The following is a 961,720-nucleotide window of genomic DNA, read 5'->3' as shown; positions in this document are numbered from 1 at the left end:
AGCCAAAGCAAAGGAATCTTGTTCTTGTGAGACAGCTTTTGGACAGCAGTGCTCAGAGAGCCGTGTTGTAATGCAGAGGCCCACAGCAAGCACACACACACGTTAAACCCCAACAAATCTGTGACAAGTCAATCCTACAGGCCCACATTTACCACGAGTACTCTCCTCAGGCTCTGACTGACATCAGAGAGGGAATGAGAACAACTGTGTGATTAGAAGGATCGGCCTTGTGGCAGAGAGTGAGGAGAGGAAAAAGGCCATTAGTGCTCCTTTTACCTCGAAGGAAAAGCAATATTGTGATATTAGCAAGAGAAAATGTCAAATATAGAAAGTGCCAAATCAGACTTTTAAATTAGAGATTTAAAGATGTCTTCATCTATAAAACTTTAAAACACAAAATCCACGTAGAAAGACATTTACATGTGTCAATTATTATTGCCGTTCACATTTTTATATATTTTTATGCATCTATTTCCATATTTATTTGTATTATACTCAAAGCTCAGTTCTGCATGTAAACCTTGTTTTAATCCACCCACTTTGATTAATAGAGCACTACTGCACAGGAAAGGCCTGATCATACTGCAAATGTAAGCACAGGTTTTCCATATCAGTTTGTTTGCCAAATTAATGCATAGTTATATAGAATCAAGTTAATGTGAAATTAGCTTTCTGTAGAATAGCAGGTACATCTGTAAGACCTTTTGCCTGTGTAGAAATAGTGTTTACAGTGATTGTATTATTATTATTACAGTCCCCTAATCTTTATCTTTAACAACCCTGTTATATATGAGCTTTAAAAATCTTAATCTTTCACTGATGTCAGAAATCTAGCTTCTAAGCAATGAAATTATATAAAAAAAAATATTACACATTACAAATGATGCTGTATACATATAATAAAATGTTATTGTATTCTAATGTTACTGTCTGGGTGAATACCTGCACACCTATACAGCCCAAAAGGACAAAACAAAGACCTGTGTGACTAAAGGTGCAGGGGTAAAGTATGCGAAAAGTTTAGTAATAAAGTAATTGGAAAAATACGGGTGGTGTTAATTATTACAGAATTATATATTTTGGGAGGAGGTGCTTTGGGCATGTTCCTCCATCATAAAATCTTTTTTATAACACCACCTGTAATCTCCCATCCTATAAATACCATCTCTACTTTGTTCACATGTCCATGAAGTCTTCGCAACCCTCCACCATCCTCCCTTTTACCTTTGTCATCCATCATTCCTGCCTCCACTTATCAGAGAAGGGGGACTGGCTTCCTACCACAAGCAAGAAGCAAGAAGTTTTGCAGTATCCTCCCAAATCATCATATGCTGATGGAATGGTCTGAACTAGCAAAGTAAAATAAGAAATGCAACAGATATGGGCTAACCCGTGCCTGGCGTGGTGCCAGTAGGTTCATGTTTATCTGCTCCAGAGTTTCCAATTCTATTGGCAATACTTCTCTACTGGGACTAGATAAACTGTTGGTGTGTGCATTTGCACATCTGCACCATCAGACTCCTGCAACTTATCCAGAATGCAGCGGCACGGGTCGTCTTCAATGTTCCTAAATTCAGCCATGTCTCTCCACTGCTGTGTTCTCGTCACTGGCTTCCTGTAGCTGCTGCCCGCATCAGATTCAAAACACTGAGGCTGGCCTACAAAGCCAAGAACGGACCAGCCAGCCGCTCCGTACTTGATGGCAATGGTCAAAAGCCGATCTGCACCAAGAGTCCTTCGAGCTTCAAGTACGGCTCGGCTCATTGACTTGTGTTTAGTAGTGTCTAAACTTAAAGGTATCTTTGAATTTTAGCCTACTCAAACTAGCTGAGGTTTTTCTTATGTAAATAGCAAAGCACTTTTGTAAGTCGCTTTGGATACTGTAAATGTAAATGTATTAGCAATAGTTAAATGCATTTATTAGAAGATGTCCACAAATATTTGGACACATTGTGTAGTTTCATATACTGGAGAAAGGATGGAAGTTTAAGGGAATCATTGATCTTGGTGTCTCCATGTTGTCAAGACCACACAGAGGCTGTTTAGGCCTTGATAGCCGATTTCTCAGAAAAGTCAGGTTTCCAACATGTTTGACTTTGATAAATTCTTCTTAAAATCTATTCGGCTGAAGCTGAAAGCAGCCCAACATATGTTAGACAGTCTTTCTATAAATCATGTAGCTATTTAGATCCATTTTAAGACCATTTAAGATCAATTTTAGAATGACCTTATTTTAGGACACGGCCTTAGGCTAGCTGTCAACACCATGTCTTCAAACCTGGCTATTTACCCCTTTATGTCACTGTATCCTCTGTCATTACGTTGCCAGCTATTCATCACCAGCATCAATATAGACTCATAAGATGCTGTCTGCAGTCAAACCCATTTGAAACCACACCAGTTTGGCAGAAAAAATAAATGTGCAAATCTGGCAACCCTGCAGGAAAAAAAGAAGCAGCGAATGAAATGTGCGTATGATTAAAACAGTGCACTGTTTCTGGTTGCCATAGCAACCCTACAGCTTTAAACTGTTTAATGCAGTTTTATTATCACCGCTGGCCATGTCTTTTCTCGAGCTTGATGATAAGGCTACAAGGGCACTGCCCCACCTTCTTTGGTGTTGGGGGTGAACAACCCAGTGGTTGGAATCTATGGCCCTTCGTATATATCCTTAACATACTTGGAAGATGACACAAGTGTATTTCGCCCCCACAAACAGTGAGTCATATTCTGGGTCACAAATATCTCCATGCCAACAAAAATGATATTGGGATGAAAGGCTTGTTAGAAGAAAGTCTCTGCCATTGGAGAACCACAAACGCAAGCGCTTTAGATCGCTAGACCTTTGATTAGAACTTTGAACGTAGTACTGTGGCCAGACAAGACAAAAGTTTTTGCTTTTACCACCAAACATCAGAGATTTTGGCATAACGTGAGTCAAACTCATGCAGAAAAGATCCTAATCCACACTGTGAAGTGCGGTGGTAGTTGTTGGCCTCCACCAAGACCCCAAGACTGGAAAACCATCAAATCTGACTTATCTTGCAAGACATACCTGATAGCTGCACTATGCCACCACACCCTACCAGATTTAATGAGACCTGTAATTGCCCATTACTCTACTCTACACAGTGTGTTTACTTTTGTCTGACATTCATGTCTTGTATGAATGTCATGTGAAATGTTATACTGCGTACACACATGCAAAATTGCTTCTGCTTTAGGTACATACAGTATCTTCACACAGAAAGTGGTCTGAAGTTTTCTGGAAAGTCAGCCATAACACCACTAGCCAGTGAATTGAAAAACTTCTGATGTGTTAAAAGCAGGGACATTTTGCAATACGACTGGGACAGAACATCTCCAAAACACCAGGCAGGTTTTGTGGGGATTTTCTGGTATGTAGTAAATAGTACCTACCCAAAGTAATTCAAGTAAGGAACCACCTGTGTACTGGCGACAGGGCCATGGTCACCTAAGTCTCATTATTGCGATACATGGAGGCCCCACCTTACAACGTACAGGACTTGGATTTGCTGCTGCTGCTTAGGTCTTAGGCCAGATACCACAGGACACTTTTAAAGGTCTTAGTATAGTGAATACAAGCACTATAATAATAATAATAATGATAAAAATAATACACATTACTTTACATTAGGCAGATGCTGTTAATGTTATGGCTATAGTATTGTAGAAGTAATTGATCTATATGGTTTTCTACATGATTTCATTTTTGCATTTTTTTTTTTTTAGCAATTCATTATGGACTAATGAGCTGTGGACCTTCGCTGCCAACCACAGGCATGCTGTGCATCTTGGAAGAGATACTTCGGACCATTGCATGGTGAGTGAGACTAATGTGTGTTCTAAACCAGGGGTGTCAAATTTAAGGCCTGCATCGTACCAGCAAATACATTTTAAAATCCAAATTTTTCATACATTTTAATTTTACTGTATAGAAATAGCACTTTTTTTTATAAAGAACTCATCATAAATCAATTTTAGATTTTAGGATTAATAATGTGGGGGACACAGAGGTTTACAGCTGTGTGGGACAAGTTTGGTGTCTTTTAATTGCTTTATTAGTGTAGGTATTAAAGAGGTATAAGTGTCTAGTCTTGACTATAGACTTTTAGTCACCCTCTGAGTCTGCTTCTACTGTTGCTCTCTATGGGAGCAGAATTGAGCAAATGAACGTCAAAAGGAATTTATGAGTTTGAGTATCACAAATCTCACAGACTGTGCTTACCAAAGACAACTGTTGAGCTTAGGAGCCATAAAGGAATTGATGGGGACTGATAGTCATCGATCTATCTTAAAAGATGGCACTGGTTACACCATCTTCACTGATGAAATAACTGCTGATGGCAGTAGTCGAATGAATTCTGAAGTGTCAGCTCAAGTTCAACAAACAAAGCTTTAAAAGAAGGATTGGAAAGCGCTTCATTCACACATGTACATTTACGGTACATTTACATTTATCCAGAGCGACTTACAAGGTTACTTGTATTTCAGATGTGGGCCAATGTAGTGTTAGTAGTCTTGCCCAAGGACTCTTATTGGTGTAGCGCAGCATAGTCCCAGACTGGGAATCGAACCCCAGTCTCCCACGTGGTGTGGTAGCTCACTTGCAGGTAGTGGTGTTATCTGTTGCACCACACCAACCACGGACACACAAGACATTGATGACAAATACAGCATTCAAGTTTTTAAAATATACATTATTGGCCAAGATTCTCTATTAATCATAACTTATGTGAATTAATATTGCAAATTAAGTTAAAATTTTAATTCATATAATGGCTGTGCACCTGCTGCCCAAGGAGCCTGATTCACTGACCTCTTATAATCCACAACTATATGGACAGCTAAAGATAAATATAGCAGTGCACCTTCAGCTAACCACATTTTTACAGGCAATTATAGCCCTACTCAAGACAGCCACCTATGATGCACTGGTAAAATCTTTAATAACTACACAGTAGAAATCACTATGACACAAAACACCACACATCACCCTGTAGATACTGTAACCGTACGCAATAATGGCCAAATGCCATTCCTATTGGAACAGTAGTCATTTAAGCAGCATTTGATACTGAAACACTTGCCATCTGTTCCCTAATGTTGACATCTTGATCCAAAATTGAAGTCAATTTGGCTTGCCACTTTTTTCACAAATGCGACAGAGCATAGTATGATGTTAACTGATTGATTACACCCTAAACTACACCTGTCTGAGGACATTACATGTGCAAAAGTCTGGACTTACGTATCTGCCACAGCAGTATCTACTTATCCCACCCTGGCAGATTTGAGTTATTTTACATTCTTTAGTGTCTTGACCTAAAACAGTTCAAATGAGTCCTGAATAACCAGTCCTAAGGCCTGCCAATTAATTACGTTATGAGACTACACAACTGGGCCAAACCCTTCAAACACATGCTACAATATATTTATATAAGTAATTCAGTTTATTATTTGACTTCTTTTCATTTTAAATTCACTACTTTAAAATGTATCATTTGGCCAGGGTATCCAAACTTTTGCATGCAACTGTGCATATGTATATATCCAAATCCTTATTGTCGGATACTGGCAGAATACTGATAAAAATTGGGCTTATCCCCGGAGGGCCCTGGAAGCTGTTGATATCAAATTTCTCCAGTGCCCCGAGCACCAGCGGCTCAGCGGATGAGTTATCTTCAAATAAAAAAAATATAAAACTTGAGTTTCAATTAATCCATCAAAGATTCTATCTAATCCAAATAGTTTGGAGAAAGAAATGGCATTGGCTTTGGAAAACACTAGATAGAACAGCTGGCAAGCAAGACTTTGGCTTTCTGAAATACTTTAAACTCTAAAAGAACAGGAACTAATTATTGATTGGCTTACAAGTCATACGTGGTTCACAGGTTCTGAAAACTGTATTTATAGTTTTGAACAACTGATAATACTCCCAGTAAATCACAGAAACCACAGTAAATGATAAAAGTTTGTGTTGAGATTTAGATTTCAGGTTTAGTTGCTCTTTGACTTTGTTGAACTGAAACGTAAAGGGCTATAAAAAAAATCTTGAAAGGTTATTTATAAAAACTCTTTCTACAGTAACAATATTAATAACAACGAAATTAACACCACCAACAATAATAATAAAATTAAATATAAAATCAAATAAAATGTGTTTTCGGCCTATGTAAACTGCATGGACTGGATTTGATCACTTTTTCAGTTTTCTTTACCATCCATTTCTTATTTTCCACATGGAAACCTGTTGTATGTTAATATACTGTCTTGTGAAGGTATGTGTATGTGAAATTCTTGGAAGCATTGTAAATATTTCATATTGTTTTTAAACACAAAACATAATTTCCATATCTATTATATTTAAATCTGCCGCATATCAGTAGTAGGTGCATATGTCCCCAAGTGGCCTGTACACATATGATGGTATCAGAAAACAATGGAATAACACACAGACATCTCTCTGTTTACTCCTGATGCAGATAAGACTGTTGGCATGCTTACTGTGGGAATTCTTTCCCACCAAAAAAAATGTACGAACAATTTTACATACAACTAACTTCATATCAGTTATATTATTCATATTGCAGGTATTAGGCACAAAAAGGCAAATAATCATGAATCATGAATTAATCCCCAGTTTCTTTATAAATATGAAATTTAAAAATCTAAATGCTGCGGTTTTAAGTCAGTCTGACTCAGCAGAATGGAAGTTTTCATATAGACAATATTAAGAATTTAGCATGTTGTTGTTGTTACTCTTATTATTATTATTATTATTATTATTATAACAACAGGGGCTGGCATAATCATAGTCCTGAAAGTAAGGGTCAAATCCACACATTCATAAAGAAAAGACACAAAAGGTCAATACTGGGAAGGTAGAGAATATATGTGTGTGTATATATATATATATATATATATATATATATATATATATATATATATATATATATATATATATATATATGAACGCTCGCTCAGACTGAACAACAAATAAAGGTGGTAAGAGAGTGGTAAGAGTATTTCCAGGTGAGAGACAGGACAGTTAGATGTGACACTTAAGCTGTTCATGTAAATCGTTTAAGCATTACAGATATTCTAGTAAGGACATGAAACTATACAACATTGAATTTGTATTGTTTTATTATTTGCTTGTTTTCTTTTTTATTAACATATTATTGCTCAGGGGATTTTACAAAGCAGGAGTTTTAGTTTAACCAGATAAGGTAAGCCCGTAGTAAGTAGTAAGTAAAGCCTGTCCAACAGGAAAATAGCTAAAGGTAATTTAGCATTCCTTTTGGAATGGGCTTAGGTTGTCTAGCTAAGGGAGAACTCCTGGAGGGTATTTCACAAAGCAGAATTTCTCATTTAGCCTCATATCTAGTGGAAATAAGTGGGACACCACTTTAAGGACACCGGTGACACACGGCGCATGTGGCAGGGCATCCAGGAAATCACAAACTACAGGACAATGCCACCGTCCTGTGACAGTGATGCCTTCCTCCCAGATGCCCTGAACGACTTTTATGCACGGTTTGAGGCACAGAACAACACGTTGGTGAGAAAGACCACACCCAAGCCGGACGAGCAGGTGTTGTGCCTGACTGCAGTGGACGTGAGGAAAACTCTGCGCAGAGTCAACCCACGAAAAGCTGCAGGACCAGACAACATCCCCGGCAGAGTGCTCAGAGAGTGTGCAGACCAGCTGACAGATGTTCTCACGGACATCTTCAACGTCTCCCTGCGCAGCTCCACTGTCCCAACGTGCCTCAAGACCACCACCATCGTCCCCGTGCCGAAGAAGTCCACGGTGTCCTGCCTCAATGACTACCGTCCCGTAGCTCTCACGCCCATCATCATGAAGTGCTTCGAGAGGTTAGTCATGAGGAACATCAAGAACCAACTGCCCTCTTCATTGGACCCCCTGCAATTTGCATATCGTCCCAACCGCTCCACGGACGATGCCATCACCACCACCCTTCATCTCTCCCTTACCCACCTGGAGAAGAAGGACACCTACGTCAGAATGCTGTTCATAGACTTCAGTTCAGCATTCAACACCATCATCCCACAGAACCTCACGAGGAAGTTAAGCCTGCTGGGCCTCAACACCCCCCTCTGCAACTGGATCCTGGACTTCCTGACCGGAAGGCCCCAGTTAGTCCGGCTCGGGGACAGCAGCTCCAGCACCATCACCATGAACACTGGGGCACCTCAGGGCAGTGTACTGAGTCCTCTGCTGTTCACCCTGCTGACTCATGACTGTGTTGCGAAACACAGTTCTAACAGCATCATAAAGTTCGCCGATGATACAACTGTGCTGGGTCTCATCAGCAAAGGCGACGAGTCAGCATACAGAGAGGAGGTGCAGCAGCTGACAGACTGGTGTACAGTCAACAACCTTCACTGGAATGTAGAGAAGACCAAGGAAATGGTTGTTGACTTCAGGAAATCAAGACCGGACCACTCTCCGCTTAACATCAACGGCTCCTCTGTGGAGATCGTTAAGAGCACCAAGTTCCTTGGTGTCCACCTAGCGGAGAACCTCACCTGGTCCCTGAACACCAGCTCTACAGCCAAGAAAGCCCAACAGCGTCTCTACTTCCTCCGGAAGCTGAGAAAGGCCCGTCTCCCTCCACCCATCCTCACCCTCTTCTATAGGGGAACCATAGAGAGTATCCTAAGCAGCTGCATCACTGCCTGGTTTGGGACCTGCACAGCCTCTGACCGCAAGTCCCTCCAACGCATTGTGAGGACAGCTGAGAAGATCATCGGAGTCTCTCTCCCCTCCGTCATGGACATTTACACCACCCGCTGCATCCGCAAAGCAACCAGCATTGTGGATGACTCCACCCACCCTTCACACAGTCTGTTCTCCCTCCTGCCATCAGGAAGAAGGTACCGCAGCATCCGGTCCAACACGACCAGACTCTGCAACAGCTTCTTCCCCCAAGCCATCAGACTCCTCAACACAACTCAACTCCTGAACTGATATCTTACACTCTCCCTCTCTCTCTCTCTCTCTCTCTCTCTCTCTCTCTCTCCCTCTCTCTCTCTTTCCAACCATTTATCCCAGATAACATGGGAAGCATTTTTTGCACAAGCATTTGCACTGATAACTTTACTACCTCACTGGACTCTATTTATCGCACATTGCACAACTTGCACACTACAGTCATTATTTATTATCCTCTGTCTGTACTGTGTTGTCTGTCCGCACTTGTTTGTTTGTGTTGCACTTGTGTCTTGTATGCACTGTCTATGTTGCACCATGGTCCGGGAGGAACGTTGTTTCGTTTCACTGTGTACTCTGTATGTAGTTGAAATGACAATAAACCCACTTCACTTGACTTGACTTGACTTGACTTGAAATCCTTCTTTGTGAAATATATCCCTTAGCGTTTTTTTTTTCCAATTGGACAGTATATTTTATTTTATCTTATTTGTATGTTTTTACATATATTTGTATATTATATAGCGTGTTAGTATAGCATGCATGGCTTACCAACATCATTCATGGAAACTGGAGTTGCAAAATCTCCCATACACCTTATGGAACAACCCCTTTCTTCTCCAGAATAATATATTTATGTATCATTTGTAACAATACCCTTTGGTACTGTAAGAGTTGCATTGTGTGTCCAGTTAATTATGCCCTTTAGATTATTTTTTTTTCTCTAATCTGGTTTGCCTGTTTCCTATTGTTCTTGGTCTCTCTGCAATTGTATGTTTTTCTTTATTTACAATTTTTTCTTTCATCCACAAGCGTCTGGTTCATTCTATACCTAGTCAGTATGTGATGGTGCTTTTCTTTAATCATAAACAACAAATATTGTATATAGAATATAGAAAATAATGTAATAAATATGTTAGCCTTGGAAGTTGCTTGTATAATGAAGTTCCTTCACTAATAGCCTTCAAATAAAGATAAAACAAAGAAGCAAAGATAAATATTTTAGCTGAAATACAAACTCTGAAGAATCACACAATGCAAGGAATACAAAGCAAAAGGCAACGTCTGCAGGTGTTTCGCTAGTTGTGCTAAATGAGCACAGAAGGTTAATGGTCCGGGACATTGCAGAGGGACCAAATGATGCCGATTAAGATATCCAGTGATCTCATTAGACAGGAGTGTACAATTAAAGCTTGCTTATAACTGGGCACAGCTGGCAAATGAATCAGTTGAATAATTATTTAATAACTGTGTCACTTAGTTTGTGATTCAATCACAGAGGAGGAAGATAAATGGTTAAAATGGGCTATACATTAGCGCTTAATATGCCACGGTCAATGTAATATGGATCAGTGATATGTCGTATGTGTTAATTTACACTCCACAGAAGCACAAAGACGAGCCAGAAATTTATACTACGGAGTTGTAGAGGGAAATGTAGAATTAAAATGAAAATGAATTGAAAGATTGGAATATTGGGAGGCAAACTCCTGGTTTACTCAATAGTAGTTGCTTTAAATAGAGCAGGACCAGAATGTCAGTCTGTGGAATGACATTTTCCTTTTCCTGCACATCAAACAACAGATCATTGTAGGTAATCCCAATGCAAATACAAACAAGCAAACAGATCAGTGTGCATTATCTTTTGAAGAACAGCAAATGCTTACATGATCAAGCATGAAGCCAATATTTCACGTTTTGTTCATTTCCCAGATATCATGCCCATGTGGGACCTGTATGGTTAGCCTAACTGGGAACCAGACATTATTGTCTATGGGTTCCATGTTTACATTTACATTTACATTTACGGCATTTAGCAGACACTCTTATCCAGAGTGACTTAAAGTGCTTTGCTATTTAACCAAGAAAAACCTTAGTTAGTTAGAATAGACTAATAATTCAAAGGATACCCCTAAACTTAGACATTGCTAAACACAATACAATAAGGTGACCATAGTACTCTAATCGTCCAAGTACTCTCGGAAGAGGTGGGTCTTCTGCGTTTGAAGACAGCGAGCGACTCAGCCATCGGACACCCAGAGGAAGCTCGTTTCACCACTTCGGTGCCAGGACAGAAAAAAGCCTGGACGCTTGTCTTCTGCGGATTTTGAGGGATGGCGGGTCAAGCCGAGCCGTACTTGAAGCTCGAAGGGCTCTTGGTGCGGATCGGCTTTTGACCAATGCCATCAAGTATGGAGGGGCTGGTCCGTTCTTGGCTTTGTAGGCCAGCGTCAGGGTTTTGAATCTGATGCGGGCAGCTACAGGAAGCCAGTGAAGAGAACGCAGCAGCGGAGAGACATGGCTGAATTTAGGGACATTGAAGACGACCCGTGCCGCTGCATTCTGGATGAGTTGCAGGGGCCTGATGGTGCGCAGAGGGAGACCAGTCAGAAGAGAGTTGCAGTAGTCAAGTAGTACTGGGTTGTATCCTGAACCATGCGTGATGTTCCAATGATTTTGTCGAAACACATGAAAGGAGCTTTGACAGAAGTGCATTGTATTGAGAAAGACCACCTCTGCTTGGAGAGCAACGTGGCACTAACTCAAATCAATCATGTTTAACCACTAGTATCAATCTCCTGTACTGCTGCCTGACAATCATACACTGTGTAGGTGATACATTTCAAACTAACCAGATCTATCAGTCTTGGGTGCCATTGTTCCACACTGCACAGAGCTAGGCTCATGGCAGGTGAGTAGATAACTATGAGGAAAAGTTATTACTCTCACTTCTAATTTCTCACAGAACCACAGAGAACACTGAAGTACTGATAACACTTTATTTAAACACCCAAAGAAAGATGTTTTGTAGATGATCACATTACCTGCACTAAATCCACTTTAAATTCTAAATATAAATTTAATTTAAGTTAAGTTTCTGTAACAATAACCCTGACTCTAAACCTAAACCTTGGTGCTAAACCAGTCCTACTCCAGACCAGGAGGTCCCAAAGTCAGTCCTGGGAATGTGCAGGGGAAATGTACATGTGTGGGGTTCTTAAGACAGGGATTGGGAAACCATGCTGTACTTCTAAATACTGTGTTTTAAACCTATGGGTCTACAGATTTAAACATTATTGCATCTAGGGGCAGTGGTGGGTCAGCGGTTAGAGCACTGAGGGTTGTGGGTTCGATTCCTGGGCTCGGCAAGCTGCCACTGTTGGGCAAGGCCCTTTACCCTCTCTGCTCCCCGGGCGCTGGATTGGCTGCCCACCGCTCTGGGTGTGTGTACTCACTGCCCCTAGTTCACTTGTGTGTGTGTGTGTGTGTGTGTGTGTGTGTGTGTGTGTGTGTGTGTGTGTGTGTGTGTGTTCACTACCACAGATGGGTTAAATGCACGTGCACATGCACCTTTACCTGCCAAAGTTAATATGTGTGCATCCACTTCAATCAGTTTGAGCTCTGCTTTAAATAACCTATGTTGGGCTGGTGGCCCAAAAGTGTTATTACAAACATCTCTTTCCAAAGAATAGCCCCACCAGTTTGTACAGAAGTCCCTGTAGTTACTGAACTTACAGAAACGTAAGGTGTAATAAGCCTTGCTGCATTAAGGGGCTTAAAAAAACAATGGAAACAAAATCAACACACAATTATTTTGCAATTGTGTGCTTAAATCAACTTTGTTGTATAATTTTTTTCTGTAAGTGCATCTGAAGACTTGTGACTGGACAGTTAACACCTTAGATCTTCCCATTTTAAGAGTTGCTTGACAATATTAAACCCATTGGCTGTTGGTAAACCAATCATTTTACATTCTTATCCAGTGTAAAACCTACAGGTGAAACTTATGAATTCATGTTGTTATTTTCTTGTCAGCGCTGTGGTGTTATGCCCTGTATTTGGGCCCACTCTGGGTCAAAGCTGGATTTACAATGGATGTTTTTTTTGTTTGTTTTTTTTTAAATCACTATAGCTACATGCAAACTTTGTAAGCTACACTGACGTAAGGCAGGCTGTAGCGGTCGTATTACTTTGTGGTTTACTATTGTTCTTAAAGAATGACCATAGAAGTATTAAAACCGGTGAGAAACCCCTTCCAATCTGGTCAATGTGAGCAGTGTAGCCTGAGTGCAGGTCACCTTGTAGGACTCGTCAAAGAAAGCTGAGACTGGAAAGCTCCGTGTTTCAGTGTATTAGAGTATTAGATGACAGACAGATAACTGAATCGTAACCTACATTACTTTCCTGCTGAAAATCCAGCTTAACACCAGCTTCTGCTGGAGCTGGTCTCAGATTATGTAGACTGGTGCTTGAAGGTCAAGGTGGTTGAGAAAACACACCCTATGCTGGTAAACAAGCGGGTTGACCGCTCAGGTCTTTAGCAGCAAAGCATATGACTTGGTTGACCAGTTTGGTTAAGCTGGTCATACTGATGGACCAGCAACTGCTTCTCTAATTGAATTTGCTAATACCACTCAGCTACACTGGCAAAGCATGATGTTTTGTGCAGTTACTGCAGTCTAATGACATCAGTTAACTGAGCAGTAGCATTAGCTTGTATGTAGCAATATTAGTGTTGCGAATCATACTGCGAATCATACCTCAGAATTTAGAGGATCCAGTGATGTACAGGAGATAATTGCACACAGAACAAGGCGTATAGGGTTCTGAACATAATGACAGAACATGATAGAGGTGATTGTTTTAAAACCCCATTCATATCAAGGACTACAGAATAACAGCGGTCTATAGAGAGGGTGGGGGTGTTACCCACTACACTATGCCAACAAGCAGCTTGTAGATAAGTTATCTGGTTACTGATTACTGTACAGTTACTGTATTTGCTTGTACTCATTTGATCTGATGTGTGCAGTAAATGGTGAAGCAATAATATTATTAGAACAATAAGAATACATTAAGTTTTTTTTAAGCTTTAAGCATTTTTCATATCTGTCAACAGTTAGCTTGATAAAGTAGTCAGATTAAATATTTAATAATTTAAAAAGTTTGATAGATGAGTCTTCTTCAGCATATAAAATGACATCAAATAGACAAATATATTCATGTGTCCTCAGTTATCAGTATAGAAACATTTGTTACATTTCTGAGTTTTAATAGTTTTTATTATTAAGTTTTAATCTATCAAATAATCGAAAACTGATATGGATGCTAACAAATGTGGGATTTTGTCCTTCTCTTAAAAATAAAGGTGCTACAAAGAAATCTTTGGACGATGGCATAGAATGACAGTGGTAAAGAACTTTTACATCAAGTGATGGTTCTTTAAACCTCTACAATATTCTCCACACCTACTCAACTCAACTTGCATTTTTCTTTATTGAATTAAAAGTGAGTACTTATATAACACTGAGTACTTATATTGAAACACAGGCAGTGCTATCAATTACACCACTTGTATTCACACCTCTATCAAAGTGTTTCTCATAGCCTTTAAATATAATTATGTATGTGAGAGGAAGATGTGCCTAATTGTGATGAATGAGTTATCGTGCAAAGGCAATTAGATTTGTTAGCTAAGGTGCTGTCACTAAAGGGAGATACCTGGGAAGGCAGAGGGAGATGGTGTAAGTCACTTGTTTGTGTCACATGTACAGTAGCTCTGCAGTGCACCTGTGCTGTGACACTGCTGGATAACAGTGTGAGTAGGGCTTCCCTCATTAAGCACTTAACACCTTCACCATTCACCCAGGGTCACCCATTGGCTGTCGCCATCTTCATCTGCTAGCATTCCTTTTCCTGCTAGCTTTCCATTCTATCACATTGAGGCTGAATGAGACAATGACTATGAGGTTAATGTGCATCATGTCCGGCTTAATTTGAGGGTATTTACTTCAACACTGAGGAGTCTGCAGGGAGGTTTAAGCCATCTGAGAAAATGATAGAGCTAACATTTAGGTGCAGATACTATTATTGGCGAATTTGGGACAAACATTTTAGGTTTAATGTCAAACCTATCTGCTCATTATTAGTATAGCTGTCAAATGAATATTGCAGCTCACTCAGCAATCATGCAGCTTGGGAAACCAAGCAGTCTGGGCAATTTTTGCAGATACTTATCATTAGAATCTGAATGCAAATGAGATTTAGGTGTCAAAATAACTTGCACTGCTGTTAATAAGGAATGAAGTATGGGAAAGTAAGTAGGGTAAGTGATTTTACATCATTCATTTTATGTGTGTTCTTCATTAACCATTTTTAAGTATTTACAGTTATAGTTACCATGCAGGACCTACTTTATCTAATCAGCCTTTCCCACAGTAAATCAGGTGAGCTGCTGGTAGAACTGCTTACATCCTGGGGTTAGAGATGACACCAGAATGCACTTTGGGCAGTGTGATGTTCTCAGGTCCTGGCAATAATGTGGACGCTACTTTGTCATGTACTTCCCACTCTGTAAAATTGTATTTATTTACCTATAAGTGTGAAATATTACCAGTGGCCACCTTTTCCATAAGCCTAAATCTGCGCTAGTCATAAGTCTATAGCACTCAGCCAACATAAAGCCACACCCCGCAGTCCATGCCTCAACAAGTCGGACTGTTGAGCTGTCAGAGCTGCTTGGTGACACCAGGGGAACCTACACAATGTTAGGCTTTACTGTTATGTCAGATATCTTTTTCTAAGGTTTCTCATTATGCAATTGATGTAAACATATACATTGTATTACAATTATTTCAGAATATGTTTTACTTGTTATACTATTGTATCTTGTAATAATATTTACATGCAAGACAATGGCTTGTTTCAAGCATTGGAGAAATTATGCTCACAATCTTATTTGGAGAAATAATCTCAGAATTCAAAATGTTAGATATATTGTCTATTGACTAGATTGGAATTGGGTTTATAGCAGTGAGTGCATAGTCAGTGGAGTTTACTTTGGCTGTACTTTGGCTGTTTTTGGGTCATTGTCCTATTGCAAGGTGAAACACCATGCATTAAGGTTTGATGTGTTTGGGCTGTTAAAATGCTTCAGAATTCATCCTGCTTCAGCTGTCAGCAGTAACATCAATACAGTAAGGCCATTTATACTCAGGCCTTCATTTGTCACAGGTGAGGTGACAGCTTTAGATCATAAACAGTTCCTTTTTCGAACCACTTTCCTCGTTTCATCATTCTGGCACAGGTCAGTCTTCATCCTGTCTGTCCAGAACTTTACTTTCTTGCAAACCTTGTTCGGCTAAGTCTCCAGTGCAGAATTGGTAGGACATGATCCAATAGTGCAAGACAATTGTACTGTTGCCAATAGTGCAAGACAAGGCATGAGATAGGTGTATAGACAATAAGTATGAAGACAACAAATACAGTAAATACAAATATGTGCATGTGCAAATGTGTGCATGAGGCTGGGTGATACTATACTAACAGTAAAATGGAATAAAAACATAGAGCAGTGATGTGCTGTGGGTATAAATAAAGGGTAAAATGGGGGGTTTAGGAGTGTGTTCTGAGGTAGACCAGTCTGGTGTTGTAAACAGCATCATACACAAACAAGTGTACAGTACAGTAATGAGTATAGCAGCTGGTGTTCAGGTGGAGAGACCAGTACACAGCTAATCTCCAGAGAGGAGTTCAGTTAAAGTGCAAAGTGCATACAGTCCCTGAGCTAGTGGAGCTCAGTGTGGTGAGTGAACCACAGACCACATGAAGGATCAGAGTAATCGGTGTGTGTGTTTGTGTGTGTGTATATTTAGGTTGAGGTTGGTGTTGCTGGTGAGACCAGTTTAACAGCACGGTGGAAGAAATTGGTCTTGGATCTGGTGGTTCTAGCTTTGATGTTCCTGTACCTCTTTCCAGATAGTAGGGGCTGAAACAGAAAGTGGCTGGGGTGAGTGGGGCTGATGGCTTTCCTCCGACATCTCTTATTGTAGAGGTCCTGTATTTGGGGGTGGGGCAGCTGCAGTGATGTACTGGGAATCACTGTAGATTATTTAGTCTTCTCCTACTGTGGTATTCGGTGTTCCTTAACTTGTGAGACGACCACAGTCTTGAGCTTGAGCTAAGGATGCAGTGAAACACCTAAACAGTCAAAGCTACAGTTATTAAAGCTCATTCAAATGGGGCAACACTTCCTAAAAACTGTTATTCCAGTATAATTTACCCAAAAAAAGAACCAAACCAAAAAAGAGCTCATTCCTGCAGAAATCCCGCTGTTCATTCATTTAATTTGGAATGCATATATATACAGTACATAATATACACATTACATACGTTATCACAAAACTTTGCATTCAGCTTACTCATTAACTTCCTTCTAAAATGTATGAAGACATTTCTTGTGACATTTATCTGTTTCTTGGTCATGCTAAGGTAAAGACCAGCTGGTATTAGGTATTTAAACTGGATCGTTATGATTTTAGCATTTCTAACTAAACTAGCTAAGTAAGACCTATAGGCTGCATAATATGACAATATATATTTTTTAACAATAACTAAATAACTAGTTACAATATTGGAAGGCATTGCCTTGTGTCAATGTGTCGTTCTCTCATTGCAGGACTGAAAAATGAGTGAAAAGTGAAAAATGCATTATCTATTGGCGTTGCAAGCAGCAAAACATACAGTATGCATGTGTAAAGCAATCACTGTAAAATCAGAGCTAAGAGTCACATGGCCATGGTGCTTCTTAAGCGTAGGCCATGATATTAGCACCTGAATATTCTTAAAAATCCTGAATTTAATATGAGTACTGTGACATTCTCAACTTTATGTAACTTTACTGCCTTTTACTGCAAGAGGTTGTCAGTTGTGTCTTTTCAAGTAGTCCTTGGTGGATTTTGAGGTATGTTTTGTGGTTGGTGTGGCCCAACAGATAACACCACTACCTGCCACTGAGCTACCACACCATGTGGGAGACTGGGGTTCGATTCCTGGTCTGGGTGACTATGCTGCGCTACACCAATAAAAGTCCTTGGGCAAGACTCCTAACACTACACTGACCCACCTCTGTAATACGAGTAACCTTGTAAGTCGCTCTGGATAAGAGCGTCTGCTAAAATGCCATAAATGTAAATGTAAATGTTTTGCATTATCCTGTTTTAGAAGCTTTCCTTTTTTCAATTTCAGCCTTTTCACAGATGGTTTGACATTTGCTTCGAGGATTTGCTGTCATTTTCTAAAAGCCATATGCACTATATGTTCCCTTAAAATGAATGCATTCAGCTACTTTAAGTTGCACCCGTTTCTGACACAGATTTGCAAGTGCACACACCCAGCTTGTCTAGTTCCCGTAGAAACATATTGTCAATAGGATTAGACTCTCTGAAGCAGATAAACATGAACCTATTGGCACCATGCCTAATGTCAGGCATGGACTAGAGAGGTAAAAAGCCCCCCGGCATTGAGCGGTGCAGCAGTAGAATGATGGTTGGTGCTCCGTCCAATACTTTTTGGATGAGTTGGGGAGTTGAGGATGAGATGGGGTGGTGATCATCCAACATCCTGACCTCACTAACGCTCTTGTTGCTGAGTGCTATAAAATCCTCACAGCAGTGCTTCCAACATTTTGTAGAAAGCCCTCCTTCCTGGACAGTAAAGACTAGTTACACCAACAAAAGCAGAATACATTTTCTTTTAACACCATTGATTTTGGAAGAAACAATGAATACGCAAGTGTCCCAGTCATTTTGTCTATATATGGTATACTGCAAAATTGCCAATGCTGGTAATAAGAGTACCAGTGGGGTTTTAATTATTTTTGACTCAATCAGTCTACATCACTTGTTTCCAAAACTCATCTGGCTTGTCTAGGTAATCTTTAGCATGCTTTGGACACTGACTAAGGCAAGTCTCGACCCTGAGCGCACCATTTGCATTTGCGCTCCAGTTGCCTTTGGTTTATATATTTTAAACATGCACACTAGGCCTTAATAAGCATTTCATTCTTCTATGCATGACTTTCATGACCGCTAGGGAGAGGGGTTTATCTTAGTTTTCTATGACATGGTGAGAATTCTTGAGAACTTGGCAACCTCTTTATCATGAATACACACAAAAAGCTGTCATGCATGCTACTGGCGTTGAGTGCTATTTTGCAGCCTAATTGTTGCGGTGATTGATGGGTGTTTCGCTTAGTGAGGATAGGTTCCTATATAGAAAGGAAACGGCCTGCATGACCTTTTCATGAGACCAAAATGCCATCTTTAGCATGTTTTACAGTGGCTTGATTCCTCCAGGATCTCAACTGTCCTTTGATGGTTGGAGGCTTGTCTGGGGCTGCAGAGGAAATCAGCATGAGTGAACGACTTGGAGATAGCTCCTATACAGAAACCAAGGGCAAATGGCGCTCCTATATGCACTAGCTAATTGAATACCATGACCATGACTGGGTACACATACATATACATGAAGAGATTTCAGACAGACTTCCACTCAAAGACTCACTGAGGACAGGTATTTTTACCTCTGGTCTTGAGAAGCTTATGTACCCATTAAACCAGGTAATTCACAGATGAGTTGAATCAGGTGTTTGCGTAGGGAAATCATTAACCTTTACAGGAAAATGTCCATCCAGCATAAGATATGAAGAGTCCCACACTCTTGGAACTCAAGTGGCTCAGCAGTCTAATGCATTGCCAAGGGTTGCAAGTTCAAATCCTGAGCCATGCTGCTTTGCCATCAGTGGCTGGAGTCCAAGAGAGCACAATCGGCTGTGCTCTCTCCCAAAGCTTACCACTAAGCATTTCAGCTGCCCAGCGAAGCCACGTCAGCAGCAGATTGAAAAGAGGAAGTGACTGGCTTTGCATGTTTTGGAGGAGACGTGTCTAATTTGAAAAGACAAAACCTACAATAGCCTGGTTTCACATCATAAATGTGCACACCCCCACAACCAGTACTTTGTTGAATAACCTTTCGAGTCTTTGAAAACAAGACATTATCATTATCAGTCATTATCATACCTGCACTTTGTAATTTTATCTCACTCTTTGTTGTGAAAAAGTTCAAGGTGCTTAAAATTGCCAGGTAATCTCCTGTGTAAGGCTCTCCTTAGGTCAATCTGCAGGTTTTCTATTAGATCAAGGTCCAAACTCTGACTGGGTCATTCTTTAACATTTGATCTTCCTATTTAAAGTCATTCTTTGTTTTTGTTTGAGGCTTGGTTAAGGGATTAGTGTCATTTTGAAAAAGTGACCGGGTTTGTACCAAAATTATCTCAATATTTAGAGCTAGTTATTGTCCTTGACTAGACTATCTACATTGACTAGCGTCCTTGTCTCAGTTGAATCACCTCAAAGCTTTTGATGCTGCCGCCTCTGTGCTTTGCAGCAGGTATTATTTAGTTGAAGAGCTGTGTTGTTATTGCCTAAAAAGTAATATAATTTATAATTTAGACCACACATCCAACCTTTGTCTTAAAACATGGCTGTTTAGTGATTTAATGGAAATTTGTATAATATTGATATATATGGAGGATCTTTCCTTGAGAAATACTTTCATTTTTCCATTGTATCACATAACCCAGATGTATGCAAAATAAGGACTTGTCTAGAAATTCCACATCATTTAATGTCGCTATAGGCCTCTTGGTAGCCTCCCTGATAAACTCTCATCTTGTCCTGTATTCAGTTTAGGAGGGTTCTGACCTCTACAACCTTCATGTCAAGACATATTTTCCCTTCACCTATTGATGGGTTTTTGCAATGCTCCAAGATTTTTTTGCAGACCCCTCTTCTTTTGAAGGGTATCTTTTAATAATAAGTTCAATAATATGTTTTGTCATCTTCTTACAGGCCACGGCTATCTGAGAAGGATCAATGAAAACTATAAAAGAAAACAGCCACACAAACAGCTTCATTTTTTTTTTGTGGAATAGCTTCTTGTTAATGGCAGGTGTAAACTACTTATCTATGGACATAATTAATGAATGTGATTTGTTAAGTGAATGCTACTGTATGTTCACTACAGCTCAGATGGGTTTTTATTTAGGTATTAAATTTTTAAACCTGATCAAAGTATTGAAATGTGTTAAGTGGAGGCTGAATAACCCAAAAAAAAACGAAGGGAAGAAGGTTTCAAACAAAAGAAAAATCTTTCAAGTTTCAAAGAAAAAAAACTCCAGTGAAGATGCCTCATACACTTCTGTGTTTTATTTCATGTGAGAGGTACTGGAATTAGTTCATTAATCATGTAGGCTGTCTAGCTAGCACCATAAAGTGGAATATTCAGCCTCGTATTAAGAGGAAAAACACACATTTGGGACTAAAATACCATTTTAATTTGTGTACAGTTTTTACACCGCTGCACAAATGCACAAACTATTGAGGCAACCAAGACACACAGAAATAAACTATTTGAATAGAATGTCATAAAGCAACCAGCGAAATTGCATTACCTACAACTCAACCTTAACTTAACCTAACCTAAACTTAACCTGCTACAAGCTAAGCCAAGTTCGAATCTCAACATAGGCTAAACTTAACCTAACCCTTACCCTAACCATAAACCTTCTCCTTGTCAGCGTTTCTGCAGGAGTTTCATTTTTTAGAAGCTCCATGATGGAGGAAAGCAGAATGCTGTGGTGCCGCTGTTTTCAACTATTCTTCGAGTACATGGCAGGCTAGGTTTGTGTGTATTTGGCAAAACAGCGCCACCTGCAGACAGGAGGTTCTTGTGAATCTTAAAATATATCTGACATTTCAGATGGGAGCCTTTCTTGGGGGGCATATGTGATATCTGGTTTAGCTAGTTTGCTCCTTTTTGTCAGAATTGTTTGCAGGATTATCATATGTCTAAACCATCAAAACCGTAGCAGCTGTCAGTATTTAATAGGCAAGCTCAGCTTAGCACAGAAAGCACTGACATGCTCAGCAAAAAATCCTGTGGAACTCTGTCTACTCCCCCACCCCCCCGAACTACGCAATATTCCCCATATAAAATCAGGCATCTGTGTATTGTTGTGGTGTAAATTGAGCCTTTGACAGTAAGTATTTTTCAGAGATCTAAATAAATACACCTCTGTTCATCCACTCATGGTGTAACCTTGTACAGTTAGAGAGGGAGTGTTTTTCTGCTGACTCCCAGCTCAGCTATGAATCTCATTTATTTTTATCCTTGAGATTGTTTCGGAATTAACGTTTACTGTGGGAATAATGCTTTAAAGTTTCACAAACACCACATATTCCACATCTCTACGAAAACAAAACCTAAGCATTTCCTTCATGTGCTTCACCTCAGCACACACTTGCCTTGGCAGGTGTACGAACAATGAAGGTTGGCGTGTTTTTGATTTGCACCCAGAGCTCCAAACATCAAGAAGAGCCCTGCATTGTTCTGTAAGAAGCCTTGCGGTTTGCTTTCCTCAGCGAGCGCTAGTGGCGCTTCCGCAGCCCAGTCATTTCTCCTGCCACAAGCTGTGTTGCCATGGCGTCTAAAGTGTGTCACCCAGGCGATTCATTACAAGCGCATCAAAGCAAAGCTGTGAGTCAGTGTCTGTCGGGGTAAATGAGAAGCCAGCTTCACACCTGGGTGTCTCTATCATTTCAAATGGACAGAGATGACAAGGAAGACAGGCAACTAGCCGGGCCTTCTCACAGTTGAAACTGTCATAGACGTGAAGAATAATATTAATACATTAATACTATTAATATAAATGCTTCATTTGTTTACAATGTCAAAGGTTTTCTCTGTTAAGGAATGCTGCCCATACAGACATCTGATATATGGCAATATATAGAGTTTAAATATGACATCTGTCAGAATATATGGAATTGCCTTATGTTCAACATATATTTGCCACATATTGAAATATATGTGGCACATCATCTTATTTGAAATAGGCTGTTTTTAAATATGGTACATACAGTATATTTCAGCCATATGTGCAAACATATGCACTGTATGAACTACAAGTATTGGGATGCCTGTTCGTTCACTGTTTCTTTTGAAATCAAGGATATAAAAAAAAAGTTCATCCTACTTTTGTTTGAGTAACTGTCTCTACTGTCCAGGAAAGGCTTTCTACTAGATTCTGATGCATTGCTGTGAGGATTCGATTGCATTTAATGACATGAGTCTTAGTGAGGTCAGGATGTTGGATGATCACTATCCAACTTTATCCACAGTTGCCCAACTCATTGGATGGAGCACCACCATCATTCCAAAGAAAACATTTCCACTGCTCCACAGTATGTTCCATATATTATACATACGTGTCCATATATTTAATATACAATCCTTACATACATCTATGTACATATATTTTAAGATATATGCCCCAGTCGTGTATTATATGTGAGCATACATCGCCATTAATCAAGCTTGGGCTTAAACTAATGGTGTAAAGCTCTTGCTCCCATTTTCTGAAATACATTTCTTGTCCTAGAGTCTGCGTTATATATGCTTTAAGCAAAATGTAGGCCTGCATAGACTCTGCATTCATTAGTGCATTCACATTGTTGCAGCCACCATGCAGTGCAAGGGTAAAGGAAGTTGGTATCGCTTCCTTTTGTTTGTTTATGATTTTCCTCGAGTGTGAAACCCCCAGTGAGCAAGCCAGAGGCAGTAGTCACAGAGATACAGAAATCAAGGTAGCAGCAAGCCTATGAAAATAGATTTAAAAAAAAAAAGAAACGGGCAGTCATCCTCCCCCATTTCTGTGACCGTTGTTAACTCTGACTTGCCACATATTTAAAATATTCAGTAATTTTTTTTAAATTGATGTCTGTGGTTAGTTAGTTGTTAGATAGTTGTGCTACAGTAGCAAATTAACTGTTTAGCTTGTTGTTGTAAATAGTAGTATTTGCATCATAGTGTCTCTAACCTTGCGCTCATGCAAAAAACTGTGTATCTCCATTTTTGCCAAATCTCCAATTTTTACTTTTTGACTTAATTTCAAACTAGCAATTGTTCTTTGCATTGAGTCAAAGGTTCATGATGAATGAGCCAATAGAAGTGCTCCAACATTACTTTTTTCCTTCTCCTGTAAAGTTGCCATGTTGGAGATGCAAGGTTTTTGCATGACCGTGATAATAAGCAACATGACAAGATTTTTTTTTTTTCGTCCTGGCATCGAAGTGGTGGAACGAACTTCCCCTGGGTGTCCGAACAGCAGAGTCGCCCTTTGTACGTTGCTGTCTGAAGACCCTCCTCTTCAAAGTGTGCTTGGGTGAAGTGTCTGTAGAGTATTGTGGTCTCCATACTGACTTTTGTATGTAGTGGTATCTACGCTTAGAAGTATCTTTTGGATCCTAGCTGATATAAACTAGCTAAGGGTATTTTTTGAGTAAACAGTAAAGCACTATTGTAATTGTAAGTCAATGGATAAGAGCATCTGTTTAAAGCCTTGGATGAAAATGTAACTTCTTGCATATTCACACCATTGTTCTTGAGCTCTTCCAGGAAGAGCCTTTTTTTATTTTGTCATACAGCTTGTTTTGCTTTTATGGAAAAGAGAGATGCTATAATGGAGTGTTTATGTTGTAATGGCTGTGAGTAATTATTAAAATAAGTGTTATAAGTTAAGGGATCACCATTCTTGTTACAGTTGTGTATGTACTTTATTCCCATGCTGATGCACTTTGCACTAAAATAATTGCACCGTGATGGAGTTGAAGAAATGTTAACATGGTGTAATAGCTCCGAAGCCCTCTCTCCTCCTGCATGGGTTACTCTCTAATCTCATTTTACAATCCATTTGTCATGTTGGTGTTTGTAATACATCACTTGAGGTATCCTGAAGCTTTGAGATGGTGATTTATTCACTCAGACTTCTAATTTTGTGAATGTTTATCCTGTAGGCTGTCAAGCATTCGTTACACTGGAATTTTGAAGGGCAAGGGCCAGCTCTTGATTTTACTTTCAAATTAATATAATGGTCAGACTTCTCAGCATTCTTGACCTTGGGTAGAGGAGTTGAGCTCCTGCTGATACCCCTGACAGAGTCTTGAAACTAGCACGGTGGGAATCAGCAGGAGCTACCAGGATAGAAGCAGTTGAGTGTAAACTTTTAAGACATCTAAATAATGACCAACCCAGTGCAGTGTATTTTTCATAAGGAGGGTGAATTGATGATTGATTGATTGTATGTCTTAATTATTTAGAGGTAGTTTGATTTCTCTAAATAAGCGAACCCCTTTAAAGATCTTTTAAAAAGTGTGTTTCCTGAAGAAACACAATGGTTGCACAGCTAACGTGGTTCCCAATTCCAGGCAGTTGCTAGGCTGCCGCTTCATGGTCACTAGTGTTTAGTATTCTAAATGGGTGTTTGGTTGCTAAGCAGTTGCTATGGTATTTCAGGAGGCTGCTAAGGTATTGCTTGGAGGTGGATATAATGTTGCTATAGTATTTCAAGTTGCTGCTGTCCTGTTGCTCGGTGGTCATTTTAGAAATGCTTAGTGATTGCTATGCTATTCCAGGTGGTTGCTAAGGTGTTGCTTAGTGGTGGCTATGGTGTTGCTATAGTATTTCAGGTTGCTGCTGTCCTGTTGCTCGGTGGTCATTTTAGAAATGCTTAGTGATTACTGTGCTATTCCAGGTGGTTGCTACGGTATCCCTGGTAGCTTTCCAAAGTGTTCCCAGTGGTTACCATGGCTGCTGTTACTGTATAGTATTTCAAGTTGCTGCAGAGTTGCTTGGTGGTTTCTATGGTATCCAAGGTCTATGTGAGTGATTCAATAATCATATTTCTTTCTAAATATACAAAGTACAGCCACCACAGCAGTGCAGCGGGTGACTACATTTGTAGTGTTGAAACAAGTGATTTAATATTTACTTATCTTGGGCAACTCTTTTCTATCTGGTGCCATTTCTAGACAGGCAGTGAAATATCTGATTAATATCTGTCCCATTATTGGATTTCTGAGATTCAATAACAGCTTAAAGGATTCTCAGATATTGGAGTTTGTTGTTTATATTGAATATTAACTGCTCATTTATAATGACCTGTAGATGGCAAGATTGCACAACTGTACTGTTAATTCTAATGTTAGCAAGTAAGTAGTTTCAGCCTCAGACATTACACCCAAGCGGAGTGTGAATACACACCTTTAGGTGGTGTTTTGTATCATTTCAATGAGAAACAGTTTGAGTGTTGCTTTAGTGGACCACTACCTGTATTTCAGATTGCTCTGAAAGGCTAACCTTGCACCCCCTACACACACACACACACACACACACACACACTGCATAAAAGTAGTGGGTTATCACTAATCATGTTAGTCAAACCGCTTCTTCCTGTCTCAGTACACTGCTTACATAAATTTATAAACAATAGAAATTGTTCCTAATGTCCAAATACTTTTTCAGTTTTCAGCTGTTTTTATTTTCCATATATAGGGATAAGCATGAACATGAAATGCAGTATCATGGGCTAATATTTATATATGCTTAAGTAAGACCAGACACGTTTTCTGCACTGCAGAGGAAAGGCCAACGTTATCTCAGTGTCTGTCCTTGACACCATGATTGAGAAAACAGGGTTTTAATCAACTCAGAGAGATTGCAAACCAAACCTTAGAACGACGATGTACATAAGAGGGGCTGTGCGGCTGGAAGTGTGCTGTGGGTCCACAGAGCGGTCTGATGGAGATTAATGCTGGATCAGTCAGAGTTCGCAGTCAGAAAGTCAACTCAGAAGTTGATGATCAGGGAGTATCACTCTGAGGGTGTGAGGAACTGACTCTTCACAAAACAACTCTCTGCTGAACTGTGTTCTGCAGACAGATCAGAGCGCCTCAGATTTACACAGTTCAACCAAGGGCAATTGTCAGTTTTCCCAGCAACTCAGAGGCTGCTAATTGGTCAATTGTCCAAAGGCATGTCCTGGGGCTGTGTTCCGAGCTCCAAAGAGCACTACTGAGAGAGAACCTAAGCAGTGCCCATGAAATGATCACACATATCACACAGTATGGATAAATGGTTGACAAAATAGAGATTACACATCAACTCAGATTTTGAGTAACTCAACTTAAATTAAAATTAAACTCATTCTATTCCCATTCATTAGTAAATGAGCTGCAGCTGAAAATATTGTGTAAGATTTAGTCAGCCCCCCTAATAGTTCATTTACACTTACCTGCCCCAGACTAGTTGCCCACCCTCCTTTGCCTACAACTTTGAAGTATACATTAACTTCATTAATTATTATAGAAGGATTCATTATTAATCCATCAGTCCAGAGAACACAATTCCACTGCTCCACAGCTCAGTGCTAGGGGGGCTTTATACCCCTCTAGCCCACGTCTGGCATTAGGCATGGTGCTCCATCTGTTCATCTTCATCTGCTCCAGAAAGTCTCGTTCTATTGGCAATATTTGTCTACAGGCAAGCTGCAGCTTCTCTAAAGAAGCTGAATGCATTTATTATAAGAGGTGTCCAAAAACATTTGAACATTGAGTGTATGTTAAGAGAAAAGGTTCAATATGACTGTTTCCTGTTTCCAAATGATTGTCTAAAGCTACTTCTTACTTTATCACTTAGTTCGTGCTAAGGCTGCTATGGCAGAAATGTCATAGCCATGCTTTGATGCACTGTATGTAGCTACTGTAGAAGCTCATACTCACCAAGAGTTCACAGTCAATTCCTAAAAGACCAGGATGAGCTCAGTTTAATTAGGGATTTACAGTATCACACACTATCCAAGTGCACTCAGCATGAACCTCACGTTCAGTTTGCTTCACCAGCCAAAAATAAAAACGTGCTTCAAAAGACAAAATAGACGTTAAATAATGTCTTATTTTCTCAAAAGAATGAGCTATGTTGAAAAAAGTCACAGACTTTCTCAAAGAGTAACGAGTCTCTAAGTCAAAATCCTTTTTTTTGTTACTATTTGAACCTGAAACAGAAGAGGACTGAAAATGTTTCTCATATCTGGTGGAAATAAGGAAAATGAGCTTCTACACAAAAAGTGTGTGAGCCAAAGAGTGGTTTATTTTGCCATGCTCGTGTGTTAATATGTTCATTTGCATGAAAGATCTTAAATGTGTTTAATTGTCCACCTATATCAGTGCAGAATGTCAGTACATATGAAAATATTAAGTATGTCCCTGAGTGTCTTATTATTTACTATTTTGGCTTGTCATTATTTATTTGTTAGTATTTACCAGAATATTAGAGCTCTACCCAATCCCACATGTGTGAGGCAGAGATGGGCATTATAATTGAATACATTAACAGTTACATGTACATTACCTGATGTCCCCAGACTGAGAAGCTTTTAAGAATGTGAGCGCTGAGCTTTTGCTGCGATTTGAACTTCATGATCTATATATATATATATATAGTAGTCATGATGTGATTGGTGTAGCGCAACAGATAACACCACTACCTGACACTGAGCTACCACACGTAGTGGGAGACTGGGGTTCGATTCCCGGTATGGGTGGCTACGCTGCGCTACACCAATAAGAGTCCTTGGGCAAGACTCCAAACACCACATTGGCCCACCTCTGTAATGCGAGTAACCTTATAAGTCGCTCTGGATAAGAGCGTCAGCTAAATGCTGTAAATGTAAATGTCATGATTTTGTCTGTTTCACGGTATATCAGTGTTTAAATTTATTCCAATTATTTCTTTTTGCCAGTAAAACCGACTTTGAAAAATAGATTGATTTGCCTTATTTTAAAAATAGAATCCTATTAGAAACAGTAGACCTGTCTTTGTAGGTTTACAGTGGCTTTACTACTAAGACACATACTTAGCAACAAAAGTGTATAACAAATAATGTTTTTAGTCTGCAAAACAGAGCTAAATAATTAAGAGATAGATAAACCATTAGATAGATAAGTCATTACTGCATTCTTTAAAGCCTTTAGTTTCTTAACATTATAGTGTGGCATCTGTAGAAAGTGCTTGGCACCTTAAAAAATTAAAACATGTGTGTGTAGAGAAAGAGAGAGTGAGAGAGGTTAAGACAGACAGGGAGTTAAAGCTCAGTTTTTGTAATTTACTGTTTGATTGTAGCTGCTGGTTGACGGCCTCTCCCAAATATCTTATTGGACATAACGCTTGCTTGCAAAAGTGAGTGCTTTTTCTTTAAATCAGGTGGACGTTAAAACGGCACAGGGTCCTTCTGAAGCATCTGTGTGCTAGCCCACTGTCACTAGCAACACAGTGCTAAGCATTTGAGCTGTTTGTGAGGCATCTAAATTAGTGCACTTTTGTTGTTGCATATCGGTATTACGGGATCTAAGAAATGGGGACGGTAGGACGACATAATATCTTATGAAATAACATTTAAATATTAAATATTAACATTTCTATTATTAAAAAGTATATGTTTAATATGGTTTCAGCTACTCTGTGAACCTCTGTGTCTATGTGCAATGTGATCACTTCAAATGATCAGAAAATTCCTCCCCTTTTCCCAATTGCTAAAGTGCCTGCTGGCTCTTGCAGGGAATGGTCACATCATAACATGTAGATAACCTATGTGAATAAATCGAGTACCATCAGCCAACAGTAGTGCCTTGCACTGAGCTCTTCCACTCAGAGGCAAGTCACATCCACGCCCTCAGGTACAACAGATCATAACTGCTTTAGAAAGTGTTTGAAAGCTAATTAAGCTGTTAACCAACTCATTCCTAATTCTCTGTAGCTGATTAAAAGCTATTTGTTTGTGTTTCCTCATTAATTAGCTCCCATAAGTTGATAAATGAACCTTAAACTCTTGTGTGAGCGCTTGTAAGGGGGCTCATTTGTGTGCGGAATATTCAGAGGGAGACGAAAGAAGTCAGCGCAGGAGCCGAGGCAGAATTACTCACGAGCCAAGAGTAAAACAGCAATCAAAAAAACCATTGTAAAACCACCCTCGCCACAATTAAACCATTACCTAGAACCTTCACAGGCAAAGATCAAGAGGTGGCAAAATGCATTTCCCTATCAGCCAATTAGCCAAATGGCAGTGTTTTCCACATTTGTTTAATGAGTCAGACACTGTACATTGGTGGACTGCTGAGCTGAGAGGACAGGGGGGTGGAGTGACAGACTATTCCCCTTGGAGCAAGTGTGTGTGCTGGTGTTGTGCGATGATGACATTGTTATAAGGTGGCAGCATGTGTTGAAAACACCAAACTCCTGCTGAGCCAACACGGCGTACTCCTCGCTATCTTCAGCAGCGTTAGGCCTAAATACCTAGTACTATGTCATATACCAAAACTCCCACTGCACTGTTTGATACACAGGCAGGAGCCTATTTCTGTTTTATTTTTACCACCACAGCTCAGCAGTTTTTACAATCAGTCATGTATGTGAGCTGTAAAAGTGGGTGAACGGGGTGTATGGATAATGACTGGCCATGACTTAGGCTGACTAACTGGCACCTGCCATAAGAGACAAATGGTCAAGCCTAAAGGGTCCAAATTCCTGGGCTGTTTTTCTCTGCATGTTTGTATATGCAGCAAAATCATATTAGTAACAGTTTTGACAAAGCAAATGAATTAATTATCCATTCAAAACATTCTCCAGGGGACTCTATGTAACAGGTTTTGCTTTTGGGGTGGAACATCTTACTGTGGATGACCACCATCCTCCCTTAAAGGAGCTTTTGTTGATTTCCTCTCACTTTTATTATTAATTTAAAACTGTGAAATATGTAAAAAAAAAATAATCATTATCTTTGCAAAGACATCAGCACATGTGTATGAAGTGACTGAGAAAACACCAGTAGACTGTCTATGATTTCACTGACCTCCTGTCAGTTTGTATGAGACACTCTTTATTGCCCCTTTCCACCACCCCCATGTCAATCTGTTCAGGTAAAATAACATGGCTGAAGCCAGCAAGTACACTGCATGACAGTAGGCAAAAGAAGAAGAACAACAAAAAAAACATACACTGTAATGCCAAAAAAGGTCACGACAAGATATAGGCTAAAGGAGTTAACATTGGAAGTGCTTTTCCAAAATGGAGAGAATTATTACATGTGAAGCAGATGAAGTTGGACTCAGAATTCGCGATGTTTCTCCTGGACAGGTGTGTCAATGCTGAACTGTCTGAGTGACACTCTTTACATAACAAGTAGATAAAGTAGATACATGTTTATCACTTAGCGAGCTGAGTAAAGTAACATTTTAGGTGACCCTCCTTCAGAGAAATATATGTAAACACAGTTCTACTCCTTGCTAACACAGGTAGTGACTGATAAACTCATGGAAGCTTATTACGAAGTAATATCGGAAAGCAAATCTCAACTCAACTATTCACAGAAGCTAATTGTCACGAGCCAAATTCACTAAGTGTTTATAATTTCACTTTCAGCAAACTGACTGCCGTAGTGGGCAACACTACATATCAGGGTAAAATGCTAACACCATTATGCTCCTCCGATACGGGTGTTTCATGACAGCTCTGGCAATTAGATTTTTTTTGTCTTTGCTTTTTTTGTTGCTTTAAACTGTAAAAATTCCTATCCATCTCTACTCTGAGATACTTTGTGAATAGGCAATCAGCTCCGGCGCAGGAGGCGAACACCTGCCTTTGATGGATCAATAAGAGTGGACAGTATAGATTTTTCTCAAGTGCACACGCAGTGCTGTTAACAACAAGTGATGCAGCAGTAATAGTGCCATGACCTAATGTGAAACCTGAAACCACACTGAACAGCCCAGTCACCACACATCAGAATGAAAGGTACCAATGACCTTAATATTCTAGAAAGAGAAAAACACTGACATAGGTGTATAATTATTCTGATCACTAGACACATCTTTGTAAAGAGAAGCATCGGCTGCTTTCAAAGGCTTAATAATAATTCCTCAGTCAATCGTTAGACTGAACACATTCTGCAGCTTAATGCAGTAAAAGCAGAAGTGACAATGTCAGCAGCTAACCTGCACAATTAATGAGGATTTTTATATATTGATTTACACCAGTCAAGGTATTAAATACATCTAAGCTGTCACATCTTTTTCCTACTAGCAGAAAACATCCAAAAGCCCAGTGATCATCAGAAGCTGCTCTTCATGAAAATTTTAGAGGTACAGACCAGCAAGTTCATCAAGTACAGACCAGAGACGGAGGGGCAGGTGGGCAGTATTTCTGAGGACTGGAATCAGGCTACATTATGAAAGTCTCAGCAGACGTTTGCTTCAAAGTAAGAAGATAAGGGAACTGTTGATTATTTTGACTGGCACATCTTAGCAAGGGGGTCACTCTGCTGCGTAAAAACCCTGAGCATTACTTAAAACGTCATATATTTAACATATGCTGAGGGATTTTGTGCTAGTGGGGTGCTGATTTCAGACAGGGTACACTGAAAAGTTGGATAGAATTAAACAGTAGTGCTGGAGTCCCCTCTACACTCTCTGTGGGGTTCCTTTAAAAAATAATACTTTTTTTACTGTTGTAATTGTCATATGTTTTTCATATTCTTAAAAGTAGCTCGTTTTTGCTTGATGCGGCTTTGCTCTCTCTTGGCATTCTCTCAAGCATTTGTTTGAAGAGCTACCTGAAGACGTTCACATGCTGAGATGCTGTTGGCTGCTAAAAACTACTTTGTGGGAGAATTTTTAAAAGAGAATGATAATTTAAAGTTTTTGTTTTGGAAATAAAGTGGGACCTTCAACTCAAAGTGACAGACTGGTGTAGGTTATGGAAAATAGTTTGCCAACACCAGAAGTGTTTCAAACCTTTTAAGGAAAATGGTAAATGTGCAAACAAATTCTCATATGACAACAAAGACAAAGGCTGTGTCCCAAACCTCACAAAAGTACACAAATATTGCAGAAAATGTGCTTCATATTGTACTGCAGATGTTTATTTGTAACAATTTTATACTTGTATCTTTTGTGCAAATACAGTGTTTATAAACTCAAAGTATCATTTTGTGTAAATTGGATTGAATTTACAGTAAAACATAGCATTTATAGAATTACAGTATGTTTCACAAACAGTGCTGACTTTGCCTCTGTTTTTGGGTCTTATAGACAGATTGTGATGAAAAATAAAACAGTAAAAAGGCTTGCAAATGGAAATTAAGTTTTTATAATCACCTATTTTTCTGAGATGCCCTAACTGCTTAAATAATGCAAAGACAATATTAAAGTAATTATCATGCAAAAAAATTATTATTCAAATTTAAACAACACAGTACTAATATTTGAACTTTAAGAGCATTTAAAAATCACTATGGTGAAATAACCTTGACTGCCAATCACAGCTTTAATGTCTTGGCAGGCTCTCCACTAGTCTTTTACATTGCTGTTGGGTAACTTTATGCCATTTATAGTCTGCAGGTAACTCTGCTTTTTTGATAAAATGAGTGCAATATTGCCACTGTATGCTTCAGATCCACAATGCCAACCTGAAATCTTTGATGAATGCACAAACAAGGGAGTAGAGGCTGGACAAACTGTATCACTGAGTGTTGTCTGGACAAACTCGCATTATTTTTACCATCTTGAACATTATATTGTTGCTTTGCAGTGGAGCATTGGATTGCTGAAACGGTAAAAAAGTTAAAAAAAAAAAAACTGTGAATGCTGTTGGGCATCACTGTTGTGCTGTTTTTATTCTTTTCTTTTCAGTGTACCGGCAACACAGCCACTGAAGAGTAAGGTTCAGAAGTGTGTCTTCAAACAACCAAGTCAAACATCCGGCTCTCTGAACACAGATGCTGAGAGCCGTATGCCTGCAGAATGTGTTACATGCCTCAATGAAGGAACAGAAGCTGAGATAATTGTACCAAAATGATACACATGCTTTCTCCAAAATGCAGAGTATTTTAGCCATCTGTTGTGTTTGCAAACTCTTCACTGGGAGTTCCTTAGCTAGCAGATTCTAACCAGAAGAGCCTCTGGGTCAATAGCCAGCCCATGGTTCAGAGCTGGACACATGTATGTTCAAATACCACATAATGAATGTGTTCTGTATTGTATGTGTCATGCCTTCAATCATGTTTTGTGCTTAGGGCAAAAGAATGTTTTTTTTTTCTTGACTTGCATTGCATTAAACATGTGTGTGTGTGTGTGCTTTTTTTAGGGTGTTCGAGCAGGAATCAAATAATTGCATCAGGCACGGCAGGATTGCAGCAACAGTGAATTCTTAGCAGCATCAACTCCCCCTTTACAGCAAAATGTGCTGTTCCTATGTTTAGTCTGTGTTAATAAAAAGCCATTTGTCTGTGGGGTGCTGGTAGCAGTCTTTCTGCAGTTCTTAACTAGGACATCTATAATTCGACAGTATCTGTTTAAAATTACAGGAGCCATATTCTTTACTTTTATACATTATGCATTTTGCATGAACTGGTCATAATCAATTTTTGCATGACCATTTTCAATTATCTCTTTAAATTAAACAGCCTGTACCTTCTTACAACCCATGATAGTAAAGCCCCTTTATGCCTGCTGCTGCTGGCATGTGTGTTCGTCTTGTCGTGGAAGTGTGCAGTCCTGTTATTGAACACCAGGCATCACAGTCAACTATTAAGGCGCCTGAGGAAACGTAAAAAGACGCTGCAGGCTCCTCGTCCCCTTTGACAACCTGGAAGAATGTCCGGTTCAGACCAACCCGGCACTCTACACTTCAGCTCTGTTAGTTTGTTAGCTTTTAGCATGAGTTGTTTTCAGGAATGTGTACCCTTTGTGAAGATGGAAAAGTGACAATCGATCTACTCTGTAACAACCGTTCAACCCCATCACATGAGTTTCTCCAACTCCTCTGAACCCCCCCCCCCCCCCCCCCCAACTGTTATAACAACTCAGTTTGCATTGCTTTGCATTTAGGTACCAATTACTAATAATCTCAAAAAAAAAAAAAATGTGAGGGCATTGAAGGTCTGAAATGGCTTTCTATGCTAGCAAACACTATTGTACAAAATTGATTTCACATCAAAATGTATAGATTTGTCAGCGTATGAGTGAAAATGTCTTAACTAAAACGTTAAGTGAGAACAGGATTGACAAACTTGATCTGAACAACTTTTTCCTGACATCACTATCAAAATGATGTGAGAAGAGTTAAACCATTGTTTTACATGGGGCAAAACAGTGTTAGAGAGTTAAATGATGGAGCAACAACAGAGAATTCTGCAGTATTTAGAAATAATATATAATTTTAGAAGGAAACTGCATATTTTGTGAAAAGATCAAACCATTTTAGGGGGGGAAATGAGTTGTGTTAAAATGATAGAACAAGTGAAAAAAAAAAAAAAAAAAAATTATCAAATGTATTGAAATTTATTTTTTCAAAAAAGTTATAAAGATATAAAGTTAATAAACTATTTTTTGTAATTTTATTGCTCTACTCAAATGTGCTCAAGTTATTAAAATTAAGTCAATGTAAGTCAGTTACAAATCAGTTAATGTAACCTAATTGATAATATAAATCATATACTTGCACGTTATCAAACTAATAAATCTTTGGGGAATAGTAGTGGGTAAGTGTCTTTTTGTTTGTTTCTTTTATTTCAGCTTTAGATAATTGTGTTTTTAGTAGCTGTTGTGTTTATTTTGTCATATTCTTACTCCTGTATTTATATATTCCTTCACTGATTAACCATAAACTCATACTGATTCATACAATTATATATACAATCTGTTGTTTGCTCTGGTATAGGGTTTGGGCAGAGAGCCCACTCTTACGTTCTGTTACAGCCTTTAGGACTGATAAGTAAATTGCCTCTGTTCTGACTGGCTACCCTGCACTGTGTTTTATTCAAACAGCAGTCTTGACTGAGAAACTCTTTATAATGAAGACAACTCCTCATAATGGGAAAAAAAAAGAAGACATTTTACAGTTTTGTTTCCATATGTAGGCCGTAAACTGGAGATTACATTGTGATTTTGCAAATAGTGAAGTAATTTTATGTGATGGAGTTTAAATAAAAATAGCTCCTAAAAACAAATGTACATGAGAACACTTCTCATCCTGTTTCTGGTGTTTCTGTGCCATTAACCCCTTACCACACCGGTAATGAAAAAAATTAGGTGAAATCATCATAAATCCTGACAACTTGAGCTGCCATGTTCTTCCATTCACAATGGCAAGGATTAGGAAATGTGGTAACCAGGGAAATGAGATTGCTTCTGCCGCCACTGGCCCAAGACCAGGAGATACACAAAAAATAATCCCGATGTGTGTCATCACTTTGTTGCCCCAATGTGGCATCATCACTTCCCTGCTGGCATTCTTTCTGAAGCAGGCTCACTTAAAATCCAACTGCAAACTTCTCAGTTCAGCAGGAATACATTCTAAGTAACCTAAAACAGTGGTGTTCTGCAAGATCTTTGGCAGGGTATTCAATGGTAAAGCTGAAAAAATTATTTATGCACAAAACATAATTTCCTAAGTGAATAAGCCATGTCTACTTCTGCCAGCAATGAACAGTATCATAAAAAACTCAAGTAGAGGTTTTACTCATTCCGCAACAAAGACCTAGAGAGCCTCTATGCATCTTTTTGGTTATAATTTATATGCTAAAATGATATATCCACTATAGGTCCAAATGTTTGGACCATTCCATGGAGAAGTGTTTCTCAAACCTGGCCCTAAAGGCACCCTACCCTGCACATTTTAGTGGACTCCCTGCAGCTCTAGAAAAGCTTCTTAATGAGCAGATTAGTTGAATCAGGTGTTTTGGGAGCAGGGAAATGTGCAGGGCAGGGTGCCTCCAGGCCCAGGGTTGAGAAATACTGGCACAAAGAACCAAATGTGAGTTTGAGACACTTTAATAACTTTTAAATGGTTAAAGAACACTGTAACCTGAATAATGACTGAATGTGGTGACATACAATTAAGCTGCATTTATTAAACTCAAATAAATTATTTGAATGAACCATTATTTCATGCAAAGTATTGGACTCAGTTGAATTAATCCAATTCCACTTAACATAAAGTAGTTATAATGACCTTTCTGAGGTTTTTCACACTCAAACTCTCAAGTTCTCATTGGCTGGCAGTATTTTCCTTCATTTAAAAAGTAGCGTACAAAAGCATTCAACAGATACCACAGAGAGTAAATTTGGACAGAAAAGACAAATGGTACATGTTTATTTCATAGAAGTGATGAAAATTCAGTTTTTTTGTGATATAGGCCACCCAGTCTTGGTTAACCCCTTAACACTCCAAGGCTTATTACACACTTGGGGGTATTATTGAGTAACTACAGGGACTTCTGTACAAACTGGTGGGGCTATTCTTTGGTGATAGGCCGTTGGTGGTCCATAGGCTTTTTAAGGTGTTAAGCTGTACCATTAACTAATATATGAGGCACCAAAGCACACAATGAATAGACACAAATGACTGAATACAAAGACAAATATACTTCAACTTAGGTCTGAAAATCATACTGAATGATGTACACTGCTGAATGATAGATCCAATAATTTGAAGAGTGATCTTTTGTTAAGCTGGAGAGGTCAGGCTAATTACAGGTACATTGTGCATGCTGAAGTAAAGGATCTGAGGAGGAAATTCAGGTAAAGAATTGAAATGAACGGTCCTAATGAGGTTTTAAGAGATGTATTTAAGAGAGGTTTGTTTGAACAGTTCAAAGGAAATGGACTGAAATTTCAGTCTACAATTAGGCCGCCAAATTAATTTGGGATGATTGGACTAACTAGAAAATCTTGCTGAGCTGATGGACTCTCAAAGCCTGGCTCTGCTACCCCCCAGGAGACTAACCGCAGTGATTGACCACCCTTGTAGTGTTGGCCTTCGATTGCCGCCACTGTTTTGGTCAATCCGTCATCCTCTGGCAATCAGTCACCTGTGGAGCTGCGTGTATGAGCATTGGCCACCTCCAGTCTATCAGCTTCTCTGGTGCGTCCCAGAGCGCGGCGGCAAAATCAATCAACTGATTCAGTCCTGTCAGGGGAAATCTGATTCCATCTGATCAATACGCCACTCTTAGAGATGCTCTGCTGGAAAAAGGAGAGCTATGTCTTGCGATGTGATTCCCTCACCCATATCTTTACAAGGACCAGAAGCGTGCTCGGTGTTCACAACACTATGCTGGGATTAACACCGCCTTTGTAAGAAAGGCAGCGGTTTCACAGAATTGGTTTTACCATGAAAGGTGGAAGCTCTCTCAAAGCAGCTAGTCATTATCTGTCACTCACTCTGCCCTGGCCGGCTATAGGACACCTGCCTCCACGATCCATATGTGACCTTCTTAAACTATGGCCTTAAAGTCTGTTTTTACCCGCAGATGGCAATTCTCAAGATAGGTATCTCAAAGCAGGTCAGAGAGACTTAAGCTCTTAAAGGTTGCACGTTGCCGCTTCTCCTGGATCTGCAGCACTTTTCCCAGACTACATCAGGCATTATCAGGTATGTGATGCATTCAATTTAGCCAATAACCTTATGTGATTCAGCCGACACCTAACATCTTCCTTCTGTCTCCCTTGCTTTTGAAGCTACCTTTAGTCTTACATTTTTTACATTCAGCTCAATACAGCACTTCTCGAGAGTATGCATTATTGACTGTGTTATCAAACACATGGCACATAGATCTTCCACCTTCACTCCTCAAAAATTTTATCAGAATTCCTCTGCTATAGACATCTACAAGTTAATAATTAGATCACAACTGTTCAATAATGTAAAACTTTCTTTGTTAATGCATCACATTATAAATCTGTAAGGCTTTGCTGGAGAATTGTCTTTTCTTTGTCTAAAAATCATCCAGTTCATCGACAGTTTTATTAAAAAGCAATAACAAGAATATGTTTATGGTTCATTTTTGCATATAAAAGCCCCTTCATATTTTACAACTAAACAACAACTCCGTATGATAAGACTTGTTCTGGTATGAAGTGATGATATTTTGGTAACTACCCTATGAATACCATAATTATTCCACTATTGATGCTCTACACATGACCACATTATCTTTAACTACCTTTTGAACTAATTGTTTGTTATCTATCTATCTATCTATCTAATATATATATATATATATATATATATATATATATATATATATATATATATATATATAACAACAATTAGTTCAAAAGGTAGTTAAAGATAATATAATAAAACCCTCATACTATGCAAATGTTCTGCCTAACCTTACCCTTAACCTTAACTTTTACCCAAAATCTAAACTGGTAAACCATGGTAAACCGTGACAGGTAATGCTAGGCTTTCAAAAACAAAATGCTAATTAGGATCATTTCTACTGTGACCCTAGTTGTATCTTATTGCCAAGTTGGCTGCAATGTACCTTCTAGATTAATCACAGACATTTGAAACTTGTCAAACACATTGAGGTTCTGTATATAAAGGTTATAACAGACATTAATGCATCTACTGTCTCATGTATTTCAGTTTGACAGTGACTCACACAGTTAAGTGTCCTTACACATGGTTCTTAATGCTGTTATCCATTTCTAACGACTGACTGAATCCTGGTTAGGCTGCTTCCTGTATTAGCAGTCAGTGCCTGACTAGAACTTCCAGAAGACCCAGAAGGTGGCTAAATCAAAACATATTTGATTGATTCCACTGTAACCTTCTAATTATGTTTGTAGTTAATCTGAAGTGCACTGGGCCTTCAGTTCTGCTCATAAAGTCCTAAGCCCAAAAGGACTGTGGTACATATCTACCTAGATACCGCTGGTGAAAAAAATCTGTTTAATCAATTTCTGTTTCAGTTTAAGAACTGAACTAAATGTTGATTGAAAACAAAAGAGTATTGCAGTCAGAGTATTGCTGCAGTTCTCATAGGGTTACAGAAATTTACAGAGTGAATTGTCTTGGGTTACTTGTGAATCAACCCAGACACCCTACTCTCCTTCTAACAACACAACTCACCCCCCCACCCCACCCCTCTGAAGGCACTTAGTGACACTAAAGAGCAGAGCTCCCATGCTCTGAAATACAATAAGCATGATTACTGTATTAAAGACCTAGAAGGTAATGAGCATTCATTCTGGTTTCACTAGATAGTGTCTAAATAATTTCCAAATTGTTTTCAAATAATGTGTGGCCAACATTGTCCTTTGACACCTTGGGTGTAGGTCTAATTTGGATTTTCGAATGAGTATTCCCTTATGATTAAAATTCTGATGAAATTATGTGATAGAATTTAATTTGAACCATTTCTTTACAGTTGTGCTCAGAAAATCCCAGAGAATTCACTTAAAAAAAAGGTATTTCATAGAGTTCTTTGAGCAATGAATAACCCCTTTTGGGTCCGTAAAGAATCTTGTTTGTAAAAAGAGATATGTGAAGAACCTTTTAAATGGTTAAAAAAAAGATTTGATGATTATTTACACTCACCCATTACAAGGTTATTTATGAAGCCAAACCGGTGCTATTCGACTGCATCCTTCTAAAAAAAGCTTCTTTTTAAGAGTGTGTTTGGAGCAAAGGGAATTTTACGTACTGACACTAATGGCTAGCACAGATATTAAGTATGAGTCACTAATCAATGCTTATTATCAGTTTATGAATAAGCAATAATGACCAAGCCAGTTCAAACATACAAAAATGTTGCTTGTACTCTGAACAAAAAAAGAATCTGCAAAATCTTAATGTCAGAATATATCCCATTATTCAAGCTTCCCATTGAATTTTTTCCCCATCCAAGCTGCCTGAAGTGCTGGATTAAGGGGTCTCACTAATGAAATTTTGTTCACTGAGTGCTATGTATCGCTGTCTGCATCCTGCATCTCTTCTAAACCCTGTTTATCCACCTGGGCTCTGCTCCTGAGGCAGGCAGATATGAGGGATTAGAGAATTTGATGAAACATACTTGCTAACCTTGCATAGGGAGGTGGAGCTGGTGGTGAATGGATAGACTGTATCTTTTGCATTCAGTAAATACATAAATGCTAGCATTGTGATTTATGCTAAGCCATGGTGGGATTGTTTAGTTTTATTTCTTCTCTTTGTCTTCTTGGTTGCTCATTCACTCACACCGTACATCTCGATTTCATCTACCGCCTAAGCTTCATACTTGCTATAATTTACCCTACTATCTGGATGCTGTACTGCAAGGGGGGAAAAACAAAACTCCACACACCTTCTTGACACTAAACATGAATTCACACTGATATGGTCTGTAAACGCAACCTGGAACAGATCCTTTCTTTCTTTTTTATCTCAGTGCAGTGTGTATTCAATAACATCCCAAACCGAACCTATAAAAAGCTATTCCTAAAAAACTTTTACGTCAGATTGATAGATAACTGTTGGATAAGTAGACAGGGTTGCTGGGATTGTTGGCTCAGTAGACAGGTATGCTGTTTTGGACAATTTTACATTGCTAAGATCAATGACTGGAAAAAGCATGGACTGTGGGCACACATGTCTAAAGGGTTTACACCAGCATTAGCTGGCTGGCTAACAACTAATTAGATCTATTGGCAATTAAACACCAATATCTGATTTACTTGAAAAACTGAAAATACCTGCTAGAGTGTCTGTTGATGCGACCAACAGCACATGTAGTAAGGTTAACTAGTTAGTTGCCTGACAGCTTGACTACAACCCAGCTACTCTTTGTAATGAACTGATAGGCCCTGCAGACTGTCTGTTCCAGCCAAGGCTGTATATCATTTAAGACATTTAGCAGAACAATATTTAGATAAATCAGTTCTAGCTACAAATCAACAGAAAAGACAACTCATTCATTGTTTTGTTTTTTTCATTGATTCAGTGTGTTTTTGCCATTCACACGGTCACATGTGATAAAAGATCGGATTTGAGCAACTTTTACTTGCTGTGCAATTTTACTTATTTGCTCTAGATGAGTTTCGGGAATTTAACTTAGACAGTGCTTCCCTGTAACCATTTTGGCAGCTGCCTTTCTTAACCGAGGTTTCCCCAATCACATGGTTTGTGGCAACACCACCGTTAATTTATGCCTGATTTTAAGAATCTGTCTGTCAATAAACAACTGATATTTAATTATCTCCCATTATAATGTCTCCTCCATTTGTAGGGCAAGCATCCTTTATTTTTCTTCCAGACATTTATAAGTCCAGACATTAACCCTATTAAAAATATGTGAACTAAAAAACAGGTCTATGTCAAGAAGCTTTCAAATATGTTAGGTATTAGTTATGCTTCCTGAATATTTCTGACCATGTATGTATCTGATTGAGTAAATCACATGCACTTCTCCCTGGATATTTAATGGCTAAGCGGGAAAGGGTTAAGGCTGAATGCAAGCTAAAGTGAAAAGCCTGGTAAAGCTGGCACAGTAAATTACCTGCATGAGACTCAGTCCAGTACAATACCCCATTAGGTAATGGTAGGACTGGAAGCCCATATATTACAGTGTCATCTAAATTACAGCTGGCAATGTGCAATGTTTCTTAACAAATTTAGTTTAGTTTTGCAAGCAAAAACACAATGGTAGTGTATTTCAAACAAGGTTCTAGAGAGAAGCAGCAAAATTTATCCTGTCATTTCTGCATAAAACTCTGCAGATCAGCTGCAAAACAGTTTTTTTTCACAACAGTTGATTTGTAAATAAAAAAAGTGCAGAGTTTATTTTAAATGTGAATCATTCATAATAAGTATGTCGTATCCTGTTTTTCACAGAAGTCATAGCACATATGAACATTACATGAAGTGAACCCTTTTAAATTACCTGGATTTCTGCATTTATAATTATTAAAATGTAATCTGATTATCTGAGATAAACACAATCTAACTAATCGAATAGCATAGAAACAGCTGTACTGTGCTTGTCCTTCATTAAGCATATTGATTAAACATCCACAGTGCAGGCTAGAAAAAGTAAGCAAATTGGAAATCTCCAAGAACTTATTGGCAAAAGGTGTTTCAATTAAGGGGACACACACAACCTGGCCATTGACGGAACTGTTCTTCTCAAGAAAGACTGGCTTGTATGGACCATGCCTCAATGCAAACAACTGTTAAAGAGAGTCTACAAAAAACTTTGCTAAAGAAAACTGTTAACAAATGCAAAAAGAATCTGGACTATTGCAACATTCCCTAGAAGTAGGCATCCTGTTAAGATCACGCTGAGGGCAAAAATAACCCAAAGGTAACAGCAAAAGACCTACAGAAGACTCTACAAATTGCTGTGGCATGACCTGAAGATGCACTCCAGAAATATTGATAAACTGAAACATATGCAGGGAGGAATGGTTTAAAATTCCTCCTCAATGTTGTGAAATCATATTTGCAGCTATGAAACATGGTTTGTGGAGGTGGAAAATTTCTTAAAAAGATAGTAAGTTAAAAGGTTCAGTTACTTTTTCTAACCTGCACTATGGGTGTTTACTCAAAGTTAATGAACTATTTGTGTGTTTTTAGCTTAGTTAGATTGTGTTTGTCTATAATTGTGACAAAGATAATGATCAGACCACATTGTTACATTTTCAAAATGTAATTTTACTCCCCAGTACACAAGGTTGTTTTGAATGGACTGTTTTGATGTCACCCCATTAAAACCTTTGTCTTTTTGTCATATTTAAATATTTGGAAATTTGATCTTCATTTGAACAATTTTGAAAGACAGAGATAATATAACCAAACACATAAAACTAAAGAAATGTCTTTTATATTTATAAAATATATTTAATACAAATACTTTTACTACAAGGAAAACGTTAGGACACCCCCACATATTACTACTTAAACTGCCCAAAATTAGAAAATGGTGCAGCACATCCGCTGCAGATGATCAGAATGTAGTCAGAGAGGATTCTGGAGGAGCCTGTCTTATTTAAACCTCAGATATTTAGTCTGCTTTGCCATTGATTGTTAAAGTGAATGGCGAAAAGCTCTTTGAGGCCTTCAGAATGTTTAATTACAATTAAAAATCAGCCGTTCCACTGTCTGCTAAATCATTTACAAGCACAACAGCTGCCAACATGGCCAGATCAGGCTGTCCTAGCAAGTTCAGTCAAACAGCAGACCATCAAACGCTTAAAGAAGTCTCTAACAATCTTGAAATGTGATCATGGGACTGATGGGTAGCTCTTGCCACAGCTGAAGTCAAAGTACAGCATCTACCATCAGAAATAGCACACATGTTTTATTTTCATATGAGGTGTGCAATGAGGGAAGCATTGCTGTCAAAAACAAACAAACAAAAAAAACATCAGAGCAAGACTGACGTTTTCTAGAGAACACCTAGACCAAGATCAGGACATTTGGAACAATGTATTTTGAAAATTAATCCAAAGTTGAATTATTTTAACACAGTAACAGAAGACATGTTTGGCATAAACTGCTTTTCTGCAGTAGGGCCTGGAGAGCTCTCCAACATAGAATCCACTAGGAATTCTTGAGGAAAACATTAGACCATTTGTCTAAAAACCTAAACTGAAAAGTCACACAGCTGAAAAAATTCTGCATGAAGGAGTGGGAAAACCTTCTTCCAGTTGATGTCAGAGACTTGTAGGTCATTATAGGAAATGTCTAACTGAAGTAATGTCAGCCAATGTAAGGAATTCCAGCTGTTTGGGCATAGGGTCATTTGGGCAAAACTGCATTTCTAATAATTACATTTTATATATGAAAATACAAAAAACAAAGGATTTAATGAGGTGTCCTAACTTTTTCACATGACTGTATATACTGTACCTATTGAACCTACAGTCCTTTAACACCACCCATTTGGAATTAGAGTGGTTTAGCTTTTTGAATGAGGCACAATACAAGGTAGCTGAGTAATATACAGAGGTAATATACATTATATTATGGAGTTTATAGAGATTATAGATGTATTATTCATTATAGTAGTTTAACGGTGGTTTAACTGGTTTAATGGTTGTTTATCATGACGATTCTTCTGGCATGAATACATGGAGGAGCCAATTTCAACTTGCACAGGCACACCATCTCGGCTCCTTTTCTGTGCAAGGTTTGTTTGATTGCATGGAAGTCCCCATGGATCGCCATAGATAGAAGTCATACATAAGACATGACTGTGCTGTGCAAAACACTTGGCGACCCTCAAGGCCCTTACAAACCCAGCAAATCAGCATCAACACCACACAGTGTTTCTGAAGTCACCACATAGTCTTTCTGAACAACGCAAAGCCATGGCCTGTAGCTCTGACTGTGTGCTGTGTTGATATATTTGTCAAGTGTTCACAATGAACTTGCCATATCTGATGAGCCTCAAAGAATCGCACAGGGAGAAGACATTTCGCAGAACACACCCTTGGCGTCGCCCAGCTTCTGAGAATCCATAACACCTGCTCACATTTGGACCAGTCAAGTAAAATCATATCATCAGCAAGACTATGCTCGGCTCCTTTTCTCCATTCTTAAAGAGGTGAAACTACGATACAAACACCCTTTGTGCATGTGCGCGCACACACACACACACACACACACACACATACAAATATATAGACATATGCATTGGAAGTTACTTCTTGCTAGAATGTTTCTTTTGACCTTGGTAGTCATGTCGCATTAGCTGGATTGAGCATTGGTGTAAGTGATGCGATATGCAGGAAAGCATGCGATGGGCATGTTGAGGGATTGTAGTCACTATGTGAAATAGATAGGGACCACTCAGGAGTGTGAACACTGATTCACCAGATGTGTTAAATGTTCTTCTGACCTTCTTCTGAGAGAGAGAGAGAGAGAGAGAGAGAGAGAGAGAGAGAGAGACTGACTCAGCAAAAACATAGAATCAATGAATGAGTTGTTTGAGTGCTGGAGTCTTCCTCCGGTGTGCTCTTCTTAACATCATCCCTCCTTCAAACATCATATTTTACCAGTGTTGCGTCACCGGTCCAGCTTGCTTTGGATCTTTGTTTGCAGAAGTGGAAAATGCTAGAAATAGCAGTGAAAAAAAGAATGACAAGGCAGAAAGATCTGACATTAACAATGCTTTTCACCTCACAAAACATGTGAACATTTTTACAATGCTTTCACTCAGAACAAGGAAAGAAATTGGATTAATGAGACATTAGTATAACTCAAAATAAGTAACTCAATTCACCATCAAGATACTTTAAGTAAGCCTCAAGTTTTGCCATTCAGGATTAACAGGTTATTGTGCAACAAGATCTCATTAAATGTGTACATATACGTCAAAAAGATTACCCTGAGAAATTCTTAACATTCCCGTCCACTGCTGGTGCTGTTCTGACCTGTTGATGATGTACTGAAAGAAGAACTGAGAAAACAGCAGAAATGGACGGAAACCCCTGTAAAAATGATAAGAATATGGTTAGTTTTAAGGTTAGAATTAGGTTTGTATGTAGTAGTTTAACCACTTATATTGCCTATATGTTATTACAAACTTCTATCACCAGACAATAGCCCCACCAGTTTGGACAGAAGTCCCTGTAGTTACTGAATAATACACCTTTGTGTGTAATAAGCCTTGGAGTGTTTAAGGATTAAGTTTAGGTTAGGGTAAGGGTTAGGTTACGTTTAGATTTATACTGAGGTGTAAGTTTTGGTAATTAGAAAAAGTATGTGGGTTAGGGTAGGGGTTATGCTAGGTTTATGTTAGGTTAAGGTTTATTAGTAGAATTAGTACCTTACATTTTACTGGTTGCTTTGTAGAATTCTCTGTTTAAATCGTTTGATTTGATTTGTGTTTGTAATTTCAAAGGTTCAAACTATATTTAGTACACATTTTACAAATCCTGTAGTGGTTTTCAAACCCGGCTGTATTGTGATAGCAATCGGGTACTAATAGTATACCGGACAATTTGATATGCAGGATTTGTTAGTTATTGAGGAAATGTAAAGGTAGAGGTCGAGTCAGAAAAGCTTCCTGCTCAGATTTAGAAAATCTAGGATGTATTGATTACAGTGGAAATTGCATGCAGTTGTTTTTCAGTTTCTACAGTGTGGAGATGAACTGATGTGCAGTTAAATGCCCCTGAGCATTGCAGGCTGCAGGCTCTGTCCACTCAGTCTACATGGTAAACCTACTGTTTAGTAATCTATCAGGGTGTGTGCATTTCTGTGTAAACTGCAACAAATGCAGTCATTCATGTTGTGATTCCAGTTTTCATTGGTTAAAATCAGTTGAATATATAATGTGATCAGAAAAATGAATATTGATGATTTATGGGTTTATTTTTGAAAATTTCAGTCAGCTAATATGACCTGAACAGAAGATAATTTAAACCAACCTAGCTAGCTAGCTTATCAAAGACTATTCATCACAAGCTGTCTTTCTGTCTGATGATGAAACTTTAAAACAAATCAAATATTTTAAAACTTTTAGAACCATCCGTCCTCAGCATCTAGCAGGAAAGCTGAGCCTGCAGGGCCGGAACACCTCCCTTCCTGGACCTCAGTCAGTCAGGATCAGGAGCTGCATTTCCAGCACCACTACACTGAGCACTGGTACTCCCTTGGGCTGTGTACTCAGTTCACCGCTGTTCACTCTGCTGACTCACAACCGACTGTGCTGCAAAGTACAGTTCGAATTACATCATCAGGTTTACTGATGACACAACCATGTTGGGTCTTATCCTTAGAGTCAGTATACAAAGAGGAGGTGTAGTGACTAATGAACTGGTGTTGAACCTGTCTCTTAATGTGGACAAACTTAAAGAGATGCTTTTGGACTCCAGGAGAGCATGATGTGATTGCCGACTTACCAAATTACCAAGAAAGGAATGTCTTTACTTCATGCGGAGATTTCATAAAGCTCCTCTCCCTCCTCCTATCCTCGCAGTGTTCTACAGAGGGCCTGTAGAGAGCGTCCTGAGCAGATTTAGAAATTGCCACGTCTCTGACTGCAAGCAGATAGTGAGGACAGCTGATATCTCTCTGTCCCCTTTATCATGAGCATTTACACTGTACGCTGCATCTGCAAAGCCACCACCATTGTGGAGAACCCCACACATCCCTCCCACACACACTCTGGTCCCAGCTGCCATCTGGCAGAAGGAACCAGAGCATCTGTGCCTTCATTGCCAGATACTGCAACAGCTTCTTCCCCTAGGCCATTAGACTCCTCTACACTGAAAGATTAAACTGCCCCCCCCCCCCCCCCACACACACACTCACACATACCTTAGTTGACACAACCTTACTTTATCTACACTACCGGTCAAAAGTTTTAGATGTTTTTTTAGCAATCCACTGGCAGTTCTGCATGGCTTAGGCAATCCTGATATGTTTGATTTGCAATGACGTTCTTCCTTCACTCCACCTGTAGATCCAGGTCTTCTCTTCACAGTTGAAACTGAGACTTGGTCCAGTGTGAAGCTGAAAAAAAAGGTCTTGCCAGGTGACATAAGCTGTTCACTCTCAGAAACTTCTGATGCGAAACTGTTGTGGATTTGAGTCTGTCAGACATCTTCCTGTACCTCTTCAGTTTTCTCTGGGAAACTGTACAACACATTTATTGTAATTTATCTAAAGGAAGGAGCTCAGTTTTTGGTAAACGTACCTCAAAAGTTTTGTCAGAGTAATGCTTACATTTGTATCATATAGGCTATCTGGACTTTGTGCCATTTCAGGTTATTTTCTGAATCTGATCTGCTTAAATATATATATTTAGAACACCCCCAATGTTTTCATACTGTTTCATACTGTTTTCTGAATTCATACTGCTTTCTCCAACCTCAGTAAATGATGCTTTGTATATGCTAAAAACTTTGGATTTTATTCCATCCATATTATGCTACATGCAGCATCTCCGCACCATTATTTTTACCACACATATTCAGTATTCAATACTGAGTGCTGTTCCGGCAGTGCACTGTCCTGTCTGTGTATTGTGCCTAATGTCCTTCTTATTTATGGTATCTGTGTAATGTATTTTTTTTGCTCTGTTTTTGAACATTTGTGCTTTATGTAGTCTTGTGTAGTGTTCTGCTGTTTTTTGTGTTCCACCATGGTCCTGGAGGAATGCTAGTTTGTTTCACTGTGTGTGGTTGAAAGGTCTCTTGAACTTAAACATAGACTGGAATAAACTTTGTCCGATTAGATCAACCGGAGTAGACTGCAACATTGATATTGACCATATATATATATATATATATATATATATGCTATTGACAACAGTATTGGGATGCCTTCGTTCTTTCTTCTAAAATTAAGTGAATTATAAAAACTCCTGCTTTTGTTGGAGCTGTAACTGTCTTAACTGTCCAGAGAAGACTTTGAACTAGATTTTGGAGCATTGCAGTGAGAATTTGGTTGCATTCAGTGGCAAGAATATTTTGTGGTCATTATGTTGAATAATCACCTCCCCACCCCAGTATGGCATGGAGCACCTTCATTCCAGGGATCATAGTTCCACTGCTGCATAACTCAGTGCCAGGGGTCTTTATACTCCTCTAGCTTAGCCCTGGCATAGGCATGGTGCCAATAAGTTTGCTCCAGAGAATCCTGTTCTATTGACAATACTTCTCTACAGGGACTAGACAAGCTATGTGTATGTGTGTGAGCATTTGCACATCTGTGTCAGCAATGGGTGCAACCTAAAGTAGCTAAATGCATTTGGGTGTATAGTGTGTGTGTGTGTGTGTATAAACTGTGTACATATTTCATGTCATATGTCTAAAAGTGGAAAACAACAAAAATGGAGATGCCAATTTTTTGTACAGCTGCATGATGCTTAATGTTTACACATTTTCCACTATGATTTACAATTAACAATTATGTATATTTGCATCTCACAGAATAAATGACATCCATTGGTAATTTACTGGTTATAAAAGTGTAGAATGTTTATAAAAAGGGAAAAAGGGAAAGTTTGAGGTCATTCATGAGCTTAACTGAATAATATCCAGCTATTTTATTTACTCTTAAATCGTCCTGTCTTTCCTCCTCATTGCTCTCACACTACTTCAGTAATCGCTTCAGTTCAAAATCTCCTCCTGCACAGCGGGGGTCCGTCTTAATGATTGAAGCGTTGCTCATCAAATTCATTAGCTCTGATTGGTTTGTTGGGGGCCCAGCCAGTGCTCTAATGGCCAGTTTAATGAATATTCAAACTCCCCTTCTTGCCGCCGAGCACATCTTTTGGCTGTGACTCCCCTTCACCACTGAGAGACACGACAAAGCCAAGTTGTTTAACAGATTGTGAGGCTTGGCTACAATACCTAATGTCACAAGGAGAAGTCCACACAAGCAGTAGCTGCTCACATTCACAAGTCAAGTCAAGTCAAGTCAAGTAGGTTTATTGTCATTTCAACTACATACAGAGTACACAGTGAAACGAAACAACGTTCCTCCAGGACCATGGTGCAACATAGACAGTGCATACAAAACACAAGTGCAACACAAACAAACAATGTCACCTCCTAGAAAACACCTCACCTCTCCTTTGACTGAAATGACCCTATCCATTTTAACCAGCAGTGTGGACGTTTGACTAGCAGAGCTGGCTGAAATGAGGACAAGAAACTTTCAGGGGCAACAGAGAAGAATCATTCTGAATAAATGTTCAAGAGTCAAGGAGCAGAGCTTTTTAGTTGATTTGTTGGAATGAATGAATGCGGGTAAATGTGCGGGTAAAAATTATGGGCAGGGTCTCTAAGGAACTGCCTGAAGAGAGTTGATTGACAGCACATATGCCATAACATATGCCATATGAGAGAATTTTTTTTTTCTAATAAATTCACATAAAGAAAAGTTCACTTTTGACCATGTTGGTAAGTCAATTGCATCTTCTTTCAGGAGATCTAATTGCTTCCTGAATGTATCCTTCTCCTTCAGAAAGATTCTTCCTCTTATCTTCCTTGTGTTTTTGTGCTCTAAAGGGCTGCATGCTCTGAAGAACAAGGTCATGTTTCTTTCTTTTATTACTTGCCACACACTTCAGAGAACTGGAGTAGGTTCGACCTGCACAATACATGACAGATAAGAATCAGAGTGTAAAGTTTGTCCTCTTTCAAGGATTAAGGTAAGTTCCTTTTCTTTCATAGGTTTCAGTGTTTCAGTTACAGTGGGTCAGATGCAGTAGACATGAAATTAGTGCAGTGGTTGGAGTACTAGTTCGTTCCTTATAGGCTTGTGGGTTTGATACCTGGGTTCGCTAAGCTGCCACTGTTGGACCCTTGAGCAGAGCCCTAAACCATCTCTGCTCCAGGGGCACTGTAGCATGGCTGACCTGCAATCTGACCCCGACTTTTTATGCTGAGATTTGCAAAGAGAAGTAGAGTTGCAATTTACTGCATAGCATATAAGTATAATGACAATAAAGGGACTTTATTGTATCTCCAAAATGCTGACTTTACGGCAGATAGCAAGAATGTGTTTACCTTTAAATGGAAGTCGATGTAAAATAAGGGTTCATTCAAAGCAGTTTGAGGGCATTTCTATTGGTCTATTCATCCAGAATTGTTTACACAGTGTACAGAGCAGCTACAGGGTTCAAACCGAGGAGAAAACTAAAAATGGAGTTACATGTTTTTCTATTGCACATCAGCGATATTTACTTCCAGTTTACTTAAGCTGCTGCTATTTCACACAAACTTTAAGTTTACTAACTGTGTAGGATTTAAGAGGTGCAATAAAATAAATGCAATGAAGCCATAGACCAGCTTGAGCCTTAACAACACAATTTGCAGTTTTCCACATACATTGCCCATGAAGTTTCATGTTGAGGCTTGTGCACAAGTGTTTTATATAAAATACATTTGAAAGGCTCTATGAAGTTGGCCCCAGTGTGCTGGGAGCACATATGAGTGTGGCAGGGTTACCCTTCTTCTTCTGAAGAGGACTGATGTGGTGGGACGTTTTATTCATCTATTGGTGCCTGTGCTGTACCTGAGCTTGTAAGATGAGCTTCCACTATGTGATCGAAGTCTCATCTCCTTGACCAATCCGTTAAGCATCACAGCGCTTACGATCAAACCCTATTGCTCCAGAAAAAAATTTTACCCACAGCAGCAGAGCAGCCCCCCCCCCCAAAAAAGAGAAATTGTCACTTCCAATCATACATCCACTCCACTTGATTCAGTATCTGCTGAGGTTTCACGTTCACCGTCCCAGCAGACATTTGAAGTCCATTTCGAAATGTGAACCATGTCAAAAGTTTTCCACCCTAAAACAACAGACGACACCATTAGTCAAACCCGTTATTGTACAGTCTTAATGTAGCTATATATATATATATATATATATATATATATATATATATATATATATATATGTAAAAGCAATTACTCACAATTTGTGACACACCATACCCACAAATTCTTTTATTGTAGGCTTCTATTGACCTGGATTGCCTCCTTATCTTATGCACTCAGTGCAGTATTATATTCACCCTGGAGGCCATACTTTGCACCTCATTAAAGCAATGTTACCTGTGGTTGTATGCATTGAAATGCAACTTGTTGACTAGGATATATTTGTTTAATATCTTCTCCCATGGAATCAAAGCATAAAGAAGTGAATGGATGTGTAGTAAAAGTCAGACTGTAATAACTGGCTTATGCAGTTTGTCATTTGCATTATTCGGGGCAAACGTGAGTTCAGTCCCATCAATCAGTCAGTGGCAAAGTGATAAAGAAAGCCAGTTGCCCAACTATCAAGCTTCTTGGAGACCAAAACATCCCTAAACTGCTGTGCTAAGCTCCTCTAATTCCTTGCTGTGCTTTGAGACAGTGGCTGTGGCTAATATAGCCGCACTAAGTCTTGGAGCTTTCACGAAATGGCTCTGTCATCAGCACAAGGAATCCTGGTCATTTGTCAAAAGTTTGCTTTCTTGCAAACTCTAAGGGCTGGCGAATAAAGAAGAATAGGCTGCTCAAGGTTCACTATAGAAGGGAAGGTACATTTCCTTGAGAAGTAATCCATTTTATTCTTTACTGTTATTTTGTTGCTTTCATTTATTTGTCATTTGTTAGGAACTAGTAGAACGTGCTAGATTGTGACAGCACCTGGGCATTTGTTTGCAGTATCAAGTACAGTATTTGTAGCCTCCCATGCCCCTACTGTCTGAAATATACCCAAGTGTACCCAAGGGCGTCATTAGGCCAGGTTTAGGAAGGCTTTAGCCAGCACTAAATGTTTTTCAGCTGCCTTTAATAAATGTTAATCATTATTATTTCAATTTTCTCATTATTATTCAAAGCATATGGAGATAGCAGGTTGCTAGAAACTCTAGGAGGCACTGTTATGTCTGATCTGCTCTACACTATATGGGCAAAAGTATTGGTACACCTACTCATTCATTGTTTCTTCTAAAATTAAGAGTTTTAAAAAAGTGTTGTCCTGCTTTTGTTGGAGGAACTGTCCAGAAAAGGCTTTTAATTACATTTTTGAGCATTACTGTGCATATCTGTTTGCATTTAGTGACGAGAGCGTTACTGAGGTCAGGATGTGCGATGATCACCAGCCCACCTCCCCATCTCATCCCAAAAGTATTAGATGGAGCACCATCATTCTAGAGAACATGGTAATGCTTGGTGGCTTAAAAAAAACCCTCTGCCCACATCTGGAATTAGGCATGGGATCAACAGGTTTATGTTTACCTGCTTCTGAGCATCATGTTTTATTGGCAATGCTATTCTACTAGACAAGCAGTGTATGTGTGCATGTGTACATCCGCGTCAGCAATGGGTGCAACTTAAACTAGCATAATGCATTCATTAGAAAATGATGTCCACAAACAAGACAAGACAACCATATTCACCATTGTGTCCATGCAGTGAACACACACTCAGCAGCTTGCAGAGCCTGGGTATCAAACCCATAACCCTGACATCAATAGCCCGGTGCTCTAACCCTTGAGCCACCATAGTTGCCTTAGCCCGTGTGGTCGTAGTATTCTGTATACTGTATACTCTTGCCCTAAGGGTTACAAATAACCCCCAAAACAAGCTATGTACCCTGGTGGTGTACAGCTGTCATGGAAGTACAAACAAAGGTGATGTCACCTTCTCTAATCACTGTGTAGTGTTAAATTTCATCATGAAAAAGATGATTTAGAGGTTTTCTCTGCTGTTAAACATAGTAGCGGGTCATTTTTGACAAGACAAGGGTTAACTATCACGCAGGAGCGGCGTGTAATTGCTGCACCATTTAAGTGGAAAAGAAAATTTGAATAAGAAGCTGGTGAGTAAGATCCTTTCACAATTCCTGTGAAATATGGTTGTTTGTTTTTGTTCCTTGGGCTCCATTCACCAACTGTTCTTAAGAAGAAACATCATATTTTAACCCACTTACACAGTTTTCACAAAGATTCTGACATTCACCAATGTTTTCTTATTTGAGATTTAGTCAATTCAGGAGGACAGTGGGATCCAACATTAAAAGAACATCGCTTACTTAACTGTTAATTGCAGCCTTAATACATAGTGTGATGTAGAGACAGAAAATGTAGTTATCAAAGTTTGTGTTTACAGCAGTTGTGAGACACTATGACAGTCCAAATATGTGTGGGCACCCCTTCTAATGCATTGCTGACACTGCTGTGTAAACGCACATGTCTAGTACCTGTAGAGAAGTATTTCTAATAGAATAGGACAATAGAAGCAGATAAACATTAGCCTATTGACACCATGCCTAATGTCAGGTGTGGACTAGAGGGGTATGAAGCCCCCCAGTACTGAGCTGTGCAGCAGTGGAATTGTGTCCTCTAGAATGATGGTTGGTGCTCCATCCAAAACATTTAGAATGAGGTGGGGAGTTGGGGATGAGGTGGGGTGGTGATCATCCAACATCCTGTCCTCACTAACGCCCTTGTCACTGAATACAGTCAAATCCTCACAGCAGTGCTTCTCCAAAACCTAGTAGAAAGCTTTCCTGAATAGTAGAGACAGTTACTCCAAGAAAAGCAGGATAAAATCTTTTTAATACCTTTGATTTTGGAAGAAACAATGAAAGGGCCGGCGTCCCAATACTTTGTCAATTTAGTGTATCTGTACAGTATTTCAAAAACAACCTGTTATTCAGTAAGTCAATGGCACTTGGTCACATTGTTGATCATGGTACAAGTTTACATCTCTCAGTTCCTAAACCTGTAGATTGATATATGAAATTTCTTAGAGAGAACTGATTCCGGCTTCTTGTAAATCTGGATTTGAGACAGATTAAGAAAGAAGCCGAGGAGGAGACTAGGAAACTAGTGGGGCCAAAGGCCAGGTCAGATCAGGTATCTGTCTAGAGTCTGTGTATTTAAATAACTTCGAGAGAGCACTGGTTGACATCAGCACCTTTGGTTGATCTGTGTCTTTTGGAAGTTGGAGCAGTTAAATTGTATCTGATCTTACAGATCAGACTTCTGTATGCCAGCTTCACCAAATAACCATGTTTTTGATCAACTGGACGTCTGTTGTAACTCTAAACAATCATGATGAACAGACATTTTAGTTTTTTGTTTTTTTTCTTGATGAAAGCCTGCCCCGGACCCCCCAGCAAAAGCTTAGCCCGTCTATTCGTAAATCTCTAGTGACGCCCCTGAATATGCCTTAAAAGAACAATTCTTCTCTTCATGCAGGGTCAACCAAGGTCGTGGAAGCAGTGGGTTGCGATGTGTCAGCCAGACTTCATAAATAAAAAAAGAAAGAAAGCAGACCAAAGATAAAACAGATTCTCTGAAGAAAAACTATTTCCCTTCTGCAGACTCGAATGTGAAATCTCAAACACTCCATTTGTTTTATTTAAAATCAGCTTAAGATGCAAAAGACCCTATTTCGAGACGCACCTCTCAATCTTAGAACAATAAGTATAAATAGCACCTCAATTTTGAGGTTTCATTATAGCCAGCAATTTCTGGTGAAATACCGCAGGCTGGCAGCTTCCCCCACTCTTGCCATCTTATGCTGATTCCATGCAGTAGCTCTTTCTGACTGTTCTGACTGAGTGTACACGTGGTCTATGGTATCGACAGTTGATGAACACGTGCATTTACTCTAATGGCTAATGCATTTACTTATAACCATGAAACATCTGCTGAATTTGACGCCACCAAAACAGCCATTGATAGAGCACTTTGAAGAGCATTGCTTGATTGAGTGTCCAGTGTGTCCTTTATTGTTGTTTTTAAAAAAAAAAAAAAAAAAAATTCAGTCACAAAGAAGTTCAACTTTTCACGCCTACTGGCCCTACATGTGTGTTCAGAGTTAATGCTGGCTCTGTAGGCGATATTCCCTCCTCCCTCTGTAGATAATTATTCCATCAATCTTGCAATCCCAAAGGTCCAGAGATATATTTAGACTCTAGAAAGAAGTTTCCTTTTCCCTAACTGAGGTGCTGGTTTCCTCACCATCACATGGATAATTACCGACCAATTTGCCATAATTGACATATTCAAATTAATTATGGGTTGGAAACATTTAATAAATTCTGGCTTCCCTTGCGATGTGAACTGTACCAGCCCACCAGAGGTTCATAGCTGATTTTTTAGTATCTAGCTAAACTCTGTTAAAAAAAAAGAGCTTCACCAGCGACGTCCACAGTATAACGCAGAAGATTACAGGATGTGACCTAGCGATCATTCCTTCAGTCAATAAAATTCATACCGTTCACTGCCATAATAAAATCTAATCTATTATTCACGATTCCAGCCACCCTGGCCACAAACTGTTCTCCTCTCTGTGCTCTGGAAAATGATGACATTAAAGCACAGACTACCAGCTTCTGTTTCGCTGCATTATGCATCTCAAACACCCTACTGTAATGACTCTTCTTGTCTCTTTTTGTATTTGCCTGATGCATTTTACTACTCCATCTTTTCAGTTCTTTGTTGTCTTAAAGCTTTCATCAGAGTGCTCAGTGCATGTAGTTTGGACTGTTGTGTTGTGATGTGTTGTATTGTACTCTGAGGTGTTCTCTGTGTAGATGTCAGTGTTATCAGTGCTCATCATTTCCACATAAATTACATATTTTGCATCAATTCAAATTGTAAAATTTTACAAATAAAATCTGTTGATCCAACTTCAGGCCAGTTCTCAAGCTGGTCCTCTGGGAACCCAGACGGTTTAAACTGTTGCTCAAGCCCAATTGCAACACATACAGATAGCGGAAATGTCTGACTGTCTGGGGAACCACTGTTTTGGGGAGTCAAAAGCAGGTATTCTATGGCTTACCAACTATGGCAGCTTTGTTTTTGAAGGACCTGCATCTTGAAAAATGCTGGAAAATGTGGAAATAGTAAGTAGTGTCCACACAGGCCATATATTTTTTCACCAAACTGAAAAATAGCCCATTTTTGTTTTTGTGATGTCATGTAAACCAGCACATTTATGTACATTCAGCTACTTAGCATACAACACTTTAATCACACCTTTTCGCAAATGCTTTTTGAGGCACAAAATAGATTGATCAATCAGATGAGAGCTTAATTACATTTTGTCAGCCATAAAGGGGTAGCAGTATCAAAACTAGCTTGGGCTTTTATGATATGTAAAAGTGGACAAGCAAATATAAAGGGTAATGTAGAATATTGCCATGTCAAAACAGCAGTATGCAAAAATTTGGTATTTCTTACTCTTGGGCTCACCCTACAGTCAGAAAGAGTATTTCATCCTTGAAAGAGTCTCCACTTAAGAACATGCTACACATTTCTGGACAAGCTGAGAGATACAGAATTATTAGTAAAAGTGTGACTATTTGTAAGAAGTATGTGGACAGAGGTGGTAGAGAAAGCAGTTTTAAGATAAAACTACAATACAATGTTGCTTTAAATCACTATCAAAAACAATTTCTTTAAATATATATGTATTTATATTTTTAGCACATTTTGTGCCACAATATTTCTGCTTAACTTTAACAAGTTAACTAAGTGTGCTGTCTTTGAGCAGATTCATGTAGATGTAGGGCGCAATAGCTGTGTTTACATGCACCCTGATAATCCATACATAATCCGACTAAGAGCTCAGTCAGAACAGAATATGTCCATGTATACACCTCAATCAGAATAGACTAGTCAGATCGAAGCCATTACAAATACAATTTCTATCCGATTGAATGAGGTGGGTAATCATTCAAATAATCTGTGAAATAGAAGCACAACAGCCATGTAAACATCTGTACCCGTTTACATTCCCAATCAATAGTTTAGGCACCTGCTACATGCTTTATTATCAGAATAGGGGCGTGTTCGGTCTTATGGTGTGTTCGGCAGGACTGGAGCACTGGGCAGCCATTGCTGCAGAGCCTGGGGAGCAGAGAAGGTTAACAGTGGCAGCTTGCCAGGTTCTGGGTATTGAACCCACAACCCTGTCATCAATAGTCTGGTTCTGTAACCACTTGGCCACCACTGTCCATCAATCTTGCAATCAAAGTCGCATAATCATAAATGACTGAAATTTAGAAGTTTTACTGCACACTTTCATTCAGAGGTTTTGAGTGGACTGGACTCATGTGATGCTTGTTGTCATGGTAACATGTGAATTAAATAGTACATGAACATCATTTGGGGTCGGATTACTTGTAGCGAGCATGTAAGCGGAGATTTTCATCAAGTTGTTGAGTTTTGTTTACATATAAACACCTTAATATAAACGTCTTAGTCTACAATGGGAATGAATTCAATCGGATTGTACGCAATGTACGCAAAATTTAATGCAATACTCTTTCTGTGTATCTTTATCTGTCAACAGATTCTGTTACTCTGCTGTAAAATTAACAGTATTGTATGAACAGTATTACTGTCTTTCTCTTGATCCTATCGTTGTGACCATCATGATCACCATATGGAGACACCAGTTTGCATTTCTCTCCAGTTCTACCAGAAGACACTGGGGACATGAGGGCAGTAAATCGTAAATGTAATCAAATATTGAGATAAGAACAATGTTAGCAAGTTAAACTGGTAATTGTCTTCGCCGTAGGTCTCGTCGTCAGGCCAGGTCTTGCAACATTAGGACTCTCGCAGATCCGGCCGAACTTTCACCAGAGCTTTCATTTTCATTTTCACATCTTGACATTTCCTATTTTTAATACCATGTTATTACAATATCTTCCTTAGTTAAACTCCATGTCATTCATATTAATTGCCATCCTGTTTGTGGGCAACTTTATTGACTAACTGGAATCCTCCTACATGGATTCCCTGTTGAAGACACCCCACGTATTCTCCTCTGCAACTTTAACCTTCCATCAGGTCACCTGCAGTCATCCTGCCTTTTTCACTTGTTACCATCTTTTAATCTGACCTTCAGCTATTCTCCTCCAACGCACAGAGCAGGCAATATACTGGACTTGGTCTTCAGCAGTCTTGTCCCAGAACTGGATCTGACACTAACTTCTCTTGACCTCTCTATTCATGACTTTGTCTCCTTCAAACTCTGCCTCCCTGCTCCTCCTGCACACACCACCTCCATGTGTTCTTCCTGCGCTCTTCATCTTCATCTCTTGCTTCGCCTATCATAACCATTCTTTCACACCTTTATTCTTTATCTTCTCTCCACCTGGAAACTGCTACAAACACTTGTCTTTCATCAATTATTGTCTTCAATTAGCTTTCTTTGTACTCTTTCTTTGTGACTAGCAAGATCCTCCCCATCTGCCCCCTGGTTGACAGGTGTTCTGTTCAACAAACACAGGGACCTAACAGTGGCTGAGCGAAGGTGGTGGAAATTGCAGTGAGACTCAGAGAGAATCTTTGCTCACACAAATCTCTCCTTTCTAGGTTCTCAATGGAAGCATCTGCTGTACCTTTCTACTGAGAGGAACATTGTGGGAGCACCAGCAAGCTCTTCATCATTTTGTCTTCTTTCGTAAACCCTTTCGCTCCCCTGCCACCTAATTCCCTTCCATATTTTTCCCATTAGACACATCCTCCTTGCTTTTCTTCCCTTTCACAGATTATTTCCTACAGCCTCTCACATCAAATGTCCCCTAGACTCTATCCTACCCACTACTGTCCCACTATTCTTATTGTAGTCACTAGAAAAAATCCCCATGCAGCAACATCCCCATCAGCCAAACTGAGTCCTGATTCTTCTTGACCTCTCTGCAGCTTCTGATAAAGTCGACCACAAGTTCCTCCCGGCCTCCTACACTAACCTTGGAATCAGTGGTTCTCCATGGCAGTGGTATGCTTATGACCTGGAAGGGAGCTTGTACCAGGTAACATGAAGTGGGTCTGCTCCATGTAGTCCCACAAGGCTCAATGTTGGGCTCCTCTGTTTTTACTCCACCTTCACTCTCATGGTGGGTTTTTATAGCACTGCTTTACTGATGGCACGTATCCTTTCTTTCCCACCTTATGACACCCCAGGTGGTGGAAGTATGTGAGCGTAAAATGGCTGCACCTTGGTCTTGTCTTCTTTTTTTAGTGCTTTTTCTGCATGGTTCTAAAATGTCATGCCGGAATGTTTCTGACCTGCAGCCTAAGGCTTCCTGGACTAGCCCCCTGAGTGAGTGGGATTCAACTTGGATGTTTCCACAGACTGATGCTGTAGTGACTCTACATCACCAGAGAAACTCCACATTGCAGTTCAGCTTGCCACCGGTGTGACTCTGCATTGTGGAATTAATGTTTCCTAGACTTGCCCGACTGAGTTACATTGTGACTGAGGGGGGGTCCTGGGCTGGCAATATGTCTACATTGCGGCTTGATGTCCTCCCATTCTGGCCACCATGGTGACTGTACTAGAGTAACTGTGCTGTACTGCTCATAAAGACTCTATCTGAGCCAGCTAAGTGACTTTATGCATAAATATTTGTGTGTGTATGTTGAGGCTGTTTTGTTTTTGTTGTTTTTTTGTGTTATTATTAATAATGTAAAGTGTCCTTGAGTTTGGGAAAGGCGCAATATAAATTAAACTTATTATATTTATTATTTTGTCATTAATGGTCTTTAATGCTAACTGGAGCAGATCCATGGCCTCCCTCTGAGGGAGGCAGAGGCTGTGCACTAATCTAAGCCCAGCCATTTCTAGCTTACTCATATTTGTCATTCATACTGCAGGAGAATAGATATGAATGATAAGCATAATTATACATATTCCCTGCACTTCTGCACTCCTAGCAGCAATGTGACATGTTGCCACTTTCTGTGTCTGTATCTGTTTAGTGCTCAAAACCGCTGTTGGATACCTTCCTTTGAGATTCTGCTCCATGTTGATATGATTGCATCATGCTATTCCTGCTGATTTTTCAGGAGCACTGTCAGGCTGTAAGTCATCCATCCTACCACATCCCAAAGGTGTTCTATTGGATTTAGATCCAAAAACATTCACCACATCATGATATCACCTCCACCTGCCTGGACTGTTAACACAAGATAGGTTGGATAATGGATTCATACTGTTGGCAGAAAGTTCTGACCCTACCATCTGTGTGCCTCAGTGGAAATGGAGATTCATTAGACAAGGCAGGATATTCCTCCTATATTCCAGACATCCAGTTTTGGTGAGCCTGTGCCCACTGCAGCCTCAGTTTTCTGTTCTTGGCAGACTGATTTGGAACCTGATATGGTCTTCTGCTGTTCCACATGTTGTGCATTCAGTGTTGCTTTTTTTCTCATTACAATTGTACAGACTGGCTAACCGTAGTCTTTCTGTCAGGCTTCATCATCCAATCTGGCCATTCTTCATTGACCTCCCTCATCAACAAGATGTTCCATCCAGAGAACTTCCGCTTACTGGATGTATTTTCCTTATTGCACCATTCTGAGCAAACTCGAGAGATTGGTGTGTTCTAGAAGTACTCAAACCTGCCTGTTTGGCACCAGCAATCATGCCACACTCAAAATCACTGTAATCACATTTCCTCCCCATTGTGATAGTCAATGTGAACACAGCCTCAAGCTGCCGACCCCTGTCTGCATGATTTATGCATTGCACTGCTGCCTTGTGATTGGCTGATTGGATTGCATGAATAAGCAGGTGTACAGGTGTTCCTAAGGAAGGGCTCGTGTTTGTTTTCTAGTGTGCTTACATTATGTGTAAAACAGATCGTTGGCTTATAATAGACATTTCAGAGAGGTCAGATAATACAATAGGACAGGTTATATCCCTAAATCAGAGAAATTATTTTATATTCTGATCATTTTACACCATTTTATGCATTGTCATTTTCATGTTTTTGAAGGTTCCTAAGGATGACGTAACAAACATGAACAAGGGTACTTTTAGATTCAGTAAGTTCTGCTGTACTCAAAGTTTGACTAGCAGGTTACAGAGATGCCAGCTACATGTCCTGTCCTGTCCTGGCTGTGATAGATGGGATATTGTGCTCTGTTCTGCATTTTGACTCTGAAACACAGATCTGTTTCTGAAGGAACACACTAATTTTTCTAACCATGCTGTAAAGCCATGTGGATGGCTTGGGGGAGGGACATTGTTAATGACAACACTCAATAAATAAGAACCCTCAGGTCCAGTGGCTCCTTGAAGGCAGGCAGTGTTGGTGGGTTAATGAAGTGTGCAAATGAGGTCATGTTTCCAGTCAAAAGCAAAAACTATCCAGAGCCTCTGGGTAAGATTGATGCATTGGGTCTCTTCAAATGACTATGATCCATTTCTAAAAGATGTGCTTCTGAATCTCATTGTAAAACGCCCCTGGTGTTTTTTTACAGTCTCCGGCAGCTATCGTGTAGCATTGTTAGGCACTCAGAGTTCACAGAAAGTGTAAAGGGACTCTAGCATCTAGCCCAACCTTGACCTAGTTGTTATCTCTGTTCTCTTGGTTACTTTCTCTATGTGTCATCGCCTTTGCCCTGCCTGGTCTTTAGTGTTCCCACCTGTTTCTTCTTTGTAGCCCTGCCCCCTTTTCAGTCATCCCAGGTGTTTCTAGTCTAGTTCTGTCTATAAGTAGTCCCTGTGTTTTGAATGGTACCTTATCTGGTCTAATAGCTTGCAAGACTGGGACTATGTGGTTTCTGTTCATTAAAGGAGTCTGTTGAACACAAATGATGGACCCAGTGCAGAGATAAACCCTACCAGTCATGTGCATACTGTAGGTTTTAATCAAAAATCCAACTCGGGAGGGAAAGATGGTGGCGACACTCTGTCCACTATCAGCAATGCCAGTCAGACATGACTGTGTGGCATGGTTGTTCTATCTTTCAATCCAAAAACCATTTAGGAAACTTGATTCCCCCCTTTTAATATGGAATTGTACATTATATGGCAGATCTTTAAAACGTTTTTTTTTTTTTTTTTTTTTTTTTTTTTTATACAAAGGTTCTTCCCTCTTGCTGGTAATTTAAAAAATTTGCATCTTTATAGAACCACCCACTGGAAGAAAACCATTGCCATTTCTTTGAAAGAACCTTTATATTAGGAGTGTATGGAGGACATATGAAATTATAAGAAATAAAATACAAAAAATGAAAAAAAAAAAGACTATTAAGATGATATAGGTCACTGAATATAAGTACTGAGGCATTGATTATAACACTGTAATGCTGGCTCCATTACACAGAATCACACATAAATGCCATGGTGCTGAAGTAATATTACTAAGGGTAATAATCTGCTCCAAAATTTTAAAGTTACCAATGACTGGCAAATTATGCATATCTCATTCAGTTGAATGTCTATAAAAGACAGACCCACATAAGCTCTCTCATAATCTATTGCATTACCTTCAACTGATGTTCAGGAGACTCTGCATTTAAAGTGGTTCTGCTAGAATGAAAAGGAAGAGGGGAACTGGTGCTCTCTCTCTCTCTCTCTCTCTCTCTCTCTCTCTCTCTCGCTCTCTCAGAGAGTCAAACATGCAAAGGTTACATATTGATTTGATTTACTGCCCTTTGCTTTCACATGCGTATGAAACTGGACAGCACATATACAGATGGTATTGATTTGTTTGCAGACCTTTATAAATAAAGGCACAATGCAAATATGTCTTTTAGAAATGAGACTAGAAGAACATTTGTGCTTGTGCCACAAATATGACATATGACCAAGCAAATAACTGGCTTCAACGTTTCTGTGGAGAAACTCCACAGTGGAACTCATAATGACCTCAGTATATTTGAGCGCAGAGTTTGTTAGTGTCATGCTGTGGTCCTACCTCTAAATAAGCATGCTAAATGATTGCCTGTAGGGCTAACTGTGTGGCGTCCACTCTAATGCAACAGCATGCCACAGCTAGCAGAAAAAGAGCAACAGATAGCCTACTGAACAAAGAAAGGTGAAAAGAAACTTGAAAGCAAAAAAGAATGAAAGAAAAAGAAAGAAACATAAAGAAAGAAGACAGAAATCTATTTTCTGACCAATAACTCAATCAATCAGCTCTTTGAAAGCTTGGTGCACAGACTTAGGGTTTCAATGAAGCAATGTTGCACACATGGTTCCAGTAAAAGCATTTAACTGGTCCAGGATCTGAACACTATGCAGAGCTTCTTTTAATTTTTAAGATGATTCTTTACACTCACATAAATTAATTACACAATAATAAAGGTTCCTCAGGGAACCAAAAGTCTGTATTCTGTGGCATGACTTCAAAAAACCTATTTTGGTTCAATTGGGTACTTTATTTTTTGTGTGCTTGCTGTGGCTGAGAGCTACCTGTAATAGGAGCAGTCTGGTGGTATCTGTGGAGGAACTCTAGAAAAACCCACTGTGGCTGAGAGCTAACTTTAATGAAAGCAGTGTAGTGTTAACAGTACAAGAACTCTAGAAGAATACACTGTGGGCGAGAGCTACCTACAACAGAAGCAGTATTGCGGTAACTGTAGAAGAACTCTAGAAGAACCCTAGAAGAACCCACTGTGACTGAGAGCTACCCACAATAGAAGCAGTATTGCAGTAACTGTAGAAGAACTCTAGAAGAACCCACTGTGACTGCGAGCTACCTACAATAGAAGCAGTATTGCGGTAACTGTAGAAGAACGCTAGAATAACCTTAGAAGAACCCACTGTGACTGAGAGCTACCTACAATAGAAGCAGTATTGTGGTAGCTGTAGAAGAACTCTAGAAGAACCCTAGAAGAACCCACTGTGACTGAGAGCTACCTACAATAGAAGCAGTATTGCGGTAACTGTAGAAGAACTCTAGATAAACCCTAGAAGAACCCACTGTGACTGAGAGCTACCTACAATAGAAGAAGTATTACGGTAACTGTAGAAGAACTCTAGAAGAACTCTAGAAGAACCCACTGTGACTGAGAGCTACCTACTATAGAAGCAGTATTGCGGTAACTGTAGAAGAACTCTAGAAGAACCCTAGAAGAACCCACTGTGACTGAGACCTACCTACAATAGAAGCAGTATTGCGGTAACTGTAGAAGAACTCTAGAAGAACCCTAGAGGAACCCGCTGTGACTGCGAGCTACCTACAATAAAAGCAGTATTGCGGTAACTGTAGAAGAACTCTAGAAGAACCCTAGAGGAACCCGCTGTGACTGAGACCTACCTACAATAGAAGCAGTACTGCGGTAACTGTAGAAGAACGCTAGAATAACCTTAGAAGAACCCACTGTGACTGAGAGCTACCTACAATAGAAGCAGTATTGCGGTAACTGTAGAAGAACTCTAGAAGAACCCTAGAAGAACCCACTGTGACTGAGACCTACCTACAATAGAAGCAGTATTGCGGTAACTGTAGAAGAACTCTAGAAGAACCCTAGAAGAACCCACTGTGACTGAGACCTACCTACAATAGAAGCAATATTGTGGTAACTGTACAGAAATTCAAGAAGGACTTAATAATTAAAGCAACTCTAGAAGAACCCACTGTGGCTGAGGGCAACCTACAATGAGAGCAGTGCAGTGGGAACGGTACAAGACCCCTAGAGGAACCCATTGTGGCTGAGAGCTTCCTGCCAGGGGAGCAGTGTGGTTGTAACTGTAAAAGAAACTACTGTGGATGAGAGCTAGTAGCATCGAGAGCAGTGTGGTGGTAACTGTCAAAGAAACCTCACATGCAGTGAGAGGAGGGTGCTGGTAACTGTAGAAGGTCGAAGACTTCAGAACCTTGGAGAGCTCCTGCTTTTAGACACTGTAATCCAGCAGCGTTCACAGGGGTCTGCATCCGTTAGTAAATATGAATGGGGGAAATATTGCCAATAAGAAATCTGGCAGGAAAAAATAAAAAAGAAGTGCCTGGGGGACACTTATATGGAGATGCTTTGGGGAATAGCCTCGGTGTGCAGTATAATTGTGAATTTTAGATGAGTCTCGTTGGATTGCGTTGCTGCAGGTGGTTCGTTTGTAGCTCCTGTTCAATCTGCATGCCAAACGTGTGCGCAGTGTCTACGTATGACGGTGTGCGAGAGACACAGGCTTACATACGAGAGAGAGAGAGAGAGAGAGAGAGAGATAGAGAGGAAGAAAGAGAGAGAGAGAGAGATTCTGTACTTTGACGGGTATTTAGCCTGTAGATGGCAGGAGCGTCCTGCAGTGCAGCCCTCAGTCTCCGGAAGGAAAAAACCCACAGGATTCGCTTCAAAAGTTCCCTAAGACTCTTAACATTTTACTGCATCTAATTCTACATGAGGAGGAATAAGCCCGAGCAAAATGAAGAAAGTTGGAGATTAACATGTTCAGATTCTCCCAACCAGAACGACACCGCGAGAAACATCGCCAGAGCCTGTCGGAGAGCCCTACAGCCTCAGCAGGAGCTGAACGCACCATTTCACTCCCTTCGGGTCAGTTCGCAGAGATGGTCTGGCTCTCCTAATAAAGCAAAGTCCACCTTAAAGCTCATCCTGACTGCATGACCCTACTGTTTTTGTTTGGTTTTTTTTATGATTTTTTTTTTTTGTCGTGTTGAGTAAGCAATTAATAATCCTGAGGCTCATCCAGTGAACCCAGAGGCCTTTTTTTCATTAATGTATTTATTTGTTGATTTATTTATGTAAATTATATTTTAATTTATTATTTTTTTTATAGGGAACTGCTGGAGAAGGAGCTACCCCATTTATTTGTTTGTTTATTTGCAATATATAATAAAAAAGTCCATTTTAAATTATTAATCAATTACATTTCTATCAATTTATAAATAATAATCATAAAAACGCCAGAAAAAGCCGAATGGTCGCGTGAGTGTGTGTGAGTGTGTGTGAGTGTCTCGCCCCCCACCACCCACCCCTCCCCGCACCCTCACCACCACCCCTTTTACCTCCTCCTCCTCCTCATCCTCTTCCTCCTGCCCCTCGTCTGCGCCTCAGATGGTTGAGTCCTCGCTGAGGTTGCCGCGCCTCCCGAGCGCCCGCGCTTCACTCGGAGCCGTGAGCGCGCGCCGAGCACAACCGCTGCACGAGAGCATGAGAGCGCACGCCGTCGCCGCCGCCGCCGCGGGACGCCGCGCCACAGCGACGGACGGCCCGAGCCTTTCCGCGAGGGGATGGATTAAATGCGCCCGAGTGGACGTCCGCCGAGCCGAGAGCATGAGGATTAAAAACGGAGTTACGCTCGGGAGTCTCGTGTTTTTCATGCTGGTCACGTGCGCGCGCGGTGAGTAAAAAGAGCCACAAGAAAATAAACGAGGGTTTAGATGTGTTTGGCACCTTCGTTTAGCTGTTTAGAGAGCGCGAGCGAGGGATGATGGTGCTTTAGCGTGTGTGTGTTAATGCGTGTGTGTGTGTGTGTGGGGCTGGAGGAGGAGGAGGAGAGCGAGAGGCTCCGGAGGCTCGATGCGGGCACCGTGAGATGCAGGATGCTCTGGCTGAAAAGCTGAGCTGTGAGGAGGAGGAGGAGGAGGAGGAGGAGGAGGTGGGGGGGCAGTGTGTACAGTCCAGTCTAACGCAGAGGGTCGTTCTCTTATTCACGCGCTTCTCTTTACACCTTTCCGAGGACCCTGTCGAGCGTTTTGGCAACGCACACCGCTCACCATCACCAACTGCTCCGAGTGAGAGAGAGGGGGAGAGAGAGAGAGAGGGGGAGAGAGAGGGGGAGAGAGGGGGGGAGCCGGGGCAGATCTCACACCGCAATGAAACAGATTCCCTTAAATGCTCTCATTCCCTCTTCTCAGTGTAGGCAGATGAGCCGCAAGGTGAAGGTGGGGGGGGGGGCTGAGGGGAAAGAAGAGGGGGGGGGGGCGCCAGCCAGGCTAAAACCAGCTCTTATTTACAGCTCAAACCACCAGAACTCACGCGCCTTCTCCAAAATAAGCACGTCTAATCTGGGGACGCGCGTCTCCGCGCGCTGGTGCGCCTCTGAACTGTTGCGCGCCTTCAAAAACGCGCATATGTGAAAAGCCGAGCCGCACGCGGACACCTGTCCACACGCGATCCAACTGAATCAGCCTGGCCGTGTGTTTAATACAGGCCCGGCAGCAGAGACGCTCAGAAGTGTGTGAGTGAGTGAGTGAGGAGTGTGTGTGTGAGAGTGTGTGTGAGAGTGTGAGTGTGTGTGTGTGAGAGTGTGTGTGAGAGTGTGAGTGTGTGAGTGAGTGGGAGCTCCGCTAGAACAGGGGATTAAGGCTGCTTTAGAAGTTGGCCGTGCCGTTCAGCTACAAAGCCGGTGTGTGTCAGAGCTGGAAGCTGGTCAGGTGTGTGAGGGGATGGAGGTGTGGGGTGGAGGCGACGATGTTCAGGGCAGCAGCAGTGGCAGATCCTCATCATCCTCCTCCTCCTCCTCCTCCTCATCACCATCACCACCATCATTTGAATCATCACTGACTATTTAAAGTGTAGCATCCGAGTCGAGCTTGATAGTTCAAAGCCAAAAAAGGAGCTGGTGGGTAAGAATAGTCCACAACGACTGCGTCATCAAAAACGCACATAGGCGTACCAGATGACTGAAGTGTGTGTGTGTGTGTGTGTACCAGTCTATATGTCTATAGTACGGTAGTATATTTTATATTTACGCACCATATATATATATATATATTAATATGTTGATATGGATGAATGTAGCGGAATAAAACCTACTGGAGGATGAAGCTGCTGTCTGGCTTCCTGATAACGCGTCGCGTGGTGGCGGTGTGAAGATCCCAATGATGAAGGCTAGAATACCATCTAGCCTTAACGTGTGTATGTCGGAGAGAGAGAGAGAGAGAGAGAGAGAGAGAGAGAGAGAGAAGACCGTGCGCTTTAATGGAATCTCCGTACCTCCGTCCCCGCGTATACTGCTGATTATGGAGAGCAGCGTGATGCTAATGAAATGATCCAATTTCGCTTCAGTCCATTCTGCCGAGGCTTGGCTGGAGAATGAGCCTGGACGCGTAAAAGCGCTTCACCGCGGCTGTGTTCTGCGTGGATATCCCTGGAAACCCAATCGCACAGATTTAGCTATGAGGGCGTGTGGGGCGTACAGATGCAGCTGCTTCGTACATCACGCCTAAAAAAAAAACAGCTGGAGCGTGCAGCTCTGATTGAGCGCAATGGGCCGTAATGATCAGAACCGAGTTCTGTCTCTGTTCAGCACTGTTACCATTTCATCAGATTTCCGCGTTTCTGAAAGCCAAAGGCTAAGTTAGCCCAACACTCTCAACACAGGTGGTTCTCCTCCTCCTCCTCCTCCTCCTCTCTCTCTCTCTCGCTCTGCTCCTAATACAGTATAGCTACTGGGTGTGATGAAGGAGGAGGACTACTGAGTTTTCTGAGCCACTTAGTAGTGTCATGGTAGTGTCCAGCTTTGGGTCACAACAGCATCCAGTCTCAGTATCTTCCTCTGGTCCAATCATTGCAGCAGTTGAATATTTCTGGAGGAACATTCCACATTCCGTGTGGTCGACCCCTTGCAGTATCATAAACAGCGAGAGCCTGCATGCTCTGTAATGCAGGGCTGTTCCTACTCTTCTACACATATTTTCGAAGTCCTCCTAATCTCCTCCATTACGCTCCAAATGCTGAGGCTGACCCCAGATCAGTAGCTGGAGGCGGAATGTGTCTACATCATGTTGAGCATATGGGCCCACTGAGAAAGAGCCCCACGGGGACAGATTAATAGCAGGGAAGAGGGATCGTGTTTGGGATCAGTGCTTTGTCCTATGGCTGTATGATCCAGCACATTGGGGTGTGTGTGTGTGTGTGTGTGTGTGTAAGTATGTGTGTGCTACTTTTTCTCCTTGCCTGAAAGAAGGCTTTCAATCTCCATGAACCGATCTAACTGTTGGAGCCAGGTGCAGAGAAGGGCTATTAGAGTCCCCAGATGTCTCCAGTCAAATAGATTTCAGGGACTGCTGCTACGGGGAGAACTGTACACTGGTGTGTGCATCAGCACTGTGTGTGGATATGAGGGCACAAGCGAGGCACTCGGGAGCTCTTGCGTGAATTTCCAGTGGCTGCGTGTAGGCATGAGGGTTGTTATAAGTGCCTGTGTGAGTGTGTGTGTGTGTATGTGTGTAGACTCCTTTCAGTGCACAAGTATTTAGCATTTTCTATCGATTGACAAATGGCAAGCTTCACTGGTGGGAAATTGAACACCCCCGACAAAATGAATCTAATTACCCCGCACTTTCCTTTTCTGTTTCCCCCTGCAAGTATGACATAAGCCTTAAAAATATTGCTTGTGAAGAGAATATGCAAAGGAGGACACTGGCCGACCTTTCTGTCCCACAGAACCAGCCTTCTTGAGTTCCCACGGCTGCAGCCACATAAACATGCATCACCTCTTCACCCTTTGAGAACAGAATCGATCCACGTACGAACGATACTCTCCAGATAGCAGGGCCTTGCATGAATGCTCAGTGCTCTGTGGCTTGCTAGCTATACATCACTAACAGTTTTGGCTGGTTGTGAGGTCGGAATTATTAAAGCTTTCCTGGAACGCAGCCACTGTTACAGCATTTGCTCAAGACCATGGAATTATATATAGATCAAAATGAAGTTACTGGTGTGGGTAAGAGAGGACAGCTGCTCTCAATGTGTCAGATCTTCTAAGTGGATTTCTAAGACCTGCGACGTGTCCATGGATTAATGCAAGGCTGGTAAATGCTAGGGTTGCAACAAGCGACTATTGTGATAGTCGAATAATGTGATGGTTAACAAAGCATATAATAAAGTGAATAATTGGTTATTTGGATTACGAATCACCAAATAACTCTTATGTAGCAATTGGCTTTTTAATGTATGTTGAGACAATAAAGATAAATAACTTATTCAGACATTCACTGTTTTAATGAACTTTTTTTTTCTAATATAAAATATAATAAAACTCATTAAAACTCAATAGATATCATTTTCCAATCAGAATTTAAAACCAAATTTGGCAAATGTGTAAAGTAACAGCAATAAACTATTACAAAACTACATTTTTAACCAAACAGTTTTGCCATAACTTTTCGGAACACTGGAAGTATTTTGTGTTCTTGCTTCGTTTGTATTAGTGACTTTTATTTTGACATGGCAAAACCCTTGAGCCACCTCTGCTCATAACCAGAAACCTGATTGGCTCTTTTTGTTGAAAGGCAGGACTTTATCCATAACCAGTAAGCCCATTGACTCTTTTAGTCGAAGGTCAGGACTTCGTAACCAGTTGCCATGTTAAGCATTACGAGATCTTCCGTACATATTTTAACCAGTGTTCTGTCTCCTCTTGATTGACTTACTTAAAGATTACTCCTTTTTTACACTCAGCTCATGTCCATATGAGACTCCCACGCCTCACAGATACAACTGTACTCTCCACTTACACACCAGAGTGATGCTCCTGCTGATGTGTGGCTGGGTTGCCCTATGGCTCTATGAAGGTTTTATCCGCACAGTCCGTTCACAACAGCTGCTCAGTCGGTGTTTTTTCACTGCAGTTGGGGGTCGTGACTGAGGGGGTGACTGTTGTAGAACTAACCGTGGCACTAAAACACTGGTATTTCACACTGTTATGGTCAAACTTTGGCTTGTAATCTGCAGTCCACCAATGTTGCTAGTTAGCTTGAGAAACCAACACCAACTGATCGACCATTTCAACTGAGTTAGTCTACAGACAACTAATTTGATTGCCGATTTTCATAGACTTCTTTAATACAAAGAGGTCCCAAAAGTCTTTAAAGAAATCAGCTAAAATGGAGACATCTGAGACATCATGACCACTGAATTAAATAAGGTGACCCTTTTGAGCATCGGAAGATGTGTTGGATGTTTTAGCTGACTGATTTGTAGACTTTTTATACCTCTATGTATGTACTCTCATTCTAAGTTTAGTCTTTGAATGAGTTTTGGAAAATGCTTTATATTAAATGTCAGGCTGCCTGTATTGCAAGCAAGGCATTCAAAAAAGCCTTTCAGAAATGAATTATTTATGACTGGACAAGAATGGAGCAGATTGTAATGGGCTTAACAGCTAACCATGATGAGGACGCTACAAGACGCACTGCTTTCTGGCTATGCGGCTATTTTAAGAAAAAACGCTCACAGCATCTTCACAAAAGCATTATATCCCTGTCCTCCCTGTCATATCTGCCATCTACACGTTTTTAATCATTCTGTCTTCAGGGACATCACCTGCTTCCCCTAAATACAGCTTCTCCATCGCAGTGATGGAGAAGGCCATGAAGTATGTCTTCAGGACTGACACATTCATATTCAGTATTGTGATTAAAGAGGGGCAGTCACTCATAGGCTGTTCCCGTGGGTTTCATTAGGTTGCTGTGTAACAGTTGTCAACAAGAATTCGTGTTGTTAACTGCGCAAAGCTGATCTAGCAGGCAACCACTGAAGAACTACATCTTAATTATGCTAAACCAGAGGTTTGGATACAGAATTCCATGCAGATATTTAAATGTACATGCAAATGTAAAGCTACAGATGTTGGAGTATAGGTTGTGAACATACCCCAAGCAGCCATAACATTAAACCCACCTGCCTAATATTGCATAGGTTCCACTTGATTCACCAGAACAGCTCTGACACGTCAAGACTTGGACTCCACAACACCTCTGAAGCTGCCCTGTGGTATCTGGTTTTGAAGATGCTCTTGCCATCACAGTTTGACCCTTGTCAGAGTGGCTCAGATACGTACTCTTGACCATTTTTACTGCTTCTAGCACCTCAACTTTTGAGACCAAGCTGTTTACTTGATGCCTGATAAATCCCACCCCTTTGATAGGTGCCATTGTAACCAGATCATCAATGTTATTCACTTCATCTGTCAGTGATTTGAGTTATGGGTGTGAGATGATCAGCACTGAGGGGAATACTTTCAATAACCTTTGAGTAAATATTGACAGTGACAGTTGACCGACTGACCGAAAGCTCCCAAACCTTGAGAGGAACTAAGACTCAAAACACTGTTTGACACCGGATAATGGAATTAAGATGTAAAAGAGGTTCAGCATGAAACATCTAGATCAATCAGGAGATACGTTAATGACTGATCATGGTTAATATATACCAAATATGTTAGATACAAGAACATGATAGGCAAAGGGTTCGATATGAGTGTAGGGTAGTGTAGGATTACAGCTACCATAAGCAGGTTATGAGTTCATGCAGGGATCGACAGCCATGAAACTAATTACAAATCATGACAGGAGTTCTAGAGAGAGGGATGTGATGATAGACTATTCATTAAAATCTCTAGGGCATCCAGATGAGTTTTTTTTCTCACATCAGGAAGCTGAAGCAGCTCTAAAAGCACATGGAAGCAGCTCTAAAGTGATCAAGCAGGTTCGCAGGGAATGGTAGGGAAGGATATTCACTGTAGTTAGGGTGTCGTGGCTGAAGGTTATCAGTAGGCCTAAGTTGTGGGTTGAACTGAAAGGTGATGATTTGGTTATCACCTTTTAGGCTGTTAAGGCTATTTATTGGTCTATTATTAAATAGGTAAATGTGTATGAAATAATGTACATTAACATACTGTAGCTGTATAGTTTAGAGAGGTATTTCCACCCTCACACAGTGCCATTGTCCTACACTTAAGGCCTACAAACCTCTGTGTTGTCTTTTTCTTCATGGTGGTTTGATGTCATACAGGGCTAGCATGCTCATGTAAGCGCTTTCATCTCTGTGTGGATGAAAATATTCGAAAAACAGAATGAGGGACACGTTTTTAAAAATATCCAGATATGATTGGACAAATCAAAAAATATTCTTACTTTTAACACTTTTTTTTTGTCAAAAAAAATTGTATTATGCCAGATATACAAGATGCTTGATGTTAAGAAAGCTGCAGTGGTGCCATCCATGTTGTTATGGCATGGCCAATTTCATAGTAGAGGTTTCTCACCCCTCTCTTTAACCCATCATTCTTCTTTAGCAGCTCAACACTCTGTGTTTCATACAATTAGAGCCAACAGTGTAAAAGTCCATATGAAAACAAAGTTACTGGGGGAAAAAAATATTTGATCTGATTATTATAATCATTCTAAATATTCTAGATGATTTCCATTACTTTGGCAGAATGGCCACTAGGGGGCTGGAAGACAAAGGCTACAGTACATCTAACAATTACATTTAAGGCAGTTAGCAGACACTCTTCTCCAGAGCAACTTACAACAATGCTTTGCTATTTACCCAAGAAGAACCTCAGCTAGTTTGAATGGCAAAAAAATCAAAGATATCTCTAAGTTTAGACTCTACTAAACACAAGTCAATAGGGTGGCCACTCTGCTATTTGCCCAAGTACTCTCGGAAGAGGAGTGTCTTTAGTCTGCGTTTGAAGAGAGCGAGCGACTCTGCTGCTCGAACATCCAGGAGAAATTCGTTCCATCACTTTGGTGCAGGACAGAAAAAAGCCTGGACGCTTGTCTTCTGTGGACTTTGAGGGATGGCGGGTCAAGCCGAGTCGTACTTGAAGCTCGAAGGGCTCTTGGTGCGGATCGGCTTTTGACCATTGCCATCAAGTATGGAGCGGATAGTCCAGTCTTGGCTTTGTAGGTCAAGAATACTGTTGATGTTGATGTATATCAGCTACATTAACTGATATATAGTAAATACTGTAAATCAGTTAATGTTGCATCATTTTCTGCTTTAGGAAGATGAAATGACAGCAGGTATATGGATGGTCCAATTAGGCCCCTTTTCTTGTGTGTGAGCTTTAGGGTCATGCTCATGCTTCTGCCAATCTGGCAGGGGCGTATTAAGACAGCTGTGTCAGAAATGTCATCTGATTGGGAACCTGTGTGTGTTGGAGAGGCTCAGGTGCAAAATCACACAGCTGTCTCTTCATACAGTTCATTCACAGCCTTAGCTGTCATGAGCAAGTATCCCACTCCTCAATCCTATTCTGAGGTTCTGTGACCTCTCATTTCTCCAGAGCTACAAACTAAGGAAACCATGTTTCTTTAACTAGGTTCTGGGTTCTGTACCACCACAATAATCAGTGCAATGTAGGTGGTTACCACAGGATTGATACAGAAAAAGGTTGTAAAAGCATTGTCTTGTCTCTTTTGCAGAACGGTACCGCAAAGCTGTCTTCTGTGAAGGCTTGCATGAACATCTTTAGACGTGCATGCGGCTATGTTTTAGGCTAGGCTAATTATTCTGCTCACCATGCACGTCTTTTATCATGTAAGAACTGTCTTTGTGTCAGAATTACGTACAAGTGCATTTAGGCCATACGAGTCTGTACATCAGTGGACCATGCTATTTTTAGTAGATTCTTGGCAGACGTCCTAGACTAGCTCGACCTAGACCTTTGTCCTCTCCAGAATGCCCATGACCATTATTACTTTGGGCCAGCACTGGCTAATGAGTGCCAGCCTTTTCTGGGTCACCAACTTTGGGTGGAGACTTGACACAAGGCCCCTTCTGAAGAGCAGCAACCCGAGACGGAGAAGACGTAATCTCTCACAAGCTGTCAGTGAAGCAGCATGGCATAGATTCACAGGGGAAGGGTCCAGGAGGCATTCATTGGCCTTTCACCTTGAAGACAACACTGGAAAGTATCTTGACTGGTGGCTCTCTTTTCCTGTCTGCTCCGTTGTTGCAGCCTGAAGAGTGTTTAATACAGTCAGTGATATATCTTCGCCCTCATTGTTTCACAAGGGAGCCTTGTTTGCCATCTCCGTTCATGCTGGGCCGCTTGGTGAAGGGGGAAAGCGGTTGTCAGAGCAATCTGGAATGTCTTAAATCGGCTCTGTCTCATGCCACGTGTATTTGCCAATTTTTACAAAGCTCATTTACTCTCTTCCCCCAACAGCTCCTCCCATCAAGCCTTGTTTTCCTTTCATTGATGACAGAAATAAATGATATCTCTTTGGGACATGTTTCCAGACATAGCTGGAGCTTAGTTATGGACTAAATTTCTAATTTGCTAATGCGGATTTTCCATCCAATACCTTTTTTTTCAGTCCAAGAGCAAGTCTCAATGGGTGTCTGGAAAACCTGGAAATTTGAGTGTGGCTCTAAAAATGAAAACGGAGCAGTCTAGTGATGTCTCCGTATAGCCTACAGGGAGCAGAAAATGGAAAAACAAAAACTGACTGAGGTACCTGTTGTCGGCCAGCGGCCACAGCTGGACGGAGCTTTGGACAAGACCGGCCCCTAACCTTCTGTTCCTGGGTTTCTTGTTGCAACAGTGACCACAGCTGCTTACCCTATGGTCATATTGAATCATGCCATAAATTAATCAGGCCAGGTTTTCAGTGTAAAGAGATGAGCTAGCCTATGTTTTCTCACTTTTATGGCACATTAATGAATGGCAGAACCAATATTAGGCTCAGTTTCCCAAATTCTGCTCTTCAAATATCTTTACCTGTTCTGCTGTTCTCCTGTCGACTCTAGCTTGGGAACTGTGTGTGGCTGGTTGCTGCAGTGGGTTTATTATATACTTTAATAGCATTTGCAAGTTACATCATGATGTTCTTAACATGCTTTCTTTGATACATATGTAAAAGTGATCATTATTGTGATTGAGGTTCGATGCATAGTGTCTCAGAAGATGTTTTGAGGAGGGGTCAGGAGTGTTCTAAATGTCAGGTTTTACGTTATGGGCATGCAAGGTCTAAATGCTGCACACACCGCATAGCTTTTAAAAGGCTGGGAAGCAAAACATGAAAAGTATTGGTTCATATTATTTGCACTTGCATTTACCCACTATGAAACAAAAAATATGTATGTAAACTGTATGCAACTGTATCAGCCATGACATTAATACCATCTCCTTGTTTCTACACTCATTGTTCATTATAACATCTCCACTTACCATATAAGAGAACGTTGTAGTTCCATAATTACAGACTGTAGTCCATCATCTGTTTCTCTGCCTACCTTGTTATCCTCCTTGGTGTTCTTCAATGCCCAGGACCCCACAGAGCAGTTATTAATTGTGTGGTGGGTCAATCTCAGCACTGTAGTGACACAGACATTGTGTTCCTCTGGTATGAGTGGATCAGACACAGCAGTGCTTCTGGAGTTTTTAAACACTTACTGTCCACTCTAGCAGACACCCTTATCTAGCTGGTTCTCCTAGTAGATGTAAAGATGTAAAGAGAGAAGCTCTGTATCTTTTGCTGCACAGTTTGTGTTGGCGATCCTCTAGTCCTCCATCAGTGCTCACAGGACGCTGCACACATGACGCTGTTGGCTGGAGCAGTGACGCTGAGCTCCTGCAGCAACACACACTAACACACTAACACCATGTCATTATCACTGCAGTGCTGAGAATGAGCCCCCACCCAAATAATACCTGCTCTGTGACGGCAGTCTGCAGTGATGTATGTGTGTATATATATATATATATATATATATATATATATATATATATATAGATTAGTCATTGCAGGTATGTTGTTTAATGAACAAATCCAGAGAACTTGCAGATTTTCTGCATGGTCTGTTCAGCACCTCCTAGTGCTGATATGTTCCACTTCACAGAATATGACTATTATAGGGTAATAAATAAATAGGTCCGAACACTCAAGCAAGGAATGAGGAGTGCTTGATCAGTTGAAGCAGTCTCCTTGCTGTCTCCCTAAATTTACTTTATCTCATAAATAAATATTCCATAAAATATTTAACCTTCCACAGGAATTCAAAAAGCCACGTCTTTTGCCACATGAGCTGGCTTTGGTTTATGGGGCTGTGCCGAAGGCAGAAGGGTAATGTGATCCTGTGTGGCCTTTTAAAATATTACATTGGAAGAACGGTGGCATTTTATGGTCTGTATGGTTGTGAGAGACTTGGCTGCATGCCCCTGTAAAATATGAACAACTTGAGGCAATGATAACTTTGCCTGCATATTGTATTACCAAGAGAGCTACAAATCTGATTAGATTCATTTTAATGGCAAGGTTTTGGAACCACTAGAGTCCCTTTCCATTGGCCCTCCAGCGTTTAGGCTGCCAGCTTAAAAGGCTTTATGTGGCATCCTGCACGTTGATGTATTGCACGACTGCTGAACTAATATCCTCAGCACAGTTGTGACATTAGTACAAGCTGAAAAACATTAGCTGTTGATGGATGCTCTGAGTAGACACGTTTTTAGACTGCATTTCTGCAAGTCAAATTCTTAAATTGGCATTTTCTAATCGAAATTTTATTGTGTGCTTCGTAGTTGCTCCATTTGCCTCATGCATTCCTGTGTTTTGTGATAAATGCAGCTGAAATCTGTTTGACCCGTGTGCCTAGAGGCACAGCAATCCAATGGCTTGCAAATGGGAGAGAACAGGTTGGGTTGTGATTGCAAGCAAAACAGCGGGGGCCTAGAATTTTAAACTCGCTCTGCTTCTGCAGCTACCAGGATCCCTCCACCCAGAACTCATTTGACTCCAAAGAATGTATTTTGCTCCAAAACCGTCAATAGCCGTCAGAGCAGCGGGAAAGGCTGAGCTACTGCTGTGTTAGATAATGTGATAAACCCCAGTGGGTGGGTGGATTGAGGAGGGGTGCGACAGAGAAAGTAAACAAGGAAAACTCTGGTCCCCTGCCATGTGTCACAGTTACAGTAGTGAAAAAGTGTAGAGAGTAACAGAGTCAGACACTTCTGTATATATGTATATATATATACGTGTATATATATATATATATATATATATATATATATATATATATATATATATATGTATATACAGTTTATAGTTTACATTGTTGGTTTTTCATGTGTGGGAAGCTGCAAATCTCTCTAATTACTGAGAGAACAGCTGACATTTTTCGAAACTCCAAAGGGTTTACTTGCTGTAATTGCCTGGTGTGGTTGCATCGTGATATGGGGATCTATTGATATTAGTTTTCATGAAAATAGACGAACTTTGTCTTTAAGTGAGAAGCCCAGAGGCCACATCGTTGATGTTTTTTATTTTTTACCAAGTTGACCTTCCCGGACATTTGACATTTCGCTAAATTGCTCTGTTGATAATTCTATTAATTAGGAATCAAAACCGCAATTATTCCAGTTTCTCAATGGTGCCTGGGCTAATCAGCTTTTTAATAGTAATGCAGTTTAGAGAGAGAGAGGCAGAGGCGCAGGCTCTTAAAGCCCTGTGCGAGAGCTGCGATCATGTACCACAGAGGCCACAGTCACGACCATGCATAGAGATCTGCAATAATTTGATTTGTCAAAGAGAGGGAGTGGATGGCATCTGTGACTTCATTAAGACTGGCTACTAAATGTCTTTCTCAGAGTGACAGGCTGTGGTCATGAGCATGTTCCTGCTTCTAACTGAACTTTTTGAGATGGTCATAATGCCTGTATAACTCCATATATTTGCCTGCTGCTGGAAATTTAGCAGTTGATGTTAGCTGTTCACCCTTCCAATGTCTCTATCACCACACACTATTTGCTGTTCTGGTCTTTTTGTTGTTGTTGTTGTTGTTGTGGGTTACTTCATAGTACATAGTAGGATGTCTGTAGAAAATTGAAGATGTTTTCTGTGGCTTCACACAATGTAATTGTGTTACAACGTTATGTAATTACTTCTTGCATGGTTAGAGCCAATTTTGAACTGATATAGTATGTAATGCATCCTCACACAACGACTACCCCCATATCGTTATCAACTGCAAATATCCCTCCATTAGAACACCATTAGTTCCTTCCTGAACCAAAACTCAATCATACCAACTCATCCAACACCCTCTATGCCCCAGCAAACCTTGCCTTAAGACCAGTTTCCACTACTGAACTTGGATGTTATGCATTTTAATGATGTTATAGAGCTCAGAAATGGAATGCAAAACATATCCACCCACTCAGAGCAGAATCAATATTTACATCCTTGAGATCCAAACCTAACATAATGTTATTAAACCGATTAAAACAAAATGTGAATGCTGGTTAATCCCAATCTTTTAAGTAGAGTGTACATAGAAGGAATACTATAACATAGTTAAGAACATAAGGCATAAGGTTCACACAGATAAGCCCTAAATGTCTGTCTCATGTTCCTGCTTCTAACTGGCCTCTTTGGGATGGCACAGCAAAAATCATGTATAGCTGTAAAGGTTTACCTGTTGGTGGAATTTAACAACTGCAGTTACAGTTTACAATATTCCTGTTTCTATATAACCTCACATCACCGCTTTACTCATTTACGGCATTTAGCTGACGCTCTTATCCAGAGCAACTTACAAGGTGACTCGTATTACACAGGTGGGCCAATGTAGTGTTAGGAGTCTTGCCCAGGGACTCTCCTTGGTATAGTGCAGCATAGTCACCCAGCCTGGGAATCGAACCCCAGCCTCCCACATGGTGTAATAGCTTACTGGCAGCTAGTGGGTTTATCTGTTGCGCCACACCAACCACACACTCTTTTTCTAATTGTCTGTTGCTTCATTGTACATAACAGCATGCTCACAGAAAGTTGGAGTTGTTTTCTGTAGCTAAACACTAGGTAATTAGATCTAATTGCTTCTTGCACAATTAGAGCCAATTTGGAACTGATATAATATGTAATGCATACTTACAGATCGACTACCCCCATATTTTTCAGTTGATATCATTATCAACTGGAAATCCCCCTCCATTAGAACACCATTAGGCCCCTCCCTGGAGCAAAATTCAATCATACCAACTCATCCAGAGCATATTGCTGCCCTGACACCCTCTTGCCCCCCAAACCATGCCTTCAGACCAATCTTTGTTTCTGGACTAATGTTTTATTCATTGCTAATAAGGTTATAGAGCTCAGAACTGGAATGCAAAACATATCCACCCACTCATAGCAGAATCAATATTCACATTCTTGAGATCCAAACCCAACATAATGTTCCTAAACTGATTAAAGCAAACTGTAAAAACAGTTAATCCCACTTTTTTAACCCCTTAATGCAGAAAGGCTTATTATTAGCACACTAAGGCGTATTACTACAGGGACTTCTGCAGAAACTGGTGGGGCTTTGGTAATAGAAGCTTGTAATAACCCTTTCTGCATATTTAAGGAGTTAGGTAGTATACCCAGTGTACATATACCAAATAAAAAAAATAGTAGGAAAAGTTATAAAGCCTATTAATAAGGACATGTTCACACAAATATCAGGCTGTGGTCATGATCATGTTCCTGCTTCTAAATGACCTCTTTGAAATAGCTTAAATATATGTATAGTTGTCTGAAAACAACAGATTTGGAAAGCTATTGATAAGGACATGGCCATCCAGATAGGCCGTGACATTGGACTTTAATCACTTGCATTGTCCTGAATTACACCTAGTTGCTAAAAATAGAGCAAATATAGCAGATAGCCCAACATTATGCATCTGATTAGAGGTTGTTATGATCACACAGGCAGCCTGAGGCCTAGTTAATTGTCTAGGCCTATGTTAGCGTTAATGAGGTTTATGGAGAGAAAATGAATACAATAAGCTTAGTTTATGGTCCATGAGAGGATATAATGTAGCTTTAGCTACCCCCCTCATTTACTGACAGTCAGCTGAACATTGAATGTATGCAGGCGAGAGATGCTATTGATCCAAAGATATTTGTAAGTTCAAACATCAATAAGCATAAATAATATGCTTGTTTAAATTCTATAGTTCCTGGCTTTCCCCCCCTCTGTTATAATTCAGGCACAGCCAGTTTGCATGGCTTTGCATGTAGTTACTGATTCGTATGAGGGGTTAACCTGTGGGCTACATGGGACAAAATAATACATGTTATAAACTAGTAAGAGAGGATAAGTTAGGGAGCCCTGCTGAAGAGACAAAAAACAGTCCCAGCCCAACAAAAATAGACGAAATCTGAAAGACCTGTCACATTCTCCTAAATCTCTGCATGCTGTGGCTTGGGATAAAGTCTGGGTGAGTATCAGGAATTACTCCAGCATTTAAGCCCAAATGTCAGTCCTGCAGCGCCAGGACACTTAAAGTTGAATCATGCTGCTGTCTTCATTGAGCCCCCTTAACACAGATGTAATGTTGCATTCAGCGTTTCTGTGGGGATTTTCAAACCCCTGTTTAAATGTCAAGTGCTCCAGCTGGAGACGCATTGCTGTACCCTCGGAGCTGTTGCCCTCTGCTCTCGCTGTCTCTCTCTCTTTCTCTTGCTTTCTAGTGTCTCTCTTCCCTCCTTCAGATTTCCCTGCACTCTTAACGTGTCTGCTCTCTTTTGGCACACTCCAAAGCAGATGCAGTTACAGTTAGCACTCTAGCTCGCGCACACGGGCCTGTGGAGTTTTAGACTGCTCCAGTATTGATCTGTGTTCTGCCTGTAAGGACTGCCATGCTGCATTGCCTTCATGTCAGAGTCTGCATGCCTTTTTGAACCTCCTTACCTTTAATTCAGCCCTCTAAATCAAACCCTCGTCGTGTTGGAGAGTGCATTAATTAAAAGAACCCGCTGCAAGACAGGCAGAATGAAACCCACTGCAACCGCATAGACTTTATCCTCCTGTTTTCCAGAGCCCTTTCTCTAATGTGGTTGTCTGGGCAATGTTATGGATTCTCTGTGCAATGGTTCACAGGCCGAAAGGCTCTTTTTTGTTCCGTTTGATTCGGAGCATCATGTTTATTTCATGAGCCGCTATGAATCCGCAGTAGTCTGGGTCAATGACTGGCGACAAGTGATTTTGCTTTTATGATGGCGCCAAATTTTCAGCTGACCCCTTGGAGATACTGAGTGTGTGTCTTAAGAGGCTTGGTGAGAAGTGATTCACATAGCGATTATCATGTTGGGCAGGCATTCAGTCAGGCAGACATGCAGTTTTTGGATCTGAACATGAAGGCGTGAGGAAGAGACTGAGCTGGATCTACTTCTCAATGTGTGCTCCTGTGCTCCAGTGCAGTTCAATGAAACAAGGACGTGCAACACGGAGGGGCAGTGAGTGCAATGTGTTAATTAGCTTGGCTAACACATTTTGGATTTTGATTGACTGCAATACGGCCGCTGCTGTGGCGCGAGGCCAGGCTGATACACAGTTCAAAATGGACTGAAAGTGTCAGACAAAAACACTTATCTCCATTTATATATTTTTGTAGTTTTACATGAATTAAGAACTGATTTGAAAATGCCAGATGTCCCGTATTGTGTCGGAATTTCATGAAATGGGTCATTGCCAGTTTTGAGATGGTATTGGCAATGGTTTGGATAATGCACAAGCAAATCCATTATTTTCCAGATCTTTTATACACACACCAACCGGATGTTTGCAAATACAGATGTAAAGAGTATATCCACCCTCAGTATCAGTGGGTCTGCTGGGGTCTCTCAACACACTTAAAAAATGCATGTTAGGAGGCAGCCAACAAGCTGGTGGCATTTCAGGCGTGCTGGTCCTGGTATCGAGCAAGGGACCTTCTGGTCCCAAGCCTATCACCTTTAGGACACAGCTGCCCCAAAACAACACACAAAGTGCTTCTATATTGTGGGTGAAGCTGATAGTATAATGTATTTTGCATTTTTATACATAAAGACAATAATAAAAAAGCATGCAGGGCCACACTTAACCATTTACCACACCAATCTGCAATCAGATCTTTGCAGAGGGCCAGTGCTGCATCCAAACAAAGTGGAGCTGTGTGCGTGAAATCTATGGAGTTGGTCTTATCTGGAGTTCATTGGCACAGATGACCTTGCCTTTCAGACAGGGATGCGGCTAATTACACAGGCGTGCTCTGATGTCGGACACTGGCGTCTGGGCAGATAAGAGTCGTGTCTCCTCAAAGCTCGCCGATTAGGACCTTCAGCTGCCATCGGCGCTAAGATTAGGATGTGCTCTCTTAAAGTCAACTTCCTGAGGAGCACAGTCTAGAGCCCCCTAATGTATATGGAGGTGCAGTTAATCCTTTTATCAGTATTCAATTAGCAGCCTGTCAATGAAGCCATGGATATAGTGGTCTTGGTTGGATAAGGCGTTTAATAAAGGATGTGAACATGCTATGCTAAATGACACTTTTGGAAAGGACTTGGGCAAGAAAATTGCATCACTAATGGACCCTATCTCACATTGGCTTGATAAAATAATGCATTGGGATTGTTCCTTTATTTTGTGCCAATGAGTCAAGCTTTGCAAATCAGAAAAAATTGTGTGCAGATGAATTTGTGTTAATGCGCTCAGGAAAATAAATGGAACGAAAAACACTTCCACCTCTAGAGAGTGTTTGAACCTCCCTTAGCTTTTTCTTTCATTTAATAAAGCCATAAAAGGCTTATCCACACTGTTCCCAGAGGGGTGGGACGTCGTATGGTCCTACTGCATGCTGACTAGCAGATTGTTCTGATGCTTTTCGCTGCAGTTGTTAAACTCATTTGCAAGCTGGAGATGGACATGTTATTTAAAAGTTTGTTGATTTAATATCAATAGTAATCTCAATGGAGGAGACATGAGAAACTAAAACTCGGTTTATTATTTAGTAGCTGTTTCCTTTATTGTTTTTTTTTTTTTTTTTTGTCTTTACTGAAAGAGAAGGATATTGTGGAATACTGGTAACCCCACCCCAACCCCAACACGTTCTTCTGTGCCCATTAAGAGGCTGGTCACAGTCCTTCTGGGCTTCGTCATTTTGACATGTTTGGAGAGTTCTCTGGTTGAGAGTGAAACTGTGTTTACTAACTGTTTGACATGCTGCAGCATGTGTTCATTGTGACAGCGCTTGTTACGAACTTTGCTGTCCCATCTTCCCTCAAGTATTCTGCACAATTTATGACAGCAATTTGAAGACATGGATCCCGGGCAGGCGTCGACAGCTACAAATTTAAGACTTGCCTGTTGGACATTATGACTTTTTTTCACTCTCCTCTCTGCGATGGACAGAATGTCCCTATAGGAAAAAGTGGGTCAGCATGAAAGCTTGGTTAGACACAATACCGGCCCTTTGGAGTCAGCTCTAGCACAGATTTGCTCTGACAGCGCTACTGTGAGTTTGTATACCAGCCAAATTAAAAATTGATTATGGGCATATTAATCTTGCATAATTACTGTTGGGTTGTGTGTGTGTGTGTGTTGGGGGGGGGTATGCAAATCAGGCAAATTATTTAAGTGGTACGTTGACATTTATTCACTTATAGATCTTTATTCCTATTTGTTAGATGAGGACATGATTATAATATACACCAATAACAGCCATAACATTGAAACCACCTGCTAAAAATGACCTGGGTGCTCTTTGTGCCATCAAATCAGCTTTGACCCATTGAGGCGTGGACTCCACGTGACCAATGAAGGTGTCCTGTGGTATTTGCAATTAAGATGGTAGCAGCAGTCTGTCCTGTGCAGATTGGCTATCCTTCACACGACAGTGAGCCTGGGGCGTCCATGACCCTGTTGCCATTTTTTTACCTTCTTTGGATCACTTTTGGTAGGTACTGACCATTGCTTTTTCAGGGAGCACAAGACCGGCCTGATATTTTAGAGATGTTCTGACGCAGTCGTCTAGCCTCATAGTTCGGCCCTCGTTAAAGTGGGTCAGATGCTTATGCTTCCTGCTTCCAACATTAACTTCAACTGTCTGTTCACTTGCTACCTATTATGGAAATCCAACTGGTCTCCTAACAGGTGCCATTGTAACCAGATAACCAGCTGATAAGGTATATCTATGCTGACACACCAAAACACTGTATCTCCAAAAAGGTTCATTTTAATATACATTAACAATATTTTATTTCAGTCCATGTTTGACTGTTTCTTTTTTCATGAGATGTTCACACAGTCTAAAGGGTCTCTGGTGATAAAGCAAGATAATGCAAACAGTTTTGATATGACAATGTATAAAAAATGCCAGTTCTTCACCAGTTTCCCACCAGTTCTTCACTTATTCCAAAGTCACTTCACACCTACTGCCTCTGCATTGTCCCCTGCTTCCTTCAGAGTGCTCCTGCAGCGTTGTGATAAGCATTTCACTTGCTTTCCCTTCACACTGAAACCATTCTTCTCACATTTCTCCTTAAGGCTGTACCACACCCAAGTCCTGTCAATACCTGCAGCCAGTATATGTGTACTGTATGTGTGTGTGTGTGTGTGTGTGTGTATACGCAATCATGTGTGCATTAATATAGACTCACATCGACATAACCTATACAGGGTTTTATATACTCTCTTAAAGAGTTTATCATTGGTTCTTTAGGAAAAACAATGGTTTGCCTACGTTCCTAAAAATGTTTTTTTAAGGGTTCTTTAGGAAAGGCAATGGTCAATATATGCTCCTAAAATGGTTCTTCAAGGGTTTTTTAACCAAGCAGTAGTTTATAAATTATCTTTAAAGGCTTTGTTAAGGGTTCTTTAGGAAAAGCAGTGTTTTATGTACATTCTTAAAACAGGTTTTTTATCTGTTCTTTAGGAAAAGCAATGCTTTATATACTCTTTATAAAAGCAATGGTTTGTAAATGATCTTAAATGAGGTCTTTAAGGGTTCTTTAGTAAAAGCGATGGTTTAAATGTGCTCCTAAAAGGTTCTTCAAGGGTTTTTTTAGGAACAACAATGGTTAATATACACTCCTAAAATGGTTCTTCAAGGGTTCTTTAGGACCAGCAATTGTGTATATTTACTGTTATAAAAATAGTTGCTAATGTTTTTTTTTTTTTTAAGCAATGGTTTATCTGTACTATCTATTATAGTTGTTACACTAATGTTATAAGTGAAAACCCCTTTAGGTGTTATATATAAATATATGTACTCAGGGTGTAGGACCACAACAATGCAAAATACTGCTTTGGTGGTTCTTCCTTTTCTTTTTAGTTATTATTTGGTGGCATCTGTTGTATATGTTTTCTTAAAGAACTTGACACCAAAAAAGTGCATTGTTCTCGAATTCATAGAACCTTATCTCTTTGTAAAACCCTGTTTACTCAGATGAGATTAATCTATTTTACCTGTGCTGACCTACAGTATCTGTATTAGGCACTAGGCACTTGAACTCAATGAGTGCACTTTTATATTCATGCCGGTTTTAAGTCTGGTGTCTGTGTTTATTAGACACTGCTGGTAGAAGGATTTGCCAGCATGCTAGAATCTTCTGCATGAATAATGCAAGTGACACTGACACAAAACGGCTGGACGTGCAAGTCCTTATTATATAACCCCATTGTTACTGTGTTCTGTATAAAACACAAGGATTTAAGAATAAATTATATACACTTCAGTGCCAGAGCTGGTCTTTGATATTTTTGGACAAATTTGGTTGTAAAGTAAAGCGCTGTCCTAAAGACTTTTCATCTCGAAATAATTGCTTGTTGTTTATTTAGAGTTCTCTCTCTCTATTAAGGCCATGTTTTCTCCAATCTCTGACCTGCACTTGCTTCTTCTTCCTGACTCTGTTTGGGGTTGTGATTTAGAAAAACATCTAGAAACTAAACATGAACAGTCTGGAGCTGTGGGAGAGCATTAAAACGTTTGTTTAACGCAAACATGGAAAAGTCATTTATATGTCATGTCTCGTGTACATCTGATGCTCAGTTGGAGCAGGAGAGGGGGTTGATTTAAGGGTACAGGGTCATTGTGTTTGAGTGCATGATGTTTTTTTTTTGTGGAGGAGAACTCTTATGCATGCAAGTGAGTGAGCATTAATGCTTCTCCAGTGATGCATGTGCAGCAGTAGAAAATCATTCAGCATACGAACAATGAAGTTAGCTTAAGCCTCGTGCTTTTTTGGCAATGCATTAGAGCTTTTGCAGCCACACAAGCATGCAGGAGCCCATCATCACTGGCTCGCCTTCAAAGTGAGCACAGGAATAGTGCCAGCCGGCTGGGAAACGGCACATCAGCACAAATGCATACAATCAGCATTAGCCCAGGCTAATGATGAGGACAATGGTGAGCGGGGCTGGGAGGTGTTTACCAGGCCAGTGCTTGGCTCCACAGGATGTATGATACCCACTTACTCTCCGACAGGCCTTTTACATCAAAACGCTGCAGACTCTGCTAAAAACGTTGTCTCACTCAGCTTGCCATCATCAGACCTTTTACTGAAGCACTCGTGGTGGGTTGAGCACCTGTTTGAAGTTGTTACTGTTATGTATTAGCAATAATTACATGATTGGTACATCAGACTGCTAAATTGTTTTGGCTCCTTGAATATGAGGCAGGGGGAGACAGTAAGGTAAGAAAAAAGTAATATACAATAATGCAGAAAGAAAAAGAGAGAAAATATGTCATTTATAATCTATTTTTTTCAATAATAAAGAGAGAGGCAGTGGAAAGGTGAGAGAAGGAGAATGATAAATAGATAGAATGAGACAGATTGGGAGAGAGAGAGAGAAAGAGAGAGACTGGTGGAAATAGAGAGAAGGAATAAGGGGAGGTGGGAGAGATACACTATATGTTCAAATGTTTGTGGACACTCCTTTTAAATGAAGGCATTCAGCTACTTTAAGTTGCACCCATTGCTGACACCGGTGTGCACATGCACACAGAGCTTGTGGAGTCCTTATAGAGAAGTACTGCCAATAGAACAGGACTCTCTACAGAAGATAAACCTGACCATGTCTAATGCCAGGCATGGGCTAGCAGGGTGTAAAGCCCCCCTCAGCATTGAGCTGTGGAGCAGTGGAACTGTGTCATCTGGAATGGTGGTGCTCCATCAAATACTGGATGAGTTGGGGATGAGGTGGGGTTGTGAACATCCAACATCCTGACCTCCCATCGTTCTTGTCACTGACCCTTACAGCAATGCTTCAGAATTGAATAGAAAGCCTAATTTCCTTTGATTTTGGAAGAAACAGTGAATGAACAGGTGTCTCAATACTTTTGTCCATATAGTGTATAAAGACAGCGGAAAAGAAAGAGAGAGAATAAGACAGGTTGAGAGAGAATCAGAGGGAGAGAAAGTGAGTGAGAGAGAGACTGGAAAAAGAGAGATGGGGTGTGGTTCGCTCTCCATGGTGCTGAACAGCACTTACGAAGCAGCGTGAGTTGCTTTGCTTAGGCTAGGTCTATTTATGGAGAAGGGGACAGACCTTCCCTGCCTTGTGAGTGTGTGTGTGTGTATGTGTGTGCCTTGCACGTGCATTTGCGTGTCTGTGAACACAAAAGCATTATCTAATGCAGAATTAAATGAGCGACAAGATTGAGTGTTTGTAGAGTCCAAGCCGCATTTTGCTCAGTCAGCAAGCAGGGCAAGGCTAAACTTAAAGACAAAAGCCTATAAAGCGTCTGCGGCACTGCCTCACCAAACTACGAATTCATTCTGCTCACCCCTTATTTATCAGTATGGACGGATAGTGACCCAGCAGCTTTATGAAGATGTATGTTCTTCTCCCGCTCCATTATTTACACGCACAAGGACAGAACTCTGGGAATTTGCTTACTGTGCACAAATTCAGCCACAGAGAATCTGTTCGAATTGTGCAGTTTGCTTCTGAAAGTCCAGAAGATAGTTAATGCTGTCATTTTGCTCTGTTAGTAACATAATAATAATACAGCTGCCACAAAAAAACGTCAAATCATCAAATGTTTAAATCTGCACATTTTTGTCCATGTTATCATTTTTGAGTGAATGTCTTGTTTTGATGAGCAAGAAATGCAGAAATACAGCAGTCAGTCATAACATTAGTACCACCGATGCAGTGAAAAGCATTGATTATCTTAATATACAGTGGTAAACATCTGTCAAGGGGTGAATTTATTAGACAGCAAGTGATGGTCATGTGGGGTGTTCCAGGTATGCAGTATGGTCAGTACCTACCAAAAGTGGTCCAAAAAAGGACAGCCGATGAACCAGCGACAGGGACATGACCACCAAGGTTTATTGTAATCATAATACTTAAGAATTTTCTACAAATACAACATGACAATGTTTTTGTGACATGTAAAATGTGAGATGTGTCAATGATGTGGTTTTGTGGTATACTCATAAAAACATTTTGTTAATCACAATAACAAAATTGATCAGAATTGCAGTAAAATTTTATTATATTGCTAGTCACCATGATATGATATGATATGATATGATATGATATGATATGATATGATATGATACGATATGATAAGTTAAAATTACAGTTCCCTCAAAAATAACAAAAAAAAACAGATTAGGGAGACACAGACCAAGCCATTATGATCATCGCCATCATAAAGAAATAGAGCAGTCCTCACAGTCTATAGTCACATGTATCCGAGGGCTCTTGACATGCCAGTTCATCCAGACAACATGTCTTCAGTGCTGTGTTCTGCCCCACTTTCAGCTTAAATTACAGTAATCAGAGCTATGTTACAACACCACAACAGCAGTTTTTCAGGGTTCGAGTGCCACTTGCTCCTGAATCCATGAGTCCATTGTGCATGCTCTTCATTAGTTTATTCTTTCATGCCATCTCTTTCCCCTGACTAAACTGTTGTGGTAGAAGTAAAAAGAGCTCTATTCATACACAGCACACTTAATACCCTTGATTTTGGACAAAACAGTGGAAAAGCATATTTGGACATATAGTGTCCTTCTCATTTCTGATTCTTTCATGTTCACCAGAGAGTACTTCACTAAAAATGCCCTTTAAGGTGCCATGTTGTACTTGTATTGATTGTCACACCGAGGAGGCTTGGAGGATGAATAAAGGCAGACGTTTAATTTACATTTAATTCAAAGTAAACAAAACACTAAAATAATGAAATAAACACAAAGAGACTTTCATAGAAACTGATGCAAGACCAGACAAAGGAACACTGCAGTATAAGGGCAACTTATCCACATAAACTGGAAACAAGATGCAACTGTGAAACAATCATAAGGAGAGGGGGAATGACAAGGCGGTGGAGAGAGGAGGGGGGGGGGCAGGAAAATATACATGGCTAGAGCCTAAATCTAGAAACAAGCATTGGGAGTGCACCCCAGTGTTAGGTCTGAGAAACAGTTAGTGGTCTGCTTGTTTTCACCCAGTTTCATTACATTAAAACCGTGACATTTTAGAACCCTTGTAGCACAAACCAGTATCTCCCAAAAAAAGCTCCCAAAAAGTGTGCTGAAATGTTTTTTTTTTTTTTTTTTTTTTCTCCGAAACATTAAATTCATGCAACAGAGATACTGTGCTTTCCCTATGACCAGAGTATTTTACAGACAGGTGAGTATTCACACTTTTAGCTGGAGTAAGAATAGTGTGCGCTTCTGTTGGGTTTGCAGTGCTGCTGCTCTCGTTCTCTCATTGCTGCTTCTGCTGAAACCGTGAACATTCTGAATAAAACAGAACACGTCTCCCGTGCAGCCGTCACTCTCCAGTGTAATCAGATTTGTCAGTGGACCTGGTGAATAAATCCTTGTTTGTGTTAAGAGCACTTCGTTCTAGCAGGCTCTCATTAGGCTGGAGATTTTGTAGGGGGAAAATGAATGAATGGGTTGGCAGCTATTTAAAGGTGTTGGAGGTGCTCCCTGATTGTGCTAGATCATTTAAGCTCATATTGTGATGCCTCAGCAAGGTTCAGCAAGGTAGTGGACACACACACACACACACACACAGACACACACACACACACTCTTCCCTGAACCAGAAGGGCTCCACTGAACCATATTGTGGGGCCACCTTGTCTAAAATCCCCACTGGCATCACACAACATTCACAAGTTCACAGTCGCGGTCTCTCTCGCCCTTACGTTTCTGTTTTTCTCTCTTTCCCTCCCTCTCTCTCTTGTTTTGTCTTCTCTCTTTCCCTCTCTCTCTCTCTTGTTTTGTTTTCTCTCTTTCCCTCTCTCTCTTTTCCTTTTATTTTCTCTGTTTCTTACTTTGTACCTCCTTGGCTTTTCCCTCTCTTTCTTTCTTTCTGTGTTTCTTTCTCTTTCCCTCGCTCTCTCCTCTCTTTCTTACTTTCCTTCATTCTTTCTTTCTTTCTCTTACCCTCTCTCTCTCTCTCTCTCTCTCTCTCTCTCTCTCTCTCTCTCTCTCCATCACTCTCTCTCTCTGTTGCTTATTCATCTCTCTTTCTTTCTGTGTTTCTTTCTCTCTCTCTCTCTCTCTCTCTCTCTCTCTCCCTCCCTCACTCTCTCTCTGTTGCTTATTCCTCTCTCTCTTTCTTTCTGTTTCTTTATCTCTCGCTCTCTCTTCTCTTTCTTACTTTCCTCCACTCTTTCTTTTTTTCTCTTACCCCCCCCTCTCTCTCTCTGTTGCTTATTCCTCTCTCCCTTTCTCTCTCGCTCCCTTCCTCCCCGTCTCTCTCTATATGTCACTCTCTATCTCTCTTGCTTTCCACCCTTTCTCTCTCTCTCACCCCCACAAACATTCTCTGTCTCTCACTCTTTCTCCTCTCTCTCTTTTTTCATCTATTACCATTTTCTTTTCTTTGCCATTTACTGTCTGCCTCTCACTTTCTCCATGTCGCTCTCTCACATTCACTGTCTCTCTCTCTTTCTCTCTCCCTCTCATTTTTCTCTTACTTCTTTCTTTCTCTCTCTACTGTCCTCTGTTTCAAATGATTATTTTTTTTCCCACACCCACTTAACTCTCTCTCTCTTACTCTGTGGGGTAATAGAAAGTTTAAGCTCTATGATTTGCCATACACTTCAAATGCTAGATGCTAAGAGCTTAAGCAGCTGTGTTTACAATTATCCTCCATGTTCACTGCCCCCTTCGCCCCTCTCTTGTCCAGGCCCTCCTCCTGCACTGCATTTGTTGAACAGGAAATGATTAGAATAATTACACTACTTTCATACCAGCACCACTAAAAGTACACATACTTTATCCCATGCAGTTTGTCATTGAAGTGGCCGCGTGCGTCACAGTTGCATTGTGTGTTGAGGTAGGGGTCAGCGGCCTTTCAGGAGGTGCTACTGATGTGTTTTAATACACTGTGCAGCTGAGCCCCGGAAATAAGGCCTGAACAAAGAGACAAATGAGCAGTACTTCACTTGCACTTGGTTGGTTTTCATTTTGTCGTTCACCTGTCTGAGTAGTCGCATGGCTGCATGACTTTGACCTAGCTGGGCATCTTAGTGAGCTTTTCTGCTCCTCAGTCGAGGCCCCTGTTGAGTTATCTCTGTCTCTGATCACATTTTTTTGTTCCTCTTGGCTCAAAGACAAAATACCTCTCACCTGTCTGCCTCGTGACTGCTGATGCTCTTCTTTTTTTCTTCTGTAAAGGCAAACAGCACATCCGTGGTGTCAAACCATCTGCTCCCAAGAGGGCCCCTTTCTATGTGTGCAACTGGCAATGTCGGTATTTTAGTGTTCAGTCTCTGTGGTGCCTTTAAATATAGTTCAGTGTTTGATATTTATAGTGTTTTTATATTTATTTGATATTTATAGCATCTGGATTATTGTAGCTGTGGCATCACCAAGTCAATCGTATGGGATTGTATGTGTGCTGGTCAAAGGAGAAAACATTTTTCTACCTTCATATTAAAGCTCAGCTTAGGATGATTTGGAAGAAGATTGTTAGAGAGGGGAAAGAAATCAAAGGACAAAGGACTGGAGTTTAGGTGGCTTCTGTTTGTGGTAGAAAGCCAGTCCCCCCTCTGATAAGTGGAACTAGGAATGACAGATCACAGAGTTAAAAGGGACGTGACAGGGTGGCGGAGGGTTGAGAGGACTTATCATAAACACGTGAACAAGGTAGAAATGGAATTTGTTGGATGTTAGATTTGGGAGGAGGGGCTTCAGGCATGTTCCTCCTTATTAATTTTAGTTATTTTATAACACCATTTTTAAGCAGTGTTGCACATCTGTGGCATTTTCATAATCAAAACCACACCCCATATAATAGCAGCTTAGCAGTATAATGGGCTGCAACTATGGCCTGGGGGTCACAAGATAAAATAACGAGCCATGTCGCTTTGCCATCAGCGGCCAGAGCCAGAGAAAGCACAGTTGGCTGTGCTCTCTCCGGGTGGGTAGATGGCACTCTCTCCCTCTTCTCTCTTAAGTGATGTTGACCGACACAGGCGTTTGTTAGCTGGTGTGGTGGAGCTGGGAACCCGACACTTTCCTCCTAGCGTGTTGACTGCCCGGAAATGCTGTATCAATGACAGTTTGAAAAGAGACAGTGGCTGGCTTCGCATGTATGAGGGAAGAGAAGTCCTTACCCTCCTAGTGTCGGGAGCATTGCTAGTGCTAGGAGGACTTATAAACATATGAGTTAATTGGCAGTAATTGAGAGCAAAAAGGGGAAAATGCCAAAAAATACTTATTATATATAACATAAGCCCATTAAAAATGTAAATTACCCAAAGCATAAAGTGTATAAATGCCAACAGATGCATTAATTTATGTGATATACCTTATTATTTAAATATCCTCAGTGTGGTCACCTGCAACCTGGACTCTTAGGGTTAACATGACAATCCTGGTGCATTCTGCTGCACTCTAAAGCTAAAATGTAAGAGTATTGTGGCAATTATTTGATTATGTTATACTAATGATACTAATGATCACCACTTGCAGTGTTATTTGATGCTCAGCTTTTATAGTCATTATGACATGTAGAAATCAGTGTGTTCTGTATCCATTTCCAGTGGAAGCTAAACATTAGCTGGTTGTTCTGGTTGCTAACAATGATAATTTACACTAATTAACACATTAAAAGTGGTTCATTAAAATTAAATACTAATCGGTGGGTGGTGCGAATAATGATGTGAGCTGCTGTAAATCCTTCCTCAAAATTCTCCACCCCGCCCTCTTCCTAAATGAAAGTCTCATCAAATCTGCATGATTCAGGTAGATAGGCGTATTCATCATTCAGAACACCAAACTGCACGAGAAGGTGATGGGGTTGTATACATGAAAGAACCTTTTTTTAAGCTTAAAGAACTTCCACATAATGTAAATATTTTATATCAGATACAATCTTTTACTAAAACCAGATATGCAAGCATTTAGAAACCATTCAGAAACCTGTTTAAGAGCATATTAAAGAAGGGAAGTATGAGGTTGTGCGACTGTGGATTACAGAGGTTTACTGTGAAAGAACCACATTGAAAAATACAACATTCAGCTTAGTTAAATATTTTAGCAGTGTACATTTCTACAAAACAAATGTATATAGGCCACATTTATGTTCCAGGGTTTTCCGAACTTCATTTCACAAGACAGACCCCCCACTGTACAGCCCAAGAACCAAGCAGAGTTGGATTATATTTTGAGGCAGTGTTCGAAGATGTTCTATATGCTTCCAGTGGGGCCAGGCTTGGAGATTATGCTGGGAAAGTCCTTGGATATATTTCGCCCCAGATATGGAGTTGTGTAACCAGAAATTGCTATTGTATCGTAGTTAAACGACTTGAATAAGCTCAGTGTATTTTTGGATGAGACTTGGTGCTACAAATGTAGCTCTTCCTCAGGCAGGGCAGGTTACATGACTTCCGGACTGCATCATCTGATCCCGATCCTTGCTCGGTACTGATTGCAGTGATACCTTTGAGGAGAACATAGAAATGAATGACTGTTAAGAGAACAAAATGGATCTTGTTGGAGGGTTATTTGTGTTATTCATGCTGATGTTAAGCAGGAATCAGAAGCCCACTACATTTTGGGTGTTTCAGCGTCTAAAGTGGCCCACTGAGTCACACAAACTCGGATCCCTCTAAACAGCCTCACAACGAACCAAACTGAGACCCCCTCCTGAGAAATTCTCAGTCCGGTTCGTTTGTGGTTCATTTTGTAATCTGCTTATGTTTTGTTTCATGCTTAGAACTTTAAGCCTGGCCGTAACCAGCTACAATGAATTATGAATTTTGCCATCAGTGGCTGGAGTCAGAGAGAGCACAATCGGCTGTTCTCTTTCCTGGTAGGTAGATGGCTCTCTCATGCACAGGCATCTGAGGAGCTAGGGACCCGGTATGTCAGCTGCCCAGCGATGCTGCATTGGTGGCAGTTCGAAAAGAGTCGGTGGCTGGCTTCACATGTATCTGAGGAAACATGTGTGAAGCACTTACCCTGCCAGTGTTGGGAGCATTGTTAGTGCTAGGGGGAGTTAATTGGCAGAACCAAGTTACCAAATTAAAATGTAAAAAATAAAGAAACACTTGACAAAAATTTCAGAACGTGGAATTTTGTGGTCTTAACAATTGGGAAGTGAACAAACTCACAAATATCACAAATGGCATATTCATCATTCAAAACACAAAAAAATCTTTCTTTAAGCTTAAAGAACCTCTACATAATGTACATATTTTATATCAGTTACAATCTTTTACTAAAACCAGATGATTAAAACAAAAATTTAAAAATGTGGAATTTTGTGGTCTTAACATTTAGGAAGTGAACAAACTCACAAATGTCCTGGTATTAAATAGCTGTAAGCTACGTTCTAAATGAATTGTGGTGTGAACAGAAAGTTGTCTGAGATCTTATCAGCGCTAAAGAGGACCAGACAAGACCTCTGTCGCTTTTTAAAGTCCACTTACTCAAACACACAAAGCACTGAGGTCAGTTCATTTTTAAAGAACTATGTGTGAAAACACCATTAGTCACCTTTAAGAAGATCGAACATTGTCTGAAGTCAACCTCTGAGCATCTCTTAAACTAGTTTTGTGCCGCCCATGGTTTAGTCTGTAACTAACCCTGCGCGATACATGACAGGGTTGTCCTGTTCTTCTGAATGACAGACAGCGGGATCCGGCCCTTCCCATTGATCTCCATTTGGAAGAAGACATGTGGGCGGTAGTCCGTCTAGTCAACTCTGACCCTTCAGTCTGGCCCATCTGAGAGACGGGTGCTGGTTCACATAGAACAGAACGCAGAGTTGGAAATCTCTTTGAACACCAGGGATATTTGCACATGCATCTCCAGATGATTAACAAGTGACATTTTAGTTGAGCGGCATTCGTCTGTGTTTAAACTGGATGCTGACAGGCCATGTGAGGGATTGAAGATGACGGCAAAGCCATGTTTAGTTCATTTTGCAGCAAATCCAAAAAACAAGCCAGCAAACAGAACAACATGAACTCGTGATTATTAATGGAAAGGGTAGGTTCTTGGTTCATCTCATGGTTGTTGCTGATTGGTTACAGTGTGTGTCAGTCTGGGAGATGATGGAGAGTAAATGGAGAACTTCTAATGAAGCTTTAAGTGGAAATCTACTTAAGGTTTAATGTATCTAGTAGACTCTTATGATTATTGCCTACCTACATGGAATTATATGAAACTTACTTACCAACCTTTTACAATATTAGCCTGAATAACAGTGGTTGGTGCAGCGTAGTTTGTGACAACACTGCCTTTACTAAGGGAGACTAGGGTTCAATTCTTTAGACAGACAAGCACACATGCTATACCAATCCTTGGGACTCCTTTTAACTCTACCTGTAACATGATTCAAATATAAGTCGCTCTGGATTTGCCGTAGCAGTACAGTGTTTCTCTCAGAGGGTTTGCAGCAAAACAAACCTTCAAACAAACCCAGTCAGCACATACACCAATCAGCCATAACATTAGTACCAGGTTAAGTAAAAAACATATAATGATAATCTTCGTCTATAGTGGCACCTGTCACAGGCGCAACAGATAACATCACTACCTGCCAGTGAGCTACCACACCATGTGGGAGACTGGGGTTCGATTCCCGGTCTGGGTGACTATGCTGTGCTACACCAATAAAAGTCCTTGGGCAAGACTCCTAACACTACACTGGCCCGCCTCTGTAATATGAGTAACCTTGTAAGTCACTCTGGATAAGCGCGTCAGCTAAATGCCGTAAATATAAATTTTCTTGAAGGTGATGCCTTTTAATACGGGAAAAATGGTAAAAAGGGTAAGAATGAGCCACTCTGAAAAGCCTCAAATTCTGATGGCTAGACGACTGGCTCAGAACATCTCCAAAACACCAGGCAGGTCTTGTTATTGATGTGATCCTTTAGGGTCTCAGAACTTACAGGACTTAAAGGATCTGCCGCTAATGTCTTGGTCCCAGATGATCAGATCTGTTGTGGCAGGACAAGGGTGACCTACTCAATACTATGCAGGTGGTACTAATGTTATGGCTGATTGTTGTGCACTACATGTCGAAATGTTTGTGGACACCCCTTCTGATGAATGCATTCAGCTACATTGCATTCAGTATTGACAGATGGACACAGATGCCTCTGAAATGATGGTTGGTGCTTTTGGGATGAGTTGGCGAGTTGGAGATGAAGTAGGGTGGCGATGATTCAACATCCTGACCTTAACTATGCTCTTGTTGCTGAATGCAGTCAAACAATTCAACAGTTTTTTTTTTTATTCACTTGATTTTTGAAAGAAACAATGAGTAAGCTTGTGTCCCAATACTGAATAGAACTGAATTGAGTAGAATTACTTTATTGATCCAACAGATAGTTGAAAGAAGGACGAAGACTGAGGAGAGAATTTTTCTTGAACTGTTCATTTTCTATCTGGCTCAGAGCTCACACGGTGGGCTGTGCTGATGGAGACTGCAGTCTGATCTAGTGTATATTTGCCCGTAATGATAATGTCTGCGGGGGCTCCATCATTCATTAATAAAACGCTTTCAGCACACACCCCTCACCGTGGGCAGGAATGTTGTGTAAGTCATTGTGATTCCTGGCTCATTCTGTCACTCTTTCCATCTTGGTCTCTTTTATCTCTCTCTCTTCCTCTCTCAATCTTTCTACGTCCATCACTTCTCTGCCTCCCTCTCTCTCTCTAGCTCTCTCTCCCCGTCTCTCTCTCTCTCCTCCTCTCACTCAGCTTATTTCATTATTTTCTGCCCCCTCATTTGCGTGGCTGATAGCATGTCTGGCATTTTTGTGCTGCTAAAATTCATTTTTTTTCCTTTTGTTTTGGGCAAGGTTGAGCACGTAGCGCAGTGGCAAAGAATGAGTGAGCGAGAGAGTAAGAGAGAGAGCGAGACCGAGAGGTGGAGGTGGGGGCGTGCGGGGGCTCATGGGCTGTCTGTGTGAAGGCAGTGGCCTTAGGGCAGGCAACACGATGCAGAGCAAACACGCTTAACAACTGAAGGAGCAGCTGGGGCCCGCCACACTCTCTCTCTTTCTCTCTCCCTCCTGCCTAACTCTCGCTCTCTCTCTCAGACGGAGATTTATGTGCTGTGACACCACTTCATATTACTGACCTGGATTTGCTGCTCTCCAAAAGCCAGCGCACGTGCCCTCAACTGCACCGCCGCGTTTATCCCGTACCTGCGTAGCTTCACCTCTCCGGTTGGTGCTCTGCAGTTGAGCTCTCTTGTTTATTGATGGCCTCACCAGGTTGCTGAGCAGAGCTGAGCTGAAGTGATGGAAAGAAGTGGGCAGAAGAAAAATGCCCTCCGCAATAACCATCAAGGCAGCAATGAGGTGATCATATGCATACAATGTTAAAGTGATGGAGGAGCAGCCAGGAAAAAAAAAGAAAGTTTTGCCACCTCCGGGGAAGCAGAGGGAAAGAGAGTGGGAGTCTGCATGTGTTTTTATTAGTCGATATGAGATATTGCTGTGTGCTTGCATGAATGTCTTTACTTGTGTGTGTGCATAGGTGTTATTCTGTGCCCTATAAAAAACCCCAGTAATGATTTGTTTTGACTGCCGGTGAGGACAGTTGCAGAGCCATGCGAGCCGGTGTGAATGCGAGGCAATAATTGTGCCGGACAAGTGAGAGATTCCTGATGGATGGGGAATATTACAGGAAATGTAATGTCCTATTTAACTGACACACCAAGTATTCATCCACCGGCACATCCAGTCAGAGGTAGCTCTCTCCAGCACCTCTGGGCTGTCTCACAAAGCTCACAAAGTTCTGTTTCTGACATGAGGTTGGAGGTCCTGTTGCAGGAGGCACAGGGGCAGATCCACTAATGATCTTGCAGCATTGCAAATCCGATTTTTTGGAGCTAAAAAGTGACTGTCCTGATCTACTTTGTAGGCGCAGCGAGCTCGAAGCTCCCACAGTAAGATCAAAGAGCCGTTTGCTGCTATTCTGCACTTTTGACTCACTGCATTTGCATGTATTGGAGTTTCCCTCTCAAAGTACTGGGAGTAAAATACTGGGAGGAGACTATTATAATGAAACACCTGCCTGATTTACTAAGGCTGATAGTAAATGCTGGCTGCACGCTGTTGTCGTTTAGATGTAGAGCATTTGGCTGACGCTCTTACTCAAAGCGACACATGTTACACAGGTTGGTGAATTCAGTGTTACATTGGCCTATATGGCGGCCTTGTTGTCCACTACACTACTCCACTAACCTGTTTTTAAGTCCTGTAAGTCCTGTAAGTTGCTACTCCAACCTGTTTAATGTCTGGGATACCCATAACTAAAGGTATAGGTAAACTTCTGTTTTCAATTAGCCATAACATTAAAACCATGTCCCTAATATTGTGTAGGTTCCCTTGTGTAGGCTACCAAAACAGCTCTGACTAATCAGGGCTGAAGGTGTCCAATGGCATCTGGCACCAAGACGTTAGTAGCTCCAGAATTTACAAGTCATGTAAGGTGCAATGTGGGGCCTCCGCGGATCACATCAATGAGCCATGGGCGCCCATGGGTGCCGTTTCACCGGTTGTACTGAGTACTTTTGGTAGGTACTGACCACTGTATATCAGGAACACCCCATAAGATCTGCCTGATGATCTGGAGGTACTCTGCACCCAGTCGTCCGCTTCTAAGATATCAACTTCACAAACTGACAAAGACTGTTCACTTGTTGCCTAACATGTGTCATATCACCCTTGACATGTGGCATTGCAATGCAATAATCAATGTTATTCACTTTACCTGTGGTTTTAATGTTATGGCTAATGTTATGTAAGTGGCCTGATATAATGATTTGCCAGTGAAATTAAACTTAGTTTCCAAATGTACAAGTCACGATACTCATCTTCAGTTTATTTTATCGGCCGTTTTTTTAAATAAAAAGTCAAAAATAATAACTTATTTGCACAAAGAAAAGAGTCATTATTATTTCAGCTTTAGATGTACAATTGGTCAAAATAACAGGAAAATTACTATTATTATTATTTCGGGACAGAGGAACAGAGACAAAATACTTTTTTTTTTACCTTTAATGAAAAACATGACATGACAGGACATGAGCTGCACAGAGGGACTGTGTTGTGCTGGTCATATGTTAATTAGGAAGTGTTCATTTGCATGAAAGTTCTTAGCAGACAACACACTAAATTGCACCCCTCCACACACACACACACCCACACACCCACACACACCCCCACCAGCACAAATCGTCGTTAGACTGTCAGTAATTAGTGTCTCTTTTAGTACATCTGCCCCATTGAGTGTGTTTACATGCACACTGATAATATCGTCATTATCTGATTTTCAGGAGTTACTCATTGATTCAAGTAGTCATTCAGGAAGCTAACTACAATATCTGCAGTTATCAGATGATGATGGGCAGCTTTAACTCTACTCACTGCAGAGCTTAAGCTGTAATGAAGCTGTTTAAAGATCACAGGTCTTTTCAATCACGAGTAAAATCGAGTAAATGTCCTCAGAGTTTCATAATGGCCTTCATCAAGGGTTCTGTAGCATTGGTAATAGTCATGTGACAACTTGATTCATTCCAATCATTAAGTTGTTATTTTCAGCACTATTAACAGCATTACAAAATCATGCTCTGAACTCATTCATATTCGAGTATTAAAGGTAGCTAATCGATTAAATATAAATAACGTTAGTATGTTGAGAAAAAGGACAACGGAACAAATGTAAAGTAATGAACCTTAAACATAACTACAAATGGTTCTTTAAAGCAGCGATTCTCAATCCTGGTCCTGAAGTGGAGGCATACTGCCCTGTACATTGTAGTGCTTTCTTTGTTCCCAACTCACCTGATTCAACTAATCAGCTCATTTTAGAGTTGCAGGGGGTGTGTTAAAGTGGGGAGTCCACTAAAACAAACAGGGCAGGATGCCTCCAGGGTTGGGAAACAATGCTTTAAAGGAGCAATATGTGAGAATTGGCATTTTTTGCTTTCCCAGGATTTTACACAAGTAGGACTCTCAGCGTTATGGAGTTCATTGGAACATTATCCTGCCCACTTCCCCAAAGTTCCATAGTGCAATTTGTAGCATGTTGAGCCCAGAATAGCAACGATAGTAGCGCTAGCGCTACTAAAAAGGTAAGGGTGCACGTATTTGTCACTGTACAGTGCACCAACTCCAGTGCCCGGGGAGCAGAGAGGGTAAAGGGCCTTGCTCAAGGGCCCAACAGTGGCAGATTGCAGAGCCCGCGAATTGAACCCACAACCTTGTTATCGATAGCCCGGCGCTCTAACCGCTGAGCCACCACTGCCCCCTATCTATCATTAGCAACTATCGTTGCTACTCTGGGCTCAACGCGTTAGAACTTTAGTTCTGCAGAGCGTGTAGCTATGTAGGGCTATGTAGTCCTTTGTGCCTGAAAGACAGAATTTAAAATGATAAAGTAAATGATCAAATAAGTTGCTGATTTAGTCCTTAAAGGGTTAAAACATTTATACATTGCAAAATCCCCAGTATTGAATTAACACATATGGTGATCATTTCAGTTCATCTTGTCGTAAATGAATTCAGTTTAATTAATGGTGTTAATTTAGTGGTGGGGATTTAGCTGAGTAATGTTACAGTGATTAATCACTGCAGTAGTGCAGGAGGAAAAAATAAGAGGTGGTTGATTTAAGTAAATGTATATTGGGCAAATCATTTCACCGGTAAATGGTTCATTTTTTGACTTGTATACTATTTACCGTGTGTGCTGGAGCGTGTGTCTCAGTAAACCACTTATAAATAGCATCACCCCCTAAACCCATTCCATGTGCCTGTTTGGTCAAAGCTACTAATTTAGCTGCTCCTTATTCTGTCAGCTCACCATCTGGAAGTCAGGTTCATTTTATCTCTCTAATGATGTTCATCTCCTGTAAATTGCCATGAACTTTGAACATCAAATAACCAAGCTGTGAATGCTGTGTCTCGCACTCTGAAGCCTCTCTGCTTGATGTGCGAGCCACTCTATCTCACCCTGTGCCACGGCAGCCATGTGAGGAGCACTCTCTTAACCAGCCAGATCAGCTCAGTCGGCAGGGGTCCGTCAATCAGAGAAACAAAGCATAGGTTTTAGCGTGAGGCTTGTAGGGTGCGCACATGTAAAGAAAGAGGTTCCTTTTTTGCTAATCTAATACTGATGTGCCTGTGATATGACAGCGGAAGCGCTTAGGCTGCATAGCAGGGTCTGTGTTGGAGCTTTGCATCGGCAGGAGTATATATTTCCACCAGTTTCATCATGCTTCCCTCTGCCTGTGGATCTCTCCATGGTCCAGTAAATCTCCCTCCCTTTTATGGGTAAACATGGCGCGGCTGACTGTTGACTGCTTCTGCCGTCATTATAATTCAGACCAAACTTCCCCCTTGCCATTAATCCTGATGGTTAATTAATAGGATAACAGATTGGCCAAAAAAAAAGTGTGTGAGAGAGACTCTTCCCAAGAGCTGCTAGATAACTGACATTTAAAATGTCAGCTCAAGTGGCATGCTAAATGTGGTCAAACTTACTTTTCAATTAATGAAGGAAGGTAATGTTCCTCGTCATTTTCCAGTTATTGTGTTGTTTTAACTTATTACAGCCGGAGAAGTGTCACGTTAAACTATTACACTAGATGTCATGGCCAGAGTTAACAGTATAAATGATTATGTGATTGAGTTTGGAAGCAGACTAGGTCGCTTCGGCGCGTTCCAGCCGTTGTCTTATTTTATGAAATAATGGCTTTTCATTTTAGTTGTGACAGCCCGCATTGGCGCAAATTACTTTGGGGAGCCTCGCATGAGCCTTGATTGGACAGGCATGTTGAAGCGCCAATCGATACATCTTGAAAGAGTTCGGCCTGCCCTTTTTAAGGCTTATCGACGGGGATCTGCCTGGCTGTTGTATCACTTTTTGAAATGTAAGCTCTTAAGACCCGGCTAAGGCTACAGGATGGAGCATAATTATTCATGAAGGGCCTAATGCAGCCAGTCAGAGCCGGCGTCCCAAAACAGCCAGGCCAATTTCCACTCCAGCGGGCTAGCAAGAGACGCTCTGGAGCCAGGGCCGATCTGCGCTTGTGCTTGTGCTTTAGCGGAGCCAGCGGCGGAGACTGGATGCGTCTAGCCTTTGGCAGGGCACCCTTAGCGCTGTCAGACATGACAGCCATGACACCACTGGAGACTAGCATGAGGGGGGCGGGGGTTGTTAAATCAAATAAAGCACTTCTATCCTCCATCCTCTGGTGAGTCAAAGAGATATTACATGTCCCGATGAAGCTTCCAGTGGAGCGTTTCACTATTCGCTATTTAAAGGTGTGCGCCAGAGAAGGAAAGAGAGAGCCTTTGATGCGTCTCAGGTCGGCACTGTGACTTCAAGTGCAATGCTAAACTGCCATGAACAAAAAGGAATCAGTTTGACTAACTTCCAAAACACCTTGACTCTTTGATCAGCGGGTCCCGCATGCGAGGGAGAGAGAGCTAGTGCTGCACCCATTTTTAGTCGGCTCTGCCTCATGGGAGACGCGAGCCCGCTCGGCTCCTGAGCACATCAAAAGGATGGAGCTTAAACTCGAAGGCGGCGCTCGTGTTGGCATGTTTGTGGGACTGTGTGGGCTTATAAAGGTTGGTCCTTGACCCACTTTCACCTACTGTTGTGGGGAGTGGTGTTTTTTGAGGCTTTGTCTGGAAGGGAAATGGGAGAAAATAAAAATGAAGCGAGTGAAGTGAGTAATTCTGAAATGAAGTGAGTAATTCTGGAGGGATCAGGGTGAAAGTAGCCACTTGGGCCCGATGTGGAAACATAGCAATTTCTGCCATTATATCTACAGTTTTCCTTTAGCTTTCTAACCTCTCAGAAATGCTGTTATAATTTTATTGATTTATACGTATTTGAATTTTTAGTTAAATAATTTTTTCCCCAATTATGTCCCCAATTATAGATTTTTTTAGCCAGTAACTAAAAACGTAAAACTACGAATGACACATACATCCTCTGAAACATGTGCAACCAGCCACGGACACTTTTCTAACTGCTGCCAATGCAACGTAACCAGGCAAACAACATGCTCTGAGAAAGCTAGCTGATACATGTGCTTTGGCGAGAGAGAAAGCCATCTACCCACCCGGAGAGAGCAAGGCTAATTGTGCTCTCTCTGGCTCTGGCTGCTGATGACCAGCTGATTTGAAACAGCAATCCATAGTGGCACTTTAGTCCATTGTTCAAGCATCAGTCAAGCTATATCATTACTCTGATTAAAAAAAGAACAATGCTCCACTGCTCCACAACCCAGTGCTGCAGTTATAGCCCTCTATCTGCTGGACGACATTGGGTATGGTGACTTTAGACTCGTGTGGCTGCTCCAGAGCATCCTGTTATGTTAGCAATGCTTGTCAGTGGCAATTAAACAAGCTGTGCATGTACAGCTAACCTCATGTGTCAGTAATGGGTGCACTGGAACGTAGCTGAACTCACTCATTAAAAGGAGAGTCTGGATACTATTGTAATGTTTAGTTCATGTGTGTATAATGTCCATTTAATCAGGAATAAAGCCATGTATGTATTTAGATGGTTCTTTGAGAGGTCATGGTTCTATACAGAATGACTGCCTTTACTAAAGAACCCTTTAGGAACCACCCTATTTAAAGAGCAGCCAAAAATCTGTATGTACATTTACAACAGATATATATATATATATATATATTTTTTTTTTTATTTTTTTTTTATAGAAGTATAACTGCAGTTCAATGCCACCCACCCCCTTCCACTGCAGTTATTTGAAACCCCTTGATTTTTTCGCTTTGTTTTTTAACATTTAACCACTGTTTATAGCCCAGTGCAGACCCTTTTAAGCAAAAGCAGAAGCCTCTTGACAATGAGCATTATGGATAAGGCACGATGGATTTGGCTTTTTGTTTTATGTCAGGAAAAAAAGGAAGATACAGAAAAGCTTTGGAGCAAAACAGAAAAGGCATAAGCACTATCTTAGCTTCACCTCCCACTGATGACATACATAACGAACGCTTCTGGCAAAACTGGAGCTAAGTTCCCTGTACACTCTGAACTGGTGCTGGGGAGAGCACTGTGGAGAACAGAAGAGACTTCTTCAATCTCCATGCTTATCAACTTATCCAAAGAGAATAAAAGCATTATCAAAGAGAGAATCTCTGCAAGATGAAAGCGGGTAAGCTAAGTGCATAACATACTACAGTCTGTTCTCTGGTATGATCTCCTGATATCCATGGAACTGTTGTACGACTGAATTATAATGTGGCCACTAGAGACCCAGTGGCTGAATAATTGCACTCAATAGCCAGAGTTAGTAAAGCTTGGATCTGAGATGAAAACATCCTTCAGAGGTTTATGCTGGACAAAGGAGATGAAGTAAAGGAGGCTGGCATGAAAAAATATATGGTAATATGATATTTGATCTGCTGCAGATGTCCAATTGTGGCAGAATTTTAGGTGAATTAGAAATAAGTTCATTCTCACTAGTTAAAATTCTATTCATGTTTTTTTTGCCCTTTGCAGACCATCACACAACAAGGATGATTGACTTGATAACTGACTCTGATAGGTGTAAAGAACTGATACTATTGAATTGAATAACAAGGTCATCCCTAATTTCATGTGTGACTTATTTCTTGTCAGCGTGTAGACTGGCAATTAGGATACTCCCAAAGCGGGGTTTATGAGGCTGAATTGCCACTTCGTGTTAGAATTTAACTTTTCTGAAACCATATTAACCCCTTAAAACATCTATGGGCAGAAAGAGTTATTACAAACTTCCATTACCAAAGACGTTTTTACAGTCCCTGTTGTTACTGAATACGCCTTAGTGTGTAATATAATGTAAACATTATTTAATACTATATTCAATTCTTTTCACAAAAAGACGAAAAGTATGTTTCCATTTTAATTGGAAACTACTTGTGTACTTCCTATTCCAGGATATATACCTCCTATTTGGGGATACGGGAAATGGGGGTGCAGCCTCCCCATATTCCAGGATTGTTTAACTGTAACTGCAAGAAATAATAACAATAACAATGATAGTAATGGTAATAATAATAATAATAATAATAATAATAATAATAATAATAATCTATAAATAACAGTATTAAATACATACTGCATGTGTGTTTAATTTAGATTGGGGTTTGTATTCATATCATATTTTTGTCAATTTTTGTCAATAAGTCAATTCATATAATATTATCTGAATCTTCAGGATGAAGGGTGGAACTTGACTGTGGGCAAGTGTGGGTGCAGCCTCTCCATATTTCAGGATTGTTTAACTGCAACTGCAAGAAATAATAATAAAAACAACAACAGCAATAATAATAATAATAATGATGATCCATAAATAACAGCAGTAAAGACATACTGTAAGTGTGCTTAATTTAGATTGGGGTTTGTATTTGTTTTATATATATACAACTTCTCACTTCTCTCACCAGCTGCTAGCTGTTTTTCAAAACATAAACAAACAAAAGCAAAAGCGGCATAATATTTTATTTTAGACTTAAAATGTAAAAAGTCACTTCATGTAATAATATCTGAATCGTCAGGATGAAAGGTGGAGCTTGACTGTGGGCAAGAGGCATTTCGATGCCACATGTCAAAAATCTGATTTGCATAAAGCTAGAACACAAGAAGGTATGCATCTACAGGTTAATGTGTCAGTTAGATGTGTGTGTATGTTGTCATCTCTTGTATTATGACACATTACAACATCATAAAATGGGGATATTGCTTTGCTTGATGTGTTCACTGTGTATGTCACATGAATAAATGCTGCTTAGAATTCAAAGCATAATAATAGCATAATAATAATCATAAGAGGTGAACTGGGTAACTAAACTGCTTTTAGGTGTGAGAGTCTGAGTGAATGCTTGTGTGTGGTACAGTGTAACGGACTGGTGACCTGTCCAGGGGGTATTGCAGCCTTGCCTGTCTTCCTGTCTGCCTCCTGCCCTCCAGACCCACCGCAACCCTGAACAGAAAGATGCAGAAGCCAGGCCAGGTCAGAACTGTGAGGAGCAAAACCAGATACATGGACAAAAGAAGGCAGTTGAAGAGCAAGCAGTGGTAAAACCCGAAGTAGCAATCGAACCAGGCAACCACGTAGTGGTGACTCAGGAACTCAGAACTCGGTAGTGTAGTCGAAGAGACTCAGTGAGATTATAATACTCAGTGAGTGTTGAATACGGGAGTCACGGGCCAGTGTTAGATCTTTGGAAGTTAAGTAGTGTCCACCTGGCTTTATTAACCTCCATCCATCAGCAGTGGCAACTCCAGGTGCTCTGTTGTAGCTTCATGCCAGTTCTTTCTCCTTTTATCTTTTTCCTTTTTCCAGTTTTGTGTTTGCCGGTTCTCAGAATTAGTAGAATATCCACTCTACATTTCCCTCGGGGGTCTCGCCAGCACTCAAACTCAGCTCTCTCTGCCATATCGTTTTAGGATATTGACTCTTAGATAAGCGCATGCAAATTATAGAGTTTTTTCCATTCCAAAAATTCCGCTGGACCGTCCGTGCCAGCTCTCAGTGGACATTCCTGGGCTGAATATACACTCAGTGTGGACACCGGGGGAGTATTTGTGGAACAAATGAGAGATTTTTTTGCTTACAGCACTCGTGGGTGGAGGCCTGTAAGAATATCTAGGAGGATGGAGGTGTATGGTCAATGAATCAATACATGCCACAATGCACAGAGAGCGGGCACATGGATTAGTATCGATCTGTTGCAGTACTTTCATGTGCAATAGGTGGCATTCCTTCAAGCAAACTGATTTTTTATGGGGATTTTCTAATGTTTGGCTGCAAATTGCCCAGGTGTAATTACAACACAGGCATGCTTCTTGATTTTTGGATTTAAGTCCTCATTACTATTTTGTTTAGTGCTAGTGCTTCCCACATTACCTTCTTCTTTGTGGCCTTTTGAAGATTGCTGCAACAAACATGTGCTCAGCACACCACAGACATCCGTAAGACATGAAACACAATGTCACGCTTGGGAGGTATCTGGTCACGCTGATTTCACTGGCCTTATGTTGCTGTTTTTTTAATCTAGCTTGCCAGGAGATCATTCTGAATTCTGCACCACTGCACAAGCATGACTGCGCCGTGACTAGTTTTGTGCATGCATGGGTATGTGTGTGTGTGTGATTAGCATCATGCAGATGTTTCAATGTACACAGACAAGCGGGTCAAGGCTTCCATACTGAAGTGACAGATTGTACAGAAGTTACCTATTTTTGCTGTCATGCAAAAACCTTGCTATTTGGTTTACTTTTTGAAGTAATTCAAATCATTGCATTGTGTCAATATTTCACGAACGGACCAAAATAATTGGCAGTAACTAACATATTGCACGTGTAACTGTATATTACAGACACATTATGGATCATATATAGAACTATAAAACTAGATTCTATTTTTGTATATTCAAATGTAGCGGGTCTATTTTTTCCTATAGCTTTTTTTTCAGAGCAAAGATTGGCCATTCCTACCCAACCATTACATTCAGCATGCATTCAGAGCCCCAACATACAGAGTTAATAAGCACATACTGAATGGAGCTGAACAAAGATTAGGTCCCCTAGTTCTTCTGATTGCTCCATAAAACACCAACCCACCGAATATGTAGTGTTTTCTCCCCCATCTGTGGTGGTAATCTTTGTCCACTCTTTTCATGAGGCCTCTTTTCTCAGGTTTTTGGTCTTCCATGCTTCTTGTTTTGGGGTTGGCATAGAGTTCCAGGGGCAATCTCCTCGCTCGGCTTTGAACCGCGTTTGTCAGCATTCAACAATTAAGCAATCTCCCAACCCACCCTTGAGGAAAAAAGGGGGATAGAGAGAAACGCAGCTTTTGTGGAGTATCCATGAAGGGAAGGTTGAAACCGATATGTCCTATTGGGCTAATTGCAGATCTAATTAGTTTACCACACAGTGGGATCTCTGCCCAGAGCTCAAAATAAAATAAAAGCCTTCTTTGTGCCAGTGCACTAAATGACATCACTGATAGCTATAATAACTGCACTCAAAATGAATTCATTATTTATATCTACCTGATGTAATCCCCTGGTGACAGTAAAAATGTAAAAAAAAGAAAGAATAAAAATACATGGACTAAATTGAAAGGCTGTGCTTTTTCAGAAGACGGTATGCCTTCACTACTGCAGTAGAGGTCCCTGCTGGTGTTAATGTATGCATGGAATTAGCTGGCAAAGGTTGGACTCCCAAACAAAGAGGCCCACATACGAGCGTGGAACTTAGTAAGGGCTGCTCGCTAGGGTGTGAGAGCAAGTGCAGCTAAGGAATCATTGAGTTTGACATGAACTCATCCACCCACCGACTGACTGCTGGATTGTTGGCAGCACTAAACAACCGCATATTGTTTAAATGGGCATTTAAGTAGGTGTTTGGTTCATTAATCATAATGAGTGGGACGTGGTGAGGACTTTTGCAGCCCTCTGAGGCACTTTCTTTTGATTTTCCCATAGTCAAGGTGGTACCGCTCCTTCTGCCTTTATTTCAGGTTTGTGAGTTTGTGATTTGGGTAATATAATATTGGGTATATATAACATAAATACTGTGAATGAGCAAGTAACTTAGTTACATAAGGCACAAAAGGCACATAGTGTACCCATGTCTTAATGGTTTTTAAAAGTGTACTTCAAGACTATGAAAATTAATAGCTAAAATATAGCATTTTACATATTTCCGGTTAGTTTGAGTCCCTCACGAGAACATCATGGTGTCAGATGGACATGAGCAGTTCACACAGAAGGAAAACAGGAAGGAGAAACACTGTTGTGCAACTTGGGCACTCGTTATATAAGTCAGTGGGTGCCGCTACTTTGCTTAGCATGTCTGCAAATGGCTGCTAATTGGGCTTGCTTCTAGTGTGTGACTGTGTGACTGTGTGCGTGTGTGTGTGTGTGTGTGTGTGTGTGTGTGAGGGAGGGAGGGGGGGGGCAGTGCCACGGCCCTGATTTTTCCGTCTCTCTCCTTTTTTTATCTTCTCCACTTCAATGCCCTTTACACACTCCAATAGTGTTTATATCATTCCAGTGCTTTTGGATCTTTCTTTCACTTTTTTTCTCCTCCAAAGAACCAGGCAGACTGGCAGATAGAGAAAACCCAGCCCTCGGTTACCGTGGTAACCAGAAGGGTGTGTGTGTGTGTGTGTGTGTGTGTGTGTGTGTGTATGTGTGTGTGGTTTTCTGCAACATGAATTCTCCCTTTCGCATACACACACGCACACACTCGAAAAGAGTTGATTTAGAGCCTGGCCCGAGTTAAATGAACACAGATGGGGTGCTTTGACACATATACTGTATGCATGTCCACCTGATCTTATCGCAGGCCTTTAATCCATGTGCTCGCACCGCATGCAGAATGAATGACAAGAGCTCGGAGATCAGCTGAGAAAAATCCTCTCATTACATGACTAGTGGAAATGGAGCTGTAAAGACTTAAAGCTGGACAATAATGAGGATTACTGTTAATGAATGTGCTTATGGAAGAGTAATTTGATTCAGTGGGCTCACATTAGTGTGAGGGGCTTTTTCAATATACGGCAATAAGTCAGGCCAGGGATAAAGAAAGTGGTGGAATAGATTGAATCTATTTTTCAACCTCGTTCCCAGGCAGATGGAAAACGGGCTGAGTGGTTGTATGCAGATTGGCTAAAACTTCACTTTCGGGCCGAATGTCAGATTCCCACATGCCCATTTACATTTACCTTTTTTTTGGCACTAAATTGCAGCTGCTTTTCTACATTTTGCATTTGCAGTGGAGCGCTGTCATCTCTCTGCACCCCCCCCCCCCCTTCCCCCCAGGTGTATTGCAGACACAGTGTGAAATACGGATCACGTCAAATTCCCAGAAGTGTGGCCACACTGGTTTGTAACATGTGGCATGGATACATGCGTGTGACGTGCCATGCTTTCGGGTTGAGGCTTAGCTGTGGCATCAGTGTGTCGAGGCTGGCTACTCTGAGATGCTGCACAGATGGAGAAGGCCCTCTGGAGGTGGACAGCCCTAGAAAACACAAACACACACACACACACACACACACACACAAATATGCATACATGTTCATGTACACGCACACATACTCATACTGTAAATTCATAAAGCCAAACTTGCCCAAAACATTTACATAAACACACTGGGAAACACCCACATACACACATACATGCACACACACACACACACGGCAGTCAGTTCAGAGACCTGTCTGTGCACACACCTGCTCAACTGCTGAGGTTCAGAGGATGTCAGTCCAAGTGTGCTGAGATAAGTAGCAGAAAGACAAGCAGGTCGATAGAATGTGTGTAAGTACTGCTTCCTGCCATCAGCAGCCGGAGCCCGAGAGAGCACAATTGGCCTTGCTCTCTCTGAGTGGGTAGATGGCTCTCTCTCTCCCCACATCAAGTCAAGTCAAGTGGGTTTTATTGTCATTTCAACTACATACAGAGTACACAGTGAAACGAAACAACGTTCCTCCAGGACCATGGTGCAACATAGACAGTGCATACAAGACACAAGTGCAACACAAACAAACAAGTGCGGACAGACAACACAACACATCACTTCAGTGTGAAGCTGGGTACCTGACGCTTTCCTCCGAGTGTGTTGGTTGCCTGGTGACGTCGCATTGGTTGCAGTTCGAAAAGAGGCGGTGGCTGGTTAAGGTTTTTAAGGTTTATTTTTTTATTTTTTAAGGTTGTGTGTGTGTGTGTGGCTGGTTGAGGAGGCATGTGTCAGTCCTCACTTTCCCAGTGTCGGGAACATTGCATTTAATAGGGGGAGAGATGCTAACAAGTGGGTTTGGCAATTGGCAATCTAAAATTAGGAAGGAAAATTGGGTAACAATAAAAAAAACAAAGAAACAAACAAAAAGGTGGACAAGACAGGTGGACAGTAGGAGATCAGGAGATCTGGATATCTGGATGAGCTGGAATTTGATTCAAAACAAGGAAACTCTTGCTGTTACAATAGACTCATCTATTACACATAGCATGCTATGCTACAATGGCTTAGCCTCCAAAGCTCTATTTGTTGTAACTCCACTGTGAGTTTTCAAAACAGCAGGATAAATGACCAGGGTCGAGGATCTTGCCCCCTCTGCAAATGCATGAACTGTTAGTCAATAATGTACGGCCACATACTCTCCCTGGTTGAAGGCAGACGAGGGGAACTTCAGACCTACAGGGCCGAATTCCTGCCCAAGCACACCTGATGCAACTGACCTGTTAATTGCCACATGCACTTGGTGGATTGGAGCAGGAAAATAAGCAAACTGTGCGGGACTCTGCCCTTGTTTTCCCACCCTTGGTTTAAATTGTCGTAATTTGTGACATTTTAAATTGTATGTGACTTTGCTCAGATGTAGTTTTCCAACCCCATGATTTGATCCCATTTAAAAAGTCCAATAACAAACAACATTTAAGTTAACTCTACAGGTCATAATGTCTCCTCGATTCACCCCAAGTGACTGTGTGGACGACTTTGGAGGTCTGTGGAGTCCTTGTATGCCAATGCTTACTAGCTTTTGGAGCAGCTGTATTAGTTTTGCTCCTGCTGTGCCAGGACCATGCTTAAAATCTCTAAGCAGAGCCTTTATTACAGGCTTATACTCCCTCACTATACAATTACCTTCACAGAGCATTCGAAAGTAGCACAGCAGTGATAACACATCAGGTGAGGCTACCCGAAAAAAAACACATAAACAATAACTACAACCGTGAGTGGTGAAAAAGCTAGTAATAGTTATTGATTGACCTTGAAGGAAAATGAAAGTGCATTCTTTCAAATTGTACTCTTAGTTGGTAGAACAACACTAATGACGTCAATCAAGAAATCGTGTTGCTGGGGAAAAGGTTGATAATTACTGCACCTGCGAGTGCAATTTCATGCTCCCAGGAAAATATGGTACTTCTGAAATTGTGTTCAAAAGCCAAGCTGTAGGAAGGTACCTGGTAGCAAATGGCTCCCAAGCACAAAAGCACAAATGCATGGCCTGTCTACATGTGGCTATCCCTTAAAAGCCACAGTTAGCACTGGCATTAATGGAAGTTTGTCATTTGATGCTGAAAGTCCATGCTGTATTTTGTCACTATATCTCCAAAATTGTATTATTATTTGAATTTCGCAATTTTGCAATAATTCAAATTGCAATTGTAGGTCATTATGAAACTGTGTAATAAACTATGTAACATGATTTAAAGAGCTTAGCAGTAAATGAGAGTAAGGCTTCTAATAGCTAATTACAAAGGCATAAGCATATCGTTGCTGTTAGCAAAAACCTTAAAATCAATTGAAAATATTTTTTTTATATTAATGTAAAGACCAACTGCCAGGTTCACTTATGTCAAAAAGTGAAAAACGGCGATACAAGGTTTTTGCATGACAGCAATGACATGCATGGTTTACACCAATCAGCCATTACATTAGTATCACTTACATTTGTATCATCTTCATCTACGGTGGCATCTGTGAAGGGGTGGATATATTAGACAGCAAGTGAACAGCCAGTTCTTGAAGGTGATGATGGTGTTAAAAGCAGGACAAATGGGTGAGCATAGGAATCACAACCATTTGACAAGAACCAAACTATGATGGCTAGATGACCCGGTCAGAGCATCTCCAAAACATCAGGCAGGTCTTGTGGGGTTTTTTCTGGTATACAGTGGTCAGTACCTACCTTAAAGTGGCCTTAAGAAAGAACAAATGCCGACAGGGTCATGGGCACATAAGGCTCATTGATGCGATCCATGAAGGTCCCACCTCACAATTTACAGAACTTGATGGATCTCATGCTACAGTCTTGGTGCCAGATACCACAGGACGCCTTCAAATCTGTTGTGGTGGCATGTGGTGGTGTTATTAAAGTAATTGCTGATTAATACAGCACAACAGATATGCTTGTGGTATATCATCCACTGTTGCGTTGTTGAAGCTTTACCATGATCATATTTGTAAACAGCTTCTGGTCTACAATACCTGCGAGTAAAGCTGTGTGTAAATATTGAGCATGTGTGTTGGAAGGGTCAGGAGAACTCTGATGTGATGACATGGGTTTACATCAGCCTACCCCCTCTCCAGCATAGCCTCTGAGATCCAAGAGCTGCTATAGCCTTGAGATCATCTGGGATGATTTCCTCAGCCTGTATCTCTCTGGGATACTACCTGCCTATTCCCTTGCTCTGCTCGTAATTGAGGAAGATCAAAAGAGCAACCGCAGCATCTTTCACATAAATGATGGCAAAAAAGATGCATTAGCCAAAGATACCTTGATTCACCACAGTGTTTATCTGGCTACTTTCCTTTTTTTATCCATCATATCCAGTACAGGAATACTGCCCGGATCTTTTAGAAGGAGAAAATAACTGACATGTGAAGATGATAATGTGATAGAATCACACTTTTTGCTTTAGACTGACCTCTTATATCAGTGGAAGAGTCGTAAGGATACTAAAATACACAGTTCCAGCCTCCAGTGCACTGGGCCATGATCCAATACTCTGAAAAAGCTGGTCTGAAAACACATTGCATGGGAGGTTTCAAGAAAAATGTTAATGCACAATTAACCTAACTTAAGCTTTAACCTAAGAAAATGGACGATTTTTACAGTATATTAATTTTCCTGTTGACTCTTCTTTGGGAGGATTACTAAGAGATGTATGGATAAGGGGTTATGCCTTTCCTATGGGCACACTGGGGGCATGCTCCCACAGAATAAATAAAAAGGACCACGCAATACGTGTGAAATTATGTAAAACGTCTGTTTGGCGACGTTGGCACCCAGCAGAGCTGTCTCTTCATAATTAGCATTAGACACACATCTAATATGACTTAAATGCTCTCCATCAACTTCCAAAAGACATAAATTAACCATTAGGCACTGAAGTCAGTCGAACACAGTGCACTGTTTTCTGTTTTTCATGTTAGAGCAGAACCTCAGCTGCTTCAAGCGTGCGAACAGCTATTCACTATGCAAAAATCCCTGCAGCTTGACTACTGTTGCCAGGTTTATTAACATTTTGAGACACTAAAACAGCACTAAAACACTTAGCAAATAGCATTTCGCAGCACAATAGCACAAGTCAGATGACATGGAAAGAACTGCAGCTAAGAGAAATTTATGATTCCATGCATTTTAAGGATAGCATTTGTGTGTGTGAGCCACAGTGGGTTTTGTTAAATGCTTCCAGTCTTTGCTAAGTGAACTAGCAAACAGTGATTAGCCTGTGCCCCATCTTCCATTTTGCTCTCTTCAGGGTTCTGTGCTCACATCATAATTTAATCTATTTCCACAATCCAACAAAACCCAGTGATTGCAACAAAATATTTTGCCCTAGCCGTTTGCCTAGTTAACTAATTTGGCCCTAGATTGTGGATGGGTTTAATAGGTGATGTAGTTTGGCAGTTTTAGGGGATGGTGTTTAAGGTATGATTGGAAAGCCAGTGAATCAGTTTCCTATAGCAACACCCTGTAGCAGAGCAGTGCAGCGAATTGTGTTACACTAAAGACATTCATGCACAATTTAGAGAGTAAAGCAGCCTAAATGAAGCACACAGCAGTATTCAACAGTAGCAACAGTATTTTCCTGAATTCCCAAATTTAATTTGTGAATAAGTAGATCAATGTAATATCATAATATGATAGTTATCTTTTAGGTTCTTTTCTGGGACCCCCCCAGAATTTAGATGTTGAGGATGTTGGGGGATTCTAGAGCTTAATTATAAAATCCTGGACCTCCCAGGACTCTCCATGGCCGCTCCCAGCAGTCATCATAAATAAAAGGAATCTAATCCTGTATCAGCACTCCATGGACCTCCATGAATAACAGGCCCTGCCAGTCTAGTTATTCGCTTCTTATTCAGCCTCTCCTTGTCTGTCTTTACTAACATGTTTTCTTTTAATAACTCAAATTTACAAAAGCTTGAAGTCTAGCTTAGATCAGTCTGGGTTTTTTTTTAATGGACAGAATCTATTGACCGGACTGTCCTTCTGCAGAACTACCCCTCTTAAAGACATATCCTATATTCATTTACATCCTAAGGAAATTAAGAGCAACACTATGACCAACACTACATGACCTATATGCTATATGATTGTACTGACATAACATGATTAGTACTAAACACACAATATGTGGCTGCTACTGATGAGACGGGAAAGAGATGGGAAATACGAGGGAAATACGGACCTGTCCACCACGTTAACTGGACATCATTTGTGACACATTTGTAGAGAGCCGTGTCTTCACTCTGTAATTACTCTGTAATTTCACACTGTATTTTGTAAAGAAGGCTTATGTTTATCTGAATAAGCTTTTAGTCAACAACCTGTCACATGTCTCTAGTCTCTATTCTCAAAGCAGCCAAGGCAGCATCAGAACATCCCCCAGTTCAGGTATTAGTGCCCTGCTGTTTCTGAAGATTTTGAATTTGGAGACATGATGGTGAAAAACACGCCCCTGACCCAAAAAAAAAAAAAAAAAAAAAAAAAATTGTGAATTTGTGGATCTCAAATGTTTTTATATCAGTCTTCTTAGTAGCACGTCTTTATCAGATATCTCTGGTAGTTTGGGATCAAATGAAGAAAAGACTCAGGATAAGGTATCTTAGTAGCTCTCCTTTATTGGATATCTCTGCTAATATGGGGTCAACCAAAGAAAATGACTCAGGCTGGATTTAAACATCTTTGTATCAGTCATCTTAAGCCCTTTTCAGACGGAATTAGTTTTACATGGGGAGGTGGAGGAAGGTGATTCCACTACCGGATGTCTGTAAAATTTGTGACCAATTTGCATGGGGTAAGAAATCTCGGCTTAAATGACCGTGATGGGAGTGGCTACTCGACTTACACACTTACACAAACATTTTCTGATAACCAGTCTTATAACCCACTTAACATGTATGTAGCTATAAGCTACACTACACAATGAGTTGCCTGAACTTGCCAGCAGTGCAGTGCCTCTGGGGAGTCTTCTGGCACGATGAAACTACATGCCTATAACGGAATATTTAGTCATATGTCAAATCACTCAGGATTAATCCTGAGGTTATTTTTATAGCTTGTTTTACAAATGGTAAAAGGCACCGGATTTTTTTACTGACGTAGGAGTGAGCAAAATTGTGTGTAAAAATGACTCTGGTAAAAAAATGACATTACCCCACCTCCCTGTGTAAAACTAATCCCATCCAAATAGGGCTTTAGCAGCTTTTCATTATTGGATATCTCTGGTAGTTTGGGATCAACCAATGAAAAAAAATCTTCTTTATTTGGGTACTTTAGAATCATCTACTGCACATTGATGCTACAGTCCTCACAATCTGAAATGTAAATGCAACACAAAGACGAGAAAACAAATGACTCCTTCAGGGACACAGAGCCAAATCACTTGCATTTGTTTGCCTCTTTTCTTCGTTTCCTTCCTTCTTCCCTTCACTCATGTTATTTATTTATCTCTCCTCTCGAGCACAGAGAAAGAGACGATGGGTATTTAGAGATGGGTGGTTGAGTCACACCAGCTGCTCTGAACTGCAGTCAAGACTCTGAAGACACCTTGGGTGTTCGTGGCTGTGCCAACTCTCATCACCACTGTGCAATTACAAGTTCACAGTGGGGGAAAAAGCGCATGCCTTGACCTCTATGGTACAAGTTACACCCTAGACGACCTTTGCCTCTCATTCATAGATAAGGCAAATAATGTTGATCATCCCATAACAACAACACAAGTCAAGGTCTTGTGGTGTATGTTAGACAGTAACTGGACAGCTGGGTTACATGGTTGACGGTTTGGATTCAGTAGAAATGGTCAGACCTGGGGGACCCTAAATAGAGCTAAATTGTTATGGCCACACGACTGGGCTGGAGCATTTCCAAAATGGCAAGGCTTGTGGGGTGCTCCTGGTCAGCTGTAGTGAGCAACTACTGACAGTGGTGATGACAGGGTGTTGGGTGCCCAAGGCTCATTGATGTCTGCGAGCAACGAAGGCTGTCCTATCTGGGTGGAACTGACAGAAGGGCTACAGAACTGAGCATTGGAGCAATAAAAGAAGGTTGTCTGGTCTTTTATATCACTTTGATAGTCGGTATGCTCGTACCCATTTACCTGTAGGATGCTGTGGATCTATGTTAGCTCCACGATGGGTCCATCTCGCAACTGACAGGAGTCTACGAGTACACAGGGCACCTTCGGAGTAGAGTGAGCTGTCTTGGTGGTATGCAGATGACCATCAGCGTAATAGGCAAGTGCTACTAACATCAGCTCATCAGTGGATGTAGTGATGGTCAGTGATGTGAACTACATTAAAACCACTATATATAAACCTTACAAAGGTTCTTTACACTTGCACGTCTCATTTACCAAATAGGTTCTTTCAAGAATCATCCATTGAAGGGATATTTAGGGAAATGAAAGAGGTTCTTCTATGGTGTCGCTCCAAAGAATCCTTATGTTTAACAGTGTAGGTGGTGTTTCTCCACCAAAATATAAATGATTTATATATTCAACACAAATTACCATAATTAAACTTTGGAGACCTTTGTAGTGACCTCAAAAAAAGGCAGAGCAGGAAAGTGAGGCAAAAAACAAATTCATTAGAAGGAGCACTGAATAAGGACACAAAGACATGGGAGGACACAAAATCGCCCCCATAGGAGCATGGCCCATAGTATCCAGAGGCACATAATGATGAAAACACGTCCTTAGCTCACGCTGTAGTTGATGTGCAGTGCGCTCTGGAGAGAGAGCACATATTAGAGAAAGAGAGATGGAAAGAGAAAGAGAGTGAGTGAGTGAGTGAGTGAGTGAGTGAGATGGTAAATGAACTAATATTGTGGTTGTATTCAGAAGCTGCTGTAAAGAGGAGTGGGGGTGGGCTTTTTCAGAGCTGCCTCATTGCACCATTAGAGCAGCTTTGTTGTTGAAACACAGGGATACAGAAGACATTGCATGGACATGGAGATGGGCTAAATAGTCCAGAATTCCAGCTGCAGATTTTTTAGGCTAACTTTTATCAAAGCAATAAAATATTTATTATCCACATACCACATCTGGTACCTATTATGTACTATGTATCCCTTTATACACAGCCTATTATGCATCTTTATACACAGGTACCTATTATGTACTATGTATCCCTTTATACACATAGAATATCACTCAGCCCATTGTATCAGCTCTACTCACCACATAGGAGCACCCTGTAAATGTATAATTCCAGACTGTAGTCCATCTGTTTCTCTGCATACTTTGTTAATCTCCTTTCCAACTGTTCTTCAGTGGTTAGGACCCCACAGGACTGACCACCATGGCAGCATGTGTTATTTAGGTGGTGGGTCGTTCTCAGTCCTGCAGTGTTAGTGTGTGTTGCACTGGTACTGGGATGTTTTACACACTGCAGCATCACTGCTGGGCTGAGAATAGCCCACCAACCAGAAATATCCAAAAAGTCCTGTGAGGGTGTCTAATAGAGTGGACAGTGAGTGGACACTGTGTTTAAAAACTCCAGCAGCACTGCTGTGTCTGATCCACTCCTACAAGCGCAACACACACTACAAGCACACCACCACCATGTCAGTAGTGGTTCTGTGGGGTCCTGGCCATTGAAGGACAGGGTGAAAGGAGGCTAACAAAGTATGCAGAGAAACAGATGGACACAGCCTGTAATTATAGAACAGTGCTCCTATATGCTGAGTGGAGCTGATAAAATGGGTAGTGTTCATCCCAAACCAGGGGTGCTCATAATGTCCTGTTAATGCTGTGTATATTTTCTATGTATTTATAGAAAATCAAAAGTAATGAAATCACAGGAAGCTATCATTCAGATTTACTCTCTCTCTTCCACCTTTTTTCTTCTCCCGTCTGCGTGGGGTCCAGTCAGTGCTTCTGATGTGGCAACATGGGAGATTACCGCAAGCCAGGAAAGTAAGAAAGAACAAAACCATCAAGAGGGTGGAAGGATCCTTCCCTAAAGAGGATAAGCTGTCAGAGTGTGTGTGTGTGTGTGTGTGTGTGCCATATGAGAGAGAAAGAAAGAGGTGCTGTTTGGCAGGATGATTGGGAAGTAACCAAAGAGACAAGCTAGAAGAGGCTTAAAGAAATGGAGGTCAGAGGTCACCTTGGTTGGTGGAGAAAAACGATAGATATTTTGTACAGAGTAATAATAGATGTAATGATGGTTGACAATGTAATATTAGTTTCATTGGCAGTTGTTCTTTACACAGTGTCAAAATTTCATGATTCATAATTCTGCTTTAAACGACACAACAAAGGACACAACAATGGCAGCTTAGTAGATCCAGGGAATTGAAACAACAACCTTGTGATCAGTAATCCAGTGCTTGAGCCATCACTGCCCTGTTTAAGACTTAGGGCCCTATCTTACACCCTGCGCAAGGCACGCCGCGATGCTCATTGCTATCTTAAACCCCGCTAAAAGTCTATCTTCACGCCTTCCGCCTGTGTAAATATATCTACGCTGATGGGCGTGGTGGAAAACACAGGTGCACCACTAAATGAAAACAACCTAGGCAGAAGTCAACAGTCAGACATTCATTGCTTTCTTATCTGCAGTGAATTGTCAACACAGGCGTGTGCCCAACTCGCGTACACCCCTGCTTGTTATGTTTGTTTCTTTTACAATTCTTTATTAATAATTCAGATTGACTCATTTCTGATTACTATAATTGAATTCAATTAAACACTTTAAAAACAACAACAACAAAAAATACGGGAACAGCAGGATTAAAATTGGTGGTTTTCTCCCTCCCTGGGTTCGCAGGTACTTGGCACCATGCAGCTGCGCCATTAAAATAGCAATCCACCAAAGTCAGACTGCACCTGGCTCTTAAAAGGAATAGCAACTGACGCGCTGATTGGTTTATTGCACGTTACGCCCAAAACACACCCATGATTAATTAAGAGACTTAGTACAAGCCTTTTGCACGTTTCAAGCTGTGCAAGGCCCGTCGTTGCGATAGCAAAGACAATTTGACACACTCTTAATGTGACCGGTTGGCAGCTTGCCTAATAATCACTAAAATAGGGCCCTTAATTGCAAAAGAATATGGACTATATAAGAACATAACTAAGAAGAGGAAAGGAGGGAGAGAGAGAAAGAGACTGCATCTCTGCTCATATTTTGGAAGGTAATCAAAGAGACAAGCTAGAAAAGGCTTTGTGAAGTGAAGGTGAAGGAGGTCACAAGGGTATGTGGCTTTGTGTGAAAAACAGCATCCTGGTTGCTGGAGAAGAGGCTGCAGCAAACGGTCAAAAAAAAAAAAAACAACATGAAAAGACAGCTTCTGGTCAACACCTGACCACATTCAAGCCTGCACTTGAATGTGCACTACTCCTGCACCGGAAAATCCCCAGTGTTGAATAAACACCTACGGTGATCATTTAAGTCCAGCTGGATACAAATGAACATCATAAGTGTTAATCCAGCACTGGGGATTTCACTGTGTGGGCATTAGCTCTGTATGTACTATATGTGAAAACACACACATTTGGTTCTTATCCAATAGGCTTTCCACATCCGGGAAGCTTTCTTACTCCAGACAAAGCCCAGAAATGGCATTGTGTAGCAGCGTGTTTGTAATCATTATAAAACCTGAGGAGCATCACCACTGAAGACCTGCTGCTAATAAGCTGCTGTCAAGCACGGTCACGCTGCCAGCCTGACTGAGCTTACTGCAGTGTGTATGAGGAACGAAGGTGACCAGGGTGTGGATATAAAAGACCTGATTAAGGCAGGGTGTTTGCAGATACTTTGCTGTGCGCATGTGCATCTGTGTATCAGCCAGCCAGAGGGGCTCTTTCCTGGGTTATTAGGCGGCTGAGTAGGCCTGAGGATCGATCCGCCACCAAGAGGACACGACATGTAACCGATGCCAGTTTAATTAATCCGCATCTCTAAGCCTGACAGAAACACACACATGCACATGCACACACTGAGTCACAACGGCAAGAAGTTGTGGGATTCCAGTGCTGACTCATTGACATCTATCTTCTCCCTGATTATCGGATGGGAGAATTAGCTGGATGTGACGAGCTGCACGCAGTATTTAAATCCTGACATTAGCTGCTCTAATTAACTCCTGCTTTAGCTAGCTAGAAGGCCTGATACCTGATACATCCCCGGGTCCTGCACTTAAACATAGGAATTAAGCTTCCATGATGAGAGTTTACGGATTACATAGTTGCTCTGGCCTAGTTGTTCAGTGGTAGCCTCAGCACCATTCTGACGAGTACAGTTTGCTCTGGCTTTATGTTGTTTGCACTGGAAATATTAACATTACTACACTGTATGTCCACATGTTTGTGGACACCCCTTCTAATGAATGCATTCAGCACTCATTGCTGATGGTCAAAAGTACACACACAGCTTATCTTGTCCCTGCAGTTATTGCCAATAGAATAGGACTCTGTGGAACAGATAAACATGATCCCATTGACACCACACCAAATGCCAGGCATGGGCTACAGTGGTATAAAGCCCCTTAGCATTAAGCTGTAGAGCAGTGGAACTGCTCCTTCCAATATTTGATGAGCTGGGGAATTGGGGATGAGGTGGGGTGGTGTTTATCCAAGATTCTGACCTCATCAATGTTCCCATCACTGAATGCAATCAAATTCTTAATGCAAGTATTCCAAAATCTAGTAGGGGTCTTTCCTGGACAATAGAGACAGTTATTCCAACAGAAGCAGGATAATAAATTAATATAAATAATTAATAATAATATACATTTTAATTATACTTGATAAAAAAAAAACATTATGTACGCGTCCTAATACTTTTGTCCATCAAAATAAGATGCATAATTACAACAGTAATATTTTCTGTATTTAAAATTGGTAAATGTCTGTTTATTATCAGAACGTTTATGTTATGAATGAAGGAATAAATAATTAATTAAATAAATAAATGGCTTTAAATGTGCCCACTATCAGCAGAAACTAGCCAAAAACACAAAATACAATACTAGCAGTGCTGCTAGTTAACTAAGAATGTACATCAGACTGCTCGATTATGAGCAACACATAGTTGGTATATACAGCATATTGGTCTTTTATCTCGTCAAACAGTTATAAACATTTAGAAATATTTAATGTTGCGATGCAATTCTTGGCTTCCTCTGTGCAATACAAGATAATGCCTATGGATAATGTCCAGCGCAGTCTTGAAAAAACCTAGGTGATTGCAATGCCGTCCCATGCGTAGTGTGATCATGCATGCTGTGTATGTTACCAAGCTCCGCAGGCTTAAAGCAGTCTGATGTAATACTGGGAGCTGCGGCTTGCCAAAAGGATTTTCAGTTTTAAGCCTTAGTATGAGTATATAACTGAAGCATAAGCCTAAGGTTCGAGATCAAACCATGAAGCATACTGCGTACATAATTTAACCACTGACTGTGTTTTTCAGTACAGGATCAAAATGTGGCAAATTTGCTCATTTCATGTTTTCTGCATTGTTATTAACTCCAGAACTGTGGTTTACATGATGTTCACATGTGGTTTAATTCAAACTTCAAGCTTCGAAAAATGTGATTGCCATACGCACAACAAACAGGCAGTTACACTGTCCAATGAAATTCTTACTTTGCTTATCCCCCACTCACACACAACTGTTAAGACCTATAAAATTAATGGCATACTCTTAAAACTAGACATACACTACGTGGACAGAAGTATTGGGACACTGACTCATTCATTTTTTTCTGAAATCAAAACTCATCTCAATAGTAAAGGAAAGAGCACCAACCATCATTCCAGAGAACACAGTTCCACTGCTCCACAGCTCAATGCTGAGAGACTTCATAACCCTCTAGCCAGTAGGTTCATGTTAATGGAAAGAAGTAAAGAGGACATTAATATGTAGCTTAGCATTTGGTAACATTCCTGTGTGTGGTATTGTGCGGGAAAAAAATGGCAGTAAAGTTAATTATCAACAACTGTATACGTTTCAGTGTTCTGTGGAGATGTGACACGTCTCGCTGTTGCTTCTCTAATTCCTTGTGCTGCCTTGTCTCCGTGCTCCAATAGAGAACTGGCACTTTGATCGACAGATTGATCGGCGTCTCTGCTGTCTCTTACCTCGGTTTCCCTTCAAGCTAACAATATGCTCTCAGAGGGAGTTTCATTCTTTCCGTTTCCACCTTATTTCTCTTTCCTTGTAAAAATGACCTTGCATTTCCTTGCTCTATGACAACAGGAAGTGAATACATGCTACACATTACAGAGTGACCTTAGGCTTTCGCACAGTGACATGTTAGCATTGACTGTATACCAGAGTTAAAAAACGTTGGACATGGACATGTTTATCTGGAAAAATATCAAGAAGACGTCAAACGAGCTTGTGTTTCTAAGTAGTAGGTTATTATGTCTTACATTTAATAGAGTCAAGACTACGAAGGCTGAGAAAGCCCAACACACTGAAAATTAAAAACAAGCTGCAAAGTCACAAAACATCCATCAAAATCTAAACACATGCTACATTTTTCAAACACACTGCAAAAAACTCTCATCACAATGCTGGCACATGCGCTCCACTTTAGCAATGCAGATTCCGAAAATTAATGCAACCACAAATCCACTTACAACATGTGAGTGTTGTTTCCGGAGGACACTTGAAAGGGACTGAAACCCTGAGGCTACTTCCCACTACACATACACTAAATAGTGTGTGAATGAACAAGACATCTGAATGGCCAGCGGCCTAAATGGTGCTTAGTGCAGTGCATTGCATTATTTAGGTCCCTGCAAGTAAAATTAAATGATCCAGTTGTGCTCCTAGAGCTGCACTACACATCTACTGTTTAATGCATGTGCATTCAAAAGTAATCCCACTTTCTCATGCAATACAACTATTTAAGATTAAAGAAGCATTATGTGAGAATTGGTATGTTTTGCTCCTGGACTCCCCCTTCAGGTGGGTAGTATCATTTACTTTTTTACACCACTCATGTAAATCATCTGTGATCACACTGTCCGATGAAAAACATGGTGACTTTACAGGAGAAGGCAAAAATGTGATTAACTGTGAAAGCAAATCACTGTAAAAAAAAAAAAAAAAAAAGGTAAAAAAAGGTACTCCAAGTAATTTAGAGCATTTCTATTGGTCTATTATCCAGATTTTTACACAGTGTAGAGAGCAGCTACAGGGTTCAAACCATGCAGAAAGCTAAAAACAGATGGAAATGAAGATTCATGGTTTTAATTAGACAACAGTGAAATACAAAGCATGTTTTGAGCTCCCTTTTATGGACAGCTGTACACATGCATTTGATGACAAGCTGAGAGATACAGAAGCGCCACCTGAAGTGAGAGAAGCATGTGGACTGAGGCGATATAGAGAAACATTACAGGATTTCACACAAATTTAACTTGGGTTATGCAGCATTTCCCAATTCTGGTCTAGAGCAGCTCCACTAATTTTCCATAGTAAAGCAGCAGCATTCCAGCCTGGGTTGGCAATGACAGAGACTTCATTCTCCCTGTTACAGTCAATGGAGCATCAACATGATTTGAAAGCTATTATTTTAAAGTAAAATTACTACATAACGCTGCTTTAAATGCTCAGAGTCTTATGTAAACTGTCCTATAAATATTGCAGCTTGAAAATTAAACCTTGCACACATACTGCTCTGACAACAGGCTTCTATTTTTCCTACGCAAGGCCTCTGCCCTCAAAGTGTTCCTTCCACAGACATAACCATCCTCAAAGACCGCCAGCGTCGCTCCTCGCCGCTTCGTCTTTTCTTCGAGAATGTCTCGATTAGACACACAGCATCTGAAGTCTTGCTGCGGCATATTCAGAATCTTCAGCAGTGCAGAGACAATGAGAGGTGACAGTGTTCCTGCTGGCTGCCTGCTTGCGTAGTGTCAGAAGTGGGGAGGAAACATGTAAAGGTACAGTTCACAAGAAATTCTGCTTGTCGTGTGCTTCCTGGGACCTTAAGCCTAGCTGTTTGTAATGACTGCTGACAGGTGCAGGATCATTAGAAAATAAGTGAGAGGAGGCTCAGCCGCAGCAGGGGATGAAGGTTACAAGTCCGAGCTTAACACATTTATGTTAGCTGCCAGACCTACGTGTCATCTGCAATTCAGTGTTGAGCTGATTTGCATTTTTACGGTAGCCTAATTACATATCTTTCCATATGCTAATGACAAAGGTGCTAGCCTAATACAACTGAATGTGTCGAACTATAACGCTGACCATCTATTTGCTGAGTCTGTGAAGGGGTATTCATTCATCCAGGGCACGGAAATGGCCTACTGAGAAAAAGTGGAGAAAAAGCAATATTCTTTTTATCCTTCTTCGCTTCACATAAGGCAACCCCAGTCTTCAGGGAGGAGAGTAATTCAAGAGTTCATTAAAGGGGAAGCTTCACTCCTTTCAGAAATCACATTTATCTGGATGTCCTATAGGCTGTGAGTGTCATCCTAGGTGGTGTCAGGGGGGAGGTAAATCTATGGTCTCTATTTTCAGAAGTACAGCTTTCGTCAGCTCATGACTCATGCTGGAGGGTGAAATAGGTCATAATAGGGCTCTTCCTTTGCTTATGGCTGGTTGTACATGGTGAAACGTATACATAGGTTGTTGCAGATTGCTAGTTTTGCATATAAGCTAGCTGCCTGGCCAATGAAGTACCAGCAAATTCACAGCAATGTTCCAAGAAACGGCCTTGTGTTTTCTTTTCTTATCCATGTTGTGTTGATTTACATCAGATGAGTGCAAGCATATACCCCTGCTGCAATAAGCACCCTAGCCAGCCAGCTCAAGGTTTAGCTGGTCTATCAGCATGACCATCCCGAGGTAGCTATTTAGCTAAAATAACCAAGCTTACTGAACAGCTTAGCTCTCAAGCTAGTCAACTAGTATGACCAAGCATATTTACCTTTCAAGCATGTTGGTTGACTAGCATTGCCAAGGTAGTTGACCAGGCTGGTTGACCAGCATGACCACACTTTTCCAACTGCATGACCTGCATGATGACTAGCTTGGTTAGGTTGGTCATGATGATGACCAACTAGTTCATTAAACTCAAATGCAAAAGATATGCTATGCTGGTTTAGAGCTAAACTGGTTAACACAAGATATGTTTACACCTGGATGATCAGCGATTTAACCAGCTTAACAAAGACCAGCTCAAACCATCTGAAATAGTTACCAGCTAAAGCTTCAGTTTCAATTTTGGTGACATCATGGTGGTTTTCCTATGACAAGCGCATAAAAGCTAAATATTGAGCTGAAAGTTTTACGTTTTATAAATCCATTCTCACTTATCCCATTTTCATTTCCAGAGTGACTGTAGATATTACCTGAACTCGAGTCAATGTTTCTGAGAGGGTATGCTTATTTAAAATGATCCTTCTTTAGGGAGAAAGTCTTGCCAGTTTCCTTGGCTGCACTGTCAGCAGTAAATAAGAAAGTTGCAGCGTGGAAGCGGTAAGGCAGGATGGTGGCAGGCTTTGTTGTAAATACCGGGTGGCAGACGGTAGTGCTCATGGAAGACGGAGAGAGATGGGAGGAGGGCGGCCACGTGCCAAAGTGAAAACGAGACGGACGTCTGTGCCAACTGAACCTGGCGTAGGGGCCAGGAAGAACGAGCAAGGAGTGCCACCTCAGCTCACACCTCCAGTAGTTGCACACACGTCTGCAGAGTGTCAGCATCCACACACAGCATGAGGGAGGCAGGTGCTATCAGCAATGCTACAATTGCTCAGCTTCGGTGACAGGAAGCCCTAAAACAGAATTCTAGAAACCGTGCAATAAAAACAGCGATCTTTCCAGGTCAGGTATTATAAAAGTGAGTTGGTCTAGAAAAGAAAGAAAACATGACTCTGTGTTTCAGCATCAAGCAAGTTCTAACTCAAGCAAGGTCCTTCAGTTCAAATCAGAGTAAATGCCTGCATTGTACATTGCATAATTCATTTTTACTGGAATCATTTTCAACATAATTTCATCAATAAAATGAAGCACACCACATATCATTGATTATTGTGCAAGCTTTGGTCCTATCTTCAGGGCATTGCAAGTTCAATACACAGTAATGCCACAGCTATCTGTGGCCAGGAGTCCAAAAGCATGTAATTAGCCTCCCTTTCTGTGGGTGTTTATTATAGCCTTACCTCTCCCAGCTAAACTGACAAAGCTTGTTGACCAGCAGTAGCTCAGCTTAGCTTAGCTCTTTACCAGCATGGTAAGGGTTTAGCTGGTCTACTAGCATGAGAATACTACCAACCTGAGAAAGCTAGTCAACTAGTATGACCAAGCTTATTCAGCATGACAATGTTGGTTAACTAGCATTGGCAAGGTAGTTGACCAGCATGACCATTATGGCCATGCTTGTTGATTTTAGCATTGGTTCTATCTTTAACAGATTTCAGGGTAAATCCACGGTGATGCCACAGCTCTGTGGCCAGGAGTCCAAAAGGGTGTCCAAAGGCCTTGCTTTCTGTAAATGTTTAGGATAGCCATCCCTTCTCCCCTTATCACTCAGAAATGTGCGAGCCAGCATTGGTGTATGTTAGTTGGCAGTTAGTATTCTCCTCCAAGGGTGTTGAGCCATCCAAAGAGATGCAATGACTGGAGGCATGTGATTCCTTCTAGTCATCCTTCTAGTGCTGGAAGCATCATGTAATGAGCAGTCTTAGCTAGTGTGTGTAAATTGATATTGACGAAATTTGGAATACTGATTGATATATGTGACTAGCTACCATCCCAAGGTAGCTAGTCAGCTAAAATGACCAAGCCTGTTGACCAGCATAGGGTATTTTATCATTTGTGTTAGATGGTTTAACTGGTCTACCAGCATGACCAACCTGAGCAAGCTAGTCAACTAGTATGACCAACCATATTTACCTTTCAAGCATGTTGGTTGACTAGCATTGCCAAGGTAATTGACCAGGCTGGTTGACCAGCATGACCACACTTTCCCAACTGCATGACCTGCAACTAGTATTATTATTACTAAATTTTGGAAGACATTTATATATGTGAATGACCTTTGTTCTGATTGGCTGCCCTACTTTGAGCCCTATTCAAAAAGACGATTGGTGGAGTGGAGTGAATAGGCTGATTTATGAAAATGTGTTTTCGTGACATCATAAAATCTGTGCTGTTTTAGCAACTATGAGGAAAACATGGTTTGCTATGATACAGTATGATATACTTTCTTACAGTACACCAAAAATAAAAATCCATGTTTTTCCTGACTTAGCTTATTGCCAAATATTCAGGTACAATACTTGTTACTGTTCAGTTACTTTTACAATCACCATGAACGCAGTTGTTATCACTGCCTTTTGTAGAAGGTAGGCAAGGTGGAAATTAGTCTGAAGGTTTTCAGAACAGAATCTGGAGGTTGTATCTTTGAATAGAAGCTTGATTACAGCGGCATTAAGTGGAAAAATGTCTGTTGCTAAGGAGCAGTTGACAATGTTGATCAAATTGATACAACTTCTAGGGAAAATATGACAGAGGTAGAAGACTTTATGTGTGAGATGATTTACAGAGCACCAGTTTATCAGTTCAACAAAATAATTCACATAACTTCATGGAGGAATAATCATATGAATTGATATCCCATAAAGGTTCCATACAAGACCAAAGGCCAGTAAGGCATGTATTTACTTATGCCTTACTTGATTCCAACATCAATGGTGTTTTACAATAAAAGGTGCTTCTTGGTGTCCACTGCTTTGCTGTAGATGTCTTGGCATCTTCTAATGATTTTTTTCCCCATGAGATTTGCTGCTTAAGACAAGGCTAAAACACAGTTCTGCAAAGTGTGTGTAGGTGTTCATGTGCGTGAGCAGAAGGTTGAGATGGTAATAGTGGAAGATTAGGATGGAATGAAAGGCAGACATGCATGTAGGTGTAGGAAAAAGTGTGATGTGGAGTTTTGCGACCCATTCAAAGTAATTATTTAATTGTTCCTCACTGTATTTGCAACTGCAGAAGCACAAAGGCAGATGGAGAAAGGAAGGGAAGAAGAAAGCACTCAGGCGGCACTGAAGCATGGCTCTTGGCCTTGAGAGAGAATGAACTTGCTGTTTTTCTGTGGTGGGTGTTGGAGCTCAAATAATGCATACAGCCTTGCTCTAATTGCTGGCATTAAGGATTTGGCCTGTCTGGCTAATTAACAAGACGAAGATTGTTGACAAACAGTGGGGTCCCAGATTTCTCTGACTGCAGTTAATGGGCATTCCAATGATTAAATTAGACTAGCAGCAAAAAATAATACCAGAACGTCATGAAATAATATAATTTGGAAGAAATAGGACACAGTAGTTTTAGGCGTTTTTGGTATTGATAGATAGATAGATAGATAGATAGATAACTTTATTTATCCCATGGGGAAAGTCAGTTTTTACAGCAGCAAAATCAAACAAGAGAGCAGCATAATAAAGGCACTTAAACAATTGCGACAATTGCACAAATTTCTTTTCTCTGAGTGTCCACCAAGATCATCCTTTTGATTTGCTTGCTTTGGTGTTGTTGGTCAAAGCACTTTTTACCAGTTTATGGTACAGGTCACAGTGTTGTAGGCCAGGGTGCTAGGACGATGTAAGCAGACATTATCAACGATCAACGATTTATAAGTAGCCAATGGTTCAATTATGATATGCTCTTAGATAGAGTAAATATACAAACGTGTCAGCTGGGCAGTGTGACAAACTGTCTGAGGCTGGTTTCCCACTGGCATTTATAGCTCCATAGTGGCTCTGATATGACGACAGAAAACACTGGCTATTTTTAAACAATATGATGCTACTTAAGAAAGTGGAAAAGCTCTTGCTGTTATACTAACCGCTTTTGTGTAAAGGTTGTGTAATAGCAAGAGCTCACAAATGCCACTAAATCAAAACCCTTTTGTCTGAAACGTCACTGCTGTGTCCATAATTGGCATTTGCTCTTTTAATTTTCCATCATTCTCCCCCTGAGACGCAGCAGATTGGGCAGTAGCCTGTTTAAGTTAAACGTCACGTGATTGGAACAAGCCAAAGGCTTGTTTTTAATGCGTTATAATGCTTTAAACAGTGAAGAAATATTTTACCTTTTTATATAATAATATTTCATATTTTATAATTTTTATATAATAATATTTAATATTTTTAGTAATAGTTCTGTAGATGATCATCATTTAGCTTCATTTATGTTACCGCCCAAGTCTACAGTGTTGGCCCACTATACTTTTTGTGCGTCAGTAAACAGTGGTCTTCCATGACCACCAAGAGCTACCATGGACTACCAAGACAAACACGTCCTTGCTATAAATTCACTATCGCTTAACCTTTCAAATTAAGGACTGGACCAAAGAGGTGAACACAGGGCTGTTTGGTGTTACAGATCTGCTTGAATTTGTAATTAAGACAAATATTAATAATGCATTTGCACATGAACCATCCATAGCTATTACTGGAGTAATCTCCTCCATCAAAACGACTCAGTAATTGCTAGATACTTTCCTCTGTCTATTTAGGGTGAAATGTGATGTGGTGTCAAACTTCTCACCCATAATGCTGTGCTTTGCTCCTTCGCTGCTTTGCCAAAGAAGTCACAGATTGCTTACAGTTCAAATACAGATTTTTTTTGCAGAAAACACTCTGCTGTGTGAAATAACTCTTTATTACTTCACTCCATATAAGGATATTTGACATAATTTAAATCCTTCATTACAATTAATAAGTTATTTTAATGAACATGAGCAGTTTTCTCTGGTACAACTCTGCTCAAGTTCCTCAGTAGGCTTGGTGTTTGAGTCCTTATAGGCAAGTCTGTTCTCTCATCTTCAAAATGCTGCCGGGTAGTTATATCCAGTCACACAAGACCAGGCTCCCATCTCTATAAATAAGGAGAGACCAAAATACTGGAAACTGAAGGTCAGATTACCATGTTATAATCAGATTTTAAATCACTAACACAATCTGACAAAACTCGTTTATGATTTGAATCGCCATGACCCAACCTATACATATTCTTACCCCAATACACACACACCTCTTTATCCACTTTATCCATAAACAGAGAATTCATATATGTTAACCGCATTGCTCATTTATATAGTTTCTGATTCTCCTCCATGTTGCTTCCATGTTGCAGACTGGACAGGTCAGAGTCCCCCTGCACTGAAACACAGAGCAGTAAATTTCACTATTATGTTTTGAAGGAGACAGTACATGAACACAAACAGTGGGGTAAGAATGTTAACAGAATTAAAGTGATAATAACCGACACAGGCAAGATTACATCAGCTAATTTTCGATTAATTGCCCAGCCCTACTTCATATACCTACATAATTCTTCTTCTTTTTATTATTATTTTAATTGTTTGTGTATTTAAATTGTTTTGCATCATATAAATCCTTTAAGAAGCCTGTTTTCTCCCCAGCGCCTACAAAAATTGTATTTTAACTGGCTCCTGCTGAGTCATTTCCCTGTATTATATTAAACTTCCCAGAAAGAAACCTATAACTACAATAATAGTGGGGGCGAGATGTTCCCTACTAAGCTGATGATCGCCTTCTCTTCAGCAAAAAATCATTAAAATCCTAATAGATATCCAAGAGTTACTTCTCTGTTGGGCTGAGCTGATGTAGGTACCTTAAGTCTACAGATCTAATACTGTAACATCACGCCTCTCCCCCTCAGTTAATTACCTCCTTAAGGGGTTTGTGGGAGATAAATAGTAAATCTTAATTAGGCTGATTGTTCATTACGGCTGTGTGTGTTTTATCTGTGGATTCTAGGCACACTAGCTATACCAGTTTAGCTAGGCTAGAAGGCAGAGGATGCTAAATCTCTGCATTAATCTCCTTGCTGAGGTTAGGGTGAGAACAAGTTGGTCATTTATCTCAGTGTTCTCTTTCTGGTGCCCCAATGCAATCATTTGCAATGGCCATGCTTTATTTCCTCACCACTACAATACTTACCCTCTGAGGTTGCCTTTTGCTTACATTGTTAACCTGTGTTGCTCTTATTTTTGGCATGAATCAGTACTTGCCATTATGATTCTTTGAACACCAAGAATGGTATTACTCTTCACAAATAATAGCTACCTTCAGGTCAGGTCTTAAAGTAACCTAAAACAATAGTATATAGCACATAGAAGAAGATGCTACATGTAACCATTGGATTTTATTTATGTATTACCTTGTAGGACAACATAAATAATATAAGGAAAGAAACACTGTATTGAATAAAAAGCATGTTCACCAGTAAGCTAGGGTCTCTTTTAAAAGTAAAGGAAAGTACTTTGAGGGCAAATTACATGCAACGGTCAACAAAGCCGGACTCTTGAGCATTTGTTCAGTTCAGACTTGATGGAGAAAGTAGTTGCCTTGGGAGGAGGTAGTGGCTAGAACTCCCTTTCAGCATCTCTGTTGCTCGAGAGGTATACCAGAGGAAGCAGCATTAGCTGTTGGCAAGCCTTGGTGGCGTGGAGCCTATTGCTGATGACATCCTAGAGGTTGGGTGTTGTGATTCAGTACTGGAGGCGAGCCATGACCATGACGCCATGCTGCTAACCCTCAGGAACCTTATGAGCCGCTCCAGTTTCAGAACCGCTTAAAGTTTAGCAGTACATTTCACGATTATATCTTGTCGGTTGATGGCTTAAAGGTAGACTCGGAGATCGCCTGGATTTTCTGAGCTGTTTGAGCCTTTGAGGAGATTGACAGACAAAGACACTAGCCTGGCACTAGCTCCCCAACCATGAATACAGCCATACAAGAAATACAATGCCTTGTTACATCAGCCCTAGTCCGGCAATGCTATGATGTGTCCAAACCTGTCAAAAAAAAAACAAAAACAAAAAAAACTGAGCATTGCTAGCCAACAAGGCTTTGGTTGCTGCGTTATGCAGGATGGTCATCCTGTTGCGTATACAACAGGAGACCTCTCTACATCGGAGCAGAACTATGAGCGAATCGAAAAGGAGGGTCTTAAGTATTGTGCTCGTATGCCAGCGCTTTACTGACCACAAACCACCCATACTTCACCCGTACTTCAGCAGGCCTCTCGTACGTGCACCAAAACGCCTCCAGAACATGCTTCTAGCACTACAGAATGACATCCTTGATGCAGTGTTGAAGCCTGGTGCAAAAAAGTGACTCCAACAGGGACACAACACCTCTTCGTACACCTCCTCATCTCTTTGTGACTGACCAGCACCAGCTTAGCATTGAAGCCTTGCTGAAAGTCACACAGCTACAGCAACTTGATACAAGTGTGGACAGAAGAAAGATCTGGCCTTTCAAAGAGGAGGTCAGTGTCCAAAATGTTCAATTATGCAGAAGTCTCTCCATCCAGAGATTTTTAAGTGAATCCATTCCACACATACTGGGCCTGATGCATGCAATAGACAAGCATGAGAGACACCGGGCATGTAAAGTGCACCCCAGACACCCTGTGTCGAACTCTTGTTCCTGAGTCCTTCTTCTTAACAATGGCCCTTTTTGATGGACACACCATCACCAGTTGGGGTTTGTCACTCCTCAGACCACTGTCAGTAGGTACTCACTACTGCTGACCAGGAGCACCCCACAAATCTTACTGTTTCAGAGGTGCTCCTATCCTCCTATGTCCCACTTAGATCTTCAGCACCCTTCCCATTCCTGTCTGCATATGTCCATGGCTCGAGATAACTGACCTCTGATAATGCTCCCACCAACCACCTTAAATGGGACATGATCGCTCCGTTCATCTCCACCATGAAATTAAACTAGATCTAGATGTTAAGGCTGTGCATATCATATCAGAGAAAATGAGGGACTTACCCTGCGTTCCTCTCTACTTCCAGATTTCCGGCCTCATCAATGCGCATTGGTGTGTACGACTGTGTATTTGAGACGCGGTGTTCTCGTTTCACACCACATAGGCGCTAATCTGCCATGGCAGCTTGCAGTGCAATTAGGGCCTGGAGTGCCGTCAGCCTTCAGAGCGAATCACGTTCGAGCATCTGAGCGATAAGGAGTGGCAGGCAGCAGATCGTACACATGCCCAAAGTGTACGCCACTCGCTACACGAATCTGTTAAACAGCACGAAAACCACGCTCACATACCTAATGCAAATTAGGGCCTGTGCACAAAACACCAAAATGAGCTCTGATGGTTTAAGTCTTCCTGATGACATCAATCAACTTGAAAAAGTAAATATTAGAGCTTTTTACAACAAGGAATATGCAAAGAGCACAGAAAGCTAGACATATCTCATTTGGGTGTAAACAGCATGCTATGTGAGGAGTATGTTCAGAGGCATTTTAAGAACTTTTATTACTACTAAACCCTGAGTATCAGCCGATACGATCCGATCTTTGATTTTGTATTAATAATACAGTCACACAGTTTAGATCAGATGACCTGTTGATTAATACATTCTGTAAATTCCTTTTATTTTTTGTATTAGTTTCTATAATCAGACATTCTGGGCTGATTTATTTAGTTCAGTAAAGACTTTTCTTAAAATGACTGTTATAGTGTGTTTAATATCTTATAATCTAGTCTGAATCTCCTCTCTGACCAATCAGCTCCCAGCTCCTTTAAAACACTGCAGGCAGGTCACTTCCTGTGTGTGAGTGTGTAGTGGTACACACTCTGGACTGATATCTGTTGTGGTTGGTCTACTGGTGTATAATAATGGTGTATAATGGGATAATGTGCTGTAATTTGGGGTTCTATGGTGTGTGTGTGCGTGTGTGTATTAGCATTAGCGCTAGCCTCCACTCGGCTCTGAAAGTGCTCTTTAGTGCTGGTTTAAAAATAAAGACCTGAACCTGCAGTTCTCCCGCTGGTAAAACAGAGCGTTTCAGTGGGTCAGATGATATGGTCTGTTTTCATGTTCCACTGTAAAATAGCTTCACATTGCAGACTCTCAACTCTTTATTTACCTTCTAAGAAAGTCCACCCTGCTGCTGGCTGGGCAGTAATGTCCGTAATGGTGCCTTAAGGGAAACCAGATGTCGCTCAAGAACACTATGGGTAAGGCAAAGACTGAGAACTGGAAGAAAAATACAATTACATATAGTTCTTGTCCAATGAAAACATGTATCGCCAAAATGGTGAATTTACAGTAGAAGGAAAAGATGCTCTTAGGTTAGAATGGAAGTCAATAAGAGTTTATTCCAAGTAATTTAGGGCATTTCTAATGGTCCATTCATCCAGAATCATTTACACAGTGTACAGAAGCAGATCCAGAGTTTAAACCATGGAAAAAATTAAAAATAGATAAAAACAGAGATGCAAGGTTTTCATTGGACAGCAGCAATATCCACTTCCAAAACTAAAATGAAAATGAAAAATGCTGTGTTACAGATATGTTTTCGCAAAGCAGCATTTTTGATAGTGTGAAGGCAATCAGGAAGAAATAATGAGAGAGACTGGTTCAGAGTTCTGGGACAAGACTAAATTGAGGTGAAAAAATAGTGTAGGTTCTTCAGATACCAGGGAAAACATGTATAGTTGCTTTCTTTTTTAGGACATTTAAAATCAAATGCTCCGTATAGCTTTAAAAAGGGCTCCACAATTCTTACTAGTCAAATAGCCCTTTTTCAGGGAGTTCAGGAAGCAAAAAACAATATATTCAGGCTGAACCAAATTACCTGGATGGTAAAAGGCCTGAAAATACAAAGAACGAGTGTTCCTACTTTACAGGGTATTGAATCTAAACTGACTTTCAGACCTGTTTGGCACAAATTCACTTGTAATTCACCTTGATGAAGCTTGCTAAATTGATTTATTAGTCAGTGAAAACATTTTGCTGAATCTTGACTCTGCACCTGGGTTACTGGGAAAGAGAATGGAGCAGCCTGTGAAATGGAGTCTCACTCGAGATGGCACCAGATCTATTCCTCTCCCAACACAGTAATAAATTACCACTTGAGTGCGTTACTTACTAACAGCCAGAAAATACTAATACATTGCCAGGGTGCTGCAGCGTTCAACCTCAGGTCTACAGCTGTTTTCATTCCAACAAAGAACTATGCCAAGCGTTTTCCTCCTGAATATAAGGCCTACAGTATACGGCACCACTGACAGTTTATATAATCATGAAATTGACTTGGAGTCTGTTCAAATTGATTCTGCCCTGACTGTCTTAAGAAAAGCATAATTTTCAATAAGGATTTTTAAGTATTCAATAACATATGCCGTCGTTACCACAGATCAGAATAGCCAAGTGTGTAATGAGGAATTTCCATTTCCACAGTAGCTTCTAATTGAAGATGGCTTTAATTATACAACTGCGCTTTCTTTCATTCAATATCTCATTGAATTCCATTGAAAGCGAGAAAGCCCCTTTAGAAATGAGTCACTGTTTCCTATTGGCTTCGAGAACAGCCAGGGATGTCCAAATTATGTAAGACTGAACTGACCATCTGGCCACTCATCAGTGGTGTTATTGGTGGGACACTTCATGAGAACTGTATGTGTCTAGAAACCACACTTTAATACAACTCTAGGACATTATAACTACAGTATTTATTTTACATTACATGTACATTAAAGGCATTTAGTAGACCTTATCCAGAGAAACCTGCAAAAGTGTTTTGCTGTTTACTCAGAAAAAGACCCTTAACTAGTTTATATAGACTAGGATGCAAAATATACCCCTAAAGCTTAGATGCTACTAAATACAAAAGTCAGTATGGAGACCACAATATTTGCCACTACACTTCGCCCAAGTACTTTTGGAAGTGGTGGGTCTTCAGTCTGCATTTGAAGACAACAGGTGACTCTGCCCTTCGGACACCCAGGGGAAATTCGTTTCACCACTTCGGTGCCAAGACAGAAAAGAAGCCTTTCTAGCTACAGTTTATATCACTATTCAAGCATGGATTTGTGACTCCAAATTTCATATCACATAACACACTATTTCACAGAGCACTACACATTTTTTCAGTAAAACTGTGGAATCTAGCTGATGATTCACAAAGAGCCTACATCTTAGTGCCTCATGCATCCCACAGTAGATTAAGTAGACCTATAGAACGTTAGTCTTTGTTTTATTCTTTAAAGCACTGCATACAGAGGAACACTCTGGGCTTTGCCAGTCTTCAATAAAGCAATATACACAATGTACTGAGAGGTATGTTGACTGTGAGTCACTAGTTAAAGACCAGACATAATGATTTATTATAAACCTTTCATTTTAAGGGTTGATTTTGTGAGCCAAAGGTTTCAGTTTGGAGGAGTTGCGTCTATCTGTGTATTTAATTAGTGACTGTCGTGACTCATTTATATATATCTATACAGTGAGTCCAAGAAGTATTTGATCCCTTGCTGATTTTCTTCGTTGGCCCACTAATAAAGACATGATCATTCTATACTTTTAATGGTAGATGTATTCTTACATGGAGAGACAGAATATTAAAAAGAAAATCCAGAAAATAAATCTAAGGAATATATATTAATTGATTTGTATTTCATGGAGTGAAATAAGTATTTGATCCCTTAGTATTCATTAGCAGTTCTGGCTTTTACAGACCAGTTAGACACTCCCAATCAACTTGTTACCTGACCTGAAGCCACCTGTTCTCACTAATCACTTGTGTGAAAAACACCTGTCCACAGAATCAGACAGATCACACAGATTTCAAGTCTCCAACATGGGTAAAACCAAAGAGCTGTCACAGGACCTCAGAGTCAGAATTGTTGACCTTCACAAAGCTGGAATGGGCTACAAAAAGATTAGTAAGGTGTTGGATGTGAAAGTAACAACTATTGGTGCAATTATCAGAAAGTTTAAAGAGTATAACATGACAATCAACAGACCTCGGCCCGGTGCTCCAAAGAAGATTTCGCCTCGTGGGGTGGCAATGATGCTGAGAACAGTCAGAAATCGTCCTGCAACCACTCGGCAGGAGTTAGCAAATGACCTGAAGGCAGCTGGGACCACAGTTTGCAAGGAAACAATTGGCAACACTTTGCGCAACAATGGATTCACATCCTGCAGTGCCCGAAAGGTACCCCTGCTGAAGAGAGCACATGTGGAGGCGCGCCTCAAGTATGCCAATGATCATTTGAAAGATGAACCAAGTTATTGGGAGAAGGTTTTGTGGTCAGACGAGACCAAAATTGAACTTTTTGGCCTCAACTCCACCCGCCATGTGTGGAGGAAGAAAAATGCTGCCTATGACCCCAAGAACACTGTGCCCACCGTCAAGCATGGAGGTGGAAGCATAATGTTTTGGGGGTGTTTCTCTGCCAAGGGTACAGGGCTACTTCACCGCATCACTGGGAAGATGGATGGAGCCATGTACCGCACAATCCTGAGGGACAACCTCCTCCCCTCTGCCAGGGATCTGAAAATGGGCCGTGGTTGGGTCTTCCAACATGATAACGACCCTAAACATACAGCAAAGGCAACAAAGGATTGGCTCAAGAAAAATCACATTAAGGTCATGGAGTGGCCCAGCCAGTCGCCAGACCTCAATCCGATCGAAAATCTATGGAGGGAGCTGAAGGTCAGAGTTGCCAAGCGACAGCCCACCAACCTTCATGATTTAGAGAGGATCTGCAAAGAAGAGTGGGCCAAAATTCCCCCTGGTGTGTGTGCTAAACTTGTGGTTAACTACAACAAACGTCTCACCGCTGTGCTTGCAAACAAAGGCTTTGCCACTAAGTATTGAGTGTGTTTGGCAAGAGGGATCAAATACTTATTTTCCTCATTGAAATACAAATTAATTAAAATATATTCTTTAAAATTATATTCTGGATTTTTGTCTTGATATTCTGTCTCTCCATGTTAGAATATATCTACCATTAAAAGTGCAGAAGGATAGTGTCTTTATTAGTGGGCAAACAAAGAAAATCAGCAAGGGATCAAATACTTCTTGGACTCACTGTATATGTTCTTTTCATATGTATTGCACATTTTGCAATTTTGCATTTACACAATCACACAATCATGCACTAGTAGTAACTGCATTTTGCTGCCTTGTTCTTGTACTGAGCAATGACAGTAAATCCATCCATCTTTCCATCTCATATTAAGCTATTGACATTGATTGAATTTCTTATCAGATTATTATAGAAATCCTGTACGAATTCCTGTAGTCTTTCTATCGTTTTTTTTTTCATGAGCAGAATCACATTTCATAAGTTATGGATGGAATCTGGGAGCTGGCAGATCCAGATTCGGCTCATTCCAGCACAAATAATCCCCTGCCAACAGGACTGGAAGAATCAACATGGTGTCATAGGATGCTAGTTGTCACAGCTTTTCCCCACCAAAATAGCTGGCCTGTACCAGCACAGCAATTTACTGTATATAGGATACTTGTCTCTGGTAGAGCTCACTTGCTGCATGGTTGAATTCATTATGATATGCCCAAAAGTTTAACAAGAAACACCAGAGATCAAATGTATTACATCGACCTGACTTTATTTGAGCTAACATGCCTGTAGTTTTGTGTGTTTGGAATGTGCAGTTGTTATTAAAATGGTTTTGCCAGTTATTGTAATGCATTGTGTTTGACATAAAACTCATAACTTGTAATAATAAGTACATTTTAATGTATATAGAATGTCTTCTTATTAAAACTTGTCAGTCACAGCAAAAAGGTCAACTGTAGCAATAACAGGAGGCTAGACCTTGATTGACTAATCAATACCCTGTCTCCTCAGCATTCTTTTTAATTGAGTTGTTGGTCTTAAAGCCTTATGAATGGACATGGCTATGCTAATCAACATTTTGGAGAAAGAGGGGTTATGTTCGGTCAATAGGCTTGCAAAGTAGTCAAAAATTCTCATATTCTGCTGTCCACTTATAATGCGCTGGTATATTTCCTTCTGGATACAGCTTCAGCCAGATCTGAGCAGTAAATACTGTAGTGTGTCAACAAGACATGCTTAACCTCTCTTGGGCTAGTCATGTTGTATAAAGGGTAAAATGTGATGTTTTTATTTTTTCAGAACCGCTGAGATTAAATGCCCTTGTATAAATGATGCTGACCCAGGTCTAGCATGCAAGATGGTTGTGGCATGTAGATGGAGTACCTAAAAAAGTACAGTTGTAGGTTTAACAGCTACACTGGTTGACTGTTTTACAGAGGTGAAAACTGTACACAATTTCCAGCCATTTTTCAGCTTCTATCGCAGGACTGTCAACTTTGTTACGACGTACTGGGAGTAAGATTACAGGTCCAGCCCTGAATGGGTGTTGCTAGTTGTAATGTCTCTCTATTATACAGTTGGCAGACATCCCTCGCCCGCATATTGATAGCAGCTTCCCGATGCCCTCAAATTCCACTACAATATCCCCAAAATTGAATTCTGGTATTTGGGAGTGAGTGAGTGAGACAGAGCGAGTGAGGGCGCAAGAGTAGCAAGAGATAATGAACCGGAGAGCATCTTGAGCGGTCTCTCTTTTTGCACAGTAGACATATCAGTGTTCTCTGTGGGCGGGGATTACAGTTGACCGCTCTCATTCATTGTGCAGCAGTTTAGATTAGTGTTTGGAACAGGAAATAAGTACCCCTGTCTGTAGGGTCAATATACTGGCGGTGTTGACCCTCTTTTATATGCATATGTGTGTGTGTGTGTGTGTGTTTTAATTGAAGAGGGAGGGGGGTGTTGCTTGGTGCTACCTCTCTGAAATGAGTTTGTGCAGGGTGGAATGTCCAAGTTTACACTTACTTTATATTTACAGCATTTGGCCGACAGCCATCTTCAGAGTGACTTAGATTTGGATCATGTTACACAAGTAAGAGAATGTAATGGAGTCTTGCCCAGGGACTCGGGCAGTATTATCGGTGTAGTATGGTGCGCTTGCCAAGTCAGTGAAGCTAACTTTAGTCTGCCACAAGGAAGGCAACATTGTTTCCCACAGGTTGTTTTGGACCAGAACAAGGGGCCGTTAAAAATGCTTGAGTAGAGGCAAATATGAGTCTCAAAGCAAATGTTAGACATTTGGCAACCGTGTCTATAGTTAGCTACGGCCTTCTGCTGGCTAGCTAGCTGTGTGGTTAGATAGTGAGTCTACAGAGCCTCTGCAAACTTGGCCTTGAAAATGGCCTTGTTTAAACTTCAGAGATTGTTGAGTTGGGTAACCATTCAAACTAGTTTGAAAACAGCCAACATTTTAGCAGCTACAGTCCCCTGTACTGGTAATACAGAGTGCCAGGTGTTATTTTTTTTAGCTAACCAAATACCATGATTGTTTCTTTTTTTTACATTATATGTCCTTCATGTTGGCTATAAAATTTTTCAAGAATGTTGGAAAAAGAACTAAATGTTTTACTAAATACTTTTTAAAACATGCCATTAACTGAAAAAGACAGTTTGCTTAATTTTAATGGATAAAGAGGTTGGAAAATAGTCATATAAATGAATTATGTCTGTGGTTGTGCATAAACCCACACAGAGTATATGGCGACATCAGAGTAAAATATACAGTATATATTTATAGAAAAAGAAACATTTTATTATAAAGTCCATCTGACCATCTACAGTTATGCAAGCTAAGTTGGTAAAGTGACTCTCTTTGCTTACTCAGTCTGCTAGAATTTACTTACCCAGTGTCTTTTGGCTATTAACTGTGTCTGTATGTGTGAGACAGGGAGGGGGAGACCTAGGGAGAGTGAAAGAGAGAGAGTCTATGTTGTTGAGTTTTTTCTGTATTATGTAAACTAGTTGAAATAATTTGGTGTCTCATATTTCTCTCCTTTTTTTCTTGCTTTTCTCTCTGCTGCAGGTTTCATATACACATGTGGAGGGACGTTAAAAGGGAGAAATGGGACCATTGAAAGCCCTGGTTTTCCATATGGATATCCCAACGGGGCAAACTGTACATGGGTTATTGTAGTGGAGGAGGGCAACCGCATTCAAATAGTGTTTCAGTCATTTGCAGTGGAGGAGGAATATGATTTTTTATCGCTCTATGATGGACATCCTCATCCAGCTAACTTCAGGACAAGGTAATGTCAGCAGATTGTTCTTTATTTTTTTCCCTTTATAATAACTATGCTGTTGGTCATTAGACCTGCATTGAAGCATTGTGATTAGCCATTTAGTCTGACATTGAGAACAACCTTGATTCATTTAGGCTGGTAGAAATAAAACAGAGATTTATGTGCAGAATGTGCAGATGAATTGTCTGTATGATGAGTTTGGTGTAAACTGGGCTATAGTCTCAAAGGATATGAAAAGGAGTTTCCAGCCTGAGTCCTTTCAAGGAAGTTTAGAAGGGGAGTTTATAAGATAAAGTACAGGACTGTCATTCTCTGCCACACTCATTTTTTAGATCATTAATGAATTGGGAATGAGATCAGGGTAATTTACAGTGTGTCTGAAAACAAGATGTGCTGTTGTCTAACCACTAAAGCACTGCCAACAATCCTCCTAACGTAATTAAACACTAACAAAATAAGCAGAGGTGTGTCAAATATTAATTAAGTTAGACAGGACTAATTGGGGAAAAGAAGTGTACCTCAAGGAAATGTAAGAGCAGCCCTCATCGATTATACTGTGCTTCAAAAATGATTAAAAGTTTGACTTCTTATGAAATTCCCAGCTTTAAAACTACCATACATTTTTCTTGCATTATTTTCAAGTAAAAAACTGATGTTGAAATGCTACAGAACTTTAGATCTAGTGTGGTCAAAACTCTTTACTATAGTAATTTTATTGGACATACAATAAATGCATATTTGCTGATATTAATACAAATGTATCCATTGAATATTTATTATCCATTTAGCTGTAGCAAACTATTTGTCTGATACTATGTAAAAACACTACTAGGTATGACTGAAACTGTGGTTCTATGAGTTCCAGTTAACTGCCAGAGGCAGTATGAGGTGTGGTGAGTACTTGTGAATGAAGCCAATACTGATTCATGTACCGAGGTAAGGAAACCCTCTCGAGAGAAATGGTAGATTATGTCCAAACATAGCACCAGAGGCATCCAGAGTCCACCACAAGCACGGAGGACTCACAAACAGTGCGTCAGAATATGAGCAATATACCACCGATTGGACCCCCTAGCCATTGTCAGTTGGAAGCAACATGGCAATGAGTCTGTCTGAGCATGTGTTCGGTGTACATAAGAGAAAAGTGTCTGCTAAAGAATAGGGACTAACAGGCAGTTCCTAATGCTAAACTTTTCTGCACAGCAGCCGTTTGGTAATGTCAGTTTTACCGCATGTATTATTTTTCTTAGATACATCCGATCATCCAAGACATGTTTGAGATCTCACCTGGACTTTTTTAGTGTAAAACGGTAGATGCTAGGGTAATGCTGCTGACAAGCTAACTGAGACTGTTATCTCTTTAAAAAAAAAAAAGGAAATGACTTGCTTAAAAAAAAAGATTTTAGTAAAAGTAAGTATTTAGTAAAACGCTATGGATAGACCTCATTAAAAAACGTACTACATAACATCTCATTTTGTAGCACTGTTCTTCTTCTAAAAATGTAATGAAATCATGTTATATAGGTAAAGGTATTTGTAGTTACTCAATAGCTTCCCTCAGCTCATTCTTGGGCATGTATTTAAGTATATAAGCGTGGTGACTGCCTACATACAGTCTTAGCAACCTGAGCCTAGTACCCCCCCCCCCTTTCTAAACTAATAAAACTAACTTTAGATATCAAACATATCTTGGGTAATCAGGTGTATCTAGAAAAAGGGACAAATCATGACAAATCATTTAATTTGCTGTTTTTAACATGCTTGTTTTGTGCAGTCTGACTGACAGTCTGGTTTAATAAACTGCACTTTTACAGCTTGTAAATTGTGGCTGGCAAAATAATGACACTTCATAGGCTACTTTTAGGATAGCCTATTATTGCTATTTGAGTGGGCTATTTTTTGCTGTAACCAAAATGTCAAAATCATTTAAATCCACTTTCTAGTGGGCATAGGGAATCCAGCATAATCTGCCCTTGTACCTAAGGTTGGTTCTGCAAGCCTTGGAGGTTAAGGTCATGCAGATAAGTCAAGTGCTTGGCTGTAGTCTCAGGCAAGGAGGAGCTTTAGAGGTTGTCAGGTAGTTCCTATGTACACCACCTGTGCTTGCTTTGCATTTTTTTTTGTATCAGAACAAAGAACGTAGCTTAGCGTAAATGTCTCAGCCTAGAATTGCAAACCTGGCGAAAACAAAACACTAGAAAATAGAGGCATTCAAACGTACACCACCCATGGCCATCCTAACAGTGCTCAGTTAGGACAAAAAAAAAAAATTATGCCTGCAGAGAGTAAAGAGATATTGTAGGTTTGGTGGCTGAAAGTCAAGCTTAGGAAAGCATCCAAAAAGTACTGCAACCATAGAAAGGACCTCAAGAATGTTAAAAAGTTCATGTTTTCATCAGATGTCTTGTCTATAGGAGGATTTGAAGTAGCTCGCAATACTAACAGCTCAGTAACTGCCCTCTTTGTGTCTACAGAGGTTCCTTGGTTATTTTAGCCGACCTCTGTGCAGCATTCAGCACTGAGCATTTTGCAGCTTGTCCGAGAGAGCAGTGTCTGTTCAAGCCCATGAGGTGCTTCTGCCTTTGGGACACAAAGCTATTGCAATCCAAGCACGGCTCTCTAAAGGACTGTCTCAGGAGATCTATAACGATGCATGAGGGACAAAGCTTTGGGACATCATCAGGCTCTAACTGCAGCATGCGCAATTAGCAATGAATAAAAAAGGATAAACAAAGTGTAAGGTGGGGAACTGACAGTAGACCTAGCAGTGGCTAGTTAGCTGCAGCTGAGGCACCCAATGACTGAAGGTCGCTCCAGAGAGTGTGGATATACTTCAATTCTCATCTCACACCAATAGGCAACTTAGAGTTGCCTTGTTAGATAAGCTGACTTTTAGGCGACCTCGTGGGTAAGCTGCTGCAAGGGCTGCTTGGGCAACCATGAATCCACCAAACTGTTAGATCCTAAGCAGTTCTAACAGTCCAATCTGCATTCCTGATTTCCTCAGTCACTGTGAGAAACATGCATGAAGATGTCACCAACCAACTGACTTTTTAATTAGTTGCCATCGGTGGTCATTGATTATAGTTAACTAAGTTGATTAGTCAGTGCACCCCCATATATAGTGGATTTAGAAAATATCCAGATCCCTTGTTGCTCAATTTATCGTGTTGTGGATTTGAATTTAACCCACCAGAGTTAGTGCAGCTCATCCCATTCTTCATGGTAGATTCTCCCAAACTCCATGGGATTGGATGATGAGCGTCTGTGAGCTACCATCTTCGCATCTCTCCACTTTGGTTATTTCAAGGATATTCAGAGACTGGTCTATATCCACTCTTCTAGATTTCTGAAGTAAATGCTCCTGTATTTGACTGCATTCGTCATCATCATCCTCAATTGTTACCAGTCTCTCGGTCCTTGCTGCTGAGAAGCACCTCATAACATGATGCTGATAGCAGATGTTTCCCTGTAGGTGGTATTGGCAAGTTGCTTTGGAGTGCCTGTTTATCTTCGACCCCAATAGTTCAATGCAGAGAGTTGTGCATCCCAAAGCTTCTCCTGTTTCTGCACAGGACATTTAGAGCTGTTTAAGAGTAACCATTGAGTTCTTTCTTACCTCCCTAATCAAAACCCTTCTTGTCTGTAGGCCCAATTTGGCCAAACATCCAACTCTAGAAAAGTATATGGTTGTGCCAAGCTTCTTAATTATTGATGCCACTGTGGTCCTGTATGATCTTGCCCTGGTCTTGCCACAATCTGATAGTGGAGATGATATCCATTACCGCACTAAGGAAATTTGGACTTAAAGCAGCATTATGTGAGAATGGGGAAATTTGCTGCTAGTCTCCCCCTACAGTCAGAAAGTGGAACTCTTGCTATAAGCCATCGTTAAGGAAATATTTCACATGCATTTTACAAGCTGAGCAATACAAGCTACATTCCAAAGCCTAGGCTACAGGTGAGGTAGGCTGCATTTCCTGGCCACTGCTTCACAGAAGGCTGTTCCAAAGTGAAAGACCCATTCTATACAGCCTATTTTCAGAGCCATTCAAGGACGCAACTAATGTATCCTTCCCAGCCCTCAGTTACCCACAGTTTTCTGCACACATACAACGCAAGGAAAAAAAAAAATATATATATATATATAGAATTTATTTCTGTGAGGAAAACAGTGTTTTGCTGAAGTTGCAAGAGCTGGATTCTTTCTGACCACACTGCCTCGTGTGACCAATATGCTACTAAACAGCAGTGTTTATAGGACAGTCCTACCGGGGACCCGCTCTACCTCGACTGCAGGCTAGGCTTTGGAACGCAGCTACAGAACCGTCACTGAAAGTGAAAAAGCATGTGGACTGACGCAGTAGAGTAAAATCACAGGATTCTACCAGATATGACTCTCAGTTATGCAGTGTTACGCCGTTCTTGGAAGCATTATTCTGCCCATTTCTCCAAAGTTACATAGTGCAGTTTCTGGTGTGCTAAGGCCAGAGTAGCTATGGTAGCAGTGCTAATCTTACTAAAACAGGTCAGTTGAGCATCACAATTTTTTAGGTATGCAGCAAATTGTTTTGTTTTAAATTTTTACGCGAAACAAGCCGTGCTGGTTAAAAAACTTATATTTTGGCGTATTTTTGTATTTGTCGCTGAGAAACACAGAGTTTGAGCTCCCTCCAAAGATTTTCTATAGGGTTTAGGTCTGGAGACTGGATAGGCCACTCCAGAACCTTGATATGCTTCTTACGGAGCCACTCCATGGTTATCCTGGCTATGTGCTTTGGGTCATCGTCATGTTGACAGACCCAGCTACGACCCATCTTCAGTGCTCTGAGGGAAGGAGATTGTTCCCCAAAATCTCGCAATACATGGCCCCGGTCATCCTCTCCTTAATACAGTACAGTTGTCCTGTCCCATGTGCAGAAAAACACCCCCAAAGCATGATGCTTCCACCCCCATGCTTCACAGTAGGGATGGTGTTTTTGGGATGGTTCTCATCATTTTTCGTCCTCCAAACACGGCGAGTGGAATTAAGACCAAAAACTTCTATTTTGGTCTCATCTGACCACAGAACTTTCTCCCATGACTCCTCTGGATCATTCAAATGGTCATGGGCAAACTTAAGACGGGTCTGCATGTGTGCTGATTTAAGCAGGGCATGCATGACTTTAAAATGGTGTGGTGCCAGTGGTGCCAGCTCTCTTCAGGTCATTGACCAGCTCTTTCCGTGTAGTTCTGGGTTGATTCCTCACCTTTCTTAGGTTTATTGAAATGCCACGAGGTAAGATCTTGCATGGAGCCCCAGTCCAAGGGAGATTGACAGTCATGTTTAGCTTCTTCCATTTTCTAATAATTGCTCCAACAGTTGATCTTTTTTCACCAAACTGCTTGGCAATTGCCCCGTAGCCCTTTCCAGCCTTGTGGAGGTCTACAATTTTGTCTCTGGTGTCTTTGGACAGCTCTTTGGTCTTAGCCATGTTAGTAGTTGGAGTCTTATTGATTGTGTGGGGTGGACAGGTGTCTGTATGCAGCTAACGACCTCAAACAGGTGCTTCTAATTTAGAATAATAAGTGGAGGTGGACTTTTTAGAAGCGGACTAACAGGTCTTTGAGGGCCAGAATTTTTGCTGATTGACAGGTGTTCAAATACTTATTTGCAGCAGTAACACACAAATAAATTATTAAAAAATCATACATTATGATTTCCGGATTTTTTTTTAGATCATGTCTCTCACAGTGGACATGCACCTAAGATGAAAATTTTAGACCCCTCCATGATTTCTAGGTGGGAGAACTTGCAAAGTCGCAGGGTGTTCAAATACTTATTTTCCTCACTGTATATATATACAGTCATGCCCGAAAGTATTCATACCCCTGGCAAAGTTTGACTTAAATTTACTTTTATTTTACCAGAAGTTATATTTTTGCCTTGAAACGACACAGGCATCTCCTAGGAGATAACACGATGATGTACAAGAGGCATCATTGTGGGAAAAAGTATTTCTCAGCTTTTATACACATTTGAACAAAAAGTGGCATGTCCAAAATTATTCATACCCTTTGAAAACTGTCACAGTATATGGGAAAATCCAAAGTTCTATACCATTCCAAATAGTCCAAGCTGTTTTAAAGCATCCTAATTACCCTGATTCATTGGGAACAGCTTTTTTAATCAACTCAACAGGAGAAAACCAGCAGCTCTCTGCAGTTGGTTTGTGGACAGTCATGGCTAAGACAAAGGAGCTCATTTAGGACCTGCGGCTGTGCATTGTGGCCGCTCACAAGTCAGGAAAGGGCTATAAAGCCATATCAAAATGTTTTCAAGTTCCAGTGGCTACAGTGCAAAGTATTATTAAAAAATACAAGAAGTTCCGCACTGTGGAAAATCTCAGAAGATGTGGTCGGAAGCCAAAAGTGACACCTGTGCTGGCCAGGAGAATAGTGAGAGAGGTGAAGAAAAATCCAAGGATCACCACCAAGGCCATCCTGGTGAATCTGGTCTCTGCTGGTGGCGACATCTCAAGGCAGACAGTTCAACGGACACTGCACACTGCTGGGTTCCACGGACGCAGGCCAAGGAGGACACCACTTCTCCTGAAAAGGCACACAAAAGCCCGCTTGACCTTTGCAAATGCTCATCTGGACAAAGAAGAAGACTTCTGGTGTTCTGTTTTATGGTCAGATGAAACAAAAATTGAATTGTTTGGCCACAATGATGTGTGCACCATTTGGCATAAAAAAGGAGAAGCCTTCAACCCTAAGAACACCATCCCCACTGTCAAACATGGTGGTGGGAACCTAATGTTTTGGGGGTGTTTTTCAGCCAATGGACCAGGGAACTTGATCGCAGTAAATGGCACCATGAAAAAAGAGCAATACATCAAGATTCTCAACAACAACATCAGGCAGTCTGCAGAGAAACTTGGCCTTGGGAACCGGTGGACATTTCAGCACGACAACGACCCAAAACACACAGCCAAAGTGGTGAAGAAATGGTTAGCAGACAAAAACATTAATGTTTTGCAGTGGCCCAGCCAGAGTCCTGACTTGAATCCAATTGAGAATCTGTGAAGGGAGCTAAAGATCAGGGTGATGGCAAGGAGACCCTCGAACCTCAAAGAGTTGGAGCTCATCACTAAAGATGAATGGGCAAAAATACCAGTGGAGACATGCAAAAAGCTGGTCAGCAATTACAGGAAGCGTTTGATTGCTGTAATAGCCAATAAAGGCTTTTCTATTAATTATTGAGAAGGGTATGAATAATTTTGGACATGCCACTTTTTGTTCAAATGTGTATAAAAGCTGAGAAATACTTTTTCCCACAATGATGCCTCTTGTACATCATCGTGTTATCTCCTGGGAGATGCCTGTGTCATTTCCAGGCAAAAATATAATTTCTGGTTAAATAAAAGTAAATTTAAGTCAAACTTTGACAGGGGTAAGAATACTTTCGGGCATAACTGTATATATATATATGTGTGTGTTTTGTTTTTTTTAAAGATCATGTTAAATATTTACTGCGGTTGTATAAAACCTGTGCGATTTTTTTCTTAATGTTTTAAATTGAACACTTGTGTCACTGGCATCTCTGGCCATGCAGGCTGTAAGTATAAAGAAACTGCATGTTTGGCTAAATAGTATTTACAGTCTACAGGTCCCAGGCAGGTGTTCCTTCTTGAGCTTGGGTTGTGAAGCAGAAAAAAAAAGCAAATGCCAAGCCAAAACAAAGCCTGCTCTATTCCCAGACTCATCCATTACCTGTGCTGGAGGCTTCAGGGATACAGTTTCACAGAAAGGGGTGAGCATTGGAGGGAGGCTAACTGCATTTGTTGGAAATTAAGTCTCACCTGTGTTTGTATTTGTGTACCTGTCAGCATGTTTTTTCATGCATGCCCTGGAGAGGGAGGCGGGGCTGGGGTCAGGGTCGCCTCTTGGGGGCCCTCTTGGGATTTTTCAGCCAGCTTGTACAGTGGTTACATGCTTGTCATCTTCCAGCTGTTAGCCAGCCTGCAGTGGACTAGTGGCGGAGTCTCCAGAATCCCAGCTATTTCTTATTCGTTCCTTGCTTCTTTCTTTAGTATTATTATTGTTATTGTTATTATTATTATTATTATTATTATTATTATTATGTTGTTATTGTTTGGTAATGTTTTTTTTTTGTTTTATTGTCATATTTGTGTGTTTATCTGTGAAAGTTTAGAACATTTACATAGTTAATATACCAGTTCCTTTAAAATTCATATGTGATATGTGTGTGTATAGTGGTACACACTCGTATTATATAATATCTGTTGGTTATTTTATATGTGAAATAACTATTTTATGCATTAGCCTACACCTCTTTGTTTGGAACAGTGTTGCGATCTTCAGGATCCTCTTCCAGGAAGACTCTCCAGTGTTAATACAAGAAAAAGAAAGGTGTTACAAAGGCTTCTTTGAGAGATGCCACAGAAAAGCCTCTTTTGGTTCGATAAAGAAGCATTTTGTGAGTGTGATGTGAGTTGTGAGTGTGAAGAACCTTTGTGTAGGGTTAACTTACATATACAAATTAATTTTTTATCACTAAATAGTTACAATATAAAATAATTTTCTAAAAAGCATCTGTTGTTCGTTATTATTATATATGTTTTTTGCAGTGTACATGCATGTCATTACCTGAATATCACACTGTCCTGTAAAAATGAAATATTTGCTATTGGGACAATAGTAAACTCGAACTGTTTAGTTCATGAGAAGGGTGGCAGGCCAGATGGGGGGATTGTAAAAGCTGCTGGGGACTGAAGCAGCAAAAACAACAACAAAAAACTTTATTCAAATGATAAGCAATTAAAAAACATATAAACAGAAGAATTCCATGAAGAATTCTGGCAACTAACGGCGAAGAAAATCATAAATGCAGCAAAAATTACAACAACAGAAAATCCCATGTGCCTCATTGAGACAGTGTATTCATTATTCAGCCATCACTAGTATTTCAACTCTGCACAGAACTCATAACTGTATTAATACACACTTAGATAATAGATCCCGTAATACCTTGATGCCTTGATACCTTGATATCATCATCCAGTATCTATTGATATATACTGGATATATTTTCCGGTACTAGGTAGAACTTATATGTAGAACTGTTATGCTTGTCTTCTTCCTTTCAGTAACCTCGCAACTCTTTCTGTGAGGGTGACGGGGAAGAAGGAGGAGGAGTAACGCTAGAGCTTAATTAAACAGTTCAAGGAGTAAATAATGCAAAGTTCTGCAGGCAATACGTTTGTGCTTCGCTTCGCCATGTTCCCTGGCACTGCAGACAAATTGCATGTTGCTATTCTACCTCACTAAATTATGCACCACAATTAGAGATTGCTCCCTCTCTCTCTCTATCTCTCTCTCTCTCTCTCTCTGTGTTGAGAGTGCTGAGATTGGCCTGTTTGGAAGGAGAAATATATTGGGGTTTTATGGCCACCCTGATCCTCCTTAGAGGTCTGACACAAATAAACTGCTGTGAATAACAGTTCATAACGATTTGCTCGTATCCCCTGACCAACAGGCGGTTCATATTTTATGATGTAGATTAATCCGTGAATTTATTTAGATGTGTTATTAATTAATTTAACGGCCGCACAGTCATCCTATGTTGGAGAACACTGGGGACGTATTGACTCACTAAGAGGGTGTACTGCACGTGGAAGTAGCGCTGGAGCTGGATGTTCTTTGCCCGGTCTGTATGTATGAGTGTACACATTTGTGTGTGTGTGTGTGTGTGTGTATGTATGTGTGTCCCAGCTCCACATCCCAGTGCTGATGCTTGATTGATGCTCTCTGACCTGGTTTTATATTATGATTATTAATGCGACCTAGCTAAGATTCTGCGATGAGCGAAGCGTTAATAATGCTACATAACAAAGCGAGGAGCTAAAGGCCACATTACTACCACACACATCTAATATATTTACATACACATGTAGTCATTTAGCACGCACGCTTATCCAGAGCGACTTACCAAATGTGCAAACAGCAGGAGCCAAACTGAGCAGGAGCCTAGAGACTCTGCAAAGATTCATGACCTAAAAGTCTCTCTATAAATGTTTATAGTAGATTGTGAAGCATTGCTGTGAGGATTTGATGGCATTCAGCATCAAGAGTGTTAGTTAGGTCAGGATGTTGGATGATCACCACCCCACCTCATTCCAAGTTCCCCAGTTCACAGTATTGGATGGGTCACCCTCATTCCAGAGAACACAGTTCCACTGCTTCACAGCTGCCTTAGGCATGGTGCCTGTTTACCTGCTCTGGAGAGTCCTGTATTTCTCTATAGGAACAAGACAAGATATGTGTGTGTGTGTGTGTGCATTTGCACATGTGTTTCAGCAATGCGTGCAGCTTTAAGCAGCTGAATGTGTTCATTAGAAGTTTTTTTTTTTACACGTTTCTTTGTTGATCCTTTCCATTAGGAAATCCAGGTCAAAGCCGATTGTCTATGGTTTGGCCTTTTTTCTTAATTAAATGATTACTCAATTTAGCAACATTGCCTATAGATTACTGTATTATAATCCATAGCGACAGTCCTGTTTGCATTACGAGAATGCTTTGACCTCAGAAATGGACATGGTAAATGCCTGGAAGTTGACTTAAGTTGGGTGTATAGTTCTGTATTAAGGCAGAGAGATAACAAGGAGATGCGCCCTTTAAAGCCTGAAAGGCTAATTCCCTTTCAAATGAATACAGAAACACACACACACACACACACACGCTTACTCTTACAGAGCACCTACCGCTGTCACATTGAAGTTCTGTTAAAATATTCACAAATCTGCATGAATTATTTAGAAATGCTCTGAATCATTAAAATATTTTTGAATGAATTCCAGATTTGTCTAAGTGATCATATTTTGGTTGAAACAAGAGAAGATGAGGCTCATTCTTCTTCGTTCTCTCTGTTACATCGGCCTAGGTTCTCCATATTAACACCAACATTATTTGCACAGTAACGGTTTACCTGTGATGCTCCAGACGGTGTACATATAAATTAGTATGCAGACTGCGATTAGAAGCATTCTTCTCTGAGGCTGGTAGTCTCTCTTATTGTGGTGGGTGACAGTGTGTGTGTGTATGTTTGTCAGCATGTGAAAGAGACCCTGTGAGCAAAACTGGTGCATAAGCGTAGACTTTTAGCCCTGTGGCGTTTGCAGCATAATTAGCCTTCAGACTGTGTGTGTGTGTTTGTGTGTGTACGGAGGTAGCTTGAGGAAGCATGAGCAGCCACCAGCAATTATTCATTGGCACTGTGTCACTCAAGGCTGCCCGTCTCCATAAATCATTTTTCAGTTTTGTGGTGTCTGATGGTGCCTGTGGAGGATAGTTTGGTGACAGGATCTCTCGGCTACTTGGAGTGACGTAACGACAGAATGTGAAATTCATGAATTGCTTTACTGCAGAGAGTGAGAGATAGATGCTCAGAGAAAGGGAGAGAGAGAGAGAGAGAGAGAGAGAGAGAGAGAGAGAGAGAGAATGAAAGAGCAAGAGAGATGCTGAGCTTTAACCTAAATCCCTTCGCATGTCCCTATTTCCATCTCATACATATGCATAGCCTATTCCCAATCATTGTGTGGGTACAGCAGATGTATATGTATATTTGTTTGTCCTGTATTTGCATTGGCGCGGGCAGCTGTCATCGCTACTCCGTAGGTTGAGGTAAATGATCTCAGGGACTGAGAAAGGTAATGACAAGACTTACTTTTATATGAAGGAAACAGATGGTAGTTTTAAGGCAGTGCGGCGATAACTCTTCCCAAACTTCAACGGCCGTTCAGCCCTTAATCACCGTACAGCTTGTAAACTTCCACCCTCAACCTTTAGCACTTGCTGAATCACACGCTTCTCATCACTCAATGCAGTGTGAACTCACTGAGTCATTGATTACATGGATTGAAAAACTGGATTCTGAACTGAACTGAACCAGTGGTGAAACTCAATGTTTAATTGCTATAGGAGGAATCACTGATCCGTCTGTCCAAAGCACATTGTTCCAGAAGTCCTGGTCTTCATCTAGAAGTTCTCTGCCATCCTCCTACAAAAATCAAACATATGCAATCTGATTCTGATGGTAGATGCTGTATTCTGATGTCAACTGTGGCAAAAGCTACCTGTAGGTCCCATGATGACATTTTAGGATTGTTGGAAACATCTTGTGGTCTGCTCTTGAGCTGAACTTGCTAGGATGGCCTGACAGTTGTTTCACTTTTTTCTGAAGGTCTTAGAAAGCTCTTTGGATTTCACCATGGTGATCCCACTCACTTCAACAATCCTGAGCAAATCAAACTAAATTTCTAAAGTTTAAATAAGACCCAACATCCTCCATCATCCTCTCTATAACCATGTTCTAATCATCATCATCTGATTTTCCACACCTGATTCTAATTGTAGACATTTTAAGCAGTAATAAATGTGGGGTTTTCTAACTTTTTCCTCTAAACTGCATTTCTGTTAATTACATTTTACAAAGGTATTTTACAGGTATTTCGTGAAGCCCCTTTTTAGTGCTATGTAGAACCTTTATGTAAAGGTCTCTGTAAAGAACCATCTGCCAGAGGTTTTCCTCCAATATGAAGAACCTTTTAACCAGGCATAAACCATTTAAGCATTCAAAGCGATCTTTGAGTTTGATTGTGATGATTTTGGAGCATTTATGTAAGGATTTGATTGCATTCAGCGACAACAGCTCCAACTCCACAACTTATCCTTATAAAAGTATTGGATGGAGCACCAACCAGCATTCTAGAGAACACCGTTCCACTGCTCCACAGCTCAATACTGGGGTTTGTGTCCACAAATATTTGGATATAAAAAGTAGAATCAGTGGGCCTTATTTAATAACCATTCTTTTCTTTAACAAATTTCATCTTAAAACCCATTTATGCCGATTCTGACATTTATTCTGAATGTTTTCTTATTTTGGATTTGCCAAAACCACATCATGAATCTGACATAGACTTTTTGATAGGGCTTCTCTCAAGATTAAATTTAAGTAAATTCTTAGGAAGATCTTAATGAATGAGGCCAATGTCTTTGCTGAACAACCCTTGAAGAACCATTAAACTATTCCACTATATAAAAAGACTTATATAAGTTGAAGTATTAACTTAAGCTTTTTACTCCAGTAAAAGTGTAGAAGTACTGGTTTCAAAACTACTTTAAGTAGAAAAGTAAAAGTAATGGAAGGAAAACAAAAGCCAGAAGCTTAGGCCGTGCCACAGGAGCATATAGGGCACTACCCCACCTCCCCCAAAAAAACATTTTTCTAAAAAACCATAATGAGGATAATGTTCTATTAAAATATTGATGCTGAAAAATGTTGGGCTGCACTAGGCTACCTGTTTCAGCTACATATCTGCCCATTGAAAATGAATGCATTTTAGCATCTCTGTGCACTGCTGAGCATTAACATGTGTTTCATGGAGGGAAAATATGAGGAGTCGTTGCCTATAAGTATTGTAATGGAGCAAAAGGTCAAACTACAAAGGCATGTTATTAATAACCTTTATATTTCTATATTTATTCTCATTTCACAATCAAACCACAATCAAATTCACACTTTCTGGATGGTGCGATTTATCTGGATATTTTATGTTTGTTTGTTTATTTTTTTAATGATGACAAGCTGGAGTGAAAACAAAGCGAAATGAAATAGGGGTAACGAAGCTAATTTTAAAATGTAGGTACTAGAAAGTACTGATAATTGCGTGAAGGAGTAGAAGTAAAAAGTCATCTGAAAAATAATTATTCCAGTAAAGTATAGATAACCAAAACTTCTCCTTAAGTGTGAGTGTAATGGTTCTATACCCATGTTGTATGAAACCAAGAGACCAAGCTATCCTGGGATACAATAAGGAGATATCAAGATTTGTCCTGAAACAGTATGCCTGTCAGTAACTGTTTAGGAACCTTTATTTGTAGGGTGTATAGGGTAGAGTGCAGGGTGTGATTTCCACTTAGGAGGTGTCACACATACCAAGGAGCTGGACTGACAGCGAGAGAGAATCGCAGGTACTGTGAGTGCTCATCTAATGAAAATAAGCAAGAGGCAGTGTGGGTTGTTGCTGTGCAGAGCTGTCTGCCAAGAGAAAAGCCACAGCACAAGAGGAGGAGGAGGAGGAGAAGGAGGAGGAGACGAGCTCTTTTGCTCTCTCCGGCTTGAGCTACTGACATCCTGTGGTGAATGTGTGAAGTGCTGCACAGTCATCGTTTACACCCAGCAGCATACAGTGCAGGAGCTTCTTTCCGCACAGTGAAGGTTGCGTATTGTGTTCTGTAGTGTGGTATTTAATGCTCTTTTAAAATTTAATATATTTTTGTACATTTTTGTTTGGTTTCTGAGCATCATCAGGCTTCATTATGCTCTTTATATTCAGTGTTGTACTGTTCTGTCTTGGTTTTCAGACTCAGTCCGGTTACGTTTTCTAAACTAATAGCCATAATAGCCTGACACAGCTGAATAGTGTCATGCCTTGTTGACCACGATGAAGTTCACTGCATGAACATCTGTTAAATACGGTTGCTGAACATTCTGCAATCCACACCTGCTTAAATTTACATCCATAGCACATGGCTATGTATCTAGACATCTAGACATTAAGCTTCATCTTACGACTCGTAAGAGAATGGCAAAATGTTGCCTGTCAAAATGACTAAATGGTTAGCATGGTGTTGTTGGGCAGTGTTTTCTGTACCAGTGTACAAGTACTGGCATCACGCAGCAATATTGATTTTAGGTCAGATTAACATTTGTGGCTCAGAACCAGGATAACCTGGGATTTAGCCTTGCTTTCATGTCAGCATACGCTTCTGTAGTCACCACATTAGGTTTACAGCTTAAACACGTCTCTTTAAGCCCTGCCTCCTTGTCGACACACCTGAGCTGTGTCCGAAACTGTGCCCTATTTACTATACAGTGCACTGTTTTGGGGCCCTGCCATTTTGTAGTGGTGCTGAATTTTCAGTGACATGGGAACCAGAAAGTTCTGTCCATGGGTTCCATGTTAAACCCACATATGGATGCATACTAGGGTCCCACCAGGGTCAGTCAGAAGGGGTTAAACATAGGCCATCTGAGTTATACATTGTGCATGGGGCCTAAATGGCCACATGTGAGATTAGGGTGGGCTGTAACAATGGGGCCTATTTGGGAAGCCAAACTGAGTCCCAGTAAGGACACACGGACACAAACCCACTCAGAGCCCATACCTATCTGGAACCCACCTAGAACCCTGTTTTACCCATGTAGGTCCCAAATGAGCATGTTGGCTGGGATTTAGTATGTATAGAGCTGGGCATTATGACAATATTTAATTGTATCCAGATAAATTGTGTTATTGTGATATACAACATGCTTTTCTAAACATATTGAGGATAACATGATCAACACTGATCAACTGCATGTTTCATTACAAACAGTGTAATTAGTCTGGTTTAATTAGATGATTTAATTAGCTGTGTATTGTGTAATTGGTATTGTGATGAATATTGCGTAATGTGAAAATGTCTTTAAGCCCTAAGTGTATATATATATATATATATATATATATATATATATATATATATATATATACACACACACACACACACACACACTGCCACGGTTCTACAACTTGGGCTTACTCTAAACCAAGATATGGTCATCCTGCACAAAACAAGCTATGTGATATTCTGTATAAGCAATACTCAGGAAGTATAAACATTTTACTGTATCAGTGCAACCTTAAATAGTATCTAATACATTGATACCTTAATAAATTTCAAAATGGAATGATAATGTAATTTATCAAAATGTCTCAATACTGTGAATTGTTAGTATAGCATGAAGAGGAGGCCTGATTGAGTCTAGTTTGAGTGATCTTGTTAGATTTCCAGATGAAGTCAGTATACTGCCAAAGAAATCTACGCAAACCCTGCACTATCAGGAGCGAGACTTCAGAGCATACTTATGAAGCTGATAAAGAACACATTATCCTGCAGTCTCAACGCAGCGTCACTTTTATTTCCAGATTGTGACATTTGATGACTTTGCCTCCTGCGTTTGTTTGCTCTTCGTTTGCGGTATTCTCCTGTAACATTAGCACACGCCAGTAGCATTTCATTTGTCACAGGAAACGTTGAGGTAAGGAGCCATTAAAGGAAAGATTTTAGTGCTTTCCTAGCTGTCTTGGATATTAAGGCTTTTTGTGCAGGATGTATTTGAGTCTAGCAGTGAGGCTAGCTCATGAACACCTAGCTCTTAGCTGACATGCAGCAAAGCAAATGTAAATCAAGACGGAGCAGCTTGGCACTGAGTCAAAGCTGCTGAACTGGAGCCACTGGGCTATTGTGATCATTCACTGTTCCACTTGTCCCTATGCCCTTCCCCTGACTGCAGCCCTTTTACTGTATTCATCTCTGGTGTGTTGCTCTTGCCTTTATCAAACAAAAACAAACATATAAACAAAGAAACCAGCCTTTCTGTTTTGTTCTAGCAACAAGCTGCTTGCTGAGGAACCATGATTTGGTGCAAGGAAATGCTAACATTAAAGCATATAATTAAATGGTTTAAATGGTTCATTCATGGGTCAATTTATTTATTTTTGTTGTATTAAAGACGACACAATAGAGATTGTAATATACGGTTCATCATAGCCATTCTGTTCATTTCACAATAACACACTCCCTTTCATGTTCTATTGCTTTATTAACTTACACTTAGCAACACTTGAGTATTACTCTGGTTCTAGTCTTAGCCCTGGTCCTAATCCTAACCCTTAATCGAACACTATTCAGAATAAACTATTGAGTGTCACTAGATTCTTCACAATTTAAACGTGTATAGAAATGTAATAATCCAAAAAGCTAAAGCTGAGGCCAAATACACTAGGCCCCAGGTCTGTGGGCCTAGCAAATGTAGCTATTTTAAGCAACATCTGAGGTAGAGATAATTGCAAAGCAAAGGCTAGGCATAAAAAAGTAATTGCATAGCATCAACATTCTCTGAACAGCTTTTCAAATCCTTTCACTGACTAGTCGTTAAGGATAGAGTAGATTTGAGCTACACATGTGTATGTTGTGTGTTTGGCTGTTGTGTGTTTGGTGTGTTTGTGTGTTCGAATGGTTAAGCCACCTGGACAGAGAGCACATTTCCACTCTGCTTGTGATCCATCCAATCTATGCTGATACCCCTTGGGAATGAAGCCTAGGCCTACATTACTTTACTTAACTGAACCCACAGATCACCAAATGGTAGACAGGAGCAGAATAATGCAGGCATAACAACTAATGAGGACTTCACCAAGGTGTACTTCCACTATATTAGTGAGTATGTAAATAACATTTTAGGATTAGAGGGTCAAGCACATGTAAAGCGGTTGTGTTTAGCAGCTATCGTTCTTTACCAGAATGGAGAAAAGCACAAATACATATGATAAGAGCTAAACACACATGTTCAAAAAGATAAAGCTCAGAACTAAAGAGCAAGTTGACTAGTTCACACATGCAGGAAGACAGTGGGACTGTGTGTGTGTGTGTGTTTTTTTTAACCAATAGGTAAATCCCAGGTATAATACATGGATTTGCATAAGTAATGCTTTGTAACTGTGTGAGGTATAAAAGGTTTTAAAGACAGCTACTCTGGATTTTATGTCAATTGTATGTTTTAATACTTGGTTTAGGTTTTCTATTATTAAATGATTCATATTATTAGGAGACCAAAGCAACGTATTTTATTAAGTGTTAAAACGAATGCTGAAGACTGATTGAGACAAAAATCCCTGTAAGCTCAAGGAATAAGACAAATGACCAGTGTCAAGACTCGTGAATACGGCAGGTCTAAGAACATGGGGAAGTAGCAGTTGATGTGTGAACAGAGAGATGAAGAACAGTTATTCTAGCAATGGCTTGTGTTGTTAAAATAATATGCTTATATTTATATTGTAAAGAAAAGTTACCTAAAATTAGTTACTGCCAGTCACTGAACAGAATTGTGTAGTCTGCAGATTTGTCAGCATGAAAAATTAAATATTGTCGTCAGATTTTCGTGAGATCGAGAGAGTTCTTTAGCACCCGCTGGTGGACAATTATTTTCAAGTTCTGTAATGTAAGACTTAACAGTGATTTGACTCCAATAATATCCAGTAGTAAGGGGGAAATAATAAAATATATACCCTCATCCAACACTGAATTTTTTCTTGATGTAGGTAAGACATTGAAAATTAATTTGCATATAAATAAATTTGGCAATAAAATTAAAATTAAAAATGCATTGTGTAAATTGTGTATTAAGATTAGGAACTTATGATGAGGATTCATGTCTATTTGAAATGTACCTTAAAACTGCTTCCTTATCTTATGGTGTTTTATTGCATATAAGCCAGTGTGTAATAATTCCTCTTTCTCTAAATCATGTAAATCATCAGTGTGACAACAGTCAAAGACATTACATTTTTAATAATAATTTTAGTAAATAATAGTTGTGAAAACGCCAGTATTCACTCAAGTGAACAAAGAAAGAGGAGAGTCAAACACGCAAGAGAAATGTCTGAACCATTGGAGACTCCACTGGCAGCAAACCCTCAGTCCAGTCTCATGTAGACCTCTGAAAATAAACGTAGACCTCTGAGGTTTCGTGACTGTATGCATGAAATAACTGAGAAAAGCAGTGTGTAATGCACTAGGCCCTGTTCAACTTCTTGGAAAATCAAATTATCATTATCCTCAAGCTTAAGACAAAGAAAAAAAATCTAAAGTAAAAAAATAAATGTTTTTTAGAAAGTACATCAACGAGACTGCATGCCTTTAATATGACTTAACATCCCTGTTGGGCTCTTAGATTAATTTCAACTGAATTCTCCTTTAGGGACTATGCTTTCTACAGTCACTGTCCTTTGCGTCACCCTTTGTGTCTATCCTTCTAGCTATCTATACATTTGTTTGTTTGTGCTATCTAGAGGCTTTTCACGAATGACTAAATAAATGTTTCTGCATTAGCTGCGTATCTTGCTTTCAGCAACTGGTCTACTGTAGGTTTAGTGCTTTGCTAGCCTGTTATTGTAAGCCTTGTGGTGAAATGTTGCAAGACCCTTGCTTATCTTGCGCATTAGGACAACGAAAGGCATTATTTAGACAGCTACTAATCAGGATTTGAGGGTTATCGGGTTGTGTTGACGATATAATGTTTCAAATCACATACATGCAGTTGTCAGATCTTAAGATATACTATACTACGTTAGGTGGTTTTGATTGTAATTCAAGTACAACCATCCAAATGTATAAGACATAACCCATAACTATAAAAATACATCTTCTGAGGACTTCTGCGGTAGAGATGAATATGTTCATTTCCTCAGATCTTGATAGACCCCACAGGCTTTTACAGCACATTATTAATCAGAGCCTCACCGAAATCAAAAGTGCTTTCAAGCTACATGTGCTGTAAATCAGGGGACACGCTGCCGCAGAATGCAGACTGCCGACTCAGCAACGTTAGCTAAGTTGCCCGAGGTTCTTTCAAGCGGCATCAGTCAACAAGCCTGACTGCCTGTTAATGTCTTTTGCTGTCAGAGCACTAATGAACAAGTTAAAGAACATCAACGTTACATTCAGAGCGTCCGAGAACAAACCGGCTCATTACGGTTTCATAATGTGGGCGGGGCTTTGGAGGCAATCCTTTCCCAGCTGGAGAGAACGAGAGCACAAGGGTGTCCCTGTTCTTCTCTTTTTTCGACCCTCTAAATAAATCTCAGCTTGAAGCCTTTCTGGATGACCTCCTGACTGTGTTCGTGGATGCACTGAAGCCTTTTTTTCCCAGACTACTAAGTATTGTCTCATCCTTCATCAAGTTCACTCATTGTGCTCTGATTTTCATTTGTGACTCGGAAGCGATCATGTCTTGTGTGAAATTGTCATTCCTTCCAAGACAAGTCGGTGTATTCCTTCTCTTTTCTTTCTGAGCACACCACAGCACTCTCCCATGACATCCTTTATTCAAAAGCGTGTCATCTCCCCTTGAAGCGCAGCCTCTGATGGGGTCTCTGCATTATTAAAAGCACAGCGATTTAAATATTTTGCCTTGAATCACATTAATGCTAAAGGAAAGGCTCCCTGTGCACAAAGGCCTAAACCCTTCACCACAAATTCATGGACGCTATCGTGCTGCACAGAACAGGACATGGCCCAGGCTTTTTATAATGCATGCTGGAGGGCACTAAAGCTACTGTACATGTTTGATTAACTTTTTAAAATTGGCGTCATGGGACATCCATTTCACTCCCAACGCAGTGCCCATGAGAGCAGCGTAGTAATTAGAATTTTATGCAGTAACATATGCAAATCATCTCCCATTCTCGCTGTGATTTTCTTTGAGGGGGTGGCCTGTGTGTGTGTTTGTTTTGCCTGTCCAAATCTTTGTTATATGTCACACAGGAAGAGCACACGCAAGCATTGAGACATGCTAGATTGCTCTTCAAGGATTGTCACTTCAATTAGTAGAGGTTTAGCGTTGCGCTGCACTGTCCTCTGATGCTGTTGCAGCTTTTATGTTAACTTTGTCCTTCTCTGAGAAGGCAAATACAACTGCCTTTTCAATTATAGAGCACTCTTTCTTAACATAGTCCTGAGGGTCCACCAGATGGTCCACATTTTTGTTTTAACCTGGCTCTAAAAACGCCTTGGTCTCATGCTCATGCTCAGTCTGCCTGCAGCTAACAGCATCTTAGCAGTTACAGTCTGTACTTTTGCACATTATTTTTTAAATCAATGTAGTTACAATTAATAGGGCATCCCATGAAAACCTATTTTTTTACATACTTAAATATGTGGACATTTGATATTCATTTAAACAACATTGAGAGGTGGAGGTAATATGACTAAACACATAAAACTGAAGAAATGTATTTAAAAAAAAAAATAATAATAGAAATGCAGAGAAAGTTTGGCTGGGATAGGTCACCCTAGCAAGTTCAGCCCAAGAGAAGACATTACAGAATGTCATTATAGGACCTGCAAGTCTTGTAGGGTACACTTACCACTGTTGATGTCACAGTATATCATCCATCAGAAAGAGACTGCACAAGTTTTTAAAAACCCTTGCTGTCAATAAATAAATAAATAAATAAATAAAAAAGATTTAGAGTATGGTTTACCAGAAACACCTAGACAAAGAATCTGCTTTGGACTAATGAATCTTGAGTTTTTTTGTTGTAGCACCATTTTGCCCCTATTTGTCACAAATAAACAACAGTCTGTGCTTGGTCATTTTCTTGTCAGTAAAATGGCCCCTTCCCATCAAAGGTGTTGGTTCATGGGCACGTTGTGCAGTGAGACCAGATTAAACGAGACAAGATGTTCAGCATGAGACGAGGTTCAGGTGTGTTGGGGGCTGAGACACAGTGAAAATGTGAACCATCTGGTGGAATGCAAGGACTGGGTTGTGAAACACATTTACATAAGTTGTATAATGAGTTGTCCCGTTTACATACACGCCTCCAGAGTCTGACTTGACTACCATATGAAATATTCTCTTTGCCATACCTACCTATTATTAAATAATGTCATTTTTGCTCTCCAACTTTTTTTTTAAAATGTTTACCATAAAGAATGTGCTTTCTTGGCCTTTGTTACTGATTATTATGTTTATTTAGCTTGTTTTGGTGTCATAAAACATGTTTGGACACAACAGTGTGATAAAAGGTTTGGAGCTCTGCAGTTATCAGCGCTCAGCCCTGACCCCGCTCTGTAACTTTACGTGGTCTGGCGTTTTGTGACTGAGTTGATGTGGTTCCTAAATGCTTCCTCTTTATAATAATACCACTCATAGCTGATGGTGGAATATCCAGAAGAGAAGAAATTTCACCAGCTGACTTGTTAATGCAGCGGTGGCTCCTATTACAGAACCACACTAGAGTTCAGGGAGCTTTTTAGAACCACCCATTCTTTCACTAATGTGTGTAAAGGCAGACTGCATGGCTAGGTGCTTGATTTTATACACCTGTGATTATGAGACTGAATGAATGAGACCTGAATTCAATGATTAAGAGGTGTGTCCCAATACTTTTGTCCATATGTGTGTGTGTATATATATATATATATATAGAGAGAGAGAGAGAGAGAGAGAGAAAGAGAGAGAGAGAGAGAGAGAGAGAGAAAGAGAGATAGATAGATAGATAGATAGATAGATAGATAGATTTTTTTCATATGTAAATAATTTTGTGTAGTGAAAAAAAAAATGGGCAGACGGCCTTCATGTTAAGCTTATTCTCATGAACTGGAAATCAAAAAATACCATTAGCTTCATTCACTGGAAAAATCTATTAATGGATTATGTGTTATTGGAAAATCCATCAAATTTGGATTCCAATCCATCAAACATGAAAATACCAAATCAGAGCATAATTAATTATATTCTACACTAATTGTTTTGTTAGATTTCCTCCTGTGCCCCATTCCCCCGGTGCCCTTTCATCCCATTTCCCCCTTCAACTATAACTGGATGTATTTCTACCTGTTACTTTCTTTGTGGTCGGACACAAGCTCACATATTTTGGAACTAGAGAAATAAAAAAATAGTCCTATTAGTTCTCTGATGAAACAAAGAAGGTCTGTATGTAACAAAGGTATCCTCTGCTCCTTATAAAACAGGCAAGTGATGAAATCGAGCTACTTTGCATTTCAGAAGAGTGAAAAAAATGAAAAGCTACTGCTACCGTGTTTGAGTTCATGCTTGAGTTCACATCTGAATAAATCGTGCTTGATTTGTAATGGCCTTCAGTGAGGCAATATAAGTGCTTACATGTTCAGATTCATCTTGAATAGTTTGACCAATAACAGCCTGACCTGCATATTTTAATCATGCTAGGTTTAGTGAGACCTTAACAGTTATATACAGGGTTGATGGCAGGTTTGTGGGTTTAATTTCCAGGCTCGGCAAGCTGCCACTGTAAGGCCCTTGAGCAAGGCCCTTCACCCTTCCTGATCCCCGGGTGCTGCAGCAATGGCTGCTCACTGCTCCGGGCATGTGTGCTTACTGTATGTGTGCGGAGGCCAAATCCATCTGTGTCCAACACGAATGGTGACTACGGTTGTCTGGTCTTGTCTTGTCTTCTTGTCTTGTACTGTGCTGCTTGTATGATCACAGTGATGCTGAACCACTAGTGTGAATTTAACAGCAGTAACAGTTGCCATGCAAACCATCAAAGAATGCAGTACAGAGTTACTGAACTACCTTTATTATTTTCCCATACATAAACGTCACTTGTCCTTCCAATTCTGAATGGTTATTTGATGGATGGAAATGAGGACAGTAGGATTTGAATGTCTGAGTTTCCATGTAATAAGATTTAGCAGCTTTGATTGTCTGTGCACGAGCAAGTTACTGTCACTGTGGAGCTTTTGTAAGATGTCACATTTGAAAGGTCACAGCATTTTTCATATTCAGCTTCCATTCAGTGTTGTAATAAAGTAAGTCCAAATTTAGATGTCAGTAGTGCTCAGCATGCCTTGCAGGATTCACCTAACGGCACACACTTAATGAGAAGTGCAGAGCTCTGGTGAGGAGTTCTGGGTTCTGCCCATGTGCACAAAGGTCCCTCAGGAAGGCCTGAGAAAGTTGTGTGTGTTTGTCTGTATTAGAGAAAGGAAGTGAACATGAACGTGAGAGGGTGCAGGAGTGGGAGAGTATGCAGATGGCACTCTTGCTCAGCTCAGAGAGCTTTCTTGAAAGCCCCAGAATTAATTAGAGTCTTGCGCGAGCTTCCTGACAGCTACCCCGATGCCTCTACGCTGACGCCTCACATTTATTTATTTATTCACATTTTTTAATATTGCCCTAAACATCCTAGGGCACATTCCTCCCTGCTTCATAATGCTCTCATCTCCTTTCCGTAAGTAATTTAGAAGTGGCAGTTGGAAAAAAAGAATCGAGAGATGCCAAACGTTGCTCATATCCATACAGCACAAATCAAATCAGCTGCTTAAGTTTCCGCAGCTTAGATTGCCTTTTTTCCAAGGACTTTTATCCATGGATTTTCAATAAAGTAATAACATTGCTTTGCAATTTTCCTTTTGCTTTGATCTTTGTCCAGCATCCCCTGGTTAGCATCACATAAACATGCTTTTTGTTCCCATTGTAAATGTGAATTTCCCCACTGCGGGACTAATAAAGGACTATCTTATCTTATCTAATGATTTCCCAAACAAGAAAACAGGCCATAATGAGAAAATGGCAAGTATTTTGCATCACACAGCAGGTGGGATATCCATGTTGAGGGGTATGGCATGGGCCTGGTTAATGTATAGAACAGCTTTGTGGGTATAAGCCCTGTGCTCTCAAAACATTTGGAAAGCTTTAAAGAATGCCATACACTCTTGTGTGAGTATAAATAACCTTTTTTGAAGACTTGCTGTGAAGATTTTTGCCAGTATAAAGGGTCTTCACTTACACGTTCAGAAATTGTTCTTTTGGGGTATTGCTCAAAGAACCCCTTGTGGCACCTTTATTTTATAGAATGTAGAAGAACCACTTTTTGGTCCATAAACCATTCCACTTTTTATTTAAGTGGCTTCAGTTGAGTACTTGGAAAAGAAGGTTTCGGCAACTCAAGTTGGTTATTATTATTATTTTTCATTGTTTTATTGGTTCAACTTGTGGCCAGTGTCCTCAAGAACATAGTTTGGAAGGAATGACCGCTGGATTTTAGTGAACAGGGCTTTTAGACAGTTTTCTGCTGTTTGGCAATAAATATTTATGCACTCTTTCTGAAAAGGCTTGAAACTGTAATTTTTCACAGGAGGAATTGTGATTTAGACTAAACAGGTTTGCAATAACTGAAGTGCAGTGCAGGAGATGGGAGTAGACAATCTTTTATTTGTTATATTTATGCTCTTTTTTCTTGTTTTCTTTATTAATAATTTTATTGTCAAGAACATTTTAACTAAAATATAGTAAAAGTTAACATTCACCAAATGATGATGAAGATTATTTTATAATAATAATACTAATATTAACACTACTACTATTACTACTACTACTGGTGATTATCATTATTATTATTATTATTATTATTATTATTATTTATTATTATTTTTTAATCATTTTTGTTTATTGAACCCCACTGTATTGTGCACAAGGTAGTGGAGTTATCTACTGTGCTATATGGCCACTAAACCTGTTTCATTATTGATTAAGGTTTATATTCTGCTAATGAAACTACACACTCAAACTAAGGTGGGGTCATGTGACTGCCACAGTCACTATACACATGACATGTAAATGATAAGGCATGTGAAGATGACATTACTATTTGCAGTGTTGCTAAATTCCGTTGCATACACCGAAAAGAACACACAAAGTATTCACACACACGATCAACACTAGGTCAGGTTATATCAGGCAGTTCTGAGACATGTGGAGTGATCATTTGGCTGGGCCAAAAGGTCTTGCCCTTCATCTTTACAGTTTGGGGCCTCTGTTGAGCACTGGGAAATGAAACATTTACTAAATCTAAGCTTGATGAAATGATGTGGTCTATAAGATAGGATTCCAGTCATTTGACACAATGAGCTATCTGAAGCCTTTATTGTGTGGGCACACACAAGACAGACTGATTGTTCTTTGTGACAACAGCTTGTTACATTGCTCCCAGTCTCAGTGACAGAGCCCCCGTTCTGATGCCTCCATTTACAGAGTAACCAAACAAATAAAGGCGTTGGGGTTGAATCGGCTCGTGGCTCAAATGAAAGGTGAATGCACCAGGAATGTGCTGGATTTTATTTCTGTTAGTCTAATCCAGTTGTATCACTGATTCATCTGACCAGGTTTGGGCAAGAATAGAACTGTAGGGCCTGCGGGATCCATCACTAATGTGCATGCATTCTTAATATTCAGATAATCCAGTATAATATTACTGAAATTTCCTCCCAAAATGACACAGAATGATGCGAGCAACAAAGCTGTTGTTTTTTGTGCGTATTTAATGCAATCTTCAAGCGCTTGACTAAGTTGGCTACATGCCATGACCCTGCAAAAGCGCTTGGCACAAATGAGTTATGAATCACATGGCAGTTTTATGTGCCTAGAGAGTATTGCCTGATCAGGCGTTAAGCTAAGCTCAGTTCTGGGTTACGCTATACGGACAAAAGAATTGGGACACGTACACATTACACCTACAAGAGGTTTTATGGCATCCCATTTTAAATCCATGTACATTAATGTGAAGTCAACCCCCCTTTGATGCTATAACAGCTTTCACTCTTCTGTGTAGGCTTTCAACAAGGTTTTGGAGTGTGTCTGGGGGAAGTTTTGCTTATTCATCCAGAAGAGCATTTGTGAGGTTAGACTGATGTTGGACAAAAGGGCCTGGCTCACATTCCCTGTTCTAGTTCCTTCCAAAATTGTTCAGTGGGGTTGAGATCAGAAAAGATGCCTTTCCCAAACTGCATTGTCCAAAATATCTTGGTGTGCTAAAGCATGAAGATTTCTGTTTACTGGAACTAGGAGGCCTAGGCCAAGCCCTGAAAAGCAACCCCAAAGCATTATCCCTCCTCTGCCAAACTGTACAGTTTGCACAATGCAGTCAGGCTGATAACATTCCCCAAACCCAAACTCAAGCTCCTCCTTTAGACTGCCAGATAGAGAAGTGTGATTCTCCACAGAACATGATTCTTCTGCTACAGAGACCAGTGGCAGTGTGCTTTACACCACTTCATCTGACACTTGGAATTGTGCTTGGTGATGTACGATGTAAGGCATTGTGGCTGAGTGGCTGTGGTTCCTTAACGCTTCCACTTTTTAAGAATACCACTCATTGTTGGAAGGAAGAAATTTCACCAACTGACTTGTTATTGCAATGGTGGCATCCTATTACAGAACCATGCTGGAATTCAGTGAGCTCTTTTGAACCACCGATCCTTTTACTAATGCGTGTGATGGCGGACTGCATGGCTAAGTGCTTAATTTTATAACCTGTGGCAATGGGACTGAATTACACACCAAAATTCAATTATTAAGAGGTGTGTCCCAATACCTTTGTCCTGTTGTAACTTTAATAGTAGCTAAATGGTCGTATTTATGATGCTTATGCTTATGATGCCACATCTATGCATATTGAATCACACTATTCACAAATTTGTATTGAATTTTAACTGGACTTCTGAACATTTTTCTGGGGTTCAGGACTGGTTAGGGTACTGCAAAGTTCTGTCTGCGCCACTTTAATAGAAACCTTTCCTTTGTGCAATAGCAAATGTATTTGAATGAGCTGGATTAGCACGTTCAGCTGTCTGTATGCAAACATTTCAGGAGACTGAAGATGGACTACAACTGGAAATCTCTTTCTGCAACACTCTTTTTCTCTCTCTTTCTATACTAACTCAGTTTAGTCTCTCTCTTTCTCTCTCTCTCTCTCTCTCTCTCTCTCTCTCTCTCACACACACACAGACACACACTTTTAATAGATGAATGGAGTGAAATGCTGCATCAAGCAGCTGTCATGAAACTTTGCCTCCTTTTTTTCACCAAAGGGAACAAGGGTTTTGCCATGGTCTGCTAGTCAGTTCATTACGTATGGGACAGAAATACAAGGATTCAATTAAAGTTGGCTGTCATTTGACCTGTAGTAGCTCTGTAAGGAGTAAAGGGAAGACTGAGGAAACAGTGTGACAATGTAGAAGTAGTACACATTTTACCCATGAACGACGTTGTTTGCCCACCACAGCCCTTATAAACAAACAGATAACATATACAGTCACGTCAGAATATGAGGACATCCCAATGAGAACCTTCGTCTTTTTTAACATTTAAATATATGAAAAAAGTCTCCAACAATCCTAAAATGTCATCACGGACCTACAGGAAGCTCTTGCCACCGTGGATTCTCTTTGTTCTTCTCTTTGGATCTCGGCAAGGAACTGATGTGCTGCACCCACCTCTAATTGGCAGTCATTTTAAGTATTAATACACATTGGGGCGTTCCAACTGTTACATCTAAAGAAAATTTCATTGCAAGAGCATTAGTGAGGTCAGGATGTTGGATGGTCACCACCCAACCTCTTCCCCAACTGACCCTAAAAGTATTGGATGCCGCACCATCATTTCAGAGAACACAGTTGTGCTGCCCAACAGTTCAATACTGGGGGGCTTTTAATACCCCACAAGTCCACACCTGGCATTAAGCATGATGCCAATGGGGTCTACTCCATAATCTACTCTAGAGAGTCCTGTTCTACTAGCAGTGCTTCTGTACAGAGACCAGCAGCAAGCTATGTCTGTTTGCATTTGCACATCTATGTCAGACATAGGTGCCATAAGAGTATAGTAGCTGAATGCATTCATTAGAAGGGGTGTCCATTAACATTTGGACATATAGTGTATATTCACCTATTAAGTCTGCTGCAGTTTAGCCCACTCTTGTTCACCAAATCCTATAATTGTCTAATTCAAAGAAAGGGTCTGAATTATGAATGTTATCAGTGCCTGAAAAACCCTCTCTTTTTATTGGCATTCAGTTAAATCTCTGTATGCTGACTGACTGTATTGACAGCTTCACCACTGCTCATCTTTTTAAAGCTTGGTACTGTGTCCACTGGGAATACTGTACTCAGAATAGTAGTTCAAATGCCATACATTTTTTGGAGTTAATCTATCAAACAAAATATGATAAGTATATGTATAAATTATTGCTTATGGATCTGCTTTATGATGGGGTGATCTGCCCAGTGTGTTGCAGATGTGCGTATTGTTTTCCATTATCTGTTTCAACAGTGTGCATAGCTGAGTGGGTGTTATTTAGCTCAAGCTCAAGGCTCGTATTGCAACCTGAAGATTTTTGATACCATCAAGCACTTTGCATGGCATCTATAAAAAAATACCTGTTTTGCACTCCAGGACTGAGTTATCTTCTAGATTTAGGAACAAGAAAGTAAAGATTGACTACTAAACCTTCCTTTCTTGGAGATATAAGCTATAGTACTCTGTATATACACTGATGATACTGCTCACATATGGCTAATGCTGTCTGATCAAATCCTTGTATCTGGCACACTGTGAAGTCAAGTGATGTCAAAAAGTGAAAGTACCATTTTATTTACATTTACATTTATGGCATTTAGCAGACGCTCTTATCCAGACCTCTAAGCTTAGACACTACTAAACACAACTCAGTAAGGAGACCATAGTACTCTACTCTTCACCCAAGTATTCTCGGAAGAGGTGGGTCTTCAGTGTGGGTTTGAAGACAGCGAGCGACTCTGCTGTTCGGACAACCAGGGGAAGTTTGTTCCACCACTTTGGAGCCAGGACAGAAAAAAGCCTGGACGCTTGTCTTCCGTGGATTTTAAGGGATGGCAGGTCGAGCCGAGCCGTACTTGAAACTCGAAGGGCTCTTGGTGCAGATTGGATTTTAACCATTGCCATCAAGTGCGGAGGGGCTGGGCCAGTCTTGGCTTTGAAGGCCAGTGTCAGGGAGAGCAGCCAGAAGAGAGTTGCAGTAGTCAAGTCTGGAGGTGACGAGAGACTGAACGAGCACCTGGGTGGCCTCTCTAGAGAGGAAGGGCTGAATTCTCCAGATGTTGTACAGGAGAAATCTGCAGGACCGAGTTACATTTGCAACATGGCTTGAGAACGATAATTGATCATCTATGACTACACTAAGGCTTCGAGCTTCTGTGGATGGAGTGACCAGTGAGTTCTCAAAGGAGATGGCAAGATCATTTTGAAGTCCAGCAGTCACCGGGATGTACAGCAGCTCCATCTCCGTGTTCATACTGGGTCATGCTGCTTGCCATCAGCAATCAGAGGCAAAGAAAGCACAATTGGCCTTTTGCTCTCTCAAGGGTGAGTTGCTGGCGCTTCTTCCCCACATCAGTCGCACTGGCTGCACAACAATGCTGCATCAGCGGCAATTGGAAAAGAAGCAGTGGCTGGCTTCGCATGTGTTGGGAGAGGCATGTTCTAGCTCACCCTCCCCTACTTTATAGTAAGAGGTTTACATGAGCAGGCAATGGGTCATTGGCCTTCGAAACTGGGCAGAAAATGTGGTAAAAAGTGACTCTCAATAACTCAATAACTATTTAAAATTGCTTTGTTTGAGCAGGTTACAGGTGGCATGTTTTAATTGTATCTCTCTTGCATTTGTACTTCACAACCAAGCTAAGCACCATTTGCACTAAAAACTTGTTAGAAATGGACAGTCATAGCCAGATGAACCAGTTACAAAATGTACCTTTACTCAAAATAAGTAGGCCTTTTGCTTTTTATCGCCTCAACTCCTCATCTGTGTATCCAGGCTAGAACTGATAAAGTTTTATCTGAAAAAAAGTGCAAGTGCTTTTCATATTGGTTTCTAAATAAGTTCTACTGTACTGTGGATATATTTGACTTTCTATATGTCTATGCAGTCTATATATTCAAAAACAATAGGAGAGGAGGAGGCACAGGTTTTATAAGCACATTTAGGGACCCCAAAAAGACCCAGCTTTTTGCTGACAGTATTATCAGAAAGCAGTCCCAGTTTCCATTGCTATGATTTGAGTTTTTGAGTTTATCACATTAAACGTATATGAGAAAAGGATGTGGAGGATTGCTTACATCAGATAAAGAAACACTTCAAAGGTGTCAGACAGATCAGTGGTAAGCCTGCCAGAGCCACAGATCAGTTAACAATAAGAAGTGACTTAAGTCTGATTATTGGTCGTTCATGACCAAAATTAACAAATTCAAAATATCATATCATTTTTGGTTTAAATTTAGCCTCTATTTATAGTAGCGTAATAGTGTCAGATCTTTCCACCTCGGAATAACTGAATAATTTTATGCTCTGTAAATTGCGTGTTTAAGGCTGGAGGCATATGTCCACTGAAAATGCCTAAAGCTTTTCTTGCAAGCATATGCAAGATATCATGTGCATGACCAAGTTAGGTTTGCACCATGACTTGAGAACAATAACTGATCATCCATGACTACACCAAGGCTTCGAGATTCTGTAGATGGAGTGACCAGTGAGTTCTCAAAGGAGAAGTGACTGATTGTTGGTCGTTCATGGCTATGTTTTCATATCATTTTTGGTTTAAATGTAGCCTCTATTTACAGTAGCCTAATTTAAAGACACAGTTGTCCAGGTTCCCTTTTTAAACACTGTAATGTGGATTTATTCTATATGGGCCACTTTTCAGATATACAGATTTACTCTGTATATCCAAATGTTTGTAGACGTCCCTTCTAATGAATGCATACTACTTTGCACCCATTGCTGACACAGTTGTGCAGGTGCAAACACACAGCTTATCTAGTCCATGATAGGAAGTATGTCCAAGAGGATTAGACACTGGAGCAGAGAAACATGTACCTATTGGCACCATGCCTAATGCCAGATGTAGGCTACAGGGGTATAAAGCCCCCCAGCATTGAGCTTTGGACTAGTGGAACTCTGTTCTCTGGAATGATGGTTGGTGCTCCATCCAGTACTTTTGGGATGACGTGGGAAGTTGGGAATGAGATGGAGTAGTGATTATCCAACATCCTGACCTCACTAACACTCTTGTCGCTGATTGCAATCAAATCCTTACAGCGATGCTCAAAAATCGAATAGAAAGGAGAGGAGAGACAGTTCCTCCAACTAAGCACCGTCTTTTTTCTGTCTTTCAGTGTAAAATGTGTTGAATCATGTTGATTGTTTTCAGTCTTGGTCACTTGAGAGCTGCTTTATCCTCTGTGTGTGTGTGTAGCAGATGAGAAGGGAAAGAAAAAGGAAGACTCGAGGGAACAACCCAAGAGGGATGGGGGTAAACTGTCTGACCGTTGTTATATTTATTTCCTCAAAAGTTAGTTCAGCCAAAAACTGTGCTGTACTGCAGTTCTCTGTGTATGGCCACAGTAAGCACAAGAACTCCTAGCTACTTCAGTATTATTGTACAGGTGTCTAATTATCAAGGACAATCACACAGTGAAGAAAAAGGAAATGTAAAATAATTAGCTGTGTTCTGCGTGTTCTGAGTCGTTGTAAATGGCTGTTTGCTTTGGTTGCTGAGTTCTCAGTGCCATCAATTTGGTTTGAACCTTGGAACTGAGCTGGCTGCGAATCAGTGCGAATGTAAGCCCTGCCAAAGCATTAGATCTTTCCACCTCGGAATAACTGAATAATTGTATGCTCTGTAAATTGCGTGTTCAAGGCTGGAGGCATATGTCCACAGGAAATGCCTAAAGCTTTTCTTGCAAGCATATGCAAGATATCATGTAATATATCATGTTCAAGGACAGTTAAACATATGATATCACAGCTTCCACCTGTGATATCCTGATCCTTTTCAAGTTTCTGCATACATCCCTCACCACAAGCTACATACACATTAAAACAGCGTTTCAGGCTTATTGTGAATGCTATTGTGAGAGTTTTGATGTCACATCTGTGAAAAAACGAAGTGAATTCGTTCCTTAGGGCTAGAACTAGCCAAATTGCTACATCTTCAGAAATGAATGGCTTAATATAGGCAGCTTTTCTGAGGGTTGGCAAACTGCCTTACAGGCCAGCAAAAATGGATAGCTGTCCAAATCCACCATGTCAGTCATTTTTTGCAATCTGCACGCTCTCACATTAGTAAAGATTCCACCATCTTTTACCTTCTATAAATTGAGGAGTAAAAATAACCCCAGGGTTTTAGTAATTCTGTGCGGATTGTCATGTTGGTAAATATTCTGTCACTCCCTGTGGTGAAGGGGATTTTTGTGGGCTTTCTCAAGTATTGAGGTGCTTAAGTGGGCATTTATTTGTGTCATGCATGTGTGGCAAAGCAAAGGTCGGTAAAACCTGCAACATTCAGCACAAATCAAGCAGAAACAAGCTACTAAACTACATTGATTGTTTTGATGTGGTGGTGATGCAAAAAAATGAGAAACCACTCCCATGTCTGCCAATTATACTGAGATTTGTTATCCTGAGCATATCAGTCATTAACCTCACATACGTCCTGTGGTAAAATTACCTCCCATCCCAGTAGGGCTCTAACTCTGCCCAGTTAACTGTGCAATAAAGCACAAGAAGGTGATAAATATTTACTGTATTAAATACAAGTAGCCCGTGTTGTAGTATGCATATTTGTATTATATTATGTTTATTTGAATAAGGTGGAAATACCTCCAGTATTGCAGCTACAGTTTGTTAATGTACATTAATACATTAATACATACACATTTACTCATTTAGCAACAGATCAGTAAACAGCCTTATTAGCCTAAATGACCAAATCATCTCCTTTCAGTTCAACATACAATTTAGGCCAACTTAAACAACCCCCCTCCCCCTCCCCGACCTATCTACAGTGAATACCCTTTTGTCCCCAGTGTCTTCTTTTTTGAATAACAAAATTTTGGTCATCCTAGCATTTGGGCCAGGTGTATCTGAAGTTTTGACTGGTACTGTATTTCCAAGTATCATCAAAGTTGAAAATTATAGTAATGTGACAACATATGTTGTCTATTATGTAACAGCGGGTGGCAACCTTCCGAATGTTGATGCCCCTATTGGGGGCCGCAATGATGTACGAGGCAGAAGAGCCTCTGATTGGTTCCGTTCTCTCCTTCCTAATTAGTGCATTCATCACAAACTGTTCATTCACTGTAATGGACAGCTGTCATTTTCGTACAGTATAAAACGGAGCAGACTGATATGACAGCGGTGATATATACGAGTGGCACATTAATTTATTGTCGAAGTAATTATATACTGCTGGAGGGAGATTAATGAGGGACGAAACAGAGAGATAGGAGGAAGGAAAGTTTGTGTGTGTGTGTGTGTGTGTGTGTGTGTGTGTGTTTTTTTAAAGTAGAATGTACTGTCCTCTTCCACAACCAAAGCCACCTTACGGCTGGCTCTATCTTTGCTACTGGGAGAGAGGGCTTTTCCTTCTGATGCCCTTGTGATTCTCTTCTGTTATCTCTCTACCCAGGCGAGCTTGTGCCAAGTCTTTTTTTCCCCTCACTATTTCTCGCTTTATTTATTCAGTGGGTGAATGGTTTGTCCTCTGATGTGGTGGCTGCATGCACAAGGGTGGGAGAGGCCACCGGGAGAAGGAAGAAAGCACTCTTTGTAAGCAGAGATCTGAGCTCCAAGCAGTAAGCCAAAGGTCCCCAACTCAAAAAGGCTATCTTGGTCTTAAGCCTGCCATTGCTGTTAGGGAAGAGCACTAGCTTGTTTCTAAATCTGTGATTTAGTGTTATTGCCTCGCTTCTTAGGAGTTGATTAGGTGATAAGAAACTGAAGTTAGCCAGGGTTCTGCAGACTGAGCGGATGTGGAGATCACCTGAGTAAATATACTCATTGTATATTGATCTTTAGGAGTTTTAAAAAGACAGAAGAAAACAGAATGATGGACTCAGATTATGAGTTGAGTGGGCGCTGGTTGGTTTTTAGCCAGGTTTTATACCAGTTTCTCTGTAAGAAACCAATATTCAGTTCCACACTCTTGTTTCTGAACATTATAGTAATATAGTAAGTAGTCATGTAATCACTGAACAAAGAGCTTTAGCATTTTGGACATAAGAAAAGAGTCTCATTATAGCAAATGCATTGTATAACCTGATATTAATTATTCAAAGTTCATTATAAGTTCTGTCAGAAATAGTAATTTCAACTGATACCACATTTGAGTTCACAGGTAGATATTTTATTATGATTGGAGTGTAATAAAAATACATTGTTATGTGTACAGAAAAAAACCCATCCAGAATCAATACAGAATGGAAATCAAATATAATAAATATACAAATATGTAAAGACATTTTAATAGTAATCAAGGTTTACCCTTTTTTTTCTTTCTTCCAGTCATTTCAGTCGACACTCATTATGTAATGACTAGCTCCTGGACCTATAAACAACACTGGGTAGACAGTGAAACATCTGCAAAACAGAACGTCTCTTCCACAATCCCATCGTGTGGGTTGCAAATTAACACAACTTGCACTAAAGCATCAGAGGTTCAGAGGGAATTCGTGACTGAGAAAGTCTCCCACTGTCTTGTGTTTGAACACAGAGCTCTCTTCTCTCTCTCCGTCGGCTCCGGCACAGCAGAAAGTGATACCCTTGATCAGTTTCAGCAGAGCTATTCAGCTGGCCTTGTGAAACCCCCTCTGTGCCATAGTGATAGTTCTCCTCCAAGCGCCATCCTCCAGGACCCACAATTGGCCAAATCCCAAGGCTCAGTAAATAATTTGATGGGAGTACCATGAGGTAAACAGCTGATAGAGATTGTGCAGATTGAGTAGCGTAGCTTATTGTCTGGACTAATTTGATTTTATGCATTAAGCTTGACCTTTAAGCTTGCAAATGTAAAATTGCGGGCACATATTGAATGCAAACGGGGGATAATTACAGTATTTACTACTGTCCTGTAACACTGGTTAAAAAATTCCATGTAAATCTTTTTACATTAACTGACACTGAAGGTTAGGAAGTTCCCTTGTGAAAGTACCATTTTCATGTGGACATGTTCCAACAGAGACTATACATTCAATACATTTAATTTAGGGATGTAACCCAAAATAACAAGTCTAAAGTTACCCTAGCAATACTTCTAAATCCACAACAATTCCCACAATACCATGTAAGTCCAAGCCTAATATTTCTGTGGGGCAGGTGCGCTTATAAAATTACCATATTTTCCCTAATAGCTTGTACACTGTATTCCCATGTGACTGTATGCACTGAACTGTGACCCCCATACCATGATGGTTTATACAAATACATGTATCATTATACTCCTACTACATATATTTGATTATACATATTTATTAACCTGAAACTAATCAATTTTTCTTTTTTGAACTGTGAATGCTGCAGGAATAAGACAAACATACCTAAAACAGACCAATCAATATTATCTACACAGTCAGCTTCTACAAGACCTTTACATTGCTTTCAAAATAATCCTAAAATAAAACAAGGATAAATTGAACAGCTTCCAAAATGACTGACCCTCACTGAAACAGCCTGGTCATTAACCATGTAAAGCAGAATGTGTGGTAACGTGAAAGAGCATGAAACTGGTATGGGATGTCATTGTTTTCAAAAAAAGAAAAAAAAGAGCTGGTCATTGAGCATAAGCAGCAACCAGATACCTCAATAATGGATAATTTAGTTAGTCTGAAAGCAGACAACGACTTGCTGTTTTTAACATTTGGCTACAGTTCTAGCTCTGTTTTAGTGTCTGAGTCTCTCAACATGCTACACTACTGAGATTCTGCTGTGGATAGAGTGTGTGTTCTGTTTGTGTCTTTCACTCTTGTATAACACGTTTTGACTTTTTGGGTGATGCACCACATTCTACTGCAGTCTCTGGTGTCTGTTTTTATATACACCAGTGACCCAGTTATACTGGCAGCCATACAGCCATACCCATCACAGTGCCTCCATCATGTTTGACAGATGAGGAATGTAATGTCACCTGTTTGTACAGAGAATGTACCAGGTTGATTCCATGAACAGCTATCAAATGCAAATATAACACCTAAAATGCACCCCAGACCTTTTTATGTCCATAATTTGACATCAAATAATGGTCATTAAGCCACTAGTGAAAAAGGAGGGATTATTTAAAGTGGTTGTAATTCCTAAAAAAATTCAATACTTCTGCTTAAGCTCTGGAATGCCCTGGTTACTTCATTTCAAACCCATTGCTGTGGTGGACAAAGACAAAATAACAAGAAAAAAAATGTGTCACTGTCCAAATACTTATGAACCTGACTATGTATGTTTAGATTGCAAGCAAATATGCTCTGTTAACCACAGACCAGTACATTTTAGCTTCTTGCCCCTACTCCTACAGTCTCAGGCAGAGAGACAGTTAAGAATGTTACATGTATGTGTTGAAAACAAATACACACCATGCTTATTGTTGCCATACCCTGCATTAGTAATTTCAAGGGTCATTCAGTTCTCTGAGTTATTCCTGTTCGGACTGCAGGGAAACAAATGATGGTGTGGGAATGACCGGAGAGCTTTGATGAATGTCCCACATTTCGGTTAAATGACTGTAGTCAGGCACACATTAGCGCATAATGGCAGTGGCATTAAATATTCAGCAGCTTTCTGATTAATGCTCTTCCCCTCATCAAAATACCAATCCACAGTGCCAGAGTGATGGAAAAATGATTTCCGTTTTCCCCCTCCATTGTTCCTGTTTGTTATGAAAGAAAGACTGTGAGGGTGGATGTTTAGGTTTAGCTCTGTGTCCAGTGTTTCCTGTTACAAGTACTGTGTATCCTCACTTTGGTACTTGACTGAATTCATGTGTATATTTTCTCCCCATCCTATAAATCATAATTAGTGTAGCACACAGTGTAACACCACTAGGCGGGTGAGGTAAAGGCTGAGGTGCTCATTACAAAAAAAGTTGTGTTGGATGAAATTACTCAAAGGAGTTTTTCCTAAATTTAAATCCATTGCGGCACAGGCCTGGTTTCTTTCTGCATTACTTGAGTTACAACCACACATTTAATCTTGAGCCTGATTCCCAGGACTGCTTTTTCAAGGCTTACAGGAATGGAAATAATCCTCCCTTTTTTTTTTTTAGTTTTTTAGTGGAGTGATTTAGTCACAGTTGTGCCATCAGTGCTCCCCTTAGGCCTCATCTCACTGCATTCAGTCACATAGAAATTACAGCTTAGTTACAGCTCAGTTACAGCCCGGAACCGTTCTAGGTCTTTTTTTAATGTTACAAACTGTGAACTCAGTGTTATTTATAAAGGGTCTTCACATTCGGCTGTTGATACAATTCAATGACATGATATTTTCTATATTTATCGCTGAAATGAACACATTTTTCTTCTGTACCCTGAATAGTAAATCACGCTATCAGGCCTTTGAGGTAGCTGAGTGTTTTCACTCAGAGGGGGAGGTGAAACATGATGTTTTTGGTTTATATTATTTGTTTTCTGCCCACTGGTGCATGATGATACAATCAAAATCAGAAGATGGAGATAAGTAAAAGTTATTATATTTAGGTAGATGATTATGGAAAAACACGAATCAGTGTTTCTTTAATTAACCCGTGCTGGCTCTGCTACTGCTACATAATTCTGTATAGATTCTGGTTGTTTTCTCAGTCACAGTTCAAGACAAACACAATCTAACTACACTAATTACAAACAACCGTCGTCCTGTTCATGTCTTCTATTGAGTATATTAAGTAAGCATCCAGTGCAGGCTAGAAAAAGTAAGCAAACTTTTAAATTTAATAAGCCGTAGATCCCTCTTTCAGCAGGAATCACCTCCACTAAAGGTTTCCTGATGCAGCAAAAAAATAAATAAAAAAAAGCACAACTGGACCATTCCTCCCTGCTGATAGGTTAAGGTCAAGACTATAGCTCTGTGTGAAACTGTGTCCTAATTCCTGTATAGAGCACTAATATAGGGAAAATAATTGGCACTGTGTTTTAGGAAACCACCACAAAATGGCTGAACCCCAAAGTGGTGCACTGTATAGTGAACAGTTTCAGACAATGACTTTGCCGTTATCTTGGGTCATTGTCTTGTTGCATGATCCAACTTGCAAGCATGTCTTCAGCTTGAGGTCATGGACTGCTGTATCTAATACACCTTTGAATTAATTATTCAGACATATAAGCATAGAAGCAATTTAGAACATACAGGTGATCTGAACTGAGAATGGGCAAGGTTTTTTTTTTCTTTGTGGCTTTCTTCGTAGTGTCCTTTTATTTACACCATTGTTTTTCTGAAAGTTGGCCCATGACTGTTTGTCAAGCATTAACCAGAAATACATCAGATTTAAAATGAAGCGTCCTATATATTTCATTTTTGTTTATTTTGAACTTCAGCACTCTCCAAATCACCTACGTATACTGTGGTTTACTAAGGTCTGTTTTATATCAGTACTAAAACTACTAAAATCTATCACTATTTCACAGATTGCTTTCGGGATTCTGCTAAACAGTGGGAATGAGTCATATTTGCGTCAAGCTCTGGTACCAAAATGTCACCCCTTAGTCTTGGTTTAAGTACTGTGAGGCAGCAGCAGTAGAAATGAAAAGGTAGGCAGGCATATTTTAATCTTGATGGCCAGAGTCCGTGTCCGTGTTAAGATCCTTCTCGTTTTAGAAGAGATGATTGCCTCAATGAAAGATAAATCTGCTGCCATATGAAGTATTGGGGCTGGTGCTTGGGATAGTGAGACTAATTGGTTCTGAAGAAAAATCAGATAATTTTAATTTCCATAGTCAATGTTTGACCAAGGCCTTTGAAGTGGTATTGCTTCAAGGTCTTTAAGTCATCGGTGTAGATTTGGTCAGACAGAGGAGGAGAGGGATTATTAAGTGGGGCTGGAGAAGCATCATTGTACAGGTTTATTAGTTAATTCCTGTTATTTGCCCCAGAAATCATAGAAATCATTTCACACTCTTTGTCCATGACTTTCAGCAGACCATTTCCCTTTCCAGCAAAAGAAATGGCAATGAAAGTTTTCAGAGTGAATTACATTTTTTATCACCTGGCTAAAATCCACACATCTCTTGCAGCCTTGTGGTTTTTGTATGGCTCTGGAAAGGTCACTTTTCATGCTTCTCGTCAGAATGGGTGCTGAACAGATCACCCAGCAGTGCTTGTTAGAAGACCATTGCCGAACTGAAGGAAAGCCTTTTTTGCACAATTGCAAATGTGGCTTAATTTACCCGCTTTGTGCTTTCAATCTTTATTTTCTTTATTATGATTATGATTATCATTACTTCTCATCATTATCATCATTGTCTGTTTTACCCACAGCCAGATTCTCTGTGCATGCAAGCCAGTTATGTCTGCCTAAACGTGTCACACACTGTCACAATACTTTGGTTTAGGCTTCTTCCATCAAAGCAATATTTCTTGTACTGGCTGATTTATTTATCTTTTGCTCTGGGTTGAATATTTGTGTCCCTTTTGTTCTTTTGTAAGAAAAAAGACCAAAAACACTGTAGTTCAGAATCACATATACTGATCTTGCCAATGCGGTATTTGGCACCAAGACATTAGCAGCAGATCCTTTAAGTCCTGTTTGTTGTGAATTGGGACCTCCATTGAGTCTTAAGTGCCAATGACAATGTTGTCCTTTCTTGAACCACTTTAAATAGGTACTGACCACTGCATACCGGAAACACTCCTCAAGACCTGCCTGATGTTTTGGAGAGGTTCCAGTCATCTAGCCATCACAATTTGGCACAATTTGTGAAAGTGCCTCTAAATTGTATGCTTGCCCATTTTTCCTGCAATTAACACATCACCTTCAAGTACTGACTGCTGCCTAATATATCCAACGCCTGACATAAGCCACTGTATGTGTCAATCAGTCATGTTAAGGCTTATCAGTGTATAGTTAAATACAAGAGATGGGACTTTCTTGGGCTCAATAAATGTCAGCCTAAACTCTGAAAGAACAGGTAGGCATGATCATCTCTATTTGAACAGTATAATGGAAGTCTCTGGTGTAAAGTCTATATTAAAGACCATGGAAGCTAGAAATTCAGTAGTAGGCATTTAATTATTTTCATGAATAAATAGTGCCAGAAAATCTAGAGTTAAGATTTGTTCTGTTGGTATTGGAATTAGTATAGACAAGTCTGGAGTTAACTTCAGACTTCAGACAGTCCATAATAACCCATAATAAGTCAAAAGAAAAGTTTGAAGTTTGAGGCAAGACAATAAGGTCAAAACAGGGGTACATTAGAAACACTAACAAACTAGAGATGTAATACATTGTTCAGAATGAACAGAAACAAATGAAGACTATTTTTGATTGACCTAAGCAACTTCAAACATGTTTTACAAATTAACTTCACAGCAGAAATGACCATGTTATTCACCATAAACTCTGGTCAATTGTGTGTGTGTGTGTGTGTGTGTGTGTGTGTGTGTGTGTGTATGTGTGCCTGTGGCTGCAAGTGAATAAATTACTAAAACATTCTTTTTCAATGGCCTTCTATGTATATATATCTATAACTTGTTTGGTCTCTGTAGTCTGATAGTCTGATAGTAGATTCTGTTCTTTAACATCAACTGTGGCAAGATCTACCTGTAGATCCCATGATGACGTTTTAGGATTGTTGGAGCTTCTTTACGCATCTTATGGTCTGCTTTTGGGCTGCACTTGTAAGGACAACCTGACCTGATATCTGATTGTTCTAAGATCTTCCTAGACTTATCTGCATCTACAACCTTTTTTTCTGCTGATGTTCTGCAGAGCTGATGTTCTGCACCTAATTTCAATTTGAGGCATTTTATATAAGATGAGCTGATATGAGCTGATATATGCAAACACAGTGAAGTGATGCAGTATGTGCAAATGTTTCAATAGTGCACATTGAAGGAACCAAAGGTATACAATTAGGGGTGTAAAAAAAAATATTTGAAAGCTGTTCTGGAAAACAGATACACAAAACCAAGTGAGCAGCATTATAATGAAATGTATTGTGGCATTTTGCATTAATAATTAATGTAGTATGTAGTTTAATAATTAATGTAGTACAGAGAGAATTAATGAAGGAAAAATAAAGCCAGTGAAGAAATGGGTTCCTTAAAGAGTGAAGAACCCATCAATGCCTGTTGGATTAATAAAATAATATGGTTCATATATATATATATATATAGAATATGATTGAGTTGACTTGTGGTGTTGTGTTGAAAACAGACCGACCGTCTACTCAAGCTAACTGCCTTCTGTCCTCCAAGGCATTTAGACCATTACAACAAATATCAGCCCATGGTATTCGCCACTAAGCTAATAGCTATGTTTTAGCTGGCTAAGGCCGTCTTTTACCTAAAGAGGTCATCTTGACATGCCTTGGTCCATTAAACATCCGTTAAAATGCACCTATGTCAGGTATTATAACACTACAAATCATATACTAATCATGTACTAGCATAGAGGTTTGGCTAAAGATTAGTTTACTCCAAATCACACTGCGTACTCTCTGTGGCCTGCAGCCCACAGCGTGTCAGCCCTCGCTCAGCAGTAGGTTATCTTTGTTTTCCTTTAGCAGTCTGGCTGTCAGGGAAGAAGATCAACAGAGAGCACACACTATCTCATACCTTTTGAGGCTTACTGATCACACACTTTATGTTAAAATGTCACACCAAAAGATTAATTACTAATTAATAACAGAATTAATCATACTGATTGATATAAGGAAGGTCAATACTTATTACTTATTATACTAATTTTTGTGCTAAATTGTAATCTATGTATGAATATGCATATCATGATTTCTGATAGACAAAGATTTACCATGCTATATGCAGTAGAGAGTAAAGTATATTTAATAATTTAATTATATGGTGGCTTAGGGGAAGAAAACACCAAAAATACATTAATATCAATGCAAGTTACCTTTTTTCCGTTCTGTATCAGAAAAGTGTTGTAATTTGTCAGTTCACCGGTCACATGCTTGGTGGAAAGGGATCGATTTCAAATTACGACCACAATCACAACAATGATGCGAGGTCAATGCAATCAAACACTGAATGGCAAGCTCTCCTGTGGCAATTAATCATAATAGTTACGTTTTATTGGCACCTGTCACTCAAAGAGCAAAACAGCGTGATCTTTATTCATCCAGCTTTACCTGACGTCACTTTCGCTGTACTCACCCTAGAAGGGATTTGTGGGGAATCTATACTGGTGTACTTTCAACTGTCTAATTCCTGATATGACTCAAATGTGAGCATTGTTTAAAGTATTTTGGAGAATTTTTGAATTTCAACTTTTTTGAAATGTTTTTTAATGTAGGCCTGACTTACCTCCTTTTCTGCCATATCTACAGCTTATCCAGATATGATTGATTTACCAGTACGATTTGTCCATAGCTGTCAGATAATATTAAGCTGGTCTACACAGAGGAATGGCAGTGCCTGTCGAAGGCCCACAGGTCACAGTGAGAAGCAGAGTAGGCCTGCCAGTGAATGCAGTGGGCAGCTCGACTTGCAATAATGAATGACATGTCACCAGGGCTCAACAGGGCTTTAAGGGCCCTTGGTCTGCCCCAGTCCTGCCCTGGCCCATAGCATTCACACCCCCCTTTCGCACTTCTACTTCTAAAGCCTATTCATCACTCAAAAGCTGGAGCTTGGTGATTTGGGCCTTTTAAGTGACATAAATGCTCCATTTTACACAGTTATCATGGACACCACTGAAGCTTTTTCAACAGTTGGAGCTGCGAGTGATTATACTGATTATATAAGTTTAAGCTTTGAGCCATTGTGCTGTTATCTAAGGAACATCTAGGAGATAAGGACATACACCTACAGTTAGAAGAAGAGGAGTATTCAGTACCATTTAAACATCGCCCCTGGAATAAAGCTGATGTAAATATCCCATATGGCAGGGATCCTCAGTTCTAGTCCTGGAGGTCCAGCACAGTTTGGAGATTTTCCTCGATGAAAGCTGGCAATTAACAAATGAGCTGAATCAGGTGGTTTTGTAGCAGAGAACTCACCAAACTGTTTGGGACACTGGCCCTCCAGGACTGGGTTTGAAGAACCCTGCCATATGGAAACCAAATGACATTGCCTTTTGGAAATGAACTATTTAATTGTTATTATGTAGCCTAAACATTGTGAGGGTTTCACTCCCCCATCCATATGGTCCACTGAAGAAATCTGTGATCAGTGATCTAGAGGGGTATAAAGCCCCCTAGAATTGAGCTGTGGAGCTGTAGAACTGTGTTCTCTGAAATGATGGTTAGTGCTCTATCCAATACTTGGGATGTGATGAGCCAGGGAGTTGGGTATTGGGGTGGGGTGATGATCATTTAACATGCTGACATAACTAGTGCTTGTGTTGCTGAATGCAATCCAGTCCTCACAGCAATGCTACAATATGTAGTAGAAAGCTTTCCCTGAGCTGTAGAGACAGTTTCTCCAACAGTTGATTTCGGAAGAAACAATAAATGAACAGATGTCCCAATACTTTTGTCCATACAGTGTATATCAGCCTTAACAGTCATGCAAAAATGAATCATGCCCTGTTTTGGTACATAGACTTAGACAAACCATTAATAGGCTTCAGGAAAACAGTAAAGTGCACTATGAATGTAGGATAGTTTTATGGCTAATTGGCGTTACTTAAACTCTCACCCTAGAAACTGCCAACCAAAGCTAGTTGTTTGACATCCGGGTGTGGCAATCCCTGTGCCATCCTTTGGGCAAACACTCTGTCTGCTCCTTGCTGATCCACTGTGAAGATTAGCTGCCTAGAACTGAAATGTGTGTGAGTGTGTGTGAGTGTGTGTGTGTGTGTGTGTGTGTGTGTGTGTGTGTGTGTGTGTGTGTATGTGAAGATGACAGAGCCATTTTTCAGTCTTAGTGTCTTCTTTTGAGGTCACATCATGGTATGTAGGGCCTGATCTCCCCTCACAGCCTGCATGCACTCGCCACACCACCTGCTGGCTTTTCTATCAAAGCTTTGCTGCTTGATTGCCTCCGATTTTAGATTGCATCAGTCAAAGAGCGGGGTGAGTGGATAAGTCCGGCCACATCCTATATATATGTGCCAGGATAAGGTTGGATTCTGTCAGTGGTCTTTGTAACTGTCTGTTTTTACCTCTGCTGGAAAATATGGTGTTAGTTCTATAGGACATGGTTCTTACCTGTTTGATGGACAGATAGAACATGTATTAATCCCAAAGGAAATTGCTAGGGGTGTAGCAACAACGATTCGTATGTGCTTAAAAAAATCACTTTTTAGCTGTTCTGTATACAGTAACAGCAGTCAGAAGTGATACCTTTAGATGAAGTAAACCATACAAATACACTGTACCTGCTTATTTAATTTTTTTGTCAAATGGTCACTTATAAATATAATTATTTTGTTTTAACTTCATACAGTCATTTTAGAATGACTATTCAGGGTCCAAATATTTCAGTCATGGGCTTGGATAGCTCAGTTGGTAGAGCTATATGCTTTTAACACCAGAATGCTGGTTTTACTGAGTTATTGATCACTGGGTTGTGAGATTAATACCCAGGTTCACTAAGCTGCCACTATTAGGCCCTTGATCAGGACACTAAACCCTCTAGGTTTTATAGCAAGTCTGTCCCTGGCTTTTAAATCTGTGACACATGAAAGTAGTGGCTCAGTAGTTAGAGCACTTGTGGTAGTGACCACATGGTTATGGGTTCAATACCCAAGTTCATTAAGCTACCTGTGTTGGGCCCTTGATCAAGGCACCAAAGCTTTTCTGTTCCATAGCATGGCCTCATAGAATGGATATGGTGGTAGGTGGTAGCATAGTGGTTAGACCACTGGGTTATTAATCACAAGGTTATAGGTTTAATACCCAGGTCCACTGGTGGGACCTTGCACAAGGTTGAGCAAGGCCCTTCACCATCTCTGCTCCCCGGACGCTGGAGTTGGCTGCCCACCGCTCTGGGTGTGTGTGTGCTCACTGCCCCTAGTTCACTAGTGTGTGTGTTCACTACCACAGATGGGTAAAATGCAGAGGACACATTTCGCTGTACATAGTACCTTTTATAAAGGCCTCCACAGGGCCACTTCCAGTTCCAGACTCACAATTCTCACTCCAGTGCTTTAAGAATAGCTCTGCCAGTTTGCATTGATAAATATGTAATTACTGAATAATAATCCTTGGAATCTGATTAGACTTTTTATTGTAGGATGATTTTTTAAGAACAATGACTTTGTTGGTTGGCAATGACCATGAATGTTCACACATGACATGTATGGACACAAAAAATAAAATACAAAAAATACAAGTACAAAAAATATGCAAACTGCATTACTCCAACATATTTGGTTACCTTTAGACACTGTTACCCACACAGTGGGGTATCATGCTGGCTGCGACAAAGCTGGCAGAATTAGCCTATGTAAGCAAGAAGCTATTAACTTCATTTTATCAGCTTGCAGTCTGTTGCCTCTATGCCTGACTAGTAAAATCCCAAGCTCATTAGCCAGAGGAGTGTAACCATGTCTCTCTTAGTGAACAGACGGTCCCTTATAAATAGCAGGGTCTGTTTGAGTGCGAGAGTGGAACTGTCCTCGGCAGCAGATTGTAAACGTGGGGAAAATGCAAGCAGTTTGGTCCTGCTGGGAGAGGGTATGGCGCTGATAGAATGTGGGTTTTTGATAAGGAAGTGTTCTCATGCGAGTGGTGCGTCTGGCTGGGTAGATATGGAGGGAACAGAAGGCCTTTACTCTGGGTTATTGAGCTGCACTATTAGCAGCTGGGCTGTGCTACAGCCAGCTGAAGTTTGCCACACACATTCGCAAGAGAGGCCGAAGATGCAGTATGTGATTGGCTGAATAGATTTGGAAGCCTTCCTCTCAGACTTTATCCTTACACTCAGTCTGTTCTTTTTTCAGTTATTGCATCTAAAATGGCACGATGAGTGCAGGATCGTTCATTACTAACATTTCAGTTTATTGGCATTCGGTTGTCCGCCATGTTCCAATATCTATCATTAAAAAGAAGAAAGACATAAGGAGAGAGATTGTAACAGATGGTAGAAATCAAAATACTTGTAATATAATTTAAACATGCAGTTGAACTCCAAAATTTCCTACTTTTGTTTTGAAAGATGTAAAGTTTAACTTGTACTCTCAACATAAAGGTTTCTAAATATGCCTTAATGAGGAATTTAGTGTTCTAGGAAACTTACATTTGAATCATGTGACACAGGTAGTCAGAGAATTGATTCCTTGTCTGCCATGAACAGAGCAGGTATCCACTACACCAACCGTGATGGGATCTTTGGTAATCCCATAATTGGCAATAGGGCCTTTACAACATGTAGAATGTTTTTTTAAGCTTTAAACTATTTCTAGGGCTGCATGATATTGAAAAATAATTGCATTTAATTTTTTCTGTGATATATTTTGCAATATTAAAAAATACGGGGATCTTACATGTCATGATATTAATAATGCACACTGTGTATCCAATACTCGAGTAAAATAAACAATACTGGAAACATAACTAAAGTTCATTATGGAACCAAAGCTGGGTATTCTGTGCTATCATTCTCTAATCATCACTTTTGGCTTTTAGATATTTAGTGTTTAGGACTCATCTCTGCACTGCTAAGATAAGCTTCACCCCATCCAAAGAACTGACTACCCGACATTCATATCCAATATCCACATGTATGAAATATCAACAGGATCATTCCTTACTTTCTTGCATTTGTATTCCATTGGCTGTGTTATATACTAAATATCTTATATTTCTGAATGTATTATTTAATCTCTTATAATACCCTAAACTGGGTGAGTTGTTCCTAACTTATAATGACTGGTGTTTCCGAGGAGATTATGAGGTTAAGGCAGTGTATATATGCTTTGTTGTTTGGAATATTCCAGGAGAAAATGTTATGGAGCATTGCACAGATGAGTCACACAAACAATATTTATCTGATTTAAACATCTGATCTCTGTAATTTTAGATGGCTGGTTATCTGGAAGAAAATGTGAGAAAATGGTGAGGTAATTGCTGTGCTGCTCTGAAGATTTGTCAGGTGCACTTCCGAAAACCTGGATTCATTTTGATAAATCCTTTGAGAGAGAGAAGTGATTCAGTAAAATCTGATGGATGTGCACAGTAAGTGAATTTCCCAAGTGCACAGGGAAGTGAACAAGCAAGCACAAACAACTGGCATCTGTTTACTACAGCTGTTTTAATTTTTCCGAATCAAACATGGGAAGGATTGGGTTTCTGGCATCATACAAAACGGATGATGTTACCAGGTGACAGCCCAGCTCTACAAAGGGCGTGCCTGATGATGACACTAAATTGGACTTTGAGCATTTGACCCTATCATTCCTAACAACTTGTCTGTGGTACTGCCCCTAAAAACTTATTTATTAACCCAAATAAAACCACACCACCATGTTTAATAGCAGAAACAAAAACCTACAGGATCTTTTTTCAGCTAGAAATGTAATGCCTTTTCCTACAGTGACCCCTACAGTGCCCCCCCTTTTCCCCACAGTGACCTCTCTAGTGTTCTTTGTACATGCTTCCATGAAAGCTGTACACCACCAGTCACCACCATGGACACAACTATTGGGACTTCTGATCATTCGTTGATCATTCTACTGTCCTGGGAAGGCTTTATCCTAGATTTTAGAACATTGCTGTGAGGATTTGATTGAATTAAATGACAAACACGTTAGTGAGGCCAGGATGGCAGATGATCACAACCCCCACCTTATCCTTCAACCCCCAATTAATTCCAAAAGTATTGAATATGGCCAGAGAACATGGTTCCATTCCTTCACAGCACAATGCTGTGTATATAACCCCTCTTGGCCACACCTGGCATTAGGCATGGTGCCAGTAGGTTCATGTTAATCTGCTCCAGAGAGTCCAATTCTATTAGCAATACTTCTCCACAAGACCTAGACAAGCTGTGTGTGCATTTGCACATCTGTGTCATCATTGGGTGCAACTTAGCTTAAAGTAGTTGAACAATGCATTTATTAGCAGGAGTGTCTGCATTGTATCTGAATTGATGATGCATTTCCGAATTGGGCAAAGTAGATTGGATCAGTAAGTGGAATTGGAGGCACTTTGTGCTACTGTGTTAATCACAAGCTAAAAATCATCCAATGCTTTGATTTATGAATTTAGAATAACACTAATTTTCCACTTAAATTCTGAGTTTTGTTAGTTCATGTTCTTTACATATCAAAGCAACACATCAGCAGCATTTAGAAAAGAAGGTAGAAAATGACAACTGAATATCACCTAATGTGACACTGATCTTTTGTCCTCCTTGAATATGAACTCAATGTTTCGAAAGACAGCATCTTCATCTATGGATGAAGATTTATGGACTGTTATGCCCCTGAGAGAGATCTTTGGGGATGTCCATGATATCATGTGTTTCAATTTGGTGGATGCTGAGCAAGATGGATGAGTTTGCAGTAATCATATTTAAACACACTGTCTCACATGACAGTGTGTAAAGTGACACTAAAGTGGAGGTAGATGTATGGCCAGAGTCAAGGGCATCCTGCAAGCCACAGAGTGAGCTGGACCTTATCGACTGCGGCCTGTCTGTCCTCCTTGACCGGCTGGCAGATTACACCCATCTACTGCCGGCAGAGATGAAGAAGGGGAGATGAATGGGGGTTTTATTGAGTGCTCACTGTGTCTATTTTGGTTTTTGTCCCTTGCTTGGATTCTCTCACACAATCATTGTTATTTGCTCATTTTGTATGAAAAGGGTGGTTCTGGTCGTAGTGGGAATTTGATAAGTAATATGTTTAATTGAAAAACATAAAATTTAGTAGGTTTTGGAATGTGTTATGGTGCATTTAAGCCAAAAGAATAAATTGTCCCCCCATCACTAACAATGCCCCCAATACTAGTAGAAGGAAAACTAGCATGTGTCCTAGACCAGCCACCGCCTTTTTTCCCAGTGTTGCTGATGCAGCATCGTTAGGCAGCCAGAGCGCTCGGCTCCCCAGCTCCAATACATCAACCAACAGATGCCTGTGCTGACCAACATCACTCTAGGAGTGATGTGGGGAGGGAGTGTCATTAACCCACCCCTCGCTGGTGGCAAGCAACATGACCTTGGATTCGAACCAATGATCCTTGGGTCATAGTGGCAGAGCCCTAGTCCGTTTACCAGTTGATGATTTTCTGCTTTTTTTTGTGGCAGTGCAGAGAACCGAAAGTATTACTACTGTACTACACTCTGAATTGTTTCGCCATGATGCACACTTGTCTAAATTAGTACATTTCTCTTTGCTTACTGCAGCACCGGCATGTTAAACACTAACAAACACTATATAATGAGTGTACCGTCACCACCATCAAAAAGACAAAGGATTGTGTCTTATCGTTGTGATCAGTATGCAGGTTGTCTCCAATAATAGCACGTTGCCAGAGGAAACTAGTTACACATCATCAAAGAGAAGAGCGTGAGAGGAAAGAGACAAAAGGACAGGCAAACAAAGTTTTCGGAATATAAATGCGGCAGAATGCCAGGGGGTTATTTACCCTATTTTCTATTTGAGTTAAATGATGTGTTAGATTCCAAGCATGAGTGATTCTCTATGTGTTTATGTGGTTTTTATAGAGATCACATATCTGGGGACATATTTCAGCGATCACTTTTTGGAGTTTCACCTGTTCACCAGAGAACACCTAAGGTGATATAGATAGAGGTTCTATAAGGTTAGATCATACATTAACAATAGCTGTGCTGATTGTAGAGGGCTAGACTGATGGATGAATGGATCTGTGGTTACAGAGTTGTAAATCGCCAAGTATTCCTTATGTAATCACACATGTATTTAATGTGGTAGGCCACACTTACACAGTGTTAAATAGGCCTTACTTCTCTTCACCTCTCTGACCATAAAACCAGCTTGTTAGTATGAATGCAACTCCTCTTTAAGACCTGCTTCTAGGCCTCATTCACGGCCTTGGCATTTCTGCAGTTTTACCTACTGCACACACATTCTCTTACCAGTTAAAGAGAGGCCAGCTAACCTCATTTGTCAATGCTCCCCTTTGAGACCCATTCATAGACCTCATTCAAGGCTTTGGCATCTTTGTAGCTGTACCTAGTGCACACGCACATTCTCTTACCACGTAAAGAGAGGCCAACTGGACCTTGTTTATAGATGTAACTCCTCTTTGAGACCCGTTTGTAGGCCTCACCCATGGCCTTGGCATTTCTGTAGTTGTACCTAGCACACACATATTCTCTAAGTGGGTGAAGTGAGGTCAACTAACCTTATTTGTAGATACAGCTTCACCCTTGTAGTAGGTATATGTTTTCGCTGTCGGACGGAAACCTTGTATCTCCAAAACAGAGCAATGTACAATGTAGAGAACAACTGCCAGATTCAAATTATGTCAAAAACAGCAAAAAAGGACATACAGCACTTTTGTCCGACAGCGACGATATGCAAATACCTTTTGTTTATCCATATCGCAACTAGTTCCAACCCATGAATGGGAGACAACCCCCCCTGTGGTCACTACTTAACCTTCTGTCACTTCTTTTCTCAGCAGAGATCTTTGGCATTCACCAGAGTTTCTCCCTGACAGTGATTACTTTTAATGAACATAATACTTTGGAGATTTAATTTGTGCCTCTTGTTGTAATTGATCTTTGTGCTCATTAGAAATTACAACAGACAGATAGACAGATAGACAGACAGACAGACAGACAGACACATGCATGTGGCTCAGTACAAATATGGCTCACCTACATGCACAAATCTAAGCCATCAAGGCTGAAACTCATGACAGGTTCCATCTGTGATGTATAGCAATCATTTTTATATACGGTATATTATTAGTTTAGTGTAAACAGTGTACATATAGTGTTCTCTGGTTGCTTGGCCTGCATTGGATAGATGGCAACTTTTTTAGACATCTCACTCGTTGTCCATTTGATCAGGTCCACTTACCGTTTAGATAGACCTTTCAGTTTGGCTCTGCATAATTTGTTAGCCTTCCTTTACCTTGTTCATTATCATGTGGATCACACACACAACAATCCGTTGTGACTCTTGGGCTGAGAATAGTCTGCCAAACCCAACATATCCAGCCAACTGAGGAGAGATATGTGGCCAGAAACTGACCACTGATTAAGTACAAAAGTAGAACTAACACAAACAGTCCAGCAGCAAATGAGCTATCATTTCTAACGTTACATTTGTAAGATAGACTAGCAAAGTACAGTCAGTGTGTCCTTCAGAGTGGACAGGATGTGCAGATGGTGTTTTTCTGTATCTGATAGACTTGTACAACACCACACCCACCCACCCACTGACATGTCATTACCATGTTGGTGTCACTGCAGTACTAAGAAAGATTCATCACCCACATTAGTGCTCTGTGGTAGTCCTGTGGGTGTCTGAACATTGATGAGTGGAGTAATTTGTGCTTGTAGAACTACAAAATCCATGTATATGATAAGCGATAAAGTGGACAAGTGGTGCAGATAAAATATAGGTGTAAGGTCACCATTGAGTTGTCATGGTCTGGCGTTGCGAGAATCTTGTATGGTGCCCAGACATCCTATACACACCCAGAATTCCTTTCTTCTTATGAGTTAATATACTGCTCACATGAGAAGATCATAAGTCATAACATCACACAGCATTATGTCCTCTTTTAAAAGCGTGGAATGTGTGAGAACCAATTCTGTGTTATTGAGAATTCAGGCCTGCTTGCAAATAATAGACAGTCATATGAACCTCATTGTAGTATATTGCCAGAGCAGATGAGAAGCTCTTAAATCCATTATGTGTGGCCCACTTATTCTAGTGACAGCCAAGGTCCTGTGAGTTCCCAGCTTAAATTGGGGTAACACTCTGGGGTTTCATAAAATCAATGACTGTCCTTTTCTTCTGATTGATGACCAAGTCTCTATTGAAGTGTGGGAATGCTTCTGGTATTTTTTCGTCTTAAACAAATCTATTTGCCCCCTTGGAGAGGTCCCTAAACAACTAAATGAGCTTTTAAATATCTTTATTAAAGCCATCTGTCATAGACCTCTTTAGCAATTAAATAAGCTGAAGAATTACTTTCTATTTGTGATATTTCCACCATATTTCGCAACAGGCTGATGCAGAAATGCGGGCTGTCCTTTGTTTTCCCAGTTTTTTTCAGAATGTGGTTGCATTTTTTGCTAGACACAGTCACATGACATTTTTAAATGTTCTAAAATAATTAAACTGCATTTAGAGTTCGGTACATGAACCTGAAACTACCATCAACCTCAACCACAAACAAGTCCAAAACCCCAGCACTGTTTCCTGACAGCTTTGGCTCATTAATATTTATTAATAGTCTTTAAGCTCAAACGTGCATGTGACAAGCTGTATTTAGGGAAGAAAATGGGAATCTGTGATATAAACAAACTGGACTACCTTAACTGACAAGTAAACTGGAGCTTTTTTTTACCAATAAGACTAAGGCAAAACCAGAGAAGTGAGAACTAGGCGTTAAAAACTGTGCTGTGCTGTGTGGCTCCTGTAAGCAGCTGCAGTGCCATAACCAGCCAATAAAAGCAGAGTTTGTTTTTTTCATTCTTTAGTATTTCATTCTGAGGCAAAAAAGGATGGGTGTCCAAACGGCAGAGTCGCTCACTGTCTTCAAACGCAGACTGAAGTTCCACATCTTCCAAAAGTACTTGAGTATTGTGGTCTCTGTACTGACTTTTGTCTTTTGTATATTAGTCTATATAAACTAGCTATGGGTATTTTCTGAGTAAATAGCCAAGCACTTTTGTAAGTTACTCGGGATAAGAGCATCTGCTAAATGCATTTTATGCAAATGTAAATGTAACTTACAATACCAACCTTAAATACTCAGTAAATTCATTATTTGGAGGAGGAGCTCTGACAGCAGTTAGGGACTCGTATTCAATGGCTATAACAGTGTCAAGAGGTTTTTTATTTTTACAATATCTGAAAAATCTGGAATGGGACATCTTGTTGGTTGGTGAGGAATCATACACTGATTACACATTACATGCACATGATGCAAGTAAAAATCTACGCTATGCCTCACTATAAAAGTGTACATATGTGCTATTGTGCAGAGATTATTATATAGCTGTAGGCTTTTGAATTGAATTCACTTTTATTTGTTGGTAGATTTGTAGAAGGTGATCATTTCTGTTTAGTTTTTATGTGTTTTAGTTTGTGTGCTTTTAGTTTTAGGGCCCGTTTGTCAGTGCACTATTATTGTTGTAATCTATCTTGCTGTTATCTGCACACTTCGGTGTTGCGCCATAAAGTGCTAGGAGGTTTGCCCTTGATCGCTCAGCTATTGAGGTACAGTTTCTACCAGCATTTGTTGTTACAGGGCACAACACCAGCTCACTGCACTAATGAGCAATTTGCAAAATCTGTAGGGACATCCCGATTCAACCCAAAGGATTGGGATTGGGGCTGATCCTGCCTTATTTGAATGTGTCAGGTATCTTGTTCTGATCCTTTGTTTTTTACCGTTGCAGCAGAGCGCCCTCTGGAGTCCTCTGGGCACCTTTAACGGGCATGTTTTACAGCCTGCAGCAGTGAGAAACATTCTCAAGGGTAAAATAACCGTTGGAAATTGAAAGCGCTCTAGAGCTTTGGTTGAATTTAAGCTACTTATCTTCTAGACGTTTTTGTATTTTCTGACATATTTGCCCATGCAACCTAAACCTAATTGGGGAATACACAGATGATGCAAAGCTTTTTTCTAACCATCAGCAGCCATGGACTCCTCTAAGCAGATGCCTAGCACTTTGAAAATTTGAATAATTGATGCCCAAAAATCAGGAGAAGGATATTGGAAGATAATTATTATTCATTTTTTTTCTGGTGGCAGTTTCCTCAGTTCGTAATGTAATTAGAAAATGGCAATTCTAAAAAATGCTGGAGGAACTTTGAGATACTTGAAAACCGTCAGAGAGAACTTGGAGGCTACTTGCTTGTAGGATTTCTAGACAGGCAAAACTTGTTGGACTGCAAAAGACCTTTAGGCAGACTCTAGAGTTGGGGTGCACTGTTCTACTGTGCAGCGACACCTGCACAGTAAAAAGTAATTAAAAAAGCTTTCCTGCACCCCCACAACATTATTCAGCATATTTTAAAGGAACATGTAGAAAGGGATAATGCACTTTTTGTAAGGAATAATGGAGTTTTGGCCTATTCACAAGCTATGATATTGGGTGTTATTAAGTACTGACAGTGCAGGGTGCCTAAACTTTTGCTTTGGGCACTTTTTGTTTTTGCTGTTTTCAAACTGTTAAAGATGAACAGAAAATCGTGCTTAAAATATCACAGAACTGTTTGCCTTTTAGAAATCAGGTCATCTTGTACTCACTTAGCTATTCGCCGTAACAGTATTTTTTAATGGGGGTGCCCAAACTTTTGCATGTCATGATATATTTAAACACCTTGGCTTAAACTCCTGTCCAGCGTCCTCAAATCAGTTCTCCTTTTAAATATCTTATTAGCATGTAAACCTCCAAAATATTATACTTTCTTGTTTAACGGAGCTTTGAAAGCTGTAATCCTGTAATTGGTATCCTGTGTCCCCAGAGACAGGAGTGCTTAAAATAATAATGCAAAACAAAGTCGCTTTTTTCTGTAAGAGCTCCCCTTCGTGAAATTTCTCTCCCATTCAGTGCTGAAATGGCTCTGTTTTAAATCTCTTTTAAAGACATGCCTGATAAGCGCTGTATAAATAAACTTTTATTATTATACACTGTACCACTTGAATTGCATTATCTTGGAGGGCTAGGAGACTTTTATTGGGGGAAAAAAAATCAAGTGGTATGACTGAATGTTGCAATCTGTACTGCCAGTAAAGGGGAAAGTACTTTTAAAAGATGAGTTTCCACTTATTCAGTGCGCAAAGCAATTTCGCCCACTCCAGCGCCAGCTTAGACTCTGTCTCCTGCAATCAGTCTGAAACAGATGCCACCAGAGAAGCGCTCTGAACGGGCCCCTCTCCGCATCTCTCTCGCTCCAATCAAACCTTAAATGGTTGAGGCAGCCATATAGCTTCCCACCACCCCTACCCTTTATGTCTGCTACTGAATAGGCGCCTATTGCAGTCAGCCCATTTAGCGTTCACAACCGAGTGTTTTTTTTGTTTTTTTTTTTGATGTTTTTTTTTCTTGAAAGAAAAAGAGAGAGAGAGGGCGAGAGAGACTGAGGGAGACTGGGAGAGGAAATCTCATCAGGGAAATAAACGGGTACATTTGGTGAAATGTAATTACCAGATTAAAAGGAGGAGTATGCAAACTGTGAGTACAGTGGCAGGAGAAGCAGGGGTGTAGTGGCTCCTTTGTGCTGGTGTTTCTTGTGTTCTCCAAGCCGAGGATCAAAGTGTTTCCCTCCTCTTAAAAAGGGGATCTTGGTAATTTTATTTCAAGCAGGGAGCATTTCATTTCTGACAGCAGACATAAAAATGACACATTGGAGGCTTCCCGTATTACTGATCCTAATTGATCGAGCCATTAAATCCACAAATCACGGTGGGTACTGTGGCTATGGCTCTGTAAGACCCGTCTGAGCTCCAAAAGCGGCCAGTTGGAAACTCTGTTCTCTACTGGCCCTGATAGTAAAGTTGTCCTTAACAGTGTGTTTGCCGCAATTGCCACAACTTATTTCTGCTCATATTGGTATGTTCATTTATCAGAGTTTCATAGATTCCACATCAGATAAGGGCTTAACTAATTGTGACCACATTTAAGCCAAAAGACATTTAGGAGGTCTCTAATTTTTAAGAGCGGAGACATATTGTGAAGTACAGTATAATACAGAAACACTCAACCATTGCTCCCACTGGGATCTTCTATTTTCTCCCTTGTTTCTTTTCAAACCAACCCCTTTTTTCAAATCTCTCTGACAGCCCAGACTTCGACCCAGTCAGTGTGACTTTTAAAGCCTGGAGTTTGAGCTGATTGAGGACTGGAGGTTTGCAGAAGAGCGAGGAGTCAGCTGAATGCTTTCAGGCCAAACCTGTACAGTGTCCAAGTGATTTAGGATCTGCTGTCTGCTCCTCTAACAAGAGCGAGAAAGCAGGAGACAGAGGCTGACTGAGAGAGACTCAGAGAGGAGACGGATTGATTGCCTCTCTTTAATGTTTATTCTCATTTCTTTTATCCCAATTTTCTGTTTGTTGTAAGTTTGCTATCTAATCAGAGGAGACTTGCTTCTTCTCCTTCTTGATGCTGTTGGAGAGTTTTTCCTGCCACTGCCTCCCTAGGCTTGCTCATTAGCTGCTTTGTGACAATGTCCATTATAAAAGATGCTAAACAAGTAAATGGGAATTTAATTGAAATTTTACTGGCTCATCATTTGCACTTTTATAAATAAAGGTGCCAAGAAGGGTTTTCTTGAGCTTTGCCAAAGGAACCACTTTATCTTTTAAAGAATGGATGGCTCTTATTTGTTAATGAGGTATATATTATGAGAGTGAGTTTGAAGAGCCTCCAGGTAGTGTCGAGGTTCTGCACCAATTACTGGTCTGTACCATTTTTCATAGAAACAAATATTAATATTATAATTAATATCAATATTATATAACAAACCACAGAAGAACCTTTATTAGTAAGAGTTGCTACAGTGCACTTCTCATACACATCCAGTTTTTTCAGTATGTAAACCAGGTTACACTTTTGGGTAGTCAACTGTAGATCCTTATCCTTGTTATGCAGTTTTTGCTCCTGGGCACCCCCTACAGTTGAGGAGTGTTATTCAGGGTGGCAGTACAGTACAATGACTGAGTCGCCATTCTTCCTATGACAATGTACCTATAAAATGATTTCAAGCTGATAATTTAAGGTATATTTGCTACATAATGTTGCTATAAAATTAATCTATAATCACCTAATTTCTGTTTTCTATATTCGTGTATATTTGGTGTACATATACTATATGTTGTTGTTATTCATATATCTGTATACTGTATAAAGCAAACTATGCTTTATTTTATTTTACATTATTTATTTATTTATTTTGCTTTTTATTATTATATTTTACACATTCTATTCTTTATTTAACCTTATTTTTTCATGTGAACACAATTATCAAAGCATTTCCCATGTAGTTGTACCATGCATGACTTTGTGTGTGACAAATACACTTTGATTTGATCATTACCTTAAAATTTCCCTAATTGTAAACGTTTACTTTAGCTCTAATCGGTAAGCTCAGCTTAAACAAATTTCAAACCTTTCTAATCCTAACCCTAACTCTGTAATTCTTGAGAATTAGCATTGGGTGCTTTTCCCAGGTAGTTTAATTAAGACTCTCTGAAAAAAGCAAACCTAGAAACATTATCTAAATCAACCCAACCTAAATGAACTCAGTTTGTTATAGGCATGATCATGTGACATTGTAAGACACAATGCAATGCATTTTAAGCAGGCTAAGAATCACTACTGGTAGTCTTAATAAGCTGAAGAGAAATATGTGTTGTAGGATGTGTATTATACCTATAACCCATTTTCCAAGTTCCTTCAGTTGACATTGTATCCTTCAGTTGACGTGTATCTGCATCAGCACAGTGCTTTAAATCATGCCCACCTTTGCCTCATAGTGCATCTTATGTGTAACATCCTAAAATAGAGATGGTGGTGTGGGCAGAAATGGAGGGCGGCTGTTAGTGAAGGGAAGAAAAGGCAAAGCAGGAAGTCGGGAGCAGTGAGCGACGCCGGAGGTGCTGGTGGAGGATGTTAAGAAAAGAGGGCAAGTTGGCCAAAGGGAGCAACGTATTTTTAATTGGCGGAGTCGGTGTGTAAGATGCCGCGGAAGGAAACTCCTTGAGGATGAGCCGCTATTCTGTGACACACACACACACACACATGCAGACACTGTAGTCTGCAAGATGTTCAAAGTGTGAAGACAGCTGCTGAACAGTGCGAGTCAACACACAGTATGTGAACTGTCAGATGAAACATATTAAAACAAACAGAAAAAACATCAGTTAAATGGAATCGACTGGCATCTGGGCTTTTAGTTAATTAAAGGTGCCAAAAAATACATTTTCAGGATATTATGTATGAGACTTTGGTTTGGTAGAAAAAAAAGCTCAGATATGGTTTTGCAATCCTATTTTTTTACCACCCTATAATTTTACCTTGGAATGAAGTGGAAAAAATGAGCCTAGCTGAGTGTTACAAGAGAGTGTTGCTGTCTTCACAGTGTGCAGTTGGCAAAATCTAGTAGAAAGTCTTCTGCCCTGGACAGTAGAGACAGTTAAAGACTCCAACAAAAGCAGGATCAACTATTTTTAATAGTCTTGATGTTGGAAGAAACAATGACTGAGCAGATGTCCTAGATGTCTAGAAAAGGGTCATGCTAAACTGTACCTGAAGCTTAAAGGACTATTGGTTTGGATCAGGTTTTGACCATTACCAAAGGGAAGGAGGGGCTGGTCCATTTTTGTCTTTGTAGGCCAGTGTACCACCATTGCCGCCAGATGATCCAGAATTTTGGCCATGACTTCTGTGATGTTAGCTTCCAGTTTTGCCAGTTGGCCTAGGCACAGAGCTGGCCCACATTGCATAGTGGAGCCTAGCTGTTAACATTGTAACATTGTAACTTTCTGTTACCAGATAGTGTTGCTCTCTTCATAGTGTACAGTTGGCACATTGAGCAGGTAGCTAGCTAAAGTTGCAGTACCAGGGTCAAATATGGTTATCTTTACCCTAGCATCTTGCTAACACTTGGCATGCTCTCCCTTGCCAGCCCTTGTGCATGGCGGAGGATTGCTCTCCCTGGCAGGCTGTAGCACCTAGCTAGTTTCGTAGATTTAACTGTGAAAAGGTTTCACTAGTGGACTGGATGTATGCAGATGTTTTGGGCATCGAGACGGTTATGTAACCGTATTGTTTGAATTTTGGAATTTGTCTGTATTACTGCTCTGTTTTACATGGGTTTTTCTTTTGAAAGAGGAACAAAGGTGTTTGAGGTTCACAGTGTGTCCCTTCCATGTACCAAACACTTATTATTCAACTATGCCAAGGAAAATGCTGTTTTCCATTCTAGGGCCCTATTAACAGTTTTTATGTGCATTACATTTGCTGTTGGAGGCTTTTTACGTGCCATTTTGCTTAGGTAAATGTTTAAAGAATGGGAATTTATTTATACTAAAATAACATTCAGGTCAAATTAGGGTTCAAATGAAATTCGGCAAGGTACTTATTTTAAGCCATTTTTTTCAAAGTTCTTTGAAACTTGTGACAAGTCTAAAGGTTAATAATATTAAAGGCAAATCTGGGAAATATCCTGGGGATATTATGCATAGGCTTTTATAAATATTTCAGCTTCTGTGTGAGTGTATTATCATAACCAAAGGCGCTCATGTCCACTCGGTCCCATCGCAGCCAGCGCACACTTCTTGAGCTATGAATCTCTCTGTGTCTTACAAGCCACTGATCGAATTTTCCACTGAGATTTAAGCAGCAGTCCTGCCACTCTACTGTGCCCTTGCAGACCTCTTGACGGTTCTCATTCAGCTGCAGAAGTGGAGATTTTGACTCCAGATCTGAATACACATGCTGAGGCATGATGGTATAATATAATGCTACTTTGCAAAGCTAATTACGTCTGGGCCGTCTCAAGGCCGCAAGGAGCTGTGTGTCACATCATGGCTTCTTGTGCTGTGTGTATGCACATCAACATCTGGGGTTATTCCGGTCTAGTCCTGACTTTTTCCTTTAGGGGTGTGCTGTGATTGCACCACTCAATAGGAAAATCAATGTTTTTTTTGGCTGATAGTGAAACATTATTTAAGAATAAACACATTTTATTTACATTTACGGCATTTAGCAGACTCAGAGTGACTCACAGACACTTTCTAAATATCCCTAGATACTTTGAATAAGCTAGAATCCAGGCTATTGATACGGATCAGGTTTTGACCGTTACTATCAGGCATGGACAGGCTGGTTTGTTTTTTGTTGGCCAGTGTTGGCAAGGGTTTTGAACCTGAGCTACAGAAAGCCACCAGATGATCTCATTACCACCAGTTGACCCAGCCATCTTTGGCCATGACATCTGTAAAGTTAGCTACCAGTTTTGCCAGTAGGCCTGTCTTTCCATCTCAGGGATAAACTCAAATAGGCTATAAATCCCACTATTAAGCTTCTGCCTTCGCAGTGGTCTGCGTAAGTGCCTGTTGCCTTTGATTCTGTGGCAGTTCAAAGGAAGATTTAGCGTCCACCTGAGTCTTCAGTAAATCCAATAATTATGATTTGGTGTGGTCGGTTACTATCAGACCTCATATTCAATCAGTTTTATGACCAGGTTCATAATTTTGTTATGGGGCCACAAACACAGTGTAGAACTAATAATCTTTGTCAAATTTTCATTGTGCTGTGTTATGGAGCCTGCTTCGGTTGCAGATGTTGCCAGTCATATCTTTGGCCTGTTTCACCAGACATCTTTTTTTTTTTTTGGCTGTAAGAGGCTCATCCTCAAGAGATCAGCAGGCCTGCACAATCTTTGAGCAGATCATGCTGTTTGAAAGAGTCTCAATGGGAGAGATTCCAGACAGTACACTTGATCTGGAAGACAGAAATCTCTTGGCCCGGTCTCAGGCATGTACTCGAGTGTTATCCTATTCTAGCTACAGTACATGTCTAGCTGTGGCTGGCGATTGTAACTGGATTCTAGTTTCACTTGTTTTGGTCTTCAGAGGCTGGAAAGGTAGAGAAGGTACTTTTATATCTTTATATTCTTTTATATAAAAGAATCTCACATCTCTGGAATGAAAGCTCCAGATGAAAAGGTAGAAAAGATTCTTAAGGTGCATTTTGTGTTATTAGCTTTCATTCCTAATAATTCTGGGCTGTTTCTGCTAAATGTATCTCCAATATGGCAACTCTACACAAGAAGGACAAACCTTTATAATTTTCAGTAGAAGTCTATAGTAAAAGACCTAATTCCACACCATTTTGGAGCGTTTGTATTGGTTCATTGGTCATGAAATTGTGACACAATGTAAAGAACAATTGCTAGATTCAATTGTGTCAAAAAACAGAAAAAAACAGAGATGGATTTTCCTGGAGTAAAACACCAACATACATTTTAGTGTTGTGAACCATAACATGAACTGAGCTTATACTGGATTGTCTTGTGTTCGTCCCTACAGGTTAACAGGTTTCCAAATCCCACCTCCAGTCACGAGCACAGGGTCAGTGTTCTCCCTGCGGCTCACCAGTGACTTCGCCGTGAGTGCCCACGGCTTCAAAATCTATTACGAAGGTAAGGAACCTCTGTGCAATGTTCTTGGTCCACTGCTTTGCATTTTATTGACATCACCTAATAAAACCCACAACATGCACATAAATTGGAAGCCAGGGCTACTTGGCGAGTCAAACGAAGCTCTACAAATTGTGCAGATCATAATCATCATTATTGCAGCTTGATGAAGAGCTGCTCTCTCACAAAAGACCTCATCAGCTCCCATCACAACTGATCAAATTACAGGCCTAGCCTGAAGCTAGAATATTCCTGTCATCAAACAGATCCATCCTCAGCCTGGAAAACAACTTCAGACACAAGTTTCATCTCATTATGCATATGCACTCTATGTGTGTCTCAAATAATGGATAGTGGTTGCAGTAAACGTTTAATGCTGTAACTGTATGTTAAGCTTTTGAGCTCTACCATCTACAAAGATGGGGGTTTGGGTGTTTCTGAACATTTGTTTCTGGTTTTGAGTTGCTTACTTATTTTAGAAATTCTCTTTCTTGTCATTCTGTGGGGCGGAGGGGACAAATCCCTGTCCAACTCTAGACTAGGGGACAGTGGTGGCTCAGCGCTTAGAGCTCTGGGCTATTGATAACAGGGTTATGGGTTCGATACCCAGGCTCGTCAAGCTGCCACTGTTAGACCCTTAAGCAAGGCCCTTCACCCTCTCTGCTCCCCGGTGCCGCAGCTCCCGGCATGTGTGCCCACTGTCCACTGTGTGTGTTTCACTTGTGTGTGTGTGTATGTGTATGTTCACTGTACAGATGGGTTAAAGGTAGAAGCCAAATTCCATCTATGTCACAAAAATGTCACAAATGGTGTATATGGTTGTCATGTCTTGACTAACTAAGTTTTGACATTTCTTATATGATAAGACAGTCAGAAGTGTCTTTACCCCTTCTTTGTTTACTGTCATCAGCCTGAACCAAGACCAGTTATCTTCAGTAGTTGATGTTGTGCATCTGAATACCCCCTTAGCCTCGCTACATTCACACTAGTCATTCAGCCCAGCAGCAGTGATCCCTGCCTGCCCTGATTGTTAGTCTTCTTAGCAGAGCTGCTGTCTTCTCCAGCCACAGCAGGCCTGACCCTGTACTACCTCCCTGCTTGAGGAGAGGAGCACTAGAGAACATTACAGAATACATTGCTTGAGCGTCTGCTAGTGTCAAGGTTGCAGATTTTTGAACAATAAATAAAGTGCTCAAATCCACTATGTTATCAACATGACCTCCATCCTCCCTGTTTGGAAGATGTCAGATGACCCATCATTTATTTTGTTTTACTAGTTCTACTAATTACAGGAGAAAATTAGATAGGAAAAGTTCATCTACGAAGCCATAGCACTCTGAATGCATCTCCTCATTCTTTTTCGAAAAGGCTTGTTACCTGTGACCCATGGCTCATTGTTCTTGTCTAGTACAATAACCTACCAAATATTTGGCAGTACCAATACCAGTGAAATTCTCAATACCAGTTTCAATACCTCAGCAAAAAATAACCCAAATAAATAAATGTATTTCAACATGAACCCTTATGAAATAATTCTACAGATTTATTTTTCAGCAATAAGAATAGGATGGAGTCTTTAGTTAAGTAAGTGTTATCTTCTCTCCAAGTAATAACAAAAGACAATATTGTCAATAGAATCCAAAACAAATAATCTGTATGGTAGCATAGCATTTAAATTACAGTACCCAGCTGCTTAAAATATAAAATATATATGAGTGTAATAAATAAAAAGATAAAATATTACAAACATTACATGTTAATAGTACAAAAAATAGTACAAAGGTCATGTAGCCTTCAAGTGTTTAAAACAAATAACACTGTGTTATGAAACTCACTTAACCTATTATGGAACAGCATAGTACAGTAATACCTAGCCCGGACAAAGAGGTAAACTTGCCGTTTAGAACAAGAAGAACACTGACCTGGTTCCTGGTATTAAGTCCAGCACTGGCATATAACCATGAAGAACCAGATGCGAACTAGCGATCATTACATGTCAGTGACAGCTTCCTAATATAAAGACTCAGTGGTGTTTTGAACGCGCTATAAGTGGGTGAAAACCAACAATGACTCTTATGGTCAGAGCGGGTCAGATGACCAAAGCTCTGCGCTCCTAGGTATAAGTAAGTCAGACTGCTTCCAAACTGATCTCTGATCATCCCACTCAACACCCAATAGCATTCTATGTGTTGTTGTTACGTTGTCTTTCTTCTTCTCCTGGTGTTATTTACTGGTGTTATTCACTTTGCTACACCAGTCACTTTTCATTGCTTGGATGCATAAAGATACCTTACATCACTTATGCTCCTTGGATATGGCGGTTTGTAAACCTTTGTAAAAAATGTGAAGGTGCATTTACACCTCATAACTATTTTTTGGACCAGGAGTGGAAAACACAGTGAGGTACTTAAAAATGCTAATTACAAATGCCTCCAGGTAGTTCTTTTTTATTTAGGTATTCAGGCTAGTGGCAGTGGGGTGATCTTGGGCCAGTGGAAATATTTGAAATATTGATTTTCAAGAGAGTTCTTCATCTTCAAGGAAAATTGTCTCTCGATCTAGAGTCAGCATTTCTTTTCAACCCCCTGCTGCTGTAAAAACATGCTACCTGCTGTCAAGCCATTGTTCTCATGGGGGCCAGCACAGGTGAAATATTGTGTAAAGAATGCACATGCTCAACAGGAAGGGCTCCAGAAAAATCTGCATGCTCGGCATGTGTGATTAGTTACAGTGCTGGAGAAAGGCTGGCGCTCTCTTCGAGGGCCCTCTTAGGTGCCTGTGCAACCAGGTAGAAGTGTTTATATGAAACGTTAAATCTGCCCTGAACTTTTATTAAAGATGTATACTGGCCTCATTCAAAATAGATACGCAACTGAAACTGAGAAAGAACAATTGCTTTTCCGCTCGACTGCTTGCTATAAATAGGAGCTGAAATCACAAGCTATGTCACAACACCCGACTCATGTAACAGACTGAAAAAATCTCCTCAGTGCTGGAACCGTATCATTAATAAAGCAGGTGAGTTGGGAGAAAAGAAGGCCTGAAGGGACTGTGGAGCCACAGGGGTGAGGGAGTCCAGCTGTGAGCAATAAGATTACATTCAACCCCATAAGTCAGTGTGAGTGCTCGTAAAGACACAGCTGCTTGGCTTCCCTCACCTGCTCCTATGAAGAATCTGGGATGTCTGATAAGAACAAGAACTCTGTGCTCAAACAACTGGATTGCACAGCTGAGGTGGTTTAGTTGAGTATATTTACTTGTCATCATTTACATTTATTCGTTTAACAGATGCTTTATTAATCAGTGTCTTACCAAACTGACATATCCATGGTTTTGTAGCTACTGTTGTGAATTGAGGAGAATATTGACAGGATTGCACTCAACCTAATGCACTTAGGCTGAGTTTTAGATATAAAAAAATAAAAGAAACTAGGCAGAAAGGAAACTATATAGTTTTGCTATCACTCAAAAGTCTCATATCTTATATAGGAAAAAAAAACTAACACAGTATACTGCAGTTTTTGAAAATGCTGATGATTTAAACAAATAGGATTATGAATTTCTGTTCTATGTCTCTCTAGTATGACAAAATAAGTTCATCCCCCCCATTTGCACTTAAGAGCTGTGAGTTTAGCGAAGTGCTAAGTTCGCTTAAAAGGCAAAGAGCAAGCAAACCTGGATGAATCAGTCTACGCAATGGGCCTAAATACAGATAGAATCACTCCTAAGACCAATCATTCAACTTGTGCCCTCAGATATGAGGTTTTATTCTCTAAACATGTGTGATTTGAGCCTCAGAATGATAATCCCATTTCAGACTTCAGGTCCTCGACTTTGCTCGCTAACACTTGTGTCGGTAGCTTTGCATTTAGTCACTAGCAGCTGCTCTGGGCTGTCAGATATTCGGAGTATCTGTAGCCAAACTAGCAAAACTGCACTTTACAAGTGAGCTACAGGTCCAAAAAAATTTATATAAATGAATAAATAAAACAATATATATATTATTATTCAGTCGCTTGAGTCATTCTTGTCTAAGCATTTATAAGAGGGCTTTCAGTCAGCCAGACCGGACCTTGTTCTGTGGTGAGCAGATATCCTGTTGACTATTAAACTCTACTATTTTAAGTCTTGCCCAGGGACTCTTATATGTCTAGAATGGTGTTTTTGTCCAGCCAGGGAATCAAACTTCAGTCTGCCACTGGGCAGGCAGTGTTGATTCCCACTACGGTGCACCAACTGTTATAGTACAGTTACAGTAATTGTGTTTGCGTGCACACTAATGGTGCTGTCTGACTATATCTGCTATGATCATTTAAACAGCTCAGTTCGATTCTAAGGTCTTAGTCAAACCAAACGTAGCCCTACTAAAATATGTGATCCGGGCCTAGTAAAGTCTATAGCTTATTTAAAATAGATTTGAACTTGCAAACGGTTAGGTCGCTTCACTGGCCTGCACAGAAAATTGTTTATTTTAGTGGAGACACAGTTGACACATTTAAAAGGTAGCATATTCATAAAATGGATAAACTTAGGTGGCATTCGAATGCTGTCTTTTCAAACTCTCTCAAGCTTTCATTGTTCTCTTTAAAGCTTCTCTTTGACACTATTGAAAACGCTCCTTGAAACTGCTCAAAGCCATCAAATTTCCTGCTGAGTCATCCACACCTGACCAGTCAATATTAAGCCTTCTCTCTAGTCTCTCATCTTGCTTGGTGGAAAAGCTAGTTTTGGCTGTTTTTTTTCAACACGCAGAGCCACAAAAGACTAACACGGTCTGAGAATCTGAGCAGGAAAGAGTTTTCTGCATATTATACTGCATATGTCTGTTCATATGCTTTATTTACTCAGTATTTCATCTTCTTATAAACTGCTGTCTCGTGTTTACCTACTCAATCAAAGGTGAACCTGACCTCTAAGAAGTGTGTTCAGCTTGTTTTTAGCATGAGGTGCTTTAAAAAGACCCCAACTTCAGGTAATAAAATCAGACCGAGCTGCCGTGCATGTAAAACCTGACTGTAGGGAGGATAGTCATTTATATAGCTCTTGTGAACATCTTGGTTGGATCGGTTCCTTAGATGGACTGCTACTCTGCTCTTGCTCTGGCTATTGTGTGAATGTAAACGTAGTTAGGTATTGACTCGCTGTTTGAAAGCCATGCTGTCAGAGGGCTCCACCACTGCCACATGCACCAGCAAAGCACATCACCAACGCTCAAATATGCTCCAATAAAAGGGGGCTTTGTCTCCTTTGCTCATGGCATTTAATTAACTCGCTGCCGCTTCCAAGCACGTTTGACTTAATCAGGAACATTCGCACTATTGCCAAAGCTTCCAGGAAGCCATCATCATGTGCCTCCAGACTGCATTTCCTCTTCATTTTGGTGGGGTCCTGTTTGCCTGAAATCCTTAATATCCTCACTGAAGTCTGTTAATATTATTATGCAGACGTTTTTCCAAACACATGAAATAAATTTATATCCAGTTGTTTCTCATTTTAAACTTAGCTGGGAAGATTATTATTTACTTTTTTACTCTGAATGGTTCGAGCAAGCATTTTCATTTGGACTAGGTCTGCGCTGTGAGTCCATTCTGAGTGACAGCTCACTGTCTTTCTTACTTTGCAGTGATTAACTCTGGACTAATGGGAAGATGTTTAATAGCTCAAAGTGTAACTCACCATCTGCAGCCGTTGCTATTTCAGGAATTGGTTATTTGATATGAAGGCTATGTCTAACTGCTCTGATGAAGACTGGCAGATGAGGGGTGCTGGATGTTTTTAATAGTGATGTAAGTGATGTCAGACTTAGGTAGAGAGTCATGAATGTGAATTGTTGATGATAGCTCGCTTGGTTAAATGCTGCTGTGTGTGTTCCGTTTAAATTTGACCCCCTAGCACCACCCAGATATTAGGTGTAGAGCTTGAGTTACGGCCTGTAATGCCATAAAAGTTCTTAATACACTAAAGCCCTCTCTAATGAATGCAGTTTACACAAAGCCATACTTTATGTGCAGTACACTCTGTGCTGGCTTTAATGAGTGATGATAGCAAGAAGGAGGCAGATAAATAATCACTATAGGATTTTGCATACAGCTTTCCACACACTCCCACGTGAATAAGAAGTAAGGTTAGACTGCTGTATTTGCACATGCTGTAAGTGGAAGATGAGGTTTTGCACTGCGGTTAAGCACTGGCCTACGTCTCAGCACACTAAAATTGCCCAGATACTGCAGACAACTGTTTGATTCATCTGTTTGATTTTTACATGTGTTCTCAATATGTTTTTATGAAATAGTAGAAGCATCAATCTCTGTCTCTCTCAGACAAGACTATACACATCTGGATGCATAGTTTATGACTGGATACAAAAAAGATTCAAAGAACTTTGAGTCACTACTGATCTGATATGATTCAATGATGAAAATTTATATGGAATTCAGTTTAGTTCAATTAAACATGCATCCTTATATTCTTATAACCATTTATCCTTCACTGTATCACATTAATTCTTAAATAATTTCACACTGACCTCCATTCAAAGTTAAGAATATATGTAATAATTTCTTTTATGTAATATAATGGGGTAATATAATAATATAATAATAACAGTTGTCACTCCAAAACTTTGTATTTCCCCTTTTCTTTTCATTTGTTGCTTTTTTGGTTATCTGGCAGTTATTGTGGTAAATTGTGTAAAAATTTGATGATGAATGAATCAATAGAAATGCTCTAAAATGTCCTAAAACCTTTTTACATTGACTTACATTGACATTGGAAGTTAAGATGCTTTTTCCTTCTGTAAAGTCACCGGTTTGCAGATACAAGGTCTTTGCATGATGGCGACTGTAAGACTGTTAAAGTAGGCTAATATTAAGGATGGTCACAGCATCCACCTGGCCATTGTTAAAGCTACTTATACAGTGCATTAAAGGAGGATTTATCTGGAGCTGGAAAATGTTCCTTTCTTGTTTGCTTTTCTTGAATTTGCCTGATCTGTACCTGATGACCCAACACTGCCGATGGGTTTATGTATTTAAATTCTAGTGTAGGTATCACACTTTAGTTACTACCTTCAACGGGCAAGAAAATACAGATAATGCTGGTCTTACCTGTGGCATTTTTGCTAATTTCTCTCTCTCTCTTTCTCTTTTCTCTCTCTCTCTCTCTCTCTCTCTCTCTCTCTCTCTCTCTCTCTCTCTCTCTCTCTCTCTTTCTCTTTCTCTCTTACACACACACACTCCCTGTCTCTCTATCATTTGTTTCTCTTTATTTCTGTGTTTTTTGTTCTCACATATTCTTTCTTTATCTTATCTCTTTGTCTCTGTTATTGTCTTTGTCCTTATTTCTCTCTTGTTCTTCTTTATCTCACTTTCACTTTCCCATTCTGTTTGGGCTTGTAAATGGATGAAGTCATGTTGTAGACTGTTGAACTGATTTTCCCCCTATTAAATATGCATTTTTTTTTTTCATTTTGAGGAGAAAATGCATATTAGTTTTTTAGTTCTCGCCCCCTCAAAAAACAAACACATCAGATGTTAAAATTAATTCTTCAACATACTTTGGGATGAAAGTCTATTTAACCTAGATTTAATCTTAATAATCCATCATTCGGTTTCAAAGCTGTGAAAGTTTGTTCATCCTTTGGAGTTGGTTTGTATTTTACCATCCACACCGCTGTCATTTCCAAACTCTGGAACTGTATGTTGATTACAGAAAGCATACTTTGGAACCTCAGTGATAGGGACATACCCTTTTTCTCTTATAATGAGAGCCAACTGTTGATAGGACTGGGCAATATATTCATATCTATAAATACCATTATTATATTTTAAACTTATTATACAAGATATAAAAAAATACAATATTATTATTATCACACCTATCACAAAATGGACACAGTTCAATATTTAATATTTAAATACACAGTGCTGCTTAACCCCTTAACACTCCAAGGCTTGTTACACACTAAGGTGTAATACTTAGTAACTAAGTAAAGGGACTTCTATACAAACTGGTGGGGCTATTCTCTGGCAGTAGATGTTTGTAATAGAAGTAATAGAAGGTAATAGAAGTCATTTCTCTTAAGCATGTGGAGGTATTAGTTTTTAATCACGTTGGCCAGCCCCAACTGTAGTGTAAGCTGAGTTTTTATTCTTCAGCTTGAACCATATGGCCATATAGAGGACACTACGATCAGAGAGCCTGTTTTTACTGAAATGCGTCATTTGGTGCCATGTTAATTGACCTACAACTGGTGGAATCAGAGTCTTTCTATATTTATAATACTAAAATGTATTTATGCGTCTCTGTTTGTTTCTTTTTTCAGTTGTGCTTAACATATATTATCATTTTCATATAGAGACTGTTCTTGATTTACGCTAAATGCGCCCTAACATCACCGCAGCAAGGGGTGGGAGTAATGCTATGGGGAAATCTTCACAGCATCCTTATATTCAAGCTGTCTCTGCTTTGTTGTGTGTAGTTATCAAAATGTCATTGGTAGGGGGTCAGAATATGCTCAGCAACTGTGAAATTGTGACAAGAGCCTGGTAAACAACAGCTATAATAACATCTGCAAAGGATATTAGCATGCTAGTTAGCTATACGAAAACTGCTTTTGTACTTTAGCAGTTTAAATAATCTGCCAAAATAAGTACAGGCCTACTGTACGTAATGTGTATAACCTCCATCAGCAATGACAGAGATAACTGCCATTAAGTGTTGTTTTAGATGAAATTGGCCTGTCGTTCTCCATGCCCTCTTGGTTAGTGCTTTCTCTGCTGTGTAGCCACTTCTGAAGGCAATTTACATGAACACTAAGCAGATGAATATTGTGTAATAACAGAATTAAAAATGTAATAGTGGATTTAGGTACAAGAGTTTAATATTCCAGCACAGTTCTCATAGATCAGCCTCCTCAGCCGTTTAGATCCAAGGTGTAGAGCTGACACGAATGTGTCTTACGGAATTAATTAAATATGCACATGCTAATTGCTGCCGCTGAATGAAGATCGTTTGCCCTGAAGGGGCAAAATTAGATGCACAGTTCAATTGAAAATCTTTACTTGTCTGACTTTGCCAATTTAAAAAGCTGCACATCACTGATTACTTGGCTGTTAGAAGAAGCATTTGACCTCTGGCCGGAGGACGAGGGGAAAAAATGACATGTTGAGTGGGTGAGATATTTAATCGATCCTTTCAAAGGTCACATGACAGGTGTGATGGCATGACATAAATGTGTGGCAGAAACCCTTCACATGAAATGTGGTGCATGTTACTTTTTGAGCTTTAAGAAATTTGATGTATTTAGGTTATTGGTTATTTAGGTTGTTATTAGGTTATTTGATGTATAAATAGTATGTGATTTTAATTGAGGTGACAAATACTTAGATGTCGTTTAACAACCCTGTTGTTATGCCTCAGAATGGAACTGCTGCTTTACCTTTTTATGGAAGATGGTTTGCATTACCGCCGTTGGCTCACAAACGGTCCACATATTTTTTATGCCCAGCATAGTTTTAACTATTTTTTTAAACTGTAGTTATTCCTAAATCTTACTGGATAGTGTTTCTGTGCTCTTGTTATGTCCTCGCAGAGTGATGTGCTGTTAGCAAGCTGGAGAGATTGTAGCCAGTTAGCCTTGACCCCACTCGCTTCTCCAGGTTTAGCTTTCTTGAGTCTTGCAGGTGAAAAATGAAAGGAATCCATCTTTTAGTCAAGTTTCTGATGTGTGTCTATCTCTAGTTTAGTACTCAGCTGAGGTAGTCCAGTTTGTTTTCGAGGGACTGGACAGTGGAGAGAAGACACTGGCACTGGAAAAGTTGTGGTTACAACACCTGGCTTATAAAACCCTTTTTCCCAAAACTTTGGAAACTGGGAGTCTGGAGGTGATGTGCTCTCAAGGTTGCTGTTGTGTTTTAGCATTTCACCAGCTTTGACTAGGGCCTGTACTGTGTTTATGTAAAGTTTGAGGGTATATGAGTCGGGAATGTTATGAAACCCTTTTGGAATTGGTTCATTTTCCAGCTCTGTTACGGTTGTGAATTTTTTGAAGGACTGTTTTTGGTTACATTCAACTACGCAAGTGGACATCAGAAAAAAAAGGGGAATACAGGCGCTTTAAAGGTCAGCAAAAACAGATGCATTACGTCGATTATGCTCATAGAGGTCCTTAACCTCCTGCCCACTCGATGTACTGTAATAATGCGATGCAGCTAACCACTGCACCATATAACAGCAGTGCTAAACTTCACAGTCCGTGGTCTAGCAACTTCGTGCTGCATATTCTGTGCTGCTATATGGAAACTACCTGGCTCTTTTCCAGGCCATTAATCTAGCCTTCCTCATTAACACATATTATACTTGTTGACCAGTTTTCTTTCAGGCTTCTCCTACACCTTCGACCCCAGAGTGTATGGACCTCTTCTCTAGAGCTAATATGTACAGTAGAACGTGACTCCACTCATCAGACGCTGTGTCCACCATCCTCCATCTGTTAGAGAGAGCCATGCCAACACCTGAGAGCACACCTGCAGATAAAAGCGGCAGGGCCCATTCAGGATTAGAGCCAGTCCTCCAGGGCAGCGATTCCCCACAGTGCTCACATCCAGCACACTCAGCTCCCTTCTGCTGCGCTCTGCTCTTATCACTGCACCTGGTGGTAATCGCTTGGGTCATCACATTATCAATGAACTAACTTTGATGAACACTAAAAGCAAAGTTTGGTAAATGCTGCCATGTCCTTAAAGGGGGGTGGGGGTGGGGGGTTAATGTTAAATAAATTTTGTGCTACGTTTTCTTCTCATATTAACTATAATCTATAATCAACTTGTAATTAGCGATTATCAGTATTTTTAAATTGTGCGCAATAAGCATTTTGACAAAAACCTTCCAGATCACTTTTATTAACTTAATAATAATTATTTTGGTTAAATAATGATCCCAAACACCAAGGTTAAAACGAAGACTCGAGACTGGACTGGAATTAAAATAGCCAAAAAATAATAAAGTAGCCATTAAAATATGTCTAGATTGGCCCTGATTCCAGGTCAGTGGATCAGATTGGGTCATCCCTAGTAATACAAAGTGATGAATCTTTTAAATGGGTTTCCATCAGCCCCACACCTGATTTCATTCAATGAAGCATTGGCTTTAGGAAGGTATTGGATGGTAACTGTTAATATTTAGATTCATAGTGAAGACCTGTGGTCAAACCCATCTATTCAGATTGAAGTTAAGAAGAGAGTAAGGAGGTGTAACACAGGGCATCTGATAAGTACACAAGTCATTTACACACATTAGTCTTGAAGGCACAGTCTGTTCAAGTTTCTATGAAAACTGTGTACTGTACATCAAGAAGAGCTGTCCTTCTGTGTAGCTTCCCTCTTCAGACTAAACTCTGGATTACGGGTTGAGTTTCTCAAACTGTAATACTCCCACCCACCATTCCATCACGCTCCCCCACAGCCAATCGAAACTTTGGAAAAAAATGAACATCTTGTGCGCTGTAGATTAGTTCAGTGTAGCTGAGCCTCTTTATATCAAAGTCCTCACTGTGGTGTGGACCCAGCACGTACAGAGTGCCATTCATCTTAAGTCTTAAAAAAACAGATAGTACTTTTAATACTTTTGCAGCGGTATGGCTTTAGACTGACATCTTAATCGCAAGGAGGGGAACAGCAATTGAAGCAGTGTGTATGTGGAGTGTGTGTGTGTGCATGTGTGCTTTTACACTGGGTTTTACTCTATTGTCTGTGCAGGGATTGTGGTGTAAGAGGTAAATGAAGTCTCAAGTGGCTTATTGCTGTAAAAAGTATACAATTTTCAATAAATTATTAATGTTGTTAATTATAGCAATCCCCCCAAAATGTGCATAGAAATATATTAAATATAAAAATATTGTTCATGTAGATCATGCTACTGTTGCCAAGCAACTGATGACAGTTCTGTAGTATTTTGCAGACAGTTCATGATGTTTTTAAGGTTGAACTGTTAGTCCTTTAATAATGAACATTGCAGTATTTCATTGAGAAACCTTAACAGTGTTTTTTGCTTAACAAATACGCATTGCATCAATAATGCTAATGTCCATTAGCTTCTTTGTTTCAAGCGTGTTGCTAGCACCAAGCTAACAGTGTTTCTGAAACTGAGGCAGAATCTCTAATGGCTTTCTACTGCTGGCATGGTGCACAACATACTGTAGGCCTTAAAATAATTTATGTCATAAATTAATACATAAAATAATAAATAAATATCAAGGCAAGACTTGCTCTGTCCAAAGTATGTTTTTCCAGAAGTCCTGGTCTTTGTCCAGTTGTCCAGTAGACTTGCCCTGTTTTTTGGTTCTGTTTAGTTTTCAAGGGTTTGCTTCTTGCACACCTCCCATGAAAACCAAACTTTTGCAGTCTCTTTCTGAAGGCAAATGTTATATTTTGGAGGGGGTGGGTTGGCAAGATGGTTACATACATCACACACAGTAATCAAAACACAGATAACTGAAATAAAACAAGCAAGCAAACAATAAGCATTATAACATTCAACCAAAAACAAAATGTAGTGGAGAGATTTATATGAATTCAAATGTAGGGGTTCAATCAAAAGATGGAAAACAAATTTCTTGTATGTAAAACCTGCCATTAACATCCTATATTTAATCAATGAAAGCTGAAAAGTTGAGTTATCATTTAGAACATCGATGTGGCATGATTTTGTCATTGTTCTGAGAATTTTTTCCTCATCTGCATCTACAGCCTTCTTTCTGAAGGTCTCAGAGAGCTCTTTGGATCTGGCCATGGTGATCTTCACCACTCACTTCTTCAACAATCAAGAGCAAACCAGACTAAATGTCTGAGGTTTAAATGTGACAGACTCCTCCAGAATCCTCTCTAACCATGTTCTGATCATCTGCAGCTAATGTCCTGCACCTGTTTCTAATTTTAGACATTTTAAGTAGTAACAAATGTGTGAATTTTATTATTAATTATATCAATATATCAACTATTTCACATGACTATATGGTGCACTATTTGGGTGCAGATCTGTTCCAATAACAGTGAAGAAAATTAGCTTTTTAACAGGTTAAAGAAAACCCCAGTTTCTTATGTCATATGTCAGTATTCGGGCTGCATAACAGTCCATTAACAGCACTGTGGTTTTTAGTGATTAATACACAATGCAGTTGCTGTCAGACAGTCATAGACATGCATATAACAAGTGTTTTGCAGCAGCTTCGAGCATTGCTGCTCGCCCAACAAATTTTAGAGGCATTACTGTCTGTTTTATAAAAGAGTAAAACTCAGAGAGTTCTAATTCGGTATTCCAATCCATTTCACTGCGGCCAGCGTGGACATGCACATGGACGTGCCAACTGCTCTGGTGGAAGACTTTAATGAGTTAGGCTGCAAAGCCAGAGCCTCTAAATGTGTTGCATTTGATAGAGCCAAATAGATGTATTTCTCATTCTGGTTGGCACCCGCTGTTAATGCAGTGGATTTGAGGATGATGACCTTGTGAGAGAACTCACCTGAGTGAGCTTTTTTTTTTTTTTTTTAATTCACAGAAACTTTGGGGAAAATGAGGTGGTATTGCTTTCCCATCAATAACAGTCGTGAAAAATCTCAGTTTATGGAATTAAGGCCTGCCAGCTTTCACAGCAGACTGTTTATTAACTCAATAGGCTGTATGACTTTGAGCAGCAGTGTTGAGTTTAGCGGCCTGTTTTTTTTTTTTTCCCCAGCACCACATGGTGAGGCTGGTAGGAAGTCGCAGTAGGGAATTGCAGTCATGTCCTTAAGTTATTTGAGCATATCTCTTGCTATGAATGTGTTTGATCCCTGGGAACTCAGCAGGCCCCCTCAAACAGCCAAATCGTCTCTGTTCCAGTGACTCAGCCTTATGGTCTTTGCTCTCTTGCTGGTATTTTATGACCTTAGTGGAACCGAACTTAATATTCATTGACTCTTGTGGTGCTTCCCTGGCAAACAGACCTTACCGCTTTGTGAGGGGGTCAAGGAGAGTACTTTTTGATCTCCAGCGTAACCCTGAGGAAAAGGTAGGCTATAGCTCAGTTGACCTGCCATACTTAACATGTCAATGACGTGGACTGAAATGAACCCTCTATGCCTGGTTATTTACATGCCACTAGGTCTAATTCATAAATTTGACACGCCTCAGTAGCTTTATTATGAAAGCTATTTACCATAATGGCCTTATTGCCCAATCAAAATGGCAATGTTAATGGTACTTTGCCAGTTTGCCACACATTATTACTTTAAGGCATTAGTTAAAGTATGATGGCAGTGATTTGCTGTTAATAATTGAAGAATGTCTGCCTCTCTTTAGCTTTGATTGTCTGGGTGGCAGGGTTTAGTGAGATGATTCTTTTTTTCAGATCAGCCTGTGAAATAGCTGCTCTCGTAGGCCTCACACAGATGTGCTTCACAGGGTTGTGTGTGATGTCTCTTGTTACTGTTTTGTGGAGACTTTCAGTGCTCCTAGACATTGTTTCTGGATACAGTTGTTAAACTCAGACATTCATATCAAAGTAATGCTCACAATACGTAGGTGTACATACACACAGATTGTTCAGTATTAGTCTAAGCCTGCACAGTCATGGTCCAGCTAAGATTTTACTAAGCTTACCAAGATTTACTAAGATTAAGGAGCCCATATCCTGCATTTTGTCTTGCATTGGGCTCCAGTCATGCTTGTTTGTGTTTATATACAAAACACATAAACACACAGTCAGAATTCACTCGTTCCTTTTCTATGACTGCTTTTTTGTTCCAATACCTATAACACTGATGTATGTAAAGGCATCTGTTTTCTGATTGGTTGCTCTGGATTCAGGTGCTGCTGATCCTGCTGAAACAGGATATGTGTAAATGTGTTGGTTCAAAATGTGCACTTTTTGCAGTTAGGTTTCCATACATGGGTCGTGTGGACTGAGGAGGATGATATGCTTAGAAACTTTAACAGTTTTACCCACTGCATCGCACTTCTTCACTAAATCGTTTTCCATGATATGGGCATGTTGAAACATATGGTCCAGGCTGATATTAATCGCCCTATTTGAGGCAGATCTGGACATTTAAGCGCTTTGATCGCTCCACTGTCACATGCAGTTTTTGTAACATTTTGTGGCACTTTTTTCACAGTACCACATGTGTGATGACAGCTTCATGACACCAAAGAAAACATGAGTGACAAAAGGCGAAAGGGTTTGCTCCTCTGTGAAGAACAAGGAACGTGTCTCATGCTAAACATTTTGTCAAAAATAGACATCATGAGGATTTTTTTTATGTAAGACAGGAAAGACGCACTGATACTTAACAGGAAAGGCACACTGATAACAGCGGGAAATTCGAGTCAGTGCTGCAGTGTAGTTTCTATAGTGGGCATGTTAATACTTCTACATTCCTAGAGTGGTCAGCTGTCAATTGTGCCAACAAGAGTAGTAGAGTAGTTAACATCTAGCTAACATCAGCAGGTGTAGTTAACATCAGCTAAAGTAGTTCAAATCTCACATCAGCTAGAGTAGCTAACATCTGTCTCACATCAGCTAGAGAAGATACATCTAGCCAACATCAGCTAGAGTAGCTAACATCTGGTTAACATCAGCTAGAGTAGATACATCTGGCCAACATCAGCTAGAGTAGCTAACATCTGGTTAACATCAGCTAGAGTACATACATCTAGCCAACATCAGCTAGAGTAGCTAACATCTGCCTCACATCATCTAGAGTAGATACATCTAGCCAACATCAGCTAGAGTAGCTAACATCTGTCTCACATCATCTAGAGTAGGTACGTCTAGCCAACATCAACTAGAGTAGCTAACATCTGTCTCACATCATCTAGAGTAGATACATCTAGCCAACATCAGCTAGAGTAGATACATCTAGCCAACATCAGCTAGAGTAGCTAACATCTGTCTCACATCATCTAGAGTAGGTACGTCTAGCCAACATCAGCTAGAGTAGCTAACATCTGGTTAACATCAGCTAGAGTACATACATCTAGCTAACATCAGCTAGAGTAGCTAACATCTGTCTCACATCATCTAGAGTAGATACATCTAGCCAACATCAGCTAGAGTAGCTAACATCTGTCTCACATCATCTAGAGTAGGTACGTCTAGCCAACATCAGCTAGAGTAGCTAACATCTGGTTAACATCAGCTAGAGTACATACATCTAGCTAACATCAGCTAGAGTAGCTAACATCTGTCTCACATCATCTAGAGTAGGTACGTCTAGCAAACATCAGCTAGAGTAGCTAACATCTGGTTAACATCAGCTAGAGTACATACATCTAGCTAACATCAGCTAGAGTAGCAAACATCTGTCTCACATCAGCTAAAGTAGTTAACATCTAGCAAACATCAGCTAAAGTAGTCAACATCTACCTCACGTCCAGTGTAGTAGTGGACATCTAACAAACATTGGCTAGAGTAGTTAACATCTAGCTAACATCAGCTAAAAACAAGACACACATATTCACCATTTGTGTTGGTCATAGATGCAATTCCTGCAATTGAACCCTAGTGAGCAAACACATACAGTGAGCCCACATGCCCAGAGTGTTGAGCAGCCATCACTGCGGTGCCTGGGAAGCAGTTAGGTTACGGGCCTTATTTAAGGGCCCAAACAGGGGCAACATGCCAAACCTGAGTATTGAACTTTATAGCCCTGTGTTCAATAGCATTATGCTCTAACCGCTGAGACACCACTGCCCTAGTTTAGTTTACACCAAAATAGCATCAGCTAGAGTAGTTCATTTCTAGCTAACATTAGCAACATCAGTTAGAGCAAGGTGATCTTTGCCTTATCTCCCACATCCTTAACAGGAGCTTGCTTACATTAAAGTATTTGTTTTGTAGTAGAAGTCTGACTTAGTAAATAGTACATTAGTAATAATAGTAATATTAGTAATAATAGTAAATTAGTGCCTCTAACGGTTATCCAAGTACTGGAGAACCTGTGCACACCCCTAGCCAGAAATTAGACTGAAAATTGTATTTCTCTCTTATACAGAGTCTTTAACCAAGAAAGGTGCATTTCTGCTAACAGCACGTCTATGTTTAGAAGTGTTTCTTGGCCTGTCTGTGTGTGTCTGTGTGTGTGGCTATTTCTGTCTCTCTGTAGCTGTTTGTGTAGAGCACGTTTTCAGCAGGACTCCGTGTGCTGCAGTTCAGGATGTTACTGTATCTGCTCATGCTCATGCTGTGGCCTGTCTTTACTATGCTGCTGGGTCCTGGCTGCTATTTCTGTGCAATTGACTTCAGCAGGGCTGTTTTCTATGCAGCATGCTAAAGCAGTTTAGCAGACTCTGCCAAGCTACTGATGCATGCAGATGCGGGTCAGACAGGAATAATTAAACTAGAGTGACTGCCACGCAGGAAGCTTCTAGCCTAGCCTAGGTTAGCTTCAGCAAGGTGAGCCTGCAGACCGTCCTCGCTCTCACTATGACTCTTACAGCCAATAAATCTGCAGCATTGCCAAAAGCCTGAAGGTTTCTGTTGAAATTCCTGTCCCCAGTCGCTGTGCTCCAGCTGGGAATGATCTCCCCTGTTCCAGTGCTTTTCTTCTGGAACTCCACCTCCTCCTCAGCAGGCGAGGAGTGTGTTGACTTCAGCACTGGCCATCTCCTACAATACGATTGCAAAGGACCAGGGATGAAGCGCTGCTTTGATTGATGGCAATGCTGTGGTAGTGACCTTGCGGGTGGTTGCATTCATAGCCTGGGTAATGAAGAGCCCAGCCACTCTCTCTGCATGTGTGTGTGTATGGGAGGCCCATCCGTCAACCCCTTACACACTGAGACCAAGGGCTTGATTTCCCCTGATAGCATCGCGTTCTCTCTCTCTTTCTCTTTCTCTCTCGCTCTCTCTCTCACTCTCTCTCTCTTTTCTCTTTTTACTTTCTTTCCTCTCTATCTGTCTCTCACTCTTCATTTCTTTATTTCTCTCTTCTTGCTTTTTGTTTTCTCACTCAGTCAGATTTTTTAATATATTATTTTAAAATCTTTCTTTCTTTCTTTCATCTCTGTGTCTTATGTCCTGTCTTTAACTGTCTTTCATTTTCTTATTCACTTTCGTCTTGTTTTTTTTTTGTATAATTGTACTTGGATGGTCCAAGTAAATATGGTCTATTATATATTATTATGTCCATTAAATGCCTTGTAGATGCTCACCTGACATTCAACTGAATATCTATTAGATGTGACTGAACTCTAAGTTGAATGTACATGACTGTCTGGTAAATGGAACCCTAACCTTACCCTTGAATCAACCCTAAATCCTACCGTAACCCTAACCCTATCCTTATCCCAACCCTTACCTTTATCAACCCTAAATCCTAACCCTAACCTTACCATTACCCTTGAGTCAACCCTAAATCATAACTCCAGTCCTAACCTTATCCCTAACCTTGAAGCAACCCTAACCCTAACCTTACCCATAAATCAACCCTAAATCATAACCCCAACACAAACCTCAATCTCACCCTAACCCTAACCTTAACCTTAACCCTAACCTTAACCCTAACCTTAACCCTAACCCTAACCCTAACCTTACCCATAAATTAACCCTAAATCATAACCCCAACACAAACCTCAATCTCACCCTAACCCTAACCTTAACTTTAACCCTAACCTTAACCTTAACCTTAACCATAACCTTACACTTACCCTAACCTTACCATTAACCGTACCCTTAACCTTACCCTTACTGGGTTTATTCTCAATCAGTAGAGAAAATGTAACCTCAGAGGGGAACATACACCAAAATAACAACTAAAACAACTACAGCAAACACTGAAACAGAACAAATACACAACACTACCCTAACTCTCTGCTAACATAACAGAAGAAATGGTAGCTAGAACAAAAAAACACTCACCCCCTACATTACCCAATATAATGGGTTTGGAAAATACAACAAAGCTAGTAAACTAAGATGAGTACTCAGTAGAAGTCCTGGGTCAGTCTGAGAAGGATGTTCTTCCAGGTCGTTGAAGGGGAGGAGCCCTAAATGCCTCTCCCTTTGTCATAGAGAACTCCTCTGGTGGCCAATCACAGGACTGCACACTGTAATAGACACAAACACACACAAGCCAGCAGCAGCAGCCGCCACAAAAATTACAACAGAGGGCTGTGACATAATCTCTTATCTCCCCTTCTCTACTGTTTTTACCCCCCCCCCTCTCATTCTCTATCTAATGATCTCTCTTGTTCTCCGCCACATCACTCTTCATCTCTTTATTTCTCTTCCTTCTTTTTCTCTCTCTGTTCTTTCTTTTTGTTCTCTGAACTGTTCACTGTTCTCTCGTTCTCTCTGTTTCTTTTTTCTCTCTTTCTTCTCTTTCTCTCTCATTCTCATTTTTTCTCTCGTATCTTTTGAGTTCTCTTTTTCACTCTTTCTCTTTCTCCCAATCTCTCTCTCTCTCTCTCTCTCTCTCTCTCTCTCTCTCTCTCTCTCTCTCTCTCCCACTTCCCACTCCACCCTTCCCTTCTTACCTGTTTCTAAAAGATACCACAGGCTACCTCTTAAAGACTTCAGAGAGTTCAGAGCTGCTCCCATAAAAATCTATTTAATTGCCTCACACTCCTCAAGATACACATGCAAATACACACCCCTCCGTATCTTCAGATTTAAAGATATAGAAAATGGAGCGTGCACACACACAACCCCCCCCACACACACACACACATGCACACATTCCTGCCTCTGCAGGGTTATCAAAGCCTGGGTGCACTATCTCATGGGACAGCTGATGCCCGTCTTCTGCAGTTCCGGATGACTGGCTGCCGACTGACGCTGCTTGCTCCCCCATCGCATTTAATATGCAGCTCCACCAATTCTTGGAGAGGCAGAGGAACTGGATCAAAGAAAGGCAGAACCGCAAATATTCATCTGTTCCTTCATATGTCCTCTGGCATGAAGCTTCCTCTATGCCTCGCTGCCTGATAACAGGGAAGATGACGGACACGGTGATGATTATCATTCACACCATCAGCTGACATACATACATATATGAATACATAGAGCATTGTAATTCCTCAGGAATCCCGTTTCATTTCTGGGGCGCCTAGAGGACTAATATTTATGTCATTTTATACTTAATTATTGTCCATTACAGTTATAATTAACTGGCTAAAACATCTGTGACTGATGTTATTCTGCTTGGGCTGACCTAACGTGTTCTGGGTTGGCCTGTCACGGTAACGTATTTTTTGGACGATATATTGTCTCAGAAATAATTGCCGTATAAATAATAATAATTGCCGTATAAATTCAGATCATTCATTAATTATTCATGTCCACACTGATCTGCATTTTTTTATATTTTCTTTTCTTTATTTATTTAGCACTTTATTTTAATGATAACTTTTAGATTATTTTGATAATTCATTTTTAATCCATTATTTCTAAAGGCAGTTCTGAATGGGGGGGTATGGCAGGAGTGATAATAATATAAAGAGTGAGTGGCTGGGCTTTTCCTTTCTCATAGGACTGTATAGTTCCTGTTAATTTAAATAAAAACATGAACAAAAACAACGTTCGTTCTTGTAGAAAAATCATATCAGTGCCTATAATAGCTCTGTTGTTATGCTAAGCGTTACTGATTTCACTCTAGTCAGCAGAACATACTGTACCTGCTCTGGAAATAACCCAGTGCTTCACATGGCATATTCCTGTAACCCTCTTAAAGTGAGCAGTGAGTGTGTACTCATATTCATGGCCATGCGGTAAATTTAAAAGCCGAAGTTATGATTCATTGTCTTCAAGTTACACCTCCAGCCTGGAACGCTCTGACACCGCCCCACACTTCATAAACCTTTTTTTATGACTGCGCTGCCCTACCTCTGCTCCGTCATTCATCTGCTTGCTTTATTGCATGAAAACTGCATTATGCATGCAACACAAAGAGGGGACCAGCTGTAGCTGTAGCTGTGGTTCACATTGTCTCTAACAGGGATTTGGGCATCTCGGGGTCTGACACTATGTGTACACACTTAAAAATAAGGCTCTTAAAAAATGTTTGCCCTATGAAGGCCCTATTTAAAACGCAGACGGAAGACCCACCTCTTCCGAGAGTACTTGGGCAAATAGCAGAGTGGTCACCTTACTGACTTGTGTTTAGTAGAGTCTAAACTTAGAGATATCTTTGAATTATTAGTCTATTCAAATTAGCTTAGGTTTTTCTTTGGTAAATAGCAAAGCACTTTTGTAAGTCGCTCTGGATAAGAGCGTCTGCTAAATGCCTTAAATGTAAATAACAGGGTTGTGGGTTCGATTCCCGGGCTTGGCAAGCTGCCACTGATGGGCCCTTGAGCAAGGCCCTTTACCCTCTCTGCTCCCCGGGCGCTGGAGTTGGCTGCCCACCGCTCTGGGTGTGTGTGTGTACTCACTGCCCCTAACACATGTGTGTGTGTAAATGTGTGTTCACTACCAGATGGTTTAAATGCAGAGGACACATTTCGCTGTACAGTGTACACTGTACAGTGACAAATAAGTGCACCTTTACCTTTACCTTAAAAGAACTTTTTGATGAACCCATTTATGGTTAGCGTTCTTTCACAGATACTGTTGGACAAGGTTTTCACAATGTTACCAATAATCTGATTCAGTGACCAGCAGGTAATGTGTGTTCCAAGCCTGGGATTTTGGGTTCAGTCCTTGCTCTGGTTCATGTGTGCTCCCCCCATTTAGATTGGTGTAGCATAGTGGGTCACAGCATGGTATTACCCATGACAGACTAGGGTTTGATTTTCTGGCCAGGTAAGCCCACCATGCTATACCAATAGGAATCCTTAGACAATATTCTAATTATTGTGGGGTCTTTTTGGCATGATTCAAAATGCTATACCATGCTATACCAATAGGAATCCTTAGACAATATTCTAATTATTGTGGGGTCTTTTTGGCATGATTCAATTGTAAGCTTGATAAGAGAATTAGCTAAATGCTACAAATGTAAATGTGAATGTCTGTCTGGGTTTCTTTCGTCCCCAAAACAACATGTGTATGGGTGTGATAGGTACCCTGTACCCTACTTTACTGGGGGTATGGAACCACTGCGGCTCTGATTAGGAAAAAGATGAATGAATGAATGTGTGTGGAAAGTTGTACTGGTAGGACAGATTGGGTGCAGACAGATTAAGCAGACATTTCACTGGCTACTCTAGCACAGCTGAAGTTACTCTTAGAGATTTACTATCAGTTTTGTCAATAAACAGGACAGTGCACTGTAGAAACCAGAAGACAATGTGTGCATAATTGCCTCAAGCTGTTTTAATAAAGTCAAGCTATTTGGTCAGAACAGTGAAAAGAGGCAAACAGAGGCCAGACCCTTTTGAAAAATGTGAAAGTGAATAAGCCACACAAAGTCTGTGGATGATTCAGTTATGGCAAATTGTGGTAGCTGTAAGTCAGGACACCATTACAGGATAAAAAATACACTTAACAGTCTTAACAGGTCTTAACATTGACCTTTAACACACATACAAAACAAATATAATTTAAAATAACAGTGTATTTGCAGCATATTTGCTCTGTATGTGTGTGAAAGGTCACTGTTGGGACCATGTATTCTTTCATTTACTGAAGCTTGTGATAGCTGTAACAGTGACCTTTCACATATATACAGAACAAACATCATTTTAATCAATGAATCAATGAATAAAATCCAAATGCTGGTAGTTTGACAAACTGTCAGTGTCCTGCAGTTTCTCATATGTTCAAACCTAGAAATAACTTGAGGCATAGATACATCAATGTTAATGTTCTTTAGCAGCGACGCCAGTGTGACTGGGCCAGTCCAGGCTCACCCATTTCTGTTGTTGGCCCATTCAAAATCATTGCTCAGATTTTCACTTTAAAATTCTCATTTATTAATAAACCAAAGCACACATAAATTTGCACTTGCTAAACATTGATTAGTCACAATTCCGACTTATCCAATAACCCTAAGTAAGAAGTTTACTTATGCCAGGTTCACACTACACCATTTTAGCCCTGATTTTCAAGTCGGCAATACTTGCAGACAAAAGCCTCAGGCAAATCGGCGTTTGCTCCACACTGGCTCGGTTGCTATGTGTGAAATGCTGAAAGACACAATCTGAGAGCTTGCTGAGTGATCACCAATGCCTCGCAAGCCCCCAACTAATTCCTAGCAGGTTTAATATCTGCTCCTGTAGGTGACTCTAAATCCAGTAGTGTGAAAAGTGACTGGAAGCAATGGTTGGCTACAGTCAATAGGGGCGGAAAATACACGGTGTGCGAAAACCAAGGGTTTCTCATCCATATAGTTTTCATTCTTTTTGGTGGGTTTTGGCTGCAAATCAGCACACAAAAAATGTGTGTCACTCGTTTCTAACAAACAATCATTTCAGAAGAAAATAAAATAAAATTGCCATGGCATCAAATCAGTTCTCGAAATTTGTTTCCAAAACAAAACTTCTGGTGAAAGATCTTGTAATCCGAGACCCTGTGTCACTGATCGGTTGTGTAGTGTGCAAACCACTACCACTAAAAGATTCCCGGTTACTAGGCAAGACATTTTGTAGAGCGGAGCTTTCAATGAAATGACGACTCTAAAAGTTGCATAGTGTGTACATTACATTAGGTACCTTTGCTTGTTTTCTCCCTGTTGTGAGCTCAGAGTTCTGTGTGTATGGGTTTCTACCCATTCTAAGGACAATGCTCAGAGAATGTCTTGTATTTACAAATTGGTTTACTGTAACCATAAGAGTGAAATTCAAGGTTCGGCCCACCGAAGGATTTGTCATACCCACCCAAATGACAGTCCTGTGCCAGTGCCACTCTTTAGGGAAGCAGAAGTGTTGTTTCTATGGCATCACTCCAGAGAACTCTTTTTGGCATCTTCATTTTTAAGAGGTTATGGAGGCTGATAGGCCTCAGAGCTATGTGAGGCCTGCAGTGTGACATTTCCACCCACTTTGCCCACCCTGCCTACTTTATTGGCTGTCCCTTTTTTTAGAAACCTCCTGATCATCATGCTTATGCACTTCCCTGTCCTTAGTGCTGTGATCACCAGCTTGAGTGCCACTTCAAGACATAAAAGAGGATCCTGGGATGGCAGGTACAAATGACATTGATGGGCTCACCAGGATGCTGATTCTGATTAAAGCAAATGGAGTTTGCCAAGGGCTATAAAGGGGAGATCTACTGCCAATAAAGGAAAAAGTGAAAGATTTTTACAGCGCTGTCCAGCTGGCAATAAATAGCCATTTGAGCCTCCTTGTGGGGTCTCCATGGTTAAATTGTTTGGTTGCAGTCTTTAAGACTTCACTGGGGGCCCTCTGTAAAAGCACTCACACCCACTAAGTGAAGATAAAGTGCCATTTCTTGCCTTCCCTTTGCTTTTGCTTTTTAAACATATATATTTTTGGCCGAATCTCATTTTATCCCCTTGAAGACACTGCCATTAATCTTTGGCGCTTGCTGCCTGTAACCTCTGTGGGGAATAGGAATCAGTTTTTATGCCCTACTCAAAAGCAGGAGGTCCTGGTGCTGAGCTGCGACATCAGTGCTGGCCTCCTTTGTGAAGGACCCGGGCGCTGTCCGTGGTCCTGATTGCATTTCTACTTTTCAAGAGGTCTCCTGGTTGCAGACAACAAACCAGTCTCAGTAATTTTCTACTTGATGACACAGTAGGATCCATTACTTAGACTGATTTGGTCATGTGAACTAACTGAAGCTGCTGATGTTCTGTTGTTTGTGACCAAAGAGTGTAATTTATCAATGCCTTGTATGGGGATCCGATAACCAAGTGCTGCCATGTTACATGGATGTTCTGTTTATATCATCAGTATGTTTATAATAGTTTATAATACATTCATGTGGACAGGCGATTCTTTTTCTTTTGCTCGTCTTTGCAAAGTTATTATTTAGTTATTATTTTTAAAGGCAGGTTGATGAGAGGTTCGTGACATTATTTGTTGCTTGTAGTGTAATAGTCATACCTAAAACACCAGAAAACACAACTAAAACGCACAGTGTGTTCAAAATTTAATAGCCAAACCGAATAAAAAAAGGGTCATCTCTAAAGACGCCTTTAAGAAGTGTCTGTTGGATTTAAGAGTCAGCCGTTTCCTTCATGATCAATCAAGTACTTCTATTCAATTCTATTCCAGTGTAGACTGTTTAGTGGCATGAGTAGAAAATTCATAGCCTTATAAACCTAATATAGCCTGAAATAGCTTGTTTTAATGAGATTTTTGGTTCTGTCTTCATTTTCTTTAAGAGCTCTAATCAAGAAAAAATGAACTTAGCCTCACTGCTTTGAAATAAAGGAGTTTTATGTACGGAGGATTTCAGTGTGTACTGTTTCTAGTCCATACACTTTCTAAATGGAAGCTGAGCTACTAACATAACCTATTTTCTGTTTGTGGTTTCTGTGAGATCACAAAAACAACGTATTTATACATACCCACACATTTAACTTACAGCTGTTTAGTTTTTCAGTCCAGACAGCTTTTTAAATTAGGCCAAAATAGGACAGTCAATGAAAACACTTAAGAACTCTTAACGATGAAGTAACAAAAAAATAACCTGTTTTTTTTGTGTAAAACGTAGAAATTGAATGTAATTCATTACATAAATTCTAAACATCCTGTTATCATGTAAAAGTAACTAGCTAACTAACTAACTAACTAACTAAATCCCTGATAATGCTCTAAAGACAACTGTACAGAATGTAACCTTAGTATTTGTACAGTTTTTTATGTCAAATCAATGGAATACAATAAAATTCAGTATCATTGTGTGACACTAATACCAATATAATGGGCTAGATAAATCACCCAGCACTAGACTCTGTTTTACATAACATATGCACTGAAATTCCATTTGCCGAAAAGGGACTGACAAGCACAAACAGAAGAAGGCAGGCAGTTGGAAAGAGCGATTGGACAGTATAAAGCACGGAGGCTGCGCTCCACCACTGTTGTTTCTGACAGCCTTCCATCTCCTCTCAAAAGCAGAGGACTCATTAAAAATGACATACAGAATAAACAGCTTGCACCACTACCACTGGCTCCCCACTGCCTACCATAGTCCTCGCCTGTGGAGACGCCGTCACCACAAATGCAAAATCCCCTTCACACTTCATTCTGCACCTCTGATGTGCCTTAATCCATACCATGCCCTTCTTTTGCTGTGAAAAATGTAATTCATGTCATCTTGTCTAAATCAGTTATTTTTAATTCTCACTGTGTAGCATGACGAGGTTCACTCGAGGCTGAGTCTAGGTTTGGGAAGCATATTTTTTTTTGGAGGTTTTGTTTTTACCATGGGTGTCTGCAGCCCCTGAGAGCTAAATCGGAGCTGAACTTAACAAGCTCAGCAGTGGCTGACAGTAGCAGACAGGGTCACTGGATCTCAAGTGTGGGGACAGGGCTTGTCTGTCATTACCCTGATAATTGCTTAGCAAAGAGAGACACATTTCAGACCCTCTAAAACCTCACCTCCAGGGCTGTGTAACTTTTACCCAGATGCTTTTAGCCAACTAGCTCAATACTGAGCCAATTACCTTTGCAGGCATTTGCTTTTCTGTCACTAACATTCAGATTTAAACAGCTACACAACTGAAATATCTACAGAGTGACTGAACCAAGAATGTGTTGACATGAAGGGATGTGACTTGCCGGACAACAGAAATAGGTAAATTCTGGTAAAGTCTGTGGAAAAGTGTCTCTCTCTCTTCTGATCTGTTTATTACGTAAGATGCTTATAGTTTAAACTGAACGAACATTGAACTGAACGTTGCATCAGGAAAGTTGCTAGAATGATCAGGGCTGGGTTTCACATAAGCTTCTTAGCACAGTCATGAAACCTAAATGGTAGAGCGAGCACCACACTAAACACTACCAATTAAAATGAATAATGCTTTTGGGGTATTGGCAGCTTTTCTGCAGCAGTTATTGAGATCATGTATAGAATCAGGTAATTTCTGTAATTTTTATTTATTTATTTATTTTTAATAAATATTACCCAACCCTCTTGTAAGAAAGAGGTACCCAAGCTCTCATGCATCAGCTTTCAGACCCCAATGCCGGCATCACACTGAAGTAATGTGGGGATAAATCAAGCCATCTACCCACTCGGAGAGAGCATGGCCAATTGTGCTCTCTCTGGCTCCAGCTGCTGATGGCGAAGCAGCATGATTCAAACCATGCAATCCTCCGGTCGTAGTGGCAGTGCCTTAGTCTGCTGGAATACTCGGGGGCCAAAAAGGAAAAAAAAAAACTAAACAAACAAAAAACCCACTTGTAATGTGCATGGCGTATCAAATGAGCGTGTGGTGTGTTTGTTAAATTAGATGTAGGTCCAAACCCCTAACACCAGCCTAGAATACATTTTTAAAACCTCACCTTTGGATGGCTTTTCAGCGTGGCTAAGTGACATGACTAAGTAATAAACAGAATCTGTCGTAGCTGTTGGCAAGGGTTGCATACTGTCATTAAAGCCCCAGTCATTAATTTCTAAACAGTGCCACACCCATGCTGCTGGAGCATTCTGGAAATGTGCTTTATAGATATACCGTACATTTGTTTTGCTGCAGCTCTGAAAACCATCAAATTATGAATCAGCAAATTATAATTAGGGCTAAATTAGCTTAAATAATACATGTAAAGCTACACCAGTGGGCAAACAAAGCCCTGGTGTGAAGGTCTTGATTGTTTTTGAAAGGTCTAACATGGTCTAAATACACATTCAAATGTCTTTCTAAACCCAGCACAGGAATCTAATGCATATGTATACAGGATAATTTTATTTTGTCCAAGCGATTTTCCATCCTTTTAATCAGGAAACATTTTGCTGTTTGGGGCTCTCGATAATTAATTGCTGGAGTTGATTAATTATACCTACACAGAGCACAAAAATCCTCCAACAATTAGAGGAACGAGCTGAGGCATCCTCACAAGGGCTTGATCAAAAAGGCAGGCCAGGTTCCCTTTTGATGAGAATCAAAGGAAGTGGCGCTGCAGTGGAGGTGGGCAGCCGATGGTGGGGCCCATTAGTGTGCAGTCTGTCGCTTTTAGACCGGACCCGCCAGCACAGCCCATCCATACCAGATTAGGCCCGCGATCAATACACAATTGAGCTGCAGGCTGATCTTTAGGTTCCGCTGATGACATTAAAGCGGCGGGGTCAGAATTTCATCAAAGTTTATGAAAGCAGTTGCCGAGCCCTATTGCTGCTGCTAGGGGGATGGGCGGTGAGGGGGGAGAACATAATCATATTCTTTCTTCCCCCCTTTCTTTCATCTTTTGTTCGGGTTAATTTACAAAAGCAATCTTACCTTTGGTCCCTGTGATCTCACAAGGCGGATGATCAAAGTGTGTAAAGCTTTGGTTTTAGCCGTGATGGAGAAGAATAGACGAAGGCAGTGTGAGAGACTGATTTTGCGCTCAATAATCCACCATAGCTGTGCGTCTGTCCGTGTAAGACAGTCGCCCAGAACTCTGTGAGGCTGTCATTTCTGTTTTTATGCCTCCTTGAAGATGACCTTTGACATCTGCCAGTGTCCCTTGTGTTTGCTATCAGTGAAACATTGATGTGAAGCAACAAAGTGCAGCAGAGGGACATTTGCTCTAAATTAGGTCATTTCAAGAGCCATTACAAACCAACCAAAGGTTGGCAGAGGATGATCAATTGTCAACCAGAGCACAGGAGTGTGGAGTGTGTGGATTGGCCTCTTTTTTTCCAGGGCATTAGCTGTAGGTAGTAATATGAATCATCTTTTGGTTCTCATCTCCAAAATACCAATTTCACTACACAGGCTGGTGTTGTTGTGTTTTTTCCTCAGTCCAAGTGCCTCCTTCATTTTTTTTTCCTTTTCCAATCTCCCCGTTTGCAGTGTCATCTGTCTCAACAATAGAGTGTGACTGAAAGTGTGCCTGGAAAGCCTCTTTTTCCCCCACATTCCTGCTACTTACTTTCCATTTCTTCCTCTGCCCATACCTGCCTGGCAAGGAGCTGTACTTGTAATTGCTTATCCAGGGACAAATATGAGGGACGAAAAGTGCTACAAATCACCACAAGACATGATCCAAATTTCACATCAAGCTTTGTGAAGAGAGGAGAATCCGTGGCCAAGGGCACATAAAGAAATCCCCCCTCACTGGCAGTGGAGCCATAATTGCGCTAATGAAAGGAGAATGGAAACGCATCCAGAACTGAACGGCTAGGCCGAGGCAGAGGCTAGCTCTGCTGCGTGCCTCCTAATGGAAATAGCTATGCGGATCTCATTATTCTCGGGCAATTGTGCTACCGTTTCCTTCTCTCTACCCCAACAGGAGCGTATCTTGTGCGCTGGAGAAGAAGCCGCACGTTGCAATAACGACTCCTAGTTTTATTAAAACCGAATTTGGATGCTAATGTCTTGCGCAACAACAGGTTCTGGTATAATCATGAGGCCCAGCAAACCTGCCGGTCCCTCTTTGCTGTTCGCTGACCGCTCCTTTGCGTCTATCTCCTGAGGGACTAGCTGTTTGTTTTTCTCTCGCAGTGCTTGGGCTGGAGTTGAGTCCTCTTGGACAGTGTGGCAGAAAGAGCCAGGGGCACAGCGCTAAGCTCTCTACTGAACTTCCATGCGCTGCCATGATGGGAAGAGACAGCTGTTCAAGAAAATGCCGCCGCTGCCTTAGAATGTGTGGGCGATTGCTTGAGAGGGCACTTGAGTAATTATTTAAAGAATGAATGTTGGGCTTTTTTGTGCCAATTTAATGCTGTTTTCTTGCGCTTATACAATATTAAAGGCGACTGCTTCTTTTTTCCCACGAACAATTATGCAAGTTTTTTTGCAGGGGTTTTGTTTACTCATACAGTAGGGTTGCTGTGGAGTAAACAGATGAAGACAGCTGAAAAATAACCATAGTGGCGCACAGAATTAATTCTTCATCACTTCATTATGAGGAAAACAGGACTCTTAAAATTCAGTCCAGCAGCGTCTTTTAGTCGATAGTTCCTTAAAAAACCATTCTTGTAAATGAAATGTGTGAAATATGTAAAGAACCTTTTTGAGGGTTTAAAGGCTCTATAGGAACCTTATTTTTCTGTATTTTGTAATCATTGGTCTAACCTATTGCATTGATCCACTGTTTCCACTCTGGCTCTTATATGTAGTGTGCAGGCTTCCCTGATGTCAAGGAATGTTATACCACAGACAGATCTCTACTGCCCTGGTCTGTTGGGACCAGATTCCAACTTAACAGACCAGCTCAGGGTACATGGAGGTTCACGAATGCAATCGATGGACTCCATATTAGCCTACATAGGGAATGGAACATTGCAGGGAAAATGCCCTGTCACCAAAGAAGAGTCCAGGAAAGGTCCACCGTATCGCAGCACACGTCACAGACAGACTGAGATGGATGGCTAGCCCAAATGGGGGCCAGGCCGATAATATAGAGAGTGGAGGAAAGTAAGAGAGAGTGTGTGAGTGAGGGTAATTTTACTGCTACCAGCCCATTTCACATTCCAACCTCAATCCAACTAAATGCATTGGATTTTTTTTTCATGTTAAAAAAATCTAAAAGCTAAATTTTCTATTTTCTCTCCAAACAGTGCCTTCTTAATGTGTCGTGCACTGAAATGATTTGTAGACTTTACACAGGTATGAGAATGTAGAGTTAGCAGTCTTGCCAAAGTACTCTTATTGGTGTGGTGTGCTTGGCTTGACCAGCCAGGGAATTGAACCCAGCCTGTCACAGAGAGGGCAATGTTGTTAAATAGCATTTCTAATTAAACACACACACACACATACTTCGGCTTGTTGTTCCTCTGAAATTCTACAGTCATTATCAGCATTATCAGTGATATATAGATATATACATGGCAGCAGGTAAAGGTAGTATAGAATAGGGGCATACATTTCATTACACATTTTGTCAATCAAAACAAAAGCTGGGAGGTAGGGGTACATGCTTCTGTCATAGACATCTGACTCCTGCAGAAGTCAAAGTCAACTTTATTGTCATGCCTTCTCACCAGTTAAGGGACGTAATGTAGTTCCTCCAGAGTGTGGTGCTTCATTTAACATGAACTGCAGCAGGCTATCAGATATTAAATACAATAAATACTGGTGCTAAATTCTGCAAATAAACCAAAAAACAAACAAACCACTAAACAATAAACCTTACAAAACACTGTACAGTAGAGTGTAGAGAGAGAACAGTGGATTAGGGGTGGAATAGGGGTACTACTTGTACATGGGATGGAAGAACACTGGACCAGAACAAGGTTGTTCTCCCCAGTGAAATCTGTTTTTTTTTTAAATAACCCCAGATTAATGTCTAGCAGTGATTTACACTGTATGTTTGTGAAGATGTTCCCTCGAGGCCCTGTACTGTTCACAAACTCAAATCATCCAGTCAAGCAGATACATAAGTGGTTTCTGTTTGCTCTGAAAGACCACCTGTTAAGACCTGCAAAGGTATTCCTTGTTCAGAATGTGTGTGTGAGCTTCTTAAAGCTATGCAGCTTTTGTTGTCTACATGAGTATTAATGGAAGAATAAAAAGTAACCCACAGCTAGTTATTCACATAAAAACAATAATTTAGTCTTAATATTGTTTCTGTCTTTGATGAATAGATATTTGCATCAATTCGAAAAGATATCTGTCCCAAATAATTAAGGTGAAAATTACTTAAAATTAGAAAATTGGAGGTGTAAATGTAGTAAACTGGAAAAAGACAGTAATTTAGTTATAGCATAAAAAGACAGCAATATACTCTAAATAAATAAATAAATAAATAAATAGAACAAAGTAGATGAGTGAGTTTCACAAGCCTGTTTACAACCTTGTTATTTTGCCTCAGAATGAAACACGCTCATTTACCTTTTATGGAGGACTCGAGGGTAAAAAAAAAGAAAATACAAATACTATATTGGCTAATTTACAGCTCTGTGATGCTGTACAGTAGCTTCATATTGTACCATAAACAATCCTGGCAATAGCTTAGCTTAATTATTTTTTAATAATAGTCCCTGAGTCTTACCAGATAGTGTTGCCGACCTCTCTGTGTCCTGTCAGCATGAAAATGTGTGGTTAGCTAGCTGAAGACATAGTAGCAGTCGACTGGGTTAGCTTTTAACTTAACACCCGTTCAGCTTATCAGCATCCCATCACACGTTGTCCTCCCCCAGCTTCCTGTGTGGATACCCAAATAAACCACATAGACCTAATAATACTATATTATAAACCAGTCTTTACTGATATAAGCAGTGAAACACATTTACCTCCAGCATTTTACCATCGATTCACTACATTTCATCACAAACTCTTCAGCTGCAGTATCCTGTCACTCTTTTTTAGGTGTGTTGCACGTGAGGGATTGTGCGAGAATTAAGGTCTCAAAGAATACAGTAGCCGCCCACGTCCTTTGATTTATCCAAAATGAAGGCTAGGCTTTGAGGCATGGCTGTAGAATTACAGAATGATTACAGAATAGTGGAACTAAGATTTACCAAGAAGACAAAGACTCTGCATATTATACTAATGACCGTACACTAAATAATGATAGTACACACTATTTGGTATCAATAGGATGTGATTTTGAGCAGCCTATGGTAAGGACAGAAAGGGAAAGGACCTGGGTGGCATAACAGGCAATGCACACAATTTTTCAAGTGTTGACAAACAGCTGTCCTCCCATCAATATTTCAGTCCACTCCAGCTGCCGTGGACACACTTCTTACGGACGACAATTGTGAGCCTTTCTGACCTGTATGATTTTCATATGCATCAGGTCTTCTTTTCATTAGTAAGGCATAAACTCTATTGAGATCCAGTCAAGTCATAAACTCCGGCTCTCAGAAGCACTGTAAACTATATTAAAATATATTATTTACTAAATTATGCTACTAGTCTAGTAGTCAGGAGCAGCTGCTGTGCTATACACAAGATATGTGGGGGGTATTGTTGTTATGGGAGTTTATCTGAAATGAACAGCGGTGAAAACCTGCATGTGGTTTCATCATAAGGAACAGCTGCTGTTTTGCAGTCAAATTTCAAATTAATATAAAACTCTTTAATTAGAAGAGAAAAAAACTTAAACCTGAAGCCATGGTTGCTTGTGCTTGTTTTGGAAGACCTTGCAGTGTAAAATGTGCTTTGAGTGGTGCCATAGAGAAACCATTTTTGGTTCCATAAAGAACCATATTTGTAAAATAGATGTGTGAGTGTGTAGAACCTTGGTAAATTTATAAGGAGCCTTTACATCAAGACAAGGGTCCTTAAGACTTCTATAAGGTTCTTCACTCTCATACATATCTGTCACAAATCTAAAATCAGTACCATAGAAGAACCACTTTTGGGTCCATAAGGAACCATGATTGCATTACACATCTATAGTCATCTATATTACAAATTATTATGCATTATTATGGAAATATTATGGAAACTAAAGTGTCTCTTCTGTGTCATCGCTCAGAGAACCTTTTGTAGGACTTTTATTTTAAAAAGTGTAGATGTGGATGTTTTGCAGCAGAATTGTGAAGGTGTCTGAGAGTAAGGTACAGTAAGTATGCTGCTGGAGGACTTCTCCGCATGCATAGCACTGCCACAGATGACAAATCGCACCTTCCCCCACTGTCTGCCTTGGGCTAGGCTCCCTGAATTGATGTGTTCTGTTTAATTTTACATTTTCCAGAATGGACACGATGAGAGAGTCTAAAAAAATGTTTCTGTCGATTTTCTGATGTCTGTGTCTTGGTCATTAGTCCAGGGATTTCTCACAGTATGAAAGGAAGTAAATAGCCATTTTTTTCAGCACCTACCACCCAACTGTCAGGTTCAACTGGGATTTTTCTTTATAATCATTCATGGCGTATCGTGTGGTCTGTGGGTGGTTTATGCATGCTCATATTTCGCATTCTTCATGATGATAGAACTACAGCCTATATTATATTTGGTCCATATTTAACCATTCACAAAACATTAGCATAGCTTAAATGTAGTCTACGCACAGCTCCGTCTTTATATTTTACCATTTAAAACCTCTAAAATGCTTGGTACTGTTGATATTTGTATAATAATAATAAAATATAATTGTATAATTGTGTACAATATTGTACATTTGTGTACATTATTGTAAAATGTTGTACCGTGCACTAAAAGTCATCCTGTCACATATCCTAGATTGGAAACCTGGTTCAGCCATGCTATGTTGCCCCTGGAGCAAAGAGGCAAAGCTTTGCTCACGGGCCCAACAGTGGCAGCTTAGTGGACCTGGGTATTGAACCCACAACCCTGTGATCAATAACCCATTATGTCCACCCTCAATATCTGCTGGTCTCCTGCCCTCTTAGCACATTTAAAGAAGGCAGGGCTTACTAAGAAGCAGGCGGTATAGAAAGGTGCCAGGTAGAGAATTTTCTGCTTTGTAAGTCACCACTGGGAGCTTCAACATTTGGAAGGTCATCACCCACCGCTAAGTGATAGAGGGGACAGTCCTAACTATTTCATCATCAATTGAGGCAGCATTACAGACACTGTACAACTAAGCTTTCTACCACTTGGGGGCACTCTAGCCAGCACAAGGTTAAATTATTGTCCTGACATGGCTTTCGTTGAACTACTCTTGTTTAAGTAAGTATGTTTGTGAAAATGTTCATTTTTTTAAGACGATTTAAGACTATGTTAAACTCAGATCTAGGTATTTTGAGCCTTGATGCAGAATCGTTCATGAAAGAATTGCAGTGCCTGTATCAATTTCTCTACTAGAAACTAGACTGGTTTCTAAAGCATGATTTTCACACTTTGTCCACTGGTGGCTGGTTTCTGTAGGGCTACAGTGATCCTTCATGGAGACTCTCTTTAGTGGTATTGAGGGGGATTGTGATGGGCTAGTGAAGGGCATTAGCAAGCTTAGATGTTATCCCCTGTCTTTCTACACCTCGCATTGTTGCTGTGTGAAGATTTAAGGCCTTAGAAGAAGGCCAAACTGTCCCTGGAGCTTGGCTCAGTATCACCACTGCTTATTAGGGAAGATCACTAAACAGATTTGCGACAATCGTAGGTAGAATCAGTAGGGAAGCTTATGCAAATGCAAAACAATTTCACTGCTGACTTCACACAGGTGAACCATCTTCATAAATACATACAAAATGAACATGTTACTCTATCATGTCTCATCAATGCCTGGCACACTGTGAAAAAGGAGACATAGTTAACTCCATATAGTCTGTGCATATAATGTCTAACCCTATAAATGTTTCTTGGTTAGTTTGCTGTGTGAAGAACATGATCTAATACTATAGCATTAAACTATCACAGTACATCTAACAATAAAGGTAGCATGGTGCTTCATTTATATACTGCTGTATTTTCACATGCTGTTATTTCACTGTTGTTAAAGTGAGCATGCAAGAGTACTCCTTGCTAGGTTCGATAGCTGCCACTGTTGGGCCCTTGAGCAAGGCCCTTTACACTCTCTGCTCCCCGGGCGCTGGAGTTGGCTGCCCACAGCTCTGGGTGTGTGTGTACTCACTGCCCCTAGTTCACTAGTGTGTGTGTGTGTTCACTACCACAGATGGGTTAAATGCGGAGGACACATTTCGCTGTACAGTGTACACTGTACAGTGACAAATACGTGCACCTTTACCTTTAATTATACTTCCACACTGTTGTTTTCATTGTCATTTGATCTGTCATCAATTGACGATTGAGATATTCTTATAGAGCTGACATATGTATATATATATATATATATATATATATATATATATATATATATATACCGGATTTATTTGGCCTTTACATTTCATTGGCATTCCCACCAGCCTCAATTAAAAATGTGAGCTATTCCTCACCGCTCTAAATGGCAAAATTGACAGCCCTCAAGGGCTTCAAATGTGTGTTCTGCTGACACAGAATTGTCACATTTATCCATTTTATTCAATCATTTTCATGTCCACTTCCGTCCTGAAAATTGTAATATGTGTTTCGAAGAGCTTTTATCTGTGACTTTTATGTCCAGCGTTCAGTGTGCTATTTTTGATCAGAACAGTCATGTTAGATATGGTTTGTCTTAAACCAGAACATTTAGATTATAGGCAGAATTTACCATCATCAGTATTTATCCACAACTCTGTAGGACACCAACCTCAACAAGAGCTGAGAATGGTTTGTGTTGATTCATGTATGTATATGTGTAATTTAAATACATATATACATACAGTTCCACTGTAAAAAATAAAAGATCTGTTTCTTTCTTAGTAGTATAAAGAATCATTTTTGCTTGCTGTGTTTGTGCAGAAACGCATGCATGCATTGTAGCTCCTCTGGCAGCAGATTTAAATGAGTTAAAAGACCCATCATCAGATTCTGGGAATGGATCACCAGCAAGGTAGTTCAATAGGGTTAATGAACCCTTTTCAGTGCACAAGATAATCAGGAGCATTCAATGAAGAGACTGGACAGGCTGATTTCGGCAGAAGTGGCAGTGGTTTAAAAGCTGGTAGTGTTTAGACAGAACATGGCAGAGGTGTAGAGAGAACTATACTGTAGGAATGTTTGATGGATGTTAATCAGATGGCTTTTAAGCTTAAGATGTTAAGGCATCTGTGCGTATGCTTGTGTGATCATGTAAAAGTAGCAAGGGAATGTGAGTTTTATTCACTAGGAATTTACTCGGAATGTTAATGAGGTTGGCCATGGCTGTAGTTCCTACAAGTTGGCAAATGACATTGAGTCGGGTTCCAACAAGTTGTAGAATGTGTTTGCTGTGATTCATACTGAGGACTAACAATAAATCTATTTTGTGTTTATGTTGCTTCTATAAATGTAAATTAAGGATGAAATGATATGGATGAGATACTAAGACTAGAGCTTGCATGCATGGATGAAAGAGATCTTTCTGGCCAGTAGCCAAGGTTCATCAAGAGCTTAAATCTCCAGGAGAACTAGATAGAAAAGTTCTGTTTAGAGAATTTGTTGAACTTTGAAGAAAGAAACATCTTACGAAATAACAAGAACATGGGAGGAATCTCATATTTCTAAAAATACCACCTCTACCTTCTTCATGTGTCTATGATAACTCTTTGTAACCCTCCACCCCCCATCACATCCCTTTAACTCTATCAAGTCTTGTTATTGCCTCCACGTATCAGAACTGGCTTCCTACCCCAAGCAGAAACCACCTGAACTCCAGCCCAAAGTTCTCAGAGTTCTTTCCCCACTCTTCAGTGTTATCCCAAAGCATCATATACTGATGGCATATGGTTCAAACTAGCAAAGATGAATTTGGATGTTTTAGATGGAACCCAGAAAACAAAATCGCCTCGTTGCTCATTGCTCACATGGTAAAACAGAGGCAGGCCAAACAGTTTAAAAAGATGAACATTGTGAGCATTTCCCATTGTGAACAGGTGTGGGTATCTACAACAGCAACAGAGAAGATAGTTTCATGACATAGTGAAGCAGTGTTTAACTTTAATCATTTTGCAAAAGAAATACAAAGAAATAATTAAAAGTGAGGTGAAATTTCATCTACAGTTTTCATGGATGAATGACTGTTCATAAAATAAACCCAGAATCTCTTCAAGCCGCTTTGCCAATAGTCATGAATCCTGTTATTTATCACAATACACTTCACAATTGAAATGCATACTGTGTGTGGACTAGACCTCACAGTCTTTTCCCTCAATACTAGCAAATTACACATGGTTTTCCAATATCATGTATTTAGCTTTTAGCATTTTCCTTCAGGCATTTTGAGCTGTAAGGGTGCCATAAGAGTGCCGGGTTTGGCAAGATGTGGTGACTCATCTCACATGCCTTAAAAAAAAAAACATATCTTATAGATGGTGGTGCATCACACAGTGAAGAAAGGGACATGTTGACTCTATATGGATTAATCAGGAGTTTGGTTGTGGGTTCAATCCTTGCTCTGATCTGTCTACAAAGAGTGTGTAGAGTGTGTAGACCCCTGCAATGAATGACATGCTTTCCAGGGGATATTCCTGCAGTCTTGCTCCCAGCGCTTCTGGGCAGGATTTGGCCTAAATGTGGCAAATGTTGCTAATTAATAAAATACACTATATGTCCAAATGTTTGTGGACATCTGTTCTATAGAATGCCCTTAATTGCATTCATTAGAAGGGATGTCCACAAATATTTTGACATATAGGGGCAGATCTGGGGCAGATAAATGTGGAATTATTGGCACCATGCCTTAATCCCAAAGAAAATTGGGGATGAGGTGGGGAGATGATCAAGCTCTTGTCGCTGAATGCAATCAAATGTCCTCACAGCAATACTCCAGAATTTTGTAGAAAGCCTTCTCTGGCCAGTGGAGACTGTAACTCCAACAAAAACAGGATAAACTCATTTTTTAAATAGCTTTTGGTTTCGGAAGAAACAGTAAAGGAGCAGGTGTCCCAATACTTTTGTCCAATATTTTACATCAACATAGTTCTTGCCACACGAGAAATCAACTTTGTTGATGTAGCACACTTTTGCAACCACTTGACATGTTTACTGTACATCATGTAAAAGTGGCATTTTTCCAAGGCATGACTGATGAATAACCTTTAGTTGAAATGTGCTCAAGTACAGCCTGCCTTCTTTGGTTGACAGTCACTGGAGTGTTTTAAAGAACCCCCCACTGGTTCTTCTGTGACACTCCACATAACCTTTGGGTCCATTAGATGTGCAAGATGTTTTGATGAATGGACCTGATGTTGACTTTTGAGCAATGTCAGCAATGCACTCATTCTGTACTTGTAAATATGCTCTAAGTCTGTTATCTGTCCTGATCTCTCTACTTCTACTGAAGCTCTGGCTAGATCAGCTGGGGCAGTGGCAGTCCCTTATTTACTTTCTGTTACTGTTGCTTGTTGGCTCTCTAGACATAAAGCCTTAATAAGCAGTGTAGTTTATGGCCCGTAAACACCTACATAAAAGCTCAAATTGGCGCTTTTGTTAACAGGGTCTACCCAAAATGCTGGAGTTAGATAGGACAAGGTGTTGTGCGCAGAATCCATCGCTGTATTGATGCTACACTGAAGGCCAGATAGCTGCTATTCAGTGCTTTGTTAAAGCACAATTGCTGAGAAAGGGCATTACCTGAATAGCTCTCCTACTTTCGTCCGCAGTTACACACCTATAGCTGTAGTGTATGTCTTAATCCATTCCTGGGTGAACAGAATCTGATCTGATTTCAGCAGTTTGAAATGAGCTTTTAGCAAATGTTAATGGAAAGTGTTTATTCACATTTGTTGTGGGTTTGGAGAAATGAACTGGATGGTTGGACATCATTTTGTGGTAGTTAAATTTTTTTAGAAATGCAAGCTGAATATCATGGTTGAATTACAGTTATTTTAGTCTACCAACTAATGTGAGTAAATAACTTTAGGTTAGGTAAAGTATAATATAAACAACACACAACAGCATTTGCACAGGTTGATAACTTTAAAGTGTCAGAAATATTTAGTACACACAACGACTGTATGTGAAAGATCTGCATATGGATAGTTGACAAATGTTTGGTAAAAAAAAAAATCAACCAATGTAAAATCAGCATATGGTGTCACACTGTGGGACATGGATTTCATTGACATAATGTGGGAAGTTTCAATGCTTTTAGAAATATATGGATGAAAAAAAATAAGATTTACCATTGCCATTTACTACAATAGAAATATTGTCACATTATAGACACATTTGCATCAAATTATGCAAATATTTTTTAATAAATTTTGTAATTTATTGAACCATGCTTGACGCAGTCACACTATTGGACTATTTGGCAAAGATGTGTTCAATAATTTGCTGCATTTTGAATGATGGCAATAGTAATTATATTCAGTTTTATCTTGTGTGACAGTAACATACCACATATGCTCTGCATTTTGTATACCTTTTACTGTAATGTATCAGACACCCGCTATTCTAGGGCCTCTGAAAATTCTATTAATTAATATTCCGAATATTAGTCAGTGTCAGTTTCCAGTTGGTCACTGACCTGTTCTCTTTAAGTTCATTGTAAGACTCAAGATCAAAGTTCACAATTCAAGACCCATTTCTTAATTCCAATCCCGTACGTAGATCTTTTTGGCTTGATGGTTCACATTCATTTGAATAAGTGATCCATATCTCTATGTGAACATATGTGTGCATATCTATAACAATCCACCTCCTCACATCCAAATCAATGGTGTCATGTAAAAGAACTCCTTATGCTTCTCATATTTACCTCATGAACTTCAAAATAATGTTAAATCTAAAATGGCTTTCTTATGTGCAGAGTCATAGAACATAGAACAGTCTTCTGCACCTAAATAGTGCATTGAATGCTCAGTAGAGATCTGTCAGCATGGACTGAATCCCAAATGACTCTCTGTTAGACATGTAAGGCAATGCTTTGGTATAGAGGCCACTATTTCCATGACCTATGTAGTGCATTACTTAAGGAGCAGGAAGCTATTCGAGATTTGAGTAGCAGAAAAAGCTGAATATACATAAACACACTAATTAAAACCGTCTTTACTGTAGAAACTCCAGATTTTGAACAGATACAGGTAAACAGAAATACAGTAAAAAGGAACCCTTTTAAGAAAATAGTTGAGATTATGTGAGCTAGTCTGAAGAACAGAGCTTGGTTCCAGGTTTCCTGGACACCCCGCAGTCCAGCAAGCCCAGCGTGGATGTGTTCAATTCCAGCAGCAGCAGCTCACCTGATTTACCATCATTAAGCCCTGGTGTTGGATGATAACTCTAAATAATACTAGACCACTAATATTTAAGCCATTACATTAAAACATGAAGTAAATAACACTGGTAACCTGGTTACAGTGGCACCTGCCAAGAGTTAGGATCTATATATTGTGAACAGTCAGTTCTTGAGGTTAATGTGTTGTTGGAAGCAGGAAAAAATGACAAACATAACACATAACATAAATTTCCCAAACCAGGTGTTGGATGAGAATTATAAATAATAGGAGGCTCCCATGTGGGGAGCTTTGGAGATGGTTTAATGAACACAGTGATGGAAAACCAACATTTTATTTAAATGTAATTAATATTTATTCTAATTGTGTGTTACTAAATAAATAAACACTTACTGTCCAGATAAGAAGCTTTTTACATTTTAATGCCAGGTATCTAAACCTTTTGCACAATATTGAATATAGATCAAATGGACAATAGTCTATAGAAAAATGATACGATAAGAAAAGGGTCTTTTTGTTTTGTCATTAGAGGTACATACATGCATTCATATAATCCTTATCACTTTTGCGTTCACTCCTGATTTATTACATACAAAGAATGGCTGCCTCCTGGGACTCGTGATGGCATTTTAAACCAATCTGTTCATAAAAAGCATGCCTATAGAAAGGGCAGGCACACTGTAAGAATCCCTCATGCTGGGCATGTTTTAAGTGTATGTAAATTTGTGGTAGTGTTTGTTGTGGCAGTTTTTAATACACAGAGTATGTATATTCCACGCAACCGCTGTGGAATATGAAACGTGCATGCAGAAGTGTATTTTTGAATTTCATGGTCTGTGGCAGGGTGTGTACTTTTACTGACTCCAGGCACCGAAGACAGAAGAAAGAAGCAACATGGATCATGTTATATGAAAATATGCATTAGGTTTTACTTCATGAATAATAACCCAGGATCTGCCTGGAGTCTGAAAAGGTTATTGAATATTATAACACTAAACACAACCTGCAGCAAAGCTTCCATTCTGACTTCTAGGATTGCATGCATTCGGATTCTGCTTAAGACTCCTTGAGTACTACGTCTTCGTTCTTGTGTGCGCATATTTTGTAATTAGAATTTTATCAAATCTAATAAATTACATTAAACCACTTCAAACTATACCCAAACTTATTTGGACTGCCATGACATACACACTCACCTGTGTGTTATGTTATGTGCAGCATCCAGTTGTTTGCCAAGTTTGCCTAGTTAGTTATCATAGCCTTAACTGAGAATTGATAAGGATAAAGGATAAAGGTGCACGTATTCGTCACTGTACAGTGTGGACTGTACAGCGAAATGTGTCCTCCGCATTTAACCCATCTGGTAGTGAACACACACTCACACACACACACGTGTTAGGGGCAGTGAGTACACACACACACCCAGAGCGGTGGGCAGCCAACTCCAGCGCCCGGGGAGCAGAGAGGGTAAAGGGCCTTGCTCAAGGGCCCAACAGTGGCAGCTTGCCGAGCCCGGGAATCGAACCCACAACCCTGTTATCGATATCCCGGCGCTCTAACCGCTGAGCCACCACTGCCCCAGTAAAAGCAGCATACCATTAGTAACAATGGAGTTTCAGACATCATTTATGATGGTGGCTTATAAATATTAGCAGTGTAGGCTAGGTGTATTGAGCATTTAGGCACATTACTCTGAAGTACATTCTTTTAACATATTCTGCACAATTCCATATGTTTCAAATAATGTTGTATATAAATTAAATATTTAAAATACATTTTAGTTTTTTTGTTTGATTCCAATGTGATCCAATTTGGCAAATGTTTCTCATAGACTACTACAAACATAAAACATCTGAAATGACATAATACAGATTAGAAAGGTGTAAAAATGAAATGCCTGACTGAAACAGTGTTGTTAATGATATGACACAAATAGTTTAATTTCCTTTCTCCTTTCTTCTCTAGAATTGCAGAGCAGTTCCTGTGGGAACCCAGGTGTCCCACCCAAGGGCATCCTGTATGGGACACGCTTCAACGTAGGGGACAAGATCCGCTACAGCTGTGTTACAGGCTACGTGTTGGACGGCCATCCCCAGCTGACCTGTGTGACCAATGCAGGCAATGCAGCAGTGTGGGACTTTCCTGTCCCCATCTGCAGAGGTAAGCACCAATACATTTAGATCTTTATGTGACTGATGCATGATGGGATGTAAACACTGCATTTGTGTGTGTGTGTGTGTGTGTGTGTGTGTGTGTGTGTGTGTGTGTGTTTGTGTGAGTGTGTGTGTAGAGGGGCGGAGGAGTTGGTGTGGGTTGTGTGTAGTGTAGTACGCTTTAAGTGACCAGTGGCATACACTGCCCTGTGGCTCCAGGCCTCAGTGATGTTACTTGGCATCATTAAAGATAGAGTTTTTTTATGTTAGATTCAACTTGTTTTCCAATCTGATTTGTGACCTTCAGGTCAATATTTAAGCCATAACATTCAAGCCATGGAGAGGTGAAGTGAATAACTTTGGTTATCTGGTTACAGTTGTACCTGGCAAGAGGTAGGATCTACATATTAGTAAACAGCATGTGAACAGTCAGTTCTTGAAGTTGGAAGCAAGAAAAATGGACAAACCTAAGAATCTGAGCCACTCTGACGAGCCAAATTGTGATGAGTCAGAACATCTCCGAAATATCACACTGATATTGTGGTGTGCGGTGATCAGTACTTACCAAAATGCTCTAAGAAAAGAGAAGCAGAGAACCAACAGCAGGATCATGGACCCCCAAATGTCATTGATGCAATCCATGGAGGCCCCACCTTACAACTTGCTGCTGGTTATGTTTTGGTGCCAGATACCACAGGATAGCTGAGAATCTGTGCAAACAAACTGCTAAAATATCTATTATTATCTATGATTTTTAATGAAATGGAGAAAAAGAGAGCTGACCATTGGTTGGAAGATGCATAAAAATAACCTAATCACCATATGCCAGAGGAAGTGACACTTGCAGAAGTGATTATATTGATCAAACTTTACTGCACTGTGATGTGAGATGCATGCAAATGGTTATATATTTTTAACATTGGCAGATGCTGAACCTGTTCCACCACAGTTAGAAACTGCAGTTTGTAGAAGGATGTAGAATGTACTTGACATCTCGAAGAGCTCTGTAAATAGACAGCACTTACTGAAAAGCCTTTTTATATCTGATGCTTGAGATCAGAAAATGCAAACCTGGCCAGGAAAATTGATATTTAATAAGCTGATTTGAATTTCAGGGGTCAGGTTAAATGTGCTTGTGAATGAGGAATCAGTTATTAACGCATACTTCAGGGCTCTTTCTTTAGTCGACTTCACTTCTAGCACTATTATCAAGTCATATGTCTGTTTCCTTTCTCTGGATAACGTTAGGGTGCGTCTCAGACGACACCTGGCGATTGGAAATACTGCTGAAATGCCTCTTATTGATGAAACAGGCTATTGATATAAGCAGTGTTTAACCATTTGGACTTGATTGAGCTTGTAAATCTTAGTTATTTGCATTGCTTTTGACCGTTGAAGTGTCAGTCATATTATTGACCATAACATAGTGTCGTTCTCCCTTATGCTGCAAAAAGAGCTCTGACCTGTATTTATGTAGGTATTCCATTGACTCCACAAGAGATTAACCTCCTGGGACCCAGATTTGCTTAATATTTTGCATTTTTAATTTCTTCTATTTGGTATTAGTATGAGGGATAAGTATAAACAACTAAACTTAGTCTTTGTACAGGAAGTCGTTTTTGCAAAAAAAAAGGGTCACAGTTACACCATAAGTATGATGGTGTAGAGAAGCAGAAATGTAATGTCCCAAAATGTCCCAATGTCCCCTATGTTAGCTCTTCTGTGGGATCGGCCCAGATGGGCTAGCTGTCGCTCCCCATGTTCATTGAATGAGGCTTGGGCGCTCATGACCTTGTGACCAGTTAACTGGTTGTCCTTTCTTTGTACACTTTTGGTAGATTCTGACCACCGCATACCAGGAACACCCTACAAGACCTCCCTGGAGATTTTGGAGATGCTCCGACCCAGATCACAGTTGTCTAGCTCAGTCTCTCAGATCCTAACGCTTGCCCAGTTTTCTGCTTCCAACACATCACCTTCAATAACTGACTGTTCACTTTCTGCCTAATATGTAGATCCCACCCCTTGACAGGTGCCATTGTAACCAGATAATCAGTGTTTTTCACTTCACCTGTTTTAATGTTCTGGCTGATCAGTGTGAGACTTTAATTTACAGTTTGTTAACCATAATCAAAATACTGGCCTCTAGAACATTGATATTACAGTCTGCTGTCTGGTGCAGATGAGTGCTCTATCATGTGCAGTTTCTGGGAATCTTCCTACATTTAAAGCTGCAGTCTGAGAGGAATTATGTATGCACAATTAAGCCTCATGAATTGATACACAAAGAATACTATCATTAAAACCGAGCTCTTATTCATACTGTCGGTCTAAGTCACTGATGCACACGCCTTCTTCCCAAAGTCTGCAGTCAAGTCAAATGAAGGGGAACTCTGTCAGATTGTAAGAATAATGTGATTTTTTTTTTCTTCCACTTAAATTATTCAAAGGCCTCGAGAACCATGGCAGTACGCCTCCGGTTTCGTATGATATTTGTGTGATGTCATGTATGATGTGTTTGCTTCCCTGCATGGGTTCTTTGATATCCGTGCCCAAATGTGTTAGATGCCTGTGTTTAATCTCTTGGGTGTTTGCCTTTGTAGGTTGTGTTGTACGTGTGTGGTTTGCGTGTGTGTGTATGTGTGTATGTGTGTGCGTGCACCTGCATGACAACATAAATCCAGGTGGGCTGAGTGGAATCATGAAGAAATATGCTTTTTAAGTTTGTAACTAAATTGATTCGCATTTATAGCATTTATAGCATTTTTAGCATTTTTAATCAATGACGGTTTGTAGGTTGTAGCTTTCAATTTTTAAGCACTGAAACCAAGCCATAGTGTAAGTCTGGACATTTCTCAGGCATTGAAACAGCACTTCCACATAATTTCTGTGCCAACACGCCCCAAACTCTCAGGCCTCTGCTGGAAAATACACTAAATAGATGGAAATTAGTCCGGGAGTATTCATGCCCTGATTCCCTGCAGCACAACAGGCTTAAGATTCTGTACATGTCCTTGCTGTAAACATATCAAGATTTATTGTCCCATGTTCAGACCAATTATAATGTGCATTAGCCATGACCATACTGAAATAAGCATTCTGCCAGGCTTTTTTTTGTCTTAGCACTGTGTTTAATAGGGAGGCAGAAATGACAGCACCTGCATCATGTTCGTTTTGGTTGGACGCAAATTGCCAAACCCACTGAGGTGGAATGGCAAATAGCCTAAAGTGCTTAAATGTGGAGCATATCCCTAGCTCAGAGTGTAGTCTGAATTAGAAGCACTTTCATGGGCTAGTTTGTAGTCTTGGACTGGAACTTGCCTTGGCACATACAGGTATTGGCCTCCATCACCAAAATCCCCAGTTACAGAAAGCTTTGTACAACACTGATGTAGCCAAGAGAGTGTTTCTGTTATTTTAGGAGGTATCTGGGCATGCATTCGAGGCGGACAATATGACGATGTCTTATTATGCATAGTAAAGCATTCTACAAACTCTTGGGGATTCCTGACCATTTCATCACTTTATCATAAAAAGGGAGAAAACGGCAAGTTCAAAGAGAATTAATGTATTTGAGACAGAAGACATGAAATAAGTGGAATAAAAAAGACTAATAGGGTGTTGTAGAGCTTTTTTACGGACCCAGGTTCGCTTGCTCTGCAGGTTCGATACGTTTGATGAAGTGTGAAAGCTGGTTTTAAGCCCAGGAGAGGTCCAGAGCACCGATCTCTGGTCCTCTCGAAATTGGTGGTCTGGGGGTCAGTTCAAGCAGGCTCTGGAGAGCCTCTGAGCCCCTCCCCCAAATGAGCCCTGGATCGATGCTATGTGCATACTTATGTATTTGGGACAATTGTGAAAATGCCCATAGCCTAGTACTCCTCCATTTGTTTGGCTCTAGTTTTTACTGATAAACAAAGTTCAGGTAAAGAGACAGAGTGCGTCCTCAGACACTCTTACACCAAATTTTGTGTGTGTGTATTATTCTTTTCCACTGTTAAATTCAGAAAATGTGATGAAATTGTGGAGTGTTCATATAATATAAATATAAATATAAATATAAATATAAATATTATTTTTGTATAGTTCAGTGAACAAAGCTTAAAATGATCTTAAATTAAGTAAGTATTTGGGGGGGGGGGGGGCATAAGACTGTATGTAAAGTGTTACTGGTTTCAGGTTTTAGGGTAATAAAAATATCTCTGAATTGATGATAGTGGTGGTTAATTGTTGCCGAATGTTGGATCGATGGAAGCAGAAACTGAATTACTCACTAAAGCAGTAACAACAAAATGTCTGGTTCATGTGCTTTTGGTGGTCTGAAAGTGTCTTCAGCAGGGATGGTTTGGATGCTTTACCAGGTAGACAGAGAGTAGTTGGTGTGGATCTTGTTAGTAGATCATTTACAAGCATTATGGATATATAACATGTATAATGTAGCTGTAAAACACAACATATGGCATGGTTACATTACATAGCTACATATGGACAAAAGTATTTAGACACATCTCTCAATGATTGAATTCAGGTGTTTCATTCAGTCCCATTGCCACAGGTGTATAACAAAATCAATACAGTCTGCTTTTACACACATTAGTGAAAGAATGGCTGGTTCTAAAGAGCTCACTGAATTTCAGCGTGGTTCTGTAATAGGAGCCACCGCTGCAACAACAGGTCAGTTGTTGAAATTTCTTCCCTTCTAGATATCCCAGACCTGCCTTTAGAGCTGCAAAGGAGGGACCAACTGCATATTAATGCCTATGGATTTATGGATGGGCTGTGATTAAAGCTCCTGTATGTGAAATGTGTATGTGGCCCAATACTTTTGTACATATAGTGTGTATACCATGTAGATTTCTGATGTACAAAAGTATTGGGCCACATACACATTACACATACAGGAGCTTTTATCACAGCCCATTCTAAATCCATAGGTAGCATATATTGTAGCACTTATAGCATATTGTAGCATTTATTATAATAGAAGCAGATAGCATGGCCAATAAGTGGCCAATCAGATGTTTTTTTTTTTTTTTTTTCGTGGTTCTAAGTTTTATTGTAGCACACTGATGTTTTCTCCTTGCCTGTTGATCGACTTTTCTTAGGAGTTTGTCTTAGTAATTTTATTCCATCCTGTTTAAACTGGTGTTTCATGTTATGTAATTTTTTTTTTTTTTTATTGTGTCATTACAGATGAAATCCTGTAGGCTTTCAGTGGTATAAATCACCTATTCCCCTTCCTACCAAGCTGATTTCCTTTAAGAAGCCATTAAAAATGGAGAAAGAAATAAAGTTATCATTCATTAGGAACAAAAAATCCCATTTAAAGCTTAAATCAAGGGACCTTTAAAAACACAGCTTCCGCAAATGTCAATGCTACAGTCCCACTCAGTAATGTATGCACCTCTGGACTCGTGCTTGGTGATGTAAAAAGCACTCAGGAATTATTTGTTGTTCCCTGCTCCTTTTTTATTTCCTCCACTAATTGTGTGACAGATGCTTTCACTTTCTTGCCTGTTAATCTGGATTTGTCTGCACTGCACTACAGCCTCAGACATGAACATTAGTTAGCTGAACAGCATTGTAAATCCTTTCCCGCAGCTTTGTTGTTTAAATCAGAAATTGGTGCTCCATCATTTGGAATTTAGGCCATACTGTATAGACATTGCAGAGCAGTACATTAAAAATCAACCTCTGTATTTAACCCATCATGGCCATGAACATACACACTCACACTAGTAAGTAAGGACAGTGAGCATGCACACCTAGAGCAGTGGGCGGCCACCTCCGTGCCCAGGGAGCAGATAGGTGCCTTGTTCAAGGGCTATAACTTTTTAAACTTGTACAGTACAGTGAAACTATTCCCTCACTTTTTCCATGGGTCAGCCATGGATTACATCTTTTTAGCAGCTGAAATCAGTGTAACAAAATTAGGGATGTCCCGATTCAGGGTTTTTACCCCCAATCCGATCCGACTGTCTTAATGCTGACTATTGTCCAAAACCGATTCGATCCAGTCTTTGTTGTTTCTGTAAATAAGAATACAGTCCCACAGCTTAGGTAAGATGTGCTAATACACCATTGTAAACAGCAGCAAAATCACCAACTTCCATCAACTTTTGAAATGACTGTTTTAAACTCTATAGTGTTTAATATCGTACAGTCCAGTCTGACCGAGCTACCTGATCATTCAGCTCCCAGTTCCTTTACAACTATCCATTCAGAGCTCGTTTAGAACCACAAAAGAAGTGTGGTTCTCTCGCTGGTAGAACAGAGCATTTCCATGATAGTTTGGTTTCTAACCAGGCGTAATTCAATTCAGTTAAGATGGGATGGGAGTAATGCTATAGCTTTCCAAATAGAGATAATGGAATAAAATATCTTTGGAGTTGCAAAACATCAACCAAACTGGGTGGTTTTGACAATGTAGACAAAAACAGCAGAAAATAGACAGACGTGGTATAAAAAATATACCCTAGACCATTACATCACTTCCATCAGCATGGGCTGTTGACACAAGGCATGTTGCGTCCGTGAAATCAAGCTGTAGGCACCCGATTCAACAGAAATCGAGCTTTATCAGACAAGGCTATGTTTCTCCAGTCTTCAGCTGTCCTGTTTGGTGAGCCCATGCCCACTGCAGCCTCATCTTTCTGGTCTTGTCTGAAGAAGTGGTCTGAGATGCTTTTTAGCTCACCACAATTGTACAGACTGGTAATCTGAATTACTAAAGCCCTCTGTCAGCTTGAACTAGTCTGGCCATTCTCTGTTGACCACTCTCTGTTGATCACATCTGCGTGATTGTATGCATTGCACTGCTGCCACATGATTGGCTGGTTAGATAATTGTGCAACATTGTTTTAGAAAATGCATGTTTATCATTTTATTATCATACATGTCATTATCATCATACATCATAATCATAGCATCCATTTTTTAAAGCATTGTGCAACACGACCCGAGAAAGGAATGTATATTATTAGGATTCCCAACTCCCAAAAAGTGTCCAAATATTTTACAAGTTTTCAAAAATGCTCAATTGTGTATGCTCACTGCACTTTTGCCTGAGGCAGAGTTGGTCAGTCTATAGCGTCCAAGTATGAAATCGGCATGACAACACTGCTGCACAGGTAGCTCGGTCAAGGCATCACATTCTGAAATGCCTGTTCGATCTGGTTGACAACTCGTAGCCTCTGTATTATGAGGCATTACCATCAATACATGTCACAGACCCCAAGGTGCTCTCCACAGCAGCATTTTGTGCCTTTTTTATTGGGAAAGCAATCTCATGCCTAAGTCTCGGGTGGTGTTTCAGAGTCCAACTCGTTTTGTATTTTTGTTTATTTCCATGTGAAAAGCAAAGAAAGCTTAGCTGTTCAATACTGACACAAAAAAGACAATCACTGTTGCCTTTTATGGCCTCAAATATAGATATTTAGTCTCTGGATCTTTTCCAGGCAAGCTTTCAGAATGTTTTATTAACATATTGAGCGTGCTACTCTAGTCCAATAAATTGTGGCTGCTAATAAATAAGGGGATGTGTTTGTGGATGTAGCCTGCGGTAGAGGTCAATGGTAACAGGCCAGTAAACTCAGGGAAGTAAACTGTCATAGCAGGAGGTTGCTGTGCTGTTAATCAGAAAACTGTAAAATGGCCCAGTCTAGCTCTTTGGCTAAGACCTGGTGTTTGATATTCTGGTTTCAGACATATCTCTCTCTCAAATGACCATTACATGGTTGAGTGGATATTTGTCATTGACTGCCCTCCTTGCTTTGCTGCAATCATACTTTTAGTAAATGGATGCTCTTTAAAACAGTAAATATACTGTAAGTGATGCACATACTGAATCAAACCAGCAGTGATACTAACAGTGCAACTATGTGCAACACAAGACTTCATCCACTTATTGAGCTGGTGCACAAGCTCAGTCAGCGTGCACTTCAGATTGGTAAGTGCTTATTATTGATTAGTTTAATTAGGCTAATAAATAGTGATATTGTAATATAAATGTGGCTGTGATTTCTGTTCTTATTAGAGCATTTTTCTGGATCAATAAATCAACAGATCTTCAGCTTTGTTAGAGCACATATCCTTAAAAAAATATGACAACAGCACTGAGAAAGATTGATTAAAATGCTGATTAAGCTGCAGAGGTAGACACTTCATTTGTGTTGCCCTGTAATACCACATTTTCCACTCTAATGATGGAAAACACTGTTGTTGTTTTTCTAATATGTAACACATGTGAAGGTCGCTTTGGAAGTCACTGCTTACGTGTAGCAGTCTGAAGTTTCCTCAGCAGGGGGTGATATTACTTTGCAAGTTGCAACCCACACCAGTAGAAGCTCACAGATGCACGTGTTTGCCGTCACAACGTGCAAAAGAACAGTATCAAATCATTTATTACTAAAGATTGATGAGTTATTCAACATAATATTTCTTAATATCAGATTTTCAACAAAGATTTTCACTAAATCAATTAAAAAAGCTGAAGCAGTTAAAGCTCTTGGGCTCCCCCTGCAGTTGGGGAGTGTAAGTAACTTTTACACAACTACTATAAAGACAAATCACCCTATGAGTTCCCTCTCATGGACAGCTATAAAGGTTAATTTGTTGACAAGCTAAAAGATACAGCCCCTCCATCTCCATCAAAGTTACACAGTGCAGTAGCTATTTTGTGGCCAGGAGTGGGAATGGGAGATGTCATTCTGTCAATCAAAATGAGTTTAAAGCTGTTATTCTGAGGTACAATTGCTTTTATTCTAAAACAAAGTACACCATGTGGACCACCTGCATAATCCTATCAACCATACACCACTCTAAGCAGCTCTGTAGTAAGCTGTATGTTCATGTTTATGTACTTTGGTACAGCAAAAAGCACTGGTATCAGATCAGTACTCGGCTAATATCTTGATTTCAGATATCACAATTCCAGAGAAAAGGCTGGAATGGCGCATCCCTAATCAATTCTTTAGGCTGGTGAAAATCTATCTCATTCAGTTAAATGCAAATTAACAAGTGAATTGCTGGATTGAATTTACATATGATCTAAATTGATGAAGTGTGCAGTCTAAGGTACAGTAATTCCATTTCCTCATATGCAGATGTAATAGAAGACACTAGTGCTGAGGTATGCAGTTCAGCCGTGGCCAATCTGAATCTAAATATCCTGACAAAGGTAACCAGACTCTGCATAATGCTGAGAGATGCAGAAAAAATGTTGGTGCAAAGAAAAAAACACCTCTAGGTGTAACACATTAATATAGGTCAGTTAAGCACCTATAATGGCGAAATCAGTGGGAATAATGCAAACCTGGACCCCCTGTGATGGCCACCTGTGTCCCTACCCAGCCTCTATCCACACTGTTGCATTTTGTGCTCAGGAATAAACCCAGCTCGGTGCCAGCGTGCTCAGAATGCCTAAAATTATCCCCTTTTGTCAGATGGAATTCCTCAAGGCGTATTATGACACTGATAATTTGACACCAGAGCTTTGAGCCTTAATGACAGGCTTTTGATGTGCTAGACTTTAATTTTGACAGGCTCTTAATATTAAAGAGGTTAGAAGGCTCACTGCAGAAATCATGTCTCTCCTTGCCGCTCCCTGTCTAGCTTTTAACAACCATGGGGACCACCTGCTTAAAGATGTAAATCCCCAACCAATCCCACACCACTCTGAACAGTGCTGTAGTAATGGGATATGACATTCTCACCCTTCATACATGCAATCCTCCAGCCAACGGCTGCATATTTGGTGCACATATTGTTTGATTGAAACGTCCTCTCTCTGCACAACTTACAGCCATGAGTACCTTCTTATGTCATATGACTTGAATAATTGATTATTGACATGGTAACTACATGTCCTATAATGACATGTCCTATAATGACCCAGCATCAATGATTAAACGTCACTCTCATGTGAGGGTGTAATGGTGTTCCTCTGCAAAGGCACGTCAAACATGAATGTACGCACCAGTGGGAAGTCTCTGTAGGTAGAATGAACTAAAAGGGGTCAATGGAGAAAATGCCATTTTGCTCTTTGATTGAAATCCTTGTCCTCAGTATCAGCATTCATTAACCCCATTTTCTTTTTCCAATACTGTCTAAATTAAACCTATTTGTCTAGTATTGTCTTAGGGGTACCGTAACCATAAGACCTAACAAATTGCTGGGATGGGGGAAAGAAACAGCCCAAAAATGACTTTGGCTGAAATGAACTTGGGACTGTAGTCTCACTTTTAGGTGATTAGCTAGTATTGTTAAAAGTTAAGAGACAAAACCATAGCAGGACAATTTAGCAGCACAGAAAGAAAAATAATGTGTTTTATTATTCCAAACATAACAGAAAACCAGTAGATTTTCATTTTTTAAATGATCGACTGGTTAAGGAGCTAATGCTACTAACCAGTCCAGTATTGGATGCTACCATAGCACCATCATTCCTGTTTATCTGCTCCAGAGAGTCTTATTCTTTTGGCAGTAAAAATCTATAGGGATTACATCTGTGTCACCAAAAACACTGGCTAGAGTAGTTAACATCTAGCTAACATCGGAGTACCTAATATCATCAATAACATCACCAATAACATCAGCTAGAGTAATTAACATCCAGAAAACATTAACTAGAGTAGTTAACATCTAACTTACATAAGCCAGAATGGTTAACATCTAGATAACATCAGCTAAAGTAGTTAACATCTAGATAACATCAGCTAAAGTAGTTAATATCTAGATAACATCAGATAGAGTAGCTAACATCTAGCTAACATTAGCTAGAGTAGTTACGCATGTACTCTAGTAGTTGTTTATAACCCAATTAATAGATTAATTAATGTTCCAGCTCATAAACTCTGTATACTTAGATTATTCAACTAGTTGCTTATTTAAAAGGCAGCAAGGATTTATTTATTTATTTATTTATTTATTTATGCTTTAATCTTGCTATATTAATGTCTAGTACTGTATAAATAAACCTTTAAACCTATAAATATATCTAAAGTATGGTTGAATGGCTGCTTTATTATGCACATTATATTTGTTCATGATCTACTGCTTTGTCAGTGTCAGCACTGCAGAGAATGTCAGCTATGGAGTTCAAAGGGAGCAAAACTGAGTTATGTATTTAAGTATGGCAGTGTTTTTAATTTCATCATAGCCAGAGTTAGACAAGTTTGGCTTCAGAAAGTGAATGTCCTGCCAGATTGTCAGTGCACCTCTTTACATAACACTGTGATTAACTACTGTGCTTTAGATTTAGAGATTTATTTATAGGTATCACTGTATATTAATATTTTAATATTTGAAACATTGTCTTAATTGCTATTCTGGTGGACTGTATAACACTGTCTCACAAAATCATGAAGTTCTCACCTTAAAGAAATTGCGTCTGTTCTCTGAAGTGTTCTATTATACTACACTGTGTCCGTGTCCTGCAGCCCTAGTTAAATGCTGAACTCGTGGTTTGCTTTGGGAGTGTAGTTGACGGTCCTTTGTGGTAGATTCCATTTATAGGCTTAACAAAATTCCAGCTGCAATCACAGTGAGTGTCTTCATGATGACATCTTCAGAGTTGTAGCAAAGAAAACAGGAATGCAACCACGGAATAATTGAATTGGCATGTCTCAGCACTTTCTGAGTTTCCAGGCACAGGCTCCAGGGCCAGAGGGGAATACGCTCTTACAATATTCACAAACCAAGTGTCAGTCTTTTATAGATGTAGTTTGCTTACAAGAGATTTCGCTCTCGTTTTATCCTTGCTTCAAACCCTTCTTTAGGAAAGGGGTTCTTTTTTTTGTTAGTCCCAAGTGTAAGTGCTAACAACCCGGAAAATAGCAGCTCCAAAAAACTTTACAATTTTGTTAAAGAGAGTGATATAGGTGCCATAATTCTCTGCACTTTAGGTGCACACATATTTTAGCAAAGTAAATAAGCCACATATATTTCTATGTGAAAAAAATACATAAATAATAAGCCCCCCAGACACTCCCCCTAGTCACTTTGCAAGGTGGTAGTAAGTTAAGGCTCCTGCAGATGGCGTTGCATAAGGAGTTGGGCTATAAATACCTGTGGGGTGTGCAACGGGATTCATAGATTTAGAAGAGGTGGTACAGTGCACGTTGGATGTGTTGTCAATGAGTCACAAAGCAGATGTTAATGATTGGCAAAAAGAAGTGATTGCATTTGGGTGTGCCAAAGGCCATAGTGTGAAGGAACATTCAGGAGCATTCACACTTCTGGACTGGCCTGCAAGATCCCCAGATTTCAATCCTCTTAAAAATCTGTGGGACTACCTGGAACAATAAATAAAATAAACGCAGGGAAGACATCCACAAAAATTTTGGCCAACCCGATTTGTGTTTGTGGAGGTATTACGCACTATTTATGTCCAGTTAGCTTATATTAACTCTATTTCTATGTGATGAAGATCCACTGAGAAGATCAAAACATATAGAAATGGCCAGTGGGTTCACGCTTGGACAAGTCTATGTGGAACAAATTCTTGGGAATTTGGGAAGATCCTGTTACAAAATTTACAAAAAATTGACAAAAACGGTGTTATGCAGTTCTTGTGAGAGGCCTTGTGCAGCTCCAGTCCAGCTGTCTCCCTCTTTCCCAAAATGAAACTGCTAATATGTATATGATTATTGGGAGTGGCATATTTACCTGTTATTGTAATGTATCTGATACCTGCATCTGTTCCTGGGATCAGAGAGGGTCAAGGGCCCAACTGTAGCAGCTTAAGCTGTAAAACTGCACAATTTCTACCCCAATATTAGCCCTGATCGTCAGTCTGGCTGAGTATGTGCTGGTTGGCTTTAGTCTACAGATTTTCTGACAGATCAGCAGTATATCAAATTTAATTTGTTTGGTTTTTGTTTTTCGTCCCGACCCTGAGCGTAATCAGAAGTGTATACTGGTCAGCGACTCAATCTGAACAGGTTCCATTAATAGCCAATGAAAACTGGGCATGGAAAGTGCGACGTTCAGGAAGATTTCAGACAGTTTTTTAATTGTACATTCCACCTTAAATGATGGCATGCATGTTGTGGGGCATGTGTGGTTCGGAGCAGCAGCAGGTTGCAGTTGTGTAGTGGATGATCCTTAGTCATTCAGTGTGCTGTGGACATTTTTTCATTCGCCATAAAAATCATCAAATCTCAGTCAGGAAGTGTGAGACGCCCTGACTTTGTGTCCAAAGCTTTAGCAGACCCAGGAATTGAACCCACATCCATGCGATAAAAAACAATGCTCTAACCACTGAGCCACCACTGCCTACAGCCTTATTATGTAACTTTGTAAGTTGTATTACCATCCATTACCATCCTGTTTTATGATTACTCTTATAGTTCGCTGGTCCTGTTGGAGTGTATCTTTCTGTGCTTGTATTTTGCAGCTGTTGTGTAACAGTGCAACGGCAAGGTTTTTACAGCTTCAGTCCTGAAGAGCCAAAGCAGTGGCCCACTAAGTGTTTTCTATGCTCTGACACACCTGATTTAACACCAGCTAATGATCAAGTCCTTCATTAGCTCAGTTAGGCTTTTTTTTAAACACCTGAAAACTGTAAAGTTCTGTGGCGCTCTATCTCCACATGCCTGGAGCTGGGCACCCTGAACCAGGCTATCATTTTAAAGAGCATTTGGCCCAGAGAATTAAAGACAATTTTGCAGACTTGGTGTTGTTTGTGTGCTGCACGCAGCTGGAGGCTGTGTTGCCAGTTATGTGCCACAAGCATGTAGGTAACAACTGAAAGCAGAGCAGAATATTTAAAGGACCCCCAAACTGTGTTCTGTTCAACCTCCATGTACGTCTTCATGTTGAAATGATTGCATCTGCTGCATTTACATAACGTGACATTTGTTTTTTATGAGAGTTTTTGCTAGCTGCAACTTACCAAATGTCACAGTAATGCTTAATTCTTTTTTCCACTCACAAAACATAGAGCAACATGAGAGGGTGAGCAGTGTTGACAGACTATAGCCTCCATATATCACACACATATTTAGTATTCTACGTTCATGTCAACCAAATAAAAATGTTGTGCTTTCCTGTTACAGCAGCTTCTATTTTGAAAACCCTTTTAGCATTGTAAGCATCACATACACACTATATGGACAAACGTATTGGGACACCTACACATTACACCTACAGGAGCTTTTCTGGCATCCCATTCAAAATCCATTGGCATTAATATGGAGCTGGTCCCACTTTGCAGCTCTAACAGCAGGTCTGGAGCTCTGCAGTTATTGAGTCGGCAAAGCGTTGGAGACTTTGAGAGCTCAGCACTCGGTGATCCCACTCTGTAACTTTACGTGGTCTGACACTTTGTGGCTGAGTGGCTGTGGATCCTAAATACTTCCACTTTTCAATAATACAACTCAGAGATGATGGTGGAATATCTCGAAGGGAAGAAATTTCACCAGCTGACTTCTTGTTGCAGCGGTGGCTCCTATTACAGAACCACGCAGGAGTTCAGGGAGATCTTTAGAACCACAGATTATTTCACTAATGTGTGGAAAGGCAGACTGCATGGCTGCGTGCTTGTGGCAATGGGACTAAATGGAACACCGGAATTTAATGATTAAGAGCTTTGTCCAAGTATTTTTGTCCATATGGGTGTACATACTGCTAAGGTTTTTTAACAGTAGGCTACGGTAATTACATACAGTATGCACTCACCATCATTCCAAATGAGAAAGAAAAACATCCCCCTACTTTAACTTCTTTTCTGAACACTCTGAACTGTGGTGTAAGAATAGTGTTTTCATCAGATCAGACGATGTTTGTCAGAAGTGTTGAGGGAGCACAGGCATTGCTTGAGAATATGAGAATATTACTATGAGTTAAGTGCCTTGCTCAAGAGGGAGGAAAAAGCACTCTTCCGTCACTCCCCCCACACTCCACCCTTACTTCCTTCAGGGAATTGAACCAGCAACCTTCTTGTTCCAAACTTGCTTCTCTAAACTTTAGGCCATGGCTGCCTGAAATTCTCAGTGTTGTCAAACTCATAAATACAGAATCTGAAAGAGGTTGTGAAAATGGCTTACAAAAAAGTGCTGTAACAAGGCAGGAACTAGTATTTGCTTTAAATGGGCAATTCTTGCCCTCATTGAGACTCAGAGCCATTTACACACAAATGGGGGAACATTGAGTTCAGAATAACATTTTAACAAAATCTGAATATTGTTATAGAAAACAGTTTCATCACAAATAGTGATTAAGCAATCTCTGATGTTCAGATGTTATTTCTGGTTTCTCAATAAAAAGAAAATCGGAGAAAATTCTAAATTAATAGAGGTATAAACATTAATCATCTAAGTGCCCTCTGAAATGATGTTCAAATCCTGCGCAAATTAATAAAGGCTTAAAAATGAATAAAATAGATAAATAAATAAATAAATAACCATGCTGCTGAATGCCGCTGGCTCTTTAACGCTGTTTCAGATTGCTGTAGTTCCAATTTCAACATTTTATAATTTTATAAAAAAAAAATTCTTTTATTTATTTATTTTGGAACAAAAATGCTTACTGTCCAGATAAACAGCTTTACATATCATTTCCCCAGACTATTGCAGACAGTTTTGGCTCCTGTACTTTTTCTTTGCATTTTAAGGGACAAAAATGTTAAACATGGGGGCGGTTTTACCCTTTTGCTCCTGGTTATTTATAACACTGCGCTGTAGTCTGTATCTGGATATTGCTGGTACACACTCCTAAAAATACTTCAAGTAAAATTCAGATGTCTCCCCCAGCACAGTGTGTTCCTGTACCCCTGTCATCACTGGCTCCTTCAGTAACTGTTGCATGTTATGACAATCACAAGTGATATTTTTGTAATGCGTCTGAAACTAGCTGCACCTTGAACCTCTTTTTTCAAACTTACAGATATGTTGGGGGAGTGAAAAAAAGGAAAAAGGACAGGATGTTTGTCAGGCCTTTAATGTTAGTGTTGGCATGCCGTCTCTGCTGTGTTTGGATTGAGCTCAAGTCAACCATGAATAATTCACTATCTACGTGAACCTGATTTCCTGGAAAAAAAGGAAAGAAAAAGCCCCGGAAGCTTCCGTATTTGTCTACTTCTAAAACAAGGCCTTGATGACAGCCAGACATTATATTTAGGTGCGCTAATATTAGAAAGACTGACTGACCTCACCGTCCTTTGATCACTCTGAAACAAGTCCCTGCACTGTCTCTCCCAGTACTTCTCTCAAACACTCCTGCTGTGTTCCTCCCTCCTGGCTCCTCACTCGGGTGCTCTTAAATGACATCCTGTACACTTTTAGTTACACAAGTTTCATCATCATCTACTCCAGCCCCTTAGACAGGCCTTCTGTCTGTCCTGCACATTTATACAGTGCAGTTCTAGTGGTAAGCTCTAGTGGTGTCTGTCTCCATACTGATATGACAGCTGTCTTATGGTTGGTTAATGATGATGGATGGTTATGTAGCTAAAACAGTTCAGAAATGGCTAAGATTCCTTCTGTTTCTGAGATTTTAGCAGTAGTGTCATCTCCTGCGATAGACTATAAATTAAAGCGGCAAGAGGCCAGGTGTTTTTGTGTTTTTTCCACGGTCAGAGGCTGTTGGGTATGATGGAAAACTTTAGCAAAGCGTCAACAGCAGTTCTTCCCGGTAAAATAGTTACCAGTGGGTAATGGTTGCTAAATGATGCATACTTATGTTTTTAATGTGTGACTTTGTGTGTTAATATAGTATTTTAATATAGTGTGAATATCTGATATTTTCCAGTGGCTCAGCTTTTTTGCTGAAAAATATAATTCAAATGAGTTATGACATAGGACATAGTCAGGGTGTGGCCGGCACTAACAGACTAATTTACATCTATAATAAAAAGTTCATATAACTACATATGTATATATAACTATATTACTATATAACTTTTAATTGAATTTGGGATGCAATTACTTTAAACTATGTATTTCCTCTAAAAGGCCCTGGTCAGTCTCTCTTCAGAGTAGTCATAAGTGGAAAAATGTGGGTGGATGTTAATGACAGTGTTCAGAAATAGCGCTAGCTCAGTCCAAAACACAGCACATTTGTAGTTCAGTGCTTATGAAACGGTCAAAAGCACGAAAAAATATTATTTTTTTCATCATAGATAATGGAGTGAATTATATAGTTTATTCATTATTTATTTATTTCATTATTTTTGGTCCTGACTGCACTTCAGCATAATAACAATATACGTCAGGTCACAGTCCTCAAAATTGATTTGTCAGATTTAGTAAAGAGTATGAGCACTGTATTATTGTCACAAATCATTTTAAACTCCAGGCCTCTTAGTGCGACTATGTAAAATTCAATGGCTGTCCCATCCTTTCAGTCTGGCTTCTTTCTGGGATCCTCCGCACTCTCCTTCACTGAATAATAATTGGGGACAACAGTATTCTGACATTTCAATGCCCAACTTGCCTCAGCTCACTGCAGCAAGAAATACTCACCTGTCAGAGTTTCACCTGCTGATGTTTCTCTGTGAGCAAAGCTGGATATTAAGCTCTCAAAAGGTCATTCATAAGTTTTATTGATGAATTTCCTCCTACATACTCGTAGGATGTTAAGAAAACGTGACAGAAAAAAAGAAAGTTTTGAAGGTCAGGCACTGTCGGCATACTGTTGAGGAATGTCCCTGTAAATATTCATTGCGTGAGGGAGGGGATCAATAAGCCTCTAAGGACGTTTTGGCCCTTAATTCTGACCAGCATGCTATTTTAGCCAGTTTAGCGAAAACTTTTTTGAAACTAGAGTTTAAATGCAGGCTTTCACACAAAACGCAACAGACCTGAACAGATTCCTTGTGAATGTAGCATCAAATATTAATATGATATTAAAGCCAGCATATACTGTAGTATTAAAAATTAAGGCCTCATAACTACTTTTGAAGGTGCTGCAGGGTACGGTTATTGCACAGCATATACATTTTTTTTATTTGCATTACAAGTGAATTCTTAAATAAAATATGTCTTATAAACAAAATGTTGGAGTGATTAGCTTGGCGCAGTGTGTCTCTATTATTAATGATAATGTGGCGGCATCAGGCTAATGCGTTATGATATGAACCCAAACCGTAAAAGCTTTGTATAATTAATGAACTTCATTCTCGCTTGAGCTTATGAAGGATAAATAAATACAGATAACATTATTCATTCTGGGCAACAGAACTGCGAGAGTTGACAACGGCTTACCGCAGTGGGTATACCTAAAGGCGAATCCAGAAGCTACTCATTTAGGCTGTTTCATGACTTAATAAATTTGGCTTGCCACTGTAGTCACACCTGATCAAGAGAAGAAAACTGTTCCATCAACTGGCGAGGAAACTCCTCCTCAATGCTTGTATGAGGTTCAAAGCATTAAGCAGAATTGCAGGCAACAAGTCGCATGGCATCAACAGCTCTCCACCCTGAGGGGCAGTTAATATGCCTTGGCTAATCCTATCTGCTGAAAGGAAGAGCATAGCTATGAATATTTAATTGATTGGTAGGGTAAGAACCTACTTCCCTACTTGCTGTTTAACATGGACGTGACACGACTGTACATGTACATGAGTATGGAAGCGTATTTGTTGACAAACATATTATGATGTAGGCCTATCAGAGGCACAGCTGATCTGTGTGGATGCATATCAGACATGGAGAATGAGGGAAAATCACAATCTTGGCCAGTCCCCTTGCCTTAATGCTCGTTTTTTTTTATAGATATCCATTCTTATATCAGATGATTTGGGGTTATAGTGGATGTTAACAGAATATTAATATATTATAAATCTCAGCTGATCCTTGAGAGATTGCGATAATCCCCTGCTGGAGGTAGAAAGCCTTTTTTTCTTCCTCCTAAAGCCAGACTGATATGAGAAGAAAAATGTAATATCATTGACAGAGCTGTGGAGACAGCAAGACAGCACAATTTCAGCAAAGCGCAAAGCCCATTCTTCATGCACATGTTGTCATTTCCCTTTTGCTCCATTCTTTTGTTCCTTCCCCTTTTTTGAAACCCTGCTGTAAGCTGCCCTGAATGTGTGTGTGTGGGGGAACAATTATTTGAGATCTCTTCCATTGACTTTCTGTATAATTTGTCTCAAGTCATCACAACCATAAAGACCTTGTCTATGCAGTGCTGGAAAAGGATGATCTTCCATCCTTATCTGTTCATCTCAGGCTCTGGATATTCACCTCTCATACCTGATGAACACTCTCAAAGACTTTACTGAGACAAAAGACATCAAAGGCTCATTCAATGTTCTCCGTTATTCACTGCTGGAGAAGAACTCTGACTTGCCTCCCTTTGTTGGAGGACTCGACATGCCAGCCATCTCTAAACGCCCATATTCAATATTCATTTGACTCATCGCTCTTAATTGTCATTTGTCATTCACTGAAAGCGCGTGTCCAGGAATCTAATGCATCAACCGTGCCAATTTAGAGGGCCATTTGTCTCTTTTATCCGTACCCCATTTATAGTGTGGAAATCAAGCCCTGCTCATGGCCCTATCAGTCCATTGTTCGGATGGCGGAGAAGCCGTATCTCTCTCTGCCATGAACTGATGATATTATATTCTCAGCATGCCGGCTATGCATAAGCAAAAAGGTTTAATAAACCCTTTGGCATTGGGCATGTTGAGTGCATCAGGTCAAGGAGAATCCAGTCTGAATCATATTAATGATCTGCACAGTGGATAATAATCTTTATGTTGGGCAATAAATCTGACGTCCGAGCCGCAGACGAGGAGCTATGACGAAATTTCAATGCGGTGTGATTAGAACCACAGCTGAAAAGATTTTGAGATGAAATTTCCAGGATTTCTGTTGTTCACTCCAATACGTTTGATTAAGACCTGGGCCTGTGACTGAACGTAAGAAGTAAGCTGCTCTGTGCATGTCTATGTTCAGTTCTGTGGGGGCAACACAGGACACAGTTATGGCAGGAAAATTGCCCGTAACATCTTAAGCAAACTAGACACTGCTGAGACATAACATCCAAATGATGATGGACTGACCTTTTTGGTTTTTCCATTTGTCATTTCTGCTGCAGAATGTGCAAATTCAGAGGGATGAGCAGCACGTCACTTCGTCATTGTTCATTTGTGCCCTCTCCTGCAAAAATGAAAAATTTTAAACATAGCCAAAAAGGTCAGCGATTCATGATTTATGCTTCATCTTTAGCACATAGGATGATTCTCTAACAGTTACACTTGTGCTGTACAAATAACACTACAAATGCTACAAAGGGTTCTTTGAGTGACGCCATTTGATGAACCAGTTTTGCTTCCATAAAGAATATTTTTTATAAAAGAGATGTGTGTGAAGAACCTTTTAAAGGCTTTAAGCAGTCAATGTAAAAAAGGTAAAGGTGCATGTATTTGTCATTGTAGTATGTACAGTGAAATGTGTCCTCTGCATTTAACCCCTCTGTGGTAGTGAACACACACACATGAACTAGGAGGAGTGAGTACACACAAACCCAGAGCGGTGGGCAGCCAACTCCAGCACCAGGGGAGCAGAGAGGGTAAAGGGCCTTGCTCAAGGGCCCAATAGTAGCAGCTTGCTGAGCCCGGGAATCGAACCCACAACCCTGTTATCAATAGCCCAGCACGCTAACCGCTGAGCCACAGGTTCTTGACTCCAAAATATGTCTATTACAATCATGAGTCGGTATGAAACCAAGGCAATGTCGCTTTTTTTAGTGTATCAAAATGGCATGTGGTCGACGTGAAAAAATAACAAAATAAAAATACATTAAACCTACCTCTGCCATGTCCTGATATAAAGAAGCACTTACTGTGAGAAATAATGGCTCTTTCACATCTGATGAAGTCCACAAATTAGAGAACGGTCCGACAAACAGCCCAAAGCGTGCATCATCTGTAGTGGTTCATGATACACCACTTAGACTTAATCTAACTCCTGCATTAAGCCTAATGTTGATCAGGGAATGGTTATGTAGGTCACAAGTTATCCCCTGCGTCTGCTGTCTTAAGCGCAGTGCTGTCTCACTCATGAGTGCAATAAAAACCCAGCAAAAAATGGAACTCACTGTTACCAAGTTAATAAAGTATGATGAACATATTCTCCAGAGCGGAGTAAATGCACTTCAGCTTGCAGTGTACAGCTCATTGTTCATCAAAGAATACAAAATGTTTAATTTTTGAGGTGTCAGGATAGGCAGGGATGAATAATTGCACGCCCCTGCAGATCAAACGCAGCGCCGGCATAATAACAACATATGCGTGGTGTCCTGGTGAAAGCAAAGTCCCTAATGAGCGCCTAATGGAAGTGAGATCTTTGCGAAATGATCGACCTGAAAGCTAGCGAGCACAATAGTTGATGTCTGGGTAGATGCCAGAGGCCTCCACAGAATTTCTTCTAATCCTGTTGCTCTTCACATATAGTTGGAGATGTTCGATCTTGCCTTTGATGATGGGCAGGGTTTCCCCACGCTGCTCTCGTATGGAACGTTCACTGTAGTCACTTCAAGCCCATCAAGCACTTATCCTCTCCAGATATCGACACTCTAATGTGGGAACCGTCTCCAGCGCTTAGGCCTCATCAGCAAATGAATAGATTTCAGTTTTCAAGAGGGGCTCAATCCGAGGTGAAACAAACGAACGAACGAATGAAAGTTCTGTGGATCATAGCCTACTTTTTCCTTCCTTTTTTTCTCTTAGGGTTTCCACTCCTGTGCTTTGACACTAATTGCAATATGGCCCATCAAAAGTTTTCAGTCTGTTTGAGCACCTATCACACAGCGGCCAAGTCAGCTGCAGCAGGTATATGTTTGACAGAGCAGAGAGGTATGAATATGAAAAAGAAGGAAAGCAGAGAGAGGAAATGTAATGAAAGTGAGTGTTGGGAAGGCAAATTCTCAGCAACCGAAACAGTGATGGGTCTGACGGCTGACGGAGGGAGGGGAAAAAAAAGAAAAGAACGCTGGTGCACAAGCTGGGGCCTTGTGGTGTGAGGCACAAGTGGAATGGTATGAAGAAGCAGAAAAACAAGCACAAAAACAGCATGAGGTTTTTCGAGCCACATTGAAATTTAGGAGCACTCCCCTGCAGAGATTCTTAGAAGCACAGCCCACGCACTACAGCACTTTCCTTAAATGCATGGCATGTAGATGCTGGAATCTGCCAATCCTATAAAACCTGCATCAAATCCTATTTTACAAAAGGGACATGTTTGTCTTGTGTGATTAGTGGTATTTGTTGATGTGCCTGTACGAGCAAAAGAAACAGCAAATTGCGGAATTGTACATGGGGATATAGTAACGCTGGTGGGGGGATTACGGTATTGTGGGCTTGGCTCGGCGCTGAGGGTTGAATCGGTGCCACCTATTCCTCCCTCCTTTAAAACGATTCGCCCGTCTTCAGCACACAACATGTGTCTCGGTGGTTTCCCGGGCGACAGAGGGGTCACATGCGTCTCGCCAGCCTGTCAGCTGATAAGAGACAATGGGAGCCGGCCCGAAGGTGACAGGAGGCAGCAGCAGCTTGCCAGCGGAACCTGTGGTGAAAGAACAGTTCTGCACGCTTGAGCTTCTTCTGCGGTTGGAGAAGGGAACGCTACAGAATGCAGGTTTCAGACAACTGGAGAGGATATCTTTGAGAACCACATTGCGAGAAGAAGACAAAAGGGTCTCGTCTGGATAGGAAGAGTGTGCAGCGTGACGTTGGTGTGGCGAGGGTGATGTGGAAAGCCAGGGACTGGCCGGGAAAGGACGTAATGATTGTTATGTTCAACTGCATTTGAATAACACTTGCTTACATTTAAGTTTGGCTTGGCTTTGAGGCTGTCTGTGTCTGAGAGCGATAATGCTCTACCGTTTAAAACCATTAATGTTTTTAATGTAAAAAAACATTAACACAAAAGAGCTAATGAGCTCTTATATAACTATATACGAGTAAATAGTGCTAATTAGGGTATAAATAGAAGCAATGTAAAGAGGTTTTTGGATTTTGTTGACCTAATCCGAGCCAACTTGATGTTAGGCTGAATGCCCAGAGCGGTGATAAAAGCCGTCCTCTCCTAAAAAGCCTTTGATGGGAAAGGCATTTATTACTGTAATGTGTGAAGGTGTTATTTGCAGATGGAACAGTGCATACGACAAAGAGAGAAAAGGACAAGAATTTAGTACATTGGGAGTGTATTTGTACTGCATATGGCTGTGCGTCACAGGCATTAGGGTCATAAGAGCTACTGTCGCCTGCCGAGCAGAAAGAATGGAAACATTTTAGAAGCTTTTGCTGAGTTTCCCAGGAAGCAAAAGAGCAAAATCACAGGCCTTCACCAGTTTATGAAACCTACCAAATAGAAGCACTGAAAGACCAAAATGATTGGCTCGAGTGAGACGTCTATAATTTCAACAGTCCTGCATGAAGTAGCTGTTTTTATACTTACCTAAGAAAGATACAGCGAGCAGATGTTACTTACAATGGCATGTTGTAGTAAAGGGTACTATGCAAGGTTTCTTCTCTTCCAGAATCCTGCCTGTGAAGGCTATTGCATTCATTTACAATTAGAAATCATTGTTTGAGCAGTTGGCAGTGTTTGACCTAAATGAACCATAGTCCCTGACTTAGGAAAGGGGAAACTAATTGGATGGGTACTTTGCATGGCCTAGTCACACATTACTGGACTCACATAAGAGTTATTCTCTGTTATACTTTATACTGCAAACTCCATACATATGATATAGTATAATGTAAGGACCATGTGCTGACATATGTTAACATAGTCATACAAAGTACAAGAAAAAAAAAACAACATTTTGACCAACAGAAGAAATGCTGCAGACCATCGCTGAACATTTAGGCTGCTGTTTCACAGCTGTGATCATGGAATAGTACTGCAGTACACACCAAATTTAACTAATCAGCTAATTATCATGACCCTCCAGACTTAAGATGGATGTCTTATAGCAAGACCCTTAAAATACTATATACTGGAGGGTATAGGGGTACTCCACACTGTAAAAAATGAATAAAATCAAATAAAAACATAAATAAGTGACTGATTACAGAGAATTTTAGTTAACTCAAGTTCGTTTAGCCAAATGTTCTCCCAGCTCACATACTTTACATCTGAATCTCAGCTTAGTCAACAATACATACTGCTGCTGTAGCTGAATTATTTAGTAAGATGTTTCGTCTCTGTTCCTCCCCCTAAATTTGTTGGTTTATTCCCATCTGTAGGTTAGAACTCCCCTATCAAAAGAAGAGGAGGTCATCCTATGGAGGGCTGACCATGGAGGGCTGTAGTGTTGTTGGAATTTGAGCTTATGATCTCCTGTCTAACAGGCAGTTAGATAGTCACTTCACTCTAGAGCAGTAAAACCATGTACATTTCTGTGTCTAGGAAATTTACTCTGTGAACTGCTCTATTGTTGAAAGCCTCCTAATCGGCGAAGATCATGTGATGAGGGATTCAACAAACTGAACAAATACTAAACATCGGAATTTCAGCTGCAGGCCATTTACCAATGTTTCCTAGGCTCAACTCAAAATGCATTATTGACCAAACTGAGATGCAGTTAAAAAAGGGATTTAGGTGACTAAACTATGTTGAACTGAGCTGGAACAGCTGAGCTGATCATTATTGGTTTTAGTAGCAGTAGCAGTGTTAGTGTGGTATATGAAGTTTATTCATCTGTAATACTGTGCACCAGTCTTAGGCTTCTGAAATGAAATGACTGTTTACTTGTGAAATAAGCATTACAATACATACAAATCAACCAATCAACCCATACACAATACAGTGTGTATAAGTATGTGTTAGCTTAACCATTTCCAAATCTCTGCTTGAGGAAGGCTAGTATTCCTAGTTCCAGTTCTCATCCTGTAGTTTATCTAATCAGCCCTTCGTTCAAGTGAATCAGGTGAGCTTCTGGTGAAACTGAACAAATCTATACACTGTCTGTTCACAGAGTTCTCAGGAAGTCAGCAACCAAACCTGTGTTCTTCTATACCCTTAAAAATAAAGATGCTACAAAGGGTTGTTTAAGCAATGCCTTAGAAGAATCCTATTTGATTCTATGGAGAAGCATGATTTTAAGATGTGTGAGGGTGAAGAACCTTTCAAGGGTCACAACCTTCACTTGATGTAAACGTTCTTTGCCAGTTTGAAGGTTCTTCTTATTATCTCTAATAAAAATATGATTATTTATTAAACCAAAAGTGGTTCTTCTATGGCATTGCTCAAGAACCCTTTAAAGAACCTTCATTTTTAGAAGTTTAAGCAACAGATCAGTAACTTTACAGACAAAACCCATATCCGGTCTACTGCTTTTGTGTTGTATTTATTCTGAAGTTATATAGATATGTACAGGTAACACACACTTGCTGCTGATAAACAGTTTTAAATGGTGCACAGTGTAGTTTGTATACTCAGACAATAACATTACAGACTGTTATTCTCATTATTAGTTGTTGTTGAATAAAATCGTTCTATCATTTTCTGTCATCGTCTGGCGAGCACAATTTAAAAGGTACCCTTTGCACTAGGCTACATGTGCAGTGTATCCCCTCACACATTTGGCTTCTTGTGGTGCTATTATGCTAATACTGCCATTACTTCCAATCCTGCCTTTCGCGTTCCTCTTTCTTTGGTCTTTGATGAAATGAAAGTTATGAGGAAAAAAATGGTGGGACTCACAATTATAGCTCCCGATTCCCTCAGGAGTGAAACAGCTCTGCGCAGTGTGTTGAGAATGGTTGATTACACCTCTGAAAGCACTAATTACCTAAGTGTCTGTCTCCGTTAGTGTGTGTGGGGGTATGTTCACTGGTAAACGTGGGGCTTGGAGGACTTTGCTCTAATATATATATATATATATATATATATATATATATATATATATATATATATATATGGCTGTAAAATGTCAAATCGGATATGGGGAAGGAGAGCATTCATACAGGAGACACTGCTACAAATACTGTGATTTGAACCACTGCTCATAGGCATGAGCAGCATACATTGCAAATTATAGTCCTGCAATCAAGATCTGTAGACTTTGGAACACACACCTTCTGCCATTTGTTGATGTGAAGTCACGAGCACACACGCACACACACATATGCACACACACAAAGCCTTCCTCTGTAAGAAAACACAATACCCTCATCAGCAGCCTCTCTCCTTTACATATCAATATCATCAATCTAATGCATATTTAGTTGAATACATATGACGACCTGATAAATCTAAAGTCTACATTTATTTTCTAGAGTTGCACTGCACCAAGAAAACATTTCCCAGTGCAAACAAAAGAATAGAGGTAGGGTGGGGTTAGAGATGGAGGGTGATTCTGAAAATCCAGTAACAAGCTTTACACTTTGTCAATACTTTCTCATCAAGGGCATTGAAATAATGGGATTAGTGGGCAGCAATAAAATATCAACAGCATGCATGCATAATTAGGGCTGATTCTCTCTTGCTCGAGTGGAGCAGGAGGCTGAAGGTGACTTTCTGGAGTGGCTGCGAGTTAGATTGGCATGCTATCCCATAATTGTGGCTCTGTTTTTAGCCATGTGGTTCTCTTTTAAAAAACCCTCTATCTGTTGCTTGTCATTAGCAGTGAAGCCTCCAATTCTAACAATTAGCTTACTAAACTGATGCTGGGATTGTGCCTGAATTCTACACTTTTAGAGATACAGCAGTGTTTGCTGTTATGAATTTACAAGGGGAATCTGAAAATAAGGTTTATTTGGGTACTATTTTACCTTACACTGCCCTGTATGTTTTCTAAAAGTAGTTTTTTTCAATGCAAATAGCTTATAGCAACACTATTGTAAAGCAGGCATTAAAGCTACATAATAGGGAGAATGGCATCTCTGTCACTGCTCTGTAAAATCCTGTAATTTCACTGTACCACCTCAGTCCACATGCTTCTTTCACTTCAGATGCTGGTTCTGTATCTCTTAGCTTGTCCAGAATTGCATGTGTACAGCTCTCAATGAAAGGAAGCTCAAAGCGTGATTTGTATTTACAACAGTGGTGCAACTATAGGGTAGCACGAGAGCTTAGGTGAAACTCAAAACTATGAGACTAAAGACTGTATTTTCTGTATTTGTCTTGCCATAGTTGAGAATGAGAGTTTGGTAGATGGAACTGACATAACATTGTTGTCTCCTCCTTCAAATGCAAATGCCAAATAGACAAAAAAGTTGGCAAAATGAGCCAAAGTTTCATAAAAGCCTTTACTCTTTAATATTTACATACCCAAAGTTTACATACACCGCTCACGATCCAGTATGTCTACCAAAACACAACCTCTGCGTGTTTGTGTGTGTCTGTGCATGACAGTTTGTACACTGTGATTTACTGGGCTCAATAAGGGCTTGTGTCGAACACACAGTGCCATGCATGCAGTCATCCATCACATGCCACACTGAGGAAGAAAACTCATGTCTGACCTCATTTCTGTATTCCTTATTAGCCTGTGGGTCAGTGAAATGACCTTTGGGCCTGTCCACCCATGACCACTGAGCTTCATCTGTCCACTCTGCTGACAGCAGAATGGATTCCCACCTAGGACATAGCATTATTAGGTCATTACTCACTTTACTACTGACTTCCACAACATTATATTATCCTTAACTCTGGATTGATGGATTCGTTGATTTGATTGATTGATTCGGTCATGTAATTGTGGTTTGTCTGATACATATATGTCACTTAGAGTATTTCCACATGCCATTTAGTGTTTATTTATGGCCCAGTGGCGTGTATTGAAAGGCAACAGGGGGATAGTTTCAGGTTACAACAAAAATGTCAATATGGAAAATGTAATTTCACTTAGTACACAAAATCCCCCTCATCTAAAGCCTTAAGCTCTGACACTATTAGACAGTAGCTATACATTCATGCTAACAAGAGCGGAAAAAACACCTGAAATACACCAATCAGCCATAACATTAAAATCACTGACAGGTGAAGTGAAAAACATTGGTTTTCTTAATACAGTGGAACATATCAAGGGGATATACACATTTAACAGCAGTGTGTGCAGTGTAGTATGCTGTAAATGTCATGACCAGTGGCATAGCATGTTCTCTGGTTCCGGGCCTCAGTGATGTTACATGGCATCATTCAAGATATAGTTTTTCTTAGAGCTCAGACCAATTAGCAGAGTTCATTTTAGAGCTTTCCCTGAACAGTGAGTCCCTGAAGGTGATGTACTGGAAGCAGGAATATGGGCAAGCGTAAGAATCTGAGCCACTTTGGCAAGCGGGGAAATTCACAGTGATGGATGGATGACTGGGTCAGAGCATCCCCAAAACACCAGGCAGGTCTTGGCATGGAATACAATGGTCAGTACCTACCAAAAGTGGTCCAAGGATGGACAACCAATGAACCAGACACATCCATGGAGGTTCAACCTCTCAACTTACAGGATCTGCTGCTAACGTCTTGGTTCCAGAAGCAAAGGTGTGGTTGTGGACCTGAGCTGTTTTGCTAGCAAGAAAGTGACCTACACAGTGTTAGGCAGGTGCTTTTCATTCTAAGGATCAGTGTACATTGTGTGCAGCACTATCATGCTCCTGGACTGTGAGTTGCGGACTGTGATAGGTAAGTGTGTAGTTAAACAGGCCAACATTCAATTTAACTCCTACCTCCAGACTGCTAATGCTACATGTCCCTTTTATGTCTGGTTCTGAATTGTCTCACAGTGCAGCCCACAGTGCACAGTGATAATACAATAGAGCTCTCATGTAGCTGTGTATATAGATGTACATCACATAATAAAGCCCTAATCTGATGCCAAAATGCCATATCATTTTATTGTCTGACCCTAGCAGCTCTACATCTTTTTAATGACCAGTCATTTGGATGTACTTCATTGTCAGACAAAGGCACTGAGCATTAGATAGGCTTTTGATGATGATGGAGCTTAATGTGTTTAGAGTGAGTTCTTTGAAGTCTGCAGTTCCTTCATTGTCATACAAATGAAAAAGAATAACAGCACCTCCTCCTCTGAAGTATATGCTTTAAAAAAAACCCAGCAGACCTTCAGATGGGCGCTTTTTAGCAAAGATTAAATATCCTCATTTTTAATGTTGTCTCCTCTCCACGGTCCAGGAGACGCCTGTGAATTACGTTAATTACGTTAGTGTAGGATGGATCATGCTCCTGTCGGTCAGGGCTAAGCTCGTAATTAAGTGTGCTAATTAACAGCTGTTGTGGCGGGATCAGGATTTCCAGTGTTTTGGAGATTGATGAGGGGTTACAGCTTTGACGGACTTTTCTCCTCCGTCCGTTCATTCTAGGCGGTTTAGGAGAGCTGCGAGGGGTCTTGTTAAGTCCTTCTTAACCTGCTTTACCTCATCAAATAGCTGGCTCTATTGATGGAGCTCAGGCCAAAACAAACCCCTGTTCCATGCCTCGCACTCGGAGCAAGCAGGCTGCGGCGATTAAGGCATATTAAGGGACGGATAACAGCGAGATGGCGAGGATGAGTAAGGACAGTCAGATGCAGAAGCGACACCCCTTAGGCTGGGGAGCTGTGCTTTAACAGCTCCCGTCCCGCAGAGGAGTACGAGCAAAAGTGCTCCCTGCAGTGGCTGCTTAACTCAGTTGCAGATCAAGTGCAGGGAGAAGATGGAAGTGAATTAGTAAGTGCCTGGAGAAAAGGAGACCCCTGCGGAGCTGCTTGATGTCTCCAGAGGAATGTGGGGAGCATAAAAACGAGTCCACATCCCCAAACCACCACACCCCCCTCCAGCTTTTAAGGCAACCTGCCCAAGGTGCCAGAGGATTTGCTTCTAATTGATTTGCGTGATTACTCTTACATATGTGCTGCGCTGTTGATCAGCTGCAGGCACTTTCAGCACCTCCCTCCGAACGCTTCACCCAAATTGAAGCCCCAGTGATGCTTTTGTGAAGCCCATTGATGCCTGCAGCCTTAAGCCGACAGCAGCTCTGCTGAGCCAACTCATTTCTCCATTTAGGAATTATTCTGCAATGATGACTCAGCGATTTCACCTACCTCTGCTCAGCTAAAGCAGCTCTGCTGGAATGAGGCGTGCCGCGAGAATTTGGTTTTATCCTAATATATCCAAGGCGGAGCTTCACGTTTTGATCCCCAGTAGCTTATTTTCATACTACATGTGCCTCTAAACACAGCGTAAAGAATAAATAACTCTCAGTTTGTAGCCTCATAGACTGCAGACCATGTTTTTTAAAAGCCAGTGCCTACACATACATGCACACTGCTCCACAAAATTAAATCTGTCATCATTTTAAGAGACCAATCAGAGACAATAAGGTGGAAAAAGTTCTGTTGAGACTTAGAAGATGATGATGATCTTAAACCCTGTTATTTATGTTAAAGCCTCCAGGAACCTGGAGAAAACACTAGGTTTTCTTTCTTATTAGATTAATGATGATCTTGTTGGCACACAACCATATTTGACTCCCCTTTCAGTGTAAACTTGGCGGTCTTAAACTTGAATATCGCTTGTGTTAGCAGTACTATTCACAAGGCCTATGTGGTTTGCTCCACCCACATGACTTTAACCTGACTATGGCTATGACTGAAATAGATCCATACTCCCTCACCAGTTTTGCGGTACATAGGGAGGAACTATATAATGAACTCAGTAGCTTTAGAAACACTGTTAGTAAAAGCGTTGTGCTGTTCATGGAATAACTTTGGCCGTTATGTTGTTTAGCAACCTAAGCCTACTGTTAACAAACTATATTGAAAAACACCTGACATTCCCAGCATCCAGTGATTTACACTGCTTATTAGAAAATACTGGTGTAGTTTGGGAGGCTGTAGTGCCTTCACAATCGCACCAATCACCCAAAAAAGGGTATGTAGGCTTTGTGCTCCCTGCTGCTGAGACAAAGAAACCTAGGTACCAAGCTAAAGCTATTCCAGTCAAGTCAAAACCCAGCAGGCACGCTACTCTATACTTTATATGTCTGCCTGTTCTTTCATTCATCTGTACATCCCTCCATTTGTTTGAACTATCCTTCGTTTGTCTGCCAATCCAGCTGACCGTGTATGTATTCCCTGGATGCAAAAAAAAGTGGCTAAAAGCCTTACCTTCTTTAGGTGGTTGCCAAACAAAAGCTCTTTAATGTTTATGGTGAGAGAGTACAGTGTATAGCATGTAGATCTGCTTTACGAATTTCTCCTTCTTCTGCTGCTTCCTATTTCTGCTGCATAGCAGGCTGGAACCTATGTCTTATTTTCAGACAACAGGATGACTAAGATTCTCTGAAAAAAATCAAACCAAGACTATTCATGGGACAAACCCGGCCTTTTAGAACAATAGACTAGTAAAGGTCCTTTAGGCCACATAAAAAAAGAAAAGAGAAGAAAAATGTCTTGACCACCACCAACACTGTCAAAGCCCCACTGTCCACACCCTCTGCAATCCCCAGTCCATGTGCTGCTTATTTTCTGCTCTGTATTTTTTCACTACAGTTTCCAGCATTTGAAACTGCACAAAAGACCAAACAGAGCAAACAGTCCAGTGTGGGCCAGGAGGTCAGTGCTGAAGTTGTCTGTTTGTGTGCCTGTGGGTCCTGTTAATACGACTTCTTCCAGACTTTGTTTTGACATGGACCATTGCTGGCAGATCCCCCAAGCAGACCAGTGATGAATTGAACAGCTAGGGAGCAGATGATTTGGCCTAGACTCTCAGGCCCTGTTATATCACTGTGCTTGCTCCCTTTGCTGCAGTGATTGTGATGAGAAGGGACATACAGCAGCATACGAGTGAACTCTGTATATGGCCTGTATGTCTTTACCCAGTGTGTTAAAAGGTTTGTCTATAACCTTTTTTTAAATAGTGACAACTTCACCTTCACAGCCCACTATGCACACAGCTATTTATTTATGATTTCATCATCACAGTGATTTTCCACTCCAAGCTACAAAGGTAAACACGCTGGAAAGAGATCTGAAAAGTTGCAATGGGTTTATACCCATGGGGGGCTCCAAAGCATGAAAATGTGTTTGTATGCGCACATTTGTCGAGCTTGTCAGAGCTGACATTTCAGAAAGCTCCTCGGAGGGAGTGTGGAGCTGCGGCACTCTCTTTTTCGGCGGACGCTGAAGCGCTCCCCTGAGCACCCACCTGAGACCAGGCCGCACGCTAGCCCTCATCTCATTTCCCATCTCAAGGTCCACGCTATCTCTGAGCACGCTGACTTTCTTTAGGTGTCACTAGCACAGAATTTACAGATTCAGCGTTTTTATTTGTTTTATCCTCCGGGGAGCATGGCCGCCAAAACGTCCACATTTCTGAAATAAAAAGGCGAGCCCAGTAGGAGCTTCTAGAGCACAATCTTAAAAAGAAAGGTGCTTTAAATGGTTCTTTGAGCGATGCAGTGCTGACAAATCAGTATTACAGTTAATTAAACCTTTTACCTTGATAACGGTTGATGAACAATTATTTTCATGATCGACAGACGCAGCAAATTTCAATACAAGCTGCTTGAGTTGCTCAGTGGGCTCAGTGTTTGAGTCCTCCTCCTTGCTGCTTCCATGTCCCAGATTGGATGGAGTAGAGTCACACCAGTCCAATGTGATAGTCTGCATTTAAGAAGACATGAACTCACACAGTGAGGAAACTGTCTTGGCAGTTGTTGGAATACATTCAGATTCAGGCCTAGACAAACGTTTGAACCCTGCAAGATCGGTGCAAAAAAAAAAAAAAAAAAAAAAAAAATGGTGGATTTACAATAAGCTGTTTTATCACCTTTAAATTTGTGGAATGTAACTTCAGGCCAAATCTAGCACTTGTTGTCTGGAGGCTTTTGAATTTCAACAGTTCTTAATTCATCAATTAATCATATAATTGCACTTTATTTAAAATTTTTTTGAATGTATATATTTTTAATTCAACTTGACTTTACACTTTTTGTTGATTCGAATTAACATTTGCAAAATGTAAGTAAGACATGTCTGATTATTTTATCCCTTCTACCTTGACCTATTGTTTTCATTTAATTTGTTCTTCATGTGTATAATCAGCTGCGTAAAGCAAATCAATCAAATATATTGATTTAACCAAAACAAATTCATCAAACATGACATCAGGTTCGCCTATGCATGTATGACCACACACCTTTGCTCTGTGAATAAATGTCAAATGACAAAAGTGTGAAATGTGGCCTTGATAATGTTACACACTTGCCAACAGCGTTCATTTTACCTGCTAAGGTCATTTGCGTGAGGCGCTTCAGGCAGAGCTTGCTGTGCTTTTCGGCTACGGTGATTTTCATTCCTTACAAATCGCAGGGCTTGATGGGGATATGCTAATGTGATCTACATCGCAAGCACTTTGATTTCCCACATAGACATGTTTTTAAAAAAGTATAAAAAAACACATTTCTGCAGTATGCTAAATCATGCCCCAAAGAACTTCTGTTTAGTGATTAACAGAAAAGGTGGAATTTAATTTAGAAGTTTATTTAACTACTGTGTAAACCGACCTGAAAAAGTAAGAAAAAGAGAAATAAAAAGGGCTCAGAATATGTTATTTAGTATGTCATTAAAAAAAAAAAAAAAACCTGTAAACTCCAGACACTGTACACTTTTAAAGATGCTTCCCATGGGTCTTTGGCATAGGCATAGGTGCCATAGAAGATCCAGTTTTAATTCCATAGTGAACCTGTTTGTAATAGAGCTGGAAAAAATTAAGTCAGTATGTTAAGAAAAGGTTAAGACCTTTGGAAGGTTCTTTACACTCATACATTTCCAATTAAAACATGGTTCTTCTGTGTCATCATCAAGGTGCTGGATGAGAACTGTACTGGCCTTTCTCGAGCAAACACTCACAAACACACACACACACACACACACACACACACACACACACACACACACACACACACACACAAAATCACATTGTATACTTAATTTCTTTACTTGTATATATTCTAATAATAGTTAACAAACACTTTATGCATTTTTGTATCATACAGTATCATACAGTATTGTATGATAGCTTGTGAAGTGCAGGAAGACTTTGCTGTAATGAGGACAAAAACAAAAAAGAAATAAAACAATCAAATAATAGACTTTTTACAGCAATAAGAAGGTGATTTGTCTCTTGAGGGATTAAGTGGGAGAAAAGTGCACACCGCTGTCTCCTATCTGACTGTTTTCTGTTGTCTCCCAGTTTGTCTCTGATTAGGACTAATTTATAGCCTCAGCCGCTTCAATAACTCTTCATTGGGCCGAATGCAAACAATTTTGTGGTGAGGGCAGCATCTGTTCCAGTTTATTGGAATGGCAGCTGGAGAAATCAGTTGTACAATTAATGTCAGTACTGTTAACACCATGGCCATGCAAGGCCAAGTTTCCAGGACCTTTTGCTAGCAATTCCAGTGACACTAGCAAAGTCATATGTTAAAATGAATGAAAGTAAATAAATAAATAAAACAAGACTGTACTATTTCTATTAAGTGTATGGGTCAGTTAGAGATACACTAATGACACATTATTGAGAGTACTTTGCTTTACAAAAAAAAAAATCATAAATCATGTGGGATTAAAATTTATGCCGGACAGTATTTTATGCAGCATGCAAAATTATGCACCAAAAAGTGCTGTTTAACGGACGCAGTGATTAACCTCTTTAACTCCAAGAAACCGTGGGTGGTTCCACACTTCCATTTCTCATTCTTAACTGAACTGAATTGTTTTGCATTGTTTTCCATATAGTTACTGAATAAGACCTCTCAGGATTTCTGTATAACAGAGCTGTATTGTATTATGAGGTTAATAGAAGGTTTTACTCACTTGCAGGTTGTTTTTACAGTTCATGTGTAATACAAACACCTTTCCTCGAGTGAAAACTCATATATATGTAAGTCCTATTTAAAGTTACACAATGGTTTGGGCAACCATGGAAAAAATACTTAATAACATATTGAGAAGTAGCAAACCCAGCATCTCTAGCTAATCCAACATAAAATGCTATATCCCTTATAAACAGTCTTACATATAAATAAATAAATAATCTGGTCTCTAGAAGCGAGATATCCTCAGAGTTCTTGCTGCACAGCTTTTTAAAAGTCTGTTCAACAATCTTCTATGACATTTAAGTCAGGGGACTGTGAGGGTCATTCCACAATCTCCAGGTTGTCTCAACAGAAAGTTCATGGTAGTTCTGAGGTATATTTTGGATCATTATCCTATTGTAGAAGCCCTACTTTTCAGCTTCAGCTTCTTAATAGATGGATAGACATTTGCATCCAAATTTGCTGGTGGAATCTGTACACCCCGTCACTTGTGCAATATTGACAACCCACTGGCAGCTCTTGACCCCAAAACTCATCTGGCTTCTCTGGACGTTCTTTAGCATACTTTAACCGCTTTTTTTGTGACAAGGTCCCAGTTAAGATTTTCCTGTTATGACACTTATGAGGATTATGTTTGTGCAAGCAGTGCTGCACATTAAAATGGTGCACAATCCCCGTGACTTAGCTAAAGTATCATGCATGCACTTGGCAGCCATATAGGAGTTTTGATTTGCCTGTCTTACCAGCATACGAGCAGTTCTCTCCAAAAGTTTTCTTTGTCTTCCAGATCTTATCTTGACAACCACAGCTCTCCTGAACTGTTTCTTAATAACTGTCTACACTGTAGAAACTGTCATTCTTATAGCCTTCTGTTACCTTTTAATTGATTACGTTCATCTTCAGATCTTTAAATGAGAGCATCCCATGTTGGATTGGTGTTAAAGTATGAAGAGTCAGAAAAGCTTAGAAGCTTAAAGCTTAGAAATTTTAATAACTGACAGTTAATGTCCAGTTACATTATAATGAATAGTATCATTAAGCACATTTTTAAACTGTTAGATTATCAACATTAATTCCTGTAACATTAATCCATGTGATGGCACCTTTTCTTTCTAGTGGGACCAACGATTCGGTCAGTTATGAGTAGTCAGATAATGTAGTGGATAACCTGCTAGTTATCCATATGTCTAGCAAGAATCAGAAAGATTTCTGTAACATACCAATAATACATGTTGCAATATTTCATATCATAAAAATTACTTTAGATGATGAATTATTCTCATGTAGTGCATTGTCTGACTTGTTCAGTGGACTGAACTAGATAGCAAAGCTTTTAAATCCTTCAGAACAACTGAACTTCAAAACCAGATAATGTGCTCCAGCCTGTTGGCCAAACATATTGATCCCCTAATAGTTGTTTTTGAAAAGAGTCCTTGTCTCCCAGAGGACATTTCTAAACCCGATGATCCAGAGTACTGCATATAACAAGTCTTTCACAGACAGTAATATACAAGCTCTGACTTAAACCATTGAGCATTGTTTTTTTGCATATATATGTTTTCTATGGAGTGAAGTTTGATGCACCTTTCCCCAAATTCCCTGTGGAAGATAAAAGAAACTGCCTCAAAATGTGTCTTACCTCGGGTGTGATAATAGATACATCAACATGCAGTGGCATATATTGTGCTTATACGACCCGACTCAGTGCCAGCATCATGCACTTTCATGTCCAAATAGAAAACATACATTCACACAGTATCTGCACCTGCCCGTGCATACACATGTGTGCATGTAGCAGCACCGCATCCCCCAGTAAGACCCTGTCCTTGCAATTGTTGAGCTCTTCAGTGAATAAAATAGAGCAAAAGCACAAGAGCTGCTCAGCACAGCTCAATCACCATATCCCACCCTCTTGGCTGTCACATCACACAGATTATACGGCATCTCCATCAGGCTTAGATTCCACCTCCACTGGCTGACAGCAAGATGCCCCCTGAGTACACAATATGTGGATAGACGTGCCACCCACCGCATGAAGGGAAAATTGGAAAAAAATAACTGCTGTCGGAGAGAATTGTCACTGAGATGAAAATAGTAAAATTATGTACAGAGCATGTGCACGAGCTCCTTTATCAAGGGTGTCACTACTTAGGAGCTGTTCTGTTCGAACATTGCCTCCAAAATGGAGTTTTTAACCCTTCAGAGTCCGGGTGTAAATATATTTTTAGCCTGCTCCATTTTCGTTGGTTTAGTGTGAAGCTGTGTTAAAAATTAAAAACAACAACAGATGTGGCTGTGTGAATTACAGTGACTTTCTGTTCAATTCAGATCATTATAGAACATCTGCCCAAACACTAATGTGATACAGTTTGAAAATATATATATAATTTTTTACAAAGGACTGTAATTTATGTAATGTAGAGTGGCCTGCGTTATTACATTGGCACTATTGTCAGAAGATCACACCTGTGGTGCTGTAGGGATGCTATAGCCTGCAACGGTCAGGAATGTTCTCACTTTTACTGGGTGGGTGAGTTGGTGGATTGGCCCTCTCTCTCTTCCTCCTATTAGCACTATGTTATTGTGGTAGTCAGCTAGTTCAGTGGCCTCCAACCCTGATCCTGGAGAACACCATGCTCTGCATATTTAAGTGTGTACAACAAACCTGATCCAGCTAATCAGCTAATTAAAAAGCCCTACTTACGTTGGTAGCCAGTAGCAATCTGTGCTGCCCACAGACGATAGCAAAACGATAAAGGGCTAACGTTTGAATGTGACAGTCCTATCCTGTTAGGCAGGAGGGTGGTTCAGCTAATCAGCTAAGTCAGAAGCTCTAATTGAGTTAAAGGTAGTGTGCTAGAACAGGAAAACACTGAAATGTGCAGGGCAGGAGGTTCTCCAGGACCAGAGTTGGGAATCACTGTGTTAGCTGACATAATAGAGTTAACAGTTAGTGTTCTTCCCCGTGTTGATCTAACATTGTGTAAGCTGCACTTTGCAATAATGGCCACAAGTGTTTCAGAAAGGAGGGGAGAAGCTTGTGCTAGCCTTCAGCTTCTGCAGTTACTACAGATAGGAGACACGACTTTAGTTACTGCAGCGTCTTTCTGAAGCTTAAAAAAAGGTGTTGTGTTAGGACATATTGTATTCTATACCTCTCTGCTTCTGAGCAGTTGTGTCATCTCTAATGGTCCACTTCAGCCGCCTGTGTCCGCTGCCTAGCCGGGCCACGGTTGAGCCGGTGGACAGGTAGAGTAGCAGGCCCCTGGGCCACTTCAGCTTATCCTAAAGAGTATCATCAGTGCCATTGCATCCGTGAGTGACAGGTGTGTGACAGGCCCCCTCTCCCCAGCTTCTGCCTGAAGCGGCTCAATCAGGCCTACATCTCAAACCAGCTCACCATGTCAGAGAATAGATTCTCATGTCGATCTAAAGAGCTGGCTATTGTACAAGAGTAGTAGCATGTTTTTAGAATTGTACTTAGATTTTTAATTTCTTAGTATGAAGACCATAAAAAACTATATCTCAGAAAAATTACTGTCAGCAAGACAACCCCACCCTGAACACTTTCAATACTATGAAGTAGGTCTACTTGAACCATGCAGTTTCATGCACTCTTGTCCATCTTCTGTTGTTTCATTGAAAGTACTAGGAACTGTCAATGCATTTTTAGACGCAAGGCGTCTAGCTTGTTACTTGAGTTTAGCGTACCGAATATTCTTCACAATAAAAAAATATTAAGCACCTTTAGTTTGTGCCATTGAAAGGGAGGAAACTGGCAGCCTTGGCAGGTTGATCAATTACGACAATTCACAGACAGGTATTTTTTGGAGTTGGAGATTAAATATTTACTGAAGGATTCATTGTAAAATTGCAACATAAAAAGTAAAAAGTATGTTACCTGAATGTTCATTACAAGCTTCAAATGTTTCGGTGTGCCATACATGATATTAAACATATTATAGGAAACGTCCAATCCAAATTTTACAGAAAGAGGAAAATACATCATTCAATGGAAGTCATTTTGGAGCATTTCTATTGGTCCATTAATCTAAAATTGTGTAAAGAACAGCTGCCAGATTCACATTATATAAAAAAGTGAAAAACATCAAAACTGGAGACTTTTATTTATTTATTTATTTATTATTATTATTTATTTTTAGGACAGTGACAATATGCAGTTAGTTTGTTGCTAAAATAACTGTTTTTTTCCATGTCTGCATTTACACTGCTATACAACATATGCTGCTATACACTATATTACTAGCCTGTATAGTGAAATGACAGACATGAATAAGTTAATGAAATGACTGGGATACCCCATTTTTAGTTTAATGTTTCTACAACTATGTACTGAGTGTTGAATTCTGCTGCCTCTGCAATACAGCAGCAAGTCTGTACAGAAAATATAGGGCAATGTAATTCAATAGTTAAGCTAAAATCTAACCGCAGGCTAAACATACTGAATAATGAAACAGTGATGCTTTATGTACAACATGACCTTGTTAATGCAAATATGAATTGAGGGATGTCTTCTTTTCAGAGTCTGTACAAATGTAAAAGTGACATTGCTGTGGTGGTTCCTGAGGGTTTCTGTGTGTATCTACAATTTCTACATTCAATGAAAGTCAAAAATGGAGAGTATGAAAGTGTATTAGTGCAACCTTTTAAAAACACAGCACACCCTATTGAATGCTGCTTGTTTGCTAACTATTTGGCTACAGCTACTTAGATACATTGTTTAAGATTATTGTGAGGATTAAAACATGTCTGTTGCAAGTCGTAACTATTCAGCATTGCTTTTCTCACATTTGAGTGACTGGCTATGTTCCATTCTCCTGAACAGTGCTTGATTTTAACACCAGAGATCTAAATCAGTACCATCCCATTTCCAAAACACAATACAGCAAATGTGCTTCTTATAATAACACTTGTGGCTCTCATAATAACACCCAAACTTTTCCAACGTGTGGGCGTTGTGAACACAGTGGCAGCAGGAATTGGCTGTTCATTATACCCAGGAAAGGAGCAGACACGTAGACTGGAGCTACAGATTTGACCTCAGATTTGCCGTTCTTTAACTGAAGATAAGGTGCCTTTAACAGCGTGATCTGTGCGATTTGAGGTTATACTGGCTGTGTGCTGCTGCGCTACTGAAGAATGAAGGAATTGTGCCTTTTATTCCATTTGAGCTTTTTTGTGCTATTATTCCTTTAAATGGAATGTGTAGCTGCCTGCTTTCAGGTGCTCTGCTCTTTGCTTGGGCCCGGTGGCAAAGGATGCATGGAAATGCAGAATTGATTTACAAATGACTGACACAAATGTTTCCCAAAGGGAATCTATCATAGCGACACAGTCAGTGGCTCCACACCTTCAATACTAATGTCAAGGCTGAGCTACCTTACAATCTGCAGAAATCATTTTCAGGCATTATGCTATTCATTACTAAAGAGCAGTGGCAGAGAGGCTTTTCAAGTAATTTGCAAGGATTTGCATGTGTTCAGTATCAAAACCTTTTGGCCATAATTTTTTTTTAATGTAAACCTACAGGGTTGTTCTGTGGATATCATTCAACACTTCAGAGGTCTTCACATATTTACATTTTGCATTAAAAGACATTTAAGGCTAAAACCTTGGATTTCCCAGTTGGGATGAGTGAGAAATTATCATTAAAATCCAAAAAGGCAAAATAGTACATTTTGGTGCTTTGTAATGGTTTACATTCTTATATTTAATTGTCATACTATGAAGACTAATAATATACAGTGAAACTGTATATATATATATATATATACACAAAAAAAACTGTGATACACATCTTTGGTCACACCGCCCAGTCCAGCCCTACTGCCGTTTCTCAAAATGCCATACCTACTTTACAGATATTGTTTATGCTGATACCTCTGTTATTTTTCTCTATATCATTCTCTAATAACAAGCTCTCTCTCTCTCCCTCTCTGTTTCTCTGTGACTCTCCCTCGTATTGTCCTTTTCCCCACTCACCATGGCACATGAAGGTGATATCACACAAATAAAGAGGTTCTCCAGCCTAAAACTGAGCATCCAGCATGTTATTTGTCATGTTATGTAGTATTCAGTAGTTCAGCAGAGGCAGGAGAATTCATCAGTTCAGAAGAATTCAAGATTTGATATTGTCTTTATTCATCAGTGTTCTCTCACTAGAATGCATTATGCAAATACATCATGCAAACATCTGGAATCCCTGCAGTTCTCAATCAGTCCGAACTGCTAAGCCAATCTAATCTATAGCCTAATGCAATGGTCTTTACACCTTCCCTGGAGAGCTACAGTCCTGCAGGTTTCAACTCCAACCAAAATCTAACACACCTACTTGATCCAATCAAGGACTTCTGAAGACAGTAATTAGTTGGAATCCGGTGGGGTGGATTAGGGTTGGATTCAGAAGTCTGTGGGAAGGAGCAGGGTTGGAGATCACTGTCCCAATATAATAAATACCACTAAGCTTAGTCGTTTTAGTTTTCTTAACACCTTCAAAGCTTGCCATCAGAATAGTCCTTAAACTAGAAAGACTAGACGATACAGTGGTACCACTGAAGGATGTGAGTGTCCCTTTAAGTACAGTTTTTATGAACTTCTACATTTATGAGTATTTTTCAAATAATAATACATTTATTTCTACTGAATATATGTGTAGATAATTGACTTGTGTTTTATTTAATTATTTAGTCATTAATTCCCTGTTTCTGGTGCATTTGGGGCAGTGGTGGCTCAGGGGTTAGAGCACCAGGCTATTGATGACAGGGTTCAATACCCAGGCTCGGCAAGCTGACACTGTTGGGCTCCCCGGGTGCCGCAGCAATGGCTGCCCACCTCTCCGGGCATGTGCGCTCACTGTCATTGTGCGTGTTTGATCACCAGTGTGTACGTGTGTGTGTTCACTGCATGGATGGGTTAAAGGTGGAGGCCAAATTCCATCTGTGTCCAAAACTACTGATGAATATGGTTGTTTTGTCTCATTGAAATGAGCTGTTAGTGACAGCAGCAGCACCGCTTTGGGGCTGATCACACCCTCGCACTTCCAGACCTAGAATGCATCAAAAAGAGAAGAATAGTCAAGACTAGTCCTCAGTGAATAGCAGTTCAGCTCAGATGCTGAATGTGCTGATATGCTCTTGTGCAGTTCTTTACCTTAGACCACTGTGTATGAAATATCCAAAAGTAGTTCCAGTACTTTCAGTTCAGTGTGGGCTTGGGCTACTCTTCTCGTTCTGTGTGCAGTGTTTCAGAGCTATTTATTGGTTAAGGTGCACTGTGTGTCCAAATGTATGTGGACACCCCTTCAAATACATGTGTTTAGCTGCTTTAGGTTGCACCCATTGCTGGCACAGATTTGCAAATGCACAAACACACACACATAGCTTGTCTAGCCCCTTTAGAAACGTACGGCCAATAGAATAGGACTTTCTGGAACAAATAAACATGAACATATTGGCACCAGCCATGGGATGGAGCGGTATAAAGCCCCCCAGCATTGAGCTGTGGAGCAGTGGAACTGTGTTCTCTGGAATGATGGAAGCTCTTTTTTCTGAATGCAATCAAATCCTCAGATCCTCACAGCAATGTTTCAAAATCTAGTAGAAAGCCTTCTTCCCTGGACAGTAGAGATAATTACTCCAACAAAAGCAGGAAAGACTCTTTTTAATACCCTTGATTTTAAAAGAAACAATGAATGAGCAGGTGTCCCAATACTTTTGTCCATATGTAGGTGTAGTTAAGGAAGCAGCACTGACCTTTTTGACTCTGTGCGTCTTTACGGGACTATTTCCCTTGTGTCCACGCAAGTGCATGTGCGTTTCTGTGAGAATGCCTGTGTCTGCATGGTAACCAGTCTGCTCACCGAGTGTGTGTACCTTTTCTGTGTGTACCACATTGACACGGCTCTTTGCCTCAAACTTGTCAGTGTGTCTCTCTTTTAAACGTCTCCATGTTTCTCTCTCTGTTGCCCGGAACTGAGCACTTGATAGTATGTATGATCCCACGTAAAAGTGATTCTCCTAAGCAGAGCATCACTTTCTACACACATGTATATATGTATGCACTGTATGTACATACGCGTGGCCTCGCGCCGCACCAATATGTACATATAGCTGGATGCTCGTTTTGTATAAATTATATGTATATAATTTATCATGTTTGCACAGACTAGTCCATGTGTCTTTATCTGTACATAACTCTAATGTATCCCAATTTCTTTCCCAAAAAAACGAGGAAATTCAATAAAATAAATTTCAATCTGGTTACATTCTAGTTGAATTGGAAAACGTTGAGCAGAATAGACAAGAGCAGAGCTCTGAGTCTGTTGGGAAATGCAGCTGGGACCTTGCAGAATTCACAAGAACCCTTGTATTGATTCAGCCCATTTAGAAAAATAAAAAAATGAGAAGACTGAGGCCTAACCTGTGAAGCTCTAGAAAAAGCCATTGGATCACTAAAAGGTAGAGGATAGCTTCAGTCAAAATGTACCCATGTAGCTTTAAGGTGAGCTACGTTTGACAGCAGTAGATGCTGGAATAATAAACACAGCAGTATTTCAACTTAAAGTATTCCTACTAGACACAATAGCTAATAACAGGCTCTAAGCTTATATCTGGGCTGACAAATGACTTGAAATCAATTCTGATTGGCCAATTAGGTTTAATTGCAGTATTTACATTACTCAAATCTGGCATACATATAAAGTGGCCTCGACCTGATCCAGTCTCAAAGGTTCAGCTGTCATTTTCTGCTGTATACTTTGTGTAGTCACCGAAGGCCGATTCCTAACAGAAGTCTTTTCGTGTTTGGTTGACAGCTGAGGACACATGTGGTGATACTCTGAGGGGTTCAAGTGGCATCATTTCGAGTCCCAATTTCCCGAGTGAATATTACAATAGTGCGGACTGTACGTGGACCATACTTGCTGATCCCGGAGACACCATCTCCATCATTTTTACAGACTTCCAGACGGAGGAAAAATACGACTACTTGGAAGTGGAGGGGTCTGAGCCGCCGACAATATGGTGAGTCACAGCGACCGTCCACTTTCTATGTGTGTGTGTGTGTGTGTGGATGTATGTGTATGTAGGCATAGTCATGCTTTCCCATGCTCACATGTGGTGGTGGTGGTGGTGGTGGTGGTGATGTGTTGTTCAGCAGGCTTGGTGTTTAATGTGATGCACAGTGCAGTTCTTCAGTTCTTGGTTAGAAGATAAACAATTGAAAATAATAGGCTGCACTTTGTTGTTTAAGGCGGAGCTACAGCGGAAAGCAGCTGTTCAGTCTGCAACAAGGGGTTATTCAAAGTGCAGAGCCTTAATGTGTTTTCAGGAGTGGAAAGATGTCTGTTTGTAAGTGTATGTGTGTGTGTGTGTTTGTTCCCCTCTCTGTATTCTTGATGTTGCTTCCATGTGTGATGTTTTGAGCTGTGGATAATGGATGTAATCATTAGCTGGATTGGAAGCCCCTAATATTTTCTAATGTCCTCATCATAACAGTATTTTATCTTTGCCGCCTATCGATTGTGCTCAGATTAGTCTATTGATTCACCGCTCCGTTCGTGTCCACCGATTTGCCCGTGACGATAGGTAAAGGGTGGATAATTACTGCATTAAGAAAGAGCTGAGACGTCTCGCTCTGTGTTTCATTCGCATTCCTTTTTTTTCCTTTCCCATGTTTTGCTTGTGCACACAAAATCAAGGTCCTACAAAGGGTTCTTTGAGCAATGCCATAGAGGAACCACTGTTGGTTTCATAAAGAACCGTGTGCCTCATTTACAAAATGGGCAAAGTTAGAATGACAAATACCTTAATCATTGAACCATTGCCATAGGTGCATAAAATCAAGCACCTAGCCATGCTAGGTGGTTCTAAGGAGCTTTGGCGTGGGTTGAATTCCAGCATGGTTCTATAATAGGACAACAAGGCAGTTGGCGAAATTCCGTCCCTCCTAGATATGTTCCTCCACCGTCAGCTGTGAGTGGTATTATTGAAAAGTGGAAGGATTTATGATCCCCAGCAACTCAACTCACGATGTGGCAGACCATGTAAAGTTACAGAGTGGGGTCGCCACGTGCTGAGCTCAGCGCTTAGTGCATAGAAGTCTCCAACGCTCTGCTGACTCAATAACTGCAGAGCTCCAAACTCCATATTAATGCATATGGATTTAGAATGGGAGGTCATAAAAGCTCCTGTAGATGTAATGTGTAGGTGTCCCAATAGTTTTGTCTATTTGGTGTATCTTCCTAAGACCTTTTTCTTGAGAAAGGTTCTAAGAAAGAATCCTATGTCGGATTCATGATACATTTTAAAACCGCAGAATTGTTCACATCTATGCTCTTATAATAATGTATTTCATTGGCCCACCGTAAATTGAACAACCCCCCCCCACCCCCACCCCATTGGTGCATTCAAGAATCTTTTTTATTTTTAGAGGCATTCTTTCAGATGCCTTTAAAATGTTCTTTCAGATGTTCTTTAAAATGTTCTTCAAACCATTAAAATGTTCTGTTATGTTCTTTAAGGAACCAAAAATGCTTATTGTATGGTATCACTCAGAAATCCATTTAAAGCCTTTTTATTCATTTTAAGAAAATAGAATTCAAAATCCAGAGCGTGGCCGTGCCACATACATGCTGAAGAGCTGGCGGTTGACTAAGTACCTGTCCTGTCCTGCATGGAGATTGGTTGTGTCCTGTATGGGTATAGACGGAACCCTCTGCCACATTTTAATGACATTTCATTTGGAAACTGGGGTTCTCAGATCAATGAACATTAACAGTGCTGTGCATGAACCACATTACAGCTCCAAATGGATATGCAGCTGCGCAAGAGCTTCCCCCTGCATGCAAAATCCAGTTAAAAAACCAAGTTAAGAGCTGAAAATATTTACTTGGTTGAAGAATGACCTCCGCTGAAGTAAGCATTCAGGTCTCAGGTTTGCACCAGCGCTGTGTTCACACATTGTTTACACTGATTCATTCAAGATAATCTCCTACCAGAAAGCAATGGGATGTCAAAGAGGATTTTTTAAATCGTCAGTGAGCTGATTTGAATATGCATGAGATGCAAATACGCAGCCAGTCCCTCTCCTTTACTGATTGCTGCATAAACAAAGAACAGCGGACATCTGAGGCCGTTGCTACACGGCACACGAAAGGCGTTGAGTTCCGCCACCACAGTGTTTGTGTTGCTCATCCATCCGAGACTAGATCCACAGATGAACCTGCCTGACATCACTTAATCATCTGTATCATTAGTTTTGTCTTGTATTAATCTCTTCTGTGTGTAATTAATTTGTACTGTAAAACTGGGCCTGCCTTACATTTCTGGGGACAGTAATGTGACTAAAGCAAGCTGTCTGCTCATTATACAGCATGTACTACCCATTGCTTGGTGTGGCTACAGGGCTTAACGTGTTTGTGCTATACACATTCTATGGGATCTTTAGTTAGGTCATTTTCTAGAGTGTTCAGCAACATCCCTGTCTCTCTCTTTCTTTGTATACCTCTTTTTCTTCTTCTGTATACACACTCACCAATCACTTTATTACGAACACCTGTACACCTACTCATTCATGCAGTGATCTAATCAACCAATCATGTGACAGCAGTGCAGTGCATAAAAAATAAATTATAAAATAAAAACATACAGGTACAGGCCAGCAGCTTCAGGTAATGTTCACATCAACCATCATAATGGGGAAAAATGTGATGGTGGTGATTTTGAGCTGGATAGACTATTTTTTTTGAGCACAGCAGCCTCTAGAGTTACTCAGACTGGTGCAATAAAAAAACATCCAGTGAGCAGCAGGTCTGTGGATGGAAACGGTTTGTTGATATGTCGATAAACAGCCAGACTTGTTTGAGTCTACAGTACCTCAGTTAGCCACTCTAAGTACAAAAAGAGTCATTTCTAATAGAACAAATGGCTCTTTGACTCGTAACAATAGTGGAACCACTGGTTTTCCCCAAATCCAAAGAGCCCTTTAACCAGGCATGAAACCATTTAAACATGTAGACATCTAATGGTTTTATTTAGCACCACTGCCTTTATTGAGGAACCCTTGAAGAACCTCTTTTTAAGAGTGAAACCTATAGTATATTACTTGGACCTTGGTATATTACTACACTCAATGCAAAAAGGGTTCTATCTTGTAGAGAAAAATAGTTCTTTAACATAACAAAATTGGAACCCTTTGTAGTGCTATATAGAACCAACAACAATTGTTTTTTTCACCAATAGAGACGAGACCATTTAAATGCCATTTAAATGTTTAAACATCCAATGGATCTATATAGCACCATTGCCTTTAATGAATAATTGGTAAAGAACCCATTTTAAAGTGTGAAGCCCAAGAATATTGGTATCTTACTACACAAGGCTTATTTGGTCCATGGATTCATGCTTATTTGGTCCATGGATTCACTAGCTGAGGTTATTATTGAGTAAATAGCAAAGCACGTTTGTAATTTGCTCTGGATAACAGCATGCTAAATGCCTTAAATGTAAATGTGGTGTAAATCTCTTAGAGTAAATTGGGTCTTTGGCTAAAAATAGTGGAACCCTTTTTAGTGCTATATAGAACCAGAACCTTTTAACCAGGTGAGGAGCCATTTAAATGTTTAAACATCCAATGGATCTATATAGCACCATTGCCTTTACTAAAGGACCTTTAAAGAGTGTAAAACAGCCTCTCACAATGCATGTTAAACCTTCAGACCAATGAGCTACAATAACAGAAGACCATGTCCACTTCTGTCAGCCAAGAACAGAAAGCTGAGGCTACAGTGGGCTTAAGCTCACCAAAACTGGACAGTTGAAGACTGAAGAAACACATCCTGGCTGATGAGTCTGAAGGTAGGGTCAGAATTGGGCACCAGCAGCATGAATCCATGGACCAAATAAGCCTTGTCTCATCAGTCCAGGCTAGTGGAGGTGGTGTAGTGGTGGTGGGAATGTTTTCTGGGCACACTTTGGGGCACACATTAATACAGGTCAATTATTACTTAAATGCCACAGCCTGTTTGAGAAATGTGGCTGACCATGTGCATCCCTTCATGGCCACAGTTTACCCATCTTCTAATGGATGCTTCCAGTCTGATGAGTCACCTGTTTTGAGAGCAAAGGGAAGCCCTCTCTCGCTGCCTCTCTCTCTCTCTCTCTCTCTCTCTCTCTCTCTCTCTCTCTCTCTCTCTCTTTCTGGACCTCTGCCATTACTAAGTGAATGAACCCAATTAGATTATCCAAGGTAGCAGACACAGGGGGAAGTTTTTGAAAAAACATCGGCAGATATTCGAGTGCTCTTCTTCAGAGCACAGTGGAGCAGTTTGAAAGGGAAGGGTCTATTTTTCTTTGTGGCAGTCTTAGTGCATTTTGATTGGTTGGGTTATTTACTGGAGTGGTTTTGTGCTTCAGGTATATTCCTTAGTCTTTCCTCCGAACCGGAATTCTATCTCATTAGTGCCTCTGTATGTGCGTGGGATGCCCCGCGAGCACCCCTCTGCTTTGTAGAGGAGCGGGAGCACTCTGAGCTTACAGCAGCCTCAGAACCTGATTACAGGTGTGCTGGAAATGTGAAATAGTCCAAATTTTGCTTTAGCTGTCTCTCTGGGTCTTATTTTGCATCTGTTTGCATCATGTCATCAGTGGGAAGAAAAACAAGAAAAGTAATCACTAGGATGACAAGAAAATGATAGTGCCAGTAGCTCTCCATAGAGATAATGTAGTGCACTACTGCTGTTCCAGCCGAAAGATCCCCTGTGCTTGAATTTCATACTTTATAGTTTGAGTGTTTCAATATCTGTTCACCTCTCTGTATTTTGAAACGAACAAAAAATCAAAATAGCTTGGCTAGGTCACCCCAAGTTCTTACTTTTAATGCTAAATTATGCAGGTACTTATTATCTAATTTTGCGCTTCTAATAGATGCTAATTGTGTGTTAATGCAGTTGTAAATAAGGCATGATTAGCATGGCCTGATGTAATTGATATTTTAACGCATGCAGCAGACTCATGCCCTTTTCTGCAGGCATTTTCTAGGCAGTAGGACTCGAAGGTGAAGTAGGTGTAGACCATTTTTTACAACAGCAAGTCTGGCTATGAAGCACCAGAATTATCAATAGCATTGCATTCATGCAGTATATTGACCAACGATGGCATATCAACGTCAATGGCTATGGTTAACGGGCTGGCATCAGCAGATAATGCTGAATTGGAAATTACCCTAACCCTGTAACAAATTTAGCCAGGCATAACTTTGGCATATTTTGCAGTACATGGTAATCCGCCCTCCTGTAGAGAGAAAATGGATGAACCTGTCAGTAAAAAGGGGTAAATGACACACATGATCTTAAACAAACGGAAATTTACTGCTCAGTGTTGCAATGTTAGGTTTCTCCAGCAGAAGACGCAATCAGCACACTAGCGGCTTTTGTTTGCGTCATTTAAGTGATAGCTGTGAATCAGCAAACGCACATACATAAATAAACTAGTGAAGATTTGAGAGAAGAGAGAAAATTAGATGAGCTTAATTAGAAGGACGGCACCAGCACACTACAAACACAGAGAAGAGACAGTACGTGAGTGTAGATATGGGGGGTAATGTAATACACTCCACAAATATAATTTATTAGACAGGGTGCCTTGTTTGAAAGAGCACTATATGATAATAAATCTTCTAGTTTTACAGAGTAATGGTGTTCTTTCTTGATTTCCACATTATTTTGGTAAAGACAAATTTACATGCCTACAGCAAAACCCCAAAAACCAAATTCTGCCACTGTTGCTGTGTGATTTGATAATATTAATATCATCAGGTATTGGTATTGTTATCTTATGCATTGCTATCTTATGCAAATGATTAATATGAATGGTAAATATGTAAATATAACCACCATTTTCAGCAGGCATAACTTCATCATGTTTAAAAATAAATAAATAAATAAACAAACAAACATACCCCCCCCCCCAACCAATTTTGTGATGTCACAAAGAACTTTGATGGTACAAGGAGTGTTTCAGCCTGATCAGCTTTTTTTAAATGAGAGGTCTAGTACAGGCCAGCCAATCAGAACAGAGGTAAGAAAAACAGTCTCAATTTTAAAGGAAAAAGAAAGATAAAAAGACATTTAAGTAGAAATGAATGATGTTTTTGGTGTGTAAGACAAAATGCAGGATAATGGCTCTTTATTACCAACTGTGATAAAAACAAGCCTAACACTGGGTAGTGCTGCCATTCAGCCGCCTTTTCTGAACCTTAGCTGCTCTAGAATAAACTTGAAAGAAGCTCAGAACAGATTTACACTCTGTCTCACTCATCACCCTGTGTGTGGCACTGGGATCAGCGATGCTAAGCTACTGCTGATGCCTCTAAGTGTGATGCCAGCCTCTTGTCCAGATCTGTCACCCAGCTCCTGAGAGGTTCCACGCTGCTAGCGAACAGCGAGCTGCACAGCAGCAAGCGTAGTATGAGCGGCTCCCAATCCATCAGCCTGTCCGGCCTGTCAGAGCTTCAGAGAGGCCTCAGATCTGCCTCAGGTTCACCGCAGCCCTACTGCTGCGTGAAGGGAAATGTGATGCGCTTGTCGCAGCTGCTGTGAGAGTGGCCTCGACTGATGCTTCCTCAGTGTGTAACGCCTCAGCAGATCGCCATGCATAAACACACATCCGTTCTGTATCATTTCCCTGAAGTTTTATCAGCTACGCTAGCCAAAGCACACTGTCGAAACCAATGTGTCTCAGTCATTTGTTGAACAACAACCTGTTTTTTTGGGGGGTTTTTTTGGTTTTGCAAAAATCCAAAAAGGATTTGTCATTTCTGATCTGGTCTCATATGCCATATCAGAACTGTTACAGCAGGATTCCCTGTTTTTGTTTTGTTTTTTTCCAAAATGTTCATACGTAATAGAATCGTTCGATGCAGACCTCCCATCTCTCTTTGCAGACATAGTGAGAGTGTGACAAAGTGAGCATCCTGGTTGGTCTCTCTTTGTGCCTAGTAGACCAGACCAGCATTTATTATTATTATTATTATTATTAATACTGGACAAAAGACAAGATGTACAAGAATGACATGGATATCACCTACCTACCCACCAGCAGTTGGTATTTCAATACAAAGTTTACAAAGAAACATCACCTCTCTCTTTCATCAGGTCATCAGGTCTTGAGTGGCAGCCATTGTTGATTTTTCTTCCCTAATGGAAAAGTCAGCCCCATATCCCCACACCCCCTATCCTGAGACAGCTAATGCAAGCAGTGGTCAGTATATACATAACTGACACTTCCAAAATGAGCTGAGGTGTAAATGACAAGGTAAAGTATATCATATACACTCTGAATTACTAAGTATAAAACCAACAAGTATTAAATATAATTATTAATATATAAAACCAGTATGTTTTATTCGTTTTATACTCTCCACAGTTGTCTTTCAAAGAACTATTATAAATATTGTGTGAAATAGACAGTAAAAGAACCCACCTACTTTCCTATGAAACTGCCAAACAAACTTTAACAAATCTTGACTCACTTTATTTACTCTCTAAAATTGATATACATCCAGCTCACTAGTGAAAGCCTTTTGAGGCTCCATGCATTGGCTACTTTGAGAGAATATGGAAGCAAGGCTAAAAAGGGGGAAAGCTATTGCTAAACAGATTAGAAACGAGAGAAGGGCTGACCGCCGCTGGTGTTCACGTGATAAAACTGAGGGACTGTGTATATAGCTCGTGCAGGGAAACCTAGGCTAAAAGCTAACCCAGAAATCTCTTCAGCTAGCTGACCACACACTATGCTGAGAGGACACAGGGAGGACAGCATTTTTTCTGATTCATGTTATAGTGTAAAACTAGGCCTCTATGCCATCTTGGTGGCATAAACAAGCCAAATAAATTTTCATGTTTCATTCTAAGGGCAAAATAACAGGGTTGTAAGGAAGCTTGTAATACTGCCGTTGAGCATTTTTTGTCCCAGCCAAAGTCACACAATTACCATTTATGCACCAAGAAACAACTTATATATAAGTTGTAAAAATAAATTCACTTTATGGCACCTTTAAGATCTGCTGCAATAAACATCCCAACTTTCACAACAAGTTTCCTGTCGGGCTGATCAAACCCACTGCACAGATGTGTGCTCACGTGAACAGAGCTCCTCAGAATCCAACTGACGATATCCTGTCCATACATTGTGGCCAGCTTAGCTTGCTCTTTATATCAGACATCAGATACCCTGTGAATACGTGGGTGGAGTGTCTGAGACTGAAACTAGGCTCAGCAGGCTAGTGTGTATCATCCAGACAATGACAGGAGACTCCAAAAACTCCTCATTATCTTCTCTCACTGCTCTTACTGAGCATGATGTTCTTAGATCACTGCTCCCCTTCATCACTCACAGGAAATAGCTGTGTTGGCCATTATGAGAGGGGTCAAGGCAAGCTGACCTAATCATATATGACTAAAACTGCTTGTTAGTTTGAGCAGTGTCATGGATGTCCCAGACTGAACTTTGCTGACTCTGCCACTGTCCTTGCTAATTTGCAAGTTTTTCCACATTGGAGGTCCAATGTTCATTTTTGGGTTTTAGGAGTGCCCTCAACAAACATTTTTATAAGATTTCTCTACTTGTTCTACTCGAACAGCAATGTTCCAAAACCTAGTGTAAGGCCTTTGCAGAAGATCCTTTTGGACATATATCTGTCTTAAAGGGACAGGAACAGAAATAGCCCATCTTGAAATCACTGTTTCTCTGATGCCATGAGACCCAACTCATTTGCATACAGTATTTCTGCCTATTCAACTATCTGCTGTTTAGCCCCGCCCACTCACAGGACAGGCACAATAACAGAAATTGGCTGTTTTATTTTAAAGAGATACACAACCTCTGGAAAAAGGTCGCGTAAATGATATTTGACTTTATAAAAATGTTATAAATGAACTTCAGAAAATGAAAGACAAGAAACACAGAGCAGGAAAGGCAAGGAGCAAGGAACAGGATATGGGCCCTTTAAAAATGTTCCCGTAACTAAATATCCAAGCCAAGGTCCATTTAAGAACCTTTAATTTTACGAGAGTATAAATATATTAGTTAAATGCACTTTTTTAAAAAGCTCTCCAGTAATCGGCCAATTTAAACTACTTGGTTGCAATTATGATATGAATATTTTATTAGTCATTTTAAAATCTTAAGCTCAAATAGGATTTATGAGCAATAAAGAATGAACTCGAATAGTTACTCTTACAGGGGTCATTAGACAGAGACTGCTTTAAAAGGTACTCCTACTAAATACCGTCACAGCTATAGAGGTTAGCTCCTTCATCATTCATCAGGAAGAGGGAAAAGTTGGAGAAGTTTTCAGGGGGAAACTAATTTCAGCATACACACTTCTTTTTTTTAGCTGTTTGGACCTCACTGCTAGCAGAAGATCCCTCCTGACCGTCATGCTGTGATGGAAGTCAGAGGGGAGCATAATTAAGCGTGGCCTTTAAATCCCTTGAACATGTGAGGAAGGCTGGCATCTATCACAGAAAAGCTCTCTCACCCTCAGCCCTCACTGACTGCTACTGGTCCAGAGTTGGGACTTGAAAGGCGGTCTTTAATTGTGAACCTTTATTTATCTTTCAACCAGTGTTTGTGTCACCCATGCTGGTAGCGCAGGAGTTGTCCAGCAGGAAGTCAAAAATCCTTTTTCACTACATAGAAACAAATACGCCCCTCAGTCTCGCATTACAGGCCCCCCCATTAACCATTAGAAGTCTTATGACAGTCATCTTGGGCAGCCAACTCCAGCGCCTGGGGAGCAGATAGGGTAAAGGGCCTTGCTCAAGGGCCCAACAGTAGCAGCTTGCCGAGCCCGGGAATCGAACCCACAACCTTGTTATCAATAGCCTGGCGCTCTAACCGCTGAGCCACCACTGCCCCACAAGCCAACACACTAACAACCAACTGGGATATCATAGCAATAGCCCAGCAACCACCTTGCAAAACCTTAGGAATCACTATGCAACACTATAGCAACCATCTGAAATATATAGTAACCATCTAGCAACACTATCACAACATCTTAGCAACACCATAGCAACCCACTAGCAACACCTAGTGAACACAACACTAGCAATTGCCCAACTATTCTGTGTTTTCTGATAAATAATATATTTCTCCAGATAATTTTAGAGCATTTCTATTGGTCTGTTCATTCAGAATTATTTACACAGTGTACAGAAGCAGCTACAAAGTTTACACCATGGAGAAAACTAAAAATTGACAAAATGATATTTACTAATGTTTACATATATAATACATCACTACAGGAGGTGATAACTGCACCTAAGAGCCAACACATAATAAATAATTTAAACATGTTAAGAACTGTTATCTGGGTCCTTGAGATCCAGGCTCTCTAACATTTTAGACTTCTTGCCCACGCAGAGAAATATTCATTAACAGAGGTTTCTAATAAAACCCACAGCAATTGAAAACCGTCGTCTTAAGCCTCAAAGCAGCTCAGCAAACTGCCTTTTCCTGGCTCAAAAACCATGGTTCATCACCAAGCATGGCGACCCTCAGCTCACTGCTGGAAATGAAATGTTGATTTAAGGTACCGGGGTAATTTACAGTACAGTTTCCTCTAGGAGATCCTCATAAATGTGCATGATAGGAAATTGGCTCAGGATGGTCCTTGTTTAATCCTCTTATTAGACTGATATAAAGATGATAATTAGCATTTGAATCCATCATAAATATCCCATAAAAGAACCAATGGCTAGCTACGTAATTTGTGATTTTGGGTATTTCCTCTGCAGAGGCTTAAACAACAAAAGTGTGAAATAAATTGAACATCTACTTAGAGTAATGTTATGCATTCCACGTTCCAATCAATTTTGCTGGCACACTCCTCGACGTGCACTTCTGGGAAATCTACTGCAAAAGGATGGAAGCAGCATCCCGAGCAGGAAGTGCCTCCGCTGTGACCTTGGGCTGTATGGATCTGAGAGTTACTCACACACAAACACAAACACACAAACACACACATATACACATAAACATTTGACATACACACCTAAAGCCACTCTTAGTACAGTGACCACTCTTCTGACTGTGTAAAATATATATTGCTGCTGTCCAATAAAAAACCTGTATCTCCATGTATGTCCTAATTTATTTTTTCTTCGTGGTGAACACTGGGTAAATAGGTCTGGATGAATGGAGCAATAGAAATGCTCTAAATGACTTGGAATACATTGACTTCCATTCAAAGTTAAGTACATTTTTGCCTTTTCCTGTAAAGTCACCATTTTGAAGATGCATGCGACAATATGCAAACTGACTAATATTGCTGGTGTCAGTAATGGAGAAACCTCGTACCTCCTCTTTTGTGTTTTGCACTTGCATAAGATTTCAACATAGTGATGTTTGAATATTGTTTTGGGATGTGAACTCTAAACTACGCTGGGCTTGTTTTTTCCCCACCTGTTTTCAGAGCGTGACATCACCAATCAGTAAGCTCCCACAGCACCCCCACCCTGTGGCTCTCTTAACTGCACATGGGGTAATGCGCTCATTTGTCCACAGTCCAGAAAGACACAGGACATAAATTTAACACATAAGACATGCTGTAATTTTTAAATACCATCAACGTTTCTACATACCATCTTTGTGGCCTTTGTGACCATCTCTGTGGCCTTTGTGGCTCCAAATCCTCTTTCACAACCACAGTCGGTACACACACACACACACACACACACACTCATAGTCCAATGTGCACGCCTTTCGGGGGGAATAGAAAAAAAACCTTGAGGTTAAAATCCATTACAGTTTGTCCTCGCCTAAAGTGCTTTTGGTGTGCAGGATAGCGCAAAGTCCTCAAAGTTGTGACATTCCGTCGGCCAGGATGACCAGTGCAGGGGCATTTATCTGCAGCTGTGCAGCCATCAGGCAGCTCCGAAGGCTGCCTGCCTAAAGTGGAGGTGGCAGGCGACCAGGGGCTGTCAGCATTGCCAGGAGGGAGATAAGGAGCCTGGGGATGGCAAGGGCTGGCAGGAGCCGCAGTCTTCTAAAGCGCCGCTGTCCTTCAGGACAGGGCCCATGAAGGGATTCATGCCAAGCCTCTCTCACCCCCGGTTGCTGCAGTCAGGTGGGATCCTGCTAATTCCGCACGAGATCCCACCCATTCTGTACTACAGCACCCCCCTGAGAGGCTTTGCCGCTTGGCCTGTTTGTAGGTGTTATCTCCTTTTTTAACAAACCCAGGGACAATAAGCTGAAAGCCTTGTACTGAACGAAGGCTTTTGGTGTTATTTCTATATCTCCTGCTCCTCCTGGTGGTTTATGGGATTTTCAGGAGAGCAAACTAGCTTCATGTTTATGTGTAGGTGAGGTTTGTGTGTGGGTAAATGAAACCGGTATGGGAATGTTTCAGATCATAATACTGCTGATTGGTTGCTTTCTGCTCTAACCTACTGGCGTTGTGAAGCTGCAAGATACTTATTTTAAAAAATATATTATCATACAAAAACCTAATATTTCCAAAACAGCAACTTACAGGAGAAAGACATAAAACCCTCTTAACTTTTAATGGAAGTCAATGTACAAAGATTGTAATTCCAAGTCATTTTGGAACATTTCTATTGGTCCATCATTCTCTTGATTCATCATGAAATGTTGAGGCAATATAAAGAACAAAGGCCAGATTTACATTATGTGAATAACGGAGATACAATGTTTTTACCCAATAGTGAAGATATATACATTAATATATATATATATATATATATATATATATATATATATATATATATGGAGCTGTTAGCTGAAGCTGTCTATATAGCATTGCATACTATGTGTACCTCCTAAGGCGGGAGTGTGAAATCTTATCTGTAAAGGCCAGGTGTGGTGTGGCTGTATGTTTTCGTTCTAAACAACCAGCAACACACCTGATTCCACATGTATAATCAGGTTGTCTTCAAACAACTCACATGTGCTTCTGCATGCCTGGAATGAAAACCTGCAGCTGCACATGCGGCCTTTGCGGCTCAGATTGGACACCCCTGTCCTAAAGGCTGTGTGCATTCCGTGCCTCATTGCAGAATTGGTATTGGTATCAGTGATACTACCCATATCAAGTCAAGTAAAGAGGTTTTTATTGTCAATCCATCTGAGTAGAAGGACACAGTGGAGGAAATTCCGTTCCTTCAGGACTATGGAGCAACAAAGAAAACAAACAATACAATAAAAATATGATAAATACAAAATACAGGACAGTGCAGGACAGTGGTGTTACCCACTATTTTATCCTACACAGGCCTGGTGAATCTTGTAATACACATCTTAATACAAATGATATGAATATAGTTGAAGGCCCTGTATCCCACATTCTTCTTATGAGGTTTACTAATAACATTTGTATGGTTTTATGTTCTAAGAGCAGTCATTTATACATGGTAATTTTCTAACCACTCTTTATCCCACAAGCAGTTTACACCTGCTACTCCTTAGAAACAGATATAAGTTAAATGAACTTTTATTGTGCCCCATTTAAAAAGCACTGAGAGCTGAAATACCCATGTGAATTGCAATATTAATAGGCAGAGCTAAACTGCTCCAGGCTGAATATAAGAAGATATGTAAATTTGCTGTTTTTCATGTTCAGACATCATACTGTGTCAACATTTCAAGATGAATAGACCAACACAAATAATCCAAAATGCATTAAGTCTTTTTACATTGACTTCCATTGAAAAGCTGCTATTTTGGAAATACCAGGGTTTTCCATGACAGCAATGACTTGTGCACTAATGCACACACACACAGCTTGTCTAGTCCCTGTAGAGGATTGTAGCTATTAGAATAGGACTCTCTAGAGCAGATAAACTTGAGCTTATTGGCATCATGCTTAATACCAGGCGTGGGCTAAAGGGGCATAAAGTCCCCCAGCATTGAGCTGTGGAGCAGTGGAGCTGTGTTCTCTGGAATGATGGTGCTCTGTCTTACTTTTGGGATAAGTTGGGGTCCAGCCTACATCCTGACCTTACTCCAACGCAGAATACACTATGTTTTAATACCCTTGATTTCAGAAGAAATTAGCAGACGTCCCGGTACTTTTGTCCACATAGTGTAGAATGTCTGTACTGGGGACAATACATTTTGAAACTTGAACACTGTTTACATATCGGTACATATCAGGCACCTTTACTATAAAAATGTGTGGAAAATTAAGCTCCCCTTCCATTAAAGGGGCCCTGAGGACAAGTAATGACTCAATACAGTGCGATTCACTGCTGATCCAGTGAGATTCAGTTCCTCTATTGCATCTTTAGGTAGGTATATAAATGATACAGCACAAATGCATACATTATTTATATTCCTACAACACATCCCAAAATCTGCAGACCTTAGAAGCTTCTTTCCTCAGTTTTAGTTGATAAAGTTTGTGTTCTTTGCCTTTGCAGGACAGCATGGCATATGCCTGCTTAGCAATAGAAGGCCTAAAAGGAATTCCTTAGGGTGGCCATTCTTATACACCCAAACCTGTGATCTGCAATGTGTGCTTCTTGTGCCAAGTTGGAAAAATATCACAAAGCTCTGTTGGCTTGCAGAGGCGTATTGTTGTTGCTTTTAAGTGTTGAAACAGCTTTAGCCACATTAATTACACACATTACTATTCACTTTCATGGAGCCTTTTTTATCCTTGTCGCAGATGTGGGACTAGCCAGATTTATCCATGTTATCTTCACAAATTAGTTGTGGTAAATATTCATAGACAGGAGCACAAGGTCACAATGTGGACAGCTGAAGTACTGTTGTTAGACCAAACCAAAACAATATGTTGAAGTCATGCAAAGTTTAGTCAGCAGTACCCCCTGCTGTACCCCCCCCCCCCCCCCGACTTTAACAATAAAGGCCATTAAAAAAATCCTTCAAGTGAAACACTTTTGGTTCCATAAAGAACAATGAGCCTCATTCATCAATTGTTCTTAAGAAATAATCTATTCTTAAAATCCGCTTACGCATTCTCCACAAAGATTCTGACTTTCACCATTTTTTCCTATTTGGGATTTGTTCAGTTTTATAAATCTCACGTAGACTGTGTTTGGACCATTCTCAAGAGCATTTTTTATTTTTACTAATTTGTTCGTCTAATTATTCCCTTTTTTCTCTGAATTTGGTATTGCCAGTTGATCTTTACCATTAGCAATGCTTAATGGACTTAACATGTCTCCTCTGATACAAGCAAAGCCAACGACCGCCTCTTTTTTAAACTGCCGTCGATGCAGGTGACACTCTGAGGGAAGTGTTGGGTCCCCAGCTCCACCGCACCAGCTACCAGACACCTGTGCCAGCCAACGTCACTTAAGAATGATAAGGGGAGAGAGCATAGCCAATTGTGCTCTATCAGATTCCGTGGCATGGCTTGGCATTTGAACTCGCCACCCCTGCCCTGGTGGTAGTGCATTAGACCGCTGAGCTGAATGTATTTAAGAAATTTCTTGGGATGATGATGCTAAATGAGGCTCCTACGAAATAGGATTTTGGTAAAGAACCTTCCTAATCAATTGAAGGTTCTTTAAACTGTAAAGAATCATCTGTTTTATAAACATGGTTCCAAAAGTGGTTCTTCTCTTGCATCCAGCCCTCCAGTTTACCATAAATTGCTATTACTGTTTAAAAAACTCTTAATGACCTTTAATGACCTTATACCCCCCCCCCCCCCAAAAAAAAAAGTATAAACTAAAGCATAGCTAGCTTAGCAACCCTACCAGCTCTTCAAGATGTTGCTGTTTCCACTTTGAACTGGTATCCTCATACTCGGTTACAGCCATTGCAGCACACTTAATTATTTAAAAATGCCTATTCTTATTATACAAATAAATAACCAAATGAGTCAGCTAATAAACATCGTGATCCCTGCTGCTAAATTTGAATCCCCAGTTGTGCCACACTGTGAATCATCTGCACATGGAGCTCTCCAAGAAGACGAGGAACGAGAAATGTTTTTGTTTCCAGTGCAGGGCAGCTGTTCAATCTGGCATTTGCTTGGCCATATCATGCAGTGGAATTCTGAGCAATAAACAGCAAGTGATTACAAACAGAGACCCTAAATAGAATCTCCTTAAGCGGGGGCACCCTGCCTTGCTCCGGTAGGGATCTGGAAGATCTGCCGTGTAGATTTAGTCTAAACCCTAATCTAACACAACTGTTCCAGCTAATACCTTCAACTAAACTTTCGGGGCAAACGTATTTGATTGGATCTCAAACAGAACCCTGCGGTGTGCAGCTCTCCGGGAGCAAGGTTAGGCGGTTCTTCACACATTCATTTTCTGTGATAGAACTTAATCTCCCAGAGGCGTTCCTCATTTTCATGAGCGAATGATACAGAATTTCCGCTGATTTAAGTCAAAGTGAGGTGTGATAGTTCCGTCTGTCTGGGAGAGCCAAACTAGCCTACTACAAGCACCTTGTTTTCCTGTGTGTGTGTGTGTGTGTGTGCTGCAGAGCCACAAGCAAATACCTCAGCTGAAAGTCTAATATCAGTGCATTGGCTCCTCTCTCTGATTACTTCTGTGCCCACCAGCGTCAGAGCGTGCCACCCAGCTGCTGAGCTGAGGCATGAATTTCATTTGAAGCCCTGTTAGTGCCAAAATGACCACCAGGCACAACGGAAAGTCACTGAGCTCAGGCCCTCAAGTGCCGGAGCAGGCAACAGATTCTGGGCCATAACCGAGAGGTTGATTGGCTAAATATTGGCTGGATATTAATTTTCCCTTTTGATTATCACAAAAAAATTAAAAATAAGAGTATTACCACAGTAAATGAAGAGTATTCTATTAAATGAAATGAGCTAAAAATGAATATATGAGAAATGAAAATATTGAGATATGTCTGTGTATTCGTGTCTGTGAGTGTGGGAGTGGGTGTGAGCATATCCTCCTGTGTGTTTGAGTGTTAGTATCATGCATTCGGTCATGCCTTTGTAAGCTGGCAGTGCACAGGGTGATGGACAGCAGGTCTGGGACAGTAGAGAGTGAGATGCAGATGAGACACAGTTTGCCTGCAGTGTAATAGCTCTTGTTCTGACAGGTTTCATCTTGGCTGGGTTTTGTATGCCTGTAATAATGCCCAGTGTTTGGGTAACACCGGGCACAGTTTCTGTTCATATGCTGATCTCCGTGGGAATGCTAAATGGAAATCTAATGGCACGTTCCTTTCCCCACAGCCTCCTGGAAACCCATTCAGTTTCATTAGAGAGAAGCTGTTTTCCCTTCATTCCTTTCACTTCATAATGTTTTGCTGTGCTGACACATTTATGACTAGTGTAATGTGTGCAGTGGTAACAAGACAGAACAGTGCGTTGCTTTCAAGTTCGAAGCGATTCCTTTGATGATCCACAAAAACATCTGCTAAATGCTTTGTTGTCCTAATTTTTGTTGATTACGGTACATTTGCGTAACATCACTAGAATTGCTATTTGCTTTTATTTTATTCAAACTAATTAGCATATTGAGTAACACCTATTATACATTTATTTATGCTTCAGTTGTCCATATGTGGTATAGAAGCTGTTTCTCTGGCATAAAGTATGATTACATCAGAATACAGTGCAGGGCTTTCTAAATAAGTATATTTGAATAAGGAAGCATCTCTTTAGCCTCATGAAATTAAGTTAAAGTGCCCTTGAGTGGAACACTGTATATTTCCTACCATAGTTGAATAATGACAGTTCAGTACTAACCGTTACTCTAAAACATTGTTGCCTCTTTACTGAACAGAAAATTCAAATGTTATGTAATAAATGTATTCTAATAATATTCTATTAATACTTCTGTACAAACAGGTGGGTCGCCTGTACATACGGGTGCTATACTTTAATAATAAAAGTTTGCAGTAACACTTTTGGCCAACTGGCGGCAATAAAATGGCAGTTTGTGCTACTACTCTGTGACGTGAACTCTAACACTAATAATGATAATAAAATAATAATAATAATAATCATAATAATAATATAGTAATTGAACAATACCTTATTTATTTATTGTCCGTTTACTTTGTTTTACTGTGAGCACCTATGCTGTTTCTACTGTTTTTGTGATATTGTATAATGTAGCCTAGAAGCACTGCCAGGTCACAGATTTGGTCAGATTAAAATTTTACTAGTCAACTAGCCAGTAACACAAATCCTTGGTTATGTTATTAACTATACATATCCCTATTTAAAGTCCTAGAAATCTTAAAAGTAGCAAAAAAAAAAAAAAAACTCTACAAATGAAGATGCCCCAGTACTTCATCACCTAAGCCTACACACTGAAACCCAGAACACAGAAAAACAGGATGAACAGAACTTCTTTTGTCTTGTTTTTTACGCATTGTCATCTTTGGGACAAATGCCATTCTCAGTAATCAGTGGCAGACAGCCAGGAGAAGCGTCTGCGCTGTTAGACCGCAGGATGAGTGCAATGTTACAAATGAGCCAGCAGTGCCATCAGAGCCGGGTCTCTTAAATCTGCAGCGCATCGAGGCGAGGTGAACAACAAAGGGAAAGCAGCTCCTGCTTATTTGCTGTACAAAAGGCCTCTCTCGGAATTAAGATATGTTTGGCAGCGCTCTATGGCTATCGATTGCTGAGGAAGGTTGTTGTCTCCTCGATCTCAATGTGAAACAGTGATTCAGAAAGCCGACAATGAGGGACGGGGGCTCTCAATCACACGCCTGCTGTCGCCGCCGAATGATCATTCACACAGCTCCACCTGGGGCCCTGCCATGAGCTAGGCATGCTTTAAACTAGAGCGATGATCCACTACATGCTCAAACCTCAGATCAGCAGAGTTATCTGCTCTTTGTCTGTGTTTACGTTGCAGAGGCTGAAGTGGTAAAAATCTGATCAGACTCGTGACACCCAAGGATCGACCTTGAGGCTGAAGAAACTGACTGAGGCTTTGTGGAGGCCCTAAACTCTTTAAGTTGTTTTAATAAAAAAAAGGAAATAAAATGTGCAGATTTTTGTATCAATACAAGGTCCATGTCTCTTCTTTGAGCAGCTGTCAGAGATAAAAACAACCCAGATTCCGTCTAATCTCTTGTTCTGGACTTGCTAGCTAATTTACATTTACAAAAAAGAGCTTCTTTAAAGCAGTATTATGCAAAACCTGACATTTCTTGCTCCTGGACGCCCCCTACAGTCAGGAAGTGGAGTTTGCATTTTGAGTCACCCTTAAAAAAAAAGCTTTTCACGTGCATTTTACAAGCTGAGTGTTGCTGAATCGTCACTGGAAGTGAAAGAAACGTGTAAACTAAGGTGGTTGAGTAATATTACATGATTTTACCCAAATATCACAAATATGGTTCCGCAGGGTTACACTGTGTACACACGTGTTATCCTGCCCACCTCGCCCCAAGTTTCTAGTTTCATACTCTTGCAGTTTCGGGTGTGCTGAGCCCGGAGTGGCAACAATAGCTGCATTACTCTCCCTATTACAGGTCAGTGAAGCATTGAATTTGAAGCTGATATTTTAAGGTAAAAGTGCTGCATACTGTTGCTTTAAAGGATTTCTCTAAAGCCTTAAAGAAGACCCTGATGAAGGAGCTAAACAGAAGCCCCTGAAAAAGAAGCATTTCTCTGCATTTATTGAAACGTGCCAGCTAGGTATGTAGTGTCTGTGAAGCCTCTCGTCAGATGAATTACTGTCGGATGGAATCGGCAAGTCTAGAATGAACAGAAATATCTGATCTTTACTAATCAGATTTGACCCATTTTCATATGTGCACCAAGATTGAATACATTTCCAATTCCTGGCCATGTGAATATAATGTGAACAGTCAGGCTGTCGGCTCAGTTGCAAATATTAAAAATATCTGAGTGATCCTAAAGATATGTGACTTGAGGATCATAAAGAGCAAAATCAGATCCTAAGCAATAATTCAAATGGAATTAAATGCTGAAAAAAAAACTGGACTGTGTGGGCATTCCACATCAGCACAGTGACTGGCAGTGGTGTAGCATAAGCAGCATAAGCCTATTCAGACATGATTACATTTACATGAGGTCCTGGGGTACTTTCCTCCTTCACAGGTGCTCCTCTGTGATTTTATATCCATCCGGTTCGGCCAGGTCTGTGCTTTACTCCCTCGTCCTCTGAGAAAATTTCAGCCCGAATGACCTGCTGTTTTCGCTGAACTCAGTGGTGCTCTGATCTTTTTAGTCCTGTCTGGATTCACATCTCTGTTGTTTTCCAGGCAGATTCCTCCTTGTTTTGGAGGTAAAAGGTTTAGGCCATATTTAGGCTACTCGCTGTATTCCGTCTCAGAGGGCCCATCTTCTGGATTGTAAGGCTGAATGCAATGCGAATGCAATCATGTGACAATGTGCAGGCACTAGAAACTCACTCGTCCTGTGGTCATTTTATTGCCACGATAGTACATTCAGTTGTGTCCAAGCGATCGAAGAGACACTGGCTCTTATCTCAGTTCAAGTTGAAGCAAAGTTGCAGCCATAATTCAATTTTCCTTTTTAGTTCGTTTTAGTTCTTCGATTTGGAAAGTTTTCTTTGCGGAAAGTGTTTTATATGTACCGGGGGGCACAGCAGTGGCCAAAAGCATCTGCCTGGAAATACACAAAGTTATGTATCTGGACGAGACTGAAATGATCAGACCACTGCTGAGTTCAGTGAAAAGCAGGGGGTAGTTTTCTCAGAGAACAAGAGAGAAAAAACAGACATGGTCAGTCTGGACAGAAATAAAGTCACAGAGGAGCCCCTGTGAAAGACAGAACTTCCTCAGGATCCTATGCTAATTGTATCCCATACAAATGGTACTTGTTTTTTACTTTCATTGAATCTATGATATCGTTTTATGGAAGTAAGGTCTTTGGAGGTACGGCCTGGAAGCAACTTCAGAAAAATGGGGTGAAAAACTTTAGTGAGTAACACCACTAGGACTTCAGCCAGTTGTCCAGTCAGCATTAGCCTTTGCTAAACTATTCAATTACAGGCCTACTCAACCTACTAGGCTAGCCAACAAATGAAGTTTTAAAGGACTTAGTTTCACAATCTGCTGAGACATGCAGCGATCATTGACAGAGAAGAAGGGAAGAGAGATAGCAAGAAAGAGAGAGAGAGAAAACTGCCTTTTGTTACAGTGAATTTACCACAGTTAAAAGGCTTGTTAGCTAGCTTGCTCAGTGGTTGTTGGATCAAGCACACCTACCGAGGCATTGCTTTTGTGGAGGAGCAGGACTGTGACAAGAGAAGAGCCTGCTTTCATTCTGATTGGTTCAAAGAAGACCTTCATGTCAGTGTCTTCCAGTTTATACTTGCCCAACTCAAACACAGTAGAAGAACCATACAAGAGCAAAAAGTTCTCAGTCACAATGGCCAAAAGTGTTCAAGAAGAACCCTATAGCCTGAAGCATGAACTGATTAACCAGACAGACAGGCTGCTCACTGAACATGAGCTCCACTGACGCCATCATCAAGTCATTCCGAAATCATGTGTATACAGATTCCCCTTACCTCAGATATACATATATATACTTATATGTCCAAATGTTTGTGAAGACCCCTGCTAATGAATTCATTCAGCTACTTGCTGGCACAGATGTGCAAATGTGCACACACACAGTTTGTCTAGTCCCTGTAGAGAAGAATTGCTAATTGTATAGGACTCTCTGGGACAGATAAACATGAACCTATTGGCACTATGTCTAATGCCTGGTGTGGGCTAGAGGGGTACAAACCCTCCTAGCATTGAGCTGTGGAGCAGTGGAACTGTGTTCTCTGGTGCTCCATCCAGTACTTTTGGGATGACTTGGGGAGTTTTGGATGAGGTGGGGTGGTGATCATCCAACATCCTGACCTCACTAATGCTTTTGACACTAAATGCCATTGAATCCTCACATCAATGCTACAAAATCTAGCAGAAATCTTTCTCTGGACAGTCAAGACAGTTACTCCAACCCGTGATTTAGGAAGAAACAATGTAAGAGCAAATGTCCCAATACTTTTTTTATAGTGCAGTTCATCAGGCAAGATTTGCTTCTTTAAGAATAGTAATTAGACTTTGAGTGACCTTGACTTGTTGACTTTTAGCTACAATTGCCTCATAAATCCATTGTGAAGCTACAGAAGCAAACTGTGGACCCCAAACATGCCACGGCCGATGCTATGTTTTTATTTTGAGGGTAAAATGGTGTAAATTGTGTTTTTCTTTAATCCATGTCTTTATCCTCCACTTGGGAATGCCTTGCAATTGAACCAAGAGATTTAAACCATTCTTTTAAATGTCAACAGCAAAAAAACAGTATCCCGACAACACAACTTCTTTTTGTGTGTGATCTCACATGAAGAGGAGAGCTTAGAGTAGAAATAGAGTGCACATCTATGTACCTGCGATCCTCCAGAACCTCCTGAGTGATAGGTCTGAATACTGTGATCAACAGAGTGTTGAAAATTGATCTGTTCCTACAAGTTCTTGTAAACCTGTTTACAATCCCCTCTGCTCAGCGCTTAGCCTTTACACAGGAGCCTGTACAACAGCAACAACAACCGTTCGGCCCAGAGAATGGGAAAGTCCAAGTGATTAAACTTGTATGTGCTGTGACGGCGACAGGCCTTTTCAGATTCTGGACAGGCTCATGGTTGATGGGAAAAAGAGGGGGGTGGGGGGCGAGTAGTGGGTAACCATGCCGAACAAGGCTGCTGTGAAACTAGCCAGCGCTGTAGAGGAGGAACTCAGTGCCAGACACAGACATGCCAACTGCATGACTTCTCCACATGCTTAACACTGTAGTTGGGTGTCTGTGAAAACTTGTGTGTGATTTTACTGGCTTTTAAAATGAAAGGAAATGCTGAGTGTGGGTTTACACAAAAACACTTTATTGGTGATTCAGTTTGTATTAGACTGAAAGAAGAGCTGTGGTTTATATGAATCATCTGTTTCTGACAGAACCTCAGCATGTTGTCAGACAACTGCTTTGGGTTTCTATGATTCCAGTGATGTTCTACATCAGAATTTTCATTCTGTATATATTTATGTTTATGCAGAAAATACCGCTAAGTCATCTTCCTCACTAGATATGTCCTTGGGACACCTGCTCATTCATTGTTTCTTCCCAAATGAAGGCTATTAAAAACAGTGTATTCTGTTGATACTGTTCTTGGAAGGCTTTCTATTACATTTTGGACAATTGCTGTGAGGATTTTGATTGCATTCAGAGACTAGAGTGTTAGTGAGGTCAGGATGTTGGATGTTCATCACTCCACCTCATCCTTAACTCCCCAACCCATCCAATAATGTACTGGATGGAGCACCAATCACCATTTCAGAGAAAACTGCTCCACAGTTCAATGCTGGGGGGGCTTAATACCCCTATAACCCATAGCTGACATTAGTCAGCATGGTGCCAAGAGGTTTCTGGTTATCTGCTCCAGAGAGTCCTATTCTATTGGCAGTACTTCTGTACAGGCACTAGATGAGCTATGTGTGTGTGTGTGTGTTTGCACATCTGTGCCTGAAATAGGTTAACATTAAGGTAGCTAAACACATTCATTATAAGAGGTGTCCACAAACAATTGAATATGTTGTTAAAATAAGTTGAGAGAAGTGCTAAGCAATGCTATGTTTTTGGGTTTGGCTTTTCTGTCTGGTGTGTGTGGTGTAGGATGAGCCATATGCCCCTGAAAGCAAGCTTCTAATTTGAGAGATTCCTAAGCTGAAGTAAAGAAAATAATAACGGGTTGGCAGAACATTTGGACGCTGCAGAACTGTTAATTCCACAAACGCAATAAAAAAAAGAACTTTGGATATTAAGTTTTCATGTTCCACCATAAAAGTTCCAGAGGTCTCAACTGCTTTGTTAACCTTTGGAAACGTGCCCCACTGCTGCAGGTTGTGCATAATGTTCATTTATGGTGCCTTAAGGACACAGGAGCCAAGGGACGTTGGATGTAAAAGCAGTATTATTGATGAGGTTACAGTCCAGAGCCAAGAAGACTGAAAAAGGTGACGTTAATGAGCAAAAAACAGCAGGAAGAAGAACGACAAGCAGGGTCAGGGTGCAGAAAAACAATCCACAAATCTGGAAAAAGAACTGAACTGGTGGAAACCCACCCAGAATTACAATTTGATTAAAAAAAAAAAGCCACAAAATTGACAATACATAGAAACGACTGAAAAATAAACAAAACCAGTGTGTGTAGGTGTGTAGACATGGGGCTGGTGATCAGTAGGCCATGATCCCTACTTTTAGGCTTTGTAGTTGTACATTACTGGAGAAGGCCATTCACCAAATACTGGGTTCTAATGTAGCCCATTCAAAATAATGCTAATCAACCACAAAATGACAAAAACACTTTAGTTAATGTTACTGAGGTGGGGGAGGAAAGTAGCAAAAAGTCAGAGGACTAGAATCTTTTAAATTTGTATTAATTAATTAATTCATTCATTCATTCATTCATTAAGTTAGTTAGTTTGCTTGTTTATTTATGTATTATATCCTAGAATTTTTTGCTTTGCTTTGTGTGGGTGTATGTACAGTATGTGTAGCTCAATGACACAGTAAGGACAGTACACAGCTCATTAGCTCATTGTGTTCATTCATTTGAGTGTGACACATGCTGTGCGGAGATGCGTGGAATGTGGTAAATTGCGGCACAGAATGAATGTGCAGTACGTATGCCAGGTAATTATATTTTCTTTTGTGTGTGTGTGTGTGTGTGTGTGTGTGTATGTGTGTGTGTGTGTGTGTGTGTGTGTGTGTATTACAGTACAATCTTAAAGTTGATTCTCAAACTTTTTTCTACATCTTAAACTCATCAGCATCTAACTAATAAAACAACGACCCCTCAGAGAGCCTGTGTTAGAGGTTTTACAGTTATTAGGGATATTATTAGGTGTGTGTTTTTTTTAAATAGCACTAATAATGAGCACTGTTCTTCCACAAAGCAAAGGTTTTTATTAACGCTAGATGGTAGTTGCCAAGCAACATAGCAATCAAAGAGTATTTCTAGGACAGTTCAAAAAATGAGTTTTAAGGTGGATAGCGCTAATAGCATTGTTATTAGAAAAATAGAAAGATTGCAGTTATTTTGTAAATTTGAGTACATTTAGCATTGTAGTCCAATTTACCATTTACCAGTAATTTACCATTTACTCCCAGTGTTCTGTGTTCTCGGCTGGCATACATGTAAGTACTCTTTAGATGGGGTATAGCTATTCTCCTGTTTCATTCATATTTGCCTATAAAATAAGCTGCTTAACTGCTAATGGAAATTTGTGTCCTTGGGAATTACCACTAACCTTCTGATTTGGTCTATAACTTAATATAGGTGCTATTTATTTTTTATGATACAGTGCCCTAATATAGAGATTAAGGTCTGTGTGTCTATTGAGTATATTAAGTGAAGCAACTTTAAAAATGATTGATCCCCTCAGATTGTAATACTATAAAATGTAAAAGTATTATTATTATTATTATTATTATTTTACTGAAAAAGCATCATATTCACATGTAGCATTAGCTACTCTGTGAAAAACTTCTCTTCCATTGCTTGTCAGCCTTCTAATGCAACTTCCCTGTCCCTTGTTAGTCTAGAGTCAAGCTCATGAGGAAATCTGTCACATTTAGTGGAGGAGTTTCATCTGATTAGCTATTCCCAACCCATACATGAGACCCATCTGGAGATTAGTTTGATGTAAGTCTCCCTCTCTGTAAATTAGTTTGAGTTCCAGTCATTTTTTCACAGAACAGAAAGACTGAAACTCTATGTTCCTACGCATTATGCAGTGGTTAAATACGATAACAAGCTTTTATGCATGTGTGTAGAGCATGGTGGTGATGGAAATGTACCCCTCCTACACTGATTACAGAGATGTAGCTCTCAGGGGGGACTTTAGCAGCTCTCAACAGTCTAAATCTCACCAATCACACTTTCCTTTATACAAAACTGCACTGCTGAGCATGTTGTCCATCGGCTGGGCAGTGCTGTAGTGGCCTGTTTATTTTTCACAGGGCTATAATAGTTCTGTCTTGCTACATAGCCTCAAAGTCCCACTGGTTGGGTACCCTTTGGGAAATATGAGGGGGCTCAGCTCAGCTCAGAGAGAGAAAGATCTGTGTAATCCATTGCATAATGTAACTCTGAGGGGGATTAGCACTCTCATATAATACAAACGAATCGTGCTCGCGCTTAAGGCTGCACTTATTACCATGTAGCCCTGGTCACAGGGCGATGCCTTGCTTTATGGATGGTCAGTAGATAGATGTACTGTGTGAGACTGGTGCGCTATGTCTGATTAATTAATTCCTTTATTGGCATACATCACAGGAGTTTAGGGATAGGTCTCCACTTAGGACCCATATCCCACATGTATTTTTTTACCTTCTGAATCGATTCCGAATCTGAATTGATTACTGATAAAATTTGTTCACAATTATAGACAAAAACAATCTGACTAAACCGATAACACACAGTCATATTTTTCTTATGACATCCACGGTGCAGGCTAGAAAAAGTAAGTGAACCTCTGCTGCAAGTTTTGAGAAGAGCTAACTAGCATGAGGTGTTTCATTTAGGGAGATAAGATTGAAAGTGTGGATTTTAAATAAATGTAGATTGTGTTTGTCTAAAACTGTGACTTAACATTTTCAGTTTATTGATAATCAATTCAGGTACTTCCAAACGTTATGTGTTTATGTGCCAAAAAAGTGATCATTCATCATTTTCCAACATAATAAATTAAACTAATAATTGTGTGAATGTGCCTTTATAACCAAAAGTAGTTATTTCAAAGAACCATTTGTAACACCTTTATTTTTAAGAGTGTTATAGAAATATGAAATATGTAAATGCTTATACCATTGCTTTTGTGAGATCACAAAAAAATATATATTCAGGTCATATTTGCAGCTTAGTTTCTGTTTATGGTCTGTAAGGACTGGGAAACTGAATGGTACATATTTAATTTAGAAAATGATTTACATACTACATCAAACCCTTACTTCAGTAGGTCTATAGTTATATTGGCCCTTTAACATTCACTACACACCAGCATTTCGTTCCACAGTGGCTGCTAGCATGTAGAAACTCATTTCAATAAAACCTGACTTTACTACGAGCTGTAGCAGTGGTGAATTTCATCTGCTCGTGTGGGTTTTCTCAAATGGAATCCCTCAACCTTATTAAGAGCAGGTAGATTCAGGTAGCTGAACTTGATGAACAAAAGAGTGCTGTGTGAGTCTGAAGGCCCACTAAATCAGGACATATAACAGGGCAGCATGTGACACGAACTGGACTGACATTTGCAGAAGTCCATCGCTCACTGTAAATACATGCTTTATTGAAATGGCTTCTGCGGGTGTTGGGCACAAACCTGCAGGTGAAATATGTGTCTGGGTAAAAGCATTGCGTAGTCATTAGCTGGTGCATGGGTCCATTTATTCTGCTGCATGCTACGCTGCCGTCCTGCCCATGACCCCCCCATTCCCCTTCAGCCCTTCTGATCCTCAAAATGGAGGTTCTGGGGCCGGGCCAAGCCCAGCGCTTCTGTACAAATGATCTGGCCAGCAGGCTCAATGTCTCATCCTGCTGCTGCATTTGACTCATAGAAGCTTTCCGGGCCTCAACCAAGTGAACTGCAGAGAAAGGTGAAAACTGGAGACTACTGCTAGTATGAGCTGGATCTTTAATAGCATGGCGGGAGTCTTTATATGTAATGTTATTCAGCACCAGACAGATTATGTTATCAGAAAGCTTATTATTATCACTAATAATCAGTTCAGTCCAATAAGGCCGCTAATTGTGGCTTATACTGCACAGGGTAGAGAAATTATATGCTGGCATGGAGTCAGAATCTTCTTTATTCACCAAATCAAGGGTATTATTAATTTAATAATATTAATCATACCCTCTAGTAACAGTCTCTACACTAGATTATGGAAATTTGAAGTGAGGATTTGATTGCATTCAGCCAAAAGAGTATTAATGAGGTCAGGTATTGATTTTTGGATGGTTAGTTCTAGATCACAAATCCCACTCCAGCTAATTGCAAATGTACTGGCAGCTCCACAGACCAAAGACTTTATAGCCCCCTACCTGACCTGCAAAAGATGGCCATGTAGAGTGTGTGTTTGTGTGTGTGTGTGTGTGTGTGTGTGTGTCTACACTGATCAGACATAACATTAAAATCACCTGATATGTGTAATAATATTAGTAGGCCCCCTTTGTGATGCTAAATTGGCTTTAACCTTTTAGGGCATGGAGTCCACAATACCTCTGAAGGCATCCTGTGAGATCTGTCACCAAGACTTTAGCAGCAGAACTGCATCAGTGAGCCTTAGGCACCCATGACCTTTTGGCCTGTTGAATGGTTGTCTTTCTGTGGAACACTTTTGGAAGGTACTAACCACTGCATAACAGGAATCCCAAAAGACCTGCCATTTTCTGATGTTCTGACCCATCACAATTTGGTCTCAGAATCTTTCGCTTGGCCATTTTCCTGCTTCCAGCACTTTAACTTCAAGAGCTGGCTGTTCACTAGCTGCCTAATATATGCCTGTATATCCAACCCTTTGACAAGTGCCACTGTAAGCGGATAATCAATGCTATTTGCTTCACCTATTTGCTTCACTGGTTTTAATGTTATGGCCATTTAATATGCAATAGTGGAGGAAATCATCTCGTATACATTGGGGTCTACACCTGTACACCTCTTTCTGCTCATCTTTCCTTCCTTTTCGTTGTTCTCTCTGTCCAACATGACCTGGCACAACAACAACAAAAAAAACGCACTCCTCTGTGTTTGCGTCCCCCCGTCGTGCTTAGCTGGATGAAATATGGCTCCCAGAATGCAGCAGGGTGTAGAGGCCTTGACTCTATGGGGCAGAGAGCGAGGAGCGAAGATGGAAGGAGGGAGGGGAAGACGGGGAGGACGGGTGGAGGAGGGCTGCTCCGCCACAGAAGGAGTGCCCGTGGAGAACACTGATTACTTACTTTCAAAACATCAGTTTGATGGAGAGACGCGCGTGCCTTCCCCAGCGGCCCCCCATCCGTCTGGGCCGCAGCCGCCTGTGATTGATGAGGCGACCGCTGGTGAGAGAGAGCGCCATACTGCAGGGCCTGCCTGCCTCTCTCACTCTCTCCCTCTTTCTCAGCATCTCACTCGCCCCCCCCCCCCCCCCCCCCCCCCTCCTTCCCTGAGCTCTCAGGTATACAGGGGTTGATGAAGTTTCTGCCTGAGCGTCTGTATTTGTGAGTGTGTGTGTGTGTGTGTGTGCTCCTTGTACATACAATCTTAAGTGTGTATGCGCATCTTCACCTAAATGCCTTTGCATGCGAGCTCCACCACCTGTCTTAATTATAGGCCTGGCAATTAAGACAGATTCTCTGATTAAGAAACAAGGTAACGGCTGTCATTCGCTAATAATGAATCTCTCCTTATTTCACACTGAGCCACTGAAAGGTATTGATCCAGGGATGTGACTCGCATGGCAAAAGCTTAAAAGCTCACTAAAGTCCATTAGAGCCACTGACGTCAGCCTTTTAGATTTCTCGCTCACTCAGGAGTCTCTCTTTCTTCTCCTTATTTGAAGTTCTTTCAGATGGGTTGGCGTGTTGTGAAAGCACTACAATGTGAAAGTACAGGTTGCTCATTGGCTAATTGCATTTGCTCAGGATAAATAAGTTGCTGTCCTTCAGTTAGTTTAGTACGATTAACACACCCTTTCTGGCAAAGGCTAGTAATGAAAAGTGTTGTTAGCATGCTAACAACATGCTAGCAGAGTATAGAACAATATTGAGTTGGCCTTCTTGTGTTGTTACTAACTGCTAGCTACTAGAAAGCTAACACACACACACACACACACACACACACACACACACACATATATATATATATATATATATATATATATATATATATATATATATATATATATATATATTCAAATGTATTTATCAAATATAGTTTTTGCAGTGTGTGAAAATGGCCAGAAATGTATCTGTATCTGTAGGTTTCCAAAGCCCTGTGTTCCAAAGTTGAGCCTAAGATTCCCAAGGTCCTATTCTCAAGGTCATATGTTCCCAGGACCATATATTCCCCCAGCTCTACATACTATGATACACCATACATCAATATGAAACATCAAGGAATTCTGTGGGTTCCCAAGCTCATAGTTAGGAAGGTCATGACTTACCAAATGTCATACATGTAACAAAGAGCAGACAGTTTTCCAACCTTGGCTAAGCTAACCTCAGTGACCCAATTAGCTAAGTCAGTAAACGTATATGTAATGCAAACCATACAAGTCAGAGCACAGCATACATAAACCATTGATTTGCTTCATGTTTGCAAACAGATCCAGGGTGCACGTCCCTTCTTTTTTACTGTTACTGGCTGTGTAGCCCTTAACTTGCTGCCTAGCATGTTAAAGGAGGATTGTATGGACCAGTTGGAACCTAGCAAATCAAATTCCATAGTTTTATACTAGAATGAATCATCAGGCCCTGGGAACATGGACAGTGTAGTGTAGCAGGTGACAACACTGCCCATTATGTAGCCAAATGGCATAAATGTAAATATAAATATTTACAGTGTGTTCTGTCTCCTACATTTATGTGATGACTCACAGTTTGGATCGCATCATGGTTTTTGAGTCATGGATAGGGTCATTTTTTTGTATTAGCGAAAAAAAGGGGGACAAAATTGCGGCAGAAGAAGTAATTAGCCAGTATTTAGTTTTCAGTTTAAAAATGTTTTGTGTCATAACTTTGTTAGTATTAGTGACTTTTATTTTGACAGTCTGTTTGCTTGTATTGCTGACTTATTTTGACATGGTCTGTGTCATTAATTTTTATTTTGACATGAGTCTGCTTGTATAACTGACTTTTATTTTGACAGTCTGTTTGATAGTGACTTATTATTATTATTATTATTATTATTATTATTATTATTATTTTGACAAGTCTGTTTGTTTGTACTTGAGACCTTTATTCTGACACTTAATGGTTGTTTGTTGACTTATTTTGACTACCTGCCTGTTTGTTCATTTGTGTTAGTGACTTTTAATTTGACATGCCATCTTTTTTTTCTGTTCCACATTAAAAGTTAATAGTGGAGTCCATTATTCTGAAGTTGACTCCTATTTGATCTCCTATTTCCACGCAGCCCATGTTTATATGAGACTCCCACACCTCACACTAATACACCTCTGCTCTCCACTCACACACGAGTGTATCACTGCAGAGGTGTGGCCGTGCTCGATTCGTTGCCTTCTGGCTCAGTGTTTACTGGTTTTAGTCACATGCTCCCGTTCAGGTGACAGACAGCTGTTCAAGTTGTATGTTTTCACTGCAGCTCTGCGACCAGATTGAGGAGATCACTGCAAAAAGTTCACATGTATCCCAAACCGTGTGAGGCGATCCGTACGGATTATCCATAATCCATCACATCGGTAATGTGGACTTGATCATTTCCCCCTTCAGTAGATCATCTACCAACCCTTAATTCCAAGCTAATGCAGTAATGAAGTGGCTCTTAATATGCTGATGTGGATTCTCCCAAGAGGTAGGAAGAACAAGTCAACCAGTGCATGTTAAAAATAGCAGGCTGAGGCGCAGGCTAGTGGCTTGTTTTGAGGTAGCCACATCTGCATGTCTTTGGATAGTGTCCTTGAGATATCAGCGCCAGCCCTGCAGGTGCTTCTCTGAGACTTGATGTGTAGCTTTATTCATAAAGGGAGAACTTCAGTCTCTTCTTTCTCTTTGTTTCCCTGAAGCAGAGAGTTACGTCAAATATTAGGGCTATACAGATCATGGCTGACTTCATTGAAGACAAAGTGGTGACACTGCTGTTGTACAGCTCCTCGCTGTCTGTTCATTTTTAACTCTCGCTGTCACTATCAATTCACTGGCAGTTATCTCAGAGACCTTGAAGGCCTTTCACAATGCCAGAAGACAGGAAAATCATTGTAAATGCCACAGTGAATGCAGCCTCTCCCTGGCCCTGCCTTCCCTCGCCGTTTGTCTCTATCTAACCCCTCACAGCTTTTCCTTATCGTTCCTTTTCCTTACTAATTCTCTATCTCGCTCTTTTCCATCTCTCCTTATTATCCTCTCACGTTCACCTGTTCCCTAGCATAGCCATCTTTCTTTCTTTCTTTCTCTCTCTGTGTCCTACCCAAGCCTCTCTTTCTCTCTTCATGTCCCCTTCTACATTCCCTCTCCTCCTTGTCGCTCTTTATTCTATACAAGTTTGCGTCATTTACATCTCAGCAAATGGCAGTGCGCTCTCGCAGAAAGGCCATGCCGGCGGGTGGGGTGGGGGTGTGTAATCAGTTTCCTCCTCTCCCTGTCTCCCGGGACGCTGCAGACTCTGCCCGACACCTTGCAATCAGCTCACTGCTGACTGGATCCTGATCAAATACAGTTAAAGCAGGAGGCAAGGGCTTTTATCTCACCTATTACAGCATCCAGGAACTGCCTGAGGGACAGTGGTCATCACGCTGAGATAAGAGACAGAGCATCGCTTCGGTCTCGGATCATCATTACAGTGATAGGCGTGTGTGCATGCCCTGTGCTTTAGGTGGACAGCAGTGTCTGAGTCAGAGGCTATAGGAGGCTGGTTTTAGTGGTTCTTGATTGTGTCTTACCAATAGAATAATGGTCCGTAATGAGCCTCTGCAAGCTATGCTCACCCCTGAACCCCTTTGCTGCATTGCAGATACGTTTATGCTTACGTTTATGTCATGATACACGTTCCAGAGCACATTATGAGTATTTCTAAAACCCTGTCTGTCCATCTGCATGATTCTAACTATACAGTTAAAAGGATTACTGTATTTCAAGTTTACTGGACATAAGCTGCATCACCTGGGGGGTATATAACATGTAGTTTTAATGCCTTTAAGACCTGTGCTTGATCTGCACATATTCAGTTTATCAGTATATAACTTATATATAAGAACTGCTCAGATGCATGTCAAACTGATGAGGCAGCTGTAGCTGTTCTGGTGGAATGCTGCTAAGTGACCCTTTAATTATTGAATTTATATATATATATATATATATATATATATATATATATATATATATATATATATATATACCCTATCCATGTACGTATTACACTGAAGCAAGTAGACATGCTTTGAATGTGCTTGATTTACTCGTTAAGTTGCGAGACAAAGTAATTGAACCCTATGCAGTGACCTGGCTCTGTGTATTAATTACTACTAGAATAAGGTCTGATAATTGTCTAGGCCACATTTACAGCTCATGTGTTTTATTGAGCACATTGAGAAAACAGCCATGACTTCTCCAAGAGCTAATTGGCAAAAGGTGTTTAAATTAAGAAGGTGGAATTGGAAGTGTGAGTTTCACAGTTTCTTTGCCCATTAAATGAAAACACACAACATCTGATTACTGGCGTATCTGTTCTCCTCAAGAACAATTGATTAGTGTGAAGCAAGCCTTTGTTCATGTGTTCACTGTTATAAAAACAATGATATATATATATATATATATATATATATTTGCCCAAGTCCACCTGGATGTCCCACAATGCTTCTGGGAAAAGCACCACTATGTTTGGATGAGGGGGAACACTGCACAGAAACACCAAAACCTCATCCCTCATACCATCCCAAGGCATGGTAGAGGGTGCTTTGTGGTTTATAGGGGAATGTATGGGAAGCAGTCCATTGCCCCAGGCTGAAGAGATGTGATGCAGCAAGTCACTGACCCGAAGCACACAAATAAATCCACTAAAGAATAGTTGAACAGAAGAAGATTTGTTTTGGAATGGCAAAGTCAGAGTCCTGACCCTTCTCCTTAAATCTATAGAGATGCTGTGGTATGACCTGAGGAGGACCATGCACGCCAGAAATCCTAAAAAATATTAAATAACACGTTTGTTGGGAGGAATGGTCCAAAACTACTCCTCAACATTTTGCAAATCTTTATGCAGCTACTGGAAATATTTGGTGGAGCTGATAAGCTCCTAAGATCTGATAAGTTATTAAATTCAAGGGTTCACTTTCTTTTTCTAGCCTGCACTGTGGATGTTTACTCAGTGTGCTTAATAAAAAGAAGAAGTTAATTTTGTCTGTAATTGTGACTTGATTACAATCAGACCACATTTTGCTGCTTATCAAGGTAAAAGTCCAGGTAATAAATATCAACCAAGCAAAGTCACGTAATCACTTTTTCTATAATAGTTTCATTAGTTCATAATAGGATTGTTTTGTATAAAAAATATTTGGTTAATTATCACTTGCTTCTTCCTTCTTACTCTTACAGTGAAAATATACTACTGCAGACAAATATAAACCCACACACACAACTTACCAGCTTTCACTCTGGAGTGAGCTGGGATACTTTTTGCCACTTGTTTTGAATGATTTAGGAGAAGAACAGGGTGGGAATATGCTGGAGCTGGAGATTCACAAACACTCTGCCAACCAGCTCATGTGGAATTATGCTCCAGCAGAATACCCCCTCGTTTCATTAAAATGCACATTAAAGATGGGGAAACACACACTATCTGAATAAGCACTCTAGTAGTGTACAAGCTATCACATCTATACCAGCTGAGCTTGGACTCATTTGCACTATAAGGACAGACATGACCTCAGACAGACTTTCGCAAAGATGCCCACATGCCAACAAGGCATGTTGAATCACAAAGTGTGAAGCATGCCATGTTTTCTACTGTAGTTCCTGTGCCATGTAGCATGTCATGGTCTTGCAGGGTTATGCAAATTTGATATTATAAGTGCATGTTTCAGTAGCTCTAGCCGCAGCAGCAGCAGCAACATTTAGATGAGATTGCAGCAGTTATGTTAAGTCTTGAGCCACTATCATGGTTTGCCCTCCAAACTCACTAAACTGCTTGCTTTAACTGCTTATCGTGTGTTAAATGCTAAAATGTGTGTAAAATGTGTATGAATAAGGGCATGTTACATGCTACACACATACACTACAGATTTTATCTGCTATAGTGATGCCATTTGGCCTGAGTGAGCTTCAAACTCCAGTGTCTGAGAGGTGTGATGATACAGTGATGCAGGGCACTGACTGGCTTTCTCCATGTGTGTTTAGCCAAACAGACAGAGACAGAGGGGCTAATGGGGAGAAATAGGGTGCTAAAGAATGTCTCATACAGACCTACAGGTGTTCAAACACAACCAAGGAGTCGGTCTGGTAGGTTTTCTTTGGTTCCTAACACATGCTAATGGCATTGTTAAAACAATTATTATATATTCATATTCCACATATTTTATAGTTTTATATTAGTAAAAAAGGAGAGAAAATTCTAAGAAATCGGTACAAAATAAAGGAAACATTTTGCACATCACTGTGTAAGAAATAGTCAGGGAAAATAAAATGTCTGCAAAAAGTCTTTTTAATAAAAGTCAGGTCAATTAAAATTGAAGCCTAAATTCATTTTATTTATTTAATTTTTCAGTGTATTTTCTGAAGTATTTGTTGGCCACAAATACCTAGAGTTGTACAGCATGGTGTTTCTCATGGGGATTTGATATAAGCTGCTGTGTGCATATGAATTTACATGATTATTATCCAACTAGACCAAAGAGCACCAAATGTAGGTATATGGCTTTGTTCAGATTAACTGAGCTGTGAAGGTACTGGTGTTCTCAAAACGGTCAACAGCACTGTGTTTTCTGTGCATTTGGTGACCACTGTGCGTGATAACCGTGCCAGTTTACTGACTAGCAGTGAGCTGTTTGAGTCCCTGTTTTCCGGCAACATCGAGAAGCTCTTAAGTGATGTTGAAAGCAGTGATGTTGTGGCCAAAACAGTCAGAGTTCCCTGTTTTAGGGAACTGTAACTTGTAGACCATTGGTGGTCATGGGCTGGGTCCTTGAGGGACAGATTTTGTGCTTGTACTGCTCAGGCACTCCTGATTCATTGAACCTGTTAATTGCAATATTTAGTAGCTCTGTTAGAGAAGGGAAATCAGCATACTGTGCTGGACTCCAGGCCCCCGTTGCCCACCCCTGTATTAGATGAAAACAGGTCATCAATAGTCAGACTGACCATAAAACCATGACCCTGTAACAACCCTAATCATGACTATCAGAGCCGTAATTGTTTGTTTTCACTATGTTTAATGTTCTATAAAGTACATTTGGCTGTCTAGAACAGGGGTGAGAAATTTAGTGTCTAGTTAGTGTCCACTCAATCTGTATATCCTCCCACTGCTCTTGCTGGTCTGAAACAGCTGCTCGTTCCAACCAGCACTGAAGGTGCAGAAATGCCCTGCTTCCCTGTTGAAGTTTTAACAGCCTAGTCTGGCTGTTCTCCTGCTTCCGGTGTCTCCACAGGATGGTCACAAGCCATAAAAAAGAGAAGCAAATCACGAATTTGACTGGACTTCTCGCCCCTGCTGTTCCCACACTGCCGTCACTCGTTCTAGCAGTTGTGTGTGTGGCTACCGCTGGTGTGATAACAGTAATGATATGGCGGGGCTCCAGCCTGCGAAGGCCATTAAAGAATGATTCATGTGGCCATGTCCTTTTAATGACATCTCCCGTCAGACATCAATAAAGGCGGATGGTTGGAGTGGGGGGCTGGGGGGTGGAGCAAGAGCGAGGGAGTAGAGAGAAGAGCGGGAGAGGGAGCAATGTGACCTGTGTCCTCCGTCACAGCTTCCCAACAAATCTCCTGCAAAAGTGTCACGTAGTAGTGATGTGCAGGGTCATATTTTTTATGATCCTCCAATCTCAAATTGACAGCCTTCGCCGTCAGCAATAACACCAGACAGGGCAGCATTTCCACAAATGAAAACAGCATTTTGGGCTAGTAGTAGACTTGTGACAGTGACTTAGCGGGGTGGAGCTTTGAGAGTTGGACAATAAGACCTTTGAGGACGTATCGTTATTTTGTTGTTTGCTGTTGGCATCCAGATGAACCATCCAGATGAATCGCAGTTTCCCATGGATTTACTCTGGTCTGCCTTATATTTTCAACAGTGTCATCACAGAAACAGCAGAAGTCCTCAAGTCTGCAGGTTACACTATATGTCCAAATGTCTGAACACTCCTTCTAATGAATGCCTTCAACTACTTTAAGTCGCACCTGTTGCTGACACAGATGTGCAATGTGCACTGCCAAATAAATTGGACTCTCTGGAGCAGAACATGAACCTGTTGGTACCATGCCTAATGCCAGACATGGCAGTAGTGGAACTGTGTTTCTCTGGAATGATGGTTGGTTCTTCATCCAGTACTTTTGGGATGAGTTGGGGAGTTTGGGATGAGGTGAGGTGGTGATCATCCAACACTCTGACCTCACTAACCCTCTTGTTGCTGAATGCAATCAGATTCTCACAGCAGTGTTCCAAAATCAAGTGGAAAGCCTTCCCTGGACAGTTGACACTCTTTTGCATAGTGCAATTCCCATAATAAAGGGTCCTGCAATCATCTAGCTCTTCTGTAAAGACAATGACTCTACATAACTCAGCTCAACAAGCTTAAATGGTCCTGTAAGAACCTTAAACCAGCTGGTTTGGCAGGTGTAGACTACAGTCTGAGTAGCTGCTCATGTCGTAATGTAGTGGTGTTGAAGTAGTGTGTAGTTATAACAGTAGCCTTAACGTTTCTGCATTAGCCTGCCTGTAGAATGCGTCAGTATTCATCGTTACCTGATGGCTTTGTAATTCAGAGAATTCCATCACATTCAGGTACTGTAAATATCAGCACAGGATTAAAGGCATTTGCTTTGGGCTATTTTTATTTACTACAGGTTGTGATAGTGGCAAGGCCTAATATATCGCTAACCACAACATGATACACACAGCCTTAGACGTGTAAAGCTTTAGCGTGCCCTTTTCAGCACTGGGGAATGAGCCACTGTAAGTGGTTTCAAAGCTCTATAGCATTAACGCCGGTTTTCGCTGATGGGTTACGTGCTGTAACAAGCTTAAAGATTTCTCCCCTTTGTTTCCTGCAGGTTATCTGGAATGAACGTACCATCTCCTATTGTCAGCAACAAGAACTGGCTGAGGCTACACTTTGTAACTGACAGCAACCATCGATACAGGGGCTTTAGCGCCCATTACCAAGGTAAGCTGCCATTTTAATCACTTCACATATCCCCATATGGGGCTTCTAATAAACAAGACCCTTGAAACAATCCAATCAGATCACTGTAGCTAGATCTTTAGTGTTGCAGGGACATCAGTCCAAGCAGTCCACTCTTCCATTACACACAATCTGTATTCCGCAGGTGTTTTCTTAATGTCTGTGTTGGTCGATACTGTACTGCTTTATTCTATTGTCATTTGTCTGTTTTTATTTTGACCAGTTAAGTCAACTGAGTCATTAAATGTTGTTTCTTTTCCGTCAAATGTCTACCCAAAGCCGTAAGAGACAGATATTTCTATGTTTTGCCACTTTCCGTTTCGTTACCAAGCTTCATTCTGCTAACTGGAAGTGAATCAGGCAGAGAAGTTTTGTTTATTTATTTATTTATTTTTCTTTCCTTTTTTATTTTCGCTGCAAATGCTTGCATGGATTTGTCCCCCCACCCCCACCAGACTAACACATTCAACCGCAGATCTCTTTACTCCTCTTTGGAAATAGCTGTCTCTTCTTACTTCTCCGTTCGTCCAAAAGCTGCTCTACATGTCCTTCTTGAGTTGTAACAGGTCATCCAACACCATAATCTTCTCATGTGCCTGGCTGTGTGTTGTTTTTGTGACCAATGTCTGACACACATTTACCATAAACCCAGTTCAAGCTTCTGCACATTGACCGACTTGTTCGTTTTGACCGGCTGTGTTTTTGGGTGGAATATGAAAGTGTTTGCCGACCCTTACATACTGAAATCTGCTCAACATTGAGTGTTTAACAGAATATGAGCCTAGTAGATATACAGCTGACTCTGGAGTCGGTGATGGGGAGGGGCTTCTGTCATATAATGAATTGTAAGCTACTGTAGAGCAACCTCTTTTGCTTAGGAACCTTAACACAACGTAAAGCTTCTACACCATGTAATATAAATTGAGTATAAATTGGGTTTAAAATAATATATATATATATATATATATATATATATATATATATATATATATATATATATATATATATAAGTAAATTATCATCAAGTTTTTTCCTTAATGTATTTGTTTGTTTTCCCTTTTTCTCTCAATTTGGTATTGCCAATTAACCCACCCGTTCGTAACCCCTTAGCCCTAGCGATGCCTCCGGCACTAGGAGGGTATGGACAAACACATGTCTCCTCCAGTACGTGCAAAGCCAGCCACTGTCTTTTTTTCTAACTGCAGCTGTGCCATTGCCGGGCTCAGAGAAATGCACTAGGCCCTAGATTCACCGCAGCAGCTAACAGACACCAGCGAACATCACTTATAAGTGGTGAGGGGGGAGAGTGCCTACCCACCTGGAGAGAGTACAGCCAACTATGCTCTTCTACACTGATCGCACTGGCCAGTGATCGCAAAGTGGCATAGGATTTTTTTTAAGCAGCTGTTGATAGTGGTAGCAGTCTGAATGAAGAAAGTGGCACTGTTACTTACATTTTACCACAAGTGTCCGTTGTTAGCTAAAATAAATCATAAAAACCCATATAAGGCAATGAACTTTCTCTATTAACATTCCTGTTGTATTAATCTAAATCAAGTAGATTTGAAGAGTCATACAAAAAATTACCCACACAGAAGCAGATTATTTAGCAGCTATTTTTCTTTTTGCATACCTGAATGCTGTTATACACTTAGAGATGCAGTAAATACTCCAAAAACAAACAGAGACAATGACCAAACATATGCTCAGTCATTCATTCGATGAAGCCAGTCATTTGTGTACCCTACAAATTGGCTCCAGAGAGAAACGGCTTTATCTTCTGGTCCAAGTTCTTAGTAATGAACAGGAGCGGTGTGTTTTCTGACTGTGAAATAGCAGGTTCACACCACCTGGGGAGTGACAAGCGGTGGCGTTTAAAAAGTAGCAGCTGCACAGTGCCTCAGGACACCAACCCAGCGAAATCCAATTTAGCCTACTGATATGTCTGAAAGAGATGCCATCGAAAAAGAAGCATGTTCCATTTCGAATGGCGCCACTCTTATTGACATTAACCAGCTGTTGCTCCCCATTCAGAATGCCCATAGAAGGAAGCACTCGTCTTCGGAAAATAAAGCCGTTATTGGCAAGGCTGTCTGGCCTCTGCTTTCCACAGACAGACGCACTCCACACCGTCCACCCAGATAAGAGAGGAGTTGCCTGATTTCAACTTAATCAAAGTTTGACTGCACCTTTGAGCCCGGACATGTGAGCGCCACAAGGACAGTTGGGTCTTGCCTGCTAGTGACTGAATAGGAGCACAGCTACAATGCCTTAATGTGATCATGGGGTTTGGGATGTGATTAGACAGGCAGACTTCAACATTGTGAGAATAAACATTCCCTACTGTCAAAATGATAAGATCCATGAGAAACTTTTGGAGGTTCTTCAATTTGAAACTAGAGGAACCTCTTAAGGTACTTTAAGGACCATTCAAGAAAAGCTTTTTTAGAATAAAAAGGTTCCTTAAAGGTTCCTCAAAGCAACTTAAGAGGTTCTCCACAGTTTCAAACTGAAGAACCTCCAAAGATTTCTCAATGATATAATAATTTTAACAGTGTACGGTGCTTCAGCAAAGCTCTAGTTGTAGCTATAGACTGTATATAAGAGTGAACTGGACGACAGCAGTTAAAAAGTGAAGCCAAAACGTCTCATATGCCCTCTGGTGCCTGGAACTGTAACCCCACCCAATCCTAGTAAACAGAGCCGAAACTGAAAAGTATACATTTATCAATTCTGCACGCTCCCCTTAGGATAATATAGATATAATATAGATATTTTGTTTTCACAGTTGATATGTTTTATAGAAGTTATTTGGTGATATTTAAAGGAGTGTGGCAATGAGGTAAATACCAGCTGTGAGCAAGCTGATACTAACCGTCTGATATCATGAACATGCAGGTATTTCAATACAATAAATAGTCTAGTCATGTACTTACAAACCTAGCGAGCAGTTGATTGAGTCATCATTGTGTGGTAATCACGTTTTCTCATTTCTGATGGAAGTCAAGTTCAATTACTGTTCACGCTCCCAGTGTAGAGACAGGTGGAGGCTAGCCACTAAGAAGCAGGGGCCTATATTTCTTATTGTCGCTTCTCGTCGTTACTGTGTCTCTACATGCTCTGGCTCCAATCTGTCTCGACTACACAAGCACAAACAAGAATCCAGCTTCCGTTTAGGCCAATATTGGCTTCACGATGTCGCAATGGAGGTGAACGGAGACTTACTGTCCACTCTTATATACAGTCTAGGATTGTAACTTTTGTAACCAAAACTCCATGTTCAGTCGGTCTGTAAAGAGCTGAATCATCAGACCTAGTTCCAGAACTTTGTAAGACTTGATGTATCCATGCTCCGTCTACTAATGCATTCAGTGAAAGTGCAATATAAGAAACTATTAAACTATAGTAGTCAATTAATTAGTGTAACGCTTTAAACTGGAAATTTAGCTTTAAATAAAATAAAGATCTCTGCAATGTCTCATTAGCTTGAAAGGATTTTTCAGATGTTCTGTAAAAGAAGTCTACCTTTGCATCTGTTCCCTCTTAAAAATGAAGGTCCTACAAATGGCTCTTTAAGCTGTCCCATAGAAGAAGTACTTAAGGTTTCATAATGAACCAGGTGTGTAGTATGTAGGTGTGTTACGGGTCTAAACAGTCTTTACATCCAGTAAAAAGAAAGGTTTAAAGTGTAAAGGTTTTTTATGCTCATCCAAACAATTTTTATGTAAGTGGCTTATAATGCATCGCTCCGTTGTTCTCAAGGGTGCAGATTCAAAAGAATTTGTGGATTTGTGGACAATTTGTGGGTAGAGCATGCATGGGTATGCTAATGGCAAGGTAAAACACTGTTCTCTGAGGTTTCTAATATTGAATGGCATAGCGAGCATTCTACACCATTCCTCCCACCCTTCATAGCAGGTCAGTTAGAAATAGAACCTCATCTTTTTAGAAACAGAAGGATTTTGCCACAGTTTTCTGTTCCCTGGAGTGCCTGCCATGGCTAATAAAGTCTGTCTTTGATGGTCACTCCTGCCACCAACTCATTAGACTTGCGGGAGAATGTAGAGGCATGTTCGTTCAGGATTCGCCATTGGCCTGAGGGAATAATTAATTTGGCTGGACTCCACTATGTCTCTGTCAGACATGATTCCACAAGCATTTGCTTAAACTATAATGCCATTAGTGCTAATGCGTGTGCTGCTGCAACTCGGACACACAATTTATTACCCAACTTGCGGAGTCTGTGCTGCACTAGTTAGACAGACTGAAACTTCTGAGTGTCAGGTATTTGTGAGCGTATGCTGAAATGGGTTTGAGCTGTGTGCCGTTTTTCAGATTGGGGTAATGGTTGTGTAAACAAAATCAGCACGGAGACCCAACTTGCTGACTTTGTTCCCCAGAGGAGAACGACGTGCACCCAGACTGTGCGCAAATAAAAAAAGCACACCACAGTACGATCAGTCATGCTGAGATCGTGAACTTTATTACGCTTGTTTTTCCGAAGACATTTCTCAACGTAGATCTGGCTGCTTTTAGGAATCATGTCACAGAAGCTCTTCCGAGTTGATTTGTTACATTATGCATTACAGGCTTATAGAAAAGAGGCAGGATTTCATAATAAGACAAACAGTGTATTTTGTTCACACTCTTGCTAAGTCAACATGTTCCAGCAGGTCAAAGTCAGCATTGTAAAAGTTTATTTTATATTATATTATTATATTATATATATTATATTCTTCTTTTTTATTATTATTATTATTATTAGTAGTAGTAGTAGTAGTAGTAGTAGTAGTATCACTTCATGAATACTCTCCTAACAGTGCTAAGGACCAGTAATGTGAGATCAAGCTGTTGAAAATTAAATATAGATAGATAAATAGACAGACAGACTGACTGATAGACTGATAGACACATAGACAGGCAGGCAGGCAGGAAGGCAGGCAGGCAGGCAGACTGACAGACTGACAAACAGACAGACAGACAGACAGACAGACAGACAGACGGACAGACGAATGGACAGATAGATAGATGGACAGACAGACAGACAGACAGACAGACAGACAGACAGACAGACAGATAGATAGATAGATAGATAGATAGATAGATAGATAGACAGACCAACAGATAGACAGACCAACAGATAGACAGACAGACAGACACAGAGTTCTTATAAAAGTGCTAAGAAAAAGAATGTACCCCTTGGATGTTTCCCCTTTAATTGATTTTATAAATGGATTCATGGTCAATATATTTTGTTTTTGTTGACAATGAATTTACAAAAAATACATTTTAATGTAAAAACAGATGCCTACAAATGAATGCCAATTAGATAAAAATACAGTAAATAAAAAATGTCCTTTGGAGATCAGTTAAATTCATCATTATAAAATGGAAGGAATATGGCTCATTTGAGACCATCCTCACAAACCGAGTAACCGTGCAAGAAGCAAACTAGTATTGGAGGCCACCAATTTATAGCCATTAATTGACATTGACATTGAAGAACTGTTTTATTATATTTTCATGTACATTCTTGTAAAAAAAAGGGGGGGGTTATATTGAAGATGATGATGATTTCATTTATAAATAATACAGTCTAATGTACAGAACAAATAAACATGGCCTATTCAGTGTACAGTACCCTTTTAAAGGTGTGTGTATATTTGTATGCACCGCTTATGCACCATTGATCTTGCATATAGTCTATTTGTAGATTATAGACCATGTTGAGATAAATCCTACAATGATCAGTTGCAGACAATGTGTTGAAGATTAATGTGAAGAACGTTTAAAAGGCAGAAACATTTAGAAACTTTCAATGGCCAAATGAATGAGCTTTGACAGTCCTTTAATATTAGAAACAGACAGACAGACAGACAGACAGACAGATAGACAGATAGATAGATAGATAGATAGATAGATAGATAGATAGATAGATATACAGACTTCTTATAAAAGTGCTAAGAAAAAGTATGCACCCCTTGGATTTTTTCCCTTTAATTGATTTTATAAATGGATTCATGGTCAATATAATTCGTTTTTGTTGACAATGAATTTTAATGTGAATACATTTTAATGTAAAAACAGATGCATTGTGAGTAGCAAGGTAGTCTATACTGTTCCCTTTAATAGCTGTCACAGTACTGAAGCTACATTTGTCCATGCTGTACTACAGGTAATATTGCTGAGCTAGTGTGAGAATTTTTTATAGCTTCTGCTACAGACCTTGATTCATTTTCATTGGGAATGTTGAGTAAACCATAAAAAAGAACAGATTCAACTTTACACCAAGACTCAAAAGCATCTCAGTGTTTAAAAAAAGCTTACTAGCAACATCTAATGATGATGGGTAAATATAGTGAGCTTATCATGCGAGACATTTCTATTTACCCGTATTTAAAATGCAGTCTGCAGTTCTTATGTTTAAATAAGAACCCGAGTTTATTATTAATTGCCATTTGCATTGATTAATAATTGGACACATAATAAGCAGATACTATTTGCATATGGTGATTTACTTTAGGGCTAATTCATTAAGCTTGTAAGGTTCCCTACCACACAGTTGCCATCCAGTATTAAACCAGTTGGCTGGATATGCCGCTTATCTTTTATCTTGAATTCCAGCCTTGCATGCATTAAAATGACAGAGCAATTAATCACTGAGAAATGGCCTTTTAAATAATAAGAATAATGAGATTGCACGCAAATAACATACTTGTTCATCAGCTGCACAGATTTAGAAACATACTTTTTAACCTTGATTGCCACCGCACTCTTCTTTCACACTTGGACAATGTGAAGAAATGGCTGAAGAAGCAGGGATTTTTAAAATGCTAATTCTGAATATGAACAAGGGCAGCTTTCTTCAGTGCGGGGTCAGATAGACCACCCACTTACCACTGTTTTCATTCCCATGGCAACTGCAGTCAGTATTAGACGCCCCCTCGCACAGTAAACAGTTCATATAAGGAAACACTGTTCACTCATCATCTCTAATTCAGAACTTCAGTAAATCTTCATCTCTTCCAGTATAGCACATAAACACCCCCTGGGGTGAGATGGATCTGCATCCTCAATATTTTTCAATGTTGCCATTAGTTCCAGACTCCCACAGATAGCTTGAACTTATGAGATTTATCCAAGTGTTCATTCTGAACTGACTTTACAGAACGGAAAGCTTTTCCTTGATGTAATGTTCAACTGTAGCCTGGGAGCAGTAACATTCCCAGGGATTTATTGATCTTTCCCTATCTTTTTGACCAATCAATGAAATCAACAATTTTTTTTGTTTTTTGTTTTTTTTTTTGGCCAAGGCAGGAAACCCTGTTAGTTCTTCATGTACTTAGTCATAATCAACAAAATACCCCCCAAAATACCCCTCAAGCCTTCTTGTAGCTTCTACAACAGTAGCATCAGCAGATTACGAATAGAACAGGATCAGACTTAATGTTCCCACTATCCAATTCATTAAAATATTTCTGGATTGGATTGGATTTTTTTTTACCAGACTGGATCAGTTAATCCTTATTAATTTAACATTCAGCTAAATTCAGGGTGCAAATCCTGTGTATTTCTCAGTAGGGGCAAATTTCATGGCCTATCATGATCATCCAGTGTAGTGGTTCATCTAGAGGTTAAGGGCTACAGCACTGGCATGTACTGATATCCTCACATTCCTGACTTAATGAAAGTGAGTGAAGGTTAAGTAAGTCTGCTGAAATATGATCGCATCACGATTTCCTTCTTATAGCCCATAGGCCAGCACACTCACACTTGCCTGTGAACCAGAGAGTAATATGACACGCGACACAGAGGACAATTACTGTAATTTATCATTGGCAAAATGGACATGGGGCAGGATGCTGGGTAATGGGGGCATAAGAAGACAATGCAAGAACCCCTTCAAGATCACACTGAGGTGACTTGTGAATGTATAAAAGTACAACATGTTGACAGAATAAATGGATTGAAGAGAGGTTGACAGCGAAATGTATGAAATCTGTTTAAATAATATTCCAGACGTTCAGTAAACGATTGGTGCAGATGATGCATGGAAATTATACTGAACATAGATGGAAAATAACAGTCTTACATTTCAGTAATCACATTTAATTATTTTTAGTAACATTAACATTAATATAAAGTAACATTAATATACCAAAAATAAACAGCATTAACAGAACAGTTGAATAGAGTGTCACTTTTATTTTTTACCTAAATACTTCAGTTAAAATAACATAACCAAAAATCTGGTATATCAGATCAAAAACTACTTAAAGACTGAATAACTTAAAGACCTGTAGCAGAACATCTTTGTGCATCTGGCATCTATCAGAATAGTATCTGTTTAAAAGTTGGATGCACTTTCTGTGTGAAATGTAAGGCTAAACTTTAAAATATGGAAACCCATTATTACTAACATCAGTTTTCTATTCATCTGAATATGTATGTATTCATGTACAGAATGTCAATGTGTCAATGTGTGTTAACGGCAAAAAATAGAACAAAAAATTATCTAAAAGTCTTTATTTTTGTCCATTGTAGTGGACATAAGTACACTGTAGTGGACATAAGTCCACTGTTTGAATCCTACCGGGCTATGAAGGGGGGAAGTACAGTACTGGGCTTTTCAGTGAGGTATTAAATGTGGGAGTGTGGCCAACAGAGCACAGGGACTTTTTCTTCATAGTCATCATAGCTTTCGTATTTTATGACAGCATCAGTTAATCAGCAGTGTTTTTGCAGATGTTATGTTCTTGTTGCTAATAATCAAAATTGTTCTTCAATATGAAATTCTTAACTTCAATGTCGTAATATTTCAGAAATGTACAGTAATCTCAACCTTTTCAAACCACAGCTTTTATTCAATATCCTCTGTAGTGGACAACAGGACTCCCATTCCATTTTTGTCAAATTTCCATACTTTAGAAAGCAGAGGGCTGAGTGAGGCAGATGGAATTTTACTCAGTAGTAGTTATCAGCCTACTAGGAGTCTGAGCTGAATCTTCTTGTCTTCTGGTCCCTCCAAATGACCAGGAATTTGAAAAAAAAAATAGAGCACACAAATCAGCGGGAGATGCCCATCACTGGAGGAAGCATTTTAGTGTTCAGATTTGTTTCCTTTATTTTTCTGTTCATAAAATGTAAAGACATTTTAACAAAAATCCACACTGAAATGAACACATCATTACATAACCCGGCCTTCTGAGACCAAGCAAGGCCTGATTTACACTGTCCATTACTGACCGTATCTACTACAGATCAATAATGTGCACATCATGCATCATTAGCTTAAAAGTCTTAATTAATAACAAGCTTGGATGCCAGAAATGTGTAATTAATTTAATAGCAATGTTTGGACTTCAAAAACGTGGCATAAACAAGTTCAGCTCAGTTCGATTCAAGCCTCATGTTTCTGTGCACTGCTAATTTACATTTGCATGACAGGCCCAAATTAGAGAACTGAACAAATCCAAATTTAGCAAAGCTGCCCAAGAGACTTATTGGATTATTGGAGCACTTGACAAATTAAAGAATGGTACTGTCATTATTAACCTAATAGGGGGTAAGTAATGGGAGGGGGGTGTTCATGTGTTCATGTGGCAGAAAGCCTTAGTTCTGAGCAAAACCGCTACAGTGTAGTGTGCTAAGCTGACAACTTTTAACAGGTTCACAACACATCACAAGCCAGTGTTATACTGCAGTTAAACCATGTTGCCCTTATAGGCCTAAATGTCTTAATAGGGACTTAATTAAGCCATATCGTTTTAAATGGATTGCCCTAGGTGTGTAATCATCACATTAAAATTGGCTTTAAATGGACTCATTGACATAATGTTTTGCTTAGCCCAAATCATTTGGTTTCTCATTTGGTTTTATTTATTTCTGAAGATGGGGCTGACCCAGAGGGTGTCAAACTGAACTTCTTGTAATGAAGTCAGGTTTAGCTATTAGGGTTCCTGCATTTAATCAAACAAACAAAGGAAATGCAGAAAATGACACATTTTAAGGAAATCTAATTTTCTGACATTCTCACAAAGCGTACCGTCTGCCTGATTTTTTGCGAATGGGCCGCATTGTAGGACTGCCGTTTGCCAAGCTGTAGTGCAGTAGGTCCAAAATTGAAGTGAACTATAACAGTAATCCCACCTTAAGCAGCCGATTTCAATTTCAATTAATTTCCCCCACTTCTGAATTTAGTTGATTAAACAAGTTATGGTGACACTTATAGTGGCTCTACTCATCTCAGGCTGGCCGGTACTGACTTGCACAATAACACCCCTCATTTATTTCTTATATGGCTTTGTTTCAGGACTGGCAAAAACATACTCAATCCGATACTCCATATCCTTTCATAGTGAAACCATTGAACTTGTCCACTCTATGTAGTATCTCGTCCCAGTCACACAGAAATAAATCAATAACCCTCTATCTCCATTTTTCACTTTTGGCATAATTTGAGTCTGACGGTTAATGATAAAATTATAACGAATGGACCGATAGAAATGCTTTATAGAAATAAAATGTCTTTACATTTTCACATTCTTTCTTCTGCAGAAGTAAGTTTCCGTTTTGAAGATACAAAGTTTTGTGTGGCAGCGACGATATATTAATTTATGATATTTCTTGTGAAAGCTTTTGAAGTAGCAAATGTTAAATATGTGTGTGTGTATATATATATATATATATATATATATATAGAGAGAGAGAGAGAGAGAGAGAGAGAGGGAAAGAGAGAATATATCTTTATGTAAGGGTGGGCAAACATCCTGTTTCATTCATATCCATCCCCATTCTGCCAAAAACAAACACAGAAAAACAGATGATGGAGTGTAGACCATGAAAAAGTATAGAAACTAATGTGCTTCCATATGTTGACTGTGAATTTGTACCCTTGTGTGCCTCTATGGTGCTCTCTCTCTCCTCTCTCTATCCCTCCTCTCTCTCTCTCTCGCTCTCTCTCTCTTTCTCTCTCAAAAGAAAGACACCACTGAATGCTCACACAAGGATGGAAATCCTTCACTCTTCCCTATTGTCCTATGCAGCCCTTCAGTTTAAGGGACCCACATTGAAGCTCCTTAAAACATAATAAAACACAGTCCGAAATGCTAGTTCATGACTATATGAATATGAATAACACACTTCAATGGCTAATTGATACATAAATCATTTTGTATGCTTTTGTTTTTTTCTTTTTTTTCCATCACTGCTGACTGTATTCTTTGAGATGATGTAAATGCTAGGGTCACACATGCTGCACAGCTTAAGTGTATGTTGTTAAAGGCTATAGGCTTGAATGTTTGTCCCTTTAACTTGAGCGATTTCCAAATTCCACACACTGTCACTTCACCCTGACTGCCATTGAGGTTGGGTGTCAGTTGCAGATCAGTCTACATGCTCTCATTATTGTGCTTATGTTTTAACTGTTCGATAAAAGCACATCGTTTCCAAAGGGGGAAAGTGGCATTGACACAGAGAAAGCATTTTCTCCAAATGTGAATGTTTTCAGATGTTCTGAGTTTTATTATTATTATTATTATTATTATTATTATTATTATGCCTGTCATTCCCAACAGGACTTCTGTCTGACCTCTGAGATGATGGGTTTATCCATTGGCTTTAGAAGGCCTTGCAATATGTATACATATGTGCATGCGTATGTGTGTGTGTGTGTGTGTGTGTGTGTGTGTGTGTGTGTGTGTGTGTGTGTGTGTGACAATCGGCCATTTTTATCAGTAGAACAACTTTGACAGATGACTCAAGGCCCTAAATACCCTTTAGAGACCTTAGGCAATGTCTGATCCATATCAGATGATGTGGGCATACAATTTGAAACTCCCCATCAATTTCAAGGTTGACAAATGAACAGAAGTCCTGTCCTGCTGCTTCTTTATTAATCTTCTTCTCCCCCCCAACCCCCCCACCCCTTTCATTTTAGCCTGCTCTTTTCTCTGCACTTGCTTCAATTTCTGTTTGCAGAGCACACTGGGAATATTTACTGCTGCTATGATTTTTTGATTTTCTTTTTTTTGTTCTTGGTTTTCCTTCTTATTGATGCTCATAAGCTTGACGACAGTTTCTTTTCTTAATTCTGATCAATTTAGTTGTGATCTGTTTCACCTAATTTCATGTTTCCTTTCTTTTCTTTTCTTTTCTTTTTTCCCCTTTAACTAGTGAAAAGGTCCGTAGATTTTAAATCTAGAGGAGTAAAATTATTTCCTGGCAAAGACAACAGCAACAAGTTTTCTATCTGTGAGTCTACCCTTTGTTACTCTTTTATGGTAAATCTGTGGTATGCTTTTCTTTCTCTCGTTTTTCTTTCCTATTTTCTTTCCTTTTCATTTCCGTGTTGTGTTGGTGGTGTGGTTCATGTTTTCAGTTCTGATCATTTCGTCATTGCTTTGTTTGGGCATCGTAACTTGCTGATGTTGCTTGCATGACCAGTCTCCCTTGCCATTTCCAAACCAGCAGCCTGTGTCGACGTTCGTAGTAGAACAGAGAAAAAGTTAATGCTGTTCTTTCAGCAGGTCATTTAAGCTGCACCATTTCGAATGCTAGTAAGGCCTCTAAACACGTATAGCACTGGCAGAGAATTACTAAGGGTGTGCTGATGTCAATACAGTGTCAAAAATCAGCATCTTCTGAGCATCTCTCATTCAAGGCCTTTCATGGAAATCATTGCCAGTAATTATAACTAGACAGCTGTGTATGTCCATGCGTGTTTTTTATTGTTTGTAGCTTAGTTACACTGTTAAAGCCAGATATGAAGTACAGCAAACCTGAAAATGTCTCATAACCATATAGTTTGATTCGTTGTTTTCTCTGTTATGCGAATTCAGTGCTTAGCTAGATGAAAAAGTAGATTTCAAGGGGAAACCAGCACCAACTTTTCTTTCAGTTTTCAGTAATATTTCCGTAAATATGTAGAGGTAGAATAGCCCACTAGATCTGTTGTAAAGTGCCTTAGCTAATAAGATTGGAATGGTTTAAGTCATGTAGTATTTCACTAAGTATGAGCTCCTAAATTCTCCACAAACATTAAAAAAGGTGCTACAAAGTACTCTTTGAGTGATTCGATAGAAGAACCACTTTTGGTCCCATATAGAGTCATTTTTGTAAAGGGGCTGTGCATGTGAAGAACATTTAAATTGGCAAAGAACCTTAATCTTGACTTCTTTAAACCTCGTCACATTTTCACTACATGGTGAACAAACTTATTTGGACACCTGCTCATTCCTTGTTTCTTCTGAAATCAAAAGGTCCTGCTTATCTACTGTCCATTGCTGTGAGGATTTGCTTGCATTCAGTGACAAGCAGTCAGGCATTAATGAGGTTATAATGTTGGATGATCACCATCCCACCTCATCCCCAACTCCACAACTCATCCCAAAAGTATTGGATGGGGCATCAACCATCACTCCAAAGAACACAGTTCCACTGCTCCACTGCTCAATGCTGGGGGGCTTAGTACCAATCTAGCCCACACCTGGCTTAAGGCATGCTGCCAATAGCTTCATATTTATCTGCTGCAGAGAGTCCTTGTATTTATCTACTGGGACTAGACAGGATGTGTGTGTGCAACTTAAAGCAGCCAAATTCATTTATTAGAAGAGATGTCCACAAACATTTGGACATATGGCGTATATCTCTTCCCAAAAAAGGTTCCTCTATGGCATCACCCAAAGAACCCTTTGTAGCACATTGATTTTAAGAGTGAATTATACAATGAAAAACCTTCCATCCTTGATCTTTTCATTTTCTACTGAAATCATTCATTCTGTGCATGGCATGGCCAATATTCAGCACCTACAGGGTCTGAGGAAGTTGTTAGACTTTTAATAGCAGTAGGTGAACCGTTCCTGGAACGTGGTGGATATAGTTCTCTATTAGAATGACCTCACGGTGAACCCTCTGCTTTAGCTCTGCTACAAGCAAGTCAAGTGGAGACAAGGACAATCTGACAGAAGAGCTAGCATCATATCCTCCTCTATTGTTTCCATAATGAATGAATATCAATGATGCATTTGCACTCGCGGAAGCACTTATGTTATTTTATTGTATGGCTGATGCTTCACTGCACTCCAAATCCACTGACTTTAATGAAACACCAAACCATGCGAGAGCCTCAAAGGCACACCGTCTTTAGTCATGGATAAAAAGATGCTTTATTGTGCTTGGTTAGTGTAATATCCTGCAAGTGGCAAAAGTTAAGAGGGAACTTTTTTTTTTATTTTTTATTTTTTTACTGGCCAGTGATCCAGCTGGGGCTTTTTATGGCCCCGAATGCAGTTAGGCGTTGCTGTGCTGAATCTTCACTGGCATTCGAGACAGCTAACGCACTTACCTTCATGAAATTTCAGAGGATTTTATTAGTATCAGATTTCCTGTTTCTTTTTATAGTTTGGGAGGAGAAACGCCATTGTTTAATAAATATTTGACCTGCTAACTGTTATTATCATGCATAATCATTGATCCTGTATAAATACATTATGGCTATTTAAAAATGCTTTATATCCACAGTTTCGTAGCCGTCACTGAACAAGGGAAGACTGTGTGTGATTTGTCGTCTGCTGTGCTTGTTTACTGTAAATGTTCTGTGTTACCTGTGACAGCAGTGTTTTATATCCACCCTTAAAATCCACCTCAGCTCTCATGGATAATCGAATCAGTTCATTTCTAGTTTAACTTCAAGTTTATTTATATAGCACTTTTAACAGCGGATGTTGTTGTGAAGCAGCTTTACAGAGACCCCCGTCTGAGCCCCAGGTGAGCAAGCCAGTTGCGACAGTGGCAATGAGAAACTTCCTTAAAATGAGAGGGAGAAACCTTGAGAGGATCCAAGACGCAAAAGAGAAACCTATTCGCCTCTGGCCAACAGCAGCCAGCAAAACAAATAAATGCAAAGACATGAAAACATGAAATGATGAATACTTTGATTAAAAATAAACAAAGCCTGCTCAGATGTAACCAATGAAAACCAGAGATTAATGTTAAAAGTCTTATGTTAATTAGAATATGTAAATAATTCAGTATGACTAGTTGTACATTGGGATGGTTTTAGTAAGAGTCTATGGAGGGATCAATCTCATCAGTAAGTTGAGTGGAGCCCACTGGTGGGGTTCTCTGACTCAGCCAGAGGCTGAATAGCACATGCAGGCAGCTCCATTGTGGTGGAGTCAGTCTGAAGGGCAGACAGCAGCAGGGACACCCAGTCAATGTTGATCTTACACCAGCATCAAACCAGACAGGAGGGCAGTTCAGCTTGTCAAAAAGAAAAACACAGTTAGATTGTGATTGAGGTGACTGGTCTAAATTTGTGGGGTATAAAAGAGTCTAGACACAGTGCAGACAGTGACTCAGACAGGCCTCAATATAGTAGCTTAGCTGAAGAGGTAGAGCCAGGCGGTAGCACAGACATGAGCATTTCCTGAAATGAATTACCTAAAGCTTGACTAAACAAGTGCATAGATTTAAGGTTAGATATAAAGATCTGAGTCCTGAAAAATGACTGGAAGACTGTTCTAAAGGTGGGGACTCTGTATGGGGACTCTGTATGAAAGCTTTTCCCCGTTCATAATTGTGGGCACTATAAAGAGACCAGCAGCTTGGCACCTTGGGTGCAGGTTTTCAAATAAAGGGTTTTAAACAATTCGCTTAGTTGCCTAAGACTTTTGCACACTACTGTGCATATTCAGCAACCAAAAAGCCTCAGGAGGCAGAGAAAACACTATCCCAAAGCCTGTTTCTTCCAGCTCTATTTAGTTTAGAAAATTCTGCCTTCCGAGTGACAGTTATGCATATTGTGATTGCTCCAGCTATAGTGCACTGTGTGTTGGCTTCATAAATGGCATGTGCCAGTAATTGCCCTCAGTGTCAATGTATTCAGCAGAATGTAGCATACTTTTGTACTGCAGGTGTAGAACAGAGAACCACAGACACACTATGCTAGTATTGTTAGGACTGTATGGCAGAATATCTTTGACCCCTTACAAATTGAGCATGGTTTGAGCAGGTATTTGCACAGTCCACTCTGTCCACTCTAGGGATGGATGCATGCAACCATGTGTTTGTATCTATGTTTGTTTGCTTGCTTGCTTGAGCACTGTTTGTTTGTATGGATTTCCGACTGCCCCATGTTTGCGTAGCTTTGTGCATGATGGGATGCTGAGTTGGCCAGGATATGAGAGAGAGAGCATGGTGCACTAATGGAGAATGGGGCATAACGCTCTACAGAAGTATTACTTCCTTGTGATGTACAGTTCATGATTCTTCAACACGTATTAGCAGACACATATTAGTGTGTCAGTTTCCTCAAAGTAACTTGTGTGATATGTGTCCTTATGTCAATGTGATATGCAGCTAACTCTCTGGTAGCCACTGTTCTATTGTAATCAGTGAGAATTATGAATGCTATAAACACAGTGGTGGGCATTTGAACGGTTTTACTGTTGTTCAGATGTGCAGATGTTGAAATAGGTCATGGGTTAAGTGAACTGCTTCATTGTGGCTGAATGAAAGAGAGAAAGAGCCTGGCTGCTATTAGCATATTACACTGAAAGAAATATGTTTTAATGTGTGTGTATGTGTTTTATAAAAATGTCCTGAACAAACACGTCTTACTTACAATGTCAGGGCCAACACAATGGTTCTGACTTTGTAATGTGATTTTTACCTGTTTTACTGACAATATGTCTTTATTTTCCCCACATTTATTACTACTGAAAATGCCTAAAATTAGAACCAGGTGCGGAACATCAGCTGCAGATGATTACAACATGGGTAGAGAGGATTCTGGAGGAGCCTGTCTTACTTTAACCTCAGACATTTAGCTTGGTTTGCTCTTGATTGTTGACGTGAGTGGTGTCACCAAGGTAAAACCCAAAGAGCTCGCTGAGAAGGAAAAGGGATTTAGATAGATCTTAGAAATAGAATTAGAAATCCACTGTTCCAATGTGGATAACCTTCCAAACAACAGTCACACTATCCTAGCAAGTTCAGCACAAGAACAGACCCCAAGATACATAAAGTCTTTAACAGTCCTAAAATGTTGTCACGGGACATACAGGTAGCTCTTGTTATAGTTAATGTCAATGTCCAGCATGTACCATCAGAATGAAAGCAAGCTACACAAGTTTGATTTTCTTGGGAGGTGTGCGAGGAGGAGACCCTTGCTGCCAAACTAGCAACCCAAAAAAAAAAAAAAAAAACTAAAGACAACCAAACCAATCAGGTTAAAAACTAGGAAAACTAGGAAAAACTAAACTACTTCTGGAATAAGAGGTTTTATACAGTTGAATCTAAAGTTGAATTGTTTGGGCACAGTAACAGAATGGACATGGACCACATACCAACTGTGAAGCATGGAAATTGAGTGGTTATGCTTTGCTGCTGCAGGGACTGGCACACACTCCATCACTGAAACCACTTTATAGTCTTTATTGTATCAGATGGGTTGCTTCAGGAAAATGTGAGACCATCTGCCCAAAAACTGAAGCTGAAGGTGGACCATGCAACATGACAATGACCTAAAACATTTCAGCAAATCCACCCCACAAAGGAATGGCTGAGATATGTGGAGTACATATGTAGATATTATGTAGAGTTGAAAGCCCAGATATTAATCCTATTGTTAATCTGTGGAGTGATTTAAAACACTGTGTGCAGCTAAAATAATTCTGCATGGAGGAACAGGAAAAAAAAAAACTCTTTTCCTGATATGTTCATTAAGCTACTAAACAATAATTATACCTAAACATTAGTGTTTGCACTTTCAACATGAAATTTGACCAGTGATGTCCAAACTTCCAGAAAAATGTGTACATGCAGAAGACATATTTGAATTATTACACTACATTTTGTTCTTACTTGGTTACTCATTATCTTGGCATTTAATAAGAAATGTCTGTGTGGCCGTGTGTTTGTGTGTGATTTGAGAATTGGAGATTTTTCTACACCAAGGGAAATTCAGCTGATGTCTGTTTATTTATTTTTTATACTATATTTACCATATGCAAGTGTGTGTCAGAGTGTGCGAGTGCTTGCACTGGCTGTGAGGCACTAGCAGACAGACTGCAGTGACTAGCTGTTTGCAGGGCTCTGAAATCCCCTCGGGTTTCATACTCCGCTGGCCTTGGCTGTGTGGAAATATAAGGCGACTTTTTTAAAGCATAATAGGTCTGCAGGAGAAGAGGAAAAGCTAATGAAGTGTACCAAAACGACCCAAACATTCACACAAAGACATCTAGCCATTCTCAGCCTGATGGATAGTGGAAAGCAGAACACGATGCTTCAACTCAGAGCTATTATGAGCCAAAAGTGAGATAAACACCAAAAACCAGACTTCTGTACACATGAAGAAAAGGAAATGAAGAATGTGAATGTGTGAATGAAGTGTGTGTTTTTGAGCTTAAGTCCAAAGAGCCTTTCAGAGGTGATCGGATTTAGCCTGGAGATAATAGTTATGTTTTCTTCCCTACAGTAAAGTCTGTTCCTGTCTGTCTAACCAATTGAGAGATTACTTGCCCCCTGAATCACAACCATTTTCAGTTTAACATTTTTATTCTGCGGTAAGAAGTGAAACTGCAGTCTTGACTGCAGCACTGTGTTTAAGAAGATAAGAAGGAAGCATCACGAGTGGAATGAACTGAGAAGAGTCAACAGCCAAAAAAAAAAAAAAAAAGCAAAAACAAGACTCCAGAAAATTCTCATGAGATATACAGTATGCTGTTCATCTCTTTAAACCTCCTTTACCTGGCACTTCTTTAGCTTCCATATGGCATAGTCCCGCACTGCTGCCGGCTTGAGGGCATTACTGAATCTAAAAAAAAAAAACTTCACTGAAGGGGGATACATAAAAATATTCTGCTCTAATTCCAGTACTTTTATTTATAAAAGAAGTAGACACCCACTGATTGGATTTCTGGCCATATTTTTGGCATGAACAGCTGATAAGCCTGGCGTTAATGTGGCGTGGGACATGAAGTAAAATCACTTACTGCTGCTCCATCTTGGGCCTTGGGACATTTTTCTTCCAGAAGCTTAATTCATGATTATACATAGGCCCTAAATGGTGCCAAAGGGGACTTCACTGGCTTAAATGGAATACTGCAGCGGCTAGAGACTAATCCAATCGCAGTAGTTTTCAGTTGAATTTTGGTGCTGTGCGTCAATGCAATGGGCATTTCCCTCACTTTGGAAAACAATGTCTGGCTTGATGAAACTGTTGCACATTTAAGTAAATTCAATGTTATTTAATAATTAAAGCAGCATTATGCATGATCCTGGGCTCCCTCTATGGTGGGGAAGACACTTTACACATGCATTTCTGAACAAGCTGAGAGTTACAGAACTGTCTCTGAAAATGAAAGAAGCATGTATACTGAGGCGGTAGAGTAACATTACAGGATTTTACATGAATATGACTCAGGTTACACAGCGTTATATAGTTCTTAAGAGTGTTGTCCTGCCTGCTTCACCTGAGGTACATAGATGACTTGGGTAGCGAGTTACACTGCCTTGGGTAGCAATGACACAGACCCTGTTCTCCCTATTACAGGTCTGTAGAGCATCACAGTGTTTCTGAAGCTGCTATTTTGGGATAAAATGCTATATATTGTTGCTTCAAGAGGCCTGTATATTATTTTACTTGCATTTTATTGGTTTTCCTGGGGTTTGTTTCTGATATTTATGTTTATGTTTCAGAAGCATCTGTACTTCATTTATTTATGATTTACAACCTCCTTTCATTCCCTAGAATGAAGCAAAATGTTACATAAATGTGAGGGAAAATGCTGTTTTCCATGCTATGGGCCCTATCTCTCTTTCTCTCTCTCTCTCTCTCTCTCTCTCTCTCTCTCTCTCTCTCTCTCTCTCTCTCTCTTTCTTTCTTGTCTCAAAGTTAAGCAGTAACATCTGAAGAAAATTGGAAGAAAATTAATGAAGTGTCTGGTTATGCAGGAATTATGTTGTATAGCTAAGATGGACAGGAGTGTGAGTGTGCTTAATTTAATCTAAAAGGTAATAATATGAACATTTACACTTACCAAGCAATTTATTAGGAAGACCTATGCACTTACTCATTCATGCAATTATCTAATCAGCCAATCATGTGACAGCAGTCTAATATAGAACATCCTGCAAATACGGCCCAGCAGCTTCAGGTAATGTCTACATCAACAATCAGAATTGAAAGAAAATCTCACTGATTTTTTTACACTGGTTGGCAGGCTGGTTTGAGTGATCTTTTGGGCTTTTAGCACAGCAGTCTCTAGAGTTTACGGTGCAATAGGAAAAATAGTAATAATAAAAACATCCGCAGGCTGAAAGAAAGGCTATGGTAACTCAGATAACCACTCTGTACAATTGTGAAGCAGAAAAACATAACATCTCAGAATGCATAACATGTCCAACCTTGGGGCAGAAGGGCTACAGCAGCAGAAGATCATGTTCTGTTCCATTTCTGTCAGCCAAAGACAGAAAGCTGAGGCTGCAGTGAACACAGGCTAACCAGTACTGGCCACTTGAAGACTGGAGAAATGAAGGATTGAAGGATCAGAATTTGGTGCCAACAGCTTGTGTCCATGGACCCAACCTGCCTTGTAGCAACGGTTCAGGCGGGTGGAGGTGGTGTAATGGTGTGAGGAATGTTTTCTTGCCACACGTTGGGTCTGTTAATACCAATCAATCATCGCATGGATGTCACAGCCTATTTAAGGATTGTTGCTGACCCTGTGCATCCCTTCACGGCCTCAATATACCCATCGTCTAACAGATACTTCCAGACTGATGCTGCACCTTGTTTCATGATCATGAGAATAAGTTCAATGTTCCTCAGTGGTCTTTACAGTCACTGAATCTGAATCCAACTCCTTTGGAACGTGACAGAACAGGACATTCATAGCAACAAAAAAAAGTGATCCTGAAAAAGCTGCAGGAACTGTGCAGTCATTTCAACCTGGGCCAGAATCTCAAAGGAATGTTTCCAGCATCTTGTGGAATCCAGGATGTTGGATGATCACCACCCCACCTCATTCCCAACTCACAAACTCATGGTAATGATGACATGGATGGAGATCCATCATTACAGGGAACACAGCTCAATGCTGGGGGGCTTTATACCCCTCTAGCCCATGCCTGGCATTAAGCAGCATGTTGCCAATAGGTTCATGTTCATCTGCTCCAGAGAGTCCTATTCTATTGACAATATATGTCTATAGGGACAACGAACAAGCTGTGTGTGTGCATTTGCACATCTTTATCAGCAATGGATACAACTAGACTCACTAGACTTTAAATGAATCATACTTTATTACACATCGGTGGCCAATTGTTACTCATGTTGAGTTGCGTGTTACTAATACTTTAGGCATTTATATACTATTTTTATATTATATTATATTATAATATATATATATATGTTTATATATTATTTTATTATAGACATGTATGTATTATAACAGCATGCACATACAGTAGCAAACCCCTTTTTGCCTGTTTTAAGCTTCTAGAGGTGCATATAGAGATTATTGTAATTAAAATTTTACTAACTGATGAAAGTGAAAGTTTCACAAAAGATGTTTCTTGTGACTTTCCTACTTACAGAACACATTTCAAAGAAACAGTGTTTTGTGGGTAGTGTTCTAGCACAAATGGTGTAAACTGGTCTGACATCCAATTTCCCAGTAAGCCCTTTAGGCTACAGAATATCTGAACTAAAAATAGGGTGCATAATTTCTGAGACTGCAGATGCAATGAATCAGATTTAATGGTGTTACTCTTGGAGTTCCACTTTTGCATGAACTTCACCAGGGTATTTATCATGCGTGAACAAGCTTTGTTAAAAAACAAACAGCTTGAGTGAGTAGTGACCAAGTGCAAAGAAACAAGTACAAAAAACATCTGAGAATTGACAAATACCATTTTGGATGTAAGCGAATGCCCACTGTGACCACTGAGTTAAAAAAAAACAATAAAAAACAATTTACTTCATATTGGCTGCTGAGATTTGAAATCGAGTTATCTGTACATTCAGAGGTCCCATGTGTGTACTGAAGGCATGAGAGCAGCAAGGAGAAGACCAGTGTACATTATGACTTTTGAATACAATGCTGATACTGTAATGTGTCTGTCGATATAGTGGAATCCCTTTATTATTTTTCTTATTTTTTTGAAAGAGCTCAAAACCAGAACAAGCTTTTTAATAAGTCTAGTTCTGTGATTTTCATGTAGATGTTCAGGTAAAAGTGTGTGGACTACACAGCTCCAGTGGCCTGGGGTTGTGGCTTCAATCCTCACTCCTGTCACTGTCTGTGGAGAGTTCTCCCATGACCTTTGGGTGCTCCAGTTTCCTCCCACCACCTTAAAACACTGGTAGGGGAACTGGGTATGCTAAATCAGTGTGGGAGTGAATAGGTATGTATGGTACTTGTGCTCTGTCTTGAGGATTATCCTGCCTTGTGCCCAATGATTCCAGTTAGTCTCTGGACCAATTGCAACCCTGACCAGGAAGAGGCAGATAAAAAGATGGATGGATGGACTGATGCTCAAGTAGAACTTTGGACAGATTGACATCAGATTTACATCTGTAGTTGATGGCCCACTAAACTAAATTTTTCATTAAAACACAAGTTTTTTAGAGAATTAAATGCTACTAGAATTAACCACAATTTCCCCCCAAGGAGGCTTCCAAAGAACAAAGCCTGAAGTATTATAAATACTACAGTGCTACAGCTTCTTCTCAGAACCATTCCCAAGTAACATCTCATCCTGTACAGCGTAAAGGGAGTTTTTTACTGACATCACAGGCTCCTCTGTGGAAGGAAGTACAAAAGTAGCCAGTCAGCAGTGTCTGAAGCAGCTGTGGGATGGGCCTGAGGAAACCAACACTCTAAAGATACTGGAAGCTGGAAGTCGAATTTACACTTAACAGACAAACCTAATGCTTACAGCATGGCTGACTGAACACCAAAAGTTTGGCAGCCATGGCCACGATCCAAAAAGTGGGTTTAAAACTGGAAGGTCACCGGTTTGATCCCCTGGACTGGTAGGATGTGGAGGTGAGAGGAGTGAAGGAACAGAGCTTTCTCCTCCTTCGTACAATGACGAAGGTATGCTTGCCTTTCCTTTTGCATATGAGTGCAGAGTGAAATATGCCTTAATGTGGCCACAATAAACGCTCGCAATGCATCAAAATTAACCATTTCAAGTACTAAGACTGTAGTTAATCATGCAAACCGTGCAGAGGACCGCCTACGGACTGCCTGCGCTGTTGAGATGCAGCATTTAAAAGGTGCTTCACTGTCTTCACTGATCTGGAGATCTCCAGTGGGGTTATTCTGTCGGTAAATATTCTTTCAGCATGTGATCAAGGCCTGTTCTACCCACAGTGTCTTTGCCTAAAGGAAGTCTTACAGTTAACATGCTTGAAACAATGGTGCCTCCACAACAATACAAAAAACGCTGTTTCCAGTTGCTTAAACGTAAGTCATTCAACAATTTGTAATCAGGCGCACATCCTGTATCTTTTCCCTTTTTATGCACAATTTCTTATCATGTTTAAAAACCCTAAACCCTCTAATTAGGGAAGGAGAGAAGGATCTAGCCATAACCTCTGTGTTCAGGCTTGTGTACAAATTTCATACGTAATGCATGGGCGGAGTGCATCTGACTTGCATCGGAAACTGATACCAAAGGCTTAGTACATCAGTCTCTCATATTGTTTAATAAGACAGTCAGTCATGTAATGATAAGAACATGACTGTGATTACTGTTTGCAGTTATGCTAATGAAACCATATTTATTTCAGAGGCATTGTGACCCATTTCAGTTTGCCCATTCATCATAAAATGCTTATACAATTTATAATTGATAAAGCAGGTCTGGAACTGATGTCATTCTTTATGACCTAAAGCAATGCTATGGATCAGTTTTACCTAAAAAAAATAACAGCTTCAGAATCATGTTGATGCTCCACTGACTGTAATAGGCAGAATGACATCTCTATCATTGCCTCTCTGGGCAATGATAGAGATGTCATTCTCCCTAATTTGGTGGAGTTGCACAAAGCCTTTCACAAGAACTGTGTAACTCAGCCTAACTTGAGTCATATCTTGTACAGTCCTGTAATTTTACTCTAGCGCCTCAGTCCACATGCTTCTTCACTCCAGATTCTGGTTCTGTATCTCTCAGATTGTCCTCAAATGCATGTGTACAGCTGTCCATAAGTGGGAGCTCAAAATGTGATTTGTATTTACAACTTAGGTGTGAAAATGGATTACACTCCCCAAAGGTAGGGGGAGCTAAGGAGCAAAAAATGCCAATTTCCATATAATGCTGCTTTAATGAAGGTGTGATGTTAGTTTTATTACACAACTAACATTTTATCCATTCATTTCATATCAGTATATTTTATTTTGTTAGACCTCACTATGTTTAGCACCTATCAGGCTTACCAACATTGGAAGGGAAAGTATCTATTCCTAGGCTAGATCTTTCTCCATGTTTTCACTTGTAAACAGAGTGCATGTTAAATTAAACACTGAATAGAACGTTGACTTATCTACATGAATGCTAAGAACACTGATTGTGGCTCATTAGGTGAGTAAAAACCAATAAAAACCTCAATTCTGTTGTAATACCATTATAAGCAGCCCTTTCAATTGAAATAATGGCAGTCAGACTTCATGTTAATCTCTTGAAATCACAGACTACTAGACATTGCTAGACATCTTAAATTTAAGGTAGGATTTCACTTCACTGGTCAGTACATCAGAATAGAAACCACTTGAAGATCATGATCACACTGTATAAATAAAATATACTGTAGTTCGACCCTGTAACAGGACAGTGACTTGCTGTTTGGCTTTTCCTCAAGAACTTTGTATTAAAGAACATTAGATTCGTAAGGAGACAGTGACTGTGAGGTGAAAGTGCAGATCGTCAGCTTTAATTCAAGGGTATTTACATGTATATTAAAGTTATTTATGGACTGTGCTGTATGTGCTGTATCATTGCATGCTTCATTAGATAGGTGATGGAAGTGCTGAGGCTGGCTGGGCTGTGCTATGATTATTTTTGGAGTGTGTATGTGTGTGCGTGTGTGTGTGTGTGTGTGGGGAAGTTCAGCCTGCTCAGAAGCAGAGTAAGCAAATCCTTTCAGCTGTCATCTGTACTTTGATGCACACCTTCAGAAAGGTGGCATGACATATTTTTGTGGGCTTCATGAGGTGAAGTGCAAGTGGCACCAATCAGCTCATCTTTCCTCATTCATTACACTTTATTCGAGCTCTGGTGTAGAATTTCAAATGTGAAGCAGTGGTTCTGTCTGCTAGCATAAACACTGATGTTCTTAGCCGGTGATTCATGGGCTTGTTTATCCTCTCTCTCACCCACTGCCCAGCAGGAACACTGATTCAGTTATGAGCACTTTGTGTCAGCTACGGGACATTTCCTCAACACTAGAAAGGAACATAAACGTCATTTTTGTGTGTTGGTATCAGCCACTGGGGGCCAGTTTAGCAGCGTTAATAAAAGCTGGCATATACACTTCTGCTGCTTAGCTCTTTATGCAGGCCTGTCTGTGAGCTTGAGATACACTATGTGTCCAAAATGCTTTTATATGCTGTGGACACCCCACCCCTTCTAATGCACGCATTGTGCTCCTTTAAGTTGCAACCATTGCTGATGCAGATGTGCAAATGCACACACACATTTGTTTGCTTGTACTACCAATAGAAGACGACTCTCTGGAACAGATAGACATGAACCTAACAGTTTTGGAACATATCAAACATACTTATTTATAACTGATTGTGGGATGAATTAACATGTATGAGTGGGCTGAGAAGCGCCATGTGTAATATCTACAGTGAATTTGATTGGCTAAGACATTTCCAGGGCCAAACAGGCACTGTAATAGCTAGAAAAGTTAAACCAGTTAAAATAAACACGCTCAAGTTTATCAGTTATTGGTCCAGGTCTGCAGAGAACAGCGTCTGGGTCCGGACCTGGACTGCAGACCGCCTATTAGTGACCTCTGTACTAAATCTTTTCAAGCTGATTTAATGAGATTGTCTAGTTCTTGAGCTTGTTACAGTGTATTTAGGCCAAACTTACACAGTGTGTATGCCAGGCACAAAATGTGTTTTCTGTTCTGAGAAAGTGTGTGTGGGTTTCTTGCTACTAATCCCCAGTAAACTAATCAAAGTGTATAACCACTTGGTTTGCTGTGCAAAGTGCAGAAATGCACCGTTATCACCCGGTCAGCCCACATATGCTAAAAAACAGTAATCTTGCATCTTCAAGTAAAAGCGCCTATTTTAAGCCCTTCAGCACTCCTACGCTAGGAGTGGAATTATTGAATGCTCCTACATATTCTTGCAAAGATCCACGCATAGCTCTATATAAACTATATCTGCAGTGGTCCAAGGACATGTGCGGTTCTCTTCCTATATCGTGAAATTAGATAGATGGACGGATGCCAGTAACCACTGAACACATTCAATAGAGAACGATGGGCTTTTGTATGCAGTTTGCTTTTCACCTAGTTTAGTGATCTCCAGCCCCCAGTCCTATTAAATCCCTCCCCATACTTCACAAGCATTTTCAGCAATCTGGCAGGCAGGGGCTACACATGCTTTCTCCAGGGCATGCAGGGTCTGCTGCTACTTCTACCAACTTCACAGTGCAACAAGGAATGCAGCCAGAGCCCCTGGACTTCTGACTGCGGACAGTAAATGGTGCAGCTAAGTTTTTAAGTTTTAATTTTTAAGTTTTAAGTTTTTAATTTTGCTTGTTAGCCCAAGATTTTACCAGAGCGCCACTGGAGAGCCTAATCTTTTCCTGCTGCCTCTGTTTTTATTGTTTACACCTCTCGCTTCCAAATTAGTTTGCTGTTGACTTTTGATGCTACTGGCTGTAGTCATTCAGATATTTTATTCACTAGGGGGAAATGCTTAATTTTCAGAAGAAGACAACTGATGCTAATCACAGGTATTCCTGGATATTTGTCATTCCAACAGCATGCAAGTCAAAAGGCCATGAACAAATATATATATATATATATATATATATATATATATATATATATATATATATATATATATATATACATCTGTTGTAGTTTGCTACAGTGGCATATGCATCCAGATCCTGCAACAGATTGTGGATTGGAGAGGGAAGAGAGGTCAATGTTCGAGAGGAGTAGAAGTCACTTCATAGTCGTGGATAGTTTCTGTATCATAACTCCAGAGAAACTAGGCTTGAAATTAATTTCCGACTGAGTAACCTGAAGACTATTCACCATATTCTTTAAAAAGGCAAGAATGTGCAATAGATGGCACTGTAACCCATCAGACTGAGAACACCTTAGCTGTCAGGAATCCCCAGACAGGCCCTGTGGCATTGACTTTTCCTGAGAATGCTAACTGGCTGAAGAGGCTTTTGAGGTGTTGTTGTTGCAGGCAACAGTGTAGGAACCTAGTCGTTCTGCAAAATAGGCCACCCTAACCCAGGCAGACCAATTATATGATATTGGGACTTAAACCACAGTATAACGCCACTGCTGTATATTGTGATGTTTTTGAAAACCTGGCTTGATGACTGCTTTACTAATTTCCAGGTAAACAGAAATTCCTGTTAAGAAAATTGTACAAACACAATCATGGTAATTACAAACTTTTCCATGGACCTCAGGTACCTTACATTAAAATGTTGATATTTTAAGTAAACAGAGGAGGTAACTATTATGCCTAAGAAGCCCTCTTGCTTTTGCATGATTGTTTGCCATTTCCAGATTGCACAGCTTGCCAACAGAAATGAAGTACCACCACTACCACCATGGAATGGACCCAAATATAGCCCTTAGGTGCTGAAATGGCTTCAAGAGTTTTTTGACAGACTGGATTAAATGTGTTCAGAAAAGCTTCCAGAGAAGCTGTGGAGAATGTTGAGGACTACTTTTCATTCATGATTGCTTCCACCAGCAACTATGGTCGAACAGTTCATTTGCAAGAATTGAGGCTCGTAATATTGAGGCAACAGGAAAGTTATACAAGTGACAACCAGATATCATTCCTGTCCATGGATGATTTAAGGACGACTCTCCAGAGATTCAGAGCTCACCAGGCAGGACCTAATGGGATCCACCAGTTGGCCCTGCAGACATCTTCAGCATGGCTCTGTCTCAATCTGTCTACCATCTCGCCAACCACCATAATACTGATGTCCAAAAAATGACTGTCCACCTCCCCAGATTACTCACTTCCTCTGTTACACGTCACAATTTAGTTATGGCTTAAATCAAGTCCACACAAGCCATGACATTGACTCATTTCAGTTCACAAATTGCTTGAAAACATCTACAGAAAAAAACATAGCAAACTCTTCAGCTAGTTTTGACCGGCCACCTACATGGAGATGAGGACCTCCCCATTATTTTACATGATGACAGAGCACACTGCTCAAAGGTTCTGAAAAAAAGTGTTCTTTGACTGCTATGTAGAACCATATTTACCTTTCTACCAAGGCAAAGAACCATTTCAGCATCCAAAGGGTTCTAGAAGTTCTGTTGAAGACCACTTTCTTTGCACTTGAGGAATTTGATGAAATGACACAGAATCAGGATAGCTGAATCTTCAAAGTTATGACCTGGAACTTAAGAAGTTCACCCAGTCCACCTTCACTGACACTACTGCCCATATACTGCCCTCTTACTTCTTTTCTGGGCTTAGATCATACAGTAAAATACTTGCATCAACATTAACATGTGCAGTGCTGCTATTCACTGTGGGCTGTGGTACCTGGCTACTTGGCACACAAACTAAGATCTTGGCCCACCTTACACCACCTGCTCCACAAGCACTACTTCCCTAGTAATAACAGTGCAGAAGTTCATCCACTTCTCAGTTAGATGCAGACAGCTTGTCCTTACAGCTTTGCAGAGCCAATGTGAAAAGCATCCTCCCAAGCAGCATCATGGTGTAGTTTGGCAGCTGCTCCAAATCAGGCCATAAAGGCTTTCAGTGGGTTCTGAAATCTGTCAGAATGATTGAGTGTCACTCCCAGAAACACTGAAAAAGGATGGCGAGAAGCATGATCTGAGACCCCACATACCCAAGCTGAGACCACTTTAGACTACTACCATCAGTAGTAATGCCAGCTGCCTAGTGGACAGTTTCTACCCCCAAGCCAACAATTCTCTCAAAATCTATTCCTTTAGAACTATTAATTAACTACCTCATTCCCTATGCTTTAAAGATGTTTTGAACTGTCTTCATTTATTTAGCGTGGAATCAATAGCCTATTTAAACAGTCTGTTGTCTGTCGCACTTTAATCTTTAATGTTTGTTTTCACTGTTTAATGGTTAATGGCTCAGTATTAGCTCGTGTATTTACACTGTTTAATGTCTGTCTCAGAATTAGGCTCAGTCTTGCATGTCTACAGCTTGTTGGCCATGCCTGTTAGAGTTTATTATTATCCATGTCTCACTTAACAACACTGGGAACTTACTCTCACTGAGCAATTTATTAGGAATGCTATGCTAATACTGGAAAGAGCCTCTTTTTGCTCTTGAAACAGCCTTAATTATTCTTGCCATGGATTCCACAAGATGTTAGAGACCCTAACATCCTTCCATGTATACATTATTGCATTCCGCAATTCCGCAATTCCACCTACCATACCTACCACATACCTACCACATCTGAAAGTTTCGTGGTTGGTGTGGCGCAACAGATAACACCACCACCTACCATTGCGTTACAACAACACCATGTGGGAGACCAGGGTTCGATTCCCGGTCTGGGTGACTATGCTGCGCTACACCAATAAGAGTACTGTATGTACTGTATGAATACTCTGTAATACGAGTAACCTTGTAAGTCGCTCTGGATAAGAGCGTCTGCTAAATGCCATAAATGTAAATGTAAATGTGTTGAATTGAATTCAGATGTGGTGACTGGGAAGGCCACAAAACTCATTGTCAAGTACATGACCAGTTAGAGGCCACTTTTGCTTTATGACATGGTGCTTTGTGACTATTAGAAGATGGGTCATTTGTGTCCATACATGCTTAGACTGTCTGTGGCATTCAGGTGATAATTGATTGGTGTTAACAGGTCCGAAGTGTGCCAAGAAAACATTTCCCACACCATTAGACCACCATCTGAATGAGAATGTGTGTTTATTAAAGTGCTCAGTTAGTGTATTTCATCTGTGCTGTATATATTTACACAATAGATATGGCAATAAACTGGACTATGACTGTATAAACCTCTGTAGTTGCTAAAGCTGTATTTTCAGGCCTTTGTCCTGCTTCAAGGTGAAACACTGTCCACTGTGTTCTGAGGCTTTTGGTTGGATCTGAGCCCATTACAGAATTAATCTACACACTCCATTTATCTTGTCCCTCTTGTGAGTGAGACAGTTCCACTGTTAGCACTGTTAGCTGTTTTGTGTGTTATAGATACAATGATAGCTTTGGAGCATGGTTAATCCTAGTCTGGTCTGTCCATTATTGTAAGTAACAATAAATCATTGGTAAATCCCTTTTATCGCTACAGTCCAAAATAGAGGTCATGATCTGAACAGTTGTCAACAGTCTGCTCAGTGCAGTCATTCTGTGGCACTGCGGCCTTCTGTGGTCTGCCAGGTTGCTAGCATTTGCTGTGCCCATCAGTTTTGCTTATTAACAGTATACCAGACAATTGATTTCGACACACCTACTGTTTTGGCCATGTGTCTAATTTGTGATTGATTTGTGAGGCTTACAGTGGCCTCTTGCATTTTGTCATCAGCTCTTATGTTGAGTGGCAACAGCAGCAGAATAATGCAGAGCATCACATATTCAGTCGAGGCCTTATGTTAGCTTTCCTGGACAGTGATGTTGCAGTGACGAACACCTGACCAAGAAACAGCAGAGTGACAGTTAGTCCAGTCACATTAGGTTGCCTAAAATTAAAGGCACCCTCATATGGTGAGTGGAGCTGATATAATAGGCACCCGAGTTCATACCAAGCTGGTCATAATATTCTGATATGACTGTGTATGTTAATGTTATTTATTATACGTGAATCATCGTGAAAGTTCTCCGAAATGTCTTGAGTAGGTCCAAGAGAGAGAGAGAGAAAGAGAGAGAGACAGAGAGAGACCATGTGAGAGAGTGAGAGAGAGAGGGAGTGAGTTTGTCCAGTCAGGGATGTCCAATGGCCAGGGGCAGCCTTAGTGTGTGTACATATGTGTGTGTGTGTGTGTGTTTAAGTGCTAATGGGCTGCATTTGGAGTAGGGTTCACTCAGTAAGAAAATAAGAAGTGGCACACCCCTCTCGGATTCAGATGGAAAGTGATCAAACTGAATCATCCTCATTCTGTCTGCATGGCTCGCACCTACCACGCTTTTAACTCCCTCTTTTTTCCTCATCCCTTCTTTTCTTGGCTTAGATCACACAGTAATGTGCCGAGCGACGCTCCACTTTTTTTTCAGCTTAGTCAGGCTAGCTGTCTAATTTAACGCCAAGGCCAAGGCCAAAAAAACTTTTTGCCCATTTCATACAGTACGTATCAGAACAAGCTTAGGGGACTTTTTGGTGGTGGTGCGTTTGACTGAGCATATAGACATGTTCAAAAAATTTGGGCACCCAATTAAAATCTTGGTCTTTTTTAATTGAAACATATTGTCAGTGTCACACAAAAAACTTGTATCTCCAAAAAGACAAACACCTTCTTAACTTTAAATGGAAGTCAGTGTAAAAATATTGTATTACATGTCATTTCTAATGGACCATCCATCATGACATTTTGACATAATGTACAAAACAGCAGCAAGATTTACACTATGTTTAAAAAGTGAAAAACACCAAAAATGGAGATCAGGTTTTTGTCTATCAGCTATAGGATGGACATCTAATGTTCACCTAGATGTCCATCTAAATATTGTAAGATAATAAACTAAAGCATGTTGTTCCAGAAGTCCTAGTCTTTGTCCAGTTGTTGTCCAGTTGTGGTGAACTGTCCTCCTCTTACTCCTTGCATGCCTTCCATAAAACTCAAACCTGTGTGGTCTCTTTCTGATTTTAGATGCTGTACTTTGACATGAACTGTTGAAAGAGCTACCTTTAGATTCTCCTTCCTGTGGTCTGCTAATGGGCTTTCTAGGACGGCCTGATCTGGCCATGTTGGCAGTTGGGCAGTGGAACGGCTGATTTCTAATTGTTCCGAGATCTTTTTAAAGCTCCTTCCAGACTCATCTGCATCTCCAACCTTCTTTCTGAAGGCCTCAGAGATCTATTTGGATCTGGCCATGGTGATCTTCACCACTCACTTCTCCAACAATCAAGAGCAAACCAGACTAATTATCTGAGGTTTAAATGAGACAGATTCCTCCAGAATCTGCAGAAATAGTTAGAAATGTAGGGTGTTCTAACTTCTAACTCACTGTGACTGTAACTCCATTTTACAGATGATTTCTTCAGTTGTATAGGTTTAGTTATTTTACCTCCATCTCTTAATATTGTTCAAATGTAGACCAAATGTCCAGGTGTTCAAATATGTTGAAAACGGCTTTGAAAAGGTTTTCATGGGGTGTCCTGATTGTTTTCCCCGTGATTGTATGTGCTAGACGCTGATGTCAGGGACAGCCATTGTAAACGGGGCACAGGTGCCGTGTCGTGTCTGATTCGCCTTTCTAAGGCGAGGCCTCGAACTCTTTAGCAACTAATTACATTTCTATCAGCAGACATCAGCATGGAATGAAGCCAAAAACAGCCTACATTCTGTGTGCCTATGCATGTGTGTGTGTGCATAGGTGTGGGTGTATGTATGTGTGTGTGCAGTCCTGCTCTTCTCAGTGCAATTTAGCATTTAGCATTGTTCACTGCTTTACCCAGTGTCTGCTCATCAGAAAGGTTGGTGGCATGAAGCCAGTCAGAGTGTGTGTGTGTGTGTGTGTTTGTGTGTGTATGCTGTGTGTGTGTGTTTGTGTATCTAATGCTGTGCTTTGTTCTGACTTTGCAGTGAATGAGGGCGGAATTAAACAGGCCTCTAACTCCTGCCCGGACCCTGGGGAGCCGGAAAACGGCAAGCGCATCGGCAACGACTTTAGGTAATCACCTATGGGTACCGTGTGTCCCTCCACTAGCCCCTGAGGAGCCCTGGGCACTGGCCAACCTTCACTGAGTCTGATCTAGTGACCGCTGCACTCGATCCACCACACACACATGCACACACAGCCCATGGTGAGCAGTGGACAGGCAAATGGCAGAGGGGGTTGCCACCAAGACAAAGTCATTGACCACACAATTGCAGGATGGATATTAAATGTCACGTGCTTCCTTTGACATCAGTTGCTCAAGTTCAGCTTTTCTGTGCAGCACAGCTTTTCCATTGAGCTGTTCATGCTCCGCCCACAGGAGCATCATTCATAGGTGAGGCAAGGTTTGCAAAACAATGGCAAGTTGAGTGGTTCTTTGTAGATGATTAACTCTCGACATCAGTGTTATATCACGGATGCATGCCAGTAGATATGTTACAACAGGTATATATAATAGACAGTATAGAAGAAACACAGTATGGCGAAAAGTATTGGGGCATGTGCTTATTCATGTTTCTTCTGAAATCCTGCATTTTTGGAGTAACTGTTTCTACTGTCAAGGGAAGGCTAGATACTACTAGAAGCATTGCTGTGAGGATTTGATTGCATTCAGCAACAAAAGCATTAGTGAGATCAGGATGTTAGATAATCACCACCCCACATCACCCCCCAAATACCCAACTCATCCCAAAGGTATTGGTTGGAGCACCAACACCAACATCCCATAAACACATGGCCACTACTCCACAGCTCAGTGGAGTGAGGCTTGGTACCCCTTTAGCCCACACCTGGCATTAGGTATGGTGCCAACAGGTTCATGTTTATCTGCTCCAGAGAGTCCTATTGTATTGATAGTACTTCTCTACAGCCACAAATCAAGCTGTGTGTGTGCATTTGTACAGTTACTGTAACCTATTTCTAACCCTAACACTGGTCAGAATCACAAGTCTCATCAGATAGTTTGTTAACAATTTGACCAAATATAGATAATCTGCTTAAACAAATATTGAATATATAAAAGCACATTTTAAAGTATTGACAAGATATGCTGGTGTGTTATAGCTGTTACCAACTCAATAGCATCTCAGGTTAACGTCCACAGATATGAACTTGGACACTCAAATTTAAAGTGAAAAATGCCGGAATCTGAGAGATTATCAGCAAACTAAGTTAAACCAGAGTTTGATGATGATCTGCTTTTTTTATTTGATCATTTGGTATTGATTAACTGCAACAACGCCACCCAGCTCAGTAGTTAAACTGAATGCTCCACATTACACAGGAAACCAGAACTCAGAACTCCAACCCTTAACTCATTAGATTGGATGGCACTTTGTTATAAAAGAAAGCACTTGTGGGAACAGTACAGCTAGTTGCTAAAGCACTCTGTGGCCTACTTGGCTCAGCTAAGTTGGTGGGAAGTGTTTTCTTTTTTAAACATTGTTCAGCTCTCAAAGCATTTTCATGTTGTCTGAAGAAACATTGTTAAAGACTCTGAATTCATGAGGTGAGAAAACTTAAACCCAGAGCAGTGTTGTTTTCTTTTCATTGGAAGCTGTGTTTCAAACCTTTTCAGAAGACAGCTGCAGGCTAAAGCGTCAACATGCTCTCTTACCATAATTTAATGAAAGGCATGACAGAAAGTGCCACCAATTTGATAATGCTGCGTCTCCAAGGACGAGTCCAGGCCCGCAGCTCTTTATTTGTCTCAGCGGCGGTTTGCTCAGCTGAGCGCTTCAGTTTGTTTACCCAGTTTCAGCCTACCGTCCTCCTCTACTCCGTCATGTCAAGCTTGCATGAAGTGCTGAGCGTTGAAGGGCACTGCCCGAACAGGGAGAAGCTGAAACTTTTGAGCTGCATTATGGATGCCGTGCCTCCAGACTGACACCTGTCATTAATATTGGTGGCACCTGATTACCTCAGCGCCCTGCGTCCAGCACCGCCGCCGAATATAAATCACCCATTCCTCCGCCTCCTTCCGCTTAGAGCGCTCATCCCAATGTCATGCTAATAATGCCGCGACAGGGAGGCTGACAACCTGCGTATGGAACTCTGCGCTGCAGCCAATTAAGCCCAGCTAATTCCAACTGTGACACTGATGTAATCGGTGTGAAGTATTTGTGTAAAGCCGCCACAGAATGGCAGACAGACAACCGGAGACACAGAGAGAGAGAGAAAAGAGAGAGAGAAAGAGCTCTAGAAGCATTAATGCAAGGAAATGTGCCAGTTTTCACAATATCTCTCAGCAGCTTGACTGAGCCTACCTGCAGTTGTTTTATTTACCGTTACTAGAAGAAGCCCGCTGAATACACAAGTTGCTGTAATCCTTGCATAACAGCTTGGCTTTGGAACAGTTCCACAGGCTGCACAAAAAGAACCTTTCAGGGATAAAAAGCATTTTCCATTTAAATGGTTGTAAACCTCATTTAAATGTACTTTTTTGTAACGTGTGTATTCTGCAAACTTTTTAAACAAGACTTTAAAAATACATGAAATTTCTTTCAGTCCCACTCTCTAATAACCATGTAGCTACACGTTGACAATCCATTCAATAAAAGTGTAACTACCAGTGATCTCGTCACTGTTACATGTGGATAACATGAACACAGCTTATGTAATTACACACATGGATCAACACACATGTACTTACACAAGTGTTTCCCAACAACATATTCATGCTTATAAGTAGTTACACCTTAACAATCCATGCAGTAACAGTGTAAGTACAGGCGGTGTATTCATTTGTATGAGGTTGTACATTAGGAATTTATGCAATAACAATGTAATTACTTCAGTTTTGGAAACATGCTGTTACAAAAGTGTATTTTAGTAGCTGTAACAGGAAAAAAGAGTTCATATAAACACAATTACCATCATGTTATTACACATTTATAATCACCTATGAGAGAATATGCTGTTCCCGCTGCTGAGAGACGCCTGTGTAATCAAACCAACAGCATGAAAGATCAAAACTAAAGCTGATACAGGTGTGTTCACTCGAGCTTTACTATTGTAATGCATTTGTAACAGCGATTACATCACCAGTGGTTACATCTTTGTTATTGTTATTGTTGTTAACGAGTAATTGCATATATATATATATATATATATATATACATATTATATACATATTATATACATTATATTATATACAATTACATATACATATATATATATATTTATATCAGTTGTTGACATTAGTTAAGAAGAATATGAGTTCACTGATCATGAGGCTAACAGTACAGTTCTCATGATGGATGCAGAGCACATGCCTTTCAATTCAATAGCATGTCGCCTCCTTTCACTGGCTTCTACAGGGAAAATTCAGAACACAGTTAAGTGGATGAAATGCCCAAAGTACACTTTTTCAAACAAAATCTAATTTACTGTACTTTAATTTTTATTCCCGTCGAAGAGACACAAGTTTGCCAAGTGTTTTTGTTGAGTGCTGTCAAATCATGAAGAGTGCTTGTAGTGGAGGAGCATCCGCAGAGTGGTGCTGGCAAACGGACGCAGGAAGCTGTGTTTATATTTCTTGGTATACTTTTCTTGTCTAGACTTTTATTAGAGTAATCTTTGATGGTTTGTGTTTATGTATGTCTGTTTACGTGCATATTATTGAATTTATTATTGAATGTGTTTGGATTTGTATGTGTGTGTGTGTGTGTGTGTGTGTGTGTGTGTGTGTGTGTGCATGCGCATTTGTGCTGCATTTGTGTTTTCTCTCCAGCATTGGTGCCACAGCCCAGTTTACCTGTGATGAAGACCATGTGCTCCAGGGCTCTAAAAGCATCACGTGTCAGAGAGTGGCTGAGGTGTTTGCTGCCTGGAGTGACCACAGGCCTGTGTGCAGAGGTGAGTGTCTCAGTTGTCTGCTGGCAGATCCAGCACCAACCTCCCAGCTACCAGTTACCTACTACCTCCTGTGGCCAGTAAATTGATGCCTTCATTTTTGATTGGCTCATTTATTTCAAGCTGATAAACACTGTACGTGTGCAGGCCACTTTTCACTTGGCATGGACAGTCCTGCCTGTCCAGTCCATAATTACCCACTCATGTGGAGGTACTTTTAGTACTTGATTAATTGTGGAATGCTGTTTTTAGACATTTTATAGTGTCTCAAACTCTGATGTGATAGTTCATGGCCCTTGTCCATCTAATATCTGTAGTAGCTATTCTTTAGCTGCATTTACATCACTCTTGTCACTCAGGGATCGTTAATTTCGTTATTAGTGTATAATAGCTCCACACTGGCTTTTGACCAGTGGCTGGTTTAACCATGTTTTAATAAAAAGCAACTAAGCTGCTTTGTTGTATTACTGAGTGAATGGTTTTAGAAAATCACAGGACCTGCAATGTCCACAGTGCAACAACAGCCTCTTTATTTGCTACCTAAAGTGACTAGCACATCTATACATGTGCCTGTGAGTTTTATGTGTAATATTAATTGTACAAATAGTGGAAAAACATAAATAAAAAAGTTCAATATGAAGCTGAATTCTGTCCCACAACAATACTAAAGCAATATGTCAAGTATCAGACACACATTCATTCATTACCATTTCATGTAATAACTTTTTGTGAGCCAATGTTAAGTGGCATTTGAATGTTTCGGATGCCTGGTTCCCATCAGCATCACTGTGAACAATTCTGACCTGGTACGTTTTTCTAAAATGATGCATGTCATAAAATTGTGAAAAAAAAGACTGATCTACCACATACAGCACATGTAGCTGTTGAGCTATTTTCATTGTCCACTGTAAAATGAAACTGCAGACCTTTCAACCGCCTGGAAACTGCTGAAAATGTGCCCCACTGCTGCAGGTTGTGGATAATGTCAGTTTAGGTCACCTCTGTGACAGTCCTGAAAAAGCACAATGGACTAAAATAGCTTTAATGAAGGATCAGGCAAATTTGGGAAGGCTTAATATAGGCTTAATGTGCTCCTTTAAAATAAGCCTTGATTGGCTCTGATTCTGATCTTTCAGATCGTACCAGGACATGCTTAATTATAAAGTTGCACAGGGTCTGTCAACCCAGATTGTGGACAGCAGATGATTGCCACTACACGCTGCCCTTTTTTCTGCTAGAACAAGAGAGCTGATTTAGATGCTTTGTTGGAGTTTGGAGCCTCTCTCTTCATTTGAGGGCAGTAATGATTTTGTGTTGTTTTTCCCTGGCTATAGCAAGTGGTACTGGTCAAGAGCAGCTTTTAGGGCATCCCTTTTCAATCTAGGCCACCCATATAGTTTGGCTGCTGGGAAATATTGCTCTCTCTTCTAAGCTCTGCTCTTGAATCTTGTTATGTATTGCTTAGAGGTGTGTGTGTGTGTGCATGTGTGTAAATGGGGGCAGAAAAGGGCTCATAAGGACTAACTGAAAGCATGTTATTTTATGAAAATGAAAGCTTTGAATTGAAAATGGCAAGAGACAGCTACTGCACGTAGCTTTGTTTTTCATAGTCTGAACTTTACAGCTTTTGTCATTTTTGTGATTGAATCGGGTTGTCCGTTTCCAATTACTATGCACCTCACTTCTGTGAAAACTATGGGGGCAGTGTTAGCCTCTGTGATCAGATCCAAATGTTCAAGTGGGACCTCGTGGCACCCAGTTTGTCAGAAAATGTTCTTCACAGAAGTCAATTCCAAATGTCAAGCTCAATTTGTACCAAAGACATTTAGTTCAGGTAGCAAGGGTCTAAAGATTTTTTGTCATGTACTTTCAAGCTTGACAGTTTCACTTGGTATTTTTGTTTTAATTTGTTTGATAATGTCACTGATACCATGACCAAGTGTCAGAATGAGCTTATATAAGCTTGAGGTACTGGACGTACTGAGAAAAATACAAAATTTGCAGGACTGGGCATGGCTTGGCAGAGTACGGAGGGCATAAGGGTGACTTGGAATGGATAAAATGACTAACCAAAACCTCACAAAGTGGTATATACCAGTCCTCATTCTTTTGTTTTGCATATTAAAATGTATATTTACATTTACATTTAAGGCATTTAGCAGACGCTCTTATCCAGAGCGACTTACAAAAGTGCTTGACTGTTTACTCAGAAAATATGCTTAGCTAGTTTGTATCGGCTTGGATCCAAAAGATACCTCTAAGCTTAGACGCTATTAAATACAAAAGTCAGTTTAAAGACCACAATACTCAACATGCACTACTCTCTGCCTCCAAGTAGTTGTGTAACAGATCTGACCATTCGAGACATGGACTCCACAAGACCTCTGAAGGCATCCTTCTGAAGGTATCTGACACCAAGATGGTAGCATCAGATCCTTTAAGTCCTGTAAGTTGTGAGGTGGGGCCTCCGTGGATTGCATCAATAAACCTTAGGTGCCCATGACCCTGCCTCAGTTATCTGACAGTTCCTTTCTTCAACCACATTTGATAGGTACTATCTACTGCTTACAAGAAAACCCCCACAACACCTGCCTAATGCCTTGAAGATCATTATGCTTACCCATATTACCTTATTTTAACACATCACCGTCCAGAACTTGACAGAACGCCACAGTAGATGAAGATGTTTTTGATTAGTGATGCTGATGTTATGACTGATTGGTGTACATCAAAGAACAACAGAACACCTTTAATGAATCTTGATAGTCTCGGAAAGTCAGTGGCAACCCCATGGTAATGGTAGTGTATGGCAGGTCTTTTGAGCAGTACTTAGAAATGTATTGAGCGTCATTAAAACACAAAGCTCAGTTAAATACGTACAAAGGATACCTAAACAGTTTCCTAAATGCTGGGAAAATAATTCACTTAAATACTGGCTTGCTTTGATGTACAGGAGCTCCTTTCTGCACTGAAAGGCAGCCATAATTGTCAAGAATTCAATTAGAGCTTCATCAAAATACAAGGTTTTTTCATTTTTTTTTATCAAATTGATTGCAGGATGCATTAGTGTAAGTCCTGTGGGACAGTTGGTTTCCTAATGCTGAAAATGTTTTTCACTTTTTTTTACCAGATCAGTTCATTATTCATTATTGTCAATAGAATTAGACAGCCTTCTAAATGCTGAGAATACATTTTCCTTAAACGCTGACTTGCCTCAGTGCACAGTGGGGCCTCTCTGTATTGAAAGTGTATGACAGTCATTTTGAGCAGTTTATCCTGGATTTATTTAATGCCTCAACCAAACCCAAGGCTCTGTCAACACTCAAGGCTTTAGCTTTTAGCAAAACAATTTATCGTGCATCACTGCAACCCTCTTTCACTTGTACAGTAGCATCTCTCTATATGACACTCCTCCGGTGCTGCTCTGTAAACACCACCATGTGCCTGCCACCTGGCTGCTCTGCTGAGAAGTGCAGTGATCATTAGACGAATTAGACTGCAAATGTGCTGGCACCCTCTTTGCACTTTGTAGCACGGCGCAGCGCTGTGGCTACTGACCTGCACTGTGGTCGTGTTAATGAACATGCATCCTCTCTAGCTCCTCCTGTAGCTCTGTTCCTCGTAGAAATATCCACACTGACACTTCCCATTAAGGATCATACCTTGCTTAACGCACCATTATAAATATGGATCAATCATTGGAACAGGGGTAAATAGTGAGCTTTAATTGATGTTGTGTCAACAGAAAGAACATTAATTACTCCGAAGAGTTTGTTGCACTTGTCTCTCGCGACAAGTGCATCCATCAGCAGGGCAGGGTTACTTTTTTCCTTGTGTGAAGAAGCATGGTTGCTACGGCAACCATGTAAAAAATCTTGAGCTGAGGTGTGTTTACCATCAGTGACATCATCGATGCTCCAACCTAAGCAACAGTGGTCTTAAAGTGACAGTGTGTGGTGGATGCCGCACCGTTAGGGGCAGACTAACACACATTGCACTGTTGGCGTATTTCAGGCAGACACTTTAATTATGTGTAATTAGAGCTTGAAATGAAGTAGAGCAACACGGACGACTTCCAGGCATAATTATTGTCTTTGAGGAGCATGCTGGGAAATCATGAAGCTGTTTTTTTTTCCCTTGTTCTTTTTTTGCCTCTTTCCATCCTCATTAGTAAAGTGTGCACTTGCGACTGTGTTAGACATTACAAAATGTGACCAAAGACACTACATTGTATTTCTGGCAGTGTTCAGTCTTAGATTTTTAGTGAGGTTCCTACCCAGCAAATATTTGGTCATTGAATCAATGATAAAAAGATCATAAGCTTAAATATCATCAGCTTAAACCCAAAAACTGCCTTAACCCAATAGAGGAAGGCTTATTACACACTGAGGTGCACTGTTAAGTAACTACAGGGACTTCAGGCACAGGTACAGTAACTACAGGTACAATCTTGTAGGGCTAGTCTTTGGTAATATAAGTTTATAATAACAATTTCAGACCACTGGATACAGATGACTTCTTAACACGAGTTTTGTTAAGAAGTAATTGTCTCGATATTACTTTTCAAGTCAAGACATCTCACTATTATTTCCTTGATGAAATGTTGAATATGAATTTCAAACAAAAGCAAAAGTCATATAGTCAACCCCAGCAGTATAGAACATGATAACTTGCTCTTCCACACTGAGGCCAGGCAGGCAAACTTTATGTAAAATTTAATGGGATACCAAAGAGAATGTAGCCCTGGGGTAAAGATGACACACTGGTGGTGAGTGAGGGGGCAAAAACACGCCCAGTATACAAATAGATGGTGCCTGGAGTCTTTTTTGCACACGTTGCATTGCACACTTCCCATTTGCCAATGGAAACCAACTGACTGTAAGCTGAGCTGATTCAACTCAAATATGTGGAAAATGATCACAAATATTTACCTAACTCAGAATAGTTGAGGAATATGTGGAACATATCCAGTTTTACATTTGGCTCTTTCCAAATTTCCACTTCATTAAACTAACTTAAAAACCTGAGATGAAAGGCTGGCCACTCATAAACTCTAGTCATAACGTATTGCTCAAATATGTTTTACAGTGTATGTTGACTTTAACAGTGATTCAGCGGCTGGTTCTCACTGGGTGGTCCCGTCTGTGTCCTGTGCTGGTTAGATGTCTGCCTTTGCTGTGGAGGAGCTTTCTTGACTTCTTTTCACGTTTAATCTTAACAAGACGTGGGGAGAAAATAAATGCTGTAAATCCTACCAATCCAATCCGATCCAATCCGAAGTGTACAGTGCAGTGCATCCTGCCTTAAAGTGATTTGATACACTTCACAAACATGTCTATGAAGGAAATCATGGTTTGTCAAGTTCACTTAACATTTTTACCAAGCATTGTATAGAAGCATAGAATCTGGTATATAAAGGGGTTTAGCATGCCTGTTTGTCAGAGCTAGAGACATCCATTGAAAATTGTGATTGAGTCCACCAACAGATTTACCCACATATCTTAGTTTCATAAAATAAATCAGAAGAGAAATAAAAGAGTGGTAAAATCAGGGTCAATGCATTTTCTGCAAATGGAATTAGATAAAGCTAGTAATGTAACTTCACTGGTTTAAAAACAACCCACTTTGGATCATTTCCTTTACCCAGCATTGGGTCATTATACAACCGATTAGCCATAACGTTAGCACAACCTGCCTAATATTAAGTCCCCTTTGCGCCACCACAACAGATCTGACCATTTGAGACAAGACCTCAAAAGATGTCCTATGGTATCTGGCACCTAGACGTTAGAAGGCAGATGCAGCAGACCCTTTCTGTAAATTGTAAAGTGTGGCCTCTTCATGGGTGCCCATGACCCTGTTGCTGTTTCAGCAGTTATCCTCTCCTGGACCACTTATGGTAAACGCTGACCACTGCATACCAGAAAAAGACCTGTTCAAGTGCAAGAACTGACTGCTCACTTGCTGCCTAATATATCTCACCCCTTGAAAGGAGGCACTATAGATGAAGAGAATCAATGGTTTCCTTTCGTCTACATTGGTGACTGTAGAGAGAACTGTCCAACAGCGAGAACAGCGAGCCATTTCAGGTTACCTGAGCTGCACTGTGAGAGTGTTTTTGGGATGAATTTAATTGGTGCAAAGGGTTTAGATGGGTCTCAGACTGAACTTCATTAGCACTGGACCTTTTTACAAGTCTTTCATCTAATTCAGAGTTAGCTGGAAAGTTCTGGTTCTAGCTTCTTCTTGTAGTTAAGTGGCTGCAGAAGACTAGCAACCCTTGAAGTCCTTGTGTCCACAAATGACTTCTTCAGCTTTGCATCTAAGGCATTTAGACACGTCAGGCAACACAATGCCATATGGCCACATGGAGGAAATAAAGACAAACTAAGGCAGATGGTGCAAGCATGCCAACTATTTTCTGGACTTTCTTCAACGCAGAGTCCTGACAAATATGTTTGTTTTCGCTCTGTGTCTTTGAGGTATGACTGATGTATAGGGTGCGAGTTTGTCGCACAAGTTGTGTTCATGCATATGGTGAGGTCTGCTGGAAGCAGCAGAGATGCTGGTTGAACGCTTTTCTCTCTTGGCATGGCGATGGAAGTGAGTAACATGACCAGCAACAGAGAGAAAACAAACCGACACACAAGCGCACTCGTGTTTTTACTGGGCCCAGCTGGTCCAATTTCCTGGCCAATGAGAAAAGTGTTATATGTGGGAGGGAAGGCTTGCTCAGAAAGGATAAAAGGGAAGATGGTAGCGAAGCCTCAGTTGCAAGCCATTTGAAGACAGTTTGGGTGCTAATGAATAAAGTTTTCACAGTGATATCACTCACATACGGCAAGATTCTGGTGCATGAAGCAATAATTCATTAGAATAGTGTTTGTTCTGAGCGTTGTTTGAAAGCGTCTGCGCATCTGCAAGCAGTGTACAAGTGCAGTGCATCCACAGATTGCTTTAAAATATTCCGGTGGTGCTGTATGTGTGGGTTTTTGTGTGGGAGTGCGCTTGCATATGCGGATGCAGTTCTGACTGATGTTAGCCTCGTGACACTAAGGCCAGGGCAAGGCCAGGGAAAAGGGGTGAATCACTTTGGTCCTGGGTTTAATGCTGTCATTGATCATTCTGGGTGGCAATTGTTTTTTTTTCCATTTTTTTTTTTCGGGCTACTTGCTCCTCTGCTTTCTCAACACTCCTAATCTTTATGCTGTCTGCTGACTTGGCTCATTTTCCCCACAGAGGTCAGCTTCAATGTCAGGAAGCATAAAATAGTGAATATAGAGGGGGAAAAAAAACAATACATGAAGCAGGACGTTTTATCAAGCTGGATGGGCAATTATCTTGATGCCCAGAAGTAAATGCTTATCTGCTGGCCGGCATTCTGCTTGGAAAGTCCAGCAATAATTCTTGATTAAAAGGGACGATAGTGCAACAGCCTGATCCAAAAGTTCGGGCTAATGTGATTTGAAACAACGGGCGGAGAGCGGCCGAAAGAACAGGTCAGAAAAAGCAAATAACGAGAAGAGGACCCGGGGGCCGTCCGTATCCCTTTTAAAGATTTTTTCGCCTCCAACATTATCATATTCTCAATCTCAGCACCAGTCAGTGCCTATCGCCCTGTTCTTGCTGAGGCGAGGCTCTTGTTTCATGAAGGTGGGATAGGAAGTGACAGGACATTGTTGTGCGAGTAATCAATTGTTTGCTCACTCTCCTGTCCCTTAATTTTAGAGATAATTTCTCTCTGGCTGCTTAGCTATGGGCGAGATGTGCCCAGCCAAGGCCATTCATTTAGCAGGCCGTAATTGAGCTGTCAGGGACGGCGCAAGCATGCGCAGATATACTGTATGTCACAGAGAATACAGAAGCAGCCTGCTGGAGTGCTTCCATGAACTCCTAAATCGCCAGCTCATCCATAAGTTCTTGATGCTGCTTTAACGTGATGGAAACACTAAAGCAGGCTGAGAGATGGCGACAGGGAGAACAAGGGGACAGCGCTTTTGAAGTGTTTATGGACCCTTCTTGTGTCCACTTCTGCAGAGTTTCAGTCATTGTCACCTTAACTCAAGAGATTAGAATGGAATGGAAAACCAGAGGTAACAATCTTTAGGGATTCTGGCACGCATCCTGGAGACCGTACAAAAATTGAAAACAACAGAGCGTCAAGTTCTCTGTTTTTGCCATAGGCTTGCGTGCCATTGTGTGCAGGATCAAGACATAAGCGTCAGCTATTCCGTAAGGCAGGCCTTTATCTGCCTGATCAGTTTTTTGGCACGCCCTGTGGGCTGTCAGGAACAGCTGCCCTCTCCACTGGCAGTCCTTGTGCTCCTTGAACACGGCCACCCGCTGCGCCGGCTAATGCAAAGGAACATCCCATTCTCTCGGTACCACTGCATACGCCAAAGCCTGGCCAGTCTTGCAGTGTGTGGGCGAGTAGTGCGTATCAACATAGGTCCAGGCCCCCTGCCGCTGTCTCTTGTCATACGCACACACTGGAAGTTTCCGGCACTTTGTCTCAGCGGTCCCATGACCTTTAGCTACGCACTAAATCACTGCCTTCATGTCACCCGCATGTCTGTTTGTTCCCGCGGCTACAGGCTGCACAAACTAATTAAGAAGATGCCACTTGAAATCATGCAGAAAATTGCCCAGATCTATATTTTCAGGATGGCCCAAGGGTATTCCGACTTAATCACAAATTTCTATTCAACCATTTATAGGGACTTTTCTCCACATTTTTTTTTCTTTGTATCTTGGAAAGCTATTGTGCACCCATTGTCATCCTGAAACGACGTGTCGGGTGTACTCCGATAATTAGTTTCACTCCACCAGACAGATAAGTATTAATAATAACGTGGTTAGTTTGATATTTTGGTATTCTGTAGCCTAGACGCCACAGTGTGGAACAATGAGAGATACAGACACTTAAAGAGGACACTCTCCGCGTGCACTCCAGGTGTCCATCCACTTACTTCTCCTCTTGTGGATTTCTTAGACAGGGTGCTTGATTCTGAGAACCCATTGGCTCACAATAAGCGTCAGCTCAAATGGGAGACTATGAAAGGGCTTGTCAGAGGATATGGTATCCTGATGCCTTGACAGGCGAATGACTTTCACAGCAGAAAGATCGCTTTTGGCTCTGAAGGGGCCCTCTGGTCCCTCCTGTACTTGCCTGAGATAATGAGTTATTTATTTTCAAAAGCAATCAAGATGTCAGGAGCCGATAGCGAAACCTGCTGCCATCGGAGATAATGCCTCCATGTCTTTCATCAAATCCCTGTCACTTTGGCATCGGCAATGATAAATGTGCCAAAAATACAAAGGGCCGGATTTGGGGATGCAAAAACCCTATTCCTTCAGAGCGTGCTAATTTTAAGTTATCACTGTCACTGGCTGTGGAAGAAAGGGACCGGAGCGTGTCTATTTAACAAATTATAACTGGCATTTCTCTATTAAGATGACAAATCGTGCCCAAGTGTATTTGGCTAAGCCCCGCTCTGAATTAACTCGTTCAGCTGCCATGGAGCTAGTCGTCTGAATATTTGATTGGATAGCTAATCGTTGACAAATGAAGGCAGTCATGGCCGACTGGTTAAGATTCATATGGTTATATTCTGGTATTTACTGTGCAAATTGTGCCAAACTTTTAAAGCTGTTAAACATATAGCTGTATCAATAGCCAAATAGTAATAGCCAAAACCCTTTTAGGGACATTTGACCACATTTGTTGCCAATTAACTGTGACTTCTGATTTGACATCTTTCAGCTCCCAGTTGCTAATCCTTTTAACTTCTCATTTTCTCTTTCTCCTGTCTTATTTCTTAACAGTGAAAACCTGCGGCTCAAACCTGCAAGGTCCATCAGGAACATTCACGTCTCCGAATTTTCCCATTCAGTATGAGAGCAACTCCCAATGTGTGTGGATCATTACAGCCAGCAACCCAAACAAGGTAAACAGTCCAAACCCATGAATTTATGCATGAGTGCAGCCAGAGACATACTCCATCAGAGCAACATGAAATACTTTGAAATATAATATGTTCTGCTACCTTTGGAAAGATGTGTGGTTTGCCATCGTCTGCAAGATAACACAGCAGGCTGCATTAATGCCTTTCTTCTGTAAAATATGTGCACTTTTTATTGGATGTATTGTTTATGCAGTTTGGACGAGCACTCACATGGTGTGTTAATGTGCAGTTAGGGCTGATTCTATAAATCTGGGCTCAACGCTCTTCGTTTAAGGACGTTGATCAATTTTAAGGGCTTCTGCAATTCATGGAGCTTGTTGACTACCTTGACGCTTTAACTACTGTGATTTTTATGTTCTTTATAGTCTGATTTCTTTTTTTATCTGACACACTTTATCATCTTTCTATTGCATATTTAAATAAACGAGTCGTGAATATTTACAGTCACCTACAGGCTGAAGAATATTTTAATTCTTTCGCAAGTTCTGGCTGTCTGTGACTGTCTGCAGTAAGTTCTTTAGGCATGAGCAGTGGGGAATTTGAACGTTACTCAGCAAGTCATCTGTAGAACGATGCAGGGAATCAACAACCAAAAACTGTGCAGAGGAGACCAGATCATGGATCCTGTGCTTTAATTTATTGTTATAGCAGTGAACACACACTAGTGATCAAGCACACACAGTGACAGCAAGCAAGCATGTGCCCAGAGAAATGGGAGTAAAGGGCCTTGCTCAAGGGCCCAACAGTGACAGCTTGCCAAACATTGAACCTACAACCCTGTCATCAAGCGCCCAGTGCTCTAACTGCTGAGCCAGCACTGCCCCTAAAGGTGTCTGTTTTGGCAGCGGTGGGATTCAAACCCACAACCTTGTAATCAATAGCCTGGTGATCCAGCGCCTTAGACCATTCGGCCACGCTGCCTCATGCTCACTGGATCTAATTGGTATAAACATTTCAAATTATCATTATGAAGATGTGGCAGATTGCCCAACATTTAAGGTGGAATGGAAAACTCCAGTCAGAAGCTAGAGAATAGCTCTAGTCTCGGGAAGGCAGTCGTGTTTGTTTACAGTGTCAGAAATGCTCTGTTGAGGTTATTTGACTGGGTGGTTAAATTATCAGAGGAAATGCAAACATTTTCTGTGCTTTTTTAGCAAATAACGAGGGAAACACATTGCTTGATTAAATTTTGAGCACAACGTTTAAATAAGTATGAGTGGCAAATGTACGTTGATTGACTGATTAACTGGTGCAGTGTTTTGGCAGTGTTGTTGAGACACGCTGTGTGCTGGAGTAAGCTGGTTAGATCTAGAACTAGTGGAACTAAAGCTGACTGATGTGTCACATTCATGAATGCTGAATGATCCAATTCCGCCAGTGGGACCATGCCAACTAGGGGCCAGCGACAACAATTTGCAGCGGTGGGATCATACTTGCTAAACTCGGTTAACTGACATCCACAGTTTTCTGGTTATGAAAATAATTTAGATCCCTGGATTTCTAATTGGAAAGCTGTGGTCAGAGCACAGGGTCAGCCATGCTGGAGTGAAGAGGTTCATGGGCAACAGCAAGCTCAAAGGCCCAACTGTGCCAGCTTAGTGGACATGGATATGGAACTGACAACCCTGTGAGCAATACCCAAGCACTCTTACCACCGAGCCATCGTTAACCCTGCACCCCTGCAATGGAGAGCATGATATTAGCAAGGAGAGTAAACATAAGCTAGCCCCCCTGCTGTGATGCTGTGTGTTCTTTTCAGTGCAACATCAGACGTCTGTTTACCGTTCAACAGTTTCAGCTGATCCTGAATAACAGATCTCAATGGGCATAAAATCATGCTGATAGGATTTCATGGCTTATGAAAATGTCTCTTTGAATACAGATTGCACTACGCTGTATGGGCAATGTCTGAAACAGGAAGCTTTGACAAGTAACCATAACCCAGACAGACAGACGGGCAGACAGGGAGCTATTGCAACCCAATGTCATTATATCCAATATCCATAATAGCATTCTATGGTAACCAGACATCCTTGTTAAACTTACAAAATATGCTAAAACAAGCTGTACTGGGTTATTTACCTCACACCGAGGGCTGACTATTTGTACGCAGGCTAATGTCAGTTAATTTGCAAAGTTCCCTCTAACTTTTTGTTCACTTCTTTAGAAATGATGTTAATAAGCATTAATTTTGAAAATTGAGCTGGACAACCAAACTAGTTCATTAAAACTACTGTATGGTTGCATGTGGATGCCATTTCCTCCCGAATTAATCAGCTCACACCACTTTGAAAGGTCAGGGACTCAGACAATTTATGCAGTAATATTCATATTAACCAATAGACAGAGAACAGACCTAAAAGCACAGTTAATGATGGCTAATAAAGGACTTTGTGCACACTCGCTGATTATGTGCATGAAATATTCTGGATCTGTGTGTACAATTGTTCTTTTCCTTCTAAAACACACTGATGGACCAATTTATATATATTTTCATCCCACGTGGGTTTTGTAGTTGCATATACTGTATTTACTGTATGTATATCTTATTATCCATATTCATATTCATCTCTTTTGTTCACGTACCTAAACCAGGCCAGTATTTAGCCTTTGAACCCCGGTACTGCTACCCCAATAGGTTGTAATATGCAAATGAGCTACTGACAGATCAGTTATTGTGTTTCGTGAACATCTTCAGCAATCTCAGACCGTCCAGATGTTTCTGTCAGTGTTTGGGAAGCATCAAGGCATCATCCAACAGATGTAACAAAAGCTTTGCCCAATTTAATGCAGGCTAATCTAGAATGTACCCATTCGTTTAAAGGGTGCATATACTGTATGAGCAAAAGTATTGGGACACCAGTTTCTTCCAAAATCAAGAGTATTAAACTGAGTTTATCCTACTTTTGTTGGAATAACTGTCTCTACTGTCCAAGGTAGAAGGCTTTCTACTAGATTTTGAAGCATTGCTGTGAGGATTGGATTGCATTCAGTGTCGAGAGCGTTAGTGAGGCCGGGATGTTGGATGATCACAACTCCCCACTGCTCCACAGCTCAGTGCGGGGGGCTTTATTTATATTTAGCCAGTTATTTATCAGTTTAGCCTGGTCTATTCACATTGAAGTTTTAAAGAATACTTCAGCCTTGACTGCTTTTTGAATGAGGCACAATACAAGCAGCCACTTCTATGTCCAATCATCATCCAATCATTTACTTCTATGTAAATGGGAAAGACACAGTGGCAATACAGCTTGATTAATTCTAAAGGATATAAATATGAAATATCATCATATGAAGATGTAGGATATGTCCCCTTTAAGGCACAGTCCAATGGAAGCGTGAAATAGTGTAATTTCAGTGTGATATTTTGTCCATACTGTGCAGCCCTAGCCATTAGTATTCCAGCTGTAGCTCTCACACCTCCTGCTCCAGGGTCAGCAGTGCTGGTGTTGCTGGAGCAGAGCGAGTGTGTGTGAGCATCAGCTCCCCCTGACTGCCTCGCTACTCCTGGCCTTCTGTTTGATGGCTCTCTGCCTCCTCCCCTGTCCGTTTCCACCTTTCTATATGGCCTTGCGACCCCTCCTCTCCCCATTTCCCCTTCCTCTTCCCCAATCCCTCTCAACTCCTTACACTTTTATGAGGGGCTGTGTTATAGGCTTTGTTAGTTACTCTGTGTGTGTGTGTGTGTGTGTGTGTGTGTGTGTGTAGGTCTTATTCTGTGCCATTGTGACTTTTATAGTTGCACTTGAATTTAATTTTTCACGTTTGACTGTGTACTTGCGCCAAGCCCGAGGAGGAGTAGTGAAGTGAGGTGTGTATGTGTGAGGTAATATATCACATGTATACACACGTGTGTGAGGAGTATCAGTGTCCTCTCCTAAACCTTGAATGTGACAAGGCACACAGAGTGAGCGAGAGAGTTGCTCCATGTGCAGGACGGAGTGCGGTGGCATTCAGCGGGGGCTCATATTGATGAACAGGCAGCAGAGTGGCTCAGGACATGTGGATTGATGTCCCCCCAGCCCACATTCGTAATAAGAGCTGCGAAAGCACCGCAGCCGTCTCTGTCTTCCCGGCGCCGTGCCCCGTAATTGATTCGAGTTGATTTGAGTCGCTAACATTGCAATTCATCTCCAAATAACTGACCTCCCATGTACAACAAACAAGATCCCCCAGCAAATCCACTCCGGTCAGCCTCAAAGCCAAGGCCTTCGAGTTTGACTCTCTGAGACACAGAGATGCTTGAGTGATACTTCCATGCAATAAATCTACGAGAACAAACCATTTCACCTGCTTAGTAAGTGGCTTCCATTGACCTTCTCCGCACCTGTCTGCACCAAAGTCCATAAAGAAGTTTTATATCCAGTTGCGTGAGGCGCCTTCTGGAGGCCAAGTTACGCTGAGGCAGACGGCACGCTGCCACATATATGATAACGCCTGGTTAAGTTCCTTGCAGCCCCTACTCCTGTCCATTCACCCTTCCATTTCACAAACTCCAGCCAGGGCCAAAATCATTGCTCCAAGGTTGGAATTGGCAGCAGCTTCTTCATGGCGGAAACCAGCTAGATGTTCACAAACCCATTATGAAATTAAGAAGGTCCATAAAGAAGTTTTATAACCAATTGTGGTAGGCACCTTCTGGAGGCCGAGTTACATCAAGTCAGACGACATGCTGCCACATCTTAAAACGTCCAGTTAGATTACAGAAAACTCCACCCTTCACCCTTTCCTAAATTCCAGCCAGGGCCAGAATCATCGGTCCAAAGTTGGAATTGGCAGTTGCTTCTTCACAGTGCAAACCAGCTAGATGTTCAGGAGCCTGTTATGCAATTGTCTGCATTAAAATTCCATAAGGAAATTTTATACCCATAGATCCAGAGTTAGACACATTCTCACTTAAGCACATGTTCTGTGTGGTTAAGACAAGGGTTGGTGCTTGTGTAGGGTGTGCAGGAGGCTCAACAAGACACAAAAAGTATGCTGGAGAAATAGCGGCCTTTTGTTTACAGCACATGATGGAAAACAAAGATGGAAAATTAGGCTACCGACTCATCCGTAATAGTGTCATCAACACAGCCTCTGTGAATTCTCTGGACAAAAACCTGCTCTACTCACTTGGATATTACCCAAACTTTGTACTAAGGGGCAGGCAGGATGTGGAAGTCTGGGTAATGCACGGTACAATTGATCCAGACATTTGCTTTCACACAAACTGCTCCTCTGGATAATTTCTGGAAAGAAATCTGGGTTACTATGCCTGTCTGATAGGGGCTAAACGTCAGACAGTACCTTATTAAATTTCTCACATATTCTGCTTCTGCCCATTCAGGGCCAGAATCAATGCTCCATGGTTGGAACTGGCAGTCGCTTCTTCACAACATGAAGCAGCACAAATGTTCAGAAGCCTGTTATGAAATTGCTTTATTTTCAGTTACTGGAGGTGACTTCAGGAGGCCTAGCTTCACAGAGGAGATATGCTTCCACATATCTGAAAGTGTCTGGGTAGATTCCTCACACTCCCAACACTTAAAAATAAAGGTGCTACAAATGGTTCTTTGAACGATGCCATAGAAGAACCACTTTTGGTTCCATAAAGAATCATATTTGTCATAGAGACATGTGAGTGTGAAGAACTTTAAAAGACTCTTGACGTAAAGGTTCTCTATCGATTTAAAGGTCACATCTCAAAATTACAAAATTGATTCTTTATGAAACTCCTAGTGGTTCTTCTATGGCATATCTCAAAGAACCTTTTGTAGCACATTTATTTTTTAGAGCATACTTCTGCCTACTCACCCTTCTACTTTGCAAACTCCAGCCAGGGGTGGAATCGTCACTCTGAGGGTGAAACTGGCGGTCGCTTCTTCACAACACAAATCAGTTAAATGTTCAGAATCCTGTTATGAAATTTTCTGCATGAAAAATCCCTAAAGAAATATTATTTTCAGTTGCGGGAGGTGTCTTTTGGAGGGCGTGCTACACTAAGTCAGACGACACTCTGCCACTTTTTTTAAAAAACGCCCGGTAGATTCCTCACACCCCCTACTTCTGCCTGTTCACCCGTCTACTTTCCAAACTCCAGCCAGGGCCGGAATCATTGCTCCAAGGTTGGAACTGGCAGTTGCTTCTTCGTGACGCAAAGAAGCTAAATGTTCAGAACCCCGTTATGAAATTGTCTAGACACTTTGGCATCGTGTGATGGATGGAAGGTAGCATGAAAGCCTTGTGGGCCAAAGAGATGTTCTCCACCTCCTCCCACAGCCCACCTCCCCACTCAGTACTTTGAAAGATCTGGGACTGTGCCAGCTCAAGTAGAGAAACTTGTTTTTGTGTTCCTGCAGCCTTGTCTTTGGCACATTGTTTTCAATAAATCAGAGTGTTTGTAGGCGCCTCCCCTGAGAAGGTGACATTTTTGTTATAAAAAATGCCTAAAACACTGAGACAGCCGGTACACCTGGCATTTGTCTGAGGGGCTGGTGATACTGCTGGTGTGAACTTTGTAAACGGTGATTTTAAAAGAAATAGCAGCTTAATTAGTGGGATGTTGTGAATTCTGTTTTAGGGAAGCTGTTGGATCAGCAGGGCTATAATCACACATGCTAAATGATCAATATAACCGTACAGTGTGGTCCACCCTCAGCATCAAATATCAAATATGAGTCATATTGTGTTTGAATCCAAATTGCATGAATTACAGCATGTTCGTTCAGGGCATGATGCCTGCTGTAGTAATCATTGGCACCTCTCTCCATACAGAAGCGATTGCCATTTGCGATAGTGTAGCTTTTGTGGATTGAATATGTGATTTTGTTGATACTAACATTACTCAATTACGGAAAAGGGCCGTCACTGCGGCACGAGTATGATCTCTGACGGAAAAGGAGCACTTAAGGAGACCCGAAAGTGATTGCATTAAAATGAAGCCTCTACAATGTTGCCAGATGTCTCTGCCCTCCTTCAAGTGAGGGATGGCTAATGGCTGCTTACAGCAGAGAACATTATTGCTTCATTTATTTTTGGCAGACACAATTTTAGTGCACCAATTTATTTATATTGCGCTCCCTGCTTTAACCTTGGTGAGAGAGAACTGGAGAGTGTCAGGGCTTAATTCAATTTGAAGACATTAGTACTTACCTTTTCTGCAGCCCTGACAGGAACTGAAGGGTCAGGGGTTCAGACTGAAAGGGCACTGATGTGTGAGGGTGATTCTTCAGTGCAAACCAGGTATCGGAGCAGTGCGCATGGTCAGACGCTTTACAGAGTATACCGCACCACGGGTGGGGTCATTGCTAATCCTCTAAATTATTGGAACCCTTAACAGCGTCATAAGCTCAGTGGCGATATATAGTCTAATTAGGCTTAGGGTATAAACTTAAAAGTGCAGCAGAGTGCCATCATAGAGAAACAGAAACACAGATGCTGAAGATTGGCTCCAGGCATGCATTTCAATGCAGCGCAGCTCGTTGGGGAACACACTCACGTACAGGGCTTGACTCTGAGTCCTTTTGCTCCTGTTACTGAAACATCTCACCAACAACACACTAGCACTTTTAACAACATTGCCATCAGCGACCAGCACAGTTTTGTAGCTTATCACCCTGTTGAGGTCAGACAAACCTTCTTGACCCCTCACTCCTTCTTCTTAGCCTACAGCCCACAGGAAGAATGTATCTGGACTGTAGTTATTCTACAATACTGGGCATTAAGAAGGGAAAGGCCATAGAAGACAAGACAACCATTAACCCATCCGTGCAGTGAACACACACACACACACCCACCCACCCTAAGCAAATGCACATAGTGACAGTGGTGGGCTGCCTTCGCTGTGGCACTCAGGAAGCAGAGATTGTTAAGGGCCTTGCTCAAGGACCCAATAATGGCAGGTTGCCAAGCCTGGGTTTCAAACCCACAACCCTGTCATCAACACAAACCCACAACCACGTTTTCTAACGACTGAGCCACTACTGCCCCAGACAGACGGGCAGATCTGTCCATCATCAAAATGTAGTTTTCTGCTAGAACATGATCTTGCTTGACACATAGAGAACACTGAACTTCAAATGAAGATAATTAGCCTTTTTTGTAATTGGCTTTTTTTACTTTTTACTTATGTTGTTTGGGATCTAGTATTCTGCAGTGGATGCAGCTCGTATTTTGCTGAGCTGTCTGGGATGCTTACATTAATCAAGCTGTAAACAACACAGAAACATGGTCCTCACTGAACCAAAATCAAACTCCTCCTCAAAGTCATGTTTTCGGTCACCTGGCCTTTTAGGGAGAGATGATTACTCTGGTTTTAAAAAACTAATGCTCTTTAAGTTATTTTTCAGTTGTTGTTTTTTTTTATTAACAGAACTATAAAGACAGTTGTAACAACGAGAGTCATCGTGGACATTGATATCATCTTTAATAATTTATTGGAACTGTTCTTTTTCTGGCACAGAATGAATTACAACATACATCTTTAAAAGAAACAAGAATTTGTTTCTCAAGTTTTATGTGGGGGAAGGGTCTGAAATCAACATAGGGTCAATATTATACATACATAGAAGCCTCTGCTCCAAAATCAACACCTTCAGGCTTGACTTAAGTTTGCAGCTGACCACACAGACAAAGAAAAGGCCTACTGGAGGATAGTTTTATGGTCAGATTAGACAAAGATGTTTGGAGGAATAAAGTTGAGGCATTCCCCAAAAACAATATACCATCTGTTAAGTGTGATGGTGGTAGCATCATGCTCATAGGGCTGTTTTGCTGCCAGTCAAACTGGTACACTTCACAGAGTGGATGGAATAATAAAGGAGAACTACCTCAGATCCTCAAACCATTAGTAGAAACCCGAACACATCTCTTCACACACTGATAGCAACACCGCAGAAGAAATGCTAGCACAGGCTTCCAGTATCTGTAGTTTCAGGTGCTGCACATCTCGTATCTTCACAGCATAGACAATTGCCTTCAGATAGTGGGGCCATTCTTCATCAATGGAAACCTCAAGGCCATTGGATATTTGAAATTGCTACATGATGATGTGTTTCCCTCTTTATGCACTGAAGCTGGTACGGTCCCTGAGTTTTTCCAGCAAGATGGTGCACCACCACATTATGGGTGTCAGGTCCGAGCATTCCTAGATGAACAGTTTCCTGGAAAGTGGATTGGTCGTCGTGGGCCAGTTGAATAGCCCCCAAGGTCTTCTGATCTGACCCCCTTAGACTTTTATCTTTGGGGTCATCTGAAGGCAGTTGTCTATGCTGTGAAGATTCAAGATGTGCAGCACCTGAAACTACAGATACTGGAAGCCTGTGCTAGCATTTCTTCTGCAGTGTTGCTTTCAGTGTGTGAAGAGTGGGAGAAGAGGGTTGCATTGACAATCCAACACAATGGGCAGCACTTTGAACACATTTTATAAGTGGTCAGAAACTTGTAAATAACTCATGAAAGAATAGTTAAGAAAGTTACCAAGCACACCATTGTTTTTCTTGTGAAATTTTCAACAAGTTTGATGTGTCACATGACCCTCTTCCCATTGAAAAAACTAAAGTTGGATCCAAAATGGCCTACTTTAAAATGGCCTCCATGGTCACCACCCATCTTAAAAAGTCCCCCCCCCCCTCCCATATACTAATGTGCCACAAACAGGAAGTTAATATCACCAACCACTCCCATTTTATTTAGGTGTATCCATATAAATGGCCCACCCTATATATATATATATATATATATATATATATATATATATATATATATATATATATATATATGGTTTAATTCCCCTTTTTGCCATTTCCAATATTGTCTAGTTATCCTACAGCAGTTTAGTCTGGCACAGGGAAGTCCTAAAGGAAAATGTTTGACAATGGACAATCAACAGTTAATGCACAACACAATGTGCTACACATCAGTGAATAAAAAATCTGTTAAAAGAAAAATGATATGATTGACGTTCTCTGCAGGACCCTTTCCTAGATGGTCAGTGTTCTATTTTATTTCTTTTTTGAGTGCAAATCAGATCTAAATATCTCCTTACGGAGGTCTGATTTGACTACTGTACGGTGATGAATTACAATAGGTTTATCCAAGACCTCACTTACACCCCAAAACTAATCTCTCTGAAAAGCTAGGAGTGGACATTTACAAAGCACACAGGGATTTTTGTCTGAGTGGTGTCAAGTCTAACTTTTTTAACACGATACGACTTGCCACTTCCTGTGGGATATCCCACTTTCCGGGAGGCATAGACCTGTTCCAGGTTTTATCACATTTACTGATTCAGAGGGTCAGTGTAAGAGTAGTATTTATGGACTGCTGGCTTGTGTTGCTCCTATGCTGACAGTGATAGAGTCTTAGGCATAGGGTCAAGCTGCCTGTATTGGCTTGTATTCGTCAGGAGTTTGTAGTTACATCTACAGATGGAAAGGTCATTCTTCATATAAGTCAGTTTGCCTTGCAGCAGTTAAGCGATTAAGGTGCTGAGTTGCCCCATACATTCTGTGTGTTACTTGGCTCAAAGGAGTCAAAGGACTGTTATAGGAAATGAAGGTCCATGTTTACAAGTTCACAGTGGTATTTAACATAAGCAAAGAGCAGGTGTTTACAAGTTTTCATTATCACCTGTATTCATTCAGGCAGGTCATTTTGTAACTTTACTATATTAGACAGCTTTATTAAATGTGTTAAATAAGTGTCAAATAATGACAAGTTGGCAACTTATATATATACTGTGTATATAGTGTATAAGACGTCTTGGTGAGGTGAGGTGTCTGGGTGGTGGAGACACCTCCAAGATCTAAGTAGAATGAATAGGGATGAGGATGCTGCTCTATTCCTGCTTGATAAGTTGGTTAAATTCTTTTTTTTGTTTGTTTGTTTCTGAAATAGGTCAGTATCATTTTGTCCGGTTTGTGAATGTCTGGGATTGCAGCAGCAATTGTCTGTTAACACTAACCATGCAAAAGCTAATTACTTGCCATGACCTTGCTTTCTCTAACATTATTTTGTGGGATTTGCTAAGGGTTTAATGGCCACAAAGAAGGTGGGTTTGAGTAGATTCATGCATAATTTGAAATGCGATGCTAGGTACCATTAGCTAAGTAGCAGGCTTGCTAATGACACTGCAGCGATGTTGCAAATGCTGTGGTAGTGCTACAAGGCCAGCATGTGGTATATGAACGCTGCCGTAAGCATTGTTGTGGCATGCAAGCATGGTGTCAATACCTTGGTAATGTGAATTTATGAATTTAAGGGCTGCTGCAAGCTTCTGTTGGGTCATTTGTCATGAAATTTCAAAAACTTTCAAAAACACCTGGCAGATTAAAATCATGTACAGAACTAAAAACTATTTCTACATGTTACTGGTAGGACGCTCTCAGCAAGTAGCAAAAATTGTCTCTAAGTGGCCTTTTACACAAGCACAGGCTTCAAGCATGAAGATGTCCCTGAGCATGCCTGGGTAAAATGCCACATTGCTAAAACAAGCGCTTTGGAAGCAGCAGAGGTGCACACACTGGGACTCAGCAGTAGGTCACGACCCACCGTTTTAAAATCTCTGTTCTAGAAAAAAAACCAATACCTTTACTTTAAAAACAACACAGCCCTGTCACTTTAATATAGGTAAGTGTATTTATGTTAATTCTGTGGTGCAATGGATAGCGCATTGGACTTCTGGATGAGTAGTTGGATCAATTCAAAGGTTGTGGGTTCAAGACCCACCAGAGTCAAAAGTGCTTTCTCATACTGAAAACTCTGTCTTCTAAAGTTTAATACGTGGTTGGTGTGGTGCAACAGATAATATCACTACCTGCCAGTGAGCTACCACACCACATAGAATACTGGGGTTCAATTCCTGGTCTGGGTGACTATGCTGCACTACACCAATACTCCTTGGGAAAGATTCCTAACACTACATTGGCCCACCTCTGTAATACAAGTTACCTTGTAAATTGCTCTGGATAAGAGCGTCAGCTAAATGCTGTGTAAATGTAAATGTTGATCTTCTCGTGCTCATACGGTGTACTACTGAAATAGCGATTAGCTAACAACAAAAAAGTAAAGAGAATTTTGGTTAATTCCCAGTACTCTCAAGTACATTTTTATATTTTTATATAATATTGTTACACAGAAAGTTTTTACATTTATTTTTGCTTCAATGGAAGTCAATGTAAAAAGATTATATTTTAAGTCATTTTGGTTATTTTATATTGGTCCATTCATGATGATATTCAGATGACAGATCTGATTTGTTTTATCTATTTTGCTTGTACACATGCACTTAATGCTGGTTGTGACTGAGGTAATGTATGTAGAGGTATTCATGATATATATGAATGTAAACCGCCAAGAGAGCCAATTCGAATCTGAGCTAAAAAAAAAATAGAATTGCTTTATGAGGCCTGTAATGTGAATGTACAGAACAACTGCCATTATGTAGTATTTACATTAAGTGAAAAAAGAAATTTAACAAAAATACAAGTATGGTTGCATGACGGTTACAATATTGATAATTGAATGGTCTTCATTGCTGGTTCTGGTGGACTCACAGTTTGATGTTTTCCCTCTTCAAACATACTGACTAATACATACCTGCAAATTAATTGATGGTTAACCCCAACTCTTGTCTGAGAAATCACAGGATCCTGGAAATCCCGGATACAGAATCCTGCAGTAATCCATTGGCACAAGTGTTGCATATCTTATTAATACAAATGGAGAAAGTAAAGATTGAGTAACTCACTATGCAATTCAGTATGAACTACATGATTATATTTGAAAAGTATAGCAAAAGAAAGTCATTCTTTGTGACTTCTAAGAGCTCAGTTGGCTTCAATTTACATTCGGGTTATATAAGTTACTGTAAATACATCTTCTGAGTAGGCTGAGAGTTTTCCCTGAAGGCAGCAGATCTCAGCTCAAAAAAGCACATACTGAGTCATAGTTTTCAGTATGCAGAAAATATAGTACTCTGTGAGAAAATAAACAAAGCCCTGTAGTTCATTTCATCTAAACACATCCTCGCCTCATCCTGCAAGCTAGCCAAAAGACCTAGAGCACATGTTCTTCAAGGTGACCATCCATTAGCCTGCTCCTGGTCTTCTTCTTCTTCCTGCCAAGAAGGAAGAGAAATAGGGTAATGTCTGGACTAATTACCAGACGCTCCTTTTGATTGTGGGCTTTTGGGTTTGTAAGGGGTTTAGCCCACAACGTGACCACAGGTTTATCTCATAGGAAATGCAATGCTGTCCCCTCATTGGTCTTCCTCATTGGAGACAGATGCTTAGACAGGACATTAACCCCAAAGGAGCAGCTAAGGTCAGCTGTCTCTGTGCTCCTTTAATGTGACCATTTAATGAAAGTAGATGCCCCTCCCCCTTTTTAATAGGTGTTATCCTAAAGAAGGATATGGATATCATCTCTGAAATTGCACAGGAGACCATGGAAAAGGAGGTCTTTCATGAAAAAGGGCTTAGAAATGTGCTGTTGACCTTGGACTACTAACCAGTGGAAAGTGTTGAGCATGAGACGCGCCTGGTTGTGATAGCTGGATTAAGGTAGCTAGCAGAAGTAGATCTAGCTCTGACTCTAGTTGAACGCATTGAATGGATGTGTGTACTCTGTAAGGCTGCCTTCTGCTTGCTTTTGATTAAAGCTATAAGCCATGAGAGGCCATGTGTTATTGTGGTAAAGTCAACAACATAAATTGAGATCAAATAAATAAATATTTCTTCATAATAAAGTTAATTAAGTTAGTAATGGCAGGAATTGCAATAAATAATCTGGCCAAGTTATGTAAATAGGTCATTTACAGTAAGTTTTATTTATTTTTTTTTTTCATCTATGCAATTTCAAGTGTTTGTTTTCCTAAATCTCAAGAATCTCAAGCCACTGTGAGATGACTATGAATACGGAAGCCTATTAGTTAGCAATCTTATAGCCAAACCAACCTACATTATTGTAAATGATTACTAGATGAGTAGAAAATATCTTATGATTTCCTTGCTTTTTTATTATTATGTATTTATTATCAATTTTCTCCACAATTTGGATCGCCAATTACCCAACCCATACATATCCTCTCCCAATCACATGCAAGCTCCAGACACTGTAAGGGTAAAGACTGACACATGCTTCCTTCAACATGTGTGCTGCCTCTTTTTCTAAACTGCACGGCGCTTGAAGAAAAGCATTGTGTACCCAGTTCTGATGCATCACGACAGCAAACTAGAACTGCAATGGAGTGATGTGGGGAAAGAGTGCCACCTACCCACCCTGGAGCTAACAGCATGACCAGGATTTGGACCAGCGATCCTCTGGTCATGGCTTATATAACAGCACTGCCCACTTCATTCCCAAGAACACCCCAAAAACACTATGGAGTTAGGTATAGTTAGGTAAATGTGCTTGTGATTAATATAATGGGATCTTTCTACAGCCCATGTTATGGGACGAGTACAAGGCTTTTCCTGGCGTGGGAGCAAAATGTCCTCAAAAATGACTGACACGGTGGATTTAGGTGGGACCCCAATGACTGAAAAACACTGATTATAGCTATAATACCCAGTGTCTCTATGTGATCTGGTCTGAATAGTGATTTCAACAGTAAAACCACCACCTAGCCTATTTTCACCAGTGAATGAGTGCAATGGATATTTGCTCAATGCCATTTCCTCAGTAGACCTCGATTGGTTTGATCAGATAGCCTCCCAGAGACGTACTCAGTTGACTGTAAAATTATTATCGACAGCCTGGTTCTGGTGTGCATTTGTATGCATGGGTTGTGCTGAATGCTGTGGATCTGCATTTAATACAGTAAGCTTTTTCGAACAGCGGTTTAGCGCCATGTTTGATGTTACGCATAATTGTAAACCTTGAACCTCTGCCACAGTTCCTTTTAAACATATTATTTAGTCTCTGCAAACATATGGACTGCTCATTGTCTCCTGCTGTGTCATATAATTGACAGTTGAAACCGTGCTCACAGTGGGGGGGGGGGGGGGGGGTGACGGGGGGGGTGTCAGATGAATTCATAGCATCTTACAAGACCGCCTTAATGACTTCCTGGAGGGATGGAACAAAAGAAGTCCCAAACTTCTGCTTTGAAATGAAAACAGTAAATTGAATATGGAGTTATACAGTGTTTACATCCCCCTGGTGCAGCAGTTTAAAATCATGTAAATATTTCTGTCGTCCCTTCTATCAAAGACATCTTTAATGCTTTAAACTCCATGCTCCTAAATATGGAATAACAAGGGTGAATACAGAGTCGTCTGTGTTTGATGTGAGTCACTTTGATTCAGTTTACTTCTATCCAGCGTTTGTTTAGCCGAGCTGATAAGTGGCTTGTGCTGCAAACCGTAGCTTTATAGGGAATGAGCACGGTGACCGTCCGCTTCCGAGCACTGACTTTTTTTCTCATCAGTGTCAGTGGCGTTTGACGCGGCCGTGAGTTGACAGGCTGCTGTGAGCAATAGCTGTGGAGCTGGAGGGAGGATGTGATAGTGTTAAGGCTGCTCTGCGGGTGGACAGCTGTTAAGCCAGCCTCATCTCACTAATGCAGAGTGTGTGGCACACAAAGCAAGTGCATCGTGGCGGAGCGCTGATTGTCAGTGTGTATTGTTAAGGTCCATGGCGAAAAGCCCTGTAGCATAACAGAACCTTCTATCTTCAAATGGTTGCTTTGATGCAGAAGGGAACAAATGGAAAATGCTCTTTACTTGACTGTAGATTAATGTAGCATGAGTTTATTCCAGGACATTTGAGTCCATTCCTACAGAGACTTCATAATACGTGCATAAGCACTAGGTTGAAGCCGTACACAAAAGTCCTGGTTCGGTTCGAATTGGGAATAATGTGAAAGAGCAACAAAAAAACAAAAACAACTGCTTTATAATAATTGTTTAATAAAAATTTTGAACATATAAGTTATAGGTTGTTTACCTAGTGTCACCTAAGTAGTTGCTACAGCATGCCGTGTGTAAATGTTAGCATGTTTCAAGTGTTTCCACATGAAACACACTGTCCTCGTCCAATTCAACATGATTTATTTTAGCTTAAATAAGACAGAAAGGGGCCAGGATGTGGCTGAAATGCTTGTTTATGTTTTTATTATTTACATTCCTTGGTGTAGTTGAATAGTGGGAGTTTGGTACATGGAACCGACATCGCATAAGCATCAAACACTGTCCCCTCTTTTAAATAAAAATCCGGCATAACCAAAACAGCTGTAAAACGGACCAGTTCCAAAACCCCAAAACTGTCTTGACTCTTTATATTTACACCCCTTAAATGTGCATACACCCAGTCCACTAGCGAAAGCTGTAGTCAAAGCTGATGAAGCACTAAAATGTGGTACGTTTGATAGTACATGGTGTTGTTGATACTGGAGAGCAGCACATCACCTCCATGGGAAAACAAGCTTGCCAGGAGCCAGGTTATGGGAACTAGGCCTTGTGACCACAGCTGTTTCTGTGCCAGTGTTCGCAGAAGAGAAGCTTCTAATCAGTAGCAAAGAATCGAAAGCCGGGGGGAGCAAACAAGAATACACACTAGGCTAAAAGCTAATGCTAACTGAGGTACCATCTATTCTCTCCAACATATATATATATATATATATATATATGTCCGCATTTTCCACCTATCGGTAGCTGCAGATTGAGACGATTCTTCAGGAGCATTCCAGCTCTGAGCTTGAGTTTGATTGTACATTCCTGTAGATGAGTGTGCAGCAGGTGGAGCAGTGAGCTGAGGGTGATCACAGATCCCATTTCTGTGAGCTTAATCTAGAGGAAATGAAAATATGGATAGCCCTAGGGGACCCAGAAACCCTGCTTATATGTTTTACCATTGAGAAGGCACTTGATCACACCCCCTTTCATGTGTGTGTACGTGTGTGCGCAAGGGGCTGTTGAGCTCCACCTTAGATCTTCTCATAAGAAGTGCGTGACTCATGGCTGTGGGCTCTCTATTGTTCCTTTCAGCATAGCTGCTTGGGTGTCTGCTCCATGTTTGATTTTGCTGGAAATAACAGCACAGGTTAAATTATTATTCAGAGGTGCCGTGCCACCTGTCCCTTCTGTGACAAGTGCATGTGGGCCCATTGGGTTTTTATGACCGTGTGCTTTATTGCCCGTGTGTGTACTGTGTGAGGGCTTCTTACTAGTGAATAGACTTGAAGCTCAATTTTTGGACACATCAGTTGATTCTATGCTGCGTTTATAACACTAAGGCCCGTCTAAATGGCCACCCCATGCCGTCTCGCTCTGTCTGTCTGACTCAACCTCATTCTCCACACATGGAGATTTTTCATAGGCCTGGCTACTTTATTGTGAAGTCATAATTCTGCTCGGTTGGTCCATTGCTTTGCCATTCAATACTGTGCTCCACTGGCTTAATTACTGTCCACCACACACATTATTCGGCCCCCAGAGCTAATCCTCATGACAGGAACAGGAAAGCGTCTGCATGGTGTACTTCGCTGGATATTCCAGTCCTTGCAGTGTGAGGCTATGGTGATAATAGCTGTCCATGTTAGCTGATCAGAGATCATTTTGTGCTTTCATTTGACAGATATAGGAAAAACAGCACTAACAGTACAGGCCTTAAATTGTCAACAATGCAGATTGACTTGAGCCTCAAAAATATCAGTAAATGAGCTGCAGCTGAAATTGCTCAAGTATTATGTAAGATGTTTAGTCCGTGGCTTCTCCCCCTCAATGTGTTTACTGTTTATTTCCATCTGCAGGTTATTACTCCCCAGTCACCTGTATTCCCCAGGTTGGGACACTTTTGACAGTAGAGCTCTGAGGCCTTGCTGGAATTTGAACTTGTGATCTCCTCACACTTGATAAGCTGCACCTAGAAAGTTGTTCTGCTCTTGAGCTTAGACATGATTCTTATACATACGTCTGTACATGGCTTCACATCTCTAGAGTGAGAACTACCTGCTTATCACGTGACTGGAGATCATAAGTTCGAATCCCATCAACACCACTGTCCTCCATGGTCAGGAGTCTAAGAATATGAAGGCCTCCTTCCAACTGATAGGGGGACTTCTAACCTGGAATGTTTTTGAGTCCAGTGCAGGTGTCTGTTACACAACATAACAGAAGTAACAGTTGGCCACTCCTTATTAAAAAGGGGAGTCATAACTAGTAGGATGGAATTGGACATGATAAAATTGGACAATGGGTCAACATAAAACAAGTTCAAACCTGTCAATATTTTAGTTTTCCACATGTTTCTCACCTCTTAAGCCCCATTTGTGTAACTCTTTTTTCAGTCTTTATTGTATTTACATAACTAGTTATTAATGCATTTATTGAAACCTCATTCTTTAAAGAGTATAACTAGCTGGACTGCAGATATGTTGTCCTTTGTTTCTTACCATATGGTTGAGTTCCCCATCAGAGACAAGTAGAGAGGGAAGTGGAGGATGCTGGCAGTGTCCTGCGGGGCAGGGGAGGAGATACCTAGGAAAATGTCCTCACACAGCCTCTAACTACAGAGTGAACTTTTCACTTTGGAATGTGCTGAAGAGCCTGACAGGTGCAGCCCAGATTACTGTACAGTCTCTCCACTGATGACTTTATAGACATAATGAGTTGGAGAATGGAAAGTACAAACGTTTCACTGTACTCTCAGGAGAGCGTTGTGTTAAAATCAGTGTGTCTTTAATAAATGTAGGCAATTATAATAAATATTAGCTTACTGAACTGTTAACAGGGTCATGCCAAAAATGAATTCAGACTCTGACTATATGGACTTATCAGGAGCTTAACAGTTCTAGTGTAAGCAGTAGATGAACTGATCTGTGAACGTGATCTGAAATCAGTCATAATAGTTACAGTATGTGATATTTTAATGGCCGGTACCTACCTTAACTAGACAACCAGCTGGATGGGACTGTACAGTAGATCTCAATGCCACTTTAATTTACTCACATGGCTGAAATCTATCCTTTGTACATTTTGCTGGTCACAAAAAGAAGTAAAGGCCCGGCTCCCATTTCTTCCAGACCCAGCATGTCAATGACTTGGACCAACTGTGGTCTTACTGTCTGACCTGAATTCAGGAATAATGGGTCTTCTATTAAGCTGTTAGCTGCAGCTTTTCTTGACTCTATTTTCACTATTTTTTCATGTAGATTTCATATTTTAAATGTGCAAATACCTTAAACTCTTGACCTGACCTGAGCATTATGCCTTATTTGTGTTCACAGGTGATTCAGATTAACTTTGAGGAGTTTGACCTGGAGCTGGGCTATGACACACTTACTATTGGAGATGGTGGAGAAGTGGGTGACCCCCGAACAATCCTGCAAGTGTAAGTGCCTCAGTCCTGCCATTTGTCAGGAAGCCTGCATTATGTAGTGCATTATAAGCTCTAGTGTTTATGATCTTCTTGTATGATTTATGATGTCCTTTTGTCCACTGCTTAGTTTGAACCAGGCAGAGATTTTTTTTTCAGAAGGATGCTCCCTTACTAAGTTAAGCATTGCTAAAACAAAATATCACAGTTACATAAGGCTCTGTGGTTCCCTTGACAACTAAGCTATTTAGAATGGAAAGTATTTAAAATGCATTCTGTTTTAATCAGATACTATGTGCAGAGTCTATGTGGTCTATATTAATTATGACAAGTGAATGTGATACTCATCTTATTGCTTCATATGTTTATACAGTACTAGATCTGACTCATATGCCTCTGTCCACTCAGCCTGACGGGCAGCTTTGTTCCTGACCTCATCGTCAGCATGACCCATCAGATGTGGCTCCATCTCCAGTCTGATGAAAGTGTGGGCTCCATAGGTTTCAAGATTAACTACAAAGGTAAAGGAGATGTGTGAAATTATGCTTCTATATTAGTCTCTCACAACCTATACTTCTGAGTGAAGCCACTCAATGTAGCTAATTATACTTTGCATCAATGATGAGAACCAGTTCAGAGGAACTGTGGAGGTAAAGATGAGTAAAACTCGGAGAAAACCATACAAGCAGGTGGTACTGCCAAAAGTTTTGGAGAGGATGTGCACTGTTCCACTGTGCAGCATTGCCTGTCAAAACATGAACTCCATGGGAGAGTCATAAGAAGAAAATCTTAACTGTGACCTTGTCCCAAACTCTACATTTGAAGGTGTTCTACTGAAAATCTAAAGAATTTGTTGCTGTGGACTAGTCCAATGCTCCACAAAAGGTACATTTGGGCAAAAAAAAGGAACTGCATTCTATGAAAAGAACACCTTACCAACTGTGAAGCATGGGAGTGCTTTGGGGTTGTGTTGCTGCCAGTGCCATTTGCAGTATTGCACGGTGGAGGAAACAATGCATTCCCATGCACAAAATACCAGCAATTCAAATGTCAAACCATCTGTTAAAGGGGTTAAAAGGCTGAAGCTAAAAAGAGGATGGCTTCTGCAACAAGATAATGATCCAAAATACACCTAAAACCACCATGGACTACCCAACAAGACAGAAATGAAAGCTTTTGGAATTCCAGAAAGTCCCCTGACCTAAATAGCCTCGAAAATGATTTGTGGAATCATTGTGAGTAGGCCTTAAACAAGCTGTGCAGCAAGACGACTCAAAAATATCTCCGAACTAGAGGCCTTCTGGAGGGAGGATTTAGATGAGTTTCTTTTACATGTAATTTAACAAGACAATTTTTTTTAGCATTTCTAGGCACAACATGTGTTCCTTGTATGCATCATGTGCAGTTAGTGGCTTTTCAGACCGAACAAGCTCAACTGAAGCACTGTCTGAGTTGCTGTGATGTTTATTTTAGATCTGGAGTGTTTTAACTGAACATTTAAAGAACACAGCCTGGGAAGGAGGAACAACTTTTTACCCTTAGCTTTAAAGTGAAAGTGCTGTGAGTTCAGACAACAACTTCACACGCGCAATAGCAAACAAGCAGGAAGAAATTCTTAGCAAGCAGAGACCTTGAGAGAGAGAGAGAGAGAGAAAGAGAAGGAGAGAGCGAGAGAGGGGAAGAAATGAGAAAGTGTTGTTCAAACAATCAGCTTGACGCGCCAACCAGATCCAATCAAACAGCCCTGTAAAGAGAGTGATTTGTTCGTCACACTTCTTCTGACTGCAGAAGTGAAAGGGGACACATATTTCTGCATCCGCCCACAGGTGAGCTCAAACACAATGGCAAAGGTCATTCATCTATATATACGCAGCACATGCTGTATGTTCACACAACAGCTTATAACAGATATTCAGCATGGAGAATAAAGCAAAGCCAAGCAGTTCACATTTCGTACTGTCGGTCTGGGTCAAAGCAGTGGCTGCAGGAAGCCGGCTTTCATTCATTGAACATGTGCTGCATACACTCCATGGAAGCAGGAGAGTCCCTACAAAACCCATATCTTTGATTATCTCTCCTGCCTCAAGGTTTAGTAATAAATTAACGTCAGTGTGATGAACAGCGTGCCATTCGGGGTAATGAGAGTAAAGGGAGGGAGGAGGGGGAGAGAGAGATGGAGAGAAAGAGAGATAGAGAGAGCCAGGAGAAACAGCATTGAATGCAAACTCAGAAAAGGACAATAAAGCAACAGATTGCTGGATGAAATTCCCCCTATGCAGATATCGTTTTATTAGTTTTGTTTGTTAGAAACATGCTGGCAGGGCACAAATATTGCTTTCAGTAGTGCTCACTGATATATACCAAAAATCGAAAAGAAAAAAATATCTGTATTTTATGTATAATACTTTATACATTTATATGTATTTTACACATTATACTTTATAAGTCCTTCTTTGATCTTGATGATGACCTCACACCTCTAAGATTTCCATAAAATTATCTAAATGAACTGCATCCCACACATTCTTCACTGCTGTCCACAGACAAGACATCCAGTGATTGGATTCTCCACATATTTCCCAACACAGTCCCACTATTTAACTAGAGCCCTCAAAAATTTCCAAGAACTTGGAAACTCAAAGATAAGCTAATGGCAGATCCTCCCAAACCCCATTCCCTTGTAACGCTTAAGGGACGAACCGGATGCTGGGTAATGTTAAACAAGGACTTTGTTATAATAGCAAAAGGGGAAAAAATATTTTTTTATCCAAAAGAGTTGGGATACAAGCTAGGTCAGTTAAACACCACAGAGAGTAGCAACCAGCGATGAAGACGATGAGTGTGGAAACAGTTTCTAGTTAAATAAGGGCATGTAAGATTTGATGAGAAATTGAGTCCTATGGGTTGGCAGTGGTGTGGGGGAAACGAGGAGTGTGACACCCCTCACCAAAACCAAAGCAGCATTAATTAACGATTTAGAAGACTTTGTAACAGTGTAGTACAAGTATTTGCATTTGAGGCAGGTAATGAACCATGTCTATACACACTATATATGACTTTCAATTTAGTGACACACCCTGAAACTGGTTCCACTGAACCCAACACACCACCATAGTTACGACAACAGAAACATGTGAAATGCATCATAAACAAACACATTCAGTTGAAGATAACAGCTGATTAATAGTTGCCCCAGTAAAGTAAAGACATGTGTAAGGATGTTGGGATGCAACCACAGTAATGTTAAATTTTGTAGCTTTAACATAAACAAAATAGCATGTTTACCATATCACAATAATGGTTTAACACTGATCTTAAGACGATATGATTTAATAAGCCATGTTTAAGAATTTAGCTTTTTTCCCTCCAATAGTTATTATATGGATCATGCAGGACTCACAGACACACCCACCTTGCGCAGAACCTCTACTTGCAGCCTTCTGTTATATGTGCACCATACGTCACATTTTTCCTCTTTTGCTTCGGTTGAAAATATATCAGTATGAACGCAAAGCAAACCAGGACTAATTTGTAGCAATGTATCATTTTCTTGCTCAGTTCGGACCATAGGAACCAAATTACAAGTTTAAAGACACCCTAAGTATGCTAGAAAACACTAACATATTTACACTGATTTGATTGATTTAAGTCAAGTTTAACCTGAATTCAATTACATTTAAGGCATTTAGCGGACGCTCTTATCCAGAGCAACTTACACAAGTGCTTTGCTATTTACCCAAGAATAACCTCAGCTAGTTTGAATAGGCTAAAAATTCCAAGATACCTCCAAGTTTAGACACTACTAAACACAAGTCAATAAGGTGACCACTTATTAAGTATTCTCAGAAGAGGAGGGTCTTCAGTCTGCGTTTGAAGACAATGGACGACTCTGCTGTTCAGACACCCAGGAGAAGTTTGATACACCACTTTGGTGCAGGACAAAAAAAAGCCTGGATGCTTGCCTTCCGTGGGTTTTGAGGGATGGCGGGTCGAGCCGAGGCCGTATTAGAAGTTCGAAGGGCTCTTGGTGCAGATCGGCTTTTGACCATTGCCATCAAGTACAGAGGGACTGGTCCAGTCTTAGCTTTGTAGACCAGCGTTAAGGTTATGAATCTTGCAGTAGCAACAGGAAGCCAGTGAAGAGAACGCAGCAGTGGAGTGACATGGCTGAATTTATTCAGTGTGTGGTTTACAGAAGTCAAAATAAGATGTTAAGTTCAGAAGGCAAGAACAAAAATCTTAAGAAAACAAAAGAACATTATTTTTATTAGAAACTAGATTTAATCAACTGTATTCTGAAGGATTTTGCACAAGTCAAGTCAAATATATTATATTGGGGTTTTTTTACAACCTAATGTCACAAGACAGCTTTAAAATGAAATGAAAAAGAAATGAAATGGATAAATCATGTAAACCCAAGTGAGCAAACCTTGGGAGGAACTCACAAGGGGTTTTGGGGCCATCATCCTCTGATCAACAGCACTTATAAATGACTTATAATAGGTTTGAGGTCACCTTAACGCCACACAAGTCCGTTGTTATGCCTGGGTGTACTGATGTAATCATTGATATGCTCAGCGGTGGTAAGAGTTAAGAGGTAATAAGTAATGCCGAATCAGTCCCATCATATATCCAAGTGTTGGTACATCAGGATGACACAGAGGTGTAGTTTCAAGGTGTGGAGTGTAGCAGATGTCAGGAATGGAGGGTAGGCAACAGATCTGAGGCAGAAAGCATCTGGGCCGTTCTTGCTTCTGCTTCGGGGCCAAACTGGTGGCCAGTTGTTAACTTGGAAAAGAGTAAGGAGATGGAAATAGTTCTGTTTGGATTTATGGAGCTTTATTATTAGTCTAACTAAACAGAGAAAGCCAGAAGCTAAAACTTTATTGAATACTCTACACACATTGCACTTTTGCCCCCAACCCCCCAACAAAACATTTCTGCACCAGGCTGCAGGAATCATGTCTTTCATCCCGCTAGATGTTTGTTGTTTAAGCTGAGAAGAAAATGCCATTAGATACTGCAGTCACACAAGAGTTATTGGTTATTATAAAGTTTTTTGGTTGTTTTTTAACACTGTTACATTGATCTCTAGAGCGTCTTGCTTGTCTTTCAGTTAAAAAGTGGAGGGAAGACTAAACTTCATGTTTCTCGGAATAGATATGGGAGTTACCTTTGTGACTGCTGAGAAGATCAAGCCAAATAGGTTCTTATTAGCCATTGCTCACACAAACAGTAATTCTCCAGTGACTCACAAGCTTAACAAACCTAGAACACGGTTTAAAATGTGTTCAGTATTACACTTGCTCAAATACATACACAGAGGGCCACATGTAGTACCATTTTTAGATGCATACGGGCCGCATTCTGTCTGAGCGTTGTGTACAAAACTGCTGTACAAGTCTAAATGCACAATTTATGCGACTTTATGTACATGGAAAGAAGCAAAATGCATTGCTCTTGCTCATGCAAATGTATCTGAGAGAAGCTTGCGTGAAACAGGGGAAGCAAATTCTAGTGAATTATTAATGTTTGGGCAGCTACCAGCAGCCAGTTGTATGGGGACTTTTCTCCACCTTCTAAAATCTGACATAAATTAGTGCTATTGTCCCAAAGGCAGGTTGCTGGGAGACTTCCTGTAACAATGGCAGGAGCCATAGCGGACTGTGCAACCAAATGTGCAGAAACAAATAACTTTTTTCTCGTTTGTCCGGAGTCTGTAGACCGCATAGCACAATTGGTGCGCAGTCCTGGGTGCAGTTTATGTAATTGGAAACATGTTAGGAAAAGTTCATTTCAGACCCTTTGAGGTTGAGCATGGCAATAACTCTCACATTCATGCAGAACTGTTAGACTGTTTCAGGCAGCTGGGGAAAAAATAGAAAGAAAAAGCTTTTGGGCAGTAAGTGTTTATTTCATCAGTAAAATACTAATACTGGTAAATCAGATGAGCTGTTCATGGTATTAATCACATCCATGCTGTGCTGGCTAATGGGAACGTCCACGAGAAATCTGGAGCCAAGATTTGTTCTCCAAACTAGCTCACAAGATCTCACTCACTTTCTTTAAAATAAGAAGTTACTGCAATTGAGTTTTCATGCATCTGTTTGAATGTGGTGTAGAGTTTCTACAGTAAAAACTCTCTTATTGCTGAGAGTAATGATTTTACATCATGCACTGAGGTGCCTAAAACTTCTGCACAGTACTGTATATCTGACCCAGGGTGTTTCATGTAAGCTCAAATGTTATAATAAAGTTTTTTATTCTTCCCAAAAGCAGCAGCCCACCCTACTGTTCTAGAACTGACAATTATGAGCTGTTCCATTTGAATATCATACTTTCTTTGTTCCTGCAAAACTTAATTTGTCAGTCGGAAAATTGGGCAAAACAAGGAATTAAGGCACAGTCCTTGGTCTGTATGCAGACACATGACATTTATTTTATTGTCCAAAGCACAAAGTGGGCATTTTTATCACCTCTGTTTGTTATGGGAATCTATATTATGGACAAGAATCAGTCAGATGGAGTAAAGTTATAGAAGTATCCTATTTGTCTAACCAATCCATTATCTGTCAAGTACTAAACGTTTCCACTATAGTGCAGATTTCACATTAGATAGCATACAGACATGTGATTCTTAGAGATCATGTTTTGTATAATTACTGGCCAGAGCAGAACACAGTGAGCTGTGAATTGGGTTGTGTGTACAGTCATCTTCACCACAGAACTACCTTAAGGTGCACAGCAACCGAGACAATGGTGAATGCCTGTACTGTGCACTTTAGTGGGCATGTTAATGGTATTGCCTGGTAAAAATTACGAAATTGGAGAAATCTGCAAAACTTACTCTAAAAGCAAAGTCTGCTGCGCAATACATGTCACACAGAGCTATAGCTGTTCTCTAAGAAATTGCTTGTAGTTTTGATTAGTTCATGCATAGTTCTGTAGTGCACAGCATTATATAGTTCTTGCTCTGAAATACAGTATTTCCGTATGCTCTAAATACACTATTTAGCTGATGCTCTTATCCAGCGACTTATAAAGTTACCCCTGCCAATGTAGTGTTAGAAGTCTGGTCCAAGGACTCTTAACGGGGTTGAACCCCAGTTGGTGTCGACCCCAGACTCCCACATGATGTGTTGGCTCGCTGTAAGGTGGTCTTATCCATTGCACCACACCAACCACAGAAAATGTCATACTTGAAAACATTTGCACAAGCTGAACTAGATGTGTAACAGTACACAAAAGACACAGTTGCGTTCATACCATGGTTTGAACATCAGGGCTCGGTATGAATCCCAAGACCTTCCTGAGTTTCTTTTCATTAATAATAAACAGACAGTGTGCAAGTTACAATTTGTTCCACCTAGTGTGTGTAGTCCCCTCTGAGGTAGTTGTACAGTCTGTAGTGTGTTAGGCAGTAAAATGTAAATTTTAGCATGTCCAGTGTGTTTCCAGACACATACAATTGCATACAATTGCCCAACATCTCCAACACACCAGGAAAAGGATGGAAAAGGTAAGAATGTTATGAGGTGTGAGGTGAAATATGATCATTATTTCCAGTCGTTTCACTGCAAACAGAAAACAGAGTGATAAAGAGCTTAAGGTTTCTTGGGGATTTCTCACTTGTGAAATTTGGCTATGTTCATTAATCCCCATCCACCGCATCCAACCACTTACCCGGCTACGTACCATGTATTCTCTGTACGATTGTGCACCAAACCATGCACCAAATACACATACCGTTACACCTTAGCAAAAGAATTAAACAGAAGACTAAAAAAGTATAAAATAGAAAGGTTTCTGAATTGAATCTGAATTTGCATCGTTTAGTGATACCTGCAGTTGTGGTACTCACAATACCATCATATACTCAGAAAAACATATTATTATAGAATCTATCCTGATACAGTAATATAGTAATCAGATTGCCTACCTCTATTCAAAAACACCCCTTAAAAAAGACCTGCCACAAGTTAAACACATTCAATTTTAACCCCAGCCAGCAGTTGAAGGGGTAAACTATATTTAGAAATGTCACTTTTTCTTTTTTTAAAAAAAGAAAACACAGTAGGACTTCAGTTGGACGAATAAAAGACCTTATTTTCTCTGCTAATCCATTTGAAATGCAGACCCCAAGTTATTCAGCTGTAGGTATTATTTGATTATGGCAATTATATGCCAGCGCTGTCAGCTTTTCTTTAGGTCGGATTTTGCTTTGGTTGTTAATACTGGTTGCCCATAGTTACCTCTATATTTTGCATACATCAATAGCTTTAGCCATTTCTGCGCAACTAGTGCAATTTACTTACTGTTTAGTGCATGGTCTTTGACCTTGCTTGAAATCAAAGACACATTGATTTTATTATACATTATTTGCTTTTCACAATACCATGAATATGCTTTTACATTTGACAGCAAATTGTGCTGATCTCCTGTAGTGTACTGTATTAGCATTATTTATTGTTGCAGGTAAAATATGGTGCAGGTCTCCTTGGTCTTATTTTAATGTGTAGTCCATAACACAACTTCACAGTCCTTGAGTCCTTGCAAGCAGTAGGCTATTATAGACGTCTTTTTCAGGCGGTAGGTTTCTCAGACCACTTAGAATGGTGTTTAAAGAGATACACTACTTTAATATTCTTCTCTTCATGCCTAACCCTGTGATTATTCCATACAGCAAAAGCATTTGCATAAACTCTGAGCAAGTATAAAAAGCTCATTTAGGATGGAGCTGTTGGAATAATGAAGGCTTGGTGCCCGGTGTGTCTGCTCGTGTGTATTTCACTCCGATGACTTCGCCTTTGAACGGCTCCTTGCTTTTCCCAGCTCTGCAGTGCAGATCAAACTGGAGTAACTTTCAGAAATGCTGAATGGTTGGGCCTGAAACGCAGACGATAATTGAGTTTGGGATAACGAGGCCTTCCAAGAGACGCATGAAGACACAATTATTGAAGTGGGCCATTGTCCATGAGACCAGCCGAAGAGTTAGATGAATCACCTGTCTATATTTTAAAGGGTGGTTTGAAATTAAAGCGTGTTTACTGACTTTTATATGAAGGGTGATTTAATGAGCCCAGCTATAGCTTGGTTACAATTTACGGATGGTGTTGCACGGTAATATGTGCAAAAAAAAAGGAAGTAAAAATAAACAGTATAGGTCCAACAGTGTGGCCTTTGCAGGCTATGCACTTTATGTTTTTGCACTTTGTGCACAACTGTATAGAAGCAGTTGACCTGCTAGCACTGCTGCTTCTGTTAAGGCTAGTAAGGTCCTGAGGCACACAAGCACAGAATGCCCATCATGTTGAGCGGGTCATGGATTCCCAGCAGACACGCTGACCTTTCAGTTAAGCATAGCGTCGTCCGAGATTATTCAGATGCTGTGGATTTCTGCAGGCAATTTGTTCTCCATTTTCCCCACTGTTGTAAAGCACAAAGCAGTAAATATGGCCTAACCTTCCCCAGCCTTCCCTCCAGATTGAACCAGAGAGCAGGGCATTGTGGCACTCATAAAGAGTGTGTCATGCAGGAAATTAATGCCATACATCAAGCACTGGCCACAGACTTCCATTACACCTAAGAACCCCCCCACCCCACCCCAACCCTCAATGAGCGCCAACATTAATTTGGCCTTAAATATAATTTACTGGAGTTATTCTTTCCCCCTCCACCCCTCGTTTCATATGAGGATACATACAAGGAGCGCAATGGGGTTCACTGTTCATCTCGGAGCGGCTGTGCAAGGTGTCCAGTAAGATGTATTGCCCTCTCCACTAGCCCGCTGCTCCATGTAGGGCTCCATGTTGGGTGCTATCAAGGTGGGGTGAGTCAGGGTCAGGCTCGTGCCGGAGGAGTGTGATATGTGTCTTGCCTGGTTGGCTTCTCATTGTGCTGGGACCGTACTGTGCTGGGCTCTGCCGCACGCCTTCTGGAATCAGCCTTATCTAACTAGTGCAGCAACTACACTTTTGGCCTTCTTCACAGGCAGCTGTAGAGAGAGAACAGAGTTTTAGATATCGGTTGAGTTAACCCCTTAAACTCTTAGTGTATGGTTTAGTTATTGATCTTAAGATGGGCTGTAGGAAAGTGAAAAATCTCTGTAACCATGAAAGAATCACACGCAGCAGCAACAAAAATGCTTGGTAAATAATTCAATTAAAATAGTTTATAATAATGGTAGTAAACATATTTACCATTAAGCAATGTAGTGTAATGGTAAGCTATGTTACCATTTCGCAAGAACTGTCCCACGGATGCTCAGCTTTAAATGTGATGCAGCAATCAGCCTTAATTTAATTGGTTCATCAAATCTATCCACTGATTAGTCCTCCCACAACATACAGTGCATCTCTAAAATACAGCTGAATTTTCCATTCCACCTTAAATTGTGCAGAAATGACAGTGTCACAGAACTGCAGCTAAAATAACTCACACTGGTCAGCCAGCCACTGTCTCTTTGCAAGCTGCCAATGCAGCATCACTAGGCAGTCAACACGCTCTGATACATCAGCCAACAGTCACCTATGCCCTCCAACATTGCAATGTGAGTGATGAGGGGAGAGATTGCCATCTACCCACCCAGAGAGAGCATGGTCAATTGTGCTCTCTCAGACTTCAGCTGCTGATGGCGAAGCAGCATGACCCAGGATCCTCTGGCCATATGGTCAGCGTCTTAGTCTGCTGAGCAACTCAGAGCCTCAGCACAATGGTTTTTAATAACTTGAAGTGTTTATTCAGGTGATATGTGTGATCATGTGTTGTATATTGAAAATGTATATGCTTCAAATGTGACTCTAGTTATCCAATTTTACTCCTGGAACTATCCTTTTTATAATCGTGAGGGTTGAAGCCACATTCAGCAGACTTTCTAATGGAGTGGAATTGTAATGGAAATTGACATTGAGCCAGCATGGTTCATTGTCCCAATATGATTTTTTTGGTAATTACTATGAATATGTAAGGTAGGTATGTAGTTATTGTGAAATGGAAGTAGAGGTCCATAGAGTTCGGGGGGTTGAAATCCACCTAGGCATTAACTGCCCTTCATACCATGAATTATACAGTGGCAATATATGTTGTCATTAATGTGCATTGATTTGTATATGGGTAGCATTCCTGTCGAATCAGTGTGCTTCAGTGGATGCTTTACTCATTCTCCATAGAAATCGACAAGGAGAGCTGTGGGGACCCAGGCACGCCTCTCTATGGCATGAGGGAAGGAGACGGCTTCTCTAATGGAGACGTACTGCGCTTTGAGTGCCAGTTCGGCTTTGAGTTGATTGGAGAGAAGACTATATCCTGCCAGAACAACAACCAGTGGTCTGCTAATGTCCCAATCTGCATCTGTGAGTAAATGCTGTAGATAATAACCTGAGATATATTACCCTATTAGAATAAAAGTGTGGTCTTCGGTAAAGCTACCATTGTACTAGAACACCATACATTACGTTAGTGCATTGATGGTTGTTCAGGGGCTTGTTTCTGTAGAGTAAACCATTCTTTTCTCTGTGTAATGGGGAACCCTACACAAGAGATATAGGCTCTCTTTTTTCATTCCAAACGGAATACAGAGCTGATAGGCTTATCTATCACATGCCAAAATGTACACTCATAATGTCTGTATGTAGATACTTTTCTTGAAATGTGTATTGCTGAAAAATGCAGAGCCAAAATTTCTCCCATGTCTAATTGGAGTAGTGAGCAGATTAGGCCTATTTATAGCCTGTAGACCAATCCACAACATATGCAGCATTAATATTTCAGCTAGAGTGCAGTTTGTGAGCTTCTGTGTGTTCCTTTAAAGTAATGATTTTGGTATTTGTTAGTAAATATTAATTTCTTTATTAATTTCTTTATATAAAATTATTCCTAATAACTTTATTTTGATGATTGGATTTATGTTGATAAAACTACAGGGCCTTAGTGGCCATGGTACACACACATACAAAATACAATTAAACAGTTATCCTAATACTCTCCCATACTTTCTACTCTGATTTCTTTTCATAATTTGCTGTATTCGCTGACTAATTACCCAATTTGTAATAAAATATGCAGTGTGTTACTTTGTAAAATCCTGCTCTTCCAACGTTTCTTCTGAAATCGACTGTATTAAACAGACGCTTACCCTGTTGGCTTTAGTAACCGTCTGTACTCTTCTGGGAAGCCTTTGCACTAGATGTTATGATAGGATCTGATTGCATTCACCCACAAGAGCATTAGTGAGGTCATGTACCGATGTTGTATGATTAGTTCTGGATCACAAACACCACTCCAGCTCATCCCAGAGGAATTGGACTGAGCCCCTTCACTCCAGAGAATGTAGTTTCACTGCCCCACAGTTTAATGCCGTGAGGCTTTATGCCCCACTAGCAGGCACATGGAATTGAGCATAGTGACCTTAGGCTAATGTGCAGCTGCTCCAGAGTGACCCATTCTATCGGCCATGCTTTTCTTTTTAAATTATACGAGCTGTATTTGTAACTAAAGAGCTGTGTTTTAGCAATGCATGCTTCTTAAAATAGCTGACTTCACCTCTATGAATTCATTTAAAGAGTTAGTTAGTAAAGCATATGGTGAGGATATTGTACTTCTTGTGTAGAATTTGACATTTTGTAGTTTGATTGTTTTCTCCTGTTCTTTCAGTTCCTTGTCTGTCGAACTTCACCGCTCCTATGGGCACAGTCCTCTCTCCGGACTACCCAGAAGGATATGGGAACAACCTGAACTGTGTGTGGCTGATTCTGTCAGAGCCTGGCAGCCGCATCCACTTGGCCTTCAACGACTTTGACTTGGAGGCTCCCTATGACATCCTGACAGTGAAGGACGGGGAGCTGCTGGACTCTGCCGTGCTAGGTCGCTTCACTGGAACGGAAGTGCCATCTCACCTCACCAGCAACAGCAACATCCTCCGTCTGGAGTTCCAGGCTGACCACTCCATGTCTGGCCGAGGCTTCAACATTACCTACAGCAGTGCGTAACCATTTAAAGGCCTTCCAGACTTGTGCATAGGTTTGGAATGTCCATTCTAGGTCCACGTGGTATTTGTATTACTTTTATACAGTAGTTGCGTACAAGGTTCTAACAAAGGTAGATAGTCAAAAGTCTAAAGTTCTAACTCACATGTTTTAGTTCTTTCCCATCTGCAGATTAGGACTCCCCTATCACATTGGGAAGACCTTTCTGTTCTAGAACTGTGAAGGGTTTTACATATCTGTGTCCAAGTAAGAACATAAAGGTATATTTGCTCAGATCTGTGTTATTTCACAGCTGTAGAGTGGCCCTACAGTCTAACTGCATTTCATACAATAGTGAAGTTCTAATTTATCAACCAAACATTTTACAAAATACATTATAGGGACAAAAGTATTGGGACACATTTTAATTCATTGTTTATCCTGCATTTGATGAATTATCTATCTCTGTTTTCCAGGGAAGACTTTTTGCTAGAATTCGAATCACTGCTGTGAGGATTTGATTTGATTTAGGGACAACAGCATTAGTGAGATCAGGCTGTTGTATTATCACCACCTCACCTTATCCCTAACCAATGGAGCACCAATCATCATTCCAGAGAACACAATTCCACTGCTCCGCAGCTTAATGCTGAGGGCTTTATATTCCTCTAGCCCATGCCTGGCATTAGGCATGGTTACAATAAGTTCATGTTTATCTGCTCCAGAGTGTCCTAATTTGTTGTCAGTACTTATCTTGAGCTGCAGTTCATTAAGTGATGTTTCTGAGGCTCAACTTAATATGTATTGTTGACAGAACTGAGATGCAGAACTAAAGATATGTTCAGAGAACTTTTGACTAAACCAAGTTAAGTTAACTTACTGTAATCAGTTACTTTATCATTTCAGGTGTATGAGAACAATCTGATGTCCCTTATCATTCTCCCAGTCACGGAACAGGTGTCCTAAAACATTTATTAATGCAGTAGAAGTATTCTGGTATTTTATTTGCAGAATATATACAGAGTCTACACATGGTGATGCCTACTATTGAAAGTGAATCTCAAGCCTTATGGAACAAGGATACTCTTCTGTCAAATCTAGCCATTCTAGAGGACATCACCTCATCTCACATCCATTTGTATAGAAAGCAAATGTTGCCCTCCTCCCCCTTCCTTTGGTCTTGGCTCCACGCATGCATGAATTTAATCTACACAGTGACTCCTTAATGCTCTTTCTTAAAGGGGACGTGAAATGTCACGGCGATCCATCAAAGCCTCCAAGAGAACAAGGCTGTTCTTTTTTTCCCCCTTTTTTGCACCGAGCATATTAGGCTCCTCTCATTAGGAAGGACTGTAAGATCTGGCCTCTTCAGTGGACTGACACGTTGCTCCATGTTGTCTGTGGAGCTGTCAGGAATGTGATGGAGCACTGTTAAATCTGGATTCGTTTTGACAAACGTTGTGTCCTTCTTGCAGGCCTTTCCTGTCACAAGACATCCATCAGGCAGTCAGACAGGCTGTTTGAGTTCTCTGAGGGCAGCAGCCTTCCAAGCCATCTGCCTCAGGGTCCATCGTATGCTCCATAAAGTTCTGTAAAAAAAAAGTGAACACACAGCTAGGAGGTCAATAGCTCTAAGTAGATTAATAAACAGCACCCTTAGTGGGAAAGTGTCTGGACTGTTGGAGGGTACCGGAGGCTTGTTTTTGGTACTTTGTGTTGCAGTAGCAGCTGGCGAGAGCCATTTTTCATCTCTTTAACCTCCTCATTTCCAACTAGCTCCATTTGCAGAAGAACATTATGCTGTGCATTTGATTGTCGGTAAAAGGTGCTTTAGTGACAAGAGCCTTTAAGAAGTGAGAACATTTGCCAGGATGGGTAAATTGTAGGTTTGCTTGTGGTTTGGGCTGAACATCTACTGCACAGGATAGGAATAATACTGCATAATGTAAGACCCACACTCAAACACACAATGGTGGCATTTTGTTGAGCACTTTGCTGAAGCAGAATGTTATAATTATGTAGTTTAGTACTATAACCTTGACTTTGGAAGGCATTTTATTGTTCAAAGCCAGTTATTTGAGCAACACTGCCATTCTTATAGCTTGGACAGACCCTTTTTCTGACTTGCAAATCCATCTTTTTCTTGTATGAAAATTGCCTTGGGATCTTATTCTCCCTTGCTATTTCTTTTTCTTTCCCTCCAAACAGCATTTGGTCATAACGAGTGCCCAGATCCTGGGATTCCTCTTAACGCCCGCCGATTTGGTGACAACTTCCAGCTGGGCAGCTCTATCTCGGTCATCTGCGAGGATGGCTTCATCAAGACCCAGGGTGCAGAGACTGTCACCTGTGAGCTAGACAATGGCAAGGTGATGTGGAGCGGCCCCATCCCAAAGTGTGAAGGTAATTACCCTGGCTGCGGCTCGGAGAGGCATGCAATTGGGAGGACAATTACTACCGTATCACTTATAGCGCACCTATGCAGAAGATTTGAGCATGTGTCAGCCTGTGGGTGAGAGGTCGATAGTAATGTAGCCTACAGACCAAAGTCTAGTAGACTACCTATCTCCAGACGGTAAATGTCCTCTCAGTCTCTGGTTCTGTGCTCAGTGTGGGCTTGATTATGTTCCAACACCTCTCGCATGGTCAGGAGAGCAGAGAATGACAGCCTAAAGGGGCTCACATCTGCTCCTCGACACTGACTGAGAGACACTTATTTCATTGTAAAGGTGAAAATTGCTACAATAGCGTTTCAGCACCACCATTGCATTGTTTGATCTGTATTTATAGACAGTATGGCCACTGATCATACTCCCAGGTCTTTCTCAGGACTGCTGGGATAGAGAAAAGAGTGCAATAACGGTCACTTAGGGAACAAATGATAGCATAACATGACCACAATGACCTTATATCCCCTGTAATAAACATGTTTATGGTAATGAACCCTTATTTAACAGAGACATAGTCATTCAGGTTGTGTCGAGGAAAGCTGATCAACAGTAATTTATGATAAGTGTGGACAATATGTTCTTCCTCATTGACCCCGCATGTAATTTATGATAATAGACCCCAATTTAAGAAAAACATATTATACCATTGGGTTATGTAGAGGAAATCTGATTACCAGTAGTTAATATATACAGACAATAAGTTTCTCCCATGGACCTCATATGCCCCCTATAATTAATCTGTTTATGATAAAATACCACTCTAAGTTCTGTAGAGCAGATTCAATCAAAAATGATTACTTTGCCTTGTGAATAATTTCATGAAGATTTAACCATTGCTCAGAAAATTGAGTAGTGTCTTCTGAATCTCTTTCCACAGCTCCTTGTGGTGGTCACTTCTCAGCTCCGAGTGGAATCATCCTGTCCCCTGGTTGGCCAGGATACTACAAAGACTCTCTCAGCTGTGAATGGGTCATAGAAGCAGAACCAGGACGTTCCATCAAGATCAGCTTTGAGAAGTATGCATTTTCTTTCGCCATCAGAAAGCTTCTGATAACCTGCTATATGTGAAAGTTTTTTTTTTATTATATCCACACTGATCACATTGCTGGCAGAACTTTCAGCCTTAATGGGTCAAAGACAGGCCTGCATTATTTTAACCAAATATATTTAGCTTAATTGAATGCTTTGGATGACTTGCTTCATCCAAACACCCTCAGAAACTCATCTGGGACACGTGAGAACAGGTCATGATTAAACACTAAAACAATAAACATAGGGATTTATTTGAAGGCTTAAAAAACAATATGGTGACAACAATTAGCAAACCATACGTTGAGCAGCCCTTGATTTGTATCATGTGATTGTGTCGCCCAGGTTTCAGACAGAGCTGAACTGTGATTTCCTGGAGATCCACGATGGGCCCAACCTCCTGTCTCCGCTGATCGGCTCATTTAACGGCACGCAAGTGCCTCAGTTCCTGTTCAGCAGCAGCAATCACCTCTACATGCTCTTCACCACCGACAACAGTCGCTCCAACAGCGGCTTCAAGATCCTCTATGAGAGTAAGAGTGTCACTTTGTCGTAGTCTTGAAATGCAAATGTTCACCGGAAGGAACCCTCTTTGATCTCCTGTTTTGATGAGATTGCTCATGTTTTTAGAGTGAATTAGTGGAGGTGAATGAAGAACATTGCACAGCATGACACGTCAACATTCTTGGCTTCAGTCTGTTCTTGGTTTGTCCAGAGGTTCTTCAGCTTGTCCCTTTTGGGTGTTGGGTTGCAGTCCTTTGTGCAGCTCTCCTTGGCATGAAAATGTTCTCTAAATCCTAATCCAAGTGTGGAAATGTATGTCAAATCACGAAAGCAGATTAGTTCTATATTTGAGAGTGCAGTGGAAGGGCACAAATCACCCTGCAGGGCTTTGAACCTCTGAGGCAAACATGTGGTTATCGATGTGACTCAGTTTACTGCACCAAGGCAAAACCATGCCACAGATTGTAGGATGTTACCTTTATTTTTTCTTGTTTGTATTTCTATATTAACAGAGAATTCCAGTTTAAAGTGTTGTATGTTTTAATGCTATACTTAAAAAAAATTAGCTTAGCTTATCTTTTACTTTGTTTCTGCATATATGAATATTACAATAATTTGTCCAATGAAATTAATAAAAATGCAGAAAGGCACCCCTACATTTATTACTGCTTAAAATGTCTAAAATTAGAATCAGGAGCAGCACATCAGCTGCAGATGATCATAACATGGTTAGAGAGGAGTTTGGAGGAGCCTGTCCTATTTAGACATTTAGTTTGATGAGTATGATTACTATCCCCCCAAGTATCAGAAAGTGAACCTCCATTAAAATATTAAAACAAGGAGTATATCAATGTGTAATTTCATGTTTCAGCCAAAGACATCCATGCACTGAACGGTATGCTGTTTGGCACCATGCAGTCTGGCTACTGACAGTTCTATGAATATTATATCAAGAAAGGCCTGCATGCATGCACTGAGTCTGGGTGAGAGGGTGCTGAGGTTGCTAAAGTAAACCTAAACATTTCTTCAGACCTGCGGACAAGAACAAGAGGCATTGTTGCTGGTTGAAATTTGTAAGAGCATTTTATTAGGACCTAAACCCCCCTTCATGAATTACTTCATGAATAATGGAACTAATCATATATACTTCCCTATTTATAGGCGTGACGGTGGATGCTTACTCCTGCCTGGATCCTGGGATCCCCGTCAACGGGCTCCGCTATGGCCAGGACTTCTCCATCGGCTCCACTGTTTCTTTTGGCTGTGACTCTGGTTATCGACTCAGTCATGAGGAGCCCCTGGTCTGCGAGAAGAATCACTGGTGGAGCCACCCTCTGCCCACATGCGATGGTAGGCACCCATTAGGACAGGAGCCAGCCTCTAGACCTCTTAATGATTTGATTACATTTAGGTTCTCTAGGAAACTGTTGAGTGCATCATGAAATCTCATATTTCACCATCATCCATTCAGTGCTTTCTGATATCATTCAGAATTCTGTTGTAAAGCCACCACACTTGTGCACGAAGGAGCTTTTATTTAAAAAATGTATATGATTATTTATTTATTTGTTTATTTATGTGTGCAGACTATACAACTATTTTGACTTTTTGGGGAATTTTGTTGATTTATCCATTAAAATTTTATTCATTTTAATAATATATAATCAATACAGTAGCCACTAGATACATGCTTTACAATGCACTAATGCATTTATACACCTCCAACCTCAGTCATTAACTTGATACTGTAGAAAGTACAATGTGTGTAAAGCACAAAGCTACTGATTTTAAGTCTTAAAGTCTTAAAGGTGCATCTCCTATATTTAACTGTCTTTCCATACATCCTTTCCTTATATATTAGATCCTCCCTCAGAGGATATGAGAAAGAGATGCAAGAATAAGTTGTGAGGACAGAGAAACTGACCCAAATGTGTTTACCAGATGATGTGTACACTGATCAGCCATAACATTAGCACCACTGACAGGTGAAGTGAAGAACATTGATTATATTCATCTACAGTGGTATCTGTCAAAGGATGGGATATACTAGGCAGCAAGTGAACAGTCAGGTCTTGAAGGTGATATTGGTGTTAAAAACAGGACAAATAGGCAAGCAAAAGGATATGAGACACATTGACAAGAACCAAATTTTGATGGCTTGAGAACTGGATCAGAACATCTCCAAAACATCAGTGGTCAGTACCTTCCTAAAGTGGTTCAAGAGTTGACAGTTGATGAACTGGAGACAGTGTCATGGACACTTAAGGCTCATTGGTGTGATCTCGCAACTTACGGGACTTAAAGGATCTGCTGCTGATGACACCGCAGGACGCCTTCAGAGGTCTTGTGGAGCCCATGCCTCGAATGCTCAGATCTGTTGTGGCAAGCCGAGGGGGACCTACTCAGTATTAGGCAGTGCTATGGCTGATTGGTGTATCTCATGTTACCAATTGACTTTTCAATCCAGTTTACTTAATTAAAATTCACACATAATAAATCAGTTTAAGTAACTTTCATCAACCTTTCACAGCAACCTCCCATTAACTGTAATCACCCAATAAAACACATGCTGGACCTACATTACATGCTACAGTGAAATGTTTTCTGTGTAGCCTCTAGAAGCCTCCTCCATTCATTCCTCTAAGCACAAAAAGTGATATGACTTTGAAGATGGTGGATTTCAGTCTATTTCTGGGTCATTAGCTGAACATAGGACACATCAATTTAAGATTTGAGACCCAGTCTTAAAAAAAGAAGGTGCTACAAAGGGATCTTTGAGTGATGCTATAGAAGAATGACATTTAGGTCCCTAAAGAATCATGTTTGAAAAAGAGAATTCTTTCTGAGAACCTTTACATTATCATTAAACATTACGAATTAAGGTGCGGCAAATTGTTGAGTGATACCATAGAAGAAGCACTTTTGGTTCCATAAAGATCTGTTTGTACTACAGATATGTGAATTGGAAGAACTCTTAAATTGATAAAAAAAAAAAACGATAAATAAAGCAAAGAACTTTTTGACGTTTAAAAGGTTCCTCACACATCTCTATAACAAATACGCTTCTTCATTAAACCAATGAAGAATCATGTCCCATTCTCAACAGTGGTTCTTCTATGGAATCACGAAGAAAACCCTTTTGACGCCTTAATTTTTAAGAGTATATGACAAAAAGAAGGCATTTCATATATCTGATCAATTGGGGTGAGGTCAGTGGCAGAGCAATTCTGGGAAAGGAGGTTGGCTGCAGGAAGGCTGCAGCGGCCTTGCACACATATTGACACCGCTGGTAAATTGTGGCCTGATGAAATAGGTTACTCATGTCCAAGCTTCTTAGGTCGCCTGTCTTTTTCCTTTCTGATTACGTTGACACGTTCCCTTTTCTGAGAAGACGAAGCTAAGACAATGGGAGGCCATTAGGCCGTCACTGAGGACGATTCTGAAAGGCTATTTACCTTGATGGCTGCTGCAGCTGATAGGAGCTGATCTGCTCGCCAGATTAGTCATTCATGAGCATTCTTTACCGGCACGTCCTTTAGAGAAACTCTCTCTGAGAATCAGTATGGGCCACCAATACTCCAGAAAAGCTTGTAGCTGTCAGTATAACCTGGCTAGTTGACAGGTTTTTTAAAAAATATTGTAATTATTAATTTGTGATTTGAAATTGTGCTTACAGATTTACATAAATGTTAATCATTTGTTTCTGACACATCGAATTTCCTCATCATTGATGAAAGGAACAAGCAAAACACAGTAAAGTTTGTATACAGATATTAGGACATACAAAAGGAAGCACTGTTAAAAATAAATACATATCTCAATGGTGCTCTAGTATATTAAACTATATTGATCTTGGCATCTTAGCTGAATAATAAGAGTAAGAGTTCATTACATGGTAGTGTTCTACTGTGAACTTCAAGCACTGCTGTTTTCTCCTTTAAAAGTAAATCCAGTATAACTTGAAAAAGAGTAAAAACTAGATAATATTAAACCCCCAAAACTGTGATGTAACAGTTTTGACTAATGTTATAAATGCCCACAAGATTTGGCATAAACCTAGTCTACTTATAAAAGCTTAAAAACGTTGTGTTATGAGCAGGTTTTTCAGATGCATTTTTGGGGCATGTTTTTAAGGAGGTGAGATTGGTGACAGTCTCAGTGCAGTGTTTGTTAGCAATGTTAGCTTAGCATCTCTGAAGACAGCAACTGAAGATGTCAAACATGCCTTGGCTCACCCACTGGGGTCATGCTAATTTGATATTTTAGGTATTCCCTTAAGTATTGTTCATTTTAAAATAGTTAATTTCATTAATTTATTAAATATGTAATTTAATAACTTAAATAATAACTTTATAATATTCATTTATCATTTGTATTTAATGTTAACAAAATGTTGAGAAGGTGCAGTCATACTGTCATTTTCTGTTGAAGGATATCTTGTCCTTTTCCTTTCCACAGCAAAAGACCAACAGCAGCAAGGATGTCCTCCTTTGTCTGTTCTGCTCCTTCTCTGTAAACACACCAACTATTCAAAATAGTTCGAGCTGCTCAATTTTGTGTGCACAACGAAAGGTCGCACAAGGTTTTACTGTGAAATTGTCTCTCCTACTTATATGATAACTCCACTATAAAAGATTATGGAATCCTTCAAAATATTTGTACCTTTTCGACAGAGCTGTATGTGATGGAAAAGAAATATGTGTCATTTTTGTGTTCATCATGACTGATTAAACAAACACAGCTATGACCTTGAGTGCTGAGGAATCATGTAAAACAGTGTTTAAAGTAAAATGGTTAAAAAAATGGAAAGGTAGAAGTTGAGGACACAAGTAATGCAGAATGCATCTAATGAAATGCTGTGAAAGTTCTGTTGAAGGACAGATGTAAGAGGTGAGATGAGGAGAACAAAGGAAAGAAAGAGACTAGACTGAAAGAAAAAGGCCTAGTGCTCAAAGTCTTGCTCAGATTTCCCTTCGTAAAACTCTGTGCTTACAGCGAGACTTGTGTAATTAATTATTGATGCGCTGATGTACTGTCTAGGGCAGATGAGTAGAAGTGTTTAGGAGGTGCTTCAGTCTCTCCAGTGGAGTTAAGAGAGCTACGATGTAACAAAGTCTTTGCGAACTCAATTCATCATTTAGTTTCCTTGCATGTAATTCCATTATCCAAAGAGGATCATTTGCAAGACATGTCCATTAGTCCTTAAGTGTTCATCTGTAATACACATTGTTGTGCAGCATAGTGTTCATGAGAACTAGTGATGATATGTGATACTCTGTCTGGTCTGACCTGCAGCTCTATGTGGCGGTGATGTGCGAGGGCCTGGGGGCACTATTCTGTCTCCAGGTTACCCTGAAGTTTACCCCAGCTCCCTCAATTGCACCTGGACTGTGGAGGTCAGCCATGGCAAAGGTAAGACCACATACATGTCCATCTTCCACATGACTTTTGACTAGGGTGATCAATGGTTCCGGCGGGGATTTTTGAATTGCAAAAAATATCTGGGATTTCGTGTTGATTTCACATCAGCATTTGCTTCTACAGTCGCCTCACATTCTGTAAAACTGAGCTAGAGCTATAAACACACCTCTTGAAGACCCGCCTTCTGACCGACCACCATATGCACCTGCATCTACATGCAATCACTGGTCAAACTGCTTCATAGAGAGGGAGCAGCCTAAAAAATGCCTTAACACAAATGCAAATGAACACAAATCAGTTCTTTTGTGTAGTATTTATGTGAGCTCCCCAGACAATAGTCACTGTGTGTTTAAGGTGGTAGTGAAAATTGTGGCGCTGCACAAGGATGATCATTAAATTTAAATCTGACCATGCCAAAGGCAATGGTGTGAAGGAAGCAGCTGAATTTGAAGGTGTATGGAAGCACACGGTCATACGGGTCTACCAGCAGTGGCAAAAATCCCAGTCTACAGTAGAGGTGGTAAAAGTACAACTTTTGCTTGTGTATTTATTTTACTTTATTTTACACATGGGTTAAAATGAAATGAGTCAGTGACAGGCTTAAAGAACATTTAACTGATGCAGAAGTACCTTAGCAATTTAAAGATTCTTTACACAGATCTCTATGACCTGCACGGTTCTTTATGAAACCAGAAGTGGTCCTTCTGTGATATTGCTTAAAGAACCATTGGTGGCGTATTGGATATAGTGCATTGGACTGTAGGTCTGAGTTAAGGACAGAAATGTGTAAAAACTTTTTGCTACACAAACTGTCCTTCTTTTACCTCTAGGTGATTGCAAGCTTGTTTGGAAAAAAACAAACAAAAAAACATCACCCAGAAGAGTGCAGACGTAAAGCTTGTCCTTCAGAACCTTCACTTCCTGCTAAAGGAGGAATGTCTCCATTTCTTTAACTCCATTATCTTCTGTTTCCCATAAACACACATCACTGCGAGCACTTCTGACTGCAGAGTGAACTTAAAATCCAGTCATTTGCATAGTGCTAAACCTTTTCACTATTACATTAATCCCTACAATCACAGAGCTGCTAATGCACCCATGGCCCTCCTACAAATGCAGTGTGGGAGGAAAAAAAATCTTGTAAGGCCCTTATAATACCTTTGCCATCCCAGATTACCTTAAATGTATTGCAAAGAATGTTTGCCCTCCGGGTAGCCTAGATTAACTTATTGGAAAAGGAGCGTAAACATTCTGTTTTGATTAATCTAATGGTGGGCACTAGTACGTGGGTGAACTGGCAAATAAATGGAATACGAGCTCCTGGAGTCTATCAAGTAGTCCTGCTAAAGACTTCCTGAGGATAAAGTGCAGTGAATGCAGATTTAGGCTCTGGTCTATGCCCCGCTGTATGAAATATCATTGCAGACGCTTTGAGTTCAGAATAATGAAAGTTTCTCTGAATTTTAATTTCCCAAGGCTGATAAAGCATTCAATACGGGAGATCATTATGTTTCGTAGAAGAATCGTGCAGAATTGAAATGCTCCTCCATGTCTCACGCTGTTATCAAAAAAAAAAAAAAGGATCGTAGGAAATCCTTGGGTCTTTTTGTAAAGGCCTCACCCTGCAACATGAATTTATTCCTAACCCTTAACTGCAAGATTGGCAGAAATGTTACAGACTGTATGCAATAACTCCTTTTATCAAATTTAAGTTAATACAGCATTTTTTAGTTTTTAGTAAAGGGTTTCTATAATGTGGACGTTCTACATTCTGGACTGATTTATTTAGTGGTGGCTATTAAAATAACCATTTTTAGTGCATTCAGTATTTTCAGTATTCAGTCTGACTGACCTGTGTGTGCATTCAGCTCCCAGTTTCTTTAAAACACTGATTGTTCGATAACTGCAGAAAATCTGATGTTATCAGAAATCTGATCAACGCATTTACATGCACTTAATCAGATAATGGGAAAACTCTGGGTTTACATGAGTCTGACAGTAATCAGATTTCAATTTTTTTGCATCCTGGCAATAACCTCACAGACAAATGTGGTGTAAACCTCAAATGTCCTGCTGTGGCTTTTTGTAAACATGGACCCACTTTACCAGCTAATATGGATTTTCATTTTTGTTTTTTTTTTTGTTTCTAATGGTATTAGTCTAGTACTAATGTTTTTTTTTGTTGTTGTTGTTGTTGTTTCAAAGCCACCCTTCTTACAGATTTCTTTATACTACTGCAAAGACGTAGCCAATCATTTATTTTTGAATGAGTGTCTGTCTTATCCGGTTATGTTTGTATGTTTGTAACATATGCTGAGAAATCCAATTACAAAGCCACGCTTCAGCTCTCTATATCAGATTTCTTAGTTGGTAGTTCTAGGCCTTAATCCTATCTATGCTGTTGGTATGCTGTTTTCATGACCACTTGAATAATACAGAAATCTAATTATGAGCAGATTTGTAAATGCATGTAAACACATTCACATTTCTTTTTGTCGACTTCTGATGTGTAATGCCAGTTTTATAGTGTGGTGAATTTGGTTTTCTTGTCCTGCATTAGTCTTCTCTTCTCTATTTTGAATGCACTTCAGTGCTGATTTAAAGCCAAAGAAAAGCATACAGTACACCCGCTGGTAAAACAGTGTTCCTGTGACAGTCGTAGTTTTAATTTTGCTGTAATTCAAAAGTAAAGATGTGATGGAAGGTTATTTCCCCACATGGATATAATAGAATATCTTTATCATTGCACAAGTACAATGAAACCGGGTTGGTTTTGGCGGTATGGGCAAATATGCCAAAAAACAAAGAAGACAAATAGTCTGCCAAAGTATTAAAATCACACATACTGAAGTTTTCATGTTCCACTGTAAAATAGTTTCACACTGCAGACTCTAAACTATTCTGTGAACAATGTCTAGAGGACACCAAAAAGCACTCTGCTAGAACTCAGTGGTAAAAACAAAGGATCGGAAATGGATCAGGCTTAAAATAGCTGATGCACAATCCAGTGAAATATGCCTGTATATGGCCTGATCCCCATCCACTGAATTGAATCAAACCAATTCCAGCATACTTTTGTTATCGCTAATGATAATTGGTAACCCTTCCTATATAACCCATTCTGTTGAGTGGTTTGAAACATCTGTCTTGTCTGTCTATCTTTGCTGAAATTACTAATACTATTAGTTAGTTATTGTGCCTAATGAGTTGACTTTGCCCAACAGGAGTTCAGTTCACTTTTAACACCTTCCACCTGGAGGATCACCATGACTACCTGCTCATCACAGAGAATGGTAGCTTCGTCCAGCCTCTCGCCCGCCTCACGGGTGCTGAACTTCCCTCACCCATCAACGCCGGCCTCTATGGCAACTTCAAGGCCCAGCTGCGCTTCATCTCTGATTTCTCCATCTCTTACGAAGGCTTTAACATCACATTCTCAGGTCAGTCCCTGAGCATAGATGTCCTCTGGACAGTGTGAATGTGGCTGGGTTGACTATTTAGCAGTTTTTACACAACATCGCTCTGTCCTTGCGGACTTGTAAAAACTTTATGATGTTATTATTGGTTTGTTACTCTTAATATGCCCTAAGGCACAGGTCGCTTCACTGGGGTTTATCCTTCTAATTAATGAAGTGATCCTTCCATTAGCAGTCAAAGGTCATTTTTAAAAGTTTAACAGCAGAGCGATGTGAGGTAGTAGGGCATATTCAAGGTGGCCTGCAAGTCCGCTGTGTTTATTCATGAATGGCAGTTTATGCATGTGTACTTTTAACTGTTTTGCAGGTCAGGAGAATCATGTCATTGTGTTGACATTTGGCTGAAAACATCTAGAGTGTTAAAATGCATAAAACCTGTTATACAAATGTGTTGTTCAGAATACAACCTGGAACCATGTGAAGACCCTGGAGTGCCGCGCTATGGACGCCGTAATGGCTACAGTTTCGACATTGGGGATACGCTTACATTCTCTTGCAACATGGGGTACCGTTTGGAGGGGGCACCGGAGATCATTTGCCTGGGAGGGGGCCGGCGCATGTGGAGCGCACCTCTGCCAAGGTGTGTGGGTACGTTGTCAGCTGCTTTCATTCATTTCAACTTTTTCTCTTCTCAATAGTTCCTATTTACTGCTCTGCTGTACTCCACATGGACAAACCATGTACACCACCTTTCCAGCTCAGTGGTATATCTGCGTTCAGTACCTACAGTCAAACGACTTTATCAGTGACATGAGTGATGTAAGCCCGCTATTGGCAAACATTATTGCATTTATTTTGTTGCTGCTTAGCTAATAAAACACTAATGACTAAATCAATGATGGGCATTTGGACCATGTCAGCTATTTGAATATCTAAATTCTTCACATATTCCAAGGAGAAACTATGGGTACATCCCAATTGTGTAGTGCACACAATTACAATAAGTGTTATATATTAATATGCTATGTACTAATCTTAATAGTGTGGGCTTGGCAGGTTAGTACACAAAATATTAACATACCACAGATGTTCACACTGAATTGTGGGACAATAGAAACCAAAAGTTGACTACTCAATGTACATACTACATACTACATACTCAAAAATTGGGATGCATCCTGTTTTATTTTTTATTGTCATTCATGCAAAGCAGCTTCTTCCTGGCATGAATGTGAGGAGGCTGGATGTAAATGTGAAAAAATGTATTGAAACAAAACAGAAAACCACAAAAGCAGACAGACACAAAAAAAAGCGAAATTAAACCAAAATCGTAGATATGCAGAAACATAAACATAAGAACTGACAAACATACAGGAATATATGTGCTGAACGAAACAATGAACCCCTGACAAAGGTAACAATAGGAGCAGGAGTACAAACAATGAACAGCTGGAGACACTAATGTAGGATGAGGACGGAGATGTGCAACACGTGGACAAGACAGTACAAGGTTGACATAAACAAAGATGAAAATAGAAGGCAGGGCAAACAGGATGGCCGTGTTGGGTTAATTATGTCACTTCCATAGATCCCATGTTGCTTTTTATGGTTAATCTCTGTATTACAATCTGTAGCAACAGAAAATACATCTTGGAATTTACAGATTTCAGTTTAATTCTCAGATTCTTACGCTTGCCCATTTTCCTGCTTTTAACACACCGCCTTAAGGAACTGACCACTGCCAAATACAGTATATCCACTCTTTGACAGATAACACTTCAGATGAAGATGATCAATGTTTTTTACTTTACCTGTCAGTGGTGCTAATGTTATGGCATTTTGGTGTATTTGTATTCATATTCATTGTGTTTATTTTAATATTAGGGGTTATCTGTACATTTAAACACCTAATGCCCAGATAAACAACAGTCATGTTTGTAATAGAGATGTGTAAGTGTGAAGAACCTTTCAAAGATAAATTTTAATGTAAATTTCTCTTTATGACACCAAAAGGAACCAAAAATGGTTCTTCTAGGCACTGCTCAAAGAACCCTTTGTAGCACCCTTTATTTTTAAGAGAGTATGTTTCAGTAGTATGAGTCTGAGAGCTGATATGATATGATAGTGTGAGAGAAAGGCTTTATGGCATATTTACAATATTACAGATTCATGTTAGTCATGTAAATGTGTAGAGCAGGCAGTTGTAGGACTAATTTTAAACACATGGCGGTTTGCCACAGTTACTGAAGCAGGTAGGAGTTCTCTGGTTTCTCATGGTCATGTTGTGCAAGGTTTATTGAGGATCTCCATTGGCCCCATGGCAATGTGTGGGTTAATCCAATCTGACTGTGGCTGCCTCCCTGCTGGCGTGCAGAGAGGTTGGTTACAGGAGGAAGACGGAATCCTATTACTGGAGGACGGTTGAGTCCTGCTGTCTCCCTGGATGCACTTGGCATGGGCATATGAAGGTGTTATGTTTTCCTATAGACCATATTGCAGCGCCATGGCTATAATCTAGCCTTCAGGCTAATACCGATATCTTTATGGTCACCTTTAAGTTTTGCACTTACTTGACACCTGCTGAGGACTAATGCAATGATTTCCTACTGGCAGTGTCCAGATGCAGTGTTTCAGTGTGGCCCGCAAGCCAGCATCAAGTGAAGGAGAGTGCAATTATGAAGCATCCATCAAATACAGACAGCATCGCCCGAAACTGCATCTCCTGGAACTTATCCATGCATACCTGGAGACAGTGGCATAAACAAAGTGGCAATTACAATAATGGAGAACTTTCCCAGGTTTCATAGCATGCTAGGTGTGTTTTATTCATAGGAAGTACACTCACCAGTCATTTTTCACATTAATTGAAAAAAAATATGTACATTCATCATCACTGTTATTATTCTTGCTGCTGGTTGTTTTTTTTCTCCAGAAAGTCTGTTTTGTCCTTCTGTTTTCAAGTATCTTTGCCCTTGCACTTTCACCTAGCACTGCAGCATCACAAGACCTGCGGTCACACAAGAGTTTTAGGAGCAAAAGGGAGTTGGCTTATGTGGGTGTTTTTTTGTTGTTGTTTATTTATTTATGATAAAATTGTAAGATGCATCCAGGGCAGTAGTAGATTACATAGTATAGACATACATTGAAAGTACTGGGCAAGGGAAATCATCTTAAAGGGGGCATATAAGGTCTCTTGCACATATATTTAGGTGTCTGGAGGGCCTACCAGCCCACAAACTGTGAAATATGACAACCCAGTCAGTTTGTGGGCTGCCTAGGAGGAAAGCAGAGCGTTCAACACCCTGTTTAGATTTGGCCCTACTTTCAATGTCATAAGCTATCTATCTCATTATGACATCAGAAGTGAACTCAAGGTGAAGTAAGCATTAAATAGCTAGCACAAACAGGAACAGATGAGATTAAACTTGGAAGTAAAGTCTAAGAATTCATGTAGCTGTGGAGAGGACTAATTAAAAGGGTGGTGATGGGGTGAGCAGTGGCTCATTATTGGCAATAGGCTGTTTAGACAGGGTGAGAATGGGTGCTGTGATGCTCAGTTTCTGCAGAACTTTGTTCAAAGCATGAGACCCTAGGGGACATAACATGTCACCTTTAAATCTAATCAATTTTTCAATTATTTCTCATAATGAGATTGTTGAATGACTATTATAAGATTATTGGGTCAGTTTCAATGCACTGTAATTTTGAATTAATTTATCTCATACGACTGAGTTGATATACTAAAACTATGATACAGTTTTTAGAGCAATGCAAGTAGACAATGAATACAGTACAGTCAGCCATGCAACTACACAACAAAGGAAATACAAACCAACAACAGAACAAATAAACCATAAATACAGAATATAACCTGAAAAATGACCAATGAGTACACGACAATAGAGACTAAATAAACAGTGGACAACAGAGTGTGTGTATGACTCATGTCCAAGTCTGCAGTTAGCACTGACTATTTGTATTTGTATATTACCATCATCACGCACTGGCAGTAACAAAACTAGTGTGTACGGCATGATATAAATTAAACTATAATGTAGTGTCTCCCATGTAAAATTAAGGTGCAGCATACAGAGTCATGAGATTTACTATTTATGTATTTATTCATTTATTTAAATCGTTGTCATGCAGAAATCTGGTCTCTCCAAAATGACAACCTTACAGAAAAAGAACTTTCAGTGTAAAAAGATTTAAAGGAATTTTGGAGCATTTCTATTGGTCTATAAAAATTCTGACACATAAATGTAAAGGTGTATTTACTCTGTACACAGCCATTTCCAGCTCCTTCCACAGATATTCAATTGGATTCAGGTCTGGGCTCTGGCTGTGCCACTCAAGGGCAGTGTGATCAAGGACCCAGACTCCTTTGTGAAGCCACCCTGGTTCTCTTGGCTGTGTGCTTCAGGCCGTTGTCAGGTCCATATCACTCTGGAGCATGCCACTGCCATGCATCGCTGTAGGGATTGCATTATCCAGGTGATAAGCGATACCTGGTTTCCACCAAACCATGCTTGGTCCTCAGGTCAAAAAGATCAATTTTGGCTTCATCTGACCAGAGAATCTTGTTTCTCATGGTTTGAGAGTCCTCTAGCTTCCTTTTGGAAAACTCCAAGCGGACTGTCTTGTGCCTTTTACTAAGGAGTGGCTGTCTGGCTTTTGTGATCTGGTGAAAGGTTCTCTTATCTCCACAAAGATACGCTGGAGCTCTGTCTGAGTGACCTTTGGGTTCCCTGATCGCTCAGAGTCTAGGAAGATTCTTGGTGGTTCCAAACATCTTCCATTTTCGAATGACGGTGGCCACTGTGCTCTTTGGGCACATCTGGGTATCACATCAAAGGGTATTTTACCTTTAGATTTTTTATAAATTAGCACAAACATGCTTTCGCTTTGTCATTGTGAGCTGTTTTGCAAAGAACTTCATTTATTGTAGAATAAGTCGCCACAAAAAATGTGGAGAAGGTAAAAGGGGTGTGCAGACTTGCTGACTTGACCGTCTGTATATATGCATCCATCTGATGATAAACAATATTATAGTTACGACATTTACAGTGACATCACTTGCAAGAAAGACGTCATATTCTACAGTGTATGAAGCAGATTAGACTCCACAGTTTCCACTTGAGAATACCAACAAAGGGAGTCTTGAGTTGGAGAGTGTATAAATCACAGTGACATGACAGTAACAGAGGCCTCAACTTTCCCTCCTATTGATCACTATCAATCGATTTCCACATTCCAAGCGAAACAAAGTAAATGTTGTGCACCTCCTCCCCACCTCCACAGCACCACCTTTTTCTTTTTAAAATGAGGACAAATAGACTCTGTAGCAAAGACAGGAGGCCAGGAGTAAGAGCAAGCGAATACATACAAGATACAAACACAACCCTCGACTCTTAAACAACTTCTAGCCTCACAAAGTAAGTCGTAACAGATTCAGTGTTCAATGTTATTGCATGGCCAAATGCACTGTACGTTTAGCTGTAAGACTTTGAAAAATTGTCCAGGATAAGTGTTTAAAAAAAATAATCATACCGATTGGCTTTAGGGGAAATGCATCCGGAGCTGATGGTGAATCCTGGAGAAAGAGCCAATACGTTTCCTCCTTGCTAACTTTAATCTATTCCTCAAGATTAATCTCTGAGACAGTAAAGTGTGTTGCAGCTCCAAATCTATCTCTTATAGGGTCATTAATCAAAAACAGGCGGCGTTTATGAGGACAGCCAAGCCCATTCAGTGGGCTGCAGTAAGAGCTACATTACTGACGGCATTCAGTGCTTTACACCTTTTAAGGGACAATCTGAAGTGGTTCTGTTACACTTACTGATTACAAGTCTTGAAACAAATGAATTTGGTTGTTTTGTGTTTTTCTTTTTCATTTTTCAAGTCTCCAGTGATCATCAGCTGCACCTTTCCATTATCATGTGATAGAGCCACATCAGAGCTGAATACAACGTCAATCAATACTGTGTATTGGCAGGCATGAATTTTAAAAACTAATTGAAAAAGCACTTTGTTAGAAGCTTCTAGATAGATGGTTTGTTTACTACAGCAGCATGGATTAGATTAAGGGGACAATTTTACAGTGGCCACTGTGCTGTAAGTAATGACATCGTGTTTAGCAGGTCCTCATCTAAGTGTGTGTTTTTGTATAGCATGATGTATCACCATGCTCATCTGATGGCGCCCCAGGCAGAAGTCAGTGGAATAGAGCTGGGGCCAGCAAAACCATTACCGTGCACACTGTTCAGTCAAAGTCACAATGCAGACAATGTAGAATTAAGGTTGTTCATGGTCATAGGTGCAAAATCTCATGCTGTGTTTTGGGGGGAAGCTTACGGGCACCAGAAACAGAACAGAAACAATGGACATGGATTCTGAGTTTTTTCATGATTTTTTTTATTTATTTAATTCCTCATACTAGTCAGAAAGAATGTTCTTAATGGAAAAAAATACAAAAATAAATACATAGCTTATTAAATTTAGCACAACTATTTTATGCAGTGCAGCTTTAAACACAAATGATTTTCCATAAAAGGCTGATTTTGGTGGATTTGATGTCTCTATTGTCCAGGGAAGGCTTTCTACTAGATTTTGACAGTGACAAGAGCATTAGTGAGATCAGGATATTGGATGATCACAACCCCACCTCATCCCACCTCATCCCCAACTCTTCAACTCATCCCAAAAGTATTGGATGGAGCACCAACCATCATTCCAGAGAACACAGTTCCACTGCTCCACCGCTCCATGCTGGCAGGCTTCATACCCCTCTAGCCCACGCCTGGCATTAGGCATGATGCCAATGAGTTCATCTGCTCCAGAGAGTCCTGTTCTATTGGCAATATTTCTCTACAGGGACTAGACAAGCTGTGTGTGTGCATTTGCACATCAGTGTCAGCAATGGGTTCAACTTGAGGTAGATGAATGGATTCATTACAAGGGGTCTCCACAAACATTTGGACATATAGTCTATGTAGCAGGTCTCAGCCTGTATTTTCATGGAACTTGGCTGGAGCTTGCTTAGGAATAATTTACCATGGTCCTTCCTTTTTAAAATAATGTGAAATATGTCAAATTGCTGCAGTGCTAGATTTTACACATTCATCAGGTTTAAAGACACAACCTGATAAATAGTGCTCAGAGAGTATTTGTAACACAGCCTGCAATGTTCTGTACTATGTGATGACTATGCCATGTGATTCTGGAATAGTGTGATCAATTATTAACGTGAGACCATCAGTTTGCACTGCATAACATAGTCAAAAGGCTTAATTGCTGATGTAAAACATTGAAGAATATTGCTGACTCTATTTCAAGCTTGCAAAAGTTTTTTCATTGTCCCATTTTTCACCATCAGTCATACAATCATATTCACTACACTAAAAAAGATCATTAGCATAGATATTAAATCTGTATTTGGAGGCCAGTATGGACTGCAGGTTATAGGATTCAGGACATTTTTTGTGCATTTTTAAAGACTAGTAGTGTGTTACTGCCGCACATTCCTACAGCAGTGATTTAGTGGATGAATATGATTAACTGTGCAACTGAAAGTAAGTTTTCTTACACCTCATAACTTTGTTGTTGTTTTTTACTTTTTATATATGCACTGTACATTGTAATGTAGCTTTGTATATGACGTATAGGCTTATGCTACAAATGTAGTTAGTGAAATCTGAACATATAACTTCGACAGAAGATGAAAGGCAATGTTAAACAAGCAGAAAAAACAGAGGAATGGAATATCAGTGGACTATTAGTGATTGGTCAATGGATCAATGGATTATCAGTAATTTGTAAGTCTTAAACAGTATAATAACAAAGTTTTAAGTGGTTTCGAGTGCAAAACAGTAGACAAAACTTCCAAAAGCAAAGAAAAAGCAGAAGTTAAGCTTTCTCCTGCTTGGACAGAATGTAAATGATGAGGTGACTAGGCTGCTGATGGTAAGACAGCTGTAAAATGTTGACAAATTGCTGTTCAGCGAAAGCACTTTAAAAGAGGAAAAATCACCTTGATTCTACTTAGAGCAGATGTAACAGCATGGTTGGGCTTTCCATACCTGACGTCCTTCTAATTTGTCCAATGCTTTACTGACACACCGAACACAAACACTGCTCTAAATATTACATTAGCTAAGTGTATTCACGAAGCTCACCTTCAGACCAAACAACAGAAGTTTTGTCTTCAGTTTAATACTTATTTCTCATTCTACACAGATGTGTTAGTGGAAAATATGCGACATTAATCCATAAACAGTAGTTAAACAGGATAATTGTGGCTGCAGTGGGGCATCCAGCTAAACTGCACACGATGACTCACACAATAAACCTCCTTCCACTGGCTGTTTGAGATTTCAGACGCTTTCTTTATTACTGTTATTATTATTATCGGTGGGCGGGAGTGTGTGGGTCTGTATAAAGGAAATAATAATGAACATAAAGCTACAATGATAAATTGTACAATTGCTTACAGTTCCAACAGAGTCAAATGAGAAGTGTAAAGGAAATACTGTAGTAATGACAAAATAATGCACTTTCTGCAGTCTCAGGGAATTCTACAGGCTGTAATCAATGTAGCCTACTTATAGAAACACAACCCTCAACAATAACAAACAGTACTGCAGAATCAGTGGGCTTGAATGTCCACTGAATGGATGAATGGATGGTGAAACCTGAATGAATGGTGGTGCAATAGAGGAGAACAGTCTAAATAATAAAGTGTAATAAAACATATTTGAAAAGTGTAATTGAATAAATTAAGGAATATAATATATTATATATTCGCCAGTTACAAAACAATTAAATCAACTTCTTTTGTGTGGTAAAATCAGAATTATTCAGTAAAGCACCATGAGAACAAACTGAAACCTTTGTAACTTCCATAGTACAATTAATAACCTGTCTAACCTGAGGTTTCCTTTCATTGCATTTGATCAGTGAGCTGTGCAAGTTAGTTTAATCCATGTAGTGCCAAATAGCGCCCTACTGAGGTAGCTAATACAGCCTGTACTGTGTAAATTAAGTAGTACAGCATAAGTGTTAGCATGTTTACACACACACAAACCCAAAAAACGTCCAGTCCACCATTATTTCATAAGTTGAAATAAGATTTTAAAATCAGAATTTTGATAAAATACTTGTTTATTGTTTGTTCAAATCCAGAGGTGAGAACACTGCGGGATAAAGAAAGAAAAGTGAAAAACAGCATCAGAGTCTCTCTCACTACACGTGACAGTGAGATAGAGAAAGCCGAAAGAAAAAAAGAGGAAGGGGTGGTGGGGGGGGGGGGAGGGGGTTGGGTGGGCAACAAGACTACAGTTACTTTAGCATTTCTTCTAAAGTTCTAAACCACTTCAGGTCACGTCACTTCAGTAAATCCAACAGATTACAGTTTAGGATTCCCAGGTGGCAAGCATGCTTGTGAAATTACCACATTAACCCAAATGCTACAGAATATTTGACTGTGCACACAGACCTGTGACCCTCTGTGTTGTAGCAGTTTGGTGCAAATACATGTATCGCTGCACGCTTACTATGTACAACTTTGCTTTTTCTTTAAAGTTGTTTGTTGTCATTGGTTATACCAAAATATACTGTAAAGCTAATATTTTCTCCTTTGTAGCTCCTTAAAATGTGATGTTCTACTGGCAGTACAGATACTAAACAGATTTGATTGGAAAAGGAGATGTTTTTTTATGATTTGAATTTCATGAATGTATCATTGCTGTGCCTGCAGTTTTGTTTTGTGAAAAAATGCAACATTTGCATTTCTCCATTTCTGGACAGAAAAAATGGAAGCAGGTCAATATGAAGTGTAAAACAAATGTAAATGCATTTTCTTACATAACTCGCTATATAGCTGAATATGTAATTACATGATTATGTTTTAATAATGTTGCAGGATGAAAATGAATTAATAGCTTGAATAACTTCAAAATGAGTCAGTGTGCTTACTAAAATACACGAAAAAATTTACAACTGTAGGTAATTAGTTTAGTCCGATTTTGTTTGTCTACAGTTATGATTTAGACAGCTATCAGACCAGATCCAGGTTTTTCCAAAGGCTTCACATCACTTTTTGCCACTGTACCGATGCAATCAGTTGTACTGTGTTGATGCTTTTGAGAGGAGTCCTTACCTTTCCCGCTCCTGAGGCCTTGTATTGTCAGCCACTTGATACTGTTGGAGATCTTCTCTCTTTATCTTCTACTCACTTAGCTATTCACAGTAGCATAAATAACACTATCATTGAGTCGTTAAAGGAAAAACCTGGATGAAAGAAGCCTAAGCTGACCCTAAATGGTTGGAGAACCATCCATTGAAGAGCGGTTCTTCTGTGGTTTTGCCCAAAAGAACCTCTTGTGGCATCTTTATTTTTTAAGATTTGAGAATTTAACTGCCTCTAGAGCTCACCCTGTCAGATTCCACAGCCTACAGAGAGCAATGCACAGATGCCCTGCTGCTTTCTTTCATGTAATACCCCTCCTCGCTTCGTACTCCAGCAAGATAAGCCAGGCGCTGGTCTAATCAGTGTAATTGGGTTACACTGCAGTTAGGATGAACTTTGGTCCTATCACGCTTATAGAACATGTCAATATTGCTGCCTTTAATATTCCATCAGCTGACAGCAGGTTTTTTGGAGCGATGGCTTTAGCGTGGTATCAGACTCCCCAGAGGAGTTAGAGTGGCAGAGGCCTGATTCATGCTGGCATTAAGCAGTTTGCTTTTAATTTCAGGGTAAAGGGATGGCAAAAGGATTTCCATTGATTAACATCGGGCAAAAATGTCTGCACTAGCTTAATCCTGCTTTAATGCTCAATGAAGATCAACACGACAGGCTAGAGAGGGGAATCAAACAGTCACGGATGACAAGGAGGTGAGGGTTCAGCAAAGCTGTCAAATCAGGGCCGCCATACATGTGGCTCTCATATAACCGGAGTAGGTCCTAGTAGGTCCGAGTAGATGGAGAGAGAGGGGTAACATGGCTTGTTAGAGCAGGTGTAAAGGTACAGTGCATGAACAGGCGAAGAAAAGGTCTCTCACAATGGGGAACAGGGCTGAGCGTCTTCGTCAAGGCAGCCTATCCTACATCATGCTGTGATCACTTACCAGCTTATCCAGGACATGTACAAATCTCAGGTCAGAGCTACGCATTGCAGCTATTAACAGATTAAAGTCTAGAAATTTAGTTATTATTATTCGCAGTTCATTCAGTTTACTTTTTGGAGTTATTGGGGCTATTCTTGGCTGGTAACAGTAATACAGCACACCACAGCATTCAAAAATGTTGCCGGTATCGCAAAATTAGAATGTGTCAAATCTCTGTTCTGTGTCTATCTTGTTCAGGGTTTAAAAAGCAGGATGGGGGCTTTGGGGAGCTCACTGATTGTTGATGTCATGCTCTGAAAACAGGTGGGGAAAAAACCTCAAGCCCAGTGTGGCAAATTTCGAGACACTAAGTTCAACTGAAAGACAGACCAAGGAATCCTGGATGAACCAGTCAAGTAAATGTGTCTGAAAACAGTCAATAACTCTTAAGACCACTCCTGAGTTGTGGTGCTTTCAGATATGAGGCTTTATCTTCTAAACAGGTGTGACTTGAGCCTCGATTAGCTGGAACACAGTCTGTGCTGTGGTGTTTAGCCTGCTAACTTATCTAAGCCTGGATATACCAGACTGCATGTCTCATTTCTCCTTTCTGTTACTCCCAACACCAACATGCTCCACTTTGCTGTCTCAGGCACTCAAGAGTTTTTAGAGTTAACACTTGTGTCAGTGGCTCAGCAGCAAGTCAACAGCAGCTGCACTGAGCTGGTTGATACCCAGTAAAGCTGTAGCTGGTCTAGGTAAGCACAGGCTAGCATAGCGAGTGGGTTACAGATCCAAAACCATGAGGAAAAAAAACCTGTCCTTTCAACAGCAGTCGCTCAATCATTAGTCACCAGTGGCTCGAGATGTTGTTGTCTAAACGTTTATAAGTGGGCTATCTGTCAGCCAGGCTTGAATTTGATGGCCCTTGTATAGTGATACGTATCGTACTGCCAGGTTCTTGCCGATATCCAGCCGTACTATACAATGGTTTTCAAAAGAATGCACATACTAAAGTCAACTTGACTGGTTTTACTGTAGTCTGACGCTTCACCTCTGTTATGTAGCTTTATTATATATAAAAATACAGATATCAGATTGGATAAGTATTGGGCTATATACAGTATACACTTTAGTTTTAACTCAGGTAAACACACAAGTGTGTCTCAGTTGTTGCAAATATATTTGTGTGAACATTTAAATTTGTTTATTTATATGTAAACACAAGTTCGAAACTGCATGAAATAACTGAAATCCTCAAATGCAAATGATACTAAAATATCTCCACTTGTAGTGACATGAGTTCAAAAATTATTTCGAGAAAATGTGAGAAAATCTTTGAGTGTACATTCTTTATGCCTTTCATCCACCTGCTGCTGTCTGTTTTTATTATAGGTCTCTCGCCCAGAGAGAAGATCTCTAAGACTTCTAACATTAAAAGACTAATATTATTTTTAATTTTTGAACATTGATAGAAAGACTGATAGAAAGATATGTAGTTGTGGGTGTGTGTGGGGGTGTGTGTGTGTATGTAGTTTTGGTAGGCAAGTATGTGTGATTGGTCACTGTGTGTATACGAGTGTGTGTGTGTGATTACTGGGTCCCTCTTTGCACCTGCTCCCCAACACATGGACGCACGTAATCACTCACACACACGCAAACACACAAACACATCTTTTTCCGTGGTGCTGTGAGAACAGGCGTGATGTGTTTGGAATTTAAATCATGCTGAAGAATTCAGCCAGCCTGATTATCTGTCTGGGTAATTTTAGCTTTTGACCCAAAAGAACTGCACTGCAGATTCATCAGATTTCGTTCTCCTTCAGTTTGGTTTCTGGTGGATCAGAAGGTCATATTCCATCATAAAGCAATTTCTTCTACGCTTCGCCTGTGTTACTGTTGCATTCCAAATTGATTTGTTTTCCCCCCCAAACACTCCGTTTTAAATGGGCTTGTTTCACATGTTTACAAGAGCCCTAGTAAATTCAGAATTCTCTTGATGAAACGGCCGGTCACAGAGAGCCTTTCCATCCTATTTTAGCTTTGGCTTCAGGCATTACGCTAGTTTAGTGAAGAGCAGTCCTGGCACAAAGGCTATTCTAACAAAAAGAAAGGAAATGTGGCTTCAGTAATCTTTATTTATCTACAGTCCAGCTGTAATATCCTGGTCCTCCCTGACAGTATGTGCTTGCCTGGGGGCTACAGTAAAATACCTTACTTGTCAGACATGCTATGTACTACTAGTACTACTTCTTTGACCTCTTTTACAACTGATGTGTCCAGAACTGTGAGGAGTGGCTTAAACATATGCTACAATACGGTATTGTTTATTAAAACTAAGTAATTAAAGTAGCAGATCAAAAATAAAAAAGAAGTACTAATTCACTTTTAATCGAATATGAAAGAGGTGTGAATAACAGCAAAGCAAGAGCAGTCCAGAAGCTGAACCAGTACAACACAATGCAATTAAACCCAATAGAGTGACTAACTGAACTAACTGAGAGTTACTACCCTGCTGAAATTCCAACTCAGGACCAGTTTTTGCTGGTAGCTGGTTTTAGATGGTCTAAGATAATCCTTGATGGTCAAGGTCGTTAAAAATCTGGTCATGCATTTGAAAACATACCCTATGCTGGTAAGCCATCTGGTTAAACTGGTTGAACAGTATAACGTATGTTTTTATTTAAGTTTGATGGACTAGCTGGTCTATCAGCATGACCAACCTTGCCCACCTGGTTGTCAAGCTGGTCATCCCAATTTATTAGTTTGCTCATACTGGTCATGTGGGTCAACCAGTTTGATCATGTTGGTCATACTGGTTTGCGACCTTGGTTATGCTGGTCAACCAGCATGGTCATGGTGGTCATGCTGGTTGGCCACCTTGGTCATGATGTTGAACCATCATGGTGATGATGGTTTTGCTGGTCGACCACTTTGAGTATGCTGGTTCACCACCTTGGTCATGGTGTTCAGACTGGTGTATAAGCTTGCTCATAGTGGTTGACTAGCTTGGTGGACCATCAAACTCCTTTGAAATAATACCTTCTACTGGTCAGTGGTGACTTATTTGAGTGGCGGTGGCTCAACAGTTAGAGCACCGGGCTTTTGATGACCTGTGAGCCTGTGGGTTCAATATCCGGGCTCTGCAAGGCCCTTAACCCTTCCTACTCCCTGTGAACCTGCCCATGGTTCTGTTATTTCAGGTAGTGTAGAGTTAAACCTCATAAACTACAAAGTCACAAAGACTCTAATAAACAATTAAAGATTAATGCAGTTTTCCATAATTCACCATGGCATGACATTGTTGTAAGAACCGAGATCCTCTTTTATCAGCATTAGTGACAACCCCATCCATCTCCACTTATGAGGAAGGCTCCAAAGTAAGCTAGGTAGAGTGCCTTGGTGTTTACCTTGACTCGGGGTTGGCCACCGAAGCAATGGTGGGAGAAATATTTAGAAAAATTAAATTAGCGTCCTGTATCTTTCATGATAGTGACATGATGATGAATGGAGTAGTGTGCCTACAGTATGTAGTGCAAAGGATACAGGAACATCTTTGCTGCTCTGGTAATACAGAGGCAGCTTGTTCATATGTGAAATGCGTGGCACTGTGCAGCAGACAACTTCAGTGTGCAAAGTACGAAACTGCTGAATGAATTCTGTATGTGATTGTGGTTGCTTTCAGGATTTGAACTTTTCTTAGAATACATAGAATACTAACTCTTCGCAGTACCAATGGGAACATCAGACTTAAAGCTGGCAGTTCGGGATGTATATAAGAATTTCCAGACTAAGGCCGTGTCTGTCAGTTCATTAACCCTCTTTGATTGCATTTTTTAAAAGGCCTGCGAAGCCATTTGTTTTATTCAAGCCGTAACACAGTGACACACAGTGAAACAGTAGCAATGACAGACTGCAGATTACAGCACTGCCTTCGGGGCCTGGAAAATGGAAAATCGAGAAATAACCATATTTAATATTGTTAACATCATGTTTCATTTTTTCCTCACAGTCGATTCTAGTTTAGTTTGTATACACATTCATCCATGGAGTCCATAAAAAAAGAAAAGCCACCCTTAGAGCAATGCTACAGTTCACTGCAGCCTCCAGACAGACTAGACACATCCGCCAGAACCAGACACTGCGATACAGACAGACAATGAGCGTTCACCTATAGCGCTGTCTGATAACAGCAGATGTTTGTTTCCGGCGCTGCTTCCAAAAAAACTGTGCCAATTGAGTAGCATGCTGAGGCATTGACGAGGAGACAGGGAAAATCGCTTCAGTCAGCACATGGGACGCGCTCTTTGTGCCCAACAAATGACGTTCTAGAGCAAAGAAAAGTAAAGCTGTTTGTCCTTGACTGGACCAGTTCTTATCAGATCGGCCTTTCATGCCACCAAGTGACTGGATTAATGAAATCTGTTCTCCACATAAAAAGAGCAGCTCACTCTACAGAGCACAGAGGAAAGGTTTCTAATGTCTTAGAACTTGGATTGATTAATAACCCTCCATAAAATTATAGCCCGCTTATGGTATCATAAAACCTTTACCTAGGACCTGTAGCTGTTCGTTTTCTGTAGCTTTTTAATATTTAATCCTATTTTTATATCAGCAGTAACCAGATATGCAAATCACCCTGCATTGAATTAAATACGGACTAATTATGTATTGAATGTTGGGTCGTGCATTGTAAGGAAAGCACAATAATGCAAAATGTCATTGCATGCTTTGATGAATACAAGGCATCCAAACCCAAAGCGGTTCAATAGTTCACGACGGGGCCCTTGCCAGGTCGTTTATTCCTAAACATTAGGCTGCAAACATGGCAGACACCAGAGATTAAAGCCCATAATGACGGCGCCTTGGAGACTCATGGCAAAGGCAGGCCTCATCTCTCTCTCTTTTCTCTGGCTGAGGCAGGCTTTCTCTCGCCCGGTCTTTTCTGCCATGCTTGACGGATTCCTCTAATGGCTGAGAGGTTTGTGCAGGTATCACAGTCTCTCCAGCTCCCACCAGCTCACTGCTGGGCCACTCAGCCCTCCCCAGCTACACGCCCACTGCTCACTCACTCATATCCAGCCTTCTTAAACACACTCTGCAGCCACACTCATGCTCACTGTTACGGTGGCGAATGTAATGGCCCTCTTAACACTGTCTTACCTAACTTATCGTCTACAGTACGTTCAGAGAACGTCCTCTTCAACTCATTTAAATTTGCCCCCTTGAGTAGTGTAAACACATGCATGCCCACACTTCATGGATGCTTATACATAGAACTTGGTTCTGAATAGGACCAAACTAGGTTCCAGTATTGTCTGTAAAGGCAGAGAAGCAATTTTAGTAGTCTTAATCCCTATTCAGATTAGATTAGTTTTACATTGGGAAGGTAGAGTAATGAAATTTTACCGGAGGATGTATGTAAAATGTATAACCGTTTCGCATGTGATTTGAAATCTCGGCATAAATGACTGATTAGTCATAAATCAAGTGGCTACTCGATTTATGCTCTGCCATTTGGGGGTGTTCGGGATTTGACTGAGAATTGCCACGGAGCGCCTCCATACTTGAGAAAAGCAGCAAAATACTCTTTTTGCACAGGATATGGCGGAATATTTACACACATGTAGATTCACATTGGATTAATATTACTAGGTTATTTTTATGGCTTATTTTACAGAAGGCAAAAGATACCGTAATCTTTGAAACAGGAGCGTGTAGTCTGTAAAAATGACTGACATGATGCATTAGGACGCGACTAAAAACACTTGAATTACATTACTTCCCCATTAACAGGGCTTTAAGACTAGGCCGAACTAGAACAGCTGTATATGTGATGACATGGCTGGTTGTGCTGTGGCTGATGTTTACCATGGTCTGGATTTCTCCACTGCAGTTGATGTCAAAACATAATTGTCATTGTCCCTGCCTATGGTCAGTTTAACATGATTATGAATGGCTAATGCTGTTTGAAAACCTAGAAACCAGCTAGCAGACACGGTTCCAGAGCAGCTGCCTCCAAATAAAACCTTTGTAAATAAATAATGTAAAGCTAACAGAGAAGTCTTTTCTGTTTGGGTGATTTTGAGGTTCCTCCTCTCAGCATGGAGATCTTTATCCATTAGGTCCATATTAGCATGATTAGATGCTTCCACAGATTGCTTGTGGAGTTTGAGGCGCTACCCGCTATTCTGCTCATGTTCACAATCAAAGTTGCACAGTCAGCAGCCGTAGTCAGCGCACACACAGCTGAATAATCTACAATGTAATACGTACAGTATAGAGTTCTCACACTTTTTAAAAACTCAGTCTGTTTAAAATGTTAGGTACATTAGGTAAATATGGACCACTGATGGGAGCGAAAGCTCTTCTCTAGTGAAGTGAAGCTTTTAGCTTTAATCACTCAACTGAGCTGCTAACAGTGTCCGGACTCTTACCTTTGTCTTTCGTGTTGCGTGTTGGTGTAGTCAGGGTGCTCTGTAAGCTAGAACATTCAGACAGATTTTGAAAAACAGACCAGATGTACAGAGTGATGAGCGCAATGATGTTGAGACATGCCTCATATCATGTATCTTGCGGCTTATCTAAAAGTTTAGATTGGCTCAGGAAAAAATTTGCGGACGCAATTGGCCACCTACCCACCCATGCTCAAACGACTGGGCTTTGTGCCTGCTTGTTTGCTTCTAATTTAATGCATTAATATTCTACTTTGAGGAGTCTGAGGGCCCTCTCCAAGCACAGGGTTGAGTTTGAGCTGCTTGTCAGATTGGATGTGAAAAGTCGAAGACTGGAGACCACCAGGGGGTCCCACTCTGGAACAGAAGGAGGGGCAGGCTGAGATTATTTCCGACATGGCGTGCAGGGGGAGCAGCCGAAAACCAAAGTGCTTGACTCAACTCTATTCCGTTCCAGCCCACTCCCCTGCCTATTTGTCAAATACCCTAGCACTTTCAAACCCCCCTACCCCCCAAAACGAGCTGGGAGGCAAACACACACTGCACTCTGCAGAGCTTTCTCTTGTATCTCTTCTTCTACGCTTTATCTTGGGGGATAGTCTGAGTTATTCAAATTGCATTCAGCAGGCTGGTCGGAGCACCAAGTCCACAGGGTCGCGCGCAATACTCTAAACAAGAGCTCCTTTTCTCCGCTGCCAAAATGGAAGTGAGCGGAAGGGCAGAGAGAGAGAGCGGGAGAGAGAGAGTGGAGCTCAGTTCAAATTCATATCATGTCTTAGGCCGGCTCTGGGAGGGGAGCGTGTATAGGTAATTTACTAAATGGAGGCAGTAACAGCAGTGATTTATTCAAAATATGACACTGGTAATATCGTCATAACATGGCACAGTGTAGAGGGAAACGGCGCAGGGGCATTAAATAAATCAGCCTGGCTGTGTTGCTTTATGTGCCTCCCCACTCCCCTGCCACGATGCATGATGGGTATTAATACATCTGTTTTTACTGTCTGTTGTTCCATTAACTCTACCTTTGACTGTAATTGTTCACTGTCAGCCCCGCATCCCGCTGGATGATGCGGAATTTCGAATCTGAGTGCCGGCACTTTGCTCAGCCCGACGGCGCTTTTCAGATTCACCATCGCTGCACATTTTGCCTTGTCGACATCAATCTGCCTGAAAATGACAGACTCGCATAACAAGCTTTTTGCTATCGCCAAATGTCCATGTGGTGTACTTAGGAGCTTGCCCGTAGCGCTATAGGATGAAATGTGACGTATATAATGGTAGTCTAATAGAATATCTTGATATAATGATGGTAGCTGGCATTTCGATTACTGCGATACTGCACCCCCCCACCAATGTTCTCCATGTTTTTATTCCTCCTCTCTAGCTGAATGCGGCTCATCTGTCATCAACAATGAGGGGATACTGTTGTCACCAAATTATCCCATGAACTACGACAACAACCACGAGTGCATCTACAGCATCCAGGTGCAGGCTGGGAAAGGAATCAACATATCTGCTCGAACCTTCCATCTGGCCCAAGGGGATATCTTGAAGGTAATTTCATTTTCTCTGCACAGTTCTTGGCCAGGAAAAGCATTTATATGAGGATTCTCTACAGTCATAGCATTAGCATACGTAATGTGTCTGTGTTTGTGTTTGCGTTCCCTGAAATTTGCTTTACATTTTTATTGTCTGCTCCTCTGAAATTGGCATTGGATGGCTGAAACAACCTCGAGAGACACTTACATTTTAATCGCCTCTCATTGTATATCAGCGCGGCAGCAGAGATGGTCAAAATGAATTCCTCAGAATAAACCTGTTTGTTGTTGAATAGCGGGGCTTATGTAGCATGATCAAAGAAACCTACTCATGTTTTTTTTCTGAAATTTGCTGCAGCTCACTAGAATAAACCTATTCTTCGACTTAATGCTGATTATCTCTGTCCACCAAAGCATCCCATCATGTTTCCAGAGGAGCAAGCCTATTTAGACCAGGTTCCATTCCTTTTTCAGCTTGTCTGTGCTCTCCTGTTGTTGTCTTACTTGGCTTTGTCTATGCAGTTATTTTTGTGCTCCATTGTGCCTCACAGATCTACGATGGGAAAGACAACACTGCCCACGTGCTGGGAGCCTTCACAGGTTCAGCCATGCTGGGCCTGACCCTCATCAGTACTTCCAACCATCTGTGGTTGGAGTTCTTCTCTGATGCTGAAGCTACGGGGGAGGGCTTCAAGCTGGTGTACTCTAGTAAGCCCTTTACCTGCTATTGCCTCATACAACACCTTGTCCAAATTTATTTAGCTCAAGCCTCCAGTAGTGTTGTTGAAAATACAGATACATCAATGCGTATGGATTCTGAACATTTCAAGCCATATCAATACTATTTAAACTTTCAGCTGCAAACTTTTTATTGCACCAATAAACCATCAAACCATTTGAATAGCTCAACACACTTATTATAACAAGCACTATAAAAAATGCCACTTTGAATAACTACTGCAGTTTCAGGATTCTTCAGCGCCTTCACAACGAGCTTCCTTAGTACTTAGAGCACTCTTCTGCTGTTGTGACATTCTGCAAAATGTGACACCAGCTTCTGGCAGAGTTCTTCAGGAATCTTAGCCCATTCCTCATGGGCAATGGCCTCCAGTTCAGTAATATTATTGGGTCTGTGTGCTGCAACCGCCTTCTTGAAATTTCACCAAATATTTTCTATGGGGTTCAAGTCAGTCAACTCGACAATGCAGATGGCATGAGGTTTTCTCCTAGGATTTCCTGATACTTGATTGAATCCATCTTGCCCTCCACACACTGCAGGGTTCCAGTACCAGCTGAAGCAAATCAGCCCCAGAGCATCACTGAGCCACCACCAAGTTTTACTGTAGGCAGGGTGTTCTTTTCAGAGTATTCCCCCTCTAGACATCTCTGGGGCTTTTCAGAGAAGAGAAGAATTTTTTATACTGTGCAATTGGAGCAGATATGCCTTTTCAGTCCTCAGACATGTCTTTTAATCTCTCAAACCTTCACATTTTGTACTAGGAGTGTATTGATGTGCAATGTGATTCAGTAGACTGGATTTACAATTGAAACATTTTCACAATACTTGAGGAAAAGTATCTGTGCAGTTGTTGTGTAATCTGCTATTTAGATTAGAGCTGGGAGATGAGAGTACAAAAAAAGGGTGTTAAAAATACAAGCTCCTTGAAGAGCTGAGAACCTTTAATTAACTTTTTTCTTTGGAAAAACATTTTCTTGAAGTTCTTAAGAGGTTCCTTCACAGTATGAAATTGAAGAAGTTCCAAGATTTCCTCAAGGCATATGACAGGAACATGCTGGAGCAGGGTGGTGATTGGTACAGGTTGTTTTTAAGGCTCAGTGTTTAAACCATTTCAATTTCAATTCAGTTGTAATAAATAAAATGTCCATCCTCTACAATGCATTTACATTGTTAGTAATCTAAAGTGGGAATTTCAATGTGCTGTATCCTGTCAGTGGGTTGAATGCATGTTCACATCAGGCGGCAGGGTGGCGGAGAGCTGGGTTGGAGAAGGGCATTTCAAAACATGGCAATGAGACACAAAGAAAATAGAAAGGAAGGAAAAAACAAATGGGTTAGGAAGATTGTGACAAATATTGGTGAGTTAACACAGTGGGAGAGCCTGGACCAGAGGGTAGTCAGGCAGCAGCACCCAACTACAGATGGGGCCATAGAAGAGAGACATAGGACATGGGAGAGAGAGCATAAAGTAGAAAAGAAAGAGTTAGTACAATTATTCTGGTGTAGGGCCTGTAAGGGAAGTAGTTTAATAGGTTGCTTGTGCTCCCCTTACTCTGCACTTCCTAAACAGGAGTGAGCTGATCCTAGATCAAGATGTTTTTTCTTAAAAGCCTGAAAAATATGGGTCAGTGTCAGCTGAGCATATATTTGTTTGACAACTGTGTACCTAAGATAACTGTGGTGGTAAAACTGGGTGAGTTTATTCAAAATGTCAGAACGAAGTCCATTCCCTGGAGTCGTTTGAGTTGCCTTAATTAATTTACTGGTGTATCTTGAATGAATGCCAACACACACACAAACAGATTATGTGAGGCACACAGATTTCACAGAGAAGAATATCTTAAATATGACTCTGTATAGCGGAATCAGGGGGAAACGGGGCAGTAATTTTAATAGGAACGACCCTGGCATTTTCAATAACATTTGACCCTGCTTTTTTCATGAATAGCATGCAATCCACACAAAGCTCCATGCAGGAAAGTTACAGAAAGCAAGAGGGCACTTGAAACACATGAAGCTTTAGCCAGCTCAGAGGGATTACGAATGAGTGGACTGGGAGAACAGGCTGCTCTCTTCACTGACCTTGCCTTCGTCCGCACAAAGGCAGTTGAGCAAGCATCCGGTCCACGTTTGGCTGGGTTTAATACTATTGTGTCCACCGCGTGGGATTCGGCAGGGTTTTAGTTCCAGTGGGGGAGAAGGCATTAACCTGCTGGTGAGCTATCTCATTTAAAATCGACTAAATCCCTGTCTGTCTGCGATTCCATTCCACCTGCAGGATTAGCCATTTGAGTGCATAATAAAGGTCAGAGAAAGCTGCGAGAAGGTGAGGCCACCACCGCTCACCCAGAAGCTGTAATTTAGCCACCAAATGAGGACAAGGGGCTGAATGAAAATGGATTAAAATGGCTTCTTTTATGTAGTCGAGTCTTTTGTGCCACCAGAGAAAGTGCCATGAGACAATGACCTGTAATCAACTCGTAATCAAGGCTAGGTGGCAGAAAGCAGTGGTTTAGGCTGCTTTGAGAGGCAGAGGCTGTCATGGCTGGCCATACTCCACATGCAGTGTAATAGCTATGGACTGGTGGTGCTGCTGGCTTTAAGGGGTCCATTCCTATGTGCAGTCAGTTAAGTGATACCTGTCCAGGTCATTGTTACATAATGCTTATGTGTCACAAGGTGAGTCTTTATTTTCCAAAAGAAACCTGGGAAAGATGAGCAAATAAGAATCATTAGCGAGGAGTGATTGTTGGGTTTTTCGAAAGTAAAGCAAAGCCGATTGTGCTTTGGCTGATTTTCCTGCCATTTGCACTGTGGTGCCACAATGAGAGTACCAACAAGAGTAATGATTATTGAAGTTAATAGCAAGTGTTGCACAGCAAGTGGGCCTGCGCCATTCTGGATGCAGTTCCATTAACCGAGCACTTAATCTTAATTGTTCTGCCTGCTTAGCAAGGGATCGTCCCTGCCTGCACTACACAGTGAGAACCTAGCGCAAATTCTCACCCATAATGATCGCCCTAATGACTTGAGTTCAGCTCTGACGTCATACGACATGCTGACAAGTTTTATTGGTCATGATAATAAATGGCCCAAAGGCCGAGTGTAATAGTTCTGAACAGTGGTCTGGACAGGTCACCCATTAGTCTAATTGATCTCACCCAAATATATAAATTGTATATTCTACTGCAATGTTTAAAGCAAGTTTCCTTAATTTTGAGCAGACTAAACTGCGACAAACTTAAAGGCAGGCTCACTTTAACTAGTAACGTCATGTTTTTTTTTTTTTTTGAATTAACTCAATTTTGGTTGGTCAAAAGATCTTAATTTGATCAACAATACTTATTGAGTCAAGCCTCAAAAACATTAGCAAATGAGCTGCAGCTCTAATTGTTTAAATATTGTGTAAGATATTTAGTCAGTGTTCCTCCTCATTAATGTTGCTAAGAATTCCCCTTATCATTTGAGGTCTCCTGACTGTGAAATTACCCTACATAAAACATAAGTTTTAAGTAAATTTATGTCTGCTCTTTCTTGGACATGGTTTCACAGAGTGTTGTATCATAAATGTAATTTTCTCTCAATGCCACAGCTTTTCTTAGTCAGATGTTTAAAAATAGCAAAGCCTGTCTGATGTGATAAGATGAGGTGTAACCTGCAAATGTAAATAAACATTAAATAAATGGAGGAGGAAGGACACTGTCTAAAATCATGCAAATAATACTCAGGAATGTAATCTTTTGACCTCCACCTTTAGGCTTTATAAACCAATAGTAGTGTTGGTAGTGTTCATTTTCTTGCAAAATGTGAGGCAATGGATTTCCCAACTCTTTTTGATTGAACTCAGCATTTATAGCTCAGATCAGTGGTTCTTCAAGGGGACCCTGAGGACAAGTTTGAGAACTGCTAATTTGTAGTGTAGTTTTGATCCAGAAATGATGTTTATGCCATTTATTAGCGTGAAGACAGAATACACACTCCCAGAGGTCTGTGATAGTGAGCTGTATGTTTTATCAGAGTTTAACTTCATTACTGTCTCTTCAGGTTTTGAGCTCTCTCACTGTGAGGATCCTGGCGTGCCCCAGTTTGGCTTCAAGGTGAATGACCAGGGCCACTTCTCTGGCAGCACCATCACCTACAAGTGCAACCCCGGATACACACTGCACGGCAGCAGTGTGCTCAAATGTATGACTGGAGAGAGGCGTGCTTGGGACAACCCTCTGCCATCCTGCATAGGTAAGCGGCAGCATCCTGGCCTTGCAGATGGTGTTTGGGTGTTTTCTTGAAGAGTTCTGTAAGCAAAAATAATCCTTACATATCTAATCAAAATGCTAAGAAAGAGCCATGAGGACAGCAGCACATTGGTTTGCACTCAGTTGAGCCTGGTTTAACTAATTGGTTTAAGCATGGTGTTAAAATAACAGAAATGATGAGGAGTAATTAATTATTTATTTGAATACAACCTCAGGTTTTATCACAGTTGTTTTAATTACATTACTTTATAATTGTATCTAGTAACACTTAAGAAAGTGTGAAATGCATGTAAGGAGGTCGATAACAAGCTTGTGAAGGCGAGGCTTTGCAGGAAGGAGAGATGGAAGTCAGTCTGAGGCTTTCCTGTTTTGTATGTCAACGCACCAACCAACAGGAGCGCCAACTTCTAGAAAGTCATCACCCACCTCTACGCAATAGTGGGAAAATAGAGTTACAACTTATGAGTTACAAATGCAGTAGAACTGAATTTTAAACTGTTAGGGGGCGCACTAGCTGGGTTTGGAACAGCAGAGGTGTTATCAATGGGCATAAAATAGTGATTGTTGGACAAATTGCTTAACAAAATGTAACAAACAAATGTTAGCATTAGCATTACTGAACTGTACTTATCACTGCTGTGAATTTCTCTCACCCAGCTTTTATAGTAATCTAGGTATCATCCAGTACAGCAGCAAATTACAACCTTATGAGAAGGTAAACACCTTGACCCCAAACATATCAAACAATTAGCAATGACTTTGCTTAACAGTCTCAGCACATGTGCACTGTCTACTGCTCTAACACTTATACTCAATATCAGGCCTCAGACAGGCCATTGCCCTACTTTCATGAAGCCAGGGCCACTTTCAGTCCCACCTATTCATTGCAATTAGCGCCGCTGCAGCATTAGCCCAGCAACAACCTGCAGCACTACTCACCCCCTTTGCTATTTTACAGAAGAAGCACCACACTGCAGCTCGAACAACCTCTAATCCAAATAGTTTAATTCCATATCATGTCCTCTTCATAGAACTTTATTTTAAAGTTGCAGGGCTTTGCATTTCTTAGGTGAATATAAATGGCCAGTGTTAGTGGAATTAGCAATCATCGTCCCATCTCGGCATCAGGGTTCAATGCGGTGCTCCGTGTTGAACATTTCAAATTGTTAAGCGATCTCTGAATGCAGCGGTGGGGCTGAAATGGGGCCCCAAGTGAGCTGCAGAGGCGATTCCTTGCTGCACCCGGCACACAGGGGTTGAGAAAGGGCCGTGTGCAGCTATTACTTCCTTCATTTTCCTGATTGATGGTAATTAGGAGGAATTGGCCTCGGAAGAGTCAGATATTGGTATGCCCACTGACCCACGATCAGATTTGCTCTGTGTTAGATTTGGTTTTAATGAGGAACGATTAGCCGCAAAGCTCTCGTCCGAATCCCTTCCCTAGGCCATTTGGTAGCTGTAACCTGTGACAGTGCACAGACTCTTCTGTCTGGCCCACAAGACAGTGCTCTTGTTAAAATAGGACAGAAGCAGGGTCATGTTTGTTCCTACTCATGTTAATGAAGTACAGTATTTCTGCCTTCAGATGGAGAGTGCACTAGACCAACGCTGAAGTCTTCAGACTAAAATTGTGAGATAGACTTATTGAGCAGCATTAAAAATAGATGCTTAATAATGTGGGGGGCTACTTTATTTCCTTAGACTTCGGGAAAATGCGGGTCATTTGGTGTGACCTTTTGTGATCTTTTTTTATTGCAGATAAAATATTTAATCATTTTTTTCCATCTATATCCACTGTGAGACCTTTTTTTCTAAGAAGGAAAATGAAAGGGGAGAAAATGCACACTAGGACATTTCTCAAATGGCGTGAAGTGGGTTAAGGAGCTAGATCACACTAGATCATGGTCACACATCAGTCGGCATCTCCGCCCTTACACGGCTCATCCTGTCATGGCGTGATAATTAAGTTGGGAAAACACAGAATTGTCGGCGCCTCAAACTGAAATCTCCATCAGCTCTCCAGCCCATTGCCGGGATTTTCAACGCCTCTGAGTGGCCAATCAGGGGTGATTGAGTGCTCGTGAACGTTCGCTGACGTGTGATTGAGCAGCTGCCGTGATGAGCGATGAGCACGACCGCGTGTTGGTTTAGAGGGAGGCTGCTAGAGCCCGGGTGTCTAAAAAGCCACTCTAATGTTCAGATTAATCAAGTCGCGATCTGAACCCCGTTATTCAGGCTTCATTGAACTGTGCGTCCATTGTTTGTCATGTAGATGGCTTATGCAAATGAGGCTTATTGAAAGAAAATGCTGATGTGGACTCCATTAACAAGCAACGCCCACCTACTGAAAACCGTGCACTAAGGGAGAGAGAGGGGAAGAGAAAACAAGGGATTCGGGAGGAGGAATTAAAAATGGTACGGAAGAAAGAAGCTACGGTTAAAGATCCTTCTTAAACTCAGGCATTAACCCTGTTGTTTCATATTAACCCTTTAAAATGCAGGGTTATGTTTCAGGTATTAAGCTTTGAAGTTAATGGTCTTACACTATTATTTAAATATTAATACTTATAATTCAGACAAATCAGGCATTGCATTAAGCAGAATTTTTATTAGTCTCTCAAAAAAAACTCAGAATACCTCTTTTATTACTACTATGAATTATTCTGTAAATTCTATGAAACTATTATTTAACTAATGAGAGTAATGGAGTGAAGAGTGGGAACACTACACTGAGAATCAGGCTTTAAAGCAGAGGTGCTCAATCCTGCTTCTGGAGGTCTGTCAGCCTGGAAAGTTCTGCTCCAGCACACCTAGCTCTAATATTTAGATGCTTCAGAAGGCCTTCATTACCTGGATCAGGTGTGTTAGATAATGGCTGGTGCTGAACTCTGCATTGTGGTAGATCACCAGGACCAGCTCTGGGCACCCCTTGGGCCTGTTTACACATGGCATTGCCATGCGTTTTGTGTCTGGATAGTATCTGGATCTACTGTGACCGGATTCTGTTTACACTCGTCATTATAATGCGCCCCCAGTGTGACCAGATGAGATTGGATTTTACTCTCCTGTGTAAAAATCACACAAACACGTACATCATTTCCATTTCTTCTCCTGTAAACAACGATTCCTCATCAAACGGGTTCGCTCCAGGTGACTGTGAACATTTTACCACAGTACGCCTTCAGATGTCTTGTGGATTTCATACCTCAACAGGCTGCAAGAGGGGACCTACATAATTTTAGGCAGGTGGCATTAATGTTGTGGCTGATCAGTGTGTACTGCTTAATAAAACACAGCAGTCTTTGGCCTCTTTTCCACTGCAGGGCTGAATTGTTACTAAGGCCGTTAGATTGGAAAGTACATTCAAATAGTAGAGTAAAAGGATGCTGTTGATAATACCTCTCAAATTACAGTATGTCAGCTTAACAATAATGGCAGGGTAAGGAAAGCTGTAGTGGCCCCTCTGGATTCTATCAGGAGGCTTAATGATGGGCCTGTGGCTTGTTTGTGTGCTGATGGATGCAGAAAAAAACGTATGACCATGGTACGAGCTAACCAGTGGCATGTTAAGGAAGAGAGACAGAGATACAGAGCGAGACAGAGAGAGAGGAAGAGAGAGAGAGAGCGGGTGTGCATTTCTGGTGCTGACTGAAGTCTTCACACGCTCTCACGGGGCCGTATTGATTAAGGCGGATGATTCACGCTGCCTTGAATTCTGCTGCTCCAATTGTGTTATTTGTTTTCCAGCCGCCCCTAATTATTTCAGAGGAGTTGAGCACAGCTTCGGGAGGCGTGATGTGTTTGCGTGAATGTGAGACTGGGAGAAAAAAAAACATCACAGATGTTTGATCTCTTATCTTCTAACTGTCTTTTATTTCCCTTCTGCTTTCTTCTTCTGAATCCCCCTCTGCTTCGTCCTTCTTCATCTTCTGCCTGTCTCTGTCCTTTCTCTTTATCCAGCTGAATGTGGGGGGCGCTTTAAAGGGGAATCGTCTGGGCGGATTTTGTCCCCCGGCTACCCATTCCCCTATGACAACAACCTGCGCTGCACCTGGGTCATCGAGGTGGACTCTGGCAACATCGTCAGGTGCTGATCAGCATTCCTTCACGCATGTAGAGACCATGCTCCACCACTCCACACCTTCTAAATCAATACTCCGCCAACCCCAGCAGACTCCAAACCATATACATGGCCACGGCCTCAGACCAGAGCTCTTTAACTATTGATACGCCACTTACAGGCCAAAGACGAGCGTCAATATCTCATCTGTATGGGGACAGTGAGGCCTCAGGAGAGTTCATTTTGACCTCACAAATCTCTCTGTTTTCCACTTGTGATGCCTGACCGGCCCAAGCCATTATGAGGCCTAAAATGCCGCTCACAGATCCAATCGTTACAGCTGCACCAAGCCAAAAGCGCCACAACCTTGAAAGCGAGATAATTTATCCTTCTGCGAACTCTCACGGCAGCAAAAGCCTGTCTGAAATCAGATATTCATTCATTACTTTTTCATCTGCCCACTGATGTCTCATTCAGGCCATTTTGTGAAATTATTATGAAGAGCTGCAGCTCAGGCAGCCGATGCAATAGTATCACGCAATTATTGCACCCCAGGGCTCAATGTTGGCGATAACGTAAAATGAAGGTACTTCTGTCTGTTGTGTCTCGGCAGCGGGTAGAATTCTGATCTTTTTGTGCTCATTGAAGTCCAGGACTCCTTTTTTTTTTACTACATCAAAAGTTGTATGACTTAGAAACCTACAATAAGACAAGGCAGAAAATCATTTTGTGCTGTGTGGTATCTTAGTGTTCTTTTAAATTGGAACTGCATTGGAATTGCACATTGCACACCAGCTGCTCACCTCAAATTTCTATTGTATATATATATATATATATATATTGTCTATTGTATATTATTTCTAGCCCTATATATTTACATGACCATGCCTAATGCCAGATTATGAGCTATAGGGTATAAATCCCCCCCAGCATTGAGCATTGGAGAAGTGGCACGGTGTTCTCTGGAATGATGGTATGTTGGTGCTCCATTAAATACTTTTGGGATGAGTTGGGGATGAGGTGTGGTGGAGATCATCCATCATCCGGACCTTGCTAACATTCTTGTCGCTCACAGCAATGCTCCAAATGTAGTAGAGGGCAGTAGAGACAGTTACTTTCAAACTAAAGGAGGATAACCTCATTTTTTAATGCTTATAATGTCTTGAAAAAGGAACAAATGACCAGGTGTCCCAAACCCTTTGGCCATATATATCTTTTTAGCTTGTTGTTACATGTGACTGGACAGCCCCTAAAGAATTTCACTGCTTTTTGTAACTGTAGCACTAGGATTTGAATGACAAAACTCTACACTGAAAAAGGCACATTATATTTACAGGATTTAAAAGTGGTTGCAAATGAACAAAATGTGTGTTACATTACCTCAGTTCTTGCCTAAACTAGTTACCTAAAAAAAGGCAAATGTGTTACATACATTTAATTTATACACACTATTTATTTTAGTTTGTGTTGTTGTCAGTTTTTATCCAGGTATAAACCAGATCACTTTATCTGCATCTGAAATGAAATACGTCATATCTGCATAGTATGCCAAGAAGATTAGATTAGAAGATCAATCTGTCAGAAACCATTCATCAAAGAGTAGGTTAAGAGTAACTGCATACCATCCGGTGGGAAGTCTCAGAGCACTGGACACTGTTCAGACCCATAAAATGTTGTGGAGAAGATTTGGTTCAACAAAGGTGTCTGAAAAGCTTACCACTTAGTTTACTGCAGTAATTAAGCCAGAGAAAGGTAGGCACTATTAATAAATGTTTGTAGTGCTCTTGTCTTACCACCGTACTTTCCAACAGTTTGCAGTTTCTGGCCTTCGATACGGAAGCGTCCCACGACATCCTGAAAGTATGGGACGGCCCTCCCGAGAACGAGATGTCTCTGAGGGAAGTGAGTGGCTCTCTGCTGCCAGAGGGCATCCACAGCACCCTCAACCTGGTGACCATCCAGTTTGAGACTGACTTCTACATCAGCAAGTCTGGCTTTGCCATCGAGTTCTCCAGTGAGTCCTATCACTTTAACAGCTCCCAGGTCTCACTTTTGACTGACAGGTTTAATAACAGCAGCCTTGGTTAGTGATTAATTCCTCTGTAGTAATGTATCATTAGCAGGCTTCATCCTCTTAAACTGACAGGCGTGATCCGAGTGTTTCTTTGTCCTAATTGACAGTTTTGGTTCTTGTGGTGTCTGCGGCCTCGTTTTGACTGACGGCTCATATTGCCCAATCTAAGCAGGGTGAACTGACTCTTGTTAATTGGCTTTGTTTGTGATTGGCAGGCTCGGTGGCCACCGCCTGCAGAGATCCAGGAGTGCCCATGAATGGCAGTCGTAATGGAGATGGAAGAGAGCCTGGCGACACTGTGACTTTTCAGTGTGACCCAGGATATGAGCTCCAGGGTGAAATGAAGATTACCTGTATTCAGGTGGAAAACCGCTACTACTGGCAGCCCAGCCCACCTGTCTGCATAGGTGAGTGTTTATTACACATAGTTGAAATAGCTCTTGGTTTTAAAAATACAGATCTATGAAACACTTTTATTTGGTGTCAAACTATTACACTTCTTTCTATCAAATTCAACTGTTTAAAAAAATCGATTTTACAAATGATTCATATCAATCAATTTTATTAAACCTTTACTTTCACTTGGAAATACACTGAATATATTTTTAATGTAGCCAAGCATTAACAATAAGCAGGGATTGGAAGAAAAATGCATGAATAACAAAAATTAATTATATGGTAAACTTAGTAAACTTAAAAGACAATCAACAGATGTAAATGAACCAATTAAAATACATTAAGTCAAAGCACACAAGATAATGGAATATTGAGAGAGTATGAAATAAACAAATCAAGATTTAATTAGTAAAAGAAACAATAAAATAAATAAAGAACATCAGAAAAATATGTTTTTGGGATGCCTGTTTGCCTTACAACACCCTGCATACCTCTCCATCCTAATTATATAGAAAACAAGATGATGAAGACCAAAACCAAAAAACATGTGAAATAATGTCTCAGGCAAGAGGCAGCATATTCATAATCATTTCAGGTAATAACTTACTGAGAAATAGTTTTCATTTGTATTAAACACTACAGACACCTGGTTGCTATCACCACCATTGTAAATAATTCTGACTTTTTTTTCTTACAACAGAGAATTTCACATCACACCACTCTGAATTACTTTGTTTACATATAATTGCTGTCACACAAAAAAACTGTCCAAAATACCCAAAATTCAACTTTACCTTGTTATCTTTTAATGAAAGTCAAGATAAAAAGGTTTTATTCTAATTTTGAAGTATTTCTATTGGCCCAGTCATCATGGAATTCTGACACAATGTAAAGAACTGAAGATTTATTGAAAAAAAAAAAAAAAAAAAATTAGAAGCACATGTATTGCATGACAGTGACGATATTTAGCATTTAATTCTGCAGACATTTAGGAAAACATGTAGAATTCCCTTTAACAAGGCCTTTCTGGGTTGAAGTGGATGAGTTGCAGCAGGAAAGCTGGTGCATGGTAGGGATACTCCAGGATCAGGGTTGGGACTTGTGAGTGCATGATTTCAATGTATAGCTTTTTTTTTTTTTTACATTAGGCCTTTTCAGGGAGGAACATACCTACGTAACTCCCGGCTTTTAATGGTTCTTCGAGCTTAGAATGCTTAGTCATACCCAGCGTTACTTAGCATGACTTTGAATACGTTCAGCTTGAAAAATTACATTTAGTTTCAAGTGTCTTCTCTGCATGGGTATCCTCCAGTCTGGTAATTTGCATTTTTGTCAAAAGATTCTCAAGTTGTAAAAGCCAAGCAGCACTTGAGGCGAAGAGTCATTCAGGCAACCGTCATCATCCTGACGACGCGAAAGTGCGCTAAAATTAATGAATATCAAATTACGAGATTTGGATTGCCTTCCTATTTTCAAAGATACTTCAGTAGCAAGCAGAAAAATGTAGAGGAGACACGTTTTGCTACTTCCTTTCATGTGCTTGCAGCTAATTATCCTCTCTCTATATATCACTCTCCGACTCCCCCACCACCACCACCACCACCTCCCCATTTCTCTCTCTCTCTTTCCCTCTCTTGCACTCTCGCAGTAGTTTTCAGTAGGGCTGTGAGAGCTGTACAGGTTCGCTATTGCAGGAGAGGTTGGGTTCCACTGCTTTGCTTGCTTCCACTCCACCTCTCCTGTGCTGAGGTCCTGGGGTATGCAGCTGGTCCGGCTGTGTGTTTTAATGAGGGAGACCCTCCGTGTTACAGTTACATATGCCCATATGTTCCTGATACGAATCCTCTGTGTTTTCTCAGCTCCGTGTGGTGGGAATCTGACTGGCTCCTCTGGCTTCATCCTCTCGCCCAACTACCCTCACCCGTACCCTCATAGCAAGGACTGTGATTGGCTCATATCTGTCAACTCTGACTACGTCCTTTCACTGGCGTTTATTGGGTAAATATTCAGTCTGTTATTAGTAACATTTAGGTGCCAAAAATGCATTTATTGAATATTCTAAGTTGCTGTTTGATATAAATAGTGAGCATGTGACTCATGAGATGCATGTGATGGGGCGCTCAGACAAGCTCAGATGTTGTTTAATAAGCTTTTTACAACCCTGTTATTTTTACTTCAACACACTGATTTTCCTTTTATGGGGGGATTGTGGAAAAGAAGCAACACTCTCTGCTCTGATTGTTATATTATTATATTGAGTTTTAACTCTGTAACAAAACCACAGTCATTATTCCTACGTCTTACCAGATAGTGCCGCTGTCCTCTTGTTATGTCCTCTTAGCGTAATGCCAACTGAAGAGCCAACTGAAGAGATTCTAACTGGTTAGCTTTTAGCCTTTCCCCCTCTCACTTCCCCAGGTTTCATTCTGTCAAGCTTTACTGCTAAAAATATAAGCCAGTGCTTTCCCTTCTGATGTGAGTTTAGTTTTCATTCCAGGTCATCTAAAGTAATCTAGTTTGTTTTCGAGGGAGCAGACAATAGAGAAAGAGATGGTAAAAGCCACTCAGCTGGTGTTAGCATTTAGCCCAGCATTGAGCTCCCCTTTCTGAGGACACTGGCACAGGAAAAGCTGCAGTCACGAGGCCTGGTTCACAGAGCAACCTGTTTTTTCATAACTAGCAAGAGTCTGTAGATGATGTGCTGCTCTTCAGTTTTAACAACACTGTATTTCTCTGTCAGCCTCGCGTTTACCACATTGTCCGTTCTGACTAGGACTTTTTGTAGTAGGCTGGAATGTAAATACAATGATTGAAGTTTGGGGTTTTGTAATAGTCCCATTTTCCAGCCTTGTTTTGGTTATGCTGGATTTCCTTTTTAAAGAAGGACACAACAGTGGTTGAGGTTCATGGTCTGTCAGTTCCATTTACCAAACTCTCATTTTTCCACTATGCCAAGGTAAATACAATTTGGCATTGTGGGGCACATTAAATGCACATTTTTGTAACAAGGTTTTAAGATTTAAGTAATTTTGGATCATTTGTAGTGAGTCGTTCATGAATTGCTCAGTTGTGCAAAAACCTAATAGACCTGGCTTGTGACTCACTAACTCACATACTCACGCACTGACTCACTCACACATGTTGGGAATGCTGTTAATATCCACATTGCTTTTGTTTCTGCTTTTCAATAACACTGTATGTGTATATATATATTAGAATTGACTATTGACATATTGTAACTGTTACAGTTTAGTGAGTACTGGCATCAATATGCCAAGTGTATGGCATTCTAATCTAAAGGACAAATCAACTTTAGTGTTCTTGCATATGCATAATTGGTTCAAACTGAGGCACCATGACTGAAAAAGCTTTTGATAAGAACTCCGCTTTGATTTGACATTTAAAAATGTCATTTACCTTGTCGCAAACATAAGCCGTCCCATTCAACAAGAGTTCATTTGGTAATTTTGTTGATAAAATGACAGAATGATGGGTTTGATATGAGGCAACCATTCCCTTTTCCCATCGGCCATAGATGTGTAGAGTAATTATGTAACAGTGCAGGCTATCACTGTCTGAATTAAAATGCATTTCATGTCCGAGGCAGATAATGAGCCCAGCTGGAACTCTTTGCTCATTTTGCCGGTAATGAACTTTTTTTTTTTCCGCTCCCTCCCTCAGCTTCACTTTAAGTTGTAGCTTAGTGTCACAGCGTTGAGTGATGTGGCTAATTATTAAAAGAAGAAGAGTTGATATATGTGCTTCGCAGTCAAATAGTAATGCTAATTGTGTCCATTTGTCATGTAACCTCTGCATAGTGAGGCCTGCAGCATTACAGGGGCTCTCTTTCTTGGCAGGGTTGATGTAAGGTTAAGATGGAGCCCTGTCGGACCCTGGGATGTGTGACAGATGCGCTAACCTCCTCTATGTTAATGCGAATAGCACAGCTAGTTCTTTTAAGAACTTCCCCAGCCTGCATCAAAGAGAGTCAGGACTGCTGAGCTTGATAGTGTAGAAGACCTTTACATCTAGACACCTTTCTCTATCTGTTTTTTTTTTCTCTCTCTGCCTCCACCTGTGGCGTTCAGATTAGTTTCAGTTTAACACTGTAACCGAAAATGTCTTTTCAGGTAGTCTTGCTGTCCTCTCATTGTGTCCTTTCAGCATGAGATTAGCAAACTGAAGAGTTTGTAGCTGGTTCAATTTTAGCACTCTCCCAAACTTACTTCCCTGGGCTTGGCCTTCTCAAATTTTATTGGTAAAAACATAAGCTGATGCTTTGCCTTCTTATGAGTGTTTAGCCACCATGTGGAGCAGTACCAAATTCCTTAAGTCTTTTTTCTCAGCAGCCATCTTTTCAACATTGCCGGGCAATTATATTTAGTCACACAATACCAGGCTCTGATCTCTATGATTGGGGAGAGAACAAAATACTTAGAACTGAAGGTCAAAAACGCTGGCAAGGTCAAAAAATAGCATTTGGCAAAAAAATACACAATTACTTGCAGCATAATTCATCAGCAAGCTGACTGTCTTTTTGTTGAATTGTGAGACGCCATGTTGAGCTTTACCAGAACTCATATTTCAACCAGTGGCCGGTCTCCTCATTTATAAGTGAACTATTCTTTTTCCTTGACTATCACCTTTAATTTGAATTAAGACTAGTTAATAATGAGAGTCATAAGCCAGCCACAAGTCAGATGATATATTCCACTACTGCTCAGTAGGTAGCATCATTGCCCAGGTTTGGCATTAAATGTGAGCTAGCCTTGTTCATTTTTCAAATTTTCTCTCCTCTGGGAGTAAAAAAAATCCTGTTGGAGTTCAGCCAGTGAGGCAGCGTTTCAAACAGGTTCCTAATGAATGGCTCTCAATCAGTTCCGTCTCAGGCACTTTCATTACACAGTTCATTACTGACATCATTCTGCTTAAAAAAAGGGGAAAAACGGCCACGATACAAAATGTGTCTCTGATGAAGACAATACTAAAGTGAACAATACTAAATAAAAATGACCCCAGCCTTTATAACACTGCGCTGCTATCTCCCTGCCGTCCCTGTTTAGCAATAGCTAGCACATTGTCAGTGCTAGCTCCCGATCCAATTACCACAAAGCTAATTGTTTGCTGATTGACAGCTCCAAAGGCTAGACGGTGTTGGGGAAAAAAGGAAAAACTTTGAACACATCTGGTTATCAAAAATTAATTACATTTTTAATGTAGTGTAAAGAATTTTGCCCAAATTCCCATGTTTGGATTTCTATTATCTCCCAGTGAGCCCTGAGCAATAGACTCTAAGGCAGTGGAGTGTGTCGAGCGCACTTAGCATTCTCTCGCAGGCATAATGGGGAGAAAAGGAAAGCAAATCTGATGCAGTCACAATCCATCTCATGCAAATGACTCGGCTGATGGGGGAGACCTAACCGTCACACCTTATTGAAGATGAAAAGGTGCGAATGTTTATCTCTGTCTCGGAGACCCAAGAGCATGGCAAAGCTTTAGATAGTGCCTATTGTGATTGAGAGTTTTTTCCTCCCCCCCCCCCCCCCCTTTCCTTACCTCAGTGATGTGTGAGGATGCATGGCTTACCACTCCCTCTTGAGTACTTATAGATTCTGGGTAGGCAGCTCATACCCACAGAGGAGGCTAATGTCCCTACAGCGTATCTAGAAAGGGGACGAATCTTCTGAAGTAGCTCTGCAGAACTGCTGTGACCACCAAAGTTAGCCCATGTATGTCCCGTGAAATAGCAAAAGAAAAATCAATACGCTTCTCTCGGATGACTTACAGATGTCTGTGCTTTTCCTGAGCAGCCTGTCTCTCTACACCCTGTACACCTGTTCTAAAAGGGCGTCTCAGGTCTCATGCTGTTTTTATGGGCTAGGGCACCTCATGCCATCCTTTGATCGCATCGAGTGGATATTGGAGGCTGCTCTTTGATCTTCTCTCATCTCATCTTTTCACCTCTCTCCAGTTTCAGCATCGAGCCCAACTACGACTTTCTGTACATCTACGACGGGCCGGACAGCAACAGCCCTCTGATCGGCAGCTTCCAGGACAGCAAACTTCCCGAGCGGATCGAGAGCAGCTCCAACACCATGCACCTGGCCTTCCGCAGCGACGGCTCTGTCAGCTACACCGGCTTTCACCTGGAGTACAAAGGTATGCCAGTGAAAGGTGGCTGACATGTACTCATACGAATGACAGTTCCTTCATGAAGATGAAAGGCTCTCATTAGTCACATTATGGACAGAGCTGGATATACAGTGAGGCTAGATGTTTCATCATGTCTGTTTCTATAGTAAGTGAATGTAGTGCTGGATTTAAAGGCTTTTTTAACCTAACATCTGTATTATGTGATCTGTTTACCACAGGCAGTCACTTTCTCATAGCTAGAAAAGACTAGAGGGCTATATAGGAGGCCACCATTGACCAAAGTCATCTGGTTTTCTGTATTTTTTTATTAAAGGGCACATATCCTACATTTTCCTTTTATTACATTTTTAATGATATGTGTTTTTACATTAACATTTTTCAACTTTACCAAGCTGACTTAAATGGCTTTAAAAAGGCTGTTTCTGTTACTGTACCCCTAAACAGTCATTATAGGCAAGTCAGTTCACTCAGTGGTCTTTGCAAAGCTCTGGGCAGTTATTTCCAGTAATACGAGACCGGGTTTCTATCTAATAATGTCACACACACATTAATAGATAGACCTTTGTTCTGATTGGCTGTCTTGTATTGTGTCTCATTCAAAAGCAGACCAGACCAAAGCAGTTTTTCTTCAGTGTGAGAAGACGGGGCTGAACTACTGAAAGATTAAAGATTCATAAGTTTTAATGTCATATGCAAAGTAAACTTTGACCAGTAAACAGTGAAATTCTTACGTTCCCAGTCCTCTAACTAACACACAGGCTATTAAGAAAAACAAAAACTGTACAACATGGGTTGAAGACTATACATTATTCAATAAACTGGAGACGTAATTAAATTAAAGACTAAAAACATGAATAAGTGCAGATATGTGAATTTGTTTTGTGACTAAAAATGAGTTAATTGAAAACATGCAACAACATCAGACACTTTTATTTTATTTTAATTATTTTATTTTATTTTTAGTTTAATAATCATTTATTTATATAAAATAATAATTTATTAAAGATCAGGAATGGTCAGAATTGTTGGAGATTGTCCACATCTGAGCCTGTGGAGGGAAAATATGAAGAAATGCTTGTGTTAAAAATTAATAAGACCTATTGGTAGCCCTCAGCTGGGTCTATTGTTATGTACTTTGAGTTTTAAACTTGTCACTTTCTCCTGTTTTCTTTTTCATGCAGCCAAACTGAGGGAGTCGTGCTTTGACCCAGGCAATGTAATGAATGGCACACGGCTCGGCAGTGACTATAAGCTGGGCTCCACTGTGACATTCTATTGTGAAGCGGGCTACGTGCTTCAGGGCTACTCCACCCTTACCTGCATCATGGGGGATGATGGACGGCCTGGCTGGAACAGGGTCCTGCCCAGCTGTCAAGGTACATGAACGTAAAGGGAATGGTGTGTGCAGGCTGAAAAGAATGCTCTGTTCATTATAATATACTGTCAGACAAAAACCTTCAAATCAAATAGCCACTTTACAAGAGAGGGGAAAACCCTCTTAACTGCCAATGAAAGTCAGTGTAAAAAGATTTAATCTCAAGTCCTTATTGAGCATTTTTATATGATCCATTGATCATGAAAGTTTGACCTAATGTAAAAAAGAACTTTCAATGATGTCAAAAAGTAAAAAAGGGCCATAATTAAGATACAAGATTTTAGTTTGACAATGAATATTATTGTTATTAATGTGGACATTTCCTGGATTCTATGCAAGCTTTTTTTTAGCAAATTGCATTCTCCAGTGTATAATAATGTAATTATGATAAAATCAACTTACCTAACGACCGATCATGTTTTGTTATATTGAACATGTGATGGCCTTTGTTTCCTGTGTGGTTCTGAGTGTGTTTTTTTTTTTTCTTGTGGTCAGCACCCTGCGGTAGCCGCTCCACCGGGTCAGAGGGAACTGTTCTGTCCCCAAACTTCCCTAGGAACTACACTTCAGGCCACAGCTGTGTGTACTCCATCTCTGTGCCGCGGGAATTTGGTAAGAGATTGGCTCTTTTGTTTAAAATGAAAGCGACGTTTTTCTGATCGTAAAAATGAAGCTCTGTTCTCGAGTGCATGGATTTTTAAAGACAGTTTGATATGGAGAGATCAAGTCGTCATTGAAAATGCAGCATTGTCTTGTCAGTCTCATGTTTGCCGTTGCTTGAGCAGTCAGAGTAAGTGCACCTCCGCAGCCTGTTTCATTCAACCATACAAAATCCTCTCTGTTCCAAGTAACCAGGGTAGAAATTCCTGCGTGGATTACACACCCTCCTTTTCTGCATTCATTTGGGCTCATGGATTTACCGTTTCGAAGAAAGGAGGGTGCTCAGCGGTAACTTAGCAACTAGCTGCCAATTTTCTGTCTTACACTTGAAAAGTTGAAAAGCATGCTGGGTGCATGCTGGAGCTGAAGGCTTCTCTACTGTATCAATATTTAATGGCTGAGAGCATAAACTGTGCTCAACATTCCAGTGACATTCCCTCTGGCCTACTAAAACTTTTACCCATCGGCATGCACGCTAGATTACAGCACTTCATAATTACTCTAGAAAATAATGGCAGCAGTGACACATCAGTGACCTGTGCTCAAAAACACTTTGAGACCCATCCTTTTTGCCTCATCTGACTGCTCTGTTTAGAGTGCCACTCTGGTTTTCTTAAGGTAAGTGATGCTATTTGTGGAAGGAGATACGTGAAGAATTTGGTTCTGTCCTGATTTTTGTTTCTCTTTAACACCATCATTAGTGGTTTTCATATTTTTAAAACCAAATGTGAGCACAACCCACTTTTGCTGTGTGCCACGAGACCCCCAACTACATGAAACATGTCAAAAATAATCCTTTTTGCCTTCAGTGATTGGTTGCTTCCCAGAAACGTACCATTAAAGTAAATGCTGACAGTAATGGTGCTTGATTACAGAGCAGATGACTGACTCAAGCTCAGTTTTTCAACAGTTTCATAGCATTAGGATCATCTTAAAGAGGAGAGAGTGTTTCATTTTACTCATTATTTCAAAATAATCTTACCTCTCATCACTTCTACGTTACTCTGTAAAACCATGCAAAACTCCTGGACATCTGGAATGTAAACGAAAAAAAAACAGTTCTTTATTTAGACAAAAATAGCCATAAAGGGTAAACATGATTGTCTTTGATGAGGATGATGATAATAATGATGATGATTAAGTCTCTATGGGGGACTCTGAGTGATCCAGCAGACTAAGGCAATCCCACCATGAACCAAGGCTTGAATATCGAATGCTGCTTGTTCGAGAAAGCACAATTGGCCTTGTCTCTCAGGGGTGGGTTGGTGGCCTCTGAGAGCTTTTGCTGCCTAGCGATGCTGCATCAGTTGCCGTTCAAGAAAAGGTGGAGGCTGACTTCACATGGGTGGAAGGAGACATGTGCTAGTCCTCACCCTCCTAGTGTTGGGTAATTGGCCTTCCAAATTGGGTAGAAAACAGCCAGTATGATGAACTAGCCAATAGCTTCAGTGCCGAAACAGCCAAACCTCCAGGAAGTGTCTAATTTCTTTGTGCTTTTTTGATTCAATGGGTGAAACCGTGTTAGTGTGGGTTTTGTAGAGGATTAAACCCAGATCAGATTCAGTGTTTGTTTCTATAGAAGTGGTCCTAAAACAATGCTGAGGAAGTCCTAAATCCCCGCTACACAAGCCAAAGGCAACACTGGCAAAGAAACAACTGGCTGAGGAAGAGGCCTTGAGATAAGCCATGACTCTACATTGTATTTCATGTTCTACTGACCCAGTATATTTAGTCTCTGTTCCTTGAAGCCAGTCCAAGTATTTCCAAACTGTCTATCAGTGTAGGATCACAGCAGCTGTAAAGAGTTTAGTGCTCGTCTTGTGTCGGTAACGGATAGATAGAAGTTGGACTGAGGGATTACTCCAAATATCTCTTCCCTGCGACCCACAACTGTCACTCAGCCAAGTATACAGTACTGTATGCCTAAGCTTCAACACATCCTGCTAAAATGGAGCAGCTTTGTCCTCCAAAGCTCACACAAAGGCTGCCACTGTTCTTGGAAGGTTCTTACTCCTAGGGAATCTCAAGGAGCCGAAGTTAAAGAACTACCCTCAATGTCACTATCTGTTTTCATAAGCTGTTATGGGTATTCCAGATCCTCCTCTCAGGCATCGTTTACCACTGTGTGGGCCGCATGTGATGACTCCCTGTGGGGCCCTTTCTGGCCATTGGCCTATTCACAGACTAATGCAGTGGGATGGAGGACTCTAAACAAGACTGATGTCATTTGAAATGAAGATGTGATGAGAGCAAAGTGAAGGTGAAATGCTGATGGCTTTGTGAACGAAGAGTGTGAAGAGTAAAAAATGTGCAGTCGCTGCCCGGGGTGTCCACTAGCCTTCTGAAGAGCAAACTTTACTCAAATGCTGGTTATGTGAGAGATAATAAGTATGAGGGTGTGTCTAATTAACTGTACACTCTTTAAAATAAAGTCACACTCACACCTCACACTTAATTCAACCAAAAGTGTTTTTTCTATGGGCCTTGTTGGTAATAGAGATGTGTGAGTGTGAAGAACATTTTAAGGGCTTAAAGAACCTTCTCTTGAGTTGTAAAGGTTCTTTATGAATTTAAAGGTTCTTCACACTCACACATCTCTGTTATAAGCATAGTTTATCCATGGATCTTGGTTGTAATTGAGGTGTGTAAAGGTGATAACCCTTTTAAAGGCTTAAAGAGCCTTATTTGACAAGGTTCTTCACCAGTTAAAGGTTATCCACGCACACATCTCTGTTACAGTCATGGTTCTTTATGAAAACAAAACTGGTTCTTTTGTGGACAGTGTTTAGAATTGAGATGTATAAAAATGAAGAACCTTAATTTGCTTAAATAACTTTATTTAGCAAGGTTCTTCACTAAATTAAAGGTTCTCCATCCACACATCTCTGTTACAGTCATGGTTCTTGGCATGAAAACAAAAGTTGTTCTGCTGTAAACAATGTTTGTTATAGAGATGTGTGAGTTTAGAGATTGTTTTAAAGGCTTAAAGAACCTTCCATTGTGTTTACATTCACACATCTCTATTACAGACATGGTTCTTCATCGAACCAAACGTGGTTCTTCTGTGGCATTCCTCAAAGAACATCTTGTAACATCTTCACTTACATTTATTTAAAGAGTGTGTATTTAAATCAATGTCTGTTTACTCTGTTAAATATATAATGTTACCATTGTCATATCAACAATTTCTATAATATTTATTGACTGTCCTGTAATGTTACCATATCAGAGATATGAGGTTTTGTTATGACAGCAAAACCATTATTCCAGCATATCACCTAAATTTGTTGTCACACATACTTAAATCCAACAAGCACTGTGTTATGATAATATCAGGGATGTAACCATGATGAATTGCTCTTTCAACAGCAATTCTCCCTCAGAACTCATTTGATATGTAGACGTATTCCATATGTTGCTTAGCCTGAACTGTAAAACTGGCCATATGTGTATTGCAGTGGAAATTTCTTTTGACATGCCCATTGAGAAATCATAGCCCTAGGTTGTATCTATTACATACATGGAGGCAGCATTTTCGTTTTTGAGGGAGTCAGCACCCAAAGGCACTGGTGTGCATCAGGGTATTGTTTTGTAATACACTTGCTCCAAGGATTTTCTGATAGCTGTCAGGTTTAATGAGCTAGGATGACATTCTGGGTCTCGCTTTTAGTCTAACTGAGGTATCTAGACCATGGCAAAGCTTGTTTTTTCCCCATGGGAGCACCAACAACATATCTGAATGAAAGATCAATAGGGACCGAAATAGAGTGAGGGAACGCAGAGACTGTATGTGTTCTGGTTTTAAGTTGGAGCCTTGGTGGGGAATCCACAGACATATCTAAGAGACATGGTTCAGTAATTTCATTGGCTTTGCAGCTCAGGTAAATCGCAGATATGAGCATAAAGGCCTGTCTTGTGTTATACTGCATCTGCTATTAGCAGTACTTGATCTAAGAGCAGAAGAACGTCAGTTCCGATATACTTACCATTTAAAAAAATATGTCATATATAATGTTCTCCTTACATTACCAGATATTGCTGTGACTGTAATTGGTTGTTTTAGTGGCCTTTTAACCCCTGCTTGTTTTATTCAATACAAATGTATTTGTTATGTCTGTGAAAGAGAGACAGACAATGAGAGCTCTACAGTAGAGAAGGCTACAGTAGAAAGAGCTAGCTAGGCAGATATAGGTGCCTCTCTCACTAAACCTCTGCATAGTGGACTCCTGCTGGGGGGAGCTGTGTATTATCATGCACCTGAAATACTGTCAAACATCTAGGGCGAGCAAGGGAGCGATTAAGGGCTTAATGTGTCTTCTAGAACAAAGCCCGGCCTGAGCGTGTATAACTGTGCAGAGATGAAAACCTTAGCCGTGTGTCAGAACGGCTTTAGGTTGTCAGACATAAAGACCAGCACTGAAGCGCATCATCTTATCCAAACTATTTGAGTTTAGGACCTGCACTGAAAATAGCTTTCTCTTATTCGGTGTGTGTGTGCGGGTGGTCAGCACAGCACATGGGTGGCTCCTGAAATACTGATGAGTTGAGGCACAAACTGGGCCAGGTATTAGAAATGTAATCCTGTCTATTATCTTAGTGCTTTGATAATTGTTATTTGGAAGCAATGCAGTAGATCATACCATTAAAAATAAAAATCACCAGGATTTGATCTGATAATTGTGGTACATTTATAAAAAATGGTGCTCTACTGTTCACACCAGAGATGTAGGTGAGCTTTATTGATTATGAAGGAATCATGTTTTTTTACTGCTCACATCACTTTAGGACGAAGGGCCCTATTTTAGTGATCTTTAGGCGAGCCGTCAATCACTCACTGCACAGCTTGATTTAGGGCGCGTCGGTGTGTCTTTACTATCAAATAGATGGGAAAAGTGTGCCCGGCGCAGCTCGAAAAGTGCAAAAAGGATGTACTAAGTCTCTTCATTAATGATGGGTGTGTTTTGGGCGTAACATGCAATAAACCAATCAGCATGTCACTTGCCATTCCCTTTAAGAGCCAGGTGCGGTATGAGTTTGGCATATTGTAATTTCAATGGCACATCGTCTTCGGTCTGGAATTTGCGCCTCGTCTCTAGAAAATTTTTTTGTTTGTTTTCTATTTATTGTTGATGTTAAAGTTCGCATAGCTGGCAACTCCCATGTGCTATGGGTTTGTGCACTGCTGCGTTTTCATGTGTGTGTAACAACCAGTGGTGTATGTGCGTTGGGCATTTGCCTGTTGACAGTTCACTGCCAAGATAGCAATGAATGTCTGACTGCTGGCGTCTGCCTAGGTTGTTTTCAGTCAGTGGTGCACCTGTGTTTTCTATTGCCAAGATAGCAGTATGCCAGAGATTGACCTGAACACACCTTATTTAGAGACCACCGTATTTGAACGACACAGGCGGAAGGCGTGAAGATAGACTGTTGGCAGGGTTTAGGATAGCAATGAGCATCGCGGCACGCCTTTCGCAGGGTGTAAGATAGGGCACATAGTGTTATTTAGTATAGCTCCTTTTACCAGTAACAAGACAACAAAATCAGAACTCTCCTATTAAAATCAATGGATCTTTTGACAACAACTGCGAGTGGCACAGCGCTGTTTTTGGTGGAGGCTCTGTTTATTTCTGAAGGGTTGCATTAGTTTGCACAGCTACTCCACCTCAAAATGTCTTACTTATTATTAAGACAGTCTACTTTTATCAATACATAGTTAAACTAAAAGAAATGGATACGAAAAAATTAATGTATGAGGTGCGGAAAAGACAGAATTGAACTGATTAATTGAAATGAGTTTGAAAATATTGGCTATTACTGCTATTTTAATCTACTGATATTGCTTTCAGAACATCTAATGTGTAGCTAGAACATCTGAATCATAAATAAAAGAAAAACACTACACACCAGCATACTTCCAGTTTTCCCATTTCTGTGCTACAGATTGGGTTTATTATGCTTCGCAGAGTGCAGATAAACTTTCTTGTTTCTTAGTTTTTGGGTTATCATTGTCTCAAATGAAGACATATCAGTAATTGATTTAAAGTGGTACACGCGAGGTCGCGAGATATTGCCACTGCCTTGCTGCAGTCGTAGATTAGCACACCAATTTTAATCATGACTGTATTATAGTTTAATTATAATTATAAACCAAAACTTAAACCTAAATCATCTCATTCAGATTGATGTATCATGATCATCAGGGTGTTTTTTATTTATTTATTTATTTATTTTTTAACCCCAGTAGAAAGCACACATTCCAAGTCATTATGCCTTGGGGGCACAGTATTGATCCAAAGTTTGTACTTGAGTTGGTAACAATCCATCCTGGAGATGCTGTGAAAGAAGTCCGTAATAATTTGAAGATCTTTTTTTTTTAAACAAGCACAGTAGTCTTGTCAGAGTGGTGGGAGTTCCCCGAACCAAATAAACACCACTCACCAGCAATCACACACACTCCTGTGGCCTCTGAGCAACTCTGTGAAACCAGATGTCTTCGCACATCTACAAATCATGGCTCTCACCACTGCAGGCATACACCCGCTACCCCCGAAACACGCTCACACATACACGGCAAGCTCCCCCCCATGCCACTCACAGTTTCATCAGCAGTGCACAGCGTTACAGCTCAGCCGTTAAAAATGCAGCGTTCCACAGCCTTTTTTATGTTTCATTATTCTGTCAGAAAGAATGATAGCAGCAATATTTCAGACAATGACAGGTTTGGTCTGAGAGATGCATTATTCAGTACAGAGCGACCCCCCCCCCCCCCCCCCGCCCCCCCCGCCAGCCCCATCATTCCATCTTCCTCCCTCTACCTCTCTGGTCCCAGAGAGTCGACATGAACTCCATCCTTAGTCATGGCCGGTGGGGGAGCAGGTGTAATGATCTCTCGTTGTTGAATATTGTAAGCTAGCATCAGCGACGTTCACTTGCTAAATTACAGTTACATCAGCTACTGGGTTTTTTTCAGCCGGCTTGCTGCAGGCCTTACACATGCACTCGATGGGGCTTTAATTGTTGTTCGGAGGATTGTGCTGAGCGCTGCCTTCACAGCTTAAACAGTAAACAGTAGTTTAGTAGCCAAACAGCTTTACGTGTTTCACCAGGTGAAACTAATGTGATGGCTTAAGGGCCTTTGTATGTTAGTTTGGCTTCACTGTGTTAATGAATGTGTTAACTTGTCTAGCTGTCCTTTAGGCCAAGTGGATTGCTTCATCAGGCACGAGCCTCTATTGTTCTTGAATGTACACTGACGAGTATATATTTAAGAGTATATTCTCCTTTTGCTCTCAAAATAGCCTCAGTTCTTCATGGCATGGATTCCATATGATGTTGGAAATGTCCTTTAGAGAGTCTTGAAGATTTTCCACATCCAATAGGTGGAACATAGAACATAGCCCACACCACTCCACCACCTCCAGCAGTCTGGACTGTTAAGACAAGGCAAGTTGGATTCATGGATTCAAGCTGTTGGTGACAAATTCTGCCCCTATCATCTGTGTACCTCTGCAGAAATCTACATTCATCAAACGTCAGCTGTCCCGCTTTGGTGAGCCTATGGACCCCAGCATGGAATCCCCAGGAGTAGAACTCAGCATGGTTATTTCCTGTTGAGTGGCTTTTCTGCTCTCCACAATTATACAGAGTGGTTATCTTGGTTAATGTAGCTTTTCTGTCAGCTCAAACCAGTCTGGCCTTTCTCTGTTTATTCCTCTCAGGAGATCAGATCTAAACTTTCAGAATCAGAGATCACATTTTATGTTCAGTCTGATAGTTGTTGTGAATATTACCTGAAGCTGCAGGCCTCAGGGTTTCATGCATTGTACTTCTGCCACATCATTGGCTTATTAGATAATTGCATGAGTGAGTAGGTCCACAAGTCTCCCTAATAAATTGCTCAGTGAGTGTATATGCTTTCCTCTGTGCATAAGCATTCTGTCACATCTCAAACAAGCTTTGTTAATGGATGCTTTTCATTACTGACAGCCTGACATTTTCCAGCCAGGTACTCATTAGTCCACCCCACCCCTTAAATTTGATTTAGTAGTGATTAATACACTGTGTGAGGTTTTTACACCATCTATTGCTCGGTGTCTAGAAGAAGAAAGAACTGTGTTTTCAGTGAACTCTCCTTGTTGGAGTCAGTCAGTACAAATATGATGAAACACGCCAAAAAAAAACCTTTTCCTTTATACATTAGCTTGAAGCTTCCACACCCCTGCAAGCCTCCTGCAACTTCAGCCGTTCTGGTACCCTCCACAATCCTATTAATGTTTCTGGGGTATTTTTAGCTCACTTTATCACTCCCTCATGATAGAAGTTTGGTGTCAATCATGAACTTGAGTAGACTTTAAGCAGACTGAGAGCGAAGATCCATCCCACGCATTCGTATTTCAAATATAAGCAGAAAGTGCCGGCTGTTGGAAAAAGAGAAAGGAATAGCCTCTGCACTGCCATGTTTTTATCTGCTCTGTGCCAGTATAGACTCCACAGTAGGCCTTTCTTTTTCCATTCTTTGGCATTGACCAAGATTCAGAGACGCAATCATCGTAGTCCTAGGATGCTTCAGTTCGCCCTAGTTGTGCTTTCCATTCTACTTCTTGGATAGACTTCATATAGACTATTGTCCTTGAGGATATGAATCAGCATTGGTTAGACATGGAGCTAATGATTCAGCAGTGAAGAATTCCTAATGAGCTGGATTCACTTTGACTGCTTTGCTTTGCACGAGTGAGGGAATATAAGGAGGAAACTGAGCTGGTGCTGTTTTCTTGAAGTAGTGAATATATGCAGCGGCTTTGAGCAGAACATGAATACAAAGCAGCTGCTGTGTATGTAGTACTGTATACACAATGTCAGCTTTAATTTAAAGTTGTATTGGATGAGCCATCTCACCATTTCTGGCCCCCAAGTAATTGGACAAATGAATCTAATCTTAAATAAAATGCAATCACTTGCAATCAGTGATTGCTTGGGGCCTGCAGCATCTCCAGGCCCTGAGTTTTTGCCATGGTGATGCTCTACCATGATACAATACCATGTATTGCAGCCATTTTCAGTTCCTGCTTGTTCAGTTTCTGAGGAGTTTTCCTTTCCCTTTAATCTTGTCTTCTGTAAGTTGCATATGCATGTTTAGTAAATTGTGATCCAGGATTCAGCTAATTTACTTGGCTAGTCAAAGTCTTTCCACATTTTGACTCAGAAAAACTCTTTAGTGGCTTTAATAAAAATTTCAGGTCATTGGAAATTCAAATCCCCCATCCAGTTTAGAAGAATGTGGTTGAATGTCAGCAGTAGGATGAGTTCTGAAGTGAACAGAACAGAAACATCATAACTGCTTATATCTACAGCCATGTCATCATTAAAGACAAGTCAGCCATGTATACTCACATAACATGATCATTTATTTTATCATAACCACAATATCCATAATCTCCATAGGAATATGTCACATACTTAATAAAGACTTTTGACAGTCATTAAATACGTTTCCATCCAAAGCATTTTTTTACCCCAAACCTTTGAACCTTTCAGAAAGTTTACAATTACACCACTGACGCTCTTATCCAGAGCAATTTCCTTTTAAATCATGTCACACGTGTAGGTCAATGTAAGGTTAAGATTCTTTTCCTCTTACTGATGTAGTGTGGTGTGCTTGTCTGGCCAAGGAATCGAACTCTAGCCTGCCATGGGGAAGACAGTGCTGTTATTCACTGTGATACAACAAGCTCTATTTACAACAACCTCACTTAATTTGTTAGTTTGGACCATGCCCTCAGCATATGGTGATTTTGAAGGAGAGAGGGGAGGAAACTTTTGCTTGTGCAGGTCCCCTCTTTCTGATAAGCAATGAGAGAAGACCAGAGTTTAAAGGAAGGAGACAGGGAGGTGGAGGGCTGCGAAGACTTTGTCGTAGGCACATGAACAAAGTATAGATGGTATTTATTGGATGTTAGCTTGGCAAGAGGGGCTTCAGGCATGTTCCTCCTCCCAAAATTTCATAACATCACCATTTTAAAAAAGCCAAAAGTTAGTGGATAAACTGCTTGTCGAAACTAGAAATGCTAAAGCTTTTTTTCACATATACATTAATTTAGCACCATGTGACATCATTTTTTATGAGTTCCCTTAGGTGCATCTTATAGCAAACACAAAGGCTGCATCCAAAATTGCTCACAAGCACCACAAAGAGTGCACAAAAAAGGGCACAAACTTTCTAAGTGCAGCACAGTGAAGAGGGGGAGCTGGACCAGTTTAAGTTGTTTTAAAAGGATGCAGCTAATTGTCAGCTCTTACTGAAGAACTGCAGCTGCTTTAAATGGAAGATTCTAAAGCAACTCAGCGAGAGACAGAATCTCTTAAACTTCCTCGGGTCAAGAGGAAGAAACCTTGAGAGGAACCAAGACTTAGAAGGGGAATCATTTTCTGGTTGACACCGGTTAATAATAAAAATAAAAACAACAATAAAATAAAAATGATAAATGTGGCATCAAGCCACACACACACATACATATATACATACAGTGGATATAAAAAGTCTACACACCCCTCTTCAAATGCCAGGTTTTTGTGATGTAAAAACATGACAACAAGACAAATAATTTCACAACTTTTTTCACCTTTAATGTGACCTATAACCTGTACAATGCAATTGAAAAACAAACAGAAACCTTTCAGGGAGGTGAAGTAAAAATAAACAACTGAGATAATGTGGTTGCATAAGTGTGCACACCCTTTTATAACTGGGGATGTGGCTGTGTTCAGATTTAACCAACTACATTTAAATGTTACACATTTACAATTACATTTTATGTTCAATTGGAGTCAGCACACACCTGTCACCAATTAAAGTGCCTCTGATCAACCCCAAATAAAGTTCAGCTGTTCTAGTACACTTGTCCTGATATTTTTGTAGCCACATCTTCCAGCACAAGCCACGGTCCGCAAAGAGTTGCCAGCGCATCAGAGGGGTCCCATTATTCAAAGATATCAGTCAGGTGAAGGCTACAAAAGAATTTCCAAGTCATTAAATACACCATGGAACCCAGTGAAGACTGTCATTATCAAGTGGATAAAACATGGCACAACAGTGACATTACCAAGAACAGGACGTCCGTCCAAATTTGATGATAAGACAAGAAGAAAACTGGTCAGGGAGGCTGCCAAGAGGCCAATAGCAACACTGAAGGAGCTGCAAGAATTTCTGGCAAGTACTGGCTGTGCAGTACATGTGACAACAATCTCCCGTCTTCTTTATATGTCTGGGCTATGGGGTAGAGTGGCAAGATGGAAGCCTTATCTTTCAAAGAAAAACATCCAGGCCTGGCTTAATTTTGCACAAAGACATCTGAAATCTTCCAAACGCATATGGGAAAATGTGTTATAGTCGGATGAAACCAAGGTGAACTTTTTGGACATAATTCCAAAAGGTATATTTGGCACAAAAACAACACTGCTCATCACCAAAAGAACACCATTAGCATGGTGGTGGCAGCATCATTCTTTGGGGCTGTTTTTCTTCAGCTGGAACTGGGGCCTTAGTCGGGGTGGACAGAATTATGAACAGTTCCAAATACCAGTCGGTGTTGGCACAAAACCTCCGGCCTTCTGTTAGAAAGCTGAAGATGAAGAGTAACTTCATCTTTCAGCACGACAATGACCCAAAGCACACATCTAAATCAACAAAAGAATGGCTTCACCGGAATAAGATTAAGGCTTTGGAATAGCCAGAGTCAGACCTGAATCCCATTGAACATCTGTGGGGTGATCTGAAGAGGGCTGTGCACAGGAGATGCCCTCGCAAAAAAAAAAAAGTTGTGAAACTATTTGTCTTGCTGTCTTGCTTTTACATCACAAAAACCTGGCATTTGAACAGGGGTGTGTAGACTTTTTATATCCACTGTATGTGTGTGTATATATGTGTACAGTATTTCAGTGCAGTGTACAGTAGTGCTTTCTTTATGGCTCACCAAACACAAGTGTAAATACCCTTGAATTAATGTTGACATTAACTTCATAAAGCTGCACTTTAATCTCATTGATTTATCTCAAGTCCAGTTGCTGGAGCACAGAGCCAAAGCTTCAACAAATTGTATGAATGTCAAATTACATACAGACTGCATTGTACACCGAAGGGCAATGAAAAAACTTTCCCTTATTCCTACACACCAATCAAGCAGCAAGTGCTGTGTAATGGAAGTCAATCTAATTTCATTACTTTGCCATTTGGCAAGTGCAGTGGCTTATTTTTATCAACAGCACAGAGGAGGTTACACCTGGAATGGCTGAACTGGATGGAATCAATGTTATAACACTTATCATGCGCAGACAACACACACTTGCTCATTATAGGCAAAAAATCAGGTTCTTGTTATTGTGAGATCTGGGTAAGCCCACAGACTCTAACACAGATGTTCTTCTTACTCAACATGTTTCTTTCAGATACACGGTTCACGTTGTGCGACAGTAATTAGCAAATGAGAGGCATCCACTGTGTCAGAGATTTAGCAGATTTAGCAGGTTAAGTGCTGAGGGAAGCCCGTGTCCAGTGACATTCAGACACAGTTCTGCAAGATAACACGCATCCAGACACGGTAAATAAACATGAATCTAATTGCTCGTGCATAATGATGAGGTCTGTCATAATTGCTGGAGTGCTTACACCTCAAATTTAACGTTCCCAGTAACTGCTGTCATGTTTTGCAACAGAATTGTCATCACTGAGAACTGCGTTCATGAGTGTGTACAACAGACATCCAGCCCTTCTAAAATTAATTCCAGGGATGTAACACCACCATCACATCCTCCATAATGACCCAGACCTCCTTAACCTCCTTTAAAAAGGTAAAAGGTAAAGGTGCAAGTAATTGTAACTGTACTATGTGCAGCAAAATGTGTCCTCTGAATTTGATCCATCTGTGGTAGTGAACACATACACACACCCAGAGCAGTGGGCAGCCAACTCCAGCATCCGGGGAGCAGAGAAATGAAGGGCCTTGCTCAAGGAGCCAACAGTGGCAGCTTGCCGAGCCCGGGTATCGAACCCACAACCCTGTCATCGATAGCCCAGATAGCCACCACTGCCCCTAAAAGATTATGAAGTAGAAACAAATAGTCTTTTTTTAACAAAATTAAGCAGGATGGCATGCTGGCACTGCAGGTAGTGCATGTGTTGCACAGCTCCATGGGGCTGGTGTGAGTTCAGTCCCCTTGTCTGGTCCCCTGGTCTAGTCCTTGTTTGTGTGATGTTCTCTCCATGTTTGCAGAGGTGGTCCGGTTTCCTCCCACCTCCCAAAAATACACAGACAGTAGGTGAATTGGCTATGCTGTGTGTGAGTAAGTGTATGCGGCCCCCTTTGATGTACTGGAGCCCTGTCTAGGCCGTATTCCTGCTTCCTGGAAGAAGTGGGTTAGAAGATGGATAGATGAGCCACTTTAAGCAAGACTACAGAGAGTTTCACCTCAACATGTCTTTTACAGTCATTTTACCACCGTGGGCAATACAATCGGCTCTGTTGTTACACTGTTGTAGCAACACTGTCCTTAATTTTGACCCATGTTAGGCAGGGATCACTTTAGTGTAGTCTGGAGTGAAGTGAGTTTTATCATTTCTGTTTTTGGAACACTTCCATGGGCCAATCAGGATGCTTATTTTGTCACTCTCTTGCTACGTCTGTCACTTGCTTTCTTGCTACGTCTGTACTCTGGCTTATAAGAAAACAGAGATGTTATATTTCATTTGTTGCCATTAGGGAACCGCTACAAATTTGTGGGAGACTTACAGGATGGGGTGGGTTGATGGCACTCCTAGTGTGATGTTGATCAGCATAGGCATCTGTCAGCTGTTGCGTTGGAGCTGGGGAGCCGCACTTCGGCTGCATCAACGGCTGTATCAGCGGCAGTTTAAAAGAGGCAGTGGCGACATGTGCAAGTCTGCACCCTTCTGGTGTTGGGGACATGGCTAGTGATAGGGGGAGTTCACATGCACAGGGATTGGGTAATTGGCCTTCTGAATTCGGCAGAAAATAGGATACAATTAGAAAAGAAATATAAGTAGATAACTAAAACAGTGTATTGTAAGAAAGATGCGTTAAATAGAACATTGAACATGTCTGTCTAGTAAAAAGTCAAAAGCTGATGTAACAAAAGAACAATATAAAAAGGACAGCCATGAAACAGTTCACTTAAGGAAAATGCTTGTAGCTGTTCTTTAAAACTAACAATGGTAGGTGTGTCGTGAATATTAATGAAAGAGTTCCAAGTCTTTGGTGCAGAAGCCTTCTTTACCTGTCTTCCTCTATATTCTAACAATGGACTCCAGACAGACCTTCCCTTAAAGAGTTCAAAATCAGGCTGTGAATCTGCAGTGAATTTCTAACTACAGTTCTTTTACTCCCTCTCCCACCGTGCCTCCTCACCCTCTTCATACCTGTTCTTTATGACATGTAGACCCCTCTGGCCCCACTGTGTTCTTCACTGTGTAGGAGCACATCTACTGTATTTGGTATGAGAAATGCTCTCCTCACCAATACATTTGGGAAATCACATCAGTCAGTCAACCGTACAGACAAGCCATTGTGGTCTTCCTGAATACATGGTGTACAACACAGTAGCTCAGCAGTGGGACTGCATGTTTACATGAGAAAAACTAGATATACCTTAGATGTTTTAGAGCTATTAATTATTCAAAACCAGAAGGCAATGACCTGTTGTCTATTTGCAACATCAGATGGAGCAGTGTACATAGAAACAGAGAAGATATTCTCAAAAGTCTTCAAATCAATTAATCAATCAAGCAGTCAATTATTGAGATCATTAAAAATTTTCCAAAACATACCAGCCATATTAAAAGCTACCTGACCCTCGCACCATCAAAACAGCTCTCACCCATCAAGGCCATCAGACCTCTGAAGGCGTCCTGTGGAATTTGGCACCAAGGCAAGCAGCAGAAGTCCTGCAATTTGTTAGGTGGGGCCTGGGGGCACCTTTGAGCTGTTTTTTTCACTAGAGTTGTTGATGAGGTGGGGTGGTGATCATCCAACATCCTGACCTCACTAACACTCTTGTCGCTGAATGCAATCAAATTCTCACAGCAATGCTCCAAAAACTAGTAGAAAGCCTTATTCCCTGAACAGTAGAGGCAGTTACTCCAACAACAGCATAAGAATAAACCTTTTTAAAGCTCTTGATTTTAGAAGAAACAGTACATGATCATGTACCCCAATTCTTTTGTCTATATAGTTGGTGTAACAGACATAACATTTAGGTAGGTTTTTCCTTCTGTTATGAACACTGTTGTGGAAATATATGATACATATTCCTGTATGACTTTAAACAAATGTGCATATTATGTCGTCGTACATGTTCTGCATTTCCACATATGCTGGTGCATATGCTCACACACCCACAGTTGTTATAAGCCAGTTGAATGGCCGAGAGGTGGCTGAGCCTCAAACAGAGCACACTAGACCTCTGTCCCTCTGGGACTGGCTATTGAAGTCCAGGCAGCCTTCCAGACCAGCTTCCAAGTTGAGAGAGAGAGAGAGAAAGAGAGGTTAACAAAGGCTCAGGGGAAAGACCCCAGCCACCTGGCCTGGAGTAAGGAGGGAGGCCCTGAGGGTATGAGCTCAACTCACTCTACAGCCAGTGGTGAGAAGGGTCATGCCAAAAGAACAAGCTTTGCCTTTGCATGGGGGGAGGGGGGGGGGTGAGAGAGGCAGGCAGGCAGGCGTGAGAGGTGCAAGAACAAAAATGTGAATCACAATCATGAAATCATTGGCAGCTTATAGAGATGATATGTGCCTGAACTTCCCCTGAGAAACATGTGTATGTTTGGGCATGTGCTGTCAGTCCAACTGGTCAGTCCTGAGCAATTAAAGCCAGTAACAGTGTGATCCAGCCATTAATCTCCTTGGAAACAGCACAGCCTTTGCAAATGGCCTCCGTTTAAGCACAGTATCAGCAGAACCATCTTTTTTTTTTTTCCTTTTTACATTTTACTATAACCACTATATGAAATTACAAACCCATTTAACACTTGTGGAAATTGCATGTTATCATTCATTTGTACAATGTCAGTATGTTACAGTTCACTGCTTCCATTTACAAAATGAAATGGCAGTTAAAAATCTGCTCATTTCTACAGTCCATTGTTGCGTGCTGGAATATATAGAAATGTGCTTAAGAAAGTATTATAACAGTAATAGCAGTTATTGAATGTGTCAGGTCAGAAGTAAAAGCTTATGAGCCTGTAAAGTGCAGCAGAACGAGCAAGGCTGAGACAAAGATAAAAACTGCGTAAAACGCAATATACGTTTTGGCTGTTTCATTTATTTGGAAGGTAACCTGTTCCAGTCCCCAGGCATTGCCTTATTGAGACTGGGTTCTGTTAGCCAATATAAACTTCTGAATTTTCTGCCAACTAATCCTCAAACTGCTTTATTTGGATTTTGCGCTAGTTCTGGCTCGAGTTGAGTGTTGTTCAGGTCTCGTCTCACTCCCAGCACTACCGGACCAGTGCCAGTCCATGTTTGCTTTACTCACAGCTCTGTGGATTCTCCTGAGGAATCACTGAAATATGCACAGTGTGGCCTCAGTGAGCCTCAGTGAGCTATTTCTGCATTTTGATGCAGACAGGTTTACATGCACTCTCACAGAAGTACAAATCACCTTCAAGGGAAGTAAATACAGATACAGTTAGAATCATAATGAAGGTATCTGTGTGTCCACATCCATAACATACAAATTAAACAGCCCTAAAATATACCAGTTTTTAATTTAGCGTGACTGAATTTCTGCTGGTCCGTTCACCATGAAATTCTGGTACAATAGAATGATTTAAAACAGGCCAGTCAGATTTATTCAAAGAATTTAAAGAATTTCTCACATATCACTTAAGAAAACTGTTACAAATGATTAACTGGTTCATTAAAGAAATGAAAAATTAATTAATTTAAAATTTAAGAATTAAATTTAATTAAATTAAATCAAAGCTAAGAATAAGATAGTGTTTGACTTTGTACACTAAATTTGACAGACTTAAATTCCCCAAAATAACAGACCAAAAAAGTTCAAACTGCATGACAGTGATTATGTGCAAAGCCTAAGTCTTCAAATCTGGACCTTGAATCCAGTTTCCAGTCTTGGATTTTGCTCTCGCTGGAAGTTAAGGGAACAGCTAATAAAACTGGCTACTTTTAATGTGTCCCAATTCAGGGGCTGCATCCTTTAGAGGCTGTATTTTAAAGGCTGATTGCATCACAGTAGCTTAACTAGGCTGTCCCATTTCGAAGGCTCTTTATTAAGATCTTGGTTTCGTTTTGTGACGCAATGGTAAGGGAACAGCAGTGCTGAGACGCAAACAGGAAATCCGCCCTAGAGTAGTCTCATTTCGGTTCAGCCTATGCAGTCTATGCAGCCTTTGAAGGCTTTGGGTAGACACACCTATAGTGTTACACCTACAAGGGATTTCAAAGTTCAGCACTGGATTCAAATTCAAACTAAATGGGGTGATTTAGTAATCTACATCAACAGACTTTTGTTGTCTTCTAGGCAGAAAGTCACAAGAGCAATTCCTCCATGTTTAATGCATTATGAGAGAGTTACAGCCTCACTCTACAGCAGCACTGTACTACTCCTGTTACAAAATAAGACCACTCACTTTGCTTTCTTCATGTCAAGCCTGATGCTTTTTAAGGCCAGACAGGTCAAGTGACAAGTGCATGGTTGTGGACTGATGCAGAACAGCTGATACACACATCTCCAGGCAAGAGGTAAGCAAATAAGGGACCTGTCTGCCTCCCGCCTGCGCCTCGTCCCGGACCTGACGGAGTCACTTATCAGAGCAGAATCTAATGACTTGCCAAACAGGACAGGTTATATCTGTGACCTTGGCACTCTTCAGCAAGCTGTGCTCAGAGCTCTGGACTTGAGTTCCTTCAAACCCTAGATCAGCCAGCCTGTAATTTACCTTCAACACCAAGCAGCGCAGAACACAGGAGCAAGAGCCATGATAATGAACTCTGTCTTGCACATCTTTCAGAGCCCTTGGATATTAGTCTGACTCTTTTTCCTTGGCTTTTATAAACACCCCAGTCAGTTGGTGACATCTCTAGCCTGGAGTCTGCTGCTAGGTTATTAAATATTGCATCACATTAAGCCAGTCGTTTATATGACTGCAATATGCTGCATATTCTGTCTTTCTGGGAGTAGGCAAAAGTCATATAGTCTGAAAAAGGTAAAGAGAAGAAATTAGTTCTCTTTGGGTTTATAGAGTACAGAGAATGTGAGCATTATCAAAGTGAGGCGACTGACTCTGGCAGATCTGACTAGAATAGCCTTAGTAAATAGAGATTAGCCAGAAGGTAACACAGACTCAGGAGAACCCTGAAACACTGGCATCCATCCACTCTGCAATTCAGTATGTCCATGAGCCCCTGGATTTATCTAAAGAGCAACATTAATTACCAGCTAAACTAAACAAGTATGTCTTCAGCCTGGACTTGAAGATCGAGACTGTGTCTTAGTCCCAAATATTATCTGGATCTGGTTATCTGGTAAATGTACTTTTGGATCCCCTAACTTAAACATCAAAGAAACTTTGCGAATAAAGCTGTGCATGCAAGACGACCCAAAAATATTCAGAACTAGAGGCATTCTGCTAAGAGAATAGATGGAAAATACTTTTTGATTACATTTTATTTGTATAGTTGAAATTGAAAGAGGTTTATAGAGACTTTTTTGGAAATATTGCACTTATTATCTTTGAGCAAATATGAAACATTCAGGTATGGTCTTATTTACATTACATTTACGGCATTTAGCAGATGCTCTTATCCAGAGCGACTTACAAAAGTGCTTCACTAGCCAGTGAAGAGAGAACACAGCAGTGGAGAGACATGGCTGAATTTAGAAACGCTGAAGACGACCCGTGCCGCTGCATTCTGGAAAAGTTGCAGGGGCCTGATGGTGCGCAAAGGGAGAACAGCCAGAAAAGAGTTGCAGTAGTCAAGTCTTAAAATGACAAGAGACTAAACGAGCACCTGAGTGGCCTCTCTAGAGAGGAAGGGTCAGAAGGTAACACAGACTCAGGAAAGCCCTGAAACAATGGCATCCGTCCACTTCACCGTCTACAAATCTGAGTGATTGTGTGTCTTATGGTTTTTTTAAGTAGTGTTCACTTCATCCTTATACTTAAGTTTATGTGAATTTAGCTGAGCTGACTTTTGGGTTGTGTTGGGTCATTCCTCAAGTATCAGTGTATCCTCAAACATCAAGAATCAATTATTTACAACTATACAACTATTTTATTGTACTGGGGTATAAATCTTAAGCAGGTTCAAGGTTAGGATTATGATTATCTTCTAGGTTAAAGGTTAGGTTGTAGGTAAGGTAAATATTTAGGGTTTAGGGTAAGAGAAATATCATAGTTGTAATGTTAGTAGATATGAATCTGAATGTGGTAAAATGAGAGGTTAAGCCTCTGCAATCAAGCTACACTCCTTAATGAAGGCTCCATGGCATGAGTTCCATTATGTTGAGGCTATTTAGACTTTTCTATAATTTATACACTTATTCCTGCAAAAGACATTTAGAAACATAGATTAGCTCTTTAACATGGCTCTATGGCATCACTCCCAAATTTGGGCATATTAGTTTATGTGCTTTACTTCAACTGTAAGAGGATAATAGTGGGAGTGATATCCCAGCGTCCCCTGCAGAATGTGCCAGCAGCTCCTGTTATGATGTCACCCCTCTCCCCCCTCGGCGAGTTACTTATTCATCTGACTGAATCAGTGTAGAGCCGAGGAAAGGTGTGCACCTGTTTTTTTCCCCCATTCCTTCCTTTATCTTCCTTTTTGCTCTGCTGCTTTTAAACAGCAGGATGAAAATGGCTCTGCAGTCCAGCTCCAGTACAACACAGCCCAGGAGAGGGCAAGAAAGAAAGATTCAAGGACAGTGAGCGACAGGAAGACCTTTTTTACAGAGGAGTTCTTACTCATGAGAAAAAAAAGAAGAAATGTGAATTAATCACAGGCCTCATTTCCATAGGAGCCAGTAAGCATCTGTCAGAATGTGTTAAGTGTAAGGGGTTGCATGGAAAAGGGCAATCTCATGCAGCAGTCGGGGTTTTGTGCCGTACAGAGGAGAGGAAGAGAGATGGCTGGAGTAAGGTGTTCAGCTCTAGGAAAGAGCAACCACATGTTGTGACCTACCCTGTGTGCCAAAACCGGTGCAGGAAATAGGTTCTCGGCATGCTAGGGCCACAAATTCCTGACCAGCAGGCTAGCACAGCTGTGTAGCATCTTGGCATGAGGGGCAGGGCATTTTAGACCAATCTTCAGGAAGCTGTGAGAATGGTGAACACCTTGCGAGAACAGATCAGAAGAGGTTTTTTCACATCAGGCAAAGCTGCAGACATCAACTTTAACAAGTATGAGGGACAATTTGTCGTGTTAGGGCTTGCTATGGACCTGCTGTGACACTGTGTATTTCTCCATTGGAAATATATTTTTTTAATGTCCAAGATTTTATGGCTTCAGCTCGTGGTTTAAGAAAAAACCCTAAATGATGAATTTTTTTTAGCTTGAAATTTAATGACTTTTACTAGAGTGACCCTAAGAAAAAAAGAAGCATTGCTTTTGTTCACACTGTACAACACCAGGGTACATAGATTGTCTTGGGGTCATTTGTGACCCTTAGGATGAGAGGAGTATACAAAATGTTAAGATTGACAGTTCATGGGAACTGTGGGGGTCAACATGAGATGTTGACCCCCACAGAAAACCTTTAGAAAGAGCTGCTTGGAAAGATCGGATTGGCTCAGCGGTCTAATGCCCTGGCACTTTGATGGGGTGTTTGGGGGGGTGCAAGTTCGAATCCCATTGGCGCTTTGCCATCAGCGGCAAGAGTTTGAGAGGGCACAGCCGGTTGTGCTTTCTCTGAGTGGGTAGATGGTGCTCTCTCCCCTCATCACTCTTAAGGGTTGGCCAGCTGTTAGGCATCTGTTAGCTGGTGCTTACCTTCCTAGTGTGGGGAGTATTGCTAGTGCTAGGGGAATTTGGGAAAGGCCAGAGTAATTGGCAGTACCAAACATGGAGAAAAAAGGGGATAAAATGTAGACAAACAAAATAAAGAAAATAAACATAGCAAAGAAAGAGCTGTTCATATGCTGGTAAGACAGGTAAATCAAACATCCATATGAATGCCAAGAACCTGCATGAAAGTTCAACAGTTAAGAGAGTGCCAAGAGGGTGGCTGTGAACAAAGGAAGTGGGCACTTTTAGTAAAGGTACTTTTGGAGCTCTAATAGTCCTTTGACCTAAACAGCATAAAATGTTGTATTGACTTTAAACAAGCTATGTATTATTACCCAAGATTATCTCTGAACTAAAGGGCATAAGAAGTCAATGTGGGTTCTCCATTGGAAATATCTATTTAGTCAATGGCCAGGTTTAATGTCTGTACTTTGAAACTGCAGTTCCAAATAGTAGCTCAAACCATACGGCCTGTGTATAAGGTTGTCATACAGACCACTGGGAAAGAGATCCATGCTCCTGCCAAAACTGTTCAGAGACCATCACCGTCTGTATGCAGTGGACCAGCTTCTTACGGTGCGTTCTTTCAAAGGAGCGAGAAGGAACCCTGAGACAGCAACATGCAGGATTTGAAGGATCTTAGGGCTATCTGTGCTTGAACTGGGAATCAATCCCTTCTGAGTGCTTCCCCGGATGGCACAGATAAATGAGCTCTCCCTGTTGTCTGTAAATGGCCTCTGGATTCTGACAGCGAAACTTGGGTGCTCTTCTGCCAACGGCGACACAACACCAGAGGCATTTGCATTAAAGCATGCGTACATTGCTCTGGGACCTTTTCAAGCCCCTCAACATGAAAAAGAACCAAAATCCGTAGTGACACCACAGCTCTGTCTTCATCTTGCTTTCATTGTTTCCGTGGGTACAGATAAATGGTCCAACTTTCCGCAGCAGCTGTGCCGCTTGTCCGCAAGACTTCGTAAACAGCTTTTAAAAGCCGTTGCCTCTTTAGGCATATTTCAGCGTTGTCACAGTTACCGCTCAACGCTATATCTAAAAGCTGTCAGATTACACGTTCCACTGCTCTAAACTGACCCGTTTCTGACCTGCCTGTCATCGAGATGCAAGCTTGTTAAAGCAACTCATTTGCACGGGATCATTTCATTTTGCTTCCGAATTGGCTGGAGTCCCCCAAGCATATGCCCAGCTTGTTAGGTGCGTAAGTGGTTGAAACCTGAACAAGCACAATTGGTTGCTCTGACACAGAGTGCCGATTGTGTTGGCATCACCAGAGCCTCGAAGGTGGCTAAATTCAAGGATAATGTGCTGAGGGCCTTAGCATCCCTCCTATTGTTCTTACCCAACACACAGGGGATGAACTCATTCTCTGCAAGTAGACTTGCCATAATGAGTTATGGTTCGTTTTCCAGCTGGCTCTACTGGAGGATAGAAGCACCATCAATAACAGCCTGGTTTGTACGTTCCCTCATGCCCCTGCTCCCAACCAACAAAAGTTATCCATTAGGACACCATGAACACAGTCAGGGCACGTATCCCTACTTTTACGAAGGCACCCCTCGGCTTATCCTGTGAGTCCATACAAGTCACTCTCGGGCTGTTTTGAGTGTTTACACACTGAAAGATGTTAAAGCTGTCGCAACATCTGTTTTACGAAGCTCAAAGTGATTAAGATGCAGTTAACTGTAAAGCATGAGGAACACTGTACTGTAATAACTTCTGATTGCAGGATCATATTGATGTTGTCTGTCAGTGGAGTCAAATTAGCGAGATGTGATGTACGCTGTCTTTGGTAGCCCAGCAGGAGTCAATAGGCAGCGTGCGAGACCAGCAGATCTAATCAAGGCGTTTTTTTGGCTTGCAGCCCAAATGAATTCATTTGCTTACAATTGGTCGGTGCCAGAATCTGATTACAAAAGCTGCATTCCTGCGACAGGAACGGAGTAATCACATGGAGGCTGCGCTACGCTAAGTAGGCCTCCTTTAGCTTTCGAACCCCCACTGTGACATTAACATCTCGAACAAATTCCTTTATGCACTCCAGCAAAGGCTTGATGCTAAACATGGCGCATTCACCGAAAGAGGAGTGTGTGTAATCTCGTACGTGTGTGCTTTTGTTAATGCCATTGTTGTTATATAATAGGCTACTGCGCAGCATTCTGGATATGTAATCCTCGTTTTATTCTGCTAGCACTCTAGATAATTCCCACTAATTCACAGCAGTGACCAGTATGCATTTCCACTGCTCTTCCTCTGTCCTGTAATTTCCACACAACACAACACTGCAACACTAGTGCTGCAGCAGCACCTAACAGATCAGCCAACGGAATCAATACATCTGAATTTTCTTCTCGGAAAACAAAGTTCCTTAAGTTTTGTCCTGACAGAACTTCAGCAGAACTCAGCTCAGGGAGATGTAGGGCATGAACGTTCTGTAGTGCAAATGACTAGGATGCTAATGATTTTCTTCAATTTGATGATGCGATCAAAGCAGTGGGCTGGAAATAAGACTGCATCACGTGTGTACAGTAGCTCCCCAGCCCAGCGTGCCAGCTTGCGGAGTCACCAACACACAAAAGAGAGGGCCATTTCACAGAGGTAGCCAATTAAATAGATTTAAATAAACATACAGCTTTATTACCTCTGGGAAGCCTCCCTGGGTTTAAATGAGCTGATCTAATTGAGAATAATGATGTGCTTGTGTAATGTTATTAGCAACAATTGGGGTATGATCTGCGTAAAATAAAAGACGACCAGTTTAAGGCAGGAGGCTCTCGGGAACGTGTTTAGCAGTTTTTGTAAGCTCTCCGGAAGCCGGAAACAAAAACATGGAACTTGAAAGTCATGTATGCTGCATCTTCGGTGGAGTTCATTTCCCCATGTTTAAGCAGTGTTTCTATGGCATTTTTTGACAGAATGTCCAACTTTTCACTCCAGCTTTTTGCCATTTTTTGCAGTAACTGGTCTTGCAATTTTAGTGTAGGCCTGGGTGTTCTGGCAGTATTGTCATCGTAACAATAATAATAGCCTGGAACAACAATGCTATTCTTGTTTTTTTTTTTCTAGTGTGCCATCTGCACTGTAGAATTCACACATTCGCACAAATAATTAGTGCAGCAACTGGCGTAATTCCAGTAACACCTCTCTAATGATGACTGAGCTGTCGGTGAAGAAAAAGAAAAAGACTGCTGTACTGCATGAACATTGCTTATAACTACACATATAATACAGGCATTGTACGGATATTTTTAATTAACATTATAATTCAGAATTGTATTTATTTTTTTTGCAGCCATATTATGATTCTCTCTGAGAGCATGTTTGCAAGCACCTTGCAAGCACCTTGTCCAGACATCAGATCTGGATGCACCTTCCATTTACACCTTTTTTTTTTTTTTGCATCTCCAGTGTGAACTGATGAGATACATTTACTTTTTCATGTAAAAAGCAACATATCAACACATTACTACTGCAAACGGTTTCTCACCTGTTACTAGCAGTGTCTCATTCACTCAAATATTGGAAAAACCTAAAATCATTATTTTATCTTTGTATGCTTCCTGGGGCATCACTAGCTGAAAGCTGAATTAGTCAGACAGAGTAGGTTGTTGCTACTGAACCCGCTGATACCCTACCCCCCAACCCCAGAGCCCAATTGCATAGTAACACTACCATCTGGGTACCAACTGGGTCTTATATTTATATAATTAAAATGTTAGAAGCCTTGAGATCTGGCTTTATGTAATGACAAGTAACCACACCAGTGTCTATGTTGCTGCTCTTGTGCTCTTCCCTATGTCCACTCATCACAGCATCCCTGATGCACCTCTCTGCTCTTCTACAGCAGAATACTTATCCTAAACACACCTGTAAATCCACAGTGGGCTATCTAAAGAGGCCCTTACAGTCCCTCTACCTAAACATCACTGAACATCCGAAGAACAGCTGTGAATCTCCCAAACAAGAGTTGAAAACCGTGTAGCTGCTTTAGAACGTATTTACAAGCTTTTGGTATTACTGTATTACTCATGGTATTACTGTGTACTGACCATGTAGGGTGCCCAACAGTGGAACTGTGTTCTCTGGAATGATGGTGCTCCATCTAGTACTTCTGGGATGGGTTGCAGAGTTGGGGATGAGGTGGGGCAGTGATCATCCCACACAGCCTGACCTTACTAACGCTCTTGTTGTGAATGCCATCAGCTTTCTCACAGCAATGCTCCAGAATCTAGTAATGGAGAAAGTAAAGACAGTTACTCAAACAACAGCAGATTATTTTCTTATTTAATACCCTTGATTTTGGAAGAAATAATAATTGAGCAGGTGTCCCCATATTTTTGTCCATTATTATTCACTTACTTAACCTATGCAGATGTTTCCATGCCACCATACAAAATGTATTCCCTTCACACTTGTGTTGATCAAGAGCTGTACTGACCATGTGTCCTAGATGTGTTTACCCATGGTGTTTCATTAGGAGCTGTTGTTAAGGTAGCTGCCAATAGAGATCCAATTAAGACACCACATCACCTTTAACATGCTCTGACAAAATGTGATATTTAGCTGTAGCCAATGTTTGTGCATCACTTTTGCACATTTATTTGGTGACTTTTTAACTCAACTATTAAAAAGTGAAATAGTTTTATAATTTCAGAGAGGTCAAGATGTCCTGGAGATATGAACTCAGCTGACCTTGCTCATGGGAAACCCTCTGCCACTGTGGACAAATGATAAAATACAGATTTATTTTAATGAGTGTTTCTTATTTCAGAGATGTTGAACAATACTGTGAGACGTGTCATTTTGAAAACAGAACATTGCCCAAGCCTAGTCTGACATGTGTTTTCTCTCTCTCTCACTCTCTCTCTCTCTCTCTCTCTCTCTCTCTCTCTCTCTCTCTCTCTCTCTCTCTTCTTTCTTTCAGTTCTTTTCGGCCAGTTTGTCCTGTTCCAGACGTCTCTCAATGATGTGGTTGACATTTACGACGGGCCTACACAGCAGTCCCCCCTGCTCTCCTCTCTCTCAGGCTCTCATTCAGGTAAGGCTCACACTCACACTAAGGGAGAGTGGTGATTATGTCAGACATTTGATTGCACTTCCCATTTTGAAGACCTTTAATTCTGATGACACCTCTCTGGCTGAAATACAGTCATTGCTATTCAAAGTTCAAAAGGTCCTAAAGGTTTCAAAAGATCCCCGGTGACTGCTTTCGGAATCTATAAAGTTCCTGATATCAGCACATTGGCTCCAGCCTCCCCATCATGGTGACTAACAGCGGGTGTAAGTGTCCGGCTGCCGTGGTGTGTGCCACAAGGAAGAAATGATGGCAGGGTGAGACTGAAAGGAAATGGCTTATTTTTCCTCTCCTTATCTTCTTCCAGTGGCTTTACAGATGAAAAGCAGTTAGTGCCATTGATTGAAGCGATAGAGCTTCGAGGGAGATCAATGAGACAGACACTACTTATCTAAGCCCTTTTATTCGCTGTAATATACTTTGCAAACACACAGTTTCATGAGAAAAGAGAAGCCCCATGAAAAGGCTAAGAAGCAACTTAGTAAAAGTGATGATCAAATCTTTCGGCAGCGAGTTGCAGCACGTTGAGCGAGACCTAATTCTGTAGATTAGACTTCTGCATCCACACGCTCACATTTTTACTAAACAACAGAATCTATTCTAACTTTCACGCAGTAAATATAACAAGCATTTGTGTTCTCAAAAAGTAGTTGGTATATTTTAAGGAGAACACATATTTAAGCAGTTGGTTCCAGATCTCTCCTCAAAGCCTCAGGCAACACATGAATTTATGTTAGACTTCAGCACCAGCATGTCTGTAGCTCTGGTCAGCCAGTGTTAGAACATATGCTCATTCGCCGTATCTTCATATTGTGAAGAGTTTATCCTGGTTTTGGTGGAGTAACTGTCTCTACTGTCCAGGGAAGGCTTTGTACTAGATTTTGGAGCAGTGCTGTGAGGATTTGATTGCGTACAGCAACAAGAGCATAAGTGTTGCATAAGAACTGATCACCTCCCCACTTCATCCCCAACTCTTCCCAAACATATTGGATGGAGCACCAACCATCATTCCAGAGAGCACAGTTGCACTTCTCCACTACCCCTCTAGCTCATGCCTGGAATTGGACATAGTGGCAATAATTTGCACATCTGTGTCTGCAATAGGTGCAACTTAAAGTAGCTGAATGCATTTGTTAGTAGGGATGTCCACAAACATCCTAGAACACCTAGGTGACCCTGAGAAGAACAGATTTGTCAGTAACCAGGCTTTGTGTGCCTAGATTTTGTTTGTCCATAATTGTGACTTGTATTTTCTTGCAACTGTAATTAATGTTATATTGCCTTTACATTATTAGTAGTATTTAAATATTCCTTAAATTTGGCACACTGCACCACTGAGCCAGAGTAAGTATGATTTGGTAGTACCTGAGTGCTGAATGGCAATGAATTTTGAATCTTGAAATGAACCTGAATCGAAACCTAGCTTCTCTGTGTGATGTGCTCAGGGATGCCAAGCTGCAAAAAAGAAAGAATTCACAATGCTTGTTTGTTTTTTCGTTCTCTTTTTCAGGAGAGTCATTGCCCTTGAGTACTGGAAACCAGATAACTATCAAGTTCACCACAGTTGGACCAGAAACTGCCAAAGGCTTTCACTTTGTGTACCAAGGTCGGTTTAAACTTTCAAAACAAACAGCTTATTAGCATTTACATATGGCAAAGAACCAAGCGCGTCTGGTTTTCCCCTTTTGACACCTAGAATCTGTGAAAAAGACTGGAAGTAATTCATTAGGGTTTTAAAAATGTCCAAGAATGTTTTGTAAGAGTTTCCACTGACCTCTGATTTGTGCTTACCAGGGTCAGAAACAATTTTAGAAAAAGTTGTTTTCAAGTTTTTAAGTTTAGTATGTGAAAGAAGATGTAGGGTTGTGTTATTCGCCTGAAAGACCTGTAATAAGACTTTTTTCCATGCAGTTTTTGATTCAGTTCATGCAGAGGCTTAAATGTGCTATTTGAAATTATGTTGTGTTGACATATCCATCAGTATATACATTTGTGTTATAATAATACAATTAGTGTGATATTTATACAGTGTTTACTGGATGACTATATATGATTATGGGATTGTGGGTTCAATACCTGTGGCCACTAAGCTGCCACCGCTGGGCCCTTGAGCAAGGACCTTTACCTCTCTACTTAAAGGATGTCATAGCATGGCTGACCCTGTGCTCTGACCCCAACTTTTTAAGCTGGAATATGTGATGACAACATTTATGAGGCAGTAGTGTCTCAATGGCTGGAGTGCTGGGTTATTGATCACAGGGTTATGGGTTTGATACCCATGTCCACTAAGCTGCAACTGCTGGGCTCATGAGCAAGATTCTTAACCTTTTTGCTCCAGGAATGCTGTACCATGGCTGACCCTGAGCTCTGACCCAGGCCTTCCAAGCTGGAATATGTGAAAAGAGCAGTTTATAATTTTTTGATCACAGGGTTGTGGGTTCACCACCTGGGTCTACTAAATTAACATTGTTATTGCGCCAGGAATGCTGTAGCATGGCTGACCCTGAGCTCTGACCCTAGGCTTTCAAGCTGTAATGTGTTGAGAGAACAATTTACAATGTATTGATCACAGGGTTGTGGGTTCGCTACCCAGGTCCACTAAGGTGCCACAGTTTTTGCTTCAGTGATACAGTATCATGGTTGACCCTGAGCTCTGACCCTGGCTTTCCAATATATATGTGGATATATGTGGATATGTGGAGAGAGCATTTTACTATTTTTCTGATCTAAGGGTTATGGGTTCGCTACCCAGATTCACTAAATTGTTTCTGCTACAGGGATGGATGGTTGACCCTGAGCTCTGAATCTGTCTTTCTAAGCTGGGATATGAAAAAAGAAGAATTCCATCATCATCACATTGTACAATTGTATAAGAATAAATGACAATAAAGGCACATTGCTTTACAACAGACTAAGAGTAGATTAGAATAAGAAAAAATACATTGGGGGTACATGGTTATTCGGGGCAAAGCACAACTCCTATTTCCCATGCTAATCAGTCTTGTTAGAATAATCCAGCTGCCACTAAATGAAATCTGCATGCAGTAAATGTTGGACAAACAGAGTCTTAGGTAATTATGTTTAGAGGGCAAAGCTGGTGACCTGAATATTTGTGTGTGTTCAGTGTTTACTATGTGTGCTAGGAGTCATGTGTGAGTTTTAAAGATTACTTGCGTCGTTATTCAAGGCAGCACAACTTTCCCAGAATTGTCTGATTCATGCCTCTGGAGTGTGCTGAGCCTTGAAGGCTTTGGAGGAAGGGTTTTTGTCAGCTCGCTGTTGATGATGCTTACCGGCTAAAAACCATTACTCAGCACTGTTGGGAGACGTGATGCTGCTCCGCTCAGCAAACGTTTCAAATCTGCTCCGAAGCTCCAACATGATCAAGCTTCTTATAATTCTACAAACTGTTCATATTTCCCCTCCTAAATCTCTTCAAAGAGCCACCCAAGACTCTCCAGCGTCGAGACAGCATGTCCTGAAGCGCTACAGACTTCCGAATTTGCTCCAACTACAACCCCCCCCCCTCCCACCCCCCCAACATCCATGTCTCCCTTCACCGCCCCACTGTGTTCTGGAAAGCCTTTAAACGTTGCTTCACAGTCGCCTGTGACTCAGCGGGTTTCGTGGCTGGAGACCATGGGCCGTGCTAGGCGCTAATCTGCCCCTTGGTTATCGACTGGTCAAACAGTCGACATCCCGCTATGATGTTTGTAAAGATTCTGACTGAATTAGAGGCTCTGCAGTTCAAGACCAGTTCACAACGTTTGGATGACAGATTGCTAGGATGTTTAAGCTGGAAAAGGAAGGTTCTTTAGCTGGCCGTTGCAGCTTTACAGCAGAAGAACTCACAGTTGCAGGGCTGGTGGATGAGTAACAGCCTGACATTTGTGAAAAAGAGTTTAAAGTAAGCTGAGCTCTCACTCGCTGTTTAAGGTTATTAAATGTTTTCACATACAGTACAAATACAGTATTATGGGAAAGGATCATTTAATGGTGTTTTTACCTTCTGCACAAGCACACAGTCTGAAAAACAAGTCTCCTCAGAATCAGCTTTGAGTTGTTTTCAAGCCGTTGTTTTAATGGAGCTCTCCAAAACTGCAGGTTTACCTCTGCTGTTCCACCTTGAGGAGCTTTCAGCTGCGGTCAAGGCTGTTCCTTCAGTAACTGGGAAACGATTTCAAGGCTTTTTTTTTTCCCACAAATGAGGAGGTGGAAACAACCGCAGGCTGGTTTCACCCCCTCTGGCTTCTCTAGGCAACTCCTTATTAAACCTATAGACATAAACCACACAAATATGGCTTGGAAAATAGTCTCCACTTATTTCTTCTATTGACACGTGGATGAAATAAATCCTATTTAGGCAGACGAATCCAATTACAGCAGTTACATTTCACACGCATTATTCAGAAATCTCTTACTGTACACCTATGACCTGCTCTTTTTCACACCTGAAACGAGAAGAGGAGGCTGGAGGAAGGCACTAGGAGTGTGTATCTATAGTCAGTGAGTTATTAATGCTGTTTCGCTCTACTGTTTGAATGTGTTTACGTCATTACATAGTGAATTACACAGTTCGTGACTCGAAAGGATCCTTACTCCCTCATCTGTATTGTGCTACATAGGGGAAAGTAGCTGTTAACACTGTATTTAGTGGTAAAACACGTCATTACATCAGTTCAAGCATTTTCTCATCATTAGCCCTATTAACCTCAGAGTTCACTGGTCCCAAAGCTCAGTAGCATGAACAAATCCACGCAATCAGTGCAGGATCCACGCAATAACTTGCGGGCAGGATATAATTTGCAACGCCGCGGTCATAGCGGGCAAACATCCAGCAGGTTGTTGGTGGAAGCAGGCGGGAATTATCTCTCACTGGAGGAAACTGCTTGTGGATGAGGGCAGTGAACAGCAGAAAAGAATTGGACCCCCGGAGTCTTAAACCTAGCTTATTAAATCAACTAATCTTGATATCAGTATTAGATGCTGTAGGGGGAGAGTTTGTAAAGTCATTTAAAGTAGTCTTAATTTTACTCTAGCTGTAATGTGTCAGTACAGTCTGCTCAGATCCTCAGATGAACATGAACAAGTCCGAATACCAGTAGACCAGTCCTAGCAAGGTCTGTCCTACCTCAGCTGCAGCCTAGACCTTAGGACACACCGACTGTTAAAAATCCTACATCTGTAGAAACTAGAGTGAGTGCCACACAGCTCCAGGGGCCTGGAGTTAAGGGGTCAAGCCTCGATTCGGCCATTGTCTGTGAGGAGTTCAGTGTCCCCATGGTCCCTGTGTCCATGTGGGTTTCTTCCAGGTGCTTCAGTTTCTGTCCATCTCTCAAAAAAAACAATTATCCTTACTGGGAGAATCAGAGCTCAGGCGGACAGTTCACTAACTGCTTGTGGATGAGAGCAGTGAACTGCAGTGGGGAAAAAATTGACCCCTGGAGCTTAAACCTAGCTTATTAAATCAACTAATCTTGATATCAGTATTAGATGCAGCAGTGGGAGAGTCTTAATTTTACTCTAGCTGGGATGGGTCAGCACAGCCTGCTCAGTGTCTTTCAAATGTGCATGAACGAGTCCAGAGCCTTTGCATACCAGTGCTATCAAGGTCTGTCAGGACACACCTACTGTTAGAAAGTTCTACAGCTGTAGTAGCTGGAGTGAGTGCTGACAGCTCCAGAGCCTGAAGTTGTGGGTCCGAGCCTTGATTTGGTCATTGTCTGTGAGGAGTTTGGTGTCCCCATGGTCCCCGTGTCCATGTGGGTTTCTTCCAGGATCAGGCTCAGATCACGGCGTAACTGTGTAATACCCATAGAAATACACACTATTGCTATTTTAAAGAACACTGCAACATGACTGACGCCCTGTGTAGCTCATCATTTCCATAATAGGGGATTATTTCTGACAGCCTTAGGTAAAAAAACTGAGTATAATGTAATAAAAAGAGGTGTTCACAGCAGATACTCTATGATGAATCTAGGTGGGTTAAAGTTGTTTTCCTTCTGTTCCCCTACAGCTGTGCCGCGGACCAGCGCCACGCAGTGCAGCTCGGTGCCTGAGCCCCGCTTCGGCAAGCGCATCGGCAACGACTTCGCCGTGGGCGCCGCTGTGATGTTCGAGTGCAACCCGGGCTACACACTGCATGGCTCTACTGCCATCCGCTGCGAGACCGTGCCTGACGCCCTCGCACAGTGGAATGACACTCTTCCCACGTGCGTCGGTAAGTCTCCCGTCGGTTCTCCTGGCACTTACAATCCAATATGGACGACTGCAGCGTTCATTATATCCTAATGAAGAGAGAGAACGGCGGGCCTTAAAAGTGAATTTTCAGCAGCTCTGGGCTGTCTGCGTCTGTCTCCGAGGTGAAGTGGGTTAATTAGGCGAGCTGCGTGAGTTAGCACACGGAAGCAGGCCCGATCTTTGAGCTGGGGGGAGGGCGGGGGTAGGGGGTTGAACACTGCAGGCCCTTAATGCAAACAGGCAGGATGTTTCCCCTTGGCTGTGCACTCAGTCAGGTTTAAAGAGCGTGGTGTTGAAGGTGGGGTGGCTTGATGATTAGGCAAACTTAGACAAAGCACTGCTGCATTTCTTTTTTGCCGCCTCTCTCTCTCTCTCTCTCTCTCTCTATTTCTCTCTCCCACTCTGTTGCTCTGACTTGTTCCTAATCTGCTAGTGAGCAGCAGCATGATAATGTCCTCATTGCCAGGTTTCATCTGTTAAGTGGGAGTCAGCATTTAGCTGTGGTGATTGATTTTCATCCACTTAAAGGGCCCATATCCTGCTTTTTCATGCATTTTAAGGGCCACACATGACACTAGTGTGGTTTCATGTTCTGTAATATAGCATGTCACTCATTTTTACATGACACATATGACTTCTTACACAATCTCTTTGATTTAAACCTTGTTTTTGATATTATTTGAGGTTGCCTTGTATTGGCACAGTCCAGTATAGTTCATTTTGAATAGGCGGGAACTGAATTCACTACAATCACAGTAGCAGACTGCCATGAAACTGACTAAGCAAAGACCCCACAGGCTTTGAACTAGAGCTTGGCTTGGGCATGAAAGTGAAGCCAAAGTATGAGACCAGACCTGATCAGGCCTGACAGGTACATGAGAGAGAGACAGACATGAAGAGGGTGAGCGAGAGAGTGACAGGTGAGGAAAGGCATGCAAGTGCATGTGAGAAAGAGAGAAAGAGACTTCTACCCATATCTCTAAATGTATCCCCTCTGCAGTTTAGTAGGCATTTGGGTGATTTGCTGATGGGCACACAGTGAGGATGCAGTTCTCTCTTTCTCGCTTTTTTAGTGGCCCAGACCCATAGCTGTCCACAGAGAATTATCACAGTCCTCACAAAGTCCATCCCTTGCTGTAGACTGAGGCAACACATATCTGAATATTTTTAAGAAATGGAAATTTCTCTCCTTTTCGTTTTTTGTGAATATTTCTGCCTGCACATGAGCCAAAAATGCTTGCATGAGCATGCTAGCCTTGTATGGGGTGATAGTACCCCATAAATAGAGACATCAAACACCATGAAGAAGGGGATTATTCCCAAATTACCCATTACTCCCTACAGACAAAGATTACAATTTAAAAATGTGTAGACTTGGCCTTTATAGGCCTCTGAACCCTTGTGTCAATCTATGGTTGGCATCATGCCCATATCTGGGTCTACTCTGAATTTCTCTCTGGAGAAATAAATAGAATTTTGCAAAAATCACTGCTATCGCACCCAGTGGTAAAAAATAAATTAGTTCAAATTCGTTCTATGAGTACACTTTTTATCAAGCAATGGCAGTTCAGGGGAACTGTGGAGGCCAAAGCAAGATCTGGAAGACCTATCAAAGAGAACTGCTTATATGCTGGTGAAACAAATCTAAATACCCATACGCCTGCCAAGAACCTGCATGAGCTGAGTCAAGAGAGTGGTGGATGTTCCACTGTGCAGCATTGTGGGCTGTGTAATTGGCAGTATTGCACAAGTGAAGGGAAGAATGGAGTCCACATAATCCTGCATACAAATCAAATAACTTGTTAAAATAAATTAAATAAGTTGTTAAAAGGCTAAAGCTGAAAAGAGGATGGCTTCTACAACAGGATAATGAACCACAATATACCTCAAAATCCTCCATGGACCACCTGAAAAGACTCAGACTGGAGCTTTTGGAATGGCCCTCACAGTGTCCTGATCTAAATAGCAAAGAGAATTTGTGAATAGACTTTGAACAAGATGTGCAGCAAGACGATATGAGAATATCTTCTGAAGACTTGTAGTGGCTCTGCTGTCCGCGCTCTTGTATTCTCACAGTAAAGCATTTGCCTGGTCTTGTTTTGTTTTACTTCCTTTCCTGATGTTTTCCAACCGAAAGGGCAGAAATGTGAGAGACTTTGCTTGATTACCTGGGCACATGCTGCATCCTATATATCGCTGCTAAAATATGAATGAGTCTGAAATTGCTGTGAAGTGAATTTGTTAAATAATTTAAACTTCTGGCACAGATATATTGAGCCCTCCTCCATATGCTGTCTCCTCTTCCCACCTCTCTGTCTCCCTGTCTCTTTCCCTGTCTGTCTCTCTCTCTCTCTCTCGCTCTCTCTCTAGCTCTGACACCTATCAATATGTTTCTACCTGCTTTTAACTGTTTAAACAAAGTGATTGACTTTGACCTCTAGATTATCCCCTTGTCCTTGACAGATAGCATCATACCCACACTGGGGATAAAAAAAGAAAGATTTGTCCTGGCAGCGTTAGATAGCAGCCCACGCTTTTGTTATTGACAGATCCTCTCTCCAGCTTCTGGAGGCTCACAAGACAATAGTTGGCAGGCCTTCAACACACAGGAGGAAATTGCTTAACCTAGCTTCTCTGCTAGTAGAAAGGTATATATGTCACTCAGTCTTTGCTGTTTGAGTTCTTTTTTGTATTTCTTTAAATGTGCTGAAGGAAAATCACAGAGATGTAGAACGTGAATAAAGAAAAGGATCAAGACAAACAGTTTGGACAGGATGTGTCTGCTTCTCTCAACAAGGGGCTCTAAACGCTGTATTCTTTCAAGTATTTGTTTGAAATGTAAATGTCTGTTTCAGAAATGAAATGAGTAGCATTGTGTCAGACTTAAAGCAGTAGAAGGTTGCCAGAAGGCCAGAATTGCTTGAGCTGGGTCAAATAAGAGTCATTTTATCAGGCTAAATGAATAAAACTGGGACATTTTGCCTGTTAACATTGACATGCATTTAATATCCATAAATATCTGAATCTACTTTGGCTGGATTCCATTAACACTTTTCACTAAAATATGTCCCCCAGTGTGACCAGATAAGAGCCGATTTCACAGTCCCACATTACAAAAGTACCTACATTATTTATTTTTTACTTCCTGTAACCAACGTGGGCCGGCATCAGAAAAACAGTTAACAGCAGAGGTCTTCTATTCTTGATCCTAGGAAATCACTTTACATAGATGCTCCTGACAATCACCTGACATTCAACTGAATATCTATTAAATGCAAAGTTGAATGTAAAGGACTGTTTGTTGAATGTAACCCTAGACCTAACCCTAAACCCAACCTTAAACTTACCCTTGAATCAACCCTAAATCCTTAACCCAAACTAAACCTTTAACCTAACCCTAAACCTAATTCTAAACAGGTAAGGTTTTTTTTCATTTAGATATTCAGTTGAATGTTACTTGAATGTCAGGTGAGCATTTATGACGTATCTGCAATGGACCAGTAAAGTAATACTGGACCTTGAATTCAGTTTCCAGTCCTAGACTTTGTAATCTACATGGATAATCAGTTACCTTAACTTCCAGAGCTAACATAATCCAGGACTTTAACTGGATTTAAGGTCCAGACCTGAAGACCTCTGGTTTAGAGAAACAGTGAGGATTCCACAGCGTGGTGGAACAATAGATGGTTTGCACATTCCTGTAACGGCTCCATCAGTAAATGTGAAGGACTATTTAAACTGCATTATAGCACACTCTGTAATCTGCCATCTACCATTGAAAAAGCATGAGCACACACACACACACACACACACACACACATACACACGAGAGAGAAACCAGTGACTATAACAGTAATAATTACTCATGTCATTTTTTAAACAGATTTAACTGGTTTTGGACATGGAAAATGCAAACGTGGTCAGGAGGCGTCTCTGATCACCTTTAAATGTGGTTTGAGTGATCCGATCACAATCCAATCACAATGTGTCCTGAGTGGATTTCCACCTGGTTTTTGACATGTGGTCAAGTAAAATCCGAACATTATCTGACGTAACGTAGCGTGTGAAAATGTGAACAGCACTTCTAGACTTTTGTCAGACTGTCATCCCACAAAAGCAGCCCTCAAAACAGCCTGTCTTGAAGAGATTTTGAAAGTGTGATAGTTAAAAAGAAGGGTAGGATAGTTAATCCCATCTGTCTAAAGTGCACCTCATTGGGTAATATAAGGTGCTGTCATTATTCTGATGAAGTTTATTCCAATTAGTCCTTAAAAATAGCATGTGTCTGGAAGGAGACTGCTGGAATCCAGGCCTGTGCTTGTGTGGTTTGTGTTCGGTCCTCATGCGGGATTAATGCAAGCTCTGACCGTGTCTCTTTGGGTTTGCTTTGGCAGTGCCTTGCGGTGGGGTTCTGACAGCACGCAAAGGGACCATCCTGTCCCCGGGTTACCCTGAACCTTATGACAACAATCTCAATTGTGTGTGGAAGGTCTCTGTGCCCGAGGGAGCCGGTATCCAAGTGAGTGAAGAAGCTTGTTTGAAGTCCCTCAAATTAAATGATATGATATTAGGGGTATCGGCAGTGTAAAAAGTGGAAACTTCAATAAAGAGAATTTTAAATATCTGATTAATTATTCATGGTGCAAATGTTTAATTTACAAATGAAGAAAACCCATTTTTACTCAATCTTTTCATTTGGTTTTATAATTTTGTTTGTTGAATTATGGAAAGGTAATGTGTCATGTTTGTAAGTCGCAGGCCCTCTTCTACGTTGTTTGATGTAGCGCTAGTTTGCTAGTCTGTCTGTTGCATTCTGCTGTTTTTTTTTTTTTTTACCCAGATTCAAGTTGTGAGTTTTGCCACTGAACACAATTGGGATTCTCTGGATTTCTATGATGGAGCTGACAACAATGCCCCCAGACTGGGCAGCTATTCAGGTAAGACAAGCTTTAGAGCAGAACCCGATTCTGCTGAGGTCAACATCAGATCAAGTACTGGCTAACTTGAGTGCTGTCGTTTTTGATGCTGTAAGCGTTTGACTTCCGCAGTACATTCACGGCTTTCTGGCCCAAATCTCAGAACATTAAGTGCTGTTTTCTGCTAGAGTTAACAAACAACTCAGGAGGCTCCTAAGTGGTGCAGTACCTGGCCTCTCTCCCACCATCACCTATCGTGGGTGTCTGTTAGCTGACGTAACAGAATTAGCGATTAGCAAAGTGGGCATGGGACCAGAAGGTTGCTGGTTGGCTTGCCAGGCACTTAACCAAGGTATCTAATTTCCATTGCTTTCCAAGTGCTGAAGTGACTGCCCACTGCTCTGGGTGTGTGCTCTCACTGCCCTTATCACTAATGTAAATGTGTGTGCGTTCACTGCCATGGAGGGAACAATTGGAGGGAGTTTTAAGGATTTCCAGAATCTGGAATGACACCATCTTTCTTTCTTCTCACAATTTAATCCCCCCCAGACTTGATCTCTTTAACTGAGTCCCACCTTTCACACACTCAACTTTTTTAAAGCCAGCTGAGGCCCAAGAAAGTACATCATGTTGGGTCTGTCTGGCTAATTAATTCCCTTGTCTGGTGGAGCAGCTATCGAGCAGCAGCACCCGTTGCTCTTTAAGTCTTTTGTTCACAAACAAAGCAGACACTGGGAACACATCGATGCCAGGAGCATGGCAGACTGTCAGTGGGCCCTGACCCGGTCAATGACCGCCTGGGTAAAGCAGAAGCGGGTACAGTGATTAGCCAGGTCTGATCTGCAACTAATCTGGCTGATAGGGGCAATGCTCACCTCCCCTGCCGTACCGCTGCCTGCACAAGCCCTGGCCGGCGATTCCCACCGGCTTAAGACTGTGCAGGGTTAGAACATTGGGCAGTAATGGATAGGTGGACAGAGTGCAGGTAGTTCAGAACAGAGGGCGATCTCAGCAGATAAGTGTTGCAGTGGGAGGAAGTGGGTTGGCTACTGAGCGATGGACTTTTCCAGGAGAAGTGCTCACAGATGAACTAGCTCTTTTAAGATAGATCACAGTGGAGACTCTATCTTGAGGGGGAACAGTTTTGTCCTTGAATGGATTCGTGTGACTCTGCAGTTATCAAAAATATTTCTCCTGATGGTATCGTAAAGTGCTTTTAGATGGGATACGTTTTCTGGGCATACAGTACAGTGGAAAAGTCATAGACATGCAAGCAACTAATATGTAAATGTATATGTAATATGTATATAGATGAAATAGTAGATAGTAGATGAAATTTGAATAAATACAAATAAACAAATAGTGCATGTGAGTGTGTTAGCCTAACCATTTCCAAGCCTGTCCACGAAGAAGCCCAGAATTTACTGCTGCCATCTAGTTTGGCTGGTTATAAGGGATGCAAAATTGCTTTCAAAAGGGATTGGCATCAGACAGATGTTTAGATTTGACCAGAATGGCAGCTTTACAAGAAAAGGAAAAAACCTTTCAACTTTACAATGGAAGTATGGAGCATTCCGTCTTTATAAAATTGGGTTATAATGTAAAGAACAACTGACAGATTTTAAGATTTTTGGCAAAAAAAAATTGCAGTTACATATTTTATTTTGCCTTGAAGCTAAATGAAGTAGATGTAATCTTAATTTCTGTTCTGAATAAATATTTATGTATCAGCATTTATATTTACATGAAAAATAAGCCAAATCAGTCCTTAAAGTATTAAAGTAAATCAGATGAACTACCAAGCATATCAATAACTGGGTAACACATTTCCTCACATTTCTTTTTTGTTTATTTGTATAGCATAATGGTATGACTGTGTTATATAGTATAACCACATCATTTTTTACTACTGAAATAAATAATTTTAAACAAATTGTATAACTGCCTAAGTCTTTTGCACAGTACTGTATGTCCACAGGAATGTTACCCTACAATACTACAGAAAAAGATGAAAAAATACTGCAACTAACACTTGGGGTTACACACCCATATTTTAGTCACCCACTACATTACAAGCTCTTCACAGGGGTCATCAATTGACACTTCCCTTCCGCAGTGTTTCAGCGAATTAAGCCCATGACACCTCCGGATGGCTCAACATTGAGGACTGGCGTCCCACTCCCCTCCAAGCTCACTTCACAAAGCTATCACTTAACCTGCTTCATGACTAGAACCAAACTGGCCTCCCTGGTGACTAAGGCCATACCTAGCCCCACGGACTCCTTTAATAACATTCTCAGTGCCACCAGTTCCATGTGGATGCGACACACTACAACAAAAAATGTACAACATGATACACAACCACACTGCATCAGCTGAACTCCACACTGGCCTCCCTGATGACTAAGGCTGTACCTAGCCCCACTGGCACTAAAGGATGTCTGTAATAACCATGGCTTGTCTGCACTGGAGAAAAGCTGTCTGTTTAAATTGCAGAGATGGACTGTTGACTCAGTTTTTATGCAAGGCAATTGTTGTCTCAACAAAAAAGCAGAAAAGACAGGACTTATCTACAATATATCTACAATACTAATATACTATATGGATAAAAGTATTGGGACATCAGTTCATTCATTGTTTCTTCTGAAATCAAGGGTATTTAAGAGTTTATTCTGCTTTTGTTGGAGTAACTGTCTCTACTATCCAGCAAAGGCTTTCTACTAGATTTTGGAGCATTGTTGTGAAGATTTGATTGCATTCAGCAACAAGAGTGTTAGTGAGGTCAAGATGTTGGAGGCCCCCCACTCCACCTCATCTCCAACTCCCCAGCTCATCCCAAAAGTATTCCAGAGAACCCAGTTCCACTGCTGCACAGCTCAAAGTTGAATGGCGTTAGGCATGGTGCCAATAGGTTCATGTTTTCGGCTCCAGAGAGTCCAATTCTGTTTGCAGTACTTCTCTACAGGGACTAGACAAACTGTGAGTGTGCATTTGCACATCTGATTCCGCGATGGGTGCAACTTAAAGTAGTCCACAGACATTTGGACATGTACTGTGTATACAATATGTATTATTACATACTTACTACTGTTATGTAGTGATATAATCAGGCTGGTAAAAGGTAGTAAAAACACCATTACCACACCTTCCTATGTGAAGTTCCATCCTAATACTACTCCTCCATACATCTTGGTCACTCTGGGTTTGTGCATCAAGGGAGGCCACTTGCTGCTGTGTGGTTTGTGCCTGATGTATTAACAGTAAATAATTCATTTGTCATCTGGTACTGGGCTTCGGTTTGTCAGTTCAGAAATCATGGTGTGTTATTATCACTTCTATTCTAGGGACGACCATCCCTCAGCTGCTGAACAGCACATCCAACAACCTTTACCTGAACTTCGTATCTGACATCAGCGTGTCAGCTGCAGGTTTCCATCTGGAGTACACAGGTACAAGCAAAGGGCAGCTTCATATCACTCACATCCCTCTGCTCATCCTATATTAAAGACCTAGACTGCAGTAGAGGCCAGACTGCAAGTTCAGCGCATGTGACTTATGAGTACTGGCACCGCATTTATAGTGAAAAACAGAAAGAAACTGAACCTTTTTAACTATGCAAAGCACATGAACTGCAACTTCCCCTACACAGTCACGCATCGGTGTGCAAGGGCAAGATCGATTGTCACGCCAGTCACTTGATAGGAAAGCCCTGATGCCCTGCTGCATTTCTTCATGCAAACATATTAATGGACATATTTACATTTTTCAACACCCAAAAAAAAACTTACTAAATAAAAAAGCTGAAACCTCTGCTCGCTTTCGGTGATTCGACATGGCATGGTCATCTGTTCTCTCAGGGATTCTTATTAGTAAAATATTTAAAGTCATGCTTATCGCAAAATAACAAGTTACCCTAGCCTGGATTTTGTGGGCTGTAATGAAATGCATTGAGGTAAGATGGCACACGCCAAGTCCCATCATTTTTCTCCAGATTTTGGCCAAATAATATTTCTGGCTGCAGGTGCCATGAAAGCTACACCTGCTCTACACACAAACCTGCCAGGCCTCCTCATTTGTATCTACAAAATAATTATCTGGAGAAGAGCACCCCTGTCCAATTTTGGTTGCTTTGAAGATTCCTCTTATCCATAAAAGGCACAGCAGACAAAGCTGAATAACAATCCTATGCTAGCTCTATATTTAGCAGCAATTCCAGAAAATCCTCATTGACTCATTGCATGTAATGAAAATAAAAATGGGCCTAATTCATGTCCAGAATGCATGCCTGTGTAGTTTAATATCATACATACATGTTTTATGCATCTAGTTTCAAATCAGGTAACTTGACTTCATGTTTCCTCAGCAATTGGCCTTGATTCCTGTCCAGAGCCTCAAACTCCAACTTATGGGATCAAAGTGGGAGACCGTTACATGGTGGGGGATGTAGTTATGTTTCAATGTGAACAAGGATATTCTTTACAGGTAAGTCAGTATATATGAAATGTTTAACTGGATTAATTTATAAACATAAAGAAATAAAAATCATAATTTTATAGAATTCTCTTTATATATAGATTTTTCACTGCTACATTTAGGGCACATTTGAGATTGTGTTATGTGTAGCGTAAACAATTTAAAAAGGTTTAGTTTGAACTCTAGGATCTACTATTTGACTTTTTTCCATGGATTTATGGACCCTACTCTGGTTATGCTTTTTAAACATATCAGTGATATTTTAATTAAATCATTAAGTGATTTGTGGAGCAGTAGCAGCTAAAATATTAACTGGACAACTGGAAGTTGCACAGTCTCTAAAACTATAGGAAAAAGTCTCTCAAAAGCCAGTGTAGGGGTTTTAGAACCAAAGTAATATGCTCTGTTCTCCTCGTCCTGGTTTAAACTCTTGCTGGAGCCTTTTGAATCAGCTGGAGCTGTTTAATGCTCTTTGTGGGAAGGTCATTACAATGGTCAACGCTGCTGGAGATAAAAGATGAGCTTGTTGAGATACTAAGCCCTTGATTCCTGTCTATATTGTTAAGATAATAGAATTGGCTTTATAATTTGAACTACTTTTTTTATTTTTTTTTTAATATTCTTTTTTTGTGTTCTTGTTTTGTCCAGGGAAATGCCCACATCACATGCATGCCAGGACCTGTGAGAAGATGGAATTATCCTGTACCACTCTGCCTTGGTATGGTTATTAAATGGATTGGAAACACTGTGGGCCATCGTTCCATACACAGACTAAACCAAGTCCTGGATTTAAAGCAATTTCTAGGAGCAGAACCGTCATACATTTCTTTAGCACTTGAGTAGAGGACTGCTCCTTTGAGATGTAGAAAACACAATCATCTAGCGTCTTTGCTGCCTATATTCAGGGCTCAGATTGAGGGGAGATGTAAGGACACACTGGTGCATGTAGGATTGCATATAGTGAGCAGTACCGAGTTGCTTACATCTTACATCTTGAAGGTGGAAGTTGACTTACCTCAGCTTACTTTAGTCAAAAGTTCTTCTAACTCATATTTTTTCTGCATCTCAGTTTGAAAAATACACATTTATTTGAGCCTGAAAAAAACATCAGTAAATGAGCTACAGCTGAAATTGCTTTGCTGGGATTTGGACTTATGATCTACTCACACTTGATAAGCAGGCAGTTAGACTGTTGTACCACTCTAGAGTTGTCTTACTGCCTGCATGTTAAGGGACAAGAGGTCATATGGTCAAATCCCAGCAAAGGCTTAGTGTTCCATTGTCAAAAGCTTCCCAGTCTGGGGACATCTCAGTCTTACAGAAATATTTAATCAATTTCAGCTGCAGCTCATTTACTAATGCTTTTGAGGCCCAACTTGATGTGTATTGTTGACCAAATTTGGAAAGTTAGAAAAACTGGGATAACTTGTGACTAAACTAAGATGGGTTAACTCAATAAACGCTCTGTAATCAGCTACTGCATCATTGTAAGTTGACCCAACCTTATGTTTTTACTGTGAAGGAAACTGATGGTAACTGACCGTGTACAGGTTGTTTATTGGCAGTGATAGATTATAGAATGTCACAGAAAGCAGTCTCAGTATAACCCTAGGTTAGATCTGTCTCAGCTATCCATTACTCCTTCAGCGTTTGCTTGAGTCTGACTCTGAAATGTAGAATGTTTCCGAGTTTCTGAACAAGCCACCAAAGAGCATATTGATGGATGGTCTGCTGTTTATTCCTGGGGCCCTTTTAAAAGGGAGCCCCTGCTGAAAGCTTCATGTCTCTGAGATTTGCTTCATTTGTCTTTCTCAGGCCAACTGTTTGAGCCGCAGCCAAGCTGAAAATTCTGAAATGCCTGGCTCAATAATTAACCACCCAGATGCTTACTCATATCTTTAATGAAAACACTCCCAGTACCAACTATATGACTTTTTTAACACATTTCCGAGCGCTTTCTGTTCAGCTTAGATAAGAGGCAGCAAATCTCTGAGCTTGAGCAAATATGAATAAATGAAATGGTACAAAAAAAAACTAAAAGCGTTTTTCTAAATGGGTGGCTAGGTTACATGGAATGGGGTTCAGTGACACAAACGAGGTTAATGTTACACTCGGATACTGACAGAGTGCTCCATGGTTATACTCTTCATCTTTTTCATCCTTTTTTCAATACAAGTTTAATTTTTAACAGAGACTGCTGGAGCTTATTCCTAAAAACAAGACACAATCACATACTGCTTTAGAGCCTTTAGAGAGAGTTAACTTTTGTGTTTTGACAAATGTTTTTTACTGGAAATATTATAAATCTATTCTAAAACATAAGCATCTACAGGGTTCACATAAGTCCTGGAAAATCTGTAAAAAAATTCAGTCAAGGATAATTAGACAATTGCTAAATATGTTCTGGAGGTTTAAGTGAGATCTTGGAAAAGTTGAGCATTGAGCCACAGAATTTGCATAATTTTGCAAAGTTTAGCTGCACATTTCATCAAGCTTTCATTGCTAATTATCAGTTGTTTAACTGTGTTGGCAAGTGTTTTAACAGTTTTCCTCAGTTTTCCATCAGTCAGTTATATTAAGTCTAGTTGCATTTTATTAGCTCTATTTATGTGGATGTTTATCACTGATTAATGTGACATAGATAAGTATTGAATATATTACTCAGAAGTTGTTGTTCAGAACTTTCTTTTTTAACATTTCTAAACAATATTGCCTTTTTCTCACCAAAATGACACTAGGCTGTCATTCTCCAAAGACAGCTCTAAAACTTGTTAGCTTCACATTTCTAATACAGCAAATAATTTACATAGAGATTTGCTTCTTACAAAAAAGTTTTTCATGTTGTCTATGTCACGCAAAAACCTCCAAAATGGCAACTTTACAAGAGGAGGAAAAAAACTGCTTATTTAAGAATCAAATCAAAACAAACACACCCCTTCCGCCCCCCAAATTCATGCATGCACATGGCCATACATCTTTTTAGGTCTTCATGGCCATAAAATCCTTTGCAACTGTTGTACGATCAAATACTATGATGTAATGTTAGAGAGAACAGCACCATGGCTTTTGCTAGGTTGGTGTTAGCTAGGTTGTGGGTTAGAAAATAACAGTAGCAGTGACAATTGCTGCTGCTAAGTCAAGCAGTTGTGATTATCTATCACCGACATTCACAAACGAGATGAAACAGTACTGAGCTATCTGTGAAACAGGACAAATCAGTCAATGTTGCCCACCTATTGAGCAGCAATAGAGCAACATCCTCATCGCTTTTCATGTCTTTCAATATTTGAAGGTCTCTCCTCCGTCCAAAGGCCTCAGTAAGGTGTCTTCTCCTCTAGCCTGAATAGACCAGGAAGCTAGTGAATTGTGAGGAAACATTTGCTACATTTTATAAAGAGTGTATTGGACTCAAATCATATACAGCACCTTTAACATCCAATGGAAGTCATTTTGGAGCATTTCAATTGGTCCATTCATCATGAAATTGTAATACAATGTAAAGAGCAGCTGCCAGATTCAAAGTTTATGTCACAATGTGAAAACGTACAAACATGGAGACAGCAGTGATATAGCGCAAGCTGTTAAACAGTACACACAGTAGCTATAAGTGTAAAACCATTTTATACTGTAAGGCTTTTAATACACTTATTGTATATTATCGTTTATGGAAATCATTGGAAGGGTCCTGGAAGATGTTTTCCTAAAACAGAAGGAACCCTGACCTGTAAATGAATCAAGGTCAGCAGTCAAGACCAGTTTTAGACTACATCTAATGTTTATCCTAAAAAGTAGAATTGATAGAAAATTCTCTCTGGCAGTGAAATATTGTCCAGCCCTTTCAAATGGACAGTTTGAATACCTATCCAATATCAGTTTAAAGTGTAGAAAAGATTAAGCAACTGCTCAAAATCTTGTCTGGTGAGCAGATGGTGTGAGAGAAGAAGCGATTTCTTTTGAGATAGGGGTAAACATTTATACAGAGCGAGCCCAAGAATGAATAAATGATCAGCGACAGCTGCATCAGCTTGAAGGTGCCGGGGAGTTGGACAGGAATCATGACTGTGTTACTCACTGACTCGCTGACTTGCCACGCCTGATAGGCCAGAGCGTTAACGTGTGAACGGTGTGGTAAACAAAAATAATGAGACTGATATTCACTTTAATGGATTTGTGGAGTAAAGTGATGCCAGGGGGCTTCCCTGGTGTGAGGAGTATATGGCCATATTTCCTCCATTCCCTGGTCCTTCGCCAGTCTTCATGTTTCGGGTGCGGGTTTACAGCCCCAAACACAGGAAAACAAGAAGGACGGTTACGTGTGTAGGTGTAGTTGAGTGTCCGAGTGCTTTGAGTGCTCTGATTTCACTCACACGGGACACTAAATGGAGGTCTTTTTTGTGCCAGAGTTTTAGCTCTCAGGCTGCCTCTGCAGCGAGAGCTTTCTATGTGGATAGAAGGGTCTCCCCTTGAGACCACCTCTCTCTCTGTTCTGGGCCCAGTGGATGCTTTTGAAAAGTTTGTTATTGATCAAGGGCATCTTGTTTAGCGCCGCTGTTCCCCAGGCTCGTGTCTGATTGCGTTTTGTCCCGTGTTCTGTCCGATTCCCTCTTGTTTTCACTGCTTTTGAAGGCTTGTTTTCATTACCGTGATGTGCGCTAACACCCTGTAACTCATCCTCTGCCACAGTTAGTCCTTTCACCTGGAACTTTTCGACTCCGACGAGCCCTTTATTTCAGTGGGAAACGCCATTTAATCATTCCTTAAACATTTCACTGCTTTCCTATTGGGCAAATCCTTCATTGTCACAAAGCGGACTGTGCCAACAGTTTTTGGCTCTCCTAGGCGCGGAGTAAAATGCAGCAGCAAAAAAATTGTCATTCAGATCAGAATTCAATCAAGTCCCTGCGAGTGGTTGTACTTTTTTGTTCCTGTTTAACACTTCTACCTTGAGGTGATGCAGTTTTCATTGCTGGATTTGGCTCTCAGCTATTTAGCATTAGGCTCCCAAGGTATAAGCAAGGTGCGAAAGAATGGCAAGCTATGCTAATGTCACAACTGGAGCGAACTGATCTGTTACTGTGATAGATGAGCTGTGTTCTGTTTGGTGGAGGGCTGCCAGGTTTCTTTGAAACCCTGTTATCTAGAGCCTTGATTCAGAAGTGTGAGGCTGGCGCTTTGTGAATCACCCTCAATTAGCCATTGGCTATATTACCATTGTGCTATATGCAGTACATGACCTCAGAACCGAGTAAAGGACGGATCTAACTTCATGAAAAGAGTTTCTATCATTGATCTGCTGACTGAAATCAGCTTAGAGTTGCTTCACAGTTTTTCTTGTATGACTCATGTAAGGGATAAAGCACATAACCATTAACAAGAAAATGCTTGAACACACACACACACACACAAGGAGAAAACACTTTCTTTTGATTTTCAGAGCACACACACACACACACACACACACACACATTAATAGAACAGTATTGCCGTAATCATACAACTTACGTAAATCCCTGCTGTCAGTTAAATGTGCCTGTTTGTGCCCCTCTCCAGCTCAGTGTGGGGGATCCATGACTGAAGTGAGTGGAGTGATTCTGAGCCCTGGCTATCCTGGCAACTACCCCAGTGGTCTCGACTGCACATGGACTGTCACCTTGCCCATTGGCTTTGGTATGTCTAGTTGACCTTTGTGGAAATGTTGTTGGATGGTTTAAGAGCCATGTTCCATGAGCTTTGAAGTTGTTTTCATTTTGTCTTTGCTCATTTGCATAAGTTACCATGAGCAATCAGCAAGTACACTATATAGACAAACCTATTGGGACACCTTCTCATTTTAGTTTCTTCCAAAATGAAGGGTATTAAAAAGCATTCATCCTGCTTTTGTTGGAGTAACTGTCTGTACTGTCTAGGGAAGGGTTTATACTAGATTTTGGAGTATTTCTGTGAGTCATTAAAAGTCACTGAAGTTTTCTCCCCTCTGCAAGGAACTGATTTTTGAACTTGTCACCTTGTCACTGCACTGTTTTCATGTCCATGTCTTACAATGTAAAAATCATGCAGGAGAACGTAAATGAAAAGGCTATGATCAGGAAATCATGACCAGTACAAACTTAGGAGCAGAAAGCATCTCAGAATGCTAAACATGTCCAGCCTTAAGGTGGATGGGCAACAACAAAGATGCAGAAGACCACATCAGTTCCACTTCTGTCAGCCAAGGACAGAAAGCTGAGGCTACAATGGGCACAGGCTCACGGAAACTGAACAGTTTAAGACTGTAGAAACATTAGCTGGTCTGATCAATCTCAATATCTGCTGTGACACACTGCTGGTAGGGTCCGAACTTGGCACCTACAGCATGAATCTATGGACTCAACCACACTTCGAGCCTATTAGTACCAATCAGCCATTGCTTGAATGCCACAGCCTGTTTGAGTATTGTTGCTGACCATGTGCATCCCTTAATGGACACAGTTTCCCTATCATCTAACAGCTACTTCCAGCAGGATAATGCACCATATCACAAAGCAGTCATATCAAACTGGTGATAATGTTCTTTAGTGGCCTTTTCCAGTCACCAGATCTGAATTAGGTAGATCACCTTTTGAATGTGGGAGAACTGAAGACTGGCAGCTTGAAAGTGCTCCTGAAAAAAATTGCAGGAATTAAAGAAATTCACCTGAGAAAGAATTGAGGTTGTTTTTGAGGCAACACACAAATTAGTATAGTATAAATATTAGTATTAGTATTAGTATAGCATTAGTATTAGTATAGCATTAGTATGGTAAAGTCTAGTATAGCCAGCCTGTTGTGATTGATGTAATCAGGGAATTTTAGGTTCTGTAATGAATGCTTGCTGTTATATTTTATGCTTTGTTTATCAGGAATCCACTTGCAGTTTCTGAACTTCTCTACTGAGGCCATCCATGATTATCTTGAGATCCGGAGTGGTCCAGCAGAGACCAGCACAGTGATTGACAGGTTCAGTGGGCCACAGGTGCCAGAGCCTCTGTTCAGCACCACTCATGAGACGAGCTTCTTCTTCCACAGCGACTACTCACAGAACAAGCCTGGATTTCACATCACCTACCAGGGTGAGCCGTAGCTTTATTTATTCAGCTTGAAGGGATTCCAGTAAGTTCACTGGAACGTATACCGCTCCTTTTAAGTAGGGATGCTAAAACTATTAAATCTTTAATGGTGGTAATTATATAGAAGTCACAGAATGTGTAGTATGTGTAAGTAAGAAACATCCTCTGGTAGTAGCACTGATCTTTTCATGAGTCATGCGCTGCACATGTTTGGTTTCTCAGTGTTTCATTTCATTTTAATAACTTTCATCACTTGAATGTCATGCCTTGTTCATTTAAATGTTTAAAAGGTAAACGTTTACATCTTTAGGCTGAACAGAAGTGACATTTAGAAGAGAAAGTACACGTGATGCTGGACATATCCGGGGAAAGAGCAGGCTCTCGGTAGAGCACATTCCTTCTTTAAAAGCCTTTAAACCACACTTCTTTGTGTTACAGAAAGTAAATTGCATGTTCGAAAGCACATCTCAAATGCTGGAAATCACTGCTGGAGGTTTTATGTTACTAGCTTGTATTTGTTGTCAGGAGGACACACATTTTTTAACTCAGCAAGGTCATTCACATAAACAAGCTGTGGCACTGTTCAGCTGTGAGATTTCTATGGTTCTCTGAGCTATTTTGACTAATCTAATAACCAAAATAGCATCTTGTCTGATGTTGATGTCCCCTAGTCTCTTCATAATGGTTGATTCAGCTTCCTTTGCCACTTTAAACTCTAACTCTAACATAGTCTACTTGTTAATGGTGCCCTCAGAAGGTTCTGCCAAGGTCCAAGGCCTCTATTTTAGTTTGGTTTAAAATAATAATAAATAAATAAAGAAATCGGAAGCTTCTGAAAGCACTTGTGAAATTTGTTTTTTTGAAGAATATTTCTCTTGTGAAGAAAGTCTTATCCCAAAACAAAGTCCAACCTTATTAGAGCTGCTCGGACCATGTTGCTCTGATTTCTTCTCCCAGCTCTTGGTAGCACTCTGTGTGATTAAACTGCTGTTTCTTTTTTTTTTTATTTCCAGCCTATCAGCTGCAGAGTTGCCCAGACCCCCGACCCTTCAGAAATGGCATTGTGATCGGCAGCGACTTCAGCGTTGGCATGACAGTGTCATTTGAGTGTCTGCCAGGCTACTCCCTCATCGGAGAGACCTCGCTCACATGCCTGCACGGCACCAGCCGCAACTGGAACTTCCCTGTGCCACGCTGCGAAGGTGACCATCCAGCACTGCCACTTCACACACTGAACGTTCCGATCAGACGTTTGTAGTCTACTTGTTATTGTCGTCCTTAGAAGGTTCAGGGTCTGCTTAAAAAAGAGGACATTGACCCGTTCGCTGCTTTGATAGGGTTTCAAAATGGAATGACCCCGGTTTTGTGTACAAGCTGTTTTTCATTTAAAGCTGCTGTAAAAATGTGCAGCTGTTTATTCCTTGGTTATGAAATAGCAGACAATACGCTGACAAAAGAGATCTGCCTAGGGCTTAGATTCTTCTCCTTACCTCAGTTACCATCTCTTAATGCTAAATAATGGTGCATGTCCTTATGCTGAGAACAATTGCCCCCTGGTTTATGAGTCAACAACAGTCTCTTCTGTCCTCAAGAGTGGAGTCATGGGTAAAACTGAGGTGCTAAATTAGCAGAACATTTCATTTGCGTTTTATTGTATAATTTAACCCTTGAATGGATGGGAGGTTTGCCAAAAGTTGATACCTCGGTGAACCTACGTTTATATCCAACCAAAAAAAATGAAATCTTTATCTAAATTTGTGAAACTCCTATATTTTATGGACAATAAAAAGTAATGAAATATAGCAATGCAGTTTTTGTATACTTTTTATTAACCAAAAGTGCTTCTTCTATGGCATTGCTTAAAGTCCTTGTAGCACCTTTATTTCTAAGACTGTGAAAAGGCAAATCTGTGGTATTTGTTAAAAGCTTGGTACATACAGATGGTTTGGACATAAATTAAATGTACAGTTGTACAGTGCATTGCATAGCTAAAATTGTAGCTAAGGAACAAGAACACTTAAAATGAGCTCCTTATAGGTTTGCTTTATAGGTTGCTTTACTAAAAGCAAAAGTTACCATATATACAACTGTAATAATCATGGCTCTTAGCCTGATTAAAAGGTTCATAACTGTTGTAAAATGGTTTTAAATAGCACCAAAAAAAGGTTCTTCCTTTGTTGAAAATAAAGTCTCCACTTTATTGTCATTGCTCAGAAGTGCAGTTTAATATAACATCTGCAGCTAACCCATCTGTGGTAGTGAACTCACATATACACACTAAGGGGAACAAGCACCTTAACACCCATGGAGTATTTGGGAAGTGGGGGGTAGCGGTCATACTCAAGGACACTTTGACCATGAATGTTGAGAGAGGAGAAAGACCTGTTTCTTCAGTGGCCCACATCCCCACTTTCTTTCCTGCTGGTCCGGGGGAACAAACCACCAACCTTCTGGTCCCAAGCCTGCTTCTCCAACCTTAAGCCCATGATGACCCACAAGCTGAAGAACCCTTTTTCAGTACTGTATAGAACCATTTTTTATTATAGCGCAGCTTCATACAGTTTGAAATCAGTGTGTGATGACTGAAGCATTCACTTAATGTGAGAGTTCTCTACCAATGTAAATGCTCCTCACACCTTCCTGTCTCTTACAAGCTCTGTAGAGAACCAAAAGTGGTTCTTCTATAGCATTGCTCAAAGAACCGTCTGTAGCACCTTGATTTTTGAGACTGTATTCATTTGGTTGAACTCTTGCTTCCATGGCGATCAGTGAACAAATTATGTATTTCTGACCCCTATAAGCTCTGTGTGGAGGAAACATCACAGCCATGAACGGCACCATCTTCTCCCCCGGTCATCCGGCTGAGTATCCTAACTTCCAGGACTGCGTGTGGAGCGTGAGGGTGCCCCCTGGGAACGGCATCTACATCAACTTCACTGTCCTCAGCACTGAACCCATCTATGACTACATCACTGTGTGGTAAGAGCTCATGTATCTCATGAATATGCAATGACATACTTATTACGGAATTAATTAATATTTATCAGCCTGTGATCAATAGCGAGTGGTCTTCGTCAGAGCAGGTCTCTGTGCTAATAACACCAGAGAGAAGTAGGCCAGCTCTGCTGAGAGATTTGACTGATTACATGGCTAAAAGAGTTAATCGACTTCCAGCCTGGAGGAGGAGCAGGTCTCTGGTGACCTGCAGAACTTCCTAGAAAAAAGCAGACTCTGTAGAGCGCATCCAGCATGCTCTAAAAGCCCCCAAGCTACTCTCCCAAGTGTCTTAAGAGGGAAAGTACATGTTCGAAAGCACACCTCTGATATTATCAGCCAACGTGTTGGACAGTTTGACATTCACCTTTTTTCGCTTATCACGAGGACGCAGGTCTTTAACCTGTTAAGGACAGTACAAAAAAACAAACTTCAGTTTTATCTGTTTATCCGTTTTATTCCGGAGATCTTCTCTATTAATAGTATGATGTCTCAATTCTGTTGTTGTACTGTGAACAAACACAAAGCCAGAAATTCACAAATGCATGTTGTTTACCTTTTGTTAGAAAGCAAAAACAACATCACATGCTCAAAAATGCCTAAGCAAATACACTACATGGACAAAAGTATTAGGACACCAGTTTCCTCTGAAATCAAACTAAAAGAGTTTATCCTGATTTTGTTGGAGTAACTGTCTCCACTGTCCAGGAAATGTTATTAACTAGATTCAGTATCATTAATGTGAGCAATTAATTGCATTCAGCGACCAGAGCCTTACGATTACCACACTACCTCATCCCAAAAGGTTTTCCTGGAGTACCAACCATCATTCCAATGAGCACAGTTCCACCACTCCACAGCTCAATGCTGGCATTAGGCATGGTGCCATTAGATTCATGTTTATCTGCTCCAGAGAGTCTTATTCTTTTGGCAGTACGTCTCTACCGGCAGTACACAAGCTGTGTTTGTGCATTTGCACATCTGTGTCAGCAATGGGTACAACCCCAACCCCAACCCTAAAGTAGCTTGAATGCATTCAATAGAAGGGGTGTATAAAGCCGGTTGTAGTTTAAAGCCATTGTCATTGGCAGTAAGTGTATTAATGCAACAGGATTACAGCTACCAAAGCATAGCAATACTCCCTGCTAAATGCACTGCAGTTACCACAATGCCATGCAAATCTAAACTTTACATGCTAACAGATTACAGCTTAAGGTTTCCAGGTGGAACTTGGTTCTGCATTACGTTCAGCAGTCTTCGTCCACCGCATGAATGCTAATGAAAAGCACTAATTAGCAAAAATAAGTATTAAAATGGGCATGCACTACACTGGCAGGAACAAAGCCAAAGTCTCCAAAGTAGGACGTTAGGTTTGATAGGGTTATACAGACTGTGTATAGTTTTGTTCAGGTTAAAATCATCTAAAAATCACACACTGTAACTGTTTAAGCAAGAGATTTCTCAGATGGATGTTTTATCTCCGTGAATAACTGAGGTTTCCTTCCACTTATCTGAGGTTTTCATTCTCTGTTTGCTTTAAATTGAGTGATTCACATTCCTTTATCAGGGAATGCAGTGGGGCAGAGTGTTAGTTTGCTTGAAAAGTAAAAACCTGAAGCTATAAAAGAGCTCATAAAATGGTGTTCAGATTGCTGAAATTGCCGGTATAAAGCGCCGCTCTGCATTTTGTTTTGCATCGGAATGCGTAGAAGCTTTAATTACACAAGTTTAAAAATCTTTGCATTCCCCTTCTCATTTGCATTCCCTTCTCCTCTGAGCTTTGTCTCTCTTTCTTACCCTTTAGGAAAAGCTTTGCCAATTAGGTGTTCTTCTGACTTATTACCATAGCTACCATTTTTGTCTCTTTATGGCAAAATAGCTCATTTGGTGAGCTGCTTAAGTCATGCAGATTTGTAGATAACACAAATCTGAAGGGATGAATGGCCGTAGAAAGCCAACAAACAGCAATGAGCAATGATTAAAAAAACAATGAAATGCTTAAAGAAAGCAGAAGAATGAGCTGGTCTGTGCAGCTCTCAGGCTTTTTTGCATGCTATTGTAATGTAAATGTCTTTTCTTGGCAAGTTAAGGGATATAGCGTTTATACCTGCTAATTGTGGGAAATTTGCGTCCGTAATAGTATAAAACTATAGCAAGACGAGTTGTCAGTGCCACAGAAAAGGCAATCATAGCGCTGTTGTGGAATTTCACTCACTGATTCAGACCCATCCACTGGGCTGTTTGCAGAGAGGAGATTTTTTAATAAGGCTACACTGGTAGGTACACTGATATGTTGTCATTTTATAAATATTTGCATGGCTGTGATGGAGCAGGCGTGAGCTGAAGACGAGTTTCATATTTCATCACAGCCGTGCTGTTATTTCACCATAACACTTAACATCAAGTGTTCTGTTGCTTGTGTACAGGAAAATCAATTAATTAATTAGAAATAAATAATTTGAGCCGTGAAAGAATAATTTAATGTATTTTAGTGTTAGCATTTCCTTCCGTCAAATTATAGTTCCTTAATAAGCAGCTTGTTGCTACATCGCAGAAATGAACTCCATTCCCTCACTGCACAGCCGGCAGTTGCTTCTCCAGCTCCTTACTCAAATAATTCAACTTTGTTTCCCACTCACAGTTTCTTTCTTCTCTGTTTGTTTGTTTTTTGTTGTTGTTTATTCTTGTCTCCATCTGTTTAGTTCCATTTTAGGTCATTCTTGCTTTCTTATGCTCAGGGTATTTACGTTACTTCTTGGTTTCTTATATGATTTATAGTAACAGTGTTCAGCGGAGTGATACAGTGTTTATGAAAATTATGAAATAACACTTAGGAGCCAATCAGCTTGTTTGGCTGGAACTAAATGTTGCATGAAAAAGTTGACAGATTGAATGAACCAAAAGTAATTACTTACAAAAACCTGCTAGCTGGAAAGATCCTTCACTTTTTAATTTGTTATTACACTTTGTAATGCATTATCTGTAATGCATTATCCCACAGGCTAGTCTGGGCTAAAGCTTTTCTTTCTTCATCAGAAAAAGTTCACGTGACCCCAAAGTTTTCAAAGTTTCCATTATTGACTCGGAAACTCCCGGCCAGTGTGGGCAGCAGACGTAGATTTGGCGAGAGTGCTGTGTTTTGAAATGAAACATATTAGTATGGACATAGCTTAATAGTCCTTTTCAATTCATTGAAATTGCAGTTGTGCTGGCTATGACATACAGTGTTGACTGAAACCCAGCGTGACTGTAATTAATGCACATGGTGCACTCTGGTACTAGAGGTCTCTTTTGTTGGAGAGTAATTCCAGAGGGTTCTTTTACTTATTAATGATGTTTGCACGCTCTCCACTACCAGCCCGTTTAAATAATGCATCTTCAGCTGGGCCGGAGTCTGCATTGTTGACCCTTTATTTATTTAAAATAATCTTTCTGCCTCTGATTCTACTTGTGTAGTTCATTTCAGCCTTCGAACACTCTAACGCTTCAGAAAGCCAAGGGACACTGTGCGATATTCCCACACACCAGGACACACACACACACAGACACACACACACAATTAATTCTTCCTGCTTCAGCTCTCTCAGTGTACTGCAGCAGCTCCTTAGTGTGCTGCACCTACTGACCATCTCATGTGTTAAAGGTGACCTAGATGAGAGAATGTCTGCTAGCTCATTAGTCCAGTGAAATGGTACATGGACAAAACACAGCCTTATCCATGCTCGAGGTTTTCTGCCACGCTGGCTCAATGTAGAGGCAGAGCAGATGTAGAGTAGCTGACCTGGACCAGACCACCTCCAGCTTTGGGTCAGGTCAGGCCTAATGTGTACACTGTGCATCAGCTGGGTTCAGCTGTTATGTCATGTTATAAAGGCTTTTATCTCTGAACCCGGATTCTGTAACGATGTCTGGAATCTCACTTGAGATTTGACTTGAGATTTTGAACTGGAATTCCTTCTAAAGTAAACAGATCAGACGGTGCTCTTTCTGCTATATGGGGTTACTAGCAGAATTGAGCAAATTACAGACTGCAATTACACAAGCACTACAAACAAATTTATTTGAATTGCTTGGGTAGAGAGAGAAGGCAAATTGAAAGCATTCAAAGACAGGACTTCAAATATTCCAAAAATAAGTATATTGGTGCTGTTGTGCAGCAATCATGTGTCTCCATTTTTTACTTTTTTCACTTTTTTTAATCTGGCAGTTATTTATTATGTTTTGTTAACAGTTAATGATGAATGAATAAACAGAAATGCTCCAAAATGACTTGCATTGAACAGTAAGACATTAACATTGACTTCTATTGAAACGCCTTCTGTAAATCTGCTATTTTGAGGTACAAGGTTTTTGTGAGACAACAACTATATGTAAGTGTAAATATACTGTATTTAGTAAACATTGTCTTGAATACACAAGCTTCATAAATGTGCATCCAAATGGTGGAAATACATCTGGATGCACACTTAGGAATTCTGTTAGGAATTGTTCTTTGTTACATTAAGTATTAAGTGGTATTGTAGAAGATTTCTACTTTCCTCAAGTATTGTTGAAATTGAATTGTCAACTGCATATCCAAAAAAAAAAACTAGACCATGATATTTTAAAAATCACTGAAAAAATGTTTTTTGATTCTTGATTTCTCTGTACCTTTCCACTCTGAGTCCATAACATAGCAGTAAGACCTACTGTATAGTACAGCCTTGAACCACAAATTACATCAGACCTACTTTAAGACAGCCAGTAATGAATCATTCACATGTATACATTTTGCAGATGCTTATATTGTTCAGATTGGCCTAAAAGATAAGAGACCAATGATAGTCACTTCATGTTGTCATGCCGTGTATTTTATTCCAGTTCTAAACCCCTTTTTGTTTGTAACCATGACAGGGATGGTCCAGACCAAAGCTCGCCGCAGATTGGTCAGTTCAGCGGGAACACAGCTCTGGAGTCAGTCTACAGCACCTCTAATCAAATCCTCATCAAGTTCCACAGCGACTTCAGTGGCAGTGGCTTCTTCGTCCTGAGTTATCATGGTAAGTGTCTTAGAGTAGATCAGCTCTACTGATTAAACTTCAGTATTGATTTAGGCTCTTTATTTGCCCATTTATTTCCCCATTAAATTGATAATGTGTGCTACTATTCAAGACCTGTGGACTACTTTTAAACTGAGTGATTTCCGAAATGACAGTTGCAAATGTTACTATTAAAATACTTTAAGTGTTTAATTAAGAGTCTTCTTAGTTGAGTTTTCCAAATAGCAGAGGAAGTATCACACAGAAAACTTTCTTTACTAGTTACAGTGATTTTAATACTGAGATGTTTTTGGAGACAGCAGAACTTAAAATACAAAACGAGTATACGGACATTAAATATATTATGCATTATTTAAAAAATCCTAGTATGAATTATTTCATATTTCAGGTCTGGAAAATAGTCTTGTAACTGTGCTTAGTTACTGTACTTAAGTATCACTTTGGAAGCTTTGTACTTGACATGAGTAGAATAGTCAGTATACATTAGTCATCTACATTTCTGGGCACTGACCCTATTAGGTTTTTAATACTATAGCTAAAAGCATGTGTTTAAACAGCCTCAGAGGTGGCTTAGACAGCTGCAAGGTTTAAGTTTTCATTGCAGGCATCTCATCAAAATGTTTGGCTATGACCCAGGTCCGCACCATCACAAATATTGTCCCAAGTATTTTCACACATAATGTTGTTTCCCTCAGAATGAATGAATTGTGAGCCTTTGATGTGGTAACTTATTGCTGGATGTCCTCAAACGTTTGATAGGCAGTATACAAGTTTTCACAGATGCTTAGTCAGAGGCGTCAATAATAAGTACTTTTGGGTGTCATCCACGTGTGTATGAGCTACTCAAAAATCCACCCACACAAACACCAGCCCTGGAAATCGGGCTCAGGGTGCATCTACACTGAATATATTGACATAAACAGATCAGGCAGCTGAGCAAGCAGTTGGACTGATCTGTGGCTGCCTGTGTTTATGATTTGCGACATGCACCTGTATCGATCCTGGACCTCAGGCAGCCGTCTGCCACAGCTTAAGCATCTGACACATTTAGAGAAGGGGAATTGGCTTAAGTGGCACTCTAGTTATTTAGGCACACCACCATGCACTCCGGCCACATTGTAGACACGTTTGCATTTTTTCACACTGTCTGTCAGCTCTGCGGTTGGGAGTTAATGTTATTTCTTTCACCAAGTCTTCCCAACTCCTCCACACTTCATTGTTTTATCAGTGAAGTCATTTATTCTCTGTGGAACGAGTCCAAGCTGGAGACAAGGGATTTTACAGTCTACAGCTTCTGCTTTGTAGTTGTGCCTGTATAACAAAGAGTAGGCGGTTTCTTTGTAGAGGTTTGACCTGGGAATTCCTTATTTCCCTGCTTTTATTTCCTTAAATCACTTTGAAAGACTTGTTTTTGCTTAATAAAATGACACTGAAGGTCAGTAATAAAAGTTTAAATATTCATCAGGCGTTCTGCATGTGATCTAATCAGATTGCAGTTTAGGAAACCACAACCCTACAGTATATCAGACACTGGATACCTCCAGTATGTTCCAAATCAGCTCAGAGAAGAATCTACAGAATATGATCAAGAGTTCCACGTGCACTTCTGAATGCGCTTCCACACACGTTGGATTTTGTTTTAATCAGCCAAGCTCAAAGGACTTTAGAGGAGTTTCTCCACGTCCAAAGCACAGTCAACGCTCTCTTTAATGACTCAATTCACAGCTTTACTCCCTGCGAGATTCGTCACAATTGGAAGAAATGTTGTCAAAATAAGGAAGAAGATCTAGTTTTCTCTTGCGTTTTTTCCTCCCGAGCTTCTGGGCTGTGATTAGAGGGGAAATGAAGAGACTCTTATAGAGACTAATGGGAACTTCAGTCCCGTGGCTGTGGATCAGAAGCTTTGCCTTGGCTTGCCAGGCCACCTTTTTCCTTGCACTTCCACATCCCGCCTCAGCTTCAGGGAATAGACGTGGGCCTCATCATCTGCAGGCAGTTTGGGCTGAAGGTGCACGCTAAGTGGGCCTCAATAGTTAATTAGCGTTGTTTCAGCCTGAGCGTCTGGAGCCTCAACTTGGCTCTCCATTAGCCAAGGCGAGACAAAAGCTGGCGTCCTTCAGCTCCTCTCTTTCGGCTGCTCACGTCCTCTACATCTCCAGTAAGCGCTGCTTGAGTCAGTGAGATCTCCATCTTAATCAGCCTGATGTTTCCACAATTACAGCTCTCTGCACAGAACCCCAAATCAGCTCGAGGTCCCACCATTAACACCAGAATAATTAATGCTCCAATTAAGATGTGTGGCGCTTTGGGTAATTAACATAAACAGTCTCTGCTATCTATATACAGATGTATAATTCTAACATACATTTACTTACTATACACCGTTAGAAGAATGTAATGTTGGGTTAATACTGTGATTTAGCCATTATGTGTTTATTTGTTTGGCATATGTTTGGTGTCTCCTGCTTTGCTTTTAGCTATTGTTTCTACAAGTATTAATATCATTGTATACATGCTCCTATTCTGGATATTTCTTTTTCTTTGTTTGTCAACTTTTTCCCATTTTTCTCCCAATTTGGTTCTGCCAATTAACTCACCCGTTTGTAGCTCCACCTAGCACTAGCAAGTACTAAGCAAGTACTTAACACATGTCTCCTATAATACATGCAAAACCAACCACCGCCTCTTTTTGAACCGGGTAGCCAACACTCTCTGAGAAAAGCACTTACTGACGTCTGTGCTGGCCAGCATGGCTTTTTGAGTGATGAGAAGAGAGCATCATCTTCCCACTTGGAGAGAGCACAACCAATTATTTTTTCGGCAAAGAGGCATTGCTCAGGATTTGAACTTGCGACCCCATGGCCTTAGTGGTAGTGCATTAGATCACTGAGCTTTGCCTTCTCTTTTTTCTTTTCGCGTTATTGTCATCATCTGTGTCTTGTCCGTACACTGAAAAATGAAGGTGTTACATATAGTGTTTTGAGTGATGCCAGAGAAGAACCATTTTTGGTTTCATAAAGAACCACGTTCGTAAAAGAGAGGAAACTTTTGAAGGCTTAAAGAACCTGCACTTGAGGTCAATGATCTTTAACAAATTTTACAGGTTCTTCATGCCCAAACATCTGTTTTACAGGCATAGTTTTATAAACAACCAGTTGTGTTGGTCTTCTATGTTGGTCTTTTATGTCATCGCTTAGTGGAGTTGTGACTTTACTACATTTTTGGAGAAGGACCTTTCTCCCTATCTTCCATTACTTACCTTCTGTGTTTGCCATGTATTTGACCATCTATTTCACTTCCAGCTATCCTGTGTTTTCCTAATTTAGTGTTCCGTAGTTTTCCCAGGTCTGCTTCCATGTTTCTTGGTTATGATATTTTCTGACTGGTATCCACTGTCATGAATATGGTTAAGCCTATGCTGGTCATGCTTGACTGTACTGACCTCTGCTTTGGATGATGTGTGGGAGAAGATGGAGTGTCAGTTTACTCTGAACTATATTTATACATGAGATGAGCATATACAGTATGATGATACATAAACACAGAACTCAACCTCCAACTCATTTTGTTGTTAGAGCCGAAAAACTACATTTACATTAGAAACACAGCTAACAGCTATTGCACAGCAGTACACTGGATTGCAACTACGCATTTAACTGTGGCAGTGAACACACACACACACTCGTGAACTGGGGGTGAGAACACATACCCGGAGCAGTGCTCAAGGGCACTTCAGTTATGAATGTTGAGGAAGGAGAAAGTACAGTTGTTTCATCTCTCCGTCCCCCCATCCCCCTTCCAAACAGTCAAGGGAATTGAACCGGTGACCTTCCAGCTCCAAGCCCACTTCTCAAACCTTTGGTTCTTTATGGCATTTAGCTGACGTTCTTATCCAGAACAACGTAGGTCACCAGTAGGCTCTTAAAATAAAGGCAATGCCATAGAAGAACCTCACATCTCTTTTATAAAAATGGTTCTTCTCTGGTATCACACACAGAACCCTTTGTAGCATCAGACTTTTAAGGACTCTTCTTGGTGTGCTAGCCTGGCCAGGGAGTCGAACCCTAGTCTGCGACAAGAAAGCCAGTGTTGTTATCCACTACACTGCTCTACCACACAAACCTACACCAATGACTCAACTCTTCCATTCCACCAAACCGAACTTTCCAGACTGACAGTTCTAATTCCTCTGTCATTGGGTAACTTGCTGATACACATGTTGCCGTGGCGTTTGTCTGTAGGAGACGTTAGCGGTGGATGTGATGTGTAGTAAAAGCACGGCTAGCTGTCTCCGCTCTGCAAAGCGCTCTGATAGTCCTCCTTCCGTGCTTTGCGGTGTCACCGTATTTAATCACATCATTAGCTGCCTCTGCAGGTCCCCCCGTCATTAGCTCTGCCTCAGTGCCAGCTCAGCGTGGCCTCCACTTCACCTTGCACAACACCCTCATGCAAATGACTAGCTTAGGAAACAGCGGCAGCATGGGTGCAAGACGGTTACATTTCTACATGACTGTTTAGCCTGCTCGTTTTTTAACTCCTTCTATTCCTCCGAGGGCCTTTTTTTGACACTCAAGATAAATCAACCGTCATTTTAAGCTTTTGCAGATGGGGCTCTCAGGCTGCATGCTGTGCTCGGAGTCTCCGAAAAGCTTTATAATTCTTCATCATCACTCTTCTTCATCCACAGCTTACCAGTTGCGAGTGTGCCAGGCGCCGCCAGAAGTGGCCAATGCAGACGCCCTAATGGAGGATAATGAGTTTGAGATCGGTAGGATTGTTTTCCTTCTTTCATCTTAAACACGGCTTTGGAGGAAAGGCTCTGCACTATTCAGACAAACTTACAGAATCACAGAGGAGATGCTGGCAGACACTGTGATTTAGCACTTGATTCGAATGACAGTGATTGACTTTTGAGCGATATCAAACCTTAAATGTATGGTTATATATGATGCACTGTCAATCAGCGCCCCATCAAGCAACTGCTGTGCATTCTCTATGCACTGACTGTAAGTTTGGGCACACAGTGTAATAGCACATTTCAGTCTAATAGCTGACACTGTGTCAGCTTGAATGCGTGACAGATATAGATAGTGGTGATTCCGATGTGTGTGAGCACTTTACTTTTGTTAGGGTGGCATTTTCAAAATGTAATTCATGTTTTTCAAATGCCATCAGAACAGCACTTCCAGCAGCTATGAAGTGCTTCTTCAAACCTGTTGAAAACTCATCCCAGGTGGCTCCTTGTGAAGATGCTTGAGAGAATGCACTGAAGAAAACTGAGTTTCCTAAACTCTTCTCCAGTGAGAAAGAAGAAATCTTAAGACAAGCATTCCGAAACCATTGCTTTCTTAAAATACAGAAAGCTGTCCCAGAAAGCTGCATTCCCGCTTTCATTCATGTATCTCATTTGAACGATTACAGTATTGATTTAAGACAAATAAAGTTTGAAGAAAATGCTTAAAGGTGCCATAGAATGCATTTATAGATTACTTAGGTTGTTATGTGATATATAATTAACAAGTATGTCACTTTAGTTGGGTGAAAAATGCTCAGATGCAGTTTTAGAAGCAACCCTGTTATTTTGTCTTGGAATAAAAAAGCAGTGATTTTCCTTTTCCTTATAGTGTGTTCTGATTGGCTGTCCATGACACCAAAACAGCTCACACAGGAGACACATCACATAGCATACTATAGCTTTGTTTTTACCACTGTTCCACGAATACTGTCCTCTCTGCGCTGTGTGCAGTTAGCCACCTGAAAAGATTGTAGCCAGACAGCTAGGTCTAGCTTTTAGCCTACTACACATTTGCATCCCTGGGTTTGGCTTCTGTACGACACAGTGTGTTTGAGTTTCCATCAAATTCCAAAACACTACAAACACAATGAATTAAAGAAATGAAGGACCCACTGTTGAAGTTACAGAACCAGTATACATATTATCTACCCTTTAAGGAGAAGGAGGAGGGGAAACCCACCTTGGAACTGCTGGTAGTTCCTGACTTTTCCCTCCACTGTTATAACTTGGGAACAACCCAGTTTGCATTGCTTTGCATGTGGTTATAGATTGGGGTGTAATAGAAGGGTGCAAGAAAATTACTGAAAATCTTATTCAGAAAGAGTAAAGTTGGGAAAGTTTTTCACATTGCATCCCTCCTCTGATGCGTATCTATCTCTAGTTTGAGGAACCCCTGTTTGGTACAAATCAGGTGGCTAGAGATTTGGCCTAGCTCGGATACCTGTTCACTTTCCCGGCTTTAGCTTCCTCACTTACTATAGTCTCCCAAAGTGGGTGTTGTGTTTTACACAGCATTAGTTGCGGAAAGGCAGAGTATGTGTAAATTTGGGGAGCTTAATAAAACGAGTCAAGACTGTTAGGTAACAGTTTTTGGAATTGGGTCTTTTACAGCCCTGCTTTGGTTAGGCAGTGTTTGAGGTTTACAGTATGTCAGTTCCATTTACTGAACTAATCATTTATGCCAAGCTAAATACAGTTTTCAGTCTATGGCACCTTTAAAAAAGTATTATTATGTTATTTTCCTAACATATTTTAATATTTGTACTGGTTTTAAGCTGATGTGTGAAGTGTGACCATCATGTGGGCACTTGATTTAAGTATTTTTTATTTTTGTTTTATTTGTTTTTATTTGTTTCTTTTCATTTGTCTTACTTTCTGTGAAATAGTTTGTTTGGAAAGTTTGGAAAAAGAGTAAAAAATGTTAAAATAAGTGTAATAAATGTATCCAGTCTTTTAACTGGTAGCATACAGAATAAGTCCAAATGTTTGTAGACACCCCTTTGAATCAATGTATTAGGCTACTTTAAGTTGCACCCATCTGACACAGATGTGCAACTGCATACACACACAGCAAGTCTAGTCCATGTTGATAAGTATTACCAATAGAATAGGACTCTCTGTAGCAGATAAACATGAACGTGTTGGCACCATGCCTAATACCAGGTGTGAGCTAAAAGGGTATAAAGCCCCCCAGCATTGACATGTGGAGCAGTGGAGCTGTGTTCTCTGGAATGATGGTGCACCATCCAATACTTTTGAGATAAAATAAGTTGGGGATGAGGTGGGGTGGTGATCAAATCCTCACAGCAATGTTCCAAAATCTAGTAGAAAGCCTTTTTTCCCTAGACCGTAGAGAGAGTTACTCTGACAACAGCAGGATAAACTCTGTTGTAATTCCCTTAATTTCAGAAGAATCAATGAATGTAAAACAATGAATGAACAGGTGTCTCAGTACTTTTTCCTCATAGTGTAGTGTTGACTGCTACAGCTGCGTAGCGCGCCCACCTTGTGTCCTCTGTCCTCTGTATGTAGAGGTACGTACAGGCGACTCAACGCACAGGAACAGCTCCTCTGCAGTACTGGTGAAGTATCATGCCTGACTGGTGATTGGTGGTGCAGAAAGTGGGCCATTACAGTAAGCGAGATGGATTCACCTTGCCCATTGTCCAGACACCGGCCTGACCATGTGCGCTCTTCCGCACAGTAACACCCCCATATATCATCCCACTCACGCTCACCAGCTGCTGACATCTGATTATTTTTAGATGGGAAGGTATGGATGATGGAGGCAATGAAGAAGATTCATGATCTTCGCTTTGGGATTTTTTTAATTATGACGCCAGTGCGCTAGAGAGCGTCGTACGAGGAGTCACCGTGACCGACGCTGCTTTACAGCTCAATTATCAACTTTTCAATCCTAAATTAAAAAAATATATGTCACCTCTATATAGGTGGCATCTGTCTCTATCAGCACTGTGCAGGTTAGCTGTCGCTCTTCATTAAACAGTAGCTTAATCATTGCATATTCTCTCTCCCTCTCTCTCTCTTTCAACCTCTCTCTCTCTTTTAGGTGATATTATCCGTTATCGCTGTCACCCCGGGTTTACTCTGGTGGGGAGCGAGATTCTCACATGCAGGCTCGGTGAGAGGCTGCAGATGGATGGCCCTCCACCATCATGCCAAGGTGAGCTGCTAAACAGCTAAACACTGTTCATAGCATAAAGAAAACCTCCATTTCACTCCTCTTCCTATCTAAAGTACAGCAATTTAAAGAACCAATGGTGTTACTGGTTAGAATATTATACAGACTATCCAGTTCTGTAGAGTTTCTCAGAACAGCTGGGATTCACTGTTGGAAAAGTGCTCTAGACCTGCCGCAGATCTGAGCGAAAGTGAAGCATGATTAAAGGCAGCGTTCGTTTCGTTTATAGAGCGACTCTTCAGGCTGAAGGCTGTCATGCTTTGTCATGTTTCCTCCACTCAGTTTGGGAGGCGTTGTGTGAGTTTAGTGGCTCAAACAGCTGCTGCCATTAATCTTTAATGGCCCACTGTTTCTCCCAGTGAGGGAGCCCTCACTTCGTGAGAGTTTGTCCTCTGCTCAGATTCACGAGAGTGCCTGTAAACGGTGAGTTCACTTTGTTAGCGCAATCATTTGTTTTGCCCATTAAAGCAGAATTTTAAAGTGGGCTAAACAAAGAAAATGAAGTGAATTTGTAACGGGTGGAGGGTTGGAGAGGGGGGTGTGGCTTAACACCGAAACTGACGTTTTTTAGATGTCAACCTGTTCGCTTCATCTATAGTATGATTTTCGTACAGCTTTACAGCTTGTCCTTTTCATTGTGTGATACGTTACATCTACAGAAACTTTACATTTACAGATGTTAAGGTTATTTTCCAGCTATTAGTTATGATGCAGTATGCTAATATACATGCATAATATACATCATAGATCTGAGCTACTTTGACATCAAATTGTGATGGCTAGATGTCTGGGTCAGAGCATTTCAACAATGGCAGGTCTTCTGGGGTGTTCCTAGTCTGCAGTGGTCAGTAACTAGCAAAGGAGGTACTGCTCCAAGGAAGGACAACCGGTAAACAGGTGACAGGATCATGGGCACCCAAGCTTCAGTGTCTGGCATGATTCCCCAAAAGAGCTACTGTAGCACAAATTGCTAAATAGAAAGTTATTGCTGGCTATGTCTTGTAGAGTCCATGCTTCAGTGGGTCAGGGCTGTTTTGAGGAGCCAGGGCAGAATGAGGAGGACCTTCACATTATTAGGCAGGTGGTGTTTACTGTTATAGCTGATCAGTGCATAATCAAAATATGCACTTGAGACAGTCGAGACAATCGAGAGGAAACCTGGTCCATAAACTATTAGCAGTCAGTGGGAAAGGTTGTGCTGGTGAGGTTGTGAGAGGAGAAAGAGCTTTGTATTCATGAATGTTGCTTTTCTGTTGCTGCTCCAGTGCAATGTCCCGCTCACGATGTGCGCTTTGACTCGACGGGGGTGATCCTGAGCCCCGGCTATCCAGACAGTTACCCCAACTTGCAGATGTGCTCATGGAGCATCAACGTGGAGAAGGGCTACAACATCACTCTGCACTTCGAGTTCTTTCAGACAGAAAAGGAATACGACATTCTGGAAGTCTTTGATGGTACACAGTGTTTTTCTTTTTCTAAGAGACTTACTGGTACAAGTAGTACCAAAAGTTTGGATACACCTGTTTTTTTCACAATGTGAAAGATTTTTTGATCTTAAGGCTTCAATTCTTGAAATGTGTCTTTAAAATGAAATATAAGGTTGTCGTATGAACGTCTTTCCAAAAACAAACATCTTAAATCTTAAGAAATATATTTTTTTGAAATGCCCCTCACAGCAAATCGGTTTCAGTTGCCAGCAGCTTTTTCAAGAGTCTTATAAAAGCATCTGAGGAGGCTTCTCATTATGCTGTTTGTTAGATTGCCAAGAGTGTGCCATGCTGCATCAAGGCAAAGCGAGATTACTAAAAAAATCTAAAATTAGAGACAGTTTTGGGTGTCCACCACCTCTCTAAGTCACTGCATTTAATAAAATTTGATTTCAGTGGATTCACTACAATTCTGTTAAGAAAAAAATCAATACTGGTAATAGACATACATCATAAATGTTTAAAAAGCAATCTTACACAACTACCTGATTCTTAATAACACTCCTGAGTACGGGCCCTTGGTTGTTTCCACATCAGCCTTACATCTGGAGGTTGGTGAACCAGTTCTCACAACTGTAAAGGCCCATTCACACCAAGGACGGTTTTTGGAGGAAAAAGAATGATGCGATTGTGTGGAACCTTCACGCCATGTTTTTTGCCTCCCATCCTCTGTAAATGGGGCTAGAAACTTTATAGTTCTTTTAAATTTTCCACTCATTGTTTTTCTCTGCTCCCTGTCTGCTTTGGCCCTCTTTAATTTTTCTCCTCCACATAAGTGCTCATTAGCAAGGAGAACTATAGTTTGTGGTTCTTTGTGGACATGAACAGACTAGGATGCCTAAAAAAAATGAAAAACCGGCTACATTAAGTGGCTGTAAAGTCCCAGCCTTTCAGCTCTGCTTCACCACATATTTTCTTCAACCTTCGCATTTTTATGGTCAGTGTGTTGCTGCTCATCGGATAAGCTTTTGTGTTCTTCTTCTTGTGTTCTGCTGTGCATAGTTTGGTCTCCAACCATGACAACAAAGCTCTGATTGGTCAGCCTGTTTTTAACTCACACAATAGACTTTAATGGAAGAATCTGTGCAGCGTTCAAGTCTGGAAGTTTCGGACATAGTGTGAAAGGGCCTTAAATATAGTATGTTCAGTGTGCAGAGGTTCCAGTACAGCATGTGGCTTAACCATTTGGAGCCTACGAAGGCACCAGCATGTCAACTGCGATGTTTCTATTAATATCTTTGCGTAGACGATTTTAAATATAAATAAATACAGTTCAAACATTTCCTGAATCTGTAGATCCCAGCCTTTCCATTGCATCTGATTGCCAAATCGTACATGACTAACATCCAGAGTTACAAGGCTGTGAAGACAAGTCAACATACCTCTCGCCCTGACTAACTGGTGGATTCGGGTGTCCGTCATCTGCCTCTTATGGACACCCAGAAATCCTCTGTCTCTCTCTGTTTGTGCACTATTCTATTCAGACCTTCCACTGCTTTTCTGAAGCTGAGACTCTAAACCCATTTCAAGCACTAAAACAATTCATCCACATGAGTAAAGGCATGTTTTACAGGAAATATTAATCAATCAATCAATCAATTAAAATGTATTTATATCACACTTTTTACAACAAATGTTGTCACAAAGCAGCTTTACAGAGATCTGGGTCTAAGCCTCTTTTGAGCAAGCTAGTGGCAACAGTGGGTCGAGAGATAGAAACATTGAGAGGAACCAAGACTCAAAATGGGAGCCCATCCTCCTCAGGTCAACACCAGATAATAATAATAATAAAAAGCAAAACAGGAATAAAAACAACAATAAAATAAAACTGAATTAATGAAAAAAATGAAGAATTTCTAAAAATCTGACCTCACTATAATGAGTCACACAGGGGCTCATTATAATGAGGCTTGACATGGTTCTAAACATTTTGATATAAAAGTGTGTGTGTTATCTAATGTGCCTTTATAGGCGAATTTAAGAAGATATGCAAAAAATCTAGAAAATACCTTTAAACTCCAGAGGGTCAATTATTAGCAGGTGCTCACCTAGAACATTCTTCTGTTGGATTCTGTAAGTAGTCTTCTTCCATGGCTTCTTCCTATGCTGTTGGTTTTTGATAGAAAAGTTCTAAGACTTTTCAATACTATCGTCATAAAAAGCCCTGTACTTGATCATATCATAAATAATGTGGAAAATATTGTGAAACTCTGCCGTTTTGGCTGTTGTCTAGATTTATAGCAGGCCTGAACATCTCAGCATCTGCTGGACTGCAGAAGTGATGTTTTATACTCCACTGCAGCTCTATAAAAAGAAAAAAGATAAAAAGTTAAACTTTTGATAGCAATCCAGCCGGGCGTATATTTCGTGCCAGATGACGTCTTTTGGAGCACAGATCAGCTCCGTTTAGCCACGACGGGCCTTGTTATTAACAGTCTATCTGCTAGTTTTTGAAATTTTACCAAAAGAGATTCTCTGAGAGGCAAAGTCAAACTCTACTCTACTCTAACAGACAGCAAGGCCTTGTATTTGCTTGATCTTTTGCAGTAGACTTCTCACTTTAACACAGTGACTCTCTCACTTTCTTCTTCACTCTGCCCTCCTCTTCCTCCCCATGCCTTTTTTGTCTTTGTGTGTGTTCCTCTCTCTCTCACTCTCTGTAGGTCCTACAATCCACAGTCAGACCTTGGCTACCCTGAGTGGTGACCTTTCCACTCCCTTTAACATCACCACCACTGGCCACCAGCTCCTGCTGCGCTGGTCAGCTGACCACGGCACCAATAAGAAGGGGTTCCGCATCCGCTATGTCGGTGAGTATCAAAGTATGTATCCATTTAAATCACTTTTCAACTTGCATGTTCCTTTCCTGCTCTTCTGTCTGAGCAAGCATGCGGATGTGAGCATGGTGTGTATGCGGTGTGTTCGCGGTGGGGTTGTCACAATACTTAAATGTTGATTTTGATACTGATACTGAACAGTATCAAATTTAATGCCAAACTATTACTATGATCAAAAATAAAGTAGTTTTGACTAAATGTTGGATTCTTTTCAGTTGAGTGTATTAAACATACAGCACTCCATTCTCAAATACAGGCCAATTACAACCGGCACCAGCCTGTTTAATAACTAAAGAACTGAAAGTACTGCTTGCTAATTGCAGTACTGAGACAGTATTTCACTTTTGATACTTTGTGCAACTCTAGTTCGCAGTGTGTCTGTGTGTGTGTGTGTGTGTGTGTGTGTGTGTATATATATATATATATGTGTGTGTTTCTCATACATTTTCAGTTCCAACAAATCGGTCCCAACTTTGTAAAAAGGGCTTCATACAAAAGCTTGTTTCTGGGGTTAGGATCAGGGTTAGTTTCAGGGTTAGGGATGAATATGGGACACTCTACAGGTCCTCCCCTTACTGCAGCAACAGTCTGTACTCTTCTGCAAAGCCTTTACACTAGATGTTGGAACATTGCTGCGATTGCATTCAGCCTGGAGAGCATTAGTAAGGTCAGGCACTGATGTTTGATGAACAGTTCTGGACCATGAACTACTCCAGCTCATTGAAACAGTACTGGATGGAGATCCATCATGCTAGAGAATGCAGCTCCACTTCTCCACAGGCCAGTGCTGGGGGCGATATACCCCTCTAGCAGATGCTTGGCTTTGGGAATGGTGACCTTAGGCTCATGTGCAGCTGCTCCAGCAGTGGGTTGAATTAAAAGGGGGTGTCTGAAAACATTTGGATGAATAAAAAAATGTCCTGGCATGGTTTAAAAATGAAAAAGTGTGTGCGTAATATGCGTGTGTGAGAGAGACGCTGCATGCTACATGGCTGGTTAAATCTGTACATGAATGACTCTGTGCCTTTTGTCATTTTTACCCAAGAGAGCAAGAGAAGTGCAGGCACTTAGTTGTAAAATGTCAGAGTGTGGTTCAACTGTGGCCCTGGCGTTCCGGGTTCTATCCACTCTATCTGCTGCACACTCTCCGGGCAGGCATCATACTGACAGAGGGTGACGGGGGCATGGCCCATTGGCCCAGCACAACGCTGTATTAATGTTACTACAGATGCCACTCGAGATGTCAGTCAAAGCCTAGGGACTCAAACACACACACACACTACTCTCTCCCTCCACTCTATACTTTCTATTCCCTTCCTCTCTTTCTCGCTCCCTCTTTCTCTATCCCTCTGTATGTGTGTGTGTGAGTGTGTGTCACAATGACAGGATGAGAGAATGAAAATGTATGCCTGAGGTGAGTGTTCAATCATGTGCATGCATAAAAAAAGAGAGCGAATAAGACATTGTTGACTGTCTGTGTCTGTGTGTGGGCGGAGTGTGTGTGTGCTTGTCCACTCCGAGAATGCTCCCCTGTGGAACAGAGGGCAGAATAAGTGTGGACATGGGGGCTGGAGTACATTCTGGTCATCTGAGATACATGAGATGCCATCTCCCATGGCTCTCCCATCTGCTCTCCCAAAGAGAGGCTATTGTATTATATATTGTATATTGTATATAAAGTATTGATTATATGGTTACAGTGGAACCTGTGATGAGATTTAAGAGTTTATTGTCATGTACACAGCAAAAACATGCAGTTACACTGAACAATGAAATTCTTACTTTGCAGTTCCTCCATTTAAAGGTAAAAAAGGTAAAGGTGCACGTATTTGTCACTGTACAGTGTACACTGTACAGCGAAATGTGTCCTCCGCATTTAACCCATCTGGTAGTGAACACACACTCACACACACACACATGTGTTAGGGGCAGTGAGTACACACACACAGAGCGGTGGGCAGCCAACTCCAGCACCCGGGGAGCAGAGAGGGTAAAGGGCCTTGCTCAAGGGCCCAACAGTGGCAGCTTGCAAAGCCCGGGAATCGAACCCACAACCCTGTTATCGATATCCTGGCTCTGTTATCGATATCCCCGCTGAGCCACCACTGCCCCATTTACCAACATAATCTTATAAATATTTATATATATTATATTATATTATATTATATTATATATAAATAAATATTGATATATATTATATATAATGTATATGTATATATATATATAAATAAATTTAGAAGCAAAGGAAGGCTGGAAATCCATTTTAAAATGGGATTTATAGAAGACATATTTGACACATTTCCACTTAAATCCCCATGCAGAAATGCTCCAGGTTTAAAAAAGCTAATGTCAGCTATTTTGAGCTAATGAGACATGCTAGCATGTTATCCATGCCACACAATTTGAATTATATGTAAGATAATACATAATGTAGAATTATAGTATAAATAGTTTAATGCAGAATTATGTGAGCATTGTATTTTATATTTATGACATCATATGTATGTTTATGTTAATGCCAAGAGAATCTTACAAGTCAGAATCAAAGTTCTCAATAGCCTGAAATCAGATCTGTGACTGTAATTGACCTCTGGATCAATACTTCAGCAAAGTTGGTTGTATCCAGTGGGGATATCTGCAGAAACCAATATAAAAGAGCCGCTGAAACCCCATTAATCAATGAGCAGTCAGATACTGTTTCATGTTTCCAGACTCTTCCAGACTTATGAGGCAACTCTACTCGGGCTTCAACACATAAACTAATCATTAATAGTTAGAAAGGCCTGGTAAAAGTTGCATGCAATTTACGACACATACGTATTCAATCAGCATTAGTAACTTTATAAACGATGTGTATGACTTTCACATGAGCTGGACGGTTTAATGATGGTTCATAACTTTGAGTTGGGAATAGTTAAATCACCTGTAAAGTCACTGGAGCGGAACATAATTCCACAGGCACGCTGTAGCTGGACACAGTGAGCTCCCACAAGCCTGGCTCTGGAACAAAGGCCCTGGCAAGAAGCTTCTGCATCTAAATCCAAAGTTTGGAAAAAAATCTTTTTTTTTTTGCTGCACATGAGGGTCAATCAGTCTTCAATCTTAAAATACCAAGGAAATACTCTGTCCTTTCTCAACTTTCAAAGGCTCAAGTGTTGTTCCTGTGCCAGCAGATCCTCTGTGCTGCGTTTTATTTATTTATTTATTTATTTATTTATTTTCTGCGGTAACCCAGTTTCATTTCTGAGCATTTTCCCAAAATGAAATAATAAAGGCTATTGTGGATATTATGGTCTGTTTGGAGATTGAGCATATCACATAACATGGTGAGGGTGAAGGCAGGAGAAGGCATTAATTCTCCAGTAGAAAGAGTGTCTGGAGATTTGGGTGGAGATAATCATCTCAGATGTTTAAGTATGCAGGGATGTCTTTGAAGTGATACCCCTGCAACCCTCCATCTCTATCTCTATCTCTCTCTCTTTCTCTCTCTCTCTCTCTCTCTCTCTCTCTCTCTCTCCCTCCCTCTCTCTGTGTCTGTCTATCTCGCTCTCATAGAGTCGAACAATTTCATACAACCTTTCTTCAGAATCACAGAAAACCCCAAAACCCTCACTTTTTCCCAGGGAGTGTGATATACTACGTAAACATCGTGAAACTTTCCCAGTGCGCTGTTCACGCCCTAGTACTTACAGCCTGTGTTTTCCTTATTTACTGTGTCTGTGTCACAACCATGAACACATCTTTAATTTGGCTGCCTTTTCAGCACACAGCAGTTTAGCTATACCGTCACGTTGAAGTGATAAGGAGAGCTGGTACTGCAGACAGTCTGGAGCAGAGTTATTAAAGCAGAAAATCTGGAAATCTAGTGAACACTGAGCTATTCCCGGCCCTCTGGAAGCGAAAGCATAACAGCAGCATTCTGAAGGGTCCGGACATCCAAAGGAAGAGCCTGAAATCTGAAAGCATTTCAGTAACACTCCAGTAAAATCGTACAGTTTATTCCTAAGGAGTGCTGTTACTGCTGTTACTACAGACAGTCTGTTGCTATTGAAGCGGAGGAACCGGAAAACTAGTAAACATTGAGCTATTCCCGGCCCTCTGGGAAACAGCACATAACTGCAGCATTCTGCAGGATCCAGATATCCAAAAGAACCTGAAAAATCTCTAAACATTTCAGTACGACTTTACAGTGTATTCTGTACATGAGGCACAATAAAGATTGGCCAGTCAGAGAGGAGGTCATTTACCTACATCCATTTTTAAAGGCACAGTAGTAGCTTGTCGGATTGTAAATGATGCATAGGGGTAGAAAATGGACATGTAAGAGTGTTTTTGGTGCATAAACCCAGACAAGTGTGAGAATTGGACTTCAGTACAAGAAACAAGCGGCATATGGCCAACTGCTTTCTTCTAGGACTGCTGTATCTGCTCAGCGCAATACCAGTAGTACCGCTAGCAGACCAGCTCTGGCTAAGATTAAAGCCTCTCTTCCTGGGTGAACTTCAGTCCAGCTTGATTGTGTGGCGACTTTGACCGGAGGGGGAATCGGTTGGCGGAGAGAGAGAGAGAGAGAGAGAGAGGGACTCATCCTACCATCCTGACAAAAATAGTTCCCTCACCTATATTCTGCCTGAGATACGCTTCATGATCGATTAAGGCATGGGGAGCCGTGTCGGGGCGAGCGCTACAGGCTGCGTCCCAACCCAGATCAAATGCGACGTGACGGCACATGTTAACCATGCTGTTCAAGCACCCTCCACTGTTGTCGATTGTTTTTGCAGATGATGGATGGCTCTTTCGGTCGTTGTGATACAGTCTCAAAAGCAAATGATCTCTTTAACATGTTAATTCAGAGTCTTCATTCAAAGGCCATCAACATTCGCTTCTGTCCCGGCCTCTTTTCACCAGCAAACATGAGATTATGCCCAACTTTTTAAATCTGTTCCTGCTCAAACTTCCAGCTGCTGTGCGTGCCTTGGTTTAATTTGTTTTGTGTGTGTGTGTGTGTGTGTTTGTGCGCATTCATGAGTATGTATGTGTGTGTGTGTGTGTGATTATGTGCATTGCATGACTGCACTCGACTTAACTGAAGTCCTTGCTTTATTCCCACAGATTATATAGTGTGTGAATAATCCAGGATTGCATGTTTTTGCTGTGGGTCTTGCTTCTAATAACAGTAATTGTATTTGAGCTTTTTTTGTTTTTTTAAATTGTTAGTATTTTCATACCAGCACTTCAGCTTTCAGAACATGAAGAACAGAAAACTGGAAAATGGAATTTTACAAAAAATATACAACTATAATTTTTTGTGTCACAGTTTTGTGTGTGTGTGACTGAAGCACTGTCATCATGCCTTCAGTTATGATACTCTTGCCATATTGATGCCTTTGAGGTGCCTCACTCAGTTATACACTGAGAAAAACCTAGTCATTTTCCAAGCTGGTCAAATTCTAAATTCCTTTACCTCACTGTGAGGAAAATATGTAGCATCTCTAGATACCTTTAAAAAGCTGAGCCAGCGTTCATAAAAAGTTTGCTGGTGTGTTTAGACAACAAGAAGAGTGTCCCAATCGGACTTTTACCATCACATGCTTATGATTTTTTAGCAAAACAACCTAACCAGGTTACCTAACCAACCTAACCTAATCAGATCCAATTTATTAAGTATGATTGTATTTGATACAGTAGTGGAAATCAGACATTTGAAACAACACATCAAGTTGTTGTTTGTTTTTTTACATTTAAAAGTAACCTGATTTTTTCACTATGGCCAATAAATAAGCTTGTACACTCTTAAAATATAGCTGCCATAGAAAAGGCCATGGAAGAACCACGGTTCGTTCTGTAGAATAAAATTGGCATTTGATGTTTTTAGACTGCAGAATTGTTCACAGCTCTGCTCTTATAATGATGGATTCCATTGACCTCTGTCCTTTGTTGTAAACTAAACAAATCCCAAGTAAGAAAACCCTTACTTGTCTTTTTTAGAGCAGTAGGTGAATAAGACGCCATGTTTGTAAGAGAGATGCGAGTGTGAAGGATATTTACGTTAAGTGAAGGTTCTTTAAGCCTTTAAATGGTTCTGGATCCTCACACATATTCACTCTATTACAAGCATGAAACCACATTTATTATGGAACCAACAGTGGTTTAAAGCCTTCTCACCTTTTTGTAGCAACATTATTTTTAAGAGTGTACTTTATTATAGTTCATTATAATCAATGAAACTATTCCAAAGGAATCAGGTCATTAGCACCACACTAAATCAGTGCATTTTCCCACTCTTCCTTTTACCACATTTACAAATCGTTGCACTTTGATAAAACCCACAGAGTTGTAGCAGCTTCCCAGTGAAGCAGCAGAGCGACTGGAACAGAGCAGAAGGCATGCTGAGATGGCCCAGGGCACAGATCTCTGTTCTAAGTGGTGATTAAGGAGCTGATGGGGTTGCTTTTCTGTCTGTCTGTGTGCGTGTGTGTGTGTGTGTCTGTGTGTAGCTTTGTACTGCAGCACTCCGGACTCACCTCTGCACGGTTCCATCAGTAGCCAGACTGGTGGTCATCTCAACAGTTTGGTGCGCTGGGCCTGTGACCGCGGCTACCGCCTCATCGGCAAGAGCACGGCTGTCTGCAGGAAGACACCTTATGGCTACTACGACTGGGACGCACCAGTACCGGCCTGCCAGGGTAAGAGCTGAAGAAGCTTATGGGGGGATCAGTGAGAAGGTCTTGTCTGGAGAGTTAGCTTAATGAGAAAACCTTGTATCTCCAAAAGGATGATATTACATCATAAGGAAAAAATATTATGTCAGTATGAATCACTGTAAAATCATTGTCCAAGTTCTTGTCACAAATGTTATAATGGCAAAAGTATTGGGACACCTTCTATTTCATTATTTCATCCGAAATCATGGGTATTAAAGAAAGTATCCTGCTTTTGCTGGAGTAACTGTCTCTACTGTCTAAGGAAGGCTTTCTGCTAGATTTTGTAGCATTACTGTGAGGATGTGATTGCATTCAGGGACAAGAACGTTCAGGAAATTGATGAAGATTATCACTATCCGACCTCATCCCCAACTCCTCAACTCATCCTAAAAGTAATGGATAGAGCATTAACATCATTCCAGAGAGCACAGTTCTTCCACTGCTTCACAGCTCAATGCTGGAGGGCTTTATACCCTTCTAGCCCAGACTTGGCATTAGGCATGATGCCAACAGGTTCATATTTATCTGCTACAGTTCTTTTCGATTGGCAATTCCTCGCTACAAGGACTAGACAAGCTGTGTGTGTGTGTGCACTTCTCTGTCAGCAATGAGTGCAACGTAAAGTAGTTGAATGCATTCATTAGAAGGGGTGATTCATTATATCTTCCCTTTTTCATGAGAAATAATTCTTATAAAAACATATACTTTTGTTATTGTCTGCAAATAACCGCAGGTTCTAATGTTTAATGACATTTACATTTATGGCATTTAGCTGACGCTCTTATCCAGAGCGACTTAGAAGGTTACTCATATTACAGAGGAGGGCCAGTGTAGTGTTAGGAGTCTTGCCCAAGGACTCTTGGTGTAGCACAGCATAGTAACCCAGACCGGGAATTAAACCCCAGTCTTCCACATGGTGTGGTAGCTCAGTGGCAGGCAGTGGTGTTATCTGTTGCGCCACATCAACCACTAATGATGCTCCTTGTAGCTAGCAGTGCGGCTCCTAGTGCTGCATTACTTTTTTATGCCATTCTACAAAGATTTAAAATGACATAAAAAAACATGGCTAATACGTCCTCAAATTTTCACACTTATCTTTTAAATGAGCTTGTAGAAACATTTTTAAGTTGTTCCAGCGTCTTTTGGTGTAATCGTGCCTGAACTTTTAAAAAGCATCTTACATATACATATATATGCAGTGAAGATAGCGCTACAGCTGTAGCCCTAAATAGTGTCATGCTATGGCCTAATTTCTGTAATCTATAAAGCCAGTTCTGCACTACAGGATTCTTTAATGGCACTACTTATTAATTCAGTGCCGGCCCATACACAGCAATTCCGCAAGTCGCCACTTTTCCAGGAGCTTAATCCCCAGCCTCTCTAACAAGCTTTTACGGTCAGTGATAGAGATGCAGTAATTACTCACGCTTCTCTCTTCCTGATACTGCTTATTCATGATCTGTTTGATTTGTCACATTAATGACTAATCTGTAGAGATCCCCTTCTCCATCTGTGTCATTTATACTGCACCACCTATCCACTCTGATCCACCGCTCTGAGCACGAGGAGACCAGTCTGAGTAAATAGTTTCTGAGCCAGTGCGCCCGTGGCCTCCTCCCTCCACACTAATGTGACAGCACCGGTCCTCCCCCCTCTGAGGCCACAGGCTTATGCGCCACTAACAGCCAGTGACACTTAAATGACTCTGTAAACTTCCAAAGTGTTCAAGGCTCTTTGGCTTTGCCCGTTATCCAAAAGCCTCGCCTCACTTTATTGTCAAAGCTTTCTGGTCTACAAGAGCAAGCATTTTGTCCGGTTTATGTTCTTTCATGCTGCCATAATGTTTCTGTATTTCTAAAAGCAGTGGAGATACCAGGGAGGAGTACTTAAGGGATATGCTTGACTTGGCTTTGTGATCTGGCTTTTCTAGCTTTCCAATCATAGCATTTATACTTACAGCATGATTCATATTCAGAGAATGAGTCTAGTACTCAACATGTACATCATCTGGTATCACTCCTAAAAAATGACCATGCTACTTAAAAAACTGCTTAACTCTCTATGTGTTACCCGCAACTGCAAAGGTGGTTTTATGGGAAATGTAGTTCACTAGCTACAGCTATTGGAGTTACCGTTGTGACAGCAACAAATTTTCTGATGAACATCGAAAGCTCAGAGAAAACATGCTGCACATCTAAACGCACATTCACAGAGATCCTGACTAGCATATTAGCTAGCCAAAACCAGCTGTCCAACAAAGTGAAGGATAGGCAGCTTTTGGCTAGTATAAGGGATAAAGAAAAAGAATCGCTTTAACGATTGATTAGTGTGATGAACACTTTTAATTTCACTGTAATCAACACATCTGTCTCCAAATGTGGTCATCATAGAGCTCGGTCACAATACCCCTTTTTTGTGAGTAAAAACATATAAACATGAATAAGTAAACATGAGGGATGCCTGGTTACTAGCTACGAAATGCTATTAATAAAACTGAATAAATAACTTTATATATATATATATATTTTTTTTTATTTAGGTAATTTGTGAATTTAAAAACAATTCTATCCAGCATCTGGATGTTTTGCTCTGTCGCAGCCAGAAACAACCCTAAAAACCCTAAAGCAATGCAGTACTAGCAAAATAAGTCCTAATTCTGTGTCCTAATACTTTGTGTAGAATTTCACAATTGTTATAATAGTAAGTTTTACCGTTTTTTTACAAACTGTTGTTAAAAATTCTTGCTGAACAATCCCAAAATTACTAAAGCTAAATCTTCTGTAGCAGGATGCTTTGAAGCCGTGCATGCAGTTAAGAGTTTATACAGTTCCCAAATGAGCAAGATGCTCTCTGTGAAATTAAAAAGGAATTATATTACATGCTTTCCAAATGCACTCCTCAAATAGAACTCTAGATGAAAAATGAACTTTATTGAAATGAATTTCGACTCATTCTGTCAAATATATTTTGAATAATGTCAAAATAATAATATACATTCATGAGTAATGAGTCAAAACCTGTTCTTTTACTTGCTAATTTGTGAACCTGGCAGTTATTCTATACACTGTAAAGATTTCAGGATGAATAGGCCAATAGAAATGCTCCAAAAGGACTTCTGTAAAATCTTTTTGCACAGATTTCCACTGAACGTTTTACTTTTTCTTTTTTAGATACAGGTTTTTTGCATATGTAGTGAATAACATAAATTTGCCATAAATAAAACCCACAATTGCTAAGTGAATTGGTGCCTATTTTAGTAAATCTGCCCTGATATAATGCTTGCAAAAGTGTCTCCTGTTATGATAAATGCCACTGTGCAGAAATGCAAACAGAGGGACTGGCAGGAAACCAGTCAGAATGTAACTGACAAAATCCCAGCAGTGGTGGCCAGCTGAGTGTGTCAGTTGGTCTGTATACATCTGTGGACATAGTATCTCAAGCGTAGACTCCAGGACTTCCGTTTGCAGTAACATGGCATATTAAACAGACTGTTTAGTCATTCTCATTTTTCTTTGCAAAAACAACAAATCAGTCTCCGTCTCAACTGAGAAAAATACCACCTTAGGAATAACAATGTCTTACCTGCACATTTTCTTCTTGATGAATTCACCAGCACTCAAACCTGCCTTCTGTTTAAACCACCTCTGAGACAACAGATTGTCAATATGTGCTTTTAACAAAAGTTTGGAAAAGGCAAACTGTCAAATCAGGCAAAACCTCCTCATCATACCAAGGAAAGTTTGTTTTATGAATATGAATCTTAGTGTTGCAAAATATATTCCAGACTACTAAAAATATGTCTCTAATAACTATATAATTACACATTAACAATACAGGCAATAACACTGAAACTACTGATGATGTATTCACTGTTACAGGTGCATTACGGTAGTACAGCTTGTATAATTACTCAACTGTAATTCTCACTTATGTGTTTATAAACATGTAATAAGAGAAGGGTAAATGTATTTATATGAACTGCTGCTGCTTGTCCTCCTACTGCATGAGCCAAAACTAAAGTTAATACACATGTATTTTCATAAGCTATACTAATGAATACATCACTGCTAATTACATTGTTATTACATGGATTGTTAATGTGTTATAATGCAGTTATTAGAGGCATTTCATTTCCTATAAAGTGGGACCTTGTGGGATTGTGTCTCCTATGTAAATGATAAGAAACTGTAAAAATACAGTACTTTTAAAATTTCAAAAGAAGGCAGACCTTTGACTGGCAGTGTATGTTTCAGTGGCAGTTATATAACAGGAGAAGGGGGTAGCAAGCAAGATAAGAATTTCCATTTGCCGGTAGGCTGGACAAGGCCATGACAGTGGCACGGTGAAAGAAACCAATCGAAGCATGACTTTGTGAAGTCCTTTAAGACTTTTCCATGCCTTTTTGTGTAGGATTTCTCAGTTGTTCTTTTATACATGGTCCTGACCTTTTACAGACAGTACTGTACATCTGCACGTATTTTAAAGCTAATAAAACATTACACTATTATTATATTTTTGCCATTTTAAAGCAACCAAAAAAATCTCTGGTGTGTAGCTCAGGTATAAGTGGCACAAGAGCCAGCTGCTTGGGTCACTTCAGTATCACTTCAAGTCAGTAACTAAATATTTTACCCTTGTAGGTCTCACGATATAGTAGTTACAATTGGTTGCTGCACTACTTAAAGGTACGGAAATCATTTATTTAGTATTTGAAGTTGTTCTTTTACTCACACATAGCTTGTCTAGTACCTGCAGAGAAGTACTGCTCATAGAATAGGATGCTCTGGAGTCAACATGCCTAATGCCAGGTGTGGGCTAAGGGGTACAAACCTCCCCAGCATTGAGCTGTGGAGCAGTGAAACTGTGTTCTCTGGAATTATGGTTGGTGCTCCATCCAATGTTTTTGGAATGAGTTGGGGAGGTGATCATCCAACAACGTGACCTCCCTGATGCTGTTGTTGCTCAGTGCAATCAAATCCTCACAGCAATGCTCTAAAATCTAGGACAGTAGAGACAGTTACTCCAACAAAAGCAGGATAAACTCTTTTAAAATGTCGTTGATTTCGGAACAAACAATGAATGAGCAGGTGTCCAGATACTTTTGTCCATATAGTGTACTTTTGGTATTAGCAGGAACACTTTCAACTTCTAAGAGTTCTAAAGTCATCTTTCCTCCCTCTACCTAGCCGTGTCCTGTGGGGTGCCCAAGGCTCCAGTCAATGGTGGTGTGCTAGCGGTGGACTACTCAGTGGGAACACGTGTGACCTATTTCTGCAATGACGGCTACCGGCTGTCCTCCAAGGAGCTGACCAGCGCCGTGTGTCAGCCTGACGGGACCTGGAGCAACCACAACAAGATTCCCCGCTGCTCAGGTACAAGAAAGTTTCCTCGCCCAAACACACTGACCCAGGAGCCCATTTACTGCCCATTTAAAAGCTCCTGCCACACACAGTAGACCCAGAGCTAGAACTTTGCCTCTCGTTTATTTATGAGCAGATTACGTTCTCAATGCCAAGCCGTTAAGTTATTACCCATTAAGGTTTGGGCACAAACGCCTTGGCCACGTTACAAAGCGGTACAAAATGAGGTCACTGCTTTTTGAAGTGCAGGAAATTGCGTTTGAATGTTTTATAGTTTAGAACTCAATTATGGATAGCAGTGGGGGCTGATTATATTGGCATGTTCAGTTCGGTGCCAAGCGATGAACTATTTGTTCATGGCAGTCTCTGACACAGCCAATATTCCCATGACAAGAAGTGGTTTAGTAAGGATTTGTATTGACTTGCTTTGTTGTTGACTCATTTTTTTATTAAAAGCTGAAGACTTTATTTATTAATTTAAGACATAATCCTTAATTATAGCCCTGTATATTGGTACTGGTATTAGAGCCTTTTGTACTCTCCATATCTACACTCTGCTTTAAATGCTGCACCTCATTTACTTTAATGCTCGTTTTATTCACTAGACACTTTAGAGAGCTACCCAGTCCCCACCGTACATAAATGTATCTGTACTGCATATTGTTGCTGTCCTGCATAAAAAAACCTTGTAACATTTTTGCTGCTTTTCACTTGTTGCCATAATTTGAATCTGGCAGTTCTTCTTTACATTGTGTCTGTACAAGTGCACGATGAATGGGCCAATAGAAATGCTCCACAATGAGTGAAAAAATCATTTTACATTGACTTCTATTAAGAGTTTTTGTGTGACAGTGATGACCTATTTGATATAGAAAAGGACACCATTTATACTAATCATTTTAAGTGCAGTTAATAATTATTTTATGTGTTATTTTATATGAACTTTAAGTTTGTAAGTTTTGTAGGTCTGGAAGTGTGTCACTTTACAAGTGGCTTGGTTAATTTTATTAATTAAACCCTAATTATACCCTATTTTACACTTTATGTGTAAAATACTGCATATATCGGAGTGTACTGTCAGAGTATAATGTACTGCATATATCGGAGAATACATGCATGTTGTGTGTCATGCTGCCTTACCTAATCTAATCCAATCTAGTCTAATCCTATTTGATCAGAAATTATAATAATCATTTTACAGATAAAATAGCTTATTTGTGTGTCAACACTATATGTTTATTTCCTTTGTTGTACCAAAGCAAAATAAACTCTAAATCATAGTGCCGAATGTTATTAAAAAGGTCTAATGCGCTACCACTATGGCCCGGGGGGTTTGAATCCTGAGCCATGCTGCTTTGTCATCGGCAGCCAGAGTCTGGGAGAGCACAGTTGGCCTTGCTCTCACCCCTGATCACTCTTAAGTGATGTTGGCTGGCACAGGCGTCTGTTAGCGTGGTTGTGTGTTTTGAAAGCTTACTGTGAGCTACATTTTGCTCATTTTGGTGTGTATATGTTTGTTTGTGCGTGTGCGTGTGTGCGTGTGTGTGTGTGTTTGTGGGCACACAGTTGTTGTATGTCCCAGCATTGGATCTTTTTCACTGGAGCATGGGCGGTGGCGAATCGTCAATGGTTCACATTATGAGTACAGGACCAAAATCATCTTTACCTGTGACCCCGGCTATTACCGCCTGGGCCCCGCCCACATCCAGTGCATGGCCAATGGAGCATGGAGCTGGAGGAACGAGAGACCCCATTGTCAGAGTAAGAGACCCTTACAACCCTATACCTTAGCATTTTTAAATGAGATACACCCAGTCATTACACCTAGTCATACGCTGATCTGCTAAGGTATAGCCTCAGCTTTCAGCTTTGTATCCAGAGAATATCATGATGATTTGTATTCGTAGGACTTGGGTAGGATATAGAAAGTAACATATCCTAGATTCACAGTCTCTACCCGGTGAAGCTTTATCAATACAGGCCCAATTTAAGCATGTAACTCTTTTTTTACTTCTCTTCTACTCCTTCTGTACTTTCCTTTCCTTGTTAGTTATCTCCTGTGGGGAGCTCCCCACCCCTGGCAGTGGAAAGAAGATTGGGACCCAAACCACCTTTGGGGCCACAGCCATCTTTACATGTGACATAGGCTACATGCTGGTGGGCTCCACAGTGAGGGAGTGCTTGTCCTCTGGCCTGTGGAGCGGAACGGAGACACGGTGCCTAGGTAGTCCAACTTTATTCCACATGACTTTCTTTTGGATAGCTAATGTTTTTGTTTGTGGACATGGCACTTTTGTTTTTACAGTAGGTTACAGTTTTGCTCATCTGACATTCAACGAACATTCAACTAAATGTCTCTTAAATGCAACTGAACTCTATGTGTTTATTTGGTGAGGATCTTTTTAACATGTAATCTGAACTAAAACATTTCAGCCTGTTACCACTAAAAAATGTAAGCTTTTTTTCAGCAAATCAGTAAATCTGACTGTGAATCCGCTGTGTCTGCTGAAAGGGTTAGGGCATTGCAAACCAACAAGATACGTAATTCATATAAATATATTTTTAAACATTATAAAAAAAGTAGTTGTCCCTAAACTTTTGAAGGGCAGTGTGTAAGGTTCATGAAGTTTTATTGGCTTGTGTGACCCGGCTCAGTGCCGGGTCAGTTATGATGATCTAATCTATTAAAAGGGTCAAACATCACTAGCTACTCTCACCTTAAAAGCCTTTCCTCTTTGAAAGAAGCCACACAAACCCTCCCTGGCTATTGGAAATACTTAGGGAGAAGGGTTCTTCCAAGAAGCAAGACCTTTTCCCCAGAAGTTCTATTTTTACCTAAGCTTTCTATAAAGGGTCATCCAGAGCAGCATCTGAGAATGTTTCTAACCGAGTGTGTAATCTCTCTCAGTGTAGCTGATGTTTAAATAAAAAAACAGACGGCCCCAAAAAGTAGTATATAATGTTAATATTGCAGTGCCATCTCTTCAGATGCGCCTGTTTAATTTAACTGCGGCTCAGGCCTCCTTCTCTAAATGGCTCTTTCCAACCATCCTGTCTCTCCCTCCAGGGGGCCACTGCGGGCTGCCCGAGCAGATTGTGAACGGTCAGGTGATCGGGGAGAATTTTGGCTACAGGGACACGGTGGTGTACCAGTGCGCCCCAGGCTTCCGCCTCATTGGCTCCTCCGTGCGCATCTGCCAGCAGGATCACAACTGGTCTGGACAGCTGCCCATCTGCGTCCGTGAGTCTGTGCTCGCTTATGTCTCTCTGTCTCTCTCTCTTTCATTGTGCAGCAGCACTGTGGAGGTAGTCCTGCTAACTCTGGAGCTTTGGTGTGTTGGAGCAGTATCAGGTTGGAACTGCAAGTGCTACAAAAGCCAGTGGTAGGATCTTCCAAAAAAGGCATCAAAGCTCTGAATATAAATGATTAGTGAGGGGCAATTTGCTGTTGAAAACATCCCAAAAAAGAGAACACCTCCACTATCCAAGCCTGAGAACTGTCATCTTAGGGAATTTCAGTCGGATGCGGTTAGCGTAAAGCGCGGCACGTTGTACCGTAGCTGTGCCACCCTTCCTCAGAAGTTTGTTGAGGGAGTTAAAGTTATTAAAGTGTTGTGTAACCGGTAGGATACAGCCCCAGTCACGTGTGCTTGTGTGAGCCATTGCCACCGCTGCTGCTGCAGATGATGAAGAGCTGTCACTATGCTGCACTGGGCCCGAGCAGCAAATGCGCACAAAGAATCCTGTGCCACGTCTCCATGTCATCGCTGACTGAGGTGAAGCACTTTCAGCAGAGCACTCTCCCACCTCTCAAAGGGCACCGACATTTGAAGAATCCACTGAGAACAGAAAGAGTCTTCTCTGTCTCAAGAAGCTTTTTTAATTAACGATTCATTGTCAGGTTCAGAACCAGAGTGTCAAAATGAGCCCACACTCGTATCGCCTAGAATTTATCCCTACAACCTCACCCAGCTAATCCTGCACTGGGTGTTTATGTGCTTCAGGAATTTTGAGATGGAAATGAGCGGATTGGGGAGTTGCCTCGGTATTAAAGCTAAGGCTGAGGAGTTATAATGAATGAATACATTTTGTCATACTTGAGTATTCCAGAACCCAGTGTAAAAATCAGCAGACATGAGGCAATAAACAAATATTGCCTATGCACCTTTAGTTACAGAGCCGTGAAAAAATATTTGCTCCTGATTGCCACTGGTTTTGCTTACTTGTTGCATAAAATGCCAGTCCTAATCCCAGTTTTGGAATTGTGGAATGCCGTGTTCGCTTTACGGCAGATGTATTGAGAACCCAGTCTTCCATTTCTTACATTTTGTCAGTCCGCAGAGCATTATTCCAAAAAGTTTAAGGTAATCAAGGTGTGTTTTTTGGGCAAATTTGAGATGAGCTTTGAGATGTTCAGTGAGTTTCACCTTACAGCTTTCCCATCGATGCCCTTTTTCCCAGTTTCTTTCTAATAGTGGAATGATGAACACTTATCTTATCCAAGGCGAGTGAGGCCTGCAGTTCCTTAGATGTTCACCTGGGTTCTTTTGTGACTTCCTGGATAAGCTGTCACTGCGCTCCTGAGAAATTTTGTTAGGCCGTCCGCTTCATGGAGGGAGTCCTGCTAACTCTGGAGCTGTGATGTGTTGGAGCAGTATGATGTTGGAACTGAAAGTGCTGCAAGAGCCAGTGCAAGCATCTTCCAAAAAGGCATCAAAACTCTAAATATAAATGATAAATAATGGAGAAGTTGCTGTTGAAAACACCACCTCAACTATCCAACTATCCTCTTAGACAATTTTAGTTGGCCTACTTTTGATTTATTTGTCCGCAGAGCATTATTCTAAAATGCTTGGGGGTCATCAAGGTTAAATGTGAGAGAGCTTTGAGATGTTGCTTTTTTTCGACAGTGTTTTTTACCCTGCAGCTTTTGCTGTTGTATCCCAGTCTCTTTCTAACAGTGGAATCATGACTAATCGGAGGTCTGCAGTTCCTTAGATGTACGTTGGGTTCTTTAGTGACATCCTGGAGAAAATGTTGCTGCACTCTGGTAGGAGTTTTATTAGGCTGGTCACTTCATGTAAGATTGACCACTCTCCCAAGGCATTTCCACTGGGAGATGATTGCTCTCACTGTGCTTCACTGGAGTCCCAACCTGATCCAGACTGATCCACTTCAATACCTTTACTTCTCATCTCTTCTAGAACTTCTTTAGATTGCTTTATAAAGGCCATTTATAAATAAATCTCCTGTGTTCACTGAGGTTGACTTTGTCTTATATTATATTTTGTTTGAAGATCTGAAACGAATGCAAAAAAGAAAAGTAAAGAGGGACAAATACTTTTCAAGGAACTGTACTAGATCACCCTGAGCCTTCCCTCTGCTTCTTCAAAGCTTAAAACAAGCACAGTTTGTTCTGTTCTCTGTTCTGTAACAAACAGAACAGAAGCTAAGGGGCCTTCTCCTTCTTCTGTTGAGATGTGGCGGAGATTTAGAAGCATTTAGCACCCACTTTGCGAAGACAGCTTTTAAACACAAATTAGTGCAAGTGATGCAGCCACTGAGCCGTTCCAGATGGGTTTTCCCTCTTCAAACTGGGAAGGGACAGATGAAAAAGATCCAGCGCTGACTAACACCAAGCAAGGGTTGCCTGGTCTGACATTGCAGCCAGTCTGATGCTGCTGATGTTTCTGGGTTTAGCTCATTTAACTCGCGCATTAACGCTTGCATAATTTCTGTGGGCTTACCTGTTTCTTTTAGCAAACCTGGCACAACAAGCAGTAATCATTATCATGGGAAGGGGAGAGAAAGCGAGAGCAAGAGAGGAATAGAATGAGAGAGAGAGAGAATATGAACGAGTGGTGGAGAGGATGAGTTTTCAGCTATTTTAGCATGCAGTGATTTGGTTTGAAATTTTGGGCTATGGAAGGTGCTCAAATGAAGGGGAAATTGCCTTCGTGCAAAGAGAAACAAATTACATCTGTAATTATGCAAATGAACTGTGCTTGTTTATGAGAGCAGGAGAGAAGCGTGATGAGGAACAAAATGTGCTTGAGCCTGCCAGAAGAATCAGAAACCCTCTTCTGAATGTGTCGAAGGATGGAAGAGAAGACTCCATTCTTATACAGCAAGAGTCCCTCTTCAGCCACATGGGCAAAATTAAGAGGCTTACTAATAATGATAAACTTGTCTGGCATTTACGAATGATACCTGGAATTACAAGAAAGAAAAAGTGAGCATAGCTTAAGCGCCGCCGTCCCCAATAGTCACAAAGATAACAAGGTCTTTGGAAATAAATCTATTTGGTTCGAAGCGAATGGAATGTATCTGGGATTAATATTGGATGTACACGAGCATGAGGCTAATTAGACTGTCAAGCCAACCTCGACATCAGAATGACATCTTGCCTGTGGGCATGGCTCTGCAGCTAACCAGTAGTGTGTATGAAGGTACAGAGCCATTTACAGTGCACACACCCGCCAGCGCCGTACAGTTAACCACCCATTCAGCTTCGCTCAGCAGACGCCTGCAGTTCAGCACAAATAAAAATGGTTGGGCCCATTGGCAAGAAAATAGAGGTTGTATATTAGACTGGATGAAGGCATACTGGCCCGTAAGCGTTTCATGTATATCCACTGTGTACATATTGTATTAGAGTCATTATGCTCAGCAGAAAGGGCTGTATATTCACACGGCTTTTAGTGTTGCTTGCAGTAAATTAGTCCACACAGGTTTTAGGCTTTATATTAGACATTTACTCCGAGCAGTAAGACATAATTTGCTGAATAAGAATGGGGTTTTACAACAGTTAAGGCATTAATCAGATGGGTTTACTCATAAGTGTATTTATTGTCATTTGGTTTAGAACTAGTTTCTAGATGTCACCAAACATTCCCTGGAGATCTAATTTCATGCAGAATTTACATGTAGCGCACACCTAGCTAACATGGTAATAACCTCATACCAATGACTGTAAAAAACTTGAATGCCGTGGTTCCCTTTTGTTCTATTGAAATTAAGCTAAAATTGTCCGCCATGTTGTCAAATTTGCAACCAGAGTCACTAACAGAGTTCTAGCGCACTAGAAACCAGAGGCGGAGCCAGACTAGCCTGCTCATTTGGTAGACCCGTCCCCTTCTCCTAGACCTAGCGTGTCTCAGACCACCTTTACTCTCAGTTTGTCCAGTAAGTAGAATGCTTCAACTGTAAAGGGCAGCCCATGTAAGCTCCACTTCAACATAGCTACTCCATGTAATGACCAGAAAGAGCACAGAAAGTTCCAGCCAAGGCAGACAATCATTTAATTACTAAGTGTAGCCCCGCCTCCTTATGATAAAGCAGAATAAGGGATTAAAACTGATTTCAGGGAGAAATAAAACAATGGGCCAATATTATTCCAGGGAAACCTAACTGTTGGAATTAGAGATGTTTAGAGAAGGACAATGGGATGAAACATGGGCTGTTTTGTCATTGAAACATGTGGTGATGGATGGCACTACACATCAAACTACAACCAGCCCGCAGAAGCGCTAGACCTGTGGTTACTTCACTTTTAAGAAACACTGCACTGTCCATGTTTTCTGCAGTCATTGCCTCATATGAGTAAATGGTAGATTATGGTGAAATATGGAATATGGTGGGTGACTGTTCTTGATTAACAGTGATCTAGACCAAAAAAATTACCAGTTAGAATTTTGCAAATAAATAATGCTAACTAGTGACCATTAGTGTTCACTAATTGTTTGCATTTTTGGGCCTAGGATACATTTAGCCTCTTAAACTCTCTTAAGTTATTCCAGCATTCCTTACTGATATAACCAGGTTTCTCACTTCTCTCCATTCTTTCTTTCACTTTCTCTCTCTCATGCTCAGTGGGCTTTCCATCGATTCTCAAGTCAGTCGATTTGCGGCAGTCGTAACATTTTTAGCCATCTTCCTTTTAGATTCAAACTGGATCTAGACTTGCAAATCCAAGCAAAGCGATTTCGCAATTCAGATTGATTTTTCTTTACACTCCCAGTAATTACTGAATAATTATCCTGAGCCTATAATAAAAGAGTTTAAACGGCTAAAAGTTTAGGTTCAGGTTCCTGTAGCTTCAGGTTCACTATAGCTAGAACAAGGCTCTATACAACTGGTAAATACTTTCATTTTAAAACAATCACCCTCTTCTGCAGCCATCAGCTGTGGGCACCCTGGCAGCCCCATCTACGGACGCACCATAGGCAACGGCTTCAACCTGAATGACGTGGTGAGCTTCTCCTGCAACACGGGCTATGTGATGGAGGGCCCGGTGCGGGCCCAGTGCCAGGCCAACCGCCAGTGGAGCCAGCCACCACCAACGTGTAAAGGTGGGGAAAAAAGTTAAGTCTTTTATTCACACGGAGCTTTGGCTGATCCGCCGCCTGCCAAAAAACCACTGCAGTGCACTATGGGTAAGAAGGGGCAGCCGCTGTTGCTGTGGCACCGTGCCAATGGCTGCACTCTGTGGGGTGAAAAGGGGAGGGAGAGGGTGGACATTGCTGCATTACAGAGTTTGGTAAGGTTGGCGTTATCTGACCTGTTGATGTGTTTATTAACTGAAATATGCTGAACATTCTGCTAGAAGAATTGACGGGCATGTGCCATGGTGTTTGAGTTTGCATGAGGGTGCACTAACAGTTGCATGGGGTTGAACTGATGCTGGGGCGAGAAGCACATTGCAAAACCGTCGCTTCATTAATTATTATTATTATGGGTCAGTTTGAACACATGCTCTGTCTGATGCTGGTTCCTGTATCCAAACAGTAACAGCTAATGTGACTTTGTACTTTTTAAAGCCATATGTGCAATAATATCAGTGTCCCAGGAGACCGTTTCAATTACCATAATGAAGCAGATCAGTGTCTACCTTAAAAAGCTACCACTGTAGATGATGTGATTACTAATGCTCTCAACTGTACAACTGTTAATGATGCTTGAGGTGAGATGGCAAGGGGAGTTTTATCTAGAGTGAAGTGTCTTGCTCAATGCTTCTGCCAAATAACACATGCACCTCTTGCTCCATCTTTCCCTCCTTCCCTGTCTCCCGCCCTTCTTCCCTGTGTTCAGTGGTCAATTGCTCTGATCCTGGGATCCCCGCCAACTCTATCAGGCAGAGCAAGATCGAGCACGGCAATTTCACCTTCGGCACAGTGGTCTTTTATGACTGTAACCCAGGCTACTACCTGTTCGGCTCCCCTGTCCTCACCTGCCAGCCCACCGGCCAATGGGATAAGCCTCTGCCCGAATGCATCGGTAAGTCGCTGACGCGTACAGCCCTTCCAGTCGAGCGGCCGAAACTTGGCAGCAGCGCTGCGCAGTTAATTAGCATCATTCCCATAATGGAGGCGGAAACAGTTGAGTGACCCTCTCCCGCTGCTTTAGATCAGTGCATTAATTGAGGGACAGGTGGAACACAGACTTTTTGCAGGCAGACTAATTAGCGATGCCAGCTTCATGGCTGATCTCTGTCTTATTGGGTGCACATCCTGTGAAACGCCAAAACATCCTCCACAGCTCTTCAGCTCAATGAGGCACCAGCTGCTTCAGCTCACATTTTACCTTCACAGGACCATCCTGCATATCACGGCTGTTTTTTTTTCTCCAACCACACACTCGTAAAAGGTGCTGGGCTCAGAGTAACTCAGTGGTCTAATACGCTGCCACTGTGGCCCAGGGGTCACAAGTTTGAATCCTGAGCTACGGCACTTTGCCATCAGCAGCCAAGAGTTTGAGAAACCACAATTGTCTGTGCTCTCTCCCCTCATCACTCCTAAGCAATGTTGGATAGTGTATTCCTACCAAATGTGTAAGCCAAGTGTGAATTCAGTTGTGAGAATAAACAAATAATAAATACGGGGTGTCAGAAACAAAAAACTTTACATAAAACCTAGGAAGAACGTCCAGAAAACTTGACAGATTGAACATTGCAAGAACCAAAAGTTGGATCATTTAGAAAATGTTCTGTCAACTAATAAATGTTAGCTAGGATAAAAAAACATGTGTGTAATAGAGGTGTATGGGTGTGAAAAACCTTTAAATTAATACTGGAAAGAACCTTTTTTACATCAACTTAAGGTTCTTTAAACCTCTTTAGCACTGCGCTGTTACATAAATAGTTTTTGGGGGGCTCTGTGTGGTCCAGCGGACTAATCCAGAGACATGCTGCTTGCCAGTCTGAGAGAGCACATTTGGCCTTGCTCTCTCACTGGTGGGTTGATGACACTCCCTCCCGCATCACTCCTACTGTGTTGTTGGTCAGAACAAGCATCTGTCAGCTGTTGTATCGGAGCTGGGGAGCCACGCTTTCCTCTGAGGTCACTGGCTGCTTAGCGATGTCGTATCAGCTGCAGTTCAAAAAGAGATGTTGGTTGTCTTCACGTGTATCAGTTGGGGACAGTGTTAGTGATAGAGGGAGTTCATTCTAACTGAGTAATTGGCCTTTCAAATTGGGTATAAAATGGGGTAGACATAAAATGATTTTAAAAATTACCTTCATTTTTAGGAACATATCCACACTCAATGGGGGGGGCTCAGGTCATGCTTCTTTCCATGTCCGTTGCCAGGTCTAAGTTTGTTGAGGAATGTTTGTAATACAACTACATGGCCTCTGATCTGTTGCTCGCTTCAGGATACCTAGTGTAGCCTGGGAGCTCACTAATCCTAAACCAGATTGGCATCCACACTGTGTAAGTATAGAGCTCAGTCTGCAGTCTGAATGCTGAATGCACTGTGAATGGGGAGAGCACATACAAAAGCCCAATGCCCATGAAAAACACTGTGATGCACTGTTGACAGACATTTCTGAGTATTAAATTGTGAAAAAAAAAGTTTAGTTTTGAGAAGAACTATTGCTGCATGCCAGAATTCCCTTTGAGCTGAACTTTTCTCAGAGTTTAACTTTTAATCATATTATTGCCAAGCAGCTTTTATAGGTAGTGCATTGGAGACGACACTCCAATCTGATGATGGCAGCACTCTCGGAGGAGACTATATTAGCACCTCACTCATTGTGAAATCGACTAGGACTGAACTGTAATTAAACTGAAAGACAAACTTAGTTTGAAATCCTATTGTACTGTAATTATACTCAATGGGTGACTGAGTGCTTGTCTGTGTGTGTGTGCTTGGCAGTGGTGGACTGCGGACATCCTGGATCTCCTCCCAACGGTGTACTGAGTGGAGAGAAGTTCACCTTTGGTTCCACGGTGCGCTACTCCTGTACGGGTGGGCGGCAGCTGAAGGGCGAATCCTCTCGAACCTGCCAGCTCAACGGCCACTGGAGTGCTCCAATGCCCTTCTGCTCAGGTACCCTACACACGCACGTGCACACACTCCAGTCAGCCAGCATAGCCTTCAGGGGTATACACCTTCTCATGGCCTGCTGTGTTATAACAGTCACCCCTGTAGTGCTCATTTACATTACAATTTACCTGCACAGCATTAGGCTAACTAAACACTCTTATTGGTGTTGCATGGTGCACTTGCCCTGCCAGGGGATCAAACCCTATCCTGAAATGGGGAAAGTGGTGTTTGTTACCCACTACACTACCCACTACACTTAGACTTGCACTTAGTCTGACATTGTGTGGCCTCGCTCTTATGGGAATTCTCTCAGAAAACAACAATAAGGGTACTGCACTGAAGTCAGTCTTAAACATAATCCAGACAAACAAGGAAGGCTGATATTACTGTTTTAAGCTATCCAATTCAATTTTGTCCATCTTAGGCAGTCACGGGTAGGTAGCAGTGTTAAACTCTTGTATAGTGGTACCAGTTGTGTAATACTACTGTTACTCTAGTTAGTTTTGGTTGGAAACAAAAGTTTTAAGATCTTGTAACAACCAGCAGAAATGGGTCCAATTAGGATTAAGTAGGTCTAAAGGAGCTGGACTGAAGGCCTGTTTCATCTGATTAAACATCAACATAATTCAGAACTGACAGCAGAATTTTTTTATTTCCAATGAATGGGGCCAGTTTCAAGTAAAATGACACTATAGGCTGAGCTTTCTGGAAATCTGCATGCTCTGGATGTCTGTCTGTGAAAAATAGTGGTTAATTGGACAAAAAAAGGCCTTAAGTCTAGCTCTTGAAGGCTTTTCACGTCTGATTAAGCCCTTAAATGACCAATGTTTTATTACACACGTCTATTACCAAGGAATAGCCCCACCAGTTTGCACAGATGTCCCTGTAGTTACGGATTAATATGCGTTAGTGTGTAATCACCCTTGGAGTCTTAAGGGGTTATCCACCAACATAATTCAGAACTGACAGAGGATTTGGATTTCCAGTGGATTGGACCGAATTCATCAAATAAATGCCACTGTAGGCTGAAAGCTTTGTGGAAATCTGCATTTTCTGGAGGTCTGACTGAAAATTCCAGCTCTATTATAACCAGGATTTAGTCAGTTGTTGGAAATAGAAAACAGCAGTGGCAGCTCTGTGCCAGGACTTCGGGCAGGTCTTTGTACAGGGAAATATATATTTCAGTGCTTGTTGCAAGCTTTTAGAAGCTTCAGATGTTTGGCCAATTATGCTCATGATCGTTTACATTAGCTTAATATCACTAGCATAACATTAGGGACAGATAAATCCCATAGGGACAGAATTGGTTTTGACATTTACAGTCCAAACTGACAGCCTAAACCGATAGTCACGGCTCATCAGTGCAGCACTGGAACTGTTCACTCCACTGGTTCATTCACCACTCTGCAAAATGGACAAATTCACAGGGACATAAGGAGCAATGAAGGCATATTCCATTTTTTCTCTGCTTCTGGCCCTAATATTAGCCCAGAGACAGTTTCCAGCTACTGCTTGGCGGCAAGGTGCATTGGGGCCTGTGTGTGGGCAGCGGTGTGCAGTCTGCACAGCCCTGCGTGGGCACCCAAAGCCACGCTGCACGCTTAAAGCAGAACAAGCAGGCACTGGTACTTTGCCCGGCATAGGGCTGCGCTCATACATCCACTTCCTCCCCTTCTAACCTAGGATGTTTTTGTTTTTTTTCCACTGTTCCTAATGCAGTAATCCATACGCAAACAGTTTATAGTGTGGCAACATGGATGGAAAGTGTTACGGGATTGTATTTGATTAAATATGACTATAACACCATGGGGAGAGAGTGGAGGCATTTGCAGCAAAAGCTTGTTTTATCTTTCTCTCCTGTTAGAATGATGTAACTCTCTTGGCAATTAGGCTTGTGTGCTAGTGCTCCGCTGGGAAAGATGGCGAGTGTTGGTTTGCTGGGGAATTGATCTGTGGGCTCTGGGTGCCATTTAATGTTTCCTGTCCTTTTTATTGAGATGGCATGCCATCTGCTTTAGGCCAGATACTGCAGAGTAGAGGGAACACACACAAAATGCTCAGACTGCTAACACACACAGTCCCTGTAGCAGGGCCTAGGTTCACAGGCCAAACCGAGGACACATTCAAGTACCCTGCAAAGACTAGAACATGAAAGGACGTCTCGTACCGATCACTCACCCGCTTTCAGCGCCACTGCTCTTTCTTGTGCAACAGAACAGCATGTACTTGCTCAGCAAAACCTGCATATCGCTTGCTGTACAGTTAAAGACCCTTCGACAGCAGCTGCAGCCTTCCGCCAGCCCAGCCCAGACTCTTTATTCAAGTCTTCCTGCAGCTTTACACTCTGGCAGGTCAAAAACTTGGCACCAAACAGTCCTGAAATAAACATAGTGGAAGCAGCCAGGGCTAATCTCATCGTTATTAGGATTCAAGGACCTCCCTTCCAGGGTTCATATAGGTCCACACTCTTCCTGAGCTGGGTTTCGATACGTTACATCACACTGTCCTTGAGACTTTGCAAAGGGGAATTAATTATGAATGCAGAGAGCATATTGCGGAAAAGAATACCTGAGCTGCTGGCATTTGGCATGCTCTCTGTAGAAGCGTGGTACACTGAGCTCCACAACATTTTCCTCAAGACCTTGATAATGTGACGATGCCAGTGCCCTTTTAGAAATAGGTGTCATGCTATAGATTCTTAAAAACAGATGTTTTAAATAGCATTTGTCTTGGCAGTGGTGCAGCAGTAGCCCAATTCATTATTATATTATCATTAGCAGATTTGCAGATTTTGCTTGTTTCCAAATGTAAATTCATGAAGCAAGTTATTACGGACACCTGCACACCTATTCATCCTTGCAATTATCTAATCATAAGATTGAAATTCATATAAGATCATGAAATTTTAGTGGTTTTGAGTGTGGCATAATTGTTGGTGTCAGAAAGGCTGTTTTTTTGGATTTGTAAGTGCTAGGTGTGGGGAATGTTTTCTGGACACACCTTAGGCCGATTAATTCCAATGAATCATTAAATACCACAGTGAGTGTGAATATTGTTTTTGTGTTCATCTCTTCACAGCCATCATGTACTTCATGTAATGTTTCATGAGTAACCAGTTATTTTAATGGTTACTTCCAGCATAATAATGCATCTTCGTCTTCCGGTCACCTGATCTGAATCAATTAGAACGCCTTTAGGATGTGGTAGAGCCGGAGATTCGCTTCATGAAAGTTCCTAAAAAATAAGCAGGAACTGTGTCAACATGCTCAGAATCTGAAGAAGATAATCCACATAAGATAAGATAAGATAAGATAATCCTTTATTAGTCCTACAGTGGGGAAATTATCAAGAATAAGCACCACATATTTAGTGTCCATTGTGCATAAAGTCAAGGGCAACACTAAAGTACCAAAAATTTTACTTAAGTCGAACTCGAACAAATAGGAAAAAGTTATAGAAAAAAATAAGAAATAAGCAGGAGCTGCTGCAACAGGCTGCCACCTCTGCGGTGCCATCTTTGAGGGTATCTTATTTATCTTATGTATCTTATATATCTTATTTTATCTTATCTTATATATTTAATATATTTTATAAAATCCATGCAATGAAGAATTGATGCTGTTTTGTGAGGTGACCCTACTTGGTGTTACAGCCTTAAACTACACCTTAATCTACACCTAAACCTAATCTTAACCTACAGCTTAATCTACATCTAAACCTAATCTTAGCCTACACCTTAACCTACACCTTAATCTACACCTAAACCTAATCTTAACCTAATCTTAACCTACACCTTAATCTATACATTAACCAAAATCTTAATCTACATGTAAACCTAATCTTAACCTACACCTTAACCTAACCTTAATGTACATCCTCCTCTACACCTAAATCTAATCTTAACCTAATTTTAACCTACACCTTAATCTACATCTAAACCTAATCTTAACCTATACCTTAAACTACACCTTAAGCGGCACTTTAATCTACACCTTAATATACACGTTATTCTTAACCAACACTTTAATGTACACCTAAACCTAGTTTTAACCTACATCTTAATCTACACTTAAACCTAATTTTAACATACACCTTAATAAGCCTAATCTAAACCTACACCTTAATCTATAGGTCACATTTTTGGACTGTAACCATCGACCTATATGGTGGTTTCTATTTGCTCTGTAAATGTGTACTTGACAGTCAAAATGATTTGCCAGAATAATTAAATAATTTCATCCTTTTCGATTATTATTTAAAACAAGCAAACTGACTCTCCAAAGGATGTATATGTATAAATTATGTATGTATATTGACTAGATTAAAAAAAAATCTCTACCTAAATACATCATTTTTCCAGTGTGCTCTAGTGGCAGTTGTCAAGAGGCAAAAATAAACTTGAAGCATAGAATTGTGCTTATACAGCGTTCCCTTTACCTTTTCATTTTCCATATCAATATTCATAGCTGTACTTAAGGTCTTATTTATAGCTGTGAAGTGGTAGTTGTGGCTCCCCTCCTTGTCTGGAGGGTTCATGCCTTGCAGATGCTGCACACCTTTTAACTTTGAATAAATGAGTTTAGATCTTAACAACCTTCAGGTTCTAAGACCCCCTTCCTTGCATTAGGCATATCCCCAGGTTGCTGTGTCACAGCACATCTGGCACACAGCTTTCCATTACTACTTTAAGCTCTGTAACACACTTATATAGTCCTGAATAAAACCATTCCTGGGTGATCCCTTGTGTAAAATGGTTACTCATAAAATGTCTACACTAATGGAAGGAAATGAGCACAGTATTTAATATCTGTGATGAAAAAGCATTTTCACAGATAGCTCCAGATAGCTCTAGTTAATCTATCAACCTTGCCTTGTACCTCAGGGAATTTGTTAAGTGTACCTGAGGGAGATGTGAGGATCTTCTAGCAGTGTAGAACAGTAGATGCTAAAAGATTGGTGAATTGGGCAAGTTGTTTGGGGTTGGAGTGCTTTGTCCTGCACTCAGCTCTGGCCTATATTGCACACGTTCCCTCCTCATCCCTTTTCCCTCAACACCACCATGCTGTCTTCATTACAGCTCATTGTAATGTATAACACTGTGATCTCTCTTTCTCCTCACTCTCTCTCACACACACGCACTCACACACACTCATAGTCACCTGATCACAAGCTTGTAGATTAGACCTTCATTGAGTGGTTGTGACCCATAAAGGGAAAATGCAGACACGGGTTCAATGCAGCCCCTGTGTACACACACTCCCAATCCTCCACTGGGCCCCATGACCTAGAAATAGTTCAGGAAAGTGAGATAAAGAAGTGAAAGCAAAAAGGCAACTTTCTGACTCTCTCCTTTTCTCCCCCTTTCTCCTTCATATCCTCATCCATATCCTCGGGTCCTTAGAGAGTTTTCTTGCTTTCTCACAGTGTTCATTTGTGCCTGCAAGGCTTTGCGGTTTTCCTGGTGCTGAATAAGAGCAGGACAAGTTCCTGTTCTGGTGTGTTGCAAGAAATATTTCACATGTAGTACGAAGCAGGTTTATCTACTAGAAAAGCCTTTTACTCCATGGAAAATTGAATAAAAATGTATATATATATCAGGCACTGTATATATCAGGCACTGTAAGTTAGCACAGTCTAAAATTTACATTTACATTGGTAAAACAATAAAACTTATTGGAAGGAAAATCATTACATTGATTGTGCTCTTTATGGTTAAGGTATATTTACTATATTATTAAAATAAAAATAAAACTTTAAATAAGAAAAGAGTTTAAATAAGAAACAACTAAACCAAAAAATAAATAAATAAAAAGGACAAAACTGTAATAATAAAGTTTTGCACATACAGAATTTTCCCCAAGGAGCCACCTAGAATACTTTGTTTTAAATGTGCAGGTTCGAAGACGTTTCGTCTATGCTGAGGTCATATACCCTGCTGCATACTGCTTATTAAGAACATAAGAACAAACTATTTAAATATTACAGTATACTTATAAATGTTATTATATATACATTTAGATATTTTATATATATTATATATAACACATTTGCTATTACATTTACAAGAATTAACTTCCTTATATTGTAATCAGTTAAGAATAAGCTGTTAGAAAAGGCTCAAAGAACCATATTCACATGTGCATGCACACACACAGTATAAACATGGTATTTAAAACACACCCATATACACAGCTAATAAAGTGGATGGGGGCTCACTAGCTTACAAAGAAAGAGCCATGCTTCATTTCCATATCTGTGTGTTTTGCATGTTGTGTGTAAAATGTATGAGGTCAGCCCAGTGCATTAGCATGTGATTACAGTTTCCCCTCTCATCCCATCCCAACGAACAAGCCAGCTCAAGCCATAATGAACGTTTGACCCTATCGGCCACTCATTCTAATTGCCTACACACTGAAAGTCTCTGCATTCAGACCCCTTTCCTGCAATATTATGACTGGGCAGCTTTATTTGACCCCTCTCTGCTTTGCCATAGAGCCATTTACACTCTGCCCCGACTAGCCTCCATTCCAATTAGCCGTGCACAGGCCCAGCTATGACTCAGTGTGTGGCTGCAGTGCCTAGCTGGTGGGTGGATCATGTGCTCTCCCTACTCACACCTGAACTTCCTTTGGCCCAATTAAAGCAGCAACAGGGCTGAATGCGTGCAGTGGTTGTAGTAGCAGCCCACAGCCGAAAGCCTCTCAGCAGAGAGACTAACCAGCTCTGTGCTGGCTGGAACCACTCAGCCACAAACAGATTTAACCTGCTAGCTGTCCAACATAAACCAGTAGTTCAGGCCACAGAACTGTATTTTTCTCACATTATGGCTTATTTGGGTTAAGTCTTGCACTCTAGTATAATGTCTGTCATTCTGCTTATATTTGGTTTCATTTACATCATTAATTTGATGTTTATTTATGACATACACAATTACACAGTGAATTACACAAAGAACTACATTTTCATTCGATTTATATTCTGTGTCAAACCTGCACCTGATTTTGTTTCCCTATCAATTATCATTCCCTATATTTCCCTTTATATAAGGGAGTGACCTGACTGTCCAAATGCCAGCATCTTGCCATTGGTAGTTCAATCCACAGTGATGCCAGAGTCCAAAGACAATATAACTGGCCTTGCTCTCCCTGGGTCATTGAGTGTGATAGCAATTAGCATCTCCTCCAAGCTGGTTGAGCAGCCTAGTGGTGCTGAGTTAGCAGAAGTTCAAAAAAGATGCAGTGGCACCTCTTGGAGCAAGCACTTGGTAGACTTTACTGTTGCATTGCTGGTAGCATTATATGAATAGGATGAGATCTAAGTAGTTGGTAGGAATTGAGGAACAATTGAGGGTGAAAAGGCAAAGAAATTATAGATGTCTCAAGATTGATGAACAGAGCTGTAGACGGCTCCAAAATAATTGAGAAATCTCTCATGATTCATGAATGATCTCATGTATGAAATATTAATACAGTTATAACGAGAATGCCTCATGTTCCTAAAGTAATGATCAAATCTCAGGGCAGAAATTATCCAGCATCTGAAGTGAAAATAACATGTTGATTTTGGAATTAGCTGTTTCAATAAAATATGTATATATATTGAAATGAAAAGCAAAAGATATCAAACATGGCAGGTGATTCCTTTTGAACAGGAGTATATTTTGTCTCATGAGATACATATGCAGTAGCAGCCTATTCAATATGTGCAAAAAGTGCAGTTTGTACACAGATATAATGCTTTAAATTGTCTCTGGATGCAGAAAAGGCTGCAGCAATGCCTGTGATCAGTAATCCATTTCAGGCTTAGACACAATTTTTCAGTTTTTCCCATGCGTCCACCCTGCCTAGGCCTTACTGGGGCCATTCAGACAGTTTTGATCAGACTGCTAGAGGCTGAATGAATTTACACAGTTGATATTTAGATAGAATTAGATGCAGATGATTTACACACACTCATATTCAGGATTCACATCCATTTGTCAGAGAAGTGTGATGGATGACTTTCTTATACTGTATTGAGTTTTTTTCCAGTCTGGATATTTTTGGTGGCCGCACCTTCAGAGCTTTCACCTTGTGAGACAAGTAACAAACACACTTTTCTCATCTGTCTGGTCTCTGGGCTGCTGGTGCGGATGAATACAACAGCACCTGTGGGGCGGTTATCACTGAGCTGTGCTTACTCAGCATTTCCTCACTAGCCAAGCACACTTCTGGGAACCCACAAACCACTCATGCTCACACACTGATGCAAGCAATTCATTTACATCACACTCCTTGACAAATAACTTTGTGTTAATTTGACTTTATTATGTTGTTCTGCAGTGATATGGGCAGTGTAAGATAGTATAGAGTTGTGAGAATAAACAAAGTTGTTGAGATGTCAGCAGTCGCAGAATAGAGATGTGCTCAGTGAAATACTGTGTGCCTTCAAAATTCAAGGTTCTGGACTCAAGGGAGCTTGACATTGACCAACTCATTGTCTTTGCATAGCCTTTAGTCACGTCTTTTATCAGGACAGGTGATCCGGACTTGCTGTGACTAGTTTGAAGTTTTATTACAGGAGAAGCACAGCAATGGCTGCAGCTCCATCCAATCATATAGGACAATTTTGGTTACTCATGGGATGTCTGCACTAATGGAAGGAGATGAGCACAGTGTTTAATATCTAGCCGGTGATGAAGAAGCATTTTTACAGACGCGACAGCCGTTAATCCAATAACCGTGTCTTGCACCTCGGGGAAACTCTGGAGTGCATCCCAGGGAAATTCTACAGTCAGAACAGAGTCAAAATCCATGCTCAATGTTCCTGATAAATCTCTCTTCATGCATGTGTGTTATTGTTTTCAACACTTTTATTCCTGGAATTGGAACCGGACAGCCTCGGCTGAGCTACCTCTCAAACCCAATGTTTCTTTTCGGTGCAAGTACTGTTTTCACACTGAACAGCACAACAGTTCTGGATGTAGCATACAGTTCTGGAGGATGTACTAGAACCACATGGGCTGCCATATGTAGCAGAAGAAGAGGAACCTTCAGAGGATGCTAAATTGCCAGTGTGCTGAGCAAACTGACATTGCGCTATTCAACTGTGAGGTAGAGGTGTTTTGTTTGTTGGTTGTGGACAAAAACAGTATTGTATGGTTTCAGTTTTTTTCAATGTAACATTTTTAAACCTATTTCAATCAAATGAAGAACGGTTAGTTCTGTGATTTTCACAGTGTGGTGTGTAGGTCTATTAAAATTGCAGGTTTAGACAGCTCTTACACTGGCGGTTGGGTTAGTATTGATACATTTTCCGTACAGACCATAGAAATTGGCTACGACATTAAGTAGCCCATGATTTCTTACCAGAAAATGTTATTTATAAAATAAGTCCAAATGCAATGTTGCATGTTCAATCATTTAACAGTAACATGACATTTGTCATTTGTAATATATATATATATTTTTCAGTTATTAGGAAGCGAATATGCACGTTAACCAGCCGGTTGACTCGCCCAGTTAGGGTTATTCTGGGCAATAAACAAACAAGTATAACAGAAGATTCACTGCCTAGAGCCAGAATAGAACCAAGTTTACTGTGCTAAATAAAACATGGACAAATATGTCCATCCCGTCAATACAGCCTCATATAACTACATGTTATGTGTGTAAAATGCATTGTTATAGCCACCTACCTATCTACATAGCTGTAGCTATAACTGTTTAGTGAAGTTTCGCTATGATGGCTATGGATAAAATAATACATATCATTACCTCGTATCTTATTATGTAAAGAGTGTGTACATACAATTCAGTCTAGTAAGGAAACTGCCGATTTGATATTGTGCAGTGTTTATGCTAAGCTAATGTTGGAGCCTAATTCAACAAAAAATATCATTGTTAGGAGGTGTAGAACATAAAATTTGCTCATTTTTCTTTTACTTTAATTTTCTTTAATCTGTGTAGCTTAAAGTACATTTCTGAAGAACTGCGACACACCCATTGACTTCAGTTTTTTGTCCCAGCTTGACAATGATATCATTTTACTTCATTGCCACCCAGTGGATATAATCAGCATTACACACTCATTCAGTCAGGGGGAATAAGGTCAAACAGCCGAGGACGGGTTTTGCTAAGTTTTTATTACAGCAATTTGATCACAAAAGGTTTACCATGTGGTTACAATTCCTGGAATGCAGAGCACACAGAATCATACATTGAATGAAATCACACAATGGTGTTAATCCGAAAACATCTGTGAGCTTAGTGAGATTCAAATAATAATTTAATGGACTACATGGAACAACAAATGATGTAACTAGCATCAAAGTGTATGTTGTGAATTCCACAATTGTTTTTCAATGGCACATGTGTTCCTAGCAAGGCGTAGTTCATTTCCTGTTCTCATTTTCATTCCACAAACTGGATCAGAGCCCTTCTTTCTCCTATAAAATCAGTGCTTTTTGTACACTATCAGAAATAAATACCATAGTGGGACATTTTTGTTCCTCAAGTAACAAACAGTATAAATGTATCCTCAAAGGTACAAGATGGTACCTTAAAACTACACTACATTTACTTTCCCTGGAGAAGGAGGGATATTTACACTTTCTCATAACCTGCTTTTAAATGAAAAATAAAATTGAACAATCTCAGACAGAGAATATGGAGGCTATGCAACCTCAAAACATCAAGAACAAGTTTTGTTTCCTAACTAAAGCTACTGAAGATACACCCTTGAGGGTTCCACCACAGTGACAAGCACGGTACGAGCACTGACCATTTGATACCTATTTCTGAGAGGATATTGAGGCTATTCAGGTGCAGTTCAATCACACTTTCTAACCTTTTAGTGCAAGACATATGCCCTAGTCTGGTTTGGGTAGAAACTACCCTACAGAAATCCAGGCAGTCGAGACATGACTGAATTGAGGCACATGGCCTGACTCATCTTTAACAATCACATCCACACTTCTATAGTTGCCCCTGCCCCCTTCCAAGCCACCAGCACAAACAAATAAAGATGTAACATGTCACACACACACAGTGTTTTACACAGCACCATGAACACATCCTGCCCTGGAGATACACTGTCTAGGCCCATTCGTTTCTGAAAATAATGACATCATGTTCAGACAAAATAGCTTCCAGCTGCTTTTTGTGTGCCTTTAGTGAGTCTTTGCCTGAATGTACGCAAAGTCCTTATGTGTCAAACCCTATGTGCCCTAAGAAAGGTCTAGCTCTTCATCAAAGCGTGCCTAGAAGAACATCCTCTTCACTAGCAACGTACGCCCTGGGAGCGAATCCATCTGCCCGACTTAGCTTCAACTTTACATCTGCATGCATGTTCCTTGTCTGGCCCCGGGTGTCGCCGGGTGATGTGGAGGCCGCATGTGTAGCTGTATATCATGTGATGAACCTGTCAGCTGAGTGTCAGCCATGACCAAAGGAAGAAGTAAGTATCCCCGTACAGGAGCCGGAGCAGCTGGCTTTCTGGCATATTAATAAGTCAGAAGAACAGCCTGTAGTTCTTTAATAACAACCATTTTAATCTGTCCCCGGGGTCTGCTGCTCCCAAGCCTGCATATATTCTCCACTCACTGTGGAGTGCTCCACTCACTGCTGCATTAGATCAAGGCAGGCCTTTTTCTCCATACCCTACTGTGTTCTTAAATAAATGATGACTTATTTATGGAGGTGGACAAGTCCCCTGACATGGGCCATTTTCTGATGTTGACTCACCTGATATGCGAGGGCGTTTAAATATCAAGGCTGGCCTGAAATGCATGCCGGTGTGTTTGCCTTCGCACCCTTGTGCCACTGTTACTGTGTGCTGTGGTTCAGCAGTGTTTCCTGGCCCCCTCTGGATCTAATGCCTGTATTATGTCCCCGCCTTCCTTCCCCGCTCACTCCCTGTAGGTCTGATGTGAGGTGAAATGTTGCTTGTTTCCTTTCGTTCCTGCCTTGTGGGCTGTGTCGTAAAGTTTTGTGGCCATATAGTCTCTCCTGGGCATTGTAGACTCCAACCGCAGCAAGCTAGCAGAAACGGGTGTGCTCAGGATATGTGTGTGCGTGTGTGCATGTGTGTGTGAGAAATGATGATGGATGAAGCTCCAGCTTAGCTGAGGTGTAAAGCTTCACCAGATATATGGAAGCCCCCGGAATCAATCAGCACTATCAGTTCCCTGAGTGTGGAGATGCTTCAGGCAAATGGTGACAACAGTGAACAAGCTAACAGGCCAAGCCAAGAGGAGTTATTTGACTTTATGTAGTTGAGGTGGAGTAGGTTCGAGTTCTACCTTTTGTAGATATGAAATCATATCATCTAGTAGTAGTAAGTCAAGGCAACTGTAGATGTGCTAAACTTGCTAAACTCCCTTGTTGCTAAACAAGGGAGATTCCTGAGGAAAAGAGTTAGCGGAACTCACCAGGATGGTAAAAGGGTTACAAAACCCATTTCTAAAGAGTGTGGCCTCCAAAATCCACTGTGAGGCAGGTGGAAGAAATTCAGCATCACTGTAACACTCCCAATGAGTGGTCCTCCAGCATAAATAGCCCAAAGATACAGTAAATGACATTACATGAAGTCAGAAAGAACCCCAAGGTAACATCTGAGGACCTACAGACCTCTCTTGCATTGAGTAATATCAGTGTTTATAAACCAGACAGCAAAAAAAAACTGAATAGAAATGGTGTGCATAACAGGATAGCAAGGAGAAGGCCCTCCACAACCCTCCAGAAAGAACATTTTAGCCCATTTGGCGTTTGCTTTAGACCACATGGATAAGCTATGTAGATGTCTATTGGAATAATGTTTTGTGGACAGAGGAATCAAAATAGAACTTTTTGATTCAAAAGAAAAGCATCGTTTGGTAAAATAAAGATCCTCATCTCAGTTGTTAAGCCTGGGGGTGGTAGTACCATGGTTTGTGGCTGCTTCTCCACCTCAGGCCCAGAATTGATTGTACCAAATTCTACAGGAGAAGGCCAGGGTTAGGGTTGCTCTAAAATTGTTCTGAATCAGGAGAGAGAAGCTGTTAAGCATTAATACTGCTGGCCAAATAACAGTCTGCTCACCACAGAACAAGCTCAAGCCCACTTATAAGCATTTAGAAGAACTGTGATCGAGCGACAGCTGTTGGTAAGCTAGCCTAACTTCTGAGCTACCGACACAAGTGTAGGGAAGAAAAATTTTGTCTGACAGAGCAAAGTCGAGCGACTAGTGTTGTGTAATAAGTAATGGTTCTGCTGTGTTTGGAGAAGTTAGATAGCATGCTGGACACCACAGCAAGGACAGTGTTCCAGCTAACTCAGGCTCAAATTAGTAAATGGTTCTAGGATTTCATCTGTTTTAAGGCACATTTAGTTGCATTGCTAAACTTGCAACTATAGTGGACTTTTTTTCCCACCTGTTTTCAGAGCAGTATTACCCACAGTTCCTACAGCATCCCCACCCTGTGGCTCTCTTAAATGCGCATGGGAGAATGAGCTTATTTGGTTATGTATTAGACAGACCCATCAGACATGTCATCATTTTGAGATACCGTCAACATTTTTAAATACCGCAGTTTATATAGTATTATGGTTATACCGCCCAAGCCTAGTAAGGGTATCTGTCCTTGAACTGAAGCTTAAACAAAAGTGGGTCATGCAGCAAGACAATGACCCTAAGCACACAAATAAATCTATTCAGCAAAACCCAAACATAAACCCAAGCATTTATTGTAACAGCCTATATGTTCAATATCAGACTGGTTAAGGATAATATTTCAGTTTAAATTACTTGTAATTACATGATATCTGTGTCTTTCTGTCTCTTTCCTCTGCCATCCTTTCTATTACCTGTCCTGCTTTGTTTCTCTTGCTCCAGCTACATTCCAGTCTCCTTTCGCTCCGCCTCAATGTATGCCTCTCTCTCTCTTTTCCTCTCTGCTGTTGTGTATAAAGGTGATTCGTCTGGGACGTGTGGAGATCCAGGTGTGCCCTCTCACGGGAGCCGGGAGGAGAGTGATTTTCGGATCCGCAGTAAAGTGCACTTCACCTGCGCTACAGGCTACGTGCTCTTCGGCTCCTTGGAGAGAATGTGCTTCCCCAATGGCACCTGGTCTGGAACTCAGCCCTCCTGCAAACGTAAGCAAACCGCAGCCAGTGTGCATGATGTACCCACTCCAAAGCAGCCTACTTTCCTCTGTCACTTCCAATCCCTCACTACTTCTCTCCTACCCCCTTCTTTTGTTATCCCCTGCAAACCGATCTTAAGGGTAGAAACGTGAGTTCTCCTCCGATACATCTGGGGTTATTTGAGTCTCTTTGATCTATCCTTTTGAGTGAAATTCAAAGAAAAGTAGATTTACTATTCTATTTAATCTGTGGTTCAATTTAGCAAATTTTGTTGTATCTAATTCAGAGGTATGCACACGCACACACACACACATACACATGCACTGCCAACAGGGAGAATCTTTCATACTATACGAAATCACTCTCTTTTTTGACAGTATCTTTCTCTTGCTGGCTTTATGAAATCTCAGTGTTTTTGAATTTTGCTAAACAATTTAAAATGAATTAGTGTATTTGTAACCTGAAGCAAGCATGGCTACACTGTGCAGAGGGCGTGGTGGTGTAATTTTGCCTCTGTTCATCATCACAGTGGATTTGAAAAGAAACAATATATATCAAGATGTATCTGAGGGATTAAACATTTTTTAGTTCAGAACCAAGCAAATATAAATCTAAGGAGTTGATGACTGCCTGAAGCATCAACATGGAAACCATGGACATCACCGAATGCTGAGTTTCCTTCTTGAGGTACTGCAGCCGCCCAGTGTCTATATATATATATATATATATATATATATATATATATATATATGTATGTCTGATAGTATGATATTATATAAAAATATTGTATATATTAAAAATAGTGAATATATTATTAGCCTTCATTACTTGTTTTTACTGCATTCAGCATTTTCAGAATATGTGCAACTTAATTTCACAGGTACTACATACTATTTACTATATTGGGGTATTATTATGAAGCATCTCATGCGAACATCATAGCACATAGGGCATCAGAATTTCAAATCCATTAAAGTGGTTTACAGAGGCAGAATTACAAAATATTTGTCAAAATACTTATGGACCTGACTGCATATCTGACTTTACAATATGAAGCATGTATTCTTTGCTTGGGGACATTTTTCAGGCTGAGATGGTGTTTTTTTATAAGCTGTACAAGTGGGTGACAAATGAAAGGTCTGTACAAATGTAGAAACATAATTGAGTGTGGATAGACACGTGTACTGATTGATAAAATTAAGCAGTTAACACCCTCCCAAATGCTTAGACAAGTTGACTTCGATTTTGGATCGAGATGAAAAGATGAAAGGATCTAAGTAACTTTGAAAGGGTTCATTATTGGAAAATGCCGGGCAGGCGCTTCATTCAGAAAGACTGCTCAACTGGCCAGTGTTACAATAGTAACAGTGTCTAAAGTGACACTAATCTAAGGGAAAGAAATTAGGAAACAGGGTTGTAAATTGAGGTCGAAATCACACATTCAAGAACTATGATGCTCAGTAGCTGTTTCTCTGGTGAGAATATCCGTGCAGGACGTGATCAAACAGAGTCAGAAAGAAACGTCCACCCACAGCTACTTGGAGAGGGCTTATAAAATAGGGTGGATGGGAGTAAACCAATCCAGACAAAGAGAAATGCACTTTTCAGTGGCGTGAAAAGAGTCAGTGGTCAGATCACTTTGTTGAGAAGTCAGCAAATTCGCAAGTTGATGAGTGCATGTGTGGCTTACAGCAAGTGAGCCACACAGGCCTTGACCTCTACAGTGATCAATACAGGGTTGTTCTAAAGCAGATGTTCTCAAACTGTATTATATGTACCACTGGTGGAATGTAAAGAGCTGCTAGCTAGTATGCCAGATGACCTCAGAAATCGACCAAACATCATACCATGCTAGTTGTGGATTGTAGAAGCCCCACACAAGTAGTGAAGAACCATTGGCTGAAGCCACATCTGTACTATGTGTATAAGTGTGTGTATTGCATGTGTGTTTCTGTAAGGCGGCCTGTAGGTGGTACATCTAGATACCCTAACTCTAATCTAAAAACCACTGTTCTAAAGGATCACCTATATCCCTCCAGACAATCCCCCTAACAAACAATTGCCATTGGTAATAAAACTGGTTGCACTCCTTATAACCGTGTCTTCTTTAAATGATCAGTGAGGCATTCCCAAGCCATTGCTACATGAGAAAGTCAAAAAGTCTGTCATTCGTAAAATAGATACCTGTTGCAAACTCACTGTTACCGCCTTAGCTTCCTTTCTCATGTTCCGCAGGAGTGAACATTGTTTTTGCAGCAGCTCTTGTGTCTCGTGAGGTCCTACCCCATGTACTGCAACTAGAGCCTGCTTACCCACAGGCACTGTGCACAGAAGCTGGACAGAAAAAGAATCTAGCAGGGGGAAGCAGGCCTTGTTTGTGACAGAGAACCATAATGCGCTGTCTTGTTTTCTCATCCCAAGACCCTAATAATGGTATTTTTCCCTGAGCATGGACCTCCCATTGAGCCTAGACACAACGGGAGCCTGGCCATTGTGCTGTCATCGTTTTCTGAGAGGTGGTGGTGGGATGCAGGATCAGTGCGTAATTGAGGGGGAAGGTGTTGCACTGCAAAGTGACACACTCTGAGGGATTCACAATGGTCAGCGTGTCATCTGGAGACAAAGGGAGCGCTCAGGTTGCTTGTGTGGGGAAAGTGCACAGTGGTCCCAACACTGTCTCTGTCATGACTCCAGGGTGACAGGCTGCCATCTAGATTGCCGGCTACATTCCACATCGTTCTTCCAAGTGAAAGCACAGTCTGGCTCCACGCTTAAATAGGTACAGATTGTTAACCTTGCCAGCCCCAAGGGGAATGACATCTTAGCGGGATCAGATGGGTCTCCTTCCCTCTCTGTGTCTCTGCCGTTTTCTCTCTGTGCTCTGCTCTGGGTTTGATCTAGAAGTAAGACTTAAATTGTAAATTTAGAAAAGAAAAACATCTGCACATGATGCATAGGCCTTTAGAATTCCCAATATACCCAGTGTTATCATTAAAACCATACATACGCTCAAAAGGAGCCATGACACTGAAATCGAGCAAAGTTCCATGCTGCTGGATGGCTTGGGGCCTGAATTTCATCACAAATCTCTGCGGAGCCCAAATGCAAACCCACTCATGGGATTCGAATGATTGCTATTGGTTCCCATATTCTTGCTGGCACACATTTCCGTCCAGTAACATTACCATCATGACCTGCCTGCATATTGAGGTGTTCTGAAAACCGTCTGGGGCCTGATGTTCCCTGTTGGCTTCATCCAGTCTCTATTATATTCTATTATACATTCTAATAGTTTTCAGTCCGTTTCAGATCTTCCACATCTTGAATCCTGAAATGGATCAATTCATTTTTGTCTCATTAGTTTACACTTTTTTAGGAGTGTCTTTTTAATTATATATTAATATATTAATATCCCATTCACATAAGTATTTAGACTCTTTAAGAGACTTGCAATTGAGTTTCTCTATCAGTGGTCCTTGAGATGTTTCAGCAACTTGGTTGTGGTCCACCTGTGCTAACTAAATTCATTGAACATAATTAGGAAAGCCGCACCCCTGTCTATAATAAAAGATCTCATAGTTGATGGTGTTTGCCAGAGAAAAGCAAGCCATGAGGTCAAAAGAATTGTCTCAAGGGACAGATATGTGGAAGAATACGAGAAAGAATCTGCAGCTTTGAAATTGCCCAAGTGCACAGACCATCATTCTTAAAGTAGTTTAGAGCCTTCAACAATCTACCTAGATCTGTCCGCCTAGCCAAACCGAGCAATCAGGAGCAAAAGACCTTGGTTAGAAAGGCAATGGTCAACATGAATGAGAATGAGAGTTTCTAGAGTTCCTTTGAGGAGATGGGTGAACCTTGCAGACAAATTACCATCAGTGCAGCACACCACCAATCAGGCCTTTATACTAGACTGGTTAGATGAAAGCCATTCTTCACTAAAAGGCATATGACAGCCCACTGGGGATTGGCCAAAACATACCTCAACAACTCTCAAATCATGAAAAGTAAAATCCCCTGGTCGGACGAAACAGATATTGAACTATTAGGCTACCGTTCCCAACGGCGTTTGTGAAGAAAACCAGGCACTGAGCATCACCTCATTAATACTATCCCTGCAGTCAAACACGGTGGTGGCAGCATCATGCTGTGAGGATGTTTTTTCTGCAACAGGGACTGGAAGACAGTCAGGGTAGAGGGAAAGATGAATAATATAGAACAATATAGTGCAATCTTTAACATAATGCTCAGGATCTTTACATTTCTGAAGCATACCGCCAAGAAAACACTGGAGTGGATTCAGAAATACTAAAAGTCCTGCAGTGAAGGGTCCCGGGTGGTCCAGCAGACTAAGGTGCTGTCACTGTGATCAGAGGATACAGCGCTTCCCTCCAGTGCGATGTTTGCCTGGTGACATCGCATCTGCAACAGTTCGAGAAAGAGGTGTAGCTGGCTGGGTGTTGGTCTCACCCTCACTAGTGTTGGGGGTGTTGTGTGTGATGGGGGAGTGGTGAATACGTACGGATTGGGTAATTGGCGATCAAAGTTGGAGAGAAAACGGGTAAGAATTTTAAAAAAGAGTGGCTCAGCCTGCAGTGGCTCAGCCAAAATCTGGACCAGAACAGAGCATCTGAAAATGCCTGTGCAACGATGCTCCCCATGCAACTGTTTAAGATTAAATGTTCCTATTCTGGAGGATTAGATGTTGTTTTTCTTAGCTGTACAAAATGGGAAATGCATATTTTGCATACAAGCAAACTTTTCATTACAAATACCTACACTCTGTACAGCCATGGTTCTGCGGTAGAATCTGGTCAAATACGTATTCCTTAATGTTTATGAACTTATCTCTCAACCTGACCTTTGATCCTTGAGGCTGAAGCTTTAGCATTGCTAAATTAGCTTAGTTAGTTACAGTAACTTTGACCAATAGTTGACTGCTCTGAGTAAGAAAGGTAACATGCTGTTAGTCTAGACCTAGAGAGGTTCTTATTTTACACCAAATAAAAATGGTGAATGATATAGGCTTAGAAATATTAGCAATCTAGCAATGCTCATAAACATTAGACATTACAACATCAACATTAGATACATTTTAATAGATTATGAGCAATTAAATGCAATATAAATTCATAATAAAAAACACTTTGCAGCCAGGACGAGGACAAGGTTAATATTGTGTCTGTTGAAAAAATATTATGCTCACCACTGTCCTACAGGTAGACTAATATATGATGAACCGTTAACGCATGGAGACACTTCTTAGAATGTAGTGTCAATGTCTGCTATTTCCCAGAACCCAAACACTCTCTCAGAATCCTGTCAATAACGCTGTCCCACTTAAAACCATCAGAGCTCCATCTAAACTCCCCTCGGCCCTAGGAACCTAAAATCTCACTCTGGTCAGGCTAAGATGTGCTCTCACAGCTGTTACACATCTCTACTCACCTACCTCCAGTAACTGCTCCCTCTCTTAGACTACTGCCAGTCCTTTCTCCCTTCACTCCAGATTTGCCTCTCTGTATATTATGTTTTTTTTGTTTTGCATGTAGACGATGTAGACGGTAAATGTCATGTTTTAATGTGTTTTACACAAATACATCACAAATATAACTTGTAATTAGCAGTCTGAGGGCAACTGTGGCAGGTGAGACTGAAAGGAGCTAAGCTCAAAAGATAAACCCATTCTACCAGACTTTGAGTGAAGTTAACTGAATTTTGGGAGGAGGAACATGCCTGAAGCCTCTGCTCCCCCCAATCAAAAATCCTTTAAATTCCATCTCTACCTTACGTGTTCATGACAAAGTTTTGCAACCCACCACCACTCTGTTTCCTCCCTTTAACTCATCATATAACTCCTATCTCTCAGTCCTAGCTACACTTACCAGAGACATTCTGGCCTTCCAGCAAAAGCAGAAATTATCGGAACTCCAGACCAATGTTCTTTGAGTCTTTTTTTCAGTCTTGTCCCACATTATTACATGCTGAGGGCAGGGTTGGCACTCACAAAATACTTCTTAGTATTTCCAAAGGACATAAATGACAGGTTACTCCTTTCTAAAGAATGTTCCTTAAAAGTATGTTTCTTAATGTAGTTCAAATGTTTGTGGACACCCCTTCTAATGAATGCATTCAGCTACTGTAAATGGCAACTACTGCTAACACAGATATGTCATCCAACATCCTGACCTCACTATTGCTTTTCTCACTGAATGCAATCAAATCCTCATGTCAATGTTCCAAAATCTAGTAGAAAGCCTTCCCTGGACAGTAGAGACAGTTACTCCAACAAAAGCAAAAGCTACAGTATTAGTGGGCACCAGTGCTTCCGCAAATGAACTGAAATTAGCCATGAAGCAAATAAAATTTGAAATACATTTTTTATACTTATATATATATAGTGTAAGGCATGAATCCTACCAAGGCTTCAGCCTTATAATTTATATATTCTCGGATTATGACCACGATACATGCATATTTGAGATGATTCATGAAACCTGTAGTGCCTCCATTGTACACCCACATCATAGTCCATATTTATACTGATTCTCCATACATGTATGGATATACATGTATTTTAGCATTAGGGACCAAAAGGAAAGTGGTGCACTTTGATGCAGTCTGGTGATGTGGTTGCCTGGCAGAAATTTAAGATGCAGTGAAACTTTTTAAAAAATGTATTTCATTTAACATTGCCATGTATTACCAGTAAGTGTGGCGTCTAGTTTCTGACTTAAAGAAAGATGGAATTACTAAATGAAGACAAAACACAAATTTATTTTGTTTAAATAAATTGGTTTTATTTAAATTTGTTTATTTTGGCCAGCATTGGTAATAACTATACAAATATTATTCGTCCTTTAGAATTCCATTGGAATGAAACTGAGCTCTGTATGAATCAGTTCAGCTCTAATCTTCACTGCTTGGTCAACTTTCAGTCCTGTCTTTGTGGTTGTTTGTAACAGCGGTGCAATGTGGTAACCCCGGGACCCCCAGTAACGGGCGAGTATACCGGCTGGACGGCACAACCTTCTCCCACTCGGTCATCTACTCCTGCATGGAGGGCTACCTGCTGACTGGCTCCACCACACGACAATGCCAGGCCAATGGCACCTGGTCAGGCACAGCACCCAACTGCACCAGTAAGTGGCGACTTCACTTCAGATTATAATGTTTGCACAAGTGATGATAATGTTGTCATAATTGTACTTTATCTTTATAGACTGTAAGACTCAAAGCTTGTCTTTCTGCTGATGTAAGTGAAATGAAGTATTGGTAATTCTGCCTGAGACTAAAAGATGATAGATAAGCCTTAAGTGAACTATGAGAACTTCACTAAAACTTTTTGAAGTCACCTATCACACCTGAATTGATAGCTTTAAAAAAGGAATCTTGATGCCTTTGAGGGTTCATGAAAATTAAATATGGGCCTCATCAAAGGAGTAATTGGAATTCCTTTGATATGAGAGCAGGAAGGACATTTAAGCGAAGTGTCCCACTGATGTAGGCACAGGTCAGAGTGATAGAGCAGTAGGTAAGGCAAGGTATGGTAGGTTGAGGTCTGGTGTGTTCGTTAAAAGGGGAAGAGAAGGAGGAGAGAGTCGGCTTCAGGTCCTCAGTGCGACTCTCATAAAAGAATCAATCGCTCTTATCTCCCACTGCTGAGTACTGCTGAGGATTAACATACTCTCCTAAACGGCCTTATTTTGGTCTAAGATCCCACTTCTTTAAGACCAGAAGACAGGTTGATTTAGATTTGGGCCTCAAGCTGTTGAATCCTGAGCTTTTAATGTCACTTTAAAGGTCTATCAAGTTTACTTTTCCTTAAAACTAAGAGGAAATGTCAAGGGGGCTCTCCATAAAACACTGCACAGATGGAATGCCAACGCCTTCCTGCCTTGCCTTGTTTAGCCAACAAGCTAAAACACAAATCTTATCACATATTCAGCAACAGTGCTAGTTGTCTTGGTGATGAATGGGAATAATAATAAAAGCAGGTAGTGAAGTCAAACAGTCCAGCCTTCCCTCAATGTTTTAGGATAGAACATTGTTTGTGGCAACGCTAGAGACATCACTCTTGATTATGTCCCTATGCGCCATGTAAGGTTAACGCTGAGGCACTGAAGCCGTAACCCAGTGTCTATAATAGTGATGGCACCCCAAAACACTGCTGATCGATGTTGTTCTACACATGTTTACCCAGCAGCCCCGGAGCCGTGATGCATGGCTTTGTCCAAGGGAGGAGTCTCATTGGCATTTTGTGATCGCAATTTCTCATGATCGCACAACACGTTTACGACCAAGGTCGCTAATGGATCATTTTACAGCATTTTTTTCTTCAAAAGACACAAAATGTATGGAAAATCAAGGTTGTAGAATAAGTAATGTTCCCTTATAAATCAATAGCGGATTTAAGATGTTGCACAGCAGAAGTAATGAAATAAAGGCATTGATGGAATGAGGTTTTGTCAGCGGCGGCAAAGTGCAAAACTGCAAATTCGTTCCTTGGCATTTCATCTGGAGTCCAGGCACTCTTTCTCGCATTCCTCCTTTCCACCCACCCTCCCCCTGCCTACTTTCTCATTGGAGGAAACGGTAATTGTATAAGATCTGCAGAATTGATTCTAAGTTACACTTCAGGGATACCTGTGAGAAAAGAGCGGTGCCTGCTCACCGCTATTGATTTCTGCACATAATAGTAAGATCTATCATCTTGAATAAAAGAGTCAGGGGTCCCAAAGATATCTCTGTTGCAGCATAAATGGGTTGTTTAAGATGATTTGTGAATGTGACTCCACGAGCTTTGTTTCCATAGCTCAAATCGCATCGCTCGCCATGCTGCTGCAAAAAACTAAACAATTGCCATCAAATGTATCATATTACGTTTCGAGTCCTGTTTGAATAGAAACTGACCCTTATCTTCAAGTCTACAAAAATTGCTTTGAGTTTTATCTCACGCAGAAACAAATGCTTGAGCTTAGGCTCGCAAATCTAGCTACTTGAAGTTCCTTAACCTCTTGAGACCCGCCATCCTCACATACATACATACATTTCTGCTTCTCTGCACCATGATCCTTCATTTTTTTTTAACCGGGTCTCAGGAGCTTAAAATGAATGCCATTATTGCTTTTTTCTGTCGTTTGCCCCACTGACCACACATTTTACTCCTGCAGTGATTAACTGTGGTGACCCTGGAGTGCCAGCCAATGGGGTGAGGTATGGTGAGGATTTCACAATTGCACAGAACATCACCTTTGCATGCCAGCCTGGATACACTATGGAGGCAGACGGCTTCCCCACCCTCACCTGCACAGGCAACGGCACCTGGAGTGCCCCAGTTCCGTTCTGCAAAGGTAACAGCTGTAACTTCCATCTATGCAGTTTTGTATACAGTGAATTTACACATTTAACATTACCTCTAGTCAGAAGTTGCAATAAAACTGCAGGAGGATCAGCAGAGGCAAAGCTAATAAAAAGAACTGCTGCAGATGTTGCACATCTTGTGTTCTGTGCTAATAAATATAACAGACAAAAGTAACATTGTAAAACATTAATATTCTAGACCTATGGCCTGTAGTCATGTGAGAACATTTGCACACCCAAATAAAATATTTGTCTTGTTCACCACTGTTAAACATCTGGATATTTGACCTTCATTTGATCAATACTGAGAGATGGAGGTAATACAACTAACATACAAACACATACAGCTAAAGAAATGTCTTTTTAAATCAGCTGTGACATTAATAATTATTGAAAAATAATTCATAGAAATACTAGTTTATTGCAGCAGAGGGTGTCTGCAGCCTCTTAAACGATGTTGTGCAGACAAATCTGACGCATCCTGAGCATCGTGCCCTCAGCCTGAACTGCTCTGAATTTCACACACTCATGAATATGTATATTAATATATAAAAAATTAGTTAAGTGGGGAAAAAGTTAAATTAGCTAAAAATGAAAAATTATTGGAAAAATAATGATTAAAAATGCTTGTAAGAAAAAAGTTATTATTGACACCCCACATGTATTACTACTTAAAATGCCTGAAATCAGAACCAGGAGCAGAACATCAGCTGCAGATGATCAGACCTTGGTTAGAGAGGATTCTGGAGGAGTGGGGAATGGGGTGTTCTAATTTTTTCACATGACTGTGACCTGTAATAACATGCATACCTGCTGTAAAAAATCACTCATCTCAGCATTGGCAGCTAACCCACTTTTGCGCGTTTAAGTGGAGCACCACAGTTTCTTTGATGTTTGGAAGAGAAAATGAAGCTCCAGATTCCTGCGTGTTGGCCTGCTCTGCTGGCTCTGCACATCTGGGCACCACTGCCTGGAGCACTACCAGATGCTCCTCCTGGAGTCGACCGTCCTGCTGTTAGCATCGTATCGGCAGGGCTGTGATGGATGTTGTGTTTGACTGTGCTGCTTAAAGAGGAACCGCTGCCATAAATCATGTTTATAGGCTGCAACAGCAAACGATAAAGATTCAGAGTTTTTTTCAGGAACATGATAACATGCTAACGTTCGGAAGCCCGGGACACGATAATGCCAGAATAGAACTGAAATATCAGGAACGTGGCCTCTCTCTCTTTCTCTCTCCCTCTCTGCCTTTCCCATTCTCTCCTCAAGGATATTAATAACCCAGTTGGTCTCTTCAATGCAGTCCTCTCACATTTGCTGTAATTAATTTTTTGTGACGGCCAAAGATGACTCGTGTCATTATGCCGTCAGGAGCCAAAGTGGAATTGAATGTGCCCGTTGTCATTCGTGTGAGCTGGTGATGTGAAATTGTGAGTGAGGCCTTGGTCATTGCTTTCTCTGTGCTCACAAAAGGGGCCTGGCCTCGAATGCCATTATGCTAAGCTCATTATAATAGACACAGATGTCTCGTTTATTGTGGAAGGCAGAGGGTGCCTCCCGCCTCTAAAACGATGTTGTGCGGACATATCTGACGCATCCTGAGCATCGTGCCCTCAGCCTGAACTGCTCTGAATTTCGCACACTCATGAATATGTATGTTAATCTATCAGAAATGAAGCTGACCTACAATATGTCATGAAAAAAGCCTCCCATCTGCAAAGCAGAAGTGCTGAAGCATGGGCGTGCATGTGTGTGTGTGTGGTTATTGTTTGTGCTTGTATGTGGATATATGTCCAAATGTTTGTGGACACCCTTTCTAAAAAATGCATTCCACTACTTTAAGCTGCACCCATAGCTGCAGCAGATGTGCACAAGCACATACACAGCTCGTCTAGTCCCTGCAGAGAAGTACTGCCAATAGAATAGGATTCTCTGGAGCAGACAAACAAAAACCAGAAGGGCATGAAGCCCCCTCAGCTGTGCAGCAATGGAACTGTGTTTTCTGGAATGATGGCTCCATCCAATATATTTGGGATGAGCTGGGGAGTTGGAAGTGAGGTTTGTCGCTGAATGCAATCAAATCCTCAGAGCAATGCTCCAAAATCTAGTAGAAAGCATTCCCAGGACAGTAGAGACACTAGTTACTCCAACACAAGCAGGATGACAATGAATGAGCAGGTGTCCAAATACTTTTGTCCATATAGTGTATATGTTTTCCATCTCTCGCTCTTTTTATTGCTCTCACTTTCTCTTTCTGTTCTCTCTCTATCTTCTATTTTTTATACACCCTCTCTCTCTCTCTTTTTGCCTTTTGTCTTTTTCTGTCTCTCATATTTCTCTCGCTATCTCTCCCGCTCCTTCCTTCCTCACTCGTTTACTTTGTCTTTGTCTATTTGTCGTATCCATGCTCATGCTAGCATTTGTCTCTCCATTTCTTTGCTTCTGTCTTTGTTACACTCTCTGTTTCTTTCTCTGACACTCTTTACCTCTCCCTCTGTATTTTCCATTGCTTTTCTCTTCCACCATTATCTCACTCTCTAACGCTCCCTCACGCCATCTCCCATCTCCCTCTCCTCACCCTCTTCATCCTTCTCACTCTTTCCCCATCTCTCTCTTCCACCCCTTTGCTTTCCCTCTCATTAATGTGTTCCCTCACTTTGCTCTCTCGCACTGTCTGTTCTCTCTCGCAAGCTTGTCTCTCTTGCTCTCTCACCAATCTCTCTATTTTTCTCTCTCCCTTTCTTTCTCACTCTTTCCCTCTTCCTTTCTTTACTCCTCTCTCATCCATGTTCATGATATTTGTTTATTTTGTTATGTGTTTCTTTCTCTTCCTCCTTCACGTCCTCCCTCCCTCTCCCTCTCTGTCTCTGTCTTATGCTGCAGTCGAGTGGTGTCAGAAACTGGGAAATACGCTTGTAACACTTGTAAATTGCACTCGAACAGCCAGTGAAGTCATTTTCACAAGTGGGAAACTCTGAATTCTAGTTTACGAGATGTGATGTATATCGCAGTCTTTCACCTTTTTTTGTATTTTTAACCAAATTTTTATATTTTTACACTCCAGCGCTCAGCTGACCAATAATAATTAATTTAGTTTGATAGAGACATGCAGTGTTTGTGGACGGCACCATGTTGTCTTAGTGGACGTATTTTCCAACAAGCACCCAAATGGAGTGAAGTTGTACTCAATAGTTAACCATCAGGGACATACAACCTTCCGTTGAGCAGTCGAACGCACCATCACACTCTCTCCACATCTCTCTTCCTCTCCCATTCCCTGCCTTCCTTTCTCTCTGCTTGGGTGCACTCTCTCTATCTCTCTCTCTCCCTCTCTCTCTCTCTCTCGCTCACTCTCTGTCTCTCTCTCTCGCTCATTCTCTCCTGCTCATCTTTCATTCTCACCCTCTTTTCCATTGTCGCTCATGTTTTCTATCTCTCAAACTCTCTACCCTTCCTTTGCTCTCTCCTTTTTCTCTTTCTCTCTCTCGCCCTTTCTCTTTTCCAGTGCTTTTAACTCAGTTTTCACAGTTATGTCTCTCACTCTCTCCAACTCCCTTGATCTGTCTCTCAGTCTCTCAGTTACTTTTCCATCGTTTCTCTGTTGTTCTCTCTGTCTGCCTCTCTCTCTCTCTCTCTCTCTCTCTCTCTCTGCTTCTCTATATCTCTCTGTCTTTATGAGGAAAAAGGCTGAAGTTGTGAAAACTGCAGGCATTAAGTATTCATTAACTCCAAAGCCCCAAACCGGTCCAGTCCCCGTGGATGTGCATCAGGCCGTGTCCAAAACTGATTCAGAATATCAGCAAAGCATTCAGGGATTTATTACACATTTATAGTCTTTATTATGCCAGCAAGGGGACGGCAGCGTGATCACTGGCTAATAAAGAAGCCCCGCTCAGCCAGACATATTTGTGCGTTGTTTTTTGGAGCCATAATTGGGATGGCGCCTCTCCCTCATGGTGTCACTTTCCCAATTAACTCACTGTATGGGAGTCTGACTGTGGCAGCAGCAGATCCTACTGCGGGCTGTGTCCCAAATCCGTCACGTAGACTTGAGCCTCACCTCCAGTCACTAGTCCCCTTAGCAGGCCTGCAACCTCGGGCCTTCTGTAATAAGGGCTGATCCCACACAGGCTGCTCATTGTATCAGCAAATCCACCTCATCCGCTATTCCGTTTCTTCATGGTGCTAGCTTTGTCAGCCAGCCTGCCTCGCCGTGGCACAGAGTGTGAATGAACAAGAAGTCTGTGTGTGTGTATAACCGTGCCTGTCCCTGTGTGTGTGTGTGTGTGTGTGTGTTTGGTGGGGGTGGCATCGTGCCTACAGAGGGGACATGAGTCATCACAGACATCCACTCGAGCTAGGCTACAGATTCTCACAAACACACACACACACACACACACAAACACACACACACACACACACACACACACACACAAACTAACAAAGCCGTGCTTTTGACTCTCTCCTGCCTCCACACATTCTGTACAGTGTGTGTGGGTGTGTGTCGCTGTGCGAGTGTGTTTGTTTAGGAAGCACTAGGATGTGGTGCCTGGAGACTGATAACTATAGGAGACAGCTTAGTGCACAGCTCTGTGGAGGTATACAAAAACACTGCGCCTTAAACTCAGAAAAAGCTAACTACTGGGTTTCATTGTGTTTTCACTGGAAATTACCAGCTGCTAATTAATGAACCTGTCGACTCTGTAGTGCTACAACTGCACAGAAATGCGTCACCACCCATATATGTCCTAATGCAGAATCGAACTGCCTTTCTTCCTTTATGACGTTTCCTTTTTTCCCCAACCTGAATAAAAATAATTGTACTCCCTGCAGTAAAAGCTTAAGCACTAAAGCCTACACATTTTGAGATTGAAAGTAGAAGTGGTTTCAGACAGGGCAGTTTTTGCATTACACATCCCTTTCCAGGTGTTGGAAACAACAAGAGATTAGTAAATAAAATGCTGTAATTAGTGGAGTAGCATTATACTCAGCTTATTATTTGACTTAACAGTAACATTAATGCTGGATTCAAGATTTGCTATTCTAATGATGTTTTGAATAAAAGTTGGATGTAAAAAAAGCTGATTGTATCCATGTTATTGCACACATCTATAGTACTAACAAGACTAAAGCTAGAAGCTGGAATATGGCTAGCGATTGCATTACAACATGCAAATTATAGGGCATTCTGGATACAAATTTCAATTTCATACTTTTTTTTTTCTTCTTTTTTTTTTTTTACTTTTTTCTGTGTTTTGACCTTGTGTCCACATAAACAGGTTTTTGAAAAAGGCTTTACAGGGTAGAGATTTTGTAGGTGATTCAGAGATAGTAGCATTACCAGGACAATAACAAAATAAACCCTGTCAGTACAAGAAAATGTATTTTGTATGCCCAACAAAAAGGTCTAGTTAAGACAATCTTTTTGTTTTGAGAAAATGTGCTTCAGTTCTGAAGTGTTTTTAGGTCTGCTTTGGCCATTACGCTGCTTCTTGAGGAATTTGACAGCACACCTGATAGCCCCCCTTCCTGGCTGGCATGCTCACACATGCGTGTAGGAACATTTTTGCTTTATGTTGTTAGGTTTTGTCATATGCTGCCAGAGAAAAAATCTACATTTTCAAAAATATTGAAATACATGTGCACAGGGTGTCAGTGTTAGACAGATTTCTCAGTTATTATGCAATTGTCACTGTGCATCATTCTGGACCTGCATCTAACATCTTATTTTTTACACCTTTCTACAAGCTATTTACATGTGTGAAGTAACTACTAGAGTACTAGAGCCATTTTACAGTTATTGGACCCACTTATATTAAGTGTCTTGAATAACTAACCTATGTAATAAATAATGCATCCAGTAAATAATCAATGTAAATACACATCTATCAACAATAGTTTTGACGTGTAATTACACAACTATATCACAATAGTTATAACAGCATATTATCTTGAATGTAATTGTGAAGGTGCAATAATGTAATTACATTTGAATTAACAGCTTCTTACTGAAACAGAAAAAGCATGCTAAACTATGTGAGAATGTTAAATGAAGGTTTTATATTATTGGAAACTGTTGAGAATGAATATCCTTGTTTGTGCTAATCAACCCTCTATGCTCTTTGTCTCTCTCTAGCTGTGACATGTGCTGCCCCGCCACCCATCTCCAACGGGCTGCTGGAGGGCAGCGACTTTGAGTGGGGAACGAGCGTGAGCTACAGCTGCTCCCCAGGTTACGAACTCTCCTTCCCTGCCATCCTCACCTGCGTGGGCAACGGTACCTGGAGCGGAGAGGTGCCCCAGTGCTTGCGTGAGTACAGCTTTGTTACAGTATAATTCTGACAGCCTCTGAGTAATTGTCCCACCTGTCCTCTCCAGACTTTTCTGGTTTTACATACAGCTTAATTTAACTGACGATGCACTGAATTTCCTGTGCTTCATGAAACAATAAGGCCCAATACAGAATATGAAGAATAAGAGTCCAGTCATGTTTTTGTTTCCTAATCATCTGCAGCTTATGTGCTGCACCTGATTCTAATATTAGACATTTTAAGTAGTAGCAAATGTGGATGAGTTCTAACTTTTTCCTCACAAGAAAACTGCATTTCTATTAATTACATTTTATAAAAGATTATTAAAGAGATTTCTTCAGTTTCATGCATTTAGTTGTATTACCCCCAGCTTTCAATATTGTTCAAATCAAATGTCCAGATGTTTAAATATGTTAAACAGACATTGGTGTCCTAATTTATTCACATACCTGTATGTAGCACATTCTGTGTGCAAGTATTTACCCTATCTAGCTGGCTTTGTGGGTGCATCCTCTGGGCCGTAGCTGTAGCCTAGCGTAAAGAAATTCTGCACATTTTGTTCCACTAAACATTACTGCAGGGCTCCAGGCACTGACCCCAGTGCCTGTCAACCCACTTTTGGGTCAGCAACCCCAAAAGCACAGGGCAAAGCAAACAGAGCCCCGCTTATCTAAGAGGAGGGCACCCTTGCTGAGCGTAAAGTGGCACTGCTGGTGTCATGAGGCCTCCAGAGACCAGCTGCCACATGACTTGTATTAGTTCTGTTAGATGAGATGGCAGAGTGGGTTGACAATACAGGCAGAAGCCAGCTGTGAAAGGTTCTGAATGTTCCTGCACCACTTTGGAGATGTTGACAAGTGTCAGCTAGAGAGCTGCACAAAATCTAAAATACACTATTTGGACCAAAGTATTGGGACACCTGCCTCATCCATTGTTTCTTCTAAAATCAAGGGTATAAAAAAAATAGTTTGTCCTGCTTTTGTTGAACTAACTGTCCCTACTGTCCAGGGAAGACTTTCTACTAGATTTTGGAGCATTGCTCTGAGTATTTGATTGCATTCAGTGACAACAGCATTAGTGAGGACAGAATTTTAGATCTTCAAAACACCATCCACCCCCATTCCAGAGAACATTGCTTCACAGCTCAATGCTAGGGGACTTTATATCCCTATGTCCCACACCCGGCATTAGACATTGTGCCAATAGGTTCATGTTTATCTGCTCCACAGAGTCCTATTTTATTGGCAGTGCCTTTCTAGACAAGGACTAGACAAGCTGTGCGTGCATTTGCACATCTGTGTCAGCAATGGGTGCAACTTATACTAGCTGAGTGTATTCATTCGAAGGTGAGTCCACAAACATTTGGACATATGGTGGATCTCTAACCCCATCACCATATCTTTATACCATTCCCATGAGAAGATTCCAACGTTTATCCAACTGTGTTCATGTTGTTGTTACTTGTGAAGAAGAAAATCCAGGAAACAACATGGTTTTAGGATGTGTTATTAATTTCATGGTCCGTGATAATGCTGCAAGCTTTATCGAAAACATAGGTTAGAAGTCAGGTTGAAGGACTATAAGTTCATGTTCATTCTAGGTAAATAATAATGCTCAGTGATGACAGAGATCTTTGTGCTAACCTTTCTTTCAGACATTAGACCATTAGAGAGCACAGACAGATTTGAATGGTCCCTTAAAATTAGTTTGAACCAAGGTGTCAAACATTTCATGCCTTCCCATAAAAACAGTGAGGAGAGGGAGCTGTATAAAGACACCTAGGTAATCTGCACGCGCAATTAATGCCATCATATCCTCCTCCCCCAACTGTCTGGTCTGCCAGTCTTCACATGAGTGGAGCTGGCCGAGAGATGATGTATGAGATGCACTAATCAGTACAGACGCAGCCTAAGTTTTAACTGCTACTACTTACGAACCAATGCCAGTACATCATTTTATTCATTTAACTGTGTGTTTTTTTTACAGATGCTCTGTAATACTTGGTAATGTTCATATGCTGCTCTGCTGTATGTTATAGGAAGTTTTATGGCACCAAAAAGTGGTAGGGGTATGTGTAGGGGTACACAAAAGTTACGGTTTGGTTCGCATTGGTACACAAAGACTTCTCACAAGCGGCCAGTACGTAAAAATTGTGCAATATGTCTGGAATTTCACTGGATTTAATGCGACTGTTTAAAGTCCAGCCTTCTCGCCACCACTATTGGTCTATTTGTACATGCAACAACGTCAAGAGGTACAACAGAAAGTCAAACTCAAAAGCAGAACCATGCAGAATCTCTTCTGTTTGAGGCAGGACAACAGAGAGTCTATCTTAGAGGCAGAACCAATCAGAATATCTGTTTTAGTTGGGGGTAGGACAGCAGAGAGTTAAACTCACAGGCAGGGCAAATCAGAATCTTTGTTTTAGCTGGGGGTGGGACTACAGAGTGTCAGGCTAGGAGCCAGTGAATGCCAAGGGTGTTGTTAGAGGGGTATAAAAACACCCAGCATTGAGCTCTGGAGTAGTGAAACTGTGCTCTCTGGAATGATGGTGCTCCATCCGATGCTTTTCGGATGAATTTAGGTGGTGATCATTCAACATCATGACCTCACAAGCACTCTTGTCACTGAATGCAATCAAACCCTCACAGCAATGCTTCAAAATCTAGAGGAAAGCCTTCCCTGGACAGTAGAGACAGTTATTCCAACAAAAGCAGGATAAACCCTTTTTTAATTTCAGATTTCAGAAGAAACAATAAATAAAAGGTGTCCCAATACTTTTGCTCATATTTTGTGTATATGCTACAATCAAACAGACACTCCTGTACATTAAAATTATGTTGCTATGAATATTCATCTAAACACAACACAAAAAGTACTTTACTACTGTCATAGCAACCTAACTCCCGCACCTGACACAGCTTGCAGGTTTGTGTGGGACATTTAGCTGAAGTTTCCAGTCTGGGTTGATGATGTCATTTCAATGTACAGGAGAGTTAGGTACCATTTGAACAACTTAAATATTTACATGTTTCCTTAGTGACCTTGTAGTGCAGAGGACCCTGTGAGGGATGATACCAGCGATGTTTGAAAATTGCGATATTTTTGTGTAAATCACTTAAACCCACAGCTAACATCCTTAGAGATCTACTGAATCGACCAGCGTTGTAATAATGAAAGTGTATTTTTTAATCTCGTTTTTCAGTTCAGTTTTATTTAAAAGCATAAATAAAAGCTAAATTAATTCATATGATTAATGCAAAAATGGCAGATCAGTCAACAGTATTCATTCAAATTCAGTGCATCACCTGTAACCAGAAAGGTGCTGTCTTCCAGTGTGCTGAAGTGTGCAGCAGCAGCAGGAAGAGAAGAGAGCTCATGCTCCTGCAGGAATGAAAGTGTGCCCTGGACTTTGTAGTCTGCGTACTGATTTTTCTCTGTCCCTCTCTTTCTTTTCCTCTCTTATTTTATATCTTGACAGCGCATCCATAATTCATCAAGAAGAGTCAAGTTTGTAGTGCAGGATCCTAGCGCAGGAGTCCGCTCGGCACATTCATTATGAATCAGCCCTGCCGGTGACGTCAGCTCCCACCCTTATTGATTTCCCCCTCCAGGGAGGCACTGCTTGCTGGACAGTGACAGGGTCACAGCTAATGCTCGCCCTGGGACCCCTCAGGCCTCCCATTCTCTCTTTCTCACACTCTCAGAAGCATGCTGTGGATGGGAATGAAAAACGCTTTGAATTATCTGTGAGATTTGAGATGATGGAAGTTTAAGAAAAGATGGGAATCATTGTCATTCAACAGAACATCAGTGCAAGGTTATCGTGAGGGCATGGAAGTGACACAGTGCACTATAATGAGAACCCCTTTCATTATTTCTCTCTTTTTCGCTTATGGATGTTGATCACGTCAAGGGCAACCGCGGCCAAATCCTACAAATATTCATTATGGTTTCCGACCAGCTGGCACTGATTTGGCTCTTGCTATGTGTGCCTAAATGCTTTGGTGGAATTGCCTTTGCAGACTTCTTTGTTTACTTTGAGTTTGCCCTTTTTTAAGCTCCCATATTGTTGCTGTCCTAAGAAAACCTTTGGTCTATGAAACATTAACTTCAGCTGTGAATTAAATGTAGTGTGACATAAAGAAATAATAATAACTTATGTAATTAAGGCCGTTTTCACACTTGTCACAAAAACAAAAGTCCGCATGGACCGATTGTCGGCTCATTTGGGGAGGAGGGTCTAATTATCAGTGGTTTGCTTTCACACAGAAGAATTCCAAACGAACTGTGGATCAGTTGCACAATTTTGAACGCCACTTTTGCAAAATGGTGGGGCTTAGGTTCTTCCGCTTATTGCATTTTATTATTTGCCTTGGATACAAACACTCAAGCGGCAAAGAACAGCGTTTTCTAGAGTTTGTTCATGGCATTTCACCTTGCAGGAACAGCTGCAAACAAGGAGACGTTCTTGAAAGACAAGGTTTTTAGCCATGCAGGCAATTAGGCAAAGAAGTCACATGAAAAAATTAACCCAGGCAACTCCACATGCAGCATCGGAAGCAGATAGCTTCCAGACTTGCAGCTGACCAGACCAAAATCCACTTAAAGTGAACCCCAGACCACCAAATTCAGGAGGACCACAGATCGGTTTCTGCTTCCAGCTTTGAAACTTGACAAAACGTAGCGAACTCTCAGACCAAGCGCTCCCGGGTCTGAAAAAAACACTAGTGTGAAAACACCCTAAAACATATAAAGATGTGTTTTCATGACAGTGACCATGTATTTCCATCTCTCTCTTTTTTTCAGCTAAGTTCTGTGGGGATCCAGGAGTGCCGGCCCATGGCTTCAGAGAAGGCCGCAGCTTCATCTACCAGTCTGAGGTGTCGTTCAGCTGTAGCGCCCCCTACATCCCAGTGGGCAGCACCACACGCTTCTGCCAGGCCGACGGCACATGGAGCGGTTTCCAGCCCCGCTGCATAGGTACGTCAATACCCCCCCCCCACCCCCACCCCCTGCTTGTTATACTGGATCTGAATTAGTTTAATCACATTCATTCACCAGGACATCAAGGCTTTATCACTGTCAGCTGAAAGATGAAATGGGTCTTTCCACAATAAATGGGCTTACAGGAGGTACCTGCATTCTTCACTGTAAATGCATAACGCATTCTTCATAACCACACATTTATGACCTCAAAGTTTGGAAAATGTGAAAAAATTTCAATATAAGAGAAAATCATAAAGAAGACGCTGAAATAAGGCTTGTTTTAGTTTGATTTAAGTCAAGCATCTTGGCCCTTAAGGCTGGCAGATCAAGATCTGTCAGAGTGTTTTCCCTTTTGGAACGTTACAGCTCTTTTAAACACAGAATGTGGGTCTTATATCAGTGAGTCTCTATGATACATCCAACAACATTTAAAGTAAACAAGACATTTGACATTTCTGACGGAATCTATGCTTCTCATAAGCTGTTTTTAGTTTAAGGAAATTGAATAAGTCTGTATGTTATATCACATTAGTCAACATACATTTTTCATATAGATTGGTTTATTCATAATAACTGAGCCAGGGAATGAATCGTGCCTTCGTTGTCTACATTATGACTGTTAGAGAAATAAAGGAGCTATGACTGCTACTTTTAGTGATTAACAGCACTGTGCCTGGTAATTAGTGTACTCAAGAGCACCACAACACAGCCTGTGTGTATCTGCAGTGACCATTCTAGAAATAGGCCAAGCTCCCTCCATTGGCCTTTCCAAATGATTATTTTGTCACTGCTGGTCCAAAAGCCTTCAGTAACTACAGCGCATGAAATTTAAATATTTTACCAACTTAATATTCTAGCTTGATTTATATTTATATGGTTGTATGAACACAGCCCATCTGTTGCTACTGTCCACTTTTTATACTACCAACGTTTTGGGATATATTGTAGGTGTACAGGTATGGACTACAGCTCATCCAACAACCTTTAGGATTCTCTAGGTTTCAATTGCCCTCTGAGATGAGCTTTAGTCAGTGACAAAGTGCACCTTAATGGCCAGTACAGCAGACTTACCATCCTTTTACAGAAAATTGTATTCATTTTATACATATTTCTAAATGTTGACCCAATTATAAAAGCTTTGTGTATTTGAGAAGAAGCATATAAAAAATTGGCTTTACTCTTAGCGCCTGGACTTTGCTGCTATAGCGTGTTGTTTGTGTTGATGGTGGAGTTACACCTAGTGAAATCCATCAGGACAGGATGTCCAATGCTATGCTCTACTGATGCGCTCTTAGTATCCAGCTTATGCCAGCCACCCACCTGTAAGGAAACACGAATCACTCTCTCTCTCTTTGGGGAAGTAGAGCAGCGATATGACCGTATGTGTATCTGTCTGTATATTTGTGTGTGTGTGTGTGTGTGTGTGTGTGTGTGCGTGCATGTCATGCCTGCATGATATGGACAAAATACATGCAGTTGCACTGCTGCTTCCTGTAGTCACAGTATGATTCATGACAAACGCATCTGAGGAAGCAGATAAAGAGACGTCTGCAGTCTGACTAAAACGGCTGTCCATATATCAGACCACGTCCATTCTTCTGATTCATCAGAACAGGCTGTTAACTAGCAATGTTTGAGCACAACTGTTGGCTGTTGAGTGTCTGCAATCATGTATTATCCATATGGGTGCTGCAAATCAGGAAGAAATAGCTTGTTTTAGCATTTAGTTCTGCATAGAGCATCAGGTTCACAAAGCAAGTGCAAGTGGATCCTGTTTTAAGGGCTTTAAGTTCAATTATGCCGCACTTGACTCTGTAAACAACAGCATTTCTTGGCACATAATATCAACCGCCTCTTTTCTGACGTACTTTAGTGTGCTTTTTTTACTCAATGCACCAAATGGTTGCAATTAGTGCCACTTAAATAATTTCTACTTAATGCTTTTTCATTTCAAATCAGTAAGCTCATAAGAGGAGAAAATAGGTGTGGTGGCCTTTTCCAGAGCCTCTGAAGCAATTCAGGCCTCAGTCTTTAGTATGCCGAGTTTCTTCACAAAAAGCACTTGTCAGTAACTCAGCAATCGAGCCTCATTATTTTGATCGCCTCTCGCCACGGAGTCGTGTTTTTCTTATTTATCGCAGAGCTTAAGAACAAGCACAACAGTGTTTTAGCGACAGCAACCCCCCCAAAAATCAATGCCCTTCTACTGCCTCAGCAGGCCCGGCCCGCTGCTGCCCCAAACTACCTCCGTGCTTTATTGATAAAGTTATTGTGGAGAAGAACAAGGCCATTCCTTTTAGTGGCCTCCGAGGGAAGGAGCAGTTGGCAGGCGAGAGGATGCGAACACAGATATGAAATGTGGAGCCGTGGCTAGGGGAAGCTAAATTGCATCAGAGCTGTAGGAGTTGACAAAGTCGGCCCTATGTTGCCACCCTTGCCGTCTTTTACGGTACCGCTGTCTGCTGGGCTTCGCTTAATGACACTGAAGAAGGCCTTCAGACCCAAGCGGAGCGAAACAGAGGGTTTTCAAATTAATTATTTAACCATGCAAGACAAATCTTTCACAAAAGCAAACATGGCTTATAATCTGAGCCAGACTGCTCTGTTTAAAGAGAAATGGGGCTTTAAACTGGCTGAACAGAGGAATGATCAGCTGTGGCTTCATTATCGCATGTTGGAGTTTTTTGGCTTTTGAAATTTAAAGAGAGAAATCTGTTAACCCCTTAGACCATGTATTTCAGCTCACACATTGTTACTCTTATAAGTACATTACTGTCATAATTAACATCAGTTTCACATGCCCCAAAATAAAACCCTGTGACTCCACAGGATATGCTAAACCAAACAGTTACCTAATAATTGATCATTTTTGCATTAGGACTAATACCAAATAATAGACCTATGTTATAGGGGTTAAACTGCAAGCCACTTTGATTTCTCAAAGTCATAACTCTCTCCTCTACTTTAAGAGAGATTCTTATTGTTATCATTATTATTACTATTATTATTATTATTATTATTATTATTATTCAGGTATTAGGTTTTATTATTCAGTAGCTAATATGAAGCATTCCGTAACTAATATTAAACAAATTAAACTAGGTTATGTAGTTAAGAGTCTGGAAATCTGAAAATGCCTAAACTTTTGTGGGATTTGAGAGACTAAATATTTAATATTTAATATTTTAAACAAATATTTAAGACTGAATGCCTTCTAATGATAAGTGCACTGAGCACCACAAATGCCTTAGGAAATGCTTAGTCTGTTATCCATTATTAATCAAGGCGGATAAAAAATCAGTCACATGCATTATTTCTTCTCTATACTTCATTATTCATTCCTTTGCTGTAATTACAGTGAGAGTCTTGCCAGGTAAGGATTACTCTGTTGTTTTGAGCAGTTTCCTTTCCATTTGATCTGTGTGTGCTTCAAGAGACATAATCGAGCACTTTGACTGACCAGCAAAATCACCAGACCTCGATCAGGTGAAATGCTCAAATAGGCACACACTATCACTGAGTGAAATATGGGCTTCGATGACCTGCTTCAATTAAGAGGGAGCTAAATAGGGCAGGAATTATCTCAAGAAACTGTTGTAATCCTTACCTGACAGGAGTGAGGCTGTCATTAACCCCTTTCTACAGGGCCCTGTGTGGCCACTGTTTCTGTCCTTTAGGCTATTTTCCTCTACAACAAAGCTTAAAAGTCAAACGCACTCACATTCTCACATTAGACAAGAAATTATGAATGTGACTCATTGTTTTCTGGCATACATATACCACCGTTGTTTCACACGCTACTTTAACTAAAGCAGTAGCATTCCGTCAGTGGCAAACTCCTGCTGCCTTTACATATCTTTGTTTTTTTTTACATAGCTCAGAGTTTTTTACATATCTCTGAGTTTTTTAATCACAGCAGCTTTGCAAGAAGCTTTTGTGCAAACTGCCTTTGAGCATCTGGCAACGTCTCAACCAGGGCCTAACAGAAGCTTGTAATTCGGCTCGTATTTCCTCACGTACGTGTAAAGGCTTAGTGCACTTTTATCAGCCCTATCCATTTCATGATGTGTAATTAACAAACGCTCTTCCTGTCCTCCTAAGAGCCTTAGTTATCTGATTACAGTTCCTCACTTATATTTCCCAGAAGAAAGCATTCTCCTGGCATCAATAAGTGCATCGATAATTGTTTTTAATTGAGTAAGTAATTGAATAATTGGTCAGAGCTTTTTTGCCGCATTATTGGGGAGAGATGAATGGCCGGCAAGGGAGCTGGGCGGAGTTGTAGGAGCTCAATGTTTGGTTAGGGCTTTTAGGCAGTTTAGGGCATTACAGTAATATAAAACTGAGGCCATGTTAGATGCCACAGTGTGATATCAAGTAAGGTACTTTTGTGTAATTTGGAGTAAATTATAGCACTTCATGCACTTCACTGGTACTTATTGCCAGAGGTGGCAAATTCAGATCAAAAAAAGTGAGGGATTTTAACTTTCCAGGCCTGAATTTGCCACTATATAGATGATAGATCACACTCCTTGCACTTCACCAAAGAGGATCAGGCACAGCTTTTGTTTTTAATGTTAAAAATACAGTCAAATGGTATCTGCACACACACCTTCACTCTCAAATACACACCTACAGAGCTACAGCACACCCCACTGGCCAGTCACACTATCAGCTACTGGACTGACTGTATTGAAAATGCTCACACTGTCTAGTTTGCCTTTATAGAAAATGAGCGTGCTGCCTTTCAAGGAACTGCCTTTCAAGAATCTACTAGAGAATAGCATGAGAAATGTGTCCCACTGCCATGTGTGAGGGTGTGAATGTGTGCGAGGGCTATGTGTATGCAGGCCTATCAGTGAGTGAGTGAGTGAGTGTGTGTGTGTGTGTGTGTGCCTCCATGCACGTAGCACGCTTAGTATTTGCATCTTAACCAACCCTCCACCGAAAACGTTGTGTGAACACTTACACACTCCCAGCCCCCTGCGTGTGTATGACAATACCTAACTGCATCTTCACAGGTGGTGATTTAGTATGGGAAATGTTTTCGCTGGAGCGCAGCAAGCGAGACGCAGCAGCACCGTTATATAAGGCTTTCCAGGCTGTCCTGCCGTTTGCACGCCTGCATTGAATCCTCGCTCTCTGCGTCAGCTCGCGGATGTGCTCCACATTCCAAATACTGAGCAGCACAGCTGGCTCCGAGCCCCCCCACAGCTGTAGCAACACTGCCCCCTGCTGGGTCTCCCCACACTGCCTATAAAAAAGCAGGGGAAAAAATCACTGTTCCAACACCGCTGCAGCACTTACATAAACACCGGCTCCATAACCATCACAGTAACGCAGGTCCTAGAGCTCCCTGAGAGAGAGAGAGAGAGAGAGAGAGAGAGAGAGAGAGAGAGAGAGAGAGAGAGAGAGAGAGAGAGAGAGAGAGAGAGAGAGAGAGAGAGAGAGAGAGAGAGAGAGAGAGAGAGAGAGAGAGAGAGAGAGAGAGAGAGAGAGAGAGAGAAGGACTGAATGTTTATGAGCAGAGCACTGTCCCTCGTTATGCTGCACAGTTTTATGCCTGCTGTATTTTGTGATGATGGGGAGCAGGCAGAGGAAGTGCATGATGAGATCTTGATTGCTCTGTCTTCTCTCTCTCTCTCTCTCTCTCTCTCTCTCTCTCTCTGTCTTCACACTGTATTGTCTCTCTCTCACACTCATTCTCTGTGTGTTGTCTCTATCTCTCGTTCTCTCTCTGTGTCTCCTTCTTTCTCTGTCTTGTCTCTCTCTGGAGTGCAGTCTCTGTATATCTTCAGTGTCTCTCACTCTGTCCTTTCTGTCTGTCTCTGTCTTTCCTCTGTGTGTTTCTCTCAGTCTTGTCTGTCGCACACATCTTCTTTCTGTCTTTTCTTCATTCTCTCTCTCTCTCTCTCTCTCTCTCTCTCTCTCTCTCTCTCTGTCTCTCTCTCTCTCTGTCATGCTCCCTCTCATCATTTTCTTCCTCTATCTCTGTCTCTGTCTCTCTTTCCTCTGTGTGTCCAGTCTGTCTTGTCTGTCTATCTCTCTCCATGTCTCTGTGTTTCTCTCTGTCTTGTCTCACTCACACACATCATCTTTCTGTCCTCTTTCTCCGTGTCTCTGTCTTGTCTCTCTCATGTGGTCATGCATTCTCTGTCTTTCTACCTCTGTCTCTGTCACTCTGTCTTTTGTCTATTTTCTATGTCTCTCTCTCTCTGTCTCTCCATCATTCTATCCTTTCTCTTATAACTGTCTCTATATCTTTGTACTTTCTATCTCTCATTCTCACCGTTCCCTGTCTTACATTCTCTGATGCTTTCTTTTTGTCTCTCTCTCTCTTTGTCTCTCTCGCTATCTCCCTCTCTCACTTGCTGTCCCTTTCCCTTCGTATATCTCCTTCTCTGCCTCTCTCTGTGTGTCTCTCTCCGTCACTCACTTTGTGAATCTCTCCTTCTTTCCAGAACCGACCCGCACCACCTGTGAGAACCCTGGAACGCCGCGTTATGGCTCTATGAACAGAACGTTGGCTTCAAGGTAACGACAAAATCAATACTCACACTCACACTGTCTCTCACATTAAGACCAGAGGTGTTACAACTCTACTACCTACCTCAGTTCACTCTCACGCACTACTGGAGCTGAATTACTTTCAGCAGAGCTGATTCAGTAATGAAGTTTTATAAGAGGTTTGATTGGACAGAAGTGTCAACAAGTGTTTGATTGGACAGAAGTGTCAATGGTTTACAAGTAAGCAAGTTCAAGTCTTTTATCCAGAGGCATAAAGTAAGCCTCAAGGCAGTGGACTGAGGTCAAATCAAGTCTGTCCTCTTTCATTTTCAGCACAGATACGTATATGAGAACACGTCTTAGAAACTGGGATGGGGGGGGCGTATTTCCGCTTGCCTGACGGAAGTCACTTCATCTACAGAAGCTTGAAGACTTGGTGTAGTCATGGATGATCAGTGATCGTTCTCAAGTCATGTTGCAAACGTAACTCGGTCATGCAGATTTCTCTTGTACAACATCCAGAGAATTTGACCCTTTCTCTCTAGAGAGTCGCCTAGGTGCTCGTTCAGTCTCTCGTCACTTCAAGACTTGATTACTGCAACTCTCTTCTGGCTGGTCTTCCTTTGTGCACCATAAGGCCCCTGCAACTCATCCAGAATGCAGTGGCACGGGTCGTCTTCAACGTTTCTAGGTTCAGCCATGTCACTCCACTGCTGCGCTCTCTCTTCACTGGCTTCCTGTAGCTGCCCAGGCCATCAGATTCAGAACCTTGACGCTGGCCTACAAAGCCAAGACTGGACCAGCCCCTCCGTACTTAATGGCAATAGTCAAAAGCCGATCCGCACCAAGAGCCCTTCCAGCTTCAAGTACGGCTCAGCTTGACCCGCCATCCCTTAAAATCCATGGAGGACAAGCGTCCAGACTTTTTTCTGTCCTGTACCGAAGTGGTGGAACGAGCTTCCCTGGGTGTCCGAACAGCAGAGTCGCTCGCTGTCTTCAACCGCAGACTGAAGACCCACCTCTTCCAATCGTACTTGGGTGAAGAGTAGAGTACTATTGTCTCCATATTGACTAGTGTATAGTAGTGTGAACCCACAACCCTGTCATCAATAGCCCGGAGCTCTGCCCTAATGTGCAGTTAGCTTGACACAGCAGCAAGCTAGTATATCTTAGTTCATGTCTCTGTAATAAATGTATGAAACACATCAAATAACATATAGAGTGTGTGCCAGACTCAATGAGAATAACAACACAGCTATATCTGTTAGCAGGTTTAGTTGTTATGTTAGCATGAGCTTGGAACAGGACAGCTAGCACTGAGGGAGCCAAAATACTGCCAGACTGACTGTAAAAAAAAATAAAGGCATTGCGGATTGCTGATTCATAATGGATTAATATCACAGATCCTCTCAGTAATAACATAAATCACAGTGTTACCCTGGCCAAACTACTGCAGCTAACACGGGACTTTACTGAGTTAAATTGGGTTTATTCTGTGGGAGTTGGTTAAGCACTGATGGGGTTTCTCTGAGTGTGGCCTGTTATGACCATGATTCTCACATTTACTTGCACTAATGATGAGGTTTACTGTCAACGGCTGAAAGCCCATGTAACGAAAAAACAAAGACTCACTCAAGCCTGGTCTGTTTGTGTGTGTGTGTTTGGAAGTCAAGTGAATAGCCCACATTGCAAGCACAGCAGGATTAGCAGACACACACACAAGCCTCGTTTTATAGTTTGTCCCTAATGAGCACAGAAACGGGTCTGTTACCAGAACTTGAGAAGTGTTCATGTTGGTTTATACTGATAAACGGGGCCACTATGAGGTAAATTACCTTCGTTCATCACAGACAGAAAAACACATTTTCTCACAGGCTGCTCGGCTTCTAAATTAAATAAAACAAATGCAACATCAGGCCGACAAATTAGAAACTTCAGCTTAAAAGGGGGAGTTTAAGACACAATGTCAAAAACATTAGCCTGGCACATACATTTCCAATTGTCAGTTCCTTCAAATAGGGCCTGTCTATACCATTGGTTCCCAACCCCTGGCCTTGGAGGACTCACTGAGGAAGCGATTGATAAGACAGATAAGCTGTATCAGATTGATTAGCTGATTAGCTGGATCAGGTGTGTTGGGAGCAGGGTACGTACTAAAATGTGCAGGATAGGGGGCCTCTAAGACCAAGATTGGAAACCACTGATCTATGTGATATTATTATTTAGAAGATCAGAGGCTTGTGCCTGGAGAACTTCTCCAAAAACAGTCTGAGCTATATGGAAGGGAAGACGGACAACGGTCACCACAGCACTGAAGCACCGTGGGAAATAAAAAGCTCTGGTTCTAGTTCTCACTAGTGCAAATGAGCTCAATGAATATTTTTGTCAAGGGAATGGGATACGGAACAACGTTCACAGAAGCAACATCAAACAGACAGATTATTTTAACGGATGAAGCATGTATTCGGAAGGAGAAGGAGGGGGGATGGAGGGAGAGAGAGAGGCTGTGAGAGGATAAGCATTTTTTCCGAGAGATGCTCAGGCATTAGGAATTCAAACCCTTATTGTAAAGTGAGGGTCAAGTCATGGTGAGGCTTCAGAGCACTGAGAAATATCAGGCCTTCCTACACCATAAATCATTTGTCTGAAGCCTGTAAAGCCTTTTTGCTAGCTGGCGCTTAATGATATTGAAGCGGAGTGAAGGAGATATTGTATCCCTCAGATAAGCGGCGGTGTCTGCGGCTCGTCAGCCGTGTTCATCGCCAGGAAGAATGTGTTAATCAATTAATGCGGCAAGACCATGTGTCACTCCATGACACGTTTTAATATTTCACTCCCACCACTCTGTCAGTCTACTTAATGTCAATGCTGAACTACATGCTTCCATAAGTACAACGGAAATAGCTGACCCCAGCGAATATGAAGCATGACGAGGATTTTTTTTTTTAATGACCTCCATGATCATGACAAACGCAGGACATGTGGAGTTTTAATGTGTGTTAGAAAAGCTAGAACCTCTTTCCATTGCAGTGCCCCTGCAGTGGTATCCTATAGGCACATTGATCAGCAGTAGCACACAAAAACTGCAAAAGGGCACTTGCAGAAATATAAAGGTAAAGGTGCACATATTTGTCACTGTACACTGTACAGCAAAATGTGTCCTCCGCATTTAACCATTTAACATTAACGCATTTAACAAACTGTTAACAGTTAGTACAGTGTTTTTGGGGTTGCCTTACCCCATTACTCCTCCAAACATCTCAACAATTCAGGCTTTGTATTATCTGACCATAATACATTCTTCCTGAAGGCCTTTTCTTTGCCCATGCGGTCAGTTGCTAACTTTAGTCAAACTTAAATGTGTCAATTTTGGAGCAGTGGCCTCTTTCATGGACGGCAGCCTCTTGGTCCATGACGATGTAAACTTTACTTGAGATATAACATGACTTGTGTAAATCTATGATCATCCTTCTTGATCTGCACAGAGCTTTTTGGACTTTTCAGTTGTACAGTGCAATGAGTGCTGGCACAGAGAAGTTACTATCTGGAGTCAATCATGATCACTAACAGGACGTTAAGAAGCCTCAGCCTAGGCAGGGTAAAAGTCATTTTAGAACTTTCAGCACCACTGAATTAATCATTTAAGTGGGTGTTTGTATATTTTTGAAAACTTGTCCAGAAAATTATGTTGCTTTTATTTCCTATTAAAGATGCATGTTGTCACTTATTCTGCCCTAGTTCAGAGAAATCAAAAAGCCTAGTGTTGCCATGACAATCATGTCCATGAGTATATGCACATTTCTAACCACAACTGTAGCACTGCTGCTGGTTGAAACATGAAACCAAACCAGTGTTTAAAACCAGCTCAATATATACCAACTCCTTTTTGTTTTTTAAATGTAAAAAAAACGGGGGTTGCTTTTTATTGCCTTCATGTTTGTTTGCAGTTTGCTTAGGCATTTAAGACTTTTGCATAGTCCCTTAGACAAATGTCATGTGCCATGAGGGCCCTAGTATAGTACAGAAACAGAGGAACAAAATGTACGTTTTTCTCATTTCTCCCTTTCCCAAATGTACTCAGTTATCTAGGACTTTATTTAGTGTTTCACTCGTAACAAGTACCAGTGCCCCATAAAATTAGCGCTCTGCAGTCTGCATACTTAAATCTTCCCCCAAGTCAATAAGTAATCTCAAATGGACTTGCTTGTGTGGTTTCTAACACTGTATATCACTGTTATTTACATTTGCAATCAGAATTTTTTTACCTCCATTGCAAATTAGGTTTATTAGCAAAATTTGCAATAAACCAATCAGATAAGACCCATTTAAATAGCTCAACACTCAAAGTAATGTAATATAAGTTCTTTCTCCAAATTCAACTCAAAATGCCACTTTTAATGACTGCTGCAGTTTCAGAGTGATTCAACTCCTTTTATCACCAGCATCTTTAGTATCTAGCAGTGCACCCTTTTGCTGTTATGATCTGCTGCGGACGTGATGCTTAGCCAGACATCAACTCCTGGCAGCGTTCCTAAGGAATTCCTCATGGACAGTGGCCTCCAGTTCACTGATAATTTTGGGTTTGCATGCCTTAAATTCCACCAAAGATTTTGCATGGGGTTCAAGTCAGGCGACACAGTCTTGCAGAAGTTCTTCTAAGCCTAGGTGGACTCTGAGGTATGCTTGGGATAATTGTCTTGATGGAAAGTCCAATGACAGCCAAGCTTCAAGTGCCTCACAGAAAGCATGATGTTTTCTCTTAAGGTTTTATGATACTTGATTTTTTCCATCTTGCCCTCCACGCACTGTAGGTTTCCAGTACCAGAAAGCAAAGCAGCCCCAAAACATCACAGAGCCTCGCCATGCTTCACTGTAGGCGGGGTTCGGCATATGCTTCATTTTTCCTCCTCCAAAAATACTGCTCATCCAAATATACCTGAAAAGTTCCACAGAACATGAATTTTTTGGGCCTTTTGATCAGCTGTCATGAAGTGGCTTAACTGCAGTCTACATTAAAAGTGGTGTTTTGTGTTGAATTTGAAGAAAGCAATTTGTTATACTCGCTATTTTAATTGGCCTTGTTTGAGGGTTGGATATTTTAGCTTGCAGCTTGGACAGAAGTACACAGCAGTAGTAGTAGCAGCTGCCTTGCATATCTAAAACAGTTTCAGCATCCATCTTAAGGCCTGGATTTTAGCTGTAGTTTTGCATAAAACTAGTATTAAAATGTTTTTTTAAAAATCTTTAAACCCTACAGCATTTTTTCAGCTAGGACAGTGTTCTCTACAACCCTCTGGAAACTGTAAAAAGAAATAAAATGATATACCATAATGGCCAGGAAATAAAAAAGTTGAATGTAAAATTCACAAAGTTCACAATCTACTCTCCAGCTTGTAAACACTTTACGTGTGATATTGCTGTCATTTCTGCAGGTTGGAAGCATGGTGGCCTTCCAGTGCCAGCCAGGCCACTTGCTCCAGGGCTCCACCACTCGATTGTGCCAGGCTGATCTCACCTGGAGCGGAAGCCAACCAGAATGCATCCGTAAGTGCCAATGATATCCAGTTTCACAGGTGTCTAATAATTCAGAATAATTAAGACTTGTGGGACACTGGAATTACAAGACACTGGTGGGTTCGTCTGGCCTGCACATAAAAATCAGAGGCAAAGGAAAGTGGTGAGGAGTGTGTTCATTCTTTGTGTTGTATGAGTGCTCGCTGCTGTTTCTCCAGCAGCAGGGTTCTACATAAGTGATACTAATATAGCGCCTGTTAAAGAAGCGCTTGGCTGCTGGAGAGCCAGAAGCCTCATTATTTTAACTGATGAAGTATGTATTCAGAGGCACTTGGAGATTGATTTGTATTATTGGAAACTGAGAGGTGGATAATTTTCAGCTTTTTTTTCACAGCGGGTGTCTTGGGTTTGTTCTGAATTATGTAAGAAATCTGCTTCTTAAATCTAGGCTTTCAGAGTAATCTTGTTCTCACTTTGTACTTAAAATTGGGTTTAAAACTGCCTAAGGCTTAGGATGGCGTGCCATGAAATTGGACCAGAAATAAATAACTTTATTTGCATGACACATTTTCTGCAGTGTATAAAGTTAGCTAACCTGGGATTAGCTGGCTGTGCAGTTTTTTATAGCAATGTTTGTTGCAGAGCTGTTGGATTTTGGTGCTTTAGCTGGTGTTTGCTCATTGTTCTAAAGAGCACATACAAGAGCACTACTTGTTTTTGTACTTATAAGGTCTACTTGTAAGGCCTGTGTGGGTTTTCCAACCTCTCTAAATCACTTGGAATTAAACATGATGTTCTTGTTACTGTGCTGTTAATGCAGCATTACACTGACTTGCAATAGTAAAAACAGCGTCTCTGTCTTTGCCAGTTATGGGCCCAAAACGCTCCTACTGCACTGTGGAACTTTGGTGAAACACTGCATATGTTCTGAAGTGCTTGTTGTCATGATTAAGAGACAAAACTGGCACCATGCTTCAGACGTTTTTCTGCGTCCTGAGAGAACAAAGGTAGGCCAGGCGATCTGAAGATGTGTCCAAACAGTGGTGTCAGGCAGGGCACTGCAGAGATTTGAAGCCCTCGTTCAGAGCACGTCTGCTCATCAGCGCAAGCTCCAAAATCAACAGCATTAAAACAGCTTGGAGAGACTGGGCTGGCGCGAGGAAACAGCTGCCTCCCAATTTCACAAGACAGATTGCCATTCAGCCCAAGCATTTCAAAAGCTAATTACATTTTGCTTCATATGTCATCACCCCAGTGTACTGTCATTGTTTTGCAAAATTAGGAGATTGAGCAATGGGATAGCTATAGGGAAAAACGGAGTTTGCAGCACTTTAATTGTATAGCTGTGATTAAATGCCCTTTTGTATATTTCTGCATAATCATGCCATTCTTTGTCTCTCAGAATAATCACAATTATTTCTGTAATTACATCCTCTAATGTTGTTTACACAGTACAGTTGGCTACTTACAAAGCAAGTGCTAGCTCTAAATCACATCCCACCCCTCTTATTTAACACCACATGAAGACATCCCAGTGAGCAGAACAGATGCAGGTATATTCAAAAATTTGGTTTATGTAGCTTAATGCCTAAGCTTTACCTAATGTATGTGTATTTCAGCATGCACTGCATCACTGGATTGTGGGTTCAGTACCCAGGTCCACTTTTGGGCCCTTAAGCAAGGCCCTTAACTCTCTCTATTCTTGAGCAAGGCTTTTAAATCTCTGGAAGTACCATATCGTGGCTGACACTGGCCTAAAGAGAGGGTTAAAGTGGGTTGGAAATGTAAGGTTGTCAGTTCAATCCCCTGGATGTGGGAGGATTGGGGATTTAAGGAACAGCACTTTTTCCACCTTCAACAGTCATGGCTTGCACTTGAGCTAGGCCCTTAACTCTCCAAGGGTGCAGAGTATGGCTGATACTGGCTTGGGGACAACTGTGGCCTACAGAGAGAAGTGGACTTGGAACCGGAAGGTCATTGGATAAATCCTTTGGACTGGCAAAAGGTGGAGGATGAGGGGAGTAAAGAAACCATGCTTTCCCTTCCCATGTCAGTCATTGCTGAGACTGAGCCTTGAGCAAGGCACCTAACCTCCAACTACTCCTCGGCACTAAGGTGGCTGCCCCCCACTCCGGGTGTGTGTTCTGACTGCCCTAATCTCCAGCGTAGGTTTATGGTGGTGGTTGAAATCCATTGTGCGATGGCTGTAAAGTGTGCTTCTATTTCTATTTCTAATAACAGGGACTGTAAGAGCGGTGTGAGGGTATTACAGGGCAGTGAAGTGAAGTGTAAACAGGTGTCGAATACACAATAATTGAAACCTGTACTGTGTGCGGTAATTAGCATTAGCAGCATAGAGCATTGCACCCAAGAAGAATTCATTCTCATCGATAAGAGTTGTATCAAAGTGTTAGATGAAAGAGTGAGTCCTGAGTCCTGAGCACTGAGCCAAAGCACAATCTGGGCTACTTTTGATCAAAGTGGCGTACCACTGGAGCTCCTAGGATGAGTGAGTGAGCATTGGCTGGTGCTTGATCTGCCACTGCAGTGACAGGTAAAGGTGTGCTCCTTCTCAACGCAGCCTGCCAGGATGCATCAACGTCTGCCATGCTCCGAGCCCTCTCAACCAGCTTCTGGGGCCATAGTGACGGGTGACGTGGACTGTGGAGAGGGAGAGAGATGGGGAGAAGGAGATGACTGGCTCTGGGTGGATGGGCAGCGAGCCAGCCGTGCTGTCTAAAGTGTTCAAACTTTATTTTGCACTGCCTTTGTTTTAGGGTGCTGAGGAAAGAGATGGGAGTGTGCAGATGGTATTGAAGGCAGTGGAACTCTGGCTGGAGCTGGGAAAGGTGGTGCTGTTGTTTGCCAAGCACACTTAGTCTCGCAAGCCAGACTTCTAGCTGTCAGCAGAGAGTTTGGTGGGTTTCGCTACTGAGAACTACTAAAAACTGCCGATATTTACAGGAAGGAGGCATTTATTTGACATGCAGCATGAGCTGTGTCTCCCTATACTTCACATGGATTGGGTTGTAGAGGGTAGTGCATCTGATGGCGGTGTGTTGTCAAATCGGCAGGTTGCCTTTCCAGGGAAGATTCAGATTCTGTTGGTTTCCACTACACAGTTAATATTGCAGCATTACTAACAGCAGCACCAACTCAAAAGAGCAGAACTCAATTAGTTCAGATACACCAAATGAATTTGTCTCATTGTGCAACGGTTTTATCACCGCTGACAGATACAATCAGACCATGTGCTCCCACCACTCATTTTTACTTCTTTTCCATTCTTTTTTCTTCTTCTATGGTTTAATGGAGGACAGTAGTCTGCCTCAACTTCCTGTAATTGGTCCAAAAGTCTGAACCATCCAAAAAAGTGTTTTTACACTGCAAATGAATCAAACCATAGTTCAGCTGATCTGGAACGAGACTACCTCTTCTGGTCAGATTAAATGTTTGGGCCTGTTACACATGCTCTTTTGATTCAGCCTAAACTGAAAATTTTGAAGCTCTGGAATAAAACAAGCTCAGTGTGAAAACACCCTTCGTGTCTGACCCAAAATGACAGTGAGATTTACTTTTAGTATTACAACCTTATAAATAAATAAAAGTGCATTTATATTTTATGCATTCTGAATTGAACTTTTGACACTGACCAATCAAAATTCCAGTTTAACCATTAACCACAACTGTCCTGGCACTGCTGCTGCTATGGAGGCAGGCAACTGTCAATACAGTGCTAAAACAAAAAACAAACCTGTGTGAAGTGCAATACAGGGACTCTGCAGCCAGGAAAAGTATCAGTACCATCAAAAAAGTGCTGAAATGTGTTTGCAGGCTGTGTCTTGCTCTGGAAGGCTCATTGCTATGACAAGCAAGCAGTGCTTCTGGTGACTTAATAAGGTTTTATTGTCAAATATATCAAGTTGTCTTTGTCTTTCTTCATGTTTAGATTTTTTGTTTCTGTTTTTCTTTCCTCTCTCTTACTGTAGCCCATAACTGTAAGCAGCCAGAGAGCCCTCCCCATGTGGACGTTGTTGGGATGGACCTGCCTGGTTATGGCTACACCCTCATCTACACCTGCCAGACAGGTTTCTTCTTGTCTGGAGGTTCAGAGCATCGAGTGTGCCGCTCAGATGGAACATGGACAGGGAAGATGCCTGTGTGCCGAGGTACAGCATCCAAAGTCTTCACTAACTGTTTCATAATCCATGCAGCCCTTTCCTAGGCTGTGTTCAGACAGCCAAGCATTTTCTGCAAGAAGTGGAGCAGAGCTGACTTTTACAGGGGGAGTTCAACATCACCTCACACTTCTCACTAAATGCACAGACAAAAGAATCTAGGAGTAGACCTCAGTGATGCCAATGTAGAGGATAATTGAGCAGGCGGTATTTTTAAATCATTAATGCGAATAAATGCAAAAAATGAGAGGACCAGCTACTGGTTGAAATATGAATGGGAATTCTTGTGACACTCAAAATGTTCACGGATAAAGTCCCGCCTTTCAACAAAGTAAGGCAATCAGCTTGCCCCCCCCCCCCCCATGTTTTTTGTTCATTATTGAGCTTAACGTTAACGTTTACTATTCATGACGTAGCACCACAAAGCAGGTTCAGTTTTACTTACTCTCATTTTTTATTGGCTGTCTCATGAAAAATGACACATGACAAGGGAATATTACCCAATAATGTTGTCAAGAACAAAATGTGACCCATATCTGTCAAATGATATAATGGTATTGAGTGGAATACACACACGTTAAGGCCGTGGTATACTTCTCTAATTGGGGGGAAAACAAACAACCCCTGATGTCGCATGGAGGCATCTTTCACTGTGTCATGCACATAGCAGCTGAGCGAACTCCACACATGAGGCAACAAAGCATTCAAGCGGTCAGTGCTAAAAGGACGGTACATTACAGCATGCAATCCTCTTCCAATAGTTATGGAAATGACCATCAACTGTCATAGCAGGGCACCTCCTGCAGTACTGGAGTGCTTATACATGAGAGTGAAAATAGTCTGCAGAGAGTATGAGCAATTTTGCCCAGCCCTCTCGAGCTTTGTTTTGCTGATGTGCATTGAGTGTAATATGTAATCTAACAGTGTACTGTTTTATTTTAAAAAAAAGAGATAGCACAATTTTTTTTTAACCCTTAGAAGTATAGTTAGTATTGTGCTGGACTTTCTGTCGTAATTATTATTTATATGCAATTAAAATTAATATAAATTAATCACATATTGTTTTCTGTTTGTACTGGATAGCATTTACATGTAAATTACATTTTGTATTGAAATGTTCCAGTCTACGCTTCCAATTATATCCATTTGTTTGAGTGTCAAGACACTGCAAAACTGTAAAAATGGCTTTTCTTTCTACAAAAACACTGTCTGCATAACAATAACTTTTCTGAATTCATAATACAAAGTTGTAAAAAAAAGGCACAATTCAATTAATGCATTAAACCTTTCATGACATATTGGCCTACCTGGCTTTCATCAGCACTCAGTTTTATAAGGTGTCTTTTTCATGCTGTGTATTATCCACCTTTTTAAGGCAGTATTCCAACTTTTTTTGTTAAATATCTCATACTTACAAACACAGGTATGGTATGCACTGGAAGTTCAGAATACACACTTTTGCCAGAATTCCTCTGCTTTTTTATTGATCTCAAAGGAAGATATAATACATCTACAATTTATTATATCTTTTTAATATATTTTGTAATCCCCAGTGAAAACTGAGCAACTGCCATTGTTAAAGCATGTGAGGCACAGAATAAGGGAACGGTTCAGGTGTTTCAGATCCGCAGATTGTGTTACAGTTATAGCATATACAGTTAATGAATTCTCTCCACATGCACTGACTGTTACAGTACACTTGTGTACATGTGTAAGTGTGGTATGAGAAAGCTCTCTCTGATGTGGATGTCGTATGCAGCATGCTGTGATTACCCCCCCCCACACACACACACCCCCGGTCTACCATGGCGCCCGGCCCGAGCTGCTGTCTGGGCGCACAGCTGCACACCTCAGGCTTCCTCATAATTACCACACACAAACAGATGTGAAAGGCAGCAAGAAGAGAAATCAGTTCGCGGCGTGCCGCCCTGTTCTACTCTAGGTCCATTTTTTTCCTCTCGTCCCCTTGTTCTTCCTCCCATGCCGCTATCCCAGGCTGGAGGAGGCCTTTGCTTGCTGTTTGTTGTACCGCTTGATGCACTGGCAGTGTCATCCTCCCTGCCGTCTGCAGTCCTTTGATAAATTTTCATTTTGAAAGAGGGAGAGAGGGGAGAGAAGCCGCTGCTCCGAGATGCTACCGCTTGCATGGCAATAAGCGCAGGCTTCTAGGAGCGCTGCCAGTACTATCTGCCTATCTGCTTTTTGATATGAGAACATGAAAAATGGACACTGCACTAATACATTTATTTATTTACATTCTAGCCGGCTCCAAGCTGTCAGAGAAGCCCATTAAGCCGGTCCCGGGGACACCAAGTCCCAAGCTAAATGGTGAGTACATAATGACAAAGGGAGATAATAATGGAAGACCTTTTTGTGCACTTTTGCATTTCAAAGACACGTGGGCCCACTCAGAGCGAATAGTAAAATAACATCTCAGCGGAGCAGCATTTTGGCCATCCGGCGCAACAGTGGTTCGGCCGCTCTGTGCCCTTGATGTATTCTGAACGGAGACCTCTCGAGGAAGAGGCAGCTAATAAGTAGGATAGTGGTTCCAGTCAGTTTGACAGTAAAGCGCCCCGGCAGTCGGGCCACTCACAGACTCTTCTGGAGCTTGGAGATAATCCTCCTAACATTTTGCCTGACCTTCACAAGACACAGCACACATCTAACATTTATGTGCACTGAGGGGCAGCACTGGAGAAAAGGAGAGCATGCCGGACACGACTGGCAAAGTTTTGGTGGATTGATGCAGCTCCTTTTTGTACTGTTCTAAGAGAGAGAGTTGATCTAATGGCAGTTTCTCCACTTTTGTCTTTGTCAGAAGAATCAAATGGAGAAGGTAGATTTTCTTATTATTCATCATTCATCTCTTCTTGTGAGCTTGGTTTTACATATTAGCATTATTTTCCCTACTATAAGGGCTGAGGAAAGTCTGCTGAAAAGGTCAGGATATGAACACTTAAAATGTATGAGTCATCATTTTTTGTAATGAAGAATTTGATGTAGTATGTATCCCCTGTAAATGTTTTTATGTTTAAATGTATACATTACTCCCCTGTTCATATAGTGCATATATGAAAACTAAGCCCATGTTTAATTCAGTGTTTTCATATTCCATAGACTGTATTAGGAGAAAGAAAGAACTTGCAATGGAAGTCACTGTAAAAAGATTAACGCTGCATAATCCTCTACCACCTCAGTTCACATGCTTCTTTCACTCCAACAGACAAAAGTCTACAGCTGTCCATTGGGGGGGGGGGCTGCATTTACGGCAATTCTCCATAATGTAGCTTTAACAATAACTAGAGCTTTTTTGAACTTGAAGGTATATCAGTGGTGAATGCTTGCTTTTCAGTTGTACATATTATGGCGTATGTGTGTGTTCATGTTTTATCCAGTTATAATACAATGCCATGAAAGTGCATACTTTTGTAAACGCTACATTAATAAATCTCTTGTTTTGTCTTGTCTTTCAGTCCCAGATGATGTATTTGCTCCAAATTATATCTGGAAGGGCTCCTATAACTACAAAGGAAGAAAGCAACCAATGACTCTGAGTATCACAAGCTTTAATACAACCACGGGTAGAGTTAACGTCACGTTAACTAGTAGCAACATGGAGCTGCTGCTTTCAGGTTGGTTGACCAGCTGTTGCAAACATAGTTGAATGATTTCTGAACCAGCAAAAACAAACCCGTATTTTAGTGGTTACTGAACGATATTATACTTATAAATGCCAGATTCATTCACCCTACTGTCTACCATTAACATGCCAGATTATATCATCAATAAGCCACTAGAAATGAAAAGCACGCTGTATTCTCTCCTGCATGTTGACATTTTCAGGGCAGTGTTAAATGTAAAGAATCCAATTTGGTTGGATTTATCAGTTTGCATAAAGCAGGGTGTGCATGCGTTCCCCCTAAATGACCTTCTTTAAATCCCTCAGTACAAAAGTTAAACCTATTCCTCTGCTGGGCTCTAATGAAATATTAATGCTATTTGATAGAACTTTGACATATTTCCATCGTTAGGCTTAATCTGCCTCCCCAGCCTTGATCATTTCCATCTCTGAGGCGGTCTTTACATACGAGACACTGACAAGCTTTCCATTCCTTAATTAATCACGGCCATTTCAATCAGACTTGGAACTGACCAGCCATTAGCCGTAATTGATTTGAAAAGTGGCTGATGCACCACTTGCATGTCTGAGAAATTTACCTGCCTGCTGAACGTTATAATTGAAATGCAGCCACAGGACTGAGGTGATACTGAACGGAAGAGAGTAGCATTAACTGGTAGTGCTTTAGGGAGGCAATGGAATGCAATGGATTTTATTATTGCGTTCACTGTGGGGAATCTTATTAACCCGCCACATATGAGTCAGTTTTCAATATGACCTTTTTTTGTTAGAGTGGGTGGATAACAGAGGAGTATATTACCTGCTGCGGTGCCTGCTTGTGTGTTTGACTGACAGTGTCTAGAAAAATGACTGTACTCTGCTTCTTGTTGCAGGTGTCTACAAGAGCCAGGAAGCGAGGTTGATGCTGCTCATGTACGATGTGAAAGCGTCCTCTCCCACCACGCTAAGCAAGATGAAGGATGAACAGTGGTCACTGGATGGTTTTGTAAGAGCACTGTGCTTATAAACAAATACACTAAACCCAACATATATAGGTTTACAAATAAACCTTACGATAACTGTACACTGCCAGGATCATACTGCTTTAAGGTGTTTTATACAACAACATTCATACAATTACCTTCACTGACCAGATACAGTGCTGGGATACTCTTAGACATCTGAGGAAATTATGCCCTATACATACAAAAGTATCCAGACACTGCTATTAATGAGTGAGTTCAGCTACACTGCGGTGCACCTTTTACAGACACAGGCAATAAGTTTGTCTAATCGCCATAGAAAAGCCACCATGCAGTCACCATGCCATGTGTCTTCTGGTAGCTAGAGGGGTATAAAGACCCTTAGCCTTCTCTAGAGTGTTGCTCTAGCCAATACCTCTGGGATAAGTGGCATTTTTGATCTACTGTTACTGTGGCAAAGGGAAAAACTACAAACTTTTGTATGTATAGTGTATGTAAAACTATTGCACTTCTAGTAAGAAAGATGCTATAAAGGGTTATTGGAGTAATACCATGGAAGAACAATTTTTGGTTCCATAAAGAACCATGTTTATAAAAGAGATGGGAGTATGAAGAGCCTTCAAGTTGGTGAAGAACCTTAACATCATCCTCTTTAAACATTTACATGGTTCTTCTATGGAATCACTGAAAGAACCATTTGTAATACCTTTATTTTAAGAGTGTACTAATCTGGGCTGTAGTGTTAGTGTAAGAATAGTTCATTGTGCATTGGATTTCTGAGTATGTTAGCTTAAGGAAGGTCAGTATTTCCTGTTCCTTCACCTAGTTTATCTAATCAGTATTTTATATAAGCTGCTGGTGGAATCATACAAGTCCGTACAGTGTCTGGCGTTCACAGAAAAGTTGGCAAACAAATCTGTGTTCTTCTACCTGTGTTCTTGTAACCAACAGTAACTTTTAAAGAAATTGAGTGTTTTACTGTATCAATATTTGTTTGTGCTTGATTCAGTGTTATATTGTGTTTTTTATTGGCCAAAACAACAAGCTTTATAGTCGTTTCCTTGGCTGTTTAAGACTTTACAGTACTGTATGTTTCAGTATTCAGGCAGTGGAACATATTTACAGTATATTCATATTCTTATATCTTTTGTAAACAGTTGTACTACATTTGGCAGTGACGTCAGTCATTGTGCAGTCAATTTATTTGTTTTGCCAGCTAAAGGTGTATACACTTTTCTTACAATTGTCTTTTTTTCCAATCCTCTTCCAGGTGTCAGCAGAACCTGATGGTGCCACATATGTCTTTCAAGGCTTTATACAGGGTAAAGACTATGGCCAGTTTGGCCTACAAAGGCTGGGTAAAGTATCTCCTGTTTATATTTTTTTGTGTCGTCATTGTTTTACTTCTTAAATATCTGTAATAATATAATCTAAAAATAAGACTATATTAGTGTATTTATGATTGTGCCTTTGGAGTACGAAGCTCCACAATGGCCATTTGAATGTTCATTTGAGGATGACCAAATTGTTTATGTGACTTGTTTTGATGACTTTTTAAAGTGTTCGGTGTGATTTCATCCTTCTTCACACTGCTGTCATTTGCCCTCAGAAACAATAAGAATTTCAGGACATGCTTATAGTACACAATGTTTTTAAATCATACCCTTTGCCTTCGCTATTTCAGATTAAGCTTAATAGATGTAACAGTTTCATACGCATATTAGGATGCATATTTAGCCACATGCTAGAAAATCATACTGAAATCTAAATGTATCTGTATGGCTTCAAGGCCTTTTTGCAGCTCAGGGAGCTAAAACTCAATTCTAAACACCTTGAAGTTTCATGATAATTAGGTCAAAGCACTAGAGAACCCAGAAGGTTTTCTCCTCTCCTGAAGAGTAGCTGTTTTAGAGAGTAGGGCTTTGCTTGCAACAGCAGCACTACATTGCATTGCTCCCTTCCCAGCTTAAAGTTTAATTTTGTCTCTTACTGTGTGAAAATAACCACGAATGTGTTCTTAACATTTTCTTTTACTTTTATCTCCCGCAGGTTTGAACATGTCAGAAAGTAATAACTCGTCAAATCCACCACATGGTACAAACAGTAGCTCTGTGGCCATAGCAATCCTTGTGCCTTTTTTCGCCCTCATTTTTGCAGGCTTTGGCTTTTACCTCTACAAACAGCGGTAAGTGTGCAAGTCAAGTAGTTGCAGTAAACACTTAAATCTCTCATCTAACGTGAGTCTTTCATAACTCCAAATCCTCAAATTTGCCACTTTTGACACTTTTGATTTGAAAAACCATGGATTTGATGATCCCTAAAGTGTGAAGTAGCCACCTAATAAATGAGTGATGTGGAAATGAATGTATTGGAGACCATATGCACCGATCAGTCATAACATTAACACCACCTCCTTTTTCTTACACTCTTTGTCCATTTTATTGTATTTGTCCTCAGCTCCACTCACCACATACGAGCACTCTGTAGTTCCACAAATACAGACTGTAGTTCTCTGCCTCCTTTCATCCTGTTCTTCAATGGTCAGGACCCCACAGGACCACCACAGAGAAGATATTATTTGGGTGGTGGGTCATTCTCAGCACTGCAATGACAGTGTTTAAACAGTGTGTCCACTCACAGTCCACTCTATATGTAGGTGGTCCACCCTGTAGATGTAAAGTCAGATGTTGTTTGTGTTGGTCATCCTCTTGTCCTTCATCAGTACTCACAGGATGCTGCCCACAGGACACTGTTGGCTGGACATTTCTGATTGGTGGACTATCCTCAGTCCAGCAGTGACATTGAGGTGTTTAAACACTCAAATAAACCTGGGGTCCTGATTGAAGAACATATTGAAAGGAGGCACATAAAGTATGCAGAGAAACAGATGGACTACCATCTGTAATCATAGAACTATAAAGTGTTCCTATATGGTAAGTGGAGCTGATATAATGAACAATGATTGTAGAAATAAGGAGGTGCTGTTCATGTTATGTCTGATCTATATATATATATATATATATATATATATATATATATATATATATATATATATTCTCTAGATCAGGGTGTCAGGGTCATTGTGTTCATTCCCACCAACTGTTTGAAGACTGAGACCAAATGATTAATTCGTCATACCCCATCTGTTTGTATTGCCTTGAATAGAAGCTGGTACATGCAGTCAATTCTTCCATATATTGACTTCAGGCACTGGAGATGGAAAAAAACTGGATGAAATTAATAAACGGGCTCAGCAGGAGGGGAATATTATAATGAAAGAGCAATCATTTCTGTTTACCAGTGTAATTATGAGAGATTCATTGCTGTTGTTTTTACCAGACTGAACAGGCTTTAAACACTTATTTTAGTGGAGTTGAGTTTGCTATGTTGTACTATAGCACTTTTCAGTCTTTCAGGTATTTGAAGTCAAACTCTTGAGTACTGTGTAGAAAAGAGTTCTTTATTGCTGGTCACTAATGCTCTTGTTTACATGGTTTGTCATCTTATTTCAAAAGGACTACACCTAAAACCCAGTACACAGGCTGCTCAGTCCACGAGAACAACAATGGGCAGGCCGCCTTCGAGAACCCCATGTACAACACCAATGCAAAGTCAGTGGAGGGCAAAGCCGTCCGATTTGACCCCAACTTGAACACAGTCTGCACAATGGTATAATGAGGACTGCTGGACGCAGAAACAAAAGTTGGGTTTTTCCACGTTTTCATTGTTTTGTTTTTGGATTTTTTTGTTGTTTGTTTTTTCTTTTTTAAAGGGGGAAAAAACAGATAGAAAGAAAGACGTCCGAGGCAGGAATGGATTTCTCTGAGACTGCTAGAGAACATCCAGCGGACGCACTGTCGCCCTTCCTCTGATATTTAAAGCACACTCTTCAGGAACCATGATTTGACCATGTGCGTCTACAGAGGACATGGATTACAACAATGACATCTAAGGGTTTTTTTGCCGGGAGTCTGCCTCTAAAAAACCTAAAATCTTAGATCTTCACTGCGGAACAGCATGGAGAGCACTTCTGCTATTCTATTTGCACTCCGTGAGTGCTTCTTCACGCTCAACTGGGTCTTTTTTTAAGGAAAAGGGATCTGTAAATCTAATTGCATATATACGAGGAGCATTCACCACCTATATTTTTGTGCTATGTACCACTTGGGAGAGATCGGAAGAAAGAGAAAGAGAGATTCTATCAAGAGTTTATAAAGAAAATTATTATTAAAAAAAGTGTGCTGTTCATATTGAAGAAAAACAGATGAATATGTGGGTTCATTCTTTGGTGATAAATGATGTTTTGTTCTCAGCTGTTTAATGGCCATGCCCCTTAGCGTTTAGTTCTCAGTGTGTACAGTCATATCTTTGTTTGGACATTGAGGCAGTCTGTGTGTGACATGTGATGTGATGTGTTCCAGAGCAAATGAGAGAGTAAGTGTGTCAAAAACTGGCGTTTCAAGTGTTGTGTGTGTGTGTGTGAAGAGCGCCGACGTGTCTTTTACCTCCTGTGTTTGTTTGTTTTTTAACTACTGTCATTATTCAGTATATATTTCTGTGTTGGTACAAGACACAATGACCTCTGGGACAAATGTCAGCATTTCGGACCTGAAGTCTGCAGACAGGATGTTCTTGATAGTTTCCTGTCCGAGTTATTCTTTCAGTGGGGAAGTGTCGTTGTGCTCCATCCCTTTTCAGCTAAATATATCTAGCATTTTGAGAAATTTGATAAGATAATTTGATAATTTTTATCATGTGTCATTCATATTAATATGATTATTACTGTTATTATGAAATTTGTATAAAATAAAATGCACTTGGCATTTGTACCATAGACTTTTATACAAACTCAGACTACATCGACATTAAGGAGCATGCATGTTTGTTAAATATGTGTTGTGGCAACAATGTGATCATACTTATCTAGTACATATGGGCCATGGAGCACTGTTCCGATTCAGTCTGACATTGACAAGCTACTGAAAGCTCTTTGAATGGCAAACGGTTATGGGATTTAGGCCTTAGCAAACAGTACTATGTGTTTCCAAATGAAATTGGGCAAAGCCTAATCTGATTCCAAGCAGTTAATGCTGTGACGATCATCGTGAGATCAGTCTCAAAAGGAAACAGCAGTTTTCCTTCATTGATCACCATCATGTGTCAAATCATTGTTCAGCGATGTCATTTCTCCAGTCCTCAAAAGTGTACAGAGAGAACTGCATTGGAGCCAAATTTGTTCTTTCTCAGAGTGCTCTAGCTCTAGCTTTCGAACCCTTTCTTGACCGTCACCTTGGGCAGGGTCAGACTACCTCAGTTCCGTGCTTCCAGGCCCTCAAGCTGTGAGATTCATTCCAGTGCCTTCTAATGTACTGTACCTCTCATCACATTCTCCCTAACCAACAGGCCATACTAGTGAACCTAACAGAGTTCAGTGTTGCACACAGGTGAGCTGTTCACCGTGGGCAGGACAGAAAGCTGCAGACTTCAGGGAGCCTTTTCTGACATCACTGTCCAAGAGCCCACCCCAAGTCAGTCTGAGATCTCTGGAACGTCCATTCGTTTGTTTTGGTTAGCTACTTTTTTAGCGCTCAGCATCAGCCACAGGAATTCTGCAGCATTGCACTTCATATACAACTGTACAGTTACTGGAGTTACTTGCCATCATAGGTTGCCAAACTGGTGTTTTTCTTTTGAACATGGCTGTTTTTTTTACACAGTGCCTACCAAAAAAAAATATACACAAGACCCAGGTCTGCTGCTTCCCCCGCTTCTCATCTCTTCTCGTCTTCTTCTGTCAGTCCGTTTTTCTCCACGTTAACTTAATCTGTGGGTCAGACAATTTGGACATCGGTCATCGAAATACCACAGTCCCCAACCCCGCCTTCCCAACAGCCTCTGCTCAAGAGGTCCTACCCTTCCCTGCCAGTCTGAGCTGATCAGCCACCATTCGTTTCCTCTAACTGACTGCAATAAAAGAAGACACCCATACGAACAAGGAACAGACTCTTTCCAATCAAGCAGATGAATATTTGCAGTACAGCTGGGTACTCCTCCTATGTTAATGCATTCAAAAATAGATATAAAAAAGAGAAAAACTAAAAAAAAAAGTTTTTTGTAAAGAAATATATTTTTATGGAGAAATTATTTGTAAAATGTATGAATCTATTATGTAAATTTTCAATGCAATGTAAGATTAAAAAAGGCTAATTCCTTTTGTAATGTGTGCTCCTTGTCCTTTTTCGTTAACAGTTGTGCATGTTGATGTGTGTGCTTTTGTGGGTCTATTTTGAGGAAATTAATGTTATAACCTGTGGGGATATTTGTAATAGCACTCCCTAAGGAACACATCCCATGAATTTTATAAATGGACATGAAAGTGATATGGGGGTGTGAGGTTAGGGTTGGTCTCAAAATAACACCACATTGTTAAACTGTCAATCTCATAATTACAAATGTTAAACTGCTCTGAATTAGAAGAGAGAAGATGGTTAGCATTATCTAGTTAGCAGGATAACAGTCTGCTACAACACAAATTCTAGTCTTTCAGGCAATAATGACTCGAGCAACTGCTGACTAATGATCAAGTGACTGCTGTTTGAAGGACAGAAAGCTGAATTGAAAGTTTTCCCTGTGGTTTTGGATCTGTAGCCCACTCACTTTGCTTAACTAGCTCAGCTACAGCTCCACTGAGTTTCAGCCCAGGGCAGCTGCTGTTGACTAAAAATTGGTGTCTGAGAGAGCGAAGTCGAGTGACTGGTGTGGCGCAACAGATAACACCACAACCGGCCAGTAAGCTACCACATCATGTGGGAGACTAGGGTTTGATTCCTGGTCTGGGTGACTATGCTGCGCTACACCAATTAGGGTGCTTGGGCAAGACTCCTAACACTATGTTGGCCCACCTCTGTAATACTAGTAACCTTGTAAGTCGCTCTGGTCAGAGCATCAGCTAAATGCCGTAAATGCAAATAGAAGGCTAAACACCACAGTACAGACCATAATCCAACTAACTGCGCCTCAAGTCACACACATTTAGACAATAAAGCTTCATACCCGAGAGTACAAAGTGGATGGTCTTAGAAGTGTTTTCGACTGTTTTCAGGCACAATTTTAATCCAGGTTTCCATGGTCTGTCTTTTAGTCCAACCCAGCATCGCTGAACTTACAACTAAGATGGGTTTGTTTTTCCCACCTGTTTTCAGAGTGTGACATCAACAATCAGGGAGCATCCACAGCATCCCCCTGTGGCTCTCTTAAACACATATGGGATGATAAGCTTATTTGGCCATGTACTAGAGAGACACAGAACATAAATTTGACATCAGACCTGTCATCATTTTGAAAAAACGTTAACATGTTAAAATACGGTGTTACCGTTATACTGCCCAAGCCTAATGTGAGGGGACACTTTAATGTGGAGGGGGTCTGGGGTTCAAAAATGGTATATCATCCATCATCCCCCTTTGTTTCAGCCACAACAGATCCGACCATTCGAAGCATGGACTCTACAAGACCTATGAAGGTGTTCTGTGGGATCTGGCACCAAGAAGCTAGCAGCAGATTCTGCTACAAGTCCTGTCAATTGTGAGGTGGGGCCTTCATGGATCACATCAGTGAGCCTTAGGTGTCCATAACCCTGTCTCCGGTTCAACAGTTGGTCTTCCTTGGACCACTTTTGGTAGGTACTGACCACTGCTTAACCCACAAGACCTGCCTGATGTTTTGGAGATGTGCTGACCCAGTTGTCTAGCCATCACAGTTTGGCCCTGTCAGAGTGGCCCATTTCCCTGCTTTTAACACATCACCTTCAAGAACTGACTGTTTACTTGCTGTCTAATATAGCCCAAACTCATAACAGATGCCACTGTAGATGAAGATAGTCAATGTTCATGTTTAACTAATGTTATGGCTGATCTGTGTACAGGCAGCTGCACTGGCTAGCATCATGCCGAATGATGTAGGGGAGAGGGAGGGCCATCTCGCCCACTTAGGGAGAGCGAAGAAAGTTATGCTTTTTTGACCATGAATGTTTTTATTGTGGTACTGTTTTAACAGATACCTGCTTACACTAACACATGGGCCAAGTGGTGTAAAATGTTTGATACATTAATTATGGATACTGTATTCAAAGCAACATACACAACCAATAAAAGAGTGTAGGGCAGTGTCCCTTCCAAATACGCTGGTTTCTACAGTCATGAATTTATTCCAAATATTACTAAAGTGAACAAAAACAGCAAGAAGGGTCCTCAAACTTTTGAAGGGTGGTATACAAATAAACATGTTGTCATGTGCCAGATAATGCTCCAGCTTGTCTGCGTGCTTGCTTGCTGTTCAGAATACGAAGGAGCTCATTCGGCTGTTTAGCTGCTCTCTGCCGCACCCACCCTCATGAGCTCCCTGTAGACGTCGCAGTACACAAAACATATCAAATGACAGTTTTACGGTTGGGCGTCAGAGTAGGCCTGCTTCTTCGGATGCTCGCGGATATCGGAATGCAGTGCTGTGATTGACATCTCCTGTCACAGTCTGATGCAGCGAGACCAGAGAGGAGAAGCTCCAGGAATCCCTGCTGGGTGGGCTTCTCATTTCCCTTTGACTCAGCCTTAATTACGCTGGCAGTGCCGGGAGTAATAAATTGCATCGCTGGCTCCACCTGTGACAGCTTAGACTGATTCATCAGTCATGTGACAGTGTTTTTGCTGAGCTCATAAATGACCAAATGGGAATGAGTGGTGTATCTGCAGAGAGTTTCTCATCCCTTTACATAATGGATAGTGGGGTTTAAACCAACAAGCTGTGGGAGGGGACCAAGTTTGTGGAATGACTTGTTAAGCGGTACTTAACAGTAACTTAGGAATACACAGCTGTGTGCAGAAGTTTACATACTGCACACTCATCATAGACGTGATGGCAATATGAGCTATTTTTTCTGGGGCAGAACAAGGGACATCATACATCTTCAATAGAAAAAGGCTAAATTCAAAATATGGCCAGGAAATGGAACTGATAAACTGGTAACTCAAACCACTGGCCTTAACCAAAATGAAGAAACATTTCTATTAGATTCACTTGGCTGTTGTGAAATCTGCAACTGCAAATTTGGAAAACAGTCAGCTGCTGGAGTGGAAAACTGTAAAACTGCAAGCTGTATTTGAATGTGATCATTTTCAGCTCTGAGCAGGAAGCAGAAAGACTGCAGAAATATTGATAACGAGAACTCCATTTAGAAAGAAAATTACAAAGACGTCTGGCAGCATACGGGGTGCTGATACCCTTCGCCATCTGAAAGAGAGATAAAAGGGAAGGGCTGAAACAAGCTTGTGAATAGACGACAGTGGGCTCTGCACTACAACTTCATTCAGAGAAATGCATGTTTTGGAAATCATGCCAACCCTGTGCTTCTGAACACTAAGCAGGCTTCTTGGAAAGTACGGAAGAAGCAAGTTGGCAAGTTGCATAGAGTTCCTTTCGCGATAAACAGTGAAGTGCACTTGTTGGAAAGTCGTGCTTGTCTTGTCTGTCCTTGGCCTAATTTTAGTGTGGAATTCTGACAGCTCAGAGGTTCTCATGCAGTGAGGGCAAATTTATATGACTGCATGCTTTACAGCTTCCATTTCTATGTTCCAGTGAACATGAAGACTAAGGAGCAGAACTTCTTGTCTGTCCTTTCATCTCTTCACCACCGTATTTCATTTCTACCCCACAGCTCAGAGCACATGAGAAGGCCTGCCGATTTCTTTCCATTTCTCCATGCTTCCACACCAACTCCAAGATCAAGGACTCTGCTAATCGCTCTGTTTTGCCGGTGAGGACCTGCAGACTATGCGGCAGCTCTTTGTAGTGCAGCATGCAGACCTGCTTAAGAACTGGGGGGAATGTAGAAAGCTACAAAAACAGCAGCAGGACAGGAAAAGGACGGAGAAATGCTGCAGTTTTAGTGTCTCAATGCACTTTGTTGTTTGAATGTGTTTGGTAATGTGTTGTTTGGTTAATTTTTCCAGCTGCTGGGTTCATCACATCACAGGTGCTAGCAATTCTGGAGGATGCTGAAGCTGATGCTCACGACACTCTTCTTAAATTGTCTCTTGGTTTGCATGTGGTTTTACATTTAAACAACTAAAGATGAGGTGATGTGTGGGAGTGTTTTTAAAAGCTTTAAGATCATCTCCACCTACCGTGAAATAGCTAGAAAGAACCCTTAAATTGGTATAGAACCTTTACATTATGTCCTAATAATTATTATGTCCTAATAATTACATTATGTCCTAATAATAATTATTATAAATATTTCCTAATAATTATTGGCTTGGACATAGGTCTGTGTGTTTGGGGTTTTTTGGGGTTTTTTTTTTGTATGATGCCATGGAAAAAAAACTCTTGGTTCCCTAAAGAAACTTCCAGTGAATGGTTTGTACATGTGACTGAAAGATATATGTCAGGATTCGTACAATATGAATTGCCACAACCCTGAGAATGTAAGTAACCAGTGTAATTTTATTACATAAACCTCAACATACATCTAAAAGTGCATCGACCAAACATTCTAGGTCAAACCCCAATATTTTAGTGTTGGCAGTTGTTTTAAAGGGTTCTATGAAATAACTGTCTGGGGCACACCGGCCCAACATAACCGAACAAAACAGCAGACCTTCATTACTAGAAAAATGGGAAATGATGAAGACTTAAACCATATTCAGATAGGATTAAACTTACATGGTGTTCTGGGGTAATTCCCTCTTTCACATTAATTTATTTCTGTCCAGAAGAACCATATTTGTGTTTTTTGTCCTCTGAGAAAATTACTGGCTGAATTTCCCATCCAGTTTCCAGGCAGTCTCCTCACGTTTAGGCCGCTGCCACGCACCATTTTAGTCTCTGAGTGCATCAGAGCTCCTCTAGTAGATACTGAAAACATTTGGAGTCACTAAGGAATATAAAGACAAAGCTGGTTTTATCTTCTCCACACAGTTTGCACCGGAGCAGCACCACCACCAGCTGTTTAATAAGGTTAGCTTCACCTCATATAAGATGGCAAAACAACAACAATAGGACTGCATCTCATCATCATTGAGGCATAACTGTGGCATGAAATAACAGTTATGTCATTTCCGTCCAAAGTGATGCCATTATCGTGTGTTAGCTTAGCAGGTTTCCCAGAGCAGGACAATTTGGTGAGAAACTGTGAAACAAGTAAAATGGAAATGATGTACGTGTTGTTTTTTTTACACAGAAAAATAAAATGAGATCTGATCACACTGGGGACTCAATTTAATTCAAATGAATCTGGTCAAAGTAGATCCAGATACTGTCCAGGTACAAAAGTCATGTTAATGGCAGGTGTAAACAGGCCCAAAATATTTCTCAAACATGGGTCAAAAAAAGCACCTACACTTAAACACACACTCCTAAATAAGAGTAAGAAGTAAATGTTGGAGCAGATCAAACTAAAGGTTTTTGTTTTTTTGTTGGTGGTGTGTGATGCGATGGTGTGTGGTGGTGTGACTAATGAGTAGAGCCGGTTTCTGAACAAAGACAAATTAGGCCAGCTGTAGTCAGTTTTTCTTTAATATTGATGTGAATTTGGTCAGATTTTTAACTAAAATAAAGAATCCAAATGAGCTGGAACTCGACTGTTTGGCAAGAAAAACTTTAAGAATGAAGAAAAGGAGAAATCTCCTGGCCCTTACTTAAGCCTATGTACTTTGAGGTTCTTCGTTCATTTAATTTCAAATATTTGAGTTAAATTAAAATCTTCCAGTCTTCTCAAATCTACAGGCTCCTTAAAGAGGATGTCAGTGCTTGCCTAACAGTGCTGAATCTTCCCCCATTTCCTCTCTAACCAGAAGAAACGACACTTGCTTTGCCATATTCGGCGTCCCGTGTGTAAGCTGTACCCACGTGCCTCCGACAGATTCCATACTGCTGCCTTCATTTCCCACTCACTGCAAATACAGATTGCAAGTGCACCCATGGCTACACAGGAGAGCGGGTGCAGCTGTCTCCGGCATGTTCCCTACCCTTGACTGCGCCTGCTTGCACCAGAGAGCTGATGAGTTCCCCGCTGCAGCCTGCTAGAGCAGCTCGAGTGAACTTCATCCATGACAACGAGTTGTGAAAGAAGACACACCTGTACGATGTAAAAAGCCATTTCAGCATTGATGGGGGAGGCAGCACAAAAAGGCAGGGGGCTGATCTCAAAGGCACTGTGGCAGTAAGCGCAGAACAGACGACTGGAGATAGAAGAAAGAAAGAAAAGAGGGACAGAGAGACATGGAGAGAGGGAAGTTTCCCCTTTCCCTTGACGCCCAAGGTCACTTTCCTTTCCGCCTGCTGGAGAGAGAGTGTCTCCTGCCTTGAGATTTGATGGATGTCTCATTCTGGGACGACATTGTGAGCGCCATATGAGAATGAATGCGCGCCAAAAGCCTTCCACAGTAAAGCTCACGAGAGAGTTATGATCATTTCCAATTAAAAGTAAGCAGTTCAGTTGTCAGGGAGGGGTAATGGAAATTCATACGCTCCAACTCCAAATCCCCTCGCACAAAAGGCAATGTGGTCGAAATGGCTGTTCTCATTCATTACCCAAAGCAGCCGTGATTTATGCAAAACACTTGAGCAGGAGGTGCCCGCGTGGTTAGGAGCAAAAGGACAGCATAAGGGCAGTGAACATGGCTCCTATAGATGAGAAGGGTGGGATGACAGGGATGCGTGGCAGAGCCATTACACGTATATCATGCATGCAAACCTCCGGAAGTGTGATCAACTTTCTTCAAAATCAGCACATTATAACACGTAAACCTCCTTAGGTAAGTTAGGTAAGTTTTAGGTAGGGACGATTTAACATAAATGATTGGGGAATGAAAATCTGTCCTTTTAATGTTATTTTGTGACGAACTGCACCTGGGTAAGTCGATCAGACTGTCTAATTAACATCTGCTTTCTCAACTGATGTTTTTTCCTTCCAGGGAAAAAAACAGGTACAAATCTGCCTCTTCTTTCTTTAGTTTCTTTCTTTAGTTTTATAGAAAAACTTTCAGCAGTGAATATGTAGTATTTTCTAAATTGTTCGTGTGTTGTAGAAATAGTAAATATGTGACATGTAATTTACAACCCTGTTATCTTGTGTCATAATGAAACACACTGATTTTCCTTTTGTGGAGAAAAAAAGATAAGCTCTGCTTTCATAAACTGGATTACAGGCAAAAGCTTTTATAGCATAGTTTTAACTGTAACAATAACACTGTAATTATTACAGAGTCTTACCGGATAGTGCTGCTGTCCTCTCATTGTGGACAGCACCACGTGCTGTATACAAACTAAAGATACTGTAGCCAGTTTTTAGTCTCCCTGCACTTGCTTTTCCCTCTGATGTGTGTTTAGCTCTGTGTATGGTAGTTACCTGTGGTATTCCGGTTACTTTTTGAGGGAGTGGACATTAGAGAGAAGACATTTACATTTACATTTACGGCATTTAGCAGACGCTCTTATCCAGAGCGACTTACAAAGTGCTTTGCTATTTACCCAAGAAAAGTCTTAGCTAGTTAGAATAGGCTAATAATTCAAAAGATACCTCTAAGCTTTAGACATTGCTAAACACAATACAATAAGGCGACCATAGAACTATTCGTCCAAGTACTCTCTGAAGAGGTGGGTCTTCAGTCTGCGTTTGAAGACAGAGAGCGACTCGGCCGTTCGGACACCCAGGTGCAGCTCGTTCCACCACTTTGGTGCCAGGACAGAAAAAAGCCTGGACGCTTGTCTTCCGCAGATTTTGAGGGATGGCGGGTCGAGCCGAGCCGTACTTGAAGCGATGTGAAATGTGAAGAGATGTGAAAGTTTGCATCATCATATAGTCTACTGCAGATCCCTGTTTGCTCCCCCAGCTTTCACTTCATCATGTCCAGAGTTTTAGCTCCGTTTCTGCAGACAATGGCACAGGAAAAGCCATGGTCACAAGGCCTGGCTTGAGTAGCAACCCTTATTCCACAACTACCAGAGTCTGGAGGTGATGAGCTGCTCTCCACTAATAACATGAACATATTCCTGAAGTCTTTGTCCAAGAATTCCAAGGCGAAACAGCAAACTTGGACAAGGACTTTCACTAGTGGACTGGGTGTATGCATCAGTAAAACAAGTAAAACAACTAAAAGTCAAGACTGAAGCAGTTTTGGGTAGCCCTGTATTGGTTATGTATTTTTTGTTTGTTTGTTTGTTTTAAGAACAACCCAGGACAACCCTCAAAGTGTTTGAGGTTCACAGTGTTTCAATTTCATGTCTTATTATACAGTTGTGACAAGGATAATAGGGTTTGACATCTTTGGCCACATTAATGTGGACAGAAATGCCTTATTGCCTTAATGTTTCTTGGGGTAAAGCTGTAAACCTAACTGTCTATATCCCTTACCCTATCAGGTAGCATCCCTATTGCTTTAGGTATATGATGCTTTTTTTGCACTGAGGCACTACATAGAGGCATCTTCTTTCCTGCTTCTTTCTGGTCAGGGTCACAGTGGATCCAAAGCCTGCCTACCCAGAATCACAATACTTGAATATCCCCTGAACAGGGTACCTTGTGCACCGTTTTTCAGCCCTGTTATGGTTATGTGGCTTGGATGGGTATTCATATTATTAGTCAAGACTGATCTTTAAATGTTTTTACAAGCACTTGGATGCTGAGAAGCAAAAAATGTTCCAACTTCTAAGACTGAACTTTGGAGGTGTTGACAAATCTCCCTACAGATTTCTCTGAAAAACCGAAAGCGAGTCTCCTGATAAGAATAGAAGCAGTAATAAAGGCGAAGAGTGTTTTTTTTTCATGTCTCTGAAAAATAAATAACATTAATTATAGACTTTGACTTTAGCACAGTGCTGTAGGTTTCTTTGAACATGAATTTTCATTAGTTATAGACATCTAACATGCCTTCATTTTTTATGTAATGTCTATCACATACACCCAGTGTGCTACTCATGCACTGCTTTCAGGTTCAGCATTGGCCAGATGGCCAACACGTGTGACTGGTTACTCACCACGCTGCTTTTAGCAGTCTTTTACTTTCCTTGAAGCAGAAGAACAGAAATGAGAAAATCACACTGTCAGTCAGCTCTCTGGAAATTGCTGCAGTCCTAGAAAAAAGGGACAAGATTTACTCTGGTTTTTATTAACTGACTAACTGCTGCCCATTTTATTTAGTTCGTGTATATATATACCTCATCATCTCACTCTGAAGTCAAAAAGGTCTAAGATAAACCATATGTCCAAATGTTTGTGGACACCCCTTCTAATGAATGCATACAGCTACTTTAAGCTGCATCCATTGCCAACAACGATGTGCAAATGCACACACACAGCTTGTCTAGTCCTTGTGGAGAAGTAAGGCCAATCGAACAGGACTCGTAGGAGTAGATGAACATGGACCTACTGGCGCCTAATGCCAAGCATGGGCTAGAGGGCCTAAAGCCCCCCAGCACTGAGCTGTGGAACAGTAGAACTGTGCTCTCTGAAATGATAATGCTCCATCTAGTACTTTTGGGATGGGTTGGGGAGTTGGGGATGAGGTGGGGTGGTGATCATCCAACATCCTGACCTCAGTATTGCTCTTGTCACTGAATGACAAGACAAGACAGGACACCCATATTCACCATTTGTGTTGGACACAGATGGAATCTGGCCTCTGTCTCCAACCCATCCATGCAGTGAACACACACACAGTGGGCATTGAGTACATGTGCCTTGGAGCAGCCATCACGGCAATCCTGGACAGTAGAGACAGTTACTCCCAACAAAAGCAGGGTAAATCACCTTTAATACCTTTGATTTCAGGTGTCTCAATATTTTCGTCCATGTAGTGTATTTATATTGAAATACATATTGTGATGACAGATTCTCTGTCTCGATTCTTTATAGAAGAAAGCTATTTGAACAAACCACACCCAGACAACAGCCATGTGCTCTATGATGATTCTGAGAGGCCTAGTAGAGCACAATAGAAGGGAAAGACATAAATATATTTATTAGTTTATATCCACTGATATTAATTTCATATTCAGACAGTTTCTTGCCCAAAGACTACCCCCCCCCCCCCCCAAAAAAAACATGCCCCCCCAACATGGCTCATTCTGCTCCTAACTGGCCATGTAGGAGATGACATGGCCACTGAGGAGAGGGAGGACTAGGCTTTTTCTTGGTGGAGGCAGGATGGCACCTGGTGGCCACTCTGGGAAAGACAATAAGGTCAAAATGATGCCTCAGCACTATCCAAGATTTCATCATCTTTATTAGTCTGTGCCAAATAATCTAAAACCTCTGTTGAATGACTTCATTCCAGTGCTTCCAATTACCAAGTATCTCCCGGATATTTGGTAACTGATGTTCTAGAAAATAAATTAAACAGGATTCCTGATTCAGCACTTTAGAGAACTCATTCCTGTAAGATGTTGCATCATAATACATGACTGTAGGAAAATGCCTCGAAATTGCCAGCTGTTCCCAGACTGTGGAGGTGCAGTAGACATTTATTCAGTATTTTCAGTTGTTGCTTCATGTCCAAACAGTAAATATGTGTATTATTGCGGCAAACATGGCCAGATACAGTTTTACAAGCCTATCCTAAAGCCTAAGCCTAAAACAATCCTGTTTTTTCTTTAATGGTGTGCTTATGACTAATTTGCTGAGCTCTGCTTGGTGGTTTATGTCACCACAACGACTCAAACAGAAGCCACATCACATAGCATAGCTTTGTTTTTAGCACTGTAACAAGAAAATTCCAATAATTGGCTATAGCTTTTCCAAAGGTTTCCTAGATACTCTTCTCAGTGTGGTGAGAGATGAAGGGCTGATAGTGTCCAGCCGATCTGAAACGGAAGGGGCACTTTCCCTAGTGGTGCTACTCTGAGCTTGGGTTAGATATCAGTATGAAATATCTGCTAATTTCCCCAGGTTTTACCTGCTGGCTCGCCGAGTTTGATGCACAAACAGGGCAAAGATTGTCTGATTGTGAAAACTGACTACAAGTATCAAAAACACCATTTTCTCCCAAAGCTGCTGTTGCGTTTAGCCTTGAAAGACTTTTACTAGTGGGCCAGGTGCATGTGATCGATATGGTGCAACAGATAACACCACTACCTGCCAGTGAGCTATCACAACATGTAGGAGACTGGGGTTTGGTTCCCAGTCTAAGTATGCTGCGCTGCACCAATAAGAGTCTTTAGGTAATGCTCCTAACACTACACTGGTCCACCTCTATGAGTAACCCTGAGTAACCTTGTACGTCGCTCTGGATAAGAGCGTTAGCTAAATACCATAAATGTAAATACATGTAAAATTTGGGGGTGTCAATATATTTAGTCACAATCTTTATGTAATAGTTTTGGGATTTTGGAATTGGCCTGTTTTCCAGCCTTTTGTTGAATTTTCTTTTCAATTAAGTATTAGGTTCATTCTATGTCAGTTCCATTTTACTACATCAAGAACAACACAATTCTAGGGTCCATTTAAAGCCTAATACTGACCGTTTCTTATTTTTGGACTATTTTTGCTTTAGCTACTATTTTTTAAAACATGCGCTGACAAGAATGACTCTTCACTTTACTGTAAACGAAAATGCAAATCTAACAATCTAACAGCTTTTTTAAAAGCTCTTACAGGATTATCGAGTGTAGTCATGAGCGGTGACAAACACACTGGCAAACACAGTGATGACACTTAAAAAAACATGACAATATCGTACTTGTTGGTGAAAGGAAGCCTACACACATACAAAGGTGGAATGCTAATGCTTCTCTCTCATGCTGAGCTGTGTAGATCTCCTGGTGGACTACAGCACTAAAGAGAATATCCCAACACTATTCTAACAGACCTTATCAAGGTTTACAGCTGCGGCTAAATACCAGAAATATACATCAGACGCTAGCAGTTAAAAAAAAAAAAAGAAATGCTCAAAAACTATCCAACAAGTCATGAACTTGTTGACTATGTCAAACAGCTTATTTTCATAACATTTTCTTAAAATGATCTACTTTTTCCCAGAGAGTCTGTGCTGCTGTCTACAGACAGACCTCCTAAACTGAAGCGGTTGAACTTTTCTTCTCCAATTATTTTCCCCAAGCTCAGTCCTACAAGTTCCCAAGGGGCAGTGTGGCCTTGTATTGTCTAGTTGGCATATCAAGTCATTTTTTCTGTGGCCAAAAAATAAGATCCCTTCAAACAGCTCCACCCCACAACAGCTGCTGAACATCAGTGCAAGTATCTCCATGTATGTCCATGTCCTCTGCCTGTACTCTGTGTAAATAATTTCGGATAAATGGACCAATAAAAATTATCCAAAATGAATTTGAATAAAATATTGTTAAACTGACTCTCATTGACAGTTGAGAAGGTTTTTTCCTTCTCCTGTAAAGTTCCTGTTTTGGAGATACATGTTTTTTTAATCATTTGTAATGATTATTTTTAATCATTTGTAATTATAATTTTGTAATATAATTCTGACTATGACTAATTCTAATATCTAACAATTCATTTAATAATACCAACTGTTCTCCATCTTGATACACACACAGCATTGTAACACTGCAAGCAGCGGCCCCATGAGTGCTGCTGAAATCTGAATTAGTTAAAGTGTTTAGCACCGACAAGCCAAACTGCAAGCTTCTGCGAGCTTGTGGGCCAAGAGGCATAAAATTGTAAGAAATCTATGGGTAATAACCTGTCAGTGTCTAAACATTCAGTATGATGGTACTTGGAGTTTAAAACTCACATTACTGTCAAAGTGAAGGGATGTGTGCCAGGCCAATGGAGAAGTATTCACAGGCCAAGTCTGGCCTGAGGCCCATCATTTTGGCTGCATCAAGTCAGTGGCTTGGAGCACCACAAAACCATGACCCTAAGAGGTGATTCCTGCTGTATGCTGTACTCTATCTCTCTATCTCTCACTCTCCTTTTATATATATATATATGTGCGTGTATAGTAAAGACATTATCAAGGCATTATCAATAATAATCAATAATTATTAGTTATTATTTTCTTTTTTTTAAAACTAAATACATGAATGCATCAAATGAACAAATACATTAAATTAAATTAAATTAAATTAAATTAAATTAACAAAGTGTTTAATTAATTTTCATTATTCTGTTAAAAATTCATGTAAAAAATACACTTTCATATAATATTTTTAATGGTTACTGACAAGTAACATGAACTTAAAAGTAGGGCTGGGCGACATGGTAAAAATATTATATATTTTCACTATACACAATATTTATTATGATACATGTAATCACAGACTAATACACCAGTAGAGACAGATTATTAAAAACTACTATTCACTCTCCCATATGGAATACAGTGATTTTTATTGAACATCTGCTTTACTTCATGTAATTACACCAGTCTAATTACACTGTAATTGTAATGTAATTGTAATGAATTGAGACTGTAATTGAAATGAAATGTGCAGGTGATCAGTGTTTATTAAGCACTAACAATATTCACAATATGTTAGAAAAGCACATTGTGTATCACCATAACACAATTACAATAAAATATATTCATATTGCCCAGCCCTACTTAAAAGGCAGAATCTCCACAAAACAAAGAAGAAACAGGAAGACAATTCCTAAATAAAATGAAGACTAATCAGAACAGCAGAGAAGAACTTTGGGTGGAGTCTGCCGATACTTCAGAACATTTACAACAGCAGAGTAATGAAGCACACTGTGAAGATTATATCTGACCCATCTCACCCTGAACATCACCTCTCACAACCACGTCCCTCTGGTAGAAGACTCAGGACCATCAATGCCAGCAAAAGAGCAGAAAATCTGCATGTTTCCTAAAATACTGTCTATGATATATGTGGCCCTCGTGGCCAGCAGCAAATAATAGGACTAGGGCCTTGACAGCAATATTATATCTTTGCTGTCATGCAAAAACCTTTAAATATATATATATATATATATATATATATATATATTACAAGCTGTTTTAGAGCATTGAACGTAAAGAAACAACTACCAGACTCAAATTATGTCAAAAAGGGAAAAACAGCAAAAACGGAGATGTGGTAGGGTGACCTGGTTTTGGTGACATGAGGAAGACTGACAATGAATTATTCTTAATAATTATTATTTTAATTATCAAAATTATTTTTAAAGTAATTAAGTAATGCAAGCAGCTGCTATAGTTTGTAGTGCAATATTTGTATTACAGTACAACAGTTGCCATTGCCCGAATAAATGAGACTGGAACTGTCCCCTTAGATAAAAACATTGGATAGTTTAATGGTTTAATGTCTCCATCTTTAAATGTTTTCATATTGACTTGTGTTTAGTAGTGTCTAAGCTTAGAGGTACCTTTGAAGTCTACTCAAACTAGCTGAGGTTTTTCTTGAGTAAATAATGAAGCACTTTTGTAACTCTGGATAAGAGCATCTGCTAAATGCCGTAAATGTAAATGTTAATATAAATGTAAATATAGCTAAGTAGAAATGTAAATGTAAGTAGAAATGTAAATGTAAGTAGAAATGTAAATATAGCTAAGTAGAAATGTAAATATAGCTAAGAAGAAATGTAAATGTAAGTAGAAATGTAAATGTAAGTAGAAATGTAAATGTAAGAAGAAATGTAAATGTAAGTAGAAATGTAAATATAGCTAAGAAGAAATGTAAATATAAGTAGAAATGTAAATATAAGTAGAAATGTAAATATAGCTAAGAAGAAATGTAAATATAAGTAGAAATGTAATTATAAGTAGAAATGTAAATATAGCTAAGTAGAAATGTAAATATAGCTAAGAAGAAATGTAAATGTAAGTAGAAATGTAAATGTAAGAAGAAATGTAAATGTAAGTAGAAATGTAAATATAAGTAGAAATGTAAATATAGCTAAGAAGAAATGTAAATATAGCTAAGAAGAAATGTAAATATAAGTAGAAATGTAAATGTAAGTAGAAATGTAAATATAAGTAGAAATGTAAATATAGCTAAGAAGAAATGTAAATATAGCTAAGAAGAAATGTAAATATAAGTAGAAATGTAAATGTAAGTAGAAATGTAAATATAAGTAGAAATGTAAATATAGCTAAGAAGAAATGTAAATATAAGTAGAAATGTAATTATAAGTAGAAATGTAATTATAAGTAGAAATGTAAATATAGCTAAGAAGAAATGTAAATGTAAGTATAAATGTAAATATAGCTAAGTAGAAATGTAAATATAAATATAAATATCAATTTTAATTTCTGAAATATGGTCACCTTAAGATACAAGGTTTTGTGTAACAGCAACGATACACGAATGAATACTTTGTTGTTCGCTGTATTTCTAAAGTAATAATGTTATAATAATAGTTAATAATAATAAAATACTGTCAAAAACAAACAACCCACCCCAAACCCACCAGCACCTGAACCGACCTCTCACTTCTCTCACTTGAGTGAAAGTGAATTACTTATCAATAGTTACACGTTTATAAATGATTTATAAATGATTTATAAATGATTTATAAATGATTTATAAATGATGTAGCTCCAGTCGCCCCTGAGTTTCAGCCCCGCTAGTCTGTAAACAACCTGCCCGTTTAACTGAAGCTCAGAGCGGCAGATTGAGCCGGAGAGCGCGGCGCCATTTTGTTTGTTGTACCCAGACCGTACTGTAGGAGGAGGAGGCGGAGGAGGAGGCGGCGGCGGTGGAGGAGGAGGAGGAGGAGGAGGAGGGCTGGAGGAAGATATATCATTGCGTACAGCTGCCAAATAAGGAAAGCTACGATAGGAGCGTTTCGTGTAAGTAACGTGTAAAAACAAACCGTTTAACGTAGTAACGGGTGCATTTAGCAGCTGTTCTGTTATTCTGATGCTAGTGAGCTCACCGGGCTGCTCGGCGCTGACTGCGAGGAGAGCCCGGTCATAGGCTGGAGTAACGGAGAGCTCGGGTTTCAGTCTCAGTGTTTGTTGGGGGAAATATCGACAACCTTTAGGCACTAACCTAATGCGTCGATGAGGTCGTGGAGGTTTGTTGTAGCTAAGTTAACGTTAGTTAACGTTATAACCGTACACCGTCCTAAACCACCGTTATGTGCTGTTATTAGTTAGTATCGAAGGAGGCAAATCCAGGGCCGGAAAGTAAAAATCCACGCCAGGATTTTGTTCCAACTGGCTGGATAGGCGGAGCTGCAGAGAGCCGTTCGGGCGGTTGGAGCCGAGGCCTGGGGTGGATTCTTACTTTCTGGACCTGGACTCACTGTCTCTGCTCAGTATGGGACTAATATTATTATTACTGTCCCTGCAGAGTCCCAATAAAAGTCTTTAATAAAAATCATTGCATACAGATAATAACGGTGTGCTTGCTCTGTGCAGTCAGTGTCCCAGTCCTTAACGTTGCTGTGTTTGACAGGCCGTCTGTCACACACACACACACACACACACACACACACACACACACACACACAGGGTGCACTCTGTAAGTAGCTGCACAGTGATCTGGCCTATGGCTGTGCACTCAAGTAACTATACAGTTATAGTCTCTTAACACACACTATATGTCCAAATGTTTGTGGACACACCTTCTAATAAATAATTTCGGCTACTTTAGCTTGCACCCGTTGCTGACACAGATCTGCAAATGCACTCATCTTGTCTTGTCACTGTAGAGCAGTACTGCCAATAGGATAGGATAGATACACGTGAACCTGTTAGCACCCTGCCTAATGCCAGACGTGGGCTAGAGGGGTATAAAGCCCCCCAGCTTTAAGCTGTGGAGCAGTGGAACTGTGGTCTCTGGAATGAGGGTGCTCCATCCAGTACTTTTGGGATGAGATCTAGTCTGGACAGCAGAGACAGTTACTCCAACAAAAGCAGGATCAACTCTTTAAAACACTTGATTTTATAGGAAACAGTGAATGAGTAGGTGTCCCAGTACTTTTGGTAAGGCTCCACTTTGCTTTGCGCTTTTCCATGTGCATCTAATCAGCAATTCCTTCTTGATCAATACCACAGAGAGACACTTTTTTTAATTTTATTTTCTTATGGAGTCTGTAATTAATGATGATGTTACATTAAACTTGGCTTTTTAATTGTTGATTGCTTGTTGTACTACAAGTATTTGATGTCAACTTAGCTGAATAATTAGCTGACTCACTGGAAAGAAGTGACACACATAGGAACAGAGGCTTTTTTATCTAGAAGACTCTACCTTTGCTCAGAGCTGGTTCAATACATGCTAGCACAAACACTTGTTGCTGGTTAGGCTCTTAAATCAGTTGGGGCCTGAAAATGTAACTGTCTCAAAAGTGAAATTAGCATTTCTGACTGTTTTTGAATTACAGGTTTGGCGTCCCCCCGCCACCTCACTTGTGAGAAGGTGCTGGGACGATGTTCTACGCCCACTTTGTGCTCAGCAAACGTGGGCCGCTGGCCAAAATCTGGCTGGCGGCCCACTGGGATAAGAAGTTGACCAAGGCACATGTGTTTGAGTGCAACCTAGAGAGCAGCGTAGAGAGCATCATCTCTCCAAAGGTGAGGTTGAAACGGTTGCTAAAAGTGTTAAATATATACATATATACAATATATGCATATATACATATTACATTATGTGTAATAATGTTTTGTGGTTTTTTATTAGGTGAAAATGGCTCTACGTACGTCTGGTCACTTACTGCTGGGCGTTGTCCGGATCTACCACAGAAAAGCCAAGTACCTGCTTGCTGACTGCAATGAGGCCTTCATTAAGATCAAAATGGCCTTTCGTCCAGGTATGGAGTTACTATTTTTGATTTTTAATAGTATATTATTATAGATTTTAAACATTTTATTTTAAAATTTTTAAATATACTATTAACCATAGCTCAGATAACATGATATATGAATAAATAAGTACATATAAATAGTAATTAATAAAAAAGAAAAGGTGTAAAGGGGAAATAGGAGGGTTATCAAACAAATAAATGTTTCAGAATTGTTAAAAAAGAAACATGACAATGATTGCAGGGTCAGACAAGGCATGACATCAGCATTTAATTTCTTATAAGTAGGAAACAGTAGTAGGTAAGTACTTACATAAGTAGGAAGCTTACACAAAGTTAACAAAAAGAAATTAATTAAGTGCCTGACAGGTGGGATTTTAATTCTTCATCATGATCAGAGGCAACTATTTCTTGCATGCATTATAATCAGAGACTATTGTGCAGCTCATTAACTGTATTTAATTTAACAACTACTTAATTTGAGCTTTCTGAATATCATAGTTATCTGAGGATGTTTACCTAAGCTCATTTATTCCACTTGGTTGAAGAAGATTTTTTTTATCTTCAAAAAGTTTAAAATGGTAAACACAACAAATAACACAGCAGTGTTAAACTGCTGTGATGAAATTAACACTGTGAGTGTTTATTCAGTACTGGCAAATTTGCTGTGAGCATTTAAAATAGAAGCACACTGTGAAGTTAAGAGATGTTGAATTAGTTTAGCAGAAACTTTCCGTTTGACACAGGTGTGGTTGATCTGCCTGAGGAGAACCGAGAAGCTGCCTACAATGCCATCACCTTACCTGAGGAGTTCCATGACTTTGACCAGCCTCTTCCTGATCTAGAGTAAGTGCTTCTTTCTTGCTTCTAGTAACATCACGGCTGGGGCTGTTCCCAGATATACATTCCTGCCATGTCTTATTAATTTTCCATAATGGATTCAAATTCATTTGTTGGCCTTCCATTTAACCCCTAAAATGTGTCTGTGTTGGGTATAACAGTGATATTGACGTTGCCCAGCAGTTTACCCTGAATCAGTCTCGTGTGGAGGAAATCACCATGCGAGAGGAGGTGGGCAACTTGAATTTGCTGCAAGAAAATGATTTTGGTAAGGCACTTCTGTCTCACTTTTCTAAAGTAGTTGCCATGTGCCGGGGGCAGTGTCATAAAACTAATTTTCAAAAAGCTTTACTGTTTATGTTTTAGCTCCTGCAGCTGTTAAAAAGGCTGATAGTTACAGGAGTTTGACATAATTCATATTCAGAGGATGAGACTACACTGTGTTATTGCGGTATCATTTTCCTGCCCCTAACCTTTCTGTGAAAACTGCTGCAAATGAGTCTGAAAACAAACACACTGTTTGCAGAGCTCCCTGACTTCAAAACTAAATCAAAATTAAATCTGTAAAACTGGAGCAATTTCTGTTCCACAGCTGATTTTGGAATGGACGACCGAGAGATGATGCGGGAGGAGAGTGCGTTTGAAGTGGACATTATCCACGGAGCTTCTGCTTCTAACCTGCTGCTTGAGCCAGAGTCAGGCAGTGTGCAGATGACCGACAAGTCCAACCACCTGGAGTACGACCAGTACAAAGATGATTTTGGCGACAACCCTATGGAGAGCACTGAGGGTGGCATGCTGGGTAAGTGTGAAATATTATTACACATTGTGTAATTACATACTAATAATTAGTCTGTGGTAGTAACTGAGGTCATAGTTTAACCTATAGCTTACTGTTATTCTGCTACAGTGGACAAGCTTCTCAGTAATGAAGATGGAGGTGGCATTTTTGACGACCCTCCTGCCATTACGGAGAGTGTCATGATGCCGCAGGATCATGGTGGGGATGACGATGACGATTTTGACAACCTGTCCCGTAAGAAATACAAAGTATATTTACTGCTGAATTGTCATTTATATATCATATTACAAGAACAATTGAGAAAGTAATAGGTGGATGTTTTGTGGACAGCAGCGGGAGGTCCAGACAGTCCAGACTCTGGCCCTGTGGAGCAGCTCCCCACAATGACTGACCAGACAGAGCAGACCACCCTGGTACATAACGAAGAGGAGGCTTTTGCCCTAGAGCCAATTGACATCACAGGTCAGTTTGTCAGGAGCACAGTGTCTGATAGAACACAACTTTGGATCGATAAACATCTACTAACGCACCTTCCACAGAAAATGTAAATCCACAGAAAGTTAAGGTGTTCAAAGAAGCCTTACGGAGCTTAAGGAGAACTTAAGGAGATAAAACTGCGTGGCCATGCTGGTAAAACATCTCTCTAAATATTTGATAAAACATGTTCTGAATATTTATTTAGAGGGATGGAAAGCATTGACACAATGACTCTCTTTCTGTAAAAAAAATATAAAATAGCTTTGAATATAAAATAGCAAATTTAACATTATCCACAACTTCTGCCCCACTATTCTGTGTCTCAGTGAAGGAAACCAAAGCTAAGCGAAAGAGGAAGCTAATTGTGGACAGTGTGAAGGAGCTGGACAGCAAGACAATCCGAGCTCAGCTAAGTGATTATTCGGACATTGTCACCACCCTGGATCTGGCTCCTCCTACTAAGAAGCTAATGATGTGGAAGGAGACAGGAGGAGTGGAGAAGCTTTTCTCTCTGCCTGCTCAGCCTCTCTGGAATAGCAGGCTGCTTAAGGTTAGTCCAGTTTACAAACAACTCCAAGCACCTTACCTACTCTTACATTCTCCTTTCACATGGATTTCTAGCAAATTACCTTTGCGTTCCACTATTTAACAGCATCTTTGCTTGTTCAGTGTTTTAATATGATAATATGAAACCCAAAACTGCCTCTGAAGTGTGTGTTTCTGCTGTAGATGTTCACACGGTGCCTGACCCCTCTCGTGCCAGAAGAGCTGAGGAAGAGAAGGAAGGGTGGTGAGGCAGACAGCCTTGATGAGTTCCTCAAAGACCTGGAGAACCCTGAGGTGCCCAGAGAAGAAACCTTGACTCAGCAGAGAGACATTATCGGTAAGACCCCAGTAGACCCCCCTTCTGTCAGTAAGCTCCTAACCACCAGTGTATTAATGGTGTTGGTCACCAGTGCAGTGTGTTTATGGCGTATTGCCTGCCTCATTGTGAAATTGAATAGTTATATGAAAACTTTATTGGAGGAGCATACCATACTTTCCTTCCACCTGCAAGGGGTCGCTTCAGATCGAGGCCCCCTCCAGCCACCCAAAGGAGGTCTAGAATCATGCCAGCAACTAATCAAGCCCAACGCCTGGGCGAAGGGCTATATAGGCTCTCAGATTCAGTCGTTTAGTGCTGGATCTTTGTCAGAGCTCTTGAAACAGCTGGTATCTCGAGTAGAGGGTTGAGTGTTTGTCACACCCTATCGTGTCTCTTTTCTCTTGTTTCTTCCACCATCCAAATCTCTTGTTTTCCTCCCTATTTCCCTTACATGCTGGGTGAGCTGTGTGTGTGATTCTGTTCACACTCTGAACAAGACTTTTTAGATTTCTTTTGTTGTCTTTGTTGAAAATCTTCAGTTCACGTTTTCCTCGTGGCTTTTAAGATGGACAGTGTTCTACCCTGGCTGCCTTGTTTTCCCGTCTTTTCCCCACAGGTTTGTTTTTCCACCCTTTTTTAAACCCTACACCTTTTAGTTCTGTTTGTGGCTTCGTACTGTAACTGTCGCCTTATTGAAGTGGCAGAGCATTTGCCTTGCAATGTGGTGGTCTGGGTTTACATCGAAGGTGGGTTCATTTGTGCTTTGGAGTTACCTGCTCTGACATCTACTTCTCTGCACATGGGACCCTTCGATCATGTGATGATGGTAGCTGACTTTGTAGATGGTTGGCTTGCCAATAAGTTGGCCTGAGTTCAAGCTCCACTCTAGGCAAGTGCTTTCTTACAGTATGTTTTTGTGCTGAAATTTGGATGAAATTACATTTCGAGATATTTTTTATTGCTCAAAATGCTGCTCATTTCTCCTGCTCCACAAGATGCTCTTAACTGAGTTTTCTTTGAGGACATGTTTCACATTAAGTGAGTCCTCTCAATATCACAGTTTACCATTGTCAGGAATCCAAGAGAACATAAATGGCCCCACTCTCTAGTTAACAACAATACATTAGATCCTCTTAGTAATGGAGAGTTTGCAGATTTGGAAAATTGAAAGTGGCACTCAATGTCTGAGCAGTTCTGGTGACTTGTGTCCATGCTCAATGTCGTTGGTGGTCTGCGCACGTTAGTTAAGAATAATAGTTTTGATTTTTTTTGGATGCTGTGTGACATCTAACGGAAGCATCCATTGTACAGTAGCCTTTAAGAGTCCTGTGTGGAGCTACTTCTAAATCGTAACTGAAAATGACACATTGACAGAATTGGATACTCCAGGTGGTGCAGTGGCAGGTTTCTGTCTCAGAGAATGCATGTGCTTGTCTTCACACTCCGATTCACTGGTGCTGTATGATAGATAGCGAGTGGGATTTTCTGACTACTAACATTTAGCTGATTATTGACACATTCTAATACTCCATTCATTTGCAGCATTGCAAGAAAGGTGCTAGACAGTCAGATAAATCTTGCTCTGGGCACAGAATTGTTTGCTCATTAAGGCGGCGTTCATACTGGCATTTTTGTACATGTCAAAAAAACACACCAATTACCATCGATTTCAGTGAGAACGGTGGGTTGGCAGATAGTAGACACCAGCAGTGACATTACCCTTGCGTCAGCCAGTAGGAGACGATGTGTGGTGAGGCTTCAGTCAGTCACAGACGTTTTAAACAGTAAATCCACTGTCAGTATCAGCGGGCCTGCCACCCTCTCAGCACATTTGAAAATGCATGTTATGTGGATGATAATGAGGGAGCAGTCTAAATCAGCCAAATTGTCGCCACTACGTAATAAAAGGAAAATACCCTCTATTTCTTCATCAATGGAGGCAGAGTAACATAGTAAGCAAAACTGAACTTTTCATCCCCTTGAGGGCACACAAGGCAGGTCTGGAACAGCAACAGTGTATTTTATCAACATAAAATGGCTTTTGTTGGACAAATTCTTAACAAAATGCTACAAGGGGAATGACTGTGAAAATGTTTATACTCTTTGATATAAATAAGAGAGAAACCAATTGCTGCTTTCAGCTCATGTAAAGAGCTGCGCAATCCAGCTTTAAAGATAACAGGACAGGACCTGTTGCATTAATCCCAACCCAACAAACATGTTTAGGAACAATGTGTATATATATATACATGTGCTTTGTGTTGCATGTCAAAAATGTTGTGTGAATTCTGCCTAACGTGTTAACTTGCTGTGTAGTGAAGATATTGACAAAAGACTATGGAATGACTGGAACAGTATGACTGATACACTATATAGTGTACTATTTCAGTAATAGGGGTGATTCTGAATGTGGCGTACAAACCTGTGTCTATGTCATTTCAGACCAGACCATCTTAGAGGAGCCTAGTGTGTTGCAGGCCTCTGCCATGGAGGGCAGTCGTACCACCTTGGATGAGTCAGTCATGCCTCCTCCCTCTGGTCACCGCGGCCAAAAGCGCAAGGCCCAGGATGCAGAGCCTGCCCTACCTGTAAGTCCTACTCTTGACTTTCAGATACTTACAAAAAGCCAAAAAAAATATTCTTAGCCTGATCAGGAGTGTGTGGGAGGTTTAGATATAGACAGAATTATATATTTTTTTATTTAAACACTTTTTCATGATACAATTTGGGTTTCTGGTCTGTGTGAGAGTATACATTATGGAGAACCATAATAAATATATTTGAACAACACATATTCAGACAATCTTTGTTATTTGGGGGCATATTTGGGGCATTATGCTTGCTTATTGAAAAAATTGAAAAATCACACCTTTTTGATTTATATAAGGTTGCTTTTGCATTGTGTGGACAAAGAACACAGAGAAACAACATATCCAGATACATGTGGACAAAGGCATTTTAAAATAATTAATAAAAAATAAAAACCCAATTATTATTTTGTCAGTTTTGCAGTAAGCCAGTGTTTAGAATCAGTGTAGAATCAGTTATTCATGGCCTTGTATTTTTAAAAGGTTTTACTGAATTATAACGATACTTTGGCACTGCTGTAACATAGATGCGGTTACACTGGTCAGGAATAATCATTATAATTGTTGTGTGCGTGTTTTGTGCAGATGCTGGAGGATGATCGCTCCTCTATCGTTTCCACACGGATTAATGTTCAGCCAGTAGAGCTGCCTCCAGAGGAGCCTACTAACATCTCCCAGCTCATTCCTGAGCTGGACTTGCTTGGAGAGAAGAGCAAAGAGAAGAAGGATGATGATGATGAAGAAGAGGTGAGTGTTTACATTACATTAAATGAAAACTTTGATTCTGTGGCATAGTTGTAACTCTAGGAAGTGCTTTGTCCACGTGGAATGAATTTTTCTGTGGTTATTCTGATAAAGTGCTTGGTTGCCTGATCGGATTGAAACTTGTCTTTGTACAGGAGGAGGAGGGCCAGGGTGGTGATCAGGACCAGGAGGAGAGGAGGTGGAATAAGAGGACCCAGCAAATGCTACATGGTCTGCAGGTACGGCAAAAGTTTGACTTATTCTTTCGATCCAAATTACCTGATTAAGCTTCTGCATAGGGTAGTGGTGGCTCAGCGGTTAGAGCGCCGGGATATTGATAACAGGGTTGTGGGTTCGATTCCCGGGCTCGGCAAGTTGCCACTGTTGGGCCCTTGAGCAAGGACCTTTACCCTCTCTGCTCCCCGGGCGCTGGAGTTGGCTGCCCACCGCTCTGGGTGTGTGTACTCACTGCCCCTAACACGTGTGTGTTCACTACCAGATGGAGGACACATTTCGCTGTACAGTGTACACTGTACAGTGACAAATACGTGCACCTTTAACCTTTAAAAGTTGCAAAGTTGGGGTGTGGTGCCTTCCTTCAAGTGCACTGGCTGCCTAGCAATTCTGTGGTCTGGCTTTGCATGTGTCAGAGGGTACTAGACTTCACCCTCCTAGTGTCGCGGACATTGCTAGTGATAGGGGAGTTTACATGAACATGGATTGGGTAATTGGTCTTTCAAATTGGGTAGAAAATGGGGTTAAATTAGAAATAGACTATTTCAGTGGCGTTTCTGCTTTGTATGTTGCCACAGTAACAAGTGTGAATTTTAAAATGTGAAGGTTTGCTGCTCACCGCTACATATTAGAGGGAAAATCAATTGAATCTGAGATGCACTGGGACTAAATTTTCAACCACTTGGGGGCACACCAGCCAGGTTTGAAACAGCAAAATGGAACTTACAGGCATCACTACAAGGAGTATGTCTGTAAAATAGATTTACTTTTTTTTAGTTTACGTGCATTTAAAGATTCAGAGATGTCTGTTAACTTTCAGAAGTTTCATGAATGAGAAACATATTTGGACCTAAAAGACTCAACAAGTCAAAATCTCAAATCTGAGATTGTAATTAGGGCTGCATGGAGAAAATGTACATTGTGCTATTTTGTTGTTCTGCAAAATATATTGCAGTATTTAAAAATACAGCAATTTTCAACCAATTTCTCCAGAAATCAGTGATCCAGCATGTCTTAATATTAATAATGCACTCTGTATTAGAGTAAAATGAACCGTATTGGGTTTATATAATCTGCCTCTGGTAGATATGTAATGGCAAATGAGAACAGTGCAATTGTTTTACTTTTGTATCAAAGATGTTGTAGCATGATGTGTGTAATTTAAGTTGCATTACATGACATTGCACATCCTGCGATATGACTATTGCACATTCACTCATTGCGATGTCAATGCTGAAATTAGTTCAAGCCCCATTAAGTTTTCACAATAGGATACTTTTTCAGGTCTAGTTTTAATCTCCTTCATTTTCATTCAGAATTGAATTGCTCAGAGTTTAAATTCACAGATGTGTGTAGACTATTCATTTGCTTTCTCTCTCCTCACACATTGTGTACAGAGGGTGATTGCCAAGACTGGAGCAGAATCAATCAGCCTGCTAGACCTTTGCAAGAATAACAACAAGAAACAGGCAGCAGCCAAGTTCTACAGTTTTCTGGTACTGAAGAAGCAGCAGGCAGTGGAGCTTAACCAGGCTGAGCCCTACAGTGACATCATCGCCACTCCTGGTCCCAGATTTCACATAATATAGACTACCACTCCATACAGTCAAGTGACATTACACTGGCAGGTTTTATTCTTTTACTGTTTTTGTTTGTATATGATGTTAAATTTCTGTCATTGTGTGTTTTTATGCAACCTTCATGTTGCTGTCTCTGAAGTAGAAGATGGATTCTTATGTTGGAAGAGGATTTGAACGACTTATTTTCAATAGAATCGTGTTGCAGTCAGGTTGAATAGCTATGGACACTACAGAGCAACAGTAGGTGTGTGACTTTAAGCACTGATTTGAAGAATTATGATTATTAATTTAAGAGGTTTTATTCTGCTTCCTTTCTAATACGTCTTCACTAATGATCATTGTTTGTCTAACATTTCTGATTTACATTTGTAAATGGACGAGGTTCACTCATTGTGCATGCTCCAAGTAGAACATGTTGGACTTAAAATAGGTTTGCGTGCATTTTCATTAGACTGCTGGTTCTCCTCTGCATAAGCTAACAAGTACAACTTAAGTGCTCCAAAATAGCAATGATGGGTGAAGTACTAAAAAGACAAAGAAAGAGTGAAAAGGTGGATCTGGGGTGGATCACACTGTGCTAAAGCTATCCAAGTCTTTAAGAATGGAGCGCGGTTGTTTTACAAGGTTTACATGGAAATGGTTGCTGCCACAAAGCTCTTAGAGCATGAATGTTATGAACATGCACCCAAGGGCAGCTTTGAGTTTGTCATCTCGACAAAACTGAAATGAGACTGATTGTTATTTACTGTGATATGCATTAGATTAAATGCTATATTGATATTGTGCCATTTGTTTTCAACATGTTTTTCCCTTATCCATTGTGTGAGCACTCTGGAAAAATACATGTGTTGGTTTTGTCTTCTGTTGCCAGCCTTATCTATGAAAACATTTTTAAAATGTTGTTACAGAAAAGACGACTATTTGTTTTTATATTCTACTTTATGTGATATATAATCACGTCCTGTTACAGTACATCTCTTATCCATACTTGCCTTGTAAGCTTCTATTCTGTTTGTTTATATGAAAATACTAAGTATTACATGACACTTTTTTGGTTTTCAATATGCCTGTAGCCCCGAACTGGTACATATGTGTTATCTAATTTTTGTAATAAAATGTGGCAAAGAGTAAAATCCATCATTGTATTATATTCTAATTATATTTGTATATCACTGCTGTCCAATGAAAACAATCTCCATTTTGATCCGTTTTTTGGTTTCCTCCATGGCTTGAACCCTGTAGCTTCTCTATACACTTTGTAAATAATTCTGGACAAATAGCCCAATAGAAATGCTCCAAATTCCAAACTCCAGCATTTTTGCGTTCTCCTGTAAAGTCATCATGAGATACATGTTTTTCATTGGACAGCAACAATATATATGCTGGGGTCAGTGTGGTGTAGCATGTATGGCTCTTACTGGCAGGGTTGCAGGTTTGAGTTCAGGCTGGGTGAGTTTCCAGGTTCTCCTGTTTCTGGGTGGGTTTCTTCTCAGTACCTTCATTTATTGTCTTTCATTGTTATTATTGGCCAATCAAAATGGACGATTCAGCCAGCCATCACAGCCCATAACTCCAGTATCAGAACGCATGATTACTAGGTGGAGCCAAACAGTCCTACTTTCTTCATAATATGCCAAAAATGAAAGTGTTCTGGTCGCTTTTAAGCCATACAATTGAAATATTTCACAGCATCATTAAATATGCCAAAAAGGTTTTTTTGCCATTTAATAAATGATTTCAAAACATCATACAAAACACAGTTCTAGTGCAAAAAATACACCTCTGTGTAAAAGCACATGTGTGTAAGAAGATAACGAGTTTCACCTGTTGTTTTGAAAACCAACACATTTGAACTACTTCTACCCAATCCCTGACTGAGAGGGTCAGACTCGGCCATTCCCCTCTGCAAATCTAATAAACATATAAAGATATCATGGAAAGTTTATCCTCACTAAAATGAGGATACACTTTGCTAAATAATTTCAGTCAGGGAAAATGATTCTTCTTTTTTCCCTTATTATTATTATTATTAATATTATTAATAATATTATTAATTATTATTAATATAGTTGCTGCTGCTGCTGTTGTTGTTTTTGTTGTTATTATTTTTGTTAATATTGTTTTTGTTATTATTGTTGTTCTTGTTGCTGCTGCTGTTATTATTATTATTATTATTATTATTATTATTATTATTATTATAACATGGAGAAAAGTGCTTTATCTGCCACCGTTTGCTACTAACGGGTCAGTTGTCGCTCCAGTCCAGTAGAGGGCGCTGTGCCCTGTTGTGCAGGAGCGTGAACTGTTGATCAGCATGGCGCACAGGAGCTGTGAAGGAGAGGGAGATGGAGTTTGACCATCAGTATGAATGGCTGTGAAACGGGTAGCTGAAGTGAGTCAGAAAGGTTTAATCTAACAGATTACTTTGGCGGTTGGTGTGTGTTGTTGCGCTTTGTCCAGTCGGCGCTCAGCAGTCTCAGATACACGGGTTCGTAATTCCTCCTTGCTTCTTCATCGATCACAGCTACAGTTAGTTAGTTAACCCCGGGTCACCCCAGTGCCCCTGCTGAGTCCGGTTAGTGATGTATGTTTGCCGGCGGTGTGTGTGTGTGCTGCGCTCGTCAGCGCTGCTGTGGGGAAAAGCTCAGCCCTCGGTCACTCCTCAGTACAGAGGATCTGCTGGAGCTCATGGCCTCTGCTGTATGTCCACAACAACATCTGGCCACAGTCCGGCATCCCTGGTTCATCAGATCTTCTCCCAGAGTCGCAGGGAGAGGTGGAAGTCCTGTGGTATTCGGTTCCTCACCGAGCAGCCGTCGGTCACTCAAACAAGGACCGCTGCTCTTCCTCTGACAGATGAGGGAAACATTCCAGCACAAGTAGTGGACCCTGACAGGCAGCAGGAAACCAGTGGAGCAGTGTCCTTTCCTGTGGATCAGATGATGATCGGTATGTAGACTTGCAGGGTTTTTTTGATCACTGTAGCCACTGATATATCTTTATTTCCGCCACTGTATATCTCCTTAATTTTGACACTATGTCCAAATGTTTGTGGACACCCCTTCTAATGAATGCATTCAGCTACTTTAAGTTGCACCCATTGCTGACACAGATGTGCAATTGCGCGCGCACACACACACACACTCACTCCTCTTGTCTAGGCCCTGCCAATAGACTAGGACTCTCTGGAGCACATAAACATCAACCTAGTGGCATGTCATGTCTAATGCCAGATGTGGGCTAGAGGGGTATAAAGCCCCCAGCATTGAGCTGTGGCGCAGTGGAACTGTGTTCTTTGGAATTATGGTTGGTGCTCCATGACGTGGAATGGGTAATCATCCAACATCCTGACCTCAGTAATGCTTTTGTTGCTGAATACAATCAAATCCTCACAGCAAAGCTCTGATATCTGGTATAAAGCCTTCCCTGTATAGTAGAGACAGTTACTCCAACAAAAGTAAGATCAACTTTTTTTAAATACTATTAATTTCAAAAGAAACAATGAATGAAAATGAATGTCCCAATACTTTTGTCCATCCTGTGTATCTGCGACCATTTGTAAAATGTTTAACCTGCTGTTTTGTTGAGAGATTTTGTGACCTTGTTTTTGGCACAGATTTGGATGCAGTGCCTGATCCATCTCCATTTGATCCGATCAGTGAGGAGGATGCCATACAGATCAGTGTACCTTCTGTCCTGCCCCCTGTCACATTCACCCTGAGAGATTATGTGGACAAATCAGAAACTTTAAGGAAACTGGTTCAGCTGGGTAAGTCTTCTTTTTTAGTGTTTATGTTTATTTTATTGTCATTAGATGCTCCTTGTGTGAACATGGCATTCATCTTTTCGTAGGCGTCAATCTATCAAAACTAGAGCAGAGGCCTAATGTGGGCTCCATGCTGGTGAGACTGGACTTCGAAGCAGATGTGGCACCACGACTCTTTTTCCTAAAAGACCTGGGTGTTGAAGACTCTCAGCTAGGCCCTCTGCTTACCAAAAACCCCTTTATACTCACAGAGAACGTGGAAAATCTGCAGGACAGGTGAGCTGAGGAGATTGCTTCTCTCTTGAAAAACGTCCAGCTTAGTTCAGTTTTGTTTTGTTATTAGTAGAACATTTCTCCTCTGAAATGATGCTACTATTATATTTTATCTATTAACTATTTTATTTTATTTATCTGCTGTGCAGGATTTCTATTGTAGCTCTGTGCATTGGTTGTGTTGTAAACTGTTGTCCGTGTCAGTGATTTTAATTCTTATGTCAAAGGGTGTCCTATCTGAAGTCAAAGAAGTTCAGTTCAGAGTCAGTTGCTGCCATGGTAAGCAAAGCTCCATATCTGCTCAACTTCAGCGTTAAGAGGTTGGACAACCGTCTGGGTTTTTTTCAGCAGCAGTTGGGCCTGAGTCCTCACAAGGTGAGGATGAACTTTTTATTTTTTATAGTGTTTTATTTATTATTACTTTGGGATGTGTTAAAATGGGCACAGTAGTGTTCCAATATCTATTACAACATTACTATTACTTTTTTGCCCTACTGTATAAGGCCCTTCTAAAAGAGTAGAGGCTGGTACTGTGGCAAATAGAGGAGACACCCTATTAGTACCTCTATTTATACTATAAATCTTCTGAAAATCATATTTATTGATTTTAAAAGAAACATTGAACGCCAAGGTGTCTACAAACATTTGGGCAACACAGTAAATTTTGGTGCCTGATTTTTATTTTTCTCTTCTGATTGTTATTATACGTAGAGCTCTTTATATGGGTGTGTGTTAAATGCTTCTCATGTGCTTTCAGGTGCGAGATGTTGTGACTCGTCTGCCTAGATTACTGTGTGGTAGTTTAGAGCCAGTAAAGGAGAACCTGAAGGTATGGTGCATTGTTTTCTAATTGATATGAGCTATTGCTGTAACATATACAGTTTGGGATGTTGCACATGTTTTTAGGTTATTTGCTGAGGTTGTTCTAGAAAACACAACATTGAACTTGCTCTTCTCACCCAGGTGTGTGAGCTAGAGTTTGGCTTTCGGAGAATGGAAATCCAGCACATCATCACAAGGGTCCCAAAAGTCCTAACAGCTAATAAGAGGAAACTGACAGAAGTGTTTGACTTCATCCACAACACTATGGGTGTGCCTCATTCCCTTATTGCCAAGTTCCCACAGGTATGTTAGACCTGCATCACTTTCCCACCAACCTTACCCCCACCAGAGCTAGTCTATTTAACAGTGTGAATTATGACATCTTTTGGGAGGTTTTCTCAAATGGTATACTAGCAATGCTATTTCATGCGACTTGTTGGAAAGAGCATAAAGCATTGTGAGATGGGGGACAAATTTTTTTTGTTATGTGTCATTTGGTAGTAAAAACATAATTTAATAGTTTTTAATTTAAGGCAGTGATTGTTTCATTATTCTTTCTGTTTTTCTTCAGGTCCTAAATGCACAGTTTCTTCGTATAAAAGAGCGACACTTGTTCCTTGTGTACTTAGACCGGGCTCATTATGATCCAGCTCATCCCAACTACATCTCACTGGAGCGCCTGGTGACTCTACCTGATGAGATCTTCTGCTCTGAAGTGGCCTTAGCTTCTCCTGATGATTTCAAACGATTTCAGAAAACGTTGTAGTTAATACTAAAAGAGGGACATTTCTTGGGAATCTACAGTCCATCTGACACTGTGTACTATGTATTTATATTCTGTCCATGTCTTTTCACGTTTCTTTTGCAGGAGTGTGTTCATGTGAAAGACAGTTGAAGTATATTTGTAGAACGATGTAAAAGTTGTGATAAACTGACCAGTGTGAAATTGCTCTTGCATTTGTAGTATTTTATTATTATGATGATGATGATGATGATGATTATTATTATTGTGTAACAAGAGCGTACAACCCTAAGAAAAATGAACAATTGCCTTTTTATTAAGACCTGCTGAAGGCATGCCTGGGCTTCTGGGTGTGCCCAGTTGCCACCACAACCCTGAACTGGACTAAGCTGATGAGATCAGGTTTACTTTTTTTCCACTTTTTTTTCCACAGAATAATGGGAACAATAGAAAATAAACACTGGGCTGTAATGGTACTTAATAGAAGCTTGATCTCAGATTAGATGGTCAAAACAAATATTTTGGGCTAGGATTTGTACAGACCCATATGTATGTGTAAAATAATATTAACAACAATAATAATACATGAAACTTATATAACCCTTTTCAAGAACACAGAGACCCTGACAGAGCTGACTGGACAATTCTAATAGACCAGCTTGTTGGTGATGGGATGTTAATCTGGCAGAGCACACATATCAATTCCTACAGCAAGAAATAAAACATGCTTGGGTCTTAAAAATGTAAAACCAGGTGCATATTAAATAATTAATATTATAATTATATTATAATTGCTAACAATGATGTATAATACATTCAATGAAAAATAAAATGTAGCTATATTTTGCTATATAATAAGATAACAAAATCAGCTGTGTGTTTGCTGTTTCCTGGTGAATTATTTGTGCACTGCATGCACCAGAAACATAAATTCTTGAGTAAAAAAAGGTATAAGAGGTTAAACAATATTGTATTCTATATGTTTTAGTTTGTTTTAAAAAAAAACCTGCAACCTACCATCAAATATGCTCATAAAATAATTAATTAAATTATTTATTTATTTTAAATACGCATAAGTATTATTATTATTATTATTATTATTATTTAAATAATTTAAACACTCCAGTTTTAGATAATTTGCATTTTCAGGCTTTTAAGGGTTAAAAGACACCGACCCTGGGGGGGTGACGTCACGCACCCTCACAAATCGCTGGTATTGGTTGAGGTCGGTAACGTCACAGCTCCCACAGTCCTCTGCTGCTCTCTCCGACACCGAAGATGGCGTCCAAGGCACCAGGTAATAATTGTGGTATTTGTGGGTGATTCGGGATAAGACGCCGTGGCTGAGGTCTAGAGTGGGTTTGTTCTGAAGGTGGATGCCGTGGCTGTCCGCTCGGGGGGTTTACTGGGGTCGTGCGTGTCTCCGCTCTGTCCTCTTAGTCCTCAACGCCGTGTCCTCTACAGACTGTCCCCCAGATCAGGGAGCTCGCAGCGCCTCTCTCTGCTCTCCTCTGCTCTCCTCTGCTCTCCTCTCAGCTGAGGTCGTTTTGTACGTGATAGCGCCGCAGTGTTTCGTCCAAACCAGCTAATGACACCTTCAGATGCCTTTTAGCCAGTAAGGTAGCCAAGCCTTGTCTTTACTGGCTTTGGGTGCGAATAATGTAAGATGGATATCTTACAACCCATCTGTGGCCCTGTGTTCTGATGAAGGTTATTAGTAGTCTAACTCTAAATGACTGGGTCTTGCCTAACCATGTGCCCTGACTTGTTATTTATACTTGTACAGGAGTGCTGGGGCAGCCATGGTACAGGAACCCTGGAATAGAGATGGTTAAGGGCCCAGCAGTGGCGGCTTAGTGGACTACAACCCTGTGATCAATAACCCAATGCCTCCACCACTGAGCCCCCACTACAGGCACCACTTAGTGTAGTCAGTAAATCATGTCTAGTACGGCTTCTTTGGTTTTGCCAAGACACTGAAAGTCTATGTAGCCTAATAATAAAGCCTTTTAGTGGCAAGACTTTTATTAGCTGCCTTATTACACTGTTCCAGTGTGTTTTTTCCCACCACAGCTGGCCTTTATTAGGCTTTTGTTCCTTATTATTTACTTGGGATGCATTGTATATTGTGGCAGTACTTTTATTTTTATATAATAATAATTCAAATACAAATGGTGTTTGAGCTTACATCTGTATAATGTTGCACAAGAAGGGGGATATAGCATCAGGAGTCTCGACCAGGCACTTTGGTGTCGTGTGGTGTGCTTGTCTGGCCAGGGAATAAACTTTAGTCTGCCACAGGAAGGGCAGAGCTGTTCATACACTACAGCTAACAGTACAACAGCATACAAATACAACCCAAGTGCTTTTATTGAGCTGCCACTATTTACATCAGAAGTGTAACAGATCAAATATAACGAATTGTCTGAGAACCGGTCACGGTTAGCAGCAATAATCTGCCGGTTACAGTTTAAAATTGTACATCTGTTCTGTACCTGTGCCGTAAAGTTACTGTTTTCAGCTTAAGTGTGTATGAATTTGATGGTTGTTATGTGTCCATTACTAACAGTCTTTTCAGTGATCCACATTTTGATTTCTATTTGTAACAATTTCTGCTTTCTGTTCCCAAAACAGCTACTGGCAGGCTCTTTCTGGGCTTCAGGAAGTGGTACTACAATGCCTCCGGGTTTAACAAGCTTGGTCAGTAAAGTTCTCTCTTGAGTGTTGACATTTGTAACTATTCTCCAAGGTCCCAGTATGGAAAAATCATGTCATGTAATTTTATGCTTTTCAGGTCTAATGCGAGACGATACTGTTTATGAGAACCAGGATGTGAAGGAGGCTATTCTCCGCCTTCCGGAGTCAGTCTACAATGACCGCATTTTTCGCATCAAGAGGGCTCTTGACCTCTCCATGAAGCAGCAGATTCTTCCGAAAGATCAGTGGACGAAATTTGAGGAGGTAGGGAATATGTATATATTTTTTAGGAACTGCACAGGAACAGGAATTTGAGAGAGAAGGACCAGTGCTAACTGGAGCTAAATGGTGCTCACATAAGCAATGTCATTTTTCTGCCATCTTGTGTGGGTCAAAAAGTGGGTCAGGTTTCTGTCAGCGTAACCCTGACCAATCACAAGGCTAATATGGCTTTGCCCTGTTTGAGTCTGAGCAACCTGGAGAGCTAAAGCTTAACCTAGCAAGTTAAAGCTCAAGCCGTGACTAGTGGAGCGTCTGCCCTGCGTTTCCTGTTGTCACCTTCTGGACGGCATCCGTCATGGCTGCTAACTAGGAAGGATAGGAGGTCCTGATGTAGCACCGTAGCCAGCGTGATCCATGGCCCGCCTATGCATACCCCGCCCTGCTGGCACGGCACGTAGTCATGGTGAAGATATCAAAATCTCAGTAAACTATAAAGATGACACCCAAGTTTAATATTATACAAAAATGTTCCCTAGGGCTTTAAGCTGAGATTGTGAGGTGAGTGGTGAGGTGAGATCGGCAAAGGCATTGTTTAAAACAGTACTGAAAAAGGGGGCTTGGGTTCACACCTTGTGTTCAGGTTTCAGGTGTTTACTACCTGAACATTAGTGTAGGAAGATCTATCTAATAGTCATGACTGAAACTCACACTCTGTGTATCTGTGTGCCCTGTAGGATATGCCTTACCTTGAACCCTACGTGAAGGAGGTTATCCGTGAAAGGAAAGAGAAAGAACAGTGGCAGCCATAATCGAATGAACAGGATGAGGTGAAATCCTGCTCATTGGTGTGATGTCTGCTGTCTTGTATTTAAGATTATGTTTATCAGTTGTTCAGTCTCTGTACTCATTAAAATTTCCTTTTCTGATTTTTTCTGATTGTTTGGTCTTCTCAAATTGCTTAATTTAACCATTACTGCATTGTTTTGGAAACCCATAATCTTTTCAAATGAAGTGTTCACATTTGTAATACACTCTTTTTAAGAAAACCAGTTTAATAGAGGTTTAATAGCAGCTCTTTTTTACCATTTTCTTACACACTTTCAAATTATATACTGAGGCATGCAAAATCACATTCTGCTGTCCTGCAACACAAGGAAAACAGCTATAGTACAACAAATAGTACAAGAAATAAGTACACCACAAAGGTTTTTGCTTCTCTTTTAGGTAGGACCAGAACTAAACTACTGCAATTTCACTCACTCTTACTCCTTCAGGCCTCGCTCTCTCCTTTCGTTAACGTTCACCACAGTGCTAATAAAGTTTCCTATGATGCTATTAAAGGAGTGCAGTATGGAAACTCCAAGCTCATTACTTGTCTCACGGATGTCTGGGTCATAGGCACCAAACAATGGTGAGCATACATTCACATGTCCTTTCCCAGCTCTTTCCAGGATGCCTACCAGTTCTGTTCTGGCCTGGTTGAACTTCTCCTGATCATAATTCAGCAGTGTGGAATCATCCAGAGGGTAGGTTACATCTTCAGAGTAACAGTCGCGAGGAACTGGTAGCTCTATATACCTAATAATGACAAGTACCCAAAAGTATATCAAGTATACTATGCACTGTACTCATTTTTTTTTTAAATGGTGTATTATTTATTCATACACTGTATGAGGTGGCCACCCCTTCTAATGAATGCATTGATCAACTTTAACATTCGACAGCCGTGTCAAAAATATGAAGAAAAAAGTCATGATGAACAAAGCTGTAAATGATCAAATCTGTGATTAAATCTGGTGGTAGAGAACTATAGATAATTACATTACATAATCTACAGTCTAAAATCTTGGAAAGACCCTTAAAATGTTGGATGAAAATACTGTGTAGTGATCCAATATAAACTGGTCTCTAGACTGTTTAAATTAACATATTTACATACATATACAATCTATGAATCTATAAGTTATTGTACAGTGCTTACCCCCTTTTATTGTTTTAATATATGGAATAATGGTCAACATAATTAAGCCTTTATTTATAAAACATAGTGACCGCATAAATATTCATTAATTACAGTGACCGACCTAATTCAACAGCAGTTCAGACAATTGGTGCAAGTAGTCTAGCTAGTAGACATGGGTGTCTTGGTGGCCTCCCTCACTAGACTCTTTTCTGCATGATTATTGTCAGTTTGTGAGGACAGATATATTCCATATATATCCCGGACAAGCCCTGCTTTTGAGAATTTCCCCTGTGGGACTAATAAAGGATTATCTTATCTCCTTTTCTTAATGATTGATTTAACTGAAATTCAGGGGATGTTCAGTGATTTGGATCTGTCCTTTAAATTATGCTCGTTAATATGCTTTTCTCTGAGTTGTGTGGAGGGTTTTTTTTCGTTGTTTTCATGGTGTATTTGTAGGAATGCTGCCAGGAATACTGATTAACCAGTGACTAGACCTTCCAGACAGGTATATTACAGTCACTTGAGACACATTTACTGACCCTAATTTCACTAACTGAGAGAATGCTAGCACCAATTGTCTCGGCCTGAATTTTAGTCACTTTTGAAGAGGGTTTTACATTCTATTTTGTTTTATTGAAATTACTTTGTAGAAATATGTTTTCACAAAAGCCAAATTATATTAACAATAATAGGGGGAAATCTCCAAGGCAGGTGTATATAAAATAACACATTATTTATAAACGCATATTCTTTCGTATTTAAAAGATGTTCAAATTAGGTGCAATTAAGGCAGCCAATCAGAAAAGAGGGAATTGTTTTATATATCAGTCTCAAAGGCACAGTGTCAAAACAGCCTGTTTAAGAATGTATGTGTGTGGTGTAGAGCTGGACTAGGTACAGAAGTCCAAGTGTGTAATATTTAAGGTCTGTTACTGTTTAAAAAGCCAGGGGATGTTTGATCTGTTATCTGTTTCAGATTGGGGTTTGATCTTTGGGTTTGATTATCAGGTAAGTATGGGTTATGACTGTTTATTGGACCTACATAAGCAATGAAGTGGGGTGAAATTTACATTATGGTCCCTGTAAAAACAGATATTTGAGAGGATATGTGCTAGACGCTTTTACCTCAAAGCTGGGTAGTCTTGTGCCAGCATGTTGAAGAGGTGGCGCAGTGCTCCAGTGGTCAGTGGGTTGCCCAGGATCTTGAGCTCTTGCAGGCCACGGCAAGGTGCTAGCGCCTGGGTGAGGAGATCCAAGCTCTCATCTGCCAGGCCACACTCCTCCAGACCCAGACTGGTGAGTGTGGCTGAGCAGCGATGCAGCAGTTTACGGAAGGTGTTGGGAAAGAGGTCAGCCACCACATGGCCACTCAGGTCCAGCTTTACTATGAACTCGCTGTGCAGGCTGTTGGCCAGGTAAGCCATGTCCACTGGGCCAAGGCTGCAGTTAGCCAGTTCTATACACTGCAGTGGGGTGTTCAGAGGACTGGGTACCATAGAAAGAAACAGTAATATTCTGAAGTATAAATTAATAGAACAATAAGACATCGTAGAGTCCAAATATATACATATATGACAGTTAATAAAATTAGGGGAATTAGCAGATGCTTTGCTAAAACATGACCTTAGATCAGTTCAATTATGCCTTTTTTCTTCTTCTAGAGAAGTATATAAAAATGATGTGCAAATGCACACACATAGCTTGTCTAGTCCTTGTAGAAAAGTACGGCTAATAGAATAGGACTCTCTGGAGCAGATAAATATAAACCTATTGCCAGGTGTGGGCTAGAGCTGTGTAAAGCCCCCCAGGGTTGAGCTGTGGAGTAGTGGAACTGTGCTCTCTGAGTGCAATCAAATCTTCACAGCAATACTCCATATTACAGTAGATAGTCATCCCTGCACAGTAGACAGTTCCTCCCAACAAAAGCAGGATAAACTCTTTTTAATTCCCGTGATTTCAGAAATAAAACAATGAATGAGCAGGTGACCCAATACTTTTGTCCATATAGTGTATCTTGTGAGCTAGTCTGAAGAACGCAGCTTGCACGGATTTAAGCACTGATTTACCAAATTAACTATATAACCATACATAACAATAAATCACTAGACGCTTTCGAGATGTTTTAACACTATGTGTAGTCATTTTAAATGAACACTGCCCAGATCAGGAGATTTTTAGTTCTAATTTACATGTGTCTACATTTTTGCACAGTACTATATATTTAAGAACCTTTTTTACCACACTCAGCTGATCAGCCATCTGCACACTGACTTTGCCTGGCTGCCAGGGACATGGTGTGGCCTATTTGTTGCTTTGGCATGGAGCAGCTGTCTGCATTTCAGCAGCTAGGCAAAACAAACACACTGTGGTCCTGTGCCACTTAAACAATCAAGGAGTCAAAGCCTGTGGTTAGGCTAGTGCATTTTCTGCTTTGAAGGGAGTGATTGGACCCCTCTTGGTTCATATAGATATTTCTTTGCTAATTTATATATTATGGAATAGTCTCTAGTAATTAATGAATACAGGCACTTTTTAAATATGTAAGATGAGTCTATTCTATGTTTGTTTGTGACCCTAGAGGTCCTCTTTTGAGTGTGGGTGCTTTTGAGGTTTCTCCCTGTAAACAGAAGTTGTATAGTTTTTATTCTCTGCATGAGGGATTGCTCAAATTAACTATTTAGGTCCCAGATATTTAGAGAGAGAGAGTATTCCCACGGAAGGTCGTTGCTGAGGTGAAAAGACTTTGCTGTGCCAATAAGAGGGGTCATTTAGAGTCACACATGTGCCCTGACCCAAATGGAGCACCTGCAGGCCTTCAGTTCACATTTGAGTTGGCTGTAGGGTACAAGGAAGAAATCTGGGTGAATATCTGTCTCTCCAGCACATCCCAAACTCTGTCCTTGCCAGTATGTCAAGGAATTCTGGGTAAGAGGCTGCTGCTGAGCCTGCATCGATGTGGTCCTTGTCAAAGGCCGCTATAAGGGCATATATAAGGTGCTTGTGATCACCTGTTTATGAAAATGAGAATTTGACCCTTGCCATTTTTAAATGCATGCACACATGTGCTCTGCAGGACCACTGTGCCACATGGGACAGGGATACTCCTTACATGAATGATTACTGAAAAGGTGTAGATCAAAGATGTATGATCGAAAGTATTGGGACACCTGCTAATTCGTTGTTTCTTAAAATCAAGGGTCTGAGTAACTGTCTGTACTGTCCAGGGAAGGCTTTCTATTAGATTTTGGAGGAGCACTGCTGTAAGGATTTAATTGCATCCCCAACTCATCCCAAAAGTATTGGACGGAGCACCAACCATCATTCCAGAGAGCACAGTTCCACTACTCCCCAGCTCAATACTGAGGGGCTTTATACCCCTCTCGCGCACTCCTTGCATTAGGCATGGTGCCAATAGTGTCCTGTTCTATTGGCAATTCTTCTCTACAGGGACTAGACAAGCTGTGTGTGCATTTGCACATCTGTGTCAACAGTAGCATCCAGTGAAGGGGTTTCCACAGAAATTTGGACATGTAGTGTAAGTTCAGTTCCAGCCCAACCCAACCTAACCCATTTGATTATGCATTAAATGATCAATATTAAGGTTTGAAAGTCTTAAACAGACAGTGGCTTCTCACCTCAGCAGTCTGCGCAGATGTCCTGTGAGTGTGGAGAAGCCCAGGTAGAGCTCCCTTAGCTCCTCCATCTTGCTCATCAGCTCTCCCAGCACCCCCAGCAGGCCCTGATCATCTGGGCCCAGCCTGCGCACATTCAGCGCCTGTGCTGGCAGAGTGAGCGAGCGCAGCTGAGGGAACTGCAGCTGCGAGAACATCACCTCCAGGTGTGGAGCCTCCAGGCGTACGTTGTGCACCACCTCCAGCTTCCTCAGACCCTTGGGCTCGGCAAGCCGCAGCAGGTAGAAGAGGTTTTTGAGAGGCAGTGAATCTATGCGCAGACTCACACAGCGCAATTTGAGTGGACAGTGCCTTAACAGAATCAAGGCCTGGGCCACCACTTCATAGTTTCGCCCCGTGACAAAAGCATCAATCAGGACGTCCACCTCCAACTCAAAGGCAGATGGAGCTGACTGTCCAGCCTGCATGGCCACTAGGGTCTCGTAGCACATTCGAGTGAGCAGGTCAGTGCGGCCCCAGCGGCCCAGTGTGCGTCCGCAGGGGCAGACCTGGTGCTCTGTGTCCTGCAGGCCCGTCAGATCTACCACACGCAGGACTTTGGCGTATGTTGTCGCCTCATGGATGATGTAGTCCCTTAAACCAATCAGCACGGCTGTGAGACAGAGCCTGCAGGTGCGGGAGGTCAGATCAACCTGGCAGTCCGGCGTTCTGCCCAACAGCCTGCGCAGGTTGAGCTCCGTAAGAGGCCACAACTCAACCAGGTCATGGAGCACCTCCGATGCCTCCTGCAGGTAGCTGGCTTTGAACAGTATTGGGTATAGGTTGTAGGACAGACTGCTGAGGTTCTTACCAGCATTTGGGCCACTCCGAACAAAGCCTTCAGCTGCCAAGAACTTCAAGCTCTTCATGCTTCTGATCAGCCACTCTTGAGCTCTACCTTAGTTCTTCTGAATGGTGTCAGCCCTTTGGCAAAGTTATTGGAAGTTGTTTTTTCACCTTTCGTCGTGCCGGCATGTGTGTGTGCATGGGATGTGGGGATTTGTGTGCTGGAGTGTGAGTGAGGAGGTGGTAGTTGAGAGGGGGGTTATTTTTAGAAGCAGCTGTCTCATGGCCTCAGGCAGGACCTGGCTCGTAGGCAGAAGTTCTATTTGAAACTTTCGACGAACACGTAGCTTTTGGACAGGATGGTCATTAACAACCACTCTTACATCCCTACCCATACAAAATGACCAGCTATTCTTTTCGGACCTTTATGTTATTGACATACAAATGGTGTAAATGCAATGCAGCACTACTTAGGGGACAAGTAATGGAATGCAGATGCAGTGCAGTTGTTAAACCACTAGGTTGGCAGCATTGGCAGATGTAAGGGAAAACACAAGGATTTGAAACAGTCAAGAATATTAGTGGTAATATATGCTTGGCAAGATTGACATCTAGGGCAATGTACCTATTAAGCTCACCAAAATCTACATTAAGACATTTTTAGAAAATACTGATTTAAAAGAAAAAGATATATATATATATATATATATATATATATATATATATATATATATATATCAAATATATAAATAGAAACCATTGAAAAATGATTTATTTGAAGGGAAAGAACCAATTACACACACCAAGCCACTACAATCTTGCAACAGAGCCATTAAATGGCTTTGTTCATTATTTCACTGACAGCAGAGTGTGATGTAGTATTACCCAAATGGTTGGCTATGGATATTTAACAAGGTGAGTTTGTGGGGAAAGTGCTTTTATTAATTAAAAATTAAACATCAGATGATTTTAAAGTTACTGGTGATTGCATGTTTCAAATTTGTGAGGATTTCTACCTTTTCTGCACATTGTATATGTCATTATATTTGAAGGGGAATTTGGTGCTTTTGCCCCACTGTTCACTCTCTGTAATAGGCTAATTATATATCCCATTATTACATTTATTACATGTATTCTGCTCTAGATTTCTCATCTCAAGGCTGTGAAAATATTTCATTAGTATTTTATTTTTTTTTTTTTTCTAATTTAAAAAGTAACTGAGTGAATGTTTAAAGTCTATTTGTGAAATATTTACATGGACATGTAATGTAAATGAGCTCAAAGGGTGAAAACTGAGGTTCACTGGAGCAGCAGAAAATTTTGTTTAAAAAAATATAAATTCTGAGTAATATATTATATGACATAAATAGTACATTTCCCTAATATGAACAATCAATATTGATAATGTCTATTAAATTATATTTTTTCTTGTTGATGTAACACTGGCTTGATCCTTAGAGTTCTGCACCTTTTAAGCTTTAACCTTACAATAATGAATTGAATTGTTTAAAAAAATGAGACCAATCTACAACTATTAACCATTAATTAACCATGAACAGAATGGTTAGCCATGTCTTAGTGCATAGTTACCTGATTGGTTTAAACCAAATGAATTAAGTAGTAAAAACACATTATTTGTTTATCATATCAATATCAACTTTTTAGTGTATTTTTTTAGTTAAGTAATTTGAGCTCAAATAGGGATGTGTGCTTAATAGGTACATGAACTTTATTTAGGACATTTTAGAAAATGCTTATCTAGTATAAAAACCCATGTTTATTAGACAGCAAACAGCTGCAGCTCCTGCTAAAGCATGAGAAGACTGACTGGACTGAGCCACTTTATAGTTATAAATTGTAATAATTGTAACTTTGATTTGGTTACTGTTTTATTAAAGGATTATTAATTATTAACTGAGCTTAGCAAATATGCTATCTTGTTTTTACTGAATTTACTAGGTGAAATGGTACTATATTAAGGTCAATTTAAATGCATTGAGTTTTAGTGTATTCGTTTATTGTCAAATCTGTAAGAAAAAAATGTCATGAATAACATGGCATATATATAATGCCAAATATAATCATATAATTTTTTTAAATATCCACGTTTACCTATTTTCATCTGTTTATAAATCCCGGTATTGAACTTCCACTGAGGAGAACTAGCGCTTGATAATGTGCTTAGGTTCGCCAAACACTAGAGGGCGCTGCCGAGTACAAAATGAATGGGTTTACTCAGTCAGTGGGTGATAGGGAGCTTTCATGCAAAATCCTAAGACTCCTAACACTCCTACCTGTATAGGACGGTTCAAACGTGGGCCGCTTTTGATAGCACTGCCAACAGAAAGCCTGTCCCAAAAGAAGGGAGTCAAAAGTATTGGACAAAAGTATTGGGACACCCGGTCATTCATTGTTTCTTCCGAAATCAAGGGTATTAAAAAGAGTTGAGCTGAGTAACTGTCTGCACTGTCCAGGGAATGCTTTCTACTGGATTTTGGAGGAGCACTGCTGTAATTATCTACATTCAGCGACAAGAGCATTAGTGAGGTCAGGAAGTTGGATGATCATCACCACACCTCATCCCCAACTCATCCTAAAAGTATTGGATGGACCATCATTCCAGAGAGCACAGTTCAGTCCAGTACTCCACAGCTCAGCTGGGGGCTTTGAATCCCTCTAGACCACACCTGGAATTAGGCGCAGTCCCAACAGGTTCATGTTTATCTGCCCCACAGAGCCCTTGGCAATACTTGGCATTACTTCTCTACAGGAACTAGACACCTTGAACCCATCCATGCAGTGAGCACACACATGCACACTAGTGAGCAAACACACAGTGAGCACACATGCCAAGAGTGGTGGGCAGCCATTGCTGAAGCACCCAGGGAGCAGAGATTGTTAGGGGCCTTGCTCAAGGCAGCTTGCTAAGCCCAGCTATTGAAACCCACATCCCCTGTCATAGACAACCCAGTGCTCTAACTACTGAGCACTACCACATCCCCTAAACAAGTTGCTTGGACACCCGAACAGGCACATGAACCCTGGACCCCCAGATTAAAAGTGTGATAGTCTACCGACTGAGCTAGCTTTGTATTGTGAGATATTAGGCATTAGAGCACCAATGACCAGCTCAAAATACCAATTTCCTGTAACAATCTGCAGTTTGGACATATTCAACAGCTTGACCTTTGTGTTATTATTCAGTAAATAACAGTAAATATTAATATTTACAAAAATATGAAATGTTATTATTAAATATTCTGTTATTTAGGTATATTTGAGATGACCCATATTGAATACTATAAATGTAACCCAAAATCTGGGGAAAATTATCAGAAAAAGTTCACAGAAAGGTTTCTTAGAAAAATAAGTCATTTACATAAACATTACACAACCCAGTCAGTGTTATAAATACTGTAATATACTTTTAATGCTCAAATGCAGCAAATTTTCAACATACAAGAGACATAACATATATTGTATAAAATGAGTGGTTATTTATATAGAAATCCTGAGGAAAATATTATCAGTCTGTTGGGCATCTTTGACTTGAACATAGCGGTCTCACAATGACAACTTTTCATGGTCATCAACCCTACTTCTGAAGACCTACTTTCATGCAAGATTCACCTCCAAACCTAGCCGAACACACTCATTCAGCTAAACAGGCATTCTGAAGACATTCGTTTAGGGGTTAGATGGGGTCAATTGGGCTTGAAGGTAAATTCTGCAGAATGATAGATCTCCAAGAGCAGGATCACCAATCTAAGACGTTACATTCTCGTTACGGGATTCATCAGAAACTACTCGACTTTCTGAACACAGAGAGGAAAGTGAAATAGAGTTTTCTATTAGCAGGATATTCATAATGCATTTACACACTTTGAGCACCAACGCTTGCATAGATTTATGAAGTTCACAAACCTTATAATTCCTTCACATGGGGAGAATACTGTCCCTTTTTAACATTGAGGAGAAGCTGATCCTGGGTGGGATTTTGGAAAAAAAAGTGTCCCAAATGTTTGTACAGATCAGCCTCAAAACACTCCGATTTCTATTGATTTCCCCCTCTAGGAGAGAATGCAGTCAGGAGGAGTAGTAGTGGTGGTGATGGTGATGATGATGATGTTCATGGAGGTGATGGTGCTCATGCCTCTGAGCTACAGGCACAAACCCTGCAGGAGTAGCACCCGATCCTGGCTGTAAATCCCAGTCCAGGTTAGGGTGAGCTACGGAAGGTGACAGAACTTCTCTCTGCCTGGCACGGACTCGCTTACTGTGGCTGTACTGTTGAGGCTGGGGCTGCTGTTGCGGCGGCTGCTGCTGCTGTTGCTGAGGGGGGCTGCACCAGCTGACTGGATGATGCCCATGAAGCCTGCTGGGTTTACCAGTGCCTCCACTGGCCCCCATGGACTTACTGCGGCTTCGGAGAGACTTGAGAAAGGAGATTCCGCGGCCGCTGGACTTTCCTGGGCTGCTGCTGTCAGGCTGTGGACGGCGATGGTGAGCAGATCGGACCCCGTGGTTCAGACTATCCTGATTCTGCTCCTCTACCGGAGACTGAATAGCGTTATCTGCAATAAGACAGGAGGTGTCCAAAAAAGGCTCCTACATATCTTTTCTAAGTTCCAGTAGTTTAAGTACATGCATATACACACTAAAGGGTAAAGTTATGGATGCATGGATTTTTTTTATGCTTTTTTTGTTTATGTTTTTAAGAAACGATTAATGGATGCAATAATAATTTGCATAAGCTAATTTTTAAAAAAGCAGTACAGGCTAAAACACTTCCTATAACCTAATTGCGAATAGAAGGTGCTATATATGGTAAACAGAAAGATATTGACAATGTTTATAACTAAATCAAGGTGTTTTTATTTTACAAATGCAGTATTTCATGGCATGGAATGTGCACTACAGCTGCAGATGTTTAGTCAAACCTTAGTCAAACAAATTTGTTTGCCTATCTCTCTGAGATTTAAAATATTTTTAAACGTTTAGTTTCCTCTGTGATGTGCATACCAAGCACTATTAATATTTCTGTTTCTACTCAACCTGCTGTAGGCTAGATGATGGTGTAGGGAATTCTGGTACCTGCTTCAAATCTGGAAGTGTAGTTCTCGATCCCAGCCAGGTCTAAATAGTGGTTTCTGCGCTCAGTGTTTTCATCCACACGGTAAAGTTTCTTCTCTGAACTGACTACAGGATCTGAACTCCCCTGTCCCCTGTCAGGATAAAAAAAATAGAGTAATCATATTTACACACTAACATACTACACCACCCGATCAGCAACTTTCGGCAGCATCAAATAAGTAGGCAATGGATTATAACATTTGTTCATTTGAAAAATATGCTAACTTTAAGCCACTTTGGGTTTGGTTTACTTCAGAGATTTAAAGGGTTTATATCACATGGCTGTAGTGCAGTGTATCACACTTAATTCACTTAAACCATGTACAAAAATACCTAAACCTGTTTAATACCACATACTCTACCACTTTTACTGAAAAAAAAAGCCCTTTTAGCATTTCATTAATGTGTTACAGAGCAAAATACAGTTAGTATATAATGTAAATATATTTAAATTATTATTAATTAATTATTAATTTTTTATATATCCCATTTCTGATGCTCCCTGATGTTAACTATAACCAGTTCTACTACATAGCTTTCTTCTGTTACTCTCTGTTCTTCATTCCTGCCACTCATTCATGCAGAACATGCCTCACGCATGTTCGTGAAATGATGTACTGACCTGATGTGTGGTGAGTGGGTCTCTTCCATCTGCTCCCGCTTGTTCAGAAAAAGCCCAGCATCTCGATCTGACAGGGGTTTAGAGGTTAGCCAGGTCAATACTTAATAACGTTCTTTATGTATTCAGTACCATTTGGAAACAGAGAGATTCAGACTTTTTTTTAAATATATTACATTTAAAATAAATAAATACATGAGAATTAATACAAATAAATAATGCAATACAATATTGTGTTATAATACAAGTGTTTCCCAGCATTCTAAATATTAAATTAACCCATGGAATAAGTGTTGTAGCATTTAACCTCCAAGAGTTAATTAGGATAATCATGATACCCAGCTATTTCTAGTAGGAAGATCCATGTTTCACTGGAGGAATGGCAGCCGTAACATTACATTATATTTTGAATAAGAAAAGTCCTAATCAATCCTTGAGATAGCATTTAACCTCCAAGAAGGCCATTCAACCTAGAATACCATAAGTGTGGAAGATCATTTACAGAGATGAGATTAGGATCATCCTTTATAACCACTAAACAGCAATACCATGGAATTTACCCTCTGCATTTAATCCGTGGCAATGAACACACACACTCACACCCTAGTGACATAGGGGCAGTGAGTACACAGACCCAAAGCAGAGGTCAGCCACCTCAGAGCCTAAGGTACCATATAGGATTCTGGGGTGACCAGCAAACTCCTATCTGATGTACTTTTTTATAATTTACCAATTTTTCTTTTTTTAACTATTCTTCTAATAGTTCAATATGCTACTCACAGCCCATTTGAATACACAGAAAGAAACAAAGAAAGTAACAAGGGGGTGTGTGTAAAACTCACCTCTCCGGTTGCCACTAGATGAGGGTGTGACAGTCAGTTTGACCCGCAGTGTTTTGCTGTTGCTCAGTGCAGACTGTTTGACTGAGGCCTCCACCACCTCATAGATTGTATGCATCAGACTTGACATATCCTGTGCCATAAACAAACACACACACACACACACACACACACACACACACACAAACAGACTTAGACATTGCACACTTCTTCTATTTTTTTTATTAGTCCAGAAATATTGTTGTTAAAGCTGTTACCTCTTTGGTCACTCTGCCACTGTTGTCGAAGTCGTATAATGTAAAAACCCACTCTTGGCGATTTTCGTCCATTGAAGGCATGTTACATTCCACATCCTGTTATCAACAAAACAGGAACGTGAGGTTTCCTTACTTTGGCTGTTGTAGTTAACTAAGTGGGTCATGGTACAGGAACTGGATGATACATCTTTCTTACATCACTTTTTGCAGTCTTCCGGAGGACATCTCCATTCTCTGGTGTGAGCTTGTGACTTTGGTGTTCAGCTGCTCTCTCTGGTGGCAGGATTACTGCAAAGCAAACCAGTTTCTGTGTATTAAAACACTCAGAAGCCCAAAACCCAGGTGCCCCCTCCAAAAAACAGGAAAACCCCAGCAGAAGCTATTTTGGGCCTCAGCCAGCACTTCTCAGCTTACCCTCCAGAGGGCAGTCAGGATCCAAGAACTGATCACCCTTTAAATCGGCACCGCACATATTCTGTAGAAGGGAAAGAATAGAAAGGGAGGAGTGGAGGGAGAGAGAGAGAGAAAGAGATGAGTAAAGCTTTAAAGCTTTGACATATCCAGAGAAAACAACTGTCTTTGGCCCAGTCAGCCTGTCTGGCAGACGTGTTTGGATGAGAGTTTAGTAGCCCGGGCTGCACATCTGCACAGCTATAGTGTGTCAGCGTATAGGTCAGAGGCTCAGAGCTCCAGCCAACACTTTTAAGTGCTCTCCAACTTCATGTCTATTCCAAAAGAAGCTGTGCAAACCTGAATTGTGTCTGAAATGCAGCCTTTCAGAGCACACACATGCCACAGAAAATATACATACCAACATTTCCATACTTCTTCTCACCCACTGCATCTTGTCTAACTTAAGATGATCAAACAAACCAAAAAACAATGGTATAAAACTGGGTGTCTGCCAGGCTTTGTTTGGACAAAAGCCTGCAGCATTCTGTCTCTCTTAGCTTACAATCAGCCCCCTAATGTATCTGCCACAAAGAAGGGGGGGAAAAGTTTACTTCATTCTTTGCACTCCTGTGGTCTCAAGCACAATTGTTTCCAGACGGTTTGCACTGTTGATTTTAGTGGGAGGAAGTGGAGCGGCCTACAGCGCAAAACAGCTCGCCATCTTTGCTAATCTCTGTCATAATTCGCTCCATGTGGCGTTAACCGGCGCAGAAGGCTATTCAAATTCCCTTCGGTCATCTCAGAGCTGATAGATGACCCCTAAGGCAAGAGTTACACAACACAGAGTGTGTGGTCTAGGTACATGAGACGGCATCTGACCTGTCCATTACTGAACACAAGGGCCACATCAAGTGTTACTGGGCTGATTGATGTGTTCATGTGTGCAATAAAAGGCATGAAAGCAGTCATGACAAATTCCAAAAGTAATGTTTAGGGAAGACATATCAGTTTCTGTCGGCTTCCTGACTGAAGTGGAATTTCCTAAATGTATAATAAATTACATACAGACGGCTGTATTTTATACCTTACTAACTTTAACAATGGCAGACATGAAAGCAGTTCTGAATTCAGGGATTATGATGATAGTTTTACAAATAGATCTGCTTTTAAGTGTTAAACATACAGTATTTAAAAAGCTGAAGATGAAAGGATGGCTTCTACAGCAGGATAATGGGATAATCCTAGGCACACCTCAAATCCACATTAGACTACCTCAAGAGGCACAAACTGAAGGTTGTACCTTGGCCCTCACAGTCCCCCAACCTAAAAATCTGTGGATATACTTCAAAGTGTAAGTGCAGCAAGACGACCCCAATATCTCACAGAACTTAGAAGCCTTTTGTAAGGAAGAATGGGTGAAAATCCTTACAAACAAGAACTCAAAAACTCTGCGATAAGCATTTATAAGCTGTGCCAAAGGGGGTGTTACTAAGTACTGACCATGCTGCATTTTTCCTTTTTTGTTTCAATATCAAAATATCAAATTAAAATATCAAAATATCAAATTAAAAATTATTCTTAAAAGAAATGTATAATCTTTAACTTTATGCCTTTAGAACTCAGGTAATTTTTGACTCACAGTTATTCACAGTAACACATTTTGACAAGGTGCCCAGATTTGTACATGTCACTGTAAACCTATTTTTACATTAGCATTTTAATTAAAACCATCAGTAGACCATCAGTAGGTCATATATTTTATATTTTTAACACTTCAGCATGCATGATCATTCCACTGTTGTCCAAATCACTACGGAAAAATACTTGTTCAATACGCTGTACAAATGTCCACTATAATAATAATGCTAATGTTATGATGGCTCTGCACTGCAGTTCCCTACCTCACAGAATTGCTCTCAGCAAATCAGATTAACACAGGGCAAATACACATTTGCTACTTCTCTCATGCACACCTACATGTGTTTGTAATCAACTGATTCTTTCTGTAGTTGTTCAAACCAATCGGTGCATGTTCCCACACAAGTTCTAATTTAAGAGATTTCCTCTGAAAACAAGACAACTGATGTTGTTAAAGCCTGTATGGAGTATTAGTCAAATTCCCCTCAAACAATCCAGTGCATCTTTTCCAGCTGGCTGGAAAAATAAGGCCTCTAAGCTGTTCTCTAGTTTTGATTAGAATGAGCATCTCTAAAACAGCACCTTCTATTGGCTGCCGATATACCATAACAGCCACAACATTAAAACCACTTGCCCTTGCATTGCCAAAACAGATCTGTCCCGTCGAGAATCCACAGAAGACCTCTGAAGGTGGCCTGTGGTATTTGGCAAATATTCTGTAAAGCTGTGAGGGGGTGCTTCTACGGATCACACTGATGTGCCTTTGGGGCCCATAACCCTGTCGCCAGTGTACTGGTTGTCCTTCCTTGCAGCACTTTTGGTAGCTACTAAGCACTGCATGCCTACACACTCCACAACACCTCCCTGAAGCCCAGTCGTCTAGCCAGGACTATTTGGCAAAGCGTCTCAGATTCTTAGGTGTGCCCATGTTTCCTGCTGTTAACATGCCTTACAGCACTAGCTGTTCACTTGCTGCCTAATATATCCCAGCCCTTGACAGGTATCATTCCAATGACAATCAATATTACTTAATTGCGTATTTGGCTTCACTCAGACAAAGACCAATTTTCTGATTGACAATATTAACAGTTTTAATCAACAACACTCCCTAGTTGACAGTACAGGCACACTAGATCCTGAACTTCACACTGATGTTCTTATTCAAACCAGTGGCCTCTAAAGCCCTCATTTTTACAAATGGTGACATCTGGTGACATCTTGAAGATTGGAGCAACTTCTTCAGCTCTACAGCTGCATTGAGGTGTGGGCTGTTTTATTTTCCCACAAACTGGCAGATGCTTAAGAAAGCCAGATAGCTGACATTACAGCTCGGAAACTGAACGACTCATTGCAACCGTATAAATGTAGTAACTGTTTTTAAATCATTATTACAATAAAGAAAATGTTGGATTACACACATGACTACAAGGTAAAGTTAGCTTATAGCACGGTAAGGGCATTTGAGCTTACAGTTTGGCTCTTATTCTCTGACAAAAAGGGTAAGCACTTCAACACTCGCCAGTCACCGTTTAGCATTTGTCTCTTCCATACTCAAGTATCCTTCTCCAAGCTATCTCACTTGATATGGTATGAGATACACTAAGGCTATTAATCAGTGGCTTGCCTAGAAAATAGTACTGCTTGGGCACCACAGGGATTACCAACAGCTGTACAATGTGTTTTCATAATGAATGCTGGTCATCAAGACATGAAAATTATATTAATGATAAAAGAATACTGTATTATACAACAAATACACATTAAAAGCTAGTCTGTTCCAGGCAAACAAACTTTTGTTGGACCTGTAGTGATAATAAGATGCCAGCCCAGTACCTGAAAACCAAAATCCTTAAATGGATCTAGGTCGGCTTACCGCCAGGGGACATATCAGACGTACACCAACCATGGCTGAAAGTAAGCACAGCCCCACTGCCTTCATGTGTTTATGTATTATTACCTCAGGAACAGCAAGGTAACTTACATTTTAGAACTAAAATGAATACACAACTTAGAAAGTGAAAGTACGGGTAAGTCCAATTTGCTCTTTAAGAGGATAATAAGAGCAGAACTCCCACAGAGAGAGAACATGATGTAAACACAGCACCAGTCCTGCCAGTCTTTACATCACCCTGCACCATAAAACCCCTCTCATTAAGGCTCGTACAGCACAGTAAATCTCAACACCCACAGTGCTCCCATTTAAGCTCAAATGTGCATGGCATATGTTCCGCACACACAACCACACTGGAACTAACTTCTCCTAAAAAGGGCAAGTACCATCTACCTGTGAGAACATCTGTCAGACATCTGATCTGCATCAGCGTTGCCTTTACTTTAAATCATACGACACCAAACAAACAGGCAGAGGATTTGCCTCTCTGAGTCTTGCCTGCTGAGGCAGGTTAGGGGAGACGCAGGTGAGCGTGTGTTTACAACATACATATACCAAAGCATTTCTTGTTCTTCTGTAGAGATGCAGGTTTGGGTCTGTAGTTTCTCTCTCTAGCACTCTCTATATCTTTCTGTCTCTCGCTCTCTTTAATCACTTCTAACTGAGCCATATGGGCAGAGGTAATCTGCTATTGGCTAGATAGGTAGATAGGTAGATAGCTAGATAGATAGGCAGGCAGACAGGCAAACAGACAGGTGGACAGGCAGACAGGCAAACAGACAGGTGGACAGGCAGACAGGCAGATAGACAGATGTTTCCGTTCATTAACACACTCCTATTTGTAAAAGAAAATCCAGTTTATCATGATATTGGTTAGTATGGTGAGATGGTACTGACTGATCCCACTAAAAGACCAACTAAACACCCATAAACCTCCTTACTCCACTTGCCATGTCCAGGTAAGCAATAATTAATAATAATAATAATAATAATACAATTTAAAATATGATTATTATATTAATTTAGTACTACTAATGTTGCTGATCTATTTTATCCATAATAACAATAATATTGCTGTTCTTTTTCATTATTATTATTATTATTATTATTATTATTATCATCAATAAGGATATGAGCATCTCCTTTTACTTACTATTTACTTTTACTTACTACTGTCTGTTCGCCAGTTAAACTTTTTTTGCAGCAAGTGGAGACACAAATCAGTCACCAATAAAATGTAACACATAAACAAACAAACAATAAGTAAACAAACAATGGCTGCATCAGTGTGAGGAACTTCTGAGGGCTGACAGAGTGAGGGAGAACAAAGCCGTTGAGCGGATGAGCGTGATGAGTGACTGGCCTTTCTGCCGGTGATTTCTCCCATCATCACAGCCAAGCCTCTGCCACGCTCTGCCTGCTCCAGGGCCTTTCATGTGGGCTCGCGTTACCAGTGAGAGGGGGGGCCTTTTCCTGCCCTTAGCCGGGTGTCGCGGTGTAGGCTGCCCCCCACCCAGTCCTGCTTCCCCTCCACCACCCACCCACACTGCCTTCTGAACACACTCACAGTCCTGGGAACAGTGGCCTGCTTTGTTCCTCCTCACTTCCTGTCACCAGACACCTGGACCGGAGCCTTATTACATGACGAGAGAAAAAAAAAAAAACCCTGCCATGTCATTCATTGCATCATCATCGAGCCGAGGCAGGTTGGCAGGTTAGGGTACGGTCATGGCCTAGGCTGCGGCAGTTGCACTTATGTTGAGATTGGAATCAACTGATTTTTATCTTTTATGGTCTTATGCACTAAAGCTCCACAAACTCCATCTCGCGCTGCTCACCATGTTCAGGCAAGCAAAAGAGATAAAAAAAAAAATTGCCTTAAGGTCCACGGTATTAATCCTTTTCTCTCATTCCCTCAGCCAAATTCATTTAATCAGAATTACACGTTTAAATGGCATCCAAATGCAAACAACGTTAAAGTGACTCTCAAGCATTCAAGACTCTTTATAGTTCAGAGCATATTAAGCATAAGCATGGCGTTGTGTTTTACGCCAGCATTCTCCAAGTCTGTCAAAGCAAACAGGTTTGCTGCTGAATGGAGCCTTTGTTATTGCAGTAAGTGAGTGTCGGCACTTCAGTCTGAGTCAGATTACTTTATAGAAGTGTTGATGGGTGGCTTTAGAGCACTGCAGGCGTGTTGAAAATATGGACTTTGACGCTAATCTTTTATCTTTGATGTGGTTACATTAAAAATTTCCATAAACCAATAAATCTGAACTTTCCCTCTTTAAATTCAGCCAAGAAACCACCACTCCACATTCCATAACGTTCTCCAAAAACTGTTTATCTGGTAAAACATCTACAGCTGGTGGTGAACACCTTTTTAAGATATATTAGTTGGGTTGTTGTGGGGTTTTTAAGAGCTCACTGGCCACACACTGTGCAGTAAGAGTGTAATAGCTGGACATTAGTAATAATAGATTCACTACACAAACAACTTGACCAAATTCCTAACAACTTCCACTGTTGTCGTTCTTCACTGACATCTGACCTTCAGTAGATGTGGGCCTAGTGGCTCTACCCATGTGCTTCTACGGCGAGCATGTGCTGTACTAGGCCGACGGCGCTACAACCCTGTTGCTTATTTTTGAACCGTTTGAGTAAACATGCTACGGTCACCTCCAGGCTCTCTCCCAAGCAGACAGAGTCATAGATGAGTGACCGCGGCACACGCTCCCCTCCCCCCGTGCCCTTTGAAGTGAGGCTGGGAGCGGAAAAAGGGTGAAAGAGGGGATTCTTCCAGCCTCTCCAAGCAAACACTGGCCGCTTTGAGCCCGGTGGCCGGGCCCTTTTAAGTGTCCCAGGCTTTATGATCCCAAGCTGCAGGATGCTGACACAAAAGGGCAGTGTTATAATTAGAGCCAGAGCTCACACCAACCATCCTTGCTCATCCCGTCCCCAAAAGACACGAAGATCACCATTTCTGAGAACATATGCTGCATGCAGAGGAAAACTGGGGAAGAAATTAGACATTTAAAGGCTTGGATCATTCATGCCAGCGTCTCAGCCGTCACTTTGCTGAAAGCAATAATATTTGACTTGAAAATCACTGTAATAAACTCAGCTCAGCCTTAATTTAATGTGACAAACTGAATTGACTCCTAATAAGACAACTTTGAGAATGAAATAAGTAGAGGAAAGAGTGGAAAACTTCAGAGGTTGGTCAGAGGTCATTTATTGCTCTGTTGGATTGGGTTCAGTCTTAACGTCTTGCTGTTGTTTAAACTAGCCTAGAAGTTGCTTTGCATTGACTTTTAAGCTTACACCTATGAATGTTATACCACACATATCACATTACTTAATAAATGCAGTTTTAAAAAAAAGTCAAGGGCTTGAACAATCACTTAAAGAAATAAAAATGTAGAAATGTTAGGTCACATAAAATCAGAAGCTTTTTAAGCAAAGTAAAGACATACTCTTGTGTTAATGCAACAAAAATAAGACAATTTTATGTTAAAATAGCAATTTCAAAATTATGTTAACGCTCCACTGACTGCAATAGGGAGAATGGCATCTCTGTCACTGTCACTTCAGACCGCTGCGCTGTTTTCATATTTGTGTAAAATTCTGTAATATTCCTCTACCACCTCAGTCCACATGCTTTTTTCACTTTAGATGCCGGATCTATATCTCTCAGCTTGTCAACAAATGCATGTGTACAGCTGTTCATGAAGGGGAGCTCAATTGCGATTTGTATTTATGACAGTGGTGTAAAAGTGAATTACACTCCCCAACTGTAGAAGGAGCCCAGGAGTACAGGGGAAAATAAACTAAATATGATAACAGCACTCCTCAATACACTACTCTTTTTCTTTAGTCCTGGTTTCTCAGGCCATCCTCTATATATATAATCTATCTGTATGTAATCAATCTCATCTAATCTGCACTGTGTACAAAAGCAGGTCTTGTTATGGTAAGTTAGATACTGCACTCTTAAAAGGAAACAGTTCTTTGGACAGTTCTAGGCTGTCTATGTTCTATGTTGAAGTTATTATGCGGAAAGAATAGGAGTCACACTTGCACATTTGATTTACAAACAGGTTTTAAAAAATTTTAAAAAGCAAAAGACAGCGCTCCAAATGACTCTGGTGGCCAACAAGAACAAAAGAACTAAAGAGATGCTTGATGAGATGAGCCGAGACAATGAGGAATCCTCACTAACCCCAGGTCTCTCATCCCATCTCCCCTAGTTCACCCATCTCCATTTCCAAAGTAGTCTCCCACAACCCCTTCGTCCTGCCACTCCTCCCACTAACTACACCTCCTTCTTCCTCTCCCAACCACTTCCCCCCATTTTCCCAGGACAGCCCCTCTCTGTTTTCAAAACTAGTACCAGATGTGCGGTGGGGCTGCGCTCAAAGACCCTGCGCTTCTGGCTGCCAGCCATGTGCATTTCACATTGTGATGAAGGTTCCAGGCTCTATTGAGTGAGAGAGAGAGAGAGAGAGAGAGAGAGAGAGAGAGAGAGAGAGAGAGAGAGAGGGAGAGAGAGAGAGAAAGAGAGCCCCTTCCCAAATACCATTAAAAAGCTTAGCTGGTCTGCATATGGTTAAGTCCTGAGCGTAATGAATTTAGGCTGGGAAGCTGAAACGGCACTGAAAAGTCTCTGATTCATTAGTGGAAATGTTCTGAGCTTCACACAGCGTTCCTGCTCTAAAAAACAGCAAAAGTGAAATAAAAAGACAATTCTTTCACAAAAAGGCTCAAATACACTATATGTCCAAACGTTTGTGGACACCCCTTCTAATGCATGCATTCTGCTACTTTAAGCTGCACCCATTGCTGACACAGACGTGCAAATGCACACACACAGCTTGTCTGCTGTGGAGCAGATGAGTTAGAAATAGGGAATAAGGTTGGTAATATTTTGTATGGAATGCTTTAGTAGCGGAATACAATCAAATCCTCATATCAATGCTCCAAAATCTAGTAGAATACCTTCCCTGGACAAAAGCAGGATAATACCCTTGATTTTGGAAGAAACAATGAATGAGCAGGTGTCCCAATACTTTTGTCCATATTGTGTATATGATGTATATGATGATAGTGTATATGCTTGATCTGAAAACAGATGTTGCAAGACCACCCAGTCACCAGACATGGGTAGAAACTGGTGGCATCTTCTCAGTTTCATGGGCTTCAATGAAATGCTAATTAAGTAAATAAGAAGATAAACCCTGTTAATTTTACTTAAGTACATTTTTTAAGGAAAGTGGAAGTAAATATAAAGTCATTTTGGGGCATTTCTATTATACACAATGTAAAGAACAACTGCCGGATTCACATAATGCCAGAAAATGCAAAAATGGAGCTACTAGGGACAGCGTCAGTACACTTACAACATATGAGTTACTATTTACTTACAAATTACTTTTCAACTTCATTCAGTTATGTGGGTGATAGCATTTGCACTGCATTGCTACAGGTTACACCTCTACCTCTACGTCTGAGATAAAAATTTCACTGTGGATCAGAGGTTTATTCAAAATCAGAACCACAGTCTAATAAACTTTTATGCATGCTGAAAGATGCTGGATATACTAAGACCTTCCACAGTAGTTCTATTTGTTACCCAGTTACCTAAGGTTGCTTTTTGCTGAGGTACTTTTATTATGTCACTATAGTAACAAAAATATTTCCTTGATTATGGGTTTAGGCTACTCTACCCATCTAACCACTTACTGGGGTCAGAAATATCAGTAGAAAACAGTGCAACCACCAAAATCCCAGCCTTTAAGAATCATCCCAGGTATAACCAAAATAAGACTGCACCAGAGAGTGGCCTTGAGGTCTTACACGCCATCCTGAAAGGTGAGAGATTGTCAACTTTTAACAGGATACTGAAATCCACCCAGAGTTCAGCGATAAGAGCGGTAAACACGGACACACACAAAAAAGGCTGGTTTCTACTTTGGACCTTGCTTTAGACATATCACATTCCCACACCAGCGAACAGTCAGTGAAGGACAGGAAGACAGTACTAGACTTTGTGATTTACTGGATATATAGAGTTTACTGAAGTTATAGACTGCAGGTTATATCTTAGTACACATGAGGAGAAATTCGGGACCCAATAAAAACTCAAGGTTCTCTAAGAACAATGAACATTTGATTGCAATTTAGGCATATATATCGCTGCTGTGCACTGTGTGAATAATTCTGGATGCATGAACCAAAAAAATGCTCCAAACTGACTTGGATTTATTTATTTATTTATTTTTTACACTTCCATTAAGAGTTAAGAAGATTTTCCTATCTCCTTTTTGTATCTCCTGTAAAGCTGCTGTTTCGGAGATACAAGTTTTTCATTGGACAGCGACGGTATGCTATATAACTTCTCCATGACGTCTAAATTGCACTGTAGCACAGGCTACAATTTGCAAAAGTATGCCTTTCTGTGTGTATCTGTGTGTCCAAGAGTGTGGGTAGTGACTGTGCATATGCATATGAGTGAGTGTGTGTGAGTGTGTGTGTGTGTGTGTGTGTAGACGTGCTCTATTATACTCGAGCACAAATTGTACCATAGGTTAAAAACACTGGAAGAGGTAGCTAGCTATAAACACTGAACTACAGGCTGTGCCCAAACACTGCATAAGGAAGCAATAATGCAGTGATTTAATACGGAAATATTTTAAATGAACATTTTTATTATTCCATTTATAGCAACATAATACAGACAACTAGACATCAGGTGAAGTAAATACTAGGTTTTTTTTTTTTGGTAGTATTAATGTTCAATCTGCCAGAAGTGAGTGGGTGTAGAATTAGGCTATGATACTGTACCAAAACGTTGGGAGACGTTTCTCTAAACACTGACCTACAGATTCTGTCCCAACCCTGAACACAGGAGCAGTAATACAGTGATTTCATAAGAAAAATAGTCCAATTTCACATCTTCATACTACAGAAAACTACACAACATGTAAAATACTGTTAATACTGGAGGGAAGTGGGACAGTCCCTACCTGCTTGTCTCTGACTGGGTCTGACTCCCTGTGGAAGGTAAGAGGGCTTGTTGCAAACGTGCCACCTTAATAAAAACAGACATGGTCACCTCAGCCAGATTTACCATCATAAACTCAGCCAGTGAAGTTGACTGCCACACCGTGATACTTACCCTCTGGACTCTCCCTTCGTTTACACGCTATAAACAAGTGCAAAAGGCAGAGTGTTAGGCGGAGATACAAGAGCACATCAATATTCACGTAATGTCTATGTGAACCTCTGCTCTGAGGAGAGCATTAGCTGCACACAGGCAGAAAACCCATCTTACCATGTTTCGACTGTAATGTTCCCATGTTGCCCCGTGTTCAGAAAGTCCAATTAGCCTATTTAATTATCCTCTTATGGAAAACTGAGAGTTCCTCTTTGCCTTGATTGGCAGGGGAAGGCTGAACAGGCCACATTCCGTTTAGGTGTATCCATATGGTCCGGTAATATCGGAGACTGAAGTTTGGTGAAATCCTCTGTGGGAATGTTCGGCTTGGCTTTATCTTTGAGGAAGAAACGCGAGGCGAAGGTTGTGAGAGCGCTTCGTTTTTTTCCCCACCCGTATTCCAACACGCCCCGCCTCCTACACCAGGATTGGCTGGTAGTACACATATATGCATTCACGAGCCGCCCCTCAGTAGTAGAAAGGGGCTCTACAAGCCAATCGGAACTCAGAATGACAATTAACCAGCAACCAACCCTCGTGTCGAAAGGCGGTACTCAATTAGCAGCACCGCAATCCAATCAGAACGCAGGGAGCGCGGCACTAGCCAATCAGAAGGCCCAGGACACGAGCGTTAGCTAATCACAGCGCAGGAAAGGAAGAATCTACCAGCCAGTACCAGCGCTGGGGGCGGGGCTTCCCGGAATACGGGTGGGGACAACGCTTCCAGAGCCCTTCCATTCCCCCCCGCTAGAGAAACAGAAACACACTGGGCTGTTCGGTAGAGCGTCTCCCCGGGCAAATTCACCAACATCTCACAAACACTTTTACACAATCTACTCAAAGGATACTGAAATATTAAACAGTGTGTTGATAACACCGATAGCGACGTTGTTTTTGATTTTGGAGAAAAGAACAGAAAAAATGATCAATAACAAATAGAGCCAAAACCTGCATGGAAAAGACAACGTTGTGATTAAGATCTAACTTAAATAAACCAGGAGTTCTGGATTTCCCCGTGTCTGTTTACACTCACCAGAACATTTCCCCCTCATTTCACTTGTGGCTAATTACAACATGACCTTGCATGAAAGAAAAACACAAATTCTTTCACTCAGCAGAAATTGTTCACTCTTAACAATAGTGGAGCCCCTTTTGGTGCCATGCTGAGCCCTTAAAAATACATTAAATTTAATTACATTAAAGTTTAAAATAAAAAAGACATGTATCAGAAGTATCAAAGCTGTATATGAATAACCAGGGGTCTATACAGAACCACTTCCCCTCAGCTTGAGATCACTTTTGCACTCCAGTGTCATGAAGTTGGGTTAACTCGAAAAGCTATGAAGCAAGTTCAGAAATCCCGGAAGGGCAACTGCCTGAAGAACATGAATATGGACACCTTAAAAAGACTAGTATAAACCAAACGCACAATCCAGCAGCACAGCTGAGAAACAGTCATCTACTTGTTTTTAATTCTTCACTGGAACGTGAGGTATTCACTCAATTCATGTTAATCTATCAGAAGATATCAGATGTATCACAAACTCTGTACATGCATAAAGAATTGTGGAGGTCCATCAAAGAACATTAGATAAAAGTCAGGAAATATAGGTGATCATGGATGCCACACTGCAGGACGATCTCTTTAGCAACCACCTGCTGCTCTGAAGATTAGCAGTCTACCCTGGAGAAGATGGAAGGTGAAGATGTTATTGCTCTGTATCACCACTGGAAGCACTGTAATTAACTTACATGTGTACCTTTTTTTTAAAAACACACCAGAACCAGGCTACATGCTGTACCTACACCTCAGCTGGTGCAGAAAACCGTACAGGACAATACAGGCATTATCTGCAATGGTTAAGCCATAAACAAAAAGACTGATGAGATAGACGAAGAATAATCAGATCTTCTATAACAGCAATAACAAATCATCCATTTTTATTATTTGTCTATTTTGTACAGTGCTGAATGGTGAGAAAACTGTGTTTTGAGTGGTGACCTTTTGGGGGTACCTTTTAAAGAGTACAATTTTAGGGTAAACATGATACCCTTACTAATTGCTGACCATTCACTGCTCATCATGCCAGATACATTGTTCTTTTGTTTTGTTTTTATTTTTCAACATTTTTGTTAAACAAACATAACCTAAATTTGCTCCCATTACACTATTTACAAAAGATAGTTCCCAACAAAACATCCTGCACCAAAAGTCTCTTTAAATCTTTCCAAACTGTACCACACTTCAATCAAGAATGAGATCTTCTATAACACAACTGTCCTCAACATGAACAACAGGGTTCCACTCTCCACTGCCTTTTATTGTGGTACCAAGCAACTGGACATTTGCTTTGCCAAGGTGAGCTGAGGTACTCCACAATGACGGTGAATGTCGTTAACCGTCCAGACTGGCAATACTCTAAGGGTTGCTGCAGAAGCCTTCAATACTAGGCTACCACTAAATCAAGAGAAACACCATAACGTGTTATAAAAATCCCTTTCGTCTGGATGAAGATTCTTGATGAATGTTTTCTTTTATTCAGTGTCTGAACGTTGGTCTCTGTTTACAAAGCTAAATTGTACAGTTAATTGCAGCTAACTGTTTCCTTGATTGTAACAGCAGGTGTAGGTCCAATATGGGTCCATATGTAGCCTTTCTCTGGGCGAATGGGTATTGTTGGAAAAGGACAACTCCTTGACTTGAAGTATTCTGATGGAGCATGGCATACAAATTCAAGGTATTCCATCTTCCTCGGCAAGTCCTCTTCTGGACCTGGGAAGTTAAAACACTTGGTTAGTCATATTTAACGATGGTGCCATTTGCTAGAACAAGTATACAACATGAACTTACCAACTATGTAAGTGCCTGGATCAAACTGATCTCTTGGACTGGACTGAGTAGGGATTAGCCAGGTTAGTGCAGCGCTCTTCTCGCAGTACTGGTCCTGAACAAAACCACGAATCTGTGCAAAATAAGGCTTACCATCCTCTTCATCTGTTACCTTTATGACGTCTCCGATTTGATAATAAACACCCTGGTGGAGGAGAGAGAATTGGTCAGCTGGAACAACAATGTCTCTTCTGAAATCCCATTAGAAAGTCAATTCGAAAATCTAACCTTGTAGAAGATGGACTCTGATGTAATGATTGTGGAAACAGACTCTGGAGCTTTGATAGGCTGAAGGGGTAAACAAACAAACAAACAAACAAACAAACAAAAACAAAAAGCACGGTTACTAACTCTGCTCTCCTCAACAAGAATACAGGTGCTTCTCTACGGACAGCGCTTACATTTTTTAGTTTAAAGATGTGCCGTCTTCCTTTTCCTTTAGTCGAGACTTTCTTCTCGGATGCAGGTGCCTTGTACTTAGTGCTTCTTAGTCGTGCAGACCGCCTGTGGATCTCCTGCTTCGACTAGAGGGAAAGAGCAACAACACATTAGTGGTGTAACAATGAATGAACTCTCTGATTAGATTTCTGATGCAGAGATAAAGATGTTTAATATTTATATATAATATATTTTATATATATATAATATTTATAATATAAGTCTGAACATTACACAATCTCCATTTTCTAAAATTTAACACACTTCACAAAAGACCAACTAGTTTATGTGAAAGTCTGACAAAGCATTATCCATAACTGTTATTATACAGTAGTATAATGGTATGTAACATTAACTGAGGGTGTGTCTCACTGGTTGAGTTTAAAACCCGGATGCACTACTTCTTTTTTCTTAATTTTGATGTTGACACTCTAAACTAGGCCTGTGTATCTATTACAGTGTGTTGGTACTCATAACTACCCACACCTTCCTGTGTGTGTAAAGCTCACTCCCAACAACACCCTCATTACACAGCCCGTCTAAGTCTATCCAGACCTGTTTCCCTCCGCCATTATTCTGCTGAGTGGTGGATGAGACCGACAGTCCTGGTCCTCCGATAATGCTGCTTTTAGATGTGCAGTTGTTACAGAGAATTTCTCCCTGATTTCCCTTCTTCCACATGGACGACGAGTTGGTCTTGCAGACAGCACAACACGGCTTCACACCCAGCGGCATCTTCCTTCTCCTGCCTCTAACAGCAGCCCGGTCTGTTCCTGCACTCAGGTCACACTCGTTTCGACTCGTGTTTGATCCACAGCTCAATTTGACGCGGATAAATAATACTTTTAAACAATATTAGCCTGTGGACTTATTCCTAAATTAATAGAAAAGGTCCAAATCTGTAAAATACTCATTTTAGTCGTACTGAATTGTCAAAACAAACACCGTCCTCCATCATCTATTGAATAGAGGCTCCCTTCTCCTCAAACTGAGCGACCACTTCCGGTCCAGCTCACCGGCGTTTTCAAAATAAAAGTCGCTCGACGAGAATTTGAGAAACTGAGCAAATGTACAGATGATGTAAAATTCACCATACACTCTTATATAGTGCACACTAGTCAAACTATCAAACCCAGCGACCTTTCAGGCGTGCAATCGAACAAAACCTGTCCTCATCCTGTCCTCCAAATCATGCATGTATGAAGCCAGTTTAAGTGTAAGTGAGCTATCAGTTACTTTTACTTATTAAAATAAATAGCACCTATTTTCTGAAGCATTATATGCTGCACAAGGCATGTCTTTTGGAAATAAATTCTGATAAATTATTAATGAAGCAACACAATATATAACGCAATATATTCCAAGAGGGTTATTATGGCTCTGCTGTGACAGTTTTAACGCTCTGTTGTAGGATGTGTTTCTGTATGTCCTCACTTTCTATTTAGCTACTTCTCTTAACCAGAGGAACCCTGAAGACTGTAGTTTGTATCAGGCAGAATAGGTAATCAATAACTTACGTTTATGTTACTTTATGTTTAATCATTTACATAATTTGAGAATGTGAGGTTATGCTTGGACTATTCTGAGGGTAGTCCTGGGCTCTGTGGTATCTTACTTCTAAGCACACAGATTGTTCAAATAACAACACTGCCAGATCAAAACCTTGTATCTACATTTGTGTCTTTTTTTACATAATTTGAAATAACCACATACCATTTACAACATATCAAAATTTCATGGGAAACGGGCAAAGAAAATTATACAGAATTACTTGAAATTAACCTTTGTTATAATAACACTAAGTTATGGATTGTTTTGCTTCTTGTGCTACTTTTTTGGAGATACTGGCAGCGATGATGAGTGATGGAAAACTGAAATAAATAACAGTTGCATAACAGAAAGTTACAAATAGTCTAATCATCATCTATTTCAATCATGACATTCTCTTCACAGTTCAGAACCTGACTGTCACCCTTCGCTTAAACAAAATAAACACCGGGCTGTTTTTCCAAAAGCATCTCAACACAAAGATGTTTACCTAAATGATCAAGCGAGCATCACACTGAACACTCTCTCTCTAACAGTTCTGATGATCTTAATACTAAGATGCTTTTGGGGAAACTGGACCTAGCTTTACATATTCCATTAAGCAACCTAAAATTACACTTTTTATATAAGCCAGACACTGACTTAGTTGGGATGTGCAGGAATCCGTATGCATCCAGTCTGCCAACTTTTTTTTTTTACTTCAAAAATTGCATATTGTTCTGAACAGACCACCGCATGGTCATTATTAACCACGATCAATTCACATGGACTACATCCATGTACAGAAACAGATGTCTGAATCATTAAAAATGAAGGAAAACACTCATAACTCTTCCAAGCAAAATGTCTGTAATCTATTACAATTAATTCAACCCAGGGCACTGAAATGAATCACAGTAAAACACAATGCAATTTATAAATGACACTTTAGTCATACACACATTGCGACTCTCGTTTGCAAGCCTCTCACTCCGCATTTCAGAGTGTACATTCCAACTACACAGGACTCAGTCCAGTGTAAAAGAAATCCAAGCAATGATTATACACATGGTTGGCCCATGAAAATACAAAATGTTCCTGCAAAATGCTTTGATTGTAAAAGTGTGGTTTTCTAGGTAACAAAAAAAAATGCAGTCTCTTTTACATTTCATTAAGGGAATGAAATCCTCACAATAAGAGGTTAACTTAAATGTGGCACCACACAAATATACATACAGGGGAAGGGCATAAAAGGCACACTGAATGATACAACTGAATGAGCATGTATAGAGGAAAACTCGACTCGAGCTCTAGTGGCCTCTGGTGGCACATTAAGAAACGTTTCCAGTTGTGTTACCAGATATCACAGCCTGTCTAGAATACTGCAACATTTAATAATGCTTAGCAGTCAACCACGTCAGGGAGAGGACGAGCTTGGATATATACCTAGCTCTTAGCAAAAGTAGGCACAATGTCATCACCGGGATGCCTCTGAGGCACTGTTCAAGATGTGGGATCAGATCATTCGAGGCAAATCTCTTAACAAAGTGCCACAGGTTTGTGTGCAAGTGCATAAAGCAAGCAAGCAAGAATGATGGTGGGATCATGGAGTAGCTTGTGGACTGAGATCACTGCAGGACTTTATTTTTTAAAGACATCAGAAGCTTCACTGATGTCAATCGTTCACACGTGTATGAGCACATTTTTGTCCTTTTGAAAAAGAAAAAAAATGAAATAGCAGTGTAATTCACTTTCCATTGACAGACATACTTAAATGGGTTTGTTTTTCAAACCCTATCTTGGTGGTTCTTCATAAGAATTAGACCTTCTCAACATTCTCCTCTTCATTTTATTTTAGTATAAAAAGTCGCTGTTATGCAAAAACCTTGAATCTCTGTTGAAAGGTTTTTTTTCTTCTCCTGAAAAGTTGTCATTGTGGAGAAATAAGGCTTTTGTGTATCAGTGACTATATATATATGTGTCCAAATGCTAGGGTAATCATATTTTTGCTGGGACACATGGGTATCCACCGTAGTTAGGCTGGGGGTTTTAAGTAGACCTGTTGTATGCTAAAGGAGAATATTAGGTTATACGGGCTATTTGGGCCATTTACTGGTCTTGCTAAGTGAGTAAACGTTGATGTATTAAGGGACATTAATATACTGTTGTTGTATTATTTCAGAGGTATTTTCACCCTGACACATACACACTGCCACAGACCTACAGCTTAGGCCTACTTGACCCCCCCCCCCCCAACCATGACATCCTAACTACGGTGGATATCTGTGTGTCCCTGTGCGTTTCCTTCACCAGTATTGTGTAAAGTAGGGGTGGCAAACCCATTTGAAGTAACAGGCCACTTCACACGCACTCCAATGTCAAGGGGGACGGGCAGATTTTTATTGGAAAACTCAATCCTGTACCCACTTTTTCCAGGCACAAAGTTCATAGTATGCTAATGGAGAATTAAATATCATTAGCACTTTTAGTGGAACAGCGGCTGAGTGACAAACTCTGACTAACTTTCTCTGGTTGGTGAAAGACAACTGTGCCACTGATAGACTAACACCAACTTTCAGCTTTACAAACAGGCTCAATCAGAGCTAAAATATAATAACAATGGGCCTTATTCACCAGAAGAAATTTCTTCTTAAAATCCACTTTCTCATTTTTCACAAAGTGAGATTTTTTCTTATTTGGGGTTTCTTGAATTTACAAGGACAATGGCATCAGTCATTATAAGAGCAGACTTGTGAACATTTCTGCAGTTTAAAAAGTGAATGAACCCACTTGTTCATAAACAGTGTCAGTGTTCGACCCTGAAGATTCACACAATGCTTAAACTCCAATAGCTAACGTCTCTGAAGAAAATCAGTTTCTGTCTTAGCAAGGTGGCAGTAAAATAGAGATTTCGATGAGTTTTGCTGTGGGGTTATTTTGTCTCCCTGTTTATGCCTGTAGGTCAGAAATAAGGCTTTTTGTGTCAGTGATATATATATATATATCCAAATGCACGGGTATCCACAGTGTCAGTGTGGTTTTTGGAGAGTGTCAGAAAACTTTGGGATTCAACATTGTTTTTTGTCGGGTGGGATTAGAACCTTTACTGTGTGGGTTCCAACCTGTATGCCATATGTTTGCCACCCCTGGTTTAAAGGAATACTCCAATGTTTCTCAGCCTAATCCCCATCTGCCATGCCTGCAGCGTATGACCAATTACCATGGGCAATAATTGTGAGACACCCGTACAGAAGAGCAGGGCACCATCTAACACAGAGTAAAATGTAAAAGGAACAGTTTCTAGTCAGATATGCTTCTGAGCATCATCCATTCCCATAGCAACATCATCTATGAATTGTTACAGAAATCTGATATTTCTACCTTTTTTGTGCCTTAAAGCAACTTATTCCAATGTGTGTGTGTGTGTTTATATATATATATATATATATATATATATATATATATATATATATATATATATATATATATATATATATATATATATATAAAATTTGAGACGTTGTAGGTAACGTTAAATTTACACCTACATTAATTTCTTTTGACTTCTTCAGGTAGCATATTATAATTTGCCTCCACATAGTGGGGTTAGATAACATAGTAAGGTAGTGCTTAAATACTTTTAAAATCATTTAGCCAAAAACAAAATGTGTTAGGTGGTGCCTTGATTTCCCTTCTTAGTAAAAGAACAGCAAACCAGTGTACTCCAAAACACTTACAATAGAAGCCAAATGGCTAATATAAATAGTAATTAGTAGGGTTGAACAATTATACTGGACTTGGATGCATAAAAAAAGAATAAGCATGAGACAGATGTTTTGATTTGATCAATATTTCAAACCGATCTGTGATGCATTTACTATACTCTGGAAGAGCAGAGTATTTTGGCTACTATGTCTGCATTTTATACATTTCTCTGCATTTGTAACTTATTTCTGTGCAACTGCAATCTAGGTGGATGTAGCCCAAATTGCATCACTATGAACAGTGTACACAACATATATGGGATGTCCGCATCAGCCTACAAAACGCAAATCGGTGCAACCCTTGAAATTGTTATGAAACTCAGGAGTATTCCTTTAATCGGCCCCTAGTAAGCTCACAACACTGACATGTTGCTTAACCACAAGGCATTAACTCTTAATTTTCTTAATGTTCTCTATCCCTTACAATAACTGATCCTATGAATAGTGTTTGGCCACAGTAAGAGCACGCAAGTTGAGGTGTTTGCATTTGCCTCCTTCCTCAGACCAGGTGCTCTTGTTCCTCCCATTCTGATGAGAGCTCAGTGGGCTCTGGATGGGGGTCACAGTCGCTCTCATGAGGAGCAGTGCTACCGAGGTCTACACTGTAGTGCAACTCTTGCAAATCTGCTTCGGTCTTAGTCGGCTCTGAACCGTCCACGCACTCCAGCTCCAAAAGGCTCGGCCTCTCCAACACTTCATTATCTTTAATCAGACAGTGGAGATTCTGCTCAGGCTTTTCTACTTCAGTTTCCCCCTCCTGTGGCTGGGGGTGGAGTTTCAGTGTCTCATCAGAAGGAGGCGCGTCAGGGCTAGCATCAGCAGTGGCTGAGGGGATCAGTGCAATGTTCTGGGGGTTCATGTCATGGAACCAGGCCATGATGTTGCCAAGCAGATTTGTGTTGGCAGAGGGGTCCAAGCCTGGGGCATCTGCGTAGGAGTGCATGTTAGTGGGGGTGTATTGGCTGGTGATGTTGCCCAGCCTCATGAGGCTGTCCCCTAGCTCCAACAGCTCAGAGCTGCTGAGTGAGGCACGGGGAAGCTCCACAGTGTGAGGGACAGGCTCTAGTCTGGAAGGCAGAGAGGAGCCAATGGCCCCAAGTGAGGCCTCGTTGCTAAGCGTGTCCTGAGGCTCAGAGTCCAAGGCCAGCCCGGACTCCTGCAGGGACAGCTGGATGGCCAGCAGGATGTTTGGGTCGTCTTCATCCAATGATCCAAGAGCCTGCAACAAAACAAAACTCTCCATAATGAGCACCATATTTTAGGAGTCATTCAGCAATTGAAAACAGAAATCTCTAGTTCACACTTTTCCATAGGAATACAGCTGAGAACTCCTATGAATTAAGAGATCTTATTAATGCTTGATTGGACTTGATAGAGCCATCTCATGCTCAAAACGTGCAGTATAGTGCTCTTCAAACAGGTGAAGTAGTAATAATGAGTGGTATCTCTCACACAGTTCAATTAACTTCAGTTACTAAAAGCTGCTCAGGAGCTCTTCATTATAAAAGTAGAGGCTAAACTCACTGTAGTGACACCATATCTCCTTGAGCCACTTCCTTCTTGAGAGTCTGTGAACAAAAACACACTCAATTCATCTTTCCTTTTATAATTTGAACACATCAACGATTCCCTAACATTTACACACATACAAGTGTTACCAATATAACTAATAGAAATGTAATTTTAGTTTAAGGAAAAAGTTAAGGAAGGAGGGAAGTTAAGGAAAAACGCCGCCAAATTTATTCGTACTTAAAACACCTAAAACTAGAATCAGGTGCAGCACATTTGCCTTGTTTTTGTTTTGGCAGCAAAGGTTTCTTAATTCATTAATTAATGCTGGAAAAAACAAGGAGCTTTTAGAGAGATTTTACAACATACAACAATCTGTGGAAAGTATAGGCTGTTTTAAATATTGAGGATTGATGGTTGGGGCTGGCTGGTGATTAATATTTCTGTGTGGTACTGACATTGAAGATCGGTAAGTAAAATAAAATGGCTAGGATCATCAAGGAGGCAGGGAAAATAATAGGCCAGCAGCAAAAGTCATTAGATGATCTTTATAATGGAGCATTACTCAGGAAACCCACAGACCTGATGCATTCCATACATGCTGAGTTTGAGTTGATTCCTTCAGGCTGAAGCTAGAGTACCTGATTAAAAGAAGATCTAGAAGGGATAGTTTCTAATGCTATTAAATACATTAACAGTTTGTGTTCATTTGTATTGAGGTTTTTGTAGGTTATGTATATTCTGTAATGTGTATTGTTGATGTGTCTGTTGTTTAATTTCCTTTTTTAATGATGAAACCAAAGACACATTTCCTGCTTTGGCAGCACCATGAAGCAATATACTATTCTTGCACACCTCCCATGACAACTTGTGTGGTCTCTTTCTGATGGTAAATTTTTTCTTTCTGTATTTTTACATCGGCTGTAGGAAGAGCTACCTGTAGGTCCTATGAGGACAGTTTAGGACTGTTGGACACTTTACACATCTTGGGATTTGCTGTTAGTCTGAACTTGGTAGGACATCCTGACCTGACCATGTTGGCAGATGTTTTATATATTCTGCCTTTGTAAAGAATATAGATTATTTATAAGAACATTTAGGAACAGATGATATCTAATTGTTCTGAGATCTCTTTTAAATCCTGGAATCTATTTTGTCCCAGAATCCTGTTTCCAAAGGTTTTAGAGAGTTATTTGGATCATGATGATCTTTACCACTCACTTCATCAAATCAAGAGCAAACCAAGCTAAATGTCTGAGGTTTAAATAAATCAGGCTCCCCCACAATCCTCTCTAACCAAATCCTAATAATCTACAGCTGATGTGCTGCACCTGGTTCTAATTTGAGGCATTTTAAGTAGTAATTGCATTTCTCTTAATTACAATGTAATTACAATAACATTTTTATGAGGTGTCCTAATTTTGCCACATGCCTGTAGCATGGTATTGACTAAAAGCCACTCAGATGAGAGAGGAGTACCTAAATTGCTGCCATTTGGGTCGCTGGGTTCAGGGGTGTTGCTGCGGAGACTGTGCAAGCTGAGCAGATCCCCTCTCCTCCGCTGCCTGTGCCTCCGTCTGTACTGGAACTCTGAGTACTCCTGCACCAAGAAGTCAAACACACACATACACACATTGTTCATCTGAAGCTAGTTGTAACTGTGTCCCAAAGAAAACGGAATGCGTATAAAGAGGCTGAAGGATGTAATTAAATTCACATTATTAAAACAAAAACCTTTACATGCCATGCACTATTTAATGCCAACAGACCACAGATGTCTTTTGTATTAATGAATAAGAGAAATGAACAGAAATGTTGATGGTGTCTAAGGTACAAGACCAAGTTGGTCTTAGCTAGAGCATAACATACTGGTGGACTACAGACAAACAAATGAAAAGGCTTCATGAAAAAAAGCCCACGTAATTTCACTGTGCCAGAGGGAGTGCATGCAGTCTTATGTAATGCTGAAGGCATGCTAAAGCAGACTGGCCACATATAGTAAGCAGGCGAGAGTGCATCTCATCAATTCGAGAATAGCTAGGCCACAGCACGGATCAGACTGAAGCTGGACATAATAAGATAAGGAAGAAAAAGGAATTTAGTGAGGGTATACTGACACCAGGAGTTAATTACAGGAGGGTTGATGTCCAAACTGAACTGGTTAACATGACATTTCTCCATCTTATTACACTTACTTAAGTCTTATAAAAAAAACAAACTATACAAATGGATGGAGAAATGTTGGTGGGATCATTCTGAGAACGTGGTAATGATATCAAAATGGATGAATATAAAACTGAATATAAAATATAAAAAATACTTTTTCCCTCCAGAGGGTCGACAGTGATTTCTGTGGTACCTGCTGCTGGTCTCCTGTACTGTCAAAGTTCTCACTGTGTTCCCTCCCTCCCAGTATTGGGTGATCCCTCAGCATCTTTAGACACAGAATGAGACACAGTGACCTATTGCTGCTAACAGCAGCACGAAGCACCTCACACAAATTACATGCAGCTGGACCTGGAACTCAAGCTGTTTGCATCCTAGTTAGCTTAGTGTTAGCTGAGCAACAGCAGTTAAAGAGCAGAAATGTTCACAGAGACATGAGCAGTTCTCGCACCTCAGGAGAGGTAAATCCTAGATACTCCCAATCCCACGTCCCACCAGCAAAACTGAAACAAAGAAGGGGGAAATATTTAGACGGATCTATATTTTATTAAATACATGGAAACAACAACAAAACCTTATGGAAAAATAGAAGTAGTAAGAAAATCTTAATCCTAGAAAGTGATGAGTGCTTCAGTGGGCTAAATACATATGGGCTACACTCTTAAAAATTAAGGTACTACAAATTTGAGTGTTAGTCAAAACATTTTCCAACAAACACACACTATACAGACAAAAGTATTGAAACACCTACACATTATACCTATTATACACCATTATACCTGTATTATTTCCTGGTAGGATTTAAGCCACATGCATTTACACTTGGTAGACAAATGCATCTCTGGTTATTTGCACTGAAATATGGAATATGCAGGGGCTGTGCAGTGGGTAGTGCAGTACATACCTTCGGCGTGGGGCCTCAGGGGAGTCATTAGGGGCCACGCCTCGTGCCACAGAGGCCAGGAACTCTCGTCTCTTCTGCTGAATAAGACACGCAGCACTGATGATCTTATGGCGAGGGGTGCGAAGGTAAGGCCTGTTCACCTTCTGGGCAAGGTCCTCTGTCACCATCTCCAGGTCAGTCTGAGCAGAGACAGAATGATACCGGGTGAAGACTGTTCCAACAATAATATATTAAAAGGAAGATAGGAAATCAGTACCTGCATAAGTTCAAATATTTCTTTCTTTGTGCTTTTGGGTTCCAAAAAGAAACCGTAGGGATAAGAGCACTTAAGGATACGTCGGGTCTTGAGAAGTTCTTGAACTCCATCTTCAATGAACATGGTGTCAGGTGGAGTGCCCTCTCCTGGAGAGTGAAAAAAAGAAAAAGAAAAACTGTACTTTACAGATCATTAAGACATATATGATTGGGAGTGCCCGAGTAGGTGTGTGAGGGGAATACAGTGCACAGTTGGACACCCTTGAAATCTGATTGCTACTCACGACCGATGAAAGCTTTACTCAGCTGCTCCATCTTCTCTTTGGCCGTTTTTAGGAGGCGCTGTTCCAGCTGGAGCGGAGACATTAGAGATGTCCAGGACAGTTTCATCAGTGACTACCAACCAAACAGCCGCACAACCAATCTAACCCAGGAAGGAAGTACTCACTTGGTAACTGTGTTCGTGATTCTTGTATCGAGTGTAGTAGTGCATGAAGCGGTCTAGTTCCTGAAAGCTCTTATGCTTCTTCTCCGCCTGTGAAGACCGATGCGATTAGGAATGATCCTGGTAAAAGCTCTAGCTTAAGGAAAATGTGAGCTGTGTGCTTTTCAGTCTGAAACCATCGTGAACATCCAAAGAAAGATAATTTCAATGCAAAGTTTTTCATTTTTACCCAACTCCATCATGACAAGTCTCAATCTGTGTTTCCAGCATAAGCACAAAACAAAAAGAATGTTCTCCCAAGCAAAACGAAAAACACTGCAGTGTGTGTGTGCGAGTATACAACCTCCACTGTCATCTCCTTTGACTGCTCCTCCACCTGCTGAATGACCTCATAGCGAGTGCACCGGTAGTATCCTCCAGTGGAGGAACTATGCTTCTTCCATTCTTCCAGACAGATCCAGCAGAAATCATACTTACACTACAGAGAGAAAAATAATTAAAGAGTTTGATCTACTATCAAACATATTAGGGTATTTACTAAGGGTGTTTTTTACAAACCAAGGCCATAACAAGCCACACCCATTTATGTAAAGCTGGGTGATAAGAACTTGTAATATGAAATGCACATTAAGGTATTACAAGATACCAAAAAAGTATTATTGTAACTACAACTTAGTATTACTATAAGTAGTAGTAGTAGTAGTAGATGTACTGTATTTTATTCTGTGTCCTTAGATGTAACCCTGGGGTTCTCTGTGACTTCCTGTAACATTATTCATTTTGCCATTGGAGTGATTTTTGCTGGATGACCACTTCTTAAAAGAGTAACAGTGGTACTGAATTGCCTTCATTTGTAGATCTTCTGCCTAACACTCTTTGGACATTCGCTCTTTTTCTGAGGCTCTCAGGAATCTTTTTAGGCCGAAGTAGGACTTACATTAACATGTGTGGTGAAACTCTTTTCTTTTATACACTTTTATACTAAAGTTTATGTTGTCCTCAGCGCATACCTGTTTGCTATCCTCTTGTGTGAAAAACTTCAATAACCCCTGTCAACTAATTCAGGATCACATACTTTTTCAGAAAACAATATTTAATTTTAGATAATTTTCTCAGTAAAAGAATGTAAAAAGATGTAATCATTTGTTTTGTTTATTCCCTTTTTTAGTTTAGGGAACTATATGAAGGTCTGTTTCAGGTCAAATGTATTCAAGTAAAGGGGTATACAAACTTTTTAGTGGTTCAATATTTATATCATGTAAATTCATACTACAGCTTAAAATGTTACAATACTTGAGTAGATTTGTCTTACAGACCCAATAACATAAAAATTACTTCTTTTTTTATCACATAAAAATAAACTCTAAAACCCATGGTATTTAATGTATGCAAAAATCCAATATAATAGATTTTATAATAAGGCATTTTCTAAAAGCTGATTAAGCTCTGTAACAATTTATTTGATTAATTTTTATAAAAAATTTAGAAAATCTGAACCTAATTTCCCAAATCCATGACAACACAGAGCCAGCAATAAAATACTAGAATGCACCAGAAGCAAACACAAAAATGGCTTAAATGCTATAGCATTTTAGGCAGAAAAGACCCTGGTCAGAAAACAGTATCTGCCACGTTCTGGGTCTTGATTCTTTACAAACACTCCAACTGTTCTAAGTGTGTCCTTCATTCACAGCACAAAAGCAGCAGCATGATCTTTCAAAGGATCTAATCAATGCTCTTTAGTCCGAAATGTCCTCTCGTTTCCAAGCAACAAAAGCAGTTGCTTCTCCGCAGGTAACACAAGGTTAAGGGCTCTGCATCGTCCAGCAAGGCTGTAGTGCTCTTCATACAGCAGAGAGCTGCTTTTCACACTCGTCTAAATCATGCTTCAAAAGAAACTAGCACAACCTTTAGCCTGACATGCTCAGGTCATGGAAACTAAATGGAATCTATAAAGATTAAGAGAAAGAAACCCTAGCACATATTTGCAATACATTCAACAGAACTCACATTAATACTCAATGGACAACAAAGTGCTGAAGAACCACAGTAGCAACTGACCTTCTTCTTTTTAATCACCAAGGGCCAAGCCAGAGGATCTATGGCCTTAGTAAAGTTCCCAACATGCAATAAATTAGGCCAAATGTCTTGCAAGGTGCCACACAGAGTACAAAGTAAAAAATAATTATAACTTTCAAATTCAAATGCAAAACCAGCCATAAAGGCCTTTTCAAATGCCTTAACATCAATATCAGCCTCAGTATAGCTTCAGTTTCAGCTCAAAGCTCTCACTATTCTTGGATATTAATAAATATCTTCAGCCAAACATGCATTTAGCTTTCATTTTGCCATCTTCTTTCCCATCAGTGTGAGGGTGCTGTGAATAGCGCTCCCCTCCCCCGTCTCACCGCCTGTCACTCAAAGTCCGAGTTAAGCTTTCATTAGGGAAATAACAGGGAGGCTGGGGCCTCTACATAAGCTTTTATTCAGGCACCTGCCTCTGACGTCAAAACAGCTCCTTAGCATCGCATACACTGGGTACATTATGGATGAGAGGCTGCACGGCTAATACACACAGAGTGCCACCCCCTCAAATAAGAATCCTGACTGGAAATATTTGATTCTTAATAAAAAAAAACCATGTAAATACTTTATTTTATTTGTTCCATGAAAACCCATTAAATGGTCGGTGATTTTTTTTGCATGACAATGGTTAGCAATAATGCTAGCTTTATTCATGTGTATTCATATTAATGGTACTGTGCAGATGTCCTAAACCAGCCACATTGTTTAAAAGTATAAGCTGCGCTTTTGCTTCTAAAACACTAATGAAAGCATATATAATTAGACTCAAAACAAAATATTAATAACAATTAACAATTGAGATTTCTAAAAAAAGAACTTCCTTATTTTTTTTTTTTTTTTTGCCATATTGTAAAATGGTTAGAAGAAGAAATGTTGTGCTCTTCTTCTTAATGTGCTCTAGCCATTGTATGAATTTGTTCAATTAAACCACCAACATACCTGATTACCTAATGAAATGTAGTGGCTTGGAAACTTATACCAATACTTTATACTGTTCATCCATAACTTTAGTTTCACTGACAGGTAAGTGCAAAACATTGATTATCTTCATCCACACCTTTGTAAGTCGCTCTGGATAAGAGCGTCTGCTAAATGCCTTAATTGTAAATGTAAATGTAAATCTACAGTGGCATCTGCCAGGGGGAGGGAGCAGTATGCAAGCAGCAAGTGAGCAGTCAGTTCTTGAAGGTGATGTGTTAAAAGCAGAAAAAGGGGCGAGCTTAAAAAAAGAGTCATTTTGATAAGAACCAAACTGTGATGAGTAGACAACAAGGCCAGGGCATCTCTAAAACTATGGTCAAGGGTTATTTTTTGGTATGCAGTGGTCAGTATCTATGAAATGTGCTCCATGGAAGGAAAACCAGATAAAAGGCAATAGTCACAGGCACCTAAGGTTCACTGATGCGAACCAAGGAGGCCCGACCTCACAACCTACAGGACTTAAATGATCTGCTGCTACTGTCTTGGAAGCAGATACCACAGGATGCCTTCAGTGGTCTTGTGGTGTCAATACCTTAAATGGTCAGATTGAGTTGCGACACAAGGACAGGCAGGTGGTACAAATGTTATGGTTCATTGGTGTATACTGAGTGAAGGCAGACAAACTCCTGTTCTGTAGTTTGACACATTGTTTTGTAAAGATCTCTGGTACCTTTTATTCTGACTGTCTATGATAGTGCTGACAGTTATCTCTCATTGTGGGTCTGATTTCTTGATTACTACCAAGTCTCCTTTCAATAAGAGCGTCTTTATAAAAGTAAGGGTCTTTTTCAAAAACAAGCACAAGGCAATTCTTAGGGATCCGCTTCTTTGATTTGACAAATAGGTAAACATAAATCCGAATGGCAACAAAGATATACCTGCTAAATTCCACTGACCTTGGCACATTGCATGTGATTGCAGCCTTCATTTTTCTGAATAGGCGACTTGCAGTTGGCACATGGTTTGGAGTTAGTGAGTAACCACAGGCAGTTGGCAGCATCTTCATAAGCTTCACTTACACCAGCCACTATCCAAGAAAGATCAGAAAGTAAGTTATGGCTCATCTTATATTTGCATATTATGTAGATGCACATGCAGAACAAAAATGTTAATTATACTAGAGTACACATTTGCAGACTAACTACATAAATAGCTATATAAAATAATAAATAAAATAAACACTACATTTAGAAATATTAGAAGTACTATAGAAGTTCGGAAATTCTCTTACATTCCTCCGGTTTCATCTCAGAGACTTTCTGCAGCCACATTTTCCATGTCTGGCAATCGCATGGTTCATGGGCCTCACCAAGACACTCCCTGGCAAGAAACACAGAGGAAAGAAAGCAACACGTTAACACAATAGGTACTTGGACTATCGAAAAAAGATATATCAAATATTTAGTCATTTACAACTAGACAGGTGGCTAAAAAGAGTGCCAGAGGCACACACCAGCAGAAGAGGTGGCCCTTTCCACAGTCCACAGCCGGAGCAGAGAGAAGTGGGAAGCCAAGAGGGTCAGTGGCAGTAGTGCCAGGTCTAGAAAGCCGAACCGCTCTCTCACACCTCGCTACAGGACACCAGCGAATAGCTGGGTTGTTATCCACAAAAGCCTACAAATACAAAAAAAATACAAGAAGCCCCTCTTACTCAACTATTCAACTGGTTTGGCCATAGGAACCAAATGCACATATTCATAGATAGAACTGGCCTAGAACAAATAGAACTGGCCTGTTTTTACTGACATTAATACATTAAAAAAAAAAAGCACAGATGAAGGCGAAAAGTAAGTTCTTTCTTATGTTAGAGTTCATCTTATGCAGGTTTAAACTGTTATACTGTACCTTAATGTCAAACTGCAGGTAGCGTTTATCCATCTCCCTGGAAACCACACTCTCTATGACCTCTACTGGAACCAGCTGGAAGCAATCATAGGCTGGACAAAAGATATTATGTGCATCTCCCTCCTGGATTTTCACGTTTAAAAACCTGAAACAGAGAGCTTTAAGTTGGTCACTGACCAAAATATACAACAGGGCTGCACAATGTGTTGTTTCGGGATGTCAGATGCAATGTCAAATTATTTAAACATGTCATGCTAAAACTTTTTTGCTGCTTAATACAGAAGGAAAATAAGCACTGTTCTCATTTTCCATCCTTTGTCTACTAGAGGCAGATTATATCTGACCAATACTGTTTATTTTACTCCAATCATGGATATACCAAGTGCATTACTAATATCAAGGCATGCTGGATCACTAACTTCTGGTTAAATCTGGTGACAATTCCTGTCTTTTTTAATATCGCAATGTATATCAAAGAGGGAAAACAACATCAGTTTTATCCAATAGTGTGCAGCCCTAATATATTTACAATTTTGAGATTGTTTTAGGAAAAAAATAAGGTAGTCTCAGGTAGTATCTGATAAATTGACTTTGTTATGCTTTGTAAATATAAAAAGACAACTTGTGATTATAATTTTTTAAATACATTTTTTAATTAAACATTTAAAATGCAAAAACATTCTTAAAAAGTACAAACATCTAAAAATAAGCTGAACTTACACAATCCCTACATGAGTCCCACAATGAGAAACACTAAATATACTGACTAAATTTAAGGTGTAATTTGCCAAGATACACTATATGGACAAAAGTATTGGGACACCAGCTCCTTCATTTTTTATTTTTTTATCCAGTCTTTGTTGAAGTAACTGTCACTGCTGTCCAGGGAAGGCGTTCTACTATGATCACCTCCCCACCTCATATAGCGTATCATTTTTGCAGTGAACAAGGAAGATGCAATTAGGTAGGCTGCATTTCCAATAATCCTTACCTATACACCTATAAACACAGAAAACTAAACGTTAGTGATCATTTAAAAGTATTTAATATATATTTTTTATTTCTTCTTTTTTACCCTAGTCTCCTAGTATGAATAAATGTCAGTGTTTACTAGGTTTACTAAGTCATACATGTGTGCACCAAGACAAATTCATCATGTGTGACATATATGGTGAATGAAGTAATTCTGATCTCAAATGTCCTTAAGTTTAATTTAAATTAAGTTTTTTTTATTTTACAAAACTCACCCTTCCCAGCACGATCTGCAGAACTCGTGCCCACACGGCATGTCCACAGGCTCTTCGAACACAGAAATAGCGCACATGCAAATTCCACACTAGCAGGAAGGAAAAAAAGGAGTAATTTACCTCAAACAAACACACTTTCATGACATTTTCACTGAATAATGCATCCATACTTGTGTATACGGAACACTTGTGAGAACAATCTAAAGTGGCTACATGATTCTTGGTCATGACTTAGCTGACGCGAGTAGGTAACTGTTAATTGCAGGCAGTAATTATCCTCCTGTTTTGCAGGAAGTGACTCACCAGGGCAAGTCCCTCGTCTGCAGGTGACAAACTTATCTCATCAGGGGAAGTGAGCGTGGAGCGGGTGGTACGGGGCGTCCTAGGAGAGGGCAGTGTGTCCCAGGCATTGTAGCCACTAGGTGGAGGGGTGGGCATCTGCACACCAGAGCGCTGACAGCAGTTCTCTGCATTAGACATCCAGGCTTCCAGAAGCTTCTCTCTGTCCCAGTCTGGCCCAAGACAAGCGTGATACACAAGGAAGATGAGTGCCCGTTCTCTTCTATCCTTCTCTTCTCTCCCAAACATGAATTTTTAAGTAATATGTTTTATTTTTACTTTTAGTTAAGAATGCGAGATGCTAGGCTAATGGACTTAGACTTTCTCCAATCTCCTTTTGGTAAACACATCCCATAAAATGTCTCAACTTGCTCAGAACACATGCAGATGTTCGAAAAAATATTTGTGGTTCATAATACGGTATGCAGTTTAAAAAGTCAAATAGATTGATTGATTTCTGAAGCGAACAAATTGGGATTTTGGCATACAGTAAGGAAAATAAGTATTTGAACACCCTGATCCATGATTTCTAAGTTCTCCCACTTAGAAATAATGGAGGGGTCTGAAATGTTCATCTTAGGTGCATGTCCACTGTGAGAAACATAATCTAAAAAAAAATCACAATGTATGATTTTTTAATAATTTATTTGTGTGTTACTGCTGTATATTTACCAAGAAGATATTGGTAACAGTCACAGCCCAATGTTTGTTAGCAATGTTAACTTAGTATTTTCTGCTGTAAACCAAACAAGCACATTTGGCTGATTTACTTTATCAAGGATAAATAATACATCATGTTACTGAGATGTTTCACTTAACTACTGCTTTAAAGTAAAACAAATATATGAAAAGCATAACATTACTCCGCTTATTATAATTTACCATCACAGTCCATTGCAACCACTATTATAGTATGTATATATGTATATATATTCTATAACTTTTTCCTGGTAGAAAAAATTGTTGATTGTCTCAGTTGTTGGTCAGGCATGCTGTTTATTTAGAGAGCTTAAAACACACCCTTTGTGATTTACTCCCAACATTCTTTTAGCTTTGTGACTGAGCCGTAAGTACATCTACAGCTCACAATGGAATCATGATGAACTTTTGGTCCAGGAAAGTCAGCAGGGTTACTCAAGTGCATGAAATGGAAACTCATGTCAGAACGTTGTACTGTATGTCTACATGTAAATAAATGTGGTAGTTTTCATAACAATACTTTGCTGAAGCCTGGTTAAGTAATGCCTGGGTAATGAATTTCTGAGATCACAATTTCTGCAGTTACTGAGTCAGCAGAGCTCAGTCTCTAACTTTACGTGGTCTATCACCCTTGAGACCCAGTTGCTGTGGTTCCTAAACGCTCCCACTTTATAATAATACTTCTCCAAGTTGATGGTGGAATATGTAGGAGAGAAGAAATTTCACCAACTGACTTGTTGCAAAAGTGGCATCTTATTACAGAACCACACTGGAATTCAGCAAGCCCTTTAGAGCCACCCATTCTTTCACGAATGTGTGTAAAGGCAGACTGCATGGCTAGCCACTTGATTTTATACATCTGTGGCAATGGAACTCAATGAAACATCTAAAATCAATTTTTAAGATAAACGTCCCAATACTTTTGTCCATATACTGTATCTAATTTCCATTCCACTGTGTATGCCACTTAGATGGACTTGCACTAAAGTGTGTTTCCCGAAAATAAATCACTGCCACCGCCAGGAACATGTTCTGATAGACATCTGAATTTATGTGTTTGCTCATCTAGAAACACACAGACATGAATTATATGAGCCGACATTTCTGCTTATAAAGTCGTTCCCTTTTGTTGGGAAACAGCGAGTTGCATCCCATAAAGAGCTAGAACCATACCATGAGCTCGTAGGAGTGCCTCAGCTGTGAAAAGAGGGGCCTGCAGCATGTCGGCTGTCTCCACTATCAGCATGTCTTTCAGCCGCCGCAGGTCCTGAAGCTTAAGTCCCTCATATGGCTACAGAGAGAGAGAGAGACAGAGAGAGAGAGAGAGACAGAGAGAGAGAGAACAGAAAAACAGAGAAACAATTTAAAGTTATTGGGTGTAAAGTCGAGAGAGAAAAAAAAATCATGTCTCAAACAATAAACGTCGCTATCGACCGTCTCCAGCTGCCACTACAAATGAAAGTTTGGCTATTTGTAATCTCCCTTTAATGCGACCAAACATTTCCACTGCCACAACATCAGGGCGCAGGAAATTAACCTGTGTGCACTTTCTTTGAAGAAGTGATACTGGCAGGTCACAGCACCATGCCAGGGCGAATAAAAGTCCAACACACACACACACACACAAAATGTTTGTCTCTATTTGTAACGCTTGCTAGTTCTGCCAAGATATTTGAAATACCACTGCTCTGTCATAAACAGCTGAGGCATTTTTGGGAGTACTGTATAATTTCTCCACAATCTGTCTAAAATAAAATCACTAAAATTCCACTCATGCCTTCAAAGTTCACTAGTGCTGCTGTGAAATAAATAAATAATTAAATAAATAAAATATATACTGAAAACACAGCATACCTCTTTTCGGTCCAGGGCAGCATACTCTGCTTCTATCTCCTGAGCCCCTGGGTCCTGAGAGAAGACCATCTGAGACTCTAGACTGAGGGCCAGCTCCTTATGATGCTGTTTCTCTGCGCAGTCACACGGAGTCTGATGCTCCTCATTCTCCACAAACAGATCCGCAGCACTCTTCACCAACAGCTGAGCAACACAGACATGATGGCCCATCAGTGTACATTCGAAGGGTTAGGTGATACTGAACCTGCAGCTTCTGCCTTTTTATGGTCAACAAACATCCCTTTATTTGCATTTTCCCCATTTCTCAATTGATTTCACGTAATGTAAAGCACTCTGTCTGACCTCTGTGTATGGAAGGTGTTGTTTAAATCATTTTTATCTGTGTAATGTTTATTGTGATGTTAAACAGTGTTGGCTTCTTTGCAACTCCTACGAGACTTGCAAGTCAAAGGCACACTGCCTGTCAAAAATGTGGAAACACCAAGATTTTGTATATAATTTTTCTAATACGAACAATTATGTTTTCTTTGTTCATGTGCAACAGGTTAACCTGTTAAAGACAGAATGTCAGTTACTCAACAGCTTTGTAGTATTATGAGTCTTAAATGGTTTAGAGTGGTTTATGTGATGCTCCTATTTAAATAATGTTTATACATTTGTGCAAACAGAAATCTCAGTGCTCTAGCTAACAACACAGATCAGAATAAGCTTAAACATAAGAATAAGCTTTTATGTACCATTACACCCGTAGTAAAAAGATATTTCGATCAAAATAATGATTAATAAGAATAAACTCCAGGCTGACAGCTCCTCTGTACCTCAACGCAGCTCTTCATGCCGGCTGCAGCTGCATAGTGCAGGCAGGTGCTCCTCTTGTTGTCTGCGGCGTTGACATCGGCTCGCTCATACTCGCCCAGGTCAAGCTTGGCCCCCGTCCATCTGAGCATCATCTGGAGGCACTCAGCACGGCGCTGCTCGTCCAGCTGCGGGCAGCTGAGGCGCGGCTGCAGAGCACCTTCACCCAGCAGGATGAACGGCCCCATGCACAGCATGTGCAGAGCCGTCTCGTTGTGTACGTTGCGCTTGTTGGGGTTGCCATCCTTGCAGAACAGAAAGGACCTAGAAGATAAGGGAATAGAAAACAGACTTCAAAAAAAGTCTGAAAGCCCGTGATTTAACGGCCAGGGACTACAGCATCACTTTAGGGGTGAATTGGGATCCTTTCTGAGACATCTGTTTCATATTAATGTGGTTTTAAAACTGAAGCAGAAGAGATTTCCACAAGATGGACAGTTGAGGGGAGACATAACACTGACATAGGTCACAGCCAGTGTTACTCAGTAGCCAACACCGCCAGTTTTTCAAATTTCAGCCTTGTTATTTAAATAAAAAGATGGCTTGAGCATAAGGGTATCAGTGCTCACACAGCTCACAGTCAAAGGAAATGCAGGGAGCATCATAGTTATTTTGAAAGACACAGGCCAAAGCCCCACAGCTCAATATTTCATTATGTGCAAGAGTGCATTAGGAAGACATCATAACCACATTAACAGAGAGCACAGCATGACACTGCTCTGCTTAGCTGGAAGCACTCGCTTCTTCATTGCCAAAAAGATAGGAAGAGATAATAGGCCAGGCGGATATCATTTTCAGGTAAATCAACTTTGGGAGCCACAGTGTGATTGATAACAGAATCAGATTGCACTCCTGATAGGACTTGGGTTCATTTACACTGTTTTCAGAGTCAGGAGCGAAGGCAGCGCTTGGTTGACTGCTAGGCCGCTCTGTAGAAATGACTCAGCGCTTTGTTCCGGGAAGTCTGGGTGTAGAGCTGGCACTGGAACTTCATTAGTTAATGTAACTCCAAACAACAGCATTAATTCTCTGCATTCTCTGCACAATCTCAGCTCTCTCGTATGAACCCTTAACTTTTAAAGGAGGTCCTAAGTAGTACAGATAAATATAACAACATTAAAAAAAAACATACAACACAAACACAAAATCTGTCCGAAAGCATACAATGGCCTATTCATGCCATGTGTACCAAAGAACAAGTCATTACAGTGTTAAAATCTTGGGTTGGGGGGGGGGGGTGGTATCTTGGGACAGTACAAATATTAAACATAGTTCATAGTTCAAGTTCATCAGCTGACACTGATGGTAATACATCTTACTGGATTATCATTACAAAAAAATAGAACAATTATGTAGAGTAAGGAATACAGTAAAAATGAATTAAATGCAGGTATTTTAGTGAAGTTGTACAGCGTCACTTAAATGTTCTGTTCTTCTGGAGTACAATACACAAGTATAGGTTTGAGATTGTTGAGCAATGATGATTCGTCCGTGCTATAACGTGTACCTTTTGTCTTTGCTTTGTAATGGTGTGCTGGTAAAAATTGGCACTAGACTGAGCAATAAAATGAAATAATAATTTAAAAGTAAAATACACTGCTGTGCAATGATCAAAGCATAATAAATATTCCCAAAACTACAATCTCTAATAAAAGATCACTACACTGAAATGAACAGTGCTTATTCTGAATTCATCCATGTTCAAATACGCAGTTCTAAACACAAAAGCCACACGTGAAGGGGAGGAGCTTCTGTATCCGCTCGTGGTCATCTAAATCCTCCTGGCCTCTTTAAGCACCCGAGTCACTCAGTAGGAACAGGGAAAGAGGAGGAACAATGAGTCATAAGTAGCCAGCTGTCTTGGCGGGTAATTACCATACCAGCGATTTTCTCAGGGGGGTGCAACCAGCTATTGAACATCTTCCCCACTGAACTGCCTGTGGCCTTCGTTTGCAGTTGCCTCGACTGCAAACAAAATGTAAAACAATGCTGCATTCGGCAGCTATGCTGCTGAACACCACTGCGCAAGCACATGAAGGCTTTCTAGTGGCTTTACCTCACCATACACAGTAGCTGTGGACTATGCCTGCTGGGGGCCAGCTCATGCCCTCAACAGTAATTCTGTCTATGGAAGCAAATCTCCTCCTCTGTGTGTCATGGCACAAAATGTACTGTTTCAAGGCAGTTAACTGTGTTAGGTTTTCATTTGCTAGGGGTCAATATCTCTACAGGATTTGACTTTGTGTCTTAAACGATGTTTAATTGAACATGAATTAATAAGTAATAAGTGAGCAATGATGGTAATAATATAATACACTATCATATCAGAATGTTATGACCACCCCAGGTTTGGAATTAACTCTGTCCATTTTATCAGCTCCACTCACTATATAGGAGTAATTTATATTTCTATAATTGCAGACTGAAGCCCATCTGTTTTCTGCATACTTTGTTAGCCTCCTTTCACCCTGTAATTTTGATGGTCTTTAATGGTCAGGGCCCAACAGGACCACCACAGAGCAGCTATTATTTAGGCAGTGGGCCAATCTTAGCACTGACACTGACATGGTGGTAGTGAGTGTGTTAGTGTGTGTTGTGCTGGTGGTACGAGTGGATCAGACAAAGCAGTGCTGCTGGAGTGTTTAAACACTGTGTCCTCTCACTGCCCACTCTATTAGACACTCCTACCTAGTTGGTCCACCTTGTAGATGTAAAGTCAGAGAGAGAAGCTCATCTGTTACAGCACAGTTTGTGTTGGTCGTCCATCATCTAGTCCTTTATCAATGGTCATGGTGTTTAAAAACTCCAGCAGCACTGCTGTGTCTGATCCGCTCGTACCAGCACAACACACACTAACACACCACCAACATGTCAGTGTCACTGCAGTATATGGTGAGTGGAAACAATAATATGGACCAAGTTCATTACAAACCAGGGATGGTCATAATCTTCTATACAGCCATGTAAAATATAAATGTTATCATGCAAAAACCTTGTATTGTCAACATGGCAACTTTACAGCAGTGACTTTACACATTTTAAACTTTCAGTTGAAGTCGATGTAAAATCTTTCATTCCATTTTGTTTCTATTGGTCTACTCAAAATAGAGATGCAAGGTTTTAAATGACAGTGATGATACGCATTATACAAACAGTCAGGATCATTTAATTAGGTATAGATCGCTAAAATTGGAATATTCAGAATAAAATCTAATAATAATCAATAATACAGAAGTGTTCAAATGTCACTTGCTCTGCTATCTTGCGATGCTTGGTGCTCCACTGCTGTGGGGAAAATCTCTCTGCTAAAGAAATGTTCCACAGGAATTACTCAGCCCTGTTCCAGCTCAGGCTCTTACCTGATAAGCCGGCTCATAGCATGGCGCGAGGCATAGTGCAGTGGTGTGTTGTGCTGGTAGGGCTCCCCATAAGAGGCATTGGGGTCCAGGGCCTCTTTAAACTGAGGGTTATTCTCGTAAAGGTGGCAGGCTAGCACCTCATCCCCGCTGATCAGCGCCTTGCGGAACTTGGTGGCTGTATTCCCCATGACCAGGTCAGTATGGGGAGCCACAAAGCGGCCAGCGCCGGCACTCGCCCCTCAGCAGTCGGCGTGGGAGCACTCAAGTCACATACTACGTCCTGCGAAATCACAAATCAGTAAAAAAAAATTTTATGACTTATTTCAGCACGAGTGATGTTAAATCATTCTAGTCTAAAAAAAGTTAAAAGCCTGTACATCACACAGTTTAACTGCCATTGAAGATGACCTTCAACACTGATCTGTCGATCTGCTGTACGACATAATCATTCTGTCCGTTATTTTAACCGGTTTGGCCGGCTGCTGTAAGCCAGTGATCCTTTATGTATTTACAAAGGCAGTTTGTAACTTGATATAACCTGACGCTTTGGAAACCTGCTTTACTGCTCTTTCAAGCAGATAGTGTTACAGGTATGCAATGAAACTCAACAGCAAAGCAAAAGGCCATCTCCACATTTTCTACAGTTTTATTAGAGAATTTCATTCACAGGCCGTTACTGGATATTACTGGATATCAAAACAAATCTAATCTGATCAATCTGAAGAAATATTAGCCAACAAAACTAGCGCACAATCCCGATGTGTGAGGTTGTGTTGTTAGTTGTGTATTTTGTTGTGTAGGGTAGAAATACACAGTAGAATAGAGCATTTTAACTAAGCTAGCCTAGTTTTGGATGTTACAAATCTTACAAAAGATCTTACAAAAAAAACAACTAAATCAAGATACTCAATACTTTGAGGTTGGTGTAGAGTAGTGGATAACACTGACCCTCCAATGGCAGACAAAGACAACCTCTCTAATACTGCTCTCATCTACCGGTAAATAAAAAATCTAAAATGTTTACTAAATGCCATAAATGCAATGTAACACTGGTATCTGCATGCAAAAAGAAAATTATTCTAAAGCATTTCCAGCTACAATTCCCCTCATTTCTCATCAAGGCAGTCTTAACAATCTCTGATCCTTAAGTAAAAGTCTGAACTTGAACCTTTTCTTCCTTTATTCATTCAAAGGAATGAGATTCCAGGGATTTTCCTGGAATCCTTTTTTCCCAGAACAAAATAATTCAGGAAAACCCAGAGATCTCTTTTATAACACCACCACTACAGCTAAGTGCATAAACTCTAGTTGATATGGGAAAACATTTTTTTTTTCTGCTGAAGCCATTTTCTGCTCTAATAAATCTCCTTAAAAGGGCCGTGGGAGACAGAGCGGACGGCGGCAGCAGCAGGTGCAGCGTCAGGGCTGCAGCGGCAGCGCCGGGGCCAGCTACACCCTCTGGGTTGGTTTTTGGGTCATTCTGTCTGCCATGCTCAAGCCCTCTCACACGGTCATCCATTTCATCTGATATGTTGATCAGAAACGACAATAACTTGAAAGTACAATCAGATAGCTTGAGAGGTTTTCTACATTCAAGAAAACTACCGACTGCTGTTATTATCTGAAAAAAAGCTCAAATTTATGTAGGTGAGTTCCCATTAAACTACAAACCGTTATCCCACACAAGTACATGGCAGTCATTTATACAAGGAATACCATTTATACAAGCCCACAAGCACTGTCTGTTTATTTTAATAGATTTACCTGATATGACCCAGCGGCTGTGGGCCATTTCCTGGCATAACATACAGCAGTAATAAGCTTTCACAACATCCACCAAATACACTGGCAGATAATCAAATACCACACAGCCACTACAACAGCACTGCTCACACACACATCAGAAAAGAGACATCAGTGTGATTTCTACAGGCACACTGTGTTTTATGTATCTACCATATTGAGATAAACCATTAAAGTAGGTCCGGTCTGTAAATAAAACAAACTGGACAGTATTCGTTACAGGACTTCCACAGCCTTTTTACAGACTCACTAGGGCTAAAACGAGTGGCAAACACAAATGAGTGAAACACAAAGATAACAAATATTTTATTTTGGGATATTTACAACGTTTATTTCTTATCTCTATATAATGTCTTATCTCTATATAGTGTAAATATATCTGATATTGCTTGTACAACTCCTAATTGTGTAGTGTATGACTGTGTACGAGACAAATCAACTTTTGATTTGATCTGATCTAACATTGTTCATGATTAGGTTTATATCTGCTGATGATGGCATGGCCTACACATAATTCTTAAATAAATAAATCAAATAAAATACATTTAGGCCTGAATTCACCAACAACAAATGAGTCATCACATTTTGGTTTAATTTTTTATATATATAAATTATGGATACAATGTATAAATAATAAATGATAAATATTATGGTTAGACAATTATACATTACAGATAAGATTATGGATAAAATCTAGTCATCTTGCCAATTAAAAACAACTATTTAAACTTATTATTATATTATTATTTTTATCATTATTATTAACAAACATAAAACAAGGCCCACACTTCCACAGCCATCTGCTGTTTTACAGAACCACTGGAGCCAACGCAACTAGTGAGTGGCCAACCTTATTGATGGGATGCACTGATATTTGCATTCTGGGCTGATGCCGATATCTGTCATTGTTCATGTGCGTATCTGTTGAGAGCGATAAACACATCATTCTGAAATGCAAAACATAGGCCTAAATACAGCTGGATTAAAAAAGCAGCATTTACTCGGGTTACAAATGTAGAAAAAAAATAACTGATATGGGCCTTCTGGGCTGATGCTGATATCCATTATGGATTATTCTATTATATGTAGCATAATACTATGTATAAAATTAGACATATATTCATCTATATAACTTTAGCTTTTACTATGGTTACTAATGTAGAAAAAAAATGTTATGCAGTTGTTTAAGTTCAGTAGTAAAGCAACATCCCATCATTTTGCTCTCAGAGAATACAATAAATGTAAACTTTTATTTTTATAATATTTTGATAAATTATGGATCCCTGTGATACCGATATCATCGTACATCCGTAATACTCAATTCTGCACTGCATGTAAAACTAACAAAACACACACTGCATTTCCAAGCTCAAATAAATCATCCGTCTGGTCTGTCAGCTGTAATTAAACCCAGAATTAATCATCTTAATCAACTTAGCTACTTGTTAACTAACCTGCCGAAAGCGCCTCGTTTTCTAACCACAAACACGTTAGTCTGTCTTCTTGGTTTCCGTGAAATAAGGCTTGAACTAAAGGTGGCTAATCCAGGTCCGGAAAGTAAAAATCCGCCCCAGGATTTCGTTCCAACGGCTTGGGCAGCGCTGCTGCAGCCGGATGACAGCTGAGCTGCCCAGGCAGGTGGAACGAAATCCTGGGGCGGATTTTTACTTTCCGGACTTGGATTTGCCACCATCGGCTTTAACGTTGCTCAGCTCCTCAAGAAGGAGTAGCGGAGGAGACTGACAGGGAGATGCCCCTGTTGTTGCTTCGGTAAACAGGTTAACGTTGGATTTATATCAGTTCAAACCAGGAATATCGATGTTAACTATAGATACCTACTAACTCAGCCAGAAAGCTGTAGTAACGTTAGCTAGCTAGCTATCTGCAGCAGAGCACAAACAACAACTTAGCTAGCACTAGATACCTGCTGCTTAACCCGTTATTTATTTACATCAGAAACACTATCTATCACCTCCTAACCGGACAGAATAATTTAGCTTGTCAAGCTCTAGTTCTCAAGAGTCTGGAGCCCGTAGTTTTCGGATGTAGTGCTAGCTATGCTAACTAGTCTAGCTAAGCTAGCTGTAAAACAGTCAGAAAAACACCACACAGACTGTAGCCGGCAGGCTAGCTAGCTAACGTAGCCACATACCTCATCCTCATTGATGTGGCTGGACGAGTAGAGAGCCCTCCGCTGGATAATGCAGAAAATAAAAGGCTTTATCAAACCTCCAACTTGTTAACAGGTTATACGGCCATTGTTTTTCTGTGGGCTAAACGTCAGAGATGCTTGAGAGACACTAGGCATGCCAGCTGAATGTGTTGGTTGTGTGCTGAGTGTTTCACTAAGCTCTGGTAAGGTGGGTGAATGTGTGTGTGTGTGTGTGTGTGTGTGTGTGTGTGTGTGTGTGTTGTGCTCACATCAGGAGGCTGGCTCTTTTTCCACAGGCTTTCCTCTCTCTTTTGCTTCTTCTTTAGCCTTTCTGAGACATTAAACGCCTTAAAGTATAACACTGCCGCCTCTTGACTGGGTTGCTCTACTGTAGCAGTAGTAAACTTTTTATTTTCCCAAAATGACACAAGAACAGCTTAACACTTAAAACACTGTACATTTTATAAATTGTAGGAATCCTGCACAATCTAAAGTCAAAAACACATATTATTATGAGTGTAATTACGCTGATCATCAGTTATTTCATTGCTTATTGAGTTAGAGTTGGTTATAAGGTTAGGTTAAGATGGGGTTGGTAGGGTGGGTGGGTGTGTAGGACTGCTTACATCAGGAAGCTGTTTTTTCACCAAGCTTTCCTCTTTCTTTTGCTTCTTCTTTACTGTTTCTGAGACGATAAACGCCTACTTTTATTTTAATTTTTTTTAATTGTAAAAAAGGAAAAAGTTTACTTTAATTTTTTTTTTTACTTCAACTTACATTATTATACTTTATTTATTTTGTATATATTTTTTATTATTAATTTCTTTTTTGTTATCTTTATCTATTGGTGAATGGAGGGACAGCAAAGTAAGAATTTCATTGTACAGCGTAACTGTCTGTTTCGGCTGTGCATATGACAATAAAACTCTTGAATCTTGAATCTTGAATCTTGAATCTAAAAGTACCTAAAGTAACACTGCCACCTCTTGACTGGATTGCTCTCCCATACCAGTAGAGCAATTTTCATTCTACCAATATTGGACAATTTACAGCTTAACACCTAAACACTGCATATTTTATATCACAATTAATGCTATTAATAATATATATGATATATATTAATATTAATCATGATTAATATTATTAATATTCATCCCAAGTAGGGGCTGTAGCTCCACCTCAGCGGATATCACAACACCTACATTTAGGGTGTGTCTATACTTGTAGTTCGGTTGCCTTGGTCCAGGCCAAGCAGGAAAATGGTCATACTGACAATACCGTCAAAACCAAATGTTATTAGTGTTATTAATATTCGTCCTAATGAGGGACTGTAGCTGTACCTCAGTGTATATCGCAATGCCTATATTTAGAGTGTGTTATTAATATATATATGTATATCACAATCCACACTTTCTACTGGTAGATACTTAAACTACAACACATATTTTGGATACACCACCACCTCCAATAAATACACTGGTGTGTGGTGGGTGAAACCAACTGTACACAACTGCAACTATTTTGCAATAGCATGGTTTTGAAAATAATAATTAGAATTTGAGCCAAGTCTAACAACCAAGAGAAACACTAAGAGAAACATTACAAGAATGCTGTAAGCAGCACGGAGCCAGTAGGTTCATGTTTATCTCCTCCCGAGAGTCCTGTCCTATTGGCAATACTTCTCTATAGGGACTAGACAAGCTATGTGTGTGCATTAGCACATCTGTGTCAGCAGTGGGTCCGACTTATAGTTGGACTTATAGGGGTTTCACACACATTTGGACACATGTGTATTTAAGGCCATACACAGATACAGATACTGGCACTGTGATGCACCCCTCCCAATCCCTCCCAGAATAAACTGTAATTTGGTCAACTTTGATTTCAGTGTTAAACAGATGTTTTATATGATAGGACTGTAAACACTGGTATGAGTGTAAACAGTAAGCTTCCATTCCTGGGGATTTCCAGAGGAGGAGTTGGACATTTCTCACTGAACATTCCCAGATCCCAGACCAGCAGGACTCACGTTGTTCAATTTCTTCCAGTCCACAGTGTGAGAACTGTTCAGAGGGGTACGTTCTATACAATATCAATCTATACAGCATCATTTTATACAGATATCAGACATTGACATCAACATGAATTTATTATACTTATAAATGTATCCTATTATACTGTATAAATGCTACATAATGCTGCTTTAATAGAAGCTGAAAATTATATATTATTGTTACTTATTGTACTCAACAATCATTGTAGAATTATTATTATTGTTGTTGTTATTATTAATATTATATAATTATAATTAATAAATAATAAGTATTATTATTGTTGTTGTTGTTGTTGTTATTATTATTATTATTATTATTAAGTTCTTATCCACATTGTAATATTGTCCTAATCATGTATGATAATATAATATAATATATTATATAAAACTAATATTTATATTTTATATACTAATATAAAACTATAAAAAAAAACATAATTAATTAATTAATTCTGTTCCGACTCTTAACAACAGTTCTGGCGCTTGAATCCAAAATCATTCCATCACAGTTGTTGTTTTTTTATGAAATGATGAAATGTGACTTTCCTCCTATAATCTTTTCTCAATATAATATAAAATGTATAATTTTATTTATATAAAGATTGTTTTCTTTCTAGTTGTTTTCTCTGCATCCTGTCTACAGGTTCTGGTTCTTTGCCCCCTGGTGGACCAGAGTGATAGCTCAGTGGCTGGATGCTGGACCTCACCAGGGTGGCCTTGGCTCTCTTTCTCTGTGAAGCAGGTCTGTGTTTGTAATTTGTACTGAATAAGTCATCACCTCTTGGTGACTGGATCTCAGGCCTTCCTTTACCTGGAGTCCCTTTACCTTATTTTTTCTTCTTTGGTCTGTTCTCCAGACTGCCTCTGGTGGTGCAGTGGGATAAGTACTGGTCATCCATGGCTGGGGTTTGATCCTGATCCATTTGTCTTGCATCATCATTTCCATTTAAATCACTGAAAGGACCTGCATTTTTATGTTTCCTTTGTTACTTTAACATTCATCAATAATGGGGTTAAAATCAGTACCCAGGGTTTGTTTTAGGGTATGGTTAGGGTTGCTAATGAGTTGGTCGGGCAATTGGTTTATAAACTAGGGAGGAAAATACATATTTGTCCTTAACTATCATATTAAAAATGTAATCTGACCTACAGTATGCCTTTTAACCAGCATGGTCCGGACTAGCGCCAAGCCAGAACAAACTTTATTTTGGTGTAAACAGCAAATAATCTGGATCCTGCAGATGACCAAGCCCCTTAAATTCTCTCTATTGAAGCTCACAACAACACAACATTGATTATGAACTGAATTTGCACTAAACTGAGAAATGTGAACTAGAGTTTGCTTAGAGATCGAAGTCTGCATAAAGGTAAAGGTGCACAGATTTTGTCCTGCTCTGTGTCCTCTTACCCATCTGTGGTAGTGAACACAAACACACACTAGTGAACTAGAAGGAGTGAGCACACACACACCCAGAGCGGTGGGCAGCCAACAAGTCAGAGAGAGTGAAGGGCCTTGCTCAAGGGCCCAACAGTGGCAGCTTGCTGAGCCCAGAGCCACAGAATAATGATTTTGCAATAGTGATGTGACCCTGAAGAACCTGCTAAAGGCTTAAAGAACCTTCTCTTGATGTAAATGTTCGTTACGAATGTAAAGGTTCTTCACATTCACACACTTTCCAATCCAAAATGATAAAAATGGTATATAGAATTGCTCAGAAAAAAACTTATATAGTACCTTGCAGCTGTGTAGCCATAGAGGGATTTTCTCCGAAGCCTGCCTGTTCATGCCTAAATCCTGCTTATATGGGCAATGCACTGAGTGTATTGCACTAAATGACAAAAGAAGGGAACAAAAACACTGCAAGACTATTGTATTGCTGCGATTTGCATTATTTATTCCACATAAAGGTGTCTTGGGAAAAATCTTGAAGAACTAACTGTCCCTCAGCACACTCAATCAAATAAACAGACAAAGATGACAGAACACAATCATTTTGAAAATGAGCACAAATGATAAAACAGCAACCAATGACAAAATACAACTCAGGAGGACACACACTTTGTAAAGTTCACTGTTACACCCAGAGTTTTAACCAGTTTCTGCTCACCAACCACAGCCTGAGACCAGCACACCCCATATTCACACGACATTCAGGCCTCGAGACATGTTGCGTACATGCCTGCAACTAACCAATTAAGTTAACTAATATTCATTACTACAAAAACAAAAGAAAAGGAAAGAAAGATGCAGGGGTAGATATGCCAGCAAATTAGCTGCTGTAGCCAAAGAGACAAGACTTGTCTGGGAGAAAGGCCATACAATAAAGTAATACTGAGATAATGCAGTGAGAAGCATCTAGAAGGAAAGCAAGAAGTAAAGAAGAAACATTCATGACTTCGCAAACAACAATTTACTGAGAATTTCAGGATTCGTTTACACCATTTTAAATGGTCAAAGCAATGTAAGCATCCAAACAAGTTTGTAAACCAAGACCTTTATTTTCCAATTAATATAGTTAGTCATGGATTCTGTTAAGTTTTCCTTTATTTAAAGTTTTTTGTCTGTTTTGTTTTAAAGGCGCAAACACGTACAGTAGGTGTTGCATTAGTAATGCTCTTCAACCCCGTAACCCTGACCTTTCACCTTTTTAAACCTGCAGTAACGAGATATTAATGCAAAGAGAAAACCAATTCAAATGTCAGACACCTTCCAGCCCTCAAAAAGGAAAACTAAAACCTTAAGCCACAATCGGGGATTTCTGATGGACCAAAGTTTGGACTAATGCTGCTATTCTACAGATCATACAGAGATCTGAATGCTGACCCATCAATCGCTGACCTGGAAGAACCACTTTCAGAGGCTCTTAATGGTTTGTGTTTGCTGCAGAAATCCCTGACTGTGGCTTTAATGCATTGATTTAATTGGTGGTGGAGTGTAAGCAAATGTACTGTGTGTTGGGGATATTCTTATACACAAGGTTTTGAAGTGATGCCGCCTGGAGTGATGTACACTAACTGTATTCAATATTAAAAATGTTTTTAGATCTTGGTTCATTTACAGTGTTTTAAAATCAAGTTTCTTTTGTACATTTTCATACAGATATGGTACAAAATGATTTAAAATGCTATGTTACGCACTACTGCATCTGTAAACTTCTTGTACCCAAGTTCTTAGCTTAAGCTCTTAGTAAATATGGCACAACTGTAAGCAGCCTTTCTACCCAAATGATTTTCCTTGTATACAATATAAAAAAAACAAGTACTGGTTTGAAGAAAAAAAGCATGGTGAAGGAAAAATTAACATTGTTTATTCATTTGGTTTATTTCAGAAGTTTTGTTTGCTTTTATTTCAATTTTGAAAGTCTAGTCCAAAATATCTCGGAATATGCAGGAGCACCCGTGAGAGGTCTGGAGGCAGCATGATGCTCCCCCTCCTCTTTTCCCTGCAACCATGGACTGTGAGAGCAGCATGCAGAGCAGTGTAGCATGAGTCACTCCAGACGGCACCAGTTACAGGCTCTGATGGACCTCAAGCACCGCAGGCCTGTCAGAGCTGCGCTCTCCAGCAGCCTGGGTGCAGCAGGCTACACTGGGAAGCTAAAGCGGTGTACTAATGGGCAGTGGAGCAGAGTGATGCCCGTACTGCTTCTCACAGAAAGTAGTTGAGAGAGTGAGAGCAAAAGAAAGCAAGAGAGAGAGGCTAAAAAAGGTGAAGAGAAATGCTTTAAGATTCCAACAGCGATGGGAATGTATTGTGAAAAATCAGTGATTCTCCCAAATGTTGTTGGGTACAACTGGGTACGTGTTGAGCGTATACTTGTGTGCACTGAACACTGTAAAATGCACAATGACACAGAACCCTCAAATGACTGTCCTTGATGTGTGTATGAATGTACAAAGGCATGAGACATCGATGTACGAATGCGTTGCGTCTTCACAGTATGTACAGACAGATGCTCATGCCTCTGTGTGTGTGTTTGTGTGTGTGTGTTAGGGGACGCTCATGGCTGTTTCCTGTGGGAGAATAGCGGGTCAGAGGTGAGAGGTCGGTGTCTAAGGGTCACAGTGAGGTCAGATTCGGGGCAACTGCTTCTCAATGAAGTCCTTCACAGCAGACATCTCCTGCAAACAGCATCAGTATCAATGTCAGTTTAGTGGGAACACAATTAGACAGTATATTAGCAGTATATAAGCAGTAGTGGGTGGGAAAAAAAAACAAGAAAAAAAAAAAAAAAAACACTTGAGCAAACTTTAATACTTTTTATTGAAACTTGAGCAATTTACTGTATGATGATTGAAATCTGATCACAAAATTGACAAATAATATATCAAATAATTTTATTACTCTACTTGATTAATATTAAAATAAAAACACTTATTTAAATACTAATTTAAATACTATTATGATTGAAACTTTACACAATTAAAATTAATATTTGTAAAATTTTAATACTTTATTACAAATCTGAATACTTAATTTCAATCAATTTAAATCCTATGAAATGTGAACACTGTTACAGTTGAAATTTTAATACTCTATTATAAATGAAATGTGAATTCTTGACAATTAACATATGAATACAATTTAATTCCTAATTATGGTTCAAATCTGAGTACTTTACACAATTTGTGTACTATAAGAATTGAATTGAGAATTTGAATACTTTAATCTATTATAAATGTTAGTATTTTATCATGACAAAAATTGGACTCAAGTATCTTTAAAAATAAAACCCTTTAGGTTTTAGAGAAAATTCTTATTCAATGAACAATTTCAAAATAACTTGTAAAAAGGTCACCTTTATTTTTTTCAATTTGATATTCAAAAGTCTTTAACACAAATCCAAAAAGCCATGAGATATTTCCTAACCCCATCACCTTATCTTCTCTCTTGCCAATCATTTCCAATGCAGTTACTGTTTGCATCAAATCATGTCACATTGCACACACAACCAAAGAAACATATTTATGATTATGTTTAAATCATATTTGTTTTTAGATTTTTTTTTTATCAAAAGTGGACATAAACAATAATCTTGTGCAGAGAGAACGCAAAAAGCTTACAAGGCACCTGGAAAGTAATATTTTAAGGGGTAATTTTTTATTGTAACTGTCACAGGGAACATTCCTTCCACTGGGCTGGGCTGGATACATAGGCAAAACATAAAACATTAAGTGGTTTCACTGTGTACTATCCAAAAAACACCCAGAACTTGCAACAAGCTCTTTAAAGTGAAAGGTTAGGGGACCAAGTGCACACAACTTACCTGGGGGCAGGAGCTGTGCATGAGGCCTGGGTAGGTGCGGAAGGTGATTTTCTGTGGGTTCACTATGGTCTTGAGCTTCTCAGCTGTCATGGCCCCAAACTGCACCGGAATCATTGGGTCCATCTCTCCATGACACTGCAGAATGGGTATATCCTTGTTTGCACTGCCACTTGCCGCCTAGTGGAGCAACAACACATAAGCTCATCCACATGATGCGTCACATGGGCTACATTAAGGCTACATTTACACACAAGTGGTAAGTCTGGACTGGCGTCTCCTCCAAATGAACAAGCTGGTTAAATATGTTATGATCATTGCTTAGACCTCTAGATACATATCAGGTACACATTATAAATATGGTTTTGGCTGCCTGTCGAAGTACAAGCATTAGGCAGCTGACGCCAAAGCTCAGATCAGATTTGTTATTGCTGACCGTTTGTTTTTAATCTAATCAGATTCATGTGTTTAGGCAAGCTAAAGACACACACACACACACACACAAAGGCCACACCTGTGGGAAGGTCTTGTGAAGCGGTAACCAACAGCTTAGAGCAACCACACCCGCTAGCTGCTGCTGACAGGTAAGAGCAGTGTAGAGGGAGAGAGCTCCACCCTAGAAATGAGATACAAACAGTCTCAGTTATATAATTACAGTGAAATATGATATTAGCAAAAACATGAAAATTGCAAATGCAAATAACTCAACAACAAGGAGACATTACTTTGTATGTATGTAAAAGATTACACAAAGCTGACTGCCAGTTTTTTTACCTAGCAAAGGCTTAGGATAGAAAAGGACTGGAAAAGACAGCATTTGCTCACCTGAGAGAACCCGCCAAGGAGGACACGATTAGCTGGTATCCCATTTTTTGTCTCATGGTCAATGATGGCCTTGACTGTAGAAGAGGCAAAAAAGTTAGTCATCTGACAGAATACTGTTAGCTGTATCAGTAACCGTAAATATTAGTATTTAAAATCGTGCTTTAAATAACTGTGACAAATTCCAGGTGTATTCAAGTATAAAACCAGGATTATTTCAAAGAGAACAAATACATTTTTATGTCCATGTACTTGACACATTTCACTTATGCTTACTGTTCTCAGCTGCTCTCTTAATTCCCGCCTCATCCTCAGGAGACTCTGGGCTCAGGCCCATCAGATCAAACCTGCAAGAAAACAAATTACTTAACTTCTCACAGATCAAAACATGCGGAAATAATATTTCTACAAATATAAATCTTGTAAAGCTCATTACGAATATCTTACCATGAGGGCATGGTCATCTTCATATTGAGTGTTACAGGGATTCTAGGTCTGTAGGCATGAATATATGAATTAATGAATGAATGAATGAACTAATCGGCCACCAAATAGAAATTTGATTTTAAAAACAATGAAACAACATTTAAAGACTATTACTTTTCTAATAGCTCTAAGTGTCAAACTTACACTCTACATTTCATGACAAGTACCGAAATACAAAACATTTTCCATTAATATTTATTATACACCATGATTAGTACCCTCACTATCTTCCCCACTAACTAGGTATATGTCCTAAATCCATTTGTAGGTCTCTCCGGGTGATTTTACACCTATAGCTTGTTTGTCCTGGTCCATGTCAGTTAACGAGTTTGTAAACTTGGAGCATTTTCTCCTTGGCTTGTTTTCACACAGGGAAAAATTCAAGTGTACCAACAAACTCACAACAAATCACGTGAGAGCGTTCTCTCCTCTTATTGGTCAGACCAGTCAGGGGCGGGAGCAAGTAAGTAAATACCGGAAGAAAGTTCTGCATTGCATCTGGTTATAGCTGTAGTAATTATCTGGACAGTATACCAGGTTAGCAACTGACTACATTGACGTTTAGCTTTGACTTGCAATACAACTGATAGCTGGGTCAGATCAAAGTGAGACATGTTTGTCATCAATTTGTCCATTTTTAACCTTTTTCATTAATATTAAAGTGATTAGCCTTCAATTAATTACTTTTACACATCATCTGCTTCAGATATTTACTGCACTTATTGTATCTATTTTTGCATCTATTCATTGTTGATCAATTTCTGCAATTATTCATTCGGATACTTACGCATGTGGGCAGATGTACTTGACGTATGGCAGCCTAATTGATGTCATGGAATCTGCCCAGCCATGTCTGAACAAAAGAACAAGTCAAGTATAAAAAGAGACAGGAAATATCCAGACAATCAATTTTTACATGCAGGAAAATTCAATTTATGGAGCACAGCCTTATGTAAGTGTATAGCCCTCCTTCAAATACCAAAGGACTGTCATAGTGGCATATTACTACTGTATCTACATGGACAATTAGGAAAAACATTTAGATATGAATAGATAATTACACCTTAATAAAAATGAACCATTATAGCTGGGTATTGTTCAACATTTCAATTACTGATATCAATACAGATGCTAGGACCTCAATACTGGTCCCTGAACAACCCCCCCTCCCCCCTTCGCATACTAATCATCATCTAAATACATAGGATTTATAAACACTCAAATCCAGGACTTCATGAACCAGGACTTACCCTGTGTCACCCAGACCATGGAGAAAAATGACCTGCAGAAGACAACAAAATATACTATGAAATCCTTATATTATGTAGGAGGGAAAAGACCTTGGGTGCTTTCTTGTGAAATTGCGGTGTCTCAAACGTTCACATACACCTACATCATGAACAGAGAAAAGCCACTGATATTGTGCTGAATGGAAAATTACAGTCCTGTTCTGCACTTACAGGCACAGGAACATAAACATATATTTAACTGAAGCAGTTTAGCAGTGGTTTACCCATGCAGGGGTTGGAAAAACACAACAACTAAGCATGTCAGGTCAATGGAAAAATACTGACTAAATATTCTGCTCCAACTTAAAGTCACATCACACAGATATTTAACCACATCATCACAAGGTACTGTGTTCGCTTGCTTTCTTTCAGTCTCTCACCGCAGCAGTCTCTTTCTCCGTCCCAGATACCGTCACAGCCTCGGCGAGCAGCGGCACAGACATGTTGTTGCCACACATACACTGTAAGGGGGTGCTTTGAATAGTAAAAAGAAGGGTTACAATGCAGTCAGGTTACAATGCAACCATGTACAACAGCATGCTTGAACTATATATGACCTGCAATTCCACTCACTCAGCAACTCTGCCATTCATTAACCAAGTCTACATATTAGTAGAGCTTGCAAACCAATGGCTGTCATCATAACCGTTAAGTTAAAGGCAGCACAATAGTAAGCACATCTATGCAGAATTACACCACTGGGGTTAGTAAAGTGCTAATAAGTGAAGGCCAAAGGGAAAATGGTTAATGTGTAAACTGTGGAGGAGGCCGATGGGAATTCTGTGCCACTATTGAACATGTGTCTTTACTGGAGAGAAACCGAAGAGTTAATTAAGCATTGACTGCTATGGCTATTTAAGCCTGCACAGCTTACCTATTAGTCTAATGACCCTGCCAGTCATCAAGCACTGAAAGCCATTTTGGGTTTCCATGATGAAATAGGAGTGTGTTAAGCAACTCTACCAGCAACAAGGACGTCCCCAGTTTGAAACATCAGTGTTTTAATGGCTTAAGTGGAAATCACGAGTGCTAAACCTCGGTAAAGCCTTTCCAGCAACAAATGAGAGGAGCACGGTGGGCAGCAACTTCAATGGCCTTCAGCTGCAGTTTCTAAAGGGGAAGCAGCACAAACATGTCCGTGTGCTGCTTCAGTGTTATCACGGGTTTCCACCTGACTTCCATTACAGTCTACAGGAAACAGGTTGTCTGACGTTTCACTTTCCTTTCCACAGTAAGAGCAGAGATGATAACAACAACAACATCAACATCAACAACAACAACAACATCAACAACAACAGGCGACCCCACAATATGCCGGTCGTCGTGTAAACGAACGGAGGCTCTCATCAAAACACCTGCCCCACAGACGGAGCCGTGAACGGGTTAGCGTTAGCTGGCTGGCGCTAGCTTTGTCAAAGAAAGTGAAAGAAAGACCATCAGACTGTCCAACAGTACTACAGAGCAAAAAACAGGACAGAAACACCACGATCACAAGAAAGATAGCTAGCTAATGGCTGCCTCCAACCGCAGAACAATTCAAAGAACAGTGTGTTTCCCTTACAGCCAGTCGGTGCGAGCTAAGCGTACAGCGCATGCGCGACCACTACAGTATGGCAACTCGTCAACCAGCACTACATTAGGCTACTGTTTCTCACCGGAGCCTCAAGGGAGAGCGGGTGGATATTTCTCTCGTGTGCTTCGAGTCTAGTTTTCATTTGGGTTCAAACTGAGAGGAAGAGGGGGCGGACAAGGAAAAACAATAGTGGGGGAGGAAGGGAAGAAGGGAGGGAGGAAGGGAGGAAGGGACACAGACAGAGAACAGAGCAGCTTAGCCCAGTTTAGCCGGCTAGTGGAATTCAGGATGATACATAAGCAAACCCGAGGGACTGTTTCAGCTTTCAATGCGCTCGTTCATCCCCGCAAACAGCGTGCTTAATCCCGCTTCGCCCGCTCCCTCCATAACCCCACACTGAGAGTCGCGCTGCCTCCTGCATTGAGCTTCAGTGGTCGGTATTGTCTGGCTAAACCCCCCGCTCCCCTCTGTATCACCACTGCTGCATTAGCTCGCTCACACACACACACGCGCGCGCGCGCTCAGCCAGGGCCCCGAGCTGTCGCGTCCTACTAAACAAGCGCCCCCTTAAACTCGGCATCACACCTGCCCGCAGTTCTTGTTTCTGAGGAATAAAAGGGTAATTAAAAAACCTCGGCCCACCGCTACAGAGTCATACACTCACCGCTCGCTCTCGCTGGTCACAACGGAACTTCCGCTGCTTTCTGCCGGAGAGGGGCGGGCAGTGGGCAGCGTGACGCCATCGCCAGCCCACCCTTTCCAAAAACGTTAAAACATGGGATAAGCGTGTGGCAAATGAGTGTACGAATGTACTTTTTTATTAGGTACAACACTATAAAGATTAAACTAGCAACCATGTGTGGATTAAATGCTCAGTGTCGAACGTTTTTCCACTTTCCACGTTGTTTTATTGAAAATCAGGAATAACTCTTTTACGAGTTGTCTCTTTATCTCTGTATTCTTACTGTCCCTGTTATACAATACAGTACATGTAAACGACCTCTGTTCTGGTTCCTATAATGACTCAGGGTGGTGGTGGTTGGGCCTTAGGTCTACCCCACTGCAAGCCTGAGATAGCGGGGAGTGGAGGAATCTATCTAATATCACCCCCTAACTTACATGTTACATTTTTCAGGGTGAAATTGTTCAGAATAATATAAAACCAGTCTGGATTCAGTACACCACCAAGGCGGTGTGTGTGTATATATATATATATATATATATATATATATATATATATATATATATATATATATATATATATATATATATATATATATACATACATATACACACACACACACACACACACACACACACACACACACACACATATATACACATATATACAGATACACACACACACACACAAATACATGACCTCTGTTGTGATATTGGTGACGCAAGCCAATAAAACCAGTGTCTCACTATCTCTCCTAATCATTGCTTTTATTCATTATTCAGCTTAATTGTCATTTTTAAACAATGATCTTCTTCTGTTTTATGTTGATTATTAAATTAGCGTCTTGCTATTCCAGGAGATTATAAACACTTGTGTAACTCTGAATATTTATTGGCACACAAAAAGTTGCAGTCAAACAAGCCAGTTCCTTTTAGATATGTCTTAAGACATACGTTTCTCTTCTAATTCACACACTTCAGTTACCAAAAAGCATTAATTTCATACTAACGGCACAAGCACGCATTTTTTGTCATGATATGAAGTGTGTCTGTGGAGTGATCGTTTCCACTTTATGATCTGCTGGATTTGCCGCTGCCTCGTAGTTACAGATAGTCACCTCGTGTCTGTGAGCCTGTGTGAGACAGACATATAAAACAAAAACGAAGCTTAAGTTTAATCTTAAACACAACAGGGAACAACTTCAGAGACAATCCACACCAATAAGGTTCCAAAAACGAAAGTAAAATATACATCAAAGGTCTCAAGACTGTTTCACCCTGGAAGATACATTGTTTGTGGACACCCCTTCTAATGAATGCACTCAGCTACTTTACTTTGTAGTTTCACTAATTGCTGACACAGATGTGCAAATGCACACACACAGCTTGTCTAGTCCCTGTAGAGAAGTACTGCAAATAAAATAGGACTCTCTGGGGCAGATAAACATGAACCTATTGGCACCATGGTTAATGCCAAGCGTGGGCTATACGGGAATAAAGCCCCCCCTCCAAGATTGAGTTGTGGAGCAGTGGATCTGTGTTCTCTCTAAATTGTCTTTTTTTTTTTTCTTTCAGTTTTTTAAGCTTCAGAATATTAGGTGTACTTGGAAAGTCCTATAATGCTATGTGTTTGGATAATGCAACCAAGAGCTAAAAGGAACAAACACTGACTGATTCTTTACTGGAAAAATGTCCCAATCCCCAGTTCTCACCTCAGTGTACTCTCCCCGTAGTCCAATGTAGTAGACACGAGTAGAATCTGCCCCAAAGTTTCGAGAAATATGAATAGACAGGTGATGCACATTGGAAAAGCGGGCAATTCTGTAAAATAAATGAGCAAATAAAAAAAATATAAAAAGGGTGTAAAACACTGAAACATAGATACCACACAAGACTTTAGTGAACACCAATCAGACATAAGTTTAGCACCACCTGCCTAATATTGCTAATATTGCCCCCTTTTGTTCTGCCACAACAGAACTGAACATTCAAGGCACGGACTCCGCAAGACCTCTAAAGATAACACAGGGAACCTGGCACAAAGACGTTCGCAGCAGGTCCTTTACACCCTGCAGGTTGTGGGGCTTCTGTGGATTACATCAATGAGCCAGTTCACTGGTAGTTCCTTCTTGGGCCACTTTTGGTAGGTACTTACCACTGCATACCAAAAAAAGACCTTCAAACCATCAGCCAGATGTTCTGACTCGAACATCCAGCCATCACAGTTTGGGTCTTGTCAGAGTGGCTCAGGTCCTTACGCCTGCCCATTTGTCCTGCTTTTAACACATCACCTTCAAGGACTGACTGTCCACTTGCAGCCCTTTTATATCTACCCCTTGACAGATGCCACTGTAGATAATCAACGTTTTTCACTTCACCTGTTATATTCACACCTGTCTGGTATTAATTATATGGCTTATCGGTGTGTAATACATAATACAACAGATCTATAACGTAACCATGAATACATATTTATGCTTGATATTTATTTGACCTACATTTCAATTTGAGGATGAGGTCTCTCAGATTCAGAAAACTTACTTAGTTGGATACTCAAGCTGAGCTAGTGCATCCCTGTTGAGGCGAAATGCTTGCTCAGGCTCTCTGCTCGTGTCATCAAATGACATCTGTGGTATGTTCTTGTATCTGTGGAGTAAAAGAAATCTCAAAAAGGGCACACTAATGCTGTACACAATTAGTGCCAGGCAGGACATCAAACTAATAGTATGCTTACAGCCTCATTTCCGATGGGTGGGACTCATCATCCTCCCCGGAAATGATAATCCCTTTTAGCTTCACACTTCCTGTAAACCTGCCAAAGCAACCAAGAAACAAGACATGAAGAATAGAATAAAAGAGAGGACAAATTTGATGGTCCATGACCCACGAGACTGCAGCACATATGTGATAGAAGAGGATCACAGTCTCACGGGATATTGAACAGAAGCTCCTCATCTGCATCGCTCTCCACAAACTGAAAAAAAAAAACAAAACAAAAAACAGTATATTTAATTACAGCAGTGTAGTTCATCCATCAGCTCAGCCATTGCACCAAGTACACTACACAAGCAGACGTTAGACACCTGCTCATCCAATGCTTCTTCCAAAACCAAAAGGTATTATTTGGGAGTTTGTGCCCCCTTTGCTGTAATACACTATATGTCCAAATGTTTGTGGACACCTCTTCTAACGAAGCTTGTCTAGTCCCTGTTAAAAAGTACTGCCAATGGAATAGGACTCTCTGGAGTCTAATGCCAGACGTGGGCTAGAGAGGTATGAAGCCCCCTAGTATTGAGCAACTGAATTCTCTGGAATGATAGAATAGTGCTCCATCCAATACTTCAGGGAAGGGTTGTGGAGTTGGGGATGGGTTGGGTCCACTGAACACAATCAAATGTTCACATCAGTTCTCCAAAATCTATTAGAAAGCCTTCACTGGACAGTACAGACAGTTCCTCCAACACAAGGTTAAATCAATACCCTTGATTTCGGAGGAAACAAGAATGGGCATGTGTCCCAATACTTTTGGGCAGAGTTTGGGTGGGGAAGGGCAATGTGTGCTGTTGGTATACTGTTATCGAGGTTGAGAGTAAAATCCTGTGAACGTCTGTGAAGTGAGCTTGGACAGGAATGTGGGTCTGGGATGCCAGACTTCACCGTTAAGCCTTCCAAAGGTGTCATGGGCTTAATTAAAGGGAGGTGCCTACCTGATGGCCCCTGTGAAGAGCCTGCAGTGTAGTGTGTGAAGGGAATGGGCTGGGCCCTACGTATAACCCCAAGTATTAGGTGCAGGTTTTTCCATTCTTTCCTGAATCTGAAGCATCAGACAGGGGCATTTTAACCATTTTATGCCATCTTATTCTGGAAGATGGATTTTAGGCTTTTTGGCATTAAAGGCCTCAAACCAATGTGAAAATGACTAGTGTTTTTATTCAGTAGGTTTCTCTACAAGCGAGCATTTATAGCAAACCACTCTGAACTACTATATTTACATCTTAACAACTAATGCAGATTTTTTAAAAAATGTTTGAAATACATCACACAAAAATACTGACTTTTAAGAGGGACATTTCCTACCATCTTCCAGCTCAAACACGCCTCATGTAACTGGGCAGCTAATTACCAGGCCTTGAACACTGTGCCTGTGGTTCCAGCACTGGAGCTGCAGCATCTTAATGCACCAAAAAAAGTGCAAAGGTTGCAAATCCAGGTCCAGAGGTTCGGATGTGTTTTCCAACTTCCTGGCCAGCTCCCCTCCAGCCAAATCTCCACCAAACAATCAACCTTGTACCTGTGGCTCCATCACTGGAGCTGGACCATCTTAATGCAACTGTCCAGGCTGGATCGTTACTGTCTGGACCTGGATATGCCACCATTGCAGAAGTGTACCTTCCCTCAGCTGCAGCAGAGCTGCCCCGGCAGTTGGAACAAAATCCTGGGATGGATGTTTTTTTACTTTCTGGATTTCCCACCATTACATGTACCTTTTCCCGGTCTGCACGTTGATCCCAAGGCTTGAACACGAGTTTGCCGTCGCCATCTCGGCTTTCGTTCAGGCACTGCAGCTTCTCTATGTCGATGCGTCTGTACAGCCCGTACTCCAGGCCACGTTCAGCGGGCTCGTGATCGTCTTCACAACAGCCGTGCCCACCGCCGTGTCCATGCCCGTGCCCGTGCCCAGACATAGCATGTGGTCTTTACGAGACTGCTATGAGAAACACTCCAGGTTTTACTACACTCAGCGGTTCACCACCTGCACCACGAACTGAGAGCACATACGCAAAAACAAACAAACAAACAAACAAACCACCACGTAGAAATAAATGACTATAGCAAGAAACCCAAAATATTAAGAAAACGCAGCTTTGATTGGACCAGGGCAAAACCAGTCCGACCAATGGCAAGTAGTGTTTGCAGTCCCTTACTTTATACGCAATATCGACTTCCAACGTGGGAGCGTCTCAAACCGTTCACTGCTGCCTATATAGTGCACTTCACACGCCAATATTTGTCAAAGGCCTTTACACCCTCATAGTGCACTAACGTTTAATATACCCAGACATTTGGGACGTAACCCTAACACTTTATTAGGAGATTGTGGACAGCGCCACCTGGCGAGTTTTACAAGCCAAACGCATGGTTATGTTAATTAGGATAAAAATGGCCTGCCTTTGACAACAAAGTGACTCGAATTGCGCAGTTTTATTATAAAGGTTATTTATATTATTATAACATTTTACACTTTAACACATTTCACTTAAAGAAAGCTGTTTATATTTTAGTCCAAAATGTTTGACTTCAGAAATTTGACATGTATTAAATTAAATTCTAGTGTCAATCTTTAATTTTACTAATAAGAATTCAGTTCTTACTTATCATGTTAACAAACTAACACCTCCCACTGTAAACTTCAAAACATACAACTGAACTGTACCAAACCGGACTGAACAGCTATTTTGCACTCCGCCTATTTGCACTATGACTATTTGCACACCTGTACAGATGTTCTTTTCTGTAAATATATTTTCAGCTCTTTATTACCTCTAGTACTTTTTACTTTTTTAATTTATCCCCTACCCTATTTATTGTTTAGTGTCATTTTCCTTTAGTTTAAGACTGTGTTCTGTGTTTTTTTGTTACTTGTCATACGTGTTGCTCTCACCAAGACAAATTCCTTGTATGTGTAACATATTTGGTGAAATAAAGAGATTCTGATTCTGATTCTGTAAAGCAATGTAAAATATGATTTAAATTTTTACTTGTGGTGACGAACATCAGTTACACATAGTGGGGCGTTAGAAAAGTGGCCACCGGTTTGATCCCCTGGACTGGCAGGAAGTGGGGGCGGGAGGCGAGGGAGGTGGCTGCTCACTGCCACAGACGGGTTAAACATGTGACCTTACATTCTCCCATCGTTTCAGCTTTTTCCTGGTCAGGGTTACAGTGGGTCCAGAGCTTACCCAGAATCATTGCTGCAAGGAAGGAATATCCCCCAGACGGGGCACCAGTCCATTGCAGGGTACAACACAATCACACCTAGGGGGTAATTTAGCATAGCCAATTCACAATGTGTATTTTTTGGAGATGGTAGGAAATCAGAGTATACAGAGGCCACCCACAGAGACATGAGAAGAGCACATCAAACTCCTCACAGAGATTGGAGTAAGAAACAGACCCACAACTCCATGCCTCCAATTCTGATTTTCACTGACATTGACAAAATCAGCTACATGAAAAAAATAACAAAAAATAATAATAAATGGTAATTCAAATTAGTTTTTGAAGTATTTGATTAGCAAATGCCATATTTACTTGTGACAATAGATATCAACCAGTTGTTAAATGACTTGAAGTCTTATTATAGTCTTAAAGGAACAACAACAAAAAAAGTGAGTTTGGGACTAGGTGGTCACTGGTTTCGATCCCCTGGACAGCACAAAATCGGGGTGGCTAGCCACCACCCTTGGGGTGTGTGTTCACTGCCACAAATGGGTCACTGCAGGGGCTCAATGCTAAGTTCCACAGGAGTGCAACTGGCTATAAAGTGTGAGTGTTCACCCATCCATTATTTCTGCTTTTTCCTTGTTCAGGGTTGCTGTGGGTCCGGAGCCTACCTGGACCTGACCACGCTGACCACAAAGCAGGAAAAGCCCCTATATGTCATAGTGACCAGATGTCATAGTCTTAAAACAAATGTACACAGAGAACAAACAAAATGAGGGCAAAATGTTGAGTTTATTAAAAATGTCCATATAACATTTATTAAAATCTATTAAAATTACTATTTTGATCCTCTTCCATTCAGGGCCAAGTTCAGGAAAACCAGGTCCAAGGACTGAAAATAAATACAGTCGAGCGGAAAAGTAGGGTCCTGACCATTGACTGATTCCTCCTCTCCTCTCATGTGTGACTTCATCATTCGCTGTCATACATATTAGCACACACACACACTTCCATGACTGAATTAAATAAAGAAAATGAAAAAAAAAAAAACAAAAAACAAAAAACACATATCCTCACAATCTTACTACTATGGGGAATCTCTTCTTATTAACAGCAAAGTTTCAGAATCCTTTGCTTGCAAAGGTAATTAAATATATATAGGGCAAAACTGCCAAAGAGTTCATCGTCCCTTCGTAGTGTAATGATGCACTGTACAGCTCGTGATTTTGTTGAAAGTGAGACAAATGACTACATGCCACGGTAACACTGCTTGTGTGTATGTGTGTGTAATTTCTTCCAGTTCTTCCAGTGATCTGCATTGATACAATTAAAAGCATAAAAACAAAAGAGGAGAGGAGGCTTTACATTAAAATGAGAATTGACTACACTCTCACACTCCACATTATTTCCCAGAAAAGAAATCCAGTCTCTTCCTCTTCCTTTACCGTCGAGAGAATCGGTTCTTAAATGCTTTGATAGTTTTAGCCATCATAGGTGCAATTTCTAGGAAAAAAAAATCAAATGATAAGGTCAGATAAAGGATACTTCATTCAGCAACAAGTATATTATTACTAACTGTAGCTTCTAAAGAAATACACAATCATTCTATACTTACTTTTAACTTGTGGTTTGTCTCTGGCACTATGGCCAGCACTGCTGCTAGGAGCAGAAGAACGAGAGGATTCAGGAGGACTGCTAAAGGAAGACTGACCACCGTCACTTGACTGACTGAGGGAGCTGTAGGACATTGATGGTCTGATTCTGGGGGGGAAAAAATATATTATGATGAAATGCTTAGACAAAATAAAATAATTTAGCACAATGTGAATCAGTTATTAGATATCAGTTATTTTTTAAATAGCAAAGGTCCAGCACCTTTCCATTGATAGAGATTAAAATATTTACATGTAATCATAAGGCACAAATGACTATACAAGTAAAATACATGTACACTATATTTTAATAATACTATAGGTAAATCAATAAAGTATCGGGACACTCCCCTTAATCACTGATTAAGGTGTGTGTTTTAGGTGTTTTGACGTGTTTAAGGTGTTTTATCTAGGTCTACCTATTTCCACAGGTGTATAAAAACCAAACACCTCTAGCCATGCAGTCTGCCTTTAGAATGTGTGGTTCTAAAAAGTTCACTGAATTCCAGCGTGGTACTGTAATAGGAGGCCACCGCTGCAACAAGTCAGTTCATGAAATTTCTTTCCTCCTAGAAATTCCACCATCTGCTGCGAGTGGTATTATTGAAAAGTGGAAGCATTTACGAACCACAGCGACTCTGCTAAGCTACAGAGCGGGATCGCCAAGTGCTGAGGAGCATAGAGGTTAAAGTTCCCAATGCTCTGCTGAACCATTAACTGCAGACTTCCAAACCTGCTGTTAGAGCTGCAAAAAGGGGCAGACTTCATATTAATGCTTTTGGATTTTAAATGGGATGTCATAAAACCTCCTGTAGTGTCCCAGTACTTTCAAATAGTGTGTGCAAAGTCAATTGCCAGTCCTGAAGTTATTATATTATTGACTCACTTGACTGGAGTTGGAGCTGCAGCAACAACACTGGCACTGGTAGAGCCACTTTTAGTGCCAAACTTCTCCTGCCGCCTCCTAACATCACGAGGAGGCTTAGCAACCGAATTTACAAACGCCATCTTTACCTGTCGACCTGTCAGGAATTCACAAAAGCAGTGCCTTTTAATTGACTTCAAACAAATCAATTCAGTTACACACTCATTACTTTTACAATTATTACCCCAACCGATTTAATAGGGAAAGTGGTACACCAACAGTATGAATATCGCTCTATGACGCTTTCTCATACTGCAAAGCTCCTACAGGACGCAACTATAAATACCTTTAGGTTTGTTGGCGTGAGCAGAGCTGATGTTCTGCGTGAGCATACGCAGGCGCTCCTCACGTTCATCATGCAGGCGCAGATACAACTCTCTCCAAGACTCATACTCCTGAGGAGATTCCCGCTTAAAGTCCCGCCGGCAGTGCCGCATCCACAGCTCATCTGATTCTTCCATGAAATACTTATGAGAGGGAAGATAATGTTATGCACATTATCCATATTTCTCACCATCTTCAATAAAAATATTTAGGCTATCTATTGATTACATTGTATGTATTTATGTATGTACACACACACACACAGTTTGTGCCACCACAAAATATCTGTCCATTCAAGGCACAGACTCCACAAGACCTCTGAAGGTGTCCTGTGGTATCTGGGACCAAGATGTTAGCAGTAAATCTTAAGTCCTGTAAGCTGTAAGGGAGTGTATCAATGAACCTTAGGCGCCCATGACCCTGTCATGCTCACTGGTTGCCCCTTCTTAGAGCACTTTTGGTAGGTACTGACCACTGCATACCAAAAGAACCCTACAAGACCAGCCTGATGTTTTGGAAATGTTCTGACCCAGTGGTCTAACCATTATGATCTCTCTTTTCTCAATGTGGCTCAGATCCTAATGCTTGCCCATTTTCTGATTCCAACAAGTCAGCTCCAGGAACTACCTGTTCACCTGCTGACTAATACATATATTCTTTGACTAATGCCGCTGTAGATGAAGATAATCAATGTTTTTTTCACTTTACCTAGTGATAATGTTATGGCTGATCAGTGTTTGTGTGTGTGTGTGTGTGTGTGTGTGTGTACACATTTATGTCCATACCTGGTTAACCTGCTCAATACGGTAAAGCTGTTCTGGCGTACATCTCTCCAAAACTGGCTCCAAGATCTCAAAAGGCACACCTCCAACTTCATCAATTGCTGAGGAAGCAAAGATCACATTAGTACAGAACACTGTATTAGGAGGATTTCATAAATTAATCATGGATCAGAAAAGGTCATTTATATCTGCATTATGCGGCATGCAACTCACAGTCAATATTGTTCTGCAACACTCTAATGCACTGTTCATAGAGTGTCATCATCTTGGGCAGGTATGAAGTCTTTGAGCCGGAGTATACCACCATTTTAGAGTTGAAACGCCGTCCTGTGAATCCAGCATCTTCTTCCTCACAAGATATGGGGACTAACAAAATATACACATACATACATAAGGAAAAGCTGATCAATCAAAGGAAACAAGAAAACAAAAGATGTTTTGGCTTATATTTTTTCTGTTTTTGAATGCCAGAAGAAGAAAGAAGTCCAACCTTTACGTCTCTGTGGGGACAGTGGGGTAACGTCTATTGAGGGTAGTGGTCTGTAGTTAGGCTGGATGGCTGGCAAAGGGATATCAGGTAGAGTGGGCACTACATCAACTACCTAGGGTGGCGAGAGGGAGAGAGGGGAAAAAAAAAATCCATAAACAAATGATAAGCAGAAGCGAGGATTAACAGAGAAATAATCCTACTCCTTCCCTTCTACTCTAACAACGGCCACATACGATTTTGGAGGAGCCTGTCTCATTTAAAGCTCAGACGTTTAGTTTGGTTTGCTCTTGACTGTTGAAGTGAGTGGCCAGATTCAAAAACGTCTTTGATGCTTTCAGAAGGATGGCTGTAGATGCGAAGGAGTCTGGGATGGGGTAAAAAAGATCTCAGAACAATTAGAAACCAGTTCTGTCCCCAAAATAATTTAACAGTGAAACAACTGCCAACATGGCCAAGTTAGGCTGTCCTTGCAGATCAGTCCAAGAGCAGAACACAAAATGCGTAAAGACGTCTTCAACAGTCTTAAATGGACACCATATCATTTTCACTGAAAGTAGCTTCCAAAAACGTATCGGGTAAAGCTCTCAAGTGAAAAAAACAGGACTTCGATGTGCTTTAGACAGATAAATCTTGAGGATTGTCCTGAATTCCATCAGTTTTATTTGTTTAATGATGTTACCTTCATCTCTCTACATGTTTAAAACGATCATCAAATGTCTATATGTTTAAATATGTGAGAGAAATATGTGGATTAAATATATGTTAAATATGAGTAAAAATGTGAATTTTTAGTTTTTACATGATGGAAACTCTGCTAAAATTAAAAAAAAAAACCCTCAATAACATTTTAGGAACTCCCAATAGTAACTGCTAAGATGCTTTTATTAGCTGCATTAAGACAAGGTGGTGGAAAACGCCTCACCTTTCTGCGTTTCTCTGGCACTGTGTGTGTGGACACTGACGGAACAACTGGCTCAGGCCGTTTGCTGCGAGTTCCATTGGATCTGCTGGACTTGGACACTAAAGGGGCAGGAATAACAGGCGGAGGTTGCCGAGACGGTTTCTTCTTCTTCTTACTAGGGGAAGGTTCGTCATATGTGAGAAAAGATTCAAAAGACATAGTGGGAGCCTCAAAAGGTTCATCCTCATCATCCTGTGCGGGCTCTGGCTTGTCCTTTCTTTCCCGAGGCCTCCCTGCAAACACACACAGGACCTTTAGCAGTCAAGATCTTTATCCACCACACCTTGTATAGCCAAATCTCTCAATTATGACTTACAGCAGTCTCTGACCTCTTTACACCTGGTCACTTCATGTGACTATCTGGACTGTATCCTGATAAGATTTTAGCCCCATGCACCTATACTCTGTAGTCAAATGAGTCTCCGCTTAGTCACATTGAAACCAGATTGCAGTGTGGTCCAGAATATGCAAATTTATTCGTTGTGTGACAATTACTACTGGTGTTTCGGTTATCAAATGGGTCTTGGAGAGATGGCCACGTTTACACTGCTATAACTGGGCTCAAATGCGTCTCAGAGTCTTGGTGTGTTTACACTTGCATTTTTATGTGGCTTGGCCTTATCCAGATATAATCCTGATACTCAACATGGATGAAGTGACCAGGTGTAAATGAGTTCTATTATCTAAAAGAAATCTTTATCTTATGAGTATATGTATGCTGCTGCTAATACCCGCCCTACCTCCCGTCCTTTTTGTTTTTCAATTTCTGACAATGTAAATCTGGCAAATTTCATGATGAATGGACCAAAGCTCCAAAATAACTTCTGAATAAACATTGATTGCCGCTGAAAGCTTTTTCCCTTTCTGTAAAGTTGTACTTTGGATGGATGAGGTTTTTGCGTGACAGCAGCAACATAAACTACAACATAACTGTCCTAGTTAAAAACAAAATAACGACAATAAACCCACCATCACTGACTCCTTTCTTTTCTCGCTTACTTTCATGTGGACCAGAGTGGCGACTGTGTTTGGATGATGTGTGTGTAGCGCCACCTTTCTGCTCTCTCTCATCACTGCGTATCCGTGTCTCGCTGGAACTGCTTGAAGTCTGAGCAGACTGCTTGCGTCTCTCCTGTTCTCTGGAGGTGTGAGAGCCGTGTTCTCTCGCTGGTTCTCTATGCAGCTTACTGTGTTTGCTTTCTTTTCTGGGAGGACTAGGCGGTGGTTCTTCTACTGGGCTCTCATACCCTTCTGACTCGTATTCCTGTGCCCTGCTGTCCTGGGGGCTGTAGTGCTGTGGGGGGGATTCAGGGTAGGCTTGCTGATATTCTTCTTCTTCTTCTTCTTCATCGTCCTCCTCTTCCTCCTGTTCCTCTACAGGTGGTGGCTCCTCTGGTGAAGGTTCCCTAGCGCGTCTGTAGCCTCTGGTGTCATCCACCCGCGAGTGGGAGCGACCCTCTCTTGGGTTACTGGGTCTGCTGACACATAATGGTGACACATGAACAGTGGTGCCTTTAAGCCAGCAGAAGACTCACAGCTTGGCCAGTAGTGATATTCTGTACTACAGCACACCCAGTAAAGGTTCCCTGGCATGTCTGTAGCCTCTGGTAAGGAAGTTTAAGAGGACATCCAGTTATGCAATTTTGTAATAAGATTAGGTTAGGATCAGTTGTACTTCTTTCCCCCCCATGTGTATACAGCAGACTCCAACTAGCATCTTGACTATAACCATTTTCTTCACATGTGCTTACACTAACCCCCAATTACAGTGGGTGTCAACACTTACCTATCTCCAGACTGAGGAACCAGCTTCTTCCACTTGGCCACAAGGTTCTTTGCTGCCTCCCCTGCAATGTTGTGTTTGCGCAGAGAATTTACAGTCTTCCCAACACCCGTTTCCTATAAAGGCAGAGGAAAGACACTAGATGAGAATTTTTCAAAATAAACTAAACCCCAGCCCAGTGCTTAAAACAGCATATTCAAGAGGTGACAATCCAAGTCATCTAGCTTATTCTACTTGTGTTAGTCTAGCACTGAGAATGCTGACTGGACTGTCCAGCCTGAAGCTGATGAAATATTGACCTTCTGCCTCATACGACCTGCCTCAGACCAGTCTCCTACCTTCCATTCCCTGCACCGGCTTCACTCCACACCATCAAACTACATCTCTCTGTCATCCTGGTGCACCAACACTTGGATATATGATGGGACTGAGTCAGCATGACTACTAAACATTTCAATGATTATATCAGTACACCCAGGCATAACAATGAACTTATGTGGTGCCAGGATGACCTCAAACCATGTACTTGTAATTGTAGTGGCTTTGACCAGAGGAGTCGTCGTCGTCCCCACTTCTGAGCCCTGATTCCTCCCAAGATTTCATCTTTTGCCACTGATGCTTTTGGCATGCTCACTTAGGGTTACAGATTTCATTTTAATTCTTTATTTTTGTCTTATTTTTCTAGATTTCTGTAAAGGTGCTTTGTGAAACTTCCAGAAAAAAAAACTCACTGTACAAATAATACTGACATCACAACATAAATACCAGACCCTTCTCATACAACTCTCTCACATCTTATTACAGATATAAAATTTAAACCAAGAGGATCTGTCGTACCACAAGTATGTCCACGGTCATGGGCAGCTCCCCCAACCTCTTGAGCGTCTTCAGAAGCTGGACACAGGAATGACAAAAGAAATCAACATGTATTAGGCAGGGCTACTACAAGAAAAGTAGACTAATAGGATGGCTGCAAAAAAAAAAAGGTTCTGGGTTACTGAAATCACACACATTAAGGAAATAAGACACATTCAGCAGGAGCGTTGTGGCCTTTAAAGGCCAGGATGTACAAGTCAGTTAAAGGGTGGTGCTAGTTTTGTTTACTCAGACATGCGAGATTTTTATTGAGCTTCGAAAGCACAATTTCAGACGAGGGTAGATTCCAGTTTAGGTCAGGTTAGTTTAGTGTGAGTTGGTTTCACCAGTCTCTGTAATCGGACTAGAAGCGGCCACGAATGCCGTCAGCTAACGTAACTACATCCTACCACACACACACACACACACACACACACACACACACACACACACACACACACACACACACACACACAGGGCCTGTTTGTTAGCTACTATCAGCTCATATATCATGAAAGACACCTGTCACTTTTCACAATGCTCACTGTCAATATAGCTAGCGTGTTTAAATCGAGTGCATTAAGACGAGTATAACTCCGAACTGCTTCAGACTTCTGTAGTTAGCTGCTAAATGAGCCATCTCGCTGTCGTGCTACACCGTCGCGTAGGCACTTTCCACACTGGAGTCGCAGACTGAGGTCCTCCACACTCCACACGAGCGTCAGACACTCGGTCGCACCGCTCAGCGCCAGGCGTTACTTTTCCACGGCTAACAATCGAGTCCTACCTTACGAGGCTCCTGGTTCTCTGAGAGCCTTGACTGCAACTTCTCCACAGCCTCCAGCAGCTCCTCCGCCATGTTTCCCAGCTGCTACATAGTGCCCGGAAGCCGCTCCGATTCAGCTCTGAGGACGGTCCGTTCACATGGAGATTCCGGAAAAACGTCACCGCGCAGCCACCAAGTAAACACAAGTCCAGCTGATAAAGAAGGCCCAAAACAAATAGTGCACAAAACAGAGCTCTAGTGGTCTGTTTAACCACCAACAGTAAACAAAAAAAAAAAAATCCTTACAGTTATTACTGTTTGAATCCAAATAAGTAGGCTACCTTCACAAGAAGCAAGCGGATGGACCATATGACAATATTTTTATCATCACAATAAATCAGAGCAATACTGTGCCCTACTCACTATATAGTGCACTACTTTTTTGGTTCCACTATTTTGCACCACCAATTTTCAGTGCACTATAATGATCCCACAATGCACCACAATAAGTAGCTACAAGAGCCATGTCCAACTGTGCCCAGTTCACTGCATGGTGCACTACTTTGGGGTTTGCCATTTTGTAATTAAGACTGAAACATACAATGCACTGCAATAAGTAGTTTACTGACGATATGCCCTATGCCCTATGGAATACCCACAATTCATTGCTTTGTCCGAAGATTCACGCGCAGCTTCACTGAGGAAGCCGACGTTCGGGTTGTGTATGCAATGCAATCTGCTGTGGCACAGCAATGAGCTCATACACGTAACAGCGTCTGAAATCATTCACTACCATGTCAAATTCTGTTTCCTATAATAGTGCTCTATATAGTGAGCTGGTTTTTCGCATGGGATTGTGAATAAGACACAGTTTCGGACAACGCACATGGCACAGCAGTGCAACAGAATTTAGTCACCTTAGTGACTGGGGGTTATGTGCCTTGCTCAAGAGCGCCTCAGCCATGCCTGTCCAGGGGATCAAACCTGCTTGTCTTACCATTAGGCCACAGCTGCCCAATACACCACAATACACCTTTCTGAGATGTCAGATATCATTAGTTGGTACATAAGCTGTGGTCAAAATGGATCCCTACCCTCACACTGGTATTATGCTATTATGCTTTATCTTCAGAGATCTCCAGAGAGTGTGTATGGATGGGGTTGTCTGACTGATATACACACTGACAACCACATAATGCTGTTTTAATCAGGCATTTAAAGAACCGTGTTTAAAATAGAGATGTGTGTCAAAAACCTTTAAGTCAGTAATCACCTTTAAAAGGTTTCTGTTGGGCTATGAGTGGCTCAGTGGCTAATGCGCTGTTCATTGAAGAATTAAAGTGACAAGTTTAAACAGACTGACAAGATTACAAATTTACTTTCCATATTTTCAGTTCCCTAGAGCAGTTTCCATTCAATGTTTTGTACACATGATGAACAGCAGGTTTTTGGGATTATTGTTTTTAATTGGGACTAATTGGAACTACTGTGTTTGACCACAGAGCTGAGCAAGCAGCAAAACAGCCACTATTCACCAGCCACCATTACCACTGGCTAATGTTCTTCTATTCACGTCTTATTAACAAGACACTTGCAATGCTTTTATATATGGGATACAGGTATTAGTAATGAGACGCAGCCATGGTGCTTTAATACAAGTACATGTGACATAAAAAAGAGCATAATTGGCTTTTTATATGAGATGTTAAATAAAGAAAAGGTTTTCATAGCCTTTTTTAAATGTAATTCTGCTGGAACATTGTCTGTTCCAACTTACCAAACCTCAGATAATAAAAAAACATGGTATGTATATGGTAAGTTTTGTGAAAATGTCCACAAATATTACAATGTTTTATGATATTTTGTAGTTATTCCTCTATCATCTAGCCCCAGTTATTATAATGGGACCAGAGATATTGAATCTATCTCATGTGCACAGTTCACTGGCATAATCGATCATATGTCACATGTTAATGGAGAGCGTCTGACAAATTTACAAAGTTTTCTTTGTACTGATTGCTTATGAAGTTGATAATTGATGCTACACAACTTGTTTACCCCAACAGCTTCATAAATAATGGCTGGAGTTTAACTATAGATACAAGGACGAATAATCACAGCTGTGAGTGCATTCAGCATCCTGTAAGGATTCTCATGCTCAGTCTCTAGTAAAAATACATGAGTGCAGCATGTTGGCATGCCTGTAAAGACAGTGTTGCCCGCCTCCTTTCCATTTCAGGTTTGGGGCAGGGGTGCAGGCTGGATATGGACTATGTTTGCTGGGGAGGGCTGTCTGGCTGTATAAGGAGATGGAGGTGCAGGTGGGGCAGAGGCCTTTGTGGGGGTAGTGTTACAGGGCTTTGGCTGGACCATGCCTGCTTCAAACTCTGAAACCGACAGTGCTCTGACAGACAGACAGAGGACAGAAGGGTAGAGTAACACGGAAGAGGAAGGAAACAGAAAGGGATTTTGTTAAGAAGTGAAAGAAAGCTGAAAGAGAGAACAGAGGAGAATAGAATGGTAAAGAGAGCAGGAAACTAAGGTAAAGCTTTTTCACCTCTGCATTTATTTTTGCATGTCTGTTTGTGTTCACAAGGACAGGTAATGTTTCAAAACATTGCAATTATTAATAGAAATTAAGAAATCAGTCCTGCTTGGGAGCAGGGATTGAGAGTAGTGCTGTAATGCAGAAGTCCAGCGTTGGAAAATATAGAAAATAACATTTAAGTGTAATTTAACTTATAAACACGCATTGCAAATGTGCTTATTAGCTGCTCTCACATTTTGTAGTCTAGGTCATAGCAGCTGCATATTATGAAGACTTTGGATCAGCATGGCTTATTGTTCAAACATACTCATACATTAATCGGTTCAAAATCACCTCCAGTGGCTAAAATTAAGTGCATATGACGTGGACCGAAAACACTGAAAGGGAGCTTGCCCCTCCTCCAGCTCCAGCCCTCCAGCATGTTTCTGAGTCTCTATAAATAACAGGCAAAGATAGTGGCAGGAATGCTGTGGCTGAGGCAGGTGGGTCACACACACACAGACACACACCACGTGCTTAACTTTAGCTTTGACCATTGACAAACATGACAGCTGCTAACAGTCACTGAACCTGCCTACAAACACTTTTCACCTGGCCCTGCCCTCACGCTCTCCTTACCGTTCCTGTTTCCACTCTCAAATCTTCACTTTGCTCCTCCCTCTCGTATCAATCAATCTTTGCTCGACTCCCACATACCCCTTACTTATATATCTCATGGGTAGTGATACCACTACCAGACCTGGCAGGGACTCAAACCTATCACCTTTCATGGGCCCAACTTTACGTCTAGATTTTCATTATATATGTTGAGCTCAGCCTTCATTAAACTAGTAAAGCCTCCATGCTGTGGTGTTTACCACTCATCGCATTTCTGCCGTGCTTTTCATGCTTGTACTTATTTATGTGACAATTATGATCATAATGCTGTGTTACGCTGTGAGTATAATTGTTAGGAGTATAAACTGCAAAAGTCTTTCCATCATGCCATTGTTTTTTTTGCATCTTTCATGCACCACACATATTCCAGAGCAGTGTTATGGGTGCTATATGAGATGATACAACACTGTCAAAAGATTATAAATGCTGCCAGTGATTATAAACCTAGTAAAAATAAAATAAATAATAAAATGTGTATATTTAATCTAATGTCATGTGTTAGTCTGTTAGTTATTCAGTATATATATACTTTCTGATGGTAGATGCTATATGACATCAACTGTTAAAAGAGCTTCATATCGGTCCCATAATGACATTTTAGGATTGTTTCTGATTGTAAATGATTTAGTGGACAGTGGAGTGGCTATTTTCTAATTGTTATGAGATCTTTTTGAATCCCTTCCCAGACTCAACTGCATCTACAACCTTCTTTCTGAAGGCCTCAGAGATTTCTGTGGATCTGGCCATAGTGATCCCAAACTAAATGACTGAGACTCCTCCAGAACCTCTAACCATGTTCTAATCATCTGCAGTTGATGTGCTGAACCTCGTTCTAATTTTAGGCATTTTAAGCAGTAATAAATGTGGGAGTTTTCTAACTTTTTCCTCACAAAAAACGGTATTTTTATTAATCACTATATCAATGTAGAAGAGACATAAAGAAAGATTATTTATGTTTAAATATGACATGACTGTATGTAAATGGGCGCTGCTCTGATTGGCTGCCTTTTTTGTGCCTTGTTTAATAACCACTCTGGATGTAGGCCTATGTAAATGCATTGCTTTTTGTGATGCCAAAAGTGAAAGACAGATGACAAAAGACCGAAATATCTAGCAAAGATAGAATGAACAGCTATGTAAACTATAGTGTTCAATTCATTCTGCACTTCAAAATCAGCCATTACAAAACAAATATGCACTACATGGACAAAAGTGTTGGGACACCATTCATGTTTTGTTTTGTTTTTTTCTAAAAATCAAGGGTAAAAGAGTGTATCCTGTTTTTGTCAAACTAACCGTCTACTCTCCAGGGAAGGCTTTCTATTAGATTATGCAGGAGCATTGCTGTGATGATTTGATTGAATTTAGCGACAAGAGCGTTAGTGAGGTCACGATGTTGGATGATCACCACCCCACCTCATCCCAAAAGTCTTGGATGCTCCATAGCTCAGTGCTGGGGGCTTTATACCCCTCTAGACCACGCCTGACATTTGGTATGGTTCCAATAGGTTCACTGTTTATCCTCTCCAGAGAGTCCTATTCTATTGGCAATACTTCTCTACAGGGACTAGACAAGCTGTGTGTGTGCATTTGCATATCTGTGTCAGCAATAGGTGCAATTTTAAGGTAGCTAAATGCATTAATTAGAAGGGGTGTCCACAAACATTCGGACATATAGTGTATCATGCCGGTTTGGTCACCCTTATATATATCCTCCCAGCTGTGCTCCGAAAATAACTGAGCCAGGGCTGAATGCTGGCAAATAGTATTCTCAGTGACACCAGTCTCTCTATAAAAACACATCCTAGAGGAGGCATCTGTGCTTCCATCTGCTTTAATGCTCACAGAAACCTACAAAGCTAACTCAGATGTAGAAGTAAAGGCAGATACAGACAGAAATCATACTGTAACATAGAAACCAAGCAATATATATGTATATAGATATATACACAACGCTTGACACATTTCAACTGAGAGGGTATTGTGTGTTTTATAAAGCAGATAACATTAAACCATGTGCTGCATCCACATGTATCACGTCAATTCTGGAGACAAAGATACAATATGATCAGCACTGGATTGTATTAAATCCTGTGTTAAGTGTGTTAGCACACTATACAGTTCAATGCACAGACTAGGGTTAATTTATTAATAATCTTCATAACTTAACACAGTATGTGCACAGCTTTGTCATACAGTGTTTCCTCTAAAACCAATGGCATTAATAGGAAGATAAATATCTACTTTTTACACTAAATTAAAACATTAACATTTTAGTTAAAACATTGCTGGGAGGCTTTGATTGAATTCAGCCACATGAGCATAAATGAGGTTAGGTAATGATGTTGGATGATTAGGTCTGCAGTAGTCTACTTGTGCATCCCTCTGGCTGTGCAAATTTTTAATGTAATGCTTTTTAATGTGCCTTTAAGATTCTTAGGCTACATTTAGCACCTAAAAACACACCCTCCTCTTGCCATTTAATGTGCACTTTGTTAACGAATCCCACCAGTAGCCATGGGAACAGAACACAATATCTATCTGTATTTGTACATCAGATGGGTTTCCACAACAACACAAGCCTGTGCGCACCTGAATGTGAGAGCAGTGATAAAGCTTTGTGTGGAGATTAAGAGAGGAAGACGATGTGATGAAGAGTGGGGATTCACAGGGGAGCGTAGCAGGGGCAGATGGCAGAGGGAGGGTAATTTAAGCAGTGCGGACCCAGCAATGCTCTCCTGTGGCTGTAGAATATTTTTAGATGGTGACTTGATTGCACCTGTGTCTCATCCTCCAAGTACGTCTGTGTGTGGGAGGCTAGGTGTACACAAACAGTGTTTTGGTCTGTGGAAAAGTGGGAAACGCAATATGAGGATATTAGATGATCTTGTTTAGCTAAAGTTTTTTTTTTCACCATGTATGCACTTTAGTTTTAATGGCCTGCAAGTTTACCCTTGGATCTTTAAAGTTTATGTTGTTAGTGTTTACTACTGACTATTCTAGAACAGTATAGAAGCAAACACACACTCAATGCCCTTGAGGATCCAGTTTTGGTTCTCAATATAATCTTTCAATGAATTGTTCTTTCAAGATCTAGGCCTATTTTTGCAAATAAAAAGCATGTGTGAAGACGCTCTTAAAATCAGGTTCTTTTTAACTACACCCGCATGTACACTATATTGACAAATATATTGGGACACCTACTCATTCTTTGTTTCTTCCTAAATTAATGGCATTATCCTGGTTATGTTGTAGTTGTGTTATGTTGATTTGATTGCATTCAGTGACAAGAACATTAGTGAGGTCATGATCAGTATGTTAGATGATCACCACCCCTACCTCTTCATTAACTCATCATCTCATCCCAAAAGTATTGCTTGGAGCACTATCATTCCAGAGAACACAGTTCCATCGCTCAGTGATGGGGTTGTTATGCCCCTCTGGCCCATGCCTGGCATTAGGCATGGTGCCAATAGGTTTACGTTTATCGGCTCCAGAGAGTCCTGGCTAACACTGTCTTTTAGCTTAGCACCCACCTAGCACCCGCTTGCTTCCACAGGTTTGGCTTACTTGCGTGGCACTTTTGAGTTTCCCTTCTGATGTGTGGTTAGCTGTAGACTTACATAGTCCAGTTTGGGACTATCTGGCTTGAAAGACTTAACATTGGAAAGTAGAGATGGTAAAAGTGGGCTGGCTAGGGATTTAGCCTAGCACGACTACTCACTGACCGAGTTACCCGAGTAACACCTCCAAAGACACGCGGTCTGGTTTGGTTAAGAATGGGAGATAAGTCAAGTACACGTTTATGCGTGATTCTCACACAGAATTACTGTAACACTGCCATTATTTTGTATCTTTTCAGGTGCTGTGTGCTGAAACTGACCACCCACTGACCACCTGTCAGTTCTTCCATCTTCAAAGCCTCAGTGACTCAATGAGTCAGTAATCTTTTGACGTGTTTATCTGTCTCTTTTGTCTGTCAGTCAGTCAGTCAGTACTCAATTGAGGAGGAAAGTGCCAGGAAGTGAGTATGTTCATGAAAGCCCTTAAAAAGAAACATAACATTCGATAAATCTAGTCTGTAGGCCCAAGAGAACATCAGTTGACCTTTTCCAAAATACTGTCCTGTGATTTAGGGTTCACTGTTAAGAAAAATTCATATAGATAACCACTAAAACCAGCTGAAGTGTCATCATGGCTCCCAAGAAGAAATCACCTCGCCCTAAGAAGGCAACCCCAGAGCAAGTGCAGGTGAACAACGATGTGGTGGGGCCAGAGCCAGGAGTTAAGAAACTAGAACTACCCCTGAATGTTGAACAGCTAAACCGGCTCAACGGGATTCCTCTGCCACCCCCGGTGATCCGTCCTGGAGAAAGGGGCTTCGGCCTGGGGGGTGAAATGACTCGGCCCCTACACGGATCGGCTCTTCTGGAGGAGCTGAGCCGCATGAGGCAGGAGCGCTTCCTCACTGACCTGGAGCTGGCTTGCAAGACCAAGGCCTTTGATGTCCACAAGCTGGTCATGTCCTCCGTCAGCCAGTACCTGCGTGAAGTCCTGGCCAAGGACCCAGGCCTCAAGCGCCTAGAGCTGCCTACACTGTCACCCCTAGGTAATCCCTATATTACTAATTAGCATTTGGGTGATGTTTCATGCTTAGCCTTACTCACTCTGTGCAACCTTCAGTATCCTTCATGTTGCTTTAAATTCCTCAAGCGGGCTTACCTGGGTGCAAGTTCCAGATACGTGTTGTCAGGCACGAACAACTGGATCTACCTGAAATATGCATAATAGTATAAATCTATCTGGTGTTGTGGGTTCAGTGAAGACCTCAGTCTTAATAACGTTCCACAATTTCTTCTCTATTATCCCTCAGGCCTAGCCAATGTGATCACTTTTGCCTATCTGGGCCGTGTGCACATGTCCCTGTACACTATTGGCTGCACGGTTTCTGCGGCCAGCATCTTGCAGATCCCCCACCTCCTGCAGATGTGCATGGACTTCCTGATGGCGGAGCTGAACGTGCACACCTGCGTGTATGTTTGGAACATCGGCACAGCTTTTGGCCTGGACCCGGTGCGGGACGCTGCTCGCCGGTTTGTGCTGGAGAACTTCGCCCAATTCTCAGAAACACCTCAGTTCACTCAGCTCACACTGGAGCAGATCACTGCTTTCCTGCAGGATGACAACCTTGTCCTGCCATCTGAGGTCACCACCTTCCAGGTCAGATCACCTGTTCTCACTGCAAAGCCAGACTTTCTGCTGCCCCACTTAATTCTTACAATACAATTTCTTTTAACTTCCATTTTACATTTAATTTTAGAACAATATGAATGATATCCTGACCTGTGAAACACATATCAATTAATTATTGAATAAAAACAACTAAAATCAAAGCTAATATGCAAAAGAAAGCTGAAATATTTTTGTCATTTTTTTCTTTATTAGTGAAAACAGACTTTGGAATTTATTGAATAAAATTCTTCAAATATTAGAATATAAGAAATGTTAGACGTGTCCAAAATGATGAAGAACCTGTAGAAGATCGTAAAATAGCTGGAAAAGCTATACATTATAACAAAAATAAAACATCTAGAAAACCTTGTATTTCAATAGTGATGATCAAACCTTAAGCTAGTGGGGATAGATCATGGGGTCAGCCTTGGCCTTAGTTTGAAAGAAGTGGACTAGTATATTATAGTATATAAGAGTATATTATTTACCATTTAATAACTTTGACATAACTTAATTGTTGTTCCCAATACTCAAGTCAAATGGCTTTATTGTCATTTTAACTATATAGAGTACACAGTGAAACTAAACAAGTGCATACAGCCAGTACAACACAATGCAGACAGTGCAGACAAGACACAGAGTGCAGACTAGAAAGTGTAAATAAATAAGATATAGACTGAGACTGTAGTGGGAAGTGGGGTTGTGCAATAAATTGTGCATACTATGTTACTTCTAAAAGATACTACAATAAATTTTGGTGTTATTGTGATTCTAACATTATTATTATTATTATTATTATTATTATTTTATTTTTTAAAACACAATCATATTTTGTGGCAGTCGATACCTGGGTCCACTAAGCTGCCACTGTTGGGCACTTGAGCAACATACAGCTTTAGGGCTCTGAAGATGTATAATAGCTAACACACAATATTCTAGATGTTTCTTGTGTTATTAAATAAAAATAACTAAAAAAAAAAGGATTAATAGGACATGGTTGGATGGATGGATGGATGGATGGTTGCAAACTTTTAAACTGTAGTGTGTACAGTATGTAACACTAGCAGAGAAGGCAGGGGGAATATAAGAAGAGACAGAGAGAGGGGGGAATTCACAGACCCTGAGGAGGCCCTATTTCTGTATATGACCCAAAAGTAAAATATATCAGAGTGAATATAAATACTTAGGAACTGTATATAGAAATAGAACAGGTGCAGAGAGATAGAGAGAGCGCGCGAGAGAGGGAATGCTATGTACAGAAGAAACTATATATAAAATCATCTAAGGCAAGTCTATGTTTACCCTTTCCTGGGATCCAGGTGGCCATGAAGTGGCTGGACTTTGACCCAAACAGAGCACCTCACGCTTCTGAGCTGCTGTCCCATGTGCGCTTTGAGACCATCCCAGCCAGCGAGCTGGTCAGTGAGATCCAGCCTGCTGCTCGCATGATGCTGGACCCTCAGTGTCACCGCCTACTGGTGGATGCCATGAACTACCATTTGCTACCATACCAACAGAACACTCTGCAGTCCCGCCGCACCAAGGTCCGGAGCAGCCAGACCACCCTGCTAACCATTGGAGGGCGCCCCTCCCTCACTGAACGTGCCCTGAGCCGAGAGGTAATTTTTTAAAGAGTGAATGTTACTTCTGTTTTAAAAGAGAAATTCACTGAAATAAATAATGTACACAATGTTAGCCCAGCCAACATGCTCTTGTGGGGCTCACACAGGTGGAACATGGACTAGGTGGGTTCCAAGAGGGTATTGGCTTTGAGTGGGTTTGTACGTGTGTTATTACTGGACCCAGTTGAGCTTCCCACATGGGCCCCATCGTTACAGCTCACCCTAATGTCACATGGGTCCCATCTAAGCCCTGTGTGCAGGGTATAACCCAGATGGCGCTCATGTTTAACCTCTCCTGGTCTCATCACAGACTCTGGTGGGTCCCTGGTGAGCATCCATATGTGGGATCAATATGTAACCCATGGACAACACTGGTTTGCAGTTGGGCTAACCATACAGGCCCACAGGGGCCCACATGCTGAGAATTTACTAAAAGTTTAATATAACAGAAGTCCATGTTTTACATCTTTTGTTTTATGACCCTGTCTGCAGGTGCTGTGGAGAGACCCCCGTGATGGAGCTGCCACATGGCGCCACCTTTCTCAGCTTCCTGCTAAGAGCTTCAACCAGTGTGTTGCTGTGATGGATGGATTCCTGTATGTGGCAGGAGGAGAGGATCAAAACGATGCCCGGAACCAGGCCAAACATGCAGTCAGCACCCTCTGCAGGTATACTTTACATTACATAGGACAGTAATCCTAAAAACAGATTAACCAGTCTACACAGGAGTTGATCTATTCATTTATATGATTTCTTAAATGGTTAAGATGTCAACAAAGTTCCAAACAAACCCTTGACCAGTGAATAAGCAAGTGTCCCAAAACTTTTGTCCATACACTGTGTAATGGTTAAGTTGTTATTATATCATAAGAGTGAGCAGTTGGAGTTGACATAACCTGTGATTTCCTCATATCCTTACTCACCTCATTCCTGCAGATATGACCCCCGCTTCAATACCTGGCTGCACCTGAGCAGCATGCGCCAGCGCCGCACTCACTTCAGTCTGGTGGCTACAGGAGGTCGCTTGTATGCCATCGGTGGTCGTAACACCGATGGACTGCTGGCCACCATCGAGAGCTACCTTCCAGCATCCAACAGCTGGCAGCTTCGAGCTCCCATGGAGATGCCGCGCTGCTGCCACGCTGGTGCAGTGCTACCTTCAGGCGACGTCCTGGTGTCTGGTGGCTACATTAACTGCGCCTACTCTCGCTCTGTGGCCCGCTACAGCTTGGAGAGCGACAGCTGGACCGAACAGGCACAGCTGGAGACGCCCCGTGGCTGGCACTGCTCGACCACCCTTGGAGGTAAAGTCTATGTAGTGGGCGGCAGCCAGCTGGGCCCAGGTGGAGAGCGTGTAGATGTGCTGACCACTGAAGTGTTCAGCCCAGAAAGCGGTCAGTGGAGCAGGGCCGCCTCCCTGCCCCTGGGAGTGAGCACTGCTGGCCTGTCCCCGCTGGGCAACCACCTGTACCTGTTGGGAGGCTGGAACGAAGCTGAAAAGCGCTACAAGGCAGCAGTCCAACGCTACGACCCAGGCACTGACACCTGGGCCGCTGCCGAAGACCTGCCTGAGCCTACAGTGGGCGTGTCCTGTTGTGCCCTGGCTCTGCCCCCACGCCACGCTTCACGCAGGCATCGTAACACCCCTAGCCACGAGGAGCAAAGCAGCATAACTGCATGACAGAGGAAGGAAGGGAGGAGAGGAAGAGAATGAGGAAGAGTTTGATTAGTAGAGAGGAGATGAGAGAGAAAGAGATAACCATAGGCGGAGTAGACAGCTACTAGTCAGAAGAGAGGGTTAACTAAGAAAGAGAAGTAGATGGTGGGGCAGAACAGGTTTTAGCTCCTTTAGTGCTAGGACATCCTTACACATCAGGGTATAAAGGGAGTTTAGTGTTACAGGGCCCAATTATTAACAATGTGAAAATTGTCAGGGATGCGCCCCATGCTGTGCATGCTTTCGAGTGAGTGTATGGGAGGTGTCAGAGAGTGAGAGCCAGAATATGCCTGTGCTTATGTGCCTATGTGTCTATGTGTGCTTGAATGGGTGTACACCTGACTGTTAGAATGAATGAGTTTTAAAAATTGAGCCACTCAATTCTTTGCAAAATATCACCTTGAAAATCGCACATACACAAAGGGTGCGATAGAATAATATCATAGTTCATACACTTATATTATCATATTTATTACACTATATATATTTATTGTGTGCTATGTAATCATCAAGGGATATTCACCAAAGTAGATCAGCTCAATGACTAAAAATGACAAAACTGAGATTTATATACGTACGACACCAAAGGCATTGATATTTAGAGTTGGAGGAGGAATTTTCCACCACCAAACACACAAGTTGAACCATGATCTTCTCTACCACATTAGGTAGAACATGTGAGCCATCATTGCTTTAGACCTTCTAATAAATCTGATCTTCTGATCTTCTAATAAGTATGTAGCTTCACAGCCACTATGTTAAAAAAAAAACACTCCTCGGTTTATTGCCATCCAAAATCACACTCACCTCCACTGTTTGGACAAAGGCATCATGACAGATGATCTTCCCAGCTTCCCTGCCTCCTCACCTGTGTCCATGTGGTGTGTCACCCTCTGCCGACTCCATGCCTTTGCTCAATTGGAACCTTTTTGTCCATACGAAGTCTTCATAAGAGAGCCAGAGAACATCCTAGAGAGAGAAAGTTGTTCCAGACCGAGTGTGAAATCTGAAAAGTGAGCCAAAATACTGTCACTAATAAGATGATTTGCTATTTTCAATGTGATAGTCCCTTTGTAAAGTAAATGGTCACCAGCTGATAGTAAGACATTGTAAATGCAGGGGTTGAATGGAGAGACATGTAGGTGTTACAAAAGGCACATGATGCAAAGGACATCAGGTCTCTAGGATTTCACTGAATAAAGCCAACTTGATCTAAGCAGTGTGTTGTTTCATCTATACACACCTAATACATTATTGTATTAATGATCATCAATAACATCCTTCCACTGACTGATAAGGTAGAATTTGTGGTTCTCACTATAACAAAGTACAGACCAAAGCTCACTCCTGCATACAAGTCAAGAGAGCACACATTACAATGCAGCTGTCAATCTTAAAGTTGCAAAAGTGTGGCTCATATGTGTAATACAGTCACATCAGAATATTATGACCACCCCTGGTTTGGAATGAGCTCGGACCATTATATCAGCTCCACTTTCCACATGGGATCACTCTGTAGTTCTATAATTCCAGAGAATTATTGTCTATCTGTTCCTCTGCATACTTTGTTAGCCTCCTTTCACCCTGTTCTTCAATGGTCAGGAACCCACAGAGCAGGAATTACCTAGGTGACGGGACATTCTCAGCACTGCAGTGAGACATGGTAGTGGTGTGTTTGGGTGTGTTGCGCTGGTAGGAGCAGATCAGACACAGCTCCTAAAGTTTCTACACAGAAATACCGCCAATACAATAGGATACTCTGGAGGACACATTTGGTCCTTTAGCATATGTTGAAAAAAAAAAAAAACAGGATGTCCGCTTTGTGCTTTCACAACAGATCATGGATACTACATAGCCCTTTCTTTCCGTTTTAGAAGATTTCGAAGTACATTCAAGCTCCTCTCACTAATAGCTTAAAACATACTTTATAGGGTGGAAAACAATAAAACAACCTCACATCAGATGTAGCACTTTTAGCTAGAGAGATGTGGCCAGAACACTACCATAAAAATTAACACCAGCATCACTATATTTGCACAGCTACCCTTTAGTGCACTGATATTACTGCTAGGACAACCAAATCTTGTCCCCTTTACATATAAGTCTAATATTGGCCATTTTAGTTTACACACTATATGTATATTTTGGGATCCTAGTGCCACACATTTACACAAGCCTCTATACTTCGTTTTAGAGAGATCTAAAGCCTCTAGGTCCCTGGAATAGAAGCAAAGCAAAGAATCTCAACCACATTTCTTACTAGGCCCTTGTTGATTTTCTGATAGACAACTTGTTGGGGCAACCATATACACAAAGACAAGCAAAACCATGACATTTAAAATACCCAGGTAACAACCTACAAAACAGAATGTTGACACTAAAAATATTGTCCAAGCTTTTGATCCTAAAGGAAACACAAAGCAAGCCATCAGAACTGTTTAAGGACTCACTCCATGTAGTAAGTATATTCCAAGGAATTAAGTCCCTGAGAAAATCCCATTCAAATGAGCACTCGAATTAACTGAAATGAAAAGCATCCCATCTCCACCCAAATGCCATAAGAAAAAGTCTGTTCACATAAGGCATGTGCTTACTCCAGTCATTTTAATGAAACTGGATCAAATAATTCAGGCCTTTTTAACCAGAATCTTCTTGAGGACTCTGGAAATACAGGTTTCATGAACAAGCCATTGGTGTATTTGTTACTGACCGTATTTGACAAATTTTATTTTAAAGCATATAACACCTACAATTTTCTTTAACAGCTCATTTTGAGCTTCACAAACTCGAGATCCCAAAATGTGAACAAGAAATTAAATATTCCATTTGCCCAGTGTGCCACTTCAATTGTCAACATTAATATTTGACTTCAATAAACACAATTCCATCACTTAACCACAAATGGGTACTATGACCATTCATAAAGCAAAAGCTAAATTATACCCACTTCCAGGAATCTCCAAACTACTGATTAGACCATGACCATCAAATTGATCTCAATTCCACAAAAGACAAGAGGGAGGCAAATTGGGCTTTTTGTTTTTATTTGTTTGTTAAACAAAATGAAAAGGTGGTCCTCTATTTTCCAGGAAGGATGATGCCATCATACTAAAAGACAAAACAGAACAGAAGACTGGTTAACAAACAAGACCAAAACATCCTCTCCACAGCAGTTCAAGCTTAATATAGCACAGACCCAACTGAACTGCACAATGACCTAACCCTTATACAGTCCCTACATAAACAGCAACATACCTTCTGCTGGAACCAGCGCATGGCTTCCTCCTTGCGGATGCGGTGCTTGAAGCCGATGCGGCCCCTCTTTCTCTTCTTGTCAGCAATGCTGAATCCAGGTCTGCCAAGAACCTGAAAACAAGGTGCCAAAGTCCATCAAAACATGATTCAAGAGCACTGCAGTAGAATCAGTAGTCCGTCATACAGGAAGCAAGAAAGATCACCCATCTCAGAGTAGCAAAACAATTGAAGATTAGACAAAAAAAAGCTTTCTTGGTGTTTACAAATCACTTAAAGCATGCATAAGTAAAAGGGGAAGTAGGACAATTAAATCACATCCCATTCACAGATGTTAACCTGTTAAACATACAAACAAAAAAACCCACAACTCACCACATAGAAGTCCAAGCCATAGATGCCAATGCTGGGGTCGTACTTGATGCCCAGATCGATGTGCTCCTGGATACCAAAGCCAAAGTTTCCGCTATCGGAGAAGTTGTTCCTCCTCAACTCGTACTCACGCACCTGAACCCAGAACAGATTTAATTAGCACAATTACAAAGTACACAACAAGAACAAAGATGAAAGACAAAGATGGCAGTGAAATGTCAAGTTACAGATTACAATTAACAATTCCGTGATTCTATTTATGGCAATATTACATTTTGGTGACAAGCTGCAGATGTTTAGTAAAACTGAAGTTCAGTTGCAGTGTAGTTTAAAGTTTTAACACCGGTTTCCTTCCAGCAACATCATTAAAAATGACATTGTCTGCATCAAAAGAAACCTATTGTTCCACTTTGACCATCAAAATTATTAACTCCCACTGAAAGTTTACCTGCTCCTGAAATTGACATTTTGGAGACAAGGTTTGTGTAAATGGCACAACGTTCTTCATTTCTGAACTTTTGCATCATAAAACAGACCTCAGAAATTGTAGTGATTTAGGGCAAGAAACTACACAAATTGCTGTGTATATCAAACTGACTGGCAAGAAAGCAGCAGTACAACAATACTGTAAAAGGTCACCGATCAGATCTCTAACAGACCCATCAATCATCACATTAAGCTGAATGGGAAATGTTAGTCAAAAAGCTACCTATGCATCAACTGACATTTGTTGATTAAAAGGGAGACATTTGTAGTAGATAAACAGAGCTGGGAAGCAAGACAATCACAAACTTGAGAATTTGCCACAGTAACCTAACCCAACCGCCTGTGCCTCCAATTTCCACTTTCTTGGAATTTTAAACCTTTAGTAAACTACTGCACTTTGCTGCATGCATACTTCGAATTAGGAGCAAGCAATATGACTTCAAAACTGATGAATTTTGTTAGTGATACTGTTTAATTAGATGACATGCAGCATATTTTGAATACAGACCACTGTAATGATGCATTTTGTCTGCTTGCAAAGACTAGTTACTTTGCATAGTACAAAACTTTTCGAATGTTAGTGAAGGTCTTAGAAACCCTTCGTAGATATGCTCAATCTACTTTGATACAGCTTCCATACACAAAACCAAATCAAAGACTTAACTAGATTTCAGTTAACGACTATAAATACTTCATAACTTGACGATACATTGAGAATTAGGGTTCACACCACTACTACAGCAGACACCTTTAAACCAAACCTAAAGTAGACCTTGTCCTTTCTTTAAAACCCAGATACAACCATTACGGTTGAATGGGTCAAAGGTAGACAGTCAGATGTGTGGTTGTCTGTGATGTACATGTATGAAAAATGACTGAACCTCACTGCAAGCCTACAAGCAACCTCACCTTCAATCCCTTCTCCAGGATCTCCTCGGCCTTAGCACCACGAACAGTGCAGTGGACTGCAATCTTTTCATTCCTACGAATGCCAAAGGATCTAACAGTGTAGCGGGCTGAAATAAGAACAGAGGCAAATTACTACAAATGACCTAAACACCAAAATAATTAACAACGATGTTATGAGGTGGAGAACCCTACCTTTGGAGAAGACAGGAGTCTGGCCTGTCAGCTGTTCCAGCACCTTGGCGGCACGGGTCAGCCTGTCACCACTCTCACCTACGCAGATGTTCAGGCACAGTTTGCGGATGCGCAACTCCCTCATGGGGTTCTCCTTCTTCTCTCCCTGTTCCTGCAAAGAAAGATCAAATCAATTTTCCAAACTAAGCTACTGAGACACCTAATGCCAGTCCTGCAATGCAAGTGAGACCATACTCTGCACATTTGTCCTAAACACCCCAAGCCCCATAAACCAGAACCAGACAACTTGAATGAGAGGGTTGTACAAAGCAATCCTGAAGACTACCTACACACTTACCCACACAATACAGACTACAGTCCAGTCAAATCTATTTGTAGAGCACTTCTAAAACCTGGGGTCAACACAGCTTTACAGAATTCAGAGCTGGAGAGCTCCTGAGAGCTACACCTTTCCTAGTTACAGAGACCAGGTTTGAGGTCAACCCAACAGCACATAAGTCCATCATGCACAGATGTACTGATATGTTGCAGCAATGCTGAATCAAGTGCAATCAAACCCAACAGACATACAGAAAATGTTATGTACTACTTATGCTAGTATAAAAGAGGGGTGTTAAGATTATACCACCATTGACAGCACAGTGTGCATAACAGCTTTTGGAAGTACTGTAACTACTAAAACCAACATTGACAAACTTCAGCTTGTAGCCACTTTCTGTTGTCACTGAAGGCCTCTTAAACGTAATACAATTAAGCATACTTTTAATCAAGAGTCAGACACTGCCCACACTGCTTTCTCCTTAGTGAACATGCCCGGACATAGCCTCCATTTCCACCACACCACCTTCAAGAATTACTCCAAGAGCAACGTTACAAACTTTAAGATCAACATTTCACACTGAAATTGCGAGACCTGAACATTTCAATTATTATTAAACATCCCCGCTAATCTGCAGTTAACACACACACACACACACACACACACACATGACTGGTCTGTTCGCCGACACACTCGCACATACACACACTGCGCTAACTCTCCTTCTCTACTTGCTCAGCCTCCTCTCTAAACCCTCCACATCACAAATACGAGCACATCTACAATCCTCAGATTAAACGCGATTCATGCCGCCTCGAATTTGCCCATGATGGCTCGGGAACACCACGATGTTTTCAGATTTTTGTCGTTCACAGTTTTCACTACTGTCTCGTCGGCACTCACCGCCATGTTTGATCACTAGAAGAGGACGATCCGCTTCCGGCGCAAAGCTTTTATAGGCTGCGTCCACCCCAAAAAGAGCCGTAGTGCAGCTGCGGTCGTTTAGCGGATCGTTCCTAATCTTTTTTCGTCAAGGACAATTTTATGGAGCCCTTAAGGTATTACAGTAGAAAAATAATATAGAGAGACATAAACAGTTCCCTCGATTAAATAACTCATTCGTTTAGTTTAGATGAGACAATTTAGTTGGATCAAATCTTTTTACATTGAATTTCTTTGTAAAGTTCAACTGAACTGTGGTCAGATCTTCATCTAAGTCTTTAAACTAAATAAAGTAAATTTATTTTTATTTATTTTTTATTTTATTTATTTATTTATTTATTATAAGGGAAAATATACAGTATTGTATATATATATATATATATATATATATATATATATATATATATAGTATATATATATATATAGTATATAGTATATATATATATATATATATATATATATATATATATATATATATAAAGACACATATGCATTTTTCTCACTGCCTGACATGAATTTAGGTCAATTAGGATTACCAAAATTATTTCTATTTGATAAATGCCTTAAGGCAATTTTTACTACTTTCTTCCAAGTCAAAAGTTTAAATACACTAAGATTACTATGCCTTTAATTTTGCCTTACTTTGCCTTACATGCCATGTATTTTAAGGCACACCTGAAACACACTGCTTCTTTGTGTAACATCATGGGAAAGTTGAAAGAAACCTGCCAAGATGTCCAGCCATCATACCGCTCAGAAAGGAGACAGGTTGTGTGTCTCAGAGATGAACGTGCTTTGGTTAGAAATGTGCCCAAATGTGAGTAAATGGCCTAAGTGGAAATGAATGGAAAGCTGTATTTATTTTGACACAGTTTAAAAAGTTCAGAACTAAGATACTGGAAACCTCAAACACTGCTGTAAAACAGGCCAGTTCCTAAACTCCAAAACAAACAGTCTGTGCCTCTTTATTTGTATTTCCAAAATCCTTTTGAATGCAATGACTACTTTAGGGGCATAAGGAAGCAATGGTAAAAATGCTCAAAGCTAGAAAGCACCTCTCTGAGACCTTGGGGGAGCTGGTGAAGCTGTTGCAGTTATGCCGCTGTGAGCCATCACAGTGTCCCACATTGGAGTAATTCTCTCTGTTCTCTCCAAATTGACATCTAAATAAATTCTGCTGCTATTATCATGAATAACATCATTAATACAGGTTAGTCAGTTCTTTCCATGAACAGCTCTGAAAAACTTCAGTTCCAGCTGATCCCCTCTGGCATATCAGCAGCCAGTTTGTTTTGGACAAACAAAACAAATAAACAAACCAGATAAATACAATAGACATTAAATACACAGTACACAATTACATTTACTGGTAAACATGTAGAATTTATTTTACAAGGTTAACCTGTTCTTTATCTTTTCCCACAGGTTCCCGGATCTGACCTCCCCTCTTCTACACAAGGCTGTGGGCTCTACCGGCCGGTATAAGAGAAGCCCTGGAAGGTGCCTGCACTTCCCTGGTCACAGGTAAGTATCACAAGTGCGCTATTACTTAAATTACAAAAAATATGTTGTGTGTCCTTTCACAAAGGACACTGGTGATGGGGTAGACTTACTGACGCCATCACACATTATTATCCCTTGGGTAGGTGGGGGTTCAATTTTGTCCTCATCAGTCTATAAAACTTTCAAGAAATGTTGTGGCTCATCTGGCAGCAGAACAAATGGGTAAGGGCAAGCATCAGAATCAGGCGGATCTTGTTGGGTGTTCCCTTTATGCAGTAGTCATTACCTATCAATAGTCCTCAACTGGACCAACTGGTGAACCAGTGACAGGGTCAAGGCTCACTGATGCATGTCAGAACCAAAGGCTAACTTGTCTTATTTGATCCCACAGAGGAGCTCCTGATAAAAAAAGTGAATGCTTGCTACGGCTTGTGGAGTCCAGGCCTCAACATGCCAGAGCTGTTTTGGCAGCACAAGGGGGATCCACATAATGATAGGCAGGTGATGTTAATGTTCAGGTCTATGATTGATGCATGTGTGTGTACTGTATTGTACGTGTTTTACCCTTTTTGAAATCTTTTGAGATCATTGAATCTGACATTGTGTCAGAAATATGACTTGGAATAAAATATTTTACATTGACTTTCATTAACAGTTAAGAAGGTTTCTCCCATCTCCTGTAATGTTGAGATTTAGAGCCTGAAAGCAAAAATATGTATTCATGAATTTCTAAATAAGTTCACCAGAACTGTGGTCATCTAAGTCCTTATGCTATATAGGGGGAACCACATTAAAAAGGATGTAAGGCATTAGTTTTAACATTTATTTATTGAGCAAAAATATTCAGAATTAAATACATATACTGTTTTATTGTAGTAGTTTATTTGCTTAGCAAATTTTTCCCTTTTTGTCACAATTAGCTCCTCCTTAACACGTCTCCTCTAATATCACCAGGCAGCTGACACAAATTATGGAGTCCTTAGCTCCATCGCACCAGCCAACATCACCTTAAGAGTAATGAGGGGAGAGAGCACATCCAATTGTGCTCTCTCAGACTTCGGCCATTGATGGCAATTAATGTAGGTTCTTGATGTTGCCGTTTCAATTTAATTTCACTCATTTATGAGAAAAGGAAATAGTTTTTAAACATTCCAGAAACTAACATTCTTCTTAAATACAGACACCAGTTAAAATCCACAACATCTGCTTATAAATAAAAGAATATTGAAAAGCTGTGTACAGTAAATATGATTGTCATGTTCATACATATAAAAGTGCAAAGCCTATGACCAACAATACCATAATGCCAGCAACAGTCACAGTAATACAGGTGAAAGAGCTTTTCTGATGAGTCACAGTGTCATTTTGGAGAGTAACAGTGACGGGCTCTGCAGTGATCTCCTGGGGCTGCGGTGGAAGGGCAGGATTGTAGCAAAGTGCTGGAGGGCTTTGTACCTTCAGAAGAGGAAGACCAGACTCCCTCTGTTCCTTTAAAGCATTGGTCAGAAGCATGAGAGAGCGCTTGGGAAATACGGATGGAGAGAAAAGGTTGTAGTCAGGAACAAAAAAGTGGGGAAGTGAGCCCTGTTGTGCAGCATGCTCAAAGTCCAACAAAAGTCTCATAAAGCAGTCAGACAGCTGCCCGGGAGTCCACAGCGAGTCATCAAATCTCTCTGAGAGATTGTGGAAGAAGGCAGTTTTCCCATGGTACGAGCAAAGAGGTTTAAGTTCTTTGAGATAGGTCTGCTTCAGGCCCTCGAACAGACATTTGAGAAGCCGCAAACACAGTTTTCTAAAAGAAGACACAGTAATCACAATCAGGGGGGTATTGAAACTGGATCTCTGGATAACTCATCATACAAGTGTAAGACGGATTAAAAATGTAACACATAGATAATTTAGTTATTCAGACATGACCATTCTGTAAATATTGAAATAATGTGTAGTACATATTTTGAAATACACCCTCAGTTGTTTCAGTAGGCCAGTAGGCTGTTTTTGTTTTTGTTGTTTTTTTTTTTGCCATCTTAGCAATGACAAACTTACTGCCACTCCGCCACTCAATCCTGCAGCTACAAACTGAGGCTTGGTTAAGTTTTCTGGCTTCTCTGCCTTTTGGCTAATATCAAGTGTAGTATCTGTTCTTATCAGTTTAATATCTTTGAGAATTTCCCCACTGTGGGACTAATAAAGGATTATCTTATCTTATCTTAAGCTACAATGTACAATGTTGTCATGTGAGCTGCCTATCACATAAGCTGTTGACTCTCAAACTACTTTTCTGGCGCTTTTGTGGATTTGAGTCTACCAGACTTCTGTAAGGATTTCATTGGATTCATTAACAAGGGCATTACTGAGGTCAGGATGATGGATGATCGCCACACCAACTCATCCCGTTCAAAGTATTGGATGGAGCACCATCATTCCAGAGAACGATGAGCCATCTATCACACAAGCTGTTTACTTTCAGAAAGTAGTTTTCTGATGCTGTTGTGGATTTGAGTGTGCCAGACCTCTTCAGTTTTCTATAGTTACCAAGAGTCTTTTGATGGTGTAGGACACTGTACACAACACACTCTGGCTTTATTGGTTATTTCTCTAAACCAAAGATTTCCACTTTTCTTCCTTGATTAAGTGTCTTTTTCTAGACATCGTAACAGCAATCTGAAGGTTTAGTGTTGTGAAAATGCTTCAGTAGAGACAGTAGCACTGTAACACAGTCCGTTCCAGCACTGCTTTTATACAGACAAAGGGTTTAGGAATGGTAAACTGTTTTGCATTCAAAGCTTCGTTACTAGAAACCAGCTAGAAGTTGTTAAGCAATTACTTTATTTTTCAGTTTTCAGTTCATTCTTTCCCTCAAAAGCTCTTACATTTGTACCATTTCAGGTTATCCACTGGACCTGAAAAACTTAAATGTCAATAAAAATTGGAAAGAAAACTGATAGTGTTCTAAAACTTTTGACCAGTAGTGAATATTTCCAATATCCAACCATCTATAATAATTTCTCCATTCATCACTGAAAAATATTTTTTACTGCTTAAGAATCATATTGTTTCATTCACAATGCATTTTCGTATACAGTGTTTATTCTTACCGGCAGCATTTATTTCCTCTGCCCTCACAGCATGTCCTCCTGTTGCCATGGTATCTGATCATTTCTTTTTCAACATGAGAGAAAGATATTCTCCAGCTCTCTGCGAAGAAAAACACACCCATATTTATTTCTGCTATCCATGAGCGAGCACTTTCTGTAAATGGCTTGGTGTCCCAGGTTTCAAAATGAACATAGGCCTACCTTTTTCAACATCACTGAGGTTCCGCAGTTTTGGTCTCTTTGGGACAAAATAAACAGGCTTGCCAACAAATCTGCGCCGACAGTGCCTCCCAAGCCAGTTATCCACAACTGGTCCACCTCGTGCAGCTAGTGGCCAGCGTTGTGGCACCTCTAGGGCAGGTACGATATCTACAGACAGTATTTCTGTCTCATCGTCTTTATTCACAAACCCCAACGTTACAGCTGGTGAGTTGACCCTCTTTGTGTGCACCTCCCAGCGACCTTCAGCAGCTGGCACTGAAAAAACACATGCAGAGGTTTATGAGGTTAAATGTACCTGTCTGAGTCAGACAGGAATTACTGAATGAATACAAGCAGACCTTTTAAGCATTATTCTTTAGATCTGTAACTGTTATTTCTGAGAATATATTTTGGGAATGCCACATGGCTCCAGTGGATTCACTTTTCTCAACATTTAGTCATTCCTCCATGACTCAAGCTCTAAATGAAATAAATAACAGTTACTGACCTAATGAATACTGCTTAGATGTTCTATATGATCTGCTTGTATTTTTTAATTAGCATCTAATTCTCTACTAGTAAGACTCACGATCATGTTAACCAATCATAAAATAGTAAAGGGAGGTATATTAATTGCACCCATATAGGATATATCCTATTCCCTCTGTTTGGGTTTAGTATGCATGTCATGTATGTATTATACAAGCCATGCATACTAAACCCAAACAGAGGGAATAGGATATAAACATTAGAACAGAAACTAAAGCTGGGGTGAAGATGTGAGCATTGAAGTCCAGAAGAGTTTGATGATTTTCCTGCTTCAGAACACCACACTGCAAAAAAAGGTATCTTAGCAAATGAAATAATATGGACTAATATTTCTCATTCAGAAACTTGTGATAAGAAAAAGATCATTTAAAGTGACAGTCCCTAAGTTTTTTTAGAGACCTTTCTGGTGTGCTTGTGTAAATGCATCGGCATGTGGAAGACTACTGTTAAAATGTGTATTGTGGTCTCTTATCCATAACTAAACATTTAGCCTGTTTCTTTGGTTGGACAATGGTTGAATGAGCAGCTGAAGACTGTTTTTGCCGTTCTGATATCTCCACGTTGGCATTAGCTCTCTCAGTAGCCATTCTGTTTGCACCATTAGCAGTGCCATGGGCGCTCAGGTTACCAGCAAACAGTGCTGGACCCTTATTTAGAGGCTGTGCATGTGATATAAGTACGTAAAGCCCGACATGGCCAGGAAAACTCTCATAAAAACCTACCAGACCACTCTGTTTTTAGAATGAATATATTAGGCTATTGCAAGAATGGTAGTGCAGCACACTAATAAAAAAATTTGTTACAATATTTTTGCCCTTCCCCACTCAAGAAGACTACTGCTTTCAATTTAAATAAAACAATCTTAAGGACTGCTGCTTTAATTTATTTCCTTTAATTTATTTCCTTTTACATTTTCACAAGTGAAAAGGGGATACTACTCCCTCCAAACCCTGATCACATCTGTCCCTCGTTTCTTTTTTTTAACTGACCTTCTGCCCAAAAAGACTATTTTGGTAGTAGTACTCCTTTTTCTAAGCTACCTAACTACTCAAGTGGCAGAGACTTCATTTAACCAAATGTTTCCATGTTTCGGATTCCAGTGCAACTAATCCTGGTAATTAGCTGATGAGTTCAATCAGGTTGGTTTGAGTAGGAAAATCACCAAACTGTACAGAAACCCAGCCCTCCAAACAGCACTTCACCACTCCTGCAATGAAGCTCCCTCTGCTATGTTTTATGCTGACAGTAAAAAGCAATAGTGACATTTAGTTTTGCAGTGAAGCAAACCTTCATGGATTTTGATGAATTTTTTGACCAAATGGTGCATCTCCTTCATTATTTTGGTGGATGAGATGGTACGTTCATCATCTAAGAGAAAATGGCGAATCTCATTTCGTGTAGGACGACTGAGGGAAACTGTGTAAAAGACTCCATTGTATTTCTCCAGCGCCTTCCATGTAAGACGTGAGGGGGTTTTAAGCTTCAGCATGATGTCAAACTCATTGGGTTTATCGATCTGTTAAAGGAAAACACATTTGCTAGGAAAAAGACACTTATATTGCATTTGTGACTTGGTGATTTACCCCTCCACTTCACTCTTTCATTAGCTCTTAAAAAAACATGCTGTGTATATATTCTCATTTAACTGCAATATGAAATTTCAATGTTGTGAAGACTTAATAAACTTCAGAATTAATAAACTAGAGTCTTCCAGAGAGTGTATAACCTTACTTTTTGACTAAATATGATATTAGAACATGCATATGGTATAGCCACCTTCAGCCAAATGACATATTTTGTATGAAAATGTTAATGCACATAAAAAGCACATTCCACATTTTTATTATTAATTAATTATTATTATTTGTATACACTAAATAATAATTTTAATAAGTATATTATATAACTGCATTAACATTTGCATGATTAGACTTTAATACTTGACGTGCTTAAGAATGACACGAATTTCCTGTAGACTGTGATTTTTGCCATTGCCGGTAGACTTCATGTCTTGATATATCTGAAAAAAATCAGCTACAGCCTTTGAAACACCCAAATTCACTCTTTCATGCTAATCATTAACATCTGCTTTGCAACCTATTTTCCACACATCGGACAACCACTTTTCTCAATCTATAAATCCTGTCGCACACTCTGCAGCAGCCTGAAGTTACTTTCACCTTAAACACTCAATGCAACTAATTTTTAGTCCAGAGATCTGTGTATAGGCCTACAGTGATGAAGCTTTAGGCACTTAAGCACATTTTTTAAAATCACTTATCTCAACAGTAAGAGAGTTTTTGCTTGCAAATGATTACCACTATAAATAATACTAGACTCCCATGAGGACACCTTTGGATATGTTTTAATGAACACAGTGATGTAAAATCACTACGTTTTGTATGAATGTTTTTAGTATTTATTTTAATATTAGTGTTCAAAAGAAGCTTTTAGGGTTTAAATTTTCAGGTGCATAAAACTGCATTTGAAATGTGTACATCTAAAGTAAAAACATCCAGTTTTACAAAATGAAAAAAAAAATAAATGACAAAAATAAAGATTTAAAATAAATAAGTAAATTTCTTAACTTTTAAAAATCTATTTGTATTTATAAAAAATCGAGTGCTCTTTGATGCTGATATGAGTAACCATTTGGGTGTTCCACAAAAGTATCAAGATCAAGTATCAAGACAGACTAGAGTGATTAGGCCTGTATCCTCAGTAAGATTATTCAGAGAATATTTCCCCCCTGTATTGCACTGCGAGTGCCACAAACTGAACGCCATAAGGAATGTGTGTCAGTCTCAGTTACACTTACTTGTTTGTGAGGAAAAGGCCTGTGGCACATTTAATCACTACACTGTTTTACTCAAATAATTAAATATGAATATGTTCACCCCTGCTTTCAACACTGCAACACTTTGAGAACTTAAGTCCACAAGTCATGTTGATGCTTGTCATTGTTGGTGTTTACCTTCACTAATTCATAGTAGCTGCCTGTAGTGAGGGTGGAGACATCTCTAAAGAAAGGCTGCTCCTGGTTGTCCTTCAAAAACTTTTGTAAATCTTTGATCAGATTGTTGACCAGCTTCACAGCATGCTGCCGGTCGACTTGGGGCGGGCGTAGGTCTCTGCCCCGCTGCCTGATCCACCGGTCAAGCTGAGGACTGACAGGAGAAACTTCCAGGGCCATCTCTTCTGCTCTAGGGTCAGATTCACTGAGAGGGATCATGAAGTTAATGTAGTGTCATTAGTCAATATCTCAAACTGAAACTAACTAACCCAAAGCCCTTGTCATCGGGTTTCTGTCTTCACAATTGATATCTCTTCTAACAACACATGTATCTCTACAATTGGCAAGTTAGCAGCAGAAGAACAATAATGCAAGTTACTCTGGCAATTTCTACTGGTCAATTGGTGCTCAAATTACATAGAAAAATAGAAATTGACCCCTAATGGTTTTGACAAAAGAACAGATTATTAGATATTTCACTAGCAGGTACAAGAGATTTTGTTACAGTAATATAATATTATTACTATAATATTATATATATAATACTGAAATATGTATTTTCAGTGCCTATAAAAGGTATTCACACATTGAATGTTTTCTCCTGTTATTGCTTTTATAAATGTAATCATGGGCAATATAATTTGGCTTTTTGACAAGAATTGACAAAAATATGCTTTAATGTTAGAGTAAAACAGGTCTCTACAAATTAATGTCAATTAAATAAAAATATAGAATGTAAAATACGTAATGGCATATTCACCCCCTTTAAAATATTCACCTGATCTAATTCATCAGAGGTCAAGACAACTGGTGCTATTGTGGTATTCTCACGGTTATTGAAATTGGAATCACCTGAGTGCAGTGAATGTGTCTCAAGTGACTGTCATATACAGACATCAGGGGATGGATACAGAAAATAAATGATGAGTCTCTGAACATCCCCTGGAGTTCAACTGAATCCATCATTAAGAAACGGAAGAAATGCATGTGTAAGCATGTGTAAATCTGCCCAGAGCAGGCCATCACTGCACATCATTCAGTTTATGAGGACATGCTTCTTTAGGCAGATTTACACATGTGCCATATTCCTTCCATTTCTTAATGATGGATTCAGCTGAACTTCAGGGGATGTTCACAGTCTTATACTCTTCAACAACATTTTGTCTTCATGGTGTAGCCAGGAATACCTCCATTATCAAAAGTGTCAAATCCGACTAATATTCCTCATTATCAACTAAACAGTTTGCGACAAGAGGTCAGAGAATGGAAGTGGACTAAGCAGTGTGATGAAGCCTTTCAAGAAGCGAAGAGGCTACCATTGAAACTTGCATGTGATCCCTCACCATGTGGAATCGTCCCATGTCCCATGTGATGAGCGATGAAAGTGAAGGCCTAGTTGCTTTCGCCTCATCAAATAAATTATGCACAGGTAGACTGCAAAGCACTGAGCCTTGTCTAGGGGGTTAAACGTTTCAATCAGTGCTTTTTTGTCAACAATCACCAACCTCCTACGTCCATTTATAACCCACAGAAGGGCATACCACTTACTGCTGAGACACGAACGCAGAGGTGGACCTTGTTTCAGCCATAAAATTGAATTCAGGAGTGAAATTACATGCCTGGCACGGTTACACAAGAGACTGAGAGTCTTCCTGTTACAGCAAAGATAATCAGAAATCACACACAAAGAGATCCCACACCTATTGGCAATGCATTGCGCTGGTTTGTGGGTCACAGTTCTTCACAAGAACTGGCATTCCTGAAGACTTAGTAAGTGATAACAGATAACAGTTTGTAGCAGAAGGGTTCCAGACATTCCTAAAAGGGAATGGACTCTGACATTTGACTTCAGTGCCATATTACCTTGTACCCGCTTCACCTCCAAGGCAGATGATTGTGTTTGCAATGAAAGGCGCTATCTGGTTAGGGATAGGAAACCCCCAGAACACTTGAACATTTAGTGGATACAAAACACTTGGAAAAAAGGAGGAAAGGATGAAAAAAAAGAGCTTGTTTTGAATATATATAGTTAATGCTTATTATGAAGCCGTACACAAAGCTGTACACAAAAAAGATGGTGCTGTACATTATGCTATACATTACATTAGCACAGAGGAGTGTTATTTATTGATTTCCAGTATATTATATTCCAGTATATTATATTCTGAAGTGATGAACTAGAACCCCCTGTCGTTGTTATTGCATATGCGAGTGATTCAAGTAAAAGAAAGAAGGCTGAACAATGCTACCTCCTTTGTTAATCTCATTTAATTACTTGTGTATATGTTAAACACATAGTAAAGACAAACACTACAACTACAATCACCTGAGACACATTTACTGCACTCAGATGATCTCCATTTCACTAATTGTGAGACTACTAGCACCAACAGCCTGGACCTCTGTTGAATCAGTCCCTTTAAAGGGGGGGTGGGGGGGGGGGGGTATTTAAACAATCACTTATTTTACATTATATATAGTTATTTACTTAACATTACTTTTATAGAAACCTGTTTTCACTTTAACATTAAAGAGTTTGGAGATAAAAGCAATAAAAGCAATAAAAGATATATCCAAGGCGGTGAAAACTTTTTATTGGCACTGCACTGTCTGTGGTCACATCTGTCTAGTGAATACTGCACTTTATAAGCACTTTATAATCTTTGTAAGACTTTGTGTCTTACAATCTGGTGGCTGTGGGTCAGTGTTTATGTATGCTCGAGGTCGGGAATGAAATCTGACTGTACAAATGGAACCCTTCTTTTGCAGGCTATCGCTTGACCAAACCATACAAAGTTCCTTGTATGTGCAAACAATATAAAATATGGACAGTAAAGCTTGATTCTGATTCTGACTAAGCAATTCAAACACAAAAGCTGGTGTTGTAAAGTTACTGTGTAACATTCAAAGCTCTGCTGAAAGAAGTCTTGGTCATGAACAAAGGTGGATAGAAATAAAGATCACAGTTCCACCATCAGCTCACCTCTACACGCTTGCCGTTTCCTCTAAGGAGATGACAGCTTCTTGTCAGTGTTGTCCTGCTGAGTCTGGAGATTCACCGCTGGCAGCCTGTAATCTCTTCAAGGGTGCATTTCTTGCCAAGTGCCAGTCTCGTGTTGTCTTTTCTTCTTACAGTTAAGTGATATGAGTACAGGCTTTAGCTCTCACTCTTGGTCCCTCCCTGCTATATGAAGGCTGCACACTTTCGATACACGGAAAATGAAGCTGCTCAGGCAGGAACACCGGAACTGATGACGTCCTCATAGATCACTGAGCCAATGCTGTTGACAGAGTGCCACATTGTGTAATCACTGCAGCTTCTCTTTTCTGTTAAATGCCACTTAGGAATAAAACATTTAATGCTTGGAGATGTTTTTTTTTTGTTGTTTTTTTGTTTTTTTACTGTAAACTAGATATGTCACGTACACCTGAGACACCTTTAATCAAACTGCTGTAAACTGTTTACCACACAGACTTCACATTACAGTGGCTACTTTAATGCAGAGGGGGCCAGCAGCAACTGTATGGGGTTTCCAGTTCATTTTAGCTTCCATCAACAAATGGTCCCTTCACAACCTTAATGACTTTTAAAGGACGGTTATAAACATGCAAATATGTGTTTTATCCAGATTTCTTTTATCACACAAGGGTACACATCTGTGTGACCTTCTAATTTGGCTCATGGCATGTATTATTCTAGTACTAAGTGTTACTCATATTAATGCAGCCCACACAAGTTTTCACCTCAACCTTAATTTTGGTTGGAATTTTTAAAATATATTTTGTTCAGTGGGACATAGCCAGAGGACTGGAACACAACACCAACTATAAAGTGTCTTTCAAAAGAACTTTTTCAACCAGGTTTAATGCAGGTTTGTGGGAATACAGGTGTTACCGGATTTTTGTTGTGCAACCTGTGAGCTGCCTTACGTGCCTGAGGTATCATTTATGTTCATTTCATTGGGTGAATCAATAGTTCCAGAAATTAGTTTCTATGTATTTATTTTTCCAGTAATTTACCTTTTACATTTAGGATGAAGTCATATTATGACTACTAAATGTTCTTCTTTTCCATTCAGAAAAGGCTTTCATTTTCATTTTCAGACAAAACAAAATTATGGGGATTCAGGAAATGGTTTCAATTTCAATTTAATGGAAAGCGAAATAGATAGTTTCCAAATCCATCTGTTTTTTCTTTACTAACTATTGTCAGACATACAACATTATATACTTCCATCTGCACAATCAATTGGCTTCAGAATCATCAAGTTTATCAGCGTTTATCGCTACGTGTAAAAACTCATCTCTTAAAATCTAATGTTCAAATGTGTTTACTCCCGTGCAATGAAAGAAACACAAAAACTGGTGCACTGGCATTAGCAGAAACATTAATGGCACTCATTTGTCATTCACAATATTTTTTTTATTTTTTTGCATTCATTTTCTCCTAAGGTGTTTAGAAAAAGATGATTTCCTCCTTTCCTGCGGAAGCTTTTGCGGTGGGTTTTTATCAGCATTAACCAGTCCTTAAGAAGTGAGTTCAGGCTCTGAGACATTGCAGAATAGTATGTCGTAAGCAGGCCCTGTTGTGTGCCTGATGGGGGGGTTCATTTGCTTTTGGCAGCCTTCTGAGCAGACTTGGTCACCTTGCTGGAGGTGGCGGCTTTCTTATCAACAGCCTTGATGACGCCGACAGCAACTGTCTGCCTCATATCACGCACAGCAAAACGCCCTGAAACAAAGTGGCAACGATAGTTACCCCCTTATACAGTAATTACTATGAATGACTTAACTAACACAGTGGTGGGCAATTCTGTTCCTGTAGGGTTAATAGGTCTGTTAGAGCAGGGGATCAGTTGTTGACCATTCTAAATTAATATGTAATTAATGTTTATTTATGAGATTGGGGAACTAAGATAAGGTAAGGGGACTTGTAGAAAAATGTCTACATAGTGTTGCCCGTACCCCACCCCTCTTCCGGGGCGCAACACCTTGCGTGTTCGTTTTGTGGAGTCGCAGACGAGTGGAGTGAAGTTAGAAGCAAACCAAAGTATTTATTTAAGAATGCTGGATCCAGGAGAACAAATGCATTAAAGACAGTGTATCAACCATCCCAAAGCAAAGTTCTGACCCCGTTCTCATCTGACTCCACGTTTATACCCCAAATGACGTGAAACCTGCCGATGAGGCGTTTCTACAGATTAGTCTATGTGAATATGCAAGATGGCACATGTTAGTACTCAGATTCACGTGTCTGACTCCACCATCATGCTTGACCTTGACTATGTTTTGTATTTTCTCAAAGCTGGACAGTGCAGCATTCTCTATGTGTGTGCGAGGCAGCTGCAGGTTAGGGAGTTACCCACACAGAGAGAAGGCCGCTTTGTCCGACCCTATCAGCATCCCCTCTACCCACACAGAGAGAAGGCCGCTCCGTCCGACCCTATCAGCATCCCCTCCATATCACTTCAGTTCAAACAAAGTACACCAGTCCCAATTGGGGCCAACACGATGGTCCATGACAGTGACTTCAGACACATGGAGTGGCCTCACTTGTCATGCTGATGTATAGTTTTAATAACGCAAATGTCTTTAAGCGTGAATCACCCGCCTTTACCATAGAACTCCATATGTTACATGTTAATGTGTCTCAGGAGGCCATGTCATGTGAGTTAGTAGGCCATACAATGTAATAAGGTTATAATATGTCTTATGAGTAAATATCATGTAAGTTAGTAAGTGGGTGAGTAATATGCCATGCAAAGTGACTCTATATGTCGCACACCAATACGTGTTACAAGTGGGTATTATGTGGGTTAGAAACAAGCCATACATTGTTAGCTATGTGTGTAAGCCTACATGATATAAGTATCGGATAATCATTTGTATGGATGCATATAAAATACAAGGTTTCACACAATGATTATGTAGTTGTTAATACTAAGTTGAGTAATCATTATTTAAGGATAATTTGTCAACAAACACAAGGTATAATAAACATTTTACTACAACAGACTACTATGAGATCAGATGGTTGGAACAGTATGGTTCTAGATGTTACAGCAGACCATACTGAACTAGTGTACTTACCCAGAGGTGGGTATTGAGAGAAGCTCTCCACACACATGGGCTTCCCAGGGATCATGGTGATGATGGCAGCATCTCCAGACTTGAGGCTCTTAGGATTGTCCTCAAGCTTCTTGCCAGAACGACGGTCAATCTTCTCCTTGAGCTCAGCAAACTTGCAGGCAATGTGAGCAGTGTGGCAATCCAGCACTGGAGCATAGCCCTGAGAGATCTGGCCAGGGTGGTTCAGGATGATGACCTGGAAGGAAGAGGACGACTTTACTCTAGACACTTAGCAGGTGCAGCAATAGATTCCCTGCATTTCTGTAAATACTTGGAACCAAAAAACAAATGATGTAAAGTAAATTACCTGAGAAGTGAAGTTGCCAGCCTCCATTGGTGGGTCGTTCTTGCTGTCTCCAGCCACGTTACCACGGCGGATTTCCTTTACAGACACGTTCTTCACGTTGAAGCCAACATTGTCGCCGGGCAAAGCCTCAGAAAGAGACTCGTGGTGCATCTCCACAGACTTGACCTCAGTGGTTACAGCAACTGGGGCAAAGGTAACAACCATGCCAGGCTTGAGGACACCAGTCTCCACACGACCGACGGGTACAGTTCCAATACCTGAGAGACATACAAGTAAACAAGCTTTTGACCATTTCCTTCAGCGCTAAATAACCCCCCTGTATTTCAGGTCTGAACTAGGGGAATACAAAGATAGCTTAAAGGAGGGAGACTTTTACCTCCAATCTTGTAGACGTCCTGCAGGGGCAGGCGGAGAGGCTTGTCAGTGGGACGGGAGGGGGGCAGGATGGAGTCCAGGGCTTCCAAAAGAGTGGTACCATTGCTACCACCCTCTTTACGCTCAATCTTCCATCCCTTGAACCAGCCCATCTACAAATGCAAAATTTTAAGTTAACTATTTACTATCTCTCATGTTTCTGTAAGTACTATAAGTATTGTAGATACATGATTAGTGACAGTGACAACACCCATGGTTTAGCACATATTTCTTTACATTCTTCGAGTTACTGTAAATATAACCTTTATTTTCTTTTGTTATGTATATACTGACAGTGATAGATCCAGATATGCACTGTTTGGGCTTTAACACCTTGTCCGTGGAAGCAAATAATAAGCTTGCCGTTTAAGGTGATTCCTATTAATTAGTAATACATCCTGGGCCTTACGTTTGAGCTAGGCTCCAGCATGTTGTCTCCGTGCCAGCCAGAAATTGGGACAAAAGCAACGGTGGCAGGGTTGTAGCCGATCTTCTTGATGTAAGCGCTGACTTCCTTGGTGATTTCCTCAAAACGGGCCTGGCTGTATGGGGGCTCGGTGGAATCCATCTTGTTGACTCCAACAATAAGCTGCTTCACTCCCAGGGTGAAAGCCAGCAGAGCATGCTCGCGGGTCTGTCCGTTCTTAGAGATTCCAGCCTCAAACTCACCAACACCAGCAGCAACAATCAGCACAGCGCAGTCAGCCTTTTTGAAAAGAAAGACAAACAAATAGTTACACATCAAAAGCTACAGAGACACTTTGAAACCTGTCTAGGAAGGAGTAAGCCTAAACAGCCAAAAGCAGTGTTTGTCAATGTTGGTCCTGGAGGCCCACCGCTCTGCAACATTTAGTGTTTCCCTGCACCCAACACACCAGATCCAACTATCAGTTTATTTACGAACCCTTATTAAGTTGAAGTGGGTGTTTTAAAGCAAGGAAAACTCTTACATGTGCAGAGAGGATGGCATCCAGGACTAGGGTTGGGAAACACTAGCCTAGACATCTATGAGAGAACATATTCCTACACTACGTCATCTGTTAGATGCCGTCATCTGTTAGATGCTTTTAAAAAATATATAATAATAATAATAATAAAAAAAAAAGAATATATATATATATATATATATATATATATATATATATATATATATATATATATGAAATACATTTTAATAGAATAATATTTTTTTTCTTATCTTTGTCCATTATTTCGTTAATTTATTATAATAAATCAATAAATTGTAAAGACCAGAAACTTTTTTCTCTTGTTACCATGTTTTAGAGCATGTGGAACATTTTATGAATGGATAGATAGAAATTTTTATGGATAGAAAATATATTAAATTTTTCTTTTTTTTTTTTTATTGTAGAATAAAAAATCTCCAAGAATTGGCTAGGTTTGACTGCCAGAGGTGGGACAGAGATAAACACAATATGGACAAAATTTTTGAGACACCTGCCCATTCGTTGTTTCTTCCTACATCTATCCACTTATTGTTGGAGTAACTGTCTCTACTGTCCATGGAAGCTTTTCTACTAGATTTAGGACTGCTGTGAGAAATTGATTGCATTCAGTGTTAGTGAGGTCAAGATGTTGGATAATCACCACTTTATTTGATCCCCAACTTATCCCAAAAGTACTAGGTAGAACACCATCATTCCAGAGAGCACAGTTCCTCTGCTCCATAGTTTAATGCTGGGGGGAGGGTTTATACCACTCTAGCCTACGTCTGGCATTAGGTAAGGTGCCAATAGGTTCATATTTATCTGCTTCAGTCCTATTCAGTCCTATTCTATTGACAGTATACAGAGACTAGACACACTGTGTATTTGCATAGCAAAGGGTGCAACTTCACTGAACCTAGTAGCTGAATGCATTAATTGGAAAGGGTGTTCACAGACATTTGGACATATAGTGTATGTTGGGCTAGCTGAAGCTGGGTCAGATCTGAGTCACAGGTTTGTGCAAGCTGGGAATGGTTTGCAGGTAGTTTTCCCTGCTATTTGCCCAAAAATCAGTTTTACCAAAGGTGAAAACGAAGTGTAGTTCAGAGATTACTTTACCTGTGAGGTACCAGTGATCATGTTCTTGATGAAGTCTCTGTGTCCAGGGGCATCAATGATGGTGATGTAGTACTTGCTGGTCTCAAATTTCCAGAGAGAGATGTCAATGGTGATACCACGCTCACGCTCGGCCTTCAGTTTGTCCAACACCCAGGCATACTTGAAGGAGCCCTTGCCCATCTTGTGCACAGAGATGTGTTAGCAATTATTTTACAAAGCAATATATATGCAAGTTTGGCATTATTAAATGTGAGACACTGGAATTTGTAGGAATTTGAGTACTTAAGACAACCAGGAATACATAAACATTGCCCTCTGCACATTCGGTTATAATAATGATCCATTCCTTGGAATACGGTATAACGCAGTTCTGACAACCTATTGTTCTGGCACCCACAGTGTGGTCTGCTCCCTACATTGTCACAATGTAATTCCTCAGTCTAGGAGGTTGTAACAATTTGAAAAAGTAGGGAGCTCATTATCCCATACGAATAGGGCTTATGTTGTGCATGGAACTCCATGGAAATTTGCTATGTTGTCAATACGCAGCCATAATATCATACGGCAACATTTCTTAATAATGAGGTTGTGGCCACATAGGGGTTAAAGAAGCAGCCTTGTCCCCAGACAATCTCAAGTCTCCTGAACCGACGGTGCCCTTGAGCAAGGCTCCTCACCCCCAACTGCGCCCTGGGGGCCACAGCCAGGGCTGACCACCATTCAGGGCACTTGAGCTCACTAATGTGTATGTGTTTTCTACATGAATGTATTAAAGGCACACAAATGGTCACTGAGTGCTTCTTCTCCTTCTAAACAGCACCGTCTTTTGACCATTTGTATGAAAATAGACCACGTTGTAGCAACGTTGCGAGTTTGCTGGGATACTGCGTCACGCAGTACACAGGGCTGAACAGCAGGTGTCGCCAAAACCTCAATGCAGGTTCACACGAGACGCTGGAGAGTCGCGCCCCAAAAGCAGCAGCCAGCAGCATACCTTTCACAAGCACTCACAGTTTATTAATAGCAGCGCAGGGAGGGAATCTGTCAGAGCTGGCATACCTCAGCCGCCTCTTTCTCGAACTTCTCAATGGTTCTCTTGTCGATGCCTCCACATTTGTAGATCAGATGGCCAGTGGTGGTGGACTTGCCGGAGTCGACATGGCCAATGACCACGATGTTGATGTGGGTTTTTTCCTTACCCATTCTGGCGAGTTACTGTGGGGAAACACGGACATTATTGAAAACAGCGTGTGATATTGAGCTGACGTCGGATTATCTTTTACCAAACCCCGTTTTGTTGCTTAATAGACAGTGACTAAATCGATCCAGAAAGTTCTTAATAAACTGTGGGCCAGGAGTCAGGGAGCTCCCCCTCCCACACCGCGCTGTTCACTCGCTGCACAGCCTCCATGTTATGGCACCGGAGCCGCACAGACACCGGCCATGTTGTTTCAGCACCATCAGTAACTTTTACTTACGTATCTCGGGATTAAACCCGCCCTATTAACCTATTAAAACTTGGTATTGAAGTAAAAGAAAAAAAATTCACCCATGAAAAAAAAAAAAATAAACACAAAAAAATAAAAATCTGACGCTTTCGTCCTTTAAAAAGCCCCATCAAGCTTTAAAACCCCAACTATATTCACCAACATGCGTAAAACACCACCCCAGTAACGATAACCTGCCCAAATAACCCTTAAAAGCCCATATTCATTTTAGAATATTTTACACACGAGCCCCTGCACGGTAGGCCCGTTCCCCTCACGCGAACTTACCAAAAATCTGCAAGCACAGCTAGAAGACCCCCCAATGTTGCCGGAGAAAAAGGAACGAGTGATATCAGCCGTCCATATTTATACCGGCTCGGATAAGAGGTGGGGGGGTAAGAAAGCCCAGACACCAAAAGTGATACCCAGGAGAGAGGGCACCATTGGTGGTTACTTTGCACTGAGCATCATGATTGGATAGCCAGGCCATCACACTACTATAGAGAACAAACCCCTGCAGCAGCCAAGAGCAGAGACATGTGATTCAACAGCTGCATGAAGAGGGTCACATCCAGAACCCATTCTGAACAGTTGTTTCACAGCCCCCCCAAGCCCAAAGCCACGTTTCTAAACAGACACAAGACAAGAGATGCGATTTTTAATACCTTTATTAGTTTACTCGGCAGCTTCCTTCCAATTTAACTGTGGCAACAGGTGCAGTTCTAAACCATTCAACTCAAATTAACAACTGAAAAGAGGCACTCAATAATGAAGCCACACAGTTAACCATAATGGATTCCTTTCCTGCGAAAATTTTTCCGATGAGTTTTAATCAGCATTAACCAGTCCTTGAGTAGAGTGCCCAGGTTTAGAAAGATTCCAGGAGGCAGGGCAGAACACCCCACAACCTTTGGAACAGCTGGAATGAGGAGAATTCACTTGGTCTTGGCAGCCTTCTGTGCAGACTTGGTGACCTTGCCAGCGCCAGCAGCCTTCTTCTCAACGCTCTTGATGACGCCGACAGCAACGGTCTGCCTCATGTCACGCACAGCGAAACGACCTGAAGAAAGCAGGGACCAGACGTTAGACATGAACTACTACAAGTAGGGAAATCAAGCTTCAAGCCTGCAGAGTCACTCAAGACTTACCAAGAGGAGGGTAGGTGGAGAAGCTCTCCACACACATGGGCTTGCCAGGGATCATTTCAACAATGGCAGCATCTCCAGACTTCAGGTTCTTGGGGTTGTCCTCAAGCTTCTTGCCAGAACGACGGTCGATCTTCTCCTTGAGCTCAGCGAACTTGCAGGCAATGTGAGCAGTGTGGCAATCCAGCACTGGAGCATAGCCCTGAGAGATCTGGCCAGGGTGGTTCAGGATGATGACCTGGAACAAGGAAGGCACATTTTAAAAAACCATGCCACAATCAATAGGGAGAATCTTTCCTGCACAAAGACGGAACTTAAAAACATGGGGTATGACAAGTGACCAACCTGAGCGTTGAAGCTGCCAGCCTCCATGGGTGGGTCGTTCTTGCTGTCTCCAGCCACGTTGCCACGACGGATGTCCTTCACAGACACGTTCTTCACGTTGAAGCCAACGTTGTCTCCAGGTGTAGCCTCAGGAAGAGACTCGTGGTGCATCTCCACAGACTTGACCTCAGTGGTCACATTGACTGGGGCAAAGGTCACAACCATACCAGGCTTGAGGACACCAGTCTCCACACGGCCCACGGGGACAGTTCCAATACCTGAAGAGATCAGATGTTAGGCTGGATGAGCAAGGGAGTGGGGTAGAGTGGAGAAGTGAATATGGATAGGTCACATTTTAAAAAGCCACAAACCTCCAATTTTGTAGACATCCTGCAGGGGCAGACGGAGGGGCTTGTCGGTGGGGCGGGAGGGGGGCAGGATGGCATCCAGGGCTTCCAGAAGAGTAGTACCGCTAGCATTACCCTCCTTACGCTCAATCTTCCATCCCTTGAACCAGCCCATCTAGAATAGAGAGAACACAAGTTAGCCAGATACAACACAGTGCACAGAGAGGGACTACAAGCCACACAGGTTAGGCAGCCAACTTACGTTTGAGCTAGGCTCCAGCATGTTGTCTCCATGCCAGCCAGAAATTGGGACAAAAGCAACGGTGGCAGGGTTGTAGCCGATCTTCTTGATGTAAGCGCTGACTTCCTTGGTGATTTCCTCAAAACGAGCCTGGCTGTATGGGGGCTCGGTGGAATCCATCTTGTTGACTCCAACGATAAGCTGCTTCACTCCCAGGGTGAAAGCCAGGAGGGCGTGTTCACGGGTCTGTCCATTCTTTGAGATACCAGCCTCAAACTCACCAACACCACCGGCAACAATCAGCACAGCGCAGTCAGCCTGTAATGAGCAAAGGGAACGTTAATTAGAATACTGCAGCTATAGCACAGCAAGTCTATTGCATCTACAGACAGGCAACAAACCCTACCTGTGAGGTACCAGTGATCATGTTCTTGATGAAGTCTCTGTGTCCAGGGGCATCAATGATGGTGATGTAGTACTTGCTGGTCTCGAATTTCCAGAGGGCAATGTCAATGGTGATACCACGCTCACGCTCGGCCTTCAGTTTGTCCAACACCCAGGCATACTTGAAGGAGCCCTTGCCCATCTAAGGTGAGAAAATGGCAGTGTTCAAGACTACATTGTAGTATGAAAAGCATATATTTTTTATTTGGTTAAGGGAAGCAATAAGTTTCACAATAAGTTACTTTGTCACCAAGAAAACTAAAGGCCATTCATTAGCATGCTCTACTGTAGCCATTGTGCTTTATGGAGCTTTAGAAAGCTCCACACTGCAAATCTTCCTACTAAACTTGTAAATAATGAAGCAAGCAGTTAATATTGGCACTGCGTTCAACATTAATTCATTAAGTCCTTGTTGGAGGCGGCGGAGGCCCCATGCAGCGCTGGAGACTGGGAGCCATTACAGACTGCAGAGTCATCGAGTCTGCGCAAGCCACGCCCCATTCCCACACCCAGCCGGCTCGCCGCTAACGCGTGCTGCAGCCGCCATCTTGGCTCAAGTGAGTCACTGTTAACTGGCGGATTCAGGAGCAGTTTTTAATAAATTACACAAAAGCACTCACCTCAGCGGCTTCCTTCTCGAACTTCTCGATGGTTCTCTTGTCGATGCCTCCGCATTTGTAGATCAGATGGCCGGTGGTGGTGGACTTGCCGGAGTCGACGTGGCCGATAACCACGATGTTAATGTGGGTCTTTTCCTTTCCCATGATTGCTTAAGTTTCTGTTACAGACATAAAATTTACCATAGCTTAGATACCAGGTATTGGTCGTAGATTCTTTATAATAACGCTTGAGCAAAAAGGCATCGAACTCATCACCGGCCGGGCCTAGACCACAGGCCGGCCTGGAGCCCAGAAGCGACACGTGTTTTAGGGCCACGTCGGATTAAGTTACAGCAAAATGCCAAAGTGTCTGAAATGAATCCAATGGTAATTTAAACATCTGCTCTGTAAAGGGATATCTAACATTTGTTAGGAGGCTAATCTTTATGCGAGCTTAAAAACAGGCCCATGGCCAACATTACTGCTGACTGACCGCCTTTGTTCTTTTCCCGGTTCCTCATGCCTCGTTCAGAGAGTAGCTCTTATTTTTATATAAAAAAATAATAATAATAAATAAGAAAACCATGCCTTAAAAATATAAATATATATATCCATCCAAGATAGAGGAGCATCGCTTTAAACCGCAGCCAATTAAAAAATTAGGTACATTCAGAAGCCGATCATTATTCAACCAAGCAAATTTGGATCCGAAAAAAGACGAAAATCTCAACATAGCGAGAATTAAAAAAACACGACCTTATAAATACATTTAATTAGCTGCTTACAAGCCGTTCAAATGGAAAACCCATTAAAGAAGTAAGGCCACTCACCAGTGTTTAGCGATTACTCCGCAGCAGCTGCTCCCCTTTGCCAGGTAACAGAAAGAGGAAGAAAAATGCCTCGGTTGCGGAATTTATACTCGGGGAGGGAGGCGGCCAAACTGGGCTTCATCCCCCCGCTTCCTCTCCCCCTCCCTCTTTCCTCAGCCAGCCGCAAATCATGATCAATTCACAACAAAATCCCCGCCTCGTCACCACCACGTCATGACTGTGTTTCACGGACTGTGTGGAGGAGAGTCGAGTGAATGAACTTCAGACTTAACGTTGAGACTGACTGAGATTGCTGGAGCATCCTTCAGCGAGCAGTGAACAGCACCACTGTTCCTGAAGCAGCATTAATCTACTGTAGTGTAGACCAGCTTTACACAGGACTACAGTTCTGGACCCCTTCTAGCTTCATCTACAGCAACAGTTTAGTTTGATCTGTTGTCATTATTAAACTACTGTACTTCTAGACCCCGTCTAGCTTCATCTACAGCTACATTAAACTACTGTGGTTTTATGATTAACTTTAGTCAGGACTGTAGTTCTAGACCCCGTCTAGCTTCATCTACAGCTACATTAAACTACTGTGGTTTTATGATTAACTTTAGTCAGGACTGTACTTCTAGACCCCTTCTAGCTTCATCTACAGCTACATTAAACTACTGTGTTTTTATTATCAACTTTAGTCAGGACTGTAGTTCTAGACCCCTTCTAGCTTCATCTACAGCTACATTAAACTACTGTGGTTTTATGATTAACTTTAGTCAGGACTGTAGTTCTAGACCCTTTCTAGCTTCATCTACAGCTACATTAAACTACTGTGGTTTTATGATTAACTTTAGTCAGGACTGTAGTTCTAGACCCTTTCTAGCTTCATCTACAGCAACAGTTTAGTTTTATCTGTTGTCATTATTAAACTACTGTACTTCTAGACCCCTTCTAGCTTCATCTACAGCTACATTAAACTACTGTGGTTTTATGATTAACTTTAGTCAGGACTGTAGTTCTAGACCCTTTCTAGCTTCATCTACAGCAACAGTTTAGTTTTATCTGTTGACATTATTAAACTACTGTACTTCTAGACCCCTTCTAGCTTCATCTACAGCAACATTAAACTACTCTAGTTTTATCTGTTTTCAACAGTAAACTACTGGACTTCATCTACAGCTACATTCAACTACTATGTTTTTTATGATGACATTTAGTCAGGACTGTATTACTGGACCTTTTCTTTATCTGAAGCAACATTCAACTACTCTAGTTTTACATGTTATTAACATTCAGTCACTTTTTAAATTATCTATTGGTGTTAAACACCTCTAGCTCTAGACCCCTTCTAGCTTCATCTACAGCAACATTAAACTACTGTGTTTTTTAGTTATCAACTTTAGTCAGGACTGTAGTTCTGGACCTCATCTAGCCTCATCTAAGCAACATTCAACTACTCAAGTTTCATCTGTTGTAAACAGTAAACTACTGGACTTCTAGACCTCTTCTAGCTTTATCTACAGCAACATTAAACTACTCAAGTTTTAACTGTTCTCAACATTAAACTACTGTGTTTTTTATTATCAACTTTAGTCAGGACTGTATCTCTGGACCTCTTCTAGTTTCATCTAAAACAACATTAAACTACTCAAGTTTTATATTTTATACTTCCTCTAGCTTCATATTAAGCAACATCCAACTACTGTTGTTTTATGTTATCACCTTCAGCCAGGACTGTATTCCTGGACCTTTTCTTCATCTGAAACAACATTCAACAACTCCAGTTTTAAACAGGGTTTAAACAACTCTAGTTCTGAACCTCTTCTAGCTTCATCTAAAGCAACATCAAACTGAGCTTGTTTTATATGTTATCTTCATTAGTCAGGACTGTATTCCTGGACAATTCTTCGTCTACAGCAACATTAAACTACTCTAGTTTTACGTTAAAAACATAGAAAATAACAACATAATAAAACACTTTATATCTTTCTGTAAATGTATAACTGTGTAAGTAAATCTATAGATTTGGTGGGATCTCTTTTGTGATATCTATATGCCTTACTGTAATGTCACACAGGTAAGTAGCTTATATAATATGTGTAGCCTATATTATTTAAAGGTTTTTCTATGTCAAAAAAGCAAAAATGACCATGATACAAACAGCACTGTAACTATAACTGTCATCCCAGTACAAAAATGGACTCGTGGAAAGACTTACACAATTTAAAGTGTATATTTTGTACATAGTGATATCAAACTCTTGCAGAAACTGTGCTTAAAACATTTATTTAATTCATCTGTAAAGCCCCACCAAACCAGTTTAGAGGTTGGGCTTAAGAACAAAGAAGGACAATTATTTAAAGGCCTGAGAAATTCTTTGTGTCGAAACTGCTTGCCCTCACACTTTGTATTTAAAAAGACAAATTTACATTATAACGCTTAGCTGATAGCAGGCGATGCCACACCATTGTCTCCACTAGATCCCCACCCAATGGTCCCTGTATTCACATTCAGATGTAATCTAGTGACAGGGCGTCGGGGGCAGGTTGAACTCAATCAGGGAAGTTAATTCAATCAGTGCTTAAACACTTGTATACTTATGGTACATTCAACACTTCACATTTTATATTTTTGGTAGTTGCTAACAATCTTAATAGTAGTCCCAGGCTAGGCCTAAACTCGTGGGGACTCCATCACTATTATGAGGGCCTATTTCAAGCAGCTGGTATCCCTCTGGGCCTTCGCCCAACTCTGTTTTCTGCTCCCAAGTCAGGTAACAAATGCTTGGCCAGCACCTGCTACTTTCAGTCAGGCGCCGTAGCATGAGGCGCCACACATACACATGCACACTGTAGGCCCAGGCACTGACACAATGCACAGTGAAAGCAGTACACATTCCTCCGTGGGTAAAAAGGATAGAAAGGATACTGCTTAGAAATAGAAATCATAAATATCGCACTACATTACTCATATGCTTATATGCAAATTACAGGAATGTAATTCCTGTAGAAAAAGGCTGAAGCAGTCAGGAGCGAGACAGCAACACAAACTCAAAACATAACCTGTGGTTGTGTGGTTGTGTGTGTTTCCTGGAGCAGCAAACCAAACCATATTCTCATAGACTGCACACATAACTCATAAAATTCATAACATAAATTGTTCAATGGTCAAAATGTAAACGTCTTTCAAAATGGAGAACCTTAACAGCTCAGATTTCTTTACAGTGGTGGAAACTGGAACCAGGGGCTGTAAGGTTTACAATGCATCTGTATTGTAGCCGTTGTATTTATAAATCCCACCAGTGAAACTTTATGTGCCTTTCTGGGTTTTATACATTACTGTGCAAATGTTTTAAGCACCTGTGAAAATTAGAATGAAAAAGCTCTTTATCTGGGCACTAAGAGTTTTTTTTACTCAGTAAGACACTGACATTAGAATAGATACTACTAACATTCATACAGAAAGTAGTGGTTTTACAGCACTGTGTTCATTAGAACATCTTCAAATAGTAACTGCAAATCAGTGTAAATCAGTGCTTAATGATGGTAAACCCTGTGAGCTTTACTGAATTAAACATATCAATGTGCTGGCTGGGAGCATCCAGGAGAAATCTAGAACCAAGCATTGTTCTTTAAACTAGCTCACAAGAACTATGTTCTTTTAAATTAGATATTTTTGTTACTGTATGTTCACTTTATGTTCACTTTAATCTGTTCTAATTTAATCTTGAGCTTTTACAATGTTTTTACAAGCAAAGTCCCTATTATTGCACAGGTAAATGGTCTTAGTTAATGTGCTTAGGTGGCTAAAACTTTTGTACAGTACTGTATCTAATGGTGAAAAAGCCCCAAAACCACTGTACAACACTCTGTAAGTATTTCTCTGGCATGGATGGACTTAAAAAATACACTTCAGGCCAAAACCTTATTGTGAAACTATCCTAATAAAATCTAATCTAATGCATCAAGCAGGGGGGGGCGGGGGGGGGGGGCGTATGAGGTGGGGGATGGTGTTAGAATGATTGTAAGGGCCTGTGACTGACAGGCCCCCTAAAAATGTAGTAATTGAGTATTTTGGCAGAGTTAAAAGTTGTGGGCCCCAGTATAATATCTTTTCATGGGGCCCAAAATCCCTGGCAGCGCTCCTGGCATCCAGTAGGTCATTTGTAACTGTTTTGGGTATTACTTTTCTGAGATGTAGCTTTTAGGAGCATTAAATGCTTAAGATGTCCAGTTCTGACTGAGTTTAGGGAACAGAACAATTTACATTAAACCACTCTGAATTACATTTTAAAATTTCTTACATGTTAATTATGTAGAAATTTATATACATTGATGGAATTCCTTTTTTAAATGAAATCTACTTAACATTCACAAGTCATTCACATAATAAACTCTTTGACCAGTGACCATATAAGCAAAGTTTAAAGACATACATGTGCTTCTACTGGAACTCCAGTGTTCAGACATGCAGCTAGGGAGGGAGGTTTACTTAAGTACTTTACATAATTAAGCCTGGGTTTAGGTTAGGTGTAGTGTTTGGTAAGCAGTAATCTAATCTATATGTTAATGAAGTCCAGGGGTCACCCTGATTCACAGATTCACTGATAGATGAATTGTAGGCAGAATATTTCTCTTTATATCTCAACCTCCTGTAAATGATTAGCAAAGGGCATTGCATTGGTGGCACGTAATATGTAGGGCAGTGAGTCAGGATAAGGTGAGAGTAAAAAAAAGCAGACAGTCATATGGTTTACACTGATAAGAATTTGCCACAGCACTGGAAGGCCTAAGCTAGCTCAAGCTCCACCTATGTGCCGTGACCAACTCTCTCCCTCCATTGCTCTCATTCTTTCAAAGAGCAGTGAAAGGACTCGAACTGGATTTACTTTTTTATAAAGATCTGTTACTATAAAGATCAGACCAGTAGATTGCAGATGTTTGCAGGGTTTTGCCCTGTTCACATTCTCATGCTTAGACATTACTCAGCATGCCCCACCTTCCCCCAGTGCTGCAAGACGTCAAAGCTCACATGTAACCCTTGCACTGCCGCAATGTTAGTATATACTGCTACCTAACGCAGGTTAGCAACATTTTCTTTCTGTTCATTCTATCAGAGTACATTGGTGGTTGAATACAGATATTTGGCAGGGCTGAGGGAGGTGGCAGGGCACTGGATGCATGCTAAGGGCTGGCAAGGTTTCAATGTTGAGTCATGCAGCTGGAGAGAAAGGCCCCAGTCCTTGCTTTCACTCCAGGTCTCATATAACAGGCAGACCAGTGAGGTACTTTAAATCCTTAACACATTTTCATGAATATATTTAGGAGTAGTTATCTCATCTATTTTTCAGTCTGTGATAGAAATTAGCATAAAGCTCATGAGATTTCTAATCACAGTGTTTTCTTTCAAGTATTTTTTAGCATGGCATGCCAGTTGTATCTGCATCAGCAATATGATGAAAAGAAATAATATTGATTACATTATTACATTATATTATTAATTAATAAAAAAATCACATATTTTCCTGAGCCAACAAATGCATTTATTAAAATAGGAATTCCTGCAGAATAAAATCCTGCAATTCCAAAGACTTGTCCAAGCTAACAGCTGAACTCCCCACCCACCCCCAACACAAAGAAACCAAGTTCTTACATTTGCTAATAAACCACAAAACCAACCACAGAGGTGTGATGTTTGAGGGCAGTGACACTCAATTGCATGTGTGAGCTCCCCATGGATCTGCCTGAGAACCTGAAAATGCAAATAGCCTCCTTTTCATGTGTAAAAACGGCTCTCTTCCATTTGTTTCACAACTGTTGAAAGGTGGAGTCGTAGATTCTCACCCCTAAACAAAGCAAAACCAGCAATATCAGCATATATGAATCTAACAGGGCTCTTTCTATTACTGTTACTATATACGTTAATTAATGTATATAAAAAAGAGGAAAACATTTGTATTGCATACATGTATTGCAGCATATATATATATATATATATATATATATATATATATATATATATATATACACACACACACACACATTAAAAACAAGTTAAAATCACTATTCGATAAGGTATCATTTCCAATGTAGGTAAAATATTACATTATACTGATTTGTTTTATTTATTTTTTTAAATAATGGACTTACTGTACAAAAAAGAAGCTAAAGTTAATGAACATTTTAACATTTAAAGAAAACATCAGCATTTCTGTAATGCCTTTAATGAGTTATCTCACTACAGTTTTGCTTTTATAACCATTGAAGTGGACATAAAAACATATTTTTTGGTAAGGCCTTACTGACTACACCTACATGGGAGCATTAACCATATGGCGTTATTGTTTGCAGGATGCTGTTTGTAATCCTGAGGCATTAATATTACTGGAAAAATGTCAGTAGTTTATCAAACCAGTGAGCTTTTATTATTTATTTACTGCAAGAACCTTAGAAAGCAGGACACAAAAAATACAACTCTCTGTAAACTCTTTTTGTGATGGGAGGATTATTAGCTTAAAGAATTATTTATTTTTATTTATTTTCTTTTTAGATTGTAAACCATAGAAAACAAAAGCTCAGTCATGGGGAATTTGATGCGTTATTGGATTGGATACACATTTGGTATATTTGTCTTTACTGTCGGTGACTTTAATTCTCAACTGTATATTCAAATAATAACTACTGTAAAACACGTGTTTCTCCTGCTCCATTCACATCCGGGTCGCTCACAACCTGGCGTCATGGTATGACGTTAGCTCGGTGGTCCAATATCATTATCGGTCGATAATGTTATTTATAAAACGTAACTCATATTTATTTATTTTTGTTAACAATAAAAATAACAACCTAATTCAGTGTCAACGCAGCTGTCTCTGATTAAAACGGGCTGGTTTGATCGCGGTTTATCATGTGTGCGCCCCCTGCTGGCCATTTGTTATAGCCGCTCTTTGTTTGGGGTGATTGGTTGGTATTAGCTTGTCAGTGTTCATTTATGTCCTAAAACCCAAATCAGCCTGGTAAAGTTATGGAGTAGTAATGGTAGACTGTGGGTGTTTTGGCCACCGCAGCTGGCTGGAAGAACAAGGTGGAGTCCTGGTAACATTAAATATACAATAACTTATTCAACATTTTAAATGCACTCAAATTTTGTATACCCAGTAAAAGACAATTTAAGAAAACAGTATTCAGGTTGTTTTGTATTTAAATTATTGTGTTTTACATTACATTTAAACAAATCTACACAAAAGAAGCCATGAAACTCTTGTTGTGGTCAAGAGTCAGGCCAGAACAAATATCTTAGTCCAATAAACGTCAAAATAAATTTAAAATACACAACATGTTCCTTTTAACTGTATTTAACACATTTAATTCTAGTTTAGGGGCTATCACCAGCTGTTGTATATAATTATAGGCCATTCTCATAACGACCCATGTCTTCAGCCAAACCACCAGAATGACCATCCTAGTTGAAAAACTACATTCTTTTGGAAATCAGCAGGAATATCACTGGGCAGAGGTGGAGTCCTAAAAAAAAGTAAAAGTACTCTACTTTAATAAAATGTTACTTAAGCACATGTAACATTACCAGTCTTAAATAAATCTACTAATATGTCAGGCATAGTAAAAGTAAAAATTAGCTAACTTAAAATGTACTCAGAGTAAAAGTTACTAAGCTACAGCGGTGCAAAAAGAATAAGGGGATATACGTCTCAAAGAAGTCATTTTTAATTAAAGGAACACATTTACAAATCAAAGTGCAATAACAAAATAAAACTATTAAGACATTTAGAGATGTACAATATGGACATATAAGTACTGGCACATCTGCTCATTCATGAGGTCACCTGAAATCAAGGGTTTCAGAAACTAGGTTATCCGGCTGTCTCTACTGTCCAGGAAAGGCTTTTTACAAGACCCTGGAGCATTGCTGTGAGGATTTGATTGCATTCAGCGACAAGAGCATTAGGGAGGTCAGGATGTCGGATGATCACCACACCTCCACTTCATCCTCAACTCCCCAACTCAATCCAAAAGTACTGGATGGAGCAACAACCATCATTCCAGAGAACACAGTTCCACTGCTCCACAGTGCAAAGCTGAGAGCTTTATATCCCTCTAGCCCACGCCTGGGATTAGGCAGCATGGTGCCAGAAGGTTAATGTTTATCTGCTTCAGAAAGTCCTATTCTATTGGCAGTCTACAGGAACTAGACAAGCTGTGTGTGTACGCATTTGCACATCTGTCTCTGCATTCAGCTACTTTTAAGTTGCTCCTATTGCTTTAATTAGAAGAGGTGTCCACAAACATTTGTACATATTGTGTATAATGTGTCATTATAATGCAGACCATACAACTATTGTATCCAATACAACTATTGAAGGTGGCATAAACTGTCGTTTCTGTGGACCTGTGAAATTACAGAACATGTGAAATGAAGCGCATGATCAGCTGCTATAAAAACCTTCCTAAAACTGCCTGCCATACATATATCTAGATTACAGCTGCTTTATATGTCCATGTGTCCATCTTTAGAGCATTACTCTCTAAACTTCCTGTTAAGTTTGAGCAGCAGCTGGTTTTCAAAGTCAGTGGAGTTCATCCTTGCTTTCTTTGCAGTGAACAGCAGTCCATCACAGCTGAAGAGACGCTCACAGGCAGCTGAAGCAGGCAGGCCAGTGTTGAGCCTCAGAGAAAGTTTTTTGATGTGTGGAAATGAGTTTAGCAGATCCATCTTGTTTGAAACGCAGGCAAGGTACCCATCCAGCTCCTCTGTACCTTGGGCCCTTATGGACTTTATTAGGGAGAAGAAAACCTCTTCATCTGATGAATGTTGCCTGACTTGCTCCACCTCAGCCTCTACCATTTGTTCAAGGTGTTGTCTCACATAGACCAGACCTGTTGAGTAACAAACACACAACCATGCGTACTGAATATTTCTGGTAATTTGCGCTACATGCAAAGTCTTCGTCCCTACATCTTGAATTATTGCAGTAATGACTTTGGACAAGTGGACAGATCTGGGATTAATATTTAACTGTTAATTGCAGTATAACATATTATTATAATCTAAATATAAATAATTAAACCATACCTGTTTCTAGGATATCAGCCCTCTCAGTCCAGGTGTTCTTGTACTTTGGCAGAAGGATTGCTGCAGCAATCAGTTCAGGGTCTTCCATCATCCCACCAAAGCGCTTTTGGACACCGTCCTGAATGGCTCTGATGAGTGGCAGACACATCTTGGAGGATGTCTCCAGTCTGCTGAGTTTTGCTTGTAGCTGGAAGATCACCGGCAGGAGCCACCCCATGTGCGTGTTGGTCTCAGACTGAAGGATGTCAAAAGCCTTCACCACAGGCTTCATAACAGTGCAGTACTCGTTCAGAAATGCAATTACAGCTGGACTCAGCCTGTATGACAAAGCAAATGTATATAACTTTTAGCAAATTTCATTAAGAAATAGGTGTAAGATGTGTAGCCAAGTATGAAAATATGTTTGGACAATTTTATGCAAGTATGGGAGAAACAAAGAAATAAGCAAAAAAGCAAATGAAAAATCTTCAGCATTTACATTTACATTCTATATATTTCATATTACAACTCACATTTTAACTTTGAATTCTTCACAGACATTCCTGATAGCTTCCTCCCCCTTCTCTTGTATGATATGTGTGATTCTCTCCACAGCCATGTATGTCGAGTTCCACCGGGTTTGATTCGGCCGGATGAGCTGGAGCTTGCATTTATCGTCCACAATTTCTGCCTCCATGTATGACCGACCTGTCTTGTTCCAGATTGCTTGGCATTTCCCAAAGGCTGCATGTGATAGTCGTTTGTATGTGTCATTCTTCTTTTCTGCCATGGCAGCATCTGTTGTGGCGACTAAGTTTAACAGGTGGCACGCACACCTTTGATGTAGGGGAAGGTGGTACTCAAGACCACTATCTTGTTCCAGTATGCTGAATGTGTCCAGGTAGTCAGATTTGGGCTCTTCAGGAGAGTCCTGGTCTGACTCTGACTCTGCGTCCTCTGGCTGGCTTTGCTCACCAAACACACTGAAAGCTTTAATGAAGTTTGAGCCGCTGTCTGTTGTGATTCTTACCACTTTGCCTCTTATTCCGTATTGACAATGAATGTCGTCAAGGGCACCTGCTAGGACGTCAAAGGTGTAGGAGCCTTTTAACCTCTGGCATGCAAGTGCAGCAGATTTCCTCTTCAAGGTGTCCTCATCTATCCAATGAGCTGTGACCACTATGTAACTTTGCTGGTGCGCTGTCCAAGAGTCTGTAGTGGTGGCAACATAGCTGACTTTACTGAGGTGCGACATCAAAGTCTTCTTCATCTCAATGGCAGCGGCCTCTATTCTGGCCCGTACAGCGGGTATGGACATGACCTTGCACTGAGGATTCAGTGTCAGTAACAGTTCTTTAAAAGCAGGTTGTTCAACCACAGAAAATGGATGAAGACCCTCACAAATGAAGTTAATCATGAGCTTGTTGACTTTCGCCTGTGGCACACGTCTGTTTGCACCCACTGCCATCACGTGAGTTATTTTTGCTTGCTTGCTTGGGGCGCCTAGTGGTTCCAGGGTTCGCTTTCGTGTTGCCACAAAGTCACTGTAAGCCTTCAGCATTAATGGATGTTTCCTCTGTGGACAAAATGTTTTCATCAGTATGCAGTGTTCATTAAACACACAAATATTAACAGTCATAGAAACCACATATCACATAATGCACAATTCTTGCACACAGATGCCTAAAGATATGAACTTGTGCCTATACTATAGTCAATGTCAATTTTTTATTAAAGGGATATGTCAGGATTTTTTTTTAAGTGGGGTTGAATTAGGTACTTATGCCTGGTCAGTGTATCACCTGCAGTAGACAGAGCTTAGCACTGTCCCTGATTATTGGAGCAGAGAGATAAACCACTGGGCATGGGGAAAGCAACATAGCAACACATTTTATTTAGTAAAACATATTTTATCCTCCTAAAACAATAATCACATGTTACTGTGTTGTTCCTGTGCTCAGCAGTGTATTTTACTGGTTCTGTCCGTGCACCTCACTCTGCTCCTGCAAACTGGAAGAGTGCTGTCAACTCACTTTAAGATTCACACAGTTGTTACATTTGATGTGACTGTATATGGTGTCATATCTCTATTTACATTCAAACTGGTGGGGAAAAAATGTCCCTCCAAAATTACAACAGAATTTGAATAGGCCCATTATAGACTACAGAGCTAAGCACCTGCCATGGAGCGAATAATCTCTTTATGAGTGAATCTAGCTGATCAACTGCAGTTATTCATTTAAATGAGCTTTATTGTCTCAGTAAATTGTCTAGCTGTTTATCATTACTGCATAGTCTGCTGGATGTAAAACAGACCAGGTACAGTCCACTTATGGGATGGATGTGGGGTTGGGTATTTAATGCAGTCTCTACTTTTGATCACAGGTAAGCTCTAATTACCCATAACTATCAACTAGTTTAGCAATGTCTTTTTGAGGAAACTGTTAAAACTACCAATGCAACAGTACAAGCATTATTTAACTTACTTCTACGTGCTTGCGCAGGTTGGATGTTGAGTTTTTATACGCTGCTAGTTCGGTCTGTCTAGGTAAACACAGCTTACACTGCATGATAAAGCTGTTGCCATTCCGGCACATGAAGCCGAAATAGTCCCTTAAATACGGCCAGGGGTTCTCTTCATTCTCTTGCAGTTCAACTTCATTTACTACGAGCTCAACATCATTTGATTCGAGTTCAACTTCAGCAGAAATCGACGGGGTTTCGCTGTCAGCTGGGTCTGCACCACTGATGTATGGCTTGTCCGTCTCCATGGGTGCGTCCCAATTTCGAACTAGCTAATTAGCTAGCTAGCTAATAATGCTAACTAGATTTTGAGGATGTTGTATAGCTAGTATTTAATATAGATAAATATATATAGTGTCAAAGTTACGTATACTTAAATGTCTAGCTACGACTCACACGTAGAACAGGTCGGGTTTTGAGCGTGTTTACGATGGACACTATAATCCCACAATGCAGTGCGAAACGGAAAAGGAGGAGTTAGCTACGTGTTTAGACAGGAGAAGGTTTTAAATACTTTACATTTCTATAAATATAATTTAATGATATAATATAATAATATAGAATATAAAATATCCCTAAAAATAAAGTTTTTGATAATGTATATTTAATGTATGTTTGACAGGGGGTGGGTAGATATCTAGATAGCATTTACATGGAACAAAACATTGTAATTTTAAGTGTATTTTTATAAACATCCTTTCCTAATTACAATGATTGTATTAAGCTAAAAGCTAAAAAAGACTATGAACATAATGGAATAATTAGTGATTCTTGGGATTTATTATAATATTTTTATTTTTTACATTTCATTACCACAAATCATAACATAATGTTAAAATAACTCCTTTAAACCTCACCATGATTTTATATTTAGGGTTTTGTTTACATAAAGTGTGATTAGAAAAACAGCCTGTAACAAAACAAAGAAGGTGCTTTGATTTTATTTTTTTTTGTATTTACAATGAAATATTTTTAAATTAAAAGCAAATGTTTATCAGATAAAATTGAGTCATTGGAGTAACAGTGGGCACAAGCCAATCAAACTCAATGTAACCCAGACTAGTAAATCTGCAGTGTCTTTAACCATTACAGCATACTCTGTATACCTGTATATGTGTGTTACTGTTCTTTTCCCAGAGATAAATGAATAATATCTACGGACATAACATTTACCAATGTTATATTCAGCCACTGAGACCTTTGGAGGCAAAACACAAAATACAGCGTATTTGCAGCAATTTTCAAAATCATTCCAAATCTCTGGCAGATTAAAATAAAACACCTACAAAAGAGTCACATTTTCTTATTCCTTATTTCTTGTTTACAGGTGATAATTTTATGATTGCTGTAATTGCTGTAGAAAGAAGCAGGAAAATGCTTATATTATGTCCCTTAATGGGGTAAGACAACTTCTTAGAAGAAGAAAGAAAAAATGTAGGGCAACAAACATTACAGAAATGCTTATGCAAAGTGGAAGCTGTATTTGTAAACGTCTAGGAATGACATCTTAAATCACAGTAAGAACAGGTCTATACCAGGTCAGGTAGAAAAGTGGGTACATGAAGTAAACTGCCAGTATAAATATGGCACAGGTATATTATCAATGCATTTACTTCACATTTAGTAAACATCAAAATTCAACGAATACTACCTAGTTAAAAAGCAACTTTTCTGACAATATTATTTATATGTAAATCATATTAAAAACACAGTTACATTATGAGTGATTTATATTATAACAATAAAAGAATTAAAATGTCATGACAAACAATGTCATTTATTGGCTATGTTGCATATTTTAGTTTTTGGTCTGAGCAATAGCAGCATCCACAAAAAATGAATGTACTCTAAATATTTATTTACCCAGTAAAAGTAAGTGCAACAAACAAAACCCATGCATTACCTCTTTCGGTCATCTTTGACAAAATGCACATATTGATTTCAATTTCAAGTATAAAAAAATGAAATTATCAACAAAAAACAATTTTATAAAGAAATTATGACAGAGGTCTGAGTGGCTCATTACCACTACGGCCCCAGGGGTCATGAGTTTGAATCCCAACTATGCAGCTTTGCCATCAGCGGTTGGAGTCTAAGAGAACAACTGGCTCCAGGTGGGTAGATGGTGCTCGCTCCCCTCATCACTCTTTAGCACTGTTGGTCGGCACAGATGTCTGTTAGCTGGTGCGGCGGAGTTGGTGACCCGACACTTTCCTTCAAGCGTGTCAGTTGCCCGTAATGCCAGCAATGCCACATCGGCAAAATTGTAAAAAGAGGCAGTGGCTGGATTTGCACATATCGGAGGAGACGTGTTAAGTCCTTACCCTTCTAGTGTCGGAAGCATTGCTATTGCTAAGGGAGGTACAGATGGGTGGGTTAACTGGCAGTACCAAATTAGAAGAAAAAAGAACAAATGATTAAAGGAAAAACTATTACAAATGTATAAAACATGCTGTGTTAAAAGACAAAACCTGTTCCAGGTTTTACATATTAAAACTCCAGTATTAATGCCACTGTTGTTCAGAAGGTTAGAAAATGCATATGAAGACATGAGGTGTCCTTTTTTAAACTATTTTAAAAGAGACACACAGAGCAGCATAAAAGCAATACACTCCTCTGTATAACAAAGCCTTTAGCTTTTCCCAGCTCTAAATAGGCAACAGGAACAAAGGCCCACATAGCATCCTGAGTAGCTTCAGCTCACCAGCTGTACACTGCTGAATAGAGCTCATCGTCACATGTCTAGCTATCCCTGTCTGTCTCTGTCTCATCTTCGCTTACTGCCCAGTGTTGGATCTTTCCGGTGCCAAACAGCGTGAAGATGATGGCTCCGACAGCACTCACCCCAGCTGAGACATAGAACACCTTTCTCCACCCCATGAGAGAGTGCTGTTAGGAAAGAGAGACAGGAAAATAATATATTGGTCCCAGATCAGCATTCACAGTATGAGACACTGATGATAAATAAGTGCTGTAAAGTGTCACTGGAATTTGGTAGTATCATAAAAAATTATACAGTAGCTTACGTCTTTAGTAAGTTGACCCACAGCAATTGGCGCAAGCACTCCTGGGATGGTCCCAAAAGTGTTAGTGATCCCAAGCAGCACACCTGCGTACCTGAGTACATGATTGAAGGAAAGAGAAAAGAAGAAAAACGTGAGCTAAGTCGGTTTAATTGCACAGATCATCTGCAAGGATGGGTGATAATATTTATTTGGTTAAGTTTAAGTTAAAGCAGCATTATATGAGAATTTGTGCTCCTGGGCTTCCCCTGCAGTTGGGCAGTGTAATTCACTTTGACACTACTGCCGTAAATCTTAATTGTGCTTTGAGCTCCCCCTCATGGGCAGCTCTGTAAGTGCATTTTTCGAAAAGATGAGAGATTTAAAACCGGCTTCTGAAAGTGAAAGAAGCATGTGCACGGTAGAGTAATATTACAGGATTTTACACAGATTTACATAGTGCAGGAGATTTACAGCAGTACAGAAGTAACAACGCCACTCAGTGGTTTTGAAGCTGTTATGTTATGGTAAAATTGCTACATAATGCTGCTTGAATCTAAAGACTGATTAACTGATAAAGGAATATATCTTTATAAATACAGTAAGTGTGGCCTTTACATCAGCTACCATTGTAGCAGAGTATTTACCTCACCTTACTGTGTGACTGATCGTGACTGTATGAGTAGAAAAGTGAGAGGGTGGAAGAAAATTTGTTATTTCTCACAAAATTCTTTTCCAATTTGTGAGCATCAAGTACACAATTTATTTCAGAAAAATAAATATTAATAAAATGATACATTTTCAGATAACTGATTAAAGGAAAATATGATACAGAAGGATCTATTTCAATTTCCTCCAACTTCTGACAATTGATCCTCTCATGAAAATATCAATTCTTCAGTATCAATCCACCCAACCCTAATATCAACAAAGAAAAGCAGAAACAGAAGGCTAGGCTAGAAGACACAGAAGAGAGCAGTGTAAGAAAATTCCAGTGACCGTACCGAGGAGCAATGTCAATCTGGTTCATGTAAACTCCAGCAGAACTGGCACCTCCAATAGTAGAGGACAAAGTGAGGAAAGTTACAGCCAGGACACCACTGCAGCCCGAGAACGCCACAGCAACCAGGAACCCTGCTGGCAGCAACAGTCCTACAGAAACACAAGGCCAGCCACAGCTTTACTAACTGTTCACATTTAAGACATATCTAGATCTCATCCCAGTCATGAAGGATTACTGACCTACAGCTGTGAAGATTTTGCGAACGGCTGTTATGCTTAGTAGCTCCCTTTCCAGGAGGTTGTCCGCGATCACACCTGAGAGCACGGAGAACAACCAGCCCCCCAGGTAGGGCAGAGCTGACAGGAAGGAGTTCTACACATCACACACATCAGATGACAGTCATTCTTGCATGTTTGTTTTGGCAAAATTAATATACCCACTAAGTTACTGTAAATACTCACCACTAATAACACTAATAATATATTTACATATATCCCCTGTGCTGTTCACTTTATTTGCCTTGTGTACCACAAGTAGAAGCTAAACTGCACTTTGTTACTTTTACTGTATAATTACAAAGTCTATCTGGCTTTTTGCTGAAGCACTAATTTGTAGAACTGCAGCCATACATCCAGCATTCACATCTAGCATTTTTACATTAGACTTGATTCCTCCCCTCTTTGAATACTTTTGGCCTAACATAAAATGGAAAAATCTTAGAAGACCAATCACAAAGCAGTCCAAATGCAATAACCAACATAACAAAGCAAATGAGTAACTAAATTGTCACAGTTATGCAAAAACGCTCATCTCAGAAATTTCATAATTTCTAACCTTTTAATGTAAGGAAATTAATTTTTTTTATCCAAAGCATTTTGTGGCATGTCTAGCATTTCATTTATTATGAAATTTTGAAACAATGTAAAAACAACAACTGCCAGATTTGCATTATGTCAAACCTCAACAGTGTTTTTGCATAACAGTGACAAAATTGCTGACATGTATATAATATGAGAAGTAAAAACAACACATGATTTTATTATTCTCAGGAAAGTGTAAATCCATCAATACTGCAGCTGACTACACATATTTGTAACATGTACCTACAGTATTTACACATGTACTATTTTTGTTTACTATTTTAGATCTTCAGTGTTCTCATAATGCATATACTGTATGAAATGTGCTACTGTATATACTGTAATAAACTGCCACAGACACTCCTGCCCAAACCATGGGACAAAATGTTCAGTGTCTAACCTGGCGTAAATCAAAGTGCAGCACAGTGTCCATGTAGGTAGGCAGTGAGGTAAGCAGAGTGTAATAAGACCAGTTAGAACACATCTGTGTGATGATGATGGCCCAGAGAGGGATAGAGAGCAGCATGGGCAGCAACGGCACCGACCAACCATGAGAACCACCCTGCAGAACAGTGATATCCTAGTTACTCTCACAGTACAGTACCTGAAGGCACCATCACATAATGATGATGAGTGTACACACAATTTAAAGGTAACACTTTTTTTTATTCTTGCATGAAACCTCAGTACTGTACAAGCACAAGCACTGTACAACACATTTGCTAATAAAAATAATAGGTTGACATTTTTTGCCTTAGAACCTGAGGAGTCTGAGCTTTAAACAGCACAGGAATGTAATTCAAAGATGTGTAATTTTGAACATGCTTGCCATGGATTTTAATGTGAATCATATTATACCTCTGAACCTATAGAGTAGACTATGTACTCTTTTTCCTGGTCACTTATTCGTGGATGTTTGCGAGGATCATCTGACACCATGATGAACCACAGTACCGCCCAAAGGCATCCTGCACCCCCTAGTGGTGAAACATGGGAACACAAATCAATTCCCAGGTCAGTGCTGCCAAAAATGACAATAAATAGCAAAAAAAGAAATTAAACTGTTAGCTATTCACCACAGCAGTAGAAAACTGCAGGCCAGCCCAGGCTGTGACAGATGAAGCCGGTAAGAGGTAGAGAAACAAAGGCACCAAAGTTAGCACCAGCTCCAGAGAGAGTCATCAGACGAGCTCTTTCCAAAGGTGGAGCCCAGCAAGCCCACATCGCCATCATTGCAGGGAATGTCACACCCTAACCACAGACAGAGACACAGACAGAATCAATCTTTAGTCACTCTTACTACATCAAACTGAATTGAGGAAGCAAATGAAAATGAGCTCCATCAGGGCAGCTTTATTTCTAAATGTGTTTTCACCTCCCCAAATCCCTCCAAGGCCCGGAGAGCAAACAGCCATCTGGCCCCAAGCTGCGCTGCCAAAGGGGTGAGGAGAGTTAGGACTGCTGTGCTCAGAACTCCCCCTCCCAGGAAAATGCTCCCCCCGAAGTGCCCGGACAGGTAGCCCCCAGGGATTTGGGTGAAAAGGTAACCAAAGAAGAATGCTCCAAGCAGCATTCCCTGCGTCTCTGAATCCCATTGGTATTGTGGTACCTGGAGTTTTGGGAGATTGGGAATAGAAAGTGGAAAATTTCAGGGAACCACTTCAAATTCTTACCAATAAACTCTAAATACTGATCAGTCCTTTTTGGGGCTCTTGTCATTACAGTATTTCACTGTCACATGTATAGTGTATGACATGTATCTGAGAAATAATAATAAATAGTATAAATTTGATTTAAAAAGAGGTTGAATTATGTCTGTTTTGGGTAGACAACGCCAAATACAATATATTGTTGCATGCAAAAGTTTGGCCACCCACAGCTGAATTACAGTAATGAGAAGTAAACACTGCCTCTGCAGTAACCTAAACTGAAGTTCCAGTTGTAAAGGCTCAGAACTTAATTATATTAGTGTTAACTTTAAAGTACTGGTCTGACAAGTCAGGAATAGTCTTTAGAAATTATCAGCAGAATAATTAATCAGAGAATAATACACACTCTGACTCAAATTCTGTCAAAAACTATGGGCTCCTTTAAGCATCTGGCTAAATATAAACCTAACTAATGCCAATAAAGTGGAAGAAGACTATAAAAAGGGTCAAAGAACATCCAGTTTGCAATTTACTATCTGAAAATCTCAGTTAAGATCTGGAAGACCAAGGAAATGCTCTGATAAAGCTTCTCAAATGATGGACAGAAAGGTCCAACCAACCTCCATATGACTGTAAAGGATGTGACTGGAGGGGTAGTGCACTGTTCTACTTTGCAGTTTTGCTTGCACAAACGAGCTTGAGTAGATGGAAGGCTGGCATTCCTTACAGAGGGTCCGTGAGCAGTGCTCTTGTATTCCTTTCACACTAATCATGTGATATCAGCTAAGGGGACTTCGGTTGGTTAAATCGAGTTATTCGGAACGCCCCACAACGACATCACAGTGATCTCTGACCGCTCCTTTGCTTTCTAAAGTAACTAGTAAACTAATGAACTGCAGCCATGTATCATATTATGTGTGTAATATGGTAATAAATGTGATTTTATGCATATACAACAGGTTTGTGTCATGTTTACATTGTGTTGTATTGCTCGTGATACTACCAAATAGTGAGTCAGCTGTTTTAAGCAAGATACACAATGACTGATGGGTAAACTTTACTGTCAACTTCCTGTGTAGTGATTAAACGTTACTCACTACTGCCTATGCAGTTTGAAGTTCCCTTCGAACTGGACGCTTTCACTTCTTATAGTTAGGAATCGCACAAAATGTTAACTTCACAGGGAAATACTGGGGTAATCTACTAAACATCAGTATATTCTGGAAGCTCATGTGACAGAATGAGCCAGAAAACTGAAGTTGAAAGAGGATGGCTTCTGCAACAGTGAGCCAAAGCATCCCACAAAATCCCCTAAGTACTACTTCAAGCTAAAGCTTTAGGAAAGCCCTTCACAGTCCCCTGACTTGAACAAAACAAAAGAATATTTGGGTAGATTGTAAACATGCAGTACAGCAAGATGGTCCAAGAACCTAGATGGGTGTCAACATTTTTTAATTGGCTGCAATACTTTTTTTTATGCTAATTTTATTCTCCCCAATTTTTTAAGTAGCCGAGATAGCTGGGTACCCAGCTCTGATGCATCAGCTAGCAGACACATCAGACTAAAGTGATGTGGGGTGAGAGGGAGCCATCTACCCAATTGTGCTCTCTCGGTTTCCGGGTGCTGATGACAGGCTGCATGACCCGGGATACGTGTTTTTACCCTTTTTCACTTCAAAACTCCCCATATGTAATTTGACCAAGGGTGTCCGAACCTATGCATACAACTGTGTGAACATCAGAAAAAAAGAAACTGCAACAAAATTGGCCATGTGTGCTGTGAGAGTGCAATGAAAACCCTCACCCCATCTGGCTGATCTGGACTTTGGCTGCTGCTGTTGAGGGTACCAGGGGATGCTGGGCACTCCTTTGTGTCACTGCCATTTAAGCTTGGCTGGGCGCTAGTTCCATTGACCATGGCGACCATGGCAACACTGAGATTGACCCGGAGACCATACACCACAGCGAAGCCGAAGAACATCATTATGGCCAGATTGCATCGCACAGAGCAGCATTTAGGAGGCACTGTTACACATACAACCTCACCATCACTTTCACAATTTGCATGACGCTGATATACTGGTATAAAATGGAACGTTTACAGCAGACGAGACTAATTCATTACAGTGTAGATATAATCAGTGTTTTAAAACTTATTGCCTGAACGCTTCTGGCTAATCAGCCATTTCTGTGGAAAAAAAAAACGACAAACATTTCTGGCATTAACTAGAGGGGTTGGTGTCCAAAAACACTTGGGTATTTGACAAAATCAGACTTTAAATATGGGATTATACTTGTTGCATAAACCTGGTTTAATGCAATCCACAAATCTAACTAATCTTGTTGTTTTAATCTGCTTTAATCTTTCCTAACCTTTAAGGCAAATAACCAAACTGTTACCTCACAATAGAGGGAAACATGATACTAATATGTGATTAGCAAGACAGTGGTTTGGAATATATTAGAAAACCCTACAAACCCCACATAAGCAGGTTTCTTGGTGTAGGTGTGGTATTCCTAAAGTGGGCATGTTGTACAAATTTCAAAATTAACATTTTTTTTATTTAATACTTTTAATGTTGGTAGAGTGTATGGTTTCTACAACCACAATTGGATACAGTACACTATATGCCACTCTATACACGCTCTACACTCTATAACCTAATCTCACTGATTGCCTATGCAAAATTATATGATTTATCATTCAATGGCTCTGAACAAACAGGTACTGAATTCACTGGATTTGCAAAGATAAGGTGACCAAATCCAGGAACAATCTGGTTCACACCTGCGACTGCCAACCACACTAAAACAGAGCCACAAATAAGATCTAAACTTTCAGAATAAATCATGTCTCTACAGGGTTGATAGCAGAAGACTAAAATACGATTTTAGTTCACAACCTCAGACTTTAGTAATACCATAGTTATAAATGTAGTTCAGTATTTGTTAATACTGTATATAACCATATAATCACAATTACAATAAAGTCATTATTGGACTGCGTGGCAGGGCCTTCAGATAGGGAAGTGGGATAATGGCCAAAACCGATACTTTGTCACGCAGCTGCTTACAAATGGGTTCTTTCAAATGAATCACTGCACTTTAATGAAAGAAGAAAAACCTTGTCAAGATTAACATCATGTACAATTTAATGAAGAAAGTTATTAGAACTGCTCACATTAATTGCCTTGTCTTAATTACTTATAATCAATATATCCAGTGTGTATTTCTTTGTCATTTTACTATTCAGAAGTATACATCCAGTGCTGTCTCATTTAAATATGGTCAGTTGAGCTACAAGAAATGTGTCCAAACAAAACAAAACCATAAACAGACCACCAAGGTCAGAATAGAAAACCTACCTGGCAGCTGCTCTGCCTCTTTCTGCAGCAGTGGGGAGTCCTCCTCGTTGTTCTCATCCTCCACAGTAGTGTTAATGGAACAGCCATATTTCAGGGCCATGGCAGTCAGTCCAGCAGTTAACTAAACTTGGTTCATCATCACAACACCATGTCCACAAAACCTGCCTCAAGAACATTCCAGATAACACTTCATTTAGATTAATTTAAATTCAGATGTTACTACATGTTATCCATACTTCAGTAACTCTGCTGTAATGCTGCATGTGTTTTGCCTACACGGCAGGCTAACTTACTTCAGCAGAAGGCCTCCAGGTTGAGGTGGTGGCTAGTGGTGATCCAGAAATTCTTCTGAGCCCTTTTCGGTGGTTACACTGCAAAGCAAACATTGTCACACTTCCTCTTGTGTTTGGGGAAGGAGAACTTGTGGTTGATCTTATGACATAAGTAATCCAAAACTAATCCATGCAGGGGTCAGTTTCACTCCTTCATAAACATTGCCAAAGCAGTGAAACCTGTGATGACTGACCAGCTCTGCTTGGTCTGCTTTACGTGGCTCAGATGCAAAAACAGGATTTATTAGAGTGCAAAGGAAAGTAGATCAATGTATTTTGTTGACTCATGTGTCACAAGAGTCATGTCTCTGATAAAGGCCACAGCTGATAGGAACACTGAAAACATCACATATCCCAAGAAACAATATAATCAATATAAGCTTCAACTAAGAAAAAAGCCCGGCCCACACCAGCTGGTCAAACTGGTTAAGCCGGTCAACAAGCCTAGCTCCTGAATAGCATGGGATAGTTATTCATTTGAGTTTGATGGTTTAGCTGAGCCACCAGCATGACCAATCTTGGCAAGCTAATAAACCAGTACCACTTGACCAAGCTGGATGACCAGCTTGTAATTGGCCATGATGATAAACCAAATAGTCTACTACACTATGCTGGGCAAGATTCAAGCTGGTTATCCAGTTTAATCAACTGGGTTATTAATACAATGTATGTTTTCTCCTGGATGACCAGCTTTTCACACGTCTTGACCATTAAAAAGACCAGCATCTGAAACCAGCTACCTGCAAAAGAGGCGCTTGAGCAATCAGCTGACAAGACTCACAGGGGATGACTGACAAGTGATCTTCCCAAAACACATTGTGTACTATCCTGATTTTCTAAAAGCAGACAGTATTTTTTTACTGTACAACTTCAGTACAGTAATACAGCAGTAATTTCTCTCACAGTAGACACTGTAAAACTAAAAGTCCTGTAAGTGAAGTCAGCACATTTTTTCCTTTGCTACCAATGACAGAGAAATAGAGAAACACTGTCAGTTAAACAAATCATCTCACACATATAATCGATACATGATCTTAAAGCACAGAATCTGGGTTAGAAATGAGGCTTTTAGATGCTATAATAAACAAAACATCGGTATTGTTTAACAAAACTGTCATCTGAATCAGTAGCAAACAGACTGACATCTTTCTCACCCAGGAATGTAAGGTGTTAGTCGAAAACAGCTGATGTGGATTTCATCGTGTCCTCATCAAAACAATCAAAATAGCTAGTATTTTACATTTTACATCCCGAACACGTACAGGACGTGTATGTTCCAATGTTGACCGGGATTATGTGTCTGCCCAGGATCGCTGATTTACAAATGTTCGTTACTCGTAAACCTGAATGATAATGATTTGTAGATCACATGTTCTGAGCAAGAAATGCGTAACTTGAACGCATCCACAGCGTCCATACTATCTTTATTCAAACGAGTTGGTCACATGACTTATGGCGTCAGGTTTCGCTAATCTATAACTCACAAGGATTATCTCCTCCTATTGTTTGTAGAATACTTTCATTAACACGTATGGTTTGTAATATGTTTTTTTTGCAGTCATGAGCTTCCTCGCATTTGTTTCGGTAATTTCATGTGACTCGTTGTAGCAACAGCAAGATAGTGCCAGCTAATACAGTAAGTTTTGAAGTTGGAAATTGGAAATGGAAATTTATCTGACACTTAAAGTCTTTAGCTAGTAAAGTGAGCTTCAGTTTCTCACGCATGCTAAGGAACTGCTTTGACAGGCTCGTAGAGGTGGTGAGCGTCTTGGAGATGGACAGACAGACAGACAGACAGATAGAAAGACAGACAGACAGACAGACAGACAGATAGAAACAAATCGCGTCACCGCAGTTCTGATGACCGATTTGTAGCTTTGGGAATTATTCCCAGCATCTCTCCTCACGTCTTTGCTCAGTTCTGCTTATTTCTTGTGCCACAGCGGGTTCATTTCTAGTCACTTCCTCATAAACGATCACATGCTTTTTCTGTTGTCTTCCTGGTGTGAGCGGTGGTAGTGGTGTAAGATCACTGTGTTGTATCCACAGCAGTCTACGGCTGGACCGAACATGGACCCAGGCCTGTTCATTGGGATTGGTGCATTGCTGTTGCTCTCGGGTCCAGCTCGAGGGTCCAACGATACCACACCTCTGGTCCTCTGGCATGGAATGGGTATGATGACGCACATGTTCATAATGCTCTATAACAGGGCTAAATTAATATGTATAATTATGATATGAAGTATAAGTATAAAACTGTAAAGATTTTCTGTGATTTTCTGTTGTTAGAAAGGGCTTAATTCTGAGGTGCGGATAGATTTGCCTTGAATTAATGTTCACCAGTAGAACCTTTTTAATAACCTGTCAAATCAATCATCTAACAAAATCAGCTCCAAACTATTCAACTCCCAAAATGGATAAGTGACATCAGAAAAAGAAAGGCCAGTAATTTGTGCATGGGTGTGTGAATAGCATGACACCCCACCCTCCCACTGTACTCTGATGGGATGCACCTAGATGAGGATGTCAATGACTGAGAGACCCTCAGAAGAATATTTCTTTATTTTTAAATCCTATTTAAGATATATTTACATGCATTAATATATTATATTAAGAAAATAGATCTTGTATAGACTCTTTTTCAGTATCAGTATGTGTCTGTCTGAATAGGGGACAACTGCTGCAACCCTCTGAGCATGGGCTCAATTAAGAAAATGGTGGAAGAGGAAGTGCCTGGTATATATGTACTGTCTCTAATGATCGGCAAGACTGTAGCTCAGGTACTCAAGTCCAGTGTCTTTGATACAAACTTTATACAAGTTTTACTTAAAATTAGCCAACGCACTATGGTAACAAACCCCTCGTTTATTAATCTGTATTTCAGGATACCGAAAGTGGGTTTTTCATGGATGTTAATGAGCAAGTGGCTTTTGTGTGTGATAAACTAGCAAAGGACCCAAAGTTGAAAGCGGGTTACAACGCAATGGGCTTCTCTCAAGGGGGACAGTTTCTGTAAGTACTGATTCTCTGCAGTGTGCGCATCCGTTTTTAGGGCTGGTGTGGCTGCAGGGTTCTCATTGTAATCAAGCTTCTGCTTCACCTAAAACCAGCTGTTTAATCAGTTGTTCTCAGTCTTTAAACAGTTGATAATATTTGCTCCTACTTTGCTGGTCTGTAGTACTGATTTACAGTCACCTGGAAGAAGTAGAATGAAAACACTTAGCCTCCAATTTTCTTCCTCTAATCAGACGTGCTGTGGCTCAGAGATGTCCAAATCCTCCAATGAAGACTCTGATCTCAGTTGGTGGACAGCATCAAGGTACTGAAACTACATCTCACATTTACAAGTTTATCTCACATTTGTCTATTTATATGTTTAATAAAAGGTTATCATGACTGCCTAAAACTTCACCACAGTATTATTTGCACTATATGCCCAAGTGTTTGTAGAAACCCATTTTAATGAATGCATTCAGCTACCATTGCTGACACTGATGTGCAAATGCACACACACAGCTTGTCTAGTGCCTGTAGGGAAGTATTGGCAAAAGAATAGGACTCAAATAGGAGCAAATAACCATGAACCCTATTAACATCATGCCTAATGCCAGGTGTGGGCTAGAGGAGTAAAATGCCCCCCCAGCATTGAGATGTGGAGCAGTGGACGAACTGTGTTCTCTAAAATGATCATGTCTCCATCTAGTACTTTTAGGACAAAACATCCTGACCTCACTAACACTCTTATTGCTGAATGCAATAAAATCTTCACAGCAATGCTCCAAAGTCTAGTAGAAAGCGTTCTTCCCTGGACAGTAGAGATAGTTATTCCAACAAAAGCAGGATAAACTCTTTTTTTAATATCCTTGATTTTATTAAGGAAACAATGAATGAGCAGGCATCCCAATACTTTTGTCCATATAGTGTATCTGTCATTGAAAGATAGGTGGAGGCATATCATCATGGTCCTGCAAACCCTTAATATCTTATTTTTTCCAATTTTTCACTTTTTGACATAATTTGAATCTGGCAGTAATTCTTAACATATCATGCTAGATGGACCAATAGCAATGCTCCAAAATGACTTGGTTGATGTAAAATCTTTTTACATCAGCTTCCATTGAATACTTTAAGTGTCCTTTCTGGCACTGGTATTGTGCATGTCTTCCAACATGATAGGATCAGACTTAATTACACCAGAATGTCTTTTGTAACCAAGTCACTTTTTATTTCTTATCTCGGTCTGCTGTCATTCCTTTGTAGGAGTGTATGGTCTGCCTCGATGCCCTGGGGAGAGTTCTCATATTTGTGACTGGATCCGGAAGAAACTCAATTCTGGGGCCTACACAGATGCCATACAAAAGCAGTAATTTGTGGCCTTGTTTAGAAATTATGTAGTTTTGGAAAGAGACGATGGTCCGTTTCTGACCACAGAACACATTAGTTGTGATTATTTTGTGTATTGTACTTAACAGTGAATGCTCTTTTGCTGTAGCTTGGTGCAGGCGCAGTACTGGCACGATCCTCTCAATGATGATTTGTACAAACAGCACAGCCTCTTCCTGGCTGATATAAATCAGGAACGGGTGAGGCTTTTATTTCTTTAAACAGATTTTTATCAGACTCTGTTTTAGACTTTTTGATGAGAGGCTATTTGGTCAGTTTTACTTATTTCCCACAGCAACATTTGCTGCATATTGTGACAGTAATCAGACAGATATTTCTCCAGCTACATAAAGATTTTGTACCATTAAAGAAACGTGTTTAAAACCGAGTTGTCCCACTGTAACATTAAATACAGCACCATTTAAGCATAGTGAGAGCTAGCCTGGCTAAAATACTGCATCAACAGATTTAGATAGTTATAGCACAGTGCCACCCAAAGTAAACCTTGTGGTGGAAGCCACAGGACCACCACAGAGCCTTATTATTATTATTATTATTATTATTATTATTATTAGGATGGTGGATCATTTTCAGCACTGCAGTGACAATGACATGGTGGTGTTGTGCTGGTGGTACGAGTGAGTCAGACGCAGCAGTGCTGCTGGAGATTTTTAACACTGTGTGCACTCAAAGCCCGCTCTATTAGACACTCCTACCTAGTTGGTTCACCTTGTCAGAGAGAGAAGCTCATCTGTTGCTGCACAGTTCATGTTGGTCACCTTCGAGTGCTTCATCAGTGGTCACAGGACACTGCCCACAGGACGCTGTTGGCTGGATATTTCTGGTTGGTGGACTGTTCTCAGTCCAGCAGTAATGCTAAGGTGTTTAAAAACTCCAGCAGCATTGCTGTGTCTAATCCACTCGTACCAGCGTAGCACACACTCCTAACACACCACCGCCATGTCTGTGTCACTGCAGTGCTGAGAACCCACCACCCAAATAATAGCTGCTCTGCGGTGGTCCTGTGGGGTCCTGACCATTGAAGAACGAAAAAGAGTATGGAGAAAAAAAAATGGACTACAGCCTGGAATTATAGAACTACAAAGTGCTCCTATTTTGTAAGTGGAGCTGACATAATGGTCTATGAGTATAGAAATAAGGAGGTGGAATTTTATTTACGTAATTATTAGTATATTAGGTTGGAATGCTTGTCCAGGATAAAACAACATCTGTTACCCTTTCTTAAAGGTGGTGAATCAGACGTACAAGAAGAACCTCATGTCTTTGGAGAAGTTTGTGATGGTTAAGTTCCTACAGGACAGTATAGTGGACCCTGTGGTCTCTGAGGTAACAAATTCTCCTGTTCTTATCTGTTCATTTAAACTCGTCTTCAGTGATGAAGATCTTTGCTAACAAAATGTTTTACATTCTCAGTGGTTTGGGTTCTTCAAGACTGGTCAGGCTGAGGAGACTGAAACTCTACAGGAAAGCGCTCTATATAAAGAGGTGAGAGCTGTTCACGGTCGTTCTAAAAATATCCTACATATTCACCCGTGATGAAATACGTTCAAGATGGAGAGAGAACTCGAGAATGTGCTTCTGCCTTAAGAAGTGGAGACTAGAGAGCTTCTGTTCAACCTGTTTCGCTTAAGTGGGTGAAATTTAAGCCTAGAAGTTAGCAGCGTGTCCTGTTGTTTTGCAGGATCGTCTAGGATTGGCAGAAATGGATAAAGCGGGGAAGCTGGTGTTCCTTGCTACTGAGGGAGATCATTTACAGTTCACTCGCGAGTGGTTCAATGCCAAGTTACTTCCCTACATACGCTAATGCCAGGGCAGGTATAATGAAGAGAACAGACGCAGAAGCAATATACAGCCATGCTCTACTGTTGCACTCTTGCACTTACTTATGCCTCCGAATCTAATGACATTTTGCAGACTGATTATAAGCCAGTTCACTTTCATTTTATTGCACTGATCTAGTTTTGTTTTATTATGCTGATCTGGATTTATCAATCTTGCGGGAGTCACTGATTATGGTCTTCTTTTCTAATTTCAACAAATAAAATGTAAAGTTTAAGAACCTGACTGTGTCTGGTTTTCATGTATGTTCCTGTTCTTGGATGTGTGAGGTGAGGGGGTTCAGCAGTGGGCAAGTGATATGCTTGAGTGGTTTAGGGGTAAGCCCGAATAAGGCTCATTAGCCAGATGTTTACCTCTATGAAAGCTTCGCAGATTTTTAGAAGTCAGTTTCACTCTTTTTAAGCAGTTTAATGTGTCTTCTGGAATTTTAAACCAAAACATAGCAGTCGCATACTTGTACTTTGAGGTTATTAAATGGTACAAAATGTGGACCAGAACACACATTTGTAAACTGCATTCTTTAGAGGAACATTTATTTTTGTGGGCTAAATGTTTTTATACTTCTATGTAAGTAAGACCAAAGCTCAGCGTGTTGCAATATTGTATTTAGGATTTCTATTGGTTTGGTACCAGTTGATCATAAAATTGACAACTTGTTTCTTAGCGCTCTAAAAATCCCATAATTATTTTAGTGTTACAACAGAATTGATCTCATTCTTTATTATGTTACAGAAGCAAGCTGACCTGTATGTACTGTATTGTAAAAGGGCTGTAAGCAGGCTGGGTGCAGTTCACACAAACAGGTCTTTCAAGACAACCTTCACTCAGCGCTGCTCTGTCTTGTAGTGCTAAAGTCCAAGAGTGTTGTATCAGCAGCTACTACACATGCAACGGCAGCTTCTTCTACTGGTCCATAATGACTTTTAACGTAGTTTCACAGCTCTGTTTCCCAACACTGTGCTATTATCCACAACACATTCTCATTAAATAGCAATGTTAAACACAAAATTTAAATATTTAAAAATGGCCACAGACACAAGATCCTTACACCACAAAAAGTAAAAGACACACAGAAGTGACATTAAATTTACGACTTTAATGATATCTTCCTCCAGTATTAATGAGCAGAATTTTCATTCTTGACCAAATAAGAAAAAAACAACTAAAAAGACAAATGATAAAAAAAAAAAGAATTTCCACATGGCCTGAGTGCTAGAAGAGGAAAAGGCTTCAAAATGATGGATAGGTAAAAGCCTGTGGTGAACGTTTATACAAATCTACTTGGAAAACAAAAAACTTCTGTCTATACAGTGTGGTATACTGACCATCACAGGGAATAACTCAGCAGCTATCACATGAGGCAGTTCTGTTCAGCTACACCATCATGGACAGCTTAAATCAACAGTTAATTCTGTAACCGTATAAATGTTAAACATCCAGTTTTTTGGAATAAAATAAGTTGCAAGGACAATTTTTTTAAAATAAAAACACTCCCATTTTTAATGGTACCTTTTATTTTATATTATATGCAATGGCATTTATCTTTACAGTGCTGTGTGTTCTGGAATATACTGCAAAATGGAAAGAAACAAGTTTTGTTCATACTGCCACAATCATTACGATCAATTTTGCTTCTGTGTTATGATAGAAAAGACTGTGGTCCTGCACATAACGTCTTTTTCTTTAATCAGTCATCAAAGGTGGGTGATGACACAAACCTTAATCATTATCTCTAGAAAGTCGTCGTCAATGTCTGAAGTGGTAGAATCATAGTTGTCTGAGGAAAGGGGTGTATGTGTGCTTCAGGACTGAATTGCATATATAAGAACAAAAACGCACAAGGACTCCCTCCCCCTCACCCTCACCCCAACATCTGCCCCTGACCACATACAGCAAAAAAAAAAACAAACAAACACAACATATCCATTAATATGTCTGAAGGAATTAGACAGTACAACTAAGGAGCGTCAAACAAATTTTTGCATCATTTTGGCTGTTCACATTTTATTTTTTTTCCCAGCTTGGGTGGAATGCTTAAAAATAAAAGTAGCAAAACAAGTGGATTGTTGGCAATTAGTTAGTTTGGAAGTGCTATCTAACAATATCAAATGGAATGAAGAGTTGATCTCTGCCCCTGGCTGAAGGACTGTGCCACAAAAAGCAAGCAGTCATCTCGTTGGCTGAAGGAAGGTACAGCCACAGCTGTGATTGGCTGACAGGAAGTGTGGACATGGTTGGCATTTCAGTCTTGTTTATGATTGGCTGGTTGGTTGGTTGGTCGGTCAGTCAGTCAGGTAGGCATTGGTTAAGGGGGCGGTCTTACAAAGGGCATGGAGCTCCTATCCAGCAATCTCAGTTGCTGTGGTGACCAACTTCTTGCCATCCCATACAGTTTTGAATTGTTCAGGGACTGGGATCTCAGTCTGGAAGAGGGTTTGAAAAAAAAAAAAAAAAAAAAAGTAAAGTGAATAAGACCACAAGAAACATCACCACATACTTATGAATGCATTTTTTTTAAACATTTCTCTAAATCACTTACAAACTCTCCATCCTTGCCAGGCACCAGCACATTCATCTCTGAGCTCTTAGCACTGACGATCTCACATGATAGAGAATCCTTACTCAGGTACACATGGCAGCCATCAGTCTTATTGATGGAGATGGTTGGTACTTTGCCCAAAACCTGCACACACAAAAGTATATTAAATAATTTAACTTATTTGCATAAATAAACTAATTTAATGTTCAGATAAACAGGCAGCATCTGTTTGAAAACAGCAATAAAAGAAATATAAAATTAAATATAATAATAAGATGTATCTGCACCTTTCAGCGTACCCAAAGGCACTGTACAAATGAGTTAAATAACACAGACCTAGATTATTTTTTACACAGACATGTCACGCTTGTTCTGAAAGACCTAGATTGTTGACCATTTGTCTTTTAGTAGGTGTTTGTAAAATGTTTTTATTGATTTATTATACTTAATTATATAAAGTATAATAAATAAATAAAAACATTACACAGACAAAACAAGTGTGACGTGCATTCTGTGGGCATAAGCATACACACCTGGACTTTAACATCCTTGCAGTTGATCACCTCAACAATCCCCACAACGTCATCAAACACAAGGCCCATTTTCTTGCAGTTGTCTACAGAGAAGGTGACAAGTCAGAACAAACAACTCAAAAACACATTCCAACGCATTCAATCAACACTTCACAAAACATCCACATGAAGTGAAAGTGGTAAAGTGTTCATACCTAAAGTAATGGAGTTGATTTTTCCCTTTACTTGCAGAGTGCTGTTGTTGCACTTGAAGGCATACACAACCTGTTTGAGCTCCGTTTCATTGATCACAAGGCCCTGAGCTCCCTCCTGGTTTTCCTGTTGATTACAAAAAGGGGAAAGCTAGGAAATTAGAGTGGAAAGACAAACAGTAGGAAAGTACATACATCCAATTATAGGAAAGTGTAACACCGAGGTTAACTGACAATATTGCTTTTGTACTAACCACTTTCCATTTTTTGCCATCCAGCTCTAGCACTGGGGGCAGTGTGCGGGCAGGGGCGGCGGACGCAGTTGGTCTGGGAGCGGAGAAGGGTTTGGGACTTGCGTGCACAGGAACTGTAGTCCTCAATGCTGGGTTCTTGTGGGTCTTCTGGTCATCAGACACATGCTTCAGCCCTTCATGTGTGTTAAAGAGAAAAACAGGGTTATGAAAGGCACAACATATAAATATACACAAATACGTGCCACTTTCAAAACCCAATAGCATGTTAATTTCATTGGTTATAGTTCATCATTATACATGCCAGTTACATTAGAGACAATAACCATTCTGCTCACTGCTTATAGAAATAAAGGCAATTAGCTTGAAAATGAATCAACACAGACACTTGTCCTCCACTACAATAATACCTTTAGTAATGTCAGATCCCTTATTAAGGGAGGCAAAGAGAGCACTGCGGGTGGTTGCTCCTGAGTCTCCGCCTGCAGATTGGTTCAGGTCCATGGGGGGAGGTGGGGGGCCGGGAGGGGGAGGAGGAGCAGCTCCACCGCTTGGGGCTTTTGGAGCTCCTGAGGCTGAGGCGACGGGACCCTGCAATGCACATGCAGTTACACATGTAGTTATTACACTCTATTCAGGCAAGATTAAAGGCAGCGAAACCTACAAAGCCAGCATCAAGACTCTTGACTCACACTCTTGCTCCACACCAGTCCAGTGGTGTGATGCTGCTTGATGTAGGTCTGCAGATCACTCCAAATGGACAAGTAGGCCTTGACCCAGTCCACATGTGTTTTATCCCTGCAGGCATGAAAGACAGTTCATAAAAGAGCTACAGGCAAAAACATCTTGAAAAGAAAAGAGAAAAAAAAAACAAACAAAAAAAAACACACAAACTATATACAGTTTCATGTGAAGAGATGAAGGCCATTTTTGAACTTACTTTTCCTTGTAATCCTTAAGCACACGATTGGTGTAGAACATTGCAGCATCCTGCATCTCCTTGACATAAGGACCTGGCTTAGGGGACTAACAAAGACAGACAGCAGATCTTTTTTTTTTTTTTTTTTTTTTTAACTGGTTTTTGATTTTACAATGCATTCAATGCTGCATTCCACACGGGAAATGGTGAAAGAACCTCCATCCATGTTCTATGACTCTATGACAATTGAATAAATAATTCAAAGAGAGACTCACTCAATCAGCGCTTCATAACTCTATTCAAATTTATTCTATTCCAATTTTCCAACAAAAGCTTCAGGCTGCTAGGCTGAAACACTGGCCCATTGTTACCAAACCAGAAGAGGAGGTAAAAAAAATGCCAAAGCACACTGTTTCACTGTATAGGACATTCCCAGAATGAATGAATAGTCTGTTTCAATCAGCTACACTCTGGGTTAAATAAATGACAACCCATAAACACCCACATATACACACACATACAAAAGACACACTATGTTGACAGTGCCAAGCATGGAGCACTTACCATAGCGACCCAGCCTAGGGCAGGAATGCTCTCACTGACAGCAGAGAGGTGGTTGAAGAGCGGAGACGAGCGATTCTGCTCCCGGAATGCCTGCACCTGCGCGATTACTTTAGACACCGGAGCGAGCAGGGATGTAAGTGTGGCCTACACACATAAATTATAAAAGAGATGGACTGTTGCAAATTGTCACTCACGCAAGAACTCTTTTGACAAATGTTAATCTGGCAGTTGTTCTTTACATTGTGTCAAAATGTTATGATGAATGGAACAGGACAAATGCTCCAAAATAACCTGGAGTAGCTGCAAATGTTTAACTAAACAGTAAGCTCTTTAGGAGTTCTTTAGAAAGGGCAATAGTTCTATATAGGACCATGGCCACTTAAAGAACCCCTCGGATTTTTCCATTACTGGAAAAATCTTTGTCAGTACTTTGTCAGAACCTTTGTTGCTTAGAAAGAGGAGCGTCCAAATAAAAAAGGGAATAAGACTTTCACTACATGAACTATAACTTACATCAGAGGGCTTCTGGGAGCAGGAAGCAGTCACCAGAAGCTGCCGTTGACCAGAAAAGCCTTGCTTCATCATCTCAGCCTGCGAAAAGACAGAAGTAACACTGTTGTATTTCTGACGAATGGTAAGGCATGCACAGTCATGTTGAAGAATTCGCACAATGACACATACATGCTTCTGGACATCACCGCCTATCTTCTGACTTAGAGTGATGTATTCAGCCACAGGTCCAGAAATCAGGGCATCAAAGGCCTCGACGTATGCAGACACAGCTGCAGTGAAAGAGTAGAAGGTGAAGCTATGAAAAAGAGACCAATGCACTCCTGCCTTTCCCCTGGACCCACTACCTAAAACAGCCTGGGTTTGGCAGCAAAGTGACCTGTGCTCTCCAACAACAATAAACAGCTTACAGTTGTTCAGGAATGATAAGGAATAAGACTGTATTTGGGTTTGAAATACCTCCAGTGCCAGCAGCAGAGCCGCCTGCACCCCCGGCGCCGGATACGGCCTCCAGACGGCCCACAGCCACCTCCAACCGCTGCACCAGACTTGCCAGCTCTGCCATGCCTGCACCACAGAAAGTGAAAAATACAGATTAAAGCAGGTTAATAAATTAGTTTACCAGCATCACTATTAAACAGTCAGATCGAACAGTTAAACAGACAAGTTCACATACAGTATGTCTAAATATTTGTGGACACCCCCTTCTAATGAATGCGTGCAGCTATTTTAAGTTGCACCCACTTCTGACACAGATGTGCAAATAGCCAATAGAATAGGACTCTCTGGAGCAGATAAACATGAACTTATTGTCACCTCATGTCTAATGGGGTAGAGGGGTATGAAGACCCCAAGCATTGAGCTGTGGAGCAGTGGAATAGTGTTCTTTGAAATTATGGTGCTCCATTCAATACGTTTGGGAAACAATAAAATCCTTACACCAATGCTCCACAATCTAGTAAAAAGGCTTTCCTGGACAGTAGAGACAGTTACTCCAACAAAAGCAGGACAAATGCCTTTTCTTAATACCCCTAATTTGGGGAGAAACAATAAGAAGGTGTCCCAATACTTTTATCAAGATAGTGTATGACTTTAGACCACATCTAATCAACTTGAAAAGAGATCTGCAGCCTTTGGCAAAGGTCAAACGGCAATAAAAAAAAAAAAAGTATTAGGCACTGGACAGCTGATCAGATTTTGTTGATATTTTAAACCAATATTTAAGGATGCATTTACTGTAGTCCTGTAGAAAACAAAAACAATGCTGGACTATGGTGCTTAAAATATCTACAATTTACCTTACCTTTAATTATACTGCTTTTTAAACTATAAAATGTGTAATTTCCGCATGATATTAATCCAGATAGACTTTCTACATTCCACACAACGTCTACAGTAAATGTTTTTGGATTTTATTAAATACTGGCATCAGCCCACAGTTCCCATATCAGTGTCCCCCCAAGTTAATTAAATGTTACAGAATGACTTATGTTAGTTCTGCATCAGAAGAGGCTCATAAACAATAGCAAAACAGACACGCAATGTAATCCTACCTAAGAAGACTTCCCTACTGTAAATGTGTTGTAATTGCAAGCTTATTTGTTAGAACCTGCCTCTTGGAAACATATGTAGCCTCATACTCAAACCACCTCAAATATACCTAAAAAAAAAATATCACAATCCAGCGTTTAGATATGCAGCAACTTCTGAACATCTTTTATTTGCAACAGAGACACTAAAAGTGGCTTTGCATGGCTAATTGTGTAAGAAGCTTTTAAACAGCAAGGCCTTTATTTCCCCAAGGCTCTTCCTTCCCCATGTACACACAGCCTACAGACCGAGATTATGCAACAGTAACCTGATCCACCAATCCAAGCAGCTGACTCATAACCTCCACCTGAATGACTCTCCATAGACAAACACAGGTACCCAGCTGTGCCACTAAATCACCTGCTTCTAATTAGAACTCCTTCAATTCCATGAGGGAAACTCATCCTCAATCATATTAATGCCACTGTTAGCAGAGATCATATTAACCAATTTGACTCCACTGAACGTGGTTGGACTTCTATGAAGAGAAGATTTGCATTATATAGCCACATTAGAACATGCAGATTATCTGACAGATCACACAGCAGCAGGCCAATGCAGGTAGACACAAAGAACCTGACTGTCAAAGTTTGCCCTGTGCTTGTGCTGTGTATCCACCCACACCTACCCCTGCAGCACTTGTAGTCCTTCAGCTTGTCAAAATACTAAGTTAGACGACTACGCAGAAACAGCTTCTGTCCAGCACTCTGTCCATTTAGATTTTACAGGCTTTCACTTCACCAAGAGAAAGTTGAGTAAACAAACTACTTGAATGCTTATTCAAATAAGACCAGGTGAATAGGCTTGGCTTATCATTGGAGACAAAGTACTAGAGCAGGACTATCCTTGAGTAGCATTACTGATATGGATCTAACAATACATCAGCTTCTGGTTTGTGGTATGGACAACATTGTAATGTAAGGAATTCAAGTTGTAATGTAAGTATTTCTCTGAGAAAATAAAATAATGGTGACTTAAGAGGAAAGACAGAAAATACCAAACAAATACATAAGCAAGGGTTGTCAAATGTCCCAAGTTACTTTAGCAGCAAAAGAACATGGCTACTACTTTTGTACAGTAACGTGCAGGACCATAAGCTTGCTGACAGCACGTTAGCTTCGTAATTCACACGACTCTAACATTCATGGGGAAATTTAAAAGGTATTGTAAGGTCATTGACTGCATCCCAATTGCGTATTTAACACAAACACTGCAGTCCAATATAAAACGCATCCCCATTTTGGTAGCGTTTCCTTTTGCATTATGCATTGCATTATTGGATAATCGTGTTCATTGTAAACACCTACAAAAACCAACCAGTCCTGAGCATGCATATTGTATATTTAAATACACTGAACTTTGACACATCATATATACTACAAACTTCATAGTCAAAATCTAGTTAGTATTAGTAATTAGTACATTAGTAATTAGTTGGGATGCACCCATTAATTTTTATCATAGACAAATTAAACCAGCTTAGACCCAGAGCACCTTATATGGCCATGAGCCATGATACAGAATGGTACATGACCTTTGAGATCTACAGTGGTGTTGTATCTTGACCATGTTAGATTGTGGATATTGTGTTAGTTTTGGGCCAACATAGCTTAGCATAGCATAATAATTTACATAATGTTACATAATCTTTAGGCACTTCATATTTTACACATTTGATAATATACTGATGTGCACATTATAACTTGAAATGATCAGCACTTAACATATTAGATTTGACAAATTAAAAAAAATACATTAATAGCACCCTATAAGGTCTCAATTTAGTTAATTTACATTATTCATTTAAATATAATAACTTTATATTTTCCTGTATTTTGCCTTCATACAGATTAAGTCCCAGGTTTAAGGTTAATAAATAATAAATCACAGAAATATACTAATGATCCAGTGAAATACAAAAAAAAAAAAAGGAATATTGCTTTATGTGAGAAATATACACATCTATGTATACACAAACAAATAGGCAGTATTCTTACTTTTCTTTCACCTTATATCTCTATGATTATGTGCAATTACACGTATTGCTACAACACTGCAATTCCCTCCAAGATCAATAAAGTTATGAATTATAAATGTATGGGTACATCAAACCATAACAGTCCATAACAGTAGCACCACCTTCTTTGAAGGTGTCCTGGGATATCTGGCACCAAGGCTTAAGCAGCAGATTTGGTAAGTCCTGCAAGTAGTGAGGTGGAACCTCCATGGATCACATCAACGAGCTTTTTTTTTTAGATTTTTTTCACTCCACTAGTCAGTGGTGCTAATGTTATGGCTGAAATAGATTTAGGACATCAGTGTTGGTCCAGAATGGTCCTGATGCTTTTCTTAGGAATGACTGCAAAATATATATATATATATACACACACACACACACTTCCCCTTATTTAGCAGTACGTATCAGGTCAACACTGGAGAGCTGCACAGTGTTGGTAAATCAGCAATTATACATCTGCAGCAATCATGTGCCTCATCTCAGTTTATAGTGAGGGGGTTTAAAGGACAGAGGCAGTATTTGATACACATACATACATACATGAGACACAGGCCGGGTATCTGAGAGCTCATCCGTGATCAGCCTCGGGGTAAAAACTGATCTGTATCAGATGTATGAAGGATGAAGGCGCAGCCTACTGCAATCTGGACGAAAACAGGTCATATCTGCGTTAGCACTGGGAGAGAGAAGTAGGCCAGATCCCATATCCTCTCGCTCTCTCGGCACAGGCTGAATGAGCAGAGCGACACTGAGGGAAGATTTCTAAAGAAAGATGCTATAAACCGGTGAGCTATGCTGTTTTTTTGAGCTAGGATAATATCATTTAGGGTCATGGACACAACAGAAGGACGGTAGGTGGAGAAGGTACATTTACGTGAATGAAAACAAAGAAATCTGTGCATACATGAAACGCAGCGGAGTGAACAAGGAGTCGGTTCCTTGTGACTCGGCCCCTCCTGTCCTGTCTGCAGGCACAACACCCAACTTCCAGCCCGTCACGCTACCGGATAGATCCCTCCATTTCTGACTGCTTATTGCAGCAAGGAAAAAATCGGTCTAAACCCACACCTGGTTTGAAAACGCACAGAGCGCTATGAACGTAATAAAGTGGAGTAAAAGTCGGTGTTTCATACTGAAGCCAGCCGCTTTTCCTTTTCCTGTCATCCGCCCGGAGCGACTGCACCGCCGCACCGACACATCTGAACATTACCGCGATTCGTGTTCAGCCTCATGAGAGAGGAATTAGGATTTAAGGCCTTCAAAGTGCATTCCTTACCTTCGCTTTCTGACCAACGTTAATTCTGTCCGAGAGGGGCTTTTCTTCTTTCCAGTGGGTGTGTTATGGTGTCTTGGTTCCGTGTCTCTAGTCTTCCTGTGTCTGTGACCGTTTCCGCCCTGTCTCTGCTCAGCGCTCCACTTCCTTATAAGGGCAGAGAGAGAGAGAGAGAGAGAGAGAGGGAGAGAGAGAGAGAGAGAGAGAGAGAGAGAGAGAGAGAGAGGGCAAGGGCGTGGACCTGAGCATACCGTGTTATGCAAAAGTTTGGATACCCCTGGTCCAATTACGTGTTGTTAATTTTCTAAATAAGTTAAAATTTTCCATAGAGACACACTCCTGCAAAGCCCAAAGCATACTTACTGTTTATTTGCTTAATTTTACATATTGCAAAAAAGTGCAAAAATAATGGCACATTAAATACGTTTTATTTCCCCAATATTTACATTTTTTTTGCTAATATTTGCTCTAAAGTGTGCAGAAAATGTGTTTGCACACAATTGGTTAAAGTTACTATGAAAATTAGCAAAGGTGTAATTTGTAAGACAACCATATTCACCATTTGTGACACAGATGGAATTTGACTTCTGCTTTTAACCCATCCGTGCAGTGAACACACACATACACACTAGTGAAACACACACAGTGGACAGTGAGCACATGCTTGGAGCGGTGGGCAACCATTGCTGTGGCGCAGAGACGGTGAAGGGCCTTGCTCAAGGGCCCAACAGTGGCAGCTTCCGTGCCCGGGTATTGAACCCACAACCCTGTCATTAATAGCCCAGGAGCTCTAACCGCTGAGCCACCACTAATAAGTACAGGGTGTTCTTTGTTTCCAATAAAGTGGCCAGCTGCAGGGTAGGTGTTTCTGACACAATGGCCAGCTTCAAGGTAAGTGTTTCTAATAAAGTGGCCAGCTATGAAGTAAGTGCTCTTAATAATGCATTTATTTAGTGATAATAAATCTATTTTACTGGTCTTTACATCTGCTATGGATGAACTGTCCTACACTTACACCAACTTTTTTAGAGATCTTTTAGAACTTTAGGGCCAGTGACATCCCTGAAATCAGTGAAATGTCAATAGCAGTACTTCTTTCCTAAAAAAATAAATAATCAAAATGGTTTGATAGAAGAAATTAAAATAAGGAAATTGCAGTAATTTATTCCATACCACAGCTACTGTCTCACTCTATACACAGACGTGTGTAACCTGCGTGTTAAGACTTGCTCTGCTTCTAGGCGTAGTTCCCCACTGAATTGCAGATGTTTCCATTCAGTAGGGACAAATACACCCCATGCTCAAAATGTTATGGACTTTAATAAGTGGGTATAAGGAGACATGAGTAACAGAGAGATCAGATGCCAATCAGCATGCGATGTCCAATTCAGACCATATCACTGCTGTCCAATGAAAACCATGTATCTCCATTTTTGGAGGTTTTTAGTCTTCTCCATGATATGAACCCTGTAGCTGCTCTGTACACAGTGTAAATAATTCTGGATAAACAGACCAATAGAAATGCTCTAAATTACTTGATCTAACCTTTTATTTTACTTTGACTTCCATTCAAACTTAAGAGCATTTTTGCCTTAAAGGCAAAATGTTTTTACTTTTTTGTAAAGTCACCATTTTGGAGATACATGTTTTTCATTAGACAACAACGATATGTAATCAATATAAGGAGGTTATGTTTGTAAACATAGTGTTTTGGTTGCATCTTTCATTTCTAAACTAAAGTACTTTTCACATTTGCTATTTTAAATGGTTTTCAGTATTGTTAAAAGGTGTGTTATAATAAAGCGGCTATATACACATAGGTGTTTCTATTTAAGTGGCCGGCTTCAACATAGATTTTTTTTTTTTAAACAGTGTCCACACACTTGGTAGATTTTTCTAATAAAGCGGCCATATACTACGTAGGTGTTTCTAAGAAAGTGGCCAGCTACTTTTAGCTACTTAATAAAATGACCATATACTGGTTTGGTGTTCCTAATATGGGGGCATTATATACTAGGTAGGATGTTTCTAAAGGTGTAAAAAGCCAGGTACAAGTGGAAAAAATAACATAACACAAATAATAGTTTTAAAGTTTCTTCATTTTAAGATAATCCAGTTGTATCTGATTGAGTCACATAACACAGGGAATCCTTCACTTAAAAACATTAAAATTAAAATGAGGAACTCCAGATTTTTTCCCCTTTGTTTCCAGGAGGGTCTACATTGCCTATTCATGCATTTGTGAGGAAGGCATTCATATTAAATGTACTTGGATAAAAAAAAATAAAAATAAAAATAAAGAAAGAAAGAAAGAAAGAAAAAATGTGGGCTCATTCAATAAATCAATGCTTGTCCTACAACACCCTGACGTGTGGACATTCAATTCGAGTAGTCCATTTATTATATGCCCATTTATCTCTAATATGAGGAACAATGGAAAAGGGGTGTCTATCAAACACAGATTATCACAAAAGCCTTTATCAAAGGCATTCTTTAACTGACTAATGAGCATCAGCATTTATCAACCAGTGAGAGCAGACGACTTGTGTAATGCGTAATGTCATGTGTAATGTAAAGTGCAAGAGAATTGAAGTGACCAGCTAAAGGAAATTTAAAATCAGACAGGACATAAAGTGGTCATCAAGGTTCAAGCAGTCCGTGTCTTAAGGTGAGTGCCAAGCTCAGCTTTTTTTAATCTTCTGTTGCGTCTACTCTGCAGGAGCTTTACAGGACACAAAGCTGAGGGCCAAGGAGAGGCGAGGTCCAGTGTTACGTCCACTCAGTTTGTTTTCCAGTGTGAGACAAGCCATCAAAGAACACATCATTATCCCTTAAGCCTTCAACTGCTTCTCCTAACCTTCACAAACAAAGCCAAGCAGCTGCAGACTTCACTGCTGTTTGCTGGTGATTTGAGTAGCAAATAAATTGATAACCTTAGGTTTGGTACACACATCGCCAAAGAGGCCACACACACACACACACACACACACGTAAAACATGCATTATTCTCAATAAAATAAATCTTGCAAAGCACAATCATACATGCAGTCATCCAACTTGGCGGAGATGGGTGCAGCATTGAGTACAGTACTCTCACTCTGCACTATTGCCACAAGTGTAAGAAAGCTGTTTACTTTGGAGGTGTTCAAGGCAGTGTTTAGAAAGGACAGATCACCAGTTTATGAAAAACATGGCGGTAATGGGACTGGCTCACTTATCCTTTTTTGTGACATGTCTTCATGGTGGGGCATCTCTCCTAGAGAGGTACTTGGTTATGCTCAAGTTTACGTTGTACAAGCAGCCATCCCCCCATTTCACATACTCTATTACTCCTTCTGAAGTAGCTAATACATTCTCATTGACTCTGGGGATGCATGGCTTTATGCAACGTATTTTTTTGACAGAAAAGAATCAGCAGCCTAGTTACTTGATCAAACTCATCTTCTGGCTCAGGTTGGGCTGAGATTCAGTGTGGGCTGGCAGCGGGAGAAGACAGCCTTCAGTCGTAAAAGATCTCCCCACAGACACAACTCCAAGTCTCCTAAGTCTCTGTGTGACAGGCCAGTGTGAGGGGGTGTGAGGTCCATGTGAAATACTATGAAGTGATTGGTCAATGTTGCTATAGTAGCTCCTGCACTTCCCTCTGTTTTTTGGCTCTGTGTGGGCCCTGGCCATTGCGCAGGGACCCGTTTTGAGGCCGAAGGAGGTGGCCCCGCTCTCGGTCAGTCCAGGGGACACCTGCCTGGCCATCGTCACTGTCCAGGTCTGAGTCTGAGTGCATTAGAGCAGAGGAAGTGGGAGCAGGTACTGGCTTCAGTCGGCCTAGATGAAAGAGAAAACGGGTTGAGTTTTGATCAAGTTCTTCCAATACAGTCTTTAAATGAAGTGTATATGAGGAGCTCACCAGCTCTAGGTGGGTGCAATTCCATGATATCCTGGTCCTCTCCCTCAAGTATTTTATAACGACTTTTCCGTCGAACCTTTCCTTTGCGCCTACATAATGTGCACATACAGACACAGCATCTAATTTACTCATGAACTTAATAAAACATGTTGATGACTGCTGACACTCAGAATGCTGTTTTACATAATTTATCCAAAAAAAGAAATCTCCAATTTTATTCCCTGATTTGAATCTCCCCCTAAGTTACATAATGAGAGTTTGGTACATATAAAAAAATGCTATGATCCTTTTAATAATGTTATTTGACAGTTATTGATTTCGGTCTGTAGATTCACACTGCATATTGATTTTTTTTTTTTAATAGACAATGTACCAAGAGGAATTCCTTGTATAGCTTATATTCCGAAAATGGTGCATGTACAAAAAATGCCAATTCTAACAGCTGTCCTGAATTTTGCAGGGGAGTGCAGTGAGACATGCCATCACTAAAACAGAAAGTAATATTTTTTCTTTATAAGCAGCATCAATATTATCCAATTCTTTACCTGTTACAACAGCAGACCAGCCCCCAGACCACAGTTGCTATAGCAACCACTATCATGAACGATGCTATTGTCACATACAAAACACTCCATTCTGAAATAAATGAGAAATCCAGAAATAAGCACATTATTAAAACAGACACATTATAGTCTTTAAAGTGTTTGTGAGCAACTCTGCAGCCAGTACGTCATGTGCTAGAGATGCCATCATTTCAGTACAAGTTCATTTCTCACCACAGTTGCTCTCTGCATCTTGGAGCTGTGTTCGGATGAAGTTTTCCATCCAGAAAGGGTGACACACACAGCGACGGGTAAAAGAATCACACTCTCCATGGCCAGAGCAGTTCAGCTGGCAGACTGGAGACACAGCAGAGCACAGTCATCATAAACCAGTAACAGAGACTGCTACAATGCCTCTGCAAATAATTAATGTAGCATGTAAGAGGGTATCAGTACTCACTGACTGTGTCCACCCGCTGGGCTTTGAAGATGAGGAAGTCATTTTTCTGCTTGTGCAGCTTATTACGCAGGCCTGCGGCAACACTGTGACCAGAAAGAGGAGGTCTTCCGGGTCCTCCAGACACCAGGAATACTAAACGAGTGCTGAGGGAGGTTAATCACAAACAAATGTCAGAATGTAGCCAAGGAATCTTATGTTGTTATGTGAAATATTGGAGTGTTTCAACATTTAATTACATTTTCTTATTTACTATAATTTGCATTCTGCACAACAAGGCAACACTCATTTCTGGTCACTGGTGAAAAAATGTGTGAGGTTCTAAAATAAAAAGGACATTTTTACATAAACTACAATACACATGGAAAACACAAGCCACATGTGTACCACTAAACTCCTCAGTCAGCAGTGGCCTCTGAGTGTGCAGAGGCAGGGCTTAGTGAGGAGTGGGCAGGGTAGAAATGAGCCAGTCCGGGCTTTTTGGCTGAGTATGTTCCTAAAGGGGAAAATCCTCTCCATTTCAACATATTTTGAGGCATTACACACACAGCAAAGCTGAGTTTTCTAAACACTTGGGGGTGCAGTAGCCAAGTTTGGAAGTTAATTTATCTGCATAAAATGGCTTCTGTGACAAATCACCTTCTTAAAGAAATGCTAGGAATTTATTCACACTTTTAACACAGCATATCTTGTATTGTCTACACATTACTCTGTTCAAGCTTGCATGGGAAAATTAGATTCCCTCAACATCTGCATGCAGAAGCTACATTTGCAAAGGGAAACAATGAACGTGATGTCTTGACTGAACAAGGATCCAATCATCATGGTCTAGTCACAGTAATCAAATGTTAATACCATGGCTAAACAGGGTGGATCAAGTAAGATAATGTGAGCTTCTGCTTGATTAAAATGAAATCTCATCTTTGTGGATGAGACTGATGACTCCTATTGTATGACATCCTATCATGCATCATGCTGTTGCTGCACTGACCTGTGCTCGTTAAATGCGTCGATTTCCCGCACAATGATGTCACTATCCAGTACACCCAGGAGGACGCCCACCTGTCTGAGCAGCATGTCTCTTTGCCTGTGGGACACCTGAGACACGGACACCTCCAGCACCAGCTCCACCAGGTCCCGTTCCCACATGTCTTCCAGCAGCCAGAGAAAGCAGGACTTTAACAACTTGCTTTTTCATAGTGACTTATAAATACTTTACAAGCACTTATAAAGAGAGTGCTGTCAAGATGGGTAACTTTAAACAAGGCCTACACCCTCAACACCACAATTACTAACCTGGGCGGACCTCAACAGTGCCTCTGTCAGTGCTGCTCTGGCCCTTGCTGTCAGTCACAGTTAAAGTAAAGGTGTACTTCCCTTCCACCAAGTTGCCGAGGAAGAGCACCGCCTGGTGGTCAGAGTTGTTCAAGACATCCTACCAAAGATAAATGATAAAGGACACTCATTTAGAACCCAGATAATATGGATTGGATAAGAATGCCATTTTGGAATTACATTATCCTTGGAATCTTAAAAAAAAAAAAAAAGTTTTCCTTTACCTCCAATAATCAATCAACTAAAACAGGTTTATTGAAGCTAAAGGTTTAACTAATCTCAGAATGCAAGTGAACCGGATTTGTAACAGTAAAATCAGCATGTGCATGTCATTGTTAACTAATATGAAATAGACTTGCACATATGGTTTGTAAAACTGAATGAATCTATAAAATTTGCAAAACAAAACTCCAAAACTGATAAATGTCTTTAGTAACACAGAGTACACTATCGATTTCTGAGGCAGTTTGCACAATGCTTAATCTCAAAGCTTCTATTAATAGTAAGCCATATCATAGGTCTAGCTAAAAATAAGGAAGCAACTTTGAACACCAAACATTTTTGCGTGGACCAACTAGATCTGGCAAGAGTGGAACTACAAAGCCGATTTCTCACCTTCCCTCTTACCACTGTGATGAAGAATAGAGATAGGACAGTCTCAGTGGAGCAAACTATCTAGTTCCACTGGTTTTCATTTACTGCCACATAAACAGTTTGTCACATCTAACATGATCACATTTTCAGACTAATTAGTGACTGCCATTCCCCCTCCACGATCAGCATCGTTAGCATGGCTTGGGGAATAATTCTTGTCAGGATCTTTTGCTCACCCCAGCTGCTGGGCTGTTTCCATCCCGGGTCCAGAGGTAACTGATGCCTCCCTTATCGTCAGAGGACCGGGAGCCGTCTAGAACCGCTGTGCAGACAGGTAAAGTGACTGGGGGGCTGGACTGCACTCTGGCCAGAGGGGGCTGGTCAACCTCTGATGTGAGAGAAAAGTAAAAGGTTTAATATAGTGGATGACCTGGTCAAACAGTCTGATACTTTGCCTATGAATAAACATATGAAAGAGGAGAGTCAGATGTAGCAGCATGTTTCTCTTCAGTAATGAACATGAGCACTACGCACCCTCACGAGCAGTCACAGTGACTGTGTCAGAACTCTGCAGATCCCTCTCATCAGTCACAGTCAGCATAAACGTATAAGTCCCCACCTGTAGCCCCGTCACCGTGGCAACAGCACTGTCTGCATTCTCGATCTTCACACCCTCTGGGCCCCTGTGCCAGTAACAGAAAGAGAATTTTTTTTAGCAAAAACTGTACCACAGTGTATTTATATTTGCCTATAATACGAACTACACTTGTTGTATTGTCTGCACAGGATTACACTGCATGTACTGCCTTACACTATGCTGTACCACATTCATGGACACACCTTTTGCCAAAGACTAAGAGTAAATGATAGAACTATGGTAGTGAGTGGGCATCCTTTAAGGTGCCCTAGAAAAGGAAAACTGAATACCCAACTCTGAGAGTTTAGTAAATAAAAGTGACATCTTGTGAACCTCAAAAACACTGTAGTTCTTCTTTCAAAAGCAAAACAGGCCAATTCATCCCAAAATCCCAAAAATGCAACCGCCTGGCTTGTCTTATTTACACCCAGCTCACTAGCAAAAGCCTTTCAATGCCAGACCAAAGCCAGGACTATAAAGGAAACTAGTCTGAAAAGGCTAAAAGCTGGGCTGACCGAAGCCAGAGCAGAAGCCTCAACAATCTCTTCAGCTTAAACGCACCAAAAAGGACCCAGAGATGACAGCAGCACTATCCTATGCTAGGCTAGGTTAGGCAATGCAAGACAGCTGTAGGCCATCTTTGTGATGTAAACCAGCCAATAAAAGCAGAAAGAGGCAACATACCAGGGCGATAAATAGGCTTATTAAAATCACATGTAATCATTTTTCATCCCAACCACATTCACACACTTTCTATCTACACATCAAAGAAAAAAAAGAACACCTTTAAGCAATTTCTAGTGCAAGCTGCTTTAAAAAAAATCTAAACTAACACAATAAATTAATAACAATTACTGATACATACAGGTTGAGTTTTTTTTTATTTGACAAGGATTTGAAATGTTGCGTACTTTGTCTGTTCCCAGTGGTAGGTGACAATTTTCTGATCATCAGTGCTCTTGCTACCATCAAGGGTGGTGTGATCCACCGGAAGAGTCAGCTCCTTGTCTGGTCCAGTATCTGCTACAGGGGGCTTGTTATTCTCTGTGGAGACATTCCACATGACAGAAGATCAGACATGAACACAGCAGCGCCTTGGGTGTTATTTTCGTATCTCCAAAGTGGTACATGCCATGCTGAGAGATACTTACCTGGCTGCACAATTACAGTGACCTGAGCTGTGTCCTGCTGTCCAGAGGAATCTGTGACCGTGAGCTGGAAGGTGTAATCACCCTCCTGCATAGCAGACAGCTGAAGAGTGGGGGTCCGGACTCCCTAATGAAAGATTGTTGTTGTTTTCTTTTTCATTTTGCATAAAGTGCTTGGATGTAGTGAACTTAAGTTATTTATCTAAGTAACTGTAGCAGCTACACAGAATATTTAGACTAGAATTAATTCCTCATGTGCCCCAAAGTTTTTTTGACAGCAAGCTTTTCCTCCTTGCACACCTCCCATTAAAAACTTGTGTAGTATCTTTCTGATAGTAGATGCAGTACTTTGGCATCAACTGTGACGTGAGCAACCTTTATGTCCTATGATGATATTTCAGAATTGTTGGGGCCAACACTGCAAAGATGGCCTGACCTGAACATCTTAACAACTGTTTTACCTGTAAATTATTTAGCGGAAAGTGGAACTGCAGACTCTAATTGTTCTGAGATCTTTATAAATTCCTGCCCAGACTCATACATTAATAACCTTCTTTCTGAAGTTCTCAGGATCGCACAATGGTGATACCAATCACTTTCCATCAGATACCAATCAATTTCCAAATCCATCAGTCAGACAGAGTGAGAGGCAGAGACGAGCATGTTAACTCGTCCTCACAGCCTCATGACTCCAGATGTGAGTCACATACGATCTGACAAGATGCAATGGAAAGGGCAAGCTCTACAGATTCAGGAATAGCTTAAACCCATATTTCTGCACTGTATTAATCGCAAGGATTTTAGTAGTACATAGACTGTACATGAGAGAGCAGAGGCTTAACTGGTTGCATTTCATTTAAAATGTCACACCATACAGAAAAAAAGAATTACAGATTGTTTTATTTTTATTTACCTGCATCTCCACCACCTTGCCTTTGCTCTCTGGGCTGAGTGACCATTCATAAGCCAGAGGTTCATGGTCATCCGTGCTCTGATTGCCATAGAGAGTAATAGAGTTGCGTGGCAGTGTGATGACCTGATTGGGCCCAGCGTTGGCTACAGGTCTGTAGTCCATGGCCTTGTTGACTGACAGCATGGCTTGAGTTGAGCTTTGGGCCCCATCAGAGTCGGTCACTGTGAGGCTACAATCACACAAGAGTGCAAGAGAGTTAATTAGACAATTAACAAGACTGGATTCTGAACAAATACTAAACAGTGCTAGATTTTAAAACAAATATCTGCTTTGTGTTCCTCTCCGAACCTTTGAAACTGACTCTACCATGCAGGCTTACCTGAAGGTGTAGTTGCCTGGGACAAGGCTGGTAAGGGTGAGAATGGCTGTATCTGCTGAGACCTTTTCCTCTCTAAGAGGCCCCTTCACCTCTTCCCAGTGCCACGCTACTATTTTGTCATCATCAGTGCTCTCTGAGGGGTACACAATCAATACATGAACATTAATTAAAGTATTCTTAATATATAATTTCCAATTGCTTTGAAGAAAATAAAGATTTTATTTTAGGAAATTTCATTTTGTATACTACATTTGTAGAACAAGAAACATTTTTTCAGCTTCATTTTTTAAATTAGGTATAGGTTTAATTTAGGTATAATCTAAAAGATGTCACTTTCTTGTCTGCTCTCTAAGGAACAAAATCCATCTTACATAATGTGTACATACCCGTTGAAAAATGAATATATTTCCATAAAACTATAATCCCCTTTATTTCAAAGCTATGGGATACTTAATTTTGAAACCAAGACCAATTTTGAGATCAATCCTACAGTATGTACCACTCAGAATGTCAACAGGCTGTTAAGCATAAGCTTGTAGAGTACTTCTTTGTATGGTCAATTATACAGTAACCATGAACGGTCAGGCCAGGATTGCCCAAGGCCTGTTAGTAGAGTAGTGAGGCATGCTTGCTAGGCCAAGGAATCAAACCTTATTCTGTCATAGTAAGTGCAGTGTTGTTACCCATTATGTTATACCAACCAGTATGTCACACCAACAGCACTTAACGTGGATACTAAATCTTAGCCTGTTTACACTCTTAAATCAAGTGTGTACAAATTCAAGGCTTAAGTACATAACCTGTCACATATAGTCAACATGAACATGTCTGAAAGATGTGAGGTTTCCTTCTTATTTTTGGTAAATTGCTACAAAGAAATCTTTAGGGTTCTGACATTTCATGTACTATTGTTATTATTATTATGCATGTACATACAAGTACAATATGAGGTCATTAAATGACAAGATTTTTACACTAATTATCATCTAGCAGTGGGATCTGAGTGGTGTATGGAGAGATACTGTATGTGAACTGTGCAGGTAATCAGCCAATTTTATCTTTTTTAGCTTTTTTGTATTTTTGCATCTAAATACACCTGGTTAGATGTTTACAACAACATATTGGAAGGTGTGCTCACATTACAGTAGCTTTTTCTAAATTATTTGAAAAAAGGAAGTAGGCTTGTCGGCTTGAACCATGCATTTACAGGACAGTTTAGGGTAATAGATCAGATTATGCTTTTTTTTTCTTTTTCTTCTTCTTCCGATACCTGATCCACTTGGCCGTCATTGGTACACACATTATGGGTATCAGATCGGCGTAGCCCTTGTTACTGTTAGCTTTGTCTGCTACCGAACATTTGGAGCACTTCTGAAAAATCTGAAATTGGCCAAAACCAAAAATATTTTATTAAGCTCAACCTGCGTAGAAGCTGTTTGATGTTTGTAAATATTCCCATTCATTTTATACCTCATACTTATGAATATGTTACCATGTATTAAGTAGACGATGTGAGCGATTATGTCACGTCACATAACACCTGGCCAGGAATGTGCTGCAGCAGATGGCTTTTAACATTCATCTGGATATTTTTTCAAATTCAAATGGATTCAAAAGACATAACCATGGTTTAACATCTAATACTTACGACTGCCATCAATCACAGTGGAACTGGTTGGCAAGGAGATCTCCTGGTACTTTGGTGATACTACAGCAACAGGTGGCTTATTCACTCTAGGTTCTGAGGAAAGGTGTGGCAAAAAAATAAAATCCGTTGTTAAAAGTCCCCCTAAGACAAACTAAGTAAATAGGTCAAAACATAAACGTGTGTTTACCAAAGCTTAAAATGATGTAACACATAACAATACAGATCACACCTGACAGTCAAACAAGAGCTAAATCCAGTCACCTGGTTTGACTGTAACATTGACATTGCCTTCTCCATGCGCACCATCACCATCCACGATGACCTCAAACTCGTACAGACCCACAGTCAGCTGTGGAGAGAGGATTGCAAATGAAACCATTGCTTTGAAGTCTTTGTAAAGTCTTGAGCAGCTGAGTAAATAAGGGTGAATGAAGCAGAGACTAAATGTAAACCTTGCTTAGTTTAAGTGTTTTGCTATGTTTTCCTTCCATTTCTCCACTGTAGTCTTTAGGGTGGGTTTTCAAACGCCAGTCAAAGACATAAGTAGTTCCTAAAAGCAGAAATATATAAATATATAAATATATACATACATACATACATACTCAACCACTACTCATCCTTCCATCAAGAAACAGTAGTGCAAATACACGTGATTGAAAATAAAGGTTTGAAGACACTACCTGAAGGAGGCGCTGGCACGACAAAAGCATTTAGCTCCACCTCGTTGCGTGGCAGAGTGACCTCTACATTGTTGCCAGCAGATACAACCAGCTCCCTCACTATTATGGAAACAGGTTGAACAAAGTGTTGGTAAAGCATCATGTTAATTTGACAGCTGAAACAGACCTGGGAATCATAATCACTTTATTCGCCAAGTATGTTACACATACAGGAAATCTGTCTTGGTGAACACATGAATGACTTGTAGCATAATAAATAGCCTAGACACAAAACCAGACTGCTGAAAAGTAGTCAAACTAGGGGAAGATTAAAATTTGAACCGGTTTGTGGGCAGCAGCAATTGTAGCAACAGTTTGCTAACGTGCAACATGCATGAATCTGAGGGCGGTGCTTCTAAAAAAGTACTGAAGGGAGGGGTGTGTTTGTTTTGCTGTTGAGCTCAACTATCAACAGTCGTTCTCCAGAATCATGTACAGCACCTTTAGGTTTTAAAGTCTGTTTTAATTTAAAAGGTCTGTTTAACATTAAGTAACTTTATTTTAATGGTTATTTATTTAGGATCATGTAACACTCTCACAAACAAATATATATATATATATATATATATATATATATATATATATATATATATATATATATATATATATATATATATATACAGTGGGGAGAACAAGTATTTGATACACTGCTGATTTTTCAGGTTTTCCCACTTGCAAAGCATGTAGAAGACTGTAATTTTTATCATAGGTACTCTTCAACTGTGAGTGATGGAATCTAAAACAAAAATCCAGAAAAATACATTGTATGATTTTTAAATAATTAATTTCCATTTTATTGTGGGAAATAAGTATTTGATACACCAGAAAAAGAAACTTAATATTTGGTACAGAAACCTTTGTTTGCAATTACAGAGATGAGACGTTTCCTGTAGTTCTTGACAAGGTTTGCACACACTGCAGCAGGGATTTTGGCCCACTCCTCCATACAGATCTCCTCCAGAGCCTTCAGGTTTCGTGGCTGTCGCTGGGCCACACGGACTTTAAGCTCCCTCCAAAGATTTTCTATTGGATTCAGGTCTGGAGACTGGCTAGGCCACTCCAGGACCTTAAGATGTTTCCTACGGAGCCACTCTTTAGTTGCCCTGGCTGTGTGTTTTGGGTCGTTATCATGCTGGAAGACCCAGCCACGACCCATCTTCAGTGCTCTTACTGAGGGAAGGAGGTTGTTGGCCAAAATCTCACGATACATGGCCCCATCCATCCTTCCCACAATACGGTGCAGTCGTCCTGTCCCCTTTGCAGAAAAGCATCCCCAAAGAATGATGTTTCCACCGCCATGCTTCACGGTTGGGATGGTGTTCTTGGGGTTGCACTCATCATTCTTCTTCCTCCAAACATGACGAGTGGAGTTTAAACCAAAAAGTTCTATTTTTGTCTCATCAGACCACATGACCTTCTCCCATTCCTCCTCTGGATCATTCAGATGGTCATTTGCAAACTTCAGACGGGCTTTGACATGCGTTGGCTTGAGGAAGGGCACCTTGCGTGCACTGCAGGATTTTAATCCTTGACGGCGTAGAGTGTTACTGATTGTTTTCTTTGAGACTGTGGTCCCAGCTCTATTCAGGTCATTGACCAGGTCCTGCCGTGTAATTCTGGGCTCATTCCTCACCTTCCTCAAGATCATTGATGCTCCACGAGGTGAGATCTTGCATGGCGCCCCAGACCGAGGGAGATTATCCGTTATTTTGCATTTCTTCCATTTTCTAATAATTGCACCAACAGTTGTTGCCTTCTCACCAAGCTGCTTGCCTATTGTCCTGTAGCCCATCCCAGCCTTGTGCAGGTCTACAATTTTATCCCTGATGTCCTTACAAAGCTCTCTGGTCTTGGGCATTGTGGAGATGCTGGAGTCTGACTGATTGAGTGTGTGGACAGGTGTCTTTTATACAGGTAACGAGTTCAAACAGGTGCAGTTAATACAGGTAATGAGTGGAGAACAGGAGGGCTTCTTAAAGAAGAAGTAACATGTCTGTGAGAGCCAAAATTCTTACTGGTTGATAGATGATCAAATACTTATTTCCCACAATAAAATGGAAATTAATTATTTAAAAATCATACAATGTATTTTTCTGGATTTTTGTTTTAGATTCCATCACTCACAGTTGAAGAGTACCTATGATAAAAATTACAGTCTTCTACATGCTTTGCAAGTGGGAAAACCTGAAAAATCTGCAGTGTATCAAATACTTGTTCTCCCCACTGTATATATATATATATATATATATATATATATATATATATATATATATATATATATATATATATTTATTTTTATTTTTTTTTATTTTTTTTTGTTTATTGCAAATTTTCTGAGACAATACATCATAAAAAAAAGTCATGACAAGCTTGCATTTGTGGGTCTAAGGATAAAAAAAACCTACCAGTATTTGCAGTATGATATCATTTACAGTATAAATACTATAGATACTAGAATTACAAACTGTCTAAGAAAAAACAAACAAACAGTGTTTCCTACCGGCGGGGGCTGCTGGAGTGGAAGAATAAGACTGAGGTGTGACTGTTGGTGACTCAACAGTGCTGTTGGAAGCTGAATGATCCACAGTGTTTTCTGGTGATGTTGAATTTTGCCAAGAAGCTGAAGGAACCACCTCTTCTCTGCTGCCATTGGTGGGCTCGTTCAGAGTTTTATTAGCCGTCACAGGGATGGCCACCCTAGTGACAGCAGCCACTGAAGATGTCTGATTGAAGGTCTGTCCTCCTTTTTTATCCTGCTGTAAAGAGGACTATAATTATGGAGCTGATGTGTCAATTGATTGTCTATGTTTAACCCCTTAAACTGCAGCTATTTATTCAGTAAAAGCTTATATATTATGGCATATAATACTAAATAAGAATGTGTAATAAAACATAGCTAATTAATAAACAATTAAATAATATAAATAAACAAATTAGGTAGTGTTAAAAATAAATAATTACTTAGTAACTACTGTAAATTCTCAGAAACTAATGTAGTAAGCAGTTATGCAGTTATGAGAGGTATGGGAGGTACTGCAGTAGAAGATAGAAGCCCTTGACCTTAAACTAAACATACATAAAAAGATCAACATTTTGTGTAACAGAAAGTTGCAAAAATCAAAGCATGCCATGCACGAAAAAAAGCACAAAAAAACACCACATACGTTATTGTTTGGATTAAGGTCTGTGATCCTGTCAACTCCAGCGGTTAGTGCCTGGCGGGGGTTTCTCGCCCTCTTTTCTGTGTTTTTGCTGAGCAGTTGCAGGAGGCCCAGAGACTGGACGTGAGGCTGCGGCAGTGATGTGATTGAGCACCCGCCAGGCAGGGAGCATCTCAGCAACACGCAGTATCCCCCCAGGCTCCACACCGCACTGCAAGAGGGTTCTAGACAACATGACTCCCAGCACTTCGCTCCACCACGGTCCACAGCCAGCGGCCGCCAGCCCAGCCCAATGACACCGCCACAGGAGATCCCCAACACTCCACCTGACACCCTGCACAGGCTTGCCTCCACCCCTGAAAAAGAGAGGGGAGACAGAAGGATAAAGAGAGAAAGATAAACATAATTAATCAGAGGAAAACTGCAAGTTTACTTACTAACAAAAATAACTATTTGCATACATTTATTTGGAGAAGAACAAATAGCTTCTTGATTAAAAGTGAAAATGTACATATACACAATAAAAAAAATACATTATTAGAGCGGTAGATGATTCTTAAATAAATGACATTTCTAAGCCATTAAGAATGAAACACCAATATGTAGAATGCGTGTCAGAAGCGGTGTCCAAATCCCATCAGAAAATATTTAAGAAAAATAATTTTAAATAGATAATAAATACTTAAATGAATATAGAAAAATGATTAACATTGTTTTAAACATTGCTGCCATATATTTGAAATAGTTTGACATATGCATTGTATACAAGATATTATAATGCAATAAACTACAGTACAAATAAACAATACTTTACAACATTTAAAATAATGTATCAGAAATATATATTATTCACTCAATAGATTTTATAAAAATTTAAAAAGTATTTTACAAGCATCTTAAAATAAGTAAATCAGTAAATTTTACTGGCAGTTAATTTAATGTAGAATTCAATACATGTATGACTACTTTAGAAATTGAAAATGTGAAAATAGTAAAGGGAGCGAGAAAGTGAGAGAGAGCTATATATTATTTAAAAAAAAACGTAATTTTAAAAAATATATTAATAATATTAAAATGCAGAATATTTTGTGTCAAAAACGTGTATAAATCTCAAGGCAGAAAACTTTCCAGAAAGCGATTTTCAATGGATAATTACATTACACTGTTTATCATTTTATAATTTCTTGTTGTTCCTAAAATACTTAAATATTGTTTAAATATTTTTCTCTATATATTTAAAATACTATAAAATATAAGTTGTATGGAGTAATAAACTACAATAGAGAGAGAGAGAGAGAGAAAGAGAAAGAAAGAAAGAAAGAAAGAAAGAAAAAAAGAGGAAGAAAGAAAGAGGAAGAGAGAAAGAAAACGAAAGAGAGAGAGAGCGCGTGTGTGAGAAAGAGCGAGAGAGAGAGAGAGAGAGAGAGAGATTTTCAACTAGAGCTCAAGTTAACAATACAACTGGTTTAGACTTGCGGGACAAGGAAAGGATGAAAGATGAAACAAGTTGGGCAACAAAGAGATTTAAGACAACCTTACACACACACACACACACACACACACACACACACACACACACACACACACACACACACACACACACACACACACACACACACAACCCTTCAAAACTGAAAGGCAGGATGGGAAATGAGGATTTCCCTTTCTGATGATATGCATTCTCCACTGCTCCTTTATCACCCCGACCACGCAGCAGACACTGAGCTTTCAGTTCCCCTTCCCTAAAGGCAGGATGTGACAGCCCAGTAAGCAGTCAGCCTCCTTCTCTTCAAAAACACACTGCTTGTGACACAATCTCCATAGCTACAGAAGTTGAAAGGCAGCATATTATAGGATGGGGGAGTAAAAGCCCTGCTGCAGAGGCGCTGTTGGCAGCAGCAGGCCCAGAGGATTTCATTTGGTGAGCAGACACACTGAACGTCTGTTTTACAACCCCCCCTCTGTGTGAAAGCTTCTCTCTCACGCACAAGGCAACTATTGTGCCTCCCGCATTGTACTCCTCAACCCGGGTACCATCAGTCACCCTAACTGTACCAAGCATTCATACACACACACACACACACACACACACACACACACACACACACACAGAGAGAGCTAAGAAATAATACAGAGACAAACCACAACAAACAAAGCTGATACAGCAAATATTTCACAAAAAAGTAATTAATGAGGCTTCACAGCATGAATGTAGTCTGGAAGGGTGGTTTAAATCTATAGGAAATCTGGGCTGTGTGATATAACCGACTAGTCATCAGCTTTAAAAAGATCAGACACATGAAGTAAGACTGCATAATGCTGATTAACACTCCACAAAGACATGATGGCTGCCTTTTAGCACAGTAAAAAGCCTGTGTGTGAATCTAGCTTACCAGCAGGAGGGCAGAGGCAGAACAAACAGCCCAGGGACAGGAGGAGGAGCTGATGAAGTCTGGTCCAGCGTGGTAAACTGCAACTGTGAGAACTTTTTATAGCATAGGGCATCTTCTCACTAGGAGCAAGAGTCTAGACATGGGAGAAAGTTGATTTTATAAGGATACGACATGTAATAGGAACAACAAGTATGATTAAGGTAAACAGTCCATCCCTGTCACGATGGGCCTAGATCTCTTATACATAATGGCGTACTGTTATCTAAACTAGATCAATAAATACATAAAGAAATACCCAAAGGTATGGAAAAATATTACTTTTTACAGACAATGGCAGCTAGGTTATAAAATGAAGATTTGTTTCACAATAAAACATTTGAATGCTTCAAAAAGGTGTTGGGTAAAGAAATAGGAATTGTTGATAATATTTCATTTTGACAATAGCTTTTTTTCTGTTTATCTAATAAAAATAAACTATCTGTGAATACCAGAAAACCTGCATCATATCAGGTTGCACATATACACATACATATACATATACACTTAGTGTCTGATTTTTTTTCAGCTCTTACAGAGAGAGATGTCCAGAAAAGGCTTTTATAAACAGACAGAACTGAATAAAAAGTACAAAATGTCTATCAGTACTTTATGGGAATGTCAGGAACGCTAACAGGACTTTTTTTACAGAATATGTAATAGCAGAAATGTAAAAAAGTCTTTTCAAATCAATAAACCAAAATCTTTGCAACAAAAGGCCAAAAATGACAATTAAATAATGTGTTTTCATCGTTTAAGTCGGCATGATGGAAATAAAATGTTGGGCAGCGAAAATCTCATTAGCATTTTCTTTAGCGTGTCATTCAGAGCCAAAAAATACGTAAGCAACACTATACAAATCGGAGCAATCATGAAGGTCACGCATGTGGTTTGCATGACACTATTTGGTGGCAATAACTTGCAATACCTTGTTAGCCTCATTAGCCTCGCAGCTCCAGTGCAAAACTGAAGATGCAAACTCATGTTTTGACTGATCTACTACATTTTGTGCAAAGGGTTCAACTGTATAAAACTGATTTTTTAATGAATAAGAACTATTGCAACTATTGCCTTTGTACAAATGTTTACTGGCTGACCGTACCTTTCTCCAAGCACCGTTTGGAGGCTGAGCAGACAGAAGGTGGAGAACGGAGAAAGATGTTAGGCGAGAGAGACATCAGCAGCTGTTGAGACCACAGCAGCATTGCACTCATAGACTGTGAGATATCTGCTGGAAAAACAACAAAAAACATGAGAAAAAGAAAAAAACATAATGAGGTCACATTATGCCATCTGGGAGATAATTCAACAAACTGTTTACTGGCAGCAGCTCTTCTGCATACTGTGAGAAACGATGAGCGCTTGGGTGTGGACAAATAAAAACAGATGGTTTGTTCAATGTGCTTGGTTATTTTAATTATACCCAAGTAAAGATTGTTTAGCGAACATACCCTAAGGCACTACTGGAGATTAAGGCTATGTACAAATGTTCAACCCTTCCCTTACAACTCCTCCACCACCTTGCTTCACAGTGGCACAGAGATGACTTAAGAGTTAAAAACAGACCATTTTAAGGGTCCCATCAGAAAACGTCTAGTGGAAATTTAATTTCCTGGCCTAGAAGACATGAAATAAACATGAAGACTGAACCACAGCAACTGCATGAAGAGTCGAGATAAAAGGCAACCAAACAATAGAAAAACAGAACATCTGTTCAAAAGCTGCTCGTTCTTCTAAGAGCATTAATTCATGCTGCAGGCCCTAGATTCAACATCAGATTTTGATTTAGGAACCAGAGAACACGAATGCAGTCATTTGTGATAGAATCACTATTTTCACCTTACTCCAAATGTAGGCAATCCTTTAAGACATGTAAGGTGTCTCATGTTTGCTCCTTTAGTTTACACTGGATCTACAAGCCTATGGTCTATGGTTCTGCTCCCACTTTTAAAATCTGTTTTGAGTGGTCGGATCAACACAACATGTCTAGAGGTGTCTTGAATGTGTCTTCAGAGCATTTTGAGACTGGAGAAAGAGTGCAACCACATCAAAACCCTTGTTTACACCTGCTCACTTTATGTGACATGTTTCTGGACTGACTTTCTATACGATTTTAGCCACATGCATTGACACTTGGTAGACAAATGCGTCTTCGGTTAATCAGACTGAAATTAGATCACTGTGTGGGACAGTAAATTTGTATTCCTGGGGTTTCAGTTGTACTGGGTGGGGTTTTGGTTGTCAAATTCGTCTTGGAGAGACAAATGTGTTTACACTGTTATAATGCGGCTCAAACCACCTGAAGTGGTTTAAGTGATCGGATTTGCAAATGAGCCTTGGTGTGTTTATACTTGCACTTTTTGTGGCTTGGTCTCACATAAAAACTGAACAAATCCTCATTATTGCAAACAAAAATAAAACAATGTAGTCCTTCTGTTCTACCACACAGAACTCACGGTGCTCTACTAAATTACATGAACACTGTTTATCTGCATGACACACAAATATTTATTTTAGTTTGTGATGGTTATGAGAACCACCCATATATGTTTAGCTTGTCCTTGCTTGGGGACATTCGTACTGCAAGGACTGTTAACGAAGCCAAGAAAGACGGTGTTTGTCTCTGCTGTGATGATGCAGCTGATTAGGTAGTGCTTCATTGCTGTTGAGGATGCATCAGGACACTTCAGTGTCTGTACTACAAATATAATGTAGTCAAATGTGTCTCTCTTAAGGTAGATTGAGTGATTGGGTCACAACAGGTCTTCAGGTGCACTGGACTTTGTTCACAGCCGTTCTGAGCACTGTCCACTTATGATCGGATCACCAAAGGCGTGTTTTAATGGCTTTAATAAAGGGACATCATAATGTCACATGATGTCAATGATCCAACATATACTACACTCACATAATTGGCACTAAATAAGTGAAACTGAGCAGCAAAAAAGCATGATGTGATTTCATTGGTTCCTAGAGCAGCAATTCTAAAACTGGTCCACAAAGATCACCAAAGGGTCCTGAGTTTCTCTATCCTTTGTGTGTTGCGGGTTAGGTTAAAGAAACATATTGGACCATTTGACTGTCATTGAGAACTGGTTTGAGAACCACTGCCCTAGAGCACTACTTCCCAACTCTTGCCCTGGAGTACACAGTTTCATATTTCCCCTTCTCCAAACACACCTGATCCAACTAATCAGCTCATTACCAAACCCTCTGTGGAGGACAGGGGTTATTTCATGACCAGGGTTTGGGAACCTGTGCCCTAGAGCCTGCACTGTTCCAACTGGTGCCTTCAACTCACCTGAATCAGATCATCAGCTATTTAGTAAGCATTTCACGAGCTGGTTCAAATGTGTACTGGGCACTGGTTCCACTTTAGGACTGGACAGAATAACCACTGCATAAGTAAAGGAAATCTACAAGCGGTACGTCTAAAGTGATCTCCTCACCAAGAGCATAACTGAAACCGGAAAACATGAACCATATTTACTAAAAAAAAAAAAAGAGATTACCTGACAAGTGTTTGACAATCGCAGATATCACTTCTACTTCTACAGTTAGAAGACTCCGCATAATTATTTAGCAATCAGAGATGCATTGCATACGAATATGACCTTAAGCAATAGTGTGTGCGTATGTGTGTGTGTGACATGGATGAGTAGCAAGAGCGAGAACAGCAGTTTCAATCCCACACCAGAAGACTAACACTGAATGGCTGTCACAAAGCACATCAGACTAAGCAGACTGTTCTCAGATTAGATTCCTGCTGTATTTATGACAGTCATGGTCTCAAATACAGATCCTAGATGAGCTAGATGAGCACTCCTAGTCATGAGGTGGCTTATGAACACAGACCACTCACTGATCCGGGTTCATCCGGGTTGGCAGCTTCAGCAAGCATCTAAAACACACACACACACACACACACACACACACACACACACACTCCTCTCTGCTGACTGCAGTAGACTAACTGACAGGTCAGCTGTGAAAACCCGGAGTACTCGGTGGTGAAAATGTCCGCAACGGGATATCTGAAAATTACAGCAGCATTATGAAACAGGACCACTCACTGGACCGTGGACCGCTTCTTACTGCAGATATCCTCGGTTTACCTGAAATGTCTATCTATCTATCTAGATCTCAAATAAGACCTCATTTAACCTGTAGTCGAGAGATTTCCAGCCTGCATTGGCCGTATATTTCGTGCCCGGTGTCTCCCCTAGTAATCCGCAGGTTATATCTGGGCCAGCTCAGCCTGCTAACAGCTGTTTACTGTAACGCAGGGAAGCAACGCACTAAGCAGGTGAACCCGCCACCGTCACTACCGGCAATACAGCTACCGACACTCACCTCCTCAGGGTCGCTCAGTGCAGTACAATGTCCACAGCAGCCGTGCTTGTTCTGTGTGCGCTACTGGATATTATCGAGGTCAGGCTTCACTCTCTCTCTCCCCCTCTCTCTCTCTCTCTCTCTCTCCCCGTCTGTCTCACACACACACGACCTGCACCTTCACACGGAAACACACAGCCGTGAGCGCCACTTCCTCCACGACATGTCCACCTGCTGGTCTGAATATCTCAGCCAGTTTAGCAAAAATGATCCACCAGTCCGGATAATCATGGAGGTGTGGTGAAATTTAACGTAAAATTTTCTCTCCTCGCCCCCCCCAAAAAAACAAACAAACAAAAAAACACGTAGAAATATTTATTAAAAGATCGCCAGAGCCGTTTGAGGGCTTTGCCCCTAATAAAAATGGCGGCTCGGTCAACAACCTACTATTAATCACGGATGTCTGTGAATACTTGCGATTTTATAAATTAAATAATTCGAATTTTTAACCAAACTTTAGCTTGTTGTTTGTGTAACTAGCTATATTTCACAGCCGTTGTTTATACACACGTAATATTTTCTATTTAATACTTAAAGCGCTAAAACGGAGGTAGGTTAAAGCGTTTGCGCGGTGTGTGGCGCCCCCTGCTGACTAACCAGGGAAGAACGCGTCCCAGCAGGCTTTACTTGTTAAATCTGGTGCAGAATATGATGTTAACGTTATGCTGTCTGTCTCTTCAGGTGTATGAGTGTATCGTGTCTGTATGGTACTGACTAATCTAGGTATAGTAATATACTAATTAATAATATACTATAATATACTAATTTCTGCTGGAGATGAAGGATCCATTGGGTAAATGGGTTTCAGTGGCAACCTATGGTACAACACTTCAGCTAATCAGAATCAGATGTATTGGCCAAGTATGAGAAAGATACAAGAGGTTTGGTTCTTGCTTCTGGTGTCTTTCTAGTATGTTAACAATATACATATTATTTACAAACAATATATAGTATACACTGATTAACCAGAACATTAACACCACTGACAGGTGAAGTGAAAAATGTTGATTATCTTATTATCTAATTATCTACAGTGACATTTGTCAGGTGGACAGTCAGTTATTGAAGGTGACGTGTTTATAGCAGGAAATATGGGCAAGCATAAGGATCTGAGCTACTTTGACAAGGGCCGAATTGTGATGGCTAGACGGCTGGGTCAGAGCATCTCCAAAACATCAGGCAGGTCTTGTGAGGTGTTCCCAGTATGCAGTGGATAGTACCTAGCAAAAGTGGTTCTACAAAGTGAAGCAGGGTGTAATAAATATCTGGAGAAACAGCATCTTCTTTGGGGCCTTTTTTTTAGGAAAGAGTTGATGTTGGTCTCCCACTTTACAATCCTGGAAAATGGTTGTTTCCAGAAACCTGAAGGACTCTGACACAGGGCTGTTGGATAATGTGAAGGAAAGCAGTATCCAACAGCCAAGTGGCAGCCGTGGAGTCCTTCAGATTATGCCAAATGCAGTAAATGCCATTGTAGTAACAACCAACCAACCACATGGGGTAGCACAGCAACCACCAGTGAAACCATAACAACCACCTGAAATATCACAGCAATCATTTGAGATACCCTTGCAATCACCAAGCACCACCATAGTACCCACCCCATTTAGAGACGTCTAAGCAACACCCTAGCAACCCTCTTGGATAATGTAGCATCCACAGGGGGACCCTAAAACACTCATATATGGACAGCCATGGGCTCATGAACATACTGAAGGCATTTTTGTTGTATTTAGCCCCACTAGCTGGTTGCAGCCCAGGTAAAGACGAGTCCTCAGTGGGACTGTCCCATGAAGACTCCTTAAACGAGGCAGCGCAGTGACGTCACCAAAAAGGTCCCTCCTCTAACAATTGCGGTGTGAAACTTGGAGCCCCTTGCACTGTGCCTCTTGCATTTCCATTTCTTCACGGAAATTAGTTATAATTATGAAAACTAACAGTTTTAAATGAACTCTACTGCGGAGGCTTTGCCTTCCGCTTTTTTGTGGTTCTGCTTCCTGTTTTTTTTCCGTCGCATTGTACATGCGCTGAGAGCTGTGAGAAACCGAGGGCCAGGAAGGATACATCCGCTGCATCCTGGAAATCGCTCCGAACGTAGGCTGCATTTCTAGGCTGTAGAAAAACAAAGGCTCCTTCACTCTAGGACGTCCTTTTATGACGTAGCGGCCGAGAAATGCAGCCTACCTCGGCTGCAGCCTGGGATTGGGAACGCGGCCACGGTCAACGGAGGAGCCTGAAACAGGGCAGGTAGACAATTGTATGCATGTGGGGCAGACTGGGGAAGGACACTGGAAAATAGTATGTGACAAAATGAGAACTTAGTCTTAAGTCTTCGCTGGTTCTGAAGTCCTATACTGGTCACACGTACATCTTTCCACACTCTTCAGTTTGCACTTGTTTATACATAGACCGGATGAATAGGGGCCATTGTGTTTCAGTTGATTGGTTTTGCAGTGCACCAAATTAGATTAATAGGTGTTCATTGATTAGTCAGGGATTTGGCAGGGACACAAGCACTCTGTTATTTTCACATCTGCCTCCATGTATGCCAAAAACAATCAAATTTCTGTTTTACATCCATATTACAAAATCTAGATTTCTATAATGCCATGACCCTATCCATAATGTTGCAAAATTAAGGGGATATTTAATGGGGAATTTGACTGTATGCTTCCAGTGAAGTCATTCAGAGTGATTTAATGTGAAATGTTTTTGTGCTGGTGATGGAAACTTGAGTTTGCCATGTCTACAACTAAAATTTAGCCATTTTATTTACAATCAAAAACAACCAGTGAATCCACACATCTTCTGGTTGTTATGTTGTTAATGTCTGTTCTCAGAATTTGTACTTTTTTGTATAATATTTTGTGATAACTTTCAGTGGGCGTTTAGAGGCATTAAATATTAATACAATTTAACTGTCCACCTGTCAGTCTTCCATTAGGGTCAGGTTGAACAGGTGGGCAGTCGCTAACTCGCAAAAAGAACAAATAGGTAGAAGTAGTTCTATTTGGATCGGAGTATCGAGAATATAAACAATATCAAAGTGTGGCTAGTGACTCCGACAGATATGACTAGAACAGCCTACAAAACGAGAGCCAGAAAGTAACACAGACATGAGGTGCCCTATAACATTAGCATCCATCTGCTCAACCATCAACATATCTAAATGGCTGAATGACTGATCTCTTCCAAGAGGACTTGGCAGAAGTGTAGTGCCGAGTATTATGGTCTCCATACTGACTTTTATATTTAGTAGCGTCTAAGCTTAGAGGTATCTAAGCTGATACAAACTATCTAAGGGTATTTTTCTGAGTAACCAGCAGAACACTTTTGTAAGTCCCTTTGGATAAGGGTATCTGCTAAATGCTTGCAAACGGTGGGACGACCATCTTTACAATTAAATTGTGTAATAATGTTGAAAACGGATGGAATTTCCCTTTAATGTGTACCTGTATCACAATGTATCACAACCAGAGTAGCAAAAGTAATCCCTACTTGATCTTTTGGAAAAGCATTCTTAAGCCCATGTGCCAAAAATCAAACCATGATTATTTTGTTGTCTGTCTGCCATTAATATCATCAGCAGCTCATACTTCTAAAATAATATAATCATCCATAAAAATAAAAAAAACTTGACATAGAGCACTGCTACACACTGAGAAGAACATGACATGCATTGTAACAATGTATTTCTACCAGCAGTGCGCAAAACTGCCTACCACTTCTGTTCACTCCTAGCTTGCTTATCATTTCCAAGTGTCTTGAATACATCTCCGGTTACCACTGACAGACTTGACAGACTTCATGACAGATGAAAAGGTTCTACCCACATTTACTAAGACTTTCTTTTGCTGCATTTGTTGTCAGACAAACCCTTCCACAAGTTGTCCATGTAATTATACAGGCTGTTGCAAACATGTAGGTCACATGAGCTGCAAATGAGACCCATAACGAAGCTGATGACAGAAAGATGAAGGATACCACAAAGCTACTTTTGTACTCTGTGATGATGCAATTGATAAGGTAGGCCTTTGTGTTGAGTATGCATCGCAACACAAATGGTATGTGTCCATATGTGTCCCTGACCACCTCTTAAGTGATCAGATTACCAAGACAGATTGTGCCAGGGGTAAACAGGGTCTCAATCTCAATCAAAGAAAAGGTTTCATTGGTCTGCACCAAACAAGGTGGAAGTGAAAGCGTTCTTAAAGCAATAGCTTGGCCAAATATCAACCTTACATAGTTTTCTCCTTACCGCAAGCATAGTTGATCAGCCAAGACATGTTTGGTGTCTGATGCTTGCTTCTTTAGTTTTGCACTGGACGTACAAGGCTGATACAAAAGAAGTGAATATCATTTAAAGATTTTATAAGATTTAACCTCCATTATGTAGTTGCATTAGCCTTGTAGCTCCAGTACAAAATGAAATTTATTAGCAGTTTAAATACTTTAAAATACAAGGTAAAAAAACAAAAACATTTTTTTCTTAAAAAGGCATATTTTTGAAATGAATTATTAAACAACACAATGAACTCTGACTTTGACAACTGTTGTTATTTCATCATTTAATTTGCTAAAAAACAGTTTATTCCTTTTAGGTACTTTGGGTACTGAATGGCTCAGCGTGAACCTGAAAAAAGCAGCTGTGGCTTAAAGTTGAGAGAAGTGGGTTTGAAACTGGAGGGCAGCTGGTTCAATAACCTAGACCAGCGGGAAATAAAGGATGGGTGAAGTGACAGAACACCGCTTGCCCCTCCCTCAGCATTCATGGCTAAGGTGCCCTTGAGCAAGGCACCTAAACTCCAATTGCTCCCCAGGCTCTGTGGTAGCTGTCCTCTGCTCTGGATGTGTGTTTCCACAACCATAATCACTAGTGTGAGTGTGTGTGTCATGGATGGATTACATGTGGAGGTGGAATTCTGTTGTACTGGTGTGCAACGGCTGTGAATCCTCTCCAATTCTAATTCTAATTTTGGAGATTGTAGCATCGACATTCACTTGTTGACAGAATCTCATATTGTCATACAACAATCTCTCACTTTCTTAGTTCCATGCAGTAAACATTACATGAACTGCTGTGGCCAGAAGGACTGGCACTACCTGTTAATCAGTGATGAGCTGGTCTCAATAATAAGAACCTATGAGGCATAATGTTATCTTTCTGGGAGCTGGAGCACAGGCCACCTGCTGTTGTGGGTGTTATTGTGTGCTTAGATTAGTAGACAAGAAGAAAAAGTGGATGAGGGCATGCCCTCCAGCAGGGCAGGGCACCGGCACTGCAGCGAGACTAAGTCGAGCAACAGGAACAGTGAAATACTGCACAAACAAGCAGGTTTAACTGGTTAGATATCCTGACCTTTGGTAATAACAATTATGACTACCTCAGCTTACATCACAGCCAGCCAGACATACAGATATAACAGAGAAATCAGATGGGAAAGTTTCCTGCACAGATTAAAACTGGCCTTGAATTTTGCTGCAGTGAAAACAGCAATTTCTCTTTCTGTTTCATCATTAATCAATGGAATGCATGGTGTATTGCTCACCAGAATGATATATACTGACCCATTGTGATTGGTACCACCCTAGACTGTGCTGAGCAGAATACTAATGCTTATTTTGGTCTGACATTTAAAAGGCATCAAAGATGCATCTGCATTCTAACCACTAACTTCTAACAAAGCGTGCAATTCATGTGAGTAGTAATCATTTTAAAACTATGCAATTACCCCTATTAAACAGACTTAGGTTACACACCTGAAGCACAGGAAAGTTCTGGTCTAACTTGTATGGCGTGAAAAAGCTTCCAGCTATAATGACAGTCCTGAGAATGATTGCAAGTCTTTGAATCAGCTTTTCTCTGCAGTCTGTTGTAGCGTCATCAAGTCATGTTTTACAATAAAGATGCTTCAAATGATTCTTTAAGCAATATCTTGTTTGTAATCGAGTGTGAATTGAGTGTGAAGGACATTTTAAAGGTCTAAAAAATCTTCACTTGATGTAACTTGAATAATTCTTCACACTCATACATCTTTTTACAAATGTGATTCTTTACGGGAACCAAAGGTGGTTAATGTATGGAAGAGGTCACTAAAGGGCGGACCGGCGGTCCGGGTCAGGATCCAGATGCTGGCCTATCCGATCCTGGACCTATAAACTGCTAAACTATTGAGAACTATTTAATTTTGGTGATGTGTTTAATTTAATCTGCGTCAATGTTTTGGCCTTTACAGTAGTGGTTTACTGGAGCAAAACAGCAGTTGGAGAAGAAAGCATATCAGAGGAGCGTAAATTCATATTATTCTTCCTACAAGACAAGAAACTTGGAGACAAGGCTCGTTATTTTATTCTATTTTATTTTATAGACTTGATGTTTTATTTTCAAGTTACTTGAAATGAGAAACGAACATTTATTTAGAGTATTTGTTATTTATAATTCATCCAGTTCAGTGTGAAAATGACAATAAATATAGGTGAAATATACTAATTTGTAATTGCACTAGTTATTTGATGTGACATTCAGTTCTTGACAACATAACATATTGATGTAACTAACTAGGCTACTCCAATATACAGGATATGACACTGAATCATAATGAAAGTTAGACATTATGATGTTTCAGGCCTTGGCTTGAGAAAAGTTTCTCTAACTGGACCTAACTTGGAATTTTAATTAAATATCCCTGTTCTATGGCATCGCTCAGAGAACCATTAGTTATTAAAGTGCGTCACACCATGAATATCTTATCCATGTGATTTGTAACCAGCGTAAAGCTGCAGGACAAGTTGTCAGTTTGCAATCTCCCGATTTAGGCTGGATGTGTAGATCCCAGGTTTGTCCTTAAGAGAAGAAAATATACTACATACAATACAATAACTTATACTACATACAATACAATAACTTATACTACATACAATACAATAATATAATAATAATAATATTAACTATTCAATATTATATATCTCGCTATGAGGACATCACTAATATAATTACAGTGCAGTGAAACATATTTACATTTAAGTTTACAATATTCTTTTTACAATTTTAATCTGTTCTGGTCCTGGAGGTAAAAAGAACATGAAAGTATGCTACCTTTCAGGTCCTGACAGGAACAGGAACTTCAAATTACAACTGCGCTCATTGGCAGAGCAACAGGACATTATGAACATCTAACACTGAAAAAACCCCCAAAGCTGTACCACTCAGTATACAGTATAATGGAAGAATAGCAGGTGAATGTGCATTCGCATTGTAAACACTAACAAAATTGGCAGTTATTTTTATGACAGTAATGAGAGCCTAAAGAAGAATTAAATGGGATTCATTTTACATTTCTGCACAATTATATTGCTAAGATGTAAAAGGTTATGGATGGTAGGTGCCTGAAACACTGTTTTACAATAGGTTTGCAAAAGGAAAGGCTGTGTTTTCTATAGGACACAGAAGGTCATTAATTCAAACAACTGTACGTAAGCACAAGTTATTGGGAAGTGTAGCCACTCCAAGGTCTGGAAGAAGACCCTAACTGTTACCTTTAACCATCAAGGTACAGGACTGTCATGAACTGGAAGCTGCTGGAACACCAGTGAGACTGGCTACAGTCAAGTGAGTTTTACACTGCCATGGACAGAGAGTTGGCCACAATAACCAGAGGTGTTATTGGAGGAGTGAAGGTGAAGCATTTAAACCCAAGAACAATGAACTGTTAAACACAGTGGAGGTTGCACCATGTTCTGGGGGGTGACTGGCTGCCACAGTGGATTGAATAATGAAGGAGGATTACATCAGAATTTAGCATAACCTCAAACCATCAGCAAGCTAGTTGGGCAATACTGGGTGTTGCGACAGAAAAACGACACCAAAAACAAATCACAAATGGTTGTGGAATGGTTACAGCAAGCTAACATTAAGCCTCTGGAATGGTCTTCCCAAATCCTGACCTCAACCCTATCAACCAACAAATTCAATTGAACTCTATCAAGTCTATCAAGAAGAGTGGTCACATATTCAATCAGAATTATGCCAGAAGCATTTGATCAAGGTGCTCCTTGCTAGGGGACACATTACCAAATACTAGGCGCACTGAATGTACACTATATGTCCAAATGTGGACAACCTTTCTAATAAATGCAATCAGCTACTTTAAATTGCACCAATTGCAAACACAGGTGTGCAAATGCACACACATCACCTGTCTAGTCTCTGTAGAGAAGTACTGCCACAAGAAAAGTACTCTCTGGAGGAGAACATGAACCTACTGGCACCATGCCTAATGCCATGTATGAGATAGAGGAGTAAAAAGCACCCCCAGCATTGAGCTGTGGAGCAGTGCTCTCTATTTTAGCTTTATTGGTCATTTTAAATTCAGTCAGTAGAATCACAGTGGAGAACCTTCACGTCATACATAAAACAAAGAGAATACACAGTTAAAGGAGGCTGATTGTATACATGCTAAATCTAACAGAAAAAAAAATCACTAAGCAGAATCCGAGACTCTTCTCAGGAACTTAGCATCCAGATAAAGCAGGCCTGGGTGTCCATCTAGAAGAGAATGGACGGTAAGCCACATGATACACAGGTGTAATATTACAGCAGGAAGAGGAGTGTGGGTGGGTCCACTGGAGTCTGTGACAAAAGGCAGAGAGAGCAGCCTTTATACCCAACTCAGAGTTCAACCTTTACCGAGGTAATTCAGCTCTTTAGCTAAAGACAGCCAGTCTAATGGCTGGCACTGCGCTATGATATAACTTGTAAAGGCCTTTAAAATGATAGAAGAGTTTACCTGTCAGTCTGTTTGGTGTTTCACAGCGTGACAGTTTCTTCCTGACTGTTTAACCTCAAACACACTAATGGGCATAAGCAGAATTTTCCTGCAGTACAGGTCTGTACATTCAGACCTAGTTCACTGAAGGAATAAACAACATCCTCTTCCATTCAGTCATACTCTCTCACTCAGCCTCCACAACAAACTCACATGCTGGGGTGTGCAAGGGATTTTTCAGGCAGCCTTTTATGTTCCTGGTGTCAAGACTATTAAGCTAAGCAGAACATTAACGTGTGTGTGTTTTCTAAATGTCCAGGTATACTAGAAAGTCTTGGATGCATGATATATATATATATATATATACTGTATGTGTGGTGTGTTCAGTATAATGAGTTTGTGACATGGTAAAAGGTGCATGTATGAGTGTACCTAGCATTTAAGGTGTCACCTTGTGTACACAGAAAAAAGTGTGTGTGTGGAGAATGAGTGAGTGTTGGGTGTGGTGAACGGTGGTGACTCCTTTAGTCGTACTTGCACATTCCTTCAGAAGCCGCACCCTTCCTCACCCCCTCCCATACCTGAGATCTTGCTTGGCCAAACACATACATATGGGCTAGAACATGCACATGCACACACACATACACACACGCATATTTTATATTGTCATTTGCTTCCATAAATAAAACAACCTCCAACACTGCTAAACACTATAGGACTATAAACTGGCATTAAAATCCTATGTTTCCAATGGCAAACAAATGCAAATGACATCGGCACACCATTCAAATATGCAAGAGGTTCATTATAAACATAAACAACTCCACTGCAATGTGGTGTACACTATCAGGAAGCTGAGGAAGCTGATTGTCTGTGTGTAGAAAGAATCTATGGAAATATGTGGAGGGTATGGTCTAACGACTGAGACTGCAGGGTGTGTCCAAATGTCCTGCCTTACTCCACCAATGTAGTAAGGTGTGACATTTCCCAGGGATCCCAGCGTGTTTTATCCTACTGGTACATTAGCATGCACAAAAAGATGAGAGAGAGAGAGAGAGAGAGAGAGAGAGAGACATACACACAGAGGCTATAGTATAATGATATCTAAGTGACTGAAGCATGCAGTACAAATGACAACCACTGTAGAGGTCAGATTACAAATTACCAGGACATAATCTTCAGTAAAGCTGTTCAAATGTTTCTGACTGATACCATAGAAAATACTTTTTTGGTTCTTCAGTCTGTTATAAGGTTCTTCACACTCAACATGATTACAAGCATGATTCTTTTAGGAACCAAAAGTGGTTCCTCTATGACATTGCTCAATGAGCCATTTGAAGAACCTTTATTTTTGTAAAGAACCTTTACATTAAGTGAAGGTTCTTCACCCTCACACATCTCTATAACATACTTGTTCCTTATGGAATCAAACGTGGTTTCTTCAATGAAATTGCTCACAGAACCATTTGAAGAACCTTTATTTTTGTAAAGTACTTTGAACCAAGGAAAATATAATTTAGAATAAATGATTCTTTATGGAATCGCTTTCAAAGAACCTTAATTTTTGTAAAGGTTTTTGTAAATCTTCAAGATTATTTAGAGGTTCTTCACCCTCAAACATCTCTATTACAAACTAGCTCAAAAACCTCCTCTAAGGCATTCCTCAGGGAACCATCCGAAGCACCTTTATGCTTTAGTCTATTTAGTCATGTGAATCCAGACGTGTCATTAGACCAGATAATAAAGCGAGGATTCATTCTAAGGTGAAAGGCAGGCACAGGCTTGAATGCTTGACTGCTGCTCTCATCAACACCAGCAATGTATATATTTCAGTGGTGAGCCAACAGTTTCAGGGTCATGCCTTTGTGTTTGTCCACCAACTGTCTTTCCACCATCCTACCACACAAAGGAGGCCCTGCAGCGGGGCAACCTGGGATATGGAGTACTTTCCTGGGGCACACTAGCCTGCGCCGAGGATATGAGAGAGGAAAGTTCTAAGCCCTGGAAAAAACCGAGAGCAACTTTCCACATCGTATGGCTTCTGGTTTGGCTTGCTGCTCAGTGCTGGATATGCCCTGACGGCTCTGCGCCGCTTTGAACGTTGACGCTGAGGGAAAGTTGGGAGGAGTTAAAGAAATTCAAAGACGGGAAGAGCAGCTCCCTTCGCACTGAGCCGTGTTATCTTTACGGGGCATAAACGGCCGGACGAGCTTCGACCGAGCTCGAACAGGTTTAGCCGGGGCTGGTTTTAGCCTTACAGCTGAATTAGTGCAGGGTGGGGTCTCTCCCAGCAGCAGGAATGTAACGCGGCGAGGACACGATCGGTGGAGCGGGGGAAAAGGAGTCTGTCTGAGGGGTGGAAAAAGTTGCTCAAACCGCTTGTGCTCACGACTGGAAGGTAAGAAGAAAATCAGGAGCTTAGCCTCTCTCTCTCTCCCTCTCTCACACCTTGAGAGTTCTTCATCCGAAAAGGAAATCCGCAAAGACGGTTGACAAAGCAGACTTTCCGTACAGTAATGTGAATAGGATTTAGGCCACTGGCCACAGTAAATCATTCATAATGCAGTCGGTCTGTGCAGAATCCGGTCATTTGGAAGCAAACTAGAAGGTAAACCAGTGATCAGCAGAATCAGCAGCTCTGAAGAAAAAAGTTTCAGGGCGTGTTTTTCTGATTAGCTGAAGGTAGGGTTCATCATTTGTTTGACAAAGGACGAACAGATCACATAAATGCATTGTAAAGGCGTGTTAAGTGTGTTAAGGAGATACTAATCATAATAAAATCTCCTGCATTCATAAATATAGCCTAGAGTTTTCATTCTGAGCCCTGGCGTTCTGCATTACACTCATCTGAGATCAATACTAAAATGTTTTTGAGGCTTTAATTAATTAAAAGTATATAGAATAGTTTTAAATATACTAATCCTATTACATAATATACATGTCATATATTATCATGTGCATTTTATATGCCTTACATAAGTAACAGCACCCCTTAGATTAGCAGTCATCAGTGTCTGAATAGCAAATGTGGTGTTAAGGTTTAAATAAAGAATCATACCACATGTTGAATGTTGTGTTTTCATATCCCCATTGGGCCTCTAACAGTATTCGCCTGCTGCCGAGACTGCAGTCATAACTATGTTAAGACTAACATGGTATGATTTATTATTATGGGTCATGTTTTCTCGTATTAAAACAAACCCTGCAAACTCTTATGACTTGTATTTGCATTTTAAATAAGCAAGGCCTTAAACTGTGAAGACAAAATAAATCCAGGGCAAAGTTAATAGAGGCATAGATCAGAGAGTCAGTTTAGAAATAACAGGCCTTGGCTTAGCTTGGCAGGGCAGTTTCTAAATATATATATAAAGTTGTCATTCTTGGAATCATTTGGAAAAGAGATTAGACTCAAAAGCTCTGCCTTCATGAAAGAAATGTTTTTTGAATATAAAACAGTTGCATGCAGTCAACAGCAATAACGTAATAAAGTCAGACAACTGCACTTCCAAGTGTAGCAATAAGGCTTTGGGGTTTTAAGAGGAATGGGGTAATTGTTCCTGGATGGAGTCAAAGCAAGGGATGGCCAGAAAAGAAATACAGCATACCTATAGCTAGTTACAATGAAGGGCTATTCCACTCAATAACTCTGGTAGCCTGGACTCCACAGGAATCACTGCAACAAATGATTTTCCTCTTGAGGTAATGAATGGGCTATATGGCACATAATGCAAGGCATATGATCTCTAGTCCTGAGAAAACAAAGCAAAGACTCCAGTACCAAGTGTTCCAGTATCATTTACCAAATATATATATATGTATGTGTATATATAAATATACCAAACCCTAAACCAAACGTGTAGTTTATAGTCGTCAGAATTCATTTCGCTGTAATACATCCAGAGGCAAAGTTATAATTCTTATACCAAGCATATTTTAGTGGTGTGTCAGGCCAGTACCAGCATGTACTAAAACACCAGAAGAGTGGACATTAGCTAATCTTCAAAGAATCTCAGAAGAATTTCATTATTTCTATAAAAAAACACTTAGTACCTGATTAAATGTTAACTTGTGTACATATATTCCTAATGGAGCATATAAAGAGTCAGCAGTCTTTGAAAGAGAGACCGTTGTTTTTGTGTCAGTTTTACTTGTTAAAAGGAACAGAGTCAAAACTGGTATTTGCCAAATAAGGAAAGTCTGTACCAGGAAGGAGGAACAGTAAGAGTTTGAGGTATCAGTGATCCACACAGAGATCAAAACAATGTGCCAAAGTATGAGATATGCCCAGAATCTTAATGGGGACTATTTTAGCCTTTTTGTCTCTTTATGATGGTCAAGCACATTTCTATTGTTATGAACATGAGCTATGTCAATTAAACGTGTGACATCTTGTCTAATAGCAGACGATAGTAGTGGTAGATGTTTTTGTATTAGGCATAACATATAAATAATAATGGTGCATTCCTTGCAAATTCTACCAAAACACATATTCTAGATCTCAAGACACTAGGTATCTCAACACTACCTTAGTGGATATATTTGAATGTGCAGCATGATGTGTCTGTTATTTGGAATTATATGCATATTAATTGTATGTTTAAGGAGAAATCATGACTAATTATGATTGTATGATTAGTCCTGGATAGTAGTTTGGACAAACCCTCGAGACATAAGCAATAACCTTTGACTCAGTGTTTCCCAATACCCAGTGCTGTAAAACGCAACGTAACAGGTCGTGTTGTAAAAATGAGTAAGGTTAAATTAAATCTTGAATGTTTTGGTGAAATTAATCATCTGATTAAGCTTGTGGTTACTGGTTAAATCTGCATTGGTCAGATTTATCACATTAATAAGAGGTTATAGTGTAAAGCTCTGTTGTAGACACTGCTAAATGTAAATGACTTGCCTTGTCACATGAGTTACTCAGCAGTTGGCAGTTAGTTTCACTTACTAGGGCTGAAATTTGTTTTTAATTGCCATTTTGTAAAGAGTTTGATTTCTTTAACCATCCTGGTTATATTAAAACAAAAATGTCTTTTTTTTTAATGGTTTTCAAGTAGACTAAACATTATTACTGTAAAAAGATTATTTCAGTAGTCTGCTGAAGGTTATTGCCCTGATTTAGATAACAGATCTTGGAAAAACACCAAAAACAAATAAATCAATAAGAACTGAAAACAACCAGAGCACGGCCTGTTGACACCTTTTCAAAGCTGCATACATGTTTAATATATGTTGTTTCTCAACAGATATAGAAAGACAATGGACTATAGTTGTTCAGATTCACCTTTCATGGCTCGGGAAGCTGTGTAGTCAATTGTTTTTGGCATGTTTGCATTTGACTTCTAACATTAAGAAACCTTTGTGTAAGGTGCAGGCATTTCATTTATCTTCCCCAGTTTTCTGTGAAAGTCATAATTCTAAGTCTATTTAAGGGCTAATTTAGCTACTTAATAATGTTTAGTGTAAGCCAACAGTCACCCTTTAGCATACCTAAACAAATGTGCATTGTTGAAACTTCAGGAAACATTGAGCCTCATGCCCAGGCTTGTGTCTGCTTGCTGGGAGACTCATTTTAGATTGACTACTGAGAATACCAGCCACTAGGTTCAGGCATTTTTTTACTGCAGGCTTAATACATATATATTTACATCAAAGATGAAGAGTGTTTCAAGAACTCACTTTTTGTTCTATCTAATGAAAGTAAATTTTCCATTTTCATTTTCAAGATTAAGTAAAATTCCAGATGAACAAATGAGGAAATGTACAGACTTAAATGGTTTTGATGATTCTTGAAATACCACTCCTGTTGTTGGAAAAGTGACACAGCAAACAACACTGACCCTGTAGAACCTGCTACTGCTGTAAGCATCAACACTCTTTGTTGTCTCAATTAAAGATGCATTCCTTCCTCAGCATTGCTAAGAAGAGTATGCGCTGTGACTTTTTGTGCATTAAAATGTAGCGTGGTACATATGATTCAGCTACACTTCCCTCTAATTTCCCCATGCTTTGTCCTTTCATGACTCTCCTCTTACCCACAGTGAGTCACACTAAACCCTTAAACCATGTTTCCATGGTGATCTTCACAGTACAAACACATGCAAACACTCAGCTTCATATAACATATTAGAGCTTTGACCTTGTTAATAGATTGTCAACTGGCAAATGGCACAAGCAACAGAAATTTCACATGTTCGTGAGTTTCCCCAGAAGTTTGCTATGAATGAATCGACTTATGCATGGCCGTAATATCACAGCTAAAGTAAGACAGCTCACAAAGATTAACAATTTATCAAGGGTTCTGAATCTGAAGCTGGAGACTTTTAGACACTTTCAATGGCATGAGATTTTTGTCATGTATAAATATTTCTGTTTTAGATTGTGCCCCCTGCACCATCATGGCCCATCGTTCCCAGTGTTCCTCAGTGGGGGACAACCCACTGGATCCTAATTATCTGCCACCACATTATAGGGAAGACTACAGACTGGCTATAGATGCTCTGGTGGAGAACGACCTTGATGGATACTATAACTTCCTGCAAAGTGCTAATGTTGTCGACTTCCTGTCAAGGCCAGAGATTGAGCACATTAAAAATACTGTGCAGTTGCCACAGTGTGTTGCCACATCTGTACCGGAGCTGCCTTACCATGATGCGGATCAGGAGGGATCATCGGATACTTACTGGCCACTGCACTCTGACTTAGATGCACCAGGTTTGGATTTAGGTTGGCCACTTCAGCAACACTGTTTTGTAGGGCCTACTGAGGTCACAACTTTGGTAAACCCATCAGACCCTGAAATGCCCAGCATCAAGGAGCAGGCCAGACGGCTCATCAAAAATGCCCAGCAGGTTAGTGTTTCTGAATACATTGTTTAGATTTGTGCTTACTGGGCCCAAAGCAATTGTCTGTATCACAGCTGTTGACCTTGTATCTCAATATTTACTACAATTGCTACAATTTCTACTTAACATAATTTGGAAACTTCTGCTACCTGTTGCATTTTGTTAACATTTCATGATTAACATACCAAGAGAAACAGTCTAAAAATCTTGTACATGGACATTAAGAAGGTCTTTTTTAGCTTCTTCTTTAAAGTTACTATTTTGGAGATCCAAGATTTTGACAGTGATTATATGTAAGCATGCTGATACCATAACATCCAACTAAATTAAAATTACCTCTGTCCCACAGGTCATTGCAGTGGTAATGGATATGTTTACAGATGTTGATATATTTGCTGATCTGCTTGATGCTGCTGCACGCCATGTGCCTGTTTACATTCTTCTGGATGAACAAAATGCCCATCACTTTACTGCCATGGTGACCAGCTGCAAAGTTAACCTGGATATGGTTCATGTAAGACTTGTTTGCCTTTATTTAACACAACATTTTAAACGAAACACTGAAATATTCCATAGATTATCATCTGTGGCTGTATTTATGGTCAGAGGTTCTCATACGGATGGATTTGTAAGTACGTTACACTGAAGTCTACTTTTGAATGTTATCCAGATGATGCGGGTGAGGACTGTGGCTGGCATCACATATTTCTGTCGGACAGGGAAGTCATTTAAAGGACAGGTGATGGATCGTTTCCTTTTAGCTGACTGCAGAGCAGTGCTCAGTGGGAACTACAGGTGAGGCTAATCAAAACAATTTAGCTTACTCCAAAAAGTAAATTAACTGTCATTGTTCTAATTTCTGAATTTTTGTCATTCAGTTTCATGTGGTCGTTTGAGAAGATACACCGCTGCATAGCCCATCTGTTTCTTGGAGAACTTGTGGCCACTTTTGACGAGGAATTCCGAATTCTCTTTGCTCAATCACAGCCCCTCGTTGTTGAAAATGCCTTAGTGCCTATGCCAAGTGATAACACTAGTTACTTAAGCAGTCAGTTTGGGTTAAAAAGAACTCAGTCACTGAGGAATCCTAGGGGATTTCTTCGCAGTGCTGAGCTCTCAGCATACACATTCGGAGACCGAACTGACTCTGCATTGCCCTTTCGAAGGGATGACCCGTTCCGCCACACCATTGAACCTGGAGGTGCTGCTCTGCAGGTCAGCAAATTTGCTTCTCATCAGCTCAGAATGCAACAGTCTTTTCTGGAGCAGGGTCGATCCATGATTGCTTCACGGCAACTAGAGATGAATGCCTACAAACGGCACAGCTATGCTGAAGGGACCCGTGAGAGCTACTCCTCTTCTCGTCAGTACATGACACAACGGGTCATGAACAACTTGGAGGAGACGGAAGCAACCTACCAGAGAGAGCAACATTTCTATCAGAATGAGAGCACAGGTCCTGAAACTGGGCATGGACGGTATGACCCTCTCCGGAACTATGGTGTTCCTCAGCTAGATCAATATTCTGACCCAATGTATCCACCTGAACTTGAAGCACCGGGAAGCCAAAATGTGTTATCCTCTGAAGATCTCAGACATGACCCAGGAAACAAGCATCATCAAGCTGCAGCTCACTATGGACCACCAGGCCAGAAAAGACCCACTTTGGGCCAATCATATGCCTGTCAGAGTTCACCCACTCAACTGCATCCTCCAGACCATAAGCAGATATTCTCCTCTGTAGAACAGGGACGACAGACCCAAGACCCCAGTATGAAGCAAGGATTACGGAGCTGGAGAATCCATTCTTACCTTAGTGCTTATGAAGATGCTGGGGAAGAGGGATTACAACAACCTATGGGTGCTGATGCCTTTGAGGAGCCACAACAGCAATCTGAAGGCAGACTATACCACCCAGAGGCACCAGGTCTTCGCTTTAACACGCAAGAAACTACTGGCCAAAGTAAACCCAAACGTGATTTTCAGCCTCGCTTTGGTAAACCCATTTTGCCAGAGAGGGACAAAGAAAAAGATTTTAGCACGGAGCTGGGTTCTGCAGGAATGGATTCTCAGATGAAATCTGCAATTTCAGCTACATCACTGAGCTCAACAGGAACAGATGAAAAGGAGACAGATACAAGAGAGATCAGTATCACCAAGCATGAATCGTTCCGAAGCCGAATCAACCCAATGCTGCAAAGGAGCTCACGGTTACGCTCCTCCCTCATCTTCAGTTCCTCTAAGCTAGAGCAACATAGCTCCACTCTAATTAAGCCTGAGGGGAAGCTACAAGAGGAAGATGAGAACAACTCAATAAGAACTTCTTCCATTGTAGCAGAGATTTTAGAAAAGAGAAGGTCGCTCTCTAGGGAGCCTTTCGATTGGAGTAAGCATAAAAAGACCGACCAAAAAGACAGTATGGCCCTGGTACCAGGAGAAGCGACCTCTAAACCAGAGGATGACCCTGACAAGAATGCCAAGGACAATCTTACCAAAGACATTAGGGTGGATCAGAAGGATTCTGTGTCTAAGGACAGAGACATTACATTGAAAACGGAAGATTCCACGTCAAAAATGACAGCTGCCTCCATGAATGATCCAGCTAGCAGACTTCAGTACTTTAAAGAACTTTCTTCAAAGAGAAAGGACCCAAAAATAGAACCAGAGTCTCTCATCAAAAGCCAAGAGCCACCACCAAAAAAGCCAGACCTATCTGATACTCCACCAAGTGCAGCAGCCACAGTTCCAGCTGTTTCTGTTACCCCTGCAGAACCCACCCAAACAACATCAGTCAGGCAAACAGATCCTTCTACTAAACCCCCAGTCGCAACAAAATCTAAGCTATTTGAGGTCAGTGTAGACAGGGATAGCTTGGTGTTCAAAGAGGAGTCTATAGAAGCAGCAAAGAAAGAGTCATCTAAGGAACCAAAGTCGCTGAAGCCATTTCCTTCACCCAAGTTCTTTAAAAAAGATACACTAAAACCCTTCAAAAGTGTTAACCCACGTCGCACCTCTTGTGGTGATGACATTCTCACAGATGCAACAGATGCTGAAAAGAGTGAACTTAAGAAGTCTCGAAGCCTCAGTACATCAGGCATGTCACGTACAGAATCCAAGGAAAGTCTTACTATAAATCGACATGGTTCTAACACCTCCCTCAACCTTACTGGCTCAGATGGCAAAGACACTAAGGCTCTTGATTTCCTTAAGAAGCAAACACAAAGGCTAAAGGGTTTCCTTGGGCCCAAAGGTGAAAAGAAAAATGCAGGAGTGTCAAGTACTGTAGAGGACAAGCAAATGAAAACTGTTCCAGAGATGGTGGAGGAGCCTTCTCCCAAAGGGAAAGAAACACAGCCTGAACTGACATCGGCAGCATCTGAAAATCCCAAATCCATAAGTAAACCCAGCCAATCTCGCTATCAGTCTTCTACCTCTACAGTGCTATTTAGCAGCAACCTCAGGGATGACACCAAAGTAATCCTTGAGCAAATTTCTGCAAACAGTCAAAAGAACCGTCAGGACCTGACCAAGCAAGCTGAAGAGACTGGAAGCAGTGTTTCAAACCTCGACCACGACTCGCAGAAATACCAGAGCCGGAACCGGTTCGGCCGAACTCCAGTCAACCCTCAGGAGCGAGACAGCCTGCTGCAAAGAATAGAGAGTATGCGCAAGGAGAAGAAGGTCTACAGTCGCTTTGAGGTACTGTTTCGAAGTCGAGAAGAATGCTGCTGGAACCAGGGCAGTGAGAGGAGTATAGAGAAGGCGAAGCAAAAGCACAGCCTCCTTAGGACAAGGAAATAAAAAATAATAATTTTACAATATAATTCTGAATTGAAAAAATTATCAATTGTGTAATAAAAAGGTGTTTTATTTATTTAGTTTGTTTTTGCACAGTTTACTGGATAACTTACATATTTTATTACAAGTTAGTATCTCAATCAATCATCTATTTAGTAAATAGGTTTACTTTGCAAAACCATTTTATTTGACCTTGCGTACTGGCCAGCATGCAACACAATCTCACTCACTCTTTATGGGAACAGGTTGTTGGTTGATGAGATCTTGTTCCACTCACGTGTTTGTCCTTCTACCTCTCAACAGATGGGGAATAACCTTGGATAACAAAACATGGCGGAAGGGTGTACAGTCTGCGAAATGATGAGACCTCACAAAACTCACAAACAGTGCCTCACTAAAGTGCCAGTCACTGAAAAAGACACAAAACTCATAAACAGACCATGGAAACTGCACAACCTCAAATATGAGGAGTCTCACTGAAGCGGGAGGAATATTCCCCAGACTGTGCCAATCTGAGCCCAGAGTCAACAAACTCTGCCCTTATAAGGCATCAGCACATGCTGCCTTATAATAGAAATCAAACATTATCCCTGCTGGATAGACCGACACTCAACATGCCAAACAAGTGTTTGCATTCTGAGAGGCATCTCTCAACTCTTTCCTACTGGTTCCTTAGAGATGTTCCTTTTTAACTGGTATGTATATGTGTCAGAGCTCAGTGTTTGTGAGTCGTCAATATTGCGCCATTCTCAAGTGTGGTGAAGTGAACTAACATGCCTAGACAGACGTTCCAGCATGGCATGCAAAAAACTGAAAATTATACACTCCCAAGACACGTCACATTGGAACCACACCTGTGGTTTAGCTGTGCCAATGGAATACGGACATCAGGGTTGGTTTGGAACAAAACCTCAGTTTGAGTGAAACAAAACAACATTAGAATGTAGAGTTGGATGGTATGAGAGAGGTAGAACAGACTGGGTGTGAGTGGAATTTTTTAAAAAGACACTGACAGAATGAGGAACAGGAAATGTGCAGGACAAAGCAAGTTGTATTGAGATTTGTTAACAACTACAAAGGTTGCTATTAAGATGGAAATCATGCATTTTGTTTTTTTTAATAAAGCTAAGCTAAGTACAGTAGAGTCAGGTCCTACCCCAACATCAACAAACAATTAAGAAACATGTGGATATTTATAACAAACTCATTCAGAAACCACATTGCCCATGAGTATTTGGGCAGTTAAGTCAAAATTGTTAGTTTTGCAATATCGCCATAGATGGAGGATTAAAAAAATAAGATTTCATTTTGGTGGATTTGCATTTGGCATAAGCATTTACTGTTAAGTTTGTAGCACGTTGTTGACCTTACTGTTCTTATGTGGAATATACTTGTGTAAGATACATGCATATAGTATATGAATGTATGACTAGAAGTTGACATTTCAAGGTTAACCATGTCATTACAAAGACAGTTTTGAACAGTCTCAGGACCAGGCTTAGGCTCTATTTTGTCAGTGCAAAGTTATAATTATACTACCAGACAGACTGGTATTACCGACAACCAAAGAACTTCCAGAGCATCCAAAAAGATGCATGCTGTAACACACTAGATGTTTGATATAGAAGTATGATCAAATTTCAAATTGCTGATAATGCTGATTATGGATATGAGCAGAGAATTTTGTCATCTTTTTGAATTTTTGAGAAATTCAGTCAAACATTTAGTACCTTTTGTATTATATTAACAAATAAAAACAATTCTGAATAGATGACCTTGTACTTTTTACTTTTTATATACTCGTCAACTGCAACCATTATGATAATAATATTAACAACAATTATACAGCAATAATAATAAGAATAAGAATATAGTTAATAAAATACCTCTATGAGCAAGTGCAGATAGTACATTTTATGTGAGGATGGATGTCTCTTAAGTATGCAGGATATGTGTAAATGATTCATCATGCATCAGTGTCGCAGAATCTGAAGCCTGTGCTTTACTCAGCTCCTCCTGCAGATGTGCTACCTGCTCCAACATCTGGTTTTCTATACCAAAAAACACACCCATGACCAACAAAAAAACAAACTGATGAAGACATTTTGGTTACAAGGTTACATACAATTACCTACCAGCTTTCAGTAACTGCTGTGTAGTGTATTCAGCAGATTGTACCTCCAAGGGCAGTCTCTCTGGAGTCTGAGAAATACAAAAGGATACAGACTGGAAGAACAATGCATCTGAAGAGCATGTATAGAGTGTGTCACATCATAAATGTGCAAAGAAATTCACAGGCATATAAATCATAAGACATTAGGTCTCAAGTCCTTACTGATCATTCCCTTGTTTTATTTTAGAGCTACTTACAAATACATTGCATAGGTTCTTGTGCTGTCCCATCAGTTGCTGCAGTTGATTCTCAAACTTCATCCTACCAGAGAGTTAAATGTGTTCAGTGACCTATGCAACCACAGACCAGCATCTCTAGAGCAACAGTAAATGTAGCATTACACTGACACTAATTAATGCTACATAGACAATAATCAAATTCTTTGTATACAAATAAAATGCCCCTATTTTAAATTTGTCCAGGTCCTTTTACATACCATTCGATATAGTTTCCTTTTTTGAACTAATAATGATGATAATAATAATGATAATATAGACATAACAGTATAGATAATAGATATAATAGTAATACCGAATTTTTCCTGAGTCTCAAGTTTCGGATTCCCTACTACACTACCCCCTAAAAAATCATAACTAACCATACATCCAGTTTCATCTAAACTAATCCATTTACCGAATCCCATCGTAAACCTTCCTCTTACCCATGAAGATTCAAGACAGCAGGTACAATGATTTTCCATACAAATATCAATATTAAAAAGACATTCGGGTGACATAGTAGAACCTTAACCCCTCACAACCAAATACACTTACAACAGAAACCTCAATCCTGTTAAGGTCACCCAGCTTACAACTTCATATAGGATAATAGGACTCATAACTGGTTACCATACCAAATCTTATTATTCACACTGTGAACATGTTCCTCTATTCTCCTTCTCCTCTTGCTGTTGCAAGTTTGGATCACAGCTCCAGGGTTGGGAGCTGCATTTGAACAAAAACATTTAAGGGCTATGTTGAATGCTAAGAAGCCTATGTCCTATTAATGGGATCATAAATCTTACAATTTCACTGTGGGTAGGTCACACAATCTAGGCTTTCATCTAAGTGTGTACAGCTGCCTATGATGTCATGAAGCAAAACAAATCCCACCCCACCCACCTAACACCAAAAAAAAAAATTAAATTTCCCACCACCACAATCTAAACAACCAACACAATATCCACCCCCACACTTCTTGCCCTCACATCACTCATTATCAAACGTTTTTTTTTGGTTTGGGCAAATAACTATATTTGAGTTTCATCATTATATTGTGGCCAATCAAAATTATGACACCTACAGAATACATGAATGTGTGAGGTAGTTCAAAGCAGTTTTATTTCTTAGTACTCTGTACTGCAACTGTTCTTCTCGATCTGAGGAAGTTTCTTTTGATCTGAGAGAGTTTTTCCTCCACTGTTGCCAGTGGCTTACTCAAAAGAGGCTCAGACCCAGATCTGTGTAAAGCTGCTTTGTGACAACATTCATATAAATAGATAAATGAATATAAATACATTTGAATTTAATTAAACTGAATTCCTATACTACCTCAGCACAGATCCCACCCTGAAATGCCCCAAACAACCCAACCCACACCAAAGAATGCCAGAGAGGTGTGGGAAGACAATCAGTTGATTAAAATAAACACAACACGTGTGAATGTGTTGCTGCTGTTAGCATATTTCCTTAACCAAGTCAAGCTTTCTTTAGCAGTGCAACAGAATCTCCTGTAAATATGTAAATCTCCAGAAATGTAAAAACTAATTATAATAGATTATCATGTGTAGTTTTCTACCCATTTCCAAAGCTACAAATATTTTTTATGTGAGCTAAATAATTTTTGCTAAGCAGCAAACCCCTGAACGACATGCTTTACATTTTTGGACAGGCTGAGAGATACAGAACTGGCACTGAAAGTGAAAAAAGGATGTGGACTGTTAAGCCACATTACGGGATTGTACACAAATATGACTGTGTAACTATGGTTACACAGTTCTCATGAGAGGTCTTGTGCAGCTCCACCCGGAGTGGCAATGGCAGAGACGCCAAGTCAGTGTACTAAGAACATTATTTACATTTTATAAGTTGTTATTTTGAGATAAAATTGCTACATAATGTCGCTTTAAGTGAGCAATATAAAATCTGACCCCTTTCAACCACATTCATCTAGTAGCAGACTCAGGACCATCAAAGACAGCACAACGAGACATGCTAACAGCTTTTTCACAGCTGTGGTGCTCATCAATCACATTGGACACTTCACACTTTAAATAGAGCTTTACAAACCCCATTACTGTGACATATTTGAAAGAGTGTGACATCATATGTCACGGAGAAAGCAGGTGCTAGCCTTCACAATCTCAGTTAGGTAGTATTGTGTGAAACCGCTGAAAATGTTTATAGCAGAAGTAGGCAGTATGATCAACCCTCTACATCAGACACTGGAATTCACCTCTCTCTGTAATAGATAATGTAATGAAGTGAAGGCTGTGCAACCTTAGAGCATACATAAACAGAATGCATCTGGCAAATTGGGAAAATATGTGTATGTGTATGTATGTATGTGTATTTTGTTTATGAATACCCATGCTCACCTTTGTGACTCCTGTTCAAGGTCCTCACATTTTAGCTGCAGAGATTGACCTATCTCTTTTATCACATGAACAAGAACAAAATAGGCGTATTAAAATCACTGTTACGTATTACATAGGCGTTTCAAAATCACTCTATGTTTATAGAGTCCTATTGAATAAGGTTTGTTTGAAACAGTGCACTTTACCATCTTTTTCATTCAAAGTATCCTGAAGCTTTAAAACCTCAATGCTCACTGTGAAAGCAGGAAACAGTATATAGTTAAATATTGTCTGACTGAATGCTTTATTATTATTGTGGTTGTGTGGATGAACTCCATTATATATGCAGATAATGTTTTGCACAATAACATAATATACAAACACATTCTCACACAATTCATTAGTTAAGTATTAGTATCCCTAGTATACTTACAAGCATCCTCTTCATCATGCAAAGTATTTCTGAGGGAACAGGCCTCCTTAACTTCCTCTTCAAGAACTAGCTTGGCTACCAGTGGCATAACATATGCAAAGAGATGTGTCACAAAAATACAGCCATAGCAATAATACCACTGGACCTGGGGTGGCACATACTAGGCAGAAAGTGAAGTTAGTATTTTGACGGTGATGTGTTGAAAGCAGTAAAAAATGGCCAAGCATAAGGATCTGAGACACTTTGACAAGGGTCAAATTGTGATGACAATATCAGACAAGTCTTGTGGGATGTTCCTGGTATGCAGTGGAAAGTACCTACCAAAATTATTTCAAGAAAGTAACCATTTGGGAACCAGCAACAGGATCATGGGCACCTAAGGCTCACTGAAGCAATCCATGGATGCCCCACCTCACAACTTCAAAGGATCTGCTTCGCTTTGGTGCCAGATACCACAGGACACCTTCAGAGGTCTTGTGGAGTCCATGCCTAAAATTCTCAGGTTTGTTGTGGCGGCCCAAGGGGGACCTTGTTTAATAATAGACAGGTGGTATTATTTTTATGGCTGATTAGTGTATCTGCAGTATTACAAATAAAAAAACCAATAATCTACCCTACCAGGGCTTGTGAAAGTTACCTTCATGGTTTGGTGCAGTACAGAGAGAATAACAAGATAACGCTAAGTGTTAAGTGATGTGGGCATGCTGACCTTGCTGCAACTTTCTGAGTTTGCTCAGCAACTCCTCTATTTTTGGTTCTTTCTCACTGACTGTAGGAACATAAACATTTCCACTTTACAGAGGACTGTAGTTATCTGCTTAATCTAAAAAATTATATACAGAAATGATGAAACAATAAAATCCTTTCCAAATTTTCTACTGTTAATCTGTGAACTAAGACTTCGTGATTGGTGATATTTAAATACCAACAGTCAAATGACGATGGCTTACAAGGGAGCTGTGGTAATGTAAGGATATCCTCAACACTGAAGGACAACTCTGAGAACAGACAAACAGGTTAGACTATAATAAAAAAAGACATAATGAGGTAATGAATAAAGTCAGCCATTTCACTGCATACAGCTGCAGAACCAATAGCATCCCAGCTGTACAACTCAGTTAGATAACTTAGACATGGCACTTATGATACTTAAAAAAAAAACTTGATGTTCACTATTACTGATCAGTGATGATTTACCATCTAGACATTGTCCCATTTCTTATTACTGTTGTACATTAGGATTTGTTTCCTATGTCAATTAATATTTTGTATGTTATCAGTATATCATGGCAAGTCGTATTATCATAAAGTGCAATGAAGCCGATATTTAATGTTTACTCAATGTTTATTGAGACTAAAATTGTAATGATCACTAGTAACATATAACTAGTCAAAATTACATTGAGAATATGTTGTCCTGAAAATATGACTAGTCAGAATGGCTTTATAGTTTTGTAGATCTGATTACTAGTAAAGTTTTATTTGTTGATATCTAAAGTTAGAAGTTCTACTAAACAAAAAGCATGAGTGCATTGAAAAGATCCTGAATTCAAGTCTTAACTAGTAAAAATGAGCATTTTAGGCTAAATCTGCAGTTGCACTAAAATATCTACAGTCTGGTTTGGACTAATAATAACAATTGCAGTGTAGACATTGTATTTACATTTTTACTTGTAAAAAATGTATATCTTTGTATCTATGTAGATATATTTGATATGTAGATATATTTGGCTTTTTAATAGTACAAATGTAATTATAGAGATTAAGATTCCATGTAAATCTATGGTAACATTTGACTAGTCAGAATTAAATAAAGATAATGACTAGCTTTGTAGATCTGTAGATCTAATAACATTTCATCACTGAAACTTGCATTTATACTGTGAAAAACTGTTTTTACCAGCTAGCTAGTAAAACTTGAGTTATGAATTGTATCACTGGTGGCTTTTTAGGCTAAAATAGCTTGCCATAAATTCCCTCCAGGCAACATGACTAGTCAGAAGGGCTTAGTAAATCTGATATTACCACTAGCTGGTAAGAAATATATAGCTAGTTGATAGCTATATAAGATTCTATCTAAAATCTATGAAGTATCAAGGTGGAAATGTTTAATGTAATAAATAGTTCACTTCGTTTAATAATGTGTTATCTGTAAATGTAATAATTCGTTCCGGATTGGAATTAAGGAAACAGCGCTAGCTAACGCCTACGACCCTGCGAGTTCCCTTGTTTATTTTTTTGTCTGAACCTACCCAGTTTTTTGCTCATCTCCGCTTTGTATCTAAATATAAAAGCTAAATGACTACTTTATGTGCTAAAATGAGCACCGTTTTGGTCAATAAGGTCGATAGTTAGCGTTAACTCGGTTTGGACTGAACCGGTTTGAACGTTAACGGCCATCAGCTCACGCGCTAAAGTCTGTTGGTCTGTTGACGGATGAAAAGCGCCCCTCGAGTTCACACGAGAAACCGTCCTCTGTGTGGTAGGCCATCATTTGCTTCCCGCATCAGGAAAAACGTGTAAAACCACTATTATTTACGACGTATTTATTGCCCATAGGGCTCTTAACGTAAACTCTGTTTATTAGTGCTGTCAACCTCTAGACTCAGATTCAATGCTGAATCGATTCATTCGAAGCGCGGTGTTTCGACACATTGCTCTAAAGACCTTGGTAAGATAAAAAACCACGTGACTGCCCCGAGTCAGTAACGTTATAAATCACAAAGACGTCGTTAAAGAGAATGAGCCTAAAATGACTTTTTGGGATTTCATGTTTTACCCCAAAATGCTTCTAAATGAGCGTTGAAAAATCTTATCTCTGATCCCAGAACTGTGATCACGGTCAACATGACACGTGCCAACACTGCCACGCCCGCTAACCTTTGCAAAGCGATTCTTTGTTTTAAATGGAAAATGTTTCACCATTACCACGAAAACATAGACGGACGTTGTTGTTTTGACCACGGATTGGTCACGAGATGTCACTGTGGTGCACTTTTACAGGATCGATTCTTTTTTTCCAATCGTTTACATTGATTGATTCGCTCTGTGAGGAGCCACGCGCATGCCATCACTACTATTCGTACTTTCTCTGTCAAAAAGTGGAAAAGGAAAGATGCAGGTATTCTTGAGGTTTTCTAACACCATCCGCTGGTGAAAACGTAGCTGAGCTAGTACAGCCCAAATGAAGAAAAACAAAAAAAAACACACAACACAGCCCCACAGTGTCTGCCAGATCAGTTACTGAGAGAGAATGGCTGACTTGTAGGCTTATTAAATGCATGTTGTAATTCAGGGAATAGTTTGGGGATGAGTAAGTAGGCTAAAAAGGGCACAGGACCGCTCCAGGGGATTCTGTGGAGCAGCCTAGAGAGTAAGAAGTTGCCATCTAGTGGCCAAATGGAAGAGTTCACACTAAAGAAAAGACAAGTGTCGCTGTTAAAATCATTCATTGAGATTACACTGGAGCCCAATCTTTGTTAGGCCTCTCATATGCTGATATCGATATTATTGTTTATACTCTGAAATCAAAACTGTTTTTTTACATTATATCAATTTAATTGTGGTAACTAGGGCAGGGAAAGACCCATGCATACACGTATGAACAATGGTAAATGCAATCAAGGTCCTAACTAAGGACTTTGCCCAAAGATTTTGTTGGTTACTCACTGTGTAGACAGTAATGGGCAGTGTATAGGCAAGAATTAAAGAAACACCTAAGGCCAGAGGAACCACAATAGGTATGTTTTGGCTAACATGAGGAGCGGATAGGAGTTTAATTAACCCTCTCTCGTTCTCACACCAGATAGTATAAAAGAAGGGTTTAGATATAGTGGTTTTCGAGACTTGCCCAGGTTATTGTACTTCTTTAACTCTTAGATCCACCTTCAAGACCTGACTGTTCACTTGCTGCCTAATATATATCCCACTGCTTGACAGATGCAACTGTAAATGAAGATAATCAATGTTTTTCACATCATAATGTGACAACTTAATAGTTTTGGAAATCTTAATAGTTTTGGTTTATATAAACTAAAAGTTTATTAATCAAAATCTTGCATTGCTTTTCAAAACTACATTGCTTTTTAGTTGAAATCAGATTCAGAGTATGTATCTTTGTGGGATAAGAATGGGCATTAGGGTATAAAGCCTTACAAGCAAACATCTTCCCACCAAATTCATAGATACATACACAAGATGTACCTCAGGAGATTAACCATCACAATTGTAACACATTTGTAACAATGGTAATCTGATCATTACTGGATGTTGAACACAACACCCACCTGACAGTGTACAATGTAACTGTTTTATTTTACCACAATTTGTTGTTAATGGATAATAGACAGTGGTTCCCCCATACAGAAATTAGGAATGTATGCCAGAAAAAAAGACAACAACAACATAGAAAGATCCAGTTTCCTGCTGGGAACTGATTCTACAACTTACTCTGAAAGGTATAATACTACTTATTATAACAATAATAGTACCTGAATGTTTAAATATAATTAATGGTATATCAGGCCTTGGTGTCAGATACCACAGAATACCTTCAGGTGCCTTAAATGTTACCTCTGTTGTAGTGGCACAAGGAGGATCCACTTAATATTATACAGGTGGTGCAAATTTTATGGCTGATCGGTGTATCTGACATACAGTTTCCCAGTACAACGTAACATATTTGGATGCAGATTTGAGTTTCTGTTACACTGCACTGTACTGCAACAGAAACCCAAGCCACAGGCCCAAAAACAACTTCTTCTTCACTGAATAATAACAGACACTCACTGGTTGTCTTTTCATGATCCAATCACTGTTACTGTGTGTTGCTGGGCACCAGTTAGAAGTGGTGCCAGCTCCATAGACTTCCTCCATACATGCATTACGGTTAAAAGGTCCAAGAGAGGTCTCAGATCCTTGACTGCTGTTCATATTGTTTGAAAGAATCATTTCTGTGTACTCTACAGGCTCCTGAAACTGACAGTTGTTCATATATCCATACGTATTTGTGCCCATCTCTGCATCTGTGTATCTCGGTAATTGTGTGTTTTCTTCAAGATGTGAGTGTTTACTAGGGTACAGTTCTGTGTTCTGAAATGTTTCAGGGTTCTCCACTGCATGTTCTTCAGCGAGTATGTGGTTTTCTGAGGCGACATACTCCTCTGAGAGTGTAGCATTCTCTACATATGTGGCCTCAAGTCCCTGTTGTTAAATTTCAGGAGCCACTGTTGTTGTTACGAGGGACATTCTGTCCACCACAACAGGCCCTGCCCTCAGCGACAGCTTTACCCTTAACACAGATTTCCTATGACCAGTTTTCTTAAGACCTTTCTTCTTTGGCTTCTGCTGATGTGCGAGAAGCTTTCCTCTAGACTCATGCACAGATCCATCCCCACAGTGAGCTGATAAGATTCGTACAGACTCTTGGGAGTTTCAGAGTGTTGCTGTGACCTATAGAAACAAGAACACTAGAATGTTAGTTAACAGAGACTGACATGCAGCAATAGTTTGGGCCTCCGTTTAGTCACCTGAAGGCCCTTCCTTTAAAGGACCTTGTTTGCGTTCCTCAGTAGACCCAGAATTTAGCATCTTCATACCTGGGGAGGGGGACAGAGATTATAAATATATATTATTTTGGAAAATTGCTGTAAAGATTTGATTGCATTCAGCAAGGTGAGGTGAGATCATGATGTTGGATGATCACCAATCCACCTTCATCCCCAACTCCCCAACTCATCCCACGCTCCCCAACTCATCCCATCCCATCAGTATTGGATGGAGCGCCATCATTCCAGAGCGCACAGTTCCACTGCTCTGGGCCTTCATACCCCTCTAGCCCATAGCTTTCATTAGGCATGGTGCCAATGGGTCCATGTTTATCTGTTCCAGAAAGTCTTATTCTATTGGCAGTACTTCTCTACATGGAATATACAAGCTGTGTGTGTGCATCTGCACATCTGCGTTAGCAATATAATTCATTAGAAAGGATGACCAGAAACATATAGACATATAGTGTGCATATTCATTCATTGACTCACCATTGCTTCACCATGGATTTAGTACAAATGAAGCTCCTTTAGCTAACTACTGGACAAGCCCTTCCCCTAAGGCTGAACAAAGAAGGGTCACACCACTGTGTATGGCATATAGCTGCCAGCATATGCTTATGGATGATAGGCCTGGGTTAGTGGTTCGATAATGCAAAAACGGTGTAAGAACCTCATGATGGAAAAATACAAAGAAGTGATGCATCATGACCCAGTTAAAAAGTGGATATAGTAGAAAATAAATGGAACAAATATGCATTTAAACCAATAATGTGAATCTGAAAAGTTATGAACAGAGATACAGGAGGAAAGGAAGCAGGTGTGACAGCAGTGTGATGCAGAAAAGAAACAAAGACAGAGACATAAAAACATGAATTACGGCTTGCTTAAAATAGCTCTGAGGGCAGAACTGCATAGCTGTCCCATCTCCAGAAGCCTCTTTCCATCTGTGCCTCTGAATTAAGTGACACATTCTGATAGACTCCAACCTTCAAATTATCTGTTGTACTTACACCAGTGGTAATCCCTCTCCAGTACCTCACTAAAGAGACATGCTGACAACCTCGTCACCTAAGAAACAGCAGGTCATTAACATACTTTAAATAAAACTACTTATGTGGTCAGCACTGAATGACTAAATGACTAAATATCTACCTTTAGCCAAATGTCACTGTCATAAAAGTCTTTGTACCTTCTTTTTTCCTCTGCGTTCTTCTTGCTCCAGCTGCTCAGCTGTAATATACAGGCTTTGGTCTCCAGTTAAGCCCACCAATCGGTAGGGATGCCAAATGTTCTGCAGACACAAGCAACCTTCTTGCCATTGCCATCTAGTGCTTATTGAAATTGTCTTTCAAAATCAAAGACATTAAAAATAAGAGAGTTTATCCTGCTTTTGTTGGAGTAACTACTGGTCTCTACTGGTCAGAGAAAGCTTTTTACTAGATCCTGAAGTGAAGCATAAATGTCCGCTGATGCTGATTGTCTGGAATAGGGTTGTGTTTCGTGGCACTTTTCCAGTGCGCAAACAGACAGCGTACAGCAAGCGAACCATGAGGAAATATTTGCAGAATTTTATACAAACAAAAACAAAAAAATGACATATTTTCATTTTGTGTACAGCACCATTAGCTAATCATAATAAATAAATAAATAAAATTATATATATAATATTAATATATTACTATGAATCTATTTGAAAATAATATGATATTGTAAAACTTGAGACATGAGCACATATTAAAAAAAATGTGGTGACTGGACAACAGAGGTTGTCTAAGGATGATCTTAGGGTTGTTCACACTCACTTGACTCTACTGGGTATCTGCCAATAGTGCTCTCAAACCTGAAGTAAGTGTCTTCAGGTGTAAAAGACCTCAGTACTTGCTCTTCTTCTTGCACAGCTATAAAATACACAATAAGAGATCTACAAACAAACATCAACAAAGCCAGACATCAAAGATACACTACATGGCCAAATATTTGTGGACACCCCTTCTAATGAATGTATTTAGCTGCCAATAGAATAGGACTCTATGAGGCAGGTAAACAACCTCTTGGCACCATGCCTAAGGTTAGCTAGAGGGGTATAAAGCCCCCCAGTATTGAGCTGTGTAGCAGTGTGGTACTCTACCCATACTTTTGGGATAAGTTTGAGATTTGGGGTGACACCAAAAAAACATCAATTCATGTCAGAACGTTCTCTCTGCTTATTGGTCAGACCTGTCTGGCACGGGAGCAAAAAAAAGTACATACAGGAAGAAGGTACTGTGTTCTGGACCACTGCATATTTCTGAGCTGTCAAACATGGAGCAATGGCAGTGATGGCATTTGTTTATAGCTGTAGTAATTATCTGGGCAGTATACCAAGGTAACATCTGGCTGAAGACCATTGAGCTCTAACTTAAGGTCGGATTAAGGTCAGATCACATTCTCATCACAAACAAACCACTCTAGAGTTCGTTTGGGACTTAACCCAAACTAACTCTTCTCAAGGGTCTCGGGTGGTTGTTTTGGTCTGCACCAGAAAATGATTACTGTATTTACACCCGCTCAAACTAATCACTAAAGGTAAAAACGAACCAGAGTCTGATTTAACTGGACTAAAGGGGTACATGTGAAAACACCTTAAGACTCCCCTATCGTGCAATACTACCAGCACAGGTAGAGTGAGCCAACATGAAGCCAGCTACTTAGGAACTCTATATTAATATTCGCCAATAGAAATATTATGAATTTGAAAATTAAATGATAAAGAGGTTTTAACCAACAGAATACACAAAATTAATCAACTTGAGTTTGAGTAACTGCTTATTGCATACGTTTCTTGCAAAAGGTTGATTGGAGTTCATTGATGCAAGCTTCTTTATCTCTTTCACCTGAGCGAGAACTGAGAAGAACAGAAAACAAAACAGAAGCAGTAAGAAGCGATGCTGTGAGCTAGGAAAAAAGGCCTATAGGCAGCTTTGAGGGCAAGATTTAAACAGTGATTTATCATAGACATTTCCAGGTTTTTCCAGCCAGCATGACTAAACCTGAAAACCACTGATCCAAAACAAAAACAAACAGACCATCCAGAACGGGTTGTGATATCATCTCCTTGTAGACGTCTTCACCCAGCTCCAACACCTTAAAAGTGAAATCACAAACAAATCCGTCAGATTGCATCCCATGAGTGTTTCTTTCTAAAGACAAAGTCATGCATCACCTGTACACTTCCGGATCCCTTCTTATTTTCTACAACTTTTGCCAACTCCATCATAGGCCAAGCCAGAGATGTCAGATCTGCCCCAGCCCTTAAACCGCAAACATGGCGTGACCTCTGTTGCACAAAAATATAAAAATACCATTGGGGATTTTACAGATTGTACAGCATTTAGAAAGGGTTGAATTTCGACATTTTAAGCTGTGTTTTTCTTACCTTCATACTTGAAGTTGAACTAGAAAAAAGGTCTTGAAAAAGTTCAGATAGATAGTTATTCTAGTGATAGAACTGATAATCTTAACTGAATTCAACTGATAATCCTAAAAACATTTAATAAATATCTTGACTGCAAGAGTTAAGAAGGTAAACCTCTACAATGATCAACATAAAGGACCAGAATTAATGGGAAAGCCTAATCCTATAGATCCTATAGATTCAAGAGTACTGTTACTTGTTAATTGAGTACTGTTAACTGTTAGTTGTCTGAGGGTCAAGGCCTCATTCTCATGCTCTCCCCCAGGGGCAATCCCAGGTCTCCGCCCACGAGCCCTGTCAGGAGCCAGGATTCTGGAGAGTGGCTGTGCATGCGCACTGCAGCCGCTCTCACCTCGTTAACCTCATGCACAACACCTGGGACTGTGGCTACAAGAGCTCTGTGCTTTCATGAACTCTCTGCCGTGAATTTGCTGAAACTTTCTGGGTCCAGAGGTTTTCCACAGCCAGCTCAAAGATTCTTGTTCAGAGCCACGTTTCAGTTCTCCTTCTGCCCCTGTCCCCATCCTGAGCTAGGCTCAGTAATTTTTTGTTTATCCTGCCCTGTTTAGTGACCCTGTTTACACCTGGTCATGTCATGGGGTCTCGAGTATCAGGATAAGGCCAAACCACGTAAAAATCCCAGTGTAAACACACCCAAGACTCATTTATGTTATAGCAGTGTACCAAAATAATTTGACTAACTGGAGATGCATTTGACCACCCAATGTAAACACATCTTTTTAGGATCCAGTAAACGCGGCCTATCTGAAGACCTGTTTGATAATGTTTGAGAACTTTCTATATCATTCAAGAACATTTCTAAGGTTTTTTTAATAGGACAGCTTTTGTGAATCAGCCCAATGTTTACAACCAAGACAAAACAACAAATATATACTTACCAGTATTTTACACAGTAATTTAATGTATGATGAGTCTTATTTCTGATTATTAAATCACAGATCAAAGACTATAATAGTAAAAGACAGTTTTCACTATTATAACATTGACAAACACAAACATTCACTCATCCAGGCTCCAGAAACATCCCTGCCCTCCTACTGAGCAAACAGCCAAATAATGACACCAAGGAGTCTTTCTAGAGTCATTCAGGGCTAATCTCAATACAACTGGCTGTTGTGACTGGAGTTCATCTGTTTCCTACTCGTTCACAGTGACTTACGATATTGAGAATGCAGACCTCACAGAGGTACACTGGAGGTTCGGCATCTGTGCTCATCTCAATAACCGAAGCAAGACCTGAAAGAAACACAAATAAAACTAGTTAAATCCATTTTATGAAAAATGGTAACATCATAAATGCTGCTACTAATAATGCAGATAACCTGTTATTACCTATTATAGACTGTACTCTGGTAGGGCTGCATATGTACGATCGCATGGAATTAAAGAGGTGACTCTGGCCTCCTGAAATTGAAGGAACAATAGACACATAGACAGGTTTACACCTGGTCACTACATGTGACTAGTGTCTGGACTGTATCCTGAAAAGATTTTAAACACATGCTTTTACACTCAGTAGTCAAATGCGTCTCTGGTCAGTCAGACTGAAATATGCAGATTTTGCTTGTTGCACAGCAATTATTTCAGGTGTTTTGGTTGTACTGGGAGGATGTGTCAAATGTAGAATGTGTCTTGAAGAGATTGATGTGTTTACACTGGCATTTTGATGTGGCTTTGCCTTATCCAGATATAATCCTGAAACTCAAGACGCATGAAGTGACCAGGTGTAAACAGGGTCATATATTAAAGATTAGACCAATTAGACCAGCAAAAACAGCAAGATATCAGTGGATATATTTTAGAGAAAGCAAGAAAAACAGATCACCTGCTTTGTCAGACTGCATGGTTTACTTGGGGAAAACTGAAAGTAAAAGAAAGAAACAGCAGGGAGTGACAGGTTTCAGTTGAATGCAACTGAAAAGCTACTCAGTTTGGTCTGGGGTATTTTTGTCAACAAATAAATGAATCATTTTAATTCAAAGAACACATCTGGCTTCATGATGCATACACTACTTGATGATTCAGCAAAATAACATATGGCAAAAACTATAATAATCTGGCAAAAATGACTAATACTGATTAATGACTAGAGCTGATTCACTTCTGAGAATGTTCTTTCCTGCTGTCTATCATAGAGGATAAAAACAGACTAATGGTTTGACTAACTAAAAGTCTCAGCCAAACTCTGCTGAACTCTGCTGAAAGTGTCAGGCTTTCTATTCCATTCACTTTCTAAGAGTTTGGAGGCTGAGCTACAGCACAGATGTCTGACCCTGTCCTTTCACCTTTCCTGCCCCCGACTCCTGAAAGAGCCCATATTTTATAATATAGCCAACCCTGGATTTCTTTTTGGGCATCAAACCTAAAAGATGGCTCTGAACTACATGTATTAAAGGTTAGATCTATGGTTTTAAACTTTGTAAACATTTGTAAGATATTTAAAAATATGGGAAATGTTCGTTGTGGTGTGGAAACAGTCCAGGCTCAAGTCCCAAAGTAGTTTTGCCAGTTTATGAAATGAAACCGCTGGACAAAACAATTTTAGGATAGTGATGAAAAAATATAAATCAAGGAAAATTAAAGAGCTTTTCACCCCAGTAAAAACCCCAGTAAAGTCTCTTCCCAGCTTTGCTCTTACTCCCAACTTCCCCGACTCTCAAAATAAGCTTCTCTCTCTGTTCAGCCCGAACTAATCTATGTTAAATATAGTCCAGCTTTATTTACAGGAAAACATATGTAAGAATGGGATACACCCCCTGGCTGCTTTACCTGACTCTAGAAAGACGTGCCCTCCATTGCTTTTCAAGCTTAGCACATTAAATCAGAAAGCAACTAAAGATACAGAGTCTAAATGTGAACATGCCGACATTGAGGTAATGAAACACAGTCATGCGAGTGCTATTCACACAATACAGAGATAATAACCCTGTATTACACAGAATGTCTGCATGTTTTCATTCCATGGTTCCATTCCATGTTTTCCAAATCCATGGTTCTCATAATGGGGTCCATACGCCTGTGATATTAGGCAGAAACATGCTATGAGAAATGCCACAATGTCACTGTGCTCATGACTAGGAAAATCAACTGAGCATAGTGAAATTGTGGCATTTCATTCCATGTTTTTGGCTAATGTAACAGGCTTACGGACCCCCTGGTATCTTCTGTTTTTAACTACTTTAATCAGGAGTCAGTGAAGAAGCACCTCCACAAAAGGTCCGGCATAGTACTGGTTAATTCAAACACCAATCAAGGTGTCTCACAAACGTTCTTAAATGACTACGTGCCCATATACACATTTAGCAGCAAAAGCTATATGCACTCCAGAATTATTTTGTCATTTGTTTACCAACTAGGTGACTTCTCGGTTTCATAAGCACGCTTACCGATCAGAAATGCTGCTTTCTTACTACACTACAAAGACTGTGTGTGTGTTGAGGCTGTTTTGCATGAGCTGATACACAGCTTAGCGCAGAACTAAACAGATGTTGCTTTGAGTGGTTGTGTATCAGCAGTGCCTACATAACGAGATACAGTAGTTTGTATATCAGCAGTGACTACATAACGAGATACAGTGGTTGTGTATCAGCAGTGCCTACATAACGAGATCTAGTGGTTGTGTATCAACAGTGCCTACATAACGAGATCCAGTGGTTGTGTATCAACAGTGCCTACATAACGAGATCCAGTGGTTGTGTATCAACAGTGCCTACATAACGAGATCTAGTGGTTGTGTATCAGCAGTGCCTACATAACGAGATCTACTGGTTGTGTATCAACAGTGCCTACATAACGAGATCCAGTGGTTGTGTATCAACAGTGCCTACATAACGAGATCTAGTGGTTGTGTATCAGCAGTGCCTACATAACGAGATCAGTGGTTGTGTATCAGCAGTGCCTACATAACGAGATCCAGTGGTTGTGTATCAGCAGTGCCTACATAACGAGATCCAGTGGTTGTGTATCAACAGTGCCTACATAACGAGATCTAGTGGTTGTGTATCAACAGTGCCTACATAACGAGATCTAGTGGTTGTGTATCAGCAGTGCCTACATAACGAGATCAGTGGTTGTGTATCAACAGTGCCTGCATAACGAGATCCAGTGGTTGTGTATCAGCAGTGCCTACATAACAAGATCTAGTGGTTGTGTATCAGCAGTGCCTACATAACGAGATCTAGTGGTTGTGTATCAGCAGTGCCTACATAACGAGATCAGTGGTTGTGTATCAGCAGTGCCTGCATAACGAGATCCAGTGGTTGTGTATCAGCAGTGCCTACATAACGAGATCAGTGGTTGTGTATCAGCAGTGCCTACATAACGAGATCCAGTGGTTGTGTATCAGCAGTGCCTACATAACGAGATCCAGTGGTTGTGTATCAACAGTGCCTACATAACGAGATCTAGTGGTTGTGTATCAACAGTGCCTACATAACGAGATCCAGTGGTTGTGTATCAACAGTGCCTACATAACGAGATCTAGTGGTTGTGTATCAACAGTGCCTACATAACGAGATCTAGTGGTTGTGTATCAACAGTGCCTACATAACGAGATCAGTGGTTGTGTATCAACAGTGCCTGCATAACGAGATCCAGTGGTTGTGTATCAGCAGTGCCTACATAACAAGATCTAGTGGTTGTGTATCAGCAGTGCCTACATAACGAGATCTAGTGGTTGTGTATCAGCAGTGCCTACATAACGAGATCAGTGGTTGTGTATCAGCAGTGCCTGCATAACGAGATCCAGTGGATGTGTATCAGCAGTGCCTACATAACGAGATCTAGTGGTTGTGTATCAGCAGTGCCTACATAACGAGATACAGTGGTTGTGTATCAACAGTGCCTACATAACGAGATCAGTGGTTGTGTATCAGCAGTGCCTACATAACGAGATCCAGTGTTTGTATATCAACAGTGCCTACATAACGAGATCTAGTGGTTGTGTATCAACAGTGCCTACATAACGAGATCTAGTGGTTGTGTATCAGCAGTGCCTACATAACGAGATCCAGTGGTTGTGTATCAACAGTGCCTACATAACGAGATCTAGTGGTTGTGTATCAGCAGTGCCTACATAACGAGATCCAGTGGTTGTGTATCAGCAGTGCCTACATAACAAGATCTAGTGGTTGTGTATCAGCAGTGCCTACATAACGAGATCCAGTGGTTGTGTATCAGCAGTGCCTGCATAACGAGATCCAGTGGATGTGTATCAGCAGTGCCTACATAACAAGATCCAGTGGTTGTGTATCAGCAGTGATTACATAATGTGCTACAAAACCATGTTCATCCCAGCACCTGCATACCTCGCATACCTTTTGAGTATGAGTGAAGTCAGGGCTGATCAGGTCGCCTCAGCTTCAAAAGCCACCTTAAATAAAAACCATATTAAAAATCCATATTATTAATGCACGTGGGTCCTCGGTAGAGAGAGGGCCATGTGCACCTGTTTACACTCCATAAAATCATACACACGTCCTTCTCCACAAAACAACATATTCAGTACATGATCAGCACAACAAATTTAGTACATGATTTCATAAAAGAAGCCTATATATAAAATATATCTGTACCCAATGTACAACTGCAGCTGAACTGAATCACTGAATCCCTGAATAACCGAATACCTGAATTACCGAATCCCCGAATAACCGAATCCCCGAATAACCGAATCCTCGAAATAAATGAATCACTGGATTACTGAATCCCTGAATCACTGGATTACTGAATCACTGAATCCCTGAATCCCTGGATTACTGAAGAATATGACGCTGCAGATGTGAGGATTAATGGCGTTTCTGTAGTGGCTGATCCAACCGTATAGCTCCTTCCCTGTAGAAAAAGTCAGCCAGGGTATTAACATTATTTTAACAAGAGCCATCAGATATCCTGACCATCAGATATACTTTTTGGATCTGAAGTTACCACATCTACTGTTCTCTGATCATCTAGAAAACCTCTTTCAGCTAACGTTAAAACCTCATCATTTAGCTCACGTTAACTTGACACATCCATTAGAGCAAGTAAACACACACCAGCTAACCTACAGGGACGAACTCGGTGTTGAACGAGAAAATAAAAAGTGGGAACAGGTGAGAGTTAGTATAAAGTAGTATGAGTGTTTGGGTGTTAAGCCACTAGGTGAATTTAATTAACTGGCTGCTTTATCAACTTTAAGGAGTGCCAAAACTTTACTACGCTGGCATTTTCTCATCAACGACATCGCTCCCAAGAAGTTAATCAAAAGTAGACAAATAAAGAAACCCAGCAGACTGATTTACCTGTTTTCCATTCGCTGTAGAGAGTTAACTCCTCTGTGTCTGCAGCCACAGCTCTGACCTTGTCGAGGTGCGTCTCTCTTCACACAGCCTGCTACTCTTAAAAACCTAAAGCTTTGGATAATTTCCTGCAAATTCAGATTATTCACACCTGGAATGTTTATCTGACCCCCTGACCAATAATTAAAAAAAGAAATCACACAATGTGTGCATGGCTTTGGTGTTATATTTGAAAATCTGAAATCTGAATGTTTGTGTGAATGCATGTAGTGCACGGATAATCCACCAGGGGGCAGAAACACGCTACTATTTATACACCTATTATTAAATAATGCTTTAATACACTAAATTATTTCACTATCAGGTTGATTTTCAGTAAAATGTGTGGAGTACGTATAATAAGGCTTTTAAGGGTTAACATAGAACCAGGGTAGTTATTTTCATAGATGGTTTGTTTTATAACAACTTCTTTAAAGTGAAGGGAAATGAACCCTGAAAAAGATACTGAAAGATGAAAGGCAGTGGGGGGTTATTTTATTATGGTAACATCAGGCTGCTCAGAAAGTGGCCAAGTTTGAACCCCAAACATTTATTTTCTACATTCAGTGATTCTTTTTCAAGAAAAAAATATTTAATTCCAAATAATTTCTAGTGTTTATTTTGGGCTTGTAATTTGATGACATTGTAGTGTATTCTGCTTCATGGCTAAAATGTGAACTTATATGGTGATTGGAGAGTGTTTTGTACACTTACTTGTGTGTTTTTGTCTATCATTGTATGGAAATGTTTACCATAGGGGGCTACAGAATAAGTCTTCCTTTTTCCTTATCACACAAAAACTGTTGAGAATGTATGTGTGTTCTCTATGTTGGCTCTTAAACTTCCTGTGTCTTTTAAAAAACAACCTGTGAGTATACAGGCTGAAGCTCAGAGAACAGAGAAACGAGTCTGCTTAAGATGCTTTAAATTTCTTTGCAATAAACCTTTTTCATATACAAGAAGACAGCATCAGCGGAGTCTCCGTCTTCATCCACACAAAATCGCTAAAGAAATAAACTACAACATATAAAGAACAACCAGACTTAAATGATGTAAAATAAAGTGAACAATGGTAAAAATGGAGATACATGGTTTTTACCTGACAGCGACAATTATTCATTAATCATTATCTTGGTGGTGGTGGAGCCTACCTGTATTATTGGGCACAAGGCTGGAAAACCACTTGGAAAGGCAAGGGCACCTAGGCAGGAGCCCGAGAAAACACAGAGCAGTGTGCACTTACTCCACGGTTGAGCTTCTGCCAGAACAAGGGGACTTTCCCTGCTTATATATTTTGCTGAATACAGCTAAAGTATATTTATTGGCTATGCAGATGTTTATAGGCCTGAAGGAATGGTATGGAGTTGAGGAATAATATAATGAGGCCCATGGGTTAGACTTGGAAAAGGAGAGCGGGATCCATTCCCAGGCCTAATTTCATAAATTGTACATAAACTGAACAAACATAAGATGCAGCACGTAGACCACATAAGCAATGGTGGGGGCTGATTAATATCCCTTATGTATGAAATGCAGACATCCTGCATATGAGAACAGTACAAAAGCATATGTATGACATGTAGTAGGGTATAAAACACGAGGTGTTCCTTTTTGCATAGTTGCAATAATGAAACATTTTATTCCAATAAAAAGTACAGTGTGGAGAGAGCCCGCCAATTCTGGGTGCCCATCTTCTCTCTCTCAGACAAAGGAACACCTGTTTTATACCCTACTACACGTCATATGTTGTTGGACTGTTCCCATATGCAGGATGTCTGCATTTCATCCATAAGGAATAATCATTAGCCCCCACCATTGCTTACGTGGTCTATGTGCTGCAGACACATCTGGACCCTTTGAAAATCTCTGTCATGTACACCAGAAAGTATGTCCAATCTCAAACAACATCTTATGTCCGTTCAGTTCATGTACAGTTTCTCACATTAGGTCTGGGAACGGATCACACTCTCCTTTCCAAGTCTACCCCATGGGCCTCACTATATTATTCCTCAACTCCATACCATTCCTTCAGGCCTATGAACATCTGCATAGCCAATAAATATACTACAAAGGGTGGTATAATGGTTTGGGGAATCTCTTTCCAGCACACTTTGGGCCCAGTGTTACCAATCAACCATCGCTTGACAAAACTCCACAGCCTATTTGAGTATTGTTGAGCATGTGCATCCCTTCATGGCCACAGTTTACCCATTTTCTAATAGCTACTTCCATTCTGATGAGATCCTAAAGGTCCATGTTGGAGAAGGAAAAGTCATGGTTGGAGTATCCCTTAAGCGTACAGGGTTCTTATAGTATGTGACCTTAAGTTGACCTTAAGGCCTTATGGGTCACAGATGTTTGCAGCCTAATTTAAGTACCCTAGGGACACTGCCATATTTGTTTATACTTACATCCATTCACCCCACTCCCCTATAGAGAGTCCCAGGACATCACTGGGTTCTAGGAGTATAGAGCCAGGACCACGCAAAACATGCAACTATTGAAAGAGCCTGTAAACAGAGAACAGTATTGAAAGGAATGTGTCATTCTGAATCACCATCTTACCATTATATGACATGGCAAGGGGGTTGAGACTCATGGATTTGCTCAGAAATTGTATTCCTCACAGCTGAGCTCAATTCATCAACCAATGTTGTGAAAGGGAAGAAGATCGGTGCTGTTTTTACTTACTCAATTTCATGCAAGCAGTACATGCTTCATTCTCTTTCAACCCTACTGGTAACTTAGAGACTGTGGTAAAAATAATGCACTCCAGTCTTGGTCTCGACGCAATGAGGATTTTTTTATTGAAGCTTCTGCAAAAAGCTAACTTACAAGCCCCTGCTACGTGACACTGTAATTCTTATATCTAACATGAGTTAACGACCCAGCACATCTCATTCTCAAGGGAAGAATCACTCATTGGGCCCCTTAGAACCTCAAGGTTGTTGCTGGGTGAACTTACTATTTTACCTATGTGTCACGAAACAAGGCTCAGAGTTAGAAAACAGCTACATACATGGTTATCTTTACATCACCGCCGTTTTCCTAATTTTCTATCTGCTCAGGAATGGCTGGCTGTGCATGCAGTTGCTGCTATATGATCATTACATACTACATCTAAATGTTTTAAAAATACAATAACCCTATTAGAGCATATGAATATAAATTGCTCTCACAGAGACCTTTCGTGACCCTGTCAGAGAAGCAGCAGCTCTTCAAGATGGAGGAGTTATGCCGACTTAGCAGATTTCTCAAGCCACTGTTTATTTCTTTTAGAGATGTTGATGTAGTCAAAAGAAAAAAGAAGTATCAAACATCTTAATCAAACTCCATGGCAGCCTGGCGCTCAGTGCCAATCGAGACTCCTCCATATATCTTTTCTGATCTTCAGCCTATATACTCAAGCCATGTTCACAAGATGTTTTTCCAAAAGATACAGGAGAAACATATGTTCCATGCATGTAACATTCTCATTATCTATAACTGAGATAAGTGGGGAAAAGGAAAAGGCCCATCTCCTCCGAGTCCCTTACGTTAAACATGTCTATATCCTAAGAGCAACAGTTCTGTTATATTTCCAGATAAGTTTATATGTCAGCCGTGAAGCTGAATACGCTACACCACTGCAACAGGAAACAGAGGCTCACCCATTAACACATCTGACACACGTCTGTCTGGGCCATGACTTTAAAGAAAAATACTGTGCAAGGAGACATGCTTGTTAAATATCTGTGAATAAAGAGCAAACCGCAGTGATATTCTGGAAGGTTTTGTAGAAGTTTGGGGAAGAGGTGTGAAAATATGCTCGGAGTGTAAAGATAACCAAATATTGCAGTGTCCTGTATTTAAACTCACACATTCATTACTACCTCAGACAGTCCAACTGAGACAGGGGTTTGTATGTTGTAGCAGATATTTGCTCTGCTATTAAATCAATCTGCTCCCCCCAGCAGGAGAGAAAACAGTCTAGAGGTTTAGTGAGGTCTGTTTTAAGACACCGGGAATCTAGGCCTGATTTAATGGCACTTTGTAACACTAGTTTTATTTGATCTGTAGCAGTGAACGCAGACAAATGTTAGTAATCCTTTAGACAAATGTTAGTAATCCTCTTCCTCAAGCTGGAGATAGTGGAGATGTGCTGATTTACAGAGGTCTACTTAAGGGCCTGTCGGCACTTTCTCTCTAATTCTCCCAATTAGCTAATAAGCATTTAGAATAGTGCATAAAAGAATCCAGCTCCATAGTCAATAGAAAGGCAGAGTATAACCTTTATTTCTGCATAAAGAGTACAAAATAAGGTGAAGACTAAGGCACTACATATAATGCGTTAGCCTGAGACAGCCAGCACTCTCCCAAAGCAGTCTAAAGGGTATGGCTCTGCCTGGGCCTTATATACTGTCCTTATCATGCTGTGGTTACCCCTACGCATATTTTTTTTTATCTTAATGTATCGCGGTTGGGTCCGCTTATGTCCCAGTGAAAAGCCCCTTACCCCTAAACCCAGTTACCTTTGTACCCGCTTATGTCCTGCGTTCTTGCGACTCTATTTTTTAAAAGAGTGCTGACACCTGCAAGGCCAATTGTGCTGACTATCGCAATACTGCAGAATTTTGGGTTTTTTCCAAACAGTTTACCTGATTCACCCCTAGCAGTCTCCCACGGGTATTACACTAATCTTGAGTGTACAGCAATGCTGACTGTCTCCTGCCATGGTCATTGTAGCAGAATACACATGTAGAACATGTTTATGAGTACATAATGTATTCTTACATACAAATAATCCATCAGGCCCTCCTACAGACCATAAACTCAAAGAAGATATAAACAAACATTCCAGGAATTTAAGTGTTTATTTAGCAAACATATCTGTACAAATAAGAGGACCATTAGAAAACAAACAAACAAAAAATATATACTTTACAAATGATCCCTTTTCAAACTTTAAACATTTACACTATGATAAAACAAGTTTTAATAAAATGTAACAAAAACAGTGTCATAGCTGATAGAGCAAGATGAAGGTCAAGAAAATTAAATAGTTGTCTGAGTTAAAGTACCTTAGAACAAATAAAGATGAGAAAGATCTGGTTCAATTAGGTAAACATAATGGAAGTTTGTCTTCTGTTCTTCTAAAAAAAAAAATAAAGGCAGAAAGAAAAGATTATTTTAGATTTTCAATAATTCAGCAAAATGTACAGCAGCTTAAAAAAAAAACAAAAAAAACAGAATCAATGTAACAATCAAGAAAACAAATATTTAGGACAAACTCGTCTTCATTACGGAGTTTCATTTTTATTAAACTGAAGGTAATTTTCTTTATGATTTCCCACAGAGAGGAGGTCTGTGGGAAATCAGAAAGAAAATGACCTTCAGTTTTAAGGAATAAATAAATAAAACATGACAAACCACAGCACTGATGCAGTATAACTTAACCATCTTATAACCACAAAGTGATGCTTATTACCAATAAACCAATAAGCTATAAAAAAAACAATCCCTTCTAATTGGTAAACATCAGGTTACAGTAACAGTTAACAGGTCAAGACAAGACTTACTTGTGGCCATCTAGCCAGTGGGCACATGTCCATTTGCAGAAGCAGCTGAGGTGACACTTCCACTGAATGTGGTCACCTGGTCTGGCTGGAGACCTTGATTGTAAGCATAGAAAGGATGGTAGGCCTGTAATGTCTCTGGAGGCTGGACGGACTGAACAGGCGGGTATACTTGAGACTGATTAACTACTTGGGAAGTGTAAGCAGAGTTGGCATTGGTGAGATATCCCAGATTCGCAGAATGACCTGGGGGAACAGCTTCAGCATTCGTGGCATTTTCATTTACTGCTACAGTGTAATTATGTGCTATAGTACTAGCACTGGGTGAAACATAATCAGGTTGCTGATACCAAAAATATTGAGGAGGCACAGCATATCCAGGTATCACCGGACTGGTGACTGAGGTATTTGAGGTCATGGAAAAATACAAATGAGCATTTTGTGGTGGAATGTGGTATGACATGGGACTGCTCTCTGTGCTGGCATAGGCTGAGGTGACTGCTTCATTAGCAGTAATTGTCCAATCAGACTCAACAGAGGAGGCAGCCACTAGGTTTGTATTAAGTGTTTCAGGGATAAACTGTTGATTTTCATAATTCTGTGCTTTTTTACTTGTCTCATGCAGTCGAGCAATTTCATGCCCCTGTGCCTGCATGGCTGGATCACTACTGGCACTACTGGAAGGACAGGGATGCTTTTGCTGAGGTGCCAAGATGGAAGTTTTGTTCAAAGGCTGATATGAGGGGACCATCTCAGCAGGGGTACAGGGGTCTGGATCTCCTGAGACATTTGGATGGGATTTCTGTATTCCTTCTGAAAGGAATGTCAGTGAAATGGAAAGACTATTCTGTAGATGAGTAAAATCAGCCAAGCGCTCATCTAAGGTCTTCCTCCTAATAGCAGATTCTGAAGGAACAGGGCTATCCGGCACTAAAGGAGATTGTTTCAGATGACTGGAAGGGTCACCAGTAAAATGTTTTTTCCTGGGTAATGAGGAGACAGCCTTGCTTTCTGAACAATGTCTTTTTAAACAGGTCTTGGAGATGTTTGACCCAGATTGCTCATTCAGTGCAACTTTATCAGAGCAGATTCCTGAAGGTATCTGAGCAATCAGTTGAGGATTTGAAGCACTGCGATGATCTTTAAGAGTTTTGGCTGAACTTTCAACCTCTGATTTGGTCTGTACCTCTGACTTCTTAGAAGACTTGGTTGAGGTGGTTGGCTTATGGGTGGAATGTGAGTACTTGTTGATGTGTCTTGTTGCACTCACTGCAGAACTGGAACAAGTAACGTGTGTCTGGTCTGCATTAAATTGACTGGGGCTCTGCTTGTCTTTGTGTTTGGTCTTTGTCTTCAAGTTGGTATGGCCCTGAGGTAATGACTCTTTAGAAGATACCTCGATGATGGTGTTTTCTGGGGCTCTGGTTTTAGAACTGTGTCGACTGGGAGGATCAGGCATTTGGTTGTCACAAGTCTGGAGTTTTGGTTGTTTAATCATCTCTTCAATGGAAGTCAAAGAACTTGAAAGTTTGATCTGTTTAACCACTGTTGGGGACATATGAGAGGAATCTGGTTCAGTATTCCTGCGCTTAGAAACTGTCCTTGGAGTCTGTGCAGCTGCAAAAAAAAAGAAAAAAAAAGAAATGGAAATGATACCATGAAGAACATTGAAACAGATTTTAGCTTGCTAGTAACTCACTCTTCTCAGGTAAGTCAGCAGGCGGTGGTGAATGTCGAGTTGTGACTTCTGTCTCGATTTTCTCTTGTTTCACCAAAACTAGTAAAATTAAAATAAATAAACTCTTGAGCTGCTGAAATTCAATGAATATTTAAATGTTAATTTCTACACAAACAGACAAACTAACACTAAACCCACTGCAGCAAGCTAGCATGAAAGAGATGCTCACTGTGCAGTAAAAGATTCTGTCTGAATTTATTTACATTATCTATTTATTACAACATTCCACAATAAAGTCTCAATAAAGGACAACTGACAAACATTTGGTGCTTTTTCATGTCTTGTGTGCAAAGCATCAATTATGCGCACTTCAGGTGTGAAAAGGTTTTTGCCCCTTTAGATGAACAAAATGAAATAATTAATTAAGAGCACTGGTGAATAACCAGTGCAAGAGTTAATAACAAGCCACTGATTTGGGCCAGTTTTGTCCAATCTAAATCTAGCACACTGATTGTCCAGATATATCATGCCAAAGAGAAGAGTGATCCTGAAGACTTCAGAAAACAATGGTTTAGATGTTTAGATCAGGAAAAGTGTACAAAACTAAACCCTATATTGAAATGTTTTTTTATTCTCTATGCAGCTGACATTTTAAATGTCTTTATTCTGGATACAATTCCTTTTGTGTCTGTGCATGGGTTCACAGTATGCACTCACCTGGTTGCTTTTTGGGAGAGATACAAGTTTGGAGAGCACAAAGGTTCTGTGCTTTTCTAATTTTCTGTAACTGCATGATAGCTAAGAGAGACAGAAAAAAAAACAGTGGAAGATTTTGTATGTAGTCTTTTGTAGACTGAGACTCAAATCACAACTTTTAGCAGTGACTGTTAATCATATACATTATCAGCATAAACTAATTTACATTTGATGCCTATACAATTACCTTTATCATATGACAGGCTTTTAATTTCCTTAAGGTCAGCACACTGTAGTTCCATTTCCTACAACAGGGGAAAATAATTTTTACTGACAGGACTATTGTGATATAAACAGAATGTATGAAAAAATAAATTTGCCACTATGAAAGATGTCAAATGAGACATTATTTAATAATAGAAAAAGTCTCTAGTACAGCTTATTATTAATGTTTTTTTTATGTATGTACTTAATTAATTTAGCTCATTAATCACTGGGTGATTGTTTTATTTCCTTAATATATTAAACTCTTTGTTCTCTTAATTATATCGTTTCACGTTTACATGTCCCTATAATAATATATACACATAGTTTGTTTTAATCAATATGTTTGTGGTGTTCTGACTCAGCAGTCCTGACCTTGACCCAGCAGTCCAAAAAAAGCAATGTATTGGAGTTTAATATAATGATGTCATGAGAAATTAAGTAATTGGAGAGGTGAGCAGGATAATGATGACCTCTCCTCAGTCAAAAAAAGTTTAAGAACCAATGGCAATTGTTTTTCAAATGAATTGTTTCTCAGGACGTCTCAGGTCTACGTTCACACTCGATCTTGAAATAAAGAACATTTAAATATTTTCTTTTCTGCCACCAGGTTTATTCATTATGTCTTAAGTATTACTTTTCCCTGTTAAGAAAACAGGTGTTGATCATTTGCAATGTGAGCTGATGTGGTGACGCACTACACCACAGCAGCTTGATTCGAACAGATATTTTGAGCTTAAAACAACACTGAAAGAACCCTTGTTTTGTGGGTTGCAGTTTCACAGTACCTCATTCTGTAAATATAGGAACTAGACTGAATAACTGAGGGAGCCTGCTAGCTGGCTGCTAAGCTGGTTAGTCTGTTCCAAAGATGGCATAATGTAGTTACAGAGTCACAGAGACTCTTAAAATGAGAAGCACCTCTCGGACCAGGCAATCTGGTTGCATTGTCAATGATACCATGAACAGATGTAAGCATGTATTTATTTATTTGTTGTTTTATAAAAAATATTTTCAAACAGAATCACATGCTTTGTGCAGAATTACACGTATAGCTCTGATACTTTGGTACTGTTTTGCACTCATTATTGTAAAATCCACATATAATTACGTATAGTCTTCCCAAACCAAAATGCATTAGACACATTTGAAGGAATAAAATGGATAAAATGTCATCACTGCTGCTCTGGTCTTGCCTTCTATTGCTAAGTGAATTTATTTTTCATACTGGCAGAATAAGCTGATCCTCTATAAGTATGTGGTCTGCTTATTAAGCCCAATTAGAAGCATGTGTTCCATTCTAAAAGGAGCAGTATCTGGTTTACCTGTGGCTGACCTGGCTCATCCTCATAGGTCTTCTCCACTTGGTGTGCAAGTTGCATAAGCATCACAGATCTTTGAGTTCTAGTATCAGAATCAGGCCAGTTCTCAAAAAACCAGGGGTATCGATGCCTCTAAGAACAGGGAGCAAATACAAACACAGTAAAAATAGAGAGTTATGCCCTTCTCAAACTGAATTTACTAAGTTCAGAAAGAAGTCAATAGTTAGACTGATTTATAGAGCAAAATAAACAAACAAACATGCAGAACAAAGTGGGGATTGGGAACCACTACAATAGACCATTTTAACCATTTGATCAGATATGCAGCTGCAGTTATCATGGTATAGACCATTCCTAGTCTCATAGCAAGTTTAAACTATGAGCAAAAGTGGAGGAGCATGAATTATGTACTAACCAAGCCCTCATTGTGGCAACAATTATTTGAGTAAATGCCTGATCTTTGAGTGACTGCTGATTCCATGGTATGGCAGCTTAGTTAATTAATTCCAAGTCTCTACTTCTGCCAATCACCAGCAAGTCTGATTTGTTTTTTTTACTAAACATGGCCAAGAACCACTTACTTTAACACACATGCAGAAACCACCAAAAAATTAAATGACAGAAAAAACACAGCTTACTACTGCCTAGCCTAAGCAATACTAAATGACGTAGAATGTGTTGTTTTAACTTTAAACACTTTTCTAGTAATTAGTAGTAATTATGAACACAGATTATCTAGTCCCTGTAGATATGTACTAATACATAACTGTACATATCAGCCAAATCTGATGACGAACTTAGATTAAAGAAAATTGAGGACTGTGTAAAATGCTGGATGTCGCATAACTTTCTCCTTCTAAACAATGTCAAAACAGAGGTTCTCCCTTTGGGTCTAAAAGCTGCAAGAAAATAACCTAATGTTAAATCTGTCCCATTTCTGTGTTATTCTCAGTTTAGCAGATACACCATAATTGCTTCAGATCTATCATTTGACCAACGTATAACTAATATTACTAGGGCAGCTTTTCTTGGGACATCTTGGGAACACTGCCAGGCTAAGAAATGCCTTATGATGCTGTAAATTAGTAAATGCTTTTATTACTTCAAGGCTACACTATTTCAATGCATTATTGTTAGGATGCTCCAGCAGAAACCTCAGTAAACTTCAATTATTTCAAAATGCTGCAGTAAGGGTCCTTACCAAAACTAGAAAAATTGAACATATTCCTGTACATCTCCAAATATTATTACAATAATTACAATCATTTCTAGACTTTTAATTGTTAATGTTATCTGAAAAAAAATGTTATTTTATTTTAATTTAATTTTAATTCATTTTAAATAATGCAGACAATCTAGCTTCTTTGCTTAATAATAACAACAATAAACTCACTGGACAGCATTACCTAACGCAAGTACAACATCTAAGTAATTCAATACTCTCACAATAGTAGTATCTGAAAGTTTCATATGCTATCTGGCCTCATGGGCTGGTATGTCTAAGCGAGGGGCCCTTGGTACGAAAGTCAAGGTCCCACATGAGATCGGTCTCTCTCCAGCTCTCTCTCAGTTCCATACAGATGAGGATATTGTTATCAGAGAAGTGCTCTGTAGTCTCAGCTATGTGGCCTTGGTATAAGGTCAAGAACATATAAATGGGAATGAGAGTTGCACCTGCTGTAGCTGCAGTGAGAAAACTCTCCTTCACATTATTCAGTTCTGCAGATACTTGCATACCATTTTCAGTGCAATCTGTTTGACCCGAAGGTTTGAATAATTCTGTTTTAACTGTGTGGATAACAATCCAAACTCAGTGCCTGAGTATGTGTGTTTTAGGAGCATTTTATATTTTATGTTCAAGTAGACCCACCAGGTAACTTTCTCGGTGGCCAAGCTTCATTAGGTGGTTGATTATGAGGTCATGGTTGAGTTTGCTGGAACAGGCCACACACAAGTACAGTGAAGGCTGACCATTACTTCGGCACTCAATTACTGAGCTTAGACCTATAGAAAAAGCAACACACAGACAGACACACATGCGCACACATTAGAGAAACAAGGAGGTGAAGAATTTGGTATCCATATACAAAAGGTGTTCCAACCGTGATACTGACCAACCACAGCATCACTTTTGCTCTCTCTTTTGCTGTTTACACTATTGATCAGGTCAGCTTTGTGCTTGGATGGATTGACTGTATAAACAACAAAAACATTTTTTTATGTATTGATACTTAAGATGGCTGCCAAAAACCAAATAAAGTGCTTAAAATTATTTATTTTAGAATCCTAAAGTGATCTTAACATCATCTTAACCATTCTGTCAGTCCTAACCTGTAAATTCTCCAGAATGTGGTGCATCCAAACTGGTTGCAGTGTTAACCCCAAAGCAGCATTTATTCGGAGAAACTAAGAAAATCAAGCAGACAGTACGTGAGATCATATCAACTCATCTGTAAAAACAATTAAAAATCTGAAAAACACATTTGAACAAAACCCACAGAACTGCAAAAACAGATTCTTACCTTCGCCATAGTCAGGTTTTTCCTGTTTAATTTTGATTGTGCTAGGGAGGAAGTGTTGTACCCCCAAGGTAGTCGACTCTAGAGTTTATAATGAAAGTGAATGTGTGTGTGGGGGGGGGGGGGTTGGAGAAGAGAGACAAAAGATCTGTTAATGCAATAAATTAGTTAAACTGAGAACAGTGTGTTATAGAGATTTGTGTAAAGTGAATTTTTACAGTCAAGGACAATAACAGAAAGCCTTTTTAAAAACAACCGCACACACACACACACCAAAATATACCTAGTACAATTAAATCATGTGTAAGAGATCTATGTAATACAAGTAATTACCTGTTCTATGTGTTTCTGGTATTGTTTGTGTCTCCTTTCCAGAATCCCTGTCAGACTCTGCTGTTATATCAGTTTTTAACTGAAGCTGTGTCGGCTCTGCTTGAGCTTGAACCCCAGTCTTTGAGACCTTCCAGGTTTTCTCTGGGCTTTGACTGAGCTGTGACTGATCCTTGATGGGGCTACTGATTTTAGTGCATTCATTGTCCTGAACTCTATCAAAAGCTGGAAAAGAGTCATATAGTAACCACATAGTTATTAGATTAGTTCAAGATAATTACCTGGCAAAACAGGACAGACATTTTAGTTTAAATCGTCCAATCTTACCTCTGTCTGCTACTGGGCTATGGTGAAGTCTGGGTTGTGTTTGGCTTGGATTCAGGTCACAGCTTTGCAGAGGCTGATGTTCTGGTGTGTTTTCATCAGTTTCTGAACGGTCTTGCTGTAAAGGTGCTGTAGAGTTTTCTAAAATTAATATTGGAATTTGAATTGTTGATTAAAACAGAAACGATGATCCACATGTCAGTTTTTAATAATGCTGTGGCAGTACAGTACCTTTCTGATTTTGGCCAGTACGAATAGATGACAGGAAATTATAGCCTGCTATTGGTCCATACATCCTCTGCAGCATTTCAATTGCTAAAATTTGCATACACACAAACACATATCCAGGTCATCTGTACACCGCTGTAATTATAAAATCACTAAAAGAAAATATTAATGTTAGGTTCAACAATAAGACCAATATAAAATTGAGAAAGTGGGAGGCAAAAGTTTGGGTACTCTGGTACTTCTTATTGTGAATAGTTCAGAGAGTTTAAGGAATTGAGGTAAGTATTTATGAAGCTTTGATATTTGCATCACCTTTGTCTAATGATGACTGAACATGCCATAGCCCAAGCAAACTAATTAATGTTTGATACTTTGATCAAAGTAATCTGAGACCTCAAAGCACTCAGGGTCCCCAAAAAACCTAATCTTGCTTAAAATGTAATCATAAACTGAACTATTTAATTCACAGTAACCTACATTTTGACCAAGGGTCCCCAAACCTTTCAATGCCACTGTAGATTCACTCACCATTGAGGAAATCTGCAGACTGCAAAATCTCATACTGCTTTTGGTCCAGCTTAATGACCTGTACACAAACAGATGATTAGTTTAGTCGTGTTCAATTAAAGATTAAAATTTTAGAATTAATGGGTTTCAGATCAAGGATTCTGAAGACAGTAATTAGTGGATCAGGAGAGTAGGATTTCTCAAAAATCTCAATGTTATTGCAGGTGTCACATGTTCTGCTGTGTTTTGTGGAACAAAAACATGTGAATAAAAGTATGTTGCTACTGTTCTCATCCAGCCAGTAAAAGTCTTGCTTGTGTAATTAAATACAATCTACAGTTGCAGAAACATTAGATGAATCCTTTGGAATGACCTAGGCTTGTGTGGTAATCACAAGTAAAATATTCGCTTAGCTTACACTGCTTAATAATGACTGGCCCTGGCATATTTGCTTCTAAAATGATGATCCTGTAAGGTCACTTAAAGTGCAAGTATGTGCACAAGGTAAAAGAGAATGTATGCTGTGTACGCGAGCGTGGGCTAGCCAGCAACAAGAGAGTGAGCTGAAACCACAGCGGCCATCAACATCTACAGCAGAGCACACAAATAGGCTAGACGGTAGATGTGCTGTCTCAACAGCTTCTCCATTCTGGATTTAGTCTTTTCCACGCAGAGTTTGTCTAATGTGCCAATAATATCACTTATAACCATCTTATAACCATATAGGGGAAAGACGCGTCCCAACGAATCATATTCAGTTATATATAACGAATCACCCAGTTTTCTCTGCCTGCGAGCACAGCAATCCTTAACTTGCATTTAAATGCTTGTTGCTCTCAATAAATGTTACTCAAAGGCTGTGCGTGTCTGAGTATTTGATTGATTGATTTTTCCACAACAGTTTCCATTTAATAAAAGCAATACACCACTTGAGGCAGAGTGTCAGTCATTTTAACATTTGTTGGGGGAATTTAAAGTAATGCAAGGCTCCATGTCAAAGTAAATCATGGTAAAATCACTACCACATGGCCTCTTAGGGCTTACTAATTTAATATGCCAGTGTTGCGGTTGCTTGCAACAACACCAACCCACAGGCAGATGTTCTCCTGAGCAGTTTGTTTTTATCTGCTCTGCACTCACACTGTGGCTGTATAAGTACCGTAAGCCAGTAAGTGTAAAGAAGACTGCGGCTGTTTTTTGTTTATTTGGACCGCAGAAGAAATGGTGAGACATTTTCACATATGATCAAAATCATAACTCTGAGACCACCTGAAAAGCTGATCCTTAGTGAAGACCAACACTGCTTTCCCAGACTCTTTACCTTGGCATCAAAGCCCTGCTCCATCAATGCCAGTCTCCCAGCTAAATCCCGAAGAGTCAATTTGTCATTGATCTGCCACTTCTGAAATATCCCAGGATCCGGAATCCTCTGAAAATAGACGTCAAACAATATACGTAAATTTAACATTAAGCGTATAGTAATTAAGACACAACCAAACATCACAAAAATTCTCACACGCAGGATGGAGCAGTGCTGGTGGTGTTCACTCGTCATATGGCAACAGAAGTTCTTTGCGCTGATCTTCTCAGCACAGTTCAGACAGAGGAAAAAAGTGGGCCGGGACATTGCTCGGCACTCCACTATGTCAGATAGACCTGAAAACACAAATTCGTTTTTCCAGACAAATTTCTTTACAATCTAAAATAATACTGAAAGCTGCACATGCACATACCTATAATGGGCTCTGTACGGAAGAGGTTTCGCAAACTGAGAAACACATAGGCATTGCTGTGTCCCGTCACTGTGAGTGGCAAACAGGAAAAAAACAAGTTAGCAAGTCTGAAAAACAGTAACAACCCAACCCCCCCCCCCTCATAACATGACAAGTTTTGGTAAGTTCCCACAAAGTGAAACTCCAAGATGGCACAAACCTATGGGAAAGGTCAGAGAATTGTACGTTTGTGTAGACCTTCTCTCCTCAAAGCAGATGGAATGGGTACTCACTGCATATTTCAACACAAAGACATTAACAATACATATCAATTAGAGCTGGGCGATATATTGAAATATCGGGATATGAACAAAGCTGCATATGGAGTGAGGCTCTCATTTATATCGATATTTGATTGCTCAAGTCTAAATCTTGCCTTATTCTGTTCTTTTATTATGAGGCTGTGCTCTGCTCAGCTTGTCTGCTCTGCTCACAGCCCTGCCCCTTCTCCCTCTCTCTCTCTCAGCACCCCTAAACCAGTTCAGACAGCGCTGCAAGCCTCCTCTGATATGATTTTTTTTGTCCATATCACCCAGCCCTAATATCAATCAGCAATGAATACTGAATCATTTACAGCAGTTGTTCCCAATCCTGGTCCTGTATTGCCACTTTCCTGAAAACCTTAGCACTTCCCCCGCTCTCATATTTAAAGCTTCCCTTGCCTTCAAAACTGCTGCAACTATTAAACTAATTACAAGCCCTTATTAATTATCCAGAAACAGATATCAGCACATCATCGTTCATGCTTCAGTGAATTAACAGAAATAGGCATGGAAACACCGCAAGACTGACCGAGTTGTGATTCGCCTGCACTTTTCAACTCTGCACTGGAAGGTTGGGGTCTTGGCCATGTCTCAGATAAAACAGTGCCTGCAGGTATAACAACAATGGGTTGAAATGGACACAATGGCATGCAAATGTTAAAGAAGAAACAATTTAAGCAATATTTGTGTATTTTGTTTCATACAATTCTAGAGTGTGAAAACCAAAAGAAAGGACATTTGGCCAACCTTGTGCCAACAATCAGCATTAGCCATTTGCTCATTAGATAAGCTAAGAAGGTAGCGTTTCCACAAGTCATCAGCTCATCAATTGATTAAGAAATGTCAGTTAACCAGAATGGTGGAGGAAAACTGCTTGTAGAATTATTAGTAGAAGCCTTTGCAGAAGCATCAGCAGATTCTGGAGTGGTGATGCACTGTTAAGTTATTGAGTCATTAGCTTGCCGTCTTCAATCGCTGACTGAAATTTGTCACCTATGCTGTTCATAGACCTGAAGTTGGGGTATAGTATGGTGGGGGTCCCATGGGCTTGTCTTGGGGAGAGAGAGAGAGAGAGAGAGTTCCGTTCTCGGGTATAGCTCTGTGAGATTTCGTTTCCTACGTGCTTTGCCCATGAAACTCTAGGAGACTGGAATGTACCTCACCGAGATGTTAAGCTGATCCAGATGTGTCCTTATGTGCACCATGTATGGTTAAGCAAAGGTGGGGGCTGATTTTCACCCCATATGAGTACAATTGGGCTAGATGATTGATGTCCCACATATCGGAACAGTACAACTTTTGACGTGTAGTAGGGTATAAAATGAGCACAGAAAATTGGCAGACTCTCTACACTGTACTTTTGATTGTGATAAAAGGTTTCATTATTGCAACAGAAAGACGGTGGTCACAAGTCTCCTTTTAAGGAACATCTCATTGTCCTAGTTCTTTTGTTGTAGGTCATTCTTTAAGTTTTCTTTTGCTCAGGGCATTTATGATACATCTTGGTTCATTCTATGATTTATAACAACGGTGTTTAGAGAGATACAATGTTAAAAAAAACAACAAAAAAAAAAAAAAACACAAAACAACCCCAAAACAAGTTGGCGAAATAAAAGCATGGTTAGAATGTTTCTCAAAAAAACAGCTAACATGGCCAGAACTGACTGTTGTATAATGACCTGCAAAAATATGATATTCATGGAAGACTCATCAGTAGAAAATCTTTCCTGAGTGAAACGTTTTTAAAGAAACACCTAAACAAGCCTACTGCATTTTCAAAACAAGTTGTGTGGACTACTAAAGTGTAATGTTAACACTGAACCAAAAAAGCGCAGAATTTAATTTCAAAGCGTCAGATAAAACGTTTTTTTGAAATCAGTGAGTAACAAAGAAATGTCACCAGGGGTGCCCAAATGTTTGCATAGCACTGTACTTCGATTATTAGACTACAAGCTGATTGTCAGTTTTTTCACAATGAATACTTATATGCAGGAGACAAATTATTTATGTATGAGACAAAGACAAAGTATGTCTTCCTCTCTCATTAATTGTTTAAGGGGGTTATAGCTTGTTAAATATTAAAGTATGACAGTATTGAGCAACCAAGCCTTTGGATGAGATAGCTGGCATTACTTAAGCCTGAAGGGCAGCAAGCCAAAAAAGGGGCCTTTCATATTAGGAGGGGTGCATGATTTGTGTAGATTTGTGAAGGAATCTTTAGTTCTGCAGATGTCAGCAGCATCTTTCCGGTATTAGAATGCTTTGCCCTGGATATAAGCAGGACTAAACGAACAGCAATTCTAAAACAAATTATGCAAAGGGTTGCAGCATCCTGATGTAGAGATAAGGGCTGCATATAAGGCAACAGGTAGAATCAGACACATCTTTGGGGGATGCTGGCTGTCTCAGTAATGATTTAGTTTTTATACCTTTTGAAAACTTTGAGTACCTACCTTTCATTGACTGTGGAGCTTTTTTGCACCATTTCTGTTTTTTATTAACTGATTAACTGATGTTTATTAACTGATTGGATGGTATAGACTAAAAGTGTGAGTGTTGCATAGAAAGCCATACTGAAAGTGTATGAGAGAAATAAAACTACCTAGAGTCCTACCAGCTGCTTGATCTTCACCCTCCTTGAAATGACTCTTGGCAGACAGTGGCAGAAGCATGAGTGTAGAGGAATTTTCAGATAAAGGAGTGGAAGAAGAGGGAGAGGTAGGAGAATACAGAGGAGCAACAACAGATAGAGAGGAAGGAGAGACCGGTTCACACAGAGGTGGAGGGCAGACAGACTCGTATGTGTTTTGAGGTGAAGACAGAGACTGTGTAAGAGTCACAGGCTGAGAGGAGTCAGGAGGCAGGTTAGGGACAGGAGGTGCTAGGGGAATAGAAGAAAAGGAGCAGAAAGGAGGCAAGTCAGGTACAGGAGGTGGGAGAGGGGGCAGAGTGACAGAGAAAGTCAGTGTGCTGTGAGTGACAGATGGTTTTAAACAATGTGTACTGCAAGGTTCTGCAGGTGACTGTACGGTCCATGAATGGCTTCCCCTTTGAGGATTCTCTGTTGTATCTAAACAAAACAATGCAAAGGGTGCTGTTAATTTTTTCACATTTTAGAGAAAATGTTCAGAAAAGCACTATTCACCAAGTTCACAATGTCTAGGCGCATCAAAACCACACCTGGCATCACTGACATCTCTGGTAAGGGGGCTTGCTCTTGCTGTAATGAGGGGATTGCTGCAGCAAATTTTCCTGTACAAATAACACAGGAAGGGTAGCACTTCAGCAATGCTTCAGCAGGAGAGTAATATCAGGCAGACAGTCTCAGGAGATTCATGTGCAGAAGAAATGGCTTAATCGACAAATCCTTGGTTTAGTCCACAAATAATGCATTCCAAATAAAAGAGAGTCCTCTTCTGAGCCAAATAATCAGATGTAACAATGTGTTGTTTACAGCTACAAATAATGATTGTTCAATCCTGGAGAAAAGTACTACTGATAAAGGAATATCAAGAATACATAAAATTTGCTTTAGTAGTTACCCTCTGTATGGTATGATGCTGTCTTACAGTTGGGCTCTGGACAGGCAAGGCTACCTCTTGGGTCCAGTTGAGCCTTTAGTTTTGTCAGCTGCAATTTCAGCTCAGACATGGCTGATTAAGAAGAAAACACATAGAAGATGTGAAAAAAAATTCAACAACAAAAAGTCTAGTTTAAATCTTTGAAGGTGTAATAAGAATGAATTCTGCCCTGCTGATACCTAGGCGCCGGCCTAGGGTGCACTCCATCCTACACACTGTATCATATGAACAACTGTTCATGATTACTGTTCGGTTATGGGATGTAACCACTAGGAAAAGGCCTACTCCTTTGGATAGGCTGCAAGGGTGTTTGTACTATGAAAGGCGTTATGAAGTGGTGCAAGTGCACTGCGGAGCCATGCTAATTTGGTCTTCATATCCGAATATAAGGATATAATACGTCCATGTTCACTTTATATTAAAGGTATGCTTGCTGGTCATAATGTATTGGTAATATGTTAATACAGGTCTTTTATATTATTACATTAAGTTACAGGTTATGTTAAACTGCAAACTCACGTTTATATAATCAATTATATAACTTGTTTTTCATGAGGATGCAGCTGCGAAACCACTGGAATGTACAAGTGATAGTGATAGGCTGTGCCTGGCGGGAGCGGTTGGCCCCCATTCTCGCCCACGCACAGTTCCTCATTTTGTTAAAAGATATAAGGGACGGGACCCCCTTTTTCCGGTGAGAGTCGGCTGAGTAAAACTGCAGGTCCAGCTCGGCAGTTTGCTGAGACGGCTGTCTTCTACCAGGATTGAAAGGGGTCTCCCGATCCACTGAGTGGTAAGTAACTGCAAGTCTCATGCAAAACTGAAAGCGTTCTGCCAAGTTTGCTTTCGGTTTGTTTTTGTTGATTGTGAAATAAAGGGACCTTTTTATACAGGACCTCTGGTGTGGAACCTGAGTTATTTAACAGTCGTCCCTTTGGTTCAAAATTTCACAAGACAGAAGGGCTTACCTTCACTGGCTGGTGCAGTCCTTAAAGCTGTGAAGACTTTGGCAGGGACAGTTAATTTCTGGTAAACATAAAAATATATATATATTTATGTATATTTGCAGTGAATACACCCAGAAGTGTTTAATCTGGTCAAATTGATTTGAGAGGACAACACATCTCCATATCCATATTTAACTGATATCCATTTGAACAGTCTATAATTATATATATATATATATATATATATATATATATATATATATATATATATATATATATATATATATATATATATATAGTCTATAATGACTTTAATGTTGCGAAAACTAAAGTTTAAAATATTACCATACCGATTTGACACAAAAATAAAACTTTAGACCATAAAAGGTTCTGGGGCTTTAGTTAATATGCTGCAGTTTCAGTTGAATTACCTTCATTTCTATCCCTGTGCTCCTCTCTGCTGCTGCTAAGTGCAAAGCTATCTTATTTAGCTTCTTCTCCATGTGTGCATCACTTGTAGTCCAACCGGGATACTTATGTTCCTGTAAAACATAGGTTACATACCCCCCCCCCCATTTAGTTACCCATGGTCTTTGACATACAGTGAGAGTATATTATGATGTATATATTACTTAAAAAGTAAAAAAAAAAAAAGATTTAAAAAGTACTATGCTGAAAATGGTACATAATGACCTACCACACAGGCTTTTCTGTGGCTCACACTAGACATGTGGTCTAAATGGCACCTGACAGAGCAAAGTTCACAGAAGAACAGTTTCTTTTTGCCATGGGTCACACATGTAACAAAATTCACCCCTGAAAAAAACCCAAATAAAAACAAAACAAAATTAGTATTCAATTATTAATATAGATACATATATTTGTGTACATGAGTATCAGAGTGATACTACAGCATTTTACTAAGCAAAAAAATGTATTGCTTCAGTGTTTGACAGTGAGTCTACAACCCAAAGAGCCTTTTATTTGTAGTTAATATTCTACTGAAAATGAAGTTTGCCAATCACAATAACAATGCACAGCAAAATTATTTATTGTCAGAGGTTACTGACCAATTAAAGCAGTCTGCTTTTTCATTTTCTCCTTTTTTGGCAGTTTTGTAGATTTTAGATGGCTCTGCCCCTGCTGCTCTGTGGACACAAATTGACACAAATTGACACACACAGACACACACACAGACACACACACACACAGACACACACACAGACACACACACAGACACACACACAGACACACAGACACACACACAGACACACACACAGACACACACACAGACACACACACAGACACACACAGACACACACAGACACACACACAGACACACACACACAACCCATAAATTCACACACATACACAGAACGGGTCAAATAAGTATCGAACACGTCACCAATTTTCTAAGAGAATATATTTCTAAATGTGCTATTGACATGATTTTTTTTTACTTTTAAAGAAATCAAACCACAGATGTGCAATAATGAGAAATGACAGAGAAAAAGAAAATATTGAACACAAAGAAGAGATCATCAAAAAGCCATGGAATGTAATGACACCATCTGAAATCTATCAGTAATTAGAAAGCATTCCTGCCACTTATCACTTAGTGTCAACTGGTTCAACTGATGGCCTATAGAAAGGTGTCTCCTTACTAAGGTGCCACACAAGAAATTGCTTATGATGGGTAAAAACAGTGAGCTCTCTCAAGACCTACACAGCCTTATTGTTGCAAAATATACTGATAGTATTGATTATGGAAGAATTTCTAAACTACTGAAGGTCAGTTGGCCATAATCCGTAAGTGGAAAGAACATAATTTCACCACAAACCGGCCACAACCAGATGCTCCCTGCAAGATTTCAGACAGAGGAGTGAAACAAATTATCAGAAGAGTTGTTCAAGAGCCAAGGACCATCTGTGGAGAGCTACAGAAAGACCTAGACCTAGAGACCTATAATCTGCAGATACAATTGTTTCAAAGAAAACACTAAATAATGCACTCAACCGCCATGGACTGTATGCACCCTCACCATGCAAGACTCCATTGTTGAAGTAAACACGTTTTAACCTGTTTTTTATGTTCAGCTCAACAACATTTAGACAAACCTGTAAAACACAGGGAGAATATAATCTGGTCAGACGAGACCAACATTGAATTCTTTGGATGTCATGAGGTCATATCACCTAAAAACACCATACCAACAGTGCACTTTGGAGGTGGGAACATCATGGTGTGGGGCTGATTTTCAGCATATATCACTGGTACGCTTCATATAATTGAGGGAAGGATGAATGGACAAATGTACAGAGGCATTCTTGATTAAAAAAAAATAATAAAAAAAAAAGCTGCTGCCATCTACCAGGATGATAAACTGAGGGTGGACATTTCAGCAAGATAATGATCCCTAACACACAGCTAAGGAATCTCTCAAAGGGTTTTAGAGAAAGAAAACAAAGCTGCTAGAATAGCCCAGCCAATCACCTGACCTGAATCCAACTGAAAGTTTCTGGAAGGAACTAAAGCTCAGATTTCATAGAAGGAGCCCATGGAACCTTTAGGATTTGAAGAGTGTTTGTGTGGAAGAATGGGTCAAAATCACACCTGAGCAATGCATGCGACTAGTCTCCATACAGGAGGCGTCTTGGGCTGTCCTCAACAACAATGGTTTACTTTGTATGAAGTATTATGGTATGGTTTGTTTTTGTTTTTGCATGTGTGGCTTAGATGGGTTGATACAGACATCTGGTGACATCTGGTTGAATTCCATGTTAATAGCACCTTTAGAAATATAGTTACTTTGGAACTTCAACATCTCTATTTGTATCTCACTTGTTTCACCACTGGTTTGAGAAGCTTCTAGTTCCTGTTCATTTGTCGAATTCTCAGCACCTGAAGAACAAAACAGTACAAAGACAACATAAACAAACACACAAAAAAAAGGATAGAGATGCATCGCCATCATCAATGTGTTGTCATTTTTTATGGAATAGAGCTATTTTTTAGCAATAGAGCTAATCCTATTTGGTCACTCAATTAGCTAAAGAACAAAAGTTGATGGCCAGTGAAAACTCTCGGGTTGGGACAAAATTTGCCAGTGAACATTTTTTTGCCCAATATATTCAAAGTAAAAAAAAAAAAAAGAGAGGATTACAAGAAATCATTTGCTATGAATGAAAAAGAAATCTGGTTAAAAATAAAAGAGCAGGAATAAGCTTTTTGCTCATTTACTAGGGGGTCTTAGGTGTTCATATCTTCTTATATTGTTGATTTCTTGTCTTTTTACTAATTACTGATTGTGTAAAGCTGCTTTGTGACACCAGTTATAAAAAGCGCTATACAAATAAATTTGATTTAAAGGAATAATCAAATTCTAAACCCATCCCTTCCCCGAGGGGCTTCCTTGCCTGCCTTAAGTTACATCTTTCGTGGTCCATATGTGCAGAGCTTAATCCTTTCAAGCTCTGTCATGGCCACCTTTTGGGTAGCTCAAACTTCTTTTAACTTCATGTTTTTAGACTAACTACTATCTGTTCCTGGCCTTGAGTCACTGAGCATCAGCCGTTGTTCCTAATAACAATCGCTATTTTTGCTCTTCTGCCACCAGAGTCGGCATGTTTGCCTAGCCGATGACCTTGATAAATCCGAACCAGATATGTTCTGTTCTTTTTCAAACACAGATTAAAGCTGTTCCTGTGTTCTGAGAAGCACTTCCCTTCTCTTAATTCATGCATAAATTATAAAAATAAGAAAGACTTAATACAGCTGGATAAGGACCTCTACATTTTTTCACGCAGCAAAATTCATTTGGTCAAATACATACACCACAAATCATTCTTTTTACCTGTTGCAATGTGCTCCTTCTTTTTTGGACAGTCATTTTCCACCACCTTTTCCACAATAAATATAAATATATTAACATACTTTAAATCATTTTTTAGTTACAATCATACTCAGAGTGCACTACTACTACTACTATAATAATAATAATAATAATAATAATAAAAAATGACAACCTTGATGTGTCCCCAGCCTTCGAGATCCTGTACAATATGTGCTTTTGCCTCGAGCTCTGAGATTTTACAACTCAAGCTGAACTGTCCTTTCCACATTTCCACAAGTTTTGGGTGTTTAACTTTCTGTTGAAACAACACATACAATAATATCAAACCTAAACACATGAAAGCATCAGGTCACAAAGAGGACTCTCAAAAAGTTAAAGCAGGCATAACATTCAACATGTTTTGGGGAATATGAGCTCAGGGTAGTTATACAGAAGCACAAATAGGCATTTTTCTCAATATAATGCATTTGTATAACAACTTACCATGTAGCTGAAGCGGTGGCGTGGGCTGATCAAATGGCCTATATAACTACTGGTACTTAACACCACTTTACAGCATGAGCACAGGAAAGAGTTATGACCAGAAAAACTACGATATTCTGTTATCATACTCAAGCCTGAAAACAGAAAGAGACAGAATTACAAACAAACACAAACCCACACCAGAACGTCATGATCACTTATGAAGTTGGCGTACAATCGTTTTGCACTCTGTTACAACTGATCAGTGAGTTAGCTTATTTTATATGTGCAGCAAACCCGTGGCATCTGTGGTGTCCCGGACAGAGTTCATTCCAAATCAGGGGTGGGCAAAATATTCTGATTCAGTGGCAAGAAAACGTCAGGTGTTAGCATACCTGGAGTCCTCTTAGAAAAATGAGTTGCAAGGTGTGGACTAGAGCTACTTTTACTGATAAACACTGAAACTTTGAGTTCACTCCGCACAAAAAGGATACATGTATGTGAGCCACACCTTGCCAAAAAGAGCTTTCAGAGGATCTATGATCAAAAACTGTGGCTACTCTGCCAAGAAGTGGGTGCCCAGTCAAAATGACCCTAAGAGCACAATGGAGACTCATCAATGCAGTAAAGTGGAGGGTGGGGGTGAACCAGCTATTAATTCCAGGGGTTCACTTACTTTTTTCTTATTTTAGGCAAATTATATTTGGTAATACACATTGACTTCTAATTCAGCTTAAATTCAGCTTGACATTTTATGACAAATTAATGCAGAATGCCATAAAATCTACATACTTTTTTGATACCGTATAATCGTGACATTGGATGAAGGTTGGCAGAATCTCAGAAACGAAAGGAGATGTTCTAACTTCGTGGGATGCTTATGTGTGTGATATTAGCCAAGCAGTGACAAAGGAAAAGTACTAACCAATTACAGGCTGTGTTCTTTTGGGACTGGTGAGGTAAGCCCATAAATGAGGTGAACTCCGAAGAGCATCAGAATCTGGCATAAAAAAACGCAACACATTAAATGATGCATGTATTGATTTTTGTAATTTTATATGAACAAGACAAACTACTTGTATACACACTGTGTTTAAGTGTTGTGTCACATTTGGAGTCATCAGTTATCACAGTTTCTCTTATAGCATCACATGGTCCATCCGTTTTAATTGCACTTGCTGAAAACACAGGAAATTCAGCAACTAGTACAAATTGATACAAAATCTTTGTGCGAATTATTAAAGAGGTATGTACTTTCTAGTCTCTCATCACATCTGGAGACATCAGATGAGGAAGCTTCCGCTGTGTTTTTGTCGCTGATCTCTGAAGAGATTTTGAGTAGAGAGTCCCTCAGCTTTGTCAAAGCTTCAATCACATCACATGGACGAAAACAAACAAACAAACAAAAACACAAAATAAAATGTGTGTTATGTGCCCATCATCCAGTTTTTTTGCTAGTTACACAAAAATCTATTAAGTATGTAATGATATAAGAATGCGTCGCTGCTCACCAGCTAAATTAGGAGCACTTAATAAATTATGGTAATCTTCTGCATCCAGCTCTAGTACCTAAAGGGTGATAATCAGCATAAATAAAAGGGACAACAATGTGTCCCAATATTCATAATTATTAAACATGAATATTGGGACAATCAGCTTATTATAGGCAATTTAACAAAAGGTGAAAGGGGTATGGCAACTTAAACATGTGTCATTCTACACAACATAAATCATTAAAAAAATAATTAATATTAATATAAATTTTTATTAAACTTGCTCCAAATTTGTTTAGTTACAAACTAAAGTTTTTACACATACCATGTTTTAGTTCTAGCTGAGTTTCAAGTAAAGTTTTCCTCCAGTTATTTGCTGTAAAAAAGCTGAAATGTGAACTGAAGGGCTCTACTGGTCTCACATTTAATGAATGTGTTAATTTATAATGTACTAATTTTGTTCTTCGAAATCTGGGGTGTTTCATAAAGAATTCACAGAGCGACAGAAACCCATTTCCCTGGCAGATAAGAACATCCTATGTAAGGGCCATATGTTTTACTTCAATCACTAGAATAACAACCAGCCTATATAAGCAGGAAGCATTTTGCATGGTTGCGTGACCTAAAGTTTTTGTATAAATATGTCAGAGTTGATGAGCTGGAGTAGAGGAGTAACAGCAAACAAAAAAAATGTAAAAGCAACAAGTAATACCTGTGTCTTTCCAGCCCCTCCACTCCACTCCACCATAATAGCATGGCTTCTCAGCCATTTTGTCTTTACCTTTTTTTTGGCCAGCAGAGGAGCGTATTTTACTGATTTCTAAAGCAAACAAAAAAAACAAGGGTGCAAATAAATGAACAATCTGTGTAAAGGTTAGTCATGAAAACTGGGTATAACATTGTTGGTGGTCCGTCTATATTTACCAGATATACTTTTTGATGATCACGACCGGTCAGATGTTCAATTATAGAGATCTCTTTAAGTGTCTTTGTGCAGGACACACAGAAGTACAATGGTGGCTGCCCATCAGTGTGACACTCAATCACAGAATTCAAACCTAAATGCACACAAAAGAATGCAAAACAAACAAAACAAAAAAAGTGAAGTGTCAAGCAACTGAGCAGTTGTTTCCGTAGGTTTATACTAAAAGTCCAATATACAAAACAGAACATTGTAATGTGTTCTAGAGCAGGACATTACAAACAAGTTGGTGTAGGAACTTCTAATCCATCTACAAGCCCACAGCCTTATTACGAATATGTATATGGAACTAGGGCTGCACCGATCCAATCCTAGGATTTGATATCGGTCCAAATAGCTGGATCGAGTATCAAAGAATTAGGTTGATCCACAGGGCTGATACGTTCACTGAACACGATTCCTGCACTGCCAATATTCTAGGCCTTAAAACCCAGGATCAGAGTAACCTAGACACTCAAAGTAAGTGCCTGGCAACGCAGTACTATTTCCCTCAAGTACATGCAGAAAACTTTACATTAGCAATTCAGATTATTTTCATTAGCCTGACAATTAATCCAAGACGTCCTAGAAGAGGACCATTTCCTGCTATGTACCATCCAAATATTTAATAAAGTTCCTAAAGAAATGGTGCAAAAATCACATCAGCTCCTTAGTCAATGAAAGGCAGATACAAAACTTTTTTCTCTCAATGTCAAAAGGTATAAATACTAAGGCACTGCAGAATAATGTGTTCCTATAATGTGGCCTATTCAGACTGCATTAGAGAAGACTGTCTGTCCCAGGCTAATTTGGCCTGTGACTTATATAGGGTCTGTATATGGACACTAGGACAACAGTTACCTCTATGCATATTTTGTTTTTACAGTTGTGGTTTTGGTCCTGCTTATCAAAACCACAACTTAGATTAATGGCCAAAAAGATGTGGACACCTGAACATATTTGAACAACATTTGAAGTGTTGATCAAACAGCTCATTCCGAAACCATGGACATATGGTGCATATGGTGCATCATATGCTGCTGCGTGTTAGCGCTTACAGAGCCGTGGCTGTCCGCGGTTACACCGAACACAGGCATCACACCGGCGGGCTTCTCCATCTACCGCCAGGACAGAACGCTGGACTCTGGTAAGGGCAGAGGCAGTGGGGTGTGTGATGGTGAACTCTCGATGGGGATCAGATGTAGCGGTTCTAGCCAGTCACTGCTCTCCAGATATTGAACTCATCAAAGTCAAAGTTCGACCCTATTTTCTACCCAGAGACTTCAGCTCAGTCATCCTTACTACAGCCTATATCCCTCCGTGATGCAGCTGATACTGACATCAATCAATATACTGACTCAATCACAAGCATTGTACCAAAGATAAATGTTAGAACATTTCCCAACCAGAAGCCCTGGATCAACACTGAGGTCCGAGCCAGACTAAGAGCTGGGACCACAGCCTACAAAACTGGTGACCCAGAGAGTTACAAGATAGCCAGATATGACCTTCAGAGGACCATCAGGCTGGCCAAAAGGAACTACAGGGACAGAGTGGAGTCTAACTACCGTGGGTCTGATCTTAGATGCATGTGGAATGGTCTCCGCGCTATCACTGACTACAAAGGTGGAGGGATCGGTGATATGGGGTTGTCCTCCTTGCTTGCAGATGAGCTAAATGCACATTATGCTCGGTTTGAAACAAACAATACCTCCCCAGCTACGAAACATCCAGTAGATCAGGAGAGCTGCGCTCCATCCATTTCTGTGTCTGAGGTGGTCAGATCCTTCAAGGCAGTTAACCCACGCAAAACACCTGGTCCTGATGGCGTTCACAGTCGGGTGCTAAGAGCATGTGCCATCCAGCTGGCTGAGGTTTTCACTGACATCTTTAACCTTTCCCTAAGACTGTCAGTGATTCCCTCCAAAGAAAAGGGTACTCTTTCTAACTGTCTCCAAAGAGATGGATACTTTCTAGTTCCGCTTAAATCCAAAGCTTTTTAATGTCCCTTTTTTAAAAATATGTTGACATCCACAAAACTGAAGATGCCAGAATGCTCTGCACTGCCGATATCCTAGGTCTCAAAACTCAGGATCAGAGTAACCTAGAGACTTGAAATAAGTGCCTGGCAACGCAGTACTATTTCCGACAATTAATCCGTCGTCCTAAAAGAGAACCATTCTGCTATTCAAAAAGGAGCTGAACCTGGACAAATCCCCACTGAAAGACTACTATTGCTGCTATTAGTTTTAGATTTAAGAATTAAGCTGCAAAAGTGTGAAACAAAAGATCAAGTGAAAACTAAGAAACACTGGCAAACAGCAATTCACAGCACTGTTGTGGTAGGACGCACAACTTTTACTTCCATTAATTTCCATTACAGGAGTTAATCTTTTTATAACCACAAATGGGGAAAGGTACGCACCAGGTGAAGTACAAAATACTGGGCTTTATAAACTGTATAGCAGCATCCTTCAAACCTTTTGACTCCTGCTGGAATGCACTGATCATCTATCAGGTACCTCTACCAACAGGATTTACCCTGCCTTGTGGTAAGTGCTTACAGTGGAGACCTTTCTACTACCATGTATCAGTATAGTGGATTTTTACCCAAAAAACATAAATTGGCCAATAATTTTCGAATTAATCACATCACATTAAGAATTACAGTAGTTCTGCAAAAGGCTCTGTATTTGGAAATACAGAGCTTACACATGGTTGCAACAGCCCATTAAGGCCAGAGTTTTACTCCTCAGACATACCAACTCAGAGAGGGACGTAGACAAAGCAGAAGCAGAAACAGTCCTTTTTTTGGCCCACTGATGTCAAGGCCATTCCCATGCATTCTCAGATTCTCCCCTGTTCACGAGTAACATCGCAGCCAAATAATGAATGATGAATAGCTTTGTATAGCTGAGGTTTGGGGGTGGTTTATATCCAGCTGTAACTGGGGATTGTTGTCCATCAAAAACAGGCCAATTATCGTGCTAGCGCACCTTTCAGAGACACAATTATACGGTTGCCCACAATAGGCCCTATTGTAGTAATTTTTTTTAAGGCAGTGTTGTAACAACAACACTTCAGCAACCATGAAATCATTATAATATATACACAACGAGGCTCCTTATAAATGACAAAATTAATAAACAAAACCATTTCTTTACTAAATAAGTCAGATTAATGGCCAAAAAGATGTGGACACCTGAACATATTTGAACAACATTTGAAGTGTTGATCAAACAGCTCATTCCGAAACCATGGACATATGGTGCATATGGTGCATTATATGCTGCTGCGTGTTAGCGCTTACAGAGCCGTGGCTGTCCGCGGTTACACCGAACACAGGCATCACACCGGCGGGCTTCTCCATCTACCGCCAGGACAGAACGCTGGACTCTGGTAAGGGCAGAGGCAGTGGGGTGTGTGATGGTGAACTCTCGATGGGGATCAGATGTAGCGGTTCTAGCCAGTCACTGCTCTCCAGATATTGAACTCATCAAAGTCAAAGTTCGACCCTATTTTCTACCCAGAGACTTCAGCTCAGTCATCCTTACTACAGCCTATATCCCTCCGTGATGCAGCTGATACTGACATCAATCAATATACTGACTCAATCACAAGCATTGTACCAAAGATAAATGTTAGAACATTTCCCAACCAGAAGCCCTGGATCAACACTGAGGTCCGAGCCAGACTAAGAGCTGGGACCACAGCCTACAAAACTGGTGACCCAGAGAGTTACAAGATAGCCAGATATGACCTTCAGAGGACCATCAGGCTGGCCAAAAGGAACTACAGGGACAGAGTGGAGTCTAACTACCGTGGGTCTGATCTTAGATGCATGTGGAATGGTCTCCGCGCTATCACTGACTACAAAGGTGGAGGGATCGGTGATATGGGGTTGTCCTCCTCGCTTGCAGATGAGCTAAATGCACATTATGCTCGTTTTGAAACAAACAATACCTCCCCAGCTATGAAACATCCAGTAGATCAGGAGAGCTGCGCTCCATCCATTTCTGTGTCTGAGGTGGTCAGATCCTTCAAGGCAGTTAACCCACGCAAAACACCTGGTCCTGATGGCGTTCACAGTCGGGTGCTAAGAGCATGTGCCATCCAGCTGGCTGAGGTTTTCACTGACATCTTTAACCTTTCCCTAAGACTGTCAGTGATTCCCACATGCTTCAAGAGAACCACAATTGTTCCAGTTCCCAAGACTCCGACTATCACCTGCCTGAATTACTACCGCCCTGTTGCACTGACATCAACAGCTATGAAGTGCTTTGAGCGGCTGGTCAAAACCCACATCTGTTCCTCGCTTCCAGCCACCATGGACCCTCACCAATTTGCATACCGCTCCAACAGATCCACTGATGACACTATTGCACTGACAGTGCACTCTGCCCTCACACATTTGGACAGGAAGAACACCTATGTGAGAATGCTATTCATAGATTACAGCTCAGCATTCAACACCATCATCCCGGCTAAACTCATCCCCAAGCTCACAGACTTGGATTTGAAGTCTCATCTGTGCAACTGGGTCCTGGACTTCCTAACAGGTAGACCCTAGGTGGTGAGAGTAGGAAACAGCTTCTCGTCCACGCTGACTGAGCACAAGGGCTCCTCAAGGCTGTGTCCTCAGCCCCCTCTTGTATTCCCTTTTTACACATGACTGTGTAGCCAGACACACCCAACATCATTAAGTTTGCTGATGACACTACCATCCTAGGCCTCATCACAGATGGAGACGAGACTGCCAACAGAGACAAGGTCAGTGCCCTGTCAGAGTGGTGCTACCACAACAACCTCAGTCTCAACATCAGCAAAACTAAGGAGATGATCGTGGAATACAGGAAGCTGCAGAGGGGTGGTCACTCTCCCTTATTCATCAATGGAGCTGAAGTGGAGAGGGTCAGCAGTGTTAGGTTCCTCGGGGTACACCGCACCGAGGACCTCTCCTGGTCACTCCACACCAACAAAGCAGTGAGGTCTGCCTCCTGACATCCTCACCAACTTCTACAGATGCACCATAGAGAGCATCTTCATGGCCTGCATCACTGTCTGGTACGGCAGCTTGTACTGCCTACGATCACAGGGCTCTGAAGAGAGTGGTGAGGACAGCAGAGTCCATCATAGGCAGCAAACTTCCAGACCTGCAGGACATCTACCGGTCCCGCTGCCTGAGAAAAATCCAGAAGATCCGGTTGGACTGTAGCAACCCAGCACACGGCCTGTTCACCTTACTGCCATCAGGCAGGAGGTACCGCAGCATCCAGGCCACAACAAACCGGCTAATGAACAGTTTCTATCCACAAGCCATCACATTTCACCAACACCACTGCATTCGGACACTTTATTATCAATACTATATCTCACTGTTATGGACAACATCACTAGTCACTTTATACAACAGGAATAGACAAAATCATCCTACATATTTATATTTACAGACTATACCTGTCTCATAAATGTACATATCAAAGAATTTCGACAAGTCTTTGTATATTCTGTATTTTGTGTATATTTTTATGTAACTTTATTTTTAATATGTTTAGTATGTATACAGTTTGTCCTCCTGTAGAGCATCAACCCGAGCCTCACCACAAGCATTTCAATGCACAAATGTCCTGACATGTTGTGCAGATGACAAATAAACTTGAAACTTGAAAACTTGAAACATTTACTGCTAGAACTGCCTCTACTTTTGAGGTGTTCCTGGAAGGACTTCTCTAGAAAAGAGACTTGTGACCACTGTCTTTCAGTTTTACAAAAGTACAGTGTATAGTCTGCCAATTCTCGGTGCACCTCTGCTCTCGCCGTAGACAAAGCAAAGCCTCACGTTTTATACCCTGATAACATGTCACATGTTACTGCCCAAGTGTACTCATTTGGGGTAAAAATCAGCCCCCACCTTTGCTTAAACATACATAGTACAGTAAAGAGATAGCTGGATCAACAACATCTCTGTAAGTTACATTTGAAAGTATGGTAAAACAGTCTCCTAGAGTTTCATTCACACGTTAGATACACAATCTTATAGAGGTAGACCTGGGAACAGAACTTGCTCTTTTTTCCCCATTGACAAGCCAATGGGATCCCCACCATACTATACCCCAATTTCAGGTCTATGAACAACAGCATATGTGATGAATTTACCTCACTTTCCACTAGATTATGGAACATGGCTGCGAGGTTCTCTTCACCGCAGCCACAGGAGCATTAGTGAGGTCAAACACTTTACCAGAATGCAAACCGGCCCTTATTAGAGCATTGCTGAGTGAACATCTTCCACACATAATTTAGCAAACCATTTCTTTAAACATAAGATTAAAAAAATCGGACCAGAAACCTGATATACAGGAATGTTAACAGACCGCTCAAAAATAGTTTTCAGAGAACTGGCTGGACAAAACAGAAGAAAAGAAGAAAAATAAAAGTTATAAATGATAAGTTGAAGTCACAAAAAATAATAGCACGGTAGCTCCACAAGCTAGTGTTAGCTTTTAGCCTAGAAACTGTAAGCTTCTTCAGCTTTAGCTTCAGAGTTTGATGGACTCAAACAACTTGGATTTTGTCCATTTCCACTCCTTCAGACTGTAGGACCTTGATTTCAAAATGAAATGCAAAAAGTAAAAAAAAAAAATATATATAATCATCTGAAAAACATGACTTTGGAGCACTGAGCAACAGTCCAGTTCTTTTTCTACTTAGGTAGGGTAAGAGACCTCTGGCACAGTCTCTGGTTCAGCAGTGGCTTGATCTTAGGAATGTGGCAGTTGTAGCCCATGTTTGAAGGCTCTTGCTGAATGGACACCAGCCTCAGTCCACTCTTTGTGAAGCTATACCAAGTTCCCAATACTTTAAGGCGGTGGTCAGCCCTATTGCTCAGAAACTATTTCCTTCCAAATGTTCTGCTTTTAAATCAAATTTCCATTAACATGCTTTGATACTCTACAAACAGCCAGTCTTCAGTGTGCTGAACTAGACCAAGAGATACGCAGTATTTATGCTATTTGAATAGAAATTTAATACATTTAAATGAGCTATAAGTCATACTTTCACAAAAGTGAAACAAAAAAGGAAATTTCACTTAACATGTGATGAGCACAAAATGAGTGTTTATGTTTTTGAATTAACTAAAAATTAATTTGAGGTTTTGAGATGCACCTGTATTTCAGTTACGCTCATTTTATTTTAAAAGGAGGAGACGGTGTTTGAGGTTCAACCATGCTTCAACAAAATTATTTTAAAAAATAAACTTATGAAACAGGTCTGGACAGAAATAATGGTATCCTTAACTTAATATTTTGTTGCATAACCTTTTGAGGCAATCACTGCAATCAAATGATTCCTGTAACTGTCAATGAGACTTCTGCACCTCTCAGCAGGTATTTTGACCCACTCCTCCAACAGCTCCAGTTGTCTCATTTTTCAAAGGGTGCCTTTTCCAGATGGCATGTTTCAGCTCCTTCCAAAGATGCTCAACAGGATTTAGGTCAGGGCTCATAGAAGGCCACTTCAGAATAGTCTAATGTTTTCCTCTTTTTTCCCTGCCATTTTTGGGTGTTTTTAGCTGTGTTTTGGTTCATTATCCTGTTGCAAGACCAAAGACTTGCGACTGAGACCAAGCTTTCGGACACTGGGCAGCACATTTCTCTCTAGAATGCCTTGATAGTCTTGAGATTTCATTGTACCCTGCACAGATTCAAGGCAGCAAAGCAGCCCCAGAACATAACAGAGCCCCCTCCAGGTTTCACAGTAAGGACAGTGTTCTTCACTTGATATGCTTAATTGTTCCCCATCTGTGAACATAGAGCTGAAGTTGCATTTTTGTCTCATCTGTCCATAGGGCATTCTCACAGAAGCTTTGGGGCTTGTCAACATGCAGTTTGGCAAATTCCAGTCCGACTTTTTTATGATTTGTTTTCAACAATGGTGTCCTCCTTGGTCGTCTCCCATGAAGTCCACCTAGGCTCAAACAATGACGGATGGTGCAATCTGACACTGATGTTCCTTGAGCTTGAAGTTCACCTTTAATCTCTTTAGAAGTTTTTCTGGGCTCTTTTGTTGCCATTCGTATTATCCATATCTTTGATTTGTCATCAATTTTAGGTTAGCTACAGTCTCATGGATGCAAAATTTCTGAATAATATATGCAACCGTAGTCACAGGAACATCAAGCTGCTTGGAGATCTTTTTGTAACCTTTACCTTCAACATGCTTGTCTATAATTTTTCTTTCTAATCTCCCGAGACAACTTTTTCCTCTGGTCCATGTTGAGTGTGGTACACACCATGTCACCAAACAGCACAGTGACTTCCTGTTGCCCTATATATATATATATATATATATATATATATATATATATATATATATATATATATATATATATATGCCCACTGACTGAATACAAGATTGTAGACACCTTTGATGCTAATTAGTGGACACACCTTGATATAACATATCCCTTTGGTCACATTATTTTCAGGGGTACCATCATTTTTGTCCAGGCCTGTTTAAGGAGTTTACTTTTTAAAATAATTCTGTTAAAGCATGGTTCAAAATCAATATCGGATTTTCATTTGTTCTTTTTCTGGGGTTATTTATTATTATTTTTTCATATTAAAGTTAAAGTTATTTCGGTGATCATTGTAGGTTTTTCTTTCATTAACCAAGGGGTACCAACAATGTTGTCCACAATTCCAAGCTTGATTTACTGAGGCCTCCTCTCACAAATGCAGATGTAATTATGTCAATGGATCAGTCTGCTTTTTTCTATACGCCACAGAGACGAATGTGAATTGCTCAACTGTATCATCCACTACATCCATCTGGGAGCACTTGGTCTTTTCTTCGGTATCTTCACTCATTTAGCTCTTTCTAGGTTGTTCACCTGTAGACAATGTTCAAACAAATGTGTGGGCAGGCTGCAGAGCACTTTCCCTCACCTGCCCACTACAAGCATAAAAAAGAAATTCTCTCAGCAAAGAGAAATCCACACTTCTCACAGCGTGCGGCACAACAGCATCCTGCTTGTCAAATTGATCTAATATTCCACTTCCTAATCTTCTTAGCACAATTCCTCCCTTAATACAGTCTGGAATAAACGTCCATTAGTGCCAGCATTCTTTCAAACAAACTTCCTCTCTAAACACTCTTTCCTTTCTTCTCAAAAGTTCCTTGGGTGTTCTGTCGAAATGGTTTTCCTCAGGATTCCACAGCATCAAATCAAGCACCGTGGTTTGCATGAGGGCCACTATGAACCTCTTCTGAATAACAGCTCTAACTCTCCACTTATATATGCTGGTTGTTTTTTGTAAACTGAGGTAAGATATATGGTAATTTCCTCTGACCTTCCATGACTTTTCAAGTACGAAAAGTTCTCAGTTTTTCTTTTGATATCCTATGTGTCACTGTTAAAATAAAGCTGGCATAAAATTGAGACGTTTCATTTATTTTTTTGTACACTGCTCAAAAAAAAAAGGGAACACTTAAACACAATATAACTCCAAGTAAATCAAACTTCTGTGAAATCAAACTGTCCACTTAGGAAGAAACACTGATTAACAATCAATTGCACATGCTGTTGTGCATATGGAATAGACAACAGATGGAAATTATTGGCAGTTCTGCAGGTGGGGACCACAGACTACTTCTCAGTACCTATGCTTTCTGGCTGATGTTTTGATCACTTTTGAATGTTGGTGGTGCTTTTACATTCATGGTAGCATGAGACTACAACCCACACAAGTGGCTCAGGTAGTGCAGCTCATCCAGGATGGCACATCAATGCGAGCTGTGGCAAGAAGGTTTGCGGTGTCTGTCAGCGTAGTGTCCAGAGGCAGGAGGCACTACCAGGAGACAGGCCAGTACACCAGGAGACGTGGAGGAGGCCATAGGAGGCCAACAACAGGATCGCTACCTCCGCCTTTGTGCAAAGAGGAACAGGACGAGCACTGCCAAAGCCCTGCAAAATGACCTTCAGCAGGCCACAAATGTGCATGTGTCTGCACAAACGGTTAGAAACCAATTCCATGAGGATGGTATGAGGGCCCGACGTCCACAGATGGGGGTTGTGCTCACAGCCCAACACTGTGCAGGATGCTTGGCATTTGCCAGAGAACACCAGGATTGGCAAACGTGCCACTGGTGCCCTGCGCTCTTCACAGATGAAAGCAGGTTCACACTGAGCACATGTGACAGACGTGACAGAGTCTGGAGATGCCGTGGAGAGCGATCTGTTGCCTGCAACATCCTTCAGCATGACCGGTGTGGCAGTGGATCAGTTATGGTGTGGGGTGGCATTTCTTTGGAGGGCCGCACAGCCCTCCATGTGCTCGCCAGAGGTAGCCTGACTGCCATTAGGTACAGAGATTAGATCCTCAGACCCCTTGTGACACCATATGCTGGTGCGGTTGGCCCTGGGTTCCTCCTAATGCAGGACAATGCTAGACCTCATGTGGCTGGAGTGTGTCAGCAGTTCCTGCAAGATGAAGGCATTGAAGCTATAGACTGGCCAGTCCATTCCCCAGACCTGAATCCGATTGAGCACATCTGGGACATCATGTCTCGCTCCATCCACCATCATCACGTTGCACCACAGACTGTCCAGGAGTTGGCGGATGCTTTAGTCCAGGTCTGGGAGGAGATCCTTCAGGAGACCACCTCATCAGGAGAATGCCCAGGTGTCCAGGGAGGTCATACAGGCACGTGGAGGCTACACACAATACTGAGCCTTGTTTTAAGGAAATTACATCAAAGTTGGATCAGCCTGTAGTGTGTTTTTCCACTTCAAGCTTCAATGAACCAAACTGCCATAGAATGACATCACATTGTAGCTGGATTCACCTTCTTGGCATCAGCTAAAATCTTTAATATCCTTTTCATGTTCTCAAGACACTTCTCCCCATTAGAAGCAATGAGTCTCTGGACCAAGGCAGACATGCACTGAACAAGTGTGTACTTGATAGGTGCCCTCTCAAGCATCTTTCTTACAGTTGCACTCAAGATATTTCTGCAGTCCATTTTAAACTGCAGGTTCCGCAGTTCACCAAATTTTCCCATTTTGAAACAGTTGTTTCAAAAGATTCAATTCTCTTCACATCATGGTGGTTCTCCTTTTTAAAGAGATCAATCTTCACCAGCTTTGCCGAAGTCAAAGATTCTTTAATGATCTGTGGCTTGATAAAGCGCTGCATGAGACCTCTTAGATTACAATGCATATTCTCACATAAAAGCGGTATCATTGGTCATCTGTCTGGTATGTGGCCAAAAAGGAAGCTACTTGTTCATTTGTTCAAGGAAAAAGTTCATTTGAACTGTTAGCAAGGGGTCTTTAGTCATTGATGTCACAGTCTCATATGATGCAGTGTTTGGCTCTTTAAATTCCTTTTAAATGATTTTTCCAAGATAAGTCTTCACACCCGGTAACATTTCCAAAGCTCTTTCAGACACAGGAACATTTTGAGGGGGAAATTTGAGGGGGAACTTGACGTCGGTGGCTCCACATGCACTGGAATTGTCTTCTCTCCTTGCAGGACAGTCTTTGAGTAACCAGTCTTGTAACTTCCAGTCATTGGCAAGAAATCCTGTTCTGAATGCAGGATTAACAATGTGCAACTTTCAATGTTCAAAAGCACAGAATTGCAGTCCGTTTTTAACTAGTCTCACACTGAATTAACAAATTTCCAGTTCACGTTGAGGCCATCCATTGACACTTGCCACAGATGACGCAATTTCATTAAATGAGAGCTAAAATATGTTGTTACAACTATCACATTACATAAACATCCATTTGCTTGTGGTTTAGACTTTCATCATAAAGGAGCACATACTCGTTGAATTTCGACACGTTGAAATAGCATGGGCTTAAAATATGGCGCCATGACATGTTAAGCACACATTTGCGCTCTCCACATGTTCGCCATCAGGAAACATTTCCTGGAAGTCTGCCCACATCCTCGCATGAACTTTATGAATAATGCTTGTCCATTACATTTAACATCCATATTATTTCAGATTTCAGACAATGGTTTTTCGTCACGAAAGAGGACAGTGTTGAACTTTGAGCAGTTTCCCCTGACAGAACTTGAGATCTTGCCACCCAAAGTAGTGGTTAATTCACCGAGCTCATTGCTGCGTTTTTGAGTTGCGAAGTTCCTGTGAAAACTTTTTTTCAGTTCACATTGCTTACTTCCCTTCACATGGCTTTTCAATGCTGACTCACCCATATTCCCAATGTCAAATTTCTTCATACAGGAACGGCATGCGGCCATGTGCTTATTTGTGTCTTGTGGCTGAAGCCAGTCTGTGTAGTCCTCATTTCTCAGCAATCACTGGTTAAAAGAACATTTCCCTGGCATTCTGATTAAACGAAGCTCGACTGGGAGAGATGTGTAGTAGCTGAATGACTGCCTAGGCTAGCTAACAATATAATGCTTGTTCGTAACCCTGGGAAAACAGGCAGCGATTGGTCATGTGAAAAATTATGCTACTACAAAAGTTTGTGTTTTATATTATAAAATTAAATGAAGATGGGAGCTCATTACAATATTTTCCATGACTGAAGTACTTTTTTCAATTTTGTTATTTTCAGTTTTTTTTGTTACTATTCAGTACTGGATTTAAGCATGTTTATTTTCAATGACTTTTCACCATGATCTTGCCATTTCCATCGAGAACTTCCTGGTCTCTTCCTCTGCAGAAGCACAAAGCCTTGGTGCAGTTGTGAAGGACCAGTTATCATTCTCGACTCATGTGGCAAACCTGATTCAGTCATGCAGATTTCTCCTTTACAACATCCAAAGAATTCAACCCTTCCTCTCTACAGATGCCACCCAGGTGCTTGATCAGTGTCTTGTCATTTTAAGATTTGACTACTGCAACTCCCTTCTGGCTGGTCTTTCTATGCGTGCCATAAGGTCCCTGAAGTTGATCTAGAACTGATCAAGATACTCCAGGCCAAAAGCGGATACTGCACCATGCAATTTTGGTGAAGCGGGCAACAGCCTCAAAAACTTATCTGTGTAAGACACTGTAAAGTTACTCTACCACCTCAACCCACATGGTTTCTCTTAGCATGACCAGAAACTGAACAACACTTCCCAACTGTAGAGGGAGAAACAACAATTGTCAACCTAATGCTGCTTCAAAAATACCCTACAACATAAGCCTGGTTATTGAAACAGATTTGGAATGAATGCCGGAGACATCAAGGTCATCTATTTAGGCAACAGGTGTGCCCAGCCGATTCTTCATTTTCAATGCCCCACTCATGTTCAATTATCTTACCACTGCAAGCGCAAACTACTCTTGGGCTCTCTCGTATGATGCTAAAGACCAACAACAGAGCTCTACAAATAGAGTTATCTGCTGTCAGCGGTCTACTGATTCTTCTTTTTCTGATTCAGTTTACAACATAATGTAAGAGAAATGCTTGGTGTACATCCACCCCAGGTCATTACTTATTTACAATATTATATAATCATTTACCAATCATACTTTTAAACTTTTATGCAACTGCTTTTAAATGTAGTATTAGTTCATTTGAAATGCATGCAATGTGCCGAAGTTGTTTTGTCTTCCAGCAAGCCCAGAAGAACAAGCTGACACCTTACTCCAGCCCATTTATCTTGTTTATGCATGTTTTTGTAGTGCTAAAGACCGATCCATCCCACCCTGTTCCTTTCCTCCAAGGTCCCATACACATGCTCACTGGCCACAGATAACATACCTTAAAAACACACAGACACACACACACACCAATTTCTCCAATAAATCCTTCCTTCCTCCCTTTCACACATCACAGATCTCCTGTGTGCTGTTCCTGCCTGAAGGACAATCTCTTCGTGGACAAGTTAATTGCTAGTTATTGTTTGTCATGACTGTTCGGTACCTGATACAACAATTACAAAGGCTGCTGAGGAGACATTTCTCTTTAATGTCATGCTGACTCTCTAGCACTGCCTGACTGCCTGTCATGATGCGATAAAGTGTACTCCGTTAGGGTATAAAACCTCCAGTAAAAGTGCACTGGGGGTGGAGCCTTTTGGGCACCCACCTGACAACTTGAGACCAAATGCAAGTTGACAGACAATACTTAAATTCTCTCAGCTCAACTCTTCCTCATAATAGTTCTGCTTTTTACTCTGGCTTGGGCCAGACTTCTTGATTTTTGACTTTATTTACTCAACCTGATTTTAAACATGATTTGTATCCTGGTTATTCATAATCTTTTGCATTTTTTGAACGGCATTTTTCCATCATTTAACTGATGAAGCATATCTTCAGACTCTTCAGACTCTTCATTTGACCGAATAATTTTTCACCAAAGACTCAAATCTTACAATAAGTAATAAGCATAGTGGCATATAGTGTCCTGCAATCGCAAACTGCACTGATGAGGTTTTCAACTTTTCCTCAGGCAAGTTGAATAAAGGAAACGCGGTTTCACCTTTTCCTTGCCTCTGATCACTCTTAATGATTTCCACCATAATTTTTGAGTCCATGGGCACATATTTGGAACTCTGATGTTATCATTCTTGCATGATTTCCACCATAATTTCATAAATAATGCTGAACATGCTCACAGCTTGAAGCTTGATCTATATTTTGTGGTGACGTACAAAAGGAATGCGTGGGGGTAAATAAAGTAGTACTAACCTATTACTGGTTCTCTGATTGATGTCTTCATGTAGTTCCACAGTATATTGGAAGCAGGTGGGATCTGAGGCACTATTATAGACAAGGGAGGGGGGGGGGATTAAAAAAAAATTAAAAAAAAAAAAGACACCGACTGCTAAGGTATCCCAAATCATTTCTCGATTAAAAAAACAAAAAACAAACAAACAAACAACAAAAAAAAAACAGGACACATGAGACAAATAGGCTTACCATCTCGTTCCTTGTTTTTCAAACAAGTAGAAGACTGCCTCAGTTTTTCAGATGCTTCCGAAGGTTCCCCTGAATCTTGTGCTGGTTTGCTCTGCTGTTCAGTAAAGCTCAGGTCCAGGGTTTGAAGAGGTTTTGACATTGTGCAGAACGCTTTGGCCTCTGTGGTGTGAGGAGAAGGCACTGCTGGGCTGACTGGGTCAGTGTCCATTTCTAGCAAGTCAGGCTGTGGTGCATTGAACGAGACAACAGGAAACTCTGTGCAAGTTGATGCAGTCAGTGAAGGTTCCGCAGATAGCATGTTTGTTGAGTCTAAACTTGCAGGGCTTGTGGTTCTCAGACGCTCTGTGCATTTTGGTACGAGACCATGAGATTTTAAATCTGTAGGACTGCTTTCTTGTTTGATACACCGCAAAGAATCTTTCTGGCAATGTTTCTCCACAGAGGACACTGTAACATAAAAAAAATAAAAATACACTGAAACGTGAGGCAAAGATCATATGGGAAAAATCTTTGAGTGAAGCAGTCAAATAAAATTTATTTTAGCCTGTTTTGGCCCATGACCTCAAAAAGACACACCCTAAGACACACCCTAAAATAAAAGGTTCTCACCTAGTCTGGAAATTACTTTCAAGGCATTTTTGTTTGTATAGTACTTTGCTCCAAATTAATAAAAACAGTGGGTGCAGTAGTGGCTCAGCGGTTCGAGCGCCAGGCTATTGATAACAGGGTTGTGGGTTCGATTCCTGGGCTCGGCAAGTTGCCACTGTTGAGCCCTTGAGCAAGGCCCTTTACCCTCTCTCCTCCCCGGGCGCTGGAGTTGGCTGCCCACCACTCTGGGTGTGTGTGTACTCACTGCCCCTAGTTCACTAGTGTGTGTGTTCACTACCACAGATGGGTTAAATGCGGAGGACACATTTCGCTGTACGTAGTACAGGTTACAAATACGTGCACCTTTACCTTTTTTTTAACAGCTTTTAGTTTTGATCACTAGAATAACTGGGTTTTCCCCATTAGGGAAGCACCAAGCCTTCAATACCATCCCCTCTATTCAGCTACACTGGAAAGGACAAAAATGTACACAGCTTACCGGCTGTGTACATTTGTGTGTGGCAGTGTGTGGCACATCAGAATCCTGCTCGTCAAATTGATCTAATGTTTAACTCTTTATCTGACAACTCTTTATATGCTGAGCAGATGAAGAGTTGAACATTAGATCAACTCATCAACTCAGCATAATTCTTAGCCTCCAGCATTCTTCAAAACAAACTTCCTCTCTAAACCCTCTGAATAGCTCTTCTTCCTTTCTTCTCAAAAGGTCCTTGGCTGTTCTGTCAAAATGGTCTTCCTTTCTCAGGACATTATATAGGACCCAAACCAGTCTTACTTCAAATGGGCACACTTTACAGAAACTCCATGAGCCTCCTCAGTCCTGATTCTCAGGATCTCTGGATTGTACAGCATCAAATCAAACACCATGGGTTGCCTCAGAGAGTGCTTGAAGCCACTATGAATCTCTTCTGAATAACAGCTCCAACGCTCCACTTATATAAGCTGGTTGTTTCATAAGCTGGTTGTTTTTCGTAAACTGAGGTAAAACATATGGCCTTTAAATAGGATGTTCTCATCTGTCTGGAACTGTGACAAATTTCCTGGGAGTTCCTTGACCTTTGGACTAGAGGCCCCTCGCATAAACATTCCAAACTCATGATACCAGATGCTTTATGAAAACTCCCAGACATTACACTGTCCCGATACCCTAGTTTCCCTTCGCATCTCGGCATGTTTTGCTGATGTCTTGGAGGACAGCTCATTGATTTAAAATCATCCCCAGCAAGACCAAGCTGCTTTATATCCCCAGAACTGCTGGACTTCACCAGGATCTTGCTATTTCCTTTAAGACCTCCCTGGTCTCTCCCTCTGCAGAAGCACAAAGCCTTGGTGCAGTTGTTAAGGGCCAGTTATCATTCTCGACTCATGCGGCAAACCTGATTCAGTCATGCAGATTTCTCCTTTACAACATCCAAAGAATTCAACCCTTCCTCTCTACAGAGGCCACCCAGGTGCTTGATCAGAGTCTTGTCATTTTAAGATTTGACTATAGCAACTCCTTTTTGGCTGGTCTCTCTATGCGTGCCATAAGGCCCCTAAAGTTGATCTAGAATGCTGTGACAACTCCAGCCATGTTCCTACTGTGCAGCGTTCCATTCACTGGCTTCCTGTAGCTGTCTGCATTAGATTCAAAACCCTCAGCACTCAGTGTGAAGCTCCACTGACTTGTAGTAAGGAGAAGGGCATCTCAATCAATGATACTCCAGGCTGAAAGCTGATACTGCACCATGCAACTTTGGCAAAACGGGCAAGAAAACAGCCTCAAAAACTTTGTAAGCTGAATCATATTTGTGCAAGACACTGTAAAGTTACTCTACCACCTCAGTCCACATGGTTCTTTTACTTCTGATGTCCATTCTGCATCTCAGCATGTCCAGAAATTGAATTACACTTCCCAACTGTAGAGGGAGTCCAGGAGCAAGAAACACCAATTGTCGCATGATGCTGCTTTAAAAATACCCTATGCAAACAGCATAGCAGCATAAGCCTTGGTATTAAAACAGATTTTGACATAAAGGTCAGCTATTTAGGCAATAGGTGTGCCCAGCCGATTCTTCATTTTTAATGCTCCACTCATGTTTTAGGTGTGCCAACTTCTAAGGTATCCCAAGTCATTTTCTTGATAAAAACAAACAGGACACATGAGACAAATAGGCTTACCATCTCGTTCCTTGTTTTTCAAACAAGTAGAAGACTGCCTCAGTTTTTCAGATGCTTCCGAAGGTTTCCCTGAATCTTGTGCTGGTTTGCTCTGCTGTTCAGTAAAGCTCAGGTCCAGGGTTTGAAGAGGTTTTGACATTGTGCAGAACGCTTTGGCCACTGTGGTGTGAGGAGAAGGCACTGCTGGGCTGACTGGGTTGGTGTCCATTTCCAGCAAGTCAGGCTGTGGTGCATTGAACGAGGCAACAGGAAACTCTGTGCATGTTGATGCAGCCGGTGAAGGTTTCGCAGATAGCATGTTTGTTGCAGGGCTTGTGGTTCTCAGACGCTCTGTGCATTTTGGTACGAGACCTAGAGATTTTAAATCTGTAATGGATGTGGAACTTTGTGTGTGTGATGAATCACTGCTTTCTTGTTTGATACACTGCAAAGAATCTTTCTGGCAATCTTTCTTCACAGAGGACACTGTAACAAAAAATAAATACATTACACTGAAACGTAAGGTAAAGATCATATGGTAAACAATCTTTGAGTGAAGGAGTCAAATAAAATCCATTACAGCCTGTTTTGGCCCATGACCTCAAAAAGAAATGCTCCTTTGTCATTCATGCACACCCTAAAATAAGCAGGCAAACAGGTTCGCACCTAGTCTGGCCCCTGGTACTAGAGAAGGCGTCAGTTCTCCCAGGCCTTGTTGCTTAAACACCGACTGCAAAGCACTCAGAGCTGCAAGAGAGCAAAAAAGAGAAATTTATTATTTATTTTCAAGGCAATACTGTTTGTATAGTACTCTAAATTACTAAAAACAGTTTTTTTGTTTTGATCACTAGAATGACTGGATTTTCATGGAGACAAATGTACAAAAATAAAATTAAAACAAACTCTCCTCGTAGAGAAGAACAATACATGAGAGGCCAGTAAGAGAGTTTTCTGTTGTGCGTCTTAGTCATCCTGTCCTTTATCTTACAGCTTTCTCATGGCTTTATCTATCCTCCCAAGTTATCATTTGGAAAGAAACAATTTTATAATGCATGCACAAATTTGGCAATTACATAACCGGTAATGGAGGTTATATTGCTTCATTAAGCACAGAATGTTCAAAAGTTGCTGATGGAAAAAGTTTGTTCCTTTAGCCTTTTTTGGGTAGAACCTACTCACCGGCCTTAAATGGGTTTGTATCAACCTCGTGAAATTTTCCAAACTGCAGTTCCACTTCCTTGAAAACAGAGGAGATGCATAGATTATTCCATTTTATTCATTTATTAGAAAAGAGAAGGTTTCTTAATGAGCTTGGATGTTACAGAGTCTCTCTCTTTCTCTCTCTCTCTCTCTCTCTCTCTCTCGATGCTGATTACACAGCACGATTATTGCATAGGTGTGCCTTAGGCTGGCCACAATAAAAGGCCACAGTTGTATCACACAGCACAACGCCAGAGATGTCGCAAGTTTTTTGAAGGAGCATGTAATGGGCATGCTGACTGCAGGAATGTCTACCTGTTGCTCTCTACCATAAGCTGCATGGGCATGTTGGAGGTATTTTCTTCACAGACGAATCTCAGTTTACACTGTACAAGACCGATGGCAGACTGTGCATTTGGCGTCGTATAGGTGAGCGGTTTGCTGAGGTCAACATTGTAAATTGAGTGACCCATGGTGGCGGTGGGGTTATGGTATGGGTAGGCATATATTGTGGACAATGAACACTGGTGCACTTTATTGAGGGTATTTTGAATGCAGTATTTGAGATACTGTGGTGGGATCCTGAGGCCCACTGTTGTGACATTCATCCATGACCATCACCCCATGTTGCACAGTCATGATAATGCATTTACTACACAATTACTGGAAGCTGAAAACATTCCAGTTTTTGCATTCTCTGCATTATAGCTCTATCTCCCAGTTTATATAGATTGGTTGTGGTGTTGTGGTGTACATAAGGATGTATGCATGTGTGGGCACATTTAAGCTTGTTTGTGGCATCAGGCCATTATAGTAAAAGAACCCCATTAGGCATGTATTTGTATATGCACAGACGTGACACTGTAGTTGGGGGAAATAAGCCTACCTACTCTTCCTAAGAGTCCAAACTGTATCTTTTGAGTCTTAATTACTCACTTATTCACAGTGCTAAGGTTGCACGTACTAGTAAACACACAGTTAAAATAATTGTATATTTAATATATGATTTTATATTTAAAATATGAAAAAGGAGAATAAAGTCCAATGGGTGAGGAACAAACAAATTAAATTATAGCAATGGATAACAGGACTTACATTTCAACTAACAAAAATAGACTGTAAAAAAACACTGTCTGATACCAGAACTGTAGTATCTTTAGCCAAATATACACACACACACACACACACACACACACACACACACACACACACACTTTCTACCTGCAAAGTCTTTTCTGGACTGATTGCCTCTGCCTGCTGTGCTAGGTCTACAATCAGCGATGTCTGCTCATGATCATCCTTGCTCAGGGAACCAGGGTGCGCTATATTCTGTGGAACACCACAACAAGTCAAGTCAATTCAATATACCACAACAGAAATCACCCAATTTGTCTGAAGATTTATATGGTTATAATACTTACGAGGTAGGCAAATATATGAGTGAAGCTCAAAATGTGGACAATGGCATGCATTTCAGGGAGCTTCCTTTCACACAGCAAACAGAGGTAACCACATTTTGGAAAAGGCTGTGTTGTACTGTACTTCACCATATACTGCAGACCTGGTTTAAAGCAGGGGGAAATAATTTAGCCCTATAAACATTGCTCTATAAACATTTAATTCCCATAAATCTTCTCACTATAATGAATAAATTGGTAGTGTAGTTTGTGAACTTGGGTGGGAAAAAAATAAAGTCCCACCAGAACCACTTGCAATTCTATAATTGATTACATATTTAGTCAAAGTTCCCTACACAGTTCTGAGGTAAATTGAAGGTTACTAACATTACAAAGATTTATGAGAAATGTAGATTGTGCAGAAGCAATAAGAACATACAATGTTTTGCAAGCTACACATGCATGGACCCTAAGCATACTGTTAATGCAAAGCTTTGTGACTTCGCTTAAGAACTACAGTTACAGTGCCACAATGTTTAAGATTACAATACTCCCTGCACCCGCACTCACCCACTAGCGGAGATTTTCTGTCTGAACTTTTGGCATATGACTGTAGAGTCACTCGCTGCTGAACTGTAAAGAGATGGGGGGGGGGGGGGGGGGGGAGGGGGGGCAAAATATAGATTAGGCAAGATATAGAATATAAATATATATTTATTTTATAAATATAAATTGGAGCTGTGACCAGCCAAGACAGAGTGGGAATTTGTTAGTAGCACTGATCAATAGACATCTGTAAGTAGCTAGTGAAATGACCAGATTGCCACTCAGTGTTGCCCGTTTGCTTTAAGACAAAAGGTCACCTCTTATATCCAAATTAGCTGGGTGCCGATGCAAGTTTTCAGGAAGTGAAATTAGTTAATCCTGTGAAGTATGATACTCTAGTATTCAACATTTATTTTACAACAACCTCCAACAGTGCTGGGTTAAATCTTAAAGAGGATTAAATAAGATACGATTGGGAGAAAATAGACAAATTCATATTTCAATATAAAATACCAACCTTCAATACATCTGCTCAACTTTGAATTGTGCTTCTCAATTGCTGCCATTACTAGGGAGATTGAAGACAAGGGAAACAGACAAATTAATTTGAACATTTTTTTGTACTATTCTGCCCAATCCACACCCACACATTTAATCACTCGCCTTTGTGTTTGACCTCTATTACAATTTATAAGTGTCTGTGTATTTGCGGTTATGAAAACGTATTCAGGGGTATAATCAGGGAAAAGTAACTATAGTCAGATCTGCTAGCCACAGACACTTCTTTACTTTTTTCTGAATAAATGACTGCCCACCTGTCCAGCCTGACAGATGCAAGTTTGACTGTGGGGCTCTCCTACACACCTCAGACCAGATGTTCAACCTCCAACTACTGCTACAGATTAGCTGCCCACCTTCCATTTCAAACTACATTAAACTTTCAACTTTCAGCCTTTAATTGCTGACATTTTCACCATTAATATTTTTGAATTTTCTTACCATCACTACTATGACGATCAGTAAACCGGAGCATAACCACAGACTTGTGGTGGTGGTACACAGAGTTTTAAAATACTGTGTGTTTTTAAAAGTGTTTTTGACCAGAGGTGACCAAAAGTGTTATCTTTAGCTTGCTCATCGGAAGCATTATGTTAGGTCTTATTACAGGATTTCTGTAAAGCTGCTTGTGATCAGTTCTAGACATACACATACATTTGATTTGATTAGACCCAACTGCTATTCTGCAAACACTTTGGAGAGTTGAAGATGTAATCTTCAGCATACAGTAATCACACAATAGTAGGGTAACTTTGCAGAAGAACAAAGCTGTAGTGCATTAAAGCACAAGGCCAAGAATTACGGGTCCTGACACAAAGCCTTGACATGTCTTCAGAGACAGAACCTCACCAAACAGAAAATCAATACAATTTTAAGGACAGGTACAGAGGCTGTGACTGGGTTCAAAGAGGGCGAAACTGACAGGTAAGGCCTTACCAGGGAACAGGCTGCCACTAGCAAGACCAAATTACCTTCTCCCACACTTATTATTTATCCTCAGTTATGTTAACCATTTACTTTTATTTAATCAAAACCTGGACTTTTTTTTTTAAATACAGACAGAAGTTCTCCATTACATATAGAAATAATTTCACGGCCTTACTCCTCTCATAAGACAAGCACTTGAACTTCCTCCACAGATGACTTGGAATCTCACACACCTGAAAAGAGACAACATGAGTAGGCATTTTTTACGAGTGTAAACAAAATCACTGTATACTTTAAAAAGTCTTACTCGCAGTATGAGCTCTTTCCTCTGCCTCAATTCTTCTTCTTGTGCAAACTTTGTAACTTGGCTCGAATTCTGAGAACCAAGGAACACCAGGTCCGGTTTTGTGTGCGCCTAAAAACAAGTAATTACATTAAAATGATAAAACAATAATATTTAATGAGAAGCTTAAACATGCACCTTATTACACAACAAGCAAAATATGCCTTAGAAAGGTCACTGGTTAAGGACTACTCACAAAAACATTGACATAGTGCTGTGTGGAAGTAAGATGAGTTGAAGCAGAGGAGATATTTATCTCGCACGCATGGCACAGATAGAGTGCTGGGCTTGAACCTTGACTCCATCTGTCCACAAATACTGTTAGAAGATGCAGACCTGAAAACACAGACTAAACAATTAGAATCAGTGCAATTAGTCATTTTGCATTTAAAAATCTGCAAAGTTCAGTAAGATGTTAACTTTCATTTATAATAAAATATGTATTGCCAATGGTTGGATTAGTATATTGTTCTTCTCACCAATTAATGGGTGTGATGATACCTTCCCAAAGTGAGACCACAGGTAGTGGTACAATTGGATGTCAGTGATTGGTCCTAGACAACAAAAGAGAAAAATGAGAAGTAGAGAGGTACAAAAGCATGTGTGTATGAAATAAGCTTTACTGCAATGACTGAAAATGTAGTGCAATTAAATATAAAGCAGCATATCAAATTTAAAACTGTATAGCTAACACACCCCTTAGTTTCATCCATGGGTCCTACATTTAGCACATTTTGAATTTTAGATGCTAGAGGAAATATGCTAGCATCTATCAGAACGGAAATCTAAATGTAGTGGTCAGGCTCAGGGTGCTGCCAGTTGATTGTTATTTACATTAAAACATGTTAAACAAATGTATTGTATTCCTAGGCCTTTGCATGACACAGCCAGCCTGTCTCACACTAAAACTAGTGCAAAGCCCTTATTAAATGAGGAGGGGCTTGCTATGGGGTGAAGGAGAGGTGAACAGCTTGGAAGGACTCCGAAGTTCCCAGCTCTGCAGGTGTCAGCACTCTTCAAAAAGAGTCATGTGATGCCTTTGGACATAAACGGATGCAAAAAGTACCTAGGTCTCCGAAAAAGGGACATTTACTCTGGACATTAGCGGACCCAACCCATATGCATTGGGACTAAAAAAAAATATGCGTAGGGGTAGCTGAAGAGATAAGGATGGTATACAAGACAAGCAGAGTCAGGCTGCTTTATACTGCTTTGGGAAAGTGCTGGTCTCAGGCTAACGCATTGTACGTAGTGCCCTAGTCTTTACACTCTTTGTATACTTACAAAATAAAAGGTTGTACTCTGCCTTTCTATTAACTACAGATATGGAATCTTTTATGAAAGTGCTTATTAGCAAATTGGAAAAATTAGTGAGAAAGCAGACACAGTGCAATGTGAAAAGTTATTACAGAGGGCCCTAAAAATGTATTACATATTTTGGCATAATCGTTAGTGTTGTGGGGCCCAGGGTAATAACTTTTCATGGGACACTGGTAGCACCCCTGATCCTGAACACTTCATTCACAAAACCCCCTTCAACTAAATAAATAAATTAAACACACACACACACACACACACACACACACACACACACACACACACACACACACTTGATCGATTTGATTATGTGTTGCATTATTATGCTCCTAGTGCAAACACTTGTAAGCTGTGCATATACAGCAGACATTACCATTTTTAGATTATGGTTATGGTTGAAGGTAAGTTATGTTTAGGGTAAGGTTATGGTTAAGGTTAGTGTAAGGGTTAGGTTATGGTTTAGGGTAAGGTTATGGTTAACATTAGTGTAAGGGTTAGGTTAGGCAAATACAAGGCACAGTCAGGCACCCTTCTTGCTGAATCATATTTCTGCAGTATACTGTATTAAGACGATCAAATTTAATGAATGAATTTTTTATTGAACCCCTACTATAGATGCTTTTAATTTCCACTTAATTTGTGTTTGCATTTTATTTGTATATTGTTGTTGATTCTATGGCGATGATGATGATTAAGTGCCCAACAATATAGGCTGGCTGTTCATTAGAAAAGAATATGGCCCTATATTGCCCTTGTTTAAAAATGAGGGGGCGAGAGAAAAAGAGGCTTATCTACTGTAAGACCCTGAGCTTTTGATCAGGGTTACCTAATCAAAACATTCCATACCAGAACACTGGATACCATATAAGGCTTAAGACACAACAGCCTTTTTCGTGCTGCTGAACGAAATACGTACCACTGTACAGGCCTGTAGAGCAAGACAGAGACAGTCAGTTAGCGAAAGGGATTAATCATGACAAACCCACTTCATCACTTCACACGATTAATGGGAAATTGTAAACAGCCCTAATTATTTTGTGGGAATGTGGGATGAGTCAAAAGATTAAACACAAGGATGACAAGATGGAAGTAAAAATAATTAAATGAAACACTTTAGGTATGGTTGGCATTTTCTCTTTACATTAAAAATTTAAAACGCTACCTGGTCCAAACAGCTCAGCAAGTTTCTGCAATTAGATTGGCAAAGATAACAAAACCGTATTAGTTATCTGTGTGAGGGTAATTGCATAACAATTGCACCTATGCACCACATTCAGCTAAATTCATTAAACCAAAGTACATAAAACAAACCTGTTTGTGTTCACTTCCCTTAATATGTTTCTTGTAATTCGATATGTAGGATAAAGTCTGGTTACATTCCTGTGACAAAGCAAAAAACAAATTCCAATGATACAAAGCAAACCTCCAATCATTATTTCAAGCAGCAGAAGCACTATGCCTTCCGCCCACACTGATAATTTCAATATATTGAAGATGTCAGTTTCACTATGGCAGACATTTTCATGCAGAGGAAAGCTCTGCGTGTGCCTTACAGGAAGTGGTTTAGCTCACAATGCATGACAATAAAACACTTAAATCACAGATTAGTGATTACAGGTCCAAATATTACTTATTAAAAATAATATATTTTACAGGTTAAAGTACAAGTGTTTTCATAACAGGACAGATTTTCTACTTACCACACACAAAATGAATGGACCACTACCTCCATTTTGAGCAGATTCTGGTAAGTGAAAAATAAAATATTTACACTCATGTTTCCTCTCTACACACTACTCTACGGCAATTTGTCCCTTCCAATCAATTAACTCATTTTCTCACTTGTGCCAAGTAAAAACCACTGGTCTCATGCGCACACCCACAAAACCTTCTAATGGCATTATTTCTCTAATGCACACCTAAATTAGCCTCAAGTCAGTTGGCAGAACTGCTATGTACTAATGAAGCTGCTTAAAAGAAACCTTTTTTATTATTTAAACTTTATTTAATGTCAGACTTGATGCAGGATATCAGCTTCTTCAAATAAGAATGTCTTCTTCAGATTGGCCCTCAATACCACAAACCACAGGATCAGTGTTTAATTCTCCATACCTCTGCGCACCACCTCCGCTTCCTGTTCTGTTGAGTCGTCTGTGGGTGCCATGCATGATACATGTGTATCTGGGGGGTATACTGCAGAACAGACAAGACGACAACAACCTCATGAGAAACAGAGTGGAGAATTGAGTCAGAGAGGTTTAGTTGAGAATGGAGATACAAGTCACAAACACGGAAGAAACAAAATGCTATACACTATACTATTAGTACATGCGAAACAAGTGGACTATGCTGTCCATTGTCTGTATCCAAGAATGACTGCATTGCATTGAAGCGATCAGGGTCATGTGGTGACTGGCTTATTTTCATACTTTAAAATCATTTAATTCTTTATAGTATAGTATGTTATGCAGTAGACTGTGCAAACATCTGGTTTTAGATTAAAAATAATAAGTATGAAAGATAATGTTTTATCGAGAGAGAGAGAGAGAGAGAGAGAGAGAGGCTATGAAAAGGGGATTCTCTCTCTCTGGCATGATTACTGCAGAGAAATTCACATATCAAACTCCAAACTTATTAACTTAAATGTACTCCAGCTAAAGCTTCTAAAGCAAAGTATGTCTTATTTTAAATGGTGAGAATCACACTGAATATGTCTCACTTTAATATTTATGGCCAAGTGACGAGAGAGTAAGAGAACCATATAGGACTTACCAAACTGTTCTCCTGGTACAACACTGGCTTTAAACTCTCCTTGAACCCTTTCTAGTCTAAGCTGCTGCAGCTTGCTCAGAGCTACAAGAAAACAAAATAATAGAGTCAAACACCTCAAACAAGGAACACAGTTTTCTGAATATGTATTAGATCAAATACTGATGCCAACATTTTTACCCTTACATAAAGCAACAAAAGGCACAACAGAATTATGTCAAAACTGAATTTACCATAACGAGAAGAACACAAGACAGCTGAAGACACAAAGATTTTGGGCTCCACCAATGCAACAAGCAGCACAAAGCTCTATGAACTACATGGTCCATTAACAGTTAAAAGTTTCATCTTTATCTGCAGCTCAAAGTTTCTAATTAACCCCCACTTGCTTCAAATCCAACCCCCAACAAACTGCCACACTGCACTAGAGAAGTGGACTGGGACAAGTTGACACACAGGCCAATAAATCACCCAAGTGCAGGAAGAGGCTTGAAAGAAAGCAGAAAACCAATGCTTTAAAAGAATCAATGACAAAACATCAGGGCTGCCCAATCCCAGCGCCCGGAGATGCTAGTGTTATGGGAATTTTATATCCATGTTTTTCTAGATCCATATACAATACACTACTAGCTTTACTTAAGTTTAATTAAGAACTACATTACAAAATCAAGAGACTTGAACACTATGCAACTTACGCAGACCAAGCATGTATGTGCAGAACATCAAAACTACTGATTATGAACTCTAAAAGACAAACTCTGGATCCCAAGAAGCTACTGTCTGCGGACCCGAGCACAGGCTTAAGAATGGATTAACCAAGGTACAAAGGTTTCCTGTCGCACACACAAAATCTCTCTATCTATCTATATATCTAATATATCTCTATCTATATATCTATATCTATATATATATATATAAATAAAATAAAAAACATGGTATGTGGGCATGGATCCATGCAAGCGGTTGAAAGGAGAGCACATGGTACACACCATCAGGGTAAATACAGCAATTTGACAAGCCACCCAGAAACCTTAAGCTGCAAGCTGTGGTCTTGTTGTCCCCACTCAATTATCAACTGATTAAATACTAGTCAGTACATTCTCTGATTGCATGCGAACTAGCCATTCTGCCATTTGCCACTAGTTCCATGCACTTCATCCATTCATATACACTGCAAGCCCAGTAACTACACAATACTATGTAGAGTACTTTCAGCAGGGGTATATTTACACACACAGTTTTGGGTTGATCTAAAATGCAATGGACTCACCGTTTGTGTAGCTGGAGGAGTCTACTTCTTTAAAGCCTGACCAATCCAGATGCATACTCTACATTAAAAAAAAAAAAAAAAAAAAAAAAAAAAAAAAAAAAAAAAAAAAAGTGGTTTGTTCGCAACAATTAAGCCATTTACGCATTTTTCCACAGAACTGCAGATATCTAGAAACCATGAAAAGCCAAGGTTATGGCTTTACATAGAGCTATGAATTTTAAACATTAACATTAAGATGTTTCCAAACCCCAAGTGTAATATTGATAGCTTTAAGTTATTAACAAAAGAATAGATTTACCTCAATTTCCCCAGGAGGGTTCTCTTTCTGTGCCAGATTGGCAAGGTAAAGGATCTTCTTGTTGAAACTGTAAGAATAGTTAGTGTAACTACTCTTTGTACATTCCAGTGTTGCTGGGTGAGCATCATTCTAAAATACGAGAAAAAGAGCACAATGTCAATGAGTGCCTTCTTCACTGTGAAGAGGAATTCTTAGCCCCTGTCTTAGTGTCGTAATTATTTTTACAAGCACTTTTGGCATGCAATTGAAGCACATGTGCATGAATAAATGATTGAATGCAACCAATACACTTGAAACACAATGTAATGACACTGTATTCCCTGTGAACACACACACACACACACACACACACACACACACACACACACACACTCTCTTGAACACGCACCATGTACCAATAAACATGGTCAAAGCTGATGCAGTGAGAGATGGACTCGATGGCTGAAACTTTCTGCCTGCACAAAATGCAGAGATACCCACAATGCCACTCACTGTCTGGACAAGAGAACTCCAGAAGAAAGTTCAGGCCTGGGGGGAACCAAACAAACCAAGCACATTAGTCCGGATATGAGACAATGCTCTCCACCAAACCAAATTACCTTAGTGATGAAAGTCCTTAGTGATGATAAAAACTTAATACCACATTTATTTTATTTTACTGTCAAGCTGCAATTGTGGCATGTGGGCACTGCAGCCAGAGATCATGCTTGTACAAAAGACAATGTGCTACATTTTAGGACATGTTTCCAGATATTCTGGAGCTTTCATTTTGCCAAATAAAAGGTAGAGCAAACACCTCCCTCTTCATCACAGTCCCTACTTTGCCCAATAAACCAAAACATTTTGTCCGTACATAAACATCTCACCAAGTAAAGGGTTCATTCTGACAGGGTCAGTGATGTAGGCCTGAAGCGTTTTCCTCCGAGGTCTGTTAGCTGCAGAGGAAAGACAACTTGGAAATGTATTAAAAGTGCACAAAAGACTCACTGTACTCTAGAAGCAGGGGAAAAACGAGCTCTAACCTCGGACCCGTTCGGTCACTTTGTCCATTTTGGAGAACATGGCCATGACTAAAGAAAAGTTGAGCAAAAGTTGGGTCATCAGCATGTACTATGGGCCTCACCTAAAATAATACTAACTAATAATAACAACTACAGACACAATCATTACCTTGATAATATGCCATTTTTTTGCCTCTCTTCAGCATCATCTTGGGCAGCTCTAAAACCTAGGCACACACAAACACACACAAATACTGTCTCCTCTTTCTCAAATACAGATGAATAAGCCGACTTCCACTTTCTATTTAGTCTGTGGTCATTTTTACCCTTAGAGTACCAGAGCCATTGATGTGGTTTTCTTCTTTAGCACTGGATTGTAGATAAGAAAAAGAATTCTTGAACCAGGCAAAGCGCAGCAATTCCGGATTACGGTATGCCTAAAACAGACAAAATAAACAAACTGTTTATATGCAATGTCTGACATGCAAGTAAGTTTCTCCATAATAGCAAAAGAGTGTTTACTCTATGATCATGAATACCCACCAAATACTTAAAGTAATGATCAACAGAACATAGATGCTTCACAACATCCTGACTGCTCAAACGCTCCTCACAAACATGGCACAGGTAAAAGGAACCATATTTCTCTGGAGTGATGCACAATGTGACCATGTCCAAACCTACATGTACAAAAATAATTAGCTAATTAACTATAAAAAGGACATTTCAACACATATCCACAAAAGCTCTAAACCCACCTACACACTCACCAATAAGTGGGTCACATGAAGAAGAATCTCTCAAGTAGTTCAGAACAACAATGATGGGGAAGAAAACTGGAAGAGAAATTAAGTGAAAAACCACATGATCGATCAACAACGCTAACTGGTAACAAACAGGGAAACAAATGTGCATAACAAGAATGATAAAAGTATATATAATTGATACAGTTTTAGTATACAGGGTATAAATGGTATACAGGTGCAATTCTTACCTAGTCCTTGATGCACCGCTATAACAGAGGACCAAAGAAATGAAGAGATCAAAGAGAGAGTTACACTGAAATTACTTGCATTTAAAATTTCAGGCATTCTTAGACCACCAACCCCCTGTTAAACATACTTATAGATCAGAGTATGCTCCCACTGCAAGGTTACTGGCCCAGGGGTTGCACACATCATTGCTTGGAGCAACAGCTGCCAACTTCTCAAGTCACAGCTTCTTCTAAACCTAAGCTAAAATATTTTGTCTAGGCATTACTAGCTACTCCCAGGCAATGCACGGTTGTTCATTTGTCGTCTGCTACCCACTGATATTTATTCATTTCTATTTATTCAGTCTTCTGCACTTGGTTTGCATTCAAAACCTTTTTTGCACTTATTTCCCCATTTACTAAATTTTTTTGAGGACTTCTACACAGACAGATAGAAGGGACAGACATACCTGTCTGAAAAAGCTGTGCCACTTCCTGTGGAGCAAAACAAATAGGTAATGTTTAAGCTTAGTGAAGAACTTCTTGCAGTGTATGGCAAGCTCACGAAAACATGACCAAGCCTTTTTCTGCATTTTTGAGTAACAGGAAAATATTGCAAAAATACTCAATGGGTCACTGTAAAGAGTTAAAGTCTTTTCTACCAGTAAAATGTATCCTGTACCACCTGGCCGCAACACAAGCCCAATGCATGGCTGAGATGTTCCATAGTCAGCCAAATCTTTTGACCCCATCTGCAAGGAGCCTGGGGGTGGGTGGGTTTGATTTGCCTTTCTAGCAATCCTGCAAGCAGTCCACTAGGTTGTCTTTTTTTTTCTAGAACTATTCCTGTCAACTGAGATTTCTTAATAGCATTACATTACAAATTGAAGAAATTGTATCGACTTCTCCTGCTTTGTGAGCATCAATTATCTAAACTGGTCAGACTGCCAGGTGTATGGGAAAATGGTTTTTCCCTAGGATGTTCTCTGAGACCATACAAAGTCTTTCTGACCTTCATCTTGTACATTAAAGATCAACTGTTCACTCAAATTAACCCTCACCCTCTTGACCAGGTGTTCAACTACCACCTTTGAGGAAATTTCACTGTTTTAAATGTTTAAAGGGTCAGATTTACAACTGGAATACCTTTTTATGGCTGTAACTCCGGACATGTATTTTAAAGTCCTTCATTGTCCCATACAGCTCATCGCAGTTCTGTGGAGGACAGATTGAGGAAACATGCATTAAAACAAGGCATCTGGATCTTTACAGTCAGCCTGAATCTTTTTTCTGGTATAAACCTATCAATACCAATACAAACTAACACCAATGACTATCAATGTTTAATGTGATTAAAATGTGTCTTGCAGGATGTAAAAGGCTGCATCTTTAACATAAAATCTTGCAGAAAATTCTGAAAGGCTGTATAGGTTTTCTATAAGCAAACATTGTGAATTCTAAAAGGAGGATGAACTTACCTGGCAGGTCAACTGGAAAGGTTTCATTTTCTTTTTGGTGTCTGTATAGACGTTTGGTGATGTTTGATCTGGTTTGCTCATCTTGCTCATCTAGACAACTGCAACAAAGACATGTCAAACAGACAGAGAGGCAGATACAGATACAGACAGACCAACACAAACACATACCTTTTCTAAATAGCTAACTAAATTATATATAGTAAATTTAAAATAAATTAAATACACTAAATTAAATAATATAGTGAGGGCCATGGGTTAGACTTGGGAAAGGAGCGAGCTTGTTTAGATTGGAGTTTTGGACTCTCAATTGTATATGACAGGATGTTAAGGGGATCCAGCTGTGTCGACATGTGACTACGCATGTTAAACAACGATGGGGGGCTGATTTATAGCCCTTATGGGTAAGATGGACATTCATTCTGCATAGGGGAACAGTACAACAACATATGACGTGTAGTAGGTGTTCCTTTGTCTAGAGAGAGAGAGAGAGAGAGAGAGAGAGAGAGAGAGAGAGAGAGAGACACCTTGAATTGGCAGGCTCTCTCTACACTACTTTTGATTGGAATAAAATGTTTCATTATTGCAACAGAAAGATGGTGGTCACGAGTCCTTCCAAGATCACCTCACAAACAAATAACTAACTAAATAAAAAATAACATTAACCCACATTTGGGCGTCAGAAGGAATAAGAAACACAACATGTAGCTAAACAATTCAAAACTTTAGACTGAGGTGCCTCCACTGCAAAGAGAGCCAGGAAGGTGTTCACTACACACGGGGAAACGTGGCCAGCTACCTAGCATTAAATAAAAGATTAGGGGAAACTGTCCGAGCAAGTAATAATATTTAATATAGTAAAGCATGTTGAAACACTGAGTTTTAACGGACAGCAGCAGCAGCTACGTGAAACAGCTACAGAGAATTCAGTGAACGCGAGAAACGGGTGCTAAACTTCTGCAAAACTAACAGTAGCTAGCCAGGTTACCGCTACTGCCAGACAACCCTGAAATAACCGTGAGTTTAATAAACCAGCACTTTCATACTCACCTCCTGAGACGCCTCCTCGCCCAAACGCATTACCGCACCAATCCCCGATGAGAAATCATAGCCAAGCATTAATTATATGCAAACACGCACATGAAATAGGTGGAAACCGCCAGCTAACTCTCTGTCTTCCACTACAAACACGCACGACGAGCTAACTACTTCTCGCAGACGCAGGGGGTCCCGCAGCACAGGGCGTCGCTTTTAAAGACAACACAGCGTGCGTTCGGTCACGTGTTTAGAGACCCCTCCGGCTGCAGCTCAGGACACGACCTTTCTCCAAACTGCGGCTGAAGTGCTCTGTCAGCCTGTGAGATCAAGCATACTTCCTTAACGAGAGTGGTGAGCTGCACCTCTCTCACTTCCCTCTACTATAGTTAGTAGTCATTTGTGCATATCTCCATGGTGGGTGGTTGGGATTTGGAGTGGGGGAGGGGAGGGGAGGGGGGGGCAGGGTCCGACAGGAAATGGGCCTATCTCTTATTTTCTCACAGTTCCAGACAGATGAGAAGATTTTAAACATCTGCCATATGTGTTACTTAACTTCATGAGAAACAACCACCCCATATAAGCGTATAGCTGTTACCTATATAGGAATAGCTTTTATTCAGAGGAGATTCATATTTGGCCCTGAACCCTCTTATAGGCAATCCATGGCACCATCTTCACTTCATCACTATTTAATTTAAAGCTTTTTCTGGACAGTAGAGACAGTATTTCAACAAAAGTGTGATGAACTCTTTTTAATACCCTTGATTTCAGAAGAATTCAAAGAATGAGCAAGTGTCCCAAAACTTTTGCCCTTCCAGTGTGGCTGGCTGGCTGGCTGGCTGGCTGGCTGGCTGGCTTGACGGAGGCATTGTCCTTTTAAACACTTGGGATTCAGGATGCATAAAAAGACGTGTGTGTGAACGTTTCAAAGCTTTAGACAGAGAATAATAAACTACAATAAACTTGATTTTAAAATCAATAGTCAAAGTGTGAAAGTTTTTATACATACAAAATTAAACAGTTATGTACTTCTTTCCCCGCTGAGCAATCTAGTGCTTCCAGATTCTGCTGTTAGCTGGTTTCAGAAGCTGGTTTCTAACCACTCAGCAAGCTGGTCCGAGGTGCAAACATACCATATGCTGATGTAGTGTATATACACTGGCTCTGCGGGTGTTCATAGATCTCTAGAAATGGTATGGAGTTGAGGAACAATATGGTGAGGCCCATGGGTTAGACTTGAAAATGAGAACATGATTCATTCCCAGGCCTAACTTGGTAAAGCCATACATGAACTGAACAATTATAGTATGTGACGGTTGGTTTACACCCCTCTTGGAGTTAGACAGTGACATCCTATATATGGAAACAGTGCAACAACACATGACTTGTAGAAATGTCTCCTTTCAAGAGAAGTCCTTCCAAAAACCCCTCAAGACTGGTCAGCCAGCTGGTTAGGTTTGTAGACTAGCTTAACTCTCGACCAGCTTTGAAAATATGTAATTGGATGAATCTGTTAGCCATTAGTCTGTGAGCTATCTACAGAGCAGCCCTTCCAGTATCAGTAGCTGAATCAGTTCACACAGAGTATGTATCTGTAATTATTAAAGTTATTAAAAGGGGGTACATGGATTCAGCATACAGTGCACAAAACAGCATGATTAGCAATGATTTAATGCATACCTTGATGATTGAGATCCTACCACAATGTGTATATATTACATTAACAGGTAGAAGAAATCAGAACTGCACAGATGTTTAGATTTTGCTACAGTAGTTCTGTAAATATCATTGAATTGCTTTAAAGTTTGGCATTTAATGAGCTCATGTGTTGTTCATCCAGCTACAGCATGTTGAATTTAGTTTTACTGATCTGTACTGCTGTGTGCTGCTGTATTGCCCTCTATTGGTCTAATGTTGTAATTACACTCTTTCTGATTTATCTTCCTGATCACTTTATTGCTTGGTAAAGAACAAGAAAACCTTTGCATGATTACAGATAAATAGCATACAAATAAAAAATAAAGTCACCAAGTAAATCTAAGGTATTACAGTGTCAAAAACAACGCGCCACACTTTTAGAAACCGCAAACCACAGAAATAACATATTTCTATATAACAATAGATGCAAATCATTATTAGACTTATATGTAATAGGATTTTAATGTTTTTATATTTCAACCTAGAGAAATCAATGAAACAAACAACTAAAACTCACTAAAAGTTGAAACAGAAAAAACAGACATCATACGACACCAACACATATTTGTTCATAGAGACAAAAGTTGCCAAAATAATACATCTGCAAACATATGCAAAAAAAGATAACACCAACCACAGAACACCACAGCTTATATTCACTACATACATACTGTCATATTTATTTGCCTTAGATTCTTCAGATTTTTGCTTTGTTTTCTGCAAAACTTCTTTTTCTTTTTTAGTTGTCGTCTTCTCACTGAGGTTGATCACTAGAAAACATTCAGAATCATCCTCTGATTAGAATACATAAAGCTGTTAATATTTTAAAGCATAATATACATAAACACTGAGAGCTTTATTAGGAACACTGTATTAATACTGGGTAGCACCTCCACAACAAGGTTTCACAACATTTCCTTGAGATTCTGCACCACTGTAGTTTTATAAGGAGCACCTTCATACTGTAAACCTCCCAAATGTTCTACCACATCCCAAATATGTTCTTTTGGATTCAGATCTGTGACTGGCAAGGCCATTGAAGAACACTTAACTCATTGCCTAGTCAATAAAACTAGTTTGGGATGGCTCTTGATGTGTGATATAATATATTATCATGCTGGAAGTAGCTGTTAAACTGTGGCCATGATGGGGTAGATATGGTCAGCAATAATGCTCAAATAGGCCCAAAGTGTGTCAATAAAACTGTCCCCACACCATCACACCACCTCCACCAGTCTGGACTGTTGAGACAAGGCAGGTTGGGCTCATGGATTCAAGCTGTTGATGCCAAATTCTGACCCTAACATAATGAGATTGATCAGACAAGGTGATGTTTTTCCAGTCTTCAGCTGTCCAGTTTTGGTGAGCCTGTGCCCACTGCAGCCTCAGCTTTCTGTTCCTGGCTGACAAAGGCGGAGCGCAGCATGGTCCTCTGCTGTTTTAGTCCATCCATCTTAAGGTTGAACATGGTGTTGTGCATTTTGAGGTGATTTCTGCTCACCACAATTGTTTAGAGTGGTTATCTGAGTTACTGTAGCCTTTCTGCCAGCTCCAACCAGTATGACCATTCTCTGTTGACCTCTCTCCAGAGACTATTTTCCCATACTGGTGGTGAATGAAAATATTACCTAAAGCTGCTTGATTTTGTGCTTTGTATGGCTGCCACATCATTAGCTAATTAGATAACTGCATGAATAAGTAGGTGTACAGGTCATTCTAGTGGTCAGTGAGTGAATATACTAGGTGACAGCAGTGTTCATGGCATATCAGTGTTCTTAGTCAGATCAAATACATTGCTGACAAAACACAAAAAGTAGATGCAGACACAGATATGAACATGATAAAAATGATGCTTACATGGTCTCATAGGTGCTGTCTTTGGGCTTGAGGAAGCGCATGGCAAAAAAGGCCCCGGCTTGCAGCACCAACACCAGTATGATCCCACCAATGAAGCTGGACAGGTCAAAGGAAGCCTGGGAAAACTGTGGCACTGACCCAGAAGAGGAGTCATCTGAGAGAGAGAGAGAAAGAGAGAGAGAGAGAGAGAGAGAGAGAGAGAGAGAGAGGGGTATATGTATAAAATTATCCATGTTTTGTGTAGATGAATGGTAGAGGTAACAATAAAGGAAACATGCTCACCTGAACCACTGTCATCAGGACTCCCAATAACTGCTCAAATATACACAAACACACACACACACACACACACAGATAATTGAATGTTAACACAACTATACTATATGAACACAAATATTGGGACACACCTCTTAATCACTGAACTTAGATGTTTCATTCAGCTCCATGGTGTTAAAAAGGTGTATAAAAACAAGAAACTAGCCACGCAGTCTGCCTTTACACACACTTGTGAAGGGGAACTAGTTCTAGAGGAAGTTCTAGAGAACTTCCCAGCACAGTATTGTAATAGGAGCAATTATTGTGAAATTCCACAATCAACTGTGAGTTGTATAAATAACAAATAACAATAACTCAGACATGAAGTGAAAGACCACGTAAAATTACAAAGTGGCCAAACCTGCTGTCAGAGCTACTCCGTAGGGGGACCAACTCCATATTAACTCCTATGGGTTTAGAATGGAATGTCCTAAAAGCTCCTGTGTAGGTGTCTAGATACATTTGTCTGTATTTTCTATGTTAAAGATGTGTGTGATTGGCAAATGGGTCTTAAAAAAAATGACACATATTTATGGCATTTAGCTGACACTCTTATCTCACTTACAGACGTGGGCCAAAGTAATGTTAGGAGTCTTGCCCAAGGACTCTTATTGATGTAGCGCAGCATAGTCACCCAGAACAGGAATCAAACCCCAGTCTCCCACATAGAGTGGCAGCTAACTGGCAGATAGTTGTGTTAGCCATTGTGCCACACCAACCACAGACAAGCAATCAATCAAGTTGTTAATTTATTTAATAAACAAACAAACAAACACATTCAAAACTTCTATTCTTAAGTACAGTTAGGGAGTATTTTTTGCTCCTGGATATACGTATGTGCGTGTGTGTGTGCGTGTGTGTGTGTGAACTGTGTATCTGGTGTACTGACCTGGGCAGGAGCTGGTGTCATTGTACACTGCACAGTCTCCAGAATCATCCGTGTTAGAAATGCAGCGTGTGTCATTGTCTAAACAAGAAAAGACAGGAGCTTCAATAAGAGCTGCAGCAACACAAACGTCAGCTTCCAGCAGCAGACCACATCTGAGTCTGTGTCTGAGTGCACACTGTCTTAGAGTGACGCAGGCACAGTGTGAGCAGAGTGCTTTTATCACTTTTACTGGCAGAAGAACAGTCTAAAAGCTACTTGTGTGATCAAGGGGAGGAAAAAGAGCACCTCTCTCTCTTTCTCACTCTCTCTTTCTCATCTCTCTTTTCTCTCTCTCTTCCCTCTTCTCTGGCTGTCTGTCTGGCTCCCAGTGTTAAAGATAAAAGGGAGATAGACTCAGTATACAGACTGAAAATATTGTTTCATGTGCACCTCTCTCTCTCTTACATACACACACACACACAGACACTCACACACACACACACACACACACACACACACACACACACACACACACACACACACACCACATTTTCCTCCGGGCAGATAATAGCACTGAATTATTTACCAAGGATGATGTCTATGTGTGAAGGCTGCTGTGCCTCTGTGAGTGTGTGTGAGTGAGTGTGTGCGTATCTGTGTGTGTGTGTGCGTGCTTTAATTATTCACTGTGCTGTTCCTGAGAGCACTCTACAAGGACGGAATCACATGTCACTGTGAGCCTGTGAGACTCAGTGTGTATGGTAAGGAGAGACAGAGAGAGACGAAGACAATGACAAAAATACAAATAATATCCCTTATGTACTTGTGTGTATTATTGAGAGAAAGTGTGTGTGTGTTTTCTCACCATTGTCACAGTTTTTCCAGATACAGCCTGTCAGATTGAGGGTGGGATCTCCAGTGGTGCAGCGATCGCATGAAGTGAGCTGAGAGCAATCTCCACTGGCTGAATAATCTATCAATCAAACACACAAACCAATACCAGCGGATAAACCCAGACCAGCAGCATCTCCTCCTCCAACTGCAATCCTGTCATGATGTCATAGACTGAGTGTGAAAACACTTCAAGATTTTGAATGCTGTCCATGAAAGGCAACGTCAGGGCTGCAATAAATAAAAAACTGTACCTTTATTTAAGATTTGAGTAAGGTTTCAAATATTTAAGATTGTAGACAGGTTTCACAGACAGGCTGTGATTACGTTTAGTTATGAACTATAAATTTTCTTTCAATTAAATATCTTCCTTTAACATGCTGTCCAGCATTACTGTCTTTTCTAAACCATACGTGTATATATAAGCACCTAGTCATGCAGTCTGTCCTTACAAACATTAGTGAAAGCTCTAAAGAGCCACCATCAACTGTGAATGGTATTATTGAAAAGTGGAAGGGTTTATGAACCACAGCAACTCAGCCACAAAGTGTAAGACCGCCGCAGAGTGCTGGGAAGCATAGTGCACAAAAGTCAACAAAGCTCTACTGATTCTATAACTGCAGATTCCAAACCTGCTGATAGAGCTGCAAAGGGGGACCAACTTCAATGGGGGACCAACAAATTAATGCCTATGGATTTAGAATGAGAAGTCATAAAAGCTCCTGTAGATGTTGGTGTTCCAATACTGTTTTTCATAAATATATAATAATTTTTATTTGTTTATTTATTTATACATTTTAATACTATTTCTAAAGTGTCAACACCACTTGTTATGGTATCGAATATCAATTACCTTGCTATGTTAAAGGCCTGGTTGTGGAATATGTCTATATATTTATTTCAGTTGAAAACTCTGAAAAGGCCATAACGTGGTTTAAAGTTGTCCTTCTTTTGGAAATTTACCATTAATGTACATTTTTCCTCTCACACTAACAATATATTGTTAAACAGTAGTAAAGAAAAAACTCCTTGCCATAATCAATGGGAAATGGGAAATGGAAAATCTCTATTTAAAAAACCTGGCCCTCACATTTCTATTCTTTTGTGAATTTACCATTAAAAAGATAAAAGTTGGTGTTTCTCACAACAGCACTATATTGTTCTACAGAAGTAAAAAAGAATGTTTTTAAGCTGGGTAATCTAATAGGTAAGAGATGGCACAGGACTAAGGGAATAGTGATAGAGGTGGACGTTTGAGGGTTAAAGCTGGAGGTTCAAAACTCATCAGATTATAGTTTGTTGAAAGTAACACATTATCTGTTTTAAAAAGGGGTTCTGTCAGTTTATATAGAACCACATCAACTCAAAGAACCATTTGAATACTGAAAATGGTTCAAATATAAGGAAAACCACTTGTAGATGGTTCTTTATAGAATCTTTTAAAAATGGGTCTACGTAGCTCCAGAAAGAGTTCCACTGTTGTTACTGTTATGGTTAAAGAGTCCATCTACTTTTTCAGTTAATGTGAAGAACTCATTTTGCTAAGAGTGATTGACACCTGAACACACAGAAGTTTTTACTCTTACCTGCGGTCTGTGAGCTGATCGTCATCAGCTGCATTAGCAGCACAGTACAGCACAGAAGCACTGCTACACACCTCATCCTTACAACTGCACTGTCTACACACTCTGAGAGGATGATCTTGCAGTTCAGAAGAGCACACAGAAGCTCGGACAAGTCGATTACACTTGACGACCTGGTGACCGACTTGACGGCTGAACACAAGCCCTCAGACTGTTCTATTAAAAGCACGAAAACAAACTTTTACAAGTGACTAACGACACAAACTAGACGCAAACTCCATCAGCTGCCATACGTACATGCTGAGGCACAAGTAAGCTGACACACACACACAAACTAGCAGTTAAAGCATCATCCTAGCTGCGTCCTTCAGCAAAGAGGCAGTCTGGTGAGCTGTGATGCAGTGACGAGTGTGTCCAATAGTGTGTGTGTGTGTCTTGACATCATGCATTCTGAATCAGAGAGTCTGGAAGGTAACACGAGACAGGTTACTTGGCAACTGGACAGCCGGTCTCCCTGTCTCAAAATCCAAAGCACAATGTCTGCTCATTAACACATGAACGCTAATGAAGACCCCCCCCCAACCCCCACCACACACGCGCACACACACACACACGCGCACACACACACACACACACATATATATATATATATATATATATATATATATATATATATATATGATCACTTCTATATTTCTATATTCTACACTTCTATGTTCTATATTTACAGATTGTAGTCCATATGTTTCTCTGCATACTTTGTTAGCCTCCTTTCAGCCTATTATTCAATGGTCAGGACTTTACATCTACAAGGTGGACAAACTGGGTAGGAGAGTTTAAACTATTGGACAGTGAGTGGAGAGTGTTTAAAAACTCCAGAAGCTCTACTGTGTCTGATCTACTCATACCAGCGCAACACACACTAACACACCACCACCATGTCAGTGTCAGTGCTGAGAATGACCCACGGCCAAGTAGAAGCTGCTCTGTGGTGGTCCTGTGGGGTCCTGATCACCTGAAGAACAGGGTGAAAGCAGGCTAACAGAGTAGGCAGAGAAACAGATGGACTACAGTCTGGAATTATAGACCTACAAAGACCTCTTATATGATAAGTGGAGCTGATATAACTGACAATGAGTGTAAAAACAAGAATGTGATATTAATGTTTATTATTATTATTTTATTCATATTTTCACACTAGTAACCCACACACCTCTCTACACGTTGACAACAGAAGCTTTGAAAGCTTTGTTTTCAGCACCAGTTGTTGAACAATGTTGTTGTGTGAACAATTCAGCCGAAGGTGTTGTGAGTACACATCTTACACTTTACCTGAAGTGGCTTCACAGACTTAAAAATGGTCAATTGAATGCAAGTAATGCAGTACAAGACTATTCTGTTTGAACCAGAGGAACACAAAATATCTGCATAAAAATAAATGGGATCAGTAAGAGGTTTGGCCGTATACTAGTTTATAAAAGAAATCATTGTTCTATTAACTGACTATTACAATGAACGCAATTCCGAAGGGAGTCGGGTTATTTCCACTTTTATGGTTTAATTTTTTACAATGTTAATTGGCCAGCAAGTGCTGTTAAAAAGTAGGCATAGCCTACCTAACTACTCAGTGTATGCACATGCAAGTCTGAATAGACTGCTCCTCTCATAGCTCTTTTTGGAATCCTCCTCTTCCCTCCTACTTCGTAATTTTATCTAAGAACCAAGCAGCCTACGTAGCGTTTATCACTGTGTAAGGCAGCTGATTTTAAGGTATTAATCATCTGCACCTCCCTGCCATTCCCACTGGATTAGGAAGGTATTTATCAACCAGATTTAATCAAATGTATAATTTTTCTCATGCATGTATTTTACCATTCCAGATACATAGACAGACAGACAGATACATACACAGACTGGCAGATCGGCAGACCGACAGAGCAATAGATAGGTTGTAGAGATCTGAGCTCTTAGTATGGTCTGTATCAGTCATTATTCAAATATAAATATTTATCATTTAAATATGTGTTTATTATATTATTTTAATGTGTCCAGGCTCTGTACTGTATTGTTTGGTTTTGTATGACCATTTATTTATCTAGCTATTTCTCTATTTCTCTATCTATCTAAAAAACACAAGCTTTAAGGCCTCACAGGGAAACACATACTCATATTTGGGATAAGTTTTTATAGCAGTAGCTGTGTGAGGTTTGCAAGGACATCTGCACTAAAATACCCACATTTGAGAAATCCGGTCTGAGTCATGTCTCTGCACTTCTGATGTTATATGTCTGAATCACATGACTGACTGCATTTGTATTTTCTGCTCCTCTCCAGAGCACTATCAGACCCATTTGAAGGAGTATTATATTAAATAGAGCTCCATTTCCCCTCTCTATATGTTTCTCTGGTCTGTAATAGGCCTCTTATACAGTATTTCCCCTGTGACCTCCTATGCTCTCTCTCTCACACTTTCTCTCTCTCCATGTCTCATGCCACTGCAGAAGTTTGAAAGTGAATGAGTAATTCTGTGTGTGTCCAGAATGTGTGTGTGTGTGTACTTAAGAGAGTGTCTGGCACTAGTTATGTAACACTCTCCAGCCCTTCACTTCTCTGCAGTCTCATGCTCTCCTTTGTGATCCCTGTGAACTCTTCTCAAAGCCCACTCTCTCACTTAGCTCTGCTCAAAGCCCACCTTACTCACTGAGCCCACGCCACTCTCACATCAACTGTCAGTATTAATCAGCGCTCTGTAGACTACAGTAACAGTTAATGCCAGTAAACACTCCTCCATATCTGCTCTCAGGGCTGCAAATAAAACTGAGACAGGTTTGTAGGTGTGTGTGTGTGAGTGTGTGTGTGTGTGGTGTGTGGGAGGGCGTGACAAAGGGTTGCTGCAAACTGGCTGAAACTCATATATAATGCACGGAGGTGGGTGAGTGTGGAAAAGCCCACTCCCACTCTTTAGTGCTAATCCCTTCATCCTCCTGTCAGCCTCTCTCTCTCCCTCTTTCTGTTTCTGTCTCTCTCTCTCATTCTGTCTCTCTCAAACACCGATCAGTCTATATCTTTCTGTCTGTGTGTGTGTCTCTCTCTATCTGTCTCTTTTAGTCTCTTTCTTGAACATGCGCAGTTTCTTTCTGTCTGCCTGTCTGTCTGTCTGTCTTTCTCTTTCTGTCTGCCTGTCTGTCTGTCTCTCTTTTTCTGCCTACCAGCTTGTCTGTCTGTCTCTCTCTTTCTGCCTGCCTGTATGTCTGCCTCTCTCTTTCTGTCTGCCTGTATGTCTTCCTCTCTGTCTCTCTCTATTTCTATCCGTCTCTCTCTCTCTCTCTCTCTCTCTCTCTCTCTCTCTCTCTCTCTCTCGTTCTGTCTCTCTTAAACACTATCAGTCTACATCTGTCTCCCTCTCTCTCTGTCTGCCTCTTTCTCTCTCTCTCTCTGTCTGCCTCTCTGTCTCTGACTGACTGTTTCTCTGTCTCTCTCTTTTTCTCTCTTGCAAACACTCTGGCAATCTTCCTGTCTGTCTCTCGCTCTCACTCTCTTTCTTAATGTCTCTGGTGCACACACCCCCCACACACCCCCACCCATACACTCACAGATCCTCACAATGCACCAAGCAGCATGAACAGCGTGCTCGTCCTCCTGTTGGACGGTAAGGGCTGGGATGCCGACAGCGCATGCGCTCTTCATATTAGGTAACTGGGAGAAATTCCGCAGTCCCCTTACACACACACACACACACACATGCACACATACTCTCCCACGCACATATACTCTCCCTGCTGCCATGGAAATCGCAGAACAGTGCATGTGACTTTCCCTCGCAATGAATATCAAAAGTATAACACATGACTAGTATAACACTTCAGATCTCTCACACCCCGTAATGACACACACACACAGATCTGACGTGAAGGGCGCAGCAGGGAGAACACAGCTCTGTATGACTGGATTATGCTGTTTATTCCCTGTTCAGAGTGAATAGCTGTATTCTTGCTCAGTCCTGAGAGCATGTTAAATGCATTGACCTTCTAGTGTTCTTTAGCGTGTTTGGATGTTTGGGGAAACACACTCAACTATTCTTTAGTGTCCAGCTGGGGAGCACCGGAAGTGTATGCCCTTATACAAGCTAAAGCCCCCTCTCCTCTCCTCTCCTCTCCGCTCCTCACCTCGCCCACTAGTTGTATTGATATGCGCAGGCACGCGCTCCCTGCGCCGCCCCCGCGCTCTCTCCACCAGCCTGAGCGAGAATCCCCTTCATCTGCCAGGAAATTATGTCATCCTGCTCGTTTTCCCATCAGCGTCTCAGACCGCTGGGTTTAATGGCGGAGAGGCGCGCGCGTGCGCGCCTCCTGCGCGTTCACGACGATCGCCGGGTCGCCACGTGGTCTAGTCGCCTTCCAGCGCGGTGGCAGACGAAGTCGTGAGATGCATCAGGCCTTTAAAAGACGAGCGAAGGTGAACGTACAGCTGAGCCACGCAGGCAGGACTGACGTCACGACCACTAGCTCTGCTCTCGTTACGGCTGAGCTTCAGCACCACGGACAGCGGTGACTCATCCGGACAGACACACAGACAGGAGCAATCGGTCATTCTGGGACACTAGGCCATACGGATCAGTGTGTGGAACAGTGTGTTACAGTGTCATTTTCCATATTGTCCAACAACACTGTAGGACTGTAATATGGAAGCGTGCGTTATACTGTCTTACGCTATGTATGTCCAAATGTTTGTGGACATCCCTTCTTTAAGTTGCACAGTGTATCTAGTCATTGTAGAGAAGTACTGCCAATAGAATAGGACTCTCTGGAGCAGATAAACTTGAACCTATTGCCAGGCATGAGGTATAGAGGGGTGTAAAGCCCAGGGGAACTGTGTTTCACTGGAATGATGGTTGGTACTCCATTCAAAACATTTGTAATGAGTGGAGGAGTTAGGAATGAGGTGGGTTAGAGATCATCCAATATCAAATCCTCACAGCAATTCTTCTACAAAATCTTCAACAAAAGCAGGATAAACTATTTTTAATACCTTTGATTTCTGAAGAAACAATGAATGAGCAGGTGTCCCAATACTTTTGTCCATATAGTGTACTATATATTTAATTTGGAACTGTGTCATATATTGTCATACATATTTAATATGCAAGAGTGAATGTGACCAAAATGGACCCCCTCTCCCTCATCAGTATTGCACTATATAGGGAGGAACTATTTCGTTTGCTAGGTCGTGGCAGAGAAGATTAATTCAGACACTTCCTCATCACCAACATCCGTCAACACTGATGCATAAATGAATACGTAAGTGGCTGAGCTGTGTCTACATCTCCAAACACTCACAAACTAAATTCTAAATTAGTTATTAAAAGCATTGTGCTGTTCATAAAATAATCTTTGACTGTCATGTTGCTTAGCAACACAAGCCTATCATTAACGAACCTCCTGGGAAAAAAAATTCATGGTCTGAAATTCATGGTGTTCAATGGCTCCTAACTATCACTTGCTCATATGAACAAATGTCATGAGCTCCATTTCAGTCATTTCACTGTCTGTTGCTTAGCAACAAGAGACTCGCAATGCATTTTGGTCCACATTCAGTTCATGTAGTGAGCTCTGCTGTTCAGTAGAAATTACAAGTGCATTGTGGGAGATTGTAGTGCCCTCAAAACCATGCTTGAATTCAACTTTATGATTCGGACACTCAATAGTGCCCTAAAATGTAAATAGGGAGCCATATTAGTCATAGCCAATCATGTACTAGCATAGCACTGTCATAGTGTCTCATTACTATTGAGCTATACAGGAAGGGACGTTTTGGCTTACTAAGGTGTGGTAGAAACACAAGTGAATTCTGACACTTCCTCATCATCATCAACATGAATTCTGAATCAGTAAAAGTGACCTTGACCATTATGGGGGACCACTTAGGGGGCAGTGGTGGCTCAGTGGTTAAAGCACTGGGCTATTGATGAGAAGTGTTCGGGTACAATACCCAGGCTTGGCAAGCTGCCGTTGTTGCCCCACTCTGTTCTGCGGGCGCTGCAGCGATGGCTTCCCACCGCTCTGGGTTCAGTAGAAATTACAAGTGCATTGTGGAAGATTGTTGTGCCCTCAAACCCATTATACTTTAAATTCAATGTACAATTCAAACACTCCAAGAAAAATGGCTAATGTACGCAATGGTGCCCTTAAACATAAATATCAGAACCAAATCAGTCACAGTCAATTAAATACTGGCATATTACACTGCCATAGTGTATTATTACTACTGCGCTATATAGGTTGTTGAACTATATAGGCTTGTTTGACAGTGTCTCTCACTGTCCACTGTGTGTGTTTGTTTACTACTGTGAATGTGTGTGTGTTCACATATGGGTGTCATTGTCTTATGTCTACAACATAAGCCTCCCATTAACAAACTATATGGCAAAAAATATGTGAAATTCACGATATGTGGTTGCTTGTAACTATCCCTGGCTTATATGAGCAAATATCATCGGCTCCAGTTCATCCCGTTCTGTTGCTTAGTAACAAAACTGGTAACTGGTAACTGGTAACTGGTAACGCAAACTGAAAGATTAGACTGAAAGAGACCCTGATAGAAAATCTGTCCAGTTCTGGAACAGGATTCTTTAGACAGATGAATCCGAGATTAACCGAGGATGGAGAAGGAAAAGAAGGGGCCATGGTCACACATCACATCATCTGTCAAACATGGCAGAGGCACTGGTATCATGATCATGACTCTTAACACACAGCAAAAGCTTCTTTTTGCAAAAAAATGGAAGGTCACATGACCTCATCCCAACTGAGCATCTTGTCACTTACTGAAGAAACTAAAGACAGACCCACAAATAATCAGCAATGGAAGGCTGCTGTGGTAAAGACCTGGCAAGGCATCTCAAGGATGAAGAAATCTGCATTTGGTGACGTGTATGGAATTGAGACTTAAGGCAGCCGTTGACTGCATAGAATATTAAAAATAACCCTTGTCCAATTACTTTTAAGTCTGTGAAAATAATGCAATATGTAATAACGGAGGTCATTCCTAAATAGTAAGCCCAATATCAATGAATGTATGAACTGTCCAAATACTTATGGACATGACTGTATATGTGTACATACACACGAGCACACACGAGTGATCATGGTGATCACTGGCCTGATGAAGTCCTCTCCTCGCCCCTGCTTTGTTGTACAGTCGTGCAATACATCACAGTAAAATCACATACAGGCAGTACCCGTGGTTCCCCCCGCGCGCGCTCTCTGTCCGTCGCAGTGGGCGGGGTGAAACATTGCGGCATTTTATGAATGAAATTACGCCAGTGGGCTCTGTCTCGGCGGGCTCTCCGATTGGCTGCGCGCGGGGGGAATCGACCCCCTGCGTCGTAACTGACGTCAGAAGGGACTCGCTGAAGGCGGAGAGCGCGGCGGATCAGACTGTCACACAGAAGAGCGCGCAGAAGAGGAGCGGACGAAGACGAACGGCGAGGATCTGAGTTTGCACAGACTGAGGACTTTGCACTGGAGAACACTTGCAGATCTTACAGAGGAGCTACTGGATTTGCACCTGCGCGCGCTGACATTCTGCCCGGTCCAGTTGCACCGTGATTTAGCTGGCGCTCCGGTTTCAGCTCTCACTGCGCGCGACTTTGCCTGGATGCTTGGCTGCTGAGCGCCTCGGTGAGTCTTTTTATTTCTCCGCGTGCGTCTGAGCATGTCTGGCTGGGGTCTAGAATGGGAGTGAATGTGGTCGATGTTGCTCCGTCTGTAGACTCAGAGCCCTGGACTAGTGGCATCATCGTCACCACAAGCATTAGTGTTATCAGTAATCCCAGCACGCGCGCCTTCGTCTGAGCTCGTGCGTCGCTGTGGACTGAGAGCTACTCATCCAGCGAGATTTGCATGTTGTAGATGAACGGCAAGACTGTAGTGGTCACTGTTCACGTTATGCTTGAAGACTGAACCTGAAAATGGCACTTGCATTTCTACACTCTTAGGGTTCTATATAGTACTTAAAAGGTTCTTTGGCTCCTGACAGTAGTGGAACCCTGTTTTTTTGCTATAAGGTGTTTTTTGCTATAAGGTTGCCATCTAACAGTTTTTCTTTTCATAAAGAGAAGAACCAAGCAGGCAAAAACTATTTAAGCATTTAAGCATCCTTGGGTCGTCATGGTTCTAATACAGAACAATTGCCTAAGGAACCTTGGAAGAACTCCTTCTGTAAGGAGTGTACTCTACCTTGCATTTCCACAGACTTAGCAAACAGTGATACTCTTTGAGGAACCACATGAGCTTTTCTGTCACAGAGAAGAACTAACCAGGCCAAGCACCATTCACATGGTTGCAATGTTCTATTTAGAACCATTAAGTTTCCTAAAGAACACCTTGAGAACCCTTCTTTAAAAGTGTATAACATTCAGGTTACTAATGACCTACCATGTCTAGAACAGATGTCACTGATGGCTTGCAGATGGTTCTGACTTAAGAAAAACCTCTTTCTTCTCTCTACAGCCATGGCCCTTAATGATTCCGAAGTGGGCTTGGAGGTGGTCTTGGAGATCGACCCACTCCTGCAAGTGTCCCCCGCCCAAATCACGCCTGACCCACTGGCTGCAGCAGTGATGACCCCTTGGGATGTGGCCCTGTGCGTGTCGGGTGTCCTGATTTGCTGCGAGAACGCAATCATTGTAGTGACCATCTTCTCCTCGTCATCTCTGCGGGCGCCCATGTTCCTGCTGATCGGCAGCCTGGCTTGGGCGGACTTCCTGGCAGGAGTGGGACTGCTGTTGCACTTCCTGTCCCGCTGGTGCCTGCCCTCGGAGGTGCTGGAGTTGGGCAGTATGGGTCTCCTAGTCAGCGCACTCAGTGCGTCTGTTTTCTCCTTGCTGGGCATCACCCTGGACAGATTCCTGTCGCTCCACAGAGCACTGACATATGGCTCCCGCCGCACACACACGCACACACGCTGCGCCCTGGCGTTGGGTTGGGCACTTGCAGGCCTGCAGGGGGCTCTGCCCGCCCTGGGCTGGAATTGCCTGGACGATGGACAGTCTTGCAGCGTGGTGCGGCCGTTGACCCGCGTGCACTTGGCCACCCTTTGCGGCGGCTTCCTTCTTGCCCTGGCCCTTATGCTGCAGCTCAACGCCTGGATCTGCCAGGTGGTCCTGCGGCACTCGCACCAGATCGCCCTTCAGAGACACACACTGCCCTCCGCACGAACACATGCCCGCCGCCGGGTACACACCCTCGCCTTCATCCTGGCCACCTTCGCCAGCTGCTGGGTGCCCTTCGCCCTGTACGGCCTCCTAGGCGACGGATCCTCACCCGCTCTTTACACGTACGCCACGCTGGTGCCGGTCACAGGCAACTCTCTGCTCAACCCTCTGATTTATGCCTACAGGAACACACACATCCAGAGAGTGCTGAGGCAGGCCTGCTGCTGCTGCCTGCCAAACACGTCCAACAAGAACACACACACACCCAGCGATGTCTAAGATCCAGCAAACTTTACATTCCCTTTGAAGAGCACATCAGAAAATATGCCATAAGGTGCCGTGATAGATCACGCTTTAACTCCATTCCCAGTGTCAAAGTCGCACACACACACACACACACACACACACACACTTCCTCATTGAGAATATTTCACTGTGCCAATATTGCCAAGACCTCTGCCTGACTCGTGCTACACGAGTCACGTGTATGTAACGTATGACTCAGAGTCACTCTCCAGCAACGTTTGAAATGTGTACTGTTTCAGGTTCCTCTTCTGACCTTTCCCAGACAACACGCTTATATGGGGCTCACATGGGCAGAACATAGACTAGGTGGGTTCTAAGGGGCATGGGATCAAAGTAGGTTTGTACATGTGTTGTCACAGGGACCCAGTTGGGCTTGCCACCCTAATCTCCCATCTATGCCCCATGTGCAGTGTGCAACCAAGATTTGACCCATGCTCAAACCCTGCTGATCCCATCAGTGACCCTTGTTTGACCCTGGTGGGCATCCATATATGGGGCCAACGTGGAAGCCATGGACAAAACTTTCTGGTTTACAGTTAGGCTAACCATACAGGCTCCACATGGGCATGTTATCTGGGTTGGTGTCTGTGATCAAAAACGTCTGTGTATTCCTCCTCACCCATCTTCCACTATCCAGAGCGGAAATGACCTCTACTATGCCACTGCAGTAGCTTTTCCATTAAACCCTTAAATGAAGATACAAACAGTTTCCTTAAGGATAGTATTGCTTTAATTGTCTTCAATTTGTGCCTGATACTTTTACAAACTCTGACATTCAGAGGTTCTAGATGGAATTAAAAAAATAATTTGCACTTTACAACTTTATGACTTGACTTTTCATACAAGTTTTGTTTGAATGCTAATCTTGCCAATTGTGTAGCCCTATTTATTTAACTATTTATTTGTGGACTGAATTACTTGCCATTTGGTACTACTACTACTGCTACTGCAAAATGATGGATGTTTTTATACTTCATAAATGTCTTGTTTGCACATGTGAGAAATGATTGGTGCACCAAACATGTTCATGTCTGCGTGAATGTGTTCTTTTTGAACCAAAATGTTTTAAAGAGACCTCTGTTGTCTTGTTTATAACAAGAAATAAACAACGTTTTGTAAAAGGAACACTTTTCTGTAGTCTTTTGTGTGTGAGTGAGAGTTTAAAGGGGTGTGGAGGGGGAGGGCGGTGAGGTTCTGCCTGCAAAAGCACACTTGTCACATTTGGATAAATCCAGCATGAGAGCCACACTGCTGACAAATCAGAGTATTACATAAATCCACTGCATCACTGGAATGCATCGCGCCTCCCTGCCTGCCTGCTGCCTTTCCACTGAGCCAATTCAAAAGGCATATCTGAGGGAGGAACATAGACTAAGCACTGGGAACAATGCTCAGCGTAGTGATGGGAGTTGTTCAACCAGATTGAGCGGTCTTTATGTAACCACTACACACTACATGGACAGAAGTATTGGGACATCTGCTCATTCAGAGTTTGTTCTGTTGTTGTTGTTGGAGTAACTGTCTCTACTGTCCAGGGAAGGCTTTATTCCAGATTTGGGAGCACTGCTGTGAGGATTTGATTGCATTTAGCAGCAATAGTGTTAATGAGGTCAGGATGTTGGATGATCACCACCACAACTCATCCCCTACTCATCCCAAAGGTTTTGAATGAAGCGCCATCATGTCTGACATTAGGCATGGTGCCAATAGGAAGTCCTAGTCTATTGGCAATGCTTTTCTACAGGTAGCTGTGTGTGTGTCACTTAAAATAGCTGAATGCATTCCTGAGAAGGGGTGTCCAGAGTGTGTTACTGTAAAGTAAAAAAAACAAAACAAAAAAACCCCACATCTTCAGTTTGATCTGTTAGAAAAAGGCATTCAATTGTTTGGTCTACAGCAACTGTTGACTACTGTATTCTGGGAGTCCACACTCTTACTTTAGTAGCAATTTTTTTGAGAATTGCAGCTGCATTCCAGTTCACCCATGTTTCACTTTTGAAACATGATTGATCCATCCCTGAAGCTGTGAAAGTTCAACTATTTATGAATACTTTTTGTAATAACTTCACAATAATGTAATAATCCCAATACTGTAACAATTTAGCGCTTAAAGCAGCATTCTGCAAGAACTAGTATTTTTGCTCCTGGACTCCCCCTACAGTTGGATTTCAAATAATGTAACAAGGTTTACACTGTTGGTAAAAATAGTTTTTTCTATTAGGAATCAAGATCCTGTGTTCCATAATAAGACCGGTTTAGTACATCATTAGGTTTTCTTACATTCTTACAGTTAAGCGCAAATGTTGTTACAATACTTAAAAATACAGCACTAGGTCTCAGCACTACAGTCCTATTAGCCTAATACTCCATAACACACCTGCTTCAACTAATCACCTCATTAGCAAATGTTTCCTTTGAATCAGAGTGCAAGTATACTAAAACCACAAAAATGTGCAGTGTAGGTGGGCCAAGCGCCTGCAATAGAGCCTACCTGTTTAGAATTACTACATTAAGGAGGCCACATTTGATTATTTAATAGGCCATTTCAAATATTTCACAAAGAGGCAAAAAAAGAGGAGATAATGACAAGATCAAAACATTATCAGATGAACGTCAGACAAAAGCGCAACTGAAGGAAATGTCAACTACACAGCGCTGTTAAAAAGTATGTGCAGCAGAACAATGATCTGAAGCACACACGCAAGCCATGATGATTTGGAAGTGGCAAAGTCAAAGCCATGATTCAAATCCCACTTTGATGCTGCAGCATTCAACAGAAAAAAAACCCAAAAAACAGGGCCAAATAATTTTTTACAGTACTGTACTTTCTGAACAGGACTCCAAAAAGAGGAGACACATCAGTATTTGTACATACAGACCCTGTTAACACCTGGTCACGTCATGTGTCTTGTGTATCAGGATTATATCTGGATCATAAATAAAAATGAAACACGCATTAAAAACAAATATACAAGTCCGATCACTCCAACCACTTCAGGAGGTGGTCTGAGACAGATCTGAGCCATGTAGCATAGTACTGTAAATGCACCAGTCTCTCCAAAACCCAACTAAACGCATGTGGCTAAAATCTTTTCCTGATACAATCCAGATGGTAGTCACATGACATGACCAGGCGTAAACGGGGTCATTGATTCAGAAGCAGTTAATATTCACAGACTCCAGCATGTTTTAGCTTAAGGATCTTTATTTAATTAAACCAGTGATAGAAAATGTTTAAAATTATTAAACAAATGTACCCAATACAAAAATGATTTTTCTGATTTCAAAATCTTGCATAATTCTCAGTAAAGCTTTGGCTTTAAACAAGTAGGCACTAATACCAAATATAAAGCAGGCACTTTGGAATACAGGATAATGACATCAGCAAAAGCACAGGACAGGGAAAACCACCACACGGAATGCCATAATGCCACAAGTGGCACTGAGGTCAGAGAACAGATACGTTGCACCCACACAGACGGAGACCAGTTACCAAGGCAACAGGCCACGAACACACAAAAAGGCATTTGATTTTAAGGGACTGCTTGAGCTGTTCACTCTGGGAATGAGTGCTCCAAATAAAGGCCTGCAGAAAACTGCAGCCCTTAAAAGCAACAAAGACCATGACCAAGTATTTAGTATCTAAATTACCAATATATAACGTGCCTTTTACTTGGCTTGGGTAAAAAAACAAACAAACAAACAAACAAAAACAAAGCAAAGTTCAGGTGATTAATACCAAGGTTCTGCTGATAAGATACTGCGATGCAACAAGAACACACACACACACACACTCGCACACACTCGCACACACTCGCACACACTCGCACACACTCGCACACACTCGCACACACTCGCACAACTTCTCTTACTCTTGATAGCTGCATTACAGAGGAACAGGCACTCTGTAACAGGAGCAGGCTAATCATCTAAATAATTCACTTGGAGTCAGAATAAACCGTGCCACACACACTCACACTCACACAGTAATTGGCCTCATTAAAGGGAAACAAGTAATCTGATAAGTGGAAGGTCTAGTAGGAATGAACATTTTCATGATCGGTTATGTAGACTCAGTCAGACCACTCCTCATCATCAAACTCTGAAGAGTCGTCTTCAGAGTCACTGCACTCTACTGCAATACGGCGGGACAAGATAGCAGCCACATCATTGCCCACGACGTCTCTCTTTTCTTGCTCTCTCTGCTCCTCCACTTTACGTAGGTTAAATCCTAGGCACACACAGACAGACAGGCACTTTCAGCAACTTTTGCAGACACTTAATGAGGGACAAGGAGTGATGTCAATCCTCTAAAATCATACTGCATTATTAATTTAATGACCTTCTGGACCATTGATATCTGGAAAAATATGAAGAAAGTTTTTTAATAAACTGCAATGCAACAAGATATTGCAACATCAATTCCAATGTGGCTATGCAGACCTAGTGTTACCTAAGTCAAAGTCCCTAGGCCTAAGTAATTAAGGTCCCCATGCTCAGCCCCTTTCTGTATATTTCCTGGTCTAATACACCTGTTTCAGGTAAACAATGTAGGTTTTTTTACTTTTGGCTATCATACTCTTTATTCTTAATTATAGAAAGATAACCTCTACAGTAAGATTATCTCTACAAAGGTAACAAAGAATAATACAAAAATAAAGAATTAAGAGTATGGTAGCCAAAAGGAAAACACGCGTTTTACCCTCTACAGAGAGATGCCCTCTATAGACACCTCCTATAGAGAAATACAGTGTTACTTTCTTTAACCAGCACAGCACATGCATTGGAACCAAGTAGAGAGAGAGAGAGTATTACTACCTGGTTCCCATGCTGTGATGCTTAATATAACATCACTAAAGTTATGTGACATGGATCAGCAACAACAACCGGAACACGTTTGATATAGTCAATTAAGTTACTCCCAAGACCCAGAAATAAAGCAAGCGTAGTTTTAAATGATGGACATAAATAAAAAATAATGGTTAAGATACTAAGTGTATCACACAGTCCTGCAGAAAAAAATCTAATTATAAAAGTGAAGATACACTAAAAGTGTTTTTTTTTTTTGTGTGCGGGTGGAACTGGACCTACCTTGGCGAATAGCTGCCAGGAGATCGCTGCGGCCGTCGCCAGCAGGGGCAGGCTGGGCTTTGGGGGCAGAGGCAGCAGGGGCCCCCCCTGAGGGAGGAGGAGGGGCTGGAGCAGCAGGGGTGAAGCATGGAGGAGGAGGGCCTGGAGGCGGAGGGGGAGGGGGTGGCGGTGGGGGGCCGCCCCCAGCAGGGGGAGGTGGTGGAGCTGGAATATTGGAAGCAATAGGTGGAGGAGGAGGGATAGAGGGAGAACCAGAGGAAAAAGGAGGAGGAGAAGGAGGAGAATCAAACCCTGAGGGAGGTGGAGGTGGGATACCCATCCCTACAGGTGGGGGAGGAGGTGGGGCCACAGGGGGAGCCACTGAGGGGCGACCAGGAGGAGAGGACGCCATAACTGGGGGGGCTGGAGGAGGGTGAGTAGGGCTTAATAGGCTACTTCGCTTCTGAGGAGAGGTTCCAGATGGTCCCTCATTATACCTGCAAGAGAACAGGCATTAGTTACAGCACAGCAGCATCCGTAAAGACTGATGGATTGCAAAGCTACGAATACACTCACGTCATATCCGGAGGTGGAGGTGGTAGGAAACCATCATCTTCCGACATTGGAGGTGGGAGAGGGGAGCCAGCATCATAACTGTAGGAAGAAGTGCTTTGGTCTAGCTGTCCCTCAGAATCCATCATACCCATGTCATCACCTGAGCCAAAGCTGCCATTGTACACCTCCATAGAACGACTACGGGGGGGTAAATAACAATTAATTAATAAATAAATTAAAAACTTTGCTAAAATTCTCTCAGGATTTCCACTTACCCCCCATCGGGTTTAGGGACAACAAATTCTTCTCCCATCTTACGTCGTTCCCATTCCTCTTTGCGGGTTTTGATCTTGCGAGGGTTCAAATTGCTCCTGTTCGGGTTTTCTCTCTTCTCCTTCTACTCACACATACACACATATTTTAGGAAAAGGAGACAGACACCACAACTCTATTCAGAAGGACTATGACACATATGTGCTTGAACTTCTCACCCTGTGCTTCCGTTTCTCCTTCATGATATCTTTGGTGTCCTGCAGCATCTGCTCTTTCCACAGATCAAAGAAATAGGATGGATCGGTGTAGAATTTAAGAGCCTCTTTCCCATCCTCCCTGGGAGAGACATACAAGCTGCATTTAGCAAACAAAACTCATGCTTCTACCTACAGGTAGTGGGTTGCCAAGATCAGTACAGTCAGTCAAACCCTGGGAGTGGAGAGTAGAGTTATATCTGTGTGAGCCGTAAAAGTCTCATATGAACACGGGTTAAGTGTAAAAAAAGGAGGACTTTAAGTCAACTATTTCCCACTATTAATTACAAGGCAGAATGGAATGCAAGAAATAAAAGAAAAAGACCACAAGACGCAATCGCTCCACTCCACTGCTACATTCTTTACAGACAGTGTTAAAATAAAAGTCATTAATACTAACAAACTTGAACAAAAAATACTTTGAACCTGAAAGCTAATATTACTATCTCACACTTGTCTCCCTTTTTACTGATGATCAGACCCAAAGTGTGAATTTTGTGATGTATTACACCACTACTAGTTAATGATACTTTGAATGCTTCAAGCATAGTGATGGGACCCCAAGATATACCTGTAAACACTAAGATTGTTAAGCGGAGGTGGCTGGTTGCAGGTCAAGTAGGTATCCTGTACTGGCTGGGGCAGCGAAGGCCGACTGAAAAGCTGCTGATCCTGGATCTGATTAGAACGGAAAGCTTTGCGAGTGGTGATGGCTTGCAGAGAAACTATGCAAGGAAACAAAAGAGAGATGCAAGTGAGTAGAAACATGAAACTGAAATAAATAAATAAAGCAAGCATAGTTATGCTATACCCACACTACAACAATGCTGCATTCATGATAACTGGGACAACTTCCCACTTTTAAAGCATTCACGCAACTCATGCATGTATTTAAATAGTAAAAAACTGAGAGGCTATGGCATTTAATGTGAATACAACACAAAAGTGCACAGCCTGATTAAATATCTAGCTCAAAATGACATAACACTGTATATAGAGTATCCAAGTACCCACCTGAATACCCTACTTACAATTCACAAAAAACAGCAGTCAAAGTGTTTTGTAAAAATGGCTATGCCATTAGTCATACTAGTTTTGTGGGTGGTTGCCCTGTTGAAGTAACGTCGCAGAAAGGCAACTCTAAGAGTGAGAATATTTAGACTTTTCAAGCTTTGGGAATTGGGAATCTGTCTGTTTAAAGGTATAAAAACTTCTCAGTTCTCCTTTGATCATAAATGTCAATTTATCAAATTAAGATTAAAAAACACAACACATAATGTATATATATATATATATATATATATATATATATATATATAATATCGCTAGGTCAGGGCTCACCAATGTAACCCACATAGGAGATGGCTGATTTCATTTAAATCAAGCATAAGCACACCAGATTCTACTTGTTTAAGCAGTCAGTCTCAGTCTTCAAACAACTAATTAGTTAAATGAGGTGTGCTCAAGCTTGGTTGGAATGAAGCCACACAAGGCCTTTCCGGACAACTCTGATGACCCCTGCTCTACGTGATCTCCTCAGTCTGGTTTACCTTCTTCCTCTTTGGGGTCTAGCTGTGTGACTTTGACCTGCAGTTTGTCCACTCTCTCGCCAAGAGTATTCACCCTGTCTGCAAATAAGCTGGCCTGGACAAACAGCTCGCCAAACACGTCCTCTGCAAATTTGCCTGGGACATAACACACAAAATCAGACATAAAAAGATATGCACAGTCAGCCACAAACAGTCAACCTAAAAGCCAAACAAGACTTGCAGGGTCAGTCACTCACTGAGGGAGCCGAGCTGGCGGATGATGTTGGCCAGTGTGAAGTTGGTCACACACTCTAGCTCACTCTTCACAGCCACGGGTAAGGTCTGGCGGCACAGGTGCCGTGGCTCGATGTTCCGCATCACCAAAGGCATGATGACAACTCAGTCTCTCTCCCCCCTGGAAGACAGAGGCCAGTAAATACAACACAGTGCATGCTACAGGTGCTCACATAAATGGTGCTATGGCTTCACTTCCTTATTTCTGGTCATTCTTTATGGACACTGTCCTCTTCATGCTTGCTTGTTTTTCCATGCACATATCCACACACACTTATCCAAGCAGAAACACAAAACTAAAATGGCTGGTGCTTAAAGCAGAACCAAAACTGCTGTGTGTCTTTCTTCTTAGACACAGCTTAGACCCTTTATATAACAGTGTACCTGAGGTAGTCTGATCTGTGTCTAGAATAGCCTGTCAGTATCATGCACGTCTAGGCCTAACCGCTGACTCATCTTATTTTAGTTGCATTCTTGCATGCATTTACTTGCATTCTTTCTGTGTACATTCAATAAATGCCTTTGTAGAAGTCCAATTAAAAGGTATACGGATTAAATAGGCCACACATTAAATATTGTTTTTTCACTTTTCTACCACTGAATATCAACAGAATAGCAAAACACTAAGAACTGCCTTAGCGACCAAACCAGTGTGATATCTGAATGAGTCAATTTTGCGCCATCATAGAACTAGGACATGTATTCAAATTGTACATATATATAACGTTCTGATCTGAATAGAAAGCCAGAGCTGTTCGCTACATTTTTCTGTACTAATTGAGAAATTTTCCAAATAGTTTAGTCCTGTTCACACATACTTCACATTGCATACATTCAGAAATACTTTGGGCAAATGGTTTTTAATCTGTACAATTAAAAGAGCAAAATGGAGAAAGAATGTCAGGGACACAGTCTACTGCTCGATCATTATAACACTATTTAACACCAATGGGTAATCAAGCTGCGAATAGAGAATAGCTAAAAAAAACAGTAGAAATGAGCCTTTAAAGAAGTATTAAGCTTTAAGTGTGACAAGATGAATGTAACAGAAGGCTCTGTGTTGTCTGAGGTCTTTCTGATATGCTAGTGGTGTGTTATTACTAAAGTTTTGCAAGCACCAGTTCTCCTGTACAGTTTAGAACCAACCCCAAACAAGCACACAAAGCTTTAATCCCCAAAGGTTGCAAAATCAGGTAACTAAGAAATCCTCTAATACAGGGGTGGGCAACAGGGGCCAAAGTCCAGCAAAACAGCTCTAAAAGACATACTAAACCTGACAATTAACAGGTGAGTTTAATGCCTTTAGTGTGTTCAAGCAGACAAAGCAAAAAAATGTGCAGGAATCCAGCCTTCCAGGACCGGGACCGCCCAGCCCTGCTCTAATAGACCAACTGTGTTGTAGAAATAAGAAAAACCCTTTCAGCAATGACTACTTCCCTTTGTGTTAAAGGATATCGGTCTCATACACAGTACAACTAATGAACAGCTTTGATGTCTGGACACAGATGGAATTTGGCCTCCGCCTTTAACCCATCTATGCAGTGAACACACACACACACACACACACACACACACACTAGTGCGCCCGGGGAGAAGAGAGGGTAAATTGCCTTGCTCAAGGGTCCAAACAATGGCAGCCTTCTGAGCTTGGGTATTGAACCCACAACCTTATCGCCAATAGCCCGGGTGCTCTAACCGCTGGGCCACCACTGCCCCAACATAAAATACATATGAATAAAAATCTAGGACATATTAAATGTTAAAAATCAAAAGTGTACGGTAATATTAATGTGCAATGCAAGAAGAAGAATCATTTGGTAGAATGATGAGTATAAAGTGCTCAAGTGTGAAGATGTGCAAATGAGTGTGCACTCCAATGTTGTGCAATAAGTAGGAGAGTAGGTAGCAGCTGTAAATAGTAATAGCAATAATTATAGTAATATATTTATGAAAGTAAAACAGCTATGCTGTAACTGATCCATTGTTTTGGTCATGCCAAAACCAAAAGTTCCAAATGCCATCCACATACATGGTCCACCTTCCTTGCCAGAAGCAAAAAATACACTTTAGACATAGACATTACATTTAAGTATCATAAAACTCAGCTGACATACTATCAGAGGAACAGAGCAAAAAGCTAAATGTCATCGATTCTTCTGACCTTCCTCTTTTATACAAATTACAGAACTCCTTACACACCCAGATCTAACAAAAATAAAAATAATAATAAAAAAGAAAAGCTGTGAACTGAAGGAAGGTGACAACCTCTCTAAAAGCAGGGCTGGGCTGGGCTGGGCTGGGCAGTACAGTCGTATACCTTCGCCCATACTGAGATTTACAGCAGATTTCAAAAGACCTAGGGTAACTTGAAGCCGTAGATGAAGGTAGCTAAATGTCCAGGATGAGTGTAAGTTAGATGACAGTGGAAGCCGAATATGCAGAAAGACTGAAACTGACTACAGACTAAAGCTGAACAAGCATTAGGTCATTGTAAACTAGCTACAGCTTACAGGAAAGGCACTCCTCAGTCATTCCTCAGTGAAATATTGGTAATTCAAATAAGAAAGACTTGAAAAAACAGCTCTAATAAAAGTCTGGTTTAAATGTTACAGACCAATCTGTAAAATATTATATGTCACATTATCTGATAAGGCAAACTTTCGAAAGCAAAACTTTGCGGCCCACCCTGAAGTGAGCGTCCAGAGCAGGAAGTAAGTTGTTAGCTCTTTGGCTAGCTAGCCAGCTAAACAGCAGAAATCTGACTCAACTCGCTACCTCCCGAAACAAACACTGAATCTTCTTACCAGACGATAAACGATATAGGTCCTCTCTGCTGAAGTCGATTAACCTTTTAACTCGCCTCTTAACTACCTTAACATTACTGAATTTCACTGCTTATTATTTTCTAAACCCAGAAAAATGTCCGCATCTGCCGTCACCAGAGCAATCAGGCACCGACCTCAGGGGCCCGGATTTGCTAACTTCTCATTGGACGACGTGAACAGCTCCTGAGACACAATTGGTTGATTCGGCTGTCAATCACGTCCAGAAGGGGTGGGTCTGGAAATGTGGCTGTGAGTTGAGCAGAACTCCACCCGTATGGGCTGAAAACATCTGTTCCCCGTCTGAGCAGCGAGGCCTGGGCATTCCTGACCTTCGGGCTTGCTCGAACACATCCGAAGTATGGCGAAATCCTTGGTTTCAAATCTTTAGTTAAAGGAGTAGGGACGAGAAACACTATATCATACCGAGTTTGATTATACGAAACCCCTAAAGTACCAAAGTAGAAAAAAAAAATAGAGACATGAAAGATGATCTCAGTTCAATAAATTGTTCCCTCAAAAATCTGTTCCCTTTCAGTTAATACGTCGTTTCATCAAGTAAATGTAGGTAATTGAGATCCTTAAATATGTATGTATTTATTTAATATATATATATATATATATATATATATATATATATATATATATATATATATATATATAGTACATATGTTTCTCTCCTGACACTTAAAAATAGGAGCGTCTGCAGTTTGCATTTCAACTGGCAGGTTTTAGTTGATTTGATGTTAATGTAGGCAGTCAGATCGTAGCCCCCTTTGAAAGGCAGTGTTTAATGGTGGGCTAAGATTAGGCTAGATGTTGGTAGCCCAAAGTTTCAGTTTTAATGACAGGTTTACAACACCAGTGACTACAGATACAAATTTAGCCCAAATGTGATCTGTAGCCTCGAAAAAAAAAAACCTGCAAGAGACCCAGTGGAGACTGTGAAAGGAATGTGAAATGTCTGAAGTGGTTATCAGATTCAACTTCTGCATATCCTGCACAGAATGAGCTTGTTTGTACGGAACTGGGAGGATTTCTGTGTTAGCAGTCAGAATGTGCGACTGGAGCGTTTACACAAGGAACCTGAAAATGTTCATAATGTTGTTTTAGCAGCTGAGGTCTAAAAAAGAGCATTTTACTGAAATCAGTTCTTATTATAACATTCATTCTATGAAGAAAATAAATCTCAAACAATATTACAGTAATATTAAACAATACAATGGGTGTTTCATAATAAGGTAGCTAAAATAAAAGACGAGAGAAACATCTTTCCCCCTCTTTTGCCCTGAGGGTCACATATTCTTAGAGATGTAGAGAGTATGATGTCTCTGTACATGCAAAAACATAAACATGGCTGTTTATCTGTATTATTAATAAATACACATCTTACATCCCTCCTGACTCCTGAAATGTACTCTAAGCAAAAATGGTTCATAACTATAGCAGAACCTGTCTGGACAGTAGAGGCAGTTACTCCAACAAAAGCAGGATAAACTCTTTTTCATACCCTTGCATTAAGAAAAAAAATAAAACAATGAATGAGCAGATGTCTCAATACTTTTGTCCATATGG

At 40.5% G+C, this 961,720-nt stretch overlaps 27 protein-coding genes and 1 pseudogene across 40 annotated transcripts; 9 read left to right on the top strand and 19 right to left on the bottom strand.

The window, feature by feature from the left end:
• The first annotated feature begins 66,829 nt into the window (after positions 1–66,829).
• csmd3b (CUB and Sushi multiple domains 3b) lies at positions 66,830–615,138 on the top strand. Its single transcript, XM_072674465.1, has 71 exons — positions 66,830–67,050; positions 143,370–143,592; positions 205,211–205,323; positions 247,985–248,179; positions 291,778–291,985; positions 329,917–330,029; positions 342,222–342,299; positions 363,055–363,142; positions 366,861–366,985; positions 376,808–376,929; positions 396,158–396,261; positions 396,655–396,767; positions 407,415–407,597; positions 408,898–409,224; positions 411,417–411,611; positions 412,536–412,674; positions 413,033–413,220; positions 414,353–414,541; positions 418,487–418,603; positions 421,837–422,052; positions 422,488–422,676; positions 440,977–441,146; positions 441,682–441,838; positions 445,914–446,105; positions 450,083–450,209; positions 451,994–452,196; positions 452,472–452,663; positions 454,512–454,650; positions 458,624–458,811; positions 459,987–460,181; positions 460,676–460,792; positions 486,815–486,928; positions 488,475–488,570; positions 492,984–493,187; positions 497,602–497,726; positions 498,048–498,144; positions 501,468–501,572; positions 502,487–502,605; positions 503,245–503,314; positions 508,147–508,263; positions 509,475–509,684; positions 510,695–510,883; positions 512,483–512,660; positions 517,569–517,714; positions 522,402–522,482; positions 525,580–525,693; positions 526,977–527,165; positions 529,862–530,008; positions 536,533–536,721; positions 541,926–542,111; positions 543,666–543,860; positions 544,150–544,323; positions 545,167–545,340; positions 550,277–550,450; positions 551,190–551,375; positions 553,254–553,427; positions 567,353–567,535; positions 574,492–574,668; positions 576,700–576,879; positions 583,026–583,199; positions 588,010–588,183; positions 594,651–594,723; positions 599,508–599,514; positions 600,087–600,240; positions 604,200–604,379; positions 606,651–606,716; positions 607,865–608,023; positions 608,904–609,016; positions 610,264–610,351; positions 611,043–611,178; positions 612,509–615,138. The coding sequence occupies exons 1-71, from the start codon at positions 66,861–66,863 to the stop codon at positions 612,666–612,668; spliced, it is 10,872 nt and encodes a 3,623-aa protein (XP_072530566.1). The 5' UTR covers positions 66,830–66,860; the 3' UTR covers positions 612,669–615,138.
• A 15,545-nt stretch (positions 615,139–630,683) lies between these two features.
• On the top strand, positions 630,684–641,993 carry rad21b (RAD21 cohesin complex component b). 2 transcript variants are annotated; one of them, XM_072676267.1, is made up of 14 exons: positions 630,684–630,772; positions 632,314–632,503; positions 632,610–632,739; positions 633,477–633,576; positions 633,732–633,838; positions 634,163–634,372; positions 634,481–634,606; positions 634,706–634,834; positions 635,176–635,399; positions 635,579–635,732; positions 638,157–638,302; positions 638,888–639,049; positions 639,202–639,285; positions 640,678–641,993. In XM_072676267.1, the coding sequence occupies exons 2-14, from the start codon at positions 632,360–632,362 to the stop codon at positions 640,867–640,869; spliced, it is 1,908 nt and encodes a 635-aa protein (XP_072532368.1). In that variant the 5' UTR covers positions 630,684–630,772; positions 632,314–632,359; the 3' UTR covers positions 640,870–641,993. The 2 variants fall into 2 exon arrangements, with proteins under 2 accessions (XP_072532368.1, XP_072532367.1); XM_072676266.1 differs by having other exon boundaries at positions 634,703–634,834.
• Positions 641,994–643,171: 1,178 nt separating this feature from the next.
• On the top strand, positions 643,172–646,882 carry mterf3 (mitochondrial transcription termination factor 3). Its single transcript, XM_072674880.1, has 7 exons — positions 643,172–643,809; positions 644,477–644,629; positions 644,713–644,902; positions 645,127–645,274; positions 645,657–645,728; positions 645,863–646,024; positions 646,293–646,882. Exons 1-7 carry the CDS (start codon positions 643,443–643,445, stop codon positions 646,485–646,487), a joined length of 1,287 nt encoding a protein of 428 aa, XP_072530981.1. The 5' UTR covers positions 643,172–643,442; the 3' UTR covers positions 646,488–646,882.
• A 791-nt stretch (positions 646,883–647,673) lies between these two features.
• On the top strand, positions 647,674–650,313 carry uqcrb (ubiquinol-cytochrome c reductase binding protein). Its single transcript, XM_072674879.1, has 4 exons — positions 647,674–647,760; positions 649,098–649,163; positions 649,258–649,424; positions 650,117–650,313. Exons 1-4 carry the CDS (start codon positions 647,742–647,744, stop codon positions 650,189–650,191), a joined length of 327 nt encoding a protein of 108 aa, XP_072530980.1. The 5' UTR covers positions 647,674–647,741; the 3' UTR covers positions 650,192–650,313.
• Positions 650,314–650,644: 331 nt separating this feature from the next.
• Positions 650,645–655,891, bottom strand: lrrc14b (leucine rich repeat containing 14B). Its single transcript, XM_072674878.1, has 3 exons — positions 654,984–655,891; positions 652,474–652,833; positions 650,645–650,960 (listed from the first exon to the last, which is right to left on the bottom strand). Exons 1-3 carry the CDS (start codon positions 655,886–655,888, stop codon positions 650,645–650,647), a joined length of 1,581 nt encoding a protein of 526 aa, XP_072530979.1. The 5' UTR covers positions 655,889–655,891.
• A 3,402-nt stretch (positions 655,892–659,293) lies between these two features.
• Positions 659,294–674,112, bottom strand: LOC140551446 (protein naked cuticle homolog 2). Its single transcript, XM_072674876.1, has 10 exons — positions 673,909–674,112; positions 673,753–673,779; positions 673,601–673,665; positions 663,068–663,128; positions 662,850–662,941; positions 662,654–662,749; positions 662,400–662,529; positions 661,561–661,627; positions 660,900–661,030; positions 659,294–660,379 (listed from the first exon to the last, which is right to left on the bottom strand). The coding sequence occupies exons 1-10, from the start codon at positions 673,931–673,933 to the stop codon at positions 659,892–659,894; spliced, it is 1,182 nt and encodes a 393-aa protein (XP_072530977.1). The 5' UTR covers positions 673,934–674,112; the 3' UTR covers positions 659,294–659,891.
• A 1,603-nt stretch (positions 674,113–675,715) lies between these two features.
• Positions 675,716–678,104, bottom strand: gatad1 (GATA zinc finger domain containing 1). Its single transcript, XM_072674875.1, has 5 exons — positions 677,675–678,104; positions 677,083–677,205; positions 676,910–676,969; positions 676,643–676,826; positions 675,716–676,564 (listed from the first exon to the last, which is right to left on the bottom strand). Exons 1-5 carry the CDS (start codon positions 677,852–677,854, stop codon positions 676,377–676,379), a joined length of 735 nt encoding a protein of 244 aa, XP_072530976.1. The 5' UTR covers positions 677,855–678,104; the 3' UTR covers positions 675,716–676,376.
• A 1,395-nt stretch (positions 678,105–679,499) lies between these two features.
• ankib1a (ankyrin repeat and IBR domain containing 1a) lies at positions 679,500–705,179 on the bottom strand. 2 transcript variants are annotated; one of them, XM_072676264.1, is made up of 21 exons: positions 704,909–705,178; positions 700,954–701,233; positions 697,558–697,858; positions 696,740–696,922; positions 696,059–696,176; positions 694,151–694,359; positions 693,848–693,936; positions 692,601–692,745; positions 692,209–692,369; positions 691,987–692,075; positions 691,652–691,782; positions 688,033–688,167; positions 687,693–687,779; positions 687,529–687,595; positions 687,246–687,391; positions 686,990–687,168; positions 686,537–686,588; positions 686,279–686,353; positions 685,399–685,519; positions 683,935–683,978; positions 679,500–683,629 (listed from the first exon to the last, which is right to left on the bottom strand). In XM_072676264.1, exons 2-21 carry the CDS (start codon positions 701,139–701,141, stop codon positions 682,910–682,912), a joined length of 3,240 nt encoding a protein of 1,079 aa, XP_072532365.1. In that variant the 5' UTR covers positions 701,142–701,233; positions 704,909–705,178; the 3' UTR covers positions 679,500–682,909. The 2 variants fall into 2 exon arrangements, with proteins under 2 accessions (XP_072532365.1, XP_072532366.1); XM_072676265.1 differs by lacking the exon at positions 686,279–686,353 and having other exon boundaries at positions 704,909–705,179.
• Positions 705,180–708,830: 3,651 nt separating this feature from the next.
• Positions 708,831–717,133, bottom strand: lypla2 (lysophospholipase 2). 2 transcript variants are annotated; one of them, XM_072676262.1, is made up of 10 exons: positions 717,060–717,133; positions 715,203–715,296; positions 714,784–714,815; positions 714,321–714,386; positions 713,495–713,542; positions 713,324–713,394; positions 713,051–713,124; positions 712,740–712,841; positions 712,229–712,405; positions 708,831–711,083 (listed from the first exon to the last, which is right to left on the bottom strand). In XM_072676262.1, the coding sequence occupies exons 2-10, from the start codon at positions 715,278–715,280 to the stop codon at positions 711,033–711,035; spliced, it is 699 nt and encodes a 232-aa protein (XP_072532363.1). In that variant the 5' UTR covers positions 715,281–715,296; positions 717,060–717,133; the 3' UTR covers positions 708,831–711,032. The 2 variants fall into 2 exon arrangements, with proteins under 2 accessions (XP_072532363.1, XP_072532364.1); XM_072676263.1 differs by lacking the exon at positions 717,060–717,133 and adding an exon at positions 715,697–716,448.
• A 696-nt stretch (positions 717,134–717,829) lies between these two features.
• pithd1 (PITH (C-terminal proteasome-interacting domain of thioredoxin-like) domain containing 1) lies at positions 717,830–721,947 on the bottom strand. The gene is made up of 6 exons (XM_072674874.1): positions 721,561–721,947; positions 720,007–720,050; positions 719,811–719,888; positions 719,618–719,722; positions 718,789–718,897; positions 717,830–718,209 (listed from the first exon to the last, which is right to left on the bottom strand). Exons 1-6 carry the CDS (start codon positions 721,759–721,761, stop codon positions 718,108–718,110), a joined length of 639 nt encoding a protein of 212 aa, XP_072530975.1. The 5' UTR covers positions 721,762–721,947; the 3' UTR covers positions 717,830–718,107.
• A 1,845-nt stretch (positions 721,948–723,792) lies between these two features.
• On the bottom strand, positions 723,793–731,705 carry eloa (elongin A). Of its 2 annotated transcripts, none has more exons than XM_072674872.1 (12): positions 731,579–731,705; positions 730,774–730,830; positions 729,940–730,052; positions 729,123–729,631; positions 728,115–728,386; positions 727,193–727,304; positions 726,916–727,068; positions 726,706–726,803; positions 725,883–726,063; positions 725,558–725,693; positions 724,635–724,780; positions 723,793–724,522 (listed from the first exon to the last, which is right to left on the bottom strand). In XM_072674872.1, the coding sequence occupies exons 1-12, from the start codon at positions 731,648–731,650 to the stop codon at positions 724,461–724,463; spliced, it is 1,911 nt and encodes a 636-aa protein (XP_072530973.1). In that variant the 5' UTR covers positions 731,651–731,705; the 3' UTR covers positions 723,793–724,460. The 2 variants fall into 2 exon arrangements, with proteins under 2 accessions (XP_072530973.1, XP_072530974.1); XM_072674873.1 differs by having other exon boundaries at positions 729,123–729,628.
• Positions 731,706–734,043: 2,338 nt separating this feature from the next.
• klhl43 (kelch-like family member 43) lies at positions 734,044–743,682 on the top strand. The gene is made up of 7 exons (XM_072674871.1): positions 734,044–734,099; positions 738,625–738,786; positions 738,899–739,371; positions 739,636–739,982; positions 741,314–741,613; positions 742,109–742,284; positions 742,553–743,682. The coding sequence occupies exons 3-7, from the start codon at positions 738,957–738,959 to the stop codon at positions 743,295–743,297; spliced, it is 1,983 nt and encodes a 660-aa protein (XP_072530972.1). The 5' UTR covers positions 734,044–734,099; positions 738,625–738,786; positions 738,899–738,956; the 3' UTR covers positions 743,298–743,682.
• A 2,678-nt stretch (positions 743,683–746,360) lies between these two features.
• rpl11 (ribosomal protein L11) lies at positions 746,361–749,829 on the bottom strand. Its single transcript, XM_072674870.1, has 6 exons — positions 749,767–749,829; positions 748,545–748,695; positions 748,353–748,459; positions 746,961–747,092; positions 746,589–746,699; positions 746,361–746,441 (listed from the first exon to the last, which is right to left on the bottom strand). The coding sequence occupies exons 1-6, from the start codon at positions 749,770–749,772 to the stop codon at positions 746,412–746,414; spliced, it is 537 nt and encodes a 178-aa protein (XP_072530971.1). The 5' UTR covers positions 749,773–749,829; the 3' UTR covers positions 746,361–746,411.
• Positions 749,830–752,156: 2,327 nt separating this feature from the next.
• Positions 752,157–761,341, bottom strand: LOC140551439 (cyclic GMP-AMP synthase). Of its 2 annotated transcripts, XM_072674869.1 has the most exons (6): positions 761,153–761,341; positions 758,131–758,374; positions 756,444–756,672; positions 754,608–754,883; positions 754,407–754,506; positions 752,157–753,100 (listed from the first exon to the last, which is right to left on the bottom strand). In XM_072674869.1, exons 2-6 carry the CDS (start codon positions 758,347–758,349, stop codon positions 752,569–752,571), a joined length of 1,356 nt encoding a protein of 451 aa, XP_072530970.1. In that variant the 5' UTR covers positions 758,350–758,374; positions 761,153–761,341; the 3' UTR covers positions 752,157–752,568. The 2 variants fall into 2 exon arrangements, with proteins under 2 accessions (XP_072530970.1, XP_072530969.1); XM_072674868.1 differs by lacking the exon at positions 761,153–761,341 and having other exon boundaries at positions 758,131–758,418.
• On the top strand, positions 753,408–753,587 carry LOC140552374 (U2 spliceosomal RNA; annotated as a pseudogene).
• A 1,229-nt stretch (positions 761,342–762,570) lies between the features above and the next one.
• Positions 762,571–768,953, bottom strand: LOC140552183 (elongation factor 1-alpha-like). The gene is made up of 8 exons (XM_072676261.1): positions 768,861–768,953; positions 768,145–768,300; positions 767,086–767,265; positions 765,429–765,725; positions 764,982–765,132; positions 764,606–764,862; positions 764,260–764,494; positions 762,571–762,901 (listed from the first exon to the last, which is right to left on the bottom strand). Exons 2-8 carry the CDS (start codon positions 768,286–768,288, stop codon positions 762,777–762,779), a joined length of 1,389 nt encoding a protein of 462 aa, XP_072532362.1. The 5' UTR covers positions 768,289–768,300; positions 768,861–768,953; the 3' UTR covers positions 762,571–762,776.
• A 269-nt stretch (positions 768,954–769,222) lies between these two features.
• LOC140552182 (elongation factor 1-alpha) lies at positions 769,223–772,610 on the bottom strand. Its single transcript, XM_072676260.1, has 8 exons — positions 772,503–772,610; positions 771,694–771,851; positions 771,036–771,215; positions 770,651–770,947; positions 770,413–770,563; positions 770,063–770,319; positions 769,721–769,955; positions 769,223–769,632 (listed from the first exon to the last, which is right to left on the bottom strand). Exons 2-8 carry the CDS (start codon positions 771,835–771,837, stop codon positions 769,508–769,510), a joined length of 1,389 nt encoding a protein of 462 aa, XP_072532361.1. The 5' UTR covers positions 771,838–771,851; positions 772,503–772,610; the 3' UTR covers positions 769,223–769,507.
• Positions 772,611–780,008: 7,398 nt separating this feature from the next.
• LOC140551438 (zinc finger BED domain-containing protein 4-like) lies at positions 780,009–784,515 on the bottom strand. Its single transcript, XM_072674867.1, has 4 exons — positions 784,040–784,515; positions 782,087–783,129; positions 781,575–781,891; positions 780,009–781,378 (listed from the first exon to the last, which is right to left on the bottom strand). Exons 1-4 carry the CDS (start codon positions 784,322–784,324, stop codon positions 781,020–781,022), a joined length of 2,004 nt encoding a protein of 667 aa, XP_072530968.1. The 5' UTR covers positions 784,325–784,515; the 3' UTR covers positions 780,009–781,019.
• Positions 784,516–785,001: 486 nt separating this feature from the next.
• Positions 785,002–795,903, bottom strand: LOC140552180 (sialin). Of its 2 annotated transcripts, none has more exons than XM_072676256.1 (12): positions 795,442–795,903; positions 794,249–794,326; positions 793,956–794,120; positions 792,395–792,615; positions 790,317–790,550; positions 790,018–790,192; positions 789,800–789,918; positions 789,342–789,503; positions 788,321–788,453; positions 788,083–788,230; positions 787,103–787,193; positions 785,002–786,965 (listed from the first exon to the last, which is right to left on the bottom strand). In XM_072676256.1, exons 3-12 carry the CDS (start codon positions 794,053–794,055, stop codon positions 786,819–786,821), a joined length of 1,530 nt encoding a protein of 509 aa, XP_072532357.1. In that variant the 5' UTR covers positions 794,056–794,120; positions 794,249–794,326; positions 795,442–795,903; the 3' UTR covers positions 785,002–786,818. The 2 variants fall into 2 exon arrangements, with proteins under 2 accessions (XP_072532357.1, XP_072532356.1); XM_072676255.1 differs by having other exon boundaries at positions 793,956–794,116.
• Positions 795,815–800,755, top strand: ppt1 (palmitoyl-protein thioesterase 1 (ceroid-lipofuscinosis, neuronal 1, infantile)). Of its 2 annotated transcripts, XM_072676257.1 has the most exons (10): positions 795,815–795,923; positions 796,337–796,460; positions 796,958–797,067; positions 797,172–797,299; positions 797,536–797,606; positions 798,548–798,650; positions 798,780–798,870; positions 799,919–800,017; positions 800,105–800,176; positions 800,373–800,755. In XM_072676257.1, exons 2-10 carry the CDS (start codon positions 796,358–796,360, stop codon positions 800,493–800,495), a joined length of 900 nt encoding a protein of 299 aa, XP_072532358.1. In that variant the 5' UTR covers positions 795,815–795,923; positions 796,337–796,357; the 3' UTR covers positions 800,496–800,755. The 2 variants fall into 2 exon arrangements, with proteins under 2 accessions (XP_072532358.1, XP_072532359.1); XM_072676258.1 differs by lacking the exon at positions 795,815–795,923 and having other exon boundaries at positions 796,125–796,460.
• Positions 800,756–801,611: 856 nt separating this feature from the next.
• cap1 (CAP, adenylate cyclase-associated protein 1 (yeast)) lies at positions 801,612–811,032 on the bottom strand. The gene is made up of 13 exons (XM_072676254.1): positions 810,921–811,032; positions 806,497–806,604; positions 806,209–806,309; positions 806,041–806,118; positions 805,528–805,671; positions 804,985–805,070; positions 804,737–804,842; positions 804,455–804,635; positions 804,048–804,220; positions 803,797–803,920; positions 803,603–803,685; positions 803,070–803,213; positions 801,612–802,953 (listed from the first exon to the last, which is right to left on the bottom strand). Exons 2-13 carry the CDS (start codon positions 806,600–806,602, stop codon positions 802,870–802,872), a joined length of 1,410 nt encoding a protein of 469 aa, XP_072532355.1. The 5' UTR covers positions 806,603–806,604; positions 810,921–811,032; the 3' UTR covers positions 801,612–802,869.
• A 1,966-nt stretch (positions 811,033–812,998) lies between these two features.
• On the bottom strand, positions 812,999–833,389 carry kiaa0319l (KIAA0319-like ortholog). Of its 3 annotated transcripts, none has more exons than XM_072676244.1 (22): positions 833,137–833,389; positions 829,886–830,011; positions 828,748–828,880; positions 826,358–826,710; positions 825,694–825,946; positions 823,155–823,253; positions 822,927–823,024; positions 822,736–822,823; positions 822,475–822,567; positions 820,827–820,959; positions 820,448–820,676; positions 819,538–819,661; positions 819,298–819,430; positions 818,284–818,432; positions 817,986–818,137; positions 817,117–817,255; positions 816,812–816,971; positions 815,824–815,966; positions 815,598–815,720; positions 815,367–815,457; positions 814,822–814,910; positions 812,999–814,739 (listed from the first exon to the last, which is right to left on the bottom strand). In XM_072676244.1, exons 3-22 carry the CDS (start codon positions 828,857–828,859, stop codon positions 814,537–814,539), a joined length of 2,964 nt encoding a protein of 987 aa, XP_072532345.1. In that variant the 5' UTR covers positions 828,860–828,880; positions 829,886–830,011; positions 833,137–833,389; the 3' UTR covers positions 812,999–814,536. The 3 variants fall into 3 exon arrangements, with proteins under 3 accessions (XP_072532345.1, XP_072532344.1, XP_072532343.1); XM_072676243.1 differs by having other exon boundaries at positions 825,694–825,949; positions 829,886–830,014; positions 833,137–833,388; XM_072676242.1 differs by having other exon boundaries at positions 825,694–825,949; positions 833,137–833,388.
• A 10,523-nt stretch (positions 833,390–843,912) lies between these two features.
• Positions 843,913–854,357, top strand: fam83hb (family with sequence similarity 83 member Hb). 2 transcript variants are annotated; one of them, XM_072676241.1, is made up of 6 exons: positions 843,921–844,338; positions 848,322–848,794; positions 849,138–849,302; positions 849,459–849,583; positions 849,667–852,487; positions 852,890–854,357. In XM_072676241.1, exons 2-6 carry the CDS (start codon positions 848,342–848,344, stop codon positions 852,908–852,910), a joined length of 3,585 nt encoding a protein of 1,194 aa, XP_072532342.1. In that variant the 5' UTR covers positions 843,921–844,338; positions 848,322–848,341; the 3' UTR covers positions 852,911–854,357. The 2 variants fall into 2 exon arrangements, with proteins under 2 accessions (XP_072532341.1, XP_072532342.1); XM_072676240.1 differs by lacking the exon at positions 852,890–854,357 and having other exon boundaries at positions 843,913–844,338; positions 849,667–852,880.
• Positions 854,358–854,367: 10 nt separating this feature from the next.
• Positions 854,368–858,060, bottom strand: LOC140551095 (synaptonemal complex central element protein 1-like). Its single transcript, XM_072674464.1, has 6 exons — positions 857,768–858,060; positions 857,541–857,588; positions 857,356–857,410; positions 854,957–855,020; positions 854,722–854,788; positions 854,368–854,637 (listed from the first exon to the last, which is right to left on the bottom strand). The coding sequence occupies exons 1-6, from the start codon at positions 857,853–857,855 to the stop codon at positions 854,522–854,524; spliced, it is 438 nt and encodes a 145-aa protein (XP_072530565.1). The 5' UTR covers positions 857,856–858,060; the 3' UTR covers positions 854,368–854,521.
• Positions 858,061–878,666: 20,606 nt separating this feature from the next.
• Positions 878,667–932,973, bottom strand: LOC140552168 (uncharacterized). 4 transcript variants are annotated; one of them, XM_072676237.1, is made up of 68 exons: positions 932,629–932,973; positions 931,582–931,671; positions 931,250–931,318; positions 930,574–930,598; positions 930,125–930,142; positions 929,901–929,966; positions 929,674–929,810; positions 929,457–929,567; positions 929,300–929,357; positions 929,152–929,199; positions 928,996–929,064; positions 928,518–928,657; positions 928,130–928,258; positions 927,832–927,889; positions 926,565–926,645; positions 925,905–925,985; positions 925,493–925,536; positions 925,104–925,172; positions 924,955–924,979; positions 924,709–924,720; positions 922,955–923,029; positions 922,672–922,811; positions 922,440–922,547; positions 922,308–922,365; positions 921,165–921,215; positions 920,672–920,734; positions 920,126–920,265; positions 919,926–920,033; positions 918,684–918,741; positions 918,171–918,251; positions 917,526–917,990; positions 914,757–915,203; positions 914,526–914,597; positions 899,828–899,961; positions 899,616–899,723; positions 898,922–898,979; positions 898,665–898,775; positions 898,499–898,588; positions 898,336–898,410; positions 897,432–897,565; positions 897,121–897,243; positions 896,949–896,994; positions 895,937–895,996; positions 894,165–894,242; positions 893,792–893,910; positions 893,526–893,636; positions 893,116–893,173; positions 892,109–892,219; positions 891,747–891,818; positions 891,169–891,636; positions 889,096–889,173; positions 888,464–888,535; positions 888,265–888,333; positions 888,048–888,187; positions 887,853–887,960; positions 886,553–886,610; positions 886,028–886,111; positions 885,800–885,925; positions 885,476–885,697; positions 885,146–885,223; positions 884,955–885,029; positions 884,738–884,815; positions 884,494–884,627; positions 882,627–882,755; positions 881,285–881,342; positions 881,059–881,139; positions 880,363–880,440; positions 878,667–880,280 (listed from the first exon to the last, which is right to left on the bottom strand). In XM_072676237.1, the coding sequence occupies exons 1-68, from the start codon at positions 932,695–932,697 to the stop codon at positions 878,677–878,679; spliced, it is 8,493 nt and encodes a 2,830-aa protein (XP_072532338.1). In that variant the 5' UTR covers positions 932,698–932,973; the 3' UTR covers positions 878,667–878,676. The 4 variants fall into 4 exon arrangements, with proteins under 4 accessions (XP_072532338.1, XP_072532339.1, XP_072532337.1 ...); XM_072676238.1 differs by having other exon boundaries at positions 885,800–885,937; positions 931,582–931,679; positions 932,629–932,972; XM_072676236.1 differs by having other exon boundaries at positions 885,800–885,937; positions 932,629–932,972.
• Positions 932,974–934,544: 1,571 nt separating this feature from the next.
• cd164l2 (CD164 sialomucin-like 2) lies at positions 934,545–940,199 on the bottom strand. The gene is made up of 6 exons (XM_072674865.1): positions 939,832–940,199; positions 938,220–938,327; positions 937,376–937,453; positions 936,454–936,483; positions 936,172–936,325; positions 934,545–935,084 (listed from the first exon to the last, which is right to left on the bottom strand). Exons 1-6 carry the CDS (start codon positions 939,905–939,907, stop codon positions 935,069–935,071), a joined length of 462 nt encoding a protein of 153 aa, XP_072530966.1. The 5' UTR covers positions 939,908–940,199; the 3' UTR covers positions 934,545–935,068.
• Positions 940,200–947,288: 7,089 nt separating this feature from the next.
• On the top strand, positions 947,289–950,417 carry gpr3 (G protein-coupled receptor 3). Its single transcript, XM_072674864.1, has 2 exons — positions 947,289–947,507; positions 948,339–950,417. Exon 2 carries the CDS (start codon positions 948,341–948,343, stop codon positions 949,319–949,321), a length of 981 nt encoding a protein of 326 aa, XP_072530965.1. The 5' UTR covers positions 947,289–947,507; positions 948,339–948,340; the 3' UTR covers positions 949,322–950,417.
• A 1,450-nt stretch (positions 950,418–951,867) lies between these two features.
• Positions 951,868–960,273, bottom strand: wasf2 (WASP family member 2). Its single transcript, XM_072676235.1, has 9 exons — positions 960,128–960,273; positions 957,287–957,444; positions 957,051–957,185; positions 956,072–956,225; positions 955,465–955,582; positions 955,249–955,370; positions 954,995–955,171; positions 954,440–954,915; positions 951,868–953,579 (listed from the first exon to the last, which is right to left on the bottom strand). The coding sequence occupies exons 2-9, from the start codon at positions 957,417–957,419 to the stop codon at positions 953,422–953,424; spliced, it is 1,473 nt and encodes a 490-aa protein (XP_072532336.1). The 5' UTR covers positions 957,420–957,444; positions 960,128–960,273; the 3' UTR covers positions 951,868–953,421.
• Positions 960,274–961,720: the final 1,447 nt, after the last annotated feature.

Source organism: Salminus brasiliensis, chromosome 3 (assembly GCF_030463535.1).
Source record: "Salminus brasiliensis chromosome 3, fSalBra1.hap2, whole genome shotgun sequence".
Taxonomy (NCBI): Eukaryota; Metazoa; Chordata; class Actinopteri; order Characiformes; family Bryconidae; genus Salminus; species Salminus brasiliensis.
Note: the sequence above shows the minus strand (reverse complement) of the source record. Positions and strands in the feature narration are given on the sequence as shown.

Bases quoted from the DNA above. Each gene is read 5' to 3' on its own strand.
- csmd3b (XM_072674465.1), top strand. From the start codon at position 66,861: ATGAGAGCGCACGCCGTCGCCGCCGCCGCCGCGGGACGCCGCGCCACA. The intron at 422,053-422,487 runs GTCAGTCCCTGA...TGTGTTGTTCAG, and splicing joins CTTTAACATCACATTCTCAG to AATACAACCTGGAACCATGT. The intron at 542,112-543,665 runs GTACAAGAAAGT...GTGGGCACACAG, and splicing joins CAAGATTCCCCGCTGCTCAG to TTGTTGTATGTCCCAGCATT.
- rad21b (XM_072676266.1), top strand. From the start codon at position 632,360: ATGTTCTACGCCCACTTTGTGCTCAGCAAACGTGGGCCGCTGGCCAAA. The intron at 635,400-635,578 runs GTTAGTCCAGTT...TTTCTGCTGTAG, and splicing joins GGAATAGCAGGCTGCTTAAG to ATGTTCACACGGTGCCTGAC. The intron at 639,286-640,677 runs GTACGGCAAAAG...CATTGTGTACAG, and splicing joins AAATGCTACATGGTCTGCAG to AGGGTGATTGCCAAGACTGG.
- mterf3 (XM_072674880.1), top strand. From the start codon at position 643,443: ATGTATGTTTGCCGGCGGTGTGTGTGTGTGCTGCGCTCGTCAGCGCTG. The intron at 645,275-645,656 runs GTGAGGATGAAC...ATGTGCTTTCAG, and splicing joins TGGGCCTGAGTCCTCACAAG to GTGCGAGATGTTGTGACTCG. The intron at 646,025-646,292 runs GTATGTTAGACC...GTTTTTCTTCAG, and splicing joins TTATTGCCAAGTTCCCACAG to GTCCTAAATGCACAGTTTCT.
- uqcrb (XM_072674879.1), top strand. The intron at 649,164-649,257 runs GTCAGTAAAGTT...TATGCTTTTCAG, and splicing joins CTCCGGGTTTAACAAGCTTG to GTCTAATGCGAGACGATACT. The intron at 649,425-650,116 runs GTAGGGAATATG...TGTGCCCTGTAG, and splicing joins AGTGGACGAAATTTGAGGAG to GATATGCCTTACCTTGAACC.
- lrrc14b (XM_072674878.1), bottom strand. From the start codon at position 655,888: ATGAAGAGCTTGAAGTTCTTGGCAGCTGAAGGCTTTGTTCGGAGTGGC. The intron at 652,834-654,983 runs GTGAGAAGCCAC...TATGGTACCCAG, and splicing joins CATCTGCGCAGACTGCTGAG to TCCTCTGAACACCCCACTGC. The intron at 650,961-652,473 runs GTAAAAGCGTCT...TGTCATTATTAG, and splicing joins CAAGACTACCCAGCTTTGAG to GTATATAGAGCTACCAGTTC.
- LOC140551446 (XM_072674876.1), bottom strand. From the start codon at position 673,933: ATGGGAACATTACAGTCGAAACATG. The intron at 663,129-673,600 runs GTAGGGACTGTC...TCCCTTCTACAG, and splicing joins ACCCAGTCAGAGACAAGCAG to AATATGTGCGGTGCCGATTT. The intron at 662,530-662,653 runs GTAACAGCTTTA...TTTATGGCACAG, and splicing joins GTGGCAGAGTGACCAAAGAG to GATATGTCAAGTCTGATGCA.
- gatad1 (XM_072674875.1), bottom strand. From the start codon at position 677,854: ATGCCGCTGGGTGTGAAGCCGTGTTGTGCTGTCTGCAAGACCAACTCG. The intron at 676,970-677,082 runs GTAAGCGCTGTC...TTACCCCTTCAG, and splicing joins ACATCTTTAAACTAAAAAAT to CCTATCAAAGCTCCAGAGTC. The intron at 676,565-676,642 runs GTAAGTTCATGT...TTAACTTCCCAG, and splicing joins TCCAGGCACTTACATAGTTG to GTCCAGAAGAGGACTTGCCG.
- ankib1a (XM_072676264.1), bottom strand. From the start codon at position 701,141: ATGGGGAATACAGCCACCAAGTTCCGCAAGGCGCTGATCAGCGGGGAT. The intron at 687,596-687,692 runs GTGAGTACTTCC...TCTCCGCTCCAG, and splicing joins ATCACGAACACAGTTACCAA to CTGGAACAGCGCCTCCTAAA. The intron at 687,169-687,245 runs GTACTGATTTCC...GTCTCTGCTCAG, and splicing joins AAATATTTGAACTTATGCAG to ACTGACCTGGAGATGGTGAC.
- lypla2 (XM_072676262.1), bottom strand. From the start codon at position 715,280: ATGTGTGGCAACAACATGTCTGTGCCGCTGCTCGCCGAGGCTGTGACG. The intron at 714,816-715,202 runs GTGAGAGACTGA...TGTCTTCTGCAG, and splicing joins CGGAGAAAGAGACTGCTGCG to GTCATTTTTCTCCATGGTCT. The intron at 713,125-713,323 runs GTAAGCATAAGT...CCTCTTCTACAG, and splicing joins TAAGAGAGCAGCTGAGAACA to TCAAGGCCATCATTGACCAT.
- pithd1 (XM_072674874.1), bottom strand. From the start codon at position 721,761: ATGTCTGGGCACGGGCACGGGCATGGACACGGCGGTGGGCACGGCTGT. The intron at 719,889-720,006 runs GTGAGACTGTGA...TTGCTTTGGCAG, and splicing joins GAGCTTCTGTTCAATATCCC to GTTTACAGGAAGTGTGAAGC. The intron at 719,723-719,810 runs GTAAGCATACTA...TTTACTCCACAG, and splicing joins CACCCATCGGAAATGAGGCT to ATACAAGAACATACCACAGA.
- eloa (XM_072674872.1), bottom strand. From the start codon at position 731,650: ATGGCGGAGGAGCTGCTGGAGGCTGTGGAGAAGTTGCAGTCAAGGCTC. The intron at 725,694-725,882 runs GTATTTATAGTT...AATTCCTGACAG, and splicing joins TCACGCCAACAAACCTAAAG to GTCGACAGGTAAAGATGGCG. The intron at 724,781-725,557 runs GTGAGTCAATAA...TTTCCCCCCCAG, and splicing joins GCAGCTCCAACTCCAGTCAA to AATCAGACCATCAATGTCCT.
- klhl43 (XM_072674871.1), top strand. From the start codon at position 738,957: ATGGCTCCCAAGAAGAAATCACCTCGCCCTAAGAAGGCAACCCCAGAG. The intron at 739,983-741,313 runs GTCAGATCACCT...CCTGGGATCCAG, and splicing joins CTGAGGTCACCACCTTCCAG to GTGGCCATGAAGTGGCTGGA. The intron at 741,614-742,108 runs GTAATTTTTTAA...CCCTGTCTGCAG, and splicing joins AACGTGCCCTGAGCCGAGAG to GTGCTGTGGAGAGACCCCCG.
- rpl11 (XM_072674870.1), bottom strand. The intron at 748,460-748,544 runs GTAGGGTTCTCC...TTCTTATTTCAG, and splicing joins GACTCCTGTCTTCTCCAAAG to CCCGCTACACTGTTAGATCC. The intron at 746,442-746,588 runs GTATGTTGCTGT...TTTGTCTTTTAG, and splicing joins TGCGCTGGTTCCAGCAGAAG to TATGATGGCATCATCCTTCC.
- LOC140551439 (XM_072674868.1), bottom strand. From the start codon at position 758,388: ATGATCCCTCTCAGTGAATCTGACCCTAGAGCAGAAGAGATGGCCCTG. The intron at 756,673-758,130 runs GTAAACACCAAC...TTCCTTTAACAG, and splicing joins GCTACTATGAATTAGTGAAG to ATCGATAAACCCAATGAGTT. The intron at 754,507-754,607 runs GTAGGCCTATGT...TTTTCTTCGCAG, and splicing joins CCTCAGTGATGTTGAAAAAG to AGAGCTGGAGAATATCTTTC.
- LOC140552183 (XM_072676261.1), bottom strand. From the start codon at position 768,288: ATGGGTAAGGAAAAAACCCACATCAACATCGTGGTCATTGGCCATGTC. The intron at 765,133-765,428 runs GTAAGGCCCAGG...TTGCATTTGTAG, and splicing joins TGCTGGAGCCTAGCTCAAAC to ATGGGCTGGTTCAAGGGATG. The intron at 764,863-764,981 runs GTAAAAGTCTCC...TATGTCTCTCAG, and splicing joins GGACGTCTACAAGATTGGAG to GTATTGGAACTGTACCCGTC.
- LOC140552182 (XM_072676260.1), bottom strand. From the start codon at position 771,837: ATGGGAAAGGAAAAGACCCACATTAACATCGTGGTTATCGGCCACGTC. The intron at 770,564-770,650 runs GTAAGTTGGCTG...TCTCTATTCTAG, and splicing joins TGCTGGAGCCTAGCTCAAAC to ATGGGCTGGTTCAAGGGATG. The intron at 769,956-770,062 runs GTTGGTCACTTG...TCCTTGTTCCAG, and splicing joins CTGGCAGCTTCAACGCTCAG to GTCATCATCCTGAACCACCC.
- LOC140551438 (XM_072674867.1), bottom strand. From the start codon at position 784,324: ATGGAGACGGACAAGCCATACATCAGTGGTGCAGACCCAGCTGACAGC. The intron at 783,130-784,039 runs GTAAGTTAAATA...TTTTGTCCACAG, and splicing joins ACCTGCGCAAGCACGTAGAA to AGGAAACATCCATTAATGCT. The intron at 781,379-781,574 runs GTATGGTTTAAT...GTTACTCAACAG, and splicing joins GGCTGATATCCTAGAAACAG to GTCTGGTCTATGTGAGACAA.
- LOC140552180 (XM_072676256.1), bottom strand. From the start codon at position 794,055: ATGGCCCTGAAATATGGCTGTTCCATTAACACTACTGTGGAGGATGAG. The intron at 792,616-793,955 runs GTAGGTTTTCTA...TATGTGTAACAG, and splicing joins AGAGGCAGAGCAGCTGCCAG to TGCCTCCTAAATGCTGCTCT. The intron at 790,193-790,316 runs GTGAAAACACAT...GTCTGTGGTTAG, and splicing joins CCTTGGAGGGATTTGGGGAG to GGTGTGACATTCCCTGCAAT.
- ppt1 (XM_072676257.1), top strand. From the start codon at position 796,358: ATGGACCCAGGCCTGTTCATTGGGATTGGTGCATTGCTGTTGCTCTCG. The intron at 798,651-798,779 runs GTAATTTGTGGC...CTTTTGCTGTAG, and splicing joins ACAGATGCCATACAAAAGCA to CTTGGTGCAGGCGCAGTACT. The intron at 800,018-800,104 runs GTAACAAATTCT...TTACATTCTCAG, and splicing joins TGGACCCTGTGGTCTCTGAG to TGGTTTGGGTTCTTCAAGAC.
- cap1 (XM_072676254.1), bottom strand. From the start codon at position 806,602: ATGGCAGAGCTGGCAAGTCTGGTGCAGCGGTTGGAGGTGGCTGTGGGC. The intron at 804,636-804,736 runs GTGAGTCAAGAG...TGTGCATTGCAG, and splicing joins GACTGGTGTGGAGCAAGAGT to GGTCCCGTCGCCTCAGCCTC. The intron at 803,214-803,602 runs GTGTGTATGCTT...TTGTGTGTGCAG, and splicing joins GCAAGGATGTTAAAGTCCAG to GTTTTGGGCAAAGTACCAAC.
- kiaa0319l (XM_072676243.1), bottom strand. From the start codon at position 828,859: ATGCCCTATGCTATAAAAAGTTCTCACAGTTGCAGTTTACCACGCTGG. The intron at 820,677-820,826 runs GTAAGCCTGCAT...GTGTGATTGTAG, and splicing joins CCAGGCAACTACACCTTCAG to CCTCACAGTGACCGACTCTG. The intron at 815,967-816,811 runs GTCAGTGCAGCA...AACCTCCCTCAG, and splicing joins GACGCATTTAACGAGCACAG to CACTCGTTTAGTATTCCTGG.
- fam83hb (XM_072676240.1), top strand. From the start codon at position 848,342: ATGGCCCATCGTTCCCAGTGTTCCTCAGTGGGGGACAACCCACTGGAT. The intron at 849,303-849,458 runs GTAAGACTTGTT...AATGTTATCCAG, and splicing joins TTAACCTGGATATGGTTCAT to ATGATGCGGGTGAGGACTGT. The intron at 849,584-849,666 runs GTGAGGCTAATC...TTTGTCATTCAG, and splicing joins GTGCTCAGTGGGAACTACAG to TTTCATGTGGTCGTTTGAGA.
- LOC140551095 (XM_072674464.1), bottom strand. From the start codon at position 857,855: ATGCCACTGGTAGCCAAGCTAGTTCTTGAAGAGGAAGTTAAGGAGGCC. The intron at 857,411-857,540 runs GTAAAGTGCACT...ATGTGATAAAAG, and splicing joins TACTTTGAATGAAAAAGATG to AGATAGGTCAATCTCTGCAG. The intron at 854,789-854,956 runs GTAAGTAGCTCT...TGTATTTCTCAG, and splicing joins AGAACCTATGCAATGTATTT to ACTCCAGAGAGACTGCCCTT.
- LOC140552168 (XM_072676236.1), bottom strand. From the start codon at position 932,697: ATGCTTGGCTATGATTTCTCATCGGGGATTGGTGCGGTAATGCGTTTG. The intron at 929,065-929,151 runs GTTAGAGCTCGT...TTTCCTCTGCAG, and splicing joins AGTGACCGAACGGGTCCGAG to CTAACAGACCTCGGAGGAAA. The intron at 884,816-884,954 runs GTTAGGACTGAC...TTGTTTATACAG, and splicing joins ACATTCTGGAGAATTTACAG to TCAATCCATCCAAGCACAAA.
- cd164l2 (XM_072674865.1), bottom strand. From the start codon at position 939,907: ATGAGGTGTGTAGCAGTGCTTCTGTGCTGTACTGTGCTGCTAATGCAG. The intron at 936,484-937,375 runs GTCAGTACACCA...ATATTTGAGCAG, and splicing joins TGACACCAGCTCCTGCCCAG to TTATTGGGAGTCCTGATGAC. The intron at 936,326-936,453 runs GTGAGCATGTTT...TCTCTCTCTCAG, and splicing joins TCCTGATGACAGTGGTTCAG to ATGACTCCTCTTCTGGGTCA.
- gpr3 (XM_072674864.1), top strand. From the start codon at position 948,341: ATGGCCCTTAATGATTCCGAAGTGGGCTTGGAGGTGGTCTTGGAGATC.
- wasf2 (XM_072676235.1), bottom strand. From the start codon at position 957,419: ATGCCTTTGGTGATGCGGAACATCGAGCCACGGCACCTGTGCCGCCAG. The intron at 956,226-957,050 runs GTAAACCAGACT...TTCCTTGCATAG, and splicing joins AGACCCCAAAGAGGAAGAAG to TTTCTCTGCAAGCCATCACC. The intron at 954,916-954,994 runs GTGAGTGTATTC...GTTCTCTTGCAG, and splicing joins CCTCCACCTCCGGATATGAC to GTATAATGAGGGACCATCTG.